The sequence below is a fragment of the Homo sapiens genome, chromosome 3 (genome assembly GCF_000001405.40).
Source record: "Homo sapiens chromosome 3, GRCh38.p14 Primary Assembly".
NCBI lineage: Eukaryota > Metazoa > Chordata > Mammalia > Primates > Hominidae > Homo > Homo sapiens.
This window is the reverse complement of record NC_000003.12, coordinates 41,132,834-42,286,266: the sequence shown is the minus strand read 5'-3', so window position 1 is coordinate 42,286,266 and position 1,153,433 is coordinate 41,132,834. Positions and strand designations below refer to the sequence as shown.

At 41.0% G+C, this 1,153,433-nt stretch overlaps 4 protein-coding genes, 4 long non-coding RNA genes and 10 pseudogenes across 62 annotated transcripts, besides 57 other annotated features; 9 read left to right on the top strand and 9 right to left on the bottom strand.

Annotated features, from left to right (window-relative positions):
* Positions 1-20,081: 20,081 nt before the first annotated feature.
* CCK (cholecystokinin) lies at positions 20,082-28,441 on the top strand. 2 transcript variants are annotated; one of them, NM_000729.6, is made up of 5 exons: positions 20,082-20,583; positions 20,830-20,998; positions 21,360-21,570; positions 22,635-22,850; positions 28,036-28,441. In NM_000729.6, exons 4-5 carry the CDS (start codon positions 22,637-22,639, stop codon positions 28,167-28,169), a joined length of 348 nt encoding a protein of 115 aa, NP_000720.1. In that variant the 5' UTR covers positions 20,082-20,583; positions 20,830-20,998; positions 21,360-21,570; positions 22,635-22,636; the 3' UTR covers positions 28,170-28,441. The 2 variants fall into 2 exon arrangements, with proteins under 2 accessions (NP_000720.1, NP_001167609.1); NM_001174138.3 differs by lacking the exons at positions 20,082-20,583; positions 20,830-20,998; positions 21,360-21,570 and adding an exon at positions 22,320-22,444.
* Positions 29,330-30,529: an enhancer, noted in NCBI's record as "P300/CBP strongly-dependent group 1 enhancer chr3:42297230-42298429 (GRCh37/hg19 assembly coordinates)". NCBI's record gives its function as "activates an origin of replication core promoter dependent on BRD2, BRD4, P300/CBP, MED14 and CDK7 cofactors, with strong dependence on P300/CBP, by STARR-seq in HCT116 cells {active_cell/tissue: HCT116}" and the evidence as "EXISTENCE:reporter gene assay evidence [ECO:0000049][PMID:35650434]".
* LOC105377048 (uncharacterized) lies at positions 32,773-38,363 on the bottom strand. 3 transcript variants are annotated; one of them, XR_007095890.1, is made up of 5 exons: positions 38,115-38,363; positions 37,021-37,171; positions 36,687-36,797; positions 36,275-36,459; positions 34,080-34,681 (listed from the first exon to the last, which is right to left on the bottom strand). It is a non-coding gene; the product is annotated as an uncharacterized LOC105377048 (long non-coding RNA). The 3 variants fall into 3 exon arrangements; XR_940772.3 differs by lacking the exons at positions 34,080-34,681; positions 36,687-36,797 and adding an exon at positions 32,773-32,810; XR_940773.3 differs by lacking the exon at positions 36,687-36,797.
* A 22,013-nt stretch (positions 38,364-60,376) lies between these two features.
* On the bottom strand, positions 60,377-273,174 carry TRAK1 (trafficking kinesin protein 1). Of its 34 annotated transcripts, none has more exons than NR_146089.1 (17): positions 198,867-199,067; positions 160,653-160,847; positions 109,377-109,453; positions 101,466-101,582; positions 98,122-98,222; positions 97,143-97,251; positions 94,631-94,709; positions 93,062-93,192; positions 92,369-92,443; positions 91,326-91,463; positions 87,014-87,090; positions 85,213-85,449; positions 83,515-83,831; positions 76,345-76,500; positions 66,877-67,050; positions 66,671-66,773; positions 60,377-63,325 (listed from the first exon to the last, which is right to left on the bottom strand). NR_146089.1 is itself a non-coding variant. In XM_047447718.1 (17 exons), exons 4-17 carry the CDS (start codon positions 109,425-109,427, stop codon positions 62,530-62,532), a joined length of 2,688 nt encoding a protein of 895 aa, XP_047303674.1. In that variant the 5' UTR covers positions 109,428-109,453; positions 160,653-160,847; positions 198,867-199,163; positions 272,852-273,174; the 3' UTR covers positions 60,377-62,529. The 34 variants fall into 34 exon arrangements, 33 of the variants coding, with proteins under 33 accessions (XP_047303674.1, XP_016861398.1, XP_047303678.1 ...); XM_047447718.1 differs by lacking the exon at positions 66,877-67,050 and adding an exon at positions 272,852-273,174 and having other exon boundaries at positions 76,144-76,500; positions 198,867-199,163; XM_017005909.2 differs by lacking the exon at positions 66,877-67,050 and adding an exon at positions 272,150-272,635 and having other exon boundaries at positions 76,144-76,500; positions 198,867-199,163.
* RNU4-78P (RNA, U4 small nuclear 78, pseudogene) lies at positions 64,302-64,427 on the bottom strand (annotated as a pseudogene).
* Positions 71,585-71,694: an enhancer, noted in NCBI's record as "active region_19744". NCBI's record gives its function as "activates an Ori minimal core promoter by ATAC-STARR-seq in GM12878 lymphoblastoid cells {active_cell/tissue: GM12878}" and the evidence as "EXISTENCE:reporter gene assay evidence [ECO:0000049][PMID:35858748]".
* Positions 72,651-73,152: an enhancer, noted in NCBI's record as "H3K4me1 hESC enhancer chr3:42254607-42255108 (GRCh37/hg19 assembly coordinates)". NCBI's record gives its function as "activates a minimal SCP1, AML or CMV promoter by ChIP-STARR-seq in primed H9 embryonic stem cells {active_cell/tissue: H9 hESC(primed)}" and the evidence as "EXISTENCE:reporter gene assay evidence [ECO:0000049][PMID:30033119]".
* Positions 79,769-79,818: an enhancer, noted in NCBI's record as "active region_19743". NCBI's record gives its function as "activates an Ori minimal core promoter by ATAC-STARR-seq in GM12878 lymphoblastoid cells {active_cell/tissue: GM12878}" and the evidence as "EXISTENCE:reporter gene assay evidence [ECO:0000049][PMID:35858748]".
* Positions 80,059-80,138: an enhancer, noted in NCBI's record as "active region_19742". NCBI's record gives its function as "activates an Ori minimal core promoter by ATAC-STARR-seq in GM12878 lymphoblastoid cells {active_cell/tissue: GM12878}" and the evidence as "EXISTENCE:reporter gene assay evidence [ECO:0000049][PMID:35858748]".
* Positions 90,000-90,129: an enhancer, noted in NCBI's record as "active region_19741". NCBI's record gives its function as "activates an Ori minimal core promoter by ATAC-STARR-seq in GM12878 lymphoblastoid cells {active_cell/tissue: GM12878}" and the evidence as "EXISTENCE:reporter gene assay evidence [ECO:0000049][PMID:35858748]".
* Positions 90,210-90,319: an enhancer, noted in NCBI's record as "active region_19740". NCBI's record gives its function as "activates an Ori minimal core promoter by ATAC-STARR-seq in GM12878 lymphoblastoid cells {active_cell/tissue: GM12878}" and the evidence as "EXISTENCE:reporter gene assay evidence [ECO:0000049][PMID:35858748]".
* Positions 91,245-91,404: an enhancer, noted in NCBI's record as "active region_19739". NCBI's record gives its function as "activates an Ori minimal core promoter by ATAC-STARR-seq in GM12878 lymphoblastoid cells {active_cell/tissue: GM12878}" and the evidence as "EXISTENCE:reporter gene assay evidence [ECO:0000049][PMID:35858748]".
* Positions 95,144-95,644: an enhancer, noted in NCBI's record as "H3K27ac hESC enhancer chr3:42232115-42232615 (GRCh37/hg19 assembly coordinates)". NCBI's record gives its function as "activates a minimal SCP1, AML or CMV promoter by ChIP-STARR-seq in naive H9 embryonic stem cells {active_cell/tissue: H9 hESC(naive)}" and the evidence as "EXISTENCE:reporter gene assay evidence [ECO:0000049][PMID:30033119]".
* Positions 96,156-96,450: a silencer, noted in NCBI's record as "tiled region #14647; K562 Repressive non-DNase unmatched - State 16:ElonW". NCBI's record gives its function as "represses a minimal TATA promoter and a strong SV40 promoter by Sharpr-MPRA in K562 cells {active_cell/tissue: K562}" and the evidence as "EXISTENCE:reporter gene assay evidence [ECO:0000049][PMID:27701403]".
* Positions 126,033-126,632: an enhancer, noted in NCBI's record as "OCT4-NANOG-H3K27ac hESC enhancer chr3:42201127-42201726 (GRCh37/hg19 assembly coordinates)". NCBI's record gives its function as "activates a minimal SCP1, AML or CMV promoter by ChIP-STARR-seq in naive H9 embryonic stem cells {active_cell/tissue: H9 hESC(naive)}" and the evidence as "EXISTENCE:reporter gene assay evidence [ECO:0000049][PMID:30033119]".
* Positions 134,085-134,647: an enhancer, noted in NCBI's record as "H3K27ac hESC enhancer chr3:42193112-42193674 (GRCh37/hg19 assembly coordinates)". NCBI's record gives its function as "activates a minimal SCP1, AML or CMV promoter by ChIP-STARR-seq in primed H9 embryonic stem cells {active_cell/tissue: H9 hESC(primed)}" and the evidence as "EXISTENCE:reporter gene assay evidence [ECO:0000049][PMID:30033119]".
* TPMTP2 (thiopurine S-methyltransferase pseudogene 2) lies at positions 139,840-140,759 on the top strand (annotated as a pseudogene).
* Positions 151,333-151,494: a silencer, noted in NCBI's record as "fragment chr3:42176265-42176426 (GRCh37/hg19 assembly coordinates)". NCBI's record gives its function as "represses an EF-1alpha promoter that drives an FKBP-Casp9 reporter gene in an ReSE screen in HepG2 liver carcinoma cells {active_cell/tissue: HepG2}" and the evidence as "EXISTENCE:reporter gene assay evidence [ECO:0000049][PMID:32094911]".
* Positions 162,638-162,737: an enhancer, noted in NCBI's record as "active region_19738". NCBI's record gives its function as "activates an Ori minimal core promoter by ATAC-STARR-seq in GM12878 lymphoblastoid cells {active_cell/tissue: GM12878}" and the evidence as "EXISTENCE:reporter gene assay evidence [ECO:0000049][PMID:35858748]".
* Positions 162,918-163,187: an enhancer, noted in NCBI's record as "active region_19737". NCBI's record gives its function as "activates an Ori minimal core promoter by ATAC-STARR-seq in GM12878 lymphoblastoid cells {active_cell/tissue: GM12878}" and the evidence as "EXISTENCE:reporter gene assay evidence [ECO:0000049][PMID:35858748]".
* Positions 163,308-163,497: an enhancer, noted in NCBI's record as "active region_19736". NCBI's record gives its function as "activates an Ori minimal core promoter by ATAC-STARR-seq in GM12878 lymphoblastoid cells {active_cell/tissue: GM12878}" and the evidence as "EXISTENCE:reporter gene assay evidence [ECO:0000049][PMID:35858748]".
* Positions 163,578-163,757: an enhancer, noted in NCBI's record as "active region_19735". NCBI's record gives its function as "activates an Ori minimal core promoter by ATAC-STARR-seq in GM12878 lymphoblastoid cells {active_cell/tissue: GM12878}" and the evidence as "EXISTENCE:reporter gene assay evidence [ECO:0000049][PMID:35858748]".
* Positions 167,066-167,155: an enhancer, noted in NCBI's record as "active region_19734". NCBI's record gives its function as "activates an Ori minimal core promoter by ATAC-STARR-seq in GM12878 lymphoblastoid cells {active_cell/tissue: GM12878}" and the evidence as "EXISTENCE:reporter gene assay evidence [ECO:0000049][PMID:35858748]".
* Positions 176,925-182,856, bottom strand: LOC124906231 (uncharacterized). Its single transcript, XR_007095889.1, has 2 exons — positions 182,384-182,856; positions 176,925-181,935 (listed from the first exon to the last, which is right to left on the bottom strand). It is a non-coding gene; the product is annotated as an uncharacterized LOC124906231 (long non-coding RNA).
* Positions 187,329-188,151: an enhancer, noted in NCBI's record as "H3K27ac-H3K4me1 hESC enhancer chr3:42139608-42140430 (GRCh37/hg19 assembly coordinates)". NCBI's record gives its function as "activates a minimal SCP1, AML or CMV promoter by ChIP-STARR-seq in naive and primed H9 embryonic stem cells {active_cell/tissue: H9 hESC(naive and primed)}" and the evidence as "EXISTENCE:reporter gene assay evidence [ECO:0000049][PMID:30033119]".
* Positions 190,982-191,281: an enhancer, noted in NCBI's record as "active region_19733". NCBI's record gives its function as "activates an Ori minimal core promoter by ATAC-STARR-seq in GM12878 lymphoblastoid cells {active_cell/tissue: GM12878}" and the evidence as "EXISTENCE:reporter gene assay evidence [ECO:0000049][PMID:35858748]".
* Positions 213,942-214,071: an enhancer, noted in NCBI's record as "active region_19732". NCBI's record gives its function as "activates an Ori minimal core promoter by ATAC-STARR-seq in GM12878 lymphoblastoid cells {active_cell/tissue: GM12878}" and the evidence as "EXISTENCE:reporter gene assay evidence [ECO:0000049][PMID:35858748]".
* Positions 214,685-215,396: an enhancer, noted in NCBI's record as "H3K27ac-H3K4me1 hESC enhancer chr3:42112363-42113074 (GRCh37/hg19 assembly coordinates)". NCBI's record gives its function as "activates a minimal SCP1, AML or CMV promoter by ChIP-STARR-seq in naive H9 embryonic stem cells {active_cell/tissue: H9 hESC(naive)}" and the evidence as "EXISTENCE:reporter gene assay evidence [ECO:0000049][PMID:30033119]".
* Positions 224,265-224,484: a silencer, noted in NCBI's record as "fragment chr3:42103275-42103494 (GRCh37/hg19 assembly coordinates)". NCBI's record gives its function as "represses an EF-1alpha promoter that drives an FKBP-Casp9 reporter gene in an ReSE screen in K562 erythroleukemia cells {active_cell/tissue: K562}" and the evidence as "EXISTENCE:reporter gene assay evidence [ECO:0000049][PMID:32094911]".
* Positions 228,635-228,744: an enhancer, noted in NCBI's record as "active region_19731". NCBI's record gives its function as "activates an Ori minimal core promoter by ATAC-STARR-seq in GM12878 lymphoblastoid cells {active_cell/tissue: GM12878}" and the evidence as "EXISTENCE:reporter gene assay evidence [ECO:0000049][PMID:35858748]".
* Positions 234,244-234,745: an enhancer, noted in NCBI's record as "NANOG hESC enhancer chr3:42093014-42093515 (GRCh37/hg19 assembly coordinates)". NCBI's record gives its function as "activates a minimal SCP1, AML or CMV promoter by ChIP-STARR-seq in naive H9 embryonic stem cells {active_cell/tissue: H9 hESC(naive)}" and the evidence as "EXISTENCE:reporter gene assay evidence [ECO:0000049][PMID:30033119]".
* Positions 234,573-235,086, top strand: RPL7AP83 (ribosomal protein L7a pseudogene 83; annotated as a pseudogene).
* Positions 242,616-242,910: an enhancer, noted in NCBI's record as "tiled region #14156; HepG2 Activating DNase unmatched - State 2:TssF". NCBI's record gives its function as "activates a minimal TATA promoter and a strong SV40 promoter by Sharpr-MPRA in HepG2 cells {active_cell/tissue: HepG2}" and the evidence as "EXISTENCE:reporter gene assay evidence [ECO:0000049][PMID:27701403]".
* Positions 243,137-243,406: an enhancer, noted in NCBI's record as "active region_19730". NCBI's record gives its function as "activates an Ori minimal core promoter by ATAC-STARR-seq in GM12878 lymphoblastoid cells {active_cell/tissue: GM12878}" and the evidence as "EXISTENCE:reporter gene assay evidence [ECO:0000049][PMID:35858748]".
* Positions 261,011-261,929: an enhancer, noted in NCBI's record as "H3K27ac-H3K4me1 hESC enhancer chr3:42065830-42066748 (GRCh37/hg19 assembly coordinates)". NCBI's record gives its function as "activates a minimal SCP1, AML or CMV promoter by ChIP-STARR-seq in primed H9 embryonic stem cells {active_cell/tissue: H9 hESC(primed)}" and the evidence as "EXISTENCE:reporter gene assay evidence [ECO:0000049][PMID:30033119]".
* Positions 270,931-271,432: an enhancer, noted in NCBI's record as "H3K4me1 hESC enhancer chr3:42056327-42056828 (GRCh37/hg19 assembly coordinates)". NCBI's record gives its function as "activates a minimal SCP1, AML or CMV promoter by ChIP-STARR-seq in primed H9 embryonic stem cells {active_cell/tissue: H9 hESC(primed)}" and the evidence as "EXISTENCE:reporter gene assay evidence [ECO:0000049][PMID:30033119]".
* Positions 271,826-271,965: an enhancer, noted in NCBI's record as "active region_19729". NCBI's record gives its function as "activates an Ori minimal core promoter by ATAC-STARR-seq in GM12878 lymphoblastoid cells {active_cell/tissue: GM12878}" and the evidence as "EXISTENCE:reporter gene assay evidence [ECO:0000049][PMID:35858748]".
* Positions 272,156-272,225: a silencer, noted in NCBI's record as "silent region_14242". NCBI's record gives its function as "represses an Ori minimal core promoter by ATAC-STARR-seq in GM12878 lymphoblastoid cells {active_cell/tissue: GM12878}" and the evidence as "EXISTENCE:reporter gene assay evidence [ECO:0000049][PMID:35858748]".
* Positions 272,286-272,445: a silencer, noted in NCBI's record as "silent region_14241". NCBI's record gives its function as "represses an Ori minimal core promoter by ATAC-STARR-seq in GM12878 lymphoblastoid cells {active_cell/tissue: GM12878}" and the evidence as "EXISTENCE:reporter gene assay evidence [ECO:0000049][PMID:35858748]".
* Positions 272,486-272,555: a silencer, noted in NCBI's record as "silent region_14240". NCBI's record gives its function as "represses an Ori minimal core promoter by ATAC-STARR-seq in GM12878 lymphoblastoid cells {active_cell/tissue: GM12878}" and the evidence as "EXISTENCE:reporter gene assay evidence [ECO:0000049][PMID:35858748]".
* Positions 272,646-272,765: a silencer, noted in NCBI's record as "silent region_14239". NCBI's record gives its function as "represses an Ori minimal core promoter by ATAC-STARR-seq in GM12878 lymphoblastoid cells {active_cell/tissue: GM12878}" and the evidence as "EXISTENCE:reporter gene assay evidence [ECO:0000049][PMID:35858748]".
* On the top strand, positions 272,698-274,249 carry LOC107986077 (uncharacterized). Its single transcript, XR_001740668.2, has 2 exons — positions 272,698-272,843; positions 273,305-274,249. It is a non-coding gene; the product is annotated as an uncharacterized LOC107986077 (long non-coding RNA).
* Positions 272,946-273,015: an enhancer, noted in NCBI's record as "active region_19728". NCBI's record gives its function as "activates an Ori minimal core promoter by ATAC-STARR-seq in GM12878 lymphoblastoid cells {active_cell/tissue: GM12878}" and the evidence as "EXISTENCE:reporter gene assay evidence [ECO:0000049][PMID:35858748]".
* Positions 286,777-286,988: a silencer, noted in NCBI's record as "fragment chr3:42040771-42040982 (GRCh37/hg19 assembly coordinates)". NCBI's record gives its function as "represses an EF-1alpha promoter that drives an FKBP-Casp9 reporter gene in an ReSE screen in HepG2 liver carcinoma cells {active_cell/tissue: HepG2}" and the evidence as "EXISTENCE:reporter gene assay evidence [ECO:0000049][PMID:32094911]".
* GEMIN2P2 (gem nuclear organelle associated protein 2 pseudogene 2) lies at positions 308,104-309,239 on the bottom strand (annotated as a pseudogene).
* Positions 323,835-323,884: an enhancer, noted in NCBI's record as "active region_19727". NCBI's record gives its function as "activates an Ori minimal core promoter by ATAC-STARR-seq in GM12878 lymphoblastoid cells {active_cell/tissue: GM12878}" and the evidence as "EXISTENCE:reporter gene assay evidence [ECO:0000049][PMID:35858748]".
* Positions 324,035-324,194: an enhancer, noted in NCBI's record as "active region_19726". NCBI's record gives its function as "activates an Ori minimal core promoter by ATAC-STARR-seq in GM12878 lymphoblastoid cells {active_cell/tissue: GM12878}" and the evidence as "EXISTENCE:reporter gene assay evidence [ECO:0000049][PMID:35858748]".
* On the top strand, positions 324,164-1,039,668 carry ULK4 (unc-51 like kinase 4). 6 transcript variants are annotated; one of them, NM_017886.4, is made up of 37 exons: positions 324,164-324,251; positions 331,460-331,645; positions 348,070-348,169; positions 350,327-350,466; positions 354,261-354,423; positions 366,449-366,550; positions 367,727-367,810; positions 370,215-370,290; positions 373,368-373,460; positions 374,608-374,726; positions 374,881-374,950; positions 378,326-378,422; positions 385,438-385,542; positions 387,775-387,835; positions 389,264-389,445; positions 390,703-390,749; positions 402,315-402,393; positions 450,296-450,403; positions 466,761-466,844; positions 485,974-486,135; positions 496,424-496,606; positions 531,779-531,906; positions 568,406-568,539; positions 570,699-570,820; positions 570,974-571,030; positions 580,962-581,013; positions 581,116-581,210; positions 604,463-604,514; positions 604,615-604,759; positions 622,568-622,660; positions 670,550-670,598; positions 720,137-720,242; positions 823,014-823,180; positions 830,672-830,770; positions 888,003-888,188; positions 1,036,693-1,036,778; positions 1,039,275-1,039,668. In NM_017886.4, the coding sequence occupies exons 2-37, from the start codon at positions 331,508-331,510 to the stop codon at positions 1,039,336-1,039,338; spliced, it is 3,828 nt and encodes a 1,275-aa protein (NP_060356.2). In that variant the 5' UTR covers positions 324,164-324,251; positions 331,460-331,507; the 3' UTR covers positions 1,039,339-1,039,668. The 6 variants fall into 6 exon arrangements, 5 of the variants coding, with proteins under 5 accessions (NP_060356.2, NP_001309430.1, NP_001309429.1 ...); NM_001322501.2 differs by lacking the exon at positions 370,215-370,290; NM_001322500.2 differs by lacking the exons at positions 1,036,693-1,036,778; positions 1,039,275-1,039,668 and adding an exon at positions 935,356-935,864.
* On the bottom strand, positions 330,507-330,822 carry RPL36P20 (ribosomal protein L36 pseudogene 20; annotated as a pseudogene).
* Positions 351,484-351,684: a silencer, noted in NCBI's record as "peak4618 fragment used in MPRA reporter construct". NCBI's record gives its function as "represses an SCP1 promoter by STARR-seq MPRAs in K562 erythroleukemia cells {active_cell/tissue: K562}" and the evidence as "EXISTENCE:reporter gene assay evidence [ECO:0000049][PMID:32103011]".
* Positions 360,204-360,704: an enhancer, noted in NCBI's record as "H3K4me1 hESC enhancer chr3:41967055-41967555 (GRCh37/hg19 assembly coordinates)". NCBI's record gives its function as "activates a minimal SCP1, AML or CMV promoter by ChIP-STARR-seq in naive H9 embryonic stem cells {active_cell/tissue: H9 hESC(naive)}" and the evidence as "EXISTENCE:reporter gene assay evidence [ECO:0000049][PMID:30033119]".
* LOC124900553 (uncharacterized) lies at positions 387,014-387,156 on the top strand (annotated as a pseudogene).
* Positions 426,626-427,113, top strand: ATP6V0E1P2 (ATPase H+ transporting V0 subunit e1 pseudogene 2; annotated as a pseudogene).
* RN7SKP58 (RN7SK pseudogene 58) lies at positions 519,348-519,652 on the top strand (annotated as a pseudogene).
* Positions 574,641-575,250: an enhancer, noted in NCBI's record as "H3K27ac hESC enhancer chr3:41752509-41753118 (GRCh37/hg19 assembly coordinates)". NCBI's record gives its function as "activates a minimal SCP1, AML or CMV promoter by ChIP-STARR-seq in primed H9 embryonic stem cells {active_cell/tissue: H9 hESC(primed)}" and the evidence as "EXISTENCE:reporter gene assay evidence [ECO:0000049][PMID:30033119]".
* Positions 590,185-590,368: a silencer, noted in NCBI's record as "fragment chr3:41737391-41737574 (GRCh37/hg19 assembly coordinates)". NCBI's record gives its function as "represses an EF-1alpha promoter that drives an FKBP-Casp9 reporter gene in an ReSE screen in HepG2 liver carcinoma cells {active_cell/tissue: HepG2}" and the evidence as "EXISTENCE:reporter gene assay evidence [ECO:0000049][PMID:32094911]".
* Positions 656,737-657,238: an enhancer, noted in NCBI's record as "NANOG hESC enhancer chr3:41670520-41671021 (GRCh37/hg19 assembly coordinates)". NCBI's record gives its function as "activates a minimal SCP1, AML or CMV promoter by ChIP-STARR-seq in primed H9 embryonic stem cells {active_cell/tissue: H9 hESC(primed)}" and the evidence as "EXISTENCE:reporter gene assay evidence [ECO:0000049][PMID:30033119]".
* Positions 767,014-767,701: an enhancer, noted in NCBI's record as "OCT4-NANOG hESC enhancer chr3:41560057-41560744 (GRCh37/hg19 assembly coordinates)". NCBI's record gives its function as "activates a minimal SCP1, AML or CMV promoter by ChIP-STARR-seq in naive H9 embryonic stem cells {active_cell/tissue: H9 hESC(naive)}" and the evidence as "EXISTENCE:reporter gene assay evidence [ECO:0000049][PMID:30033119]".
* Positions 777,392-778,591: an enhancer, noted in NCBI's record as "CDK7 strongly-dependent group 2 enhancer chr3:41549167-41550366 (GRCh37/hg19 assembly coordinates)". NCBI's record gives its function as "activates an origin of replication core promoter dependent on BRD2, BRD4, P300/CBP, MED14 and CDK7 cofactors, with strong dependence on CDK7, by STARR-seq in HCT116 cells {active_cell/tissue: HCT116}" and the evidence as "EXISTENCE:reporter gene assay evidence [ECO:0000049][PMID:35650434]".
* LOC107986076 (rRNA-processing protein FCF1 homolog) lies at positions 883,405-884,919 on the top strand (annotated as a pseudogene).
* Positions 922,748-923,507: an enhancer, noted in NCBI's record as "OCT4-NANOG hESC enhancer chr3:41404251-41405010 (GRCh37/hg19 assembly coordinates)". NCBI's record gives its function as "activates a minimal SCP1, AML or CMV promoter by ChIP-STARR-seq in naive and primed H9 embryonic stem cells {active_cell/tissue: H9 hESC(naive and primed)}" and the evidence as "EXISTENCE:reporter gene assay evidence [ECO:0000049][PMID:30033119]".
* Positions 1,020,545-1,028,432, bottom strand: LOC105377046 (uncharacterized). The gene is made up of 3 exons (XR_001740666.3): positions 1,027,783-1,028,432; positions 1,026,230-1,026,402; positions 1,020,545-1,024,921 (listed from the first exon to the last, which is right to left on the bottom strand). It is a non-coding gene; the product is annotated as an uncharacterized LOC105377046 (long non-coding RNA).
* Positions 1,036,562-1,037,062: an enhancer, noted in NCBI's record as "H3K4me1 hESC enhancer chr3:41290696-41291196 (GRCh37/hg19 assembly coordinates)". NCBI's record gives its function as "activates a minimal SCP1, AML or CMV promoter by ChIP-STARR-seq in naive H9 embryonic stem cells {active_cell/tissue: H9 hESC(naive)}" and the evidence as "EXISTENCE:reporter gene assay evidence [ECO:0000049][PMID:30033119]".
* On the bottom strand, positions 1,045,824-1,086,762 carry CTNNB1 (catenin beta 1). 14 transcript variants are annotated; one of them, NM_001330729.2, is made up of 17 exons: positions 1,086,597-1,086,762; positions 1,062,186-1,062,246; positions 1,061,946-1,062,077; positions 1,061,514-1,061,741; positions 1,061,060-1,061,313; positions 1,060,695-1,060,933; positions 1,060,406-1,060,607; positions 1,058,915-1,059,059; positions 1,052,823-1,052,926; positions 1,052,400-1,052,738; positions 1,051,970-1,052,128; positions 1,050,424-1,050,543; positions 1,049,768-1,049,918; positions 1,049,558-1,049,679; positions 1,048,191-1,048,251; positions 1,046,913-1,047,133; positions 1,045,824-1,046,607 (listed from the first exon to the last, which is right to left on the bottom strand). In NM_001330729.2, exons 4-16 carry the CDS (start codon positions 1,061,731-1,061,733, stop codon positions 1,046,925-1,046,927), a joined length of 2,325 nt encoding a protein of 774 aa, NP_001317658.1. In that variant the 5' UTR covers positions 1,061,734-1,061,741; positions 1,061,946-1,062,077; positions 1,062,186-1,062,246; positions 1,086,597-1,086,762; the 3' UTR covers positions 1,045,824-1,046,607; positions 1,046,913-1,046,924. The 14 variants fall into 14 exon arrangements, with proteins under 14 accessions (NP_001317658.1, NP_001091679.1, NP_001091680.1 ...); NM_001098209.2 differs by lacking the exon at positions 1,061,946-1,062,077; NM_001098210.2 differs by lacking the exon at positions 1,061,946-1,062,077 and having other exon boundaries at positions 1,045,824-1,046,448.
* Positions 1,051,641-1,052,840: an enhancer, noted in NCBI's record as "BRD4-independent group 4 enhancer chr3:41274918-41276117 (GRCh37/hg19 assembly coordinates)". NCBI's record gives its function as "activates an origin of replication core promoter dependent on BRD2, P300/CBP, MED14 and CDK7 cofactors, and independent of BRD4, by STARR-seq in HCT116 cells {active_cell/tissue: HCT116}" and the evidence as "EXISTENCE:reporter gene assay evidence [ECO:0000049][PMID:35650434]".
* Positions 1,060,660-1,061,859: an enhancer, noted in NCBI's record as "BRD4-independent group 4 enhancer chr3:41265899-41267098 (GRCh37/hg19 assembly coordinates)". NCBI's record gives its function as "activates an origin of replication core promoter dependent on BRD2, P300/CBP, MED14 and CDK7 cofactors, and independent of BRD4, by STARR-seq in HCT116 cells {active_cell/tissue: HCT116}" and the evidence as "EXISTENCE:reporter gene assay evidence [ECO:0000049][PMID:35650434]".
* Positions 1,085,892-1,086,001: an enhancer, noted in NCBI's record as "active region_19725". NCBI's record gives its function as "activates an Ori minimal core promoter by ATAC-STARR-seq in GM12878 lymphoblastoid cells {active_cell/tissue: GM12878}" and the evidence as "EXISTENCE:reporter gene assay evidence [ECO:0000049][PMID:35858748]".
* Positions 1,086,113-1,087,059: an enhancer, noted in NCBI's record as "H3K27ac-H3K4me1 hESC enhancer chr3:41240699-41241645 (GRCh37/hg19 assembly coordinates)". NCBI's record gives its function as "activates a minimal SCP1, AML or CMV promoter by ChIP-STARR-seq in naive H9 embryonic stem cells {active_cell/tissue: H9 hESC(naive)}" and the evidence as "EXISTENCE:reporter gene assay evidence [ECO:0000049][PMID:30033119]".
* Positions 1,086,113-1,087,361: a biological region, named in NCBI's record as "H3K27ac-H3K4me1 hESC enhancer GRCh37_chr3:41240699-41241645".
* Positions 1,086,352-1,086,471: a silencer, noted in NCBI's record as "silent region_14238". NCBI's record gives its function as "represses an Ori minimal core promoter by ATAC-STARR-seq in GM12878 lymphoblastoid cells {active_cell/tissue: GM12878}" and the evidence as "EXISTENCE:reporter gene assay evidence [ECO:0000049][PMID:35858748]".
* Positions 1,086,712-1,086,771: an enhancer, noted in NCBI's record as "active region_19724". NCBI's record gives its function as "activates an Ori minimal core promoter by ATAC-STARR-seq in GM12878 lymphoblastoid cells {active_cell/tissue: GM12878}" and the evidence as "EXISTENCE:reporter gene assay evidence [ECO:0000049][PMID:35858748]".
* Positions 1,086,902-1,087,361: a silencer, noted in NCBI's record as "silent region_14237". NCBI's record gives its function as "represses an Ori minimal core promoter by ATAC-STARR-seq in GM12878 lymphoblastoid cells {active_cell/tissue: GM12878}" and the evidence as "EXISTENCE:reporter gene assay evidence [ECO:0000049][PMID:35858748]".
* Positions 1,090,074-1,091,273: an enhancer, noted in NCBI's record as "CDK7 strongly-dependent group 2 enhancer chr3:41236485-41237684 (GRCh37/hg19 assembly coordinates)". NCBI's record gives its function as "activates an origin of replication core promoter dependent on BRD2, BRD4, P300/CBP, MED14 and CDK7 cofactors, with strong dependence on CDK7, by STARR-seq in HCT116 cells {active_cell/tissue: HCT116}" and the evidence as "EXISTENCE:reporter gene assay evidence [ECO:0000049][PMID:35650434]".
* Positions 1,095,642-1,095,691: a silencer, noted in NCBI's record as "silent region_14236". NCBI's record gives its function as "represses an Ori minimal core promoter by ATAC-STARR-seq in GM12878 lymphoblastoid cells {active_cell/tissue: GM12878}" and the evidence as "EXISTENCE:reporter gene assay evidence [ECO:0000049][PMID:35858748]".
* MRPS31P1 (mitochondrial ribosomal protein S31 pseudogene 1) lies at positions 1,097,025-1,097,237 on the bottom strand (annotated as a pseudogene).

Sequence of the window (1,153,433 nt, the reverse complement as noted above, 5' to 3'; positions counted from 1 at the left end):
GCCAGAAGAGAGTGGGGGCCAATATTCAACATTCTTAAAGAAAAGAATTTTCAAACCAGAATTTCATATCCAGCCAAACTAAGCTTCATAAGTGAAGGAGAAATAAAATACTTTACAGACAAGCAAATGCTGAGAGATTTTGTCACCACCAGGCCTGCCCTAAAAGAGCTCCTGAAGGAAGCACTAAACATGGAAAGGAACAGCCAGTACCAGCCGCTGCAAAATCATGCCAAAATGTAAAGACCATCGAGACTAGGAAGAAACTGCAGCAACTAACGAGCAAAATAACCAGCTAACATCATAATGACAGGATCAAATTCACACATAACAATATTAACTTTAAATGTAAATGGACTACATGCTCTAATTAAAAGACACAGACTGGCAAATTGGATAAAGAGTCAAGACCCATCAGTGTGCTGTATTCAGGAAACCCATCTCACATGCAGAGACACATAGGCTCAAAATAAAAGGATGGAGAAAGAGCTACCAAGCAAATGGAAAACAAAAAAAGGCAGGGGTTGCAATCCTAGTCTCTGATAAAACAGACTTTAAACCAACGAAGATCAAAAGAGACAAAGAAGGCCATTACATAATGGTAAAGGGATCAATTCAACAAGAAGAGCTAACTATCCTAAATATATATGCACCCAACACAGGAGCACCCACATTCATAAAGCAAGTCCTGAGTGGACTACAAAGAGACTTAGACTCCCACACAATAATAATGGGAGACTTTAACACCCCACTGTCAACATTAGACAGATCAACAAGACAGAAAGTTAACAAGGATACCTAGGAATTGAACTCAGCTCTGCACCAAGCGGACCTAATAGACATCTACAGAACTCTCCACCCCAAATCAACAGAATATACATTTTTTTCAGCACCACACCACACCTATTCCAAAATTGACCATAGTTGGAAGTAAAGCTCTCCTCAGCAAATGTAAAAGAACAGAAATTATAACAAACTGTCTCTCAGACCACAGTGCAATCAAACTAGAACTCAGGATTAAGAAACTCACTCAAAACTGCTCAACTACATGGAAACTGAACAACCTGCTCCTGAATGACTACTGGGTACGTAACAAAATGGAGGCAGAAATAAAGATGTTCTTTGAAACCAGCGAGAAAAAAGACACAACATACCAGAATCTCTGGGACACATTCAAAGCAGTGTGTAGAGGGAAATTTATAGCACTAAATGCCCACAAGAGAAAGCAAGAAAGATCCAAAATTGACACCCTAACATCACAATTAAAAGAACTAGAAAAGCAAGAGCAAACACATTCAAAAGCTAGCAGAAGGCAAGAAATAACTAAAATCAGAGCAGAACTGAAGGAAATACAGACACAAAAAACCCTTCAGAAAATTAATGAATCCAGGAGCTGGTTTTTTCAAAGGATCAACAAAATCGATAGAGCACTAGCAAGATTAATAGAGAAAAAAAGAGAGAAGAATCAAATAGACACAATAAAAAATGATAAAGGGGATATCACCACTGATCCCACAGAAATACAAACTACCATCAGAGAATACTACAAACACCTCTACGCAAATAAACAAGAAAATCTAGAAGAAATGGATAAATTCCTCGACACATACACTCTCCCAAGACTAAACCAGGAAGAAGTTGAATCTCTGAATAGACCAATAACAGGCTCTGAAATTGTGGCAATAATCAATAGCTTACCAACCAAAAAGAGTCCAGGACCAGATGGATTCACAGCTGAATTCTACCAGAGGTACAAGGAGGAACTGGTACCATTCCTTCTGAAACTATTCCAATCAATAGAAAAAGAGGGAATCCTCTCTAACTCATTTTATGAGGCCAGCATCATCCTGATACCAAAGCCAGGCAGAGACATAATCAAAAACGAGAATTTTAGACCAGTATCCTTGATGAACATTGATGCAAAAATCCTCAATAAAATACTGGCAAACCGAATCCAGCAGCACATCAAAAAGCTTATCCACCATGATCAAGTGGGCTTCATCCCTGGGGTGCAAGGCTGGCTCAATATACTCAAATCAATAAAGGTAATCCAGCATATAAACAGAACCAAAGACAAAAACCACATGATTATCTCAATAGATGCAGAAAAGGCCTTTGACAAAATTCAACAACGCTTCATGCTAAAAACTCTCAATAAATCCAGTATTGATGGGACGTATCTCAAAATAATAAGAGCTATCTATGACAAACCCACAGCCAATATCATACTGAATGGGCAAAAACTGGAAACATTCCCTTTGAAAACTGGCACAAGACAGGGATGCTCTCTCTCACCACTCCTATTCAACATAGTGTTGGAAGTTCTGGCCAGGACAATTAGGCAGGAGAAGGAAATAAAGTGTATTCAATTAGGAAAAGAGGAAGTCTAATTGTCCCTGTTTGCAGATGACATGATTGTATATCTAGGAAACCCCATTGTCTCAGCCCAAAATCTCCTTAAGCTGATAAGCAACTTCAGCAAAGTCTCAGGATACAAAATCAATGTACAAAAATCACAAGCATTCTTATACACAAATAACAGACAAACAGAGAGCCAAATCATGAGTGAACTCCCATTCACAATTGCTTCAAAGAGAATAAAATACCTAGGAATCCAGCTTACAAGGGATGTGAAGGACCTCTTCAAGGAGAACTACAAACCAATGCTCAATGAAATTAAAGAGGATACAAACAAATGGAAGAACATTCCATGCTCATGGGTAGGAAGAATCAATATCGTGAAAATGGCCATAATACCCAAGGTAATTTATAGATTCAATGCCATACCCATCAAACTACCAATGACTTTCTTCATGGAATTGGAAAAAACTACTTTCAAGTTCATATGGAACCAAAAAAGAGCCCGCATCGCCAAGTCAGTCATAAGCCAAAAGAACAAAGCTGGAGGCATCACGCTACCTGACTTCAAACTATACTACAAGGCTACAGTAACCAAAACAGCATGGTACTGGTACCAAAACAGAGATATAAATTAATGGAACAGAACAGAGCCCTCAGAAATAATGCCACATATCTACAACTATCTGATCTTTGACAAACCTGAGAAAAACAAGCAATGGGGAAAGGATTCCCTATTTAATAAATGGTGCTGGGAAAACTGGCTAGCCATATGTAGAAAGCTGAAACTGGATCCCTTCCTTACACCTTATACAAAAATCAATTCAAGATGGATTAAAGACTTAAACGTTAGACCTAAAACCATAAAAACCCTAGAAGAAAACCTAGGCATTACCATTCAGGACATAGGCATGGGCAAGGACTTCATGTCTAAAACACCAAAAGCAATGGCAACAAAAGACAAAATTGACAAATGGGATCTAATTAAACTAAAGAGCTTCTGCACAGCAAAAGAAACTACCATCAGACTGAACAGGCAATCTACAAAATGGGAGAAAATTTTCGCAACCTACTCATCTGACAAAGAGCTAATATCCAGAGTCTACAATGAACTCAAACAAATTTACAAGAAAAAATCAAATAACCCCATCAAAAAGTGGGTGAAGGATATGAACAGACACTTCTCAAAAGAAGACATTTATGCAGCCAAAAGACACATGAAAAAATGCTCATCATCACTGGCCATCAGAGAAATGCAAATCAAAACCACAATGAGATATCATCTCACACCAGTTAGAATGGCAATCATTAAAAAGTCAGGAAACAACAGGTGCTGGAGAGGATGTGGAGAAATAGGAACACTTTTACACTGTTGGTGGGACTGTAAACTAGTTCAACCATTGTGGAAGTCAGTGTGGCGATTCCTCAGGGATGTAGAACTAGAAATACCATTTGACCCAGCCATCCCATTGCCGGGTATATACCCAAAGGACTATAAATCATGCTGCTATAAAGACACATGCACACGTATGTTTACTGCAGCACTATTCACAATAGCAAAGACTTGGAACCAACCTAAATGTCCAACAATGATAGACTGGATTAAGAAAATGTGGCACATATACACCATGGAATACTATGCAGCCATAAAAAAGGATGAGTTCATGTCCTTTGTAGGGACATGGATGAAATTGGAAATCATCATTCTCAGTAAACTATCGCAAGGACAAAAAACCAAACACCACATGTTCTCACTCATAGGTGGGAATTGAACAATGAGAACACATGGACACAGGAAGGGGAACATCACACTCTGGGGACTGTTGTGGGGTGGGGGGAGGGGGAGGGATTGCATTAGGAGATATACCTAATGCTAAATGACGAGTTAATGGGTGCAGCACACCAGCATAGCACATGTATACATATGTAACTAACCTGCACATTGTGCACATGTACCCTAAAACTTAAAGTATAATAATAATAAAAAAAAAATAAAAATAAATAAATAAATATATTACAATTAGGCCCTACATATCAAAAAGTTTTTTTTCAGGACACAAAGGTACTCAAGTGTGCAGCCACTGTGTCCAGCCAGAACCAGTCCATGGTCAGTGGTTTTCTTATCAGGAGAAAGTTACTGAAATCAGCCTCTTGTCCCATCAAGGCTGGTGGAACAGGGGGTCAGTTAGTCAGCATTTGGCAGTGAATGAGCTGTAAATTGTTTCACCATTGCTTATGTCAAGGTCAGTGCTTCTTTAGCTGCTAGGGAAAAGGAAAAACCTTGTGGCAGTTAAAACATAGTTTATTCTTTAAGTGTAGGGGCAGGGAGTGACTTAACCCTTACCTGGAATGGCCTCAGATCCTGTTTATAACTTTGTGTCCTACTGCTATAAAGAGTCTATTCTGTCAGCTTTATGGTTATTTTAACATTAATGTTGTTAAGTTGCATGTAACCACAATGGGGAGGAGACATAATGAGGCGTGTCTGACTTCCCATCCCATCATGACTAGGAACTCAGTTTTTAAGGTTTCTCTGGGGCCCTCTTGGCCAACAGGGGGTCCATTCAGTCAGGTGGGGCACTTAGGATTTTATTTTTAGTTTACAATCCAAAACAAGTGACTCTGTATTAATCCATTCTCATGCTGCTATAAAGATAATACCAGAGACTGGGTAATTTATAAACAAAGGAGGTTTATTTGACTCACAGTTCCACATGGCTGGGGAGGCCTCAGGAAACTTACAATCATGGCAGAAGGTGAAGGAGAAGCAAGGACATTCTTCACATGGAGGCAGGAGAGAGAAGTGAGAATGCAGGAAAAAAAGCTGCCACTTTTAAAACCACCAGATCTTGTGAGGATTCACCCACTATCATGAGAGCAGCATGGGGGAAACTGCCCCCATGATTGAATCACCTCCCTCCCTCGACAGGTGGGGATTACAATTCGAGATGAAATTTGGGTGGGGACACAGAGCCAAACCATGTCATTCCACTCCTTCCTCTTCCCAAATCTCATGTCTTTTCACATTTCAAAACCAATCATGCCTTCCCTATAGTCCCTCAAAGTTTTAATTCATTCCAGCATTAACCCAAAAGTTCAAGTCCAAAGTCTCATCTGAGACAAGGAAAGTCCCTTCTACCTAGGAGCCTGTAAAATCAAAAGCAAGTTAGTTACTTCCTAGATACAATGGGGGTACAGGAATTAGATAAATGCTCCCATTCCAAATGGGAAAAATTGGCCAAAACAAAGGGGCTACATGCCCCATGCAAGTCCAAATTCCAGCAGGGCAGTCATTAAATCTTAAAGCTCTAAAATCATCTCTTTTGACTCTCTGTCTCACATCTGGGGCACACTGATGAAAGGGGTGGACTCCCATGGTCTTGGGCAGCTCCACCCCTGTGACTTTGCAGGGTACAACCTCTGCCCCAGCTGCTTTCATGGGCTGGTGTTGAGTGTCTGCAGCTTTTCCAGGTGCACAGTGCAAGCTGTCAGTGGAACTACCATTCTGGGGGCTGGAGGACAGTGGCCCTTTTCCCACAGCTCCTCTAAGCAGTGCCCCAATGGGGACTCAGTGTGGGAGCTCCAACCTCACATTCTCTTCCACACTACCCTAGCACAGGTTCTCCATGAGGGCTCCACTCCTGCAGCAAACTTCTGCCTGGACGTCCAGGCATTTCCGTACATCCTCTGAGATCTAGGCAAAGGTTCCCAAACCTCAATTCTTGACTTCTGCGCATCCCCAGGCCCAACACCACATGGAAGCTGCCAAGGCTTGGGGCTTGCACCCTCAGAAGTCATGGCCTGAGCTGTACCTTGGCCCCCTTTAACACCAGCTTGAGCTGGAACAGCAGCAGCTGGGATGCAGAGTGCCAAGTCCTGAGGCTGCACAGAGCAGCAGGGCCCTAGGTCCAGCCCACAAGACCATTTTTCCCTCTTAAGCTTCCAGGCCTGTGATAGAAGGGGCTGCCACCAAGATCTCTGACATGCCCTGGAGACATTTTCCCCATTGTCTTGGCTGTTAACATTTGCCTCCTCATTACATATGCAAATTTCTGCAGCCAGATTGAATTTCTGCTGAGAAAAATGGGTTTTTCTTTTCTATTGCATCATCAGGCTGCAAACTTTCCAAACTTTTATGCTCTGCTTCTGTTTTAAACATCAGTTACCATTTCAAAACATCTCTTTGTGAACACATAAATCCGAATGCTTTCAGAATAATCCAGGTCACATCTCGAATGCTTTGCTGCTTAGAAATTTATTCCACCAGATATCCTAAATCATCTCTCTCAAGTTCAAAGTTTCACAGATCTCTAGGGCAGTGGCAAAATGCCACTAGTCTCTTTGCTAAAGCACAGCATGAGCAAATTTTACTCCCGTTTACAATAAGTTCCTCATCTCCATCTAAGACCACCTCAGCCTGGACTTCATTGTTCACATCACTATCAGCATTTTGGTCAAAACCATTCAACAGGTCTCTAGGAAGTTCCAAACTTTCCCACATCTTCCTGTCTTCTTCTAAGCCCTCCATACTGTTCCAACCTCTGCCTGTTACCCAGTTCCGAAGCTGTGTCCACATTTTTGAGTATCTTTATAGCAGTACTCCACTCCTGGCACCAATTTACTATATTAGTCCATTCTGACACTGCTATAGAGACACCACCTGAGACTGGGTAATTTATGAACCAAGGAGGTTTAATTGACTTACAGTTCTACATGGCTGGGGAGGCCTCAGGAAACTTACAATCATGGCAGAAGACAAAAGAGAAGCAAGGACCTTCTTCACATGGTGGCAAGAGAGAGAAGTGAGAATACAGGAAAAAACTGCCACTTTTAAAACCAGATCTTGTGAGGATTCACTCACTATCACAAGAACAAAATGGGGGACACGGCCCCCATGATCCAATCACCTCCCTCCTTCAACAGGTGGGGATTACAGGTCCCTCCCTCGACATGTGGGGATTACAATTTGAGATGAGATTTGAGTGGGGACACGGAGCCAAACCATATTTTAGGGGCCCCTAAAGAAAGGATGAGGGTCTGAATGTTGGGGTAAGGCCACCCCTGAGGGAACATTAGGGGCCATGAAACATTCAGCAAATGGTTTATCAACTTGTATAAAAGCAATCTTCTCAACCTGCAAAGATAAGTCTTAGTGTTCACATCCACACATCAGTCCCTGGCCCCTGGCCGAAGTAAAATCTCCAAAGCCAAACACCTGCCCCATTTATCAAGGATCCTAGGACTGTGCAAGTCTCTTAGCCACGTGGCCAGCAGGAGATTCATTGCCTGTGGACAGGGGTAATACAAGTGAAGAATATTTTAAACTCTGGAACATGTCTCAAGTTGATGGAAGCTGAAAGTTCAACCATTGTAGCTTGCATTTTCCCATAAGTAGATGCTGAGCAAAAGCTTTGAGGGCCAGTGATTTATTTGGGAGGTGATCCCAGGAAACATAGATATGAAAATGAAGAAGTGAGACAGGGCAGAGAATTTCCACCACTAAAGGGCACATTTCTGCACATGCTACCATCAAGGGCCACTGGAGTTGGGTCCTACTGGGGAACTCCAGGAGCCAACATAGAACATGGCCTGTGAACCTCTGGAAGGATGGGAGAGCTGAGTTAACTCTCCACCAATTCCCATTAGTTATTGGTTGAGGGCTGCTCCCACAGGGCAATAATCCTCCAACACTTGAAACCTGGGTCCCCACTCCAGAAAGAACACTGGAGCAAAGAGTCACAGGGGCAGGGAGCTGGAAGTCAGGCCAACCCTGGAGAATAGATGTGGGCAGGGCACCCAGCATCTGATAAAGCATCTATGTTAATATTTGCAGGCCTGCTGTGTAAAGGCAAGCTCTTCCCAATCACACTGCCTATGGTATGGTCCTTTTTAAAGCAAGAAAGAAAATAGTTACGAGCAGAAGAAAAAGAAACATAACACATCCATGAAACCAGCAGCATCTCTAAACCAACCCTGTAGGGCCATCTGTGTCTTCTCAAGGAAAACAGATTGCTTTGTAAGTTCCAGGGCTTTGGCTGATAACAAACCCCGCTCCTGGCTTCTGATTTTCTCGGCTGTGTGCACAGTACATGCGTATGCCTTTAGCAGCCTGGCACCTCTCGCAGCAATTAGGGCTGCCAAGAAATAGCTGCACTTTCTCTCCTGCTCTCTGCATCCATAATTTATCTTTAAAATTAGCATCTCATCATACAAGGGGTCGTCCACAGGGAGCCCAGAATAAACCTCCTGCAACTTTATCGTTTTAGTGGACTTGAGCTTTTAGTGTTGTTTTCCCTCTGCTTTTACCTCAAGAAGCCACTGTTCTCATAAAAGAGAGTGAGTGATGGCACTCCGGAGCCTTGGGATGGACTTACATAACCGGGATAGTCCCAAGATGCCTGTCACCTCTATACCACCCTCCCATGGGCTGTTTCTTCCTCAATGTCTTATTCAGAGACCAGCCTTTTTGTTCTAAGAGCTGAAAGTGGAAAATGACCAAAAATGCAAATTTTCTTGATCCTAAGGCCTCATCTCACATGGCTGTAGTTTAGCCCCTTCAGACCTCACAATGTTCTAGGGACTGATTCCTATCCACCTCATTTGACAGTTGTACAAATGCAGGGTCACAAAACCACAGTTACTTGCTCTAAGTTACACAGAGAGTGGATGGGAGACCTAGGACTCAAATCTAGTATCATTTTCACTATGAAATTCCCAGGGTCAGAGAGGAAAGAGAACAGTGTCTGGCATGGAAAAAAGAACATATTTCTTGAGCATTTCTCCAGGGCAAAATATTTGTATGTCTTGGTGTACATGTTTCCCCAAAACCAAGAACAAAAGAGTTACACTTGTGTGTTTTTGCAGTTTGAGAATGTAATAGGGTCTTTCCTGAGGTTTGTGCTTAGGGGCTGTGGGAGACACTGTTGATGCTGCACCCCAGGGCCCCTCCACCCACTCTGGTTCACCTGCAGCTGCAGGAGACTATTTCAAGACAGGCTTCTGTCTTCCCACACTGAGTAGCAGCACCTTTCTCCTCTGCCTGTCTTAGCACTAGCAGGCCTCTCCCAACCCTGCCTGCTGGAGTAACCCTCAAACAATAGGAGGTAGAGGCCATGGATAAATGCTCCAGTGGGACAATTCTAGGGCATTCATCTTCTCAAAGGAGCCCAGGCAGGACTGAGCCCCAGTTGTCACCAGCAGTCACCTGCTTGTTAACTCACAAGTTATTGACTTTTCTCGCTTTCCTGTCTCACTTTCCACCTCCTCAGTTCAGCTCTCTGGGGTGCTCTCCCAAATATACCACCTGCATCTAGGTCTTCATCTAACAGTCTGGTTTTCTTGTGGGGTTGTGGGGAGGTATGCAAAGCAAGACAGAGACCCAAAATGTAAACCAAGATTCTTGTTTGAAGACTGAGTCTCTTTCCTCTCAACTTCAAGCTCCAGCAACTTACATAAGAAATGCAATCTGGCAGATAAAAATCACTTTCTCACTCCTCTTCAAGTTCTCAGTAGACCCTGCACCCAGCACTCAGAAGCCCTTCATTCATCTGGAGGCCCGTCTGTTGCCAGCCATCTCTGGGGATGTTGAGGAAGATGGTAAACAATCTCCTTCCTTTGCTCATCATTCTGGATGCTAGGAAAATATGTGCACAGACCCCTCATTTCCAAGCTGCCAACTTTTAGCATTTCATTTCGTTGCACATGCTGGAGGTTCATGCTATTCCTTAAGGAATGGATGTTTTAAAAATCTAAATAGAACTTTTACTTTCATGGTAAAATTCCTGCCATCCAAATACCATTTCTCTTCAGCATGACATTTTTTTCTCTTTTTCTTGTGGTGACTTTCTCCACCAACATGCCCTTTGGGCACTGCTCAGCATTATCCTTATGCAAAGTAGCCCCAGACTTGCTTTTTCTAAAACCCTGGACCTCCAGAGAACTTCCCACGCTGGCACTGTCCACCTCCCTGCTGAAATCTGGGAACTTGCTTTCTACCCTTGGCTCTTAGGCTTGTCTAGGAGAAGCCAAGCACAGGTTGATTGGTGTGGTCTGGCCTAATGGTCAATAGTTAGCACAGTGAGGAGGAAGAACAGATGTGTTCAGTGATCTTTCTACACCACTTCTCTGTCTTGGTGACCATGTTCTGGCCCCATTCCCCTAGACCCCCACACTGCATCCCATTTTGCTGGAGCCCCTGCCTTCAATCCCTGATCCAAACTTTTGCTCTTCTACTTTCCCTATGTTGAGTTATCATGGCAGGAAACAGGTGGAGTGTGATGTCCATACTTTTAAGATCTGGATTCCTATCCCCATCTGACTCCACAACCACTTTTGACAACAGATATTTCACACTCTTCCTTTATCATCCTAAAATGGCATTTATAGTGGTTATAATATACCTACTAACAAAGGCTGTCTCCTTGACCAAACTCTAGCCAGGTTCCTCTGAGCCCTTCTCAACTAGGCCCCAACCTTGGCCTATAAAGACTTGAACAAGCACTAACATAGTTCCTAACAGCTCAAGGCCACATTCTTAGGATACCTCTACCTTCCTTCCCTCTTAAAGTGCCTCCCTGAGAAAACTCAAGGTCGCTAAAAGAATTTACTGTAAGAGCCTGACTTTGAAAAGTACCAGTTTACAAGCCCAGATGGGTTTCAAATGGACCATTGCACCCCCCACCATCACCTGTGTCCCACTTTTTGTAATTTTTCATTTTCCTGACTCTATTGAAATCCTGCTTAACCTCCTTCCTATTCCCTCTTCTCCCTTTAAAACATCCGGTCACCTCTCTACAAATTCAAATTGCATTCAGTTCACGCTTGACTCTTTTCCCTATTGCAATAAAATATCACTGATTAAAACCTGTCCTTATCACCTTAACTACTGTCCAGTTTTGTTTATCTTTGATGCTATACCCACGATATTTTTAAAAATCAATATAATGCCCAAATATAATATAAATATTGATATGGTTTGGCTCTGTGTCCCCACTCAAATCTCATCTTGAATTGTAACTCCCATAATTCCCACATGTCCAGGGAGGAACCCAGTGGGAGGTGATTGAATTATGGGGGTGGCTCTTTCCTGCACTGTTCTGGTAACAGTGAATGGGTCTCATGATATTTCATGGTTTTAAAAAACGGGAGTTTGCCTACATAAGCTCTCTCTTTGCCTGCTGCCATTCATGTAAGATGTGACTTGCTCCTCCTTGCCTTCTGCCATGATTGTGGGGCTTCCCCAGCCACTTGGAACTGTAAATCCAATTAAACCTCTTTCTTTTGTAAATTTCCCAGTCTCAGGTATGTCTTTATAAGCAGTGTGAAAATGGACTAATACAAATATAAAATACATTCTATAATAAAAGGGCTGAGAAAAAAAAAGATAAAGATGCTCTCTTTGACAGTTGGGAACAACTGCCAAAGAGAGCAACTTGGCAATATTCACCAACATGCTAAATGTACATATGCTTTAACTCAGCAGTTCCACTTCCAGAAACTCATCCCATAGGTAAACTTGTGCATGTACAGAATGATGTATATTCAAGAAGCATTGGTTATAATTGGAAAATATTGGAAGCTACTTAAATTTCTATGAATAGGGCCCTGGCTAGATGAATTCAGGTACACCCATACAATGGAATAGTTTACAGATATTGAGGTAGAATTATGCTAACAGTATAAACTGACCTAACTCAAATACATATTTTAAGTGAAAAAAGTAAAATAGAGAACATTTTGTATTTTATGCTTCCATTTGGAGACTGTGTGTGTGTGTGTGTGTGTGTGTGTGTGTGTATTTCTTTGATACTTATTGATGTGCTTGTATGTGCATTGACTTTATCTGGAAGAATTTACTAAACGCTAAAGCACTCCTTGCCTCTGCATGGTGGAGGAAGAAGAGTGAGGGGAAAAATTGATTTTCACTATATACCCCTTTGCACCTTTTAAATTTTGAATTATATGCACTTAATACTTATTCAAACCATTTTATTTTAAATTTTAAAACTATGAGCCTTTTCTGATAAGGTTGTCCTGGAACAGCTGTGTCCCAAAGCCTTAGTTCAACGGAGGGCCCATGGCCACCATGCAGGCACCAGGCAGGTTGGTAAGGTAGGAGATGTCTCTGCTGGGGGCTGGGACCATTCCAGAGGACACAGACTTGCCCTCTGCTGTGAGGGGACCTCAGCTTCAGAGAGAAGCTGGATCAGCAGGACCACAAAGACTCCCAGACTGCCCTTCAAGTACTTCAAGTCTCACTGTTTGCTAACACTTCCCAAGGAGAGCCATGGAGGCCTCTTCTAAACCTTCCTCAAAAGAAAGTGAACTAAGCAACAGGCCTGAGGACACTGGTGGCTGGTTTCCCTGGCAACTACGGTTCCTCTTTTGGCTTTTCAATATTAGTTTGAAAAGCAAAAGGAAAGCTTCTTCTGCAGAGAGCTCAATCAGCTGGGATCTGACCTCTCATTCCTGTCATCCATTCACGAGGTGATCTCCCATTTCTGGTGGCTTTTCTAACCCTGGCTAAATGAAATGGTGCTAAGAACAATTCCTGTGGCTAATTGGGAGTCCACAATCCAACCAAGGGTCAGCAAATGGCTTTTAATTCATAGCTATCCATCTTGTAAGTCCAGTCAACTAAACTGATGAAACTAACAGCTGAATTTGGTGAACATTTATTGGTCACTTAGCATGTGTCCAGCACAATTCTTGCATTTGAGTGAATAAATCACAATTCCTGCTTTCCTGCATGTCAGATGGCAGATGAGACGTTCATACAGATGAAGAGTTCATTCAACAAATATTCATTGAGCAGCTATGTCCCAAGCCCTATTGTAGGAAATTAAGATACAATATGGTAAATGCTAACATTGAGTACATGCAAAGTGTTAGGAGAGTGTAGTGGCTCCGTGGCTGCCCCACTCATATTCCCTCGGGCCTCACTATCATGGTGCTTGCAGGCCCAGCTTCTGGTCACCAGCATCTGCACCTCTTCTCTGAAGGCTTCCATTGGGGGCTGGATCCTCAGTGGGCCAGAAGTGCTAGGGAATGAATGCCCCAGGAGCTTCCCTTAGCCAGTGAGTGAGTGGAGTTGATGTATAGACATGCACGCACCTTCGCACCCTAGGGTGAGATGGCTCTGAGGCCCACGTTCTGCTCTGGCCCCTAGAGTGCCCCAGGAGGTTAACCACCACCCATAGCTTCACTTGCCCATGATCTCTGTGCTTTTTCTCTTGCTCTTCTCACCCACAGCCCTCTTCACTCCCTTGGGTGGTGTTGGAATTTGTGACCCTTGAACAAGAGGGTCCTCAAGGTCCACCCCAGATTTAGGATTCCTTTATTCCACCAACCTTATAGAAATGCCAGTGAACAAATAAAATGTTAATTTACAGGGATGTTTTACTCTGTTATGGGCGGAATGTTTGTGTCTCCCCAAATTCATATGTTGAAACTGTTAACCAAAAAGTGAGTGACTGTGGCAAGTGTCTAAATCCCAGTACAGGTTTATTGAGCCAAAGTGTGAGGATGCACCTGGGAAAAACACAAGCCACAGAAGCATCTGCAACCTGTCCTTTCCAGGAAACTCAGTATTTAAAGGGAAGGAGCAAGCAGGAGAAAAGAAGGGAAGGGTGTAGGCAGTGAGGCAAACAGCTATCTACTTCTGAGGCTCTGATTGATGCTCAAATAATCTACACTCTACATAAGGTAAACATCTGAAAAGAGGGAGTATGGGAAAAAGTTGATGATGCAGCCATCTCAGGGCAGGCAGAAAAGTGATTGATCTTATCTTGTCCTTGTGTATTAGTCCACTTTCACCCTACTGATAAAGACATACCCAAGACTGGGTAATTTATACAGGAAAAAGGGTTTAATGCACTTACACATGGCTGGGGAGGCCTCACAATCATGGCAGAAGGCAAGGAGGAGCAAGTCACATCTTACATGGATGGCAGCAAGCAAAGGGAGAGCTTGTGCAGGGAAAATCAACCTTATAAAACCATCAGATCTCATGAGACTTATTCTCAATCACAAGAACAGCATGAGAAAGACCTGCCCCCATAATTCAATTACCCCCCACTGGGTCCCTCCAACAACATGTGGGAATTCAAGATGAGATGTGGATGGGGACACAGCCAAGCCATTTCATTTGTACCTGGGAAGATAAGCTTATAAACGACATTGTCAGGATAAAATTGAAGAGAGCTCAGTTTTAGGAGTTAAACTTGGCTTACAGACCTAAAGTTACAATTGGTGTGTGCTTGTTTTACAGGGGGATATGTGTCTTGAATGATTTAGAGACCTGCAAGGAATTCCCTTGTGAGCAATTTGTGAGGGTGACCATCCAGAGAGGTGGAAGGCCGTTCATCATTGTGGGAACCTGGCTTATGTATAAAGCTATGAAAACACAGGGTTGTGTCTGTTGTTTAAGCCACCCAGTCTGTGGTATTTTGTTATAGCATCCTGAGGTGACAGTGACACAATCTCTGTTAATGTACCTTTTATGTTCCCTCACCTGTAGCTATTCCCACCTCAGCCGTCTGCTTCTCTGTAGATGTTTGTTTCAGGAAAAAGAAAGGCAGTGTTGCATGGCTCAGTCTCTAGGCTTAACTCTCCCCTTGACATAATGAGTTTGGGGATCTTGAGATTTCCGAGATTTGATTTTCTCGTACAAAGCCCTAACCCCCAATGTGATGGTATTAGGAGGTGGGGACTTTGGAAGGTGATGGTGATTAGGTTTAGATGAAGTCAGATGGGGGAGGACCCTCATGATAGGATTAATGTCTTTATAAGAAGAGACACCGGAGAGCTAGCACTCTTGCTCTCTCTCTCCCCACCCCCCAACCTCCCTCTCTCTGCCACGTGTGGATACAGCAAGAAGTAGTCCATCAGTAAGCCAGGAAAAGAGCCTTCACCAGGACCCCGCCATGCTGGCACCCTAATCTCAAATGTCCCAGTCTTCAGAACTGTGAAAAATAAATGTCCATTGTTTAAGCCACCAGTCCATGGTACTTGTTATAGCACCCTGAGTTGACAGTAACACAGCCACTATTGATTTCCCCTTCATGTTCCCTCTCATGTAGCTATTCCCACCTCAGCCATCTGCTTATCTCTTCTCTGCCTGAGGGCTTTCTCTGGCTCTGCAGGAGCAGGTAAGCCTATTTGGAAGTGAGAGGGAGCTAACACCTGCTGGAACAGCCCTCAACTAATGGGAAATGGGAGTTGGTGCTCCGGCTCTCCTTCTGGCCTCAAGTAGGCTGGCTATGAGCCATGTTCCAAGAGGTATCTCAGAGAGTCCCCAGGGGATTGGGTCCACAGCAGTCATCCACTGTACTCAATACTTCACTGTCTTCTCTCTTCCCTTCTCCCTTACTCCTGCTCCCTTGGAATCACTCTCAAATAAATTACCTGTAACCAGGTGCTGTCCCAGGCTCTGCTTTTGTAGGAACCCAAACTATGACAAGATATTCTAAAGAAATTCATCGTTAGGAAAAGGAAACACTTCACCATGACCATAGTTACTTCCCTTTTTTCAGTCTAATCATTCCAGATATTGGCAGATGATATTGGCTATGTGGACTTTGAAAAATTCCAGGACAAATAATAATATTTTAATACATGTTCAGGAAAAAAAAAGACCCAAAAAAGAAGCCTTCTAACCATCACGTTTCTGATCACAGCAAATAGCCTCCTGCCTTCTGGTAAGTGGGGCTTGCTTGTAACAAGCTTAAATTCTATGAATAATAAATCAGGAGGCTCTAGCATGTCCCTGGAAATTCCACTAAGTTTTCTACACATACAAAATTGACATATGTCTTTGAGCTAGGTCTCATGACTAAAAAAATCGTGTATTGAAAATATATCTGTTTCAGGAACTAATCTTCGGGGATACCTCCCCAACTCTGAGCAAGATCTTACTTAAATTCATTTCACCGCAATCAGATGGGAATTTCTAGACTCCAAACCAGTGAACAGTCACAGGTTTCCTCTCTCCACTATTTCCTTTCCAACGCGGCATCTGGATATGGCACCCTCCACTCTCAGTCCTCCAGATAAAGGCAGGGACCAGCTGGTGCGTCTCATTCCATGATGGGGAAGAGTGGGTGGTGGTGGGAAGGACACAGAGGGCACTGCCTTTTCCATTCCTTTTCTGAGACAAGAGAATGAGCTTGGCAGAAAAGTTAGTTACCGTCTCACATTTGATGAAATACAAAACAATCTCCAAACAGTGCGAACTCCCATACAACTTCCTTTTTCTCTATTTGGACTGAAAAGCAAAACCATTTCTCCATAATGTACATACATAGCAAGGTCTACACAGCAGACAGCCTAACAGGGCATCCCCCAGCAGTGGTTTGCATACGTTCATGCGGGTGCCCAGTCCTCCACAGACCCTCCCCCTACTCTACTTTTCTTGAAAACATGTGTGCACCTTCCATGCCTGCTGTGTATTTTTTAAATTGTCTGTCTCCTCCACTAGAATGGAAGCATCACAAGCACAGGGATTTTGTCTGTCTTGCTCACCACTGAATCCCAACAGTGCCCGAAAGACAGTTGGTGTCTTTGATAGGGTTATACTAAAATTAGACAGACTTGAGTACATGTCGTTTATTTGGGAGAGGAGGAAGAAATGAGAAGAGTAAGACAAAGAAGGAGGAAAAAACAACTAAAGAGATGTTATCAGCTGGGCTTGGTGGCTCACACTTGTAATCCCAACACTTTGGGAGACTGAGAAGGGAGGATTACTTGAGCCTAGGAATTTGAGACAAGCCTAGGCAACATGGTGAGACCCTGTCTCTACAAAAAATTAAAGTATTAGCAGAGTATGGTGGTGTGCACCTGTGTTCCCAGCTACTCAGGAGGCTGAAGTGGGAAGATTGTTTAAGCCAGGAAGCCGGGTTTGCACCACTGCACTCCAGCCTGGGTGACGGAGTAAGACCCTGTCTAAAGAGAGAGAGGGAGAGAGAGAGAGAAAAAAAAAAGAGAGAGAGAGCTGTTATCAAGTTCACCGATACAGGCAAAGGACCGTTGAGAAGTCTTTAGAAGCTTCCAGAAGGGTTCATACAGAGAGACTGGGGTTCCCATTCCCCACTGGCTGAAGATTGTCTTTCGGGGAGATAACACCCAAACTTACAGGCTGAACCTCTGCAAGGGCTGAACTTTGAAGGAGATAAGCCAAGAGGGGTGCTTTGAAAGCTTGAAGTGGGAATGCTGTCTGCTGAAAACTGCCCAGCCTGGCTAGGCTGCAGCTGAAGCCAGAGGGAGAACGTGGAACTGTGGTGAGGAGCACCAAAGGCATCTGCCTCAGGAGACATCAAGCCCATTTTTTTAAGTGAACAAATGGATTATCTTTAATGCGGATATGCATCTGGATTACAGGAATAGTGTCGGCTCCAGGCCTAACTTGCTTAGGAACCATAGTCAGAATAATTAGTACCTGTTGACCCTGTAAGAAGGAAAAATCATGACTATGGCCAAGGAGTTCAGATCCCTTATGTCTTTCTATTTTCCTAGCAGCTCTTCTATCACACATTTCCTGCTCAGAATTTCCACTCCTGAGAGACAAGCGGCTACAACTGCTTTATTTTACAATAAAGAGGCAAGCAGCTCTCTTGATCGTAAATGAGAAAGGCCCATGCACAAGCCCTTCTTCAGCTTCTGATGGTCCCTGTCACCTCTGGCTCTGCACTGGCATTTCCACGCTGGCCTCCTTGGCCCACTTGTCTGGTTCTGTACCAGCTCTTTTTCCTCCACCCACTCCTTCACGCTGTCACTCCTCAGCGGTCTGTCTAGAGGCACCCTGCCACCCATTGCTAGCTGCCTTCCTCAACTCTCCCTATAACTCCCAGGCTGGCAGCCACCACCCACATGCCAGACTCTGGGTCCACCCCTCCAGTGTCTCTCTGCTCAGGACAAAGGCTCCCAAACTCCTCCTAGACTGTCAATGCACAAACGATCAACCAATCCCATACTGGACTCATTACCCGCTCCCCACTGGCCCACTACCACCACGGCCACACTCCAAGCCTGCTTTTCCTTCTGAATTCCCTGTCTTGGATAATACTCTACCACCCACCCTTGTCTCCCAGCCTGGAAACTCAAGGTCAGTCTCAGTCACCAAGTCCGGTTCCCTCTACCAGTTTCCTGAGCAGCAACAGGTTGTTCCCTGGGAGGCTGGAATTTTTCTTCTTTTCTCTACTTTTGTTTTCTGAATGTTCTCTGATGAACACTTATGACTTGCATAATGTTTATTATGTTTCCTAATAATTAATGGGTTTCATAATGGCTTATTATTCTAAAACAAATCTACCTTGATTGTTCCTGCTTGCCCATCCCCGAGGGCCTCCTATCCAGCCCTCCCCTTCCAGTCCCTCTGCCTTTTGGGCATCTTCCATATTACCACCTAGCTCCCCTCACCAAAACATTTCTCCAAGATTACCTCCTACCATCTCCACTCCATAGTCCCCAAATATCAGAATTGTTGAGAAGTGTTTGTCCACTTGTTTGCTTCAGCTCCCCTATTGTATTGTCAGCTCTTGTTCATACTGAATCCCTGGGGCCTGGCACAAAGTAAGTGTTGAATAAACATGAATTAAATGGATCAAGGCCAGGAGTTGAGTAACTGGTATAAGGTAGGGAATTTCTATAGAAATGATCTCAAAGTGTGCTTGGCGGACTAGCATTTTCAGTATGGCCTGGGAACTTGTTAGAAATGTAGATTCTTGGTGGGGCGTGGTGGCTCACGCCTGTAGTCCCAGCATTTTGGGAGGCCAAGGTGGGTAGATCACCTGAGGTCAGAAGTTCGAGACCAACCTAGCCAACATGGTGAACCCTTGTCTCTACTAAAAATATAAAAATTAGCCAGGCATGGCTGCACATGCCTGTAATCCCAGCCGCTGGGGAGGCTGAGGCAGGAGAATCGTTTGAACCTGGGAGGCAGAGGTTGCAGTGAGCCGAGATCATGCCACTGTACTCCAGCCTGGGCGACAGAGTGAGACTCTGTCTCAAAGAAGGAAAGGCAAGGAAAGGAAGGAAGGAAGGAAGGAAGGAAGGAAGGAAGGAAGGAAGGAAGGAAGGAAATGAAGAAAGAAAGAAAGAAATAAAGAAGAAAGAAAGAAAGAGAGAGAGAAAGAGGGAAAGAGGGAGAAGGAGAGACGGAGGGAGGGAGGGGGGAAGGAAGGAAGGAAGGAGGGAGGGAAGGAAGGAAGGAAGGAAGGAAGGAAGGAAGGAAGGAAGGGAGAGAGGGAAAGAGGGAAGGGGAGAGAGGGAGGGAAGGAGGGAGGAAGGGAGGGAGGGAGGGAGGAAGGAAGGGAGGGAGGGAGGGAAGGAGGGAAGGAGGAAGAAAGGAAGGAAGGAAGGAAGGAAGGAAGGAAGGAAGGAAGGAAGGAATTCGGATTCTTGGGCCCTTCCTCAGACCTACTGAATTAGAAGCTCTGGGGGTATTTCGATAACAAGTTTATGTTTCCAGACATGTCTTGCCACAATCACAAATAAGACTCTTTTTCGCAACTGAACTACACAAACCTTAGCAGGCTCGTGGCGAAACCACTGGAAAGCATTTAATCAGCTTCAGCTCTTTCAAACATGTTGCCCATAGGTTGCAGAAACGCAGCTGCCTCTCAGGATTAGAAAGTGGAGCAGCAACCGGAGGCGTCTCTGGGCCGCCCCCCCAACCCCCCCACCCCGCCTCGCCCACTCCACCCTCACACTGGCGTTGCCACAGTCCCTCCATTCCAGAGGGAATTCCAGAGCGGAATACGGATTCCGATTTTAAAATAAGCGCTTCTAAATCTTTCTCCTTGCATCTAAGACGGGTGGGGGAAAGAAAGGGAGAGGAGTTGAGGTCCCAAGGTTCAAGGCCTGGTGATCTCCAGGTCCCAGGCTGGGCGGCCTCGGTGCACGGAGAGGGCGAGGGGCGTGTTGTGGAGCCTTGGCAAGGCGCTGCTCTTCCTCGCGCCTCGGTTTGCGGTCTGTGAAATGGGGTTGGCAGTGCCTTTGCAGGGACGCGGCGAACTCAAGCACCAGCAAGCGGACTCGAACTCAAAGGGTTTCAGGGTGTAGACGACCAGAGCGCACTGAGGGGCTCCAGGTCGGCCCGCTCCGGAGCCGGGAGAGTAACCGCGTGCAGGGAAAGGCGCACGGCAGCCTCGGTGCCTCCCTTCCCTCCACCGGACGGGTGACTGACTAGGGGTGAGGTCCTCACCTCCAGGCTGCGCAGCTGAGTTCTGGAAGGTACTGTCCTGGGGGTGTGAGTGTGTGGGCCCTCAGGAAAGGTGCGAGGGGCGGATGCCGTGGTCTACCCGAGCTTGCGGGGGTGCGGTGGTCAAGTTCCCCAGGACCCTCGCTGGCGCCGCTTGTCGACAACGGGGAACAGTGGGCGCCGCGGGTGGTGGTAACTTGGCCCGGGAAGAAAACACATCCCTTTCCCAAACCGGATTCCTCTGAGCAAAACCAGATGGTGTCATCCGCATTTTACAGCTGCGTCAAGAGAGGCCCAGGACACCAAGAGCCAGCTGTGGCCAGAGCCCTTTCACTGACCCAGAACACTGGCCCTCGGAAACCTGGAGAACTGCGAGGGCTTTTAATGCGGCTGAGAAGAAAGTGAAGACCCCGACTCCTCCTCTCTCCTTCGAAAGAGCCGACACAGGTATGAAGACCAGCGCCTCGGACGCTCCGGGGTAGGGGGCCGACGCCCCCTCCCTTTCAGAATCACGCCTTGCTGATGCTCAGTCCTGCCCAGTGTCCACCCCCCACCCCCGCCCCCAGTTTCCTTTCTAGCCCCTCCGGTCCCCAAAGCGAACTAAGCTAGCGGCAGCTTCTCCATCCCGGAGGAGACTCCAAACTCCTAGGTTTCCCACCTTGGAGAGTACTGCTCTGGAATGCGCAGGGGAGCGGCACCTGGAAAGGGTTGGGCGGAAGCTTCTCGGACCCAGAGGGGGCGGACACCCGGCACCGCGCGTGGGAGGGATTAACTCCACCCCACTAGACCACCTCCCCCTCTCTCCCAGGAGCCACTTCAACCGGTTGTCGCCCCAGTGGCCGCCCTCTGAGCACGTGTTACTGCCAGTCTGCGTCAGCGTTGGGTAAATACATGACTGGCCGACGCCGCCGGGTGGGGCTATTTAAGAGACAGCCGCCCGCTGGTCCTCCCTGAACTTGGCTCAGCTGCCGGGCTGCTCCGGTTGGAAACGCCAAGCCAGCTGCGTCCTAATCCAAAAGGTAGGTCCCTCGGTTCGTCAGCGGGGGATCCAAGTGTCGTGTGTCTTTGAAGGATGCTGTCTTCAGCTTTGTGCCCATTTCCATTATGCTTTTCTATTTTCTGTGTCTTCCCTCCGAGAGCTCGAAAGACATTTCTTGAAGTCAGAAATAACGGCTCTGGGTCTAAAAGTGAGGTCTGGGTGGGTAGAGCTGCTTTAGAGCCTTTCATACGCCAGCATCATTAAGGGATGAACTACCCATTCGCTAAGATTCGCATGCAGATTGAGTTTGCTAGCTGTTACACAGCGGTGCGGGGGACTTTGCAATCTTTTCTAATAAAATATTAGAGGGTTTTAAGATTTAAATTCATTTTCTAAATACTGCAGAAAATTTCGAGGCTTTACGGATAGAAACTTGAGGGTGTTTTATCCACTAGCGATCTAAAATGCACGGGGCTTTCGAAGCCTGAGCGCTGGGCACATATTTCTGATTTTAAAACCTGCCTATGTTCTGCGTAGTGGCTTATTGCCATTTCCCACGTACACTTTGAGAAAAACTTTATAAATACGGCTTTATTTATTGCTCCTACATTTTAAACTGTGCTTCTCTTTTTCATCATTTACTGTATTTCCATATTGAAAGCTTGTTAGCTATCTGGAAAAGTGCTTTCCCCAGGGTTCTCATTTCTCCCACGGAGTCTTCCCTTTAGGATATTTTTTTCACACTATTTTTAATCTCGTGGGGTTTTATTTTTCTTCTTTCGGTTAGAAGAGAGGCACTCTGCAAACACTTCCTCAAACTTTAGGAAAGCAAAAACATTCCTTCTGCTCAACACGGCAGAAAACAGGGTCTCTGCCCCTTGGCGCTGGGTGAGGAGTTCCCAAAGACCAGCCAGGTGCGCCCGGGGGCGCGCGCCATGGCACTCGGCTGGGGTCAGCGCTTGGCGAGCCCTCGTGCTTGCGGCGGCCTGGCGGGTCTGGAGCACCTGTGTTTGTCCTAAGCCCGCTTCTGGGTGCCCGGCCCGCCGCAGGAGCTCTGTTGCCCAGCCTTTCAGTTAACGCGCCCTCCTCCTTTGCTCGCTACAGCCATGAACAGCGGCGTGTGCCTGTGCGTGCTGATGGCGGTACTGGCGGCTGGCGCCCTGACGCAGCCGGTGCCTCCCGCAGATCCCGCGGGCTCCGGGCTGCAGCGGGCAGAGGAGGCGCCCCGTAGGCAGCTGAGGGTATCGCAGAGAACGGATGGCGAGTCCCGAGCGCACCTGGGCGCCCTGCTGGCAAGATACATCCAGCAGGCCCGGAAAGGTAAGAATGCTGCCTCCCCATCCCTCACTTCTGCCCTTGTTCCCAGGCTCCCGATGCTGACCCTCTTCTCTAGCGCTAGCCTGATGGGGATGACCTCTCTCGGTAGGAAACAAGCAACATGATTTCTGGCGGTCCTTTGTAGCAATCTGAGAAGGGGTATGGAGGACTTAATTTATAAGTAAGGGGAACCTTCTTGAAAAGCTTTCTTTGAACTAATTTTTAGCAGTGTTGCTGATTAAGTTCAACACCATTTTACCAAGCCATTAAAAGATAATTATTGAAGCCTAGGAAAGGGTTCCTAGATACAGTGAATACCCTCTACTGAAAACGCAAAGGACCTTGGAGCCACCCAGATACCAACCCTTGGAAATCCTCTAGCAGGAAGGGGTCAATGCTGAGAATGCCTGAGATCTGGCTACAACAGTTTAAAAAAGCAGTGACAATGTGTCCATTTCCACCAAAGTATGTAACAGAAGGAAAGAATCAGCAGCAGTTTTGTGTTCTCCTTGCAATGACTTACAAATTATTACCCAACAAGAGAGGTATTTGTTTTTACTTTACTGTTGCAGAGATGGTCACAGTTGTAGCAAGAGCTGAGCAAGTCAGTTTTCTCAGCATCAAAGTCTTTCTCCAGGAATAAGGTGATTCAGCAGCTCACTAGCCGAGTGGCATGCAGGCAATTCTGACCTGAGGCTAGCTTTCCCCTAAGCTCCTTCCAATTCTTTGTGTGATTCAGAGGGAGGCCCATTCATCTCTTGTGACCCATAGGAATCATGCTTTGGATTGGGGCAGCTTTTTTCTGCCAACTTTATCCCCAGTGACACTAATGATGAACACCGGCTGTGGAGCAGTGTGCTGAACAGTACAAACACAGCTGGACATTAAAAGAATTCAGCAGGCCAGGAGCAGTGGCTCACACCTGTAATCCCAGCACTTTGGGGGGCTGAGGCAGGTGGATCACATGAGGTCAGGAGTTCGAGACCAGCCTGACCAACATGGTGAAACCCCATCTCTACTAAAAATACAAAATTAGCTGGGCATGGTGGCACATGCTTGTAATCCCAGCTACACGGGAGGCTGAAGCAGGAGAGTAGCTTGAACTCGGGAGGTGGAGGTTGCAGTGAGCCGAGATTGTGCCATTGCACTCTGGCCTGAGCAACAAGAGTGAAACTGTCTAAAAAAAAAAAAAAAAAAAAAAAGAACTTAGCAAACACTGCTGGAAGGGATGTGGTAGGTGTGTTGCCTTTTCCATGAAGCTCTCTTACCCAACTGGTGTTCCAGGGCCTGGATTTGAACCTTAACCCCTGGCTTGACCAGAGAGGGATAAGATGAAGAGTTTTGGCTCTGCAGAGTTCTTCTGTGGGTTCACATGAAGGGAAGACTGGAACTCTGACCCAGAGGCTTCAGAAGGAAAGAACAAATCAGTGATTTGTTGTATTTCTTCCTGTCTTTGGGAAATTGCCCCACCCACCACCTTGTGTTTTGCTTTCCTGCTAATTAAATTGAAAAAGATAGAAATACTTCTCAGATGGAGAGAGAAAGTCTGAAAGCTTTTGAGTTCCTGCTGATTCTCTGCCTGAAAATAATTTAGTATCTGTCCCCAGATACAGGCTGAATTTCAGCCAGACCAGTCTGAAATATCCTAGGCTTTTCATTTAACTGTGGACCTGGACTCCCCTCCTCCAATTTAGGAAAGACCCTGGTTTTTCTTCTATGTAGGCTGAGGATATCTGCAAAAAGGCCTGAAATGTGCCGAATTGAGTCTTGGTTCCAAAATTGCTCTAGGGAAAAAAAAGAAAAAAAAAAAAGCTCATTACCAAATTATTTCCTAGAACCAATACTAGACAATGGCTCTTATAGCATAAATCTTAGCTGGAAAGTTCTTTCTAGTCCCTCTTCTCAGCCCCCCTCTCCCTTTGCCTTCAGCCAATTGTGCCAAACAAACCCAGGAGGGAATAGCAATCACTTGGAAATTTAGATGCCAACACCTAGGATCAACTCTAGCTAAAAAACAAGCAAACTCTTCTATGTGACAAACATGAACTAGGACTAAATACTTACACATATAGATACTGCACAGTTTCTATATGTGCAGTATATAGAATATTTTACATATTTTGAATATTTTACATATTTTGAGATCATATCAGATTTTTGCTCCACTATAGTATATATTATTCTTAAAAGTTCTAAACAAGACAATGCATTCTTTGAGCAGTACTTAAGAGTTTATCATTAGGAAATATCTGCAGCACTTTCAATGGCCCAAGAAGAAACAATTCTATTGGAGGGCAGTGGGTAAAGATATCTAGAGGCATTTAGTGTGCGCCTCCCCCATGCCCAGCAAAGCTTCAATGCTACATCTATATTGTCTTTCTCAGTACAACAGCCCTGCACAGTGAATATTATTATACCCATTTTGCCAGTGTGGAAGCTGGGGCTCTAAAAGCCTGAGTAACCTACATGCAGTTGCATATCTACGCAACAGCAGGGCTGAGACTCTATCTAGTCCTGCTCCCCCCAGGAGGGCCTGGAAGCCATTCAGCTTCCTAGCTGTACTGCCTATTCCACATTTTAAAGTTTAAAAGAGCTAAACCCTTCAGTTTTAGCAAGAGCTAAGAAAGTCACTGTTTTCTCAGCACCAAAGTCTTTCTCCAGGAATAAGGTGATTCAGCAGCCCACTAGCTGAGTGACATGCAGACAGTCCCGAGGCTAGCTTTCCAATAAGCCCCTTCCAATTCTTTGTGTGATTCAGAGGGAGGCCCGTCCATCTCTTGTGGCCCATAGGAATCAGGCTTTGATCAATTCCATACATCAGATGTAAGCCCCTACTCTATGTCAGCACTGGGAAAGTGAGTGAGGACCCTGGTAAATACACATGACATGAGGACAGAACTGTACGTGGAACGGGGAAGTCAGGGTGTGTGATAAATGCAGCTTCCATGACTGAACATGGTGCCCCCACCGTTAACTGAGGCTGCTTGCTCGTATTGAAGCTGTCACCTTGCTTCCATTAGATGGAAATTTGGGTTGTGCCCAGGCCTTAGAGTGGGCACTCATCATCACAGCAGGCAGAAGGATGGGTCATGTTTCCATGTGACTGTGTACAGGTAACTGGGTCTATAGGTTTTCCTGAATTCAAGGGTAATATTTCACCTGAATGATGAACAATTAAATAGCAGGGGCTATTTTTCTTCTACGTAGGCTGAGGATATCTGCAAAAAGACCTGAAATGTGCTGAATTGACTGTTGGTTCCAAAACTGGGAAGGGTTGGGGTTGGGGAGAGAAAGGGTGGGGACGTTGTTCTGTGTTGTTTCTGTTTTTAATTAAACTTGCTTAATTTCATTACCCAGGGTAACTGCCTTTGCATTTTCATTTATCAACACATAAGCCATAGTCTGACTCTACTCAGCCTATGGGTAGGAGCTGGCAAGGGCAGCCTCATGCAGAAGGGATATAGACCAGCATGACAGGAGGTGGGGATACAGTGGCCCCCAACACAGTGGGAGTCATTGAGTGGTCCTCCACTCCTCTACCCTTGATTTGGCCTGGGCTTTGTCCATTGAAGTCCCTGAAGGGCCTTTCTTAAGACTGAGCTTGCACAGGAGAAGGTGTTCTGCTGATTTCATACCCCAGGAGGCTTCTGTCTATGAACTTTGAGCTAGGACTGTCTCATGTCTCCAAATAAACTGCCTCTTCATGTCCCTGCTCACTCAGTGTGAGCTCTACAAAAGGATCACACTGTTCCTGAAGACTTAACTTCCATCCCAATGGGACAATTTCAGGTTCAGTTATTGCATTTTGGTCAAAATTGCTGATTTAAATCACCTTTGTTATCACCTCTCTCCCCCCCTTCTTTGAGTCTTACTGAGGTGCCAAGATTTAATCCGACAGTCTTTTTCTGAATATCATTTTTAATTGATATTGATTTATCATTAAAAATAAAATGATCATCAACTCAAAACACTTACTGATAAATGACAAAAGCTTTCTGAATATAACTTTCAAATTCATATTTTTAAAAGAGTATTTATGTAGCAAAGGAGCTTTATTTATCTATTTTTTATTATACTTTAAGTTCTGGGGTACATGTGCAGAACATGCAGGTTTGTTACATAGGTATACACATGCCATGGTGGTTTGCTGCACCCATCAACCAGTCATCTACATTAGGTATTTCCCCTAATGCTATCCCTCCCCTAACCCCCACCCCCCGATAGGCCCTGGTGTGTGATGTTCCCCTCCCTGTGTCCATGTATTCTCATTGTTCAACTTCCACTTATGAGTGAGAACATGCGGTGTTTGGTCTTCTGTTCCTGTGTTAGTTTGCTGAGAATGATGGTTTCCAGCTTCATCCATGTCCCTGCAAAGGACATGAACGCATCCTTTTTATGGCTGCATAGTACTCCATGGTGTAAATGTGCCACATTTTCTTTATCCAGTCTATCATTGATGGGCATTTAGATTGGTTCCAAGTCTTTGCTATTGTGAATAGTGCTGCAGTAAACGTACATGTGCATGTGTCTTTATAGCAGAATGGTTTATAATCCTTTGGGTATATACCCAGTAATGGGATTGCTGGGTCATATGGTATTTCTGGTTCTAGATCCTTGAGGGATTGCCACACTGTCTTCCACAATGGTTGAACTAATTTACACTCCCACCAACGATTTTTTTTTAACCATTCCAACATCAAGATATTATAATTGTGCCACCTTAATAACAAGAGCTCTCCAGGAGTCAGGAATGTTGATGGATATTAAGGGATGAATTTAGGAACAATTAAGTACTGGAAAAATCTTTGGTTGGTTTCTGCTGATGCCATCTACAAAAGGAAAACACCCATCTACCAAAAGAAAGCAAACGGTAGGGAGACTAAGGAAAATCTAGGCAAGTCCCCAGACTGCAAGGCTAGAGAAAATGAATCCACCTAAATACTTGCAGAACGCAAAGCACACCCCTAACTTGTAAATATATTGTCCTCTCTCCAGTTACACAGACATTGGTCCTTCTCCTCTCTCAGATTTTGGTCCATCAGTTCCACTACTTTGATAGCTCTTTGATACCTTTAAGGTGGTGTCTGTTATATTGCGTCTGGCTTTTTCCATTGCTCTCCTTCCCAAATTGAACTAGAGATGCTTTTAGATGCAATGTCCCTGTTTCCTTCCTCCCTGCTCCTTGTAGCTCCTTCTGGACGAATGTCCATCGTTAAGAACCTGCAGAACCTGGACCCCAGCCACAGGATAAGTGACCGGGACTACATGGGCTGGATGGATTTTGGCCGTCGCAGTGCCGAGGAGTATGAGTACCCCTCCTAGAGGACCCAGCCGCCATCAGCCCAACGGGAAGCAACCTCCCAACCCAGAGGAGGCAGAATAAGAAAACAATCACACTCATAACTCATTGTCTGTGGAGTTTGACATTGTATGTATCTATTTATTAAGTTCTCAATGTGAAAAATGTGTCTGTAAGATTGTCCAGTGCAACCACACACCTCACCAGAATTGTGCAAATGGAAGACAAAATGTTTTCTTCATCTGTGACTCCTGGTCTGAAAATGTTGTTATGCTATTAAAGTGATTTCATTCTGCCCTGTCGTTCCCTGCGTCTACTGAGGGCAAAGGGCTCCATTTGGTCCTCAGAACATGCAAGGAGGGAAGCCTGATAGATGCTACACTGGGACAAATCCTTGTAGTAGATGTCCCCAGAAAGGGCTTGGGAAATGCAGCTCAGACTTGGAGCTAACTTTGCTACAGGCCAGGTGGACAGTGAAAGGGCCATCTGTGGGCAACTCCAGAGCCCAGCCCTGGCCACCCTGATCCCCGATCTTATTTACCAATCCTACTCCCATCAGGGTTTCCTTGGGGTTCTCTTGGCCTTTAAACAAGTTACAGGCAGTAACTGGCCATGGTTTTGCATACATTTGATCACTCCATGGCTCTGTGGCACAGAAGTTATCATCCTTTCTTTACAGATGAGGAAACAGGCTCTGAAGAGTGAAAGTGACTGCCCCTTATGCCCCAGCTAAGGAGATTCACAGACTGGAGGGCTTAATGTTCCTAGGCTATCGGGACCTTCATCACTCTAGCACTTCTCCAACTGAGTGCACAGGAATCACCCGGGGAATCTTGTTAAACTGCACATTCTGATTCAACAAGTCTGGGCAGGAGCCTGAGCAAGCTCCAGGTGATGTCAATGCTGCTGGTTGCAGACCGCACTTGGAGCTGCAGTGGTGCAGATAAGAGCCTATAATCGCTTTTCCTTGAGCCCCGCCATGTTTTGGAGTTGGTGGGACTCCAAAGTGCTGGGGAGACTCTGGTAGTTATACAGAGCAGAAGCCAATCTGTCTGTTGGTTCGCTGTAGAAATCAGTGAGGGGAAATAGTCCAAGGCGACACCCAGAGATGATCCAGTACCCACCACCCCCAGTGCAACCTTTCCATGCTTCCTGCTGAGGCCTCCAAGACCCTCTGATCCTTGTCCAGCAGAGGCCCCAGGTGCCTAGTGCAACAGAACCTGGCAGCCCCCAAGGGAAATACATTGAAAACAATACTGGCAAATCTAAAACCTTACCCAGCCCGGTACCACTCGCTACTGGCACTCAGTGCCACCTTCCTTAGTGTTGGGGACAGGACACTGGGAGGGAGGCCCAGGAAGACTTGGTCAGTACAATTCTTTCACTTGAGCTGAAGTTGGGATTCAGTGTAAAACTTACTCCAAATAGGGAACACTATATTAGTCCCTCCCGAGGTACCACCTCATTCAGTCCCTACACTTGGTCTCCAAGGCTGCCTCATATCTTAGGTATCCAACCCCCATTCAGTCTAAAATATCCAGATGCCTGGGTTTTTAGTGCCACCTCCCCTTGCAAAAATCACTAGTTTTATGGGTGTATAGGGGTTATGTGCCTGTGTGTGTGTGTGTGTGTGCTGTTTGTGTATTGGGGATGGGGGATGAGTGAAGGACTTGGAATTTAATATAGAATCAGCAGTGGGGAATGGATGGTGAAAGTCTGATCTAAATTACTGATTTATGAATCATCAAGGAAGTGGGTGTTAAAATACCATTTTCAAAGGTAAAGTCATGACTCATACAACACAAAATGAACATATGTCAAAGATATCATTTAACTCATCAATTAATAAAGGAACCAGTAAGATGTCACAATCATTTCAAAGCAGAATCTGAAGGATAGACATGTGTAGACAGCCAGGAATGCTAACAGAGAGAAAACTGGTTCATATCCATAGGTCAAGAAACTACACTGTTTGGAATAATCTGTTATCCATAACAGAAGTTACTTGTATCATTAGAGGACAATATTCACTTATGTTTCTTTAGGTTTTGGGGTTTTTTGTTTTTGTTTTTTGAGACAGGGTCTCGGCTCTGTTGCCCAGGCTAGAGTGCAGTGGCACAATCACAGCTCATTGCAGCCTCAACCTCCCAGGCTCAAGCAATCCTCCCACTTCAGCTTCCCAAGTAGCTGACACTATAGGTGTGTGCACCACTCCCAGCTAATTTTTGTACTTTTTAGAGAGATGGGGTTTTGCTATGTTGCTCAGGTTGGTCTCAGACTCCTGAGCTCAAGCAATCCACCTGCCTCTGCCTTCCAAAGTGCTGGGATTACAGGCGTGAGCCACCACACTTATGTTTTGATAGGCAAGAATTGTTTGCATTTCTATCAGTTTTCCAGGGATTATAAGTCACCCAGTCAAAGACACAGACCCCAGCAGCATCAGATAAATGCCCAGTGTTCCACTGAAAGGACACCCAGTCATCCCCTTTGCCCACTTCCAAGCCTTTCACAACTTCTTCTAATGCAGGAAAGGGAAAGGAAAGAACATTCCTGGCCTCCTCTTGGGTGCTGTACAAAGATTCTCACAAGCATCAACCTAGGAGACAGTCCCAATCCTGCAAGGTAATCATGATTCCACTCCTCCAAGAGGAAACAGGAGCTCAGAGAGGTTAAGTGTCTTGGAGGTGCACATGCTGCCCACAAACGGCAGTGCCAGGATATAAGCAGCTGGTTCTGGAACTTCTCTATGAAAGGACTTAGAGCCACCATCTGGCAGAGAAGGGCCTCTGAGCCTTGTCTGGAAGCTGCACCTACACAATGAAGGTGGAATCAGCATGTGTGATCATGTGTGGAGTCTTGGAGGGGGCCTGATGGAGCTCCCTGGGCAGGGGAGGCAGAGAGCCTAAAGACCTGTCCCCCTAATGCTTTCAGTGCCATGCTGGATTTAGGACAGCACCTTTTAACTGCAGGGGCCCTGCTCTTATCTCTATGCCACCTGCTGTTGCAGGGTCCCTGGAACCAGGACATGAAACCCAGGACTTCCTCAGCCGTTTCTCAGGGGTCCACATCAGGCTTCTGCAACTAAGCTGAGCAACTCTTACAGAGAAGCCAGCCACTCCTAAACTCCACTTTAAAGAGGCCAGAACTCACACAACCACAAAGCCATGCCCGCTGCCCTGCCCTCCTCCTCCTCCTCCTCCTCCTCTACCCAGCTGTGTGATCCTAGGCAAGATCACTCCCAACCTTTTCCCCCTCCATCCCTCTTCCCCTCGCTAACCATTCTTTTCCTGCTAGCTGTCCTGGAATCCCTTGGGCTTGCAGGAACTCCACCCAGGCCATATCCCTCTACAGCTATTCCTGCTGTTTGTGTCCTCAGCTCTGCCAATTAAGGTTGCTCAGAAGCTTCCTTTTTGTTGACCCACTGGAATTTAAAAGCTGAAGAGAGCAATGGCTATCACTCTGGCTCAGCCCACACCCTACCCTACCTCCACTCCCATTTTACAAATAATAAACTTGCCCAAGATCACACAATGAATTAGTGACGGAACCTGCAGCTTTCTCTGGAATTAACTCCTTGCCAGGCTGAGACATGAAGAATTGCCTGGTAGTCCCTGCATTCGCTGATACCTCTGGACCTTTGGCTTAGGAGATCTGACCTGCCCTGACCCGCAATTACTAACATCTCCATGTGGCCAGCAGCCAGAGGGTGGACAAGATTCACTCTCCCAAGATTTGCTTCACCAAAACCAGGCTGTAAGACATCTGACCCACAAATGAGGGAATCTTTACTTAATTTGTCAGCAACCTACTGAACCCAAATGGCAATCTTTGCTCTCAGGCTCAGCCAAACCCAGGTATAAGGAAAGAAAAATGGAAGAAAGACAGTATAAGTTCATTCTTACTTTTAACATATAACCACAAAAAAACGCCCCCAGCTTTTTTTGTTGACTCTGCTTTGAAGTGCCAAAGGAAAGAATCCTGATCACTTTGCTAGATTTCCAGAGACTGTGAATATTTTTTTCCAGCATCTTCAAATTATGGCTAGTCCTGAAGATAAATAAAGCATAAGTCAAGCAGAAAGAGAGAAAATCGTTGCCTCACTAATTTCCCCTGTGTTCTAGGTTCCAAAAACATCTCTCACCAGATAGTAAAATGATCTGTTTGTGTCTGTCTCCTGCTCTGATCTATATCTTCCCACAGAACTAGGATCAGGGGGTCCCAGATGAGAATGCACCTGCCCTGGACTCCCCACCATCCCCAAGGCCCACACTGGACAGACCTCCCCCAGACAGCCTCATCATCACCCCCACCTCTCTAACTTCATCTCATCACTGCCCTCTTCACTCACTTCACTCCAGCCTCACTGCATTCTTTGCTATTCCTTCAAAACACAAAACTCACTCCTAAGTCAGAGCCTTCGCACCACTGTTCCCTCTGCCCGGCTCACTCTCCCTCCCAAAAGCACGGCTGGACCTGTCAGCTCATTCAACCCCAAAATTACCTGCTCAAAGAGGCTGTCCTGACCATCCTCTCTGAAAAGGTTCCTCTGAACTGGGCACAATGGCCCATGCCTATAGTCCCAGCTATTCGAGAGACTGAGGTGGGAGGATCACTTGAGCCAAGAAGTTGAAGTCCAGCCTGGGCAACATAGCGAGACATTATTTCTAAAAAAAAAAAAATTCTTTTAAGAAACAAAAATTTCCTCCATTACCCTCTCTCCCCTTCCCTGCTTTACTTTTCTTCGCATGTTTATCATCTCTTGGAATTACATTGTATATGTATTTATTCATTGATTCTGTCTCACCAATGAATACAGAACACCAAAGTTCTGTCAACTCTATTAGGACAGGGATTTTCATCTGCTGTGTTTATTGCTATATTCCTAACACTTAATACAGGGTTGGCACATAGTAGATACTCAGAAAATATTCACTTAATTAATTAGTTCATTAATTAATCAATTAGGGAAAAATCTGTCAGGATCCCCGCTACTCAGGTCACAGACTGGCTTTAGAAGCAGTTTCATCAGACCATTTGTTTTAAAAATCAGAGAAGTAAAGCAGGCTCAGTGACACGGCCAAGTCCCCCCAAGATAGGCATAAATTGGAAAACAGAGCACTCACACAAAAAAATGGCTGGCAGCGTGCACGGCATCTGTGGAGAGTGGTGGTATGCACTAAAGTACACCCACCCAAACGCGCGCACACTCACACACATGCACATCCAGCCCTATTTCTTTTGCTGCAGTTAAAATCCAGAATGGTGGCCGGCGCAATGGCTCACGCCTGTAATCCAGCACTGTGGGAGGCCAAGATGGGCGGATCATCTGAGGTCAGGAGTTTGAAACCAGCCTGACCAACGTGGAGAAACCCCATCTCTACTAAAAATACAAAATTAGCTGGACTTGGTGGTGCATGCCTGTAATCCCAGCTACTCGGGAGGCTGAGGCAGGAGAATCACTTGAACCTGGTAGGTGGAGGTTGCAGCGAGCCGAGATCGCACCATTGCACTCCAGCCTGGGCAACAAGAGTGAAACTCCACCTAAAAAAAAAAAAAAAAAAAAAAAATCCAGAAAGGCTTGACAATCTCAAAGAAGGAAAAAGAGGAGCATTGATGATGTTCATTGCATTTACTCAGAATATTAGAGAAGTGGAAACAACCTAAGTGTTCCACAGTGAGGGGTAGCTGTTAAGGAAATTAATGTACATAGAATTAGTTAAGTGCATCCATTTAATCAAGCAGTTATTTAAGTGATGAGTATGAGGACAATGTAGAAACACTGAAAATAATCGTGACCCATGTAAAGTGAAAAGGTCCTCTCAGCTCATTCAACCTCATATTAAGTTTATTTTCCAATGAATGAGATTATGTGAAAATGATGATAGTCATGCCAGGGTTATAGGATCACAGGTGCTTTTCTTTCTCTTCTCCAAATTACTTGTAATATTTGTAGATTGTCCTTATAACAACCATAGCGCATGTTCTCTAGGCTGTGCCAGTCTACAGTGAAACACAGAATCATAAGAACAGCCATAAAAATAGTTCTTCAACCACTTCGTTTGCCAAGGAAACAATTCAATTCTCCTCAGATGATTTTGCCAGTCGCCGAGGTTTGTGTGTGTGGCCACCCACAGTGTCCATCCTTTCCAGTTCCTTGGTTCTCTCTCACTAAAGCCATGAAGCCCCCTGAAAATGTCACCTCTGCTGGCAGAAAGTAGTTTTCCATCTGCTGTGCACACCTCTAGGTTTTGGACCAGTGTCTACTGTCTTCTGGTGCCTTCCGTCCTCAGTATGGGAGCCTGGGCCACACTACTGCCATTTTGTTCTCACCTGACAGGGTCTCAACAGCATCCTGCAGGGCCTGGATGCCATGGGAACCTCTCTGATAAGCAGTTATTGCCAAAGAGACCAGTTGCCCCAGCCAAGTGACTATGCTGCCACCCCTCAGAGTGGAAGTCCTTTTTCTGCTCACAGGTTTCCAGAAACACCATTGGCCTATGAAGGTCACTTTGTAGTCTGAAATCTCTGCATTTACCTTATAAATAGAAAATGATAGATTCAGTCACATGGGTAGTCCATTCTTCACACCGAGTGGCAACCTTTAGGCTCAACAAGGTAGGGATAATACAGAAGGGCCACAAGTTCAGCTGCTAGGATGGAACCATACCCTCTATCAGGAGAACTGTATCAGTTCCTTTAGAACAGATTTGCTTCTATGAATTCTTTTAGTTTTCCTTCATCTGAGAATGTCTTTATTTTGCCTTCATCCCTAAAGGATATTTTTGCTGGATTTTGAATTCTAGGTTAACAGTTATTTTCTTTCAGCACTTTATAAATACTGTATCACAGGCTTGGATTGGTGGCTCACACCTGTAATCCCAGCACTTTGGGAAGCCAAGGTGGATGGATTGCTTGAGCTCAGGAGTTCGAGACCAGCCTGGGCAACATAGTGAAACCCAGTCTCTACAGAAAATACCAAAATTAGCTGGGCATGGTGGTGCATGTGGCTGTAGTCCCAGCTACTTGGGGTGCTGAGACAAGAGGATCACTTGAGCCTGGGAGGTTGAGGCTATAGTGAGCCGTGTTTGCACCACTGCACTCCAGCCTGGGAAACAGAGTGAGACCCTTTCTTAAAAAATAATAAATAAATAAATAAATAAATAAATAAATAAATAAATAAAATACTGTATCACTACCTAAGGCCTTCATGGTTTCTGATGAGAAACCTGCAGTCATTCATATCATTGTGCCCCACAGATAATGAGTCATTTTTCTCTGGCTACTTTCAAGATTTTTGCTTTGTCTTTAGCTTTCAGTAGTTTGATTATGATGTGTCTGGATGTAGATTTCTTTGTGTTTACCCTGTTGGGGGTTTATTCAAGTCTTGAAGGTGTAAGTTTATATCTTTCACCAAACTTGGGACATTTAAAAACATTATTTAAATGTTTTTCAGCATCACTGTCTTTCATCTCCCTTCCTGGGCTCTTGATGACATAAATGGTAGACCTTTTGTTGTTGTTGCATATGTCAGAGAGGCCTGTTCTTTTTTTTTATTCTATTTTTTGTCTCTATGGTTTACAGTGAATAATTTCTATTTATCTACTTTTAAGTTCACTGACTCTTTCTTCTATCATTTCCATTCTGGTAATGAGTCCACCAGTGAATTTCTTGGTTTGGTTCTGATATTTCTAAGTTCTCAAATTTCCACTTATATCTTCTATTTCCGTACTAAGATTTTGTATGTTAATATTTGTTTCAAGAATATTCACAATTGCTCATTTGAGCACTTTTATAATAGCTGCTTCAAAGCCTTTGTCTTCTAATTCCAACATCTGTGAAATCTCATCATTTGTGTCTGTGGATTGTCTTTTTCAAAGAAAATTGGGGTGGGATGGGGAGCAGCTGGAGAACGACACAGAACCTGCAATGCACAGCAGGGGGATAAAGGCGAAGGTAACCTAAATTGTTATGGTTCTTTGTATGCTCAGTATTTTTTTATTTTATCCTGAACAATTTAGATATTATTTGGTGAGACTCTGGATCTTGTTTAAATATTACGAAAAATGTTAATATTTTGTTTTAGCAGGTGATGGACATGGTTAGGTTCAGTTTGCAAGTTCCAACCCACCTTCTGTGCGCTGTGATGTCAACATCCACTCAGTTTTCAAACTGCTTTTTGTCTCCATTTCAGGTGTGCACCACCCAGAAGCCAGTCTAGGAACCAGGTGATGACCTCTCTATTACTTCAGTTCTCAAAGGTCTTGGTATCCTCATTAAAACCAGATCCAAACATGTATGGCTTGGAAGTGAGCCCTGGAATTCATAAATAACTGTATGGAGTCACTTCCCTGAGCTCCACCCTCTCTGTAATCTCCCTGGTACTCTCAGTTCCCTGAGGCTCCCCTTTTTGATCCTCCACCCCAAATTGGGGTTCTGGTTACTCTGTTCTACACACGTCTATGTTTGTAGCCCATGTTCAGATCCAAGTGGCAGTAGAAGAGAGAGAGACAAAAATATCAATGGAAGCTAGTCTCACCCACCGTGGGATCACAGTTCTTCTGAAAAAAGAACAAGTTTACACTGCCTCAGTTTTGGCTCCTGTCAGTCCCGTTACTGACTGCTGACCCTACAGGTGTGGGTTTGCCCAGGGCCTGTGGCATGAGAAACAGAAAAAGATAATAATTTTTTTGAAAAAGAGAAGAGAGAGAGAATGGTCATGATCTCTCTGGACATTAGGAGTTCCCCTTTTCACTCCTTGGGCCAGAACTAAAGAACTTCTCCTGGAGCTGTCTGTGCCCCAGATCCCACTTCCAGTTTCTAGCTCTGTTAAGTTCAAACCAAGGGATACAAGAGTGGGGAAAGTGATAAACTCACTACTGGTTTGATGTACTTCAAATTCTGTGTTCTTCACCAATATTCCTTCTGCTGTTTTCTTTTCACCGTCCTCAAATAGCTGTTCTAAACTTTCTCTCCTGGAGTTATGACCAACAGAAATGATGGTTGGAGTGCACTTATCCCATCTTACCTAGAATCAGAACACCAGTGTCTTTCAATATAGAAATTTCACAATGAAATCCCATCTTCTTCTGAAAATCTGGCAATGATGAGCCTGCATTTCTGCATGGTGACAATGTGGAGGCCAACACTTGGCTGCCCCTCTAGACAGGCATGCCCTCTCTCACAGGCCAGTCTCACACATTTGTGTTATATTTGCAACCCCAGCTTCGGGAGACATTGAAACCAACCACTTCCAAAAGGTAACCACGTGGGCACCACTCAGCTTCAGCCATGCAGCTGCCTCTTGGTTCATTAGGTCTTTCTACGGCCAGCTCTTTCCTGCCTCCCCAGCCTCTGGCCCAGGTTCATCTCTCCAAGCCCTGGCTGAAGCCTCTTCTGCCCTGATCCACCCTGCCTTGGGGTCCTTGCTTTGATCTTCTGTCAACTCCCTTCCTTTCCCTTTTCCTTAGCTTCTCTCCCTCCTGCCATTCACCCAAGACTTCAGCCCAATCTGAGCAATTGGGTCCGGCTGTGCCCGCCTAGACTCCTTCTCTGTCTGTCCACCTGCCACCTATCTTTGAGAAAGGCACCAGCCACAGCCTTCAGGGCTTCCCTGCCTTTTCTCAGCCTTCCAGGGCCTGGCAATTTCTGCTGAAACTCTAATATCTTGCTGAAATATTAGGTCAAGAGGTACTGAAATGTTAAGACCCAGTAACTCATGGCATAAGGCTCTTCTCTAAGAATGGGTGGTTTATTTTATTATCTTAGTTTTGGGTTCTTTCATATATGTGATTCCCAAGACGTTTCTGGTTTGGAAAATCTCCAGAGGGAATAAGAGTTACTGACAAGTGGAAAGAGTCACATCTAATCAAGCTCTAAGACTAGCATCTTTCTATCTTTTCCTTCCTGTGGCTCACATGCCAGTCTGGGCAAATAGAAACAGACACAATCAGCAGTTGTTCAAGCCTTACCTGCCCCAACTCCCCTGGACTGCTGCTGGAATGACTTCAACATGCATGATCTTTCTCTGAGTCCCACTCCAGAAAGGATTGTACTGCTCTCCTGCATCAACTTTTGTGGACTGTTTCAAGCCCTTCGCTGTCTCACCAGCATGCACTGAAATGCACCTGTATGCCAGGAACTGTGTTGATTTAGCAGGTACAGAGACACAGCCAAGTGGGAGATTCAGAAAAGTTGAGTGGCAGTACAATAAAACAAGAACTAGGACAGGTAATGTGCAGAGGCTGGAAGAAAGCTGAATGGCAGAGCTGACTGAATGAAGGGGAGGCCAACCAGGTGGCTGCCTAGTGTGCCAGTCTCTAAGAGACCTCTAATCACCACTGTAGCAAACCGAAACCTGGGTGTCAGTGAAGTTTTTCACATGCAGTAACTAACCTAACGGGAAAAAAATACGTCGGTTCTACCCTGACAGAAGACGACAGCGCCCTCAAGTGGAAATTTTAGAAAACACTCCTCCGGGTGCCAGCTTCTCTCTGTTGAGGATTTTAGCTGTACAGTATTTTCACCCTTATCCATGGGGGATACGTTCCAAAACCGCAGGTGGATGTCTGAAACTGCGGGTGGTACTGAACCTTATACATCCTGTGTTTTTTAGATCTGATAACCGAAACAGCTACTAAGTAACTAATGAGTGGATAGCATATGCAGCATGGATCTTGCTGGACAAAGGGAGGATTTATTTCCCAGGCAGGACGGAGCAAGCAGGCACAAGATTTCATCACACTACTCAAAACAGTACTCAATTTAAAACTTATGAATTGTTTATTTCTTGGATTCTCCATTTAATGTCTTCAGACCACAGCTGACCATGTGTCACTGAAATCACAGAAAGCAAAATAGCAGATAATGGGAAGCTACTGTATACACATTGAAATTTGCAGGATTCTGGTCTATTTCTCGTTGCTACCCAGTCAGCTGAAATTTTGAAACCAGATAATTTTAGGCATGGGACTATTTTCTAAGAATAGGTAGTTTATTTCATTATTTTACTTTTGAACTTTTAACAGAGCTACCAAAAGTCTTCCAGGTTTGGAACATCACCCCATGAAACTGAAAAGAGAACAAAGAAGACTGACAAGTGAAATGCTTTTTGTAGAATAAGAACTCAAAAAATAAAAAGGAACTCTTAGGGGTATTTTGAAGACAACTTGGTAACTATGGTTACCTCTAATTAGTGAGCACCTTATGCTTTCCAGATTTGAGTGAAGAAAAGCAGAAAGAAAAAAACAATTCCAAATAAGCAAAAATGTTAAGTTCCATCGAGTACATGTAATCATGTATTTTGAACATAAAATCAAGATACAGAAGTTTGTTAATAGCAAATCAACTCCCCACCTTCACCTTCACCTCCTGTGTTTCTCCCTGCATAGCAACGACTCATAAACCAAAATTGGGAGTTATGAAAGTCTCCTCAAAGGAGGGGATGCCAGAGGTCAGGGTGCAGGAAGACAGGCAGCGCACTATAGAGGCAGCCTGACACGGGAGTCCTAACTGTGGCTGAATTAGGGTGAAACTGTCCAAATGAATGCCTCCTGTTCTATACTGGACACTGGGGATAGGATGAACCTTACTTTTGCTTCCTATCAGAAGTACTGAATTGGGACTCCGTAATTACTGGGATTTGAACTTGGGCAGAGAGAGAAGCTCCAAGGGAAACTGTTCTGGGTCTACCTCAGGTTTCCTATGAGAAGCCACAACACAAAAAACACACCCATGTACAGGGAAGAAGAGAAGAAGAGGATTCTACTGCACACACCGTGCCCTCAGACTCTCCCAGACCTGAGACCATTGTCAAAGCCCTATCTTCTAGTCAGAACAAGTCTCCAGCTGAATCCAGGCTGAGACATGCTTCTAACAGGAGGGAGGAAGGCTCTTGTCTCTCTGAGGGATTTCTCCACTTCAGGGGAGAAAGATTTCATCTACAATTAGTAAACTAACAAGACAGGTTTCCAGTGAATATTGGCCACAGTGTGCAGAATAAAATGGTTATCTTATTCTTTCTGGAAAAGAATGGTGGAGTTGGAACCTGGATAAGACAAACTTTGGCATATATGAGAACCCCCAAAGTTTTTCATTTTTTTATTCATTCATTCATTCAAAAGCTATTTACTGAAATGATCATGGTCCAGGCACTGTGCTGAGCACTAAAGATGCTGAAATGAGAGACAAACAGACTGACATCAGGGCTTTCTCATTCTAGTGGGAGGAGACAGATCTGTTCCAAAGGCAAAGCTGTAGGGATCATTTTCACTTGGATGGCTAACAGGCATCTCAATCTCAATATATCCAAATGAACTCTTGACTTTCCCTTCAAATTTCCTCTACCTAATGCCTTCCCCAACTCAGTTGATGGCAGCTCCATCCTTCCCATTGCTCAGGCCCAAATCCTTGGAACAATCTTTGACTCCCCCCTTCCCTTTACACCTTTCATCTAATCCATCAGCATATCTTGTCGGCTTCAAAATGTGTTTAGAATCCACTTACTTTTCACCACTTCCACTGTTGCCACCTTGGTCTGGGCCATTACTCTCCCTCCCCCTGGATTACTGTAAAAGCCTCCTAACTAGTCTTCCCACTTCCACCCTACAGTTTATATAGGTAATCACAACAATGCATTATAGTCCCTGTTTCTGAACAGGTCATGAGGCCATACTTGGTAATCATTATTTCCTTGCTTCACTACGCCTTCCATGTTCCTTGCAAGTTCACATATGCTCGGCCACCTATGGTTCAGATCTTTCTGAAATGAAAATTTGTATTCCTCCCACTGAGTAAAGAATTCTGAGCAGCTGAGGACAAAGGGAACATGAAATAGGTGGTAGAGGAGTGAAGTCACAATTACTAATCAGTAACAAGGACTACCACTCTGGCTTTTGTTCAAACTAGGGAATGCAGAGAATTACTTAAACTGGTGTTGGAAGACTGAAAAAGCAAAAAGGAACATTGAGATAACATAGTACTCGCAGTGGCAGGAATCAGAGTCCTTGCCTCTCTAGGGCTGGAGGAACAAAGCGAAATGGTTGGGATTAATACATTGAGAAGCTTAGAGGAGTGGCACGGAGCAGGTGGAACCCAAAGCTCTGAGGCTAGCGTGTTACCCGGCTGTTGTCACTGAGCAGGGCAGGGGGAAGGTGTGATAAGGTACATTCTAGGAATGAGGGGAAAACTACAGACCAAAACCAAATGCTGTTGTTGGGTGAAGGAGTTGCTGGGAGGACACTGACCGGAACAGCACACAGACAGGAAGAAACATGTCTCCTCTCTCTCCTCCGGCCCCCAGTGATGTCCCTATTGGCAGCTTCTGACGTGGAAGCGTGGTACAGTCCTAGCCCCAGGAGGGCATAAAATGGTGAATTTGGAGATAAGAGATAATAACTTAATAACAGGCACAATTGGTTTTCCCTTACTTTTTTTTTACATCTGGGTATAGACTATTCAAGTTTTCTTTTTTTTAATTATTTTATTATTATTATACTTTAAGTTTTAGGGTACATGTGCCCAATGTGCAGGTTAGTTACATATGTATGCATGTGACATGCTGGTGTGCTGCACCCATTAACTCGTCATTTAGCATTAGGTATATCTTCTGATGCAATCCCTCCCCCCTACCCCCACCCCACAACCGTCCTGAGTGTGATGTTCCCCTTCCTGTGTTCATGTGTTCTCACTGTTCAATTCCCACCTATGAGTGAGAACATGTGGTGTTTGGTTTTTTGTCCTTGCAATAGTTTACTGAGAATGATGGTTTCCAATTTCATCCATGTCCCTACAAAGTACATGAGCTCATCATTTTTTATGGCTGCATAGTATTCCATGCTGTATATGTGCCACATTTTCTTAATCCAGTCTATCATTGTTGGACATTTAGGTTGGTTCCAAGTCTTTGCTATTGTGAATAGTGCCGCAATAAACATACGTGTGCATGTGTCTTTATAGCAGCATGATTTATAGTCCTTTGGGTATATACCCGGTAATGGGATGGCTGGGTCAAATGGTATTTCTAGTTCTAGACCCCTGAGGAATCGCCACACTGACTTCCACAATGGTTGAACTAGTTTACAGTCCCACCAACAGTGTAAAAGTGTTCCTATTTCTCCACATCCTCTCCAGCACCTGTTGTTTCCTGACTTTTTAATGATTGCCCTTCTAACTGGTGTGAGATGGTATCTCATTGTGGTTTTGATTTGCATTTCTCTGATGGCCAGTGATGATGAGCATTTTTGCATGTGTTTTTTGCCTGCATAAATGTCTTCTTTTGAGAAGTGTCTGTTCATGTCCTTCACCCACTTTTTGATGGAGTTGTTTGTTTTTTTCTTGTAAATCTGTTTGACTTAATTGTAGATTCTGGATATTAGCCCTTTGTCAGATGAGTAGGTTGCGAAAATTTTCTCCCATTTTATAGGGTGCCTGTTCAGTCTGATGGTAGTTTCTTTTGCTGTGCAGAAGCTCTTTAGTTTAATTAGATCCCATTTGTCAATTTTGGCTTTTGTTGCCATTGCTTTTGGTGTTTTAGACATGAAGTCCTTGCCCATGCCTATGTCCTGAATGGTAATGCCTAGGTTTTCTTCTAGGGTTTTTATGGTTTTAGGTCTAACGTTTAAGTCTTTAATCCATCTTGAATTGATTTTTGTATAAGGTGTAAGGAAGGGATCCAGTTTCAGCTTTCTACATATGGCTAGCCAGTTTTCCCAGCACCATTTATTAAATAGGGAATCCTTTCCCCATTGCTTGTTTTTGTCAGGTTTGTCAAAGATCAGATAGTTGTAGATATGTGGCATTATTTCTGAGGGCTCTGTTCTGTTCCATTGATCTATATCTCTGTTTTGGTACCAGTACCATGCTGTTTTGGTTACTGTAGCCTTGTAGTATAATTTGAAGTCAGGTAGCGGGATGCCTCCAGCTTTGTTCTTTTGGCTTAGGATTGACTTGGCAATGAGGGCTCTTTTTTGGTTCCATATGAACTTGAAAGTAGTTTTTTCCAATTCTGTGAAGAAAGTCATTGGTAGCTTGATGGGTATGGCATTGAATCTATAAATTACCTTGGGTATTATGGCCATTTTCACGATATTGATTCTTCCTACCCATGAGCATGGAATGTTCTTCCATTTGTTTGTATCCTCTTTAATTTCATTGAGCATTGGTTTGTAGTTCTCCTTGAAGAGGTCCTTCACGTCCCTTGTAAGTTGGATTCCTAGGTATTTTATTCTCTTTGAAGCAATTGTGAATGGGAGTTCACTCATGATTTGGCTCTCTGTTTGTCTGTTATTGGTGTATAAGAATGCTTGTGATTTTTGTATATTGATTTTGTATCCTGAGACTTTGCTGAAGTTGCTTATCAGCTTAAGGAGATTTTGGGCTGAGACAATGGGGTTTCCTAGATATACAATCATGTCATCTGCAAACAGGGACAATTTGACTTCCTCTTTTCCTAATTGAATACACTTTATTTCCTTCTCCTGACTAATTGCCCTGGACAGAACTTCCAACACTATGTTGAATAGGAGTGGTGAGAGAGGGCATCCCTGTCTTGTGCCAGTTTTCAAAGGGAATGCTTCCAGTTTTTGCCATTCAGTATAATATTGGCTGTGGGTTTGTCATAGATAGCTCTTATTATTTTGAGATACGTCCCGTCAATACTGAATTTATTGAGAGTTTTTAGCATGAAGGTTGTTGAATTTTGTCAAAGGCCTTTTCTGCATCTATTGAGATAATCATGTGGTTTTTCTCTTTGGTTCTGTTTATATGCTGGATTACATTTATTGATTTGTGTATATTGAACCAGCCTTGCATCCCAGGGATGAAGCCCACTTGATCATGGTGGATAAGCTTTTTGATGTGCTGCTGGATTTGGTTTGCCAGTATTTTATTGAGGATTTTTGCATCAATGTTCATCAAGGATATTGGTCTAAAATTCTCTTTTTTGGTTGTGTCTCTGCCCGGCTTTGGTATCAGGATGATGCTGGCCTCATAAAATGAGTTAGGGAGGATTCCCTCTTTTTCTATTGATTGGAATAGTTTCAGAAGGAATGGTACCAGTTCCTCCTTGTACCTCTGGTAGAATTCAGCTGTGAATCCATCTGGTCCTGGACTCTTTTTCGTTGGTAAGTTATTGATTATTGCCACAATTTCAGAGCCTGTTATTGGTCTATTCAGATATTCAACTTCTTCCTGGTTTAGTCTTGGGAGGGTGTATGTGTCGAGGAATTTATCCATTTCTTCTAGATTTTCTAGTTTATTTGCGTAGAGGTGTTTGTAGTATTCTCTGATGGTAGTTTGTATTTCTGCAGGATCAGTGGTGATATCCCCTTTATCATTTTTTATTGCATCTATTTGATTCTTCTCTCTTTTTTTCTTTATTAGTCTTGCTAGCGGTCTATCAATTTTGTTGATCCTTTCAAAAAACCAGCTCCTGGATTCATTAATGTTTTGAAGGGTTTTTTGTGTCTCTATTTCCTTCAGTTTTGCTCTGATTTTAGTTATTTCTTGCCTTCTGCTAGCTTTCGAATGTGTTTGCTCTTCCTTTTCTAGTTCTTTTAATTGTGATATTAGGGTGTCAATTTTGGATCTTTCCTGCTTTCTCTTGTGGGCATTTAGTGCTATAAATTTCCCTCTACACACTGCTTTGAATGTGTCCCAGAGATTCTGGTATGTTGTGTCTTTGTTCTCATTGGTTTCAAAGAACATCTTTATTTCTGCCTTCATTTTGTTATGTACCCAGTAGTCATTCAGGAGCAGGTTGTTCAGTTTCCATGTAGTTGAGCAGTTTTGAGTGAGTTTCTTAATCCTGAGTTCTAGTTTGATTGCACTGTGGTCTGAGAGACAGTTTGTTATAATTTCTGTTCTTTTACATTTGCTGAGGAGAGCTTTACTTCCAAGTATGTGGTCAATTTTGGAATAGGTGTGGTGTGGTGCTGAAAAAAATGTATATTCTGTTGATTTGGGGTGGAGAGTTCTGTAGATGTCTATTAGGTCCGCTTGGTGCAGAGCTGAGTTCAATTCCTGGGTATCCTTGTTAACTTTCTGTCTTGTTGATCTGTCTAATGTTGACAGTGGGGTGTTAAAGTCTCCCATTATTATTGTGCAGGAGTCTAAGTCTCTTTGTAAGTCACTCAGGACTTGCTTTATGAATCTGGGTGCTCCTGTGTTGGGTGCATATATATTTAGGATAGTTTGCTCTTCTTGTTGAATTGATCCCTTTACCATTATGTAATGGCCTTCTTTGTCTCTTTTGATCTTTGTTGGTTTAAAGTCTGTTTTATCAGAGACTAGGATTGCAACCCCTGCCTTTTTTTGTTTTCCATTTGCTTGGTAGCTCTTCCTCCATCCTTTTATTTTAAGCCTATGTGTGTCTCTGCATGTGAGATGGGTTTCCTGAATACAGCACACTGATGGGTCTTGACTCTTTATCCAATTTGCCAGTCTGTGTCTTTTAATTGGAGCATTTAGTCCATTTACATTTAAAGTTAATATTGTTATGTGTGAATTTGATCCTGTCATTATGATGTTAGCTGGTTATTTTGCTCGTTAGTTGATGCAGTTTCTTCCTAGTCTCGATGGTCTTTACAATTTAGCATGATTTTGCAGTGGCTGGTACCGGTTGTTCCTTTCCGTGTTTAGTGCTTCCTTCAGGAGCTCTTTTAGGGCAGGCCTGGTGGTGACAGAATCTCTCAGCATTTGCTTGTCTGTAAAGTATTTTATTTCTCCTTCACTTATGAAGCTTAGTTTGGCTGGATATGAAATTCTGGTTTGAAAATTCTTTTCTTTAAGAATGTTGAATATTGGCCCCCACTCTCTTCTGGCTTGTAGAGTTTCTGCCGAGAAATCCGCTGTTAGTCTGATGGGCTTCCCTTTGAGGGTAACCCGACCTTTCTCTATGGCTGCCCTTAACATTTTTTCCTTCATTTCAATTTTGGTGAATCTGACAATTATGTGTCTTGGAGTTGCTCTTCTCGAGGAGTATCTTTGTGGCGTTCTCTGTATTTCCTGAATCTGAATGTTGGCCTGCCTTGCTACATTGGGGAAGTTCTCCAGGATAATATCCTGAAGAGTGTTTCCCAGCTTGGTTCCATTCTCCCCGTCACTTTCAGGTACACCAATCAGACGCAGATTTGGTCTTTTCATATAGTCCCATATTTCTTGGAGGCTTTGTTCATTTCTTTTTATTCTTTTTTCTCTAAACTTCCCTTCTCGCTTCATTTCATTCATTTCATCTTCCATCACTGATACCCTTTCTTCCAGTTGATCGCATCGGCTCCTGAGGCTTCTGCATTCTTCACGTAGTTCTCGAGCCTTGGCTTTCAGCTCCATCAGCTCCTTTAAGCACTTCTCCGTATTGGTTATTCTAGTTATACATTCTTCTAAATTGTTTTCAAACTTTTTAACTTCTTTGCCTTTGGTTTGAATTTCCTCCGGTAGCTCGGAGTAGTTTGATCATCTGAAGCCTTCTTCTCTCAACTCATCAAAGTCATTCTCCACCAAGCTTTGTTCTGTTGCTGGTGAGGAACTGCATTCCTTTGGAGGAGGAGAGGTGCTCTGCTTTTTAGAGTTTCCAGTTTTTCTGCTCTGTTTTTTCCCCATCTTTGTGGTTTTATCTACTTTTGGTCTTTGATGATGGTGATGTACAGTTGGGTTTTTGGTGTGGATGTCCTTTCTGTTTGTTAGTTTTCCTTCTAACAGACAGGACCCTCAGCTGCAGGTCTGTTGGAGTTTGCTAGAGGTCCACTCCAGACCCTGTCTGCCTGGGTATCAGCAGCGGTGGCTGCAGAACAGCGGATTTTCGTGAACCGCGAATGTTGCTGTCTGATCGTTCCTCTGGAAGTTTTGTCTCAGAGGAGTACCCGGCCGTGTGAGGTGTCAGTCTGCTCCTACTGGGGGGTGCCTCCCAGTTAGGCTGCTCGGGGGTCAGGGGTCAGGGATCCACTTGAGGAGGCAGTCTGCCAGTTCTCAGATCTCCAGCTGCATGCTGGGAGAACCACTGCTCTCTTCAAAGCTGTCAGACAGGGACATTTAAGTCTCAGATGGAAATGCAGAAACAACCTGCCTTCTGTGTCGCTCACGCTGGGAGCTGTAGACCGGAGCTGTTCCTATTCTGCCATCTTGGCTGCCCTATCTTCCCTTACTTTTTAACCCAGAATGTGTTATCATGGTTACCATGCCAATGCCTCCACAGGTTTCAGTACATCAAGAGAGGATCATGATGGAACAAAATGAGGTCTGAACCTCTTTCTTCTACAGATGCTGAACTTCCCTTCGGAGAATATCATGAATTTAATTTTGTTTGTGTGATGGATAGCTGTATTGTGCTAAATGGAAGTGTTTGTGGTGGTTGATGATATTTGCATTTTGAAGTTAAGTAAGGAAGAAGAGTGTAATTAGGTGTTAAACAGCCAAGGGGTGGACTGTAGTGGACATTCAACATTCTTCTTGTCTATTCAGCACCTTTAAACACCCTTCTTTTGTTTGGGAATTTTCTACCTCCCCAAAGTAGGAACCAGAAACTTTTTCCCGAGCCTCTTTTGCAGCTGGGCCACAGGCTTGTGAAGCTGGCCCCACCGGTAGTGTGGGCTGCAGTGTCAGTGCTCTCCTGGAGTGGGCTGGTCATATGATTTGCACATGTTCCTACCTCCCTGGCTTCCAAGCCTGATTCTCTGTCTTTAGGGAGATTGTGTTATCTAATTATGTTTTCCTTAATAAACCCTTTTTCTCCTTAAGCCATCTACAGCAGGTTTCTCCTGTTTATAACTAAGAGGCTTAACTGATGCAGATGTTAAGAATATCCCATTTATTTGATTACTCATATCTCTAAGTTTGAACTTCTTTAATTTTTGTGGGTATATAATAGGTATATCTATTTATGGAGTACATGAGATATTTTGATACAGGCATGCAAAGTGTAATAATCACGTTAGGGTAAATGGGGCATTCATTACCTCAAGCATTTATCCTTTGTGTTACAAACAGTCCACTTTTACTCTTTTAGTTATTTTAAAATATACAATTAAGTTATTTTTTACTATAGCCACTCTGTTGTGCTTTCAAATAGTAGGTCTTATTTATTCTTCCTAATTACCTTTTGTACCCATTAACCATCCCCATTTTCCACCCCCAACCTGCCACTACCCTTCCCAGCCTCTGGTAACTATCCTTCTATTCTCTATCTCTATGAGTTCAATTGTTTTAATTTTTAGCTCCCACAAATAAGTGAGAACACATAAAGTTTGTCTTTCTGTGCCTGGATTATTTCACTTAACATAACGACCTCTGGTTCTATCTATGTTGTTGCAAATTGACAAGATCTCATTCTTTTTATGGCTGAATGGTACTCTATTGTGTATATGTACCACATTTTCTTTATCCATTTGTTTGTTGATGGACGCTTAGGTTGCTTCCAAATCTTGGCTATTGTGAATAATGCTGCAATAAACATGGGAGTAAAGATATACTGATTTCTTCAATATACTGATTTCCTTTCTTTTGAGTATCTATCTAGGGGTAGGACTGTTGGAACATACGGTAGCACTATTTTTAGGTTTTTGTTGTTGTTGTTGTTTTGAGACAGAGTCTCACTCTTGTTCCCCAGGCTGGAGTGCAGTGGTGCGATCTCTGCTCACTGCAACCTCTGCCTCCCCAGTTTAAGTGATTCTCCTGCCTCAGCTTCCTGAGTAGCTGAGATTACAGGCACCCGCCACCACGCCCAGCTAATTTTTTGTATTTTTAGTAGAGTCAGGGTTTCAGTTTGTTGGCCAGGCTGCTCTCAAACTCCTGACCTCAGGCAATCGACCCGCCTCAGCTTCCCAAAGTGCTGGGATTACAGGCGTGAACCACCACGCCCAGCCTATTTTTGGTTTTTAGAGGAACCTACAAATTGTTCTCCATAGTGATTGTACTAATTTACATTATCACCAACAGTGTACAAGGGTTTTCTTTTCTCCACATCCCCGCCAGAGTTTGTTATTGCCTGACTTTTGGATAAAAGTCATTTTAATTAGGGTGAGATGATATTTCATTGTAGTTTTGATTTGCATTTCTCTGATGGTCAATGATATTGAGTACCTTTTAATATACCTGTTTGTCATTTGTATGTCTTCTTTTGAGAAATGTCTATTCAGATATTTTCCCCATTTTTTAGTTGGATTATTAGATTTTTTCCTATAGAGTTGTGTGAGCTCCTTATATATTCTGGTTATTAATTCCTTGTCAGATGGGTAGTTTGAAAATTTACCCTGTGGATTGTCTCTTCACTTTGTTGACTGTTTCCTTTGCTGTGCAGAAGCTGTTTAACTTGGTGTGATGCCATTTTCCAGTTTTGCTTTGGTTGCATGTGTTTGTGAAGTATTACTCAAGAAATCTTTGCCCAGTGCAATATCCTACAGAGTTTCCTTGATGTTTTCTTGTAGGAGTTTAATAGTTTGAGGTCTTAGATTTAAATTTTTAATCTATTTTGATTTCATTTCTGTATATGGAGAGAGATAGGGGTCTGGTTTCGTTCTTCGGCATATGGATGTCTAGTTTCCCAAGCACCACTTATCAAAGAGACTGCCCTTTCCCCAAGGTACATTCTCAGCACATTTGTCGAAAATGAACTCACTGTAGATGTATGGATTTGATTCTGGATTCTCTAGTCTGTTCGGTTTATGTGTCTGTTTTTATGCCAGTACCATGCTGTTTTGGCTACTATAGTATAATTTGAAGTCAGGTAATGTGATTCCTCCAGTTTTGTTCTTAGAATAGGTTTGGCTATTCTGTGTCTTTTGTGGTTCCATATAAATTTTAGAATTGTTTTTTCTATTTCTGTGAAGAATGTCACTGGTATTTTGGTAGGAATTGTATTAAATCTGTAGATTGCTTTGGATGGTATGGACATTTTAAAAATATTGACTCTTCCGATCCATAAACATGGAATATACTTCAATTTTCTGTGTCCTCTTCAATTACTTACATCAGTGTTTTATAGATTTTATTGTAGAAATCTTTCAATTATTTGGTTAAGTTAATTCCTAGGTGTCTTACTTTATTTGTGGCTATTGTAAATGGGATTACTTTCTCAATTTCTATTTCAGATTGTTCACTGCTGGCACAGAAAAATGCTAATGATTTTTGTATGTTAATTTTGTACCCTGAAACTTTACTGAATTTGTCTATCAGTTCTAATAGTTTTTGGTGGCATCGTTAGGTGTTTCCAAATATAAAATCATATTATCTGCAAACAAGGATAATTTGACTTCTTGCTTTCCAATTTGAATGCCCTTTATTTCTTTCTGTTGTCTGATTGCTCTAGCTAGGACTTCCAGTACTATGTTGAATAACAGTGGTGACAGTGGGCATCCTTGTTGTGTTCCAGATCTAAGAGGAAAGGTTTTCAGTTTTCCCCCACTCAGCATAATACTAGCTGTGGGTCTGTCATATGTGAGTTTTATTATGTTGAGGTATGTTCCTTCAATACCCTGGTTTTTGAGGGTTTTTATCATGAAGAGATGTTGAACTTTATCAAATGCTTTTTCTGCATCAATTTTAATGATCATATGGTTTTTATTCTTCATTCCATTGATATGATGTATCACATTAATTGATTTGCATATGTTGAACCATCCTTGCATCCCAGGGATAAATCCCATTTGGTCATGATGAGTGATCTTTTTAATGTGTTGTTGAATTCAGTTTGCTAGTATTTTCTTGAGGATTTTTGCATCAATATTCATCAGTGATATTGTTCTTGAAATTCCTCCTGAAGGATGTTTTTAAAATACAGGTGAGTGAGGGCATAATGGATGAAATAAGGCCCCACAAGAGGAGGGAGGGGCTGAGATCCATGTTACTGGTGGAGAAATGGGCCAGAATTGGGATGAAGAACCCAACCTCCTTTACAGCAGACAGGACAGAGAAAGCAATGAGTGAGCCCGTAGCAAGCTTACAGGCTTGATCCCAGAAAGTTGGAAGAATTCCTGTGTGATGCTTCTGCTTTCTTTAGGAAAGAGGGCAAATACATTTTGTTGAGAGTGAGAGTGAGAGAGAGAGAGAGAGAGAGAGATGGAGCAGAAAGTGAGGAATGAGGAAGGTTTGAGATCGTGCCCATAGAGAACGAGAGAGAGCTGACTGGAGAAACATAGGATCACCTGGCTTCATTGAAGGCCTGGCTGAGGTGGGAAACTATAAATTTGGCACTCATGGTTGTGGCAGTCACACTTACTGTTTTCACTGGAAGCCAGCAGTCCTGGTTTGGTCTGGAAAAAAGAAGGTGAACAGTTGAATGATCCAGAATTGAGTGCAACAGTGGACCATAAAACTTAGGAACTAAAGTATTGAAATTATAGGGCACAGTCTAGGCTGGATAGAAGAAAAAGTAAGAAGATTGTGGGGATGGGGGGGCACAGTTGATGGCAAATTAGAAAAGCAGAGGAGGCAGGGGACTAGATGTTTCTGTGAGGTCTAAGAACACAGGGGGAATGCTCTGACTGAGAGAGCCAGGTGCCAAGAGGTTGTGGTGAAAGAGTGGGGTAACTGATTTTTAAATTTCAGAAGTTGAGTGATTTCAGGTGGTAAGTTCAAGGATATGGCTTTGGGAGAGCTCATCAGAAATGGAAGGGTGATGAAGGCCAAAAGAGATGAGGAAGTAGAGGAACTGGGAGCCCAGAGCCAAATGGGTCATCCTTCATGGGTGGCTGAAGTTGTCCAGGTGACAGAAAGACTTAAGATGGTGAAAAGGACAAAGAGTTCAGAGTTGACATAGCAAAGAATTAAGGGAACCTCCAAGAAGCTGAGGGAGGGAGGTTGAGGGTAGCAGTTGGGAAACGTGAACTTCAACAGGGCAGGGGTTTTGAAAGAGGATAACGGAAGAGGAGCACGCCAAAGGCTGCAATAGCAAAAAGGACCAGAGCCCTCAGGAACATGTGGAGGAAGAATCTGTCCCACAGCAGGGTTCTTAGGGACCAGCCAGGTTTGGTCAGATGTGAGGTAGAGGATTCTTGTTGGTGGAGGTCACAGATGTGAAGGAGTCTGTTTACCTGGAACCGGGTACCAGGTAACAGGAAACAGCTGAGACGGCATGGTTCTGAGGAAGACAGGAGCCGAAGGGGCCCATTCCAAGGCATCACCTTCTTCCCACTCCTCTGCGCCGTGAGGGTGATTTGCTAAAAGCAAAAATGACAAATTATTTTTTAAAAGTTTCCTCATTGGGCTGGGCACAGTGGTTCATGCCTGTAATCCCAGCACTTTGGGAGGCCAAGGTGGGCAGATCATTTGAGGTCAGGAGTTCAAGACTAGCATGGCCAACATGGTGAAACCCATCTCTACTAAAAATAATACAAAAATTAGGCAGGTGTGGTGGCATGCACCTGTAGTCCCAGCTACTCAGGAGGCTGAGGCAGGAGAATCACTTGAACCCAGGAGGCGGAGGTTGCAGTGAGCTGAGATCTCGCCACTGCACTCCAGCCTGGGCAACAAAGCAAGACTCTGTCAAAAAAAAAAAAAAAAACTTCCTCATTTAGCAACTGGAAGTTTATTAGGTCTAGTGAAAAGTGCCTTTTACCATAGACATCCTCCTTAAAGGGTGGCCTATGGCTCATGCCAGTCCACAAACTGTCCCTGATGAAATAAGAACAGAAACTGAGAGTAAATGGTTACTTTTCAAGCAATTTGCATTGCCACGTTGTCCAAGTACATGCCAATGGTGTGGACCATTCAAGTGTCATTGCACTCTAATGGTGAGTTTTGGGTGGACAGGCAGCAAACTGACCACAGGCAGGAGGACCACATTACAACCCATGAGATTTTAAGGTTAGTTTGTCAACCGTAAGTCAAAAGCATATAAAAATCTGAGCAAATGTAAGCATTTCTTTTTTTTCTTTTTTTTTTTTTTTTGAGACTGAGTCTCGCCCTGTTTCCCAGGCTGGAGTACAGTGGCGCGATCTCTGCTCACTGCAACCTCCACCTCCAGGGTTCAAGCGATTCTCCTGCCTCAGCCTCCTGAGTAGCTAGGATTACAGGCGCCCACCATCAGACCCGGCTAATTTTTGTATTTTTAGTAGAGACGGGGTTTTGCCATTTTGGCCAGGCTGGTCTCGAACTCCTGACCTCAGGTGATCCGCCCGTCTTGGCCTCCCAAAGTGCTGGGATTACAGGCGTGAGCTACTGCGCCTGCCCAAGCATTTCTTTATTTTTCTAACTTGTTACTTTTACCATCAAGTTAATTCTAATCAAGTTTTTAAAAATTTATAGTTTAATATTATTATCTAAGTTGGAGATATAAAATTTGTATTGTTCATTTGTTAGCCAGACTTTACAGATTGTAAAACAAAGCCTCATAGAAAAATTTTGGCCAAAAAATTACTTTAAATGTCTTATCTTCCTTTCCAACCAACATCTCTCTCTGAGGCTGGTTTCTCTATTGTGAGTGTTATTAAAAGAAAACACAAGCTTATATGTTATCCCCTGCAAATAACACTATTGTTAATCTGAACTAGCTGAGATAAATTAAAAGAATCCAATCCTCATTTATCACATTAAAAACTTGAATATTGTATCAGGCAATATTTGCTATAATTAAAAAAGAAAATAAAAGAAAAAATAAAACTTCAATATTGATATATATTCAAAGTGAGAGTATGTATGTAATATAAAAAATCACGGCTTCACTTGTAACTTTTTGTTTAGTTATAACTGCAGAATGACAGGAGTATAATAGTGAATCTGTATTAAATGCTCTAGGTACACTTTCAATGAATAATACGTACTAACCTCATAATTCTTTTATATTTCCCTGTTTGTTCTCATATTTTTAAAAGGTAATTTTTTTTTTTTTTTGAGACGGAGTTTCACTCTTATTGCCCAGACTGGAGCACAATGGCACAATCTCACTCACTGCAACCTCTGCCTCCCAGGTTCAAGCGATTCTCCTGCCTCAGCCTCCCAAGTAGCTGAGATTACAGGCATACGCTACCAGGCCCGGCTAATTTTGTATTTTTAGTAGAGACAAGGTTTCACAATGTTGGTCAGGCTGGTCTCAAATTCCCTGACCTTAGGTGATCCACCAGCCTTGGCCTCCCAAAAGTGCTGGGATTACAGGTGTGAGCCACTGTGCCTGGCTTTGAAAGGTAATTTAATGTCTGTTGAAACTAATATTTTAAAATTTTGGCTTGTATTTTATACTTCTTTGGATGTATTTTATTTTTCCTGAAATTCTTTATTATTGTATTTTATAAAAATATTGGCCCATGATGGACAGATGATACAAATTTTAAAAAACAACACACCAGTCTTTCACCACTAAGATTTGAGAAGTATGGTTCTATGCATCCGTAAAGTCCCAGAGATGTGGCTGGCTATTTACACCAGATTAACTGCCCTTCACCCCTGTGAACAGTCACTCTGGGTCAGGACTCGAGCCTTGAGAGGGCAGCAGCAGAGGGGGACCAGAGCCAGGACTACAACTGGTGGGGTTGGGGGTGCTTACATACTGGGTTCCTGAGCCAGGCAACTCCACTTTCTTTGGTGGGTCACTTCCACAGTTTCTGCAGAACTCTGGAACAGCTAAACACACAGTACAATTTCTTCTCCAGTCATAGGCTAGTGGCCCAAGGGTGGCAAAGGCCACCATTGGCTGGAAATCATGCAAACAGGAGAGTCGGGGTCCAAGGCTACTGCTGCTACTCTGGTCCTTAGTGTCACAGGTGACTTAATAGAGGCCCCAGGGAGGACTATGAGTTTATGCAATTGAGGTGTGGGAGAACAATACATCACTGTTCTTTCTTTTTTGAAAAGAAGTACTTAAGCCTTTGCCTGTCACTTGAGAATCTCCTCTATCAATGGTCCCCACTGCTACCAGCTGCCTGGCCCTTGGAAACCCTGCTGGATTCTGCCCTTCCCTGCTCTTGGGGGGCCCTAGGTTCCCTCTCTTACTTTTTTCCCCTGAATCTTGTCACATCGATGTACAGGCATTGCTGAGCCTCAGCGCTGCTGGTCCTGGAGGCTGCTGGTCTAAGCTAAAGGCCTGGATTTCTCTCACTGGTTTTCAATTCTTTGGGACTTCAGAGCAGGATCAGCCTGAACTTTGGGCATTTGGCATGGTGAATGCCCAAGTACTGCCAAGCAAACATTTCCTTTAACCCTGGATTCAGTCATCGTGCTGTGGCTTTATAGAACTTAGGAACTACAGGCTAAAGTAGTACGGAGGAAAGGCTCTTACTTTCGGATGTTTTCAGAAAAAAAAAGCAAAGAAAACATTTTCTAAAAAGAAGATGCATTAGAAAGGAGCGGGTTGATTTCATAAGGTGGGAAGCACTCTAATACAGAATACGTTTTGTAAACTTTTTAAAAATGTCTTTCTACTTCCTGGTGCAGCAGGATGATAGGCAAGGTGGCCTCCTCCTCATTCTATGATTAATTTCTTCACTTGCACCCCAAGCCTGTGCACACGCTGTCCTCTTGTTCTGGAATGCCTCCCTCCAGTTCCCCTGGAGAACTGAGACCATGCTCATGCCTTCTTCAAGTGGCTTCTGAGACCCCAAGCAGAGGGACTCCCTCCACTGTCATCATGACCACTTCTGCTGCCTGCGCAGACGGAGCCCCTTTCAAGGGCTGGGACTGTGTCGGTTCCTCTCTGGATTCCCAGAGCAGCATGGAACTGAGTCACACTGAGGGAGGACTCAGGACATCTTGAGACGAAGAGTGGGACGGAGGAACCCAGGCTCAGGAGGGAAGACTCCTCCACCTAAGGAGTCCTTGGGGATCTGGCATGGCACCCCTACCCACCCGCCTTTCCCCCCTCCACCACCCCCCCGCCCTCCGCCAACCACAGCAGCCCCGAGAATCCACTGAAGCTCCAGAAGGGACGTCAGACTCCTGGTCCCAAGGAGGGGCTCTGGAATGTGAGGGGCCAGGCCTTCTTCCTGGCCATTTCCTCTCAACTTGCACCCCAGAAACAAGCACTCTGTTTACAGTGAGGATGTTGGGGGTTCCAGGAGGCAGAGTTGCCCGCCCTGAACTACTTTCCAGGGAAAAGCAAACCCATCTGATCTTGTGATTGGATTAGGGCGGTTTCTTCAGGTCTTTTGCTGTCTCCAAGTGCCCTCTGCTGGCTACAGAAAAAGAATTCCTTTTAGGATATGATGTTTTTGAGCCGTGAGCTCAGATGCACAAAAAATTTCATTTTTTTCTAAATCTCGACTTAATCCCTATTATAAGCTCTCAATTGACTCAGGTAATTCAGCATGACTTTCTTCCTCCACCAACTTCTCCCCAGGTGGCATCTAGGTTCTGGGTGCTGGCACTGGCCAGAGCTGCGGGGGAGGCTGGTGTCCACTTCCTTTGTCCTGTTGGCAAGGCTCTTCAGGACATACCTGCCTCTCTGCTCCCAGGCAGTGTGTGGAATGATTCCCACATCTGTCTGGGGCCAGGTACTTCAGGATCTCCTGGGACTTCTCCACTGAGACGTATCTGCTGGCACTTCTACTTCCTCACTGCCCCATGTGGTCCCTGCCCTGTGATGGGGTGAGTTGCTGGGGAGGGGCTCTGGAACATCCTTACTTCCCCAGGACCCCTGCCAAATGAGCTCATCTGTCCTTGGAGCCCCAAACTCATCAGGGGCTTCTCCTATAACCTTGGATGTGGCCCACAGATGGGGAAAGGACAAAGGCTCCCACACCGGTTGAACGCTGGCATCCCTTCCAACTCCCACGGCCTGGAGAATCTGCATGAAGTCCTTGTCCTTTGTGTTTGGCAAGCAGGAGTAGCACAGGAGGAGTAAGCAGTAAAAAGAGAAACTGTTTCACCAACTTGATGATTTAAAAATTTTTAAATATATATATATATATATATTTTTTTAAAGAGAGAGAGAGAAAAACTGGCTCCACAAGTTTCCTTCTAAATCTTTTGGTCTCACACCAAAACATGTACTCAGCTTTGTCCTTCCTTCCTTTCATGTTTGAAAACCAGGAATTTTATTATCTTTGTTTTCTGGTCTCACCAAATGCCTCTTTGACAACTTCTCCCTTAGGCCATGACGTCCTCTTTTGAACTTCCTGGGCTGGGAGAAGGGCTTGGGATACACATGAAGAAATTCGGCATAGAACAGGGACGATGCACCAAACCACCTTGAACATCCTCCCGTCACACATGAGACAGAAGAATGCCTTCTAGGGTTTACAAAACATCTATCAGTAGAGGGCATTAGAGGGCTTCCCATCTTTTGAGATGAACTCTTTTTGCTCCCACACCTTTTTATTATTTAAGTTTATTCTTTACTTTTTCCGAAAACACTTCAAAGTGACTTGCAGACACCAAGCCCCTTTATCTTAATCCTTTAGCTCCTAGGAAATAGGACATGCCCTTACATATACACAGTGCAATTATCAATCTCAGTAAATTTTATATTGATACAATTTTAAAAATACATGCTATATATTCAAATTTCTGGTTGTCCCAACACTGTCTTTTATAGCATTTTTTCCCACTCCAGTATCCCATTCAGATCATGAACTGCATTCGTTGCCTTGTCTCTTTATTCTCCTTTAATCTGGAACAGTTCCTTAGTCTTTGTCATGAAACTGACAATTTTTAAAGGGATAGGTACATTGTTTTACAAAATAATAAATGTCCCTCAAAATGTCAACCACATGGTTCAGGTTTTGCATTTGTGGCAGGAACAGCACAGCATGATGTGTGTCTCTCCCAGTACATCTCATAACAGGTGATGTCTTATAGCAGTTTGTCCCATTTTGGGTAATGTTAAATTTTACGACTTGTTTAAAGTGGCGTACCACAGAGTTATCCACTGCAAAGATATTGTCCCCCCTTTGTAAGTAATAAGCATTCTGTGGGAAGATACAATGGGTGTAAATATTCTGCTGCCTAACGAATTTTTACCCAATGGTTTCAATATCCATTGTTGTCTGAATTAGTTAGTATTATGGTTTCAAAACGGTGGTTGTTCTTTTTTTTTGAAACGGAGTTTCGCTCTTGTTCTGGAGTGCAATGGCACGATCTCGGCCCACCGCAACCTCGGCCTCCCGGGTTCAAGCGATTCTCCTGCCTTAGCTTCCCGTGTAGCTGGGATTACAGGCATGCGCCACCGTGCCCGGCTAATTTTGTATTTTTAGTAGAGACGGGGTTTCTCCATGTTGGTCAGGCTGGTCTTGAACTCCCAACCTCAGGTGATCCGCCCGTCTCGGCCTCCCAAAGTGCTGGGATTACTGGCATGAGCCACTACACCCAGTGAAATGGTAGTTTTTCTAATTCTATTGTCCCTTCTGTATTTGTCATTCACCTTCCTTCTACTGTAAGGAAGGGCATAGAGGAATGCATTCTAGGATCCCCTTTCCATCCTTCCTCTGCTTGGAATGCCTTCCCCACTTGGCAAATCCTGGAAACCCAGATACAGGGTCACCTTACCTCAAAGCTTTCCCTGCCCACCCACTCTCTCTCTCTTCCTTTCAATTAAGATGGGCTGCGGCTATCTGACCTTCTTAGAGCCCCTGAGACAAGGAGAGACTGGAAAGGGGAATTTGCGTCCCACAGCAGAACTCCCACCCAAACTCCACCTGGTCTAGTGCAGTGGGTCTCAAACTATGGTGCACACCAGAATCACCTTGAGGGCTTGTTAAAACACAGATACCTGGGCCCTATACCTGGGATTCTAAGGCACTATCAAAAAATCTTACTGGCTTAACAACAAAGTTTATTTCTCCATCAGGTTACATGTCAAATAGGTTGGCAGGAAGCTCTGGTCCACATACTTGGAGACTCAGGATGGTGGAGACTCCAGCACTTCAATACGTGACCTGAGGGTTTAACACACAGGAAGAGAGGAGCACAGAGTCATGCACGGGTTTTTCTCTGCTTATTGCCCATTGGCCAGCCACTAATCATGTGACCTGCTCGACTGCAATGGCTGGGAAATGGGGATCTGATGAATCATTTGGTGAGCACCATAATTTCTGCTACCACCACGCTCCCTCGATCCTACCAGCCCACTACCACACAGGCCTTCTCTTAGTTCTTCGAACGCACCAAAGTGCTTTTCTGCCTCCGGGCCTTTACACCAGCTGCTCTCTCTGCGGAAATGCTCTTGTGCCAGATCTCACATGCTTCACTCAAGTACCCCTCCCTGGAGTGGCTTTCTCTTACTGTCCAATCCAAAGCAGCCACCCACTCCTTCACACCACCCTGTTTTAATTCTCTGCACAGCCCTTGTTATTCTACACTTGGTGTTGTTCTCTCTAGATTGTACACTCCGTGACAGCAGAAACTGGCTCACTTATTCGTCCCCAGTACTTAAATGCCTGGCACATGGTAGGTGCTCAAAATACATTGACTCAACTAATTAACTCTAAGGTGCATTACTGTTTTCATGTCACAGGTTTAAAAAAAAAAAAAATGGAGGACCTAAAGAGGGTAAGTGGCTTGCCCAAGGTCACACCACTGCCAAATGGTTAGCACCTGACTTAAAATCCATGATGCCACATCCTACCACAGTGTTTATTTGCATAATCTCACTGCTTTCAAATATTGAGGTGGCAGAATATTTATTTTTTTCTTTTGTTCTTCTCACAATTCTCCATCTGGTGGACCTCCACTGTCCTTGGTTGTCTCTTAACTCTATGGAAGGCAATTTGGCAATAACCATCCAGGAATTTATTTCACAGATGTACTCACATATGTGGACAATTGCATATATGTAAGGTTTTTTCATTACAGTACCGTGATAGCAAAAGATTAGAATTAACCCAGTGACACCAGGCACAGTGGCTCACACCTGTAATCTCGGTGCTTTGGGAGGCTGAGGCAGGAGGATTGCTTGAGCCCAGGACTTCAAGAAGAGCATGAGCAACACGGTGAGACCCCCACCTCTACAAAGAATACAAAATAAAAATTAGCTGTGCATGGTGGCACACACCTGTGATCCCAGCTACTTGGGAGGCTGAGGCAGGAGGATTACTTGAGCCCAGGAGGTCAAGGCTGCAGTAAGCCATGTTCGTGCCACTGTACTGCAGCCTGGGCAATGGAGTGAGATCCTGTCTCCACAAAAAAAAAAAAAAAAAGAATTATCCCAGTGACCATCTGTAAGGGATGGTTCATAAAGGTATGTATAATTCACAGCAGGTGTATGCACACAGTGGAATAGTACACAGCCCTGAAAAGTGAGGGACATCTTCAGAGTCTGACTGGAAAGTTGTCTAAGGTATGATATCATGTTGAAAGAAAGAAGGCATGTAACAGTATGTGAAGTATATGCCTTTCATTTAATTTTGCAAAGAGCTAAACACTTTCAAGTCTTACATAAAGAGATCGTCTCCTTGATGAAAAGATAAAAACAAAATACAAATCAGAATACCAGTGTGGTTTCCATCATTTGAACTTATTTTATTGATACTCATTAGTGAATAAAATTGTGTTGATTTTTGATGCATTACAACACACTTTTTGGTAGTGGTTGCACAATGTTGACCGTTTATTTATTTACTATACTAAGTATTGCAACCTCTGAACTGCCAATTTTTACATGGTATTTCTGGCAATGATGAGTGGCTTCTCTCTCTGAATACATAAAATGGTCCATTCAGTCCATGGTTTTCATATTCCTTTGTTATTCTATCTACTGCTTTAAAATACATTCAAATAAAAAGATATAAGTTACTTGCAGTGAATGCACACATACAACAGCAGGGAGAGCTGAGAACATAATTAACCAATACTCTTGTGTTCAGAGAATAAATAGTCTGAAACCGTGGGACTGAGGCTTGTTCCTTAGGGGCTTTCTCAAAGTATCCTTGGTGGACATAAGGTTACCCTCACTCAATGGAAGGACACATCTTCTGCTGCCGGGGAGGACACAGCATGACAGTTTCATTTATATGGGATGTTTTCCTTCCATAAATGTCTGGAACACGGTGTCACAGGACACCATGGTGTACAGTGCAGCCCTCAAATTAGAATAAATAAGTCACATGGTTGGACTGGAATGCCACAGACACACTATGACTGAAACTGGAAGGAACGAGAATGTTTATTTAAAATACGGCAGACATAAATAATAAATAAAAGTTTAAAACTTAATCGGCGACAGCAACAGGACCAGCCTCCCTTGTTGCATTCATGATTCTTTTCACAAGCACCTGGATCTTTTCCTAAGGATAAAAAGAGGCACAAGGAGACAAAAGGCTTTGGAGGGAAAGAAAATATCTTGTTGTGACCATGTGCTGTTCTGAAACAAGAAGGAAAAGCATGTGGGCATTGAATGGCTGCAATCAAAGACCGCATGGTGACAGCACCCTGGCCAGCCTCGGGTTTCAGAAAAAGCGCTGGAGCCAGCGGAATACCAAAGCCTTGTTTCCCCCTGGAACCGGTTTGGTATTATGCCTGGTTGTGGTTCTTCCCCTCTACATTTGGTGTTGACACATTTCTTTAATAAGCTTTTTCCCTATCCTTTTTCCTTTCAGTCCTATTGTTAAAGGTGTCTTGGGTCCGGTCTTAAATCAATTTGGTTGTGACTCTGGGTCCCAGAAAAAAGCTGCTATCTCATTAGCGGCTTGGTGTGTTCGAAATTCATATTTGAACCACATAGAAAACATACACTACCAGTACCATTACTTCCCTGCATATATATGTAAAAAAAAGGAAAAATAAAACAAATCACACAGAACACAGAGGGGCTGCTGAACAACGCAGCATGAGTGTAAATACATTCTCTTTCGGGTCAGACATTTGGCCTGACAGCTGATTACAAAACACAGGATGACTTCAAGGGGAAGGCATGAAAACAAAAGGTCACACCTCAAAAAAGAAACGACTGTCCACTGAGGCAGAGCAGTGAAGGTCTTGAAGAAGCTGGGCCACCCATAAAAGAAAAGCCCTCCGATCAGGAAAGCCACGTCAGCTGCACGTGGCTGAGGATGGAGGCTCCTTACGCTCCTACAGGGTGGGCGAGGTGAGGTGTCCGATGACACCCAGATGTGTTATGACCCGTGCCGCGTGACAGCTCGTGGTGTGCCAGCCACGGAATTCACTGGTTTCCTATCCATGGGATAAGAACACACTTGGGAGTTTCAGTGCTTCTCAAAAGGAAAGAAGAAAGGACCCCACCTTCCCCCAGGTTAGCACAGGTGACGTCCTCGTGAGAGTGATGACAGTGCAGGGGCACTTCCTGTGGGATCGGAAGAAAGAGCAGGGCGGACACAAGGTCTCCAAGTCCTATGTACACATTTTACAAAGTTTCCACACTTCCTCCATTAGGCACGAGGTTGATTTGTCTAGCTTAGGAGGGGGTGGACAGAGAAGGGCAGAGGGAGGGAGTGCACTGTGGGGGGAAGAGAGGGAGGTGGGAGCAAGAGAGGAGAACGTGGGTCTCCTCTAGGGCAACCGGCCCCCCTCCAGTCCTCACCGTAAGCTAGTTTGTTTGGAGAGCTTAGCACCCATCAAGATGCCCGAGGTGAGAGTCACAGGAGCTTTCATCTGCATGCTAGATCCCACCATGGTGGGGAAGCTGCGATTCCGCCGGATGCCACTATTGAGCTGCAGCCCACCGATGGCACTGGTGACAGTGGGGCATCTGAGGGGCAGGCCCTCAGGTACCAGGCCTCTGGGAACAAGGGCTGGTGCTGGCCCCGGGGGCCCACAGAGGAGGGGTCCCTGCTCCTCAGTCAAGGTGGGGACATGGGCTCGCCCTGAGTTCACCACTTTGGCCACCCCAAACCTCCTGACTTTGTCCACGAGGTTGAGGTTGGAGACGGACACGTCGGTCTGGCTCTCGCTGCTGCGGACGTTCTTTTCTCTCACTTCCCTCAGGATGGAGCTGGCTGGCTTGGAAGCCAGGAAATTGTCGTAGGGAGGGCTCGTGCACTTGAACTCAAAGGAGGGTGGGGAGGATGTGGGTGTCTGCATAGGCGAGTTCGGCGGAGTAGAGGGGATCACAGCCATCTTGGGCGTGTAGGAGTGCAGGAGGGAGCCCCGGCCGGCCCTGTCCCAGCTCTGGGGGTCGTACACGGCAGCAGAAATGCCCCGCTCCTTCAACAGCCACACGAGCCCCAGGGATGTGCTCATGGTGGTCGTGGACTCACGGGTGTTAGTGAAGGACTCAGCCAGGCTCAGTCTCCGTGGAGTGCATGGTGTGGCCACCGGCGTGGATTTCAAGTGGCTGGTGCTGCCACAAGCTGGAGTTGGGGCTGAGTTAAGGCTGAAAGAAGAAATGACAGGTTATTCACCAGAAATGCCCATGAGCTCCAGAGAAAGGGTCAGTGGCCAGTTTCCTGCAGGGGGGGTAGGGACGACCCAGGACACGATGAGAGGGTTCCACCAGCTGAGGCCCCCAAAGGCTCTGTCCACGTCTGCTCCTCCCTCTCACCCTTCAAGGGAAGCATGGTTTAAGTTAACAGGAAGCTGCACATGATCCCCTTTGCCCATCCCTGGTTGGTGGGTACAGTTGTCCCCTTTGCAGATGAAGAAACAGGCTCAGAGCTAAGGGTTTACTTGGTGTCACATCTGGCTGTTAAGTGGACAACCCAAGTTGAGGGACTCTAAATCTGTTAGAGAACGGGAAAGGAAGCCCTTTGGCAAAGAGGCATTCTTTCTCCACCAAATTTACCCAGATTCCAGCATTCCTTCTTAGTACCTACTTCTCCCTGAAGCAAGACGTGAACCAGGACTCTGGGAGATGAGATACTCCTTATCTTAGGAAGGGTAAGGTTGGCCACAGTGCATGGACTGAGGCCAGGCTGTGCCCATCCAGTCAGTTGTGGCCGTGAGCTCCTGAATCCTGGGTGCAGAGCCCTTTCCTCTGCACCGTGCTGCCCTTAACCCTCTTTATATCCTTGCCCAAATCCATTCTAACCAGTGGAGTTAGAGGGTCGCGGGGAGACATGTCACATATGAAGAGATCTACATCAACGGTGCTACCCAGGGAAAGGCCCACTGAAATGTGTGGGGCCTGAGTTACGGAAGGAAAGCAGAAAGATTTGTTCATTCACTCGTGTTGTGCTCACTAGGGACTTGCTAGGTTCCAGCAGTTGGGATCCAGTCGTGGAGTCCATTAGGACAGAAAAGTTTCCAGAAGGGCAGCAGAGGGGAATGCATTGTTGTCTGCTTAAAAAGCAGGAAAGGTTCTTTTTTTTTTTTATAATTGCAATTACTTTTGCACCAACCTAATAATTCAGTATCCCTAAAAACTGTCAAAAATTGCCAATGCTGCCTCTATCTCAAGTCGTCACGGCGGGGTATTGGGGAAAATTTTCAACTAGTAATAAACCTCATTGGCTATGATACTGCCACTGTGCAAAGCTTGGAAAGGTTCTCTTTTAACAGCTGCTACAGGGATCCAGGGGAGGCCAAACAGGCATGGAAGCCCTATACTGCTTCTCAATGAGCAACCAAGGGGCAAAGATGCACAGCCCTCCTAACAGTCTCGTGGGACATGCCCTGGTGCCGGCTCCAGGATTTTGCTGGGGCTGCCAGTGTGCCTTGGAGCAGGTCAGCTGCATGGTCCCTAGGAGCTGGGGATGGAGACTTCTCTCCCCAGTCTGGCAGAAGGAAGTCCATGTACTCTGAGAAAGGCACCAAAGGAGGGAATGGGAAGGAAAAGGGCCCATTCTGGAGCAGGTCTTTGCGATGACCAGAGAAGGGGCCCCCTCCCTCGTGGGAAACACGAGGTTCAAAGCAACGTACAAGCTAGGGGAACCAACTGGCCCCACATTCAGGTGACCTCAGCCCTGGGAGGTCAGCACAGGGTGGGGATCCCAGAACAGGCCCATCTCACACAAGCTCAGGGGTGGGGATGCTGGTGGGCTGGGGGACTCGGAAAAGCATGATTAGAAACCACAACAAATTCCTAAGGTTAAACATGGATTTTTTCAGAAGGCATTTGTGGAGTTTTACAAATGTTGATGTACCCTCAGTAAAGGGCAAAAATGCTCTAGACTTAAAATCATGTTGATGTGGCCATCCCTAGGGAGATTTTGTTTCCATTTTGTTTGTTTCAATTGATTTGTTTCCATTTTATTTCAAGCAGCCTTTCTTTCAAACTCAAGCCAAAAAAAAAAAAAAAAAAAAAAGAGCCTTCTCTTGCTACTGACTTCCCAGGCTTTGTTCGGCCCTGACACAGCCACATGAAAACCTGTGTTTGGTTTGAGTCCTATGGCTACAGTCAGGAGTGCCATCTAGTTACCCAGGGCACCAGCCTCTCATAGGGAGAAGCTTGGTTCCATGGTTTTGAAAACAATCTCTTCCCAACATAAAGCCACAGGATGAGGAAGCCAAGTTCTCCAGGGGCAGAGAGACGGAGGAGACAAAGCTAATATTTATGATCCCCGTCTGGTGAGAACTTAGGGTTAGGCCTTTATTAGTGCTGGCACTCGGCTTGACTGGGGGTGTTTAGCTGGGTTAGGGGCATCGACCATCAAGGCCGAGTTAGCCAGGCACAACCACAGAGACACATCCAAGCCTAAGTCCCCGGGTTAGTGGCGGCCACGCGTGCACACACAGCTCCTTCCACAGGGCCCTGCCAGGGCAGGCACTGCTGGCGGTGTGCTCACCCCCTGCCTCGCCCGTGGGCTCAGACTCTCTGCCCTATATCTCCTCTCAGCTCAACGGGGCATATGGCTGCTTCGTCGTCCTCCTCACATGACCTGCGGAGAATTATTCATAGTTTAAGGTGCTCCCTGGCTGACTGTTCCCACCCCTTCTGCTTTACCTTCCAGCAACCCAGCATCTTACACCACAGAGGAAACAGCTGAGGGGGTCGTTCTACTCTGTTAGGGGAGAGCATTTTCTCTTTTGCTGGCAGCAGTGAAAGGCCTGAAATCAGGCCAAACAGACCAACTCACACCAGACAAGTCCTCCCCATAGATGGTGCTCCAGAGAGAAATGGACCATGCTGGGCACATGGCTCAATTTTGGAGTCTTCTCATTTTGGTCATTACCGTTTGGCTGTGCTGCATGGTTCCTGGGGCCTATTCCAGAGGCACAAGGGGTTCCACAGGGCTCAGTAACTCCATCCATAAATAAAAGAACTCTGTGCTCTACTGACAAACTTGGGGGCAAAAAATCCAACAGACTTTAGCCATAGGGCCTGGGTAGTGTCAACTTCAGCTGGTTAAGGAGCGGCCTAGGAATCCATTTCTAACTAAATAGCCAACTAAAAGGGCAACTAAAGGTGGGTCGGTCCAGGTCTCTTTATTTGAGCCAGATCCAAATAAATAATAGCCTCAACTCAAAAGGAAAGATGGGCTTGAACCCAGGAGGTGGAGGTTGCAGTGAGCCGAGATCACGCCACTACACTCCAGCCTGGGCAACAGAGCAAAACTCTGCCTCAAAAAAAAAAAAAAAAAAAAAAAAAAACACATAACAACAACAAAAGGAAGGATGGGACCCAGAACAAGTGCCTGCAAATGCTGAGATGCTTACACTGGCTTCAGTTGGTTTTTCTATGAGCCTCTCTACTTGGCTTTCCTCAACATTAAGCCTTGCAGGGAAGGGAGTGCCCTGACTTCACCCCACCCCTGCCCACCCCAAAGCCAGGGTCCCTTACCTTGGTGTGACCCGAGTGAGCTCATCTGAAGGATGCAGGATGCGACAGGTGGTGAAGGTGAAGGTGGAGTTGGTCTGAGACATGCACTTCCCAGGATGGTGCGCTAAATTGGGAGGAACAAAACATATTCCTTGCATCCAAGTACAACCACAATAAAAATTAAAATCCAGCATGTCACTCAACAGATGCAAGAAGTGATGAGCTACCTTGTTAACTGGATCTGGGCGAGGAAGGTGAAACGCAAATGTTCTGGATTGAAGGCGAGTCCTCAAAAATAACCACAATTTTGAGCACTGGTCTGCAGAGCACCAAATTCCAGCTTCCGACCCAATCCAGACTAGGTTTCTCATCAGTATTCTTGGGCCAGTAGTGGATCCAGTCTGGGGGTGGGAGGCGAGGGGGGTGGGGTAATGGGCCTTTGTGGGATAAATTTGGTTTCCCTCCTCAGGTCAGAACCTGCTGTCTTCTTTTGCTGCTTTACATTTCTTTGCATTGGCAACAGCTACCAAAGCTCTGCTCAGAGGAAGGGGAGAAGTACAGGCAGGGAGAGGCACTTGAAACCTGCAAACAGGGCAAGGCTCACAGCTCCCTTTCTGCTTACACAAAAAGGGGCCTGGGGATGCTGGCTCCACTACTGTCTATTTGTGATTGTTATGGTGGGAGATGGGGACTTCAGCTGCCTCAGCAACAACGTGGCAAGAGTTCCAGAGATCAGGGCTCTCTAGGGTCCTGAGCTCCAGGATCAGGTCTGGTCTGACACACAGCAGTGTGAGCAGGACAGGTCCCCATACCCCCTAGCTGCTAGCTGCTTTCTTGACATCTCTAAGATGTCTGATTTCTAATGAAAATGGGATGGCAACAAGTTGTTCTCAATTTACTTCCTTTTAATGTTCTAACAAGTTATTGCTGAGGTGGCTGAAGACTATGGTCTGCAGCAGATTAAATCATGGAAGTGTTAGGACCATGCATGAGAAAGCTGGCAAAGGAACAAGGAACAGAGTCTATGGGAGACATCATGATTGCAGAGGTCATCCTCATTCATAACTCAAGCATCAGGAAAAAAAATAATAATAAAATAAAAAAAAAAGATGCTGCCCGAAATAGCATGCACGATGAAGTGCCGGGATGATTCTCCCACCCAACCCCACCCCACCCTCTGCCCCTGTAGCAGCTCAGCCCCCAGAGACCTCCTGGGAGAAAACTGATTCAGATTTCAGAGGCCATGAGGATTCAAAGGCCATGAAGATTCAAAAGGCTGTGAACTAGAATCTTCTAGCTCCTTATGGTATATTTTCTCTTGGATTTGACAAAAAGGAAAACAATGGAATTGGTTGCTGCCCCAAACCTACAGGTCCACACAGTTGACTATGTCTTAAAAGAAAACCAGGAACCCGATGACACAAACAAAAAAATAAATGCTGGAGACACAGATTAAAGGTAGGCAGGACAAATCCAGAGTACAAAAGTGATGGTGACTAGAGGAACAAGGCAAGATGGTTTGCCCTGATTTTTAAGGTCTGACTCGGGTCTGTGTGTCAAAGCAGGCTCCCATGGCACCTGACGTGACAGCCAGCACCACGGCCACAGGAGAAAACTCTCAGCCATGGGGAGCTCCAGGCAAAGCAGGAGGGAAGGAAAAAAAAAACACATAAAAATAGCCTTTATGAATCTTTCTCAATCAGTGAACATAATGGCTCAGGAACTCCAATAAGTAAGAAACTGCCACAAGCAAAACAAAAATGGAGTAAGCTATGAAGAGAAGGCAACCAAACAATCACGATTCTCTTCCCGCAATAAGGTCTAGAAACAAAAATAACAAAAAGCCTGGGAAGAGCATCCCAAATAACAGGCATGAGGGGTTATTTGGGAAGGAGGAGAGGGGGAAAGCAGTAAATAGAAATAAGACAACACAGTTGAAAGAGAGATAACATTTAAAAGAAATCAAACAAGGGAAGGCTGGATTTAAAATCAGAAGCATACCCCCATTTAAACATATGGCCAGAATATCAAATCAAAAGGTCACAAATGTTCACTTCCTCCTCCACCCTCTTACATATTGGATCTTCAATTGCAATAGGGAGTGTAAGATGGACATTTTAGAGACGTAGTTGCATCAGCAGAAGCAAACCCATCTTATACAAATGGGTTTTGGGGATAGGAAAAGGCTGCTAAAAATTCACAAGTCACCATTCCCCAGAAGCAATGAATAGCCGTAGAAGACCAAGGAAGATCAACAAGTTTCCAAAGTGCTAAAGCCAGAGATTTGGCCCTTCCAAAATACCACCAGGACGCCTGGACCCGTGGGCTCTCCGCATGTCACCACTGACTGCCAGGATGCTGCTGCACCTCCCTTCCTTGAGACACAACAGAGAGACAGTGAGTCACCCAAGACTGGGATCATCAGAGGCTCCTCATGCTTGCTACAGAGAAGCAACGGGCTGATTCCTAAAGCCCTGGGTGCAGGAAGAGAGCAAGTTCTAAAAAAAAAAAAAAAAAAAAGAGAGAGAGAGAGAAACATAAAACATCCTTCTTGGCAGGAAATAGGGGGGTTGGGTGAGGGCTCACTGTGAAGTCACCAAGCCCATGCCACGCACCAAAGCCCCCTTCTTTATCTAAACAGAAAGTTCTTTGCAGAAGATGGTATTATGTGTTCATCCCATGCTGCTCATTTGGGAGCTCAAAGGATAGAGTTTCTTGGATTTAAGGCTTTAATTCCCTATTTAAATTCTTATTCTTTCTCTCAACCTGAGTGGAGGGCTTCCTAGTGTTTTGAAGAGACAGGCACATATTAAATGGGTTAGAGTATTAACAACGACAAATATTTTCATCATTTGATTTAGGAATGAATTTGGATTTACCAATAAAAACCCCTAATTCTTTTTTAATTGTTCTTCCTCCCCCAGATTCTGACACTGGTACAAAATGTGATACGCTTTAAACTTAATTAATCCTTGATTATTATTCAAGATCTCCTGTGTTGATGAACTGCCCGTAGCTGTCGTGCAGATGTTTTGTTCTTAAAACACACCACATGCAAGCACACATCCTTCAGCTAGCTACAGGTGGACACATCAGAGGACTTTGCAAGAGTGAGAACCACTCTTACTTTCACTCTTACAGAGTGAGACCTCACCTGCTCTCTCTAGTTGGACTCTGGTGAGCCTTCTGCCTGGAGTAGGTATGCTTGGTAAGTGGCACTGAGTGCCCATGCTCCTCGGGGGCCCATGATGCCTGGGACTGACTGAAAAACTGGGTGGTTGGGATCCTTCTGCTGCAGCCAGTGAGGAGGGAGCCCTGACACGGCCCCTACTCCCTGGATGCCCCTCAGACTGCACTATATAGAGCAGGGTGGCTGCTGCTCGGGCCTCCCAGGGAAAATACGTAGGAAGCCCACTGCTTCCCATGGCCCAGTGCTTTCACAGTGAGGAGAAGGGGACACAGAAGAGGCTGGGACACTCCGGTGGGGCCCAGAGGTTCCACAGGGATTTGCAGGATGATTGGAACTCTGCCCGTCTGGCCGCCCATAATACAATTTGTACACACCTGCTCATGCATTTTCTTCCCTTCTAATGGCGTTTTCCTTCCCGCATCCCTGGGAAGTGCTGGGGACAACAGAAGCTTTCTTCTCTCTAAAGGCCATCATAGAACCTAGTCCTTAAAAGAACCCTCACATGAGCCCAGAGACATTGGAAAATGCAACCGTACTTGGCATGTTGCTATGGGGAAATTGAGGGTGCAATATACACCCAGATACAGCTGCTTCCAAGGAAGCCTCTGAGAACGGAGAAACACTGGCCATGCCACACACCCAAGCTATTTTAAAAACTCACATAAATAACTTCTATAAATGTAAATTTACAAAAGCATCTCAAAATCTTGGAAAAGGGACTCCACCTTTGGGATGCACTGAGGGCCTTCCATGTTCTTTTTGCCACTCTTGGGAAGTGGCCGACTTGTGTAAAATAAACCCTATGACCCTGACCTTTCTTTCCTTGACTTAAGCATGTAGTGGGATGCTGCTGTCACATGACTTGGATCTGCTTTGCAAGTTCTATAAACTCCTCAACCAGTACACACACACACACACACACACACCCCAACAGTGGCACCCACAGGCCAGCCTGTTCAATCCAAGTAAAAACAAATCTATTGAAAATAAAAGCCATTGTCCATCCAGCTTAAGGGTGTGTCTTGGACTATCCCCTAGGAATATCAGTATATTTTAGTTGTTTAATGCCCAGCTTCTAATGACTTTGTTGCCTTTTGCTTGAGGGGTGGAAAGGGGAGAGGAAGATGTGTCTTTGCCTGTCAGCTGCATGAGAAACAGTTCCCTTTCCATTAAACAGATAGGGAAGAAGCAATGCTTTATCTCTTCCTAAAAGACTAAAATATCAGGGCATGGAAGATGCTCTAAAGACTTTCCTGTCTCTTCATTATGTAACTCTGCCCATGATATTTTCAGGGGGAAAAAAAGTTCTATGATGAGTTCACGTGGGAAAAGCTGCATAAATAGTTTGCCCTACGAGTCATCATTAATACAAGTACTATGTTAGGGATTCATGTGGCTTTAACAAGTGTTTTCTCTGGAGGTGAGGAGTCGGGGAATCAAGAGCAGTTTCAGATGCAACAGTGCAACTTTCTTGTTTTAAAAAATACAAAAGTGATTTTAAACTGTAATATGTTGTACAAGATAACACTTTTAAAGGCCTTAGTTCTGGGCTTCACAGAGGCTTGGTATTTATTTTTTTCTCTGCTTAAGCATTTCTTCAACAGAGCTCTCGACTGCCCCTGCAGCTCCGTAGAGGTCCCTGAGCTCCTCGGTGATCAGACATCTGGCCAGCAGGAACCTGGGAGGTTTCTATCACAGAGATTTCGAACCACACATCACAAGATCTTTTTCTGGTTTCTGCACAACTTATTTTTGGTTTCTGCAAAATTAAAAGTCGACTCTTCTTCCCACTACACCAAGTTGCCTACCCTGTTTCATCTGAAAAGTATGTGATTTAAGAGATAAACAATTTCACAGCATTGTGCAGAGAGGGTCAGAAATTCTCTCAAGTGCCCCTGGGGTATCTTCTAGAGAGAGGGGGATTTTTAGAATGCTATTAAAACGTCCAAAGGGCAAATGCAGAAATCCCTTTGTAGTCTTCAGACACCAACAAAGCTGGTCCCTATACCCTCTGTCCTCTTGTCCTTCCTTCTGTGGCAGACACCAACAGGTGAAGGGAGCTGGCCTGGCTGAGCTGCATCAAGACCTTTCCCCACTAGTGCGTTCAAGGCCAGCACAAGAGAGCACTTCACCTGTGCTTCACTAGGCAGTGTGGTTGCACAGCTCCTCCTCTCAACACAGGGTGCTCCCTCAAGGGCCCTCCACATTAGAAGGGTGTCAGGTTCAGACACCTCCTCAGCAACCCACGTGCCTCTAGGAGCACCAGGGGGCCCTCTGTAGTGTTCAGAGGTGAGGATACCAGAGAGAAAATGCTCAACAAGTGGGCTTTGTTCTGGATATTTTAAGCAGGGTTGACTCTATGCTGTTTGTTTTGAAGGAGTCAATTCTTTCATTCTTCATTCATTTTTCCACTTGCAGGTGGCAGTTGGCCTGTTTTACTCTGGCTTAATATATATTCTGACGGCAGAGCACAGGGCTTTCCTTAGCATCTCCTAATACAGGTGGGTGTGAGCCAACTATCCACTCTGTCCATAACAACAAAACTCCCTCATAACTGCCATAAAACCAGGCTGAATCGAAGTGTTCCCAACAGCATGGGAACTCACATCAACTCTCTCAGTGTAGACAATGGGAAGGAACTTGCCTGCACCCAAGGGTCTGTGAATCGAGCATACCAGACTTTTCCTTCCAGACCCATCAAGCCCCCAAACCAACTTCTCACAAGCCTGTCTGAACCCCAGTTCTGTGGTCTGTGGTGTACTGAAGAGGGGACAGGATACAAGCTGGCTGAGCTTTGCTCTAGCTGCCCCGCCCGGGCAAAGCTGCAGGAACACCCAGCTGGCCTGACTCCGCCTGGCTCCTTCTCACCACAAGCCCTTCTCTGCCCTTTCCTCACTCAGTCACTGCTCCTGACCTTGGGCCTATGTATCAAACAAGGAGGCAACGAAAGAAGCTGATTCCTGGCTTTCGCCTTGGTGGCCCAGTTGCTGGAGATTTAGGGAATTTTTTAAGGGCAATTTTAGCCAAGTGTGTTTTTTGTCTTCCATTCTGACTTTAAGATCTCAGCTCTAGGCCAGATGTGGTGGCTCACACCAGGAATCCCAGCACTTTGGGAGGTCGAGGCGGTCAGATCACTTGAAGCCAGGAATTCGAGACCAGCCTGGTTAACAGGGTGAAAGCCTGTCTCTACAAAAATACAAAAAATTAGCTGGAATGGTGACGTGTGCCTATAGTCCCAGCTACTTGGGAGGCTGAGGCAGGAAAAGCACTTGAACCGGGAGGTGGAAGTTGCAGTGAGCCGAGATTGCACCACTGCCCTCCAGCCTAGGCAACAGAGCAAGACTCCGTCTCAAAAAAAAAAAAAAAAAAAAAATCTCAGCTCCAATTAGGACATGGTTCTACTGCAGGGCCACTGCCAGGTAAGATGTCAAGATGCCATGATTCGTGTAAGTTTTTGAGGATATCTCCCCTCAATATGAACCAGTCTTGATGAGTAAAAGCATTAAAATAAACTGACTGTCAATTTTCTCTATCCATGTGGCTTGAATCCTACTTCTTTCTCACCTTTAAGGATCAAAGCATTCAAGATAATTCAACTGAACTGCCCATCCACTAGCCAACTACCAATTTAACTGTGTGACTTTAACTCTTAATCCTTTGCCACATGCAGGCTCTTCCCCACACAAATGCCTAAAATACAGAGTACTGACAGAAAAAGATGATAACTAGTTCTGATAAAGTATACTTTCTATATAAATTAAAACATAAAACATATCACTGAAATAAAGTAAAACTATAATCTAAAACTTTTTAAACAATCCATTTTAATCATCTAAATTATTTACAATACAATAACATGGATTCATCCTTTTTAAGACATGGGATTGTAAAAATCAACAAGTGAATGATGCTTCAAATAATACATTTAAATACATTAATCAAATTTTTTCAGTGCTTAAAACTTTTTCTCCATGGGACAGCAGGCTCTGGACAAAAGTGCCTAGCATACAAGTTTTCCCAATTTCCTTCTATCATACCAGCTGCACATAAAAAGGTTCATCACCTCCTGTCTCCAAAGTGTCTCCCTACTGAGTGTTCCCAGGCAGACAATAGTTCCTGGGATAGTGCTGTTTGGTAACAGAAAAGCCCAAGCGTAGAGGACGGATTAAAAGGCAGGGACCAGACCACCATGGATACAAATCCCAAGACAGAGGATGCCCCATGCCTTCCCCATGAAGCTTATCTGTCTGCCTGTGTCTCCATGATTGCAGGCATAGAGCTACTTGGGACCTCCAGGATGATTTACTTAGCGATATGCTTTTTACATTCTAAGAATCAAAATGGTCCTGTAATTCCCAATAGAGAAAATAGAGCCAATTCATTGTTCTCCCCTCTCCCCTCTGAAGCCAGTTTTTAAAGATGAGCCTTACCCAGAAAATAAGCCCCAAAGAACTCTCATCTAAATGATCAGACCCTTCCTAAATTACCTTTGGCAACCTAGGTAATTCTTTTTTATTACACACCTCCAACCTGACCCTTTCTACAGTTTCAACTATAAATGTTCATGCCCCTCGTCAAATAACGTTGCTAGGATGAATTTGCCACAGGTTTGAGTACAGAGAGAACAAGCAAGAAAAATGTCAGTGTTTATTTTAAGGAGAGTGGCCAGGATGTCAGTCCTCATAATTGGTCCCTTCTCTCTCTCTATCCTCCAAGGTAAGTTCTTTGTTGACTTGATAAGCTTTAGTCCTTCTGTACAACTTCTAGAAGATGCACTTAATGGTGCTTCTTTGCACTTCCAGAACTCACCTTCTATTCTACCTGTAAGGCTGTAGGGGAGCATCCCAATCAACATAAGGCCTACCCCTTTAGCCACGAAAATCAGCCAGGCATCATGTTTCTGCACCACCACCTGCCTTCCTGACGGACACTGGTGCTGATGACAAAAATGGGACAGTACCGCAGCTGGTTTCTCTTTTTCGAGTGTGTAGATAACAAATAAAAAACATTTTCATTCCCTCACAAGCTTAATCTAGTAATATAACTGCCTAAAAAAAATCAAACCATAAATAAACCTATGTGCTAAACAAATCACATGACTTGATGACTTCTCTAAAATTAATGTCAAGGAAAAAAGGAAAAGTTGATCCCAAGTAAAATCCCTTGACCACAGCTGTCTGAAATTAGCCAGGGGAATGGGAGACACCACCAAGAACCTCAGCTCTTTCCTGCCCTGTATTTCAAGGGGAGTGTTGTGGCCTTCACAAATGAAAATTATGAATCACAAAGATAAACGTCCTCACTTCTAACCTGGTGAATCCTCAGGAATGTCATGAGGATGACAACACAGGGTTAATTCATTTTTTCTCAGTCTCCCCCCTGACTCCACAAAAGCTTTGCCTTCCCAACACAAGGGGCTGGGAGGTCCAGTCTAGACAGAGCATGCTGTTGGGGTAAACAGTAACCATGTGATCCCATGATTCCCAGAGCTCTGAGCACAAAGCTTTTCATCCCAGTGGCAACTGGAATGTGGGTAATTCTGTAAACTCATGGCCACACCTTTAATGCTTGGGGACAGTGGGTGGAGTCAGCCAGAGCTCTTTTCCAACTTCATCTAGGGTCTTCTCTCTGGAAAAGCTTAGTGACGTTCTCCGAAGGTTTATTTGGTTAAGGAGTATTGCTAAAACACTTTTTAAAAATCCACTTTGAACACATGTGTAAGCTGAAAAGAAAATGACATATATACCTCCATTGAAGCTGGGAAAGTGAAAAGGCTGATGAAATGTCTGAAATCCTGAGCCTTTCCTGGTTCTATTTTAATACAGCGTACAGGTAACAGATGATCTCATTTACCTTCTGAATGACCCAGCACTCAATTTCCCTAAAACTGCTCAGCTCCACTTGGAAATCACCAGGGGACTTGAGAATCTTCCCCTTAGACTCAGGGAGACACCCAGACCAGGAAGAAGGGCACTGATGTTTTCAGGGACCCAAAAGCCCACTTTTTTTTTTTTTTTTTTTTTTAGCAGCCTTTCCTGCTCCCACTTTAAAGATCCCTGATGGGCCATGCACCTCCAAGATGGGCAGGGGAGCTACACCCATTGTTACAAATAGGAGGCATCAGACTCTGTATTTAAAAACAGAACTGTGCAATGAGAATGCTTTAATCATCACCCACACAGACGAGCGGAAGCTACAGACAGAGAACCACTACGGATGGTGCCTGGAACAGAGGTGAGAATGGCCCAAAACTCTGCCTCCGGGAAAGGTGCCAAGTTTACAGGACTTATCGTGGTGCCCTCACCAGACCCCTCCTCCTCCTCCTCCTCCTCCTCCTCCTCCGTGGCCGCTGGCGGCTCCTGCATCTCCTCTGGGGAAGCCTGAGGCCGGCTCGGGTAACTTCTGCTGCCTGAGACAGTCACACGTGCTTGGGACCTCTCACCTGAGGTCTCTGGGTGCTGAACTGGAGTGGAGGTAGCTAGGCGTGGGAGAGAAATGTGGTCACCTGTGTCATCTTCTTCAAAGTCGTTAAGGCAGTACACTTCGTCCAGGTCAACATCCAGCGTCCGGAAGCCCTTGGTGACCACACCGGGCCGGGGGTCCAGGATGCCCCCAAGGTGAGGTTGGGCCAACTGCTGCCAGTGGTGAAGTGTGGCGGAACCTTGCAGGAGAAAGGGAAGGGAAGAAGGGGGACAAGGAGAAGAGAGGGTTAGGATGGAAGTCCAAGACAATGGCTGTTTACCACCCTCAAAGTGCTTAGCGTGAACCCCAGCAGGGTCTGGGCCTCCAGGTGGACTGCAGCGGGAACTTCAGTGGAGCCGCCTTAGCCCTTCCTGCCATGAAACAGAAGCCAAACCCTACCATGCTCAGAAGGAATAGCAAGTTAAGAAATCAACCATTTTTTTTTTAAAGTAAAATCCACACCATAGTATGTGCAAAAGAGGTTTGGGGCAAGGTCTTTATTTTAATCAACTGATGTCAACCCCAGAACTCAACATCTTCTCATTTTACAAAATGGAAGGGGGAAAATGGCAAGATAAGCACAAAAGCGGGGCCACATGTACGTATTCTATGCCAAATACACACTCCTGGGAACACGGAAGACATAAGCTCAGGCAGAATAAGATCATGTCAAACCAAGCCCACGACCAACAGCAAGAGAAAAGCAAAAAGAAATGAAAGCAGTACACAGAGATGTGTGGCAGATGTGGCCATCACCTCCTTTACTTAGGTTTTCTGTATTTTGCCAGCAACTTTGAGAGGCTGCCGGGTTAGGGAGAAGGAATTGGGTTAAAGAGGTGTGATTTAAGAACATAGTAAGTCCACACAGAGGTCTAAAGCAGGGGAGCCCATCTTCTCGATGACACCAAACCCCAGGACTCACATGACATCATGCAAGGTCTGTAATAACACTGGAGTGTGTCCCTGAAGACCTCAAGGTGTCACAAGTGTTCTACAAAGAGAAGTGTTCCTAGGCCAAGCATGCTCAGGAAACTTGAGTTAAGTGTTTTTACTGAGGGGCATCACAGAACCTTTAGTATGCTACGGTGTTCTTGCCAACTTACTTGACAGAGCAACCCATTTTACCCTTGGAACACTTATTAACACCTCACATGACACCATGCTAGTGCATGGCCCGTGAGGCTGGCAGGGCTAGCCCCATTCTACAGATTAAGAAGGCACCCAAATATGCATGGCCACACAAATAAATATTCCATGCTCAAAGGAGAGACTTCTGAAGAGGTTCTCGGGCACCGAAAGGCAGGAGGCTTCCTGCACAAATGGATGCTCGGGCAGTCACCACTGGTTTACCAAGGGTATACTTTCTGGGTAGGCAAGAAGCCCTCCAGGATACCAGGTTGCCCTGGGGAGCGAAGAAAAGGGAGTCAAAGATGCCAGGAGTCGGCAGCTCAGGAAGTCAAGACAAAAGAGAAGGGAACACAGGCAGGCCGAGGTGGGAGGCGGTGGGGTGAGGGAGAGGCCGCATGGTGTGCGCAGAGTCTGCCATTTCCAAACACCCCTTGGAAATAACTTCTCATGTGTCGATCTCAGCCAGGGAGGCTTGAAAGGGATTTATAAATGAACAATTTCAAATCCACTCAAAAGGAAAAAAAAGGTGCACACTGCCAATACATGTTTAAAGAGTTCCCAGACACCCACATCAAGGCTTATCCCAGTTTTAAGGGTTCACGGGTACAATAGCAACATACTTAATTTGGATCTATTAAATATAAATAGAAAATATTCTAAATTCAAGAAAAAAAGAAATAAGAATGACTATAACGAAAGAGGGTATCACATATCCGTTCTCTCACTAGGTGCTAAGATGCATCTAGAGCGGTGTTCTCAACTAGGGACAATTTTGCGCCCCGTACCCCACTCCCCCAGGGACATTTGGTAATGTCTGGAGACACGTTTGGTTGTCACAGCTGTGGACGAACGGCATCTGGTGCTAATGGCATCTAGGGGGTAAAAGCCAGAGATGCTGCCAAACATCCCACAATGTACAGGACAGCCCCCACAACAAAGAACAAACTGGTCCCAAATGTCAGCAGGGCTGGGATTGAGAAGCCTTTCTCTAGAGCTGTGGTTCTTAACTCTCAGATGTTTCGAGAATCTGAAGGAAGCTGTGGACCCACTTCCTAAAGGAAGTGTGCATGCTAGCAACACTGTGCAAACAACGCCGGGGCTTCGCAGACCTGCAGAGACCAGTTCGTGGGCTCCCGAGTCCCAGATGCCACAGCATCACTGTGATTTTTTAAATTAAGCTTCCCTATATTGAGGCAGGCCTGCATCGCAGTTTGTTTTACATGTATTATATCAGCTCACTCCTTGAAACCATCCTAGGAACTGAGTATGATTATATACTTTACAGATAGGGGAATGGTGGCTGCCTGAAGTTAGATAACTTTCCAAAGCCACTTAATTAGTGGTGGCATAGCCGGGGTTCAGAACTAACCCATTTGATGGGTTCACTGCCCACCCATCAAAACCCACAGGTCTGAGAACAAGAAGGACATCAGTGTCCCAGCTGCACAAATGGTCAGCAGCAGAATTTCCAGATGGGTGTCCAGGGCCTGCCAGGAGATATTCCTGCTGATAGGAGTTCTCTGCTGTCCCTGCGGACTCCCATTCACACTACCTAATGGGCCCCAGTACAAATGCTCACTGGCTGTGCAGGCACATTCCTGATAACAAAATAGCACCACGAGAAGTCTTAAAGTAGCCACTGTACTGCCATGTTCAGTTTGGGACTGTACACTGGAGTCTGAGAAGGATGATGAGAAAACCCCATGTACAATATGGCCACGTCACCTCTACTTTTGGAAGGGAAAAGGGGGGTATGCCAATAGACTCTGGGAAGTGAAGAACCCTGGTAAGGAAATGCCAACCTCCTCATCCTTCTGAAGGGGGTCTGAGATGTTTACAATTCACTGGGAAAGAACCCAGGGAGGCTGGAGGTCTGGGCCCTGACAAGAGTCTCATAGGCCTTTCTCCTCCAACTGTTCAACAGGCTGCCCCATCACTCCCTCTCCTCACCCGCTCCCAAGGATGGGCTGAAGAGAAAGAAATGAGGCTACAAAGGGTCTGCTGTTTGGAGTTAAGGATGCCACAGAAATGCATGGAATTACTTGCATTCTCTGACACTCCACAGCCAAGGAAATTTAGTGAAATTACAACTAAAACATTATGTGAAAAGACGCATCATGCTCAGATTTTTATCCCATGCCTTGGGATGTAAGAACACCCATGTAAGAACAGCCAACTTTTACTGGGCTTTTACTAAGCGCCAGACACTTTTCTGAGGTCTACATTTATAATTCACTTAATCTTCACGTTATCCCTGCTGTCTGCATTCTGCAGATGAGGAAACTTGAGTACGGGAAGGGAAAGTAACTTGCTAGAGGCTACAGAGCTGGCAAGTGGCTTGACTGATCTGGGACTGAAACCAAGGCTGGCTCCAGTGTCCATTCTCTTAACTCTCAGCAGTGACAGGCCTTACACATGAGAGCCTCCGAAACCTAGTCAATAACACAACTGAATGGCTTTCTAGATTCTCATGTGGGTGCTTTCTCAAACCTGACTGTGCTATTTCAGTTATGTCATGCTATGGGGCTCATGGACTATCTCCACTTCTGGCTGGTTCCAAAGTCCCAGCGGGGTTTGCCAAACCCATCAACTGGGCAGAACACCTCATGCTTCACCTCCCTGCTGCTGCCTAAACCATCATGTGGGAATTCTACCAATCCCCTGGCTGCCTGGAGTCCTTCCTTTGACATAAGAAGGTATAAGAATTAAAAAATAAATATGAATTGCATCTTATTCAGAGCCCAAGTTACCTCTTTCTTTCCATTTCTCCAGCTCATTCCCCAGCCTGGCTTCCTTTACTTGCCAAACACTGTAATATGAGCTACCTCCCATTACCAACTCAAGACCTGCTCACTCCTCCCACCCACATTAAAACCAGGCAGGAATTAGGCAAACAGGGCAAGGAAAGAGAGGAAACTTCATGTTCCTGGTTGGCCCCAAGATAAAGTTCTATGGGAAAAGGGCACGGACAGTGGGGAAAACATGACTATGGTCATTGCGTCCTTCCCCCTCTGCTTTCCTTCCATACCCCAGTGTTCCAGCTAAAACATTTTCAAGTCATCAAAGGAGAGGAAACCCCAAAATCCACTGATGTCAGAGGAGCATCAGGGCTTAGATACTAGAATGAAACCTGCTGGATAATGTACAGCTTTGAAGTGTATCCTTTCCCTTATTTACATATTATTTATTTGGAAATGCTACCTTGGTTATGATTAAGCAGAAAGGAAGTGCAAATTACAGGAAAAAAATACTGCCCGCCTTGGTCTTTTTAACACAGATATCTTTCTAGTTTGAATGGTTTGTTTGTTCTTCACCTGCTTAAAACTGGTAAGGTAAGATGAAGAGACAAGAAAGTGCTAGCACTCTTAAACACTTAGCTTTTTGGCTTTCACAATAAGCAGATGGCAAGATTAATTCAACAGGTAACGGAGCCAGATGGAAAACACTGATTGGCTATCTGCTATGATCTCAGCCAACAGTCTCTAGGGACCTCACCCCAGGTACATTTACCTGGGCTGCTGGTGATTATGGGAATCTTACTAGCTTCTCAGTGGGCCAATAGAAAAAGATAATTTAAGAACATGACCCTAGTGCTGGTCCAGATCTCAATACTAGTAACTCAGCCCTACAGACCTGGATTGGAGCAAGCTTGGGAAGCCAACATTTTAATAAGCACCTATTAGATGCCAGGTACAATATAAAATACTTCACATTTACTCCTCACCACAGTCTGGTCTGATGGCTATCAGCCTATTTCACAACCACAACTAAATAGGAAACAGGGCTCAAAAAGTGGGGTGATTTATCTAATGTCACAGTCAGAGCTGTACTGAACCTAGCCCAGGCTGACTTCTGTGTCAGCATCCCATCTTATCATATTAAACATGGTAACACAAAAAATAACTGTGGAGGGGAGGGAAAAAAGAAAATACTGGTTGTAACAGCTAAGAAGTCTGAGCCAGGTGTGGTGACTCATGCCTGTAATCCTAACACTTTGGGAGGCTGAGGTGGAAGGGTAACTTGAGGGCAATGGTTCAAGACCGGCCTAGGCAACATAGTAAGACCCTGTCTCTACAAATAAATAAATTAGCCAGGTGTGGTGGTGCAGTCCTGTAGTCCTAGCTACTTGGGAAGCTGAGGCGGGAGGATTGCTTGAGCCCAGGAATTCAGGCATGTAGTGAGCTATGATCACACTACTGTACTGCAGCCTGGGTGACACAGCGAGACCCTGTTTCAAAAACTAAATACATAAATAAACAGCTAAGAAGTCAGAGAACTACAAAATGGAATCAAAAGAATCTGTATCATGAGGTTGTGTTATAGGCCACTGTGATAAGACAAATAACTTTTTAATTGTATTGTTTTAGCCTCCTGGGTAGCAGAGCACTATAGATGAAATTCACCTTGCTAATCTAACAGGATTTCCTATTATCCTATTAACTAATCACAAAAATACTGCCAAGTCACAAAATTAAAAGACATAAAGATGAACTGGCTAAAACATGTGCTTTGAAAATAAATTCAAAAACATATTCTTAGATGATCTAATGAAACACAGAGTCAAATATAGAAAGCAGACAAGACAGAGATGATAAATTCCAATGATCTTTGAGTGACAAAGGAGAAAAAAGAAAAGTAAGGCAGAAAGTAAAATTGCAGAAATGAAAGATTTTATTGAAGAACACACACAATGTGGATCAGAAAACAATCACCAAGCTTACAACTAAATAAACAATTAAAAAAGAGTAAGCTATACCTTTTCTGAACTCTAAGAAAGACCCCAATTATACAATTTTAAAATAATAATAAAAACAAACTAGCCCACCCTCTTCCTTTGGAGACTGTGGAACCCAGTCATGTCTTGGGTCTTTAACAAGCACAACCTTACCTTATAGCATGCAGTCTCACAGGGGCAATATTGCTCCCAAGAAGCAAAAACAGGTTCTTTTGAGGTAAACATAATTGGATTCTTTTTAATTTTAATACCACAGATGTATTGCTTATGTATTGTTTATGTATATACATATAGTACATAAACAATATATATGTGGTATTAAAATGTCTTTGGGGGGTGATTAGGAAAAAACGTCTAAGAAGGCTCCTTAGAGGGGACAATAATTTTTTTAAAGTTGGGAAAGTTCTGCCTTACAGAAGTTCTGATTTGGCTTTGCATCGTAAGTGTAACACAGAGTTTTAAAACACCTTCTCAAACGTATATGGCTTTCCAAACTAAAGGAGTAAAAAATGAAAAATATAAGCACTTGGTGGCTCTTGGCAGAGTAGCAGCAGGTAGAGGGAAAACATTTTATAAGTGCCTAAATTAAAAAAAAAAAAAAAAAAAAAGAGGCAGGAGGGCAAGAGGGAGAGAGGGAAGGAGGAAGTTTTTCCCATGAGTTTAATCATCTGAGATGCCCCTGATACTAACACATGAACTGACCCTGAAAAAGGGTGGCTTACGGAGGTACAAAACTCACTTGTCTCCACAGCCACCCCTTCCTGGACTCCAAATTGTAGACTCTAGGAGCCGCGCTCAGAACATACTGCATCTGCCAAAAGCCACAACCTTGCTATATGAAGTTCAAATCAGAACACATAAGCCCACAAATCACATTCAGGTGGTTATGGGGAAAAAAAAATCCCCATTTAATAGAGTTTGCTTGGAACCTCTCCCCGACACCAAAACTGCAGAAAAGCTAAAGCATTAATTTTCTGCATTCCTCACACCCACAGGCAAAACCTAATTAATTTTTGAATCAGTTAGCAGTGCCTCTACCGCCACAAAAGTTTTTATTTCTAAGGTTCTAAAGGCAAAGGAAAGAACTAGAAGACCACAGTGCACATGCTTGTCTTTCCTCGGCGAGTTTCATGGCCTATGTGTGCATTGTCACACCTGCCAGCCAGAGGGGAGGGACGGAGGCCTAGGCTGAGCACCACCCTCAGAGGAACTCAAACCAGCAGCGCGGGTGGCTGTCGCGGAAGAAAAAGGAGTAGGCGTGACAGAGGTGCCCCGCCTTCCGCAGGTGGATCAGGGACCAAAGGGAGTCCCCCAGGAGGACAGAGAGGGGCCGAGGCCCCGCGTGATCACCTTCCAGCGGCTTCACGATCTGGAGCTTCTCAGGCAGGTAGGAGCGGCTGCTGAAGGACATGCCAGAGAAGCCGGTGAACTCGGAGAAGCGGGAGTGCGTGCCCAGGGACATGATGCTCTCAGTGGGTGTGAGGGAGCCGCTGCGCAGCTCGCCCTTCTCCGCCAGCTCCTGGAGCTTCCTCTCTTGCTCCTCCTCAAAGAACCTCCTCTCCGAGAGGTAGTTCTCCCGGCGCAGGGACAGCCGCCTCAGCGCCGTCTCCAGGTCGTGGGAGCCTGGGGTGCCCGGCGTCCCCGGCTTCTTACTCCGCTCATCGTTTCTGGAAGAAGAAAGGGGTGTGAGGGTGGAATGCCAGCAGGGCTCCAAGGCCACAGAGGCCCGACTGCTCAATGCACAGCGGTGGACGTTCCCTGGGGCTACAGGATTCTCCATGGGAACCAAGGCAAGCAGTTGACATTTAGGCAACAGGGGGAAATAAATTCGTGTCCAGAACCACTCCCGCCAGGGGTCTTTTTTAGTGGGGTTGAGGTGGGGTGAGGACTAAGGTGGGATGAATATCTGCACACAGACTAAGTAAATTCAGTCCCTGTAAACATCTCCCTGAAGAACCTTTAGGAAGAAACCTGTAGGTTGCTGTTCCTGGCTACCAGAAGGATAATGGGGTTAAGGCATGTTTCTCTCTTCTCTTGAAGGAAAAGAGCCCAGACCCCAACTCTGAACAAAACCTGCTCTGATCAAGGAGCTTCCTGTCTGTCTGTTCCAACTGGTCCGGAAGAATCAATTTTATTAAGTCAGAGGAAAAGGATGCACAAAGTAGACAATGGTGTGTGTGTGTGTGTGTGTGTGTGTGTGTGTGTGTGTGTGTGTGTGTCCGTCTGTCCGTCCGTCCGTCCGTCCGTCCAGGTTCTGCAGGGCTTCAGGACAAAGAGGAACTGACCATTCCTGAGGAAAGCCCAGTCCTGGGCACCTTGGCCCCCCTGCACCCCACCCTCTGAACCTTGTGACCACATTCTGGTCACAAGACAGACAGCCTGAGTCCTCCTCAGCCTTTCCAACATCAAGCTACAAAACGGTCACAAAACAAATGTCTATTCTGTAGCCTTACCGTGAAGATTAACAAAAAAAAAAATATTCATTAATCCTTCCCCCAAGCATTTCACAGGAAAGCAGACTTTCTGGTATCATCTTGTTATACATCTTTAAGCTGATTAAAATATCATATCAAGGATAGGCATAGGCTCAAGTGGGTAAGCAGAACAGATTTGGAGAACTGTAAGGTCCGCTTTTTTTTTTTGAGACAGAGTCTCACTCTGTCACCCAGACAGGAGTGCAGTGGTGCAATTATCAGCTTGCTGCAACCTCCACCTCCCGGGTTCAAGCGATTCTCCTGCCTCAGCCTCCTGAGTAGCTGAGATTACAGGTGCATGCCACCATGCCCAGCTAATTTTTTGTATGTTTAGTAGACATGGGATTTTGCAATGTTGCCCAGGCTGGTCTCAAACTCCTGAGCTCAGGCAATCCTCCCGCCTCGGTCTCCGAAAGTGCTAGGATTATAGGCGCGAGCCACCACGCCCGGCCAGGTCTGTATTTTTCAGGTGACTCTCATCTACCTCCCTCTTAATAATTACTGAGCCTGCAGACAATCCATACTACCACTCCTCACCCCAAAACAGAGAAGTGAAAACTCCCAGCTTGCTCACCCCAGGTCGGCTGCCTCTGTTTCCAGAATGATGCTGTTGGTCTTGTTGTCGAGGACGACGTTGCCTATGTCGCTGCCGTAGAAGCTGGACCGGGGGGTGCTGACGCAGCTGGACAGGAGGGAGTTCATGGCCGAGGACTGGTTGGAGCCGGGGATGTTCATGGGAGAAGGGGTCAGAGATCTCTGCTTGACAACCTGGTTGATGTTTCTTACTGTCTCAAAGACACGCTTCTGGTGACTAGGGAGAATGCACGGCATCCGTGAGTGAGCAAATGCGGGCACAACCCTGGAGTTTAACCCTCCAAAAATGATCAACTGAGCCAAAAGGGCACCTGGCCTATGACGAGTCCCCCAGCAGCCTGCTATCCTGTGCCTGCCACCTGTTTCTTAGGGTATTGGCTGCCTCCTTCACAATGCGAAATTTGAGAGATTCAACACCCACTAAACCCAGGACTCGAACGCATGGTTGTATCCTAAAGGTGATGCCAGCAAGAGTGAAATTGTGTTTCACATCCCTAAAGCTTAACCCACAAATAAAAATACTTAAGTATGACTTTTGTCTCCTAGATTTCTTTTTTCATAATATTCACTAGAATAAACGCTGCAGCAGGGCAGTGTTTACTGCTCAGCGCAGCAGAAATCAATCAATACTTGTAGAATGGATATTTGTTGAACATTCATATAAAAAAAGGAAGACTTCAAGTTAGTCTTTCACTTCTATAATAAGATGATAAATACTAGATTTGTCTAATTTTGGAAAGTGTTATTTTAGGAGCAGAACCACTTTGATGCTCATTTGTTCCCTTTTAAAGAGAAAAGGGTAGGCATGTTTTTACAATGGCCACTTCCTTCTGGGCTGCAGAGGGTGTCACACATATACCAAACCTCACTTGGACACTTGCCACTCCCAGGATCTCATTTAAGTTCTGTCTATGGAGTCTGAGTACACAGAAAACACAATGAAACCTGGTCCACATGTTCCTTACAAACACCTTGGGGCAGGTTAAGTACAAGAGTTGAGGTAGGAAGACAGATGGTAGAAGCTCATATCCCTAGGTGTATTCAGATGGAGATGGAAGCCTTGCACAAAATCTTTGAAGACCCCTCTGAATCTCACACTACGTTGATTTTAAATTTTTTAAATGTTTTCCACTGAAAGGAAAGATAAAAACGTGTAGCTATATCAAGACAAAGCTTGTGTTAAGAGAGATGGGAAAGACATCTCTCCTTTTCTAGGACTTTCTGGAAGTTCACAATTTGTCTTTAAAACCTAAGAAGAAGAGGAGCACAGTGGCTCACAGGCCAGTGGTGGCTCACGCCTGTAATCCCAACACTTTGGGAAGGCCAAGGCAGGACGATCACTTGAAGCCAGGAGTTTGAGATCAGCCTGAGCAACATGGTGAAGCCCTATGTCTACAAAAGATTTTTTTAAATTAGCTGGAAATGGTGGCATGCGCCTGTAGTCCTAGCTACTCAAGAGGCTGAGGCAGCAGTATTACTTGAGCCTAGGAGTTCGAGGCTGCAGTGAGCTATGATCACACCACTGCACTCTGGCGTGCCCAATAAAGTGAGACACCCCATCTCTAAAAAATAAATAAATAAAAATTAACACTAACAAAAGATAATAAGAGGAGCTGAGGGATGCTGTCAGCTGTGTTCTATTATTTCCCTTAATCTGGACTGGGAAGGACAATAGTCAATCACTGTCGGTACCCAGAGCCTCAACATTGCTAGGTTTTGAACACTGCACTGGTCCAAGTTGGTCTCTGGGAATCTCAAAACTGTAAAAACTGTGGCCGTACGTGATGTCTGGAGACTCGGCCTCTTCCAACTGCAGCTCCTTGCGCATCGTTCCCTCAATCTCTGCTGCCAAGGAATCCTGGGAAAAGCCAGAAAGACAAATGTCAAGTGAGCGCCAATTCAAATGCTCTGTCTCTAAAAGAGGTATGCACCCAGGTGGGCCATGGAGAGTAAACCAAGGCATCAGAAGCTCACGGTCTTCCCACAACACAAACTTAACAGCACTCTCTGTTGTCAGAGACCCTGGCTGAGCAGTTTCCCAGGCAGGTTCTGAGTGTGGCAGTGCCACTGGGCACTGAGTGTAAAGCTGCTGACTCATATGCCATTAGGTGTCTAAAAGCAAACCCTATGCTCCGTTGGCCAAACCATGGAGCTGTAACCATGGCTACGAGATGGGATGCAGAACTTATGAGGGAGGGGTGATGTGTTCAGAATGATGGAGACAGGTGAATTTCCAAATACCTCTGAGCTTACAGTGAGATATGGCAACAGAGCCCATACAAGCCACACAAAGCTATTGTCCCCCTAGTCTACAGGGTCTGTCACACCCCCTCTGTGTCTAAGATTCTGACACCAAGAATAGACCAAGGGCCTCCAACTTCGGCTCCTGGGGAAGCCTTTCCCACCTCCAAAGGGCACTCTGGTTCTGTGCTAGTGAGAGGGTCTCTACAGACGTGACGTGAGTCACACGCACTGCCATCTCTAGGTCCCTGCTCTCATCCTCCCTGGCCTCCTGCAAGGGAAGTTCCTCTCACCGCCAACTATCCATGGCCCACCCACCTTTAAACAACCTGCCCAGGAAATGTAGGATTCCTGTTTCCACTAGGAATCTCACATTTTTTTCTGAAGCAGACACCAAACACAGTAAGTCTTTGCCACTCTTCTCAACAGCTCACATGTTTCTCTCTCCAGCTTTGTGGGTCAGGGGAAGGCTAGTCACTGATGGCTTCTCACTTCACCAATGGGCCAGGCCTCAAGCTGAGACTCAACATTAAAGGCTGCCAGATGGATGTCCCCTCTCCTGTACCACCCATCACTCAGCACTGTAGGAGGTGGAGCCTAACACACAATCCTTTACACATGGTAGATACCCACAGGACCAAGTGTGTGCAGAAAAGCACCAGTTCAGCACCAGAGGAGGATATCCATGGAGGATAACCTGAAGGGAAAGGCTAAATTCATGTTAAACAACAGAACAACCTGTGATGATGGACGCATCCTCTGTGCTGGGACATATGTACATGTGGAAACCACCAGCCAGGGGTGGCTAGTGAGCACAAGAAATGTGGCTTGTGACTGAGGACCTGAATTCGTAATTATATTTTAACTTAATTGATTTAAATTTGCACAGCCACATGTGGCCAGTGGCTTCCCAGCAGATACCGCCTGGGGACTCCAGGGCATCCACCTCAGCAGCTTCATGGTCCATGCGGATGCTCCGGTCTGGAGGCTGGAACCAAGCGGGGAGACTCCACAGGAGTCAGCAGGAAGTGAGATGAATAAAGGGCTAGCAGGCTTTTTTCAGTCCTTGTTCACAAATATGCATTTTATTTTGTAATTATTACCCACAGATTGCCATTAAACGTTATGTCCAGTAAGGACTTCCCTAGGTGAGTCTGACATCTTTTAAGCCAGCTTATTTTTTAATACTGTTATTCACCACATAATTTACAAATAGAGAAGAAAGGACCTTCATACACCTTAAGAAAAATGAAGTGTCAAATTACTACAGTCAGCCCTCCGTATCTGTGGGTTCCACTTCTTCAGATTCAACTAATCTTAGATAGAAAATTTGGGGGGAAAAAAAACAAAAAATAATACAAATTTAAAAATCGGTACAGTATAACAACTCCTTACATGGCATTTACATTGTATGAGGTATTACCAGCAATCTAGAGATGATCTTTTTGTATGTGGAAGGGCATGCATAGGTTATAAGCAAACACTATGCCCTTTTATATCAGAGACTTAGGCATTGAAGGATTTGGTATCTGCAGGGGGTCCTGGAACCAATCCCCCTCAGATACTCAGGGATGACTGTAATTTCAAAGCCATACTGAGAAAAAGTCACATGCAGGCTCTGTGACTTGTTTTTGGCCATGACCCTCTCCCCTCTGGCAATCCAGGCAAGTCTGTGGACTCCTTCCTGGAATAATATTTTTAGGCAAATAAAATTATGATTATAAAAGAAGGCAGATATGTATCAATATAACAACGTGTGTGTGTGTGTGTGTGTGTGTGTGTGTGTGTGTGAGAGAGAGAGAGAGAGAGAAAGAGAAAGAGAGAGAGAGAGAGAGAGGAGAAAGGAGAGAGAAATTAGTTCAGGACTGGTTACTGCTGTCATTTTGAAGTGGAGATCAGCATCTGTGGTGTTGTGAGGCAGCTGTAACAACTGAAATGTGCCATAGGGCCAGGCGCGGCGGCTCATGCCTGTAATCCTAGCACTTTGGGAGGCCGAGACGGGTGGATCACCTGAGGTAAGGAATTCGAGACCAGCTTGGCCAACATGGTGAAACCCCATCTCTACTAAAAATACAAAAAAAAAAAAAAATTAGCCGGGCGTGGTGGCACATGCCTGTAGTCCCAGCTACTTGGGAGGTTGAGGCAGGAGAATCGCTTGAACTCAGGAGAGGGAGGTTGCAGTGAGCCAAGATCGCACCACTGCACTCCAGCCTGGATGACAGAGCAAGACTCCGTCTCAAAAAAAAAAAAAAAAGAAGAAGAGAAAAAGAAATGTGCCATAAAAATACCTGTGATTTCTAATGATGACAAAGTCACAAGCAGTGCTAATATCACTGTGACCTGGTGACCTTCATACAGGAAGGAAATATTGAGTACAATTAGGAACTAATTTCACAGGCCCCCCCCAAATTTCGTCTGTGGATCCCAGATGAACTCCTGCCATTGGGCAAGAGAATTGGGAACATAGTTGTGCAAAAACTGCTACTCACTGTTTTATTCAGCGATTAGAATGGCTAGGAGCAAAAGAGGCAGATCTGGGCGTTCTGCATGATGCAATCTTTAGACTGCTTTAAATACCTTTAATGCATAATACACTTTAAAAATAGCCATCTTCAAAAACTGGGCTGTGCCAAGAGCTACAGAAAAAGGCAAACAAAAACTTTACCTCAGCAAATATGAAAGCTGAGAATCCCTCAAAAAGAAACTGAAATGCAAATTTCAATTCGACTTTTCTCACACAATAGTTCAGTTTTCAAAGAGAGGTCTGCCCTTGAGAGTGGGGAAGGCAGTGGAGTGGATCCTGGGTGCCCAGGAAACAAGACAGCGCCAGGAGCTCACTGCACCAAGATGACAAGCCAGGAAGGAGGGAACCCAGGTAAGGAGCCTGCAAAGCTACACAGGCCAGCGTGTGAGCCAAGTGTGGTTAGCGCTAGATCAGGGAACTTGGGGGACTGAATATTCTTTGCTGCTTTTACTGAGATTCCTGGAATCACTGGATCACCCATCTGTGCCCTAGAAAGCTGACTATGTTATATGTCTTTCTTTTTGTTTCCCTCAGATTTCAGTGAAGCTTCTTGAGGCGGAGAGGGGGTGGTGGCTATTCTAGCCTGACTTCCTGACTTTGATGCATGGGAGCAAAGAAGAAAAGAAATCACGATTTAGGGAAGGTGGGCCAGACAACAAGGAGTGGGGGATGGGGATAGTATCTGCTGGGGGTCAGCAATGGGGGCTGAAGGGAAAGAGCTCCAAGGAAAAGGCCAATTTCAGAAGGGACAGAATCTCACGAGCATTTACGCAGCCATCCGCTCCTATCTCACTTGGGGGAGTTTCTCTCAAAAGCTCTTCTCTCCTCAGAGAGCATTTAGCATTTCATCAAACCATGGAAATAGAGCTGGAATACACAGGAGTTCTTGAGTTTGCTCTTTAGGCCATCTGTCTATCTGTCCAACTATCCGTCTAAACGTAATGTCTATTAAATGTCTACAATGCATCATGTCAGTGCTCAGGAAGTTTTGGATTGTGAAGCATTCTGGATTAGAGATGCTCAACCTGTATGAGTCAGATCTTCCAAATACCTCAGGTTCCCACTAAAGCAAGTTCCTACTAAATTTATCTTTTAATGGCAGGAGTAGAAAAGACCACAGATTTAGAGGAACAGAAAATAACCAATTTGTCTTATGTAGTTAAGAAACCACCAGTCAGATTCAAGTGTCCTTGATTCAGACTCAGATCTGAACTGTACAACGAGAAGCGAACTGTGAACACCCAACTCCAGTGGCCAGAATGTCAGACACTGTGCTCCTGTCACCAGAACCCCTCCTGTCCTCTGGCTGGGAAGAAAGCACAGCTCACCATGGGAAACAGGCCCAGTGAGTGGTAGCGCCGAGACGTGGTATTGGGCATGGTTTTGTTCCGGAGGTTCTTCAGCTCCTCCTGCGCCTCATGCAGCATCTCCATGCACTCTGCGTACTTGTCCTCCAGCTCACGCAGCTGCAGGCAGGAAAGACACAGAGGGTCAGGATCTCCTGAGCACCCAGGTGTACACACATCTGCCCATCCGAAGGCCAGAAAGACACAGCAATCTAAGAGTCCCCAGCACGTGTGGAACCAGCTGCCCTGTGCGCCTGTGGCCAAATAACAGAATTTTCAAAGGCTTGCTTTTTCTTTGACTTGAGGCAAGCTTACAGACTCAGAAATCTTCTAAAATACCAACAATGGGCAAATGAAACAAAACCAACTTCATGCAAAAGAAAAATCAGGCTAGGAATGATGGCTTACAGCTGTAATCTCAGCACTTTGGGAGGGCAAGGCAGGCAGTTTGCTTGGGCACAGAAGCTGAGACCAGCCTGGGCGACATGGGAAAACCTCATCTTTCAAAAAAAAAAAAGCAAAAATTAGGTGGGTGTGGTAGCCCACACCTGTAGTCCCAGATACTCAGGAGGATCACCTGAGCCTGGAGAGGTCGAGGCTGCGGTGAGCCATGCTCATGCCACTGTACTCCAGCCTGGGTGACAGAATGAGACCCCATCTCAAAAAGAGAAAAAGAGAGAAAGAAAAAGAAAATCGTCACACCCATGTTTCAAGCCACACCTGTGAGATTCCTCTCCCAGAGTGCTCTGTGTTGTATTGTTTCATTTCTTTGAACATTTTTTGGACACCTGCACGTGCCAGGCTCAGCTGGTGTAGAGCCCTGCCACACAGGTGCCCATAACCAGTAACAGTGTCAGTGGGCACAGAACCAAGGTGCAACTGGGTTTACTCTCCCACGAATAAAAATGAAATGAAATTCAAAATAAAAACAGTAGTTGCGATGGACGTGACTAAAGCTGTCCGGGAAGGCTAATCCACCTTGGCTGCAATCAGAGGCACTGAAGGAATGAGGGAGAGGTGCTCACCTCGGCTGTGAGCTGCCGCTGGGCATCCTTAGCAGCCCCCAGATGCTGGACAAGTTCTTCATTTTCCACTGCGCACTAAAGCATGGCAAAGATAGATCACTTCCTAAGATACTTGGTAAAAGTCCAACTTTTTCCCTCTTATTAACCTAATCTGTAATGAACTCATCACTTTCTACAAGGACATGCTCATCTTATACTCAAATTCTGCTTTTTATATTATTTTGAAGGTAAAGTCTTTCCTATATCCACATTCATTCTCTATAGCCCACCGCCCCACCCCCATCTTCCAAAGCTCTCTGGAAGCATTTTACCCCACACTAATAGCAAAGTCCATTTTGCTGCCTCTTCTTAAATCTGAAGAGGATACTGCTCTACTGCAGCACATATCTAGTGCACTGTGTAAAAACAAATACTAGACTAGATGATCCATAAGTTAAACTGCAAAAGTCCATATTTACAACATCTTTTTAATGAATTCAATATAATTTTAGGAGATAAGAGGTCACAAATAAGACTCGTCACCAATTCAGGTAATCAGTTTTATACTACTGAGTCCACTAAGCTTTTTCTGCAAAGCGGCAACACGAACTGCTAAGATATGAAACTAAAGAGCACTGTCTTCTGGAGTAAATGTCCCTTCCCCGTCTCAGCATGGCCATTGTTGTATCAGCCAGATAAACAGAGAAGCCTTACAGCTTTTGCCTTTTTCTGCAAATCAACTATTTGCGATAGCAGGTGTGTGATCTCCTCTTGCTGGCGGGCAGCATCTTCCGTCTTCTTGGCCAGTTCCTCTGAGATACTAGCAATCTGGACATTGGCATCCCCTTTGACAAAGAAGCAACAATCAGGAGAGGAAGTCAGAAAACCACACATGCAGACCCAGAGAGAATGGTTTCTTTGTGGTTTGCACAAGAAAAACCATCCTTACTAAAAGACAGGGTAGAGTGGGGAGGGTGCAGGAAGGAACTCATAATGACCATTTTCCCACATGGAGAAGCAAAGCAGCTTCTTCAGGGCTCAATCAGTTATGAAAAAGAATCTCACCCCATTAGATAGCACTCCTGAGCTCAGTGTAGGGTCCCAAGCCCACCAACCAAGGCTGTCTCCCCAGAACAAATCAGGAAGGCTCCAGTGGTCAGATAGAAAGTGACAAACAAAACATGAGTGCATCTAGCCACATCCTCACATTCCACACAAGAGAACCCATGTGACTAAACAGGAATCCCCTGCTGCACCCAGTTCTAAAAAGGAACTACTGACTGCACAGTGCAATTTCCTTGGAGTTTTCAACCCATATTCAGAGTCATAACTCACTTGACTAGATTTGAACATGAGGTGTGTTTCATCATTATTTTGCTGAAATGCAAAATACTTAGTACTTTGACGAAATGCAAAATAGTACTTTGACGAAATGCAAAATACTTAGTACTTTGACGAAATGCAAAATACTTAGTACTTTGACGAAATGCAAAATACTTAGTACTTTGACGAAATGCAATATACTTAGTATTTTGACCTTTGGTCTTAACTTGTAAACTTAAAATGAAGAGGAGGAGAGAAATATTTATTTGCAAAGGTGAGAACCCTGGCTTCAGCTTCCACAAATCAAATTACTGGTAGTAAGCTGTTCTGCCACATTTTCAACACAGTTTTCTGTAGCTGGGCCTAACTTAGGCATTAAAAAATTCCAATATTCTGGCCAGGGGTGGTGGCTCACGCCTGTAATCCCAGCACTTTGGGAGGCCAAGGCAGGTGGATCACCTGAGGTCAGGAGTTCAAGACCAGCCTGGCCAACATGGTGAAACCTTGCCTCTACAAAAATACAAAAAAATAGCCAGGCATGATGGTGGGTGCCTGTAATCCTAGCTACTTGAGAGGCTAAGCTGGCAGAATCACTTGAACCCGGGAGGCAGAGGTTGCAGTGAGCCGAGATCGCAACTACTGTACTCTAGCCTGGGTGACAGAGTGAGACTCTGTCTCAAAAAAAAAAAAAAAAAAAAAAATTCCAATATTCCAGTATAAAGCCAAAATTAAATTTAAATATCCACCTCAGTGATAAACTGAGATAATACATAGCTGGCAACTTAGCACTAAATAATAGAGAGGGGGTGCCACACAAGGTTGGGGAGGCCTCTAGTTTTAAGAAAAATGCTGCTGAGCCGTAGGCTGGCAGGAGACTGCACTTTAGCAAGGCTGACGCAAATCTGTCTAATCATGACAGCAGATGCAAGGAAGTAAGAAGACAGCAGTGCGGGGACATACTCAGCTCCTTCACGCAGTCATTGACCAGCTGCTGCTCCTTCTCCTCATAGGTGATGGTCTCTGTCTTCAGCTGGCTGGCCTGTAGACAAGACCCAGGTCAGAGGCCCCACATTCTCACCTGGCCTGGTGGTGCAGGCAAGGGCTGAGGCATAAAGCAAAGGCTAACTGGGGTCTGGGAAGCTGCCCTTAGCATTCCCCCACCTGTCACCCATCGTACCCTCAAATACAGAAAGTCCATCTGAATTCCCAGCTTAATAATGGATGTGCACTCAAAGCTGAAAACCTGAAAAACGCATACCACTAGAGGGCGCCACACACAGCTACGGGCACAGGTGCTCTACAGCTTGCTCTGTTAAAAACACCACGAACACCACCATCCTATCATTGTATCTGTTATTTGTGGCTGTCCTGGCTCATAAATATGGATGCTCTGTGACCCGCACAGTGCCTAGGACACTACCCACAGCAGGCATCCTAAGGATAACCACACAGGAATGGCTAACACTTACTATGTGCCAGGCACTGAACATATGAGGTCCCAAGTTGGAGTTAAACCTGCTGTGTTCAAGCTTAGTAAGAACAAGGTCCAACACAAAAGCATTAAAATGCAGAGGCACAAGAGCCACCCCAGGACTCTGGACAACTTGCCCTGGCTGAAAAGGGTGGGATGATAGAGATCTGAAGGCCCAAAGAAGAAGCCCCGAGACCAGGCGCAGTGGCTCACACCTATAATCCCAGCACTTTGGGAGGCCGAGATGGGAGGGCTGCTTGAGCCAAGATCACGCCACTGTACTCCAGCGTGGGTGACAGAGCAAGACTCCCATGGAGGGAGGGAGGGAGGAAGGGAGAGAGGGAGGGAGGGAGGAGAGAAAGAGGGAGAGAAAGAGGCAAAGCAAGCAAGCAAGCAAGAGCCCCAGTTAGACAGAAGTGTCTCTGAGCCCTCAGTCCTGGCCCCAGAAAATCATTACACTTCAGAAAATGGATGTGGGGTAGCAGGAATCTGTAGCTGGGATCAGATTCCCTCAGCTAGCTTTGGGTGAGTTGCTGGGCGCCCGGGGCTGGAGCATTTACCTGGGGCAGGTGCTGGAAGAGGTAGCACTGAACTCAGAATAGGGAGCACAGGGCTGTTGCCTTGCCCAGCAACTGGCTGGCAGAGGAAACCTAGGCAGACTTCTTGGTCAATCTGGGTTTACATGACCCATCAGTGAACAAGGTGCTGGAAGAGGTGAGGTCTAACAGAACAAGATGTGCAGAAGAGCATCTTGTTCAGACGGGACATGAAGATCTTACCAAGGTGTGGGCAAGTTCAAGTTGACAGATGGTCTGCACTATTAAGGGGCTCTCAAGAACCCAGGGCCAGCCTAGGTGGGCACACAGCTCCAACCTGACACACAGGGGCCTGATAAACAGGGCCGTACTGTACCACACCATACCTCGGCTAGAGAACAGAAACTCACCACTAATTAAGACAAACAGTACTAAATTTGCACCTATCGGTGTTTCTAGAGAGGGGCAGTGGGTGAAGGTGAAAAACAAGGGGCTTAGAGTCACAGACTTGCAAATCCTAGCTTTGTCATTTACTCACTCAAATGACCTCGGGTTATCAAAACACCTAGCAGCCTGGGGCCCACCGTTCCAATGAGAATCAAAGTAACGAGCTTTCAGCCCTGCTGTGAACTCTAAAAAAAAAATGTGGGCAAAATGCCTGGCACACTGCCTTGCCAATAAAACAAACTCAAAAGCATGAGTCCCCAAGTTGCCTCAGCTCAACCTTTTTGAGTTAATTGTTTAAGAAATATATGACTCTGCCAGGCACGGTGGCTCACGCCTGTAACCCCAGCACTTTGGGAGGCCGAGGCAGGTGGATCACCTGAGGTCAGGAGTTCAAGACCAGCCTGACCAGTATGGTGAAACCTCGTCTCTACTAAAAATACAAAAATTAGCTGGGCATGGTGGCATGCGTCTGTAGTCCCAGCTACTCAGGAGGCTAAGACAGGAGAATAGCTTGAACCTGGGAGGCGAAGGTTGCAGAGCCAAGATCGCACCACTGCACTCCAGCCTGGGTGACATAGCGAGACTCCATCTCAAAAAAAAAGAAAAAAAGAAAAAGAAATATGGCTCTCTCTGAGCACCCATGGACTACTTCCTTGAGCATCTGATCTGTGGCAGCATGAAAACAAGGCTGGGTTTCTCCACAGGTGCTGTGGTCAGAGCTGGAGAACACCATGGGAGACCTCACTGCAGGAGTGACTGTGAAGGAGGGGCCCTCCAACTCTTCCCAGTCCACACACCATGTCATTCACCAGGTTTGCCTGCCCCAGCCAGGGAGGCATGTGTTGGGCTGGAAGGCAGTGCCCAGAGCATAGAGGAGGCACATCTGCCGAGCGCCTGGTACAGCTCTTCACAGACTGCCAGCTTTGAGGAGGGCACTTAACCATGGTTGTCCTTGCCAGATAAGGCGAATGGGGCCACCACCCTTCTAGCAGGGGCAAGAGAAGGGAGGGCACATCACCTCGGATCGAAGTACAACATTCTCCTCTTCAAGGTCTTTCAGCTTCTTTTGAAGAGAATCCAAATGAAAGTAATTCTGGACTGAGGAGGACGACTCATTCCTCTTCAACCTGGGGGAGAAAGTACGCTCACAACCTAGGGAGACGCATTTCCTCCCACCACCTGGCAAACCATGTGGAGACACAAAGAAGGGCTTGCAGGAAGGACAATGACCCACCAGACGGCTCTCCCAACCCCAGGAAGACAGCGCCCCCAGTGCACAGGCTCACCACCAATTCTGAACCCACATCTCAACCCTTTATCCACAACTTGCCACATCACCTTAGAATTCAGGGGACCAACTCTGTTTAAAGCCTACACAATTCCAGGATGTCTGGGAGTTTATTTAATACTCACAATGCATTTGTAAGTACTCTGTATGTTTTAACTCAATTAATGCTTATAACTCTGTGACCTAAGTTCTACTGTTATCTCCATTTTACAAATGACAAAACAAGTACAGAGGTTAAGTAACCTAGCCAACAGCATGCAGCTAGTAAGTCCCAGAGCCAAGATCTGCAACCAGCCCACTGGGCTCTGGAGTTCATGCTCCCAACATGAGGATCTGCTGACTCTCAGAGAAGACACCACGCCTTCTGTCCCAAGGACCTGCCACAGCACCTCTGGCTCCAGAACCCTGAATACTCTCCAACAGCAGAGCCTAACCCATTATCCATTAATGTGCCAGGGCAAATCAATCTAAATTGACAAATAAGCAATAAGACCCAGGAAAAGGAAAACTAAAAACCTGTCCATCCATATCCCGCTAAAATAGTAAAATCAATCTGTTTGAGGCACTTGGAGGTGTTTGGTCCAGAGAAGGCTGAGAGCAGCTGACCTCCATTGCTGCTGAAGGTGACCCTGTCTAGGTGACTCCAAGGACATCAACAGCGGCCAGCCTGTGCTCTGGCCTCCAGAAATACAGCCCTCTGGTGACTTACGGGGTTGAGCAAACGGACTCGGGCTCACTCTCCTCCGCAGCGCTGGTGTAGAACTGAAGCAGCTCATCCTTCATGGACAGCTCATGCCGGAGCTGAGACACCTGCACAAGCAGAGCAGGCCCATCATTTGCTTCCCAAAAGGTGATACTGTCCCCCCCGACTCACATTCCAACACTTAACACTTAGGGACAATATTTTTCTGAAAATTCACCATTGAAAGTGAAAGCATTTAAACTGATTTTGTGCTATTCAAAAAAAGAGGCTTTCATTTAATCTATTTAAAAGAAACACAATTACTTTTTGGTAGAAAGCTGTCTAAATTCATAATTTTTACTTTGGTACAGGGAGGAGCAGAGAGGGGACTAGAATGATGCTTGGGGGCCGGGCACGGTGGCTGGCACCTGTAAACCCAGCATTTTGGGAGGCCGAGGCAGGCAGATCATCTGAAGTCAGGAGTTCGAGACCAGCCTGACCAACATGGTGAAACCCCGTCTCTACTAAAAATAAAAAATTAGCGAAGAGTGGTGGCATGTGCCTGTAATCCCAGCTACTCGGGAGGCTGAGGCAGGAGAATTGCTTGAACACGGGAGGCAGGGGTTGTAGTGAGCTGAGATCACACCACTGCACTCCAGCCTGGGCAACAGAGCAAAACTCCATCTCAAAAAAAAGAAAAAAGAATGATGCTTGTGGGGATGCAACTATTCAGGGGCTTTGGAAATAGCCAGATGATCAGCTGGGCAAATAGCCAGAAAAATTGATCATGTTACTAAATGAAAGAAAAGGCCATTCATTCACTTCTGCCAGAACCAAATCCCAACTCCAAATAGGGTCCTGGAGATGCCAGCTCTGCACGGGCAATACAGGCAGCTCACCGACCCTTGCTCTCACACTTGGATGACCACACAGCCCCATTCTGTGATGCACCCTCACAAGGCTCCTGGACAAGCCCAGCCAGACCTCGTTCCGTGCTCAATGCTTACTAGATAGGAATTTCACACACAGGAAGAAAAGAGCCAACCATCAGGGAATGGCTACATTGACTTCTGCTGAGATGGCTTTGCAAATCACCCTGATTTGTACTTAAGGTTTTTAAATAAAGTTGGACTGTAAAAGTTTTCATCTGCCCTTTCACTCTGCAGTACTGAAGAATAGGGAACCAGTGCTATAAGAAGAATTGCAGTTACGTTTTAACTCTTTCTTGTTTATAATTTGACTTAGGGTCTATGGTTTATTGCAACTTTTCTACAAAACAGAGTGAATTATTACGTCTTCCATGGAGAAGACAATTTTACGTGCATAAAAGTTTTAGCTTCGACACCTAGACTGATAATTTAATAATATGCCAAAGGGAAACATTCATAGCTTTCAAATTCAAAGCTTTTCCAAGGGGGAAAAAAGGCATTTCCACTCCCAGAGAGCTGGATCCTCTTTGTGCAAGGTGAGGCTTGTCCCAAGCAAGAACAGTATAGTGAAGAAGCTGACGGGTGACCATTTGTGAGTTACTGGCTGGCATGTCCCTCTGCTCAGAAGTGGCTAGGAGGGGGCCAGGCTGACCCAGCATGCCTTCTCACCAGTCACATGAGAGGGAATCCAGGTCGTGACTCTGGGGGCAGGGAATGCACGAATCACTTTATTTCTCCTAAAATACAACAGCATTCTCCCTTATCAAATCTTAAAGCCCAGGATTAAAACTTTTCTTACATAGTGGCGACTATGCTTCATCATATTAAAACTACTGTTAAACCCAGACAACAATGTACTGGGAATAGCTTTAACAAGGAAAAAGGTTGAATACATCTTAGGAACATGAACAAGGGCATCCACTCCCACTAAGAAAGTTTCTGATAGAAAATAAGGGAGAAGAGGCCAGGCGCAGGGGCTCACACCTGTAATCCCAGCATTTTGGGAGACCAAGGCGGGTGGATTGCTTGAGCCCAGGAGTTTGAGACCAGCCTGGACAACATGGTGAAACCCTTCTCTATAAAAAACACAAAAATTAGCCAGGCATGGTGGCACATGTCTGTAGTCCCAGCTACTCAGGAGGCTGAGGTGGGAGGATCGCTTGAATCCAGGAGGTCAAGGCTGCAGTGAGCTGTGATCTCACGACTGCACTCTAGCCTGAGTGACAGAGTGAGACCTTATCTCAAAAAAAAAAAAAAAAAAAAAAAAAAAGGCTGGGCACAGTGGCTCATGCCTGTAATCCCAGCACTTTGGGAGGCTGAGGCGGGCGGATGACCTGAGGTCAGGAGTTCGAGACCAACCTGGCCAACGTGGTGAAACCCCGTCTCTACCAAAAATATTAAAAAATTAGCTGGGTGTGGTGGCAGGCACCTGTAATCCCAGCTACTCGGGAGGCTGAGGCAGGACAATAGCTTGAACTCGGGGGGTGGAAGTTGCAGTGAGCTGGGATCGCACCACTGCACTCCAGCCTGAATGACAAGAGCGAAATTCCATCTCAAAAAAAAAAAAAAAGAAAGGAATAAGAAAAGGGGAAAAGAAACAAGGAGAAGTGTTGTCACAGTTAAAATTAACTGTTAGAAGAACAGAGTGATAGAAAGAAGCTACTACGTAGGGCCTGGCTCTAAGCTTCTTATTCTTGCCCTAGCAACCCCATCTGACTCCACAGCCGCTCTCCTCTGTCCACACCACGTCCCTTCCAGAAAATCAGCATCATTCCTTCTAAACCTAGATACCCTAAGATAAGCCGAAAAGCTCCATTCCCTTCCTCTCACCATTGATATCCATCAGCCAAGATTTATATCATGGAAATAAGAGGGTTTCTATCATGAAAACAACAGGCTATTTTTGTCTTGTTTTGTTTTACACACACAAAATTATACTACAACGATGAATGTGAGTCACCACTTTCCTCTGTGTACACGAGCTGGCCTCCTAACAGGGCTCCTTCTCCAGCTGCCCACGCCCAGCCTGACTCAGGAACCCCTGCTCGTTGTGGTGTTAGCCTGGGTGCCCTTCTGCCAAGCATGGAGCATCTTGATCAGCCTGCATCGTTAGAGTCTAGACTCTCTGAGGACAAGGACTGTGGCTGGCCCAACATGGCACACAGATGTACGACTGAGTGAGGACCATGCCCGCCCTTAGCCATCCCATCCACATGGCCTGAGGAAAGAAAAGAGACACAAGCAGCAGCAGGAGCTGCAGGAAGGTGGCTTTTAGTCCCCAGGTGAACGTTTCAGAAGAGACAGTTCTGGGCTCAGGCCGCGGTCGTGCCCTCGGGAGCGTCCTTCCAACTAGGACTCCATTCTCTCATCTCCTTCAGCCATGCCTCCAGCTCCCAGGCCTGTGGCGGGCCCCTCTGGAAGCCTCGGCCTCCAATGTCTTACCTCCTCCCTGATGTGTTCCACCTGCTCCTCCAGCAGCTCGTTCCTCTCGGTTAGGGTCTTGTTCTTCTTCAACAACGACTGGCCGATGCGAGCGGCCAATTCTAAATCCCGCTCTTTCTACAAAAGGAAAGAGGGAGAACAGAGATTCAAAAGACCTGTGTTTCCTGAAGGAGTCAATGGTGCTCAGTGTCAAATGAGGAAAACATAAGCATCTAGAAATAACAAAGGAATTAATAATTCACCATCTGTGTTAGCATTTGATGCCTGTTAAAACAGGCATAACCTCTGCCCACATAGTGTGTGAGAGCTACACAGACATCACACAAGGAAAGGGAAGCCTGACAATGTAATGAAAACAAATCTTTGTTCCTACAGGAAAGAAAAAAATGCTTCTAAAAACAATTATTTGCAACTGCTTTTGATATTTGTGCAGTCACTTGATAACCTGTCTCTCCACCTGAGGGCTGGGCTATTGTATTGCCAGGGCCCGGCACAGGGAAACAGTAGCTATTTGTTAAGTGAATGAATGAATAAATATAGAAATTCTAAAATGCTCTGACAATGAAGCCAAGAGCTGACACAGGGAGGCAGCCTCTTTAGCACACATTAGGCTGGAATGCATTGAATTCCTTATTTTTGCCTCATGTGAAACAAAAATGTTTAAAGTTACTCTCAAAAACAATTACATGCTTTTCTGTTTTTTTACTTAGAAAAGGCTACTTAGGTTTCATTTAAGAAAAAAACAACTTTCAAAACGGAGACGTTATGCATAAAATTGCCATCCTTCAGAGACAAAAACACTCTTAAGGGCACAGAATTTTCTGTTAGCTGAGCTGATGGCATCAATTAGGCAGAGCCAGTATACAGAGGAAAATTTGGAGTGGCATATAAAGTCAGGGAAGCCTCTGTGGGAAAAAAGACGTCCCCTGATAGTGGACAGACGCCATCAGCAAATGCAGACTTAGCGAGTTGCTACCAGTCAGATTCAACTTGGGTTTTGGCAAGGTGAGGAGAAGTCAGAAAAATTAAATCATTTTAGAAGTCTATGCTAATTACTCTGCTCATCTGGTTTGAAAGAAAGAATGGAAACATGTCGTTTGGGGTAGGAAAAATGCTGGGGAGGAGTCCTAGGTTCTGATCCAACACCTGCTATTAACTACCCACACGGTCCCAGGCAAACGGCTTTTGCTTCACAGGGATAAAGTACACTACAGATTGATTCTTTCTTTCTTTTTTTTTTTTTTTTTTAGACAGAGTCTCACTCTGTCACCCAGGTTGGATACAGTAGCACGATCTCGGCTCACTGTAACCTCCACCTCTCAGGTTCAAGCAATTCTCCTGCCTCAGCCCCTTGGGTAGCTGGGATTACAGGTATGTGCCACCACACCCAGCTAATTTTTGTATTTTTAGTAGAGACAGGGTTTCACCACGTTGGCCAGACTGGTCTCAAACTCCTGATCTCAGGTGATTCGCCCTCCTCGACCTCCCAAAATGCTGGGATTACAGGTGTGAACCACTGCGCCAGGCCAACAGATTCATTTTTCAGGCCACAGGTTTCAAACTCATTAGTGGGTTAAGAAACCATTTTAGTAACAGCAACCGACATTTTGTTTTAACTTAAATACAATGGCACAGAATTGAAAACACCAAAGTGCATTATATGTAATAAGAATATTATTTCATGTTTAAACTGTTGTTTGTCACATATTCACCTATATGAGTACTGGGTCACAACCTAAGCTGTGTTTCTTACAGCAGGTACTGGTCACAAATTGAACTGCTCCAGGTGAACTATCCTACTGTAAACTGGGAGAGTATGGGTTCCCTACTTGAACATAGGTTCCCTCAACTGTTAAATGAAGGTAGAGTAAAGGTGCAGGCTAGCTGAGATATTCTGGAAAAACTCTCTAGCTTTATGATTCACTGAGTTTTAGAATAAAGAGAAAAATCCGCTTTTATTTCTAACGTCTTGGATAGCCACCCAATTATTCCATGCAATAGCAGACATCTCCCTTTGCTAACCACAGGAACTTCACTGCAGTATGAGCGCAGCACTTGAGGTCAAGTACAGTTTGAGAAGACTGGATTCAACAGCACTTTGGCTCCCTCTTGCAGGATGATGGTCTCTCTCCTCCAGGCCTTCCACAGTCCCCAAACTGGCAATGCTGTCACCACAGTCCCACAAGCCAGCCAGGTATCACAGTATCAAAAATGAGCTGTAAATAGGCCAGGCACAGTGGCTCTCACCCGTAATCCCGGCACTTTGGGATCACTTGAGGTCAGGAGTTTGAGACCAGCCTGGCCAACATGGCAAAACCCCGTCTCTGCTAAAAATACAAAAATTGGCTGGGTGTGGTGGCGGGAGCCAGTAATCCCAGCGACTCGGGAGGCTGAGGCAGGAGAATCACTTGAACCCAGGAGGCGGGGCTCACTCACCCCACTGCACTACAGCCTGAGTGTCTGAGAGAGACTCTGTCTCAAAAAAAGAAAAAAAAAAAAAAAGAGAGAGTTGCAAATCCCCCAACTCGTTCCCACAATTTGTGCCTCCCCATCATGACCTTGCCTTTCTGGGAACACAGTACATGTGGAGACGGCCCTCTCACGGGGCAAAGGGGACACGGTGCATCTGCCCCATCAACAGAGATGCTCATCTCTGCACATTTATCCACACTGGTCAGTGTCTACCAAGAAGTTCCCTTGGCCGGGTGCAGTGGCTCATGCCTGTAATCCCAGCACTTTGGAAGGCCAAGGCAGGAGGATCTCCTGAGCACAGGAGTTCAAGACCAGCCTGGGCAACACAGGAGACCCCATCTCAAAACACAAAATTGAAAAAAAAAAAAAAAAAGGTACCTTATTTCATGGCCCTTTGTCATTTCTCAGACTCAACAGCTGTGCTTATTAGGTACCTAGAGGAAAGGATTCAAAGAACTGTGTGAGGGAGACTGCACAGAATTAAAGTCTCCAGAGGCTGACTGAAAATTAGCACCTAGTCCAAGTGGTTTCAGGTGGATTTGGTTAAAACTGCAATACCAATGTTCACTTCTCTTTGGAAGTATAGTCTCCAAAAATCTAACTCAAGTCTACCTAATGTCTCTACTAGAACTAGTTCTCAGACTGAACACTCAGCAGTTGCTTCATCAGTGCTCCTCAGCTCACTACCTGACTACCTGGTCTGCATTGCCTTCATGCATCCAGGCTGCCAAGTTCCAACAAGCGCTGATATTTTGCATGCCTTCGCCACATTTTTTGTTGGTTTTTGATATGGAGTCTCGATCTGTCGCCCAGGCTGGAGTGCAGTGGCATGATCTCAGCTCACTGCAACCTCCGCTACCTAGGTTCTAGTGATTCTCCTGCCTCAGCCTCCCAAGTAGCTGGGACTACAGGCACACGCCACCTCGCCCAGCTAATTTTTGTATTTTTGGTAGAAATGGCGTTTCACCATGTAGGCCAGGCTAGTATCGGACTCCTGACCTCAAGTAATCTGCCCACCTCAGCCTCCCAAAGTGCTGGGATTACAGGCGTGAGCCACTGCGCCCGGCCTTTAGCCGCATTTTGTACGCACATTTCAATGCAAACAAATCAAGCACACAGCATAATAATGAAGATGGCTCAGGCATGGCAAGGGACTGCCAGAGCACCTGAAGGATGCGGAAGGCTTCCAGCACACAAACGGCCAGAAACCAACAGGAATTGGGAGACAGGAAGGGAAAGAGAAACAAGTAGAGCAATGAGCTCAACAATGAAGTCCTTTGTCCTACCTGTCACACCTCAAACCCTGCACCTAAGGGCTGCCTCGCCTCTTCTTGCCCCACTAAGGACAAACACTTCCCTGGTCTATACCAGAAATGTAATCTTTAGAGTAATTTTAAAGAACACTCTCTGCCAGAAGAAAAAGCAAGAAGTCACAGCAAATTGTATAAAAATATACTTAGAATAAGATCTAGTATCTGATAGCACAATAGGGTGGTTACAATTAACAATAATTTATTGCACATTGAAAAATACCTACAAGTATAATTGGAATGTTTGTAACACAAAGGAATGATACATGCTTGAAGTGATGATATCCCTTTCTTTCTCCACCCTCCACCTTTTTTTCCTTTTTCTTTTTTTTTTTTTTTTTTGAGACAGGTCTCACTCTATCGCCTAGGCCGGAGTGCAGTGGCACAATTACAGCTCACCATAGCCTCAAACTCCTGGGCTCAAGCAACCCTCCCACTTCACTTTCTGAGTAGCTAGGACCACAGGCATGCACCACCATGCCTATCTAATTTTTGGAATGCAGGTTTGGGCAAAGTTTTCCTCTTCTTCAGTTACAGCGTCTAACTTTTTGTAGAGACAGGGTCTCACTATGCTACCCAGGCTGGTCTCAAACTTCTGGCCTCAAGCAATCCTCCCACCTCAGCCTCCCAAAGTGTCTGGATTACAGGTGTGAGCCACGTTGCTCAGCCTGATACCCTATTTACCCTGATGTGATTATTATGCAGCATATGCCTTTATCAAAGTATCTCATGTACCCCATAAATATATATACCTACTATGTACTTAAAAAATTGAAAATAAAAAGTTACATTAAAAATATTTATAGATAAAATGAAAATTTAAACAGAAACGTTATTGTAGTGTCTCTAGTTTTTTCTCTTTAATTTTACTGAGGCAACAAGCTGGTTGGGTTTTTCTTTGAGAATTATAAGAATGAAAAAAACCTCCCATTTCTCTAGCCAAAATATGATTAATGTTTACTTCTAAAAACAAGAAAACAGGTTGGGCGTGGCAGCTTATGTCTGTAATCCCAACACTTTGGGAGCCCAAGGTGGGAGAATCAGGAGTTTGAGAAGGCCAGGAGTTTAAGACCAGCCTGGGCAACATAGTGAGACACCATCCCTACCAAAAAAAAAGGATAAAAACAAGAAAACAGCTAGAAGATGGCCACTGGATTAAACTACAATGAGAAAAAGAGACCACAAACAAGTAATTTAGGCCCTTGGAAATAAGGTATTAAAAGAACTAGTTCCTTTATTCCCCCAAGAAATGAGGCAAGGTAGAGCTCATTCTAACTGCCTGCTCCCTCTCCTCACTATGCTTTAAAAGCATAGACTTAAAAAAGACTGTAACTTGAGTCTCAGCCCCTTTTTACCAATGAACTCTTGCACTGACTGACACACCCACTAGAGATTCCAAACAGCCTGCCGCCTACACTTAGCAACTGACTCATCTCATTCACCAATTTCAGGATAAAAAGCATGACTAAGGGGCCAGTGGAATCACCCTCTCTGTAACCGAGGAGGAGGCAAGCTCTGCCCAAAGGTGCATTCCAGACAGCAGCAAGCCCAGGTGAGCCACAGCATCCTCTTCCCCTTAAAACCAGAAGCGAACTCTCCACGCTGGTGGAAGGCTGTGCTTTGGGATCCTGTGCGAATCCCCCATTTGCCTGCCTGTGGCAGGCATGGAAATCATAGCAAGAGAACAGAAGAAACAGAGCCAAAGCCCAGGAAAACCACCGCACAGTGCAACAGCCACATGACTGGGACAGTTAGACTTTAACCAGGACACCCTCCTAGTTCCAAGGAAAGGCAGTAACTCAGGCATGAATCTTATCAGGACAGGAACAGAATGGCATTAGACATGGAACACAAAGACATAAACAGACGCTGTTGCCATGAAGACCCTTTAAAAATAAAACAGGCTGGGTACGGTGGTTCATGCCTATAATCCCAGCACTTTGGGAGGTCAAGGTGAGAGAATTTTTTAATTTAAAAATGTGAGAGATTCAAATAAACAGTGGCTGTAGTTTGCTTCTAATTTTGTTTTGTTTTGTTTTATTTTTTGAGACAGAGTCTCGCTCTGGTGCCCAGGTGGAGTGCAGTGACATGATCTCGGTGCACGGCAATCTCCACCTCCAGAGCTCAAGCGATCCTCCTACCTCAGCCTCCCGAGTAGCTGGGATTACAGGCACAGGCCACCATACCTGGCTAATTTTTGTATTTTTTGTAGACACATGGTTTGGCCATGTTGGCAAGGCTGGTCTCAAACTCCTGTGCTCAAGTGATCTACCTGTCTTGGCCTCCCAAAGTGCTGGGATTTATAGGCATAAGACACTGCACCAGGCCAGGAGGACTGTTTGAGCCTCAGAGTTTAATATCAGCCTGGGCAATATAAGGAGATCCCGCCTCCACAAAAAATAAAAAATAAATTGTTCATCCAGCTGGATGAACAAAACAAACAGGACTATGGGGTGACTCCTATGCCTGGGGCTCAGCAAGGGCACAGACTACCTGGGGATGGAGTTGGGGCCATCTTCAAAGGTCCCCGGCAGGCCCTGCAGCACAAGACTGAGAAGCAGGAAAGAACCAACGCAGTTAAATGCCATAGAAGGCCAAGGGCGGGAGAGCAGGAGCCATGTCCCCAGTGACAGTGAAGGTTCAGGACAGTGAAGAGGAGGGTTCAGGACCTTGAGCAATGGGTGGCCTTGACTACACAGCGAGGAGCTTTACAGAAAGGGTGAGCGGGTCACAGAGGGCATGGACGGTGGCAGCTGCAAGGAAGAGTAAAGCAGAGAGAAGCTACAATCTCACTGCTGAGGCCCCAAGAGCTTGAGTGGTGGCCGCCTTGGAATAAAAATAAAGGTACAGATTAGGACCCCTCTCAGAAGACTCAATGACCCGAACGGGGTGATGAGCGGGTGCCGGAAGCACTTTGTAAGATCTGGAGAGCACTGTTGGGGGAAACAGATGCAGCAGAAAGGGGTCAGTGATTAACCATTTTCAAAAGTCGGTGGTGCCAACCAAGGCAGCCTGCCACGTGGCTAACACCAAAGACAGCTGCAACTGGAGTGACACCCAAAGGCTGAAGGTCGGTCCCCCAAAATACCGCCCTTGACACCCTGTCACATAGCCAAAAACCCTGACATCACTTCTGGGGAGCTGATGAGTTTGTGACTTCCCCACGTCAGAGGATCAAACAGGAGTGGATGGCAGGACCAGGAAGAGAATGCTGGATGTGCAGCGGTAGAGACATGGGAAGAGAGACACACAAAAACGGTGGAAGAATGCCACACACTCCAGAAAAACCTCTGGGAAACGAGTCTGGCCCAGTTTCTGTCTGAGCTTCAACCCTGACCTCCCACTGGCTGAAAACAGTAACAATGATTTCTGTGTCCTCCACATCATAGTCACACGCCCCAAAATCATTCCAGATTCCAGATCAGAAGCAAGGGTCTAGAAGGCAGCACCTGTCCATTTAAGGCCTGATTCAGTGAAGGGGGCAGTGCATTAATGATGGAGACTTATTCAACAAATACTAAGAACCCACCATGTTCTGGCCTGTTCCAGGCATGCACATACACATATTATACTCATCTGTTTCTAGAGACCTTCATAATACTTAATTCTCAATTGCAACAGAATACCGAGAAATTCAGAAAACTACAGTCTCTAAAATACAGGCAGCTCACCTAATCTTAAGCAACTTTCTTAAATTTTTCTTGCCATGCTTATTTTACTTATTTCCACGCTGACACTGCACAATATTCCACTAGCCTAAGTAAAAACTTAAATACATTAGGAAGACACAGATATGATATATTTTTCTGACATTTTTTGGATGCACTTAAAATATATCATTAGTCAATGTTTCAGGATTTTTTATACTTACAACTGGATATTCTAACAAGTATTTAAACACACCACATTTGGTGCCATTAATATATTCCTTTAAAATATCTGCACACAATTACAGCTATAAAGGCCTACATAGCTACTAGTTCAAAAAGTAAAGCCATTAAATTATACCTCGAAAGAGACCAATTTCCAAGATTCCTCACTGAAACAGGTGATAAGGCATGCTTTAATCAGTATCCATGAAAACCAGTCAATTATAAACAACTCTTTTGCCTTCCCCTGGAGCACTTACCTCCTCAAGAAGCCGAGTGACAGCATCTATGTCATTATATGTCTTAGTCATCTGGCCAACTCTTTCAGCACATAAAACTGTAAGAAATAAAAATGACAATGAGACTCCCAATGTCACAAACCTGCCAAACAAATGACTCATCTAAAAAAGTGCCCCTAATGTTGTGCCTGCACATTAGACACAGAGGGTCACTGGCTCGCTGGGTTCAACCCGCAATGTACTCACCACCACCAGACTTCATTTCCCAGTTCCAACGACTGGAGGATGAGTCTGGGGGTAGGGGGACTCGTAACCCCTGTGAAACCTTGACATTGTGTGTCTGTGTGTATGAGCATGTGCTGAGGGTGAAGCAATGGAGTGGAAGGGGGTCTGGCCTCACAGATATTCAGCAAACTGAAGTAGGTGGGGTGGGGGCCAGTAGCACAGCCACCCATGTGTGAATGATCAGAAAGGCCTGTAGGATTTAGACTCCACTAACCATACAGACCCAACCATACGAACAGACTGGGATCCTTCAGAAAGCAGCTGTTGGCATAATTATTAAACAATAGTCTTAAACTGATAATTTCATAATGGCATAGCCCCCTCCTCCTCAAGTGGCCTACATTCTAAGGTTATGCAACCAGCTCCATACCATGAAAACTAGGTTGTTATTTTTTAAATATACATTAAAAAGACTACTATGATTGCACACACACACACACAGAGTAATATTTCATTACATGTACAATTTACTGTGGTCATACAAGGCTGCACACAAGCACTTTAGGACTATGGGTCTTTGTTCTTCTTCCGTTGGAGAAATGGGTTGTGAAACAAAAGAACGCTTTTGTCTGCTAAAGATACATCAGGGTTGTTTTATTTTAAATCAGTGACAAGGAACTGATTCGCCGCTCAACAAACACCAAGAAGGTAGCGTAAGTTTTATTCTATTGGGGGAGGAGTGAATATAAATGGATTTATGGCCAGCCAACGTGCAAAATTTTTTGAAACCTGTCACTTTGGGACTAAATAAATAACTTCTTAGTAATGTTTTGTAACTAAGACTTCAGTGAATAATTCTGTTAAGAGTCAAAGCTTTCCTAATGACCCACATTCAGTAACAGCCCATGCGACACATTTGGGAATTGAAGTGTATTACTAAGTCAAACTCAGCAGCATTACAAATGGCAAACAGCAACTGGAATTCAATAGGTCTCTGAATATTTTATTAAATGCAAGTAGAGATCATCCTAGTAAATTAGCTCAGAGAAATCGGATCTGTTGGAATGATTTTCTAACTTAGGGAGGAGACCTGAAATCTGGTTCTAAATCTGAAACCCTACCAAGACAGTGCCACCAGAGCCAGCAGACAAGACCCCTCCACCCAACACTTTCATGAGATCCCTCCTGTCCAAGCGTGGGGGGAAATATGCTGCCTCAGACAGAGCTGCCAGGGAGGGAGAAGCAAGGGAGATTTATAAGGGTAGCTTTAAACCAGGATCTAATTTGATGTAGATGAAGTCCAGCTCAAATTGCTCTAGATAGTCCATCAGCTCGAGGTCACACAAGTGCTTAAGTGAAGACTCCTATGCTACCAACCCGAGTTAGTCTTCTTCACGCACAGCTGTGATGGTCTGCAGGCGTGCAGATACAAACCCTGGGGCCCCCCAGCCAGCACGCCAAAGCATCTGCAGCACCCTTTATACACCAGGTAACAGACCACAGCAACTAAGTGGTCTCTGTGTTTAAATTTGTGTTGTCACTTGAGGGCCTGCTTATCCCCACTCACCGGCGCCCACTCTCCTCAAAAAACTGAGTCCTCTGCCTTCCTGGAAAAAAAGAAAACTGGGCTACCTTTTAACTAACCTGGCTCTATTATCTGTACAAGAAGATTCAGAGCTGCTATTTCTCTAACACTATATTATTTAGAGATAATACTCAAATTTTTAAGGCTAAGTTTTTGAATTAAGGTAACTGTAATTATTCAGATAGTCAGTCATGTGTAGATAACCACAAGCAGACAGAAGAAATAACACAGAGGGGGCCGGGTGAGGTGGCTAATGGCTGTTATCCCAGCACTTTGCGAGGCCAAGGCAGATGGACCACTTGAGGTTAGAAATTCGAGACTAGCCTGGGCAACATGGCAAAACCCTGTCTCCACTAAAAAAAAAATTTTTGTATATATATAAAATTTTATATATATTTTTGTATATATATAATTTTGCATATATATAAAAATTTTGTGTGTATATATATATATACACACAAAAATTAGCCAGGTGTGGTGGCACACACCTGTAGTCCCAGCTACTCGGGAGGCTGAGGCAGGAGAATCACTTGAACCCGGGAGGCAGAAGTCGTGCCACTGCACTCCAGCCTGGGCAGCAGGGCAGGACTCCATCTTGAAGAAATAATACAGAGGGATCCTGTATACCCTTTATCCAGTTCCCCCAATGGTAACATTCTGCAAGATCATAATATCCCAACCAGGATATCAGCACTGATACAATCCATAACTTTTCCTCAGAGTTCCCGTTTTACTTGCACTTATTTGTGTGCACATGTGTGTATTAAGCTCTATGTAATTTTATTACCTGTGTTGGTTCATGTATCTACCACTTACAAGGACCCCTTGTGTTGCTATTTTATAAAGCTTTAAAATATTTTAAAAATTGAACCCAATAAAATGCACACCTGTCTCTACTAAAAACACAAAAATTAGCCAGCCGTGGTGGCAGATGCCTGTAATCCTAACTTGGGAGGCTGAGGCAGGAGAATTGCTTGGACCCGGGAGGTGGAGGTTGCAGTGAGCTGACCTTTACTAAGCACAGTGACCATGGCCAGGCACCATTCATAACCCTCTATATGGATTATTTTATGTAATCTTCAGAGCAATACTATAAGGGGTAAGCACTTATATTAACACCATTTTACAACAGAAAACTAAGGCCCAGAGACGCTGAATAACTCACCCAATGTCACACAGCTAGCAGGTGGCAAATGTCAAAATAACAGACTCTCGGTAGAGGTAGCAGCTAACACCGATGGTGCCCCTATCATGTCAAGGGATTTAACATGCTTTCTCAATTAATCTTCACAACAACCCTGCAGGGTAGTCGCGATGACTACTCCACAGATAAGAAAACTGAGGCTCTGAGACATTAAGAATCTGGATGTTAAGGACCCCACTGAGGTCACAGAGAATGAGGCTGCATTGCAGAGACTGCACCGAGGCCAGTCTGGCTCCTGTACTAAAACGGAAGACCATAAAGGACACGAGAGCAAGGCACAAACCATCGATGTGTAGGAAGTGTGTAAACAGAGCGAGCAGCATTTGGGCCTAGGGGAAAGAAAGAACCCTGACCTTGGGTTCAGAGGCTTAGGTTTTCTCAGGAGACTCTATCCAAGCCAAGGGGCTCTGAGCAGCCACCAACTAACTTCTAGGTTTTAGATTTCCTGTTCCAAGAAATAAGGAAGCAAGAGTGAGACCAATGAAGGTGAAAAAATAATAAACCATGCCTTCAGACAGCATAAACACAGGTTATGCTTTTCAAATACCAACTTCCTAGGCACTAAATCTTCAATCAACCGTGGTCAAGTTTCTCTCTCTATAAGAATGTATTTCAAAGAGAAGTTCCATTTCTGACCCAAGGAGTGCTACCAAATAAATCCACTTCCACCCAAAAGATGTTTCAAAAAAGAAAGAAAAGCAAAATAAAGGAGCCACCATAAACCTCTACGATAATTTTTTTTTCTTTTGTTAGAGACAGAGTCTCGCTCTGTCGCCCAGGCTGGAGTACCATGGCGCAATCTTGGCTCACTGCAACCTCGGCCTCCCTGGTTCAAGCGATTCTCCCACCTCAGCCTCCCAAGTAGCTGGGATTACAGGTGCCTGCCACTATGCCCAGCTAATTAGTGTATTTTTAGTAGAGATGGGGTTTCACCAGGTTGGCCAGGCTGGTCTCGAACTCCTGACCTCAGGTGATCCACCTGCCTCGGCCTCCCAAAGTGCTGGCATTACAGGCATGACCCACCGTGCTCAGTCTCTATGATAATTTAATATAAGAAAATTATGGTCCATCTCCTAGAAAAAGAAGTTAAATGCAACTTGCTGCCTACCCACCATAGTAAAATACACACGCCTCACCTCTGACTAACACCAAACAACCATTACCACGCACCAAGCTCTGCACTGAACAAGGCAGGACACCTGCCCTCCTGGGGCACACAGAAAACAGGGCAGCCTGGAGGATGGGGCTCAGGGGGTTCGAAGCCTGACAAGTAGCTTTAAGAAGGGTGGAATTAAATGGAAAACCACTAGAGAGTTTTTGAAGGGGGGTTATGCAATAAGGTTTATATTTCAGAAGCATTTTGGCTCCAGTGTGCAGCAATGGGGGAGGGGGTGCAAGGCAATTTAGATTGACAAGCATTGAGGCTGTTGGATTAATGCAAGGAAATTGTAGGTGGCAAGGAGTGGGCTCTTATCCTGAGATTTAAGAACTAAAACTGAGTGGGAGGTAAATCAAAAAGCACTGATCAGGGCTTCTCACTGGGACAACAAGGACAAGAGTGATGTCCCCTTTCAAGATGGGCATGAGATGGAAAGTCAGAGGCAAGATGCGGTGCCCCCAAGAAACCACTGGCACTGGGACAGTAGTTGATGTCACTGTGTAATAATGTGCCAGGCAGAGGGCTGCCCACAACCCACAGTGGCAGGAGGTCTGCCTGACAGAAACACCCTCCTAGGAGCTGGAGGAGGGAGATTTTTGGTTTGGGAGAATCCACTTTGAGATAAGAGGAGAATCAAGTCCTTCTTCTTGGGATGCCAAGTAAAGTAAGGAATTACGAAGCCAAATTCAAACGAGGAGCCCTGGGCTGGCTGATCAGAGAGAGGGAGACATATGACTGGGCTGTCACAGCTAATGGGGACGGAGAGGGGGGATGGAGGTGGAGTGAGCTCCATGGAGTGCCTTAGTCTGAAAACAAGTAAAGCAGCCTTTATGCTAAGTTAAACCATGCTCAAAACAATTTTAAGAATAAATGTTGGCACCCATCTTCCAGCATCCAGGAGATGCCAGCCAAAAAACCCCAAACATACGGTGTGCAGGCCCAGAAGAGAACAGAAACATGCCCCTGCCTGATGCCAAGGAGATCTGGCCAGTGGGAAGCTCAGGAGTGACTGGAATTGAAGACCCCGAGGAAAACCCCATGGGAAGAAAACAAAGGTGGTGTGGCATTGGGGTTTCTATCTTGACACTGTCCAGGGCTTCTGAATGAGCCGGGAGAAGTGGGAAGGAGCAGAGCTCAGGGAGTGGTGGGGCTGGAGCAAAAGATCTAAGACCCAGGCAGAAGGCAGAACCTAGAGGCCTAACCCGAGGGGTGGGTAGGGAGAATCTCTACAGTTCCATCACAGCAACCTGCCCTCCCCAAGGGACCCTGTGTCTCTATGGTGTGTGTCAAATTAACAAGCTTGATAAAAGCTTTCTTGACATTTTGGTCTTATCAGTCTTCTTTAAGAAAATATAGTTAGAAAACCTCACTTCCCATTCATGTATTTTGGAGGAAAAGATTCTCATAACGTTGTTAGAACGAATAACTCTCATCACTACTTAACCTAATTCTGGTAACATTCCTCCCATTGATGTCAGCTCTACATATCTCTGGCATGAATAAATGAATATTTTACACACACATGTACATATGTGTGTACATATAAAAAGAAAAACCTCCCAAACCCTCAAGAAGACACTTATAACTCAAACACCAAGTAGCAACGGGTAGAAAAGATATTCAGGGCCACGCGCGGTGGCTCACGCCTGTAATCCCAGCACTTTGGGAGGCCGAGGCAGGCGGATCATGAGGTCAGGAGATCAAGACCACGGTGAAATCCCGTCTCTACTAAAAATACAAAAAAAAAATTAGCAGGGTGTGGTGGCAGGCACCTGTAGTCCCAGCCACTGGGGAGGCTGAGGCAGGAGAATGGTGTGAACCCAGGAGGCGGAGCTTGCAGTAAGCCGAGATCATGCCACTGCACTCCAGCCTGGGCGACAGAGCAAGACTCTGTCTCAAAAAAAAAAAAAAAAAGATATTCAAGACTGCCTGATATATTTGCATTTGGGGCTGTTTGCATTCTGCCTTACATATAGGTCATTTCTTTAATTAAAACAGTGTTTCCCAAAGTTTTATCAAGAAACTGAGCTCCACCCTCCCCTCAATAATTTTTCCTCCTATCTTCTACACCTTAGCATCAGTGTTTTTAAAAGTCAATTTTCTATAATTTTCATTATAAAAACTGCAAAGGGATTGAATAAACATTCAAAGTAGACACGTATCCCTAGCAATTCTGATATACCCAGTTGAAACAGAGCTGGTACTTAGGTGCCAAAGAAAAGAATGGTCCACAAACCAGTTGATTACCTCTCGCTTTTGATAGCAGCAGCAGCTGTCAGGATGAAAAAGCAATACTACATTTGGCACCTGATGCCCCAGGAAGTAAACTTAATAAGCACTTACTGTCTGCACTGTTCACAGGGGCAGGGGACAGAGGTTCAGAACCTGGGAGCCAACCTGGGGTCCCAGAACCTGGGAACTAAAAAGCTTTCCATAAAATTCTAAATGAGTCACCAGTCATCCAAGTTTCCAGGCATTACAAAATAGATGTCCTTTAAAGGTTTGTTAAAAGCTTGTAGCTTTTGAACTTAATTAGTCCCTGCTCTGCTTAATAATCTTCCCCAGCTCTTCTACCTCCTACAAGCAGCAGCCTCAACACACAGGACATACAGGGACCATCCCTACCTGGCCCAGCCCAACCCTCCCGCCTCGTCCCCTGCCACCCAAGCTCACTCTTCACCATAGCTCCTCCACACCCAGTGATGCCACTCTCAGATGTCTGGCCTCGCACTTGTGTGCCTGCCATTTCCTTCTCGTACGGACTGTCTTTCTCTCACTTCTCCATCTGGGAATTTCCTGCTCTTCCCACAGGCCAAAAAGAAGGTGCCTCCCTGTAGCTGACACCCTATCCAAGTGTCAGCTCTTCTGCCCACTTTTGTAAAATCTGTAGTTTTTACAGTCTGCCCAGACACCTAGACCAGGCTGATTTGGCAAAGCACTTTTGATCAGGGGAACATCTTCAAATGGCTGTTGTGACTCAGCTTACAGCAGCAATGCCCACTTATCTCTGCCAGATACAGTGCTGAGAGTAACTTATACTTTTATCCCCACTTTTTTTTTTTTTTTTGAGATGGAGTTTTGCTCTTGTTGCTCAGGCTGGAGTGCAATGGCGCGATCTCAGCTCACTGCAACCTCTGCCTCCCAGGTTCAAGTGATTCTCCTGCCTCAGCCTCCCTAGTAGCTGTATCACCACATTTTATATGACAGGGAAACTGAGGCTCTGAGAAGTCAGGTGAATTGCCTAAGGTCACGAAGACTTTTTAAAGTCTCCTAAGTATCTACTCAAGATAAATGGAACCATATATGCACACACAAACATAAACATATGTATATAAGCATTCATAGCAGCATCATTCATTATAGCCAAAAAAGTCCATCAATTGGTGAATGAATAAACACAGTAGGTATGTCCATACAATGGAATATTGAGTCATAAAAAGGAATGAAGTTCATGCATGCTATAGTATGAACCCAAAATCCTTATGCTCAGAAAAAAAAACACACGAAAATACCACATATTGTATGATTCCATTCATATAATGTATAAGAAAAGGAAAATTATAGAGATAGATAGATCACTTAAAAAAAAAAAGAAAGAAAGAAAATAGATCACTTTGCTGGGCACCATGGCTCATGCCTGTAATCCCAGCACTTTGGGAGGCCAAGGCGGGTAGATCACCTGACGTCAGGAGTTCAAGACCAGCGTGGCCAACATGGTGAAACCTCATCTCTACTAAAAATACAAAAATTAGCCGGGCATGGTGGCACATGCCTTTAATCGCAGCTACTTGGGAGGCTGACGCAGGAGAATCGCTTGAACCTGGGAGGCACAGGTTGCAGTGAGCTGAGATCCTGCCACTGCACTCCAGCCTGGGTGACAGAGTGAGACTCCATCTCAAAAAATAACAACAATTTTTAAAAAGTAGATCACTTGAGCCCAAGAGTTTGAGACCAGCCTGGACAATATAGCAAATCCCCATCTCTACAAAAAATAAAAACATTAGCCAGATGTGGTGGCATGCCTATAGTCCTAGCTACCCAGGAGGCTGAGGTGGGTGAGCCCAGGAGGTGGAGGTTGCAGTGAGCCAAGATTGTGCCACTGCACTCCAGCCTAGGTAACAGAGTGAAGACTCTGTCTCAAAAAAAAAGAAAGCAGATTAGTGGTTGCCAAGGATCAGAAGTGGGAAATGGGAGCTAACTGTAAACAAGCACAAAGGATCTTTGCTGGGGGAATGCAAAGTTCTAAAACTGAATTATGGTGATGGTTGCACAACTCAGTGAATTTAACGAAAATCTTTGAATTGTCTAGTTAAAATGGGTGATATTTAAGTTACCAAATAAATGACACTCAAGCAAGCATCCCCGAACCATGCCATATTCCAGCCACTTCCCTGTTACATGACAATGTAAAAACATTATTGTATTGTCTCAACCCTTGACTTGGACTTCCTTGGGTCCACAATGATGTTATCACATAGCAAAATTGTTTAGAAATGGCAAATCACCCACTAAGAAACTAGCACTGATAAACAGCACATAAAGGTACTAATCTGCCCCACTTAGACTAGACTATTTTAAAATTAGAAAATTGTTATTAAATAAAATTTAGTCAGATCACAGAAATAATTTCATGATACAGCCATAACTGAGAAGAATTTGACTTTGAACTCTTTTCCTAGGCATAAACCTCTTCTATCTTCTCCCAAGTTATAGCCACCTCCTTGAAGGCTTCGCCAAGTCTCTCACTTGCCTGTTGACCCTCAGTAATTTAGACTTGACCAAATAGTCCTAGTGAATTAACTACTAAGCCCTAAGACACACATTACTTGGTTTTTTTGTTGTTGTTGCTGTTGTTTTTGAGATGGAGTGTCGGCTGTGACGCCCAGGCTGGAGTGCAGTGGCGTGATCTCAGCTCACTGCAAGCTCTGCCTCACGGGTTCATGCCATTCTCCTGCCTCAGCCTCCCGAGTAGCTGGGACCACAGGTGCCCACCACCACGCCCAGCTAATTTTTTGTATTTTTAGTAGAGACAGGGTTTCATCATGTTAGCCAGGATGGTCTCGATCTCCTGACCTCGTGATCCACCCGCCTCGGCCTCCCAAAGTGCTGGGATTACAGGCGTGAGCCACCGTGCCTGGCCCATTACTTGGTTTTAAAAACAAAACAAAATGTAGCTATTTTGATGAAGACTTTGAAGTGGCCACTGGAACGGGGTGAGGGCCCACAGTACTTGGTAATAGAAAACAATGCTCATTTCTCAGCAATTACAATAAAAAGAAAGAACAATTTCTTTTTATTCTTATCTCAGTGTCCTCGTGTCAAAAATGGTTACAGCAGGGCAGGCAGAACAAACCCAACAAATGCTTACAAATGTCCCTTCCCACCTGGGCTGTTTAGGTCACATGAAGGCAGCTGAGTCTTTCTCATTTTGGGCCACAGTTGACACTCAAAAAGCAAAACAAAACTCTGTTCTACTTGCAAAGAAGAGCTCATTTCTAATCGACACCCCAGAGAGGGGTAAAAACAAAGCTCGGGTGCACAGTGCATGCCCTCAAGATGAGCATGAGTCCTGGTGAGTCTATCCCGGCCACAAGTCATCTGAACGCCAGACAGGCCTGAGGGGGCATGATAAGCCAGCGCCTCTTACTTGGGAGGAGCAGTAGCAGTCTGCCCGTTTGCTTCTGGCCTAGGACTACGCCACTTAATTGATGCCATCCTTTTAATGCATCTGTCTTAGCAACTCCCCATCTCCTTGTTCTTTGTGTCACTTTGTTTTTGCAGGCAGCCTTGTGGCCGGAACAGTAGTGGGGGCAGAGACCGACCCAGAGCCGTACGAACAATGGTCTGTACAGCCATTACCCATGTCTGTGTGGTGCCTAGTCTCTGCACTAGGAGGCAGGAGCATGGTGCCACTTGCCAAGGACAGAGGCCAAAACAGCACAGCTATGGCTTCCTTTTATTGCTTATCAGTATCACTATTAATGAAGTTGTAGTGTGACTATTCTACTGGCTCACTTTCCCTTGCCTTGCAGGCTAAGAGCAGGACACCAATACAAGTTATTTAAGAAGCAGAGAAGAATAAATGAAATGAGTATACTACTACTGGGTATCTACAATGTGCCAACTGCTTTCCTAGGCATTTTACAAGTATTATTTCACTTAAAACTCAGAAGAAGCCCACAACATACATATGAGCCTCATTTAACAAACCAGACAGAAAGGCCAGTGGCTCGTCCAAGGTCGAGAGAGACACAACCATGGACTTGGAGCAGGTTTGCTAGATGCTGTAATCAGCCACCCTGCCCCAGACTGGAACACCCAGTGTTGATCTATAGTGGCCATTTATCACCAAGACATTTAATAAGGCAATAAACACATGGTTCACTCTGGCACCCTCACCATGAGCCTGGCACTCTGTTAAGAGTTGTCTGTATGTCACCTCCTTTAACGTTTACATCCATCCTATGAGGAAAGTATTACTACTGTCCCATTTTAGACAGAAAGAAACTGCCCAAGGTCACAGAGCTATTATGGAAGGGCCTGATCTGTCTAACCCCTAAGTTGGAGCTCTCAATGTCTGCTAAGTAAATAAATGAATCGTACCCTCGAGGAATTCCTGACCTAGTTGAGAAGGTAGGGCACATGCATAAACTGGCATAACACAGAGGAGCAAGCAGGAAAGGTGTCAGGTAAGAGACACTGCTAGGCAGCTCAGATGATACAAGAAAGCTGGGGATGGCAGAGGGACACGGGACAGGCCCCAGAAATGGGCAGAGTGGCAAAAGGACCCCAAAATACAGAGAACGTGAGTAGGCTCTTTGTCCATGGCCAGCCTTGGGGTGATGCTGGTACCCCACTATTAGGAGAACCACCCAGAGAGACTGACCCCACAGGAGGCCTGCGTGGGGTAGCCATGGATACTGAGGACCAAATCCCAAGCGGAGACAAGGACAATGAAAACCATGAACCAAGAGACCTTTGTAACAGTGCTGCGGTAGGTACTGATGCGCCAGGTCAGTTCCTCCTTCGACACTGACCCATCGGGAAAGTTGTGCACGGCACCCTCGAGTGCTGCCGATGACACTACATTAACAAAGGCCCAGGACTCAGGCCCCTTCTCTGGGGCTGACATTCCCAACTCCACAGCCCACAAAAGCCTGACGCATCACAACCACCTCCAAGACACGGCACTCCTGGATCCAGTTATTCCCCCACAGGGCCCAGTCCTTTCTCTGCAGCCCAGGAATGCTCTCCCAAGCTGGAGAAATGTGCTCCATCTGTGCTGAATCTCCAGCTTCGCCTGGGAACCAGATGGAGAATTTGAACAGCCAGCAGGTGCAGCCACTGGACATAGACACAGAAGGCTCTGGGTTCCCACCACTGACTGGCATTTTTTTCACCCGTTTTTCCAGATGATCATGTCTGGTTAGTGTTCAACACCTCAAAACTGCCCTTTGTGCAGAAGACTGACTCTGCCCACTCACATACTCTTAGCAACCACCCCTAAGGAAAGTGGAATGCATTCTCTCTCCTGCAGCCCGTGTTCTCGGGGAACCTAAACCTGGTCATGAGAACACTCAGCAAACTCCAGACCATTGTGCATCTCTATCCAAATCATGCCTTCTCCTGAGCAATCCTGAATACCATTTGCCAGAAATTTAGTGATTCACTTTGCAAATGGGTAATAGGATTGGAAGTAACCTGATGAGAAGAAATTACAAAGTCAGGCTTCTTGATGCATTTCATTTAAGAAAAAGAAAAAAGAAAAAGAACACTGGAAATTTGCCAGGTAATAGGCCACAAGGAAGTGACCATGAAACTTCTCTTTTCACCAGTGTTTTCCTCATGCAGCTGCCCAGGCACTGAGACAGGGCGGGACCCACTATTTCATTCATGCAGTTCAGCCCTCTTAATCTCATAGTGAGGAGAGGGATTGCGAAAAGCAGAAGAGCCCTCCTCTAAATATGTCACTAAGCACCTGAGATCAATTTTGCTTTCTCATTGTGCAAGTTTTCAGGAGCCAGAAGACCCAGGGCCTGGATATTTCCTCTCCCTGGAAAGACAGTGAGAGCCAAGCCCTCTCCTGCTGCCTGGTCTCCCAGGAGCACCCACCTCATGGGATAAGAGGATTCAATGAGATAATACAAGGGAAGGGCCTAGAACTCTGTCAGCTTAGAGCCTGGGCATGGTGAAACACAGAACCCCACAAGGCAGGGCAAAGACCCAGCTCTGTGCTTCGAGCTGAGGGACTCTACACAAGTGCAAACTATCTGAGCCTCAGGTGCTTTGCTTGCAAAATGAGAATGTTTACCTGAAAGTTTGTTTTAAAGATTAAATGAGTGACATGAGAAAGTGCCTATTATCCCATAAGGTGACCTGGAGAGAACAACAAATGTATCCTGTATCTGTAACTATCAGAGCAACTGAAATACTAATTGTATCTTACAGATTTCAACCAAAAGCACCTCTTTTAGGCAAGTTGACAATGTAGAAACACCTTGAAATCCAGGTAACACGGTTAGATCCAAATCCACACACATATTTTCACTACTCACAGAGTATTTCTGCTCCACATGGGACTGGCTTCCTGTGAACTCAGGACAAAGGTGGTGTGATCATGACAGAGAAAAATGGGGTCCTGCCCAGCTTGCTCTGAGATACACGTGTTTCCAGCAAAACTGGCCATGACACCAAACTTTCTAAGTTGCTATCTTTCTGATCTGCACCACAGCCTTGCTTCTTTCATGTCAGGAGCAAACCTTAAAAGTGAGTTTGTTTCATTTTACAAAGTAAATGAAGCATGTTGGCAAGTGTTTTTCTTTCGAGGTTACTGTCCTAAAAATACTGTTAACACCTCACCTACAGGACTGCTAAAAATGATTTCTTGGAGTATGAGGGAAAACTGGATAGAAACAAACAAGAGAAGGAGAGAACAGACAGTAATTATCTATCATAAGATGACAAATACAAGGCAAAATCTCTTCCCTTGAATCCGATTATAAGGCAGATACACTGTTATCTATGAGGTGTGGATTAGCACAGGACAATGTGCATTGGAATCACCCAGAGGGCGTGTTAAAACCCAGCTTGCTTGGTCCCACCCCAGTTTCTGATTCAGTAGGTCTGGAGTGGGACCCAAGAAGGTCCATGCCTTTTTTTTTTTTTTTCTTTGAGATGGAGTCTCGCTCTGCCGCCCAGGCTGGAGTGCAGTGGCGCGATCTTGGCTCACTGCAAGCTCCGCCTCCCAGGTTCAAGCAATTCCCTGCCTCAGCCTCCCGAGTAGCTGGGACTACAGGCGCCCGCCACCATGCCCAGCTAATTTTTGCATTTTTAGTAGAGACAGGGGTTCACCATCTTGGCCAGGCTGGTCTTGAACTCCTGACCTCATGATCCACCCGCCTCAGCCTCCCAAAGTGCTGGGATTACAGGTGTGAGCCACCATGCCTGGCCTCCAAGAAGGTGCATTTCTAACAAGTTCCTAGGTGATCCTGATGCTGCTGGTCAGGGACCCCACTTTGAGAACTGCTAGCATCATAGTTAAGAGCAGAGAGTTCTACAGCCATTCTAAATAGGCTGGGACCACTTAACTCACTGTGTGACTTTAGACAAGTTGTTCACATTTCCTCCCATAAACCTATAAAATGGGAATAATAACAGTATTTGACCTCGAATGTTTTAAAGGTTCAATGCATGAATCCACATAAAGGCACTGGCTGCACTTGAAGCAGCAGAGATTTAACATCACTGAAAATGGTGCCAAGTACTTAGGAAGTGCATAATGACATTCACTATCATCATCATCTGGCTCTTGGTTTTTTAAAAAAGTTTAATACATGTATCTACATAAATTTTCAGGAAAAGAAAATTTCTAACGAAAAATTTAACAGTGGCCCCTGATGGCTGCAGATGAGCACGAGGGTAATAAGACCTAGGCCTATAAACTAAAGCTGACCTCTTGCCTGTATAACCAGAGTTTGTCAAATATTTTGCTGACAGGAACTGGTCAGAAACCTGTTTATCAGATGTAGAACAAAAGGCAGGATTGACAAAATCAGTCACCCTCCACCAGACCCCTAAGATACCTAAACTTTCTCCCTACTGCTCAACTGCATATTTACCTTATGTACAGCATCGCTGTGCACCAAACAGAATTACAGGAAAGGAACTGTTGCTTCACTATCCTCTTCCCCCACCTTCTGTGTCACACGTATCCCCCTATTAGAAAATGCATTATCTATGGTGTCTCAAGCCGTCTACTTCAGGACACATTCTCGGTCTATACTGAGCCTGTGTTCCTGGGCTCAAGTCCTCAAGCCTGGATCAGAATAAACTGTGATTTCTCTAAGTTCTAGTGCCTGTTATTTCACTTAGTTGACAAAATATATAATGAGAGAGAGAAAGAGAGGGTCTCTCTCTCGTCATATATTTATATATAATATATATTTATATGTTTATATATCAGCACATATTTATATACATTATATACATGAAATGGGCACAACACAAATTTTTTTCCTCTCTTGACTAGGATATATGATACTGCTCCAGAATATTTTATAGCCTTTAATCTAGAATCATACAGTTCAATGACTGGTATTTTTAAAATCTTGCTAGGCTTTAAGGCAGCAGCTCATCTCATACTTTAACATGCGTGCCCATCATCTGGACATCTTGTTACAAGGCAGATGCTGACTCAGTGGGTCTGGGCTGGGGCCTAAGGTTCTGCATTTCTAGCAAGCTCACAGGTGATGAGGGCACTGGCTGCACTTGAAGCAGCAGAGATTAAAGGGGCAGGAAGCTAATCCAGCTAAATCTGGGGGAGCCCTAGTTCTACAAGGGCAGATGGATACCTTTCTCCTGATCCCTTCCAGGGACCTAACAAATCCTCAATCCCGTCACTCCTCTCCCCTCCCCCATCTCCTTCAAGACAAGGCCAGAAAGGCACCAGCCAGAATGCAGGCCTCAGCATTGGGTCCCTCACCCTCCCCTGGCTTCTCCCAGTTTCTTCCCTTCCTGCAATAAAATATTTGCAGCTGTCCTGGAGGGGAAGTGTTAACCATATTTTTAGAACAGTAACTTCAAAAGAAAAATACTTTCAGTATATGGCTGATTATAAATAATGTTGAAAACAAAAGTTCCAGCCTGGGCAACTTAGTGAGATCCTGTCTCTACCAAAAAATTTTAAAAATTAGCTGGGCAAGTTGGTGTGTGCCTGTGGGCCCTGCTACTCACTACTAGGGAGGCTGAGGTGGGAGGATCGCTTGAGCCCAGAAGGTCAAGGCTGCCGTGAGCCAGGATAACACTGCTGCACCGCAGCCTGGGCAACAGAGTGAGACCCCGTCCCAAAAAAAAGAAAAAAGAAAAAAGTTATCCCAAGACAGGAAAATAGACCATCCTAAAGCAGAAGTTTGAAACATATTCTGATTGTTTTTACTCAAGGGACCTAAAGAACATTAGTCATTGTTTAAACATCCTGATCAGCCCCCAAAGCTCCTTTCTCTGGGCTGTGGGTGAAAGCCCTGGAAGGCCAACTAGAAAGCTCATACCAGCATCTGGGCCTATCTTTACCTAACATCCTCCCTTTTCCCTGCAAAGGAGCATCTCTTTAAGAGAGCCGGCAGTGGGCTCCCAGATTTCAATGTCAGCCTTGGGCTATTCATTTTGAAATATTTCTAAGATTTAAAAAATCTTTATTTCAGATAAGTGATTAATAATTTTTTTAAAAATAAACACTGCCAGAACAAAAACATGCTTCATTTAATAAGACTGGTCTCTTGTCCATTAACTTATCAAAACCCAACCAGTCACAAGATAACAACTGAATCTCTTAAAACAGAATGCTGGAATGCCATGCACAAAAAAAAATTAGTGATATTAGCAACAACAAGGATGAATTTCAAAGACCTCAGTTAAGCAACAAAAGCCAGACACAAAGGAATACACCCTGTTTGATTCCATTACAAAGATCGGGAAGTGGCAAAACAAATCTAAGGTGACAGAAGTCATAATAATTGTTTCTGGGAAGGTAGATGTAAACTAGAAAGGGACCAAGGGACTTCCTGAGGAGCTGGAAATGCTGTTCTCTGGGTGAGGGGGTGGGGGCTCTTACAAGGACACCTTTAAGCCATTTGCATAAGATCTCTAACTTATACCTCAACTTAAAAAAAAACAAAAACAAAACAGTGCTATGAAATCAGCAAAACATTCAAGCCTATTTAGATACTAACAAGGAAAGGATCAAATCTGAGCCAAGTACAGAATTTACCCTCTTCCAAGAGGTCCTGGGTGTCATGCTGCCTGTGGGTTGGCTTCCTCTCTTCATCCTGGCAGTCGTATTCAAAACATTCTTCTTCCCCGCCCTTGTCTCGCAGGGACATTGCTGAAGTCACCCCAAAGCCAAAACATCACCCTAAGGGACCATCCTTGGGGGTGCCCCCGACCCCCTACCCAGAGGAGCCATGCAGGCCTGGGCCCCCAGGGCACACACTGCGCCCTGGCCTGGGCCGCAGACATGCCCTGGCTCAGCTGAAGTGGAGGGGTGTACACAAAGCTCCTGGCCCAGCATCACCCGGGCAGGACCCGGAAGGGGGTGGCTCCTATGAGCCTGGAGGAGGGGCGGGGTGGGGTGGAGCACTTGGCGGGGTGGGAATGCCCTGCTAGGCGCAGGAGATTCAGAGGAAAGCCCTGCAGGAAGGTACAGGATCTCAGCAAGCTCTCGGCCTCCTAGACCCTCTCCACCTTTCCTCCCCCAGCAGCAATGAGGAGTGGTAGCTTCCTAGAAGTCTCACAGCAACTGCATGGGGCAACATCAACTAAGCCTTGAGCAGGCACACCTGTTTAAAGGTGGGGCGCTGGCGGAGGAATTGTCCTGCTGAAGCACTGCCCAACACCCCCAGATGAGAGACTTCCTGTGGGCGGGCTTAAGATGTGGAGACAAATCTGACTGTGACAACTGCCTGACAGCGCTGAGCAGAGGAAGGAAGGGATCATTCTAATTTCTAGCAAAAGGGAAAAAAATGCAGTGACCATTACCTCGTTAAACTTAATTCATCCCAGTCCTTCTTTGATAATAACCTCCATTTTCTCTTTATCAATCTACATTTCATAAAATCCTGCTCTTACCCTAAATCTGTGTTTCCACAGCCAAATTTATAAAGATCTCTCTAATTGCTAGAACAAGGTAAGAAAAAAATCTAAAGCCTAATAGCTTGCAAAGTTGCCTGCAGAAAGAAGCCACAGTTTAATTGCACACCTTGATATCAATTCCTCTATACCATTTGATTTTGCCTGCAACAGTGAGAACGGCAGGTTCTTCCATCAAACCCAGTGAAAGGCAGCCCCGGGTGCTAGCGTCTCGGAGAATCACAGCTCATTCTGTAATCTCTGTGCTTCAGCCATCTCCCAGCTACACTGTGCAGGTCTCCTGCTCCTAACAGCTACACCAGGACACTCATTCCAACCTCCCGAACAGGCTGCCTCCCCCAGGTAGCCAAGAGAGATTTTAGCAGGGGCAAGGTCTTCATAAAACAATTTTCTACACAAGTTCGGGAACCATATCTCATTCGTCTTTGAATCCTTAGGGCCGAGAATTCTGCTCAGGTGGCTAAAAATGTCAGCTAAATTGAATTACTACCTCCATAAAGACTAATATGACATCATGTACAAGTGCCTCTAAATAGAAAACCAGAGATAATAAAGATTTTATTTAAAAGTCTAAGGACATATGCATCCTCTAATTATTATTATTATTATTATTATTATTATTATTATTATTATTTTTGAGACAGAGTCTTGCTTTGTCGCCCAGGCTGGAGTGCAGTGGCACGATCTCGGCTCACTGCAAGCTCCGCCTCCCGGGTTCACACCATTCTCCTGCCTCAGTCTCCCGAGTAGCTGGGACTACAGGTACCTGCCACCACACCTGGCTAATTTTTTTTTTTTTTTTTTTTTTGTATTTTTTGTGGAGACGGGGTTTCACCGTGTTCACCAGGATGGTCTCAATCTCCTGACCTCATGATCCGCATGCCTCAGCCTCCCAAAGTGCTGGGATTACAGGCGTGAACCACCACGCCCAGACCTCTGGTTAATTTTTTAGAACTTGAAAATTAGAGCTGTATTTTACCATGTTAAAGATGTGTTCTTAGCCAAAAAAAAAAAAAAAAAAAAAGGTGTAGAAATTCAGGCAGGGAGTTCAACATTCCATTTTGAAATACTGCATAAGCTTTAAATATAAACACACTCAAAAAATACTTATTTAATATTAATAAGCTTTATCGGATTAGACTAATTCAATTCAGATGACAGTGGGCACATCTATAAGGTGTTGTGAATGACACAAATGGTTATTCTGAACCCCTGAGAAGGCAGGAGAGAGGAAGAACCTCCACCTTGTGCGTGATTCATTCAGCAAGTATCAGATTGACGATAAGATGAGTAGGATATTGTGCCGGCCACAGTGTATATAAAGGAAAACAAAAGCTAATTTCACCAATTCAAAAATACTATCAAGTGACTTTACTCATAATAAATTTATTTATACTCATCTTTTAATTCAAATCTAGAGTATCGCTATTATGAAACATACAGAGACTTAGATATTCTAAATGATGTCCAAGACTCTATATATTACACAATATTTAGAACATGACTTCATTACTTTTCCCCAACCTTTAATTATAAAAATATTTAAAATATACAGAATAAAGAACACTACAGTGAATGCCGGTATGCCTCCATCAGAAATGAACAATGAATATTTTGTTTTTGGGGGGTACACAGTTCAGATTTACAGAAAAGTTACAAGAATAGGACAGAAAACTCCTGGATAGTACAAAAAGATTCCCCAAATGGTAACATTTACTACATTTACTTTCTCTTTCTCAACACTGAAACACTACTATTTTGTAACCCATAGATCTTATTGAGATTCCCTTCAGTTGTCCCAATAACATCCTTTATGGCAAAAGAAATCCAAGATCATGTGTTTTATTCAACGGCCAGGTCTCTTGAGTCTTCTTTAATCTGGAACAATTTCTGAGTCTTCATATTTCAAAACAGATTTTTTGAACAATACAGGCCAACTATTTTGTAGAAGGTCCCTCACTTTGGGTATTCCTGGTGTTTTCTTATGATTAGATTCTGTTTATGAACTTTCGGCAAGAAAACACAGAAGTGGTGTTACTTTCTCTTCAGTGCATCTTCTCAGGAGGCGTCTGCTGTGGAGCGGTCCCACTACTGCCAATGTTAACCTTTTTTTTTTTTTTTTTTTTTTTTTTTTTTTTGAGACAGGGTCTCATTCTGTTGCCCAGGCTGGACTGCAGTAGTATGATCATGGCTCACTGCAGCCTCGACCTCTAGGCTCAAGGGATCTTCCCGCCTCAGCCTCCTAAGTAGTTGGCACCACAGGCACATGCCACCATGCCTCGCTAATTTTTTTATTTTTTGTAGAGACAGGGTCTCACTATGTTGTCCAGGCTGGTCTCAAACTCCTGGGCTCAAGCAATCCACCCACTTCAGCCTCCCAAAGTGCTGGGATTACAGGTGTGAGCCACCATGCCTGGTCCCATCAGTAATTTTTTTTTTTTTTCCAGACAGAGTCTCACTCTCTCTCCCAGGCTGGAGTGCAGTGGTGCGATCTCTGCTTGCTGCAACCTCCGCCTCCTGGGTTCAAACTATTCTCCTGCCTCAGCCTCCCAAGTAACTGGATTACAGGCGCCCGCCACCACGCCTGGCTAATTTTGTATTTTTAGTAAAGATGGGGTTTCACCATGTTAGTCAAGCTGGTCTCAAACTCCTGACCTCAACTGATCCACTCGCCTCGGCCTCCCAAAGTGTTGGGATTATGAACGGGCATGAGCCACAGAACCCGGCCCCCATCGGTAATTTTTAAAGCTCCAGTTTTTAAAGCCCAATGTTTACTTTGATCATTTGGTTTCCTCACTGTGAAGCTATTATTTTTCCCTTTGTTATTCAACAGTGTTTCATGGTGATATATTTCATGGTGATATACTTTGAGACCACCAGTTTTAATAAGTCTTGTCTTAGTCATTTATGTGGATGGATGGGAAAGTGGTGAATTTCTAATTTCTAATTCCATCATTCCAACACTTATTAGTTGGCTTTTTATTGTAATAACTTTTTCTTCCCTCCCGTTATTTAGTCATTCATTTATTTTTATCAGTATAGACTCACGGATTCTTCCTTTATTCTATAAGTCATAATCCTTGACTACTATTATTTATTTTGATGTTCAAATTGCCCCATATTAGGCCAGTGGGAGCCCCTTCGGGCTGGCTGCTGTGTAAGACATGAAATTTTGAACACAGGACCACCCTAGACTCTTCATGTCACCCCATTTCTCTGGGTTTAGACACTCTTCACGATATCCCTCTCCCAATCTCTTCTTTCCTCCCCTCCTGCTGCAAGGGTGTGAGAGAATTCTGAAAACTCATGCACATCTGCCTTCACTTCACGGTTAAAGGCAGAGATGGGCCAAAGGGCATCTTCCCTGAGAGTGTAGTTTCTCCAAAAGTCAAAGCAAAACACAACCCCCAAAGACCGGCAAGAAAGCCTGGGAATCCCTGTGCCAACCAAGGGATGGAGAGGGCTGGGCCAGGCTGGACATGGAGCCTGGAGCTGGAGGTGTGAAAGGCAGTTAAGTAACAGATGTGTGTGCCGTATCAAAGGCACAGACTAGACACTGGGACCCACAGCAGGGAAGCAGAGAGTGAGTTCCTGATCCATCTCCAGGAACACTGGACAGGAAGACCAGTGGAGGGGAGGGTCAATCACCTCTTGCAGGGCGGAGGCACATCATTCTCTGTCTCCTGCTCACATCTACTTGACATACTCCATAGAAGTCATCTTCCCAAAGCTCTACCCTGTGTTGTCCAAAGAGTGGCCACAAGCCACTGGGACTATTTATGTTTACATTTAAATGGATTAAAATTAAAGTTTAAAAACCAGTCACACTAGCCATATCTCAAGTGCTCCACAGCCATATGTGACCAGTGGCTACCGTATTTGACAGCAGAGAATAGAACATTTACTGCATTACAAAAAGCTTCACTGGATAGCACTGATCTAAAGGGTGCCCCTTATTTTCAAGATGGGAGCTCTATATTTTCTTGGCTTCCACATCCTGCATCTCCCCTGCAGCCTCTGCTTCCAGCCTGGCTTCCCACCACACCTCAAACAGACAAAACAAGCTGCTAACTTCTGCCCACATAATGCTACTGCCTTAGCTCACCTATGAAGGGGACCAGACTCCCACCCCTACAAACAAAATATGCCTCTTTGACATAAGGATTATTTTGAGCAGAAGCAACTGAAGAACAGCAGATGCCGGAAAAGCTCTAAAAACGGAGCATAAATTTTCCTTTTGTAAAGAAATTTACATTTGGAAGGGTGTCTCCGTCTCCTGTACAATCTCTTATCTATGGACAAGGCACCCACTTGAATCTGCACACCTTATTAAACATGTCTTGAGTATCCCACGTTTCCAAGTTGCCTTCCCATAACTTACTCCCCAGCAGGAATCCCAAACCCGTTTTCCTTTGTCTCACCTTTTCTCCATACTTTGTTGCCCTTTGGGATGACACAGAACCCGCCAAATTCTACTTGCCTCTTTGACTCTTATTTCTTTGTGATTGCCAGTGCCTACTTACATAATTAAAACTGATTTTTCTCTTGTTAATGTTTTTTATCAGTTTGTTTCTCAGGGCACCTAGCTACTGAATCAAGCAGGGTAGAGGCATAAAGTTTTTCCTCTGCTATACCCTCAACGTCCCCACCTCCCTAGCCCATATCCTCCTATCTTTCAAGGTCTGGTTCAGCACTGCTCCCCATCTCCTTCAGGTATGAGCATCTTTCTCTCCACTTCACCTGTCCCATTGATGCTCAATGTTCCTCACTCACATTTCACTTCTCTGCTCCTAGAGAGCAGGGTTGGCACGACTGAGGGTCATGTCCCCAAAGACCTTGCTCATACAATTTAAATAAACAAATAAGGCTGGGCAAAGAGGCTCACACCTGTAATCCCAGCACTTTGAGAGGCTGAGACAGGAGGATCACTTGAGCCTAGGAGTTCAAGACCAGCTTGGGCAACATAGTGAGACCCCATCTCTACAAAAAAATTAAAAAATGAGGCAGGAGGATCACTTGAGCCCAGGAGGTCAAGGCTGCAATGAGTCTTGATCATGCCACTGCACTCCCGCCTGGGTGACAAGAAGAAGACCTTGCCTCTAAATAAATAAATAAATAAATAAGGCTGGGTGCAGTGGTTCACGCCTGTAATCCCAGCACTTTGGGAGGCCAAGGCAAGCAGACCACCTGAGATCAGGAGTTCGAGACCAGCCTGGCCAACATGGTGAAACTCCATCTCTACTAAAAACACAAAAATAAGCCAGGCATGGTGATGGACACCTGTAATCCTAACTACTCAGGAGGTTGAGGCAGGAGAATCGCTTGAACTTGGGAGGCAGACATTGCAGTGAGCTGAGATCGTGCCACTGCACTCCAGCCTGGATGACACAGCAAGACTCCATCTCAAAAAAAAAGAAATAAATAAATAAAACAAAATTAAAATTAAATAAACAAGAGCACCACAAAGCTCCAAAAACTTGGGTTCCAGGCTTGCTTTGGCTTTCTTGCCAAGTCTCTAGTCCTCAGCTCCTATGTCAGAGAGGACATTATCTCTATTTTACTATAGCCAGTGATAATAAAAACAGTTACATTATAAAACTGTTTACATTTCATTCTTTTTCTTTTTTTAATCCCCTTAATAACCACAGAGGAGAGTGCTGTGTGTGGAAAGAGAGAAGTCAACCTCTACCTTCACGGGCGCATCACACAATAAAACACAAGACAAAGAAATGGGGATCTGTTTGCGTCAACACGTAGGAAAATTCGAAAACTCAGTTCAGAAATGCAGCTTTTCAATTAATGCTTAAAATACCTCTAACAAAACTTCACTCACGCACAAAAAGAAAAAAAACACTCACGAACCAGCCACCGCCATCTTGGGTGACATTTCAGAGATCACTGAAATCAAGTGAGGAACAGAGCGCACCAGACTGCCCTTGCGTATACCATAAATCTTCATTATAGAGTAAGAAGCTGTAAGAATAACTTCTGCGACAATCTACCCGAGTTTCTTCATTTGTGAAATCAGTATGAACTAGACCACCTCCTACCCCAACATTCAAATCTATCAGGTTATAAAAGGGGGAGGTGAGCGGGGATGGAGAGCAAGTCTGATTACAAAAGAAACTGAAGCAACAAACAGGTGGTCAAAATGCTGTACCTTGTTCAAAATACCATTCCTTTTTTTTTTATTTTTTTTAAGACAGGATCTCACTCTGTCGCCCAGGCTGGAGTACAGTGGCATAATTATAGCTTCCCTCACCCTCCTGGGCTCAAACAATCTTCCCACCTCAGCTTCCGAGTAGCTGGGACTATAGGCGCATGCCACCACATTCAGCTAATGTTTTTATTTTTTGTACAGACAGGATGTCACCATGTTACCCACGCTGCTCTCAAACTCCTGGCCTCAAGTGATCCTCCCCCCTTTAGCCTGCCAAAATGCTGGGCTTACAGGCATGACACACTATACCAGGCCCCCATTAGCCTTTTCAAAGATTTTTTTTTGTTAAAGGCCTTAATAACTAGTACTATTTCTGAGAAAATAAAATTAAACACTGACCTGGCTCTTCGTCGCTTACAAAGAGCTATCACTTTATTTACACTCCATAAAGGTTCCAACCAGTGTTGTTACTCCTGTTTTCCAGATGGGGAATCTGAGTTCACAGAGGCTCACAGAAATCCCAGGATGTTCCCATACCACATGGCCACATGAAGTACAAAACAGGCCTCAAACACAGACAGCCAGCGCTCTTTCTGCCATTCTACCTATTTCTAGAGTAACTACAAAGAGGGCTGTTTCTTTAACATAAGGACATACACTGAACCCAAGTCCTTTTGAAAATTAAAAAGGTGTCATACTCTTTCTAAGCACACTTTAAAAAGTGGCCAGTGTAGCCAAGAAACAATCTAAGATCCCGAAACTGACCTAAATAATTCTTTTCCAGCCCCTCCCCATGCCTGAGGCTGCTTTCCATGGACATCAATCAGCACAGTTTCCCAAACACACGTGATGTAAAGAATCCCCCAAAGCATGTGCTAAAAATTTAGATTTCTCAGGACTTCTCCTAGTCTGATGTGAGTCTGAGAATCTGCTTTTTTAATAAGCAGATGACTTTCAATGATTTCCCAAGTTTTAGAGGTTCTGCACCAGAGATGGGATGCATCCAATCGGGGTAACTATGACCCTGTCTGACACCAGAGTTTAAACTGTAAACATTGAGTATGTATGTGCAAATTCTGCCAAGGCCATTGCTATTTTGCATTGATCGCTGGCTATTTCAAATCTCTCGTAAAAGTTACTTGAAGACACTGGGTAATCAACCCCTCCCATGTCTTATTATTATAAGCCCCTGTCCCATGCCTCTTATTATATCCTCCTCTGGGGGCGGGGGAGCAGGACAGGCAGAGATGGGTGCTGAATAGAAGACCCCCACAACAAACATTAATAAACAGGAGGAATACAGTTATTCAACACTGAATAAAGTTCTCCTAACCCTCAAAGATAGAAGAGAACAGTAGCTATCCCTTAATTCCAACTTCAAAAGAGGGGTCCTAATTGGCCTGCAATCTATATTCCCATCCATATACATTTCTTTTTCAGTGCTAACACTGCAATTTAAGTGTGAGTCAGTAGCTCTGACATAAATGATGATTCTGCATCTTTTTTAAAACATTTGACTCACCTTTTATTAGTATCAAAAGTTCTGTAAAAGCTTCCCTCATTGACGATTCAAATGCCAAATAATCAGAGACAAAGCAATGGTGTGTGTCTATTGAGTTGCAATAAAAAAGACAGAGGCAAATAAAAGACAGGTACATATAAACAGGGGCAAATTTCATTTCCAGACTAATCTGCCTGAAGCTAGGAAGGAACTCAACTAGTTAGAAATGTGTAAGCAAGTAACCACAAAATTGGCACATAATTGAAATCTCCTTTTTGTACGTTTCCTAAACCAGTTTATTTCTGGACTTCTGTTCCTTTATTCCCTACTTTGCTACCTCTTTAAATGGGAGTATGAAAATACCAGTGGTCCCAGTAAATTCTGTCTCAAAAACCTTCTTCCCTTCATCCAAAATGGGATAGATGATAAAGGACAAGTATTTTGCTCAACATACATTCAGACAATAACAATAATTCAGAAATAAATAAATCAATATATTTACCCTTGAACAGTTGAGCCATCTCCTCTTCTATTTTCCTTTGCTCTTAGAGGAAGACAGATCAGGGTCTCTCAGGGCCAAAAGACTCAACTGAGGAAGTGCTGGGTAAGAAAATCCTTCTGATGGATACCCAGATAAGAGCAGGCCTCCGCTCACCCTCCAGATTGACCATGGCAAGCGACTGGCTTTATTTCAGGGTGTAAAGGGAACTGGATGGTGTGGCATTTGGGTCATGGTATTAGGAAACCTTCTTCCTCCACTTCTAGGATGGCATCCACAGAGCTATGGCCCCACCTGACTAATCCACGGGGCCTCTGACAGCACCCTGCTGTAACCAGTGCTCCCTAATCCAATGGTACAGTGAGGATGTATTCAATCCCTTACTTTAAAAAGTTATAGAGGGTTCAATGAGTCACAAATCACCAAGGAAACTAGAAGGAGGTCAATGATGGTTTCCAAAAAGGAGCATCTCTAGAATTTCCTTTTGGAGTTAGGTAACAGAATGGGAACTTGCTTTTAGAATGAATATATTCCAAAGAAAAAATTCACTCATCTTTTCCCCTCATGACCCTGGGAACTGCCTCCAATCCTTGTTACTCAAAATAGTTAAAGATGTACACAGAACGAACATGACAATGTCTGCATCTAAAGCTGGGGGCCAGTGAGATTGAACTGGCATAGTTTTTCCACACATTTAAATACCATCCCCTGAGAAAGCCTTAACCCACAGTCGCGGCAAAAATCAGTGGATAAGAGATAATTATGTAGTTTTTCAGTTTACTAACTAGGCCAGGTCCCAGCCTGTTACATCATTCAGGTTAATCAAATGTAGTCAGGAATAGAGCATTCTGAAACTCCCGACTCAATTAAAAAGCACTTACCTTATCTATTAATGGCTCATATAGGGCTGGGAACATATCATCACTGGGGAACAGACCCTCAAAGTGTATATATTAATTGGGCCCCTTTTTTGTGAAGGCATGTGATATGAGGGTCACTTTCAAGACAAAATTAAAGACAGATTAACTGTGTAATACACAATTTTGATGTCCAACACCCCAGGAACCTGAGACCCCGCCCACTGTGATGTCTCTGAGAACGCACCTCAGTGCTGTTTTCTGTGTGCTTGAAACCTCCTGAGACCTGTCCAGCCACACAACTTGGCCTCCACCCAGTCTCCCTTGGAATGTGCCACACCCTCCCTGCACAAACCAAGGTAGTGACAGAAGGACACATTCTTTCCCTGCCCCTCCCATCACCTCCCCACCCCCATCTCTGTTGGATCCAACAAGCAAACTTCATTTGAATCACCCGCTAAGTGGTAAGCTGCTTCTGCCTTTTCTCCAGCCTCTGATGGTTCCCAGGTCTGGGCTCAGAAAAGGGCAGAGTCTTCCAGGCCTGCTGCTGACAGTCCAGGAAGCCACCTCCTGAACACACTATTCCAAGCCCCCAGTTTCCTATCCCCTCCAACAGCAAGAGCGCAGTGAACACATTTCCACTTGCACACATTCATGCATCAACAACACACTCACGTCTCACACCAGAGAAAATTCAATCCAATAGAAGTATAACACTTACAAGCCCAGCACACCAAAAACCATCTCCCCTTCTAAGCAAACAATCATACATACTGCAGGAGTCTTTCACGGTAAAGAGCCCTGCCCACCTGCCACCTCCTCCACCATGCCTTTGGAATTGCCAGAGCCAGTGGTGCTAGTTCTGGTACCTCCCACCCGCCAGCCGCCTGTCTCCCCTAAAGGTTTCAGGACACCCCCCACCCAGAAGGAGACAATACCCCTATACATCCCGGCTCTGTTTTGCAGGGGCCATAATTACCATCCGAGCATTCTTCATAATACCAGTCTAGTTCATAATAATCCGCTTCGATAAATTTCTGCATAGTCAGTAGTCTTGCAGAGGAAAGAATGGACTTCACAGCACCATCAACGTCAAGTAAAACGCTGCCATGCCTCCCCGCCCTTCCAGAATACTGGACAGAAGAATATCCCGAAACACACCAGAATTAGGCTGTACATTCTTAACGACAGTCTGGAGCCAAAACAGTAAAGTGGGCAATGAAAAGAAAAATTCTATGGGGGAAGGAGGGAGTAGGAGGAGCAGAAAGGAAGGCAATTTGCAGAGAGCTAACGGAGACCCTGGCAGCACTGCCAATAAAGCAGCACTGGACAGCAGCCCTGAATGGGAGTAGCCAGGATCGTCCTATCCAGACGCCTAGAGGGTGACGTCAGAGACACACACCACCACTGGCTGTCTCACTCAAGCCTCGTCTCCTGCTCGCCGCTCATCTTTCAATCTAACCGTTGCCATAGAAACTGGCCGGCTCTGAAAAATGATGCAGAGATGGAGGAAATGTCTTCCAAGGATGCTGGCAGCAGAGGCTGAGAGATGCCAGGCAGGGAAAAGAAAGGGTACAGGCAAGGGAGAGACAGAGGGGTCAGCACCATCATCACCTTCAAGAAACGTAAGGACAAGCTTATTCACCCTACTTTGGGTCACGATAGAAAGAAGACTCTGGATTTGAAATCTGCCACCTTTTAAAATCTGCAAATCATTACTTTTGGTTTCCTTTCCTCAACCTGATTTCACACATTAAACATCTTCTATAATTTTTGACCACCACTTAAAGGAAATGTAAATTACTTAGAAAATGGAAACATTTTCACTTAGATGCACTACTATTCTCTGCTCATGCTTTTGCTCAAACTTCTAGAAAAACAGCCTGTCACATACAAATAGAGGAGGGCGCCATCACAAAGGGCTTGTGCAGTACAATATGCTGTTTCATGGACACGTACATGTGTAATCAAGGCGTTAAAGTGCACACTAGAAGAAAAAAGTCCACCTGCAGGAAGTTAGTTGCCTCTGGGGAAGGAGTGAGGAAATGAGGTTTTAAAACTTTCCTTATAAATGCACCCATATGTTTTATTTCCTTAAAAAATACAGTTAATATTAGTTCTAAATGTTTGATATGTTTGAAATATTCATAATAAAACAAGGTAGTGGATAATAAGACAGATTCTAGGCTATCCTATAGGTTGAATTTCATTCCCTAAAGCAGGGTCTCTCAACCTCAGCACTATTGACATTTGAGGTTAGGTAATTCTTGCTGTGGAAGGCTATTCTGGGCATCGCAGGATGTTTAACAGCAACCCTGGTGCCTACCCACTAAACGCAGGTAGCACTACCCTCCACCCCCAAGATGTGACAACCAAAAATGTCTCCAGACATTGCCAAATGTCCCCTGGATATAAAACTGCTTGGTTGAGAACCTTGCCCTAAACCAAAACTACTTATTTACTTCATTGTCCTCTTGGCCAGGTACTGTAAGTATCTGTTGGTGTCAACAGCAGCATATATACAGATAATAGTGTGTGTGTGTGTGTGTGTGTGTTTCTATGTATGTGTATGTCTGCTTCTGTGTGTAAAATAGAAATTTAAAGGAAAATCACATAGACACACACATCTTATATAGAGAATCTTAGATGGAATCCATACTTTGTATCGATCCATCTCAATCTTCCTAAATCACTGGAAGCTGAAGAGCCTGTAACGTTGTGTTGTGAGGTCCTCAAAGAAATCTCTCTCTGCTCTGGGGTACCCTCTCCTCATGTTACAGCCATGTCTGGCCCTTATCATTGGGCCTTGCTTGCACACCTGGGCAGGATACCACATCAGACCTTCCCACTTGCCAGGTGGCTGGCCAACCCCATTTGGCCCAGCCTTTAGTGAGAGCAGGTCCTGTCCTCTTGTGGACTGCAAGGATCCAACCCTTTGGCACTCACTATGGATAACAGAGCCTCAAGTCCCGGAGGGAAAAGAGAAGTTAAAGGCAGGGGCCCAAACCACAAGCAGACAAAGAAACCATCCCCGCATGCTGCAGTGGAACCACTGATGCTGATGATGAATTTTGGCTAAAATTGTTAATAGGATTCCAGAAAAGTTCAGAAAATGTAGGAGACAAGGGAATGACACCATCCCTGGCCCTGCTGTCTCCTGGCTACCACTTACACCCTGGAGGACCTGTGCCCCTCTGTCATCATCTCTTCCTCCTCCAAGACACTCCCAACCAAACTGCACATTCTTTCTGGTCAAAGTATATATCAGATCCCATAGCCTCCCTCACTTACTTTATTCCCTCTCCCTGATCCCAACTTGAATATACATTTTCAGTTTTCTAGGACTTGTGACTATTTAAAGTCAGCAGAAATGATTTTAATTCCTTTCTTATAACTGCCCCTGCTATCTGACACATCTCATCTCTCCCTCTAGTCTTTAATATTGTCCTATCTCTGGCCATGATGGTGCCTCTCAAGAGCCCCACTGCAAGCTCCCAAACAGCCCCTCAGATGTTCACCTCAAGACAGGTGAATGGAGTCCGGTGTCCCGAGGTTTTCTGAGATACCTTAAGGTATTTCTAAAAAGATGATGATGGGCCTTATAAACAGGCAAATAGTTAACAACAAACTCCTAAAAAATCAGCAATGTTCGCCAGTTCAATCCAATTAGGGTGGGGAAGGTCCAACAAGAATTTGCAAAATGATTTAATAAAGGAACCAGAGGGCTGGTTGCATTGGCTCATGCCTGTACTTCTACCACTTTGGGAGGCCAAGAAGGAAGGATAGTTTGAGGCCAGGAGTTCAAGAACAACCTGGACAACATGGCCAAATCTCATCTCTACAAAAAAATTTTAAAACCAGCTAGACGTGGTAGCACATGCCTGTAGACCCAGCTACTTGGGAGGCTGAAGCTGGAGGATCACCTGAGCCCAGGACTTCAAAGTTGCAGTGAGATGTGATCATGCCACTGCACTGCAGCCTGGGTGACAGAGTGAGACCTTACCCCAAAAACTAAAAAAATAAAATAAAGGAACAGGAAATGCAAACTCCTCAAAGCATCACATGAAAGTCAGACAAACTTCCTAATAGCTGAACACATGGAGGTTCCTGGAGCCTCTTCATCTGTATCCTTCACAGTATCCTTTGTAATAAACCAGTAAAGGCATTAAAAAACATACATTTATGAGACAATGGTGTCTATGAAACTATGGATGATACAAGAGCTTCATTTGATATGGAAAAGTATCCCAATACTGAGGTCAGGAAAACCAAGTACGAACTCTGGAAGAATGGCAAGACAAGTGGGTGAACGGCAATATTGCTTTTCATCAAGAACAAGGACATCAGCTATTGAAGACGCATTTGGATACTTTTCTTAAAGGTGAGAGTAGACTGAAGGTATTTTTTCCTCCTTGTTGAGATGAAATGGTTTGCAGACCAAGGACACAATGTAGTTGGTGTATAAATCAGTGCACTTGGGATACAAGAATTTTTTACAGAGCAGAATCTTTCTTACTCAGAAGAACCAATTAGCAAAGTTCCTGAAGCCAAAGTATTTAAGAGTTCTTCAGAGAACATTTCATTGTACTGTTGCAGCATTTATTATCTTCCCCAAACACATATCGACAAATTTGACAGAATTTGGGATAGAGGAGCACTGGCTGCCATTAATCTAGGAGATTTCAAACACTATGCAGATACAATGTTGTCCCTACTGGGAAAAGGGTTTCAGTACCTCGAGTGTGTTCTTTCTTATGACCCAACTAAACATGCAGGCCCACTAGCTTATGTTCCACATGCTGAAATTGAAAGGTTGTTCAGTACAATATGCAATATTCATTGTCTTGAGATGATTGATGGTTTTGAAGAACAACATGAAAGTTGGCAAATTGACTACATTTTTGAAAAGTTATATCTACTTACAGAAAAGTAAATCAGATGTAAACAAAATCAAGTAACATCAACATGTTTTTGAGTTTCAGCAATTGAAAATTATGCTAAGGCATGAAAATGTAATGCATAAATTTTTTATTGTTTACAAATCATATCAAAGATCTTTGTTCAAAAACGCACATAGGTTTTTTTTTTTTTTTTGAGACAGAGTCTCACTCTGTTGTCCAAGCTGGAGTGCAGTGGCACAATCTTGGCTCACTGCAACCTCTGACCTTAGGTTCAAGGGATTCTCATGCCTCGGCCTCCCAAGTAGCTGGGATTAAAGGTGTGTGCCACCACACCCAGCTAATTTTTTGTATTTTTAGTAGAGATGGGGTCTCACCATGTTGGCCAGGCTGGTCTCAAACTCCTGACCTCAAGTGATCTGCCCACCTTGGCCTCCCGAAGTGCTGGAATTACAGGCGTGGGCCACCACGGTTGGCTCCCTTTGCCCATTCTTAATTAGGCAGTTGTTCAATTTTCAAAACTGCATATATCTTTTTAGAAGAAAATAGATACTAAAATGTTAAAGTAGCTCCTTTGGGGAGGCGAGGAGGTGGAAGATTATGACTGTGTGTCTTGCTTACAGACTGCAAGACTTTTTACCAATCAATCCGCATGTATTACTTGTATAATTAAAAAATAAAAGAACAATGCAATGAATATTACTTAAATATAATAGACATAGAAAAACTGACATTCTATGAAATTTAGAATAATTGAAGAAATGTAATACTTCAGCAGGGTTCAACTAATCCCAAGAGCTATATAAAAGATTAGCTTTCACTATAAACCTTTGTCTTTTACTGAAATCCTAGCCATCTCTTTGCAAATGTTTTCTCCAGTACAATTTTATATGTAACAGAAACAAGAAACAAATACATTTTAATGAAATAATACAATTTATATGGAACAATATATTCTCAAATTATAAGAATAAATTTTGTTAAAGTTAAAAAAAAATATACAAGGATACAAATCCCTTATTTGCTTGCTTTTTTGTTTTGATAGAAACCCCTTAAATAATACTTGGCACATTTACCTTACAGCACTATGAATTTTTTTAACATTTTATTCCTACCCCATTACCATAAAACAAGTAAAAAATAACAGATTTCATAGTTAAGAGCATGGGCTTTTGGAGTCAGATGGTCTGAGGTTTGGTACAGGCTCTTTGTTTTCCATGTCTGTGACCTTATTAGATAACATCAGTCTCATCTGCTAAATGGGGGTGATTATAATACATTCCACAGAGACAGGGGAAGCTATAATCAATTAGTGTATGGCAGAGCACTTAGCACAGTGCCTGGGACAAAGAGAGTTTGCAATAAATGTTAGTTGTGATCATCTTCATCACTCTAATCTTTCTTTTTTTTTTTAAGGGAAATAAGCCAGGAAATGAACAATTAAAAAGGGGGTACAAATTCCTAAGCTACAATTAGGGAAATGAGGTAGAAATGCCATTTATAAGCTTTTTCCAACATAACTGATTCAAAGGCACTGAGTTCACAGTAATGAGCAGGAGTGACAGGTGGGGTGAGGTAGGGAGCGAGGCACCATTTCTAAACAGTGACAACACATTATTGAGCACAGCTTGAATTAAGTCCAAAGCTGCACATATCCAATTCACTTTTTAAGAAAATAGGAAAGAAACAAAACAATGTATAAATAAGCACAAAGGAAACAGCATCATTTAGGGGTGATTTTTACGAGCTTCAAGCAATTTCAAAGTGAACTACACCAAAAGTATTTCATATGCTTGGAAAGACAAAGTAATCTGTCCATAGCTCTGTGAAGAGTTTCACAATTAAAATCCAAGTCTATCTGACATCAAATCCACTTTCCTTCACACCAAGAGTCCCAACACTCCTGAGGGTTACAGCCCTCCCTCGGCCCAGGTTTACTGCAGCCGAAAAAGCAGCCTCCTCCCTACCATGACCTGACACTCCTCCATCACTGCCACTAGAAAGTCAGGAATAAAAACAGGTCCCAGGAGCCGTCTCGGGTAAGCCTCACAGCCACTGGTCAGCCATTCCTTAGTCACCGCATCTTCGGCTGCCCCATTTAGAAAGTGCTGACTGTATACCTGGCATTTAATACTTTATATCTCACTTACTCCTCAGACCCCTGCGACCTAATGGCTCCCTCATTGTGGAGACAAGGAAAGGGGTCTTAGTGGCTTAAGTCACTTGCCCAGGATTGCACAGAGAATACCAAAAGCATCTGGATATAAACCAGGAATGATCCCCGTCCTAAGCCTTTTCCACTTCTCAATAAGTGAATGAAAAAGCATCCAAGGATTATTTGCTAATGGAATTTGAAAGAAAAAAAAAAAAAAGAAGAGGTACAATTAAAGAAGATAAAGATTCAAGTTAGCACCTCACAGAGAAAACAAATTGAGAAGTTTTTTTTTTTTAAAGAACAAAATAAATGATCAGGAAAGTGAGAGTTAAACTGAAAATATCTATGTAACTTCATGATATTAAAAACAAACAAACAAAACAACTCTTTCCAGCTCTGTCACACAAGTGGCTCAACAAGGACAGCCCTCCAATCCATCAGCAGCAAGTCAACATTCTGGTGCCCAGATTTAGGTTAGACCTTAACAGGGCTCCTTGTAGAGTGGCTGATTCCAAGTCTTCGGGCAGGGAAAAATCAAGAGGGACCTGCAACACCAGGTTTCAAGAAAGCAAAGACCACTTCAAAAGGTCTGAGGTAGAAGTGATAAGGTATATAAAAGCCATCTTAAAAGGACTACCATGCACGTACCATGCACTGTGTTGTGACAATTTGAATATCCAAAAGAGTACAGAGTTAATAACGGTTAGAAGAGACAAGGTGAGTCTGTAAAGGCCATGAATCTTCAATGACTATCAAAATGAAAAGGGCAACCAAGTGAACAGGGCAACTGATATATAAAGGAAGGGAGAATATATTAGGAAGTTATTTTTAATCCATTTTAGGAAGCAGCAGAGGTGGATGTGTATGACTGCTGTTTCTGCCACTAATACCTTTTATAAAACAGTGTACAAATATGTCTCTAAGTAGGATGGCTCTGAATAAGCCAACCCTACATGGAAGGAGGAAGCAAGTATCAAGAACAGAAAGGTCTGATGCTGTGGGCACAGACTATACTCGGGTAGGAGCAGGATCAGCCCCAGGGCTGTAAGGTGACGGATTGGCCAGAGGGCTCCAGAGGAGAGCTGACTGCCCACACTGGGGCCCCAAATTCCTAGAAAATAAAAGCTCAATAAAAGCTGCTAATGATAACAGTAAGACACTAACAAAACTCGTACATGTTTTCAAACATGTTCCAGGTGAAGTGTGTCATTTGGATGGGACACCAGGTCACAACCACAAGTCGCCAAAGATAAATAATCTGTAATTTCAGGAAAAGACATCAGGTTGAAGGTGGCCCCTCCAAAGATAATGTCCACCTGGAAGCTGTGAAGGTGGAAAAAAGGTCTTTGCAGGTGTAATTCATTTTCTTCTTTTTTTGTTTTGTTTTGTTTTTTAAGACAGAGTCTCACTCTGTCACCCAGGCTGGAGTGCAGTGGCGCAATCTCAGCTCACTGCAACCTCCACTTCCCAGGTTCAAGCGATTCCCCTGCCTCAGCCTCCTGAGTAGCCGGGAGGCATGCGCCACCATGCCCGGCTAATTTTTTGTATTTTTGGTAGAGACAGGTTTTCGTCATGTTAGCCAGGCTGGTCTCGAACTCCTGACCTGAAGTGATCTGCTTGCCTCGGCCTCCCAAAGTGCTGGGATTACAGGCATGAGCCACCGTGCCCGGCCCTGCTGGTGTAATTCAGTTAAAAGTCTTGAGATGACATCATCCTGGATTGAGGTGGGCCCTAAATCCAATGACAAGTGTCCTCAGAGGAGAAGAGGAGAAAACGCCCACAGAGGAGAGGGCAACGTGAAGACAGAGCAGAACCTGGAGAGATGCGGCCACAAACCTAGCAATGTCGAGGATGGCCGGCAGCCACCAGAAACTGCAAGAGGGGCAGGGAACAGATTCTCCCTCAGAGTGTCCAGAAGGAACCAACAGTACCAACACCTTGACTTTGGACCTCTGGCCTCCAGAACTGTGAGAGAATAAATTTCTATTGTCTTAAGCCACCAAGTTTGTGGTAATTTGTTACGGCAGCCCTAGGAATCTAACACAGCTGCTGAGATCGTATTTTCTTTAATATCTATTAAGATTACTAGATCACTGGAAAAATATAAAACAGATTCAGAAATTCACAAAGAAATGAATTAAACCCACAGTACTGATGCTTATATTAAGTGTGAGTATCAGGAGTTTTGCTGTCATTACTAGAACTACATGTTCTCTTTTGTAAGCATTTAAGAGAATCTAATAGATTTGGTCTGTGATGTTAAGGCAGATCCAATTAAACATATTTGTAATCAAATTTAAATGTTTAAAAGAATTTAATAAAATTTCTAAGTTTGTACTTATTAGTTGGGTGAGTATATGAATATTTCAATTTATATAATATATTAAAAAGATGAATGAACACTAACAATTGAGCAATAAAGTATATAAATGATGCAGTTATGAGTTTGCCCGAGTGTCTCAGACCTCACAGATATTGCCGCATCCCACCTTCCCCCATGCCTCACAGGTGATCAGCACAGGCATGCCCAGGCCCCGATGTGGCCATCTGAACAAAACAACTTCCCAATTCCTATGCATCCCCAGTGCTCCACCTTACTGCTAGCACACAGAGCCCTCCGAGGTCCCAACCCCCCTCTGGAACCTGCTTCCAGACTCCAGAGCTTTCCTCCCTGTTAGTCAGGGCACCTGTATGCCGGGCCAGCCAAGAAGCCTATGGCAGAAGAGAGGAAGACCCGGAAGAGGCTTCCTAACCTTCCGTCCTTGAGGGGGCCATAGGACTCACATGAAAGACAGCCTTACAAGCAGGACTTCCTTCCACTTGCTTCAGAAAATTAACTGAGCAGGGTGCTTCTTTCTGCAGAGTTCTCTTTCTGATCTTTATTTTATTCATTTATTCAGAGATGGAGTCTCACTCTGTCGCCCAGGCTGGAGTGCAGCGGTGCGATCTCGGCTCACTGCAACCTCCACCTCCCGGGTTCAAGCAATTCTCCTGCCTCACCCTCCCGAGTAGCTGGGACTACAGGCATGTGCCACCACGCGTGGCTAATTTTTGTATTTTTAGTAGAGACGGGGTTTCACCATCGAGCCAGAATGGTCTCGATCTCCTGACCTCATGATCCGCCTGCCTCAGCCTCCCAAAATGCTGGGATTACAGGCATGAGCCACTGCGCCCAGCCTGATCTTTATTTTTTAAAATGTTGCCGCTGCCAGTCACTGAGCACCCACGGCAGAAGGCAGACTGCTAATGAACAGCTTGCTGTCAACTACCCCCTCCCAAACCATCTCCTCCTCATTTCAGGCACAGGCACCAACCCACCTCCAGGGGAAGGTGGGGGAACAAAGCTTGGCTTTTAGAGAACATATCCAAAAGCAGGGAGATGGCATTTGGCAGAGCACTGAGGAGCCAACGTGCATCCTGGCCTCGATGTAGTTCTCATTAAAATCAACCCTACCTCTGAGAAGGACAGAGAGAAGAAAAAGGGCTTGGGTGTGGTAGCATCAGTACACGGCCTGCATGGTTCTGAGTCTGCCTCCTGCCAGCCTGGGAGGCTGTATGGGAAATCTCACACCTATGTCCAGCAAGTCACGTAGCAGGTGCCACAGGCCTCAAAACACAAGTGAACCAGAAGCTCAAACGGCCCCGTATTCCATTCACGCCAAAACTCAGCTGAACCACAGTAGCCTGGGCCCATCACGGGAGGTGGAGTGTGAGCTGAGCTGTCATGTCAATTTCCCACCTGAGTCCGTTCCAGCTTTGTCTTAGATATGCTGAAATAACATGAAAAAGAAAAATCTGTACAGAATTGCTTGCCAGGCATTTTTCTTCTTAAAAAGAAAAAAATAAATACTCAACATTGGAATCGGGTTTGATGACAAAAAATGAAACCTGGCAGGTGACAGGTGACAAAGTAAGTAAGCCCAGGGACCATGAGGGTAGGTCTGCTGACCAGTATGAGTACCTGGCTGCAGTGCTCACTAGACACTGTGAAAGGCTCCTGGTGCTGTCGTGCACCCTGGTATGAGGCTGCCTTTGATTACTTCCCCAAGACGGGCACCCTCAATTCCACTCAGCACCTGAGACCCAGGCCCACACCTGGGTGGAGGCATCATGACTGCATTTGGCTAATGTAGAGAAAGTGACTGTGCTCCAGGGTGTCTCTGCTTCTACCTTTGATCCTGCAGACGTCTGTGTCAACTAACAGTGGTGAAAAATGGGCCCAAGAAAGAGACCGCATACGTGAGCAGTAAGAGAAGAGAAGGCACAATTCTCAGGGCTCACTTAGGTCCTTGCCTGTAAACAAAATGGCCCCAGAGCTTAGGGATGACAGAAAGGACACAGCCAGAGTACTTGGGCATTTACACAAAAGAAATTCTTGATAACTACTTATAAATACATTATAATGTATACATCTTGCCATTAGCTTTGTTAGCAGATGATAATGAAAAGTTCCTGGGAATTAGATCCCCTTTCCAACTCAGCACAACCCCTACTCCACCCCAATAATTTATCCTTCCTTCCTTCATTCAACCCTGCCTCACCACGCACACGTCTAGGTGACAACAGACTCTTTGATGTTCCAAGAGGTACCCCTCCTCCAAACACACACACACACACACACACACACACACACACACACACACACACACCCCCTATGCTTTCTTTTAGGTCACCACCTCATAAAATAATAAAATTATGACCACACTCCCCTTCAGAAGGTCAGCACTGTGTGCTATTTATTCATTTAATTTATATAGGTGTACTGCATTTTGTGGTGTCTGTACTTTTTTTTTTTTTTTTTAATAGATATGGAGCCTCACCATGTTCCCCAGGCTGGTCTCGAACTCCTGGATTCAGGCAATCCTCCTGCCTCAGCCCCCGGGAGTGCTGGGATTATAGGTGTGAGCCGCCACATCTGGCCAGTGTCTCTATTTTTGTTTCACTTAGGATTTTAATTAAAATGAAGGCAATCTTTGGAAAGTGGCAACAAATAAAACGATCTTGTTATTCTATACATGAGTTTTAAATCTTGTTTTGTTTTTATGGAAAAAGATAAGGAAGGAGAAAGCTTATTTTTTAAATTTAAAAATATGTCTTTGCATTTTCGCTTATTTAAGAAGCATTCATTAGGCACCTATTCAATACAACGCCCTGGGAAGAGGATATTGGCCCATTCAAGCAGACATGGACTCTGCTCCATTAATTTACTCTCTGAAGATGAAAATTATTTTCGACGATTTGTAATCTACTAGAATTTAAGCCTTGTACATATCTATATCTTAACAAGAAAAGTCCTGTGTAATTTAAAACATGCTTAGAGAGTTAAGTGCATATGTCTATAGGGTTCTGAGAATACTTATAAGATGTTCCTACATTATCACCTGAAAGCAATTTAACAGCACTTGCATTTGAAAAAGAAAACCACACTACAATTTCTATAAAACAAAAATTAAAGGTCCCTATTCTCTTAATGCCTATTTTGCAATACAGAGAAACTCAAATTAAGAAATGGTCATAAAACAAAAAACAATTTTAAAAAACTTCATCATGGGATACCATTAACTAGAGAGTGAAAATCTCTCAAAGAAACATTCAGAGAACCATAAAATATTTAATGCTGATTAATTTCCAGATAAGAAACCGAGTCCCAATGCAGTGATAAGTGATTTGCTCAAGGTCACATATTTAGTCCGTGGATGATGGAGAAATGGCCCTCTAACGCAGGACTGGTGGGTCTCCAACCACTTTCTCTCCTCTCAGAGGCACTTGGAAGAAGAAAAGCTTCACTATAAAGCAGCGTTACCCAACCCACACAGAGATATCAACTACTCCACAGGGATCAGGTGCATCTATCAATTCTAGCTAAACTCCACAAATAGCATACGTTACTGCTTTCCCCCACAAAACTGCCCTTGGTCCAAAGTTTGAGAAGTTGATCTCTTGATAACTTTGAGTTTAAGGGAAAAAACCCATCTTTCTTGAAATGATATGCCATATTCACATAAACTTTAGTCATCACCTTCCTGACCATTACCTGTTTGTTATTTTCCAAACATTCACTAATGAATAACAACCTGCACAAACTAAGAAAGAGGTAAGACATCCCTCCTCAGGTATCGGATAAAAAAATCTTTAGGATGTGTTCAGGCTTCTTAAATAACCAAATTCAGTGTTTTCAGGCAAATTGCTTGTAAGTACTATCTGGCCTGATATCCAGAAGTAAAAGGGTATTCACCCATGTGTTATTTGGGGAAGAAACAGAAATAGCCTGGATTCCTAATAATAGATGAATGGTCAAATATAAATGACAGAATATTAAGCAATGCTGAAAATTGTGTTTTTCAAGAAATTTAATGCCAAAGGAAATGGTCAACATACAATATTTATTTAAAATGCATTATGTCCTTAAATAAATGTGTTGCAGAAAAAAAAAATCTAGAAAAAAATCTCACAAAAAGTGAGTGGTGGTTACTATGTTAGTCATCTTTTTGTTTTTATTTTCAAATCACCTAAAATCAGCATACTTTTGTGATAGAAATATTATTTTGTCCAGGCACGGTAGCTCACGCCTGTAATCCCAGCACTTTGGGAGCCTGAGGTGGATCACCTGAGGTCAGGAGTTTGAGACCAGCCTGGCCAACAGGGTGAAACCCTGTCTTTACTAAAAACACAAAAATTAGCCTGGTGTGGTGTCATGTGCCTGTAATCCCAGCTACTCGGGAGGCTGAGGCAGGAAAATCACTTGAACCCAGGAGGTGGAGATTGCAGTGAGCCAAGAACACGCCACTGCACTCCAGCCTGGGCAACAGAGCCAGACTTCATCTCAAAAAAAACAAAAAGAAAGAAAAGAAATGTTATTTATTTATTTATTTATTTATTTTTTATTTATTTTTCTTTTGTATTGAAACAGTGTCTCACTCAATTGCCCAGGCTGGAATGCACTGGCATGATCACAGCTCACTACAGCCTCGAACTCCTGGCTTAAGTGACCCGCCCACCTTAGCCTCCTGAGTAGCTAGGACTACAGGTATGCACCGCCTGGGTAATTTTTAAACATTTTTTTATAGTGATGGGGGTTTCCCTATGTTGCCCAGCTTGGTCTCAAATGCCTTGTCTCAAGCAATCCTCCTGCCTAGGCCTCCCAAAGCACTGGGATTATAAGTGTGAGCCACAAAAATATTATTTTTAAAATCTAACTTCTTTTAAAGATCATTCGTGTTCATTACAAGGCCAGGTACCAAGAGCTGAAGAACAGGGTAGGTGCCACAATTCTCTAAAACAGTAACACACATGCCTGCTTCCTCACTCTGAAAATCAGAAATGGACCCTATCTCCCAATGCCATGTCATCACCAATGAAGTCACAGAATCTTCCTTAAACCCACCAAAAAAGTAAACCAAAGTACACAGAGGTTCCATGATTTCTTTATGATGATAGAGAAACAGGTTTCAGAACCAGGACTGAGGTACAAACTTAGCATCGATGGATTTAGGAGAACAGGGGAAGGCACCTATGAGAATGGACAGGGTCATTGGTGAGGGCCTGGCGCATGTCCACCCCGAGTTTCTATGGAAGTCGGGCAGGTGGTAAGAACAGCTAGTGTGAGGATGGCAAGCACACGTTCAGTTTCTATGACATTCTGGCAACATATTCAGGCAGTAGAGAGAAACGTAGCCATCACCTGCAGAGAGGCAACAGCCAAAGCAAAGAAGATGTAGGCAAGAGAAGACCCCAAGCCAGAGCACTGACAGATGACCACATCTAACCACACCAAAAAGAAAAAGGGACTTAGCTAAAAACAAAGACAAAAAGCCAGGGATGACTAGTCAGACGAGGAAGAGAGCTGGGATGTTCCCACACACAGTCCAATTCCACACAAACACAGGCCGAAAGTAAAACTCCCAGTGGGAAATACCCTGGATGAGACTTTTCATGTTTTTTTGGTTTTGTTTTTCTTTTTTTGTAGAGATGGGGTCTCGTTTGGTGGCCAAGGATGGTCTCAATGCCTGGCTTCAAGCAATCCTCCCACCTCGGCCACCCAAAGTGTTGGGATTACAGGTGTGAGCCACTGTGCCAAGACTTTTCATATTCAATCATCACCGTGGTATTCCCTCCATCAAGAGAGCTCAGAAGATGACATCTCATAAGGAGGTTCCTTGTCTTGGCTAGAGGTCAACAAGGAGTACCTGGAAATACAGAGACAGCAGCAGCACATTCCTCCTTCAGCTGTGCCAGGTACTGGGCTCCACCCTCTGTACAGAAGAGGGAACAAAACTAACATGATCTCTGCCCTCAAGGCACTCCCTATACAGCAGGGGACAGTAGGTGAAATGAGCATAACATGGTAGGTAGGTAAGGTAAGGGCGGGTTCTGAAGTTACAAACACTACCTGGCATGAAACACAAGAAGTGGAGAGGTTTTCCTAACTAATCCCTGCTTCTCCAATTCCTCTGACAAGCCTGCACTTGCCATGGCCCCCAAAAACCAGCCAGGCATGGTGGCTCCTGTCTGCAATTTCATAGCTTTGGGAAGGAAAGGCAGGAGGATTGCTTGAGGCCAGGAGTTCGAGGCTGCAGTAAGCTATAATTAATGCCACTGCACTCCAGCCTGGGTGACAGAGCAAGACTGTCTCTAAAGAAAAAAAAAAGGCCAGGTGCAGTGGCTCATGCCTGTAATCCCAGCACTGTGGGAGGCCGAGGTGGGTGGATCACGAGGTCAGGAGATCGAGACCATCCTGGCTAACACAGTGAAACCCCGTCTCTACTAAAAATACAAAAAAATTAGCCGGGCGTGCGCCTGTAGTCCCAGCTACTCAGGAGACTGAGGCAGGTGAATGGCGTGAACCCAGGAGGCAGAGCTTGCAGTGAGCTGAGATCGCACCACTGCAATCTAGCCTGGGCAACAGAGCGAGACTCTGTCTCAAAAAAAAAAAAAAAAAAAAAAAAAAGAGACCAGGCATGGTGGCTAACACCTGTAATCCCAGCACTTTGGGAGGCCAAGGCAGGTGGATCACTTGAGGCCAGGAGCGTGAGACAGCCGAGGCAACATGGTGAAACCTTGTCTCTACAAAACATTTTAAAACTAGCTGGGCATGGTGGCATGCACCTGCAGTCCCAGCTACTCGGGAGGCTGAGACAGAAGGATCACTTGAGGCCAAGAGGTCAAGGCTGCAGTGAGCTGTGATTGCCACCACTGCACTCCAGCCTGGGCAACAGAGCAAGATTAAGGTAAGGTAAGGTAAGGTAAAAGGAAAGGAAAGGTAAGGAAGAAAGGAGGAAAGGGGAGGGGAGGGAAGGGGAGAGGAGAGGAGGGGAGGGGGGAAGGGGAAGGGGAGGGGGAAGGGGAAGAGGAAGGGGAAGGGGAAGGGGAGGAAGGAAGGAAAGGCCCACAGCCTGCTGATACTGCCGACCAGCTGACCACTGTCTCATGTGCCTAGGCATCTGGGCTCTTGTGAATTGAGCATTTTCCCAGTGGAAAAATGGTCATGTGTGTGTTCCCAACCTGTCTGTTCACGCCTGTTTTGCTTATTAATGTAATTATATCAATGTGTTTATTATTTCATCAATAGTATTAAAAGTATTCTTTTTAAAAAAATTTTTAGTCCATTTACATTGCTATAAAAAAAGTGTTACATCTGCATAAACTAACTTTAATATCTTGAAACAAGGATTAAAAGGCCAATTCAATTTAGATAAAACAATTGTAATATATTTGAAAAATTGTTTAAACAAAAAGAGGATTATGCACTACAACAAATCTAGTGTCTATGTCCTGCAGTGCTCGTAAAGGTAAAGCATTTAGCACAACGCTGGCAAGTGGTAAGCACTCAGTAGATGTGAGTCATTATTATAATTATTGGTTATCTTTACATAAGCAAATAAAGATTGATGAAAGCTATGAAGGCAGGAAAAAGGCAACGGAAGTGGGGGATGCCACAGATGGGGTGGTCAAGGAAGGCTTGTCATGGACAGCACACTTCTGTTGAGAACCAAAGAACAGAAAAGAAGCTGGGCACAGCAGTATGCACCTGTAGTCCCAGCCTACTCAGAAGGCTGAGGCAGGAGGACTGCTGGAGCCCAGGAGTTCGAGGCCAGCCTAGGCAACATATCAAGACCCAGTCTCGAGAAATAATAAAAACTTTAAAAACAAAACAAAAAAAGAAAAGGAAGAGGGGTAGCGAGGGAGCGGCATGATCCAAGGTCATGGGAGTTTGGTGTATTCGAGGGTCTGGAAGCACTGGTGGGGCTGCTATAGGGTAAGGAGAGGGTGGAACGAGGCTGGCTGGATAGAGCCAAGAGCCAGGTCACAGAGTCTCCGAAGACCCCGCATTTTATCCAAAGGGCAATGGGAAACAAAGGAGCGGCATGACCCAGTTGGATTTCAAAAAAAGACAAGCCAGGCTGCTGGGTCCAAAGAGTACAGCAGAGAAGCAAGAGTGGAAGCTGGGAGAGCAGTTACAGCTGTCCAGGGATGAGATGGCAGTAGCTTCATCAAGGGTGGCAGCAGCCAGGTCAGAGAACGGGTCTGGGATATATCTGGAGGAAGAATTAACAGGGCCAGTGGATGGCCAGGAGGATACAGAAATGGGGTAAACCACGTTGTATTTATTAAGACAAATGTGTGTGGAGGGGGAACAATCCACTTTCCGCAATGGATGAGTTAATAATCTCAGTATGTGGGTACATGAGGCTGAGGGAGGAAGGGAAGGTCAGGGTGGGCATACATTTGGCAGTCACCAACATGTGGCTGGTATTACAGCCTTGGGAGAGAGGATATAGACAGAAGCAGGCTGGGCACGCCAACATTTAGAGGAGTACATCACAGTCACCTGAGGATCAATTAGAATGACTATGCCTGACGGTGGGGCCTGGGGAGGATATATAGTCAGGCCTCTGTATCCACCACGGATCAAAAATATTCAGGGGGAAAAAAACAATATAAAATAACAATACAAAATTTTAGGCTGGACATGGTGGCTCACTCCTATAATCCTAGCACTTTGTGAGGCTGAGGTGGGAGGAATGCTTGAGCCAAGGAGTTTGAGACCAGCCTGGGCAACATGGTGAAAACCCTGTCTCTACAAAAAAATATGAAAGTTAGCGAGGCATGGTGGCATGTGCCTGTAGTCCCAACTACTGGGGGGCTGAGGTGGGAGGATGGCTTGAGTCTGGGAGGTTGAGAATGCAGTGAGCCAAGATGGCACCAAGGCACTCACTCCATCCCGGGTGACAGGAGAAGACTGACTCAAAAAAAAAAAATACACCAAACAAAAAAAAAAAAACAAAAAACATAGCATTTACAAGTAATACAAGTAATCTAGACTTAGAGTATATGGAAAGATGTGTACAGGTTAAATGCAAATACTATGCCATTTCATATCAGGGACTTGAGCATCCATGGATTTTGGTATCTGCAGGGGACTGGTTCCAGGGCTGGTTTTTTCCTTTTTCTTTTTTTGAGGCAGAGTCTCGCTCTGTTGCCCAGGCTGGAGTGCAGTGGCACGATCTTGGCTCACTGCAACGTCCACCTCCTAGGCTCAAGCAATCCTACCACCTCAGCCTCCTGAGTAGCTGGGACTACAAGGTGCATACCATCACACCCAGCTTTTTTTTTTTTTTTTTTTAATTTTTTGTAGAGATGGGGTTTCATCATGTTGCCCAGGCTGGTCTCGAACTTCTGGGCTCATATGATCTGCCTGCCTTGGCCTCCTAAAGTGATGGGATTACAGGCGTGAGCCACCACGCCTGGCCAAGGATTGTATTTTTTTTTTAAATTTTATTTATTTTTATTTGTTTGTTGTTCATTTTTGAGATGGAGTCTCACTCTGTCACCCAGGCTGGAGTGCAGTGGCACAATCTCGGCTCACTGCAACCTCTGCCTCCCGGGTTCAAGAGATTCTCCTGTCTCAGCCTCCCAAGTTAGCTGGGATTACAGGTGCACGCCACCATGCCTGGCTAATTTTTGTATTTTTAGTAGAGATGGAGTTTCGCCATGTTAGCCAGGCTGGTCTCAAACTCCTGATCTCAGGTGATCCACCCACCTCAGCCTACCAAAGTGCTGGGATTACAGGCATGAGCCACAGCGCCTGGCAGACTATATTTTTTAAAGCTCTAGGTGCATCAGGGTTGACAGCCACTGATTTGGAAGCTCAGAGGAAGAGGAAAAAGAAAGAACTGGTGAAAGAGGCTGGAAAGACTGTCCAGAGAGACAAAAGGGAACTCTGGGGGCAAGTGAGGCACTGGGAGCCAAGCCAGGAGAGTGACCAGAAGGGAGCGACCACTGTGTCGGCCCTGCTCAAGGGTCAAACAGGATGAGGGGAGACAGGAGCCTCCAGGTACAGTGGTGGAGGTAGAGGGATTCCAGTTAAACTCCATGCCAGATACTCCGGGTCCTCATGCCTTATCTTGAGCAAATTCCCACTCTCCTGGGATGAGCCCTGCATGAGTAAAAAACATGAGGTTCGTTGCCCCATAAAACCAACCGTATAAACGCTTGCTATGTCTGTGACCGTGTGGACACAAGTGAATGAGCAAAGGTGAAAATGGGGGTATAATAATATTACTGTAGGTTCTACTTTATGGACACAACTCTAGAGTGGTGAGGAGACCTGCACACAATTCCTGGCCCCACATACCCTGGCTGTGCAAGGCTTAGCAAGTCAATGCACCCCGCACCTCAGGGGCCCCATGTGAACAATGATGGTTGGACTAGATTAAAGGTCTTTGTTGTTGTTGTTTACTTTTAAGTTCAATTTTTAAAAGTTAAAATGGCAAGGGGAGCTGGTTTAATATGCAGGTTCCCAGACCCCCCTCCCTCCTCCCACATAAGCAAAGTAAGCAACTCAGGGTAGGATGGCACCGAAGGCCTCAAGAGCTGCCTGCATTGGTCCAACCCAGTGCAAAGTCCTTGGGTTAGGTCACGGAAAAAAATAAATAGTCCAGGAGATGTTTTTATCTCCTTAGTCAGAAAACCTGAGCTGAAATGCAAACAAGTCCTCAAAGGATCAGAGGTAAATACCAGTCACTCAGTAAATACTGTTGGCTAATTCCTTAATATTACTTTACAGTAAAAGCAAACGATGGAACAATATTTTGAAACTCTTATTTGCTTCATAACCTTCTCTTCTTAGGAAAAAGCTGCTCCAGGTAAACTCAGGGAGGGTGGTCTGCAGATCATATGCAGGTGAGATATGGATTTTTTTTTTTTTCCCTCAATCAATGCTCCTTAACCAAAAAGTTACATAGAACAGCCCCTGGAAGAAGGGACCAAAAAGAGTTGCATAGCCACCTAAAGACCAATGCAGCAGCTTTCATGTCTGCTGTCTGCTGCGTGTTATGTGACTACAAAAGTCTATAGCACACACTGTCATTTCCACCAGGGATTAGGGAAGTGTGACCTACAAGCCACAGGATGGAGGTGAAAATCACAGGGAAAAAAGAAACCTCATCTTCAAATTAAGCTGTATCAAGCTAAGTGTCACTTGGGACAATGCCCTGAGCCATGAAAAAAAATGAATTTTGAATATGTTAGACATATATTTTATTTATTTATAAATAAATAAGCTACTGACAGATTTTGAAACTAAGGTTTTGATGGGGTTTTTGCTTTTTTTGTATTTCACCAGATGAATTTCATTCTTAAACAAGAAGTTTTCTTGTCCCCTTTGTAGCTAATCTGAGATACTGGGTAAGAGATGGAGTCAGACCAGACAAACTAGGTCTGACTCACCTTGCTAGGTATGTGACTTTTCCCTAACTTCCCTGAGCCTCGCCATCCTCATGTGCAGAATGCAAGAGTATTAAATTCAGGCCACTCTGAGGATTACCCAGCACACTGCAAGTACCGTACGTTGACTATGCTTTCTCCCAAATGTCCCATCGTTGTGGGTATATTTGTTTTGTGGGTCATTTTAATTTTCTGTGTTTCTCAGACTCAGGAGTTACAAGTCCACCTGACTGGGAGAAGCACTAAAACTTCTCTGAAAAGGTCATTGTACCACCTGGCAAAGGTGGATGCCCAAAGCTTTCTCGCCTCTTCTTAGGAAGTCAAGTGAGGGCCAAATTTAAAAGGTAAAGCCGCGTTTCTCCACTCAGGGGGAGGATGTGCAGGAAGGGGCTGTGTCTGCTCTGATCTGCATAGCAATGTGTAGCTGGCCCTCTTCTCTAGGATTTCTCACGTAGGGGAGCGTATCAGAACCCCAGCGCTCCTTATCCCCATGCCCGCCCACAACCGAGAACCTCTGCCCTAATCGATGCAGGCTACCTTGTCTTCTCACACGCCTCAAAACTGATACAACATACTGGTGAGTCACAGCATCTCCAGGGTTACACACGTGTAAACAAACACACGAAACCCAAAAAGGATACCATGCACACAGCAGGACTCTGAACCTGTGCCTTCTGGTGACGCTCTGCCAGTTTGGCAAGGCTCACAGACCCTTTCCTCAGGAGAAAGCTTTGAAGACGTAAAATACAAAGGACTGAAAAGGAAAACAATTCCATCTAAAACTTGAAAAACTCTGGGATATTAACAACGACAAAAAAAGGCTGTGATATCTGATAAGTGCTTCTTTATTAAAGAATAAAAGAAATAAAAGATCTAAATAAATAAGACAGAATTCCAGTGTATTCCACAACACTCAGCCTTCCACACGTCCATTTCACCTATAACAAAACAGCTCTACCCAACTGTGACATGAAATAAAAGATCTATCAGCACATTTAACAACAAATGTAACTTCATGGCAGTGATGAACAAAGGCAGTTATTCAAAGTAACTGCTTCCACTGAAGCATGACATGAAAATATCTGTGATTTCTACTGGTGACAATATCACAGGTCCTGCTAATACCACTGTGCCTATGTGTGTCTATGTTCATAACTAAAGGAAATGCTGCATTTCAGTTAGAAGTTAATAAAAATAAAAGTAATTTTTTTGCTCCTTTTTAAGTGCATGGAACCCCTAAATTCTCTCTACAGACCCTTTAGGGGTAGCAGGACCTTAGTGAGAGAGCTCTGCTCTACAGGGTCCTGTATTTAAGAGTTAACACCTGATCGTTCAATTAACAGATATTTAGGAAATAGCTATGTTGCTCTAACTACAGGAACCACAGAAGATACAGAATTAAGTTAAGGCTTGGAGGCAAGCAGGCTCTAAGAACTTTCAGAATCTCTGCTCAATGTTTATTTTGGTTCTTCCAGTTTTATCATAAGTTGTGTTATCTACTACCAGGATTTCTCCTTTTTTCTTAACTGTATAACTAAAAACAAAGCAAACAAACAAAAAAGACACTCACTCTCTGTTCAAGTCTACTGTTTGTTTTTTCGTTTGTTTGTTTGTTTGTTTTGAGATGGAGTTTCGCTCTTGTTGCCCAGGCTGGAGTACAATGGCACGATCTCAGCTCACCACAATCTCCGCCTCCCAGGTTCAAGTGATTCTCCTGCCTCAGCCTCCCAAGTAGCTGGGATTACAGGCATCTGCCACCATGCCTGGCTAATTTTTATATTTTTAGTAGAGATGGGGTTTCTCCACGTTGGTCAGGCTGGTCTCAAACTCCCAACCTCAGGTGATTCACCCGCCTCGGCCTCCCAAAGAGCTGGGATTACAGGTGTGAGCCACCACGCCCGGCCTCAAGTCTACTGTTAAACAGATTTTAGAAACTGTGGCTCAGTGTCATGGAGTAAACACTGAGCCTTTCACACATCCATTTCACCTATGATAAAACCAGCCCTACCCAACTGTAGGCATTTTACAGGAATGAAATGAGGCAATTTGTGTGAATGTTCTCTGAAAATTGTGTGGTGTTGCCCATGGATGGTCTTCCAATTACACTGTAAATGTCAGTGATTAATCAAAGTGTGAATGGTGCCAAGTGCAGTGGCTCACACCTGATTTCCTAGCACTTTGGGAGGCTGAAGCAGGAGGATTGTTTGAGGCCTGGAGTTTGACACCAGCCTGGGCAACATAGGGAGACCCCATCTCTCCAAAAAAAATTAAAAATTAGCTGAGCGTGGTGGTACGTGGTACATACATGTAGTCCTAGCTACTCAGGAAGCTAAGGTGGGAGGGTTGCTTGAGACCAGGAAGTCAAAGCTGCAGTAAGCCATATGTGCACCACTGCACCCCAGCCTGGGCAACAGAGCAAAACCCTGTCTCAACCAAAAAAAAAAAAAAAAAAAGTGTATGAATGGGACCCAGGAGCCTCCTGTGAGAGAAATGGCCATGATAGGTACTGCAGAATCACAAGAGGGTCTCCTAAGGAAAGGTAAGTAACGCAGAGAGATTTCCCAAAAAATAATTCTGTTACAAACTCTACTATTCTCTTGTGAATTTTTTTGCAGACGTCTACAGTCTGAAAAAAGCAAATACAAAATCTACCAAGGAGGTTACTGTAGACTCAGTTTTCCATATGATACCACATATCTCCTTGGTGGTACAGACGTTGTGAATCAACAAAATGACTTGCTAAGAGCCTCCTATATGCTACAAGACACATTAGAAATTCTAAAGCTTTAACTTCAATATGAGTACAATTCTAACATGCTTCATATCTACCCTGGTGTGGATTATTCTGTTATTATCCATATTGAAACTGATTATCTGCAGTATTCACAAAGACTCTGTAGGGTTTATGGGTCAATGTAAGCAAAACCTTTTTCTTATTAATATCTAATAAAGAGAACTGAAAACATCCCTAGATACACCCTAAAGGAGAAACTTGCAGTACCAATTTGTTTATTACAAATAATCTCACAAATTCAAGAAAATTGGAGAGATCAGCCTGTATTAGTAAAAATAATTACAAGAAATCTTTAAAGATGCAACATAAGCTGGTTTTGAACCAAGTTATCTGCAGGTAGGAGGATTGCTATACTTTTTTTTAAGTGACACAGTGATACACAGATATGTAAATTGTTGGCTGCCATAAGTTTTTAAAGAGTGAAATTACTTCTAAAAAGGCACATTTTGAATAAATACCAGAATCATAAAGTATTCATTTTTTAAATTATCCTTTTTTTCAAGTCTGCAATATCAAGTTTCACACCCTGGCCATCATGACCACACTGAAAACACTCACCTAGTTTACTGCTTATCCTACCAGGTATCAGCTCTGCAGCCCATCAGAATGACTGGTTTGCTGCTGCAGTGATATTTGGACTCTCCAAACATCCAGCTTAGTGAGCTTTCACACAACAGTTATCAGCCTTGGTACACATATTTTGCTATGTCACATAAATGAGAAGCCTGGATATTCCCAATATCTTTGGTTTTAAATTTAGACAAACACCTTCCCAGTGAGTTTCTAAGGATTTGTATTTTTGGTAAGAAATAGAAATAGGAACATTTTCAAATTCTTCTGTACAGTCAAAAAAAAAAAAAAGTTGGCTCCCACCTATAATCCCAGCACTTTCGGAGGCCAAGGTGGGTGGGTGGCTTAAGGTCAGGAGTGCTCAGGTTGGTCAGCCTGGCCAACATGGTGAAACCCTGTCTCTACTAAAAATACAAAAATTAGCCGGGCATGGTGGTGCGCGCCTGTAGCCCCAGCTACTCGGGAGGCTGAAGCAGGAGAATCGTTTGAACCCAGGAGGCAGAGGTTGTAGTGAGCCGAGATCACACCATTGCACTCCAGCCTGGGCAAGAGAGCTAGACTCCATCTCAAAAAAATAAATACATAAAAAGTTGGTTCAAATGAAAATCTTACTTGGTCCTCACTCCTCTAAAATTTCTATTCAGAACATTTAAAATTGGGACCTTTTGTGCGGTTAACCCCTACAGCCGCATTTCTTTGACTACCTTTCCAGAGGTGGCAAGCCACATCACAGGGTAGCCAGTACAAGATCTTATTTGGGGCCATGGCTAAGAAGACCTGATCATGATACTGCCATCACAACACACATGGACAACTACTTACGGAAGTATTTTAACGTCTCTTCAATTTGCTCGGTTGTGAGGTCAATGTTGGCATCTGGAGAAATGAGAGGTGTATGGAGCCAGTCGTCGTGGTCATAACCGTAGATGGTGTCGGCTCTTAACTTATAATGGGGCAGCTGCTCCTCCAGCAGGCTAATGATCTCGACTTCCGGAAGATCGGTGCTGTTGCACACATCTAAAGACAAGACAACCAAGAAATGAGAGCCCAGAAATGGCTATGGCCTTGCTGCTAGTTAACTAAACTTGTAGCCTGCGGCAGGTATCTTCGGTTATTTATCTACAGCACAAAGAAGCTAGACAAGGCTATATCAGGAGTCTTTTTCCAATTTAAATTCTAGTCTCAAAACTTTGAATTGTGCATGCTTACGGCCAAGACCTACCCAAATGTTTCCTGCTGTTTAGTGTCCACTATTTAGGAAGAAAAGCCAAAATTTTTGAGCTTTTATCATCTGAGTTAAGTCTTTCCTCCAACCCTTTCTCTGGCCATTCTCCTTCAAGCGTTCTACATGTCAGCCAAACCAGTATTAATTTCACCAGTATGCCTAACTTCTTCATGCCACTCTTTTACCATTGAAGCTATCCTCCTATCTAGAATTTTGCCTTCATTTAATTTATTCATTCATCTGTTCATTCATCCACACTTCCTTCCTTCCATCGATCCATCCATTTGAATCCTGAGTACCACGGGCAAAGGAGACACAGTGGTGAACACAAGAGTCATGGTCCTGCCCTTGAAACACTTATATCCTTATGGGGCATCCAGCAATCACACCAATAGGTGCCCATCCTTTAAGGAATAGCTTGGTGTTTTGAGCACACCAAGCAGAATTAATCTCTCTTACCCTTTCTATACTGACATGCCATTTTGTCAGAACTTCAGTTACTACACTTATTAAGTGTCTTGTGGGTATTTCAGTGTCTGATTCATCTTGTTGGGAGAGGGCAAACTTCCATACACAGCTACCCTTGATCCACCACCTGTACCCCATAGCTCTTGGCCCAGGCTGTGCTCAGGGGGTGCATACTAATGCCTGTGACGGAGAACCAATTCACACAAAGCACATTAATGCAGGCCTTTAAAATGCAAACATGACAACATGGCAAACATAACCAGGATATGTACCCTACTTCTCTATCCCAGTGCTTACTCATCAAAGCAGAACACAGAGACTGAATTAAATAAGTGCTAATGGGTGAGTGGTAATTATCTATCAACTAATTCTGGCATCATCCACTGTATCAGCCTATTTGCATAAGGCATTCCCTATGATGGGAAACAGCCCATGGGAACAGCAGTGGTTTTGTCAACCCATAAATAAACCAAGTGCCTGTGGTGCACACAACTAGACAGGAGAGGAGAGTTAACTTGGTATTTTGTTCTAGGAATGACTCTTCAACAAAGAAAAATTATTCAAAAGATAAGAATATTACTGAGGTTGATTCTTTTTTTTTTTTTTAAGACAGTGTCTCACTCTGTTGCCCAGGCTGGAATGCAGTGGCACAATATTGGCTCACTGCAGCCTTGACCTCCGATCCTCAAGCATTCCTCCCACCTTGGCCTCCCGAGTAGCCAGGACCACTGATGTGCACCATCAAACCCAGCTAATTTTATTTTTTGTAGAGACAAGGTCCCTATGTTGCCCAGGTGGGTCTCGAACTCCTGGGCTCACGCAATCCTCCTGCCTTGGCCCCCCAAAGTGCTGGGATTACAGGCATGAGAAATCTTGCTGGGCCTGAAGTCAATTCTTATCAAAGTCACAGTACCAAGTTCTCGCTTTGAAGTAGAAAACAAAAATAAGAACCTGGATCAAGTGGAGGACCAAACTCACTCTTCAGTCTCCATCCCTCTCCAAGATATTAGAAGGGGCAGAGGAGAGAAAAAAAAAAAATACTTGTGACAAATAAAACCACACAATAGCAGGGAAAATAAAGAGGAGATGCTGAGGACGAACCAAAAGTATGAGGTATTCCTAAACACGGTAAGATAAAATTAAAGGAGAAAGGCCCAGTCTTACATATGAGCATTCACTCGCACATGCGTGCATGTCTGCACACACACAGGAAATGACTGGTGCAGTCAGTGGGAGTAGATCCTGGGGTGCTCCACACGGGAGGCTACTGTCACAGGAAGCAGGAAGGGCCAGGGCCAGGGATTCACTGCAGGGCCAGGGCCAGGGATTCACTGCAGAACCAAAGCAGGAACAGCAGGGAGAACCAGTCCCTTCCCTGTTCCCCCTGCTTGAGCCAAGGCCAGGAAGGCAGGAAGGCAGAAAGGCAGTAACTGTGGGGCCTGTACACACTCAGGTAGAACATGGAACACCTCTGCCTGGAAGAAGAGCAATGCCAGAGACTTTGTGTCAAATAAGAAGGCCATTCAACAGGTGAAAAAAATACGGATTCGTGAGAAAAGAGAACGTAGAGTTATGACTCATCACCCTTTGGGCAGGAGCCCACTGAGAACACCTGTCAGCACCCACCCCTCCCGCAGCTTCCTACCATTCCGTACTAACTGCTCTCCCTCAATTCAATATGCAAAGCTTTGCCATAGAGCATTTCCACTCAGGAAGTCAGCATGGTTTTCCAAAATGTCAAGGAAAGGGTTAAAAATGAGAAAGTGAGGACATTCAGAATTTTAGTTGGAGCTTTAGTCCTGGAGGGGGGACTCTATCTCACTGCTGGGACTTCTCTGCCTCATGGGGGAAATGTCACAGCAAGCATACTTGGTATTTCAGCCAGCCAAAAACAAGACCAGACCTGCTCCGTCACTTTGCAAAGCTCTGCTGGGAACAGAAGCTATGTCCTCCCCCAGGCAGAGCAATAGCCCAACCTCAAGGCAGAAGATTTTTCACATTTCTTCCCATCTCCCACTAGCAATAAACCACCATCCAAAGGCTCAAGATGGGCCCACAATAAGCAACATTTCCTCTTCTCACTATCAAGCAAAGAGTGAGTTCCCATGAAGTTCATCTCTAGGAAAGACCTCACAGCCACAAAATGCCACCATGTAACTGAGGGAACATGGGGTTAAACAGGGCTGACACCTAGTCGGTAGCATCTCTTGGCTAAACATGGATCTGGTCAAACTGTCTCCACAGCAGCTCCACAGAAGGCAGTGCCAGCCTATCCCTAGTAGAACAGGCAGGGAACCAACACATTCCCGCATGACACACCCACACAACAGGCTGGAATCATCTGGTGTCAATGCTGTTTGGTGGTGGGGAAGGCAACAGACTCCAGAAAAAAAAAAAAAAGTCCCTTCTAAGAAATCTCAGAATAATGTCTCACTTATGAGCATGCTTCCAGTTGCCCAAAAGTTGAGACTTGACCCGTCCTTCCATGTTTCCAGGGCTGAAGGTCAACCTATTTACAGTGTGGGTCCTTGTGCCCATGTGATATCTTTTTCCTTAAAGCATATGACCAGTGAGATAAAGTATCAAAAGGTAAGGCTATGAAAAAATGCCTTTTTAAAAAACTCTGGCCCAGGCGCAGTGGCTCACACCTGTAATCCCAGCACTTTGGGAGGCTGAGGCTGGTGGATCACTTGAGGTCAGGAATTCGAGACCTGACTGGCCAACACGGTGAAACCCTGTCTCCACTAAAAGTATAAAAATTAGCCAGGCATAGCGGCGCACGCTGGTAATCCCAGCTACTCAGGAGGCTGAGGCAAGAGAATCACTTGAACCCGGGAGGCAGAAGTTACAGTAAGCCAAGATCACGCCACTGCACTCCAGCCTGGGCGACAGAGCGAGACTCTGTTTTTAAAAAAAAAACAACTGTATATTTGATTTTTCTGTGACATGACCAGCCTTATAAACATTAGCAGCAAATTTTCAGATGCTTTAAAGGCCCAAAGAATTAGGACATGGGATAGGATTATGGAGATGGCCCGTGCAGCTCTCCTTAACCTTGGCCACAAGGCCAAAAGCCCCACAGACCCCCTATGGAAGGAGACACCATGTTTGCCTCAAGGGGAGGACACATCCAAGGCCTGACATCAGGTAAACGTAACAGAAGAGTCTTCAAGAATTCCCCAGGAGGCCAGGCGCAGTGGCTCACGCCTGTAATCCCAGCACTTTGGGAGGCCAAGGCGGGCGGATCACGAGGTCAGGAGATCGAGACCATCCTGGCTAACATGGTGAAACCCTGTTTCTACTAAAAATACAAAAAATTAGCCAGGCGCAGTGGTGGGCGCCTGTAGTCCCAGCTACTAGGGAGGCTGAGGCAGGAGAATGGTGTGAACCCCGGAGGCGGAGCTTGCAGTGAGCCGAGACTGCGCCACTGCACTCCAGCCTGGGGGACACAGCAAGACTCCGTCTCAAAAAAAAAAAAAAAAAAGAATTCCCCAGGAATGCTTTCACCATGCCAAACATCAAGCCAGACCATTGTCTCACCGTCCCAGCAATGTGGCACACAGAGATTTGCCTGTTATTACAGATCAGTAAGCTGGGATGCACGAGGGCTGCGGCACATCTTGTTGGTCAAGTTGATTCAGCTAACTAAGCAGCAGATCAGGTAGGAGCAGCCTCAGCTGTTCCACTAAAAGCTGTGATCTCCCCTCCAACACCTGCTACCCAGCTCCTAGGAGGGTGCACTTGAAATGCTGGGGAATTCCCAGGATGTCATCATCAGGAAGTTTTTGTTCTAAACAGGTGGAAGACTTCATACTTGTGGTAGGCATGTAAAATGAAACATAATCACAAATTAGGGAGGTGTTGGAATAATTTTCCCCTTTAAAGCACAGGAAGCAGTAGCCGGGCGCGGTGGCTCACGCCTATAATCCCAGCACTTTGGGAGGCTGAGGTGGGCGGAACACGAGGTCAAGAGATCGAGACCACCCTGGCCAACTTGTTGAAACCCCGTCTGTACTAAAAATACAAAAATTAGGTGGGTGTGGTGGCATGCGCCTGTAAACCCAGCTACTTGGGAGGCTAAGGCAGGAGAATCACTTGAACCTGGGAGGCGGAGGTCAGGTTGCAGTGAGCTGAGATCACACCACTGCACTCCAGCCTGGTGACAGAGCGAGACTCCATCTCAAACAAAACAAAACAAAAAAAAGCACAGGAAGCAGAGGCAAGAATTTACTAACTTGTCTGCAGAACCACGGAGGGTCAGGAACCTGCACAGGACAGGAGCTTATTCAAGCTCCTGCTGTGAATGGACACTGCCGGCCCACCATGGAGGAAAGGAACCCTTTATGCTCTCTGTGGTCACCATTTCCCCACAGTTACAATTCACATTAGTAACAAGCTAATGTAAACAAGTCAAAATGTGTTCTCAAATAAGTCACAAATGAAGGGCATCAATTTCCTGACCAATCCCAAAGCCCAAAGGTCCATGGCTTCAGGTAGATATGCAATAACAACAGCCCAAAATCCCACCAACCCCCAGCCTGTCAAACCATCAAAAGGCCAGGCTCAACCATAAGGAGAGGCTTACCCCTCGGCATCGCCTCCTTGCCCAGTTACTGTAATGCCCCATGGTGGCCGGCCACATTGTGGCTGGTGCCATTTCTGGAAAAGAGCTTTTTATTTATTTATTTTTTTATTTTTTGTTTTAAATAGAGATGGAATCTCACTGTGGTGACCAGGCTAGTCTCGAACTCCTGACCTCAAATGACCCTCCCATCTCATTCTCTCAAAGAGCTTTTTAAATCATACTATTGCTCTTTAAAAACCTCCCAGCTCCCTATAAAGTGCTTCATCATTCTGCCTCTACGTTTCTACAGGAGAGGCTACTGAGTGTTTCCCAGTATGCAATTGCCACTTCTTCCTTTTGGTCATGCAACCCCCAAGATGTGGCTGGGCCCACGGCCAACCAGCTAAAAACTGTGTTTCCCAGCTTTCCCTGCAGTAAGGTGTATCCACATGCCTGGTTAACAGGATGTAACAGAACTTCCAAGTCATGCCCTTTCCGTCTGTCCAGTTGCAGAGTTGGCCTGGTGCTGGAGCCATGCTTAGCTAAATTAGTAAAGGCAATGCCCAGGAAATGACCAGAGCTACCTCAGCTGCCTGAAACACCCTGGACCTCCTTCCACTTGAACTTTTAAAAGTAAAAGAAATAAACAACTACCTTATTGAGGCTACAGTTCCAATTACTTTGGTCTCTGTTAAAGCAGCTAACTCAACACCCTAACAGCCTTTCTTATCAAGCCCAGCCTCTGCTATTTTCTCCAATTTCCCTTCACTTAAGGCATACCAACTTCTCACCATTTTCCAAACACATTTTTTTCACAAATCTGAGTTTTTAGACCAGCTGTTTTAGCTCCCTAGAATGCCCTTCACTGCCTAGCAAACTCCATCTTAAAATATCATTCAAATGTCACTCTCTATTGCAAAGCCTCCCTTAACCTCTCTTCTCTGGCTTCCACAGTTCTCAGTACATAAATGACTTCACTACGATGTTAGAAGTGTATTCTCTGTGGCTCTTCCCTACTAATTGTGAGCCCCTCAAGAGAAAAGGCTTTGAATTATCCACCTTACCTTCAGCCCAGCCCTTACTACTTTGCCAGGCAACAGTAAGTGTGAGAAGAGTGATGGAACAAGGGAAGGAGAGAGCAGCAGCCGGTGGCAGGACTAGTCTGTGAATCCCCTGCCTGTCCAGGACAGACACATGCCCAGCCTGCAACATGAGGCAGGTGGAGCCATCTAGTGTCAAGGTCTTTTCAAACCCACCTCAGTATCACCCTAGGTCTTTATCCAGCATAGAGGAAAGTCCCATGGGATGGTAAATGTCCCCTCAATTGCTCAGCAGATGTCAATCCAATACCTACCATTCTTATGACATCACTTTGAAAGTAAAATAACCTAAAAGGACTCTTTACCTCTTCAGAGGTATAACCCTTCCTAGGTTTTTCCCAAGGCGTAAGATTTGGAATGGACCCTCCTACCCAGGATGTGGGCTTCAGTTAGGGCCACCAGGGAGTGAAGAAAGTGTGCTGGAGCCTGCTTGGCACCTGGAAGGTGCAGAGCTGCAGAAGCAGCTGTGTCCATTCTCCACCTGACTGGGGCTAGATCCTCACCTGCAGAGAGCGGCTAGGAGGAGACTCCTCCGTCTAGGGATTTGCACTGATTCTCAGGTGACATGCCAGCTTCACAAAACCTGCCAGGTGCCTGAGGCAATGCTTACATTTTACAGCAAAGGCAATAGCTCTAAATTAGTGTCCAACATTTAACACTCAGAGAACCTCATGTAAATACAGATCTCAGCGGGGCGCAGTGGCTCACACCTATAATCCCAGCACTTTGGGAGGCCGAGGCGGGCAGATCACTTGAGGTCAGGAGTTCAAAACCAGCCTGGCCAACATGGTGAAACTCCGTTTCTACTAAAAATACAAAAAAAAAAAATTAGATGGGCGTGATGGTGGACGCCTATAATCCCAGCTACTTGGGAGGCTGAAGCAGGAAGAACTGCTTGAACCCGGGAGGTGGAGGTTGCAGTGAGCCAAGATCGCAGCACTGCACTCCAGCCTGGGCGACAGAGTGAAACTCCCTCTAAAAACAATAAAAATACAGCACTTTGGGAGGCCAAGGTGGGCGGATCACAAGGTCAGGACATCGAGACCATCTTGGCCAACATGGTGAAACCCCGTCTCTACTAAAAATACAAAAATTATCTGGGCGTGGCAGCACGTGCCTGTAATCCCAGCTACTCGGGAGGCTGAGGCGGGAGAATCGCTTAAACCCAGGAGGCAGAGGTTGGGCAGTGAGCCGAGATCAGGCCACTGCATTCCAGCCTGATGACAGAGCTAGACTCAGTCTCAAAAAAAAAAAAGAAAAGAAGAAATACAGATATGTGGACTCTCAGAAGAAGTCAGCCTATCTAGGATCAAGGGACCTCCTCCTCCACAGAGGAGTTAAATGCTCTGAGTGGTGGCCACCTCCAGAGAGGGAGTGCGATCATTCCAACAGGGTTTCTGGGCCTCGTGCCTGCACGCTGGAGCTTGAGGGCTCTAAGCCCAGGAGAACAGGGACCTGAGTAGCTGCAAGGTGAGCAGAGTGTGCAGAAGAGCTGTCTAGAAGGAAAGTAGCCCTAGACACTCACCCAGTTGGCAGGAGATCTGAGAAAACAGCAAGGGGAGAGGGAAGAATAAAAGACAGGAGAGAGAAAGAGGAAAAACCTAGTGAGAGAAAGCTCAAGCAAAAGCAAAGGAGGAGAGAAGAACAGGAGAGGGAGGAAAGGAATGCCAGAAAGAGGCAATGGCAGGAAACCAGCACCACAACTGCCACCTGCTGGAAGCCGAGAGGCCCTGGGTGCCGGCCAGGAGCACAGTTTCAAGAGTTTGGAGAAAGGACGCCCAGCCTCGGTTCTGCCCCCTCAACTTCGTCCTATCACTCTGGCAAATCACATGTTCATATGCCTGGGACTCAGTTTCTTCCTCTGTAGAACAAAGGTAAGTGGCTGCAGAAAAGCTTTCTTCATACCCTAAATTTCTCTGAGCGGTGAGAGCAAGAGTTGCACATTCTGAGGGCTGTGTCTGGGGGGCAGCCGCCACTCACAGCACTTCCCGGTGACGCCCCCAGTCCTTGACATGCTGACTCCACCCAAGAGACCAGGGATCTGTATTTTTATGAGAGTCCCTGATTTCTAAATGTTGAATACTGAGGGCCAGATTAAACATGCATGCCTCCAGTCTGCACACTGGGACTTCCATCCTGGCGCCACACTCTGGGACTTCAGAGAATGCTACAGACCACATTAAAGGTGACAAAGAACAAGAAAAGGGACCTTCGCTCATCAAATAGTGGCCACCATACAGAGGTCCATCTTTTTTATTTTTTTCCTCCCTGTCCCTCTCCCACTCCATTTCTTTACCCACCAACTTTCCACTTGGCCATCAGAGAGGTGGGTGCAGAGCATGACCCCTGGCTATGCTTGGGGAGGCAGGCGCTCTGGCTAGAGGCAATAACCCTCTCTCATGACACATTACCCATGGCAGTGACTGCAAACCCACAGCAATGTTTTAATGACTTCACAAGACAACACTCCTCACCTACTCAGCCACTTGGAAACCATTCTGTACAGACTTGGAAACAATTCCATTTTCTTAAAATTATAAGGATTAAAGGGCAGGAATAAAGACTCATACATAGGCCACACTGGTGCTGGAGATGTATGTGATACTTTGTAAGTGGTATCTGACAGACAACCTTCTAGAAAATTCCTCTCTATCAAGGGACTATGCAGTTTACAGCTTTAGCTGAACATCTTCAGAGATTCAGTCTTAGTAATTACTTTCCATACCACAAAAGTTGTGATTCCACAAATTACAAAGAGGACATTAGAGCTAAAAACTACTGGCGCAACCTCCTCATTGAATGGAAAAGGACACTGTGTTCAAGCTGAGGAGGTGGCCAAATGTCACAGAGCAAACCAGCAGCAGACTCGAGATGGGTGCTTGGCCTGCGGCAGGTCCCACCATGCAAGAGGCCTCGGGATGTAGCGACAGCACCTCCAGATGCTGATTCGCTTTCCGCTGTTTGCCCAGCACCCGGAACCCTGCCTGGTAACTAGTAAGTGTTCAATAAATGTTTGCTGAACAACGCAAAGCACTTGTATCTATTACTGCCTTTCATTTACTCTCACAAGCCAGCAGGCAGTGCAGGATGAGGATTGGGAACACATTTCATAAATGAGGAGACCCAGATCTAAAAGACAGAAGGGGAAACTGTGGCCCTGCAAGGTTCAGAGACATGGGGGAAGTCTCAAGGCTAAGCAGTGGCAGAAATGGAAGCAAGACCTCCGACTCCACCCTGGCTCACACCCCAGCCACAAAGGGACAAGGGATAGGTCCAAGTCTTCCTTTTCTGCCTCTCTCCCCACTGAGGGACAGCTCACTTGCTGTGAACAGCAAAGGGGATCTCCAGAAGAGAGAAGGACAAGCAGAGAAACCCTCATAGGATGGGAAAGGAAAGACTAACTATGCTTCAGAGACAGGAACGAAAACCAACACTGGGGAGTTCTCTAGAATTCCATGGCCTTAATTACCAACAGAAGAAACGCTTTCTAAGAAAACGGACACAAAATTACACAGTTGAGTTCCACATAGCCTGGTGTCACGTACCGAGTTACCATCTACTCACACATACATGCACCAGCCCCGGTGACACATACCCCCAAAGAAGCAGTCGCACAGAGACAGCCAATCCAGCCGACTCAGCCGTGTTTGGAAACAGGGTGTCCGACGTGAGGCTAAAGGGCAACTGAATGTGGCGCATTCCACTTGGGCATGCCAGTTTGTTGCTCAACAAGAAAGGACAAGAAGGGCAGGGCAAAGGAAAGGGAGGAAGGATCCTGTTACGGAGGCCCCAAAATGTCACAACTAAAAAAAAACAGGCGATAATTACAGTACAGGTTATTAGTGTTAGATTGATTCTAATATTAAAACACAAAGCAAAAATTGTACACAAATTTATTTTAAACGTGAAAGTTAACGTGTATAAGTTCAGCCCAGAGTTAAATCTCCAGGAGAATACTCAAAAAATAGACTATTACTGTCGATTTGAATTTGTTTTGCTAGGAAATAAAAAGATAAAATACTTTTGATTTCCAATAGTCTTGGTAACTTCTCTTAAAAGCATATGTTGGCTGGGCACAGTGGCTCACGCCTGTAATCCTAGCACTTTGGTAAGCGGAGGCGGGCAGATCACTAGAGGCTAGGAGTTCGAGATCAGCCTGGCCAACACAGCAAAACCCCATCTTTACAAAAAATACAAAAATTAGCCAGACGTGGTGGTGCACGCCAGTAATCCCAGCTACTTGGGAGGCTGAGGTATGAAAATCGCTTGAACCCAGGAGGCAGAGGTTGCAGTGAGCTGAGATCGCACGATTGCACTCCAGCCTGGGCAACAGAGGGAGACTCTGTCTCAAAAAAAAAGAAAAAAAAATTAAGTATGTTACATGCTACAATTATCAAATAACCAAGGGAAGATTATTTTACATGAAAATATCCAGTGCTGTATGAATGTAATTAAAGTGCTCACAACTGAACTAGTGTTTAGACAGATGGAGCTGGTGTAAATTGGAACAACACTTGCAGTAAACAGTTTGACAGTATGTTTAGAGAACCAAAAATGTGTCCATGATCCTTAAACCAGTAATTGCACCTGGGATTAAATCTAAGAAAGGAATAAAAACAATCTGAAGTGTAAAATTCATAAGCATGTTTACGGTACACGTGACAAAGTTAAAAACATGCATAACCAGGTTCCTCAAAAAGTCAAACACAATTGCCATATGTTGCAGCAATTTCACTTCAGCAAATTCCTGCCACTGCTTATATTTCAAAAGAAGTGAAAGTGGGAACTCAAACAGATATTTATACACCCGTGTTCTTAGTAGCACAGATAAAAACAATCCTAACACCCATCAGCAGATGAATGGATAAACAAAATGTGTAGATATACTGAAGTATTATTCAGCCACAGTAAGCAATGAAGTACTGATATACGCTGCAACATGGTGAACCTTGAAAATATTATGCTAAGTGAAAGAAGCCGGCCTCAAAAGACCACATATTGAATGATTCCATTCATATGAAATGTCCAGAACAGGTAAGTCCACAGAGACAGAAAGCAGATTAGCGGCTGGCAGAGGCTAAGGGAAAGGGACAATGTGGAGCGACTGCTAATGGGGAGGTGGTTTCCTTTTGGGGTGATGAAAATGTTCTGGAACTAAACGGTTATGGGTGCACATTTTGAATGTACTAAACGCCACTGAACTATACCCGTTAAAATGTTTAAATGGGCCCAGCCCAGTGGCTCACGTATGTAATCCCAACACTGTGGGAGGCTGAGGCAGGACGATCACTTGAGCCCTGGAGTTTGAGACCAGCCTGGGCAACATAGTGAGATCCCGTCTCTATAAAAGAAAAACGGTGCTTTTGGCCAGGTGCAGTGGCTCATGCCTGTAATCCCAGAACTTTGGGAGGCTGAGGTCGGTGGATCACCTGAGGTCAGGAGTTCAAGACCAGCCTAGCCAACATAGTGAAACCCCGTCTCTACTAAAAAATACAAAAATCAGCCGAGTGTGATGGCACACACCTGTAGTTCCAGCTACTTGGGAGGCTGAGGCAGGAGGATCACTTGAACCCAGGAGGCAGAGACCAAGATCATGCCACTGCGCTCCAGCCTGGGCAACAAGAGTGAAACTCTGCCTCTCTGCCTCAAAAAAGAAGGGTAGGGGTAGGGGTAGGGGTAGAGGTAGGGGTAGGGGTAGGGGTAGGGGTAGGCGTAGGCGTAGGCGTAGGAGTAGGAGTAGAGTAGAGAGTAGAGAGTAGAGTAGAATAACAATGCTTTTGAGAAAATTAATTTTTTTAATGGTTAAATGGCAAATATTATGTTTGTTTTGTTTTGAAGAGATAGGGTCTCATTCTGTCACCTAGGCTGAAGTGCAGTGATGCAATTATGGCTCACTACATCCTTGAACTGGGCTTAACTGATCCGCCCACCTCAGCCTCCCAAAGTGCTGGGATCACAGGCATAAGCACAGCGCCCTGGCCTATAATACTTTTTAAAATGACATTGTTAGGCCAAGTGCGCTGGCCCATGCCTGTAATCCCAGCACTTTGGGAGGTCAAGGCAGGAGGATCACTTGAGCCTAGGAGTTCAAGATCAGCTTGGGCAAGATGGGAAGACCTCATCTCTACAAAAAAAAAATTAAAAATCCAAGTGTGGTGGCACACACCTGTAGCCCCAGCTACTGGGGAGGCTGAGACAAGAGGATCCCTTGAGCACAGCAGTTAGAGGATGCAGTGAGCTGTGACCATGCCACTACACTCCAGCCTAGGAGATAGCAAGACCCCATCTCTTTAAAACAAACAAACAAACAAAAAATTAGTTGGTTTTTTTTTTTTTTTTTTTTTGAGACAGAGTCTCACTCTGTCACCCAGGCTAGAGTGCAGTGGCATAATCTTGGCCTAACTGCAACCTCCATCTCCCAGGCTCAAGAGATTCTCGTGCCTCAGCTTCCCAAGTAGCTGGGATTACAGGTACGTGTGAACAAGCCCGGCTAACTTTCGTATTTTTAGTAGAGACACAGTTTTGCCATGTTGTCCAGGCTGGTCTCGAACTCCTGAGCTCCAGTGATCTACTCGCCTTTGCCTCCCAAAGTGATGGGATTACAGGCATGAGCCACTGCTCCTGACCTTTTTAATTGTTTCCTTTTTTTTTTGAGATGGAGTCTCGCTCTGTCGCCCAGGCTGGAGTGCAGTGGTGCAATCTCGGCTCACTGCAACCTCCACCTCCCAGGTTCAAGTGATTCTTGTGCCTCAGCCTCCCAAGTAGCTGACCCAGCTAATTTTTGTATTTATAGTAGAGACGGGGTTTTGCCATGTTGGCCAGGCTAGTATCGAACTCTTGAACCCAGGAGGCGGAGGTTGCAATGAGCCGAGATCGCGCCATTGCACTCCAGCCTGGGCGACAGAGTAAGACTACGTCTCAAAAAAAAAAAAAAAAAAAAAAAAGTAAGAGCTGAGGAAAGGGATTAGATTACCATTAGGTTCATGGAATTCCTCTTCCCAAACTTTCCTTGGAGTCTTAGTACACTCTGGAGTAGGGGCTACTTTTTGACCAGAGAAGACACACACCTGGTACAGAAAAGTGCTTTGAAAACCAGTCTCCTGAAAAAGGGAGAAGCTCGGGAAGTGTGAAAACTCTTTTCTAGATTTGAAAAAAAAAAAAAAGAAGATGTCAGCCCACAGCATCTTTCAAAACAAGTGTTGGCAAATTTCATACTTATCCCTGTAAAATACTATATAAGGCATCAAATTTTGTCATAGGGGTTACAAAACTATAAACCCAGCCCAAAACAGAATGATCTTCGTGTAATTTTTAATAAATAAGAAAATAATATGGGTTTAATCAAAATAGATGCATTTTGAATTTAGTAAGATTACCATAACTAGGGCTGGGCGCAGTGGCTCACACCTGTTATCCCAGCACTTTGGGAGGCCTAGGTGGGAGGATCACGAGGTCAGGATATCGAGACCACCCTGGCTAACACAGTGAAACCCCGTCTCCACTAAACATACAAAAAATTAGCCGGGCATGGTAGTGGGCGCCTGTAGTCCCAGCTACTCGGGAGGCTGAGACAGGGTAATGTTGTGAACCCGGGAGGCGGAGCTTGCAGTAAGCCAAGATCGCGCCACCGCACTCCAGCCTGGGCGACAGAGTGAGACTCCGTCTCAAAAAAAAAAAAAAGGATTATCATAACTTCTAATCCTGTGGCTTTAGGCAGCCTAGTCCACGGACAATAAGGAGGTTTGTTTTGGGAAAAGGACTGGTATCCTCTTTGTTTCAAAGCTAAACTATGAGTTCCTCCCAAAGTTGGTTCTACCTGTGTCCAGGAATGAATAAGGACAGCTTGGAGGTTAAGAGCAAGATGGAGTCAGTTAGGTCAAATCTTTTTTCACCGTCTCAGATTTTCTGGGTTCACAACTCCTTCTGGACCTTCTGTCTGGAACACTTTTCCCTTCTCTGCCAACCACCCCTTTGCCCTCTGATCCCAGATGGACTGACTTCTTCAGGGCCACCTCCCTAGATAGGTGGGCTAAGTTACCCCCTTGGCCCCTGGCATTTTCCACCCATCACAATTTGTAGTCACTGATTTAGTGATTGATTACCAGCAGTCTCTGTCATTGGACTACACAGCTCCAAGAGGGCAAAGACAGGGTCTGCTCAGGGCCAGAGCAGACACTGAATAAATGCTGCAGGATGGAATGAGCAGCCATCTGGTTCTTCACAAGCACCTGCAGTGCCCTGCGCTGGGAAAATCGACCCTCACAAACACTGAGCAGAGCGGCCAGGACCTTCACTGAACACCTGTGGGAGACCTGGGGCTTTTGCCAAAATGATGCCTTTCTCCTGGTCACAAAAATACACAAGGCAAGACTTGCTTTTCTGTCTTCTACTCCTCTACTCCCTCCTGGGCCACAAAAAGCTTGGTTGTCAAATGGCAAAGCTCACACCCCACCTATAAAAGGCAAGGGGCTCAGCCAGGACAACAAAATTCAACACATGAAGCTGAATTGGGCAAGGGAAGTCAGAATAGTGTGAATGTTTACAACCCTCAATGGGAAAAAAGCCCTTCAGCTCTTATGCTGCAAAGGCAGGAGGAACCCTTTCAGGACTACTTCATAGGAACTTAAAAAGCTCTGTGTGTAGGACTCCATCCCCAGAGAGGAGCACCTCAGCCTTGCATGGCTCTCAGCTTACAGGGGGCTGTATTTTCTCCTGTGCTCACCTTAGCAGAAGCCCCAGATCCATCAACCCCCACCCCTCAACACACACACATACACACCCCACAGCCTTTCCCTCTATTGTTTGTGTGGCTCCAGCCACAGCCGGGAACTGCCCGTCTGGGCTATTCAAGTTATCCCCACATGGACAGTTTTTATAAGTGTTCTGGTTACAAAGTTGCATTACTCCTGGTATTTTTAGTGTCCAATTTTGCAACACACACAAAGTTTATATATATATATATATATATATATATATATATATATACTTTAAGTTCTAGGGTACATGTGCACAACGTGCAGGTTTGCTACATATGTATACATGTGCCATGTTGGTGTGCTGCACCCATTAACTCATCATTTATATTAGGTATATCTCCTAATGCCATCCCCCCCGCCACCCCTACCCCATGACAGGCCCCGGTGTGTGATGTTCCCCATCCTGTGTCCAAGTGTTCTCACAGTTCAATTCCCGCCTGTAAGTGAGAAAATGCGGTGTTTGGTTTTCTGTCCTTGGGACAGTTTGCTGAGAATGATGGTTTCCAGCTTCATCCATGTCCCTACAAAGGACATGAACTCATCCTTTTCTATGGTGGCATAGTATTGCATGGTGTATATGTGCCACATTTTCTTAATCCAGTCTATCATTGATGGGCATTTGGGTTGGTTCCAAGTCTTTGCTATTGTGAATAGTGCCACAATAAACATACGTGTGCATGAACACACACAATGTTTTCAGGAACAAATACACAGTTAAAGAATGCCTGTGTAAAGTTTAATTTTGCACACTCAAAGCGATCAGTCATTTTCCTTATAGTTCTAGCCTTTATACCATGTTTAGGATGGACTTTCCCATCTCAAGATTAGTAAAATATCCAGCAATATTTTCCTCTAGCACTTTCACAGTTGAATTTTTAACATTATATCTTTTCTTTCTATTTTATTTTAACTGCTGTTTGCTGAGCAGGGCTAATTCACAGGCAGTGTGCCTAGGGTAGCAGCCAACATTACATCTTTGAATCACCTTTTGAACCATCTGGATTTTATTGGGTTTGATGGAGTTATGCAGGGATCCAGTTGCACTTTCTTATAATGATAACAAACACATCAGTAATAATGGTAAACACTTATGGAGTGGTACCATAAGCACTTATAAGCATTTACATCCATTAACTCATTTAATCCTCCTAAGAGTCCTAACATTTATCCCCGTTTGACATAAGAATGAATACACTACAGCACAGAGAAGTTGAATACCTAGACCCACATCACATAGCCTGTAAATAGTGAACCGGTTTTCTAACAGAGCCTGAACTCGGAGGTCAAAATCCTAACCACCACTCACGCCTGCCCCTGGCCCCAAAGATCCTGACCTCACTGATTAAATAATCCCTCCTTATAACTCTTCTTTCTCTAAATTTTCTCCTAGCCCAACTTCCAGTCTTTTGCATACTTTGAGAATTTCTTAAGCAAAGCACATAGATAAAGCTTCACTTTTTGACCCATTCTGAGACTTTGCCTTCAAACAGGAGCATTATGGTCAAATTGGGCAAGACTCATCTTACTATTGTCATGCCTCTTGGTGGTTCAACTTCTGGAGGTTTCATCACTTTGCTGTCTTTTGCATTGTAGAGTATGTGCCACCAGATTCTTTTTTCTCCTAGTGATTTAGAACAGAGCTTCCACAAGCAGTGCTGGGAATGGAGGGTGCCAGGTAGTGTCCGGGGTGACCATCAGCTAAGAACTACTTCCATCATTTACCCATCATGCTATGCAAATACCATTGTTTTCTTGTCAGGGTCATGATGTGGGTTAGGTTAGGGAATGCTAATGTTGAATGTTTGAATCTTTTTTTTTTTTTTTTTTTTTTAAAGGCAGGGTCTCACTCCTGTCACCCACGCTGGAGTGCAGTGGTACGATCACAGCTCACTGCAGCCTCAACTTCCTGGGCTCAGATGATTTTCCCACCTCAGCTTCCCAAGTAGCTAGGACTACAGGCAGGCAGCACCACACTTGGCTAATTTTTTGTATTTTTAGTAAAGATGGGGTTTCCCCATGTTGCCCAGGCTGGTCTTGAACTCCTAGCTCAAGGGATTCACTTCACTTGGCCTCCCAAAGTGCTGGGATTACAGGCTTGAGCCACTGCCCCCAGCCTGCATCATATTTTTAATTATAGTCAAGGAGACATGGTAGACACATGGTGGCCATCCGCTATCCATACTCTTCTTAGTATCAAAGCTCTGAGCCCCATGGAAAAACTACATTTCTTAGCCTCCCCTGCTGCAAAATGAGACTACAAGGCTAAGTGTTGGCCAATGAGATAAAAGCACTGGTGTGAGAGCCTTTCTCAAAGGCTGCCTTCCCTACATCCTGGAATTCAGACATGATGGCTGGAGCTTCCGCAGCCTTCTTAGATGTGACATGACCTTAAGGATGGAAACGACATCTAGTATGGTAGAACTGAAGGACAGGAAGAGCATGGAACCCTGGGGACAGCAGGGCTGCACCAGTACTGCACAGTCTCCCTCTGAACTTCTTATACTTTAGAGAAAAATAAATTCTATAATGTGAAGCCACTGTTCTATACAGCCAAACTTAATCCTTACTGATACAGATAGTTACCTTTAAAGGTACTATCTGTACAGGCAAAGAGGTTAACAGACCAAGAGGTTACAGGCTAAGAGGTTAACCTGTATTTTCCTAATTATCCACAGCAAAAATAGAATAATCTTTTTGCACTTAATCTCACCCATCTCCCTCCAACCTCTTGGGTTTTACTGTTCTAATCTGGGAGTTCAGATGAAGTTTCTTGTTTATAAATAATTAATTTCTTTTTTTTTTTTTTCTTTTTTGAAACGGAGTCTTGCTCTGTCACCAGGCTGGAGTGCAGTGGCACAATCTTGGCTCACTGCAACCTCCGCCTCCTGGGTTCAAGCAATTCCCCTGCCTCAGCCTCCCAAGTAACTGGGACTACAGGCACGCACCACCACGCCAGGCTAATTTTCGTATTTTAGTAGAGACGGGTTTCCTCATGTTGGCCACGATGATCTCAATCTCCTGACCTCATGATCCGCCCGCCTTGGCCTCCCAAAGTGCTGGGATTACAGGCATAAGGCACTGCGCCCAGCCCAAATAATTGATTTCTTAGACTTGCTTTCTGTTGTCCAAAAACATTTCTACCCAATGTTTATGATTAGACTCTGTAAGGCTTTCAAGGTAGCCTGAGCAGCTGCCAGAGTTCAAGGCCCACATCCCTCCCCCTGTCCTGACTGTCCTGTCTTCCCCTTCAAAGGTGGCTCTAACTAGGGGACAAGCAAAGTTAGCTGGCAATCAAGGGGTAAATTCTGGAAAAGTTAAGTGCCACATTAGGAAAACTTATTTTATTAATAGTACAAAATCTCATGAAATCACAATGCCAACTGTGCCTCTACCATTCAATGCATTCATCTGTTTTATTGTTAATCTAAATTATTTCCTGAACAGGAAATTCTGTTTAAAAATGAACAATGGTTACTTTTTCAAAACATCAAATGAGATCATCTGGATATTAAAAGATTTCAAACTCATCCAAAAAATATTAGTCTGACAATATGCAGTTAAGAAAAACAAATATACCCTGACAGTAAAATGATTCCACATTCACTTGAACCAATTTTCCAATAAACACAAACATAAATTCAAAATGTGGAAAATTCCAAAGGACAACCTACAAAGCAGAATACAAATAAATAAATACAACATTATAATTTTAAAAAGTAATTATTCAGGTGATAGAGTCACTATACACAAGACTCCAGTGCACATAAAGTGTCTATTTTGTTATTATTATATTTTTATTTTTTATCTTAAATAAAGAAGAGGTCTCACTATGTTGCCCAGGCTGGTCTCAAACTCTTCTTGTTGAATTGATCCCTTTACCATTATGTAATGGCCTTCTTTGTCTCTTTTGATCTTTTTTGGTTTAAAGTCTGTTTTATCAGAGACTAGGATTGCAACCCCTGCTTTTTTTTTGTTTTGTTTTCCATTTGCTTGGTAGATCTTCCTCCATCCTTTTATTTTGAGCCTATGTGTGTCTCTGCACGTGAGATGGGTCTCCTGAATACAGCACACTGATGGGTCTTGACTCTTTATCCAATTTGCCAGTCTGTGTCTTTTAATTGGGGCATTTAGGCCATTTACATTTAAGGTTAATATTGTTATGTGTGAATTTGATCCTGTCATTATGATGTTAGCTGGTTATTTTGCTCGTTAGTTGATGCAGTTTCTTCCTAGCATTGATGGTCTTTACAATTTGGCATGTTTTTGCAGTGGCTGGTACTGGTTGTTCCTTTCCATGTTTAGTGCTTCCTTCAGGAGCTCTTGTAAGGCAGGCCTGGTGGTGACAAAATCTCTCAGCATTTGTTTGTCTGTAGAGGATTTTATTTCTCCTTCACTTATGAAGCTTAGTTTGGCTGGATATGAAATTCTGGGTTGAAAATTCTTTTCTTTAAGAATGTTGGATATTGGCCCCCACTTTCTTCTGGCTTGTAGAGTTTCTGCTGAGAGATCTGCTGTTAGTCTAATGGGCTTCCCTTTGTGGGTAACCCGACCTTTCTCTCTGGCTTCCCTTAATATTTTTTCCTTCATTTCAACTTTGGTGAATCTGACAATTATGTGTCTTGGGGTTGTTCTTCTTGAGGAGTATCTTTGTGCCGTTCTCTGTATTTCCTGAATTTGAATGTTGGCCTGCCTCGCTAGGTTGGGGAAGTTCTCCTGGATAATATCCTGAAGAGTGTTTCCCAACTTGGTTCCATTCTCCCCATCACTTTCAGGTACACCAATCAGACGTAGATTTGGTCTTTTCACATAGTCCCATATTTCTTGGAGGCTTTGTTCGTTTCTTTTTACTCTTTTTTCCCTAAACTTCTCTTCTTGCTTCATTTCATTCACTTAATCTTCAATTACTGATATCCTTTCTTCCAGTTGATCAAATCGGCTACTGAAGCTTGTGCATGCGTCACATAGTTCTCGTGCCATGGTTTTCAGCTCCATCAAGTCATTTAAGGTCTTCTCTACACTATTTATTCTAGTTAGCCATTTGTCTAATCTTTTTTTAAGACTTTTAGCTTCTGCTGGGCGTGGTGGCTCATGCCTGTAATCCCAGCACTTTGGGAGGCCGAGGCGGGTGGATCACCTGAGGTCAGGAGTTCGAGACCAGCCTGACCAACATGGAGAAACCCCGTCTCTAATAAAAATACAAAAAAATTAGCTGGGTGTGGTGGCACATGCCTGTAATCCCAGCTACTTGGGAGGCTGAGGCAGGAGACTCACTTGAAGCCAGGAGGCAGAGGTTGCGGTGAGCCAAGACCGAGCCATTGCACTCCAGCCTGGGCAACAAAAGCGAAACTCTGTCTCAAAAAAAAAAAAAAAAAAAGATTTTTAGCTTCTTTGCAATGGGTTTGAACATCCTCCTTTAGCTTGGAGAAGTTTGTTATTACCGATCGTCTGAAGCCCTCTTCTCTCAACTCGTCAAAGTCATTCTCTGTCCAGCTTTGTTCCGTTGCTGGCGAGGAGCTGCATTCCTTTGGAGGAGAAGAGGTGCTCTGATTTTTAGAATTTTCAGCTTTTCTGCTCTGGTTTCTCCCCATCTTTGTGGTTTTATCTACCTTTGGTCTTTGATGATGGTGACGTACAGATGGGGTTTTGGTGTGGATTCCTTTCTGTTTGTTAGTTTTCCTTCTAACAGTCAGGACCCTCAGCTGCAGGTCTGTTGGAGTTTGCTGGAGGTCCACTCCAGACCCTGTTTGCCCGGGTATCACCAGCGGAGGCTGCAGAATAGCAAATATTGCAGGATGGCAGACGTTGCTGCCTGATCCTTCCTCTGGATGCTTCATCTCCGAGGGGCACCCAGCTGTATGAGGTGTCAGTCGGCCCCTACTGGGAGCTGCCTCTCAGTTAGGCTACTCGGTGGTCAGGGACCCACTTGAGGAAGCAGTCTGTCCATTCTCAGATTTCAAACTCCATGCCGGGAGAACCGCTATTCTCTTCAAAGCTGTCAGACAGGGACATTTAAGTCTGCAGAAGTTTCTGCTGCCTTTTGTTCAGCTATGCCCTGCCCCCAGAAGTGCCCCCAGAAGTTCAGCTATGCCCTGCCTCCCTACAGAGGCAGGCAGGCCTCCTTGAGCTGCAGTGGGCTCCACCCAGTTCGAGCTTCCCGGCTGTTTTGTCTACCTACTCAAGCTTCAGCAATGGTGGACGCCCCTCTCCCAGCCTCCCTGCTGCCTTGCAGTTTGATCTCAGACTGCTGTGCTAGCAGTGAGTGAGGTTCCGTGGGCGTGGGACCCTCCAAGCCAGGCGCAGGATATAATCTCTTGGTGTGCTATTTGCTAAGACCATTGGAAAAGCGCAGTATTAGGGTGGGAGTGTCCCAATTTTCCAGGTACCATCTGTCATGGCTTCCCTTTGCTAGGAAAGGGAATTCCCCGACCCCTTGCACTTACTGGGTGAGGTGATGACCCGTCCTGCTCCATGGGCTGCACCCACTGTCTGACAAGCCGCAGTGAGATGAACCCAGTACCTCAGTTGGAAATGAAGAAATCATCCATCTTCTGCATCACTCACGCTGGGAGCTGCAGACTGGAGCTGTTCCTTTTCGGCCATGTTGGAACCACTCCTCCTGGATCTGGTCTCAAACTCTTGAGCTCAAGTGATCCTCCCACTTCAGCCTCCCAAAGTGCTGGGATCACAGACACGAGCCCAGCCATAAAATGTCTGTTAAGTGTACCCTCGAATAGCATCGATGACCACTCAAGAACGATCCCCCACCACTGCTCTCCAAGGTTAGGGGCAAGCCTGTCGGAATCAAGAACAATGACAGTAGAAATCTTTGAAAGCGTATTAAGAACGCATGGCCAGGCATAGTGGCTCATGCCTGTAATCCCAGCACTTTGGGAGACTGAGGCAAGCAGATCACTTGAGGTCAGCAGTTTGAGACCAGCCTGGCCAACCCAGCAAAACCCTGTCTCTACTAAGAAAAAAAAATACAAAAATTAGCTGAGTGTGGTGGCACACGCCTGTAATCCCAGCTACTCAGGAGGCTGAGGCAGGAGAATCTCTTGAACCTGGGAGGCAGAGATTGCAGTGAGCCAAGATCACGCCACCGCACTTCAGCCTGGGGGACAGAGGGAGACTTCATCTCAAAAGAAAAAAAAGAATGCAGCCACACTGTGGGAGATGCGAGGAGACTGAGGGATGATTGCTAAAGGGAAAGGAGCTTTTCGGGGGGTGAATGAAAATGTTCTGAAATTGAACAGATTCACCAACTGAACTGGTGATAATTGCACAACCCCACGAACATACTAAAAACCACTAAATTATACACTTTATATGGATGAACTGTATGAAGCATGAATTATATCTCAATGAAGCTGTTACAAGAAAAAACGTAACCACAAGAAATGTGAAAGTAAGTCCTGCTGAGCACACGTACTGATAGAGGCAGGAAGCAGAGAACTCTTCCTAGGCAGACAGGGGAGGGTCCCTGGAGAACTTTCGAGCTGCCAAGGTCATTGTGCACAGGAGGCTTGCCTAAACATGCCAGCAGTGAAAAATTCAGTCCCTTAACACATGCGCAGTAAGGGAAATAAATCAATGTGGAATGGCTCAGACTAGGGGCCCGCATGCACACTGGAAGGTCAGGGTAGAGCCGCCAGAAACTCACACCTTATACAAATAGGGAACACAGCCCCATCAGCAGACAGAGAAGCCCTTGTATTCAACTGTGAAGGGAGAACCAGCAACCTGCTTTCAGGACGCCTCTCTCTGAGTGTCCGTGTGCCTACTTCTCCCTGGTCATGAGACAAGAACCTTGACCTTGCTGGGCTAATGAGCAAAACATCCAGCATCAGTACCATACCCTTAACACATCAGCAAATCTCTGGAAAACAGAAGATATCACAAAAGATAACTCTGAATCCATGAGAAAGATTAAATTGCCTTCCACATCAACTGTTTGGAAAACCCAAGGTAAAAGAAGCTTCTAATACCTTTAACAGACATTTCTTCTGAAGATAGGGTAAGGTAGGTAAAATGAGATTTTGGCTGGGCGCGGTGGCTTACGCCTATAATCCCAGCACCCTGGGAGGCCAAGGCAGGCGGATCACTGGAGGTCAGGAGTTCGAGACCAGCCTGGCCAACATGGCAAAACCCCGTCTCTACTAAAAATACAAAAATTAGCCAGGCATGGTGGTGTGCGCCTGTAATCCCAGCTACTCGGGAGGGTGAGGCAGGAGAATCGCTTGAACCTGGGAGGCGGAAGTTGCAGTGAGCTGAGATGGCATCACTACACTCCAGCCTAGGTGATAGAGTGAGACTCCATCTCAAAAAATAAATAAATAAGTACGTGATATTTCATACTTAAGAACAATAAGCTTTGGTTGCCGGGATTTTCAATGACCTGAAACGACTGTTTACAGCTTAATAACGCGGAGTAAATAGGTGGAGGATTGCTGGACTCACCAACAGCTCTTTGAATACTATTTGGCTTCCCAACTAAAAAGAGGTGGTTCTCTCTTAAGTTGGTGTCATGACAGAGGTCATTCCTTGAAGGTCTAGGCCAGGAGTCTGCAAACTATGGCTTAAGGGGAAACCCAGCCCTCTGTTATTTTCATAAAGAAAAGTGTTTCCCAAACACAGCCACACCCATTCCTCTAGGGAATGTCTATGGCTGCTTCATGTGCTGCAACAGCAGAGACAAGCAGTTGAGACAGAGACCTTCTGACCTGCAAACCTAAAAGATTTACTCTCTGGCCCTTTACAGGAGTTTGCCAACTCCTGCTCTAGGCCGTAAGAGTCATGTCCTTCCCCTCCTCAAGCAGGGCTAATAGAAGAAGCCAATAATTCAGAGGTGACTGGCACCACGAGGCTTTCCTGAAAGCAACTAATGTACCTCGGCCATTCAGTGCCACTCCTGTCACCTAAGAATATTCTAAACTCTAAGCTGTTCACTTTGTCCACAATTCTTCCTGCATCCTTCCTGAATCACTCTTGCTATGGTTCACTATTTGCCCAATATGGGCAAAATATTTCACAACTCTGTGACTTCAGGCTGGGCCACATGATTCGCTGTGGCCGGCATAACTCCATGTCCAGTGGGAGGCTCTAAGCATGCCTGTGTGGCGTGGTTGGGTCTGTCCTCTTGAGCTCTTGTCCTCTGCCCAGAGGAGAACATGTCCTTAGGTAGGTCCCAACTTTGTGGCCCAAATCCCCAAATAAGAGACAAACAAAGCCAATCCTCAGATGACCCATGTCTGTGAGCAAGAAATAAATGTTGTAGGAACCACTAGGATTTGGAGGCTGTTAGCACTCCTACAGCAACACTTGACTAACACACAGCTAATTTAAAGTCCTGTAAAGTTGGCCAGGCGTGGTGGCTCACGCCTGTAATCCCAGCACTTTGGGAGGCTGAGGCGGGTGGATCACCTGAGGTCAGGAGTTCGAGACAGCCTGGCCAATATGGTGAAACCCTGTCTCTACTAAATATACAAAAAAATTAGCCAGGTGTGGTGGCAGGTGCCTGTAATCCCAGCTACTGGGGAGGCTGAGGCAGGAGAATCACTTGAACCCAGTAGACAGAGGTTGCAGTGAACCGAGACTGTGCCATTGCACTCCAGCCTGGGCAACAAGAACAAAACTCTGTCTCAAAATAAATAAATAAAGTCTTGTAAAGTACAATCACTGACAGCTCGAATAAAGTTCACTACATGGGAATGAAATTACACCCCCATCAGAATCTCCTTACATGAGTCTACACAAGAAAAACATGGCCACACTTGGCTATAATGACACCGTCCCTTACAAAAACTACTTCTGGAATTAGTTCCAGTAAACAGAGTGGATGGGAAGAGAATAAAGGTAGATGGAACAAGGCAGGAGAAAAGATGAGATGGGAGAAGATTTCTTTTCTTCTACACAACTAAGTTACCTGCCTCACCTGTCACCATTTTTTTATTTAAGAAAGACAAGGTCTCTTGCTCTGTCATCCAGGCTGGAGTGCAGTGGCACAATCATGGCGCACTGTGGCCTCTACACCCTGGGCTCAAGTGATCCTCCCACCTCAGCCTCCCAAGTAGCTGGGACTACAGGGCATGCACCACCACACTGGCTAAGCTTTGTATTTTTTGTAGAGATGGGAGTCTCACTATGTTGCCTTCATAGTGGCTGGCTTCAAATTCCTTGGCTGAAGCGATTCTCCTGCCTCGGCCTCCCAAAGTGCTGGAATTACAGGTGTGAGCCACTGGTCCTAACCCTGGCAGTCTCTGCCTACGATTAACTCCCCTTTCCTTCAATCCATTCCAAAAGTTGCAAAAACCTGTCTCCTGTTGCTAGTGCATCTCTGGCCCACTAGATGGTGCTGCATCCTCACCTGGACAGGCCCATTCTTTACCACACATCCCAGGCAGCCTGAATTCAAATTAAAGGCAAAGGAAGAGACACTGGGCACAGAAAACTTCCAGGCCCTGTCACAAAGTCAGCTTTGCCCCTTCTCATTTCTACTCACATAAATAGGGAGAAACAACAGTTAAAATAGCACTGGGCAATGAGTTCAAACCTGAAGGTATGACAACCTGAATGGTCTACGGTCAGGATTTTTCAAAGCTGAACAAAAGAGCATAATTATATTTATGAGATAAGCTGAAACCGAACATGTTGGTTTGGGAAAGTGAACAGAATTCCTACTAAGAGAAGAACGTCAGAGCCCCTCAGCATGACTCTCCCTCTCTGCGTGGCTGGGGTTTGAAGGAGGGGCCCCTGCCCACAGGCTTAGCTCACCATCGTCTTTCCAACCATTTCCATCTCTCCCACTAAGAAGGTTCAGTTCGTACCACGCAAACGTTCCATCATCTAGGTCAAAATCAAACTAGGGTTTAAACCTCCTGGAAGGTCAAGATTAGGGTCTTGCTCTGAGCTGCCGCACTCAGGTCTGGAGTTGGTGCCAGCATCCTCTGGCTCCTTGGGCCACCTCCCCCTCTCATTTCCTCCCATTTGCCTTTAAAAATCCTTGCTCGCTTGAGACTCAGGCCATCCAGCTGGGTTACCCCCGCCTATGCCCACTCGTCCACCCATCAGCAACTCCGCCCCGGTAGAGGTTGGCGGCCGTCCTCTCCACCGAGTGCAGCCACTCATCCAGGCTGCCACTGCCACCCCTACACCTGACACCACCTGACTCCCCAGCTCTCAAGTCTGGGACCTCCACGGCCCTCCTATCACATGCCACTTCTGCCAGCCACACCCGGGCCACCTCTGAAATCTGGAATTTAGATACCCCCTCCCTGACTGCAACCCCCTTCCCCCACAGCTCTCCCTCAGTTATCCCCGCTATTCCATGGAGACCCCCAGCCCCTCAATTCCTCTGCATGGCCTCTACCGCCCACTTCCTGTCCAGCTGGAATCCCCCAGCCCTTTGGCTCCAGCAACGCTGGTGCCTAAGGCTCGGCCTCCCTCACTCTCGTGGGACTTTCACGGCACCCATACAGCAAAACCCAATTCTGGATGAAACCACCTGTCCATCTTGCTCTCCCTGCAACTGGGCTCCAAGGGGTACACTGTGGACTCCCATGCTCAAAAGGCCCACCCTGCTAGGCGCTCCTTCTTTTCCAACACCATGATAGAAGGTAGCAGAGTAGGAAGTGAGCCTGGACCAGATAAGGCCTCAAAAGGGCAGTAAATTTGTAAATTAGGGCAAAACCACCTTCTAGGCAGCTTCCAGTCACCCCAAAGGGTGAGCTGGCTGGAGCTCTCTGTTCTCTTTCTCCCTCCCTCTCTCCCGCAGGTCAGGTTCCCTCCACAGAACTCACGGTCTTCAGCCTTCCTGCTTCACGTTATTGATATCCTCACCTCTTCCTTCCCATTTAACTCCAGCTAATAATTCAAAAGACTTACTGCACACTCACAACCTGCAGACTCAACTGGGAAAGGGTCAGTTGACCACAGGCCCAACCTCCCTTCCTCCATGTGCTGGAAAAGCACAAAAGAACATTAACCCAGTACGACCCGTGAAGTGCCTGCTGCCTGTACTTAAGAAGCTCTACTGAATGCTGCAAAGCTTCTAAAGGCGTCACCAACCTAGATCCACCTCAGCTGTATAATTATTAAAAAGAAAAAAAAAGAAAGCCATTGTTTCTTCAAGGAAGAGGAGGTGGAGAGAAGCAGAGAAAGGAGGGGAGTGGGGATGGAGGAAGAGAAGAAAGGAGACAGCAAGGGGAAGGACAGATATCAGGGTGAGGAGGAGGGGAGGGGAGAGGAAACAGACAGAAAGTGGGTAAGGAGAGATGGAGGAGAGAAGAGGGTGAGAAGAAAAAAAATGAAACGAAGGGAGGAAAGGAAAACTTAAAGGTCCTCCAAGATACTCCTCCGGAAATAGAAACATCACTGGACCCTGGTGTTCACATAGTTGTCAGTATCACAGCAGTTTACAAGGTGAGACCTCCACAACCCTTCCCAGAGCACACTCTGATGGACCAACCTATCAGTATGTGTTTGGTCTGTTTTCTAAGGCAGATGTCTGGGAAATTTAAAAACTCAAATCATAAACTGTGTGGTGAGTCCTTGATATAAAGTTCAGGTACGCCCAGCAGGTGCCGCATGGTATTCAAAATCCAGAATTCGAAATCCAAGCCTACCAGGCAGTGATGTGCTACATGAGGGATGGAAAGGAAAGTATAAAAATAGGATATAAATAGTAATTAGAATTTTGGAGGCAATCACTCCATGAGCTAAAAGTAGAAACTGTTAAGCATTTATCTCAGATCACAGAAAAGACAATAAAAATTCCTCCAGGAAATACCGAAAATGCTCAGCCTCTACACACTGAGGAACGTAAATCAAGATCAGGGGCTGCTGCCGTTTATACACCTCAGCTGGCAAAGAGCAAATGTGCTCATACCAGGGGTGCAGACAGTGAGCGCCCACACACTTCTCCCACATCGTCTGAACACACACCATATACAACCTCTATGACTCACTCCATCAAATTACAGTCCCCAGCCTAGGAATTCACACAAGTACATTCATTACTTATTTGTTTAAATATGTGGGAACATGGCTATCCCCAACCCAGTGGTATTTGCAGAATACTGGAAACAATCTACTTGTCTTACAATAGGGAATTAATTAAATCAATCGTGGGATTTATAGACAATGAAAAATAGGCAGCCAGCAAAAAGAATATGATGGATGTATGCTAAGTGGAAAGGTCTCCAATATAGATTACTGAGGAGAAAAGGCAACAATATGTTTAGTATATGTTCCCGTGTGTAGAAAGCTTTCAAAGCAGGGGAGGGGACATACATACCATACAAACGCATGCACAGAACATTTTTGGAAAGATAAGCAACAGTCATTCCCTTGGGAGGAAAGGCAGAGGTCTGGGAATAAGATGAAGGTGGAAAACCTCAAAGTGTATTCTTTAAACTGTATGCATTTTTCTTGTTGCACACTGTTTAAGCCAATGCTTCTAAGAGTGAGTAGGAATGGTGCTTGAGGCACCATTTAAAATGCAAGAACTGAAAACAACTTACAGCACCCATCAATGGGGGCTGCTGCAGTGGTTCTGTCTTGGACCCTTGAGTAGCCAGCATGCTTCACTGCCTTTGTGGCTGCCCCCTTCACAGCAATTCTACCTGCAGGGGCAGGGCCTAATTGCTCATTATGTGTTCTAATGAGGCCACGTCCCCTCAGCGACATTTGAAATACAAGCTATGTCATTTTTCTTTAGTTTCTCCTTTATAGTACGGTAAGGCATTATACTGATTCTTTTAAAATTATGTGTTTGGCCATGCGCGGTGGCTCACGCCTGTAATCCCAGCACTTTGGGAGGTCGAGGCGGGCAGATCACTTGAGGACACGAGTTCGAGACCAGCCTGGCCAACATGGCGAATCCCCATCTCTACTAAAAACACAAAAAACTAGCCGAGTGTAGTGGCACACATCTATAGTCCCAGCTACTCAGGAGGCTGAGGCAGGAGAATCACTTGAACCCGGGAGGCAGAGGTTGCAGTGAGCTGAGATCACACTACTACACTCCAGCCTGAGCAACAGAGCAAGACTCCATCTCAAAAAAAGATAGAAATAAAATAAATAAAATTATGTTTTTAAGAGGATTCGTTATCTATGAATTTCATTTAAGGGTAACAAAAAAATGAATTACAAAATGCTTCTTCTAAAAAGAAATATTAGGTATTCCAGGACTGAGAGCTGCTGAGTTTTCCTAGCCTGTTCAGGCTGCTAGAGCAAAATACCATAAACTGGTGGCTTGTCAACAACAAACATTTATTTCTCCCAGCTTTGGGGACTGACAAGTCCAAGATAAAGGCACCACCAAATGTCTGGTAAGGGCTTGGTTCCTGGTTCACGGATGGCACCTTCTCACTCTGTCCTCACAGGGTAGAACAGGCTAGCTAGCTCTCCAAAACCTCTTTTATAAGGCCACTAATCCACTCATCAGGGCTCTGCCCCTGTGACCTAACCACCTCCCAGAGGCTCCACCACCTGATACCATTGCACTGCTGATTAGGTTTCAACATACTCATTTTGGGGAGACAAATATTCAGACCACAGCCTGGTTTAATTAAATGACTGATGATGATGATGATGATGATGATGATGACGATGATAAAGCCAAACAATGGGATATCATGTCGCTATTTTAAAGAATAAGGTAATAGTATGTGAATTCATTTTAAGTAATATGGTTAATCATCTTACAATGCAGATCAAGGAATAGGATATGGTCCCATCTGTGTTTTTTAGAAAATGAATATGTGCATAAAAACTTCTTGGAATGATTTTTTTACCCATTAAACTGCACTGATGGTAGAGTGAGAGCTGCTCTGCACTGACTATATTTTGGTACACTTTCAAGTTTTACCACGTGCATGTGTTATTTTCATAATTTAAAACCCCATTTAACAGTAAATGAAATTAGTAAAACAGAAAAAAAATGAAGAACAGTAACTTAAAGAGGGTCAGAAAACAATGCTGCCGGGTCTAAACCTCAAGGATCCCTATTTTATACAAGAGGTTAAGCTGCCTACTCTGTGCCTCCTCAAACGTGAAGGTGGTAACAGTACCCACCTCAGAGCTGTGCTGAGGACAACATGAGTTCCAGGAGCCACACTTGGAAACCTGCCAGGCACAGAGCTACTCCTCAGTAAATGGCAGCACCATTAGGATCTGTGAAGGCTAACTGTATAATATGTGTCTCCTTGACTGGGCCATGGGGTGGCCAGAAATTTGGTCAAGAATGATTCTGAATGTGTCTGTGGTAGTGTTTCTGGGTGAGATGAACATGAATAAGCAGGCTGAGTAAAACAGATGCCTCCTTACTGTGAGTGAAGTGGACCTCATCCAGTCAGCTGGGGTCTGAATAGAGCAAACAGGCTGACCCACCCCCAGGGTCTTCAGGACTGGAACACCAGTTCCCGGGCCTCAATCCTGTCAAGCCTTTGGACTGCAACTATACCATTGGGTCTCCCAGGCCTCCAGCTTGCCAACTGCACATCTTGGACTTGTCAGCCTCCACCATCAAGTAACACAATTCCTTGTAATACATTTCGATATATGTTTCTCCTATTGGCTCTGTTTCTCTAGAGAAACCTAGAACAGGATTTATAACATTATATTTCTTCCAGATCTAGTTATAAAGTTACACCTTTGCCGGGCACTGGGGCTCATACCTATAATTCCAACACTTTGGAAAGCTAAGGTGGTAGGATCACTTGAGGCCAGAAGTTCAAGACCAGCCTGGTCAACACAGCAAGATCCCACTGCTACCAAAAAAAAATAGCCAGGCACGGTGGCTCCAGCCCATAGTCGCAGCTACTTGGGAGGTGGACGTGGGAGAGTCACTTGAGCCCAGGAGTTCAAGATTGCAATACACCATGACTGCACTGCACCACTGCACTCCAGCCTATGTGACAGAGTGAGACTCTGACTCTAAAAGTAAAATAAAGTTTCAGCTCCTGATAGTTTCAGCCTGACTTGCTCAAGTTTTTCAGTGTTTATGAGAGATCAGGGCTCAGTGAAAACAGAGAAGTTTCTGACTCCAAAGTTCCCCCTGGGGCCATGAGTCCCAGACTCACACACCAACCCAGCTGCTCAGCCTGAGCCTGGCATTGGTGCACCCTGAATCCTCTCAGTCACTCCCAGTCAACGTTCCTACAACAGACCTTGGCTGAGCAGGAAGGTGCCGAGGCCCATACCTGGCCACTCTGCCAAAAACTGCCATTTTTTTTTCCTATTATAATTTATTATTTGCCAGCTTCCAAAAATAGTTTGGGGTGAACAAAGATTGATACATTATATACATGAAAAGCTTGTTTCGGCCAGGCACGGCGGCTCACGCCTGTAATCCTAGTACTCTGGGAGGCCTAGGCAGGCGGACTGCCTGAGCTCAGGAGTTTGGGATCAGCCTGGGCAACATGGCAAAACCCTGTCTCTACTAAAAATACAAAAAAATAGCTGGGCGTGGTGGCGCATGCCTGTAATCCCAGCTATTCAGGAGGTTGAGGGATGAGAACTGCTTGAACCTGGGAGGTGGAGGTTGTAGTGAGCCAAGATCATGCCACTGCACTCCAGCCTGGGTGATAGAAGTGAGACTCTGTAAAAAAAAAAAGGAAGGGGAGGGGAGGGGAGGGGAGGGGAGGGGAGGGGAGGGGAGGGAAGGGAAGGGAAGGGGAGAAAAAAGAGAAGAGAGAAGAGAGGGGAGAGAAAAGAGGACAGGAGAGAAAAAAATTTGTTTCAAGTGCAGAACTAAAACCAGTTAGGAGAAGATAAAAATATATCAAATACTTGAGAACTATGGCCCCAAAATCACATGGAAAAAAACTTACAAATGACATTTTAAATAAATTTCACAATTTATGTCAAAAACCTTGTGATAAATATTCTACCTACTCACCTAGTCATAAGGGAACTGAAGGGTAGGAAGATTAGCTGGTGGCCCCCAAATCATTTATAGCATATTTAAAAGGCAGAGGTGAATGTTTCTGTGGTTTTGCAAAGATCAAATGCTCTCTCTAGAAATTAGCATAACAGGGCCCCTTTCTGCATTCCATCTGCAAAAACAAATCAACTGTGAAATAAAGGAGATTCCACTAAGAGAAGGAGAAAAAAAAAAACTTCTAAATTACACATTTAGAAAATATGTGTTATTCCCTACATTGTAATTTACATTTTCTCACTCTGTTGTAAAAGGGATATATATTTCACTGTCCATTCTTTTCTGTTTCATTAATATAGCCAAATAAAAGACCCATTTAGATTATAAATTTTCAATAGAAAACACAAATAAAAATTATACTAGAGAGAAATTGACAAGGCCTTAAATTTAATTAATAAGATGTGTAAGAATTCCATAATGTTTTATTTGAGCATGTTTTCAGAGGATAAGACATCAAGTTTTATGGCTTAAATCAGTGATAGAAAAGGAAAAGATCCTGGGTCAGGCATGGTGGCTCACGCCTGTAATCCCAGCACTTTGGGAGGCCGAGGCAGGGGGATCACTTGAGCCCAGGAATTCAAAACCAGCCTGGGCAATACAGTGAGTCACGAAATAACATAACATAACATAACATAACATAACATAACATAACATAACATAACATAACATAACACAACACAACACAACACAACACAACACAACAAAATAAAAGGAACAAATTCTAAGCCATGGCCCTTTGATGAAGAGTCCTCCCAGGCAGGGCTACTCCTGTTAGCAGATTTTTCCTAGGCAATTCTCACTCGGTTTACAGCTTCTCCTTTACACCCTGGCCCACCTCTGTGCTCTGAGGGCAGGACCAGTCCTCTCTCTGACCCCAGGAATTAACATAAACCCCAGTAAAAACCTGGCCCTGGGTGCACGCTGCTTCAACACACAAAAATAAGTACGATTGCCTCAGTAAGATGCATGTTTGAAGTGTCTTTAGGCTTATTCAATAAGATTTACATGTTTTAAAGCCTAAAACTGACTGGAATGGAACAGGAGCTCACTTCTCTCAGGAATTAACTGTTTTCTGGCCCAGACAGCTCTCAGGAAGCAGCGTGTAGACAGGACAGAAACCAGATGGGTCATCAACCACTGGACTCTGACCAGCTTAGAGGAAGTGAGAGGTGTCAGCCCCACAGCAAGAGACACAAGCCACAGCAGATCTGATTAGCAAGCCCTCCATCACTGGGGTGTGGATCCGAGTCCCAGGCCCAAGCATTTAGTAAAGGACAAAAAAGAAAGGGAGGGTGGAAGAGAGGGAAACGGGAGAGAGGGAGGGAGACAGTCTAACTCTGTCCTTCACCTTCTGAAAAACTCCTTGCTGACCCAAGATACCAGGTTAGCATCTAAGAAATCAGGATAAAGACAAGACATAGGATTAGAGAAATCAGAGCTGGAGAGGCGGAGGAGGCCTTAGAAACCCTGTCCACCCACTGCAGAGAACTGTGAAGGGAAAGGGAGTGGCAGTGCAGGGGGTCTGGGCTCAACTCAGCCCTGTGCTCATGCCCTGCAAGTGTCACTTGCACCTACTGAGCCTGGGCAAGGGGACAAGGGGACCTGGGAACGGGAGATGGGGGGGTGGTGAGGGCAGTAGTTGTGTCTCTGAAGTCCCTTTGCTCTGCCTATCATTCAACATGGCAATTTCTCTACCACATGACCATGAACAACCTCCCAAGCAGCACGGAGCAAGAGAGAGACAGCTTCTCCTGTGGTCTTTTCTCCTTTCCGACCACACCACAAAGAAAACAGACAGCAGACAGACCTGGCAAACAAACTTACCACAGGCGTTTGTCCGAATGAGCTTGCCGTGGCAGAGTCCTGGCAGAGGCTGAGCCCTGACGGGCTGCCCGAATTGAAAAACCAATGCCATGTGCAGACATAAACTCCAAAGGCACTTCAGAGAACAGAGAGAGCCTCCATGAGAGCTCAGCCCCGGCAGTACCTCGCACAGCCACCCTCCCGTGCCTTCCTCAGCAGTTTTCTGAGTTTGCTTGTTAGGGCAAATCCTAAGATTGTGAGCTGTCCTGGAAGCACAATGGGTTATGTAACTCCAGGCAGCCTGGGAACCCTATCAGCTCATCTTGTTAAGCCACCCCAAACAGAAAATGACGCACCCAAAAATGTGATACCTCTAGGTTGGGGGAAGGGGAGTAGCAAGGAGAACGGGGCTTTGTGATGGGCATTCGGTTTTGCCTAAAAATTAAAGTGGAACAAAAAGTCTGCTGTTCATCTCAGGGCTTGCTGGGAACTGGGGGAGGAGTGAATTTATCAAGGGCTGAATGCCAAGCAGTGTCCTGAGACTGCACTTGGCAAAGCCCTGGGAGGCCACAGATGCATTCTTGGGGATAGTCTAGGTCTCTCGGAGAACTTTTTTCCATTTAATGTCTTCCTTTCAATGACTGCCTAATAAAACTTTAATCCGAGCATGTTCTCCATCACCTGACAGCCCATCCCTTAAACGCATAAGAGTGTCTGTGTTTACTCTCCTGTTTACCAAGCCAGTGCTAAACACAACAGCACCGAGCTGTTTCTCAGCTTTCCTCTGGTCCCAACAAAGAACCCCCAAGTCACCACATCCTATAGGGTTTGAAGTTTCAGCACTACATTCTGCCACTTCTTTGTTGTGTTTTTTGTTGTTGCTGTTTCGTTTTGTTTTTTTGAGAGAGTCTCACTCTGTCGCCAAGGCTAGAGTACAGTAGCACTGTGTCAGCTCACTGCAACCTCCATCTCCTAGGTTCAAGCAATTCTGCCTCAGCCTCCCAAGTAGCTGAGATTACAGGCGTCCGTCACCATGCCTGGCTAGTTTTTATATTTTTAGTAGAGACGGGGTTTCACCATGTTGGCCAGGCTGGTCTTGAACTCCTGACCTCAGGTGATCTGCCCGCCTCGGCCTCCCAAAGTGCTGGGATCATAGGCGTGAGCCACCACGCCCAGCTGTGAAGTTTCAGCGGTACATTCTGCCATTTCTTTACCCTCCACTGTCACATTCAAAGAAAGTGAAAGCACTTTAACAGGCTGGATGCTTCCTGGATTTCACTGGTACAGATGCCACTAGAATCCCAAGGATCAATTCATGTGTTTGGACAAATGTAGATGCGGTTGGGTCATCGCCTCCTCCACAAAGCCCTCGTGGTCTTCTCCTGTCCTTTCCCCTCCAAGGTTCAGCCTGGCACCCTCCTTGGTGCCCTACTGTGCTGTGCTTATCATTGTGCTAACCTCGGTGTACAGCCAATTTCTACTCACTCATCTGTCTCCCCAACTAGACTAAATTCTTAGGCAGCAAAGAACCCTTGCCCTGGGGTCCTACAGACCTGGATGCAACTCCTGCCACTCAGGAGTTTCACCAAGGTGCTGAACCTTTCGAGATTTAGACTCTTCACTTACACAAAGAGGATAATAGTACTCACTGCACAAATTGACACAATTGATACACCCAACAAATGTTCACTGAGCGCTGGCCACAGGCAGGCACTACGTTAGTCACTGGATTCAGGAGTGTGCAAAGTAGACACAGAGTTTGCCCTCCGCGACTTTAGTCTACTGCAAGTTTGGGAGACAAAACACAAATACAGTAGTTCAGCAGATGGTTAAGTTTGGGGGAAAAAATTAAACAGGAAAGGGAGATGGGGAAAGGTGAGGCAGATCACTCTGTATTGGGGGGGGGTCACAAAAAGCATCAAATAAAATGTCACTTGGAGAAGGAAGAGGGGGTCATAAGGATATCTGGAGTTAAGGCAATCCAAAGACCCTGAGGCTGGATGTGCCTGGTGAGTTCAAGGTTAAGTGAGGCGGCCAGTGTACCTGGAGCACGGAGGGCACAGAGGAGGCAGGTCAGCGGGGCAAAGAGGGATTCCTGTCATTCAGCCCCTTCCTTACAGGTCTCTATAGAAGGGGAGCTCACTGGAAGTTTGGAGGAGAGTTAAACCATCTGATTGTATTAAAAGCCAACTCTCATGGTTGAGCGGAGAAAGAATTTTAGGGAGGCAAGGGTAGCAGTAAGAGGCCCCACTGGAAGGCCAGTGCGGTCATCCAGGTGTGAGATGGGGGTGGCTGGGACACAGTAAATGCTGGGTAGATTCTGAACATACTCTGAAGATACAGCCAACAGAATTCTTGACAAACTGGGGTATGAATCGCAGAAAGGCAGAATCACAAATGCCTCCAAGGTTCTTGGCCTGAGCAACTAGAATAATGAAAGCACCATTTACAAGGATGGGGAAAACCCTAAGAAAAGCAGGTGCAGGTGGAAACCAGGAGCTCATTTTTGGTCATTTGAGTTTGACATGCCTGTTAGACATCTAAGTGGAAACTCATGTGGAGTCAGTCTGAGACATCTGGCCTTAAGGAGGAAGGGCCAGGCTGAGTACAGAAACCACCGAGTGGCCAGTACAGAAGGCGATTTTAAAACCTGTGTGCTGGGTGAGATCAAGTGCTGCACAGGTGCACACATAAGAGCAAAGAGGCGGAAAGGCTGGGCCCCGGGCCCTTCAACGTTCCCAGGCTTGGGAGAAGAAGAAACGCAGCCACTGAGGCAGAAGAACAGGGAGAGTGTGGGGACCCAGAAGCCAAGTAAAGACTGTACTTCCAGGACACAGGACTTGGCAACAGTGTGAACTACCACTGAAAAGTGAAGTAAGGTGAAGGCAGAGGACAGACCCCTGGACTGAACCAGGCTGTCAGTGTGGTGGGGCATGAGCCTGCCTGCAGTGGACTCCAGAGAGAACAAAAGAAAAACTAGAGTAAGCAAACAGAAGAGCAGAGACACTGGCCTGCGGGAAACACGGGACTGAGAAGGATTCTATTTCCGAAGAGGGAGATCATAGCATGTTTCTGCACTAATAAGAAAGACCCAAGTGCAAGGGGAAAAGAATGATGCAGTAGAGAAAAGGGAGATGTTGGAACTGTGTCCTTCAGGGGGCAGGCAAGTGGGAGAGGGACTCAGTCACAAGCGGAGGACAACACATGTGGGCCACTTAACAAAAAGGGAGAGGAGGTGTGTGGGGGCCTAGCACAGCAGCTAGGCACCAGGCTGGGACCCCCGGCTTTCTCTGTGCCTTTCTGTATCCAGGAAACCCCTGACACACAGGAGGTCCTCAAGGCTTAACTGGTAACACAGAACCAAGAGAAGCTACTGGAAGCCAACTTGCATATATTAAGCTGTCATCAGGCATTACTTCAAACAGACAAACAAAAGCAAACACTGCAGACAAAAATGAGAAATTAAGCAAACTTCTATATGAATGCAACTGGATTGAGCTATAATTTTGCCACTTGCTGCTGTTATGCACACCATCCTACACCATTTCCATTGAGAGCCCTCTCTTGTGCTAGCTTCAAGCACTTGTCTCAATGCTTCCTTGGGGAAAATAAAAAAGCAATAGCTCTACTACTAAGTGCCCGCACAGATGTTAGGTGATTACCACCTGGGACACTGAGAGTTATGACTGACACAGGTATCTGTAAAAATCCATGTCTGTGCAAATCCTGATGGTGTACAAAGGGCACTCCATGTAGTTTTCTGTTTTTGCATCCCACAATGACAGTGCATGTTATTCCCACTACACCTGTCTTATATCTGAAGAAGCTGAGTGCAAAGAGAGAAGGAAGGGTTCAATACACTGAGTGCCTGTGATGGGCCATGCTTGCTGCTCAGGTTTGGATGTTACCATCTTTAACCTTCATGACAATTTAGTGAAATGCTGTCTACCTCTCAGTCAGGATAGTAGGTCAACAACTGACACAAGTTACAAAATGGTTCACTGGCAGAACAGGTTCTGGATTGGAGGTCTCACAATCCGAAAGCTCAGAGTCTTTTGCACTTTGGTGGTTCCTCTCCACATACCTCCCCAAGACCCTCCCATGTGGCTGCATTCCTTCCCTAGTCCTCAGTGACTGAAACCTCCCTCCCTTCCTCCCTGGCAGGGAAAGGGCCCCCATACCAGTAATGGTGCAGGCATCCCGGTACCCTCTGTAGCTGGGAGCATCTTCCACAGCCTCGCTTATGTAGTGTTCCTCAGGGATGCCCAGGCTGCAGGCTAGGACTGCATGGTTGCATGCCTCCGAAGGGGGCACGGAGTTGGCCAAAGTGTCGTCGTGCAGAGCTGTGGCGTCCAGCTTGGCAGGTTTCACGGGGAGGTGCCCACTGCCATCGGGGGCCCCACTGCCAGAGTCTGGGGCAGTTGGGCAGATGGCCCCCGGTAGTTCTGGTGCACCAGCAGGGGCTCCTTATAGGGAATCTATGGGACAATTGAAAGAGAGGGGCACAGTTAGAGTCTATCGATAAACCTGGACAATCTTTAGAAAATGAGGGCCCCGGGATGACGTGCGTTCAGACTGCGAATTCTGAAACGCGTTTCTCTCAAGTCAAGGCATCTCCAATCACATTGCTTAGTTTCAATAAAATAACTGCAGCAAAGTTCCATTCAACTAATCAATATTGACCAAAATGTGGAGCACATGGCTTCATTTGCTTACTGAAACCTGCCTTGAAGCAGCTCTAAGCAAAGAAACACACTGGAGCACAGCTAAAACCTGTATTCCTACAGGATTTATACACACAAAGAGAGGTAACATTTTTATTTGTATATGGAATTACATAAGATATGTTTCTCTTAAACTCTTTCAACCACAATAACTTCTCAACTCTCTAAGAACTTTAAGGTATGCCCCTACCTTAAGCTACAGTGAGAAATTAGGGGACTCCTTTAAGAACCTGATGAAAATGGCTGGACACGGTGACTCACTCCTGTAATCCCAGCACCTTGAGAGGCCGAGGTGGGCGGCTCATTTGAGGTCAGGAGTTCAAGACCAGCCTGGCCAATATGGTGAAACCCCATCTCCACTAAAAATACACAAACAAAAAAAAAATTAGTCAGGTATGGTAGCGGGCACCTGTAATCCCAGTTACTCAGGAGGTTGAGGCAGGAGAATTGCTTGAACCGGGGAGGCAGAGGTTGCAGTGAGCTGAGATCATGCCACTGGGCTCCAGTCTGGGCAACAGAGTGAGACTCATCTCAAAAAAAAAAAAAGAAAGAAAAAGAAGAATCTGATGAAAACTACAGACTCACCCTCATTTAAAATCTGACTAGGATGAAAGATAACTTCTGAGAAAAGATGGCATGTGACATAGGCTGCTGAACACTCCGCTCTGCGCCGGCAACAGCACACCTACATGCAGGCGATTTCCCACACATTTCAGGAGTGCCGCTGCCTCAACTCCCAGCGCACCTGCACACACATCACATGTGTACACACAAAACGTCAAACAGGAGCTTAATGAAAAAGGAAACCTACAAAACATTCCTCAGCACAAGAGATCTCAAAGTGTGGTCTGAGAATCCCTGGAGTTTCCTGAGACTAGTTCAGAGGGTCTACAAAGTCAGACACTCTCGCTCTCACTCTTTCATGGATGTACAGTGGAATTTTCCAGAGACTACATTATGTGTGATGATGCCACTGCTCTGAAAGCTAATTAATGGAACTTTCATATCCGTGTGGTTTTACATCTTATGTTTCAATTTCTATTACAATACATATGAATCAACAGAATCATTTAAATAAAAATGCTTTAGGAGGCTCAATAACTTTGAGGCGTCCTGAGACCACACCCACAAAAAAAGTGTGAGAACCACTGCTCTAATAAATGATGCATTATCGTTTGTTTAAAAAACACATACACACAAAAAGAGAAAGTTAATAGACATTTCCCCCAACATGGTAGAGTCAGTTCTGAAAGAAAACTACAGCCCTGAATCTGTGACCTTTTTCCCAACAGGTTTATTTACCAAAATACACCAGGAATTCCTATTACAGGCGGAGTATCCCTTAGCTGAAATGCTTGGGAACAGAAGAGTTTCAAATTTTGGATTTTTGACTGGGCACAGTGGCTCACATCTGTAATCCCAGCACTTTGGGAGGCCAAGGCGGGCAGATCACTTGAGGTCAGGAGTTTGAGGCCAGCCTGGACAACATGGTGAAACCCCATCTCTGCTAAAAAATATAAAAAGTAGCTGGGCATCGTGGCGCATGCCTGTAAACCCAGCCACTCAGGAGGCTGAGGCAGGAGAATCACTTGAAACTGGGAGGCGGGGCTTGCAGTGAGCCAAGATCATGCCACTGCACTCCAGCCTGGGCAACAGAGCAAGACTCTGCCTCCAAAAGAAAAAAAAATGATTTTTTTTCAGATTTGGGGATATTTGCCTTATACTTACCAAATGAATGTCCAAAATCCAAAAATCTGAAATCTGAAATGCTCCAATGAGCATTTCCTTTGAGTGTCATGTAAACACTCGAAAAGTTTCAAATTTCAGATTTTCACATTAGACATACTCAGCCTGTATAAATGAACTCAGCCCAGGCAATAAACTTCCTGCCCTCATTAACATGAAAAAATAAATATGAAAATGGGAAGGATGGGTAGGAGAGTCTGTATATCCCTGGTGAGAAAAGAAAGTTAACAAGAGAAGCTTGGAACCTTTAGGAATTTCTGCAAAACAACATGTAGATAAAACTGGATTGGCATAAGGAAAAAAAAAAAAAAGAAAACGGGATTGTCACGCCTAGTCAGTGACTCAAATACAGATGAATGGATAAGCTGCCTCACTAGAAAAGCCTATAATCCTCAAGAAGAACCCAGAACATTCTAGACAGCAGAGGGCTGAGCAGGATGAACTAGAAGACCCCCAAGAGTCACCAATGATGGTCAAGGGTCCAGGATGGGAATTCACCGGCTGAAGCCAAGGGAAGCTGGGCACTGCCACAACCCACCCCCAGTGGGGCCCAAGGGGGCTTCTCCATGCTGGGCAAGTTGTGATTCTTGGTCTGGAGACTGACTTGCTGACTAGAATCAGTGCATGAAACTCCATCAAGCTGTACTCTTTACAATTCACACACTATTTTTACACTTTTTTAAAAATATGGAGTCTTACTATGTTACCCAGGTTGGTCTCCTGGGTTTAAGTGATCCTCCTGCCTGAGCCTCCCAAGTAGCTGGGATTACAGGTGCACACCACCAAGCCCAGCTCTCATACACTTTCTTTGTATGTCTATTTCAATTAAGTGATGAAAAGATTAGTGAATGCAGATACCGAGTCTATAAATTAGCTTGAGAAGTCATCCCTAAAGCAAGAAGATAAAAAGGCACACTGATGAGAGTTCCAGAAAAAAACAAAAAAAGCTTAAGACAAAAAGAGTAAAGTATATAAAAACATTAATTTTAAAATGATTTTCTAGAGGTGAAGACTTACACCTTTAAATCAAAAGGTTCTACACCAAGACCCAGACAAAATCAATGAAAAACTAATAATAAACTCTTGGATATAATCTAGTAAAAATTTTAAATTCCAAAGATTTAGATAAAAATCTGACAAACATTAAAAAGGTATCCCCACATCTCTACATGCCGTACCAGTAGGATAATTCCTCAGAATTTATTTATTTATTTTATTTATTTTATTTATTTATTTTTTTAAAGACAGGGTCTCATTCCCATCACCCAGGCTGGAGTGCAGTGGCACAATCACAGCTCACCGCAGCCTTGACCTCCCGGGCTCAGGTGATCCTCCCACCTTAGCCTGTAGCTGAGACTACAGGCGCACACCACCATACCCGGCTAATTTTTGTATTTTTAGTAGAGATGAGGTTTCACCATGTTGCCCATGCTGGTATGGAACTACTGGACTCAAGTGATCCACCTGCCTTGGCCTCCCAAAGTGCTGGGATTAAAGGTGTGAGCCACAGCACCCAGCCAGTTCCTCAGAAATTTAAGTGAAAGATAGTCACATAAGACTTCTATACCCAATTAAGCTACTGTTATACACAAAAACAATTGGCAGATATTTAGAAACTCAAAGACCCTGATGGTCCTGAGGGGATCCAAGTCTGCTGATGACACCTCATGGGCTCTCACTAACACAGGTCACCATAAAGAACTCAAAAGGTGAGGAAGACATGGTAAAGTAAAACTGGCAGGGAAATTAAACCGGGAACACTTAAAATCAACATGTAAATAATGCACTTCATTCACAGACCTAAAGCAGATAGCCCAAAAGAAAAATGGGCAAAGGATATAAAAATTCCCTCCCCCTGCCAAAACACAACACACATACACACCCAGTTTAAGGAAACTTCACAGTGATTTTAAAAAAACAACAACAAAGATTTAAAAAATATAACGATGCTCAAGTTCACAAGTGATTTAGGAAACTTATAGTCTTATGTATTACTGGAATAAGGCGAGGAGTATACATTTGGAAGAACAGCCTGACAAAATTTACTGTAGCTCTCGGGCTCAAGTATATATAGGTCAAAGATGTATGGCACAGTGAAATGCTACAACCTAACAAGCCACAACAGAGGATCGAGTCATTAATTATGCGACAGCTATCAACAAGTCAACCAAGCCAAGAGGAAGCATCACAACAGATATTAATGTATCAACATAGAAAGATGCTGTAGGCAGAAAAACAGTAGATGATGAATGTGGTCTTGAAAAGGTTTTAAAATGCATTAACAAATTGAACCCTCATTCAAGCCTTCTTTAACTTGTACTTAGACATATTCTATCTGATCCATACACAGAAGTTGGAAATACTTTCTCACTTTGCAAAATGCAATTGTTCTTCTGAAAACTAAGACAGTTTCATTTAAATCAATATGATTTTGGTTTTTTGTGTTTTTTTTTTTAACAAAGGCTCTAATATGTAAAGATTTCTCTGGTTTTTGTTTGTTTGTTTGTTTGTTTTTTGAGACAGGTTTTGTGCTCTGTCTCCCAGGCTGGAGTGCAGTGGCGCGATCTCGGCTCACTGAAGCCTTGGCCTCCTAGGTTCAAGCAATTCTGCCTCAGTCTCCCAAGTAGCTGAGACTACAGGCACGCACCACTACGCTAGGCTAATTTTTTATTTTTGATAAAGACGGGGTTTCACCATGTTGGCCAGGCTGGTCTCAAACTCCTGGCCTCAAGTGATCCACCCACCTCAGCCTCCCAAGGTGCTGGGATTACAGGCGTGAGCTGCCAGGCCTGGCCCTAATATGTGAAGATTTCTTAAAGAGGTTTTACAACCAAGCTTTATATAACTTTCGCTTTCACTACCTATAAAATGAGGGAGATGGCCTAAATCATGATCAATAGCCCTAAATCACTACTGTTTCTCCTCCTAGTATCGATGTTTCCATTTATAGCTGCCAGACACTTAACCCAGAAACATACTGCTACAAAAGAAATATTTTAAGTATAAGCACTTCCTGAAAAAAACAAAATTTGGAGACATCAGCAAATGCTCACCTCACTCAAGACTCAAAAGGGAAACACAAGCCACAGTTCTGAAATCCAAAGAACATTTTACATGTACAGCAACTGGCAAAGCTATTCAGAAGCCTGAGAGGCCCCTCTTGAAATGACAAAACTAAGCTTTCACCCAGTAAATTCAAGTGGAAAACAACCAAATTTCTATTCGTAGAAAAACAGTTATAAATTATGGCACATCCAAACTACTGAATTCTGTAAAATGTAAGGCACTTATCCATATAAGGCACTTACCTCTGTGTCTAGTACAAATTAGATTCTCAAAATAATTACTGTCATTAACATTATAATTTCCAGATTCTCAGAATCTGGCACCTTTCTTGGTTCTACTATAGTATTCATATGCCAGCATTTCCAAACCTACTTTACTATGGATCCTTTCTCCACATACCTATCTACATGGCATTTGTTTCATGGAGTACATTTTGGGGAATGCCTCTCTATCTCAGACACAAGCTTCATGCATTGTCCATTGACCACCATTTGTCCAGGGCTGATCTCCCCCAAAAAATTGTGTGCTCCTTGAAAGCATGGACCGGTGTTGGCACATATTAGGTACTAAGTAAATGTCTGTAGAATAAATAACAACAAATGAAAGAAGGGGTTTGGTGCAAATGACTCTGAGGATCCCCTGAAGCTTTAAAGCCCAGGTTCTATCATTTATACTGGAACCAAAGGGTCTAAACTCCCAAATTTCACACTGCTAACCTTGAGGACTAACAGAAATCAATGAAAACCACCTGAGGGACTCCTAAGTGTTCCAAGTATGCAGACCACAGCCCATGGGCTCTCTAGGCTGGCTCGAGTTTAACCTTACTTCATTTTCAACACAGACCAATATACATCAAATGTGGCTCACAGTGGCCAGGCCCAGTGGCTCACACCATAATCCTAGCACTTTGGGAGGCCCAGGCGGGTGGATGGCCTGAGCCCAGGAGTTCAAGAGCAGCCTGGGCAACATGGTGGAACCCTAACTCTACAAAAAAATACAAAAAATTGACCAGGATTGGTGGCATGTGTCTGTGGTCCCTGCTACTAGGGAGGTTGAGGTGGGAGGACCACCTGAACCCAGGAAGTTGAGGCTGTAGAGAGCCATGATTGTGCCACTCCACCCCAGCCTGGGTGACACAGTGAGATCCTATCTCAAAAAAAAAGAGTAGTTTAATAGTCAAACATGTAAAATGACCCAGATACAATTCAAGGATCAGGAGACCTCATTTACAGACTACTCAAAAGCTGGTTTGTAAGGCCTCCACCCACTTTCTAGCTTGAAGAATGAGTCACAGCATGTGCCCTCTGGGGACACCCAGGAATTTGTAGGGCAAAGGTGACAATCTTTCCCCAAGGTGCCAGCCTAACTTCACTCTAATGTAAACAGGCATTTCTGAGGTTTCACAGGGGCTCAGGAACAAAGCATCCACTGCCCTGGATGTTCTCTGGCTCCAGCAAACCCTGGCACACCAGGCAAAAGGCTTCTTTCAGGCAGAGGAAACAAACAAGGCTTAAGAAAAGTGAGAGTGGATGGCATGGCCCTGAGAGATGAAAGCGCCTCTGTTTAGTTTACTGAATTCTGCCTAGAGAGCTGCAGGAAGGCAGGATTTTTCTTAGCAGAGGAGTGAGAAATTCTGCAACCAGGTCAATTTTTCAGCAAAAGAGGTGCCAGGAATAGTAGTAGGATAAAGTATACATGGAAGCTGAGCCTGGGGTGGGTGGCCCAGGTCCCCTGCCCCACTCTTCTCAACTCAATGATCAACAATTCCGGCCCCCAGTTTGTCAAGAGTACTTAACGCACGGTTGTTCAACGTTATGCCAGTTTGCTACTGAACTCAAATTTGCTGACAAAATACACGTGTGCAAGTTCCTAATATTTTCTCCCCGCTACCCTCAACCGATGTCATTTCTGTGACTCAGAACCTTAACTAAAACTCAAAGCTGTGTGACACTGAGGAAACTGTGTTATGTCCCTGGGCCTCAGACCCCTCATCTGGACAAGGAAGGGATCGAGCAACCTTCAACACACTGCCTTCCAGCTATACCACTCCAGGAAGTACAAAAGAGGGCAGGTGGAAATGCAGAAGGATTTGTGCACCCTGGTAAGTCCTTCTCCACTCCCTGGTGCAATGATTGTGAAACTATTCTCACCCACACACAGGTAACTTCCAGTAGGAGATCACGAGCAGACAGAGCTGCCCTTTGTAAACAATAAATCACTGATTTTGCAAGGGGTTAAAAAAACAACAAAAAAAAAGGAGCTTCCAGCAGGGCGCAGTGGCTCACGCCTGTAATCCTAGCACTTTAGGAGGCCGAGGAGGGCGGATCACCTGAGGTCAGGAGTTTGAGACCAGCCTGACCTACATGGCAAAACCCCATCTCTACTAAAGATACAAAAAAATTGCCAGGCATGGTGGTGAGCGCCTGTAGTCCCAGCTACTCGGGAGGTTGAGGCAGGAGAATTGCTTGAACCCGAAGGCAGAGGTTGCAGTAAGCCGAGACTGCACCATTGTACTCCAGCCTGGGCAAGACAGCAAGACTCTATCTCAAAACAAAAAAAAAAAAAAAAGAAGAAGGAGCTTCCTTCACGACAAACTCAGAGATTGTAAGGAGAAAATGAGAACCAGAGCACCAGGTTGAAGCCCAAAAGGTGACAAGGAGAAGCTAGTCCTGGGTGATCCCCTCCATGGCCAGCCAGGTACCTGAGCTTTCAAGGTTTCCTCTTTCTGGGCAGAGGCATCTGATATACCAAGGGATTTTACTCAGCAATTCTAAACAAGCAGGTCCAAGTATGGCAAAAGTTTTCAAAAAGGGACTAATTGTTCTCCGGGATTATGTCAGTGTTCTATTACTACTGTAACAAATTACCACAAATTGAGTGGCTTGAAATAATAGCCATTTATCCGATCACAGTTCCATATATTGGAAATCCAGCATGCATCTCAACAGGCTCCAATCAAGGTGTCACAGGTGTGAGTCCATTACTGGGGGCTCTGGGAAAGAACTGATATCCACACTTATTCAGGTTGCCGGTCTAATTCAGTTCCTTGTGGTTGTAGGACTGAAGTCCCTGTTTCCTGCTGGCCGTCAGCTGGGCACTAGCCTTTGTTCCTGTGTTCCTTATGCTTTCCATGAGCTCCTGGAGGCTTCTCTCCAGATTTTGCAAGTGGCTCCCACCCACATTCCAGAGCCAATGACAGCATATGGAATCCTTTTCACACTTGGAATTCCATGACTTCCCCTTCTGCCTCATCTTTCTTTCTTTCTTTCTTTCTTTTTTTTTTTTTTTTTTTTGAGATGGAATCTCCCTCTGTCTCCCAGGCTGGAGTGCAGGGGCCTGATCTTGGCTCACTGCAAGCTCCGCCTCCCAGGTTCACACCATTCTCCTGCCTCAGGCTCCCGAGTAGCTGGGACTACAGGCACCCGCCACCACACCCGGCTAATTTTTTGTATTTTTAGTAGAGATGGGGTTTCACTGTGTTAGCCAGGATGGTCTCGATCTCCTGACCTCATGATCCGCCTGCCTCAGCCTCCCAAAGTGCTGGGATTACAGGCATAAGCCACCGTGCCTGGCCTCTGCCTCATCTTTCTAACCTCCTCTTCTGCCTTCCTTTTCTGTTTTTACAGGCTCAAAACACGGTGCCCACTTAGATCATCCAGGACAATCTCCCTATCTTAAGGTCAAGGGATTAATAGTTCTAATTCCATCTGCACGGCACAGTCCCTTTACAGAAGTATCTAGATCCGTGCTTGACTGAATAACTAGTGGGTAGAAATCTTGAGGGGATGAGTTTAGATTTGCCTCCCACAGGGGCCTTTGATTCTGAAGGCATAAACTGTCTCTGGAGCCCCCATGTTACCCCAGCTTAGTGGGAAGGCAAACCAGAGTCACCTCACAGCCACTCAGACCCTTTGCCCCAGAAGGTCAGATTTAGATCTAACATACCAGACAGGCCTGGATTTAGTCCCACCTCAACCATTACCTACTGACAGCAGCCTCTGGCCAAGTTCTGAAATTTCTTTCGTCTACAAAACGTGGTGCCACCACCCACTTGTCAAACTGCGGAAGAAGTAGACACAACGAAAGTGGGTGGCTGCCAGGCCTGGGATGGTAGGTCTGAAACTGGATAAAAGTCTGAGACGCTCTCTCTCTTCACAGACAATAACATTCTATACTTAGAACACCCCACAGTCTCTGTCCAAAGGCTCCTAGTTCTGACAAATACTCTCAGTAAAGTTTCAGGACACAAAATCAATGTACAAAAATCAGTATCATTTCTATACGCCAATAATGTCCAAGTTGAAAGCCAAATTAAGAACTCAGTCCCATTCACAATAGCCACAAAAAGAACAAAATACCTAGGAATACAGCTAACCAGGGAGGTGAAAGATCTCTACAATGAGAATTATGAAACATTGCTGAAAGAAATCAGAGATGACACAAACAAATGGAAAAACAGTCCAGGCATGGTGGCTCACGCCTGTATCCCAACACTTCGGGAGGCCAAAGTGGGTGGGTCACTTGAGGTCAGGAGTTCAAGGCCAGCCTGGCCAACATGGTGAAACGCTGTCTCTGCTAAAAATACAAAAATTAGCTGGGCATGGTGGCACACATCTGTAATCCCAGCTACTTGGGAGGCTGAGGCAAAAGAATTGCTTGAACCCAGGAGGCAGAGGTTGCAGTGAGCCTAGATCATGCCACTGCACTCCAGTGTGGATGACAGAGCAAGACTCTGCCTCGAGGTAAAAAGAAAAAAAGAAACACTTTCCATGCTCATGGATAGGAAGAATCAATATAATTAAAATAACCATACTGCCCAAAGCAATTTACAGATTCAGTGTTATTCCTGTAAAACTCCCAAGGATATTCTTCACATAATTAGAAAAAAACTATTCTAAAATTCATTTGGAACAACAAAAACAACAAAAAGCCCAAATAGCCAAAGCAATTATAAGCAAAAAGAACAAAGCTAGAAGGATCACACTTACCTGATTTCAAACTATACTACAAGGCTACAGTAACTGAAACAGCATGGTACTGGTATAAAAGCAAACACATAAATCAATGGAACAGGTTACAGAGCCCAGAAGTAAAGCTGCACATCTACAACCATCTGATCTTTCACAAAGCCAACAATAACAAGCAATAGGGAAAGGACTCCCTATTCAATAAATGGTGCTGGGATAACTGGCTATCCATATACAGAAGATTGGAACTAGACCCCTTCCTTCTGCCACATAAAAAAATCAACTCAAGATGGACTAAAGAATAAAATGTAAAAGCTAAAACTATAAAAATTTAAGAAGAAAACCTAGAAAATGCCATTCTAGACATGAGCCCTGGCAAAGATTTCATGACAAAGACTCTAAAACCAATTACAACAAAAAACAAAAATTGGTAAGTGGGATCTAATTAAACTAAAGAGCTTCTGCACAGCAAAAGAAACTATCAATAAACAGAGAGCCCACAGAATGGGAGAAAATTTTTGCAAACTATACCTCTGATAAAAGTCTAATATCTGGCCAGGCCTGGTGGCTCTCACCTGTAATCCCAGCACTTTGGGAAGCCGAGGCGGGTGGATCACCTGAGGTCAGAAGTTCGAGACCAGCCTGGCCAACATGGTGAAACCCCATCTCTACTAAAAATATGCAAATCAGCTGGGCGTGGTGGCGAGCACCTGTAAACCCAGCTACTCGGGAGGCTGAGGCAGGAGAATCACATGAACACAGAAGGCAGAGGTTGCCATGAGCCGAGATCGCACCATTGCACTCCAGCCTGAGCAACAAGAGGGAAACTCCATCTCAAAAAAAAAAAAAAAAAAAAAAAAAAGGTCTAATATCCCAAATCTATGAGGAACTTAAACAAATTTACAAGAAACAAAAACGTTTAAAAATGCGCAAAGGAGGCTGCGTGCAGTCACATGCTTGTAATCCCAGCACTTTGGGAGGCTGAGGCGGGTGGATCACCTGAGGTCAGGAGTTTGAGACCAGCCTAGCCAACATCATGAAACCCCATCTTTACTAAAAATATAAAAAATTAGCTGGGTGTGGTGAGGGGCACCTGTAATCCCAGATACTCGGGAGGCTGAGGCAAGAGAACTGCTTGAATCTGGGAGGCAGAGGTGGCAGTGAGTCGAGATCGTGCCACTGCACTCCAGCCTGGGCAACAGAGCAAGACTCTGTCTCAAAAAAATAAAAAATAAAATTTTAAAAATTTTAAAAATGGGCAAAGGCCATGAACAGACACTTCTCAAAGGAAGACATACACATGGCCAAAAAGCATATGAAAAAAAAGCTCAACATCACTAATCATCAGAGAAATGCAAAGCAAAACCACAATAAAACACCATCTCACACTAGTCAGAATGGCTATTAAAAAGTCAAAAAGTAATGGATGCTGGTGAGCTTGAGGAGAAAACGGTATGCTTATCCACTGCTGGTAGAAATGTATTATAAATTAGGTCAGCCTCAGTGGAAAGCAGTCTGGAGATTTATCAAAGAATTTAAAATAGAACTACCATTCAACGCAACAATCCCATTACTGGGCATATACCCAAAGGAATAGAAATCATTCTACCATAAACACATAAGCACATGTATCTTCATCGCAGCACTCTTCACAATAGCACTTGAGCCCAGGAGTTCAAGACCAGCCTGGGCAACATAGTAATACCTCATTCTTTTTTTTTTTTTTTTTTTTTTTTTTGAGACTGAGTCTCACTCTGTCACCCAAGCTGAAGTGCAATGGCGCTATCTCAGCTCCCTGCAACATCCCCTTCCCATGTTCAAGCAATTTTCATACCTCAGCCTCCAGAGTAGCTGGGATTATAGGCGTGAGCCACCACACCCAGCCAGACCTCATCCTTTAATTAAAATTTTTTTTAAATTTTTAAAATAATAATAAACAATAGCAAAGACATGGAATCAACCTAGATGGCTATCAGTGGTGGACTGGTCAAAGAAAATGTGGACATATACCACAGAATGCTACGCAGCCATAAAAAAAGAACAAAATAATGTCCTTTGCAGCAACATAGATGGAGCTGAAGGCCATTATCCTAAGTGATTTAATGCAGGAACAGAAAACCAAATACCACATTTTCTTATTTGTAAGTGGAAGTTAAACACTGAATACACATGGACGCAAAGAAGGGAACAACAGACACCAGACGATGGGGCCTACTTGAAGGTGGAGCGTAGGAGGAGGGTGAGGATTGAAAAACTACCCATTCCATTAGGTACAGTGCTAATTACCTAGTTGATGAAATTATCTGTACACCAATCCCCTGTGACAGGCCATTTACCCATGTAATAAACCTATACATGTACTACCTGAACCTAAATAAAAGTTGGGAAAAAAAAAAAAAAAACTAGTCTGAGACTCACCCTTGGGATCATAAGCATTTTGCTGCTGAACATTAAATGAAGGCATGTTTTCAACATTTTGTTTCTATCTGAGGAACAATCACCCTAGAAAGCTAGCTAACTTGCAGACAGTCACTTGGAATCAGGGTGGGCACTCCAAGACCTTGTCTCTCATCTGTGGCCAGCTCGCTCATGAAGGGCCTTGCTTAAGCTGCAACCAGCCCTACAGTCTCCCTGTTCTCTAGCCAGGGCAATTCTTTTTCTTGCCATTTTACAGCTTCTTTTCTGAGCAAACTGATGCCTGCGTAGAAGGTGATGAGACCAACATGTGCTCTTTTAAAGCGTCGACAGCCCCAGCACTCTTGTAATTGTAAAACAGGCCAGTGGTCTGGTACTATGCTCAGTAATTAACATGCATGACCCTGTTTAAGGCTTACAACCTATAAAGTAATATCAGCACCCACTTTTTACAAGAGAGGAAACACAAAGACTAAACATTGCCTAGGATGCGAGTCTAGCTTTGAATGGATCCAAAGACACTGCTTGCCCTATGATGGCTCTAAGTAACACTGCTCTTAAAGGAGCTCATGGTCCAGTGGAGAATCGGACATTCCATGTGATCCTTGACCACTGACCATTCTCCTACATCTGTCCACTCTCTCTTAAAACAACCCTCTTGTCGTAACAGGGGCAAAGGAACTCAAAGCAAAGACTCGCTGAGACTGCTCAAGTCCATATATGAAATATGCATACTCCAGCTAGGACAATGATGGGGTCTGAACTCCGGGGTCAAGTTGGGTTGGGGGCAGCTGACAGGCAACCATGCAAAGAGGTCTGTTCCTCCCGTCTTTCATCTTACCACTCTCCTACCTCATTTGACCTTTCTGGCACGCCCATCAGTCCGGGTCAGCTCCTTAAATAACTGGACAAGTGGCTGCGCAGTGGAAAATATCATGTAAAAGTTGAACAGGTGGGAGATGAGGAGATGAGTTGCAGGTTTACAGCAACAATGCCAGGTGAGCAAAAAAGCAAGGCTGTCAAGAAGCCGTTATCCGCCTCACAGGACCCTCATGCTATACACCTCACAATGGGCTTTCACATGCCCTAGGCCACAGGTCCTGCCCGTACAATAATCATATGCTAGAGCTTCGTAGAATCATCCCCATTTTGTGAGGCAGGGGTTGGGGAAAAGGCTTGGGCAAAGATTAAGTGACTTAATCAAAGTTTATCTCAAATAATTGTAGATGTAGGACTGGGAAGCATTTCTGATCACTGGAAAACTGCAACTACTGCTACACTATGCTGTGAAGGGAAGCAGCATCTTGGAAGACGGTGTGTGTGACCACCCACAGAATAAGAAAGATTTAGACGAGCCGACAGCAGCAACTATAGTCAGAAAGTCGGAGCAGTGTCAGGGTAACCAAAGGCGCAGGGAAGGAGATGACAAAGGGTCAAGGACAACTGCCAGAGCCTCTTGTGAACTCCTGGGAGAGCCCCCAGGGCCTCCTGAACAGCACAAGCCAGAACAGCTAGGGGCCCCAGGCAGCCCCTGTTACAGATTCTGCTCGAATGACTTCAGGGCAGACTTGTATGTGGACTGGGGGCTGCACGTGCATGCTGTCATGCGTGTCTGTCCTCTCTTGCTCTCATTTCATATACACTCAGGCCCACGAACACACAAACACACATATGCACACAGATAAACACAAAATAAATGCCACTTTTAAGGCTAAACCTTTCTCTGGCCCTGGAAAAAGGGAATCCCCCCAAATAATAAATCAACGGTCACTCAAAGAAAAATTCCACAACTCAAGGCAACTGGAGAAAAATAACTCTGACCCAATTTAGTTCCAGAATCCAGCCCTCTCTCTTCTCTAAACCTTGTTTAGGACAGAAGCAAACACCCCAACACATGCACTGCCCTCAGTAAACACCTATGAAGTAAAGAGAAATCCATTTAATCGATCCACATCTCATGAATGAAAACTGCTGTCATGTGACCAAATCCCCGTTTCCAAAAATAATTCTGCTGCAACTGAGAGAAAAGAAATCCCAAACCACGCTGCCTTCTGTAAGCTCACGCCTGTCTCCCAAAATGAGGAAGAAAAAGAGAAAGAAAAAAAAAAAAGCTGCACACTGACAGCCTTACATAACGGTCTGCATCTCTCCCTGGCTGATGGCAGCAGATTTATAAAATGCCATAAATAGCTCCCTCTCCTGCCACAGGAAACCAGGCTAAGAGGCTGAGCTGCAGAGCCTGCGTACAGCTGGCCTCCTCCTTCGTTTACAATGGAACCTTTACGAGCAGAGCTTTCCGGCACAAAGCAAGTTCAGTGAGACCAGCTGGCCCAGGTCCAGTGAAGATGCACCACCTGAAAGACCCAAAAAGCTGAGTCAGACATTCAAAACTTGGCTGGCGACTCCCGAGAGAGACAGCACTCCCAGGCCAGTGTAGGAATGGTGACCACAGGACATTGCTCTGCAAAGGGGCTTCTCCAGCAAACCAGGCCAACGGGCTTGCTGTTTTGGGTACATAGTGGCCTCCGGACGCTTAATACTGCCAGCCAAGGGGCACGACGCCAGCCTGACAGGCAGCTGGCAGGATGGAGGCAGTTCTCAGAGAGGCATCCCAGCAGGATATTACATGCCCCACTGTAACGTCCAATCAGAAAATCAGAACCTGAAGCAGGGTTCTCTCCACATTCTCAGGACACCAGGAGGAATTCTGGAGGCTGGCCAAAGCCAGGAAGGGTGGTAGGAGTGGTAATCTCATCCCAAATCCCTGTTGGAAATCTGAGACTCCAGGCTGAAAAGCTATTGCTTTGAAGAGGAAAACTTTGCCTGAGAAGGGTTAGATGTCCCGAAGCAGGATGGCCTGCAGCCCACATTGCATGTGTCATCACTCTGAATGGCAGGGGGTCTCTGGGGGAGAAAGAAAAGGGGGAGAGAGAGTGGGTATCTTTTTTTTTTTTTTTGAGACAGACTTTCGCTTGTCATCCAGACTAGAGTGCAATAGTGCGATCTCAGCTCACTGCAACCTCCATTTCCCAGGATCAAGCAATTCTCCTGCCTCAGCCTCCCAAGTAGCTGGAATTACAGGCGCCCACCACCAAAACCAGCTAATTTTTGTATTTTTAGTAGAGACGGGATTTCACCATGTTGGCCAGGCTGGTCTCAAACTCTTGCTCTTGGGTGATCAGCCCACCTCAGCCTCCCAAAGTGCTGGGATTACAGACATGAGCCACCACGCCCTACCAAGAGTGGGTATCTATGGGAAGGCAAGCACCTGGGGCCTCATGCCTCCCAGTGAACAGGCCTGGATTAGGAATGAACCTTATCCACCCAAAAACAGCGGCTGCCAAGCTGTCACAGCCTAGGATAAAGTTAACAAAATAACTAGAGTGAGAAAGAGGTCCGGGAATATGGGACATGGGTAGGAGAGGAAGAGAACAGTTCTGTTTGTGATTCCTCCTTAGGTCCTGGCTTTCACTGCACTCACTCCGTAGGAGGAACTTGGCTTTTAAAAAATCATGACTCCAACAAGGAAAAGAGCAATATTGGCTGCCACTTACTGCAAAGTGACTGTGTGCTTAGCCAGGCCTGGGTGCATTACCCCAAGGAGTTATTTGTCCAAAAACTCACAGCAGCCCATGAGGCCCACAACATCACCCTCCTCAAGTCACCAATGGGGAAACTAGGGCTGGAGATAACTTGCCCACAGGCCTAAGAACCAACAGGTGAAGCTGGTGTTGAACCCAAGGCTGTTTATTACAATAGCTCCTGGCAAACATGCTAATAAATGCATAATATAAACATCAATGTACTTCACTGTATTCTTATTTCACCACTTACAGATTTAAAATTTATCAGAACAAACAGTTGGGACATAAAAAGAACCAGCAGGCACAAGCTACTGTGCCACACCTTCTGTATCTTTATTAAAGACAATTCAGTGCTGGGCATGGTGACTCATGCCTGTAATCTCAACACTTTGGAAGACCAAGGCAGGAGGATTGCTTGAGCCCAGGAGTTGGAGACCAGCCTGGGCAACATAGTGAGGCCTCATCTCTACAAAAAATAAACAAAATTAGCCAGATACAGCAGTGCGCACCTGTGGTCCCAGCTACTTGAGAGGCTGAGATGGGAGTATTGCTTTAGCCCAGGAGTTCAAGGCTGCCGTGAGCCATGATGGCGCCACCACACTCCTGCCTGGGTGACAGAGTAAGATCCTGTCTCAAAACAACAGCAACAACAATAAAATTCAGTAATAAAAGTTTTCAGGAAAAAAAATGTCACTAGTGATCAAAGAAATGAAAAATAAAACAAGTATGAGATACTATCATGTTATCTGTCAAACTGGCAATTAATTATATTAATTATTTATAATTAATATAATTATAATTATTATTCATAATTATTATAATTATAATAATTATTATTATTCATAATTATTATAATAACTATTGCTGCTGACAAGGGTGCAGGTAACAAGCTCACTCACACCCAGGAACATGAATCAAAAGCAATTCCAGGCTGGGCACAGTGGATTAAACCTGTAATCCCGGCCTTTGTGGGGCCAAGGCGGGCAGATCACCTGAGGTCCAGAGTTTGAGACCAGCCTGGCCAACATGGTGAAACCCTGTCTCTACTAAAAATGCAAAAATTAGCCAGGTGTGGTGGCGGGCACCTGTAATCCCAGCTACTGGGGAGGCTGAGGCTGGAGAATCGCTTGAACCCGGGAGGCAGCAGTTGCAGTGAGGGGAGACTGCGCCACTGCACTCCAGCCTGGGTGACAGAACAAAATTCTGTCTCAAAAAAAAAAGCAATTCCACTTCTTCAGTTATTTTCTAAGAAAAATCATAACTGCATACAAAGATGTAACTTTCCTCAGCAGTTATATAACTGTTAAAAATTGGAAAATGAAAATGTCTAATAATACTGATTTTGATTAAATAAGGCATGGTCCTCCCATATATCATGTCTGCACATTTTTCACCACAACGCCATTTCCAGTAACACTGCAGAGAATCACATGGTGGCCAAGAAAAGACGCTCTAGAGATAGATTAAGTGGGAAAATTGCAGGTCACAAAACAAAGTACAGAATATAGTATCCCTATTTAAATAAAAGTGAGACATGTAAAAATATAATTAAAGAATATTTCCAATAGAATTTCATCTTCACAGGCAGACCATCCCCACCCAGAGAAATACATCCAACAGTCCTCAGTTACCTCCTTATTAGGTACTTGTCTGACCTCCAACATGACAAACCCAGCCCTCCCCTGTTGACAGCTAAGTGAGCTTAGCACCACTGCACCATCCGACCCACCCATAACTTTTCTTTTTTCTTTTTTTTTTTGAGACAGGGTCTTGCTGTGTCACCCAGGCTGGAGTAAAGTGACACAAGCAAGTCTCACTGCAGCCTTGACCTCCCGGGCTAAAGCAATCCTCCCACCTGTAGCTGAGACTACAGGCATGCACCACCACGCCCAGCTAATTGTGTGTGTGTGTGTATATACACAGTCAGGGTCTCACTATGTTGTTCAAACTCCTGTGCTCAAGTAATGCACCCACCTCAGCTTCCAAAGTGCTGGGATTACAGACATGAGCCACCATGCCTAGCCTCCACAACTTTTAAACAGCCTGACATGAGCACATTTCCTAACCATGACTACACAGACACAAATGCATTTCCTAAAGTACTTCCACTATAAGTTCAAATCCTGTAGGGACAGAAAGACACAGTCAGAATAGGTCACTGTATGATGTTGGCCAAGTTAAAATCAGTTAACCCCTACAACCCTCAGTTTTCTCATCTATAAAATGGGAAGCTGTTACAAGGATTAAACGAGCTAATACAATAATGTAAAGAAAAATGCACTCTAAGCATACAGTTAATGTTCAATAAATGACTGCTCTACAGTTACCACTGAGGTAATTTCCCATAAGTAGTAAGGGTTAACTTGTTGGCGAAATGGAGACCCTATTTCAATAGGTATTGTCCTACAAACAGACTATGTGCAAATTTCAAGTAGAGACGAATTATATTTCATTCCTTAAAGACTCACTTCTACCTGTTTTAGTTCACTGTTGTGTCCTCAGTGCCTGGAACACGGTAAAACTCAAAGAGTGCAAAATGAACTTAATGATTCACTCTTTATGCCCAAGGCACTGAAAATAACCAACCCAACTCTTTTCTCTTAACTACAGCTAATGGACCACATGCAGTGGCATGCCTGTAATCACAGTGCTTCGGGAGACCAAGGCTGAAGGATCATTTAAGGCCAAAAGTTCGAGACCAGCCTGGGCAACATAGTGAAACTCAGTCTCTACAAAAGATTAAAAAAGAAAAAAAGTTAGCTGGACGTGGTGGCACACCTGTAGTCCCAGCTACTTGAAAGGCTAAAGTAGAAGGATCGCTTGAGCCTAGGAGTTCAAGGCTGCAGTGAGCTATGATCACACCACTGCTGCTCTCCAGCCTGGGTGGCAGAGTAAGATCCTGTTTCTTCTTTTTTTTTTTTAGACAGAGTCTCGCTCTCTTGCCCATGCTGGAGTGCAGTGATTATGATCTTGGCTCACTGCAACCTCCGCCTCCCAGGTTCAAGGGATCTTCCGCCTCAGCCTCCCATTACAGGCACCCACCATCACGCCCGGCTAATTTTTGTACTTCTGTAGAGACGGAGTTTCACCATGTTGGCAAGGCTGGTCTCGAACTCCTGACCTCAGATGATCTGCCCGCCTCGGCCTCTCAAAGTGCTGGGATTACAGGAGTGACCCACTGCGCCTGGCCATAAGATCCTGCTTCTAAATAAATAAATACATTTTTTGAAAATTCACATGGAAAAAGGTGATTGCCAAAAAAGAAAAAAAAACTAACTACGTGATAGGCCAATTACAAACATATCAATATCAACCTATAAAGCACAATGGATATTCACTGAACCAACTGTCGCATTAGGAAATGAGAAGAAAGTGTGTGAGGGGCTTCCTGACTAACACTACAGAATGACAGTCCACCAGGATCACATTGCCGTCAACTTCTGAAATTAATCTGCAAAACTTACAAAGCCTGAAAAAAAAAAAAATCTCATCTAAGCACTAAAGGGGAACTGGAAGTTTTTGTTTTAAGGCATGTATTTTGAAAAGTTTCATTTCTATTTCCATATTAGCTTCTCAATGTGCACTGAACTACAGTGAAATCACAGCCTTGTGTTTTTGAAAACAGATTCTGCAGCTATGGAAACTGAATCTGTCACTATATTTTGACTTCACTGTAGGATCGAGTGAGAAGAAACATCTCAGCCCGGACACAGCCACTTAGCTACATATCTTGTTCTTTTTAATAAAAAATGTGCTTAACCATAATTGACAAAGTCCTTAAATACCTAATTTTCAGAACAAACTGTATCACATAAAAGTTCCTTCAGTTAACAATTCCTTCAGGCTCGTGTGAAAAAGTACTTGATTTTATTAATTCTAAATAATCCCTAGAGAGGCAAGGGGGTTTTGCTTGGTCCACAATTAAAAGTCAGATTCTAGACTTAAATCAACTTGAGTACAAAGAAGAAATTCTCTACGAAGCACTAACACACACATCTGGGAAACGACAGCTCAAATTTTATCAGCCACTTTTGATAAGTAATCCAAAGCAGACCTCAAGATTACTCAAGAAGTAGCACAAATAATTAGGAATGTGTGGTATTGAGAGAAGAAGCCAAGAGCCTCTGTATAAGAATCCCCCAGGAAACAGTGAGGTCAAGGACCAAAGACACAGAGGGGCTAAAGGGAGCACATCATCCCTCCCCCCAGCCCCTGAAAAAGGCACCCCATTAGCCTTTCTCATTGAAATTAACAGGGCCGTTACTAGGAAACGGGTCCAAACAGTCATGTACACACCAAGTGAATAAACAGTGACAGCTGGGCCTTCAGTGACCATGTCATGGGATGGCAAGATGGCCTTAGAGTGAGTGGGCTGTGATAAGCCAATGCATAAAAGTAATAGCAAGATAGGAAATGAAAACAGGAAACACACAGGCTACAAACTGCATGCATGGTAGGCAGGGAGGACTGAGCCGTGCCTAAGCTAAGGAATACTAGCTCCTCACTGGTCCTTGCTGGGCACTACTTCCAGAAGCACCAACGGCGGAAGGTCCCACTTCTGCACGGCTCATGACCTTGCTGCTTGGGGTGGGGGTGGGGGTCGATGTCCACACCCAGCCTTCCCACGCTGGGTGCTCTCTCTCTCTCTCTCTCCATGACCATCCCATTTCAGAGCAAGTGAATCCCTCCATGGACTTAGGGGTTCTAACACACTTCAGAGCTTCCCCTTCACAACTAAAACTTTTCTTTTTTTTGAGACAGAGTCTCACTCTATTGCCTAGGCTGGAGTGCAGTGGCACAATCTCAGCTCACTGTAACCTTTGCCTCCGAGAATCAAGAGATTCTCGTGCCTCAGCCTCCCAAATAGCTGGGGCTACAGGTGTGTGCCACCATGCCTGGCTAATCTTTGGAATTTTAGCAGAGACGGGGTTTTGCCATGTTGGCCAGGCCAGTCTTGAACTCCTGGCCTCAAGTGATTTGCCTGCCTCAGCCTCCCAAAATGCTGGGATCACAGGCGTGAGCCACTGGACCCAGCCTCAACTAAAACTTTAATAGGGGTTTGTTCTGTTGGAAGGGTAGAAAAGGCATTTTTGGCACAAGGAATAAGAAAACCCTTTAAAAGCTCAACATGGAGTTAGGATTCAAGAGATAGCCAGGTGTGGTGGCTCAAGCCTATAATCCCAGCACTTTGGGAGGTTGAGGCGAGTGGATCACTTGAGCCCAGGAGTTGGAGACCAGCCTGGGAAACATAGTGGAACACCATTTCTATAAAAAAATTAAGAATGAGACAGGTGTGGTGGTACACGCCTATAGTCCCAGATACTTGGGAGGCTGAGGTGAGAGGATAGCTTGGGCCCAGGAGGTCGAGGCTGTAGTGAGTCATGATGGCACTACTGCACTCCAGCCTGCACAACAAAATGAGACCCTGTTTCTTAAAAAATAAATAAAACTATTCCAGTACTTCCACAATTCTGTGGCCCAATTATGTTGGGTAAAGGCTATTCAGTTTGATATTGTCTGATTAATATCAAACTGAATAGCCTTTACGCAACATAATCACAAGCTGAGTACCCCAAATCTGAAAATTCAAAACCCAAAATGCTCCAAAATCCAAAACTTTTGAGCACTGGCATGGTGTTGAAAGGAAATACTCATTGAAGTATTTTGGATTTCAGAATTTCAAACCTGGGATGTTCAATCCGCAAGTATAATGCAAATATTCTTAATTCCAGAAGAATCTGAAATCTAAAACACTTCTGGTTCCAAGCATTTTGGCAAAGGGATACTCAATCTGTATTTTTATTTATCTTATTTTATTTATTTATTTGAGATGGGAGTCTCGCTCTGTGGCCCAGGATGGAGTGCGGTGGCACAATCTTGGCTCACTGCAACCTCCACCTTCCAGGTTCAAACAGTTCTCGTGCCTCAGACTCCAGAGTAGCTGGGGTTACAGGTGTGTGCATCCATGCCCAGCTAATTTTTGTTTGTTTGTTTGTTTGTTTTGAGACAGAGTCTTGCTCTGTCACCCAGGCTGGAGTGCAGTGGCGCGACCTCAGCTCACTGTAAGCTCCACCTCCCGGATTCACACCATTCTCCTGCCTCAGCCTCCCGCCATTCTCCTGCCTGAACCTCCTGCGTAGCTAGGACTATAGGCACCTGCTACCATGCCTGGCTAATTTTTTGTTATTTTTAGTAGAGACAGGGTTTCACCGTGTCAGCCAGGATGGTCTTGATCTCCTGACCTCGTGATCTGCCCGCCTCGGCCTCCCAAAGTGCTGGGATTACAGGTGTGAGCCACCATGCCTGGCATGTATTTTTTAAGTATAGCTACTTAACCCATTAAAAATATACCCTTACTATTCTATGGTAAAATTAATTCACAAATCATTATGAGAAAAGCTTTTCATATCAGGAAGTCTAGCACAAATATTTTAACTTCAGTATTTTAGGAAACAGTCTATAGTCTGCTTAAAGTATTTATTATGTATTTGTATTTCCATAATAAGTTCATAATGAAGCAACATTCATTCTATGCTATTAGTCTAGGATCACATGGTAGCTTCCTAGATTCTAGGTGATAATATTTTAGAGTTCTTAGAAATTACATTTGGGTAACTCAGACAGCAAGTTCAAAAATTTATTTTATTTCTTAATCTTCCAACATTGACATCAGACTGTAAGAGAATTCTTTTTAAAGGTTTTTTTTTTTAATTTGTATCCCTCTATTTATTTATTCATTTGAGACCGGGTTATAAGACTGGCTAATTTTTGTATTTTTGGTAGAGACAGGGTCTTGCTACGTTGCCCAGGCTGGTCTCAAACCCCTGGGCTCAAGGGATCCACCCACCTAGGCTTGAAATGTGCTGGGATTACAGGCTTGAGCCACAGCGCCCGCCTGGCTGCGAGCATTCGCATTTTTGTGATGTATCATTACCACCCAATACAGAAGGCATTTGTGATCTCCCTCAGGTCAGATAGTAATAAGGGCTGGGCATGTAAAATGGGTTCCCTCCCATCTCTAGTGCTCTGAAAGGGATGACTGGGCCTCTCTCTCACGTGGATATAATTTCCACATGGCCACCAGGGCTTCTCACATGCTGGCTGGATCCCAAGAAGGGGTGTTCAAAGTATGAGACAGAAATTACAGATCTCTTTAGACTCAATTTTAAAAGTTACACAGTGTCACTTCTACCGCAAACTATTGGTCAAAATACATCACCGGGCCAACGCAGATTCAAGGGGAAAGGTTACAGACTCTACATCTGGATGGGAGTATGGTAAGAACTTTCAGCCCACCACAGGGCCAGAGAGCAGACAATAAGGCACAGCTGGGCTGCCCCGGCACATATGCTTTTTTCACTGTGTGGCTCCCACCACTTTTTTTTTTTTTTTTGGAGACAGAGTCTCACTCTGTCACCAAGGCTGGAATGCAGTGGCACAATCTCAGCTCACTGCAACCTCTGTCTCCCAGGCTCAAGCAATCATCCCACCTCAGCCTCCCAAGGAGACGGGGCTACAGGCGTGTCCCACCAGGCCTGGCTAGTTTTTGTAATTTTTGTAGAGACAGGGTTTTGCCATGTTGTCTAGGCTGGTCTCAAACTCCTGATCTCAACTGATTTGCCCGCCTCAGCCTCCCAAAGTGCTGGGATTACAGGCACAAGCCACCACACCCAGCCCCACCTTTACAAAAGAGCAAGAACTGCATCACAAAGGCATTCCTGGTTGGGCAGGGGCAGTGGGGAATGTACTGACAGACAAAACCCGGATGCTCCTTCAGCAATGGCTTAGGGCAGGGCTTGGCAAACTTTTCCCGCGAAGCGGAAAATAATAACTATTTCAGGCCTTGAGGGCAATACAGTCTCCGTTGCAATTCCGCAGTTGTAGCTGGAAGGCAGTCAGAAAATATGGAAATGAATGGGTGTGGCTGTATTCCAATAAAACTTTATTTATAACAGCAGGCGGTGGGATGGATTTGACCCATGGTCTGTGAGAATAAGCACTGGATTTGGTACTGGAAAACCAGGCCTGGAATTCTGACTTTACTACTCACTACCAGTGTGACCTTGTTTGAGTTTCTTAAAATTTCTGAAGCACGTCCTCCATATCTCAAAAACAGGGATAATGTCATCCATCTCCTAAGGTGGCTCTGGGGAGTGAGGTAATACAGGTGAAAGTGCAGTGCACATCCCCTCATAAGACAAACACGCCTTCACTGCAGTGCAGAGCCTGGAAAACAGCTCAAGGGGCTGTAGGGAAGTCCCACCAGGCAGGACACAAGGGAGTGTCAGGCACTGTTTTCCAACAAAGTGAAGACTTCACTGATGAGAATTATATTAGGCAGCAGCAGCCTAAATAGTCTTTGTTAAAGACCTATCCTTGTTTTGCTTTTTCTCAACAGCATAATACTTTGTTTTAAGGCATACAGATAGCGCTGACACAACCTATTTCACAAACCCTATTTCACACAGAGTAGCATGCATGGTCAGTGAAAAGGAAAATAAAAACCACCAACATGAAGAAGCCTCAGAGGTGCCAGGACTCAAATACAAAGTTTTTCAGAGGGGTAGCAGTATAGTCATGCTGTATTTAAGCTGGTTTTGTAGATTCTGAAATGTTAAAAAATAGTCTCCAAGACAAGCATATTTTTTAATGCTAAAAGTATAACTGGAATTATTAAACATGTGAATGCAAACTTGATTTTTTTTGAAATTGGCCCTAGTAGGAAAAAAAATATTCAAAATTAAGACCTATCCTTAGCCAAAGGAATCAAAAGCACTGAAGCATTTTGTTTGCACCTCCGCTAATACGGCACTCCTTTATAATACCAGTAGTTCACCAAGAGATTGAGAGTTTCACAAGAGTAACAGGCAGCACTGTACTCCTGCTTTTGGAAAATTCCACTTCATCCACAGGAAAGTGGACATGTTAGAAGGTGAGTGACTTGTCCATTGTCAAAATCTTGTCTGCTGTAGGATTCCTGCCACACATATGAGCAGGATCTCTCTCAGCCATGACTCCTCTTGCAATTTCAATGTCCCCTTCTCCCAAATGGGCAGCCTTAGCCAGAAGCAGCTGTCCCAGAGCCTCCACCCGAGACAGCTGCATTCTGGAGGGATGGCGTCAGCAATAGCCTAGAAGGGCGTGGTTTCCCTCCTGAGCCCCAGAGTGAGTGCCAATGGCTGTCATCATTTGAATTGAATATCCGTTTCCAAAATAACCTGGACCATTTCCAAGGCAAAGTACTACTGAATAAAGCTCAAATCCATGCAGATGGGTAGATGGATGGGCTTGTTGCTCCTGATTCATTAGTTAATAAACTGGTATATATTGTTGGTGTTCTGATTCATAAATTAGATGGGAAAGAAGTGAGATGACTTAGCATAACACAAGCCAAAGTGAACATTCCCAAATTCTCTTGTATTTGTACTTGCACGGAATGGAATTCTCACATGATGGCTGGGATTTCTATATTAAGTGTCTCAGGCCAATCTTCTACTAAATAAAGTTCAAGTGGCACTGGGTTCACATGATATTCAGAGCTCTGTAGCAGCTGATTGTTTTCCCCGTATCTCCTGCTTTGGAACTTCAGCTTCAAAGTAGCTCCTTGCCTGCTTTTGCCATGGCCAGGGTCCACTCTGTATCCAGGAGGTGTAAATATGATGAGCTATGAAAAGGCTGACAGACAACAGGGCTGCCTCCCTGGCACTGTGTGTGTGTGTGTGGGTGTGCGTGGGGGGGTGGGGTGTGCATGGGGGGGTGTGCGTGGGGGAGGTGTGCATGGGGGGGTGCGTGTGTGGGTGGGTGTGTGCATGCACGCATGCACAGATGTAGACACACACCCATCACTTGAAAACTTAAGGTCAATGGTTACGTAAGATGTTAACATTAGAGGAAGCTGGGTCAAGGGTGTATGGGAACTCTGCACACTTTTTGTAACTTTTCTATAAATCTAAAATTATACCATAACAAAGAACTTTTTAAAATGCACTTTTAAGTCAGCTTCCAGGCCTGAAGCATACCATTTAGGTTTTCACAGGGTCCTTCAGCATAAGTCATTAAGTCCCTTGGAGGGTCAGTTTATTTAGCCCTAAATGAACCTGATGAGATCCCCAAAAAACTGCAAAACAAACAAACAACAACAACAAAAAAGGCCGGGCGCGGTGGCTCATGCCTGTAATCCCAGCATTTTAGGCGGCCAAGGTGAGCAGATCAACTGAGGTCAGGAGTTCGAGACCAGCCTGGCCAACATGGCGAAACTCCGTTTCTACTAAAAATATAAAAAAAATCAGCCAGGAGTGGTGGCGGGCACATGCAATCCCAGTTACTCAGGAGGCTGAGGCAGGAGAATGACTTGAACCAGGAAGGCGGAGGTTGCAGTGCGTAGAGATCGCACCACTGCACTCCAGCCTGGACAACAAGAGCAAAACTCCGTCTCAAAAAAAAAAAAAAAAAAAGCAGCCAAAAATGACCTGACAAACAGGTGTGATATTAATATGACAACATTCACATTAAGGCTTGTTCCCAATGACAGACTGAGACTATAAACCAGTGAGACTGCTAAGGGACCACGCCTGGAAAAAGAGGCACTCCTCTACCGTTACATTACTCTCCTGTCCCACAGTTTCAAAGCTGCCCCGTCTCTCCTCCCTGCTCCTCAGAACCCAGAGGTCTTGGTATCTGCTATTCCCTCTACCTGGAATCTCCCTTTACCACCCGCCCTCACCCACCACCACCCCCCACCCCCCACCGTGGTGCTGTAGCCATCTCTGTCTTTTTTCATATCTTAACTGACATCTCAACCCCTCGGCATCCCCTTCCTTTATTTTTCTTCTTAGAAGCTATTCCTTCTGATACACTACAATATACTCATTTGTTTATTTCCCCTCTCTCCCAAATAGAATGTAAGCTCCATGTGGATGGAGCTTTTGTGTGTTTTGTTCACTGCTAACAGGATTTCTTGAAAACCTTCTATGGGCTTTCCCCTGTGAGTCTTATTGACATGGTTCTCTGGAATCATTGGGAAAAAAACAGAATGTTTTTTAAAAAGAAAAGACATTTCTTATGCAGGGGGAAAGAAAGAAGTGATTAATATCAAACAAGCACTTTCAGAATTGCTATGTACCTGTAACACTGTCCTCCATGCTTTATTGTATCATTGTCCACACTAAGTATATTACTTTATATAATCTCACTCATTCCTCAATGATCTGTGAAGTCAAAGGAGCAGGCGTTATTATGCCCACTGCACAGAGGAAGAAACTGAAGTACCACAAGCAAACGGTGAAGCCAGAACAAGAATCTAAGTTACCCTATATCCTGCCTAGAAGAGCCTCCATCACAGCTAGCTGTCTCTCTGTAGAAGAATAAAAATACTCTGAAATAAGTCACTTTTAAATTTTTTTCTGGAAAATAAAAAGCTTTCTGAGTTGGATGATTTTTTTAATAGAACACAAATATGAAGGAAAACTATACATGACCTGTCACGTATATTCTTGTAGGAAAATGCACAGAAGTGTCCACGAGGAAGAAAGGAAATCCCCGAGGCCTGCTGATAGGCACAGGGAGAAACAGGCCACAGTTCTCTTTTAGCCACTGTTTTGAAAATTTTATTAGAATTCATAAAGACTATCAAAAAGATAACTGATGAAGACAAGTCATTATCTTTCTAAAATATGGTTAACTCAGGTCCTATCCTGGAGTGGAGAGCAGGGATGGGAATCTCAAAATCTGTATACACACAGAAGCACACTTGACAGGGCCCTGAAGTCCCAGCCTGGGCAACACAAAGAGGCCTCGTCTCTAATAAAAATTTTTTAAAATTAGCCAGACATAGTGGTGCATGCCTATAGTCCCAGCTACTCAGGAAGCTGAGGGGGAGATTCACTTGAGCCTGGGAGGTTGAGGCTACGGCAAGCCATGATCGCACCACTGCACTCCAGCCTGGGCAACAGAACAAGACCCTGTCTCAAAAGGAAAAAAAAAAAGTTCCCTGAAGTCCAAAGCCTACTTATATCATACGTATGTATATTTGTGTGTATACATATACATACAAATATATACACGCATGCATACACACCTGGATTTATTTTAAATTCAGTAAATTAGCACTTTATCTTTAAAAAAATTGCAGCACAGAGCAGATGGTAAAGAGTAAATCTCTTAAGATACACATTTTTTCACATTTCAATATCTCTAAAATTGAATTTTGTCTTATAGCCAATCGTCCTTTACTATGCTTACTTTGTAGCATTTTTTGCTTTCTTAGAGGTACATAAAGCAATGGCGTATCTTACGATCTGTTGTGTGTGGGGGTGGGAGCTCAGCGCAACAATTCAAATGGGCCACCAAACAATGGGCAAGGCCCACAATGGACATTAAAGGGAGATCCCTGCATCAGCCAGGAGGTAGGACAGGTTGACTTTAAAGGTTCCCTCCAGGCCAGGCATGGTGGCTCATGCCTGTAATCCCAGCACTTTGAGAGGCCGAGGCAGGCAGATCGTCCAAGGTCAGGTGTTCAAGACCAGACCAGCCAACATGGTGAAACCTCGTCTCTACCAAAAATACATTAAAAAATAAGCTGGGCGTTGTGGCGGGGGCGCCTGTAATCCCAGCTACTGGGGAGGCTGAGGCAGGAGAATTGCTTGAACCCGGGAGGCAGAGGTTGCAGTGAGCTGAGATCACACCACTGCACTCCAGCCTGGGCAACAAGAGTGAGACTCTGTCTCAAAAAATAAATAAATTAAATTAAATTTAAAAATAAAGGTTCCCTCCAGTCCTCAGTTATCATAATAAAGATGAACATGATAAAATGAAATTTAAAGGCAAAAGCATACTTACAAACAAACCTTGTCTTCGTCAATCTCCACAACTGCCAAGGTACATGAGTATTATCTATATTTTAAAGATGAGGAGGTTCCAAGGAGTATTTTACCCAGAAGCCGGCCACAAGTCTCACTTCCCAATGAAATGCCCACTGTGGCAGAGCAGTAAGAGAAGCAGCAGCCAAACCAGAAGAGCTTAAAGGTGGCAAAAATAACCCAACCAAGGGGCGAAGGGCAAACCTGGGTAGCAGTAAAGGAGGAAATGATATTTGAGTTCAGCTTTACAAGGAAGCTCACTGAATGACATGTTCAGGTTTACAGGCATTTAAAATGAAAACGCCTTTCAGTTGGTTGTATTTTCTGGTTCCTTCAAATACTTAAGAATAAAAGCACAAACTGATTAACATGGTGTGGGCCACGTGTCAGGTGAACCAGGGTGAGTTCTCCAGGTTACAGGACACTTGATGGAGGAGAGACATGTGGCCTGCCCAAGATGCAAATGAGACAGAGCCAACCCCAGAATCTAAGTTCGTCTGCTCCCTTTCTGCTTGGCCACACACAGCAGGTCAGTGCTCGCCTTCCAGCAGGTTCTCCTCAGATCACAAGATGAGAGCAGCAGATACAGCATCACCAGCAAACATAACAAAACCTCCCCAGGAAACTGCAGCCCACTTGTTCTGATCCCAATCGGCCCAGTCACAACTACAGCAAAGGGAATGGGGCCACTGTGATTGGCCTGGACCAATCAATACCCACTGGACGCCTCCTCAACCCCTACTCCAGCATGCTGCAAAGGAGGCTTAAGAATGGAATGAAATCTGGATTCTATTAGGAAAGAAGAAAGTGTGGCAGAGATGGATGTGAATTGGCAATCAATTTCTGTTACTCCCATCATTCACCCTTCATTCCTTCCCTTCTTCCTTCATTCAAGAAGCAGGACCGTGAACCTACTGTCAGTCTTTGTGGAGAAAACAATTGCACAAAACTGGATTCCAGCCCTCCAGGAGCTCATGGTCCATCCATATTTACATAAGAATATTCCATTTTCCTTGGTATCCAAAGTAGCACTGGACAGCCCAGGTGGTCTAAACAGCAAAGAGTAATTTAGAGTGCCTTTAATTACTGCACCTTAAAATGCACCAGTGTCCTAGTTCCCATCTTCATGATCACTGCCAGCCAGGAGGTTGCTGGATCTCAATCGGCCAAAGTGGCAGAAGGTGCCCTTCACCAGGTCCCTGTTCTATTCATGGCAGCTGTGCACGGCTCAGGTTACAGGTTGGTTCAAATCCACAGAAAACTGGCTCCTCTAACTGAGGCAATTTTGGTACTTTACTTTGTCTCTCACACAAGATTTTTATTTTTAAAATCCTAATATTGGAAATAGAAATGTTGAGCTAAAAGGTATTAAGAAGGATGTAGAATAGCCTATTATTACAATCGGGGCAGAAAAAAGGACTGTGAATTCAAAAATATACAAGCACTCAATATTGTATCCTAACATGGCATACATTTAAAGGTTAAGATATGAAAAATGCATACTTTTATGTTGCACTTGGGACAATATTAAAAAGTGGAAATTTTAACCTTTCTTCTAGATTTCTGGGTAAACAAAAGAATGTTTTTAATTTCAAAATTTCTAATAATTCTCCAGGGTAAAATAATCTCTTTAATAATCAGCTAATAACTTTGCTCAATATAATTTTAAAATCAATTATATAAAATATTTCTGCTTCTGTTGAAATGTTTTTAACATCTGTTATCCAATAATTATTTCAATAATAATTTCAAAAGTCAACAAGCACATGAAAAAATGCTCAACATCATTAACCATCAGGAAAATGCAAATCAAAACCATAATGAGATACCACTTCATACCCACAAGGATTTCTATAATCAAAAAGACAGATAATAACAAGCATTGGCAAGGACATGGACAAACCAGAACCCTCACTCACTGCTGGTGGGAATGTAAAATAGCGCAGCCACTTTGGAAAACAGTCTGGCAATTTATCAAAATGTTAAATACAGAGTTACCACATGATCTAGCAATTCCTCTCATAGGTATCAACATAAAGAAATGAAAACAAATGTCCACAATAAAAAAAAGTCTACAGATGTTCACAGCAACATTATTCACAATAGCCAAAAAGTGGAAATAATCCAAAAGTTTACCAACTAATGAAAGGATAAACTAAATATTAAAAATACATAACAATGGAATATTATACAGCAATAATAAGGAATGAAGTACTGATACCTACTACAACATGGGTGAACTCTGAAAACGTTATGCTAAGTGAAAAAAGCCAGTCACAAAGGACTACATATTGTATGATTCCATGTATAACAAATGTCCAAAAGAGGAAAGTCTATACAAACATAAAGTAGATTAGTAGTTGCCTGGGGCTAGAGGATTGGGGGAAATGGGGAGTAACTGCTAATGGATACAGGGTTTCTTTTGCGGGTGAAGAAAGTGTTCTAAAATTTATTGTGGATGGCCGGGCACAGTGGCTCACATCTATAATCTCAGCACTTTGGCAGGCGAGGAAGGAGGATCGCTTGAAGCCAGGAGTTCAAGACCAGCCTTGGCAACATAAGGAGACTCCATCTTTACAAAAAAATTAAAAAATTAGCAGAGCATGGTGGCACACGCCTGTGATCTCAGCTACTCAGGAAGCTGATATGGGAGGATTGCCTGGGCCCAGGAGGTCGAGGCTGCAGTAAGCCATGATCACACCATTGCATTCCAGCTTGGGCAACAGAGCAAGAGAACCTGTCTCAACAAATAAGATTTGCTGTGGTGATGTTGCACAACTCTGTAAACACTGAAAACCATTGAATTCCATACTTTAGATGTGACAACTGAATGGTATGTTAATCATATCTCAATAAAGCTGTTATTTTAACAAAGCTTTTTAAAAAGTCTATGGGAGAGAGTTTTATAAAGAGAGAGAGTTTTACGGGCAGTTTCTTTGGGGTGTCAGAACTATTTTGTATCCTTGGGGTGGTTACATGACTCTATACATGTGTTAAAATTCAGGCTGGGTGCAGTGGCTCACTCTTGTAATCCCAGCACTTTGGGAGGCCAAGGAGGACAGACCACTTGAGGTCAGGAGTTTGAGGCCAGCCTGGCCAACATGGCGAAACCCTGTCTCTACTAAAAATACAAAAATTAGCTGGGTATGATGGCACATGCCTGTAAATCCAGCTACTATGGAGGCTGAGACAGGAGAATTTCCTGAACCTGGAAGGCAGAGATTGCAGTAAGCCAGATCGCGCCACTGTATTCCAGCCTGGGTGACAGAGTGAGACTCTGTCTCAAAAAAAAAAAAAAAAAAAAAAAAAAAAAAAAAATCTAGTTTGCTGTAGATCATTTACAAATTAAAAAAAAATTTAAGTCTACAGCTTTGGGCATACACAGCTGTATTATTAACAAAAGTTCAGAGATAATCATGGCAATGGTTAGTTTGTAAAATGGAAAATGATTCAACTTTCACTGACTTAGTTATGTTTGCTTCAGGGAATAAAAAAGTTATTTCCACTTTTCACCATACATACAATTTCTACTATATATAAAATAACTTCAAAAATATTTCTACCATGCTGGGAACAAGTACGATGGTGGTAAAAGAGGAGAAGGCTGTTTTTATAGAAAACAGCTGAGTCTTCCAATGGAATGAATGCTTCTTCCAGGCACCAGGCTAGGTAGAAATGTGAAGTCCTTGGTTCTTGGTCTGGCTATATAACTGATTTGCTGGTGAGGTGACCTGGGGTGAGTTATTTATGATTCTCCTGCTTAAACTCACCTACGGCTTCCTATCATTGCTAAAATAAAACCCAAGCTCCTGATTCTGGCTTGCAAGGCTCTCAAGGTGCACCCTGTACCTGCCTCTCCTTGCCTCTGCCTACCAGGCTGGGGCACCAGATGAGGAAGGACAGCAGGGTGGACCATGAAACCAGCCAGGCCTGACTCTCCAGCCAAAGGGGGTGCTGAAGGAGGTCACTCACTTCAAAAGTATTTATTGATTATGTTGACAAAGTGCTTAGCACAGTACTTAGCACATAAGGAGCCCTGAATATTTCGTTATTCAGGTAAATAATGAAATTCATTTTTCATTGAGTATGCACAGATACATACTCAAATGTTAGCTTGCTTTATAAGGACAGGTCGCTGTCTACCCTGAATCCTCAACACCCCAGTGGTAATTAGCAGGTGCTCACTAAATCTACTGACTCCACGATGTTGGTCTTAGGAAACAGGGAAGATTCAGGGAGAGTCAGAGTGTTTAGAGAAATTCCAATTAAACTCAAAAGAGACCTTTGTGCATCCAAGTATCTTTTGTCACAGCTTAAGCAAGCATCAGAGTAGGGCAGACTGATTGCAGGGCCAGAGATTTTGGTCCCAATTGTGTGGGATGAGCAGTCAATCCATCAAAGGTAACAGAAAAAGCAAAGGTAGCCCTCGGCACGTGGGGTTTCATTTTCCCTTGGTGAGGGAGGGGAAAGGCGGTATGATGGACTTGGGATACTCCTTCACCCGGGCAGTTCAGGCCTACTCTACTTGACCAGCCCAGGTCAGGCAGGGGCAGCGTGGACTTGGCTCGGGCAGGTCCTGGGTGTGGGTGCCAACCCAGCTTTTGCCAGGTCCTCTGGGCCTAGATCCTGGGGGCGGGGTGAGGAGGCAGTGGCTTCCATAATACTGATTTCTCCAGCCTACACCAGGGTCCAGGAGGAAAGAAGCCCATACCACAGAATGGGGCCCTACACAAAGTATCCCCAGCTCCCCCAAGAAGGCTGACTCCCCACCCCATCCCCAGAACAGTCATTTGCCCTAAGGGTCCTCTTTTACCCTCCCCCTTTGCCATCCCCCGCCCCCCCCCCCCACCCGACTCTGAATGGGACTGCAGTCTTTTCTCTCTGAGTGCCTTTTTTTCTGGAGGCAGGGAGGGGGAGGCGGTCCATTATCCACCTTTTCTTTTTCTTCACACGGAAAATGAGCTCGGCTATCACACTACACGAACTGTAAACATTAGAGAAAAGTCAGCCAGACAGAGTCCATAAGGTCCACTAGCTTACACAAACGGGAAAGAAAAGACTTCACTGTGTGGGCCACTGCCTGGGAGAAGCAAGATCTCATAAAAACAGCCATTGTTCAGAAGGAAAGAATCAGACAGCTTTAGTCCAGGCAGCACATGAAAAAGCAACATTCAGCCAGCTTGCAGAGTCAGGAAATCTAAATGGCAATGGAGTAGCCCAGTCAGTCAGCTCCCCCTGTCTTTCCCCTTAACAGAGGTCCAAAATGTGCCAGTAGCACCAACAACTCCAAATGCCTTGGGAAAATGACTTCTTCGGGGACTACGCATTCAGCCACCAGTTTTCTCAGAGCTGGGGACCTCTGATAGCCACTGACATCCTGGAGCCCTTACCACCTCAGTCCTTAACACTGTGGTGTCACGGGACTCTTTCATAATGGGGGAGGGGGCAATACAGAACAATGCATACAATGGGATCCCAACTAGATTAAATGCACATCCTGCATGCACACAGAATAAAGATTAGAAGGAAATCCCCAGTATGCCAACTGTTATCACTGGCATCCACACGAGACCCAGTTACTTCTTCACATGACGCAGAGTAGCCCAAGTTATTTTTTTCCTTCAAGACTGAATCATGCTTTTTGCTCCAATTGGCTACTTTCCTAAATCAGAGGCTGAATCTGCTCAACAATAGCATAAGAGGCCTTAAGCTGGAGGGTTATTTCCCTGAGGAAGCCTCAGATAAGACTACTGTTCCCTCCTTCCAGGCTATGTGGGAGCAACCCCCAAACCCAGAAGGACTGACTTTTGCACCAGTCTACAAGATCATCTAAACCAGTAAAGAGCATCAGAATCTCCTGAAGGGCTTGTTAGAACACAGATTGCTGGGCCCCCATGCCTGAGTTTCTGAGGTCTGAAGACCCAAGAATTTGCATTTCTGACAAGCTCCCAGTGATGCTGACGGTACTGGTTGGGGACTATAGTGAGGGCTACTGCTGAAAGAGCAAGTAATGTCAAGCCACATAATCCCTAAGATATGACACAATGGACTGTTCAGCACAGGGCTGATGCCATGTCCCTTAGAGACCCGCCCAGGTGGTGCTTCTTTAATTTATAATCATCTTTAACTACTTTGTGAGTTTGGACTTCACAGATTACTCCTTGCTTCTGATGGAGTCTGCAGATTTAATCATTCAAAAGCTGGTCACATGCTAAGCTGTCATATCACAAAGGCACAGGGTGGCTTCCAAATGAGTCACGTCACTGGGTAGTAGAGAAGATAGGGCTCAAAGAGGAATAAGTTTAAGAAGGAAAAAAATCTCAGCCACACACATCTGGATAGCCACCAGGACTGTATTCTGGGAATTGGGGGTGAAGCAGCCAGACCTCCATTGTCTTTCATGTCTTAAAAGATAAAGGTCTCTCAGTCTCCCAGATCACTCAGAATTCTCCATCCTATCTTTCTCATAATGGCTCATTCAAGTGCAAGTAGCAAAGGGCTAGCCATCTCCTCTGAGCCTTTGAAGGCCAGTTCACTCAGGTCGTGGGCCATCGAATAGCCACTCAGCTGCTCAAGCTGGTCCATATGGAGAAAGGACAGCCAAAGCAAGAAAATAAGCTGCAGATGTTGGCCCAGGATTTAGAGAAAGCTGCAGATAAAGGGGAAGTCCCTGCTAAGAGCATCTGACCTTCCAACAGGGTTAATACCATCCCCACCTTGGTGGAAAATGAGAAGGCATGGATCCACTGGGTTGGCTGTCTTCCTCCCTCTCTTGGGCATAGAATGGAGGCTCCCTACTGAATTATCAAAGGAAACGCCATAGAAAAATCTGCACCACCCTCACCTTCACTGGTTAATTCAGACAACTAAGAGCTCTCTCTGGCTAGAATGGTGAAAGCTATCAGGATCTACAACAATGACAGATATGATGAGATCTGCACTGCTGGGGAGGCAATGCCCTGGGCCACAAACCCAAGGCTTGCACAGCCAAGCCCACCTGGAAAAGACAAAGGCCAAACAAGTTGCCATGAAACTGGATTAAAAATTAAATGAATGCCAGGCGCGGCAGCTCAAGCCCATAATCCCTGCACTTTGGGAGACCAAGGCAGGTAGACTGCTTGTGCCCAGGAGTTCAAGACCAGCCTGGGAAACATGGCGAGACCCAACTGCTACAAAAAATAATAAAATTTAAAATTTTTAAGAATTAAATGTATAATGTGAGCTCTTCTGCACATAAAAATAAAAATTCTCCTTCAAAATAAGAAAGTGAACCAGAGGGTCTCCGACTTTATTTCCTTAATTCCCACCAAAGTGACCATAAAGGAAGTTTTTAAAAGATATAATAATGACCAGCCTGGCCAACATGGTGAAACCCCGTCTCTACTAAAAATACAAAAATTAGCTGGGCGCGGTGGCACAGGCCTGTAATCCCAGCTACTCAGAAGGCTGAGGCAGGAGAATTGCTTGAACCCAGGAAGTGGAGGTTGCAGTGAGCTGAGATAGCACTACTGTACTCCAACCTGGGCAATAGAGCAAGACTCCATCTCAAAAAAAATAAAAATTAAAAATAAGATATAATAAACCCACAAGGACAAAGAAAACGGAAAAAAGGATGAAAATTTTTGACAGATTTTTGGAAGATGAAAAAACAGCTAGACAAAGCCTAACTGCCTTAATGGGACAAGGCCAAGATTACCTGCAGGGGTCCCAAGGAAAAGCGATGAACTCTAAGGGGGTTCAGGGCTTGTAGGAACTGGGCTTTGGAGGGTAGTAAGGGAGAATCAGGCTTATAGCTAAAAACGGGAGGACTGACCCAAGGTTCATATAAATGAGCACTGATACCTCTCCAGCTCCTGCAGGTCCTCACCTTCCTGAACGCCCGGGCAATGGTCCCTTCTCCACTGCAGCAGAAACTGATCAGAGAAAGTGAACACACAAGCTTAGGCTCTGGAACACCAGGCACAAATGAAAGTAGGATTGAGAATGGATTGTAAATCTATACTTAGCAGTGTAAGACCCCCGACTCTCACACCCCCCCACCCTCAGTTCCCTTCCCCAACTCGACTGACAAAGCATCATCAGCCAAGCAGGGGACTGGAGGGCTCCCCTCTGGGCAAACCAACCAGTCCAAGGGAAAAAACTACCAATACCCAAACAGTCCCCGGTGAAAAAGGCCAAGTGTCTTATTGTTCATAACACAGCCCTACTGTCAACAAGCCCTGCTCTGCACATAGAGCTCCAGCCAGCTCCCTCAAATGAGGACAACCAAAGACCACTAGACACCTGAGGAAAGCCTCCAACTTGCAGACAGACACCAAAGCAAACAGAGAAAGAAGCCAGGAAACAGAGACGATGCATAGAACAGAAGAAAACTTCCAAAAATCATCATTAATGCCTTCAGAGAGAGAAGGCACTGTATCCAGAAAATAAGACTAGGACACTCATTCCAAAAAAGTTAGGAGGGGCTTTTGAAAGCTACAAAGAAAGCTTTTGAAAATTAAAGAATAGTAGAAATAAGAAAAATAAAAGGACTAAGGATAAAGCTGAGGAAATACCAAACAAATGAAAGAATGAGAATTAAGAATAGAGAATGAAGAAAAACAGAGGATCAATTCCAGAGGATATCCAGATTGAGAAAACAGAGGGACAATGAGAGGAGGAAATTATCAAAGAAATGATACAAGAAACCTTCCTAGAAATAAAGAATATAAACTTCTAGATGGAAAGGTTCATACTAAGAAATGGGTGATGGAAAAAGTAAGTAAATAAATAAATAAATAATTTTAAAAAATAGATGGAAAGGGCCCACTGAGTGCCTGGCATAATGAATTTTAAAAGTACCACCCAGTACCCCAAAATTTAGATATTTCTAAAAGCTTTCAGAGAAAAAAAAAATGAATGACATAAAAAAGGAAGAGGAACCAAGATGGCAAAAGACTTCTTAACAACAGGTGGTTAAAAGAACTATGAGGGAAAATTATTTCAACCTAGAATTCCATATCCATTTCAACCAGCAGTCAAGCATGGGAGCAGAATAAAAATAACATCCCTGCTGGGTGCGGTGGTTCATGCCTGCAAGGCCAAAGTGAGTGGATCACTTGAGTCCAGGAGTTCAAGACCAGCCTGGGCAACATGGTGAAACTCCGTTTCTACTAAAAACCCCAAAAAATACCTGGGCATGATGGTGGGCACCTGTAATCCCAACTATTCAAAAGGCTGATGCAGAAGGATTGCTTGAGGCCACGAGGTTGAGACTGCAGTGAGCTCAACATAGTGGGGAACAGAGTGACACCCTGTCTCAGAAGATAAAAATAATAATGTCCCATGTACAAGGATATTATTTAGAATGACAGAGGCAGGCCAGGCACAGTGGCTCACATCTGTAATCCCAGCACTTTGGGAGGCTGAGGCAAGTGGATTGCTTTGAGCTCATGAGCTCAAGACCAGCCTGGGCAACATGGGGAAACCCCGTCTCTACTAAAAATACAAAAATTGTTGTGGGGTGTGCTGGTGTGCGCCTGTGGTCCCAGCTACTCAGGAAGCTGAGATGGGAGGATCCCTTGAGCCCAGGGTGGAGGTTGCAGTGAGCTGAGATCGCACCACTGCACTCCAGTCTAGGTGACAGACAAAGACACTGTCTCAAAAAAAAAAAAAAAGAAAAGAACTGTAGAGGAAAAAAAGAACTGTAACCGAAGAAAAAGAAAAAGTTACAAGTTAGAAACAGTGACTTTTCGGGAACAAGACTAAGAGTAGAGCAGGTGGAACACAGAATAGAATCCACAGTGGTTTTCATTGACCTTTGAGTAGCATTTGCCTTTTTTAAAACCACATACATGGAATTAGCAGGAAATACATTGAACTGAGAGCCATGCTGACATTACTCTTGGGCACTGTGGTGGCTCATGCCTGTAATCCCAAAACTTTAGTTTTGTGCACTGTGAGTATGCACAAAAGTAAAGTTATTTCAGACCCGTGGTAAACTCTACAGGTTCAACGGCCTATCTCTCAGTAGATAAAATGTAAGGAAAAGAAAGGCCTGGAGGGGGACCTGCAGATTGAAAAAGACAACATACATATCAAGTTCTTAAGAACAGGCAAAATTTTATGTTGCCTAGAGATTATGATAAAAAGATGGCAGTTACTCTTGGAGTGGAGGAGAGAGGGGTTACTAAGGAAGCTGGCAAAGTTCTATTTTCTGACCTGGATGTTTATTGTAGAAGGATTTATCTTATAATTCACCATCCTATTACTGTTTTGTGTGGCTTTGTGCATGTGATTTTACCAAAAAAAAAAAAAAAAAGAAAAGAAACTATGGGGGGGAGTGTTTTAAAAAGCTATGTGCATATGATTGCCTTGATGAAAATGAATTATTTAAAAATAAAGTCAGGCAGACGTAACACACACAGAAGTTTCTCTGGCAAGATGTTCCCTGCTACCAACACTAGGTATTTCTGAGTAGTACAATTTGGGATGGTTTCTTACTTTCATCTCTTTCCTAAATAATTGGAACCTTTAAAATTGGTTGGAACACAAAAATAGTCATTATTTTACATTAAAGTTAACTATAGGTATCTATGGGTGCCAGAGTTTCCATCTTCCTTCTTTTGTCCTGACTTTACCTAATTAATGCCAAACCTAGAAGTGTGGGACAGAAATTAGAAAAAGTAAATCTTAAGTCCACTTTTCTACTTTTCAGATCTGCTAAAGGATCAGCTTTTATGGCCAGATGTGGTGGCTTACGCCTGTAATCCCAACACTGGGAGGCTAAGGCAGGAATGTGGCTTAAAGTCAGGAGTTCAAGACCAGCCTGGGAAACAAAGCAAGACCCCATCTCTACAAAAAGTTAAAAAAAAAAAAAAATCACCCGGGCACAGTGGTGTGTACCTGTAGTCCCAGCTTCTTGGAAGGCTGAGGTGGGAGGATCACTTGAGCCCAGGAGTTCAAGGCTGCAGTGAGCTATGATCATGCCACTACAATCCAGCCTGGGCGACAGATTTAAAAAAAAAAAAAAAAAAAAAAAAAGATCAGTTTTTGTGAGAGTATTTATACTCCCCTTGTCTCCATTAAACATATGAAGACAATTCAGGTACACAATAACTATGCATTTTTAGAACAGCTTTTCCTTTTAAAAAGTACAAGCTAATACCTTGGCCATGTTTAACTTAAAGAATGAATTTAAATAGTAAGTATTAAAATGTTATCCTAAATTAGATAAATCTATGAGTATCTTCCATTCTAATCAGTTTCCATAACCCCTTAAAAACTAAATGAAATTGAGGCCATCCTAATTTAAAAAATAATAATTTCAGGGCACTCAGGAAATAAATACCAAAGCTCATGAAATCCAGAATCAATAACCAAAAAGCACGCACATATTGAAAAGGAAGAGAAAACTACTCAATTAGCACCATTAGTGCTTAGGGGTTTATGATGGGGAATTAGTCTTAGGGGGAAAAATTTACATTTCTTCCACCCAAAGCAAGTACTATAAATTCTAGCAGACACTGTGCCTTCTAGTCTACATCAGACTTGACAATGGTAAACATAGTGATTAATCTTCTCCCTTCAGAAGGGCTCCAAGCATTCTGTAGACATCCTCTTAATTCCATCTTCCCAGCAGTGGGGATACTAAAGTCAGAGGAACTCTAGGCACCAGCTCATTTATCCTCTGGCTTGTTAGATGAGCCAATAAATCCCTCCAGAAGGGAAGCCCAGGCAGCCAGGCGAGATGGCCAAAGGGCCATCGAAACCCTCATTCCTCTAACTCTACCCTGCCGTAGAGACGTGGCCCCTATTCCCAACCTTCCCAGGTTATGGCCTCCTAAGGGTCTCTTAGGAGTTCCTGAACGGTGTAAAAATTATGTGTGGTCTTTTTTTTTTTTTTAAATGTTCTCTACAGAAGATTTAAATCAACAAAAAGATATAAAATTGCAAAGGTTGCTCAGTCAAAACCATGATTATCAAGGAAGCAAAGCTTCTGGTTCCAAATTTGGTAATCTGCTACCCATGTTAAGTTTCCAGTTTTTATCTGGTTGCCCTTCAGTTTAGGGACCACTGGCCCAGAACACACATTACTGGCTTAGATACCGGCCTGACATAGGAAAGAGAGTGGTAGGGTGAAGAGAGTCATTCTCTGCAGGCTCAGAGATGTGTAGGCACAAGGACTCCCGCTATGTAATATACTGAATTGCTCAATTATCCAAAGTCCACATAAGCAAAAAGCTCAAATAAACAGATTTTTCAAACTGTCTGTATATGCTAATAGGCAATTATAGCAATGGCCCTGGAATATAGGCCTGATTCAGAACTCAGTAACTCTGAATAAAGCACATTATAAAGTGTTTCAATTTACTAAACACAGCAGCCTGATATCTAACCATCCCAGGTAAAAGAGTCTTGGCTAAGGGTGGTAGCCAGATGGCACTGCCTCAGAATCACAGAATAACTGCTGGTGGGGATAAGAGCTGGACTCCCCAGTCTGGGTCCTGGATCCCAACCACAGGTGTAAATTCAAGTCCAGCAAATGCCCCCTACTCCCATCTCTCCAAAGTCTGTACAAGGTGTACTCAGCAGCCAGAGCTTACGCATTAGCATTAGGCAAAGGGTGTTTTCCCACCACCTAGGATCGGATCCATGCTGACCCACCACCTCACAGAGAACAATGGGTTTATGTTTTTTGGGGTTTTTTGAGGCTGAGTCTTGCTCTGTCGCCCAAGCTAGAGTGTAGTGGCATGATCTGGGCTCACTGCAACCTCTGCCTCCTGGGTTCAAGAGATTCTCCTGCCTCAGCCTCCCTAGTAGCTGGGATTACAGGCACGCGCCACTATGCCTGGCTAATTTTTGTACTTTTAGTAGAGATGGGGTTTCGTCATGTTGGCCAGGCTGGTCTCAAACTCCTGACCTCAGGTGATCTGCCCACCTCAGCCTCCCAAAGTGCTGGGATTATAGGCGTGAGTCACCATGCCCGGCCTGGGTTTATGGTTTAAATGAGTAATAATGTGATTCCTCCTTCAAAATTTTTACCCTCAAATAGTTCCCACAGTAGGTTTCCTTTAACAGAAGCATGAGTCCAGCTTCTAAATACAGTTAAAACAAACAAACAAAAAATACATGTTTGTAGAGAAGTAATGCACTATGAAATGCATCCTCAGGAGCATACATTTATGGTAACAATAGATTTCTCCTTTGAAAAATTTTAATCACCACATTTCAAAATTGCCACATCCAATTTCCTGATTAGGAAAAAAAACAAATCTTTAAAAAAACACACAAGCATCAGCTGGCAAAGTTTTTATTTTCTTAAGCACATTGGTTTTGTAGCTCTAGCTTCCAAAACTAAGGTAACATAAAAATCCAGAGAAATCGTGTAATTGAAGTAAAAAAAAACAGAGCACAGGAAAGAAAACAGAGAAAATTGGCAGCAGACTCGTGGCTGTTTCAGTGGTTGATCTTTGCCATGAAATCTTCTTAATAACAAATAGAGCATTTATTAATAAGCATTTAACCTGTAGCACCTCCCCTTCTCCCCATGCAGATGGAGGAGGCTCCCACATCGGCTCTACCAGGGAGCTCAAGAAACAGCCACACACAGCTGGCAAGTGGCACAGACAGCCTTGAACTTGAGCCTTCTGGCTCCAGAGCCCAACCTCTGCAAATCCAATTTGTTGACTCTACTTTCTAGGAAAGTTGCCCTCTTAAACAGAGAAAAGTCCTTCCATTTAACACAACCAATATTCAAATGGCCTTCAAGAAAATACAATGGGCTAGGCACAATGGCTCACTTCTGTATTCCCAGCACTTTGGGAGACCGAGGCAAGTGGATCTCTTGAGCTCAGGAGTTCGAGACCAGCCCGGGTAGCACGGTGAAACCCTGTCTCTACCAAGAATACAAAAAATTAGCCAAGTGTGGTGGTGTGCACCTGTGGTTCCAGCTACTAGGGAGGTTGAGGTGGGAGGATTGCCTGAGCCTGACAGGCAGAGGTTGCAGTGAGCTGTGATTGTGCCACTGCACTCCAGCCTGGGCGACAGAGCAAGACCCTGTTTCAAAAAATAAATAAATAAAATGAAAAGCAGATGGGGATGAAAAGGACAGACTGGACACTGAGGCAGAACTGAAAAATTGATTTAAAATTCCAAAATCAGTTTTAAGATCCAAAATCAAACAATCCAGTGCCTTGGGCCACCTGAAAGCTGGGCTTCTGCCCAGGCCCAGGGCCCACCAGCAGATGACAAACACATGAGTTCCCATTTTCAAAATAGTAAACTTGACCACAGAAATAATTTTGTTTTATTTATAATAAATTTTAAAGTAATTTTAAAAAAAAAGGTGGCTTCCTGCCAACTGAAAGGTATAGAAGGCCGTCTGTCAAGTAATCAAGTGCTCTTAAGAGACCAAAGCATGGTCCTCTTTCAAACCTGTGCCCCCTCTGGGGAGTTGGGGTGGCGGGGGGGTGGGGTGGGTCCTGTCATCCTAACAGGCCACTGGGAGAACCGGAAATACCAAGAAACAAAGCCAGGGACTGGCTCAGAAATGGCCAAACGCTGCAGACACAGCCTGCCTGAGACCATGAAAACCAGGATCCCCTTTACTCCCCCCGCCCCCCCCCCAGCTCCATGGAGAAAACAAGACACAGGGTCTGGAGCTGGAAAAACACACTGGCGAAAAGCCAAAGACAACATCCATCAGAAGCTGGAGAGGTCTGCTCACAGGGCTGGGGGTAGGGGTGGAGGGGATGAGGTCAGAGCAGGGACAAAGGATTCCCAAGACAAAAGGAGAGAGGGAGGGCAGGGGTCAGGAGGAGGGGACTAGGAGGAGAAAAGGCAAAGAGACAAGGAGGAGGGAAAGAAGAGGGTGAGGGAAGCAGCAAGAGGGAGTGTGAGTCGGGGAGGGGATAGGAAAGAGAGGAATGCTGGACAAAAAGGAGGAGACGGGTAAGAGGACAAGGGAAGAAAGAACGGGAACGGGCAATGTGAGAGGGAGGAGAAGGAGGGCAAGAGGGGACAGTGACAAGCAGAGACAGACCCATGAGACAGCTGAGTGCCTTGAAATGGTTGCTAAGCTGCTGCCCATAAGCCCACAATAACAAAGCTTAAGCTTGGAGATGTCTGCAGATATACTAATCCTTACCCTTAAAGGGAGAGGAAAGATCAGCAAGAACTCTAAAGTCAGAGTCCCCAGGATCAAACTCCACAGAAGGATCCTTCCCAAAGTATTCTCTACAAAGGAGGCCAACGTCCTTTGGTAATAAGAATCTGAGATCATTCTTTTTTAAAGACGAGATGAGGAGATAAGTATAATTAGCCACACGTCCAGACCATGACAGGTCATGGTCTACTTAAATATTAGAGAATGTAATCAGAGCAGTGAGTACAACAGATGACCCGCCCCAGAGAGAGGAAGAGCTAGTGCACCCTCTACATTAAGAACTGTATTCCATCCTGGAGCATACACTGTGAAGCAATCGTTTTCATGGGTTCACTGAAAAACAATTTGCAAGCAGAAGAAATTTCTACTCAGAAGTCTCTATGTCATTGAAAAAAATAAAAGTTCCAGGCTGGGCGCGGTGGCTCACACCTGTAATCCCAGCACTTTGGGAGGCCAAGGCGGGCAGATCACTTGAGACCAAGAGTTCAAGACCAACCTGGCCAACATGGCAAAACCCCATCTCTACAAAAATACAAAAATTAGCCAGGTATGGTGGTGCATGCCTGTAATTTCAGCTACTCTGGAGGCTAAGGCATGAGAATCGCTTGAACCCAGGAGGCAGAGGCCACAGTGAACTGAGACTGCACCACTGCACTCCAGCCTGGGCAACAAAGTGAGACCCTGTCTCAAGACAATAATAATAATAAAATAATAATAATCTAAAAATCATTTATGATATACCATATTAATAAAAGGACACAACATATATGACCATCTCAATAGATGCAGAAAAAGGATTTGACAAAATTCAACACCCTTTCATGATAAAAACATTCAACAAACTAGAAACAGGCCGAGCTCGATGGCTCACGCCTGTAATCCCAGCACTTTGGGAGGTCAAGGTGGGAGGATCACCTGAAGTCAGGAGTTTGAGACCAGCCTGGCCAACATGGCGAAACCCCGTCACTACTGAAAATACAAAAATTACCTAGGCACAGTGGCTCATGCCTGTAATTCCAGCACTTTGGGAGGCCGAGGCAAGCGGATCACCTGAGGTTGGGAGTTCAAGACCAGCCTGACCAACATGGAAAAACCTTGTCTCTACTAAAAATACAAAAGTAGCTGGGTGTGGTGACACGTGCCTGCAATCCCAGACTCAGGAGGCTAAGGCAGGAGAATCGCTTGAACCCGGGAGGCGGAGGCTGCGGTGAGCCAAGATCGCGCCACTGCACTCCAGCCTGGGCGGCAGAGCGAGACTCCGTCTCAAAAAGAAAAGAAAAGAAAAAAAAAAACAATAGAAATAGAAGGGAACTTCCTCAACCCAATACAGTGTATCTATCAAAGACCCACTGCTAATATCAAACTTAACAGTGAAAGATTCAATATTTTGCCCCTATGATCAGGAGGGCATCCACTCTTACGACTCCTATTCAACATCGTACTGGAAATTCTAGCCAGAGCAATTAGAAAAAAAAAAAAAGGGCCCTCATATTGAGGAGGAAGAATTAAAGCTACCACCATTTGTACATGACATTATCTTACAAATAGAAAGTCCTAAGGAACCCGCTAAAAAACTATTAGAACAAATACACAAATTCAGCAAGGTTGCAAGATATAAGATCAACATACCAAATCAGTCGTATTTTTATACACTAGCAATAAACATTCCAAAAATGAAATTAAGAAAATTATTCCATTTATAATAACATCAAAAGGAATAAAATACTTAGGTATAAATTCAACAAAAGAAGTAAAAGATTTGTAAACCTAAAACCACAAACAATGTGGAAAGAAATGAAAAAATGTCTAAATAAATGGGAAAACATCCCATGATCAGGTATTGGAAGGCTTAATATTGTTAAGATGTCAATACTCCTGAAATTGATCTACAGATTCAATGCAACTCCTACCAAAATCCCAGCCGTTTTTTTTTTTTTTTAAGCATAAATTAACTAGCTGGTCTTAAAATTCATGTGGAAATGTAAGGAAACTAGAATAGCCAAAATAATCTTGGGGAAAAAAAAAACAACAACAAAGTTGGAGGACTCACACTGTCTAATTTCAAAACCTACTACACAGTTACAGTAACCAACACAGTGTGGCTGGGCGCAGTGGCTCACACCTCTAATCCAGCACTTTGAGAGGCCAAGGCGGGCAGATCACTTGAGGTCAGGAGTTCGAGATCAACCTGGCCAACATGGTGAAACCCCGTCTCTACTAAAAATACAAAAATTAGCCAGGCATGGTGGTGCACACCTGTAGTCCTAGCTACCCAGGAGGCTGAGGCAGGAGAACTGCTTGAACCTGGGAGGTGGAGGTTGCAGTGAGCCGAGATCCGTGCCACTGCGCTTCTAGCCTGGGTGACAGAGTGAGACTCCGTCTCAAAAAAAAAAAAAAGGTGTAGTACTGGCATAGGATATACAGATCAGTGAACTAGAACTAAGGGCCCAGAAATAAGAGCCCAGATAAATAAACCCTTACATTTATGGTCATTTGATTTTCAATAAGGCAACTCAATATGGAAAGAACAGTCTTTTCAACGAATGGTACTAGTACAATCAGATATCCATATGTAAAACAATAAAGTTGTACCTTCACCTCACAGAACAAAGTTGGACCCCTCCCTCACAAAAATTAACTCAAAATGTATCACAAACCTGAATATAAGAGCTAAAACTATAACATTCTTAGAACAGAAAAGAGTAATAGACCAACTCTGGGCAAAATGCCTATGAGTTAGCCCTGCTCTGCAAGGAGCAGTTATATAATTAATCAATTAATTAATAAATAAATAGTAGCAACTCTTGGTGACCTTAAGGTAGGCAATGATATTTCTTAGATATGACACCAAAAGCACACGTGACCAAAAATAAATAAATAAGACTTCATTAAAATTAAAAATGTTGTGCTGTAAATGATACCATCAAAAAAGTGAAAGACAATCCATGGAAGAAAATATATGCAAATCCTATATCTGATAAAGGACTTGTATCCAGAATATATAAAGAACTCTCACAATTTAAAAAAAAAATAGGCAAAGGACCTGAATAGACATTTCTCCAAAGATATACAAATGGCCAATAAGCACATGAAAAGATGCTCAACATCATCAGCCGTCCTGAAATGCAAAACCACAATGAGATAGCCCTTCATACCCACTAGGATGCCTATAATCAAACATATGAACAGTAACAAATTTTGGCAAGGATCTAGGGAGAATGAAACCATAATACACTGCTGGTGGAAATGTAAAATGGTGCAGACACATAGGAAAACAGTCTGGCAGTCCCTCTATGACCAACAATTTTGTCCTAGATATATACTCTAGCAAAATGAAAACATGTTATACATCCACACAAAAACCTGTACGCAATGTTCACAGCATTATTTATAAGATAATAAATAATAAGTGGTTGGCTGGCACATTGGCTCACGCCTGTAATCCCAACACTTTGGGAGGCCAAAGTGGGAGGATCACTTGAGGTCAGGAGTTTGAGACCAGCCTGGCCAATATGGCGAAACCCTGTCTCTACTAAAAATACAAAAATTAGCTGGGCATGTTGGTGTGCACCTGCAGTCCCAGCTACTTGGAAGGCTGAGGCAGGAGAATCACTTGATCCCAGGAGGCGGAAGTTGCAGTAAGCTGAGATCACGCCATTGCACTCCAGCCTGGGTGACAGAACGAGACTCCATTTCAAGAAATAAATAAATAATAAGTGGAAACAACCCAAACATCCATCAACTAACTGATGAATGGAAAATAAAATGTGGTATATCCATATGACAGATTAATATTTGGAAATAAACAGAAATGAAGAATTGCTACATGCTACAACATGGGCAACACTTAAAAACACTATGCCAAGTGAAAGAAGCCAAACACAAAAGACCACATATTATATGATTCCGTTTACATGAAATGTCCAAAATAGGCATATCCAGGGACAGAAAACAGATTAGAGATTGCTTAGGGCTGGGAAATGGAGGGAGGGAGGATTGACTATTGACTGCTAATGAGAATGGGATTATGTTTTACGTGGGATAAAATGTTCTAAAATAATATTGTGATCACAGTTGTACAACCCTATGGTATATTAAAAATCACTAATTGGATGAACTGTAAGGTATATGAATTAATCTCAAGGCTGATTTTTAAAAAATCAATCCCAACACTTCGGGAGGCCAAGGCAGGAAGACTGCTTGAGTCCAGGAGTTTGAGACCAACCTGGGCAACATAGGGAGACTGTCTCTACCAAAAAAAAAAAAAAAAAAAACTTTTTTTTTTTTTTTGAGATGAAGTCTCACTCTGTCACCCAGGCTGGCGTGCAATGGCGCAATCTCACCTCACTGCAACCTCTGCCTCCCGGATTCAAGCAATTCTCCTGCCTCAGCCTCCCAAGTAGCTGGGATTACAGGCGCCCGCCACCACGCCCGGCAAATTCTTTTGTATTTTTAGTAGAGATGGGATTTCACCATGTTGGCCAGGCTGGTCTCGAACTCCTGAGCTCAGGTGATCCACCCGCCTTGGCCTCCCAAAGTGCTGGGATTACAGGCGCGAGCCACTGTGCCTGGCCGCTACAAAAAATTTTTAAAAATAACCGGCCAGGTGTTGTGGCACACACCTGTGGTCCCAGCTGAGGTGGGAGGATCACTTGAGCCAGAGAGGTTGAGGTTACAGTAAGCTGTGATCACACCACTGCACTCCAACCTGGACAACGGAGTGAGAACCTGCCTCAAAAAAACACCAATATCTCCTTGCTATTTTGGGCTAGAGAAATTCAATTCAATTCAGTATTCCTGACCCTATCCCAACACCCTTGCACCTAGAAAAGAGATGAATTTAAAAGATTTTAAAGCCACCACCATGCTGTAAACTTCTGGGACGTCTCTGACCCACTGCCTCCCTTTCCATTTGAGGTCCTGCATTAGAGAAGGCAACTGACCTCTCTGAGCCAAATCTCTATCAGGCAAGTGGCTGACAATGTTATAATCCTGTCTTTCACTTAAACATGGTCCAGCAGCTTCAGGGTAGCATCCCTTTGAATGACCTCTCAAGAATCTAGGACTGATGGTATCTTTTAAACATCACACCACACACAACTCATATCAGGAAAAAGGAGAGGCTATCTGGACTCGAACCCCTCACCCAGCCACCTGACCTCTAATGGATTTCCCAGGCTCCACTCCGGGGTCACTGGAAGGATGGAACACTATACTGCTATCATCCACACAAACACTCACTAAATGTTATTTGTTGTCATCATTAAGAAAGGAGAGGCATATGACTAAACCTGCTCTTAGAGACAGAAAGACATGATTCCAATTTTGCTCCAGTTGTTTCCTCTAGCACACACTCTCCAGACACAGGTCACGAGACTTCCTCCACCTGGGTACCTTTTCTTTAGCCCTTGGCAAGTTCTCCCAAACTCCTGGCTAAGCCAAAGCTCTTATGTTAGTCATCTGAGAACAGTGGTCTCTGCCACAGAAACTGTCAGAGTTACAATTTGACATTTGTTTGTGAAATTGCATTAATGTCTGTCTATAGTACCAGACTGTAAACACCATGACAGTTTATGCATCTGCATGCCTGCTCACCATCCCCAGTACCCTGCCTGCCATTGACTCAACACTTGCCAGGCACCTCTCTAGGTCCTGAACATCTGCAGGAAACATCAGATGAAGCCCCTGACCTCTGGAAGCTTCTGGTCTACTTAGAGGGAAGGCCGAAAACAAAATCCATAAGCCAGTGAATAAGATAATTAAGGAAAATGGGTCTAAAATGGACACACCGTGTATATTTGTCCAATAAAAGAATGATGATGAACCTTATCTAATCAGTTACTTGAATCCTAAAACTCTAAAAGCAGCTTCTATGGTATCACACTACAACAATAGCACATTTCTGCTCTGTGGTACCACAGCATTATCTACTGCACTTGGCCAGGTTAAATTCAAAGCATGATGGCTCACACCTGTAATCCCGATGCTTTGGGAGGCCAAGGTGGGAAGATAGCTGGAGCCTAAGAGTATGAGATCAGCATGGGCAACATAACAAGATTTGTCTCTACAAAAAATAATAAGAAATTATGATGATTCAAGCAGCAGAGAAAAAAAGAAAAATAATAAAATTTACAAAAATAGAATAAATGAATAAATAAAAATTAGCCAGGTGTGGTGGCATGCACCTGTAATCCTAGCTACTCAGGAAGCTGAGGTAGGAGGACTGCTTGAGCCCCAAAGTTCGAGGCTACAGTGAGCTATGATTGCACCACTGCACTCCAGCTGGGTGACAGAGCGAGACCCTGTCTCAAAAAGATAGAAAATAAAAAGTACAATAAACTCCCTAGAAGGTTAAAAGGCATTTGGCTGTTACAGAGTCAAGCCTAGGAAGTCTGTAACTCTTAGGACTAGAAACACGCTAATTTTCCCCTTGTGTGACATGAGTCAGAACAGTCACGGCTATCTCATGACCCAGGAATTCTGTTACACTGCTCTGGTGATTACAGCTTGTGATTTCAAGAGGTTCACAAATGTGTGGGGAAAGAGCAGAGAGGCTGCAGAGAAAGCCTGCTCCAATGAGCCAGTACCCACTTCCAAATCCATGCCCATCTATCTACCCTGGCAGAGAGACAGAGCAACTTCTAAGAGCTGTAAGAGGAACACACACCGGGTATCATGAAAACCCACTAAGTGAAGATTGAAAAGTTCACATTTTAGTCATTCAGTAAATATTTACTGAGTACCTACTATGTACCAGGCACTACTGTGAGGCACTGCTAGTGCTGAGAATATAGCAGAAAATGAATCCAACAAAAATCTCTGCCCTCATGGAACCTACAATCTTTTGGGAGTAATGATCTCAACAAGCTCAGGCCCCTGTAACACACAGACAAGAACTGCCCTTTGGGTCAAGTGCCAGATGCCAGGTCAGCCATCTCTGTGTCCCCCACTGTCCAAATAAAGCCTCTCACAGATGCCCTTTACTTTCAAGGGGCCGCAGACCAAAATATCAGCAGTGCCAGGCCACTGTCAAAACTGCTGACACAGATGGGTCACTTGGGGTCAGGGAAGGCTTCCCAGGCCAACCGTAGGTCTGACTTAAAAGTTGAGCAGGAAATACCTAGACTGCCAGCACAAGCTGGAGCTGCCAGAACAGGCTGTGCAGAGAAGCAAGTAGGGTTTGGGGGTGGGCAGAGTTCTCTATATAGGCAGAGGTAACTGCAGAAGCAAAAGTCCTGGAGAAGGGAGAAGCACGGCCCATTAGAAAACTGAAAACGCTCTGAATGGCTTTAGCAAGGGGAGGAGAGGCAGCAGCCTCTTTTGCCCCATGGGGAGCTCCCGAACTGATTTTAAGCAGGGGAGTGATGGGATTCGATCTGCACTTTAGGAAGGTCACTTAACACCAGAGTAGAGAAAACATTAGAGCAGCCAAGTCCAACAGGACAATTAGGGAGATCTGGGAGGTGACTGACCAGAAGGGGCTAGAGCAAAAAGAAGTGTCAGGAAAACGTACTGGTTCCTGCCTGAGCAGCTGAGGACAGCGGTGCCCTCCATGTCACTGCTCACAGGCAGATCCTTTTCTTTGGGGGTGGCAGGGAACGGGTAATGGCAGTGGTGGTCAGCCGGGAAGCGTTTGTACAGGCTACGATGGAGGTGCGGAATGAGCAGACAGGTGGGTGAACAGGTCCAGAGCTCAGGAGACAGGTCTGAACCAAGATTTGGGTAGTGATGGCAACCAAGGCACTGGCCTGGCGAGATCACCAGGAGCCTTGCCAGTCTTAATTGCCATCTACAAGGCAATTAAGGTGGTGTGGTTGGAGAAGTAGGAGGAAAACCAAGAGGGTGTAGCTTCCCAGAAGCCAAGGGAAACAGCATTTCCAGAAGGAAAGAATGAGGGTATTATAGACCATGATGTCAAAGGTCAAAGAATGCCAGGACTAGAAGGTGGTTTATGGACTTAGCACCATATTCACTGGGTTATGGGTGCTCGAATAACAGGCTCAGATGTCTGATGGCAAGAAGGTCAGGGAAAGGAGAAAGAAGGCACTTTGGTGAGACCGGCAATGAAGTAGGAGAAGAGCAATGGCTGCAGGGGATGTGGCCTAGAAAACTGGTAGAGAACTGAGCATGTAACAGGATGGTGAGATGGAGGCCACAGGCAAGATGAGGCTGAAGAGACAGAGAGGGGCTAATGGACTAAGTGCTGCTCCTAAGGAGGTGGGATAGGATCTGTCTCGGTGGCACAAACTAGCTCAGGTAGGAAGAGGGCCCCTCCTTCACCTAACAGGAGGCAGACCAGAAGAACAGCCCTTACATGGCTGGGAAAGAGGGCTGGAGGCACCACACCTGGTGGCTCCTGCTCACGCTGTTAAGGCAGCTTCTAAAGGCCAAGGGCAAGCATGAGGTACAGCGTTTGAGAAAGACACGGAAAGTCTAGAACAGTAATCATGGCAAAAGGCAGAGAGAAGACTAACGAAATACAACAGGAGCCAGATGCAGTGGCTCATGTCTGTAATCCCAGCCCTTCAGGAGACTGAGGCGGGCAGACCACTTGAGCCCAGGAGTTAGACCATCCGGGACAACATGGAGAAACCTCATCTCTATAAGAAATACAAAAATTAGCCAGGTGTAGTGGCGCATGCCTGTGGTCCCAGCTATTCAGGAGGCTGAGGTGGGAGAATCACCTGAGCCCAGGGAGGTCGAGGCTGCAGTGAGCCGTGATTGTGCCACTGCACTCCAGCCTGGGTGACACAGTGAGACTCTGTCTCAAATTTTTTAAAAAAGGACCCTATGACCCAGCTGACACTGGTTTACAGGGTCACCATGCTGGATTGATAGGTGACTATGTGATTTCTCCAGCAGCTCTCAGAAGGCAGGGGCAGAGTCCTGCCAGGTGCACAAAGGAAGGACAATGGGTGCTCACTGATGAAAGAATGGGGTGCAGGGGAAAAGCCAGAACATGGATGGGGCAAGGAATGTCTGCAGAGGGATAGGAGGACTGGCATTCAGGGAACAAGGTGATTGTACTCAGGATTTCAGATGAACAGGTAACTCCAGGAGATGACACAGTCCAGGCTATGACCAGGGCAGTGGGTGAAGCAGGGTGGAGAAGCCACCACTGGACAGGAGATGGATCAAGATGCTAGGTGAGTCATTGGAACCCAGAATGATGCAGCGGTATGTCAGGGGAAGATGATCTTGAGCCAAATCTCCCAGTCTTCAAGGAATGAGGCAGAGAGTCTGGGAGTAGAGGGAGGAAAAAGAGAAAATATCAACACATCACCTGTCCCAAAGGAATGGAGATCAGAGATCTCCTTCACCGAATGCATCTTACATGCTGTCAACAAGCAAGAGCAAGGCAGAACTTTATATATATTGCCTTATCTAATCCCCACAACCACACTACACAGTCTTATTCTAGATGAAAAAACTGTGGCTCATAGGCTAAGGACCTGCCCAAAATCACAGATTATTGATTGATTGATTGATTGAGACAGGGTCTTGCTCTGTTGATTGGGCTAGAATGCAGTGGCCCAGTCACAGCTCACTGCAGCCTCAAATTCCTGGGGTCAAGTGATCCTCCTGCCTCAGCCCCTCAATAGCTAAGACCACAGGCGTGTGCCACCACGCCTGGCTAATGTTAAATTTTTTTGTAGAGATGAGGTCTCACTACATTACCCAGGCTACCAAGATCACAGATCTTAAACATGCTGAATCCAGAATTTGAGGTTCAGGCTTCCAAACACCAAAGCCGCTCCGCCCCACCACATTCACAGAACGACAGCATAGATTGCATTATTTATGCCCCAGCAATCCCTTATCCCCACACCAGAGCTCTCTAATTGCGCCTCACACATTTCCAAGGAGGAGGGGTCACAGACTGCCAGGCTGCTGGGTAATAAGCACCGGCTGTCCTCTTGAATGGCTTACTGTACTGGCTGAGATGGGAGGCCGCGGTAATTACCCAGAGCCCATTAAAAAGCACTGGGAATGTGATGTGCTAATACTTCCAGAACAAACACATCGAAATATTGGTTTTTAAGGAAACACTGGCCTAGAATTTATATTTCTAAAAAAGCTGACTTGATCATAACTCCACAGGAAAAATTCCTTCCCACATTTCCAAACAAGCCAGTCAGTGGTTTGTTTTGTTTCAAGAGTAGGTCTCACTCTGTTGTCCACGCTGGAGTGCAGGTGGCGCAATCATGGCTCACCACAGCCTTGAACTCTCGGGCTCAAGAGATCCTCCCACCTCGGCCTCTGAGTAGCTGGAACGACAGGCACGCACCGCTATGCCTGGCAGCCAGTGTTTTAATTCCAATGGCAACATAGTTTCATTATAAGAAGAAAAGCAGCCTACCACACTTGTTTTATGGGGTTACAAAATGTTTGCTGCCAGACTGGGAGCAAAAAGAAACCCTGAGGAAATAAAAGATATGACAATAGTCTTGTTGCCAACATTAATACAAAAGACAGCCAATGGTATTCATCTGGCTCTTAATTTGTTTGATATTTATTTATTTGGATATCAATAAGACATAGAGGAAAAGCCTGAGAAGAGGCTGGAGGTTGCAAAGATGGTTTTTTTTTTTTTTTTCAGGTTGACCCACTCCGGGTGTATTTGAGCAAAATCTTGGGGCTTCCCACAGTACTTGGCAAGACACGCCTGGCTACGAACAACATGGGACAATGGGCAGCCTCGCTGCACTGCACAGAGGAAAGGAAAGAGGCCTTGCAGCCACTGCCTGGGAAGGAGCAGCACATTCTGCATTAACCAGGCATGCCTCACTCACTGCAATCCCCAAACAAGCCCAACTCTCCGTGTTGATTATTCTTACCATACTCCACCAGAAAGCAGCATGATTTTCTGTCCTCAAATACTTCAGATTCCAAGAGAACTGCACCTTCTAGAGTCTCTACTGATAACCTCAGCCACTTACCCACTTGAAGCATCAGCACACACTTAAAAAGGAAACCCGCTAAGCACTCCTGACTCAGTCTCTCCAGGCCTGCGGGTGAAGGAGCTGATTCCCCTCACTTTTCAGAAGATGGGGAAGAATTCAGACTTCACCCCATGCCCCATCCCTTCCCCGCCCCCTAACCCATGCTGTGCTCAGAGCCAGCAGCTTTGCAGGGAGGGAACTAATCTCAGATTGTTGAGGTGAGCAAGAGTGATAATGATGAGCCTTGGATCAGCTGTTTAATCTTTTTATACTCTCCCTGGTCCCTGAAATTCTGATCTTTACTCTGGGGGCATTTTATTATCCATGCCGTGAGGAAACTGGAAACGCACCTCAGACAGCCCCACTCTTAAAAGGATCATTTTGAAAACAGTAAATTTCAAATGAGGCACTGCATCCAGACACAGCCTAAGCAAATTTTACAACACATATACTGAGGAAGTACTATCAAATCACCTGAAGAATGTTCAGAAAACTATTTTTTGAGACAAGGTCTCGCTCTGTCCCCTGAGCTGGAGTACAGTAGCACAATCATGGCTCACCGTAACCTCAAATTCCTGGGCTCAAGTGATTCTCCTCCCTCAGCCCCATAGTAGCTAGGACTACAGGCGCACACCACCATGCCTGGCTAACTTTTTTATTTTTTGTGGAGATGGGGGTCTCGCTATGTTGCTATCAAGCTATCCTCCTGCCTCAGCCTCCCAAAGTGCTGGGATTACAGGCATAAGCCACCATGTCCAGTCAGGAATCTTTGGAAAACTTTCAATTTTGAAAATTCAAGGCCAGGCACGGTGGCTCACGCCTGTAATCCCAGCACTTTGGGAGGTCGAGGCGGGTGGATCACAAGGTCAGGCGTTCGAGACCAGCCTGGCCAATATCGTGAAACCCCATCTCTACTAAAAATACAAAAAAAATTAGCCAGGCATGGTGGCACATGCCTGTAATCCCAGCTACTTGGGAGGCTGAGGCAGGAGAATTGCTCGAATCTGGGAGGTGGAGGCTGCAGTGAGCCGAGACCACGCCACTGCACTCCAGCCCGGGTGACAGAGCGAGACTCCATCTCAAAAAAAAAAAAAAAAAAAATTCAAATAGCTGAGGTTAAGTGTCACTGACACTGTGCTCTGAGCACATTGTTCCGTTTTCTCTTTGTACTCTGTTCAATCGTTACACCATGCTCAATGATTTGGGATGAAGTTTGAGGTTTACCTTCTTACTTCTGCCAATGAAAGTAATCTCTCAGCTACAAAATAAAAGAACATTCTCCTTCTTCATCCACTACTTCTAGCTTGAGATGAAGATGCTTCCACCTAGTTCTCAAATACCGGGAAAACTTTAACCCAAGCAGTCCCTACTAACTGCCTGACCAACAAGTTACATATATATATATATATATATATATATATATATATATATATATATATATATATTCTTTTTTTTTTTTTTTGAGATGGAGTCTCCCTCTGTCACCCAGGCTGCAGTGCAGTGGTGCAATCTTGGCTCAATGCAACTTCCATCTCCCAGATTCAAGCAATATTCCTGCCTCAGTCTCCCAAATAGCTGGGATTACAGGCATACGCCACCATGCCTGGTCCATCTTTGTATTTTTAGTAGAGATGGGGTTTCATCACGTTGGGCAGGCTGGTCTTGAACTCCTGACCTCAAGTGATCCACCCACCTCGGCCTCCCAAAGTGCTGGGATTACAGACGTGAGCTACCACGCCCGGCCATATATATATATATATATTTTTTTTTTTAGAGACAGGGTCTCGCTTTGTCTCACAGGCTGGAGTACAGTGGCGAGATCACAGCTTACTGCTGCCTTGCGCTCCTGAGCTCAAAAGGGATCCTCCCACCTCAGCCTCCCAATGTTGCCCATGCTGGTCTGGAACTTCTGGCCTCAAGCTATCCTCCTGTCTCAGCCTCCCAAAGTGCTGGGATTATAGGTGTGAACCACCACACCCAGCCAACAACAATTTTTAAGCCCAGGATTTTAAAATTATGTAAATGTTTTCTGACTTAAAAATTCCATTTAGATGTCTGTGAGATCTCGGCATCACCCTCGCCTCTTCTCTCCCTTGGCTGCTCCTGTCCCTCTACCCCACAGGGCACGTCACATCCTTCCACTGCCTTGAAATGCCACCTTCTACCACTCTCCTTCTCCCACCTATCCCAGTGCAAAACCCTCTCTACCATCCGTACTTCCAATCGTGCCTCCCCTATTCTGGCTCTCCACACAGAAGCTGGGGTTTCATTTAAAAAATCAATCAGGGCCAGTCGCAGTGGCGTACACCTGTAATCACAGCACTTTGGGAGGCTGAGGTGGGTGGATCACTTGAGGCCAGGAGTTTGAGACCAGCCTGCCAACATGGCAAAACCTCGTCTCTACTAAAAATACAAAAATTAGCCAGGCATGGTGGCACGCACCTGTAATCCAAGCTACTTGGGAGGCTGAAACATGAGAATCACTTGAACCGGGGAGGCAGAGGTTGCAGTGAGCTAAGATCACACCACAGCACTCCAGCCTGGCCAACAGAGTGAGACTCTGTCTCAAAAAAAAAAAAAAAAAATTCTATCAGGCTGGGCACACTGACTCATACCTGTAATCCCAGCACTTAGGGAAGACAAGGAGGGAGGATGCCTTGAGCTCAGGAGTTCAAGACTACCCTGGGCAACATAGTGAGACCCCATCTCTACCAAAAAAACAAGCAAAATTAGCCAGGCATGGTGGCGCGCACCTGCAGTCCCAGCTACTGGAGGGGCTGAGGTGGGAGGATCACTCAAGCCCAGAAGGTTGATGCTCCCATGAGCTGAGACTGCACCGCTGCATGCCAGCCTGGGTGACAGAGCAAGACACTGTGATATGGTTTGGATCTCTGTCCCCGCCCAAATCTCATGTTGAATTGTAATCCCCAATGCTGGAGGTGGGGCCTGGTGGGAGGTGATTGGATCATGGGGGTGGTTTCTTATGGTTTAACACCATCCCCCTTGGTACTGTTTAAAAGTGTGTAGCACCTCTATCTTTTCTCTTCCTCCTGCTCCAGCCAAGTGAAGTGCTGGCTCCCCCTTTGCCTTCCACCATGATTGTAAGTTTCCTGAGGCCTCCCTAGAAGCCAAGTAGATGCCAGCACCATGCTTCCTGTGCAGGCTGTAGAACCATGAGCCAATCAAACCTTTTCTTTGTAAATTACCCAATCCTAGGTATTTATTTATAGCCATGTGAGAATAGACTAACATACCGTCTCATAAATAAATCATCTAAAAATCAATCAATTCTTGTCACTCCCCTGCAGCTTCCTCCATACTCAGAATCCTCCAGTAGTTCCCAATCATATGCAGATTAAAATACCCACTCCTTACAACAGCCAGCAGGCCAGTGGGATGCAGCCGTCCCCTGACTATCTCCTGGCTTCATCCACGTCCACTATCCCCAGGGTCCCCTGCACTGCAGCCACACTGGCCTTCTCACCAAGGCCTCTGCACTTGCTGTTTGCTCTGCCTGGGAAGCTTTTCCTCCATATGTTCCCATGGCTCAATCCCCATTCAATCTCTGCTCACCTATAACCTCCCTAAAGACACCTCTGCTGCCACCTCATTCTCTCCCCTAGTCACTACCTGGTATCATATCCTACATCTATTACTACATTGGGTCTCTTTGGTCTGCCCCCAGACCTGGACTGTCTCATTTACTGTCATAACTCAGTGCCTGGCCCAGGGAAGCCACACAGCTCACACTTAGCAATCACTGATCTAAGTGGGTCTCCAGCTCCCCATTCTGCCAGGAATCCCCTGACTCTAATCAAAGGTGATTCTTACCTGCGGAAGACCTGTAAAATCAGAGTGAACCATGTATTTCCGGAATAAACATAAACCACTCAGCAACTCTACTGGGGAGCAGCATGTAAACACGTGGCCCACGGCCTGGTGTTCCGGCACCTGTATCCACTAGTTTGTAAGAACAGAGGCTGTGGCCGGGGGTGGTGGCTCATGCCTGTAATCCCAGCACTTTGGGAGGCCAAGGCAGGTGGATCACCTGAGGTCGGGAGTTTGAGACCAGCCTGGCCAACATGATGAAACCCCGTCTCTACTAAAAATACAAAAAATCAGCTGGGCATGATAGCTGGCGCCTATAATCCCAGCTACTCAGGAGGCTAAGGCACAAGAATGGCTTGAACTCAGGAGGCGGAGGTTGCAGTGAGCCAAGATCGCACCACTGCACTCCAACCTGGGCAACGAGAGCGAAACTCCATCTCAAAAAAAAATAACAGAGTCTGCCATTGAGATAAAAGGCTTCCTACTTTATGATTCCCCTCCTTCAGATAAAATTAGAGAAGTGAAAAATGGTTGTTCCTGGTTTTCTTTCCCAGTCTCTGAATTCGCAGGGAAATAAACATATTAATAAATAATTAGTTACCCATTTCAGTACCTCTATTCTCATACTGGCCTCACTGTATAGTTTAGGTTTGGGGCTTTTTAAAAAATATTTTCTACAACTAAATAATGTTTAAAATACAAAAGTACTTTTTGAAAATAGATATATTTACTTTATTTTGAAGAAAAACGCCTGGATTAGAAAAGCTTTACTTTTTTTTTTTTTCAGATGGAGTCTTGCTCTGTCTCCCAGGCTAGAGGGCAGTGGCGTGATCTGGGCTCACTGCAAGCTCCACCTCCCGGGTTAACGCCATTCTCCTGCCTCAGCCTCCCGAGTAGCTGGGACTATAGGTGCCCGCCACCACACCTGGCTAATTTTTTGTATTTTTAGTAGAGACGGGGTTTCACTATGTTAGCCAAGATGGTCTCGATCTCCTGACCTCGTGATCCGCCCGTCTCGGCCTCCCAAAGTGCTGGGATTACAGGCGTGAGCCACCACGCCCGGCCAAAAAGCTTTTCTGAAAATGTACTTCTGACAGTTGTGGCCATTATTAGAGTAAGATATGCCACTAATGTATGCACATATTATCTCATTATTTTTGAAATAAAAATGATGGGGTAATTAATTTTGTGCTTAGCTATAAAATTAGTGTAAATATATCAAAATATCAAATTTGAAATAAACAGTAGGAAACAACTATAATGAAGCTTGCATCATTCTGAGATTTTATTAAAGAGTATACATTGAGGTTACATTCACATAAGAGCCCATTTCCTGTAGAAAGTCAGTCTACCAGAGCAGTTATTTAAGTAAATTTGATATTGATTATACCCTATAACTCCAAGCTAAGACATGGGTTACTATAAATATGAGGGGAGAAGGAGGGTCTACACATGGAAGCTTACTGACAAAAGTTGATCACTGGCCAGGCGCAGTGGCTCACGCCTGTAATCCCAGCACTTTGGGAGGCCGAGGCAGGCAGATCACCTGAGGTCGGGAGTTCAAGACCAGCCTGGCCAACATGGTGAAATTCCATCTCTACTAAAAATACAAAAATTAGCCAGGCGTGGTGGCACGTGCCTGTAGTCTCAGCTACTCGGGAGGCTGAGGCAGGAGAATCACTTGAACCTGGGAGGCAGAGGTTGCAGTGAGCTGAGATCATGCCACTGCACTCTAGCCTGGGCAACAGAGTGAGACTCTGTCTCAAAAAAAAAAAAAAAAAAGAGATCACTGATCTCTTTGATCACTGAGATCCAGGATAACAGCTGCAGAAGAGGTGATTAGCCAAACAAACAACACACAAATTGGTATGTAAAAATAATCGGTGCCCTGGCTAGCTTATCAGTCCATTGAGGTAAAAGCGATCCTGTACAAAAACTACCACTGTGCCAGAGGAGTGAAGAGGCAGCAAGCTAACCACGCAATTCAAAACAGGCTCTTGTCAAAAAAATTCTCTAGTATATGATCACCCTGAGACTTACCCACATTTCTTATACTTTCTATGAAATGCTAAGGCTCACTTTTAATCTAAAATAGACAAACTTTCTTCATGTGCCTCTGAGTCCTCTTCTAGTTTCACAAAGGATTAAATAAAAAGGGCCTCAAAGGACAAAAGAAGGAAGTATAGAAAGGAGGGATGGAGGGAGAGACAGGGAGAATGAGAATACAGAAAAATAGAGGAAAGCAAGAAAGAGACAGAGGGAGAAAGATAAACGGAGAAAGAAGAAAGAACAAACAGCAGAGAGAGAAACAAAGAAACAGAGACAGAGGAAGAAAGAAAAGAAAAAAGTTCATGGGAAAAAAATAGTGATGCATTTCATGGAAAAGCTATTTGTTAAAGAGTCCCTCTTTTTTCTGTGTACAGTATCATGCCATATGTGGGAAGTGAACAAGGCTGGAACACCGCCTAAGAACATCTGCCACGGACTTTAAAAGCCCTAATAATAGCACAGCTGGTGTCCCCAGCCTAATGAGCTCACCACCCACGTGACTGCTCCTTCTCCAGCAGATTCTCCAGAGAGAGAAGGCAGCCAGCAAGAGAAGCAGTCCCCGCCCCCGCCCTCCCCCACATTCATGCTTTATTTCCTCCACGGCTTTCATTCTCCCCTTCCAGAAACCACCCCTTCTCATTTTCTTGAGCTAAGTTACCCTGATCCAGCAGTCCTTTGAACAGACACATTCTTCTTTTCTCCTTCCCCTCTCCCTTTGAACAGACACATTCTTAACATGAAAGGCAAATACCAGAAATAAAATATGGGGACATCACTACAGGTCTTATGGACATTGAAAGAGTAATAATTGTGCCAATTAATTCAGTAGCTTAGATAAAGTGGATAAAGCCCTTAAAATACACAACTTATCAAAATTAATGTAAGAAGATATAAATAACCCTATACTTATTTTTAAAATGGAATTCCAAATGAAAAATTTTCTACACCACAACGAAAGGCCAGCGTGCCCCAGCGTGCCTCGTTGCCAGGGTCTGAGGTACAGGCCCCTCCAGGAGTGCTGGTCTGGGAAGTTATGTCTGACAGGAAGACTCTCCCCCTGACCAAGGCATATTGCTAGGAGGAAACCAAGCACAGCAGAAAGCGGGGCAGGGAGGACGTAAACAAAGAAGTTAGGTTTTTACAAGGTTGGCAAGTTTTAACCCCCTCTGGTATAATCTTTTGAAACTAATTCCCATCACGGTATGCTTTTAAAAGCTCTCTAGCATTTTAAGAAACTGCAACTTAGCATCAGGAAGGGAAAGAATTTCAGCTTCTAAGGGGAAGCCTAGCAGAAAGTGACAAGAGGAGACTCACGTTGGCACTGATGTGGTATCCCTAGCAATTGGAAGAGAAGCTGAAAAATCTGGGATCTCTCACTCTCAGTCCAGGGCAACACATCCTGACAGCCAGGAAGAGTCAAATGGCTATGGTAAGACGTATGGGGTTTATTCACCAGAAAAAGACAAAGAACGCCACATTTCAAAACTCAGGCTTGGTAACACAATAGCATGGGTGTGTATGCAAGCATGAAGTACTGAAGCTAACAAATTACTAGATTCTATCCCTGTCTAGCAAGTACTTATTTCAATAGCAATCATATGATTAGCTGAAAGTGGGCAATCATTAACTTCATCTACTGTTAAACAGTTACACACAAAAACATGGTGCTTTATATCTTGTTAATATCATGAATAAGTTATGTAACCCTTGACAGTGTTCTGTTTTGATTTAAAATACCAATGCTATTGCTGCCATAAGTTAAACACTGCAAAATTATAAAACTTCAAAGATAATTACAGCATTTTAAGGACTATCATAAATACTTTTATGCAACTGCGATGTTTACAAGGCTAAGCCAGCATCTCTTCTGAAAAACAAAGAACCAAATGATACAACTAGAAATATCTGCATACCTACTATGTATAAACAAACCCAAAAGATATTTTAGCTTCTATCTCACTTGGCCTCTCACAGCAGAGTAACCCTGTGAACCCTACCCTTCACCAAAAGAACACTCCCTCCCCCAGCAATTCTGGTCTTCTCCCAATCTCTAGTCACTACTCCTCTGTGAGTTCTCCTACACATGGATATCACTACACAGGAATGGTCCCCAAACCCTTGCCTCAAACTCCTATCCCTCTTCGAAGTGTCAGGCCCAGACGTCCCACTGCCCTAAACATCTCCACTTAGAAATCTCAGGAGTAGCCGGTCACGGTGGCTCACGCCTGTAATCCCAGCACTTTGGGGGGCCAAGGAGGGCGAATCACCTGAGGTCAGGAATTCGAGACCAGCCTGGCCAACATGGCGAAACCCCATCCCTACTAAAAATATAAAAATTAGCCAGGCGTGGTGGCAGGCGCCTGTAATCCCCAGATACTCGGGAGGCTGAGGCAGGAGAATTGCTTGAACCCGGGAGACGGAGGCTGCAGTGAGCCAAGACTGTGCCACTGCACTCCAGCCTGGACAATAGAGTGAGATTCCGTCTCAAAAAAAAAAAAAAAAAAAAAAAAAAACCCTCACGAGCACGTCAAACTCAGCACATTCAAAACAAGACCCTCCAGGTCCTCACCGCTGGGACAACTGATTAATGGTGGTCCAACTCAGAAACCTCAGCCTTATCCTTCACTCCGCCCCCTCCCTTACCCTACCACTATCTCTTCAACAACAAAGGCTTATCTCTTAAACATCTACCCACACTATCACTCGCTAACCCCCACCCTCTCTCACCTTGAGTACAGCCAGAGCTTCCAGCTGGGTCTCAGTCATCATGGAGGTAAGATAAGGTCTAGGATCACATACGGCCTAGGACACGTTTACCAAAGTAAAGCCAGCCACCACTCCTAATGCCACCCAACCCTGCCATGGGCCTTCTCTTTGGAACATCTACAGACTGCATCTCTTTTCCGCCCTAGTGACCTAATGTGGATGCAACTTGAGTTTGTGAGGGAAATTCTCAAACTTGCTTGTGATGATCAATCTGCCATGCTGCCTTTTGCCAAACAGAGAATTCAGTATACTATAAAGAACAAAAACTACATTAAAAGATAGCCAAACTCCCAGGAATATTTATTTTCTTTTTGTTGTTTTTTTTTTTTTTTTTGAGATGCAGTCTCGCTCTGTCGCCCAGGCTGGAGTGTAGTGGCGCAATCTCGGCTCACTGCAACCTCTGCCTCCCGTGTTCACGCCATTCTCCTGCCTCAGCCTCCTGAGTAGCTGGGACTACAGGTGCCCACCACCACGTCCAGCTAATTTTTTGTATTTTTAGTGGAGACAGGGTTTCACCGTGTTAGCCAGGATCGTCTCCAACTCCTGACCTCGTGATCCGCCAGCCTCAGCCTCCCAAAGTGCTGGGATTACAGGTGTGAGCCACTGCGCCTGGCCAGGAATATTTATTTTCTTTATTCCTTTCCATGAGTATCACTTCTACTATACCATCAAGAGACTTACCCCAGCTAAAAGTTTTGCAAGTTAACACTCAATTGTTGTGAAAATATTCCTCTTGTACAAAAGTTTTTTGTTTTTGTTTTTTTTTTTTTAAAACAGGGTCTCTTTCCATTGCCTAGGCCGGAGTACAATGGTGTAATCATGGCTCACTGCAACCTCTGCCTCCTGGGCTCAAGCGATCCTTCTGCTTCAACTTCCCAGACAGCTGGGACTACTGGGGCACACCACCATGCCCAGCTAATTTTAGTACGTTTTGTAGAGATGGGGTTTCACCATATTGCCCAGGCTGGTCTCCAACTCTTGGGCTAAAGCAATCCACCCGCCTTGGCCTCCCAAAGTGCTGGCATTACAGGCGTGAGCTGCTACACCCGGCCAGTTATTTAACAAGACTAACTACTTTCCTATCTTTCAAATACAGTATAAAACATCTACTGCAGCAGTCAACGTTTTAGTCTATTTTACCAATGATTTGCCTGTCACACCTTTTATCCACTGCTGTAATAATAACAATCTGCTTGTTTTCTCAAATAGAAAGATGTTTTCCCAAATATATAACACCAAACTATGTTTCTTCCACAAGAGACCTTTGGAATGTCTTGATATTCGAATCCAAAGCAATTCTTCTAATGCCTTGGGACCACTGAAAAATTAACCCTTTCTCCTCAAAGTCAAAGCAGAGAAGCTAGTTGATGGGTGAGCAAAAACCACAGCTCACATCAATGCTTTAGGCCATGGGGGCTATTCCTGTTACTGTCATACAGAGCAAGTCCAGGGCACACCCCACCCTTGAGGTGTGGCACAGAATACCTGTTCCAAACTATTTTTGGATGAATGGATCATAAGGAGTTCAGTAAAAACAATAATTATGGCTAACACAAATGCTTCCTCTTAGCCAAGCACATGTATAAATTCACATAATCCTCTTAATAACTGTATGAGGGCCAGGCGCAGTGGCTCACACCTATAGAATCCCAGCACTTTGGGAGGCCGAGGCAGGTGGATAACTGACCAGGAGTTCGAGACCAGTCTGGCCAACACAGTAAAACCCGTCTCTACTAAAAATACAAAAATTAGCCAGGTGTGGTGGCACACACCTGTAATCCCAGCTACTTAGGAGGCTGACGCAGGAGAATTGCTTGAACCAGGGAGACGGAGGTTGAAGGGAGGCAAGATCGTGCCACTGCATTTCAGCCTGGGCAACAGAGTGAGACTCCATTTCAAAAAAATAATAACTGTATGAGGTTATCATATAAGGTAATGATTCCGAAGCTGCCTGTCATAAACAGGAGTTGCTGGGTTCAACACACCTAAGCAACAATCTTACAGGGGAAAAAAGAACATGGCTTCAAACACATCAATGCTGTGCTGCATTGTATCTACACTGTTCAATCTGAAGGTTTTTACTTTTTAATTAATGAATGAAAACAAAGCTACTTCCCACTCAGGTACATAAAGCAATTGTACAACTGTACAATTCCCATAGTATTCTGCATTTTATTTAAAATATATTCTAGATGCAAAGGTTGAAATGAAATGCTCACTGTCTAGGTGACACTCTTTTATTCTCTACTAAGAAAGCCAGTAAACCAATTGTCTCAGAAATTCTGCACCCAAATGTAATACTCGCAGACACAGCACCAGTGAGTCATACACATAACAAATTGCTCATTTTCCTCCTCCCCACCTTTCCTCTAAATCATTATAATGCTATTCCTGAATCATAGGTTTGGTTTTTTGTTTGTTTTGAGTTTTTAATTCTCCAGTATAAAGCTTGCCAATTCCAACTTCCGAACATGACAAGAATCTGTCCCTTTAGTTTAAGTAAACCTCCAATTTTCTTCCCAGGTTTGAAATTCTTCAGTGCAGGCAAGGCCCACACCTCTGGATCTCACACTAAGTAAAAAATGCCCCTTGATACTATAACTGTCTTACTAGATCTCTTAAGATATCAGATTACCAAACTCCCCAACTGGAAGTCCAACAGGCAAACCAAGTTTACTGTGGGAGCCCTGTATTCAGAAACACAAGATGTAGCATACTCTTTTACAGAGTTATCTTTTTTTCTTCTGGAAGTCTCATATACCAAATCCAGAGAAGAATGAACACTTGGAAAACTTAATTTTTACTAAAGCTGAACATATGTCTTATGACCCAATGATCCACTCCTGAGCATATACCCGATAGAAATGAGTACTTATACACTTAGTTCATAGCAGCTTTATCCATGATAGTCCCAACTGGAAAAAAAACAAATGTCCATCCACAGGTAAATGTATGAACAAATCATGATATAACCATAAAATGGAATACCATCCCACACTAAAAAGGAATGAAGCACTAGTACATGCAACAAATGGATGAACATTGCAGACAAAACATTGAGCAAAAGACCAGACACAAAAGTACACACTATATGACTCAATTTACATGAAGCCCAAAACAGGCACAATTATCCTATGGTAATAGAGGTCACAAGAGTGGTTATCTACAAGGAGTTACTGGCAGTACAAGTGGTATATGTAAGTAAAATTAATGGAGCTAAGATAATTAAAGGTTCAATGCGTAAGAAATTAAAGGTTCTAGTTAACTTGTCAACCTTAGATGGTAATGCAACATGATATAAAATATTTGTTCCACAGAACACAGTAGCAACCAAAAGTCAGGCAGAAACCGAGACAGCATTGTCCCTCTCGTGAGCATTGTCCTCTTCCCACTGCTGTTCTCCAGCCAGAACACGGCCACCTGGTTCCACCATGAATCTGGACCGTCAGTCCCTTTGGCATGAACAGCTGAGCTGTCTTCAGTCACTCTCTCCCTGATTTTCTCATCACACTGAGGACAATCAATTCTTCTGGAGGTCAAAGGAATTTGTCTTCCCCACTCTCCAAGAAATATTTCCCAATGGTCCTCAGACAAACATAAATTCAAGGGTAGTTTCTGCTCTCATTGTTTACCTGCTCCTAAAGGTCCAAATTCCTGACTCAATAATACAGCTGAAGCCAAACCACTTCTAACATTATAAGGAGACATTTTATCTTTGGTCACATCTCAAATCTCAAACTGGAAATTATTTGATAGAAACCCATAATAAAAGGAGGCAGCCTACACTAGAGGCTGTGTATCTAGAGTAGGTTGTATCATATATGTTCTACATTTTGCAAAACTTAAAAACTGAGAGCTTACAGAATGTTAGCATAAAAAAAATCCAGACCCACAGCACACGTTGTTTATGTTAAAGAACTGCCTGGCCAGGTACAGTGGCTCATGCTTGTAATCCCAGTACTTCGGGAGGCCAAGGCAGAAGGATCGCTTGAAGCTAAGGCAGCCTGGGCAACATAGCAAGACCTCACCTCTACAAAAAAATTTAAAAAAGAAAAGAAAATTAGCCAAGTGTGGCAGCACGCATGCTACTCAGGAAGCCAAAGCGGGAAGATGGCTTGAGTCCAGGAGTTCAAGGTTACAGTGAGCTATGATCAGGCCACTGCACTTCAGCCCAGGCAACAGAGATTCTATCTCTAAAAAAAGCACTTTTTTATTGTACCAAAACAACCAGAGGAACTGATGGACAACTTCTAAAATCCCGTGGTTCTGTATATGCATAAATGCTTTATCTCTGTAATCCTGGAGAGAGACAAAAAAAAGTGAGATCCTATATCCCTATTCTAATTAATATGCTTTTTTTTTCTTTTTCTTTTTCTTTTTTAATACTCTGTTGCCAGGCTGGAGTGCAGTAGTGCGATCTTGGCTCAATGCAACCTCCACTTCCCGGGTTCAAGCCATTCTCCTTCCTCAGCCTCCCGAGTAGCTGGGATTACAGGCGTCCACCAGCACGCCCAGCTAATTTTTGTATTTTTAATAGAGACGGGGTTTCACCATGTTGGCCAGGATGGTCTCGATCTCATGACCTCGCAATCCACCTGCCTCCACCTCCCAAAGTGCTGGGATTATAGGCGTAAGCCACCACACTCAGCCATTAATATGCATTTTAAGTGACATAAATCAACCTGCATCTATGTAACGGAAGATAGGATTTGCTAATAGTTCATCTGTATCAACATAAATTAGTAGACGGTGACATCTTTTAATCAACATAATCATGTTATCTAGTAACTAATTCTAGTCATTAAGGAGGAATGCAATAAGTGCTCTGAATAGTATGCTAAAGAGATACTTTTCGAAAATGTCAAGCCACTTAGTCCACATGTTCACAGTTATTTTCTCCTACTTCTTAAAAGAAAAAAAAGATTTTTAAAGTCACCTGAGTACCCACAGCATGGTCTTATTTAACATTCAAATGTGGATAATTTATACTGTGATGGAGCATCCTTGTCGGATGTTAGTACAAAATCCACTTCCTCTGGATAGACTATCCTCTCCTGTTGAATGTCCTGGAACTAGAGGAGACCCTAGAAATAATCCAGCTCCACGATTCCCAAACTGGGGTACATGTGCTTATGCTGGGGATTCCCCAGAACCTCAGGGAAAACAAGGTACATTTTCCTTAAGAGCACTTTTTGACTCAGACAGCAATATTTTTTTTTTTTTTTAGATGGGGTCTCGCTCTGTCACCTAGGCTAGAGTACAATGGTGCAATAATGGCTCACTGCAGCCTCAATCTCTTGGGCTCAAGAGATTCTCCCACCTCAGCCTCCCTAGTAGCTGGAACTACAGGTGCACATCACCACACCTGACTAATTTTTCTTTTGTCTTTTTTTTTTTTTTTTTTGTAACAATGAGGTCTCACTATGTTGCCCAGGCTGGTCTCGAACTCCTGGGCTCAAGTGATCCTCCCACCTCAGCATTCTAGGAAGGGCTATTCCCAGCTTCACCTGTTACATAGCAAGAACCTGTCTCTATTTAAGAAAAAAAAAGTGTTTAAGGAAGTCCAAACAGGCTGCCTACAGGCACACTGCCTATGAGTTAGCCCTGCTCTGCAAGGAACAGCACTGTAAAATAAAAATAATAAATTTTGAAAACAAAAAAATTAAGTCCAAACAAGGATTTCAAGAGCTCCCCTCCCACCCCATTCCACCCTGTTTCACCTCAGGTGCACTATTAACAATAATAATTAAATAAATTTCTCACTATAATGAATCATACTACACAGCCTTTCATAAAATGCCTATCATAGCCTTTAAGCAGCTCAACATCATTGGTATTCTGTGTAACTCAGGAGACATCCAGTTTTACACATATGCAATTATTTACTGTCTCTTCACTAAAATTTGCACTTTTCAACACTGCAAGTGGCCTCCACTTAGATACATCTAAGAAGACAAGTCAGAATAGGGAACATTTGTTTGAAAAGAAGGGGGGAAAAGGAGGTGAGAAGCCAGAAGACCCATTCATTCAACAGTGTATCTCTGTCTAACAACAGTGTATCTCTGTCCAAGAATAAAATAAAACCTAAGAACCCACATAAGCCCTTGGGTTCTATCTCCATCTTTTAAAAAGAACATCCTCTTGTCTTTCCCTACAAAAATCACAGTGCATGCCAAATATAGATGAGTTAAATAAATCTGAGTCCATTTTCTTTTGTTTTGTTTTGTTTTTGAGACAGAGTCTCACTCTGTCGCCCAGGCAGGAGTGCAATGGCACAATCTTGGCTCACTGCAACCTCCACCTCCTGGGTTCAAGCAATTCTCCTACCTCAGCCTCCCACGTCGCTGGGATTACACACGCATGCTGCCACGCCCGGCTACTTTTTTTGTGTTTTAGTAGAGACGGGGTTTCACCATGTTGCCCAGGCTGGTCTCGAACTCCTGAGCTCAGGCAATCCACCTGCCTTGGCCTCCCAAAGTGCTAGGATTACAGGTGTGAGCCACCGCAGCCAGTGGTCAGAGTCCATTTTCAAAACCAAGGGTCACAGAATCATATATGTGAAGAGGCTGGTCATGGTACTTTAAAGTTTATCAAACTTCCCGACCATACAGTATTAAGCTCTGGCATGCACAAAAGGCTTTACTGAATATCTGCAACTCTCAGTGAGTTTAAATGACTGTTCGCCCTCCAATGCCTTTCTTACTTGAGCCCCAAAGGGTAAAAAAAGAACTGTCCCTTGCAGAAAAACTGGCCACCTATCTGCTTACTCTCCTTGGCTCTCTTATGAGCTATATGGTGCTACAGAACAATCGCATCTATAAAAACTCCGACAGCTGACGGAGAGGAGAATGCCCAAGGTCTGTTCTCTACCTTGGGAGCACGAAGTCAAGATGGAGAGCCCAGATGGTTAATTCAAGAATCACCAAACAATTACAGAGGCCTACTATATACAAGGTCAGAGGCAGGGACTCAGAATGCAACGACAGGGACTGGGAGTGGTGGCTTGCGCCTATAATCCCAGCACTTTGGGAGGTCATGGCCAGCAGATCACTCGAGGTCAAGAGTTTGAGACCAGCCTGGCCAAAGTGGTGAAACCCCGTCTCTACTAAAAATACAAAAATTAGCTGGGCGTGGTGGCAGGTGCCTGCAATCCCAGCTACTCGGGAGGCTGAGGCCAAAGAATCACTTGAACCTGTGAGGTGGAGGCCGCAGTGAGCCAAGATCGCACCACTGCACTCTAGCCTCGATGACAGAGCGACACTCTGACTCAAAAAGAAAAAAAAAAACAAAAAACCAGAATGCAATGACAGGAACAAAGTCCACTTAAGATGGCAAACCTTAAGGTGTTGTTAGTTTGGAAAGTGAAAGTTTAAGAACTCCATTCAATGTGAATAGTGCTCTATTATTTTTGAAAGCCCTTTTATTTTTATGTTTTTTGTTTTTGTTTTTGTTTTTGAGATGGGGTCTTGCTCTGTCGCCCTGGCTGAAGTGCAGTGGCGGGATCTTGGCTCAATGAAACCTCTGCCTCCCGGATTCAAGCTATTCTCCTGACTCACCCTCCTTAGTAGCTGGGATTACAGGTGCCCATCATCATGCCCAGCTAATTTTTGTATTTTTAGTAGAGACGGGGTTTCACCATGTTGGCCAGGCTGGTCTCGAACTCCTGACCTTAAGTGATCCACCTGCCTCAGCCTCCCAAAATGCTGGGAATACACGCACAAGTCACCATGCCCGGCCCAAAGCTCTTTTATATTACCTGATTTGACCCTCATAATAAACCTATAAAACAATAATTACTATTATATGCTTTATTATCCCTGTTGGGGCTCAAAAAGCTTACCAAATTACAAACCCAATCATGTTGGAAGGAGACCTGAAAACGCTCCCATGTCATTCAGTCAAACTTTTACAGACACCTCCATTTAAAACATTGTCTCCCAGAGAGGGGAGAGCAGGACAGAGAGGTTAAGTAAGGTCACACAGCCAATAGAGAGGAGTTGGAATTTCAGTCCAGGTTTCCCACTCCAAGACCACAGAGAAGGAGAAGCAACACAGCCAGAGTGGAGACACCCTCAAGCGAGCGCTGGGGATGGGAAACTGGTCCCTGGGGCATCAAACAGGAAACGGCTGGTGCTGGGGCCAAGCTGAAACCCAACTGTTGCCAAACTCGCAGCCCTGAGACAAGGGCTTTAAACCGATTCAGCATCCCCCAGAGCCGGGCTCAGCTTTCCAGCTGGCTTAGGCTACACTGGGCTGGGAACCTCTGTGACAAAGCTGAGGTCCAAGATCAAAGAGCAACCGAGTATGACCATTCCAAACCGAGAGACAGAGGGGAAGGCGCCATCTGTCACTCCAGGTCCAACTCTCCAAACCTACCAGTCAAGCTCCCAGCCTGTTGTCCCTTCACTCAATCTGGGGAGACCCTCCCCAGTGCAGACTGGCTCCAGGGCTAATCAGAGCTTAGTCTGAGCACCTTCCTCTTCGCTGCTCTTGTAGTTGGAAATTGGAAAGGACCCTGGAACTAGACCGTTTCCCTATGGTAACCTCCACTCTCCTTCCAGATAAACAAAAGACCCTCCAGAAAAGGTTACCAGTCCCGAATACACACTCACAGACAGTATTGACAACGTTTACACTTTTGAAGCAAATAAAGTTCCAGTGAAGCATATCAGAAAAAAAAAAAAATCAGCGGTCCAACGACGAATACTCTGAAGGCTCTCAAAGCGGACGCTAATTTCAGTGTCTGAACAAGTGCAGCCACGGGTTCTAAAACAGGCAAGCTTAAAGCGGAAGGGGCACCCAGCACCAGCCTCAAGAGCAGGCCGACTTTTAACATCTTTCCTGAAACACAACTTTACAAAAGAAGAAACGATACAGTTCATTACATTTGTTTTTACCTGCAAGAGCTTGACCTTGGAGACTAGAAAAGAACTTTAAAAATCAGGTCAAGAAAGTGACAAAGTAAACTTGTTAACTCTCAAGGATGCAAAGGAGGGCTCTAAAGGCTCTCTGCTCTCTGACACGCTCAGATGATGTCATTTTCATCAAGTTTTGCGGGTGAGTGGGAATCGGGGTGCTGCCCGCGCTCAGCTCCAGGCTCTTTGAAGGTCGCCTCACTGTCACCTCGGAGTGCCGGAGCGCGGAATCCAGGCCACGCGGCGTGGCCGACACGATGCCCTAGGGGCACTTTTCCGGGCTCCGAGGGCCTCCTGCAGGTGCGGCCGGTGCATTAGGAGGGCTGTCCCCGCAGGGTCCCGGCGCCCGGCCTCTCACGCCGCCACTATCTCACGCGGACACTCCCAGAACACCCGTGTCCTTCCCCAGCCCCTGGGCCCGAGGCGCAGGCGGCGCGGGTGAGCGGACCCCTGGCTTACCCGCAAGAGGTGCACGGAGCGCAACCCGGCAGCAGGCGCGGTGCCGGGGGGCCTCGGTGGGGGCTTCCTCCGCGTCGTTCTCGGCCCGGCCCCGGCCGCCCGGCGGCTTCGGTTCCCTCCGCTGCAGCCGGCCGGGCGGCACGGGGGCACTCGCGGGGGCTCCGCTCTGGCGCCGCCGCCTCCTGCTGCCCGCCTGCCGCTCTGGCGCTCCTGGGCTCGGAGTCCGGGGTTCCGAGACGCGGGGGTCGTCGGGGCGTTCGAGACTCTCGGGGACGCTAAGGCTGCGCTCCGGCTCTCCCGCGCGCGGCCCCACTCTGGGGGACGCCTCGCTTGAGGCGCGCGGGCGTCAAGGGCTCGGGGCGCGCGGGGGCGGCGGCCGGGTGGGCCCCGGGGCGGCGGGCGGGGGCGCTGCTGCGGACGCGGGCACTGTTGCGGGCGCCGCCGCGCGGCCTCTCGCCATGGCTCCCCCGCGAGCGGGCGGCTTGCACCTCCCCTCCGCGCTGCCGTCACCGCCCGACGCGCGCCGAGCCCTCCCCCTTCCCAGCCCCGCCCGCCGCCCCGCGCCGCCACCTGCGGGCCGCCCTCCAGGATGCCCGCCGGCCACGTCCTAGTCGCCTGGAGCCGCGCCCCGCCTTCCTCGCCCGCGGCTGCCCCTGCACTTTTACCCACGCCGTGGGGCACAGAGAAGTATCCGGTAAAGACCTGGATCCGGAAAAGCTGATCACATCCCTCCCCGAGCGCTTATTTACTTCTAGCACTTCTCGGGGTCCTTCCAGAGTCAGTCTAAGAGAAGGATGGGACCCCCGCGGCCCGGGGCGCTGATTGTCGTGAACACAGTGGAAGTCCAGGCGTTCTGTTCCTGCAGGGCGGGCTGTCTCCTAGCAAAGCCGCCCTTAGGCTTAAATGGAGGGAGGATGGAGCCGGGGACGGGGGGAAGGCTGGAGGGGATGGAACTGGCTGTTGGACTAAGATGCCACCAAAGGGTGACAGGCAGGGGGCTGGCGGACAGCAGAGAGGGGATCAGGAACCGATCCAGGAAGTAAGAGCTCACAGGCCACTCTATTATGCAAATCACTTGTGGACGGTTTAACAGGGAACAACCCACATGATCTCATTTCCAGTTGAGGCTACTGAGTCTACTTCTTTTCAACCCAGGGGTCATAGAGGACATTGGGAGGACTTGAAGAAGACTCAGACCAGAACCAAAGGTGTAAGGAAACTAAACCCTGCAAAACCTGATTTCTCATACTGGCATAGACTTGACTTGAAGAGATCATCAAGTGTATAGTGAAGATTGGCTCAGGCAAGAATCATCCATGAATGCTTACTCTAGGGGGCTGTTACTGGCTGGCAGATATTTGTCTGGGTTGATGTGTCTCCCCATAGATGGTTTAGACCTGTTAGTAGCAAAAGCGGAAATAGTAACTATACAAAGAGGCAGGCAGACAGCATCTTAACCAGGTGATCAAAATTTACATCACCAATGAGAGCAGATGGATATCATGTCCACATCAGCTATGCAGTATTCCTGGGGACAATGCATAACCTGAATCATGATAGTGAAACATCGGACAAACCCAAAATGAGGAACATCTATTAAAAAGAGGAAGGGTCTGTATTATTCAAAAATGTCAAGGTCATTAAAATCAAAAGAAAGCTTGGGAAATGTTCCAGATTAAAGGGTGCAAAAGAGTCAGGGCAGCTAAATGCCATGCCTGATCCTAGACTGCATCCTGTGCTAGAGGAGGGGAAATACATCACGGACATTCCAGCTGACAAAATCAGAATCCATGTAAGAGATTAAAGTATTGGATCAATGTTAAATGTACTGATGTTGATAACTTCCACTGTAATTATGTACAAGAATATCTAATTCTTGGGAAATACACACTAAAGTATCTTGAAAGGGTAAAGGTCATAATGTATGCAGCTTACCTTCAAATGATTCAGGGGAAAAAAAATCTTGATAGGAAAAAATGATAAAGCCAAGTGGGCAATAAAGGTAAGGTGCATATTATCAGTGAATCAGCATATAGAGTGTACTTGAACATTTCTGTAAGTTTGAACTTATTTCCAAATAAAAAGATTTGGAAAAATCCATCAAGTTGGGGAATGAAGTAAGGTGGAAAGAAAGCAGGTATGATATAAAAGGGCAACACAAGGGATCCTTGTGAATTTGGAACTGTTAAACATCTTGAGTATGGTAGTACAGGTGATAAAATTATCTAGAACTTAATATACACACAAATGAGTACAAGTAAAACTGGGAAAATCTGAATAAGATAGGTAAATTGTATCAATGTCAATATCCTAGTTATGATATCATATTAAGGTTTTGCAAATGTTGTCATTGGGGGAAACTAGGCCAAATATATATATGTGTGTGTGTGTGTGTATTTTTTTTTTCCCAAGACGGAGTTTTGCTCTTGTTGCCCAGCCTGGAGTGCAATGGCACAATCTCAGTTCACTGCAACCTCCACCTCCCAGGTTCAGGGAATTCTCCTGCCTCAGCCTCCTGAGTAGCTGGGATTACAGGCGTGCACCACCATGCCTGGCTAATTTTTGCATTTTTAGTAGGGATGGGGTTTCACCATGTTGGTCAGGCTGGTCTCGAGCTCCTGACCTCAGGTGATCCACCTGCCCCAGCCTCCCAAAGTGCTGGGATTACAGGCATGAGCCACCGCACCTGGCCCAAATATATTATTTCTTAGAAATGAATGTGAATCTACCATTATCTCAATGCAATTTTTAATTACAAAAAAAATCATTTTTAATTACAAAAAAACTGTATGTAAATGGGCATGCCCATCAGGGAGCATGCCAGAGCAGATATGCTGGAGCTCTCATAGTGGATCTAGAATAGACATGGTGCTGTTACCAACAGTGAAGGCTTTCAAGAAAAAAAAAAAATTAGACTATTTGAAGTATAACTGACCGATCAGATTCCTTCCAGTTCTGTAATTTAACAATCCTAGAGCTGGGGGTTCTTTGAGATCATCTAGTCCAACCTACTCATTTTCTGGAAACTGTGGGCAGAAAAGTAGTGTGTGTCCACAGGAGCATCAAATTAGCGGTAGACCCGTTAACTACTGCTTGTCTGCCAAATATGTTCTACTTTCTTTACACCTTTACCAGCTGTCTGTCACTCCCTATATCTATGAGATTCAGTTAAGGCTGGTAGAAAATTTTGAAGTCATTCATTCTTTGGAGTCCCTGATTTGTTCTGTAGTGCCAGATGACAGGCATGTGGATTCTGCCCCTGAGGAGTAGGGACCAGTTTTCCTCTCCTACTCTCAGCTTGGAGGAAGCAGATGGCAGGCGGGGCCCCAGTGACAGCCCCAGTTCTGGGCCTGACTGAGCTGATGAACTACTTGGAGCAGCTGCTGACCTGCTGCTGCTGGAAGCCAGTGGAACAGGAACCTGGGAGGGAAGCAGAATGGATACAAGAAAGGAAAACAGTAATTGCCCTGGTAAGTCCTCCCTTCATCCAGCATGAGGCAGAAGTAGCTGCAACAGAGGCAACTGGCTTCCCTTGAGCCACAGATAGCCACTGTATTCTTTCCTTTTGTTGAATCAAATCGAAATTAATCTATGTTTACTTGCATTTGCCAGGCCCTCGTTAGTAACTGTGGGAAAATACAAAATAGAATATCTGATCCCTACCCATTAGGAACCCAGAATGCATCCAGGGACCCAAGGTGGAAATGTTGAAAGTGACCCAACAAAAGCAATTAAAAGGCTAGCTATATTAGCTGGGGTTCCCCCCAAAAGCAACATTGGAGAAGGACTCATGGGCAGATACTTTCTTCTGGAAAATGATCCCGTAGGATATGGGTAGAAAAAGAAATTGGGACCAGAAAGAATGAAACAGGAAAGAAAGAAAGCCTATTGAAGGATATAAAATTTCTGTAAACAACTGGAGCTTAGTCCCACTGAGGCCCCCTGAGGAACTGCGCAGAATGTAAGACAGAGGAGGAAATATTTAGCCACCAGTTCCTATCTCCCATTGGCCAACTTGATGCTGAGTTCAGGAGTGGTGGCTCACACCTGTAATCTCAGCATTTTGGGAGGCCAAGGTGGGTGGATCACTTGAGCCTCAGAGTTCAAGGCCAGCCTAAGCAACATAGCAAGACCCCATCTCTACAAAAGAAAAATTTAAAAATTGGCTATGGAAGTATGAAGGTATATGCCTGTAGTTCCAGTTACTCAAGAGGCTGAAGCAGGAGGATTGCATGAACCCCTGAACTCAAGACTGCAGTGAACTATAACTGAACGATGGCACTGCAGCCTGAGCAACAGAGCAAAACTCTTGTCTCAAAAAAAAAAAAAAAAGTAGATGCTGAGCAAAAAAAGCTAACTAAGATACAACATGGGACATATATAAAAGATGCCTGACACCAGCTTTATTCATTGCTGCAGTCCCAGCACCAACAACAGTGCCTGACTCATAGATGCCCCGTCAATAGATACAGAAAGAATGTCTGGGTGCGGTGGCTCATGCCTGTAATCCCAGCATTTTGGGAGGCCAAGGCAGGCAGATCACTTGAGGAGGATCACTTCAACTTCTGTTGAAGACCAGCCTGGCCAACAGGGTGAAACCCCGTTTCTACTAAAAATACAAAATTAGCTGGCATGGTGGTGCATGTCTGTAATCCCAGCTACTTGGGAGGCTGAGGCAGGAGAATCATTTGAACCCAGGAGGCAGAGGTTGCAGTGAGCAGAGATCATGCAGTTGCACTCCAGCCTGGGCGACAGAACGAGACTCTGTCTCAGAAAAAAAAGAAAAACAAAAAGAAAAAAAAAAAAGGGCGGGACGAGGTGGCTCACACCTGTAATCCTAGCACTGTGGGAGTCCGAGTCGGGCAGATCACCTAAGGTCCGGAGTTCCAGACCGACCTGGTTAACATGGTGAAACCCCGTCTCTACTAAAAATACAAAACAAATTAGCTGGGAGTGGTGGCACATGCCTGTAGTTCCAGCTACTCGGGAGGCCAAGGCAGGAAAAGCTCTTGAACCAGGGAGACGGAGGTTGCAATGAGTCAAGATCGCACCACTGCACTCCAGCCTGGGCGACAGAGCGAGACTCCATCTCAAAAAAAAAAAAAAGAATGAATGAAATACTGTAAAAAGTAGATCCATAAGTCATATATTGACAGTTTTGCGTGTGTGTCTATTTTTTTTGGTTTTTGTTTTTATTTTTTTTAGAGACGAGGTCTTGCTGTGTTGCTCAGGCTGGTCTCCAACTCCTGAGCTCAAGCAATTCTCCCACCTGAGATTCCCAAAGCGCTGGGATTACAGGAGTGCACCGCCATGCCCAGCCTGTGTCTGTTGGACTAGGCTAGGGTGATAGAGTAGTGGGTAAAACAGATGCATTCCTCAGCCTGGGCAAAATAGGGAGGCCCTGTCTCTACAAAAAAATCAAAAAACTAGTCAGGGATAGTGACATGTGCCTGTGGTCCCAGCTACTTTGGAGCCTGAGGTGGGAGGACTGCTTGATCCCAGGAGGTCTAGGCTGCAGTGAGCCATGATTGTGCCACTGCATTCCAGCCTGGGTGACAGAAGGATACCCAGTGTCAAAAAAGAAAAAAAAAACGGGTATATTCCTAGCCCTAATGGACCTTTCTGTCCAGGAGAGGAGTCAGATAATGTGATACACATATACATATTTAATTAGTTTGTGAAGGCCAGGCATGGTGGCTCACGCCTGTAATCCCAGCACTTTGGGAGGCCAAGGCAGGCAGATCACTTGAGGTCAGGAGTTTGAGATCAGCCTGACCAACATGGTGAAACCCCTGTCTCTACTAAAAATACAAAAATTAGCCAGGCGTGGTGGTGTGCGTCTGTAATCCCAGCTACTCGGGAGGCTGAGGTGAGAGGATCATTTGAACCCGGGAGGTAGAGATTGCATTGAGCCAAGATCGCACCACTGCACTTCAGCCTGGGTGGCAGAGTGAGACTCTGTCTCAAAAAAACAAACAAAAAAAAAATAGTTTGTGAAAAGTGCTATGAAGAAAAAGATGCAGGTGCTGTAAGTAGGATAAGAAGGGGGTTTATGATAAATCAGTTGGTTGAGGAAGATCTAAGGCGCTAACACTTAAGCTGAGACCCAAAGGAGGAACAGGAACCAACCATGCAAAGTGGAGGGGCAAGATCAGACCCAGAAGTGGGAAAGGCCCTCGATGGCTGGAGCCATGGTGGGGTTTCAGGGAAAAGCCAGGCAATGAGACTTCATGGTTCTGGTAAGGAGTAAAGAGTTTTAGGTAAGACTGACATGGTCACATTCACTTTCTAAAAACCTCCTTCTAGCCGCTGTGTGGAGGATGAACTCAAGTGGATAATCAAAAACCTCCACACTGCTGGCTGTGGAGGGTGTGAATACCAGACCACATCAAGACCAGCACAGAAGGGTCAGCTGCCACAGCATCTCCTCTACCACCACTACTGCCACCAGTAATTCTTCAGGAATATGCTAAAACCCACTGTAACATAAATGGGTTCAAAAATGGCAATTGGTAGACTATCGGGTTCCATAGCTGAAGGTTAATTAAAACCAATATTTCTAGGCCGGGTGCGGTGGCTCACGCCTGTAATCCCAGCACTTTGGGAGGCCGAGGCGGGCGGATCACGAGGTCAGGAGATCCAGACCATCCTGGCTAACACGGTGAAACCTGTCTCTACCAAAAATACAAAAAATTAGCCAGGCGTGGTGGCGGGCACCTGTAGTCCCAGCTACTCGGGAGGCTGAGGCAGGAGAATGGCGTGAACACGGGAGGCGGAGCTTGCAGTGAGCCAAGATCGTGCCACTGCACTCCAGCCTGGGCGACAGAGTGAGACTCCTTCTCAAAAACCAAACCAAACCAAACAAAACAAACAAAATCAATATTTCTAGCCTGGGCAACATAGGGTGACCTTGTCTCTACAATTTTTTTTAATTGGCTAGGTGTGGTGGTGCATGCCTGTGGTCCCAGCTACTCAGGAGGCTGAGGTGGGAGGATTGCTTGAGCATGGGAAGTAGAGGCTTCAGTGAGCCATGATTGCACCACTACATTCCAGCCTGGGCGACAGAGCAAGACCCTGTCTAAAAGAAAAAAAAAAAAACTCTCAGACAATCTTACAATTAGTGTGTGAGGGAAAGGGGAAAAATGTTTTCTATTATTACATGTGTAGGAAATGGAACAATTACAACAAACAAAGTATCAGCTTGAATTGAACTGAGAGCACCCCACATGATTGTGGGGTATTCATCTATAATCACCCCAAACACATACATACTCTAAGAAAAGAGCTTGAACCTGTCACCATTTCAGAAGGAGAGCAGAGTCCAATTATGTTTCATCCACATGCACATTATCCTGAAATCTCTTTTTTTTTTTTTTTTTTTTGAGACAGGGTCTTGCTCTATTGCCCAGGCTAGAGTGCAGTGGTACGATCTCAGTTCACTGCAACCTCCACCTCCCGGGTTCAAGCAATTCTCCTGCCTCAGCCTCCCGAGTAGCTTGGATTACAGGCACATGCCACCGTGCCCGGCTAATTTTTGTATTTTTAGTAGCGATGGGGGTCTCACCATGTTGGCCAGGCTGGTCTCGAACTCCTGGCCTCAAGTGATCCGCCCACCTCAGCCTCCCAAAGTGCTGGGATTACAGGCATGAGCCACAACATTCGGCTCCCCCTTTTTTTTTTCTTAGAGACGGTGTCTCGCTCACTGCGCTGCCACCCCCCTTTTTTTTTTCTTAGAGATGGTGTCTTGCTCTGGCACCCAGGCTGGAGTACAGTGGTGCTATGATCACTCACTGCAGCCTCAAACTCCTGGGCTCAAGCGATCTTACTGCCTCATCCTCCCAGGTAGCTGAGACTACAGGTGCATGCCACCAAGCCCAGTTAATTTTTTTTGAGGGGGGGTAGAGATTAGGGGGCACATGTCTCACTATGTTGCACAGGCTGGTTTTGAACTTCTGGCCTCGTGATCCTCTACCTTTGCCTCCCAAAGTGCTGGGATTATAGCTAGGAGCCACCGTGCCCAGCCATCATAGAATATTTTATGCCAGATTTTAATCTCACATTTATTGAGCACAGTTTGCACCAAGCACTGTGCTAAGTAGCACTGCACTAAGTGCTTTATTTTTTTAATTTTTATTTTATTTATTTATTTATTTTTGAGACAGAGTCTTATTCTATCACCCAGGCCAGAGTGCAGTGGCAAGATCTCAGCTTACTGCAACCTCGGCCTCCAGGGTTCAAGCAATCCTCTTGCCTCAGCCTCCTGAGTAGCTGGGACTACAGGCGTGTGTGCGCCACCATGCCCAGCTAATTTTTGTATTTTTAGTAGAAATGGAGTTTTGCCATGTTTGCCAGGCTGGTCTCGAGCTCTTGACCTCAGGTGATACTCTTGCCTTGGCCTCCAAAGTGCTAGGATTACAGGTGTGAGCCACTGCACCCAGCCATGTGCTAAGTGCTTTAGTAACATCAGTTCCTTCATTCTGACAGCAACTCTATGAGACAGCTATTATCTGCAGTTTATAGATAAGGAAACTGACCCTTGGATAAGTGAATTAACGTATACAGTCATAAACTATTGAAAAAGTCAGGCTGCTAGCCCCATATGACTGATTAAACACTTTGCTTTTGTCTCTGCGAAGTAAAAGAGAGTCAACCTCAGTCTTGGGTAATGGGAAGAATGAAGAGGAGAGGAATGGCACGGGAAAAGAATTCTAGGATTAAGACATGAGGGGCTGGGCATGGTGGCTCAAGCCTGTAATCCCACCACTTTGGGAGGCTGTGGCAGGTGGATTGCTTGAGCTCAGGAGTTCGAGACCAGCCTGGGCAACATGGAAAAACCCCGTCTCTACTAAAAAATACAAAAAAATTAGTTGGGCATGGTGACATGCACCTTTAGTCCCAGCTACTCAGGAAGCTGAGGTGGAAAGACAGCTTGAGCCTGGGAGGCAGAGGTTGCAGTGAGCCGAGATTGCGCCACTACACTCCAGGCTGGGTGACAGCGCCAGACCCTGTCTCAAAAAAAAAAAAAAAAAAGACATGAAGACTTGTGTTTATAAACCAGACTTATTGTGCATGGATTTTTTAGACATAAGAAAAACCATGAATTAATAACAATAACTTCTTTACAGCATCTGGTCTTTTGCCTTGAATCCATCTACTTTCCTCAGACAAACCAGATGCTATCATTCTTGTGCTGTAAACTCTTCAACAACGCCCTAGTGACCTAGGGGTATAGCCCAAACTTTCACTCAGGGAACAGTATTCTTCACTGGCCCCCATCCATCTCTTTAGCCATCTGCTCCACCACACTTTTTTTTTTTTTTTTTTTGAGACAGAGTCTTGCTCTGTCGCCCAAGCTGGAGTGCAGTGGCGCGATCTTGGCAAACTGCAAGCTCCACCTCCCAGGTTCACGCCATTCTCCTGCCTCAGCCTCCCTAGTAGCTGGGACTACAGGCTAATTTTTTGTATTTTTAGTGTAGATGGGGTTTCACCGTGTTAGCCAGGATGGTCTTGATCTCCTGACCTTGTGATCCACCCATCTCGGCCTCCCAAAGTGCTGGGATTACAGGCATGAGCCACCACACCTGGCTTTCTCTGTCTTTATTGGGTAGCCACCTCTGAGCTCTAACAATTGTTCCGATGTCTAAATGCAAACCCAATGTTGTCTTATCTCCTAGATTTTCAAAAGAAGTCAGAAATCTGGATTGCAAATAAAATCTACCTGTTTTAGGCCAGGTGCAGTGGCTCACACCTGTAATCCCAGCACTTTGGGAGGCCGAGGCAGGTGGATCACTTTAGGTCAGGAGTTCAAAACCAGCCTCATCAACATGGTGAAACCCCCTCTCTACTAAAAATACAAAAATTAGCTGGGTGTGGTGGCACATGCCTGTAGTCCCAGCTACTCGGGAGGCTGAGGCAGGAGAATCACTTGAACCCAGGAGATGGAGGTTGCAGTGAGCTGAGATTGCACCACTGCACTCCAGCCTGGGCAACAGAGTGAGACTCTGTCTCAGAAAAAAAAAAAAAAATTATGACCATGAATCTCAGGTGAGCTTTACTGCTGCTGAACAATTAATAACTCTCTAATCCAGTCATTCTCCCACTCTTCATGAAAACTACAACACATTTTTTCTTTTCATATCCAAGTTCTAGCAACTCCCTCCCCATCTTCACTGTCAGATGGTGACTTTGTTTCTTATCTCACTGAGGAAATGGAAGGAATCAAACGAACTTGTTTTTTGTTTGTTTGTTTGACGGAGTTTTGCTCTTGTTGCCCAGGCTGGAGTGCAATGGCGCGATCTCGGCTCACCGCAATCTCCACCTCCCAGGTTCAAGCGATTTTCCTGCCTCAGCCTCCCGAGTAGCTGGGATTACAAGCATGTGCCACCACGCCTGGATAATTTTTTTTGTATTTTTAGTAGAGACAAGGTTTCTCCATGTTAGTCACACTGGTCTCGAACTCCCGACCTCAGGTGATCCACCCTGCTTGGACTCCCAAAGTGCTGGGATTACAGGCGTGAGCCACCATGCCCAGCCCAAAAAAACTTCTACAAGCTCCCACCACTATGTCTACCCACCTAGTTGTGACTGGGACCAAATCATCTATTCACCCTACTGAAATTAGTGATGAATTATCCCTGCTCCCATCAAAAGCCGACTCCTCCCGTGTGAAGTAGACCCCATTCCTTCTCACCTACTGCATTAGGGTGAATGGTGGTCCCCCAAAATGTATTTCAGGTCCTAATATCCAGAACCTATGAATGTGACCTTATTTGGGAAAAGGGGATTTGCAGATGTCATTAAATTTTTTTTTTTGCGGGGGGAATGAAGTCTCACTCTGTCACCCAGGCTGGAATACAGTGGCACGATCTCGGCCCACTGCAACCTCTGCCTCCCAGGTTCAAGCGATTCTCCTGCCTCAGTCTCCAGAGTAGCTGGAATTACAGGCGCCTGCCACCAACATCTGGCTAATTTTTGTATTTTTAGTAGTAGAGATGGGGTTTCACCATGTTGGCCAGGCTGGTCTCAAACTGCTGACCTCAGGTGACCCGCCCACCTTAGCTTCCCAAAGTTCTGAGATTACGGGTGTGAGCCACCACACCTGTCATTAAGTTAATGATCTTGAGATGAGATCATCCTAGGTTACCTGGGGAGGCCCTAAATCCAATGACAGTGTCCTAGTAAGAGAAAAGCAGAAGGAGATTTAAAACAGACAGAAGAGTAGAACGCACACAGAGGAGAAGCCAATGTGAAGGCAGAAAAGAGAGAGATGCATCCACAAGCCAAGGAATGCCAGCAGCTGCCAGAAGCCAGAAGAGGCAAGGAAAAAATTTTCCCCTAGAGCCTACAGAGGGAGTACATCTCTGCTAACATCTTGAGTTCAGATTTCTGGCTTCTAGAATTCTGAGAGAGTAAGTTTTTGTTGTTTTAAGCCACCAAATTTGTGGCAATCTGTTATGGTGGCCCTAGAAAACTAATATACCTGCTTGGGTATATCATTACAATTTTCTCCCCTCCTTCCTCCATCATCAGTTTTTTTCCTCTCTACTGGGGCATTCTCACCAGCATACAAACATAGTTATTTCTTCTGTCTTTTTTTTTTTTTTTTTTTGAGACAGACTCTTACTCTGTCACGCAGGCTGGAATGTAGCGGCATGACACTGCAACCTCCGCCTCCTGGGTTCAAGTGATTCTCCTGCCTCAGCCTCCCAAGTAGTTGGTGCCTGCCACCACACCAGGCAAATTTTTGTATTTTTTGGTAGGGATGGGGTTTCACTGTGTTGGCCAGGCTGGTCTCGAACTTCTGGCCACAAGTGATCCACCAGCCTCAGCCTCCCAAAGTGCTGGGATTACAGACTTGAGCCACCATGCCTGCCCTATATTTCTTCCATCTTGAATAGAAGAAAAAAACTCTCTTGACTTTACTTCCACCTCTAGATGCCACCCTGTTTTTTGTCATCCTTCATAACAAAGCTATTTGAAAGAATTGCTTATCGTCACTGTCTCAATTCTGTCCATTTTTTCCTGAAACCCATTCCACTGAGACTACTCCACCCAGTCAAGGTCACCATTGACCTCCACATTGCTACATTTAGGGTCCATTATCAGTTCTCCTTTTACTTGACCTCTCAGCCACATTTGACACAACTTTTGTCATCTTTCTTCTTGGAACACTTTCTTTACTTGGATTCTAGGAAACTGCACTCTACACTCACTCCTTAGTGATCTCATCTAATCTCAAGGCTTTAAACACCATCTACACATAGATAACTCCAAGTTTATACTTCCAGTCCAGACTTTCCCTCTGAACTCCAGACTCATGTAAACAAACTTCCTACTTGACACTGGCATTTGGATGTCTAATAGGCATCTCTACCTTATTATGCCCAAAACTGAGCTGCTGGACTTCTAAAAATTCTACTATTCCACAGTTTCCTAGATTTCAATTGTCCAGGCAGAAACCTTATATTTATCTCTGACTTCTCCCTTTTTTTTCACCCCACATCCAATTTATCAGGAAAACCTGTTGGTTCTACCTTCAAAATATAATCCAGAACCTACTTCTTACTGCCTTCACTGCCTCCATCCTAGTCCAAACCACCATCATTTCTCCTGCATTCCTGCAAGAACCTCCTAAATTCTTACTTGTTCACCTGCCCTCTGCCCCTGCCCTACCTCAGTCCATTTTTCAATGCAGTAGCCAATGATCTTGTAAAATGTGAGTCACATCGTGGCTCTCCTCCGTTCAAAACCCTCCAATTGTTCCCCATTCCTCCCAGAATGTAAGCAAAAGTTTTTACAGGGCCAGGAGTGGTGGTGCACACCTGTAGTCCCAGCTACTTGGGAGGCTGAGATGGGAAAACTGCTTGAGCTCAGGAGGTTGAGGCTGCACTGAACCGTGTTTGTTACACTGCACTCCAGCCTGGGTGACAGAGTGAAACCCTGTCTCAAGAAAAAAAAGTCTCTACCATGGCCCACAAGACCTACACCGTCTACTCCCCTCATCCCACTGACTTCATTTTCCTCTTCTCTCCAACTCACTAACTTCACAGGAAAAATAGTCTCCTTGCTGTTCCTTGAACATGCCAGAGACACTGTCACCTCAGAACTTTTGCACTGGCCATTTCCTTTGCCTGGATTGTTCTTCCTCTACTTATCCTTATGGCTCTTCTCCTCATCTCAATAAGACTTATTTTTTTTTTTTTTAAGACAGGGGTCTTGTTCTGTCACCCAGGCTGGAATGCAGTGGGATGATCATAGCTGTCTGCAACCTCGAACTCCTGGGCTCAAACAATTCTCCTGCCCCAGCCTCCTGAGTAGCTGGGACTATAGATGCACATCATCGTTCTGGCTAATTTTTTATTTTCATTTTTGTAGAGACAAGGTCTCGCTATATTGCCTAGGATGGTCTCAAACTCCTGGCCTCAAGTCATCCTCCCTCCTGGTCCCCCAAAGTGCTGGGATGATAGGCATGAGCCACATGGCTCACCAATGAGGCCTCCTTGAACCATCTCATTAATACTGCCACTTATTTTCCCCCGGCACTCTCAATGCCCCTTACCCTGCTCTGTCTTTTTTAAAATTTAGCACATTTTAATATATTATATTATTTATTTTCTTAAACCCTCTTAATTCACAAGGTAGTCTTATTCTCAGATGTATTCTCAGCACAACGTCTAGAACATAGTAGTTGCTCAATAAATATTTGTTGATTGGATCAAACCTTCAGGATCTAACCAAAGATCCATATGACTTGGAATACCTTCATTGATTAACATTTTACTGTTTTGTTGGATGTGGAGAGTGTAGTAATTCTCATTTCTCATATCAAAGTTAAAAGATCTTGAGAATATTTCCTGAACCTCCTTAACTTCCCTTTCACAACCCATTATAAAGTGACCACCTATCAAAACCTTGCTAGATCCTATTTGTATTCAAGTTATACAATAATATTCTTGGGGTAATGGGTGTCCCATACTACTTTCCGTTTATGGTATGTTGACACCAGCTAAATCTCAGCTTTTATGGACTTTGAGCTCATCTAATCCTCTTCCTAAGCTACTAAAGAGTATTTTTTTTTCTTTTTTCTTTTTTTTTTTGTTTGAGACTGGGTCTTGCCCTGTCACCCAAGTTGGTGTGCAGAAGAAGCACAATTGTAGTCTACTGTAACCTAGAACACCTGGACTCAAGCAATCCTCCCACTTCAGCCTCCTGAGTAGCTGGGACTACAGGCGTGTGCCACCACATCTGGCTAATTAAAAGAAATTTTTGTAGAGACGGGGGTCTCACTGTGTTGTCCAAGCTGCTCTTGAACTCTAGAACCCAAGGGATCCTCCCACCTTGGCCTCCCAAAGTGTTGGGATTACAGGCATGAGCCACCATGCTCAGCCCCAAGCTAAAGAGAATTAGTCACAGTTTATCCTCATGGAAAAATACCTCTGCTATTTTAATTCTTTAGTTGCTCTTATTTAAATCTTTCCAAATTTGTATGCCTTTCTGAGTTTCTGGTAACTGATATTTTAAGTGTAGCAACATGCTTCTAGCTCTCTCTTTCTATGTTTTGTTTTGTTTTCCCCTGAGCAATCTTGACCCAAGCCCAGAGTCCATGGAAGTTCAAGGGTGGGCATCAGGGAGTATATTTGTTAGGGTGGACAAAACTGAAATAAAAAATAAGTAAACCTGCTGGCGCGGTGGCTCATGCCTATAATCCCAGCTGTTTGGGAGGCCAAGGTGGGTGGATCACTTGAGGCCAGGAGTTCAAGACCAGCCTGGGCAACATGGTGAAACCCCGTCTCTACTAAAAATACAAAAATTAGCCAGGTGCAGCGGTGAGCCCCTGTAATCCCAGTTATTCAAGAGACTGAAGCATAAGATTTGCTTGAACCTGGGAGGCAGAGGTTGCAGTGAGCCAAAATGTGACACTGCACTCCAGCTTGGGTGACAGAGAAAGACTCTGTCTTAAAAAAATAAATAAAACCTAAAATGTCATGCCACAACACAGCAGTTTGTTTGTTTTTTGAGACAGAGTATTTTTTTATATTTTATATATTTTATATATATATATATATATATATATATATATATATATATATATATATATATATATATTTTGAGATGGAGTTTCACTCTGTCGCCCAGGCTGGAGTGCAGTGGTGCAATTTCGGCTCACTGCAACTTCTGCCTCTGGGTTCAAGCAATTCTCGTGCCTCAGCTTCCTGAGTAGCTGGGATTACAGGCACCTGCCACCACACCCAGCTAATTTTTTGTATTTTTAGTAGAGATGGGGTTTCACCCTGTTGGTTAGTCTGGCTCGAACTCCTGACCTCAGGTGATCCACCTGCCTCGGCCTCCCAAAGTGCTGGGATTACAGGTGTGAGCCACCACGCCTGGCCAAAATATCTACTTTTATTCAATTTATTTTATGTTATTCTGAAAATGTTTTGTAAAGAAAAAGCTTTATCAGTTCAAATTACAAGATTATGGTTTTAGCTCACTTTATGTTTCACTTGGAAGCATGAGATTTTATGATTGGCCCAGCTGGGTCATGGCTGTTGGGACTAAAGTTTAGGGCCTGTTACCAAAAGAAGATGCCACTACATATGGTCAGGCAAGGTACAAGAATTATCACACCATGTTATGACATCTGAAAGAATTATTTGATAAGAACTGGGAAAAACCTATTGTAGGGGACAGTGCTGGGGCTCTGCCCATATCCCCCACAGCCTTACAGCTGTAGTGGAGCCAGCACCAGCTGCCAGCATGCTGTCCTAATCCTCTGGCTACTGAAGCCTGCTCTGCTCGATGCAGTGGGTTGGAAGTTATGGGGAATTGAAGATCTTCCAGAAGTCCCTGTTCCTTTGTCTCTTCGGGCAGTGTACGTTCTCTGCTGGCTTCCAGACTTCCTTCAAGTGATTGGGCTCCAGTTATTTTTGCTTGATAAAGCACCCTTCATCAGCAGCTACCTTCCTTTCCTGTCTCAATTCTCTGTCCCCCTGCCGGTGTTTCCTGGGATCACTTCCAGATAAATTGCATATCTCAGGGGCTACTTTAGGGGGAACCCAAACTAAGACACTTCTCTTACTGTTACTGTTTTGCATTTGGTCAGAGTTTAGCACAAGGCCTATGTGTTGGCAACTGTTAAAGTAAGCACAGATCCTCCAAGGAAACTTCTTAGACACTGTGATGATGCCACATTGGGCGATGAGGTGAGGAGTGGCAGGGTCAGCTGTTTCTGTGCTGCAAGTACTGTGAGAAGAAAACAAAAGTAACAACCATGCACTGCTCAGCACTAGCTAGTAGAATGTTTTCCTCCTGGTGTTACTAAATTTAACACATTTAACAAAATCATGCAGTCGACCCATATGAATAGATTCCTGTTGCTCTGACTGGGCCTTAGATATAAATAAGCCCCAAAGAAATGACCTCCAAGTAGATTGTAAGAACTTGGCAAAGATGAAGCTAACTTAGCTAAGGGCAAGTATCAGGGAGAATATATTTATTCTTCCAAAACTCATGCCACATAGACCAATTAAATTGAGGACTCAGCAGCAGCAGGCTCTTAAAGGAAGGTACCAGGCTTGTCACTTTAATCGACCAAGAAGGACTTTCAGGAATAGAAATGAGGAGTGTTTATGCCTTTCATTTTATTTGAATCACTGAATGTAACAGGACACAAAAACTACCCCAACCCATGTGGGATGGTTTTTGCAACAGAAGCACAAAACCAAGACCAAAATGCAGGAACATCTATGGCTGATCATCTTGGACATTGCTGCAGAGAGGGTGGGTATTTCTTTTGACAAGAACTCAAATTTGTGTTTGCTTCCATTTAGAAGCCTTGTCCAAAGCATCCTTCAAGGTTGCCCATCCCAGGGGCACGCAGAAGAAATAACACACAATTTGAAGAAACTTGAAGTCATTGTTTCCTTTACCACCCTCCTCCCATTTCAAAACTCTGTTGGATAGAGCACATTTTATTGGTTCTTTTTCTGCCCATCTCAACTGTTTTGAAAGTTTTACAGCGTGTTTCTATTTCTTTAATATATTTATTTTTAAATGTTTAACAATTTTATATTTATCAAAATATGACATTAATTTTTTTCTTGCATCAGCCTACATCATGCTTTGAGACATTAATCTTACTTAAGAATACACAGTAGGAGCCAGGTGCGGTGGCTCACACCTGTAATCCCAACACTCTAGGAGGCCAAAGGGGAAGGATCACTTGAGTCCAGGAGTTCAAGACCAGCCTCTGCAACATAGGGAGACCCCCTGTCTCTACAAATAATAATAAAAAAATTAGCTGGGCATGGTGGTGCGTGCCTGTGGTCCCAGCTACTTAGGAGGATTAGGCAGGTGGGAGGTCAGGGCTGCAGTGAGTAGTGATCATGGCACTGCACTCCGGCCTGGGTGACAGAGTGAGACCCTGTCTCAAAAACAAACAAAAGGCCAGGGCGCGGTGGCTCATGCCTGTAATCCCAGCACTTTGGGAGGCCAAGGTGGGCGGATCACCTGAGATCGGGAGTTTGAGACTAGCCTGACCAACATGGAGAAAACCCATCTCTACTAAAACAGCAACAACAACAAAATACAAAATTAGCTGGATGTGGTGGCACATGCCTGTAATCCCAGCTACTCAGGAGGCTGAGGTGGGAGAATCGCTTGAACCCAGAAGGCTGAGGTTGCAATAAGCCGAGATCGCACCACTGCACTCCAGCCTGGGCAACAAGAGCAAAACTCTGTCTCAAAAAAAAAAAAAAAAAAAATGCTGGCACGGTGGCTCATGCCTGTAATCCCAGCACTTTGGGAAGCCAAGGTGGGCAAATCGCGAGGTCAGGAGTTTGAGACCAGCCTGACCAACATGGTGAAACCCTGTCTCTACTAAAAATACAAAAAAATTAGCTGGGCGTGGAGGCAGGCGCCTGCAATCCCAGCTACTTGGGAGGCTGAGGCAGGAGAATCGCTTGCACCCGGGAGGCAGAGGTTGCAGTGAGCCGAGATAGCACCACTGCACTCCAGCCCAGGTGACAGTGCGAGACCCTGTCTCAAAATAATAATAATAATAGGGCTGGGTGTGGTGGCTCACACCTGTAATCCCAGCACTTTGGGAGGCCAAGGTGGGCAGATCACGAGGTCAAGAGGTAGAGACCATCCTGGCTAACATGGTGAAACCCCGTCTTTACTAAAAATACGAAAATTAGCCAGGCATGGTGGCATGCGCCTATAGTCCCAGCTACTCAGGAGGCTGAGACAGGAGAATCACTTGAACTCAGGAGGCAGAGGTTGCAGTGAGCTGAGATCGTGTCACTGCACTCCAGCCTGGGTGACCAAGTGAGACTCCGACTCAAAAAAAAATGAATAAAAATTAATAATAATAATAATCCGAATAAAAAGGCTAAAAGACCACATGCAAAACACAGTGATGCAAGATGAACCTGGAGTATCTTGTAATGCCAGGAAGTAAAGACATACTAAAACAAAAACTAAACCCACAATCATGGGGTTTATGTCAAAGGGGCATGGGAGTCAACTGAAAAAGTTTCCAGTGGCCAAAGCTGGAAGAATTTGAGCAACAAAATAAATAAAGTAGTATTGGATTATAACTCAAAGTACAAAATAAATATCCATGAATCCATGTTGACATAAATACATAAATGAATAAATACATGGGGAAGAAGAAAAAAAATCTCCCATACAGAAGAATTCCAAATAAAGTATGTAGAACTCCACTTCTAACAGATGGAGCATAACTCCCACTCTGTCTGTGTGGGCTGTGCTTAGTGACTTCCTTCAAAAGAGTACAGTATGGCTTGGGCATCGTGGCTCATGCCTGTAATCCCAGCACTTTGGGAGGCCAAGGTGGGCAGATCACCTGAGGTCAGGCGTTCGAGACCAGCCTGGCCAACATGGCAAAACCCTGTCTCTGCTAAAAATACAAAAATTAGCCGGGTATGGTGGTGCACACCTGTAGTCCCAGCTACTCGGGAGGCTGAGGCAGAAGACAGGAGAATCACTTGATCCCGGGAGATGAAGGTTGCAGTGAGCTGGGATTGCGCCACTGCACTCCAGAGTGAGACTCTGTTTCAAAAACAAACAAACAAAAAAAGAGTACCTTCACAGTGGAGACAGTTGACAAACACTTCCTCAGGCAGTGAGGTGATCAAGATTGACTCAACAGTAATAAGTCATGCCAATAGTATGTTCCCTTAGTAGTATGTGATGGGAATGGCACTTTATCTCCTTTATCTCCATGCTCCTCCTCCCCAAAACCAATAGCCCCAGTCTGGTTATGAGAAAAAGATCAGACAAATACCAATTAAGTGACAGTCTAAAAATACCTGATCAGCAATTCTCAAAATTGAAAGGTCATCAGAAACTAGGAAAGTATGAAAGACTGTCAGAGGCAGAACCCAAAGAGACAAGATGATTAAATGTAATGGGGTATCCTGGATGGGATCCTGGAACAGAAAAAGGACATTCAGTAACAACTAAGTAAATATGAACAAAATGAGGACTATCATTAATAACAAGCATCAGTATATGTTCATTAATTATGACAAATGTACCATACTAATGTAAGAGGTTAATAGTAGGGGAAACTGGGCGTGGGGCATATGGAGACAATTTGTATTATCTTTTTAATTTTTCTGTGAATCTAAAATTATTCTAATATAAAAGGTTTATTTTAAAAATAGTGATAAACATTGAAACCAGTATGATTTAAAGTTTAAATAATTTGGCCAGGCATGGTGGCTCACACCTGTAATCCCAGCACTTTGGGAGGTCAAGGCTGATGGATCACTTGAGGTCAGGGGTTTGAGACCAGCCTGACCAACATGGTGAAACTCTGTCTCTACTAAAAATGTAAAAATTAGCTGGGCGTGGTGGCACATGCCTGTAGTACCAGCTACTCCAGAGGCAGAGGTGAGAGAATCACTTGAACCCGGGAGGCAGAGGCTGCAGTGAGCCAAGATCATGCCATTGCACTCCAGCCTGGGCAACAGAAGGAGACTCCATCTCAAAAAATAAAATAAAATAAAATAAAATAAAGTTTAAATAATTTGTTCCTCATAGTATAGTGGTTAAATATTTTTAAAAGAAAAAGTTTAAATAATTTGTAATATGATGAAGATAGTTAATGAATTGGTTACTAAAGAAATGTTTAAGTATAAAAAGTAAATATAATTTCAAGTTAAAATATGCTATTTCTACAAAATCTGGGAAGTCATAGGAGAAGGAAGAGGATGGAGAAACGAGGTAAATTGAGAGGTTTCACCCGGGCGTGGAGGCTCATGCTTGCAATCCCAGCACTTTGGGAGGCCAAGGCGGACAGATCACTTGAGGCCAGGAGTTCGAGACCGGCCTGGGCAACATGGCAAAACCCTGTCTCTACCAAAAATACAAAAATTAGCCAGGTGTGGTGGTGCGTACCTATAGTCCCAGCTACTCGGGAGGCCGAGATGGGAGGATCGATTGAGGCCTGGAGGTCGAGGCTACAGTGAGCTATGATTGTGCCACTGAACTCCAGCCTGGGTAACAGAGCAAGAACCTCTATAACTAACTAACTAACTAACTAACTAACTAACTAAATAAATAAATAAATAAATAAATAAATGTAGGTTTCATCCTGTGCTGTGTATAGTTTTTATGGAGAAATATAATTTTTTTAGATATTAGGTGTTAACTGAAATTGTTATAGGACACCTAAATCAATAGAGGAGAAACTGATAAAGCATAATATAGTCAAAACATGAAATATGACAAGAATAAGGCCAATGAGTTATCAATGGTTATAGTAAATATTAAAAGGTTAAATTCTCCTTTAGAAAGAGAAGGCTTGAGACCGGGAGTGGTGGATCACACCTGTAATCCCAGCATTTTGGGAGGCCGAGGCAGGTGGATCACAAGGTCAGGAGATCAAGACCATCCTGGCTATCACACTGAAACCCCATCTCTACTAAAAATACAAAACAATTAGCCGGGCATGGTGGCGGGTGCATGTAGTCCCAGCCACTTGGGAGGCTGAGGCAGGAGAATGGTGTGAACCCGGGAGATGGAGCTTGCAGTGAGCCGAGATCACGCCACTGCATTCCAGCCTGGGCGATAGAGCGAAACTCCGTCTCAAAAAAAAAAAAAATTAAATTAAATTTAAAAAAAAAGAAAGAGAAGGCCTCGCTGGGCACTGTGGCACATGCCTGTAATCCCAGCAGTCTGGCAGGCTGAGGCGGGTGGATCAGTTGAGCTCAGGAGCTTGAGACCGGCCTGAACAACATGGAGAGACCCCCCATCTCCACAAAAAATACAAAAACTAGCCAGGCGTGGTGACAATTGCCTGTAGTCCCGGCCACTCAGGAGCCTGAGGTGGAAGAATTGCTTGAGCCCAGGCGTTAGAGGCTGCAGGTGAGCCGTGATCGTGCCACTCCACTCCAGCCTGGGTGACAGAGTGAGACCCTGGTCAAAATAGAGAGAGGGAGAAGGCTCTCAGAGTGTGGGGGTGGGGGTAGGGGAAGAAAGAAAATGTAGCTCCATAGAATTTTTTTTTATTTTTTATTTATTTTTATTTTTATTTTTTATTTATTTATTTTTGAGACGGAGTCTCGCTCGTCGCCCAGGCCGGAGTGCAGTGGCGCACTGCAAGCTCCGCCTCCCGGGTTCACGCCATTCTCCTGCCTCAGCCTCCCGAGTAGCTGAGACTATAGGCGCCCGCCACCACGCCCGGCTAATTTTTTGTATTTTTAGTAGAGACGGGGTTTCACTGTGTTAGCCAGGATGGTCTCGGTCTCCTGACCTTGTGATCCGCCCGCTTCGGCCTCCCAAAGTGCTGGGATTACAGGCGTGAGCCACCGCGCCCGGCTATTTTTTATTTTTTTGAAATGGAGTCTTGCTCTGTCGCCCTGGCTGGAGAGCCGTGGCGCGATCTCGGCTCAGTGCAGCCTCAGCCTCCGCGTCCCAGGCTTAAGCAATTCTCTGCCTCAGCCTCCCAAGTAGCTGGGATTACAGGCGACCGCCGCCACGCCCGGCTAATTTTTTTGTATTTTTAGTAGAGACGGGGGTTTCACCATCTTGTCCAGGCTGATCTTGAGCTCCTGACCCCAGGTGATCCATCCACCTTGGCCCCCCAAAGTGCCGGGATTACAGGCATGAGCCACGGCGTGCCCGGCCACTCCACAGAATTAATTTACAAAAACACATCAGAAAGAACGTGATTTTTTGAAATTTGAAAATTGTGGGAAGGGCAAAAATATAACAAAAGAATGCACAGTAAATAAAGGCAAAAAAGAAAAAGAAAGCATAGGTGACTCTATTACTAAAGCATGTTATCCTTAACATCTCTATTCTTGTGTTTCTCAGTCAGCTCACACACAACCTGGGTCCTTATCAGGCCTGATTGCAGTTCATTCCACCCTTTGCCCCAGTAAATCTGAGGATTTTGAAAAATGTTTACGTTTTCCAAAAATCCATTCCCTTATTCTTGTCACCTCTTGCCTCGGGCCACTAAATGACTCATTGCAGGTTTCTTGCCTCTGCACATCTTTTCAATCTATGCCACTTCAAGGCCCCACAACTGTCTACCCAAGCACAGCTAATATCAGGCTGTCATGTTTAATTAGAATTGACTAAGACCTGAGGATAGTAATTACAAGTTCACCAGATAGAAAGACTCGATGTTGTGATATGTCATTTACCCCCAAATTAATCAGTGAATTTTATGTAATTCCAACCAAATGAAAAAGAAATTTTATTTTAAGGAAATGACAATGTATTCTAAAATTGCTGTGGAAGAATTCATACATACGAATATCTAAGACTATTTTTAAAAATCAACTGGTACCACTCCTGACCAGAAAGCAAAATGTAACATAAAGTCACAGTAATTAAAGGATTATTTCTGTCATAGGAATAGACAACTACAACAACTGCACAGAACTGAGAGTTGAAAACAGAATAATATATCTGTGAGAATTTAGTTTTATATCTAGCAGGGCACTATTTTCTCTACTTCTTAGTAGTCCAGATTCTTTGGGTTCCTAAATAATTCAAATAGAAACTGTTTTACTGGAAGAAAACCTTAAGAAGTTGTATTAATCATATGGTGTCTACCGTAACATGGGTTCTCGGGAAAATCCTGGGAAGTATGTAGTCCACAGAAAAGATTCTCTAAGTGTTCCTTTTTTTTATTTTTATTTTTTGGTTAGGGGGTGTGGGGACAGAGTCTTGCTCTGTCTCCCAGGCTGGAGTGCAATGGCAAGATCTCTGCTCACTGCAGCCACGCCTCCTGGGTTCAAGCGATTCTTGTGCTTCAGCCATCCGAATAGCCAGGACTAAAGATGAGCACCACCACACCCAGCTAATTTTTGTATTTTTAGTAGAGATGGAGTTTCATCAGGTTGGCTGGGCTGGTCTTGAAATCCTGGCCCTAAGTGATCCGCCTGCCTTGGCTTCCCAAAGTGCGTGAGCGACTGTGCCTGACCTTCTTCCTTTTTTTTTTGGCAGAGTCTCGCTCTGTTGCTCAGGCTAAAGTGCAGTGGCCCAATCTCGGCTCTTTCCAACTTCTGCCTCCTGGGCTCAAAGGATCTTCCCACCTCAGCCTCTAAATAGCTGGGACTACAGGTGTGCACCACCATGCCTGGCTAATTTTTGTATTTTTAGTAGAGATGGGGTTTCCCCATGTTGCCTAGGCTGCTCTCGAACTGGTGAACTCAAGGGATCCGCCTGCCTCAACCTCCCAAAGTACTAGGATAACAGGCATGAGCCACCGTGCCCAGCCTTCTACCTCTTTTTAAAGAGATGATCCTGATATTGTATCTCTAGGGTCCTTATCTCATCCTTTGATTTTCCAAGATTAACAACCTCACCAATACATTCAGCAGTTTTTTAAAAGCTTTTTATTATGAAAAAAAATTCAAACTTAAAAATAGAATCACAGCCAAGCATGGTGGCTCACACGTGTAATCCCAGCACTTTGGGAGGCCAAGGTGGGAGGATTGCTTAAGGCCAGGAGTTCAAGACCAGCTTGGTCAACATGGCGAGACCCCCATCTCTACAAAAAAAAGAAAAAGAAAAAAAAAGAAAGAAGAAAGGAAAGAAAGAAAAGAAAGAAAAGAAAGAAAGAAAGAAAGAAATTAACCAGGCATGATGGTACACGTAGTCCCAGCTCCTCCAGGAGACTGAGTAGAAGAATTCCTTGAGCCCAGGGTTTGGAGGCTGCAGAGAGCTATGATCATGCCACTGCATTAGCACTACAGCCTGGGCAACAGACCAAGACCTCCATCTCAAGGGAAAAAAAAATATACACACACACACAAGCACACACATATGTGTATATTTGTATATTATATATACATTATATATAATATTTATATATTATATAAACATTATATATAATACCTATATACATTATATATACATTCATATATAATATATAATTTATATATTATATAAATTATTATATTAAATTAAATGTAAATACATATTATATATAATTACATAGCTAGACATGGTGGCCTGTGCCTGTAGTTCCAGCTACTTGGAAGGCTGAGGCAGGAGGATCGCATGAGCTCAGGCATTCCAGGCTGTAGTCACTACGATTGCGCTTGTGAATAGCCGCTGCACTCTACCCTGGGCAATGTAACAAGACCTCTTCTCTAAATTTCTTTAAAAAAGGGCTGGGCGCGGTAGCTCACACCTGTAATCCCAGCACTTTGGGAGGCCAAGGCAGGAGAATCACCTGAGGTCAGGAGTTCAACACCAACCTGACCAATATGCAGAAATCCCGTCTCTACTAAAAATACAAAATTAGCCAGACATGGTGGTGTGTGCCTGTAATCCCAGTTACTCGGGAGGCTGAGGCAGGAGAATCATTTGAACCTGGGAGGCAGAGGTTGCAGTGAGCCGAGATCACCCCATTGCACTGGGTAACAAGAGCGAAACTCCCTCTCAAAAAAAAAAAGGGCTGGGTGCAGTGGCTCACACCTGTAATCTCAGCACTTTGGAGGCAAGGTGGGAGAATCACTTGAATCTAGGAGTTCTAGACCAGCCTAGGCAATGTGCGGAAACTCCGTCCCTACAAAGAATTAAAAAAAAAAAAATTAGCCAGGTTTGGTAGCATAGCCTGTAGTCCCAGCTACCCAGATACCCAGAGGCTGAGGTGGGAGGATCACCTGACCCTGGGAGGTCACACCACTGCACTCTTAGCCTGGGTGACAGAGTGAGACTCTTGTCTCAAAAACCAAAAACAAATTATATAAGGAGCCCTCATGTATTCATCACTAGCTTCAAGAATTATCAACGCAAAGTCAGTCTATCTCAATCCTCACTCAAGTCCCTCATCCCTTGGATTGTTTGGAAGTAAATCCCAATCCCAGACATCATATTTTATTCATAAATATATCAATGCAGCCAGGAGCGGTATCCCATGCCTGTAATCCCAGAACTTTGGGAGGCCAAGGCAGGTGGATCACTTGAGGTCAGTAGTTCAAGACCAGCCTGATCAACATGGTGAAACCCCATCTCTACTAAAAATACAAAAATTAGCCGGATATGGTGGCGCGTGCCTGCAATTCCAGCTACTTGGGAGGCTGAGGCGGGAGAATCACTTAAACCTGGGAGGCAGAGGTTGCAGTGAGCCAAGATCATGCCAGCACACTCCAGCCTGGGCAATAGAGTGGTAGAGTGAGACTTTGTCTCCAAAAAAAAAAAAAAAAAAAAAAGTAAATATTTCAATGTGTATCTCTAAAAGATAAGAAGACTTTTATGACAAGTTAGCTAAAATGTACATATTATTAGTGAAACTGTGTTGACAAAACTCCCCCTGACATGGCTTTCTATCTTGATATGGCTTTTTTGTGGGGCTGGAGATCTTTCACAGATTTTTCAGTTTCTTCTATGGGTATTGTTTTATTTTTGATTTCCTATCTCTTTTTGTGTCCATTTTGTTAATTTGAATTTTGCTAAAAATAGATCCATTTCATCAAATTTTCTAATTTATTTTTATGAAATTACATCTAACAAAAGACAATTTAAGATACATCAGGTTAATGCCAAAGGAACCATTGATGACTCAAGAGGGGCATTGGAACAACAAAGGTCATGTGCGGATGAAAGGGGATGGATCCAGGGAACAAGTGGAGGGGCTACCCTTAAATAGGAGCAGACCATCCATCGTATCTGAGGAAAGACAGTTTGTGGGTTCAGATGCATGTAAATGGATTGACTTAATAATCCTGGGGAGAATGGGGGAAGGGATGAGACTACCAGAGGTTAAAGGAGAGAGAAGTTGTGAAATAGTCAGCTCAGACCGGAAGAAAGTAAATTGTCTAAGAAAATGTGGAGGCCTGAGAAGCCATTTGCGAGCTGTGGGTTACAAATCTAAGGAAGGCCTAGGTCAGCAGGGCTGTGTGTTTTCCTCCAGCCGCCATCTTCTGCTCCTATGTTGGCACAGAAGGGAGGAGAGGAGTGGAGTTTAACCAACATTGTGTTTGATCAGACGAGTTTAATGAAGAATGAGAAGGGGAAGGTAGTATACAGAGGAGAGCGATTTTAGTGCTATGGGGAAGTAAAAACGAGGGAGTGATGGAGAGTGAAAAAAATCATTTGTGGTGTAGGTGAAAAAATAGCCATGGCATGAGAGAGTTGTAGGAGAAGCAGTGTCTTCAGTGAATGTCCAGTAGATTTGTCTCATGACAGACTGAGTCCAGAGGGCATGGTGGAAGGGAGACACAGTGGAAGGGTGTGTGGGAGAGTGCTGTACAGACTGTTTCAGGATAGAAATACAAGAGAGGAATAATGGCCTAGAGGCTTCCATTTCTTCTGGATGTTAGTCCCTGCCTATAAATCATGCTGCTCTTTACCTCAGACCTTCTCTCATCCAGGAAAGTGGATTTGCTATTCAAAATCCCCTCACTGAAAGGATTTTCTTTCCTTTAGTCTTCAATGGCCATCTCATTCGCTCTCTCTCTTTTTTTTTTTTTTTTTTTTTTTTTTGAGACAGGATCTCACTGGGTCACCCAGGCTGAAGTGCACTGGTGTGATCTCAGCTCCCTGCAGCCTCCACCTCCTGGGGTCAAGTGATCCTCCCACCTCAGCCTCCCAAATAGCTGGGACTACAGGTGCACGCTACCATGCCAGGCTAATTTTTCGTATTTTTTGTAGAGACGGGGTTTCATCATGTTGCCCAGGCTGTCTCTTTCTCTTCTGTGCTTGCAATGGTAACGCAGTACACTTCTGGTTGGTTCCAAGAAACATTGCAGAGTGAGTTACAAGCCAGGCTTAAATTTTTCTTCCTTTAGTCAAGTGGTCAAAGGGAACTCCCCATGAGGGAAAAGCTGTAGGTTAGGAAGGGGTGGATGTGCATCAAGAGCAGGCATGCTGGAAATGTAAACAACCTGCTCCGGCAACTTACCAGTACCTGTAGGGCCTGCAATTAATGATGTGGTAACATTGGGCTCACCCATCTTTATGGCTTGGTGGCTCTTTTAACTCAGTTCATGATAAGCAGCTCATATCCCAAGGGCACTTGATGTCTATGGTATCTACCAGGCCCCTCTAACAAGGCAAGCACTGTTCCTCAAGTTGAATATAGAAGCAGAGAGTAGAATGGTAGTTACTAGCATCTGGGGTGCTGGAATGGGAGATTGGTGACATAGGCAAAAGATACAAAATTTCAGTTAGGCAGGGGGAATAAGTTAAAAGATCTTTGTACAACATGGTAAGAATAGTTAATAACAATGTATTGTAGTCCTCCTCTTATCCATCAGGAATATGTTCCAAGACCCCCAGTGGATACTTGAAACCACAGGTAGTACTGAACTCTATATATACTATGTTCTTTCCTATACATACATACCTATGAAAAATTTAATTTTATAAATTAGGCACAGTAAGAGATTAACAACAATAATGAATAATAAAATAGAACAATTATAACAACAACAAAACTGTTTCTCAAAGGAAGTTACTTGATGAAGACAGCCTTCTCCACTCAAAATCACAGAGGCCACTCTTGTGATAGTGCCATCAGGGTAGGCCACAGGATCTACGTGGATCTGATATGGACACCTAATTACCAGAGCCTCCACTGGAGCATGTGGACCAAATCACAGAGCTATTTGCTCATTAGTTTGGGAAAGCTGAAGAATCTCTCTGGTTCAGGGACCTATGAACATTTGGCATTCTTTCTTTCTTTCTTTTTTTTTTTTGTTGACACAGAGTCTCGCTCTGTTGCCCAGACTGGAGTGCAGTGGCACAATCTCGGCTCACTGCGACCTCCACCTCCCGGATTCAAGCAATTCTCCTGCCTCAGCCTCTGGACTATCTGGGATTACAGGTGCCCACCACTATGCCCAGCTAATTTTGTTTTGTATTTTTAGTAGAGATGGGGTTTCATCATGTTAGTGAGGCTGGTCTCGAACTCCTGACCTCAAGTGATCCACCTGCCTAGGCCTCCCAAAGTGCTGGGATTACAAACACGAACCACCACGCCCAGGCAAATTTGGCATTCTTTTCACATCACTTAGTAAATTCAGAGTAGCACATCTCAATATGGTATATGTTGTCTCACAAATCCAAAGAGGTCCACCAAACATTGTTCATTTTTCTTAGTGGTAGAAATATAAGATGTGGCAATTTCTTCTTTGCTTTGAAGGGAATATCCCTATGTATATGAACCACTGGGTAGTCAGAAAATTCAACCAGATAAAAAGCCTTCTGAATTTTATTAGGATTTATTTCCTACCCTCAGAGAATAAATATGCATATTATCAGGAACTCTAGGAGACCTCCTGCTTCCATCTTTCCTGATTCTGTCAGCATACTGGCCTCAATATAGTGAAGCCATGTGATGTTTTGCAGGATGAGAAGTTGGTCATCGTCTCTGTGGCCTAAACTATGGCACAGAACCAGAGTGGACATAACTCTGGGCAAAATGTAAAAGTATACTACTTACCCTGTCAGGCAAAAGCAAATGCCCTCCTATGTTCTCTACATACAAAGATACAGAAAAATACATTTGCCAAATAACAAATTACATATCAGATGCTAGGAAGGTTGATTTACTCCAGTAAGAAAACCATGCCTGGTAGAGTGACTGCCATTTAAGTCACCAACTGATGAGCCTTATGGTAATCCATTGTCATTTTTCAAGAACTTTTGTCCTTGTCAATTTTGCTAATTAAATAGGAATGTGTGGTCTGGTGTGGTGGCTCATTGCCTGTAATCCCAGCACTTTGGGAGGTCAAGGTAGGTGGATTGCATGAGTGCAGGAGTTTAAGATCAGCCTGGGAAACATGAGGGAGCCCCATTTCTACAAAAAATACAAAAATTAGCTGGGTGTGGTGGCACATGCTTATATTTCCAGCTACTAGGATGCTGAGGTAGAAGGATCACTTGAACCCAGGAGACTGAGGCTGGAGTGAGCCATGACTGTGCCACTGCACTCCAGCCTGGGTGACAGAGCGAGACCCTGTCTCAAAAAACTAAAAAATAAAGAAATAGGATGCTAGGAAATTTGATTTACTCCAGTAAGAAGACCACATCTAGAAGAGTGACTGTTATTTAAGTCACCAGTTGAAGAACCCTATGGTAATCCATAAGGTCACTCTTATTACCCATGCCTCTTTCAACTTTTGATGTTGGGAAATCTCATGTGGATATAGTGTTTGCCATTTCAGTGGGTAGAAGTAGCTACGAAAGTGTTTACTCAGTCCTTTAAACCATAATATTCTTCATTTCACAAGTCAAGGAATACATATTATGAAATTGTTGAATATATATATTCCAAATCACACTCAGAGCTGGGGAAAAAAACTCCTAGAATACGTTTGGAGTTCTTCTGGGCCTACTGTAAGATGGCTGGAGTGCAGTGGCAAGATTTTGGCTCACTGCAACCTCTGCCTCCTGGGTTCAAGCGATTCTCCTGCCTCAGCCTCCAGAGTATCTGGGATTACAGGCGCTCATCATCACACCTGGCTAATTTTTTCTATTTTTAGTAAAGATGGGGTTTCACCATGTTGGCCAGGCTGGTCTCAAATACTTGGCCTCAAGTAATCTACCCGCCTTGGCCTCCCAAAGTGCTGGAATTACAGGTGTGAGCCACTGTGCCTGGCTGAATCTTCTTATATTTGGACTGTTACTCACTGTGTTAGGCCGTTCTTGCATTACTAAAAATAAATATCTGAGGCTGCATAATATATAAGAAAGAGGTTTAATTGGCTCACAGTTCTACAGGCTGTACAGGAAGCATAGTGCCAGCATCTGTTTCTCCGTGGTGGCCGGCCTAGTCTCCAGCTCCTAACCGGGAGTGATCTGCCAGCCTCGGCCTCCCGAGGTGCCGGGATTGCAGACGGAGTCTCGTTCACTCAGTGCTCAATGTTGCCCAGGCTGGAGTGCAGTGGCGTGATCTCGGCTAGCTACAACCTCCACCTCCCAGCCGCCTGCCTTGGCCTTCCAAAGTGCCGAGATTGCAGCCTCTGCCCGGCCGCCACCCCGTCTGGGAAGTGAGGAGCGTCTCTGCCTGGCCGCCCATCGTCTGGGATGTGAGGAGCTCCTCTGCCCGGCTGCCCAGTCTGGGAAGTGAGGAGCGCCTCTTCCCGGCCGCCATCCCGTCTAGGAAGTGAGGAGTGTCTCTGTCCGGCCGCCCATCGTCTGAGATGTGGGGAGCGCCTCTGCCCCGCCGCCCCGTCTGGGATGTGAGGAGCGCCTCTGCCCGGCCGCGACCCCGTCTGGGAGGTGAGGAGCGTCTCTGCCTGGCCACCCCATCTGAGAAGTGAGGAGCCCCTCCGCCCCGCCACGACCCCGTCTGACAAGTGAGAAGCCCCTCCTCCCAGCAGCCGCCCTGTCTGAGAAGTGAGGAGCCCCTCCGCCCGGCAGCCGCCCCATCTGGGAAGTGAGGAGCGTCTCCGCCCGGCAGCCACCCCGTCCGGGAACGGGGGTCAGCCCCCGCCCGGCCAGCCACCCCATCCGGGAGGTGGGGGGCGCCTCTGCCCGGCCGCCACCCCGTCTGGGAGGTGTACCCAACAGCTCATTGAGAATGGGCCATGATGACGATGGCGGTTGTGTCGAATAGAAAAGGGGGAAATGTGGGGAAAAGATAGAGAAATCAGATTGTTGCTGTGTCTGTGTAGAAAGAAGTAGACATAGGAGACTCCATTTTGATCTGGACTAAGAAAAATTCTTCTACCTTGGGATGCTGTTGATCTATGACCTTATCCCCAACCCGGTGCTCTCTGAAACATGTGCTGTGTCCACTCAGGGTTAAATGGATTAAGGGCGGTGCAAGATGTGCTTTGTTAAACAGATGCTTGAAGGCAGCATGCTCGTTAAGAGTCATCACCACTCCCTAATCTCAAGTACCCAGGGACACAAACACTGCAGAAGGCCCCAGGGTCCTTTGCCTAGGAAAACCAGAGACCTTTGTTCACTTGTTTATCTGCTGACCTTCCCTCCACTATTGTCCTATGACCCTGCCAAATCCCCCTCTGCAAGAAACACCCAAAAATGATCAATAAAAATAAATAAATAAATAAATAAATAAATAAACAAAATATGATAAATGTTAAAAAAAAAAAAGAAAGAAAATACACAGTCAGTCAGGTGTGCTGGCTCATGCCTGTAATCACAGTATTTTTGGAGGCCAAGGTGGGAGGATCACTTGAGTCTGGTAGTTCAAAACCAGCCCAGTAGTTTGAGACAAGTAGTTGTAAGACTCTGTCTCTACAAAAAATTCAAAAATTAGCTGAGTGTGGCAGTGTGCACCTGTGGTCCCAGCCACACAGAAGGCTGAGGTGGGAAGATTGCTTGATCCTGGGATGTCAAGGCTGCAGTGAGCCATGTCTGTACCACTGCAGTCTAGCCTGGGCAACAGAGTGAGAATCAGTCTAAAAATTTTTTTTAATTTTTTAAAAATTAAAAAAACACACAGAGGAGGCAAAAGAAAAAAGAATACAAAAGAATGAAGCATGCCTACACAATCCAGAAAATAAATTCAAAAGGGCAATTCTAAGGGCTATTGGCCTTAAACAGAAGGTAGAGAAAAAGATAGGGGTAGAAAGTTTATTCAATGGGATAATAACAGAGAACTTCCCATATCTAAAGAAAGATATCTATGTCCAAGTACAAGAAGGTTATAGAACACCAAGCAGATTTAACCCAAAGAAGCCTACCTCAAGGCATTTAATAATCAAACTCCCAAATGTCAAGGATAAAGAAAGGATTCTAAAGGCAAGAGAAAAAAAACAAATAATACAATAGAGTTCCAATATGTCTGGCAGTGGACTTTTCAGTGGAAACCTTACAAACCTGGAGATGGCATAACATATTTAAAGTGCTGAAGGAAAAAAACTTTTACCCTAGAATAACATATCTGCTGAAACTATCCTTCAAATATGATGGAGAAATAAAGACTTTCTGGCCAGAAGCAGTGGCTCATGCCTGTAATCGCAGCACTTTGGGAGGCTGAAGCGGGCAGATCACCTGAGGTCAAGATTTCAAGACCAGCCTGGCCAACATGGTGAATCCCCATCTCTACTAAAAATACAAAGATTAGCTGGGCGTGGTGGCGGGCACCTGTAGTCCCAGCTACTCTGGAGGCTGAGGCAGGAGAATCGCTTGAACCCAGGAAGCGGAGGTTGCAGTGAGCTGAGATTGCACCAGTGCACTTCCGCCTGGGCAGTAGAGTCAGACTCCGTCTCAACAACAACAAGAAGAAGGAAAGAAGGAAGGAAGGAAGGAAGGAAGGAAGGAAGGAAAGAGAGAGAGAGAGAAAGAAAGAAACAGATTTTCCAAGACAAACAAAAATTGAGGGATTACATCAACACCAGACCTGTCCTACAAAAAATGCTAAAGGGTGTTCTTCAATCTGAAAGAAAACAACGTTAATGAGCAATAAGAGATCACCTGAAGACAAGACTTACTGGTAATAGTAAGTATACAGAAAAACACAGAATATTATAATACTGTGACTGTGATGTGTAAACTACTCGTCTTGAGTAGAAAGATAAAAAGATGAACTGATCTAAAACAACAACGGTGACACCTTTTTAAGACACAGACAGTACAATAAGATATAAATAGAAACAACAAAAAGTTTAAAAGCAGGAGAACACAGTTAAACTGTAGAGTTTTTATTAGTTTTCTTTTTGCTTGTTTGATTGTGAAATAAGTATGAAATTGGCGTCAGTTTGTAATAATGGGTTATAAGACATTATTTGCAAGCCTCATGGTAACTGAGATGTAAAAAACATACAATGGATACTCAAAATATAAAAAAGCAAGAAATTAAAACATGCCACCAGAGAAAATCACCTTCACTAAAAGGAAGACAGGAAAGATGGGAAAAAGGAGAAGAAGACCATAAAACAATCAGAAAACAAGCAACAAAATGGCAGGAATAAGTCCTTACTTATCAATAATAACATTAAATGTAAATAAACTAAACTTTCCAGGCTGGGTGGGGTGGCTCATGCCTGTAATCCCAGCACTTTGGGAGGCTGAGGTGGGTGGATCACCTGAGGTCAAGAATTCCAGAGCAGCCTGACAAATATGGAGAAACCCCATCTCTACTAAAAATACAAAATTAGCCAGGTGTTGTGGCGCATGCCTGTAATCCCAGCTACTTGGGAGGCTGAGGCAGGAAAATCACTTGAACCCAGGAGGCGGAGGTTGCAGTAAGCCGAGATCGAGCCATTGCACTCCAGCCTGGGCAACAAGAGCAAAACTCCGTCTCAAAATAAATAAATAAAAATAAAATAAAATAAAATAAACTTTCCAATTAAAAGACACAGAGTGTGCTTGTAATCCCAGCATTTTGGGAGGCCAAGGTGGGTTGATCACCTGAGGTCAGGAGTTCAAGACCACCTGGCCAAACATGGTGAAATCCCGTCTCTACTAAAAATACAAAAAATAGCTGGGCATGGTGAAAGGCACCTTTAATCCCAGCCTCTTAGGAGGCTGAGACAGGAGAATCGCTTGAACCCGGCAGACAGAGGTTGCAGTGATCCAAGATTGCGCCACTGCACTCCAGCCTGGGCGACAGAGCGAGACTCCAACCCTGGTTACAAGCCAGGCTTGAATTTTGCTTCCTTTGCTCTCCTCTTCCTAAGAGCATTTCCTCTATAAATCACATGCACAGGAATCCTTCTCTCAGGTTCTAGTTTTAGGCAATTCAACCTAAGACAATAATAGGGTTTGGATCTGTGTCCCTACCAAATCTCATGTGAAAATCTAATCCCTGCTTAACTATGGGGAGACATAAAACAAGAAAACAGAAAAAACAAACAAACAAAAGACATGTAATCCCTAGTATTGAAGGTGGGGCCTGGTGGGAAGTGCTTGAATCATGGGGGCCTATCCCTCATGAATGACTTAGCCCCATTCCCTTGGTGATGAGTGAGTGAGTTTTTGTGAGATCTGGTTTCATAAAAGCGTGTGGCACCTCCTCATCAACTCTCTCTCCCTTGCTCCTGCTCTGCCGTGTGAGATACCTGCTCCCCCTTCATCTTCTATTACACTTGTAAGCTTCCTGAGGCCTTCCCAGAAGCAGATGCTGGCACTATGCTTCCTGTACAGCCTGTAGAACTGTGAGCCAATTAAACCTCTTTCTTATATATTATGCAGCCTCAGATATTTATTTTTAGTAATGCAAGAAAGGCCTAACACAGTGAGTAACAGTCCAAATATAAGAAGATTCAGCCAGGCACAGTGGCTCACACCTGTAATTCCAGCACTTTGGGAGGCCAAGGCGGGTAGATTACTTGAGGCCAAGAATTTGAGACCAGCCTGGCCAACATGGTGAAACCCCGTCTTTACTAAAAATAGGAAAAATTAGCCAGGTGTGATGATGAGCGCCTGTAATCCCAGATACTCTGGAGGCTGAGGCAGGAGAATCGCTTGAACCCAGGAGGCAGAGGTTGCAGTGAGCCAAAATCTTGCCACTGCACTCCAGCCTGGGTGACAGAGCAAAACTACATCACAAAAAAAAACAAAAATTAAAAAAAAGAAGATTTATGTTCTGACTGCCCAAATTGAGAAACATCTAGAATGCCTATCTTTATTACAAAAGAAAACAGAATGTGGCTGGGTGCGGTGGCTCATGCCTGTAATCCCAGTACTTTGGAAGGCCGAGGTGGGTGGATCACGAGGAGATGGAGACCATCCTGGCTAACATGGTGAAACCCCGTCTCTACTAAAAAATACAAAAATTTAGCCAGGTGTGGTGGCAGGCGCCTATAGTCCCAGCTACTCAGGAGACTGAGGCAGGAGAATGGCGTGAACCCTGGGAGGCGGAGCTTGCAGTGAACCGAGATTGCGCCACTGCACTGCAGCCTGGGCGACAGAGCGAGACTCCTTCTCAAAAAAAAAAAAAAGAAAAGAAAACAGAATGCATACCCACAATGACTGACTACATATCCTACTCCAGGAACTGTTTCTGTATTTTCAGGACGTTCCAGGAGGGTGGATCTTTTTTTTTTTTTTTTTTTTTAATTTTTGGGACAGGGTCTTGCTATGTTGCTCAGGCTGGTCTCAAACTCTTGAGCTCGGGCAATTCTTCTGCCTCAGCCTCCCAAAGTGCTGAGATTAAGAGTGTGAGCCACCACACCCAGCCAATCCTATCTTTTTTTTTTTAATGCTTGATTAATTTTATTGCTGTGAATGCATTTGTTATTTACTCTACATTATTTTAATTCTGATGCTAAGGCCATCCATTGTCTTTTGTTAAGAGTCAAACAAAATTTTAGTAACCAAAACATATTTTCAATAAAATTTTATATGTACATATGTAGATAAACAACAAAACAGTACCAATAACCTATGTAAGATTTCATCATACAATTTCTATGCAAGCTGCTTGATTACAGAAAACTGTTCAAACTGTTCATCAAAAACTGGGGGGTGATTTTTCATTGATATTTCAGACATTCAATCAATACAACCTATATTCTGAGTATCAACCTGAACAGCACAGGTTAAGATGTGAACTCCTGACATCGTGTTGAAGTTGTGTTGCAATCTGTACTTGAATTGGCATTGCATTTCCTCAGAGTTAAGGTGCCTTCGTGAGAAATATCTTCTATTCCTGAGAGATCACTACATAAAGATGGCTCATCAACTAAATCACATTGGTCAAAATACCTGCTAAGCAAGCAAAGTAATAAATTCAAAGCAGGAACCTTCTCATCATCTTTGCTCTCCCCTAAGAGCCTCACTTCAGAACACCTTGCAAGCTGCCGAATCAATGAATGAGCCTGAGGTAATAAAGGCTTTTCCAGACAAGTCAATAAAGCATAAAGCATCTTCCTTGTGCAGAATCTACTCCGGGACTTTCAACTGTGGCTGATCCAACAGCCCCGTCAGCACATAACTTTTCACCCAGAGAAAATTTCTTCCAGCCTTCTTCATCTTCAGATTCTGGCATAGTCACATTACTATCCAACTGTTGTGATTTCCAGTGACTTCTATGTTTGTTCACATTCTGTCGAACAGTTGAAAACAGTGCCACTTGTTGCTGTTGCCACCGAAGTGTTGGGGAATAACCTTCAGTGGCTGGTTGGCATCCTGAAAGAAAAATATTAACACTTTGCTTCCTTTTCAACTTCCTTTTTTTTTTTTTTTGAGACGGAGTTTGGCTCTTGTTGCCCAGGCTGGAGTGCAATGGCACAATCTCAGCTCACTGCAACCTCCACCTCCCAGGTTCAAGCAATTGTCCTGCCTCAGCCTCCCGAGAAGCTGGGATTACAGGTGCACACCACCATGGCAGGCTAATTTTTTGTATTTTTAGTAGAGATGGGGTTTCACCACGTTGGCCAGGCTGGTCTCGAACTCCTGACCTCGTGATCTGCCCACCTCGGCCTCCCAAAGTGCTGGGATTACAGGCATGAGCCACTGCTCCCGGCCTTGCTTTTCAATTCTTTGGGTCAATTTGTGCTACCACAACATCTGGACATTGAGCTGCTTGGATCTGGACCCACCTCAGGCATTCCTGAGGGGTCCTCAGGGGTACTGAGGGATCAAAACCTTCCATCAAGTTGCAGAGCTCTACCGGCAATAGCCAAGGCATCAACTCTTCCATTGCAGACTCCGCTGGTATCCAAACCATGGTTTTCAAACCACCCGATCCTATCTTTTTGATCACTGATTTAGATTCAGGCTAATATAGTGTCCAACACATAGTAGATCCTCAATATATATTTGTTGAATAAAGGGATGGAGAATACATAGGAATCCTTACATTCTACTTTTAATTTTTTCTTTCTTTTTTTTTTTTTAAGACAGACTCTGGCTCTGTTGCTCAGGCCAGAGTGCAGTTGCACGATCTCAGTTCATTGCAACCTCCACCTCCTGGGTTCAAGCGATTCTCTTGCCTCAGCCTCCTAAGTAGCTGGGATTATAGGCATGCGCCACCACGCCCGGCTAATTTTTGTATTTTTAGTAGAGCCTGGGTTTCACCAAGCTGACAACGCTGGTCTTGAATTGCTGACCTCAGGTGATCTGCCCAAAGTGCTGGGATTACAAGTGTGAGCCACTGTGCCCGGCCAGATTCTGCTTTTAAATTGATGTGGATTCCAGAGAGTACTGATGGAAGACTTTTTCTCTAATCATAACCTGATTTTCTCCACCCATAGCCAGGCCATTAGAGCAGCCCAGTGCCTCAGTTATTCAACTCTAAATGACTCCTCATTACACACACTACACTGTCTTGTCTTAACCATTTCCCCCTTTTATGTCTTCATTATCATCTCTGTCCCCTCATTCTCTGCGGATAATTTTTCTTCCTTCTTTGTTATAAAAATTTAAAACAAAATTATTAAGAACCATCTCCAACTAGTGCAAAAATAGAGCTCCATGGAGCAAAATTAATAAGCTAGAAACAGACCTTAATGCATATATCAAAAAGTCGGTCTATAATGAGGAAGGCATCACAAGTTTCTGAGGAAAGGGAGAATTTTAGTGCTGGGATAATTGGCTAAGTATTCTAAGGGGTAATAAAATTATGTCCTAATTTCCCAATGTTCACCAAAATAAATTCCAGATGGATTAAATAATCTTATGTAAAAATTGAAAGAATAAAAGTAGAAAAATAAGCAAATATCTACTCTCCAAATGAAAAATGCCATTCTAAGCTTAATAATTTTTTTTTTTTTTTTTAGACAGTGTCTTGCTGTGTTGCCCAGGCTGGAGTGCAGTGGCGCAATCTCAGCTCACTGCAACCTCTGTCTCCCGGGCTCAAGGAATCCTCCTGCCTCAGCCTGTTGAGTAACTGGACTATAGGCTTGCACCAACACACCCGGGTTTTTCTTTGTATTTTTGGTAGAGATGGGCTTTTGCTATATTGCCCAGGCTGGTCTCGAACTCCTGAGCTCAAGCGATCTGCCCACTTCAGCCTCTCAAAGTGCTGGGATTAGAGGCGCAAGCCACTGTGCCTGACCAATAATAATGTTTTTAAAGCCACAGAGGAAATGTTAAACTGTTGGCACCACCCTATCACATAGGAATTTATCCTCAGACAAAAAACCTGACATGCTTGCCAAGATTGATGTATAAGAATGTTCTTTTCAGTGTTAACTCTGTACCAGGAAAGAGGAAAGGAAACTAGCTTTTATTCTGGACAAGGAGAGAGCACCTCTCCCTTGTCCTATTGGAGATTGTTCAGGGAGGCTGACCTAATAGTTTGGCCTGAATTTGTAAGAGAAAACTTTAAATTATAATAATCTGCAAATTCTTTGAATTGCTGAAGGTAAATATCAGGGATGGGAGACATTTGTTTAGGAAAACTCTTTAATGATGTTTGCAGATAACAGATTAGGTCAGTTTCATCTAGAGGGAAGTGATTAATAGAGATTTCAAATGCTGCCCCAGACTACATAATAGGACTTATAAATAATTTTTCCCTGAAGACAAGGAAGAAAGAGGGGGAAGTCCAAGACTGGGTAGAAGAGGTGAGAAGGGAAAATAGAAAGAGCTTCAGGCAGAGCCCTAGGTTACCTGTGAGTGTGAGGCATCACGCTTACATGTATATATATGTGTATACCTATATACATATACAAATGTATATGCAAACAGTTCTTTTAAAAGAACTATTGAAGAAAATCAGAATATATGTATTCATATGTGTATAATGCATATATGTGTATATATATGTACACATTTACATATCTGTAATGTATAGGTATATACACATATATACACATGTATACATTATAGATATTTTATATATTACATGTGTATATACACACATATAATTGTATACACACATATATAATTTTAAAATAAGCATTTAAATCATATGATGTACAGGCCGAGTGTGGTGGCTCACACCTGTAATCCCAGCATTTTGGGAGACCAAGGCAGGCAGATCACTTGAGGTCAGCAGTTGGAGACAAGCCTGACTAACATGGTAAAACTCCGTATCTACTAAAAAATACAAAAATTAGCCAGGTGTGGGTGGTGCGTGCTTGTAGTCCCAACTACTTGGGAGACTGCAGCAGGAGAATCACTTGAACCCGGGAGGTGGAGGTTGCAGTGACCCGAGATCATATCACTTCCTAGAAGTGGAATTGCTGGATTGAATGGGGATGTGCATTTGCCATTTTCATGAATACTGCCAAATTGCTCTCCCATCAGCACTGTGCAAGTGCCTGCTTTCTACTACCCTTACCATCACCATGTTTAATACTCAATTTTAAGTTGTTTTCTTTCTATGCTGCAACTTCTCTCTGTTATTGCCACACATTCAGTAAAAGTATGTGTCACAGAGTAACATGGGCTTTGGGGAATGAAGAAGGAGAAGGAAAGTACTTTTAAAGGTGCTGTTGAAGAAGATCAGAACATGCCATCCCAAAACATGCCACTTAGACATATCGACTATTTTGAACTGAAGGCAACTGAGAGACAGCTGATTTCAGGGTCATGCTTGTTAATACTTGGATGAGAGAAACAGCAGATGCAGGAAGTGTTCCCTAACCTCCTCTTTCTACCTAAAAGGAGGGCATAAATTTCCTGCCAGAAAGTTACCCTCTCTGCACCAGGAAAAAGAGAACATTCTTATCAATGGTGGTGGGGAATTGACACCAACATGAATCTGTTGAAACAAACCTTACTAAAATAATACATCTGGCTGGGTGCAGTGGCTCATACCTGTAATCCCAACACTTTAGGAGGCTGAGATGGGTTGATCACTTGAGGCTAGGAGTTCAGGACCACCCTGGTCAACATGCGGAAACCCTATCTCTACCAAAAATACAGAAATTATTCAGGTGTGGTGGCACACATGTGTAGGCCCAGCTACTCGAGAAGCTGAGGCAGGAGAATTGCTTGAACCCGGGAGGCAGAGGTTGCAGGGAGCTCAGATTATGCCACTGCACTCCAGCCTGTGTGACAGAGTGAGACTGCCCCTTAGCTCAAATCTCTTTTTCCATTGCCTCTTCATGTTTCTACATTTTATTGCTCTTTGTTAAAATGATATATAAGCCCCTGGGTCTAGTCATTTATTTGAGTCTTCCTTTCTTTTCTACGAAGGCCTCCATGTGCACATAAAATTTAGAATATTATCAAACAAAATTTGTATGCTTTTCTCCTGTTAATCTGTCTTTGGTCAGTGAAAGTCACAGGTCTCAGTCACAGAACTTATAAGAATAGAGGAAAAAAAGGTCCCCTTCTACACTGTCAAATGTGTGAGGGGAAGCAGGGTCAGATGAGACTAGCATGTGCTAGAGATAAGATGATGAGAAGGAAGCAAGACTTAAGGAATTTGTTGTGAGAAAAGACCAAAAAATATTATTTCCCTGAAAATCCAGTCTACTCTGGAGTTGCCAAGTATGTGCAATGGATGCTGGAATCATTAATATGGTTATTAAAGGAAAAAGACATCCCAGAAGGCCACAGATTTTAAGGACTCTTAGGTTGTTATTATAAGGGTGAAAATCTCCCATCCAAGAGGGAGACGGTGTCTGGCTCTTCCAGTGTATTCACTAATACACTAGTGCTGGAAGAATTATCGTGCTACTTCCCAGGTCTTCCAGAGTAAACGGGAGCATCAGTCTTGAAGCTCCCAGCCTCCAGTTTCTGTCTTTAGGAGAATCCATTCCCTGAGTTGGTAATCTGAGAGTGGAGCACGCTATATCCTAAAGAGGACTGGAGACCCCATGACATCATAGCCAGCTTTACAACCTGGAAGAGCACCATGGAAACCATCTCCTGCCTTCTAAATTTATGCCCCTGGCTAGTGGATTTTTGCCTTCTATTTCATTAATTTCTGCTTTTATCTTTGGTAATGCTTTTCTTCCGTTTCCACTGTGATCATTTTTGTTGTTATTTTTCTTTTTCTCTTTTTCTTTTTTTTTGTTTTTGTTTGTTTGTTTGTTTGTTTTTGAGATGGAGTCTCACTCTGTTGCCTAGGCTGGAGTGCAGTGGCATTATCTCGGCTCACTGCAACCTCCGCCTCCTAGGTTCAAGTGATTCTCTTGCCTCAGCCTCCAGAGTAGCTGGGATCACAGGCACCTGCAACCACACCTAGCTAATTTTTATATTTTTAGTAGAGAGATGGTTTCAGCATGTTGGCCAGGCTGGTCTCCAACTCCTGACCTCAAGTGATCTGCCGCCTCAGCCTTCCAAAGTGTTGGGATTACAGGCATGAGCGACCGCGTCCAGCCTTGTTGTTATTTTTCTAAGCTCACTGTCTTGAAACTAAATCCAATATGTAATTGGCAAATTCATAACCATAATGAGCAACTTCAAAACACCTTTCTCAGGAACTGACAGAGTAAGTAGGACAATGCCACATAAAAAGAGGGTTTAGAAGATTTGTACATGTCAGTTAATAAGCTTGAAAATATGCATATGATATTTGGAACTCAACAAATAAGAAATACTTCTTCTTTCCAAACTCTTGTGGTACATTAAAAAAAATAGTAGCCATTCGTTAGACCACAAAGAGAATTTCAGTAAATTCCAAAACCCAAATAACATATAGGCTAATAACAAAATCTATTTGACTGCTAATTAAAAAAAAAAAAGACTTTTAAATGTCTTGATCAAAAATAAAACGTGGCCGGGTGTGGTGGCTCATGCCTGTAATCCCAGCACTTTGGGAGGCCAAGGCGGGCAGATAGCGAGGTCAGGAGTTTGAGACCAGCCTGGCCAAGGTGGTGAAACCCCGTCTCTACTAAAAATACAAAAATTAGCTGGGTGTGGTGGTGGGCGCTTGTAATCCCAGCTACTTGGGAGGCTGAGGCAGGAGAATCACTTGAACCTGGGAGGCGGAGGTTGCGGTAAGCCGAGATTGTGCTATTGCACTTCCGCCTGGGCAACAAGAGTGAAACTTCATCTAAAATAAAATAAAATAAAATAAAATGAAATGCAAGCTCTGGTAAACAAGAATTTGGTAAAAAGTAAAATAAAAATATGCAAACTATGGGTACCATGCCTTTTCACTTGCTTTTGGTGATATTAATTATAATTGTTAAAGTTTTTCACTTGCTTTCTTCATTGATTTTTTAGTTATCTGAGTTACTGGTTTGCTTATTTTAATGGCTTTCATGTTAGAGTCTTTCCTCACATATCTTGATATTTCTCTCTTTTTTTATTTTTTCTTGAGACGGAGTTTCACTCTTGTTGCCCAGGCTGGAGTGCAATGGGGCGATCTCGGCTCACTGCAACCTCTGCCTTCTGGGTTCAAGCGATTCTCCTGCCTCAGCCTCCTGAGTAGCTGGGATTACAGGCATACGCCATCATTCCTGGCTAATTTTGCATTTTTAGTAGAGACAGGGTTTCACCATGCTGGCCAGGCTGGTCTTGAACTCTCGACCTCAGGTGATCTGCCTGCCTTGGCCTCCCAAAGTGCTGGGATTACAGACATGAGCTACCATGCCCAGCCACATATCTTGATATTTCTGACTATGTGTTCACATATATAATAGTAAGGCACTAAAAGGCTCATTCAGTGTTTGCTGCACATTTGGGGGGTTTATTGATTGGTAAACTTCATTTTATGATGATGAGGTAGTGAATTTTTTTTTAAATGACTTCTAGAAGCATAGTTTGTTTTTTTTGTTTGCTTGTTTGTTTTTTTGAGACGGAGTTTCGCTCTTGTTGCCCAGGCCGGAGTGCAATGGCGCGATCTCGGCTCACCGCAAACTCTGCCTCTCGGGTTCAAGCGATTCTCCTGCCTCAGCCTCCCAAGTAGCTGGGATTATGGGCATGTGCCACCACACCTGGCTAATTTTGTATTTTTTGTAGAGACGGGGTTTCTCCATGTTGGTCAGGCTGGTCTTGAACTCCCGACCTCAGGTGATCAGCCCGCCTTTGCCTCCCAAAGTGCTGGGATTACACGCATGAGCCACTGTGCCCAGTCCTGTTTTTTTTGTTTGTTTGTTTTTGTTTTATTTTTAAATTAGGAAACGTGGCTGGATGCTGTGGAGGCTCAAGCCTGTAATCCCAGCACTTTGGGAGGCCTAGGCGGGTGAATCACTTGAGCTCATGAATTCAAGAACAGACTGGGCAACATGGCAAAAACCCATCTCTCCAAAAAATACAAAAATTAGCTGGGCATCGTGGCATACACCGGTAGTCCCAGCTATTTGGGACACTGAGATGGAAGGATCACTTGAGCACAGTAGGCAGAGGTTGCAGCCAGCTGAGATCACGCCATGCACTCCAGCCTGGTCGACAGAGCCAGACCTTGTCTCAAAAAAACAAAACAAAACAAAACAAAAAATAGGAAATATTCTCTTTTGCCAGATGTCAGTATTTCTTGTACAAGTCTCTTTCTCACTAAATAATATTACAATTTTTAATTGAAGATTAGAAGACTAATTGCCATTATGTTTGCAGGAAAGGGGGCTAAGGAAAGGCTCTGTGGTTCAAAAGGCAGATTTTCACTCATTCTCCACTGTCCCAAGCCTTTTGTTCATATTGTTTAGAAAGTATTTCCATGTTTTACCTTGAAGGCAAATGTTACTACATGGAGAAACTTGCCTTGGGTGATGAGGTCTGCTGGTATTAAAGGTGGAATTCTTTTCATCCATTAACAAGATGAGGATAAATGCTCCAGGACTAACATGTTAGTGGCTGAGTTGCAGTTGCTGTGAATCCTCTGTCTAAAGTCAAGTGCTTTTTCTGTGTTCCAAAAAATGCTTAAGAACTTCCACCTAATGATGGTTCCCTTGCTTGTTCTTAAGTGCCCTTATGGTTTCAATCCCAATTCAGTCATTTTAGTGAGCTTTTAGGAGTCTTTGTGGTAAATTCACGTGTTCAGTTCTTCACCTTGAATCTTAAGTCTACACATTATTTCGTGAGGACAATTGTAGCCTTTCCCAAGTGTCTTATTTTTGTTCCCTTCTAAGTAGAGGTGGAGAGTCTGTCTTAGGGGCCACCCTGAGCACCTGTGAAGTCCTTTAGAGCCTTCAAAATAAGTATTCTTTGTTCTAACTGCTCTCCAGTATTCAAGTGGATTTTCTTAATTTGTTTTCCTTTTCCCTCATTTATTTTTTCTATAATGAAATAATGTCATTTGCAGCCACATGGATGGAACTGGAGGCCATTATTTTGTGTGAAATAAGCCAGGCACAAAAACACAAATAATTCATGCTCTCACTTATATGTGGAAGCTAAAAACATTGATCACATGGAGGGACGAATTGAAAAGATAAACTACAGAGAATGGGAAAGGTGAGTGGGAGGAGAGGGGATAATGAAGTAAAGTGTGTTAAATTGTACAAAAATATAATAAGATAGAAGGAAGAAATTCAATGTTTAATAGCAGAGTAGGGTGATAATACTTAACAAAAAGATATGGAACTTGAGTGATGGACACCCTAAATACCCTGACTTGATCACTATGAATTATATATGTGTAACAAAATTTCACACTTACCCCATGAATTTGTAGAAATAAAATAATTTAAAACTAAACATGAGAAAACATTTTTTTCTCCTTTTTAGGTGCCTTTAGAACTTGAGGGTAAAGCATACTTCAGATAATAAACATTTTTGGGTGTGGTGGCTCACGCCTGTAATCCTAGCATTTTGGGAGTCCGAGACGGTAGGATTGCTTGAGACCAGGTTGGGCAACATAGTGAGACCCCAGGCACCATCTACACACACATACACAATTAGCCGGGCATGGTGGTGTGCATCTGGAGTCCTAGCTACTAGGGAGGCTGACATGGGAGAATCTCTTGAGCCCAGGAGTCTGAGGCTACAGTAAGCTATTATCATGCCACTGCACTGTAGCCTAGGCAACAGAAGGAGGCCCTGTCTCTAAAAAAGAAATTTAGGCCAGGCACAGTGGCTCATGCCTGTAATGCCAACATTTTGGGAGGCCGAGGCAGGCGGTTCACCTGAGGTCAGGAGTCCAGCCTAGTCAACATGGTGAAACCCCGTCTCTACTAAAAAATACAAAAATTAGCTGGGTGTGGTGGCAGACAGCTGTAATCCCAGCTACTCAGGAGGCTGAGGCAGGAGAATTGCTTGAACTCGGGAGGTGGAGGTTGTGGTGAGCCAAGATCATGCCACTGTACTCCAGCCTGGGAGACTCTATCACAAAAAGAAAAGAAATTTAAAAAGGAACTTTGTATTTTGCTAACTTAAATGCACTATTATTATTCTTATACTTCTTTGTACGAATAAAATATTTTTTTCTCTCCTGCAATATCTAATGCAATGCTTTGCCTAAAAAAGAAAGTTTCTTTCTTTTTCTTTTCTTTCTTTCTTTTTTTTTTGAGCATCTTGTTCTGTTGCCCAGGCTGGAGTGCAGTGGCACGATCTATGCTCACTGCAACCTCTGCCTCCCAGGTTCAAGAGATCCTCCTGCCTCAGCCTCCTGAGTAGCTAGGATTATAGGCACCTGCCACCACGCCTGGCTAATTTTTGTATTTTAAGTAGAGACAGGGTTTCACCATGTTGGCCAGGCTGATCTTCAACTCCTGACCTCAGTTGATTCACCTGCCTCGGCTTCCCAAAGTGCTGGGATTACAGGCATGAGACACCGCGCCCGGCCTTAAAAAAAGGAAGTTTCTATGTGCTCGAATGAAGAGTTTTTTGTTTTTAATTTTTTTTGAGACAAGGTCTCACTCTGTCGCCCAGGCTGGAGGGCAGTGGTGCGATCACAGCTCACTGCAGCCTTGATCTTCTAGGCTCAGGTGATCCTCTCACCTCAGCCTCCCAAAGTACTGGGATTACAGGTGTGACCCACTGGGTCTGGCAAGAGGTTCTTTATGATCATCTAGAAGTGAGGAAGATGAGACATTAGTTGTTTCTGGGAGGAAGAATTTGCCCAAATAAACTCCGCATTGATATTTTCCATGTCAGATTCACTCTTACCAATTATAATGAGAATGAAAATCTAAAATTGAGATGAAAGCAAAGGTCACTCTGAAAGCACTTAGGAATTTAAGCAATTCAAAACCTGGCATTTCAGCTCTCAGTCCTACTTAAGAATCTAAATAGCACTCAGCTGTTTTATACTTTTTGAAATTTAACTAATGTCTGTCAAGGTCTAATCTTTGGACCAGTAGTGGTCACTGAGTAGGTAGGTTCCATGCTTTCTCTGGTTTGTCTTTTTTTTTTTTTTGAGATAGAGTCTCACTCTGTCACCCAGGCTGGAGTGCAGTGGCGTGATCTCAGCTGACTGCAAGCTCCGCCTCCCAGGGTCACACCATTCTCCTGCCTCAGCCTCCCGAGGAGCTGGGACTACAGGCACCCGCCACCATGCCCAGCTAATTTTTTGTATTTTTAGTAGAGATGGGGTTTCACCATGTTAGCCAGGATGGTCTCGATCTCCTGACCTCATGATCCGCCCGCCTTGGCCTCCCAAAGTGCTGGGATTACAGGTGTGAGCCACCGCGCCCAGCCTCTCTGGTTTGTCTTTTGTGATACTGTCTTAAAATGGTCCATGCTTTCTCTAGTTTGTCTTTTGTGATATTGTCTTAAAATTATCTATAGCAGGAGTTCTTAAACTTTTCTGAGTCATTGGCACCTTTGAGAATCTGACCAAACTCACAAACCCTCTAGCCAGAAAAAAATGCACATGCATACAAAAATTTAATTGTCTTTGTAGGTTCACGTATTGCCTGGAAGTGTTACCAGAAAGGGGTCCCAATTCAGACCCCAAAAGAGGGTTCTTGGATCGCAAGCAAGAAAGAATTCGAGGTGAATCCATAGAGTAAAGTGAAAGTAAGTTCATTAAGAAAGTAAAGGAATAAAAGAATGGCTACTCCATAGGCAGAGCAGCAGCTTGGGCTGCTGGACTGATAATTGCCCACCCTCCCTTCCTTCCTTCCTTCCTTTTTTTTTGAGGCAGAGTATCACTCTGTTATCCAGGCTGGAGTGCTGTGGTGCCATCTTGGCTCACTGCAACCTCAGCCCCCCACCCAGTCCGGGTTCAAGCAGTTCTCCCACCTCACCTTCCCAAGTAGCTGGGATTACAGGTGCATGCCACCGTGCCCGGCTAATTTTTGTATTTTTAGTCGAGACGGAGTTTCACCATTTTGGCCATTCTGGTCTTAAACTCCTGATCTCAAGTGATCTGCCCGCCTTGGCCTCTCAAAGTCCTGGGATTACAGGCGTCAGCCACCATGCCTAGCCTATTTCTTGACATATGCTATACAAGGGGTGGATTATTCCTAAGTTTTCCGCAAAAGGGGTGGGCAATTCCCAGAACTGAGGGTACCTCCCGCTTCTAGACCATATAGGGTAACTTCCTGATGTTGCCATGGCATTTGTAAATTGTCATGGCACTGGTGGGAGTGTCTCTTATCATGCTAATGCATTTAATTAGCATATAATGGGCAGTGAGGATGACCAGAGGCCACTTTTGTCACCATCTTGGTTTTGGTGGGTTTTGGCTGGCTTCTTTACTGCAACCTGTTTTATCAGCAAGGTCTTTTGACCTCTAGCTTGTGCCGACCTCCTCTCTCATCCCGTGATTAAGAATGTCTATCCACCTGGGAATGCAGCCCAGAAGGTCTCAGCCTTATTTTACCCAGCCCCTATTCGAGATGGAGTCACTCTGGTTCGCATTTCTCTGACAGAAGCATCCAAGGAACTTAGGCTAAGAAGACCCAGGATCTGATATTGCTTCTGACATGAACTTTTAGGTTATTTATAAAAACTCAGAATAAACAAAATATTTCAAAGTTTTAATCTTCATTAATTTGACAGTAGTCCAGGAGGAGACGTTTTCCCTACCAAACCTGTTAAATACACAGAACTGACAATAATGGATGCTGAGACTCTTGAGAAGGCAGGAAGGGTCAGAAGTAAAAGGAGATGTGATTTACCTGAGATCAGAACAGTTTTTCTAGATGGTTGTTTGAAAAGTGTGGTGCTCAACTTGCAACATTGACATCACCTGGTAAGTTGATAGAAATGCAAAATTTTAGGCCCCATTGAGATACAGAATCAGAAGTTTTGTAGGTGGAGCCAGAAATCTATGTTTTAACAAGAGCTCCAGGTGATTCTGATGGTAAAGTTTGCAAACCACTTTTGCATTGAAGGATGCTGAAGAGGGGAGCTGGTTCATTTTCTCACCTCTGGATGATCATAAAGAATCTGTCAGCCGGGCGCGGTGGCTCACACCTGTAATCTCAGCACTTTGGGAGGCCGAGGCGGGCAGATCACCTGAGGTCGGGAGTTCAAGACCAGCCTGACTAACATGGAGAAACCCCTGTCTCTAGAGTGTAGCTAGGTTAGCACTCTAGCCTGCGCAACAAGAGCTAAACTCTGTCTCCAAAAAAAAAGAATCTCTCATTCAAGCACATAGAAACTTCCTTCTTTAGGCAAAGCATTGCATTAAATGCTGCAGAAAAGAAATTTATTTTTTACTTCATACAAAGAGGCATTAAATAATAACAATGCATGTAAAGTTAGCAAAAAATAAAATTTCTTTTTAAATTTCCTTTTTACAGACAGGATTTTGCGCTGTTGCTCGGGCTGGAGTACAGGCTCCAGTGTATCTGGTGGTTGAAACTTGCAAGTGTGGAGCTTTGAAAGCCGTAAGTGATGGTTGACAAAAAGAGTTAAACTCTGTAAAATATTTAAAGAGATTTATTCTGAGCCAAATCTGAGTGACCATGGCTCGAGGCACAGTCTCAAGAGGCCCTAGGAACATATGGCTAATGTCTCACGTGTCCGTGTGAAGAGACCACCAAACAGGCTTCGTGTGAGCAACAAGGCTGTTTATTTCACCTGGGTGCAGGTGGGCTGAGTTTGAAAAGAGAGTCAGCAGCGGGTGGTGGGATTATCGTCAGTTCTTATAGGTTTTGGGATAGGCGGTGGAGTCAGGAACAATGTTTTGCGGGCAGAGGATGGATCTCACAAAGTACATTTTCAAGGGTGGGGAGAATTACAAAGAACCTTCTTAAGGGTGGGGGAGATTACAAAGTAAATTGATCAGGTAGGGTGGGGCAGAAACAAATCACAATGGTGGAATGTCATCAGTTAAGGCTATTTTCACATCTTTTGTGGATCTTCAGTTGCTTCATGCCATCTGGATGTATACGTGCAGGTCACAGGGGATATGATGGCTTAGCTTAGGCTCAGAGGCCTGACAGCTAAGGTGACTGAGCTGCAGCTCGGTTTTACATGTTTTACGGAGAAATAAGACATCAATCAATACATGACATAAGGTATTGGTTGGGTCAGGAAAGGTGGGACAACTCGAAGCTGGAAAGAGCTTCTACATCATAGGGTGGATTTAATAGGTGATTGGTGTTATGCCACGACTACGCCAATTGTCAGGTTCCAGCCCCCAGCTGAGGTCCAAGGGGAGTGGGTGGATGGGCGAATAACTGAAAGAACACAAGGAGGGTTGGGGGCGTGTAGGCAAGTGAAATGTAGTTTTATTCAGCGGCTGTGTCATCAGCAGCTTAATCACACTAGCTCTCTCACACTGTCCACCTTTATCTCGGCTGTCTGTTCTGGCTCTGTGGCTCCTGTTGCCCCCATGCCTGCAGCTGCACACCCTGGCCTGCAAAGCCAGCTCTGTCAGGGTCAGCAGCTTAACTCTCCCTCTGGGCACAAGCTGGTTCCTGGCTCGGCTCCCCTCTGCCCACCTTAAGGGCAACCGCTCTCCCTTAGAGGGGTTAGTAGCATTACTCTGGGCACCAGTGCACGAACCGGGTCGTGTCGTGCTGAACTCAGACCTGGGCACAGTGTCAGCAGGGCAGTTATACCTTCTACAGACAATAGTGGCTCAGATCCAAGTATGAACTTACATAAACGGGTTACATAACAAGTGGAATATGCGCCTGTGTCCTAAACTCGCTGAGCCACTCTGGCCCGGATGTCCACCTTGGCCTATTCCTTGACCAAAGCACATCCATATACCCTACAATTGGCAATTGGTTAAAAGAGTTATTATATAAAGACCTGGAGCCAATAGAAGGCAGTGTCTGGGTTGAGATAAGAGGTTGCAGAGACCAGGGTTCTTGTTCTGCAGATGAAGCCTCTATGTAGCAGGTTTCAGAGAGAATAGATTGTAAATGTTTCTTATCAGACTTAAAACAGGTGTCAGGTTCTCAGTTAATTCTCTCCAGCATCAGGGAAAAGACCTGGAAAGACAAGGGGATTCTTTACAGAATGTAGATTCCCCCCAGAAGAGATAGCTCTGCAAGGCCATTTCAAAATATGTCAAATAAATATATTTGGCCAGGCACGGTGGCTCACACCTGTAATCCCAGCACTTTGGGAGGCCAAGGCGGGTGGATCACCTGAGGTCAGGAGTTCAAGATGAGCTTGGCCAACACAGTGAAACCCTGTCTCTACTAAAAATACAAAAATTAGCTGGTGTGGTGGCACACGCCTGTAATCCCAGCTACTTGGGAGGCTGAGGCAGGAGAATCACTTGAACCCAGGAGGTGGAGGTTGCAGTGAGCCGAGATTGCGCCACTGCCCTCTAGTCTGTGTGATGCAGCGAGACTGTCTCAAAAAAAATATATATATATATACGTATATGAGTATATATGTATACATAAGAGTATATGTGTGTGTGTGTTTGTCTATGTGTGTGTATATATATATCAGGATAAAATACTTCAATGTCTTTTGGGGCCTGCTGCCATGTTGGTATCTTATTGCTGCAAAAAAGTCTGTTTTGTCAGTCTTAAGGTCTCTGTTTAATGTTAACGCTGGTCAGCTGTGCCTGTATTCCAACGGGAGGAGGGTATAATGAGGCCTGTCCCACCCCATCTTCCCATCATTGCCTGAGCTAGTTCTTCAGGTTAACTTTGGCGTGCCTTTGGCCCAGAGGAGGGATCCACTCAGTTGGTAGGGGGGCTTGGAACTTTTATTTTTAGTTTACACAATCAACTTGAGATCAGAGTGTCTCATCTGTTTCCTCCATCTCCAAAAAGGAAGGTAATTCACAGCCTTCTCTTTTCTAAATGGTGAGGACCCCGGGGCCCCTGCTTCTGAGGCGTTGGTTATCCAGACTATGCCACCATGTCTACCTGAGCTCCCAGAAGAAGCCAGAAAGAAAAGAATGGAAGGAAACAGAAGGACAGTGGGAACGGGAAGAGAAGAAATGACGAGGTCTCAGTTCTCCACACTCTAGCCTCAGCACCCACTTAAGATTGAAGAGTAGTCCCTCACGGGCTCCCACTTCGGACTCTGGCCAATAGGAACTGAGACTCTTAACCAATCAGCGCTTTGCGTTTTTCCAGCGTTCTGCGTGCTGCCATGGAGATGGAATGAGCAAATCCAAACATAGAGGGATGGTGGGCCGACCACTATGACTGTTACTCCAGCACTTCCCGCCCCAGTCTCTGGCCTGTGGGCTCGTCCAAAGGCAGGGCGTGATGCCCTTTGGGTGGAGGGAGGGGCCCTCGTGGTCTCTCACTTCCGGGCCCCAGCCAACAGGAACGGAAACTGCACAGCCAGTCGGCTTCCTGAGCTTCTTCCGGCGTTCTGTGTGCTGCCGTGGAAACCGTATGGACGAATCCAAACCTGGAGGGGCGTCGCCTCCGTAAGGCTGGTCGGCTTCTTCCGCGCGTTCCGCTTTGCTTCACTGCTTTCTCCCCCATTCTTGGGCCTGTGGACCTGTCCTGAGGCAGAGGCCGAGATGCGCGCAACCGCGGGAGCAGCCAAGTGGACTGGACTCTTTTCTTGACTTAGCTACCAGGTGCGTGGCAGTGGCGGTTTTAGTAGCTACGAGTCTGAGTTCGTGTCTGCCTAAGCGGTCGCGGAAGAGCGCGCAGGCCTGCCGGGGCGGGTGGGTGGTGGCGCCTGGCCGCCCTCTCTCCTTCTGCCAGTGGACCCCGTACCCCCTGCGCTCCCCTGCTTTGCGCTCGTGTTAAAAAAGCCGCCCGTTTTTATCCGGGCGTTAGTTAAGGGCACACGGGACGCCTCTTCTAGGACCTGGGTGCAGCGGGGAGAGAGAGTGCTTGTGTGTTTCGGCTTGGGAGATGTGCTTTATGGACGCCATCTCTTAACTTCCCAGAGCGGACCGCGTCTTCACCGCCCTGCAGCGCTTCCTAGGCTCCCAGCCGGTCTCGCGGACTGATGCCTACGGACGTAGCGAGGCCGCGAAAGCCGCCGATTCGCCCGCCGCGAGTTGCCTGGGGAGCGGGGGGGGGGGGGGGGGGGGTGAGTGACTACGTAGCGCCCCTGAGTCTGTGATAATTGAGTCTGTGAAGTGCGGCGAGGAGGAGCACCTATGGAGTGCTTAGTGTGGCGCGCGCCATCGGTTACATCTCGGGGTTGATTTGGCTGGCATTTCGCAGACTTGAGCGCATCCCAGTCACCCCAGGGCGTGTAGTAACACAGAAGGCCAGGCCCTACCGCCGTAGTGTATGATTCCGTAAATTTGGGGCAGGGCCGATAACTTTTTCTTTTGTATTAAGTCCCAGGTGATGCTCATGCTTCTGGTGCGGGAGTCATGATTGTGCTGAAAGTGGGCACCTGTGCGCTCTTATCACCTGTTCGCTCTCAGCGTTCCTTGAATGTAGGACCTGCCCCCGACTCTTAAATGCCTCATTTGCACCTGTATGTGATTTGCTCTGCCTTCTGGCTTCTTAGATGCTTCTTAGGTGAACTTGTGAATTAAGAGAGACTTCCTTAGGAGCACTATAGGTTAAGAGACTAAACTGTGGTTTCTGGGAAAGCACACTCGAGTGAGAAAACCATGAAGAAACCTAAGGAAGTGATGACTACGAAAGTCAGGGGGTGGTTAACTTTTGGGGATCAGGAGGGGTGGTGATTGAGACAGGCTCACAGAGGGGCTGCTTGTGTGGCTGGCAAAGTCCTATTTCCTGACTTTGGGTGGTGATTAGAAGGGTGTCCCTCTTTAGTAATTCATTAAACTATGTATTCTGTGGAGTTTTCTGTACTTGTGTTTTATTTTATAATTAAGAGGTTACAGCTTTAAAAATGAATATTAGGAAGTCTGTAATGGGGAACGTGTTTGGACTGAGTCAAAGAATCTTAAAGTCATGGAATTTCAACTATTAATAAGTTATTGAAAGATAACTTAGTGCCAGGCGCGGTGGCTCACACCTGTAATCCTAGCACTTTGGAAGGCCGAGGCAGGCGGATCACTTGAGGCCAGGAGTTCTAGACCAGCCTGGGCAACATAGTGAAACTCCATATCTACCAAAAACACAAAAAATTAACTGGGTGTGGTGGTGTGCCAGAGGCTGAGGTGGCTACTCTGGAGGCTGAGGCACGAGAATCGTTTGAACCCTGGAGGTGGAGGTTGCAGTGAGCCTAGATCTTGCCCCTGCACACCAGCCTGGGCCACTGAGTGAGACCCTGTCCAAAAAAAAAAAAGAAAATCATTTGATCCAATTCTTATTTTACTCTAAGGAAACAGCCTTAGAGAGGAGAAATGCTTGAAAGTAACAAACCACCCTATCTAAGCAGATTTATAACTAATGTGTTTTGTTAATTTCAGACTGAAATTGTCCACATGTGACTTGATGGTCAGATGTGACTAAAGATTAAGGAAATGAATTTGGCCTAAATCAAATTCAAAATTTCAAGATGGGCTGGATGGTGGCTTGCACCTGTAATTCCAGAATTTTGGGAGGCTGAGGCAGGAGGATTGCTTGAGCCCAGGGGTTCAAGACCTAGCCTCCTTTAAAAAAAAAAAAAATCAAGATTTTACTTAATTTTTTCCCTTGTAGCCTAAAACCTTATTTTCAAGAAATCAGTTATACATACTGTATGAAAACTTATTTTATCATCTTATCCTGAGATATCCTAATGTAGACAATTTGTGAACACTTAAGGTTTCTGATTATATTTTTTCTGGCTTAGTAACTTCCCATCTTAACATACTGTCAGTTTAATCTTATTTTGGTTATAATACATACCATATAGCTGGGACTACAGGCATGCACCACCATGCCAGGCTATTTTATTTGTGTAGAGTCGGGATCTCACCATGTTGCCCAGGCTGGTCTTGAACTCTTGGCTTCAGACAATCCTGCCTCCACCTCCGAAAGCGTTGGGATTACAGACATGAGGCACTGTGCTAGGCCAGGATTGGTTCTTTTTAATGAATGGGTTTTAGAACGAAGAGGGATGTAAAAAGGACTTAGGGAAACCGTCATTAAAAGAAAGATACTAACCAGTGCCTTTTTGTTTTTAATTAATTAATTATTATTATTTTTTTTGATATGGAGTCTCTTGTCACCCAGGCTGGAGTGCAGTGGCGCAATCGGCTCACTGCAACCTGTGCCTCCTGGGTTCAAGCCATTCTCTTGCTTCAGCCTCCGGAATAGCTGGGATTACAGGCGCCCGCCACCATGCCTGGCTAATTTTTTTTTTTTTTGAGATGGAATCTTGTTCTGTTCCTCAGGCTGGAGTGCAGTGGCGCGATCTTGGCTCACTGCAGCCTCCGCCTCCCGGGTCCAAGCAATTCTCTGCCTCAGCCTCCCGAGTAGGTGGGACTACAGGCGCGTGCCACCATGCCTGGCTAATTTTTTGTATTTTTAGTAGAGATGGGGTTTCACTGTGTTAGCCAGGATGGTCTTGATCTCCTGACCTCAGGTGATCCACCCTCCTCGGCCCCCCAAAGTGCTGGGATTACAGGCGTAAGCCACTGCACCTGGCCTAATTTTTGTATTTTTAGTAGAGATGGGGTTTCGCCATGTTGGCCAGGCTGGTCTTGAACTCCTGACTTCAGGTGACCTACCTGCCTTGGCCTCCCAAATTGCTGGGATTATAGACGTGAGTCATTGCACCCTGCCCATAAATAAAAGTTTTAATGGAACTCAGCCATATCCATCCCTTTGCTTATTGTCTCTGGTTGCTTTTGTAGTTCAAGAGCAAAGGTGAGTAGCTGTGACAGAAACCATAAGGTCTGTAAAATCTAAAATGTTTACCCGCTAACATTTTGTAGAAAAAAGCTTTCCTCTCCTAGAACAATCTTGGATTTTTTTTTCATCTGTAAAATGAGTTTCCTTAATTTTTTTTTTTTTGAGACAGTTTCACTCTTGTCACCCAGGCTGGAGTGCAATGGTGCAATCTCAGTTCACTGCAACCTCCCTCTGCCTTCTGGGTTCAAGCCATTCGCCTACCTCACCTTCTTGAGTAGCTGGGATTACAGGTGCGCGCCACCATTCCTGGATAATTTTTTTTTTTTTTTGTATTTTTAGTAGAGATGAGGTTTCACCATGTTGGCCAGCCTGGTCCTGAACTTGTGACCTCAGGCGATCCGTCCGACTCGACCTCCCAAAGTGCTGGGATTACAGGCGTGAGCCACCGCATCTGCCAATATATTCACCAGTTTTGTTATTAATTTTTGAAGTCTTAAAAAATTTTTAATTGTAAAATACACATAAAATTTACCATCTTAACCCTTTTTAAGGGTACAAGTTTAGTAGAGCTTAAGAACAGTTACATTGTTGTGCACCAGTCTCTAAAACTTCATTTTTGCAAAAGCAAAATATATTACATTTTGCTTATCCATGTATCAGCGGACACAAGTTGCTTCCATGTTTTAACTATTGTGAATAATGCTGCTGTGAATATGTGGGGTACAAATATCTCTGAGACCCTGCTTTTAATTCTTTAATATACCCATATTGAGGTATGATCTACCAGTAATTGTATGTATTTGAGGTGTACAAGGTTTTTTTTTTTTTTTTTTGAGAAAGGGTCTCACTTCGTTGCCCAGGCTAGAGTGCAGTGGTGAGATCTTGGCTCACTGCAACCTCTGCCTCCCGGGTTCAAGCTATCCTCCTGCCTCAGTCTCCCAAGTAGCTGGGACTACATGCACAGGCTACCACTGCTGGCTAATTTTTAAAAATTTTTAAATATCTTGTAGAGATGATGTGTTGCCATGTTTCCCAGGTTGGTGTCAAACTCCCGGCGTCAATTGAACCTCCCTCCTTGGCCTCCCAAAGTGGTGGAATTACAGGCATGAGCTACTGAGTTCAGCCCAATGTGCTTTTTTAATTTTTAATTTTTTTTTTTTTTCTGAGACATGGTCTCACCCTGTTGTCCAGGCTGGAGTACCATGGTGCAGTTGTAGCTCACTGCAGCCTCAATCTCCTGGGCTCAAGCAGTTCTTTTGTCTTGGCCTCCCAAAGGGGTGAGATTATAGGTGCGAGCAACCGTGCCTGGCCAATGTGCTGTTTTGATATGTAGATATGTTGTGAATTTCTGGAAAGTTTAATATAGTCTAACATATCTTTCCAGAGAGATGCCAGGTTATGAAAGATTGATTTTTTTTTTTTTTTTTTGAGTGGTGCTCTGTCTCCCAGGCTGGAGTACAGTGGCACCATCTTAGCTCACTGCAACCTCTGCCTCCTGCGTTCAAGTGATTCTCCTACCTTCAGCCTCCCGAGTAGCTGGGATTACAAGCGTGTGCCACCATGCCTGGCTAATTTTTGTATTTTTAGTAGAGATAGGATTTTGCCATGTTGGTCAGGCTGGTCTCAAACTCCTGACCTCAGGCGATCAGCCCACCTCGGCCTCCCAAAGTGCTGGGATTACAGGTGTGAGCCACTGCACCCAGCCTGAAAGAATGATTTTAATGAATTACTTAGATTAAATTGTCATATATTGTTTATGACTAATTCCACTTTAACTGAAATTCTAAATAAGATGTAGTCTGATAAGAGTTTACATCAAGTCCTTATTTACTTATGAAAACTAAAGAGTTATGTTGGCCAAGAAAACGAACTCATTTAACTACTTATACCTTAGGTGAAGGATGAAGTCCTTGGTTAAAACAACAACAACATCACTTGATTTAGAGCAGGGGTTGGCAAACTTTTTTAAATAAAGGGACAAATAGTAAATATTTTAGGGTTTGTGCAGGCTGTAGAGTCAACTCTGTCATAGGCAATATATAGCAGTTTGAAAGCAGCCATAAGCAATATATAAATGAATGGGTGTGGCTATGTTCCAATTAAACTTTATTTACAAAAGCAGGCAGCACACCCAATTTGGCCTATGAGCCAGTAGTATTCATGATACTTGGATTGACTCCTGCAGTCTAGGGATTACATGGAAATATCATTCCATATTTGTTTATACTGTATTTTCACTTGTTTTCTCTTTTACTTCTCATAATTAATAAGGTCTAGGTGGGGCATATGTTTCTCTTTTGCTTCTCAAAATTTATAAGGTTTAGGTGGGGCATACCAGTCAAGACCAGTAGAGGGTCTTGACCGCAAGTTGTCCAGGTTCTTGGCATTTTGAGCAAAGAACTGGACAAAATGCCCAGCACAGCAAGGAAAGAATGAAGCAACAAAAGCATGAAAGCAGGGATTTATTGAAAACGAAAGTACACTCCACAGTGTGGGAGCCACCTGAGCAGCACTGGAGGGCAGGGATACAGATACCCGGTCCAAATACCCCCTAGAGCTTTCCCACTGGCCTCTTCACGCTCACCTCCGGTAAATCAAGTGGTGGCCTGCAATCGGTCTATTGGTTGCAGTCAGCCAATTTCATTGATTCCATTTCATTCATTCATTCATTCCATTCTCTGCAACCAGTCAGATGCTAAGGTGAAGTTACAAAGTTGCAAACCAAGACTACGCCCCAATCAGTCTGATTGGTTGTGGTCATCTGCTGCATAGAAAAGGTGGGGGATTTGCAAAGGGAATAGCCTCTGGTCCTTTTGTTACTTAGGCGTGGAAAGTTAGGGTTTTCCTTTCAATTTAGTTACAGGAAGTCAGTGTGAAACAGCCTTAGGTTCCCTGCCTCCAGACCCTGTTCTCCTGCCTCACATATATTATCCCACTGTGCAGATGTTGTTTTCCCTTGTACCAGGTTTCCATTGTAACGGAGAAAGTAAGATGGAGACACATTGGATAAAATCTAATTCATACCCTGATTTTGTTACCGTTTTTCGAAATAGCTGTTATTTTCACTTTTTTTTTTTTTTTCTGTGAAGGTTTTATGGATAGGGTATGGGGCCTCAGTCCTTCTTTGTGGCCACTTTCTTCATGGCGGGCAGGGCGTTGCTTAGCTCTTCTCTCTTCATCTTGGTGCGGACGTGTCCCCCACTCTCTTCTTGATGAACCTGAGGGCCGTTTGTCCTTGGAAACCTTGAGCAACTCCATGGCGCGCCAGCTCGTAGGGAGTAAAGCCATACATCTTTGGAATAATGTCCCGCATGAACTTGGTGTGCTTGGTCAGTTGCCCACTTTGGCGGTGGCTGGGCCAGGCTTGCTCCCATTTTTGGTAACTCTGTGGCCCTCATCGAGGCCCACGGCCACAGGGTCGCGCAGAGCCATGGCTGCTGGTCTCCAATGGCGGCAGCGGCTGAAGGGCCGACCGCACGGAATGCTGGGATATCTACCCACCCTAGAGGCACGGGCAGCCACTGTGTTTTTAAAACATCTTGTTGATGGGAACTTGAATATTGGTTTGTGAATATTTATTGATTTTTGAGTTGGAGTCTCTCCTTGTCGCCCTGGTTGGAGTGCAGTGGTGCGATCTCGGCTCACTGCAGCCTCCGCCTCCCGGGTTCAAGCGATTCCCCTGCCTCAGCCTCCCGCGTAGCTGGGATTACAGGCGCGCATCACAACACCTGGCCAATTTTTGTATTTTTAGTAGAGACAGGGTTCACCATGTTGGCCAGGCTGGTCTCAAACTCCTGACCTCAGGTGATCCCCCTGCCTCGGCCTCCCAAAGTGCTGGGATTACAGGCGTGAGCCACTGCGCCGGCTGTGAAGTTTTATTTATTTGCCCCGTAGTTTCGTTCATCCTGCAAAAATATCAGCATTAGTATTTAACATTTGTAAGTGAATTTTCTGAATTTGTCGATTTGCTAGATTTTTTACACATATAATATCCTAGGCTAATTATCCTAGGCTAATTAATTATGCAACTAACTTGCATTTATCAATGTCATTTTTGTTTACTTCTTAGGAGCTAGAGATGCTGTTATTCTATTGTATGTGAGAAGTCGGCCCAGAGATGGAAAACTTTATTCTGTATGAGGAGATCGGAAGAGGAAGCAAGACTGTTGTCTATAAAGGGCGACGGAAGGGAACAATCAATTTTGTAGCCATTCTTTGTACTGATAAGTGCAAAAGGCCTGAAATAACCAACTGGGTAAGTCAGTGTATTTCCATTGGCATGGGGAAAGAGAGAGCTACAATAGGTAGAAGGGGGTAGCATTTTCACAGTAGTCATTGAATTTGATATATCAAATGCCACATTTTCAGTCTGGAATGGATGACCTTCATCTGTTCAGTGCCACCAGTCCTGAATAATGAGTAATAAACATATCCAAGTAATGACTAACTTAATTTTCTTTTTTGTTTCTTTTTTTTGGGGGTGGGTATAAATTGGGGAAACTATACTCTTTTTTTTTCTTTCCCTTAGAAACAGGGTCTCTCTCTGTTGCCCAGACTGGAGTGCACTGGGCTCACTATAGCCTCAACTTCCTGGGCTCAGATGATCCTCCCACCTCAGTCTCCAGAGTAGCTGGGACTACAGGCACATACCACCACGCCTGGCTAATTTTTTGTATTTTTCTTTTTTTTTTTTTTTTTTTAAGACGGAGTCTCACTCTGTCGCCCAGGCTAGAGTGCAGTGGCACGGTCTCAGCTTCACTGCACTGTGCCTCCCGGGTTCACGCCATTCTCCTGCTTCAGCCTCCCGAGTAGCTGTAGTGGTGCCCGACACCACACCCAGCTAATTTTTGTATTTTTAGTAAAGACGGGGTTTCACTGTGTTAGCCAGGATGGTCTCGATCTCCTGACCTTGTGATCCGCCCACCTTGGCCTCCCAAAGTGCTGGGATTACAGGTGTGAGCCACCGCGCCCGGCCAATTTTTTGTATTTTTCATGGAGTCGGGGTTTGGCTATGTTGCCCAGGCTGGTCTCAAACTCCTGAGCTCAAGCAGTCTGCCTGCCTCAGCCTCCCGAAGTGTTGGGATTACAGGCAGGAGCCACTGAGCCCAGCCTGGAAACTATATTCTATATTAGATAATTTACTTTTTGAATTTGGTGTATTTAGGAAACAAGCAGGTTCCCCCAACCTCTGCAATTTACTGTCAAGGAAGGACACTGGGTGATAATGACTTGGGTTTGAAATAGCTGTGTCACTTTATAGCGTAGGCTTCTTGGACCATACCTAGCTTAAAAAATATATATATTTTTAAGCTGGGTGTGGTGGCTCACACCTGTAATCCCAGCACTTTGGGTTCGAGACCAGCCTGACCAACATGGGGAAACCCCGTCTCTACTAAAAATACTAAAATTAGCTGGGCGTGGTAGTGCACACCTGTAATTCCAGCTACTCAGGAGGCTGAGGCAGGAGAACCGCTTGAACCGGGGAGGCAGAGGTTGCAGTAAGCCGGGATCATGCCATTGCACCCCAGCCTGGGTGACAAGAGTGGGACTCCATCTCAAAAAAAAAAAAAAATATATATATATATATATATGTGTATATATGTATATATGTGTATATATATGTATGTGTATATATATGTGTGTGTATATATATGTATATAGTAGTAAAATACAATTTAACAAATTTGCACCTTAGTGATTTTTAATTGTACAGTTTAGGGATAATAAGTACATTCATATTGCTGTGCAGCTATCACCTCCATCTATCCCCATAACTGTTTTCATCTTGTAAAACTGAAGCTCTGTACCCATTAAACTGTAATTCTTCATTTCTCCTTCTCCAGCTTTTGGCAACTATCATTCTACTTTTTGTCTCTGTGGTTTTGACTACTCTATATAAATGGTATCATACAGCATTTTTTGTCTGGCTTATTTCACCCAGTGTAATGTCCTCAAGGTTTATCCACGTTGTAGCATGTGTTAGAATTTCCTCCTTTTTAAGACTGAATCATATTTCATTGTACATATATAAAGCGCATTTTGCTTATTTATGTAACAGTGGACACAAGTTGCTTCCGTGTTTTAACTATTGTGAACAATGGTGCTATGAATATGTGGATACAAATATCTCTTTGAGATCTTGCTTTATTTTGTGTATATACTCAGAAGTGGAATTGCTGGTCCTATGGTAATTCTATTTTTAATTATTTTAAGACTTGCCATACTGTTTTCCTCAGCAGCTCTGCCATCTTCTCATTCCAGACCATCAGTGCACAAGGGTTCGGTTTCTCTGCATCCTTATCAGTACTTTTTGTCTTTTTTTTTGACAGTAACCATCCTAATGGGTGTGAGGTGGTATCTCATTGTTGTTTTGATTTGCATTTCCCTAATGACTAGTGATGCTGAGCAGCATCTTTTCATATGCTTATAGACAATTTGTATATCTCCTTTGGAGAAATGTCTATTCTTTTTGTCCATTTCTGTAAGTCCTCTGCCCATTCTCTAATCTGGTTGGTTGTTTTCTTGCTGAGTTTTACGACTTCTCTATATATTCTAGATATTAATCTGTTATCAGATATATGATATGCAAATATATTTTCATATTCTATAGGTTGCCTTTTCACTTTGTTGATAGTGCCTTTTGATGTACTAAAGTTTAAAATTTTTGCAGAGTCACATTTGTCTTTTTTTTTGTTATCTGTGTCTTTGGTGTCTTACGCAAATATCCAAAAATCATTGCCAAGCCCAGTGTCATGAAGCTTTTGTCCTATTTGTTCTTCTGATAGTTATGTATTTTTACCTCAGTGATATTTGACTCATTTTGAGTTAAATTTTCTATGTGGTGTTCCGTAAATGTCTCTGTTTGGGCTGCTAAGACAAAATACCTTAGACTGGATAGCTTATAAATAACAGAAATTTATTGGTCACAGTTCTTGGGGCTGGGAAGTCCAGGATTAAGGTGCCAGCAGTTTTGGTGTCTTGTAAGGGCTTGCTCTGTTTCTCAAAGATGGTGCCTTTTATGTGTTCCCACATGGCAGAAGAGGAAAACAGGCCCCCTTATGGCTGTATTCTAAGGACACTAATTTTATTTATGAGGGCAGAGCCCTGATGACCTAATCGCCTCCTAAAGGTTCCACCTCCTAATACCACCACAGTGGACATTAGGTTTCAATGTGAATTTTAGAGGGACACATTCAGACCACAACAGTAAAGGTCCAACTTCTCTCTTTTACATGTGGATATCCAGTTTTCTCAGCACCATTTGTTGAAAAGACTGCCCTTTCCTCATTGAATAGTTTTGGAATACTTATTGGAAGTCATTTGACCATATGTGTGAGGGTTTATTTCTGGGCTCCTTATTCTATACTGTTGGTCTATATTTCCATCTTTATGCCAGTACTATACTGTTTTTATTATTGTAGCTTTGTAGTAAGCTTTGGAATCAGGAAGTGTGTGTTTTCCAGCTTTTTTTTTTTTTTCTTTTAAGATTGTTTTGGCCGTTTGACATACCTTGAGATTCTATATGAATTTTCGGATAGATTTTTCTAGTCCCACAAAAATAGTTGTTGGGATTTTGATAAGAATTGCATTGAATGCATACATTGCTTTGGATAGATTGATTTTGGGTAGTATTTGAATGTTAATTATTAATATCTGAAAATTGCCTTCTAATTCATAAACACGTGATATTTTCCCACTTATTTGTGTCTTTTTTTTTTTTTTTTTTTTTTTTGAGACGAAGCCTCGCTCTGTCCTCCAGGCTGGAGTGCAGTGACACAATCTCGGCTTACTGTAAGCTCCGCCTCCCGGGGTTCACGCCATTCTCCTGCCTCAGCCTCTTGAGTAGCTGGGACTACAGGCGCCCGCCACCATGCCCAGCTAATTTTTTGTATTTTTAGTAGAGATGAGGTTTCACCGTGTTAGCCAGGATGGTCTCCATCTCCTGACCTCGTGATCTGCCCGCTTCGGCCTCCCAAAGTGCTGGGATTACAGGTGTGAGCCACCGTGCCCAGCCTATTTATGTCTTTTAAAAATTTCTTTCAGAAGTTTTTTGTAGTTTTTGTTGTGTAAGTCTTTCCACCTGTTTGGTTAATTCCTATGTGTTTTATTCTTTTTGCTGCTATTATAAATGAAGTTGTTTTCTTGATTTCCTTTTTCGATTGTACATTTGTTAATGTATAGAAATTCCCCCTGGACATTGTGGCTCACACCTGTAATCCCAGCACTTGGAGAGACCGAGGCAGGCGAATTGCTTGAGCTCAGGAGTTTGAGACCAGCCTGGGCAACATGGTGAAAATGTGTCCCTGCAAAAGATACAAAAATTAGCTGGGAGTGGGCCAGGCGCGGTGGCTCATGTCTGTAATCCCAGTACTTTTGGAGGCTGAGGTGGGCGGATCACTTGAGGCCTGGAGTTCAAGACCAGCCTGTCCAACACGGTGAAACCCTGTCTCTACTAAAAATACAAAAAAATCAGCCGGGCATGGTGGCACATGCCTGTAGTCACAGCTACTTGGGAGGCTGAGGCAGGAGAATCACTTGAACTCAGGAGGTGGAGGTTGCAGTGAGCCAAGATTGCACCACTGCACTCCAGCCTGGGCAACAAGGCGAGACTCCGTCTCAAAAATTAGCCGGGGGTGGTGGCATGCACCTGAGGTCCCAGCTGCTTGGGAAGGTGAGGTGGGAGGATTGTTTGAGCCTGGATGGCAGGGGTCGCAGTGAGCCATGATTGTGCCACTGTGCTCCAACCTGAGTGACAGACTGAGACCTTGTCTCAAAAAAAAAAAAAGAAAAATAAAAATAGAGTTTTGCCAGTACCTGCATCAATCAAAACTCATCAGACCGTGCCAGGTGTGGTGGCTCATGCCTATAATCCCAGCACTTTGAGAGACCAAGGTGGGTAGATCACTTGAGCCCAGAAGTTCAGGACCAGCCTGGGCAACATGGTGAAACCTTGTCTCTAGAAAAAATAGAAAAATTAGCCAGGCATAGTGGTGTGTGCTTTACTCTCAGCTACTTGGGAGGTTGAGACAGGAGGATTGCTTCAGCCCTGGAGGTCGAGGTTGCAGTGAGCCGCGATCATGCCACTGCACTCCCGCCTGGGCGACAGAGACACTGTCTCAAAAAAAAAGAAAGAAAAAAAAAAAGGCAGGTGTGGTGGCTCACACTTGTAATCCCAGCACTTTGAGTGGCCGAGGAGGGGGCAGATCACTTGAGGTCAGGAGTTCGAGACCAGCCTGGCCAACATGGTGAAACCCTGTCTCTACTAAAAATATAAAAATTAGCCAGGTGTGGTGGTGGGCATCTGTAATCCCAGCTACTTGGGAGGCTGAGGCAGGAGAATCGCATGAACCTGGAAGGCAGAGGTTGCAGTGAGCTGAGATCGTGTAATTGCGCTCCAGCCTGGGCAACAAGAGTGAAATGCTGTCTCAAAAAAAAAAAAAAAAATTCCGCTAATCTTTAAGTGTTGGACCTGGACTTTGTATTTTACTTTGCAAAATTTGTTTTTGTTTTGACAGTTTATTTTATGGAAACTTTACTTTTTGTGTGTGTGTGTGTGTGTGTCTGTGTGTGTGACAGAGTCTCAAAGTCTATCCAGGCAGGAGTTCAGTGGTGTGATCTTGGCACACTGCAACCTTTGCCTCCCAGGTTCAAACGATTCTCCTGCCTCAGCCTCCCGAGTAGCTGCGATTTCAGGTGCCTGCCACCACGCCTGGCTAATTTTTTTGTATTTTTAGTAGAGACGGGGTTTCACCATGTTGGCCAGGCTGGTCTCGAACTCCTGACCTCAGGTGATTTGCCCACCTTGGCCTCCAAAAGTGCTGGGATTACGGGCCTGAACCACCACGCCTGGCCTTAGGGTTTTCTACATATAAAATCAATCACATCATTTGCAAACAGAGTTAATTTTACTTTTTTCCTTTCCAATTTGGATGCCTTTTTTTTTCTTGTGTAATTGCTCTGGCTAGGACTTTTTATACCTTCTTGACTAGAAGTGGAGAAAGCAGACATTCTTGCCTACTTCTTAATGTTAGAGGAAAAGCTTTACTCTTTCACCATTGAGTATGTTGTTTGCTTTGGGTTTTTCATATATGACTTTTATTATGTTGAGATAGTTTCCTTCTATTCCTAGCTTTTGGAGTTTTTTTTTTTTTTTTAAAGGTTGTTGAATTTTGCCAAGTGCATTTTCTGTATTAATTGAGATGATCATGCGTTTTTTTCCCCTTCATAATGTGGTATATTACATTTTCGTATGTTCAACCATCTTTTGTTTTCCAGGAATAAACCCACTTGGTTATCGTGCATAATCCTTTTAATATACTGCTGAATTCAATTTGCTTGCATTTTGTTGACATATCTAGCTTTTACTAAGATAATAAGATATTTAGCATAGTGCCTGACACTTAATAAACACTCTTTCTTTTTTTTGAGACAGAGTCCAGACTCTTTCGTCCAGGCTGGAGTGCAGTGGTGCGATCTTGGCTCACTGCAACCTCTGCCTCCCCTGTTCAAGCGATTCTCCTGCCCCAGCCTCCTGAGTTGCTGGGATTACAGGTGCACATTACCATGCCCAGTGAATCTTTGTATTTTTAGTAGAGATGGGGTTTCACCATGTTGGCCAGGCTGCCCTCAAACTCCTGACCTCAAGTGATCCGCCCACCTCGACCTCCCGAAATGCCGGGATTACAGGTATGAGCCACTGCGCCTGGCTTAAATATTCTTTCATGATGTCTCTTACGTCACAGTCACTAATGGAACAAGAAATACATAGAGAACACATAGATGGAGAGGGAAATACCCAGAACTGGAAGAGAGTTGAGAAGAGGGATGTGGGGTCGGTCACGTGTGGGAAAGAAGGATGAGGGCAGGTTCAGCATGTGCAAGAGTTTTAATGGATATAGAAAGGCCACTGTTTTCTGTTTGCCTTATTCCTGATTTATAGAGCCTGGGGAAGCCTCTCTTTTTTCCAAGATTCATTCACTCACTTCAACACCAAAAGCGTATTGTTGAGTGTCTGCTGTGTTAGAGGGCGAAATGATCCTGTACTTTTGAGCTTATGATCTGGTAAGAAAGGTGAGATAGAGGAATCAAGGCATGTATAAACACTCCATTCAAATGGTTGTCCAAGTCCCTGCTTTTTAGGGGTCTTAGCTCTTGGAAACTCCTGTGTCCCATACCTTGCAGAAGCATTTCTACTCTTTTCCTTTGCAGAAGTTCATCATATGCTACCATTTATTGAGTATATCTAATATGTTCCAGCCAGTGTGCTGGGTGCATTCACTTCTCACAATTGCCTATGATGTCAGTATCATCCTGATCTATAGTTGGTTCAGATCTGTTGGATCATGGTACCAATGCCCCCTCTCCAGTTGAGGAGGCCAGCAGGGTAAGCCGAGAAAATAATTACATGTAAGGAAGAGTTTGACTTCATGGCCTTTTTTCTCCTCTTCTCCATATAGCATTTACCATCATGCTCCCCACTGGCTGTTCTCAGCTGTCGCGTTGACAGTCCTCCTCAGTACTTTCCCTTGCTTTTGACCTTTTCATAACCACACTTTCAGGTGTCATAATTTACCTGTCTCGCTCTGTCGCCCGGGCTGGAGTGCAGTGGCACAGTCTCGGCTCACCGCAAGCTCCGTCTCCTGGGTTCACGCCATTCTCCTGCCTGAGCCTCCCGAGTAGCTGGGACTATGCCCGGCTAATTTTTTGTATTTTTAGTAGAGACGGGGTTTCACCGTTTTAGCCAGGATGGTCTCGATCTCCCGACCTTGTGATCCTCCCGCCTCGGCCTCCCAAAGTGCTGGGATTACAGGCATGAGCCACTGCGCCCAGCCCTCTTGTTCCTTCATTTTAGGACACTGCTGGATAATGTAACAAATTCATTTTCCTTGAAGTATCATCCCCTTCTGTGATCATATTTTGATAGCATTTTGGAGTCCGTCAAAGGCTTAATTCAGGGGGGTGACTAATAGAGATTTTTCAAAGACCACAGTAGGGCCACTGTGGGAGAAATTTTCAGACAAGAAGCTTTGTGATACTTTTTAGGCTTATCAGGATCCAGAACAAATGCCACCCTCTCCTGTAAAACTTAACCCAATTAAATCTCTTGGCCCTTTGACCGCAACATGGAAACCTGATCACAACAGAGAAACTATCTCACCATGAGAATACAACTTGTGACACACACTACAAATGCTGGATATAAGGGTGGATAGCACAACCCCAGGGAAAATTTCACTACGTTGGTAAACTGATGCCTTTCCAAGTAGAACAAGTACTATTGGGAAATGTACTGGATTCCAAGAGAATAAGGAATATTTAGTGCAGGTGTTAGTGTGATTAGGGGATCTTTGGGGTCTTAAGGCACACCCGAGTAGTGTAGTGTGTAGTTCAATGACTTTTAACAAACGTATGCAGTCATGTAATATCCAAATCAAGAAACAGTCTGTCTATTCCTCCAGAAAGTGCCTCCTGCCCTCTCCAGATGTCATCTTCAACACTGCCCCCAGCACTGTTCTTACTTCTATCATTGTAGATTATTTTGCCTGTTCTTGAACCTCAAGTAAATGGGTTCCTATGGTATGTACTTTTTTGTGTCACACTTCTTTTCCTTAAGATGTTTTTGAGATTCACCTGTGTTATTGCAAGTATTGTAGTTATTCCTTTATTACTAAAATGCATTCCATTTTGAGTGAATCTTTTTATTGAAGTAAAATATACATACGGGAGAGTATACAAACCATAATTGTATGCTTAAATTTTCATAAAATAAATACACCCATGTAACCAGCACACAATCAAGAAATAACATGAGCAGTAGTTTAGATGCCCTTCCCGCCCCCTGCCCGTCTCTTTCTTCCCACTCAAGGGTAATCATGATCTTGACTTCTAACTCCACAGATTAATTTTGCTAGTTTTGACTTTCTATGAATGAAGAGTCTGAATACATATTTAAAGTACAGATGATCGTTTTTGGTCATGGATTGGGTATGAGGTGTGAAAGAGAAGTCAATGATTATCCTAGGGTTTTGGCCTACATGACTAAGAAGGATGGTGATAACACTGAGGGAAAAAAGACTAGGAAAAGAATGGATTCGGGCATTTTAATTTTGGGTGCCCACTGGAAGACACTGGGTCTTTGAGTCTGCAGTTTAGGCAGTTCATCAGGGTGGAGATGTAAATTTAAGGAAGACATCTGGAAATGGGCACAAAGTGCTTTCTGGAGGGATGGAAATGCTGTGTATCTTTATATGTCAAATTCATATGTCATCAGCATATAGACATTAGGCCAACGTGAGGGAAGATAGAAGAGGACTGAGGACCTTCATTGCAACATTTAGCAAGTGTAAGGAGAAGGAGGACCCAGCAAAGGAGAGTGAAAGGGAGCATCCAGTGAGAGAGGGGAGCTGGAGAGTGTGGGTAACTGTGAATTGGTTTGCTTATCACCCATTCTGGCATGTTCTCCTGTTCCTCAGGCTCTGGGGAGCTACAAACTGCAATTCCCAGACTCTTTGCAGCCAGAGTTCTAGGTGGGATTGTGATTAAATTAATTAGATGCACTAGAAGGACATTTGGATTCCAAACTGATGTAAGTGGTAAAGGCCCCAAGGCATCCATCCATTTGCCGGCACATCTTGAGGCAGAGGCAGTATGGTTTGGATGTGGTGGCTTCCTACTGGTGGCAGAGGCAGCACTTTGGTGCTGACAGCTGTGATAGCTGTGATGGCAGAGTCTTGATTCCTTAATGTTCTGATGGAGACAGGGGCCAGTGCTCCTCTGGCGGCTCAGTTTTATGGTGTGGTTTTGGGAATTCTTTCCAGAAATTGAGCCTAGATTCTGTTTCAGGAACTTCCCATAATCAATTCTGGAATTATGTAGGCCCCTTAGAAGTCCTTTTGTTAGCCAGAATATATTCTGTTCTCTGTAACTAAAAATATTGGCCAAATCATGGGATGTCATAGAGGTCAAATAACGTCAGTGGTATATGGTGATGAGAGAAACCACTTGTGTGAGATGCTGCTAATAAGGTGAGGACTGAGGATTTGGCAATGGAGAGGCCACTGATAACCTTGAAGAGAGTGGTTTCAGAAAGTGGTGGGGATGAAAGCTGGAACTGAAATATGTTTAAGGGGGAGTGAGCCGGGCTTACTGGCTCATTCCTGTAATCCTGGTGTTTTGGGAGGCTGAGGTGGGAGGATTGCTTGAGGCCAGGAGTTTGAAACCAGCCTGGGCAACATAGCAAGACCCTATCTCTACAAAAATAAATAAGTACACTTCTTATAAAAAGAGGGAGTGGGAGAAGGTAGAGGCCATCCTTAAGGAGTTTTGCTGTATCAAGGAGCAGAGAAATGGGATGATAACTGGATGGAGACAGGAGGTTGAGATGGAAAGAATTATCAGGAGTTACTTCTGACTCCTGACATCTGAAATTACGTTTTTTTAGACAGGATCTCACTCTGTAGCCCAGACTGGAGTACAGTGGCATGATTTCAGCTCACTGCAACCTCCACCTCTTGGATTCAGGCAATTCTCCTGCCTCATCCTCCCGTGAAATTACACGTCTTAAAGCAGGTGGTTTATTTTCTCTCATGTAAAGGAAACTGCACTTGCAAACTGATTCTACCATGTCATCAATTCCCTGTCATTCTTCTCTGCTATCCTTATTGAACTTGGCTTATGTGCAAGGCCATTTCACAGTTGCTGGATGGCCACTGTCACTTTAGTTATCATGTCAGCTTTCCAGGGAGGAAGGGGAAGAAAGAGGGTGCCACGGGGTTACGTTGAATAAACCCCATTAAGTGTTTTCCAGGAAACCTGAGCTACTGACCCTGTTAACATCTTGTTGGTGTCCCCTTTCTGGGCAGGAGGGGCGGAAATCTTTTTCTGGACAGGCACAAGGCTGTTCTGTCATAGAGGAATTCTGTTATTAAAGATTTAGGTAAGCAGCTAGCAGCTTTTCCATAAGGATAATAATTTCAGCATGTTTGTATGCTGATGGAAATGGTCTATTAGCAAGGGAAAAATACTCAGCATAATGTGGCGAGGAGACAGTTGTATAATGTAAGTGAAGTTTGAGGGGGGTTGGGATCATGTATACAAGGGGAGGTTTTGGCTTTTGGAAGGAGCATGGATAGTTGAGGTAAGGCAGGGTATGGTACAAGATGCAAGTTGGTGGATTCCATGCCAGGAGCCTGAGAAAGTTCTCTTCTGTTTGGTTCTATCTTCCCTGAAATAAGCAAAGTCATCAGTTAGGAGGTAGGAGAGGAGAGGAAAGAGGAGGTGTGAATGGTCACTTGAAAAGCAGGTTGTCTTGGGCCATTTGAGATTTGTGATCATAAATTTAAAGTAAATCAGGCAGCATGGTTTGTTTCTGCTTTACCTGCTTGAGTAGCTGCAGAGTATGTGGAGGGTTGGTTGAGTTTAACCAGAATTGGAATGGTTGTGGGAGCGGGCTGGAAAGTGCGTGTATATGGTCACAGGCTAGGATGTGTAACAGAGATTTTGGTGGTAATGCAGTTTTAGTAAAAGTCTAGCAACACCATCTAATAAAAATATAATGGGGGCCACAAATCTAATTTTGAATTTTTTAGTAGCCACATTGAAAAATGAAAAACAAATGGGTGAAATTAACTTTGGTAATATATTTCTTTCTTTTTTTTTTTTTTTTGAGATGGAGTCTCGCTCTGTCGCCCAGGCTGGAGTGCGGTGGCACGATCTTGGCTCACTGCAAGCTCCGCCTGCCGGGTTCACGCCATTCTGCTGCCTCAGCCTCCCGAGTAGCTGGGACTACAGGTGCCCACCACCATGCCCGGCTAATTTTTTGTATTTTTAGTAGAGATGGGGTTTCACCATATTAGCCAGGATGGTCTTGATCTCCTTACCTCGTGATCCACCCGCCTCGGCCTCCCAAAGTGCTGGGATTACAGGCCTGAGCCACCGTGCCCAGCCTAACTTTGGTAATATATTTCTAAAGCCAGTATACACAATGTATGATCACTTCAACATATAATTGGTTAAAACTATTTATTTATTTAATTTAATGAAATTAATTAATTTATTTTTTGAGATGGAGTTTCACTCTTGTTGCCCAGACTGGAGTGCAATGGCACCATCTTGGCTCACTGCAGCCTCACCTCCCGGGTTCAAGCGATTCTCCTGCCTCAGCCTCCTGAGTAGCTGGGGTTACAGGCATGCGCCTCCATGCCCAGCTAATTTTGTAGTTTTAGTAGAGATGGGGTTTCTCCATGTTGGTCAGGCTGGTTTTGAACTCCTGACCTCAGGTGATCCACCTGCCTTGGCCTCCCAAAGTGCTGGCATTACAGGCGTGAGCCACCGCGCCCGGCCTATTTATTTATTTTTTTGAGATGAAGTCTTAATCTGCCACCCAGGCTGGAGTGCAATGGCGTGATCTAGGCTCACTGCAACCTCTGCCTTCTGGGTTCAAGTGATTCTGCTGCCTCAGACCCCTGAGTTCCTGGAATTTCAGGCATGCACCACCATGCCTGCCTAATTTTTGTATTTTTTATAGAGATAGGGTTTCATCATGTTGGCCAGGCTGGTCTTAAACTTCTGACCTCAAGTCATACGCCCACCTTGGCCTCCCAAAGTGTTGGGTTTACAGGTGTTAGCCACTGCACCTGGCTGGTAAAAACTATTATTGAGATATTATTATTTTTTGGTATGAAGTCTTCAGAATACTGTGTGTATTTCACATCTGTAGCACATCCCAGTTCAGACAAGCCACTTTTCGAGTTCTCAGTAGCCCTGTGTGGCACATCGCTCCCACATTGAACACCGCAGGTCTGTGGAGTAACCGTGGATAGGTGGTTGAGGTGAAGGTGGAGGGCAGGACTTTGAGAGGCAGTTTGGCCCAGCATTTGGAAGAGTAGGCGTGGGGCGTATGTTGAATGATGAGGAGTGCTGGAAGGAATTGCTGGGGCCCAGATTCTGTTGGTGATTCTGTTGGAATTGCCATGCTCCCTTTATTTTTCATCAGGACCTCCCCCTTCCTGTGCCTGAATCAGTGGGAGTCCTTAAACATGGTCACCAGGTGGTCTTCCTTATTCTTTGGTGGCTTATTAGTTTTACAGTTTCTTTCTCTTTTTTTTTTTTTTTTTTTTTTTTGAGACAGAGTCTCACTCTGTCACTCAGGCTGGAGTGCAGTGATGTGATCACGGCTCACTGTGCCTTGACTTCCCGGGCTCAATGGATCCTCCTGCCGCAGCCTCCCTAGTAGCTGGGACCACAGGCATGTGCCACCATGCCTGGCTAATTTTTTAATTTTAGTTTTGTAGTTTCTTACAAGTTGCTCCTTAAATTTTCTCTTGGTCGCTCTGCTTTTTGCTTTTTAACTCCTCTGTCGTCTAAGTTATGTGGATCCATTTTCCTCTAATTGTGCTACGGTATGAGCCCACCTAGTTGTTCACAGAGTGTTTCATTTTTAAAATGGGGAGCTCTGCATATATGGGCTCATTTGTTTGTGTTAAGTGGTAGTAGAGTTTGGATGTGACTTTAAAAAAAAAGGTTTTTTTTTTTTTTTTCAAGCTGGGCACAGTGACTCATGCCTGTAATCCCAGCACTTTGGGAGGCTGAGGTGGGAGGATCGTTTGAACCCAGGAGTTCAAGACCAACTTGGGCAACAAAGTGAGACCTTGTCTCTACAAAAAATCAAAAAAGTCAGCCGAATGTAGTGGTGCAAGCCTGTGGTCCCCACTACTCTGGAGGCTGAGAGAGGAGGAGGATCCCTTGAGCCCAGTAGATGAAGGCTGCAGTGAGCCATGACTGTGCCACTGTGCTCCAGCCTGGGTATAGAGTGAGACCTTGTTTCAAAAAAAAAAAAAAAAGGTTAAGAACAGGATTGAAAGCACTTTGGTAGTTGTCAGCAATTTTGGATCTTGATGGTTTGCTAGTAATGCACACATTTTTGTGGTCTTATTTTTCATATTTAGTGGAATTTTAAAAGGCGAAAGCAAAACCTCCGAAACAACTTAGTATTTTTTAACAGATAGGCTTTTGCATCTTTATCATTTGTTTTTTATGCACAAGTATTCTTATGATCCATAACAGAAATGTACATTTTTAAGATCAATGTGTTTATTGTAAAGATTCCTTTTGCAATAGGGTGAATTGATGACATTAGGATTCACTGAGGGTATCTTTATTTTATTTTTTATATTTATTGAATAGAAAATAAGTAAGAATGTTTCTATTTTTATTTTTTTTGGAGGTGGGGTCTTGCTGTCTTGCCCAGGCTGGAGTGCAGTGGTGCAACACAGTTCACTGCAGCCTTGAACTCCTGGGCTCCAGCTATCCTCCTGCCTCAGTGTCCTGAGTAGCATCCCAGGTATGCATCACCATGCCTGGCTAATTAAAAATTTTTTTTTTTAGTGAAGATGAGGTCTTACTATATTGTCCAGGCTTGTGTTAAAACTGTTACTGAAACACCAGAGGTTTGGTCCAGGTCCTGCTGTTTTCCACTCAGAAAACCAATCACTGAGGTGACACGTATTGCCAGGGAAGAAGGCTTTAATCAGGTGCTGCAGCCAAGGAGGTGGGAGCTCAGTCTCAAATCCAATCTCCCTGACTGACTAAAATTAGGGGTTCATATAACAGGAAAGAAACGTAGCAATGTGTGGGAAAACAGACCTCTGGAGGTGAAAGGAAGCAGTCATGATGAATGAGGGGCCTGGCGCTTCGTGTCTGGATGTGGTGATCTGGTGAGGTTCAGATCTTTGATACTTTTTGAGAGGCTTGGGGGTCCTTTCCTGAGGAAGGAGCTCAAATAAAACAGGTGTAAGTTTCAAGCTTTAAGACTAGAAGTGTCAATTTCTATGTTTATTAAAAAAAAAAACAACAAAAACTATGGCACCGGTACCCAACTTGTTTTGACACCAGGGACTGGTTTTGTGGAAGACAGTTTTTCCATGGGGTGGGGATGGTTTCGGGATGAAATGTTCCACCTCAGATCATCAGGCATTAGATTCTCATAAGGAGTGCGCAGCCTAGATCCCTCCTATGCACAGTTCACAATAGGGTTTGTGCTTCTGTGAGAATCTAATGCCACTGCTGATCTGACAGGAGGCGAGCTCAAGCGGTAATGCTTGCTTGCTGACTGCTCACCTGCTGCTGTCTGGCCTGGTTCCGAACAGGCCATGGACCTGGACTGGTCCATGGCCCAGGAGTTGGGGACCCCCCTGGCTCAAGTGGTCCTCCTGCCTTGGCCTCCTAAAGTGTTGGGATTACAGGCATGAGCCACTGCCAGTGACCAGGAATATTTTTAAAAGTAGATTGTAGAATCCTTCTGAGAGTTCTTTTAAATATAAAAATAATACAAGTTCACTGTAGAAACTTGGACAATAGGGAAAAATGAATAGAAGAAAAAAAGGATAATTGTCCTATCACCTACAGATAATCATTGCTTGACCAGGCACAGTGGCTCATGCCTGTATTCCCAGCACTTTGGGAGGCCAAGGCGGGTGGATCACTTGAGGTCAGGAGTTCAAGACCAGCCTGGCCAACATGATGAAACCCCATCTCTACTAAAAATACAAAAATTAGCTGGGTGTGGTGGTGTGTACCTGTAATCCCAGCTACTTGGGAGGCTGAGGCAGGGAATTGCTTGAACCTGGGAGGCAGAGGGTGCAGTGAGCCGAGATTGCACCACTGTACTCCAGCCTGGGTGACAGAGCGAGACTCCTCCTCAAAAAAAAAAAAAAAGGGTAATCATTGCTCATGTCTTGCTTTGTTTCCTTCTAGTTTTTGAGTTTGTTCTTTAATGGTTTAGTCGTGGTATAAGTTTGTTTCTTGCCCTTTTCAATTAACATAACACTCGTTCCTCTATGTTGTAAAATTAAGTATACATTTTAATGTTGACGATATTTTGTCAGTTGATAATACAACTTAGTGACCTATTGTGTTATTGAGTAGTTAGGTTATGTTTACTTAGCAGAAAATTTTTACCCTTTAAAATTGTTTTTTTCTTTCTTGGCCATAAAAGTAGTGTGTCTTAGTGTAGCCAATAGAAAATGAGAGAAAAGTAGAATTAAAAAACGCCAGCAGTTTCACCAATAACGGTAGCTATGTTGGTGAATATCCTCTGGTCGTTTTTCTATAAATAATTCTTTTGCAAATTTGTATTTACACAGACACACATAAGAGTATTACACAAGTTTAAAAAAATTTATTTATTTATTTATTGAGAGATGGAGTCTTGCTCTGTCACCCAGGCTGGAGTGCAGTGGCGCAGTCTCAGCACCCTGCAACTTCTGCCTCCTGAGTTCAAGCAATTCTCCTGCCTTAGTCTCCTGAGTAGCTCGAATTTCAGGCGCGTGCCACCACGCCCCGCTAATTTTTATATTTTTAGTAGAGACGGGGTTTCACCGCGTTGGTCAGGCTGCTCTTGTACTCCTGACCTCAAGTGATCCAACCCACCTCGGCCTCCCAAAGTGCTGGGATTGTTACAGGTGTGAGCCATCTTGCACCGCCAGAAAAGTTTATTTTTAAGTTAATGTTTTTCTGTGTAACTAGCCCTCATAACCATGATTTCTAATGTCTGTATAGAATTCCACCAAATAAATGTCACCATTTTCTTATCCATTTACCAATTGTATATTTAGGTTTTTCTCAGTAGATGTAAGAGTTTTAGGAATTTCTTTTTAGAGTGATTGCTCTGTGTTTTTATAGGTCCGTCTCACCCGTGAAATAAAACACAAGAATATTGTAACTTTTCATGAATGGTATGAAACAAGCAACCACCTCTGGCTAGTGGTGGAACTCTGCACAGGTAAGAAAGAGTATGTAAAAAGTGCTATGAATATAGTATTGAAAAAAAACATGCTGTTAAGTTTTGTTACTTTTGATGTTATTTACTATGTTAACTTGAAAATCTATTGCTCTGTGGATATTAGGGAAGGGTGAAGAGCAAAGACATTTGGGAAAAAGAAGAATTATGTAAATTCAATTCCGGGTTGGATTTACTTTCGTGTATTATTACGTTATATACATAAAAATTTAGAAATGTTTTAAAGTGATGATTAATTTATCAAAAACGTTTTCCCAATAAATAAAAACAAACATTTTAAGTTGACTAGCTATTAATTAGCTAATAAATTTATAAAGTATCTTTGTTTTTATGAAAAGCATACTGTACCTCATAAAATTTTCAGCAATGTGAAAAAGTACAAAGATGAACCAACAAATAATTAGAGATAACAAGTTATAGCTATTGCTTCATATAGCTTTCTAGGACCATATACAGGGAGAAAGGTGACTAAATACATATTATCTGGGCTTTTAGTTTCAAAATTTTTAACAGGGAAAAAATGTAATAACCACTGCTAAGTACTACTATTAACTATTAATAGGTATTACTGTTAGTGTACTTCTGTTTATACATTGAGTAACAATAAAGGATAATTGAATATTGATATAATTATTACTAGCTTTATGCATCTAACTTATATTGATACTTAGAATTTATAAAACTTAAAGAAGTAATTTGGATTAATAACTTATTTGATTTTATTTTTCTGAATCAATAGGACAGGATTATGGTTGATTACTTCCATGGATGTACACATGGACAAGGTTATCAAGACACAGTCCTGGAATTAGTTTTTTGCTTCAGCTGTTGTTTCTGATCTCTGACCAGATGTAATATCCTAACTGTAAAACATGCCTACGTTTGTAACTGCACGTCACCCACCAAAACAAAATAAAACCCCAAATACCTCTTCCCTTCATCATAGTAATTCATATTCAACTTTTCAATGCCAGCAGAAACTTTACTTTTACTGAATTTGGCTGTTGTATTAATATTTAATTTTTGTAGGTATATAGTATGTGTGTGTATTAATATTTATGGGGCACATGAGATAGTTGGTACAGGCATGCAGTGTGTAATAAGCACATCAGGGTAAATGGGGTATCCATTTCCTCAAGCGTTTATCCTTTGTGTTACAATCCAATTATATTCTTTTAGTTATTTTAAAATGTACAGTTATTATTGACTTTAGCTACTTGTTGTACTATCAAATACTAGTTTTTATTCATTCTTACTATTTATTTGTACCCATTAACCATCCCCACTCCCCCACCACCTCCCCACTATCCTTCCCAACCTCTGGTAGCCATTCTTCTGTTCTCTATCTCCATGATTCCAATTGTTTTAATTTTCAGCTCCCACAAATGAGTGAGGACATGCGATGTTTGTCTTTCTGTGCCTGGCTTATTTCACTTAACATAATGACCTCCAGTTCCAACTGTGTTGTTGCAAATGACAAAATCTCTTTTTTATGGCTGAATAGTACTCCATTGTGTATATGTATCATATTTTCTTTATCCATTCATCTGTTGATGGATTGGCTGTTGTAATCTTGACCCTTTAAAAAAAAGTTTATTTCTGGCACTTAGATGGTAGAGAAGTAACTGGGACCTTGGAAGAATATAGCAATGGGATTCTCAATGTGCCTGACTTTGGCCTTTTATTTCATCAATGGCGCGTGCTAAGGGTTGTGATTATCTGTTAAGGAAAGGCATAGTCTTTTTTGCCATGCAGTACTTTGCAGAATGTGACCTGACTGCACAACAGTAAACGATACTATACTTTGCATAATGTGATTTAAGTGCACAGTTTTGGGGTATTTACCATTAGTATTTATAGCTGTTAGGGTTATTATCCTTTCATCTTACCTGCTTGCTTCTCACCATTCATCCATAGGGAGCAGGCACTTTCCTGAATCTGTCTCTGGTGCTTGGGCATAGACTTCTGTTGCAGTGCTCGGGCCACTGTATTTACTCACATGTGTGTTCCTTGACCAGGCTGTCAGCGTTTACTGTCTTGATCATTTTTTAATGTTCGTATCTGTCAGCGTGGAACCTCTCAGGGGCACTCTGTGATGGTAGGGGGTTGAAATGGGTGATTTTAATCAACCTCTTGCAGGTGGTTCCTTAAAAACAGTTATTGCTCAAGATGAAAACCTCCCAGAAGATGTTGTGAGAGAATTTGGAATTGACCTGATTAGTGGATTACATCATCTTCATAAACTTGGCATTCTCTTTTGTGACATTTCTCCTAGGAAGGTAATTCATGAAAGTTTTTGATTTTCTAACTGCTTCTGTCTCAAATTAGAGTGCTTTCTCAAAGATGTTGTTATTTTTGGATAAAATTTTGGTATAGAATATCTTGAAATTTTAGTTAATCTTTTTTTAAAATAAAAGGAGGCAGGGCACGGTGGCTCATGCCTGTAATCCTAGCACTTTGGGAGGCTGAGGCGGGCGGATCACTTGAGGTCAGGAGTTCGAGACCAGCCTGGCCAACATGATGAAACCCCATCTTTACTAAAAACATAAAAGGCTAGGCGCGGTGGCTCACGCCTATAATCCCATCACATTGGGAGGCTGAGGCGGGCGGATCACGAGGTCAAGAGATGGAGACCATCCTGGCCAACATGGTGAAACCCCATCTCAACTAAAAAAAAAATACAAATTTAGCTGGGCGTGGTGGTGCGCTCCTGTAGTCCCAACTATCTGAGAGGCTGAGGCAGGAGAATTGCTTCAGCCTGGGAGGCAGAGGCTGCAGTGAGCTGAGTTCGTGCCACTGCACTCCAGCCTAGCAACAGAGCAAGACTCCGTCTCAAAAAAAAAAAAAAAAAAAAAAAAAAAAAAAAAAAATAAATAAATAAATAAAAACACAAAAAATAGCTGGGCATGGTGGTGAGCGCCTGTAATTCCATCTACTTGGGAGGCCGAGGCAGGGAGAATTGCTTGAATCCGGGAGGCAGAGGTTGCAGTGAGCTGATGCCACTGCACTCCAGCCTGGGTGACAGAGCGAGACTCCATTTCAAAAAAAAAAAAAAAAAAAAATTAATAAATAAAAGGAAATATATGGTACAGTATTTTAGCTGCCTAAGTTGCTTTTTGAATGTGAAGTCTCCCTTTCAGAGCTCTTTGAGTAATTACTTAATGCACTAACCTATATTGTAAATGATGAACCCAATATGTCTATAAGATAAGGCCCTCTTAGCTCTTAAGTCATTGTACACATTTATGAACCATTATTTTAGTTTGATAGTGGCATTCTTGGCTATATGTGTATGATTCCTGATATTATGGATCAAATATTTTCTCTTTTGGTAAAATTAATTATCCATAACTAAATGTGCTTCAGTATAGTAGAGTCATGAAACCTACTTGGTTTCTGAGTTGCAATCAACACTAACACTTAGAAGCCATGTGAACCCGGACAAATTACCCTGCTTCTCTTTGCCTTAGTTTCTTTGTCACATGGAGATAGATTTTTCAAGATATTTGTGAGGATTACCTATTATATTTAGGTTAAGTTTCTAGGATACTTTTTGGTAAGTAGTGTGCTCACAGTGATGTCAGTTATTGTGTTTATAAGTACATCCTCTGAGGAATTGTACATATTACTGGTCTGAGTTTTTACTTTTTCTTTAATATGTGCCAAGGAAAGAAAAAGCTGGATATTTCATTTAAGAATTTTATTTTTGCAGGCCATCTGTATGAGAATATAATTAAACCTAAAAAAGAAAACTCCATAAAATCCTGTATAATGAATTGTAGTTCTTGTTTGAAATTATCATGTATGTGCCTCAAGTCTGCAGCTACTCAACTGTCATTGTAGTGCTGAAAGCAGCTGTAGACAATTTGTAAATACCTGGATGTGGCTGTATTTCAGTAACTTCATTTATGGATATGGAAATGTGGATTTCATGTAATTCATTGTTACATGTCTAGAAATATTATTTTGATTTGTTTCTCAGCCATTTAGAAATATAAAAACCACATTTTTAAAATTTTTTTATTTTATTATTATTTTTTTTGAGACACAGTTTCACTCTGTTGCCCAGGCTGGAGTGCAGTGGTGTGATCTCAACTCACTGCAAACTCAGCATGCCAGGTTCAAGCGATTCTCCTGCCTTAGCCTCCCAAGTAGCTGGGACTACAGGTGTGTGGCAAATTTTTGTATTTTTAGTAGAGACGGGGTTTTACCGTGTTGGCCAGGCTGGTCTCAAACTCCTGACCTCAGGTGATCCTACTGCCTTGGCTTCCCAAAGTGCTGGGATTACAGGCGTGAGCCACCATGCCTGGCTAAAAACCACATTATTTTTTTTTTATTAATTTTTTGTGTGTGGCAGTTTTCAGATACGGCTTAAAAAAAAAATCCAACACTCTTAGTTCATAGCTGTACAAGGCAGTGGCCAGGGTTTGTCCCAGAGGCTGTAGTTTGCTGATATCTATCCGGGAGTTGTTTAATGAGATTTATTATCAGCTGTTATGATCTGAAAAATTCAGGCTGCTTTGTAACCTAAACTTGTGTTCTAGAACAGGGGTTAGCGAAGGTTGGGCAGGATTCCTATTTTTGTATATAAACTTTCACTGGAACACAGCCACAACCTTTGGTTTATGTAATGTCAGTGGCTACCATTGTGCAACAACATAATTGAAGTATGAGATTCCATTGAAATGAAATGACATTGAAGTACAAAAGACTGTATGGCTCGTAAAGTCTAAAATATTTACTAGCTGGCTCTTTACCAACAACAAAAAAGTTTGCTGATCCCTGCCAGTGGTCCTCTGGACCAGCAGCATTAGGTTGACCTGGCACTTGGTAGAAATGGGCCCCATCCAGACCTGTTGAATCAGAAACTCTGGGGGTAGTGACTGGTAGTCTGTGCTTTAACAAGTCTTCCAGGGGATTCTGATGCTCACACAAGTTTAAAAGCCACTGTTGTAGACCAACAGACATCCTTAGTATGTATTTGTGACTAGAAGTTAAGAGTTAACTTCACATTGCCTTTATTTTATTTATTTTATTTTAGACAGGGTCTCGCTCTCATGCAGGCTGGAGTGCGGTGGCGCAACCTTGGCTCACTGCAACCTCTGCCTCCCAGGTTCAAGCGATTCTCGTGCCTCAGCCTCCTGAGTAGCTGGGATTATAGGTGCCTGCCACCATGCCCAGCTAATTTTTGTATTTTGAGTAGAGATAAGGTTTCACCATGTTGGCCAGGCTGGTCTTGAACTCCTGGCCCTAGGTGATCTGCCTGCCTCAGCCTTCCAAAGTGCTGGGATTACAGGTGTGAGGCACTGCACTTGACCCTACATAGCCTTGAAAAACCACAAAGCCACCTGACCCATTGTACCTATGTAGAAATACTTTTAATACGGGAAATAATAAAAGTAACAGAACATTAGTTACTGGCATGTTTTCAACAATCCATAGATTCTAATCACAAATTATATTAGCAGACTTGAGCACTTGTCACATGCCAGTGACTGTTACAAACCCTTTACTTGCATAACTTCGATTAATCCTTACAGCAGTCTGAAGAGTTAGGTATTATTTTTCCCATTTTACAGGTGAAGAGATTGGGGATTAGAAAGGTTAAATAAATTCTTTAAGGTCAGACAGCAAGTAAATGGTGGACCTGGGTCTAAAATCCAGATCTCCAACTTTAATCTTAATGCTACATTATGCTTCCTCACTTGAATAAACAACACCTCAGGCAGTTGGGTTTTCAAATCCTGTTATAGCTGACACTGAGAGTTGGCAAGGGCAGATTGTTTTATTTTCATCGTTGTTAATCTTTCCCCAAACCTGAAGTTTTCCACTATGGTTATATGATGTGTTCATTATATACATCTGAGAATGAACAATTTAATTTTTTATTTGATTATTAAAAAGTTGGATTTATTTTTCTTTAGCTTTTAAAAAAATTATAAGCATTTATTTTTCTGAGTTCTGATAAAGAATAGCAATGCTGAAAAGTTCTTTAGTACAATTATAAGAGGTACTGATATATGTACAAATTAAGTTGATTTTTTTTCTGAAAACATTTATTTGATCTTCATAGATACTCTTGGAAGGGCCTGGCACACTGAAGTTTAGCAACTTTTGCTTGGCAAAAGTGGAAGGTGAAAATTTGGAAGAGTTCTTTGCTTTGGTGGCAGCAGAGGAAGGAGGAGGTGATAATGGGGAAAATGTCCTGAAGAAAAGCATGAAAAGTAGAGTCAAAGGTATGTGGACCTGGAAAGCTTAAAGATCATAACTCTAGTTGTGGACCATCCAAGTCCTGTGTTTAGGAGACAATGTCAGTCTTTTGTTTTGCCACTCAAATAAGATATTGAAAATGGTAATGACCAGCAGACATAGTCTGGGCATAGGAATGGCTTTGTCCATGGCCTAAAGTATTCAATGTGGATCTACTCTGTAAGGCCTGGGGAACCTTAACAAAACCTGTATTTCGTCCTCAGCTTTATGTTTTACTGAGCACTCATTAGCACATAGGAAGGGAATGGTGCCTGGCACATTAGCGGCTCAATAGAAATTAGTTGAGTGAATGATATTCTGCAGTTGAAACATATTTCTTTCTTTTTTTTTTTTTTTTTTAAGTTCTAGGGTACATGTGCAGAACATACAGGTTTGTTACATAGGTATATATGTGCCATGGTGGTTTGCTGCACCCATCAACCTGTCATCTACATTAGGTATTCCTCCCAATGCTATCCCTCCTTTAGACCCCTACCCCCTGACAGGCCCCGGTGTGTGATGTTCCCCTCCCTGTGTCCATGTGTTCTCATTGTTCAACTCCCACTTACGAGTGAGAATATGTGGTGTTTGGTTTTCTGTTCTTGTGATAGTTTGCTGAGAATGATGGCGTCCAGCTTCATCCATGTCCCTGCAAAGGACATGAACTCATCCTTTTTTATGGCTGCATAGTATTCTGTGGTGTATATGTGCCACATTTTCTTTATCCAGTCTATCATTGATGGGCATTTGGGTTGGTTCCACATCTTTGCTATTGTGAATAGTGCCGCAATAAACATACGTGTGCATATGTCTTTATAGTAGAATGATTTATAATCCTTTGGGTGTATACCCAGTAATGGGATTGCTGGGTCAAGTGGTATTTCTGGTTCTAGATCCCTGAGGAATTGTCCTCCGCAATGGTTGAACCAATCTACATTCCCACCAACAGTCCAAAAGCATTCTTATTTCTCCACAGCCTTGCCAGCATTTTTGTTTCTTGACTTTTTAATAATTGCCATTCTGACTGGTGTGAGACGGTATCTCATTGTGGTTTTGATTTGCATTTCTGTAATGATCAGTGCTGGTGAGCTTTTTTTCATATGTTTGTTGGCCGCATAAATGTCTTATTTTGAGAAGTGTCTGTTCATATCCTTTGCCCACTTTTTGATGGGGTTGTTTGCTTTTTTCTTGTAAATTTGTTTAAATTTCTTGTAGACTCTGGATATTAGAACTTTGTCAGATGGGTAGATTGCAAAAATTTTCTCCCATTCTGTAAGTTGTCTGTTCATTCTGATGCTAGTTTATTTTGCTGTGCAGAAGCTCTTTAGTTTAATTAGATACCATTTGTCAATTTTGGCTTTTGCTGCCATTACTTTTGGTGTTTTAGTCATGAAGTATTTGCCCATGCCTATATCCTGAATGGTATTGCCTAGGTTTTCTTCTAGAGTTTTTATGGTTTTAAGTCTTACATTTAAGTCTTTAATCCATCTTGAATTAATTTTTGTATAGAGTATAAGGAAGGGGTCCAGTTTCATTTTTCTGCATATGGCTAGCCAGTTTTCCCAACACAATAGGATTTCCTATTAAATAGGAAATCCTTTCCCCATTGCTTGTTTTTGTCAGGTTTGTCAAAGATCAGATGGTTGTAGATCTCTATTCCGAGGTCTGTGTGCTGTTCCATTGATCTATATATCTGTTTTTGTACCAGTACCATACTGTTTTGGTTACTGTGGCCTTGTAGTATAGTTTGAGGTTAGGTAGTGCGATGCCTCCAGCTTTGTTCTTTTTGCTTAGGATAGTCTTGGCTATGCGGGCTCTTTTTTGGTTCCATATGAAATTTAAAGTAGTTTTTTCCAATTCTGTGAAGAAAGTCAATGGTAGCTTGATGGGGATAGCTCTGAATCTATAAATTACTTTGGGCAATATGGCCATTTTCATGATTTTGATTCTTTCTATCCATGAGGATAGAATTTTTTTCCATTTGTTTGTGTCCTCTCTTATTTCTTTGAGCAGAGGTTTGTAGTCTCCTTGAAGAGGTCCTTCACATCCCTTGTAAGCTGGATTCCTAGGTATTTTATTCTCTTTGTAGCAGTTGTGAATGGGAGTTCACTCATAATTTGGCTCTCTGTTTGTTTGTTATTGGTGTATAGGAATGCTGGTGATTTTCGCACATTGATGTTGTATCCTGAGACTTTGCTGAAGTTGCTTATCAGCTTTAGGAGATGTTGGGCTGAGACGATGGGGTTTTCTAAATATACAATCATGTCATCTGCAGAGACAATTTGACTTCCTCTCTGCCTATTTGAATACCCTTTATTTCTTTCTCTTGCCTGATTGCCCTGACCAGAACTTCCAATACTATGTTGAATAGGAATGGTGAGAGAGGTTATCCTTGTCTTGTGCCGGATTTCAAAGAGAATGCTTTCCTTTTTTGTCCATTCCGTATGATATTGGCTGTGGGTTTGTCATAAATAGCTCTTATTATTTTGAGATACGTTCCATCAATACCAAGTTTATTGAGAGTTTTTAGCATGAAGCGGTGTTGAATTTTGTTGAAGGCCTTTTCTGCATCTATTGAGATAATCATGTGGTTTTTTGTCATTGGTTTGTTTATGTAATGGATTACATTTATTGATTTGTGTATGTTGAACCAGCCTTGCATCCCAGGGATGAAGCTGACTTGATCATGATGGATAAACTTTTGGATGTGCTGCTGGATTCAGTTTGCCAGTATTTTATTCAGGATTTTCACATCGATGTTTATCGGGGATATTGGCCTGAAATTTTTTTTTTTTTAATATCTCCGTCAGGCTTTGGTATCAGGATGATGCTGGCCTCATAAAATGAGTTAGTAAGCAGGAGTCCCTCTTTTTATATTGTTTGTAATAGTTTCAGAAGGGATGTTATCAGCCCCTCTTTGTACCTCCGGTCGAATTCGGCTGTGAATCTTTCTGGTCCTGGACATTTTTTGATTGGTAGGCTATTAATTACTGCCTCAATTTCAGAACTTGTTACTGGTCTATTCAGGGATTTGACTTCTTCCTGGTTTAGACTTGGGAGCATGTATATGTCCAGGAATTTATCCATTTCTTCGAGATTTTCTAGTTTATTTGTGTAGAGGTGTTTATAGTATTCTCTGATGGTTCCTTTGTATTTCTGTGGGATCAGTGGTAATATCTCCTTTATCATTTTTTATTGTGTTTGTTTCTTTTCTTTGTTAGTCTTGCTAGTGGTCTATGTATTTTGTTGATCATTTAAAAAAAAACAGCTCCTAGATTCATTGATTTTTTTTTTGAAGGGTTTTTCGTGTCTGTATCTCCTTCATTTCTGCTCTGAAATTAGTTATTTCTTGTCTTCTGCTAGTTTTTGAATTTGTTTGCTCTTCTCTTGTTCTTTTAATTGCGATGTTAGGGTGTCAATTTTAGATCTTTCCTACTTTCTCTTGTGGGCATTTAGTGCTGTAAATTTCCCTCTACACACTGCTTTAGCAGTGTCCCAGAGATTCTGGTACATTGTATCTTTGTTCTCATTGGTTTCAAAGAACTTCTTTATTTCTGCCTTCATTTCATTATTTACCCAGTAGTCATTCAGGAGCAGGTTGTTCAGTTTCCATGTAGTTGTGTGGTTTTTGAGTAAGTCTCTTAATCCTGAGTTCTAATTTATTGCACTGTGGTCTGAGAGACTGTTACGATTTCCATTCTTTTGCATTTGCTGAGGAGTGTTTTACTTCCAATTATGTGGTCGATTTTAGAATAAGTGTGATGTGGTGCTGAGAAGAATGTATATTCTGTTGATTTGGGGTGGAGAGTTCTGTAGATGTCTATTAGGTCTGCTTGGTCCAGAGCTGAGTTCAGGTCTGAATATCCTTGTAATTTTCTGTCTCATTGATCTGTCTAATATTGACAGTGGGGTGTTAAAGTCTCCCACTATTATGGTGTGGGAGTCTATGTCTCTTTGTAGATCTCTAAGAACTTGCTTTATGAATCTGAATACTCCTGTATTGGGTGCATATATATTTAGGATAGTCAGCTCTACTTGTTGCATTGATCCCTTTACCATTATGTAATGGCCTTCTTTGTTTCTTTTGATTTTTTGTGTTTAAAGCCTGTTTTATCAGAGATCAGGATTGCAACCCCTGCTTTTTTTTTTTTTTTTGCTTTCCATTTGTGTGGTAAATATTCCTCCATCCCTGTATTTTGAGCTTATGTGTGTCTCTGCACGTGAGATGGGTCTCCTGAATACAGCACACTGATGGGTCTTAACTCTTCATTCAATTTGTCAGTCTATGTCTTTTTAATTGGGGCATTCAGCTTGTTTACCTTTAAGGTTAATATTGTTATGTGTGAATTTGATCCTGTCATTATGATGTTAGCTGGTTATTTTGCCCGTTAGTTGGTGCAGTTTCTTCACAGTGTTGATGGTCTTTACAATTTGGTATGTTTTTGCAGTGGCTGGTACCGGTTTTTCCTTTCCATGTTTAGTGCTTCCTTCAGGAGCTCTTGTAAGGCAGGCCTGGTTGTGAGAAGATCTCTCAGCATTTGTTTTTCTGTAAAGGATTTTATTTCTCCTTCGCTTATGAAGCTTAGTTTGTCTGGATATGAAATTCTGGGTTGAAAATTCTTTTCTTTAAGAATGTTGAATATTGACCCCCACTCTTTTCTGGCTTGTAGAGTTTTTGCAGAGATCCACTGTTAGTCTGATGGGCTTCCCTTTGCGGGTAACCCAACCTTTCTCTCTGGCTGCCCTTAACATTTTTTCCCTCATTTTAACCTTGGTGAATCTGACAATTATGTGTCTTGGGGTTCCTCTTCTCGAGGAGTATATTTGTGGTGTTCTCTTGTATTTCCTGAATTTGAATGTTGGCCTGTCTTGCTAGGTTGGGGAAGTTCTCCTGGATAATATCCTGAAGTGTGTTTTCCAACTTGGTTCCATTCTCTCCATCACTTTCAGGTACATCAATCAAACGTAGATTTGGTCTTTGACAGTCCCATATTTCTTGGAGGCTTTGTTTGTTCCTTTTCATTCTTTTTTTCTCTAACCTTGTCTTTTCGCTTTATTTCATTAAGTTGATCTTCAGTTTCTGATATCCTTTCTTCCACTTGATCTATTTGGCTATTGATACTTGTGTGTGCTTCATGAAGTTCTCGTGCTGTGTTTTTCAGCTCCATCAGGTCATTTATGTTCTTCTCTAAACTGGTTATTCTCGTTAGCAATTCCTCTAACCTTTTTTCAAGGTTCTTAGCTTCCTTGCATTGGGTTAGAACATGCTTCTTTAGCTCGGAGGAGGTTGTTGTTACCCACCCTCTTTAGCCTACTTCTGTCAATTTGGCAAACTCGTTCTCCATCCAGTTTTGTTCCTTTGCTGGCGAGGAGTTGTGATCCTTTGGAGGAGAAGAGGCGTTCTGGTTTTTGGAATTTTCAGCGTTTTTGTGCTGGTTTCTCTCCATCTTTGTGGATTTATCTACCTTTGGTGTTTGATGTTGGTGACCTTCGGATGGGGTTTCTGTGTGGATGTCCTTTTTGTTGATATTGATGCTATTCTTTTCTGTTTGTTAGTTTTCCTTCTAACAGGCCCCTCCGCTTCAGGTCTGCTGGAGTTTGCTGGAGGTGCACTCCAGACCCTGTTTGCCTGGATATCACCAGCAGAGGCTGCAGAACAGCCCATATTGCTGCCTATTCCTTCCTCTGGAAGCTTCGTCCTGGAGGGGCACCTGCCAGATAGCAGCCGGAGCTTTCCTGTATGAGGTGTCTGCTGGCCCCTACTGGGAAGTGTCTCCCAATCAGGAGACACAGGGGTCAGGGACCCACTTGAGAAGGTAGTCTGACCTTCAGCAGAGCTTGAATGCTGTGCTGGGAGATCTGTTGCTCTCTTCAGAGCCATCAGGCAGGGACGTTTAAGTCTGCTGAATCTTCTCCCACAGCCACCCCTTCTCCCAGGTGCTCTGTCCCAGGGAGATGGGGGTTTTATATATAAGCCCCTGACTGGGGCTGCTGCCTTTTTTTTTCAGAGATGCTGCAGTGGGCTCCACCCAGTTCGCTCTTCCATGTGGCTTTGTTTATGCTGTGAGGGTAAAACCGCCTACTCAAGCCTCAGCAATGGTGGATGCCCCTCCCCACACCAAGCTCGAGCGTCCCAGGTCAACTTCAGACTGCTGTGCTGACAGCGAGAATTTCAAGCCAGTGGATCTTAGCTTGCTGGGCTCCGTGGGGGTGGGACCCGCTGAGCCTGACCATGTGACTCCCTGGCTTTGGCCCCCTTTCCAGGGCAGTGAACGGTCCTGTCTCTCTGGCCTTCCAGGTGCCACTGGGGTATGAAAAAAAACTCCTGCACCTAGCTTGGTGTCTGCCCCAACGGCCACCCAGTTTTGTGCTTGAAACCCAGTGCCCTGGTGGCGTAGGCACCAGAGGGAATCTCCTGGTCTGTGGGTTGCAAAGACCGTGGGAAAAATGCAGTATGTGGGCCGGAGTGCACTGTTCCTCACGGCACAGTCCATCATGGCTTCCCTTGGCTAGAAGAGGGAGTTCCCTGACCCCTAGCGCTTCCCGGGTGAGGCAACACCCCACCTTGCTTCTGCCTGCCCTCTGTGGGCTGCACCCGCTGTCCAACCAGTCCCAGTGAGATGAACCTGGTACCTCAGTTGGTAATGCGTAAGTCACCTGCCTTCTTCATTGATCTCACTGAGAGCTGCAGACTGGAGCTGTTCCTATTCGGCCGTCTTGCCAGCATCTCCAAAGCAAATTTCTAGGGTGTATTCTTGGTATGTGAGGTGGGGCCGGGGGTGTTAAAATTGCTATACTTGAGGGGAGAGTATGAAGTGATGTTTCTTATACCTTTTGGGGGAAGTGGTAAAGATCTTCCTCCTCATATACCATGTTCAGGTACTTGAGACTTTGGGCCATTGAAGCTCTGTGATACTCATCATGCTGTCAGCTGAGTTTGGTGGCAGTTGTAGGAAAGGGCACTATGCAAGAGGGTGGCAGGCATCCTTGGACTTGGTAGTCATGTGGCCCAGGGATGAGGGAAGAGGATGGAGAGCAGCAGGTTAATCATAGGCCCCATAAATAGGACTAAAGGAAATTAAACTTTCAGGGCCCAGCTTGTATATGGTAAGATTTCATGCCCAAGAAGAAGGCTTTTAATGTCCTTAAATTGCATTCCATAGAATTATCAGTATTCTTTGAAAATGACTGTTGTGGTCTATGTTAGTAGGATATGAAGTTCTGAATTATTGTGTATAATTTTATAGAAAACAAGGTCAATGGTATATTTCAGTATAAATGCATATTTAGTAAGGGGAAGAGAGCTGTGTTTTGGAAAAATAGGTCAGACATTCTAGCAGTGATGCTTACTTCTGAACTTAATCTAAGAACAGTCTCTATGACAGGGCAGGTTAGTCTGTTTGGCCAGGGGAGAGGACGCTTTCGTAACCAGCAGGGCAGAATCAGCCCTGACCTTTTGGGATCGTGTACTTCATAGGTGGTTAACTTTTACATCCCTGTGGCATTAAGATAAAAATAGAGTGTAAAACCACTTCTGTTTTCCTGGAGACTTTGAGAATTCACTGTCTAAGTATGGCGATGAGCAAGGCACATGAAAAAAATCACCCTACCTTTTGACATATTTGAGTAGGTGGGTACTGGGGTGGGGTTGATGATTGGTCAGTGGTGGTATACAGCCATAAAGAATCTGTTAACATTGATGCTGATTTTAGGGCAAAAATTTTGGTTAGGCTGCATAAAAATAATATCGAAAAGAGCTTCTAATAAGGACATCTGGATTCTGGTTCTGCCTTTGCTTCTTTGTAACCTTCAGAGTAGTGTCACATAGCTGCTAGGAGTTTTAATTTCCTGTGTAAAGATAGGGGTTGGCTGGATCATAGTTCCCAAATTCAGGGACAGAAAAGTTATATAAATCAATAATGTGGCCTAGTGTAAGAGGGATTAATGGGGGTTATGTCAAACTACGCTCAGTTTTGGCCCAGTGTTGTTGATTGATTTAGAGAAATTAGAAATCTGGGCTGATTTATGAAAAGAGTTTCAAATTTAGAATCCTCTACCTACAGGTTAGGGTTCAGGTTCCACGGTCTGGTCCCTGATTGCCTCTCTGTTCTTGTGGCCAGAAGATTGTGCTTCACTGTCCTTCAATTGCAGGTACAACTGACCAAGGCCTCCAACTACTTGAAGAAATTCATCAGTGCTTTTGCTCTGAGGCCATGCTTCTCATGACTGCACCCAGCTAATGACTGAGCTTGGAGGGGATGCTAAGGCAGGCCTGTTCCTAGGAGACACTCTGGTGGCTGACATTGGTTCAGGGATTCTTTTTTGTTTGTTTTGAGATGAGCTCTTGCTCTGTTGCCCAGGCTGGAGTGCAGTGGCGTGATCTCAGCTCACTGCAACCTCTGTCTCCGGGTTCAAGCAATTCTCTGGTCTCAGTCTCCCAAGTAGCTGGAATTACAGGAGCACACCACCATGCCCAGCTAATTTTTGTATTTTTAGTAGAGATGGGGTTTCACCATGTTGGCCAGGCTGGTCTTGAACTCCTGACCTCAAATGATCTGCCCACCTCAGCCTCCCAAAGTGTTGGGATTACAGACATGAGCCACTGTGCCCAGCCTGGTTCAGGGATTCTTATTTTTTTTATTATTTATTTATTTATTTTTTTGAGACAGAGTCTTGCTCTTGTTGCTCAGGGTGGAGTGCAATGGTGTGATCTCGGCTCAGTGCAACCTCTGCCTCCCAGGTTCAAACAATTCTCCTGCCTCCCGAGTAGCTGGGCTTACAGGTGCCTGCCACCATGCCTGACTAATTTTTTTGTATTTTTAATAGAGACGGGGTTTCACTATGTTGGCCAGGCTAGTCTCGAACTCCTGACCTTGGGTGATTTGCCCACCCCGGCCTCCCAAAGTGCTGGCATTACAAGTGTGAGGCACCGCACCTGGCCTGGTTCAGGGATTCTTGATGATCCTGAAGAACCTTTCTTAAGACTGCATGGCATCTATCTAAGGATGCTTTCATCTAATCTTCTTTCCCTTTCTCTTTGCATGGAGTCCATCGTACATTGCAATCTGACCAGATTTTCCCATTTTTTTCTCATAGACGCTTCCTGTAATAAAATCCTTGTGTGGATAATTCTGTCTTGGTGTCTGCTTCTTGGGGGACCCAGACTAACAGTTCTCACCCCATCTCTCCCCTCACCCCCCACCTTGCCACCCCCCTCACCCCTTAACCCCACCTTTGGCTTTGTGTTCCAGCAACACCCTGTCTTCACGATTTCCTGCACTTGTTGTGTAGCTGCTCACACCCATGCCCTTACTCTTTCGGTTCTTGTTTCTTTCTCTTTCCTTCCATACTCTCCCCTCCCTTCCCTTTCCTTCGTCTTGCAGTGGCATGATCATATCTCACTGTAACCTTGAGCTCCTGGACTGAAGCGATTCCCCCACCTCAGTCTCCTGAGTAGCTAGGACTGCAGATGTATACCACCATGCCTGGCAAAGTTTTAAATTTTTTTGTAAACTGGGTTTTGCTGTGCTGTCCAGGCTGGTGTCGAACTCCAGGCCTCAAGTGATCCTCCTGTCTTGGCCCTCCAAGTAGCTAGGAGTACAGGCTTGTGCCACCACACCTAACCCTTTCTTATTTTATTTTTTCAGCTTTCTTATTTTATTTTTAACTATTTTATTTGCGATGGAGTCTTGCTCTGTTGCCTAGGCTGGAGTGCAGTGGTGTGATCTTGGCTCACTGCAAGCTCCGCCTCCTGGGTTCATGCCATTCTCCTGCCTCAGCCTCCGGAGTAGCTGGGATTACAGGCATGCACTACCATGCCTAGCTGATTTTCTGTTTTTAGTAGAGATGGGGTTTGTCCATGTTGGTCAGGCTGGTCTCGAACTCCTGACCTCAGGTGATCCGCCTGCCTCGGCCTCCCAGAATGGTGGGATTACAGGTGTTAGCCACCGCATCTGGCCGGCTCCAACTTTGTTGAGAAAGACTTCCTTACTTCTTTGTCTGGATAGCAGGATTTTATCAGACTGAATACTGAAGTGTTGTTTTCTTTTAAAACTTTCATAATATTTTTTGCATAAACCATTTAACTTACCATGTAATAATATACTGTTTTGTGTATTTGTTTTCCACCCATTTGAGTGTGAACCCAGAGACTTTAATTCCATTGTTTATTAGTGCATTTATTTGTTAATTCCACATTTATTTATTTATTTATTTAGAGACGGAGTCTCGCTCTGTTGTCCAGGCTGGAGTGCAGTGGTGCCATCTCGGCTCACTGCAAACTCCGCCTCCTGGGTTCATGCCATTCTCCTGCCTCAGCCTCCTGAGTAGCTGGGACTACAGGCGCCTGCCACCATGCCTGGCTAATTTTTTGTATTTTTTTTTATGAGAGACGGGGTTTTACCATGTTAGCCAGGCTGGTCTCGATCTCCTGACCTTGTGATCTGCTCGCCTCGGCCTCCCAAAATGCTGGGATTACAGGTGTGAGCCACCGTGCCCGGCCCTCGTTTATTTATTTTTTGAGACAGAGTCTTGCTTTGTTACACAGGCTGGAGAGCAGTGGCGTGATCTTGGTTCACTGCAGCCTTCGCCTACTAGGTTCAAGTGATTCTCATGCCTCAGCCTCCTGTGTAGCCGGGATTACAGGTGCCCTCCACCATGCCCAGCTAATTTTTGTATTTTTGGTAGAGATGGGGTTTCACCAGGTTGGCCAGGCTGGTCTTGAATTCCTGGCCTCCAGTGATCTGCCTGCCTCAGACTCTCAAAGTGCTGGGATTACAAGTGTGAGCCTGGTCCACATTTATTTCTTAATTTGACTAGTTTAGGCAAGTTCTAGGTACTGGAAGTAAGGATGGGAAGACAAACATTCATATTCAACAAATATTAATGAAACATCTATTAAGTGTTGGACAGAGTGCAAGGGTGTTCCATGGGCGTTATTTGTCTTTGTTTCCTCAGCAGCTGGTGCAGGCAAATATACCTTCCATCGATGTGTACAAAATGTGATAGCATAGCAAAAATGCTCCATGGGAGAACTTTACAGTCACGCATCAGGGCACACAAAGCTGCTGATCTCGCTGTAATGGGCTCTGGAGATAGGATTTGCTGGAAGGCTTACCTCAGTGGAATTTTGTTTCCAAATCATTGGAGATTACTTTCTTCCTGGAGAAAAGATTCTCATTGGGAGGCGGGAGTTAGATGGAATGCAGAGAGTGTGCACCAGGGAGAGACAAGGACCCTGGGTCTTGGCAGGTGCTCTGCAACTGCCTAGCTGTGTGATTTACTGGAGGTTAAGTATCCCTCTAAAGCTTCCATTTCTCTTGTCAGTGAATAAGGGAACTTTCTGGCTCTAAAATATGGGATTTCTGTGTAATATTAAACTTTGTATAAAGTATATGGGGCACACAATGGGGCTTTTCACTAAATATTTCCTATTCTCCTGGATAGATGGTAGGATTGCATCCTCTCCCTGGTCAAAGCCAACTAAGTGTGAGCGGAAGTGATGTGAGTAACTTTGAGATGGGAATTTTAGGAGCCAGTGTTCAGTTAGCTACATTCTTTCTCCCTGCCTCCAAGTGAGGAAGCATGAGTGGAGTTGGAGCCTCTATCAGCCTGGGTCTTTGAGTGACTATGAGGATCAGAGCTTCTTGGTAGATTTGTTGTGGACATGTTTAGTGATAGATAAACCTTTGCTGTTAAGCCAGTGGGATGTTGGGGTTGTTATATTGAAGGTTTAACTTAAACTATTCTAATTGAAATTTAAAAGAAGAATGTAGCTGAATGTGCCATACCTCTCAGGTAGATTTTAAACACTTTTTTATATTCACACACATCCTTTGCAAAATGTAACCTTAAAATTAGAAAACATTTAAAAATGTGAAATGCACATGAAGTTTTATTCATGCGCATGTTTTTCTCCTGCCCTTTTTCATCTCATCAGATCTTTCCTAGGTGGGTTCGTGTTGGCAGCAATACAAATGCCTAACCGAGCTGTTCTTCATACTTTGCTTTTAGGATCTCCTGTATATACAGCACCAGAAGTTGTGAGGGGTGCTGACTTTTCCATCTCCAGTGACCTCTGGTCTTTGGGCTGTCTGCTTTATGAAATGTTTTCAGGTAATTGTTTCCTGAATAGGTATAAAATCAGAGCTGGACTAAAAACCAGGTTAAGTCTGTACTTTGCAGATGTTTTACCTATAAGATGTGAAAAAACTAGATTTTTTTTTATTTTGAGACAGAGTCTCGTACTGTCACCCAGTCTGGAGTGCAGTGGCACGATCTCGGCTCACTACAACCTCTGCCTCCTGGGTTCAAGCCATTCCTGTGTCTCAGCTTCCCGAGTAGCTGGGCTTACAGGTGCCCACCACCATGCCTGGCAGTTTTTTCTATTTTTAGTAGAGAGCGGGTCTCACCATGTTGGCCAGGCTGGTCTTGAATGCCTGACCTCAAGTGATCTGCCTGCTTAGGCCTCCCAAAGCTCTGGGATTATAGGCATGAGCCACTGTGCCTGGCCAAAAAAACTGTGACCTTATAAATTTTTATGTATACTGATTTTGGCTGAGTTGCTTGGTATCTAGGCATATGCAGATTCCTAGAAAGTTCTTGATAAATAGGTAATTTTTCATGATAATCTGGAATGCTGAAATGTGCCTAACTCAAAAATTGTGATTATTAGAAATTTTTGTAAAGATGCCTTGCAATTGTGTATTATTCAGATGATTTGAATGGCCCATGCACCCATTGGTTCATAGTAGTGGTCCATATGTGTGTTTGTGTATTTGTTAGGATGATAATACATTTTGAAGTAAGAGAAATATATAGGCAGTGCCTCGTACATACTAGGCATTAAATAGCTATTGCTATATATTTTTTCTATAAGTTGTATAATCTTGAAATATCTGTAGTTGAGATTAGAATTATTGGTGATAGCAAGGCCAGGTGTGGTGGCTCACGCCTGTAATCCCAGCACTTTGGGAGATCGAGGCGGGCGGATCACGAGGTCAGGAGATTGAGACCATCCTGGCTAACACGGTGAAACCCCATCTCTACTAAAAATACAAAAAATTAGCTGGGCGTGGCAGCGTGCGCCTGTGGTCCCAGCTGCTGGGGAGGCTGAAGCAGGAGAGTGGCCTGAACCCAGGAGGCGGAGTGTGCAGTGAGCCGAGATTGCGCCACTGCACTCCAGCCTGGGTGACAGAGCAAGACTCCATCTCAAAAAAAAAAAAAAAAAAAAAAAAGAATTATTGGTGATAGCAGACTTCTTTCATTTTGCAAGTTTTCATGTGATTTCAGGAAAACCTCCATTCTTCTCAGAAAGTATTTCAGAATTAACTGAAAAGATCTTATGTGAAGATCCTTTGCCACCTATTCCGAAAGGTAAGATTTCTTATGATAAATGGAATTAATTTACATTTTACACTGATTAAAGGTGTACCTTTATCCAACGTTTGCTTTTATTGATTCATAACTCCCCAAAGTTATCTTTTATAAATGATCCCAAGTTGATATTTTTAGAAATGTTAGTATTTCTTTTGCCATTTTTTAAAGATGCTGAAACAGAAAACAAAGTACTAATAGATTTCCCTCATTTAAAAACTATTTTGTGCATCTATATCATAAAAAGTATGGCTTAAAGACTTAAAAAACTTAAACCCTTATGTGACATTGCTTTTTGTATGTACCATTTACTTACTTTGTAGTCGTATCCCATGTGGTTATTTCTATCTCCTGTTGGAACAAATTCACCATTTCCTTATCTTGATGAATCAGAATGCTACCCTTATAAGTTTTAAAAATCTTTATTTATTTATTTATTTATTTATTTATTTATTTATTTATTTATTTTTGAGACAGAGTCTTGCTCTGTTGCCCAGGCTGGAGTGCAGTGGCGTGTTCTCGGCTCACTGCAACCTCCGCCTCCCGGGTTCAAGCAGTTCTCCTGCCTCAGCCTCCCGAGTAGCTGGGACTACAGGTGCCCACCACGGCACCCGGCTAATTTTTTGTTTTTTGTTTTTTATTAGAGACGGGGTTTCACCATCTTGGCCAGGCTGGTCTCAAACTCCTGATGTCATGATCCACCCACCTCAGCCTCCCAAAGTGCTGGGATTACAGGCGTGAGCCACTGCGCCCGGCCTAAAAATCTTTAAAATTAGATACAGTTGTATTATTTTTAAAGTGTTGGAACTTTAATCATATAAATTGTGGTTAATATAATGATCTATCAGCAATAATTTTTAAGGAAAGGAAAACAAAAGAAGGCACAAGTGTAGTAAAACATTTTGCTATACATTGTTAAAGTTTATCTTAAGACACATAAATGAAAACAGGATTCTACAAAAATTATTGCTATATATACATATATATATATTTGAGAGACAGGGTTCTGCTGTGCTGCTGTGTCACTCAGGCTGGAGTGCAGTGGTGCAGTCAACCTCCCAAGTAGCCGGGACTATAGGGGCACACCACTGGGAATGGCTAATTTTTTAATTTTTTGGTGGAGACAAGGTCTTGGTATGTAGCCTAGCTTGTCTTGAACTCCTGGCCTCGAGTGATCCGCCTGCCTTGGCCTCTCAAAGTGCTGGGATTTCAAGTATGAGCCACAATGTGTGGCCATTACTACTACTTTTAACCATAGACTGATGACCTGGATATGGTATATAACTAATTTAAAAAGACAAAACATTATGAGATTAGTGGTATTGGACAGTGTCATATTATAATGCTTCTTATTTCTGTTAAAAATCTTAAAAGAGGGATTGCAAATATTCTTAGTTGTTCAAGTTAGGAATACTTAAAAGAATAAGGTATAATTAATAGTTAAGCTGGGGCCGGGCATGGTGGCACACACCTGTAATCCTAGCACTTTGGGAGGCTGAGGTGGGTGGATCACCTGAGGTCAAGAGTTCACGACCAGCCTGACTATCATGGTGAAACCCTGTCTCTACTAAATACAAAAAAATTAGCCAGGCATGGTGGCACATGCCTGTAATCCGAGCTACTTGGGAGGCTGAGACAGGAGAATCGCATATACCTGGGAGGCAGAGGTTGCAGTGAACTGAGATCGCTCCATTGCACTCCAGCCTGGGCAAGAAGAGTGAAACTCATTCTCCAAAAAAAAAAAAAAAAAAATAGTTGGAGCTGAGCATAGTGGCTCACACTTGTAATTGTAATTGCAGCACTTTAGGAGATCCAAGGCAGGTGGATCACTGGAGCCCAGGAGTTGGAGACTAACTTAGGCAGCATAGTGAGACCCCATCTCTATAAAAAATAAACAAAAATTAGTCAGGCATGGTAGTGCATGCCTGTAGTCCCACCTACTCTGGAGGCTGGGGTGAGAGGATCACTTGAGCCTGGGAGGTAGAGGCTGGAGTGAACCATGATGGTGCCACTGCACTCCACCCTGGGTGACAGAGCAAGACTCTATCTCAAAAAACTCCCCCAAAATAGTTGAAGACAAGTGTTTGAGTTTGTTAAGCTGGTGATCCTTATTGGGATTGTTCAGTGAAGAGAAGGCTTAGAGGTTTGTTAAGACTTAGTTTTTGAGATTTACATTTCTTTTTTGTGATCTAGGAAAAAATGTTTTTAATCTTTGTGTTCTGTACCTCCCCATCCTGCCCCATTAAATAGAGGATATAATTGTTGTTAATGGATTTAGTGTTCTCTTAATAATAATGTATGTGTTTAAAATACTATTGCTTTAAATGTTGATGTAAGAGATAAAAATAAAATTGATATGTATTTACTACTTATCATTTTTTCTTGGAAATTAATTCATTTATAGATTCTTCTCGTCCTAAAGCTTCTTCAGATTTTATTAATTTGCTTGATGGGTTACTTCAAAGAGATCCTCAGAAAAGGTAGGGACAGTAGTTCGATCTTTTTTTCTTTTTCTTTTGAGTTCTGCAAATGGAGTAAGGGGCAGTATTTTAATGGGAATAAATAATGAAATCTTTTCCCCCTTTTATGTACTTCTAAAATGGTGCTGTTCTTAATATACAAATAGCTATTCAAATTATTATTTTTTAAAGAAGTCTGACTTCGGATTAAAAGTTTTTCTCTCAGTTTGCAGGTGTTTTTAATCATGAGGAATTTTTGAAGTCAGTTTCTCTTTTCATGTATTAAGTAGTTGACAAATTTTCTTATAACTCCCAAATCCAAGAGGTACCATTTCTTGTATTTTGTATTTCAGGCTAAAACTGTTTGACTATTGACCGAGGGATGATATTGTCAAGTTAAGATGCTGTTAACTGAGTGTCATAAAAACAGGTTTTATGACACTCCTGTCATAATGGGGCTATTAAGTGATAGGATAATAGGCACCTTGTGAATTTTCTGTCAGTGATGGCAATGTTAGAAATCATTGTTGAGGCACAGGGTAGGGGAGGCTAGGAGGTAGACCAGAGTGGGAAAGAGGCCCAAACAACTAGTTTCTAGTTCTGGTTCTGTCACTAGGTAACTGGGATGGGGTGATGGGAGGAGGGTTCCGTTTATAAAATGGAGAATAAATTTAGTGTAGCATATACAAGAATCCATTCTTTTATTAAATATATTTTAAAAACTGCAGAAGGAAATGCTGATTTTTGTATAAGCTGTAGGACAAACATCCTTTACTTATATTAGAATGCTTTCAACATTAGTGTTATTTTGGTGGATAATTTTTCAGACATCTTTTGATAGGATGTAACTATACCTAATTTACTTAAGACGGTGTATCCACATATCCCTACATTTATAACTGTATGCTATATAATTTTTTGCTTACATGGGACCACTCCATAACCTACTTTTTTCTCTCATGGTACATTATGCATATTTTTCCATTTCCATTTCTGAGTCTTGCTCTGTCACCCAGGCTGGAGTGCAGTGGCACAATCTTGGCTCACTGCAACCTGGGTTCAAGTGTTTCTCATGCCTCAGCCTCCCAAGTAGCTGGGATTTCAGGCGCGTGCCACCATCCTCAGCTAATTTTTGTGTTTTTAGTAGAGATGGGGTTTCACCATGTTGGCTATGCTGGTCTCGAGCTCCTGGCCTCAAGCAGTTCCGCCTGCCTCGGCCTCCCAAAGTGCTGGGATTTCAGGTGTGAGCCACTGTACCTGGCTGCCTGGTCATTTTAAATGGCTGTAGAACGTATATACAATTACCTATAAAAAAGTAAACGTTTAGAATGCCTCTTGATTTGGAATATTATATGTGTTGTTACAGTAAATATCCTTTTGTGAATTTTTAAAATTTTTTTGGGTTTACTTGGTTAGTTATCTCTTTGATGTGAATTTCTCAAAATGAAATGGCTGGCCAAAGGCTAAGAGCATTTAAAAAGTTTGATACATTTCCTGCATTCTAGGAACATGTGCTGATTTACACTCCCAGCAACAATATGTTAGAAAGCTCCTTCCCTCCCACTCTCATCTACAGTGTGCCTTGTTGATCTACATTTTTGTCAGTTTGATGGATGAAAATACATTTTACTTTGTTGGCTATTTTTATTTCTCCTTTAGTGAACCATAAGAACCTTTGTGTAAAGGAATATTATATGTGGTTGCAAATTCTATTATTTGTGTTTTACTTTTGATTGAAGTAATTTTATTTAATACAGAAATTTTGAATGATTAGTCGACTATAAATTCTTTTCTTTTTTGTTTTAAAATTTCAGTCAGGCTTAATTTTCCCACTCTGGTGAGTATATCTAGAGGTATACTCTATTAGTAGTGAAACTTAATCTTTTGAAAGTGAGCCTGAGTTTTAAATACAACCTAAAGTCATTTTAATGCAAGTGAACTAGCTAGGTAATATTATTTTGATTCCTAAACAAGGTGTGAATGTATATGGTTATGAAGCTGATATTCTTTCCTCCCACCGCCGCACCCCCTCCCGGAGACGGGGTCTCACTCTGTCACCCAGGCTGGAGTGCAGTGGTGTGATCTTGGCTCACTGCAACCTCTCCCTCCCAGGCTCAAGAGATTCTTCCACCTCAGCCTCCCAAGTAGCTGGGATTATAGGTGTGGGCCCCCACACCCAACTAATTTTTGTATTTTTTGTAGAGATGGGGTTTTGCCACATTGTCCAGGCTGGCCTCAAAATCATGGACTCAAGCAATCTACCCACCTTGGCCTCCCAAAATGCTGGGATTACAGGTGTGAGCCACTACACCTGGGCTGATATTCTTATTTATTCCTGAATGAATTTCCAACAGAATAGTTCCAAAACTTAAATGTGTCAGTTAGGGTAAGTAAAATAATCTTGCCTCTGTTGTGAAATAAAGGATGACAGGATTATAGATATCTGATATATTTACTTTAGAATTTCAAATTACGCTGAGCACGGTGGCTCACGCCAGTAATCCCAGCACTTTGGGAGGCGGAGGCGGGTGGATCACGAGGTGAGGAGATCGAGACCACCCTGGATAACACGGTGAAATCCCGTCTCTACTAAAAATACAAAAAATTATCCAGGCGTGGTGGCGGACGCCTGTAGTCCCAGCCACTCGGGAGGCTGAGGCAGGAGAATGGCGTGAACCCGGGAGGCAGAGTTTGCAGTGAGCCGAGATCGCGCCACTGCACTCCAGCCTGGGTGACAGAGCCAGCCTCCGTCTCAAAAAAAAAAAAAAAAAAAAAAGAATTTCAAATTATTTATCGACTCCGTTTTTCCTAGGCTGGTTGGAGAAACCAGACTCTATGGAATTTGAACCCTGAAACTTCTAATGCTTAGTTATCAGACTGTTTCATTCTGTACCATTTAATGCTTCTGAATTGTTTCTTTTTATCTTGCTGTCTAAAAGAGGTTAATAGCATACAAAAATGAAATAATAAAATATAAAATGATTTCAAAGGTACATGTGTACCTTGTAAAATCTGCTATGTGTAATTGGGACATGTCTTGGGAATTTTTCATGGTAAATCATGTTAAAGTAGAGTTTTAACATTTATGTTTTTTAAAGATTGACTTGGACAAGGCTACTGCAGCATTCATTTTGGAAGAAAGCTTTTGCTGGAGCAGATCAGGAATCAAGCGTCGAAGATCTCAGTCTCAGGTAGTATACACTTACCTTTGTGTATGGGACATAGTTACTGGACACTTAAGCCCATTACTGTTCTAAATATACAACATCAATGACTGGAATTTCTCTGCTTTCGTAGTAGGAGAAAATCCAGCGTTTGTTTAATTAAGGGTTGCTTGAGGAGTTTACTCATGATATTTTTATGTTCTTGATTTTGCATATTTTCTGTTGTTATTCTTCAGTCATTGATATAATATGATAGTCATTAGTTCTGTTACCAAATACATCTGGCTTCCCACCTCCCAAGTAAATGGTAGGATCTTTTTTCTCCTCTTTATGTTAGGTGTGGTCATGTGACTTGTTTCTGGTAACAAAATGTTAGTAAAAGCAATGTGTGTTATTCCCAGATGCAAAGTTGAAGAGCAGTGGTAATTTACTACATGATGAGGTAATTGGGAAGAAAAATGTCAAAATGGAGTTCCAACCTGGATTTTTTTTTTTTTTTTTTTTTGAGACAACGTCTCACTCTGTCACCTAGGCAGGAGTGTAGTGGTACAATCATGGTGCATTGCAGCCTTGACCTCCCTGGGCTCAGGTGATCCTCCTACCTCAGATTCCTGGGTAGCTGAGACTATAGGTGTGTGCCACTACACTCAGCTATTTATTGTATTTTTAGTAGAGACAGGGTTTCACCATGTTGCCCAGGCTGGTTTCAAACTCCTGGCCTCAAGCGATTTGCCCGCTGTGGCCTCCCAAAGTGTTAGGATTATAGGCGTGAGCCACCATGCCTGGTCTGTCAGCCTGGATCTTTTTTTTTTTTAAATTAAAAAAAATTGTTAAAAACAAAAAAGTAGAGACAAGGTCTCACTATGTTGCCCAGGCTGGTCTCAAACTCCTGAGTTCAAGTGATCCGTCTGCCTCGGCCTCCCAAAGTGCGGGGATTACAGGTGTGTACCACCACGCCTGGCCTTAGCCTGGATCTTGAGGGACTACAGTGACGTAGCTTTCCTGCCGGTCTTTGATGGCTATGTGGATGAGGGAGGCATAAAGTTAAGAGATTCTGTAACTTTGCTAAATGTCATGTGTAATTTAATTATCTTCTCCAACCTCTTTTTCTCTAACATAAAACTATAGAGAACTCCAAAGTAAGTTTGATTGTGTTGGTTTTCTCCAATAATAGCAGAAACACTATGGAGTGTTCTGGGCCACAAGATTCCAAGGAGCTTTTGCAGAACTCTCAGAGTAGACAAGCAAAAGGGCACAAGAGTGGTCAACCACTAGGTCACTCTTTCAGACTAGGTAAGTTTTATTTGAGCACATTCATGCTACTTAGAATGTTGTTTGAGAGAGTTCCTAATTTCAGTGTTATGTCCCTTTAAATCTTTGTGTACGTTATGCCTTGCATATGATATTTTTGTTCTTTTCTGGATAACATATTACTTTCCTGCTACAGAAAATCCAACTGAGTTTCGGCCTAAGAGTACTCTTGAGGGTCAATTGAATGAATCCATGTTTCTTCTCAGGTAGGTAAAATGAAAAAAGAGGGATCAGTGCAAGACAAAAGTTAAATTTTCTTAAAGCATCTGCTATCTTGGTGCAAACTTTGTTACACAGAGATAAAGAACAGGAATTTTAGTGCCAAATGCCAGTTTCACTCTCCAATTTCAAAGTTACAGTTAGGTCGTGGCCAGTGAAATGTAGATTTTGCTATGTACAGGATTTTTGAAAATTTTTAACCAAACCAACTTATTTTTTTACCAAAGCAACTCATTATTTCCATTTGTAAGAATTAATGCCTCTTCATTTTGTTCTTTAACTTAAAATAGAATTGAACTTAAAATTTCAGAAGTCCAGCTTGTTTGGTTTGTTTTGTTTTTGAGACAAGATCTCCGTCTATTGCCCAGGCTGGAGTGCAGTGGCGTGATTTTGGTTCATTGTAACCTCTGCCTCCTGGATTCAAGTGATCTTGCCACTTTAGCCTCTCAAGTAGCTATGACTACAGGTGTGTGCCACCATGCCTGGCTAATTTTTTTGTAGAGATGGTGTTTTGCCGTGTTGCTCAGGCTGGTCTCAAACTCCTGGGTTTGAGCCATCTGCCTGCCAATGCACCCAGTTTTTGTTGTTGTTGTTAATGCTTTGAAGGCAAAAGCTTCTTTATTTGGATAAATACTTACAGAAAAGAAGAGGTTCTGTTTTTCTTTAAATACTTTTTTATTCTTTCATTTATTTTTATTTTATTTTTTTGAGATGGAGTCTTGTTCTGTTGTCCAGGCTAGAGTGCAGTGGTGCGATCTTGGCTCACTGCAGCCTCCACCTCCCAGGTTCAGGCAATTCTCCTGCCTCAGCCTCCCGAGAGTAGCTGGGACTACAGGGGCCCACCACCTCGCCTGGCTAATTTTTGTATTTTTAGTAGAGACAGGATTTTGCCATGTTGGCCAGGCTTGTCTTGAACTCCTGACCTTAGGTGATCCACCAGGCCTCCCAGAGTGCTGCGATTACACACATGAGCCACAGTGCCCAGCCTTTCTTTTAATACTTTTCTATATGTGAGGCTTGAATAATGTTTGTAATCACTGAAAGAATTAAAGTCAGAGTGGTATCTTAAAGTAATTAGGACCAATGCATTAAAAAATTTTGTAGTATGGACCGGGCTCAGTAGCTCACGCCTGTAATCCCAGCACTTTGGGAGGCCAAGGCAGGCGGATCACCTGAGGTCAGGAGACTGAGACAAGCCTGGACAACATGGCGAAAACCCGTCTCTGCTAAGAAAAAAAAATTAGCTGGACGTGCTGGTGGGTGTCTGTAATCCCAGCTACTTAGGAGGCTGAGGCAGGAGGATCACTTGAACCCGGGTGGTGGAGGTTGCAATGAGCTGAGATCGCGCCATCGCGCTCCAGCCTGGGGGACAAGAGCGAAACACCGTCTCAAAAAAAAAAATTTAGTAGTATGTAAATATTTAAAGTATTTAAAATATTTTTTAACGTAGAGAAATAGTTTTATTTCATGAAATAGTGGTTATAATGATAAAATTCCTGATATGTTTTACCCATATTTAAATGTAATGTATGTTTATCTATATACATTTTACACATTTTATTTATTATTTATTTATTTATATATTTTTTGAGACAGACTCTTGCTCTGTCGCCCAGGCTGGAGTGCAGTGGCATGATCTCGGCCTACTGCAGCCTCCACCTCCCTGGTTCAAGCGATTCTCATGTCTCAGCCTCCCAAGTGGTTGGGATTACAGGCCTGTGCCACCAAGCTTGGCTAATTTTTTTTTGTATTTTTAGTAGAGATGGAGTTTCTCCGAGTTGCCCAGCTGGCCTCGAACTCCTGAGCTCAGGTGATCTGCCTGTCTTGGCCTCTCAAAGTGCTGAGAATTACAGGCATGAGCCACAGTGCCTGCCCCATTTTATACATTTTAAATTTAACTTTTTAGAACCTCCTAGATTTTCTGGTATATTGTATTTTATGTGCTATGTAAGTATATGTTTAATGAGGGGATCAACAGATAAGTGAATGAGAGTTGAGGATCCTGATACTTGGGAATTTGAAGATGATAATTTTTTTTTTCTTGAGATGGAGTCTTGCTCTGTTGCCCAGGCTGGAATGCAGTGGTGCGGTCTTTGCTCACTGCAACCTTCACCTACACTGTTTAAGCTATTCTTCTGCCTCAGCCTCCCAAGTAGCTGGGACTACAGGCATGCACCACCATGCTGGGCTAATTTTTTTTTTTTTTTTTTTGAGATGGAGTGTTGCTTTGTCACCCAGGCTGGAGTGCAGTGGCTTGAACTTGGCTCACTGCAATCTCCACCTCCTGAGTTCAAGTGATCCTCCTGCCTCAGCCTCCCAAGTAGCTGGGATTACAGGTGCCTGCTACCATGCCTGGCTAATTTTTGTATTTTTAGTAGGGATGGGGTTTTGCCATATTGGCCAGACTGGTCTCAAACTCCTGACCTCAAGTGATCTGACCACCTCGGCCTCCCAAAGTGCTGGGATTACAGGAGTAAGCCACCGCACTCGGCCCTGAAGGAAATAATTAAAAAATATTAATGATCTGATGGGAAGGATTTCTTAAAATGTGAAAAGCTCAGGCCGGGCACAGTGGCTCATGCCTGTAATCCCTGCACTTTGGGTGGCTGAGGCGGGTGGATCATGAGGTCGGGAGTTCCAGACCAGCCTGGTCAAGATGGTGAAACCCTGTCTCTACTAAAAATACAAAAATTAGCCTGGTGCAGTGGCGGGCACTTGTAATCCCAGCTACTCGGGAGGCTAAGGCACGAGAATTGCTTGAACCCAGGAGGTGGAGGTTGCAGTGAGCCGAGATCGTGCCACTGCACTCTAGCCTGGGTGACAGAGCAAGACTCCATCTCAAAAAGAAAAAAAAAGTGAAAAGCTCAAAACCATGGATCCAGGAAAAGTACAGTGGCCCATACGGTATGGCAGGCATTTATATGTGTAGGAAGAATCATTACAAATAGGTATGGATTGTAACTCCCTTGTTACTTATTTTAAATAGGTGCCAGGGTAATTTCCTTTTCAAATACTTAATGATATATAGCTACAAATATTTTTCATTCTTTGTAGAATATCTGATCTATTTTATTTATGTTAATCCTGCCTATACCAGAAGACATTTATAAAAATTAATGCTTGAAGGTTTCTAGTTAAAAAGGAAAATACTGTATAAATAAAAGAAATAATACATTAGCCAGGAAATTAATAGCAGTTATAAAAATTATATAAACATAAATTAGATCTAGACTTTTTTAGTGACAGTATATGGAATCATCATACTCTACCATTTTTCATGAGACTTGTTTTCTTCCAGAAAACAGTAAACAGAGAATAAACTGTCTGGAATTGAATAATGTTAACTGGTTTGTATTTTTCAGTTCTCGTCCTACTCCCAGAACTAGCACTGCAGTGGAAGTAAGTCCTGGTGAGGATATGACTCACTGTTCACCACAGAAGACTTCTCCTCTGACCAAGGTGAGCAGACTTGGGAAATTTTCTTCCTACATAAGATGTAGAAGCTCACAAGAATAATTGTAAGTTGGTAAATGAATTATGTTAATAATTACAAAATTTACAATAAGGTCATCTTTGCTGATCATTATAGGTTTTTCTTGTAAGTACTCTGAGAGAGATATCCCATTTAGTTGCTTCATGGTTCTTTTTGGTAGGACTTTCCTTGAGGTACAGTTGACATACCATACAATTTACCTATTTAAGGTGAACAATTCAGGCTGGATGTGAATTGTAATTCTTGCACTTTGGGAGGCTGAGACAGGAGGATCACTTGAGGCCAGGAGTTGGAGACCAGCCTGGCCAACATAGCGAGACCCTGTCCTCATAAAAAATAAAAAAAAATTAGCTGGGTTTGGTGGTGCACACCTGTAGCCCTAGCCACATGGGAAGCTGAAGTGGGAGGGTTGCTTGAGCCCTGGAGTTTGAGGCTGCAGTGAGCAATGACAGCACCACCGCACTCCAGCCTGGGTGACAGAGTGAGACCCACCTCTTTAAAAAAAAAAATAAATAAAAGGGTACAATTCAGGGACCTTTAGCATATTCAGAGGTGTGCAACTATCACCACAGTTTTAGAATTCTTTCATCATCCAACAAAGAAACTACCCATTAGCAGTCACTGCCCCCGCCACCCCATGTTTCTCCAGTACTTTTCCATGCTTGTACTAGGCAACCACTAGTATACGTTTGTCTTTTTTGTCTTTATTATTTTACTTGTTCTGTGCATTTTCTATAAATGGAATCATACAATATGTGGTCTTTCGTTACTAGCTTTTTCCACTTAGTATATGTTATGTTTGTTTTCTTTCTTTTTTTTTGGAGACAGTCTTGCTCAGTCGCCAGGCTGGAGTGCAGTGGCGCGATCTTGGCTCACTGTAACCTCCGCCTACCGGATTCAAGCAATTCTCCTGCCTCAGCCTACCAAGTCGCTGGGACTACAGTCGTGCGTCACCATGTCCAGCTAATTTTTGTATTTTTAGTAGAGACGGGGTTTCACCATGTTGACCATGATGGTCTTGATCTCTTGACCTCATGATCTGCCCGCCTCGGCCTCCCATAGTGCTGGGATTACAGGCGTGAGCCACCGTGCCCGGCCTTTTTAACATATATTTTCAAGATTTATCCAAGTTGTAGCATGTATCAGTACTAGATTCCTTTTTATTGTCAAATAATTTGTTGTATATACAACATCTTTTTTTTTTTCCAGTCATCAGCTGGTGAATATTTGGGAGTGGAATTGCTGTGTCATGTGTTAACTCCTTGTTTAACTTTTTGTTTTTGAGTTAATGTCTCACTCTGTCATCCAGGCTGGAGTACAGTGGTACAATCATAGCTCACTGCAGCCAGGACCTCCTTGGCTCCAGTGGTCGTCCTGCCTTAGTCTGCCAAGTACCTGGAACTACAGGCATATGCCACCACACCCGGCTAAGTTTACAAAAAATTGTTTGTAAAGACAGGGTCCCACTATTTTGCGTAAGCTGGTCTCAAACTCCTGAGCTCAAGCGATGCTCCTGTCTCAGCCTCCCAGAGTGCTGGGATTGTAGGTATGAGCCACTGCACCTGGCCTTAACTTTTTTTTTTTTTTTTTTTTTGAGACGGAGTCTCGCTCTGTCGCCCAGGCTGGAGTGCAGTGGCGGGATCTCGGCTCACTGCAAGCTCCGCCTCCCGGGTTCACGCCATTCTCCCGCCTCAGCCTCCCGAGTAGCTGGGACTACAGGCGCCTGCCACCATGCCCAGCTAATTTTTTGTGTTTTTAGTGCAGACGGGGTTTCACCGTGTTAGCCAGGATGGTCTCGATCTCCTGATCTCATGATCCGCCCGCCTCGGACTCCCAAAGTGCTAGGATTATAGGCGTGAGCCACCGTGCCCGGCCCACCTGGCTAATTTTTGTATTTTTAGTAGAGACAGGTTTCACCATGTTGGCCAGGCTAGTCTGGAACTCCTGACCTCAAATGATCCACCTGTCTCCGCCTCCCAAAGTGTTTGGATTACAGACGTGAGCCACCGCGCCCAGCTAGTAGGTGTGAATTTCTATGTCTTAGTGGTGTTGATTTGCATTTACCTGATGGCTAATGATGTTGAGTATCTTTTTATGTGTTTATTGGCCATTTTGTCTATTTTCTTTGGAGAAATATTTATTCAAAAATTTAACCTATTTTTAATTGGGTTATTTATCTCTTTATTATTTAGTTGTAAGAATTTTTTACATATTCTAGATAGGAGTTATAACAATTTTCTCCCTTTTTCTGGATTGTCTTTTTTCTTTCTTGATGGTGTCCTTTGAAGCACAAAAGTTTTAAATTTTGATATAGTCCAATTTATCTTTTTTCGTTTGTGTTTTTTGCTGCTTGTGCTTTTGGTGTAATATCTAAAAAAACCATTGCTACTCCCAGCTCACAAAAGTTTCTGCCTATGTTTTCTTCTAAGAGTTTTATAGTTTTATTAGTATCTCTTAGATTTAGCTATTTTATCCATTTGAGTTAATTTTTGCATGTGGCATGAAGTAGGGGGTATAGCTTCATTGTTTTGCATCGAAACATCCAGTTGTCTCAGCGCTATCTGTTGAAAAGCTTATTCTTTCCCCATTGAATTGTCTTGGAACCCTTGCTGAAGATCGATTGACTGTATATGTGAAGGTTTATTTCTGGATTCTGTTCTGTTATCTATTCATCTGTCCTTATACCAGTGGCACACTCTTGATTACTGTAGCTGTTTAGTAAGCTTTGAAATCAGAAAGTATGAATCCTCCAAAAAAATTTTTAAGGTGGTTTTGGCTGTTCTGGGTCACTTGCATTTCCATATGAATTTTAAGATCAGCTTGTCAGTTTCTTCAAAGGAGCCAGCTGGGATTTTAATCACAGTTGCATTGAATGTGTAGATCAATTTAGGAAGTACTGCCATTTTAACAATGTTAAGTGTTCCTCCACGAACACAGGATGTATTTATACTTACTTAGGTTTTCTTTAATTTCTTTCAATCATAGTTGTGTTGAATGCAGAACTACTTTGAATTAATTCTAAGTTATTTTTATGCTACTTATTGCTTGACAAATATAATTGCTTTTAGTTTTTACTGTAGTTTTGATGTAATGTGAAGTGTATTTGGACCATGTGAAGCTTATTTCTGCTTTGAAATTTAGTATAAATGGGTTATAATAAAATCTCACTGTGCTAATTTTTTGGTTATGTGAAATAGAAAATCAATGTAAATTAAAAAATTCATTTTGAAATGCGATAGATGTTGAAGCTCTTCTGGCAGATGGTTATAAAGAAGAGTATATAATCATTCTATTGAGAAAATATAATCAATAATGTGAATACCTAAGGTAGTTTATTTTACATATCTATCTATCTATCTATTTATTTATTTATTTATTTTTGAGACAGAGCCTCACTCCTGTGACCTAGGCTGGAGTGGAGGGGCATGATCGTTGCTCATTGCAGCCTCAACTTGTTGGGCTTAGGTGATTCTCTCATCTCAGCCTCCTGAGTAACTGTGACTACAAGTATGCGCCACCATGCCTGGCTAATTTTTTGTATTTTTAGTAGAGGTTTCCCCATGTTGCCCAGGCTGGTCTCAGACTCCTGGACTCAAGTGATCTGCTGGCCTTGGCCTCCCAAAGAGCTGGGATTACAGGTGTGAGCCACTGTGCTTGGCCTTATGTTTTATAATTTTTAAATGATACTTTTTATTCTATTACAAAACATATATAATTGTAAAAAACTTGTAAAATGTAAAAGAGGACAAAGAAAATAGAAAAATTATTTACGATATAATTCCCGGGTAAACACTGATTACTTTTTTTTTTTTTTTTTTTAAGAGCCTTTTGCCCAGGCTGGAGTGCAGTGGCACAATTGTAGTTCACTGTAACCTCATACGTCTCATACATTTTGATATTGGCATGATTGTGTTCATTGTAACCTCATATGTCTCATACATTTTGATATTACTGCTTCTGGTTTTATACATATGTGTTCATTTTGAAACAAGGGAATATAATTTTATAACAATTATTTTCATTTAATGATTATGATCTGATTGCAATTATTGATCATTTAGTTTATTCCTGAACATTTTATTTTATATATTTTTGCTGTTGTGAGTGGGATATTTGTTATATGGCATTCGTGCATACATTCAGTTTACCTGTAGGAAATTAATTTTTGCATACAATTTTTTAATTGGTCCACCTTACTCATCTTACATTTTTTTTTTTTTTTCTTTGAGACAGAGTCTCGCTCTGTTTGCCCAGACTGGAGTGCAGCGGTGTGATCTTGGCTCATTGCGCCTCTGCCTCCCGGGTTCAAGTGATTCTCCTGCCTCAGCCTCTTGAGTAGCTGGGACCACAGGCACCCGCCACCACACCCAGCTAATTTTTGTATTTTTAGGACAGATGGGGTTTCACCATTTTGGCCAGACTGGTCTCGAATTCCTGGCCACAGGTGATCCGCCCACCTGGACCTCCCAAAGTGCTGGGATTGCAGGTGTGAGCCACCATGCCTGGCCTAATTCTTACGTTATTTCTAAGAGTTTTCCCATTGATTAATTTTGGCTTTTTGGATGTTCAGTTATATTATCTATACGTAAAGATAATTTGGCCACCTCTTTCAAATATTGATGTCTTACTTTACGGACCAATATAATTTACTAGCAGTTCCTCCTCAGTGTTAAATCAGCAGGGATATCCAGCCCTTTGCTCTATCATTGACTTCTTTTCTTTCCTTCTGCCCCCTTCCTCACTCAAGACACCATCCTTTCCATCCAGGCTTTGCAGTAACCTGCTAACTGGTCCCCTCAGTTCTCCATTGCTCCCCTCCATCCATTCTCCACTGAAGCAAGTATGATGTATATATTTAAGTGTCTTCATTAACTATCACTGTCTTCTCTCAAGCAGTGCCAGGCATTGTTTTAAGTGCTTTGTGTTTATTCTTCACAAACCTGAAAGCTTGTTTGTTTTAATCTTTGTTATAGATGAAGAAAACAAAGCTTTTTTTATCTTCCCTAAGAGCACATAATTAACAAGCAGCAATGTTAAGTTTGCCCCTGTCTTTTTGCCTTTAAAGTCCATCTTTTTTTTGGCAATGTGAGTTTACCTCTGTCTTTTTACCATGAAAGTCCATCTTTTTTTTTCTTTAATTGAAAGTCCATGTTCTTAAACTTAGATTTTCTTGTTTTAAACAAACTTCCTCTTCATTCTTTGTGGGCCTTTTTTTTTTTTTTCTTTTTTTTTTTTGGTGGAGTCTCGCTTTGTCACCTAGGCTGGTGTGCGATGGCGCAATCTCGGCTCACTGCAACCTCCGCCTCCCAGGTTCAAGCGATTCTCCTGCCTCAGCCCCCTAAGTAGCTGGGATTACAGGCGCCTGCCACCATGCCTGGCTAATTTTTGTATTTTTAGTAGAGATGGTGTTTCACCATGTTGGTCAGGCTGGTCTCGAACTCCTGACCTCGTGATGTGCCCACCTCGGCCTACCAAAGTGCTGGGATTACAGGCCTAAGCCACTGCACCCGGCCTCTTTTTGTGTTTTCTTGTCTTTTGTCTGAGTTGCATGGGGCAGCTTGGGTTTCCAGGAACTTTCTTAGCTAACTCCTCTGTTCCTTTATCCATGCCCCTTCCTCACTCAGTTTTGGGTAATTTATTTTCCTTATTCCTTACTTCACTGATTTACTTTTCTATTTTATTTAGTTTGCTAGCCGTTGTTTCTTTTAAAGTTCTTAAGCATAAATTCTCTCTCTCTTTTTTTTTTCCCTGTTGGGAAATACTGAGGCATAGCACTAGGAATACAAATTATGTTTAAATAGAGCACAAAGAACCATCTCAAAGGAATAACTGATGGTGAATATCTGCTGATTCATTTCATTATGTATCAACTCTAACTAGGCTTAATAAATAATTGAGGTTTAATACTTAGGTAGCATGTCTGTATTTAAGTCTGAAAATTTTTTTTATGTTACAGCTTCAATTTCACATTGAATGTTCTGTAAAGCAGAAATAAATTGATTAACATTCTGTGAATGAAAAATAAAGCCGTTGGTCAGGCGCGTGGCTCACGCCTATAATCCCAGCACTTTGGGAGGCCAAGTTGGGTGGATCACCTGAGACCAGGAGTTCGAGACCAGCCTGGCCAACATGGTGAAACCCCGATTCTACTAAAAATGCAGAAATTAGCAGTGCATGGTGGCATACACCAGTAATTCCACGACTTGGGAGGCTGAAGCAGGAGAATTGCTTCAACTCGGGAGGCAGAGGTTGCGGTGAGCTGAGATTGTGCCACTGCATTCCAGCCTGTGTGATGGAGTGAGACTCTATCTCAAAAAAAAAAAAAAAAAAAGGCTGGGCGTGGTGGCTCACGCCTGTAATCCCAGCACTTTGGGAGGCCGAGGCAGGTGGATCATGAGGTCAGGAGATTGAGACCATCCTGGCTAACACGGTGAAACCCTGTTTCTACTAAAAATACAAAAAAATTAGCCAGGCACAGTGGCAGGCGCCTGTAGTCCCAGCTACTCGGGAGGCTGAGGCAGGAGAATGGCGTGAACCCGGGAGGCAGAGCTTGTAGTGAGCCGAGATCACGCTACTGTACTCCAGCCTGGGGGACAGAGCGAGACTCCGCCTCAAAAAAAAAAAAAAAAAAAAAAAAAGAAGCCATGCTGTTATGGAAAAACCAATTTGCCTCATCACAGTTTAGAACATTGAATTGTAAAGATATTTTTTCTAGTCCTAGCCAGACTTAGTGGTAACATGAGCAATTCAGTTACTTTCTCAGAGTTTTATATTTTTATCTGTAAAATGGGAATGATGGTGCCTACAGTTTAGGATTTTTGTGAAAATCAAATGAGACTGCAACCATCTTGAATAGCAGTTGAAGTACATTGATATAGGTGATATTTTACAGTGGTGTCTTCCTCAGCATCTTACTGGTTCAGTGTTTTAAAGATCTACATTAGTCGCAGAAACAAAGTCTAATTTTTGTTCTCATTTCAGATTACAAGTGGACACCTGAGTCAGCAGGACCTGGAATCCCAGATGAGAGAGCTTATCTACACGGACTCAGATCTTGTTGTCACCCCCATTATCGACAATCCAAAGGTGCAGAAAGACACTCTAACAACTGAGTTGTAGACTTTACTGAGATCTGAAATCTGCATGAGATTTTCATTCAGAATATTATTTACTGTATAATCTTTCCTGTTTCTCTTGTCTGCTTCTGTGTCATTTGTGCTGCATGTCTGCATTTGCAGCTCCCCCTCTGTCTGCAGCCCTTTCCTCTGCCTTCACTTCCACTTCACTGGAGTTCTAAGTTTTCTCCCCTCTGTTTTGAATGAGTCAGCTCTGCTGCCTCTCACTACTGCTTCTTCCACATGCCATGGAGGGGTTGCCAGCCTCTTGACCTCAGACCTTAGCTCTCAGTCCTTTTGTTTCTCCGTATGCACTAATGTGAATCACTCTAAATATTCTAGTCTCTGATGTATTTCGAAGGCACAAGCAGTCAGAGGGCACTGCTTACCAGGCTGGGCTGGGCAGGCAGATCACACAGAAGCCCTACCCTCTCACAGGTTGTTAAGACTGCAGGGGAGACGATGGGGAGACATTCTGGGAGCTTGCGAAGTTGTAGTTCACAATGTACTTCTAAACCAGTGTGAGTTTTTTTGCTTCTTGTCTTTTGGAATATAATACTTTATTGCTAGGGGATAATGAGTATCTACTTTAAAAAACAAATTCATTTCTAAGTCCCTCTGTTTTGTCTTGACTTCCAGCTCCCCAACATACTCACATTCCACTACTTTTTCTCTATTTTAATTTTCCTGCTTCTTTTTCTTATTTATAAATGTTTTTTTCTGTATTAATTCATGACTCTTTTTTCTTATCTCATTGGGAACGTTACTGTGGTTTAGACCATGAAGGTTCTTGAATTCTTATTTATTTTCTAGATAGACAGCATTTCATATAGATTATTTAGCTATTTTTCATAATGGAGCTACTTCTTTTTGTGAGTTCATATGTCTGGCAGAGTAACTTTATTATGCTAAGTTTGATGAGCATTGGGGCATTTTCAACGTGGGCTTTCTAGAACAATTTGTGTTATCTTTACCAGGGGTGTCCAATCTTTTGGCTTCCCTGGGCCACATTGGAAGAAGAATTGTCTTGGGGCACACATAAAATACACTAACGATAGCTGATGAACTAAAAAACAAAAAAAATTGCAAAAAAAAATCTTACAATGTTTTAAGAAGGTTTACAAATTTGTGTTGGGCCACTTTCAAAGCCGTCTTGGGCTGCATGCAGCCCATGGGCTACGGGTTGGACAGGCTTGCTTTAGACAATATTCTGTGTTTCTTTTTTTCCCTCTTATAACCATATTTGATAGTTTCTGGGAAGCCTTAATCAGTAGAAATTTTTGTGTTTAACTTTTAATTTTAAACTACTTTTAGTCTTAGAGAAAAGTTTCAAAAATAATTGAGAGTTCCTGTATACCTTTTGCCCAGCTGCTCTTAATGTTCACATCTTATAGGTCTGTAGTATAGTTAGCAAAACCTGGGAATTAAAATTGGTATAGTGTTAGTCAGGCAGGATAATCCCTATCTGTTCCTCCTTTTGGAGGGCAGTAGAATGTGGTAATTGGAGTGGCATAATACTTGATTAATAATTGTGCACTTTCCAATTCATGCTATTATGGCTTCCTGGAGTGGTGTCTTCTCTGATATAACCATTAACCATCCTTCAAGACCTCAACCCACCTTCTACCTCTCTGTAAACCCAGTCCTAACTATATCAACTAAAGTGCTTGCTGTATTCTCTAAACTACTATTTACAAAAAAATTCTTTCTGTCCAGTGTTTTCTCTGTAGTTATGTCCTGCATGTTTTGAATTGTGAAATATTTTGTTGTTTATCGAATGTTTGTCTCATCTTCCCAACTAGGATGTCAGCTCTCTGAAAATAGGATTGTGTCTTTTATATCTTTGTATCCCCATTAGCACTTGGCATAGAGCCTTACCTTGGCAGGTACCCAATAGATATTTGTTGAATGACTGAATTTCTAATTAGAGGTAAATTAGCTAAAAAGTAAGCCAAGATAGGAGTGAATGTTTTCTATGAAGCTTTATTTTATTACAGATATCAATTGAAATGATTATAAAAAATATTATCTATATTTGTGTGTTTTAATCCGAAAAGTCATTGTTCTTATTCTTTTTGGTAACAAATTTTGCACATTCTTTTTTTGTCCTCATTGATTTATTATCTGACATAAGGGACATATAAGGAGACAGATATCCATCTTAAAAATTGTCTCAAAAGCTTTCTTTTTTTTTAAACCACAGATAATGAAACAGCCACCAGTTAAATTTGATGCAAAAATATTGCATCTACCAACATATTCAGGTAGGATCATAAAGGACTTATCGAACATGTAGACTCTTTGTATACAGATACAAATATGAAATTTATTTGCAAATAGAATATATGTGAATAACTAAATTTATTTTGTCTTGACAATTGGCTATATTCTTGGGGCAGTGTTACACGAATTGTAAACAATCTGTAATTCATTTGTGCCAGCTGTTGACATTTCTTAGCTGAGTCTGGGCTGCCCAGTCCTATTGTGGGTGGGGAGGTTCCTGTAGATCTGGGCAAGTTTTCCTGTAGAGTGGGTGGGAGGTCTTCTCCTCCCTTCCCTTAGAGCTGGTTGAATTTCCACCATTTATGGCTGGTATAGGTGCACAGGGTTGGGGACAACAATGAAGGATTGGGATTCTATTAGAGGGACCAGGACATTTGAGAATGGGACTAGGTGGTTCATGACTGTGGAGGTGGTGTGGGAGTGGAGATACTTAAGGGATAATTATTACATTTCTGTTGAGCTAATGAAAGTCTTATTTAGGGTGACCATCAGAAATTTTTACATACCTTAAATTGGTTTTTTCGTTTAACAAATTATATTTTAAGCTGTTAAACTCGATTTGGGGAAAATTATTCATCGTGGCTAGAGTAGAATCTATGATTTGAAGTAAATTTAAAATATATTTAGGTTTAAATAAACCAGCTAAGGGTTTATATTGGTCAACTTAATTACTGATAAAAACAAAAAAGAAACTGTGTAGAAGGACGTTTTTGAAAGGCCAAGTGAAGCAAAGTATTATTAATAGTGCTTTCAGTGCCAAGTAGGACTATTTACGCAAACCTAGAGAATTATCACCTGGAAATACTATTTCCCTTTTCTTCTTTGAGTTATTTAGGAGATTATATTTACAATTTATTTTGTCTAAAGATAGAGATCAGCCAAAAATATGTTAATTTTAGGGGGTATCACATTTCCTAGATTTTGCCTTTTTTTTGTATAGGGATTTGGAGGTAGGAATTTCAGGTGATTTTTAGCTATCATGTTATTCTCGTTATTTTTTTTACAATAATTTTATTGGAACTTTTTAAGAACTGTAGGATTTGTGCTTTTCTCAATATTTGAGAGTTGATTTATTTATACAAAGGCTCTTTTGTCTTTTACTCCAGTTGTATTGAACTTTGCATTTTGTTATAGTGTAGGTTGTGGGACAGTTCTGCTTTAGACATCTGCTTTATTTGAAAGTATAGTTTTCCATTGAAGTGGTTAAAAAGTTTCCGTGGATAGATAAAGAGATTAGGAATATAGAAGGACGAATAAAAATAGTGTCATCTTTGGAGTATTTTTGGTTTTGACAGTGTAATGTTTGTCCTCATCTTAGCTGTCGTAATTCTGTGTTTATTTCTTATGTAATGTTTCCAGCAGTTCTTTTTCTCATCATATGTACTTTTATTATTTTCTTTCCATCGCAGTGGATAAGTTATTATTTCTGAAAGATCAAGATTGGAATGACTTTTTGCAACAAGTGTGCTCGCAGATCGACTCCACTGAGAAGAGCATGGGGGCCTCCCGAGCCAAGCTGAATCTCCTTTGCTATTTGTGCGTGGTGGCTGGTCACCAGGAGGTGGCCACCAGGCTCCTCCATTCCCCCCTGGTAAGCCTGTGTGACATGCCTTATGCATTTTAATTTGTGTTTTTATAGAGGCTCAAACAAGTGCTAAAATAACAATTTGATTTAACTACCACAAAAAAACTGATTTATCACGATTTTAGGTTTATGAAAATTATCCTCTGCTTAATCCTTAGGTCCTAAAGTAGATGACAGTAGATGGTGATTTTGAACTTATTTTGTTTGTTTGTTTGTAATACTCAGGTTTCCATTTTATGTTAACTTGTAAGATTTAAAAAAAAATCTGAAATCAGGCTGGGCGTAGTGGCTCATGCCTGTAATCCCAGCACTTTGGGAGGCCAAGGTGGGTGGATCACCTGAGGTCAGGAGTTCGAAACCAGCCTGGCCAACATGGTGAAACCCTGTCTCTACTAAAAGTACAAAATTAGCTGGGTGTGGCAGTGCACTCCTGTAATCCCAGCTACTTGGGAGGCTGAGGCAGGAGAATCACTTGAACCCGGGAGGCAGAGGTTGCAGTGAGCTGAGATCGCACCACAGCACTCCAGCCTGGGCAAAAAAAGTGAAACTCCATCTCAAAAAATAAAAATAAAAAAAAAGTGATATCATAAGACAGACCTTTTACCTTCTCATTAGTGACTGGAATGAACTCCCCATGTGGAATGGGTCGGGGGTGTCGGTTCCTTTACTGGGTCATCTGGTAAACTGCAGGGTTTCTGATGTGACATTGAAGGAAGACATCAATCCTCTAAGACATTTTTTTCCTCTTCCCCTGGGAATATTACTTTTTGGACTGTCTTGGTCTGTTGGTAAGCTCAAGGGAATTTGTCAGAGTTTTTTTGGTTTTTGTTTCTTTTGGCTCATGTTTAAGCATCGATTGGCAGAGTTTTTGAAGTCATCCTCAGAGAGGAATTACAGTGGTTCGGAGGTGTTTTCTATAGTGGTCCCTCATTTGGGAATTGGCTTGAAAAAATTTAAGTTCATTTGCTTCCAGGATAGTATTAAGGTTACTTTTTTTGATAGTTGGTGTGTGTCTATCAGGTAAGGGCAGTCATTTAGCGAATATAAAGTGGTAGGAGAAACTAAAAATACTGTTCTTAGTTTTTATTTTAATCTTATTCGTATACTAGTGCCTTTGTAATTTAGTAAATACCATTTTTGGTGTACAGTGTAAATTTCCTTTGTATAAAGTCCTGAGCTGTTAACTTTGCTGTCATTTTCTGTGTTTTGTGACTTAAACATTTTAATTTTTTCTTTTCTTTACACTTAAATTTCTTATTCTAGTTCCAATTGCTAATCCAGCATTTGCGGATAGCTCCAAACTGGGATATGTAAGTAACGTTTATATTTTAAAAATTATTTTTCATGACTTTATTAAGTAGTTACAGAGCACATATTTATCAAAAGCAGAGTCCTAAATAATTATCATAAATTATTCTGATGTAATGATGACTCTACTCATAGGCAATTTTTATGGGCATTCCAATGATAAATTTTAGAATATTAAAAATAGCCCTTCTCCTAATATTACAAATACAATTCTGGGATTATCTAAGGTACTCCTGGAAACTTTATTAACTGTTATTGTTTTTTTATTTTCTTAGAGACAAGGTCTCTCACTATGTTGCACAGGCTGGTTTTGAACTCCTGGGCTCAAGTGATTCTCCCATCTCTGACTCCCAAAGTGTTAGGATTACAGGTGTGAGCCACTGTGCCTGGCTAACTGTTACTGTTTTGAGTATTGATTATAAAATACTTAAACCCTGATCCCTGTGTATTAATTTAGTTATACTTCCTCGAAGTTTCCCTTGGCCACCCTTATCTTTCCCTCATGTAGCACATAGCTTCCCTAGATGTTATTTACAATCTAATGGGATTATGATTTATAAACTCCCGATGGAAGGAAGTGTCCTTGCTTTTTACAGAAGCAACATACCAGGTGGAGAGCACAGTAGATCAAGTGTTAGAAGGCTCTGGGTTCTGTTTGCCAATAAGACTTGGCCAAATGATTATCTTTTTCTCAATCTCTGCTTCCTGGGGACTGTGGGTGGGACAAGGAAATGGCATAGGTTTAGGATTCAGACAGACCTGGGTGTGGATCAAAGATCAGCTTTCTGGGCCAAGTACTTTAATTGCTGAGCCTCAGTTTCCTCATCTGTAAAATTGGGATGGGATAACTGCTTCATAGATTTTTGGTAATTATTCAACTTTGAATGAGGTAAATATATGAGATACCTTGTATAGTGCCTGATTCTTAGTGGGTATTTCATTTACAATGGGGTTGGGGTTGTAGAAGTTGTAGTTATTATCATCAAGCTTGCTTATCTCATGATTGTTAGGACAGGCACATGAAAAAATGGAGGCGAAAGGATTTTGTGGATTGTGGCACTGGTATGATAATAATTATTCTTCTATGTTGGTGAAATATGGGTGAACCAATAGAAGTTTAGAAAATGCTTAATAATAAGGGTAGTTCTTACTATACATCTTCTAATGTTACTCTCCCAAAGTAAAATCTGGTAATAAAAAGTAGGATTTTTAGGTAATGGTTGAGTATTTAATACTTTGAGAAGGCTCATGGTATGCTCATTAAAAATGAATCAATGAAATACTTATTTAAACACCTTTATTTAAAATGTGTTATATCCTTGAATGGGGTGCCCCCTGCTGACATTTTAAAACAGACATTCCAGATCATTTCCAAGTACAGTCATCCTTCTGTATCAGCCCGGAGATTGGTTTTAGTATCCCCTTGGATACCAAAATTCACACATACTGTTTTTTTCCCCCACTTTTAAAAATTGAAGTTTGATTGTAAAACAGTTTTAATTTGAATAAAGTGATACTGAGGTAGACAAGTTCTCTGGTAGGAATCCTCTTTTATTCTTTCTCCATTCAAAGCCACTTCCAGCGACGTTTTCTCTGACCTCAGGTTATATTACCTTGACAGCATATGATAAAGGGTCCTTAACTTAGTCTGGGAGATAATTATTATTGACGTAGATATATTTATTCTTTAGTTTTGTTTTGTATATAAAAAATTAGAATCACATGATATAATTTTATGTTTGTTTTCCCCTGTAACATATATATTACGTATTGTAAATGTTATTATTAACATTTAAAAATAAAATACATAATACTTAAGATAAACTTTTTATATGTTGTGAATATCTGATCATTTTATTTACTATTTTTGGATAGTATTATAATGTTGTAAATAATATTTTGATGAACATTTTTGAGAATAAATCTTTGTGCCTGCTTTTTCTTTTTCTCTTTAGGGAAGATTTGTAGAATTAGAACAGATGGATAGAAGGCAGTAAATATTTTTGTGACTTCTGAAAAATTGCTGAAATACTCTTAAAAAAATTGTATCAATATATAATCCCAGTCAATGTGTTTAAAATGCCTTTTGTTAGAACTTCCAACATTGAGTATTTATCAAATTGTATATCCTTTTATCCTTGCCAGTCAACTTTGAGGTATAATTCACATATAGTAATAGTGTAATACTGTAATTTAAAAAATTTGTTAATTGTAAATTATGCATAATTTAAAATATTCCATTTTAGCCATTTTTATGTATATAATGGCATTTAGTTCATTCTCATTGTTGTATAACCATCACCACTATTCATTTCCAAAACTTTTTCATCATCTTAAACAGAAGCTCTTTACCCATTAAACAGTAACTTCCCCTTTCCTTCCCCAGTCCTGGTAACCTATACTCTACTTATTCTATCTTTGTGAATTTGCTTATGGTGAGTACCTCATATTGCTACTGAAATATCAAGGGGTTTGGTTTAAGTCCTGTTGCTCACAGCACAGAAAGCCAATCACGGAGACAATGAGTGTTGCTAGGGAAGAAGGCTTCAATTGGGTGCTGCAGCTAAGGAGATGGGAGATCAGTCTCAAATTTGTCTCCTCAACTGACTAAAACCAGGGATGTATTTAGCAGGGAAGAAATATAACCATGTATGGGAAAACAGGAATCAAGGAAGGGTGAGGAAGAGGAATTGGTCAACAGGAAGCAGGTAGTTGGTTAGGCAATTGTAATGGGTGAGGGGGTCTGGTGTCTTATGGTCCAGATATGGTGATTTGGTAAGTTTCAGTTCCTTGATAACTATCTGGGAGGCCTGATGGTTGGTTTCCCAAGAAAGGAACTCAGATAAGACAAATGTAACTTCCTCAAGTTTTAAGACTGGGAGGGTCAATTTCTACGTTTATTTTAAAAGACTGTAAACATCAGTTCTATAGGACAATTGGGCTGGTTTCATTTGCAAGGTTCATCCATGTTATAACTAACATGTGTCAGCATTTCATTCCTTTTTAAGGCTGAATAATATTCCGTTGTATGCATATACTACATTTTGTTTATCTTTTCATCTGTTGTTGGGCACTGGCTTGTTTATATCTTTTGGCTATTGTGAACAATGCTGCTGTGAACATTAGTGTTTTCTGTTTTTGTTTTTTGCTAACAGCTATCCTGATGGGTGTGAAGTAGTATCTTACAGTTTTGATTTGTATTTTGTGACTAGTGATGTTGAACATCTTTTCGTGTGATTGTTGGCTATTTGTATATCTTCTTTGGAGAAAGATCTAGTCAAGTCATTTGCCAATTTTTGAACTGAGTTTTATGTTGTTGAGTTGTAGGTATTTTTTATATATTCTAGATATTAACCCCTTGTCAGATAAATGATTGCAAATATCTTCTCTCATTACATAGGTTGCTTTTTACTGTGGCAAGTGCCTTTTTGAGATATGAATTTAGGAGGAATTTTTCTATTTTTCAAATAAGAGTTTTATACTTGAATAAGGTAAAGTAAATGCTCATCCATCATAAATTTTTTAATTAAAAACATAGTTTTCCTGTTTCTTTGCTGTAGTTCTTCTCTTGGTTGATTAGATTTTATCATTTGGTAGGTTTTTTTTTGTTTGTTTGAGACGGAGTCTCGCTCAGTCACTCAGGCTGGAGTGCAGTGGCACAATCTCAGCTCACTGCAACCTCTGCCTCCCGGGTTCAAGTGATTCTTCTGCTTCAGCCTCCCGAGTAGCTGGGATTATAGGCACCTGCCATCATGCCCGGCTAATTTTTGTATTTTTGTAGAGATGAGGTTTTACCGTGTTGGCCAGATGGTCTCCAACTCCTGATCTCAGGTGATCCACCTGCTCTGGCCTCCCAAAGTGCTGGGATTATAGGCATGAGCCACCGCGCCTGGCTGTTAGTATTTTTTGTTTGTTTTCAAGAAGGCCTCTCAGTGGCTTACCTCTGTGCCATGCTTTGGAGTTTGAGCTCTCTTCCTTGTACTAACTGTAGTTCTGTAGGACTTGTGGGTAAACCTTACCTTTTTTTTTTTTTTCCCTCTTCTGTGTGACTTGTTTGAGTTAGCTTTTCTTTTCATTTCAGGCCTGTAAATTTTACTAGATTGTCTCTAGGAATCTCTTTTTACTAATTTGCTCCTTCCTGCCTGCCTGCCTGCCTCCCTCCCTCCCTCCCTCCCTCCAGTCCCGTCTTGTCCCGTCCCTTCCTTCCCCGCTCCCGTCCCTTCCTTCCCCGCTCCCGTCCCTTCCTTCCCCGCTCCCGTCCCTTCCTTCCCCGCTCCCGTCCCTTCCTTCCCCCTCCCGTCCCTTCTTTCCCCGCTCCCATCCCTTCTTTCCCCCTCCTGTCCCTTCCTTCCCCCTCCCGTCCCTTCCTTCCCCGCTCCCGTCCCTTCCTTCCCCGCTCCCGTCCCTTCCTTCCCCCCTCCCGTCCCTTCTTTCCCCCTCCCGTCCCTTCCTTCCCCCCTCCCGTCCCTTCTTTCCCCCTCCCGTCCCTTCTTTCCCCCTCCCGTCCCTTCTTTCCCCCTCCCGTCCCTTCTTTCCCCCTCCCGTCCCTTCTTTCCCCCTCCCGTCCCTTCTTTCCCCGCTCCCGTCCCTTCTTTCCCCCTCCCGTCCCTTCTTTCCCCCTCCCGTCCCTTCCTTCCCCCTTCTGTCCCTTTCTTCCCCGCATCCCTTCCTTCCCCCCTTCCGTCCCTTCCTTCCCCCCTCCCATCCCTTCCTTCCCCCATCCCGTCCCTCCTGTCCCTCCTGTCCCTCCCGTCCCTCCCGTCCCTCCCGTCCCTCCTGTCCCTTCCTTCCCTCCCGTCCCTCCTGTCCCTTCCTTCCCTTCTTTTCTTTCTGTTTATTTTGAGACAGAGTCTTGCTCTGTCGCCCAGGCTGGAGTGCAGTGGCGCGATCTTGGCTCACTGCAACCTCCACCTCCCGGGTTCAAGGATTCTCCTGCCTCAGCCTCCCGAGTAGCTGGGATTACAGGTGTGCACCACCATGCCCAGCTAATTTTTGTATTTTTAGTAGAGATGGGTTTTCACCATGTTGGCCAGGCTGGTCTCAAACTCCTGACCTCAAGTGATCCACCTGCCTTGGCCTCCCAAAGTGCCGGGATTACAGGTGTGAGCCACGATGCCTAGCCTCTTCATCCCTCCTTTAGCTTTTATATTATTTCTTAGATTTCTTCCTATTTCATCCTTTTTCTGTTCCTGAAACCCCTACAGGATGGGTGTGGGAGTTTGTCTCTCTTGACTTTTCTTTTAAATTTTCTTTTGCTTTCTCACTTTCTCTTGTTTATTGAGGTATAATTCACATACCATAAAATTCACCATTTTAATGTGTACAGTTCAGTAGGTGTTAGTATATTGAAAGTTGTTCAACCATTGCCATTATCTAATTTCAGAACATTTTTCTCACCCAGCGAAACCCAGTACCCATTCTTCTCCAACCCCTGGCAACCACTCATCTACTTCCTGTTGGCTGATTTGCCTATTTTTGATATTTCATATAAATGGAATCATACAGTATGTGGCCTTTTGTGTCTAGCTTCTGTCATTTAGCATAATGTTTTCAAGGTTCATCTGTATTGTGGAATGTGTGAATACTTCATTCTTTTTATAGCTGAATAATCCTTGTGTGGCTATACCACATTTTGCTTATGTGGTCTTGATGGACATTTGGGGTTGTTTCCACATTTGGCTATTATGAATAATGGTGCGCTGAACATTTGTCTACAAGGTTTTGTGTGAACATACGTTTTTATTTCTCTTACAGTAGTGAGATTGCTGGATAAAATGATAACTCTGTGTTCAACCTTTTGAAGAACTGCCAAACTCTCTTTCTTATACTTTTGTTTTAGGTTCAGGGGTACATAATACAGATTTGTTATATAGGTAAACTCATGGGGGTTTCTTGTACAGATTATTTGGTCACCCAGGTACTAAGCTTAGTAAGTACCAATTGTTATTGTTTCTGATCCTCTCCCTCCTCCCACCCTCCACCCTGAAATAGGCCCCGGTGTCTGTTGTTCCCTCTTTGTGTCCATGCAAATTCTCTTCTTTTATTGCTCTTCCTTGACTTTATCTTTGAGCTCTCAAGCTTGGTATTTATCCCCACTCATTTTATTATTTAGGATTTCCAGTTAATTTTTTAATTTCAACAATCATATTTGAAAGGTTTTGTTCATTTTCTTTTTGTCTGATTGGTCCCTTTTCCTAGCTGCATATATTTGGTGTATCATATACTTCTGAATTTGAGATAAATATTAGGATTATAAAAATTCTCTTCTTGGGGCAGAATTTAGAATTAAATATTGTTATTAATATTAAAGGTTAAACATTAGGATTATATAATATAAGCCTGGAACCTGGACTTTGAAAAAAAGGGAACAAAATTAGGATTATAAACATTGTATTCTTACCTCTTGAACTTGTAGGTCACTTTTTCATCATGGTCCTGCTTTTTAATGCTGTTTATTTCTCAAATGCCTGGTGATCTCTGGTTCTTAGTTTATATTATGAATAAATGATTAAATTGATTGGTATAGAAGTTGGCAATGTGAGTTTCCTTTATGCTTGCCTAAGTCTCTTTCTCCAATAGCCTCTCCTTTAAATAAAGGGTTGGTATGTGGGTAGGTGGGGCCTGCTGACTGGTTGACTTTAATTTGGAATTCCAGCTGGCTGAAGATCAGGTAGGCAGGCTGGAGGCCTCTGCAATTGCCAGGGTGGGTTTTTCTTTGGAGTGGAGTTGGCTTTCCTCATTTACCCCTTCCCTGTTTCAGTATCTGGAGGACCACAGTCTCTGCTTCCCACATCCACACCTATGTCCCACCCCAAGGTGGATTGCTCACTGTAGGAACAATTTTCCACGTTTACCCCGGAGGCCAGGGCTGCAGGGTTTATTCTGTGTACCAAGGAAGGGTGATGGAAAAGAGGCAGGACCTGACTGACTAAACTGTTCCTTGTACAAGGACACAATTGTTCCTTGTGCAGTTGTAATCTGATGATTGTCCTGTGGCTCATTCTTGCTTTCTGTCTTAGTTTGTTCCAAGTCCTTGAGGCTTCCTTGGGAACGTCTGTCTACCTGTGATTCTTAGATAGAGGATTCCCTTGTTGGTTCTCTGTCAGTCTTAATTCTATCTATGCATGTCATCTGAGATTTTCTCAAACTTTCTAGTCCACTTTTAGCCTTCCTTTTTGTTTCTAGTTATCAGTTATCATTTAATAAAAAGAACTTGTATTTTAGAGACTCTAGAGGGATCAGAAAAGTGAGTGTCAAGTGTTTAGTCTGCAATCATTAAAGACAGAGAATGTCTCATAAGTTTAGATCTGTGTTACATGATTATGATTTATGGATGCTTTCTTTACCTTTCCCTTTTATTCTTTCTTTTGTTTCTTTTCCTTATTTATTTATTTTATTATTATTTTTAGAGACTCACTCTAAAAAAAATAGGGTCTCACTGTGTCCCCGAGGCTGGAATGGGACTACAGGTGCATGTTACCATGCCTGGCTAAATTAAAAACATTTTTTTTTTTCTTTTTGTGGAGACAGGGTCTCACTTTATTAGCCAGGCTGGTCTTGAACTCCTGGCCTTAGTGATCCTTCCATCTCATCCTCCTAAAGTGCTGGGGATTACAGATGTGAGTCACTTTACCTGGCCAAAGTTTTCATTTTTTAATATGATGTATAAGGTATATAGAAGTGCTTTTTTTTTTTTGAGACGGAGTCTTACTCTGTCACCCAGGCGGGAGTGCAGTAGTGGCATGATCTTGGCTCACTGCAACCTCCACCTCCTGGGTTCAAGCGATTCTCCTACCTCAGCCTCCCGAGTAGCTGGGATTGCAGGCGCCCACCACCACGCCCAGCTAATTTTTGTATATTTTAGTAGAGATGGGGTTTCACCATGTTGGCCAGGCTGGCCTTGAACTTCTGACCTCAAGTGATTCACCTGCCTCGGCCTCCCAAATGCTGGGATTACAGGCATGAGCCACCATGCCCAGCAGAAGTGCTTCTAATTTCACAAGTGTTTAGGCTTTTTGGTTTATATTTGTTATTTTTACTTTTCTCCTTTCACTACATCAAAATGAGTCCTGTATAATTTCTGCCTTAGGGAATTCTAATAATTCCAATATCTTTGTGGTCCAATATAAAGTCATTTTTAATGTATGCCATGAATGCAGTTAACTGTTAATATAGTAATAGTGGCTTGCTCATTCAGCACAAATTGTCATGACACAATGGTAATTTCTGCATGTGGATTATCTCCTGATTCTTAGAACAACATGAGGTACATATTATTATTGGTCCTACTTGTTGTGCCTACCAGGCATAAGAAAGATGAGTGATTATCCCAGGGTACTGTCTCCCTCGCCCCCAGTGGTGGGGCCAGGGCCAGGTCCAAGACTTTGAATTCAGAGTCTTAGACACCATCCTATACAGACTCCCACTGAGTAAGAGTGGTCACTGTTTGTAGGGTGTAGAGTTCGATAGATTCATCTGTTACTTTGACTTTGTAGTTTTATTTAGGATGCTTGAATGTGTGAATGTATTGATGAATGTATTCATTGTTGCCTTCTCTCTGTGCTTGGAAGAGAAGAAAATTGAAGTTTACCACTACTATGGGTTTACTTTTCATGCTTTGTTATTTGGTGTATAAAGATTCACACCAGGCTGGGCGCGGTGGCTCACACTTGTATCTCAGCACTTTGGGAGGCCGAGGTGGGTGGATCACGAGTTCAGGAGTTCGAGACCAGCCTGGCCAACATGGTGAAACCCTGTCTCTACTAAAAATACAAAAATGAGCTGGGCATGGTGGTGCGTGCCTGTAATCCCAGCTACTGGGGAGGCTGAGGCAGGAGAATGGCTTGAACCCAGGAGGCGGAGGGTGCAGTGAGCTGAGATTGTGCCACTCACTACACTCCAGCCTGGGTGACAGAGCAAGACTCCATCTCAAAAAAAAAAAAAAATTCACATTTTATATCTTCTGTACGTCATATGGTTTTTAGTTTAAAGGGAATCTTTTTCTCATGAGTTTAGCCTAATTCTACTGAGATTTACATTGGAAATCCTGTTTGCCTTTTGTTTGCCTTGTACAGCCTTACTTTTATGCACTTTTTTTCTACTAGTGTGTTCAGTTATTTTGCTTTTGATGTTGATATATTTATTCAACAAACTGTTCAGGTGTTACAGTGGCGATCGGGATACAGCCCTGCCTTCATGGATCATCTGGGCTGGTTGGGGAGACAGATAATAAACAAGTAAATGAATGAATAAGTAACTACAACATTTTAGTTTTGCTCTAATGTGGTAGCCATTAACTTCATGGGGGTTATTTAAATTAAAAATTAATAGTAGCTTCCACATTCAGCACATATTGTCAGACACAATGGTACTTTCTGCACATGGATTATCTCCTTTGATTCTTAGAACAACATGAGGTACGTATTGTTGTTGGTCCTACTTATGAGGTAACCAGGACCAGGCACGTGAAAGATGAGTAATTACCCCAGGGTACTGTCTCCCTCACCCTCAGCTGTGGGGGTAATTTTTAAAGTAAAAATTAAGGCCAGATGCAGTAGCTCACACCTGTAATCCTAGCACTTTGGGAGTTTGAGGTGGGCAGATCACTTGAGCTCAGGAGTTCAACACCAGCCTGGACAACATGGCGAAACCCCATTTCTACTAAAAATACAAAAATTAGCAGGGATGGTGGTGCACACCTATAGTCCCAGCTACTTGGGAGGCTCAGCTGGGAGGATTGCTTGAGCCTGGGAGGCATTGCAGTGAGCGGAGATTGCACCACTGCACTCTGGCTTGGGTGACAGAGTGAGAATCTGTCTCAAAAAAAAAAAAACTTTTTAAAAATATTTTGTTCCTTACTTGCATCTGTCATATTTTATGTGCTTGATAGTCACATGTCTAGTGGATACTATATTGAGCAGTGCAGATGTGGGACATTTCTGTCAGGGCACAAAGGTTTGTTAGATAGTGCTGCCTTAGATGCTGTCGTGAAAGATGGGTTGGTTCTGAGGTACAGTGTCGAGTCACTGGGGGCACCTGAAATGGTGACCTGAGAAAACCTGAATTTTGAGAAGGAACCTATACTGTGAGGGTGTTGTATATAGGGTATGTGGTACTTGTATTTAGGATTTTGGTAAAAAGTGAATATTCATAAGTGATTTAAATTTTCTATTTTAAAAGTATAAGGTTTTTAGGTAGTGTGTTTTATTCTAATAGGAATTGTTTTTGGTCATATTAGGGAAAATAATTGGCATGTTGATACATTTTTATTTTAGTTGAATAAATCTGGTAGCCAATATTTACTTTTATAAATTGAAAAATGGTTAAGTGTTTCATAAGTTTTTTGAGCTTGTCTTTGAAAAGAGATAGACAGATGCAGTGTCTCAAGCCTGTAATCCCAGAACTTTGGGAGGCTGAGATGGGAGGATTGTTTTTCAGGAGTTCAAGGTCAGCCTGGGCATCATAGCGGACCCCATCTCTACAAAAAGTAAAAAAAATTAGCTGGCTGTGGTGGTGCATGCCTACAGTCCCAGCTAGCTGGGGGGGTTGAGGTGGGAGGATGGCTTTTCCAATTGTCCTACAGATATTTTTCAAAATGACTACTTTTAAAGTATAATCTTTTTATTCACAGGTGGGATGCTAATTCTACAATTGCCTAGGACTTCTTTAATTTGTGTAGGTTAAGAGATTTTAATGGGAAATTTAAGAAGTGTTGAAATTTATAAGGATTATTTCTGTATGTTAGAGTTGTGATAACGCAGACATTTTCCCTGTAGTACTTCTCTGAGTCTGATTTGTTTTCCTCCATGGGTACCACATAGGTTTATTTTAAGATGGTAAAAAATAAAAGCTGACTAAGGTACATACTGATTATCCTAGACAACATGCAGACATCACTAAATAAGAGTGCAGTTTTCATCAACTCACCATTTGTTTTAATTAGAAAAAAACTCATCAAAACTAATTTCTCTGCATGAAATACCTTTTCAAATCACATTGAATGTCATTTAATAGTAATTTATCCACTTCAGTTTTCTGCTGGATACTAAAGGAACACCTCATTAAAACTAGTGTTTATGCAAATAACAATATTTAAAAACTTGATTGTAAAAATTTCTTTTACACTGAATACATACAGATATGTTACTGTTCAGATATTATTTACTACTTACATAGAAACTCATTGATCTACTAACAAGTAGAAAAGAGACCTTTAGCCAAATGCCTCTGTACTCAGCAATAAAAGGATTAATTACTGTTTTGCTCTTTTCTCTGGTTAAAGATTTTTAAAATTTTTATTTTTCGTTTTACTATTAAACCACAACTTGTTTAAATTTTGTCGCTGTTGCAGTATTGCAGCGGACATTACGGTTCGTGTCTCCCTAAGTATACGAGGGAGAGTTTCTCTGGGCTGTGTACATGTGGGAGTGTGGGCCTGACCTGTCACATTCAATTTTTATTTCTCAGTCTTATATCTAATGCTCATCATTGCATAATGTAACTAGCTGGGATTAGTTTCCTCGGTCCCCGACTCTTCTTTTCAGAGCCTGTTTTCTCTCCATTTACAGACGGGCCAAGGTTGCTCACGTAATTGGTTTACTGGCTTCGCACACAGCTGAGCTCCAGGAAAATACACCTGTTGTTGAGGTAATGTCTTTTATTACTTAAATGTGATGAATGTCAAGAAATACTGTTCTTGATTCTGTAATTTAGAACCTGCAGCTTTCACCGACCTTCACTTGTTTTTTCTCTGTGGGATTGTGGCAATCGTTCTAAAACTGTTACCTCAACAGACCTTTAGGCTTAAACATAGCAGCACATATACAATGTAGTCCATCATTAAAATGGCACAGCAGAGTTAACAAGGCTTATGAACTCTACTCATCATTATTTCATTTGTTTTTGAATAAGGCTTTTTTCATTTCTAGTTTTCTTATAGTCTGTCCAACAGACTAATGTATTTCCTAGTTAAAGCATAGCTTACAATTCAAAATTCAAATTATTTTGGCCTTTCACCTTGAATGTAGTGTTTTCGTATGAAAGATTACTTTCTACCTATTCCGTTAACGTATGTTACACTTAATTGGTAATGGAGTTTTATCCCTTGAACTGGGAGAGGCTCAAGAGTCAGCATAGGTGAAAAGAACCAAGGCTTTTAGGGGAAACAGCAAGAGCTCCTGAAGGAAGTAAAAAAGGGGTAAGGAGAGGGGATTTTGTAGAGTTGAAGCTGGTTGTGTGGTATTTGGGGCTTTAAGAAAAATTGGAAAAATTTCTATGTCTGTCTTGTCCACTGTAGTAGCCAACTGGTATTTGGAGCCTTAAGAGGAATTGGAACATTTTCTCTCTGTGCTGTTCACTGCAGCAGCCAATTGCTGGGATAGTATCCCAGCTGGCCTTATAGTGTCTGGGTGGAGATTAATTTAATTTCAGTGTATTTCCCTTGCTTACAATTCCATCTCTATTTCCTGCAAACTGCTGGATCTCTGAGTTACTAGTAAAATGCCACAAAGTCTAAATTTTTCCTTTTTTGGGGGGCCTAAAAAAATGAATTGTGACCTATATGATTACTGATGGTACCCAGCTTGGTTCTCAGAGATGTGTCAGGTAGATTTTTGTCTGAAAGATTGAGCATCTAGGGCAGTATTACCAGGAAGATGAGAAGGCTTAGGATCTCAAAAATGGGGGTTCCTTCTGATGGCTCAGAGCAAAAGGTCTCCAGTGAGATGGAGTAGCTGTAGGAGATGGGAGAGAACTTAAAGTCCAAGACAAAGTGCCAAGATTTTAGAGGATGTTCCTGCATCGTCAGAGCAGGCATTGGTTGCTCAGGAGCTGTGAAGAAGGAGCCTCTGAATATGTGAAATATGACTGTTGAATTAAATGATTCAGTAGTTGCAGTAATAAGTATTAAGTAGGATGGATACTTTAGGAAGCTGAGTTAGTGAATTTGAAGATCAGTTGGATGAATTCTCTTAGGATTCAGAAAGAAAGAGGATAAAGATTATGAACTAAAAAGGCATGGATGATAGTTTCAGATTTGTTGAACTATCCAGTATAGTAGCCACCAGCCACTATGGCTATTGAGTGCTTGAAGAAAAGCTAGTCTGAATTGAGATGATCAACTTATAGAAAAGAATACTACGACCACCCTGTAATTTCCAAACCCCATTGTTCTACTTTATCTTTTTCACAGCATGTATCACCACCTGGCATTTTATGTATTTATTTCTCTTTCCACACTAGACTACAAGCTCCATTGGAATCGGGATTTTGAACTGTCTTGTTCAACACTCCACTCCAGTGCCTAGACAGTGCCTTGTGTATGTATAGATACTGACAAATATTTCAAAATAAATAAAACTGTATCAGCATTCTTGGGACTCCGTGTGGCAGTGCCTGGAAGATGGTGTGTTTTGCTGCTGCAGGAATTGTCAAGGGGCTGGGCAGAGGGCATGTGAAGTAACCTGGGACCTGTTGGTCACCCTGGGTGATGTGATGGCCTCATTCTACTGGTACTTGCTGTTGCTGCTGCTGTACTCCCACTTGGAGAGTTTGGCCCAGCAGTTCCTGAACCATATTTGTTACCTGTTCTCACTCAGGTTGAGTTCTGTGGCCAGTTTATATTCTCAAAGTATTTCTCTTACTCCAGTTGTTGTACTTTGTTGACATTGTATTCCTGGTGCTGCCTCAACTGAGAGGAAAGGGTGGATGTTAATTCCCGAGGTTCTTGTATCTTTTATTCCAGTACTGTTCTCTTCATGGGTATTTGCTGATGCTTTATTAGTTCGAAATGCAAGAATTTAGGGAAAATCATACTTATTTGATTAAAAAAAATGGCGTGTACTGAACTATCTGGTGAACTATTTTGAATTACACTGTATTGTGAACTACATTTGGTTGGATAATAGAGAGCTTGTATAATAACTTGAAATTGAGCTAGGTGCTCCTTTGTGATGCCATCTTAATTTTGTTATTTCTCAACACTTTTTAGTTCTTTATTTCATTACTTTTAATGGCAAAAACTGTAATTACTTTTGCACCAACCTAATTCCTGCTGTGAGCAATTGGCTGTGATAATTTAAGTAGCCACTAGAGGTCATTCAAGCACCAGAAAAAAAGTTGTGCAAGTTTTAAGAATTTATGTTTCAGTTTCCAAAAGCAGGATCTGTGGAGGCTGAGCAGGTACATGGTACCATGTTTCATCTTTTTCCTGTTTTTTTTTTTTTTTTTTTTTTTTTTAGAAGTTTCTGCTACAGGATGTGTGGCTCCATTCCACTGGTGATTTTTACCATTTGAGATGAATAAGATGAATGAAAACCATTATAGTCTCTCCAGAAAAATAAAGTCAACACCTAGCACATGATTTTAGGGGATCTGGGAACCCCGTGGAGTGAATCTTTGGTTCATAACTCTTGAGACCAGTTTTCTGTAAAACTCACAATTGGGTGCTTGTAGATAATTTTTCAATAATCAGTAACAAAATTTCAAGTGTAAGATGAATCCTAAATTCTCTATTAGGTTTACTCTCAGTGAACAGGAAAAATTGTGGTTGCAGACCCTATAAGCATCTTATTTTATTTTACTTACTTATTTATTTTTTTGCGATAGAGTCTCGCTCTGTTGCCCAGGCTGTAGTGCAGTGGTGTGATCTTGGCTCGTTGTAACCTCTGCCTCCCGGGTTGAAGAGATTCTCAGCCTCAGCTTCACGAGTAGCTTGGACCACAGGTTCATGCCACCATGCTCTGCTAAGTTTTGTATTTTTAGTAGAGACACGGTTTCATCATGTTGGTCAGGCTGGTCTTGAACTCCTGGCCTCAAGTGATCCATTTGTCTTGGCTTCCCCAAAGTATTGGGATTACAGGCATGAGACACTGCACCTGGCCCCTATAAGCATTTTAATGGCATAGAACCTCATTTTGTTACTCACCTTTGTACCCCACAGTGCCGAGCCAGCAAAGTAATGTGTATTTTAGGCAGTTAATGCTGGAGAGTTTAATGAATGATTAAAAGAATGTCAGAAGAATATGATGGTATAATTTGTTATAAAGAGACAGAAAAAATGGAGCAAAAATCTATTTTACTATCCTTGTAATATAATTTAAATCTCTTTCATCTTATTCTGTCATCAACAGCTACAGAAAATAACTGGTCATGATCTCCTTTATGCATTTAGAAGCATTTATTGACATCTGTATCTTTTTTACTGAAAAATATAACCATCTGAAGCTTATATTCCTAGATAACACATTTACCACTCTGTAATCATTGTGGTTTCTATGTGTAATAATTTTAAAAAACATTTCTGATATTAAGCCAATATATTTAGTCTGAAGCGTGCAGTGGATATATTTTATGAAATTTAATATAGACCCATCAAATTCTAAAACTGAAAGGAATTTTTTTTGTGACTGAGTCTCACTCTGTTGCCCAGGCTGGATTGCAGTGGCGTGATCTTGGCTCACTGCAACCTCTGTCACCCAGGTTCAAACGATTCTCCTGCCTCAGCCTCCCGAGTAGCTGGGATTACAGGCATGCACTACCACGCCCAGCTAATTTATTTTGTATTTTTAGTAGAGATGGGGTTTCACCATGTTGGCCAGGCTGATCACGAACTCTTGACCTCAAATAATCCATCCGCCTCAGCCTCCCAAAGTGCTGGGATTACAGGCATGAGCCACCACTCCTGGCCAAAAGGAGTATTAACAGACATTTTAGGTTAACCCATTCATTAAATTTCTTTATTATCAGCTGGGCGTGGTGACTCACGGCTGTAATCCCAGTACTTTGGGAGGCTGAGGTGGGAGGATAACTTGAGCCTAGGAGTTTGAGACCAGCCTGGGCAACATAAGGAGACCCTGTCTCTAGAAAAAATAGAGTTTGGTGTGGTGGTGCACGTCTGTGGTCCCAGCTACTCAGGAGGCTGAGACATGACCCTGGGAGGTTGAGGCTGTAGTGGGCTATTATCATGCTATTGCACTCCAGCTTGGGCAACAGAGCAAGACCCTGTCTCAAATTTTTTTTTTTTAAATTATGGAAAATTTCAACATATATAGAAGTAGAGAGGCTAGAGTAATGAGGTAGTATCATTTGCTTCCAGCAATCAACACTGGCTAATCTTGTTTCATCTTGTGTCCTGCTTTCATTCCCCCTCTCCCTTTTTCTCTCCCTCTCTCTTTCTTGCTGGAGTATTTTAAATAAAATGATATCATTTTACTAGTAAATATCTTTTGCTAGCAGAAAAGGATTAGAAAAATGTATAACCATGATTTCATTATCACACCCAATACATTCAGCAGTAGTCTCTGAATATCATCTAATACCCAGTTAGTGTTCAGATTTTCTTGGTGGTTTCATACATGTCATTTTGTAATTTTTCTTTGAGCCAGGATTGCGTTTAGATATTGTGACCCTTAAGTCTCTTAATTCCTGGTCTCTTATTTTTTAGTGTCATTTATTTGTTACAGACAAATTGTCCCTTGTCTTGGCCCAAATTGGAATACCAGAAGCTTTACTGCACCCTTTTGGTGTTATTTAATATAGTCCTTTATCACCTGCCTTTCCTTTCTTGCGCATGGCTGCTTAGATGTGGACCCTTGATTCAGTACTTTTTTTTGGGGGGATGGCTTGGGGAAATAGGAATTTGTCACAGTTGGTGCTGTATTTCTCCTACTGCTTCATAGGAAGTGAGACAATTAAACATTATATGCCTCTATTAGAGGGGTTAAAGTTGATCACTAGACTCAGATGTTGTCAGCCTTATTATAAATATTCCCATCACTCTTTTTTTTTCTTCATACCCTTATCTGTGAGTCAGGAACTCCTCACTCTTTTTTTTTTTTTTTTTTTTTAACAGTTTTAACATCAATCGATTATTGTCTACATGTAGTAATCCTTTAGAGTTGCAAAATGATAATTTTCTTATTCTGTAATTTCCTTTCTATTTGTAGTTGGAAGTTTTCTTACAGAAGATCTTTCCCTGATCAACTATTTGGTTATCCTTAAAATAGAGTTTGTTTTGCAAGGCAGGATAAATGCTTGATTGTTCCTCTTCATAGGTCAGTTTTCAGAATAAAGAGTTGGTACCTGAGAAATCTCCGTGTCTAGTGAGATTGATTTTATATTGTTAAGAACTTACAGGTGTATATATGTATATGTATATCGTCTAGTCCTTTGCAGTCATTAGTCTTTTTGATGCTTACATTGTTTCATCTCCATCCAGTGGGAGCTCTTTCAAGTTTGCTCCTTTCTCCCTTTGACATGAGCCTACTCCTGTCTCTGACAGCTTGCTGGCTTCTCGGCAGTGAGCTTTCATAGGCTTGTTTCGGGAATAGTCAACCCCTAGTTTTGAAACCACTTCTATAAGGAATCTTGTTTACTTTGTTAGAAGATGTAGTTAGAGAACTCAATCTGGGTTCTCTAGGTTTTTTTTTTTTTTTTTTTTTCCTGGTAGAGCTTTTCAGAGGTTAGATCTAGGTACTATTGTTTCTTAAAAAGAGAAAAATTCACAGTTTATTCTGCTTTTCCAATTCAGATTTTTTTATTGAGACAGAGTTTTGCTCTTGTTGCCCAGGCTGGAGTGCGACGGCGCGATCTCGGCTCACCGCAACCTCTGCCTCCCGGGTTCAAGCGATTCTCCTGCCTTAGCCTCTTGAGTAGCTGAGATTACAGGCATGCACCATCATGCCCGACTAATTTTGTATTTTTAGTAGAGATGGGGTTTCACCATGTTGGCCAGGCTGGTCTCAAACTCCTGACCTCAGGTGATCCACCCACCTTGGCCTCCCAAAGTTCTGGGATTATAGCGGTGAGCCACCACGCCTGGCTCCAATTCAGATTTAAAATTCGTTTTTACCTTTTGATTTACAATTTTTATTTTTCTTCTCATAAGCTAAAATTCCTGGCTGGGGCGGTGGCTCATGCCTGTAATACCAGCACTTTGGGAGCTGAGGTGGGTGGATCACTTGAGTTCAGGCGTTCGAGACCAGCTTGGCCAACATGGCAAAACCCCATCTCTACTAAAAATACAAAAATTAGCCGAGCATAGTGATGCACGCCTGTAATCCTGGCTCCTTGGGAGGCTGGGGCATGAGAATTGCTTGAACCCAGGAGGCGGAGGCTGCTGGGATCGGACCACTGCGCTCCAGCCTAGGCAACAGAGCAAGACTCTGTCTCAAAAAAAAACACTCTTGGCCATTAATAACATTAACATAATTATCTTTTTTTTTAGCTTAGAGTTTAGAATAGTTTAAAAATAGTACACGTATTGTTACTAACAACAAAACTACAAAGTGCATTTTAAGTACTTTTTTTCCCTTGGGATATAACCCACTGGATGATATGTACAGTCAAAACGCTGAGTTTTAAAAGCAATTTATATAATTCTTCACTTTGTACTTTTGTCACCAATATGATATATAGTTACATATGTTTTCAATTTTTTTTAGATATTTAGAGATTACTTTGTACTTTCTTTCTGGTTTGAAAATTATAATTCTTTTTTATTGAAGTGTTGGAAATACATACAAAACATAAATGTATTGCTTAATGAATTATTGCCAAGTGTGAAAACCCAATAAACTGTCACTGGGTCAAGAAACAGAACATTAAGTAGAACATTGCCAGCATACCCGGGGATCCTCTTGTGCTCTCTCCTGATCACTGTTCTCTCCCTTTGTGCCAAAGGAAGTTACCGTAACTTCCAATTCTGTCATGATTTTGCCGGCTTTTGAATTTTGTTTAAATTGAGTCATATGATATGTATACTTTGGTATCTGGCTTCTTTTATTTCATATTATGTTTATGGAATTCATCCTTGTTGCCTGTACCTGTAGTTCATTTTTATTACATGAGTATACTACATCACTGGTGATGGGCATTTGGATTGTTTTCTGTATTTGGCTATTAAAAGCCTTGCACACACATTTTGATGCACTTGCGCAAGCTCTCTGTTGGATATGTGTAGGAATGGAATTGGTAGGTTACAGGATATGTGTGTGTTCAACTTTAGGGGGTAATCTAAACTGTTTTCCAGTAAGGTTGTATAAGTTAAAATGCTTTGACTAATGAAAGAATGTTCAGTGCTCTGTATTCTCATGAATACTTGGTGTTGGCATAAAATCATGTTAAATAAGTATTTACCAGTTTCCTCTTTGTTTTTAACATTAATGGTTATTGAGTTTGGTATGGCATCAGAAGATAGGAGTATTTAATTTTTCTTCCTATCTCTATTAATAGGTGGATTATATTAATGGAATTCCTAAAAATAAATCACCTTTGCATCATTATAAGAAACAACTTGGTGCTCTCTATAATTCACTGTTGGAGTCTCTTTCCTCATGTTTTTTTCTAGAATTGTTCCTCTATTTTTTCTTGCCACATTACATTGATTCTTGGAGAGTCCAGGCTGTTTGTCCTGTTGAATATTCCACATTCCAGATTTGTCTGCTTGCTTTTTTTGGTATTGCTAACTTATTCCTCTAGTCCACACATTTCCTATAAACTGTAGGTTAGGTCTGGACGCTTCATTAGATTTAGGTTGAACCTTTTTTTTTTTTTTTTGGTAAGAACATATCATAGGTGATACTGGGTACTTCATATTTGAACTCATCAGGAAGCATGCAGTGTCAGGTTTTAATAGTTGCACCTACTTTGATCATTTGATTAAAGTAGTGCTGCCAGAGAGCTCCATTGTAAAGGTACATCTTTTCCTTTGCAGTGCCACTTTAGCTCTCATGTGATGTATGCAATAAGAGCATAATATTAAAACTTATATAGATTATAACTGCTGTTTTAACATTTTTCTAAAAAAAAACATTCAGGAAATGTTAATCATTGTATTAATTGTCATTAATTGCCATTGCATTTTCTCTTTATTTTCAACAGATTATTACTATTTTTATTTTTGAGATGCAGTCTCATTGTGTTGTTCAGGCTGGACTACAGTGGCACAATCATAGCTCACTACCTTGGGCTTAAGCCATCTTCCCACCTCAGCCTCCTAACTAGCTAGTACTAGAGGTGCATGCCACCATGGCCAGCTATTTTTTTATTTTTTATTTTTTGTAGAGACGTAGTCTCCCTATGTTGCCCAGGCTGGCCTTTTTAATTTTTAAAAAATCATTTTAGCCAAGCTTTATTGAATGCTTGCTGTGTACCAGGTGCCAGGCTGGTCTTAAACTCCTGGGCTCAAGTGATCCATTAACCTCAGCCTCCCAAAGTGTTGGGATTACCAGCGTGAGCTATCACACCTGGCCTCAACAGATTATTAATTCACTAAGTTCATCATGCTGTGTAACATTATTTTCACCATTATTGTTTTTGAAATTTATCTTATTTAATTTTTGTTTAGGCAGGGTCTCGCTCTGTTGCCCAGGTTGGAGTGCAGTAGCACGATCATGGCTCACTGAAAGTTCATACTCCTGGGCTCAACTGATCTCCCACTTCAGCCTCCCCAGTAGCTGGGACTACAGGTACACATCACCATGCCTGACTAATCTTTTAATTTTTACTTTTAGTAGAGATGGTGTCTCATATTATTTCCCAGGCTGGTCTCTAACTTCTGGTGACAAGCAATCCACCTGCCTCAGCCTTCCAAAGTGCTGGGATTACAGGCATGAGCTACTGCACCTGACTGCTAATTAATTAATATGTTTTTAATATATATTTTTTATTTCAATAGCTTTTGGAATGCAAGTGGTTTTTGATTACATGGATGAGTTGTATAATGGTGAAGTCTGAGATTTTAGTGCACTGGTCACCTGAGTAGTGTACACTGTACTCAATATGTAGTCTTTTTAATCCCTCTCCCCTCCTTCACTTGTGAGTCTCCAGTGTCCATTATACCATTCTGTATACCTTTGCATACTCATAGCTTAGCTCCCGCTTATAATTGGGAACATACGATATTTGGATTTCTATTCCTGAGTTACATCACTTAGAATAATGCTGGCCTCTAATTTAATTTGAAAAATTTATTTTACATTCTATGTCCTCATGTTTTTTGGTGGGATAATCATGTTTTATGATTTAGTTCTTTAAAAGAGTGAAATATTGTAAGAATTATTGACTTAAGAATATTGGCACTACGTTCTTTAGCTTTCTACTGAATTGGTTATAGAATTGAATTTTATGTTAAAAGTGGATATATGGTGATTTGAAGCATTATTTAACTTAGTTCTTCCTGAAAATTGTGTGCTTTTGGAAACTCTAAACGTAGTGTATGATGAATCTATTTCAAAGGCTGTGATATTATGTGCTCCACTTTGGGCTCTTGCTCCGTATTAAGATGCACGATTGCACCACTTCCTCTTCTCTCTCGCCTAGCTTGAGTAGTATTGCTTTTCATTACTAGAACAACTACACATAATCAGTCCTGTCATTGTCCTTATTTTCCATAGTCTTCATTTTCAATTTATAACCTTTTTTCAAGAACAAATAGCACTTGTTGCACTTTCTGAGATATATGAATTATATATACATATATATGGACTTATTTTTCCCTATAGTTTTTCCATGTAGCATTTATTATGATTTTGTAAATATTCTAATTATAAAAATAATATGTGGTCTTCTAATTATGGCAATTTAGCTGTTGAGATAATCTTGCAAATTATGTGTGATCCTCCCACATCAAAAAAAAAAAACAAAAAAAACCACAAAAACAAACCTAGAGGGCGGGTGCGGTGGCTCATGCCTGTAATCCCAGCACTTTTGGGAGGCTGAGGCAGGTGGATCACCTGAGGTCAGGAGTTTGAGACCATCCTAACCAATATGGTGAAACTCCATCTCTACTAAAAATACAAAATTAGTTAGGCATGATGGTGCATGCCTGTAATCTCAGTTACTCGAGAGACTAAGGCAGGAGAATCGCTTGAACCCGGGAGGCAGAGGTTGCAGTGAGCTGAGATCGCACAACTGCGCTCTAGCCTGGGCGACAGAGTGAGACTCCATCTCGAAAACAAAAAACAAAACAAACACAAAACAAACAAACCTAAAAATGTAGGGTAAAATGTAACAAAAAGACTTTGGAATACACATGTGAATGAACAAGAAAGTGAGGGAAATTTTCAAAAGTCAGAAATGGCGGCAGCTAAAATCCTGAAATAGTAATACTTTAAGACTGTCTGGGACAAGATGAGATGGTGGTTATTGCTGTTGTATAATAGTTTTGAGGTTTGATACAATTTAAGAATAGAAGATGAGGCCTGAGGTTTGCCTTGAAGCAGTTAGATGGAGCTAAGAGCCTTGGAAGGCTATCCTTTTAGAAAAATGGGGCATTTTCAAAAAAAAAAAAAAAAAAAGAAAGGCAACTCATTTACCTACATAGAGAGATAGAGAGATAACAAGTTAGTTTGTTTGCTTATTTATTTATTTGAGATGGAGTCTCGCCCTGTCGGCCAGGCTGGAGTGCAGTGGCGTGATCTTGGCTCACTGCAGCCTTTCCCTCCCAGGTTCAAGCAATTCTCTACCTCAGCCTCCCGAGTAGCTGGGATTACAGGTGTCTACCACCATACTCGGCTTATTTTTGTATTTTTAGTAGAGATGGGGTTTCACCATCTTGGCCAGGCTGGTCTTGAACTCCTGACCTCGTGATCCACCCGCCTTGGCCTCCCAAATTGCTGGGATTACAGGCATGAGCCACTGCGCCCAGCCGAAGTTTGTTGATTTTTATCTTCAGCTCTAGAAATAGGGAAAAAAAGTCTTACATATAATTTTTCAACTGCAGTTTTTTTTTTCAATTTTATTCATGTATCGGGGTGTGAATTTATACTTCTCCCAAACTGGGAAATTAACATAAAAACCAGGCCTGGGCTCGTGGTTCTGATAATTGTCGAGGAGCTGTATTGGGCTTACCCTCTTGCCAATAATAATAATAATGCATCTGGATGGAATATAAAAACAAAAGTAGGTAGAAGCTGGAGGCAACACACTACCTGAAAGAAGGGAAGTGGACCTGGCTGAGCTGTACGTTTAACTGGCTTATCCTTCTGCAGATGTGCTAAGTTCACACCAAGGGCATAGAGTTTAGGCAGAAAGTGACTTCTTCCTGGGGCAAGGAACTGAGGTTGGAATTTGGCCCTGCTGGGAAAGGGTGGTGCAAATGAGTAGGGAAAAATCATAGTAAGAGCAGAGTCACAAAATATGTGTACAAGTTCCTTTACAGTCATTGGCTAACTTTGAAGCTGTGCATGTGCTGAACGACACCCTGTGGAACCCAGCAGAAAGCAGCAGCTGGGAGGTTAAAGCATTGAGCAGAAATTCCAGCAGTTGCTCAGTGCTAGGGAGATAAGAGTTTGGAGGTGAAGTCTCACCAAGTAAAGAGGGGCTTGGTAAACACCTTTAACTTTCCATTGAAATTTGAGAAGGGCCATGCCACACCTTAGGACTGAGCGTCCTGTACCGGGACTAAGGGCTATATCCTAGGGCTAAAGGAAAAACAAGAAAAGACTGGTACTAACAAAAGCAAAAAGAAGCCTTCACAGGATTGAGGTGACTGGACAGACGCTACTTGCCAGAACACAACTCAGTACTCTGTAGAGGAAAATAAGGTTATCCAGAGTCTTTATTATATATTGTCCTGAAAGCTCAGAGGAGAAACTGTTGGTGACCCTGACTTAGATAAAGAGATTTTAGACATAACACCAAGAGCATCATCTATAAAAGAAAAAAAGTTAATAAATTGGACTTCATCAAAATTAAAAACATTGGCTCCACCAAAGACCCTGTTAAGATGATGAAAAAGACAAGCTAGACACATGGAGAAAATATTTACAAGCTACATATCTGACGAAGGACTCATATCTGGAGTATGTCTCAAACCTCAACAGCAAAAAATATTCGATTAGAAAATGGGCAAAAGACATGAGAAACGTTTTACCAAAGAGGCTATATGAATAGTAGATGAGTACCTGAGAATATACTTGTCATTATTATCCGTTAGAGAAAAGCAAACTAATTCTGCAACTATACACCTATTAAAGCAATATAATAGTGGCAGCACCAAGTGCTGTCAAGGATGCTGAAAAACTAGCTCTGTATATTGCTGATGGGAGTGCAAAATCATGCAACTACTCTGGAAACATTTTGGCCATTTGGTAAACTAAACATTTGCTTACCATATTTTAACTCCATATTACATATCCATATGAATATACATATTACATATTTACTTTGAGCTTTTTTTCAGAAGTATGAAATCTTATGTTCATACTTAGAATACTACTTAGTAAGAGAAATGAACTATTGATACCCAACAACTTGGTTGGCTTTCAAGGGCATTATGATGAATGAAGTGTCATATTAATATACCATTCTTGAAATTACAGTGTGAGAAAACAGATCAGTATGTATTAGTTCATTCTTATGCTGATATGAAGAAATACCCAAGACTTGGTAATTTATAGGGAAAAGAGATTTAATTGACTTGCAGTTCCACATGGCTGGGGAGGCCTCAGGAAACTTAAAATCATGGCAGAAGGCACCTCTTTACATGGCGGGAGGAGAGAATGAGTGCTGAGTGAAGGGAGAAGCCCCTTATAAAACCATCAGATCTTGTGAGAACTCACTGTTATGAGAATAGCATGAGGGAAACCACCCCCATGATTCAGTTACCTCCACCTGGTCCCACCCTTGACATGTGGGGATTATTACGATTCAGGGTGAGATTTGGGTGGGGACACAGAGCCAAACTATATCACAGTGGTTGCCAGGGGTTAGGGATATTAGAAGAAGAGGGAGAGTTTGAGTGCATAAGGATTGTATGAGGGAGATCTTCCTCATGATTGATTGGTTCTGTTTTTTGATTGCAGTGGTAGTTGTGTGAATCTACACGTGGTAAAGTGATGTAGAATTATATATACACATTGTACCAATGGCAGACTTTTGGCTTTAATATTGTTCTATAATTATGTAAGATGTTACCATTATGGGAAACTAGAGGAAGGACATATGGGACTTCTCTGTACTGCTTTTTCTATTCCCTGTGAGTTTATAATTATTTCACAATAAAAGTTCAAAAACACTTATTGGATGGACGTCACAGTCAGAACATAATAGAAGACAGAATCAGTGAATTATAGGTCTGTTTAATAGAAATGACTCAAACTGACACACAAAGCAAAAAGAATGAAGAAAACAGAACACAGTGTCTGAGACTTTGTGGAATAATATTACATAAAATTATCTAACAGTCACATGATTTGACTCTCAGAAGGAGATGAAAGAATGAGATAGAAGGAATATTTGAAGGGATAATTGTTGAAAATGTTTCCAAATTGATGATAATGTCAGCTCACATTCCAAGAATCACACCGAACCCTGACCAAGATAATCTAAAGAGGACTACATCTAGGCTCATCATGGTCAAACTGCTGAATATCAAAACTAAAGAGAAAAGTCCTAAAAGCAATTAGAGAAATCCTATATATTCCATGCTGGGAAACAGTTATATGAATGCGTGCTGACTTCTCCTTGGAAACCATAGATGCCATTAGACAGTGGAACAATATTTTTAAAGTGTTCAAAGAAAAAAATCTGCTATCCCAGAATTCTGTATTTTGTGAAAATACTGTCAACAATAAAAGGGAAATAAGGAAAAAAATGAGTAAATTAGTCTCCAAACTGAGAGAATTTGACTAGAAATGTTAAAGTGAGTTTTTCTTGTTAAAGTTAAATGAGCAAATATAAACCTGGGTTTACAAGAATAATTGAAGAGTACTATAGTGGTAAATATGTTGGAAAATAAACAATTTTTCATAACTTGTTAAATCTATTAAGGCCAGAAAAATGTGTGTTTTATAACATAAGTAGAAGCAAAATATATGACAGCAGTTGTACAAAGGGTTGGAGGAACACATGCGGAAGTGTTTAATGTGGATTTTATTGTATCCCTATATTTTATGTGTATATTATGTTTTATGTATATATTGTATATGTGAGTGTTTTTTTGGACAGAGTCTCACCCGGTCACCCAGGCTGGAGTGCAGTGGCATAATCTTGGCTCATTGCACCTCTACCTCCTGGGTTCAAGTGATTCTCATGCCTCAACCTCCCGAGTAACTGGGATTACAGGTGTGTGCCACCATGCCCGGCTAATTTTTTTATTTTATTTTTTAGTAGAGATGGGGTTTCATCATGTTGGCCAGGCTGGTCTTGAACTCCTGGCCTCAGGTGATTCATCCGCCTTAGCTTCCCAAAGTGCCGGGATTATAGGCACGAGCCATGGTGCCCTGTATAGCCCATAATATAATATTATGAGCTAATATTGTATATGTTCTTACACATATGTGAAATAATATAATGTTGATTCAGGGTTACTTCTGATAATTTATGCATGCTATTATAATTGGAAGACTATCCAGTTAAAAAAAAAACCCTGAAAAACAAGAGTAATTACTAAATAGTGAATAGAAGAGATAAAAAGGAATACTTGGCTAATCATAGTGCCATGGTGTTTACAACTAATTGATTGTAACTAGTTACAGATTTGTTTCTTCTCCACTCCCACTGCTTCACTTGACTAGTCTTAAAAACTAAATTACCATCTAATCAGGAATAATAAGTCAGGAAAGGAGGAATAAAGGAAGAAAGATAAAATGGGGCAAATAGAAAGCAAATGACAAGATGATAGACTTAAACCTCACCATATTAATAACTGTATTAAATATGAGTAGCCTAAATATTCCCATCAAAAGGCAGAGATTGTCATATTGGGGGGGAAAAAAAAGACCTAGCTGGTCCAGTGGCTCACACCTGTAATCCCAGCATACAGGGAGGCCAAGGCGAGTGGATCACTTGAGGTCGGAAGTTCAAGATCACTCTGACCAACATGATGAAACCTGTCTCTACTAAAAAAAAAATACAAAAAAAATTAGGTGGATATGATGGTGCACGCCTCTGTAATTGCAGCTATTTGGGAGGCTGAGGCAGGAGAATGGCTTGAAACCTGGAGGCGTAGGTTACAGTGAGCTGAGATCCCACTACTGCACTCCAGCCTGGGCGACAGAGTGAGACTCCGTCTCAAAACAAAAACAAAAACAAAAACCTAGCTATATACAGTTTATATGAGACATACTTTAAATGGGAAGTTAGACTTACAAGATATACCATGGAAACACTAGTAACAAGAAAGCTTAAGTAGCTATATTAATAACAGTAGAAATTAAGGGAGTATTACTAGAGATAAAAACAGTTCATAATAATGAAAATTTCAGTTCATTAGGAAGCATTAACAATCCTTAATTTGTCTGTGTGAAATGAGACTACTTTAAAATATATGAAAGAAAAATTGACAGAACTAAAAGAATTTGATAATGACAAATTCATTATTGTTGGATATTTTTAAAATAAGTAGATAAAAATTATGTGAGAACATGGAAGATTTGAATGATATTAATGAAATTGAAATAACATTTATAGAATGCTAATTCCCACGATTATACAATACCTTTATTTTGAAAGCATACTGAATAGTCACTAAAACAGACCATATTCTTGGCCATAAAACATCTCTTTATAACAAAGTATTGAAATTATTTATAATATGTTCTCTGACCATGATGGAATTAAATTAGAAATGTCTAACAAGAGGAAATCTAGAAAATCCCCCAAATGTCAGGAAATTAAGAAAAATGCTTGTAACTCATGGGTCAATAAAATCTCACAAATTTTTAGAAAATATTTAAAGCTGAGTAATAAGGGGAACCCAACACATCACCACATTTGTGATGCTGCTAAATTGGGTGTAAGAGTGAAATAATTCATAACTTGAAATGCTCAGATTAGAGCAGTAGTTCTGAAGACTCTGTGCATCACAATTGCCTGGAAGGTTTACTAAAACACAGATTGTCAGGCTGGGCGTGGTGACTCATGCCTGTAATCCCAGCACTTTGGGAGGTTGAGGCGGGCAGATCACTTGAGGCCAGGAGCTTGAGACCAGCCTGGCCAAGGGTGGTTTAGTAGAAACCCTGTCTACTGAAAGTACAAAAATTATCTGGGCATGGTGGTACACACCGGTAATCCCAGCTACTTGGGAGGCTGAGGCATGAGAATCGCTTAAATCTGTGAGGCGGAGTTAGCAGTGAGCCAGAATCTTGTCACTGCACTCCAGCCTGGGTGACACCTTGCCCCCCCAAAACAACAAAACACACAGATTGTCAGACCCCACCTCCAAAGTTTCTCACTCTGTAGATTTTGAGTGGGGCACAGTAATTCGCATTTCCGGTAAGTGCCCTTGTGGCTTTTGATGCTGCTGGTTTAGGGACTATTCTTTGGGAGCCACTGTATTAGAAATCAAGAATGTTTTAAGTTCCAGTTTAAGAAGCTAGAAAAAGGAGAGTAAATTAAACCCAATGCAATTCAAATAAAGGAAATAATAAAAGTAAGAGCTGAACTCAATGAACTCGATAAGTAACAATAGATAAAAAATTGATGTCCTGTGTTCCCAGAGGTAGAAAAGAATAAAAGAGATGAAACCAAACCAATAGTTCATATTGATAAATTGCATAAGATTTTTAAATCTCTAGCTAGATTGATCAAAAGAAAGTAAAGAGAAAATACAAATTACTAACGTCAAGACTGGGAGATAGCAATATGAGTCTAATGTATGTTAAAAGATACTAAGGGGATAATCTGAATAATTTCATACTTGACAAATGGAAAAAGTGCTTGAATAACAGAACTTTCTGGAACTGATAGAAAAATTTGGGGAGCCCTATATCTGTTAGTACATTATTAAAAACCTTCCAGTTTTTAATAATGATAACAGTTCCAGGCTTAGATGACTTCCCTGATGAATTCAACACACATATGCTGTGAATCACACATACACAAGCGCATATTATAGTAGATACATTAATACAGGGGTCCCCAAACCGGGCTGTGGACCAGGACTGGTTTATGGCCTGTTAGGAACCGGGCTGCACAGCAGGAGGTGAGTGGTGGGCCAGTGAGCATTACTGCCTGAGCTCTGCCTCCTGTCAGATCAGCAGTGGCATTAGATGCTCATAGGAGCGTGAACCCTATTGTGAACTGCGCATGCGAGGGATGTAGGTTGTGCACACTTTATGAAAATCTAATGCCTGATAATCTGAGGCAGTACAGTTTCATCCCAAAACCATCCCCCTAACCCTGGTCCATGGAAAAATTGTCTTCCACAAAACTGATCTCCAGTTCCAAAAAGGTTGGGGACTGCTGCATTAATATATATTGATACTTAATTATATTCAGTCAACATCAGGTCTACTTAGCTTTATGAGAAGGTACAAGACAAGCAACACAGCATGAACGATAACAGCATAGTGGAGGTCTTACGATGTACATATAGCTTGCATGTGGTGGTAGATGAGGCTGAATGGGTGTGGACCAACTCAATTGAGGGAAATCATGTCTAAAATTGTTTGAAGTTGTTTTGTTACTGAGTTTTGACTGTTATCTCCCTATCATCTGTCTGTTCTTGTCTGTGTAAACATCTGTATCTGAGTTTTTAAAATATTCTGGATACAAGTTCTTTATCCAACATATGGTTGGCAATATTTTCTCTGTGGCTTGTCTTTTTATTTTATGGTATCTTTAAAACATTCTTAATTTTGATGAAGTCCAACTTGCCAATTTTTTCTTTTACGAATGGTTCTTTTGTTGTCTTAAGTCTTTTTATGCAAGGTCACAGAGTTTTTCTCGTGTGTGTTTCTAAAATTTTTGTAGTTTTGAGTTTTGTATTTTAACCTACAATAAAATTTTAGTTAATTTTGTATAGGGAGTTAGGTATGAATTGAGGGTTTTTTAAATTTATTTAAAAAAATTTTTTGGTATCCAGTCAACAAATATTTAATGAGCACCTTCTTTGAGCCAAGTAATTGGGTAGGCCCTGGAGGCAAATAAGCAAAACAGGTGTTGTCCCTGTCTTTGTGGAACTTTCCGATGGGCCAAGGATATTAAAGAGAGGAAGTTGAAGTAATAAAGGAGACTGAGAAGGAGCAACGGTTAAGTAGAAACTCCAGAAAGTTGCTAATGGAGGGAAAGAGAGGTGTGTGTTCTGTGAAGGAGAAAATGGTCATCTTTTTTACTTTTGAGTTACATAAGTTGAAAATAGACATTTCTATTGGATCTGGTAAGATAGGGTTATTAGTGACTCACAAAGAAAAATTTGAGATGGGAGCCAGATTGGGGTGATTGTATAGAAAACTAGAAGTGAACAAGTGGTGAATCTACATCTAGATAAGGCTTTTTTTTTTTTTTTTTTTTTTTTTTTTTTTTTTAAAGACAGAGTCTTGCTCTGTTGCCCAGGCTGGAGTGCAGTGGCGTGATCGGTTCACTGCAACCTCCGCCTCTTGGGTTCAAGTGATTTTCCTGCCTCAGCCTTCCAAGTAGCTGGGGATTACAGGAATGTGCCACCACATCTGGCTAATTTTTGTATTTTTCATAGAGATGAGGTTTCATCATGTTGGCCAGGCTGGTCTTGAACTCCTGACCTCAAGTGATCCACCCACCTTGGCCTCCCAAAGTCCTGGGATTACAGGCATGAGCCACCGTGCCTGGCCTTCTAGTTAAGTCTTAGAAAAAGTTTGGCTCTGAGTGTGAGGCATATGTAAGGGCTAATGGAAAAGATTAATCCTGGGGGGAATCTGGGCATTGAAGATAGAGGTTGGAGAAAGGCCAACTGAGGGTAGATAGTTCTTAAAATGAGTGGAAGGGAATGACCTAGGGTAATTGGTCTTAGATCAGAGAAGGAAGGGACACTATCCACTATAACAGGAAGAAAAGATGAATAAATGTAAATGAAGTGGATAAGATTTAGTGTTGGATGATTTATCTTCTTGAGCTCCTGGACTCAAGCAACCTGCTTGCTTTGGCCTCCCAAAGTGCTGGGATTATAGGCATGAAACACCACACCCAGCCTTGAATGAGCTATCTAATATATAGTGGCTTCTGACTCTGGGGTACAGCAAGGTCACCGTGAGAAAGAGAATAATGAGGTAGAGCAAGATGGTGGAATAGAGGATTCCACCTATCATCCCTCCTGCAAGGATACCAAATTAACAAGTATCTACACAGTAAAAGCACCTTTGTAAGAACCAAAAATCCGGTGAGCACTCATAGTACCGGGTTTTAATCTCATATCGCTGAAAGAGGCACCAAAAACAAAACAAAACAAAACAAAACAAAACAAAACAAAACAAAACAGTTCTGAATTGCCAACACCACTCCCTGATCCCCGCCCTAGCAGCAGCCTGGTGTGGAGAACATCTCTGGGCACTGGGGGAGGGAGAACATAGCAATTGTGAGGCACTGAACTCAGTGGTGTCCTGTTAGAGCAGAAAGGAAACCAAGACCAAACTCAGCTGATGCCTGCCATGGAGAGAGCATGTAATCCAGCCCTAGCCAAAGGGGAGTCACTCATCCCAATGGTGGGAGCTTGAGTTCCTGCAAATCGTACCACTGAGCGCTGCAGCACTCTTTGTGTACAAGACTGCCTTTGAAAGGCAGTCTAGGCCATAAGGACTGCAACTTGTGAGTCTTAGTGCTGAATTAGGCCCAGAGACAGTGGACTGAGGGGGCACATGACATACTGAGATGCCAGCTGGGGCAGCTGGGGAGTGCTGGCTTCATTCCTCCCCCAACCCCAGGCTGCATAGCTCGCGGCTCCAAAAAAAGACCCCTTCCTTCTGCTTGAGAGAAGAGGAAAGAGTGGGGGAGGACTTTGTCTTGCACCTAGGATACCAGCCCAGCCACAGCAAGATAGGGCATCAGTTAAAGTCACGGGGCCCCTGTTTCGGGCCCTGGCTCCCAGATGGTATTTCTAGAACACCCTGGGCCAGAAGGGAAACTGTTACCTTGAGGGAAAGGACCCGGTCCTGTCAGCATTCATTACCTGTGAACCGAAGAGCCTTTGGGCCCTGAATAACCAGCAGTGATACCCCCATATTACATTTTGAGGGCCTTGGTGAGTCTCTAAGACTTGCTGGCTTCAGGTGAGACTTACCACATAACTAGTTGTGGTGTATGGGGCAAAACTCCTCCTGCTTGAGAAAAGCAGAGGGAAAAGTAAAGGGGACTTTGTCTTGCACCTTAGGTACCAGCATGGCCAAAGAGGGTAGAACACCAAAAGGGCTCTTGGGATCTCTGATTTCAGGACTTGACTCTTGGATGGCATTTCTGGACCTCCTGGGCCAGAGGGGGAGCCCACTGTCCTGAAGGGTGAGGCCCAGGTCAGGCAGCATTTATGACAAGCTGACTTAAGAGACCTTGGGCCTTAAGGGAACATCAGTGGTAGTCTGGCAGTACTCCTCATGGCCTGGTGGTGGCTACAGGTGAGGATCCTCTCCCTTTGGAAAGGGGAAGGAGGAAGGGAGGGACTGCATTGTGTAGTTTCAGTACCAGTTCAGCTGCACTACATTAGAACACCAGGTAGACTTCTAAGGTTTTTGACTCTAGTCCCTGACTCCTGGATGGCACTTCTGGACCCACCTGGGACTTAGGGGACCTTGCCGCCCTGAAGGGAAGGACAGGCCTGGCTGGCTTTGCCACCTGCTGATTGTACAGCCCTAGGGCCTTGAGCGAACATAAGCAGTAGCTAGGGAGTGGTTATAGCAGGCCTTGGGTAAGACCTAGCACTTCTCAGGTCTGACCCAGTGCTGTCATAGCGGTGGTGGCCATAGGGGTGCTTGTGTCACTCCACCCCAAGTCTTTAGGTGGCTCAGAACAGAGAAAGAGGGAGAGAGAGAGAGAAAGGGGGGGGGGAGCGGAGAGAGAGAGAGAGAGAGACTGACTGACTGACTCTGTATGTTCGGGAGAAAGTAAGGGAAGGGAATAAGAGTGTCTGCCTGGTGATCTAGAGAATTCTTCCAGATCTCATCTAAGACCATCAAGGCAATACATGTCTGAGTCTGCAAGAACTACAGTGTTACTGGGCACGGGGTGCCCCCTAAAGCAGATACAGCCTAGATCACAACACCCAAGTCCTTTCAAATATCCGAAAAGCCTTCCCAAGAAGGATGGCTACAAATAAGCCCAGGCAGTGAAGACTATAATAAATACCTAACTCTTCAGTGCCCAGACACTGAAGAATATCTGCTAACATCAACACCATCCAGGAAAACATGACCTCACCAATGAACTTTATAAATAAGGCACGAGGGACCAATCCTGGAGAAACAGAGATAGGTGACCTTTCAGAGAGAGAATTCAAAATAGCTATGTTGAGGAAACTCAAAAGAAATTCAAGGTAACACAGAGAAGGAATTTAGAATTCTATCAGATAAATTTAACAAAGAGATTGAAATAATTAAAAACAATCAAGCAGAAATTCTGAAGCTGAAAAATACAGTTGGCACACTGAAAAATATATTGGCGTCCTTTAGCAGAATTTATTAAGCAGAAGAGAGAATTAGTGAGCTTGAAGACTGCCTAATTGAAAATACCCAGGCTGGGTGCAGTATCATGCTTGTAATCCCAGCACTTAGGGAGGCTGAGGGTGGATTGCTTGAGCTGAGGAGTTTGAGACCAGCCTGGGCAACATGGTGAAACCCCGTCTCTACAAAAAATACAAAAATTAGCTGGGTGTGATAGTGTGAGCCTGTACTCTGGAAGCTGTGGTGGGAGGATCACTTGAGTCCTGGAGGTGGAGGTTGCAGTGAGCGGAGATCATGCCACTGCACTCCAGCCTGGGTGACAGAGTGAGACCCTGTCTCAAAAAAGAAAAAACAAGAAGCACGCCTACAAGATCTAGAAAATAACCTCAAAAGAGAAAGTCTAAACGTTATTGGCCTTAAAGAGGAGGTAGAGAAAGATAGAGGTAAAAAGTTTATTCAAAAAGATAATAGAGAATTTCCTGAACCTAGAGAAAGATGTCAGTGTCCAAGTACAAGAAGGTCATAGAACACCAAGCAGATTTAACCCAAAGAAGACAACCTCAAAGCATTTAATAATCAAACTCCTAAAGGTCAGGGATAAAGAAAGGATCCTACAAGCAGCAAGAGAAAAGAAAGAAATAACATAAAATGGAGCTCCAGTACATCTGGCAGCACACTTTTCAGTGTAAACCTTAAAGCCCAGGAGGGAGTGACATGTCATATTTAAAGTACTGAAGGAAAATAACTTTTATCCTAGAAGGGTATATCTGGTGAAAATATCCTTCAAATGTGAAGGAGAAATAAAGACTCTCCCAGACAAACAAAACCTGAGGGATTTCATTAATACCAGACCTGTCCTACAAGATATGCTAAAGGGAATACTTCAGTCAGAAAGAAAAGGACAGTAATGAGAAATAATCATCTGAAGGTAGAAAACTCACTGGTAATTTTAAGTACACAGAAAAACAGAGAATATTGTAACACTGTAATTGTGTGTAAACTACTTCTACTATAAGTAGAAAGACTAAAATATGAGCCAATCAAAAGTAATAACTGTATCAATTTTTCAAGATGGTCAGTGCAATGAGATCTAAATAGAAACAGCAAAAAGTTTAAAAGCAGGGGCATGATATTAAGGCATAGAGTTTTTCTTAGTTTTCTTTTTCCTTGTTTGTTGGTTTATGTAGAGTTAAGTTGTTATCAGGTTAAAATAATGGGTTATAAGATAGTATTCGCAAGCCTCATGGTAACCTCAAGCCAAAAACAAACAAACAAACAACAACAAAAAAACACATAGTGGATACACAAAAAATAAAAAGCAAGAAACTAAATCATATCCCCAGAGAAAATCACCTTCACTAGTGGAGGATAGGAAAGAAAGAAGGAAGAGAAGATCACAAAACAACCAGAAAACAAATAACAAAATGGCAGGAGTAAGTCCTTACTTATCAATAATAACATTGAATGTAAATGGACTAAACTCTCCCGTCAAAAGACAGAGACTGGCTGGATGAAAAAACAAGACCCATTGATTGTTGCCTACAAGAAACACACTTCACCTATATAGACACACACAGGCTGAAAATAAAGGGATGGAAAAAAATATTCCATGCCAGTGGAAACCAAAAAAGAGCGGGAGTAGTTATATTTACATTACATACAATAGATTTCAAGACAAAATCTGTAAGAGGAGCCAAAGAAGGTCACTACATAATGATAAAGGAGTCAGTTCAGCAAGGTGATATAACAATGTAAAATATATATGTACCCAACACTGGAGCACCTAGATATATAAAGGGAATATTATTAGACCTAAAGAGAGAGGCCTTGATACAATAATGGCTGGAGACTTCAAACCCCATTTTCAGCATTGGACGGATCTCCCAGACAGAAAATCAACAAAGAAGCATCAGACTTAATCTTCACTATAGACAAAAAGGATCTAATATTTACAGAACATTTCATCCAAGGGCTGCAGAATGCACATTCTTTTTCTCAGACATGAATTATTCTCAAGGTTAGACCACATTTTAGATCACAAAACAAGTCTTAAAAAATTCAAAAAATTGAAATAATATCAAGCCTCTTTTCTGACCACTATGGATTAAAACTAGAAATTAATAAGAATTTTAGAAACTTTACAAATACATGGAAAGTAAACAATATGCTCCTGAATAGTGGGTCAGTGAAGAAATTAAGAAGGAATTTGGGGGCCAGAGGTAGTGGCTCATGCCTGTAACCCCAGCACTTTGGGATGCCGAGGTGGGTGGATCATAAGGTCAGGAGTTCGAGAGCAGCCTGACCAACATGGTGAAACCCTGTTTCTACTAAAAAAAAAAAAAAAAAAAAAAAAATTAGCCAGGCATGGTGGCGTGCACCTGTAATCCTAGCTACTGGGGAGGCCAAGGCAGGAGAATTGCTTGAACCTGGGAGGTGGAGGTTGCAGTGAGCTGAGATTGTGCCACTGCACTCCAGCCTGGGTGAAAGAGTGAGACTCTGTCTAAAAAACAAACAAAACAAACAAAAAAGAAGGAATTTGGGAAATGAAGCGGTGGGGCAGAGGCTGGCAGCTCAGGCAGTGACCATGCATATTATGGCCTCATGGTGCCTTTCGCTGTGATGAGCATGTTCTGGGGCTTCGTTGGCTTCTTGGTGCCTTGGTTTATCCCTAAGGGTCCTTACTGGGAAGTTATCATTACCATATTGGTGACCTGTCCAGGTTTCTGCTATCTCTTTTGGCTGATTTCAATTCTGGCCCAACTCAACCCTCTCTTTGGACCACAGTTGACAAATGAAGCCGTCTGGTATCTGAAGCATCATTGGCCTTGAGGAGGAAGATGTGCTCTACAGTGCTCAGTCTTTGAGGTCACGAGGAGAGAATGCCTTCTAGATGCAAAATCACCTCCAAACCAGACCACCTTTCTTGACTTGCCCATTTTGGTCATTAGTTGCCTTAAACATCAGCACCACATTTAAATGTCTTATTCTACAATGAAGTGTTTTTTCCTTCACTTTTTTACACTTTAACGAATTATGTCCCTACTTAAACTGAACTGTGCTGACTCCAGAAAATGATTATGTACTCTTCTGAGATAGAAGATTGTCTTCTTCTGAGAGATATGTTACTGCCTCCTTGGAATCTGTGCATTTGAAGATGGCTCCTGCCTTCTCACATGGGAACCAATGAAGTGTTTAGAAACTGCTGCAAGACAAGTAATACTCCAGTGGGGCAGTCAGTAGGAGAGCATTTTCAGAGGGAAGAGCTGTCTCAACAGAATTACACCTTACTGTATTTTCAGGATGAATTTATTATTTCTGCCGTCTTTTGGAATAAATTATTTTTCTGCTTTCTATGGGGGGGAAAAAAGAATTTGGGCCAGGAACTGTGGCTCATGCCTATAATCCCGACACTTTGGGAGACTGAGGTAGGCAGATCACCTGAGGCCAGGAGTTCCAGACCATCCTGGGCAGCATGGTGAAACCTTGTCTCTACAAAAAAAAAAAAAAATCACACAAAAATTAGCCAAGCATGGTGGCACGTGCCTGTAGTTCCTGTTACTTGGGAGGCTGAGGTGGGAGGATTGCTTGAGTCCAGGAAGTGGAGGTTGCAGTGAGCTGAGATCATGCCACTGCACTCCAGCCTGGTTTCAAAAAAAAAAAAAAAAAAAATTGAAAAATTTCTGGAAACAAATGATAATGTAAATACAGCATATCAAAACCTTTGGGAGGCTGGGCATGGTGGCTCATGCCTGTAATTCCAGTACTCTGGGAGGCCGAGGCAGGTGGATCACTCGAGGACAGGAGTTGGAGACCAGCCTGGCCAACATGGTGAAACCCCGTCCCTACTAAAAATACAAAAATTAGCCAGGCATGGTGGCAGGCGCCTGTAATTCCAGCTACCTGGGAGGCTGAGGCACAAGAATTTCTTGAACCTGGGTGGTGGAGGCTTGCAGTAAGCCAAGATCACACCGCTGCACTCCAGCCTGGGCGACAAAGTGAGATTCTGCCAAAAAAAAAAAAAAAAAAAAAAACAAACAAAAAAAACCCTATGGGATACAGTAAAAGCAGTACTCAGAGGTAATTTTATAGCTATAAGTGCCTACGTCAAAAAGAGGAAAAACTTCAAATGAACAATCTAACAATGCATCTTAAAGATTTAGAAAAGCAAGGGAAACCAAATCTAAAATTAGAAGAAAAGAAATAATAAAGATCAGAGCAGAAATAAATGAAATTGAAATGGAGAAACAATATGAAAGATCAATGAAACAAAAAGTAGTTTTTCCAAAGAGTTAAAACAAAATGACAAACTTTAGCCAGACTAAGAAAACCAGAAGATCCAAATAAATAAAATCAGAAATGAAAAAGGACACATTACAACTAATACTGCAGAAATTTAAAGGGTCATTAGCGACTGCTATGTCAACTATATGCCAATAAATTGGAAAATCTAAAAGAAGTGGACAAATTCCTAGATACATAAAATCTACCAAGATTGAACCATGGAGAAATCCAAAACCTGAACAGACTAATAACAAATAATGAGATCAAAGTCATAATAAAAGTCTCCCAGTAAAGAAAAGCCAGGAACCTGATGGCTTCACTGCTGAATTCTACCTAACATTTAAAGCAGAACCAACTGATACCAATCCTACTCAAACTACTCAAGAAAAATAAATACATAAATAAAATAAGACGAGGAGAGAGTACTTCCAGAATTACTCTACAAGGCCAGTATTACCCAGATACCAAAATCTGACAAAGACATATCAAAAAAAGAAAACTATGGGCTAGTATCTCTGATGAATATTGATGCAGAAATCCTCAACAAAATACTAGGAAACTGAATTCAGCACTACATTGGAAATATCATTCATTAGAAAGAGAATAATGAGTACCCAAGGGATTTGAGTAGAGGAGGAGATATGAAGTGTCATCTCAGAGATGGGGAAAGCTGGCCCTCTAGGGAAAGAGAATAGGGCTCTACAGAAACCAGGTTTGTGCTGGAGAATTCTTGGTGAAAGAAGTTAGTCAGCCTAGTTTATGCTGTTCTCCAGAAGATAGCTGAGTTTCAGTCAAGAGAGGGGTTGGATCTCTTTGAGGGAGAGAGTGGCCACTTACAAACCCTCTTGCACAAAGCCCTGTGTTTCTGAGTCTTTTACCCAGGACCTAGTTTATCCAGTCTAATAGGAAAGCAAAGGAAGAAAAGCTGTGAGAAGTGAAGAGAAGCAATTAGAAGACTAATTGGCTTAGTCTTTTGTTTTGTTTTGTTTTATACAAGGTCTCACTCTGTCACCCAGGCTGTGGTGCAGTTGGGCAGTCTGGGCTCACTGCAACTTCTGCCTCCCTTCTGGCTCAAGCAGTCTACCCACCATAGCCTCCCAAGTAGCTGGGACCACAGAGGTGCACCACTACGCCTGGCTAATTTTTTTATTTTTTGTAGAAATGGGGTTTCACCATGTTGCTGAGTCTGGTCTTGAACTCTTAGATGCTTTTCTGGAAAGACTATCCTGTTGGATTTGAAGCTGAAGTTGAGCTTACATATATATACATATATATATATGTGTATATATATACACATATATATATATGTGTATATATATACACATATATATATGTGTATATATATACACATATATATATACATACATATATATATATATATATATTTATTTATTTATTTATTAATGTGTCCTCATGGAGTACTTTGTATCCCATTCCTGCTTTGGTGTAGTTTTCTTAGTTGTTTTGTACACTGTATATTTTGAGGGGCCATAGGTTGCCATATTTTACATCAGACACAGTGTTTGATTATTTCTTGCTTCTTTGTAGCCCCAAGCTTAGACATATCATTTAAATCCTCCATATTGTTAATTTCAGTGAATTTACCCTTGTATCTGACAGCTAAATAGACTTCTTTTTTTGTTACTTTTTGGACAGTAGGAGAGGCAAATTTGTTGAAAATGATAAAGCAAGAGTTGAATAATAATCACATTTTTGTGTGGAATGAAGTGAAACATTCTGGATTTGTTTCTTATATTAAGCTGTGATGCTGAAGTACATATCATTTGGGGAACTGCCACATTTGAATCACTTTTGCATACAAATTAAACATCTCACATCAAAGAATTCTTTAAAGACATGCTTTCTAATTTCTTAAAATGATGGAATTCATTTAATTTCTTATCTGACGTCTCATAGAACAATTTTTAGCTTCTATGTTTGCTGCTATGACTTAATTTTGGTGCTCGTTTTACCTAGGCTATGAATGTACCTTTGCTGTATTTTTTAGGGCAGCAGGTATGAGACTAACATATTTGAATGTAGTGTAAGTTAGTAATCCTTGGGAACCTAGCAAAGCATCACATTTAATTTTCTACTAGATGAAAGAAACATGGAAACAGAATTAGAGATGGAAAGAATTGCATAAAACACAACTAATCAGAGCTGATCCCTGAAGCAGAAAAATGCAATTTAAAGTGAGCTTCCTTTGTATTTCTACTATTTGAGGAGTGTTGAAGATATGACTTTTAATAGTATAGTAACAAGTAAATAATACTAGTTATATTTAGCAAGCTCAACATTGTAATATTGGAGTTCTCTATGCCATAACTTAAGTTATTACGGTATCTAAAGGACCCAATTTTAATTACAGGGCAATAGTAACTTGGCTTCTTAAGAAAACATTCATATAGGAGGCATAGTTGTGGTTCTGTTTCAAAATGTGTGTCATATAACCCTTGATAAATGTATGTATCATCCACACTGCAGTAGATGCTTACATTAGATACAGAAGTGGGGACCTGCCACAACAGTGTGGCAGTACCTGGATTATATGCCTCTGGCTTGGTTTTCTCTGCCTGGAATGGTTTCTCCCTCCATATTCATCAGGTTTTGTTTGTGGTTTCCAGAGGGCAGCTGTGAGATTAGAAAACGGGTATGTTTCTCTTTCCAGTATAGTTGCTAAGAGTCGTGGTCAAGGTACCCTATATTGGTAAGAAGACGCAGAGCATTGTTACTGTTATCATAGGTAGGTTTCAGAATGGGGAGGCCTCTGCTGACTGCCAGTCTTTTTTTGCACCTTCCTCTTTTAGCCACTGCCATGCAGTTGCTTGGTGGGTAGATTAAAAGGGGGAATTCAGAGGCCGATTCTGTGATATATCTCTGAGATGACGTATGCATTGTTATCTCTTGTGATCCCGATAGTTTTTTTTTTTTTTTTTTTTTTTTTTAAGCCAAGGATGGGTGTATAGGCCCACTGAACAGATGTGAGATGGATTTGGGCTAAGACTCCAGGTAGCACCTGATCTAGGTAAGTTCTTGAGTATTGGACTGTGGTGGCACTTGAAAGGGTCTGGGTAATTCCATTTCTTCAGTGCTCAGTCACATGATAAATGCTGAAGACTCCCTGGGGAAGGAAAGTGTTTTGGAACTATGGCCACTTTGCAAGGGTTTCAAGGAACCTCTCTCTAGGTTACTTGGGGAGCTCTAGGTCTATGAAGCAGGTTAGATCTGGGATCTGGGTAAGAAGCTGTGAATTCTTTATGGGACTTGAGTTAGGTTTCTGCTCAGTAAATCTAGAAATTTTCTTATTAAATATCAAGCATCAACTTAGGAGACAGACACCTGATGCTCAATTTACCGTTGATTCTTGTGGGTCAGAATATTCTGATCACCACATTGCCCTTTGACTCACTGTGGCAGTTTTGCCCACCTTGTCTGTGCAGATAAGGGCTGCTACTGGCCTTTACTAATCCCAGATCTCATGATTTCCACTGTGGTCAGAGAACCAAATTCCATTGTTAGTATTTCTCACTGTCATCTCTGGCCTATAAGGATAGCCACCTTAGAGCTCTTCAAAGATGCTGGTGTCCCCTTCATTAAGACAGTCTCCCAGGGTCACGTAAGAGGGATGGTTTAAGGGGTGGCTGAGCAGGCTGTACTTTGTTGAGTCATTCCAGTGTTTTCAATTTCCAGAGCTTTTAGATTCTGTCCTCTCTGGCAGTGGTTCTCAACATTGATGGCATGTTGGTGTTAACTGAAGAATCCCGAGGCTCCTAAATTTGAAGAGGAAAGGTTGATTTCTTATGCAGCCTGCAGGTTGGCTATCTTGACAGGCTGGGAAGTGTGGCCTCTGGCAGAAACTGAAAGCAGGCACTTCGAGGGAGGGAAGAATGGAACAGGAATTTATGCCAAATGAGTTGGCTAAGTATACATGTTTAATGATTATAGGATAAGCTGTGAATATTCATGAAGGGGGGTCACATGCATGTGTGGAAAGTAAACATGCATGTTACATGCAGCCCATGTTCACTTTGGGGTGGAGACTTAACATTTAAGTGCATTACAATTAGGCCCTAGGTGAAGCAGAAGATGGGAAGGCACTCACTACACAGCCTCTGTAAACCGGCCAGAACCAGTCCATGGTCCATGATCTCTTATCAGGAGAAAGTTACTGAAATCAGTCTCTCGTCCAATCAAAACTGTTGCTTTGGCTTGTGAATAGGGGAGGTTTTGAGTTAGTCAGCATCTGGCTGTCAGTGGGCTGCAGTTGTTTCAGTAGTGCCTGTCTTGAGGCCAGTGCTTATTTAGCTGCTCGAGAAAAACAAAAAATCCTGTGGCAGTTAGAACATAGTTTATTCTTTAAGTGTAGGGTACGTGATCTAACCCTTGCCTAGCATGGCCTTAGGTCTTGTTTATGATTTAGCATCTTATTGCCATGAGGAGTCTGTTCTGTCAGTCTTAATGCTCTCTATTTTAACATTTAAATAAGTTCTTATGCCCAGGCTGTACCCCATATCATTTAATCCATATCTCTGGGGGTGGATGGAAGTGTCTCTAGTCTTTAAAGCTATATGGGTGATTCTCATGTGCAGGCAATATTGAGTACCACAGTAGCAGTTCTCAAAGTGTGCTCCTAGACCAGCAGCATGAGCATTAATTGGCAACCTGTTAGAAATGCAAATTCTCAGGCCTTACCCCAGATCTACTAAATGAGAAACTCTGAGGAAGGGGTTTTGCAATCTATGTTTTTACAGACTCTTCAGTGATTCTGATGCACCCTAAAATTTAAGAACCACTGCTCCAGAGTATGCTGGGGAAATTGTAGCATTTTGACTTCATTAGAGGCAGTGTTTCAGTTTTCCAGCCTAGCAGACTCCCAGGTGTTTGAATCTCTGGTCTCCCAGGTGAGTCATTGTGAATGTGAGCTGCAGACCTGCTTTTGAGACTTGATTTGATTCTCAGGGGAGATTTTTTTCACCACTGCTTCTTTTAGTATCAAGGTCTCAACATTTCTTGCCAGACTCTGTTGCAGGCTGGTTCATTTCTTATTCATATATCCTTGAGTTACCAACTTAATATTAATGGTCTCCTATTTGATACTACACTATGGGCAGGAGCTGAGGGTTGTCCCTTGTTCCATTTCAAAAGGTCATTTCGAGGTCACCAAGAGTTTAGCACATCTCCCCCCATCCACCTGGGGTTAAAGTATTCTGATTCTCTCTGTTGTTTCTATTTGTTCTCTGTTGTTCTTTCTCTATCTCTCTGTTGTCCTGTTTTCTCTGTTTCCCCCTTTTCTTCAGTTTTCTTCTTTTCTATTTTTGGTCTTTGAGGTTTTCTTAACGTCTTGCAAATTTAAGTATGCATTTTATAAAGATATTTTATCCAGCATTTTTTGTTCCTTTCAGTAGGAGTAATATGCAGAAGATTTTGTCTGCTATTCACCAGAAATGGAAAAAGTAATTTTAATTGAGTAATTAATTTTGAACTATAGATTTATTACAGATTTATTGCAATTCGATACCTAATTTCTTGACTTAGTCTGCATGGCAAGATTGATCAGTATACTTTTTAAAATGAAAACAAATTTTTTTTAAAGAGTAGTTTTCGGCTGTGAATCCTTCTGGTCCTGGACTTTTTTTGGTTTGTAAGCTATTAATTATTGCCTCAATTTCAGAGCCTGTTATTGGTCTATTCAGAGATTCAGCTTCTTCCTAGTTTAGTCTTGGGAGGGTGTATGTGTCGAGGAATTTATCCATTTCTTCTAGATTTTCTAGTTTATTTGCGTAGAGGTATTTATAGTATTCTCTGATGGTAGTTTTTATTTCTGTGGGATCGGTGGTGATATCCCCTTTATCATTTTTTATTGCGTTTATTTGATTCTTCTCTATTAGTCTTGCTAGCGGTCTATCAATTTTGTTGATCTTTCCAAAAAACCAGCTCCTGGATTCGTTGATTTTTTTGAAGGGTTTTTTTGTGTTTCTATCTCCTTCAGTTCTGCTCTGATCTTAGTTATTTCTTGCCTTCTGCTAGCTTTTGAATGTGTTTGCTCTTGCTTCTCTAGTTCTTTTAATTGTGATGTTAGGGTGTCAATTTTAGATCTTTCCTGCTTTCTCTTGTGGGCATTTAGTGCTATAAATTTCCCTCTACACACTGCTTTGAATGTGTCCCAGGTATTCTGGTATGTTGTGTCTTTGTTCTCGTTGGTTTCAGCCAAATTCTACCAGAGGTACAAGGAGGAGCTGGTACCATTCCTTCTGAAACTATTCCAATCAATAGAAAAAGAGGGAATCCTCTCTAACTCATTTTATGAGGCCAGCATCATCCTGATACCAAAGCCTGGCAGAGACACAACCAAAAAAGAGAATTTTAGACCAATATCCCTGATGAACATCGATGCAAAAATCCTCAATAAAATACTGGCAAACCGAATCCAGCAGCATATCCAAAAGCTTATCCACCATGATCAAGTGGGCTTCATCCCTGGGATGCAAGGCTGGTTCAACATACGCAAATCAATCAACGTAATCCAGCATATAAACAGAACCAAAGACAAAAACCACATGATTATCTCAATAGATGCAGAAAAGGCCTTTGACAAAATTCAACAGCCCTTCATGCTAAAAACTCTCAATAAATTAGGTATTGATGGGACATATCTCAAAATAATAAGAGCCATCTATGACAAACCCACAGCCAATATCATACTGAATGGGCAAAAACTGGAAGCATTCCCTTTGAAAACTGGCACAAGACAGGGACGCCCTCTCTCACCACTCCTATTCAACATACTGTTGGAAATTCTGGCAAGGGCAATCAGGCAGGAGAAAGAAATAAAGGGTATTCAATTAGGAAAAGAGGAAGTCAAATTGTCCCTGTTTACAGATGAGATGATTGTATATCTAGAAAACCTTATACAAAAATTAATTCAAGATGAATTAAAGACTTAAACATTAGACCTAAAACCATAAAAACCCTAGAAGAAAACCTAGGCAATACCATTCAGGACATAGGCATGGGCAAGGACTTCATGTCTAGGACACCAAAAGCAATGGCAACAAAAGCCAAAATTGACAAATGGGATCTAATTAAACTAAAGAGCTTCTGCACAGCAACAGCAGCTACCATCAGAGTGAACAGGCAACCTACAGAATGGGAGAAAATTTTTGCAACCTACTCATCTGACAAAGGACTAATATCCAGAATCTACAATGAACGCAAACAAATTTACAAGAAAAAAACAACCCCATCAAAAAGTGGGCAAAGGATATTAACAGACTCTTCTCAAAAGAAGACATTTATGCAGCTAAAACACACATGAAAAAATGCTCATCATCACTGGCCATCAGAGAAATGCAAATGAAAACCACAATGAGATACCATCTCACACCAGTTAGAATGGCAATCATTAAAAAGTCAGGAAACAACAGGTGCTGGAGAGGATGTGGAGAAATAGGAACACTTTTACAGTGTTGGTGGGACTGTAAACTAGTTCAACCATTGTGGAAGTCAGTGTGGCGATTCCTCAGAGATCTAGAACTAGAAATACCATTTGACCCAGCCATCCCATTACTGGGTATATACCCAAAGGATTGTAAGTCATGCTGCTATAAAGACACATGCACACGTATGTTTATTGCAGCACTATTCACAATAGCAAAGACTTGGAACCAACCCAAATGTCCCACAATGATAGACTGGATTAAGAAAATGTGGCACATATACACCATGGAATACTATGCAGCCATAAAAAGTGATGAGTTCATGTCCTTTGTAGGGACATGGATGAAGCTGGAAACCATCATTCTCAGCAAATTATGACAAGGACGAAAAACCAAACACCACATGTTCTCACTCATAGGTGGGAATTGAACAATGAGGACACTTGGGCACAGGAAGGGGAACATCACACACCAGGGCCTGTTGTGGGGTGCGGGGAGGGGAAGGGATAGCATTAGGAGATACACATAATGTAAATGACGAGTTAATGGGTGCAGCATACCAACATGTCACATGTATACATATGTAACAAACCTGCACGTTGTGTACATGTACCCTAGAGCTTAAAGTATAATAATAAAAATTCTTTAAAAAAATGTAGTTTTAGGTTTACATCAAAATTGAGAGAAAGGCACAAAGACATCTCATATACCCCTGCCCTCACACATGTACAGCCTTCCCTATTAACATCCTGCACCAAAGTGGTTCATTTGTTCTAGTCGATAAACCTACATTGACACATTATTGTCACCCAAAGTCTGTAGTTTACATTATGCTTTGCTCTTGGTGTTATAAATTTCTTTGGGTTGAGAAGAATGTATTAAAACATCTATCTACCATTATAGTATAATACAGAGTATTTTCACTACCCTACGAAGCCCCTGTGCTCTGCCTATTTTTTATTTTTCCTTTCCCCTAACCCCTGGCAGCCATTGACCTTTTTACCGTCTTCATGGCGTTGCCTTTTCCAGAATGTTGTATACAGTCTGTGGTTCATGTGCTGCTTCTCTAGTGGTTGGTGTTTTGCAACCCTGGTGTCAGATTCATGACGTAAATGTTGGTACAGATCTTAGCTGCTATACAAATGCTTCTCTACCCTAAGATATGGATGCAATAGTTTACTGCTTTATTAGCAATTCTTTTAAAGTAATACAAGTCCTTCATGACTACCTCTAGCTAGAGTGATGTTTTTGAATTGAATGATTAGGGTTATCTGTCAGTCAGGATAGGCTAGCTTATGTTACGGTAACAAAAACCATCAAAATCTCAGAGGGTTGCTGCAGGCCTAGGTGGCTTTTGTGGGCAGCTAACCTCAGCACTCCAGGCTGCTTTCATTTTCTGTGGCGTTTCTATCCAGCATAGTGCCTTACAGTTTACTGAGGCAGAGGAAGAGAGTATGGAAAATTGCACATAGGAATACATACATCATTTCCACTTTCAGTTAATTGGCCAGAACTAGTCACATGGCCCTGCCTGACTCTAAGGGGGCTGGGAAATGTTTTTGTGTCAAGGAAGGGCAGGAAACTGGACAGCACTATCTATTACTTTTTAAGGTTGATTCTGCCTAACTTAGGCATAAAGGGTATTTATTAGAGGAAAATGAACAAGGTCAAAGGCTCCAAGAGAAGATTGGAATAGTCTGCTATTCCTGGCAGCTGGACCTGGCAGCTCCTGAGGGTTTCTGGACCTGGACTCTCTTGGAGTCCTGTTTGGGGATACTGCTAGAAGGAAAAAGTGAACGTCAGCTGTTCCTTCACTCTATGTCCAGATTCAGATTCCTGAGCAAGAGCCTTGCTGGCTGCAACTTAGGTTGTGGCTCTGCCCTTGACTGTACCAGACTGTAGGAGGAAAGGTGTTTCTGAAGAGAGCCTGGGACCCTTTCAGGTTTTGTATTTGAGGGGCAGAATGTCTGATTTGCCATTCTACAGACCAGGCACAGTGCAGGAAAGGTATTTCCTCAAAAGGAAGTTGAGTGGTGTTAAGAAGAGGGGCTGGATGACTGGTGACCAAAAAATGGCAGATTTCTTTTGTAGTTGACATTTGTTGACATCTAATTAAAAAAATCCAGGAAGTTTGTAAAGTTTGTTTACCTAGTATCTCCAAACTTTTTAAATGACTGAAAGACTGTATGAGAAATCTACTTATGCACTTTACTTGCTTTTCCTGACAGTTTATTATCTTTAAGAGAAGGAATCTACCAGTTACAGGTTGTTTGTTTACATTTAGGCCTTAACAGGGAAGTGACAAGATAGCAGTCCTTGCTTCTCCTTGATTTAGCTTTAGGAGTTAGATGCCAATTACAGATGCCAGTTTGAATGCATTTAGCCAATTAACATGCAGAGAATTAGAGATAATGTTAAAACTTTGATTTTGGTGCAGATGTCACCAGAGATCTTCCTATAGACAACCTTGCAAGGACATTTTCAGAGTTATTAATTACAGAACAGAATTTTATTCTCTTCAGTTTCATTATCTGTCTCCCCTGGCATTATTGGCCTTCCCTTATCTGTTCAGTATGTCCATTTTCTTTTTTAACCAACACTTGTGAAACCAAGAGTTTGAAGTTTCAGGTAGACAGATGTGATTTTACTTGCGAAGGCTTAATCAAATACACAGCATCCAAAGGAATCTAAGATTTAATACAAATAAAATAGAACATGGATTAAAAAAGGAGTGGGGATTATGAGGTTTACAGTGTTCTTATTTTATGTGCCCTAGCTCTGTTTGTGTCATTGAAAGTAGTGTTCTAAGAAACCACTTAGAACAAAGGGCAAAGTGGTATCAAATAGAATTCCCTCTTCATTTGGGATTGTGGAATGCCTCTTATTTCAGGGGTTAGGGAAGAATACCGAAATATTTTAAAAGTTGTGTTGTTGTTGTAATTACTACTGTATCTCCCATTGGAGTAGTTAAGTAGGGTTTTAAAACGTCCCTTTGGTCTAGTAAAACACTGACCATAATAGGAAATGCCTGATATTTTCTGAGTCAGGAGATTAATTCAGTTTCTTTTTGTAACTGTAATTGTATATCCACTAACATGGAAGTTTAACAACTATATTTTGAGAGTCAAGAGCAAGCAAATTATGTCTTTGCAAGTATTAGAATATTAGTTGTATAACTGCAGAACTTCCACATTTATTAGAATTAGCTTCCTAATTCATCATCTTCCTGTATTTTTCTTAAGAGTTGCAGTCCAGGGCATATGAGATTGAAGCACATTTCACCTTTTCATATCTATCAGATGACTTCAGACAAAGCCAAAAAGGCCTGGCTCCACCCAGTCATACTTGTTATAAAATAGGTTTTGATTTCAAAGAAGTAGTGTGGAAAATGGCAGTACAGTCTTAAATTACTATTTGCAGTATTCAGCCAACCAGTCATGCCTGTGGTTGCCCAAGAATAGTTTCTGTTAGGTTAATAGAACCAGTGATGGTATAGATATGCCTCAAAGCATAACGGTATTAGAAATAACACCAAAAAACCCATTTTCCTTCATGTATGGTTTTCAAAAAATGCACACAATAATAGCATGATACTTGAATATCCTATTTTTATCTTTTAGTTTCAATGGTAAGATTTTTTTTTTTTTTTTTTGAGAGAGAGAGTCTCGCTCTGTCGCCCAGGCTGGAGTGCAGTGGCATGATCTTGGCTTGCTGCAACCTCTCCCTCCCAGGCTCAAGTGATCCTCCTGTCTCAGCCTCCCCAGTAGCTGGGACTACAGGTGTGTGTCACCATGCCTGGGGAATTTCTGTATTTTTAGTAGAGACAGGGTCTTACCATGTTGGCCAGGCTGGTTTTGAACTCCTGACCTCAGACAGTCTGCCTGCCTCGGCCTCCCAAAGTGTTGGGATTACAGGTGTGAGCCACTGCGCCTGGCCTCAATGTTAGGATTTTTAACAGTAATTTCAATGTTAGAAGGCCAGGAGGATTTTTAAAGACTAGAGGAAAACATGCATAATAACAATATCCACATATTCCTTGGATTTCTGAGTTTGAAGAGCTAAATCTATTTTACCTTATTCATTTAGTATTGGCATTTTCAACTGCCATTGTACCTAGGTCAACAGATACATTTTTTACCCTTGGTGTTTGTCTTTTATGTGTTATATTTGTTCTTTATTCTTATATTTTTCTTTTTATTATTATTTCTTTAAATTTGTAATACAGCAAATGGAAAATCTATACAAATAACCTTGAGGAGAACCATTATCTGTTGAGTACTTTTTAATGCTATCCAAAGTTAACTTTTGCAAGTGAGATGTGAGGTTGCTGTGGCATTACTGGAATAAATTATATGATGTGTGTCTATTTACAAGACATTGAGTTCTAAAGCAATTTCTATTATGCTGGAGGCAGTCCAGACAGTTTTATCACTTTAAGGGTCTGTAGCATTAAAATGTTTTAAATTTCCAGTGACGCTTGCTGACACAAAATACTAGTGGATTATAAAATGGAGAAATGCTGTAAATCCCTGCCACTAACTTTGTGAAGCAGAAAGCCAGATCTGGGTTTTGAATTTAATATGAGGTTGACAGTTTTTTAAATTAAACTTTTTGTTTTGAGATAATTGTGGATTCATGCCCAGTTGTGATCCAACATTGGGGATCAAATTTCAACATGAGATTTGGGGGGGACAAATATCAAAACTATATTACAAATAATATAGAATAATAATAGTTTCTCTCTGTAAGAAATAATAGAGAGATCCTGTGTATACTTCATCCAGTTTTCCTTCATGATAATGTCTTAAAAAAGTATAATACAATTTTACAACCAGAATATTGACATTGAAACAGTTAAGGAAAAGAAGAGTTTCATCACTGCAAGGATCCCTCATATTCCCTTTTTATGACCCTATCCTCTTACCCTGCTGTGTGTGCTGCCCTCCACCCCCGAAGCCAATCTGTTTTCCATTTATATATTTTTGTCATTTTGAGAATGTTGTATAAATAGTCATATGGTTTGTAACCTTTTGTGGTTGGTGGTTGGCTTTTTTCATTTGGTGTAATTTTCTGGAAATTCATCTAGGTTGTTGGATGTATCAGTTGTTTGTTCATTTTTATTGCTGTGAAGTATTCTGTGGTGTGGTTGAATCACAGTTTATTTAACCACTTACCCATTGAAAGATATCTGGGTCGGCCGGCTGCGGTGGCTCACGCCTGTAATCCCAGCACTTTGGGGGCCGAGACGGGTGGATCACGAGGTCAGGAGATCGAGACCATCCTGGCTAACACGGTGAAACCCCATCTCTACTAAAAATACAAAAAATTAGCCGGGCGTGGTGGTGGGTGCCTGTAGTCCCAGCTACTCGGGAGGCTGAGGCAGGAGAATGGCATGAACCCGGGAAGCGGAGCTTGCAGTCAGCCGAGATTGCGCCACTGCACTCCAGCCTGGGCAACAGGGCGAGACTCCGTCTCAAAAAAAAAAAAAAAAGATATCTGGGTCATTTCCAGTTTTGACAATTACAAATAAAATTGCTATAAACATCCATTTACAGATGTTTGTGTGGACAACAGCCTTCCTTTCTCTTGGATAAATGCTCAGGAGTGCAATTGCTGGGTCCTGTGGTAATTGCATATTTAGTTGCTGTTTTTTTTTTTTTTTTTTTTTAGAAAAACCTCCAAAGTTTTCCGAGTGACTGTAGTGTTTTACATTCTCACCAGCAACGTATTGAGAGGTGACAGCGTGCTGGCAGCCCTCACAGCCCTCGCTCGCTCTTGGCGCCTCCTCTGCCTGGGCTCCCACTTTGGCGGCACTTGAGGAGCCCTTCAGCCTGCTGCTGCACTGTGGGAACTCCTTTCTGGGCTGGCCAAGGCTGGAGCCGGCTCCCTCAGCTTGCAGGGAGATGTGGAGGGAGAGGCGCGAGCGGCAACCGGGGCTGTGTGGGGTGCTTGCGGGCCAGCTGGAGTTCTGGGTGGGCATGGGCTTGGCGCGCCCTGCACTCAGGCCGGCTGGCCCTGCCGGCCCCGGGCAATGAGGAGCTTAGCACCTGGGCCAGCGGCTGCGGAGGGTGTGCTGGGTCCCTCAGCAGTGCCGGCCCACCGGCGCTGCGCTCGATTTCTCGCCCGGCCTTAGCTGCCTTCCCATGGGGCAGGGCTCGGGACCTGCAGCCCACCATGCCTGAGCCTCCCACCCCCTCCGCGGGCTCCTGTGCAGCCCGAGTCTCCCCAGCGAGCGCCGCCCCCTGCTCCATGCTGCCCAGTCCCATCAACCACCCAAGGGCTGAGGAGTGTGGGCACAGGGCACGGGACTGGCAGGCAGCTCCACCTGCGGCCCCGGTGGGGGATCCACTGGGTGAAGCCAGCGGTGCTCCCGAGTCTGGTGGGGACTTGCAGAACCTTTATGTCTAGCTAAGGGATTGTAAGTACACCAATCAGCACCCTGTGTCTAACTCAGGGTTTGTGAATGCACCAATGGACACTCTGTATCTAGCTACTCTGGTGGGGACTTGGAGAACCTTTGTGCAGACACTCTGTATCTAGCTAATCTAGTGGGGACGTGGAGAACCTTTGTGTCTAGCTCAGGGATTGTAAACGCACCAGTCAGTGCCCTGCCAAAACAGACCACTCGGCTCTACCAATCAGCAGGATGTGGGTGGGGCCAGATAAGAGAATAAAAGCAGGCTGCCCGAGCCAGCAGTGGCAACCCACTCGGGTCCCCTTCCACACTGTGGAAGCTTTGTTCTTTTGCTCTTTGCAATAAATCTTGCTGCTGCTCACTCTTTGGGTCCACACTGCCTTTATGAGCTGTAACACTCACCACGAAGGTCTGCAGCTTCACTCCTGAAGCCAGGGAGACCAGGAACCCACCGGGAGGAAGGAACAACTCCAGAGCACTGCCTTAAGAGCTGTAACACTCACCATGAAGGTCCGCAGCTTCACTCCTGAGCTAGTGAAACCACGAACCCCACCAGAAGGAGGAAACTCCAAATACATCCGAACATCAGAAGGAACAAACTCCCGACACACCGCCTTTAAGAACTGTAACACTCACCGCGAGGGTCCGCAGCTTCATTCTTGAAGTCAGTGAGACCAAGAACCCACCAATTCCGGACACAGTATGAGTGATTCTGTTTCTCATCATCCTTGGCAGCTTTTGGTGTTGTCACTATTTTTTATTTTTACCATTCTGATGAGTGTGTAGTGATATCTTATTTTGGTTTTAATTTATATTTCCCTAGTTGCCAATGATGTTGAACATCTTTTTATGTGCTTATTTGGTGGCTGCATATTCTCTTTGGTACAATGTCTCTGTGCTTTTGGTGTCAAGTGTACTTTTTAACCTAGTACTAGATCCTGAAGACGTTATCCTATATTTTCTTCTAGAAGGTTTATAGTTTTATGTTTTACATTTAAGTCTGTGATCCATTTTGAGTTAATTTTTTGTGTCAAGTACCAGACTTAGGTCAAGGTTCACTTTTTGCTTTCCTATGGATGCCTGATGGCTTCAGCACTATTTATTGAAAAAGTTGACTTTTCTCCATTGGACTGCCTTTGCACCTTTGTCAAAAATCTCTTGGCTATTCTTGTGTGGAGCTATTTCTGAATTCTGTTTGGTTCCATTGATCTATGTGCCTATCCCACCAGTAATGCCTGTGTTAGCCTGTTTTGCTTTGTTGTAAAGGAATACCTGAGGCAGGATAATTTATAAAGAAAAGAGGTTTATTTGGCTCACGGTTCTGCAGGCTATAGAAGAAGCATGGTGCCAGCATCTGCTTCTGGTGAGGGCTTCAGGCTGTTTCCACTCATGGCAGAAGGTGAAGGGGAGTAGACATCCCATGGTCGGAGAGAAGGAAAGAGAGAGGAGGGAGGTGCCAGATTCTTTTTAACAGCCAGATCTCCTGAGAACTAAGAGTGAGAACTCACTCAATCCCACAAGAATGGCATTAAGCCATTCATGAGGGATCTGCCCCATCATACAAATACCTACCACAAGGCCCCACGTCCAACACTGGGGATCAGATTTCAACATGAGATTTGGAGGGGATGAATATCCAAACTATATCAATTTCCAAACAGTTTTCATTACTGTAGCTGTATAAGTCTTGAAACCAGGTAGAATAATTGCAACCATTTTTTTTCTTTTTTCCCTTTTTATATGGGGGTTTCACTCTGTTGCCCAGGCTGCAGTACAGTGGCTTGATCATAGCTCACTGCAACCTTGAACTTCGGGACTCAAGCAGTCCTCCCACCTTAGTCTTCTTTTTTTTTATTTTTTTTTTTACATGTTCATTGCAGCGTTATTTTCTTTTTTTTTTTTTTGTATTTATTGATCATTCTTGGGTTTTCTCAGAGAGGGGGATGTGGCAGGGTCATAGGATAATAGTGGAGAGAAGGTCAGCATATAAACACGTGAACAAAGGTCTCTGGTTTTCCTAGGCAGAGGTCCCTGTGGCCTTTGGCAGTGTTTGTGTCCCTGGGTGCTTGAGATTAGGGAGTGGTGATGACTCTTAATGAGCATGCTGCCTTCAAGCATCTGTTTAACAAAGCATATCTTGCACCACCCTTAATCCATTTAACCCTGAGTTGACACAGCACTTGTTTCAGAGAGCACGGGGTTGGGGGTAAGGTTACAGATTAACAGCATCCCAAGGCAGAAGAATTTTTCTTAGTACAGAACAAAATGGTATCTCCTATGTCAACTTCTTTCTACACAGACACAGTAACAATCTGATCTCTCTTTCTTTTCCCCACATTTCCCCTTTTCTTTTCGACAAAACCGCCATCGTCATCATGGCCCGTTCTCGATGGTCGCTGTCTCTTTGGAGATGTTGGGTACACTTCCCAGATGGGGCGGCCTGGCAGAGGCACTCCTCACTTCCCAGATGGGGCTGCCGGGCAGAGGTGCTCCCCACCTCCCAGACGAAGGGCGGCTGGGCAGAGGTGCTTCTCACTTCCCAGGTGGGGCAGCCGGGCAGAGACGCCCCTCACCTCCCAGACGGGGCGGCCGGGCAGAGGTGCCCACTTCCCAGACGGGGCGGCCGGGCACAGGCGCTCTCTACCTCCCACACGAAGGGCAGCCGGGCAGAGGCGCTCCTCACTTCCCAGGCGGGGTGGCCGGACAGAGACGCCCCTCACCTCCCAGACGGGGCGGCCGGGCAGAGGCGCCCACTTCCCAGACGGGGCGGCCAGGCAGAGGCGCTCCCCACCTCCCAGATGAAGGGCGGCTGGGCAGAGGTGCTCCCCACCTCCCAGGCGGGGCGGCCGGGCAGAGGCGCTCCTCACCTCCCAGTCGGGGCAGCTGACATCCCAGACGGGGTGGCGGCCGAGCAGAGGCGCTCCTCACCTCCCAGACGGGTGGCGGCTGGGCAGAGGCGCTTCTCACATCCCAGATGATGGGCGGCCAGGCAGAGGCGCTCCTCACTTCCCAGACGGGGCGGCCGGGCAGAGGCGCTCCTCACATCCCAGACGGGGTGGTAGCAGGGCAGAGGCGCTCCTCACTTCCCAGACGGGGTGGCCGGGCAGAGGCGCTCCTCACATCCCAGACAGGGTGGTGGCAGGGCAGAGGCGCTCCTCACTTCCCAGATGGGGCAGCCAGGCAGAGGGGCTCCCCACATCCCAGACAATGGGTGGCTAGGCAGAGACGCTCCCCACTTCCCAGATGGAGTGGCAGCCGGGCAGAGGCTGTAATCTTAGCACTTTGGGAGGCCAAGGCAGGCGGCTGGAAGGTGGAGGTTGTGGCGATCTGAGATCACACCACTGCACTCCAGCCTGGGCAACACTGAGCATTGAGTGAGCGAGACTCCGTCTGCAATCCCAGCACCCCGGGAGGCCGAGGTGGGCAGACCACTCGAGGTCAGGAGCCGGAGACCAGCCTGGTCAACAGGGCAAAACCCTGTCTCCTCCAAAAATACAAAAACCAGTCAGGTGTGGCGGCGCGCGCCTGCAATCGCAGGCACTCGGCAGGCCAAGGCAGGAGAACCATCGGAGCCTGGGGCAGGGAGGCTGCAGCGAGCTGAGACCACGGCAGTACAGTCCAGCCTCGGCAACAGAGGGAGACTGAAGAAAGAAAGGGGGAGAGGGAGAGGGAGAGGGCAAGGGAGAGGGAGAAGGAGAGCCACCTTAGTCTCTTGAGTAGCTAGGACTCTAAGCATGCACCACCATGCCTGGCTAACTCTTTTTTTAAAATTATTTTTGTAGAGACAGGGTCTTGCTTTGTTGTCCAGGTTGGTCTCAAACACCTGAACTCAAGCCATCCTCCCGTATTGGCCTCCCAAAGTGTTGGTATTACAGGACTGAGTCACTGTGCCTGGCCCACATTTTCTTCCTTTTTCAAAATTGTTTTGGCTGTTCTAATTCTTTTGCCTTTCCATATAACTTTTATAATAATTTTGATATCTATAAAGAATTGTTTCAGGATTTTGGTAGGAATTTGATTAGATCTGTCCATTAATATGGGGAGAATTTGACATTTTCCACTACGTTGAGTCTTCCTATCTATGAACATAGTCTATTACTCCATTTATTTAGATGTTCTTTGATTTTTTTAAATAGCATTGTGTAGTTTCAGCATACAAATCCTGTACCTGTTTTGTTAGATTTTTACCTGAGTATTGTTTTTTTGGGGGGGATTGTAAATGGTGTTTTAAATTTCAGTTTCCATGTGTTTATTGCCAATATATAGGAGTACAGTTGTATTTTGAATGTTAACATTGTATCCTGTGACCTTGCAGAACTCACTAGTTCTAGGGAGTTTTTTTCTTTAGACTCTTTGGGACTTTCTGTGTTGACAATCATGTCATTTGCAAATAATTATCTGTTTCATATTGGGTGAGTTGTGATAGTTAGTTTTTTTTGAGGAGTTGGTCCATTTTTTCTATGTGGTGAAATTTATATATATACAGTTGTTCGTAGTATTCCTTTATTATTTTGATGTCTGCTCATTTTCTATATAGTTTTATCATTTTTTAAAATTTAGAAATAAAAAATTTAATTAGCAAATAATTGTATATTATTATATACAATGTATATATTATATGTATATATTATATATGTTATATCTATTACTTCACATATTTAGTATTTTTTGTAGTGAGAACATGTAAAATGTACTCTTTTTTTTGAGACAGAGTCTTGCTCTGTTGCCCAGGCTGGAGTGCAGTGGCATGATCTCAGCTCACTCTAACCTCCACCTCCCAGGTTCAAGTGATTCTCCTGCCTTGGCCTCCTGAGTAGCTGGGATTACAGGCATGCACCACCATGCCCAGCTAATTTTTAGTAGAGACGGGGTTTCACCATGTTGGTCAGGCTGGTCTCTGACTCCTGAGCTCATGATCCACCTGCCTTGGCCTCCCAAAGTGCTAAGATCACAGGAATGAGCCACCTTGCCTGGCCGTAAAATCTACTCTTTCAGCAATTGTGAAATAAGTGTTATTATGAACTATGGTCACCGTGCTGTGCAATAGATCTTGAAAACTTGTTCCTCCTGTCTAACTGAAGGTTTGTACCCTTTGATCAACATCTCCCTATTCCCCACTCCACCCCCAGCTTCAGGTAAGCACTGTTCTACTCTCCATGTCTATAAATTTCACTTTTTTGGATTTCACATATGAGGAAGATGATGCAGTATTTGTCTTTCTGTGCATGAGAGGGGGGTGTTGAAGTTCACAACTGTAATTGTGGATGTCTGTTTATCGTCCAAGTTCGATCAGTTTTTGCTTCACATATTTGGCAGCTCTTTTGTTGAGTGATACACATTTAGGATTGGTATGAATTTATTGATTTATTGACTTAGATTTAGTGTAATTATTGATGTGTTTGATCCTAAGTCTGTAATTTTATTTTTGTTTTCTGTTTGTTCTCAGTGTTTTTCATTTCCATTTTCTTTTTATTACCTTCCTGTGGTTTACTGAACATTTTTTTTTACCACTCCATTTGGACTTTTTCTGTAGTGCTTTTAAGTATATCTCTTTGTATGGATTCTTTTTAGTGATTGCTGTATGTATTATATACATACATACATAAAACAGTCTACTGGTGTCACCGTTTTACTAGTTGAAGTGTAGAAAATGTACCCTCCTTTTCATCCCTTTACCCTCTCTCATTTTTATATAATTATCTTGAATGTATTCTCTAAATGTCTTTAGAACCCAATCAGACATTTTTACAATTTTTGCTCAACTACGAAAGATAATTTAGAAAACTTAATAGCAGTAAGAAATCCTATTGTATTTACCTATATTTTGGCCTACTGTGTTCTTGCTTCCTCTCTGATTATTTCAAGGTTTCTTCTTTCGTCATTTTCTTTCTCTTTTAGAGTAGTGTGCTGGTGACAGTTTGCTGTTTTTGTAGGTAAAAAATTGCTAAACACTGGCAGTTTCAGATGATTCAGTGTAGTAGATGATCAGCAAAGGTCAAAGGAAAAGGAAGACTGTGTAGAAGTGACCTGCTGCAAGGACTGATGTGAAGCTACATGGTTCCTTTTTCTTCCTCACCCACTTCATCTAGATGATGTATTATGTGTAAGGCAGTGAGTGGTGAGAGTTACACGTTTGGTACATCCATACAATAGAATACGTTCAGCAATAAGAAGGAATGAACTGGCTGGACACAGTGGCTCGTACCTGTAATCCCAGCACTTTGGGAGGCTGAGGTGGGTGGATCACTTGAAGTCAGGAGTTCGAAACTACCCGGGCCAACATGGCGAAACCCAGTCTCTACTAAAAATACAAAAATCAGCTGGCCATGGTGGTGTGTACCTGTAATCCCAACTACTCAGGCTGAGGCAGGAGAATCACTTGAACTCAGGAGGCAGAGGTTGCAGTGAGCTGAGATCGTGCGACTGCATTCCAGCCTGGGTGACAGAGTGAGACTCTGTCTGGAAAAAAAAAAAAAAAGTTATTGATATATGCAGCAACATGGATGAATCTCAAATGCATTATGCTGAAAGAAGCCAGACAAAAAAGAATATATAGTGTATGATCTAATATAGTATATGATCAACATAAAATTTAGAAAATACATGCTAATGACAGAAAGTAAATTGATGGCTTTCTGGGGAGGAGAGGAAAGAAGTAAGTAGGAAAGAGGGATTACAAAAGGACATGGAGGAAACACTGGAGGGCTTTTGTTATCTTGATTGCAGTGATGATTTCACAGGTGTATACATATGCCAAATGTGTCTATTTGTACACTTTAAATATATGCATTGATTTTATATAAGTTATACCTCAGTAAAGCTGTTAAATCGCACATTAACAAGTACTCCTACAGTGCATGACTACTGTGCAGCTGTCCCACCTGCATCTCCAACTTTTTCATACTCTTATTTGCAAAATGAGACCAGTGATTGCATGCTTGGATGTTGTGGAATTGTCAAATTGCTTTGAAGTTTTTAAGCACTTTCAGTTTTTAAACTAACGTCTTTGTCAATGGTAAGAAATAGTCTTGTCTGTGCACCACACTTTGAGTCACATTGAGAGTAGTGCTTCCACACTATTTTATATACATTTTTTTCCTTCTCAGAGTGGAGCCATTCTGTATGTCATTCCGAAACTGTTCTGTCCTAATCATGGTCGCACTATGATTTGATTAACCTGTGTTCTGGTGTATGAACTCTGGCAATGAGTGTATGTGATTTTCTTAGCATGACTCCTAGGACATTAACTAGATCTGATAAAACATGCTGTCGAGTTTCAGCGTACATTATATTACAACTTTAGTATAACATTCTCAGGCTCTGATTTTTTAAGGAATCATGTAAAAGTTTAATGCAATATAAGAACTTTTTAAACTGTGTTGTGCCGGAGCATACCAGGGACGTGGCATGGTAAAATTCGTTTTAGGATCCTGGCTGTCCAAGTGAACTGGATGGCTTGGGGCCAGTTGCTGGAACCTCTCTCAGCCTCTATTTACTCTTTAAAGATAGGGCAGCAATTAATTGCCTCTCAGGATTAGTGATACGGTGGAAGTGCTTTATAAACTGAAAAGTGAGTCAGGTGCACTGACTCACTCCTGTAATCCCAGCACTTTGGGAGGTCGAGGTGGGTGGATCTTGAGGCCAGGAGTTTGAGATCAGCCTGGCCAACATGGCAAAACCCCGTCTCTACTAAGAATACAAAAATTAGCCGGACTTGGTGGCGTGCGCTTGTAATCCCAGCTACTCGGGAGGTTGAGGCACAAGAATCTCTTGAACCCAGGAGGCAGAGGTTGTAGTTAACCAAGATTATGCCACTGCACTCCAGCCTGGGTTAAAAAAAAAATTATAAACTGAAAAGGGCTATATGTGTTTATTTTACTGAATATATTTCTAAACTTCATCTGGGAGAGTTACTGTATTTTCAGGAATATAAGGCCCATATTTTGAAAATAATTTGGAAAATAGTTCTTAAAAATGGTGACTTTTACAGGGTATCCTGCTTTTTACATATAGGTTTAAGAACTGAGAGATACATTTGAAATAATTTACTTTTTTTTTTTTTGTCTTTGCAGGCAATTGTTCTCTTAACTGAATTAATTAGGGAAAACTTCAGGAACAGCAAATTAAAACAGTGCCTTTTACCAACCCTTGGGGAGCTGATCTATCTTGTAGCCACCCAGGTGAGACTGTCTGATTAACTCTGTTGCTGTTTGACATGTTCTGACATACTCTGGCTGACAAGTATTAATATCCTATAAAAGTTTTTTGATTTTGCGCCTTAGAGCACGCCTGAGGAACTTAGGATAAATTTTACCTCTTGGGGAGAGAATTTGTCAGTGTTACTCAGCCTCTTTCTATCTTACCCTGTCTCCCTCCTTCCTTCCTCCCAGTGCCTCTTTTCCTTTAGAATGTAGGTGGTTTGAAGGCCATATTTTAAAGTCAATGGACTGAAAGTCCCTAAGGTACTCCCAAGGTTGCTGCCATCCTTTACTCCTTTAGGCAAGAGGAGACCATTGGTTCTTTCCATGGAAAGCTCCATTTCAGTTTAAATAAAGCACAACTTTGTGCAAATACAGCTTTTAACTGACTATGGGCATTTGTGAAGGCAGAATTTGACTTATTATATCTAAAGGTGCAATATGGAAGTGCTACTGAATTCAACAAGCCAAAATTTAATATTCCATTAATGTGGTTTTTTAAAAAGAATATTATGGAATAGATAGTGATAAGTTATGAATTAGTCATTTAGTGTCATACTCTGAGAGTTCTAAATAAATACTGGTAAGTTATAAGTAATTAAGGAGGTTATGTCATTGTATTTCTTTGTTTGTTTTGAGACAGGGTCTCACTCTGTTGCCCAGGCTGGAGTGTGATAGCATGATCATGGCTCACGGCAGCCTCGACCTCCTGGGCTCAGATCATTCTCCCACCTCAGCCTCCTGGGTAGCTGGGACTAATTTGAGGAGAACTGATATTGTTATGATTTTGAGTCTTCCAAATCACATTTGGAATTGTACTGAATCTGTGTATTGATTGAGAAATTACTGATATCTTTATGATATTTATATAGTCCTCCAATGCACAAAAAGTAGTATTTACATATATTAATATATAAAAACTACAGGTATGCACCTCCGTGCCTGGCTAATTTTTTGTATATTTTGTGAAGATGGGGTTTCGCCATGTTGCCCAGGCTGGTCTCGAATTCCTAGGCTGAAGTGATTCGCCCACCTTGGCCTCCCACAGTGCTGGGATTACAGGTGTGAGCCACTGTACATGACTGTAATTGTATTTCTTGAGTTTTGGTTCTAGCACTTGCTCAAATGTTACATAACCTCAATATCCTTAGTATCTAAATTAAACTGACTTTCTGAACAATCATCATTTTAAGGCAGTTACCATGATTGTTATAAAACATGAGTATTTTAACTTGTTTAACTCCATAATTAGTACTGATAGCTGGTACAGCAAATCCGTCCTCTTCATTCTTTGTTTTTGTGAGTGTCTTGACTATTCCTGGCCCTTCGCATATCAGAATAAATTTTAGAATCAGCTTGTCCAATTCTGCAAATCATCTGTTTTTAAAAACTACACTGATTATGTAGATAAATTTGATAACTAATATCGTTACGATTTTGAGTCTTCCAAATCACATTTGGAATTGTACTGAATCTGTGTATTGATTGGGAAAGTATTGATATCTTTATGATATTTATATAGTCCTCCAATGCACAAAAGTAGTATTTACATATATTAATATATAAAAAAATTTTGTTGCAATTCTTTTATTCTATACAGAATGCCTTTGTACATCTTTCTTTGGTTGAATTTATTCTCAGGTAATTTTGTATTTCAAAGGGACAACATATTCACAAACCTAGAACACTGGAAAGTGAAGAAAGGTATATGGGGAGAAGTCTTTTTCCTAGTTTTGTACCCCATCTGTCCAGCTCCCCAATAAATATTATAATTATGTGTAATTTAATATAAATATTATAAAATACAAATATAATTTCTTATATTTACAGAGTTAATTTTGTATATATGAGCAAATACAAATGTAGATTTTGTATCATTTTAGGCAACAGGTAGAAACTCACTTTTTTCACTCAATAGTTATACACTGTTAGGAATAGTACAGGGAGCAAAATAGTATTGGAAGTTCTCGCCGGGGTGATCAGGCAAGAGAAAGAAATAAAGCGCATTTAAATAGGAAGGGAGGAAGTGAAATTGTCTCTGTTTGCAGATGACATGATTCTAGATTTAGAAACCCCCCTTGTCTCAGCCCAAAAACTCCTTAAGCTGATAAGCAACTTCAGCAAAGTCTCAGAATACAAAATCAGTGTGCAAAAATCACAAGCATTCCTATACATCAACAGTAGACAAGCAGAGAGCCAAATCATGAATGAACTGCCATTGACAGTTGCTACAAAGAGAATAAAATACTTGGCTGGGCGCAGTGGCTCACGCCTGCAATCCTAGCACTTTGGGAGGCTGAGGCAGGTGGATCATGAGGTCAGGAGATCAAAACCATCCCGGCTAATATGGTGAAACCCCGTCTCTACTAAAAATACAAAAAAATTAGCCAGGCATGGTGGTGGGCACTGGTAGTCCCAGCTACTCGGGAGGCTGAGGCAGGAGAAGGGCTTGAACCCGGGAGGCGGAGTTTGCAGTGAGCCGAGATTGCGCCACTGCCCTCCAGCCTGGGCGACAGAGCAAGATGGCATCTCAAAACAAACAAACAAAAAAAAAAAAAACAAAAAAAAAAACAACTTAAGAATACAGCTAACAAGGGACAGGAAGGACCTCTTCAAGGAGAATTACAAACCATTGCTCAAGGAAATAAGAGAGGACACAAACAAATGAAAAGCATTGCATCCTCATGGATAGGAAGAATCAATATTGTGAAAATGGCCATACTGCCCAAAGTAGTTTATAGATTCAATGCTATTTCCATCAAACTACCATTGACATTCTTCACAGAATTAGAAAAAACTACTTTAAATTTCATATGGAACCACAGAGAGCCCATATAGCCAAGACAATCCTAAGCGAAAAGAACAAAGCTGGAGGCATCACACTGCCTGACTTTAAACTATACTACAAGGCTACAGTAACCAAAACAGCATGGTACTGGTACAAAACAGACATGCAGACCAATGGAACAGAACAGAGACCTCAGAAATAACCCATACATCTACAACCATCTGATTTTCAACAAACCTGACAAAAGCAATGGGGAAAGGTTCCCTATTTAATAAATGGTGCTGGGGAAACTGGCCAGCCATATGCAGAAAACTGAAACTGGATGCATTCCTTGCACCTTATACAAAAATTAACTCAAGATGGATTAAAGACTTAAATGTAAAGCCCAAAACCATAAAAACCCTAGAAGAAAACCTAGGCAGTACCATTTAGGACATAGGCATGGGCAAAGGCTTAATGACAAAAACACCAAAAGCAATGGCATCAAAACCCAAAATTGACAAATGGGATCTAATTAAACTAAAGAGCTTCTGCACAGCAAAATAAACTAGCATCAGAGTAAACAGACAGCCTACAGAATGGGAGAAAATTTTTGCAATCTACCCATCTGACAAAGGTCTAATACCCAGAATCTACAAGGAACTTAAACAAATTTACAAGAGAAAGCAAACAACCCATAAAAACGTGGGCAAAGGATATGAACAGACATTTCTCAAAATAAGACATTTATGTGGCCAACAAACATATGAAAAAAAGCTCATTATCACTGATGATTAGAGAAATGCAAATCAAAACCACAATGAGATACCGTCTCACACCAGTCAGAATGGCAATTATTAAAAAGTCAAGAAACAAAAATGCTGGCGAGGCTGTGGAGAAATAAGAATGCTTTTGGACTGTTGGTGGGAATGTACATTGGTTCAACCGTTGTGGAGGACGATTCCTCAGGGATCTAGAACCAGAAATACCATTTGACCCAGCAATCCCATTACTGGTTATAAACCCAAAGGAATATAGATCATTCTACTATAAAGACATATGCACATGTATGTTTATTGCAGCACTATTTACAATAGCAAAGACATGGAACCAACCCAAATGCCCATCAATGATAGACTGGATAAAGAAAATGTGGCACATATACACCATGGAATACTATGCAGCAATAAAAAAGAATGAGATCATATCATTTGCAGGGCCATGGGTGAAGCTGGAAGCCATCATCCTCAGCAAACTAACACAGGAACAGAAAACCTAACACTGCATATTCTCACTCACAAATGGGAGTTGAACAATGAGAACACATGGACACAGGGAGGGGAACAACACACATGGGGGCCTGTCAGGGGATGGGGAGCAAGGGGAGGGAGAACATTAGGATAATTACCAAATGCATTTGGGGCTTAAAACCTAGATGATGGGTTGATAGGTACAACAAACCACTCTGGCACACGTATACCTATGTAACAAACCTGCACGTCCTGCACATGTATCCTAGAACCTAAAGTTTAAGAAAGAAAAAAAAATATATATATATATAAAATAACAATAAAAATGTAAACTTTATTTTTCAATGTAAGCTCCATCAAGGTCAAGATACTTTGGTAAGTGATGATACCACCATTAAAAAAAAAAAAAACGACTAGTATATGGAGATATGTACACTGGAGCTGTTTCTTAATAATTAACATAGATATATTTCTCAGTCAGTACTTGTAGCTCCCTGCTCCCTCTTCTTTTTATGTGATAGAACATTTCCATCCCAGTACTTTTGGAGGCCAAGGCAGGAGGATCTCTTGAGCCCTGGAGTTTGAGACCGCCCTGGTCAACATGGTGAAACCTCGTCTAAAAAACTTGCAAAAATTAGCTGTGTGTAGTGGTGTGCACCTGTAGTCCCAGCTACTTGGGAAGCTGAGGTGGGAGGATTGCTCAAGCCTACGAGGTTGAGGCTGCAGTGAGCCGTGATCATGCCACTGCACTCCAGTCTGGGTGTCAGAGCAACACCCTGTCTAATAAATAAATCAATAAATAAATAAATAAATAAAAAAAATAATAAAAACATTCCCTGTGCGATGTACATTATGTGCCAAGTTTTGTGAAAGGCACTTTTCCTCGCAGTTCTTTGGGGATAGGGCTGGAGAATTTATTTCTACTTTACCACTATTTTGGACCCTCAAGGCCTTGACATCAAGGCTCAAACTTAACAAGTTTTGTATACCCCCCGAGAAAATAAAACCTCAGTGCTCAGTTTATCCCATGCTTTCAATTGTCTGATTTTTGGCTTAATTATTCTTTATTATTTTGTCAGATCTTTGATGCATTTTAAGGGTGTCAAAATAAAACCAGTTGCTTTCATTAGAAGAGTAGTCAGGTACCTGGTCTACTGTCTTACCAATAATGACAGTCTAGTCTAATTCTTCTTTTTTTGGTCCTATAGTTTTTCATCCCTGCCCCCTGCTTGAGATATAATTGGTAGACAATAAACACATATTTAAACATCACAATTTGATAAATGTTCATTTATGTATACACCTATGAAACCATCACTACATACAGAAAATGAACCTATCACCTCCAAAAGTTTCCTTAGCACCCTTTTTAATCCCCTACTGTCTCCATACTACCACTGATTTGCTTTCTTTATATAGACTTGTTTTCGTTTTCTAGAATCTTATGCAGATAGAATCATACAGAATCATGTTCCTACTAGATCTAAAAGTAGATATAGAGAGTAATTTTCCTTGGTATATACCTTTTTTAAATTATACTTTAAGTTTTAGGGTACATGTGCATAACATGCAGGTTTGTTACATATGTATACATGTGTCATGTTGGTGTGCTGCACCCGTTAACTCGTCATTTAACATTAGGTATATCTGCTAATGCTATCCCTCCCCACTCCCCCTACCCCACAACAGTCCCCAGAGAGTGATGTTCCCCTTTCTGTGTCCATGTGTTCTCGTTGTTCAATTCCCACCTATGAGTGAGAACATGCGGTGTTTGGTTTTTTGTCCTTGCGATAGTTTGCTTAGAATGATGGTTTCCAGCTTCATCCATGTCCCTACAAAGGACATGAACTCATCATTTTTTATGGCTGCATAGTATTCCATGGTGTATATGTACCACATTTTCTTAATCCAGTCTATCATTGTTGGACATCTGGGTTGGTTCCAAGTCTTTGCTATTGTGAATAATGCCGCAATAAACATACGTGTGCATGTGTCTTTATAGCAGCATGATTTATAGTCCTTTGACTATATACCCAGTAATGGGATGGCTGGGTCAAATGGTATTTCTAGTTCTAGATCTCTGAGGAATCGCCACACTGACTTCCACAATGGTTGAACTAGTTTACAGTCCCACCAACACTGTAAAAGTGTTCCTATTTCTCCACATCCTCTCCAGCACCTGTTGTTTTCCTCACTTTTTAATGATTGCCATTCTAACTGGTGTGAGATGGTATCTCATTGTGGTTTTCATTTGCATTTCTCTGATGGCCAGTGATGATGAGCATTTTTTCATGTGTCTTTTGGCTGCATAAATGTCTTCTTTTGAGAAGAGTCTGTTCATATCCTTCACCCACTTGTTGATGGGGTTGTTTGTTTTTTTTTCTTGTAAATTTGAGTTCATTGTAGATTCTGGATATTAGCCCTTTGTCAGATGTGTGGATTGCAAAAATTTTCTCCCATTCTGTAGGTTGCCTGTTCACTCTGATGGTAGTTTCTTTTGCTGTGCAGAAGCTCTTTAGTTTAATTAGATCCCATTTGTCAATTTTGGCTTTTGTTGCCATTGCTTTTGGTGTTTTACACATGAAGTCCTTGCCCATGCCTATGTCCTGAATGGTATTGCCTAGGTTTTCTTCTAGGGTTTTTATGGTTTTAGGTCTAACATTTAAGTCTTTAATCCATCTTGAATTAATTTTTGTGTAAGGTGTAAGGAAGGGATCCAGTTTCAGCTTTCTACATATGGCTAGCCAGTTTTCCCAGCACCATTTATTAAATAGGGAATCCTTTCCCCATTGCTTGTTTTTGTCAGGTTTGTCAAAGATCAGATAGTTGTAGATATGTGGCATTATTTCTGAGGGCTCTGTTCTGTTCCATTGATCTATATCTCTGTTTTGGTACCAGTACCATGCTGTTTTGGTTACCGTAGCCTTGTAGTATAGTTTGAAGTCAGGTAGCGTGATGCCTCCAGCTTTGTTCTTTTGGCTTAGGATTGACTTGGCAATGTGGGCTCTTTTTTGGTTCCATATGAAATTTAAAGTAGTTTTTTCTAATTCTGTAAAGAAAGTCATTGGTAGCTTGATGGGGATGGCGTTGAATCTATAAATTATCTTGGGCAGTATGGCCATTTTCACGATACTGATTCTTCCTACCCATGAGCATGGAATGTTCTTCCATTTGTTTGTATCCTCTTTAATTTCATTGAGCATTGGTTTCTAGTTCTCCTTGAAGAGGTCCTTGACATCCCTTGTAAGTTGGATTCCTAGGTATTTTATTCTCTTTGAAGCAGTTGTGAATGGGAGTTCACTCATGATTTGGCTCTCTGTCTGTTATTGGTGTATAAGAATGCTTGTGATTTTTGTACATTGATTTTGTATCCTGAGACTTTGCTGAAGTTGCTTATCAGCTTAAGGAGATTTTGGGCTGAGACAATGGGGTTTTCTAGATATACAATCATGTCATCTGTAAACAGGGACAATTTGACTTCCTGTTTTCCTAATTGAATGCCCTTTATTTCCTTCTCCTGCCTGATTGCCCTGGCCAGAATTTCCAACACTATGTTGAATAGGAGTGGTGAGAGAGGGCATCCCTGTCTTGTGCCAGTTTTCAAAGGGAATGTTTCCAGTTTTTTTCCATTCAGTATGATATTGGCTGTGGGTTTGTCATAGATAGCTCTTATTATTTTGAGATAGGTCTCATCAGTACCTAATTTTTGAGAGTTTTTAGCATGAAGGGCTGTTGAATTTTGTCAAAGGCCTTTTCTGCATCTATTGAGATAATCATGTGGTTTTTGTCTTTGGTTCTGTTTATATGCTGGATTATGTTGATTGAGTTGTGTATGTTGAACCAGCGTTGCATCCCAGGGATGAAGCCCACTTGATCATGGTGGATAAGCTTTTTGATGTGCTGCTGGATTTGGTTTGCCCGTATTTTATTGGGGATTTTTGCATCAGTGTTCATCGGGGATATTGGTCTAAAATTCTCTTTTTTGGTTGTGTCTCTGCCAGGCTTTGGTATCAGGATGATGCTGGCCTCATAAAATGAGTTAGGGAGGATTCCCTCTTTTTCTATTGATTGGAATAGTTTCAGAAGGAATGGTACCAGCTCCTCCTTGTACCTCTGGTAGATTTTGGCTGTGAATCCATCTAGTCCTGAACTTTTTTTGGTTGGTAAGCTATTAATTATTGCCTCAATTTCAGATCCTGTTATTGGTCTATTCAGAGATTCAACTTCTTCCTGGTTTAGTCTTGGGAGGGTGTATATGTCGAGGAATTTATCCATTTATTCTAGATTTTCTAGTTTATTTGCATAGAGGTGTTTGTAGTATTCTCTGATGGTAGTTTGTATTTCTGTGGGATCGGTGGTGATATCCCCTTTGTCATTTTTTATTGCGTCTATTTGATTGTTGTCTGATAGTCTTGCTAGTGGTCTATCAATTTTGTTGATCTTTTCAAAAAACCAGCTCCTGGATTCACTGATTGTTTTGAAGGGTTTTTTGTGTCTCTGTCTCCTTCAGTTCTGCTCTGATCTTAGTTATTTCTTGCCTTCTGCTAGCTGTTGAATGTGTTTGCTCTTGCTTCTCTAGTTCTTTTAATTGTGATGTTAAGGTGTCAATTTTAGATCTTTCCTGCTTTCTCTTGTGGGCATTTAGTGCTATAAATTTCCCCCTACACACTGCTTTGAATGTGTCCCAGGTATTCTGGTATGTTGTGTCTTTGTTCTCGTTGGTTTCAAAGAACATCTTTATTTCTGCCTTTGTTTCGTTATGTACCCAGTAGTCATTCAGGAGCAGGTTGTTCAGTTTCCATGTAGTGGAGCGGTTTTCAGTGAGTTTCTTAATCCTGAGTTCTAGTTTGATTGCACTGTGGTCTGAGAGACAGTTTGTTGTAATTTCTGTTCTTTTACATTTGCTGAGGAGAGCTTTACTTCCAACTATGTGGTCACTTTTGGAATAGGTGTGTTGTGGTGCTGAAAAAAATGTATATTCTGTTGATTTGGGGTGGAGAGTTCTGTAGATGTCTATTAGGTCCGCTTGGTGCATAGCTGTGTTCAATTCCTGGATATCCTTGTTAACTTTCTGTCTCGTTGATCTGTCTAATGTTGACAGTGGGGTGTTAAAGTCTCCTATTATTATTGTGTGGGAGTCTAAGTCTCTTTGTAGGTCTCTAAGGACTTGCTTTATGAATCTGGGTGCTCCTGTATTGGGTGCATATGTATTTAGGATAGTTAGCTCTTCTTGTTGAATTGATCCCTTTACCAGTATATAATGGCCTTCTTTGTCTCTTTTGATCTTTGTTGGTTTAAAGTCTGTTTTATCAGAGACTAGGATTGCAACCCCTGCCTTTTTTTGTTTTCCATTTGCTTTGTAGATCTTCCTCCATCCCTTTATTTTGAGCTTATGTGTGTCTCTGCACATGAGATGGGTTTCCTGAATACAGCACCCTGATGGGTCTTGACTCTTGATCCAGTTTGCCAGTCTGTGTCTTCTAATTGGAGCATTTAGCCCATTTACATTTAAGGTTAATATTGTTATGTGTGAATTTGATCCTGTCATTATGATGTTAGCTGGTTATTTTGCTCGTTAGTTGATTCAGTTTCTTCCTAGCCTCCATCGTCTTTACAATTTGGCATGTTTTTGCAGTGGCTGGTACTGGTTGGTCTTTCCATGTTTAGTGCTTCCTTCAGGAGCTCTTGTAGGGCAGGCCTGGTGGTGTCAAAATCTGTCAAAATTTGTTTGTCTGTAAAGTATTTTATTTCTCCTTCACTTACGAAGCTTAGTTTGGCTGGATATGAAATTCTGGGTTGAAAATTCTTTTCTTTAAGAATGTTGAATATTGGTCCCCACTCTCTTCTGGCTTGTAGAGTTTTTGCGAAGAGATCCGCTGTTAGTCTGATGGGCTTCCCTTTGTGGGTAACCCGACCTTTCTCTCTGGCTGCCCTTAACATTTTGTTCTTCATTTCAACTTTCATGAATCTGACAATTATGTGTCTTGGAGTTGCTCTTCTTGAGAAGCATTTTTGTGGCGTTCTCTGTATTTCCTGAATTTGAATGTTGGCCTGCCTTGCTAGATTGGGGAAATTCTCCTGGATAATATCCTGCAGAGTGTTTTCCAGCTTGGTTCCATTCTCCCTGTCACTTTCAGGTACACCAATCAGACGTAGATTTGGCCTTTTCACATAGTCCCGTATTTCTTGGAGGCTTTTTTCATTTCTTTTTATTTTTTGTTTAAACTTCTCTTCTTGCTTCATTTCATTCATTTGATCTTCCATCACTGATACCCTTTCTTCCAGTTGATCGAATTGGCTACCGAGGCTTGCGCCTTTGTCACGTAGTTCTTGTGCCATGGTTTTCAGCTCCATCAGGTCCTTTAAGGACTTCTCTGCATTGGTTATTCTGGTTAGCCATTTGTCTAATTTTTTTTCAAGGTTTTTAACTTCTTTGCCATAGGTTCGAACTTCCTCATTTAGCTTAGAGTAGTTTGATCATCTGAAGCCTTCTTCTCTCAACTCGTCAAAGGCATTCTCCATCCAGCTTTGTTCCGTTGCTGGTGAGGAGCTGCATTCCTTTGGAGGAGGAGAGGTGCTCTGATTTTTAGAGTTTCCAGTTTTTCTGCTCTGTTTTTTCCATCTTTGTGGTTTTATCTACCTTTGGTCTTTGATGATGGTGATGTACAGATGGGGTTTTGGTGTGGATGTCCCTTCTGTTTGTTAGTTTTCCTTCTAACAGACAGGACCCTCAGCTGCAGGTCTGTTGGAGTTTGCTGGAGGTCCACTCCAGACCCTGTTCACCTGGGTATCAGCAGCGGAGGCTGCAGAACAGCGGATATTGGTGAACAGCAAATGTTGCTGCCCGATTGTTCCTCTGGAAGTTTTGTCTCAGAGGAGTACCCAGCCCTGTGAGGTGTCAGTCTGCCCCTACTGGGGGTGCCTCCCAGTTAGTCTATTCGGGGGTCAGGGACCCACTTGAGGAGGCAGTCTGTCCGTTCTCAGATCTCCAGCTGTGTGCTGGGAGAACCACTACTCTCTTCAAAGCTGGCAGACAGGGACATTTAAGTCTGTAGAGGTTTCTCCTGCCTTTTGTTTGGCTATGCCCTGCCCCCAGAGGTGGAGTCTACAGAGGCAGGCAGGCCTCCTTGAACTGCGGTGGGCTCCACCCAGTTCGAGCTTCCTGGCTGCTTTGTTTACCTACTCAAGCCTCGGCAATGGTAGGCACCCCTCCCCCAGCATCGCTGCTGCCTTGCAGTTTGATCTCAGACTGCTGTGCTAGCAATGAGCGAGGCTTCATGGGCGTAGGACCCTCCGAGCCAGGCGTGGGATATAATCTCCTGGTGTGCTGTTTGCTAAGACCATTGGAAAAGTGCAGTATTAGGGTGCGAGTGACCCGATTTTCCAGGTGCCGTCTGTCACCCCTTTCTTTGACTAGGGAAGGGAATTCACTGACCCCTTGCGCTTCCCCGGTGAGGCAATGCCTCACCCTGCTTTGTCTTATGCTCGGTGTGCTGCACCCACTGTCCTGCACCCACTGTCCGACACTCCCCAGTGAGATGAACCTGGTACCTCAGTTGGAAATGCAGAAATCACCCATCGTCTGCATCGCTCATGCTGGGAGCTGTAGACTGGAGCTGTTCCTATTTGGCTATCTTGGCTCCTCCTTTTTTTTTTTTTTTTTTTAAAGATAGAGTCTCATTCTCTCACCCAGGCTGGAATGCAGTGACATAATCTTGGCTCACTGCAACCCCCACCTCCTGGATTCAAGCAATTCTCCTGTTTCAGCCTCCTGAGTAGCTTGGACTTCAAGTGTACACCACCACACCTGGCTAATTTTTGTATTTTTAGTAGAAATGGTGTTTCGCCACATTGGCCAGACTGGTCTTGAACTCCTGACCTCAAGTGATCTGCCTGCCTCAGTCTTCCAAAGTATTGAGATTATAGGCGTGAGCCACCATGCCCAGCCCTTGGTATATACTTTAACTGAATACAAGCTAGGCTATTTGAATAAAGGGATGATAATGTGGCCATGACATTTAACTACATCTCGTGATAGCAAACTGGAAAAGGAAGTTAAGTCCCTGAGTCTACAAAAATAAATAACTTTTCAGGACATGAGGGCTTTGTGGAATTGTCAGTTTGAGTACAATAAACATTAAAATCTCAGGTCAGTGCTAACCTGTTGGTACTGAGCTGAAGTGATTATATATAGTATACATAATACAACAACCTGAGTCTTGTTGGCTCTCTAGTAACACCCTAAGGTTTCAGGCTTACAGACAGAAGACCAGAGTGTGATTCTGCAGAGGGTATTATAAGGCAACACATTTTCAGTTTTTGTGTTTTTCTTGATTTTGTCAAGGATACCTATCACCCTGAGTTCAGGTATTCTTATTTTGTCTTTTTTGTTTTATCCCATAATTTCTTTCTTCATTGTCACAGCCAAAGTCTCTGTAATTACCTTCTGGGCCCTTTTGGGCTGGCTCTTCAGAACCTGTCTGACCTAATTCCTCACTATCTTCCTACTCACTCCTTCCAGCTATACTGACCTCCCCACAGTTCCTTAAACCCACTATGCCATGCTTCTGCCTCACTATATTGACATTTGCTGTTTCTCCTGCTTCTAATATTTTCTTCTGAGTTGTTTGTATTTTCTGTGTGCTCAAAAATCCCTTCAGAAAGCCTTTCCCTGTCTCTGAGTGATCTGAGATGGAGCCAGCCTGTCTACAGTCTTTCTGCAACCTCTTACTCTGCTGTTTTTCTTTATAGCACTCATCATTATCTTGACTGACTTACTTTGTTTACTTCTTTAAAAAAAAAATCTCGGCCGGGCGTGGTGGCTCATGCCTATAATCCCAGCACTTTGGGAGGCTGAGGCAGGTGGATCATGAGGTCAAGAGATCGAGACCATCCTGGCTAACATGGTGAAAACCGGTCTCTTCTAAAAATACAAAAAAATTAGCCGGGTGTGGTGGTGGGCGCCTGTAGTCCCAGCTACTTGGGAGGCTGAGGCAGGAGAATGGCGTGAACCTGGGAGGCGGAGCTTGCAGTGAGCCAAGATGTTGCCACTGCACTCCAGCCTGGGTGACAGAGCGAGACTGTCTCAAAAAAAAAAAAAAAAAAATCTCAGCCCGGCATGGTGGCTTATGCTTGTAATCCCAGCACTTTGGGAGGCTGAGGCGGGTGGATCACCTGAGCTCAGGAGTTTGAGACGAGCCTGGCCAACATGGCGAAATGCTGTCTCTACTAAAACTACAAAAAATTAGCCGGGTGTGGTGGCTCAGGCCTGTAATCCCAGCTACTTGGGAGGTTGAGGCAGGAAAATTACTTGAACTTAGGAGGTGGTGGTTGCAGTGAGCTGAGATCATGCCACTGCACTCCAGCCTGGGCAACAAGAGCGAAACTTGGTATCAAAAACAAAACGAAACGAACGACAAAAAACAAGAAAAACAAAATGAAACAAAAAAAATCTCAGTCTTCCACTAAGCACTATTAAGGAAGAAAATGTATTTGCCTCATTATGGATTACGGCCGTTATTAAGAAGAGTTTCTGGTGCACCGTAGGTGCTTTTTTCATGCATGAACTGCACCAAGGCCAGTGGGACAGGAGAGAAGTGAGGAAGGAGGCAGGGTTGGAGAGACTGGCAGGGACATGATCATGAAGGGCTCCTCACCAGTCCGATGTCTTGGTCTTGATCCGAAGAGCAAGGGGAACTCATTAAAGAGTTTTAAGAGGGTAATTATGTCAGCTGATTTGCATGCCAAAAAGATAATTCTGGTTTAAATGTGGAGAGTAGAGTGGAGACTGAAAACAGGATTCTGAGAGCCTGGATGAGAGTAAGCAACGCAGGAGCAAAATTAGGAGAGAGAAGTGGGTATTTCAGGAAAGGGAAAGTCAGTAGGGCTGAATGTAGTTTAAGGCCCAATTTAAAGGACTAAGAGGGATCTGTTGGATTTAATGACATGAAAGTCACTGGTAACTCAGCAAGAGCTTTTTATATATTTATTTATTTTTCCTGTTATGAGGGAGATAGAAGTCGTCATATTGGAGTGGGCGAGGAGTTAGTGGAAGGTGAGGAAACTGAGAAAGTCAGTGTAAAGTGAGGATAGTTGTGAAAAGGGGCCAAGGGATGAGGAGGGTCTTGTTTTCAAAATGAGATACCGTGACCCTATTCAGGTGGAAACAGGAAAGACCCAGAGGGGATAAGATGTTGAAAATTTAGGAGCAATAAGGGATAGTCCATTAGCTAATGACCCTGAAGAAGGGAGGATGGGGATGGGATCCTGAGCCCAAGTGGAGGGACAGGAATGGAGGAACCTGTCCTGTTATAACCATTGGGCAGAAGTAGCAGATGGCTTTATGTGGAGGAAAGTTTGTCTTTCCTTTCTCAGAACTTCCATTCTCTTTATCTGTGAAGGAGGAGAGTAGGTGAAGTGGTGGGAGCGTCATAGCTTTAAAATAGCCTTTTCAGGGAGGGTGGTGATAAGAGAAATAGTAGGTCTGGAGATGGATGTTGAAGGTCCCCTGAGGATGCTGATCCCAAGTAAGTAATGGACTCTGTGCTCTCTGGTGCCACCTTCTCTAAGGGCCCAGTTGTCTGAGAGCAGACTTAGAGAAAACAAGCAGCTGGCTTTCTCAGAGGTTGAGGTTTCCCAAACAAGAGTAAAGGGACAACTAAAGAGACTGATAGTTTAGGTTTTGGGCAGGAGTGATTAAATGATGGGTACGGGATTCTAAGTGGCTGGGAGTGAAGTAGGTGATCTGTTGAGGGAAAGAAGGGCCAAGGGAGAGGGCACAGAGTCCACTGATGTTAAGGGTTGTGGTGGGCATTTTAAATAAGGGAAGAATAAGGGAAGGAAAGAAAGTTGTGTTTGCAAGTTAAATTTAGTGTGAATTAGTGATTTTTGAGTTGGAGCAGCTCCTGATCATAATGTCCAGGGTATAACCATATGTGGAATTCTATAATCAAGTAAGGGAATGGTTTTAATGGGTCATGATTCTTCTCATGGGTGTAAAATACTTTTGGATTAGTAATGTACTAATTCTTTTTTTAAAATTTCAACTTTATTTTAGATTCAGGGTGTACATGTGTAGGTTTGTTACATGAATAGATTGGATGATGCTGCGGTTTGGGGTACAACTGATCCTACCTCCCAGGTAGTGAACATAGTAGTCAATATGCAGTTTTTCAGCCCTTACTCCTGTCCCACCCTCCCCACTTGTTGTAGTCTCTAGTGTCTTTTGTTCCTATCTTCTGTCTGTGTGTATTCATGTTTAGTTCTCACAAGTGAGAACACGTGGTATTTGATTTTCTGTTCTTGCTTCAATTTGCTTAGGATAATGGCCTCCAGCTGCATCCGTGTTGCTGCAGTAGTATTTCGTGGTGGATATATACTACATTTTCTTTATCCACTTCACTGTTGATGGGCACCTAAGTTGATTCCATGTTTTTGCTCTTGTGAATAGTGCTACGATGAATATATGAGTGTGTGTGTGTTTTTGGTAGAATGATGTATTTTCCTTTGGGTATATAACCAGTAATGGGATTGCTGGTTCAAATGGTAGTTCTGTTTTTAGTTCTTTGAGATATCTCCAAACTATTTTTCATAGTAGCTGAAGTAAATTAATAATGTACTAATTCTGTCATTTGGACAATCTTGAGTATGTTCCGTAAGTAGAACCTAATTTTTTCTGCTTTAAAAAATTAGTTTTTTTCATCTTTCTGTGTGGTACCTGATTTATTTTCTGATTGTATTTGATAGGTTGCAGGAGTGTGCTTGTGGTTATTACACTAATTTGGTTAATCTTCTGGGAGAGAATTATTGCTCATGTCATTAAAATCAGTGTACCCGCTTATTTGCTCATTTTATTTAGTTCCTTGTCTTACTAGGTAACATAATACCTTTTACTTGTGCTTGTGAATTATCCTGAGATATTACTCAAACTTGTGTTTTCTATGCTTTCAAATCATTCCAGATAATGTAATACTTTTCAGATAGTTGTATCTGTATTATCATCTACAATTATCATTAGATTGATTTATCTGTCAGATCATATTGGATCATATTGTCATTTCTCAATATTTTAAATCTACCTTCTAATGAGGGGATCTTACCCACATCATATATAATGCAATGAGAAATAGAATAAATATCTTGTATGTACAATGCAGTAAAAGATCCTTGATCTAGTCGTTATCATCAGATAGTAAGTAATACTTTAAATAGACTATTAAGTTTTAGATAGTTTGTATACTTGGAGCTGTGCCATTTGCTTGAATGGGTTAATATCTTTCGTGCTGTTAGCTTCACTGCCTTTTTTTTTCCCACTTCATTTTAGGAAGAAAAAAAAAAGAACCCTAGAGAGTGCTGGGCTGTTCCCTTGGCTGCATACACAGTGCTAATGAGGTGCCTTCGGGAAGGGGTAAGGCTCCTTTGTTGTCCTCTGTAGATGCTGGCAATTGTAATAACCCTTCAGGCACTGTATGAGGATTGTAGCCTGCAGCAGTGCAGGAGCTTGTCAACCAAGTATTGCTCCTGAATTTAAATAATCCCGACAACCTACCATGAGCAAGTGACCTACAGTGGAGCAAGTGTAAAAATGATCTAGCTTTCTCATTCACTTGTTTAAATGTCTTGCTTTTTAAAGGAATGATAGCTTATATAAACAATGTAACTAACATTCAATAGCATATTCTTAATTACCCTCCGCACTCCCCCTTTAAAATTATTGATACACTAGTTTAGTAAGCAAGGTGTATGCAGCGAATTTTCTGTGAGCCTGAGACAACCCATGATTATCTTGTCAGATTGCCATTTTGAGGTTTAGAGACAGGGAAGCTTCTAGTATCCATTGCTTTTAATATTAAGTAGTATTTATTACGTGATGTGATTTTTCAGTTTATTCACATCATTTCTTAAGCAATTGTTAATGGCTGAAAGCCAGCCAGCTGGCCAACCAACCAGCTCATCTATATGTAGCTCCCACGTGTAACTATGTAAAGGATTTAGAAACCAACCTAAAAGGTTGGCATTTTCCATTTGCGTTAAATCATTTGACATTGTTTCACCCAAGGCAAAGCCATAGGGTGAAAACATTCCTTCAGGAATGAGAAAGATATATCAGGATAAACATCTTTCTTTTGAGTTCATTGCTTCCTACTTTATATGGTAACAGAATCATGTTCCAAGTGTAGAAAAACTCCCTGAGGTTTTCCCCTGTGATCCAGAAGAAAAGTTTGAACTCTTCCCAGCCTGTAGGTTTGAATACCTAGTCATTTGTCATTATGGGATATGATGTATATTATCAATTGTACTTTGTCAATAATATGAGAATTAAGTCATTCTCAGCTATCATCAAAAGACGTGTTTGGGTTTAACATTCAGAGCTTCAAGCTAGGTGCACTTAGAGGCACACAGATGAAAAAATTCCTATTCACACACAGACCTCACCTATTGTGGGAGTGAAAATAAAAATATAAAGTGGAATGTGTCAAACACATAAATGCAAAAGAACAAAATATAGGAACTCAAGGGAGAGAGAAGGCTTTTAGGGATCCTGTTGACAGTGTAAAAGTCATTATTGTGAATAGTGCTGTGATAAAGATGGGAATACAGGAGTGCAGTTGTCTCTTTGATATACTGGTTTTCTTTCTTTAGCATATATACCCAGCAGTGGGACTGCTGGATCATATGGTAGCTCTATTTTTAGTTAGTTTTTTTTTTTTTTTTTTGAGGAAACTCCTTACTGTTTTCTATAATGGCTTTACTAATTTACATTCCCACCAACGGTATGGAAGAGTTGTCCTTTCTTCACATCCTTGCCATCATCTGTTGTCTTTTTGATAATCGCCATTTTAATTGGGGTGAGATGGTATCTTATTGCGGTTTTGATTTGCATTTCCCTGATGATTAGTGTTGTTGGGTCTTTGGTCATGTACCTGCTAGCAATTTTTATGTCTTCTTTTGAGAAATGTCTATTCAGATCTTTTGTCCATTTTCAAATTGGGTTATTTGGTTTTTTTGCTCTTGAGTTGAAGTCCTTATATATTCTGGTTATTTCTTAAAATTTCAACTTTTATTTTAGATTTAGGGGGTACATGTGCAGGTTTGTTACATGGGTATATGCTGTGGTTTGGGGTTATGACTGATCCTGTCACCCAGGTAGTGAGCATAGTATCCAGTAGGTAGTTTTTCAGCCCTTATTCCCTGTCCACCTTCTCCCCTCTAGAAGTCTCCAGTGTCTGTTGTTTCCTTCTTTCTGTCCATGTGTACCCAATGTTAGTTCTCACTTATAAGTGAGAACACATGGTATTTGGTTTTCTGTACCTGCTTTAATTTGTTTAGGATAATGGCTTCCAGCTGCATCCATGTTGTTGCAAAGAACATGATTTTATAATTTTTTATGGCTGCATAGTTCTTTTATGATGTATATGTACTACATTTTCTTTGTCCACATATTCCGGTTGTTAATCTCTTAGCTAAGATATGGAATCAACCTAGGTGTCCATCAGTGGATGAATGAATACAGAAAATGTGGCATATATATACCATGAAATATTATTTAGCTAAACAGTGAATTGATCAGTTCTTAATGCTGAACTCTATGTAAATGGAATGGCGCCACATTCTTTTGAGACTTAATTCTTTTGCTTTTAAAGCTAGATTAGTTTACATGCTGATTGTGTAAACTATAGTTCATTTGGACCACTGTGTAGGGTGTTGTTGAAATATGCCTCATTGCACATGCGTGAGTACACACACACACACACACACACACAGTTTCCCCACATCACTGAGTGAAAGTGTGTCTTCTCTCCCCTGCTCTGCAGTGTCACCTCTGTCACATCAGTTGACATGTCTCTTTTTGGGCTCTATTTGGTTCTGTTGGTCTACTTATTTCTGGGCTCTGTGTGTGCGCATGTGTGTGTATCAATTTATACTCCCACCAGCAGGGTATGGAAGTACTTATTAACCCATATCTTCGCAAACATTTGACATAGGCAAACTTAAAATTTTTGTCAATCTGGTGGGCATTAAAGTGGTTTATTTTTTATTTTTTGAGAGAGGATTTCACTCTGTCATCCTGGCTCCCTGCAACCTCCGCCTCTGGGATCAAGTGATCCTCCTGCCTCAGCCTCCCAAGTAGCTGGGACTACACATGCATACTACTATGCCTGGCTAATTTTTGTATTTGTAGAGACAGAGTTTCACCATGTCGCCCAGGCTAGTCTTGAACTCATAGGCTCTAGGAATCCACCTCCCTCGGCCTCCCAGAGTTGGGATTACAGGCGCCAGCCACTGCACCCAGCCATGGTTTCTTATAGTAGTTTTAACATGTATTTCTCTGATTACTAATGAGGATGACCATCTTTTTCTATTTACCTCGTGTTTTGGGCTTCCTGTTTTGAAAAGTGCTTGTGAAGTCTTAAACTTGTTTTTTTCCTATTGCTTCGTAGGAACTCTGAATCCTCTACAACCTATTATTATAAAATGTTTCAAAGATTAGAAAAGAAAAGAAAGCTGTAATAATCACCTTTGTTTCCATCACCTAGATTAAACAGTAAACATTTTGTCCTGTTTGCTTTGCTGTAATATGTGTGTGTGTGAGTATGTGTGTATTCATGTGCATGTGCATTTATTCATTTTCTTTACAGTGTCTATTGATAGGCAGGAGTTCTTAATTTTAATGTAGCCACTTTATATATAATATATAATATGTATATATAAGACTCTGTGTGTGTGTGTCTGTATGTGTGTATACACATACAATCTTGCTATGTTGCCCAGGCTGGTCTTGAACTCCTGGGCTCAAGCAATCCTTCTGTCTCAGCCTCCCAAGTAGCTGGGATTGTAGTTATGCATGCCACCATGCTCTGTGTAGCTCAGTTTATCTATTCCTTTATGATTTGTGCTTTTTGTATCTTATGAAATGCTTCTCTCCTCCAACATCACTAAGAGAGTCTATTACATTTTGTTCTGAAAGTCTTATTTTTTCTTTTCCCATTTAGAGTTTTAATCTATTTGTAATTATCTTTGGTGTGTGGTGCTATGTGTAGGTCCAGTTGGTTTTTAAAAATAAAAATAGTCAAGTGAAGAATCCCTTATCCAGACCCAATTTAAGGTAGGAGCCCCCAGTGCCTACAACTAAGTATAAAAGATGTGAACAATAACTTCCCCCATCTCCCTGCTACCCCACTGATCTGAGGAGGGCATTGAGGACGTATTTGCAGCTGGGAGTGCAGGTTGCAGGAGGGAAATCCCACAAGAAGCTAAAAGCATAAGCAGGTCCTCACTTGATTTACAGAGTATTGCCTTCAAGAAGCACAGTTGCTCTGACAGCTAATTTCTTAGCAGCAACAACTGTAGTAAAAAAAAGTGAAATCGTATATTTCATTGTTAATAAAGTATTGTCAATTCACAAATGTATTCACATAAAATATGTATTTCAAGAGCAATAGAATAACCATGAATATGAAAGGAATTAGGAAAAAAAGAAACAAAAAAGACACGAAGAAATACAAAACAGATGGAACAAATAGCACAAAATATGATGAAAGTTATAAATGAAACTGTGCCAACAATCATAATAAATGTAAATGGACTGAATAGTTAAGAGAAAATGACTATAAAACAGAATTAGGGTAGGCATGTGGCTCACGCCTGTAATCCCAGCACTTTGGGAGGCCAAGGCAGGCGGATCATGAGGTCAGGAGTTCAAGAACAGTCTGATGAAAATGGTGAAACCATGTCTCTGCTAAAAATACAAAAATTAGTCGGGCGTGGTGGTGCATGCCTGTAATTCCAGCTACTCGGGAGGCTGAGGCAGGAGAATCGCTTGAACCTGGGAGGCAGAGGTTGCAGTGAGTTGAGATCACACCACTACACTCCAGCCTGGGCAACAGAACAAGACTCCATCTCAAAAAAAAAAAAAAAAAAGGACAGAATTAGAAAATAAACAGTATGAAAAGACATCTAAAACATAAAGTTATAGAAAGACTGAAAGAGAATGAAAAAAGATACACGTCATATGTACCTAATCCAAAGAAGTGTGGTTAGCTATATTATTATCAGATAAAATAGGCTTTGGGCAAAAAGCAATATGGGAGATTTTTAAGGTCACAATATGATGATGAAAATTATAATAAACCAAGGGAAAAGGCAATCTAAAATTTTAATGTATCTAATAACTAGCAGTCAAAATACATGAAAGCAAAATATGACAAAATTGCAACCCTAAGAGGGCAATTTAAACACATATCTCAGTATCTGATAAAACAGACAAAAACAATCAGCATAGACCTAGAAGATCTATATCTGCCTAGAAAATTAACAAGCTTGACCTAATGTGTAGAAAAAACATCTCTCCAAAGTGACAGAACTCACCACCCGCCCAAGTATATACGTACTGAGCCATAAGGAAAATCTCAACAAATTCCAAAGAAGTGGAATCATGCATACATCTTTCTCTCTAACCATAATCTCATTAAACTAAAAACAATAATAAAAAGTAAAAGGCCAGAAAGGCAGATACTAAATGAGAAAGCGACAGAAAAGTTATAGATTTTGTTAAGCATACAAAGCTTGTATGGTGTAAAGCAGTCAAAGGGATATGAAAATTTACACAGAAATCCAACCAATATAAATCCTTGAAAGATACTACATACAGATATTTCATCAGTTCTCACATGTCAAACCCAGCAAAGCCAAACTTTGGAGCCTCCCCTGCGAGCAGACCTGCCACAGGAGGACAGCCAGCACAAACCTCCCGTTTGCAGTGAAAATGCTACATTGTGTGTGCTGCTTACCCCATCACCTCTTTGGCAGCGGTCTACCCCACTCAGCGCTGGCTGAGAATCACTTCCCTCATACCACTCTCAATAGTTCACTCCAAGACACACTGGGCAACTCTGTACCTGGTAAGCCATTGTGAATCCAACTAATAATGGCATTCAGAAAGTTAGGAATCTTTGAAGTATTAGATTCATAGTGAGATTCAAAAGAAAGAAAACAACATCGTTTCTGTTCCACACACGTTGCCCACCTTCACTGCATGAAAGGCAAGGGGAATTGTGAGTACCCACAAAGAACCTGATATTGATGGCACATACATTTCTTCACTAGAAATTTAGACTGTAGGATAAATTTAGACTGTAACAATTTAAAAAACCAGAAAATATAACTGTACATTTTAGCTCTTATTAAAATCCAAGAGATTTAACTTACTTGCTCCTTGTTTAGGTAATTAGTGTCTAAAACATTTCAAAGATAACATATATAATGGCTAGCATTTCTAGTACTTTTAAAAAATTCAAGCCCAGTCTCTTCTAATTAAATGTATAAATTATTTGTCACTGGCTTTCTCAAAAAGAAGAACAAAGAGCCCTAATTAAAAAGTAAAAATTAAATTTCCTCTTAGAAAATTGTTACATCAGAATTATCTAATAAACTATAGTTCAGAAAATAATTTTGGAATTAAGAAAATATGAATAATAAAACCAATAGTTTATGTTCTGAATTTCAAATTTTTATTTTTTATTATTTTTTAAATTTTAAGTTCTAGGGTATGTGTGCAGGATTGTTACATAGGTAAACGTGTGCCATGGTGGTTTGGTACACCTATCAACCCATCACCTAAGTATTAAACCCAGCATGCATTAGCTGTTTTTTCTGATGCTCCTCCCCCACCTGCCCTGACAGGCCCCAGTATGCATTGTTCCCCTTCCTGGGTCCATGTGTTCTCATTGAACCTCACATTTTTAAATACAGCATATGCCAGATGTCAGTTCAGTACCCATAATTATATAGACTATTATGTAAGCTAAAAAATGTTGATTAGATACAAATGTATAAATTAATCTTTTCTAGACATGTGGAAATTCTCTAGGGGCTATTTCCAGCTTCTGTGTGGATTGTGGAGTAGGCTGCTACCTGTCCCCCAGAAATGGACACCTTAAACAAAAAGACAACTTTCTCAGCCTCCCTAATGTACACACATATGAAAGATATATTATTTAAATTCAATGCCAAATATTCCTGAGATCAACACAGCAGTGATCCCAAGGAGAAAATTTATCTTTGCTAATGGGCACAAACTTGAAGGGCAAAGCAATGGAAGGGTAAGTCTTCAGACTCAGGGGTGAGGCTCAAGTCAGAAACACATGGAAGATCATTGGCACATGTTTTTGTTTTTTTAAATAGCGAACACCACCAAGTGGAGCCCCCGGGGATTAGTCAATATTAAACCTCTAAGGAGTGGCACATCTGAGACTGAAATTCCCATCTTTTGATTCCCAGCTCAAGATCTCTGAAATCCCAGCACCAGCTCTGAAATCGTTATTCCATATTATCATGGATACCTTTTCTTCTATACTGCTGTACTCTTTTTTTTTGAACAGTTATACCTGATCTTCCTATTTTTGTGTGTGTTCCACCAAAAGTTTTTCACTCTAAATACTTCCCTCTTTCCATCTGATCATTTACATCTGTAACGAGGACAAAAAGATCTAACATGTCTCTCACCCTTGGTTTGTGTTTTGTTTTGTTTTGTTTTGTTTGTTTTTGAGACAGGGTCTTGCTCTCTCACCTGGGCTGGAATGCAGTGGTGTGATCACTGTTCACTGCAGCCTCGACCTCCTGGGCTGAAGTAATTTTCCCACCTCAGCCTCTGAGTAGCTGAGACTACAGGTGTGTGCCACCACGCCTGGCTAATATTTGTATTTTTTTGTAGAGATGGGGTTTTACCATTTTGCCCAGGCTTGTATTGAACTACTGGCTTAAGTGATCCTCCTGCCCTGGCTTCCCAAAGCGCTGGAAGGAATTACAGGTATGAGCCACTGTGCCTGGCCTCCCCATTGTTAAAATTATGGAAATCATGTTCATAAAGCAGGTTGGCCTGTTTGGAAAAGAGTGTCATAATTTCTCAGGTAACTCTAAAATAGAAAGCTACTGAAAATTACTTTAATACATTCATTACAGTCTCAGTATAAGATTATAGCTTCCTCTCCCAAAGCGTAACCACAACATGACGCAGGATGAGGTAGCTTTGAAAATGCTGCATACAATATCCTCTTGAGTAGAATCATAATTTAGAACTCTAGAAATTACCAGAAACAAAACTGTCCAAGTTTGTTTAACCCAATGTGTTCTAACCTATTTGACTAGAAAACCCTTCATTCGTGCAACATTTATTAATACCCCATGGCAAACCTAGTATTCCGTGAATAATGAACAAAAAATTTATAATTTAAAACTAAAATTGCCTTCTAAGCAGAGATCTACGTATCAATAAAATGAAGAAATAAAATTTCCATACTGTTTTCTTTCCAATACAAGGATTAGAAGGAAAAGGAAAAGAGTAACAACCAGAACCAATAGCCCATGTTTGGCCAGGTGCCATGGCTCAATCACACCTGTAATCCCAGCAATTTCAGAAGCTAAGGCAGGAGGATCGCTGGGTTCAAGTGATCCTTGAATGAAACCCCGTCTCTAAAAAATTAAAAATATTAGCTGGGTGTACACCTATAGTCCTACCTACTTAGTAGGATCGTTTGAGCCCAGGAGTTTGAGGCTGTAGTGAGCTATGAGTGTGCTACTGCATTCCAGCCTGGGTAACAGGGTGAGACTCCATCTCTAATAATAAAACTTAAAAAATAAATAAAGGCCAGGTGCAGTGGCTTATACCTGTAATCCCAGCACTATGGGAGGGCTAGGTGGGAGGATCACTTGAGGCCAAGAGTTCGAGACCAGCCTGGGCAACATAGCGAGACTCCATCACTACAAAAAAAAAATTTAAAATTAGCCCAGTGTAGTGGTGCATGCCTGTAGTCCCAGCTACTCTGGAAGTTGAGGCAGAAGGATTGGTTGAGCCCAGGAGTTTGAGGCTGCAGTGAGCTATGCACACTATTGCCCTTCAGCCTGGGCAACAGAGCAAGACCCTGTCTCAAATACATAAAATAAAATGAAATAAAATAATGGCCCATGCTCAGTAAGGTACATTACTAACTTTTGAATGTGAGAGGGAAAAAAAGGAAATAAGCCAATTAACATTTCAATAGATGTAAAAATGAGAACTAGCCCAACAGTTTGAATGGACTGCTGCCACAAAACTATACACTGTTGAGTTAGAATGGTCAATTTTATATCTATTTATCTTACATATAACCACAACTTTATTTTTGTCTTAAATTTTTTAAAATAGAGATAGGGTCTCATTAAGTTGCCCGGGCTTGTCTTGAACTCCTAAGCTCAAGCGATCCTCCTGCTTTGGTCTCCCAAAGTGCTGGGATTACAGGTGTGAGCCACCACTTCTGGCCATTGCCACAACATTAAAGAAAGAGACAGAGAAATAGAACAGACCACATTCTTGACTATTAGGTAACACAACTTTATTTCAACAAAGAGGAGTAAAGGCAATAAAATCCCACCCACCTGGAAAGTTTTAAACCATCTCATAAAGAACCCTAGATGAGGGAAAACTTTAAAATGAGACTTGGGACTGTCTATATAGTAACAATAATGGAAACACTGCATGTCAAAACTAATGGGCTTTCACTAACACTGGATTGAAAGGAAAGTTCATAGCCTTAAATGATTTAATAATGACACATGAAAGAAATAAAACAAATGAAATTACAAAACAATAAAAAGCTGGAGTACAGAACTAGGGATGAAAAGCCATTTCTCTTTCCCAATAAATGAAGACAGGGCAGTGTCTTTCCTATACCTGGCCAGCATATGATATATAAATATAGTTTCATAAATGTTAACTATAAAGAATTAGACCTATAGTGGAGAGCTAAGTTAAGTAATAAACACATTAGCTGAATGTGATCAAGAATTCAAAGGAACTTCAATTAGCTGTCATCTTATTCCAGTGTTTTTAAAATTAAATGTGTTTGTCTTTTACTGTTAATGTTTTCATTGAGTATGTTTTCTATTGTATACTAATATCATTTAATGTTCCTCACATTTATAGATGTACTCTCAGTCAACATCCCAATAGATAAACTTAAGTCGATTTTAGAAATTACATGCAAATGAAAAAGGGCAAAAATAAATTATTGAAAAAAGATTATATTGGTAGGGCAAAACACTGCATATATTGAAAATATATATTAAAAGTAAAGGTTATTAATTTAGATAGTGTGGCACAGAGATAAGTAGGCCAACAGAAACAAATAGAACCTACAAAGAGACATGTCAATTCATATGACAGAGGTGACACTGCAGAGCAGGGGAGAGGAGACACACTTTGAATCAGTGATATGCGGAAACTGATTATCTATATTTACTTTTAAAATCAAAAATAGAACTAAACATAGCACCACACACAAATATAATCTTAGTCTACACGCCTACTTTTTCAATAAAGAGCACCAAAATTAACATCTGAAATACTGACATTTGTTGTTTCACATTTGTGGATTGATCTTTCCTCTAAGCGCTTCAAGGTACCTGGATTTTTTTTTTAACATATTTTATTGTTTTAGTAATTCATTGAACCAAGAACATAGGATTTTCATTTCTTGCAGTATAGTGGACAAGATACCTGGACAACCCTATCCTCTGAAAGCAACTATAAATACTGGATATAAAATAAAAAAATAAACCTTACAAACATCTATAAAGTAGCACCAAATTCTTTTTTGTTTTTTTTTGTTTTTTTTTTTGTTTTTTTTTTGAGACGGAGTCTTGCTCTGTTGCACAGGCTGGAGTGCAGTGGGGTGATCACGGCTCACTGCAACCTCAGCCTCCTGGGTTCAAGCTATGTTCCTGCCTCAGCATCCTGAGTAGCTGAGATTACAGGCATGCACCACCACGCCTGGCTAATTTTTGTATTTTTTGTAGAGACGGGGTTTCACCATGTTGGTCAGGCTGTCTCAAACTTCTGACCTCGTGATCCGCCCGCCTCAGCCTCCCAAAATGCTGGGTTTACAGGTGTGAGCCACCTCACCCGGCTGGCAGCACCAAGTTCTTAAGTCAGCGACTGTGTAGACAAGAACCCTGAGAGGTGCCCAGGAGACTTAAACTGGTGTTTGCCCTGACGGCATTTGTCCAGCAAGGTAAACAAAAAAAATGAGAGGCAAGGCTAACGGCCTGCCTAAGTAGACCAAAATTATATTGGCAGAAAACTTTTTTGTTAAGGCTGCCTACAATATATTAAATCTATTTAACACCATTAAAACATAGCACAGCTCTTCATTAATAAGCCTAGCTATTTAAAAAATAATCTTAGCTTTTATTTTAGTGCTGTGAAGAAATAGGTCTTTGATTTAAGCAATAGGCATTAGCTCAGTTATCTTTCCCAAAGAGTGAGTTAAGCAGAAAATACCGCTACTCTTATTTGCTTGTATGGTATCCCACAGGGGATTGAAGATGGACTAGAGTCACTTATTTCAGGTAGGAGCAGGTTGAATTGGCCTGACAACCTCACTGAGTTTACAGAGCACTGGGATGACACATGGCCCCTTTCCAACCCAGCTGCTAAAATAGTTGTGGTTTTCTAGTACTAGGAATGAGTCCTAGGAACTGACTGACAATTGTGTTGTAAAGCACATGTATTTGAGAAGGCTTCTATAAATAGCTCATTTCCCCCCTACAGTCAGGAAAAAGATTTTAGAACTTCATAAGAAATAAGACAAAGAGCAAGGCATATGGGGCAAAATATTAATATTTTTTGTAGTAAGAACTAGGATAGAGGATACAGCTTATCTCTGTGGGCAAATAGGTTTCGTCATATTGAACCCCACATTAAGGAAGCTTAGCATTCCCCAGACACAGCAGCGGTCTCCAAGTAGGGTACCTGTCCAGTTAAGGCTTACAACTAGGAGATACGCGACGACAACTCTGTGTGGGTGGGCCTGTCCCCAAGGGCGGATGGGGAAGAGTTGAGCTGAGCACTTAGGAATATCCAGTTTTTTCTTTTCAAATTTGTCAAATGGATGTCACATTTTATTTCACCAAGTAGAGTGAATAAAGGAACAGAGAGAGGCTAGAAGTGTTAGGTTAATTTATTCTGGCTGCATTGAAGGAAATGGGAATGGGAAGGAAGAGTTCTCTCAGATAGCCATTCTGAGAAATGAAAAATGTGTTGAAGTTTGGGAAATTGAAGGATATTTAAGATTTCTTTCCTAGCAGTCTTGTAGTTTGTACTATATGGTATTAATAATAATGGGAATAAAAGCTAACATTTATTGAGAATTTACTACTTTTCATGCTCTAGATTGAGTCTTCCTGTGTGCTATCTCATTTAATTCTCAAACCGCTTGTGTTTTGTTAATCTTCATTTTGTAGATAATGAAGCTGGGGCAAAGAGATAAAAATAGTGAAGGATATATAACTAGCAAAATGCAAAAACTATGGCTTGAACTTAGACATTACTCAATATCTTCTGCGCATTTGTAAACGTTTTTATATGAAAAATACATAAATTTGGATTGAAAAAACAGTAAATGCATATTGTAACAAACCAAGCAATGTAAAAATTTCTAAAGTTGAATTAGTGGGCTCCTCCTCCCTACAATCCAAGACCTATTATAATCATCATTAACAGAGTATTATATATCTTTCTTTGCCCTTCCTTTACATATATATTTTTCTTGTTAAATAAATGTAGGATTATGTAATCTTTAATGTATTTTTTATTTTAATTAAGGTATCATATATATAAAATGTTCAGATATTTAATGTATGTGTGTTGTAAATTTTTTTATTTTTTTGAGACAAGATCTGGCTGTATTGCCCAGGCTGGAGTGTAGTGGCACAATCTCGGCTCACTGCAACCTCTGCCTCCTGGGATCAAGCCATCCTCCTACCTCAGCTTCCCAAGTAGCAGGGACTATAGGCGTGTACCATGCTTGGTAGAGACAAGAGGTTTTGCCACGTATCCCAGGCTGGTCTCAAACTCATGAGCTCAAGCAATCCACCTGCCATGGCCTCACAAGGTGCTGGAATTGCAGGCATGAGCCACTGTGCCTGGATGTAAATATTTTTTCCTGGCCTGAGATACTATGAGGCTTAATGGTGTCATTATGAGCAGAAATTTAAAATTTTTATGAAGCTTGATTTAATGCTTTTTCTCTTATGTTTAGTTCCTTTTTGTCCTGGTTAAGAAAGCTTTGCCTAAAATAAAGATGTTCTTTGAAACCAACGAGAACAAAGACACAACATACCAGAATCTCTGGGACATGTTCAAAGCAGTGTGTAGAGGGAAATTTATAGCACTAAATGCCCACAAGAGAAAGCAGGAAAGATCCAAAATTGACACCCTAACATCACAATTAAAAGAACTAGAAAAGCAAGAGCAAACGCATTCAAAAGCTAGCAGAAGGCAAGAAATAACTAAAATCAGAGCAGAACTGAAGGAAATACAGACACAAAAAACCCTTGAAAAAATTAATGAATCCAGGAGCTGGTTTTTTGAAAGGATCAACAAAACTGATAGACCACTAGCAAGACTAATAAAGAAGAAAAGAGAGAAGAATCAAATAGACTCAATAAAAAGTGATAAAGGGGATATCACCACCGATCCCACAGAAATACAAACTACCATCAGAGAATACTACAAACACCTCTACGCAAATAAACTAGAAAATCTAGAAGCAATGGATAAATTCCTCGACACATACACCCTCCCAAGACTAAACCAGGAAGAAGTTGAATCTCTGAATAGACCAATAACAGGCTCTGAAATTGTGGCAATAATCAATAGCTTACCAACGAAAAAGAGTCCAGGACCAGATGGATTCACAGCCGAATTCTACCAGAGGTACAAGGAGGAACTGGTACCATTCCTTCTGAAACTATTCCAATCAATAGAAAAAGAGGGAATCCTCCCTAACTCATTTTATGAGGCCAGCATCATCCTGATACCAAAGCCTGGCAGAGACACAACCAAAAAAGAGAATTTTAGACCAATATCCTTGATGAACATTGATGCAAAAATCCTCAATAAAATACTGGCAAACCAAATCCAGCAGCACATCCAAAAGCTTATCCACCATGATCAAGTGGGCTTCATCCCTGGGATGCAAGGCTGGTTCAATATACGCAAATCAATAAATGTAATCCAGCATATAAACAGAACCAAAGACAAAAACCACATGATTATCTCAATAGATGCAGAAAAGGCCTTTGACAAAATTCAACAGCCCTTCATGCTAAAAACTCTCAATAAATTAGGTATTGATGGGACGTATCTCAAAATAATAAGAGCTATCTATGACAAACCCACAGCCAGTATCATACTGAATGGGCAAAAACTGGAAGCATTCCCTTTGAAAACTGGCACAAGACAGGGATGCCCTCTCTCACCACTCCTATTCAACATAGTGTTGGAAGTTCTGGCCAGGGCAATCAGGCAGGAGAAGGAAATAAAAGATATTCAATTAGGAAAAGAGGAAGTCAAATTGTCCCTGTTTGCAAACAACATGATTGTATATTTAGAAAACCCCATTGTCTCAGCCCAAAATCTCCTTAAGCTGATAAGCAAATTCAGCAAAGTCTCAGGATACAAAATCAATGTACAAAAATCACAAGCATTCTTATACACCAATAACAGACAAACAGAGAGCCAAATCATGAGTGAACTCCCATTCACAATTGCTTCAAAGAGAATAAAATACCTAGGAATCCAACTTACAAGGGACGTGAAGGACCTCTTCAAGGAGAACTAGAAACCAATGCTCAATGAAATTAAAGAGGATACAAACAAATGGAAGAACATTCCATGCTCATGGGTAGGAAGAATCAGTATCGTGAAAATGGCCATACTGCCCAAGATAATTTATAGATTCAACGCCATACCCATCAAGCTACCAATGACTTTCTTCACAGAATTTGAAAAAACTACTTTAAATTTCATATGGAACCAAAAAAGAGCCCGCATCGCCAAGTCAGTCCTAAGCCAAAAGAACAAAGCTGGAGGCATCACGCTACCTGACTTCAAACTATACTACAAGGCTACAGTAACCAAAACAGCATGGTACTGGTACCAAAACAGAGATATAGACCAATGGAATAGAACAGAGCCCTCAGAAATAATGCCACATATCTACAACGATCTGATCTTTGACAAACCTGACAAAAACAAGCAATGGGGAAAGCATTCCCTATTTAATAAATGATGCTGGGAAAACTGGCTAGCCATATGTAGAAAGCTGAAACTGGATCCCTTCCTTACACCTTACACAAAAATTAATTCAAGATGGATTAAAGACTTAAATGTTAGACCTAAAACCATAAAAAGCCTAGAAGACAACCTAGGCAATACCATTCAGGACATAGGCATGGGCAAGGACTTCATGTCTAAAACACCAAAAGCAATGGCAACAAAAGACAAAATTGACAAATGGGATCTAATTAAACTAAAGAGCTTCTGCACAGCAAAAGAAACTACCATCAGAGTGAACAGGCAACCTACAAAATGGGAGAAAATTTTTGCAACCTACTCATCCGACAAAGGGCTAATATCCAGAATCTACAATGAACTCAAACAAATTTACAAGAAAAAAACAACCCCATCACAAAGTGGGCGAAGGACATGAACAGACACTTCTCAAAAGAAGACATTTATGCAGGCAAAAAACACATGAAAAAATGCTCACCATCACTGGCCATCAGAGAAATGCAAATCAAAACCACAATGAGATACCATCTCACACCAGTTAGAATGGCAATCATTAAAAAGTCAGGAAACAACAGGTGCTGGAGAGGATGTGGAGAAATAGGAACACTTTTACAGTGTTGGTGGGACTGTAAACTAGTTCAACCATTGTGGAAGTCAGTGTGGCAATTCCTGAGCGATCTAGAACTAGAAATACCATTTGACCCAGCCATCCCATTACTGGGTATATACCCAAAGGACTATAAATCATGCTGCTATAAAGACACATGCACACATATGTTTATTGTGGCACTATTCACAACAGCAAAGACTTGGAACCAATCCAAATGTCCAACAATGATAGACTGGATTAAGAAAATGTGGCACATATACAGCATGGAATACTATGCAGCCATAAAAAATGATGAGTTCATGTCCTTTGTAGGGACATGGATGAAATTGGAAATCATCATTCTCAGTAAACTATTGCAAGGACAAAAAACCAAACACCGCATGTTCTCACTCATAGGTGGGAATTGAACAATGAGAACACATGGACACAGGAAGGGGAACATCACTCTCTGGGGACTGTTGTGGGGTAGGGGGAGTGGGGAGGGATAGCATTAGCAGATATACCTAATGTTAAATGACGAGTTAATGGGTGCAGCACACCAGCATGGCACATGTATACATATGTAACTAACCTGCACATTGTGCACATGTACCCTAAAACTTAAAGTATAATAATAATAATAATAAAAAAGAAAGCTTTGCCTACTGCAACGTGTTCTTTATGACCTCTTCTAGAAGCTTTATGGATCTAACTTTTACATTTAGGTTTGTGATTCATCTCAAATTAATCTATGAGTATGGAGTTGCTAAGATATTTTTTACGGCCCTGAACATGGTCTAACTTGGTAATGTTTCATGTGATCTTGAAAAGAATGTGTCTTTTACCTTTGTTGAGTGGAGTGTTGTATAAATGTCCAAGTGAGTTAATAGTGTTATCCAATGTCCTTCCTGCCTTTATATCACCTTTATGGACTTATTATTACAAATCTTTTTTTTTTTGAGATGGAGTCTTGCTCTGTAAGCCCAGGCTGGAGTGCAGTGGTGCGATCTTGGCTCACTGCAACCTCTGCCTCCTGGGTCCTGGTTCAAGCAATTCTCCTGCCTCAGTCTCCTGAGTAGCTAGGATTATAAGCACGTGCCACCATGCCCAGCTAATTTTTGTGTTTTTGGTAGAGATGGGGTTTCACCATATTGGACAGGCTGGTCTTGAACTCCTGACCTTGTGATCTGCCTGCTTCGGCCTCCCAAAGTGCTGGGATTACAGGCGTGAGCCACTGCGCCCAGCCTATACATCTTTTTTTATTTAACAGTGTGTAACTCGAATTTATCACAGTTGACCTGCAAGTAATGATATACAAATGCTTACATATGAACCTCATGTATGTTAGAACTTTGTATCAGAACCTTATTTTTATGATGTATATAGTGATATGCAAATTCCTAAGAACCTTACACCAGAATAATCTAGTATTCTCCTTCTAGCCTTCCTACTATTGTCATACATTTTATGTCTACATATGTTATAAAGCTCACAATACATTTTTGTCATTTCTGGTTTAAACAGGTATGCTTGGCTTGGCATAGTAGCTCATGCTTGTAATCGCAGCACTCTGGGAGGCCAAGGCAGGAGGATTCCTTGGGACAAGGAGTTCGAGTTCAGCCTGGGCAACAGAGTGAGACCTCATCTCTGTTAAAAAATAAAAAAAATTGGCTGGGCATGGTGGCACATGCCTCTTGTCCCAGCTGCTTGGGAGGCTGAAGTGAGAAGATTGCTTGAGCTGGGAGATTGAGACTGCAGTGAGCTGTGATCCTGCCATTGTACTTCAGTCTGGGTGACAGAGTGAGACTGTGTCTCAAAAAGAAAAACAGCAGCTGCAGCTTATGTTTAAAATAGGCTCAAAAATTAAGGAAAACAATCTATTATATTTATTCACATATTTACTTTTTTATTCTTTGTTCTTTTGTATAGATTTAATTTTCTTCTCATTATCATTTTTTTCTGCATGAATAATTTCCTTTAATATTTTTGTAGTGCAGTTCTGCTGGTGATGAATTTTCTCAACTTTTGCATTTCAGAATGGTACTTATTTTATCTTTGTTTTTGAAAGATGTTATTTTTGTGCATAAATTTGTAGGTTGACAGTTACTTTTTTTTTCTTTTGGTACTTAAAATATATTGCTTTATTGTCTTTTGTATGTATTGTTTCTGATGAGAATTATCTGTCAGCCTTATCATTGTTCCTCTCTGTGGAATATGCCTTTTTACTCTAGTTGCTTGTAAAGTTTTCTTTTCTTTTTATTTTATTTTATTTTTATTTTTGAGACAGGGTCTTGCTTTGTTGCTCAGGCTGGAGTGCAGTGGTGTGATCACAGCTCACTGCAACCTCCAACTCCTATGCTCAAGTGATCCTCCCACCTCAGCCTCCCAGGTGGCTGGGAGTATAGGCATGTACTACCTTACCTGGCCAATTTTTAAAACTTTTTGTACAGAAAAGGTCTTGCTATGTTGCCCATGCTGGTCTTGAACTCCTGGCCTCAACTGATTCTCCCATCTTGGCCTCCCAAAGCACTGGGATTACAGGAATGGGACATTGCTCCTTGTCCATAAGGTTTTCTCTTTATTCCTTTTTTTTTTTTTAAAGCAGTCTGATTATGATGTACCTTGGTGTCATTTTTCTTTGTTTCTTCTGCGTAGGGCTCATTGAGCTTCTGAGACCTGGAATTACCAGTTTTCATGAATTTGAAAACTTCTCAGACAATATTTCAAGCATTTTTCCAACTACACATTTATTAGGTCTTTTGAAGGCGTCCTACAGTTCACTGATGCTCTGTTTCTTTTTTCTTTTTCAAGTCTTATTTCTTTCTGTGTTTATTTTGGATAGATTTTTATTGTTAGTAGCTATGTCTTCATGTTCACTAATCATTTAGTCTGTAGTGTCTAATCTGTTAATCCCATTCAGTGTATTTTTATTATAAGACATTGCATTATTTATCTCTAGAATTTTGATTTGGGTCATTTTTATATCTTTTGTTTCTCTCCTTATGTTTTTGCTTTCCTCTTCCTTCTTGAGTATGTGGACTACATTTATTATAGCCATTTAATATCTTTCTACTAAGTCTATCAGTCATTTCTAGCGATTGAATTATGAATCATATTTTTTGGCTTCTTTGCTTGCTTGGCAGTGTTCAATTAGATGTTACTCACTGCGAATTTTATATCATTGGATGCGGAACTTTTTAAAATTTCTGTAAGTACTTCTGGGCTTTTCCTTGGACTCATTTATATTACCTGAAAACAGTTGAATCTTTTTGAGGCTAACTTTTTAGCACCGCTAGGACCATCCAGAATGGCTTTTCCTCTAGGATTAATTTCGTCACACCACTGAAGCAATACCTTTCTTAGGACTCTCCTTGATGTCCCTTATTTAGACAATCTTTCCACTCTGATTGATCGGTGCTCAGATTATTCCTAGGACTGAATGACTTCTGAGGATTATTCTGCCTGCTCCGTATGATTTTAAAATTATCTTCCAGTTTTTATGTTATAGTTATTTTGTTTATTTTCCAGATTGTTTCAGCAGTAGTGTGTAGTGGTGTGATCACAGCTCACTGCAACCTTCATGTGAAATATTCCTAATTCTTTGTTTTATTAAAATATATGGAGAGTTATGTTATGATAGCTTGCTAGTGAATAACCAAATGATTATTTGTAATAGTTTCATAATGACCTGAAAGAGTTATCATTCCTCCCAAGTTGCCTAACACATCCAGAGGCATGTTACTGTCTTGGTATCATAACATTATTTACAATGGTCATAAAGAAATAACATGTATTTATTTCTCACACTAATATTATTTTAATCTCCTTTCTCTATAGGAAGAGCGTGTTGTGAATCACATGGCAGCAAAAATTATTGAAAATGTCTGTACCACCTTTTCTGCTCAGTCCCAGGGCTTTATTACAGGAGAAATAGGACCCATTTTGTGGTACCTATTCAGACACTCCACTGCTGATTCTCTTAGGATAACAGCAGTATCGGTAAGATGAAGCATCTTTTGGGGGATATGTCTGGGTATCTTTAAACAGCAAGTTTGAAGAAAATATTAGAATAAGAATAAATTTAATTTAATAGATAGGAAACTGAAATCTCAGAGTAATATTGAGAGAAATAATTTGATTTTCTTCTAAAAGAGAATTTTGAAAACTTGGAACTGGAAAACCTTGAGACTGTGAGAGAATTTCAATAAAACCTTGTTAGGACTATGGTATTATGGTTTCAAAAACTAATTAATAAGTTTATTTATTTTGAGACAGAGTGTCCCTCTGTCATCCAGGCTGGAGTGCAGTGGTGTGATCTTGGCTTACTGCAATCTTTACTTCCCAGGTTCAAGTAATTCTACTGCGTCAGCCTCCCAAGTAGCTGGGACTACAGGCATGCACCACCAGGCCTGGCTTATTTTTTTGTATTTTTGTAGAGATGGGGTCTTGTCATGTTGCCCAGGCTGGTCTTGAACTCCTGGCCTCAAGCAATCTGCCTGCCCTGGCCTCCCAAAGTGCTGGAATTACGTGGATGAGCCACCGCGCCCAGCCTTAAAAACAATTTAGAGGCGATAGTAGAAAACTGTGGCAGTATATAGGGTACAGGGTTTGGTTTGTTATATTTTTAGTGTTCCCTGACTTTTCCCTGTTAGCATCCCCATTCAGATTTTGTGTCAAATGAGTTTATCATGTGGTTCAGATGAATTCATTTTAATGTTCAAGCATCTGTGATTTTGGTGTTTTTGTGTTTTGATGGGTTGCCTACTACTTTACTCACATGGCTATAATAACGTGGTGTAAAGGATAATTATGTATAAAGATGTGTTAACATGCTTGTATCAATTTAATACTCTATTGAACAAATATAACCCTCTCTCCTATGATTTATTTAAATACCCCTTTGAGTTAGCAATCTCATCTGGGCTCTCAAACGCTATGTGGCATCCTTGTTGTATTTCTCTAGTTCAGCTACCTCTTGCACTTCTCTCTGTGGCAGTTTCTTACTTTGTGTTCTTTCCTTATGCCCTCAACCCCTCATTTTCATCACGTATCCTCACTCATGACTTTCCCTTTGCTGCCCAGGGAAAAGTGAAGACATCTAATGAGAACTATCCCAACTGCTTTCTGCCATATAAGTAGACCTATTTACCTGCACATCTGTCCTCTCTCAATTCTTTCCTTCCTGGTACCATTGACAAGCTGTTCCTTCTCTTTTCAGAGACAAACCTCTTCATGTTTCTCCAAATCTTCTTCCTGGTCCCTTCTTGGGAACCTAATTCAAATGGTTATTTTTGCCCTTTCCTGACTCTCAAATGTTTCCTTCTCTACTAGATCCTGCTAGTCAGCATTTAGGTGTTTAATTTACCACCCCTGCCCCCTCAACAACACGCACAATCTTGGCTGCATATCCCCCCATTCCTAGCCATACCTCTTTAAAGAGTTATTGCCACATAACTGTTGCTCTTTTCCGGCCCACTTTTCCCTTTTAGCCCAATCTGGTACTGTCCAAAAAATGCCACTGAAGCTAATCTTGCTTAGGTTACTAATAACTTTCATGTTGCTAAATCCTGTGGGTATTTATGGAAATTTTTCAGTTATGTTACCTATATAATCTTGAAGATCAATGGATATAAATCCTGCCCCTGATTATCATTAAGAAAGGATATATAACATTGATTATACACACGTCTGTTTCAGGAGCCACATGTTTTCAAAATTACAAAAACCCACAACTAATTATGGTATTAATAATTACAGGTAAACAATCAGAAACAGTTACAAAGTATACCAGTGAACTTTCTTGAGGCACCTTTGAATAATATTTTAAGACATTCATTTTAATCCTGAGCCTTTAGAAAAATCTGTCTTGTTTTAATTGGGCTTACTTTATAAAGATAACATTATACAGATTTTCATCCTTATACTCAGCATGGTTTCTTTTTTTGGCAAAGTTTTTTTTCAATAGTTCCCACCAAAGTCTCATAACTTCTAGTCCTCCCCTTTTTCTTCTGATGCATCAAGTTTGACTCTATCTTGGGCTTCTTATTACTTGCTCTTAGCATTTATCTGAATCATTAATTTTACATTGAAATTTTGCCAGTTGTCCCAACAGTGTCTCCTTTTTCTTTTCTGTGCAAAGATCCTGTTCAGGAGCATGGGTTGTATTTTCTTTTCTCTTTCTTTCTTTTTTCTTTTCTTTTCTCTTTTCTTTTCTTTTGTTTTGTTTTCTTTTGTTTTCTTTTCTTTCCTTTCATTTTCTTTTTCTTTTTGAGATAGAGTTGTGCTCTTGTCACCCAGGCTGGAGTGCAACGGTGTGATCTTGGCTCACTGCAACCTCTTCCTCCCAGTTTCAGGCGATTCTTGTGCCTCAGCCTCCTGAGTAGCTGGGATTACAGGCATCTGCTGCCACACCCAGCTGATTTTTGTATTTTTTAGTAGAGATGTGGTTTCACCATGTTGGCCAGGCTGGTCTTGAACTCCTGACCTCAGGTGATCCACCCACCTCAGCCTCCCAAAGTGCTGGGATTACAGTCGTGAGCCACTGTGCCCCGCCTGTATTTTGTTTTCATAGCTCTTTAGTCTCCTCCAGTCTGACACAGTTCTTCAGTTTTTGTATTTTTCACGTCATTTACAATTTTTAGAGTGCAGAGCTTTTGTTTTGTGGGGTGAAGCTTAACCTGGGTCTGTCTGTGTTTCCTCATTAAACCTCCATAGCATCCATTGATGACTCTTAACTGTACCAGATACCTCTGGGGTGGTTGTCATGTGATGATTATCCATTTGCATCATTCTTTTTACATCGGAGGTTGGCAAATATTTTCTATAAAGGATCAGATAATAAATATTTTGGGTTTTGTAGCTCATATACAGTCTCTGTTGCATATTCTTTTGGTTTGTTTTGCTTTTCGTAACCCTTTAAAAATGTAAACACCTTTTTTTTTTGCATTGATCATGAGCTATGCAAATTATTTTGATGGCCTTGTATATATAAGTTGGAATTCTATTTTGAGGAAGCACTTTCCTTTCTTCAGCATGCATGTACGTATTCATATCAGCATGGACTTGTGGATATAGATTTTATTCAGTGGGTTGTAATGTGATACTATTACTGCTACTGCTTATTGTTTGGGTGCTCTAATCATCCCAGATTTGGCGAGTGGGATCCCTTCAAGATGACTTCTGTGTCCTTGGACTTATTTCTATCACTGAGCACTTCCTTAACTCCTGATACCACGTACCGTTCTGGGCTCCTTTTGTGCTTTTCCTGTGCCAGCCTTGGAATCAATCATTTCTCCAAGAAATCCTAAGTTTTTAGAAATGAAGATCTGGGTGCTCTTTGTGTTCATTCCCTGGGTGGTGTCATTGTTGCTTCTCACTATTCAAAGCTAGATAAAATATATGTACCCATGCATAGACATTTATATTTTAAAAATGTCTGTCAATGTACACATTTTGAAAAAACCTCATGAATTTATATTTTAATTTTAATACCTCAGAATTCTTTCTAGTCTTCCCTCTTTCTTTCTTTTTGTTTTCCTCAAGACAGAGTGTTGCTCTGTTGCCCAGGCTGGAGTACAATCATGCAATCTCAGGCCACTGCAACCTCTGCCTCCTGGGTTCAAGTGATTCTCCTGACTCAGCTTCCCGAATAGCTGGGATTACAGGTGCATGCCACCACATCCGGTTAATTTTTTTGTAGTTTTTAGTAGAGAGGATGTTTCATCATGTTGGCCAGGCGGGTCTCAAACTCCTGACCTTGTGATCTGTCTGCCTTGGCCTCCCAAAGTGCTGGGATTACAGGCGTGAGCCACCACGCCTGGTCTAGTCTTCCCTCTTTCTGTGTTTGTAGAACTCTTCTCAGACAGAGAGAGACTGGGTTCTCATTATTCTCAATATACTTACTGATTTGTTCATTCAGTTCATTTGTTCCCCTTAGTGTAACCAGCTCCCATTCACTCCCCGCTGGAGGCCTCCTCCATATTACCCCAACCTCCCTTGCTGCTACCACTCTGCTTCCTTGGCCACTCCTCAGCTCAGCACACTCTTTTCCCTCATTGACCTCCTTTCTCAGACTGACATATGGATACTGGGCGGGAAGGTTAGGAAGGAGCATTAAGGAAAGCAAAGGGCTAGACATCCTCTTTGATACTTTCCTTTCCCTTAAGTTCTTCCACTTTATTGTTTACAACCAGCTGGTCAACTTGTCCTGTGATTCTAACTCATCAGCATCTCTCAGATCTGCTCACATCTCTCTGCAGCTGTATGGCTACTTCCATAATCCAGGCCACTGCCATCTCTCACCTGGACCACTGGAGTAGCTTGCTAAATGGTCTTCCAACGTCCAGTTTTAGGCTCCACCAACTTGATTCTCCACACAAAATGAACTTCATAAAATCATATCTCTTCTTCTTACCTGCTTAAACTTTTCAAAGCTTTCAATTTTTTTGGAAGGGTTAATAATACTTTATTCATAGTACTAGGTAGAAGTTGAAAATTGATGACCGCTTTAAGGTAATATTAATGTTTAAAGCAGCACATTTTGCTTAGTAAATTAGTTATGTTTATTTTATTATAATGTCATACATTTTAAACTCCTTGAAATCTAGGACTATGTTTTGTTTATCTCTCTCTGTTTGATACCAGGCCTGTTGATTGCAAGTTAAGATTTTTCTTGCAAAGATTAAGAGGGAGCATCCTGCCCTACGTGTGAGTAGAGGGCAGAGGTTAGTAAGATTAAACTCCCCTCTTTACTGGGAGACAAAGAGGAATAGGCCATAAGATTCCTGCTAATAACAAAAGGCAGGTGGGGGAACAGCATGAGATCATTATACAGTTACTCTAACATCATAATCTTAACAAAAAAAATTGCACCTGCACGGTTAATAGATTTACATGAGGATTTATTAAAGACTGAGGTTATAGGAACTGAGTATATGCATTTGGAAGATAATTCACACACATTCCTGGCAAGGAATGACAATTGCCTCCTCTCTGGGATGGCTTACAGAGCTGAATCTCCTTTTTAAGGTCTTTTTCGCTATTTACCTCTCAGGAGCACGTCTTGTAGGTTAATGGATACATTTGATGATACAGGTCAGAATTCTTAACATGACCTTCAGTATCTTGCATGATTTGGCCCTTGCCTACCTCTTTGGTTCCATCTTGTAACACTCCTTCCCTCCTTCACTCTGTCTCCAAACTTACCTTCAGACATTTCCTAGGATTTCCAAGTATTTTTCTGCCTCAGGACCTTTCCTCCTTGCTGTTTCCTGTGCCTGGATGTTCTCTGCTGGTTTTTTACATGGCCAATTCCTTATTTCAGGTCTCAGCTTAAGTGTTACCTCCTCAATTAGGACCTCCCTGACTCTGCTCTCTCGCCTCTAATGAATGCAGCTTTATTTATTTAATGTATTTATACACAGGTTTGTGGTTTTTTTTTCTGTGTTTTTTTTTTTTTTTTTTTTTTTTTTGAGACAGAGTCTTGCTCTGTCACCCAGGCTGGAGTGCAGTATTGTGATCTCAGCTCACTGCAACCTCTGCCTCCTGGGTTCAAGCGATTCTCCTGCCTCAGCCTCCTAAGTAGTTGAGATTACAGGTGTCCACCATGCCCGGCCAATTTTTCTATTTTTAGTAGAGATAGGGTTTCACCATGTTGGTCAGGCTGGTCTTGAACTCCTGACCATGTGATCCACCCACGTCTGCCTCCCAAAGTGCCAGGATTACAGGCGTGAGCCACAGCGTCCGGCCTTATGCACAGTTTTTTCTCATTAGTGTAAGTTCCAGGAAGACAAAAGTCCTGTTGTTCCTTTTCTGGGCACATGGTAGATGCTCAGTAGATATCTGCTAATCAGATGAATGAATGAGCAGGTGGAGGATAGCAAGGCTTAGTGCTGAGGGAGCAAGCTCTACATGTTGTTCCACTTGTAACTGTCTGTATTTCCTGCCTGTCAGTGATTTTCTGACCTGTTTCTCCTAATGATCTCTTGGCTCCATAGATTGTTCTACACTAGTGTGTTCTCCACACCAGCAACATTAACATTTCTTGGGAACTTGATAGAAGTGTAGTTTTTTGGGCCCAAACCCAGACTTACTGCACGAGAGTCCCCCTGGGGAGAGGCCAGTAATCTCTATTTTAACATGCTTCCAGGTGATGTTGCCTGCTGATATTTAAGAACCACTGCCCTAGTCCTTGCAGCTCTTAAAATACACCAGTGTGGCTTAGAGTAAAATATAACTAACTTGTCCTTTCCACTCAGGAGTGGCAGCATTGGTAGGTATTGGTAGTTGGAAGGAGTGGACCTGACTTGGGGAATGTGTTGAATAGATAAAAGTGATTCTTAGACTTATTGGGATTATAGGGAAAATCTCTATAGGGACCATAGTGAGAACCAGAGAAACCTGTAGAGTTAGATTGAGTAAAGTGGCTCCTATGAGAGAGGTAGCTGAAGTAATCATAATTACTGAAGTGCTGAGATGAAAAGGTGTCAAAAAGTGAAGAAGTATGCAGGATAGTGGTTCTCACTAGGGTTGGAGGGGAGCTTTTCAAGCAACATTAACTACTTCCTCTTCTCTGTCCACCCCCTGCCCCTATTCTGATATATCTTAAGATCTCTCAGGGGTCAGATAAGAGTGTGTGTAGTTTGAAAAACCTCCCAGGGTAATTTCATATGACATCAAAAAATCATTTGAAATACCAAAAAGAAATGGTTCTTAAACCTTTTCTTCCTTGGTGATTCTGCTCATATGTTTCTAACAGATATGCAGCCTTCAATTTTGAGTGAGTCTGTTTCTTGGAAACTGCTTTTATTGAACAGACTGTAAGAAAATTCAAATTCTGGAGGTAACACTAAATGTTCTTTTCGAAGTAAATTTTGAAGTGAATTTTGAACTGGAACAGTTTTTTCCAGTTTTAAAATATAATCTCAGACTCTATTTTTTTTTTGTTGGTTTTTTTTTTGAGATGGAGTTTCACTCTTGTTGCCCAGGCTGGAATGCAGTGGCATGATCTTGGCTCATTGCAACCTCCGCCTTCTGGTTTCAAGTAATTCTCCTGCCTCAGCTTCCTGCATAGCTGGGATTACAGGCACCCGCCAGCAGGTGCGGCTAATTTTTGTATTTTTAGTAGAGATGTGGTTTTACCTTCTTGGCCAGGCTGGCCTGAAACTCCTGACCTTGTGATCCGCCTGCATCAGCCTCCCTGAGTGCTGGGATTGCAGGCGTGAGCCACTGCGCCCGGCCATACTCTATTTTAATAAGTAAATGTTTAAAAACCACATCACTGAAGATCAGATTTGATTTGATTTCTTTTCTTTTGATTCAGAAAATACAAGTACTAGTGTGCTGTTAAGGCTCTGTGCATCTTCTCAGTTGCTCAGAAGCTTTCAAGTGAGTTTGATATTTAGAAGTGAATTAAAGAGTATTTTCTGCCTGAGCTTTTCAAAATGGAAAGTCTGTTAGGCTTTTGCACAGCATTCTGAAGAAGATCCATTCCAGTTGCCCAGAAGTAGTCTGGGAAAATCTTTTATTAAGAAATTTCCCCATCATAACTGGATAGGGATTTTATAACAATGGGAAGTTGGTTTTGCAGTGCCAGGTCCTCCAAGAATTGTTATAGTGCTAATGAGACTTACTGTTGTGCTGTGTTGAAGTCATTGAATCCTAATTTGCTAGAAAAATTCTGATCTTTAAGGACATCACTTCAAATGATCTTTTTTTTAAAAAAAATACTTGGATTAGGAAAATAATTAAACAATACTGTTTGATTTCATAAACAGCAATTTTAGACTCATTTTTAAAACTTTCACAATTTTTATTTTTTAAAGATTACTTTCTATACACACACACACCCCTACCTCTCAAAATTTTAAAATCATAACCAGATTTTTAGAAGTGAATTCATTTTTCTGTTGTTACATGGACATAGAGAAAAAAATAAAGTGAATTCATTTTTAATATTCCTCTTTTCAGATATTACTACTATTGATACTTTTCTACCAAAACTCATGCAATTTGGAATTTAGATTTGAAGAACCCTAGTTTCATATTTCCTAAACCATGGTATCTGATTTACCCATCTGTAGCTTTTTTGAAAGAGGACACACTGAAAAGTTATTTGAAAAATGCCCAAAGTAGAGTTTAATTATTTGATGGGATTTCATTCTGATATGGATATCTCCAAATGAATAAAAATCCCTGGTATATGTTTGAAATGGAGTCAGTGATTATTAATTCTGTAGGTGTTTGTAGAATTTTATAGGTGTTTCATATGATAGTTCCACAAGGAAAGGGACTTGTTTTTAGGGAGAGGTATATAGTTGGTGCTCTACAAATGCTCATTTTTTCAGTGCATATATTTACTTGTTTATTTCAGAAATGGCAGTAAATGTATAGAGTATTAATTTAAAAATCTCCCATAAATGTTTATTTCAATACAAGTAAAAAAGTATCTAATATAGTCATTGGCATTGGAGTGTAACTTTAAATATTACTATAAAATAATATGCATTTACTGGAAAAATTTGAATGGTATAAACGTGGAAGATCGAAGGTTCTTCGTGGCCCCATTCCTACCTCCCATCTCTCAGTCCTGCCCTCAAGAGGAAGCATCTGGAAAAAGTCCTAGATTTTCCTTGATGTGAGTTATATTTACCTTTTCCTTTCTGGCTATAATAAAGTCATCTTAGCATTTTCATAAAGATTGAGGCTGGGTGCAGTGGCACATACCTGTAATCCCAGCACTTTGGGAAGCCGAGGTGGGCAGATCATCTGAGGTCAGGAGTTCGAGACCAACCTGGCCAACATGGTGAAACCCTGTCTCTACTAAAAGTAACACAAATAGGCCAGATGCGGTGGCTCATGTCTGTAATCCCAGCACTTTGGGAGGCCAAGGCAGGCAGATCACGAGGTCAGGAGATCGAGACCATCCTGGCTAACACGGTGAAACCCCGTCTCTACTGAATAACATTTAAAGGAAGATTATTCTTGGAGAGAAAAAGGTTTTTAATTTTTTTCTAAGATGTTTAAGAAAATGGAAATATTTTTCAAAGTCTTTTTATGTTTTTTATATATCCCTCTCTCCTGTCCCTCCTCTTAACATCATTATTTCTAACAGTTTGTTTTATATTTGATCTTTTTGTTATTAAGGTTATAAATCTGTTTAAAATATAAATCAGGGAGAAGGAGCTTATATGATATTATAATGAGTATTTTTATAAAACTATTCATAGCTTAAGCTTATTTCTCTCTTTGGAGTCACTCGTACACACAGAATATCATCATGTCTTTCCTTTCCTTAAAAACTTTCAAGGCCTTCCCTTTCCTTATGGCATAAAATTTTAAGTTCCTAGCTTTGTTGACCAACTCTGGCTCCAGCTTGCTTTTCTAGATAGATCATAAGGTTTTCTTCTTTCCTACTGTGTACTTCTTTTTCTACACCTGATAAATGTTCTAATTGCATCAGACAGCTTACGTCTTTATGTCTCCATGTGAATACTTGTTCTATTCTCTCAAGTTTGAATCTTTTCTTAACTCACTTTTTCACCTATTTCCCATCTACCCTTCAAAAACTGGCTCAGCGTCATCTTCTTTATGTACCTTTTGTTGACTTTTTCTTCCTTTCCAAGCACGATTAATTGAGCCCACTTCTATTCCAACACTTAATACATTCTATTAGCTGATTTTAAGTTTCATGTCTAATAGTCTGAGAGCAATTTAGGAACGGTCTAGGGTCTGATTATATCGGTTTAATTTCCTGCTTTGCTACTTACTAGCTATATGCCTTTGGGCAAGTTACTTAACTACTGTATGCTTTAGTTTTATCATCTATAAAATGAGGATAATAATACTACCTTTCTCATAGTTGTTAGAAGAATTAATTGAGGTAATCTTCAGATATTTACAGATAGTGTTTCTCACATTATAAATGATAAATGTTAGATATTCACTTTTACAACTGTTTTTCAGCACTTAGTTCATTGTCTGCAGGTGTTTGATAATGTGTTTTATTAATTAAAGGGACATTTTTCTATATAGGCTTATGAATTTATCAATTTAATGGTTATTACTACAATAGTCTCTAGTGTTTTAAAACAACCTTAGCTTTTATTGGCAGGCAGATTGTTTTATTTTTAAGTTTGTTGAAAATTGCCAACTTTCTTGTGCCAAAATAAGTAATAAAAGAGCCAAGTAAGCACCTTCTACTCCTTGACACAGAAGCATGTGTTACCTTTCAGGGGAATGATTGATGCACTTGGAGTTGCCTGACAGGTCTGTTCTCTTGTCTTTGTAGGCCTTGTGTAGAATCACTCGCCATTCTCCTACTGCCTTCCAGAATGTTATTGAAAAGGTGGGACTGAACTCAGTAATAAACTCCCTGGCCTCTGCCATCTGCAAAGTTCAGCAGTACATGTTGACCTTATTCGCTGCCATGTTGTCCTGTGGGATTCATCTTCAAAGACTAATCCAAGAAAAGGTTTGACTTAGATTTTACCTGTTACTCTACATTAAAAATTGTTTTCTTCTGCATTTTAGTGGTTCCACAAGTAATGTCATGTTTGTAGAATTCATTTTTTATCCCAAGAGGCCTTTTTGAACTTTGCCAAACCTTTGTACCACAGAATGTTCATCTGAACATGTTCCAAGAGCCTTTTAGTGATTAAAATAGAAATTCTTTAAATGGCTTCTGCCTACTTGTCCCATTTCAGTAATGTTAAACTGAAAATGTCTCAGTCCTTCCTATATGCTGGCATTTCTTATGCCTCACCAACTCCAGCTTCCATCTCTTTCTCCCATGGCCTTTGCCTTTTTTAGGGGGAGGAGTCCCTTTATATTTTTCTGCTTGCTCTGACCTATTTTTATTCCTTTCCTTGTAATACTCTGCCAGTTGAAATTATAGAGCCCCCATTCTGTTTTTAACCTATCCTCTTCTAGTCCTTTATATGCCTTTATTATATATACAGTAGAGTTTGTAAGTACTAAATTCGTATCACAGAACTGTATAGTGATAAACAGGGCTCTCTAGTAGCCTTTCTCAAAGTGTCTTCTCTAGTCCCTTGTTAAAGAGTGATCCCTGGACCAGCAGCATTGACATCACCTAGAAGCTTGTTGGAAATGCAGACTTTTAGGCCCCATGCAGACCTTCTGAATCAGAATCTACATTTTAGTGAGATCTCTAGGTGATTTGTTTGAACTTTATGCTTTGAGAAGCTTTGCTTGAGAATATTAGTGTTTGATGATGTGTTAACAGGTAAAAAATAAAGTAGGCCTGGCTATATATAAATTTGGAAAGCAATGATTCAAACTTAGAAATATTTTCAGTTGTACAATTTTTCCCAGTTTTTAATATGCTAATGTGTATTGTGATTGTGAATTCTCATGAGGGGAAAGTAGTATGCAGCATTATTTCAACCAGTCATTTTCTTTTTCTTTTTTTCTTTTTTTTTTGAGATGGAGGCTCGCTCTGTCGCCCAGGCTGGAGTGCAGTGGTGTGATCTCAGCTCACTGCAAGCTCCGCCTCCTGGGTTCACGCTGTTCTCTTGCCTCAGCCTCCTGAGTAGCTGGGACTATAGGTACCCGCCACCACGCCTGGCTAATTTTTTGTTTTTGTATTTTTAGTAGAGACGGGGTTTCACCGTGTTAGCCAGGATGGTCTCGATCTCCTGAACTTGTGATCCGCCCTCCTTGGCCTCCCAAAGTGCTGGGATTACAGGTCTTTTTTTCTATAAGAGGTAGAGAGGTGTACCTTTCAATTCAGAGTTTTGCAAAACATGATGAAGGTAACACTGCTTAGAAGTGTGGAATGGAACCACTTAAATACACTGTTTACCATGCTTCTTCTGCTTTAAATGAAACACATTAAATTTTGGTTTTTATAATGAAACTTAAAATGTCAGTAACTATTATGAATAACTCTCAGATTTGCATAGTAAACTTAATCTTTGGAAGTCCAAATAGAGGTAAACCACTTCTTGTCTTTAATTATTCTGATTTAGATTCTGCTAAGAAATTTGTGCCTCAGAGACAGTATTTTTTTCTAACAAATCTATGTGTCTAGTTTTTGCTATTAAATTTTCACTCATTAAATGTTCTTATTGTTATATTAGAAAAAGTAATACTTGAATAATTTTACCAGGTAATCCGTGGTTAGAGAGGCTGAGAGTTTTAGAAGAATTTGTGTGTGTGTGTGTTTTACCTTCAGCACAGGCATGGATTGATTAAGTTTCAAATATAGTATTTCACAAAAGCAGTAAAATAGGTTGTTATGTTAATATAATTTTAATTATTTATCATATATAACTACTATTCCACATGTCTTAAGGAAATGAGCAATTGTATGGCGTGATAAACAGTCTTTTACTTTTGATTAGTATTGGTACATTAAAAAAGTTTTTATTGTGGTAGATAACACATAACATAGAACTTATAATTTTAACCATTTTGAAGTGTACAGTTCAGTAGTGTTAAATATGTTCACATTGTTGTGAGACAGATCTCCAGAACCTTTTTATCCTGCAAAACTGAAAGTCTATACACATAAAACATTTTGGGTGGTGGTGGATGTTATTTGAATCTTCTATTTTAGAGTCCCCTCTGACACTGAATTGGCAGGGGGAAGAAGGGTGCTGCATTGATGTTGCTGGGTTGGGATGGAAGCACAGATCCCCAGTGGACTGCTTTTGCCACCTCAGGAGGTAGAAGAGCTCCTCATTACTGCTGGGTGAGAGTGCGAGGTCAGGCTTTCCACCAGGACTCCTCTGATGCTACCCCGGCTGCTGAGGGGAAGGGATCCTCATCATTGCCTCCACTGATGCTGGTGGAGTGGAATGGATGCCTCATCACTGGGGAAACATTGTACAGCATGGTGGAGGACTTTCTGTCGTTGGGTTGGGATGAAAGCCCCAGCTCTCTGCTTGGTCTTTTGTGACTCCACTCTGGCAGGGGATAATGCTGGGGCACCTTGCCATGGTCACATGAGGTTGGAAGTCTAGGCTCCCTACTTGCTCTTTGCTGGTGGGGTTGGGGTGTGGTTTTTCCATGGTGCTTGGCTGAAGTAGAGTAGCTATTTTCTAAAAATTTTCTGTCTTGCCAGGCTGCCCCTCTCTTGGTCCTTTGGTTTGAGAGAGCTGTTTTTTCTTGTGTATTTGTGTATGTATACCTGTTGGTGCTTCTAGACCCTTGGATTTTTCAGCACCCAATCTGGGATATAAGAGGCAAAAAGACAACTCAGTGAATGCATTGCTGTGTTGATCCTCAGGTTTCAAGGCCCCTAGCTGGTCTTCTGCCTTCTTTCCATGTATCTGTCATCTTATATTTGTTTTATATATATTGTCCAGGGTTTTTGGCTGTACTTAGTAGTAGGAATAGAGAGAAGTGCATCTTCTCTCTCTTGTCTTCTAGTTTTTTAAATGTATCTGTGACACCTCAATAATGTACAATGAATTTCTATTTAGAGTTCAAGATTCTATTTTAATAAAAAGATTAACAATTAAAAAATTTACAATTTATTGAACATTTGCTTTTTTTTTTTTTTTTTTTGGAGACAGGATCTCACTCTGGTTGCCCAGACTGGAGTGCAGTGGTGTGATCTTGGCTCATTGTAGCCTTGGCCTTCTGGGCTCAGGTGACCACCTCAGCCTCCTGAGTAGCTGGGACTACTGGCGTGCACCGCCATGTCTGGCTAATTTTTGTATTTTTTTGTAGAGATGGGGTCTTGCTATGTTGCCCAGGCTGGTCTTGAACTCCTGGATTCAGGTGATCCCCCGTCGCAGCCTCCCAAGGTGCTGGGATTACAGGTGTGAGCCACCATTCCTGGCCCTGAATGTTTACTTTGGGCCAAATGATTTTCAACTCTGAATCTTTCACAGATGAGACAGTGTGTTGAGTAATTTTGTCGAGTTCTTGGAGTGTATAAGTGCTAGATATAAGTGCTTATGCCCTAACAGGAGGGGCTGATAATAAACAAAACGCAGTAATTTGGGATAGTTTTAGTGTCCTGAAGAACATAGAACAGGGTATGTGATAGAGTGACTGTTAGGGGCAGTGTGCAGGTGGAGTGGAGCCACACATTATTAGCCTAGGTTAGGTTGGAGAACAGTCAGGGAAGGCCTCTCTGAGAAGGTGCATTCTGGCCTTGGATGATAAGAAAGAGCTTGGAATGTGAAGATCTAGGGGAAGAACTTTGTGGTTCAGCCTTCCTGAAGTGTGAGAGATCTTAGGGAGATGTGGGAAGAGAAAGAAGGTCATCAGAGTTGGAGCACAGCCAGCAGGGAGGAAGGGACATGGAAGAACCTGGGCAGTTGGAAGAAGACCCAGCTCAGGTAGGGTCATGATATTGGCCTTCCTAAGGGGTTTTAGTGCAATGATCATTGTCTTATTGTTACTTAAAGAAAAGTGAGTGTCGTCTATACCTGTCTATACATGTGTGTTTGAGGTGCAGATTTACCAGCCTTATTGTTGATAGGTTAGAATGAGTGGAAGAGGAAGAGACCCAGGAGCAAATACAAAATTGCTTCCTGTTGAACAGGGAGAAGGAATTCTACGTGTTGTTTTTTGGCGGGATTGACGCTCATATATTATGGTCTTTTACAATGGAAACCCAGTCTCCAAAAGAGTTCCATTCCCTTCCTTTTAAATAAAAGAAATTACTGTTTGCTACAGAAAACTTAGAAGACTCTAAAGAAGAAAACAAAATTAGCTGGAATCTCACTACCCAGACATAATTTTTGTTAACATGTTGGTTTATCTCTTTCTAGTTTTCTGTCTGCGTCTATGCATTTTATGCACACATTTACCAAGTTAAAATAAAATTGTGTTGATTTTTCTTGCTGTTTTCATGAGTATTTTACTATGTCATTAAATGTTCCTCAGGGATATTAAAAGAAACTTGTTATATGATTTATTTTGTGATGCACCAATAATTTAACTCTTCCTCCACTATTGAACTGTTTGGCTCCTGTTTTTTGGTTGCTACTCATCATGATATGATGAACACCCTGTTACATACATCTTTGTGTTCACCTCTAATAGATTACTCAAGTGTTATACACATTTGTAAGGTGCTGCCTTAATGTTGCTTGATTGTTCTTTGGAAAGGTAGATTATGTGGGTACCATTTATTTGTAATTTATCCAGCAGTCGTTTAAGCCACATGCTGTATTTTTCTTATAATAAAACCTAGAGTTTAACATTATTTAATTATCAGTATACTTCATGTTTTCATAGTTATTTGTAGTTTGTAATTAATCTCTGATTCTCCATTTGAAATTTGTAACTGTAGCCAGGTTTTCATCTTAAACTAACAAGGTGGTAGAGTCTATTCTCTTCTGAATCATAGACATTTTCTTGAGTGGATGTTTATGTATTGAAGGAACTTGTTCAGTTCACATTGTCATCTGCATTAGCTACTTGGGTGTCAGTGTCCTTAGATGGTTATTATTCAGCAGCTATTTGGATGAGTAGCCATTTGCATCATGAGTGCTTGATTTATTTTGTGTCATCATCTTTAAAATGATTTGCTTGCCCATAGATGTCCTTAATAGAAGAAGATTCCTTTATCCAAAACAACTGTTAGTTCCATACACTGTGATGTTAAAAGTGAACAATCACAACCACAATGAGAGGGGACTTTTGATTAAAAATCAAAGTAAAAAACCACCTTTTTCCATTTTTCCCCCTAAACACTTAATAGGAAACTTTTTTTTTGAGACGGAGTTTTGCTTGATTTCCAGGCTGGAGTGCAATAGAGTGATCTCGGCTCACCGCAACCTCCGCCTCCTGGGTTCAAGCGATTCTCCTGCCTCAGGCTCCCGAGTAGCTGGGATTACAGGCATGTGTCACCACGCCTGGCTAATTTTGTGTTTTTAGTAGAGATGGGGTTTCTCCATGTTGGTCAGCCTGGCCTCAAACTCCCAACCTCAGATGATCTACCTGCCTCGGCCTCCCAAAGTGCTGGGATTGTAGGTGTGAGCCACCACGCCTGGCCAATAGGAAACTTTTTGAACTATTGGCAGATGGTACTTTATATGTGATTCTTGAATCACTGCTAGATGTAGGGAATTGATTACCTTTTTATAATTCAGATGCTTGAATGACTGACCAAGAAGCTTCTGGAAGACCTGATCAAGTAGAAGAAAAAATCTTGTAGGTTAGGTATGAGTTTATTTACTAATCCTTGTACTCCAAACTCTTTTATTTTTCTAGTTTACTTTGTAGTCATTTTTCTGGTACTTCCAAGCTGTTAATGTTTCCTGCAAATATTTCATTTTCAAGGCTGGAAAAGTCTGAGAGTTCATGGATGTTTCCTGCTGTTTATTGGGGAGAAATATATTGGATGAGCTCATTACAATTTTCTATAATTACAATACCTAAAAACTTAAAGTAGTCAATGCTAATTTACTTTAATTGTTATCAGACTGTATAGTGACAAATTTTAGGATTCATATGAGTAGTATAGAGAATTCAAGCTGGGCACAGTGGTATGCACCTGTAGCCCCTGTTGCTTGGGAGGCTGTGGCTAGAGGATTGCATGAACCTAAGAGTTCAAGGCCTGCCTGGACAACATGATAAGACCCCATCTCTCCCTCTCTTTTTTTTTTTTTTGAGACAGAGTCTTGGTCTGTTGCCTAGGCTGGAGCGTAGTGGCATGATCTCGGCTCACTGCAACCTTCGCCTCCTGGTTCAAGCAATTCTTATGTCTCAGCCTCCCAAGTAGCTGGGGTTATAGGCATGAGCCACTGCACCTAGCTAATTTTTGTATTTTTAATAGAGACAGAGTTTTGCCATGTTGACCAGACTGGTCTCGAACTCCTGGCCTCAAGCAGTCGGCCCTCCCCAGCCTCCCAAAGTGCTGGGATTACAGATGTGAGCCACTGCTCTGGCTAAGACTCCGTCTCTATTTAAATAAAAAAAGAAAATTCAGAATATGTGGAATCAGAACACCAAAGGCCAAAGTTAAACATTTACCTCTCTGAGGTAATCTCTGTAAAAAATTTGATATATATCCTTTCAAATTCGTACTTGCTATGCATATATATACATATACACATGTACGCGTTGACATATTCCCTCTTCTCTGCTGTCATGCTATTAGTCTTTTTTTTTTTTTTGGTAGAAATTGGACCAACCCAACTCTATGTTCTTTGCTGGCTCATATTTCTCCTATTCAGTGATGTGTTACGAATGTGTGTTTAAGTCAATTTATGCAACTCTTCAATATCATTTTAAAAGGTTATGATATACGATCATTTAAAGGTATTGCAATTCATTCCTACAGTCCTCTTTTGCACATTTAATAATTTCCATTGATTTGCCAGGGAGAACATTCTTATGGCTAAATCCTTTTGTATGGACATCCTTAGTTATTCCCTTAAGATAAACTTTTAAATAAAGTTACTAAATTAGTCTCATTTCTTAAAAAGTTCTTTTTTGGTAGTTTATATGTAACACTGTAGTTTTATATGTACTTGCAAATAGCTATAGTGCCAGTAAAAAATGTGATAAAATTAAACTCTTTCACATATGCCAAAAATACTTTGATTTAACGCTTCATTAAGTTCCTGATTACAGTCTCTATATCTTTTGATTTACCTTTCTATCTTTAAAATTTTCAGCCGAGATACTTAGAGGTCACATAGTAAACTAAGGTTTTCTTTTTTTAATCATCTCCGTCTTTTTAAATTTGGTGAGTCACAGTAAGTTATTTTTGGGTTGTTGAAAGCTGTGTCTCTGTTCTAAATTTGAGCGCAGAAATCATGCCACTTACAAAATAATGCTTTGTCTTCTGACATCAGAGTGTCTGGTAGAAGGTGACTGCTCTTGGAACTTAAAAAATCTAAACAGGACAAGAACAGAATCTGGAAAATATTTCTGTTTCTGATAATATGGCTGAGTAGGTACTCTGCAAACCCTCTCTCATAAAATAGGCATGCCAGATAGTCCTTGCAAAGACATACTTGAACTTGCCCAAAAAAAAAAAAAAATTCAGAATCGCTATGAAGATGAAGTGAAAATCAGAAAGGTTACTGTGAGAATAATGGCGAGGCAGCCCCAGTTATCAAGGGATGTGTGCATGTGTTCAATAAAAAGTTTCAAACCTAAAAAAAAGTTGAGAAAAATAATATAATTGCCCAACATAAACACATCATCAACAATTTTTCATTCATGGCCAAATTTTGTTTGTATGTTTGTTTGTTTTTTTAGGTGGAATTTTGCTGTGGTTGCCCAGGCTGGAGTGCAGTGGCATGATCTCGGCTCACTGCAACCTCCGCCTCCCGGGTTCAAGTGATTCTCCTGCCTCAGCCTCCCGAGTAGCTGGGATTACAGGTGCCTGGCACCACGCCTAGCTGAATTTTGTATTTTTAGTAGAGCTGGGGTTTCACCATGTTGGCCAGGCTGGTCTCGAACTCCTGACCTCAGGTGATCCACTCGCCTCAGCCTCCCAGAGTGCTGGGATTACAGGCATGAGCCACTGCACGTGACCATGGCCAGTTTTGTTTCATTTATATTCCTACTTCATTTATATACATTCCTTCTTCCTCTGAATTATTTTGAAGCAAAATCTATACATCATATCATTTTGTAATTACCTTATATGTATCTGTAGAAGACAAGGAATTTTAAAAAGTAAATATATTCACAAAGTCATTAAAGACCAAAAAATTAATACATTCTCAAAATAGCCACAAATCCAGTCAGAGTTCACTTTTTTTTTTTTTTTTTTAAGATGGAGTCTCGCTCTGTTGCCCAGGCTGGAGTGCGGTGGCGCGATCTTGGCTCACTGCAAGCTCCGCCTCCTGGGTTCACGCCATTCTCCTGCCTCAGCCTCCTGAGTAGCTGGGACTACAGGCACCCGCCACCATGCCCGGCTAATTTTTTGTATTTTTAGTAGAGACAGGGTTTCACCGCAGAGTTCATATTTTCCTGACCTTCTCATAAATGATTTTTTCTAGGTTATCTGTTTCAATCAGATATCTGTTTGCAAATATAGGTAAATATGTCTCATCTTCTGTCTGTCTCTCCTCTCTCTTGCTTTCTCTCTCTGTATGTATAGAGAAAAATATATTTTTATGTATGTATTTGTATAAATATATATTTTTCTATCTATAAATCTCTCTTTCTGCCTCTATCTTCTCTTTCTCTGTGTTTACCTCTCTTTCTTTATATCTCTGCTTATCTATAGGTAAAGGGTTAACAAAACCTTTCCTTCCCCTTTCTGTGTGGGAATTTGAATTTCAGTTAACTTTGGAACTCTGTGTCTCTGGGAACCCGATAAGACCAACCTATTATTTGTATTATGAAGCAGGACTGCTTGTGGTTAAAATGGCCCCTGATTGGTAAATTGCATCTAAGCTGGAGAGTGATAAATACTTGGTAGAAAGCCATAGCTTTGGGGTTCCCTAAGTGCAGTGACTCTGGTTTCTATGGAAACTCTGGAAGCTATGGCTATGGAGTTGTTACAAGGTTGGTGCTTGTGTGGTTGGAAGTTCCTAAGCCTAGGTGGCTCCCATACCTACCCAGTGTGGCTCTCTTCTTAATGCACCTGAGCTGTGCTGCCCAGCCTGCTGCAAGGACTCCAGCAGGAGAAGAGCATCAATTGTAGCCTTGCTGGCAAGCTCAGGTTCCTGAACAAACTGACAGAAAATGTGATCTTGGGTAGTCTCTTGAATCTGTGTGCTTCGTTGACTCTAAAAAGACCTTTGGTGGGTGCCACGATATTTTCTCCCTAAAATATAAAAGATAACATCTTTTATATTTTTAATATAAATTTTTATATTTTAATATAAAAGATAAAAGATAGCATACACCATCATGCACTTTATTTAATTTTTGACCCAGGGTGGGGTCTCTTTCTCCGAGGCTGGAGTACAGTGGTGTGATCTTGGCTCACTGAAACCGCTGCCTCCTGGGCTCAAGCTGTCTTTCCACCTTCCAGGGTGGCTGGGACCACAGGTGTGTGCCACCACACTCGGCTTTTTTTTTGTATTTTCGGTAGAGACTGGGTTTCGCCATGCTGCCCAGGCTGCTATCGAGCTCTTGGGCTCAGGTGATCCACCTGCCTCAGCCTCCCAAAGTGTTTCCAAAGTGTTGGAAATTGCAGATGTGAGCCACGGCATCTGGCCCATTTTGTACCTTTTTTTTTTTTTTTTTTTTTATTATACTCTAAGTTTTAGGGTACATGTGCACATTGTGCAGGTTAGTTACATATGTATACATGTGCCATGCTGGTGCGCTGCACCCACTAATGTGTCATCTAGCATTAGGTATATCTCCCAATGCTATCCCTCCCCCCTCCCCCGACCACACCACAGTCCCCAGAGTGTGATATTCCCCTTCCTGTGTCCAAGTGATCTCATTGTTCAATTCCCACCTATGAGTGAGAATATGCGGTGTTTGGTTTTTTGTTCTTGCGATAGTTTACTGAGAATGATGGTTTCCAATTTCATCCATGTCCCTACAAAGGATATGAACTCATCATTTTTTATGGCTGCATAGTATTCCATGGTGTATATGTGCCACATTTTCTTAATCCAGTCTATCATTGTTGGACATTTGGGTTGGTTCCAAGTCTTTGCTATTGTGAATAGTGCCGCAATAAACATACGTGTGCATGTGTCTTTATAGCAGCATGATTTATAATCCTTTGGGTATATACCCAGTAATGGGATGGCTGGGTCAAATGGTATTTCTAGTTCTAGATCCCTGAGGAATCGCCACACTGACTTCCACAATGGTTGAACTAGTTTACAGTCCCACCAACAGTGTAAAAGTGTTCCTATTTCTCCACATCCTCTCCAGCACCTGTTGTTTCCTGACTTTTTAATGATTGCCATTCTAACTGGTGTGAGATGATATCTCATAGTGGTTTTGATTTGCATTTCTCTGATGGCCAGTGATGATGAGCATTTCTTCATGTGTTTTTTGGCTGCATAAATGTCTTCTTTTGAGAAGTGTCTGTTCATGTCCTTCGCCCACTTTGTGATGGGGTTGTTTGTTTTTTTCTTGTAAATTTGTTTGAGTTCATTGTAGATTCTGGATATTAGCCCTTTGTCAGATGAGTAGGTTGCAAAAATTTTCTCCCATGTTGTAGGTTGCCTGTTCACTCTGATGGTAGTTTCTTTTGCTGTGCAGAAGCTCTTTAGTTTAATTAGATCCCATTTGTCAATTTTGGCTTTTGTTGCCATTGCTTTTGGTGTTTTGGACATGAAGTCCTTGCCCACGCCTATGTCCTGAATGGTAATGCCTAGGTTTTCTTCTAGGGTTTTTATGGTTTTAGGTCTAACGTTTAAATCTTTAATCCATCTTGAATTGATTTTTGTATAAGGTGTAAGGAAGGGATCCAGTTTCAGCTTTCTACATATGGCTAGCCAGTTTTCCCAGCACCATTTATTAAATAGGGAATCCTTTCCCCATTGCTTGTTTTTCTCAGGTTTGTCAAAAATCAGATAGTTGTAGATATGCGGCATTATTTCTGAGGGCTCTGTTCTGTTCCATTGATCTATATCTCTGTTTTGGTACCAGTACCATGCTGTTTTGGTTACTGTAGCCTTGTAGTATAGTTTGAAGTCAGGTAGTGTGATGCCTCCAGCTTTGTTCTTTTGGCTTAGGATTGACTTGGCGATGCGGGCTCTTTTTTGGTTCCATATGAACTTTAAAGTAGTTTTTTCCAATTCTGTGAAGAAAGTCATTGGTAGCTTGATGGGGATGGCATTGAATCTGTAAATTACCTTGGGCAGTATGGCCATTTTCACGATATTGATTCTTCCTACCCATGAGCATGGAATGTTCTTCCATTTGTTTGTGTCCTCTTTTATTTCCTTGAGCAGTGGTTTGTAGTTCTCCTTGAAGAGGTCCTTCACATCCCTTGTAAGTTGGATTCCTAGGTATTTTATTCTCTTTGAAGCAATTGTGAATGGGAGTTCACCCATGATTTGGCTCTCTGTTTGTCTGTTGTTGGTGTATAAGAATGCTTGCGATTTTTGTACATTGATTTTGTATCCTGAGACTTTGCTGAAGTTGCTTATCAGCTTAAGGAGATTTTGGGCTGAGACAGTGGGGTTTTCTAGATAAACAATCATGTCGTCTGCAAACAGGGACAATTTGACTTCCTCTTTTCCTAATTGAATACCCTTTATTTCCTTCTCCTGCCTGATTGCCCTGGCCAGAACTTCCAACACTATGTTGAATAGGAGTGGTGAGAGAGGGCATCCCTGTCTTGTGCCAGTTTTCAAAGGGAATGCTTCCAGTTTTTGCCCATTCAGTATGATATTGGCTGTGGGTTTAAATTGACCATGTAGTTGGAAGTAAAGCTCTCCTCAGCAAATGTAAAAGAACAGAAATTATAACAAACTATCTCTCAGACCACAGTGCAATCAAACTAGAACTCAGGATTAAGAATCTCACTCAAAGCCGCTCAACTACATGGAAACTGAACAACCTGCTCCTGAATGACTACTGGGTACATAACGAAATGAAGGCAGAAATAAAGATGTTCTTTGAAACCAACGAGAACAAAGACACCACATACCAGAATCTCTGGGACGCATTCAAAGCAGTGTGTAGAGGGAAATTTATAGCACTAAATGCCTACAAGAGAAAGCAGGAAGGATCCAAAATTGACACCCTAACATCACAATTAAAAGAACTAGAAAAGCAAGAGCAAACACATTCAAAAGCTAGCAGAAGGCAAGAAATAACTAAAATCAGAGCAGAACTGAAGGAAATAGAGACACAAAAAACCCTTCAAAAAATCAATGAATCCAGGAGCTGGTTTTTTGAAAGGATCAACAAAATTGATAGACCACTAGCAAGACTAATAAAGAAAAAAAGAGAGAAGAATCAAATAGACACAATAAAAAATGATAAAGGGGATATCACCACCAATCCCACAGAAATACAAACTACCATCAGAGAATACTACAAACCCCTCTACGCAAATAAACTAGAAAATCTAGAAGAAATGGATACATTCCTCGACACATACACTCTCCCAAGACTAAACCAGGAAGAAGTTGAATCTCTGAATAGACCAATAACAGGCTCTGAAATTGTGGCAATAATCAATAGTTTACCAACCAAAAAGAGTCCAGGACCAGATGGATTCACAGCCGAATTCTACCAGAGGTACAAGGAGGAACTGGTACCATTCCTTCTGAAACTATTCCAATCAATAGAAAAAGAGGGAATCCTCCCTAACTCATTTTATGAGGCCAGCATCATTCTGATACCAAAGCCTGGCAGAGACACAACCAAAAAAGAGAATTTTAGACCAATATCCTTGATGAACATTGATGCAAAAATCCTCAATAAAATACTGGCAAACCGAATCCAGCAGCACATCAAAAAGCTTATCCACCATGATCAAGTGGGCTTCATCCCTGGGATGCAAGGCTGGTTCAATATACGCAAATCAATAAATGTAATCCAGCATATAAACAGAGCCAAAGACAAAAACCACATGATTATCTCAATAGATGCAGAAAAAGCCTTTGACAAAATTCAACAACCCTTCATGCTAAAAACTTTCAATAAATTAGGTATTGATGGGACGTATTTCATTTTGTACCTTTTTAAACTTACCTCAGAGATCATTTTGTATCTGTTTATAGAAATGTTCATCTTTTTTGAAATTAGTACTTTGTAGTGTGACTGTACCACATTTTTATTCAATTAGTTTTTTTGTTGACATTTGAGTGTTAGATTTTTTTTCTGACATAAGACTAAAATATGAAAAGGAAAACTTGAAAAAAACTTAAAAGAAAATTTACATAACTGTCTTTGTGATCTTGTTGTAGGGAAACTTTTCTTAATGATTAGTATCCAGGATATGAAAAATAGCCTAATAATGAAAAGGAAAAGTTAAGACAAAATGGGCATAGAATGTGAAGAATTACTTTATAGAAGAAGAAATTGGAATGGTCAGTAAACTTGGGAAAAGATGCTTGAATTAGAAACTGATGGATAAAATGAAAGTTAAAATGACTATTCTATAATCTTCAGATTGGCGAACATGTAAGTCTGACAGAATTGCTGGCAGAGATATGGGCCAGTGGAAACTCAGCTAGGTAAAGTGGAGTGCAATTTTATAATCTTTAATGAAGTTGAAGATGCACATACCTGAGCCAAAAAATACATGTGTACAAAGAAATTTGGAAAAATTATTTATCACAGTAGTGTTTGCAGTAACATAAGATGATGCAGAATGTAAAAGTTAACCAACAAGAGATTGGATAATTAAACTTATATCCTTGTGGTAGAATATTATACAGCAATTAGAAATGAACAAACTAGATTGAAAAGAATTAACATGGATAAATCTCATAAAGAAAACTTTGAGTGAAAAAAGGCAAGCTGCAGAAGGATATGGGCGATATAATAACGTATGTGAGTAGTTCATTTCCATATTTATGTTGTTTCAATGTTTAAAAAAAGAGGAGTTGTCGGCTGGGCGCGGTGGCTCATGCCTGTAATCCCAGCACTTTGGGAGGCTGAGGTGGGTGGATCACCTGAGGTCAGGAGTTCAAGACCAGCCTGGCCAACATAGTGAAACCCCATCTCTACTAAAAATACAAAAATTAGCTGGGTGTGGTGGTGTGTGCCTGTAATTCCAGCTACTCAGTAGGCTGAGGCAGGAGAATCGCTTGAAACTGGGAGGTGGAGGTTGCAGTGAGCCCAGATTGCACCACTGCACTCCAGCCTGGGTGACAGAGCAAGACTGCATCACCATAAAAAAAAAAAAAAGGAGTTGTCACCATATATATATTATTTTCTTATATTCATTAGCATGTGGATATGGATATTATTAATACTGTAAATTTTGTTTACTGAATGGTTTAAAGATACACTTTTTGTCTGGATAGGTAAAATACAATTATTTAAAAATATAAATCTTTATATTTCTTTTATTTTTATTACTTTTATTATTATTATACTTTTAGGGTACATGTGCACAACGTGCACGTTTGTTACATATGTATACATGTGCCATGTTGGTGTGCTGCACCCATTAACTGGTCATTTAGCATTAGGTATATCTCCTAATGGTATCCCTCCCCCCTCCCTCCACCTCACAACGTCCCTGGTATGTGATGTTCCCCTTCCTGTGTCCATGTGTTCCCATTGTTCAATTCCCACCTATGAGTGAGAACATGCGGTGTTTGGTTTTTTGTCCTTGCAATAGTTTACTGAGAATGATGGTTTCCAGCTTCATCCATGTCCCTACAAAGGACATGAACTCATTATTTTTATGGCTGCATAGTATTCCATGGTGTATATGTGCCACATTTTCTTAATCCAATCTATCATTGTTGGACATTTGGGTTGGTTCCAAGTTTTTGCTATTGTGAGTAGTGCCGCAATAAACATATGTGTGCATGTGTCTTTATAGCAGCATGATTTATAATCCTTTGGGTATATACCCAGTAATGGGATGGCTGGGTCAAATGGTATTTCTAGTTCTAGATCCCTGAGGAATCGCCACACTGACTTCCACAATGGTTGAACTAGTTTACAGTCCCACCAACACTGTAAAAGTGTTCCTATTTCTCCACATCCTCTCCAGCACCTGTTGTTTCCTGACTTTTTAATGATCGCCATTCTAACTGGTGTGAGATGGTATCTCATTGTGGTTTTGATTTGCATTTCTCTGATGGCCAGTGATGATGAGTATTTTTTCATGTGTTTTTTGGCTGCATAAATGTCTTCTTTTGAGAAGTGTCTGTTCATATCCTTTGCCCACTTTGTGATGGGGTTGTTTGGTTTTTTCTTGTAAATTTGTTTGAGTTCATTGTAGATTCTGGATATTAGCCCTTTGTCAGATGAGTAGGTTGCAAAAATTTTCTCCCATTTTGTAGGTTGCCTGTTCACTCTGATGGTGGTTTCTTTTGCTGTGCAGAAGCTCTTTAGTTTAATTAGATCCCATTTGTCAATTTTGGCTTTTGTTGCCATTGCTTTTGGTGTTTTAGACATGAAGTCCTTGCCCATGCCTATGTCCTGAATGGTAATGCCTAGGTTTTCTTCTAGGCTCTTTATGGTTTTAGGTCTAACATTTAAGTCTTTAATCCATCTTGAATTGATTTTTGTATAAGGTGTAAGGAAGGGATCCAGTTTCAGCTTTCTACATATGGCTAGCCAGTTTTCCCAGCACCATTTATTAAATAGGGAATCCTTTTCCCATTGCTTGTGTTTGTCAGGTTTGTCAAAGATCAGATAGTTGTAGATATGCGGCATTATTTCTGAGGGCTCTGTTCTGTTCCATTGGTCTATATCTCTGTTTTGGTACCAGTACCATGCTGTTTTGGTTACCGTAGCCTTGTAGTATAGTTTGAAGTCAGGTAGCGTGATGCCTCCAGCTTTGTTCTTTTGGCTTAGGATTGACTTGGCAATGCCGGCTCTTTTTTGGTTCCATATGAACTTGAAAGTCGTTTTTTCCAATTCTGTGAAGAAAGTCATTGGTAGCTTGATGGGTATGGCATTGAATTTATAAATTACCTTGGGCAGTATGGCCCTTTTCACGATATTGATTCTTCCTATCCATGAGCATGGAATGTTCTTCCATTTGTTTGTATCCTCTTTAATTTCATTGAGCAGTGGTTTGTAGTTCTCCTTGAAGAGGTCCTTGACATCCCTTTTAAGTTGGATTCCTAGGTATTTTATTCTCTTTGAAGCAATTGTGAATGGGAGTTCACTCATGATTTGGCTCTCTGTTTGTCTGTTGTTGGTGTATAAGAATGCCTGTGATTTTTGCACGTTGATTTTGTATCCTGAGACTTTGCTGAAGTTGCTTATCAGCTTAAGGATATTTTGGGCTGAGACAATGGGGTTTTCTAGATATACAGTCAAGTCATCTGCAAACAGGGACAATTTGACTTCCTCTTTTCCTAATTGAATGCCCTTTATTTCCTTCTCCTGCCTGATTGCCCTGGCCAGAACTTCCAACACTATGTTGAATAGGAGTGGTGAGAGAGGGCATCCCTGTCTTGTGCCAGTTTTCAAAGGGAATGTTTCCAGTTTTTTTCCATTCAGTATGATATTGGCTGTGGGTTTGTCATAGATAGCTCTTATTATTTCGAGATATGTCCCATCAGTACCTAATTTATTGAGAGTTTTTAGCATGAAGGATTGTTGAATTTTGTCAAAGACCTTTTCTGCATCTATTGAGATAATCATGTGGTTTTTGTCTTTGGTTCTGTTTATATGCTGGATTATGTTGATTGAGTTGTGTGTGTTGAACCAGCCTTGCATCCCAGGGATGAAGCCCACTTGATCATGGTGGATAAGCTTTTTGATGTGCTGCTGGATTTGGTTTGTCAGTATTTTATTGAGGATTTTTGCATCAGTGTTCATCAGGGATATTGGTCTAAAATTCTCTTTTTTGGTTGTGTCTCTGCCAGGCTTTGGTATCAGGATGATGCTGGCCTCATAAAATGAGTTAGGGAGGATTCCCTCTTTTTCTATTGATTGGAATAGTTTCAGAAGGAATGGTACCAGTTCCTCCTTGTACCTCTGGTAGAATTCGGCTGTGAATCCATCTGGTCCTGGACTTTTTTTGGTTGATAAGCTATTAATTATTGCCGCAATTTCAGATCCTGTTATTGGTCTATTCAGAGATTCAACTTCTTCCTGGTTTAGTCTTGGGAGGGTGTATGTGTCGAGGAATTTATCCATTTCTTCTAGATTTTCTAGTTTATTTGCGTAGAGGTGTTTATAGTATTCTCTGATGGTAGTTTGTATTTCTGTGGGATCGGTGGTGATATCCCCTTTATCATTTTTTATTGCATCTATTTGATTCTTCTCTCTTTTCTTCTTTATTAGTCTTGCTAGCAGTCTATCAATTTTGTTGATCTTTTCAAAAAACCAGCTCCTGGATTCATTGATTTTTTTGAAGGGTTTTTTGTGTCTCTATCTCCTTCAGTTCTGCTCTGATCATAGTTATTTCTTGCTTTCTGCTAGCTTTTGAATGTGTTTGCTCTTGCTTCTCTAGTTCTTTTAATTGTGATAGGGTGTCAATTTTAGATCTTTCCTGTTTTCTCTTGTGGGCATTTAGAGCTATAAACTTCCCTCTACACAGTGCTTTAAATGTGTCCCAGAGATTCTGGTATAAAGAATAGCTGTGGTGGTAACCCACCAGAGTGAGCATGCTTGCTTCTGAGGATAGACGGAGGGTAGTGGGATTGGGGAGAGGCAGGACAGAGGCTTCCGTTGTGTCTCTCTAATTCATTGTTTCTTAAAAAGGATTTGGGCTTACAAGTTTCAAATACTAAGATTTGATAAAGTCACATGGATTTTAAAAAATCACTCTATTGTATGTTTGAAACATTCCATAATTTAAATAAAAGGATTGGTATTATATATGTACTTGAGTTGCTATAATGTTTTACGTTTTTTCTTTGCTTCACTTTTGAATTTTTCGAGGATCTCTGGGGAAGTTTCAGTCGTTTTTTCTTTGAGGGGTTTGTGTGTGTGGTGGTGGTAGTGATGGTATTAGGTATTATGGTCTTCCTACCACATGGGTAGCTTTTACTCGCACACAGTATGATTTGAAAGGAAAAGCATTGTAACATCTCACAGATATTCATGATTTTTTGTTGTTGTTGGAAGTGAGGGTAAGTTCTTATTTCAAAAATTCTTACATGCTTTTTTGATGTTTACTAATAATATTAGTAATGATAGAATGTACAAATCATAAATTTACATTTACTGAGTTTTGCCATCATTTGTAATTCTACGGTTCCTTTTGTTCTTTATAAATGTATTTGATTACAAAAACACTGTGACAATGTATTCTTTCTTATTTCATCCTATTTCTTCTGAAAGTTTACAGAAAGTTCCAGAATACACTGAATTTTAGGAACTCCATCTCTCATTGAAAATGGTTTGGATTATTAAACTAATTAACTTTTGAACATTACCACATATTTTAATGGAAATATTCTGACAGATTATTATGTGGTATTTTATAATTGACAAAGATAGAATATGATTTAGGCACGCAAGGGAGTAGGGAAACTTACTACTTGATGGAGTGAGCTATTCTTATGGTAAGCCGTATTATTAGCTGGAGTATTCAGTGTTTCAAATATAAGAAAAAATATGTCCGTTTTAATTCTCTCTTAATATTTACAAACTTCTTGTCATCTTTCAATCTACAGGTCTTCGTGGATGACTGTAGCCATAGTTGTTTTGTTTGGGGAGAATCTGAAGTTAACTAAAAATAAAAAGGCTTCTTTAGAAATTCACCTTTCAAAAGTAACTTAATATTCTTCATGAAAAAGTCTATGAGGCTCTCTCCTTTACCCTATTTACTTATGATTCAGAAAGTATCATTCTGGCTGGGCATCTTGGCTCATGCCTGTAATCCCAGCACTTTGGGAGGCTGAGGTGGGTGGATCACTTGAGGCCAGGAGTTCAAGACCAGCCTGGCCAACATGGCGAGACCCTGTCTCTACTAAAAATACAAAAAAATTAGCCTGTCGTGGTAGTGCGTGCTTGTGGTCCCAGCTACTTGGGAGGGTGAGGCAGGAGGATCACTTGAACCTGGGAGACTGGAGGTTGCAGTGAGCCAGGATTGCTCCACTGCACTCCAGCCTGGGCAACAGAGTAATACTCTGTCTCAAAAAAAAAAAAAAAAAGTATCTTTCTATAAAATCAATGTATACGTTACACAATTTTTGGTAGTAATCCTATAATCTGTAGCATTAGGAAGATTATTTTATGGATGTGAAGGAGTAACAAGTGGTTACCGCCCTACAGAAAAATTCCCCAGTCAACATGGAAAGCATGAAGGACTGAGGGCTGAGTGGTTCATGTTTTGTGTTTTGACACAAACCTGTAACACAACAGTGATTAATAATAAGCCTGAAGCTGCAGATCTCTGTATAATTTGGAAGCACCGTGGAAGATCACTATGAAATTTAATGCATGTAAAATTTTGATAAATTTGGATAAGTCTGCTCACTTTTTAATCAAGCATTTAAAATATGAAATTAATTTATACATATTAATCGGATTATGTGTGTATATTGTGATATTTTTAGTCTGTATTAATAAATGTGTGTTCTCTGAAAGACATTTTACTTAGGTACTTGGCTAAACTTTTTAAAGGAAAATTGCAATCCAAAAACAATTTTAGATTTAATCATTACCTTGTTTGTTTCCCTCAATATTAAATAGGAAAATAGTGTCAGTGTGGTTATCTACATGATTTCTCACTGTTTTTCTTTCAGGCTGTTATCAGTTGATGGCCAGGCTATACATATTGATTTTTAGCTTTGACCATTGAAGCAGATCAATTTTACCCCTTGAGATTTGTAAGAGATAATTTTGAAGTTCTCTACCTCGTTACCATCTAATATTTGCCTTTATGATGTGTACTAGAGGAATATTTTACCATTATGCTTAATTTTGATAGTGAAATATTTTTGGTTGTGGTGGAAGCTTTGTATATTTCAGAGAGATTCCTATCATTTTAAATATTTCATTATACCATCTTTAAGTTAGAAAAGAAATGTCCACTCTGAAATCACTGCTGGTTACCATTTGCTTCTGGCCGTGAATGCTGGACATAACCTTGTTGTGCTGTGATTTGGGTTATAGAACTAAATGGCTTCTGCTCTTTTTCTGCACAGTAATATTTGGGTATGTCGAGCTGTATGACAAGATGAATTTCAATCAAAGCTGAATACTTGGTGGATTGCTAGCTGAAGTGACCTGAAGTCATTTTTGGTTCTCTAAAGTCAGTTTTGATTATTCATCTTTGGCACTAAGTCTTTGCCTGTAGCCTGTAATCTTCTCTCCTCAAGTGTTGTGAGATTAAAACTGTTCTAGAGGCGTGGTACACATTGCTTAAGGTTAAATATAGAATCCTAGGCAACTAGTTGTAGGGAGTCAAAGTCATTACTGTTCATTCAGTTTTTCTGAAATGACTAAATGAGAATTTATTTAGGGCAGAAGATGTTTTTAGGCTTAGATCTAAAATTGTGCTGCAGCTTCTTAAAGGACCCAGAGTTATTGTGTTACAAATAAAGCTATGTAATTCCTTTTATTTTTGATGTTTGTTATAGTTTGTCTAGTTTCACCCTAAATCATAAGCATACTATTTTAATTTTGCAAGATTATTAGTATAGCTGAATAACACTGCAGATGGTCCCTAATCTATAATGGCTTGACTTAGGATTTTTTTGATTTACAGTGAGTTTATTGGGATGTAACCTTATTGTAAGTTGAAAAGCATCTGTATATCAAGAAGAAATACAGTAACATACCTCACTGTCACTTACTATTGGTCACTTCTGTGTTTTCAAATTATGTCTATTGCTGTGTGAAACTTTTTTGTGCCTGGAAAGTTTTTTTCTTTCTTTATATACTTAAGTTATATTTTATTTTTCTATTGCTGTGTAACAAACCACCCAAAATGTTATGATTTAGACAAGGACAATAGGTTATTTTGCTCACAAATCTGTAATTTGAGCAAGGTTGTGTTAGCTGGGGTGGGAATATCCGTTCCAGATGGCTCATTCATATGACTGGCAAGTTGGTACAAGCTGTTTGCTGAGAACTCAGCTGAGGCTGTAGGTTGGTAGCCTCAGTTGCATTGTATGTGGACCTCTACAGGCTGTTTGGGCTTCCTCACAGCATGGTGGCAGAGTTCCAAGAGTGACTGTTTCAGGAGTACAAGGTAGAATCTACATGACCATTTCAAACCTAGCCTTGGAGGTAATGTAGCATCACTTCTACCACTTTTCTTTTCCCCATATACTTCATTAGTGTTTTTCATGAAAGAAGCAGGTTAGTCCAGATACTGTATAGATGGAGTATTTACTACAATTATGATTTACTTAACAAATCTCTTGTTATTAGATGTTAAAATAGTTTCATGTTTGTCTTACAAACCAGTGGTCTCCACCCTTTTTGGCACCAGGGACCAATTTCGTGAAAGGCAATTTTTTCCAGCAGACCAGAGCTGGGGAGGTGGTTTTGGGATGAAACTGTTCCAACTCAGAAGATCATCAGGCATTACATTCTCATAAGGAGTGTGCAACCTAGATCCCTCGTATGTGCAGTTCACAATAGGGTTCACACTCCTATGAGAATCTGTTGGCTCCACTGATCTGACAGAAGATGGAGCTCAGGTGAGAATGCTAGCTCGCCCACCGCTCACCTTCTGCTGTGCAGCCGGGTTCCTAACAGGCCAGTACTGGTCTGTGGCCTGGGGGTTGGGGACTCCTGCAATAAACAGTGTTACTGTGAGTATTCTTGTACATAAGCTCATTTGTTCATCCCTTTGAGGTAAGTTTCTTGAGACGTAACAGCTGTGTCAGAAGAAAATAACCTTTTTAAGGCTTTTGAGAAAAAAATCTCACTTTCCTACCAGCTGTAGGAAAGGCTGAATACATACTTTCCTACCAGCTGTATGTAAGATTTATCTGTTTACCTATGACCATTCCAACACTGGCTGCCATCCATTTTCATCTTTGCTAGTCTACTTTGCAAAAAAGTGAATTCTTTTTTTTTGCATGGCTCAATTATGAATATTATTTGCACAGTCATACATATGGAATATACATATTAATTTGTAATATAACTGTTGGATAATTGAGGGAGGAGAAGTGCGTATTTGGGAGGCAAGGAGCAGGAAAGAAACAGCTGTAAATAGATAAGACATAGCTAAATTCAGATTAATTGAACTTAGTGAACAAAAATTGGGAAGTAGAAGTGTGGGGAGCAGATGGCTGTTTTTATAAACATTGTAGATTTTTTTATTAAAAAAGCAAAAAGTATTTTAATACATAATAAAAATCAAATTCAGATAAATTCAGTGTCTGTCTCTGGATCATGTAAGAAATGGATGATTTTTCTTTTGTCTCTAATTTTCGGTATTTTGCAGAGTTTTTGTAACTTACATGAATACATTTTTGTGAAGAAAATTAACATGCTTCAACTTTTTAAACAACTGTGTTTTACTTATCCGGACAAAAAGGATGTCTTTAAATCATTCACTAAACAAAATAATTTACAGTATTAATAATATCCTTATCCACCTGCTAATGAGTATAAGAAAATAATGTATGTATGATGACAAATCCTTTTTTTAAACCATTGAAACAACATAAATGTGGAAGTGAACATATTTCACAGTTAGCCAAGCACACTGCGTTTACATCTTAGCTTGGACCTACACAAAAACTTCCAGTAGCTCTTTCAGTTTTCAAAACACCATTAAGGGATGTGAGGGCAATCTGGCTGTGACATCTGTCGCCTCATTGATCACCAGGGTTCATTCAGCTGATCTGACTGGCTAGGCAGATGTCCCCTTCCTCCCTCATGGCTACATGTGTGTCCCAACCAAAGCCCTGTGATTGATCAGATCCTTCCTTGATTGAGGAGGACCATACTTCGGTCAAGGGTATACAGGTAGCTATGCTCCCTTGCTAGAATCTCCAAACATGCTCTTAAAACACCACTAAGATTAAGAAAATTTAAAGACAAAATAATGAAAGTCTAACCAGCTTTGACATCATCCATATTTACCTCCCCTGTCTTTTATCAATGCATAAACTCACATTTTTACTTAGTGATATTCTGTGGATACCTGTGTAATCTGGTTGTGCTTTTTCCTAGAAGAAGCCTTGCTAGTTGTGGGATTGGTATGAGGTGAAAGGCTCCCCGGGAGGGGAAGGTATCAAAAATGTTTTGGTTTCCTGAGGCTTCTGTTTCCTCATCTATAAAATAAATCCAATAATATCTTCCTTAAAGGAATAATTGAAATAATATATTTAAATCACCTACCACAGTGCCTGACTTAGAGTAAGTATGTAGTAGATATTTTTCCTTCCCTCATCACACTTTCATATTTTTAAATGGATTTTTTTCTTTGAGACAGAGTCTTGCTCTGACGCCCAGGCTGGAGTGCAGTGGCGTGATTTTGGCTTACTGCAACCTCTGCCTCCCAGGTTCAAGCAATTCTCTGCCTCAGCCTATCGAATAGCTGGGATTACAGGTTCCTGCCACCACGCCTGGCTGATTTTTGTATTTTTAGTAGAGATGGGGTTTTACCGTCTTGGCCAGGCTGGTCTTGAACTCCTGACCTTGTGATCCACCCGCTTTGGCCTCCCAAAGTGCTGGGATTAAAGGCATGAGCCACCACGCCTGGCCTAAATGGATTCTTATTCTTACAAACTTTGTGTGTCTTTGACTACTCACTTAAGACAACCATGTTTTAATTTGCTTATTGGTGGTAGAGTCCTTTTATCAGTTGTTTCTTGTTCATATCATTTTGTTGTTTTACTGGACTGTTCATACATACTTTTTAATTGATAAATGTTATTTATGATAAAGATAGTGATTCTTTGTAATACATTTTCCAAGATAATATATTCATTTTGAAAGATATATAGTATTATAAGATTGCTTCCTCCACTCCTTACTTAAGTTTTTAATTTGGAGTCTTTCTAGTATAAGAAATAAAGTAAGGATATCATTTAATGAATAGTCTGTCTTTTATCTTTTCTAGAGTCTTAAATATACTTTTCTTTGTTTTCCTCTTTGTGTTGTCTTTTCCACAACAGTTTTCCTTTTTTTATTATTATTATACTTTAAGTTTTAGGGTACATGTGCACAACCTGCAGGTTTGTTACATATGTATACATGTGCTATGTTGGTGTGCTGCACCCATTAACTCGTCATTTACATTAGGTATATCTCCTAATGCTATCCCTCCCCACTCCCCCACCCCATGACAGGCCCCGGTGTGTGATGTTCCCCACCCTGTGTCCAAGTGTTCTCATTGTTCAGTTCCCACCTATGAGTGAGAGCATGCGGTGTTTGGTTTTCTGTCCTTGTGATAGTTTGCCCAGAATGATGGTTTCCAGCTTCATCCATGTCCCTACAAAGGACATGAACTCATCATTTTTTATGGCTGTATAGTATTCCATGGTGTATATGTGCCACATTTTCTTAATCCAGTCTATCATTGATGGACATTTGGGTTGGTTCCAAGTCTTCGCTATTGTGAATAGCGCCTCAATAAACATAACGTGTGCATGTGTTTTTATAGCAGCATGATTTATAATCCTTTGGGTATATACCCAGTAATGAGATGGCTGGGTCAAATGGTATTTCTAGTTCTAGATCCCTGAGGAATCGCCACACTGGCTTCCACAATGGTTGAACTAGTTGACAGTCCCACCAACAGTGTAAAAGTGTTCCTATTTCTCCACATCCTCTCCAGCACCTGCACAATAGTTTTCATAAATGAATACTTCTCACAGATTTATGCTTAATGATATTTTTATTTATTTGGACAAAAGCCTTCAGTCCTTACCTCAGGGCTATGAGAAGTGTTATTGTAATTATCTCCACTTTATTTTAAAGTTGAAGAAACTGAATCATAGCAGTTATTCCTTTAAGAAATGTGGCATTTGAAGCCAGGTCTTCCTGATTCCAAAGCTCAAATTCTTTGCCAGCATGTTATACTGCCACTCCATTTATTCAAGTGCACTATTATCACTCAATAAAAATCTGTAGTTTTGTTTGTCTAAGTCCTACATTTCTCTTTTAAGTTTTTTGTTTTCTTTGTAGAGACAGGGTCTTGCTCTGTTGCCCAGGATAGTCTTGAACAATCCTCCTGCTTTGGCCTGCCAAAGTGCTTGGATTACAGGTGTGAGCCACCATACCTGACCCACTTTTTTTTGTATGATTTGTATTTTTGTTCCTGTTTATTAATGAGATTTCAAAAGTTATACTGTAATTATAGTAGAAACTATGGAGTCTTCAATCTTTATGGTTATCTAGTTACTTTACTAGGCATCCCAAAAAGAAAAAGCACCAATTGTATTTTTACCATGTTTCTGGACTTGAATTCATAACTGCTAAGTCTGTTTTTAACAAAATGTTTGTTTTAATATAAAGTTTAAGAAAATGTATTTAAATATACATAAACATTTTTAAAGCATAGCTAAATCACGTGTAAGATTATATTTTCTTTAAATTTATACACTTTTTCATTTTCTCAGTTTATTGTGTATACCAAAGTCTTATGTTTTGCTTCTTGTCAGGGAGATTTAAATAGGTGTCCTTCTTTGCCATGAATACTTTGAAAACTCCTCATGGATTAGAATAAGAAATGTATTATCCTTTGGGTAGCACAAAACTTTGGGTAGCTTTCAAGTGAGTAACAGTAGACTTTTAGAAAGTTTCTTCTGAATTGACTGCCATGTGTGTTTGTTAATATTTGCTCTATGCTCAGAATTAAACATTTAAATAAAATGAAAAAGACAATAATAAATGTTGGTGAGGCTGTGAAACAACTGAAGCTTTCATATATTGATGGACAGTAAATTGGTACAACCACTTTGGAAAGCCATTTGACAGTCTCTAATAAAGCTAGGTAGATGCTTACCTCTTATTGGAGCAATCCTCCTGGCAGGTGTATACCCAAAAGAAGTGAATGCACATGTTCACAAAAAGACATTACAAGAATGTCCATAGCAGCTTTGCTCATAGTAGACCCAAACTCTAAACAACCCAAATGTCCAGGAGTAGAATGGATATGTAAATGTTTCTATAGTCACACAATGGAATATTATATGACAATAAAATGCCAACTACTACTATAGCTAACATACACAGCGTTCACTCCATTATATGGAAGCCAGCAATGGTAATTGCCCTCTTTTCATTTCTTTTCTTGTTTATCTTTGCTATCTCCCCTTTTTTCTTGATTATTTTAGCTAGTAAGTTATCTATTTTGTTCATATTTTTCAAAGAGCCAGGATTTTGATTTATCACTTTCCTTAAAAATGTTTTTTCCCACCTCATTGATTTCTGCTCACACCTTTCTTGCTTCATTTTGGTGTACTTTGTTGTTTATGTTTCAGCTTTTTATGTTGGAGATTTAATTCGTGTATTTTTATTCTTTTATTATGGGTATTTATATTCTTTTATATAATTATGGGTTGCATATTTTTTCATTTCTACTTTTATCCTATCCTGTATGTAGTTGATAGGATTTGGCTCTGTGTCCCCACCTAAATCTTATCTTGAATTGTAATTCGCACGTGTGGAGGGAAGGACCTGGTGGTGGGAGGCGATTGGATCATGGGGGCGGCTTCCCCCATGCTGTTCTTGTGATAGTGAGTGAGTTCTCACAAGAGCTGATGGTTTTAAAGTGCGGCACTTCTGGCCAGGCACAGTGGCTCACGCCTGTAATCCCAGCATTTTGGGAGGCTGAGGCAGGTGGATCACAAGGTCAGGAGATTGAGACAATCCTGGCTAACAGTGAAACCCTGTCTCTACTAAAAATACAGAAAAAAATTAGTGGGATATGGTTGTGGGCACCTGTAGTCCCAGCTACTGGGGAGGCTGAGGCAGGAGAATGGCGTGAACCTGGGAGGCGGAGCTTGCAGTGAGCCGATATCATGCCACTGCACTCCAGCCTGGGCGACAGAGCGAGACTCTGTCTCAAAAAAAAAAAAAAAAAAAAAAAAAGTGTAACACTTCCTGGCTCTCTTGCTCTTTCTCCTGTCACCAGGTAAGACATGGTTTGCTTCTCCTTCACCTTCTACCATGACTCTAAGTTTCCTGAGGCCTCCCTAGCCATGTGGAACTGTGAGTTAATCAAACCTCTTTCCTTTATATATTACCCAGTCTGAGGTGGTATCTTAATAGCAGTGTGAGAATAGGCTAATACAATAGTGTTTTCACTGTTAGCTTTTTATTTTCTTTACTTTTTTTCTTATTTTTTAAACTTAAAAAAACATTTTAAATTCTTTTGGGTAGATAGAGCTAAAAATTAAAACAGTTGAACTCATGGAAATAAAGAACAGAATGATGGTAACAGGAGCTGGGAAGGGTATTGGAAGGGAGAGTGGGGGTGGTTAATGGGCACAAAAATATAGTTAGCTAGAATGAATAAGATCTAGTATTTCTAAGTTCTGCAATTTTGGTTTGTATTTTCTCTTACGGTTTGTTTAATACAGAGTTAAAAAATTTGCAGGTAGAAGGGCCTTTTGGATTATTTATGTTTTAATTAATTTCTAGTTTTGTTTGTTTGTTTCCCTGAGACAGGGTCTCATTCTGTTTTCCAGGCTGGAGTGCAGTGATGAGATCATAGCTCACTGTAGCCTCGACCTCCTGGGCTCAAGTGATCCATCCACCTCAGCCATCTAAGTAGCTAGGACTACAGGCATGTGCCATCATGCCTGGCTAATTATTATTATTATTATTTTTAAGTAGAGAAGAGGTCTTGCTGTGTTGCCCAGGCTGGTCTGGAACTCCTGAGCTCAAGCAATTCTCCTGCCTCAGTCTCCCATAGTGCTGGGATTACAGGTTTCAGCCACCATGACAGCCTAATTTCTAGTTTTATTGCATTGTAATCATAAAAATTATTTTTACTTTGTGGAGTATTTTAATACTTTTTCATGATCTGTTATATGATCAACTTAAAGGAACATTCTATGTAAAGTAAAAGATGTATGTTCCATTATTTGAATATAAAATTTGATATCTACCCATAATATCTAATCTATTTATGTTATTTAGGTCTTCTATATCCTCACTTATTTTTGTTCTTTTGAAAGTCTCAGACTGACAGTAGTGTGATAAAATATTTTATTGCTTCTTGTATCCTACATAGTTTTCACATTAGAAAGGTGGTTGCTCTACTGTTTAAGGCATAACACTCATTACTATAATCATTGCTGTTATACATTGTTGTGAATGGTAGATAATATATAATATATATATAGCATGTATAATAAATCTAATATATGTATATACATATAATACATATACATATATGTATGATAATATATAACATAACATAGTATATAATGTATTTTATGTGTATATTATATATACTATATTATTTTTTAATTTTTAAATTTATGTATAATGAAATTTACTTTTAATGAAATTTACTTCCATGGGGACTCAGTTCTATGAGGTTTAATATATCCATAGACTCTTGTTACCACCACCAGAAAGATACAGAACAATTCCAGTTTCCCAAAGAATGACCTTGTGCTGCTTTTGTCTTAGGCAAACCACCCTCCATCCCAGTCCCTGGCAATCATGGATGTCTTCCCTGCCCCTATAGTTTTATCTTTTCCAGAATGTCATATAAATGGAATCATACTGCATATAATCTTTGCAGCTGGTTTCTTTCAGTTAATACAGTGCAGGTGAGATTCATCCATGTCACTGCATGTATCAGTAGTTCATTACTGCTGAGTACTGTTTCATTATGTGGATGTACCACAGTTTATTTTTTCACGTACACATTGAAGGACATGTGGACTGTTTTTGGTTTTTGACTGCAGATTAAATATCCCTTATCCAAAATGCTTGAGACCAGAAGTGTTTCAGATTTCAGTGTTTTTGGATCTTGTAATATTTGTATATAAATAATGAGAAATCTTGGGGATGGGACCCAAGTCTAAGCACAATATTTATGTTTCATATACACCTTGTATAAAATAAGGCCAAGGTAATTTCATACAATATTTTAAATATTTTCAGTGCATGAAACAAAGTTTGTATTAAGTACTTATGTGTGGAATTTTCCACTTGCATCATGTCAGTGCTCAAAAAGTTTTGGATTTGGGAGCATTACAGATTTCAGATTTTTGGATTTGGGATACTTAATCTGTATTATAACTAAATATTGCTATTTTTGTGTACAATTTTTGTGTACAAGGTTTTCTGTGAACTTAAGTTTTTATTTTATTAGAATACTTAGGATGGTTGAGGCATATATGATAGGTATGTATTGAACATTTTAATGAAACTGCCAAACTGTTTTCCAGGATTCCTGTACCATTTCTGCATTCCCACTAGCAATGTATGAAAAACTTCAGTTGCTCTACATACTCACCGTTTTTCATGCTAGTCATTCTAATAAGCTCATAGTTATATCTCAGTATGATTTTAATTTGCACTACTATAATGATTATGATATTGAGCATCCTTGCATCTATTCGACAGATACATATTTTCTTTAGTGAAATGTCTGTTTAAATATTTTGTTCATTAAAATTTTTTTCTTAATTTTGAGTTTTGAGAGTTCTTTATATATTCTGGGTACAAATATTTTCTGTCAGTATGTGGCTTGTCTTTTCTTACAGTGTCCTTCACAGGGGAGAAATTTTAATTTTGATGAAGTTTACTTATATTCAGTTGTATAATACATTTTGGGCTAATTTTTGCATATGGAGTGAGGAATGAGTGTAAGTTAACATTTTTGCATGTGGATGTTCAGGTGTTCCAGCATCATTTGGTCATATGATTATCCTTTTTCCAATGTTGCCTTTGCACCTTTATCATAGACTAATGGACTATATTTCTAAACTCTAGTTTGTTTCCTTGTTCTATGTGTCTATCATTTTGTCCATACTACATTGTTTTGATTACCGTAGTTTTTTTATGTCTTAAAATTATTGTGCAATTCTTGCATATCCCCCCAAAATTGTTTTGCATATTCTAGTTTTTATTTACCTTTCCATAGAAATTTTAAACTTAGTTTACATCCACAAAATGCCCTGTTGGGATTTTGATTGAAGTTGCATTAAGTCTATAGGTCAATTTGGGGAGAATTGATGACTAACTTGAGTCTTACTACATGAACATGGAATGTCTCTTCATTATTTATACGTTTAAAAAGTTTTCTTTAATCACTATTTTAGAATTTTTAATGTACAGATTCTGTAGATGTTTTGTTAGGGTGAAAGCAATACTTCTTTGTTGTTGTTACTGTTGGAGCTATTGAAAAGTGGTACTTTAAAAAGGATTTATTTTCCAATTGTTCATTATTGGTATGTTGAAATATACCAGATTTTGCTAAACTCACTTATAGGAGCTTTTTTTGTAAATTCCTTGGGATTTTCTACATAGATAATCATGTCATCTGCAAATATTTCTTTCATTCAAATCTAAATGTCTTTTATTTATTTTTCTTCTTATACTGGCTATAGCTTTCAGTAAAATACTGAATCATGGGTGAAGAGAATGAACATCCTTGCTTTCTTCCCAGTTTCTGGGGAAACACCTTGTCTGTCATCATTAAGTATGATGTTAGCTGTAGGTTTTTTGTTTTCTACTTGCTTTGTTTCAGATTGAGGAGGTCTCTTTTATTCCTAGGTTACTGAGAGTTTTTATCATGAATGGATGTTGAATTTTGTAAAATGGTTTTTTATTAGTAATTGATATGGCTATGTGGTTTGTCTTGTTTCATCAATTAATTATGATGAATTACACCTTTTTTTTTTTTTAATTGAGATGGAGTCTTGCTCTGTCGCCCAGGCTGGAGTGCAGTGGCGCGATCTTGGCTCACTGCAAGCTCCGCCTCCCGGGTTCACGCCATTCTCCTGCCTCAGCCTCCCGAGTAGCTGGGACTACAGGCACCCGCCACTGCGCCCTGTTAATTTTTTGTATTTTTGGTAGAGACGGGGTTTCACTGTGATCTTGATCTCCTGACCTCGTGATCCACCCGCTTCGGCCTCCCAAAGTGCTGGGATTACAGGCATGAGCCACTGTGCCCGGCCACTTATTGTTTTTCAAATGTTGAATCAGCCTTGGATTCCTGGGATAAACCTCACTTGGTCATCAAGTTTTATTCTTTTAATATATTCTGGATCAACGTGCTTATATATTGTTGAGGAGTTTTTGCATCTGTGTTCCTAAGGTATACTGTCTATACCTCCTTGTCTTGTATAACTAAGTGACTTGGACCTTTTTGATGTCTATAAATGCTTATTTAATGATAGTTCCTTCAAATTGAGCTGTTACAGTACAGTTTACCTCTCCCTCAATTTTGCTTTGTTTTGTTTTTTGTTTTGGTTGAGTGGTATCTTAGTATGTTTGGGCTGCTATAACAAGGTACCTTAGACGGGGTAATTTATAAATAATGGAAATTTATTGCTCACTGTTCTGGAGGCTGGGAAGTCCAAAATCGAGGTACTAGCAGCTTTGGTGTCTATTGTGGGCCCATTTGTCATACATAGTTTCGTCTTTGTGTCCTTACATGTTGGAAGGGGTAAATAAACTCACTCAGGCCTCTTTTATAAGGGTACCAACCTCATTCATGAGGGATAGTCCTTATGACCTAATTACCTCCAAAAGGCTCCACCTCTTAACGCTATTACATTGTGGATTAAGTTTAACATATGAATGGGGGCAGGCAAAAACATTCAGCCCATAGCAGGTAAAATCAGAGCATTTCGGCCAGGCATGGTGGCTCACGCCTGTGATCCCAGCACTTTGGGAGGCCAAGGCAGGCGGATCATGTGGTCAGGAGATCAAGACCATCTTGGCTAACACGGTAAAAATCTGTCTCTACTAAAAATACAAAAAATTAGCCGGTGGCACGCACCTGTAGTCCCAGCTACTCAGGAGGCTGAGGCAGGAGAATCACTTGAACCCAGGAAGGGGAGGTTACAGTGAGCCGAGATTGCACCACTGCACTCCAGCCTGGGCGACAGAGTGAGACTCTTAACTTTTTTTTTTTTTTTTTTTTTTTGAGAGAGTCTCGCTCTGTTGCGCAGGCTGGAGTGTAGTGGCACGATATCGGCTCACTGAAAGCTCCGCCTCCTGGGTTCACACCATTCTCCTGCCTCAGCCTCCGGAGTAGCTGGGACTACAGGCACCCGCCACCACACCTGGCTAATTTTTTGTATTTTTAGTAGAGACGGGGTTTCACTGTGTTAGCCAGGTTGGTCTTGATCTCCTGACCACGTGTTCTGCCCGCCTTGGCCTCCCAAAGTGCTGGGATTACAGGCGTGAGCCACTGTGCCTGGCCAAAAAGAGTTTTTATCAGCCAAAATGTTTTTGATTTTCATTTTTCGTTTTCTTTATATGAAATAGGTTTATATGGATAGCTTTATATGAAACTTGCCTCCTATCTTCTGTATTTTTTGAAATACCTTAAATTATCCTTGGTTAATGTGATATTCCACATGGAAGAGATCAGAGGTTTCAGTTGTTTCTAGGACTCTTACTTTCTTAGTTCTTAAGTTCTTTTCTTAGTTATTGATATTTATATATCAAGAAAATCACCCTTTATTAAAAAAATGTGCTGCAAATACTCTAGTTTATGTGGTTTTTTTCTTTATAGTGTTCTATTTCTATGTGGCATTTAACATTTTTTGTATTTACATTTCTCACGCTTATTTTGTTCTTTCTAATTATTTACGAACATTTTCCCCAGTCTGAGATTGAAATATGTATATATGTATGTATATATGTTTGTATTCCTACCTCCCATGGCCTCTTCTAGATCTTTGAATCATTTTGTGTTTATTTTTTAAATCTTAGAGCTGTTTGGTGTTTATTTTGAAGTAGGACATGAGACAGGCTCCAATATGCATATGTAATCAGTCTGTTAATTTTGTGTAGATCAATATCTAGTGGAACTTTCTTCGTTTTCATCACTTTGTGTTTCAGAGTACATTCAGGTGCTTCGTATAATCTGTCAGTTTTTTCTCCTGAGTTTTCTCTGGGGGCCTCTGACCAGCTTCCTTACAGATAGGCTGCCCTCTGTCTGGTGAAGGCTGTCACCTTGGAATCATCCTGAGATTCCCTTTGCCGCTTTCCTTTGTTCAATGTTCTCATCTTCCTTTTTTTACTTCTTCATGGTGAGTGTTGAGGGTATTCAGTGGAGTTGATGGTATGATACATGATTTTGGGAAGATAATGAAAAGCCAGACCATGAAGAACCTCATATGCCATAATTAGTTTTAACCTCTTTTTAATGGTTGTGTAACTATTGAGAATATTTTATAGGTGAGTTATATTTGCTCTTACAGAGGATCCACTGTGGCTAAAATTTGTAGAATAGATGGAATAAAGGAAAATTAGATAAAGCCGATTGTAGTAATTCAGGAAAGATATAATGGTGCATAGAAATAATACAGCCATAGTGGGGGTGTCATTTTCACAGAGCTTGGGGTTAATTGGGCGTGGGAGAAAGGAAAGAAGGGTCAAGGATGGTACTCAGACTTCTGAGTTTGGCTAGTACTCATGTTTAGAGTAGTCACTGAGTTTAATTTTGGACATACAGTGTGAATGATTGCAATAGATCCTTTGTCCACATTCACCAAATGTTAACAGTTTGCTATGTTTACTTTATAATTTGTCTCTCTCTCTGTCTTTATCTCTTTCACTTTGTGTGCATGTGTGTGTGCGTGTATCTGTGTTTTCTGACCCATTTGAGAAGTTTGTGGACATGATGCTTGCTCTTCTAATTCTAATTATTTCATTGAATGTTTCCTTGAAACAAGCTGTGAATTTCAAAATCAAGAAACTAACATTGATTCAGTATTGTTAGCTAATCTACAGACCTTATTCAGATTTTGCCAGTTCTCCCGATAGTGTTCTTTATGGGAACAAAACTTCCAGATCTTGAATTGCAGTCAGTTATCATGTCTTTTTAATCTCTTATAATCTGGAAGAGCTTTTCAGTCTATGATTGCTGGAAATTTGAATGGCTTTGGAATTATGTGTGTATATGTTGGGGGTGGTGTTGATATGGGGAACAGACTTGTGATGGTGGTCCTTAGACCACAGAGTATAAATTAGAATCAGGAATGGACTCTGGGGAGATGGATTTTCTACTGTCTAGTTGCTGGAAAGGTAGAAAACAGATCTTCTACTCAAGGATGACTGCCTTGATTTGTTTTTTTTACCTGAGATAAATAATTTGGCTTTGATAATTTGGTTCAGGAAGTAGGTGAGACTGATGCTTAGATATGTTTTTATCCTTAAGTAGCATAGAATTTACATGGCATATACATGACTATGTAAATTCTTCCTACCTGGAAACATAGCACCAAATAGAAAAGGACTGGAGTGTGGCCAAAAAAAAATGAGCTTCTTAAATCTGTCTTGGACACACAGTGTTACTGTTAGGTGCTGGCCTCTCTTAAGCTCTCTTGGGAACTTATATATTCCTGTTCTCTGTAGCCATCTTGCTGATATTACGATTCCGTATTTCTGACTACTTACATTCGTTAACCATGTGTGTGTATGTGTGTCTGTTTTCTGTTTGCATATTTATAGAAATTATTTATAGTCTGTCTTTTAAAAGGGAAAGTAGCACTATTCCTTGTCAATACTTAGTCCTCTGTGTTGAATTATACCTTTAATTAAAGAGTGTTATAGGAGTATACGTTTCTTTGTGTCATGTATTGAGTATTGTCTTTATATCTGTTAAGCCCTCAGATGTGTAGACTAGAGGTATGATCTCTCTATATGCAGCTCTTCTCAGAGATTTATATCTACATGTAGTTGTGACTGACAGTTGTATTATTTGCTGCCACATTTCCAGTTGTGTGATTGAGTAGTTAACAGGCAGGCTTTGTCATTCAACTGGCCTGGATTTTATCCAACTCTGAATTTGGGTAAATTGCTTAATTTTTCCATATTCATTTTTCTCTTTAAAGCGGGGACAACATTGTCAACTTTTTATGACTAACTTTCAGATTTAAATGAGATAATATTAAAATTTAGTTATGGGATCTGGCACAAATTGAGAATGCGAAAACAGTAGTTATTATTTTACTTCCTGCCATCTGCTTGATTATTATAGTCTGTTCACTCTGAGAATTGAGACTGCCCTATTTTTTTATGTTCTCTCAAAAAATTGTTTAAATGTCTTCTACAGGGTTTTGTCTCCACAATTATCCGTTTACTTGACAGCCCCTCAACATGCATTAGAGCAAAAGCCTTCCTGGTTCTTCTATATATTTTGATTTATAACCGTGAGATGTTGCTGCTCAGTTGCCAAGCAAGGTAAGATTTTCTCTGATGGTTTCATCAGTAACTTCAATTTAGTGCCTGTTGTATTAGTAGTTGTAGGGTATTTCTTGGCCTCTGTGTATCTGGTATTTTTTTTTAAGAGTTTTTCCAGGGGCTTAATATTTCACCTGTAATCTCAGCTTGGAAGTACTGAGGACCCAGAGAAGACCTCTGAAACTATAGCAGAGTGAGAAATCCCTGGTGTGCCCTTGATATGGTTTGTCTCTCTGTCCCCACCCAAATCTCACCTTGAATTATAATCCCTGTAATCCCCACGTGTCAAGGGTGGGACCAAGTGGGAGTAATTGGATCATGGGAGTGGTTTCCCCCATTCTGTTCTTGTGATAATGAGTGAGTCTCACCACATCTGATGGTTTTTTAAGTGTCTGGCATTTCCCATGCTGGCACTCACTCCATCCTCCTGGCTGTGAAGAAGGAGTCTGTTTTTCCTTTACCCTCTGCCATTGTTGTAAGTTTCCTGAGGCCTCCCCAGCAGTGTGAATTAATTAACCTTTTTCCTTTATAAATTACCCAATCTCAGATATTTCTTCACAGCAGTGTGAGAATGGGCTAACACAGCCCTAGATCTGAGAACAATCCAAAGCAGGGTGTTGAGATGTTTCTTGTTTGTACCTTTGGGAGTCAATATTAGACCAGTGGCTTGGTTGTAATTTTCCTTATTGTAAGATTCTGGAATAAGTAGCTGAAGGCTCAGAAGGAGGAGCAGGGCAGGGGGTGAGAGTTTATGGACTGGTCCTAGGAAGGACAGGTCTTTCTCCCGGCTTGTAACTCTTTGCTCTAAAAGGAGGAGCTGTTCTAGATGCTCCTCAAGTTTGCTTCGTGTTCTGATGCTTTCTGATTAACACCTTCTGAACCATCTGATCCGTGCTGTATTGAAGCCCAGAGGAGACCTGACAGTTTGGTTTAATGTCTGTTTCTAGATCCAGGGTTTTACTTGTTCTAGAATACTGAGCAGAGCCTGGTATTGCTGAGATTGATCTAGATTAGGGGTTGACAATTTTTTTTTTCCTGGTAACAGTGAGAGAGTAGGCTTTGTAGATCAAGAGGCAAAATTGGGGCGATTACATACCTACCTATATAACAAACAAGACAACAAATTTCTGTGTGTATTTTTGGAGACAGGGTCTTACTCTGTTGCCCAGGCTGGAGTGCAGTGGTGTAATCATGGCTCACTGGAGCCTCGATCCCCACACCAGGCCCAAGCGATCCTCTCATTTCAGCTTCTGGAGTAGCTGGGACTACAGGTGCATGCCATCATGCCCAGATACTTTTTAAAATGTTTTGATAGAGACAGGGTCTCACTGTGTTGTCCAGGCTGGTCTTGAACTGCTGGGCTTGAGTGATTCTCTTGCCTCAGCTTCCCAAAGTGCTAGGATTACAGGCATGAGCCACCATACCCAGCCCACATGTTTTTTATTGACATAAAAATATACCAATATTAACTGAATGAAATTTTTCTTTTGTAATACAGGTCTGTTAGGGAGAAGAGAATTCTTTTTTCGGGGAAGGGGGAGATAACATTTTGCTCAATTGGGGATCAAAGTTAGTGTCCTTATCATTAAATCAGTTGCAAATGTTTTTCTCTTAGTGCTGATTTTTAATGTGATTTAATGTGTTTTGTCTTTGAAAATGTCTTCACACAGATAGATACTGCCAAATAACAAAATCAACTCATGAACATATGATTTTCATTGAGCAGATTTGTCACTGGGAAGGCATTTGTATAATTCTGTTAGATTCTTCTCTTGATTTTTGTGTTTCAGGATGTCATTACATTGTAGATCAGTCACTTCCAATTGAGGGGTGTGGAATTTCCTAACAAACCTCCTTGTTTCTCATCTTTTAGGGATCACTGGTTTTCCTTGTCCAATGTCTTGAAGTGTGATGTTTCATGTATTTTGGCTATTTTTTGGTTGTTTTAGATGGGAGGGTGAATCCTGTTTCTGTTAGTCCATTATGGCCAGAAGTGGAAGTTGCTCGTGTCTATTTATTTTTAATGGCCTCACTGCTGGCTTTGCTACCTCTGATTTGTCTTTGCGTTTACCATCATTTTTCACTGGAACAACTAATATAGCTTCTCAACAGTTCTACCATATAGAGTTAGGGCAAGAAAAGAGAAAAACAAAAAAGGGACAAAATAAAACAATAAAAGAGAAAGAACAAGTAAGAAACTTTCTCAATGGATGCTGTTAGATCATTTCTTGTACTCACAGTCTGGTTTCTATATAGGAGCTAGAGTACCTACACACTGCAAATCAGCTTTTGTTTCTTCCCTGCTTGGACTCCTCCAGTAACACCCAGTCACTCTGAAATAATACCCCTGTTCCTCACCATGTCCTACCTGTCCTGCCTTGTCTAGTTCTTGCCCTTGTGTTAGCCCTTGTCTTCTTTGGGCACACTCCATTTGAGCCCCATGGTTTGTCTGTTGCATTTTGAATACACTAAGCCTATGCACTCACCTCAGGGCTCTTCTTGGTTGCTGTTTCCTGTGCCTATGATCTCTTCCTTCAGATGCTTGCATGACTGGCTTCCTCAGATCATTCAAGTCTCTGTCCAAGGTTTACTTCTTCTGAGAGCCACTCTGATGATGCTATCTAAAATACTTCCTGTAACCTCAGCTTCAGAAGCTCTTTAACTGGAAGGAACTAAACCACTTACACCTTCAGAGATTGGGTATGACACATGTGGTCCTTCCTCCCTGGGAATTGCTGTGACTTATCTCTGAATAAATGTTTAGAAGCTGAAGCAGTGGTGGGAACATAGTGGTCTGAAGGCATGCCCCTGACACTGACCTCCACTCTTCTCAGTCTCTGGAGCAACACAACAAACAGGATGAGTGTAGAGAGAGGGTCTGGAAAGTGACCTTAGGCTTGCAGGGGAGGTAAGGTAGGCTCCATTTTTCCTGCACTGTGTGGCAGAGATGGTGCTCCTGTCTTTGGCCTCCTAAGCTCAGCATGAATAGTAGAACTTGGAGCTTCTGCAGGGTCTAAAATGCAGATGCTTTCTACATATGGTGGTTTGGGCTTGCAGTCTTATTCCCACAAGATCTTGAGCAGAACGGAAATGGTGGGCCAATCTGTCCCTGTCTGTAAGGTTCTAGAAAGACTACACCACCTTCCTGCCCTTGAAGAGAACAGCTCCCTCTTAATACCTGCTTCTTTGCCACACCCATCCTGATTGGGTACTGAGTAGGTTAAGAAGTCAATAGGCAGAGATTTGTCCCAGCCCATTTAGGGAAACATGGTACTTGAAAGAGAAAGAACGGGAAGAGCAGGCTGACCCGCCCACCCTCCCTCCTTCCCTCCCTCCTTCCCACCCTCCTTCCCTCCCTTCCTCTCTCTCTCTCTTTCTCTCTCTCTCTTTTTTTTTTTTGAGGTGGAGTCTCACTTAATCTCAGCTCACTGCAATCTCCGCCTCCCGGGTTCAAGCAATTCTCCTGCTTCAGCCTCCTGAGTAGCTGGGACTACAGGCGCCCGCCACCACATCCAGCTAATTTTTGTATTTTTAGTAGAGACAGGGTTTCACTATGTTGGTCAGGCTGAACTCCCGACCTCAAATAATCCACCCGCCTTGACCTCCCAAAGTGCTGGGATTACAGATGTGAGCCACCACACCCGGCCAGACCAGGCATTTCTTATGGAGGCAGAACTAATGGAAGAGACAAAGAAGGAATTTTAACAAATATTGAAAACTCTACGGAGAAGGCAGTGTTTTTTTTGTTTTGGAAAGTCTAGAACTGGAAGACAATGGCCTCTGCTAGGGATAGCATTGGTGCTTTGAAACGCAATATTAAAGGGTACATTAAACCATTCAGAGCAGGTGGCAAAGACATGGAAACTTGAGAGGAAACAGTAAGAAATATGGAGTGGAGGTCCAGGAGATCTCACATGCCAAGTGCCAAGAACATTAGGAGGAGTAAAGAACAGATGGAGGAGGATTTCCAATTGAGGAAATCATAGCAGTAATCTTCTGGTTGAATGTGTTCTCTTCTGATACTGTACTCAAATGAGAATAAAAGAATTAAAAGGCACAAAACCACAAGGGCAGAAGCAAAGGGAAAGATGGCTAAAGCAGATGAATGTTGTTACCTTGTCTTTGTATTTTGGAAGTTGAAAATTACCAGACTCCATCATTAAAGGCAGTGCCCGTTTATTAAACTGACAGTTTCCATGGGTCAGGAGTCTGGGCTTCGTATAACTGGATCCTCTGCTCACATCTCACATACTTGATGTCAAGGTGTTGGCTGGTGCTGAGATTCTCAGTTGAGGCTCGGAGTCCTCTTCCAAGCTCGCTGGTTCTTGGCAGAATTCATGTTCTTGCAGTCTTTGGACTGACATCCTCACTTTCTTGCTGGTATTTGGCTGGGGTTCATGCTCAGCTTCAGGAATCTGTCCTTCTTCATTGACAGTTTACTGCATACCTGTTTACTTTCTCTTGGTGGCCAGCAAGATTGCTTCTCATGCCTTGAGAAGCAGGCACTCATTCCCCTCATGCTTCAGACATCTTTGACTTCCCTCCTCTGCCATCAGTCAGAGAAAATGAGTTTTAAATGTCTCACTTGATTAGCTTAGGCTCACTCAGATTATCTATGTGTCTTAAGATTAATGGAATTGGGACTTTAATTATGTCTTCAAACTCACTTCCCAATACAGATGCTCCTTGATTTCCAATGGGGTTACATTTCAATAAACCCATCATAAGTTGAAAATATCATGTCAAAAATGCATTTAATACATCTAACCTACTGAACATCATAGCTTAGCCCGTCCTACCTTAAATGTGCTCAGAACACTTACATTAGCCTATAGTTGGGCAAAATCATCTAACGCAAAGCCTATTTTTTATTTTTTTGAAATGGAGTCTCGCTTAGTCATGCAGGCTGTAGTGCAGTGGTGTGATCTCGGCTCACTGCAGCCTCTGCCTCCCAGATTCAAGTGATTCTCCTGCCTCAGCCTCCTGAGTAGCTGGGATTACAGGTGCATGCCGCCATGCCTGACTAATTTTTGTATTTTTAGTAGGGACGGGGTTTCACCACGTTGACCAGACTGGTCTCGAACTGCTGACCTGAAGTGATCCACCTGCCTTGGCCTCCCAAAGTGCTGGGATTACAGGTGTGAGCCACCGCTCCCTGCCCACAAAGCCTGTTTTATAATAAAGTGTGGAATATCTCATGTAATTTATTGAATACCACCCTGAAAGTGAAAAGCAGAATGGTTATATGAGTATTCCATGTATGGTTTCTACTGAATATTGTTTTTGCACCATTGCAAACTAACATATCATAAAATCGCAAGTTGAATCATTGTAAGTTGGGGACCAGCTGAAGTATCTAGATTAGTGTTTGAATAGCCGGGATGGTGGGGCTTTGGGGGCAGGGGGATCTTTAGCATTCTGCCAACCACCACCATCCCCAGAATGGAGGGCTACGCAGTTGTGGAAAGGCACAAGGAAGATGTCTGTACACAGCCATGGAATCATCTACAAGATATTATTATCCTGATAAAAGTCAGATTTAGAACAGTATTCATAGCATACTATTAATACCTTTTTGTCTAAGAAAGGGGGTGAAAACAGAGAGGATATGTGCCTTTACTAATATTTTACAAAAGACAGAATGGAAAGTTAAATAAATTACAAGAGTGATAATTTACAGGATTAGGAAGAGAATAAGGAAGGTGCAGGGGCAGGAGTGAGCTATGCTTGTCTGAATGTACCTGCTTTATGGTCTAGACTTAAGAACCATGTAAATGTTTTATATAATGTTAAAAATAGAAATAAAAATGAAGTGGTCTTTAAAAGTTGAAAACAATCTGTGTATCAAGTTTGTGGTATGATTCCCCAGGGAAGAGATATTTAAAGTGAGTGCTTTTAAAGCACAGTATTATGGCAGAATATTTCTTTCATAATGTATTTTACTGACCAAAATCCCATTAAGAAACCTTAAACTGCATTTGGTGTTCTTCTTGTCAGTGTTAATATATGTATTGCCATTTGAAACTATTATATATATATATATGGTATGTGCGTGTCTGTGTGTGTGTATATATATAATATATATCGTGTGTGTATATATATATGATCTCTATATATGGTGTGTGTGTGTATATATATATGTGGCCTCTCTCTCTATATATGGTATATATACGTCTCTATGGTGTGTGTATGTGTGTGTGTATATATATATATATAGTCTCTATATATGGTAAGGTAAAACTAACAATTATGCTAATTCCAGTAATAACCAATATTATCAGTGTAAAATAAAATGTACAATTATAAAAATATAAGTAAAATTCTCTCATCCTTAATTTGACTCAAAAATGTTAGGATAAACTTATTTATTTTTCTATCTTTTTAAAGAAAGTATGTATTTCATAGTTGTGTCTACTTGTGTTAGTTTGCTCAGGCTGTCATAACAGAGTATGACAGATTGGGCAACTTAAACAACATAAATTTATTTTCTCACAGTTTCATCGGCTACAGATCCAAGATCAAGGTGTCGACAGGTTTGGTTTCTGGTGAGGTCTTTCTTCTTGGCTTACATAGAGGGCTGCCTTCTTCCTGTGTCCTCGCATGGCCTTTCCTTTGTGTGTGTGCACTCATGGTGTCTTTTCCTCTTTAAGGACACCATTGCTGCTGGATTAGGTGCCCCCCCACATGGTGTCATTTAGCCTTAATTACCCCCTTAAATCTCCAAATACAGCCTTATCTCCAAACACACACCTATCTTCAAATATAGTCACATTGAGGGTTAGGGCTTCAACATATGAATTTTGGGGGGAACAGAATTCAGTTTATAACACTAAGAAGCTAGTATTCAAGTTTTAATTCCTAACTACCATTTTCTACTCAAATCGTGGTCTCTTGTATAAATAGGTTCCAAGTCTCTGGCACAGCTTTGCATTTAGGCCAGAAATGAACAAATTGAGGCTGGGACATGTCATTCCTGAAAGCGAGGAAGTTATCAGAGACTTCTAAGGTCATGTTAAAAAGAATGCAGGAGCCAATGTGAAGGAGCTTCCACTGGCCAAAGATGGAATTTCGAGAGTTCTTTATATATTTTAGACACGAGTCCACTGTCAGATATACGGTTTGCAAATTTTTTCTCTCCATGTGTAGCTTGTCATCTTATCTTAACAGGATATTTTACAGAACCAAAGTGTTGAATTTTAATGGGTTCACTTTATCATTTTTTCCTTTAATGGTGTGTATTTTTGATGTCAAGACTAAGAACTCTGTCTAGATCCCAAAGATTTTCTCCCATGTTTTAAAAAATATTGTTTATGGTTATACGCTTTACATTTAAGTTTGTGATCCATTTTGAGTTAATTTTACGCATAAAGTATAAAGTTTAGTTAGAGGTTTTCTTTTGGTTTTGGTTTTTGCCTGTGGATATTTAATTGCTCTGGTGTTATTTGTTGAAAAGTCTATCTTTCCTGCATTCAGTTGCTTTTGTACCTTGTCAAAAATCATTTGGGCATATTTGTGTTGGGGTTGCTTCTGGGTTCTCTAAACTTTTCAATTTATCTGTGTGTCTGTCCCTTTATCAATACAACATTGTCTTGATTACTGTAATTAAGATTACTTGACCATAATAAGGCTTAATATTGGGCAGAGTGATTCCTCTCTTTTTATTCTTTTTTGTCAAGATTGTTTTAGCTGTTCTGGGACCTATATGCTTTTCCATATAAGCTTTGGAATGAGCTTGTTTATATTTGCCAAAACCTTGCTGGGCTTGCATTAAACTAATACATCAATACAGGGATAGTTGATATATTTACTCTATGGTCTGCTGATCCTTGAATGTGGTGTCTCTCTCTATTTATTTAGTTTTTTTTTTTTAACCTTGTTTCATTAGCATTCTATAATTTCAGCATGTTTTGTTAGGTATATACCCAGTATTTCTTTTTGGAGGGAAGCAATTGTAAATGGTATTGCATCATTAATTTCAATTTCCACATTTAATTGATGTGATTTTTGTGTTTTTTGATTTTATCTTCTACAGCGTTACTAAACTCATTTATCAGTTGTAGGTGGTTTTTTTTTTTTTTTTTTTTTTTTGTGGGTTCCAGGAGATTTTCTATATAGCCAATCATGTCATCTGTAAATGTGGACAGTTTTATTTTTCTTCTCTCTTGTTTGTGTGCCCTTTATTTTTATTGCCTTATTTTAGTATTTAGAATTTCCAGTACTATGTTGAATAAGAGTGGTGAGAACAGATGTTCTTGCTTTGTTTCTGGCCTTGTAGGGAAAGCATTTTTAGGCCTCCACTGTTAAGTATGGTGTTAACTCTAGATTTTTTGTAGATATTCTTTATCAGTGGAGGAAGGTCAATCTCATTCTTATTCTTTATCTCCAATTTTCTTAGAGTTTTTTTTTTCTCTCATCATGAATGAGTGTTGGATTTTGTCAAATGCTTTTTCTCTATCAATTAATATAACAATATGATTTTTTTAGCTGTTGCTATATTACATTGTTTTTCAAATTCTACAGCAATTGCATACCTAGAGTAATCTCACGTGGTCACAGTGTGTTAATTCTTTTATATTTTGCTGAATTTGATTTGCTAATATTTTGTTGAGGATTTTTTCCCTTAAGTTCATGAGAGATACTGGGTTATAGTTTGCTTGCTTGCTTTCTCCCTCCTTCCCTTCTTTCCTCTTAGTATTAATATAATACTAGCCTCATAAAATGAATTGTGATGTATGCCCTCTGTTTCTGTTTTCTGGAAGAGACTGTATGAAATGTGTTAATTTTTCTTTAAAATTTTTGTAGAATTCTCTAGTGAATCCATTGGGGCCTGCAGATTTATCTTCGGGAACTTTTAAATTACAAATTCAATTTCTTTAAGTTGCAAGGCCATGCATATTTTAAAATTTTACTAGGTCAAGTTTTGGTAGTTTATGGTTTTTGAGGAATGGTCAATTTTTTAAAAATTATTGTGTTATTAAATTTTTTTTCTAGTATTCCATTTTATCTTTTTACTACTGAAGTATTTGTAGTGATATCCCTTTTCATTCCTGATATAGATGATGTGTACCTCTTCTGTTTTTATTTTTACCAGTTTTGCTAGAGATTGAGTGACCAGCTTTTTGTTTTCTCTATCATTTTTCTGTTTTCAGTCCATTCCCTGATTTTTATATTTTCCTTCTGCTTGCTTTGTTTTGCTCTTTTTCTACTTTCTGAAAGCAGAAACAGATTATTGATTTGAAACCTTTTCTTTTTGTAAAAGGTCTCATGTAGCATTATTTCTATAACTCTGTCTCTCAGATGCTTTTGTAGCATTTGCATAGATTTGGATTTTTTAAAAAAACATTATGTAGTTTAATGTATCTTTTTAATTTCCTTTGAAACTTCCTCATTGATCCATGTATTATTTAGGGATGTCTTATTTAATTTCCACATATTTAGAGATTTTTCTGTTGTCATTATGTTATTGATATATAGTTTGATTTTATTATGGTCAGAGAACACACTTGCTGTGATTTCAGTTCTTTTAAATTTGTTGAGGTTTGTCTTGTAGTTTAGTGTATAGTCTATTTTGGTGAATGGTACAGGGCGCTTGAAAAGCATGTACATTCTGCTGCTTGTTGGGGATGTTCTTTATATGTCAATTAGATTTTGTTGTTTCATTGCGTTGTTTAGATATTCTCTATTCTTACTGTTTTTCTTTCTAATATTTCTATCAATTTCTGAAAGTAGGGTGTTGGAGTCTGCAGTTATAATTGTGGCTTTATCTGTTTCTCTTTTCACCTCTAACAATTTTTGCTTTCTAACAAATTTTGCTCTGTATTTGGAGGCCTCATTGTTTGCTGCATACTTACTTAGGGTATTATGTTTTCTTATGTACAGATGCTTTTATCATAATGTAAGTCCATCTTTGTCTCTAATAATTTTCTCTGAAGTTTACTTCATTTGATATTGATACAGTCACTCCTGCCTTTATTTTAAATTAATGTTTGCATTTTATACCTGCTTTCATTTTTTTACTTTAAACTTATCTATATCATTGCATATAAGGCAAGTTTCTTACAGGCAGCACATTGTTGGGTCATAATTTTGTATCACCTCTGCCATTTCTGCCTTTTAATTGGTATGTTTGGACCATTTACATTTAAGATGATTACTGATATGTCAAGGTTTAAGTCTGACATTTTATTCCTTATTTTGTTTCTCTTTACTTACCTTTCTTTGGGTTATCTGAACATTTGGGATTCTTTTATTTATTTATAGCACTGTTGAGTATATCACCTTGCATAGTTTCCTTAGTGGTTGCTCTAGTTGTTGCAATATACATACATAACTTATAATAGCCTCTTAGTCATAATATGTTATCACTGTGAATGAAGAGTAAACACCTAGTTTACTTTTATTTTCCCTACTTTCTTTTTATTTTCCCTACTTTCCCTTTACTATCCCTACTTTTAAAATATAATTGTCTTGTCCAGGCACGGTGCCTGGCCAACATGATGAAACCCCTTCTCTACTAAAAATACAAAGATTAGCCGTGCATGGTTGTGTGCGCCTGTATTCCCAGCTACTTGGGAGGCTGATGCAGGAGAATTGCTTGAACCTGTGAGGTGGAGGTTGCAGGGAGCCAAGATTGTGCCACTGCACTCCAGCCTGGGCAACAGAGCAAGGCTCCCTCTCAAAAAAGAAAAAAAATTGTCTTAAGGATGTTCTCTCTGCATGCATTGAGCAGTTTATCAGATGGTGTTATATTTTTTGCTTTTAATCATCAAATATGATTTAAGAAATTTATTAGAAGTAAATTAGACTGTTGCATCTACCTCTAACTTACTCATTCTGATGTTCTTCTTTTTTTATATTCTTAACCTTCTATTATCACTTCTTTAGGATTAGAGAACTTTCTTTAGACATTTTTTTAAGGGTATGTTTGCTGTTGGAAAAAAAGGTTACTTTTTCTTTGAGAAATCTTATTCCTCCTTTATTCCTGAAGATTACTGCATTTAGAACTTGTAGTTGACAGTTTTTTTTTTCCTTTTTAGTCTTTAAAATTTTTCTACTTTCTTCTGTCCCCTATGGTTTCATATCATGGTTCAAATCTGTTATTTCTGTTAGTATTCCTTTATAAGTAATGTGTTATTTCTCTATTTTGAAGATACTCTCTTTGCTTTTAGGAGTTAGAAGTTTAATTGTGATATATCTTTGGTGTGGGTTATTTGGTTTAATCCTATTTGGAGTTTGATCAGCTTCTTGAATATATAGATTTATGTCTTCTGCTGAATTTGGATATTTTTTGGGCATGATTTCTTTGAATACTTGTTCAGTCCCATTTTCTCTCTCTTCCCCTCTTTGGGACTTTGATGATATGAATGTAAGTTATTTTGTTATTCTCCTACTGATCCCTGAGACTCTATTTTTTTTCTTTTGTCTATTTTTTCTCTGTTTTTCAGATTTCATAAGTTTAATTTATTTGTAGTCATGTCCACTGGTTCTGCTCTCTGTCATCTACACTCTACTATTGAGCTTATCCAGTGAGGTTTTTATTTCGGTTATTGTATTTTTTCAGTTCTATATTGTACATTGGTTCTTTTTTATAACCTTTCTCCTTATCTGAGATTTTAAACAATTTCATTAGTTTTAAGAGAATTTGTAATGCTTTTTGAAACATTTTTATGATAGCTGCTTTGAAATCTTTGTTAGATCATTCTCACATCTGATTCATACTAGTGTAGTATGTGTTGATGGTCTTTTTTGATTCATGCGATTTTCTTGGTTCTCGTTTTGATGAGTGATTTTAGAATACGTCCTGGACATTTTGCCTAGGTCTTGAGTCCTCATCTTGCTCTGTGTCATTAAGTCTTAATGTTGCTGAGTGGAGGTTTTATTGCTGGTTGCTGGACCTCACTGACACTAATTTTGTAGGGGAATCAGATTACTGCCTGCTTCTGCTGGTTGGGAATGGAAGATAGCTCTCCACTCAGACACCTTAATACTGTCACAGCAGGGAAATTAAAGAATGGCCTGTTTCTATTGGGCAGGGAATGGAGGATCAGCCCTCTGCTGGGTCTTATAGACACTACCCCTCCAGGGGAATTGGGTAACTGTTACTGCTTCCACTTTGCAGGGGATGGAATATTAGCTCCCTATTCTGCTTTGCCTGTACTTCTCAGTTGAGGAATTGAAGTGGGCCACCTGTTTCCCTGGGGGTGGGTTAAGGTAGAAGATAAAATTCCCATGGTCCCACTAAAACTGGAGGACTGGGAAGGGAAGGGTTGTATGTGATTTTCTGTTGGTGTGTTGTCAGAGCAGGGCAGGTATTGCTAGAAAGAATTTCTGTTGTTAGGCCATCTTTTTTCACTGATCCTTTGGCCAGGGAAAATAGGCTTTTCTTAGCACTTTTTTGGGGGGACAGTTCTGGGTTGGAGGCTTGTCTAGCACCCTCTTGGAATACATGAGAGGCGATAAAGAAGGGAAGGAGACTTACTGCTATGTTGTTCCTCAGGTCCTTCATTCTGTAGCCAGTCCACCTTTTTTCCACCTTTCAGAGTCTTCCTGTGTTTGTTTTGATCCTACTCCATCTTGGCAGAACTAGAAATCCAAAGTCACTTATAGAGTTGGTGGGATAGTACTTAGCAGAGCTACTTTTCACAGTGACTTTTAAATACTGCTTGAGGAAATGTGAGTTGCTGCAACCTTTTAAAAGGTGATTTAAGTGATTGGAAACATCTATGACTATTAACAATACACATTGCTTTGATTTTAACAGGCATGCATCTGATTTAGCCACTAGAAATAAAAGTGTGAATTGTTCAGGATATATGCTTTAGGTTATTTAATGCAGCATTATTTCTAAGTGGTGAATAAATGGAAATATAGTTAATATCCATTGGTATTGAAATGCTTCAATAAATAATGATATAGCTGTGATATAAATGATTCATTTGATTAACCTGGAAGGATATTCATTGTATATAGATAAGTGAAAAAAGGCAAGAGCAGAGTTATATATTAATTATGAAGTTATGTTTGTAAAGTAAAAGTGGCAAAACTTCTATTTGCATGTATTTGTATACAATTTCGTTAAAAAATGCATATGGAAGAATAATACCAAATTGGTTATCTGAGGAGGATGTGATGGTGAGATTATTTATCTTTACTCATTTGTATTTTTAGGCTGTTGTAATAAGCATGTTTCACTCCTATAATTAAATATATATGTATATATAAAATGAAGAAAAACAAACTAAAGGAAATGTTAGCAATGGGTACTAGTTGGTTAAGAAGGGATTAAGGGGATCCTTGAGGCAGTGAAAGTTCACATCTTTTTAGACTTTTAGATTAAATTTAGTAATATAAATTATTGTCAGAAACGAATAGGCAGCCAGTGCAGACTATGGAAAATAGTTAGTAGCTGTTCCTTTGTGCTTTGCAGCCCAGGTATTGTATTCATGTGCATATAAAATGCAAGGTTGAATATAAAGGTATGCAAAAGAGAGCCAGCCTTCAGGCTAGAGAGATGTTAAAATTCTCTGTGATGAGTTTATACAGAAAATTGTTCTTCCTTCCTTACTTGTCCCTTGAAACTGCACTAGCAACTGGAGTCCTGAACAAATCACAGTGCTGCCCATCTGCCTGAGAATGGAAGCCTCATATCGGTAGCCCAGGATGACCTTTGCTCCATTATGCAAATATGTTTTTCTGCATACCATCATCACCATTGGCCTTTTATGGATTACATTTTACATTTCAGCACATTTTCTGTGATGTCAGCTCTGAAATCTGTCTAGCATGAGACAGGTGGTGAAATTGAGCTGTCAAGATCAGATAAAAATGATATGATGGCTCACAAATGTCCACCTATTTCTCCAAATGGCTTCATACTCATATTACTATGACAGGCGATAAAATAAGGCCTATGCATCTCTCAACATGATAATCCTTTTAGAGGATGAATGGTCTTGTAAGCTGATTGTATAGGTTTGCCGTGAGCTGAAATGTCAGTGGCTCCTGATGGATCAGATTTTCCTAGAGTTTTTTTTCCTTCCCCATAGTATTGTTAATAATGTGGTAATCAGTGAAATAAAAAAAAATCTGCTTTGATTTTAAAAGAAATATTATTTAAAATAAATATTTACTCTGGATAATTGGTTAACTGTGTGGGGAAAAATTATTTTCTCTGCTTACACCGTACAAAAGCCAGTTCCAGATGGATTGAAGAATTATATACCAAAAAGAAACCATAAACAGCTGGAAGAAAATATGTTTAAATATGGGCAAAGAAAGCTTTTCTGAGAAGAAGAGCAATGAAATAAACCATAAAAGGAAATACTGATAGTTTGGCTACATATAAATTAGAAAATTTTATATCTTCCAAAAATCATAAATAAAATTTGTATGCTAACAAAAGCTGTAAAATTTTGCATCATATATAATAGTTAATTTGTGTATTATAGAGAGATTCATAATGATATGAATAGATATTCAGCATCATTAGTAATCAGTGAAATGCAGATTAATATGTTATGAGGAACATTCCTTTTGCTGAGCCCTTGCAGAGCCTTCATCTTTGCCACTTTGCTCCCTGGTACACAGGCCCATTGAGCAAGCCCTGGGTGGCTGGAGAAGGAGTCTTTGTTGACATTTGGAGAAACATGTCATCTTGTCCTCTTGATTATTGAAAGCCTCCTCTGAAGTGGATGCCTGTTAGTGAACATGCATGTGCTCATTCTGAGAAGCCTACCCATGTACTTTCTCAGAACTTCTTGTCACCAGTTTTCAAATTCCTCAGTTTTCTGAGTTCCTGACCATCCTACTAAGCTGTAAGCCCCAGTGCCCATGAATCAGCATATATATGAGTTGCATCTCAGTTTAAACATAGGGTGCAACACAATGTATTATTTGAAGCTCTGCTCACTGGGAGGATGTTCTTTCCAGGGACACTTCTGATTAGGCTTGTAATGCAGCAGTCCACTTTCATTTGGTGCCAGCATCTTGTACTGAACCATTCACTAACCAGATTCAGTGCTTTTCTTTGCCAATTAGCTGGTCATAAACAATTCTTAATCAGGATTAAGTGAGAGAAGGCCACACAGAGGAGTATGTGTTGAAGGAATCTAAGCCACTGTTCATGCAATTTACTGCTATATTTTTTGACATGTTGAAACTCAGTCTCTTATATTGATTGACTCATTTGATGATGGTTTACTGCTTTGCATACTTAACGTAGTGGCTTGGTGACCCAGATTAACGATAAGTAACTCATATCATGTGATCATTTGGTTTCAATCGTAATGTTTATTCTCTATCAGGAGCTGTTTATCAAAAGGAGAATAGTAATCCACATGTGAGAATGTGACTTTGCTCTTAAGCTGCACAGATGTGTATTGTGATTCACTTATTGATGCTTCCCTGGGGCTCCATTTGCTGTAGGGGTTCAAGTAGTACTAGATATGCTAGGTCATAAGGCCTGAGTGGCCCAGCAGCTTGTAGAATTGCTGCAGAGCCTTTACTTACTTCAGCTCCATTCAAAACTAATAAGTTTGTGAATTCTTCAGATAATGAGAGGCACACATTCAAAGGTGGTATGTTTTACCTCTTAATTCACAAAAACCCACCAAACATTGTGCCTCTTTTTTTGGTTACAGTCAACAGAAGGTGCAATAACTTGTTTTTGACCTGGAGGGATGTCCCAACCTGCTGTAGACCTCGGAGCTGCAGAAAACTGACTGAAGTGGTAGCCCCCTGAATTTTTCTGGAGTTTATTGCTCTCTCATGTATCTTACTAAGCCAACTAAAAAGTACTCACTGCTGATATTTCCTGAGGTCCAACCAGCTTAATGTCATCAAAATAGTGTACACATGGGATGTTTGGTGGGATGTCAAGATGTCCCAGATCTTTGCAGAGTGTTTTAGGGCCAATGGTAGCAGAGTTAGCATGGCTTTGAGGCAAGGCAGTGAACATGAACTGTTTGCCCTGATGAGCAACAGCAAACACATGCTGGTGGTTCTTCTAAATTGAAACGGAGAAAAAAAACCTTTGCCAAGTCAATAGCACCCAACATGCCAGGGCTATGATGATTTGCTCCAGTAGAAATATTACATCTTAAATTGCAGCTGCAACAGGAGTCACATATTTACATTTTGGATGATCTGCTGTCATTCTTCAAGATCCACTACAGTCATATTCTAAGATGTTGCATAGGCCAAATAGACTATTTTTAATTTTTTCCAGTATAATCTGTTCTGTTGAACAAATAGTTTAAATGGGAATGATAGATATTATCACCCCTACATATTTTAAGTTTTTGCTCTTGATACTAATTTTTATGATTTGGTTTTATGTTCATATGGCTTACTAGAGAGGGGATGTACCAGATTTTCATTTGTCTCTTCTTACCATACTAGCCTACCTCCACAGATCAGATAGCCAAAGTATGGATTCTGCTAGTTGCTAAGTGGTCTATTCGAGTTACATATTTAGGAAACGAAGAATAATTACAGAGTAGGTCTATAGATGTGCTGGGGTCACTGTAATTTGAATTTGGGCCCAAACTTATTTATCATCCGGCCATCATAAGCTGAGAGATAATAGCTTTAATTACAAACAGAGGCATTGAATTGGACGATGAGTTTGCTGAGGATTCTGGCAGGGAGATGGAGAAGAGGAAAAATTCATTCCATATTTAAAGTACAAATTGTTTCTGCATGGGGGAAAACAACAGTTATAAATTAAAGGATGTGCATTAAACAGATAAAAATGGACTTAGATAGCGTGATGCCTCCAGCTTTGTTCTTTTGGCTTAGGATTGACTTGGCAATGCGGGCTCTTTTTTGGTTCCATATGAACTTGAAAGTCGTTTTTTCCAGTTCTGTGAAGAAAGTCATTTGTGGCTTGATGGGGATGGCATTGAATCTATAAATTACCTTGGGCAGTATGGCCATTTTCATGATATTGATTCTTCCTACCCATGAGCATGGAATGTTCTTCCATTTGTTTGTATCCTCTTTAATTTCATTGAGCAGTGGTTTGTAGTTCTCCTTGAAGAGATCCTTGACATCCCTTGTAAGTTGGATTCCTAAGTATTTTATTCTCTTTGAAGCAGTTGTGAATGGGAGTTCACTCATGATTTGGCTCTCTGTTTGTCTGTTATTGGTGTATAAGAATGCTTGTGATTTTTGCACATTGATTTTGTATCCTGAGACTTTGCTGAAGTTTCTTATCAGCTTAAGCTGGAGGCATCACACTACCTGACTTCAAACTATACTACAAGGCTACAGTAACCAAAACAGCATGGTACTGGTACCAAAACAGAGATGTAGACCAATGGAACAGAACAGAGCCCTCAGAAATAATGCCACATATCTACAACTATCTGATCTTTGACAAACCTGACAAACACAAGCAATGGGGAAAGGATTCCCCATTTAATAAATGGTGCTGGGAAAACTGGCTAGCCATATGTAGAAAGCTGAAACTGGATCCCTTCCTTACACCTTAGACAAAAATTAATTCAAGATGGATTAAAGACTTAAACGTTAGACCTAAAACCATAAAAACCCTAGAAGAAAACCTAGGCAATACCATTCAGGACATAGGCATGGGCAAGGACTTCATGTCTAAAACACCAAAAGCAATGGCAACAAAAGACAAAATTGACAAATGGGATCTAATTAAACTAAAGAGCTTCTGCACAGCAAAAGAAACTACCATCAGAGTGAACAGGCAACCTACAGAATGGGAGAAAATTTTTGCAACCTACTCATCTGACAAAGGGCTAATATCCAGAATCTACAATGAACTCAAACAAGTTTACAAGGAAAAACCAAACAACCCCATCACAAAGTGGGCGAAGGATATGAACAGACACTTCTCAAAAGAAGACATTTATGCAGCCAAAACACACATGAAAAAATGCTCATCATCACTGGCCATCAGAGAAATGCAAATCAAAACCGCAGTGAGATACCATCTCACACCAGTTAGAATGGCAATCATTAAAAAGTCAGGGAACAACAGGTGCTGGAGAGGATGTGGAGAAATAGGAACACTTTTACACTGTTGGTGGGACTGTAAACTAGTTCAACCATTGTGGAAGTCAGTGTGGCGATTCCTCAGTGATCTAGAACTAGAAATACCATTTGACCCAGCCATCCCATTACTGGGTATATACCCAAAGGATTATAAATCATGCTGCTATAAAGACACATGCACACGTATGTTTATTGTGGCATTATTCACAATAGCAAAGACTTGAAACCAACCCAAATGTCCAACAATGATAGACTGGATTAAGAAAATGTGGCACATATACACCATGGAATACTATACAGCCATAAAAAATGATGAGTTCATGTCCTTTGTAGGGACATGGATGAAGCTGGAAACCATCATTCTCAGCAAACTATCGCAAGGACAAAAAACCAAACACCGCATATTCTCACTCATAGGTGGGAATTGAACAATGAGAACACATGGACACAGGAAGGGGAACATCACACTCTGGGGACTGTTGTGGGGTGGGGGGAGGGGGGAGGGATAGCATTAGGGGATATACCTAATGACCAGTTAATGGGTGCAGCACACCAACATGACATATGTATACATATGTAACAAACCTGCACATTGTGCACATGTACCCTAAAACTTAAAGTATAATAATAATAATAATAATAATAATAAAATGGACTTAGAGTGGAGTGAAGCAAGGAGAAAACTGTAGTGTTTTGACTCTCTGTAAATAGCATATACCCTCAGCAAGGAACCACTTGTGATATTGTCCAGAATGAATTCAAATGGAATGGATATCTACAATTTACATGTTATTCCAGTAATATACTGCACATGAGAATATCTGAAGTAGAAATAGGCAGTGGAGTAGCTCACTGATGGGCACATAGAGCTCGGTAGAACTCGAAGGGAATAAGGGTGACCCAGGGGAATTGGGATGATGGCATCTTTAAGGAGAAGCCTGAATTAAGTTAAAAAGCAAGGAGTGTGAATTCTTTATTTTTAAAACCTATATAACTGACTTTACACAATATAAATGGGCCATTCTGTCCATAATATACTACTGGAATCTTTTCTTCTACTCATACCATTTCCAGGCAGTCAGTTCTTCTCTCTCATGTTTCTGTTTCTCCTCTTCACCTGTACACTTGTAACTCCTAATTGCCTGCTTGTCTTCCTTTTCGCATTCATTAGCTTATCCGCTATCTGATTAATATTCCCCAAATGCCACTTTCATCAAATCATTTCTTTCCTTTAAACAATTTCCTTCCTTCAGTCTCCCTGCGATCCCTCTCTTTGTAGTTAGCATGACCTTTGTGCCAGGTTTTCTGGCACCCAATTCCTTTGTTCACAGGGTTGAGAAAACCTCATGTCGTCCCATCAGCACTAAAGCCAAAACTTGTCTTGTTCCCTTGCCATTTAAGGCTTGAGGTGCTGCCGAGGTTCTGCCTACTCACTGGTCAGCGTTTTCCTTTTTGTGTTCTTGGGCCCTCTGTCAATCCATTTAATCTGTACCATCACTGTTAAGAGGTTTTTGAAGGTTCTGACTGTGAATGGTACAATTTCCTGTTTTTAGGGCTAATGTGACTTTCCAGTGGGACTATGTGAAAAAGGGAAGTAAAATGCTTCAGTGCAACTTGGGAATTTAAACTGGAGTTTATCTTTGTAGTTTTAGGGCTCATAATAGGGGCTTAATCTACATTCCTTGCTTTCTTCCCACCTCAGTCTCTTCTTTGTTGGTTTCCACTTTTCTGTTTCATTTGCTGAGCCTTCTTTTTTTTCTCTTTCATCACTGTCCTTAGGTGATTTCATCTAATCCTGTGGCTTCAAACACTACCTATGTGCTGATATACACTTAGATGAACTTTTCTCCACTTCAGGCTTATATTATCTTAACGTATTCAATTGCATACACAAGAGGAGTTTTAAATTTAACGTATACAAATCAAATATGCTTTCTAACTCTCCCATCTCCCAGACTGGGAGTCAGAAACATTCAGTAGCACTTGATCCAGTTACTCAGTAATAGTCAAATACATTCAGTAACACTATATGCAGTTACTCAAACCCAAACTTCTGAGTAACCCATATTTTTTTCTTATTCATTCAATTAATAAACAAGTCATATTGACTCTTCCTCCAAAAAGATGGTCCCCTGCTTACCTACTTTCCGTCTAGACTGCCCCAACCAAGCCAATAGCATCTCTTATTTGCTCTGACACTGGTCTCCTAACTGATCTTCCTGCTTCTAGTTGTTCAGCTCCCCCCACCCCAGTAATATGTTTTCCACACAAAAGCTGGAACAATTTGATGAAAACATCTAGCTGGGCGCAGTGGCTCATGCCTGTAATCCTAAGCACTTTGGGAGGCCAAGGCAGGTGGATCACCTAAGGTCAGGAGTTTGAGACCAGCCTGACCAACATGGTGAAACCCCGTCTCAACTAAAAATACAAAAAAATTAGCTGGGCGTGGTGGCAGGTGCCTGTAATCACAGCTACTTGGGAGGCTGAGGCAGGGGAATTGCTTGAACCCGGGAGGTGGAGGTTACAGTGAGGTGAGATTGCGCCACTGCACTCCAGCCTGGGAGACAGGATGAGACTCTGTCTAAAAAAAAAAAAAAAAAAAAAAAAAAAATCATGTGTTTAGTTGAATTCAAGGCAATCTTGATTATATGAAAGTCTAATTTTTCAATGGAATGTCTAAAAAAGTCTTTTTGGGAGAAAACATGGTAATTATATAAACTTTTAAATGAATTTGATGAAATAGATGACTGTTTACCTCTTTTTATAAATATTTAATTTATTATTATAGTTACACATTTATTTTTAAGTATGTATATAAGATAATGTACTGGTTTGGAAGTCTGCATTCTTGCATTTTGTAAAATAAATGTATTCAACACCTCTTTTTAAACTGCTTTATTGAAGTGTCACCACAGCATGTTGAACATCAGTTCCTTGAGTTTCTCCTGCATCATCTGACACAGTATTCCAAACTAGATCATCTCCTCTTCCATTTAAATGGTTTCAGAGACAACACCTTTTCTGCTTGTGTGTGATGCAGTCACTGCAAATTTTATCTAAACCAAGAGTAGTTCTTTTGTTTTATTTTTACTTGACACATAATAATTGTACATATTTATGGGGTACACTGTGATGTTTAGGTATGTGTATACACTGTGTAATGATCAAATTAGGGTATATAGCATATCACTGCAAACGTTTATTATTTTCTTGTGGTGAGAACATTAAAAATCCTCTCTTCTGGTTATTTTGAGATGCTGAAATATATAATACAATATTGTAATAGTCACCTTACTGTGCAATAGAACACGATAACTTATTTTCCCTATCGAACTGTAATTTTGTACAAACTTTCCCTGTCCTCCCCCTCTCCCTGCCCTTAGCCTCCCCAGAATGTGGTTACCAATATTCTCTTCTCTATTTCTATTAGATCAGCTTTTTGAGATTCCACATATGAGCGAGATCATGCCTGGATTATTTCACTTAACGTAATGCCCTCCAGTTCTATTCATGTTATTGCAAATGACAAGATTTCATTCTTTTTATGGTTGAATATTATTATTGTGTATACTTACCACATTTTCTTTATTTTCTTTATCCATTCATTGATGGACACGTAGGTTGATTCCGTATCTTTGCTTATTGTGAACAGTGCTGCAGTAAACATGGGAGTGCATGTATTCCTTTGATATATTGAATTATTTTTCTTTGGATAAATACCCAATAGTGGGATTGCTTGATTATATGGTAGTTCTATTTTTAATTTTTGAGTACCCCCATACTGTTTTTCATAATGGCCATACTAATTTACCTTCCCTCTAACAGTATATAAGAACTCCCCTTTCTTCACATCTATGCCAATATTTGTCATTATTATTATTATTATTTTTGTTAATAGCCACTCTAACTGGGGTGAGGTGATACCTCATTGTGGTTTTAGTTTGCATTTCCCTGATGATTGGTGATGTTGTTGAGCATTTTTAAATATACCTGTTGGCCATTTGTATGTCTTTTGAGAAATGTCTATTCATTTGCTCATTTCTTAGCAGATTTTTTTTTCTTTTGCTATTGAGTTGAATTCTTTATATATTCTGGATATTAACCTCTTGTCAGATGCATGGATTGAGAATATTTTCTCCCATTCTGTAGCCTGTCTGTTCACCCTTGTTTCCTTTGTTGTGCAGAAGCTTTTTAGTTTGATGCAATCTCATTTGTCTGTTTTCACTTTTGTTGCCTGCGCTTTTGAGTTCTTACCCAAAAAATCATGGACCAGACTAATGAAGCAGTTTCCCTATGTATTCTTCTAGCAGTTTCCTAGTTTCAGATCTTAAATTTAAGTCTTCAGTCCATTTTGACTTGATTTTTGTATACGGTGAGAGTGAGGGGGTCTAGCTACACTCTTCTGCATGTGGATATCCAGTTTTCCCAACTTCGTTTATTGAAGAGATTGCCATCTCCCCAAGTGTGTTCTTGGTATCTTTGTTGAAAATCAGCTGGCTATAATTGTGTGGATTTACTTTTGTGTTCTCCATTGTGTGTCATTGGTCTGTGTGTCTGTTTTTATGCTAGTTCCATGCTGTTTTGGTTATCAAAACTTTGTAGTGCATTTTTAAGTCTGGTAGTCTGATGCCACCAGCTTTTGTTCTTTTTTTTTTTTTTTCCCCCAAAATTGATTTGGCTCTTTGGGGTTTTTAAAAAAAAATTTAGAATTTTTTTTCTGTTTCTGTGAAGAATGTCATTGGTAATTTGATAAGAATTGCATTTAATCTGTAGATCACTTTAGGTAGTATAGATGTCTTAACAATATCAATTTTTCTAATCCATGAACATGGAGTATCTTTCCATTTACTTGTGTCCTGTTTAATTTCTTCATCACTGTTACATAGTTTTTCTTGTAGAGGGCTTTCACCTCCTTGACTAAACATATTAAGAGAATTTTTTTTATAACTTATAAATGGTATTGCTTTCTTGATTTTTTTCAGATAGTTTGCTATTGATATATAGAAATGCTTTACTGAATTCACTTAATATTTGTAAGAGTTTTTTGGTGGAGCCTTTAGGATTTTCTATAGCTTCAAGATTATGCCATTCGCAAGCAGGAACAATTGGAGTCCCTTTTTTTTTCTTATTTTTTTTTCCAGTTTGGATGCCCTTTCTTTCTCTTGCCTACATTGAATAAAAGTGATGAAAGTGAGTATCCTTGTCTTGTTCTAAATTTAGAGGAAAAGCTTTCCATTTATTTTTTTTCCTATTCAGGTATTACATTTAGCCATGGGTTTGTCATATATGGCCATTATTGGGTTGAGGTACAAACATTCCTTCTATGCCTAATTTGTGGAGAGTTTTTATTTTGAAGGATGTTGACTTTTATCAAGTTTTTTCCCTGCATGTATTGAAATCATATGGTTTTTGTTCTTGATTTTCTTAATGTGATGGATCACATTTATTGATTTGCATATGTTGAACCATCCTTGCATCCCTGGGATGAATTACACTTGATTATGGTGAATGGTTTTTCATCAAGGATATTGGCCTGTAATTTCCTTCTCTGGTTTTCAGATTAAAGTGATACCGTAGAATGAGTTTGAAAGACTTCTTTGTCTTCAATTTTTTGGAGTACTTTGAAAAGGATTACTGTTAGTTCTTTAAATGTTTGACAGTATTCAGCAGTGAAGCCATCAGGCTCTGGGCTTTTCTTTGATGGGAGACTTTATTATCGATTCAGTCTTATTACTCATTATTGGTCTCTTCAGACTTTTTATTTCTTCATGATTCAATTTTGATAGACTGCGTGTATCCAGGCATTTGTCCATTTTTGATAGATTTTTCAACTTTTTGGTGTATAGTTGTTCATAATAGTCTTATGATTCTTTTTAGTCTGTGACATACATTGTAATATCTACTTTTTATCTCTGAGTTTATTTATTTGAATCTTCTCTTTTTTCTTAGTCTACCTAAAGGTTTGTTATATTTTCAAAGAACGAACTCTATTTTGCTGACCTTTTGTCTTTTAAAAAGTCTCCATTTCATTTATTTCTGCTCTGACTTATGTTACTTCTTTCCTTCTACTAATGTTGGGTTTAGTTTCTTGTTGTTTTTCTAGTTCCTTGAAGTATAATGTTTGGTTCTTTGAGATCTTTCTTATTTTTTGATGCGGGCATTTATTGCTATAAACTTCCCTCTTAGAAGTGCTTTTGTTGTATCCCATAGCTTTTAGTATATTGTGTTTCCATTTTTATTTGTATCAGAGAATTTTTAAATTAAAAAAATTTTTCCTTGACCCTTCTGTTGTTCAAAAGTATATTGTTTAATATCCATGTATTTGTATAGCTTCCAGAGTTTCTCCTGTTACTGATTTTTAGTTTTATTTCATTATAGTCAGAAAAGATACTTAATATAATTTTGAAAATCTGTCCTATGACATTGGTTGTGTTGGGTTTGTTGGCTTTGGTGTTGAGTAGGTGCAGTAGTGTAGACTTTGTGCCGTTGTTTCAGCTATAGTCAGTATTAACAATGCCTGTGAGTACTTCAGTGGCTTGGGCTGCAGAAGTTTGTGCAACTGTTCTGCCAGCTTGGGCTGCTTCCCTGAGGGCAGGGTGGCAGGCTGTCTCATGCACTACATCAAGGGAGTGCAGGGCTGGTTGACTGGCAGCTCAGCTGCTCCTCACCTCCGGAGTTGAAAGTAACAAGCTGTCTCTCATGCCATGCCAAGAGGGAATGGAACTTGATGAATCAGGCCTTGTTCCTTTGGGAGCAGGTTGGCAGGCCTATTTGCTCCAAGGGGCTGCAGGACTGTTGAGTATTGTGGAGCCTTTGGGGTGGGGAGATACAGTGGCTATTGGGTCCCAGGGAAGGACACGCTCTAGCAGTGGCTCCAGTGTCAAGATGGCATTATGCAGTAGCAGCTTGGGTCAGGGGGAAAATAGGACACAATGTCGGCTTCTTCTCTGGCACAGTGCAGCCACGTGAACTCCTGGTAGCTTCCTGAACTGCAATTGGCCCGTGAGGAGTGCGAGATTCTTCAGCAACGAAAACTGCAGGTTTTCATGACATTCGTGGGAGCTACTGGGGGCTCCTTGCTTTACCTTTTTCTTGTAGGGGGAATTTCCTCATGATTCCGAGTTGATCCCAATTGGGGAGACAGGGTGGCAGAGAGCAGAGTATTTGGATTCCTTCTCAATATAGTCATCCTGAGTCTTCATGTTCCATGGTGTCTCTGCCACTCCCCTGCTGTACTTCAGCGTTCTCCTTCAGATACTCTAGTCAAAATGGAGTTATTTATTCATTGTTTTGGTCTTTTTTTGTAGGAGTTGGGGTCATGAGTATCAGGCACCTTCAGTCAGCCATCTTGGTGACATCAGTGTAAAACTACAAGTTCTTATTTAACATCAGACAGTCATCATAGGCATTGTGTGTTTGTTTATAAGCCATATAGTTTGCTGTGATTATATATCAAGTGGATATACATTATATATGTGTATACATATATGTTGTGGAGATATATATATATCTTTTCATTTTTGTTTTATTTATAATAGAAATGTTTGTCTGAATAACCTAATTCACATTTACCAGAAACTAGAAGTCTACTGTTTCCTTCTTGAAGTACTTTCTTACTTGACACCCAGGGCAGTTTTTTTGGGTTTTCTTCACCCTTCAGTAGTCACTCTTCCTCAGTTTCCTCTCTCATAATCTCAGCCTTTGTAGTAGTTCCATGACTCAGTCCTTGGAGTGATCTCATTTAATCTAATGGCTTCTAGAGTTTGGATGTTTGTCCCTTAGGCCTCCAAATTTGATCTGCGTTGTTGGAGGTGGTGCTTCTGGCAGGTGCTTGGCTCATGAGGATGGATCCCTCATGAATGGCTTGGAGCTGTCCTTGCTCCATTAGTTCTCACCAGAGCTGGTTATTAAAAAGAGCCTTGTACCTACCCCCTCTCTTGCTTCCTCTCTTTCAATGTGATCTCTGCACACCCTGGCACCCCTTTGCCTTCCACCATAAGTGGAAGCAACCTGTGATCCTTGCCAGATGCAGCTGCCCAATCTTGAACTTCTACAGAAATCAGAATCATGAGCCAAATACACATTGTTTTCTTTATAAATTACCCATCCCCAGGCATTGCTTTATAGTGACACAGATGGACCAAGACAATTGCCTTAAATACCATCCATGCATGGCCTACTCTCAGATTAATGTCATCAGCCTAAACCTTTTCTCTGAACTCACACTCACATACCAACTCTCCATGTGCTACCGAAACGTTAATGTCTGATAAAGATTTTTCTGCTCCAGACTTGCTATTCTGGCAGTCTTTACCTATATTAGTAAATGGTGGCTCTGTTATTCCAGCTGCTTAGTTGCATGGAATTATTCTTGACTTCTCTTTTTCACCTCTCCTATCCAATCAACAGCAAATCTAATTATTTGTACCTTGAAAAAATATCCATAATCTCATCAATTAACACCATTTCTTCATTACCACACTAACCAAAGCCACCATGACTTCTCATCCAAATTGTTACAGTTGCTTCTCAGCTGGTCTTCCTTTTTACATTTCCATAGTCTGTCTTCCTCACAGGATCCAGAATGCTGTTTTTTTTTAACCACATGTCAGATCATGCCACTCTTTCTCCTTGAGAGTAAAGTTCAAGCTTCTTACCATGGCATACAATCCCTTACATGGTTTGGAGCCTGGTTACCTCTCTGATCTTTTCTTACACTGTGCTGTAGCTACACAAGTACACAGCAAGCATGTGTTTGCCTTTGGGATGTTGCATGTGGCTTAACAGTTTTCTGGAATGTTTTGTCCACATTGCACGCTTGCTTTACCCCTTCTGGTCTCTGCTTCAATGACATCCTGTCGAGAGGTTTTCTCTGGCAAGTGACTAGTTTTCTTACTCTTTAATTTTCTCCATAGTACTTGTCACCACCTAAGCTATTTTCTGGTTGCTTGTTTGCTGTCTGTTTCATTGGACTTGAATATACACTCCATAGGTTGTATCTACATCAACTAGAAAAATACTTAGCACATAGTAGACACGGTAAATAGTTATTGAATGAATAAACTGATGTCATCATCCTTGTACTCATTGAACTCATTTTGCTGTAGACATTGTACTGGTGTAGATATTAGGCATAGGACTTGCTGAGTTTGGCCTTAGAATCACAGAGGTATAGCAGGAGGTCTTAATAGAAGGCCGATCAGAGTTACGTAAAGGTGGATGTGTGTGCAATGCGCATAGGATTCCTGTGGTGATGAGAGTAAGAAAATTGTGGTCAGATTAGAGGGAATGAATCAGAGAGATAAATGGAGAGAAATGCAGGGGTTTGAGTGACAGTAGTTTGGGAAATGGGTATGTCCTGGGGAGAAATAATACTGTTAAAGATAGTTGGCTAGGCACAGTGACTCATGCCTGTAATCCCAGCACTTTGGGAGGCAGAAGTGGGCAGATCATTTTAGGTCAGGAGTTCAAGATCAGCCTGGCCAACATGGTGAAACCCCATTTCTATTAAAAATATAAAAATTAAATGAAACAAATAAACAAAACAAAAATACAAAAATTAGCCTGGCGTGGTGGCGCATACTTGTAATCAGAGCTACAAGGTGATCCAGGAGAATCACTTGAACCCAGGAGGCGGAGGTTGCAGTGAGCTGAGATCATGCCACTGCATTCCAGCCTGGGTGATGGAGTAAGACTCTGTCTCAAAAAAATTAGTAAGGGACACAAAGGAGAATTGATCTGACCTTGTTTATTTGCAGTTTATTTGGATTTCTTTTCAGTGTGTTATCTTTTTAACTTGATATACCCTTGTAGAACACTGAGAAATATCATTTGCTGCTTTTCGTAGAACGCTTGTGAAGTATTTGTGGGACACTATGCTCAAATGTTTCCACATTTTGTCTCCTTTATAGATGTGAATTCTTTTAGAAAATAATGTTCTCTTGTCAGTAAAGTCAGTTTATTCTACTGTAGCTGTGAAAACACATCTTGTAATGGGGAGGCATTGGGGAGAGCATGAAGAAATGGAGCATCATTCTAGAGTTAGTTTTAAACTGTTATGGATCCCATTAGTTTTTTATTTCTCCCAGCAGATGTAATGGATATTTTCTTATGTATTAACAGTCTGTACTAGTGTTTGAAAATGATTTGAATAGTTTTTTGCCTTAAGTGAAAGATATTTCAAACCATGGTAGTTAAGCAACACATTATCAAATTTTATAATGGATAATTTAAACTTTAGAGAAAAATTTATTCCTTATAGACAAGTGTGAATTTGCTTTTTTTATACTCTGTAAATTTGGAGAGGATTTCATTTGGATTCCTTGACTGCCAAAAGATAACCATTTCTATTTTCTCTGTTTTCTGTTTCTGGGGTAGCTGTTACTGATATAGAGGATTTCCCAAAACAGGGAGAGAAGCTCATTTTTGAATCATCTCAGTCTCTGTTTGGATTAAGATGATCTAGATTGTTTGGTGTTTTAGCTGCCTTCCAGAAGCAAATGCAAATCCTGTCTGAAGAAGTTTAACCGTAACCCTAGGCCTCAGAGTATCTCCGTAGTTTTCAGGTATAGAGTCTAATACTCAATAGAAAGTAGTCAGGCCTATGAGGAGACAAGATGATATGAATAAAAGCAATAAAATCAACAAGAGAGACAGTATCCATAGGGAATACAGACAATAGAGTTATCAGATACAGACTTTAAAATAACTGTGATTAATATAGTCAAGGAATTTGAAAGATTAAGGGTTTCAGTGGAGAACTAGAACTATTAAAAAAACCCAAATGGATATTCTAGAACTGAAAAATACAATAATTGAAAGTAACAAGTCAGTGGATTTGGCTAACAGATTAGACTCTCTGAAGCAGAGAAATGCTATCTGGGAGAAGTCTGAGATCAGTGTAGAGAGACAAAAGTATAGAAGACATGAAGAATAGTGGGAGAGATATAGAGGAAAACAGAAAATTGTGGGTTTTATAATAAACGATAATAGATAATTTAGATATCAATATAGGAAAGAAATAAAAACTTTTACTCCTAAGCTGTACTGTACCAAAGATCAATACAGGTAGATTTTATGATTTTCTGTTTAAATTTGTAAAGGTAAAGCAGTAAAGCTTCTGGTAGATAGCATATGAAAATATCTTCATGACTTTTGTGTAGACTGAAATTTTTTTTAACAGAACACAAAAGCATTGTCAGAAAGGAAAATATTGATAAATTAGGCTACCTTAAAATTATGGTTCATTCAAAGACATTAAAAGAGTAAAAAGGTAAGCCACAGAGTAAGAGACATTCATAATCAACATATATAATCAACAGTGGTCTCTTAACAGAAATATGTACAGACTTACTTCATCAAGGAAAAGAGGACAGATAACCCAATAGAAAAATGAGCACAAGACTTGGACAAACAGTTTACAAAACTGGTTATCTCCAGATGGTCAATTAACACCTGAAAAGATGCTTAACCTAATTAGTCATCAGGAAAATTTAGTTTAATCACAATGAGTTACCAACATATACCCACTAGAATGGCTGTGATTAAAAAGCCTGATAATGTAGGGTTTTGGCAAAGATATAGAAAAACTGGAATTTTTTTTTTGTTTTGTTTTGAGACAGAGTCTCACTCTGTCGCCCAGGCTGGCGTGCAGTGGTGCAATCTTGGCTCACTGCAAGCTCTGCCTCCCGGGTTCACGCCATTCTCCTGCCTCAGCCTCCCGAGTAGCTGGGACTACAGGCGCCTGCCACCACGCCCGGCTAATTTTTTGTATTTTTAGTAGAGACGGGTTTCACTGTGTTAGCCAGGATGGTCTCGATCTCCTGACCTCATGATCCACCCGCCTCGGCCTCCCAAAGTGCTGGGATTACAGATGTGAGCCACCGCGCCTGGCTGAAAAACTGGAATTCTTATATCTACCTGTTGGAGTATAAATTGACATAATGATCACTTTAGAAAACTGATCATCAGTGTCTATGAAACTGAATCGAGGCATGCTTTGTGACCCAGCAAATTTACTTCCAAGGATACAGATATATCCAATAGAAATGTTTATGTGCATCCAGCATAAGTTATGCTTAGCCCTATTCATTAATTGAAATAGCCCAAATGTTCATCCACAACAAAACGAGTAAGTAAATTATGGTATATTCACATACCGGAACACTACACAGCAATGAAAAAGAATGTGGATGAATACCAGCAGACATAAATGTAGAACAGATAAGTCAGGCTTTCAGCTATTTGGTAATGTTTGATCTCCTTATGATTAAGAGTTGAGGGAATGACAGCCTATTTTAGAAGTTCTCAGTGTGTTGGTGAATTTTGACTTTGAGCTTTACATTAAGATCATCTGTACAGGCATTTTTAATGTGAACTTTAGCATGAATGTCTCTGGCTATTTCTCTTGGGCTATTTAGTTTTGCCAAAGAAGAGCACATGCAGAGTGTTCCAGTCACATGCTCGGAAGGAAACGACTGGGCTACCAGAGTCCCAGGCGCCCACTGGGCTAAGGGAGATGAAGTTTCAGTATTTACTGTGCATAAATTTACTTAGTCCCCTGTTTGCAGTTTGGTAGTCCTCTCTTAATCTTGGTCTGCTATTTCTCAGTCCAGATGGTTTTTATTTTCTCTAGAGAATAAATGTTTAAACTTTTGCCTGAGTGCAAGCCTAGTGGCAGTTACCTACATATATTGGCCAGAGGAGGTAATGTAAGGTTCAAACTGCTTTTTAATCAGATTTTGCCAAATATTTGATCTTTTACCCCTCTTTCCTCACTGTTGGTTTTAGAAGTACCTTTTCAATAAATAGTACCAGACAAGTGCTCGTCCACTTGGAAAAACAATGAAATTAGATTCCCACCTCAACCCACATGATCAGTCAATTTCTAGTGGATTGAGGACTTCAATGTGAAAGACAAGAGGAGGAGGAGAAACAAGAAGGAAGAAAGAGGATAAAGAAGGGGACAAAGAGGAAGAAGATAAAAGATCCAGACCATATAATTAATGCCTCCAAATCAATAACAAAAGATCAACAACCCAATGGGAGAATGAGCAAAAGACCTGAACAGGCATTTCAGAAACAGACATTTTCAGGCACTTACTGTTCATAATTCCTCTTTTCCCTTCATTTTCCTGAGAAAAGAGGAATTATGAACAGCAAATAAATACCAAAATATTCTGTCATTAATAATTATGAAAATTCAAATTAAGACTAAAGGTACCACTTTAAACCCCATAAATAGATGGGTAGAAATTAAATCTGATACCAGTAGGTATTGGTGAGGTTGTAACTCAGAGGGAACGCATACACTACTGGTGGGAATAAATTGGGACAACCACTTTGGGAACCAGTTTGGCAGTGTCGTGAAGTTGAATATTTGAGTTTCCATTCCTATACATGTACCCTAGCAACTCTTGCACATGTGTACCAGGAGACAGATGCAACAGTGTCTCTCAAGCATTGCTTTTTGAGAAGAAAAGCTGAAAGCACCCCTCATGTCTTTTAGTAGGATGATGGGTTAAATAAACGGTTATATATTCTGCATGTTTAATGAAGACAAAACTATTTCCTTAAAGAAAATGTTTCTATTCTTCCTATATCAAAAGGAGTAGAACAATTTTAATGGCATCAAATTCTAATCTCTGAAGAGATGTCAGGCTCTCTTTCATTTTATTTTAATTTAATTTTAATTAATTAATTTTTTGAGATGGAGTTTCACTCTTATTGCCCAGGCTGGAGTGCAGTGGTGCCATCTCGGCTTATTGCAACCTCTGCCTCCCAGGTTCAAGAGATTCTCCTGCCTCAGCCTCCCGGGTAGCTGGGATTACAGGCATGTGCCACCACGCCTGGCTAATTTTTGTATTTTTTTGGTGGAGACGGGGTTTCTCCATGTTGGTCAGGCTGGTCTCGAACTCCTGACCTCAGGTGATCCACCCGCCATGGCCTCCCAAAGTGCTGGGATTACAGGTGTGAGCCACTGCGCCCGGTCTGTCTTTCATTTTAATAAGTTGAGGCAGTTCTTCAAAATGCAGGGGAAGTGGGGCAGGACTTTTGAGCATGGTGATTCATGATTCAGAGAGTGGGATGAAAAACAGAGTGTTAGCCTTCTCTAGGGATTTTCTCTTAAGATTTGTGTACTCAAGAAAGCAGTATCCCAAGTTTGGTGGTGGTGATGATAGCAGCTACCGTTTCCTGAGAATTTACCGCATTCATTTACATCCTCACAGCAGTCCTATAAGGCGGGCATTATCCCATTTTGTAATTAGAAAACTGAAGTTTGTAAGAGTTTAATTTGTACAAGATCACACTGTCTGAAAGTGCAACAGGTGAGAATTGCTTCCAGATTTGGTTGACATCTTTGTTTCAATATTGTCAAGGTAAAAGATTTGACCCTGCTGAAAGAAAGAATCTAGGAATTGTAATGGACACAAACCACAATTAAGTTTTGGGGTACTGCTGGAGTACTGTTGGTTTACTTCTTTTGTAAAGTCAGCCTGACACTTGACACTGTGGGAAAGCATAAATCTTACAAATCGGGCTGTCTGTTTGCCTTGCACTCAGCATTTACTATTTGGTAGGGTATCCTGGGAAATTGAGCATTATATCTCCTAGAAAATGTTTTTAAAAAGGCTCTGTAGGACAACAATATTACTTAATGTTTAAAAACATTGGCCAGGCATGGTGGCTCACGCCTGTAATCCCAGCACTTTGGGAGGCTGAGGCGGGTGGATCACGAGGTCAGAAGTTGAAGACCAGCCTGGCCAAGATGGTGAAACCCGGTCTCCACTAAAAATACAAAAATTAGCTGTGCGTGGTGGCAGGTGCCTGTAATCTCAGCTTCCCTGGAGGCTGAGGCAGGAGAATCACTTGAACCTGTGTGGCAGAGGTTGCATTGAACCGAGATTGTGCCACTGCATGCACTCCAGCAGGGGTGACAGAGTGAGATTCCGTTTCAAAAAAAAAAAAAAAAAAATATATATATATATATATATATATATATATTTACATTAAAAGCTTTGAGTAGGTAACACATACTCATGGTTCAAAACCCAAAAAAAAAAAAAAAAAAAAAAAAAAAAATTCAAAGCGAAAAATTTCTCATCTGCTTCCATTACCCTGGATTACCACCATGCAAAATTAAGCATCCTTATTAGCTTATTTATCCCTCTGGATTTTTTAAAAATCTAAGCAAATATGAATATGGATTATTTCCCTCCCTTTATAAGCGAAAGTTCCCTATTTTGAACTTTGCTTATTTTCTTAAAAACATATCTTGTAGCTTTTTCATGTAGTGTATAAAGGGCTGCTTCTTTTTGACAGCCGCATTCTAATTATGTACCATATTTTATTTAACCAGTTCCCTTTTGCTAAATACTTCCTACCCCAATTTTTTGATGTTATAAATAGCAAACTATGTGTATGTGTCATATCATATGTGTACAGGTATATCTATTGAATACTTTGTTCCTAGAGATGAAATTACTAGATTATTAATTTTCAAATTATTGCCAGCTCACTCTGCCTGGGATTTATACTCGATTACATTTCCAACAGCAATGAACTAGAGTATCAGTATCCTCAGAGTCTTGATGGCAGTCTTGTCAAATTTTCTGAGTGTTGGCCCCATGAGGTAAAAATAGATGTCATTGTATGTATATTTCTTTTATTAGGAGCGAAATGGAATGTCTTTTTCTTGAACCATTTATATTTTCTTCTATGTGTACTGCCTTCTCTTAGTCCTTGCTCATTTTTTCCTCTTCTTTTGTTAGTCTTTTTCTAATTATTATCTGGGGGCACATGCATGTGTGTGTGTACATATATAATACTAACATTTTGTGATTTGGAATGGAAATATTTTTCTCCAGTTGGTCTTTTTGCTTCTGGTATTTTTTTCTAGGTGGAAGTTTTTTATTTTTTTAGCTTTTTATATGCGGTATAAATTTTAAGCAAGCACACACTAAATAGCAGAATTAAGAAATGGGCCTTGGGAATAATGAGATGGAATTGCTGTAGAGAACTAGATAGAACTTTATGGCAGTTTCAACAGCAATATTTACTTATTCAGCTAATATGTATTGAACACTTAATTAGAGTTAAGAACTGTGCGCAGAAGTGGAAGGGTGTGGTGAGAAGAATCAGATATAGTCCTTGCCCTTAGGTATTTTTAAGTTTACTGGGGTGACAAACATTATCAGATAATTAAAAATATCTTTTAAAATTGCAGTTGGGTAATCCTTCCATGCTATGAGACAGTACCATAGAGGGCTTTAATTTAAGGAAATCATTGGAGAGTACAGTGAGTTATGAAATATGCATATGAATTTATTGGCAAAGAGGGAAGAGAAGGGCCATCTAGGCAGAGGCAGTAGCTTGTTGCATGGGGAGGTACTGTATTTAAGAGACAGAGAACCCAGTGTGACAGGAGGGAGAGAAAACAAGACGAAACTGGAGAAGTAATTGGGGGTCAGGCCGTGAAGTTCATGATAGGGAGTTTTAAGAACTCCTATGTGAAGAACAATGAGATGCCATGGAAGGGTTTTAAATAGGGGAGTGACCTGATGGACAAGATTAGTTTAGATGTAGAGTGTGCAAGGATTAGAGTGGCAGAGTAGAAGCAGATGGACTAGTTAGCTAGAAGCCTATTGTAATAGTCCAGGAGAAGGAAATATGGTAGCTTGCTATTGGTTTGGAGTGGAGAAGTGAAAGAGTTGGAAGAATATTTAGTGATTGACTTAATATGGGAAATGAGAGAAAAGGAGGTGTTAAGGATGACTCTCCTAGTTTTCTGGTTTGTTTAATAAGGTAGAGAGTGATACTATACAGTAGGATATTGTGCTCTGGAAGACAACCAGGTTTGGTGAGATGATGATTTTTATTTTGGATATACAGAGTTTGAACCTCTTTAAGACAGATAAAATCAGATGTCAAGTCAACAGTTGAATATATTGGCATATAACTTAGATACCGTATTTGAGCTGCAGATATGTAATTGGAAGATATCTGTATAGATAAGTGGTAATTTAAATCATTGGTAGGAATGAGATAGCCTGTGTTAAACAGTTAGAGGATAGTTGTGGGCCTAGAACTCAGTCTTGATAGACTTCAGCATTTAAGAGCATGAACCAGCAAAAGACACAGAGAAGGAACAACCAGAGAAACTGGAGAAGAAAGCTAATAAAGGATGAGGTTATGATAGAGGAACGGCAGGAGTGGCAACAGTATTGAATGCTGTTGACTTGTGTAGTTGAAGGCAGATGAAGGCCCATTGGATTTGATGTCATGTGACTTTAGAGATAGTGATGAGAGAGAAAGCCAGATTGAAGGTGATTGAAGAACAAGTAGGTTGAACAGTGATTATGGCTCTAGCCACATAATTGTTGACTAGAACAGAAGATGCTAACTGATACAGAATCAAGGCTAACTTCCTGATTTGGGTTCATCCTCACGTGATGGGGTGCAAATAGTAATACATGGAAACGCAAATGCATGCATAAGTCTATTGAGAGAGCCACATAAATGCTAAGTATCAAGATTTCAATACATTTTATGTATATATGTATATTATGTATAAAACTCCAATTTACAATGGAAATTGGTTGGAAGTTCTTCCTGAGAAGTAAAAGTTGGGTGGATGGGTGAGAATAACAGAAATGGATAGATGGATGATGGTAACCAGGGAGACTGCCTTACAGGGCCTTTTGCATGGTGAAATCAGTGGACTTGTTGCCCTGTAGGGAGTTGGGGGGAATGGGAACTTGAGAAAATGACTAGTAGGTCCAGCAAAGGGGAGAAAATGTGGAGAGGACCTAAAAGTTTGTAGTAACACCTTAAATGTCTAAGGTGATGGTCCAGTAGACTCCCTAGTTCCGGGTTGGAAGTGGTTGGTTCAGAAATGAATGTTTAAAGAATGCCAGTAGTTTGAAAGAAGAAATAAGTTAGCTTTAAAAGGCAGGTATCATAAAACTAGTAGATAAAGAGACACGTAAAAGCCAGATATTTAGATATTGTCTGCCATCTGTATAACCCAGTGTTAAAATGAAACATTTTCTTTGGATGAGACAATTGAAATTCATGTGAATTATCTAGGGTCCCAAGCAAATTGAATACTAATGATAAACAAATATGCAGTTAACTTGTGGCTTTACTTTGAACCTTTGAAACATAAAGAGCCCTCTTCTGTCCAGACATCTCTTTGTCTTTCATTTATCACCTGGAGAATATTGTTCGTTTCCATTCGCCAAGGCAAATGGAATCAGGATATTAGCAGAGAGATCTGAAGTTGCTTTATTTTCTTTCTTTATAGATGTTTTGAGTTTTCTGAGGCAAAAATTGTGCCCGACAAGTTGCTACAAATCTAAACGTCAATATGATTGGGAGGGTGCCCTCTGGAAACACTTGCCTTGGCGGCATTTTTGGATAGATGCTATCAAGTGTTTTATCATGAGAGGTAATCTTTGCACTTTCCTGTATGTAGACTGGTGATGTACATCGAGAGAGACAGCAGAAAGACCACTCCAGGCAAGGAGCAGCAAAGTGGCAATGAATACCTGTCCAAATGCCTGGATCTTCTCATCTGTCACATTGTGCAGGAGCTGCCACGAATCCTGGGTAAATTGGAGTCTCATCCTCAGGCCCCATTTCTGCTTTTACGTTTCTAAGACTTGGCTTTTAGGCATCAGTTCTTTTTTATTCTTACTTGTCTGTTCTTGAAGGCAAATGCAGACACTTTTTAACGAATATGTAGTTTCAAGATTTAAATTTGCTTTATCTGTTTTTGTAATTATTTTGCATCAATGACATGATGAGGCATGATGAGACAATGCCACATTAAGGTGTGATCCGAGGTAAACTGGCCATTTTAGAAAATATACAAAAGAAAAGCGGTTTAATTGCTTAAAATTGGACTTATGCTAGTATTTGGGGGTAACTTTTCGTAAGTTTTTTTTTGCCTAAATCAGAAGAAAAGAATTTTCTCTTGAAATTAGAGCACAAATTTATTTATTGTTAAAAAAACTTTGAATAGATTTTATTTATTTTTTTTCCCTTGCTGAAACAAGATTTTCTTTTATTTATACAAATGTATTGGGTATATGAGAAATTTTGTTATATGTATAAAATGCATAGTGATCAAGCCAGGGTATTTAGGGTGTCCGTCACCCACCTATAATACATTTTTGTTAACTATAATCACCCTGCTCTGCTATCAAACACTGAATTTATTTCTTCTATTTTACTGTATGTTCATACCCTTTGACCCACTTTTTTTCCTCATCCCTCCACATCCATTCACCCTTCTCAGCCTTTGTTATCTGTCTTTCCATTTTCTACTGCCATATAATCATTTTTTAACTCCCACAATAAATGAGAATAAAAATGCATGGATTTTAATTTTGAATATTAAAATGTGATATTAAGGAATTTTGATATTCATTTAAAGTTCAAAGTTTGAAACTTTCTTTGGTTTGAAAAATTTATCTTAAGATAAAACATCTAATAATGATTTGCAAAGGATGTTTATTACAGCTAAAGAAATACCTTATTTCATTGTTATTTGCAGAAATTAAAATAACCTTGGGAGCATGTATGTGTAGCTTAAATCCCATTCCATGCTTTTCCAGCAGATGTAGCTATAAACCAGAAATGTTTAGAATGTTAAATTTGATCCAAGCTATTATAGTAGAGGGTACTTAGTTTCAGGAATTCAGAACATTAAATCAAAGTAATGAAAATGTCTTCAAGGCTAACTGACAGCAACTTTTTTGCCCCTTACTGATGCTTTAGGAGATTATTTTTGCCTGTTGATGACTGAAAATAGAGCCTCTCAAAATTTATTTCGGATTGTAAGCTTTTTTACCTCAAACCTGAAGGCTATAATTTGGTCAGTTGGTAGCTAAATTCTTTATTACCGGACTTATCCTGTTTTAGGGTATGGCGATAAGATTCTGATGTCCACAAAGCAAGTTTTATTTATTGTTAGATTTATCATCCAATGAGAAGTTTTGGGAATTGACCTCTTTTTACCTCCAACCTATTCTCTTTTTTTTGATAGTTGTAAGTCGTGTTCTGTAATTCGTTCACTTATTATTATTATTATTATTATTATTATTATTATTATTATTTTGTGAGACAGAGTCTTGCTCTGTCGCCCAGGCTGGAGTGCAGTGGCACTATCTCAGCTCACTGCAACCTTCACCTCCCAGATTCAAGTGATTCTCCTGCCTCAGCCTCCCAAGTAGCTGGGACTACAGGCGCACACCATCATGCCCAGGCTAATTTTTGTGTTTTTATTAGAGATGGGGTTTCACTATTTTGGCCAGGATGGTCTCGATCTCCTGACCTCGTGATCTGCCCACCTCGGCCTCCCAAAGTGCTAGGATTACAGGCATGAGCCACTGCGCCTGGCCCATTTATTATTTTAAATATTTTTTCTTGTTTGCAAAAGCAACAAGTGCTCATGATTGAAATTTGGAAAATACAAAAAAAAAATTCTAAAGCTATTACTCTATTATAATAATTTATTAAATTTTATTTTTCATTTCCAAATGAGACGTTAAGTTTATTTATAGTGTCTTTGCAGAATATCACATTCTGTCCCCGGAGGCCATAAGTGTCTGTTGTAATTTCAGTACTTGTGAATAAGTATATCTGCTTATTTTATTTGGAGATTAATTACCTTAGAAGTCCCATGGGTATTCAAGCAATGACCAGTGGCTCCTAAGTATTTGTGGTTTTTAACCTCCACATATGCTCTGGGCTGTGCTTCACAGGTGACATTCTTAACTCCTTGGCTAATGTTTCTGGACGTAAACACCCATCAACAGTTCAAGTGAAACAGCTGAAGTTGTGTCTCCCCCTGATGCCTGTAGTGCTTCACCTCGTAACTTCACAGGTACTATTGTATTGAGGAGGAAAAGGATATAAATTTGCCTCTTCTCTTTGTAAACTGGAGCTGAGAATCCTCAACTCAAAACATTTTTTTTTTATTGAGCTAACGTTGTACATAGCTTCCAGAATTTAATCTGTAGAAACTCTCATCACACAGGTATTTCGACCTCAAGTTGTGACAGAAGAGTTTCTTTTCAGCTATGGAACTATTCTTGTGAGTAACACGAAATTTTCCTTGTTTCTAATAAAATTGTGACTTCCTCTACTGTTTGTAGAATTTGATGTCAGAATGAGGTAATTTAAAAATCCTGTTGGTATTTATTTGTCTCTAGGGAAGTGACCTTTTAATATTTTTATCTGTTGACTGTAATAAAATTTGACATTTGGAGAAAACACATTCTCTCCTGATAATGTATTTTGTTCAGAGACAGCCCAAATAGGGTAAATATGTCCACAGAAACACTTTCATAGATTTTGGTATTAAACATCATGAAAAAATATAATAAAACTGGTGAAAATGGAATGCTGGGAATATAGTATCATTATTATTTACTTCGGCTTATATTGTCCAATCATGTGCAGTTTCTTTTTTTTTTTTAAAGACAGAGTCTCGCTCTGTTGCCCAGGCTGGAGTGCAGTGGTGCGATCTTGGCTCACTGCAACCTCCGCCTCCTGGGTTCAAGCGATTCTCCTGACCCAGCCCCCACAGTGTCTCTTCTTATGATGGCATTTCTCTATGTTAAGCTCAGTTTAGCTTTTTCTTTAATTTTGAGGATACAAGTAGAAATGAAAAGTTATTGCATTATCTTTCACTTCTGTTTTTGCTCACAAAAATTCTTTTTGTTTAGCTCATGAATTATGTTATCTTTTTCCCTTGCTAGTAGTAGTTACAGTATATATGGTTGATAAAATGAGGAGGGAAATACAGAGGGAAAGCTAAAACATTTGTCACAGAGCTTCTCCAGTCTTACTTTGATATTAATAATAAACTGAACAGAGATTTTCAAAATGCCATAGAGGTAACTAGTTAAAATGAGGTCAGCATCTCAATTTTATTGTTAGTTTGGAATTTTTTTAAAAAAAGATTGCCACAACAAGTGAGGATATGGTTTTCTAGAAAGTTCATCATAGGGTGAAGTATGATGTTTATAAGTATAAATGTTGAGTGACTGTTGCTGATTTTTAGGAAGCAATGCAGTAAAGGTCCCTTTGTGCTCAATTTCAGATTTTTATCATTTGAGTACTTTGAATCTTGAATTCCAGAAAGTCTATAATTTTGGTACCACATTTATGAATTTGCAAATTATGAGAATTTTTATTTACCACCATCTTTTTACCTGTTTTTAAGTACAGCATAGGCATCATTTTAACATGACTATGATTTTTCTATTTACAATTCCATTGCGTTGGCATATTGATGCCTGAAATTAGTAATTTTTTTATGGTAACCCACCTTGGATTATTTTGGCACAGTGTTTGTTTGGGATAGGTATAATTGTCTTGTGTTCTTTCTCCCTGTCTTTTTTTTTCATGTGTAGTATTTTCTTCTGCCTACATTAACTGAGTATGCTTTAGGTTTTTAAAGAATTACCAAGATTTTCCAACAGAAAAGTCTTTTTGGACTTTCAGAAATTCTATGTATATTGGGGAGAACTCGTCTGCTCCTTGTAATTCTGTGTTCAGAGACAAGGGAGGAGGCCACACTGAGTGTGTCCATAAAGACTTTTCTATGGGTATTCTGTTGGGTCTTTTCAATATAGGCACCTTTAGGAAATGGAAAATAACTTGGCTGGTGTAGAGATCATTAAGATACTGAAAAAATTTTAGCAGTTTTTTTCTTGATGGTATCACCCAATTAGAGGAAGTTTAGGGAAATAAAATGAAAGTCTTTTGCCTCTCTTCAGTCTATTTTCGTAGTTTGAATCATGCCCAGTCCCAGAATTCTTGAATTATTTTTCTTATTGTGTTTGTTTGTTGGCCTTAACTGTGTGTTCACCTTTTGTATACTCAGTGTTAATGGCACTGATGAAATACTAGCAAAGGGAGAGAATTATTGACTAAAATTCAGGACCTGGATTTAGTTATCCATACAGTTCTTGTGCACATTATTGTGAATTGTTGAGAGTTGAATGTTGCTTCTATGAATTCATAATTTTTCCAGAAGATAGCAAAAATGTTACTCAAGTTACAGTGCCTTACTGCTGCTATGAGGTCTAGTCTACTCATCCAACATTCTACAGACCCTTAGAAATGTACATTGCAAATTAGCATATTAAAGCCCTTTGAGTTTTCTGCTTTAAAATAATTTTTAATTTTTTTTTAGGCAAAGGCTTCCTAAACTATTTGAGAGGGCTTTTTTTTTTCTTTTTTTTGGTGGTAGTGGTGGGGATGCATAGTTATGAACGTTCTGTAGCCCAATCCACAGAACAATTATGTGAAATTGTCCGGAGCATAGTGCTTATTTGGTTCTGGTGACATAGGGAAGTAGTCCATTCATATTTACATACTTAGCATTGTGGATTTTTTTTTTTGCTTGTTTTTTTGCTTTTTTTCTTTTTTCGAGACAGGGTCTTGCTCTGTCACCCAGGCTGGAGTGCAGTGGCACAATCAGGCTCACTGCAACCTCCGCCTCCCAGGCGCAAGCAATCCTACCTCCTCAGCCTCAGATGTAGCTGGAACTATAGGTGTGTGCCACCATGCCTGGCTAATTTTTAAAAATTTTTCGAAGAGATGAGGTTTCACCATCTTTCCTGAGCTGGTCTTGAACTCCTGGACTCAAGTAATCCACCCACCTTGGCCTCCCAAAGTGCTGGGATTATAGGCATGAGCCACCTCTCCCAGCATTGTGTTTTGAAAGACTTACTGGTACATCTGGAGATAAATATTATTTTCAGTATTTCTCAAAATGTATCTCATGCAGTAGCTATTGTCTTATGGCAGGCATATTGTCCTTTCATATTTTAAAGATATGATTTAATTGGGATATTCAAGCTTAGTCCACTTTTAGAAGCTGTATCCAGTAGCAGCAAGCCAAGAACTTCTTGGCTTCCCCTGAGGCAGCTCTTCATGAGCTGCTGGCCTGCCTTGGGGTGGGTGTGGAGATAGCAGCCAGGGTTAGTGTGATCTCTGTGCATTAGAAGGGTTCTTAAGGAGCAGACTGGAGAAGCGGGGATTGGAACTGTGCTTCCCATTGACTTCATTTTTATAATGGCACTAGGGCATGGTTTGCCTATTTGACCTACAGACATTTTTTGTTTTTTTGGTACAAAAATTCAGGATACTTCTTATATATGGAGGCATAAATACAAGAATTAATTTTTTGTAAATTTTTTTCCCCCAAGGAAAATGAAGTTTTGGTCACCTTATATTTTAAAGAGACTAGCATTTGGAAACAATTCAGCAGAGTAATTTTAAACCATTATCAAGCTTTGAAACACTCCTGGAAAAAGAGGACTACCCAGCTGATAATTGCTATTTTCACTTCTTATTGGCAGAAGCAGCCTGTTGTCTTACTCAGCTCCCTCTCCAGGTTTCAGCAGTCTAGTCTCTGGGGAAGTTCTGTGGTGAATACCATGCTTCTTTTGGTCCTCCATTGAATTGGGCTGGGAAACAGGAAGTAGTAAATTAAGGAAATATTTTCAAGAGCTCATGATGTGTATTAACCTAACATTCACTATATTTCCTATGTCCTTTTGAAAATGCATTTGATTAATGATCAGAGGAAGCAGACTTTGTTGTGTTTAAGTTCTGGCCTCATTAGTTTATGAAAGTATGATGGCTTGTGGTGGTTATAGTTTTCTACAAAAAATAACTATGAAAGGTTATACTTCCTGCCCTCTGTAGATTTTTATGTACAGGAATGCTGGTTTATTGATAGATATTGGCTTCAGCTGCAGAAAAGCCAGAGCTAGTGCACTCTTGTATTTTTGAAAACATGATAGTATATATTTACTTATTTGTTGCCACCTAGATATTCTTGTCTTTTTTCCTTTAACATATCATGAATTTGTATCCCAGTTTGCTGTAGGAGCTTTTTTTCAGCCCCTGTTGGGGATCACTGAATGATATTGAGAGCGCTGGCACACACTGCTTCACACCCCCTAGCCAGCAGACCTAGCTCAGGGTGGGTGGTCTTTTTTGCTCCCCTGCTGAAACTCCCATCTTTGAAGTTTGCACCATGAGAAGATATTGTGTCACCCCCTGTGTTGTGGTCATCTGCAGATTTCTGGGTCATTGGCCTTTGTTCCTCAGCATTCCTTTAGCACTTGGCTCACCAAGAGCCTCTCCTTGCCTCTCTTGCATCATTGGTGGGGAATTTGATATCCCTCTGAAGGATCCTTCCAGTGCCTCAGCCTTGCAGCTCCCTGGCTGCTTCTCTCCCCAAGAGCTTGTCTGTCTTCCCATCAGCTGCCTGCTCCCATGGTCAAACACTTGACCTTACTGTCAGCATCCGCTTGTCGGCCCACCACCCCTGATTTTCAGCTCATTTCCTCTCCTCCCCAACTCCCACAACCCTTCAGCTCCTGTGAGACTTAATTGTTCCTACCTGCTTTCTGCTCACCATCCTGCCCTGCCAGGGCTCTGCTTTTTCACTTTCTCTTTACTCCACCTAGAATGCCTGGTCCAGCATTAGTCACAATCTTTTTTTTTTTTTTTTTGAGACAAGAGTCTCCCTGTGTCTCCCAGGCTTGTGCAGCGGAGCGATCTCGGCTCACTGCAACCTCTGTTTCGTGGGTTCCAGCAATTCTCATTCCTCAGCCTCCCAAGTAGCTGGGATTACAGGCGTGTGCCACCACTCATGGCTAATTTTTGTAGTTTTTGTAGAGATGGGGTTTCACCATGTTGGCCATGCTGGTCTCAAACTCCTGACCTCAAGTGATCCGCCTGCCTCAGCCTCCCAAAGTGCTGGGATTATAGGCATGAGCCACCACGTCCGGTTCTCTGACAAATCTTAATGCTAGTTAAATTTAAGTCTCCACCTACCCTAGCCCTGCTTTGAGTGGCTAAATATGGCTGGGGGCAGGGGAGGGGGAAACAGTGCAAATGACAGGTCTCTCTTAAAATTCACATCAGCCAATGACTATATGTTCCTTTCTCCTTGAATCTCCAATGCCTACTACCCCGTCCTCACTCTCACCTCATTACTCCCTATTACACTGAGAATGAGAAGGAAGAAATATATCAAAAAATATTGAAATTGGTAAATGAATGAAAAATTTGTGGGAATTTTTAAAAAATTAAATAGGGGAAGTATAAGGTAGGAAATAAAATAAGCCCATAATTCTTCATAATAAATAATTAATAATAATTTCAGCATTTAGACAAGCTTTATTTATATATATATATGTGAAAAAGACAGTACATGTGAGTGGTTAAAAAGTCGCAAGGGAAGAGAAAGGCAGAAAAGGCAGTGAAGCATACCTCCTCAGGTTCCCAAAGGAAGCAGTGCTTGTCCTTTCCTGTGATCTCTTCCACAAAAATTATTGTTCACATCACCAGCATTTGTGTATTATGTGTATATTTTTAAGAGAATTACACAGAAGGGATTGTTGTTACGTACACTACTCTGTGTCTTCTTTACTTAGTAATCCGTAGACATTTACGTACATGTGTTTAAGTCAAAAGATCTCTCTCTCTGAGTTTCTTATTCAACATCAAATTTATATTTTATTCGATAAAAGTTATGTGTCCATTTTGGAATTATGTGAAATAATTTTAATAAAATTATCATGAAAAGCATACATTGCTGCTTTTAAAAATTAACTCGGCCAGGCATGGTGGCTCACGCCTGTAATTCCAGCACTTTGGGAGTCCGAGGCAGGCAGATTATGAGGTCAGGAGATTGAGACCATCCTGGCCAACATGGTGAAACCCCATCTCTACTAAAAGTACAAAAATTAACTGGGCGTGGTGGCGCGCGCCTGTAGTCCCAGCTACTTGGAAGGCTGAGGCAAGCAAATCTCTTGAACCCGGGAGGCGGAGGTTGCAGTGAACCGAGATCATGCCAGTGCACTCCAGCCTGGTGACAGAGCGAGACTCTGTCTCAAAAAACAAAACAAAACCAAACAAACTCCATTTTAAAGTCCATTTTGTTTATTTGTAGACCAAAAAAGAATTGAAGATGTCCTCTGTTTTCACTTTTTAAAGGGCTTGCATTTTATAGGCTTTCTGATTTTCTTTATAACCTAGACAATAAATGTCTTTAAGTTTTTTTTTCTTATTTTAAAGGTAATTTATGCTTATTTATTTAAATTATAATTCATGCTTATTAAAGAAAATGTGGAAAAGTGTAGTGAAATTTGAAGAAAATAAAATTATCTGTAACTCTACACTAGGAGACAACCATTGTTAACATATTGTTGTTTTCTTACGTTTTCCATTCATATAGATGCATTTGTATTGTAGAAACAATTGTTTATGTATCTATAACATGTATGTGACATACACAAATAAATATGGTTGAGACCTTCTGTATCCATAGATTTGTATTCTACCTTTAAAAAACATAGGTTGCATTTAAGTATTTTCCTATAACTTTAAAACATTCTTTTTAAAAACATTTTAAAATTTAATTTTAAATTGATGAATAAGAATTGTATACATTTATTGTGTACAACAGATTGTTTTGAAATATGTGTACATTGTGGAATGGCTAAATTGAGCTAATAAACATATCTGTTACTTCACATATTTGTTTTTGTGGTGAGAAAACTTGAAATCTATTACCAATTTTCAGGACTACATCTTTATTAACTATACTCACCTACTGCAACCTCTGTTTCGTGGGTTCCAGCAATTCTCATTCCTCAGCCTCCCAAGTAGCTGGGATTATAGGCGTGTAATCCCAGATCTTTACTTTAGATCTCTTGATACCTTATTCCCTCTATATAATCAAAATTTTGTGTCCTTTGACCAATGTCTTTCCCCTACCCCCAGTCCCTGGTAACTGCCATCTCTTCTCTACTTCTGAGTTCAACTTTTTTAGTTCCCACCTGTAAGTGAGACCACATGATATTTGTCTTTCTGTGCCTGGCTCCTTTCACTTACATAATGTTCTCTAGGTTTATCCATGTTGCCACAAATGACAGGATTTCCTTTTTAAAACAATTCCATCGTGTATATTTGCCACATTTAAAAAATCCGTTCATCTGTTGATGGACAGTTGAGTTGATTCTATATCTTGACTATTGTGAAGAAAGCTGCAGTGAACATGGGAGTGCAGATATTTCTTCAACATACTGATTTAATTTCCTTTGGAAATATATATATATATGTATATGTATTTATTTCAGTAGTTGGATTGCTTAATCATATGGTACTTATATTTTTAATTTTTTTGAAGAATTTTCATAGTATTTTTCATAATGGCTGTACTAGTTTACATTCCCACCGACAGTGTGCAAGAGTTCCCTTTTCTATACATCCTCACTGGTCCTTGTTATCTTTTATCTTTTTGATAATAGCCATTCTTATGGATGTGAAGTGATATCTCATTATAGTTTTAATTTTCCTTTCCCTGGTTAGTGATGTTGAGCATTTTTTCATATACCTATTGACCATTTGTATATCTTCTTTCGAGTAATGTCTATTCAATCCTTTGACTTTTTTTTTTTTCTTTTTTTGGAGACAAGGTCTTGCCCTGTCACCCAGGCTGGAGTGCAGGGATACCGTCATAGCCCACTGCAGCCTTGATCTCCTGGGCCCGAGTGATCCTCCACCTCAGCCTCTGAGTAGCTAAGGCTACAGGTGCATGCCACCATGCTTGGCTAATTTTTTATTTTTCTGCGGAGACAGTCTTGCTATGTTGCCCAAGCTGGTCTCAAACTCCTGGCCTCAGATTATCCTCCTGATTTGGCCTCTCACAGTGCTGGGATTGTAGGTGTGAGCCACTTCACCTGGCCTGACCATTTGAAAACATTGGGTTATTTGCCTTCTTACTATTGAGTTGAGTTCTTTATATATTTTGCATATTCACCCCCTCATAGATATGTGGTTTACAAATATTTTTTTCCCATTCCGTAAGTTGTCTCTTCACTCTGTTGTTTCCTTCAGGGTGCAGAAGCTTTTTATGTTGATGTAATCCCATTTGTCTACTTTTGCTTTTGTTGCTTGTGTGTTTGGGTCCGATCTAAAAAAATTATTGCCCAGACCAATGTCATGGAGGTTTACCCCTTTGTTTTTCTCTAGTTGTTTTGCAATTTCAGGTCTTATGTTTTCTAGCATTTTAATGGTTACTCTTCTGTTTGTATGAACTATGTATAGCTTGGTATAATTTCAGTAAGATTCAAAAATACACAAACAATATACTATTTAGGGACACATGTATATGTGTTAAAACTATTTTAAGAAAACCAAGAAAATGATAAATACATGATAGTGGTTATCTCTGGAAGTGAGGTAGGCAGATGGGATGGGGGAGTTTATACAACCAATTGGAAATGTCTTAGTTCTTAACTTGAGTAGTGGGTTTAAGGGTTTTCTTTGTAACACAAAATACATACCTATGTTCTTTTGTATATGTTACATAGATTCTATTCTCTCTCTCTCTCTATATATATATACACACACACACACACACACACACACACACACACACACACATATTTTTTTTTTTTTTTTTTTTGAGACAGAGTCTCGCTCTGTCGGCCAGGCTGGACTGCAGTGGCATGATCTTGGCTCACTACAACCTCCGCTTCCTGGGCTCAAGCAATTCTCCTGCCTCAGCCTCCTGAGTAGCTGGGATTACAGGCGTGTGCCACCATGCCTGGCTAATTTTTGTATTTTTAATTGAGACGGGGTTTCACCGTGTTGGCCAGGCTGGTCTCGAACTCCTGACCTCAAGTAATCTGCCCGCCTTGGCCTCCCAAAGTGCTGGGATTACAGGTGTGAGCCACTGCGCTTGGCCTATGTTAGACCAATTTCTACTGTGGGCTAATCGCTTATACTTAGTTACTTTTTAGTTCCGAGGTCATCTTATGTTTTATTTGCTATTTGTTACCATATATAAAATAATATATGTTATTTTGTTTAATATATATTTAATTATATATATTTAATATATATAAATATATATATTAAATATATATATAAATATATATATATTATTTTGTTTATTAGTGGCAAGAACTCCGTTGCAGCGTTCTTGCTGTCAGTAACATGGGTGCTCTGCCTAGCATGGCAGTGATTGTTTCATTGTCATGGAGTACCTTTTCTGTCCAGAGCATTTGGCCAGAGACCAGGAAGCTCATTCATCTGGGGAGCTGAGGCCTCAGAGCTCACAGCCGAGCTACTAAGGCCTTCCTCTCAAACAGCAATGGGAGTCATCCGGCAAAGGAGGCACTAGCATGGTGCATGGGAGCGCAGATAAGGGGGTTGGAATAAGAGGTATCTAGGAGGAACTCAAAACAGTGGCGAAATTTGAAGACAGGCCTTGAGAGCGAAACTACTATCTTGACACAGTTTGTACTCAGGGTAGCTAAAGCTTGATTGACCTTCCTTTGAGATGACTGTTTTCCCTGGTTAGGTGCCATTCGAACTCTCTTCTGATATGGCGAGCAAGTAATTGTGGTGTATTATTGGACATGGTTATGTATCAGTTATATTATTCTCACTTTCGTAAATGCTTATGTTAACATTGACTTTATTCCAACATTAAATCTCATTGATAGTGATTTGTATATTTAAAAATGATTCTTTGGGAGGCCGAGGCAGGTGGACCACCTGAGGTCGGGAGTTTGAGACCAGCGTGACCAACATGAGAAACCCCATCTCTACTAAAAATACAAAATTAGCCAGGCGTGGTGGCACATGCCTGTAATCCCAGATACTCAGGAGGCTGAGGTGGGAGAATCACTTGAACCTGGAAGGCAGAGGTTTTGGTGAGCCGAGATCGGGCCACTGCACTCCAGCCTGGGCAACAAGAACAAAACGCTGTCTCAAAAAAAAAAAGAGATTATTGTTTAGACTTTATGTATATTATTTAATATACTTTTGTAACTATAATAATATAATATGTATAGAGTATTTAATACTGTCTATGAGTTATTAAAAACAATAGGTACAGTTTTGGGCAAAATGTAAACTACCTATATTTTATTTCAGAGTTACTTTGAAACTCTATTTATTAAAAATTTATTTTTTTTCAGAGTCATATTAAATCTGTAGACTCAGGAGAAACGAACATAGATGGAGCCATAGGTGAGTAGACCCTGGAACATTTTGTGTCTTTGTTTGAGGTACTTTGATATTATGATTTAGAACATGTAAATAAACACCTATAATAATTAACTGTATTTCTAGGACTGACAGCATCAGAAGAATTTATCAAGATCACATTGTCAGCTTTTGAAGCAATAATACAGTATCCTATTTTATTGAAAGACTATCGCTCCACGGTCAGTTCTGGCAGCTTTTGAAAAAAGCTCCTTTTAAATTTACTTGGTAATTCCTTATATAAAGAGGCCTCGTTTACAGTGCTTGGCTCATATGTGTTCCTCACATGAAATAACCATTCAGAACCCCCCTACCCTGGCAGGATGAACATAGGAAATCCCTTCCCTTTGTTGACTTTCTTGGCGTTTTTCTTTATTATTCTCTTTCCTTCCTGGTCCACACCTATCCCTCAGCCTACTTTCTTCTTGCCTGATTATTTGTTGCAACTGGTAGTACAAACCTTCAGTGCAAGGTTTCTCAACCTTGGCACTAAAGGCATTTTGGGATGGACAATTCTTTGTTATGGGGCTGTCCCGTGCATTCTGGGATGTTTAGCAGAAACCCTGACCTCTACTCAGTAGATGCTGGTAGCCCCACTCCGTCTCCCTTCAGTTATGACAACCAAAATTGTCTCTACACATTGACATATGTCCTCTGGGTGGCAAAATTGCTCCCATTTGGGAAACTGTGTCTTAGAAGGATCCTTAGGTGAGCTGCTTGTTGACTTTAGGAGAAGGAAATCCTCCGTCCCTTTCTTTCTGCAGAAAGGTCCCCAGAAGAGGAGCCAGTTAGGAAGACAATTAGCTTATGGTGCAAGGAGCAGTATCAGGTTTTGCCAGGCAGTGGCTTTCCCTAGAAGCTGCTGTGGAGCAGACACATGGTTCCATCCTTCCCTCCTTAACTTTCCCATCTCCCACCCCTGCCCCTCTCACTGAAGCACTGGCGATTTGGTATAGGGAGGAGGTGTTTCTTGTACCCCAGCTCATGCCTGTTTCCAGTGTTCTGTCCCATTTAGCATTTGACCCAAGCAATAGTGACTGCTTTTAGATAACAAATTATGTGGGCATCCACAGCATAACCCAGCAGAGAGTTTGATGTGAAAATGTTTTTCAAATTTCCAACAACTAACCCTAAAGGCAAAATTTTAGATAGCAGTCAATCATGAGTTGTGAATTGCCTGTAATAATGAATAAAAGTAATGAATTTAGAAATAAAAACTGTACTTAGATATTATGAAGTAAAGAAAAAGTTGATTTTGACACCTTCATGGTCACGTAGATACCATTGTAGAACTGAATTCTTCAGTTTGTTTCCTCACATATTTCTCTACCCTCTGCCCCCACCCTTCAAACACAGTTAACTTGTGTGTGTGTGTGTGTGTGTGTGTGTGTGTGTGTGTGTGTGCATGCGCATTAAATCCTTCACTTAAATACTATATTCTGTGGCTTCTGACATGTTGGAATTAGCTCAGTTCTACTTTGGGTTTTTTTTTAAGACAGATTTGGAAATTTGAATTTATAAAACATGGCTTAGAATGCCATTGTTTCATTTTGCTAATAGCTTCTGTTTCTTTGTTCTTTGATTGTTGTAATTATTTTTATTTCCTTTCTTTTTCTTTGGGTCTATTTTGTATTCCTTTTCTAACTTTTTGGGGTAAATATTTAGCTTGTTAATTTTTCATATTTCTTCTTTTCTAATTTATACATTTCAGATTAGGTTTAAATACTGCGTTAGCATCATCCCACAAGTTTTGGTATATATAGTTTTAATCTTCTGGTTAAAATATTTTATATTTTTCTTTATTGACTCATGGGTTATTAATATATATGTACTTAAATGTCATGGATACATTTATCTTTGTATATTGATTTCTAGTTTAACTGCTTTGAAGTTAGAGAATGTAGTCTGGATGATTTTAATATGTTGAAATTCATCAAGTCTTGGTTTATAGCCCATTATGAGGTCATTTTTTGTAGATATTCTGTATGTTTGAAAAAAAAATACATATTTTGCAGCTGTTCCGTGCAGTGTTCAATATATGTTCATCAAGTAATTTATTAGTTATCTTGTTCACATCTTGTCGTTGGCCCGGCATGGTGGATCACGCCTGTAATCCCAGCACTTTGGGAGGCTGAGGCGGGCAGATCACTTGAGGTCAGGAGTTCAAGACCATCCTGGCCAACATGGTGAAACCCCGTCTCTACTGAAAATACAAAAATTAGCTGGGCATGGTGGTGTGTGCCTGTAGTCCCAGCTACTCGGGAGGCTGGGGCAGGAGAGTCGCTTGAACCTGGGAGGCGGAGGTTGCAGTGAGCTGAGGTTGTGCTGCTGCACTCCAGGCTGGTGACAAAGCGAAACTCCATCTCAAAAAAAAAAAACAAAACCAAAAAAAAACAAACAAAAAAAACTTACTAATTTTGGCCTGCTTTTTCTATAAATTACTGAAAGAGATGTGTATAAATCTCCTATTACTATTATGAATTTATCTCTTCTTGTAGTTCTGACAATTTTTGTTTTATGTATTTTGAGGCCATGTTATTAGGTGTATGCAAATTTCAAATTATGTCATCTTATGAAATCAGCCTTGTATCATTGTGAAGTCGCCCTCTTTATATCTAGTAATGTTTTTTGCCTTACCCTCCTTTGTCCCATTCTAACATAATCATGCAAACTTTGTTTTGATTAATATTTGCCTGCTATATGTTTTTTCATTCTTTTCCTTCAGACATCTACTTTTATGTTTTAGATCTATGTAATAGAAACATCATATAGTGTTTTAAAATTAATTTGTCTGGGCCAGGCGGGATGACTCATGCCTGTAATCCCAGCACTTTGGGAGGCCGAGGCAGACAGATCACATGAGGTTGGGAGTTCAAGACCAGCCTGGCCAACATAGTGAAATCCCATCTCTACTAAAAATGCAAAAGTTAGCTGGATGTGGTGGCACTTGCCTGTAATCCCAGCTACTCTGGAGGCTGAGACAGGAGAATCGCTTGAATCTGGGAGGTGGAGGTTCAAGCCACTGTACTCCAGCCTGGGTGACAGAGCAAGACTCTATTTCAAAATAAATAAATAAATAAATACATACATACATACATAATTAAAAAATTAAAAAATTAATTTGGCCAGTTTTTTTACTTCTAACTATAGCATGTACTTCATTTACACACTGTAATTGTTGGTCTGTTTGGATTTCATTCTACTATATTCTTTCAAACATTGTCATACATTATTTTCTTCTTACCTACTTCCACTTTCTTGTTTTATTGACATTTTATTTTTCATTTTGTTTTTTCCCTATATAAGGTTGGTATTTATATATTTTCTTTCTATTCTTTTACTGGTTACTTTAAAATTTACATCATGCCTATTAATGTATTAAAAGCTAAACTTAAAAAGAAACTTTCTTTTCTTTTAGTAATATACAGACCTTAGCCTGCTTAACTCCACTTAGTCCCCTCATGATGTATATGTTATTGTTGTCTGGGATTTTCAAGTCTATCTTGTTTTGTTTCTCTCTTTTAAATATCCACCAGACTTTACTATCACTACTTTAATATAGTTAATGTTCATTTACATTTATTCACGTATTTACTACTTTTGTATGCTTCTTTTTTTAGTTTTCATTCCTGTCTTCACTTATTTCTGACTGAAGTACATCCTTTATAGTTTCCTTTAGCTTACATGTGCTGGTGGCAAACTATCTGTCTGATAAAGTCATTCTTCCTTGAGGGATATTTTGCTGAGTATTAAATTTCAGTTTGGTAGTTGTTTTTGGTATTATTTTTCAGCACTGCCCAGATGTTATTTCATTCTCTTATGTTCTGAATTGTTGCCATTGACAGGTTGGTGACTAATCTCAAGTTTTTCCTCAGAAGGAAATCTCTGTTTTTGTCCCTTGGGTCCTTCTAAAATGTTTTTTGGGGGAGGTGGTGTAGATTTGGTTTTCTGTAGATTCACTATGATGTAACTAAATATAAATTTCTTTTTTACTTATTCTGTTGAGGATTCTCTGTGCTGCTTGAATCTGTGGATTGTTCTTTTTCATCAGTCTTGAAAACTTTCTGCCATTATCTCTGCTTATTCTTTCTCTTGTTCTAGCTCCTTCAGCAAATCAGATCACATATACATTAAACTTTCTCATTTTTTTCTAATTCTTACTGTCTTTTTGTGTATTCCAGCTTTTTCTTTTTTAGTGTTATATTCTGAATGATTTTATTTCTTTTTTTTCCCCTGTCTTCTACTATGCCCCTTCTGCTGCCACATATAGCACGTTGAGTTTCTAATTTTGGTTATTTTTCATTTGTAGAAGTCTGTCATTGCTAGAAATTCTGCTTGTCTTTTTTATTTTCAAATCTGTATTGCTTTTTATGATTTCCTGTTCCCTGTAGATATTTTCTAGTGCGTGACTTATTTATTCATGTTTGTTAAATGTAGTTCTACAGTATATGTGGTAATTCTAATATCAGAAGACTATGAAAGTCATCTTTTGTCTGTGGTGTCTGTTATATCTTGTTGTTGCCCAAATCTTCCTGTTTTCTTGGAGGCCTGAGTATTGTTTATCCTTGCTGGTCATTGTCCCTGAAATCCATTAGCGGGCATTCCCTGAAATCAACTATGGATGTTCCTTCCTCCATAGCATGTTTCCTTCTGCCAGGCACCTAAGGGCTCTGCCAATTGGGACAGTACCTCAGATCAGCATCATTTGTACCCAGTGTGCAAATCCCTGATAATGTAGGTCTGAGATCATAACTTCCCAGGGCAGCCTCCTCAGTTGTCAGGAGTGTGAATGTGTGTGGAGGGGTTGGTGAATGAATCTAGTTTTTCCTTACTTAGAGAGTATAATCTCCTCTCTTCAGGTGCCCATTTCTGTGTAAGGTGACTCATAAAACTCTGTATGCTAGGAGGATGGGAGTGCAGGGGTCCCACTGATAACCTTTGTTTGTGTTGTTGCTAAGTGCTTCCTGGGCAGTCAGCTCCATGCTCTCATGGTCTCAACTCTCTGCCTCCGGTTTTCATCAGAAACTAGTCTGAAAGCTCCCCCTGTTTTCAGAGCTTAGGGTTTAGGGTCTTTATATTTTATCTGGCATTTTTCATTGTTTTCAGTAAGAATGTTAATCCAAGTAACAGTACCCACTATAACTAGGAACCTGTTTGTCATGGTCATTGTCACAGCAATGAATTCCAAGTCATCAAATAAGATATGACTTGCTGGGTCGTTACTTGTTGATTCTTTTGCCTAATGAGCAATAACCTATGGTTAATTTGTTAAGATCCAGTATTTATAAATATCTATTTTGCATTCAAATAGAAATTAATTTTCTAATCATATGAAATGCAAGCATACTAATTATTGTAACTACAGCGTCTATTAGAAGAGGTATTATTGCAACTTACTGGCTTCATAAAAATATTTTTTAATGATATAACTCATGAGAAATTTTCTAATTACCTCTTTTTGAGCATGACTGGAATACATGAAGATGAAGATCCAACACCCCAAGGAACATACTGTTGTTTGAAATGTTAGCACACATGATGTTCAAGGCTGCTGATCAATACTATATTGTATGGAAGTGGCTAAATGCATTTGATTCTTGCTGAGCACGAGCTCTTAATTCAGATTTTTCCCAGAGTTTTAGACCATTTAGCTCCTCAGAGTTGAAATCATCAATCTGGCCTATAGGACAGTGAGAAAGCCACGATTTGTTTTGTACAGCGAATTTGTTCCCCACTCATGGTGGTTTCGGAAAATATTATTAATAGCAAAGGGGAAATAAAGATGACTTCTTTATTAGAAAATTCTGGCTGCAGTATACATAATTTGATGAAAATATATTTCTATTTAACTTTAGAAAGTAAGCTAAGCCTTAATACATTTTAACGAAAAACCTATCCTTTTGTAAATTTTTCAGGGAAAGGCTGGAGGCTAATAAATAATGAATAATCTAGCTTTAAACCAGTTATTTGAGTTAATACTTAGTGTTGGTGGGGACATAGAGCAAATGGAACCCAGAAACACTACGCTCAGTGAGAGTGTACATTGGTACACCTACTCTGAAAAACTATTGGGCAGTAGCTACTAAAGCTGAACATATGCATATACTGTGACTCAGCAATTTTACTTCTAAATATATATTCAATAGAAATGAGCTAAAAGTGCTCATAGCTCCAAACTGGAAACCATCCAAATTCCCATCAACAGTCTATGGATGAGTACATTATGATATAGTCAAATGATGGAAAGCTCTTCCACAGAGAAAACAAATGATCTACAGTTACACTTAACGACATGGATAAATCTTAAAAATTTAATGTTGAGCTAAAGTTAACAAATACGAAATACCATGATTCCACTTGCAAAAAAGTTAAGAATAGACAAAACTATTCCAAGTCATGATAGTGGTTACCTTTGGGTGGTGACTGGTAGGTTGTGTCAAAGGGGGCTTCATAATGTTCCTTCATCTAGGTGCTACTTACGTGAGTATGTTCATATTGTGAAAATTATCTGAATTGTATACTTAGGATAAGTACATCTTTAGTTATCTTATTTGTGAATTAAAAATTTACATAAATATGAAAAAAGGTTTAGAACTTGGTAAAGGTAAGCCTATATACAGGTTGATTATCCCTTATCTGAAACACTTGGGACCAGAAGTGCTTCAGATTTTGGATGTTTTGGAGATTTTGAAATATTTGAATTTTTGGAATATTTGCATTATCCTTATTGGTTGAACATCCCTAATCTGAAAATCTGAAATTCTCTAATGAGCATTGCCTCTGAGCGTCATGTTGGTGCTCAAAAAGTTTCAAGCTGGGCATGGTGGCGAGATCCTATAGTCGCAGCTACTTGGGAGGCTGAGGTGGGAGAATAACTGGAGCCTAGGAGTTCAAGGCCAGCTTGGGCAATGTAGCTATAACCCCATTTCTAAAAAAGAGAAAAAAAAGTTTCAAATTTTAGAGCATTTCAGATTTTAGATTTTTGGATTAGGAATGCTCAGCTTGTATATACAGTCATGCCTTGCTTAAAGATGGAGATACATTCTGAAAAATGCCTTGTTTGGTGATTTTTTGGTTGTGCAAACACCATAGAATGTACTTACACCAACCTAGATGGTATAGCCCATTACACACCTAGGCTATATGGTATAGCCTATTGCTTCTAGGCTACAAACCTGTACAGCATGTTACTGCACTGAATATTGTAGGTGATTGTAACAAATGGTGAGTATACCAATAAAAGATGTGGTGAAAATACCGTATAAAGATAAATGTTACACCTTTATAAGATATTTACTATGAATGGAGCTTGCAGGACTGGAGTTGCTTTGAGTGAGTCAGTAGTGAGTGGTGAGTGAATCTGAAGGCCTAGGACATTACTATACACTACTGCAGACATGATCAACACTGTTCACTTAAGTTACATTAACTTTATTTAAAAATATTTTTTGGTCTGGCACAGAGGCTCACATCTTCACCTGTAATCTTAGCACTTTGGGAGACTGAGGCAGGAGAACCACTTGAGACCAGGAGTTCAAAGACCAACCTGGGCAACATAGCGAGACTCTATGCCTACAAAAAATTAAAAAAACAATTAACTGGGCATGGTGATGCATGCCTGTAGAAAAAAAATGTATTTTTCTTTCTTCAGTATTAAATTCTCTGTATCTTACTGTAACATTTTTACTTTATAAATTTCTAAAAACTTTTTGACTCTTTTGTAATGACACTCATTTTAAAACACACGTTGTACAGTTCTACAAAAATATTTTCTTTATGTCCTTATTTGATAAGCTTTTTTCTATTTTTGAAATTTTTAATTAATTTTTTTTATCCTTTCTAAACTTTTTTGTTAAAAATGAAGACAAAAACACACACAGTTAGTCTGGGCTTACTCAAGATCAGGATCATCAAGACATTGTCAGTAAGCAATAGGAATTTTTCAGCTCCATCATAATCTTAAGGGACCGTCATCGTACATGTGCTCTGTTGCTGACCGAAGCGTCATTGTGCCATGCATGACTGTATATATATATTTAAAGTTAACTGATATGAATAAGCATCTCTATCTTTTATTGGTGTGGATTCATATTCTATATTAGCTTTCTGTTGCTGCTGTAACAAATCACCACAAGCTTATTGGTTTAAAACAACACAAATTTATTATCTTACAGTTCTGGAGAGTCAGAAGCTTAAAATGAGTTTTGGGGCTAAAATGAAGGTGTCAGTATGGCTGTGTTCCTTCCAGAGGCTCTAAGGGAAGGATCTCCTTCCTTGCCTTTTCCAACTTCTTGAGGCCACCTGGATTCTTAGGCTTGTGGCCCCTTATTCCATCTTCAAAGCCAGCAGAGCAGCATCTTCAAATCTTTCTCTAACCTCTGCTTTTATTGTTACATCTTCTCTGACTCTGACCATCCTGTCACCCTTTAAGGATCCTTATTATTATATTGGACCCACCTGAATAATCCAAGATAACTCTCTCCTCTCAAGATCCTTAACCTCATCTGCAAATTCCCTTTTGCTATGTAAATAACAAATTTGAAGGTTCTGGAGATCAGGACTATAGGGACCAGCCCCACAGGGTCGGTGGGTTTTTCTTGCCGTGTGTGGAGGCAAGAGATTGTAGAAATAAAGACATAAGACAAAGAGATAAAAGACAGCTGGGCCCAGTGGACCACTACCACCAAGATGCGGAGACCAGTAATGGCCCCGAATGTCTGGCTGTGCTGTTATTTATTGGATACAAAGCAAAAGGGGCAGGGTAAAGAGTGTGAGTCATTTCCAATGATAGGTAAGGTCACGTGGGTCACGTGTCCACTGGACAGGGGGCCCTTCCCTGCCTGGCAGCCAAGGCAGAGAGAGAGAGGGAGAGAGAGAGACAGCTTACACCATTATTTCTGCATATCAGAAACTTTTAGTACTTTCACTAATTTTGCTACTGTTATCTAAAAGGCAGAGCCAGGTGTACAGGATGGAACATGAAGGTGGACTAGGAGCGTGACCACTGAAGCATAGCACCACAGGGAGATGGTTAGGCCTCTGGATAACTGCGGGTGGGCCTGACTCATGTCAGGCCTTCCACAAGAGGTGGAGGAGTAGAGTCTTTTCTAAACTCCCCCGGGGAAAGGGAGATTGCCTTTCCCGTTCCGCTAAGTAGTGGGTGTTTTTCCTTGACACTGAGGCTACTGCTAGACCACGGTCCGCTTGGCAGCGGGCGTCTTCCCAGACACTGGCGTTACCGCTAGACCAAGGAGCCCTCTGGTGGCCCTGTCCGGGTATAACAGAAGGCTCACACTCTTGTCTTCTGGTCACTTCTCACTATGTCCCCTCAGCTCCTATCTCTGTATGGCCTGGTTTTTCCTAGGTTATGATTATAGAGCGAGGATTATTATAATATTGGAATAAAGAGTAATTGCTACAAACTAATGATTAATGGTATTCATACGTAATCATGTCTATGGTCTAGATCTAGTATAACTCTTGTTGTTTTATATATTTTATTATACTGGAACAGCTCGTGGCCTCGGTCTCTTGCCTCGGCACCTGGATGGCTTGCCGCCCACACAGGACATGGCCATCTTTGGGCGGGCATCATTCAGTCTACCACAGATTCCTGTTTTTATCAATGACTTCATTACTATATTATTTTGGTGCTGATATTTTCCAGATTTGGCTAGTGTAAGCCTTTTCAGGTTGGCTTCTTTCAAGTGTCTTTGTGACATACTCTATTCTTTTTTGAATGCTACCTCATTTTATGTTACAACAAAATATTTTTTCCTCAGTTTGTTACTACTCTGCCCTAGCTATGAAATTAGTCATTTCTCTGAGGAGCTCCGGTTTTCTTTATTGGGAAATGGCATTAGAGACCAAGATGGGGCACGAAGTGTGCTCTTCTCTTCTGGGACACCTTAGCTTCTAGCCCTTCCAAGAAACAGTTAGGAAATATAAGCATGTATATGCATTGTGATGGTCCGAATGTATCCTCAAACTTCATATATTGAAACTTAATCCCCAATGTCATACTATTAAGAGGTGGGGACTTCAGGAGATGATTAGATCATGAGGGTTCCCCTCTCATGAATGGAATTAGTGTCCTTTAAAAGAACTTGAGGGAGTTGGTTTGGCCTTTGTACTTCTTCTGCCATGTGAGGACACAGCTAAAGGATGCCATCTTGGAAGCAGCCCTCACAAGACATTGAACCTGCTGGCACCGTGATCTTGGACTTCCCAGCCTCCTAAACTGTGAGAAACACATTTCTATTATTAAATTATGCAGTGTAAGGCATTTGTTATAGCAGCCTGAGTAGACTAACACATATGCGTATGAACACACATACATACCATATAGTCACAGACGGTTTGGCCCTCCATATCCACAGGTTCCACATCCTTGGATTCAACCAACAGCAGATAAAACATATTTGAAAAAAGATGAAAAATGATAATACAACAATAAAAATAATACAAATTTAAAAAATAGAGTATAACAACTATTTAGCTGGCACTTACATTGCATTAGATATTATAAGTCACCTAGAGATGATTTAAGGTATATGGGTGGTTGTGTGTAGTTTATATGCAAATACTAATGCTATTTTATATAAGGGACTTAAGGATCACTGGATTTTGGTATAGGGAAAGGGATTCTGGAACCAATCTCTCTCAGATACTGAGGCCCAACTATACTCAGCATTCCTTATGTGAACCTAGACTTCTCATCCCCCAGGTCAGATTGTCTGCCCTATCCCATCCTCCTTTTCTCTCTAGGCCATGTTCAAAACTAACTTCTGTGAGACTCCCCTCTACCCATCCAACAGAGTATGTCCCTCCCTGCTCTGGGGTCCATAGCTTTCTATACCTCCCTCCATAACAGTCCCTACGATGCTCCTACTCAATTATGTGTGGACACATTGTTCTGTCCCTGGAGCCAGTCCCCTGTGGATACTGAGGGACGGCTATACGTACTTACATACACGTGCCTATCTGCACACACATACATATTTGAAATCATGAGTTCACACTGCTATCTTTGTATCCAGTCCCCTACACAGTTCTTTCTTGCCATTGCCCGTTCTGTATTTGTGTGTCCCTTTGTGGAAGTTTTGGCTTCCAGCATCATCAGCACATTTTCTCATTTGCTAATCCTGTAATAAATTGTTATGGAATTGCTTCACTGAAACCAGTATCAAAACAAACCAAATGAGGTCACGATTTGTTTGCAGAATTCTTTGCCTTCCCAACCTCTTGTCATCTCCAAGCAACACTGGGAGTATATAGTCAATACTGTGTTCATAAGGTACTTGGATTAGCTCCCTTCCCCACTCCTAGTGTGGTTATAATATTCGTTTGAAGTACAGTTGATTTGTCTCCATTTGCTTTCAATTTTAGGTTTTCTTTTTCTCCTTCCTCTTTTGTTGCTTCTAATTTTTAAAATATGTAGAGCATGAATGTGCTTCCAAAAGAGTTAAAACTATAGAAAAAGATATATTCAGAGCAGTGTCACTCCCTTCCCTGAAATATATATCCCTCCTACTCCATTGCCATTCCATCATACTCTCATTACTCTTGTAGATAAACAGCTTCATTGTTTTCTGGTTTGTCCTTTTAATATTTCTTTCTGTAGAGTGGGCATGTGTTTTCTTATTTTTCCTTCTTATACTGAATGTAACATACTATATATGTTCTTTTGCATTTTGCCTTTTCATTTAATAATGAGTGTTAGAAATTACTCCATATCAGTTCTTAGAGATTTTTCTCACTCTTTATTAAGACAAGTTTAGTATTCCACCAATGTTTGGCCCACTAGGTAGTTGCTAATATTTGTAATTATAAGCAATAAATAACCTTGTTCATATTTAGTTTCCTATTGTTGTAGGTGTATCTTCAGGGTAAATTGCGATTTACTGGTTTAATCGCTAGAAGAGTGATTTTGGGATCAAAGAGTAAATGCACTTGTACTTCTGTTAGATACTGCCAGAATCCCTTATATAGGCTTTTACCATTTTTCTTTCTCACCAGCAATGCATGAGAATGCTAGTTTCGACACAGTCTTCCCAATAGTGTGTTACCAACCTAATGTGGCCATGGGAATTCCTTAACATTTTTATAGCTGTTTAATATTGTAAAGAAGATTTAAACAAAGCATCATCTTGGGCAACAATAACTTTAAGAACAAGTAAAATAAGGTTTAGTGATGCAAGTGTTATTTATGAATTTCCAATGCATTTACTATTATTTAGCTTAAATGTCCCAGAGCTGTCTTAGCATTCCTAAGTCACAGACATTGATTTCATTTGGGACATACCATTGAGAATCATTAACATGCAGAGAAACTGACATACACAGAAGCTAATGTGCATATGTATTCACACATTTTTAAAAAAATGGGTGGGGGTCCTAGTTTTTGAGCAACGAAATAAAAGTCACCAGACTTAGGAATTTCCATTTTCAAAAAGTTCAGTAGGTCTCTGCTTTCAGAGCACATTGTCAAATGAACTTTAGCACAAGTGAATGTCTTTAAGAAATCAATATTACTAGTATTAATTATTAAAATTCCTTGGATTATTCCATATATTATCCCTACACTAAAATAAATAATGACTGATAGAATTTTATAATAGAGATCACTGGTACAGAGGAGCTTGATTAGGGTGCAATGGTATTTATTTTAATACCATTAAATATATATTATATATGTCATAAAATATGTAGCATATAGTAGTATATATAAATATATAACGTATATGTATAAATTCTGTGGAAGATTCTGGAAGGGCAGAACATTGGTGAGCAAATTATCCAACTCCACAGCAGCAAAAAGGTACTCATTGTCTATTGTCTCAATGATTCAGTCTCTATTTTAATAAGGTGACCCCGTACCAGTGAGCAAAGCCATGCCCACTCAAAGGTTTAGAACATGTTTGCTGTCATATACTGTGTCAGATTGTGTCGTCGTGGTTTTCTCACTATGAATTAGAAGTGATTTAATGGGCCGGCGCGGTGGCTCACGCCTGTAATCCCAGCACTTTGGGAGGCCGAGGCGGGCAGATCACGAGGTCAGGAGATCGAGACGATCCTGGCTAACACGGTGAAACTCCGTCTCTACTAAAAATACAAAAAATTAGCCGGGGGCGGTGGTGGGCGCCTGTAGTCCCAGCCACTTGGGAGGCTGAGGCAGGAGAATGGCGTGAACCCAGGAGGCAGAGCTTGCAGTGAGCTGAGATCGCACTACTGCACTCCAGCCTGGGTGAAAGAGCGAGACTCAGTCTCAAAAAAAAAAAAAAAAAAAAAAAAAAGAAGTGATTTGATGAAGATAATTTTTAGGGCTTTGTCCTTTTTTGTTGTTGTTCTTTATTGTCTTGCTGCATTGTTGCTGTTTGGTGTTGGGTTGTCATTAAAGCGTACAATTTTAATTTGATTTCTCAAAATGCAGATTGAGGTTCATCATGTATCAGACTGCACTCTCCAAACATCCTGTAACATGATTAATCAATAAGTGTAGTATTAACTCATTCTTTGTGTTGGTGTGTTAACGGGTTTGAAATTTCTCAGGTCCTAAGACAATTTAGCCACTACTTTAGATAAAAATCAATGGATGTTAAAGGAAATAAATAAATAGATAATACTGTTTAAAATGGATATTTGGAAGAGAGAATTTCCCATCTTTGGGGGAGGTATTGTTAGTGGTGGCAAATCCGTATGGGTCTGCCACAGTTTCAGTTCTTGCCTCCTCAGAAGAAAGAATTTGACTCGGGGGCATAGGCAGACTCAAGGCAAGTTTTAGAGCAGGAGTGAAAGTTTATTTAAAAGTTTTATAGCAGGAACAAAAGGAAGTAAAGTACAGTTGGAAGAGGGCCAAGTGGGCAACTTGAGAGACTCAAGTTTGTGGTTTGACCTTGGACTTGGGGCTTTATATGTTGGCATGCTTCCAGGGTCTGCATCTCTTTCCCCCTGATGCTTCCCTTGGGGTGGGTTGTTCGTATGTGCAGGGGCCTCCAGAACTTGGCAGGGGCTGCATGTGCACTGTGTTTACTGGAGTTATACACATGCTCACTTGAGGCAGTTCTTCCTTTACCACTAGAATGTTCCTAGAAGGTCATATACCAAACTCTGCCATTTTGCCTCTTAGTGCACATGTTGAGCCCAGTCACCTAACTCCTTAGATCTTACGAGGAAGCTTCTGATCACCAGTTTCAGGTGTTTCTATCTAGGGAGACTGCCTTTCCCTAGCACTGACTGTGACCAATAATTTTAGAGAGACAGTTAACAACCGCCTATCACCTGATGTTGCCTGATGTTCCTGGTTGGGGTGGGGTGCCCTCTCCTGCCCTGCTCATGTCTGCCTGACTACCTGCTATAACATTATGAGCTTGGATTATGAGGGAAGTACCCCCCTTTTGCATATAGGTGCTCTGTCCTGGAAAGGTGGTCTGGTTGAAGACAGAAAAGCAGTTACCTGGAAACATATGCCTGGCCTTTCTATAACTATGAGGCCATGGATGGTCTGTATTGAGCTTCTCTTTCTTTTGTAGGTAGGACTGGGGAGTGGCGTAGAACCCTGGATGAAGAAAGGGGATGGGGGTAGCAGAGTAGCTAAAATTTGTCTGCATAAGAAATAAAAATGTATTGGTTGGTGGGAGAGCTAAGAAAAGAGGAAAGGAGGCAGAAACAAAGAGGAGGGCTGCCTAGAAGCCAAAAAGTTAGGCAGCAGAATAGGAGCCCAGAGCTTGTGAAGGAAGAAGGCCTGTGAGAAAAGTTTTTTTTTTCTTTTTTAAAAATTATTATTATTTTTTAATTTTATTATTATTATACTTTAGGGTACATGTGCACAATGTGCAGGTTAGTTACATATGTATACATGTGCCATGCTGGTGTGCTGCACCCATTAACTCGTCATTTAGCATTAGGTATATCTCCTAAAGCTATCCCTCCCCACTCCCCCTACCCCACAACAGTCCCCGGAGTGTGATGTTCCCCTTCCTGTGTCCATGTGTTCTCATTGTTCAGTTCCCACCTATGAGTGAGAATATGCGGTGTTTGGTTTTTTGTTCTTGCGATAGTTTACTGAGAATGATGATTTCCAATTTCATCCATGTCCCTACAAAGGACATGAACTCATCATTTTTTATGGCTGCATAGTATTCCATGGTGTATATGTGCCACATTTTCTTAATCCAGTCTATCATTGTTGGACATTTGGGTTGGTTCCAAGTCTTTGCTATTGTGAATAGTGCCGCAGTAAACATACGTGTGCATGTGTCTTTATAGCAGCATGATTTATAATCCTTTGGGTATATACCCAGTAATGGGATGGCTGGGTCAAATGGTATTTCTAGTTCTAGATCCCTGAGGAATCGCCACACTGACTTCCACAATGGTTGAACTAGTTTACAGTCCCACCAACAGTGTAAAAGTGTTCCTATTTCTCCACCTCCTCTCCAGCACCTGTTGTTTCCTGACTTTTTAATGATCACCATTCTAACTGGTGTGAGATGGTATCTCATTGTGGTATTGATTTGCATTTCTCTGATAGCCAGTGATGGTGAGCATTTTTTCATGTGTGTTTTAGCTGCATAAATGTCTTCTTTTGAGAAGTGTGTATTCATGTCCTTTGCCCACTTTTTGATGGGGTTGTTTGTTTTTTTCTTGTAAATTTGTTTGAGTTCATTGTAGATGCTGGATATTAGCCCTTTGTCAGATGAGTAGGTTGCGAAAATTTTCTCCCATTTTGTAGGTTGCCTGTCCAGTCTGATGGTAGTTTCTTTTGCTGTGCAGAGAAAAGTTAAAGTTGCAAGTGATTGAAGATGATTAAAAACAGATATACTTCAATTTTAAATTGTTGGTGTTGCTGCTATAAACCCTCCATTACTCCAGACTCTCAATAAAGTCTGGTATACATACCAAGAATTTGTGAGTCTTCTAAATTTAATTATTAAAAAGGGGCTATATTCTATGACTTACACTGGTGGGTAGAAATCAACAAAGACCAACCAAATGAGAACAAACAGGTTGTTTTTTCAGAGTTGCTATGGCAAAGAAGTTGGCCAACATCACTAGCATTTGGCAGAGACTTAAAGGCAAGGAGGGGAGTGGGAGAAGGAAGACTTCAGGTGTGCCCTGATTGGAGGCTATTTGGCAGGGGAAACTGGAAGTGGGCTCATTAGAAGCAGGACATCCTATGTGATTGGTTCGGGGAACATTTTTGGCTTTCTCTAGTCGGCCCTAAGTTGGAAGAGTACAAAAAATACTGAAGCTGACAGTTGTTGACTAAATCCTAACCATCCCAGGCTAATGGCTACAGAGGTTGTGGTTTTGGCTTCCCTACTGGTTCCTGTAGAGGTTGTGGGTTAGAGTTCTATTGTCTTATATAGTCTGGCTACCACCAGTATATTCAGGCTTCCAGAAGCAAATAGCAGTTAGGAGAAGGTAAAAAGCAGATAAGTGAGGTAGAAACTCAGAGTTGGCAGTGAATCATGGGAAAGTAAATAAACCTCTGCAAATTCCCAGAAATCTTGGAAAGGACACTAAATTGCTTAATAGCACACAGGGCTGACGGTTTTATTTGAAACTCGAAGTTTAGGGTGACCTCAGCTGATAACTAGGATACAAAAACAAATCAGATTTTGTTTTGTTTTGTTCTAAAGAAATTGACATTCTGTACCACAAACAAATACTTTTATAAGTTCAAATCTTTTAAAAAATACCTTATTTATACAAAAATAGTATGAATAGAGTTATAGCAGTGATGTAAAAAGTGGCCCCAAGAAAACTTTTTAGCTATTTGGTTTACTCATATATTCTTAGTAAGTACCTTTGATAAACCATCTATTTGTTTGTTTATTCATTTTTTAGGGATGGGGGTTCCACTATGTGGCTCAGGCTGGTCTCAAACTCCTGGGCTCAAGCGATTCTCCCACCTCGGCCTCCTAAGTAGCTGAGGCTACAGGTGTGAGCCACCATGCTTGGCTATACCATCTTTGAGAAAGTAGTGAGCCAGATTCAGGTCCTACTCTGAATGGCTCCTCTGTGGTGTCAGGGGAGGGGGTGGGATGAGGATGGAGGGGATGACCAATATTGGAGCACAGTTTGAAGAGTGCTTTATTGGTGTTGTACACCGTGCATGCTGGGAGCCCTATTTAGTCTGACAGAGTCTGGAGATGATCTTAAGAGGAGGAAGTTCTTGACGTAAGTCTTGAAGGCAAGTAGATGTTAACTTCCGGGTGGGGAGTGGGTGTTGTAGGCAGAAAGAATCATGTTTGCGTCCACCTCCCTTCAACTTAGCTTCGGGTTGAGAGTCCACCCATTCCCCCAGCCCTTGTGGGAGAGATGTTTAAGAAAGGAGCCTTGCCTGGGCTGTCCCAGCCTCAACATGCACTTGGGAGCTGGTGGGAAGGATGGTTTACCTGTCAAGTACATTATCAGGAATATAGCCTTCAGGGGTGTTTGGTTAGCATTTGAAACACCCTGATCAGGAGTTCTTATTTGGAAGTGTCTTTATCTTGATGACCCTTTTGTTAGAAAGATGTTTTTCCTTTGGTGAAATTAGTCTTTTTTCAAGACATGGGGATTGGCTAGAAATATTGTACAGGTGCCTCACCCTTATATCCTTATATGGGAAGGCACAGGAATCTAGTCAACCCAGCAGAGTGGTTTTCTTGACATTGGACACTGATTTGTTCATAACTTTATTTCATTGAGTTTCTGCTGCCGCATTCTGACTACACTTAAGGAAATTTAACCTTGTGCCTTAAAGATCTTTGTATCTTGGAAGCCTTTGGTAGTCTGATGAGGCCTATTGATGCATTCTCAGAATGATGATTTTATTATTTATTATTTAAATTTGTTTAATTAATTTTTTTTTTTTTCTTGAGATGGAGTCTCTCTTCATCGCCAGACTGGAGTGCAGTGGTGTGATCTTGGCACACGGCAACCTCTGCTTCCTGGGTTCAAGTGATTCTCCTGCTTCAGCCTCCTGAGTAGCTGGGACTACAGGCGTGCGCCACCATACCCAGCTAATTTTTGTATTTTTAGTAGATACGGGGTTTCACCATGTTGGCCAGGATGGTCTTGATCTCTTGACCTCGTGATCTGCCCACCTTGGCCTCCCAAAGTGCTGGGATTACAGGCATGAACCACTACGCCCAGCCTAAATAATTTTTTTAGACAGAGTCTTTTGTCGCCCAGGCTGGAGTGCAGTGGTGCACTCATAGCTCACTGTAACCTCGAATTCCTGGGCTCAAGCTATCCTCCCACCTCACACTCCCAAAGTGCTGGGATTATAGGCATGAGCCACTGTGCCTAGCCTCAGAATGATGTTTTTAAATGCAGAAAATAAATAAAATGCATACAGTTCTTTAGAAAACTGTATGTATTGAAATATAAAAATATTTTTTTAAAAAGAACACATTTTTCCTGATGCTGGGCCCAGGTAGTCATACTTAACTGTGTTTCCAAGAGCTCCTTTCTGTTCTTGCCCAGCTCTGCCACCTCACTTTGAGTACCCTTGGAGCCGTTCTCTCTTATTTTACAGTAGTCCTCCTCTGTGAGTGTGACCTCCAGGGATTTGGGGCCAGAGGCTGAGGCTAGAACTTTTCCTATGTCATCTTGAGCAAATCTTTTCTTTTAATTTCAAGTTATTTTCTTATCTTTGTCTGGTATCCTCTGGATTATTATCTAGATGACTTTTAATTTTCATCTGTACGTTTTCAAATTAATGTAAAAGTAAGTTACTCTAAATATCTTACACACACACACACATAAAAGACCCAAGTCATCAAATTAGAGGCTCTAATTTAGGCCTCTAAATCTAACTCTTCGTAACTATTTGTTTCTGGTGATTAAACACAAAGGCAACAGCAATGACAATAACACGTACTTCCTTCCTCTTCCAAGAAACCCTGGCTTTTCTACATATCCCTATTTATGTACTGTTGGTTATTTTATATTTGTGTATATACATATTTATAAATTGAGTCTTTTTTTCCTAGCCCTTAGTAGCTATTAAGTTTTGATAGTGGCAGTGACAAAATCCCTTTATCTACATACTGTGTCAGCTCATCTCAATAGTTACTTTCATGTTTGTTTGCTTTTTCTTTGTTGTATGGTTGGTTGTGATGATTTCCAAGCTGTTTACACGTTGGTCTAGAACCCAGAAGTCCATCAATGACTATAGTACCTGTAAATATGTTCATATACATATACACATACACATATATGCAGATATACATTTATATCCATATATATATTCTTGCTAAGATCACGATATTCCTGTTGTAAATTAAATATTTTTTGAATTATGTTATTCAATTGGTTGTTGTAGGTACATATAAATGTTACTGACCATGGTCCTTGGGCTCTCAGTGCAATAGAAATTGACATGAGGCCAAAAGAGTTTTCCCATACAAGGCTTCACTGGAGCTTATGCCCGGGCATAAAGGAAGCATCATGAGAGAGAGAGAGAATTCCCAGACAGACTCTCTGAAGAGCTGGTTGGAAATTTTTATTAGTCAAAACATACGAATTGATAAATAGGATAGGGTATGCAGTCTGGGCTGGGCAAAGAATGTGAAGGGTAGGTATGCAGGTCAGCACAACTGGTTGCGATGTTATCTTGAGAAATGGGCCACCTGGTGGTCTGGCCAATGGCAACAAGGCTGCCATTCCTTCCTGTGGTGGAACACTCTACAATCTTGGTTTATTTTGGATCTCCTAAGGACAGTTCTTGGAATGCCTTAAGTAAAAGGCATGGTTAAACATTATGGGAGCATAGAAGAACAACAGAGTATGACTAAAGCCTTGGGATTAGTGGGTAAGACATCAGTGAGGTAGTGGTATGGGTTTTGTGATCAGTGGGAATGTATTAAAGAATGCTCTGGTGAGGGTGAGCTGAAGCCAAGCCCCATTGCTACTCTGTCTCATTCCCTGCTGAGAAACTTCACCTTCTTTATGCTTAAGGAGAAAGGGCCGAAGATCTCATCTTCAGAAGCTACTTCCTGCTGAACAAGTTATTGTCCTTGCCTAACCTTTTAGGGCAAGCAGTCTTTACAGGATTTATAATCACCTCAAAGGTAGATCAGAGAAAGGAAAATTCAAGACAGGAAGTCAGAAGTTGTTCATGGAGGGGAAAATAATAAATGGCAAAGGTCACACAAATATAAAACCAGAAAGTACTATTCCCTGTGCCAGGTATTGAACCCAGGCAGCCATTGTGAAAAGGCAAAGCCTTAGCTACTGAGCTACAGCATGAGGCAGTTGTCATTGGTCTTCCCAGAAGGAAACTAGAGTAGCCATTTTCAAGCTTGCTAGGAATTTCAGCTGCTCAAGATAATTTGTAAGGTTAGCCACGACATTCTTATGCATCCTTCTTTTAATTTAAACCTTTTAAAAAATTGTTGAGAATAAGAAAAGTGCTTTTCTTTTAATGATGAAATTAGTTTCAATAGCTACTCAATCCAAAAGCCCTTTAAGGCTCAGATGGTAATTTTTCAGGTTTTTATAATATAAGCAAATGGTATTTCTAGAGAGGGGGTAGAGGAGGCATCTCCATGGTCCCCAAGAATTTACTCTCAGGAATAGATTTAAGATAGCAAAAGATGACAAAAGCCCCTTGGGGTGGGACCTTTTAAGACAGAACTCATCCCCAAGTGCTTGACACGTTTGGGACAAAGAACGTGTGCTTATGTGTCTCAGTCTCCAGGTCCTTTCAGACTGGCTACCTGACATGAGCCTCGGAATTCCCACCTTCTGGATGCTAGATAGCAAGAGAGGGTACCCCACCATGGTCATAAGGTCAAGCTCTCAAAGACATAAAATAAGATGAAAGGGAAACCTCGTCCAGTTTTTGTTTCAAGGACCTGCAGCAACGTTTGTAACTGACAAGTCTGCCAAACAGCAGGCTTATAGGGGTCATAGACCTTGAGACAAACAATTATCTTTACCATTTCACTCAACTGGTGTGCACAGAGAAGCAGGTCAGAAGCCTGGCTGGTAAGAAATCCTTAACCTTTTGCTCGCATGCCAGATTTCTGGGTTGCCTTTCTGTGTAGCTTCCGTAAGAGCAAAGCAGCTGTTGATGACTCTTCTCACTGCAGCACAGCTGTGGGGGCCAAGCTGCATTACAAGAGAAAGTCATCTTTTTTCCATTTTTTGGTGGAAGCGTAGGTAAATCCTCTTCTCTTTGCAAGAAGTCATCCAACAGTCTGCATGGGGCAATCAGATGTCAAGTTAAACACACAAGAAGGAAAAATGGATCAGGACGTGAGTGACGCAAACTGTGGACCCACGTGCTATCAGTCCTCTCTTCACAAAGATAGCACCCAGGGTCTGTAGGCTTGCATGCTTGAATAGACAGACGACAAAGTCCACAGCCTTCCCTTTCCCACAAGGCGTGGCAAAGGGAGGGAATGTACTTAAAGAATATTACAGATTCCAGTGCCAGACAGAGTTTCCTACCAGCTGAACTGAATGACTGTTTTTGCCTATGCTGCGTGGGTGTCTATTGAGGTTGAACCAGTGCCACATGGGTGTCTACTGAGGCTGAATCAGTGCCACACGGGTGTCTTCAGACTGAGTCAATTAAGTTAATGAAAAGCGAAGGAAGGGAAGGAAAAAGGAAGAAGAAAGAAAAAGAAAGACCCAACAAATAGAAGACCAGGAGGGAAGGAAAAGCATTGTCTGGGGTGGGTTGTGAGGGGTCACAGGGAGGCTGGAGGAAAAACTCACCAGTTGTAGCAGTGCTGAATCAAAACTTCAGGTGGCCTTCCATCAGTCACGGAGGGGTCACGTCCAGCTGTCCTGCTGGCTCACATGCCTCCCTCCACAGAGGAGAAAAAAGCACCCCATGTCTGGTGATCGCAGACAAGCCCTGAATGAATATGTTACTGACCATGAGTTCTTGGGCTCTCAATGCAATAGGACATGAGGCCGACAGAGTTCTCCCAGACGAGGCTTCATTGGAGCCTCCTGAGGTGGTACACTCCACAACTTTGGTTTGATAGTTTGGGTCTCGTAAGGCCAGTTCCTGGAATTCTTTAAGTAAAAGCCACGGTTAAACATTTTGAGAGCTCAGTGGAACAATATAGCATGACTAAAGCCTTGGGGTTAGCGGGTATGGCATCAGTGAGGTACTGGTGTGGGTTTTGTGATCACTGGGAATGTATGAAAGAATGCTGTAGCAGGGATGAGCTGGAGCCAAGCCTCATTCCTACTCTGTCTCATAAATACTGTTGATTTTTCTGTATTCATCTTCTGACAAGCTTGCTTTTTTGGCCATGTTTATTCGTTTTTAAATTTCTAGAGATGGGCACTTAGATCGTTTGTTTCAGTCTTACTCCTCTCCTGATATACACTATTCAACCTTTAAGATAGCTGTTGATCATGTTGGTAGTATTGATAGCAGTATATATTTCTTTCCTTTGCATAGTTTTTTCTTTAGACATAACTGGAAGTTTGGAGTTCTCAAAGTACCTTGGTGAAGCATGATATCTGTGCTTTCAGTGATGTGACATCACTTAGTGGAAGAGGGTGAAGAAAACACCCCTGGTTCTTAGGGTCCTTGTAAAAATATTGAGATATACTGTCACATATAAATTTCCTATGTCAAGTGGAGATAGAATATGTTAATACTGATGGGCCACCAGCCACATATGGAGATTCTTGCCTGTGCAGGGCGTTGTTTTGTTGGTATGGACGGCAAGATGTCGTTTGGCTGTGCACAGATTCTCCTGCTCTTTTATCAGTATAGAGAGAACAAGTACACAAACAATGGGAATTTTGTTTATTGTCACTAAAATAGTTCATCAAATGAAACAGTAGTTTTCATCATTAGACTGGAGTAGGGATTCTTTCTTTTTTGGTATTTTGGAGGAAAATACTTGTTTTTTGGGGTTAAGTTTTAAACCATATTTGATTGTTCTCTGATACAACTAGGAACTCACAGGGGTGGTTTGTATAGTGGATTTACATCTTTGTGGTCTATTTCTAAAAATAACCAAGACGAACTTGTCATAGTTATTTGATGTATTTGATAAAACATGGGGACTATTGTGTCTTTTTTTTCCCAACATTTTGATTGTTGTTTAGGTTAAACTTGATGTAATGATCACCAGCTTATACATACTAATTTGATGGTTTAATGCCAACCTGTGCCAACTAGATTTTGCATTATATTCTAAAGTTCCTTTCATAGACCCTGAAGGTTTTGATAAATTACTGTTTTGATTTTCATAATGTCATTTTGACCTGAGGACTTTTTTAGATTTAAATGAGCTTGGTGGTTTATTAAATGTCATGGAGAGTTTAAATCCAGGATAAACTTAGCCGTTGCTTTTTTTCACTCCTTTGATTAGGGATTCTGTCTGTGGAAAAAATATAGATAGTGGTTGATATCAGTTTTGTGTTCATAGAGATTCTGAGTCTTTTACATGCTTTCTTTTAGGTTGTTGACTATATACTGCCACCCTTGGTGTCCTTGGTTCAAAGCCAAAATGGTAAGTGTGATGACACCAGCAAGAATTGCATCAGTTACACATTCTATTTTCATTCTGTCTCCATGGAGTCACATTCTTGGCATTTTTTTTTTCTTTCAAGTGGAGTGGAGACTCTTTAGCTTGCGGTTGCTCTCAGAAACCACATCTCTACTCGTGAACCAGGAGTTTGGGGATGGCAAGGAGAAGGCCAGTGTTGATTCTGACAGCAATCTTCTGGCTCTCATTCGAGATGTCTTACTTCCCCAGTAAGTATCATGCAGTTGTATTCATGCAGAGAAGTGTAGGCTATCCAGGAAGCTTCTGTCAAACTAGGTTCAGTGATGGGGTTGGGGTCTTGATGTCCTTATGTTTATACACATATGCTTGTGTACTCATTATAAAAAAAGTTTAGACAGGTGCGGTAACTGTTAGACTGCAGAAGACTCAGAAGGTCTCAGTTCATCTTTGAGGACATCCATTTAAAGCTTAATCTGTTTTTTGCCAGAAACATGATTTTGAAGTTATGCAGATTTAAACGTGTTCATGGCTCAAGGGGTGAGGGTTATGATTCAAGGTCTATATTACACGACTACTGGAACATGAAATTGAGACTTCTCCTGGCTCTACTCAGAAATAATAGAGATAGAGGTAATCCCCTTCTCCAAACTCTTGGAATAGAACTTAGGTTTAGTTCTGAGCAGGACTTTCTCAGGGGTTGGGTGGAGGTGGCGGAACAGGTAATGAGTATGGAGAAAGGGTTTTTGTATTCTTTTACTTCATTGCTCATAAAGCAAACACACAGCAGGATGACTACTGAGGGCACCTAATGCAAACATGCAAAACCCTAAAATCTCACCTTATAGTTGAGGGGACACTGTCAATTTTATCAAAGCTAGTTTCAAAAAGTATATGCCATATGTCAATATTAAAGAAGATTTTGTGAAATCAAACAAATGCTAGATGGTGTATCATGCATTAATATGCCTACCTGATCATGGCTTTCTCCAGGGCCTGGGCCGCAGTCTGGGTCAGTTTGGCAGGTTTATAAGAATGACAGCCTGAGTTAATGCTTCCCTCTATTGTTTCAACTTCTTAAGACCCACTGTTCTCATTTAAAAAAAATTAATGATCATAGTAAAGAAATCAGATGTAATTACATTCTGATTTTGGCCAATGTTAAGAGTTTGAACTCTCTCATATAATATTAGGTTCACATTAAAGAAAACCCAAATAACTGAAATTGCCAGTTGCTGTAGATGAAGCACTCAACCACTCCAGTTGGTTGAGGAAGGTACCTTTTACTAAGTGTGTGGGTGTTCTGTGTCGACCCTTTGGCTCTCTGGGGGAGCCTGTCTTGACTGACTGGAGCTTGATTTCTAGGCCAGCCTCTTGTTTCTTTTTTCCTATTTACACTTCTGCAGCTGGTTTCAGGGACAGCTCTGATAATTAATATGTACTGTAAGAATACTTTTAATGCCCAAAGTAAGACAATTGTTTGAAACTTTGTCATGTGGAGTTTGCTCAGTGATAAACTGTCAGTAGGTACCTTTTCAGTTACATTTGTTATATATGAGTGTATGTCTGTGATCTATACTTATGTGAATTCAATAAAAGATTATACCCTTCTTTAATGGGATTAATGTTTTTAGTGCATTTTATGCTTCTAAAAGTATTCATATATAGTTATATGCATCTTTCTGACAAGAAAATTCCTTAAATGTAGTTTTTGTACAAAATATATTTAAAGGATGTGCTTTGAGAGCTGGGTTCAGTGGCTCGTGCCTGTAGTCCCAGGTATTTGGGAAGATGAGACTGGAAGATTGTCTGAGCTCAGGGGTTTGAGGCCAGCTTGGGCAGCATAGCAAGGCTCTGTCTCTCAAGAAAAAAACAAAAACAAAAAGAAAATATGTGCTTTGGATATCTGCAATGTGAAAACTTGTAGAGAACATTTTTCAGGACCTGAGATGTCTCCTCCACACAGTAGGGATCAGATTTACTCCAACAGGACTTCACAGTTTAGTAATAGCTTTTTTAAAGCTCTGTTAATCTGAAACCACATTTCTGTATATCTGAAGTCTGCCCAGTTTTGGAACAGTTTGTGAAATAAAAAGTGTTAACTCAGTGATCCTGTGTTACTCATTTGAGCTGGAATAAATATTTCCTTTAGTATGAGTCTTTACTTTTTCCAGAGATGAGGAATTAAAGAGGAAAATGTAAATGTAAACCACATGGCAGTTCAATAACATAAATAATGTAGATGAGTTCAAGCTTGTATTACACAACTTGAAATGCACTTCAGATAATGGTATACAATTTATTTGGATGTGATATGGAATGTTTTCAAACCTTTCAGACTGATTCTGTTGTAGCGTATAAGCCTTGAGTCTGCATTTCAGTCTCCAAGCCTTAGTTTTCTCATCTGTAGAACGGGGATAATAGTACCTACCTTAGAAGATAATCCTAAAGATTAAATAGGATGCTTCTTTTGAAACGGTACAGTGTGTGGCAAATAGTACCCTCTTGACAAGTGTTTAGCACCGTGACTGTTATTGTTAGGCTCATTATTTTAATCTCATATTAATCTTTAAAGTAAAGATTGTAATAGGGCAATAATAGTAATGGTACATACTTCATGGAAATGAATTGGCCATTAAAATGTATAATGCTTATTGTGCCTTCCTGGCATATATAGTAAGGGCTCAATAGATGTAAAAAAAAATTTTAAATGAAATGTAAGTAACACATTCATTTAACCTCCTTAACTCTGGAAAACTAGAACCTGGTAAGGAGTTTGATCTTTGAAGATAACTCTTGGTAGTTTTAAGTTTAGAAATACTAATAATGGAAAATTCATGCTCTCCATTGAGTATATAAATATAATAGCTTATGAATTAAGTTTCTAGAGTCCATGGGAACTATATAGCACCCACTTCAATTTGGCAAATAGACACACTGGTGTTGATACTTTTTATTTTGTTAAAGTTTTAGCCTTCCCTTGACCTTAAACAATACTTTTGATGCAGCCAAGGTGACAGCCTTTTCATGCACAGGTATGGTAGGCTCCCCACTTCGCACAGGGAAGTATTGTATTAGTCAAGACTTTATTTGCAAACAATAGCACCCAATTCAAATTAACTTATAAAATAGTTTATTTGCTCACATGACTGAGAAGTCAAAGACTTGTGGATACAGCTGGATTTAGGGGCTTGATTTCTGTCTGTGATGCTCCGTGTATGTGTCTTTCTCGCCATCTCTTTACTCTGCCTACATCTACTCTGCTTTGTTCTCAGATAGGCTCCTATTCTCATCCACTTGGTAGTTAAATGGTTCCTGGTGGAGAGGGTAATCCTAGAAAAAGGGTGGATGTCTTTTCTAATACTTCTGGAAAAATTCTCAGGAAGAACAATAATTTAATCTTGTTAAGTGCCATGTAATACCCACGTTCCAGATGCTTATCAGAACTGCTGTGTAATATGAACAAAGGCTCAGTTGTAAGAATAAATATCTGTATGATGGCTCTCCAGAGAAACAGAGCCAGTAGGAGCTCTGTGTGTGTGTGTGTGTGTGTGTGTGTGTGTGTGTGTGTGTGTGTGTGTATGAAATAAAGATTTATTTTAAGAAACCGGCTCGCGTGATTACAGAGGTTGAGAAGTCCCAAGATCTGCAGTTGACAAGCTGGAGACCCAGGAGAGCCTGTGATGGTGTAGTTGCTGTCTGAAAGCTGGCGGGCTTGAGACTGAAGAAGAGCCAGTGTTTCTGTTCCAGTTCAAAGGCAAAGACCTGTGTCCCAGTTCAAGGCAGTCAGGCAGGAGGAGTTTCCTCTTAATCAGCCTTTTCGCTCTATTCAGGTCTTTGATTGGATGAGATTCACCCATGTTAGGGAGGACCATTTGCTTCCCTCAGTGTACCGATTCAAACGTTAATCTCATCCAGGAACACCATCACAGCCATACCCAGAAAAATGTTTGACCAAATGCCTGGGTACCCTACTTATTGAGTAACTTGATAAATAAAGTTAACCATCACAACGTCTATCATAATACAATGAATGAACCGCGTACTATTTAAATTGATGAATTAATATCAAAGAATCATTATCCTTTCTCATGTGCAAGCTTTACTTGCTAAACAATGAACTTTAGGGGCCGGGCGCGGTGGCTCTCACCTGTAATCCCAGCACTTTGGGAGGCCGAGGCATGCGGATCATAAGGTCAGGAGATTGAGACCATCCTGGCTAACATGGTGAAACCTGGTCTCTACTAAAGATACAAAAAATTAGCTGGGTGTGATGGCAGGCACCTGTAGTCCTAGCTACTCGGGAGGCTGAGGCAGGAGAATGGCATGAACCCGGGAGGTGGAGCTTTCAGTGAGCCAAGATTGTGCCACTGCACTCCAGCCTGGGCAACAGAGCAAGACTCCATCTCAAAAAAAAAAAAAAAAATGAATGAACTTTAAAGTATTTGTTTAGTGCCTATCACATGTGGATTATAATACCATTTATAAAGAGATAGTATTTGAGTTAGATTTTGAAACCTGGGTATGACTGGATAGAAAACAAATGGGGCTGCTGGGTACACCGGCTCACACCTGTAATCCCAGCACTTTGGGAGGCCAAGGTGGGTGGATCACAGGAGACCAAGAGTTTGAGACTAGCCTGGGCAACATGGCAAAACCCCATCTCTAGAAAAAAAATACAAAAATTATCCAGGCGTGGTGGTGCATACCTGTAGTCCCAGCTACTCAGTAGGGTGAGGTGGGAGAATCACCTGAGCCCAGGGGTGTCGAGGATATGGTGACCGTGATTCTACCACTCCAGCCTGGGCAATAGATTGAGACTCTGTCTCAAAAAAAAAAAAAAAAAAAAAGGTTGGGGGTGGGGGCAGGCACCCCAGGCAAGAAGGGGATAAGCAAAGCTATGGAAGAGGCAGCATACTGGGCAGGAAGCAGGCTAGCTTGTTTCCAGCAGAAACCTGCACATTGAGAGTCAGGCGAAATAAGCTGGAGAGACAATATTTTCTCTCTTCATCAGCCCATTTACTTACCTGATACTAAATGTATCTTATTTCACAGACATGTTTCTAATTGTTGGAAATATTAATAACCAAGATAGGGATAGCCTCTGCCTTTTTACAGAGCTTACTCTCTGACAGTTCCAAGAATTTCAGAATTTTTTTTTTTTAACTGAAGAAGTTTGTAAGTCATGTATGTAAAAATGTTTACTGAAATATTAAGTTTATATTGAAGCCACCTTTATTAAACTTTGGGTCTATATAATGTTAGTAAATTTGGAGGGAGCATGTGTTCTTTCTGAAACTGTGCTTTGCTTTTGAGTTTTACAATTCATACTTTCTAAAGCTCAGGGTTTCTCAACACTGTGCTCTTAGGACAGTTTTCCCATGACCTACCCATTTACATCTTTCTGAGCTCTAGTGCTCTTTCCATCACAATTTTAGAAATACTGTTTAATTAAGGACATTTTCACTAAGGTCAAGAAAAGGATACTTACCATCAAAACTTTTATATAACTTTAGATTCTAAGTATTAATATAATAATACAAGACAATTAAACTGTAAATATCTGGTTAGTTTTCTGTTGATACATAAATCACCATGAACTTGGTGGCTTATATCAATGCCCATTTATTAGGTCACAGCTCCATAGGTCAGAAGTCTGCCACAGTGTCCGTGGGTTCTCTGCTCAGGTTCTCACATAGCTGAAATCAAGGCATCCCCTGGGCTGAGTCCTTGTCTAGAGGCTCTGGAGAGAAATCTGCTTCCAGGCTCATTTAGGTTGTTGACAGAATTCAGTTTCTTATGTGTTTGTATTAGTTTCTTAGTGCTCCTATAACAAATTATATAAACCAACTATCTTAAAACAGTAGGAATTCATTCTTTAACAATTCAGGAAGCCAGAAGTCTGAAATCAAGGCATTGGTGGCGTTGGTTCCTTCAGGTGCCCTGAGGGAGAATCCATTCTGTGCCTCTGATGTCTGCAAGTGATATTTGGTTTGTAGTGGTATCACTCCAATTTGTGCTTCTGCTTTCATATGGCTTTCTCCCTTTTATCTCTGTGTCAGTTTTTCCTCTGCCTTTCCCTTATGGGTATACCATCACTGGATTTAGATTTAGGGCCGATCCTAAATCCAGGATGATCTTTTTTTTGTTGTTTGTTTTGTTTTGTTTTGAGATAGAGTCTCCCTCTGTCACCCAGGCTGGAGTGCAGTAGTGCAATCCTGGCTCACTGCAACCTTCGCCTCCCAGGTTCAAGAGATTCTCCTGCCTCAGCCTCCTGAGTAGCTGGGACTGCAGGCATGTACCACCACACCCAGCTAATTTTTGTATTTTTAGTAGAGACAGAGTTTCACCATGTTGGCCAGGCTGGTCTCCAACTCCTGACCTGAAGTGATCTGCCCGCCTCTGCCTTCTAAAGTGCTGGGATTATAGGTGTGAACCACCACTCCCAGCCTAACCCAGGATGATCTCATCTTGGGTTTCTTAACTACATCTTCAGAAACACTTTCTCTTTCTTTTTTTTGAGACGGAGTCTTGCTTTGTCGCCAGGCTGGAGTGCAGTGGAATGATCTCGGCTCATTGCAACCTCCATTTCCTGGGTTCAGGCGATTCTCCTGCCTCAGCCTCCCGAGTGGCTGGGACTACAGGCGTGCACCACCATGCCCAGCTAATTTTTGTATTTTTAGTAGATACGGGGTTTCACCATGTTGGCCAGGATGGTCTCGATCTCTTGACCTCATGATCAGCCTGCCTTGGCCTCCCAAAGTGCTGAGATTACAGGCGTGAGCCACCATGCCCGGCTGCTAGAAACCCTTTTTCTAAATAAGGTCACATTGATGTGTTTTGGGTGTTATGACTTGGACATACCTTTTGGGGGGCAATTACTCAACCCATGGTGCATTTGTAGGGTTACAGTACCCATATCTTTGCTGTCTCATGTGCGTTAAGGTACCTGTATTTCTTCTTACAGAATCCCTCTGTCTTCAAGCTGGAAATGATGTGTCAAATCCGTGTCATGCATTGACTCTCTCTGACTTCATATTTTGCCACCAGCTTGAGGAAACTATGTACTTACTAAGTTGGTGATACTGGCCATGGTAGTCTTTATCTTGTGGTTCTTGTTTGGATTCAAATCTTGACCTTGCCTTTAACTCAGTGTGTATGCATTCACTTCCTCCTTTCAGTTTTCCTCCTTTCTTCAAGGTAGTTGGAATGCCAGTGTCATAACTCAGTTATCTGTGCGATTAATGAGCAAAGATTTTCTTCTCTTCTGGGAGGAAAGATACCACATATACTCAGAAAATTACCGTGATTTTTATTCAGCTGAGAGACAAGATTTAATTTTAAAGGTTTATGCAGAAGAGAAGAGGCAGTGTTTAACAGAACTGAAGCCTAAATTGACCTTATTAATTAAAATCAGCACCTCTCAGAAGTTTAATATCAAAGTCATTATCAAGGAACTCTTAGTACTAAAAGTAGTCTTATGCTGACTATTTGGACATTTTTTTCTGAGACTTGTTACATAAGGTGAGGACATTTGTCTTTTAGTATTTATCTGTAAATGGGACTAGATTTTTCACTCAGGAAACACCATTGTTTATTATTGGGGAGGTGGAGATTTTAATACTCTTATGAGTGTAAATATAATTTGTATTAGTACTGTATCGTGTGATTGTGCATATGCAGTTCAAGACCCTTCCAGTCTTCCTCACTGCCTCTTTTTTCTTTTTAAAATTAATTCATTCCATAAATATATATTAAGTGACTTCCATGTGCTAGGCACTGGGGATGCAATGGTTAACACAATTAAATTCCCGCCCCTCAGTGAGCTTACATTCCTGTGGGCAAGACAAAGCAATAAAGAAATAAATATGTGGGATGACTTCAGCTAATTGTGAGTACTATAAAGAAAAATATGAAACATTGTAAGGGGAGAGTGTGTGTTGGTAAGGGGAACAGAGAAGGCTTAAGTGATGTTGCAAGCTGTGGGAAAAATACGCTGTGCAATTTGCCTTTGGTAGACTGGAACCATTTTGCCAACATATATTTTAGTTATATATATATGTATGTATGTATATATATATATATTTAGGTTTGAGTGTATTGAAAAGAGATCATGCTGATATAAATGTGCTTACAATATTTTTATGACAGTATGGCATTAAACATTTCTCTCCCGGGGAAAATGAGTACAGCCCTTCTTTTTTGTAATTCTTTTGTGACCTGTAAAATCATCAGGGCCATAATAACTTCATAAATTATTAAGGCTTTGTTTTTTAGAATCTGAGAAAGGGATATATTCCTTACAAATTAGAATGGCATTTCCTTTTAGGAACTGGAATTTATAGGTGGATTCTATTAGTGGCAACACACTGTAGGGTTGTGTAGTTGCCTTAGGAATAATGTCCAGCAAAAGTCGTGCGTTTGACTACCTGATTTCTCTATTTGTGGCTCAAAGGACATCGGGGTGGTTCTGTATTGCTTCTTTGTCTCCCTTAGCTATAAGCATTCTATGTTAAAATAGGTATGAACTTGACCATCTTTGATAAGAATCATAATAGAAAGGAGTGTTTCATTTTTGTTCTTTGCTTACATAATTTTTTTTAATTAAAAAAAAGTTTTGGCTGGGTATGTTGGCTCACACATGTAATCCCAGCACTTTGATAGATAGAGGCAGGCAGATTGCTTGAGGCCAGGAGTTTGAGACCAGCCTGGGGAACATGGTGAGACTCTGTCTCTACAAAAAATTAGAAAAAATTAGCTGGGCATGGTGATGTGTGCCTGTAGTCCTAGCTACTTGGGAGGCTGAGGTAGGAGGATTCCTTAAGCCCAGGAAAGTCAAGGCTGCAGTGAACTGTGATTGTGCCACTGTACTCCAGCCTCGGTGACAGAATGAGACCCTGTCTCAAAAAATAAAAATTTTGGATATATGATATTTGTACATACTTATGGGCACATGTGAAATTTTGTTCCATGCATGGAATGTGTAATGATTAAGTCAGAGTATTTGGGGTATCTTATTACCCAAGTATTTAGCATTTCTATGTGTCAGTATATTTCAAGTTCTCTCTTTTAGCTATTTTAAAAGTAGAATACATTTTTGTTAACTACAGTCACTCTGCTTCTCTATCAAAGAGTAGAACTATTCCTTCTAGTTAACTGTATGTTTGTACCCATTAACCAGCTTTTCTTCATTCCCCACTCTACCTATACATCCTCCCTAGTGTCTGGAATGTATCATTCCACCCTCTAACTATGTGAGAGAAACTTTTTTGGCTTCCACATATAAGAGAATGTGGTATTTGTCTGTCTCTGCCAGGCTTATTTCACTTAATATAATGACCTCCATTTCCATCCATATTGCTGCAAATGACATGATTTCATTCTTTTTTGTGGTTGAATAGTATTCCATTGGGTACATATACCACATTCGTTGATGGACACTAGGTTGATTCCTGATCTTTGCTATTGTGAATAGCACTGCAAGAAACATGGGAGTGCATGTGTTTCTTTGATACATTGATTTCTTTTCCTTTGGATAAATACCTAGCAATGGAATTGCTGGATCATGTGGTAGTTCTATTTTAAGTTTTTTGAGAAGTCTCCATACTGTTTATCATAATGGCTATGTTACATTCTCACAACAATGCGTAAGAATTCCCTTTTCTCCGCATCCTTGCCAACATCTCTTATTTTTCATCTTTTTCATAATAGCCATTTTAATCAGTATAAGATATCTCATTGTGGTTTTGACTTGCATTTCCCTGATGAAGTGATGTTGAGCATTTTTTCATGTACCCGTTGGCCATTTGTATGTCTTCTTTTGAGAAATGTTTATATCCTTTGCCCACTTTTAAATGGGATTATTATTATTATTGTTGTTGGTTTTTTACTGCTGAGTTGAGTTCCTTATATATTCTGGATATTAGTTCCCCTCTTGGTTGTGTAGTTTGCAAATATTTTCTCCCAGTAAGCAGTTTATCTCTTCAATCTGTTGACTTTATTGTGCTGCGTAGAAGCTTTTAAGTTTAATATAGTCCCATTTGTCTATTTTTGTTTATGTTGCCTGTGCTTTTGATGTCTTAGCTATAAAATCTCTCCCTAGACCAGTGTCCTGAAGAGTTTTCCCTATGTTTTCTTTTAGTGGTTTTATACTTTCAGGTCTTATGTCTTTATTGTGATTATATATGATGAGAGACAGGTCCAGTTTCATTCTTCTGGATATGATTTTCCAGTTTTCTCAGCACCATTTATTTGAAGAGAGTGTCCTTTCTTCTGTGTGTGTTGTTGATGGCTTTGTTGAAGATTAATTGGCTACAAATGTGTTGATTTATTTCTTTGTTCTCTATTCTGTTCCATTGATCTGTGTGTCTGTTTTTATACCAATACCATGCTGTTTTGGTTACTATAACTTTGTAATATATTTTGAAGTCAGGTAGTGTGATGCTTCTAGATTTGTTCTTTTTGCTCAGGATTGCTTTAGCTATTCTGGCCTTTTTTGTTGTTGTCATTACATATGAATTTTTAGATTATTTTTCTATTTCTTTAAAAAATGACCTTGGTATTTTCATAGAGATTTCATTGTATCTGTAGATTGCTTTGGGCAGTATGGTCATTTTAATGATATTAATTTTTCTGATCTGTGAGCATGGGATATTTTTCACCTTTGATAAATCTTTTGTAGATAAAATTTAACTTCAGATATTTTTGCATCAAAAGCATCATCATATTCTACCTTTTTTCCTTTACTTAATCATTGTATAATGTTTTGAGTCTGTGCCTAAATTGGCACATTTAGGTACAGTGATCTCCCTCTTTGGGTTACAAACTACCGAAATGTAAACTGGGATAGTTTGGGAGTTAACAGTAGGTAGTAGAGCATAAAGATAAATATTATTTGCTCCCTCTCAATCAGGATAATTCTACCACTTCAGTTCTTTGCATATGTTTTGTAAACCTTGAGTGTTATTGAAGTCATTTCTTTTATCTATTTAAGGCTTTCATAATGAAAATTTGCTGTTGATCTAATTGAAGAGACAGCCCAGAAGAGAGTAGAGCTTACTATGTGCAATTATATTTAACACTTATTTTGAAGTACCTACATTTCTTTTACTTAAAAAAGTGTGTGTATGTATATATATGTATATGTGTATGTATATATATGTATATGTGTATGTATATACATATATACATACGTATATATATGAGTGTATATATAGGTTTTCCCACCCAACTGTCCATTTCACTATTCATTTACATATCCATTTAATTATTGATGTACTTTTATCTTTGTATCCATGCAAAACACCAGAGAATCACACAGAGCTCAATCACATAAAAATCACAAGACTGGGAAGTCTTGAAGTTAACCATTGTTTAATTTATACCCAATTTCATTTTATAAAGTTTTGGAGTTGACTAAAGATGTCATCTAGTTCACATTTTGAAAGAGATGTGCAGAAAATGCCAAAAAGAATCAGCCATCTACCCCTTTCTTGTAGCAGTCTAGAGGAATGTCTTTAACCTTCTCAAAAGTTAGATTTTACCTCAGTGTCCTTGCTGTTTGGCAGCCTGCTCTTTACCTAAACCCAGAATATCTCTTTCCACACACATCTCTGTAAACTCTTCAAGCCTCAGATCCATGTTGCATTCTGTCAGATTTGCATTTTAACACATTACCTTCCTCAAATCCTTCCCTTGCTTAGAAACATTTTAACCTGAAGATTGTAGAACACATTAACAGTATTTACCCAACTATTCAAGACTCTCAGGTTTTGCTTCTTGCCTGCCATTTTAAGTTAATATCTTCCTGCTCCATTCTATGGTTTCTTCATTCCTGGTGAGATTTACTTAGTACTTTTTGAAATTCTCTGTTTGGAACCTGTCTGTCCCCACTATTCCTTGACATTGTATTGTTATTGTCTATGTTATTATCTATGTCTGTGACTATATCTACATTTATATAACACTATATTACTGGCTGTCTTATATTATTATTATATTATCTATACCTACATATATAGATGTACTAAAAATCATTTAAACAATTCCCAATCACTGAGTATCTAGGAGTTCCCCAGTATTTTACATTATATATAATGCTACAAAGACCATTTTTTATGGCTGCATCCTTGGACATATCCTTATTTCCTTTTGTAGAATCTCTAGGGATAGAATTTCTGTGTTAAAATTCATATACATTTTGGCCAGGCACAGTGGCTCACTCCTGTAGTCTCAGCAGGTTGGGAGGCCAAGGCGGGAGGATCCCTAGAGCCTAGCAGTTTGAGACCAGCCTGGGCAACATAGTGAGACCTTGTCTCTACAAGAAATAAAACAATTAGTTTGCATGAGCCTATGGTCTCAGCTACTTTGGGGTGGGAGTGGGGAGGGACCTGGGCTGAGGTTGGGGGATCCTTTGAGCCTGGAAGGTTGAGGCTGCAGTGAGCTACGATCTTGCCACTGCACTCCAGCCTGGGCAACAAAGGGAGACCCTGTCTCTCCCCCCGACCCTTAAAATTATATGCATTTTAAAGGTATTTAATACATTCTGCCAATATTTTTACACAGGAAGAACAGTTTATATTACCAGCTTCCCTTTATGAAACTGCCCATTTTATTGTACCCTTCTTAGCTCTAATTTGCATTCCTCCAGATGTTGATGAAGTAGACCATTTCTTCCCGATGCTTCTTGGCCATTTATTTCCTTCTCTGTGAATTTTGTCCATTTTTCTGTGGTTTGTTTATTGATTTGCAAAAGCTCTTTATATAGTAAGAATATTAACTTTTTTGTTTTACCCACATTCTGCAAGTTATCTTTTCCTCATTTGGTTTGTTTATGGTGGTTTTGCCATTGAGAAATATTTAACTTAAAAACTTTAAGAGTATAAGTATTTTTCTCATTCATTTTACATTTGTTATGCTAAAGAGGCCTTCTTACCCAACAATTTACTCATTTTTGGTATTCTAATAAAGTCAAAATTTTTTCCTTAAAATTTTAGTTTATTAGAGATACATTTTCTTGAGATATGGTCTAACCAGCCTAACTCCCTTTCTAAATTTACTCTTTCCTGTCCAGTTCTAGGTGTTACCTTTCTTTTCTTTTGATTTATAGTCATGTGCCATGTGGGAGTACCTTCTGAGAAATGCATCATTAGGCAGTTTTATCATTGTGCAAACATCATAGAGTTTACCTTATACAAACCTAGGTGGCACAGCTTACTACACACCTAGGCTGTATGGTATAGCCTGTTGCTCCCAGGCTGCAAACCTATGCAGCATGTTACTGCACTGAATACTGCAGGCAACTGTAACACAATGGTAAGATTTTATGTATCCAAACACAGAAAAGGTACAGAAAAAAATTTTTATATGATCACTATTGTATATGCCATCTGTTGTTGACCAAAAATGTCATTATGTGGCACATGACTGTATACGTGTATTCTTTATATGTAATAATTATTGTGGTTTTATAATGTAGTCTAGCCTTTCATTTAGCAGAATCTTCCTCATTGTAGGAAGATTCCTCAAACCCTAAAGTTTGCTGATTATTCTGGAATCACTCCTTCAAATTCTCAGAGCACACTCTGTTGAGATGAAAATTTGAGTCTCTGACTTAATCCCTGCAGAATGGACTTCTTTATTATACAGTTCCTTCTCCCTCCTCTCAACAAAATTGGAGACACTTTCCTTCACTTGACCAATTGTTTCATCACATACCTCAGAATATTTTCTCATGATTATCCAGAGTTATTTAGATAGCGAGTTTCAGTTTTCTCCCAGATAACCTAATTGGGCACTGTCTATACCAGGCACTTGACAAGATAGGGATTTATTAATTATAGGATTGGTAATGAAGAATTAAGAGTTGGGGACTGTCTCTTCAAATTCTTGCCTTAGGTCCCGAATATGTGATTTTTTAAAGGGATTTTCTCTTCTTTGGAATGGATCTGAATTTAGTGTGAATGGTCTTTCCTGCCTGGATCTCTGCTGCTTTGGCCCCTAGCAAAGACATCTTGGTTAGAGAAGATCCTAGAGGAAGAAGTGTGAGGTTCAGGGATACTGTCTGGACAGGGTACTGTTATGTCAACAGTGATCTTAGTCTCTGGCCAGCCTCAGGGCACTAGGAGTGCTCCTCTCCAGCCCCTAGTCCATCAGAATGGGCCAGCTCTTCACTGGTTAGTCTTCCCTGAGGCCATTTCAAGAGTCAGGGCTCATCACTATATATTTTTTTCTGCTAAGTTGCATTCAAAGGAGTGCAGGACTCAATTACTAGCTGCTCTTTCAAAGACGAGCTTAATAAATCACAGCCTACTTTTGGCTAGATCTTGCTGACCATTATAAACCTATCATTTGATTAAACTAAAATATATTCAATATCTATATTCTAAACATGCCCATTATGAATTTTGCCCTTCATTTTTTCCAACAGGAGGAAAACAGAACGATATTCTTTATGAAAATTCTTATGCACAAGCTAGTATAAGCTTTATTCTTCCCTCCTGTTTCAAGGTTAGATAACTTCAAACGACCTCAAGACACTTTGATTTCAGTCAGTAATGTTTCAGCAGTGTTTTTTTTGTGTGTGTGTTTTTCTTTTTTTTTTTTAGAGACAGAGTCTTGCTCTGTCACCTAGGCTGAAGTGTACTGGTGCCATCGTAGCTCACTGCAGCCTTAAATGCCTGGGCTCAAGCAATCCTCCCACCTCAGCCTCCTGAATAGCTAGTACTATAGGTTTGTGCCCTTGCACCCAATTATTTAAAAATAATTTTTTTTTCTTTTTTTATAGACAGGGTCTCACGATGTTGTCCAGGCTGGTCTCAACTCCTGGACTCATGTAATTCTCCCACCTTGGCCTCCCAAAGTGCTGGGATTACAGGTGTGAGCCACTATCCCTGGCCAATGTTTTCTTTTTAAATTTAGATTCTGTATCTTTCAAGTCTATTTTAAGATATATTTTCTAGCCCTATTGAGAATGTTTTTTTCTGTTATATTTCTAAGTAGTAGTTGTCCATATTTCCTCTTGTGATTTCCACACAAGCATGTGAATAAGACAGTCACTTGGGAAGCTTTATAAAAATTCATAGGCTTGTGGGTCCGTCCTTCTGTAATTCAAGTATGTCTTGGAGTGGGAACAAGGAGAGCTGGTTATCCAGGGTACACGAAGGACTCATCAGAAGTTTCTCACCATCACTTCAATTTGATTCTGTCTGGCCAGACAATTTCCAAATACTGGTAAGCAGTGGAAGAGGATTCTTATTTTATTTCTGACTTTAATGACAGTGCCTCTCAGTTTCCTTCTTAGGGATGTATGCTATAAAGGGTTAACTCATCATGTGTAGGGTGTTCAGACTTTGCACATTCTAAAGAAACTGGTCCTTGACTGCCACCTGGGAGATAACTTCCTAGCAGTTGGAATATCCTCCCTGGTAAGAGTGCCTTCGAATACATGAGACCTTGAGCCATGCCTGATAATTTATGGTAGTAACATTGTGAGTTATGATGGGGGCCTTGGGCTACAACACATCAGCTTGACCTCTGGAGGAGCTAGAGACTGGGAAACTAAGGTCAGTTCCACAAGTGGTCCATGCCTACATGACCAACCTCCAATAAAAACCCTGGACACCAAGGCTCAGGTGAGCTTCTCTGGTTGGTAGTAAGTACTTCACCAGTGTTGCCACACATTGCTACTGGGAGGAGTAAACACTGTACAACTCCACTGGGAGATGACAGCTGGAAGCTTGTCCTGGTCTTTCCTTGTCTCTGCCCTATGCGTCTCTTCTCTTTGCTGATTTTAATCTGCATCCTTTCACTGTAATAAACCATAGTTGGGAGTATAACAAGTTTTCTGAGTTTTGTGAGTCCTTCTAGCAAATCATTACACTTTGAGAATATTCTTACATACTCTTTACTCAAGATGGCAAGAACCTTTTATTTCATAAGAATTCATGGAGAAAGGAACTAATGATCTCTCTCCAGTATGCTAAGTTGTGTCTTTTTTTAAACAAAATTTTAAGTAGACGTTAGATTTTATCAGACATTTTTATTATCCCTAAAGATTTTTGCTTGATATTTGTTTTATTTATATGATAAAATATATTAACTCATTTCCTAAGATTGATTTTTTTCATTCTTGAAATTACGCTTGATTATACTGTATGTTTTATACATGGGCAAATCTTTTAACTACTATAATTTTAAAATTTAAGCAAATTTTCTAAAATGTGACATTTGCTGACTTCTTAAACGGAACACTGTATTCCACTTAACATTGTCTTGACTCATTACCCCAGTTTTGAACATTATGGTGTGTAGTGGGCTCTCAGGTCCCATTTGAGTATGAGCAATTTCTTACTCTGTATTAAATGCTCCACAGACTATTCTTTGCTTGGGGTTCTTGGGACTGCTTTTTTTTGTTTTTCTTATGCTTTCAAGTCCTACTTCTTACAATTCATTGGTTGCCTTCCTGTAATAGTCCGTCTCTTTTCTTTACTTAGCTCCTTTTTAATGGTTGTGGGCTTACAGGCTATATAATTAGGCTTGTTATACAATGATTTCCAAAATGAGAGTAAATAAGCTCTGAGTAAGCATGGGGCCCTATTCTCTAGATGAAAGGCATCTGTTTTATATCATAGATTTTTAAAATATCCAGTTAGGAATTTTAGAGATATTTTTCTTCCTTTTTAGTTGTTGGCTATTCCAGAGAAGTAAATAATAAAATTGGTTAGTTTGTTCATTTATTCATTTGATGCTTGTTTATTGAGCATCTACACAGTGCTGCATACTGGAGAGCAAACCTCAAATAGGTAAGACATAGTACATAAACCAGCCTCTGCCTAGCAAATCACATGGGAAAACAATCTTGGGAAAATTTTGTTGTGGAAATTGTGATGAAAACATTTTGAGTTTTATTCTCTTTGGTAATAAATTTAATTTAGGATTTTCAAGTATTAATAATAAGAATGCTGTGCAGAAAAGAGTTAACATAGCAGGCCTGATACTGCTATCCATAAAATTTTTTGTTTACAAAAATTTTGTAAACAAAATATTGTAATTGGCTAGACATCTAGGAACTTGGCTGTCAGAGTGCAATGTACCCAGTTAACAGCTGATAAGGGTAGTCCACTGTGCCTCAACTGTTTGAGCAGACAGTCTGGTTTATGCTGAACACAGCTGCTTTCCTTCCGGGAATCTGGAATTTTGATACATTTTAGATAGAGGTTGCCTACATGACCATCCCCTCATAAAAACTTTGGCCATTGAGTACTCATAGACTTCCTTGGGCAGAAACATCACACACACGTGCTGCATTTTGATTGCTGGGGGAAGAGTGTGCTGCGTGTGACCCCTCATGGAAGACAGAGGACATAAGGAAACCGGCACATGACATCCTCTAGTCCTCCGCGTGCACCCTTTCCCATATGATTCAGAGGTGGCTTTACTATGTTGCTGTGCTACATCTTAGCCATGCTGAGTCCTGTGAATTCTCTAGCGAGTCTCTGAATGTGAGGGTGTTCTTGGAGACCTTCAACACAGATGCCTAATGTTTATTGATCTCTTACTATATGCCTAGCTCAATACTAGTTGTTTTACATGGATTATCTCACTGAATCTTCCCAACAGCAATATTTTATGAAGTAAGTGAGTATCATTATCAGCGTTGGAAAGTGAAGTTGTTTCAGACTTCATGAGGTTAAGTAACCTGTGTAGGTCCTGTAACTCATAAATTTATTTCAGAGTCTGTATGTTTTTCAGATTTTTCAGATGCTTGTACCTTATGGTATATTATTTCTATTGTTGAGAGTAGCATTTAAGTGAGGACAACTACTGAGTTGTTTTTCCTTTTGTCTTTCTATATTTGGTTTATTCTCTTATTTCAATAGAGCATATTTGCCAGTAACTTTCTGAGAAGGGGCACATGAGAGGTAAATTACTTAAATCTTTATTAGTGTGTAAAATATCTTTCTGTCTTAAGCTAAATTGATAGTTTGGCTGGATATAGAATTCAAGGTTGGACATAATTTTTCCTACTGAGTATTTTTTAAATGTCTTTACCATTTCAGGTATGAGCACATTCTTTTAGAACCTGACCCAGTACCAGCATATGCTCTGAAACTGCTAGTCGCGATGACTGAACACAACCCAACTTTCACAAGGTACTGGAAGTTCAAATTTCTTTTTCTTGTGTCTCACCTATAAAATGAATTTTATGTGTTGTGAAAATGTTATTAAAGATGAGATTCCAAAAGACTAATGTTTGAGTTGTCAAAATCGTCATTTTTTTAAGTTTCATGGATTGTAATATCTGTCATTTATGCTGTTTTGACTCTCGTTCTCATATTTTTAATTCTTATTAGAGTCAGCATACTGTGGAATGCATGCTGCTTTAAAATGATAACTTCTTTTAAGAGATGAAACAATATATGTACTTTAAAAATTGGTGCCTCATTTTGTACTGAGCAGTTTATTAAATCTCAATAGTATTTATCAACTGTTATTTGCTACCATTTTATGTAGTTGACATACTTTTCTTTTTTTTTTTGAGATGGAGTCTTACTCTGTCACCCAGGCTGTAGTGCAATGGTGTGATCTTGGCTCACTGCAACCTCCACCTCCTGGGTTCAAGCGATTCTTCTGCCTCAGCCTCCCGAGTAGCTGGGATTACAGGTGCCCGCCGCCATGCCCAGCTAATTTTTGTATTTTTAGTAGAGATGGGGTTTCACCATGTTGGCCAGGCTGGTCTCGAACTCCTGACCTCAGGTTATCCACCCACCTCGGCCTCCCAAAGTGCTGGGATTACAGTCATGAGCCACCCCGCCCGGCCGACATACTTTTTTTTTTTATTTTTTATTTTTAAGTGGTAGAGAGCTTTTATCTTTATTGAAGGTACTGAATATGATGATGCCAAATTTCTTTAGAACTAGTTGCTGGGATGTTTTTAGTTTTGTAAAGATTAGTTTGTCTGAGAGGTCCACAGAAGGGGAAGAAAGGAGAAAGAAAGAGGTTCTTTTTGCTTTCAAACAAGAAAACTACTTTTCTTGTACAGGTGGTATCTGAGGACCTTTTGGGGTTTGAATACCATCTGTAGGTGCAGTGCATCTCCAGACCTACCAGTTGGTCTTTAGCAAATAACTAAATCACATAGCCCCAACCATCTTGATTTCCTCTGGTCTGCTGTCCAGTCACAGAAAGTATTGCATTATTATGAGCCACTGTGACTGTTGTTACTAGCAAACAAGAAAGGCTGTTTTTAAAAAGTACTCATATCCAAAACACTCATCCCAGTGGGTGTGTCAGGGCACATAGATTTGCCGTGACTGAGTCACTGGTGACAAGTTGCTCACGGTTTTTGGGTTATACAGTGCTGGGGCTGTAGTAGTTCTCGAGCCTATTACCTTCCCTCATCCATTTCCAAAGGATGCCATGCAAATACTACCATCTATTCTGAGCCATGTTGCAAAAGAATCCGGGGAGCCCTAAGTTAATACCCTTTTTATCTTTGCCAATTGGAAGCAAAGTGTTTGCTTCAGTGTTTCTATAGCCTTTTAGAGAGCCTGAGCAATGAGCCTTCCAAATTCCTCACTCAGAAGGGATTGTTCTCCATTCCTGAAGAAGAAATTTAATTCTAAAGAGTGAATCTGTATTAGAAGTTGCATAAAAATTCAGATAGTTATATATTTCCTGGACTTTTGACATCATGTGCGAATACTGTATCCTAATTTTATCCTTTCATTAGATTGAACAGATTGCAATTACTTTTTTAAATGTAACTTTGGCTCATTCCACATGTCACGTTTTCTAGACTCCTTTTCCTTCTTGCCAACTCTATTCAGCTTAATTTCCTCATATTGAAGAGAAAAACCCTAGAGAAGTAGAAACAGTTATTTGGCCTCTATAGAATCTTTTTTATCTTAAAAGTGATTAGAGACTAGGTTTAGAAGTCCGTTTACTCTAGTTTTTAAAAAAGTTTACAAGCAGAATTTAGTGGAATAGTTTTTGTATTTTTTTGTTTTGATTGAACAAGTAATATTTGAATATACTGTTTTTGCCTTAAATTCTAACAATAAAATCGAGAGATCTCCTTGGCTTCTCCATCCCCCACACCCTCTGCCTCACAGGTTTCTCCCCTAGGGGTAGTAATTGTTATTATTTTGGTGTATGTCCTCCTGAATTTCTTCTGGCTACTTAAATTCTGTCTGTCTGTCTATTATCTATCTATTTATCTATCTATTTATCTATCTATCTATCTATCATCTATCTATCTATCTGTCTATCTGCCTGCCTATCTGTATGTATATATATGTGTGTATGTATACGAGTATACACACACATATGTGTATATACCTGTGTACATGTGGGCACGCACACACACACATAAATACTGAAATAAATTCACTTCGTGGTGATTGACTAAAAAAAAACCTAGATAGTATCATTCTGTATCTATGAAGTTTGCTTTTTCACTTATCAAAATGATTTGGAGATCTTTTCATATCATATTTATTCATACTCTTGCCAATATCTTTGCCAAACTAATGAATGAAAATGGGATCTCATTTTATTTGCATTCACCTAACTACTGATAACAGTGAATCTCTTTGAATATTTGTTCACTGTATTTAATTAAAGTGTAAAGGTACACAGCCTTCAACCTTCAATTCTACTTCGAAGGATTTGTTCTAGAGAAAAACTCACATATACACAAATAAAATTCTACTAAGGCAAATAATTTTAAAAATGATAAAATTGTATAAAATTTATACAATTTTATATAAGTAAAACATAAACTATGATATAGCCATAATATAGAACACTAACAGTTTAAAAAGGCAAGATACAGTTTGAATATTGATATACAAAGATATCTAAATCATTTTGTTGACTGAAATTACTTATTTACCACCCCTCTCCCCATTAAATGCTACCTTTGTCTTATTTGTGAGCTCTTTCTGGATACCTGTGTCTTATTTGCAGTCTCTTTCTGGATTCTGTTTGGCTTTTCTTGAAAAACAGCGTTAAAATAAGTCTTGCCTCATGTCAGTTATGGCTGAGGCTCCAAAGGTCAAGGGGATCAAGAGCAATGCATTAAAGACCAATTATTGTCCCCCTTACTTCAAAGGGAGGTCCTAGCAACATGTGTGCAACTTGCAAAGTCCATTTTTACATACCTTAAGGAAGGGATGAAGAAGGAAAAAGTAATTAGACTTTTGAATTTGTTTTATTTCCCTAAATGGATTTTTAAGAATGCATTTTAAGTCTAACATTTTGGAATGAGTAATTGATTTTTAGTGGGAGAAAAAAGAACAGTATTTTTAAAAAGGTAGATACTGAGAAGTCTCATTTCTTTCTCTGTTTATTCTGTTCTTTCCTCATCTTCCCCTATGGTTAAGTATTTTTATTCATTATGTATCCAAATGCAAGCTAATGTGAATAAATATTTTTTCTTTTCTCTCTTCTTTTTTTTTTGAGACGGAGTTTCACTCTTGTTGCCACAGGCTGGTGTGCAATGGCACAATCTCGGCTCATCACAACCTCCGCTTCCTGGGTTCAAGCTATTCTCCTGCCTCAGCCTCCCGAGTAGCTGGGATTACAGGCATGAGTCACCACACCCCACTAATTTGTTTTTGTATTTTTTAGTAGAGACAGGGTTTCTCCATGTTGGTCAGGCTGGTCTCGAACTCCCGACCTCAGGTGATACGCCCACCTTGCCCTCCCAAAGTGGTGGTATTACAGGCGTGAGCCACCTTGCCCAGCCTCTTTTGTTTCTTTTATACACAACCAGCATGTTACATATGTTTTTCTGCCCTTTGATTTTTTTTTCACTAAACTGTCCTCTAGATTTGCTTCTGTATCAATACATAGAGAGCTTCTACATTGGGTTTTACAGTGGTAAGATCTTCCATTGCATGGATGTATTATAACTTTTCTAGTGTCTAATTGATAGACTTGTTTCTAATCTTGTGTAATTGCAAATAATGAATACTCTCATAAATGTGTTATTTTGTACATATGAATGTATATCTTATAGGATAATTCCTATAAATGTATTGATGTATCAAAGGAGAAATACACTGAACTTTTTTTTTTTTTAATATGGCCAAATTTCTTTCCCTTGGGTTTACTATTTTATGCCTCCAAAGGACATATCTGAGGATGCTTACTTCTCTGCAAGTCTTGCCATCAAAACTCATTAAACTTTGCAATGTTGCCATTGTGGCAGTTGAAATGAGTTATTTCAGAGTAATTTTAACATGTATTTCTCTTACAAGTAAGAATGACTACCACTTCATATGGTCAAGGAATGTGTGTGTATCTTTTTCTGCTTATGCCCTTTGCCAATAGTTCGTTGGTCTGGGCAATGCTACTTTTCAAACCAAATCCTCTTCTCTTGGCTTTCCATTGCACAAATACACCACAGTTGCCCAATCCATTTTACTTTTAACAAAGTCTGGGTTCCGTATTTTTGCTGTCATGAATAGTGCAGCCATGAATATTCCTATGCAGAGGTGAAAATGCTGAGTCCGAAGGCTTTTGGTAAACCAGATCCAACAGATACACTGTACCACAAAGGAGTTTTCCAGGTGGGTTGTACCAATTTACATTTCTATCAGCATTGTTCAAGAGGCCTCGGGTGTCATGTAAGCTTTAAATAAATAAATAAACAGGTTTATTGAGATATAATTTACATGGATTAAAATCACTCATTTGAGGTATACAGTTCTATGAGTTTTGAAAATGGTACACAATTATGTAAACTACTATCACAATCAAAATAAAGAGGGTTTCTATCATTCCAAAAAGTTCCCTTGTGCCGCTTTGAATGTTACCTCATAAAAATTCTGTTTGATTGGGGAATATGACTACATTGGTTTTATATTTCATTTTAATTTTAAAAATTTATTTTTCAGAGTTAATACATAACATGTTCAGAACTTCAGTATTTGAAGGGTATACAGAGAAAAGCAATTATTCCTCCACAGAGAACCACTGCTGCCAGTATATATGTGTGTGTGTGTGTGTGTGTGTGTGTGTGTACTGTTTTTCACATACACAGTAGCATGCTGTCTATACCATTTCTGGACCTCTTTTAAAAATTAACAGTTTTATTGAAATGTAATTCATATACTATCTGTGCCACTCCTTTAAACAGATACATAGCGTTGCATTTTATCAATATTACATATTGATTTAACAAGTCCCCTTTAGGTGAATATTTGTTCTTTCCTAATCTTTTGGTGTTACAAAACAAAGCTACAGTTAATGAAATAGGACATTGATCATATGTGTGAATATATGTGCACCATAAATGAGACGTGGAATTGCTTATCAAAAGATATTTAAGCAAGCGATTTCCAAACTTGGCTGTACATTAGTATCACTTGGGGAGCTTTTTAAAAATTTGAAGTCCAGGCCATACCCTAGGCCAATTAAATCACAATCTCTAGGGCTAGACACTGGCATCAGTAATTAGACGCTCCCCATCTGTTAAATGTGCAAACAAGTTTGAGAACCACTGGTGTAAGTATTTGTAATTTTGAGAGATGTTGCCAAATTTTCCCCAATCTAAGTTGTGCCAGTTTTCTGTCCACCATCTGTGTACAAGTGCCTATTAATTCAAAACCTTTATCAAATTAGTGTATATGTGATCTTTGCCATTCCCTTATGTGACGATTAAGTCTTTGATATTAATTTCTAGTTTCATTGCATTGTGATCAGGTAATATTTTTTGTTCTATTTCTGTCTTATTATTTGCTTTGGCCTAATATATGGTCAATTTTTGTAAGTGGTCTGTTTATTTGCTTACTGTAACCAAAAGAAAATTAGGCCTAATGCTGGGGAATGTCACCCCTGATTTTGGCAAGTGCCTAAAATGGCAACTCATTAACTTTAGAGATCATCCCCAGTTATTTGGTATCAGTGGTGTGTGTTTTTTTTTTTTTTTTTAATGAGATGGAGTCTCGCTTTGTCACCTAGGCTGCAGTGCAGTGGTGTGATCTCAGCTCACTGTAACCTTCACTTCCTGGGTTCAAGTAATTCTCTGCCTCTGCCTCCTGAGTAGCTGGGATTACAGGCGTCTGCCACCACACCTGGTAATTTTTGTATTTTTAGTAGAGATGGGGTTTCACCATCTTGGCCAGGCTGGTCTTGAACTCCTAACCTCATGGTCCACCCACCTCGGCCTCTTAAAGTGCTGGGATTACAGGGTATCAGTGGTTTTGAGGCAAAATGGTCAACTATAGATGTACATCAAGAGTAGAGTGCCTTAATTGTTTGTGCAGATAGATTTCCAAATATGTAAAAATAACCATGAACCATTTGTTACAAACTTAACTTGCTTATTAATTGTATCCAACAGCATCATGTTGTTTGAAGGATATGCGTTTTAATTTTGTTTGTATATATTATGAGTTTAGAGTACCATGTAATAACTATTAGAACATTAAACCATCCTATGTTAAGTGGAGCATTATGATTTTTATGTGTTTATTCTTATTTTATAGAATTCTTAGTTGCTGGAAGCCCTCAAAACTTAGTCATATTACCATTGGGTATTTATTGTTCCCTTTCAAGTGAGGGACGAGCATAATCAAATCTGCATTGTACATGACCAGGATTTTTTTTTAAAAAAACAGTACTGCCCTGGTGGATCTAGTTTATTATTGAGTGTATAGCAGAAAGGTAAATTGTTTGCCATGTTGGTGCAGTTTCATTGGGAGGGAAGTGTTAACTCCCCTGAGCACTGCCCTTTTCTCTCTCCTTAATTTTACAGTAGGTTGCACCAAAACCATTCCTCTCAGAGAAAGCAACACTCCAGTATCTTGTTTCCATTAAGAGATAATTAGCTTTCAGCAAATCTTCCTCAGCAAACAAATTACATTTTAACTTCTTTGAGTTCTTTTGGAGCAAAATTTAGCTGTTTTCCTGTATTGCAAAAAAAAAATTGTTTATGTTCTGTATCTAAGAATTGTTGTTATTTTAGTTTGCTTGTTAGAGCTATTTGTTTTATGACAAGATTCATAAAAGTGCTGTTCACCACAGTGAAATTTTAGGGATCTCTTAAATGAAGTTCACAGTGAATTAATGGTATAGTGTTGAGTGAAAAGTACTTCTGGCCATACAGTCACCTGTCTTCAGTTGACTTCTCTAATTAGTTTTTGGTTCATTTGTTCATTCTTTCATTAATTTATCAAACATCTTAATCAGCAACTACTGAATGATGACAAAAATCAACGATAAGAAAGTTCTTACTCTAAGGATGCTTAGTATTTAATGGAGGAGATAGATTTATAAATAGACTTTTATTAAACAATGTAATGGTTTTAATACATGTAATGATTTTTTAATGCCATGTCTTTTGATGATGGTAGCATCTAAAGGAATTTAACCCAAGTAGCTGTATGATTTTGGCCAAGTTACTTCATTTATCTGTACCTAAATTCCCTCCCCCTGGAAAATAAGAATAATAAAAGAAATATTAATATTTCTGTGAACCCCCTAGTCCATAGAAAATGTTGTATAAGTGTTCCTTCTTTCCCCCCGCCCCTTCCCTTTCTTCATCCTTTCATTATTCTTAGAGGAAGAAATATTAATATGAATATTCCTAGAGGAGGTAATCCCATTGACAGAAGGTAGAAATGTCTAGTGATATTGATTCAAACCACAGCTCCAGCACCCTACAAAAAACTGGGGGGAAAAGTTTTTCAATAGCAGAAAAAAACTGCATGGGTGGGACAGTGTTTTTGAATTGACTTTGGAAAGCGGTTGTGCAAGCCATTAAGGGATACCCCAGTCACAAGATAGCTTCCACATCAGCTTGCCTTTCAATTTATTATATGCCTTAATAAAGTTAGGCTTTGCCATATTCTTTTATATTTCAATTCAAATTTTGTAGTCTGGTAAAAGTAAAAGCCCAAATCATCAGAGATGTTTGAGATATTTGTTAAACTGTTGTTAAAATAAGCCATTTAAGTTTTTTACCCTCAATTAGCTGAATTTATACAGCTAAAATATTTCCTTTGATGAAATCTCAATAGGTGAAATAACTATGTAGCTATGTAATAAATTCATTCAAATGTTGCCCAGGCTATAGAGCACTGTTGTGATCACCACTTACTGCAGCCTTGAACTCCAAGCCCCAAGCAATCCTTCTGCCTTAGCCTCCTGAGTAGCTGGGACCACAGATGCATGCTGCTACACCTAGATAATTTTTTAAATTAATTTATTAATTTATTTTTATTATACTTTAAGTTGTAGTGTACATGTGCACAACGTACAGATTTGTTACATATGTATACATGTGCCATGTTGGTGTGCTGCACCCATTAACTCGTCATTTAGCATTAGGTATATCTCCTAATGCTATCCCTCCCCCCTCCCCCCACCCCACAACAGTCCCCGGTGTGTGATGTTCCCCTTCCTGTGTCCATGTGTTCTCATTGTTCAATTCCCACCTATGAGTGAGAACGTGCGGTGTTTGGTTTTTTGTCCTTGCGATAGTTTGCTGAGAATGATGGTTTCCAGCTTCATCTATGTCCCTGCAAAGGACATGAACTCATCCTTGTTATGGCTGCGTAGCATTCCATGTACACCTAGATAATTTAAACGATTTTTTTTTTTGTAGAGATGGCATCTTACTATGTTGCCCAGGCTGGTCTCAAACTCCTGGGCTCAAGCAGTCCTCCCACCTCAGCCTCCCAAAGTGCTGGGATTACAGGTGTGAGCCACTGAGTCCCACCAACTTTATTAGAATGAACTGATTTCTTCAGAAATAATTTGATGCTTCTCAAGCTGCCTGTGTATATTGAAAAGCCTCACAGTGAGAAGCAAGTCAGTCTCTGAGTCTGTAAGACTGTTTTTGTTTTAGGATCACTCATACATGGTTTCTCATTATTCTTCACTGTTACTCTGCAGAATAAAATACAAGGTTTCTCTAGTGGGGACTGAGCTCTTGAGCATCTGTTTTTAACTTGCCCTTTCTTCTTTTTGTAACTGTAGCTTGTGTTCCAGTGCTCTCAGCCACTTGTTCAAATTGGGTGCACATTCATAGTTTTTGTCAAGGTGGAATTTCACGGGATAACGCAAGCATAAAATATTTAAAACAGTGAGCAAATTTTGAGTTTTTGCTTCTTTTATCAGTCTCTTGAATCGAAAGCTTTTTAAAGACTCCCTTTCTCTCTGCCTTGATTTTAGGATTATAATGCTATATACTTACCCAGCATGTATTATTGGTGTTTAAAAATTACTTAAGGATTTTGAAGTTAAATTAAAATTGTCCTAATTGTTGGCTTTGCTAAAGTATTTTGTATTCTTTCACTGAGATTATCATTTAACAGTTTTGAGCATAACATTTTATTTTACTGTTGAAAAATTTAGCATTTTGTTTTTCCTGTGGAAATCCTTTTTCTTGATTCAACTGCTAATGGTTGTTAACTATCTTTGAAAGGTGTTAGTAAAATAGCACCTCTCATTCTAAAGGAAATGTTGATAGTTGGATGTGTTTGTTTTTTGTTGTCTTGTCTGGTTCTAGAGAAATCCACAATTTATAAGTATATTTAGAATAGATACATGTTGTCCTTGCAATAGATACATGTTATCTTTGCAATGGATTTCTTGATTTGTGAACCTGTTGAGTTTGTGTCTGTTGGACTCCAGCCAGGATAGTTATTTCAACACAGTGATATTTTCTCGTTGTTTTCTTTTAACATAGATGTGAGTTTACGGTCACATGAATTCTTAACAGTTATTTCTGGGTCAGAAGTGAATGGCTTTTTTGGTGTGAGATTTACAAGGAAACAACTTAGGTTTATTGCATACATTTATAAATAGTGATTCCCATTGTGCATTGCAGAGTGGTTTTAAATCTGACTATGGATTCAGTAAAGCTTTTTATGTTTTCCAAGACTTCCTAAGGTCTGTAAACTTTCCCTTGTCATCTAAAGCAGAGACTGGCAAACTGTGACCCATATGGCTAACTGGCTTGCAGCCTGTTTTTGTGTGAGGCCTGTGAGGTAGGAGTGGTGTTTACATTTTTAAAGGGTTGTAAAACTTAAAGAGATGAATGTGAGACAGAGATTCTGTGTCTGGCAAAGCCTAAAATACTTACTTCTGGACACTTTTCAGAAAATGTTTGCTGATTCTTGCTTTAAAGGAATAGAACTTTTTGGTCTTTATTCATGTGAACACAGAAATATTGGAATTTTAGAGCTAGATGGAACTTTGGAGATCATCTGGGTCGTTTAAAATGTGAATTTTATTATTCAGGTATGGTGAGGCCAGTAGATCAGGAGACAATTGCCATTGAAAAAATAGTTCGTTACTAAAAGATCCAAGAGGAAGGGCATACCATGCCACTGGGTGCCATGTGAGGAAGAACCAGGGCCAGTCAGGGGGCAGAGGAAAATGTGGACAAGAACTTTTACTGTGGTTTTCATGGGAAGGAACAGGCAAGACAGGGTAAGCAGGCTTAGGATTGGCTAGTTTGAATAATTTCAATGGGCTCTGGAGTGTAAGGGCTGTCCCTGGGTGTCTGGTACCTGGCTCTGGAGTGATCAGGGCAGGGGAATATTGGCCTGCAGTGTTAAGAGCTCAGTAACGGAGGTGGTTGTGGGTATGAGCTAAGGATTGGTTAGTTTGCATTGGAAAGATATGCCCGAAGGCTAGTTCTTTGCTGTCTCTAGGAATTAGCTGGGCCCGGGATAGGCATTCCTTCTAGATTAGTAAAACCCCAGGATATCAAAGCATCACAAATACAGAGTACAAAGATATTGTTAGTATACTGTGCCATTGTCTTCATTTTATACATTAGGAAAATGAGGCCCCAGCAGTAATTTGTGTGTCCTAAGCCCCACAATCAATGTGAAGCAAGATCAAATTTTGGGTTCACATCTCCTGGTTTATTCATGGTGCTTTGTACTACTCAGCAGAGTCCCTTTCTTTTAAAAATCCAAATGAATATCACAAAGAACTTAAAGTGTTTTAAGTTTCATTGTGTCACACTTATAAGAACAGTCCAATTTCTCAACACAGTCGTTCTCAGTGTCATGTGGATAAAAACAAAAGCATGATTCTCCTGTTTCCGCCTGCCATCATCATGAGATTCTGACCCCCACCTCTTTCTGCTTTTCACTACTGCGTTGCTCTTGGAACTATTTGATTCGTAGTTTGAGTCTATATCCTTGTTCAGTTCAGCCTCTTCTTTCTCCCACTGTCATAGATTTTGAGCCCTGTTCTGGCTTATGACTTAAACAACACTGATAGGGCTGATATCCCTCCTTTTTATGTTAATTATGATATAACTCGTCACTGTATCTCCTGCAGAAACAAACCCAGGTCTTTACATAAGCACTGATGAAATAAGTGTTAATTATCTCCATCCACTCCAGTATTGTTTTTCTGATAGGATTGTAGAAAAACACCAACCTAAATTCTTAGGAGTTTTGTCCCAGGTATTCTATTTTTTTTTACTTATTCATAAGGAAGATCAAAGGTAATTGATCTAAGCTTGTTTTGATGTTATTTATATTTTCAGGATGTAAAAAACTCTAGGTGGTAAATATTTCTGCTTATTTTCTTCCATTATCTTGCTTCCCATCATAGAGGTTTCCCCTTGTTTCATGATAATTCAGTAAACATTTCATTGCCTATCCATATCTTATGAGGCTCAGTTGGGTCCACTGAGACTGTTCATCTCTGCTGTCAGGGACAACTTAAACTTTTGAATCCATATTTTCATAGCAGCCCTATAGGCTGGGGGCTTGCTTATTATAGTTATTCTTCTCTGGCTTTCATGGGTTCAGTGATAGCTTTTCTCAAGGAGGGGTTAGCAGAGAGCTCTCCATGGTGATGTCTCTTTGGTCACATGGTGCCCAGGCTTGAGTCACTCAGTGCATGCTTATGTTGGAAGCTAGCAGTTAGTTGGTCTTTGGTCAGAACTGCCTGGGTATTTTGGGGGCTACAATCAACACTAATTCACAGTTCCTTCCTTCTGTATTTAAATAGAAATCTAGAGATCATCATTGTTAATGGAATGCTACCTAACATTTTCTCCCAAAGTATTTCCTTAGTTGCCCACAAGAAAATTCCTTTTTACTTTTCTGTCTCTTGAGGTCTTATAGTTTATTTATATCATAGAATCATGGAACTTCAGAACAGAATCAGGTTGGCATTTTTCTGCCTGCAAAGGAGTTGTCATTCATTCATTCATTCATTGAGTCACTTCACAACTAGTTATATTCACTGAGGTGGGCAAAACAAACAACGTCCTGGCATTAGATGGAGCTTATGATTGGATGGAGGTATATACTAGACAATAAACAAGGAAATCAACTTAAACAAACATACCTTCCACTAGTTAGAAGTGCCGTGGAGAACAGTGAAGCATATTAAGAGAATGGAGAGTTTTATGAGGTGGGGTGGGCTGTTTTTGAGAGGGTGGACAGAGACAGCCTCTCTTTGGGAAGGTGAAATGTAGGATTGAGGAGAGGGAGCTAATTGGCTGTGCTAGTGCTAGCTGCAGTATTTAAAAGCAAGCCCCCAATTTTCAGGGACTTTAAGAAGGAGAGAATAACAATATCCAGGGCTGCTGAGAGGGTCAGTATGATGAGGACAGAGGATTACCATTATTTTAGCATCAGAAGGTGTAACTTCCTTAAGGATAATTTTCAGTGCTGTGTGGGACAAAAGCCTGGTGCAGTGGATTGAGGAGGAGATAAAGAAGTAGAGACAGGGAACATCAATAACTCTAAAGGAGTTCTGCTGCAAAGGGGAGAGCTGAAAAAGAGAGAGCTAGAAGGAGATATGGGGGTCAAAGGAGGTTTTTCATTTGTTTTTAAGATGATAAATATTTTAGTGTTGTCTCTATGTTAATGAGAACAATCTAGTGCAGGGGGCTGATAAATTTTGGCTTTCCTGGCCAGATCCAGACCACCACCTGCTTTTATAAATAAAATATTGTTGGAACATAGCTGTCACAGGATCCTTAGGGTGTTGCTTTTGCAGCTGGAAACCTCTGTGGCTGCTGGCGCCTTCGCCTGAGTTTTGCTCTGGCCTGCTGGGCTCGTTCTGCCCACTCGGCTCAGCAGGCTGCACTCGGCTTGTGTTATCAGCCTGGATCCTATGCCTGCCAAAGGCCAGCCAGGCACATAGTGGCATGGGGTGTGTGAGTGAGCATGGGGTCTGTCCACTGCGCACAGTCAGGTGTGCCGTCTGCGGCAGGGTGGGCAGCTCCAAGTGCCAGCGCTGTGCGAGGCTGTGGCTGGATGAGGCATACCACAAGCAGCCTCCACTGTGGGCACTGGGGAACGTGGTAGCATCCAGAAGCTTGGAGGTGCTGGGAACCCCAGAGCCCCAAGGAGGGTATCACAGCCCTGGCTCAGGAAGCCCCTAGGTCTGGGTCTGGGCTCCTTGATGGGCTGCAGCTCTTCTCTCCTTCTTGTCTCTTGCAACATGGCGAGCAGGGGGTGTGTTTCAGCCCTGTTTGTGTTATAGCTCTTTCAGTCCTGGCATTTGGTGGGTCCTGAGTTCTTGTGCTGCATCCAGGAAGAATGAGGAATGTGGACAACTGTATATTGAGCAAGACGGAGAGGAGCTTCACTGAGTGACAGAATAGCTCCCAGGAGACCCAAAGTGGGTAGCTCCTCTCCACAGGCAGGTTGTCCCAGTGAGTCTCCAGCTCTCAGCAGAGAGGAGACCTGTGGTGGGTAGCTCCCTTCCACAGGCAGGTTGTCCCGAGAAGTTGAGTATACCCAAAGTGGGTAGCTCCTTCCCTCAGCTGGTAGTCCCAATGTCTGTCTGAGTCTGGCTGAGTCTGGGGTTTTCATGGGCTGAGAAGGAAGTTCATGCTGATCGGTTCATGGGTGGAAAAAGCACCATAAGTTCTCACTCTGGGCCATGTACTCTACCTGGAACTGGCAGCCGGTCACCAGGCTTCAGGCTATCCCTGGCTTGAAGGTGGAGTTTCACTGGGAATCCTCCCTCTTCTGCCCAGGAACCTGTCTGCCTTCTGCCATCAACATGCCATCCATGGTGGGCCAGGCTGTTTGTGCTGTGGGGCACCTGTAGGCCTGTGCCAAGCCACCCTCAGCACCCCCACCCAGCCTTCTTCCCATGCTCATTGGCACCCAAAGTCTGTAGGGGGCTGAGGCAGCAGGGGGCTGGTGTGTCTGCACCACCCTGAGCACGGACACCCCCAGCTGGGTTGCGACAGTGCCCAGGCTCGGCCACAACCGGAGGAGGTGCCAGGAGCAGGGGGAGGCCAGGGAGCAGGAGCAGGCACTTCTGAGCGTAGGGGTGGCAGGGGGTACAGGGGCTTTCCAGGCCTGGAGAGCACAGGGGTGCCAGGGTCTGGAGCTGTGGCCAGGCAGCTGCAGCTGCAGCTAGGTGCACAGGTACCCTGCCCTGCTGACTCAGTAGGGGGTGGGGCTCCTGCCTGTTCCTGCCTCTTGCTGGCCCCACAGAGTGTGCATCCTTGGCCACACCTCCCCCACTACAGCTGGCATCTTTGGAGAGGCCGCTCCAAATGGGCCGCTGCTGCCATCACAGCCATACCTATTCTGTCTGCGCCTGTATTTGCATTACAGTGGCAAAGTTGAGTAGTTGTGAAGGAGATTTTCTTCTGGCTTTTTTTTTTTTGTTTTGGATACAGGGTCTCACTCTGTCACCCAGGCTGGAGTGCAGTGGCGTAATCTCGGCTCACTGTAAACTCTGCATCCTGGGCTCAAACAACCCGCCTGCCTCAGCTTCCCAAGTAGGTGGGATTACAGGCATGTGCCACCATGCCCGGCTAATTTTTGTATTTTCAGTAGATGTGGGGTTTCACCATGTTGTCCAGGCTGGTCTCCTGGGCTCAAACGATCTGCCCGCCTTGGCCTCCTAAAGTGCTGGGATTATAGGTGTGAGCCACCATGCCTAGCCTACTTCTGGCTTTTTACTGCGTTTTCTGATGCTTTCTCTCCTGGAAAGGGTAAAACTGGTGATGTTGGAGAGCAAGTGGTGACCTGCTAGATTGATGTTCTTACCCACTTGGGGATTCCTACCCTCCTCCCTCAACATTCCCTAAAGGAGAAGAGAAGTGTCACAAGTGGAGAGGGGTAATTGAGCTGGAAAGTTAAGAAGTTGTGTTTTGGCTTTGAGATGCTTAAAAGTGAGATTTTTGAAATGGTGCTGACTGGGTGATTGAGGGTAGGCTAAGAAAACAGTTTGCAATTGATGAGGTCTATCAATTGGGCAGACAAGGTATTGAATTCTTATTTGGGTAATTAGAAACTATATTACATACTGCTATTTTTAGAATATTTATAAAAACAATGACTAACATTGTCCTAAGGCCTTGTTATTGTTTACATAATTCTATTTGGAGCTGTAGTCATTTGGTACTATCCTTTGTTTCTTACTTTAAGATAAAGAGTAAAAACTGGGGAGGGCAGCCAAGATGGCCGAATAGGAACAGCTCCGGTCTACAGCTCCCAGCGTGAGCGACACAGAAGACCGGTGATTTCTGCATTTCCATCTGAGGTACCGGGTTCATCTCACTAGGGAGTGCCAGACAGTGGGCGCAGGACAGTGGGAGCAGCGCACTTTGTGGGAGCTGAAGCAGGGCAAGGCATTGCCTCACTCGGGAAGCGCAAGGGGTCAGGGAGTTCCCTCTCCTAGTCAAAGAAAGGGGTGACAGACGGCACCTGGAAAATCGGGTCACTCCCACCAGAATACTGCGCTTTTCCGACGGGCTTAAAAAATGGCGCACCACGAGATTATATCCTGCACCTGGCTCGGAGGGTCCTACGCCCACGGAGTCTCGCTGATTGCTAGCACAGCAGTCTGAGATCAAACTGCAAGGCGGCAGCGAGGCTGGGGGAGGGGCGCCCGCCATTGCTCAGGCTTGCGTAGGTACACAAAGCAGCTGGGAAGCTCAAACTGGGTGGAGCCCACCACAGCTCAAGGAGGCCTGCCTGCCTCTGTAGGCTCCACCCCTGGGGGCAGGGCACAGACAAACAAAAAGACAGCAGTAACGTCTGCAGACTTAAATGTCCCTGTCTGACAGCTTTGAAGAGAGCAGTGGTTCTTCCAGCATGCAGCTGGAGATCTGAGAACGGGCAGACTGCCTCCTCAAGTGGGTCCCTGACCCCTGACCCCCAAGCAGCCTAACTGGGAGGCACCCCCGAGTAGGGGCAGACTGACACCTCACACGGCCCAGTACTCCTCTGAGACAAAACTTCCAGAGGAATGATCAGACAGCAGCATTTGTGGTTCGCGAAAATCCGCTGTTCTGCAGCCACCGCTGCTGATACCCAGGCAAACAGGGTCTGGAGTGGACCTCTAGCAAACTCCAACAGACCTGCAGCTGAGGGTCCTGTCTGTTAGAAGGAAAACTAACAAACAGGAAGGACATCCACACCAAAAACCCATCTGTACATCACCATCATCAAAGACCAAAAGTAGATAAAACCACAAAGATGGGGAAAAAACAGAGCAGAAAAACTGGAAACTCTAAAAAGCAGAGTGCCTCTCCTCCTCCAAAGGAATGCAGTTCCTCACCAGCAACGGAACAAAGCTGGATGGAGAATGACTTTGACGAGTTGAGAGAAGAAGGCTTCAGACGATCAAACTACTCCGAGCTACAGGAGAAAATTCAAACCCAAGGCAAAGAAGTTACAAACTTTAAAAAAAATTTAGACGAATGTATAACTAGAATAACCAATACAGAGAAGTGCTTAAAGGAGCTGATGGAGCTGAAAGCCAAGGCTCGAGAACTACATGAAGAATGCAGAAGCCTCAGGAGCCGATGCGATCAACTGGAAGAAAGGGTATCAGTGATGGAAGATGAAATGAATGAAATGAAGCGAGAAGGGAAGTTTAGAGAAAAATGAATAAAAAGAAATGAACAAAGCCTCCAAGAAATATGGGACTATGTGAAAAGACCAAATCTGTATCTGATTGGTGTACCTGAAAGTGACGGGGAGAACGGAACCAAGTTGGAAAACACTCTTCAGGATATTATCCAGGAGAACTTCCCTAATCTAGCAAGGCAGGCCAACATTCAGATTCAGGAAATACAGAGAACGCCACAAAGATACTCCTTGAGAAGAGCAACTCCAAGACACATAATTGTCAGATTCACCATAGTTGAAATGAAGGAAAAAATGTTAAGGGCAGCCATAGAGAAAGGTCGGGTTACCCACAAAGGGAAGCCCATCAGACTAACAGCGGATCTCTCAGCAGAAACTGTACAAGCCAGAAGAGAGTGGGAGCCAATATTCAACATTCTTAAAGAAAAGAATTTTCAACCCAGAATCTCATATCCAGCCAAACTAAGCTTCATAAGTGAAGGAGAAATAAAACACTTTACAGACAAGCAAATGCTGACAGGTTTTGTCACCACCAGGCCTGCCCTAAAAGAGCTCCTGAAGGAAGCACTAAACATGGAAAGGAACAACCAGTACCAGTCGCTGCAAAATCATGCCAAAGTGTAAAGATCATTGAGACTAGGAAGAAACTGCATCAACTAACGAGCAAAATAACCAGCTAACATCATAATGACAGGATCAAATTCACACATAACAATATTAACTTTAAATGTAAATGGACTAAATGCCCCAATTAAAAGACACAGACTGGCAGATTGGATAAAGAGTCAAGACCCATCAGTGTGCTGTATTCAGGAGACCCATCTCATGTGCAGAGACACACATAGGCTCAAAATAAAAGGATGGAGGAAGATCTACCAGGCAAATGGAAAACAAAAAAAGGCAGGGGTTGCAATCCTAGTCTCTGATAAAACAGACTTTAAACCAACAAAGATCAAAAGAGACCAGGAAGGCCATTACATAATGGTAAAGGGATCAATTCAACAAGAAGAGCTAACTATCCTAAATATATATGCACCTAATAAAGGAGCACCCAGATTCATAAAGCAAGTCCTGAGTGACCTACAAAGAGACTTAGACTCCCACACAATAATAATGGGAGACTTTGACACCCTACTGTCAACATTAGACAGATCAACAAGACAGAAAGTTAACAAGGATACCCAGGAATTGAACTCAGCTCTGCACCAAGCAGACCTAATAGACATCTACAGAACTCTCCACCCCAAATCAACAGAATATACATTTTTTTCAGCACCACACCACACCTATTCCAAAATTGACCACATACTTGGAAGTAAAGCTCTCCTCAGCAAATGTAAAAGAACAGAAATTATAACAAACTGTCTCTCAGACCACAGTGCAATCAAACTAGAACTGAGGATTAAGAAACTCACTGAAAACCACTCCACTACATGGAACTGAACAACCTGCTCCTGAATGACTACTGGGTACATAACGAAACAAAGGCAGAAATAAAGATGTTCTTTGAAACCAACGAGAACAAAGACACAACATACCAGAATCTCTGGGACACATTCAAAGCAGTGTGTAGAGGGAAATTTATAGTAATAAATGCCCACAAGAGAAAGCAGGAAAGATCCAATATTGACACCCTAACATCACAATTAAAAGAACTAGAAAAGCAAGAGCAAACACATTCAAAAGCTAGCAGAAGGCAAGAAATAACTAAAATCAGAGCAGAACTGAAGGAAATACGACACAAAAAACCCTTCAAAAAATTAATGAATCCAGGAGCTGGTTTTTTGAAAAGATCAACAAAATTGATAGACCCCTGGCAAGACTAATAAAGAAAAAAAGAGAGAAGAATCAAATAGATGCAATAAAAAATGATAAAGGGGATATCACCACCGATCCCACAGAAATACAAACTACCATCAGAGAATACTACAAACACCTCTACACAAATAAACTAGAAAATCTAGAAGAAATGGATAAATTCCTCGACACATACACCCTCCCAAGACTAAACCAGGAAGAAGTTGAATCTCTGAATAGACCAGTAACAGTATCTGAAATTGTGGCAATAATCAATAGCTTACCAACCAAAAAGAGTCCAGGACCAGATGGATTCACAGCCGAATTCTACCAGAGGTACAAGGAGGAACTGGTACCATTCCTTCTGAAACTATTCCAATCAATAGAAAAAGAGGGAATCCTCCCTAACTCATTTTATGAGGCCAGCATCATCCTGATACCAAAGCCGGGCAGAGACACAACCAAAAAAGAGAATTTTAGACCAATATCCCTGATGAACACTGATGCAAAAATCCTCAATAAAATACTGGCAAACCGAATCCAGCAGCACATCCAAAAGCTTATCCACCATGATCAAGTGGGCTTCATCCCTGGGATGCAAGGCTGGTTCAATATACACAAATCAATAAATGTAATCCAACATATAAACAGAACCAAAGAGAAAAACCACATGATTATCTCAATAGATGCAGAAAAGGCCTTTGACAAAATTCAACAACCCTTCATGCTAAAAACTCTCAATAAATTAGGTATTGATGGGACATATCTCAAAATAATAAGAGCTATCTATGACAAACCCACAGCCAATATCATACTGAATGGGCAAAAACTGGAAGCATTCCCTTTGAAAACTGGCACAAGACAGGGATGCCCTCTCTCACCACTCCTATTCAACATAGTGTTGGAAGTTCTGGCCAGGACAATTAGGCAGGAGAAGGAAATAAAGGGTATTCAATTAGGAAAAAAGGAAGTCAAATTGTCCCTGTTTGCAGACGACATGATTGTGTATCTAGAAAGCCCCATTGTCTCAGCCCAAAATCTCCTTAAGCTGATAAGCAACTTCAGCAAAGTCTCAGGATACAAAATCAATATACAACAATCACAAGCATTCTTATACACCAATAACAGACAAACAGAGAGCCAAATCATGAGTGAACTCCCATTCACAATTGCTTCAAAGAGAATAAAATACCTAGGAATCCAACTTACAAGGGATGTGAAGGACCTCTTCAAGGAGAACTACAAACCACTGCTCAATGAAATAAAAGAGGATACAAACAAATGGAAGAACATTCCATGCTGATGGGTAGGAAGTATCAATATTGTGAAAATGGCCATACTGCCCAAGGTAATTTATAGATTCAATGCCATCCCCATCAAGCTACCAATGACTTTCTTCACAGAACTGGAAAAAACTGCTTTCAAGTTCATATGGAACCAAAAAAGAGCCTGCATCACCGAGTCAATCCTAAGCCAAAAGAACAAAGCAGGAGGCATCACGCTACCTGACTTCAAACTATACTACAAGGCTACAGTAACCAAAACAGCACGGTACTGGTACCAAAACAGAGATATAGATCAATGGAACAGAACAGAGCCCTCAGAAATAATGCCGCATATCTTCAACTATCTGATCTTTGACAAACCTGAGAAAAGGAAGCAATGGGGAAAGGATTTCCTATTTAATAAATGGTGCTGGGAAAACTGGCTAGCCATATGTAGAAAGTTGACACTGGTTCCCTTCCTTACACCTTATACAAAAATTAATTCAAGATGGATTAAAGACTTAAACGTTACACCTAAAACCATAAAAACCGTAGAAGAAAACCTAGGCATTACCATTCAGGACATAGGCATGGGCAAGGACTTCATGTCTAAAACACCAAAAGCAATGGCAACAAAAGCCAAAATTGACAAATGGGATCTAATTAAACTAAAGGGCTTCTGCACAGCAAAAGAAACTACCGTCAGAGTGAACAGGCAACCTACAAAATGGGAGAAAATTTTCACAACCTACTCATCTGACAAAGGGCTAATATCCAGAATCTACAATGAACTCAAAGAAATGTACAAGAAAAAAACAAACAACCCCATCAAAAACTGGGCGAAGGATATGAACAGACACTTCTCAAAAGGAGACATTTATGCAGCCAACAGACACATGAAAAAATGCTCATCATCACTGGCCATCAGAGAAATGCAAATCAAAACCACAATGAGATACCATCTCACACCAGTTAGAATGGCGATCATTAAAAAGTGAGGAAAACAACAGGTGCTGGAGAGGAGGTGGAGAAATAGGAACACTTTTACACTGTTGGTGGGACTGTAAACCAGTTCAACCATTGTGGAAGTCAGTGTGGTGATTCTTCAGGGATCTAGAACTAGAAATACCATTTGACCCAGCCATCCCATTACTGGGTATATACCCAAAGGACTATAAATCATGCTGCTATAAAGACACATGCACACGTATGTTTATTGCGGCACTGTTCACAATAGCGAAGACTTAGAACTGATCCAAATGTCCAACAATGGTAGAGTGGATTAAGAAAATGTGGCACATATACACCATGGAATACTGTGCAGCCATAAAAAATGATGAGTTCATGTCCTTTATAGGGACATGGATGAAATTGGAAATCATCATTCTCAGTAAACTATGGCAAGGACAAAAAACCAAACACTGCATGTTCTCACTCATAGGTGGGAATTGAACAATGAGAACACATGGACGCAGGAAGGGGAACATCACTCTCTGGGGACTGTTGTGGGGTGGGGGGAGTAGGGAGGGATAGCATTAGGAGATATACCTAATGCTAAATGACGAGTTAATAGGTGGAGTACACCAGCATAGCACATGTATACATAAGTAACAAACCTGCACGTTGTGCACATGTACCCTAAAACTTAAAGTATTAAAAAAAAAGAGTAAAAACTGTTACGTATTGGCTGGGCGCAGTGGGTCACGCCTGTAATCCTGGCACTTTGGGAGACCTAGGCAGGCGGATCACCTGAGGTCAGGGGTTCGAGACCAGCCTGACCAACATGAAGAAACCTCGTCTCTACTGAAATACAAAATTAGCTAGACGTGGTTGCATGTGCCTGTAATTCCAGCTACTTGGGAGGCTGAGGCACGAGAACCACTTGAACCTGGGAGGCAGAGGTTGCAGTGAGCCGAGATCACGCCATTGCACTCCAGCCTGGGCAGCAAGAGTGAAACTCCGTCTCAAAGAAAAAAAAAAAAAAAAAGGTATTAATTGTCATTTTTATGAGCTCCTTTTTTTTTTTACTTGCATTTTAAACAATTATTAGGAAACAATTACTCTTCTTGGGTAATTGGGAAAAATATGTTACATTTCCTCTCATAAATCGTTTAAGCATGTTCAGAATTTACTAAATTTACTTCTTTCACATTGGACAGAAGGACTCATGTGCTTGAGTCTCTCAGCCTGCTCTGGAACTCTTCCTAGAAGTGGGTTTTAGCCTGGGTCTTCCAGGCTTTAGGGCCAGTGGTTTTTATGATTTAAAAGTTTTAGCTGTGACTACAGACACATTATCATTCTGCCTGGCTAATTTTTTTATTCTTTGTAGTGATGGGGTCTCCCTGTGTTGCCCAGAGTGGTCTTGAACTCCTGGGCTCAAGTGATCCTCCCACCTTGGCCTCCCAAAGTGCTGGGATTGCAGTCATGAGCCACCGTGCCTGGCCTGGTGTAGCTGTTTCTTGAAGCAAACTATTCCACTTGATTCTCATAGTTTTTGTTTTCTTTTTATTACCTCGACAACTTAGCCCCTACTAATATGCACAGTCTTATCTTCAGAAGCAAAAGGATTTTATCTTCTGAATGGCTTAGATGTTGTATATCATAATTGACATCTAGAAAGTGCGTGTTCCATCTTCCACTGCTGCACCAGGGCTGATTTGCCCAGAGAAGATTTCACAGGAGGGTGACAATGGATATTGCGTATTCAGCCTGTCTCCTCTCAGGCAACACATCAACTGGAAAAGACTTATAGTGGCTGCAGTCTGAATCTCAGGCTGGGGTCCGGGTCAAACTCAATCAAACTCAATGCATCTTATAACTGCAGTGATTAGAGCAAAGCCTTGACCATTTGCTTTGAACTGTATTGATGAGTACAGGATTCAAACAATGAATGGGAATGAAGGATAGCTTTAGATTGAAGACGTGGGAAATAGATGGCAAGCTCTGAGAGTTTCCAGGGACAAAGTGTTCTTGATCTTCACTCCAGTGAATTGACATCTTCCCACATTTTGAAAATTTTTATTTTTACCATTGAAAAGAAACAATTCAATTAAAAAAAAGTTGTATATATCGTTGGATTATTCTTCCATTTTCTTTTTGAATTTCTGCTTAAAGTATGTCTCTTCCAGGTTCCTTGCTACATATATATCTAGAATATTGATTAAGTCTCAGGTACACTATGCCTTTGGCCATATTTTATTATCTGCTCATTATTTGCTCAGACTTAAGCATTTTGAGACAAAATTTGGGGCAGTGATTCTCCGTGTGTTTCCTATTGAAGCTTGACAGAGCTCAGGAGGGGTGGGCAGTGGATGTAGCCCACAGGTCTCTGGTCACCTCCTCAGTTCTTTGCTAGGAAGAGCCTTAGGCTTCCTGGGACACTAGGCAAAACGAGAGACCATTCTACATTTTGGAGATGGCATGAAAGCATTGTGAAAACAGTAGCACTCAAATACCGTAATTATTTTATTGCAGGAGGTCTTGCCTGGGCTCTCGGAGTGTGATGGGAAATACAGAGCTAGGCTCCAAGCAGGCAGTGGCAGGCTTCTCAATTCACCAGTCATTTTTAAGAAATGACTCACTTGTATAGAGCTACCTTTCTAAGGAGTTTCTACAGTTTTGTATGTATGAGTGCATAGTGAGCTTTCCTAGCTGGTCCAGTGGGGGAGGTGAGAGCTGTAAGTGGCCTGTATGCCAATAGAAATGGGACCTCCCTTTTGTATTTGCTAGGATAAGGACGCCATTGCCCATGAGAAGATGATGATTATGTTAACACAGGTAAAACACAAACCATCACAAGCTTTTATGGGCCATCAGCCATCCAATCATTGATATCCTTCAGTGGATGCTTGGTTTCTCATACACACACAGGTCTGGCCTCAAAGCAGTCAGTCTACTTTGTCATTTACCATAATACACAGTTTTCTATTTCTTTACCCAGTCATCACGGGTATCATTATCTTTAGTATTTAAAGGAAATAGTCTTCAAATTACTAATTTTTTGAAAAAATATCAGATTAACATCTTAATTTTACTGGTTTATTAAATAATGTATAAAAATGACAGTTGCCTTAGACCAGAATATTAATGGTGGGCAATATATACTTTGACAGATACATGTATTTATTTATTGAGATGAAGTCTAGCTCTGTTACCTGGGCTGAAGTGCAGTGGCGCAATCTTGGCTCACTGCAACCTCCGCCTCCCAGGTTTAAGTGATTCTCCTGTCTCAGCCTCCCGAGTAGCTGGGATTACAGGCATGCACCACCACGGTCGGCTAATTTTTGTATTTTTAGTAGAGATGGGGTTTCACCATGTTATCCAGGCTGGTCTTGAACTCCTGACCTCAGGTGATCTGCCTGACTCGGCCTCCCAAAGTGCTGGGATTACTTACAGGTGTGAGCCACCACACCCAGCCATTTGTTTATTTTTTGTTTGACTAGAGTTTACAACTTTTCTTTTTGTCTTCTTTGATTTTTGGCTCATCAGTTAATGTCTTTCAGGTATTTTGAACTTGTCAAACATTTATTTTGCTTCTGATGATGTTAAAATATGCAGCACTGAAGACAGTGGCAACAAGAAACATTGTCTTGCAACAAAGAATTTCTATGGTGTCGTTATATTTTGTGTTTATGTGGTTATTGGGTCTCTCTGTGTATCATACAGCTAATTCAGAAACTGTTATTTGCTTTTTGCAGCCAGTAAAACCATCAGCCGATCGTATCCTAATTATGGAAATAATAGCTACACAAAATCTCCTGATGTGATCAGTGTACTTTCTGAAGTATGAGAGAGTCAGTTCCTTGATAATATTCATATATGACCTGTTTTGGCATCATGGTTCTGTTTTAATATTTACGCTTTCTTTTGGTAATTTGCCAAGGTCATTTACCATTTTAGAATTAACAAAGTACTTGTGCTGTGAATTCTTTTTTGATGTTATCCTCCCTTAATAAAGTAATATATTATTGTGAATATATTGCATACACCTGCCACTGGCAGTCTACTAAGTAGAACAAAGTGAAGCCTGACTGAATGGAATGTAACATGAGGCATAAAACATGGACTCTTAATTCATCTGTCATGTCTCAACAGCAAATCTTCTTCCATATCAAGAGTCTTCTGATTTTATGTGATGACAGTTATTGGCCAGAATACATTACAGTGTTTGCTATACAAATGTGGCTTTAGCCATGTAATTAAAGAGCACAAGAGCTGCCAGACTAAACTGTGGTCTGAGTTTCAAATGATGTTCTGTGACTTGCTTGGTACATTTTTGTTACCATCTCAAACATGTGGTATCACTTAACATTCTTTGCCATAGCATATTACATAGGAAAAAAAACCCAGGCGGTGAAGTCATGGTTCTTCAGTGATGCCAATGCCTCGGTGACACTTTGTATCTTCAGAATACACCATTTTTTGGGGTGCATTTCTTCTCTCTGCTTGGAGTCACAAATTCTGCTCAACTCAGTTGTTTACAGGATAAACAAATGGTCAGTTTTTAGGGACAGGTTTTATTAGATATCTTGAAATTCCGACAGAGAGTAGGCCCAAAGGGAAAATGGACAAAGGACATGAAAAGGCTGTTCCTAACAATAAACATGAAAAAGAATCACTCTCATTAATAATAAAAGAAAATTTCATTAAGATAACAACATACTTTTAAAAAACAAATTGGTAGAGTTTGTTTTTTGATAGCATTTATTGAGAGTCTAGTGAAATATGTACTTTCGTACACCACTGTTTGCCTTTTAAATTGGTATATCTTTGAACTCAAAGCAAAGGCAACAAAAAGCAAAAATGGACAAATGGGATTCCATCAACCTAGAAAACTTCTGCACAGCCAAGGAAACAATAGAGTGAAGAGACAACTTACAGAATGGGAGAAAATATTTGTAAACCGTACATCAGATAAGGAGTTAATATCCAACATATATAAGGAACTCAAACAACTCAATAGTAGGAAACCAACCCAATGATAAAATGGGCAAAGGATCTGAATGGACGTTTCTCAAAAGAAGATACCCAGATAACCAACAGATCTATGAAGAAATGCTCACTATTACTAATCATCAGGGAAATGCAGATTAAAACCACAATAAGCAATCACTTCACACCTGTTAGAATGGCTATGATCCGAAAAATGAAAGATAACAAGGATTGGAGAAGGTGTGGAGAAAAGGGAACTCTTACACATTGTTGACAGGAATGGAAATTGTTACAGCCATTATGGAAAACAGTATAGAGGTTCCTCAAAAAATAAAACTATAGCTGCCATGTGTTCCAGCAATGCCACTACCGAATATTTATCCAAAGAGATTGAAATCACTATCTGAAAGAGATATTGCACTCCCATGTTCATTTCAGCATTATTCACAATAGCCAAAATATGGAATCAACCTATGTCCATCAATAGATGAACGAATAAAGAAAATGTGGTAGATATACACAATAGAATACTATTCAGCCTTTAAAAAACAAAGAAATCCTGTCATTGGTGGCAATATGGATGGACCTGGAGGATGTTATATTAAGTCAAATAAATGAGGCACAAAAAGACAAATACTGCATCATCTCACTTATATGTGGAATGTAAAAATTTTGACTCAGAAGTAGAGAGGAGACTGGTGGTTACTGAGGGGTGAGGGAAGGAGGTAGAAGGTTGGGGAGATGCTGGTCAAAAGCTAAAAAATTTCAGTTAGGATGTAATGTCCAACCTGGTGACTACAGTTAATAGCAATGTGTTATATTTTTGAAAATTGGTGAGAGTAGATTTTAAGTATTCTCACCACAAGAAGATAATGTATATATTAATGAGCTTGATTTAGCCATTCCATGATGTATACATATTTCCAAACATTTTGACATGTTGTACACAATATATACATTTTAAAATTAAGATTAATAAATAAAGGTTCAGATTAGTGTGTCCTTTGTGATGAGCACACTGTCGGTATATATTAAACATCTTTAATTCCACTGTTCGAAATATATCCTAAGAAAATAGTAAAAGATATTCACAAATGTTTATATACAAGAATGCCCATTAAAATGTTATTTAAAACAATCACACTCTGGGGACTGTTGTGGGGTGGGGGGACGGGGGAGGGATAGCATTAGGAGATATACCTAATGCTAAATGACGAGTTAATGGGTGCAGCGCACCAGCATGGCACATGTATACATATGTAACTAACCTGCACATTGTGCACATGTACCCTAAAACTTAAAGTATAATAATAATTAAAAAAAAACAACAATAAAAATAGTAAAGACAGCTATTTTCTCCTCTCTTCTCTTCTTTTCTTTTTTTTTTTTCTTTTGAGACAGAGTCTTGCTCTGTCGACCAGGCTAGAGTGCAGTGGCAGGATCATGGCTCGCTGCAGCCCTAACCTCCCAGCCTCAAGTGATCTTCTTGCCTCAGCCTCCCAAGTAGCTGGGACTTCAGGTGTGTGACACCATACCACCTAATTTTTGTATTTTTTGTAAAGATGAGGTTTTGCCATATTGTCCAGGCTGGTCTTGAACTCTTGGACTCAAGTAATCCACCCACCTCGGCCTCCCAAAGTGCTAAGATTACAGGCATGAGCCACCATACCCAGCCTAGTATCTGTTTACAGAGAGAGCTTTTTATGGACCAGACAGTGTTGGGTGCTTCACAGGCACAACCTTATTTCCTCCTCACTGTCACCAAGTGAAGTAGGCAATGGTAATACATGTAATGAAAGTAACACTCAGAGTTTATGTAAGTTGTCCAAGAATACAAAGGTAGAGAATTGAGTGAGGACTGGAACCCATTTGAAGTGATTTCTAAACCCCACTAGGTTTATTTTGTTTTCTATGTCTAGGAGTACAAAATGGAAAATGGGACCATCCAGGGAGGACTAGTTAAATAAATGACAGGTTGGAAAACTATGTATCTAAAAGAACTAATATTTTAAATGAATATTTAATGACATGGGAAAATGTTTTTCATATATTTTTAAAAACCCAATAGAATTTGAACTTTTTATCCCACCCTCTATCCTGATATAATATATCTAACAGGCTCTTAAGTAGATATCCGTTCTAATCTCAGATCAATTACTTACTGTTTGAGTGACTGTGAGCAAATTGCTTCACCAATCTATGGCTCAGTGTCTTCCTCTGTAAAATGGGCTTAACCTCATAGAGTTGTTAGACATTAATTGAAGCATGGATGTCCAAGCACATAGCACAGTGTGACACAGTACATGCTCACTAAATGGTAGCTATTATTTTAGAGATTGGGTTGATCCTATGTCATGTATAAGTAGAAAAAAGACAAGTAACATATCAAAATTCATTGATTTGTTTGGAATAGTGGGATTATATTTTATTTGTAATACTTTTCTATTTTTTCTAAATGTAACATTAATATATTTATGCTTCTATATATTTATATAAATATGTACAGTTGTAAAATTATAATTCTTAATAATTATTTTTTATAATTAGGACAAAACTATAGATTTGTTAAGTACACACACAAACACAGGCTAGTGGTTCTTATGAAACTTTAGTGTGAATGATAATCCATAATCCATCTTAAGGTTTTCATGGTCAACAAGATAGCCTTTTCAATGGTTTCAAGTTGATCATCAGTCTTATTTTTGTTTCTTAGTAACTTTAGTATCATGACTGATCTTAGAAATAGTTCCTAAAATAGGCTTGGGGATACTAAAGTTACTCAGTATATGCAATAAAAGTACCATTTATAGGAAATGGGACTGAACCTAAAATCTAAACAGCAAGGAGAATGAGTACAGTGTTAACCCATTCTTTTTGACCGTTTTCATTTCACCTTCATTGATGTTCTTTCGCCTTCCATCATGTGAACATTGACACCACCAGGTTTTATTTTTCCTACTAACTCTTTAAGTGTTGATATGCCCTGAGATTCCTCCCTCAGTTTCTTCTTATTCTTCTTTTCCAACTTTGCTCTTCTCATCCAACCATGCCTTTCTTCTCTGTACATTGCAGCAGTTAAGGTTATAAACTCTGAAACAAATTAGCTGTGTTAACCTGATGTGGTGAGTTCTTGTGATTTTATGTTGCCTTGACATCCATGTTTAACATAAATTTAACTTTTCCTACAGAAATCAAGGCTCAGTCACCCTTGACTCAGTTTCCATGTCTACACTATACCCAAATCGCTCAAGCCAGTGGTCAGAGATGAGAACCTAGAGGCATCTCTCCTGCACAGCAGAATGGGCTCCCGCTTTCTTGCTGCTTCCTCTAAAGGGACCATGCAGACATTTGCCTGTTAACTTGAAGTGACCCACACGCTATTCTCTTACATATTCTGCTACTTGCCATGCATTTTTCTTTTTCTCTGTCTGACGCCATTCCTGCCTCATGTGACCCAGGGATGGAGGGCTGCCCTCCTGACTCATTATACTCTTTTTGCCCAGGATTTGTAAATAAAACTCTTTCATCTTGTTTCCTGTTGTGGTGGTATACTGAGTTTGTACCTTCCAGATGAAGAACTAGGGGATGCTTCAGGCAGAGTTTTCCCCAGGATGCCTGGGAGAACACAATGTCAGGCTTTCAGAGCCAGAGTGATGGTCAGGCAATCATAAACTGGACATGGGTCAGGCAAAAGCACAAGGACATCTGCCAGTATAAGCAAGTTCCCCATGTGAAGGATCCCTGGTAATGGGTCAGAAAATTAGGCATTAGGCCATCCATCAGGTGAAAGAAGGATCCCATGAAAGGCACAGTGTAAACAGCCACATCCCAGCTCCCTTTCATTTCCTGTTAGGGCAGGGTTGCTAGTGACTCTGGCATTGGAACATCGATTTTGCTGGGGGCTTTCAGACCACCTGGGTAAGGTTCAGTGCTGGTTTTCTCTATTGTAGAATGAGGTTAATGATTACTACCTCACAATAAGGATCAAGTGAGAGGTAAAGCACTAAGCACTGTGCATCATTGCACAGGGAGCTCCAATAAATGACATTGCGTGGTGTGCTGTTTATTGCTCTGGGTGGTGGTCATGGTAGTGGCCTCCTGGTAGGACAAATCAAGTACCTGGAGTCATTTTAGATCTCTTCTCTCCCCTCATGCATTCAGTAGATTATCAAGTCCTATTGATATGACTTCATTAATACCCCTCATCATTGCTTTTTCCTATGGATTCCTGCTTTGATCATCTTGAGATTAGTCATAATCTGCTAACTGATCATGTTCCCAGTCCTTTTTCATTTTCAGTTTATTCTCCTTATTGTTGCCTGAATAATCTTTGCAAAAAATATAAATCTGGTAATGACATTGCTTTACTTAATCTTACCCTTAATGGCACCCAGCCACCTAGAGAAAGGCTCAGCAGACCTTTTCTGTAAATGGCTAGATAGTAAATATTTTAGGTCTTGCAGGCCATATGGTCTCTGTTACAGCTACTTAACTCTGCCATTATATCATAAAAGCAAACGCAGACAGTATGTAAATGAATACACAGGATTGTGTTCCAAAAAAATTTTACTAATGGAAACTGAAAGTTGAATTTCATACAGTTTTCATATATCATGAAATATTCTTCTCTTGATTGATTCAACCATTGAAAAAACCCACTAACTGTTCTTGGCTTATGGACTATGCAGATATAGGTGGCTGGCAGAGTTGGCCTGTGGGCTGTAGTTTGCCAGCCCTGACCTGAAGGATAATGTTCAAGCAACTCAGCATGACTAACATGATCTTCTGTGATCCGCTGTGGCTTACTCTTCTAGCTGGATCTTTCGCTACCTTCTTTTTGCCTCTTCCACTTATGTAATAAACTTGCTCTTTCACTTAAACCTTTCACTGCCTTTAATGGACCATCCTGTTTTTGGCTGTCATGCTATTCCCTTTGCCCAGGACACACTTCATCTCTATCTGTCCACCCTTCCCTCATGCACTTTCCTCCACCTGCTGTCAGAAACCTGCTCCTTTGCTGAACCTCAGGCTGTACCTACCCTGTAGAATGTGGACTCTGATCTCAGCTGCCTAGGTTTATATCTCAGCCCCTCTACTTGCCACTTAACTGGTTTACTTAAGTTCTTTCTGCCTTAATTTGTCATCTGAAGTAAAAAGATAGTAATGTCTAACTATGAGGTTTTTTTTTTTTTGTTAGAATCCAGTGAGTTAGCACATACACAGCATTTGTTACTGTGAGTTCCAGATAGTAACTGTGCAATCCATGTTTACTGCTATTGTCATTACGGGTTGCACTGTGAAGCCTTTGCAATGCTCTTCAGATAGAAAAGGTTATTCTGTTGTCTCTTCTGTACCTTTATAGATCTTTATCTTTATGTATCTATCCTAGCATTTATGATACCTGCTGCAGCTCTCATTTGGCCCAGTGCATGGCACATAAAAGATACCAAACAAATGTTTATCAAGTGAATGAAGACAGAGAAATCTTAGCTTGATTTCAGGTAGATTCCAAAACAAAAAATCTCTTGTATTCCATTAAGTTATCCGGACCAAAAAAATTACTTTAGGAAGTAAGCATGTTCATTAAATGGAAAATAATTTTAAAAAATATGGAATTTCTGTTTTTTATTATTGGGTTCGTATCTGTAGGAGAAAAGAAATGCTGGTACAATCTAGTGGTCCTCTTAGGGACTTGCCTTTGGTCTCTGCCACTGTCAATTCTTTCTCTTACTGATACTGCCTCTTCCTGTTCACTCCCCTTCCAGCTCTGGTGCAAGGATGTGCATACCTCTTACATGTGAGCATGCTTCTTACATGTGGTTTCAAACTGGGAAGCTGTGGGATGAATACAGAATCATGTCTTGGGGAGAATGCCAAAGATTCAAAGAATCATTAGAGAAAGGTGGCCAGCTGCAGAGCGACGAGGTTCAGAGAGAGAGTGAAGGCTCAGGACCCAGAAAGAATGGAAAGCACTGGACAGAATGTGGGAGTGAGAGGCCAAAGCCCTCAGCTGGGTAGCAGGAGCATTACAGACCATGATGTAGGGACAATTTCTGTAAAGCCCTGGACGAAACAGGACTTGCAACCACATCATAGCAACCAGGGTTGGAAGGAGTCAGAGGTGCTTCATAAAAGAGTCCTGCACACTGTATGGAGATCCTCTTGACTTCAGCTTTCCCATTTCTCCTTTTGTACTCTCTGTGGTCGAAACACTCCATGGCCTTATTTTGTTCAACAGGTGTGGAATATTACAGGGCTGTATTGGACATCTATTGAGGTAATAAGCGTAAAAGCATTTTACAAAGTTATTAATGCAACATAAAACTATTCTGTTTACATTTAAAATCTCCATTCTGTTGGAAAGTATTTGCTTTTAACCTAACCGAAATTGTCTTACTAAAATCCATATTTTTAATGCTGGTAGGCAATGGATGATTTCCCTAAATCAGAGATATATTACTAGTATAGCTGCATATTCTAACTTAATTCTAAGACTTTCTCAGTAAATTAAGCAGTCAGTCTTATAACTTGGATTAAGTTATTTTTATGTACGTTTTGTGCCTACTGGAGTATAAACTTCCTTAGGGAAAAAGTGTAATGCCTGTCCATAAGGAGGACGCTGTAGATCTTTGTAAAATGACCAGTTCTAAAATTTATTTATACTAACGCTGCTGAAATCTCAACCCTGCCCTCCTTTTTTTGTGTGAAAAATAACTCCCTATATATGTACCTTAATGGTAAGACTTCTGCCAGTTCTCTGCAGAATTAGCAAGAATTGCAGGCAAGGACAAACATTTCAAGGAGAAATGTTACAAATGTTATTGCTTTCAGGGTAGACATAATATCATACCATAGCTAAACATTATGAAACTGTTTCTTTTTGAAGCTGATTCACTGATCCAAAAATTTGAAATTCAGCTTGATGTTAGAGATTTTCAATTTAAAATGACTGTCCTTGGTCCACTAGACTGGTAAATTATGTAAACAAAAAAGCTTTGCTTGTAGTCTAGTGCTCAGTCAGTTGCTGAGCAAATATGAAATCTAAACCTCCTAACTAGCATTGTTGGAAAGCTAAACAAAGCCCAGCTTCTATTTTGGTTGGTACACAAGTAGGCCAGAAGCAGCTTATTCAGAGAACCAAATATGCATTACTTTTAAGAAAGGAGGCAGGGGGAAGGGAACTGGGACCAGGGGCAAGTTCAGGCTCTGGTAGGCAGAACTGCAAGATGGCCTTGGAGATTTCCAGCCACTGGTGTATCTATAGCAACTTCCAGTCAATTAAACACTAATTTAGTGCTGTTATGAGGGATATTGCAGATGTAATTAAGGTTGCAAATTAATTGACCTTAAAATATGGAGATTATCTGGGTGGGCCTGACCAATCGTAAGAGCCCTTTAAATGTGGTCTAGAGGTCAGAGACAGAGAAGTCCAAGAGATTTGAGGCTTGAGAAGGATTTGACGTGGAGGAGATCCTCACTCGCTGGTTTAGAGAAGGAGAGGGCCACATAGTAAGGGATATGTGTGGCTCTACGAGCTGAGAGAGATCCCTAGCTGGCAGCAGCAAGGAAATGAGGACTTCAGCCCTACAACTGCAAGGAACTGAATTCTGCCAACAATAAGAATGAGTTTGAAAATGTATCCCCTCCACCTCCAGCCTCCAGACTGGAACTTAGCCCAGCTGACACAATGATTCCAGCTTTGTGGTATCCTGATATGGTTAACCAGCCATGCTGAGATGGACTTCTGACCTGTAGGACATTGGAGTAATAAATGGGTATTGCCTTAAGCTGCTGTGTTTGTGGGAATTTGTTAGGCAGCAATAGAAAACTAATACAAGGCCCCATTGGTGTCCCCCTTAGATTGCTGTAGTGGCCTATTAACAGGTCTCTCTGGTTACGTAGGCTAGTGCTACTCAGACTGGTGAGGAAGCAGTTATTTATTTATTTGAGACATTGAGCAGTGGCATTATCACAACTTACTGACTTACTGCAACTTTGACCTCCCTGGGCTCAGGTGATCCTTCTACCTCAGCCTCCTGAGTAGCTGGAATTACAGGCACCCACCACTATGCCTGGCTAATTTTTATATTTTTTTTTTTTATAGAGACCAGCTTTCTCCATGTTGCCCAGGCTGGTCTCAAACTCTTGGTGCTCAAGTGATCTGCCCACCTTGGCCTCCCACAGAGCTGGGATTATAGGCATGTGCCACCATGCCCGGCCAAAGAAGCAGTTTTAAATTTTTCTATTTGTTGCAGACTCATACTGTAGTAGATCATATTTTACAAAAATGTCTGTAATAATATTTCCCATTCCACATGCCCTTCTGTATTGTAGCTGTGCCATACTCCATCAAGAGGTGGAGTCTAGTTGCACTCCATTTGAATCTGGACTGCCTTCATAACTTGCGCATGCCCACTTAGAACACAATAGAAGTGATGTTATGACCTCCAAAGCTAGGTTAGAAAAGCCATCTGGTTCTCTTTGAAAGCCTACTCCTTGGATGCTTCCTCTTGGCACCCAGCTATCATGCAGAGAGAGGCCAAGCTGCATGGAGAATGCAGCTATAGATAGATGCTCCAGTCAACAGAATTAACTGAGCCTTCCTTGAATCATCCCAGCCCAGGTGCCAGAAGTGTGAGTGAGGAAACCTTCAGGTGATCACAACCCCCAGCTGTTCCCATCCCCCACAGCTTTTGTGTCTTCCCAGCTGAGGCCGCAAACGTCATGAAACAAAGACGAGTCATCCCCACTGTGTCCTGCCGAAATTCATGACCCACAGAATCCATGAACTTCATAAAATGGTTATTGCTTTATGCCACTAAGTTTGGAGTAGCTAGTTATGCAGCAAAAGGTAACTAGAATATTTTTATAAAACACTATAAAGATGAAATTCAAAAAAGACACACAGAATATAGGCACATAGAAAGTGTCACTTCTATGCCACTTTCTTGGTCAAAGCAGTCCTAAACTTGCCCAGACTCACAGGAAGAAGACACAAATCCTTCTTCTGAGAGAAGAGTCAAATAAATCAGAAGTCATTTTAAAAAACTTTTAAACTTTCAAATAATTTTAACCTTACAGAGTCAAAGTAGTACAAAGAATTTCCATGTGTCCTTCAGCCAGCTTTCACTACTGTTAACATGTTACATAGCCATAGAACGGTTATCAGTTATCAAAATCAGGAAATTAACATTGATATACTGTTAACCGAACTGTAGATCATACTCCAGTTTCACCCATTTTCCAAATGATATACTTTTTCTGGTTCAGGATTTAATCTAGGATCCCACATTACATTTGTTTCTCTGTCTCCTTAGTCTGGAACAGTTCCTCAGCCTTTTCTTGTCTTTCATAACCATAATACGTTTTTGTGTACTAGGTAGTTACTTTGTAAGATGCTCCTCCATTTAAGTTTGTCTCATGTTTTTCCGTGATTAGATTGAGGTCATGCATTTTTGGCAAGAATAACATGGAAGTGATGCTGTCCCCTCCTCAGTGCATCATATTGGAGTGTATACCATGGGGATATGTCTTATGACTGTGATGTGAAACTTGCTCCCTTTGTGGTGTTTGCCAGGTTTCTCAGATATTATAAATATCTTATGGGGAGGTACTGTATAAATATCCTGTTTTTTATATTTTGGTGGGGCCATATTTTAAAACTGTCACAAACTTCAAATTTTTTATCATTAGAGCCAACAGAAATAAACTATCTTTCAGATTTCTGTAGTTATCTTGTCATAGACCTGTGACAGTTTGTAGGCTATCTTTGGTCTGCAGACCACACTTTGATTAGCAGTGTTCTAGACTACACTTCTTCCAGTTCATTTTTCCTGTTACAATCAGATTGGAGTTTGAACAGCAAATCTTTCTGTGTCATTTTGCTTAAAATCCTTGGAGGTTACCCATAACCTTTAGGGTAAAACCCAAACTTCTTAGCATTTCTTAGCATGGCATTCAAGGCTGTATCATTCTGTTCCATCTGTCACACTGACCTTTTACAATGCTCTCCTGGTAGTCCTCCTTACCCTCCTCTATCATGCCTGCCCCTCCCCACATCATAACTGGCCAATTCCTACAGTCTTTCAAGGCTCACGAACACCTCCTCTCACCAGTTTGGGCTAGCTAGGTTTTCTTCGTGTCTGTTCCCTTACATCCTGTGCATACATGCATATCTGTGATAGAAGTTAATTCTACTTTTATATTTGTTTGTATATCTGTTAACCTGCTTGACTCTGGAGTTTGAGGGCATGGACTTTGAGTTTATAAGATTAGCCCATGGCAAGAGCTCAGTAATGTTAATCATAAATTAAATACTGAGGTAGTTGCCAGAAAATCAAGTCTGTATCTAAGTAAGAACTGCATGACAAGGTGGATGCCCGAAAGGCAGAGAGCGTAGATGGAGATGGAGAATCCCTTTGGAGATGACAGTGTGTCCTTGCCGGATGGGGGCTCAAAGACAGTGGATCGGGACTTACGCCTCTTGTGTCATGTGTCTTGCTTCATGTGTCTTGTCTACTCTTTTTATGAGTAGATAAAAACTGCAAGCAAGCAAGGGAACCTAAGATGGGGCAGCTCCATGGACCAACCCAGTGATCTCCATGGACCTGTCCTGTCATTCTTGGGGGAGCTAATGTCTTTGTCCTGCAAAACTGAGCTCAGAACAGGCAGAGATTCTTTCCCTTCTTTATTTACCTCTCCCTTCTCCTGATTCCTCTGCTCTCTGAATAAATAGGACTAAGGTGGGGGTAGGACAGAGAGACTTCATTCCTCTTAATTTTATTCTTGGTTCATCCCTACATGGCCTTGAGGCAAAAGTTTTAAATTTTAAAGGAAAGTTAGAAAATGTTAATAATGGTGTGAAATTTAGCTCAACCCACTTCTTTATCTCTCTGAATATAAATGAAGTTAATCTCCTTATTCCTACTTTTCCTAAATTGCAGCTAGTAATTTATATCTAAATATTATCAGATTTACTTTATATTTAGCCTTTGTTTTCAATGGACATGAAATACAGCTGTGCCAGAAAATAGAGAAAGACCAAGGCCACCATATTCCATAGGCCACTGCTATGACTTTACCTCAAAAGCAAGTGTACTTTTGGCCAGGCACGGTGGCTCACGCTTATAATCCCAGCACTTTGGGAGGCCGAGGCGGGTGGATCACGAGGTTAGGAGATCGAGACCATCCTGGCTAACATGGTGAAACCCCGTCTCTACTAAAAGTACAAAAAAAATTAGCCGGACATGGTGGCGGGCGCCTGTAGTCCTAGCTACTCGGGTGGCTGAGGCAGGAGAATGGCGTGAACCTGGGAGCAGAGCTTGCAGTGAGCTGAGATTGCACCACTGCACTCCAGCCTGGGTGACAGCGAGACTCCATCTCAAAAAAAAAAAAAAAAGCAATGTACTTTCTTACATGAAAAGTATTGACTCATTCTTTAAAATTTGCATTTTAATTATTTAATAATCACAGCACATTTCGTGACAAAATCATCTTAAGATCAATTTGTGCTTGTAGCTTCCATAGATGAATCTCAACTAAATAATTATCCTAATTTAAATACATAGTTTATTTAAATAGTACTTAAATACATGACATTTAAAATATTGTGTATTGACACTTGGACTATCAAACATTAATAAATAAATTAAAAAATTTTTTTCCAACATTAAGGGTAACATTTAGGCACAGGAGGGAGTTAGAGTGTGAAATAATGTATTCTTAAAGGTTTTATAAGTTTATTCCAAACTTGGTAATTGAAACACTACCTCCTTTGTTAATAATATAAACCACAGATATACAAAATGGTTTCTGAACCCAAACTTTGTAAGGGAGACTCTTTAACCACATGAAATCTGTCATTAAATGGCACCATTAAAGGGGAAACAAACCAACCAACCCCAGGGTAAAGTGGTCCTGGAAACTGCATTTGGGAAGTGCAGTATATTTTAGTTTACCCATCTGGAGTTACTTAAACACAGTGTGCTTAGCTGGCTAAAATAAAGGAAGAAAAGTATACTGTAACATAGTTAATATGTTGAGAATCCTTTGAAGATCAGGGATAATTTCAAAAAGGTCTTCATTTTGTTTGGTTTTGGTTTAAAAAAATTTAGGTAAATCTCTTCACTTCTTGTCCTTCAGGCTGTCTGTAAATTATAGACATTTCATTCTTTTCGGATTTAGGATATAACAAGCCCATGTAGTAAAATGACAGATGATTTAAGTCATGGTGGCCAACCACAACAGAGCCCGATAGTGAAAGAGTCTTTTGCGTCATTATTTTGTAAGATCTGCTATGATTATTGAATACTTGTTGTCTGATAATTCTCTAGAAATCAGCAACATCAACTTTTTTTTAGTGGTAAGCCTCATCCTCCTTGGCCTCTGCGAGGCCTGAGCACCGGAGCTGCTCTCCAAAGTACTGCATCAAATGAAGGGTGCGCTGAGTAGATGGCGCCACAATTCAGAGTGCGTTGGGGTTTGATCACTGTCTCCACCAATTGGACCTATGCTTGTGTGAGAGGAGATGCTTAAAGTAAGGAGACCGATTTTTTAAAACCACATTTTAAGAAATTACTGAAAAACAAATGAATATTGTCTCTAAAGCAATCTCCTTAAATCCGTGGATATCAGATATTTTATCAAAAGTTATTCAATTCATGGTTTAAAAAAAGAAAAGCATTTTATGCTACCACTCAGTACATTACAGAACAATACTATGTGCGATACCCTTGGATATTCTGTTTTATTCTTTTAATTAAAAACATGCTAGTCAATACCCAGTAAACTAATCTCATTGTCCACTTATTGATCACCTCTCACAATTTAGAAAAATTCTGCCTTAGAGAATTGTAAATGTTTGCAGCCACCCTTCTTCCTTACTTGCTTTAACATCCGTCAGTTGAAATTACATTTGAGGTGAGTTCATAAGTCATAGAAAACAATACAGAAATTTTTTTTAACAGAGATTTACCAAAGACTGAAGCACTTAGAAAGTCCACCTTGATGTCTAGCAAAAAAAAATGTGATTACTATTCATTGCAGCATTATCCATAATAGACAAGATACGGAAACAACCTAAATGACCATCACTGGATGAATGAATAGAAAAAAACGCAGCATATGTACACAATGGAATACTCATCAGCCTTAAAGAAACAAGAAACTCTCATTTGTGACGATAAGGATGAATTATCGTCCTTATTAGGCTTACCACTAAAAAAAATTACTTAGCTTGAATTCTCTTTTTATTTACCCAGGAATAATTTATGTAGCTCTAAATTATGTTTAGAGCTACATAATTAGTCAAATCAAAGAACAAAAATTGTTATGGTATATTGTATTCAGAAGAATGTGAGAATGGAATGTTAGCATTTATAGTCAAAGAGACTTAAGAGGTAATCCAGGCCAGCGTGCGCATCATGCAGAGACCTGGAGAAGAACTAGCTGCAGTTCTTAAGAAGGAATTAAGATAGTTTTGTGTGGTTATGCCTTAGTAGAATATAGTTTAAAATACTACCGTTAAAGGGCCGGTGTTGTGAGTGATGCTCTGGATCGTCCAGGTACCATTGGAGAAGTCGTGGCATTTATGTTCTTCTGACTTCATTGGCCTCGGTTGCCAGGGCAACTCTGAGATGTATGTGCTTGGTTATTTTAGCCCAGGCCTAATAATAGTATAAATCATAAAAACTTAAGAAGACAAATTTAAGGAAACTGAGGAAGAAGACTGTGAATGTGCTGGACCTGAAGTTGTTCGTGGTTTTGAGTCTGCGTGTTTCCTGTCCTACCTAGGCATGATGTAAGGAGCCTCAGCCTCACGTCTGAGCCTTCATTCAATTGCCCAGGAAAGAGAGAAAATATAAATGAACTTAACATTTGTCACCAAAACTGTTTTCATTGAAACTACAGAAGTGATCACATCTATTTATTTTTAAACTTTATCAACATTATTTATTTAAAATTATTTTTAACTGACAATTATAATTGTGTATTTGTGGCATAGAGTGTAATGTTATGATATGTGTATACTTTGTGGAGTGAGTAAATCAGACTAATTAACATGTCCATCACTTCACGTGCTATCATTTCTTTGTGGTGGGAACACTTAAAATCTACTCTTGTAATAATTTTGAAATACATACTACATTATTATTAACTAACTTATTTCTCCTGTCTAACTTAACTTTATACCCTTTGATTTATATCTTTCCTTTTCTTGTCCACACCTTCCCACTCTGGTAACCACCATTCTACCCTCTACTTCTCTTGAGTTTGACTTTTTTAGAGTCTACATATAAGTGAAATCATGTAGTATTTGTTTTTCTGTGCTTGACTTATTTCACTTAGGATAATTCATCCTTATCGTCACAAATGAGAGTTTCTTGTTTCTTTAAGGCTGATGAGTATTCCATTGTGTACATATGCTGCATTTTTTTCTATTCATTCACCCAGTGATGGTCATTTAGGTTGTTTCCGTATCTTGTCTATTATGGATAATGCTGCAATGAATAGTAATCACATTTTTTTTTGCTAGACATCAAGGTGGACTTTCTAAGTGCTTCAGTCTTTGGTAAATCTCTGTATCTCATTTTCCCTTCACAAGTGTATGTAAACACTGTGATCTTTTTTGGTTAGTCTCATAGGCTTTTCTTTTATCAGTGTGTTATCATAGACAAATAAGCTCCTGGGAGGCCAGATGTTAAAATTCCCTTTCTATCCGTGAGCATTTAATCATACTATTAAATATCTGGTGTTTTCTGTGAAATAGACAAACTACACATACCTACAACATATGTAACATGTTTGTCTTAAGCTCTGTAATTTATCATACAAAATTCTAATAAAATAGTAGAAAGGAATATGATTTTATTTTATTTTTTGGACTGAAGCGGTAACCTGCAAACTGTAGCTTTCCCCTAAACATGGCCCACTGCCTGTTGTTTATAAATAAAGTTTTATTGGAACACACCCATGTTTATTTCTTTCTATATTCTTTATGGCTGCTTTTACTTTATGATGACAGAGTTGAGTAGTTGCTATAGAGACAATGTGGCCTGCAAAGCCTGAAATATTTGGGCTATTAGCTATTTGGACTGTTACGGAAAAAATCTTTTCTGAACCCTGGACTAAAAGAGTATTTAGAGATTCAAATATTGTTCTTTTTTAAATTTTAAGTTTGGGGGTACATGTGCAGAACATGCAAGTTTGTTACATAGGTATACATGTACCATGGTGGTTTGCTACACCTATCAACCCATCATCTCGGTTTTAAGCTCTGCATGCATTAGGTATTTGTCCTAATGTTCTCCCTCCCCTTTCCCTCCACTCCCCGACAGGCCCTGGTGTATGATGTTCCCCTCCTTGTGTCCATGTGTGTGTTCTCATTGTTTAACTTCCATTTATGAGTGAGAACATGCAGCGTTTAGTTTTCTGTTCCTGTGTTAGTTTGCTGAGAATGATGGTTTCCAGCTTCATGTCCCTGCAAAGGACACAAACTCCTACTTTTCATGGCTGCATAGCATTCCATGGTGTATATGAGCCACATTTTCTTTATCCAGTCTATCATTGATGGGCATTTGGGTTGGTTTCAAGTCTTTACTATTGTAAATAGTGCTGCAGTAAACATATATGTGCATGTGTCTTTATAGCAGAATGATATACAATCCTTTGGGTATATACCCAAATGGGTCAAATGGTATTTCTGGTTCTAGATCCTTGAGGAATTGCCACACTGTCTTTCTCAATGGTTGAAGTAATTTACACTCCCACCAACAGTGTAAAAGTGTTCCTATTTCTCCACAGCCTTGCCAGTATCTGGTGTTTCCTGACTTTTTAATAATTGCCATTCCAACTGGCTTGAGATGGTATCTCATTGTGATTTTGATTTGCATTTCTCTAAGGACCAGTGATGATGGCTCTTTTTCATATGTTTGTTGGCCACGTAAATGTCTTCTTTTGAGAAGTGTCTGTTCATACCCTTCGCCTTTTCTGTTGGGGTTGTTTGTTTTTTTCTTGTAAATTTGTTTAAGTTCTTTGTAGATTCTGGCTGTTAGACCTATGTCACACAGAAAAATTGCAAAAATTTTCTCCCGTTCTGTTGGTTGCCTTTTCACTCTGATGGTAGTTTCTTTTGCTTTGCAGAGCTCTTTAGTTTGATTAGATCCCATTTGTCAATTTTGGCTTTTGTTGCCATTGCTTTTGGTGTTTTAGTCATTAAGTCTTTGCCCATGCCTATGTCCTGAATGGTATTGCCTGGATTTTCTTCTAGGATTTTTATGGTTTTGGGTTTTACATGTAACTATATAGTCCATCTCGAGTTAATTTTTGTATAAAGTGTAAGGAAGGGGTTCAGTTTCAGTTTTCTGCATGTGGCTAACCAGTTTTCCAAGCACCATTTATTAAATAGGGAATCCTTTCCCCATTTTTGTTTTTGTCAGGTTTGTTGAAGATCAGATGGTTGTAGATGGGTGATGTTATTTCTGAGGTCTCTGTTCTGTTCCATTGGTTTATATATCTGTTTTGGTACCAGCACCATGCTGTTTTGGTTACTGAAGCCTTTTAGTATAGTTTGAAGTCAGATAGCATGATGCCTCCAGCTTTGTTCTTTTTGCTTAGGATTGTCTTGGCTCTACAGGCTCTTTTTTGGTTCCATATGACATTTAAAATGGTTTTTTCTAATTCCATGAAGAAAGTCAATGGTAGCTTGATAGGAATAATATTGAATCTATAAGTTACTTTGGGCAGTATGGCCATTTTCATGATATTGATTCTTCCTATCCATGAGCATGGAATGATTTTCCATTTGTTTGTGTCCTCTCTTATTTTCTTGAGCAGTGGTTTGTAGTTCTCCTTGAAGAGGTCCTTCACATCCCTTGTAAGTTGTATTTCTAAGTATTTTATTCTCTTTGTAGCAATTGTGAATGAGAGTTCATTCATGATTTGGCTCTCTGCTTGTCTTTGTTAGTGTATGGGAATGCTTGTGACTTTTGCACATTAATTTTATATCCTGAGACTTTGCTGAAGTTGCTATCAGCTTAAGGAACTTTTGGGCTGAGATGATGGGGTTTTCTAAATATATAAAAATGTCATCTGCAAACAGAGACAATTTGACTTCCTCTCTTCCTATTTGAATACCCTTTATTTCTTTCTCTTGCCTGATTGCCCCAGCCAGAACTTCCAATACTATGTTGAATAGGAGTGGTGAGAGAGGGCATCCTTGTCTTGTGCCGGTTTTCAAAGGGAATGCTTCCAGCTTTTACCCATTCAATATTATATTGGCTATAGGTTTGTCATACATAGCGCTTATTATTTTGACATATGTTCCATCAATACCTAGTTTATTGAGAGTTTTTAGCATGAAGGGATGTTGAATCTTACTGAAGGCCTTTTCTGCATCTATTGAGATAATCATGTGGTTTTGTCATTTGTTATTTTTATATGATGGATTACATTTATTGATTTGCGTATGTTGAACCAGCCTTGCATCCCAGGGATGAAGCCAACTTGATCGTGGTGGATAAGCTTTTTGATGTGCTGCTGGGTTCAGTTTGCCAGTATTTTATTGAGGATTTTCACATTGATGTTCATCAGGGATATTGACCTGAAATTTTTTGTTGTTGTTTTTGTTGTGTCTCTGCCAGGTTTTGGTATCAGGATGATGCTAGCCTCATAAAATGAGTTAGGGAGAAGTCCTTTTTCTGTTGTTTGAAATGGTTCCAGAAGGAATGGTACCAGCTCCTCTTTGTACCTCTGGTAGAATTCGGCTGTGAATTTGTCTGGTCCTGGGCTCTTTTTGGCCAGTAGGTTATTAAATACTCCCTCAATTTCAGATCTTCTTATTGGTCTATTCAGGGATTCGAGTTCTTCATGGTTTAGTCTTGGGAGGGTGTATGTGCGCAGGAATTTATCCATTTCTTCTAGATTTTCTAGTTTATTTGCATAGAGGTTTTTGTAGTATTCTCTGATGGTAGTTTGTATTTCTGTGAGATCAGTGGTGATGTCCCTTGTATCATTTTTTGTTGTGTCTATTTGATTCTTCTCTCTTTTTATTAGTCTAGCTAGTGTTCCATCTGTTTTGTTAATCTTTTCTAAAAACCAGCTCCTGGATTAATTGATTATTTTGAAGGGTTTTTCGTGTCTCCATCTCTTTCAGTTCTGCTCTGATCTTAGTTATTTCTTGTCATCTCCTAGCTTTTGAATTTGTTTGCTCATGCTTCTCTAGTTTTTTTTAATTATGATGTTAGGGTGTCGATTTTAGATCTTTCCCGTTTTTTTCCTGTGGGCATTTGCTGCTATAAATTTCCCTGTAAGCACTGCTTTAGCTGTGTCCCAGAGATTCTGGTACATTGTGTCTTTGTTTTCATTGGTCTCAAATAACTTTATTTCTGCCTTCATTTCGTTATTTACCCAGTAGTCGTTCAGGAGCAGGTTGTTCAGTTTCCATGTAGTTATGTGGTTTTGAGTGAATTTCTTAATCCTGAATTTGATTGCACTGTGGTCTGAGATACTGTTTGTTATGATTTCCATTCTTTTGCATTTGCTGAGGAGTGTTTACTTCTAATTATGTGGTCAATTTTAAAATACATGCTATGTGGCACTGAGAAGAATGTATAGTCTGTTGATTTGTGGTGGAGAGTTCTGTAGGTATCTATTAGGTCCACTTGGTCCAGAGCTGAGTTCAAGTCCTGAATATCCTTGTTAATTTTTTGTCTCGTTGGTCTAATATTGACAGTGGGGTGTTAAAGTCTCCCACTATTATTATTGGGAGTCTGCTTCTCTTTGTAGGTCTCTAAGAACTTGTTTTATGAATCTGGGTCCTCCTGTATTGGGTGCATATATATTTAGCACAGGTAGCTCTTCTTGTTGCATTGATCCCTTTACCATTATGTAATGCCCTTCTTTGTCTTTTTTGATCTTTGTTGGTTTAAAGTCTATTTTAAATCCTAGAGACTAGGATTGCAACCCCTGCTTTTTTTTTTCTTTTCATTTGCTTGGTAAATATTCCTCCATCCCTTTATTTTGAGGCCATGTTTGTCTTTGCATGTGAGATGGGTCTCCTGAATACAGCACCCCAATGGGTCTTGACTCTTTATCTAATTTGCCAGTCAGTGTTTTTTAATTGGGGCATTGAACCCTTTTACATTTAAGGTTAATATTGTTCCGTGTGAATTTGATCCTGTCATCATGATGCTAGCTGGTTATTTTGCATATTAGTTGATGCAATTTCTTCATAGTGTCATTGGTCTTTATATTTTGGTGTGTTTTTGCAGTGGATGGTACCAGTTTTTCCTTTCCATATTTAGTGCTTCCTTCAGGAGCTCCTGTAAAGCAGGCCTGGTAGTGACAAAATCCCTCAGCATTTGCTCATCTGGAAAGGATTTTATTTCTCCTTCACTTATGGAGCTTAGTTTGGCTGCATATGAAATTCTGGGTTGAAAATTCTTTTCTTTAAGAATGTTGAATGTTGGCCCCCACGCTCTTGTGGCTTATAGTATTTCTGCAGAGAGATCTGCTGTTAGTCTGATGGGCTTCTCTTTGTTGGTAACCTGACCTTTCTCTCTGGCTGCCTTTAACATTTTTTCCTTCATTTCAACCTTGGAGAATCTGACGATTATGTTTCTTGGAGTTGTTCTTCTTGAGGAGTATCTTAGTTGTGTTCTCTGTAGTTCCTGAATTTGAATGTTGGCCTATCTTGCTATGGTGGGGAAGTTCTCCTGGATAATATCCTGAAATATGTTTTTTAACTTTGTTCCATTCTCCCTATCACTTTCAGGTATACCAGTCAATCATAGGTTTGGTCTTTTCACATAGTCCCATATTTCTTGGAGGCTTTGTTCGTTCCTTTTCCTTCTTTTTTCTCTAATCTTTTCTTCATGCCTTATTTCAGTAAATTGATCTTCCATCTCTGATATACTTTCTTCCACTTGATCTATTCAGCTATTGATAGTTGTGTATGCTTCTCAAAGTTCTCGTGCTATGTTTTTCAGCTCCATCAGGTCATTTATGTTTCTCTGTAAACTGCTTATTCTAGTAAGCAGTTCCTGTAACCTTTTATTAAGGTTCTTAACTTCCTTGCATTGGGTTAGAACATGCTGCTTTAGTTCAGAGGAGTTTGTTATCACCCGCCTTCTGAAGCCTACTTCTGTTAATTTGTAAAACTTATTCCCCATCCAGTTTTGTGCCCTTGCTGGAGAGGAGTTGCAATCATTTGGAGGAGAAGAGGCATTCTGGATTTTGAAATTTTCAGCATTTTTGTGCTGACTTTCCCTCATCTTCATGGATTTATCTGCCTTTGATCTTTGAGGCTGATGACCTTTGGATGGGGTTTTTGTGTGGGGGTTTTTTATGTTGATGTTGATGTTGTTGTTTTCTGTTTGTTAGTTTTTCTTCAAACAGTCAGGCCCCTCTTCTGCAGGTCTACTGCAGTTTGCTGGAGGTCCATTCCAGACCCTGTTTGCCTGAGTATCACCAGTGGAGGCTGCAGAACAGCAAAGATTGCTGCCTGCTTATTCCTCAGGAAGCTTTGTCCCAGAGGGGCACCGGCCTGATGCCAGCCAGAGCTCTCCTGTATGAGGTGTCTGTCGACCCCTGTTGGGAGGTTTCTCCCAGTCAGGAGGCTTGGGGTCAGGGACCCACTTGAGGAGGCAGCCTGTCCCTTAGCAGAGCTGGTGCTCTGTGCTGGGAGAATCCGTCTTGTCAAGAGCATCAGCTGTTCTCTTCAGAGCTGGCAGGCAGGAACAATGAAATCTGCTGAATCTGTACCCACAGCTGCCCCTTCCCCCAGGTGGTCTGTCCCAGGGAGATTGGGGTTTTGTCTGTAAGCCCCTGACTTGGGCTGCTACCTTTCCTCAGAGATGCCCTGCCCAGTGAGGAGGAATCTAGAGAAGCAGTCTGGCCACAGCTGCTTTGCCCTGCCCAGGCTTCTTAGCACTGTCAGGGAAAAACCACCTACTAAAGTCTCAGTAATGGCAGATTCCCCTCCGCTACCATGCTAGATCATCCCAGGTCAATTTCAGACTGCTGTGCTGGCAGTGAGAATTTCAAGCCAATGGTTCTTAGCTTGCTGGGCTCCGTGGGAGTGGGACCCATGGAGCAAGACCACTTGACTCCCTGGCTTCAGCCCCCTTCCCTGGGGAGTGAACGGTTCTGTCTAGATGGGGTTCCAGGTGCTGCCGGGTATGAAAAAACACTCCTGCCGCTACTGCTAGCTTGGTGAATGCCCAAACAGCCTCCCAGTTTTGTGCTTGAAACCCAGGACCTTGGTGGCATAGGCACACGAGGGAATCTCCTGATCTGCAGATTGAAAAAACCGTGGGAAAAGCGTAGTAACCAGGCCGGGTAGCACAGTTCCTCACAGCTTTCCTTGGCTTGGGGGAGGGAGGTCCCCAGCCCCTTGCACTTCCCTGGTGAGACGACGCCCCACCCTGCTTCTGCTATCCCTCTGTGGGTTGGACCCAATGCCTAATCAGTCCCAGTGAGATGAACTGGGTACCTCAGTTGGAAATGCAGAAATACCTGCCTTCTGTGTTGGTCTTGCTGGGAGCTGCAGACCAGAGCTGTTTCTATTCGGCCATCTTGGCTCCTCCCTGGATGTCACAAATATTGTTCTTAATCAAAACTGTGACTTTTGAATGATTTAGGTTTTACCAAGGCTGTTTTCTCTTTTATGAAAAAATTCTTCTATTACAATTGATGACAATTGATAACTAGATTTGATGAGGGAAAGTGCCTAGTGTCTACCAGGTGACTGGTGTCTAATTTTTTAAAAATTAAAGATCATTAAAATTCGTCATACATTAATTTCTTAATGCTGAGAATACAGCTAATGAGGCATATATAAAAAATTACAGTGTGTCATTTTATGATTTAACAGTGCAGAGAGGGTTGGTTACATTATTTCAGCTGATATTACCTATTTTGATAGTCTTTATAATAATTGTGAATTTTAATCCCTGCATTAAAAATACCAATCTATTTGAGATTTCACTTGCTACACATCAATAAGGCTAAGCTAGTAGTCACTTGCAAAAAAGCCTCATATTTCTTGTTTAATAGCTATAGTTCAGTGTCTTAAAAAGAATGTTTAATCATACTATTTCTTATCATGGAATTTTAGCAATAAAACATGGGGGCTGAGGTGCTTTATATCAGGCCATCAGTGCAAATATGAATTGTCTAATGTGCACTTATCTTTTTTTCTTGTTTTTAACAGACTTGTGGAAGAAAGCAAACTGATCCCACTCATTTTTGAAGTAACTCTGGTAAGAACGGAAATGTGCATTTGAAATTCAAATGAAATTTTGAAATTGTAAAGATTTTAACCATGTTGTAGGACTGTGTTGCTAACCCTGCCTCTGCCCTGAAGGATTGTACGTCCATCATCATCACACTTAACCTCCTTGGACTTCAGCTTTCTTATCTGTAAAGGAATGTCAAGCTCTGAAATTAATGTAGGGCTACTGGCTAATGACTGCCTTCTTTCCACAAATCTTTTAAATTTTAGCTCTGTTGTATTACACAATATATATTTTCTAACATAGATTACTTTATCTGAGGTTGGTTTGTATAGAGAGGGAAGAATGATTATTGCTACACTTCAGTATGAATTTTCTGGTGCTCAGTATGAAGCCCTCTGACTTTGCAGTTACTGGGTACCAGATCAGCAGTTTTATGCCTGTGGTCAGAAAGTTGTCTTCTTCAGAACCTAGAATAGCTTAGCTTCCATACACCATTTTTCTGTTCACAGAATACAATTTAATTTAAAACCATCTGTTAAAGAAAATCTTTCCTCTGTGTTTCCTGTGTGTAGAGAATAAAATGGGATGCGGGGTCAACTTTCTTTGTCTCTGATAAATCCCTAATTATACCAAATACAGATCTATGAATTAGGCTGAAAATTGAGTTGGTGCTTGCAAGCAAGTGCCCATTGCCAAAGAAAGGTTCTCTTGTGCCTGGGTATGTTATTCTCTTTTCCTAAGTACTTTACCTCCCTAGCTCAGTAACAGCACAAGGCACAACAGAGGGGGCACTTCCCCAGCCAGATCAGCCTAACTTACCTTGGTCATCAGTAGGGGAGCATTAGTTGTGATAGTCTGATAACCCTACACATGGGAAATCAACTTTCCTTAATCATCTTAAAATATTATTCTATAAATCGTTTGTGTGCTGTCATGTCCATATGGTGAAAACTTTATTTTTCTTAGCTGCAGATTTTCAGGAGAGCTGAGTGGATTTGCTGAGTTATTTGCATTGCATGGGGAGTAGAGATGGGAATGGGTACTATTCCCAAAGCATGTTCAGGTGACAAGATGACAGCTGCCTTGATGAGTGGAACATGTAAGGTTAGAGCCTGGACTGAGTTGCTTAGAATTGTAAGAAGGGATTTTAGAGAAAGGATAGAGAAGAGGCAGATGAAGAAATGATCAAGAGCTCTCTAACGGAGATGTTAAAGTTTCACCAGTGATATGGATATGTGTATCTTTCCATCTTCAGTCAGATACACATTATTTGCCAATTTGTTATGGAGTTGAATTTGTTTTGGAGGACAGTGGTCTAGCAAACTGTTGAGTTTGGCCACATGGTTGGGTATGGGGCAAGAGCCAAAGCTGTCCAAACTCAGCTACATTTGAATGCATTTGGAAAGAGACTCATTTTATAGACATCCTAGAGCTAGAATGGGCCTTAGTGGGTCTACATGATTCATCCTTTTGCTGTGGCAAGGAGGGCTTCTAACCCGTTAGATGAATATAACTCCTTTTGTGGCTGACAGAAAGTTCTTACCTTATCTTCGGCAATCATCTCAAGGTCTAAAATCTCAACATAAAAAATTCCTTTTGGTAGGTTACCAGAACACCTTCATACTTGATTAATCTCTGTATACTGAGCACCCAACAAGTGTTTTGTATTTTACAAACCATTTTTAAATAATTGATTAATGCCACAATTTGAACCCTTGTCATTGTGGTATAGCTGTCATAGGGAATGGGTAGAAGGTGACATCTACCCTCCAGATCACCATTTTAGCCAGTCCTGAGCCCTATGGCCTTGCAGGCATGTCAGGGATGGTGCTCTTTTTCTAACCAGAACAGTTCCATGCTCAGATTTCTTATAGGACATTATCTGAAAAAGAGATCTTGCTGCTAAAAAGTAAAGAAGAAAAGTGTTGGAAATCACTGCTTTATGAGGCAGGAGTTTGATGTCCTTGAAGAACATTATTAAATTCCTATTCTACTTTTGTCTTTTTTGAGTTGAATAATCTCAACTTTTTTCTGTGTAGAAATACATTTTTCAATCGATGAAATATCTTTGTAGCAGTTATCCTGTGAACTATTACTTATCCTTTTAAAATTGTTGTCACCAAGCTAGATATAATACAGTGTTTTCTTGATTCTATGATGCACATTTTTTTTTTTTCAGATTTTAACATTTCTGAAACTGAGATATACTTTCCAAATCAATGGTGTTTTACCATTGCTTTCAGCCAGTTGACCTGGTTGTCATTGCCTTAACCAATTTATTTCAGTTTTATTTTTCTTTTTACAAATGCCTAAAAGTGATATATTATAAAAATCTATGTCTGAATAAGTCTAAAAGAGCTCTTTCAATAAAAAGAAGATAAAAATTCTAAGTAATAAGAAACCGTGTCATAGTTTAATTGGCAGCATTTTTCTTTCTTAGTGCTTGATAAAATAATGGTGCATCTTAGAGCTGATAGATTTCAGGTTTCAAGGAAGCAGTATATATTTCAATTTGGTTTGGTTTCTAAGTTTGAGGGCCTTGGTGGTGTCTAGCATATATATGGCAGCTTCTTTGCAGTGATTTGATCAGAACAAGGCATAATGAGAAGATTGTGTGGGGCCCTGCATGCTCGGCTGCTACTTATGCCTTCTGGCTACCCATTAAGAAAATAGCGAAACATCATTTGATTCATTTAGCTGGTAGTCTACTGTGACCTCCTGATGACTTTTTTCTTTACTTTTAGCCCATCCCTGTTTTCCAGCTTCTGTCTGATGTACTTAAAACCTGCTTATGAGCTTTGTAACTTCCTTCTTCCTTTCTAGAGTTTCTTCTATGATGTGCTCCTCTCCTAGATGTCTTCCATTAAGAAAGTGAGCCTGTCTTTTCTGATGGGCAGGAATTGCAGGCAGCTTCTCTGTTTTTTTCCTGTAGTTATGCAGGCAAATGAAGTGGAGGGACTACAATTCTGAATTTGAGATCTTATCTATATAAAATAGTGAAGTGGAAATCTTAGGAAGAACAGACATTTCTGGAGTTGTATGGCAAACCACGAGCCCCAAGTATGGATTCAAACTGGTTAAATAAAAAACCAATTGAAATTAATTTGTATTATTTTGGAGAAAAAATAAAAATTATCTCCAGTTGTCACTACCTACTGAGGAGGCACAGTGCTACTTCCTGTCTGGAGGACTAATGGGTAGGCCCTCTAAGTTCACGTTGCAGGGAGAGAGTGATGTGTACACACATGATCAGGTAGGAGCATTATAGGAGCTGTTACGAAGGTAGGTCTGGAAAGCTGTGGACCCCGGGGAAGGGAGTGACCAACTCTGGGAAAAGTGGGAGAATCTCACAGAAGGAGTAACCTTTGAACAGGGCTTTGGGGGAAGAGGAGGAGGTATTTTGAGGGAAGGAGGAGGGAGTTCAGCTTGGGGAAGGGGAAGGCTAGGTCAGTGTACTCAATGCTAAGTATACTTGGCTCTAGTATCCTCGTGGGATTGATTCTAGAAACCACCCTCATACTAAAATCTACAGATCCTCAAGTCCTTTGCACATCCTTCTGTATACTTTAAATCATCTCTGGATTTCCTATAATACCTAATGCAATGTAAATGCTGTGGAAATAGTTGTTACACTGTATTTTAAAATGTGTGTTACTTTTTCTTGTATTGTTATTTTTATTTTTTTTTCTGAATATTTTTGATCTTTGGTTGGTCAGATGCACAGATGTGGAACCCATGGATAGGCAGGGCTGACTGTCCTTAGATGTGCCCAAGTACAGGGAGCCTGGACCATGGAGAAATGGTAGGAAATGAGGGTAAAGGGTAGTTTGGGATGAAATCCTATAGGGCTTTATACTGTGGTTATTTCTTATTTGTTTGGCTTTGCAAATAATTTATGCTCTTTAAAATCAGACAGTATCCTCTACTTGAAACAAAAAAAGTCTAGAACGCCTGTGCTTTAGGAGGCATGTGCAATGAGGAGGCAGGCTGATTGGCTACAGGTTTGGGACTCAGCAAGAGTCAGGCTTGGGTCATGGGCATGTACTGGAAACTTGAGTGTCCATGCTCCTTCAGTCACTAGAAGATTGAAAGGGTGGAAACTCGATTCTGGGAGTTTCTGCAAGTTTTCACCAATGAGGTTTTTGAGATCAGTCAAAGGGACTGTGGGGCTGGCAACATAAGATACAGAACACGTCTCAGATGTTCGATCCGATGTCCCAGGAGTTCTAACATCACATTCAGGGCAGAGAGTGGGCAGAATGTTTTTAATCCTGAGCTCTAGCTTCAAGTTTCCTGGTGTTTGGCAGGCCAAACAGTGGAGAAAGCCAGGCAGCTGATGGCTTACAAAAAATTGCTGTTGTGGGAGCTGGGTGCTGTTCCCCAAGCAGAGCCCCCTGGGTGAGACCTCTGCATTTTCATTGGCAGCACAAGGCAGCTGTGATGGACAGGGAGTGGAGCTCAGGCAGCATACGCTGGATTAAGCTGAATGCATTTGTATTATAGTACGTACAGTCTTCACGGTGTACCGCACTAAGGCAGTCTGCGCTTGTTTAATAAATGCGGGTTCCTGAAAAATGTGAGCCATCAGAAGAGTCCATTGTCTTGGCTTTTGAGTGCAGAATTGCTGGATGCACAGGATGGAGGACTTATTTTTTCTCTCTACTTTTTCAAAAGAGTATAAGTTGCTTTGAAATGTGCCTTAAGTGTGAATTTGGATGTATCAGCCTTTGGAGTTTGCTATAACTCTAATCTTTCTTCATTTTATTTCCGTGGTTTATGTTTTGGCCTACTTCAGTAAATCATTTTAATGCCAAGTAATATAGGTAACCTCTGTTTTATTGGAAAAAAATATTCATGGCAGATTTTCCAATATGTGCCAAAATATTGCTGTCATGATATTTTATGTGTCTATTCCAAAATAAACAATTAAAGAGCAATTTCAGTGGCAAATGTTAACAATAAAAATTGGATTAGCAATACACTAGTTTGACAATTATATTGTTTTAACAGTTCTCAAGGATAGCAGTTGAAGCAAGCTTCAGTAAATCTTTCAAGTCAACTGTATTTTTAGAAAAGAGTCTCTTTATGGACCCTTGAGGCCTAAAGTATTTAATCACTGAGACACCAATGTCATATAGACAGACAGTCACATTACATTTAAGGAATGTTTTCAATCCTATGCATCCATCAGGCTTATAAAATTTGCTCCACTCTACTTGTAACTCAACAAATATGTATTGGTTCTTAGAGTACGTTAAAAAGAGAAGTTCCTTATTTTAAGAATCTACATGCTTATGTTAAATATACCATGAACAAAATTTTGCTATGCACATGGGTGAAAATTTCTATAATAAAATATAAAATAAGATTTAAAAAATGTATATATTGGCTGGGCAAAGTGTAATTCCAGCACTTTGGGAGGCTGAGGCAGGTGGGTCACTTGAGGTCAAGAGTTCAAGACCAGTCTGGCCGACAGGCAAAACCCCATCTCTACAAAAAATAAAAAGAAATTAGCCAGGCGTGGTGGTGTGTGCCTGTAATCCCAACTACTGGGGAGGCTGAGGCAGACAATTGCTTGAACCCAGGGGGCAGAGGTTGCAGTGAGCTGAGATCACGCCACTGCATTCCAGCCTGGGTGACAGAGCAAGACTCTGTTTCCAAAAAAAAAAAAATAAAATTATTTGAATTGTATTGTCTTTACTTTTTTTTTTTTCTTTTTGAGATGAGGTCTCACTCTGTCACCCAGGCTGGAATGCAGTGGCACGATGATAGCTTATTGCAGCCTCAAACTCCTGGGCTCAAGTGATCCTCCTGCCTCAGCTTCCCAAGTAGCTGTGTCTGCAGGGGTGTGCCACTGTGCCTGGCTAATTTTTTCGTAGTGTTTGTAGTGATGGGGTCTTGCTATGTTCACCAGGCTGGTCTAAAATTCCTGACCTCAAGCTGACTTCCCACCTTGGCCTTCCAAAGTGTTGGGATTACAGATGTAAGCCACTGCACCTGGACAGAGAACAAGATATGATTAAAATTTCAAAATGCTTGACTTAGGAAGATACTTTTAAATTTATACAGTTAACACCTGTTGAATGCAGGCGATAAATCTACATCTATACCCATTCAGGGCTTTTACCGATTGAAGAATGGAGCCATATAACAATTTTTTGTTGTATACAAAGATGACTTTATACGCTGCTAACATATACCACCATTAAAGTACATGTGAGGTGTTTCTTTTGGGAATGAAAATGGATTTGTATAAATCCCTTCTTGGTGGCTTCTGTCATAAATACATGTTTGCAAAATAACTTTCTTGGGCTCGGGTACAATCTATTGATACTGGATTGAATGAAGTGAAGTTGCTCATGTGACAACTGAACAATAACTTTATTCTGATCAGCTCCACGTTACCTGAATAAATGGGCTGAACTAAGTATAATAAACATATTAGTAAATGTGGGTTAAATAAAGCATAACTAATTTCTGCATAATCAGCCAAATAAAGAGAAATTTTATTGAGTTAAAAACCATATATTGTACCCAATGAAAAAAAAAGCTAAAATAGAGCTTAGTATATCTGTGGCCAGGTACAGGTTACATATTAAGAATGTGTTACATGTAACTTCTCCCAAGCCAGTAGCATCTTGAGTTTTATCATCATTCTTGTTACTAGTTCTGCTCTATGTTCTGCTCACTTTGAGGAAATAGTACATACACATTCTTCCTTCTCTCTAAAGGACAGTCTAGTTAAAAAACACAGGAGAGAAGTAGCTAAGTGATAAGATGTTGAACAGTGTACTTCCCAAGATTAGAAGCTTTTATAGTTTTTGTTTTTACTTCTAATTGATTCAGGAACTGGAAAATGAAATAGTAGGAAGGGCCAGTGTTCTTCAGTGTGATGAATTCACAAAAGGCAGTGGATGTGGCTCCCCTGAATTCTGGCCATGGCAAGTGATACCACTGAACTTCTTCCCTAACTCTGGATAACCTAACTGTCAGTTACATTGGCCAACTTTGGTTTCAGGCTTGTGTTGAAAAATAAAAGGCTTACTGTGATCAGGCATTGCTCCATCACACTACTCCCAAAACATTTGTATTTGGAGTTCTTTGATAGATGGAACAAAGTAAAATGACTGATTGTAAATGCAAAGAATTACTGGAAAAGCCTACTGTGAAATCAGTGATTACTCATTCTCAATATGAAACCAATGAATGTTACTTTTTCTCGAAATTACTCAGTAACACAGGACCCTATAAAGTTTATTCATGAACAGAAACAACTGAGATTACCCACTTTTTGAGAAAGTAGAAATGTCAGCAAAGAGTTACTAGTTTTGATTAAATAAAGCAGCAAACATTTATTAGCATTTGCTTTTGATGCTCTTTGCATTTGTTTTTTTGGATGAGCAAGAAAAAGAAGAATTTATGTGCTTACCCAGAGCTGCAAAGGATTTTCAGACTGAGCCAGGAAATCTGATGTACTAAATCAGTTTACAGATTTATGGGAAAAATAGAGCTTGTAAAATAGTTCTACCGGGTGAAATTGCATTTTGGATTTATTAGAGATACCAAATTGGAAAAAAGACTGATACAAAGTCAATAGGGGCAAGTTATTACATAGAAATTTTAGGTTTATCTTTGTTTTGTAGCAAAAACAATACACACTTGTAAAGGGTTTAAACAACACAGAAATGTCTAACATAGCATGTGGTGGTCTCTCATAATTTCATGACTTATAGCTAGCGGATGTTCTCCTCATTATTTTTCATGCATGTGTTGTATGTCTTTTGTCAAAAATGGGACCGTATTGAATATTAGTTTGTATCTGTCTTTATAATGTCCATAGCAGCAGTGGTAGAGTGTGCATGTTCCTAAGTGTGCATGCAGGCATGCCTATGCCCATGTGTATGCCCATGGGTATTTTTTATTCTATTTAATGACCATGTAATATTTATTGTATTTAGTAGAATTTGTTTAGCCAGTCTCCACTGATGGATGCTCAAATTTCTCCCCAACTTTATAATATGTGGAAAAAATGAACAGGATATCTTTGTCATACCTTTGTCTACCTATGTGAGTTTCTATAGGATAAATTCTTGCAAGTTGAATTGTTACACTGAAGTATATATGTCCTTTATATTTTAATGTTACACTTCAAAGGGTGATACCTTTATAGCAGTGGTATACAGTAACACCTGCTTTGCCACACCCTTAGCACAATTGAATATTGTCAGTCCTTTAAATTGTCAATTGTTTGTATTTTGACTTGTTTACTTTTCATTATGAGAGTCAAATTTATCATTGTTTTTGCTCAAAGCTTATGTGTTTCCTAGCATGCTTAGGAAGGACTTCTCCTTCAAAAGGTTATAAAATATTCTTTTATACATTTGTGGCTTCATAATTAAGTTGCAAATCTTTGCTCCAAAATAATTTTGTTGTAAGGAATGAATACAAATACACCTTATCCCTTCCCCTACATCTCCTTTTCACTATCATCAAGCTAATGTTGCAACAGTGTTTATTGATTTAATCCATCACTATGGTGGCTTGAGACCCCTCTCTCTCACCATATCCAAAAATTAACTCAAAATGGATTAAAGACTTAAATGTAAGACCTCAAAATGTAAAACTACCAGAAGAAAACCTAAGAGAAATGCTTCAGGACATTGATCTAGGCAAAGATTTTATGAGTACAACTACAAAAGCAAAAGTAGACAAATGGGACTATATGTATCAAATTAAAAAAGCTTCTGCACAGCAAAAGAAACAATAAACAGGACGAAGAGACAACCTGTAAAATGGGAGAAAATATTTGCAAACTATTCATCCAACAAGGGACTAATGTCCAGAATGTACGAGGAACTCAATTTAACAGCAAGAAAACAAATAATCCAGTTAAAAAATGGGCAAAGGCTCTGAATAGACATTTCTCAAAAGAAGATATACAGATGGCCAAGTTTATGAAAAGTGCTCCACATCACTAATCACTGGGGAAATGCAAATCAAAATCGTGATGAGAATCTTACTTCTATTAGAATGGCTATTATCAAAATGACAAAAAATAACAAGTGCTGACAAGGATACAGAGAAAAGGGAATTCTTATACACTGTTAATGGGGGTACAAATTAGTACAGCCATTATAGAAAATGGTATGAAGATTTCTTTAAGAACTAAAAATAGAACTACTATATGATCCAGGAATCCCACTTCTGGGATTTATCCAAAGGAAAAGAAATCAGTATATTGAAGGGATACCTGCATTCCTTTGTTTATTGCAACCCCGTTCACAATAACCAAGATATGCAGTCAACCTAAATAGATAAATGGATAAAGCAAATGTGGCATGTATATGCAGTGGATTACTATTCAGCTATAAAAAGAATGAAATCTTGTCATTTGCCTTTGGTTTTATTGCTTTCTTTTTTTTAATTTTCGATTTCATTAATTTTAACTCTTCGTTTTGTCCTTTTGTTTCCTTTGGGTTTCATTTTTTGCTCTTATTCTGACTTTTCCTTTTAATGTAGAAGCTTAGTTGATTGGCTTGAGACTTCTCTGTTTTTTCAAATATAAACATTTAGTGCTAAAATGTCCCCCTAAGCACTGCCTTAGTTTCGTCTCACAAATTTTGATGTGTTGTCTCTTCAGTTTCACTTAGTTCAACATAATTTCAAATTTTCCTTGTGATTTTATCTTTGGTTCATGGATTATTTAGAAGTGTTACTTAGTTTCCCAGTATTTGGGGGACTGTCAGATATATTTTTTATTGATTTTAATTACACTGTAGTTAGAGAACATAGTTTGCATTATTTGCATCTTATACAATTTCTTCAGACTTGTTTTATGGTTGAGTATATGGTCTATTTTCATAAATATTCCTTTTATATATGTAAAGAATGTGTATTTTGCTGCCGTTGGAATGTTCTATGAATGTCAATTAGATAAATAGGTTGTCATTGTTGTTCAAGTCATCTTTATCTTTACCTGGTTTTCTGTCTACTTTTCTGTCACTCATTGAGAGAGGGGTGACAGGGTCTACAGACTCTCGTATTGTAAGTGTGGTTTTGACTATTTCCCCTTTTGGATCAGTTTTGTTTTCTGTTTTGAAGCTCTGTTATTCCATGTAAAAATTAAATTTAGGATTTTATGTCATCTTGATGAATCGACCTCTTTATCATTATGAGATGACCCTTTTTATCCCTGGGTAGTACTCCTTGTCCTGAAATTTATTTTATGTGATATTAATATCACCACTGCAGCTTTTTTTGGTTAGTGTGAGACATATTCTTTTCCATTCCTTAACTCTTAACCTATTTATGCCTTTATATTCAAAATTGTTTTCTTGAAGATAGATGTAGTTGGGCCTTGCCTTTTTTTCAATCTAATAATATTAGTCTTTTAAAGGGGTTTAGAACATTATTATTTAATACAATTTTTGATATTATTATATTTAAATCTTACTACTAGTTTTCTATTGTACCTTCTGTTGTTTTTCTTTATGTCTTTTTCTGCTTTCTTTTGGCTCAGTTAAGTATTTTTTTTAATGGTTGGTATAGTTTATGATATATGTGCACCTTTAATGTATCAAGTCTACTTAGTGTCATATAAGTAATTATGTTGATGTAATAGTCACCTCCAAATAGACTACTGGACAAAGTAGCTGAGAGATCATTGAACATAAAGGATCACAGATCAAATTTTAACAGCTCACATCACATGATTTATTAAATCAATTAAGTATGCACAGTGAGAAGCAAGTGAGCACATTTTATGTATGGTGCAAACAGGGTGAAGTACATGTTGGATACATCCTGGGGAATAATGTGTTTATATTTATCCCCTCTCTGCTGCATCAGCCTTCTTCAGAGCTGAAATTTGAGAAAGAAAGTCCACGGGTAGAAGGTATCCTGGGTCCAAAACACATATTTACTGTATAAGACAGGCACAGAAACATGTAGAGTTGGCCCTGGCTGTAGCTTGACAGTGAACTTGCTGAACATCCATGAATTTTATTGGTGTTTCTTAGGCAAAGAACACACAGGGCCTGAATAGATGTCATCAATAAGCATCTTCATTAAAACTTCATATATGCTGCCTGTTAGGTGCTTCCTGTATGTTTGGTGTATTATGAATATGTAGGGCCCAGATATTTCATGTATGTTTAATGACTCATGAATGTTATGTATCTTTTGGTCCTTTCATTCATTTCTAATTCTGTTTAACACACATGTGCTCTATATGTGTCACATAAGCTTCCTACATTCTGTTTTTTCATCTATATCAGAACTACATATTCTCAAATAATACAGGAATGTACTTTATACCACTTCATGTCTTACATAAGAAACTCACATCAGTATACTTTTATTTTTAGTGACTTCCAATTACATGTATCATAAAGTCCCACTCTTGCAACACCCTCCATGATCTGGCCATGGTTGCCTCTCTCGCCTCGTGTCATCTCTCTCTTTCCCTTCCTGATTATGCTTTTACCACATTGACCTCTTAGTTTACTAAATAGGCTATGCAGAGGCCTACTTTTTTCCTACCTGAGGACCTTTGCTTTTACTATTACCTCTCCTCAGCATGTTTTTCTCCTGTCTCTTTACATAGCTGTTTCTGAACCTTCCATTTTCATAGAGGCCTTTCTTCTCTATTTCATCTAAAGTAGTCCCATGGGAATAAATGGCTGTTGCTGTCTCTTTAGCCTCATCTATCATCTGGCACACAGTAGTCTTAGGTGGCCACTCAATATGCATCTATTGAATAGTTATGGTATAGGGAAGTATTATTTTTAATGTAGTGCTGGATTTAACAGGCACATATTAAAGGATTTTAAAAATATATTTGTAAATGAAATTGGTCTGTAGTTGTATTATCTGTTAACGCTTTCTTAAATTTTTTATTTTGAAATACTTATACTTTCACAAGAAGTTGCAGAGATAGGACAGAGAAGTCCCCTGTACTTCACCCAGCCTCTTCCAGTGGTTATATTTTATAAACTATAGTACAATATCTATACCAGAAAATCTGCACTGGTACAATGTGTATGCATATCTCAATTTGTATGATTTGTTTTATCTTTATGTTCTATGGATGCCTGAAAAAAAAAGTGTATTCTATTTCAGGCATCTATGTTTATGGATGCCTGAAAAAAAATGTGTATTCTATTATTCATTGGGGTATAGTATAAAAGTTGGTTAGATCCTGTTGCTTGATGATGCTGTTGAGTTCTTCTGTATCTTTGCCGATTTTCTTTCAGGTTATCCTGTCAACTGAGGAGAGAGGAGTGTTGGAGTCTTCAACTATAATTGTGGAGTTATTTGTTTCTCCTGTCTTGTCTCTCTCCCAGTTTGTACTTCAGTGTTTTACACCTTTGTTGCTTGTTTCATACATATTTAGAATTGTTATGTCTTCTTGGTGAATGGAATCAAAATGATAATTTTATTATTTTATCATTATGTAGTGTTTCTTTATGTTCCTGTTAATTTCCTCCCTCTGAAGTTTATTTTTTCTGATATCAGTATAGCCAGACCTGCTTTCTTTTAATTAATGTTTGCATGGTATCTCCTGTTGCATGTTCACTCTACCTTTATTATATTTTAAGTGAGTTTCTTGTATACAACATGTAGTTGGGTCATTTATTTTCTTAATCTATTCCACAAACCTGTCTTTTCAGTGTATATTTAGACCTTTTATATTTAATCTGATTTTTAATGTTTTACATATTAAGCCTGCCATTTTATTTTATTTTGTTTTTCTCTTTTGCATTTTGTTTCCTGTTTTCCTTTAGATTACATGAACGTTTTTTAGAATTTCATTTTTATTTGTCTGTAGCGTTTTTGAGGATTTCTCTTTGTTTAGATTTGTTAGTGGTTACTGTCCTCTCTGTATCATATTAGAAATATGTAAGTTACAGTCTACTAGTTTCATCATTTTACCAGTTTAAATAAAGTATAGAAATCTTACCTGCCTTCACAGAAATTTCTTTTAAAAATTCAGCTCTGAAACTATATGATTATGGCTCATTTTTAGGAGATTATAGTCCTTGGACTGCTATTAAAAATTTTTATATAACTTTATTTTAGTATAGTTCTAGATTTACAGAAAGGTTGCAGAGGTAGTACAGTGAGTTCCTGTGTGCTCTTACCTAGTTTCTCCATTGTTAAGTTCTTACATAGCTGTGGTATATTTGCCATGAATAAGGATTCAATACTTTATTCAGTTTTCTCTAGTTTTCTGTCTTTCTTCCTCTTTCTCTTTTCTCTTTTTTCTTTCTCCTTCCTTTCCCCTTCCCTTCCCCCTTCCAATTCTCCTTCCCTTCCTTTTTCCCTTCCTCCTTTCCTTTCCTTTCCCTTCCTCCTTTCCTTTCCCTTCCTCCTTTCCTTTCCTTTCCTTTCCTTTCCTTTCCTTTCCTTTCCTTTCCTTTCCTTTCCTTTCCTTTCCTTTTTCTCTTCCTTCCCTTTCCTTTCCTTTCTTCTCTTCCTTCCCTTCCCTTTCTTTCTTACAGACAGAGTCTTGCTCTGTTATCCAGGCTTTAGGTGCAGCATGATCATAACTCACTGTAATCCCAAATTCCTGAGCTCAAGTGATCCTATTACCTCAGCCTCTTTAGTGGCTGGGATTATAGGCACACACCACCATGCCTGGCTAATTTTATTTTACTTTTTGTAGAGACAGGGTCTCACTATGTTGCCCAGCCTGGTATTGAACTCCTGGCCTCAAGAGATCCTCCTGCCTTGGCCTCCCAAAGTGCTAGGATTGTAGATATAAGCCACCATGTCCAGCCCAGATTTCACTAATTTTCTATAGTATTTTGTTTTGTATTCCAAGACCCATCCAGAACACCACATTATACTTAGTCATCATATTGCCTTAATCTCTTCTGATATGTGGTAGTTCCTCAGACTTTCCTTCTTTTGGATGACCTTAGTGGGTTTGAGTTGCACTGGTGTTATGAAGAATGTCTCTTAATTCAAGTGTGTTCTTTTTTATTATTTTTTTGTCATGATAAGATAAGCATTATGGGTTTGGGGGAGGAAAACCACAGAGACGAGGTATCATTCTTACCACATCATATCAAGGATATATACAGTTAGCATGGCCTGTCATTGTTAACCTTGATTCTGTGGCTGAGGTTTTTCAGATTTCTCTACTGTAAAATTAGTCCCCTGTTTCCCTCTCACCCTCCAACCCACAATTTTTCTACTTTACTCTTTGAAAGCAAGTTTCTAAGTACTTCTGACACTCAAAGAATAGGAAATGAAGCTCTATCTCCTTGGGGGCAAAGTACCTACATAAATTATTTCGAATTTTTCCATAAAGGAGATGTGTCTTCCCTCTCCCATTTATTCTCTGACAGTTTTTAAAATTTCTTCCCTATTGTCGTGTCTTAAAGTGATTTTTCTTATTTTGGAAATTTGTGTTTTTTTCTAGAATACTATCACTTTGTTATGTATTAGAGTAGGATTATATAAAAATATTTTTAATGTCGTTATTTACCCTGTCTTCTTCCTAATTTGATAATTTGTGACTTCACCCACTTTGTTTATGTTAAGATAGCTTGGTGTTTTATTTAACTTAATGGATTTTTTCTCCTAAAGAACTAGCTCTTGAATATTTATCAGTTCTACTGATTTTACTCTATTATATTGTTTTATAAAACATCTTATTCGTTTTTTAAATAAGGGTCTTGTTCTTTTCCTGATCTCTTGATTCAAGTGCTTATCCCTTTATCAATTTTTCTTGTGTAAAATAGGCATCTGTTTTTGTCTTCTCAACTAGAGCTACCTCTGTTTCCTTGGGAGTGTGCTAGGGAGAGAAGCAAGTGGGAAGTGTTAATGGAAGTTTTCTGTGTGACTTGTGGCAATCATTGCTAAATTCAGTCAGCTGGTTCATTGCCAGTTCTGGGGTTAGAGAAAAGAATGAGCACAGGACTTGGCTTTGGTGAGCTCACGGTTTACTGTGGAGGCAGATGTAAATCCACAGTTATAATCCAGTATAGTGTAAGTTATTGGAGAGACACGGTGGTGCCACCTCTCTGATGTGGAGTGATTAGAACCCCCATTCAGGAGAGAGGGGACACTCTGTTGAGCATGAAGTGTTGCAATTTGCAGAATGGACAGTGTTGTTCACAAGCTGCAGTGCATACTTGCCATGTTGCTTTCCCCCAAGTATGTATGCATCTGTCCTTTCTTTGCTTGGAAAACTCTTTTTCTGCCCTCCTGTCAGAGTGAACTCCCATTGGTTCCTCTTCTCCAAGACTCTCCTGACCTGGTCAGATTTCTTTGCCACAGGTGCAACCCATACTTCTTTAGAGCAGTTGTCACAGTTTGCAGTTGTACATTTGTTTTGTGTCATTAGTTGATTAAAGCCCACCAGTAGATTACTGACTTCATACAGCAGGAACTATGTCATGTTTAGTCACCACCTGCGCACAGATCACTGACTGTCAATATTAGACACTCAGTAAGTACCTGCATGAGGGAGTGAGTAGGTAAGGAGGAGTGGTGGTGGATAGGTGGATGGAATGTAGACTGGGTCCAGACTGTGACAAGCTTTTAGTCTGTGCTAAGGAGTTAGGACTTTATCTCATGTCCTCTGATGAGCCTTGGAAAGCTATTAAAGAAGGATTTGGTCATTAGATTTGCATTTAGAAAGATCCACCTAAGAGTCATATGTGTGAGGTACACATTTTGGAACATAAAAGTAAAGCAATGTTAGTGGATAATGCTTGTTTTTGTAGATATTAAGCAATATTCAGTAACTAATATTTTTTAGTTTTGTAGATATTAAGCTATTATTCAGTAACTTTCTCATTTTGAAAATGCCTTTTCTGCCAGGCACGGTGGCTCACGCCTGTAATCCCAGCACTTTGGGAGGCCAAGGCAGGCAGATAACTTGAGGCCGGGAGTTCGAGACCAGCCTGGCCAGCATGGTGAAACCCTGTCTCTACTAAAAATACAAAAATTAGCTGGGCATGGTGGTATGTGCCTGTAACCCCAGCTATTCAGGAGGCTGGGGTGGGAGAATTGTTTGAACCCAGGAGGTGAAGGTTGCAGTGAGCCGAGATCGCGCCACTGAACTCTAGCCTGGGTGACAGGGCAAGACTCCGTCTCAAAAAAAAAAAAAAAAAGAAAAAGAAAATGCCTTTTCTGAGCAGTTTTCTGTGTTTAAGTACATTCTCTCCTGTGATGTGATTTTCAAAGTTTGTACCTTTGGCAGGCAGAATACTGCTCCCACCTTCCAAGATGTCCATGCCCTAATCCCTGAAACCTGTGAGTATCTTAGGTTACATGGCAAGGGGGAATTAATGTTCCAGATAGAATTAAGGTTGATCAGGTTACCTAAACATTAGATTAGCCTCATCTTAATCAGCTGATGTAGATATAAGATTATCCTCATCCTAATCAGCTGACCTAAGCATTAATTATCCTCATCCTAATCAGCTGACCTAAACATTAGCTCATCCTCATCCTAAACAGCTGACCTAAATATTAATTATCCTCATCCTAATCAGCTGACCTAAACATTAGATTATCCTCATCCCACGGCCCAATGCAGTCACAAGGCTTCTTCAGATGTGGAAGAAGGAGGTAGAAAAAGGAAGTGTCAGAGTGACATGATGCACTGTGAGAAAGACTCAAGTGGCCATTGGCTAGCTTTGATGTTGGAAGGGTGCCACAGGCAAAGGAATGCAGGCTGCCTCTAGAAACTAGAAAAGGCAAGAAAACAGATTTTCCCCTGGAGCCTCCAGAAAGGAGTGCAGCCCAGTGGACACCTTGATTTCTGTTCCAGTGAACTGTCTCAGACCTCTGACGTCTAGAACTGTAAGATAGTCAATTTATGTTGTTTTAAGCCACAACGTCTGTGATAATTTGTTACAGCAATAATACACTTACATAATACCACTTACTATTCTTTTTATAGTAAGCCTACCATGTAAGTAATCATGAAAAACAATATACAGCAGTCTTTGTAGAAGCAGCGACTGAGATTAAATGTGAACTCGTGTGTGTGTGTGGGGGTGTATATGTAGGGGGTGGATGTGTATTCTCTGGGCCGTAAAAATAGCCACATATATTTGATGATGTTTCTTAGATTAGAATTTATGATATTTTTTTCTAATGCTGTTCCCACATGATTTACGTGTGAAGAATTCCTGCTGTGCCATATAACTGTGGCAATTTCTAGGTTTCGTTGTAAAAATGATTGATTTTGCTCTCCATGACAGCTCCCTTTGAAATATATTACTCGCATGCTCTGGAAGATTGCTTACATATGTTTCTCTATCTGTCTGGTCTCCTGAGATGCTCTGTATCTGTTGAAACACTGGATTTTTATTTTATTTCACCAAACAATGTTTGATAGCTTTTCTTATAGCTCCAGTTGAGCTACTTTTAGACATTATTTTAGAGGGTTTAGTTTGCAAGTAAGCAGTGCTGTAAAGGTGTTTTAGGTAGATGACTGGGCATGGCAGGCTGAAGCAAGGGTAGGTGTTTCCAACTCCGTCTGGTGGCTGATTGGGAGGGAGTGAGGAACTGGTCATGTGGGACCAGGACATCTCTGCTTTGATCAGTTTTGCATGTTGGGGATTCTTTTAATGTTCACTAGGTCCACTCACCCCCAAGGGGCCTTAGAACTCTTGAGGCTTATTAGCTTGAGCCCTTTGGGAACGCAGGATCTGCCAGTACTGAAAGATGTGCTTAGAAATGAGTTTTTTCAGAAAGTTATTTTTGGTTTTACTTTAGGGAAATGCGTGTTAAGAGGATTCAGTGCACCTGCTATGCTTAGGAGTTTGGTTTCGTTTTTTTGCTTTTCTCCACGTGTTGCATTGCAAATTGCAAATTGAAGTAGACTTCGCCTCCACTATGAAGGGCTGCTCCCCTCCCAAAAAATCTCTAAGTTTGTGTTTTGAGAAGCATATCTCTTTTTTGTCTTCCTTAAGAATTATCCAGTGGTAAATCAGCATTCTTGGGGCAGTAATCAAAGAGAAGCGATTACCTGTGGGCAGTGCTGTCTCATTGTGCCCAGAAACCCCTTCTTCCCTGATGGGTTTTCTTATGTGGCCAGTCAGTACTCACACTCACTCTCTGTGGCCTACGCAGTGAATCCAGAGGACAGCACAAGGTGGTCCTCTGTGGAACTCACTGTTTGTTTCACCAGGGACTTGATTCTATAGGTGCCTGGACTATCTGCCTAAAAGACCCAACCTGGGATGGGCTATGCGGAGGTGGAGAGAGAGGAATTATGTTACAGAGCAAACTTTCACTTAAGAGATAAAAGATAGCTGTAAAATTTGCCGTGTCTTGATCTGTGCAAGGCCCTGCAGGTTTTGAGCCTAAAGGGAAAAAAGCCACCAATGTATCTCCCTTGGTCCACACAGAGAAAGGAAGCTCCCTGAGCCATGTTGTTTCCTGGAGAATCCTTTGGTAGGGTCCAGCTTCGAGAGAGCAAGTAAGAGTTAGCTTTGGATGGTCTATGGTTGACACACAAGGACTTACTTTGAGATTTTTCCATTATGCTCCACCACAGAGTGGGGAGACTACCCCTCCCAGTCACCTCCGTGCTGTGTGAAAACAGGGGTCCTCACAGGACTTTACTTATGACTCCTGAGAGGGGAGCGTGCAGGAGGGGTGGCCTGTTCTCTGTCCTGACCACCAACCCCAACCCAAGGGAGCTGCAACAGAGAGACTGGGGTGGGATGGCACCTATATCTAGAGCGTAGAAGTCAGGGATGCTACTAAATAGTGTACGGTGCACAGAGCAACCCCCAAAACAGTTATCTGGCCCATGATGTCAATAGTGCTGACATTGAGAAACCTTACACTAGAATCAGGCCCAATTTCTTCCCTTCTGTAATGATGTCTGCCATCTTTCTTGGTGACTTTCATTTTCATATGAATGGTCCATCCTGCACTTTGGCCACTCAGTACCTCAGCTGTCTTCTAATGTTCTATTCCATCCCCCTACGCACACCTCATGCACACATTCCATGGACCACATCTCTGACCTTGTGATCTATCATAATTGAACTACCTTTATGACCTTGATTTCACATATCTCACTCCGAATGCCACCTTCTGTCCTTCCAGCTCACCCATGACAGTTCTCTCAGGAATTCTTTACCCTCACAGAAATGTCCAGACCATTGACCCAGCCATTATCATTATCTTCCCAGCTCTTTATGTCTTCTCTTCCCTTTCTTAGCTTGGATTCCATGATTTTGCCCATCTCAAGCCCTTGAAAACACCCGAATTCCCTTGACCCCTTCCCTGTATCTTACTCATCTGCCAGAGCAACAGCTTTTATTAAGTCCAACTCCTAACTCTCCTATTCTTCACCAGCACCTGAAAAATTAAAATCTCCTGGAGAAAAATACACAATTATACCAACTGGTTTCTCTTTAAATGACCTGACTATATCTCAGCTGGAAATTCATGCTGCTTTATGTGTATGATTCCTGCCCTCTAAAACAAATGCCCCCAATGTGCAGCTGCCTTAAGCTTTATTGAGACATGAAGTGTTCCATTCCAACACCAAACCTGTCAACATGCAGGCAAGTATACTCATACTCCCGTCTTTCTTTCTTGTCATCCCCCCGATGTAATGACTAGAGTATCCCTGCTTCTATCAAAGCCAAACCAAGTCATCTACTTGTTCCTGGGCCCATTTGTTCTTGCCTTTGTAAGGTCTTCTGCTGTTGTTAATTTCTCTGACTCTCTTTTTAGATCTCGTTAGGAAATACTAGGGATACTCTTTACCCCACATCCCTCTGCAGCTATTCCTTCATTTCTCTGATCAGTGTCACAGCTACATTTCTTGAAAGAATTGTCTTTGGCACTGTCTTTTCTTTGTCTTGTTATTCCCTCAGCTACTTAGTAGGTTTTTTGGTTTCTCTTCTTTACTGAGATTGCACTTTTTAATGTCACCAATGACTATCACATTGGCAAATCCCTTAATCACTCTCTGTTATTACTTCCTTGGCCTGAAAACAGTTCTTAATAAAATGACCACCCTCACTTGTTGAGACATTCTTCTGTGTTGGCTTCTGTGGCACTACACCCTCCAGTTTCCCTCCCACCTCCCTAGTACAACTTCTTGGTCTCCTTTGCTGACTCCTCAAGCTGCATCTGACCACGAAGGTTCAGAGGACCCCAAAGCTCTGTCTTGGAACACCTTTTCTTTTTTAACTACACACTTTGCATAAGTAAATCCATCTATGCTGATAGCTTCAAATATTCTTTTATTAGTAATTCTTCATTAGCCTTCTTTTCTAGGATTACTAGGTGCCTTTTACCCTGCTCAGTGCCCCGAGAGGCTGGCCAGCCAGCTATCTTACCTGGTCTCTGTAGCTTACTGGCTTCTAGTTGGGTTCTGCCAGAAGTTGACCGCGGCAGGATCAGTGGGCAGGAAGAGGAAGAGGTCAAGTCACTTCAGGCCCAAGGGGGTTACTGCCTGGTCTCTGGGTGCTTTACCACGCCTTGCAGGTCCTCTGAAGCTGGCCTGCACATCTGTAGAGCCCCTTGTTTAAATTATTTTCAGTTAAACCCTTTTGAGTGTGTCATCTGTTCTGATCAGTGTGCCATCTCTAATCTGAAAAAACTATCCTAAGTATTTTAAAAATATCTTAGACTTTATAGAGCCAAATCGATCTTTTGATCCTGCACTCATTGCCCTTCCTCTCACACACCAAAACTGCTTCTTCCACAGGTTTTTCCTGTCTCAGTGACATATATCTCTCCCTAGCCATATAATACAGTCTGGGATCGGCCTTTCTTCTCCTAAACATAGCTCGATTTGTCTCCTTTTCTCCATCTCCATTACTCTCACCGTAGTCCAAGCCACCATCCTGTTTCAGCTGCGCTGCTCTGGTGCCTGACTCATCTCCCTGCTTCTCCTTTCATCTCCCCTGCTGTTTGCGTTCCATTTAGCTAGATTTGCTAGATTTGATTTTCTTACAAATGGAAATTATATATTCCTCTTCAGCTTAAAACCTGCAGTGGCTTAACATCCAATTGAAAATCCAAATCTCTAACTGGGGCTATAAAGCACCACTTCTGTCCCTCGCATCTCTCTTCCACCCCATCTCATACCATTCACCCCTTCACCTGTATTCTTCAGCCACAGTGGCCTTCTTTTATTTTATTTTATTTTATTTTTAGAGATAGAGTCTCATTCTGTCATCCAGGCTGGACTTCAGTGGTGTGATCATAGCTCACTGCTGCCTTGAACTCCTGGGCTTGAGATCCTCCCACCTCAGCCTCCTAAGTAGCTGGAACTGTAGGCACGTGCCACCATGCCCAGCTAATTAAAAAAATGTTTTCATAGAGATGGAAGTCTCACTGTGTTGCTCAGGCTGGCCTCAAACTCCTGGCCTCAAGTAATCGTCCCATCTTGGCCTCCCAAAGTGCTGAGATTATAGACATGAGCTGCCGTGCCCAGCCCATAGTGCCCTTCCTGTTTCTTGTGTGTATAAGTAAGCAACTATGCATATTTTGATTTTCTGATGGTTTGCATGAATTTAAAATTATATGTTCTATGCCAGGAAATAACATCTAAGAAATAACTTATAAAATTTACTGCCTTTAAAAATAACTCTGCTTGCCCACCTGCCTTCCTTTCCCTTTCCCTCCCCTCTCTCTCTTTTCTCTCTTTCGACACAGTCTGGCTCTGTCACCCAGGCTGGAGTGCAGTGGTGCTCCCTCAGCTCACTGCAACCTCCGCCTCCCAGGCTCAATCCATCTTCCCACCTCAGCCCCCCTTCCCCCAACCCCGGTAGCTGGGACTACAGATACATGCCGTGATACCTGGCTAAGTTTTTTATATTTTTTGTAGAGACAGGGTTTCACCGTGTTGCCCAGGCTGGTCTGAGCTTCTGAGCTCAAGTGATCTGCCCACCTCAGCCCCCTCAAAGTTCTGGGATTACAGAAGTGAGCCACTGTGCCCAGCCAGGCTATTTTTCTTTTTACACGAGTGGTACATTTAGATCATCATTGTATAAAAACTAAAATATAAAGAAAAGCCTGAAGAAGAAAATGGAAATTAGCTATGACTCTGTGCCCAGAGATATGCATAGTTAGCATTTATTTTAATGTATATATTTCTGTGTATCTCTCTCTCTGTAGTTACTGATGTAAATATAACTATCAACTATAGACCGGTCATCTCTTTGTGTGGTTCCAGCATCCGTGAATTTCAGTTACCATGGTTTGGTTAAATAACTCCAGTTCCCCTGCAACATGGTTCAGATTTCAGTTACAGATTTCATTGTGTTTATATGTGTGTGTGTGTGTGCATGCATGTGTGTAGGGTATATGGTGAGTAACTGTACAATGTAGAAACTTGCCTGGTAGATCTTCAATCAACAAATCACTAAAGAGATGCGCATCATGATCAGTGACCTATCACATCACTTCTTTGAAAGTCTTTCAGTGATTTGTCACTTTGCATCAGCTCTTGTTTAGACAGCAAAGTGGGTAGTTGTGTTTTCTTGTCTCTCAGTGATAAACTCACATGACCTTTTACAAAAATGGATAGTTGAGAGACTGGCCAACAAAAATAAAAGTTCAGCAAAGAAACAAAATATGATAATACTGGAAATGAAATCTGAATTAAATATAAGGGGAGTTAGGGAAGAAATAGCTGATTGTGGTAATGGTGACCTGCTGCTTTCTAGAATTCCTAGCTATGCAGCCAGAGGAACTTGGTGAAGGTGAGCTTGTTGACATTAGTGAGGAAAGTGGTTGTGACAGAAAGCATGAGGATGTCCCAGAGGAAGTGACATCAGTTTAAAAAAAAATCGACATTAAGAGAACACACACAGATATTTCACAACATTGAAAGCACAAAGGATAAAATTTTAGGAGTATGGCAGTTCCCCAAGGCATAGATAAGATACTCACTTTGTATCATAAGTGATATGATAAAGAGAAGGTTAACACCATTTTAACTACTCTTCATAAGTGTTTTACAGATAAATAAAACACATTAATTCTCAATGTTTCTGTTTTAAATTACAGTGTACTAAAGTGTTAGGTTTGCTATTTTTTACTTCTCTATACATTTATAACTGATAAGAGTTTTTAATGTTTTGACAACAAATTTTATTTTTATTGTTATTTAAAAAAATTTTTTTATTTCCATAGGTTATTGAGGAACGGGTGGTGTTTGGTTACATGAGTAAGTTCTCAGGTGATCTGTGAGATTTTGGTGCACCCATCACCTGAGCAGTATACGCTGCACCCAATTTGTAGTCTTGTATCCCTCACCCCTTTCCCACCCTTTCTCCCTGTGGCCTTTTCCCAGTACCTTAGGCAGCCCGCCCGAGGACCCCTGTGAGGCAAGGCAGAAATGGTTTACCCAGGGGACCCAGAGAGCCCACAGGGCTTTTCCCGCTGCTTCCTCTACACCTGTATTTCACTCGGCTCTCTAAATTGACTCAGCTCTCTAAATTGACTCAGCTCCAGGTAAAAGTCAGAATCTTCTGTGATTTAGACCTTCAGGTTCCCCAGTGAGGGTGTGTGTTCAAGGGTGGATGATCCCCGTTTCCCACTTCTACAGTTTGGGCACTCATAGTATTTGGGGTGTCTCCCGGTTCCTGCAGGAGCAGTCCGCTTCCTTCAGTGGGTCTGTGGGTTCTCTCGGCTTTTCTGATATATTCCTGCAGTAGTTCTGGAACAAAAGTTCCGGATGCAAGACTCCACATGCTGTTCTGTCCATCCAACTGGGAGCTGCAGTCTATCCTGCCTGCCATCCGTCATGATCCTCCAGCATCCCTTGACAACAAATTTTAAAGATTATGGAGCAATTGTAATTTTTTATCTATTATTAGTGAGATGGCTTTGTACAGTTCAGCTGGTATGACCATTTTAATAGCTCACATGAACTGTGCAACGTGGGGGCTGCCTAAATAGAACAATTATCTTTATTCTTATGGCCAAATATTTACCACATAACACGTTTTACTTATACATATGTTGTGAATCTGATCATACGTTATTTTAACCTTATCCAGTTAAAGAAATTTAAATATAAAAATAAGTTAAAATATTTACTCATATTAACTGCCTTAGGAGACCTTCATTCCTTTGTCTAAATCCAGCTTGTCTAACCTGCGGCCCAGGACAGCTTTGAATGTGGCCCAACACAAATTCGTTAACTTTCTTAAAACATTATGAGATTTATGCATGGGCTTTTTTTTTTTTAAGCTCATCAGTTATCGGTAGTGTATTTTATTTGTGGCCCCAGACAATTCTTCTTCCAGTGTGGCCCAGGGAAGCCAAAAGATTGGACATCCCGTTTAGACTCTATTCAACTTTCATCTTTTAAAAAAAATTTGTCTGAAAAACTTTCCCTACCCTCCACTTCTTTTTTTTCCATGCAGAGATACTGGTAAAGAATTCTTTCCACTTTTGTTTGCTGAAAAAGTTTTTATTTCACCTTCATCTTTGAAAGATATATTCACTGATTACAATTTTTAGTTTGTTAATTTTTCTTTTAATACTTCAAAGTTGCTTTTCATTGTCTTCTGGCTTGCACAGTTACTAATAAGTCTGCTGTCATTTTTATACTTGTTCTTTTCTATGTAATATCTTTTTTTTCCCCTTTTAAGATTTTCCTCTCTTTTCTGATTGTCAGCAATCTGATTATGATTAGTCTTGGTGTGTGGAGGGTGTGTGTGTACATATGTGTGTTTGTGAATGTTTATCCATCTGTGGTTTATTAAGCTCTTGAATCTGTGGAATTATGATTTTCTTCAAATAAAAAATTCTTCAACCATCGTTTCTTCAAAAAGCTTTTTTTCCCCTTTCCTCTTAGCCTATTTTATCCTCAATTACATGTATGTTAGGCTGCTTGATATGATCCCATAAGACACTGAGCCTCTGTTTATTTCATTTTTCAGAGTTTTTTTTTTTTTCTTTCTGTACCTAGTTTTGGATATACTGTATTGCGAGGTCTTCAAGTTCACTGGCCTTTTTGTCTGTTGTGTCTAATTTGTTGGTAATCCAATCTAGTGAAATTGTTATTTAAGATGTATTTGTTTTTTTGTTTGTTTGTTTGTTTGAGACAGAGTCCCTCTCTGTTGCCCAGGCTGGAGTGCAGTGGCGTGATCTTGGCTCACTGCAGCCTCTGCCTCCCAGGTTCGAACAATTCTCCTGTCTCAGCCACCCAAGTTGCTGGAACTACAGGCGTACACCACCATGCCCGGCTAATTTTTTTTTTTTTTTTTTTTTTTTTGTATTTTTAGTAGAGACGGGGTTTTACCATATTGGTCAGGCTACTCTTGAACTCCTGGCCTCAGGTGATCCACCCGCCTCAGCCTCCCTAAGTGCTGGGATTACAGGTGTGAGCCACTGCACCAGGCCCTTCTTTTTTATTTTTAAAACTTGCATTTGGGGGCCGGGCGCGGTGGCTCATGCCTGTAATCCCAGCACTTTGGGAGGCCAAGGCAGGCGGATCATGAGGTCAGGAGAGCGAGACCATCCTGGCTAACAGGGTAAAACCCTGTCTCTACTAAAAATACAAAAAATTAGCTGGGCGTGGTGGCAGGCGCCTGTAGTCCCAGCTACTTGGGTGGCTGAGGCAGGAGAATGGCGTGAATCCGGGAGGCGGAGGTTACAGTGAGCCGAGATCGCGCCACTGTACTCCAGCCTGGGTGACAGAGAGAAACTCTGTCTTAAAAAAAAAACAAAAAAAACCTTGCATTTGGTTCTTTAAAACATCTCTTTATCTCATTCTATTCATTTTCCTCTGCACTCTTGAGCTTATTGTGTGTCTTTATAATAGAAATTTTAGCTTTTTTGTTTGAACTTGGACTATTTGTCATTTCTGGTCTTTATTTTTTTGACTGATTTTTCTTTTTATGAGTCCCATTCTTGCATTTCTTCTTTTGTGTAGCAATATTTCATTTCTGACATTGTATATTTTGCATTAAGTCTGTCATATCGATTTTTCTAAAGAGTGTTGGATTTTTTTCTGGTAGGCAATAAAGTTACTTTTAGATTATTTTAACTTTTTAGGGGTTTGCTTTAAAGCTTTTTTAAGGCATATTTAGAAGTGCCTTTATTTTAGGAGTAAGGCTGTTCTGTTTCTAAGGCATTGCCATTCTGAATTATTTTTACAAAAGGCACTATATATTCAACATGACCTCTGTGGTCTGGCTGGTGAGAACTCCAGTGATTCCCTGGCCTTCTGTGAGCTCTGGGAATTGTTTCTCTTACTCCTACCTAGTAACTCATTTCTTAGGATTTTTTTTTTTTTTTTTTTTTGGCCTGGCCTTTGTGGTGTTTTTTCCTGTGCATATGCAGATTGATTTCAAAAATCCACTGGAACCTTTGTACAGATTTCCCATGTTATTTTTCTCTGTGTAACTCTCTTCTCTCTGGAATTCTACCACCTCAAACTCTGTTTGCCTTCTCCTTAACTAATCTAGATTGCTGGACTCTGTATAGGTTCCCGCTCACTGTGTCTCTGTCTGAAAACTGCCTCATAGTAGAACACCTGGTCAGTGGTAGGTTCACCTCACTTATTTTTTTCTCTTTTAGAGATCATAGTCCTGTGCTAAGTTATTTTTTTTTTTAATATTTGTCTAATTTTCTAGTGTTTGACAGAGGTAGGGTAATTGCATATCCTCTTAATCCCTCATGGCTGGAAGGTGAAGTCCAAGAATATCCATTTTATGACATGTCTCATTCTCCTTCCAGAATGTTAATAACAAAAGGCAGGGACCATGTGGCTGAACATCAACAACACTAGCTGGCACTGGACACATACTGCTCAATGAGAACTTGCTAAATGGAAATAGCGATTGAGTCTTAGGACCATCTTAAAAAATATTGACCTCAGTACTTCATTGATTTTGTTTTCTTTATTACCATGGCTTAAAATATATGACTGTCATACCTAAATTTATTTAAATGACTGGATGCCCAATTTGTCAACTGTAACCTTAAGTTTTTGTGTTTTTAAAGTTCATATATCAACATAAATTATTATTATTTGTGTCTATTGGTATAAATCACATTATAAAATAAGCTTTATGCATTAGGGAATAAGGTCTTGTTATTAAAATGGGTCTGTGCACTTGTCCTGCTATTTGGTAGATGCAGAGGTTGTGTGATGTACAGCCAGGCTAGAATGGCTAGCAGACAGGAGACCTGGGCCTCTCTTGCCACTCTTTGGTTGCCTGTTCTTCTCAGATCCTCAGTTTGCCCATAGATAAAAGTTCAGAGTGGTAAACTCAGTCCCATAGTTTCTTTTAGCTTCAAACACCATGATTTTGTCATAATTTTTCTGTGAAAATTTGAAAATTCAAAGCATAATCGTTTTATCTTTGAATTGAATGTAATTTTGAAAAATCAAGTTATATAGGCAAGTTTGTATGCAAGTACATATTTTTAGGTTCCAAAAAGTATATATTAATTGCATTCTACAGAGGATCATGTATTAAATGAAATGTACTGTCAGTCAGATAATCTATGTATCTATGTTTCTCCTGCTTTTTGCTCCTTTCATTGTGGTGTTTTGTTTTGTTTTGTTTTCCCTCACCACCTGCTTCTTTTGTTTGCAGTTCTATTGTGGCACCTTTCACTGGCATCCTGAAGCCTGTCTGCTCAGATGTCCTTAAATCTGGCCAAAGCCTGATTTCAACAGCAATCTTGTGGATAAAAGAACTTCTAGTGTCTTTGTATAATTAGTGCTCCTGACTTAAGCTGTATTTAAACTAATTATTATTTTAATCTTTTGTTCATCATATATTGTCATCTGTTATAAAGAAAATAACAGAAGATCACTTTTCAATTGTCTTCAACTTAAAAACTGGAGGAAATTCTATTAAATGCTAAAAAATTATAAGTGCTAATTAACCGATATTTAAAAAAGATTTAATTTTAAAGCTTTTATCTGTGACATGAACAACACTTACAAGAGCATCGTGCTGTTTTCAGTTTTCAATTCATATAGTAATATTATTAAGCACTGGTATTGTGCTAGGTCATAGGTGCTAGGACTACCAAGATAAATAGTATTTAGCCTTTGCCTTCATGTGACTTTATCTAGTTACAATCAAGTAGATAAAGGCTACTGGGAATTGAGGGAACTAAGGTACCAAATGAATATTTCATAGCTTTTTTCTGATTACCTATAAGGTAATAGTTCTTTCTCAGTATTTCAAAGCTATATATCTACATGGAGTCAAATTCAACCTCAATGCATTTTATCAGTCTGGCAGTCAGAATTCTAATATGTCACCCAGGAGCTCTATCCCCACTACATGCCAAAAGGGAGTTTGCAGACTTAATTAAATTACTAATTAGTTGACCTTAAGATAGGGAGATTATGCAGGTGGGCCTAACCTCATGACATGAGCTTTTAAAAGAAAAGTAGTTTCTTCAGTTGGTTGCAGAATAGGAAATCAGAGATACTCAAAATATGAGAAGGAATGAATGCCAGAGAATTCTGTTTGGAATGGAAGGGTCCAGGGAGCAAGGACCTGAGAGTGGCTTTTAGGAGTTGATAGTGGTTTTCATCCAGCAGCCAGTAAGAGAACAGACACTTCAGTCTTACAACCACAATCAACTGAATTCTGTTAGCAATCTGGATGAGCTTAGAAGAGGATTCTTCCATGGAGCCTCTAAATAAGAGTGCTGCCTAGCTGACACTTTGATTTTAGTATTGTGAGACCCTACGTAGAGAACCCGTTGAGCCTGCCTTGAATTCTGACCTACAGAAACTAAGATAATAAATGGCTGGTGGTGGTGTGTTTTTTGCCCCTAAGTATTAATAATTTATTAATACTATCAAATATCCAGTCAATGTTCAAATTTTCAATGTCTTTTAAATGATTTTTTACAGTTAATTTGAATAAATTCACATTGATAGTACATCTTTTAAGTTCTTTTCATCTTTTCCTTCTTTTTCTTTCTTTCTGATATTGAAGAAACAAAAATAGTTTTTCCTGCAGTTCTTCCCACAGACTACATTCTCATATGTCATTTAACATATTCTGTGACCAATTTTTTTCTTAGTATCTTTCTATTGTGGCAAAAACCACATAACATTAAATTTACCATTTTAACAATTTTTAAATGTGAAGTTTATTAACATTAAGTATATTCACATTGTTATACAATGAATCTCTAGAACTTGTTTCATCTTGTAAAACTGAAACTATGTTTCCGTTAAACATTGTTTTCAACCCTCTTCCCTCCCTTAATCTCTTTGCAGTCACCTGTCTACTTTCTGTTTCTAGGATTTTGACTACTTTACACACTTTATGAAATGGAATCATACAGCATTTTTCCTTTTGTGACTGGCTTATTTCACTTAGCATAATGTCCTTGAGATTCATCCATGTTGTTGCAAATAACAACACTTCCTTCTTTTTTAAAGAGAATATTATTCCAATGTGCATATAGAACATATTTTCCCTAGCCATTCATTGATGGACACTCAAGTTGATTCCATATCTTAGCTACTGTGAGTAATGCAGCAGTGAACATGAATGGGCAATTCTCTCTTTGAGATCCTATTTTGAATTCTTTTGGATATATACCCAGAAGTGTGATTGCTAGATCAAATGAAAACTTTACTTTAAATGTTTTGAGTAACCTCCATACTGTTTTCCATAATGGTTACACCATTTTACATTCCCACTAACAGTGTACAGGGGTTCCAGTTTCTGCCCGTCCTCACCATTTGTGTTTTTTTTATAGTGGCCATCCTAATAGGTGTGAGCTGATATATCATTGCGGTTTTGATTTGCATTTCTCTTATAATTAGTGATGCTGAGCATCTTTTCATCTGCTTGTTGGCAATTTGTATTTCATCTTTAGAGAATTGTCTATTCAAGTCCTTGTCTATTTTTAATTTTGTTGTTGTTATTGAAATATAGGAGTTTTTTATACAATGTAGATAGTAACCCCTCATCAGAAGTACGATTTGCACAAATTTTCTCTCATTTCATAGGTTGTCTTTTCTCTCTGTTGATTGTTTGGTTTGATGAATGAAAGTTTTAAAATTTGATGTGGTCTCATTTATCTGCTTTTTATTTTGTTGCTTGTGCTTTTGGTGTCATATAACAGAAATCATTGCCAAATTCAATGTCCCAAAGCTTTCCTCTATGTTTTCTTCTAGAAGTTTTATCGTTTTAGAGCTTACATTTATGTCTTTAATCCATTTTGAGTTTATTTTTGTATATGGTATAAGGTAAAAGTTCAACTTCATTTGTTTGCATGTGGACATCCAGTTTCCCCCAGTGCCATTTGTTGAAAAGAGTATCTCATTTTCCCATTGTGTGAGCTTGGCAACTTGTCAAAGATTGGCCATATATGCGCAGGTTTATTTCTGGGCTCTCTGTTTCGTTCCATTGGTTTATATGTCTGTGTTTATGCCAGTACAGTACTGTCTTGATTACTGTTGTTTTGTAGTATGTTTTGAAATCAGTGAGTGTGAGAAAACTTGGAGAAGTTTGTACATCTTTTTCAAGATTTTTTGGCTTTTTTAGGTCTTTTGAGAATTCATATGAATTTTAGGATTTTTTTTTCTATTTCTACAAAAACATGCCATTGGAATTTTTATAGAGATTGCATTGAATCTGGTAGATCACTTTGAGTAGTGTGGACATTTGAGCAATATTACATCTTTTGATCTATGAACACAGGATATCTTCCCATTTCTTTGTATCTTTGATTTCTTGTATCTTTGATTTTGGCAGTGTTTTATAGTTTTTTGTGTACAAGTCTTTTGCCTCCTTGGTTAGGGTTATTTCTAAATATTTTATTCTTTTTGATGCTATTGTAAATGGAAATGTTTTCTTTACTTCTTCTTCAGATTGGTTGTTAGCTATTGTTACTTTTAATAAGTTCCCTGTGTGTACTTGAAGATTGTTCTTGGTTATTCTGTTTATATGAGTTAGAATTTGACATTATGTATATCTTGAGTATGTTGTTCAAATCTTATCTTTACTAATTTTTCTGCGTCATCTGTCTTAGATTGAGGGAAGTGAATAAAGTACCCTATTTTTAGTGTGTTTTTGCAAATTTCTTCCCACATCTCTTGTTTATGAAAGTTGTTGCTGTGTTATTTGGTATGTACATATTAATAGTTATTTCTTGGCCAGGCATGGTAGCTCATGTCTCTAATCCCAGCACTTTGGGAGATCAAGGAAGGAGGATCACTTCAGCCCAGGGGTTGAAGATCACTGGGCAATATAGTGAGACCTCATCTCTACTAATTAATTAATTAGCTGAGCATAGTGGCATGCACCTATGGTACCAGCTACTTGGGAGGCTGAGGCAGGGGGGTCACTTGAGCTTGGGAGGTGGAGGTTGCAGAGAGCTGAGCGCACACCACCGCACTCCAGCTTGGGTGACAGAGTGAGACTCTTTCTCAAAAGAAAAAAGTTATTATATCTTCACTAAATGTTATGATCCATAGTTCAGAATTGCTTCATTAATTTATCCTTTATATTATTTTTCTCTCTTTAGATCTTAATACAAAGTTAGAAGACAGGGATTGATTCATGTCTGGTCTTTGTATAATCTTCTCCCAATCTCTTCTCCCACTGATACCATTCTTTATAAATCAGAGGTTTTTCTCATTAAGTCCTCCAGTTTCTAATAGACTCAATCAAGATTTGGCCCAGAGAACCACTTAATTAGTGAATTGTGATTTCAGTTAGACTTCTAGCCTTCTCATCATGACACTTTTTGGAAGCAAATAGGTTTTGGAAAGAATCTTTAAAACACTGTCTGCATATATGACAGGTGCTTCTGTTCTCTGCAGAGACCAGAGCTGTAGCCATTTCTGTCTTCCTCTGCTCCATCCCACATTTGTGTACCTTTTGACAGATTGCATGATTGTTTACAATTCACCATGCCATACCCTAGGATCCACATCTAGATGGCTTTGCAAGAGCATCCTGTTAGAAGCAAATAGTCAAGCAGTTCTGGTCAATTATAACAAAGCACTCCAAACATGGTAAAAGTCCATCGAAGAGTGGGAGTGGAGGATGAGCATGAGGAGGCCATGGCCTGAGGAGGTGAGGTGACTGGGAGCATAGGACAGATCCATACCTGAGGTGTGCATGATTCTGGCTGCCCTTTTGAGAGGCTGGTATAGAAGGAGCTTCCTGGCCTAACATCATCTCCCTGGCAGGTAATATGTTACTGTTGAGTGAGACTATAATTATAGTATAATGCTTTCCTTACAAATATAAATATAAAACGAAGTATTCATCCCTCTGAATGGTTACTTCCTGATAGCAGAATGGGTAAAATTTTAGATGATCCATCTCTTATTAATCCCACAGAGATTCATAGTGGAAAATAAATGAGACTTATTTATGCTTGCAAATCAAATTGCCGTAAAAGGTTATTTCAATAGAGAGAGGCAAACTCATAATAAAATAATTTAGTAAAAATGGGAGCTAAGAGCATGTTTAATGGAACATGATTAGATTTAATTTTCTTACTATTTCCATCATTAAAGCTCCATTATCTTTTCTGAGACCTCATTTAGGCTTCCTGCCACACCGCAGCTCTGAGGCATTTCTGGGGAGCATATAGAAGCCTGTGAGTTCCATTAAAAAACAAAAATAGCTAATAGTACTCTGTTCTTTCATTTCTGCTGTTTGATATCAGTGTCTCACATTCAGAATTTCATATATTCCCTCTCCCACCCCATCTCTTGAAAGCCATAAATATCATTACCTAAGAGCTTTCACAAAAAAGAAGTTTGATTCTAAAGTTGAAAACAAAAGTAAGACTTATTGATGAATGTTTCTAAAGTGCAGAGGCTCAGAGGGTTCTTAAGAATGCATCTAGTTATCCCTTTGCCTTCAGGCATATCTACAACTAAATCATATTTGTAGACAATAATAGAATCAGTAATAGTACTAACCTTTTATGTTTTGTAGCACTTGAGAAATAGGAGTAGTTAAGAATCCACACACTTTAAAAACTTCCAGAAAATATTTCCCCTGGTTTATTGTAACTAGGGAGAGGGTGCTGGCCTTTCCAACCAGAGAGGTAGAGCCTAGTTATTTTGGTTCAGTTTGAAATCAATGCCCAGAAGCCAACAGGGCCGTGTGAAAGCAGAAAGCAAGGTGATGAAGGCCTCCTCAGAGATGAGTTGAAGAGCTCCAGGAAGCTGGCAGCATAGGCTCTATGGGGCTGACCATGAGGCTGACGTACCTCTGCTTCTGCTTGCTCTATGCAGACATAATATAGGTGATATCTCTGATTTATAATGACAGTGTATTTCTAGTTTGTTTTTAATCCCCCGAATTCAAAAGAAATTAATATCCTAGGTACTTATTAACCGAGTGTATTAGTCTGTTTTCACGTTGCTGATAAACACATACCCAAGACTGGGTAATTTATAAAGAAAAAGAGGTTTAATGGACTCACAGTTCCACATGGCTGGGGAAGTCTTACAATCATGGCAGAAGGCGAAAGACACATCTTACATAACAGCAGAGAAGGGAGAATCAGAGGACCAAACGAAAGCGGTTTCTCCTTACAAAACCTTCAGATCTTATGAGACATATTCACTACTATGAGAACAGTATGGGGAAATTACCCCCATGATTCAATTATCTCCCACTGGGTCCCTCCCAAAACACGTGGGAATTATGGGCACTACAATTCAAGATGAGATTTGGGTGGGGACACAGCTAAATCCTATCACCAAGATTAAGTGTTCATTGCAGAAGTTCTAGCCAGGTGCTCACAGTAATAAGCCTCAGTGTGCCTTTGTCACTTCCCATTTCACTCAACCGCAAGACCTTTGTCTCATCTCATCTGTGCAGCCACAGTCTTTGCTCCTCTCCAAGTTCATGACCTCTCCGAGTCTGCTGGTTCTTCTGGCCCAGATCATTTGCATCTCCTTCCTAATACCTCTCAGCTCACTCTAGCCTCTCTCCTGGTATGCCTTGATTAGCACATGGCACTGCTCCTTAGCCTGTTGCGTTTGTCTGACCTACCATGCCCTGGATGGGAAACTCCCAAATGGCTCATGTCTGGGTGTAGGTTTGGGACCAGTGTAAGGACCTGGGGTGGGCCTGGCCTAGCCTGCTGTTCATATAGATTGTCAAAGAAATGACATTCAATTGTGTGCAGTGGAGATTATTTTTTTTAACTTTTTTCAAAATAGTCTATTTTCTGTGATACAAGGATGTTAGCAGGGAAGACTATTCAAAATGATGAAAAACCAACAAATTGTTCACATATTATTTTGTAAAGGGTTTATTGGAGATCTATGTGTATATATGTTTGTGTTTTAAATGTATACAAGTTCTCATTAAAACCTCTTGTTATTTTTATGTTGGAGCTTAGCTATAATCCATTCATTGTGTCCAAATGGGTCCTCTGTTTTTTCCATTCTATATGGCAAAACCCTATGATTGAGAAGGTAAACGTACTCTCTGCCTGCCTCCCCACCCACCTACCCTGGCCAATATTTGTGTGATGAAGTTGGACTTTATGGTAACTTAGCTAGATTCTGGTATATAGGATTCCTTGGGGGAGTGAAGAAAGATAGGCTTCTGAGGATTTTTTTTTCTTGCTATATGTTACAATTTTATATTGTTCTTGGGTTGATTAGTGTATATTCTGGGAAAGGGTGAATGGGGGATGCCAGTCTTGTGCTAAAACTTGTATTTGAATGATCTTTGCCTTAATCCACAAATAAAACTGACATTGTGCAGAACTGTTTTGTTTGAATGTAGTCATAAAGCTTAGGAATTGTTAAAATTTGACATTATTTAACCTCTGATTCAAATATTCTCCCTGTGTGGTCTTTCCTGGGAGTAATTTGGAAAAATACAGCATTGGGTTTAGCATCAAAGAATGTTAGGGCAGAAAAGGGCCTTGGAGGTTAGCTTGAGTCTTCAGAAGATCACTTCTCTCCCGGCATCCTTGTGTGCATCTGGAGGCTGCAGTGCCCTTCCCTGCTGCTTGCTTCTGGGTCGGGCTCCCAGCTGTGCACCCGGATGAGGCAGCTGATGCACAGTGATGCAACTGGCTGCTCTAGTTGCTATAAGGACAGGGCTTGTCACTCGTATGGTTTTACACAACATGTTTCCATCTGCCTAAAGTTTTACCTCTTTTTCTGTCCTTAATGGATCTGGTGACAGTGATTTGGATGCCGTGGTTCAGAGTCGTTGCTGTTGGCATTTTTCTCTCTGGGGGTGTCCCTAGCCCTGATGTAGTAGAGCCTACATTGTGTTGAACCACAGAGTATGGGGAAATGAAACTATCCAAATTTCAATATATAGATGATTTCTTATGCCTCCCAAACAGGTTTTTTTAAAAAAAAAAAAATAAATAATTGGTTTAACTTGTTATTTGTGCCCTGAGAGATAAGATTCTAAGATTATCTAATAAGATTGGCTAATAATGATATCAGAATGGTGCAGAATGATGTATGGATGTTCCTGAAGCTCAGGGACGTCTCCTAAAGACCAGCACCCCCTCTGTGCTCAACCCCTATAAATACAAGCTCATGACAGCCGCTTGTCTGTTGTCATGCACAGCGGCAGAAGGATTCTGTACCAGCCAGTCAGCCTGAGGGGATGGCACATCTAGTCATTAGCAGCTAATCGAAATTCACATGCAAAAGAGGCTGTGACACCGTTACTCTGTGTACTTTGAGTGGGTGGCCAGGTGGGAGTATGGCAGCAAGAAAGCAGTCCTCACACGTGTGCTCCATGAGTCAAGAAATGCCTTGAAGTGCCTGGAGTTAGAGTGAAAGGGAAAGATTGCACTTGCTTTTCTGCTCCCTGTCTTTGGGTAATGGCATGCCAGGAAAACACAAGGGCAGCAACAGAGCTGCTGTCTGTGCACGTCTCTCCAACATGCGGGTCAGCAGGTCTTTTGACTCACTCTTAGCAAAAAATATTAGTTCCAGGCCGGGCGCGGTGGCTCACGCCTGTAATCCCAGCACTTTGGGAGGCCGAGACGGGCGGATCACGAGGTCAGGAGATCGAGACCATCCTGGCTAACACGGTGAAACCCCGTCTCTACTAAAAATACAAAAATTAGCCGGGCATGGAGGCGCGCGCCTGTAGTCCCAGCTACACGGGAGGCTGAGGCAGGAGAATGGCGTGAACCCGGGAGGCGGAGCTTGCAGTGAGTCGAGATCGCGCCACTGCACTCCAGCCTGGGCGACAGAGCGAAACTCCGTCTCAAAAAAAAAAAAAAAAAAAAAAAAAATATTAGTTCCAGATTGAAGTGAATAGCTGCCTTGTGATGGGGAGGCCTTTGGAGCTAGCATCTGTGGAACTGGCGTTGTATTCTGAGCTTAGCCTCATTGGACTCAGTTTTCTTCATGGGTAAAGCCATCTGTTCCTCCTTCCTTCCTTATCCCTATCCTTTCTCACTTTAACCTTTCCTCTGTCCCTTCATTCTTAGCACTCATTTTGATTTCTGGTTTTCTCTTTCATTTTCATGAGGAAAATTTAATCAAGCCATTTCGACATATAAACCCTTAAAGCTGAAGCTCATTTATTGGAATACAGTGGTTAAAAATATGAAAACGCCAAGCCTTCCCTTTCCCTCTTTCCCATTTCCTCATTCCATTGTTCAAAGGGCTTCTTGTGGACTTGTACGGCTGGTGCTTCGATGCAGAAACAGTGGACATGACAAATAGTGCTTCTCAGATGAGTCTTACACACTCAGCGTATAGCCAAGAACCCCATAAGTATTTGTCCCAGAATAGATACTGAAGAGGAGGGTTGGGTTGCGCCTGATTTCTCAAGGCCCTTAGGGAAACTCTCAACCTAGCTTGACTGAAGAAATTAAGCTCTGAAGAGTTCTCTTCTGGACTTTGGAAATTGAGACTGGCCAATATATGGTCACTTTCTCCCTTGATCAAGTTGGCCAGTCTCTTGACTTCTAGAATTTCCTTATTATTCCCACTTGTCCAGCACATACCATACTTATGTGTAGGGTCTGTGGGTTTATTAGTCCCTTCTTCCAAACCTTTTCCCACCACAAGACTCCTTGATTGACACTTCCTGTGATTCTTTAGCACAACATTTTGGACCCACATTTATTAATTTATTCACCTACATTAATACTGCTCACTTTATGCTTATATCTAGAGTTTCTTCTAATTTCAGTTAATAAAAATATGCCAGTAAAGACACAAAAGATTATCTGAGAGATGAAAAATTCCTGGAATCATTTTATACTGTCGCAACCATTAATTCTTCAAGATGGTATAGCGTGTGTCATTATGTGGCCAAAAATGAGCTTATTGAGTGTTCCAAAGTGACTAAACAAATATAATGGTTCTTATCTAAGTAGAGTCTAAGAAAAGGTAAGCTGATTGCCTTCGGTTATGGAAATTGGGAACAGAAATATGATCATGCTTAAAATACCAAGTGCAGCAAATTCCAGGGTGAGTGACAAAGACCCAGGTTGCCTTTTGCTGCTGATTTTTAAACATATCATAAACATACATGCTTGCAGTTCTAAGTTACTTCCTTAGAATATTCTATTGGAGAAAGGTGCTCTTGGGTTAAAATTTCAACCCTGACTGTAAGATGACTATCACCTCTTTAGAGATAGCCTTCTGCTGCAAAAACTGAAAAATTCTATTAGATCCAAAAAGTATTTCTGGCCTGAGGGTTAGCATGCATTATGTTGGGGTATTCCCATTTGCTCCAGAATAGCCTATTCATCACTTGCTGTTCAGGAGTAAGAGCTGACCTGCCAAAGAAGGTGTTAAGGGCAACCAAATGTGCAGCTCCAGGGAGCAGTGTTTACAGTGTTACTCCAGTGTGGGCAAAAAATTTATCTGTTTTAAAGTTACATCCTTGAATCTCTTCTTGGCCTTTTGGCTGAGATCAAGTATAAAAGTACACCTTTGACTCTATAAGCCCTGATGTGATTTTTAGGTAAATAATTATGAGATAATGGGAAAGGAAGATGCAATTTTAAGCCCTGACCCTCCTCTTTATATTCCTTTCTCAGAGATTCAATTTCTTTGTCTTTAAAATTAAATGATTGAAAAACAATTGAACTCATGGAGCTAGAGAATAGAAGGGTGGTTGGTTACCAGAGGTTGGGAAGGGTAGTGGGAGGTTGGAGGGGGAGGTGGGGATGGTTAATGGGGGCGCGGAAGAATGGATAAGACCTAGTATTTGATAACACAACAGGGTGAGTATAGTCAATAATAATTGTACATTTTAAAATAAAAGTATAATTGGATTATTTGTGACACAAAGGATACATGCTTGAGGTGATGGATACCCCCATTTCCCCTGACGTGATTATTATGCATTACATGCCTGTATCAAAACATCTCATATGTTCCATAAATATATACACCTCTTATGTATTCACAAAAATTAAAAATTAAAAAATTAAAGGATTGAACTAGAAAAGTCTCTAAGATTCTTCCAAGGTCTAGTAGCTTATTTTCTTGCTTTGCTTTAGGCTTTCCAGCTGGTTTGGGGCAGGCCAAGGCTTAGAACTGGGCTTGGCCCGGTTTTTTTTCTGCTCTACCACATTGTGCTTTTACATTCTTTAAAATTTTAGCTTTAAATAATCTTCCAGTCAATTCCCACTGAAATATTTTTCCTGCAGGATTTACTAGTACCTCTTAGAAACTGAAACTGTGAGTACCAACACTTGGTAAACTCCCATTAGGAAAAATTTGCACACTCCCACAGTAAAAGACGACTCTAATTGAAAACTGCCTTGTGATAATTGTGTGTAATTAATCTTTCCATTTATTTTCACTGTGATATTTTCTTTCTTTCGTGTGGGACACTTTATGTTTGTGAGCAGTTATCTTTTACAGAAAATCCCATTAAAGTTGTGTTTCATTAAAATTTGTTTCAGAATTTTAGGAGTATATGTTTTCCATGCCAGTGCAAATGCTTCATGAGTGCTTGACCAGTGTTTAGCATGTGAGAGATTTTGTGTATTTTACTTAAAATAAAAAATCTGAATTTATCAGTTTTTGCAAACATTATTCAAAAGTGAATATAAACTGAAAGCATTTTGGGAAAGGCCTTTTTTATCCTTTTGTAGTTCTTCACACCATTACATAGCAAATTTTAGGTGCTCAATAAATGTTTATCAATTGCTTAACTGAAGGCAGTTTCTAGTCACTGACTAGTTGATTTCTAGAAGGAGGCTCTCACACCGTCTATGCCTTCTGCAGCTGTATTTACCCAAGCAACTTAGAGCAGGATTGTTTTTTCATTAATTTTTCAGAGACCACTGTGTACCAGGGACTGCACATAGGCACAGGGGACACTATTAAAAGTCTCAGTCGTGCCCTCAAGGCACTCAGCATTGGGTGAGGGATGGGATTAACCAATAGTTTCTCTACACTTGGTGGCCACAGTGATGCAGGCAGGCACAGGAAAGTGAGGAAAATACTATTCAACCCAAGGCAACCTTCCCCACAGACACCAGCTTCAGGAAACAACATCTGGCCTGAATTTTTAAGAGTGACATTAGTTTGCTAGGACTTTGTTATTGCTATTTTTATTGCTATTTTTACTTTTCGACAGTGGCAGGGATGTGAGGAGAAGGCTGAAGGAGTTGTGTGTCTGGATGTGTTCTATTTTTTCATTTGTCCTCCCTACTTTGGGCTGGTCATTAGCTCAGATAGTGTGTTGTGTGGCAGATTGGCCTCTCTTTCAACACTACAGGCAGATACATAAAAGGGGCACAGTCCATCCCCAGGGAGCTGCTCCTGGCAGCTTCCCTTTGGCTCCACTGCCAGGGTCCTCCTGTCTGAGCAGCTTTGGCTCTGGCCCACTGCTTCTGCCTCGAGGCATAGGGCCACATTGAGAGCCAAGAGGATGGATGGAAGCTTCCTGCTAAAGCCTAAATAACATGAAAGGGCAGGGCTAGGAAAGCCAAGTGACACAATTAACCTGCCAGAAGGGCATTCGCAGCGCATTGCCATTGGTGTTGAATGAGGGCTGGAATTCTAAAGACAAGCTCAGCATACTGATTGGCAAATGGTACCATATGATCCAAATACTCCCTTCTGTGCCAGCTGGAATGTATCACTAATCATAACTTGTATTTGCTACTGCTAGAGGGCCTCTACTGTATCTGTCAGTCAAATTTAAAAATAATTTTAAGTTGCCTTCTCTCATGTCTTTGATCAGAAAGGTGGAGGAAGCCTTCAAATGATGATGCCCCATATAAAAGAAGGGGCTTAAATCTATACCTCCAGACTCCTGGGGTGAGAGCACCATACATTTTTGGCTACCGAGGGGAGAAAAACATGCTTCAATGTTCTCCCTCTGCCTCCTCAGCCCCTGTCAGAGCCTGCTCAACCCCTAGAAGCCCCGACCACGTTGGCAGAGGGGCTGTTTACCTGCTGCACAACTAACAGAGCAAATGCCCAGGGGCAGTTACCCCAGCACCTTCATCCTACTCCAAACATTCCCCCTGTGGACCCCTAAATCCTGGTCTTTCTTCCTAGGAAATCCATATACATATTTATGAGGTAAATGATTGAATTAATTTTAAATTAGCCTGTGCCCTTTCAGTTTAATTCAACTTGTTCCCTTCCCTGTTTCTCACCCTTAGGGGTCAGTATTTGGTACAAAAAGCCATGAGAATGTTTCCCACATCATAATGCCGGATTGAAAGCACTGGAGTAACAACACCCCTGCATCTGCTGTCTGATGATTTTTGTGGCTTCCCCTCCTTTCAGGGGTTTAAATCCAACCAGGGCTGTGGACAGAAACTGGGCTGTGGTAGCCATGACCTTGGGCCTACGTGAACCAGTGTTTCCTGTGTTGGCCTACAGCCTTCCAGATTTAAGCCCCACAGCTGGAGACAGAGTCTCTACCACTTTAGAAAGAGGAGTCTGGGGCCTGGCGCAGTGGCTCACGCCTGTAATCCCAGCACTTTGGGAGGCCAAGGCAGGTGGATTACGAGATCAGGAGATTGAGACCATCCTGGCTAACACGGTGAAACCCCATCTCTACTAGAAAATAATACAAAAAATTAGCCAGGCATGGTGGGCAGGCAACTGTAGTCCCAGCTACTTGGGAGGCTGAGGCAGGAGAATGGCATGAACCCGGGAGGCGGAGCTTGCATTGAGCTGAGATCTTGCCACTGCACTGCAGCCTGGGTGGCAGAGCAAGACTCTGTCTCAAAAAAAAAAAAAAAAAAAAAAAAAAAAGAGGACTCTGGTAGCAGTAGTGGAGGTGAAGCTGGAAGTAGAGACACCCATTAGGAGACTGTGGTCCCTGCTAAGGATGCCAATTGCCTGATGTTAGGTAAGTGGGAATGGAGAGCAGAGGATAGATGCAAGAGGGGCTCAAGGGAGATTCGAGGGTACTTTGTGGCTGACTAGATGAGGGAACAATAGGGAGGCAGTAGTCCCGATGATTCTAAGGTTTGTGGCTGGTGGCTGGGCAAGCTGTGGGACCTCCAATTGAAAGAGGAAACAGAAAGGAAAGTGTGAAGGCAAAGGGAGATGAACTCAATTTAGATTCCATTGAGTTTTTGTTTGTTTGTTTGTTTGTTTTTTTGAGACGGAGTTTCGCTCTTGTTGCCCAGGCTGCAGTGCAATGGCTCAATCTCGGCTCACGGCAACCTCTGCCTTTTGAGGTCAAGCAATTCTGCCTCAGCCTCCCAAGTAGCTGGGATTATAGGCATGCGCCACCGCTCCTGGCTAATTTTGTGTTATTAGTAGAGATGGGATTTCACCATGTTGGTCAGGCTGGGTTAAGCTGCCTGTGACACAGCCTTGTGAAAAATCATCAGTAATATGGAAATGTGTCCTCTTCCCCTCAAACATATTTATTTCACTTGAATACTCTGAAGACTTTTCTGAGCTTGGGTCTCAGAGCTCTAGGAATCTAGCCAGGTAGGAGAATGTTTGTGACAGAAAGTGACTGGATGCACCACTACATCCTGGAGCAGCACTTTGGCGCCATTGTACATGGAGTGCATGGTAGACTACCATTCTCTAGAGCAACAGTAAATTTGTTTTCTGAAATGTAGTTTAAGCGTGTGTTGAATAGGATGTGCTATGTATTTTTAAGAAATTGTAGATGCTGCGTGCCCAACACGTGTGTGTGCTTTGCTCTTTATTCTCTCTGTGGTTTCTCATCCCTATGATTAGTTGTGGTCTTTTAATTAGCTGTTAATTCATTGTTAAATTCTGGCCTGAACCAAAGGCAAAAGAGAGTGACCATGGTTCACTGTTACTTTTAGTTGTTAAAGGTATTTTCTACCTTGACTATTTAGATCCTTACCAAACTTTTAATCCAGACATCTGAAGTCTTTCAGTGGCATTTACCTTGTCAAATATCACAGTAAAATAGAATGCCCTGTCTACGGTGAAACTGCTTTGGAAAGGCTGGTCATTTTTCACGAGTGTTTCCTTGCTGTGCCCTTGGTATTTCAAAGCTGTCCTCTTTAAGCACTGAAGCAATTAGTTTTGAGAAGGCTGATTCTTCAGGGTCCAGTGCTCTCCTGCCTTTCATTTGCTGAAACTGTACATTTTAATGAAGTTGTTTCATCTATGTTGTCAAACACTAGAATTTTGCTGCTTTAATTCTAATGATCTCTACTGGCAAGTGCTGTGTTTTATTAGAGCCATCAAGTGTTTATTAAATGTCCATGCACTGTGGTGTTAGGCACATAAATTAGGTCAGCTGGGCTTATGGGTTATGGATGAAGGAGTTAAATATTTTCGTCATAATCTTAAAGTGTAGTGGGATTGCCTTTTGTGGGCTCTCAATGATGCCATCTTCTGTGAGTCGTTTCCTCTTTTCCCCATCAGCCAGTGCGAACACAAGTGTCTGAATAATGTGGCTATTAATAGTGGCCCTAGTACGTATTTTTATTTTGGGCAATATGCTCATTCTTTCGTTTCCTGTAATTGTCTAATACCCATATCATGCTTCTTGGGTTATATATCTTTTTTTTTTTTTTTTTGAGATGGAATCTTGCTCTGTCGCCCAGGCTGGAGTGCAGTGGCGCGATCTCGGCCCATTGCAAGCTCCGCCTCCTGGGTTCATGCCATTCTTCTGCCTCAGCCTCCTCAGTAGCTGGGACTACAGGCACCCGCCACCATGACGGGCCAATTTTTTTTTTTTGTATTTTTAGTAGAGACAGGGTTTCACCATGTTAGCCAGGATGGTCTCAATCTCCTGACCTTGTGATCCACCTGCCTCGGCCTCCCAAAGTGCTGGGATTACAGGCGTGTGGGTTATTTATCTTACAGTGTAATGAAAAACATTGAGGGCTCTTTTGAAGCTAGAAGATCCCAGTGGTGGGGGGAGGGGACAGGGAACATTGTGGAATGAAAGAGAGGATAAGCATCACCATTAGAGCCCTAGATTAGTGTTTCTCAGATTTTCACCCCCGCCTACTCTGGGCTTCTTTCAGTTCCTCCCAGGTAACACTGTGGGTCCACAGGTGGTGTTGGTTAACCTGGAGTGTGCTCACTGGCCTGGGTGACCCTGGCACTCTGCCCTCCTCTGATCACTAGGCAATGCTTCATGGTGATTAGGGGCAAGGTTTCTGCCATCCCATAGACCAAATCCCAGCTTCACCAATGAAGAGTTTGGCAAGTTACACTTGACTTCACTAACCTCAATTCTTACTGATAAAAATAGTAGAATGATAGCCCCTTCCATGTTTTTGTAAGGGTTGAATGAGATGATGTAGGTGAAGTGGAGTACAGGACATGGCACATAGTAAGTTCTCAATACGTTATCAGTGCTGTCTTGCCCCAGCTCGGGCCCGTGTGGCAGCTCTGCTTATAACTGGGCCCCTGACCCTGTCCCAAAGGCCTTGTTGCAGGTCTTCACCTGCTTTCATCTCTCCTTGCATGTATCAGGGCACCAAAAGTGTAGACTCCTTGCTTTATCAATGAGCTCTGAGGATTGGAAAAATATATGTTTCAAGATTTTACCTAATCCCCTGTATTGCCCTTTCACCCTGGGATTCAGTCTTAAATTTGGAGAAGTTGGAGGGGCTCTCCCAGAGGAGCATCTAATGATGAAATAGTCTTTAGTCAGAATCATCCCTCCCCTCCAACTCTGACCTGTGGTCTTTGAACGAAACATGCGTGCCCTTGTCTCTTTCCACCAGTCTTCCAGTTATGTCCAAGAAGAAATCGAGCCCCACATGTTTACTCTCATGTTTTCTCTTTTCATATATTCCTCTCCTCTGACTTAAAGAGGCAAATGTAATGTTTTTCAATGCACAGTTTACCCCCGTAAGCTAATAAGATTGTGAACCAGAAAAAAACCTTATTAAAGCTGCTAAGATAAATGAAATAGCACAGTTTGATACAAGTTAATAGAAGTATGCTTAATTCACATTTACACCTGCTCAACTGTCCTTTGCATGGATTTAGCATTCTTTTTGGGGAAATGATGCTCTAGGCCAGAGCAGTAGCTCTCTTATTTCACCTAGAGAACCATGTCATCATCTTGAGCAGAAGCAATTACTGTGCTCCAAGGTCTCCCTCCGCTGCACTATGCAAGAAGGCATATATACCTGTAAGAGGGAAGAGCAAGTAAAGATAATTCTGTAACATAATTTTTATAAAGCCCTCACTTTATTCTGAGCAAAGTTCATGATCTATGGATAGTTTATAAACCAACAAAGACAATAAAGAAAACAGTGTTTTTAATAACGTCTAGAATAGAAGTGGAACAGTTTCCTCCAGACTGATTATGGGATTATTCATCTCTTTTTTTATTCTGTGCATCAAATATTTTTCTCTAAGTACTCCTAGTAATAATGTTAGTGGGGAAGTTTGATAATCAGAGTGTACCTTAGTTTTATACCCCTCTGCAGATTGAGTAGTGGGGCAGGCAGGGGCCTTTATTCTTCAGTGACTCTGGGATCTCCAGGCAGGGGGTCCCGGGACCTGATTGGCTGGGATCTGATTCTGTGTTCTTAGCGTCCAGGGTGAGTTAGCTTTTGTATTGAAGGAAGTACCTATATCAACAAGTGGCACTCACTCATGAGTACAGGAAAAGCTGGAGTATTGGCTTCAGAATGAGCAAAGTAGTTGCCAAGGGTATTATAGAAAATGTGCATTTAGTTACAAAAATGTGTATCTCAAAGAAACAATAGATTTATTTCTAGTAAGACTGACCTATATTTGCTGACAGATGGGTCTTTGAACAAGGAGCAGTATGTGTCATTTTACCAAATGGGACCAAAATAAAAGATTTATTAGCTCCACTTTCTTCACAAGAAAAGGTTTTTTATGTATCGTTGGTTACTTTATCACGAGTAACATGTAGTGTCATCTTGGTGCTTATTAATCACCCTTTCCTTCCAACCAACTGTAAGAATAATTAGATGAAATTGGTGGCAGACCATTGCTTCCACATTAATCTTCTTAAGCTGGTGTCAGTGAAACATTAAAACATTAACGTTCACTGCAAAAGTGCTCTTAAGCGTGTGTTTCTGAAGTTCAAAATTTTTAGACATCAGTATTTGGAAAGCAAACACTTTGTCTTGTGTTAAACAACGGCATACATGGCAAAACCCATATGAAATCAAGTGGCTCTCATCAGTGGGAGGTACAAATCTGCTGAGAAAGCAGTTTCAGAGTCAGATGCAGTGTGGGTATTTTTGTAAGCCTTGGAAACCACGTGTCCAATCAAGAGGTTCCTGGATTCTCTGCTTCATGTTCTCACTCTGATACGCAGGCCATTAGAAGCCTCACCATCTAGAAGGTCATGGGGCAGAGGAGAAGGTAGGATGATGAAGCTGTCACTGGCGCTTAATGCTTCTGCCCATGTAAGTTTAATTGGCCAAAGCAAGTGTCATTTTCATCACTAGTGTCATTTTCCAAGCAGGCGGGGAAATGCCATTCTACTGTATACCTAGGAGAGAGAAGTGGGAAATTCGTTAGTCATTCATAATGACTAACTCAAAAAAAAAATGTAGGGTAGTCATTCAAATGGAAAGGTGGTTCCTTGAAAAGTCTGATAGCATAGATCAAGCTTTGGTGAGTCTGATCAACAAGAGAGAGGACACGGTGTAAAAGGCAATATAAATAGGGGCCAGGGAAATTTTGTGAAGGTGTAATAGAATGCTTTGTAGGATTTTATTACAATATGTGTGAAAATTTGGATGTTGTAGATGGTTTTCTAGGAAAATAGACATAACCAAATTGGGTCAAGATGTTGTAGATGCCTGAGTAGAAGTGTTTTGTTTTTCAGTTTTTTTTAAGGTCCACTGGTATGATACTGTGAAGTATGTATTTGATCTTCACCCCTGTTTCCTAGCATGCAACTCCTAAAATCCTCAGAAACTCTGTCTTCAGGTGCTGTCTTTTTGTATGCTAATGAGTTGATGGCTGGCATCCCCTAGGGTAGCTTCAGGATGGTGGCTTGTCACCTGAAAGACCAAGGCAACATTAGAGGGCTGAAAACTTTGAGTCCCAATCTCCACCCTCTGGGGAGGGGAGAGGGGCTGAGGTTAAGTTGATCACTCATGGCCAGTGATATAATCAGTCTTGCCTACATAACAAAACTTCCATAAAAACCCCAAAGGACCTATAACAGAACCCCGAAGTTCAGAGAACTTCCAGATAGCTGAATATGTACAGGTTGCTGGAGGGTGGTGTGCCCGGGGAAGACACAGAAGCTCCACAGTTCTTCCCCCATACCTTGCACTATGCATCTCTCCATCCATGTCTTTTGTAATGTCCTTTATAGTAAAATGGTAAACGTGTTTTCCTGAGTTCTGTAAGCCACTCTAGTAAATTAATTGAAGCCAAAGAGGCAGTCATGGGAAACCCAGCTTGACTCTGGCGGGTCAGAAGTTCCAGAGGTCCAGACTTGTGATGAGTGTTTGAAGTGGGAAGGAGGGTGTAGCCTTGTGGGACTGAGCCCTCGCCCTATGGGGTCTGATACTGTTTCCCGGTAGATTTTGTGGAGTTGAAGTAGAGAACGCTCAGCTTGTGTCAGCTGCAGAATCGATTGCTTGCTTCGTGTGTGGGGAAAATCCCACACATTTGGTCACAGAAGTCTCCTGTGTTGATTATTACTGAGTGAGAGAAGAGAAAAACCACTTAAGAGTTTATGTGTGTTTTTCCACACAACTGGTAGAAATGTATGGAGGCTAGCTAGTTGCTTGTATGAGTGAGTTCTGCCAGATCTCCTAGAAACACATATTAGATGCACAATAAATATATTTGGAATAAAATGGGTAGACAAGGTTAGCATGAGATCGATAGTAAAATCAGAAGAGGGTGTCACTTATAAGTCAGTATCACTTATGAACATAGATGCAACAATCCTAAAGAAACTTAGCTGACAGAGTCTAGAAGTATATTAGGAGAATAAACATATGTCTACTTCTTTAAATCTTTGCTCAGATGTCATTTTCTGAAGGAGCTATGCTTTGCTTGCTCTAGCATTGCAGCTTCCCCTGCAGCACTCCCAAGCCACCTTATCCTGTTCCCTATTTTGTCTCATAGTGTATATCACCTTCTAACATGTCTTATAATTATTTGTTATTTATTGTCTTCTCCTCCTGGTACAAGGTAAACACCATAAGGGCAGGGCTTTTTTTCTGTTTTGTTCACTGATGTAAGCCAACTACCTGGAATAGTTGGCACTTAGTATTTGTTGCAAAAATGAATAATCCTGAGTGTAAAATAGGATCCTTGATTGAATTCTGGAACAGAAAAGGCCATCGGTGGAAAACTGGTGCCACTTGAATAGTCTGTAGCTGAGTTGTTAGTATCAGTGTAAATGTCTTAGTTTTGATAGATACAACACGGTTAGGGTAAGATGTTAACATGAGGGAAAACTGGGTGATGGGTATATGGAAACTCTCTGTACTATCTTTGAAACTCTTCTATAAAGCTAAAGTTATTTCAAAAGAAAAGCTTATTAAAATCAATTAAGAGATACCAAGAGGCTTCAGCATTTAAAAAGTAAAATAAAATTTATGTTAAATGCCAGGCGTGGTGGCTCACGCCTGTAATCCCAGCACTTTGGGAGGCTGAGGCAGATGGATCACGAGGTCAAGAGATCGAGACCATCCTGGCCAACACAGTCAAACCCTGTCTCTACTAAAAATACAAAAAACAAAACAAAACAAAAAATTAGCCGGGTATGACGGTGCATGCCTGTAGTCCCACCTACTCAGGAGGCTGAGGCAGGAGAATCACTTGAACCCAGGAGGTGGAGGTTCAGTGAGCCGAGATCGCACCACTGCACTCCAGCCTGGCGACAGAGCGAGACTCCATCTCAAAAAAAAAAAAAAAAAAAAAAATCTGTTAAGTGACACCTTCTCAATGAGTCTTATCCTGAGCACCCTATTTCAAATCATATGCAGTCCCACTGCTGCCCTCTGAACCTTGCTTCCCTGCTCTGCTTTTTTCTTTTTTGCCAGAGTACTTGCTATCTTCTAATACATTATATGGTTCACTTTTTTATTATGCTTTTTGTTGTCTATTTATGTGAGGATAGGGGACTTTGTTCACTGGCATACCTCAAGTGCCTACTACAGTGCCTGGCACAAAATAGCTATACGTTAAAAAACAACCCAACAGCAAACCATATGTTTCTCTGTGGGTGAGAGGTGGAGAAAATGAATATAAAAAGGTCTAGATCAAGCCTACTAATTAATATGCTTGTTGCTTTTCGGGGTTGGACTAGTTATTAGCAGAATAGTCATGGTGAATGGGCGCAGGACGTAGAGCAGGGCAAGCTAGACTCCTAGGAGTCCTCACTGTCAGTGGGTACTTACAGGAACCTGAGAGTGAGGAGTACTACCTTACATTTTGCACCTCGTGTGTCTCTCTTGCCTCATCCTAGTTCCAGACTGCAAAGACTGCCTCTTTATTTTTGAATTTTATGAAATTTAATAATTTCAATTATAATCTGTGTTAATTGCTTAATTTTAAAAAATATTCACAGCAATGAAAAAGGGAACAAAAGAAAAGCAAGTTGTTTGTAAGACCCTTTAAAAATTACAAAGAAATGATTCTGCCTTTAAAATGAGAAATTGCAACTGAAGAATAACTCATTTTCCATTCTCTTTAGGACCTAAGTTACTGCCTACTATATGATGCTAAGTGTTGAGGAAAGCAAAATTCACAATCCACTCTTTTAGGTCCAAATGTAGTTTATTGCACTAAAGCAGTAATAAATCAGATCAAATGTACTAAAGTGGGAAAAATATCAGTACCAGCATAATATTGAAACTGCATAAATATTTGCTTGAAGTAGTTTTCTTTTGTGATATCAAACTCATCTTCAAGCATGATCTTCTGAGTTCTACATACTTGAATTCCTTTGTCACCCACCTAAAGCATGGAGGACCATGTGTTATCTCTCAGCTCATGGGCAGGGAAGTCTGTGCTGCAGCACTGGTGTCTGGGTGATTTACCCTCCCTCCCAGCTCACTTAACTCACTGATGGGATTTGTCTTAACATAGAAGGATGTGCTTCATTAAAGTGCAAAAAGGTAATCATTTAACCTTGTGCAAAGAATGAAGCAGTGGACATCATTTGCTTATTTGTCTTTACGATGATGTAATTGTATTTCTGTATGGTTATGATGGAAATTATGATCTATTGCAGGAACATCAGGAGAGCATTCTGGGTAATACCATGCAAAGTGTGATTGCATTACTCAGCAATCTAGTTGCCTGCAAAGATTCGAATATGGAACTACTTTATGAACAAGGTAAATGCCTCATAGAATTACTCTCTGATCAAGTTTTGCCTATTCATTTCTTCATCTTATATAGCGTGGAGTCTAGAAGTACCACTTAAAGTTGATGAGTCAAAATAGATAAGAATTTTCAAGTAATATTACTAGCAAAATTTGGAATTGTGGGATGGTTTCTCTAAGTTAATTCATTCTCTTAATGGCATAAAGTCAATAGTCACTGCTTAAAGATGACAAACCAAGAAATAGAGGTGTAATCATAGTATTTAGACTGATTGCTATCTGTCTTCATCTGTTTTCTGTTGCTATAACGGATTACCTGAGACTGAGTAATTTAAAACAAAAAGAAATCTATTTTGTACAGTTCTAGATGCTGAGAAGTCCAAGATTGAGGGGCTGCATGTGGTGAGGTCCATCATGCTGTTGGAGACTCTTTGCAGAGTCCAAAGGCAGTGTAGGGCATCACATGGTGAGGGGGCTGAGCTTGCTAGCTTAGGTTTCTTTTCCTCCTCTTATGAAGTGACTAATATCCCATCCTAATGACCTCATCTAATCTTAACTACTTCTCAGAGTTCTCACCTCTCAAATACCATAATTGGATTTCCCATCCTCTTAATGCCATTATAATGGGAATTAAGGGGCAGCATGAGTTTTGGAGGGGAAAACATTTGAACCATAAGACTGCCAATCAAAATAAAAACAGATATGACCAAAAGCGCCTTGGAAAATGAGACTGGATGAGTTGACAGTGGTTTACTTTATATCTTATGCATTTCTGTACTGTTAAAATTCTAAAAATCATGTACAGTCATGCATTACGTAACTACGGCAATCTGTTCTGAGATACACATCATTAGGCAGTTTTATCATTGTGTGAATACCACAGCTTGTACTTACACAAATCTAGATGGCGTAGCCTACTATACACCTAGGCTGTATGGTATTTATTGCCTATTGCCCGTAGACTACAAACCTGTGCTGAATACTGTAGTCACTTTTAACACAGAGGTGTAAGTATTTGTATATTTAAACTTAGAAGTATTGTGAATTTAAACATAGAAGAGGTGTGGCAAACATATGATATAAAAGATAAAACATGATACACCTGTATAGGGCACTTAATATGGATGGAGCTTGAAGGACTGAAAGTTGCCCTGAGGGAGTCAGTGACTGGGTGGGGAGTGAATGTGAAGGCCTAGGATGTTCCTGTACACTACTGTAGACTTTATAAACCCTGTACACTTAGGTTACACTCGATTTATAAAAAACAAATACTTTTATGGCCGGGTGCAGTGGCTCACGCTTGTAATCCCAGCACTTTGGGAGGCCGAGGCTTGTGGATCACTTGAGGTCAGGAGTTTGAGGCCAGCCTGGCCAACGTGGTAAAACCCCATCTCTACTAAAAATAGAAAAATTAGCCAGGTGTGGTGGCGGGTGACTGTAGTCCCAGCTACTCGGGAGGCTGAGGCAGGAGAATCGCTTGAAGTGGGGAGGTGGAGGTTGCAGTGAGCCGAGATTGCACCACTGCACTCCAGCCTAGGGTACAAGAGTGAGACACTGTCTCAAAAAAAAAAAAAAAAAAAAAAAAAAGAAGAAGAAGAAGAAACGTCCCTGTCTGACAGCTGTGAAGAGAGCAGTGGTTCTCCCAGCATGGCGTTTGAGCTCTCAGAACGGACGGACTACCTCCTCAAGTGGGTCCCTGACCCCCTTGTAGCCTAACTGGCAGACACCTCCCAGAAGGGGCCGACAGACACCTCATACAAGCAGGTACCCCTCTGGGATGAAGCTTCCAGATGAAGGATCTGCCAAAAATATTTGCTGTTCTGCATTATTTGCTGTTCTGCAGCCTCCGCTGGTGATACCCAGGCAAACAGGGTCTGGAGTGGACCTCCAGCAAACTCCAACAGACCTGCAGCTGAGGGACCTGACTGTAAGAAGGAAAATTAACAAACAGAAAGGAATAGCATCAACATCAACAAGAAGGACATCTACACCAAAACCCTATCTATAGGTCACCAATATCAAAGAACAAAGGTAGATAAAACCACAAAGATGGGGAGAAACCAGAGCAGAAAAGCTGAAAATTCTAAAAACCATAGCACCTTTTCTCCTCCAAAGGATCGCAACTCCTCTCCAGCAACGGAACAAAGCTGGACAGAGAATGACTTTGATAAGTTGACAGAAGTAGACTTCAAAAGGTCGGTAATAACAAACTTCTCCAAGCTACAGGAGCATGTTCTAACCCATCTCCAGGAAGCTAAAAACCTTGAAAAAAGTTTAGACGAATGGCTAACTAGAATAAACAGTGTAGAGAAGACCTTAAATGACCTGAAGGAGGTGAAAACCATGGCACGAGAACTTCGTGACGCATGCACAAGCTTCAGTAGCCAATTCAATCAAGTGGAAGAAAGGGTATCCGTGATTGAAGGTCAAATTAATGAAATAAAGCGAGAAGACAAGTTTAGAGAAAAAAGAGTAAAAAGAAACGAACAAAGCCTCCAAGAAATATGGGACTATCTGAAAAGACCAAATCTACTTTTGATTGGTGTACCTGAACGTGACGGGGAGAATGGAACCAAGGTGGAAAACACTCTTCAGGATATTATCCAGGAGAACTTCCCCAACCTAGTAAGGCAGGCCAGCATTCAAATTCAGGAAATACAGAGAACACCACAAAGATACTCCTTGAGAAGAGCAACCCCAAGACACATAATTGTCAGATTCACCAAGGTTGAAATGAAGGAAAAAATGTTAAGGGCAGCCAGAGAGAAAGGTCGGGTTACCCACAAAGGTAAGCCCAAAGACTAACAGCAGATCTTTTGGCAGAAACCCTACAAGCCAGAAGAGAGTGGGGGCCAATATTCAACATTCTTAAAGAAAAGAATTTTCAATCCAGAATTTCCTATCTGGCCAAACTAAGCTTCCTAAGTGAAGGAGAAATAAAATCCTTTACAGACAAGCAAATGCTGAGAGACTGTCACCACCAGGCTTGCCTTACAAGAGCTCCTAAAGGAAGCACTAAACATGGAAAGGAACAACCTGTAGCAGCCACTGCAAAAACATGCCAAATTGCAAACACCATCGATGCTATGAAGAAATTACATCAATTAACGAGCAAAATAACCAGCTAACATCCTAATGACAGGATCAAATTCACACATAACAGTATTAACCTTAAATGTAAATGGGCTAAATGCCCCAATTGAAAGACACAGACTGGCAAATTGGATAAAGAATCAAGACCCATCAGTGTGCTGTGTTCAGGAGACTCATCTCACATGCAGAGACACACATAGGCTCAAAATAAAGGGATGGAGGAAGATCTACCAAGCAAATGGAAAGCAAAAAAAAAGCAGGGGTTACAATCCCAGTCTCTGATAAAACAGACTTTAAACCAACAAAGATGAAAAGAGACAGAGAAGGCCATTACATAATGGTAAAGGGTGATTCAACAAGAAGACCTAACTATCCTAAATATATATGCACCTAATACAGTATCACTCAGATTCATAAAGCAAGTCCTTAGAGATCTACAAACAGACTTAGACTCCCACACAATAATAATGGGAGACTTTAACACTCTACCGTCAATACTAGACAGATCAACAAAGCAGAAGGTTAACAAGGATATCCAGGACTTGAACTCAGCTCTGCACCAAGTGGACCTAATAGACATCTACAGAACTCTCCACCCCAAATAAACAGAAAATACATTCTCCTCAGCCCCACCTCACACTTATTCTAAAATTGACCACATAATTGGAAGTAAAGCACTCCTCAGCAAATGTAGAAGAACAGAAATCACAGTAAACTGTCTCTCAGACCACAGTACAATCAAATTAGAACTCAGGATTAGGAAACTCACTCAAAACTGCACGACTACATGGAAACAGAACAAGCTGCTCCTGAGTGACTACTCGGTAAATAAGGAAATGAAGGCAGAAATAAAGATGTTCTTTGAAACCAATGAGAACAAAGACACAACGTACCAGAATCTCTGGGACACATTAAAAGCAGTGTTTAGAGGGAAATTTATGGCACTAAATGCCCACAAGAGAAAGCAGAAAAGATCTAAAATCTGCACCCTAACATCACAATTAAAAGAACTAGAGAAGCAAGAGCAAACACCTTCAAAAGCTAGCAGAAGGCAAGAAATAACTAAGATCAGAGCAGAACTGAAGGAGACAGAGACGCAAAAAACCCTTCAAAAAATCAGTGAATCCAGGAGCTGGTTTTTTCAAAAGATCAACGACTTAATAGACCACTAGCAAGAGTAATATAGAAGAAAAGAGAGAAGAATCAAATAGACACAATAAAAAATGATAAAGAGGATATCACCACCAATCCCACAGAAGTACAAACTACCATCAGAGAATACTATAAACACCTCTATACAAATAAACTAGAAAATCTAGAAGAAATGGATAAATTCCTGGACATCTACACCCTTCCAAGACTAAACCAGGCGGAAGTTGAGTCTCTGAATAGAACAACACCAGGCTCTGAAATTGAGGCAATAATTAATAGCCTGCCAACCAAAAGTCCAGGACAAGATGAATTCACAGCTGAATTCTACCAGAGGTACAAAGAGGAGCTGTTACCATTCCTTCAGAAACTATTCCAATAAATAGAAAGAGAAGGAATCCTCCCTAACTCATTGTATGATGCTAGCATCATCCTGATACCAAAGCCTGGCAGAGACACAACCAAAAAAGAGAATTTTAGACCAATATCCTTGATGAACATTGATGCAAAAATCCTCAATAAAATACTGGCAGACCGAATCCAGTAGCACATCAGAAAGCTTACCCAACACGATCAAGTTGGCTTCGTCCCTGGGATGCAAGGCTGGTTCAACATATGCAAATCAATAAACATAATCCATCACGTAAACAGAATCAATGACAAAAACCACATGATTATCTCAATAGATGCAGAAAAGGCCTTCAAGAAGATTCAACAGTCCTTCATGCTAAAAACTCTCAATAAACTAGGTATTGAAGGAACGTATCTCAAAATAAGAAGAGCTATTTATGACATACCCACAGCCAATATCATACTGAGTGGGCAAAAACTGGAAGCATTCCCTTTGAAAACTGGCACAAGACAAGGATGCCTTCTCTCACCATTCCTGTTCAACATAGTGTTTGAAGTTCCTGCCAGGGCAGTCAGGCAAGAAAAAGAAATAAAGGGTATTTAATTAGGAAAGGAGGAAGTCAAATTGTCCCTGTTTGCGGATGACATGATTGTATATTTAGAAAACCCCATAGTCTCAGCCCAAAATCTCCTTAAGCTGATAAGCAACTTCAGCAAAGTCTCAGGATACAAAATCAATGTGCAAAAATCACAAGCATTCCTATACACCAATAACAGACAAACAGAGAACCAAATCATAAGTGAACTCCCATTCACAATTGCTACAAAGAGAATAAAATACCTAGGAATCCAACTTAAAAGGGATGTGAAGAACCTCTTCAAGGAGAACTACAAACCACTGCTCAATGAAGTAAAAGAGGACACAAACAAATGGGAAAACATTCCATGTTCATGGATAGGAAGAATCAATATTGTGAAAATGGCCATACTGCCCAAGGTAATTTATAGATTCAATGTCATCCGCATCAAACTACCAATGTCTTTCTTCACAGAGTTGGAGAAAACTACTTTAAAGTTCATATGGAACCAAAAAAGAGCCCGCATTGCCAAGATAATCCTAAGCCAAAAGAACAAAGCTGGAGGCATCACATTACTTGAGTTCAAACTGGACTACAAGGCTACAGTAACCAACACAGCATGATATTGGTACCAAATCAGATATATAGACCAATGGAACAGAACAGAGGCCTCAGAAATAACACCACTCATCTACAACCATCTGATCTTTGACAAACTTGACAAAAGCAATGGGGAAAGGATTTCCTATTTAATAAATGGTGCTGGGAAAACTGGCTAGCCATATGTAGAAAGCTGAAACTGGATCCCTCTTTACAGCTTATACAAAAATTAATTCAAGATGGATTAAAGACTTAAATGTTAGACTTAAAACCATAAAAACCCTAGAAGAAAACCTAGGCAATACCATTTAGGACATAGGCATGGGCAAGGGCTTCATGACTAAAACACCAAAAGCAATGGCAACAAAAGCCAGAATAGACAGATGTGATCTAATTAAACTAAAGAGCTTCTGCAAAAGAAACTACCATCAGTGTGAATAGGCAACTACAGAATGGGAAAAAATCTTTGCAGTCTACCCATCTGACAAAGGGCTAATATCCAGAATCTGCAAAGAACTTAAACAAATTTACAAGAAAATAAACAACTCCATCAAAAACTGGTCAAAGGATATGAACAGACACTTCTCAAAAGAAGACATTTATGCAGCCAAAACACACATGACAAAATGCTCATCATCACTGGCCATCAGAGAAATGCAAATCAAAACCACAATGAGATACCATCTCACACCAGTTAGAATGGCAATCATTAAAAAGTCAGGAAACAAGAGGTGCTGGAGAGGATGTGGAGAAATAGGAACACCTTTACACTGTTGGTGGGACTGTAAACTAGTTCAACCATTGTGGAAGACAGTGTGGCAGTTCCTCAAGGATCTAGAACTAGAAATACCATTTGACCCAGCCATCCCATTACTGGGTATATACCCAAAGGATTATAAACCATGCTGCTATGAAGACACATGCACACGTATGTTTATTGCAGCACTATTCACAATAGCAAGACTTGGAACCAATCCAAATGTCCAACAATGATAGACTGGATTAAGAAAATGTGGCACATATACACCATGGAATACTATGCAGCCATAAAAAAGGATGAGTTCGTGTCCTTTGTAGGGACATGGATGAAGCTGGAAACCATCATTCTCAGTAAACTATCGCAAGGACAGAAAACCAAACACTGCATATTCTCACTCATAGGTGGGAATTGAACAATGAGAACATATGGACACAGGAAGGGGAACATGATACACCGGGGCCTGTTGTGGGGTGGGGGTAGGGGGGAGGGATAGCATTAGGAGATACACCTAATGTTAAATGATGAGTTAATGGGTGCAGCACACCAGCATGGCACATGTATACATATGTAACTAACCTGCACGTTGTGCACATGTACCCTAAAACTTAAAGTGTAATAAAATAAATAAATAAATAAAATAAAATAGAAGCTATCAAGTGGAGTTCTTCACAGAAATATGACTTGGGATAAAATCTGTCACTGAATAAAATTACCAAGTCACTGTTCTAATTTCCCCCCGCCCACCGAAGAATTTAGAGTTCTATTTCTTTTTCTTTCCTTTTTTTTCTTTTCTTTTTTTTTTGAGATGGAGTCTTGCTCTATTGCTCAGGCTGAAGTGCCATGGCGTGATCTTGGCCCACTGCAATCTCCACCTCCCAGGGTCCAGCAATTCTGCTGCCTCAGCCTCCCGAGTAGCTGGGATTACAGTCGCCCACCACCATGCCCGGCTAATTTTTGTATATTTAGTAGAGACAGTGTTTCATTATGTTGGCCAGGCTGGTCTTGAACTCCTGACCTCAGGTGATCTGCCACCTTGGCCTCTCAAAGTGCTGGGACTACAGGCATGAGCCACTGCTCCTGGCCTAGAGTTGTGTTTCTATGTGGTCATTATATTTCAATGCTGGTAATATTTTTTTCCTCCCCTAAGAAAAATATGCACTTACCCCCGTGATAAATATTGCCAACAGTTTTGGGGCTTTGGTACATAGAGATCTTTATTCTTTTACACAGCAACATCCTATTCTGTTTTATGGATGTAGCATAATTTATTTAACCACAGCCTCAGTGGTAGATATATGTTGTTTCCAATATTTTGCTGTTACAGACAGTTCTACAATGAATAGTTTTATACATGTATCCTTTCACACAGGAGCAGGAATATGTATAGGAGAAATTCCTGGAATTGGAATTGTTAGCTCAAAGGATATATGCATAAGTAAGTTTTGTAGATACTGAGAAGCTGCTCTAAGTAATGTGCCAATTTATATTTCCACAAGAGCATGTGAGATTGCTTGTCTTTGGATCTAAGAGCATGTTTTGCTTCCCCATTTGTTCAAGAAATTTTTATGTTCTTCAGAGATGTTTTGTAGTTTTCTTTATATAGGTCTTATGCATTTCTTGTTAAGTTTATGTCTTCCTAAGTGTTGTATCTTTTTTTGCATTCAATAGAAATGAGGACTTTTCCACCATTATATATTCCAATTTATTTTTAAATTATTTTATTTTATTTTACTTTATTTTAGAGACAGAGTCTCCTTGTGTTACCCAGGCTGGAGTGCAGTAACACAATCAGAGCTTATTGCAGTTTTGAATTCCTGGCTTTAAGTGATCTCCCACTTCAGCCTCCCAAGTAACTAGGACAACAGGCGCGTGCCACCATGCCTGGCTAATTTTTTTTTTTTTGGTGGAGACAGGGTCTTGCTATGTTAACCAGGGTGGTCTCAAACTCCTGGCCTCAAATGATCTTTCCACCTCGGACTTCCAAAGCACTGGTTGGTATTACAGGTGTGAGCCACCATGCCTGGCCGCAATCTGTTGTTTTAAATATGTTTGAAAGTTTTTGATTTCTGTATATGCAATTTTGTACATATATTAATTCTTTTTTTATATTAATAGTTTTTAGGTGATTTTCTTAGTTTCCCAGTCATATAATAATTGTAAATAATGATGGTTTTCTTTCCAATTTTTATGATGCTACTTTTCCCCTCTGGTCTATTTACAAGTTTCAAATAGAGTGGGGTAGATGTCTTGGATTTGTCTGAGGATCTTTTTTTCTGGGTAAGGAGGTACTCTTCTATTTTAATTTTATTTTTATTTCTTTTGTAATCAGGAATAATGACATTTGTCAAATGCTTTTTTGGCTTCTATGGAAATGATCAAATGATTTTTCCTTGAATCTATTTATATAATGAATTATATTTAATTGGTTACCTAATATTGAACCCATCCTAGTGTTTGAGTCAGTAACCACAGTTATGATACATAGTTCTTTAATTGTGCTACTTTAGTTCTTTGTTAATATTTTATTTAGGATTTTTCATTGCCATTCATTGGTGTAATTGGTCTGTGATTTTGTTTGTTCATTTTTGATGGGAGAAACACATTCTTTGCCCAGATTTTAATATTAATGCTATATTGCTTCATTAAAATTTTTTTTTCCTCTTTCTGTATTTCTCGAAAATTCATTTATCATTGGAATTATCTACTCCTTAAAAGTTTGGGCCGGGCACAGTGGGTCATGCCTGTAATCCCAGCACTTTTGGAGGCTGAGGTGGGCGGATTACGAGGTCAGCAGATGGAGACCATCCTGGCTAACACAGTGAAACCCTGCCTCTACTAAAAATACAAAAAGTTAGCCAGGCATGGTGGCACGTGCCTGTAGTCCCAGCTCCTTGGGAGGCTGAGGCAAGAGAATCGCTTGAACCCAGGAGGTGGAGGTTGCAGTGAGCCAATATTGTGCCACTGCACTCCAGCCTAGGCGACAGAGCGAGACTCTGTCAAAAAAAAAAAAAAAAAAAAGTTTGGTAGAGTTTCTTTGCGAAGTCATCTGGCTGGTGTTCTCTTTTTGTGGTATGATAGTAGTGATAGCTCTGTGATGATTTTCTCTATTTCTGTAGTAATAATGAAACTTTAAAAAAATTTTCCATGTCTTTTAGAGTCAGTTGTAAATTATATTTTCCTGGAACACTTATTTCCTACACACTTTCAATTCTGTTTTCACAGAGTTGAACAAAACTAATTCTTATAAATCTTTTATTTTCCTACATTTCAGAAGTTACTGCCCCATTACCATTTCTTATATAATGTATTTGTGCTTTTTAAAAACTTTTAAGTTCAGGGATACAAGTGCAGGTTTGTTATGTAGATAATAAACTTGTGTCATGGGGGTTTATTGTACAGATTATGTCATCAGCCAGGTATTAAGCCTAGTACTCATTAGTTATTTTTCCTGATCCTCTTTCTCTTCCCACCCTCCACCCTCTGAAAGGCCCAGTGTGTGTTGTTTTCTTCTATGTGTCCAAGTATTCTCATCATTTAGCTCCTACTTATAAGTGAGAATACACCATATTTGGTTTTCTGTTCCTGTGTTAGTTTGCTAAGGATAATAGCCTACAGCTCCATCCATGTCCCCCTGCAAAGGAAATGATCTTGTTTTGGTTTTGTTTTGTTTTGATGACTGCATAGCATTCCATGATGTACCACATTTTCTTTATCCAGGCTATCATTGATGGGCATTTAGATTGATTCCATGTCTTAGCTATTGTGAATAGTGCTGCAGTAAACATAGTGTGCATGTGTCTTTATAATAGAATGATTTATATTCCTTTGGTTGTCTACCCAGTAATGGGATTGCTGGGTCAAATGGCATGTGTATATTTGAGTCTTTGAGGAATCACCACAGTATTCCACAATGGCTGAATTCATTTACACTCCCACCAACAGTGTATAAGTGCTCCTTTTTCTCCACAACCTTGCTAGCATCTCTTATTTTTTGACTTTTTAATAATGGCCATTCTGACTGGTGTTAGATGGTATTTCATTGTGGTTTGATTTGCATTTCTCTGATGATCAGTGATGTTAAGCATTTTTCATGTTTGTTGGTTTCATGTATGTCTTCCTTTAAAAGTATCTGTTCATGTCCTTTGCCTGCTTTGCCTACTTTGTAATGGGATTGCTTTTTTTTTTTGTACATTTGTTTAAGTTCTTTATAGATGCTGGACATTAGGCCTTTGTCAGATGCATAGTTTGCAAAAATTTGTACTTTTGCATTTTTATTGAGTAGTTATGATCATAGTTTTACTAGAATGTGTGTGTTTGTATTTTTTTCAAATCAGTTTTGGGATTTACTTCTTAGTGTTAACTTTTTTCAAAAGTCAATTTATGTTTTTACCTATTAATTCTTTGTGCTTCATGAGTTTGTTTTGTCCTTCTTTTTCTTGGTCATTGAGTATGATGCTTAACTCTGATGCATGAATTTTCAAGTATTACCTTATGTATACCTTACTCGGAAATTCTAATCTGTCATGCTTTGATCATTTTTCTTTTCCATATATATTTCAGTTTTGGTGTATGTTCTCTCACTGAGTCTAGCGTTGCTTTGAAATGAAGGTATTTTTATGGTGAAAAGGGTTTTTTGTTTTATTATTTCTACTTTTAAAATGTATTTTTATTGATGCATAATATTTGTACACATTTATAGGGTACCTGTGATATTTTGATACATAGAATGTGTAATGATCAAATCAGGGTATTTAGGATATTTATCACCCCATTTCTTTGTGTTGGGAACATTTCAAATCTTCTATTTTACCTACTTTGAAATACACAATATATTGTTGTTAACTGTAGGCACCATATGGTGATATCAACCACCGAACTTATTCCTTCCATCTCGGTATATGTTTGTACCCATCAGTCTACCTCTCTGTATACTCCCGCCTACCAACACTTACCCTCCCAGCCTCTGGTAACTATCATCCTACTTTCTACCTACATGAGATCAACTTTTTTAGATTGCACATATGAATGAGAACATCTGATACTTGTCTTTCTGTGCCTGGCTGATTTCACTTAACATGGTGACTTCCACCTCCATCCATGTTGCTGCAAATGATATGATTTCATTCTCTTTTATGGCTGAATAGTATTCCATCATGTATAGATATTACGTTATCTTTATCCATTCATCTGTAGACTGAATATGATATCTATACATGGATAGAATACTATTCGGTTGATTCCACGTCTTGGCTATTGTGAATAGTGCTGCAGTAAACAAAGAGGTGCAGGTATCCTTTTGATATACTGATTTCTTTTCCTTTGGATAAATACCCAGTAGTGGGATTGCTGGATCAAACGGTACTTCCGTGGAACTGCAGGTTATTATGTTACGTGAAATAAGCTAGGAATGGGAAGACAAATTTCACATGTTCTCAGTTATTTGAGGGAGCAAAAAATTAAAACAATTGAACTTATGGAGATAGATAGAATAAAGGTTACGAGAGGCTGGGAATGGTAGTGGGTTTTGGTGGTGGGGGAAGTGGGGATGGCTAACGGTTACCAATAAAATAGTTAGAAAGAATGAATAAGACCTAGTATTTGCTAGCACAACAGGGTGGCTATAATAAAAAATAATTTAATTGTATGTTTAAAAATAACTAAAAGAGTATAATTCGATTTTTTATAACACAAAGGATAAATGCTTGATGGGATGGATGCCCCATTTACTCTGACGTGGTTATTATGCATTGCATGCCTATATCAAAATATCTTATGTACCCCATAAATAAATATACCTACTATGTATTCACACACAAAAAAGCAGTCTTCTTATTTTTCATAATGGCTGTACTAACTGACATTCCTAACAACAGTGTATAAGAGTTCCCTCTTTGCATCCTCTCCAGCATCTGTTATTTTTTGTCCTTTTGGTAATAGCCATTCTAACTGGAGTAAAAAGATAGCATCTCATTGTGGGTTTGATTTGCATTTTCCTAATCATTAGTGATGTTAAGCATTTTGTCATATACCTGTTGGCGGTTTTATGTCTTCTTTTGAGAAGTGTCTATTTTAATTCTTTGGCTACTTTTTAATGGAATTATTATTGTTTTGTTGAGTCCCTTTTATATTTTGGATATTAGTTCCTTGTCAGATGAATAGCTTGAAAATACTTTCTCCCATTCAAAAAGTGGTCTCTTCAGTCTGTAGATTGTTTTCTTTGCTATGCAGAAGCTTTTAAGTTTAATATAGTCCCATTTGTCTATTTTTGTTTTTGTTGCCTGTGCTTCTGATGTCTTAGCCATAAAATCTTTGCCTAGACCAATGTCCTGAAGAATTATCTCTATATTTTTTTCTAGTAATATTATGGTTTCTGGTCTTATGGTTAAGTCTTTGATCTATCCTGAGTTGATTTTTGTATGAGGTGAGAGGTAACAGTTGAGTTTTATTCTTCTGCATATAACTATCCAATTTTCCCAGCACCATTTATTGAAGAAGGAGCCCTATCTCCATTGTATGTTTTTGGCATCATTGTTGAAAATCAGTTGGCTGTGAATACATGAATTTATATCTGGGATCTCAGTTCTGCTCCATTGATCTATATGTCTGATTTTATACCAATACCATGTTGTTTTGGTTACATAGCCTTGTAATGTGTTTTGAAGTCAGGTAGTATGATGCCTCCAACCTTTTCTGTTGTTTTTATTTTTCTCCAGATTGCTTTGGCTATTTGGGCTCTTTTTGGGTTCCATATGAATTTAAGGATTTTTTTTTTCTATTTCTGTAAAAAATAGCATCAGTACTTTGATAGGAATTGCTATGACTCAATATAGCTTTTGGGCAGTATGATCATTTTAACAATATTAATTCTTCTAACCCATGAGCATAGGATATTTTTCTATTTATTTTTGTCCTCTTCAGTTTCTTATGTTTTGAAGTTTTCCTTTTAGAGGTATTTTACCTCCTTGGTTAAATTTATTCCTAGGTAGTTTTTTAAGCTGTTGAAAATGGGTTTGCCTTCTTGATTTTTTTCCTCAGCTAGTTTATTATTAGTGTATAAAAAGACTACTGATTTTTATGTGGTGATTTTTGCATTCTACTTTACTAAATTTATCAGATCCAAGAGGTTTTTGGTTGGAGTGTTTAGTTATTTTTAGATATAAGATTATATCATTAGCAAAGAGGGACAATTCGACTTCCTCTTTTCCTGTTTGGATGCTTTTTATTTCTTTCTCTTGCTTGATTGCTCTGGCTAGGATTTCCAATTTTATGTTGTATAGGAGTGGTGAAAGTGGGCATCCTTATCTTGTTCCAGTTCTTAGAGGAAAGGCTTTCAGTTTTCCACCATACAGCATGATGTTAGCTGTTTGTCATATTTGGCCTTTATTACTATATACTGAGGTATATTCCTTCAGTGCCTAGTTTGTTGAGAGTTTTTATCATGAAGAGATATTGAACCGTGTTAATACCTTTTCTGCATTCTTTGAGATGATCACGTTTTTTATCCTTCATTCTGTGAGATGATGTATCACATTTATTGATTTGCATATGTTGAACCATCCTTGTGTCCCTGGAATAAATCCCACCTGGTCACAGTGCATTATCTTTTTGATGTTCTGTTGGATTCTTTTTGCTAGTGTTTTGTTGAAGATTTTTGTGTCTCTGTTCATCAGGGCTCTTGGCCTGTAGGGTTTTTTTGTAGTTGTGTTCTTATCTGGATTTGGTAATGCTGGCCTTGTAGAATGAGTTGGGGGTAATTATCTTCTTTTTATTTCTTTGCAATATTTGGTGGAGAATTGGTATTAATTCTTCTTTGAAAGTTTGGTAGAATTGGGCAGTGAAGTGATCTGGTCCTGGACTTTTCTTTGCTGGAAGATTTATTATTATTATTGATTCAATCTCATTACTCATTATTGGTCTATTTAGGTTTTCTGTTTTTCCTGATTCAATCTTGGCAGTTGTATATGCCTAGGAATTTGTCTATTTTCTCTAGGTTTTCCAGGTTGTTAGTGTATAGCTGCTCATAATCGTCTCTGATGATCTTTTGTATTTCTATAGCAGCAGTAATGTTTCCTTTTTCATTTCTGATTTTATTTGGATCTTCTTCCTTTTTTTCTTGTTTAGTGTTGCTAGTGGTTTTTTATTTTATTTTTTCAAAAAAACCAAACTTTTCCTTTTGTTGATCCTTTATACTTTTTTGCCTCTCTCTTTTTCTTTTTAGTTCTAATCTGATCTTTATTATTTCCTGCTACTAATTTTGGTTTTGGTTTGTTCTTTTCTGGTTTCTTTAGGTATGTTTTTAGATTGTTTATGTGAAATCTTTCTACTTTTTAATGTAGATGTGTTATTGCTATAAACTTCCCTCTTAGCACTGCTTTTGTTGTATCCCATATGTTTTGGTGTGTTGTATTTCAATTATCATTTGTTTCAGTAACTTTTTTTTTGTTTTTTTGTTTCCTGATTTCTTCACTGAACCAGTGGTCATTCAGGAGCAAATTTGTTTCCATGTATTTGTATAGTTTCCAGCATTCTTTATGGTATTGATTTCTAGTTTTACTCCATTATGTTCTGAGAAAATAGTTGATATGATTTTGATTTTTAAAAATTTGTTGAGACTTGTTTTGTGGCCTAACATTGTCTATCCTGGAGAATGTTTAATGTGCTGATGAGAAGAACATATATTCTGCAGTTGTTGGATTAAATGTTCCGCAAATGTATGTTAGGTCCATATGATCTAAAATACAGTTTAAATACAGTGTTTTGTTGTTGATTTTTCTGTCTCGATTATCTGTCTAATAAGAGTGTTATGTCAAAATCCCCAACTATTGTATTAACATCTATTAAAATCTCTCCCCTTAGATCTAATACTTTATATACCTGGGTTCTGTGGCATTGGGTACATAAACATTTAGAATTGTTATATCCTCTTGCTGAATTGATTCCTTTATTGTTATGTAATGATCTTGTTTCTTTTTCGTGTTTTGACTGTAATGTTTTTGAGTGTATTTTATCTTATATAAATGTAGCTACTTTTGCTTGCTTTTGGTTTTTGTTCACGTGAGATATATTTTTCCATACCTTTAAGTTTATGTGTATGTTTAGAGGTGAAATATATTTCTTGTAGGCAGCAAGATGCTTCATGGTTTTTAAAATTCACTCAGCTAGTCTATACCTTTTAAGTGGGGAGTTTAATCCATTTATATTCAAGGTTATTATTGATAGGTAAGGACTTATTTCAGTCATTTTTTAATTTATCTTCTGGTTGTTTTGCATATCTTTTGTTTCTTTCTTTCTCTTTTATTGTTTACCGTAGTTAATAACTACTTAGGCTTTATGTTATGCTTGCATTTGAATTTTTTCTGCTTCTCATTTTTGTTTGCTCTACCAGTAGGTTTTATACTTTTGTGATGGTAAATATTGTCCTTTCCCTCTCATATGTAGGATTCCTTTAAGCATTTTTTGTGTGACTGGCCTAGTGGTGATGAGCTCTCTTAGTTTGTGTTTGTCTGCTAAAGATTTTATTTGTCTTACATTTTGAAGGATAGGTTTGCTAGACATAGTGTTCTTAGCTCACAGGGTTTTTGTTGTTGTTTTCTTTTTTTTTCTTAGCACTTCAAATATATCATCCAATTGTCTCCTGACCTCTAGACTTTCTGCTGAGAGATCCAGTTAGCCTGATGGTCATTTCCTTATATGTGACTTGACACTTTTTTTTCTTACTGTTTTTAGAATTCTTTCTTTTTCTTTGACTTTTGACGGTTTGACTATAATGTGCCTTAGAGAAGACCTTTTTGGGTTGTATCTGATTGGCAATATTTGAGCTTCCTATTTCTGGAGTCTAAAGATCTTGCAAGACTTAGGAATTTTTCAGCTATTATTTTATTACATAGATTTTTCTATGCTGTTGCCTATCTCTTCTACTTCTAGAACACCCAAAATTTGAATATTTGCTCTCTTTATGGTGTCTGATATATCAGAGAAGCTTTTTTGATTTTTTAAATTTTTATTATTTTTTATCTGACTGGGTTATTTCAAGACCTTTCTTCAATTTCTAAAATTCTGTCTTCTGCTTTATATGGTCTATTATTGAAGTTATTGATTGAATTTTTATTCCATTCATTTAATTCTTCAGTTCCAGATTTTCTGTTTGGTCCTACTTAATGACAGCTGTCTCTTTGTTGAAATTCTCATTGATATCATGAGTTGTTTTTCTATTTGTTTTGTTCATTTGTATTGTCTTATATTTCACTGAGCCTCTTTAATATCATTAGTTTCAATTCTTTTTCACAAATACCTTTGATTTCTGTTTTGTTGGGATCTGTTACTAGACAATTATTGTGTTCCTTTGGTGGTGTCATGTTTCTTTGCCTTTTCATTTCTCTTATGTCCTTATGTTGATATCGATGCATCTTGTGTAACAGGCACTTCTTCCTATTTTTCAGATTGGGTTTCTTAGGGGAAGACTTTTTTCCTGTAGATGTATCTGTAGTGTTGGTTGAGTAGGGCACTTCAGCTTTGATTCAGGGTTCATGCAGCAGTGTAGTATCTTTATGATTTCTTTGGCTGCAGTCAGCATCAGTGGTATCTGTGATTTCCTCTGTGGCTTAGGATATGGTTGTTAATGGAGGCAATGGTGATATTTTGCTGGGGGATGGAGATGCCACCCAGGCTGTTCCTCAGGCCAGACTGGTGGTGGTGGCGGCGGCAGTGACCTGAGGGTGCCTGTCTTTGGGTCCCTGGATGGTATAGGTGGGCACCAGTATTAGTGACTGTAGGTGGGTTAATTTATGGCCCTAAAGATGGCTTGCTCAGGTCCTGGAGGTGGCAGTAGTGGGCAGGGAGGGTGGGTGGGTCATTTTGCCTCTGGGTAGTGTACATGGCATCTGCAATGGCATTGTGGTGGCGAGCCAACTGTTGGGCTCCCATGTGGCGTATGCTGATGCTAGCAGTGGTAATGATGTTCTGCGCATGCCAGTCTCCATGCCCCCATGTGGCATGTGTGGGTGGATAGGGCAGGATAATCACCAGGTCCTGACACAGTGTGCTTGGGTGCTGGTGGCAGGTAGGCTATGTCTTTTGTCAGGGTTTCTGATGGTGTATGTGCTTGCTCAGGGTGATAGGTGGAGTGGGCCAGTCACCAGGCCCCCAAGCAGAATGTACGGGCACTGGGGATTGGGGTAGGCTGGGTCCTGTGTCAGGCCTCCTGATGTGTATGTGTGTCTGGGGCAACAGACATATTGAAATGACCCCCAGGCCCTTGGGAGATGTGTGTGGACACCTAGAGAGGTGACACCAGGTGAAGCAGGGCCTTCCTCAGACTTTCTAATGGTGCACATGGGCACAGGCTATGGTGGGTGGAGCAAGGCATTCCCCAGGTTCCTGTATGGTGTGCTCAGGTGGCAGCAGCAGCGGGCAAGATGAGCCCATCCTCAAGTCCTGGGTTGGTATCCTAAAGGGCTGGTCCCTAGGCCCACTGAACACACTTGCAAGTATGCAATAGCCCTGTTACTGTGGGGGTAGGGGTGAGTACAGGGTTGCTGTTGGTGGCAGCATCCCCAGGCAGCAGGCAGGCCACTCTCAGTCTCTGAGGAGTGCATGTTTTGGCTCCGTTTGTCCCAAGAGCAGCCTCCCTGGCTCACTGCAATGCTTGTTTTCATGGTGTAGGACACCGCATGGGCTAGATTGCTGGAAACTGGCCACATTATGGTTCCAGCTGGCATTGCATTGCTGCAACCCTCTGGATGGATACTGAGGGATGTCAGCAGGACTCCAGGGACATAGAGATTTAGGGGCTATTGGGCCTCAGGGCAGAATGCAGTATGGTGGGAGCTGGGTGCTCAGAATGCCATTCTGCAGCTACTTGGGTCTTGGGAGAATGCGTGGGACCCTGTGTGAAATCCCTGTCTGGAGCGGTGCCATTGCCTGGACTCCAGGCAGCTCACTCTACTAGTCTCAGGGCCTGTAAGAGTGAAGGAGCTCTCCCATGGCTAGGGTTTGCAAGGGTCCACAGTGGGAATGTGGACCACTGGGATCTCTTATCCTTTCCCTATACTGGAGAGCCTCTCTGGGCTCCAAGTTGATCCTGGCTGGGTGGCAGTGGCTGCCTCACTTCTCTTTCTGTGCCTCAGATGTTCCCTGTCCCTTCCCTGCTGAATTCTAGTGCTCTCTCTTAGATGCTGTAATCAACACATGATTATCTCCTTACTGTTTTGGTCCTTCCTTTTGGACGACATGTGTGCCTTTAGTCAGCCATCTTGAAATCCTCCCAGATATTTCTAGTTTTACTGCACTATGGTCAGCAAATGTTGGGAGTACCATTTCTACTTTTTAAAATTTATTGATGTTACCTTGAACCTACTCTGTGTTCAATTTTCATGATTTATAATGTGCTCCTGAGAAGGTATGCATATTGGCTTTCTCTTATGACAGTGACTGGTAGTAACATGCCCTCCCACTATCAGTGACAGTAAAACTCAACAAAGTATGTGAAGCAACTGTTTTCAAGCAACCTGAAAACTGGAAATAATGTTTTGAACGTATTCATAGAAAAACTACTAATTACATCAAGGAGGGCAAGCAATACAAATGATAGCTGACCTCTTGTCAAAATCAGCAGAGGCCAGAAGAGCAGGAAAACATCTTTTAACATAGACAGAATAAGGCTGTGGTCCTTGAGTGGAGTGAAACACGTGAGGTGAAACTTGTGTTCACTCTGGCTTTTTTTTTTTTTTTTTTTTTTTTAAGGGCCTAGGGAGGAAAGTAGAATCTAAGTAGAAATAGAGGTCTTGTTGAGCTTGGGAAGGAAGAGACCAGTGTTTAGGGATGTGAGCTAGTGAGGATTAACAGGGCAGAGTATAAGAGAGGAGTGAGTTTCATAGAGGAATAGGGCCCAGAAACCTACATCGGAGTTTTCCACAGGTTTTTGGTGAAGGCTGGGCTATACTTTCACAGAGCAAGATTACGTTAGGCCTCACAGATGTGGGGTACATGTTGCAAGGCTGAGAGCTGAACTGACATGATGATGAATGGTAATGAAAGATGTTGGAACCCCAGCCTCACCACAGTGGCAGTCCTTGCTATGCACCTGAGTAAAGCTAAACTAGCCTGAAATTAAGGGCTACTACAGACCTGCTTTAGAATATGGGTCATGTCCTAAAGTAAGGGCTAAGTCCTTGGTCTACGGATTAAATCAATATAGATCTGTCCTAACAGAATAAAACTAAGCATTTTGGGGTCAAAAGAGCCACCAAGAATTTAACTGCCGCCCAGAACAAAAATCAGTAGCACTAAAAAGAAGGTGGCATAATCCAGATTCCCCACAACATATTATTCACAGTGACTAGCATAAACCAAAACTTAGGGGGTACAGAAAGAATTTGAAGAATGTGACCCATAATAATAATAAAATGTCAGCTGAAACAAAACCCAATATTACCCAGATGTTGGAATTAACAGGTCAGAATTTTGAAAAAACTATTACAAATATATTCAAAGCCAAAAAGTAAAGATTATAAGTGAAGAGATGAGGTAGAAAATCTCATCAGAGTAATGAATCTATAAAGAAGAACCATATAAAAGTCTTAAACTGCAAAGTTCAGTACTTAAAACAAAAAAATTACCTGGCTGGGCTTTTCAGCAGATTAAAAACCATAGAAGATTAATAGAAATTTTCCCATGTGAGAGACAGAGAAAGAAAAGATTTAAAAAAATGAAAAAGCCTATGGGACAATTTCCAGGATTCTGATATACTTGTACTTGGAATCCCAGAAACAGAAGAGAGAGAATGGGGCAGAAAAAGAATTTAAAGAAGTAATGGCCAAGATCTTCACAAATTTGGTAAAGCATATTTATCTACATATTTAGAAAGGTCAGAAAACCCTTGGAAGATTAAAAAGCAAGCAAAATTCACCTAAGCACACGATAGTCAAACTCCTAAAAATTGGAGGTAAAATCTTAAAAATATTCACAGAAAAATTATATATTACATAAAGGGTAATGAATAATACAAATGGTGGCTGACCTCTTGTCAGAAATAATGGAGGCCAGAGAAGCAGAAAAGCATCTTTAAAGTGCCGAAAGAATATAAAGTTGCCAATCTATATTTTTATATCTCCAGAAAGTGTCTTTTAAAATGAAGTTGAAATAAGGACACTTGAGATAAATTACAGCTAGGAAAATTTGTCACTGCAGGGAAATGCTAAATTAAGTTTTTCAGGCTAAAAGGAAGAGATACCAGATGAAAACTCAAACTCGAATTTGCCGTAAGAAATGAAGTGCACAAGAGAGAACGCGAATGTGGTTAAATATGAAAGAATACCTTTTTTTTGTTACTCTGTAATTACCTAAAATAAAACGGACTAGGTAGGTTTCCAGAAAGGTGAATTGAGGACCTCCACAAATCTGCCGCACAATAAAACCAACAAAAACAATGAGTAAATTGTGAAAGTTAACATTGAGAATTCCGTAAATTACCAAGTTACCACAGGCTTGCAACAATACAAGGAGTGTTTATTCAAGAAAAACTGATGAATCTCAGTAAGAACAGTGAGTTGGTGGCAGTGTAACTTAGTCTGACCCCGTCCTCTCTTTCATACCTGCATGGTAGCCTTGAAAATTAGCAGCTTCAAAAACACTGTAGAGGTCAAGTAGACTTGAAGCATCTGAAATGGGCCAGTTGTATTTGGAACCCCCGACTAAAAATTTCACTCCCAGAGCATTGCCACAATTTGACCTGTCTCATACCTCCCTGGAAAAACCCTACTCATAGGTCATTGTCACTGTTTGACCTGAAATGGAGCTCATCTGAGGGGGAAAGTCAATAGTACTGGCATTTATAGCAAACAATCATTGTCAAGTTTTAAACATCATAGCTGCTTGAAGTTGAGAGACCATCTGGAGCAAAGAAGAGTTTGTGAAGAAACTTAAAAGAAGTTTTAGGGAAGGAAATATCCACTGGAGACTTTGCAAAACTCCTAATTTATTCCTGGGGAATACAGAAGGCTGTGTGCATGCATAGGGCTATACATATGATGAAGAAAGACCTGAAGGGGACCCAGTCTCTCTTCTGGCTGATGTTGAGGCCCTGTGCAGAATTGTAAATTGCCTAAATTTTGGAGGCATGCTCCAACACATATAAACAGCCCCTTGGCAAAGGGTGGAAGACTTACTGATTTAAGGCATTTAAGGAAATGTCTGGCCAGTTGTTAGCTGGCCACTGAGCTAAATGAATGGACCATTCTGTGGCCAGACTCTACAGGGAATATAGACTTTATAATATTAGCACAAAAGTGTCACTGAACAAACAACAATAAAATAGCAATAACAAAATATCCTCAGTGGGAGGGTCTGATTTCCAGTGTTGACACATTATATCATCCAAGATGTTCAGTTTTCAACAAAAAATCACAAAGCATGTCAAAAAGCCAAACTAGGAAAATACGGCCTATACACAGGAAAAAAGCAAGGCAAACTATTTCTGAAAGGACCAATATGTTGGATTTACTAGGCAGATTTTAAATCAATTATTATAAGTATGTGCAAAGAACTGCAGGAAACCATGTCTAAAGAATTAAAGGAAAGTGTGGAAATGATGTCACATCAAGTAGATAATATAAAGAGACAGAAATTATCAAAATGAACCAAATGGAAATTCAGAAGTTGAACAGTAGAATAACTGAAATGAACAATTCACTAAAGGGGGTCAATGATGGATTTGAACTGGCAGAAAAAAGAGTCAGCTAATTTGAAAATAAGTCATCACTTTTGACCTCATAAAGATAAAAAGGATTATAAGGGCATACTATGAAAAAATGTATGCCAATAAATTAGATAACTTAGATGAAATTTCTAGAAAGACAAACTGTTAAAACTGACTGAATAAGAAATAGAAAAAATGAAGAGACTTATAACAGAGATTGGATTAGTAATTAAAAACATCCCACAAAGGATGTGACTACAAGCAGGCATAGTTCATTAAATACAAGAAGATAACCCAGAGGACTGTATTTGGAGATCAGGTACTACAGTGTGTTCTCTAGCCCCTAATGATTCTGTCTCTTCCACACACAATACAACATTGTTCTAATATCCTCCCAGATCTCATCTTCTTACAGGATTAGTTTCAGGCTTCCTAATCAAGGATCTTGTCATCTAAATTAAATATATATATACATGAGGCTCCTTGGGTACATATCCTCAGGTGCACCTCCTTGAATATTGTTCCTTTCAATCTTGATGACATGTGAACTGAGGACACAAATCATCTGCTCCCTCACATTCCCGTACTATAATGATGAGACACAGAAAGAAGCACCACTATAGACACTTTCATTTAAAAAGTAGAAAAACAGAAGGCACCTAGCAGTCACTGATCCATGGCAGCACTGAAAACTTGATGGGCAAGTTCTCTTTGTTCTAGGGGAAAAATATTACTTGCTTTGGGCAAAATTCTGCTCCTTGGGAATGCTTCTCTGTGGCTGTTCTTTATGCTCTCTGAACCTTCTTCCTTTTACATAAGAATGGCTCATAATTGTAGTTGAGTAGATTTCTCAGCCTGATTCCTGTCCATAGAAGATTGGGGAACCTTGAGACCTCTTTGCATGCTGAAAAGAATTGTCCCTATCAAGCTGGAGTTGCATCTAATGATACAATTCAGTTAAAAACTTTGTTTTCATACTATCAGAGAATACTAGAAATACCTCTATGCAAATAAACTAGAAAATCTAGAAGTAATGGATAAATTCCAGGAAACATACAACCTCCCAAGTCGAAACCAGGAAGAAGTCAAATCCCTGAATGGACCAATAATAAGTTCTGAAATTGAGGCAATAATTAATAGCCTCCCAACCAAAAAAAGTCCAGGACCAGATGGATTCACAGCCGAATTCCACCAGAGGTACAAAGAGGAGCTTGTACCATTCCTTCTGAAATTGTTCCAAACAATAGAAAAAGAGAGAATCCTCCCTAACTCATTTTATGAGGCCAGCATCATCCTGATACCAAAACCTGGCAAAGACAAAACAAAAAAAGAAAATTTCAGGCCAAAGATGAACATCGATGCAAAAATCCTCAATAAAATACTGGCAAACCAAATCCAGCAGCACATCAAAAAGCTTATCGAACACGATTAAGTTGGCTTCATCCCTGGGATGCAAGGCTGGTTCAACATACACAAATCAATAAATGTAATAAATGTAATACATCACATAAACAGAACCAATGACAAAAACCACATGATTATCTCAATAGATGCAGAAAAGGCCTTCAAGAAGATTCAACAGCCCTTCATGCTAAAAACTGTCAATAAATGAGGTATCGAAGGAACGTATCTCAAAATAATAACAGCTGTTTATGACAAACCCACAGCCAATATCATACTGAATGGGCAAAAACTGGAAGCATTCCCTTTGAAAACCAGCACAAGACAAGGATGCCCTCTCTCACCACTCCTATTCAACATAATATTGGAAGTTCTGGCCAGGACAATCAGGCAAGAGAAAGAAATAAAGGGTATTCAAATAGGAAAAGAGAAAGTCAAACTGTCTCTGTTTGCAGATGACATGATAGTATATTTAGAAAACCTATAATCTCAGCCCAAAGTCTAGTTAAGCTGATAAGCAACTTCAGCAAAGTCTCAGGATACAAAATCAATGTGCAAAAATTACAAGTGTTCCTGTACACCAATAACAGCCAAAATCATGAGCGAACTCCCATTCACAATTGCTACAAAGAGAATAAAATACCTAGGAATCCAGCTTGCAAGGGATGTGAAGGTCCTCTTCAAGGAGAACTACAAACCACTGCTCAAGGTGGTGAGAGAGGGCACGAACAAATGGAAAAACATTCCATGCTCATGGATAGGAAGAATCAATATCATGAAAATGGCCATACTTCCCAAAGTAATTTGTAAATTCAATGCTATCCCCATCAAGCTACCATTGACTTTTTTCACAAAATTGGAACAAACTACTTTAAATTTCATACGGGACCAGAAAAGAGCCCACATAGCCAAGACAATCCTAAGCAAAAAGAACAAAGCTGGAGGCATTATGCTACCTGACTTCAAACTATGCTACAAGGCTACAGTAACAAAAACAGCATGGTATTGGTACCAAAACAGGTATATAGACCAATGGAACAGAACGGACGCCTCAGAAATAACACCACACATCTACAACCATCTGATCTTTGACAAACCTGACAAAAACAAGCAATGGGGAAAGGATTCCCTACTTAATAAATGGTGTTGGGAAAACTGGCTGGCCATATGCAGAAAACTGAAACTGGACCCCTTCCTTACACCTTATACAAAAGTTGATTCAGGATGGATTAAAGACTTCAATGTAAGATAAAACCATAAAAACCCTAGAAGAAAACCTGAGCAATACCATTCAGGACATAGGCATGGGCAAAGACTTCATGACTAAAATACCAAAAGCAATGGCAACAAAAGCGAAAATTGACAAATGGGATGTAATTAAACTAAAGAGCTTCTGCACACACCAAAAGAGACCATCAGAGTGAACAGGCAACCTACAGAATGGGAGAAAATTTTTGCACTCTATCTGTCTGACAAAGGGATAATATCCAGAATCTACAAAGAACTTAGCAAATTTACAAGAAAAAAACAACCCCATCAAAATGTGGGCAAATGATAGGAACAGACACTTCTCAAAAGAAGACATTTATGCAGCCAACAAACATATGAAAAAAGCTTATCTTACTGGTCATAGAGAACTGCAAATCAAAACCACAATGAGATACCATCTTACACCAGTTAGAATGGTGATCATTAAAAAGTCAGGAAACAACAGATGCTAGAGAGGATGTGGAGAAATAGGAACACTTTTACACTGTTGGTGGGAGTGTAAATTAGTTCAACCATTGTGGAGGACAGTGTGGTGATTCCTTAAGGATCTAGAACTAGAAATACCATTTGACCCAGCGATCCCATTACTGGGTATATACCCAAAGGATTATAAATCATTCTTCTATAAAGACACATGCACACGTATGTTTATTGTGGCACTATCCACAATAGCAAAGACTTAGAATCAACCCAAATGCCCATCAGTGATGGAATGGATAAAGAAAATGTGGCACATATACACTATAGAATACTATGCAGCCATAAAAAAGAATGAGTTCATGTCCTTTGGAGGGACATGGACTAAGCTGGATGCCATCGTTCTCTGCAAACTATCACAAGAACAGAAACCAAACACCACATGTTCTCACTCATAAATGGGAGTTGAACAATGCGAACGCATCACACACTGGGGCCTATTGGGGGATGGGGAATAGGGGAGGGAGAGCATTAGGAGAAATACCTAATGTAGATGACGGGTTGATGGGTGCAGTGAACCACCATGGCAAATGTAACAAACCTGCACATTCTGCACTTGTACCCCAGAACTTAAAGTATAATAATAATAATAAATAAAAAACACTGTTTTCTGTAAATTACTTATTTTCATTCCATTAAACAAAAATCCTACCCTTAAATTTCTTCAAAATATTCTCCTCTAACTTTGGCTGACAATTGGGATACTGTGGAACAATGCCTTTAAGATTCTTAGTAGCCCTATTGACTGGCTGAGATAGTGGATGAGGAGTCAGATGCCTAAAAGTGAGATGACAGAGGTTTCCATCTCCTGGCTCATGAAAGCATGGGATTATGTGACTGAGGTGGGATGGAGGACAAAAGTCCCAGAGGACAGGAGCTTAAGCAGTTGAGAGGTGAGGCATGGAAGGATTTGTCTGTAATGTGATGTAAGTAGCTACTGAAGTTTTGTTTTCAGTGGTTAGAGTCAGAGTTCTGAAATACTATAGGTGGATTTACCATGAAGCCAATGAAGCTATAATTGTCAGGGTCCTTACTTACACAGGGGCAATTTAACATTCATAATTTAATTTTTTTCCTATAGTCTATCCCTGTTCCCCAACTGTATATGCTTCAGTTTTCACAAAACCTGGACACATTCTAGATTTTATAGAGTGAAGTAGAAACCACACAAATGATTATGGTAGTAGTGTTGGAGAGTAGTAGGGTAACAGTGAGCTTCAGAAAATAAGGTGGAGGGATTTCATAGTCTGAGGATGATGGCAAGTTGGGGAGAGCAAGTAGGTGGTACAGAGTAGTGATCGGAGATTCAGTAAATGTAGCCTGCTGTCGGCTGCTGCTTTTTACAAATACAGTTTTCTTGGAACATAGACATGTCCATTCATTTGTGTATTGATTATCGCTGGTTTTATGCTATAATGGCAATATTAAATAGTTGAAATGAAGGCTGCATGGCACACAAAGCTTAAAATACAGTTGACCCTTGAACAACATGGTTTGAACTGCATGATTCCACTTATATGTGGATTTGTTTCTATAAATATGTCAGATGAATTTTAGGAGATTTATGAGAATTTGTAAAAACTCACAGACAAACCATATAGCCTAGAAATACTAAAAAAAAAAAAAAAACTAAGAAAAAGATTGTTATGAAAGCATAAAATATATGTCCATACTAGTCTGTTTTTTCATTGACTACCATAAAATATGTACAAATCTAAAATTTGTATCTATCTTAAATAAAATATATAAAAAATAGATAAAAAGTTGAAATTTATCAAAACTCATGCATACACATGCTTATAGACCATACACAGCATCATTTTCTCCATAAATGCCACAAAGGACATTTATGGGGAGAAATATAAACAAATGTAAAAATGCAGTATTAAATCATAACTGCATAAAATTAACTGTGATACTTTACTACTATAATAATTTTGTAGCTACCTCCTGCTCCATTTGTGGTGGGCTGAAGTGTTGTGAGATCTATTTAAAATACCTTGTGATGTTAATCATCTCCCCATGAGCAGTTCTCTCTTAAGCTGCATATCATGGTAAAAAGTGATTTCTCAAGGTTCTTGTGTATTTTTCATTGTGTTCAGTGTAATACTGTAAACCTTAAATAGCACCCTGGGACCCATATGAAATGCCACTAGTGATGCTAAAAGTGCTTCTAAGAAGCAGAGAAAAGTCATGACGTAATAACAAAAAGTTGAATTGTTTGATAAGTATTGTAGATTGAAGTTTGCAGCTGTTGCCTGCCATTTCAAGATAAATGAATCCAATGTAAGGACCATTGTAGAAAAAAAACAAAAGGGAAATTCATGACACTGCTGCTGTGGCTACACCAGTAGGCATAAAAACTTTTTGTGATATAGTCCTTAATCTCACATTGAAGATGCATCTTTTATGTTGGTGCAAGATTACCATAAGAAAGCTATATCTCTAGACTCTAATATGATTATAGAAAAAGCAAAGTCATTATATGACTGATTAAAGCAAAAGAAAGATGAAGGATCTAAAGCTGGAGAATTTACTGCCAGCAAAGGATGATTTGATACTTTTAGAAAGAGGTTTGGCTTTGAAAATGTCAATGTAACAAACAGGAGAAGGAACTGCTGACCAAGAGGCGGCAGATGAGTTCCCAGGCACCATTAAGAAAATCATTGATGAGAAAGCATATCTGCCTGAACAGGTTTTTAATGCCGGTGAAAATGCCCTATTTTGGAAAAAAAAAAAAATGCCACAAAGGACATTCCTTATTAGTAAGGAAGAGAAGTGAGTGCTAGCATTTAAGGCAGGAAGGGATAGGCTAACTCTGTTTTGTGGAAATATTGTTACTTTTATGATCAGGACTTGCCTTATTTATAAAACTGCTAACCCCTAAGCCTTGAAAGGAAGAAACACTAGCTGCCAGTCTTTTGGTTATACAGCAAGAAAGCCTGGACAATGAGAACACTTTTTCTGGATTGATCCCAATGATATTTTATTTCTGGAATTAGTAAGTATCTTGCATTTAAGGGACTGCCTTTTAAAATTCTTTTGATATTGGACAATGGTTGTGGCTACCAGAACCCCATGAGTTAAACACTGAAGGTATCAGCATGGTCTACTTGCCACCAAACACAGTGCCTGTAATTCAGCCTCTAGATCATGGATCATAGGACTTTTTAGGACTCATTACAGGCTTTTTACTCAATAAAAGGCTTTGAAAATGTCAACATTTTTGAAGAAAGTGGAAAGAAAATGGTTTTTCTATGGAAGAACCCCTAATAGAGAGGATATCATGAAAGTCTGAGAGGATTACACCATTGAAGATGCCACTGTTGTAGAAAAAGCCATAAAAGCTATCAAGCCTGAAACAATAAATTCCTGCTGGAGAAAACTATGTCCAGAGTGCATAACTTCATGGGATTTACAGCAGAGCAATCAAGGAAATCATGAGACTGTGGATATGGCAACAAAAAAAAAATGGTTGGGGGTGAAGGGTTTCAAGATACGAATCGTGGACAGATTCAGGAGCTAATAGACACCACACCAGAGGAATTTAAAGAAGACACCTTGATGGAGATGAGTGCTTCTGAACCATTGGCAGATGATGAGGAAGAAGATGTAGAAGAAGCAGTGTCAGCAAACAAATTGACATTAAACAATCTGACAGTAGGGTTCCAGTTACTCAAGACTGCTTTTGACTGCTTTTACAACATGGATTTATTTTTATATGGGCACTGAAACTAAAGCAAATGGTGGAAGAAGGATTGGTACTGTTTAGAAACATTTTTAGAGAAATGAAAAAAACAAAAAGACAAATTATGATGTATTTCTGTAAAGTTACACTGAGTGTGCCTGCCTCTCCTGTTTGCCCTTCCACCTCTTCCACCTTGTCAGCCTCTGCCACCCTGAGACAGAAAGACCAACCCCTCCTCTTCCTCCTCAGCCTACTCAGAAGGCATGGAAGATGAAGACCTTTATGATGATCCACTTACACTTATTAGTAAATGTATTTTCTTTTCCTTGTGATATTCTTGATAACATTTTCTTTTCTCTAGCTTACTTTGTTATAAGAATACAGTTAATAATACATAATACGTGCAAAATCAACCCACAATGTGTTAACTATTTACGTTATCAGTAAGATTCCCAGTCAACAATAGGATATTAGTAGTTAAGTTTTGGGGGAGTCAAAAGTTGTAAGTGGATTTTTAACTGGGGGGTGTGGAGGGCAGTTGGCATCTTTAACGCCTGCATTTTTCATGGGTCAACTGTATTTACTGTATTGCGTTTTAAGAAAATGTTTGTCAGTTCCTAGTCTAGTAACAGAAATGTGAAACAAGGCAACATCACCAAGGCCCAGCAATGAAAGCAGAATGTGAGAAGAAATACTCATCATATCTCATTGAGAAATACTCATCACTCATCACTTTGTATCCTGCAGAGGATACAAAGCACTAAGAGAGGCAGTTTCAGATAGACTGGGAAGGTAAAAGGAACATATATAGAAAAGAGGTTGACAATCTGAGGGATTTTGCTGATAACTGACTGTGAGCTCCAAAAGTCACAGTAGAAGGGTTCTTCAGGAGCTGGAGTGGGTGGGATGTGGCATCTGAAAGAGATGTGCAAATCCTCTTGCTGTTTAGACTGCAGGGGAAGAGGGGGATGATCTGAGAATCCTGAGCTTCTTGCTGCAGCATGAGTAGAGACATATGATGAGTCCAGATGGTCTTAAGGCTAAGGAGGATGTTCAGACTGTGAATCTGGTGGGGCAAGGAAGGGTATGGGGCTTCCTAGGCAGGAGTACATTGAGGTCAGAAACTCTATCCTGGCCCCAGCTGGTGGATGTTAGAGCAGAGGGGATGCCCATGTGGCTTGAACTGTCTGAGTCCACTCTATAGAAATGAGCACCCAGGTATGGCTGCTAAGTGTGTGAGCTTACTTTTCCAAAATTGGTTAAAGATGTTATGTGCGTTTGCAAACCCATAGTGTGTGTAGATTCATGAAGCACGACCACATGAGGAGTCTCAGATCACCTGCCACTGTGTGGGCATTGAGTATATGTGGTCTGAATGAAGTCTACTGTAAATCTTTGCTTTTGATCAATTCTGCCTCAATCATTGGTTTATATATTTATTGCATTTCATACAGTATTAAATTCCCTATTTCAAACATACAGTACTATTTCTAATATGGATACTATAATAATGTACATAAAGGAGTAGAAATGATTGTTCTCTGCTTTAAGTGCTTCATCACTGCATTGTGTTAGCCACTGTCAAACTGACTTTCATCCTCAGCCCACACCAAGAGTTAGTGGTAGGTTGTCATAAGGCTGAATTCTGAGGTACACATTATTTTTCTTCATATTGTGGAATTTCTGAAATCAGTGCATCAGCCACTGCTCTCCGTGTAATAGCTGCGACATAATTATTGCTGCTAGAACATACATGTTGAATCATGCAGAATGGGTGTGAACACCCTGGAAGAAAACCCAGAGACCTCAGGAGACTGTGCTTTGGCAGTGCTCTTATGCACCAGTACTCCTCATGAAACAAAGGTTGTGGGAAAAGGCAAGCATTGATAAATCTTAGTTGAAAAATAAGATTCAGGCTCCAAATGGGAAGAGCTTTTTAGAATGACTTAACCAATTAACTTACGTTTTCCCCTTATGTGTGTGTATATGTATGTATATGTATATACACACATACACATACATATAGTTTGATATGGTTTTTCTCATATATTGCCATATGTATATCTGTCTCCAAGGATTTAATCTAAAAATTATAATAAACCTTACTGTGTCAATTAACTTTTCTCATATATAGGCAATATATGATAAAAACCATATCAGATTCTCAAAGAGCACTTGCATTGAGTGTAAGGTGTAGTTCTAAGTGATAAAATATGCAACATACTGTAATTAGCATGTTTTCTTTCTTAGTAGTATATAAAATAATTATGGTCCTTATGATCAGTGGCATCTTAGAGTCAATGAAGTATGGTAGGTAATATCAGTAAGGACCTCAGTTCAGTGTCTGTTGCCTCAGTTCATGGCTGTTGACATGCCACAAACTACAGAAATACTGTTAAGTGTAGTTACTGATGTTATCAGCATGTAAATGCATTATGTAGTTTAGTTTTTTTTTTTTTTGCTTAAACATTTTCTCTTTTAAATGAAACATTTAGAGAATTATAAAAAAAAGTAAGACCTTTTCTTTATATTTGAAAAATATCCATTATTAACATTTTAAGACTGGCTGCTGGCTAATCCCTGTGCAATGACCTTTCAATAATGGATATTAATTCCAGCTTCGGTTTTACCAGCAGCACTGTCAGAATAATGGATTTACATGACACACTGCAACAGTAAAAAACTGTGGCACCGCCAAAGAAGCATTTAAAGAAGTTATATTTGTCTCCATTGGTTTATGGAGTGTCAGAAATCAAACTACTCATTTCTTATTAGGTTTTTTATTAAACTGTTTGAGTTGGTATTTACTCAAGGACCAGAAAATCACTATAAGGATTGTTTGGGCTCTAAGAATAAAGAAAGTGTACTTTCGGCCGAGCAAGGTGGCTCACGCCTGTAATCCCAGCACTTTGGGAGGCCGAGGCGGTTGGATCATGAGTCAGGAGATCGAGACCATCTTGGCTAACACGGTGAAACCCCGTCTCTACTAAAAATACAAAAAATTAGCCGGGCGTGGTGGCGGGCGCCTGTAATCCCAGCTACTCAGGAGGCTGAGGCAGGAGAATGGCGTGAACCCAGGAGGCGGAGCTTGCAGTGAGCCAAGATCGCGCCACTGCAGTCCGGCCTGGGCGAAAGAGCGAGACTCCATCTCAAAAAACAAAAAGAAAGTGTACTTTCTAGCTCTCTTCTATTTCTTTACTTTTAAGAATAACATTCAAAATAATTTTGTACAGCAGGGGCTGACGAACTTTTCCTGCAGAACACCAGATAGTATATATATTTAAGACTTGTGGGCCATATTGCTTTTGTTGCTGCTACTTAATTCTGCCAACATAGCATGGTGATGAGCCATAGAGAATCTGTGAAAGAATGGCCATAACTGGTGTTGATAAAATTTTATTTACAGAATTAGGTGGGTAGCCCACAGGCCATGGCTTGCCAACCTCTGTCCAATAACTAATTCAAACGCTTCCCAAACTACTCTCAAATCTTCACGCGTCAACATATTTATAAAATTTAGTTATTAAATTGTGATTTAACTGAAGTAACAGGGACATTACATGTGAGTAAATAATTTGAGATTGAGGCTGCTGCTCCCACAGTAGTATGGAGATGTATGAAGGAAAAAGGGAAAATCTAAGGATTTAGTCTAAAAATAATAAATAAATTTTACTATGTCAAATAACTTCTCCTACATAATAAACCATCCAAAGCTAAGCGACTTAAAATAACACATATTTGCTCACTGTTGTGTGCTTTGGCAGCATGGTCTGGGCTCCGTGGTGTGTTGTGTGCTTTGGCAGCATGATCTGGGCTCCACAGTGTCAGCTGGGCTTGCTCACATACTGGGAGCCTCAGTATGGGGAGGGTGGACCTCTCTCTCTACATGATCTCTTATACTCAAGGAGGCTAGCTCAGGTTTTTAAACATGGTGGCAGTATTTGAAGACGGCCTGAGTGGAAGCTGCAAGGCCTCTTGCTGCCTAGGCTTGGAAATCTCATGTTAATTTCATCACATTTTATTGGTTGAGAGAATCACTAAGCCATATTGGTTCAAGGGGTGGAGAAAGAGACTCTAGCTCTTAATGACAGTAATTTGTGGCCATCTTTAATCTACCACAGTTACCTAGAAGTTTGGAATCGGAACTCTACATGACATTCTGATTGGTGCATCTAGTTCAGGGATTGGCAAATTTTATTCTGTAAAAGTCTCGACAAGAAATATTTTAAGCTTTATGGGCCATACAGTCTCTGGTACAACTATTTAAATCCACTCTTGTAGCACAAAAACAGCTGTAGACAATATATAAATGAATGTGTGACTGTGTTCCAGTAAAACTTTATCCCAGATCTAGAGTTTGCCACCCCAGATCTAGTTCATTAAGTCATTGAACAGATATTTGTAGGTATTGTTCCATGTGCAAAGAATACAGCAATGAATAAAACTGACCAAAATCCCTGCCTTCATGGAGCTTACATTTTTGTGGAAAAAATAAAAAACAAACAAAATTAAGATGATAAGTTTGTTAGATGATGCTAGATGTTAGTTAATAAATACTGAGAATAAATAAAATGAAGAAAGGGGATATGACGTATCTGGATGGGAGTAGAGGTTGAAGTCCTTCACTGGGTAGCCTCATGGTGAAGGTGATTGTTAAATAAAAGCTTGAGACAGTGAAGCAGCAAGCCATGCAGATACCCAGGGGAAGAGAACAGCAAGTGCAAAAGCTCAGAGTGGGCGCACACCTGGCATATCAGTGGAATAGCCTGTAGAATGTGTGGTTGCAGTAGATTAAATGCTGGGAAGAGCAGTAAGAAAAATCAGCAGAGCTTGTTGATGCGGTCGGAGTACACAGGTGCATTTTTGTCAAAACCTATTTGAAAGCATTAAAATCATTTGGGAACTTGTGACTGTCTACCTGTCTGTCTTGGTTGGCTAACTTGTATAGATTAGACCGGTGGTTTGGGAAGCAGATTCAGGGGAGTGCCTAGAAGCTTCCCAGGTGAAGCTATAATCATAATCTAGGTTAGAAAACCATTGTACTAGACTCAGCTCCCATTAGACTGGAATCTCTTGTATTCTATCATCTTGAGAGATTACTGTGAGAATCTATCTGGGGTTAGAAAATCCTTTTTCCTACAAGGCAGCATACTCCACCTTTGAAAAATTCTAATTGTTACAAAGTGTTTCTTTCTACTGAACTGAAATTTCTTCTCTGTAATTTCTACTCTATTTGACTCTGGTTTTCCTCTTTGAAACTACTTAAACAATATTTGTTGTTTTGGTTTACCTATAGGAGGAATAAAACACCTTACAGTATTATATGCAAGTAAAGTTTAAATTATAGTAATACCACACTTGGTCTTTTGTAATATCTTACATTTAAGATGCTAGAAATATTTTTTTTTGCAGCTAACTGTTGATGAGAAGGATGTTTATTTCTTTTTTTTTTCTTTTTCTTTTTCTTTTCTTTTTCTTCTTCTCTCCTCTCCTCTCCCCTCCTCTCCCCTCCCCTCCCCTCCCCTCCCCTCTTTTTGAGACGGAGTCTTGCTCTGTCACCTAGGCTGGAGTACAGTGGAGTGATCTCGGCTCACTGCAAGCTCTGCCTCCCAGGTTCACGCCATTCTCCTGCCTCAGCTTCCCGGGTAGCTGGGACTACTGGCGCCCACCACCATACCTGGCTAATTTTTTGTATTTTTAGTAGAGACAGGGTTTCACCATGTTAGCCAGGATAGTCTTGATCTCCTGACTTGTGATCTGCCTGCCTCGGCCTCCTAAAGTGCTGGGATTACAGGCCTGAGCCACCGCGCCCGGCCCAAAACATATTTATTTCTTTACTACTGTGTATCATAACTATCCCCTGTTACAGTATCTGCCAAAACACTGGGCATTCCTTGATATTAACATTCATTTTGGGCCGGGCGCGGTGGCTCATGCCTGTAATCCCAGCACTTTGGGAGGCCGAGGCGGGCAGATCACGAGGTCAAGAGATCGAGACCATCTTGGCCAACGTGGTGAAACCCCGTCTCTACTAAAAATACAAAAATTAGCTGGGCTTGGTGGCGTGCACCTGTAGTCCCAGCTCCTCGGGAGGCTGAGGCAGGCGAATCACTTGAACCCAGGAGGTGGAGGTTGCAGTGAGCCGAGATCATGCCACTGCACTCCAGCCTGGCAACAGAGCGAGACTCCGTCTCCAAAAATATAAATAAATAAAAATTCATTTTACTTCATTATTGAGGAGAATGTATTCAGTTATTCTAGTTGTTTTTCAAGTTGGTCAGCTGTTGTTGAATTACAAACCACCATAACTCAGTGAAATGAAGCAAAAATTATCTGTTATATTGACTCTTGTCTGTAGGTTGGCAGAGAACTCAGCTGTAGGCTGGGCTGTGACATTACATTAACAAATTGCCAGCGTTGGGTCAGTTTAGGCGGGGGTAGCTCCAATGGACCAATAAAGTTGGGTTCTAGTACAGTTCTGTTTGGTTCTAGATGAAGTCCTACTAATCCTTAAATGCACTCAATGTCCATAGTCAATACCACCAAAATAATCATTTTAGTCTTTCATGACATAAGGGCCCAGTGCAACTCCCTGACTGCCTTGACTTAATTTCCTTGATGGTCCCGGACATTTCGTCTCAGTTTTCTGAACCCTATCTTTTTGAATGTGTTCTAATAGCAGTTTCTGTGTCCCCCTTCCTTAGAGTTGTGGTGATTTTAAGGGTTCATAGTTTTAAGTTTTTTAAGGTAATCTAGAAAAAACATATTTCATTAGAAAATATTTTACACTTCTGTGTTTAGTGAAATTTCATTTGTTTAACGTATAGTTTCTTATTGAGATATACTTCACATATCGTAAAATCCATCATTTTGAAAGTACATAATTCAGTATATTTTTTAGTATATTCACGAGGTTGTGCAACTATTTTCACTATGTAATTCCAGAATATTTTCATCTCTGCAAAAAATCCCATGTACCCCCTTAGCAGGCACTCTTCATTCACTCCTTTCCCAGTTGCTGGCAACCACTAATCTCTATGGATTTGCCTATTCAGGATATTTTATATAGATGGAATCATACAATACCTGGTCTTTGTGTCTGGCTTCTTTCACTTCACATTTATGTATAAATTTTAATGTTAATAGAAAAGGCAAAAATAATCTAATTTAAAATATCAGTACCTGGCTGGGCGTGGTGGCTCATGCCTCTAGTCCCAGCACTTTGGGAGGCTGAGGCAGGTGGATTGCTTGAGGCCAGGAGTTCGAGACCAGCCTGACCAACATGGCGAAACCCTGCCTCTACTAAAAATATGGGGGAAAAAGAAAAAGCCGGGCAGGGTGTTGCACACCTGTAGTCCCAGCTACATGGGAGACTGAGGCACAAGAATTGCTTGGACCTGGGAGGCAGAGGTTGCAGTGAGCCGAGATTGTGCCACTGCACTCCAGCCTGGGTGACAGAATGACACCCTGCCTCAACAACAAATCAGTACTCAAGAAGCTCTTATATGTTCAGATAATGGGCTTATTTTCATCAGGTGTTTAAACTTGCCTTATTTCTTACTACCTTGATATTGCTAAAACTTTGCATTAACAAATCGCCCCTATTTGCTTCAAAGAGTATTTAAACATGTCTACATGAAGGTTTGACTGAAGCAAATTCTAATGATATTGAAGAGTAAGTTTAATTTAGGAGTTTTGCTCCAACTTTTAGAAATTTTTCTCGTTTTAATGAATCATGGAAATGTGTGAATATAAGGAAGAATGCTCCCTCCAAAAAATTGAACTTTAATTACACAAAATGGGCATTGCTTGAATTTGACATGAAGTTACTCATTAAGGTAATGTTACCAAACTTTAAGAATAGTATGAAGTGTATGCCAAGTTGGCTCTTCTTTCTCTCAAGATGCGCTTTGGGAACTCTTCTCTGCTAAGCTAATACTTAAAGATAAAGTTGAGTTAAAGCTTGGCAACAACAAGGAATCTTTTTGTTAACTTTTATTTTAGGTTTGGAGGTACATGTGAAGGCTCGCTACATAGGCAGACATGTGTCACGGGGGTTTGTTGTACATGTTATTTCATCACCCAGGTATTAAGCCCAGTACTTAATAGTTATGTAAGGATATGCCTTCTTTCTTGGACAACAACACACTGCAGTTTTATTTTTCAATGCTGTGGGTAAAAACAAGACAAAACTGGGTAACTGGAAAATCCTCTATTGAACTCGATATATACATGACAGTGTTATCTCTGAATGGAATCATGAGATCCTTAGTGGAATCATGTAATAGGCAAGGTTTTCTTTTGGCTTATAGTGCTACAAAGCATATCTTTCATCTCTGGTCTTGATGTTCATATTAATGCTAACCAACAATTTACTGTGCTTAATGAATCAGTGGAAAAGCCAGTACTTTTCATTTACTTGGTTTCCTGATTGTAAAGTGGCCATAATAATACTTGACTCATCTAGGTACTCGGCAGGTAAATAAATTTTTTGAGGCTTTTGAGATCCCCTTCCGAAAAGATGCTATAGTTCCCAAAACATTATCTTACAAGTAGGCTACAAAATGAATTCCTTATATATAAATGTCTGTTTCTATACATTTCTATTGATGAATTCAAGTATATAATTAGATTTAGGTTCTAACGGAAAACCATAAAATACATTGACTTGAGAAGGCAGGAATTGGGAGAATATTTCAGTGTAGGAGTAAAAAGTGATTTCCAGCTTGAATTGTCTGTCACTTTGTGCTTCTTCAGGGTGAGTCTACCTAGAGGTGATGGCCAGTCTCCTGCCTTATCTGGTTATTTCTGTGTCCTGCTCGATGAGGGAGTATACTATTTGAATTTTTCTTCCATAAAACAAAAAATGTAGAGATTTGAAATTCCATTGGCTACATGGAATCTCATACATACTCAAATAATCTGTTTTCTTAGTCCCAGTTCTGTAGTGGATAATTGTCCTATATGTGGTTAACCACATAGCTGTGTCATACATTTATAATTCTCGAGGGTCAAACTTTTTATCTTTTCTGATGGTCCTCCAGGGTCAAATTTTATCTTCTCATCTTCTTTAAGGAAATATTATAAAACTATTCTGTTCTAACTATATCACAAAACTATAGTATTATAAAATGTGTTCTTTAAAAGCTATTAGAAATCCTAAAATGTGTGCTAAAAGAAAAGTGTGATTATCCAGGTTGGAAGAGTATAACAAATCTGCAATAAATAAATTCAGCTTTTGAAAATTTTTTTATACTCATGAAAAGGTATTATTGTGAGGATACAATGAAATAGTAGATAGGAAGGTGCTATTAAGTAGCCAAAGCTGTTCGTACCTGTGTTTAGTATTAAAGAATTAGGTGGACAACATTACATTGTGGTGATACCAAAAGTCTGGAGCCAGACTTCCACACTTCGAAAATCCTGGCTCTGGCATATGCCACTGGCGTTAGCCCTATACTGGTGACTTAATGTGTCTGTCCCTCAGTTTTCTCCCATGTGATAGGATAATAATAGTATACCCACTCACCATTGTCTTACAGTTGTGACAAAATCTAAACAAGTTGATATGGGTAAAGCATTTGGACCAGTGTCCCACACATAGTAAGCATCACAGAAATATTAGTTACTATATTAGTGACATTTTTCACATTCTCAGAATTTCTACCCTTGTTTCTCCCAGTAATGCTTTGTACTTGGGCAGCTCTGTGCATTTGCTTCTTAATCTCAAGCTGCTGAACCCTCTTGAGGTGTGAAGGAGAAACGAGCTGTAGAGCATGTCCTGTGTGTGGCACTACGTGCAAAGCTGTACACATGTTACCCTCTTCTGTCCTTACAGGAGGGCTGTGAAGTTGGTTTCCTTGTCGATAAAAATAGAGCTTAAGTCTTCTTTACAAAGTTCATAAGAGTTAAATGAGATAATGTATGTAAAGCACTTTATGTAATGGACTCTAACAAATAATAGCTATTATTTTCACTACTATTCTGGTAGCTTCCTTGGTAAACAATAACTCCTTGGTAGATGAAGTGAAGATTTGATTTTTAGACTTTCTCAAATGTTCCTGGTTAAAGTAATAGAAAAAAAAATGTCACTTTTATTTTACTCTCATATACTCACCTGTGTAAAACAACAGAAACACAATTCCATCTTCAAGGAAATTTTTAAAAAACCCTACAACACTCCAAGCCAAAGCCTTCGAAGGATACTGGCCAAATATTGTGAATTCTCTAGAAATATGGGCAGTATATGCTTCTGTAGATTTCAAACAAAGTATATATCTCCCCTCCACCCCCCAAACAAGTGCTGCAGTCCTGGAAGACATATCTAAAAAGTCTTTGGTGACAGTACTGAGATACAGGGCAGCCAGGCAGTGATGTCCCTATGGTGATAACTCTTCAGAATTGCAAGGGCATTAGGGAAGCCAGGGGAAGTTGAGTGCTGCAGGAGAGACCATGCTGATAGACCATTTCTGTCATCTCTGGTCTTGCCTTTAAGCTTAAGAAAGTGATCTCAGGAAGCACATTAGGCAGAACTAGACAGGACCTTATGGCTGAATTGCCTTAGCTGTGGCCACATGGGTCTCTTGAGTGTTTAAGTAACAGGCACAAATGGAGGCCCCATCTCATTCTATGCATACCTCTGGCTCTGTCCCTCTCCACACTTCTTCAGCAGGTACCTGTTCTTTTTCAAAGATGAGTAACAATCAGGAAGGAACCTGTACATAAAAACTGGAGGGAAGAAACTTATACAAAAGGCAGAGAAAGGACAAATAATATAAGAGAAAAAGAAGACGAATCATACATAGTCTGTAAGAGATGCAAACACACTCACTCTAGAAAAAAAGAGTTCAATGAGAGGTTCAGGAGCACAAAGGAAGTGTGAGACAGAGAAGGAGATAAGGAGCAAACTGGGGAGCTTAGGAAGACATGGAAGTAGGGAATGTTAATATCACTGGACATTATAGATCACCAAGATGAGAGCCACACTAGAAGCTGCAAAAGACCAAATAAGCACAACTGAAAGCATCCTCAGGGAGGTGGCAGATAGGCTTTAGGTAGTCACACAAAATGACAGGAAATGAAACAGTGATTTAAACTGTGCATAGAGACAATGACGGAGATGTCATTGACAAAGGAGCTACATCATAAGCATGATTAGTATTTTTACAGAAGAAGTGAAAGGGAACCAGACAGGTGAAAGAGTTAAAAATAGAAAAGCAATGTTCCATAAATAAATGTGCAGATAAAAAGGGCACATTGTATGCTAGGAAATACAGATACAAAATGACATATTCCAGTGAGAGTATTAGCCATCAAGGACAGGGAAAGGAGTATTTGATGCTCCTGCAGAAAAAGTTAGTCATGTGCAAGGCACAGTAAGGGAGCGATGATGGGATCTGGAGTGAAAGCTGCCTGGAAAGGGCTGTTTTACAGGAACTATGCCCTTTGGGAGGGAGACTAGGCCTCACTCTTGTCCCGACCTTTGATTTCCTGCCTGTGGCTCCCTGTGGCTGCACCAGAAGACGAGAGTCCATTGATGCCATTCATACAGGTCGGCTGTTGGATGGGGAGCCGATCAGGAAGAGAAACAGAAAGCATTCAGCATGTGCATCAAAATATTTTTTTTCTTGCTATTCAATTAAGAAATTAAAACTTGTTTTAGACTCTTTAGGAACGGGTAATGCTAAAGATTAATAGTCATAGTGTTCCTTGCTGTCCTGCTTCCCTTTCTCACCATGCATGAGGATTTTAGCCTTACTGAGGTGCTATGTGAGAAATATGAGAGAGTTAATGCCTCTCACATATCTTTCATCTGCTTAGTTACAAAGATTCCCTCAGTTGGGTAGTCGTATGGACTGGATCACAGCAGATAATAGAAAAAGATATTTTAGGAACTGAAATATTTATTTGGACCCTGTTATAGCTTCCAGAATGCTCTCAAGTCTCATCTTTCACCTAGTTTGGTTAACCGTCTTTATCTCAGACTTAGCTCCTCTTCCTTTGTTTTGTTTGTTTGTTTGTTTTTTGTTTGTTCTTTTTGGAGACAGAGTCTTGCTCTATCGCCAGACTGGAGTGCAGTGACGCGATCTTGGCTCACTGCAACCTCCACCTCCTGGGTTCAAGCGATTCCCCTGCCTCAGCTTCCCGAGTAGCTTGGACTACAGGCACGTGTCACCACACCCGGCTAATTTTTTTGTATTTTATAGAGACGGGATTTCACCATGTTGGCCAGGATGGTCTCGATCTCCTGACCTTCTCATCTGCCCACCTCAGCCTCCCAAAGTGCTGGGATTACAGGCATGAACCACTCCACCCGGCTGCCCCTCTTCCTTTCTTAAGTGTGTTCCTGCCTCTGGCTGACTTCAGGCCAAAGGACTCTGTACTTGGTGACAGTTTTAAATACAGCTCTAATCCTGAGTACTGTGGAATTGAGGAAAGACTGGAGGAAAACAAGGACAGCCAGTTTTAGGGATTGTGGTGCTGACTGGTTTCCTCTTTACTTTCTTTTGAACTCCTAGTTGGCCATTGACTTGTTTCCAGGGTCACTACTGGGCATCTCTTTGAAAGTCCATTCAAAGGAGTAAGAGGTGGGAGAAAGAAGGTGGAGGAGTACGAAAGGGGAGACTAGTTTAGTAAATGACCTCACTCATTTCTGTACTTTCACTACCATACAGCCACTGCTTTAATTTAAAAAATAGCTATAGTGAGATATATATCACATACCACACAGTTCACCCATTTAGAGTGTATAATTCAGTGGTTTTTAGTGTATTCATGACACAATAAATTTTAGAACATTTTTGTCACCTCAGAAAGAAGCTCTGCTCATAGCAGTCACTCACCAATCCCCCTAAATCACCTCTGCCTAGACAACCACTAAGCTACTTTGTCGTTATAGATTTGCATATTCTGGACATATCATAGAAAAAGAATCATGCAGCATGGGGTTTTTTGGCTAGCTTCTTTCAGTTTGCATAACATTTTCAAGGTTCATCCAAATTATAACATGTATTGGTACTTCATTTCATTTGATTGCATAATTTTTTTTTATTATATGGATATACTACATTTTGTTTATCCATTCATTAGTTGATAGAATATAGGTTGTTTCCACTTCTGGCTGTTGTGAATAATGCTGTATAAACATTCATGGACAAGTTTTTGTGTTGATATGTTTTCATTTGTCTTAGGTATATACCTAGGAGTGGAATTGCTAGATCATATGGTAATTTTATGATTAATTTTTTTGAAGAACTGCCAGACTGTTTTCTGAAGTGGATGTATCATTTTACATTGCCACCAGCAATGTGTATGGACTCCAGTTTCTCCATACCTTCTCCTAAACTTATTATCTGTCTTTTCAATTGTGGCCATTCTAGTGGTGTGAAGTAATGTCTCATGTGGTTTTTAAAAAAATCCATAAAAATGTATTATACAAGTATTTATTTTTTATTGTAATAAAATATAAAATAAAATTTACCATTTTAGCCATTTTTAATGTTACAATTTTGTGGCATTAAGTGCATTCACATTGTTGTGTAACCATTATGACCATTCATCTCTAGATTCTAGAAGAAATGCACTCTGCTCACAATCTCAGTCCCAGAATGCCCTGTAACATATGTGTTGTCCCACTTCTGATCTTATTAGTAGTGACGTGCTTCATGTCTTCCTTCTCTCCATGTATCTTTATTGAGAACCTAATATGTGTAAGACATTATGTGCTGGATTCTTTTAGGGCCACCAAAATGAATAAAACTTGGTCTGGGGCTGGGCACAGTGGCTCATGCCTGTAATCCTAGCACTTTGGGAGGCTGAGGCAGGCGGATCACCTGAGGTCAGGAGTTCGTGACCAGCCTGGCCAACATGATGAAACTCCATCTCTACTAAAAATGCAAAAATTAGTCGGGCGTGGTGGTGAATGCCTGTAGTCTCAGCTACTCAAGAGGCTGAGGCAGAATCGCTTGAACCTGGGAGGTGGAGGTTACAGTGAGCAGAGATCGTGCCACTGTACTCCAGCCTGGGCGATAGAGCAAGACTCTGTCTCAAAAAAACAAAAACAAAACAAACAAAAATACCTTGATCTGTTGACTGTTTTTTCACCAGTTCTTACCCAGTTCCTCTTGTGATAACACACAGCTGGCACACAGCTGGCCAAGTTCCCTGGGGCAGATCCTTTTGCTTTGGAACACAATGAAAATCACTGGCAGAGACTGAGACCATAATTTGGATTTAACAGACCAATTTTGTGGTCTAAAAACTTTCAAGCAGTTGTTTCATTTTCAGTTCTGTCATATCATCTGACTTTAGTTTTGAAATATGGAGAACAGGATGTTAATAAAGAGAACTTTCCATTTTTCTTTCTTTAATATTTCATTGAGATAGAATGGCCTGTGTATTATTACTCCTCATCCCAAAAGCTTTCTCCCTAGTGTTTGGCTAGGTTTCTTAATGTCTAAAATATTCTCAAGTATCAAAGCCATATTTTCAATTATCAGAAAAGGTGTTTTTTTAATGTAAAAGAAGAAGACATTTGGCCAGGCATGTGGTGGCTCACGCCTGAAATCCCAGCACTTTGGGAGGCTGAGGCTGGTGGATAACCTGAGGCCAGGAGTTTGAGACCAGCCTGGCCAACATGGTGAAACCCCGTCTCTACTAAAAATACAAAAATTAGCTGAGTGTGATGTCATGCACCTGTAATCCCAACTGCATGAGATTACAGGTTGGGAGGCTGAGGCAAGAGAATTACTTGAACCCAGAAGGCAGGGGCTGCAGTGAGCTGAGACTGTGCCACTGCACTGCTGCCTGGGTGACAGAGTAAGACTCGGTCTCAAAAAAAAAAAAAAAGAAAAAAAAGAAAAAACATTTAACCAGTATATTAGATTTAAAACATGTTTAAAATAGCAAGGAGGGACGTATAACACTACATGTAAATTTATGATAGTATCAGAGAATAGCATACAATGAATTGTGCATCCTATAAAAACCACAAAGAGCTACGGAAAGATCCTTTTTTGAAGCTATCTTCCAAAAAAGTTATTAGTCTAGGAAAATTTGGCAAGTTAGCATGTGAATGAAAGAAAGTAACATGGCAAGGCAATTGAAATAGCTGCATTTGAATCTAGAGTCTACAACTTATTTGGTGAGATCTTTTGGGTCTTAATCTCCCCAGGGATATTGATTCCTATTTTATGTGTTTGTGTTGAAGCTTAAATGATAATTACATGTAAATCTGTCATGTATAATAACTGAATTAGTGTATTTAAAAGTAAATACTAAAAAACAGCTGAGTGATCTTCACATGGGACCATGTAAGCAGATCTTGAGAATGATTGAAGAGAAATCCAAGATAAGTGATTAGATTTCAAGACTGTATCACCTGTTTTACATGAGTTCAACTTTACCAACCCAAATAGATTCTTATGCAGAGTACTGAAAAATCCACAAATAGGATCTTAGAGTCATTGTTACAAAGAAACAGTGCCTAAGAGTTTAGGGTGGGAAATAACTCATTTTCAAAAAGAGGAATTGAAGAATTTGAGAACTATACATATCTGTCTAGACAAAATGATGATGTTGTGTTTTTGAAAATTGAAAAAAAAATAAGGTCTAATCAGTGAAGGCCTGAGACCATATATGATATATTAATGAAGATGAGACCTGGGAGATGGAAATCATGACCTCCCAGATCATACTATCAGAAGGACCGGGAACCTACTGACAGAGGACTGTTAGGTTGAGTAATGCTAGCTGGTAGGAAAAAGAAACTAAAATTTTAGTGTGTCAGCACTAAAAGTTGGTTTTTCAGTAGTGTAACAGTAGAATGTGTGGCACTCCTGGTCAGTGGGTGTTTTTCTTTCATGTGGTATCTGGCTTCTTCCATTTCATGGCTCCCTTGTTCCCTAGGGTCTTAGAATCATCTGCATCAGGCAGAAGAATAAAATAGTGGAAAAGGCACAGCTCCTTAATAATCCTAGCTAGAAGAAATATTTGCAAATCACATATCTGATAAGGAATTAATATCCTGAATATATAAAGAACTCCTACAACTCAACAAGAGAAAAACAAATAACCCAGTTCAGAAGTGGATGAAGATCTTGAATAGACATTTCTCCAAAGACAGTATACAAATGGCTGCTAAGCATTGAAAAAATAATCAATATCTTTAATGACTAGGGAAATACAAATCAAAACCACAATGAGATACCACTTCACCTAGTGTATAGTATAACTATTATTGAAACAATGGAAAAATAGCATGTTGGTGAGGATGTGGAGAAAGTGGAATCCTTGCGCATTGCTGGTAGAAATGTAAAATGGTTCAGCCGCTGTGGAAAATTGTATAGTAGTTCCTCAGAACGTTAAATAAGGAATTACATATGATTGAGCAATTCTCTTATAATATTCCCCAAAGAATTAAAAACAGGGACTCAAACACATACACAAATCTGCACAAATATGCATTGCAGCATTATTCATAATAGCCAAAGATGGAAACAACTCATGTCTCCATCACCAGATGAAAAGATAAGCCACATGTAGTATATGCATACAGTGAAATAATATTTAGCCATAAAAAGGAATTAAAGTGAGATAGAAAATACATTATCAATGAGCCTTGAAAACATTACATTAACTGAAAGAAGCCAGGCACAGAAGAACAAATATTGTTATGATTCTACTTGTGTGAGGTACCTAGAAAAATCAAATTTATAGGGACTGAAAGTAGAACAGGGGTTACCAGGGGCTGGGGGGAGGGAGAATGGGGAGGTACAGTTTAGTGGGTACAGAGATTTCTTTGTGAGATGATGAAAATGTTCTGGAGATAGTGGTGATGGTTACACAACACTGTGAATGTACTTCATGCCACTGAATTATATACTTAAAAAATAGTTAAAATGGTACATTTTTATGGTATGTGTATTTTACCGCAGTTAAAAATGAACCCCAGCTGAAAATGACACACGTGTCTTTTGTTCACATTCTGCTGGTGAGAGGTAGCCTTGCAGAGACTTTGGGTAATGTAGTGCTTGATTGAGCAACATTTCCCAGTAATTATTCCACAGTTTGGAAAGAAGTGCATGAATATTTTGTGGACAGCCAGCTATTTTGGCTACAAAGATCAAATTTAAGTTGATACATATGCAACTTACAAAATAGTAATTCAGTTTAGAGGCAACTCCTTGAAACTGTAGGGTCAGAAGACCCTGAAAAGTTCCTCTCAAACATGAGTCAGGTAAAAGATATATTAAAGTTCCCATTTTACCAATGCAAAATGAATAAAATGTACACAGTGTTTCTTTTATTCGTGTGCGCACTGTGTCTTATGTTTAAGGCTTTCATTAATTGACCTTGATTCTCCTGCCCCTGTTTTTCCTACATGTTCATGTATGCTTCAAATTCAAATTCCCTACCACACTGTGTTTCAGGAGAGGACAACTGTGTGGTGTCCCAACTGAGGAACATCAAATGTCTCTTCTGTATGAGGAAGAAGGTTGAGTTTAATTATTAGTGGAAGATTTAAAAATAAATATTGGAAATGAAATTAGCGACTGATTATCATTCGGCATCCACGGTAGTGAGGCAAGTAGGAACCCCTCCTGGGGAGTGGTGGAAGATGCTAGGATGTTTGGTTTGTAGGTGGAGTGACTAGTCAGAGCTCCAAGGGATGTCTTCAGATATGTGTCTGCCTCTCCTGTGAGGCACAGAGGAGGTGCTTGCTGTGACAAGCTCCAAAAGGCAGGACCTTGAGTCCTAGTGCAAGTTCTAGGGCAGCCACTTTGTGTTCAACGTAAGAAAGACCATTCCAACAGGTTGAAGATTGAATTTTGTAGAGGCCAACATCTGGACATAGTGAGTGAATGGTCTGTACTGTGAATGTCCCAGCAGCCTCAAAGGGAGACTGAACAGAGGAGCGATTCCAGCAGGGGTGGGAGGTGGGCTTATGGCCTCTAGAGCCCCTTCTAGCTCCAAGATTCTGTGATTCTTTCTTACATTTGCCAATGTTTGTGAACATTCCTGCAGTCTCCAAGATGAAAAGCAGAGAAGTTAATGTAATGAAAGAAAGCTATTAAGATGTAAATTGTTTTCTCTGTAAGTGCTTTCATAGTGTGCTGAAACATACATTCACTTTTATTCCCTTATGTCTAGGCTGCTGACGCTCAGGAAATAAAGATGGAAATGTGGAATCAAGCAGGTCATACCCGTACAAAGACAGACAGCTAACATCTGGCTCACTCTTTTTTCCCTTAACTGATAGAACCAGTGCTGCATAGTATCTCTAACGCCTTCTCTTTTATATCCTTAGTTTTAGAGAGAAAAAAATCTAATGTCGGGCAGCATTATTGAAGCACATTACTGCCATATTCAGCAAACGGTAGGACATTTAAAGTGAGGACAGTTATTACTGGGATTAAAACAGTAATAAAACTTTATAGAGGCATTTAATAACTCATTTACAGATCATGAAACAAAGCTAATAGTCAACCTTCATGGGTGAAGTGTTCTATTTGTCTTGTGGTCCATTGCTTTGACTTTTAGTCAAATGTCAAGAGATGACTTAGATTGCAAATGTCTTTATGTGCATCTTATTGTTAAAGCCTGCAGAATTTTGCACACTTAAAAATGAGTCCCCAAAGAGCAGTGATCCAGCATTAACATTTTAAATAAAATGTAAGGTATCAGCTCTTTCTACTTACAGATATATAGATGAGAGATTGGCAAACAATAAAATGATCTTTAGTCTGTATAAGCCCCAAATGTTGGATTTAATCCAGTCTTCTTCTCTAGGTATCTCCTAGTTACTAGCTATAAATAGCTGAATAAATTGTAGGTCATTTACCTCCCCTTCCATTAACAGTTTCCACCATAATTATTTCTGGACATGATAGTTTGTCTTCTCCTGCCTCCTAATAGCTCTTACTCTGTACCATATGCAGAAGATTTCCTTTCCCGTTAGACACGGTTCTGATTTGGGTTGTTCCCTTAAATTTCATTCAACAAATCTTTTTTGAGCCATGGAATATTTAGAGTAGGAGTATTCTTAATATTAAGTTGGTGCAAATGTAATTGCGGTTTTTGCCATTGCCTTTAATTACACAATTACCTTTGCACCAACCTAAATACTTTGTTCAAAACCCTCTCTGTACACATGACAAAAACTAGGCCAGTGAGGTGCAGAAACTTGCCCAGGATCCCTGGCTAGAAAGTGGCTGAGACAGCCCTGAGTGGCAGAGGCGCCCTTGCTGCCTGTGCCCTCACCAAGGGCTGAATTACCTCCCTTTCTCTTCAGAACAGCGAGTGCTTTAGTCACGGCACCATTAGATATTCTTTCTTTAAAAATAAAATTATTTTTCTAGAGACTGTTCCTGCTGCTATAACAAAATAGCCGAAAGACAGTAATTTATGAAGAACAGAAATTTATTTTCTCAGTTTTGGAGGCTGAGAAGTTCAAGGTCAAGGCACTGGCAGATTTGCTATCTGGTGAGGGCTGCTCTCTGCTTCCAAGATGGTGCCTCTTACTGTGTCCTCCCAATGGCAGAAGGGAACAGAAGGGCCCTCCTTAGTTCCCTCAAGCCCTTTAATAAGGGTCCTAATCCTATTCATGAGGGCAGAACTCTGACTTAATCACCTCTTAAAGGCCCTGCCTTTTAATACTATTATATTGGGTCTTAGGTTCTAATATATGAATTGTGCTGGAGGAGGGATGGATAGATTCAAATCATAGCACCATTGCTGCACATTTTTGCCAGCATTTGATATTATCAGTGTGTTGGATTTTAGTCATTCTGATGGGTGTATGGTGGTATCTCATTCTTTTAATTTGTAATTCCCTAATGACATATGATATTAAGTATCCTTTCCTGTGCTCATTTGCCATCTGTATATCTTCTTTGTTGAGGTATCTGTTCAGATCTTTTGCCCGTTTTTAATTGAATGGTTTGTTTTCTTATTTTTGAGCTTTAAGGATTCTTTGTATACTTTGGATACAGGTCCTTTAAAAAATTGTTTATGGGTACATAGTAGGTGTATATATTTATGGGATACATGAGATGATTTGATACAGGCATGTGGTGTGAAATAAGCACAACATGGAGAAGGGGTATTCATCCCATCAAGCGTTTATCCTTTCAGTTACAAACAAACCAATTACACACTTTATTTAAAAATAAACAATTATTATTGACTATAGTCACCCTGTTGTGCTATCAAATAGTAGGTCTTATTTATTCTGTTTTTTGGTACTCATTAACCATCTCAACCTTCCCCCACCCCCACCCCTCACTGCTCTTCCTAGCCTCTGGTAATCATCCTTCTACTCTGTATGTTCATGAGTTCAATTGTTCTGATTTTTAGATCACACAAATAAGTGAGAAAATGTGATGTTTGCCTTTCTGTGCCTGGCTTATTTCACTTAACCCAATGACCTTCAGTTCCATCCATGTTGTTGCAAATGACTGGATCTCATTCTTTTTTATGGCTGAATAGTACTCCATTGTGGAGTACTATAGTGGATACAAGTCCTTTATCAGATATGTTTTGCAAATATTTTATCCTAGCCTGTGACTTGTGTTTTTATTTTCTTCAGGTTTAGTTTATTTTGATACTTGGTTTTAATAGCTGAAAAGTAAATTTCATAAACATATATAGAAGTGAGTGCAGAAAGTACAGTATTGACTCTGCTTCCCAAATTAATACTTATTTTCAAATCTGTACACCAGTTACACAAAGAGTTTAAAAATTAATTTGTCTAGTAAAATTTCACTTTCTCAGAATTGTTGTCTATACTAACGAATCAGAACATGTATTTCTAATAGATTCAAGACCTATTGAGTTTCACTTAGAAAATGTTTAAATAGGTGTGAAAATGGTTTTCAATCTTTTGTTATATTTTATTTACTTTTTATTGAGGTTTAACATGCATGCAATACAGTGCATTAATTTTAAGCATACAATTTAGTGAATTTATACAGCTGTATACACTGTAAAATCAACAAATAGATTTAAAGAAAATTTCTAGTACACTAGAAAGTTACTTCAAGTCCCTTCTCAGACAGTGTTCATCAATCTTCTGATTTCTATCACCCTTGATTAGTTTTGCCTGTTCTTGAATGTCATATAAAAGGAATTAGAAAATATGTCTACTGATATGATTCGGCTCTGTCTTCACCCAAATCTCACCTTGAAGTGTAATAATCCCCACATATCAAGGGTGGGACTAGGTGGAAGTAACTGGATCATGGGGGCACTTTCCCTCCTTCTGTTCTCCTCATAATGAGTGCGTCTCATGAGATCTGATAGTTTTATAAGCATCTGGCGTTTCCCCTACTGGCACTCCGTCTCTCTCCTGCCACCATGTGAAGAAGGACGTGTTTGTTTCCCATTCTGTCATGATTGGAAGTTTTTTGAGGCCTCCCCAGCCATGACTCACATGCAGAACTGTGTCAGTTAAACCTCTTTCCTTTATAAATTACCCAGTTTTGGGCAATTTTTTATAGCAGCATGAGAACAGGCTAATACCTCTACTTATATGTCTGGCTGTTTTCACAGTGCATTTTCTGTGTCATCCACATTGTTGTTTTTATCAGTGTTTTTTTTTAATTACTATATAGTATTCTATTATATGAATATATGACAGTTTGTCTCTTTAGCATATCTATCTATATCTGTTTATATCAGTTTATTTCTTCAGCATATCTTTTCTTTTTCTTCTTTTTTTTTGAGATGGAGTCTCACTCTGTCGCCCAGACTGGAGTGCAGTGGTGTGATCTCAGCTCACTGCAACCTCCACCTCCCGAGTTCAAGCCATTCTTCTGCCTTAGCCTCCTAAGTAGGTGGGATTACAAGGGTGTACCATCACACACAGCTAATTTTTGTATTTTTAGTAGGGACAGGGTTTCATCAGGCTGGCCAGGCTGGTGACAAAAACTCCTGACCTCAAGTGATCTACCCGCCCCAGCCTCCCAACATGCTGCAATTACAAGCGTGAGCCACCATGCACAGCCAGCATATCTGTTCTTTAGTGACTCATAGAAAAGGTAATTATTTGAATATTTCTTTTTTTCTTATTTGTACAAATTTTGGGGGTAAACATGCATAGATTGTATAGTGGTCAAGTAAGGGCTTTTAAGTTATCCATCAACAGAATAGCATACATTGCACCCGTTAACCAGTTTCTCATCCTTCCTCCCACCCCTCACCCTTCTGAGTCTCCATTATCTCTCATCCCACTCTACGTCCACATGAACACATTTTCTGGCTCCCACTTATGAATAAGAACATGCAATGTTTGTCTTTCTGTGCCTGGCTTGTTTCACTCAGGATAATGGCCTCCACTTTCATTCATGTTGCTGCAAAAGACATGATTTCATTGTTTTTATGGCTATTATTTCGTTATATTTATATGCCACATTTTCTTTATCCATTTATTCACTAATGGACACCCAGGTCGATTTCATATCTTTGCTGTTGTGGAGCTTTGATTTGTTAATGAAGTGGCTTGGAATTCACCCAGAAGATTGCTGTGGTCTCATCAGAACTGAGTCCTTTGCTGGGCCTGAAGTCATTTGGATCAAACATGACCCTATTCCTTTGCTTCGCACGACCCCCTCCAGGTCTTTTGTTTGACCTGGTCCTGTAAAAAGAAAATCTGTCTCTGCATTTTATGTAAAAGTAAGATTATTACTTTTTATGTTAAAATCTTTAAGTTGTCCCCCCAAAAAGGCTGTTTATTTTATTAACTCTTTAACTGGGCTCAGTTCTCTGTGTGGTTCTTGATCATTTAAAATTGGTAGGTTGCCTGTTTCAAGCAAAATCTACCTCTTCCTCCAAAATGGTTTCCTTTTCAATTTTTTTAAACAATCCATTAAAAATAATTTTATTAGGTATCTAGTTCAGGATAAATTTACAGTTAAAATGCAAGAAAAATTTTCACTTCTTGAAGCAAACAGTTGGAACCCAGTTTTATGAAAAGGGCATTCTTTTTTATCTTAGTATTTATTTTTTTAAATTTTATTTCAATAGATTTTTAGGGAACAGGTGGTGCTTGGTAACATGAATACGTTCTTTAGTGGTGATTTTTGAGATTATGATGCATCCATCACCCAAGCAGTGTGCACTGTACCCGGTGTGTAGTCTTATCCCTCAGCTCCGTCCCACCTGTTCTCCCGAGTCTCCAAAGTCCATTGTATCATTTTTATGCCTTTGCATCCTCAGAGCTTAGCTCTCAATTATGAGTGAGAACATACAATGTTTGATTTTCTATTCCTGAGTTACTTTACTTAGAATAATAGTCTCCAATTCTATCCAGGTTGCTGTGAATGTCATTATTTTGTTCCTTGTTGTTGTTGATGGACTCTTGCTCTGTTGCCAGGCTGGAGTGCAGTGGCAGGATCTTGGCTCACTGCAACCTCCACCTCCTGGGTTCAAACGATTCTCCTGCCTCAGCCTCCCAAGTAGCTGGGACTACAGGCATGCGCCACCACGCCCAGATAACTTTGGTATTTCTAATAGAGATGGGGCTTCATTGTTGCCAGGATGGTCTTGATCTCTTGACCTCATGATCCGCCTACCTTGGCCTCCCAAAGTGCTGGGATTACAGGTGTGAGCCACCACACCTGGCCAACTCTGCTGATTATTTCTATTGCTGTGCAGAAGCTTTTTAGTTGAATTAAGTCCCACCTGTTTATCTTTGTTTTTTGTTGCATTTGCTTTTGGGTTGTTGGTTATGAAGTCTTTGCCTAAGCCAGTGTCTAGAAGGGTTTTTTCTGGTGTTATCTTCTAGAATCTTTATGGTTTCAGGTCTTAGATTTAAGTCTTTGATCCATCTTCAGTTCATTTTTATATAAGGTGAGAGATGAGATTTCACTTCCATTCTTCTACATGGGGCTTGCCAGTGATCCCAGCACCATTTGTTGAATAGGGTGTCCTCTCCCCACTTTCTGTTTTTTTGTTTGCCCTGTCCAAAATCAGTTAGCTGATTAGTAAGTTACTAACAGTAAGTATTTGGCTTTATTTCTGGTTTCTCTATTATATTTTATTGGTCTATGTGCCTATTTTTATACTAGTACCATGCTGTTTTGGTGACTATTACCTTATAGTATAGTTTGAAGTTGGGTAATATGATACCTCCAGATTTGTTCTTTTTGCTTAGTCTTGCTTTGGCTATGCAGTTCTTTTCTTGGTTCCATATGAATTTTAGGAGTGTTTTTTTCTAGTTCTGTGAAGAGTGATTGTGGTATTTCGATGAGGAATTACGTTGAATTTATAGATTGCTTTTGGCAGTATGGTCATTTTCTCAATATTGACTCTACCCATTCATGAGCATGGGATATGTTTACATTTGTTTGTGTTGTCTATTATTTCTTTCAGCAGTGTTTTGTAGTTTTCCTTGTAGAGGTCTTTCACCTCCTTGGTTAGGTATATTCTGAAGTGTTTTATTTAATTTTTACAGCTATTGTAAAAAGGGTTGAGTTCTTGATTTGATTCTCAGCTTGGTTGCTGTAGGTATATAGCAGAATTACTGAGTAGTGTACATTAATTTTATATCCTGCAACTTTGCTGAATTCATTTACCAGTTCTAGGAGCATTTTAGATGAGTCTTTGTGGTAGGTATATGATCATATCATCAGCAAACAGCGACAGTTTGACTTTATCTTTGCCAATGTGGATGTCCTTTATTTCTTTCTCTTGTCTGATTGCTCTGGCTAGAACTTCTACTATGTTGAATAGAAGTGATGAAAGTGGGGATCCTTGTCTTGTTCCAGTTCTCAGGGGGAATGCTTTCAACTTTTCCCTGTTGAGTATAATGTTGGCTGTGGGTTTTTCATAGATGACTTTTTATTGCCTTAAGGTATGTCCCTTCTATGCCAGTTTTGCCGAGGGTTTTAATCATGAAGTGTGCTGGATTTTGTCATATGCTTTTTCTGCATCTATTGAGATGATAGTCTGATTTTTCTTTTTAATTCTGTTTATGTGGTGTATCCCATTTATTGACTCATGTATGTTAAACCATCCCTGTGTCCCTGGTATGAAACCCACTTGATCGTGGTGGATTATCTTTTTGATACACTGTTGGATTGGTTATTTTGTTGAGGATTTTTTTATCTGTGTTCATCAGGGATATTGGTGTGTAGTTTTCTTTTTTTGTTATGTCCTTTCCTAGTTTTGGTATTAGGGTGATACTGGCTTTATAGAATGATTTAGGGGAGATTTCCTCTTTATTCTATGGAATAGTGTCACTAGGGTTGGTACCAGTTCTTCTCTGAATGTCTGATATAATTCAGTTGTGAATCTGTCTGGTACTGGACTTTTTTTTGTTGTTGGCAATTTTTAAATTACCATTTCAATCTCACTGTTTGCTTTTCTCTGTTCAGAGTTTCTATATCTTACTGGTTTAATGTAGGAGGGTTTTATATTTCCAGGAATTTATCCATCTCCTCTAGGTTTTCTAGTTTATGTGCCAAAAGGTGCTCATAGTAGCCTTGAATAATCTTTTGTGTTTCTGTGGTATCAGTAGTAATATATCCCATTTCATTTCTAATAGATCTTATTTGGATTTTCTCTCTTCTTTTCTTGGTTAATCTCACTAATGGTCTATCAATTTTATTTATCTTTTCAAAGAACCAGCTTTTTGTTTCATTTCTCTTTTGTATTTTTTGTTTTTTTGATTTCATTTAGTTTTGCTCTGATCTTTGTTATTTCTTTTCTTCTGCTGTGTTTTGGTTTGAATTGTTCTTGTTTCTCTAGTTTCGTGAGGTGTGACCTTAGAGCGTCTGTTTGTGCTCTTTCAGACTTTTTTTTTTTTTTTTTTTTTTGAGACGGAGTCTCGCTCTGTCGCCCAGGCTGGAGTGCAGTGGCATGATCTCAGCTCACTGCAAGCTCTGCCTCCCAGGTTCATGCCATTCTCCTGCCTCAGCCTCCCGAGTAGCTGGGACTGCAGGTGCATGCCACCACGCCCAGCTAATTTTTTGTATTTTTTAGTAGAGGTGGGGTTTCACCGTGTTAGCCAGGATGGTCTCGATCTCCTGACCTTGTGATCCACCCGCCTCAGCCTCCCAAAAGTGCAGGGATTACAGGCATGAGCCACTGCGCCCGTCCCAGACTTTTTGATGTAGGCATTTAATGCTATGAACTTTCCTCTTAGCACCACTTTTGCTGTATCCCAAAGGTTTTGATAGCTTGTGTCACTATTATTCAGTTCAAAGAATTTTTAAATTTCCATCTTGATTTCATTGTTAGCCCAATGATCATTCAGGAGCAGATTATTTAATAACCATGTATTTGCATGGTTTTGAGGGTTCCTTTTGGTGTTGATTTCCAATTTTATTCCACTGTGTTCTGAGAGAGTGCTAGATATAATTTCGATTTTTTAAAATTTACTGAGACTTATTTTGTGCTTTATCATATGGCCCATCTTGGAGAATGTTCCATGTACTGATGAATAGAATGTATATTCTATAGTAGTTGGGTAGAATGTTCTGTAAATGTCTTGTACATACATTTTTTCTAGGGTATAGTTTAAGTCCATTGTTTCTTTGTTGACTTTCTGTCTTGATGACCTGTCTAGTGCTGTTAGTGGAGTATTAAAATCCCCCACTATTATTGTGTTGACATCTGTCTTATTTCTTAGGACTAGCAGTAATTGTTTTATAAATTTGGGAGTTTCAGTATTAGGTGCATACATATTTAGGATTGTGATATTTTCCTGTTGTACTAGTCCTCTTATCATTATGTAATGTCCTTCTTTGTCTTTTTAAACTTCTCTTGCTTTAATGTTTGTTTTGTCTGATATAAGAATAGCTATTCCTGTTCACTTTTGGTGTCCATGTGCATGGAATATCTTTTTCTACTTATTTATCTTAAGTTTATGTGAGTTCTTATGTGTTAGGTGACTCTCCTGAAGACAGCAGAAATTTGTTTGGTGAATTTTTATTCATTCTGCCATTCTTTGTCTTTTAAGTGGTGCCTTTAGGCCATTTCACATTCAACGTTAGTACTGAGATGTGAAGGTACTATTCTATTCATCTTGCTATTTGTTGCCTGAATGCCTTGTTTCTTTTTTCATTGTATTATTGTTATATAGATCCTGTGAAATTTATGCATTAAAAAGGTTCTATTTTGGTGTATTTCAAGGATTTGTTTTGATTTAGAGCTCTTTTTAGCAGTTCTCATAATGCCGGCTTGGTAGTGCTGAGTTTTCTCAGAATTTGTTTGTCTGGAAAAGACTGTGTCTTTCCTTCATTTATGAAGCTTAGTTTCGCCAGATACAAAATTCTTGGCTGAAAATTATTTTGTTAAAGGAGGCTAAAAATAGGACACCAATCCTGTCTGGCTTGTAGAGTTTCTACTGATAAATCTGTTGTTACTGTAATAGTTTTTCTTTCATGGGTTACCTGATGCTTTTACCTCACAGCTCTTAAGATCCTTTTCTTTGTCCTGACTTTAGATAACCTGAAGACTGTGTGCCAAGGTGATGATCTTCCTGTGATGAGTTTCCCAGTTGTTCTTTGAGCTTCTTATATTTGGATGTCTAGATCTCTAGCAAGGCTGGGGAAATTTTCCTTGACTATTCTCTTAAATGTGTTTTCCAAACTTTTACATGTCTCTTCTTCCTCAGGAACACCAATTATTCTTAGGTTTAGATGCTTAACATAGTCCCAAACTTCTTGGAGGCTTTGTTCATTTTTTAAAAATTCTTTCTTCTTTTCTTTGATGCATTGGATTAATTTGAAAGCCTTGTTTTCGAGCTCTAAAATTCTTTCTTCTGCTTGTTTGATTCTATTGCTGAGACTTTCCAGTGCATTTTGCATTTCTCTAAGTGTGTTCTTCATTTCCAGAAGTTGCGATTGTTTTTTATTTATGCTATCTATGTCATTGAAGATTTCTCCTTTCATATCCTGTATCATGTTTTTGATTTCTTTAATTTGGAGTTCACCTTTCTCTGATGCCTCCTTGATTAGCTTAATAATTAACCTTCTGAGTTCTTTTTCTGGCAATTCAGAGATTTCATCTTGGTTTGGATCCATTGCTGGTGAGCTGGTGATCTTTTGGGGGTGTTAATCTACCTTGTTTTGTCATATTACCAGAATTGTTTTTCTGGTTCCTTCTCATTCGGGTAGACTATGTCAGAGGCAAGATGTGGGACTCAAGGGCTGCTGTTCAGATTCTTTTGTCCCACAGGGTGCTCTCTTGATGTGCTGTTCTCACCCTTCCCCTAGGGATGGGGCCTCCTGAGAGCCAACCTGCGGTGATTGTTTTTGCTATTCTGGGTCTAGCCACCCAGCAGAGCTACTGGGCTCAGGGCTGCTACTGAGGAATCTCTGCAAAGAGTCCTGTGATGTGATCCATCTTTATGTCTTTCGGCTGTGAATACCAGCACCTCCTCTGGTGGAGGTAGCAGGGGAGTGAAGTGGGCCTTGGTCCTTGGGTCCTTGGTTATATTTTTGTTTTGTGTTGGTTGACCTCCAGCCAGGAGGTGGCGCTTTCAAAAGTGCATTGCCTGTGATACTATAGGGAGGATGCAAATTTGCCTTAGGGTTGCCAGGTTAAGTATTCAGGTTTCTCAGGTGGTGGGCAGGGCCATAGAGCGCCCAAGAGATTATATCCTTTGTTTTCAGCAACCAGGGTGGGCAGAGAAAGACTACCAGGTGGAGGCAGGTATAGGCATGTCTGAGCTCAGACTCTCCTTGGGCAGGGCTTGCTGTGGCTGCTGTGAGGGGTGGGGGTGTGGTTCCCAGTCCAGTGAAGTTATGTTCCCAGAGGATTACGGCTGCATCTGCTGAGTCACGCAGGTCACCAGGGAAGTGGGAGAAAGCTGGCAGTCATAGGCCTCACCCTACTCTCATGCAGCCTGCAGTCCTAAAGGCCAGTCTCACTCCCACTGTGCTCCCCAGCGGCACCGACTCTAGTAGAGGAGCCAGTGACCAGTGCTGAGAACTTGCCCTGGACCACCAGCCTCCCTGCTGAGAAAGCAAGCCAACTCACAGTTTTTTGGCATCTCAGGGAGCTTGCAGTGGCAATTCAGTTCCTTCAAAGGGTCTATGGATGCTCTCAGCCTTCCTGGTATGTTGCTGTGGTAGTTCTTGGAGCAAATGTTCACAATGTATCTCCACACACTCTTCTGTCTGTTCTAGTGGGAGCTGCAAGCTGGTCCTGCCACCTTATTTGAATATTTCTTCATAGGAACAGAATCTGGATCATGAGTGGAGTCCGTTTTGAAATAACTATACTGGGATTCAACCTCCACAATGTATTTGTTTTAATATTTACTGCTTCAACTTTTCTGCAATATTTCTAAAATTGACAGTGTAACTTTTGTTGATAAAAATAAAATTTCAGTTTTTTTTTTTTTTTTTTTTTTTTTTTGGTGGTGGTTTTAATATATTATTTCAGCTGTTTTTACCGTGGGAAGAAAAGTGTTTTCCCCAATGGTTTGTGGTTTTCTGACTTTTACTGTAAAATATGAAATCTCACAGGGGCTTCTGAATATTTGTCATTTAGTTTCTTAAATGTTGAGAAGTACTGGACTGAGAGTCACATGAAATAAAGAATTTTAATTTTCTCTTGTGGGTACTTAGTTTTAAATTTTCATGCTAATTGTGATGGCTTCCTAGTATTTCTTGCTAAAATATCAAGCAAAATACATAGTAAGATTCATTTAACAGTAGTAGTTTTCACAATTTCACTATTTTTAGCTGGTTTTCAAATGTATTTAACTTGGCATTGTTTTTAACATTATAATGTGACTGAGGAAGCTGGGGAGCAGAATCACACTGACTTTTTTTTTTTTTTTTTTTTTTGCTCCTGGTTATTAGTATTATGTATAATTCTATTTTTTTTTTTGGCCGGAATCTATAAGGTACTTGTCTACCTTTTTATTGTTAATTTAGTTAAAACTGAATAATATAATTGGCACATCCATTTAACCAGGTGTACATGAACTGCTTTATAGCAAATATGTACATATGTATGTGTATATATGTGCAATATACTGAAATTTTACAGAAACTCATGGGATGTTCACTCTGGCTGTCTTGAGTCGTGCTGCCCCTACTCTTTCTCCAGGATACCCGCCAATGCGCATTCTGCTAGGCAGGAGGGTGCATGTGTCCGGTGAAAAGACCAGTTTCAGTTATTATCTTTTTGGTAAAAATAATTGTAAAACATGTTCATATATATATATATATATATATATATATATATATATATATTTTAAATCACACTCCAGTGTATTGCTTTGGAGAACTGTGGTCTAAAATAACAAAACACTTGCTTAAGAAATAGAGGACAAGAAAGTGATTCATTAGTGAAGGACTGATGGTCGAAAGTCAGGAATAGAGAGCAGAGAAGGAAAATAAACAGAGAAGTTGATGTTAAATTTGTAGAAAAGTAAGGAAAAATCTTAGAAGATTCCAAAAAGGAAGTGAAGCAGCAGCAGCAGCAGTAACGGCAAGAAAGAAAATGACTACAATCCAGGATTTCTACACAGCTTCTACTGTGTGGCTCAAAACCTGGAAAAGAATGTTAGATGAATTATTGTCAACTTCTGCTATTCTTCCTCCAGTGTAGATTCCTATATTTCCACACTTAGGAAATCTGCCTAACCATCTTTTCAGCTAGGTTAGACCACTTGAATAACTGTCTCCAGGACCAAAAGATGGATTGAAAGATAGATACAGCAGCCTGGTGCACCTTCTCTTTGGTTTATGCCTGTGTGTACTGGGGCCTTGGGGTTTTCTCATCTGGCTTTATCCATCCATACTAATTTATGTGAGTGCTAGCAGAGTAGAATAAAGAAGCTGTAATGTAGATTAATAAAAAGTGTTAATGTACCTTGTGATCTATTTAAGATGATTACATTAATATAAGCACTGTTTATGTGAAAGACATTTCTAGTTTCGTTTTTTTTGCTATATACACAATTAAAAGAACACTACAGTAAATGCATTTGACAAACATATATTTATAATTTAAAACTTTTGGTTTACTAAGATTAAAAGGGAATTACCTTAGTTTGATAAATAAGATTACCAAAAAACTAAAGCAAATATCATATTTAATAGAAGATTGAAAATTTCACCCTGAAATTGGGAGCAAGACAAAGATGTCCACCATGACCACTTTTATTAAATGTTGTATTGGAGGTCCTAGCCAGGACAATAAGTTAAGAAAAAGAAATAGATGCATTAAAAGTAGAAAGGAAGAAATAAAACTACCCTTATTTTCAGATGACATGATTGTGAACCTAGAAAATTAAAAAGAATCAATGAACTATTAAAATTAATAAGCAGTTTAGCTAGGTCCCTAAGCACAAGGTCAATATAAAAAAATCAATTGCTATAAGATTGATATAAAAAAATTGACCTGGTTTCTGCCAATTATAAATCAGTAAAAAATTTAAAGATGATTTAATTTATAGTAGCATTCATAAAAATACTTAGGAATAAATCTAATGAACAAAACATACTGAACATTAGGATATTCATAGGACATGATGTTTATAATGTTCAAAACATATTGAACATTAGGATGTTCATAGAACAGTATTTATAATAGAATGAATGAATTGCGACCACTGTTAATACAGTATGGATGGATCTCATATATGATTCTGGTTATATATAGTACAAAACCAGGCAGCAAATTAATCTTTGATGTTAGTAGTTAGGGCAGTAATGATTTTCAGGGAGGGTCTGGAAGGAGCATGAGGATTCTGGGTGTTCGCAATGTTCTTGCTTTTGAGCTACAGGGTATTTATGTGGGCCTGTCCAGTTTGTGAAAATTCATCTAGCTGCACACTTATGTACGCTTTTTCTGTATCTACTATACATCAATAACAAGTTCTCTGAAAATGTCTGTTTATATATGCAGATAGTAGCTTACTGGTATATGTGTACCTTAGATTCAGTCAGTTTGGATTATTTGACACCACTGCATAATAGCAGTGTGACCGTGCACACCTAGCCCAGGCACATGTCTGAACTTCTTCCTCATCTGTAAGATGGGGATAATATTATGCTTGTTTAGCTACACTGAGAGTTAATATTGGTATATAGATGTCATTGAGAATATGCTTGTTTCTCTCCCTTTAGGGGACAATGTGTGTGTTTATGCATAAAAAGCAACAACTCTAGTGAATTTTAAATTATGACTCTTGATTAGATTGAAAATGATCTATCTGCAAATGAAATGTTATTTCTAAATATATGTTTACAGTTTATATATATAGACCTAAGTGTAACTATATATTGATGTGGATATGTTCAGATATAGTACAAAATTCACTGGAGATTTTTTACGACATTGTGCCTGTAGATTTTTTTCTGTCTGAAAGCTATTATATAAAATTAAACATATGATTAGTTGCATTTAGGTTATAGATGATAGATTGGAATTTAATAATGATTTTTCTCCCTTTGTAGCTTGTCACATTTAATCAGTAGGTAATCAGACATTGATGGAAAATGAAATTCAAAATTATGCTCTACACTTCCATATTTGCATATGTCAATCTGCAAGCCTGAGTCATAACAGAAATGGCTTTTATTTCCATTTGCTTAGTCATTCACATATTCATTTATTTAAATATTTTTTGAGAACTAATTTCAGCTGCTATTCTAGGGTCTGGTCACAACAATGTATAAAACAAACAAAGGCCCCTATCTTATGTTTTAGGTGAGGGAGACAGTAAATAACCTGTGTGGTAAAAGTATGTCAGATGTTGACACAAACAGTTAGCAGATAGGACATGTGAGATGAGTGTTGTTGTAAGCAAGGTGATTGGGGAAGTCCTCTCTTTTTATGTTGATATTTGAGCAGAGAAGTGAAGGAAGGAAGGGAGAGTCATGCCAATGTGTAGGGACAAGCATTCTCTACCTGACCAACTAAATACTCCAGTCTTAATTTGAATCAAATGACCCAAAAGAAAAATTTCTAATATTTCTCTCTTTCTATGGGGAGATTTTGTTGTTTTTGTTTTGTTTGCTTTGTTTTTGTATATTTTGATTCAACCAAGATGGCCTTTTCTATTTCTAAAATCAAAGCATTGATTGAAATGACTAGTTCCAAATGTTGAAGTTCTAGAGGTAAACATTTCTAGTTCTAGCTCTTTTCAAGGTAACTGCTTACTGTTAAAATATATTTACATACATGAGTAAGATCCAGATTTTTTCAGAAGGAGAGAGTATTGTTTTATATCATTTTAGGACATTGAAATTTCAGGTGTTAATCATCAGATTTCTTGTTTTTTTAAAAGACAAAAACATACTAAATGCTAATTACATACGTGTTCTACTTTTAAATTAAATATAATCTGAAAAGATATAAAAAGACATCATTATTTAGTTTTTCAGAGTTCTGGAAGAAGGTTGGGTACCATGCAGAGCTAGAGCTGACAGCTGGCATCTGCAGATGGAAATCTATGTCTTCTTCTGTTTTCCTAGGTCATCTTTAGGTCATGGTGTGCCCATAGCATAAAGGAAGAGTTGGTGTCATGCTTATTTGTATAAATGATATGTGAAGTGTCTTACACATCCTGAGGTTGTCAACAACTAAGTCTTGGTCTCCTGTTGAATTTGTTGTTTGCCTTTGCACTCCTTGTAGCCATGACATTTCCACTGACAGCCCTTGGGGTCACCAGTTAGACCTTAAGTGATGTCCAGCTTGCTGAGATAGTTTTGGTGCACTAACTAAGTTTCTTGTGAGAGTTTTGAAATTAAATGTTGGTTTGCCGAGAAAAGCCTTACTTTCTTCTAGAAGACTGAAGTTGAAGTTAATTGACATCTACTCATAATTCTAACTTAGTCCTTTAGATATGTAGCATTCCTTTTCACATTCGTGTGGGTCTATATGTTCTCTGACCTCCTTGTCAACCAGAGGATTGGTTACCATTCCAGTACCTTTTTGAATTTCTGTAACTATTGATAAGCCTATCTAAAGTACATTTTTTTTTCCTTAGGCTAATTTATCAATAGTTGTATTGCTGTGTCAAAGGATATTGCATCTTTTTTTACAGCAATTAATGGACATTTGTACATTTAACCAGGTCTATTGAGATAATTTAATAAAATGCACTAATTACATGTGCAATTTGCTGAGTATATACTTGTGAAGCCATCACCATAATCAAGATATGAAACATTTTTATCACCTCAGTTTCCTTGTGTCCCTTGAAGTGAATTCCCTCAACCCCTCCCACTTCCTGGGAACCACTAATATTTTATGCCTACATAGTTTTGCCTTTTGAAAAAATGTTATATAAATGGAATCATACAATATGTAAACATTTGTGTCTGCCTTCTTTCACAATGCAAAATGCTTTTGAGATTCATTCATGTTGTCACATGTATCAATAGTATTGTTCTTTTGAATAGTATTCCACTGTATGACTGTATTTCATTTTGTTTATTAATTTCCCAGCTGGTGGACATTTTTGAGTTTTTTCTATATATTGTTGTGAATAAAGATTATATGAACACTCACATGTAAGTCTTTGTATTTACATCCGTTTTCATTTTTCTTGAGCAAATACCTAGAGGTGAGATTGCTGGGTTATATGGTAAATGTGCTTTTAAACTTTACAAGAAACTGCCCATCTCTGTTATTTAAAAGATAAAAGATAAGTGCTGGCAAAGATGTGGAAAAAAGAGAACACTTGTATGCTGTTAGTGGAAATGTAAATTAATACAGCCATTGTGGAAAACAGTATAGTGGTTCCTTAACAATTTAAAAATAGAATTACCATATCATCCAGCAATTCTACTTCTGGGAATATATCCAACGGAAATGAAATTCATGTGCCAAAAGATACATTTGCATTCCCATATTTATTGCAGCATTATTCACAGTAGCTAGGATATAGAATCAATTTAAATGTCCATCAGTGGATGAATAAATACAGAAAATATGGAATATGTACACAATGGAATACTATTCAGCCTTTAAAAAGAAGGAAAGCCTATGATTTGTAGCAATATGGATGAAGCTGGAGGACACTATGCCAAGTGAAGTAAGACAGGCACAGAAAGAGAAATACCACATGATCTCACTTATATGTGTAGTACAGAAAAGTCAAACTCATAGAAGCAAACAGGAGAATGGTGGTTACCAGGTATTATGGTGGTGGCAGGGTTTGGAGTGGGGAGGGGTGAGGTGCAGGGAATGGGATAATTGGGGACATATTAGTTAAAACACACAAAGTTTCAGTTAGATAGAAGGAGTAAGTTTAAGAGATCTATGGTATAGCATGGTGACTATAGTTAACAATAATGCATTGTATATACTTGAAAGTTGCCAAGAGAGTAGATTTTAATTATTCTGGCTACAAAAATGTATGTGAGGTGATAGTTATGTGAATTAGCTTGATTTAATTATTCCATAATATATACATATATCAAAGCATAAAAATATTGTACCTTATAAATAGATACAATTTTTATTTGTCAATTTTAAATATTAATTTTTGTTTTGTTTTGTTTGTTTTGAGACGGAGTCTTGCTCTGTCACCCAGGCTGGAGTGCAGTGGCGCAATCTCGGCTCACTGCAAGCGCCGCCTCCTGGGTTCACGCCATTCTCCTGCCTCAGCCTTCCGAGTAGCTGGGACCACAGGTGTCTGCCACCATGCCTGGCTAATTTGTTTGTATTTTTAGTAGAGACGGGGTTTCACCGTGTTAGCCAAGATGGTCTTGATCTCCTGACCTCGTGATCCGCCCGTCTCGGCCTCCCAAAGTGCTGGGATTGATTACAGGCATGAGCCACCGCGCCCAGCCAAACATTACTTTTTTAAAAACTGACTGTTTTCCAAACTGGCTGTGCCATTTGGCATTCTTACCAGCAGTGTGTGAAGTCCAGTTGTTTCGCATTCTCACCAACACTTATGAATTGTCAATCTATTTAATTTTAACCATCCTAGTGGCTGTGTAGTGGTATCTCATTATGGTCTTAATTTGTATCGCCCTGAGGTCTATTGATGTTGAGCTGTGCTAATTAGCCAATTAGTAACTGTAGACCTTAAAACAATGTATAAACCTTCCAAATTACTGGAGAACACAAAAACAATGAAGGCCTACTGGAGAAACAAAAACAAAGACATGTAAAAAATCCACGAAAACCCAGAAGGCACACAAGATCACATTTATAACAAAAATTTGCCATCACACATAGTAAGAGGAGTAAAAACTAATATGACCGGCATGAGCCTATACTCTCTGCTGGCCCCGAGTTCCAGGGTTTGGAGATTGCAGGGTTCAACTGTAATCTCCAAATCATTCCAGAACTGGCTGTGCTTGGTACCATCTGTTGGCCTCTGTGGGATCTAGTGAATGTATAGATGAAGTTGCTGTGTCTCTGGGATAGCCACTAGCATTTCTGGGAATTTCCAACTTGGCTTCGATCCAGGGGATTGGGCCAGAAGTCTGCTAGGGATTTGAGGACTCCCACTCCACTGCTCTGATTCCTGAAGAAAGGTTGCCTCCCACTAATCAGGTGGGCCTCTCCTTGCCCTCAATACCCCTCCTCCCTTTAATCATCACAGAAAGTAAAACCTAACTTAATAAGAACTCCTATCCTGGCCCCACTTCAGACCAATGAAATAAAGATTTTTGTATAGTGGGATCCTGACATTGATAGTTTTTAAAAATCAGGGTTTTCAACTGTTGAGAACCAGTGCCTTAAATGATTTCAGTAGGAAAAAAAAAAAAAGATAAGATGAAAATTAATGAGCTAGGCTTGCAATTTAGGAAGCTAGAAAAAAAAAACCCTGAAGGAAGTAGAAGGAAGAAAATAATAAAAAAGCAGAAATTAATGAAGCAGAAAGTTCATTAATACAGTTGGGAAGATCCACAAAGCCAACTGATAGATCTTTGAAATGACTGATAAAATGGAAAAAACTCAAGAAAGCCTTAAGAGAAAAATGAGAGAAGGTACAAATAAACAGTATTAAGAATGAAAAAGAGAAAATAATACGACTAGAGCAGTGACTGGAGAAAGAATAAAGGAATACTCTGGAAATATTATATCAGTAAATTTGAAAACATAGAAAAATAAACAGAAAAATATAGCTTAACCAAACTTTATTGAAGGAGTAGAAAGTCTGAATTGTTTTATAACCAAGGTGAATATAATTCATCATTCAAACCTAGACACTATTAAATATCACTAATCAAAACTCTCATATTAAAGAAGGACTTTAATGCAGGAAGTTTCTAGCCATAGACAACCTCATTTTTAACCCCAATGTGCCATACACATGTTATTTTTTTGCTCCTGGGATATTCCATTTTGTTCAACGTAAAGTTGGCAGGCCTTTGCGTAATTGATATATTAATTCAAATTTTACTACATTAATTTATTTGCCAGTTAAAGTCAAAATTGGACAAAAAAAATCTTTATGTAGAAGTGAAGGTTTAATCTCCCATCCTTTTCATTTTGCAGTGGGTTATACCCAGGCTGTGAGCCCACCACGTATTTTGTGCCGATCAATAAAAATTTGCCCAAGGTGTTCTGCCCTCAACACTCTACACATAGGAAAGAAGCTGCCACTTTGCCAGGAAATACTGGGATTATATTGTATTTTGGAGGTTTTGCAAATATTTAATCCATACTTTTCTGTTCAATATAGTCAACTCTTGATTGCCCAGGGGAGTTCAAAAGCAAGGCACTCTTCTCTTCATTTCAACAGAGCTAAAGAAGCTCTGTTGTCTATTGGGGTTCTTCATGAGCTTTTTCTAGCAAAAGAGTTTCCATCAATTAAAAAACTTTTGAAAGCCAATGTTCTGGAATTCCTAGCTCAATAAAAATATTGGCAAGGGAATGAATGAATGAAGTGGACCTGTGGTTCATGTTTCTTCTGTATAGATTTGTCTTTTCTAGACATTTCATATAAGTGGAATAATGTAATACTTAGTTGTTTGCATCTGGCCTTTTTTCACTTACCACAGCATTTTTGAGGTTTATCCATTTGTAGCATATCAGTATTTTGCTCCTTTTTATTGAAGAATAGTACTATATTGTATTTTGTGTTTTTTCTTTTCCTTAAATTTTGCTACAGATTTTATCAGTTACATTAATCTTTAAAAGAAGAAACTCTCGGCCAGACAGTGGCTCACGCCTGTAATCCCAGCACTTTGGGAAGCCGAGGTGGGCAAATCACAATGTCAGGAGATCGAGACCATCCTGGCTAACATGGTGAAACCCTGTCTCTACTAAAAATATAAAAAATTAGCTGGGCATGATGGCGGGCACCTGTAGTCCCAGCTACTCGGGAGGCTGAGGCAGGAGAATGGCGTGAACCCAGGAGGCAGAGCTTGCAGTGGGCTGAGATCGTGCCACTGCACTCCAGCCTGGGCAACACAGTGAGATTCTGTCTCAAAAACAAAACAAAAAACAAAGCAAAAAAAAAAAAAAGAAAAAAAAGAAGAAGCTCTCTAATGTTTGTCTGTTTTCTGTTTAATTGATTTCTGTTCTTAGCTTTATTAATTCATATCTTCTATTTACTTTGGGTTTAATTGGTTCTTTTTCCCCGGAGTCCTAAGGTGAGAATTTATAGAATTGGTTTTAAAGCTTTCTTCATTTCCAGTATTTAAGCTACCCAACTCTTTTTAAGCTCCATTGTGTTTTCATTATCATTCATTTTGAAATGTTTTCTAATTTCCCTTGTGATTATTTTCTTTGACCCATGAGTGTTTTAGAAACATGTTCCTTAATTCCCAAACATTTGAGGATTTTCTAGATACTTTATTGTTACTGATTTCTAATTTATTTTCAGTTATGTTGAATGAACACACTCAAACATTTCAGTTTTTTGAAAATTCCTAAACTTATTATTTTGGCCTGGCATTTAGTTTTTCTTAAAGAAGGTTTCATGTATACTTGGAAAGAGTGTGTATTCTGGAGTTGTGGCTATAGGAGTCTATAAAAATCATTGACATCAAGATATTTGATAACGCTATTCAGATTTTCTATAGCTGATTTTCTATATGCTCTTTTTTCAATGTTTCTGTCTCTGAGAGAAGTATTAAAATCTCCAGTTATGATGGGTTTTTCTATCTAATTAGTTATATCAGTTGTTGCTTTACATATTATTATTTTTTTAGAGATGGAGTCTATGTTGCCCAGGCTGAAGTGCAGTGGCTATTTATAGGCATGATTATAGCACACTACAGTCTTGAACTCCTGACCTCAGGCAGTCCTCCCACCTCAACCTCGTGAGTAGGTGAGACTACAGGCATGTATTACTGCACTCAGCTGCTTTATGTATTTTGAAGCTCTGTTATTCAATTCCTTTATATTTAAGATGTTAGGTATTCTTGATGACCCTTATATCATCAATATGGAATGTCCTTATTTGTGGTACAGTATATTTGGTTTTCAGAAAATTGACTTTTAACTTGCCTAGGTGTGGTCATATTTATAATTTTCTTATTTGGGGTTTGCTGAGCTCCTTGAATTTGCAAGAATACATTTTGTTTTGCCAAATTTGGCAAACTATGAGCTATTATTTCTTAAAAATATTTTTTCTTCCATTCTTTCTTTTTCCTCTTGAACCCCAATTATTATGTATATAGATATATGTATATTATATACATTAGTCTATTTGGTGTAGTTCAGCAGATTGAATCTCTGTTTTTAAAAAATCAAATGTTTCTTCTCTTTTCTTCAAGTTGAGCAATTTCTATAGATCTATTTTCAGGTTTACTGACCTTTTTTTCCTGCCATTTCTAGTCTGCTCTTCATCCCAACAAGTGAATGCTTCATTTCAGATAATACATGTTTTCATTTCAAAATTTCCATTTGGTTTATGTTTTCTATTTCCTAAAGAGTTCAGATCTGTTAATTCATTATAACCATATTTTCTTTTTATGTCTTTCAACATATTATCATTAGCTGCTTTAAAACCTGTATCATCTTAGTGTCTCTATTTAATATCTTTTTTTTTTTTTTGGTTATGGGTTACATTTCCCTGCTGCTTTGCATACATAATAATTTTTGATTGCATGGTGGCAGTTCTGGAGGCTGTATTGTGAATCTGAATTTTGTTGTCTTCCTTTAGAGAAGGTTGAGTTTTTTTCTGGGTGTTACTTAATTTACTGGTGGTTCAGCTAGATTTATTCAAGGCTTATTTTTTGTTTTTCTAATCGTGGGTCTATTAGTAAGGTGTTGCTTTTCTTAGATCTCAGTTGAATACCTAGAGTAGTTAGGGAGATCTTTTCTCTCTGGATTGTCGGAACTCCTTGACTGCCAGATCTGTGCAATCTTAAGTATCTCTGTTCAACTCAACAGCTTGCAGGTGGCTGTTCTCGATCATGCTTCCTGGAGTCTCATCTTAAAGCCAAAGACTAGGGCAGCACTATGCAGATTTCTGATGTCCTTTCTGAGCAGCTCCATTTTCTTTATTACTCTACCAGGAAAACTGTCGCTCCCTCAGCAAACTCCAACTTCAAGCTCTTACTTCTCATCAGCAAAGTAAGACTGCCCACTTCTACTTGGACCCTGTCACCATGTACCTTAGTCTAGAAAATTCCTCCAGACAAAATGCTGGGGTGGTTATGGGGCTCATTCATTGTATGTGTTTTTCCTCTCTCAGGAGTCAGAGTCTTATATTGCTTTTTGTCTGACATTTGAAAAACAGTTGCCTGATATATTTTGTCTAGGCTTAATGTTTATGATAGAAGGACTAGTTTGGTACTAGTTGTACCATAATCGTTGTATATCGCAGTCTTCCTTATTGTGTTTCCAATTTGAAGTTTACTTATGATGAGCATTTATTCATTTATTTAAGAGTGACTTATATTTCCTTCTCTTTGTTCATTCTACTCTTTTTAGTGTTTTCTTGTTGGTTTGTCAGTATTTTTTACAAATAGGTGAAAATTGACCTCTTTTTCTCTTATTTAATATGTTTACAAATTTGATACGTTTTACAAATACTACTTTATTGTTTGACTTTTGATTTTGTTAATGTTGTATTTCACTACAGAAATACAATATTTTATTAAGTATTATCTATAAATCTTTTATGGCTTCTGGCTTTTGTGTTATATTATGGATGCTTTCTCAACTCAAAGTTTTAAAAGTTCTTTTTTTTCTAACTGGTGTGAGATGGTATCTCATTGTGGTTTTGATTTGCATTTCTCTGATGGCCAGTGATGATGAGCATTTTTTCATGTGTCTTTTGGCTGCGTAAATGTCTTCTTTTGAGAAGTGTCTGTTCATATCCTTTGCCCACTTTTTGATGGGGTTGTTTGTTTTTTTCTTGTACATTTGTTTGAGTTCATTGTAGATTCTGGATATTAGCCCTTTGTCAGATGAGTAGGTTGCAAAAATTTTCTCCCATTTTGTAGGTTGCCTGTTCACTCTGATGGTAGTTTCTTTTGCTGTGCAGAAGCTCTTTAGTTCAATTAGATCCCATTTGTCAATTTTGTCCTTTGTTGCCATTGCTTTTGGTGTTTTAGACATGAAGTCCTTGCCCATGCCTATGTCCTGAATGGTATTGCCTAGGTTTTCTTCTAGGGTTTTTATGGTTTTAGGTCTAACATGTAAGTCTTTAATCCATCTTGAATTAATTTTTGTGTAAGGTGTAAGGAAGGGATCCAGTTTCAGCTTTCTACATATGGCTAGCCAGTTTTCCCAGCACCATTTGTTAAATAGGGAATCCTTTCCCCATTGCTTGTTTTTGTCAGGTTTGTCAGAGATCATACAGTTGTAGATATGCGGCATTATTTCTGAGGGCTCTGTTCTGTTCCATTGATCTATATCTCTGTTTTGGTACCAGTACCATGCTGTTTTGGTTACTGTAGCCTTGTATAGTTTGAAGTCAGGTAGTGTGATGCCTCCAGCTTTGTTCCTTTGGCTTAGCATTGACTTGGTGATGCAGGCTCTTTTTTGGTTCCATATGAACTTGAAAGTTGTTTTTTCCAATTCTGTGAAGAAAGTCGTTGGTAGCTTGATGGGGATGGCATTGAATCTATAAATTACCTTGGGCAGTATGGCCATTTTCACGATACTGATTCTTCCTACCTATGAGCATGGAATGTTCTTCCATTTGTTTGTATCCTCTTTTATTTCATTGAGCATTGGTTTGTAGTTCTCCTTGAAGAGGTCCTTCACGTCCCTTGTGAGTTGGATTCCTAAGTATTTTATTCTCTTTGAAGCAATTGTGAATGGGAGTTCACTCCTGATTTGGCTCTCTGTTTGTCTGTTATTGGTGTATAAGAATGCTTGTGATTTTTGCACATTGATTTTGTATCCTGAGACTTTGCTGAAGTTGCTTATCAGCTTAAGGAGATTTTGGGCTGAGACAGTGGGGTTTTCTAGATACACAATCATGTCGTCTGCAAACAGGGACAATTTGACTTCCTCTTTTCCTAATTGAATGCCCTTTATTTCCTTCTCCTGCCTAATTGTCCTGGCCAGAACTTCCAACACTATGTTGAATAGGAGTGGTGAGAGAGGGCATCCCTGTCTTGTGCCAGTTTTCAAAGGGAATGCTTCCAGTTTTTGCCCATTCAGTATGATATTGGCTGTGGTTTTGTCATAGATGGCTCTTATTATTTTGAGATACGTCCCATCAATACCTAATTTATTGAGAGTTTTTAGCGTGAAGGGCTGTTGAATTTTGTCAAAGGCCTTTTCTGCATCTATTGAGATAATCATGTGGTTTTTGTCTTTGGTTCTGTTTATATGCTGGATTACATTGATTGATTTGTGTATATTGAACCAGCCTTGCATCCCAGGGATGAAGCCCACTTGATCATGGTGGATAAGCTTTTGGATGTGCTGCTGGATTCAGTTTGCCAGTATTTTATTGAGGATTTTTGCATCAATGTTCATCAAGGATATTGGTCTAAAATTCTCTTTTTTGGTTGTGTCTCTGCCCAGCTTTGGTATCAGGATGATGCTGGCCTCATAAAATGAGTTAGGGAGGATTCCCTCTTTTTCTATTGATTGGAATAGTTTCAGAAGGAATGGTACCAGTTCCTCCTTGTACCTCTGGTAGAATTCGGCTGTGAATCCATCTGGTCCTGGACTCTTTTTGGTTGGTAAGCTGTTGATTATTGCCACAATTTGAGATCCTGTTATTGGTCTATTCAGAGATTCAACTTCTTCCTGGTTTAGTCTTGGGAGGGTGTATGTGTCGAGGAATTTATCCATTTCTTCTAGATTTTCTAGTTTATTTGTGTAGAGGTGTTTGTAGTATTCTCTGATGGTAGTTTGTATTTCTGTGGGATCGGTGGTGATATCCCCTTTATCATTTTTTATTGCATCTATTTGATTCTTATCTCTTTTTTTGTTTATTAGTCTTGCTAGCAGTCTATCAATTTTGTTGATCCTTTCAAAAAACCAGCTCCTGGATTCCCTGATTTTTTGAAGGGTTTTTTGTGTCTGTATTTGCTTCAGTTCTGCTCTGATTTTAGTTATTTCTTGCCTTCTGGTAGCTTTTGAATGTGTTTGCTCTTGCTTTTCTAGTTCTTTTAATTGTGATGTCAGGGTGTCAATTTTGGATCTTTCTTGCTTTCTCTTGTGGGCATTTAGTGCTATAAATTTCCCTCTACACACTGCTTTGAATGTGTCCCAGAGATTCTGGTATGTTGTGTCTTTGTTCTCGTTGGTTTCAAAGAACATCTTTATTTCTGCCTTCATTTCGTTATGTACCCAGTAGTCATTCAGGAGCAGGTTGTTCAGTTTCCATGCAGTTGAGCCGTTTTCAGTGAGTTTCTTAATCCTGAGTTCTAGTTTGATTGCACTGTGGTCTGAGAGACAGTTTGTTATAATTTCTGTTCTTTTACATTTGCTGAGGAGAGCTTTACTTCCAAGTATGTGGTCAATTTTGGAATAGGTGTGGTGTGGTACTGAAAAAAATGTATATTCTGTTGATTTGGGGTAGAGAGTTCTGTAGATGTCTATTAGGTCCGCTTGGTGCAGAGCTGAGTTCAATTCCTGTATATCCTTGTTAACTTTCTGTCTCATTGATCTGTCTAATGTTGACAGTGGGGTGTTAAAGTCTCCCATTATTATTGTGTGGGAGTCTAAGTCTCTTTGTAGTTCACTCAGGACTTGCTTTATGAATCTGGGTGCTCCTGTATTGGGTGCATATATATTTAGGATAGTTAGCTCTTCTTGTTGAATTGATCCCTTTACCATTATGTAATGGCCTTCTTTGTCTGTTTTGATCTTTGCTGGTTTAAAGTCTGTTTTATCAGAGACTAGGATTGCAACCCCTGCCTTTTTTTGTTTTCCATTTGTTTGGTAGATCTTCCTCCATCCTTTTATTTTGAGCCTATGTGTGTCTCTGCACATGAGATGGGTCTCCTGAATACAGCATACTGATGGGCCTTGACTCTTTATCCAATTTGCCAGTCTGTGTCTTTTAATTGGAGCATTTAGTCCAATTACATTTAAAGTTAATATTGTTATGTGTGGATTTGATCCTGTCATTATGATGTTAGCTGGTTATTTTGCTTGTTAGTTGATGCAGTTTCTTCCTAGTCTCAATGGTCTTTACATTTTGGCATGATTTTGCAGTGGCTGGTACCGGTTGTTCCTTTCCATGTTTAGTGCTTCCTTCAGGAGCTCTTTTAGGGCAGGAAACAACAGATGCTGGGGAGGATGTGGAGAAATAGGAACACTTTTACACTGTTGGCGGGACTGTAAACTAGTTCAACCATTGTGGAAGTCAGTGTGGCGATTCCTCAGGGATCTAGAACTAGAGATACCATTTGTCCCAGCCATCCCATTGCTGGGTATATACCCAAAGGACTATAAATCATGCTGCTATAAAGACACATGCACACGTATGTTTATTGCGGCAGTATTCACAATAGCAAAGACTTGGACCCGACCCAAATGTCCAACAATGATAGAGTGGATTAAGAAAATGTGTCACATATACACCATGGAATACTATGCAGCCATAAAAAATGATGAGTTCATGTCCTTTGTAGGGACATGGATGAAATTGGAAATCATCATTCTCAGTAAACTATTGCAAAGACAAAAAACCAAACACCACATGTTCTCATTCATAGATGGGAATTGAACAATGAGAACACATGGACACAGGAAGGGGAACATCATACTCTGGGGACTGTTGTGGGGTGGGGGGAGGCGGGAGGGATAGCATTAGAAGGTATACCTAATGCTAAATGACGAGTTAATGGGTGCAGCACACCAACATGGCACATGTATACATATGTAACTAACCTGCACATTGTGCACATGTACCCTAAAACTTAAAGTATAATAATAATTAAAAGAAATAAAAATAAAGCAAATGAATAAAAAAAAATATAAAAATTCTTTTTTTTCCTATTAATTTTATGGATTCAGTTTGATTATTAAATCATTGGGCCACCTGGAATGTACCGTGTTATAAGTTGTGGGAGTAGGATTTATTTTGTGGCTACTCATTAGTAATGATGCTGTTAACTGAATATTTCATCTTTTCTCCACTGATCTGAAATGCCATATTTTTGTACCTAATTTCTATATATTTTTGTGTAGATTTTAGTCCTCTTTTGCCCTTTCATTTTTCTACTTATGTTCCAGTGCCAAACTCTTTTAATTTTTGTAGTATTGTTACATATTTAGATATATGGTCGTGGTCATTGTTGCTTCTAGTTACTTTACCTTCTTTGGCAGTTTTCTTACTGTTGTATTTTATTTTTTATTTTTTCCAAAACAACTTTGTAATAGCTTTTATAGATTGAATAACATGTTGACTATTTATTTTATGGCAATTACTTTGAATTAATAGATTAATTTAGGAAGAATTGACATGTTTTAGAAATTGAGCTTTCCTATTCAAAAATATGGTAGGGCTCTTTATTTGTTTAAGGCCGTCTGCCTCTGTGTCCCTCAATAGTGTTTTAAGTATTTATTCACATAGACCTTGGACAGTTCTTGTTAAATGTGTTCTCAGTGATCTCATCTTTTCGTTGCTATTGTTAATGGGATCTTGTATTCCATCTTTTATGGTTATTACTCTTTTTCTTTTTGCAACAAATTCTGTGATTTTTGTGACTTTCACCTAAATGCTGTTCCATCTTTGTCTGTTTTCCTTACACAGACATTTATTGAGCACTGATTGGTGTCAGCTACTGAGAGCGTTTCTGTGTATAATGATTTAGAAGATGTAGTCCATGTCCTTAAGCACCAGTAGTGTTATCTTATAGTCTCTCTTATCCCAGTTAATTTACTTGTTGATTGATTCATTCAAAAAGTATTCAATGAATACCTTTAATATTCCCAAACCATGGTAGACATTGTAGAAAACTCTCAAGAAGCATCTTGCTCGGTTCAAATATATATTCAATATTTTAAAAATGTGTTTTGCCTTCAAATAGAGTTCCATTCTTTGAGGAGCTTGCAGTCTAGTTGGGGAAAAACATTTTATGTGAAAGGATAAAAAGCAGTATATGATGATATTGCAAAATTGAATGGTATGAACAGAAGCACTGAAAGAAGAAAGTAGTGAGTGGAGGAATGTGTACCTTGAGGGAAGCAGAGGCTGTCAGTAATGTAAGAAGGCAAGAGCACTTCAGTTGAAAAGAACAGTGGGAACAGAGCACAGAGGCAGGAGCGAATGATGAGACCACAGTCAGCTATGAACATACATTCTGGCTGGAAGTGTGGGTCTGTGCTGGAGCTGGAGTGTGGAGGAACTTGAATGCTGGGCTGAACTCAGACTGGGTCAGGTAAGTGATGGCGTGATGCTCAGGCTCCCTTATCAGTGGAGGAACATTATGTCAATGATGTTAAGCATGATTAGCTGCCCCAATCATGTGATGGAGATCAGAGGCAGAGAGAACTGTTAGAAAGCTAAACCAGCTACATATATAGTGATGAACACCAGAACTGGATCAAGAAAGGAACTGTAATATACAGAATCATTTCAGAGACACAGCAAAAGGGGCACAGTCAGGACTGAGTAACAGCTGTGGGTTGAGTGGGTGAAGATAGCATTGCCACCAAGGTTTCAAATCATAGGGACAGAAAAAGTCATTATGCCTTTTGACTGTTGCTGAAGATGTCAGTTTGGGAGTCCTGTCCTCTGAATCAGGTAAATAAATAAAGTTGGGAAAGAAAAAGATTCCTATGTGAGACTAATCCTAGTCATACCCTGTGTGTATTAATATTAATGTTTTAGGCTTTATGATGTTTAAAATCTAGTAACTAGACTTTTACTAGCCAAGACTGGTAGGAGGTGACATCTGAGGGGCAGTTTTCCTGGAGTGGGATGATTTGAGTCCACAGGAGAACTCGTATTTACTAGATCTTAGAGTGTGTTAGTGCTGACTTCCTTGAAAAAATTGCAAAGCAGCTACATTTCCTATACAGGAAAGGACTTTGCAGATAGTGCCTGGACAGATGAAGCTTAGGGAGAAAGCATCTAATCCTACTGAGGTGGGGGGTCATGGGGAGAAAAGATTGTGCCAGGAAGGGGGATGGTGTTGCACCTTGGTTCATTGCACTGTTAGTAGGATTTGGCTTCCTTACATGAGGATTGTGAGGCATGGGGCCAAGCAAGAGAATGAAAGAGTGAGTTACATCACACGCTGCCCTCTAATGAATACTTTCAGTCTTCTGAGGACCTCATTACCATCCCACTGTACCTGATAAAGGATTATATTACAAGTCAGCTAGTGATGAGCAACTGGAAATCCAGCAGGGCAGTGAGAAATAAGCCAGTGCAGAGAATAGATGATCTAATGCTGAAGTGTTTGTCAGTAAAGTATCTTTTGAAAATTCTAATCATGACTTTAGTAAGAAAAATAGAAAACATGCCTATGTCGTCAGTAAAAGAAGGATAGGATGGCATTTTCAGGGAGCACTAGTTGAAGGTTTCCTTAGGAATTGAGAAATTGGCATATTTGAGAAAAGACAGATGAAAGGGAGAGTTGAAGGAAACTTACATGAAAGTGGATAAACTGAGGGTCAGGGGTTGGGGGTTTGGAGGAGGCAGAAGGGGGCTGAGATAGAGCCTCAGTGGGAGGGGTGCTCACCAAGAGGGGCTCCTGAGAAGGAAGGAGTTTCTCTTACTCCGAGACCTGCAGGAAGGATGGCTGGAGTGTGTCATTTTCTCAGCTCTATTTTTTATATCCTTGATTTTCACATCATGCCCCTGTGCCAGAGTCATCCCATTTAGGCAAGCAAAGCCAGCACTTTAATGTCCCACAAGTGGCCAAGTGGTACTTTTCTCAGTATCAAGCTTTCTCATAGCTAAGACACTTGAAACTTTCTTCAAAGTGGAACAAACCTTACAAAAGTGTCAGAATGTAGCAAGAGTTTCACTTGGTGTTACAGAGGTGCAAACTGAACCCTGTATAGGAGCCTTACTCACTGTTAGCACATTGGTAAGTTTCAGGCCACAATTTAAAATGCTTGAAGTACTGTCAATCCTACTTCTTTTTAATTCTTTGCAAGATGTTAAATATCTGTATCTTTTCCAGTCACAAAAGTAATGCATATTCATGATAAAAATTCAACTAATGCAGAAGCGTATGAAGTTAAAAGTAAACTGATTCCCAGAGATGATCTGGGTTATGTGTGTGTGTAGAGCTTACCAAGCACAACTAGGTAATGAGGAAGAATCCAGGTCTGGAGTTAGCTTTCCTGGGTTCATGCCTAATTTCCAACTCTCTGGACCGTCTCCACTTTTTCCTATGCAGAGGGATGGGAATAATAACTGAGTGGTTGTAGAGGATGAGGTAATATGTGTAAACATACTGTGTGTAAAATAGCATGATGCTTGAAAAATAGGAAGTATTCCATTAAAAAGTTACTCTCAAATATCTGTAATATATATGCTAGAAACTAAACTTGCATTATTCTCTATGTATTGTTCTCTAACTCGGTTGTCCATATTTTATGTCATAGATGTAATTCTATGCCTTGCATGTATTTCTACTTCATCTTTTATAATGGTTTCCAATCTCATTGTTTCCTTCCCCTTCCAAGTAGTTGTCTTTGTTAAGTTGAGCACTCTTCATAGAATCATTGATCATTTGTATTTCTTTGGTAAATAGCTGTCCTTTATTCTTTGCTCATGGGTAACTGGGGTATTTGTCTTTTTCTTAGTGATTTGTAAGAATCACTAGCAAAATAATTTTTGTATTAGGGATATTTACACATGTTATATAACTTTTGTTAAAAATATATGTTAACTTTATTTAGTCTTTTGTCATGTAGCAATTAGAAACTTTTTTATTGTCAGATGTATCATTGTTTTCTGTTATGCCTTCTGGTAACCTTTCACACTTGAGAGATTGTTTTTATATTTAGAGCCTTATTCTGGCTGGGATTTGTTTTTATGAATGATATGAAGTGTAGAGATTTAGCCTGAATTTTGTTAATGGTTAGGTAGTTATACCATAATTACTTATTCCTCATAGAATTTGAAACCTCTGTTTATACAAGAATTCATATATCCATATACCACATTCCTATTATCTACGTCTAGACTCTGTTTTGTCCCATTGGTATAGCTCTTAATTCCTGTATTGGAATCAGAACATTTTTATTATTGTAGTATTGGAATATATTTTGATATTTGATAGGGCAAGTACTTAATTCTCTTTTTACAAAAATATCCCACCGTTCTTATGCATTTATCTTTTCAAATGAACTATAAAATCAACTGTAAAACATAACTTTGTTATGTTCCTCAAAAATCCCAATAAGATTTTGATCACCAATATTAATTATATGCCAATTTGGATTGTATCTTCACAGATACTTTTAATTGAAGGTCTTGTACCTTTCCATTTATTCAGTTTTCCTTTTATATCTTTACATAATGTGTTATATTATTATTTGCATAGGTCTCACATTTCTGATCAAATTGATTCCTAAGAAATAGCTTAAGTTGTAGTTTAGTTATGAAAGAGATTTTAAAATTATGTTTTTTCTGGATATTGTTGATATTAAAGGAAACTACGTACTGATTAGTAAGAGTTTCTTTTCATTTCTCCTAGGTTCTCAATCACATTATCTATAATTGATGATAATTTTAACGATTTGTTTCGGGTATTGTCAGCTTATTTCCTTTCTTTATTGCTTTGGCTAGATTACCTAACCAAATCTGAGTACAAAATTGGGAGAGTAGGCATCCTTATTTCCTGACTTTAATGGATATGCTTCTAGTGTTTCCCTTGAGATTGTGTATACAAATGGTCAATGGCCAGATCGTATATGAAAATAGAACACTGAAAAATAACCTCTGCAGTTAGTCCAGAAGGCCAAACCACAACCTCTGCAGAAATTGGCCCAAATTGGTCAGGACTTTGTCAATAACTACTAGCTTCTCTGATTTTTGCCCATACTTCCAACTCAGGACCAACTATAGAAATAAAAAAAATGCTCCCCAAACCAGTAGCACAAATTGCTCTACTTCTAGTTAGGCCATCTACCTCCATGCTTCCTCCCCATGCCAACAACATCCAGTCAGTGCATACCTGACACCGTTCAGTCTTTTCGTGATAAAACTCTCCCACTCCCCTGCCTGCCTTTGAGTCTCCGTCAAATGTAAATGATGGCCAATTCTCTTGCTATAGCAAGCTCTGAGTAGCCTCTGCTTGTTCTCATTTGGGTTACCTTTGTTTATTTCTGCACACTTTAATGTTCATTGATGGGTTTTCTAATGATTCATTGGCAACAAATTTCTAGAATGAAGCCTTCTTTGGTCATGTTGTAATGTCAGTTATTCCACATGTTTCTTGAATACCTACTATGAGCCAGGGGCTGTGCAAGGCTAGGTGATGCAGTAATAGCCCAATTACTGCAATTATTTTTTAGCCCTTTATATTCCTGCCCCTGTGGAATTTATGGTATAATAGGAAGACTGATATTCATGAGATACGTGCACATGCTTGATTGTGGGGTAAAGGGAAAAAAGCTCCAGGAAACTGGAAAGGAATGTTCAGGGAGGAAACCCAGAAGAGTGAGGTGTCCAGCAAACCAAGGAACGGCAGTTTCCAAAAGGTCAGATATGTTTAGAGCCATCCGGAGATCAAGTGCAAGGAGGTAAAGAATGAATATTATGTTATTTTGCATTTAACCAGGTTTCCTTATTTATTTTCCTTTATGGCTATTTCTGCCAGCTTCATTTTTTACATTCATATTTAAGTGAGCATTTAGAAGTCCCCTTATAACTTGAATTGATTTCAGTGTGACTTCAAATTTTTTAGAGATTTGATATGTAAAAGCTGCACGTCAATTCTTCTTAATATTTATTTTCTCCACCAGAAAACTGAAAATGAAATGCGCTCCCTGCTGATTGTTGTCATTTACTTGACAGCACTGGTGTTGAATATCGAATACTGCTCTACACCTCCCGCAACATCAGCTAGAATGGACTCACTCTGAGTGGCAGCTGTTAATTAACTATTGCAGAAAGATGCCACTGAAGTAAAAGATTGTCATGGGATAATAGATGCCCTGCTGTATAGAAATGCTCAAATAACTTCTGCAAAATAAGATTTTAGCAAAGCAGATTTATTTTCAAGGTAGAATTTCTTGCTGCCATAACAATTTTCTCTCCCTTCTTATTTACTTATTTTTTAGCCTTCTATATTTCTGTAGTTGGGGGAGAGATTCAACTTCCTATGGGAAGCATTCCCGCTTTCCTTTCTTATTCTTTTCTGTTCCCAATCACACCTTTTTAAACATACCTGGGTGTTGTTGGTTTTTTGTTTGTTTGTTGCATTCCCACTTTAAACTTGCTAGATGATCTTATTTTCTTCCTTTTCCCCTTTTCTGTCATTTTAGTTACAGGAAAGCAGTCTTGCAAAATGGGTAATAGCACAGACCATGGAGCCACATGGTCTTGGGAAAGTTACTTAACCTCCTGAGTCTCAGTTTCGTCATCTGTGAAATGGAGTTGTTGAAGGGATATGCCTTAGATATGGTAAAGCACTTAGAATAATACCTGGCACATGGAAAGAACCATGTGGGTATTTGCTGTTATTACTTTTTCTTTACATTAGGTTATTCCAATGTCTGATTTTTAGCTTTAGAATATTGACTTATAAATGATATAGTTTGTTATCATACATCTTTATTGAAAATTTATGGAAATAATTTTATGTAGAGTTTTAACAGGTTTAGAGATAAATAATATTCATTTACCACAATCTGACTCATAAAGTATCAGAGTGGAAAGAAACCTCAGATATCACGTGGTGGTCGTTCTCCATCTTCAAATGAGGAAATTAAGCCTGCGTAAAAAGGTCACTCGGGCCGGGCGCGGTGGCTCACGCCTGTAATCCCAGCACTTTGGGAGGCCAAGGTGGGCGGATCATAAGGTCAGGAGATCAAGACCATCCTGGCTAACACGGTGAAACCCCGTCTCTACTAAAAATACAAAAAATTAGCCGGGTGTGGTGGCGGGCGCCTGTAGTCCCAGCTACTCCGGAGGCTGAGGCAGTAGAATGGCGTGAACCCGGGAGGCGGAGCTTGCAGTGAGCCGAGATTGCACCACTGCACTCCAGCCTGGGTGACAGAGCGAGACTCCATCTCAAAACAAAAAAAGGAAAAGAAAGAAAAAAAAGTCACTCAGGTGTGGTAGTGCTGAGACCAGGATGTATATCTCCAGGCGCCCAGTCCAGGGGGTTTTCTCTGTTACAATTTAAACAGTATAGTTTTCATCCCATTTTGACCAAAAATGAGCCGATTTATAAAATTTTTCCCACAAAACAATATGGTAAATATAGGGTGTCTCTAATATTTATTTGATAAATGTATTTGATAGATATTGGAGACATCCTATATTTATTGATATTATCAGTATCAAATTGGGTTCTGTAAGTTCCCGGTCCATCACCTGATGCTGACTCAGAAGTGCATCTCATTACTAGGAACAGTGGCTGAAGACTTCTTGGTAAAGACAACAGACTAGGTTAAAGAAATTATGTTCGCTACTTCCTTATATTAGTTTCCTTTTGACATATTAGAAAAGACACAAGCTTCTGGAGGTCAGAAGTCCAAAGTCAAGGTATTGTCAGGGCATCATTCCTTCTGGGGGCTTCTGTTTCCTTGCCTTGGAAAACCAAGCTGAATAGCCTCAGAGGCCCCCTGCATTCTTTGGCTTCTGGTCCCTTCCTTGCAACACTTCAACTTCTTGCTTCTGTCATACGTCTTGTAGTATTCAGCCTGGTCTCCTGCCTCCCTCTGATGAGGATCCTTGTGATTATAATGGTCCCACTTGGATATTACAGGAAAATGCCCCATCTCAAGATTCTTAGCTTAATCACATTTGCAAAGTCCCTTTTCCCATGTAAGATCATATTCACAGGGTCCAGGGATTAGGATGTGGATGTCTTTGGGTGGGGTGGGGGAGCATTATTCAGCATTCCACATTCTCAAAACATCATTTAAATGAGGATTGAGTCTTCTAAACTATTAATTCCAGGGAAAACAGAAAGTTGCCCAGGAAAGGATAATCATTATTTTCTACATTATTTACTTGGGAATAGTGTTTATACAGTCACAGCAATGTAGTCTCTGAATATCAATCTGACCAAAATTAAGAGATAACTATATGGGGGTGTGGGGGTGGAAACAGTATGCATATGAGGTGGGGATGGGGAAAGAGAGCTTCGTCTTCATATTCCATGGTAGGAAGTCAGTAGATAATGCCTAAAACTAAAAAAATCTTGAAGCAGCAGAGCAAATGTGTTATTTAAAGAGATGGAGGTAAATAAAATAAGTAAAATAAGTGAAACTTCACATGTTCTCACTTATTTTTGGGAGCTAAAAATTAAAACAATTGAAATCATGGAGATAGGATGGAATGATCTTATTCCCAGAGACTGGGAAGGGTAGTGGGAGGTAGGACTAAAGTGGGGATGGTTAACAGGTACAAAAAAAAGAGAAGGAATGCATAAGATCTGGTATTTGCTAGCACAACAGGGTGACTATAGTCAGTACTAATTAAATTGTATATTTAAAAAGAACTAAGAGTATAATTAGATTAGTTGTAACACAAAGGATAAATGCTTGAGGTGATGGCTATACCATTTACCCTGATGTGATTATTATACATCAGATGCCTGCACCAAAATATCTCATGTACCTTATAAATATATACACCTTACACCTATTATGTACCCACAAAAATTAAAAAATTAAAAAAATCTGAACAACACAATAAACTATTTAAAGCTCTCAGTGAACTGAATTTTTTTAAAAAAGGAATTGAAAGTACTTGTCTGCAGAGAGAGGAAGGTAACCTGGGACTGCTGTAAGACTTCTGACTCTGAACAAACAGATTGAAAGAAAGGGAAAAGGGAGTGAAAATGTATGGAGTCAAGAAAGTAACTTGAATTTTGACAACTGGAGACTGCTAATCTAAAAGATTTAAAAAACACAACAACTTCCAGTCATTTTGTTGCTTAGGACTCTTACCTGCTCATATTAGAAACTTAACTCACCATAGCCAAGTGAAAAGGAGAATATCTTCATTTAGGCAAGAACTATTTTTATGTCCCAGGTACATCTGGAACTGAGGGCCCAAACTTGACACCTGAAGCCCCTTGCCCCAAGTTTCTCCTCTCTGGCCATAGCTTGCTTTTTTATATACTTGTCGTAACCCAGCTTCTGGCTCCCCTGTCCTTGAAATAAGACACCATCACTGCTGCTCCCAGCTTTCAAATGTTAAAATGTGTTTCTCAGAAGGATGCCATTTTCTCCTTCCTAGACCCTTTTCTGAAGTGCCAAGGGAAGGAAACAGCTGGCTGTGGCCTGGGAGCCAGTGCCCTCGTGCAGACTGGCTGCTGCACAGTAACTAGGTGGTACCTGTGTTACCAGAAAGGGGTCCTGATCCAGCCCCCAAAAGAGGGTTCTTGGATCTCATGCAAAAAAGAATTCAGGGTGATTCCACAGTGCAAAGTGAAAGCAAATATATTAAGTAAAGTGGTGAAAGAATAGCTACTTCATAGGCGAAGTAGGACATTCCCAAAAGTAAGAGGAGGAACGCACCCACCCTAGGTACAATGCTTGTTTATATATAGCACAACAACAACAAAAAAAATCATAGGGTCATGTGCTCTACTACAAGGGTTTGTGATAAAGGATTAATTTTCTTAATTATTTTGCAAAAATCAATATTATCTTTAAAGCAAAATTAGGAATGCTTTTGTTCTTTTTTTTTTTTTTTTTTTTTGAGACGGAGTCTCGCTCTGTCGCCCAGGCTGGAGTGCAGTGGCGGGATCTCGGCTCACTGCAAGCTCCGCCTCCCGGGTTCACGCCATTCTCCTGCCTCAGCCTCCCAAGTAGCTGGGACTACAGGCGCCCGCCACTACGCCCGGCTAATTTTTTGTATTTTTAGTAGAGACGGGGTTTCACCGTTTTAGCCGGGATGGTCTCGATCTCCTGACCTCGTGATCCGCCCGCCTCGGCCTCCCAAAGTGCTGGGATTACAGGCGTGAGCCACCGCGCCCGGCCAGGAATGCTTTTGTTCTTAAGACAGTGGGATATCAGGACATTCCTAAGTCTAGGTCTGTTTAGTAAATGTTATTAATCTGTTCCTTTAACTGTAAATATCTAAAGGCTAAGGATGCCTAACCTCCTGGGAATGCAGCCCAGTAGATTTCAGCCTTACCCTATTCAAGATGGAGTCAGTCTGGTTCAAACACCTCTGACACCTGAACTTCACTGTTTCTCTGCCTCGGCATTGTTAATGATATTAAGGGTTTGTATTTTTAGAACAAGACACTGCAGTTTAAATTAAAACATGTTAAATATGTTAAAAATGTGGTAATATGTCTCTTATACATAGCTGACCCCTGAACAATGTGGGGGTTAGGTGTGTCAGCCCCAACATGGTAAAAAGCCTCCATGTAACTTTTGACAACCCAAAAACCTAACTACTAATAGCCTACTGTTGACTGGAAGCCTTACTGATAACATAAAACTATTTATTAACATACATTTTGTATGTTTTATGTATTATACACTGATACAGTTTGGCTGTGTCCCTATCCACATCTCATCTTGAACTGTAGCTCCCATAATCCCCACATGTCATGGGAGGGACCTGGTGGAAGGTAATTGAATCATGGGGACAGTTATCTCCAGGCTGTTCTCATGATAGTGAGTTCTCATGAGATCTGATGGTTTTATAAGAGGCCTTACCCCCTTCACTCTGCACTTCTCCTTGCCACTGCCATGTGAAGAAGGACGTGTTTGCTTCCCCTTCCACCATGATTGTACATTTCCTGAGGCCTCCCCAGCCCTGTGAAACTATGAGTGAATTAAACCTCTTTCCTTTATAAATTACCCAGTCTTGGGTATGTCTTTATTAGCAGTGTGAGAATGGACTAATACATATGCTATATTCTTAAAATAAAACTATAGAATATTATACAATAAAACTAGAGAAAAAAATGTTATTAAGAAAATCATAAGGAAGAGAAGATATATTTGTTAAGTAGAAGTGGATCACCGTAAAGGTCTTCATTTTTATTTTCACATTGAGTAGACTGAGGAGGACAGGGAAGAGGAGAGGTTGGTTTTGCTATCTCAGGAGTGGCAGAGGCAGAAGAAAATTGCATTCAAGTGGATATAGTTCAAACCCATGTTGTTCAGGGGTCAACTGTATTCTTCAGTGGAAAAAAAAAGTAAGCTATAGAATATATCCCATGTGTAATATATCTGTGTATTTACAAATATCTCATATACTTAGAATCTATAGCAAACTTACATATAATACATTTTGAGGAAATGGGATGTCCATGAACTTCTCATTGTCTGTATGATACTTTTTTTTTTTTTTTTTTTTTTTGATACGGAGTCTCGCTCTGTCACCCAGGCTGGAGCGCAGTGGTGCAATCTTGGCTCACTGCAAGCTCCGCCTCCCAGGTTCACGTCATTCTCCTGCCTCAGCTTCCCGAGTAGCTGGGACTACAGGCGCCCGCCACCACGCCTGGCTAATTTTTTGTATTTTTAGTAGAGACAAGGTTTCATCGTGTTAGCCAGGATGGTCTTGATCTCCTGACCTCTCGATCCGCCTGCCTTGGCCTCCCAAAGCACTGAGATTACAGGCGTGAGCCACCATGCCTGGTCTGTATGATACTTTTATATACAAATATACACATTGGTATTATTTGAATTTTTACAGAGTATGATAAGGAAAAATGAAAAATAGGAATTTGTCTATAATGAATATATATTGCTTTTATAGTAAGAAACCAATGGGAGAAATTGTTGCCATATTGTATTGCCTACAGGATAAAATCTAGTGTCTCCTGTCCTTTAGGAGTTTTAGGAATCTGCATGCCACGTCTCTCTACTCTTCTGCCCTACCTGTCTCTGCTGTTTTTCACAGGCCCTAGCTTCTAGCCTTCCCACAATTGCCTGAATACAGCATGTTCAAATCCCACCTGCAAGTCTTTCTCATTGTTTACTGACCAAGCCTGTCTTGCCTTTCTTCCTCCATTCTACCTGTCCAAATCCAGATGATCTGCAAAGTCCACTTCAAGTCTCTCCTTCCCCACAATAACTTTCCCTGCCTTCCCGTTGATCATCATCTTCTCCGACCAACAGCACCAACTGGTGCTTTATCCTGTGATCCAGTTCATATTCCAATATATTTATATGGGCTGTGAAGGGAAGGGACTATTCCTTACTTTTTTTGTAATTCCTTCAGTCTGGCATTGTAAAATTTACATTATAAATGCTTAGCGTATTGCAAATGAACCAGTGAGTGAAAGAGTGATGCTGATTTTCTCCCGAATGTTTACTTACCATCTCAGAAGTAGATGACAGGGGAGGAAAAAGGAGAAGGGCTGAAGATTTTCTGAGGTGTAGGGCTCTAAAGGTTGTTCTCCAGTTCATTGCCCAGCTTGCAAAAATCCCTTATAATTCAGCAAGTGCTGAATTAAAGTTGGAATTGAATTGATAAAGCTTTCAGGTTTTTGGGGATAGACCCCAGGCTGTGCTGCTGATGAGGGATCACCCCCACCCCAAGAGGATTTTCTTCTCTGCATCTCCACTCTATTCTCTTCCCAGCACTTTCCTGGGCATTGGAATATATGATCAATCATTCTTTAACCATCTTATTACCTGGACGTAATTGGAAAGTAAGTTTATGTAACGTTGAGCTAAGAATAGAATTTAGTTTTTGAATTAGTCATAAGTAACATTGTATCTTAAGTTTTGAGTATGAAATTACCAGCCACTCCTACTTTCTGTATTCTCACAAAAATCCTTCCAGGCATATTTGCTTAAATTAATCCTAAGCCACTTGAGCTATGAGTAGTCAAAATGAGTGTATCTTCAGTGCAGAAATCCCTCAAGGGTTAAACTTCTCCTTTCAGGGATTTTATAATTGAGTTTATCCCATCCGAAACTTTTCACTCTCAAGTATGTAACTTGGACTTCTTTTTGGCCATGCAGCAAAAATTCAGGATTTCTGCCTAAACCAGAAAAGGGCATGGCACTCACTTGGGACAGGCTACCAGAATAAATTATATGCTTGGAATAATTCAACACAGTAATCTTTGCTAATCATAGGAGGATCCAGAGACCACTGTGGGCTCAGAAGGGAGCTGGGCTGGTTTAAGATACTCTAATATGCAAAATTTTCTTAGGAAAGTAATTCAAAATGAATGTACTGAATACAGAGACTTTCCAGATTTTTGAAAGAAAACATTTTGTTGAAACATTAGCTTCTGTCTTATTTGAGAAGTCTCAGCATGTGATTCATCAGGTTCTTTCGGATTATAGGATTTGATGGGGTACTTTACTTCAGCAAAGCCCAGAATTGTGAATTAGCTCATCATACTCATTGAGCTAAATGTGTTTGATGTCCTTCCCCTGACTAGAGAAGGTTAAACTCCCATGGGCCCTGGAGCTTAGACCCATGGATGAGGGTGAGGATTTCAGGTAAAGAAGCCAAACTGAAAGCTCTAGGCCAAAGGGACTGCAGAGTTGGGAGTACAAATGCAGGAGGAGGAGTAGAGCTGGGTTTGAAAGGCATTGGCCTGGTGACAAGCACAATGTAGACACCTATGTGGTCTTGTATTAGCACTTATGCCAACCTAGGTGAGCATGTTAGACCCATGCTTAACAGGGCTAAAATAGCATAGGCAAATCTTACACTGAGATGATTCAGAAATGTTTAACCTCATAGATGTTTGGTCACATTGTCATGTGGGGCCATGCCGTATGTGAGTGGTTGCTTGTTAACCTTTGGCCAGAAGAGGCTGCATGCCCTTGGTGCTCCATGGCTCCATGGCGACCCCACAGTTCACAGATACTTACATTTATAACCTGTCAGTATGTCCAAGACAGGCATTGCCACTTTCACTGTCAAAGTTCTTCAGTTTAAAAACAGACTTTTTAACTTAACTGATTTAATGTGACTTCTGGTTTTAGTGGTTAATCATTGATCAGTTTGGGAAAGAATTATGTCCCCACATTGAATTTCACAAATGCTTTTATACTTCTTTTCCAGATTGTGTGTTTAGGTTGATTTTAACAAACCCTAGTGTAAGTGACCACATGTTTGCATGATGTAAATGTAAAATTAGCCAGAAGAAAGCCTCTATGCAGGAAGGTTACCTTTGATTTAGAGTGTTGTATTTTCAAATCATTAAAAATGAGATATAAAGCACTTTCTAAAGCTTGGAAATTCAAAGTATATTCTTATATTAGCTCTCTAACAGATTGTGAAAAACTAATAACAAGAACACAATGATTGGAGTTGGGAACAGTTCATGTATATTAATATTCTCAGAACATTAAACACTTGAAAATAACTTACGGAGAGACTCCTTTAGGGGTTTGCTTATAATTCATACAAAATAAATCTTGGATTTTTTAGGAGTTGGTTATAATTAATGCAAAATAATTCTTGGGTTCTTTGAATTAATGAATGTTGGCTTCTTTTAGAGATGTTGGGATGGAATATTAAGAAATTGTTGTGGTAGCATTTGACCAGAGGACTGGGAAGTACTAGCACACTATCCCAGATGCATCCCAACAGCATCTCTGAGAGAGATAACAGGCATGCAAAGCACGGAAGCCCTTTTCATTATGCTGAGGTACACGTTTCTCTATTTCCTATACCTACCTACTAGTCTGGAGACAAAGGTGGCTTTGACTTTCCCTGTATATTTATCTCAGTGTTTAAACTTCAGTCTCGGATGTTAATATTTTCATGTAAGAAAGCTTCCCTCACTCTTTCAAGTAGATGTGTATCAGCTAGAACCAGTAGAAGAGGCAAGAGTCATAAAAATAATAATAATTAAAAAAAGGGCTATGCATTTGCCCAGTAGTCCAAAGCAGAGCTGATCTAAGCCACAGGTAACTACTACACCTTAGACTGAGTCTAGATGAGAGAGAGGGAGAGAAAAGAGAGGAAAAAATAAAAAAAAAAGGAATGGCTTAATGTTTCCCAGGGGTCAGGCCTCTGGCTATGCCATATTGTTACAAGCCTTCTTCGTGGAAGATGAAGACAGAAAGAGCCACACACCCATCTCCACTGACATTTTGATCTCTTGGAAAGTCTTAACTCTGGAGAACACAGCCTTGGCAATATCCTTGAACTTCCCTGCATCTCTTTGGAGGTGGAATATCTTGTCTTGATCATGGCTGTCTGTGGAGAAGAATAAAAGTAGGGAGATAGGGGAGTGTTAATTTTTCTCCCCTCCATACCAAAAGTTTCTACCTTGACTTGCTTTGTTTCTTTTTAGATTTATTTCTTCACTTAGTAAAATGCATCATGTATTAGCCTGTTTACAGAGCTTCACCAACATTAGTAGTCTAATTTTCAATTCCCACTAGGTAAGGTGGGAGACTAACAGCGGTTGCTCCCTCTCTCTTTGTACCCTTAGGGGTTATGGACCACTGGTGGTGTCAGCCCTATGCAAACCCAGGTTTAAGCCTTCCTGCTTGCCCTCCCTCCCTCCTCCTTTCCCTCCCTCCCTCCCTTCCTTCCTTTTTCCCTCCTCTCCTGCCCTCCCATGCCTCCCTCCCTTTTTCCCTCCTTCTCTCCTGCCCTCCCATGCCTCCCTCCCTCTTTCCCTCCATCCTTTCCTCCCTTCTCCCTCCTTCCTTCGCTCCTTCCCTCACTCCTTCCCTTCCTCTTTTCTTCCCTCCTTCTCTCCTCCCTTCCTGTTTCCTAACTTCTTCTTTGGGCAAATTCTGAAACAGTAGGGAAGCAAATATGTCTACACTTACATGGTATGTGGGAAAATGCAACATGGAAGATCTGGTAGCTTGAAGTCTGACTTCAGTCCACAGTACCTAGTAAATTTTACTAATGATAGTTATCAGTGGCCTGGAAATTGTCAAATCAGTGAACTTTTCTCAGGTTTTGAATTGTCTCAGTTTAACGTTCTTTTTTTAATTTTTATTTTTTAAATTGTAACTGACAAATTATAGTTGTATATTTATGGGGTACAAAGTGATATTGTAATTTATGAATATAATGTGGAATAATTAAATCAAGCAGTTAAAATGTTCATGATCTCAAATACTTATTTTTTTGTGGTGAGAATGTTTGAAATGTATACTCTTAGTGATTTTGAAGTATACATTATTACTATATTCACCATGCTGTGCATTATATGTCAAAGAAAAAAATCTTATTTCTTCTGTCTAATTGAGATTTTGTACCTTTTGACCATCATCTCCACATTCTGCCCACCTTCTCAGTCTCTGGTATCCACCATTCTACTCTCTGCTTCTTTGTATTTTATTGTTTTAGATGTTATGTATATGAGAACATGTGGTATTTGTCTTCCCGTGTCTGGTTTATTTCACATAGCATAATGCTTTCCACGTCCATCCATGTTGTCACAAATGACAGAATTTTTTCTTTTTTAAGGCTGAATAAAATTCCATTGCGTGTATGTACCACATTTTCTTTATCCTTTTATCTGCTGATGGACACCTAGATTGAGTCTATAACTTGTCTACTGTGAATAGTGCTTCAATGCACATGAGAGTGCAGATATCTCTTCAATGTGTTGATTTCAAATCTTATGGGTAAATACCCAGAAGTGGGATTTCTGGATCATATGGTAATTCTGTTTTTAATTTTTTAAAGGAGCCTCCGTATACTTTTCCATAATAGTCATACTAATTTACATTTCACCAACAGTGTACAGGAGTTCCCTTTCCTCCACATTGTTGCCAATGTTTGTTTTCTTTTTTTTTTTTTAATAATAATCATTCTGACAGATGTAAGGTGATATCTCCTTGTGGTTTTAATTTTTATTTCCCTGGTGATGAGCATCTTTTCATGTATCTCGTGGCCATTTGTATGTCTTCTTTTGAGAAATGTCTATTCAAGTTCCTTGTTCGTTTTTAAATCAGAATGTTTTTCTGTAGTGTTGTTGAGTTCCATATATATTTTGTATATTAACCCCTTATCATATGTATGGCTTGCACATATTTTCTCTCAGTCTGTAGCTTGTCTCTTTACTCTGTTATTTTGCAGAGTGTGTTGTGCAGAAACTTTATATTTGGATGTATCTGTCTGTTTTTGCTTTTGTTGCCTGCACTTTTGAGGTCAAATCTAAAAAGTTACTGCCCAGAATAGTGTCTTGTGTTTTTTCCCCTCTGTGTTTTCTTCTAGTGGTTTTTCAGTGTCAGGTCTTATGTCTGAGTCTTTAATCCATTTTGAACTGATTTTTGTATGTAGGGTGAGGATAAGGGTCCAGTTTTAGTCTTCTACATATGGATGTCTGATTTACCTAGCACCATTTACTGAAGAGACAGTCGTTTCCCTATTATATGTTCTTGATACCTTTGTCAAGAGTCAATTGGCTACACATGTGTTTCATTTCTGGGCTCTCTATTCTTTTCTACTGGTCAATGTGTCTATTTTTATGCCAGTACCATGCTTTTTAAGTTACTATTGCTTTGTAGTATAGTTTGAAATCAGGAAGTGTGACGTCTCTAGCTTCGTTCTTTTTGTTCAATATTGCCTTGGCCATTTGAGGGCTCCATATGAATTTATTTTGTGGTTCCATTTGAATTTTACAATTGTTTTGCCTATTTTTATGAAAAATGCTATTGAAATTTTATTAGGGATTGCTGCATTGAATCTGTAGATTGCTTTAGGCAGAACGGACATTTTAACAATATTAATTCCTCCAATCCATGAACATGGGATATCTTTCCATTTATCCATGTCTTTGTTAATTTCTTTTCTTTTTCTTTTTAATTTTCTATAGTTTTCAGGGTACAGTTATTTCACCATCTTAAATTTATTCATAAGTATTTTTTTACAACTATTGTAAATGACTTTTTTTTCAGAAAGTTTGTTAAATTTAACTGTATTTATTAGTTCTTCTTTTTTTTTTTTTTTTTTTCTTTGAGACAGAATCTCATTCTGTTGCCCAGCCTGGAGTGCCGTGGTGCGATCTCAGCTCACTGCAACCTCCGCCTACCAGGTTCAAGCGATGCTCCCACCTCAGCCTCCTGTGTAGCTGGGATTACAGGCATGTTCCACCATGCCCGGCTAATTTTTGTATTTTTAGTAGAAATGGGATTTCACCATGTTGGCCAGGCTGGTCTTGAACTCCTGACTGCAAGTGATCCTCCTGCCTTGGCCTCCCAAAGTGCTGGGTTTACAGGCGTGAGCCACTGTGCCCAGCCTATATTTACTAGTTCTAGCAGTTTTATATGGTGGAATCTTTAGCGTTTTCCACATACAAGATCATATTGTTGACAAACAGCAACAATTCTACTTTTTCCTTTATGGATGCCTTTTCTTTTTTTCTCTTGCCTAATTACTCTGGTAAAGTCTTCTAATACTGTGTTCAATATAAGTGGCAAGAGTGGGCATCCTTGTGTTCCTCTGGATCTTAGAGGAAAATGTTTTATTTTTTCATCATTGAATGTAATGTTACCTATGCTTATCATCTATGTCCTTTATTATGTTGAGGTACATTGATTTGTTGAGAGTTTTTAATCATGAAAAGATGTTGAATTTTGTCAAATTATTTCTATGCATCTATTGATTATATAATTTTTTTCCTTCATTCTTATGTGATATTGATTTGCATATGTTGAACCATCCTTGCATGCCAGAGATAAATCTCATTTGATCATAGTGAATGAACCTCTTAATATATTGTGGAATTCAGTTTATTAGCATTTTATTGAGTATTTTTACATCTGTATTTATCAAAGACAGTGGCCTTTAGTTTTTTATTCTTGTGATATCCTTGTCTGGCTTTGGTATGAGGGTAATGCTGGGCTCATAAAAAGAATTTGAAACTATTATTTCCCCTTCGATTTTTTGGAAGAGTTTGTGAAGGATTGGTATTAGTTTTTCTTTAAAAGTTTGGTAGAATTCAACAGTGAAGCCATTAGGTCCTGGGCTTTTCTTTGACGGAAGACTTTTTACTATTTATTCAATCTTCTTGTTGATCTGTTCAGATTTTCTTTTTTTTTTTTTTCTTTTTTTTGACAGTCCCACTCTGTCACCCAGGCTGGAGTGCAGTGGTGTGATCTCTGCTCACCGCAACCTCCACCTCCTGGGCTCAAGTGATTCTCTTGCCTCAGCCTCCTAAGTAGCTGGCATTACAGGCATGCACCACCACACCTGGCTAATTTTTGTATTTTTATTAGAGATGGGGTTTCATCATATTGGCCAGGCTGGTTTTGAACTCCTGACCTCAGGTCATCTGCCTGCCTTGGCCTCCCAAAGTCCTGGGATTACAGGCATGAGCCACCATGCCCAGCCCAGATTTTCTTTTTCTTTATGATTTAGTCTTAGTAGGTTATATGTGTTTAGGAATACATCCTTTCTTCTCGGTTATTCAATTTTTTTTGACATTTAGTTGTTTACAATAGCTCTTATGATTCTTTGTATTTCTGTTTAATTTCTTCTCTTTCATTTCTGATTTTATTTATTTGAGTCATCTCTTTTTTTTCTTAGTCTAAAGATTTCTCAATTTTTATTTTTTCAAAAATACAAGTTTTAGTTTATTTTAGTATTGCTTTTCTAGTTCTATTTCATTGTTTTCTGCTCTGATATTTTTAATTTTTCTGCTAAAATTGAGCTTAGCTTATTCTTCATTTTGTTTTTTTTTTTTGAGATATAACATTAAGTTGTTTATTTGAGACCTTTCTTTTTGATGTAGGTACTTATTGTAATAAACTTTTTTCTCAGAACTGCTTTTGCTGTATCCTGTAAGTTTTAGAATTTTGTATCTCCATTTTCATTTGTCTCAATTTTTTTAAATTTTCCTTTTAATTTCTTTATTAACTCATTGGTTGTTCAGGAACATGTTGTTTTTCATGTATTTGTCAATTTTCCAAAATTACTCCTGTTGTTGATTTTTTAGTTTCATACCATCCTATTTGGTAAAGGTACTTGTTATTATTTCAGTCTTCTTAAATTTGTGAATACTTGTGAAGACATGTCAAGACTTGTCCTCACGTATAATCTATCCTGAAGAATGTTCCATGTGTGCTTGAGAAGATTGTATATTTTGTTGCTGTTAGGTGGAATGTTCTGCATATGTCTGTTAGTTCATTGGTCTAAAGTGTTGTTCAAGACCAGTGTTTTCTTATTAATTTCTGTCTGGATGATTTTTCCATTGCTATAAGTGGGATAAGTCCCATACTATTCTTGTATTGCAGTCTATCTCTCCATTTAGATCCTTTAGTATTTGCTTTATATAATTTTGGTGCTCTGATGTTGGGTGCATATATATTTACAGTTGTTATATCCTCTTGTTGAACTGACCCTTTTATCATTATATAACTTCTTTCTTTATTGCTTTCTGTAGTTTTGGTTTAAAGTCTGTTTTGTTTTATATAAATAGAAGTCTCTCTGCCCTCTTTTGGTTTCCCTTTGCGTGGAATATCTTTTTCCATTCCTTCACTTTCAGTTTGTGTGTGTCCTTAAAAGTGAGGTGAGTATCTTGTAGGCGGCTTATAGTTGGGTCTAGTTTTGTGGTTTTTTGTTCTGTTGTTTGTTTGTTTAATTCATTCAATTACTCTATGTCTTTTTGTTGGAGAATTTAATCTGTTTACATTCAAGGTAATTATCAATAGGTAAGGACTTCTGTCATTTTATTATTTTCTGGTTGTTTTGCTTCTTTCTTCCTCTCTTGTCTTCCTTTGCAGTTTGATGGTTTTCTATAGTGATATGCTTTGAATCTTTCCTGTTTTTGTTTTGTGTGTCTACTATACATTTTTATTTTGTGATTACCATGAGACTTACATAGAACATCTTATAACAGTCTGTTTCAAGCTGCTAACTTCTTAACTTTGCATACAGCTTTACAGTTTTATTGCCCTTCATTTTATGTTTTTGATATCAGAATTTACATCATTTTGTAATATGCATTTATTAACAGTTTATTTTAGCTGTAGTCATTATTATTAGTTTTTTCCTTGGAACCCTCACACTAGGAGTAAAACCACTTTACATGCCGCAATTAGAGTTCTAAGGTATCCTGAATATGGCTTTGTATTACTTATACCATTGAGTTTTGTGATTTTGTGTGTTTTATGTTATTAGTGGTTTTTTGTTTAACTTAACTCTCTTTAGCCAATCATGTAAGGCAAGCCTAGTGGTGATGAATTCCGTTAGCATTTGTTTGTCTGGGAAAGTTTTTCTTTTTCATTTTGGAAAGACAATTTTATTGGGTAAAATATTCTTGTTTGGCAGCATTTTTTCCTTCAGCCCTTTGAATAAATCATCCCACTCTCTCTTGCCCTGCAGGAATTCTGTTAAGAAATCTACTGACATTGTATTGGGACTCCCTTGGATGTAATGTGTTTCTTGTTGCTGTCAGCATATTAGCATATTTTCTTCATCTTTGATTTTTCATAATTTGATTATGTGTCCTGGTGAACTCTTCTTTTGGTTTACTTTGATTGGAGACCTCTGTGCTTCCTCTACCTGAATGTTGGCATCTATCCCTAAATTAAAAGAAGTTTTCAGCCATTAGTTCCTTTAAAAATACTTTGTTTTTTTTTTTTTTTTTTTTTTTTTTTTCTGTTCTGTTTCTTCTTGAATTCCTCTTATGCATAGGTTAGGTCTCTTAATGGTATTCCATAATCCTTATAGGCTTTTGTCACTCTTATTTATTTACTTATTTATTTATTTGCAGCTCTGATTGGATAATTTCAGATGTTCTATCTTCAAGTTCACTGATTCTTCAGTGTGAGGGAGCCTATGTTGAAGCTTCCTGTTTGTATTTTTCAGTTCAGTATTGTCTCTAGTATTTCTGTTTATAAAATTTGACCCTTTCTTTAGGGTCTATTGTTGGAGCTTTCTTAGTTTCTTTTGGATATATCATGATTTCCTGATTCTTTGTAATTCTTGTGTTCTTGCATTGGTGTTTGTGCAGTTGAGGAGATAGCCATCTTTTTAGGCTTTTAAGGTGTTTTTTTTTTTTTTTTTTTTTTTTTGGCAGGTGTAGGCCTTCACTCTTTCATTTAGCTTTTATTGTAGATGGGCCGGCTTTGATGGCCATGGGCAGGCAGAGCTTGCTTTGGGCTCTCTAGATGGCTGGGCTGCTGCCTTTGCTCTCAATTTTGATGAGGCAGCTGGCTGGGCTCTTCTATCCAGTGAGACCACTGGTTGATCTCTGGAAATACAGTTGGCCCATCATTGGGCTGGGCCACAGGAGTATATTCTTTGGCCAGATAGTTTTACTATTTGAGTTCAGTAGTTGAACAGGGTTGCAGGAGGGGCTGTGATCAGGATGCTAATTGGAATGGCTGGGAGCAGCTGCTATGTTCATTAGAAATTCACAGTTGAGATTTGTCTCTCTGTCTAGGCAGGCTCTTGAGGTGAGCTTTGAAGCTTGACTGAGTGCTGTTTAAACTCCTGGGTGTGATAGATAGAGCCTCTGCTCTTTGTGGAAATTTGCTGTGATGATCGTCTTGCTCCCTGGATGTGAGGCTTTGGGGCAAGGTATGAGGCTGGTCCTGGAGGCTGACTGTGTAGAGATTTAAGCTAGGTAGAACTTTTGATCACTTCTGGAGTGACTAGCTCAGCTTTTCAAGTTGGATGGGCTATTAGCTGGTACCACTGATTGGGCACTACTGCTGACAGGTACACAAAGCTAACACCATATCTATGTCCTGATGGCTTTCTACTACACCTCCTTTCTTTGTTTCTGCCTAATCCCAGTTGGTCTAGTGGTAGCATTTTCCCTTGTGTTCCCCATGATGTAAGATAGGAGTGGGCTTTCTGGAAAGTGCCACAAGATGCTAGAGAAGATGGTTGTCCACCTCTGGTTCTCTTCCCTCTGTAGAAACCCCAGTTCCTGGAGAATCCTCTCTTTGTGGCACTATGCTAACCTCTGGGAGGTGGAAAGGTAGTATAGTCAAAATAAGACCCTTTTATCTTACCCTTTTCATGTGGAAAAGTTCCATAAACCACACAGGTGACTCAGGCTTATTCCCAATTTTGGAGGATTTCATCAGAGTGTTCATATCTGTGGATAGTTGCTGATAGAACTTTCTGTGGAACGTGCGGAAACCTAAGACCTCCTATTCTTCTATAGGAGGTCTATAGACTCCAACTAGACATTCTTGACACCCATTTTCTTTTTAATTCTAGTTATTCCTTGATATCCATTACTTTACATTGTCGTGATTCCTACTGTATTATATTAGCACCTTTGCCTCCATTTCCTCTGTAAATCCTTGCCCCTGTTTGGGACTTACTCGACCCTCAGTCTTTGACTCTGTTTCTCTCTAAATTTGACTGTCCTTTGGGAAATTTTCTGTTCTCTCTGATCATCTTTTGCTTCTTTTTTGTTGTTGTTGTCTTTTAGTTTTAACTGTTACCTAGTTTTTAGGGCTTAATCTCCCTTGAACGTTGGCACTTTGAATGTCCCTTTGTTGTATCAAACTCAGCATATCTTAAAAGTTAACTTAAAATTACCTAGAAACTCACTTCCCCATTTCTTCTAGTGAGAGTATAGTGCCAGGAAAAGAGCAAGTGCTCAGTAAATTCTGCTATTAACCCAGTGAAGACAGCACATACTGCTTTATTTATCTTCCTGAAGCATTTCTCTAGTTTGTCCCAACCTGTTTTTTCTTAACTCTGCATTTTTAAATTTAAGTATATTTTATATGCAGTAAAAGGTACAAATCTTATATTTAGTTTTGAAAAATGCATGCACTGCTATAACCAACACCCCATCAAAGTATAGAACATTTCTGTCACCCTAGAAAGTTCCATCTTCCCCTCTCCTAGAAATAACTTCTGTTCTGACCCCAATCAATAGAGACAAGTTTTCTTTAGAACCTTAAATAAATGTGTTCATACAACTTATTTCATAGAATTCTTTAATTTTTGCAATCTGTCTGTCAGCATTTTTTTTGAGATTCATCTATGTTCTTGTAAAGTTCAGTGTTTGATATTTTTAGTTGCTAAGTGATATTCCACTATATGATTATATCTTAATTTGTTTAGTCTCCTGTTGATGGACACCTGGGCTATTTCTAGTTTGGGGCTTTTTTTGTTTGTTTGTAACAGAGTCGTGCTCTATCACCCAGGCAGGAGTGCAGTGGCACAATCTCAGCTCACTACAACTTCTGCCTCCTGGGTTCAAACGATTCTCCTGCCTCAGCCTCCTGAGTCGCTGGGATTATAGTGTGTGCCACCATGCCCAGCTAATTTTTTGTACTTTTAGTAGAGATGGGTTTTCACCATGTTGGTCAGGCTGGTCTCGAATTCCTGCCTCAAGTGATCTGCCCACCTCGGCCTCCCAAAGTGCTGGAATTACAGGTGTGAGCCACGGTGCCTGGCCGCAGTTTGGAGCTATTTTGAATAAAGCTCTAATTAATCTTTATGTGGACATATGTGTTCATTTTACTTGGATAAATACCTTGGAGTAAGATTTCTGGATAATATGGTAAATGTATATTTAGATTTATTTAAAAATGCCAACTGTTTTTCATCAGTAATATATGTGAGTCCTGGTTGCTGCACATCATTACTAACATTTTGTGTTAGTTTTTTAGATTATAATTATTTATATGTATGTATGGTGATATCCCATTGTGATTTTAATCTGCATTTCCCTGATGATAGTGATATTGAACACTTTTCATATACTTATTGACTGTTATACCTTTTGTGAACTGGCTATTCACATATTTTACCCATTTTTAAAAATTGTATTATTTGTACTTTTATTATCGAGTTGTGGGAATTGTTTGTATATTCTGGATACAGGTTTTTGGACACACACATGCACATATACACACACATATATACACACATACATATATACATGTAGAAAAAGAGAAGAATATTTTTTCCTATTCTTTGGCTTCCTTATTTATTATTTTTTAATAATATCTTTTGATTTGCAAAAGCTTTACTTTTTAATGAAGTCTAATTTATCCATTTTTTAAAGACCAGGTATTTTGGGATCCTAAGAAATCTTGCCTACCTAGTTGCAAAATCTTCTCTTACATTTTCTCCTAGAACCTTTTTAATTTTAGCATGTATGTTTAGATCTATCATTCATCTGAAATTAGTGTTTGTATGTTGTGTGAGGTAATGGTCAAGGATCTCTCTTTTCCCCCCATTTGGATACTCAGTTTTTCCTTACCCTTTTGTTGAAAAGGATTTTTTTCTGAAGAGTTCCTGACTGTGTAATTGTGGGTCTGTTTCTGGAGTCTGGCATTAGAAATATCTGTATGAACTCATTTTTCTTAAAGAGACAGATACTTACTATCTCCGTTTACTGAATCAGTGACTCAGTAGCAATGAACACCCCGAATGCTCAGACCATGGACTCTAAGTACACATTCTCATTGAATGAAACCAGGGCTCCTTGGAGAAGTGTCTAATGCCCAGTCAGAAGCAGGAATTCTATAATATGAACTCAGTGCACATTATTATAGCAGAAGCAAGGATACTTTCAAGGAGCTCTTAGTGGCCAAAGATAGGACATATTGAGCATACAAATGAATAGTGATTGAAATCAATTGAAACCCATAATATATATTATTTAAAAATGCATTATGTTCACAATGGTGCTACAAAATGAATGCATTAGTAACTTTTGGTAGTTTCTATCTTCGTCTACCCTTCCCACTTCACACCTTGGTTATCTTTGGTGGTTGCTAACACTCCAAAATCATTGTTCTGAAACTGGTAAACGACAGGAAAGAATAAACATTTATCTTGCTTTTCCTTTTCAAAATAACAACCCTTGAATCCATGGATCAATTTTAACATAACTAAGACAAATGGTATATCTTTCCAGATAAGATGCAACAGGAAATCCAAAGAACCCAGCCCCAGGTATTACTGCCAAAGGAATTGAACCTGAATTAAATCAAGTCTCTAGGTGCAATTACCAATTTACAGGACATGTAGGGATATAGGAACAGTTCCATGAGAAAATCTACAAGAAAACTGTTCTAATTTATCCAACAAATAAGTGGCATAAAAAATTGTAAGTAGAGGAAGGACTATTAGAAATTAAAGGAGACTTAAGGTCCATGACCAAATGGAATTTATGGAGCTGCTTTGCATCCTGATTCATATAAACTAATTGTAAAAAAATAGTTTTGAGACAGTTGAGTATATAAAAAATACATTGATTTTTAAAAGTGGCAATGGTATTGTAGTTAAAAACGAGTCTTTATCTGTTATACAGAAGTATTTACAGGAGAAATAAGATGTGTTCTGGTATTTGCTTTAAAATGCTTTTCAAAAGACAGGTAAAATAGACACAATATTGATATTGTTGAAAAGGGTAATGAAGGTACATTTTGCTGAACTGTCTCATGACTTTGTTTTCATAATAAAATATTTAAACATGAAAAACATGCATTTTGACCCTGAAGTGAAAGTTCTGGCTATGAAGAACACTGAAAATATGGCTGAGATCAGCTTCTTAAAATCATATTAATGGGTTTTGCTGGCGTTATCACTGTTGTGAAGAAATATTTTTATCTCATACTTCATTTCTAATCTTATCTGAGAACCTTCCCTTGGGAGCTGGTGACTTCAGTGTGTAAAATCAGAGCTTGGCATCTGTTGTCTGTTTTTTACACAGTAGACTGGAAATACTTTCTGTCCCAGCAGGGATTTGATTGCATTCATTCTTTGCACTCCTTCCTTGAAGACTGAATGAAGTTCAAGAAGAACATTGATGCCCACTAACTGTTTACTCTGAAGTAAGCAGTATGTAGATGGGTGCTCTGGGACCCACCTCTGCCTCCTAAAGAACCATATCCTTCTTTGCTGCTCACAGAGCTGGACTCCACCAGTACTTACCCCTTTTACCTTTGACCATCTGTGTGACATGTCACAAAGTCATCAGGAACCCCCAAATGAAAAACCTGTTGTCTTGCAGCGTATGTTTACCAAATACTATGTTTTCAAGCCCTTCTATCTACAGCTCACAGATGCCAAGTGCTGATTCATAGCCTGTACATGGGTGATGCATTGTAACTCTAAGGAGAATGCCTGGTGGTGCAGTGCACATGCTGTAATAATTGCTTTTCTGCACTATGTATCATTGATGATATGGGTTATCAGACCTTGTCATTTGATAAGGAAATTTTGACGGTAATTCATTCTACTTTCAAGTTTGTTTATTTTCAGCCTTGAAACTCAGTTTTGTTTTTGTTTTTATAAGCATCTTAGCAGTTGTGTGAGACTTATGCCTTTTTTTGGCCACAGGAGGTATAACTTTGATGCGTCTGTCATTCTATGTCACTGCCTTTAGTGACAAAATTAGTTCACTTTTGTAATCTGATAATTTTGTGATAATTTCGCATTTGTCAGGAAGACTGGATTGTTTTGCTGGAAGTGACAAGGTGCACTGTATAGAAGAGGTGCCAAAACTTACATGGCTGTGCTTAGCTGAGTTTCCATTCAATTGATGATCTGGAGTAGGGACAAATAGATTGCAGGTCCAGTAAAATATAGCTTTTAATACACATCAGACTTCCTTGCCGTGCTTTTCCCCCATCTGCGTGTGTAAAATATTTATCTTTGAAAATTCACTTTTTTTTTTTTTTTAGAACATCTGAATTTATGCTCTACTGATTCCAAAGTTCTCATTCATCATTTAGGTTTATAACATTATTTCATGTTGTAATTTCACTTTTGTTGTATTTCAATTCAAAGGTTAACACTATATAATAGGATAAAAATGTCAATTTAATGTAAACAATAACACCCCCAAAATGTGAAAATGTATTTATTGTAACAGACTATATCAAACTAAACATCAGTAAAGACCAACCACACTGTTAATATGAGGTTTGCAGAGACAAAGGGATGGCACCTGGTAATTTCTAAATTTCAAATTTCTTATAATTTATCTTACATTTGTGGACTGCATTATGGAAACCACCCAGTTGCTAGATAGAGCAGACCACTGGGTTCACTGTGGCCCTTGATCATGCACTAAAGAAAACTGCCTTCAAACAAGAATCTGGGGACAGTTGTTTTCCTTCAGTGCCAGGGAGTCCTCAGACCCTGTGAAGCCTGCCCATGTAGGATGGTGTTTCTCAAGCTGTGGTTTGGAACCTTTGCATCAAAATCACTTGGGGAACTTCTTTAACAAGTATTTTCCTAAGACACTCTCTGGGAGTGAGGCCTGGAAACCTGCATTTTAAACAACTTTCCTCAGTGAATCTGATAAGAGTATAGTTTAAGTATTGCTTAGGGTTTATGCAACATAGAGCCAGAATGCCTCTCTTTTTGGTTCATATGACACATTTGTGTACTTAATGATGAGGTTTTTTTCTTTTCCTTTTTTACCCTCAGGACTTGTCAGTCACATCTGTAACCTGCTCACTGAAACTGCCACACTGTGCTTGGATGTGGACAATAAAAACAACAATGAGATGGCAGCTCCACTGCTCTTTTCCCTGCTTGATATTTTGCACAGCATGCTGACCTATACCTCCGGTATTGTACGGCTGGCTTTGCAGGTAGAGGATCTGTTTTCCTGTGTCTTGAGCAGCCCTACTCCATTTCATGCTTCCCTTTCATTCTCTTCTTTCTTATCTTCCTCTATTGTGTCTTTACTTATTTAAAAGAATGTATAATTCTATAGAGAGTGTCTTCTGAAGAGTCATCTTTGGGTGACCAATGTCAAGAACAGAGAATTTGATCAAAATCTTCAGGGAAGGAAGGAGAGGCCTACTACTAAGCAAAGACTTAGCAAGCATTAGTTGGGAAACCACTCCTGACCAAGGAGAGCATTTGCCTTAGGCACATCCTAGGTTGGCCAAGTAGTTTGCAGCTTTTCATGTCCTGAGGTGGCTCTCCAGTTCCCCCTCAGCAGGATAGGTCAGCTTTCTAGGAATAATGGATTGAGGGTTTGTGTACATACACATGCATGTGTGTGTTTGTAGACACATATACATACCTATGTAACTCATAAGCTCATTTTCTTTCCCTTATGACTGATACCATGGACTTGTGAGATGGTTTTGAGGAATAGAGGTGTATTCAGTGGCTATGGAAAAAGCCAATTAGCCATAAACTGTAACCTGTATTTACTTAGCATTATGCTGTAAGGCAGGAAGGAGGTGTGGTTTTATAGAGTACTTTCCTATGCCTGTTTTATTTAATGCTCTGTCTAACCGATGGAGTCAGCTGATATTTAGATCAAGTGAAAGTGACAGGGTCAAGGTGAATTTATTGTTACATTTAAAATCCTGATACAATTGCAAGAGATGTATATCAAATGATGGCATCCAAGCTTGGATAGACGCAGAAGCTAAAGTTGAAACCAAACTGTTTTGATACCTTGCCAAAGTCACAGTAGCAGAGCCAAGAATGACTCCCTAGACCCCAGGATAGCCTCTGTTATTCATCATTATGATAAATGATATCTTTTATCCACAGTTAAGCTGGTCAAGTATTTAGCTTGTCTAATATGATTTAATAAATCCAAGATCCCCTCAACAAATATTATTAGTTACTAAGTATTAAACCCAAACTGTAAAGCCAGTAGATTAATTAAAAAGCCATGGCCTTTGAATTACCTAGCTGCTTTTATTAGCTCATTTATAATAATTCCAAATTAACAGTAAATAATTGTTACGTACTTAAATAATTGCTAATTATGTATTTCTCCTATCTTTTCCTCTCCATTCTAGTAAGTTTCTTTTCAGAGAACACAGTTTCTTATTTCAGTTTCCATAGTGGTAGATTTTTGTAATTCTTTGAGATGTAGTTGATAGTTACTTTTACAGGATACCTTGATGACAATCTGTAAAAGATTTTCTTGTAAATTGTAGACAGAAAAAGGATCAGAAGTTAAAAATCTTCAGGATAATAGAAATTCTTTTTTTTACTACAAGTGATTAGGTAGATATTCAGGGATGTTTTGAAAGGAAACTCCTTAATACAAAATATTTTTGAATTTTCTATTTCCAACTTGCTGGTTTCCCAGTAGATCACTGTTTTTTATTGTTTTCATAGTCTTGAACACCACTGTACATTTTACTGCTACCATCTTTCTAAATCATCCCTCATAATATCTGCCATGTATTGCTTTTGGCCTTGACCACTGACTTTGATCTCCATGACACCTGGTGTCAATATGAAGGAGGAGGAGTCCTTGAGGCTGAATTAGGTGGAAGAGTTGGGAAAAGAAATGGAATGTGAATCAAAGACATATCTGCCTTGAAACACTGAGCCATAAGTACTTTCCAAAACCCTAAGTCACCCCTTCCATTTATAGACATACTTCTCACACTGGGGATTCTTCTGCACTTGAAACCTGTATCTATTTCTAATAAGAGCTTCTTAAAAGTAGAAGAATTGAGAGAGGCCAGTGCTTAAAATTATAATAATGCTTAGATTCACAAAGCACTTTTCCAGGGAGGAGAGTGGTATGATGCAAGTATGTGTATGGGGGAGCAAAGGCAGGCACGTGTCAGAATCTCCATCAGAAGTTCAGTCCCTACCCACTACCTTCCCCATGATTTAAAACTGGTCCCTGTTCACCTCTGAATGTTATGTGTGAAAGATAATGGAGGCAGAGACAAAGTGCCTGAGACTCAGTGGTGTGGTGGGGACATGTGGGTTGTGCAGGCTGGAATGCCTTAGATTCAAATCCCAGACACACCAGTATACCACTCCCCACCTCTGTAACCTCGGGCAAGTTACTGCACCTAAGTATCAGTTTCCTCATCTGGAAAGTAGATGTGGTCACCACTCTGCGGGGTGGTTGTGAGACTTCAATGGGAGAATAAAATATATATAATTATATATAGATGTAAAGTGACATACATATACCTGGCCCGGTGAAGGTGACCAATAAGTGGTTACTGTATCATGAACAGCAACAAGAAGAAAGGTGCTTCCTTTTTTGTTTACAGGGGGCCTCCTGTGGGCCATGACTTTCTCATTTCTACATCCCGGTGCATGGAAGAGCACTCAGTTCATATTTACTGACTAACTCCTAGCAGGCTTATGAGTTATTTTGTACTTATGAGCCTAGCATAGGGCTAGGCACCTGTAATTTCAGCAGGAATCAAGGGAGAAAGGGTGTTAGCTCTCAGGAAGCTTACAGTTTAATAGGGAAGACTGTCAACATACAAGTAATGAAGCAAGTCGTCATCTTATTGCATGTGTGAAAATGCAGCAATTGAAAGGTATTACATGCTGCAGAATGAATAATGAGGCAGGGGACCAAACCCAATTTTGAGATTAGGGAGGGCTTTTCTAGGGAAGACAAATATTTATTATTCTAATTCAGGTCACCTGACTTTCCAATCTGGGCCTTGTTTATCCTTTCTGAGGTGGTATGGGGAAGTTTGTTACCTCATCCTCCTGATAGTAGGACCATTAAACTGCTGTTGATTTGCAGATGTGTCAGTATTGTTGAAAGACTGTAATGTGGCTACTGAGTCTTTCTTAGTCCCACATACACATAAAGGCTATGCGTAGTTGGGGGCTATTTTAGGGGGCTGTCTGTTTTTAGCATCTCTTATAATTATCCAACTTGATTCCTTCACGGCCTTCCCCTCGTTGGCCTTCACCATAAACTACCCTCTGCCTGGTTGTTGAATGCGGATGAGATTTTTCTGTCATAGCCCATAGTCCTGATAGTTTCTCCCTTCCTTTGAAAACTTCAGTGACATCTCATTATCTATAACTTACTGACTCCTTGCTGAGACATTCAAAGGCTTATACAGTCGAGCCCCAGGGTACCTTTCCAGCTCATCTGCCTGACCTCCATGCTGCCCATACCCCAATCAGACAGTTGCACTGCCATCTTGTAAGTGGATGCTGTGCTTTGTCACTCCTGTGCCTTTCCTCATGAAATTTCCACATGTGAAATATTTGTACTCCATATGACTTCTAGTAGACCCCGTCCCCACCATCCAAGTGATGAAGTCAATTGTGACATTATCCTACTTCCCTCCTTAACCTAAACTTTATTTCTACCTCTATTATAGCAGTTTTCATATTCTGCCTTAGCACAGTTATTTGGAACTTGTCATCCTTTTAGTTAAACCATGAGATCCTAGATAATGGGGACTGAATCATGTTCATCTTTGCATTGTGAATGTGCAGCATGATCGTGTTTGGGGAGCACAGTAAGTGTTGAATTGAATTGATCCGAGCCGCACCATTGACAGTTATGCTCCACTGTGTGCTAAAACCTGCTGGAGATATAACGACAGGAACTGGGCTGGGCATGGTGACTCATGCTTATAATTCCAGCCCTTTGGGAGAGGCCCAGGTGGGCAGATCACATGTGGTCAGGAGTTCAAGACCAGCCTGGCCAACATGGTGAAATCTTGTCTCTACTAAAAATAAAAAAAATAAAAAAATAAATTAGCCGGGTGTGGTGGCACACACCTGTAGTCCTAGCTACTCGGGAGGCTGAAGCAGGAGAATCATTTGAACCTGGGAGGCGGAGGTTTCAGTGAACCGAGATCACGCCACTGCACTCCAGCCTGGGTGACAGAGCGAGACTCCATCTCAAAAAATAAAAATAAAGGCTGGGCACGGTGGCTGACACCTGTAATCCCAGCACTTTGGGAGGCTGAGGCAGGCAGATCATGAGGTCTGGAGTTTGAGAGCAGCCTGGCCAACATGGTGAAACCCTGTCTCTATTAAAAATATAAAAATTAGCCAGTCATGCTTGCGGGGACCCGTAATCCCAGCCACTTGGGAGGCTGAGGCAGGGGAATTGCTTGAACCCAGGAGGCAGAGGTTGCACTAAGCCGAGATCGTGCCACTGCACTCCAGCCTGGATGAAAGAGAGAGACTGCATCTCAAAAAGATAAATAAGACAGGAACTACTTGAGAAAGTAACTGTCTCTTGTTCTTTATAGATGCCTTACTTCTGTGTATATTTAGCAGACCTCTGTTGATTACCTACTTCTGTGTGCTAGATTTGTGTAGCAATGCTAGATGTAAGAGAACTGTATTATACCTGGCCTTTTTTTTTAATACTAAGAAGCTGTATTCTGTTATCTCACTTTAGGTAATGCTGTATTGCTATTTAATGTTAAATATGGCCCAGAAATTGACAGGCCACCCGCCTCGGCCTCCCAACGTGCTGGAATTACAAGCATGAGCTACCATGCCCAGCTCAGTTCCTGTCTTATATCTCCAGCAGGTTTTAGCACACACTAGAGCATAACTGTCAATGGTGTGGCTCAGATCAATTCAACACTTACTGTGCTCTCCAAACACCATCATGTTGCACGTTCGCAATGTAAAGATGAATATGATTCAGTCCCCATCCTCTAGGATCTCATGGTTTAACTAAAGGATGACAAGTTCCAAAGGAATGTCACCTTCTTTAGTTGGATATGTTTAAGGCTACTAAATGTATGTTTCTACCTAAAGTTCTTCTTTGAAATCCATATTCATATACCTAGCAGCTTGCTCAATATGACCTCTAGAATGCCCCATAGACCAAAGCTGAACTCAGGATCTACCTCCCAAATCCATTTCCCTGCCAGCAAGCCCTGCCCCACTCACCCTGCCACGCAAACCAGAAACCTGGAGGCGTTCTTAAAATTTCCCTCTTTTTTTATATCCCACATCTAATCTGTCACCAAATCATGTAGATTTTACCATAAACATCTAACACATCCAATTGCCTCTCTCAAACCCTGCTGCTATCACCCTAGCCCAGGCTAGCATCCTCTATCGCCTGGGTTATAACAGCTAGGGGATCGCTAGGAGTGGGGTGAGTTCACACACAGCAATGACAAAAGGGAGTGGTTCTGGAAAGGGGTCAGTGGGACCAGAAGCAAAGTCAGAGGACCTGGATGGAGCAGACAGTCATGATGTTGTGACAGGGACACGGGCCCTGTACAAGATGCACACAAAGGGTGGCAAATCCAGGAGTTAGGAGGCTGACATGAGGGAGTCTGATGTTGGGAAATTGGAGAGAGGCTGAGAGGCAAGGCAGGCCTGGGCCTTTGCATTTGATTCTGGGGGCTTCAGTGTTTATTGCTGCATCCAGGCAGGTGTCCTTTTGTTGCACAGAGCTTCCTTTGTGGGCCAGTACTTTTGTGGGGAGAGTGGAATTTCTAATGTCTTTCTTTTGTGCCACCTCTCTGTTGTGCAAAGCTGTAGCCTTCTCTTTCTTCTGGAACTCTTGGCAACTTTGCAAGGAGGTGGCCACATGAATACTGGTAGGCTGGGTCGATGTTTCTTGGCGACTATGACGTATGACTATGCAGATCTTGGAGGATCTGGAGGACCATGGGACATCCTGGTGGAAAAAGTCCTACAGTGTTTCTTGTACTGTGGCCCCATTCCCTTGCTTGTGTGTGTTTGGAAAGGAGGCACCGTACCCCTCACTGCTGCCTCATTGCTGATTTGCAAGACTGCCTTATCTCTCCCAGGAAGAAATCAATCTGCTCTAAGGGATAATGTGGTAATGTGGAAAGGCTAATATTCCATGTCAGATAATGTTTCAGAGGGCAAGGGATCAACGGCCAAGATTCAGAAAGGTTCAGACCTCTTGGATAGTGCCGCACATTTGTTTCCTGACAGGAAATTCTCCATTTCCGATAAAGTTAGTCAGGGAAGTGAGAGGGAAGCTCCGAGCTAATGATGACCCTTGTTCTCCTTATCTTTTGAGATGTGCAAGTTGTTAAAAACAGGTGTCCGATTTTCAGTCAAGTTCTTCTGAACCAAAGAAAACAGGCAACTGAAATTCTGTCCATAGGCCAGAAGTGCAGAAGGAAACTAGGCATTTATGAGAAGGGTCCTGGAGTCCAGGTTAATGACTTAAGGCAGGGCAGCCTGTGGCCTGCTCTGTTAGCTCTGGCAAAGGTCATTATTGAAAAGTGGTTTTGTTTCTTCTGAGTAAACGTAAAAACAGAGAGGAAGGGCGTCTACATATTATAGCAAATGGAAAAAATAATCCATACCATTTTTTAATATAAAATTATTCATCTCTATGATAGAAATCTCCTTTGGAATTAGACAGTTCTATAAAACCCCTGCGAGAAGACACACAATGTAAAAACCACTCACTCATTTATTTTCATTGCCATTTAAGTCTAAACATTCATAGGAATATCTACCTGTATTTGAAGCCTATTCATGCAATGATATGTTGGACAAATATTTTAGATGTTATTTGAGCATATGTATGCATATAGAGAAGGAAAGCATAGCAGAATGCACTTGGTATGTATCATGTGCATAAATATGCTCAGAGGAGATTAGCATTTGTGACTTGGAGTCAGCCTGGGTTTGGTCCTCTGGCTTTGTCACTCCTTAACTGTGAGATGTTAGACAAACTACCCAGCTTCTCTAAAGTTCAGTTTTCTTCAGCACCTAGTCTCAGGATGGTTAAGATAAAGCACTTTTGGCTGGGCGCGGTGGCTCACATCTGCAATGCCAGCATTTTGGGAGTCTGTGATGGGTGGATCACGTGAGGTCAGGAGTTAGAGACCTGCCTGGCCAACATGGCAAAACCCCGTCTCTACTAAAAATACAAAAACTAGCGAGGTGTGGTGGCAAGAGCCTGTAATCTTAGCTACTCAGGAGGCTGAGTCAGGAGAATCGCTTGAACCCAGGAGGCAGAGGTTGCAGTGAGCTGAGATTGTGCCACTGCACAACAGCCTGGGTGACAGAGGGAGACTCCAACTCAAAAAGAAAAAAAAGATTAAGCGCTTCCTCACTGCAATATATGGGACATCACCATTATTCCTCCATTAGCAACCTTTGTAATTGCTTTATCTATGTGCTGTCCAGGTCAGCCTCTGTAGCCTGAGCTGGTGGCAGTGGCAATATCTACACTCCTTGTTATGTCATAACAAAGCATAGTATCTCTTCTGGGGCCTCCATCTATTCCATCCTTGGGAACTGAGGTAGAATGCTTCCTCAGCCCCTTGTGTCTGCCCGATGGAGTGGTCCTGTTTCCTTTGGCCAAGCTGACTAATCACCAAGACCGTCTTTCATTTCTCTTCTCTCTGTTCCAGGCCCAGAAGTCTGGCTCAGGAGAGGACCCTCAGGCTGCAGAAGACCTGCTGCTGCTCAACAGACCTCTGACAGACCTGATTAGCCTGCTCATTCCACTGGTAAGAGCTCACCTGTATGTCTTTTGGGGCATTACTGAAGTTGAAGTAATTTTATTTGAATTTCCTGATCTCTTGAGTTTCTATGTTATTTTTATTCCCTTCAAAACTAGAGCCAAAAGAACTTTCAGAAGATTATTTGGCCTGGAAAACTAAATCTCTACTTTATTTTAAAACCAGGTGGCTTATTCATTTAAATAGATATTTAGGTAAGGCAAAATCTCAAATCTAATTACTTTCTTAACAAATGCGAGGTAAAAAATTCAACAAATGAATTCTAAGAGGAAAGAAGAAATTGCTATGGGAATCAATTTCTTCTCAAAAAGATATTTTAGAGTTTGACTTGGCATGCAGGACTTCCCCAGAAATGCAAAAGCACAGACACAGACCTAGGGCCCACCCCCTCAATCTCAATAGAAATGGAATGAAATAAGCAAAATTAAATAAAAACAGGTAAGACTATACACGACCATTGAATATACAAAAAGAGCTCAACAGAAATTCAGAGTTTGGACGTATTAAACAGTTTTAGCCTAGCACTTTGGGAAACCAAGGTGAGTGGATCATTTGAATCAGGTGTTCGAGACCAGCCTGACCAGTATGGTGAAACCCCGTCTCTACTAAAAATACAAAAAAAAAATTAGCCAGGCGTGGTGGTGTTCACCTGTAATTCCAGCTACTCGGGAGGCTGAGTCAGGAGAATCACTTGAACCCAGGAGGCAGAGGTTGCAGTGAACCAAGATCGTGCCACTTCACTCCAGCCTGGGTGAAAAAGCGAGACTCCATCTCAAAAAATTAAAAATTAAGAAAACTGTTTTAAACATATAATTTCACTGTCTACAAAACGTCCCAGTCTTTTAAAATCAAATTATTGTTCCTAATTAATTTTAACTTTATATTTTTGCCAATTAATTCTATCATCTTTTTTTCTTTTCTTTTCTTTCTTTTTTTTTTTTTTTTGAGATGAAGTCTTGCTCTCTTGCCCAGGCTGGAGTGAAGTGGCATGATCTCAGCTCACTGCAGCATCCGCCTACCAGGTTCAAGCAATTCTCCTGCCTCAGCCTCCCAAGTAGCTGGGATTACAGGTGCCCACCACCACGCCCAGCTAATTTTTGCATTTTTAATAGAGACAGGGTTTCACCATATTGTCCAGGCCGGTCTCAAATTCCTGGCTTCAAGTGATCCGCCTGCCTTGGCCTCCCAAATTGCTGGGATTACAGGTGTGAGCCACCACGCCTGGCCTAATTTTATCATCTTTCTAGTTAAGAACATCTAGTTGCCCTTTCTTAAATGGAATTTTTCTTTTTTCTTTTTTTTTTTTTAATTATACTTTAAGTTCTAGGGTACATGTGCACAATGTGCAGGTTTGTTACATATGTATACATGTGCCATGTTGGTGTGCTGCACCCATTAAGTCATCATTTACATTAGGTATATCTCCTAATGCTATCCCTCCCCCCTCCCCCCACCCCATGACAGGCCCCAGTGTGTGGTGTTCCCCTTCCTGTATCCAAGTGTTCTCATTGTTCAATTCCCACCTATGAGTGAGAACATGTGGTGTTTGGTTTTTTGTCCCTGTGATAGTTTGCTGAGAATGATGGTTTCCAGCTTCATCCATGTCCCTACAAAGGACATGAACTCATCCTTTTTTATGGCTGCATAGTATTCCTTAAATGGAATTTTTCTATGATATCCATGTTCCATGGAATTATAAGTTAGAAATTACATGGAAGATGAAATATAAGAAATAAAGTGAACAATAACAATAATAATGCAAGACCGTATTGCATGCAGAGTTCATGGGCATGGGCTCAATTTAGCTCTGCCACTTACCAGCTGTGTGACTTTGGATAGATATTAACTAACAATATTTGTTACTTAATTTATTGATGCCACAGTTTCTTCATCTGTAAAATGAAGTTAGTAATGCTAATGAGATCATGAAGTTATTTTGAGGATTAAATGAACAGGACCTGGCATATAGTATGTGTTCAACAAATATAGCTATGTAAAAATTGATACAGGCCAGGTGTGGTGGCTCATGCCTGTAATACTGGCACTTTGGGTGGTCGAGATGGGAGAATCGATTGGGTCCTGGCATTTGAGACTAGCCTAGGCAACATAGCAGGACTCCGTCTCTACAAAAATGTTTAAAATTTGGCCAGGTGTGGTGGTGCACACCTGTAGTTCTAGCTACTTGGGAGGCTGAGGCTTGAGGATTGCTTGAGCCCAGGAGTGTGAGGCGGCAGCCAGCAATGATGACACCACTGCACTCTAGCCTGGGCAAAAGAGTGAAAGAGTGAGACCCTGTCTCAAAAAAACAAAAAACAAAAAAACGCAATTTCACCACTGTTAACCAGTGCTGACAATGAGCTAGATTCTATTAGTGCTTTACCTTTGATCTTACTTAGCCCTTCTTTCCTTATGACATAGGCCCATCCTTGCCTTCCACATAAGTACCCCAAAGCTTACAAAGGATAAAAATACAAGAGAGCTCAGTGTCTGAACTGAGTGTACATTTTCCCTACCACCGTTCTCCTTGGCCTCTGGATTAACTGCGAACACGTTAAACTCTTAACTTTATTCCATGTTTGGGAATAGTCTCACTGAAATACAATGTTTTGATTCAAAAGCCATTCTGTTTTGGCTGTTTTTAAGTTTTGGAGGTCTTTATGAATGGAAGATATTCTTAGCTCGAACATGGAGTCATTTCCAGATGCATTTTTCATAGTTTAAGATGTTCTGAATGGAGGCTACTTTTTGCCTTTTCATCCTAAGGATGATAACCTTTTTGTCCATTTATGACAAACACATAAATGGACAAAAATGCTTGTAGACTTCACAAAGCATTTTTGTTTAAGAAGCACAAAATATTTTACACTTCTGTTTTATGTAGTTATATCTAATTACTTAGCAGAGTTAATTAGGAAATAGAAATGATTATGTCTTCAAAATGTGAGGAACACCAACACAGAGTGGCTCTGATGAACCTGGGTTTGCTTACACTCCTTGTAAGAGCTGCCCTGATTACACTGTTTAATTGCTGGGTTTGAGTGATTGGATTTAACTCTCAGTGGAAAGAGAGTAGATACTCCCATCTCCTCTCCTGGAGGAATCTGCTTCTTTCAGAATTGTTTGTTGAACAGGCGTCTATTCCAGATAATCTAATCTAACAACCCAAATACTGTAGGCCCTAATGAAAAATCCCTGGATGGAGCAGTAGATGAAACTTGAAATGCAGACTTAATTCTCTACCCTGGAGTGGCCTAGGTGCTGCCTAGGGAGCTTTCTGGAGGTTCTGATGTAGATGAAGAGCAGATAACCAGGAACTTGGAGCAGATAGATGGCTCTGTGTAGGCCACAGAGGTCTATTAAATACGGCAGTATGCATCTACCAAGATCAAAATCAGAAGATTCCCCACAAGGCTGGCTTTAGGAATTCCAGTAATCAGGGAGGAAGGTGAGTATAGAACATTAAATGTGAAATGGTAGTTTTTGTTGGTATTTGAGGATTTTGCATTTAAATATTTATTAGCATGCTTTATGTATTCTTCTCTCACTATTCTTTTTCTGTTTTTTATAAAATTTAAACACAAGAGGGTACCACCTTGGGCTCTAAATTTAGGCTGACACCTTCCGTTTTTGATTCCTTGATATTACATTGAATCACATAAAATTGCCAATATCCGACCATTTGAGGCCTACAAAAGTAGCAGTTTCATTTGGTTCAACCTTATATTAGGAATATGACAATTTATTAGTCTGTACTACCAATAGTTCCTGAAATTCATATAGCACTTTTTTTCTACGTGGTGCTATCCCCCAATTACTTGAATTGGAATATCATACGATTCTGGCCAGAGGTTGCCAGGAGCTGTGGATTTTGAGTCAGAAATCCAAGACTGAATGTCTGGTTCTGCTGCTGCCCAGCTGTGTGATCTTGGATGGGGCACTCTTTGTCTCTGAGCCTGAGGATTAAATGAGATGATACCTGGGAGAAATGATCAACTGTCATTTCTCGAAAATTTCCCCTTTGATCACATATTATGTCTGATTTTTAGCCTTATCCTCTGCTTGCTATGATTTGTTGGAATAGTCCCTCCTGCCCTCATAAAGTGCTTCTTTTGTCTCTCTCACCCAGCCAACCTCCAATGCTACCCCTCTGCTCAGTTTAGGATTCTTTACAAGACGATTCTTGGAACCTTCTTTATAGACATCCTCCCTTGTGTTTGTAAGTCCCTCCCAAAGGCCCCCTCTTGTTCCCTGCTTATTTCCAGATGTCTTCTGGTTTCTTACCTTGAATATTTACATATGTAAAAGCACAGGGTCCAGTTTCCTTGAATACTATCCACTGCTTAGAGGTTTTCCCGCCTTTCTCCTGGAATTCTGCTGGAGCTGCAGCTTTCACTGTCCTGCTTAGAGCCCTGCAGCCCAATGGTGATGCCACCCAGTGTTCAGGGCAGGTGATTACCCAAGGAATAAAATTGTCCTCTGAGAGGTTTTTCTCAGCTCTTTGTGACACTGCGCTCCAGTTACTTGTAACTTGATCACAGTTAGGTTCTAGTATATTGGCTAGATGTATGCATGATGTGTGTAGGCTGCATTGTGTACAATATATACACATTTATCATTGGAACCATTACGTATAAAAATGGCCTGTGACAAGAACACTGCCATATGTCTTCTCTGGAAAAGATTAACACACATTTATAGCTGTGTATAAAGTGAAGAAAAGTAGTAATAAGGCTATTGAGGACCTAAACTAGAGCACATACAGACCAAAGATAAATTTTACAGTGGTTGATAAAAAATGTAATAGGTTACAGAATGAGGTGCTGGAATTGCTTTCCCGTAGGGAAAAATAAACACACTTTCAGTTTTCATCTGACTTGGATAATTTTGGAAGCACTTGGCCTAAAGGCAACAGAATGAACTTGTTAGCTTTTGAGGTTTTTTCCAGATATGGTCCTATGAAAGTAAACCTACTTATCCTTAAGAGAATATGAAACCTGTCAACCTATAATTTATGACCTATATTTATAATATACACTGTAGGAGAGCCATAGTGAAATGTTTATATAAGACAGTGATTCTAAGTCTGTTTTGACAATCTGATTATTCTTGATTCTCTTACCATAAAAATGCCTAGACTTGCTTATGTGCAGAGTTCACGCAGTTCTCAATTTCAGGGGGAACTTCAAACCCTCAGTTGGTAACCATAGTATAAGATATGGCTAATATAGGATATAATAAGTTGACTGTCTCCTGAAGGAAAGATAAAGCAAGGTGCTTATTTGACCAAAGTGTTTTATTCCTGAAAGAAAGAAAATGAGAAGCCAAAGTATATATTCTAGATAAGTTTTTAAACTAGATAGTTAACTATGATAAGAAATGATGCTACAGCCTGCTTGTCCCTTAATTAAAATAGATATTTCCTATGGTATTATTTTAAAAATATTCTTTATTATATATCAAAGGTGCCAGTATTTAGACTAATTTATATTGTTCTGTTTATTTCACATGAATCATGTGTGCCTTTTTTGGCCACTGAAAAGATGGTCCTTGACAGTCCATTTAGGACCCAGTCCTCAACTTGTATCAGTGTGGCTATACTAGATAACTGGGAGACCAAGCTGTCGCCTGAACATCTGATGATTCTTATCAATTCATGTTTCTGAGATCACTGTGCCAGTTTTAAAAAAAAGTAAATTAACATAAAAATAAATTAAAAATAAAACACAATGTAGAAAAAGTTCATTTCTGTTTTCCATTTTTATTACTAAATTTCTTCCTTTCACAAAGTACATGAGCAGATTTTTCTTTTCAAATGGTGGTGGACTTGTACTTGCCTGTTCTCCTTCTGTTTCCTGCTGACTTCACAGTCAGTGGCATGAAATACAGGTAATGCTTTATGGTGATTATGGTTTATGGTGATGGAGCCCAGGGGTAGTAGTAGTCTTTTTGCAAGTCAAACCCAAGAGATTGGGGATTTTATTAGTTCTATACTAAGCAGCTCCTCTAAGGAGTCAGTACTCCATTTAAAGATGATACCCCTCTTTCTGAGTAGCCACCGCCCATCTGCCTTCTGGACATTTCCACTGGATACGCCATAAGTACCTCAGATTCAACAGGGTTAAAACAAACTCATAAGTACCTCCTGAAAACTGTTCCTACTTTAGAAGGCCAAGGCAAGAGGATCGCTTGAGCCCAGGAGTTCAAGACCAGCCTGGGCAACATAGTGAGACCTGGTCTCTAAAAAAAAAATTTTTAAATAAAACTTGGGGCCGGGCATGGTGGCTCACAACTGTAATCCCAGCACTTTGGGAGGCTGAGGTGGGCAGATCACTTGAGGTCAGGAGTTTGAGACCAGCCTGGCCAGTATGGTGAAACCCTGTATCTACTAAAAATACAAAAATTAACCAGGCATGGTGGCGCATGCCTGTAGTCCCAACTACTTGGGAGACTGAGGCAGGAGAATTGCTTGAAACCAGGAGGCAGAGGTTGCAGTGAGCCGAGAAACCAGGAGGCGGAGGTTGCAGTGAGCTGAGATGGTGCCGTTGCACTCCAGCCTGGGTGACAGAGTGAGACTCCATCTTGAAAAAATAAAATAATAAAAATAAAACTGTTCCTCCTTTTGTGCTTTGTCTGTCAGTGAATGAAACTAACTTCCACTCAATTGCCCAAGCCAAGAACGTGGACATCATTCTTGTCTTTTCCTTCGCCATCCTGCCCCGTTTCATCAAGCCCTGGCAGTTCTGCCACCCAAACACATCACACATCACACGTTACAGACTGCCATTTTCTCCTCGTTGCCATGAGCACTATCATGAAGGTCACCACCATCCTCCTGCCCTTACAGGACCACAGGAGCCTTCCACCTGGATTCTCTGCCTGTTCTTGCTCCCTCTACTGTCTTCTCCATGGTACAGTCAGAGTGTTCTTTCCAAAATACAAAACTCATCCTGTCATGCATTGACTTAATAAACTCTAACTTCTGAACAGGCTTACAAAATCATAGATAATTGGACCCTTTCTTATGTTTCTAGCACTTTCTCTTGGTTTTTCTAGTCATATTCTATGTTCTGTGCACCAACTCTTTTCAGTTCTTTAAACATGCCTTGATTTCCCTTAGCTCATTCTCCTTTCATTTTGCTGACTTTTCCTTGGCTTTCAGGTCTTGGCTTCATTGTCACTTACTTTAGGAAGCTGGTTACACCCACGAAAACTGGTTTAGCGTGCCTCAGACCCCGGCTCCCATAGCATCCCCAGCCTCCTAGTCCTAACACTTCCTGTTACCTGGTACCAAAAACACTTGTTTATGTCTCTGTCCCTCCCACTAAGCTGTAAACCCTAGGAAGGCAGGAGCCATATCGGTTTGCTTCACTTTGGGGCCTGTTACAGAGAAGGGATTTAATTATATTTGTGTAGGAAAGGAAGTAAAGAGCTAGCAAATGTAGCATAGACTAAGTCTGGTAAGACATAGATTCAAGTACAAATTTATTCAGAGAATTTGTCCGCAGCACTCCTGCTGTCCTGCCTGGCCTCTAGTAGGAGGTGGTGGTGGTGATGGCTCACTGGCTCGGCTCGCTTGCTTTAAAATTGCATCATTTAGACTTCTCTCTAGAAGTTGCCCTCTTCTTAGCAGGGTTAGCCCTGACATTCATTGGGCAGCCTGTGTTTCTGAAACAACCCAAACCCTATCTTTGATTGACAAGAAAGGATCCAAAAGGGCAGATGACATTAACCAGGGACCCATGTATTTCTGGAAAATTGCTGTGCTTATAGCCACCGCAATACATAAAAACCGAGCCCTAGGATCCCGGCAGCATTGGTGAGCACGAAGCCTCTGAGCAGTCAAAATAGATGCCACAGCATCATTACCCTTTTCTAACAGGAAAGTCCCCAGGGCTCTGACATTCAATGTTTAGATTTGTCTAGCTTTAGGGAAGAAAGGCCCCGGAACTGCAGATCTGCTTTCTCCCATTACTTTTTATGCCTTTGTCTTGAGTGGCTGTCATGTAGCAATATGTTTTTTTAATGGCATTTTGTTATTGGCCAAGGCTGCCTGCTCTAGGTTGAGTAAAAAAACATGCATTTATGTGGCGGGATATGAGGTGTGCCAGAAAAGAGCTCCTCCAGAAAGTCATTCTCACCCATGATGATCCACACTCCAGCATTCTCCTGTCTTCTTTTCAAGCCCTCTTTCAGAAGTAATGCTTTAATATGAATACATTTCACTGAAAGAACAAGACTAGGGCAATGGGACAGACCGATAGGCGAGAGATGGGAGTTAGAGAGGTTGAAGAAAGAATTGAATGTGGAACTGTGAAACGTGGGTCATGCCAAAAGCAAAGTCTAGCTAATTAAAAGGTTTTTAAAGGTGTCTTGTCTTTTTTTTTTTTTTTTTTTTTTTTTTGAGACAGAGTCTCGCTCTGTCACCCGGGCTGGAGTGCAGTGGTGCCATCTCGGCTAACTGCAACCTCCACCTCCCGGGTTCAAGCAATTCTCCTGCCTCAACCTCCCAAGTAGCTAGGATTACAGGCACACGCCACCATGCCCGGCTAATTTTTTTTTTGGTACGTTTTTATTTTTATTTTATTTTATTTTTATTTCTATTCTTTTATTATGCTTTAAGTTTTATGGTACATGTGCACAACGTACAGGTTTGTTACATATATATACATGTGCCATGTTGGTGTGCTGCACCCATTAACTCATCATTTAACATTAGGTATATCTCCTAATGCTATCCCTCCACCCTCCCCCCACCCCACAACAGGCCCCGGTGTGTGATATTCCCCTTCCTGTGTCCATGTGTTCTCATTGTTCAATTCACACCCATCAGTGAGAACTTGCGGTGTTTGTTTTTTTTGTCCCTGCGATAGTTTGCTGAGAATGATGGTTTCCAGCTTCATCCATGTCCCTACAAAGGACATGAACTCATCCTTTTTTATGGCTGCATAGTATTCCATGGTGTATATGTGCCACATTTTCTTAATACAGTCTATCATTGTTAGACATTTGGCTTGGTTCCAAGTCTTTGCTATTGTGAATAGTGCCTCAGTAAACATATGTGTGCATGTGTCTTTATGGCAGCATGATTTATAATCCTTTGGGTATATACCCAGTAAAGGGATGGCTGGGTCAAATGGTATTTCTAGTTCTAGATCCCTGAGGAATCGCCACACTGACTTCCACAATGGTTGAACTAGTTTACATTCCCACCAACAGTGTAAAAATGTTCCTATTTCTCCACATCCTCTTCGGCACCTGTTGTTTCCTGACTTTTTAATGATTGCCATTCTAACTGGTGTGAGATGGTATCTCATTGTGGTTTTGATTTGCATTTCTCTGATGGCCAGTGATGATGAGCATTTTTTTCATGTGTGTTTTGGCTGCATAAATGTCTTCTTTTGAGAAGTGTCTGTTCATATCCTTCTCCCACTTTTTGATGGGGTTGTTTGTTTTTTTCTTGTAAATTTGTTTGAGTTCATTGTAGATTCTTGATATTAGCCCTTTGTCAGATGAGTAGGTTGCGAAAATTTTCTCCCATTTTGTAGGTTGCCTGTTCACTCTGATGGTGGTTTCTTTTGCTGTGCAGAAGCTCTTTAGTTTAATGAGATCCCATTTGTCAATTTTGTCTTTTGTTGCCATTGCTTTTGGTGTTTTAGACATGAAGTCCTTGCCCATGCCTATGTCCTGAATGGTATTGCCTAGGTTTTCTTCTAGGGTTTTTATGGTTTTAGGTCTAACATGTAAGTCTTTAATCCATCTTGAATTAATTTTTGTGTAAGGTGTAAGGAAGGGATCCAGTTTCAGCTTTCTCCATATGGCTAGCCAGTTTCCCCAGCACCATTTATTAAATAGGGGATCCTTTCCCCATTTCTTGTTTTTGTCAGGTTTGTCAAAGATCAGATGGTTGTAGATATGCGGCATTATTTCTGAGGGCTCTGTTCTGTTCCATTGATCTATATCTCTGTTTTGGTACCAGTACCATGCTGTTTTGGTTACTGTAGCCTTGTAGCATAGTTTGAAGTCAGGTAGCATGATGCCTCCAGCTTTGTTCTTTTGGCTTAGGATTGACTTGGCGATGCAGGCTCTTTTTTGGTTCCATATGAACTTGAAAGTTGTTTTTTCCAATTCTGTGAAGAAAGTCATTGGTAGCTTGATGGGGATGGCATTGAATCTATAAATTACCTTGGGCAGTATGGCCATTTTCACGATATTGATTCTTCCTACCCATGAGCATGGAATGTTCTTCCATTTGTTTGTATCCTTTTTTATTTCCTTGAGCAGTGGTTTGTAGTTCTCCTTGAAGAGGTCCTTCACATCCCTTGTAAGTTGGATTCCTAAGTATTTTATCCTTTTTGAAGCAATTGTGAATGGGAGTTCACTCCTGATTTGGCTCTCTGTTTGTCTGTTATTGGTGTATAAGAATGCTTGTGATTTTTGCACATTGATTTTGTATCCTGAGACTTCGCTGAGGTTGCTTATCAGCTTAAGGAGATTTTGGGCTGAGACAATGGGGTTTTCTAGATATACAATCATGTCATCTTCAAACAGGGACAATTTGAATTCCTCTTTTCTTAATTGAATACCCTTTATTTCTTTCTCCTGCCTGATTGCCCTGGCCAGAACTTCCAACACTATGTTGAATAGGAGTGGTGAGATTGTATCTTTTTAAAGTAGAGATGGGATTTCACCATACTGGCCAGGTTGATCTCAAACTCCTGACTTTGTGATCCGTCCACCTCGGCCTTTCAAAGTGCTGGGATTACAGATGTGAGCCACCGCGCCTGGCCATTTTATTTTCTTGCCTTGATTTTTAAATGTAGGATAAGAATACTTTTGCATAATTAATGGTTAAGTTTTTATGTGCATCAATGAGGAAATTGAGTCTTAATAATTAGACTCTAATAACCAAATCTCAAGGTTAGATATTAGAACCAGGTAAAAACACACCAGAATTTTAGTATAACATTATATTTATACATCTCACTGATGTGAGAATTGGGCAGAATGGTAATAACTGATGGTCTTTTGAGTTCCACAACTTATAACAAATTCATTATGAGACATAGTATCTGTAAGGAGATTATATATATACAGAGAGAGAGAGAGAGAGAGAGAGAGAGAGAAGTCACTTAAATCATTTAGAAAGAGATACCCCCAAGAGAAAAGTGGTCAAAAGAATTAAGCAGGTAATTCACAACAGCAGAAATACAAATGCCCAATGTTAATTTCACCAAACACATAAGTTCATTAGTAATAAGGGAAAATTAAATGAGAAAAAAATGAAATGCAAGTTTTTACTTTTCCAATCTTCAAAGTTGGAAGCTGGCTGTGGGAATATATATTGGTAAATTAAAATATTAATTGGTCTGTATCGAAAGCCTTATGATTATTTATGCCTTTTAATGTCGTCATTCCACTTATAGAAATTTATGCATAGGTAATAATCAGAAGTACAGAATTATTTTGTATAAACAGATATACTTTACAGCATTATTTTTAGTACTGAAAACTTTGTTAATCTATATGTTGCTCAATTGGAAATTAATTAAATTCAATTCTTAGGGTAGATTCTTAGGGTAGATATTGTGCTACTCACAATATCATGTTTCCTGAGCATATTTAATCATATGGGAAAATATTTGTAACATAAGTTAAATATTAGAATATATTGCTTAACATGCTAGTTAAAAGTGTATTTTAAAATGTGTATATAATTGAAAAATATATTTATTGAAAATATATATTTAAAATTAGGTTCATTTTATAATATGTATCACGATATATATACAAAGAGCAGAGAGACAGTCTTTGCATGGTTCTAATATGCACAAATTTCAGTTTAATATTAATAATGTCAGTCCCCTTAACAACATGGTCCAAAGTTTAGTTACCATGGTATGTTAACTGGAAGTAATTACATGAAAGTATAAACTTTGCCATTAGCTCTTCAGTCAAGAAATCACTATGTAAATAACAGGTGCACATCACCATTAGTGACTAGTCATTTCACTTATTCAAAGTCTGTCAGCATTTGCTTACTATGCATCCATTATTTATTTTATGCACAGGCAGCAAAGCATATAGTTGGGTTGCCTCTTTGTCCCCTAGTGATAAGTCTGTGTAGCATTTTACAAAAGTTGATAAGTGAAAGAAGGAATTGTCCAGCAAAGATGAAGGTGAATCAAATAAATTAAAAATGATAATGTGGGAAGTGAAATTTGAAAGGAATGTAAGTGGAGTTACAGAAGAAAGAGCTGACTGTAGGATTATTGAAACTACTACCATTTGAGAAGCTCTGGGTATGTAGCCAGAGAAACCTGGTGAGAATGAACTTATCTGCATAAATGACAAGGGTGGTTTTGATGAAAAGGATAAAGATGTTCCAGAGGAAGTGATACAGGCAAAAATCTTCACATTAAAGGAGCTCTGGGAAATGTCCATGACACTGAAAGTGCAAAGGATAAAATGTTGAGAGTTGAGCCATATTAGAAAGCAGGATGACAGTTCACCAAGTCATAGAAAGTGTGCTGTTTCTATGTCATAAATTATATGATGAGAAGAAGAGAAGCACTATTCAAACTACTCTTGATAAGTGTTTTACAAAGAAATAAGATGCTTTAATTCTCCATGTTTTTAATGTTTCACGTTACAGAGTACTAAATAAATATTAAATTTACTGTTTTTTATTCCTCAACACGTAAGTACACATTTATAATCAACAATAAGGACCAGGTGCAGTGGCTCATGTCTGTAGTCCCAGTGCTTTGGGAGACTGAGGTGGGAGGATCACTTGAGCCCAGGAGTTCAAGGTAACAGTGAGCTATGGTGACACCACTACACTCCAGCCTGTGTGACAGAGACTCTGTCTCTAATAATAATAATAAGGTTTTAAATATTTTGAAAAGAAACTTTAAAGATCATGGAGCAACCTAATTTCTCCATTCATTATTAAGATTATTTTGCATGTTTTAACTTTGCATGGTCATTTTTGTGGTCCTTTAATACCATGCAAAGTGAGGACTACTTCTGTATAATATAGGACACACATACACTGAAATGCTTGCAGTGGTTTACTCTGGGTGGTAGAACTACATGTGATTTCTGTTTTCTTCTTTAAATCATCTGCGTATTTCAGATTTTCTTTAAGGTACCTTTACAGATTTACCACTTTTATAATCACAAAACATTTTAAGTCCCCATTTCTATCTTATGTTACCCGTTTTTCCTTAGCACAAACAATGATATTAAATTTCTACCTCCTCTGTCCTGTCCTGGCTCCCTAATACTCTCTCTCTAATAAATCAGTGATACCCCTTTCCCATCAGCTAACAGTCCACTTTGGGGCCTTTTTTCCATTTTTCCCCATTTTGGGGGCAAGAAAGCAAGACCCAACTATATACTGCTTACAAGAAGCATATCTTAGCTATAAAGACACATGTAGGTTAAAGGTAAAAGAATGGAAGAAGATGCACCATGGTTACACTAATCAAAAGAAAGCTGGAGTGGCTATTTTAAAATATTAGACAAAGTAGATTTCAGAGCAAAACTGTTGCCAGAGATAAAGAAGGTCATGTCCTAATGATACGATAGTCAATCAAATAGACCTAACAGTGCTAAACAAACCACATGAAGCAAAACAACTATTAGAAGCAAAAGGGTAAAAAGACAAATATGCAGCTTAAATAAAAGATTTCAGTGCCCGTTTGTTAATAATTGATAGAAGAGATGAAAGAAAATCAGCAAGGGAATGGTAGCCTTGAGCAACACTACCACCTAACTTTACCTGATTGCCATTCACAGAGCACCCAGCAAAAGAAGGAAATACATTATTGGAAGCGCACACTGAACATTTTACCAAGATATACCATATTTTGCACGATAAAACAAGCCTCAAACTTAAGAATATTCAAGTCATATAAAGTATACATAAATTTATACATATGTAAATATTATATATTTTGTAATATAGAGAAATTATAAATTGATAAATATGTAGAACTCACCATAATGGAATTAAAAGCCAATTTAAAAAAGATACTTGGAAGATCCCCAAATATTTGAAACTAACACACTCCTAAAGAGTCATGGGTCAAATTAAAAATCGAAAAGAATATCTTGAACTGAATGAAAGTGAAAGCACTACATATGAGAATTTGTGGGATGCTCCTAAAACAGTACTTAGGGGGAGGGAGATTTACAGCACATGACTCCTCTTTTAGAAAAGTTTGGGAAAGGTCTCAAATCAATTACCTTAGTTTCTACCTTAAAAGACTAGAAAAAGAAGAGCAAATTAAACCCAACGTAAGTAGAAGAAAGGGACTAATAAAGATTACAGAAATCAAATCAAAAATAAGGAACTAGGAAAACAGTGGAGAACATAAGTAAAATCAAAACCCAATTCTTTGAGATGGTCAACAAAATTGATAAACCCATTGCCATACTAATCAGGGAAAAAAGACACTACTTGCCTGTATCAGGAATGAGAGAAGAATATGGAGAGACATCTCTACAAATTCTACAGATATTAAAAGGAATAAGGGAATATTATAAATAGCTTTATGCCAATCAATGAAAGAACTTAGATGAAATGGAAAACTTTCTTGAAAGGTACAAACTATTAAACTCACTCAAGAAAAAAACAACCTGAATAACCCTGTGTCTATTAAAAAATAGAATTTTTAGTTTAAAATGTTTCCATAAGGAAGCCTCCAGTGCCAGATAGCTTCAGTGGTAAATTCAGTGAAATATTTCAGAAATAATAACCAAATTTACAAAATCTTTCCCAGAAAATTGAAGAAGCTCTGTTTCCCAACTCATTCTAGAGGCTAGCATTACCCTGATACCAGAAACCAAAGATGGTACAAGAAAAGAAAACTACCAATATCCTGTATGACCATAGATGCAAAAATTTAAACAAAATTTTAGCAAATTGAATCTAACCATATATTGAAAGAATAAATATACCATGGCCAAGAGGGATTTATCCCAGTAATGCAGGATTGGTTTAATATTTAAAAATCAATCAAGTAATATATACATTAGCAAGCTAAGAAAGGAAAACTATTTCATTGTTTCAATAGAGACAGAAATGTACTTGGTAAAAATCTAACATTTATTTCTGATGAAACCTGGTAAAGCACATCTCTGAAAAATCTACAGTTAGCATTATACTTAATGGTGGAAGCCTTAACGCTTTCTACCTAAGATCTGAAACACAAACAGAGATGTTTGCTTTCACTGCTTCCATTTGCCATTGTATTAGAGGTCCCTGCCAGTGCAATCAAACAAGAAAAATAATTAAAAATCATCCAGATTGGAAAAGAAGTAGTACAACTGTCTTTATCCATAGATGACATGATGTCTATGTTGAAAATTCAATTGAATCAACAAAAAGCTACTAGAAATTAAATAAAGAAGTCTGTCCACATTGCAGTAAACAAAATCAATATGCAAAAAAATCTATTTTATTTCTGGCAATGGACAATTTGAAATTGAAATAAGTAATGCGTTTTGCAATAGCATAAAAATATGAAATATTAGGGGAAAATCTAACAAAAGGTATGGAAACCACAAAACATTGCTTAGAGAAATTAAAGGACTTCTACATATGTGGAGAGATATACCTGGTTCAGGAGCGGGAAGGCTCAATATTGTTAAGATGCTAGTTCTCCCAAAATTGATGTGTAAACTCAATGTGGTCCCAGTCAAAATCCCAGCAGACATTTTTTGTAGAGATTGATCAACTAGCTTTAAAATTTACATGAAATATAAAGGACCTTAGAATAGTCAAAACAACTTTGAAAATGAATAAAGTTGGAGGGCTAATACTCTGATTTCAAGACTTACTATGAAGCTACTGTAATCAAAATAGTGAGGTATTAGTGAATATAAAATTATAATGGTGATGGTTATGTTCACTGTCTTGATTGTTGTATACTTTGTACTTTATTGCATGTCAGTTATCACTCAAGAAAGCTGTTAAAAATAAGTCATTTTTAGCTTGCTTTATTATTTTCATTTCTTTCTGGGTGAATTCACCTAGTGGTCATTTTGTTCGGTGGTTTCCTCCATTTCAGTCTAACTTCCTATCCAAGTTCATCAAGAGTGGAAGGTATTTGTGTTTTGTGATGCTCTTGTTTCTTTTCTCTAAACCAACTGCTTTCTATCTAGTGGTACTATAGTTACCTTGCCCTGGGTCCCCAAATCCAGAAACAAATGCAAGGCCCAAATTTCTATCTCAAGCTATTATTTGGTATATCACAAATCCAGATACTGAGCCTTCAGTGAATTTGGTCCAGGTTCTGTGGCTAATGTTTCAACAGTAGAATAGCTTCATTTATTAGCAGGAGGCCCACAGCTGGAAAAGCTTCTTCTGTCTCCTTTTGTTCACGGGGAACCCCAACCCCCATTTCACACTCTCTGGCTGGCTTTTGTCTTGCCACACCTGGATTGATAGTCCGATTACATTGAAGATCCTATTTCTTTTTCCTTTTTTTTTTTTTTTTTAAATTTTCCTGGTGTTTTATTTGTGCAGTTTGCTATAAGGATTATGCTAACCATATGGAATGAATTAGGGAGCTTTACATCTCTTTTCTATCCTCTGGAATGGTTTACAAATAAATGTGCCCCGGAAGGTTTTTCTTTTTCTTTTCTTGAGTCGGGGATCTCATTCTGTTGCCCAGGCTAGAGAGCAGTGGTGGCATGATCACAGCTCATGGCAGCCTCGAACTCCTGAGCTCAAGTGATCCTCCCACCTCAGTCTCCCAAGTGGCTGGGACTACATGCATGCACCACAATGCCTGGCCAAGTTTGTTTTTTTTTGTCCTTGTTTTAACTTTTGTAGAGATGAGGTCTTGCCCAGGCTGGTCTCAAACTGCTGGTCTCAGTGATCCTGAAGATCCTATTTCTTGGTAGCTACTTCTGACTGTGTTTGAACTTCAAGCTGCTGTGTATGTTTGTTCCATTCCTGACCCATGGGGATAACTATCTGTATTTTTTAAAGCTTCCATTATTATAGTTTCTACTGGGGAAGGGTGCAAATTTTGAACTCACGCACCATCCTGACTGGAAGGTCACATGCTTGTATAGTTGTCAGCTTTACCCCTGGCACATTTTAAAGTGCTCACCATAGCACGCTCTCAATAAATAATTGTTGGATCCATGAATAAGATGTACTAAGTGCCAAAATCTGGTTACAAAAAAAGTTATATGGTCTGATTTATGTCACACTTTATATATGTGTATATAAAATGTACAAAAAGAAGTGAGGCTGGAGAAACAGCAAGGGCTTACTCTAGGGTATTTCTCGATAATTATTTTAAAAAATGCCTTTCTTTGCTGTCCTTGTCCTGACCCTGCTTTTTTTTTTTTTTTTTTAACAATAAACATGTATTTTAAAAAACCAGAATATGATAAAGTTATTTTCGTTTGGAAAATAGTAAACAAATGAACTAGGGTCCTGACTTTCAGCTCTCCAGAGTTGAGGCACAGCTCTTCCCACCAGTTCCCCATCCCCAGAGCACCAAGTCATTTTTGCACATGATTTTCTGTTACCCTTCTCACTGGCCTTCTCTTCCTCCAGGTTCTAATTTTCAGGTGCTCTAAAAGGACTAAAAGGACTTGTAAACAGAATCTCTCCCTTATATCCCTTCAAGAAGTCTTTCTGTGGTGCTATTTGAAATTCTTTTAATTAGTATTAGAAAATGAAAGCCTTAGCCTTGGGTTGCTTTCTTAGAATTAACCTGCTCATGTGCCTGCATTTCTGGCAAGTCAGTGATGACATTCAGATCATTCTTATTTTAATTTGGGGTGTGAGTGATAAAATAGAAAGGTGTTTAGTGTTCATGAGGTGGAGCAGGGCCTTGGAAACTTTTACTCAAGGGACCTGATCTCAGAGGCATCTCTCACTCTGCATCTCTGGGGACCAAGATATCCTCTTGCTCTGCCCAGAGTATAGTGTGTAAGACACAAAAGCAGAGCAGGGTGGAAGCTCACTGCCAGCTGTTTACACACCAGAGATACCCAACATTTTCCCTATGAGGTGGAGAGAAATATCTACATAGTGATTTTAGCTTCAGAATCTTGAGCATTTTTCCTAATATACTTTATCAATTTCAGTGAAAAGTGAATTTTTCTCTTAATTTAGGATTTGAAATTCTAGAGTCAAGTCTGATAGATAAACTCCAAGCTTCTTAGATCATTCAAAAGTACACATCCCTTCCATCCTCCCTGCCAAGGGCCATTATAGTAAGAAAACTTCATGAATATTCACCAGCTCTGCAACTCCGAGTTTCTCATAGTAGCTGTTATCATCAGAATTCAGTCTTTAATCCTGCCAGAAAAGATCAGAATACTGTTCTGTTGAGTGGAGACTAAGTATAGCTTGGTTGGCTTTCCTGTGGCAATAAATTGACTATCTGTAATGCTATTTTCTTGAGTCCAAAATAAGCAGCTAGATATGACTTAGCAGAGCATAAAACTTTATCTTGAATGTAGGTATGTTGCTTTTCCACTTCCAGACTCAGTAAGTTCATGTCTTGATACTTTGTGCTATATCCATGAAATGATAAGAATAGCATTTTCTTTTATAAGAAAGCAGATGAGTTTTTTTTCATAAATATTACTTGTGGCATTTGCTAGTCTTAATTAATTCATGATGCCCTTCCTGAGGGAGCTGGATTGTGCCCCTGTGCTGCAGAGGACATGGGGGCCTTGATTGTTGTCACCAGCAGCAGCCCTTGAGTCTGCTTCCTAATTACTATGAAAGGACGTGGTTGCTCGGTCCCACTTGCCAAGCAGTCAGGACATTTTGGGCAGTTGGCCCCTAACATATTTCTGTCCAATAACCCAGTACAGCTGATTGACACAGTGCATAAAGGCTCCTTTTTCATCCTGTTCATTTGAGAGATGTAGGGAGTTAAAATGACAGTTTTCTGCCTACAAGACAGTGGTTGGACTAGAAGAGCTCTGCTGGCCCCTTCAAACTCAATCATTTAAAAATTCACCCAAGAGATAATGAAAAATTGAATATATAGTAACAGATAATGAAAAATACCTGGTATCAGTTTCAAATAAAACTATGTACTACAATATAGTATGGCGTTTTTAAAAAGCATCAACCAAAAATATAGATGCTCCTCAACTTGCAATGGGGTTATGCCTCGGTTAAGCCTGTCATAAGTTGAAGGTATTGTAAGTTGAAAATGCATTTAATACCCCTAAACCTACCAAACATCATAGCTTAGCCTCGCCTACCTTATATGTGCTCAGAACACTTACATTAGCCATTAGTTGGTCAAAATTATCTTAATACAAAGCTGTTTTATAATAAAGTGTTGAGTATCTCATGCAATTTATTGACTACTGTATTGAAAGTGAAAAAGACAATGGTTGTATGGGTACCCAAAGTACTGTTTCTACTGAATGCGTATCGCTTTCCCACCATCATAAAGTCAAAAAACCTTAAGTAAAATCATCGTAAGTTGGGGACTGTCTGTATGCTTTATTTATTTATTTATTTATTTATTTATTTATGAATGAGACGGAGTCTTGCTCTGTTGCCCAGGCTAGAGTACAATGGCGCAATCTTTGCTCACTCCAACCTCCACCTCCCAGAGTTCAATTGATTCTCCTGCCTCAGCCTCCTGAGTAGTTGGGATTACAGGCACCTGCCACCATGCCCAGCTAATTTTTATATTTTTGGTAGAGATAGGGTTTCACTATGTTGGTCAGGCTGGTCTTGAACTCCTGACCTCTGGTGATCCACCCACCTCAGCCTCCCAAAGTGCTGGGATTACAGGCATGAGCCACTGCACCCAGCCTGTCTGTATTCTTAAGGTAGTTGGTTACATGCATTTTCCATTTTCCTACTATTAAAGTTTCACTTGGGTCCAAAAGTAATTGTATGCATACTCAGTTCAAAGTTACTATTTATTCTCAGATAGAACCTTATTTAACAATTTGAGTTATTTTGGGCCACACCTATATTATCTGGTAAAACCAGTCAGCCTTGATTGATTTGATCCCATTAACCATCCTTCCTAGAAACAGATATATAGTTATTTTGGATCATTAACTTATGTATCTTCTATTAGTTATTTTTATTTTCATGTTGATTGGACACCCTGTGATCATTAGTAGTTAGGTTCACACAGTTCTGTTTGTCCCTGGGCTTAAAGCATCTTTGGGAACAACATTACTAAAGACTTGAGATGTGAGATTCATTTCTTGAGATGCTTCTACCATCAGGAGCATGGCTGGTTGGACTGAGTGCTTTCATATGCAGCAGATAACCACCCACTTTACAGAGAAGTAAACTTATGTATAAATTGCTTGCTTAAGCTATTTCTGTCTTTGAGTTTGTCAGTGTGAATTTTGAAGGATAAATTTTTCAACTCATAACTTTTTATAATTATGGTTCAGCTCATAATTAAAGATTCAGTTGAGGCAAGAAAAGGAAACTCACATTTCATGTAAATGAAACCACAAAGCTGTTTGGAATGTGGAGGCCAAGATAATTACAAAATTCGTCATGCAGAAACACTGCAAATACAGAAAATTCAGTGTTTAACCTAGTGATCGCTATGGGAAAAATAAATTGACTAAGTACTAAACTTTTTTCTGTAGGTTATTTTAAAAAGTCAATTCAAACTAAAACACTTTCACCATTAACACTAGGCAAACATACTATAATGTAAAACAATAATAAAAAATATATTTATATGCTGGGACTTTTCACATACAAGGTACCAAAAGTAAATGAAAAATGAATTGGTCATCCTGATTATGGGCGGATTTGCCCCCTTCTGAGTTTTAAATGTACCTGCATGATTTACAGTATCTTACATTTTTTTCTCCAAATATTTTGGATGTTTGACAAATAGATTCTATGTGCTAGTGTCCTTTTAAAAGTAATAATTATATATGCCCAGTAAAAATAATTCAAACTCTTTGAAAGGGTTAATAAATGAAAAGTAAATATCTTCCTCTCTTATCCAGACTCACAAAAAATAGTGTTTGCTTTTACAATTATATGTATATGTGTGGGTATAAATAAATGTATATATGCCCCTTTTATATAATGAAATCATAGTATATATGCATATCTGCAACTTGCTTTCTATCCCATTTCTCAATATATTTTAACAAAATTTCCATATCAGTACATATAAATACACTTTGAGTATTCCTTATCCAAAATGCTTGGGACAAGAAGTGTTTTGAATTTTGGAATATTTGCCCCTAAATAATGAAATATCTTAGGGAAAGGAACCAAGTCTAAACATAAAATTCATTTATGTTTCATATACACCTTGTTCATATAGCATGAAGATAATTTTATTTTTCTTTCAGGGATACTGATAATCTTTGTATTGTGTGTCTGTGTTTTGATTGTGACCTGTCACATTCAGGTGTGGAATTTTCCATTTGTGGTATCATATTGACACTCAAAAAGTTTGGGATAGGCCGGGTGTGGTGGCTCACGCCTGTAATCCCAGCACTTTGGGAGGCCAAGGCGGGCGGATCACGAGGTCAGGAGATTGAGACCATCCTGACTAACATGGTGAAACCCTGTCTCTACTAAACAAAATACAAAAAATTAGCCCGGTGTGGTGGCGGGCGCCTGTAGTCCCAGCTAGTCTGGAGGCTGAGGCAGGAGAACGGCGTGAACCCGGAAGGCGGAGGTTGCAGTGAGCCTGGATCGCGCCATTGCACTCCAGCCTGGGCGACAGAGCGAGACTCCGTCTCAAAAAAAAAGTTTGGGATTTTTGAGCATTTTAGGTTTTGGATTTTAGGATTAGAGATGCTCAATCTGTATAACTATTTTGGATGACTGTGGTACTGTATGAACATACCATAATCAAATTAGTAAGATTTCCCATTAATGGATGTTTAAGCTTCTAGGTGTGTGTATGTGGAGGGGGTACATTTTTCTGGCAAAGAGAACTGCACTGAAAATTTTTGTTCAACATACTATGTTTACTTGTGCTTATATAATTATAGGACAAATTTCTAGAAATAGAATTGCTAGGTAAAAGGTTGTGAATTTTTAGTTTTGATATAGATTGCCAAACTGCTCTCCCTAAAAGCTAGAGGACCAGTTTTCATTCTCATCAAAAGATTGTCTGTTTCTCCTTGCTGATACTCAGTTTTCTGAAATTGTAACATTTTGCCATTCTGACACATGAAACCTGATAGGTCTTTGATGTTTTGCATTTCCTTCATCACTTATGAAGTTTAGCATCTTTTGTAGGTTAATTAGTCATTTGTGTGTCTTTTTACACAATTATTAAAGCTTTAGTGTAACCCTTGCTCATGTTTTTCTACTTAGTTTACCTCTTTCATTGATTCGTAAGAACTCTTTGTATATTAATAGGCTTATCCTTTTTTCACAACAAATAGACTTTTTTAGTTTCTCCTTGCATTTTTAATTTTTATAGGTATTTTCACTATAAAGATAGTTCTGTTCAATCAAATTTATCAGTGTCTTTAAGAGTTTTGAGTTTTATGTTATGTTTTAAAATGTCTTTCCACTCCAGGGTTATAAATACAGTCACCCACATTTTCTTCTACTACTTCCATGGTTTTTTTTTTTAAACGTTTATTTGATTTGTTCAGGATTATTTTATTGTAAGGAATAGGTAGACATCTATGTAGTGGTATGTTGGTAAAAGATTTCAGGCATTTTGTTCCATTGGTTCTAGTTATCCTTTGCCACATATTAAATAAGTGGAGTGGCACCTGTGTATCTTATGAAATTATCATTTCTTTGGATGAATGTGATTGGTTGTATTTATTCCATGCATCATAATCATTAAGTAATTGGGAGCAGTGTATGTCCTGGGAAATAATAGCAAAGTGTCTTCTATGAAAATATCATCTCCTTGACCTAATTTGCTGCTTCCTAATACAACTAAACAAAAGGAGATGATTGATAGTGATTCTTTTGTACCACAGAAGTGGGGGTGAGTAGTGGCTTCCCGGTGGGAAAGCTGTTCTGGTATAGTTCCCCAAGGATTACACAGAAGAGCCTTCTTTTTACATTATGTGATCCTCCAGAAAAAGCATTTTCGGGACTGGTTTTCCCTGTGGAAATACATGTTTTCTTCATTGGTTCATCGGAGAGAAACAGACTAAAGATATGCTTTGTTGTTTTTGGGGAGGTGATGAAGAAAACGCCATTTAAAGTTGAGGTGCTAATGGGTAACATAATCATTTATGCTTGTATTTCTTTAAAGTCTCTATTTCAAGGTCATACTGATTGCATTTTACTTTGTCAGTACTGGTCTTTAGTATCTCAGCCTCTTCCAATGTATGTATACTACATTTGTAAACTGTAGAAGCCGTCGTTGCCTTGTTTTCAACAGGGATAATCACGTAATAGCATGGAGCTGTGCATTTACAAGTAACAACAATAAAAAAGAAATAGTCCTTTGGGAGGCCGAGGTGGGTGGATCACGAGGTCAGGAGATCGAGATCAGCCTGGCTAACACAGTGAAACCGCGTCTCTACTAAAAAATACATAAAAATTAGCCGGGCGTGGTGGCCGGCGCCTGTAGTCCCAGCTACTTGGGAGGCTGAGGCAGGAGAATGGCGTGAACCCGAGAGGCGGAGCTTGCGGTGAACCGAGATCGCGCCACTGCACTCCAGCCTGGGTGACAGAGCAGGACTCTGTCTCAAAAAAAAAAAAAGAAAAGAAAAAGGAAAAAAAAGAAATAGTCGCATCTTTAAAAACTGAAAATGAATTGACGTTATCTAATTAATTTGACATTCGATATGAGGCTGTTTGGCAGGAAATATAGGGCATTTCTGATTCAGTTGGGTCACCTCTGAACACCCGTTTGTTTAAGTGTGGTTGAGTAGGCTTTACTGATTAACAGATGAATGACCATGAGCAAGTTAGTAAGCCTCTCTTTCCACATCAAAAAAAAAAAAAAAGGGAGGGAATTACAACACCTCACAGGATTGTTGAGAAGGCTAAAAGATTAATGCATGAAGAACTCTTAGCACAGCCCTTGGCATATGTTAAACACCCCCTACCTAGGATGTTTGCTTTTATCTCTTTGCTATATTGTTATTGGTAGGGGTATTATTATTATTATTATTATTATTATTATTATTATTATTATTTGTGTGTGTGTGACGGAGTCTCGCTGTGTTGCCTGGCTGTAGTGCAGCGGCGCGATCTTGGTTCACTGCAACCTCTGCCCCCCGGGTTCAAGCAATTCTCCTGCCTCAGCTTCCTGAGTAGCTGGGACTACAGGTGTGCCTCACTACGCCCAGCTAATTTTTGTATTTTTAGTAGAGACGAAGTTTCACCATGTTGGCCAGAATAGTCTTCATCCCTTGACTTCGTGATCAGCCTGCCTCCGCCACCCAAAGTGCTAGGATTACCAGCGTGCGCCACCGCGCCCGGCCTGTTGTCTTTATTACTCAGTAGTACGATAACGTGTAGTGAAAGACTACTATGGCTACAGTCAACAATATACAATTCCTAGGTGTCTTTAGAAGTGGGACTTATTTAAGATGAACAGTAAATTCTCTGAGTTTGATTTGTTTCATTTTTGCCACCCCCACCCCCAAACCTCATTGCTTGTAAGCTCAGAAAGCATGCCTATGCATCATTTTTGAAAGGAAAATAATGTGGATATTTAATAATGTGGATATTTAATAGTGTGGATATTTACCCATAACTGTGATACAGTAAATGTGGCAGTTTTGATAATGATGTTTGGCTTTTTTGTTTTGTTTAATGCCTGCAAAATTATCCTGCCTATGGCTCCCAGAGGCCTTTCCCATGCAGCATGTTCTATAATTATATTACTGATCTAATAAACATCTATCTCTTATTGTAATAAACTCTCTTTGTGAACAGCCTCATTAATGTGCTGAAGTAATGTACCCGGGGGTATTTCCAACAATTTCATTGTAGCTGTAAAATTAGCTGCCCTAACAGCTCTACTGGTGCAAAAACTGCCACTTCAGCTCCAGTGATTGAGTCTCCTGTGGCGCCTTGCAGATCATGAAGGCACACGAAGCAGAGCTCACAGTAAAGGCACTTTGGGGCAACCAAGTCCTATAGTGTAAAACTATAGACAAACTCATTCTAATTTAATTTTGGATCAGTCTCTGAATAAATGAACCATTAGTTTATAAAGCTGAAACTTTATTTTATGGAACTTATGCTAAATGCCTAGATAATAAAGGCTTAACTATGTCTAAGCTATTTTATGTAGACAATTTTCTTCTTTCAGTTGTAAAAATTGCCTAGTTTGTTAAGTTTCTACTGTTAGGAAGTGGTAGTTTTTATTTTATTACCCTTGCAGTTTTATTAGAAAGTTATATTCTTTTAATGGAAATAACCCTTTTAAAGAATAAATGTGTTATCTCCTATTTGTTTTCATTTAGTATATATTCTTTACCTTAATCTTATATTATTTAAGTATGAGCTCTTCAGAAAGGAAATTAGGATGAAGAGGATTTCATGTATTTTTCAATATCCTGGATTCAGTAAACAGCAATTTTAACTTCTAGGCCATATAATTCTGTAATAAACTTTTTAAAAAGAATTTTAATTAATTTTACATCTGGGATACATGTGCAGGATGAGCAGGTTTGTTAACATGGGTAAACATGTGCCATGGTGGTTTGCTGTACCTATCAACCCATCACTTAGGTATTAAGCCCAGCCAGCATGCATTAGCTATTTATCCTGGTGCTCTCCCTCCCCCCATGCTGCACCCCCACCGACAGGCCCCAGTATGTGTTGTTCCTCTCCCATTGTCCATGTGTTCTCATTGTTCAGATCCCACTTACAAGTGAGAACATGCGATATTTGGTTTTTCGTTCCTGCATTAGTTTGCCGAGGATAATGGCTTCCAGCTCCATCCATGTTCCTGCAAAGGACATGATCTCATTCCTTTTTATGGCTGCGTAGTATGTATATGTGCCACGTTTTCTTTATCCAGTCTCACTGATGGGCATTTGTGTTGATTCCATGTCTTTGCTATTGTGAATAGTGCTGCAGTGAATACACATGTGCATGTATCTTTGTAACAGAATGATTTATATTCCTTTGAGTATATACGCAGTAATAGGATTGCTGGGTCAAATGTTATTTCTGATTCTAGGTTTTTAAGGAATCATCACGCCATCTTCCACAATGGTTGAACTAATTTACACTCCCACCAACAGTGTAAAGCGTTCCTCTTTCTCCACAGCCTCTCTAGCATCTGTTGTTTTTTGACTTTTTAATAATTGCCATTTCAACTGGCATGAGATGGTAAGTCACTGTAGTTTTGGTTTCCATTTCTCTAATGATCAGTGATGTTGACCTTTTTTTCATATTTTTGTTGGCTGCATATATGTCGTCTTTTGAGAAGTGTCTGTTTATGTTTTTTCCCTGCTTTTTAATGAGGTTTTTTTTTTCTTGTAAATTTAAGTTCGTTGTAGATTCTGGATATTAGACCTTTGTCTGACGGATAGATTGAAAAAATTTTCTCCCATTCTGTAGGTTGTCTGTTCACTCTGATGATAGTTTCTTTTGTGGTGCAGAAACTCTTTAGTTTAATTAGGTCCCATTTGTCAATTTTCCTTTGTTGCAATAGCTTTTGACGTTTTTGTCATAAAATCTTTGCCCATGCCTGTGTCCTGAATGGTATTGCCTAGGTTTTGTATCGTTTTGCATTTTACATGTAAGTCTTTAATCCATCTTCACTTAATTTTTGTATATATTGTAAGGAAGGGGTCCAGTTTCAATTTTTTTCCATATGACTAGCCAGTTTTCCCAGCACCACTTATTACATAGAGAATTCTTTCCCCATTGCTTGTTTTTGTCAGGTTTGTCAAAGATCAGATGATTGTAGATGTGTGGTCTCATTTCTGAGATCTCTATTCTATTCCATTGCTCAATGTATATGTTTTTGTGCCATTACCATGCTGTTTTGGTGACTATAGCCTTGTAGTATAGTTTGAAGTCAGGTAGCGTGATGCCTCCAGCTTTACTCCTTTTGCTTAGGATTATCTCAGCTATATAGGCTCTTTTTTTGGTTTCATATGATTTTTTAAAGTAGTTTTTTCTAATTCTTTGAAGAATGTCAATGGTAGTTTAATGGGAATAGCACTGAATCTGTAAATTACTTTGCGCAGTATAGCCATTTTCACGATATTTATTCTTCATATCCATGAGCATGGAATGTTTTTCCATCTGTTTATGTCCTCTCTGATTTCCTTGAGCAGTGGTTTGTAGTTCTCCTTGAAGAGATCTTTCACTTCCTTTGTTAACTGTTTTCCTAGGTATTGTATTCTCTTTGTAACAATTGTGAATGAGAGTTCATTATGATTTGGTTGTCTACTTGCCTGTTGTTGGTGTATAGGAAGCTTGTGATTTTTGCATATTGACTTTTGTGTCCTGAAGCTTTGCTGAAGTTGCTTATCAGCTTAAACTTTTGGGCTGAGATGATGGAGTTTTCTAGATATAGGATTATGTCATCTGTAAACAGAGACAGTTTGACTTCCTATCTTCCTATTTTAATACCCTTTATTTCTTTCTCTTGCTTGATTGCCCTGGCCAGAACTTCTAGTACTATGCTGAATAAGAGTGGTGAGTGAGGGCATCCTTGTCTTGTGCCAGTTTTTAAGGGGAATGCTTCCAGCTTTTGCCCATTTAGTATGATGTTGACTGTGGGTTTGTCATAAATGGCTCATATTATTTTGAGGTATGTTCCAGCAATATCTAATTTATTGAGAGTTTTTAGCATGGAGGGATGTTGAATTTTATCAAAGGACTTTTCTGCATCTGTTGAGATAACCATGTGGTTTTTGTCTTTAGTTTTGTTTCTGTGATGAATTATGTTTATTGACTTACATATGTGGAACCAGCCTTGCATCCCAGGGATGAAGCCAACTTGATCATAGTGGATAAGCTTTTTGATGTGCTGCTGGATTTGGTTTGCCAGTATTTTGTTGAGGATTTTTGCATTGATGTTCATCAGGGACAGTGGCCTGAAGCTTTTCTTTGTTGTTGTATCTCTGCCAGGTTTTGGTATCAAGATGATGCTGGCCACATAAAATGAGTTAGGGAGAAGACCCTTCTTTTCAATTGTTTGGAATAGTTTCAGAAGAAATGGTAAATGGTACTAGCTTCTCTTTGTACCTCTGGTAGAATTCAGCTGTAAATTCATCTGGTCCTGGGCTTTTTTTGTTTGGTAGGCTATTTATTACTGCCTCAATTTCAGAACTTGTTATTGGTCTACTCAGGGATTCAATTTCTTCCTGGTTCAGTCTTGGGAGAGTGTATGCATCCAGGAATTTATCCATTTCTTCTAGATTCTCTAGTTTATTTGAATAGAGATGTTTATAGTATTGTTTGGTGATTGTTTATGTTTCTTTAGGGTCAGTGGTGATATCCCCTTTATCATTTTTTATTGTGTCTATTTGATTCAACTCTCTTTTCTTCTTTATTTGTCTAGCTATTGGTATATCTATTAATTTTTTCAAAAAACCAGCTCCTGGATTCATTGATTTCTTTGAAGGGTTTTTTGTGTCTCTGTCTCCTTCAGTTCCACTCTGATCTTGGTTATTTCTTGTCTTCCGTGAGTTTTGGGGTTTGTTTGCTTTAGATTCTCTAGTTTTTTTAGTTGTGATGTTAGGGTATTGATTTGAGATTTTTCTAGTTTTTTGACGTGGGCATTTAGTGCTGTAAATTTTCTTCTTAACACTGCTTTAACTGCCTCCCAGAGATTCTGATGCATCATCTCTTTGTTCTCGTTGGTTTGAAAGAACTTATTGATTTCTGTCTTAACTGTATTATTTACCCAAGAGTCATTCAGGAGCAGGTTGTTCGATTTCTATGTAGTTGTGGGTTTTGAGTGAGTTTCTGAATCTTGAGTTCTAATTTGATTGCACTGTGGTCAGAGAGACTGGTGTAATTTCAGTTCTTTTGCATTTTCTGAGGAGTGTTTTGCTTCAGATTATGTGATCAACTTTAGAGTAAGTGCCATTTGGCACCAAGAAGATTATATATTCTGTTGTTTGTCCGGGAGAGTTCTGTAGATATCTGTCAAATCCATTTGATTCAGAGCTGAATTCAAGTCCTGAATATCCTTGTTAATTTTCTGTCTCTATCTGTGTAGTACTGACAGTGGGGTAAAGTCTCCTACTATTATTGTGTGGGAGTCTAAGTCTCATTGTAGGTCTCTAAGAACTTGTTTTATGAATCTGGGTTCTCCTGTATCGGGTGCATATATATTTAGGATAGTTAGCTCTTCTTGTTGAATTGACCTTTACCATTACATAATGCCCTTCTTTGTCTGTTTTGATCTTTGTTGGTTTAAAGTCTGTTTTGTCAGAAACTAGGATTGCAACCCCTGATTTTTTCTGCTTACCATTTTCTTGGTAAATTTTCCTCCATCCCTTTATTTGAGCCTACATGTGTCTTTGTATGTGAGATGGGTCTCTTGAATACAGCACACTGATGGATCTTTAGTCTTTATCCTGCTTGCCATTCTGTGCCTTTTAATTGGGGCATTTATGCTGTTTTACATTTAAGGTTGATATTGTTATGTGTGAATTTGATCCTGTCATCATGATGCTAGCTGGTTATTTTGCAGACTTGTTAATGTAGTTGCTTCATAGTGTCATTGGTCTTTGTACTTCAGTATGTTTTTGCAGTGGCTGGGAATGGTTTTTCCTTTCCCTATTTAGTGCTTCCTTCAGGAGCTCTTGCAAAGCAGGCCTGGTGGTGATGAATTCCCTCAGCATTTGCTTGTCTGAAAAGGATTTTACTTCTCCTTAACTTATGAGCTTAGTCTGGCCAGATATGAAATTCTGGGTTGGAAATTCATTTCTTTGGGAATTATGTTGAATATTGGCCCCCAGTCTCTTCTGCTGAGAGGTTATGCCATTAGTCTGATGGGCTTCCCTTTGTAGGTGACCTGGCCTTTCTGGCTGCCCTTAACATTTTTTTCTTCATTTTGACCTTGGAGAATCTGATGATTATATGTCTTGGGGTTGAAATGGTGGAATATCTTACTGGGATTCTCTGCATTTTCTGAATTTGAACGTTGGCCTGTCTGGATAGGTTGGGGAAGTTCTCTTGGATGATATCTGGAAGTATGTTTCCCAACTTGGTTCCATTCTCCCCGTATCTTTTCAGGTACCCCAGTCAGTTATAGGTTTGGTCTTTTTATGTAATTCCATAGTTCTCAGAGGTTTTTTTTGTTTCTTTTTATTATTTTTTCTCTAATCTTGTCTGCCTGTCTTATTTCAGCAATATAGTCTTCAAGCTCTGAAATTCTTTCCTCTGCTTGGTCTATTTGGTTATTGATACTTGTGGTTGCATTGCGAAGTTCTTGTATTGTGGTTTTTCAGCTCCGTCTGTTCATTTATGTTCCTCTGTAAGCTGGTTTTTCTGGTTAACAGCTCCTGTAATGTTTTATCATGATTCTTAGCTTCTTTGCATTGGGTTACAACATGCTCCTTTAGCTCAGTGAAGTTTATTATTACTCACCTTTGAAGCCTACTTCTGTCAATTCCACCATCTCAGCCTCTGCCCAGTTCTCTACCCTTGCTGGAGAGGTATTGCGATCATTTGGAGGAGAAGAGACACTCTGGCTTTTTCAGTTTTCAGCCTTTTTTTTTTTTTTTTTTTTTTTGATGATTTCTTATCTTTGTGAGATTATCTAGCTTTGATCTTTGAGGCTGCTCGCCTTTGGATGTGGTTTTTGTGGGGAGTTTCCTGTTGATGCTGTTGTTGTTATTGCTTTCTATTTGTTTGTTTTTCTTTTAATAGTCAGGCCCCTCTTCCATAGGGCTGCTTCAGTTTGCTGGGTGTCCACTCCAGACCCTATTTGCCTAGGTCCCTCCCACACCTGGAGGTGTCACCAGTGGAGGCTCCAGAAAAGCAAAGATGGCTGCCTGCTCCTTTTTCTGGAATCTCTGTCCCAGAGGTGCACCAACCTAATGCCAGTTGGAATGCTCTTGTATAAGGTGTCTGGCAACCTCTGTTGGGGGCTCCTACACAGTCAGGAGGCATGGGATCTGGGACCCACTTAAGGAAGCACTTTTGGTCCTTCTGGTGGAGGAGGTGTGCTGCACTGGGGGGAATCCCACTTGTCCAGACTGCCCGGATTCCTCAGAGCCAGCAGGAGGAAAGACTAAGTCTGCTCATCCTAAAAGACCATGGCTGCCCCTCCCCCCAGGGGCTCAGTCCCAGGGAGATCAGGGTTTTGTCCCCAAACCCCTGCCTGGAGTTGCTGAAATTGCTGCAGGGAGGCACTGCCCAGTGAGGAAGGATAGGTCAATCTGGCCACTATATGCCACAGCTGCTGTGCTGCCCTGTGAAGAATTCCTCCTGGATCCAAACCATCTAGTATCTCCAGCACTGGCAGGGGAAAGATGGCAGACTGGAGCTGCGGTGATGGTAGCCACCCCTGCCCCTGGGAGCTCAGTTGTCTTAGGCAACAGGCAGCCACAGTGATGATGACCACCCCTCCCCACAAGAACTCCGTAATCTTAGGTTGTCTCCAGCCGAGTGGCCACTGAAAATCTATAAACTCTGTGCTTGGGGCCCAAGGCCCTGGTGGTGTTGGCTCATGAGGGGGATCTCTTGATCTGTGGGTCGCATAGATCCATGGAAAAAGCATGGTTTCCCGGGCAGGGTAGCATGATCACTCACTGCCTCTCTGGCTGGGGGTGGGAGCTCCCTTGCCCTGTGTGGCTCTCAGGTGGGCTGTTGTACCACTCTGCTTTTCCTCACTCCCCATGGGTCAAGACAACCGCGTAGTCAGTCCCAGTGAGAGAACCTCTATACCTCAGTTTTTGGTGCAGGATTCACTTGCTGTTTACATTCTTCTTGGTGGGAGCCTCCAACTGCAACTGTTTCTATTCGGCCATCTTGGCCCCTCCTCTGTAAGACGCTTTTGAATCTTATAACCAAAAAGCCAAATTTTCAAGTTTCTTTATTCCTCATTTGATGGTCATAGGAAACCACGATGCTCTATTATTAGAGTTGTTAAAGGCAGCCTGAGCCCGTCCTATCTTTTCCATTGATTGTAGCAAGTCTTGGATTTGACCACTAAATGAGGGTTATTACACAGGATGCCTAGCAAATTTTCCCTTTTTTAAATTTTAGAGGTAGGAAAGACAGATTTATATCACACATTTGAATTAGAAAACGTACCATAAGCACATTGTAACAATTCAAGCAATATAGAAGTGATTAAAGTAAAACGGAAGTCTTCCTCTGTCGTGACTCCACCCCCAGTGTAACCCCTGTTTACATTTGGCATGTGTCCTTGCATCCTTTTCCCTGCTTACTGTCAAAGCACTTATCTCAGTGATTTTCTTTCTTTGGTTTTTGCTTTCATTTGTAAAAATAGGACCATACACAAAATAGTATACATATTTTGTAACTTGCTTTTATTTTTATTTATTTCAATATTATGGACATCTTTTCCAAGTCTGTACTTATATGTCAATCTCATTCTTTTTAATAGCATGGTATTTTATAGTATGAATGTACAATGGTTTATTTGATTCAAACATCTTCTGATGGATGGCCATTCAGATTGTTTCCAGTTATTTTCCATTATAAATGTAGTACAAAACACATGTTTGTGTAGTACTTCTGAATTTCCTTTGATTAGATAAACTCCAGAAGTGAGATGGTTAGATATAAACACGTTTTTATTTTATAAGTACTAGTTACCATATAACTTCTCAAAAGATTCTAACAGTTTATACTCTAATTAAACAGTGTATAAATGTACTTGCTTTTCTACATCTTTACCAGCACTACATTTTCTGAGTCTTTAAAATTTTTTGTCCATTTGATAGGTAAAAATGACGTATCACAAACTTTCAATTTGGACTGCGGCTATAGCAGTAAGAAAAAAAAGGAAATACAGGCATATGAATATGTGTAACATTAAGGCATTAAATGTGGAAATATAGAGAAGTAGATGATTTTACAGAAAAGTATAAATTATCAAAATTGACATCAGAATAGATAAAAATATCAAACTTAAACATTCTTAAAATGTGATCATCTAATGATTTAAGCATCTCACCTTCTATTTAAATAGGAATAGGAATCTGCAAGGTGTAATTTCACCACAAGCAGGTGGAAAAGAAAAGATCCAACAAAGAAATCTTACAAGTATTTATAGCCTGTAGCAATTCAAAGATGTGAATATAAATATCACCAAAGCAAACACTGTTAAGTAAGACAACCAATCAGAATTTTTTGTTTTAAAAGACAAATGTTGATTTCACAGGACATGATCACCCTTTCTGCCTTCTAGGTATCTTACAAGACTTCTTTATTAGAAATAACACTTTCAAGGACTATTTATGACACAGAATATAATCTCCTTTTCTGTAGCTGCAGGGAAAGAGGAAACATTTTTCTCTTTATTATTCTGCTAAGATTTCTTTCACAAGCAGTTAGGAGGGCTGCCAGTTTAAAGGGTAAATACCAGAATTCCATTAGTTCTTATCAAAAGAAAAAAAAAATCTTCTAATATGAAAAAACAAACAACAAACAAGTGGATCATTGTGATCTGATATTTTGCATCTACAAGATCTTTAATTAGAATGTTGTCAAGCTTAGATGGTTTTACGTGTGCATTCAAAATTTTCAAGAAGTAGACAACTCCTGTGCTATCTAAATGATTTGGAGTGTAGAGAGAGTTAAAGCTTCCTGGTTCATTTTCATGAAGCTATAATAAGTCTCATACCATAACCTACTTTAAAACAGCACAGAACAATTGAAGAAAACTTTCATTTAGGAATATAGGCAAGAAAATCCCCTCCCCACAAAAAAGAAAATTAAATCTAGCAGTACATTACTTAATATAACCAAATAATATTTGATTCTGGAATTCAGGAATAGTTCAAGCACTAGAAAAACATCATCTAATATTTTAAGAAATTGAAGGCGAACAAAAACATGATTGTAATTATTGATGCTAAAAAGTTCAGCTAGCAATTCTTCCTTTTTTAGAACTCTATTTAAGATAGAGTGAGTCTCCCAAACATATTGAAGGTTATTTTCTTAAAGTCAATAGTAAACATTTTAAATAAAGAAACTCTAAATGCATTTTCATTAAAATTGCAAGAGAAGAATGCCACTACTAGTCAACAGTGTTGGGGAGGGTGCAGGCAGTATGATACAGGTAATGCTGTAAGATGAGAGAAATAAATCTGCAGTCTAAAATCATTATTTGCAGTTAATAAGATTGTTATACCTAGAAAAAAGAAATTACAACAAAAAATTTGTTGTTACTAAAGAGCATATTTTAGTAGGCAGGTATTATATAATACACAGAAATTAATAGCTTTTCTTTTCTTTTCTTTTCTTTTTTTTTTGAGATGGGGTCTCACTTATTTGTTTCCCAGGCTGGAGTGCAGTGGCGTGATCTCAGCTCATTGCAACCTCCGCCTCCCAGGCTCAAGCAATTCTTCTGCCTCAGCCTCTCAAATAGCTGCGACTACAGCCATGCACCACCATGCCCAGTTCATTTTTGTATTTTTAGTAGAGACAGGCTCTCGTCTTGTTGGCCAGGCTGGTCTCAAACTCCTTACCTCAAGTGATTTGCCTGCCTCAGCTTCCCAAAGTTTTGGGATTACAGGTGCAAGCCACCGCGTCTGGCCGGCTTTTTTTTTTTTTTAATAATACTGACATTAAATTGAAAGAACCAGGCCGGGCACGGTGGCTCACACCTGTAATTCCAGCATTTTCGGAGGCCGAGGGAGGCGGATCACCTGAGGTTGGGAGTTTGAGACTAGCCTGGCCAACATGGTGAAGCAGAATCTCTACTAAAAATACAAAAATTAGCCAGGCATGGTAGCTGGTGCCTGTGTAATCTCAGCTGCTCGGGAGGCCAAGGCAGGAGAATCACATGAACCCAGGAAGTGGAGGTTGCAATTAGCCGAGATTGCACCACTGCACTCCAGCCTGGGTGACAGAGTGAGACTCCATCTCAAAAAAAAAAAAAAAAAAAAAAAAAGAAAGAACTGGAAAACTGAAAAATCCCTTACACAGAAGTGTGAAATCATCCTATAAAATGGCCAAAAATAAAGGTAACAAGAAAATACAAGTCATGATTACTTGTACATGATAACTATAGGAAAAATTTGAAAACATAAAATATGATGTAAATGAAATCACAGATGTGCCAGGTACCTGGTGGGAAGACTATCATTAAAAATATTAATTACTCCAAAATTAAAATATAAATTTAAAGTAATTATAATCTCACCAACCTTTTCTTTTAAGTGTATTAAAAACGATCCTACAAAATAAATGTGAGAGACTAACCAAGAAAATTTTTAACAGGAAGGCCTCTTTTTGTTACTCTTTTTTTTTCCTTACATTTATCTCCTGTCTCTCACAGGTCCTCTTTAGAGAAAAAAAGAGGAACTCAAAAAGGAATAAACTTACGTTAATGAAGAGAAAGGGGAAAAGGAAGTCAGTGGCAGATTAAGATTTCAACCTACTTCTGGGAGACAGGAGGCATATGGAAGCCTTTGGCACAGGGCGGAGGAAGCCCAGTGCCAAAACACCCTGTGAGGGGTCACAGTGGCGGTGGGCAGTGGCTTCCCCACAGAAACCCCGCAGCACCCCTGGCCTCAGGAAGAGATGGAAAGAGGCATTTTCAGAAGTCTATAAGGAACAGCTCTGCCATTTCATCCTTCTTATGCCCTTCCTCAGTTTACTGCATGCCAGAGAACAAGCAGCCCAGCACGTACCCCCGGGCCTTCACAGTGATGCCAGCACTTTGCTCCAGTGAAGTTGAAGCTGAGCAGAAATCAGATAGTACCCCAGAGTAAAGCAGTCCTGAGTTTCTGCAGAGTGCTGGTGGTAGAAATGGTGAGGTTTCCCTAAAGAGAAACTTTCCAAGCTCCACCGCCACCACTGCAGGGCGGTGTTACCACCTCTCACCACAAGTGATGTCATTCAGCTGCTTGCTTTCCATGGTGTCTATGCTTTGAGGATTTCCAAATTTGTATCTTTAGCCATGACCTGTCCCCTGAACTCCATTCTTGTAAATCTACTGCCTAAATAATACCTCCACGAGAGTGTCTGAGTCAGTGGTGATGTGAGCCATAGGATGGTGATCTAATTGACCTTTTTGCAGGCTCCATGTTATCCTACTCTCCTCTCTGACCTCGTTTTCTAGCCTCTCCTTGTACATTCAGTGAGTCATGCTGCCTCCCTGCTGGTCCTCAGAAACACCGAGCACACTGCTGTCATGGAGCTTTTTTTTCCCCCAACATTTTTATTATGAAAGTTTTCAAACAGAAACGCTGAAAGAATTGCACAGTAAGCACATATATAATTGCCACCTGCATTGTTTAACAGTTTTCTACATTTATTTTATCATTTATCCATTTATCTATCAATCTATCTTACTTTTTGATGCATTACAAAGTAATGCCACAGGACTTATGAACTTGGTGTTCTAACCTCGTAAGACTCTTTCCTCCAACATTCACATGACTCCTTCCCTCACTTGCATAGGCTGTCTGTCCAAAGAACACTTCTCAAAGAACCCTTTTCTAACAACTCTGTGTAAAATGGCCTGACATTTTATAATGTGCCCATTCATGCACTGTCTGCCAGCCCCTCTAGAGTGAGAGCTCCAGGAGGGAGGGGCTTCACCTGTGTGGTCCACCTGTTCCTTTAGCATCAGGACAATGCCTGACTCATAGTAGGTGCATTTGGCAGAGACTTCAAGTTCTCCACCAATATCCATTCTCCTGTGAATACTGTAGGGACTGCAAAACTCTACCTCATCCTCTTAGGGTCCTGAATGGTCCCAAGAATTAAATTGACATGAGATAGATTAAAAGCATACACATTTCTTTAGAATAGGTTTTTACATGGCATGGGAGTTCTCATAAGGAAATGAAGACTAGATTAGGAAATGAAGACCAGAAAAAGTAGTTAAAGCAGTCACTTATATACTGAACTGGACAAAGAGTAGTACAGTTGACCCTTGAACAACACGGGTTTGAACTGTACAGGTCCACTTCTACGTGGACTTTTAAAAATTTTTTGGAAAATTTTTTGCAGATTTGTGACAGTTTGAAAAAACTTGCAGACAAACTGTGTAGCTTAGAAACGTGCCCCCCCCCCCGCCAAATTAAGAAAAAAAGTATGTCATGAATGTTTAAGATACGTGTAGTACTAGTCTATGTGTCAATTGACTGTTTATGTTATCAGTAAGGCCTCCAATCAACAGTAGGCTATTAGTAGTTAAGTTTGGGGAAGTCAAAAGTTATATGCAGATTTTGGACTGTGTTAGGAACAGAGGGTTAATGCTCCTAACCCTGTGTTGTTCAAGGGTCAACTTATAGTTGTGAAAAAGCGATAAGGCAAAGGAGCTTGGACTAAGGTAGATTATTGGGTATGGAAGTAGCTAGGAAGGTAAGGGTTAATTTAACAAGGCTTGTTAGAACAGAATTCCCTTAGTCTCAACTTTCTCATTCTTGATGATAAAAATGTATTATCTTTTGCATGGGAATTTCATCTCCTGCTTTTGAAAAACAGCACGAAGGTCAGAGTGATCTTTTTGCACCTGCTGTTTTTCAAGTGGCTTTAACTTAAATAGACAGTATACCAGAGTAGTTAGTATGTTTTTAATTCTTTCAACAGCCAGAATAAAAACTACATTTCCCAGCCTCCCTTTTGCCTTGACGTGACCATATGACTGTCCATAGTCAAGCCAGTGAGAAGCGAACAGAAGTGATGTGTGTCAGTTCTGGTATCAGCTCTTAAAAGGACTGCATGTGTGCTTACCTGCCTTTTCTCTTGTTCCTGCTGCCTAGATGGGAGGAGCCTCTGTATACCTCAAAAAGTAACAGGCACCCAGGGTTTGCAGAGTCAGCCTCTCTGCATTAAGTACAATCAGTTATCTGCCTTCTTGGAGCTCTCCCAGGGGGAGCCTTACTGCTCAGAGATGTGTTTTCCCCTATACTAGGCTAACCCCAGCCTTCTGTGAGCTCTTCATACCTGGTCACAGCCTCCTCCAACCCCATATCTCTCCTCAGAAAGCTACCTGTGTCACATTTTCCTCCCTCTTTCAGGTGTTTCAGCTATGTTTTGTCACCTTGTCTTGCCTGAGCTTCTAGACATATTCCCCTTCCTTTACCAGGCTCTCTTCCCTGAGAGTTTCACTGATGATCTCTCCTTACTAGACCCCCAACATCCTTATCTTAGCTCAGTTACTAGTAGAAAGCTTTTTCTTCCTTCCAGAATCACGTCTAAGTCTGATGCCTCTGGAGTTTCTCCTGGAACAAGTGCTGTGCAGAACAGAATGCTTCACTGCATCAACGTATGCTTCACTCTTCACTGTCTCTCACGTGCGTAGAGGCAGAAGAGAGTGGGCTTCCAGGTGGTCACTCCTTGGCCCCCAGTAGCTTCCTGTTAGCTCTAATGCATTCTGCGTCTTCACATGGTGCTCCTCAAGGGCTGTACCATGGCATCCTTTTGGTAATGTTCCTATCACATGTACATTTCAGTGCACTTTCAGCTGAGCAGAGGATGCCCATCAGGGTGTCCTACCCCCGACTCTCCTTCATGAAATGCTTTAATTCCTTATTCTAACTCTAGTCTCTTTCATGCCCAAATGCTGTCTCATTTGGACAAATTTGGGTCCCCCTTTCTCCCTCCTTTTCCTCCTGGGTAATTAAAGTAGGTACATTGGTCACGTGTTTCCCTGTTTCACATGGGGCATTTCAGGCCCTGTGTTGCAGCTCTGTCTTTCCCACAGGCATCCCTACTGCCTTACTCAGGCTGTGTTTCCTAATAATTTTATTGTGGATCTCTTTTCTCCTTTTCTTTTTCCTGCCAGCACTATAGTAAACCTCTGTAGTATCACTAAGTATTGCCTATGTCACTATGGAAATTTGATCATTTTTCTGTTGTAAAGTATTCAAAGGGAAGAGCCACTAGAAGCAAATAGTTTTGTTTTGAGGGGTATAGCAGTTGAAAAATCAAATGCTTCAAAGAGGCCTTTTGTTACATGACGGCGTCATTCTAGGCATGAAGAAATTGGGAGGGTGAGGACCCAGGAGAGTCCCTGCCAGGTTAAGCTCTGCTCAGTGCTTGCCACAATGTAATGAGGACCTGTGGTGGTCACTTCTGATTTTACAGAAAAAAATAGGAAATACGAGATTTTATGTGAAATATTCCAATTTTTAAATGTTGGAAACTGATATTAAATCTTTAAAAATACCAGACCAAGTAAAACAAGTCTGTGGGGACAAATTTGTCCCAGGGCCTACCAGTTTACATCTTCTCTGTCAGGTCTTGAAACTCTTGTCCTAGACCCAAATCCTTTTATTTATGTGTTTAACACAGTGTTCCTATTGTTACTGCTGTATCAGCGTGGTCATTTCTATAGAAATGTGTGACTTCTCAGTGTGATTTTATGAAGATCGTATAGCCACATTTTTTCCTAGAGGGGAGTTACTTTATGAAAGTCATTGGAACAATAATGTTTGACATATAAAAATTCACATCATTTGCATTACTTGAGGGTATCTCTCTTTTCTCATTCTTCTTTTGCTCCGGATCACTTGCCATTGGGGTCTTTTCACTGACACACTTATTTGGCACATTATTTGCTGGGTGCTGTCTACCAGGTACATAAGACAGGCGGAGAGTCGGCTTCCATGGGCTGAGACAAATGAATAGACATGGTCATTTCTAGGAGTGACGAGTGATCTGAATAGTGAAGAGGAAGAGGTCTTACTGCATTGAAGAGTGGCTTTGGTGTTGGGAAAGGCAGAGTGGGAATAAGATGAAGATCTTTATATTAGGAGGCCAGGGAAGAACTCTCTTAGGAGGTGACCTTTGAACTGAGCCGTGATTTATGTGGAGGCACCCTTTTGAAAATAGGCAGTGAATACCCCAGGCAGAGGAGATTGCAGATGCAAATACCCTGAGCGGCACCGTGCTTGATAAGTTTAGAGGAGTGAGGGAAGGCCAGTGTTTAGGCTTAATGAGCAAGGGGCAGAGGTGGGGTGCTGGTGAGATGGGGAAAATGGATTGTAGGGGCACAGGTTTGTAGGGGCACAAGATTGTAGGAGCATAGTGGAGCATTGGTTACTTCTTGGGTGGCTGTCTCAAACCCATGTCTCTCATCCAGTGGTGACAGAATCCACCTGAATGTCTAAAGTAGGGAGAGCAGAAAAGACAGGATCAGGCCAGAGCTTTTCTACAGAACTCAGCATCCTAGCATTCACTGTTAACACATTTATCCTCTGTGGTTTCCGAAACCTTGCTGCTTCAGTAGAATTGTTTAAATCTCCTATTTTGACTTTTTAAATGAGTGATGCTTTCCGCTTCTTTTGTTATTGACATGAAACTGTCCGTTCATAATGTACATGGAAAGAGCCTTAGGAAAGTTAATTAGGGCAGTGCAGGAGGCCCAGAAGGCAAGGTTGAGCTTACCTATCTGTGATTTTCAACTTGTTTTTACATTTCTTTTTTAACACCCTGGTACTCTATTCTGTGATATGTGGACTCAAAACTAAATTAGTAAAAATGGTGGCAGGTTTTCTGCCTTCTAAATTCCCACATTTAAAAATATAGTGTACCTGGGATCAAAGGAGACCAAGTATCCTTCTCAAGAGAAAGGGGACGGTGTCAAGGCCCTGCGCAATAGTGTTTCCTTGAGCTGTGTCATCTGGAATTACCACCATTCATCAGCTTAATGATATTTTCTGCTGCCTCTTCAGCTGAGTTTGGGCAGGAGTGATATATGAAAGTGAAGTGGAACAGTATTGGTGGCCTAATGGGAAATCTTTTGTTAAAGGTGTCCTAACAAAATAGACGAGTCTATTCTTCAAGTGCTTTTTGGTAGTATAAAAGTAAGTGATTATTTTTTTCTTTCTTGGCTAGTTAATATCTTTTCTGAAAGTAAATATTTTTCATATACTTTTTGACAAAGCACTGAACCAGGCATTATTTTTAAAATAGAATATAAAATGTGAAAGATTTTGAAATGCATTATATTGTGTAGATTGGATAACGGAAAGTAAATACAACACAACTGTGATTTTAAATTGTTGTAAAACAGTTTTTAAAATTCAAATGTAAGTTTACTATGAAGTATTTCCAAGTTGTATGTGTGTATTCACTTATATATCATCTCTCCCATAAAGCATTTGAGGTGGCTAATAAGAGTGCTTGCAATAAAGTTAGGTTTGACAGAAAATACAAGATGCCGAATGGATATAGTTTTTTGTTTGTTTGTTTGTTTGTTTGTTTTTGAGATGGAATTTCGCTCTTGTTGCCCAGGCTGGAGTGCAATGGCACGATCTCTGCTCACCGCAACTTCCGCCTCCCAGGTTCAAGCGATTCTCCTGCCTTGGCCTCTCGAGTAGCTGGGATTACAGGCATGTGCCATGCCTGGCTAATTTTGTATTTTAAGTAGAGACGGGGTTTCTCCATGTTGGTCAGGCTGGTCTCGAACTCCTGACCTCAGGTGATCCGCCTGCCTCGGCCTCCCAAAGTGCTGGGATTACAGGCGTGAGCCACTGTGCCCAGCCCCAAATGGACGTACTTATACTAAAAATGATTTTTTTATCTGAAGTTCAAAGGTATCTGGGCGCTCCTTTTTCTAAGTCTGGAAACCCCAAATAAAGTGGGAAGCATGAAGAAAGCAATGGAAATAATATAGGGTGAAGTTTCTAGAAAAAGGAGTCTAATATAATTACCAAAGTTGGGCCATAGTTTTGATTTGGGGAGTTCTGGTTCCCAGACAAAAAAGAAAATATAATTATTTATAAGATGTACATTGCCCAGAAAGGAGGAGGAAAAGAAAACAAAAAAGACGGTTCCATGGGGCAAGAAAGATTTTCTGGTTAAGGGTTTGAAAGAATACTTTTTTATGGATCTCCATTAAAGGTACACTTTGTGATGAGGAGGGTAATGGTGGTAATATCTACTTTTTATTGAGCATTTTATTAACTAGACAATGACTTTTGAACTATTTTTAATTTAGATGAAGTCAGTTTTATCAATTTTTCCTTTTGTCATTCATTCTTTTGCAATTATGCCTATTAAACCTTTCCCCAATCCAAGGTAAAAATATTTTCTCCCATGTTTTCTCTTAGAAATTTTATAGTTTCAGCTTTTATATTCACGCCTGATATGGCTTGGCTGTGTCCCCACCCAAATCTCATCTTGAATTTTAGCTCCCATAATCCCCTCATGTTGAGGGAGGGACCCAGTGGGAAATAATTTAATCATGGGGGCAGTTTCCCCCATACTGTTCCCCTGGTAGTAAGTCTCACGAGAGCTGATGGTTTTTTAAGGGGAAACCCCTTTCACGTGGCTGTCATTCTTCTCTTGTCTGCTGCCTTGTGAGATGTACCTTTCACCTTCCGCCATGATTGTGAGGCCTCCCCAGCCATGTGGAGCTGTAAGTCCATTAAGCCTCTTTTTCCTTATAAATTACCCAATCTCTGGTATGTGTTTATCAGTAATGTGAGAACAGACTACTACAAGGCCTTTTATCCTTTTCCAGTTTATTTTGTTACATGATGCAAGGGCAAGGTAAAAGTGTATGGCTTTGCATATTTAAGCATTTTTTGAAAATGTATTCTCTTGGCCAGGCACAGTGGTTCATGCCTGTAATCCCAGCACTTTGAGAGGATGAGACAGGTGGATTACTTGAGGCCAGGAGTTCGAGACCAACCTGGGCAACATGGCAAAACCCCGTCTCTACTAAAAATACAACAAATTAGCTGGGCTTGGTGGTGCATGCCTGTAATCCAGTTACTTAGGAGCCCGAAGCATGAGAATCACTTGAACCTGGGAGGCAGAGGTTGCATTAAGCAGAGATTGCGACACTGCACTCCAGCCTGGGCAACAGAGCGAGACTCTGTCTCAAAAAAAAAAAAAAAAAAAAAAAAATTCAACTGCATTGCCATTGACCTTTATCAGAAATCAGTTGACTTATGTGAGCCTATGGGCTCCTCCTCAGATTTGCTTTGGCTATTCCATGTTCTTTACATTTCCATATGAAACTTTGACATGGCTTGTCAATTTCTACCAAAAAAAAAAAAAAACTTGGGGGATTTTGTATTGAGATTGTGTTGAATCTACAAAGTAATTTGGGGAAAATATTGGGAACAACATCAAGTTAACTAATGAACAAGGTATAGCTTTCCATTTATTTAAGTCCTTTTTACTTTCAGCAATATTTTGTATTTTTCATGCACATGTCCTTCATCCTGTGTCAGATTTATCCCTAAGCATTTCAAATTTTTTTATGCTATTATATTGGTATTGTTTTAATTTCAATATCTGATTGGTACTTACGTGAAAATTGCAATAGATTTTGTGTTTTTTTCCTTGAATCCTGCAACTTTGTTAAACTCACTCGTGGACTCCAGTACCTTGTTTGTTAATTACATCTGATTTTCTACATACAGGATCAGACTTACGCAAATAAAGTTACTGTATTACTACTTTTCCAATCTGGATGCCACTGGGTGGAGCTTCAGGTAGGGGGTGTGCTGATTGCATTGGCCAGAAATTTCCAAACAGTGGTGAGAGGAGACATCCTGTCTGTCTTCGTAATTTCAGGGGAAAGCATTCAGTCTCCTACACAACCTTTATCAGGTTGAGGAATGTCCACGAAAAGAGGGGCGGGGGAGGCTTCCAGGTTATAGGTAGATTTAAAATTTTTCTGATTGGCAATTGGTTGAAAGAGTTATTATCAATAGAAAGGTTGCTGGGCACGGTGGCTCATGCCGTTAATCACAGCACTTGGGGAGGCCAAGGCAGGTGGATCACCTGAGATCAGGAGTTCGAGACCAGCCTAGCCAACATGGTGAAACCCTGTCTCTACTAAAAATACAAAAATTAGATGGGCATGGTGGCACCTGTAATCCCTGTAGTCCCAGCTACTTGGGAGGCTGAGGCAGGAGAATCACTTGAACCCCGGAGGCAGAGGTTGCAGTGAGCTGAGATAGCGCCACTGCACTCCAGCCTGGGCGACAGAGTGAGACTCTGTCTCAAAATAAAAATAAAAAAAAAAAAAAGAAAGGAATGTCTGGATTATGATAAGAGGTTGTGGAGAACAAAGTTTTAACATGCAGATAAAGCCTCTAAGTAGCAGGCTTCACAGAGAATAGATTGTAAATGTTTCTTATCAGACCAAAGGTATGTGTTGATGTTAATGCTGGAGGTATAATGAGGCATGTCTAGACCCCCCACTTCCCTGAACCAGTCTTTCAGGTTCAATTATAGAGTGCCCTGGCTGAGGATGAAGACCATTCAGATGTTCGAGGGACCTTAGGATTTTGTTTTTGATTTACAAGAAGTTCCCTTCTACCCCTAGTTCACATTGTAAATAGATGTTGGATATTGTCAAATACTTTTTCTATTGAGATGATCTTGTGTTTTGGGGTACATTGTTATGGGTTAACTTGTGTCCTCTGGAAAAGATAAAGTCCTAACCTCCACTCCTGTAGAATATCCTTATTTGTAAATAGTGTTTTTGCAGATATAGTTAAGATGAAGTTATACTGGAATATGGTGGGTCCTCAATCCAATATGACTGGTGTCCTTTCGAGAAGACAGCCACGTAGAGACAAAGACACTTGGGGGAATGGCATTTACTTATGCTGTCTTTGTCTAGTTTTGTTTCATTTTTCCCTGTCCCTGGTGGTAGGTGACTGTCTAGTTTGGGTATCAGGACAATGTTGAACTCAGAGAATGAATTAGAAAGTATTTTTCCTTTTCAGTTTTCTTGAAGACTTTGTGTACAATTAGCATTTTTTATAACAGTTTTATTGAGCGATAATTCACATACCATAAAATTAACCTCTCAAAAGTACATAATTCAATATTTTTGTATATTGTGCAACCATTATCTAATTCCAGAATATTTTCATCATGCCCAACAGCAGCCTCATACTCATTAAAAGTCATTCCCCATTCCCTCCCCTCTACAACTCTAGTCAATCACTAATTTACTTTCTATTTCTATAAACTGGCCTATTTTGGGTATTTCATATATATGGAAATATATAATTTGATTTTTTTGTTCTCTTAGCTGTATGTTTTCAGGATTCTTTCATGTTTATAGCACGGATCAGTGCTTCATTCCTTATTATTCCTAAATAATATTCCATTATATGAGTGTATCGCATTTGTGTATCCATTCATCAGTTGATGGACATTTCAGTTGTTTTCACTTTTTGGCTATTATGAATAACATTGCTATGAACATTTGTGTACAAATTGTTATGTAAACATAGACTTTCTTTTTTTCAGTATATACCTGGGAGCTGGGTCATATAGTAAATCTGTGTCTAACTTTTAAAGGAACTGGTTTCCAGAGTGCCTCCACCATTAACATTTCCACTAGCAGTATATGAGGGTTTCAGTTTCTCCACATACTCACCAACTGCTTGTTACTGTCTGTGTTTTTGATTGTAGTCCTTCTATGGAGTATGAACTGATATCTCATGGTGGTTTTAATTTGCATTTTCTTTTCTTTTTTTTTTTTGAGACCGGGTCTCGCTCTGTCACCCAGGCTGGAGTACAGTGGCGTGATCTCTGCTCACTGCAACCTCTGCCTCCTGGGTTCAAACAGTTCTTCTGACTTAGACTCACAAGTAGCTGGGACTACAGGTGTGCACCACCATGCCTGGCTAATTTTTGTATTTTTAGTAGAGATGAGGTTTCACCATGTTGGCCAGGCTGGTCTCAAACTCCTGACCTCAGGTGATCCACCTGCCTCGGCCTCCCAGAGTGCTGGGATTACAGGTGCGAGCCACTTTGCCCAGCTGTTAATTTGCATTTTCTTGATGACTAATGCTATTTAGCATCTTTTCCTGTTCTTATTGACTATTTTCATACCTTCTTTGGAGAAATATCTGTTAAAGTCTTTGCTCATTAAAAAATTGGATTATTTTTAAAATTAGTGAGTTGTAAGAAATATTATATATCATGTATATACAAGTCCCTTATTAGGTATCAGATTTATAAAATATTTCTCTTGTGGGTTGTCTTTTTACTTTCTTGGTTATATCCTTTATAGCAAATCAGTTTTAGATTTTGATGAAGTCTAGTTTATCTATTTTTTCTTTTGTTGCTTGTGCTGTTGGCATCATACATAAGAAAGCATTGTCTAACCTAAGGTCACAAGACTTGCTCCTGTGTTTTCTATAAGTTTTATACATTATTTATGTATTTTTTTGAGATGGAGTCTTGCTCTGTTACCCAGTCTAGAGTGCAGTGGCGTGATCTCCACTCTCTGCAACCTCCGCCTCCTGGGCTTAATCCATCCTCTCACGTCAGCCTCCTGAGTAGTTGGGACTATAAGTGTGTGCTCCCGTGTCTGGCTAATTTTTGTATTTTTTGTAGAGATGGGGTTTCGCCACGTTCCCCAGGCTGTTGTCAAACTCCTGGGCTCATGCAGTCCACTTGCCTTTGCCTCCCAAGGTGCTGGGACTAGAGCACCCAGCTGCATTTAGCTCTTACATTTAAGTTTTGATCCATCTTAAGTTAATTTTTATATATGGTGTGATGTGGGGTCCAGTTTCATTTTTTTATATGTCCAGTTGTCTCAGCACCATTTGTAGAGAATACTATTTTCCCTCTATTGAATTGTCTTGGCACCATTGTTAAAACCAATTGATATATATGTAAAGGTTTGTCTGGGCTCCTAATTCTATTCCATTGGTCTCTAGATCTATCTTATGCCAGTACCACATTTGTTGGATTACTGTTGCTTTGTAGTAAATTTTAAAATTAGGAAGTAGGAGTCCTCCAACCATGCTCTTCCTTTGTAATGTTGTTTTGGCTATTCTTGGTTCCTGGCATTTCCATATGAATTTTAGGATCAACTTACCAATTTCTGCCAAACAAGACAACTATAATTTTGATAGAGAATGCTTTGAATCTATAGATCGATTTTGAGTGTGTTGCCATCTTAACAGTGTTTAATCTTCTGATGTATGAATGTGGGAAGTTTTTTCATTTATGTAGACGCTCTTTAATTTTTTTTTTTTTTTTTTTTTTTTTTGAGATGGAGTCTCACTTTGTCACCCAGGCTGGAGTGCAGTGGTGCGATCTCGGCTCATTGCAAGCTCCACCTCTTGGGTTCACGCCATTCTCCTGCTGCAGCCTCCCCAGTAGCTGGGACTACAGGCGCCCGCCACCATGCCCAGCTAATTTTTTTTATTTTTAGTAGAGACAGGGTTTCACCGTGTTAGCCAGGATGGTCTCGATCTCCTGACCTCGTGATCCGCCCACCTCGGCCTCCCAAAGTGCTGGGATTACAGGCATGAGCCACCGTGCCTGGCCTAATTTTTTTTTATTTTTTGCTACTTTTATTCCTAAATATGCCATTTGTTTTAATGCTATTATAAATGAAATTATTTTCTTAATTTCAACTTCAGATTGTTCATTGTTAGTGTATAGAAATACAATTGATTTTTGTATATCGATCTCATACCCTGCAACCTTGATGAACTTGTTTATTTGTACTAAAAGTTCTTTAAAGGGTTCCTTAGGATTTTCTGTGTATAAGATTATATCTTCTGCAAATAGAGTTTTACTTCTTTTTCAGTGCTTTTTATTTTTCTTATTTATTTTTCTAGCTAGAACCTCCATTATAATGATGAATATGGGAAGAGTGGACATCTTTCTTTGTTCATGATCTTAGGGGAAGGGAGTTCACTCTTTTGCCAGTGAGTGTTAGCAATAGGTTTTTCATAGATGTCCTTTATCAGTTGAGAAAGTTCCCTTCTGTTCCTAATTTGTTGAATGTTTTTAATAGTTAGTTTTGTGAAATGCTGCTTTTGTGACTATTGAGAGGATCATGTAGTTTTTGTTCTTTATTCTATTGCTATTGCATAGAACATTGATTGATTTTCACATGTGAAACTAATTTTGAATTCCTAGGCTAAATCCCACTTGGTAATGGTCTATAATACTTTTCATATATTGCTGATTTGGTTTGCTACTATTTTGTTGAGGGTTTTGGCATGTATATTCTTAAGGGCTATTGGCCTATAGTGGGTTTTTGTTGTTATTGTTGTTGTTTTTTGTACTATCTTTGTCTGGTTGGGGTATCAGGGTAGTACTGACCTCAGAGAATGAGTTCAGAAGTGTTCCCTTTTTCTTAGTTTTGTGGAAGACAGTGTAGAATTGGTATTACTTCTTCCTTAAATGTTTGGTAGAATTCACCAGTAAAGTCATCTGGCTCTGGAGTATGTTTGTTGTTGTTGTTGTTGTTCTTTTGTAGGATGGTTTTTAGCCATAAATTTATTTTCTTTAATTGATAATGTGCTACCCAGGTTATCTGTTTCTTCCTGATTGAGCCTCGGCCTGCTTTCTTCTCTCTGTTACTTTGTCTTATCAACTCTAGCTGCCTTGTCCTATAAACTTGTCCTATCAACTCTAGCTGTCTTTCAGGACTTTTTGCTCTGTCTCCTCAACTTAAGGAATCCACTGGGATCCCCCTCTGTTGTCCTCCCTGCACATAGGCCTGGAAACTCGCTCAAGTCTCTAATCTGGGAAAATAGGAGACCTCTCACCCTATTTGTGTCCCATCTCTTAGGGACAACCGTTCTTCATTATCTTATGTCTAGTGTCTTAAGAACCATTGCTTCATGCATTTGTATGCTAGTTTGTTGTTTCAGGCAGTTGGGTGTACCCTTCCCTGTTATGCCAGGGAAACTATTAATAAATCAGGGAGTAAAATAAATTTAATGGTCATCACTGGAAAAATAGAATGTTCAAGTAACCCACAGGAAAGTAGAAAAAAGAGAATGAGCAGAATGAGAAACAGGAAACAGAAGACATAATAAAATTGCACATTAGACTTAAGCCCTAGTCCCCCAATATTTACCTTAAATGTAAATGGTCTAAATGCACCAATTATAGGACAGAGATAACTGCCCAATTTACAGATTCAACGCTATTCCTATCAAGCTACCGACATTTTTCACAGAACTACAAAAAGCCATTCTAAAATTCGTATGGAACCAAAAAGAGCTCAAATAGCTAAAGCAATTCTAAGCAAAATGAACAAAGCTGGAAGTATCATATTAACCAACTTCAAACTATACTATAACATTACAGTAACCAAAACAGCATGGTACTGTTAGAGAAACAGACACATAGACCAATGAAACAGAATAGAGAACCCAGAAATAAAGCTGCACACCTACAGCCACCTGATCTTTGACAAAGTCAACAAAAGTAAGCAACAGGGAAAGGACTGCCTATTTAGTAAATGGTGCTGGAATAGCTGGCTAGCCATATGCAAAAGAATGAAACTTGACCACTATCTTTTGCCATATACAAAAATTAGCTGAAAATGGATTAAAGATTTAAATGTAGGACCTCAAACTGTAAGAATCCTAGAAGAAAACCTAGGAAACACCCCTCTGGACATAGGTCTTGGAAAATAATTTAGGACTAAATCCTCAAAAGCAATTGCAACACAAACAAAAATTGATGGACAGGACCTGATTAAACTAAAGAGCTTCAGTACAGCAAAAGAAACGGACAACCTAGAGAATGGGAGAAAATATTTGCATGCTTTGTATCTGATGAAGGTCTAATATCCAGAATCTGTAAAGAACTTAAACAATTGAAAAAGCAAAACAAAAAACAAACAAAAAAAAAACTCATTAAAAAATGGGCAGAAGACTTGAACAGACATTTCTTAAAAGAAGACATACAAGCGGCCAAGAAGCATATGAAAAAGTGCTCCACATAATTAGTCATCAGAGAAATGGAAATCAAAACCACAATGAGATACCATCTCACACCATTCAGAGTAGCTGTTATTAAAATGTCAAAAAACAGACGCTGGTGAGACTGTGGAGAAAAGAGGATGCTTATACACTGTTGGTGGTAAAGTAAATTAGTTCAGCCATTGTGGAAAGCCATTTGGAGAATTCTCAACTTAAAGCAGAATTACTGTTTGACTCAGCAGTCTCATTAGTGGATATATATCCAAGAGAAAACAAATTGTTCTTCCAAAAAGACACATGCACTTGTATGTTCACTGCAGCACTATTCACAATAGCAGAGACATGGAGTCAACCTAGGTGCCCATCAACAGTGGATTGGATAAAGAAAATATGATACATATACAGCGTAAAATAATACACATCCATAAAAAAGAATGAAATTATGTCCTTTGCAGCAACATGGATGGAGTTGGAGGCCATTATCCTAAGTGAATTAACACAGGGTCAAAACCAAATGCCTCAGGCTCTCACTTATAAATGGGAGCTAAACACTGGGTATTCGTGGACATAAAGATGGCAAAAATAGACACTGGGGACTACTAGATTGGAAAGAAAGAGAGGGTGGCAAGAGTTGGAAAACTAACTATTGAGTGCTATATTCAGTACCTGGGTGACGGGAGCAATGATACCCCAAACCTTGGCGTCATGCAATATACCCAGGTAACAAACCTGCAAATATAACCCCTGAATCTAAAATAAAAGTTGAAATCATTTTTTAAAAATATAGATGATTAGAGTTCTTAGTCCATTTTGTGCTGCTATAACATAATACCAGAGGCTAAGCAATTTATAATGAACAGAAATGTATTGACTCACAGTTCTGCAGGTTTGGAAGTCTGAATCAGGTAGCTGGCATCTGTCAAGGGCCTTCTTGCTGTGTCATAATATGCCAGAAGGCATCACATGAAGGAAGTGCAAGAGGGCGAGAGAGAGAGCCTGAGCACATGCACATATGCAGCAGGGAGCCCAAACTTGTCCTTTTATAAGGAATCTAATCCTGTGATAATGACTCTACTCCCTCTGTGGCAGAATTAATCCATTTATGAGGGTAGAACCATCATGGCTTACTCACCTCTTAAAGGTTCCACCTCCCAACACTGTTGAACTCGGGGGTTAATTTTCCAACATATGCTTTTTGGGGAACACATTCAAACCATAGCAGAGTAACAAAACATGATCCAACAGCATGCTATCTACAAGAAACCTCAAATATAATGATATAGGCAGGTGAAAGTAAAAGGAAGAAAAATGTATATCATGAAAATATTTTTAAAAGCAGGAGTGGTTATATTAATATCAGATAAAGTACACTTCAGAGCAGGGAAAATTACCAGAGGCAGAGAGGGACATTACCTAATGATTAAAAGATCTATCCACTGAAATGACATAACTATTTTAAATGTATGCATTCTAAACAACACGACCTCAAAATACATGAAGCAAAAAAAAAAAAAAAAATGATAGAGCTAAAAAGATAAATAGACAAATCAACAATGATAGTTGGGGCTTTCCCACTTAGGAATTAATAGAACAACTAGACGAAAAAATCAAGAATATAGAAAAATTGAACAATACACTCAACCAACAGAATATAATTGATAGAGAGCACTTCACACAACAACAGAATACGCATTTTTTTTTCCAGTGCCCATGGAACACTCACCACTAATAGACTGACTCCTAGGCCACCAAAGCAACTTCAAGAAATATTAAAAGAATTGAAATAGTATAGAACATTGTTCTCTAATAACAATAGAATCAAACTAGAAATCAATAAGAGAACGACAATAGGAAAATTTCCAACATTTAAAAAGTAAACACACTGATAACTCATGGGTCCAAGAGGAAGTCACACAGGAAGCTTTTTAAATGCATAGAACTGAATGAAAATGAAAACATATCAAAATACGTAGGCTACAGCTAAAAGCTGTCCTGAGAGAAAAATTTGCAACACCAAAAGCTTATAGACAAAAGGTGTAAAAGGGAAAGATTTTAAATCAATAATCTAAGTTCTCACCTCCATAAACTAGAAAAATTGCAAAGCTAATCCAAAACAAGCAAAAGGGAAGGAATTATAAAGATCAAACCAGAAATCAATGAATTTGAAAACAGGAAAACAATACAGAGAAATCAATGAAACAAAAAGCTGACTCTGAAAAAAAATCAGTACAATTGAAAAACCTCTATCCAACTGACAAAGAAGAGAGAAGACAGAAATTATCAATATAAGGGATGAAACAAGAGATGTCAGTGTATATCTGCAACCATTTAAAGAATAATAAGGGAATGCTGTGAACAATTTTATGTTCATAAATTCTGTAACTTGGAAGAAATGAGCCAATTCTTCCAAAACTACCAGAACTCAACCAACATGAACACTTGAATAGTCCTATAATCATTAAAGAAATTGAATTTATAATTTAATACTCCTAAAAAGCAAACTCTGGGCCCAGATAATTTCACTGGAAAATTTTACCAAACAATTACAGAAGAATTAAGTATCAATTTTATATAATTACTTTTTTTTTTTTTTGAGACGGAGTTTTCACTCTTGTTGCCCAGGCTGGAGTGCAATGGCATGATATTGGCTCACCACAACCTCTGCCTCCCAGGTTCAAGAAATTCTCCTGCCTCAGCCTCCCAAGTAGCTGGGATTACAGGCATGTGCCACCACGCCCGGCTAATTTTGTATTTTCAGTAGAGACGGGGTTTCTCCATGTTAGTCAGGCTGCTCTTGAACTCCCAACCTCAGATGATCCGCCTGCCTTGGCCCCTCAAAGTGCTGGGATTACAGACATGAATAGAAGAGGGGACATTTCCCAACTCATTTTATGAGGGTGATATTACCCTGATACTAAACTAAGACAAAGTCCTCTCCAAAAAAGACTACAATCAGTATCTCTTGTAAACACAAAACTCCTCAGCAAAATATTAGCAAATTGAATACATCAATGTATAAAGAGAATGAGCAGAGCAGAATTTATCCCAGATGTGCAAGGCTTGTTTAACATTGAAACATAAATTAATGTATTTTACCATATAAACAGGTTAAATATTAAATATTACACGATCATATGGATTGACACAGAAAAAGTAATTGACAGAACCACCAGCACTTATTCATGGTAAAAAGTTATCAAACTAGGATTAGAGGGGGAATCTTCCCAACCTGATAAAGGGCATCTATGAAAAATTTACAGCTAGCACCATACTTAATAGTGAATTACTAAATCCTTTCTCCCTAAGATTGGGTACAAGGCAAGAGTGTCTACTCACACTAATCTCATTTAACATCTTAGTGGAGGTTCTAACTAGTGTAGTGTAGGGTATGGAAAGAAATAAAAGGAATACCCGTTGGAAAAGAAGAAATAAACCTATCTGTATTTACAGGTGACACAATTATCTATGTAGAAAATGCCGAAGAATCTTGAAAAAGACTCCTAGAATTAATAAGTGAGTTCAACAAGTTTTCAGGGTACAAGATCAATAAACAAAATTCATCAAAATGTATACATTAAATATGTGCAAGTTTTTGTATATCAGTTATACCTCAGTAAAAAATCAATTTTATTTCTGTATACTAACAATTAATAGATTCCAGAAGAAACAAGAGTATGACGTGACCATGGGGAAGCAAAAGAAAACAAGGAAGTTTGCAACCATGAAGTGAATGCTTAGTCTCAGATCAAAGGCTTAAAGAAAAGGGTAGATTAAAACCTAAAAAGAAAGAAAAAGATCCTAGTGTGCTAAAGGAGAAGTTCCTCAACAGCATCCCTGTTTATTTTTCCAGTATATCACACAACTGGGCCCACCTTACTACATCCTTGTCGATAGCAACTTCATCAACTTTTCCATTAAAGCCAAACTGGACTTAGTGCAGTCAATGATGGACAGTCTGTATGCCAAATGTATCCCTTGTATAACTGATTGTATAATGGCTGAAATTGAGAAATTGGGGTGGAAGTATTGAGTGGCTCCAAGGATCATCAAGGGTCCAAGATTTGAACAGTTACCATGCACACACAGAGGAACCTACGCAGAAGACTGCCTAAAACAGAGAATAATTCAGCATTGTCACATTGTTGCCATGGTTGACCAGAGACCCTAAAAGAGGAATCCATAAGATTCCTAGAGTTCCTATCATGTACATTTCTAACCACCATAGATACAACACGGAACTGATGTCAGATGATTATGGAGCCCCTTGGTTCTAATTCTTACAAGACAAAGTTCCTCTGCCTTTCTCTTGTTACCAGTTCATTAAACATGCAGTACCATAGGACAACAATAGCCTTTCCAAGAATGGTGCTGGAGCAATTGGATACACAGTGGCAAAACAAAACAACAATAAAATCCTTTACCTAAATCTCATATTTTATATAAAAACCCAAAATTAAGTGGATTAAAGATGTAAAATATAAAACTATAAAACCTTTAGAAAAAAATATAGGAGAAAGTCTTCAGGACACGTGTTTCAGCAAAGAGTTTTTTGTTCTTGCCACCACAGCACGATTGCTAAGAGCTAAAACCAGTAATTGGACTTCATCAAAATTAACTTTTTTTTCTCTTCAAAAGACTCAGTAAAATGGATGAAAAGGCAAGCTACAGACTGGGAGAAAATATTTGCAAAACTATATATCTAAGGCGTATCTAGACTATTTAAAGAACTTTCAAATATCAAGAATAAAGAATCAAACACCCAATTAACAAAGGGCAAAAGTCATGAATAGGTGATAAGATGTTCACTATCAGTTGCCATTAGGGAAATGTGAATTTAAACTACAATGAGATACCACCATCTATCTAGCAGAGTGGCTAAAATAAAAAAATAGTGATAACACTAAGTGCTAGGGGAGATGCTGAGAAATTGGATCTTTTGTACATTGATGCTAGGAATGTAAAAAGGTAAAACGCTACAGCTGCCTTAGAAAACAGTTTGACAGTTTCTTAAAAAACTAAATATGAGTCTCCCATACAACCCAGCCATTGTACTCTTGGGCATTTATCCCAGAGGAATGAAAGCTAATGTTCACACAAAAACTTGTGTAAATGTTCACAGTAGTTTTATTTGGAATAGCTCCAAATTGGGAACAACTCACATTTTCTTTATGGATGAGTTAAACTATGGTACATCTATGTCATGGAATAGTACTCAGTAATAAAAAGAAATGAACTATTGATACACAAAAATTTGGATGGATTTTAAAGAAATTATGCTGAGTGAAGAAAACCATATATACAGTGTGATTCCATGTATGTAACATACTTGAAATGACAAAATGGCAAACCGGTGTGTGGTCACCAGGGGTTAGGGATGGAGGAGAGTGGGTGTTGGCTCTTACTATAATGGGATCCTTGTGATGGAACTCTTCTTTTTCTTGGTGGTGGTGGTTGTCACCAAATCTACACATGTGATTAAGTTACACAGAGCTAAATACAATATGTACAAACACACATACACAAAAAGATATAAAATTAGTAAAATCAGAATAAGGTTGATGGCTAAGGTTCTAGCTGTGATATTGTACCATAGTTATTATACAAGATGCTTCCATTGGGGAAACTGGGTGAAGTATATATGGAATCTCTCTGAATTGGTTCTTACAACTGCATGTGAACCTACAAACCTACAAATATCTCAAAATAAAAGTTTAATTCACATGCAAAAGAATAAAATTGGATCTCTACTTACACCATATATAAAAATTAACTCAAAATGCATCGAAGACCTCAAAGTAAAAAGCTAAAGCTATAAAGCTCTTAGAAGAAAACATGGGCGTGATTGGGTATGGTGGCTCTTGCCTGTACTCTCAGCACTTTGGAGGAAGACAAGGCAGGAGGATTGCTTGAGCCCAGGAGTTCAAGACTAGCTGTGGCAGCATGGTGAGACCCGTCTACACAAAATTTAAAAATTAGCAAGGTGTGACAGTGCACCCCCGTGGTCCCAGCTATTCAGGAGGCTGAGGTGGGAGGATTGCTTGAAGCCAGGAGGCTGAGGTGGGAGAATTGCTTGAAGCCAGAAGGTTGAGGCTGCAGTAAGCTATGTTTATACCACTGCACTCCAGCCTGGGTGACAGAGAGAGATGCTGTCTCCCAAAAAACAAAAACAAAAATAAAACATTCTTAGATATCTGTCACTGAAATCATACATATACCCAAGTATAAAAAAAAAGTTAGAGTTTTCAAAATTAAAAATATTTTTTACTTCAAAGGACAGTATCAAGAAAGTCAAAAGACAACTTGCAGAAAGGAAAAACCTTTTAAATTATGTATTTGTTAAGGGACTTGTATTTAAAATATATAAAGAACTCTTAGAACTCAACTATATAAAGACAAATGACCTATTTTTAAAATGGACAAAGGGTCTGCACAGACATTTTTCCAAAGATACGCAAATGGCCAATCAGCACATGAAAAGGTACTCCACATCATTAGCCATCAGGGAAGTACGTCTGAAAACCACAATGAGTTACCCCTCTAGACCTACTAAGATAACTGTAACTAAAAAGACAGATAATAACAAGTGTTAGTGAAAATGGAAATTTCATGCATTGCTGGTACAAGTGGCAGCTTTGGAAAACAGTCTGGCAGTTCTTCAAAAGGTTAAATATAGAGTTACTATGAAGCGGGTCAGTAGGTAAAGTTACAATTAAATAGGAGGAATATGGGTATGTCCTTTCACTGCACTATAGTTAATAATAATATATATTTCAAAATAGCTAGAAGAGAGGATTTGGAATGTTCTCACCACAAAGGATATATGTATGAGGTAAAGTATATGTTAATTACCCTAATTTGATTATTACACATTGTATATGTGTATTGAAACCTCACACTGTACTCCATAAAAATGTATAATTATGTGGCAATAAAAATAAAATAATAAAAAAAACTTTTTAAAAAGAAGAATATAGGACCTTCTGATTTTGTGCTGTTAGCTTTGTTTGAGCAACTACATACACTTTGAAAAAGATGCATTTAAAAAAGTATTTAGGCCAGGCGCAGTGGCTCATGCCTGTAATCCCAGCACTTTGGGAGGCTGAGGAAGGAGGATTCCTTGAACCCAGGAGTTCAAAACTAGCCTGGGCAACATAGGGGGACCACGTCTCTACCAAAAAAAAAAAAAAAAAATTAGCTGGGCATGATGATGGTGTGTGTCTTTATTCCCAGCTACTCAGGAGGCTGAGGCAGGAGGATCACTTGAGCCCAGGAGGTTGAGGCTGCAGTGAGTTGTGATCATACCACTGCACTCCAGCCTGGGCAACAGAGTGGGACCCTGTCTCAAAAAAAAAAAAAGTAAAAAAGTATTCAGCAGACTACTCAGGCTGACACCCCCATCAAGCCAAATTTTACTGTGTTTTTTTTGAGTACTAATACCGTCTTCAAGGAAATTTAAATAGTCTTATTTGTTAATTTTCAGCTTCCTAATGAAGATCCTGAGATTTTTGATGTTTCATCCAAGTGCCTGTCTATACTGGTTCAGCTGTATGGAGGGGAAAACCCGGACAGCCTCTCTCCTGAAAATGTGGAAATTTTTGCTCATTTACTGACATCCAAGGAGGACCCAAAGGAGCAGAAGCTTCTGTTAAGGATTCTCAGAAGAATGGTGAGTTCACACAGAAACCGGGGACACTGTGGGTGGCTTTGCTGGCAGCGACATGGACAGTGAGTAGCCATTTCTTGGACCTAATTTCAAATTTACAGAGAATTTGCAAGAGTTGTCAAGAACTCCCAGTCACCTTTCTCCTTAATCACCTGTTGTTGACATTTGTCATATACTGTTTATCTGCATATATACATACTTTTTTCTGAACCATTTGGGAGTAAGTTAGAGACATTGTGCCTCACACTCCTTAACATCTAAGTTTGTATTTCCTAAAATAAAATTGATATTCTGTTACTTAAGTAATCAAAATCAGGAAGTTTAACACTGATAAAATTCCTTTACCAGTCTTCTGTCCATATTCTAGTTGGGTCAGCTGTCCCAGTAACTTTCATAGCCTTTTTTCTGGTGTAGGATACAGTCTAGGATTATGTATTTTGGTAGACATGTGTCTTTAATCTGGAATAGTCTTTCAGTCTTTGTCTTTCATGATATTTTTGAAGATTATAGGCCAGGTATTTTGTAGCATCTCCCTGAGTTTGGGTCTGTTTGATGTTTCTTCACGATTAGGTTTGTTAGTACTCTAGAAGTAAATTGGTCCTTCTCAATCCATCATATCCAGAGGCTTTTGGTGGCTGTTTGCCCCTCACTGGTGGTATTAATTTTGATCACTTGGTTTAATCAATGTGTAGTTAGTTATTATTATTTTGTAGTAGTTGCAAAATGGAAATTTTCTCATCCCCAACATTTATAACTCCCAGCATTCCACTGTAAGGAAAAACTTTCCCTTCTGCTTCACTTATTTTATTTAAAAATGCATATATAGCTGACGTCTATTTGAAAGTGCTTTTGAAAACCTATTCTCTTTCTACAGTAAATCTTTCCCTGCTGATTTTGAAGGCCACTATTTACAGTAGCTAGTGTTGAAGTTAATAAAGGATGGGGGTTCTGTTCACCTATCATCTTCTGGTTTGTCAGTCTGTGTTCACTTCTAGATCCTAATACCTTGAGGTATCCTTTGGCAGGTGGAGGCTGTGGATGTTCCAGAGATGTACTCAAAATGACTTGCACCAATTTGATAGGTAGACAGTTGCAGCGAGTGACCCAGCTGAACCTGTATGACAGGTGATGGGTGACAGAACTAGAAGGGAGATAAACAGATTGACTCCTTCACTGCCATATTGTGCTTTTGTATGGGTGTGACTCCCCCCCAACCCCAAAACAAGACTTACTAATCTCAGCAGAGTCACTACCTGAATTGCAGGATTATGATGGTCTAGTTCAGTTCCCCAAGTGTGGGATGAATACTTCTGAGGACAGTAGGTCTTGGAGATGGTACATCAGCCTAGCACTAGATGATGTGGAATCACGTAGTGAGGCAGTTATTTCATTTCCATTTTCTTTTGGACTTTCTGGTTATTCAAGGCAAAAGCCTCAGTTGTTGTGTCTTTAACACCCCTCTAATCCTTCAGAATTTCCCTTTTTAACAGAGCAGGCCTCTCAAGCTCTCATCTTTTACAGTGGAGATGTTTCTTTAAAAAATTACTTTATGTAAAGAAAAAGGTGAGTCAATCTGAAGACAAGTACTAGAGACTATAATAATACAAGTGATCTGTAGATATGGCAAAACTGTGAATATGGTAGAGAATGTCAGAAGCTTGGAAAATATTGGTCTGATATCTGATATGGTTAAATTTTGTAGGGATCTACAGTCTCTTTGAAACTCAGGATCAGATTTTTTTTTTGAAACTTAGAAATTTCAGATCTTTTTGGCATGGTACTTATACCGTATATTATATGATGCCCATAGGAGACACTCAGGCAATGACATCATAAGCACAGTAATATTTCTGTGGCAAAATGTATGAATATTTACACCAGGCAGGGGTAAATAAAGACCAAACATGGGCTCCTGTGAGTTCAGGATTTTGCTACCGTATGTGTTTTTGAACAAAACTTACGAAAAAAAGTTTGGATTTTCAGAGCTTTCTAGATTTTAGAATTGCAGATATTATGGAAATAAGTTATGTTATTTACTAAAACACTGATCAAATTAATCATACAGATTAATTAATAAGACCCCAACTTGGTCAAAATCAACAGATTCTACCATCTTTTAGTTTGCTTTACTATTTAAAATGGCTTCTTTATAATATCTGACCTGCCTTATAGGGCCGGGTAGATTTTGTTTGTGGAAGAAAAGTTGAATCCAAGTGATTTTTACCTTTGTATGCAAAAACAGAAGTTGATGCTGGTGCTGCTCATCTATTTTCTTTTTATTGTGGTAAAATGTATATAGCATAAAATTTATCACTAGAATTATTTTCAAGTATATGGTTCAGTGGCATTAAGCATATTCACATTGTTGTGCAACCATCACTATTATCCATCTCCACAACTTTTTCATCTTCCCAAACTGAAACTCTGTGCCTATTAAACAATAACTTCCCACTCCTCCTTCTCCCAGTGCCTGATAACCACCATTCGACTTTCTGTTTCTATGAATTTGACTACTCTAGGTACCTCGTACGAGTGGAATTATACAATATTTGTCCTTTTATGTCTGGCTTGTTTCACTTGGTATGTGGCTTCAAGGTTAATTCATGATGTAGCACGTGCTAGAATTTCCTCCGTTTTTAGGGCTAATAATCCATTGTGTGTGTATACCACATTTTAAAAATGTGTTATCCATTGATGGACATTTGTGTTGTTCCACCTTTTCTGTCCCATTTATTGATTTTTTAAAACTTATCTCTGTTATTATTAGGATTGGCTCATGAAGTTTTCAGTGAGTTACAATCCACGGCTGCCCCAGATTTGGCTAATGGGAATGGCTTTTGGATGTCTGCTATGTCATTTGACATTCTCCATCTTTTTTTTTTTTTTTTTTGGAGTGCTTTCAATCATAATGTGATATTCCAGGCTCATGTTGTATTACTGCTGCAGCCTTGGAATCAGGCATTTCTCCAAGAAACTGTGGAGCCTTTCTGTGTGGTGATTAGGAAGTAAGATGCAAAAATGTTCTGCATTGGGATCACAACAACTGTTTGCTTAGCAACAATAACAGAAATAGCCTGGACAGTCCCAAGAGTTAAAATATACTGTTTTCTACCCTCTTCTGGAGGGTACCTGTGAAGGTCACTCTAACTCTTTGATGTCTCTTCTTTAGTTGTTCAAGAATGCCCATAATGTTTACAGGCCTGCCATCTGTGATAAATGCCTCAAAATCTTCCGAAAGCTTTCTAGTTTACCCTGGGTCAGTCAGTGTTGGGCCAAGTCATATAAAACATACAATCAGAGATTCTAGGGGCCCCAGTCAACTCAGTTGTGGTCTTGAACTTGCCCATCCTGAAGCTCAGTTCTAATTAAATGGAATACAGATGGCCTCCAATTTGCCAGGGTTCAAATTCGGATTTCTCAACTTTGCACTGGTGCAAAACTGATGCTCATTTAGCAGAAAGTATATTTCAAGTACCCATACGACCATTCTATTTTTCACTTCCAATATGATCTTCAATAAATTACGTGAGATATTAAATATTACAAAGTAGGCTTTGTATTAGATGATTTTGCTCAATTGTAGGCTAATGTAAGTGTTCTGAGCACATTTAAGGTATGCTGGGCCATGATGTTTGGCAGGTTAGGTGTACTAAATGCATTTTCGACTTACATTATGATGGGTTTATTGGGAAGTAACCCCATCTGTACTGAGGTTAGTACACTTGGAGAGAAATAGCAGCAGGTTACCCAAAGAGGAGTGTGATACTACCTGTCTCATGCTTCTGGACTGATTTAGTCCGTCTTCCTCTTTGTCCTTCTGCTGTCTGTTTTTAATTCTCTGGCAGCCATTGTTTTGTAATTGTTGGCCTACTTTCTGTTCTTATCTTTACATTACCCTTGTTCCTGGGTAGTAATGTGGTCGGTCTTGTTATTTGTTGTTATCTTCAGAATGTGATGGTGTCTGACGTGTAAAAGTTGTTCATCAGTTGTTGGTTACTACTTGTGGTAGTCTCTGTGTTAGAATTTTTGGTACATTAAGCTCCTTTAATCTTGACAACATCCCTGGAGATCAGCTCCAGTGATTGTTCCCAGATTATTACCATTTTATAGGTTATAAACTAAGGCTCAAGGAGCTTAAATAATGTTCCCAAGACCACCAACTAGGAAATGGTAGAGCTGGTATCAAGCCCAGGTTGGATTGCTCCAGCCCATCCTCCTTCGAAGTAGCTGGCTCCAGGCTGCTGCTTTGCCAAGGACTGATCTGAGTTCTGCAGGCATTTGTCAGGCAGAATTGGACTGAACTTTGATCCAGACAGGACCTGAGAGATTCATTCTTTTATTCATAGAAAAACAAGTAATAGAGTTATGACTATGTGCAAAGCACTGCACCAGGGATAATGAAACAGTAAGACATGATCTTGCTGCTCCCTGCCCTCAGGGATCTCTAGCCAGAGAGACATGGAAGCAACCAGCTTCATTACAAAGCAAAATCCAATCAGTGCTATGGTGGAGAAGCCAAGAAAGTTCCGACGGAACAGTCATTTTGGGGAGGAAGTTGGCAAGACATGATGTTTAAAGTGAGTATGGAAGAATGTGTTGGTATTCTACACACTGAGCAGGAAGAAGCACATCCTGAGCAAAGACCCAGAAATCCATGGAGCCAGATTGGGAAGACATAAGACATGGGCCAGGAAAAGCCAGAGCTTTACTAAACATGAGCTTTAGGAGCATTTAGAGTTTAGACATTGTTGATGGAATTAAGGAATTCTGGTCTCTGAAACAAACGGCTGCTGGCAGCATCTTAATTGAATTAGTTTTCCTTACTGTGGAATGAAACTTTACCATAGTAGCTATCACAGAATAGGTATTTAGTATTTACTGAGCTGAATAAGGAATGTTCATAAAATACAGCGGTTTTGTTATTGGCAGTTCACTTGTGGTCTTCAGTCCATATTGGGAGCTCGTGTTAGTACTTTGCAGACACATATAGGTCAGACTGAGAAGGACCATAAAAGACATCTAGTTATCCCATAGTCTGAAGCTTCAGTCTTCTCCACACAGCCCTGCCAAGTTTCTGAAGACTGCATGAGATTGGATATGCATATGGATAGAGGACAGGAGCTTGAGTGATATAAGGAACACGAGCAGAAGTTTCCTGTGACTTTGGGGAGACCCAACTCTCAGGCTTGGCTCACTGGAGCAGAAGAATCAGATTCCATAGAGAAACAGAGGCAATCGAGATTTATTACCTGGTGCCAGTAATTGGATTAAGGAGGCCTGACAAATGCATTTTCTTGACCATAAGAAGTTAAGGAGGAAAAGACAAGCTCCCTGAGGACCTAATCAGAGGATATTCATTAAGTACACACTCCCACCAGGAGCACATCTAAAAAGAAGAGTATTCTAAGCTGGTGGGGTCATCTCTTTTAAAGCCCTGATGGGAAGAGTAGCCTCCTGTGCCCAAAGCTGAGCGAGCCTGGGTGGATTCAGAGAGGGCAAGCCCAAGATATGTTTGACCCCATAATTTACAGGTAATGAGCATGTCAGTGACTGGTAAACCATGGTTGTTAGAGAATCATCTTGGGGAATAATGTAGCAGATCCCTCCCTATGAATCACAGAAAGGGCCCTGGATTCTTGACATTTCTGTTTAAAGTCCCAATCTTGTGACAATTACTTTCTAAAACTACAGTTTTCACTAACAAAGAAATAGGATGTTTAATTTCTGTTAATGGAGATGGGATGTGTTTTGCCTCTAGGGTGCTCTTTCTTATTTAGTCTGTATTTAGAACATCCAGAGAATGTTGAAGAAACCTAACGATTTAATTATCTGCTGTAATTGAACAGGAAGTTGGGAGGTTTTATAATTATACTTCCTGCTTTAGCTTTAAAAATGTGATGGAAATCCTTCAAGTGTCTCCCAAGTTTACCTTTCCCTTAAACTGGATATCAATGGGAGTTTTCCCAGGGCAATGATTGTAGATTAGCTACTTGTCTTTTAATTAAAGCTAGCTTACTCCAACACTCAAAATATTGACTACACATGAACCACCACAGATTTGTTCTGTGCCTAAAATTGGCTTAAATATATGCTATCGACTACTCTCTGAAAGCAGAAAAATAGTCCATGGAAGGGTGACTATAATATGCTGATGTTACTAACTCCCTGTCACCTTCTCACCCGTCTACCTGGTGCAGCAGAGGTGGAAGGAATGTGATTTGCAATAACTCTCTGAAGATGAATAGCATTAAGGATATGTTACAAATATCTATTCCATGAAGAATCTTTACCCTGTGGTCTTCAGAAAGTCTTGCTGTGCTCACCATCATTTTCCTTCTGATTTCTCATATAGGTATCGGCCCTTCTCATTCCACATGAGAACAGACGTGTTCTGTTGCTGAAAATGAGTGTAATATAGCATTTCCTTATGTACAGAGTCATTAAAGAGACCAGATGAGGAAACCAGGAATTCTGCAGCCATTCTTTTAATATTTTAGTACCAGGTTGGGTTGTAGAACTTAGAATCAGAAGAGGCACTCTTTCTACTAGATAGAAAAGTAAAGAAATATTCCTTGAGGTATAATAAAAAGGTAAAATTATACCTCTCTCCCTCCTGTCTTATTTTTCTTGGGGTTAAGACCTTCCATTCTTGACTTGTATTCTTAAAGGAAAACAGAATGGGGATTGATGTAAAACCAGTAAAATTTCTAAGAGAAACACTGTGTACCCAAATGAGTTAAAAGTAAATTCAATCAATTTTATATGCAATCTGGTTTTTTAGAAGATTTCCTAAAACCATGAGAGGATGCTCTTAAGCGTTTCTGAAAGAGATCTTTTCTTGAATCCATACACACTCATTTGTAGTTCCACTGGATAAGCATTCTCTGCCACTGATTGCCATAGGGTTTGCAAGTTAATTTGGGAACTTTTTGAATGATTTTGTTGTATCTGTCCAACAAAGAAAAGAAACATGAATGGACCTGGACGATAAATATGTTAAATGAAATAAGCTAGGCACAGAAAGATAAACATTGCATGTTCTCACTCATATGTGGAAGCTAAAAAAAGTTGCTCTCATAGAAGTAAAAAGTAAAACAGAGAGTTCTAGAGGCTGTGAAGGGAAGGGAAGGGGGATGGGAGGAAGGATAGGGAGAGATTTGTTAAAAGATACAAAATGAACTCAGCTCTGCACCAAGCAGACCTAATAGACATCTACAGAGCTCTCCACCCCAAATCAACAGAATATACATTCTTCTCAGCACCACACCGCACCTATTCCAAAATAGACCACATAGTTGGAAGTAAAGCACTCCTCAGCAAATGTAAAAGAACAGAAATTATAACAAACTGTCTCTCAGACCACAGTGAAATCAAACTAGAACTCAAGATTAAGAAACTCACTCAAAACCGCTCAACTACATGGAAACTGAACAACCTGCTCCTGAATGACTACTGGGTACATAACAAAATGAAGGCAGAAATAAAGATGTTCTTTGAAACCAACGAGAACAAAGACACAACATACCAGAATCTCTGGGACACATTCAAAGCAGTGTGTAGAGGGAAATTTATAGCACTAAATGCCCGTAAGAGAAAGCAGGAAAGATCCAAAATTGACACCCTAACATCACAATTAAAAGAACTGGAAAAGCAAGAGCAAACACATTCGAAAGCTAGCAGAAGGCAAGAAATAACTAAGATCAGAGCAGAACTGAAGGAAATAGAGACACAAAAAACCCTTCAAAAAATCAATGAATCCAGGAGCTAGTTTTTGAAAAGATCAACAAAATTGACTGTTAGCAAGACTAATAAAGAAGAAAAGAGAGAAGAATCAAATAGACACAATAAAAAATGACAAAGGGGATATCACCACCAATCCCACAGAAATACAAACTACAATCAGAGAATACTATAAATACCTCTAAGCAAATAAACTAGAAAATCTAGAAGAAATGGATGAATTCCTCGACACATACACCTCCCAAGACTAAACCAGGAAGAAGTTGAATCTCTGAATAGACCAATAACAGGATCTGAAATTTAGGCAATAATTAATAGCTTACCAACCAAAAAGAGTTCAGGACCAGATGGATTCCCAGCCGAATTCTACCAGAGGTACAAGGAGGAGCTGGTACCATTCCTTCTGAAACTATTCCAATTAATAGAAAAGGAGGGAATCCTTCCTAACTCATTTTATGAGGCCAGCATCATCCTGATACCAAAGCCTGGCAGAGACACAACAAAAAAAGAGAATTTTAGACCAGTATCCCTGATGAACATCGATGCAAAAATCCTCAATAAAATACTGGCAAACCGAATCCAGCAGCACATCAAGAAGCTTATCCACCATGATCAAGTGGGCTTCATCCCTGAGATGCAAGGCTGGTTCAACATAGGCAAATCAATAAACATAATCCAGCATATAAACAGAACCAAAGACAAAAACCACATGATTATCTCAATAGATGCAGAAAAGGCCTTTGACAAAATTCAACAACCCTTCATGCTAATAACTCTCAGTAAATTAGGTATTGATGGGACATATGTCAAAATAATAAGAGCTATCTATGACAAACCCACAGCCAATATCATGCTGAATGGGCAAAAACTGGAAGCATTCCCTTTGAAAACTGGCACAAGACAGGAATGCCCTCTCTCACCACTCCTATTCAACATAGTGTTGGAAGTTCTGGCCAGGGTAATCAGGCAGGAGAAGGAAATAAAGGGCATTCAATTAGGAAAACAGGAAGTCAAATTGTCCCTGTTTCCAGATGACATGATTGTATATCTAGAAAACCTCATCGTCTCAGCCCAAAATCTCCTCAAGCTGATAGGCAACTTCAGCAAAGTGTCAGGATACAAAATCAATGTACAAAAATCACAAGCATTCTTATACACCAATAACAGACAGAGAGCCAAATCATGAGTGAACTCCCATTCACAATTGCTTCAAAGAGAATAAAATACCTAGGAATCCAGCCTACAAGGGATGTGAAGGACCTCTTCAAGGAGAACTACAAACCACTGCTCAATGGAATAAAAGAGGATACAAAGAAATGGAAGAACATTCCATGCTCATGGGTAGGAAGAATCAATATCGTGAAAATGGCCATAATACCCAAGGTAATTTACAGATTCAATGCCATCCCCATCAAGCTACCAATGACTTTCTTCACAGAATTGGAAAAAACTACTTTCAAGTTCATATGGAACCAAAAAAGAGCCTGTATAGCCAAGTCAATCCTAAGCCAAAAGAACAAAGCTGGAGGGATCATGCTACCTGACTTCAAACTATACTACAAGGCTACAGTAACCAAAACAGCATGGTACTGGTACCAAAACAGAGATATAGATCAATGGAACAGAACAGAGCCCTCAGAAATAATGCCGCATATCTACAACTATCTGATCTTTGACAAACCTGACAAAAACAAGAAATGGGGAAAGGATTCCCTATTTAACAAATGGTGCTGGGAAAACTGGCTAGCCATATGTAGAAAGCTGAAACTTGATCCCTTCCTTACACCTTAGACAAAAATTAATTCAAGATGGATTAAAGACTTACACGTTAGACCTAAAACCATAAAAACCCTAGATGAAAACCTAGGCAATACCATTCAGGACATAGGCATGGGCAAGGACTTCATGTCTAAAACACCAAAAGCAATGGCAACCAAAGCCAAAATTGACAAATGGGATCTAATTAAACTAAAGAGCTTCTGCACAGCAAAAGAAACTACCATCAGAGTGAACAGGCAACCTACAAAATGGGAGAAAATTTTCGCAACCTACTCATCTGACAAAGGGCTAATATCCAGAATCTACAATGAACTCAAACAAATTTACAAGAAAAAAGTGAACAACCCCATCAACAAGTGGGTGAAGGATATGAACAGACACTTCTCAAAAGAAGACATTTATGCAGCCAAAACACACATGAAAAAACGCTCATCATCACTGGCCATCAGAGAAATGCAAATCAAAACCACAATGAGATACCATCTCACACCAGTTAGAATGGCAATCATTACAAAGTCAGGAAACAACAGGTGCTGGAGAGGATGTGGAAAAATAAGAACACTTTTACACTGTTGGTGTGACTGTAAACTAGTTCAACCATTGTGGAAGTCAGTGTGGCGATTCCTCAGGGATCTAGAACTAGAAATACCATTTGACCCAGCCATCCCATTACTGGGTATATACTCAAAGGATTATAAATCATGCTGCTATGAAGACACATGCACACGTACGTTTACTGAGGCACTATTCACAATAGCAGAGACTTGGAACCAACCCAAATGTCCAACAATGATAGACTGGATTAAGAAAATGTGGCACATATACACCATGGAATACTATGCAGCCATAAAAAAGGATGAGTTCATGTTCTTTGTAGGGACATGGATGAAGCTGGAAACCATCATTCTCAGCAAACTATCACAAGGACAAAAAACCAAACACCGCGTATTCTCACTCATAGGTGTGAATTGAACAATGAGAGCACATGGACACAGGAAGGGGAACATCACACACCTGGGCCTGTTGTGGAGTTGGGGGAGTAGGGAGGGATAGCATTAGGAGATATACCTAATGTTAAAGGATGAGTTGATGGGTGCAGCACACCAACATGGCACATGTATACATATGTAACTATCCTGCACATTGTGCACATGTACCCTAAAACTTAAAGTATAATGATATAAAAAAGAAAAAAAAAGATACAAAATTACAGCTAAATAAGAGGAATAAGTCCTAGCATTCTATACCGTTGTAGGATGACTATAGTTAATAATAAAATAGTTTCAAAGAGTTGTAGGTAGCTAGAGCTAGAGAAAGATATTGAACATTTTCAACACAAAGAAATGATAAATGTTTTAAATGATAGATATCTTAATTACCCTGATCTGACCACTATACATTATATGTATCGAAACCTTACTGTGTACCCCATGAATTTATACAGTAGTTATTTGCCAATTTTTTTTAAAGTCTATCAAAAAAAGAAATATACTGCCTAAAATTTTTACATAATTCCCTGAAGAGATATTCCTGAGATATTGAGCAAGACGGATTCAGAAAGTGGCTAGTGGAACAGAGTCATTTATAGCCAGTCCTTCTCAGGACTCAGACCTCAGTATTAGTATTGATAAAATGATAGTCCACCTCAAGAGCCTTGAGGAAATATACAGATCTTTACCATAGGTATCGACAAGATCACATGTCACAGGATGTGACAGAGAAAGCTTTCTTAAGATCCATCTGAACATGTCTCATTTCCCCACACATCAGCTCTCTACTTTCATCCTTACTTGCGGTCTCCTCCTAGTATCTGCAGTTTGATTCCATATAAGGATGTATGATCCAGAACCATTGCAAGAGGCATTTAATAGGAAAAATCAACCAGGTCTGGTGACTAATTGAGTATAGGTCTCTGAGGCAGGGGAATGTGAACTAAGTTTGGCTCTAGATTTATGGACCACAAATGGAACGCAAAGGGTCAAAAAAGTTTTAGGTAGTTCTGGGTTCTCTGGTTTGGCTGTGGCTCCAATTCTCCCTCTGTTCTTATACTCAAGTGATTCAAACATTTCTTTCCTGCCTGACTTTTGAGAAAACTGGAGTTTGTGGACGCCACTTCATAAGAATTCCTAATCCTTATACCTGGGATATTATTAGTACCTTCAGTAGAAGTAGAGAAAAACCCATTTAATATGATAAGTTTAATTTTACACATGTTCAGTTAAAAATGACAAATAACACCTTGAAAAAGTGATCTGGTGTTTGAAAATTAGGGTGGGTGAATGTGAAAGCAGGCCACAAAATGAAATGCAAAATTAGACTCTAGTTGTAAAAAAAGGAATATGTATATATAAGAGTTATCAATATTGAGATAATAGCTAAATCCGCAAGAGTGGAGTCATTAATTTGTTCAGCAATAGTATATTGAGCATCTGTTTTGAGCCAAACGTGGAAGTGCTGAAGATATAATACATGAAGAACAAGACAGGCAAGCCCTCTGCTCTTATGAAGTTTATGATCTGAATGGCTGAATACAGTATATTTCTTCCCAGAAATGGTATAAAGGATAATAATAAGCATCCAGGCTTGCGATTTGGAAAATATTGTCAGTTAAGGAGGTTGAAAAGTTTCATGTGTGTTTTAAAGACAAAACAATGTGAAAGTCAGCTTAGTGGAATAGAAAGAATGTGGCCTAGGAGCCCAAAGCCCTGGGTTCCAGTCTCAGCTCTCCAGTCAACTACTTGTACTGCCATAGACAAGACACAACCTCTCTAAGTTTCACTGCTGACAAAGCAAGCAAGTTGATTGAGATTTGTGTTTTTCCAACTACACATCATGATCCACTGCAAGCAATTTAAAGTTTCACGGTGTAGCATTTGTTATTTAAATAAAAATGAAATAGAACAGAATAACAAATCTTAGTGTATTGTTCATAGGATATTGCTTTGTGAAACTTTTTTTCCCATTTTCTGCATCTGTTTGCACATGTGGCTGTGCATACCAAGTTGTGATATGATTTTTCTTTTTAATTTTAGAGACATAATTTCACTCTGTTGCCCAGGCTAGTTGCCTTCCCTTCCTATTTTTTTCTCCAATCTGTCATTTGTAGCCCCTGTGCAGCATAATTTTCCTTCTGTTTTGATTTCTTTTCTCAAGAGATTCAGCTCCCCTACTCCCTTCCTGTAATCCTAGCAGATAAAATTTGTTCCCTACTCTCTCTACAGCATCTTCTGCTCTTTCAAGTTTCTGTTGCCATTGATGATAGTTTTACTCTTCTTTTTATTAAAAAAAATCTCAAAATCCAAGAAAAGTTGAAAGAATCATAGGACGGGCACCTGTGTAATCAAGAATTATCGTTTTACCATATTTCTGTTGTATGTATGTGTTTTCTAAATCATGTGAAAGTGAAGACATCATGACACTTGATCTCTAACCATAATACCATTATCACAACTAAGAAAATTAACAATTTCATATCATTAATATCTACTTAATACTTTTTTTTTTATTTTTTGAGACAAGGTCTCTCTGTTGTTCAGGCAGGAATGCAGTGGTGCCCTCATGGGGACTGCAGCCTTGACCTCAGGGATTCAATTGATTATCTCACCTCAGCCTTCCGAGTAGCTGGGACTACAGGCATGCACCAGCATGCCCAGCTAATTTTCTTTTTAAAAAAATAAAAGCTGGGTGCAGTGGCTCACGCCTGTAATCCCAGTACTTTGGGAGGCCGAGGTGGGTGGATCACCTGAGGTCAGGGGTTCCAGACCAACCTGGCTAACATGGTGAAACTCCATCTCTACTGAAAATACAAAAATTAGCCAGGAGTGATGGCGGGTGCCTATACTCCCAGCTACTCAGGAGGCCGAGGCAGGAGAATCGCTTGTACCTGGGAGGCAGAGGTTGCAGTGAGCCGAGATCATGCCACTGCACTCCAGCCTGGGTGATAGAACGAGACTCTGTCTCGAAAAAAAATTTATATAGACAGACTCTACAAGCCATACCACCCTGAACGCACCCGATCTCATCTGATCTCAGAAAAATAGAAACAGGATTTCCCTATATTGCCCAGGCTGGTCTTGAACTGGGCTCAAGTGATCGCCTGCCTCAGCCTCCCAAAATGCTGGTATTATTAGTTGTCAAAAAATGACTATTATAGTCTTTTTTTGTTTAAGTCACATTCCAACCAAGGCTCGCATACTGAATTTATTATTTCCTTGTCTCTTTTAATCTAGAAGAATCTTTTTTTTTTCCATATGAAATTGACTTTTTGAAAAGCCTGAGTCACTTGTCTTATGGAATATCTCATACTCTGGAGTAGAATGATTGTTTCCTCGTGATATTTTGGGTCAGAATGTCCCATTGATAGTGGCCCCTTATACTATATCATATTAAGAAGCATGTGATGTCAGTCATCTCCATTTTTAGTGATGCTAAGTTTAATTGCTTGGTTAAGAGGGCATCTGACACATGTCTCCACTATGCAGGTGTGTGTTACCCTTGCAATCACTAAGGCATGCTTGGAGAGATACATGGAACTCTGTGAATATTCTCCTATTTCCCACATTGACTTTTTAAAGTAAAGGGTAAAAACTATAAAATTTTGATAATATTTATGGAACAAAGTGGTTAATTTTAATGCCTGAGGGGAAATATTTAAAATGTGGAAAGGACCAATCTACTATTCTTGGTAACAGATATAATAACTCTCAAAAAGGGAGAAGAGTTGCTGAGAATACTGCTTCCTTCTCTGATATTAATTCATTGAGAATCTGCCCAGTATAAGTTGTAAGTAAAAAGCTAAGAGTCCCTGGTGCTTTGCATTCTGCAGCCTCTTGAGAACCAAGGGGAGTGGTGGGAGAAACACAAAAGAAAGTTTACTGTGAGGGATCATTTATTTATTCAATCCCTGAATATTTCCATTTAAAGGGAATTATTATCTGGTTCTAATAATAGTAATTGTAAGTTCCTATGGCGTTTTCCTGATGCTTAGTAATCATTTTGACCATCACCAACTTAACCGTGCAGCTTTTGCTGCGCAGAATGCTTCAGGTTCCTTTGGTAATTTGGGATGTCTTTAGTGTCATGCTCTTAACAAAACCAGTCTCAGAACAATGAGCATTTAAAGCATGTTGAGTATTAGAATGAATATGTTTGAAAAATACTTCCAGGCCAGGCGTGGTGGCTCATGCCTGTAATCCTAGCACTTTGGGAGGCCGAGGCAGGTGGATCACCTTAGGTCAAGAGTTCGAGACCAACCTGGCAAACATGGTGAAAACCTGTCTCCACTTAAAATATAAAAATTAGCCAGGTGTAGTGGCAGGCGCCTGTAATCCTAGCTACTCGGGAGGCTGAGGCAGGAGAATCGCTTGAACCAAGGAGGCGGAGGTTGCAGTGACCTGAGATTGCGCCATTGCACTCCAGCCTGGGTGACAACAGTGAAACTCTGTGTCAGAAAAAAAAACAAGAAAAAAAAAAAGAAAAAGAAAAATACCTCCTTGTGGTTGTAAACAGCAATGGCAATTTTTTAAGGGGCCTTCTCTTATGAAAGCCTACACTAAATGTTTTTAAATTTTGTTTTTTAAATAATTTAACTACAATTTTTCTTTAATCTATATTAATTTTAAGAAATGAATTCCATTAATTGAAATAAACAATAACAAATATCCACATTATGTTCATAGGAATATATCTCTTTCCTTAGCAAGATTGTTTCCAAGTAGATAGGCTATATATAAAGCAAATAACCAGAGTTTGGTGTCAGGTTTTAAGTAATCACAGAAAAATATAAAGATAAAGAGTATAGTTCAGTTGATATTTACAATATTTATCCAAGAGAGTATTTTAAGTTCAAGCTGTTAGATAAGTTGAATTGAAACATTATCATGTAAAGTACGACCTCTTGTTTTTTTTTGTAAACTAGTATCTTGAATTCAGTCAACAGAACTATTCAACAAGGTTTAGGTATATTATTTTATAACACAGGAGTTTCTTTTTGTTCTAGAATAAGTGATATTAGAAAACTAACCACTTAATATAGATTCATTTAAACTGGCAATAACAATTATGGTAAATAATGACAACAGGTTTCATTGGGATTTAATCTCAAAATATGAAACTAACATTTATCAAAGTGAATTTATTTTGTCTTTTAACAATATTATGAAGTCATTCTAATGAGTTATTCAGCATTTTTCAGTACCACACAGAAAAAGTCCTCAGTAAGACAGAGTGACCATTCACTCAACAAGTAAATATTGAGTGCCTGCTCTGTGGCACACATGGTTCTCAATGTTGGGGATACAGCAGGGAACAAGACAGACAGAAAACCCTGCTCTAATGGAGCTTACTAAGAGAGTGACATGATAGCCACATTTATTAAGTAAACTATGTGGTATTTTACATAGGGAAAGCACTAAGAAGAAAAATATAGAGAGAAAGGAAGAGAGGAAAGACAACAGGCTATTTGCAGCTTTTAGATAATGTGACTAGGGAAGGCCTCTCTGAGATGACATCTGAGTGAAGACTGAAAGAAGTAGAGAAAGCAGCCAGGGAGTGTTTGGAGCAGGGAAATAGCAAGTGCTAAGGCCACAAGGCAGGTATATTCATGGTATGTTCTAGGGACTATAAGGAAGCCCCTGTGTCCAGAGCAAATTGAGCAAGAAGGAGACAAATAGGATGTGAGGGAGACAACAGGGAAGGGTGTCGTGGAGGAAAGAGGTTACAAAGGCCCTGTAAACCCTCGTAAACACTGGTCTTTATCCCCAGTGAAGTGGAAGCCTTTGGAGGGTTTTGAGCTGAAGGGAGAGACAATCTGGCTGTTGCATTGAGAGTAGTCATTGAAGAGGGTGAAGGATAAGAGATACATGTCAGGGGGTTGCTGTATCAGCAGAGTCCTGATCATGACTTGGAGGGGGTAAAAAATGGTTATATTTTGGATATATCTTGAAAGCAGAACCAACAGAATTTCCTGACAGATTAGTTGGAGACTATGAAAGAAATAGTCAAAGATGATTCCAATTTTGGCCTAAGACAACACTGAGATGGCTAAAACTGTAGGAGGAGCTGATTTGAGGGCAGAGAGAAAACCAGGAGCTCAGTTTTGAACATTTTACATTTAAGATGCCTGTTGAACATCCATCTGGAAATGGCAAGCTAGCAGTTGGCTCTATAGGCCTGGAATTCCAACAGAAAGAGGTCTGGACTAAAGCAGAATGGTATCAGAATGTGGAATGCTTGAATGTGGATTCCGGAAGGGTTGCCAGTTAATGGTAGTGACCAGGTATAGGTTAAAATGAGGAGAGTGAATCAAGTGTGGAGGACGACAAGATCACTGGAGGGAAAGCCAAAGAAATGAGTAGTTTTGGAAGGACCCTCTCTATGGACTTTGAAATGACCAAGCACTCGATAAAGGTGGTGTTGAAGACACTGACAGTGAGCTGGGGAATGGGAGTGTGAGCGACCTGATAACCCACAGATAACTGCCACAGGTAAGAGTAGAAGGTGTTCTCTGGTGACATAAGATTTAAAGCTGGGGGCAGAGGGGCAGGGGATGCATGGAGGAAGGGTGGAGAATGGCCGGGAAGCAGCAGTGAGAACCAAGGAGCCTTCTCCAGGCCCAGCAGCTCAGGGGCATGAGACACATGCAAGAGGAGCATATCACGCGGGAAAAGCCCAGTTTCAGTTACAGCAAAGTGAATGGCGCATCCTGGAAAGAGACTGAGGATAAAGGAAGTCCTGCTGGTGACTCTGTCCAAAGGGCACAGTGAATAGAAGGGATTCAAGAGGAGGGGTAAAGATAAGAATCAGAATATAGGATGTACAGAGCCTCATAGAGATGAGAGCCCAGGGGAAGAAGGCTGACCTGGGGGGCCTGGGCTTTACATGGCGACCTGTATAAACTTGGACACAATGAGGAATGAGATTGGCCTTGACTGTCCCAGGCCAACTGGATGGGTGAGGCCGTGAGTGAGCTGTAGGGACCTTGCTGGAGCCTGAAGAGTTCTGGGATGACTCCTGATTCCAGCCAGGACAGAGGTGACCTCCACCCAGAGGGCCTGTGTTCCCTATCTCCCTGCCTCTGGGAGTCAGTAGAGATGCAGTCTTACTCTGACGGTATGGTAAGAAGGCCTGTAGATGGACCTTTTTCTCCATCACTTGGGGCTTTATCAGTGATTCTAAACTTTCTTGTATGTCATCTTTCACATTATCAAAATTGCACAATGGCACGTTATAACATTCTTCATATGTAACCTTTCCAGCCCCATCATAAAAATGAGTCTCTTTTTGTAAAACTATGTAAGATCTTCCTCAGTTTTCCATTGCTATTCAAATTAGCATTCCCTTTTGAATTGCCTGTCTTTTGAATTGTCTTGTCTTCACCCTTGAAGAGATTTTTCTCTTCTCCAGCTGTTAATCATCTAGTTTTGTGTTTATCTGTCAGACCCTCACTCATCAAAGACTTTGGTGTAATTTTTCTATCATCACTGGCGCTGATTTTATGAAATCTCACATCTTGTGCAAGATTTTAATTTTTTTCTTCACTTGGGTATGTGAGCACATGACAGCCAACTACCCAACAATTTCTCAGTGCACTTGTTCATGCCCCTAAAGACTTGGGCTTCCCTAATCAATCAGACTTCCTGGGAACTAGGGAATTAAAAATAAATATTTATGTAATATGTATCCTCTGCCACTCTCACTACCCATTTAGCATAGCAAACCTATGATCCCACATGCATGCATAGTTTCTTCTTAAGAATTTGCCTTTAAAATCAAGCATCATAGTAAGTGACCTTTTTGATCTGTGTCAGTGCACATTTACTTTGATTTTTAAAAAATATTTTGGCTTGTAGGGGTGATGAGTAAGGTTGAGCTAAACCACATGGTCTCCTTCCAGTCTTTCTGCTTAGAACATTTAGGAGATGGCTGGGCAAGGGTTAGTGCCCCAAACGTATGTCATAGATCAGGTCTCATTGGCATTTTAGGCAGTTGTGCCAAACTTCCTAGACCGGTATCCCAGTGATGGCCATGAAATTGTTATTGAGGCTTGTTTAACGTTTTCTGTTTCAGGGATTAGTCTTTTTCAACACCATTGTTCAAGGAAATGTTTTGAAAGTGTTCCTGAGAATTATTTCTCATGGCATCTTGATTTCCTTTTTCAGTTGAAAGCAAGCTGCTATCATGACCCTCCCTGAAGCAAGTAATGATTAGGGCTCTCATTTCAAATTATTCTGCCTCCATTTCCAATTTATGCATATAACATTTTTATCCATTCTTCAAAGAAAGTCTCAGAGTTCCATACAGTACATGTATTTTTTAGGATACTGAACACTTTTTTTTTCTTTTTTCACTATTTTTTTTTTAAATACTTTAAGTTCTGGGATACATGTACAGAATGTGCAGGTTTATTACATAGGTATACATGTGCCATGGTGGTTTGCTGCACCCATCAACTCGTCATCTACATTAGGTGTTTCTCCTAATGCCAGCCCTCCCCTTGCTTCCCATCTCCCGACAGGCCCTGGTGTGTGATGTTCCCCTTCCTGTGAACATATGCTCTCATTGTTCAGCTCCCACTAATGAGTGAGAACATGCAGTGTTTGGTTTTCTGTTCCTGTGTTAGTTTGCTGAGAATGATGGTTTCCAGCTTCATCCATGTCCCCACAAAGGACTTGAACTCATTCTTTTTTATGGCTGCATAGTATTCCATGGTGTAAATGTGCCACATTTTCTTTTTTATTTTATTTTGTTTTATTTTTTATTATTTTATTTATTTTATTTTATTTATTATACTTTAAGTTCTAGGGTACATGTGCACAACGTGCAGGTTTGTTACATATGTATATATGTGCCATGTTGGTGTGCTACACCCATTAACTCGTCATTTACATTAGGTATATCTTTTACTGCTATCCCTCCCCGCTCCCCTACCCCATGACAGGCCCCGGTATATGATGTTCACCTTGCTGTGTCCAAGTGTTCTCATTGTTCAGTTCCCACCTATGAGTGAGAACATGTGGTGCTTGGTTTTTTGTCCTTGCGATAGTTTGCTGATAATGATGGTTTCCAGCTTCATCCGTGTCCCTACAAAGGACATGAACTCATCCTTTTTTATGGCTGCATAGTATTCCATGGTGTATATGTAAGTGCCACTCATTTTATTTTATTTATTTATTCTTTTTTTCTTTTATTATTATACTTTAAGTTTTAGGGTACATGTGCACATTGTGCAGGTTAGTTACATATGTATACATGTGCCATGCTGGTGTGCTGCACCCACTAACTCGTCATCTAGCATTAGGTGTATCTCCCAATGCTATCCCTCCCCCCTCCCCCCACCCCACGACAGTCCCCCGAGTGTGATGTTCCCCTTCCTGTGTCCATGTGATCTCATTGTTCAATTCCCACCTATAAGTGAGAATATGTGGTGTTTGGTTTTTTGTTCTTGCAATAGTTTACTGACAATGATGATTTCCAATTTCATCCATGTCCCTACAAAGGACATGAACTCATCCTTTTTTATGGCTGCATAGTATTCCATGGTGTATATGTGCCACATTTTCTTAATCCAGTCTATCATTGTTGGACATTTAGGTTGGTTCCAAGTCTTTGCTATTGTGAATAGTGCTGCAATAAACATACATGTGCATGTGTCTTTATAGCAGCATGATTTATAGTCCTTTGGGTATATACCCAGTAATGGGATGGCTGGGTCAAATGGTATTTCTAGTTCTAGATCCCTGAGGAATTGCCACACTGACTTCCACAATGGTTGAACTAGTTTACAGTCCCACCAACAGTGTAAAAGTGTTCCTATTTCTCCACATCCTCTACAGCACCTGTTGTTTCCTGACTTTTTAATGATCGCCATTCTAACTGGTGTGAGATGGTATCTCATTGTGGTTTTGATTTGCATTTCTCTGATGGCCAGTGATGATGAGCATTTTTTCATGTGTTTTTTGGCTGCATAAATGTCTTCTTTTGAGAAGTGTCTGTTCATGTCCTTTGCCCACTTTTTGATGGGGTTGTTTGTTTTTTTCTTGTAAATTTGTTTGAGTTCATTGTAGATTCTTGATATTAGCCCTTTGTCAGATGAGTAGGTTGTGAAAATTTTCTCCCATTTTGTAGGTTGCCTGTTCACTCTGATGGTAGTTTCTTTTGCTGTGCAGAAGCTCTTTAGTTTAATTAGATCCCATTTGTCAATTTTGTCTTTTGTTGCCATTGCTTTTGGTGTTTTAGACATGAAGTCCTTGCCCATGCCTATGTCCTGATGGTAATGCCTAGGTTTTCTTCTAGGGTTTTTATGGTTTTAGATCTAACGTGTAAGTCTTTAATCCATCTTGAATTGATTTTTGTCTAAGGTGTAAGGAAGGGATCCAGTTTCAGCTTTCTACTATGGCTAGCCAGTTTTCCCAGCACCATTTATTAAATAGGGAATCCTTTCCCAATTTCTTGTTTTTGTCAGGTTTGTCAAAGATCAGATAGTTGTAGATATGTGGCGTTATTTCTGAGGGCTCTGTTCTGTTCCATTGATCTATATCTCTGTTTTGGTACCAGTACCATGCTGTTTTGGTTACTGTAGCCTTGTAGTATAGTTTGAAGTCAGGTAGTGTGATGCCTCCAGCTTTGTTCTTTTGGCTTAGGATTGACTTGGCGATGCGGGCTCTTTTTTGGTTCCATATGAACTTGAAAGTAGTTTTTTCCAATTCTGTGAAGAAAGTCATTGGTAGCTTGTTGGGGATGGCATTGAATCTGTAAATTACCTTGGGTATTATGGCCATTTTTACGATATTGATTCTTCCTTCCCATGAACATGGAGTGTTCTTCCATTTGTTTGTATCCTCTTTTATTTCCTTGAGCAGTAGTTTGTAGTTCTCCTTGAAGAGGTCCTTCACATCCCTTGTAAGTTGGATTCCTAGGTATTTTATTCTCTTTGAAGCAATTGTGAATGGGAGTTCACTCATGATTTGGCTCTCTGTTTGTCTGTTATTGGTGTATAAGAATGCTTGTGATTTTTGTACATTGATTTTGTATCCTGAGACTTTGCTGAAATTGCTTATCAGCTTAAGGAGATTTTGGGCTGAGACAGTGGGGTTTTCTAGATATACAATCATGTCGTCTGCAAAGAGGGACAATTTGATTTCCTCTTTTCCGCCACATTTTCTTTATCCAGTCTCTCATTGATGGGCATTTGGGTTGGTTCCAGGTCTTTGCTATTGTGAATAGTGCTGCAATAAACATATGTGTGTATGTGTCTTTATAGTGGAATGATTTATGATCCTTTGGATATGTACCCAGAAAAGGGATTGCTGGGTCAAATGGTATTTCTAGTTCCAGATCCTTGAGGAATTACCACACTGTCTTCCACAATGGTTGAACTAATTTACACTCCCACCAACAGTGTAAATTTCTCCACATCCTCTCCAGCATCTGTTGTTTTCTGACTTTTTAATGATTGCCATTCTAACTGGCTTGAGATGGTATCTCATTGTGGTTTTGATTTGCATTTCTCTAATGACCAGCGATGATGAGCTTTTTTTATATGTTTATTGGCCCCATAAATGTCTTCGTTTGAGAAGTGTCTGTTCATATCCTTTGCCCATTTTTTCATGGGGTTGTTTGTTTTTTTTCTCGTAAATTTGTTTAAGTTCCTTGTAGATTCTGGATATTAGCCCTTTGTCAGATGGATAGATTGGAAAAATTTTCTCCCATTCTCTAGGCTTCTTGTTCACCCTGATATGCTAGTTTCTTTGGCTATGCAGAAGCTCTTTAGTTTAATTAGATCCCATTTGTCAGTTTTGGCTTTTGTTGCCATTGCTTTTCATATTTTAGTCATGAAGTCTTTGCCCATGCCTGTGTCCTGAATGGTATTGGCTAGGATTTCTTCCAGGGTTTTTATGGGTTTAGGTCTTACATTTAAATATTTAATCCATCTTGAATTAATTTTTGTATAAGGTGTAGGGAAGGGGTACAGTTTCAGTTTTCTGCATATGGCTAGCCAGGTTTCCCAGCACCATTTATTAAATAGGGAATCGTTTGCCCATTGCTTGTTTTTGTCAGGTTTGTCAAAGATCAGATGGTTGTAGACACATGGTGTTATTTCTGCGGCCTCTGTTCTGTTCCATTGGTCTATATCTCTGTTATGGTACCAGTACCATGCCGTTTTGGGTTCTGTAGCCTTGTGTAGTTTGAAGTCAGGTAGTGTGATGCCTCCAGCTTTGTTCTTTTTGCTTAGGATTGTCTTGGCTATACAGACTCTTTTTTGGTTCCATATGAATTTTAAAGTAGTTTTTCCTATTCTCTGAAGAAAGTCAGTGGTAGTTTGATGGGAATCGCATTGAATCTGTAAATTACTTTGGGCAGTATGGCTGTTCTCACAATACTGATTTTTCTTATCCATGACCATGGAATGTTTTTCCATTTGTTTATGTCCTCTTTTATTTCGTCGAGCAGTGGTTTGTAGTTCTCCTTGAAGAGGTCCTTCACATCCCTTGTAAATTGTATTCCTAGGTATTTTATTCTCTTTGTAGCAGTTGTGAATGGGAGTATGCTCATGATTTGGCTCTCTGTCTGTTACTGGTGTATAAGAATGCTTCTGATTTTTGCACATTGATTTTGTATCCTGAGACTTTGCTGAAGTTGCTTATCAGCTTAAGGAGTTTTTGAGCTGAGACGATGAAGTTTTCTAAATATACAGTCATGTCATGTGCAAACGGAGATAATTTGACTTCCTCTCTTCCTATTTGAATACCCTTTATTTCTTTCTCTTGCCTGATTGCCCTGGCCAGAACTTCCAATATTATGTTGAATAGGAGTGGTGAGAGAGGGCATCATTGTCTTGTGCCAGTTTTCAAAGGAATGATTCCAGCTTTTGTCCATACAGTGTAATATTGGCTGTGGGTTTGTCATAAATAGCTCTTATTGTTTTGAGATATGTTCCGTCAATACCTAGTTTATTGAGTGTTTTTAGCATGAAGAGGTGTTGAATTTTATTGAAGGCCTTTTCTGCATCTATTGAGATAATCATGTGTTTTTTTCCATGGGTTCTTTTTCTATGATGGATTACATTTATTGAGTTGAATATGTTGAACCAGCCTTGCATCCCAGAGATTAAGCCAACTTGATCATGGTGAATAAGCTTTTTGATGTGCTGCTGGATTCCATTTGCCAGCATTTTGTTGAGGATTTTCACATCAATGTTCATCAGGGATATTGGCCTGAAATTTTCTCTTTTTGTTGTGTCTCTGCCGGGTTTTGGTATCAGGATGATGCTGGCCTTATAAAATGAGTTAGGGAGGATTCCCTCTTTTTCTGTTGTTTGGAATAGTTTAAGAAGGAAAGGTACCGGCTCCTCTTTGCACCTCTGGTAGAATTCAGCTGTAAATCTATCTAGTCTTGGGCTTTTTTTGTTTGGAATGCTGTTAATTACTGCCTCAATTTCAGAACTTGTTTTTGGTCTATTCAGGGATTCAACTTCTTCCTGGTTTAGTCTTGGGAGGGTGTATGTGTCCAGGAATTTATCCATTTCTTCTAGATTGTCTAGTTTATTTGCGTAGAGGTGTTTATAGTATTCTCTGATGGTAGTTTGTATTTCTGTGGGATTAGTGGTGATATGCCCTTTATCATTTTTTATTGCATCTATTTGATTCTTCTCTCTTTTCTTTTTTATTAGTCTGGCTAGCGGTCCATCTGTTTTGTTAATCTTTTCAGAAAACCAGCTCCTGGATTCATTGATTTTTTGAAGGGTTTTTCATGTCTCTACCTTTTTCAGTTTTGCTGTGACCTTAGTTATTTCTTGCCTTCTGCTAGCTTTTGAATTTGTTTGCTCTTGCTTCTCTAGTTCTTTTAATTGTGATGTTAGGTTGTCAATTTTAGATCTTTCCCGCTTTCTCCTGTGGGCATTTATTGCTATTAATTTCCCTCTAAACACTGCTTTAGCAGTGTCCCAGAGATTCTGGTACATTGTGTCTTTATTCTCATTGGTTTCAAAGAACTTCTTTATTTCTGCCTTAATTTTGCTATTTACTGAGTAGTCATTCAGGAGCATGTTGTTCAGCTTCCACGTAGTTGTGCCGTTTTGAGTGAGTTTCTTAACCCTGATTTCTAATTTGATTGTACTGTGTTCTGAAAGACTGTTTGTCACCATTTCCATTCTTTTGCATTTTCTGAGGAGTGTTTACTTCCAATTATGTGGTCGATTTTAGAATAAGTGCTTTGTGGTGCTGAGAAGAGTGTATATTCTGTTGATTTGGGGTGGCAAGTTCTGTAGAGGTCTATTAGGTCTGCTTGGTCCCTAGCTGAATTCAAGTACTGAATATTCTTATTAATTTTCTGTTTCGTTGATCTGCCTAATATTGACAGTGGGGTGTCACTCCCACACTATTATTGTGTGGCAGTCTAAGTCTCTTTGTAGGTCTCTAATAACTCGCTTTATGAATCTGGGTGCTCCTATATTGGGTGCATATATATTTAGGATAGTTAGCTCTTCTTGTTGCATTGATCCCTTTACTATTACATAATGCCCTTCATTGTCTTTTTTGTTGTTGTTTGTTTAAAGGCTGTTTTATCAGAGACTAGGATTGCAACCCCTGCTTTTGTTTGCTCTCTATTTGCTTGCTAAATCTTCCTTCATCCCTTTATTTTGAGCCTATGAGTGTCTTTGCATGTGAGATGGGTCTCCGAATACAGCGCACCTATGGATCTTGACTCTTTATCCAATTTGCCAGTCTGTGCCTTTTAATTGGGGCATTTAGCCCATTTACATTTAAGGTTAATATTTTTATGTGTGAATTTGATCCTGTCATTATGATGCTAGCTGGTTATTTTGCCCGTTAGTTGATGCAGTTAATTCATAGTGTCAATAGTCTTTACATTTTGGTTTGTTTCTGCAGTGGCTGGTACTGGCTTTTCCTTTCCATATTTAGTGCTTCCTTCAGGAGCTCTTGTAAGGCAGGCCTGGTGGTGACAAAATCCCTCAGCATTTGCTTGTCTGTAAAGGATTTTATTTCTCCTTTACTTATGAAGCTTAGTTTGGCTGGATATGAAATTCTGGGTTGAAAATTCTTTAAGAATGTTGAATATTGGCCCCCACTCTTTTCTGGCTTGTAGGGTTTCTGCAGAGATATCTGCTGTTAGTCTGATGGGCTTCCCTTTGTGGGTAACCCGACCTTTCTCTCTGGCTCCCCTTAACATTTTTTCCTTTATTTTAACCTTGGTGAATTTGACAATTGTGTTTCTTGGGGTTGCTCTTCCTGAGGAGTATCTTTGTGGTGTTCTCCGTATTTCCTGAATTTGAATGTTGTCCTGTCTTGCTAGGTTGGGGAAGTTCTCCTGGATAATATCCTGCAGAGTGTTTTCCAACTTGGTTCCATTCTTTCCATCGCTTTCAGGTACACCAATCAAATGTAGGTTTGGTCTTTTCACATAATCCCATATTTCTTGGAGGCTTTGTTTGTTCCTTTTCATTCTTTTTTCTCTAATCTTGTCTTCACACTTTATTTCATTAAGTTGATCTTCAATCTCTGATATCCTTTCTTCTGCTTGATTGATTCGGTTATTGATACTTGTGTATGCTTCACGAAGTTCTTGTACTGTGTTATTCAGCTCCATCAGGTCATTTATGTTCTTCTCTAAACTGGTTATTTTAGTTAGCAATTCCTCTAACCTTTTATCAAGGTTCTCAGCTTCCTTGCATTGGGCTAGAAGATGCTCTTTAGCTTGGAGGAGTTTATTATTACCCACCTTCTGAAGCCTACTTCTGTCAATTCATCAAACTCGTTCTCCATCCAGTTTTGTTTCCTCACTGGCGAGGAGTTATGATCATTTGGAGAATAGGCATTCTGGTTTTTGGAATTTTCATCCTTTTTGCGCTGATTTTTCCTCATCTTTGTGGATTTATTTACATGTGGTCTTTGCTATTGGTGACCTTCGGATGGAGTGTCTGCGTGGTTGTCCTTTTTGTTGATGTTGATGCTATTGCTTTCTGTTTGTTAGTTTTTCTTTTAACAGTCAGGCTTCTCTTCTGCTCGTCAGCAGGAGTTTGCTGGGGGTCCACTTCAGACCCTGTTTGCCTGGGTATCACCAGCAGAGGCTGCAGAACAGCAAAGATTGCTGCCTGCTCCTTCCTCAGAAGCTTTTTCCCAGAGGGGCAGCTGCCAGATGTCAGCTGGAGCTCTCCTGTGTGAGGTGTCTGTCGACTCCTGCCATGAGGTATCTCCCCATCAGGAGGCACGGGGGTCAGGGACCCACTTGAGGAGGCAGACCATCTGTTAGCAGAGCTTGAGCACTGTGCTGAGAGAACCGCTGCTCTCTTCAGACCCAGCAAGCAGGAACATTTAAGTCTGCTGAAGCTGTGCCCACAGCCGCCCCTTCCCCGAGTTGCTCTGTCCTAGGGAGATGGGAGTTTGATCTACAGTACCCTGACTGGAGCTGCTGCCTTTCTTTCAGAGATGCCCTGCCCAGAGTGGAGGAATCTAGAGAGGCAGTCTGACCACAGTGGCCTTGCTGAGCTGCGGTGGGCTCTGCCCAGTTCAAACTTCCAGGCAGCTTTGTTTACACTGTGAAGGGAAAACCACCTACTCAAGCCTCAGTAATGGTGTACGCCCCTCCCCCCACCAAGCTCGAGCATCCAGGATCAGCTTCAGATTGCTGTGCTGTCAGTAAGAATTTCAAGCCAGTGGATCTTAGCTTGCTGGGCTCCATGGGGGTAGAATCCGCTGAGCAAGACCACTTGGCTCCCTGGCTTCAGCCCCCTTTTCAGGGTAGTGAACAGTTCTTTCATGCTGACGTTCCAGGCGCCACTGGGGTTTGGAAAAATACTCCTGCAGCTAGCTTGGCCACCCAGTTTTGTGCATGAAACCCAGGGCTTTTGTGGTGTAGGCACCTGCGGGAATTTCCTGGTCTGCAAGTTGCAAAGACCATGGGGAAAGCATAGTATCTGGGCCGAATAGCTCCGTCGCTCGTGGCACAGTCCCTCATGGCTTCCCTTGGCTAGGGTAGGAAGTTCCCCAACCCCTTGCCCTTCCTGGGTGAGGCAATGCCCCACCCTGCTTTGGCTTGTGCTCCGTGGGCTGTACGCACTGTCTAACCAGTTAACCAGTCCCAGTGAGATGAGCTGAGTACCTCAGTTGGAAATGTAGAAATCACCCACCTTCTGGGTTGGTCTTGCTGGGAGCTGCAGACCAGAGCTGCTCCTATTTGGCCATCTTGCCTGGTAATCCCCACTAAACACTTATTTATCATAAAGTGATAGTCTCTGGTTTCTTTCTATGAAACACTTCTAGAAACATTATGGATTTCATTAATTGCATCTCCAAAATATTTGGTTTTAAGTTCCACAAAAGTTTTGATGCCACTTGCTTTTTTTTTTAATTCCTTCATTGTCATGTCAAGAAACTAAGCCTGTTTATAAACTCTACATGGATCTTTTGTGTAATGGTTCTGAGCAGGTTTTAATGAAATTTGAGAGTGTCTCTAGAGATCACAGATACCGGGCCCTTTAACGTTGTGACGTTGCTTAGCAACCTGGAAGTCATTACATTTCCAGGCTCTGTAATAACATGATATACTTTTCTTTGCCAGTCTCTGATGAAAATGTAATGGAAATAATCCCTTTCTAAAGGTTGCACTCTATGAGTGGGTGGCAAAATAGATTTTTTTTTTCTTTTTTCCTGGCCTGGGCAGGTTTTAATTCAGTACACAAAGTATTGTTTTCTGACTGTTGTATGTGACAGAGTAAAATATATTCCAAAATGAGATTTTTTTTTTTTTTTTTGAGACATAGTCTCACTCTGTCACCCAGGCTGGAGTGCAGTGGCATGATCTCAGCTCACTGCAAGCTCTGCCTCCCGAGTTCAAGGGATTCTCATTCCTCAGCCTCCTGAGTAGCTAGCATTACAGGCGGCCACCACCATCCTGGCTAATTTTTGTATTTTTTTAGTAGAGACGGGTTTTCACCATGTTGGCCAGGATGGTCTCGATCTCCTGACCTCAGGTGATCCACCCACCTTGGCCTCTCAAAGTGCTGGGATGACAGGCGTGAGCCACCGTGCTCTGCCATTTTTTTTTTTTTTAAAGACAGGGTCTCACTCCATTTGCCCAGACTAGAGTGCAGTGGCGTAATCTCAGCTTACTGCAGCCTTGACCTCCCAAGCTCAGGTGATCCTCTCACCTCAGCCTCCTGAGTAGCTGGTACCACAGGCATGTGCCACCACACCTGGCTAATTTCTAGTATTTTTAGTGGAGTCAAGGTTTTGCCATGCTGAGTCCAGGTCTCGAACTCCTGGATTCAAGCAAGCTGCCTGCCTCGGCCTCCCAAAGTGCTGGTACAGGCAGGGGCCACCATGCAGGGCCTCTAAGATGATATTCTTAAAAGGAAGGCCTACTTCTGAAATAATAGTTGTAAATGCTATAGCAGTTGTTAACATAAATTAGAGTACTCTCATCATTTTGAAAAGAAAATTTTCAAATGTTATTATTAGTTGTATTCATTGACCACCAATTAATACAAGAATGTCTGTTTATTCTTATTTAATTTATTCTACCTAGGTATTTGCAGGTATTAGGCAGATTTTAAGAGTATAAGAGAACCATATGCTCTAGGTAGGAGCAAAGCGGGTATAAATGAATGAAAAGTTTGATGTACTATTTTTGAAAAAATATTTTTGTAATTTTTTAAGCAGTATTTTTTTAATTACAAAAGCAATACAGTTTATACATGAATTTCATAACAACATTGTTCATAATAGCCAAAAAGTAGGGACAACTCAAATGTAATTCAATTGATGAAGGAATAAATAAAATGTGGTATACCATAAAATAGAATATTATTCAGTCATAAAAAGGAATGAAGTACTGATACATGCTACAACATGGATGGACCTTGGAAACATTATGCTAAGTTAAATAAGACAGACACAAAGCACCACATGATGTGTGATTACATTTATGTAAAATACCCAAAATAGACACATAGATTAGTGATATGTGGAATCTACAAATCTACAGAAAGATTGTGGTTGCTGGAGGCTATAGAGAGAGGGGAATGGGTGTGACTGCTAATGAGTATGAGTTTATTTTGGGAATGATGAAGGTATTCTAAAATTGATTGTGGTGATGATTGCACGTTCTGTGAATATACTAAAAAGCACTGAGTTTGTACACTTTAAAATGGTGAATTTTATGGTATGTGAATTTGTTATTTTAAAAAATCACAACACAGGCCGGGCTTGGTGGCTCACACCTGTAATCACAGCACTTTGGGAGGCCGAGTTGGGTGGATCACGAGGTCAGGAGATTGAGACCATCCTGGCTAACACAGTGAAACCCCATCTCTACTGAAAAAAACAAGAAAATTAGCCGGGCGTCGTGGTGGGCGCCTGTAGTGCCAGCTACTCAGGAGGCTGAGGCAGGAGAATGGCGTTAACCCCAGAGGCAGAGGTTGCAGTGAACCGAGATCGCACCACTGCACTCCAGTCTGGGCAACAGAGTGAGACTCCATCTCGAAAAAAAAAAAAATTGCGACACAAAATGGAATATATAGTGATGGTTGATAACTTGGAATATACACGAGCAAAAAGAAGAAAGTAATGTCTTCCTTAAACATATAATGCATAGATTAACGTAGTTGGAATATTTTGGTTGTTTTCTTGGCACACACATGACATATATGTATGCATATGTGTATACCTGCATACATATATACATATACATATATTAACATATTTCTAAATGAATTAGGATTGTAAATCCTAATGGTGAAAAGTTCATGTGTTTATTTTGCTGGCTCCCACAAAATTCCATTGAAGTAATCAAAATAGGTAGGAAAATAAGTAAAAATGCACAATATCACTATAAACAGGGCAAGTTATCAATAATAGATGCCTAATTTGAGAAATTTCTAGAAGACAACTGTTTTGAGAGAGTGTTCAGGATTGAGAAGACCACATACCACCATAAGCAGGAAGCAGGCTTATGGAAAAGTTCTGGAGGAATCCCAGACTCAGGGCCAGGGGTTTTGAGGAAGAGCGAAGCGTGGGCCCCAGCTCCAGCCATGGAGCTGCTCACCACAGGATATACCCCAAGGTGTCCTGTGGGTGGGCACAAGAGTAACTGAACTCTGGACTGGGTTGTCCTGGTCCCCCAGAGCCATCGCCCTCTACCAAAGAAGACTCTCAACCTTCCGTCCCTGTTCCTCCTCTGAATTGATATCTTTATTCTTTTCTCATCCATTTCTCACTAACTCCAGGGTGAGGCTGCCTACAGCTTTCGGCAGCATCTACTTAGGAGAAGATCCCCAAGAAAATCAAAGCGAGATCTTAAAAATTGCTGAGATATCTCATCAGGCTGCCAGTACTCATAGACCTTCATTTATGAACATGAACAGGCAAGAATTGCTGGGCATTTGAGGAAGTCGGTAGCCAAAAAGTGGCCACAGGGGATCCCAAAGGCCAATGGTCATGGAAAAAACAAAGATAATGTAAGAAACAGGTCTTTAAAAATATCTAATTAGTACCCTGATGACAACTTGAAAGATTTCCGTAAAATACGACTTTCAGATTTTAAATCCCAGTAGAGGGATTGAATAACAATACACTGACAGAAGTCAAGTGACTTACTTACAAGACCAGCTTGAAGAGTTCTCTCTGAGCACAGAGTGAGAGAAATGTTAAGAACTGTGGCAGGTACATCAAACAGATTCAAAAGCCCTTTATGGGAACTGTATATTAGCACCACAGGTCTGATGATCTACTGAAATTGAATACCCTCCCAGCATAGAGAGAAGGGACAGAAGACTCAACTGTGGCATATGGACATTTCCCCCACATTGTCCACATGAAAGCAATTTGCATATTGTGTATATTCATGTGTATATCTACAATGGTATAATATACAATGGCATAGAAAATTGTAGACATATACAGATATAAGTATATCTGCGCACAATAAGTGTATGTGTGTGTGTGTATATATACATAATAGGTATATAGATAAAGTGTGTGTGTGTGTGTGTGTGTGTGTAGCCATATTTTCCAAATACAGGTGTTTGGGGCATTTCATTTGTAGAATCAATTGAACTGGATATTATTACATATTTACTTAGATCAAATAAATATAATTGTATAGGACTGTTAAAACATAAAATGTATGCTGTTACTCTCAGAAGCACATATTTTCTAGGGAATTATATTTCCAATATCATAATATATAAATTAAAGACCATCTTACCTACTTTCCCTCATATTTCACCTAAGTGGTTGTCCCTCTTTGGTGAGAACCACTGCAAATGTGTGTGCCTTGGTTTTCCACTGAAGTAAGTTTTTAGAGGAATTCAAGAAGTGAATTGCACCTATAGTGAAGCCAGGAAGCCCTTTGGCTGGGATTCCTTCTGTGTTGCCCAGGGCTGTCTGCTATGGGGAGCTGAACGAACACCTGGAGTGCTACTTGCTGTTTGCTTTGAGGACATCCCCAGCTTTTGAAATGGTGCCATTATTAGCCTGGTTTGTGAGACTGTCCTGTCTTTGTGGATTGGAGGATTTAACCTGTGCAGCCTTTCAGTACATATAATTAACAGATCACCCTTTGTTGAGGAAAGTAGTGAATCTATCCAAATGGTTTTTGAACAATTAACTTTGCAATCTGGAGTATTTGATTTTAACCAACTTGATTTATGTCTTTAATCAAGAAAATCAGTCATCTTAACTTTTTTTTTTAAGTCTGTAGTTTATTTGATATGGCCTTATGATGTAGTTGTCTTTCCATTGGGGTAGGTGAAATTTAATTCTTACAAGGTGCTGCTTCTGTATTTGCAATGAAACACTCATTTAACGTAATGGTGAAGAGCAGGGGCTTGGGGGTTAGGCAGCCTTGGGTTCCAGTCTCACTTTTATTTGGTAAATAATTGGGCAAGTAACCTATCTTCACTGAGTCTCAGTTTTCTATCATAAAAAACTAGACATAATGATATTTCTACCATAAAATTGTTATGAGGATTAAATGAGATATAGTGTAAGCAAAGTGCTTAGCATGTGCCTGGAGCATAAGTGCTTGAAACTATTAATTGCTGTTGTCATTATCATCATTTTTATTCCTATGTTATATTAATTTTCTGGCTGCAGCAAAAACATTAGTTGTCTTATTTTCCAGATACATAATACTTTTTGCCCACAGAATTGCAAAACATTAGGACATGAAAAATATCTGCTGGTTATTTGAGACTATTTCGTATTTGCTTCATTAAAATTTCATCAAACTTCAAGATTGTGAAGGCTACCAAATATTGTCAAATTTTGTTTATCCCCTTCTTCTTTTTCTTAAATGAGGCAAGTGTTACTGTTTACTGTGATGTGAAGAAACACTCATTCATGGCATGCCCTGGTAAGACAGCCAGATTTTCCACACCAGATATTGAGATTATCTGGCAAACAGAACTTCTGGATTCAGAATCCTGAGTGTAGTAAAAATGCTGAAATACTGCCATCTCTGGGATAGTTTTTGTGATGGAGATGACAGGACCTCTAGCCCCTTGCTATTCAAAATTTGGTCTCAGACTTGCAGCCAAATCATTACTTGGGAGCCTATTTGAAATTCAGAATCTCAGGCCCCACCCCTTGCCTGCAGAATCAGTATCTGCATTTTAATGAGATCCCCCAGATGATTCATATGCATATCTTTTGAGAAATGCTGCTCTGGAGAAGGCTCCTGAACAATCCAGAAGGGTGATTATTGAAGCCGTAAAAAAGATTTGTATCTGAGAGTTTCACTTTTCCGAATCTAGTCTGTCTCTAGCCAGTTCCATATATTTTCAGTTATGTTTGCTGGAAAGAGGACTGGAACTCCAATTTGTGTTTGTTTGTGTATTTCTAGAAGGCCTGCTAACATCCACTTGGGAAAATCTTTCTATTTCTTTAATTTTTCCTTATTAAATGATAATGATAACATTCAGCATTGGCATATGTTTATGGTCTCTTGCCTCTAAAGTCTCATTTATCTAGTAAAGAATTCACAAATGGAGAGACTTTGAGCAGCAGTAGAAGAGAAATACCAGGAAAAAAAAATATTGATTTAATAAACCTGTGAAACAGGCTAGCCAAAACAGTACAAGAGTTTTGTTCTCTGTTAAAATGACAATATTTACATACTGATGCCTTAATAATGTAACATGCAAGGGGCGCAGCACAGGGCCTGGTGGAGGGCAGGTGGGCCAGTGTTGTTGCTGATCAATCAGTTCAGGGGCAAAGGTCAGGAAATGGGCAGGAGGTAGAGTGGGGAGTATTGAGTGAGCCCTTCCGGATAGTTAATCACCAGTGACTGGATTAAGAGAAGAGGCTTGGGCCGGGTGCAGCAGCTCACACCTATAATCCCAGCACTTTGGGAGGCCAAGATAGGAAGATCACTTGAGCCCAAGAGCTCAAGACTAGCCTGGGCAACATTTTGAGACCTTGTCTCTACAAAAAATATATATTTTTAAATTAGCTGAGGGTGGTGGCGCATGCCTGTAGTCCTAGCTACTCAGGAGGCTGAAAGTGGGAGGATAGCTTGAGCTGGGGAGGTCAAGGCTGCAGTGAGCTGAGATCACACCACTGCACTCCAGCCTGGGCAACAGAGTGAGACCCTGTATCTACAGAAAAAAAAAAAGAGAGAGAATTTGGATGGAGGGTTCAAATCTTCACTCTGTCCCTTCCTTGGACACATCCCTTAACATCTCAAAACTGAATGGTAGTTTACCTGATAGGGCCCTTTTATGAAGATTACAGCAGATAGATATTCAAAGTGTTTGTCATAGTGCTTGTCACAGAGAAAGCCATCAAGAAAAGACAAATGCATATATGCATGCCCATGCCCACAGATATATACTTTGGAAATGGCAGTTGTCATCTTAAATGTGTGGAATATCCCTACTATATTACAAATTTTCATCCTATTTCTTTAGTAAAGGCCCATTTCTGTTTGATCATGCACACCCTTCCTGTCAGTGGTACACACCTTCTGCTGAGGGGTTCAGTGTTGGGTGAACTAGAATGTACACTGCATAATGCACACATTTTTATTGCTTGCCTCAGCAAGAACCAGAGCTGTGAAGTCAGCTTTATTGGAGCCACACAGAGAGGTAGGGAGCTATCCCAGGCCAGAACCTCCCAGCACAGAGGAAGCCTCTTTTTCCTGATTCGCCAAACCAGGCATCTGCCTTGCTGTGTCTGACTCAGGAGAGCACAGAGCAGTCAACAGAGCTGCTCATGACTTATGCATGAAGATAGGTGATCCCATCTGGCCTCCCTCAAAGTCTTGACCCTTCCCTGTCCCTTCCCTGCTGCTAACAGATAATCCTCAGCCCCTGGGGGACCAGAGGACCATTGCCAATTACTGTGGGCATCTCTATGTGCCCCCCGGGGAGCTCCTTATGCCTTGTTAGGCTTAATTGCATGGCCACTGAGAGCTGGAGCCTCTGGTATTCTCTCTTCAGTGACCTTGGGGCATTGTAGGGATAGGCAGTGTGGCTCAGAGAGTCCACTGCAAAGTTGCAGGTCTCCTCCCTCCATTACCATTACAAAGGCTGGAGAATAGCCAGCCTGCTGGCGAGGCCTCAGCTGCAACAAATGACACTGGAGACTGCATCACTGCACAGAAACTTTCCAGGAACAGTGCAGCCAGATCAGGGCTCTGCTCTCTTGGTGCCTGGGTCTCCTGAGCTTCTGAGCTGTCGTGAAGCTGGAATGTTCTCTGTTGCTAAGTGCTTATCCCAGAGATGTTCTGGTTATTGTCACCGACTGTTAATCAGATGACTCTATAGACTGGGAAACAGTTTTCTTCAAAGTTACTGTTTGACCTTTGTCTTAATAATGATGTAAAATCTACCCATGTATTGAGTGTTTGCTGTCTCTGGGCTGGTCACTGACTGAGTCATTGATGTGGATAATATTAGAACAACCTAATGAGAGGAGATACTATTAACCCCATTTTAGAGTTATAAAATCTGAGGCATAAGAGGATGGCTGAGTAAGTGGTGGAGCCAGGATTTGAAGCTAGATATTTTAGCTTGACAGTTTAACCATCATCATCATTGTATATACTGTATATGATACATGTATACTGTATATGATACCCTAGTATATGAAGAGTTGGCAAAATCCTCTAGGGATCTATTTTTAGGAATGTGTTGCTGATTCGAATGTTCTTAACCAATCTCTGCTTTATCAATAGCTTCAATATGTCAGTCTCTATTTCAGTCACAAATATGAATTCTACCTTTTCTGTTAAAATTGTCTTTGTTCTAAAAAAAATTCCAGAATAATATAGCATCATCATACCTAGTAACTTTCTGAATACTCCAGTCAACACTACACTGGAGAAGTTGCATTTTTTGTGTCTTTAAGCCACAAGTCTATGCCTGTAGGTTTTCACACCTGAAATAAACTTGCTAGACTCAACTGTCTTATGATAGTTAACCCTGTGCTGTCTGACACAACTGAAAAGTGGGCTCTTCTGGTTAATTGAGGTATTTGACCAATGATACTCTCAGGAAGCAGAGGGCAGTAAGATAAGCTTTATCAGCAAAACTCTTCCCTCCACAAATTAATCTTTGTTCAACTGTTTAGAATGCCTTTCTGAAAATACAGTGACCCACATGATATTATAAACAGCAGAACATCAAGTAAAGCCTCAATTATCTTGTTTTACAAGCCTGCTGAAGCTCTTACTTCATAATGACAGATACAAAAACAGCTGACTTCCCTAGAAACAATACCAAAATTCTAGTCTATCTTTAAAGATTTTACTTGCATTGAATGAAAATTCATCATATCAAAATTAGAGTAAGATGCTCCATTTTATTATTATGAATATTTCATACTCATGCAAAAATGTGCAGAAAACAAAATAATAAAGACTTGTGTAACCACCACCCAATAAAATGCTGCTTTAAAAAAAGGTTCTAGTCAGTCACATCGGGATATGAAAACTTATCTCATAGTAGTGTTGTGATATAAAATAATCTCCAAATGATGTACTTTTAACTGTATAGCTTTCAAAGTTCTAAACAGTTTTATTTGTATGTCCAACAAGTTCTGGATTTAGTCAGCTGCTTCCACAAAGAATGGCCCACTGTCAGGCCTGATCCTAGGAGAAGATGAGTTTGTGTCCAAGAGCACTTTTCAAACAATAGGGTAAGGAATTCATATTTTTTGTTAATTTTGTGTATTTTTTCCTGGGTTTTATCTTATCAAATTGGAGTTTTCTCAATCAGATCTAACTTTGCCATTTCCTATTTAAAATCTTATAAAAGATTTTTAAGCCTATCATCTTCTCTCTCAGCTGATGACCTTCATATGTCACTGAGGAAACAGATAAGGAGAGAACACCTCAGATTCTCTCCCCAATATCTGCCAACTGCCTGCACCTGTGCCACAAGGCTGCTGTTCCCTCTTACTGGAGGGGCCAACTCCTCCCTGAGGCTGAGCCCTCAGCTTCTGCACCAGGTCTCACTTTTCCTGCTTGCTCAAGGACATCCCATAGCAGATCTCCCCTTTCTCTCTCCTGCGTCATCAAAGCGCCCCTTCCTGGGTCTTTCCCATCAGAATATGATATGCTGATATATATCACCCATCTGTTTTTTTCCTTCCTTTTTTTTTGATTTCCAACTCTAATTTCAAGTTCAGGGGTACATGTGCCGGATGTACAGGTGTGTTACATAGGTAAACGTGTGCTATGGTGGTTTGTAGCACAGATCATCCCATCACCTAGGTATTAAGCCCAGCATCTGCTGGCTGTTCTGTCTGATGCACTCCCTCCTTCCAGCCTTCACCCTCTGACAGGCCCCAATGTGTGTTGTTCCCCTTCGTGTGTACATGTGTTCTCATCGTTCAGGCTCCCACTTATAATTGAAAACACGTGGTATTTGGTTTTCTGTTCCTGTGTTAGTTTGCTGAGGGTAATGGCTTCCAGCTCCAACCATGTCCCTGCAAAGGACTTGATCTCATTCCTTTTGATGGCTGCATAGTATTACATGGTGTATATGTACCACATTCTCTTTATCCAGTCTATCATTGATAGGCCATTTAAGTTGAGTTCATGTCTTTGCTATTGTGAATGGCGCTGCAGTGAGCATACACGTGCATGTATGTTTATAACAATGATTTCTATTCCTTTAGGTATATACCCACTAATAGGATTGCTGGGTTAAATGGTATTTCTGCCTCCAGGTCTTTGAGGAATTGCTACGCTGTCTTCCACAATGAGTTGAACTAATTTCTACTCCCACCAACGGTATAAAAGCATTCCTTTTTCTCCACAACCTCACCAGCATTGTTGTTTTTTGACTTTTTAATAGTAGCCATTCTGACTGGCATGAGATGGTATCTCATCGTGGTTTTGATTTGCATTTCTCTAATGATCAGTGATGTTGAGCTTTTTTTCATGTTTGTTGGCTGTATATATGCCTTCTTTTGAGAAGTGTCTGTTCATATCCTTTGCCCACTTTTTAATGGGTTTTTTTTCCTGTAAATGTTTAAGTTCCTTGTAGATGTTGGGTATTAGACTTTTGTCAGATGGATAGTTTGAAAAAATTTTCTCCCTTTCTGTAGGTTGTCTGTTCACTCTAATGAGAGTTTCTTTTGCTCTGCAGAAGCTCTTTAGTTTAATTGTATCGTATTTGTCAATTTTTGTTTTTGTTGCAATTGCTTTTGGCATTTTCATCATGAAATCTTTGCCCATGCCTGTGTCCTGAATGGTATTGCCTAGATTTTCTTCTAGGGTTTTTATAGTTTTGGGTTTTACATTTAAGTCTCTACTCCATCTTGAGTTGATTTTTGTATATGGATATCACCCACCTTTAAAAAAGAAAATAAAAGCCTCTCCAGATCCACATTCCTGTCTAACTCTGCCCCATTTCCTTACCTGCCTTCCCAACAAAACTTCTTGGGAGAGTTGTCTAGACTCACTGTCTCCAGCTAGCTGAGCATCTGTACCTGCAACTCTTGCTGGTGACTAGTGAATGATCAGTTCTTAGTCCTTGGCTGACTTGGCCTTTGGCACAGCCAGTGACTCCTGCTTCAGGAACACTCTCTCCCTTGGTTTCTGGGACACCCTACCCTCTTGCTTCTCCCGACACACTGACCGTTCAGCTCAATCTCTGTGGCTGGTGTCTCTAAACGTTGCAGTGCCTGCCTGAAGATTGGGTCCTAAGACTGCTACTCCTCTCCATCTGGGTTTGCTCCCTAGGGGAGCTCATCCAATTTCTAGCTTTTTCTATCATCTTTACAGTTGGGCCTCTGTATTTGTACCTTCAGCCCACCCAGAGCCTGAACTCGAGTCTGACGGAGTCAGCTGCATGCTCCACATCTTCGCCCACTTGGCTCATTGGCACCTCAGGCTTCTCATGGCCTCCCCAGGCCTGTTCCTCCCTCACTCCTGTTCGCCTTAGTCATGGCAGCTTCAAGTTTCCCAAGTCAGACCTTGCATCAGCAAGTCCTGCTTCTTCAGTAGGGTGAACTCTGAGCAGAGGCCTGAAGGGAGTGAGGGAACAAGTCATCTCTAACTCTTCCCTCTCTCACACTCCACCCCGTTTACCAACCCATTTTGTTGGCCCTACTTTCAACGTATGTGAAGAATCTGATCATTTTTACCACCTCCACTGCTCCACCCAATCCGTCACCCCACACATGGTTTATTGTAACTGCCTTGTCTTCCTGCTTCCACCATTGCCCCTCACCCCCACCCCAGTTCATTCTCAACACAGCAGCCAGAGCCATCCTCTGAAAACCTAAGTAAGTTTATGGCATGCAAGCCGTGGACTGGCTGTCCATCTCGGAGTAAAATCCAGTTCTCCCTCATCTTTGAGGCCCCTGCAGTCAGTCTCCACTACCTACACGTCTCACCTCCTCTCTGGCCACTTTTCTTCCTGCTCACTCCAGTCGTGATGCACTTGCTGTTTTTGAGGCACACCAAGTATACTTGTACCCCTAGGCCTTTTTATGTGCTCTGCCCTCTTTCTGGAAGATTCTTCCACATAACTGCATAGCTTCCTCCTTTCCTTCCTTCAGGTCTTTACTCACATGTCACCCTGTCAGAGAGGCCTTCCCTGACCAGCCTGCAGGAACAGGCGCCCCTTTCTCTGCCTCTGCATCCTTTGCCTGCTGATTTAGCTTGCTTTATCCCCTTTACACTTACTGTCTTTTCTTATTGTGTTTTGCCTATTTGCTTGTTTATTTTCTGTTGTTTATCTGCCCCTCTGATATACAGGCACTACATAGATAATGAATTTGTACATTCTTATCCTCATTGCTATATACCTAACACCTATAATTGTACTAGGGATATGGTTTGTTTAAATAAATGAGTAGTTTTTGTAAAGTATGCACCTGCTCCTCTCTGGAATGGGCTTGAGCCACAATCTGTTCTGCGGAGCCCACTCCATTGTGGTGTGTTTGCCCTCCAATGTCCTGTAGCTAGAGATCATGTGAGAGGCAGTGTGGTGTAATGGTGAACAGCACAAGTTCTGGAGCCAAAGTTGCCAAGTTTGAACCTGCCTCCAGCACTTACTGGCACTCTGACCTTAGAGAGGTCACTTAACCTGTCTGTGCCTCCAATTTCTTCATCTGTAGAATGGGTTTCTAATAGTTTTCTCTTTTTATACATGAGGCTATTGTGAGGACCAGATGAGTTATTTCTGTAAAAGCAATTAGAGCAGTGCCCAGCACACGATAGATGCTAAGTGTTAGTTGTAATATTTTTGTTCATCTTTGGATCCTCCGTGACTCCTGCCACAGTAGGTTGAATTAAGTGAGCTTACATCAAATCTACATGTCTCCTTTTGGAGGTACAGCGTAAGTGGGAGGGGACAGCATCAGATTGGCAGGCAGTAGACCTATACCTATGCTGAGCTGTTACCATTTCATGAATGTGTTCGACAAACATGTTCTGAGCCCTACTCTGTGCTAGGCTCTGCACTAGGTGTGCGACAAATGGCAGTGAGCAAACACAGATGACAGTCTCCAGTGCCAAGGATCTCTCAGCTCCACCCTGTTTAACTGTGAGATCCTGGTGTCCCACTCTCAGAAACTGACACCGCGGGAAGCAGACCACATGCAATCTATAATTACATCTTCTGGCTCCCACCCACTCTTAGGCTGTGGGGTGTTCCTGCCAGCCGAGCACTCCGGAGAGCGTTCTACCCCACACGCCATGAACACATCCTCACAGTTGGATCGAGGCTGCTGACTTGGACTGTCACTTATTCTTCCTATGATATCTTTCTTGAGGAGGCAAGGTTTTCATGTTGAGTCTAGGTTGAAGTCTCCACTCTACACTGGGAAACCTGGGACAAATTAATTAACTTCCTTAAGTATTTATTTTCTTTATCAAAAGCTGGAGATTGTAACATCTGCTTCATAGATTAATGTGAAGATCGAATGTTTACCCAAATGTCCTCACATAGTCCAAGCTTCTAGGGTGATTATTGCCTTTAATCTCCAAATAAAACAACTGCTTTACTCTGGGGTCCAACACCCTCCAGTGGTTGCAGAAGATGCCTGAAAAGTGGAAAGGGCTTAGAGTCGAGATTCCACACCCCAAATTCTTGCTTGTGACTCACTATCATACCTTTTGCCTTCCTCAGAGCATGGACCTGAGCCTCTCTATTTCACCTATTTCATGTGCAGGTGTGGGGAGCAGGTGTTTTCAACCTGCTGCCTGAACTACTAGGCCTCATTCTTCCTTGCACCCCACTTCTCAGGCTTCCCTCTTCCCTTCACTCCTTTCTCTCCCTTGAAGCTGCTCCCCAGACACCTGGCCCTGATGGGCTTTGCCTGGTTTCAGCTTCCACTCTGATTCTGTCTTCCCTGTGAAACATCCTAACCAGAAGAACATCCATTTTCTTAGCAAAATTAAATCTTTATTTTAATTTTCTGATTGTGCAGGTAACATATAACCTTTAGAGAAAACAAAGCATTACAGCAATGAGTGAAAATGTTAAAAAAAATATATCTTAGAAAAAGGAATCATACTGTACCTGTCCCACAACTGCCTTTTTGCACTGGCTTGTGAGGCGTGGAATGTTTAGTCTGGTTAAGCTACACTTAATAAGTAGTAAGGATATGGTTCCTGATGCTGTGATTTGGGATGCCACCATATCCTCAGACCTCTGTGAGTGATTGTATTAGAGAAGAACAGTCACTGAGAATTTGGAGACAGGAGAGACTATCAAGATAAACGGCAAGAGATGATATACACCTGACAGTGACAAATCAAATGCATTCCTGCCAGGCAGCTTCAGGTCTCGTCTATGCGTCTGGCGTATCCCAAGGACTGCCACATCTCAATCTCATATTAATAGGACTAGATGTGTTTTGAGTGATCCTCTGTCCTTTATAGAAGCATGTAAAGTCACAGAAGAGCCAAAGAGCAGTTTGGCAGGGAGAACACAGGGGACAGGGCTTCTCTGTGGCAGCCTCAAATATGGAAACAAATTTAATTACAAGGGCTATGACCTATTTTCATCTCACCAAGGTCAGAATGATAAACAATTTAAATAAGTTATAATTTTGTGATAGTTACATATCCAGGTGCTTATCTGAAAGAGGCTGTGGGATATCCTTCAGGCTAGAAAAATGGTTTGCATAGAGTATTTGTTCTCAAGTTTTCTGTTTTGAATTTGATGACATTTTTAAGCTAGCTCTTTCACTTTAGCATATCCAGTAATGAAATAAACAGTATAAAATATGAGACAGTGCTAGTTAAACATTTATACCAGCCCTACCCTGTCATTTCTTCAAACTATTAAAATGTAATGTTTTTATATGAAATCATTATAAATTTATAACAAGTCTAATCTGTGGTGATGCACTATTCCATGGACTGTGAATTATTGTTCTAAATTTTGGTTGGCATATGCTTTCTCTGAGTGATGTGCTAGGATGATTAGATCCTGTGATGCAGTATAAGAATATATCTTCTAATTTGCATAAAACATGAGTGCTGATTATACAGTTTGATTTGAGACCTTCTAAAATATTTTTTCAAACAACAGTCTTGACAGTCAGCTCTCTTACAATAAGAAAGTTGATTATGAATACTGCCCTGAAGACTTTCTATCCCAAAATCTCTATTAAGAATATATCCATACAGGGAATTACTCTTTGAAAAGATCACTGAGTCTTCACGATGGGTACAATAATTGATCTATAAGTAGAAGTTAGGTTTTGTAGGGCTTTTGACAAGCCCAAGAGCATTTTTGGGTTTGGAGGCTGAGATTCAAGCCAGGATTGTATCTCTTTCCCAGGTCCAGTCTTAGATGTGGGCGGACCAAAAGCTACCATTCTAAGGTAATTGAAGAGTATGGGTGTGCCATTCCACCTCAAAGCATCTCTGTCTTTTGGGTCTTCCCTGAAAGTCATCATTAGTTTCTAAAATTTTACCACTAGAGATCTTTCTTTGGGTACAAACACTCCTTAATACACAGACACTCTTGAAAAGGTAATTGTCTTTACCCTTAGCACAGTTATTTTTGTTATTTTCCTGGCAAACAAGAGTTTTCTAGCTACTTTCCAGTGTGGTAGAGAGTTGAGAGCAACTCCTTTAGAATTGATGAACAGGAACCTCGCAGCGCTTTGAGGCACATATTCAGAGAAGGGAAAGATAGCCATCACTAGAGGGAGGAGCATCCACAGATAGAGGTGAGGTCAGCAAGCCATTCTGGATCTCTGAAATAAAACAGAGGTCAAGTGTTCAACCTGGAGAAGACTGCACAGAAGTGCTCATCTGCAATTACATGTGTCTGTAATGAATACAGATTTGTAAAAACAAGTTATAATCTTGTAAACACAGCTTTAGTGGGCTTGCTTGAAACTAGCAGAGTTTGCTTGCCCCATCTCAGAGTGGGACCTCATTTCCTGATCTTCCAGGACACTTTTGTAACCTGGCTTCTGTCAAGCTTCTGCTTGTCCCCAGCTTAAGAGCAGAAACTATAATAAAGAGTTCTCTACTGTGTCCTTACCTCAAAGAATCCCCAGTCTAACAGGTAAGAGACATGTTACCATATATTGTTGTCATACAATGTTTGTAATTAAATGAGAACTATCTGCAAATGTGTCCCTAAATGAGTTAGCCCGTTTGAAAACCAGATTCCACTGAAATATCTGAAACAGCCAGAGAGGCTTGATTTATAGTGGATACAATCTATGGAAATTATGGGCAGTGACACTTGGAAAAGAAGCCCCTGTCACGTTATTCAAGACTTCAATAAAAGCAGATTGGACTCCATGGTCTCATAAGGCCCCTCTCCATGAGTTCATGATATCAACATAGCCCCTGCTCAGCCACTGTGGACTGAGGGGAGAAGGCAGGGAGTGACAGAGTGGTCAACAATGAACCAAGGATAGTCACCCTCTTACGTGGCTCACACTGGACTGCACATCCCAGCCTCCCTTGCATTCAGGTTCCACTAATGATGTGTGAGGGCATATGTGTGACTTCTGGGATGAGTTTCCTTGGCAGGCAGTGGTGCCTTCTCAGCCCTCTCTCTGCCTATTTGCCAGCTGCATGCAGAGGGCTCTGGGATCCTCATGGGACAGTGGAGCCCCACAATGGAAAGAGCATGGGTCTCTGAGACACTAGGTAGCAGGCCACCTTTGTGATTTGCATTGAATTGTCTATGAGAAGACACAAGAAATAAACTTCTAAGGTGTTTAGTCACCGAGATTTGGGTGAAGGAAGGGATGGTGAGGCATCTGTTACTTCATCTAGCATTATTTTAACTAGTATAGTAGGTGTACCCTATAGAAGTAAGACCAGGAAAGTTATAAAGCAGTCTTTCTTTGTTTTGCTTTAGTAGTAGTAGTAGTAGTAGTAGTAGTAGTAGTAGTAGTAGTAGTAGTAGTAATTGTAATTATTATTATTATTATTATTTATTAGAGAAAGGGTCTTGCTCCATTACCCAGTCTGGAGTGCAGTGGCATAATCGTAGCTGACTGTAACCTTGAACTCCTGGGCTCAGGTGATCCTCCTGCCTCATCCTACTGAGGAGCTAGGACTACAGTCATGAGCTACCACACTCAGCTAATTTTTAAAAAAATTTTTGTAGAAATGGGCTCTCGCTATGTTGCCCAGGGTGGTCTTGAACTCTGGGGCTCCAGAAATCCTCTCCCCTTCCCAAAATGCTGAAATTACAGGCATGAGCCACCACACCCAACCTACTTTAGTCATTATTGGCTTTATGTTAACGTTCTACTGCTCCAGAATGTTAAAATATTTTAATACAAATTTGTGTCTATATCACTGGCCCTCTGAATAGAGATTAATCTGGTCTGTAGTTGGTGAGGTAGGTCAATGCTTAGTGGAATCAGTTCCTGCTTGTTCTAAGAGTCAACAGAAATCTGAATTCCAGAGAGGGTTCTAAGATGGGGAGACCCAGGAGCAACGGGTACCAAAGCTTAACATTTCTACATAGTAGGCAGGAGACAGTATCCTGGAACAGGCCAAAGTCAAATTGTTTCTTAGATTTCCCAAGTCCAGAAAGGAAGGCTACCACATACAGCTGGCTTTGAAAGCAAGTCCAGTAGAGTAAAGGCTGGGGAGGGGAAGGCAAGAGGCAGATTCTCAGGTCCATGGGTACTGACTGTTCTGACACCCAATTGGGTGGAAGATGGTACTGCTCTCTTTTGCTTAAGATTAAAAAATGCATGTGCCCTGCTTTTTTTGTGAATTGGCCTTGTTTGACCTTGAAGGTTCACGCTTCCCTGTTAACTGAACCTAGTTAGGCCCTCTGAATCATCTGCCTTCCTGCAAGCCACGCACTCTCCTGTTTGGGCTTTGAGCTCTGCAGAGATGAGGCTGGGAACGTAGTCCAAGGGAAGAAGTTAAGCAAAGAGGATCTCAGCTGCTCTGCTGGGCAAATCAAAAAGTGACTGTCCTGGGAGGGGAAGTTAGTATGGTGTTTACTATTTTTGGCTGCTTCTTGGTGACCAGAGTTCTGATCATGGGACAGGACTGAGAGCATGAGGAGAAGCAGCTCATAACTGAAAGAGATATTGCAGTTCCCAGCAATATGAAGGGAACAAGGAAAGCAGTAGGTTGACAGGGGGCCCCCAGCAGTGGGATATGGCTAATTCCTCCATGAGAACATCAGAACTTGATGCAGAGATTTAAGTTTTCTTTTATGAATTGCAAATCCCTTCTAATACTATCAGTAAATTCTGTAATAAGTACTAGTCAGTGGTGCCTTAAAGATAAAGGAGGGGGAAGCCGTGTGTACTCTTGTCAAGGACAGTGTAGGTGTATGTGACCCTTACCATTCCTCTGTAGCTACAATGATGGTTGTAGCATTTGTGGAGGAGCAGGAAGGGGCACCAGTCATCCTCTAGTCCAGCTGGTAACCAGGAGCCAAGTCAGAGGAAGCCTGCGGTCAAGTGAAGAGTATGAGGCCATGGCCAGATAGCATAGAAACAGAGTGGAGACACTCCAAGCTCCCTCCTTCAAATACATTATAGCAGTGTTGCTCAACCTTTTTTTCACATGCACCTTAAGGAACCTTTTTTGACTTATTTTCCCTGACTACCTCTATCTATGCAATTTTAATATAGACTGTGTCTGTTTATGTATTGTCCTTTGGCACAAACCACTGTAATATGTAAGCTTTAGTCCCACTTGCTGAACCAGTTTTCACCCATGTGGAAGCAGTATCACCCTGATGAGAATGCAGTCCTAGAAGCAGATGACCTAGACAGGGGGAAGGTCAGATCTTCCACCCTGTGGATGGGATGACCATAGAAGTCCCTTGGGTGTCTGATGCTGGACACAGAAGACAAGATGGGAAAGGGAGCACCTTCTTCCCATCTTGCTTGGAGACTCACCAGGCATATGGATCTTCTCTGTGAGAAGATGGCTCCATTTGGAAAGGCAGAAACTTGGATTTGTCCCAAGGAGAAAGCCTCATCTTTAAGCAGCCAGTGAGGCTCTTACAGCATTTTGGAGAGGCCAGGGGTGGAGTGCTACAATTTGTATCTTGAATAAGAAGAGAAAAGATGAAGCAGTGCCCTCTCAAATACCAACCACTGTGGAATCCCTGGAGGTTCTAATTTTCAGTATTTCAGAATGTACTCTGGAGAGATTGGCAATTATGCCACTTTACTTCTGCAGCATTTTTGTAAAATTCCTGGTGTATTCCTCAGAAACCAGCCTGTGGGTTTTGTCCATCAGGTGCATGTTGTTGCAGTCAGCTCCTGGTTTAACTTTTTGTGAATAAGGAAACCCCATTAATGTCTGTCTCACATGCTCTGGCACTAGGCCATCCACTACCAATCCCACAGAAGTCATATTTCCCTCTGTGGTGAGTTACCTTTGAGGAGAACCAAGGCCTTGAATCACCAGCTTTTTCAGGGGGTATATCAAGTCATACTGCTGGGTGTAAAGTTCTGTGCTACCCAGAAGTTTGCTGGCTTTCCAGAAAACGACTCTTACAAGACTTGACTTATCTTCCGTCCTACGTGCTTCAGTGTGGAGTGGAAAGGAAAGCCATTCTCAGAGCAGTCTGCCAGGGAGAAGTTTATCACCTGACATGCTTAGAGGTTTTGTTTCAATTTCTGCCACATGAATGAGAGAAATCTTTTATTACAAGGTCCTGTAGTCCCTTTTATTGATGCTTCTGAGACATCCTTTACTTTCATTCTAGAAGAGGTTGGTAGAAGCAGTTGTCTTGTGAACTTCCCTGTGCTGGAAGAAGAGAACCTGAAGGTTGGTCTCCAGAAGGACAAAGCCTTGTTAATTTCTCTCCAAAAAGAAATCTGCACATTTCTGGCAACACCAGCTGACTCCTGTGAAGGCTACTCCTGCTCCTGTGTTAGGATGGATACTTGGATTTCTGTATCTCTTCTCTGATGGCAGAGGCTACCCCAGTGAGTCAGACCTTGCCAAACACAATGACACTTAGGAAAGACAGTTAAGAGTAAACCGTGAGTTCACTGCAAAGTCTAGATGATTCTGGAGTTGCTGGATACAAGTAACTTTGGTTATTATTAAAACACACCCACACACTCCTGGCTGTCAAACAGTAAACCACAATTTCACCTTCTTAGGCAAGCCGTCAAATTGTAGTTTTTTTTAAGCAGCATTACTTTTTGGTTTACACATAATAAACATTAAAAAGATAGCAAAAGATATATAATTCTTTATAAAGATTATTTCTGTTTATGTGAAGGTAATAAACTTCCAATGAAATAAAATTAGTTATATGAAAACCTTGTGTTTCTGTTTGTGTATGTTTTTCTGGAGAAGAGATCCATAACTTTTGTCCTACACTTAAAAAGGCTTATGACTCAAAATACAAGAACAAAATCAAAAGCAAAAGATCAAGAACATGCTACCCCTCTGCTGAGAAGACAGAGACAGTTAAGTAAGGATTTTATAAGACTATTTTTTCAACTTACACTTTTAGTATCTTCTGAGGTTAAATATGAGAATGTTAAATATAACGAATAGCAAGTTTACATAAAATATGGAAAGGTCTGTTCGTGAATAAATGACTTTCACAAATCACATTTATCATAGTATTAAATTATAGAATATATACTGTGTTCCTGGAAAATACACCAATGAAATAGCACAGAGAATTTATATTCACATTAATAATGGCAAGATGGACAAAATAATCTTCATCTTCTTTTTCAGAAAGATGTGTGCGGCCTTCATAGTGGTGCTATGGTGATATTTATAGGGGAAAAATTATTTATAGAAAAATTAAGCTATTTCATTGAAAGTAGGAATAAAATACCTTGGATTCTGCATTTCATATAGCAAGACCCCTCCAAAGAGGAACTTACATGCCGTATGTGTGTGGCCAGAACCCCAAGGGGAAATCAGAGTTTTATGTTTATATTTGACAAATGGAATGAGGGTGGAAAAGACACTATTTTTGCCCTACTTTGCCTTTTCTAGAGTTCAGTTCTACAGGAGGGGCAGGGATTTAGAAACTGTTTTTTATTATGACTACTCGTAGTAATTCTGCTACCACTGCTACTCCTAAAGGCCCCTCTCATGCGTCTGCCCATAAAATGTTGAGTATTGGTGCATGGAACAGTTTTATGCTGGTCCCTGAGGAAGACTTAGGCATAAGACTAGAGGGTAGAGAAGTTTGGCTTTTGTCATTCCAAGTCAAATGGACCTAGAGGCCAGCTCTCCTGAACCAACCTAGGTTGTCAGGTTTCCTTAAGGATGTCCCTAGAAACCTGCTGTTTCTGATCATATGTTATTCAGGAAATGCTGAATCACAAGTCTATTACTGGTCAAATCACAAGAGTCTATGACTGCCTTCCAGGAGTTATATGAGATATGAATGGAAGGATAGATGGATATTTGTGGTGTGAGAAAAGCCAGCTCTGTGAATGATAAATAGGGAATGGGGGCATATGGTGAATTCAGTAGGAGTTCAGCCATCTACCTTATGTGACCTTTAGTATGGCCCGAGCCTAGAGATCCTCTGGTCTTCCAGATGTGCTCAGAATGCATCACTTCAGACTGGAGGGCTTCACCAACCCCATTTCTGTTTGGACCAGTGTCTCAGAGGCTGACTTGGGGAAGAATAAACCACTTAGCCCACAGCTTTATAAGGATGCTTTGGTTCCTTGGGTCTCTTGGAGACCTGGTTCTAAGTGACATTACAGAAGACATTCACTTCTCTGGAGTCTCTGGGCTTTCTGAGTCTCCCAGAAGCTAAGAATTAAGGACTCTGGTCCACTCTGGCGAGGTGCAGCCAAACCGTGTTTGTTCATTTTTTACTAAATCAGATTTTATCAAATCTGATACGTCTGTAAATTCATAAATATGGAAGTTCCTTGGAAGTATGATGTGTTATGCAGATATAAAGGACTTCTGTTAACCTCTTTTGATTTTTCCTGCTATAAAACTAATCGTACTCAAAGAAGTCTTACATTTACTCGCGTTTTACTGGGGCTTAGTGTATGTGCTCAGTTATATTTATCTCTTTTGGAAAGTTCTTAGGCAGCATAAAGGGTGTAGGACTTTGGAGGCAGAAGGATTTTTAGCTGTTTGGGCCTCTCTGAGCTCACTCATCCTCTCTGGCCCCCATCCCTCCTCTGTAAAGCCAGGATAATAATAGGGGCATTCTAGAGTTGTTTTGAGACAGAAATCAGTGTCAATAAAGCCCTTGCACAAACCCTGCACTTGGTGGGCACACACTAAATGACAGCCTTTACCTTGTTCCCCAGTACACCTTGTCCTAGACACACAGAAATGCTGAATTGTGTTTGCTGGAGGTGAATGCTACGCCTGTGTCAAAACTTCATCCTTTCACATTTGAAATCTTATTCTTTTTGCCACCTCTTGGTCCATGTACTTTTTTTTTTTTTTTTTTTTTTTTTTGAGACAGAGTTACTTTTTTGCCTAGGCTGGAGTGCAATGGTGTAATCTCAGCTCACTGCAACCTCCACCTCCCAGGTTCAAGCGATTCTCCTGCCTCAGCCTCCCAAGCAGCTGGGACTACAGATGCATGCCACCACACCTGGCTAATTTTTTGTATTTTTAGTAGAGACAGGGTTTCACCATATTGGCCAGGATGGTCTCGAACTCCTGACCTCAGGTGATCCACCTGCCTCAGGCTCCCAAGGTGCTGGGGTTACAGGCATGAGCCACTGTGCCTAGTGGTCCATGTACTTTTTAAGCTTATTAAATCAGGAAATCTGCCTGCTTATATCTTCCTAATACCTTATTGCGCATACAAGTAACAGGTACTGATGCTTCTTGTAAATAAAGCAATATACTAAGGGTTACCTTGCCCTCAGTGGGCCCAGAGTAGATGACACGATGTGGGATAAGAAGTGGCCCATGCACAGAAGGAGAGACTCCTTTTGTCTGGAGACACTATGGCGAGTTTCTTAGACAAGGTGGTATCCGAGATGAGTTTGCAAACGTGTGCACGATTTGATCATGCAGATGTGGCAGGAAGAGCATTCCAGATAGGAGGAATCACGTGAGGATGAGTATGGTGGCAGGAAAGGGAGAACCATATATATATAAGAGAGGAAAGGAAGTGTTAGATAGGGTGTTGCATGCATGAAAGGGAAGAGGAGGAAGAAATGAAGTTGGCAAGACAAATCTGAACCTGATCTGGGAGAATCTTGACTATCTCATGATTTTTGAGAGCTGGAGCACAAAACATCTGTCTTGTTTACTTGCTGGAATGTTGTGGCCTGTCTGGTTTTGCTTTTTAGACTATGAAGTTAATTTCCAACAAAATAATTCTTTATTTTATGATTTTTTTCCAAAAATGAAAAGACATTTCACATGCTAAAGACTTAAAAGCAATATACACATGACAAGTCTAGTTAGCACATGTCTAACTTTGGACTGAGTTGATTATTGGAATAAACTTTAAAGCTGCTGCAATGCGCCTTTGAACTCAGCTAGAGCTGCAGCGACGGCACTTTTATTTAGTGCCTGCTTTATTCAGAAAAAGGTATAAATCTTTACTTATGAATCCTATGTGGGTTTTTTTTTTCCTGAATATTTGTTCCTATGTCTAAAAAGGGGGGATTCCAGTGACTAAATTCTGTAATTGGAGTTCTTTGAAGATAAATCCTGAGTAATGACTCCATGTATTGTAGATTATTTTTAAGCCATTAGAAAAGTTTGAAGCTCATCAGCAAAAGCACCGAGTCTATATGTGACCAAGCCCTCAAATCCAAATGACTGACTCATACTCTTGTCATGTTAAATGCTTTATACTTAAGAATACTTGGAAAATATTTTTAAAGGAATTATTTCAGAAAAAGAGAGCTCAAAGATAGAATATCTCTGCTTGCTGTCTTCTTTTTCAATTACTTTTACTTCAGACTTATTTTCCACAGCACACAAATGTATGTCTTATTAATTGTGCAGTTATTATGAAAAGTAGTTCCCAATGAAAATTAACATAAACCAAAAACTTGAAAATATTAAACTAATTCTAAAAGAATTAAATGGCAGAATTCTTTCTCCATACCCCTTTCAGCCTCCCTCCCTCTGTCCGTTCCTCCTCATACCTGCCTCGGTCTGACTTACCTCTTGCTCTCCAGGCATTCCAGTCTGGACACTGGTGGGAGCACTGAGCCAGTGCCGAGCTCACTTTCTGCAGAGAAGGGAAAGCAAGAACTGCAGTATGCCAAAAAGGATAGCATTGATATTGTTGAAGAGGAAACCTAGGGTTCCTTGTGAGACAAATATGAGGAGACAATAGGAACTTCCAAAAAGCAAGTAAAAATAAGTCCTGGATGTTGCAATGTGGCCCAGCATGAGTGGTGGGTCGTGGAAGAGGTGAGAAGAAAAGACAGCCCCACAGATCATTTGCCAGGTTCTCAGTGCACTAGGTGAAACGCTCAGTCAATGTTTACTGAGCACCTCATGAAAGCTCCATACTGCCCTGCTTAAAGCCCAGCCAGCGGGTTCCTCCTGCCCTCAGATGAAGCCGGGAGTCTTGAGTGTGGCTTACGAAGTCCTTCTTGACTTCTGCGTTATCTCTCTGTTGTTGCCTCTCACGCATCCTGTCCTTATACTCTGCACCCACCTGTTCTGGCCCTATCAGTCTTCCTGCTTGGCTGTACCTTTGGGCTCTTCCCTCTACCTAGAACAGTGTTATCTCCCAACACCAGCCCCTGTCCTCACCTCCCCCCTGCAAATTCCTGCTCTGTATGCAAGTCTTGGTTTATAGCCTTTACCCACTGGGGGCAGATAATGTCTGTGCTACTCCCATTGTAGCATTCATGACTTTGTTTTGTACATTTTTTAATTTATTTTACTTTTCTTCAACTTATATTTTCATGTGTACATGTGCAGGATGTGCAGGTTTTTTACATAGGTAAATGTGTGCCATAGTGGTTTGCTGCATAGATCATCTTGTCACCTAGGTATTAAGCCCAGCATCTATTAGCTATTCTTCCTGATGCTCTCCTTCCCGCCACCCCCAACCTCTAACAGGCCCCACTGTGTGTGGTTCCCCACTATGTGTCCATATGTTCTCATCATTCAGCTCCCACTTACAAGTGAGAACATGCAGTGTTTAGTTTTCTCTTTCTGCATTAGTTTTCTGAGGATAATGGCTTGCAACTCCATCCATGTCCTTGCAAAGGACATGATCTCATTCCTTTTTATGGCTGCATAGTATTCCATTGTGTATATGTACCACATTTTCTTTATCCAGTCTATCATTGTTGAGTATTTAGGTTGATTCCATGTCTTTGCTATTGTGAATGGTGCTGCAGTGAACATACACATGCATGTATCTTTATAACAAAATGATTTATATTCCTTTGGGTATATATCCAGTAATGGGATTGCTGGGTCAAATGGTATTTCTGCCTCTAGGTCTTTGAGGAATTGCCACGCTGTCATCCACAATGGTTGAACTAAATTACACTCCCACCAACAGTGTAAAAGTGTTCCTTTTTCTCTGCAATCTCATCAGCATCTGTTGTTTTTTGACTTTTTAATAATAGCCATGCTGACTGGCATGAGACGGTATCTCGTGGTTTTGATTTGCATTTCTCTAATGATCAGTGATGTTGGGCTTTTTTTCATATTTGTTGGCTGCATGTATGTGTTCTTTTGAAAAGTGTCTGTTCATGTCCTTTGCCCACTTTTTGGTGCAGTTGTTTTTTTCTTGTAAACTCAAGTTCCTTGTAGACTCTGGATATTAGACCTTTGTCAGATGGATACATTGAAAAATTTTTTTCCCATTCTGTAGGTTGTCAGGTCACTCTGATTATAGTTTCTTTTTTTGTGCAGAAGCTCTTTAATTAGATCCCATTTGTCAATTTTTGCCTTTTTTTTTTTTTTTTTTTTTGAGACAGAGTCTTGCTCTGTTACCCAGGATGGAGTACAATATCATGACCGCGGCTCACTGCAACCTTTGCCCCCCGAGTTTAAGCATTTCTCATGCCTCAGCCTCCTGAGTAGCTGGGACTATAGGTGTGTGCCACCATACCTGGCTAATTTTTTGTACTTTTAGTAGAGACACAGTTTCACCATTTTGGCCAGGCCGGTCTCAAACTCCTGACCTCAAGTGATCCACCCACCTCAGCCTTCCAAAGTGCTGGGATTACAGGTGTGAGCCACCTCACCCGGGCAATTTTTGCTTTTGTTGCAGTTGCTTTTGGTGTTTTCATGATGAAATCTTTGCCCATGCCTATGTCCAGATAGTATTGCCTAGATTTTCTTCCAAGGTTTTTGTAGTTTTGGGTTTTATATTTAAGTCTTTAATCCATCTTGAGTTAATTTTTGTATATGGTGTAAGGAAAAGGTCCAGTTTTAATTTTCTGTATATGTAGCTAGCCAGTTCTTCCAGCACCATTTATTAAATAGGGAATCCTTTCCCCACTGCTTGTTTTTGTCAAGTTTGTCGAAGATCAAATGGTTGTAGGTGTGTGGTCTTGTTTTTGAGTTCTCTATTCTGTTCCATTGGTTTATGTCTGTTCTTGTACCAGTACCATGCTGTTTTTGTTACTGCAGCCTTGTAGTGTAGTTTGAAGTCAGGTAGCATGATGCCTCCAGCTTTGTTCTTTTGGTTTAGAATTGTTTTGGCTATTTGGGTTCTTTTTGGTTCCATTTGAATTTTAAAATAGTTACTTCTAATTCTGTGAAGAATGTCATTGCTAATTTAATGGGAATTGCATTGAGATGGCCATTTTCACAATATTGATTCTTCCTATCCATGAGCATGGAATGCTTCTTCATTTGTTCATGTTCTCTTTGATTTATTTGAGCGGTGGTTTTTACTTCTCCTTGAAAAGGTTCTTCACTTCTCTTGTTAGCTCTATTGCTGGGTATTTTATTCTTTTTGTAGCAATTGTGAATGGGAGTTCATTCATGATTTGGCTCTTGGCTTGTCTGTTGTTGGTGTATAGGAATACTAGCGATTTTTGCACATTGATTTTGTATCCTGAGATTTTGCTGAAGTTGCTTATCAACTTAAGAAGTTTTTGAGAGTATCATTGGTCAGGCGTGGTGGCTCACGCCTGTAATCCCAGCACTTTGGGAGGCCAAGGCAGGCGGATTGCCTGAGGTCAGGAGTTCGAGACCAGCCTGGCCAACATGGTGAAACCCCTCTCTACTAAAAATACAAAAATTAGCCAGGCGTGGTGGCGTGTGCCTATAATCCCAGCTACCCAGGAGACTGAGGCAGGAGAATCACTGGAACCCGGGAGGCAGAGGCTGCAGTGAGCCGAGATTGTGCCACTGCACTCCAGCTTGGGTGACAGAGCAAGACTCCATCTCAAAAAAAAAAAAAAAAAAAAAAAAAAAGTTTTTGGGCTGAGACAATGGCATTTTCTAGATATAGGATCATGTCTTCTGTGAACAAAGATAGTTTGACTTTCTCTTTTCCTATTTGAATACCCTTTATTTTCTTCTCTTGCCTGATTGCCCTGGCCAAAACTTCTAATACTATCTTGAATAGGAGTGGTGAGAGAGGGCATCCTTATCTTGTGCTGGTTTTCAAGGGGAATGCTTTCAGCTTTTGCCCATTCAGTATGATATTGTCTGTGGGTTTGTCATATATGGCTTTTATTATTTTGAGGTATGTTCCTTCAATACTTAGTTTATTGGGAGTTTTTAACATGAAGGGATGTTTAATTTTATCAAAGGTCTTTTCTGCATCTGTTAAGATAATCATGTGGTTTTTGTCTTTAGTTCTGTTTATGTGGTGAATCACATTTATTGATTTGCATATGTTGAACCAACCTCGCTTCCTGGGGATAAAGCCAACTTGATCATGGTGGATAAGCTTTTTGATGTGCTGCTGGATTCGGTTTGCCAGTATTTTATTGAGGATTTTTACATCGGTGTTCATCGGGGATATTGGCCTAAAGTTTTCGTTTTGTGTTGTATCTCTGCCAGGTTTTGGTATCAGGATGATGCTGGCCTCATAGAATGAGTTAGGGAGGAGTCTGTCCTTTTCAATTTTTTGGAATAGTTTCAGTAGAAATAGTACCACCTCTTCCTTATACGTCTGGTAGAATTCAGCTGTGAATCTATCTGGTCCTGGGCTTTTTTTGGTTGGTAGGCTATTTATTACAACCTCAATTCCAGAACTTGTTATTGGTCTATTTAGGCAGTAGGTGCTTGTGTATTTCCTATATGACTTTAGTTCTAATAACAGTAGCAACACCCTAATTATTAAAGGCCTCTAAATCAGCTTTTATTGTAACATAGACAAGAAAAATAGATTAGAAACTTTGGGCTCAATGGAAATTCAAGATGGAAGCATTAGATTATAGTGCAAGTCTGTTAGCCTTCCAGGCAGCCCTTTTCCTCTCCATTCTGATCTCTCTCCGGAAACTGTGAAGTGGCTCATGGCTGTGCATTTTTGATATGATTGGGTGTGTTTGCCTGTTGCTATGCATGAAAACTCATAGACAAGCTTGATTCCAAACCCTCAACTCATTAATTTACTCTCCCCATATGCTTCTGTACTCAACACCAGCCAAGAACTTAAAAGGAGTGAGGGAAACTTATTAAACCATTATGGCAGTTTATTCCAGTTCTTATCATAAACTGTATTTAAAATTTTTTCACCCCAAAATCACTTCAATTGACTCGTCTGCTGAAATGTGCTGCATTGGCTTTTAATATAGTAAAATTTGTTATAATTAGTTCAGGAAGCTCCTTTTTGACTTTGTGAGACCATTTTATAGATGCTTCATGTTCCATTTCATTTCTTAATATTAGAAATTCTAAAGTATATTATTGCCATTCATTTGACTATTTGTGTTGCTCCTCTGAGGGATGAATATCACCCTTCATAGGAAAGTAAGCTGTAGGAATGGGGTCTCCGTGGGGATGCTTAGCAGGGCTTTCTGGTTTGGAGCCTGTAGGACCAAATGTGGCTGCCATCAAGCCACTTGCCCTGGTTTCTTGATTGCAGGCTGCAGCCCCGAGCTCTTCATTTCCCTTGTTCTCTACCCTTCTTGTTCTTTTCCCTTGGTCTTTACCTTTACAGGTTGGCTGCATCCTACCAGCCCACAGGTTGGATTTAGCACTGCTCCATTATTCAAGGCCAGTGGGTCAGGGCAAGATCTTTTCAGAGCTGCAGCAGAAGCACAAAAGTCCAAACCCAACCATTCAAAATGCATTCCAAGCCTCTGCTGCCATTGTATCCACTCACATCCCATTAGCTAAATCAAGTCTCATGGTTGAGTGTAAAATCAAGGAGGTAGGAAGTATCTTTATCCACCCTGAAGTAAAAAGTCACATGGTCAAGCCGAAGTGAATATTTGTTGGAAAATAATATAAACTATCATACCATCACAGGGCCTGGCTATATAGGTAAATCCTATATCAGTCTGTGTTCCTCCCTTGCTGTTTATTCTGAAACATGAACTGCAAAAGTCTTAACATCTTGATGGTATAGCTGCAGTGTTTAGTGGACGATTATTAGCTCACACATTAGAGAACATCGTAGCTTCTTAATCAAGATGGAATACCAGTTATGTCACTGTCCTGAGATGCTCCCAGCCGTGAGATGGCACACAGCTGGACTTCCATTTGGATATTTGAGGAAGATGGCTCTATATCCAGCTTGGGAGTCATTCTCTTACCCCCATCCTCAGATATCCTGTTTGTACATATGTTCGTCTCCTCAGCTGGACACTTCAGGAGGAGAAACTTGCTCCTTTGTCCCCTGTGTGTCCACCCCAACCCCATCCATTTCCATATAAGATTCCCACAGAATGTCAGAGAATGTTTATAAAGTGACAGAAACTTCAGCTTAACACTGAGAGTGGTTACCATTATGAACCTGGGCTTATTTTCACATCATTTTAAATCATAGCACATCAGAGACGAAAGAACCTTTGGAGATCGTCTAGTTCAGTACTCTCCAGAACTTTCTACAATGATGAAAATGTTCATATCTGTCCTGTCCATTATAGTAGCTCCTGGCCATAAATGGCTATTGAGCACTCCAGATGTGTCTCATACTGTTGAGGAACTGGATTTTAATTTTTATCAATTTTTACTTAAATTTAAATAGCTACATGTGACTAGTAACTACTATATTAGATAGTGCTGATCTAGTTAATTCCTTTTTGGCCCAGAGTAGACAAGAGTAGATGTTTCTCAAATGAACAAATGAATGAATGCAAAGGAGAAATGACCCCCACCCAAGGTCACATAGCCAGTGCATGGCAAAGCCAAAACAAGGCCCCAGAACCATGGATAACCTTGCCTAGGCACCTGCCTCCCCCTTCCCACCTTCTCTCCTAGAGGCCTGTATTTGCATTAGCTTGGCCTTAATTTTGTACTTGTTACCTTCTAACAATATCTGAACACCTCTTGGTCAAATAGGTTGGGGAAAAAAAGGACAAAAATAAAACTATTTTTCTCTCTTCAGTAATTTGAAGGGTGAGCATTAAAAACCCAATCAAACATCAAATAATTTTTACACAGTAGAAATAATATATACTTTCCATCCAAATTAACACACATGCTTCCAGCAATTTAATTATGCAAATGTGATATAAGCAGCAGTGGAAACAGTGTTAAAGGGGAAGAATGAAGATTGATAAGCTAAAATTTCTGGTGACATTTTCCTTTTTCATTTCCCCTTTTGGTTAATATTATGCTGATTTTCATGCAGTGCTTAGGTGGATACTTTATTTCTTTGTAACAAGCGCCTCTACAAATTTATGCAAATAATATCAATCACTGTTGAGAAAAACATCAGACATTACCATCCCTACTGCCCACAGTGTTGGGCAACAGTAATAGATGGGTCTTGGGCTATGAATATGATTAAATACATTGGTAAGCAAAGCTGCTGTCTTTAGAAAGGGATGTTTTTCCTCTAGCTGCATGGAGAATTCGAAATTCTAAAATATAATTCCCACCTTTACTGTATAAGAGTGGCAAAATATTGAAAAGCAGGTGAGATTGTTTTGTTCGTACCTCATCGGAAAAGCCCCATTCCACCTGGCCCTCACCAGCGAGGAACTCTGTCTTCACAAGCAGACTTTGAGATGAGGATTTGGGAATAAGTTGTATATTGAGGAAGTGCTCCCAGGAGAAACCTGTAATGGAGTGGGAGAAGCAGGAGAGGGGAGGAAACGGAGCACAGTAGGAGCCTAGCAGGGACATGTGGAGGGTGGCTTCATCCTGATTCCACAGGGAGTGCTGGATTCATCCTTAGAATTTGTACCACTTGAGGCCAGGGTCCTGGGCTTTTCACATGGCACTCCAGTCAGTCATTGGCAAGGGGCATTGTGTGGGATGTAAATCCCCAGGTAGTGGCAGCTCTCTGGGAGTGCAGACAGAGCAACTGGTAGGCTGAGCGCAGTCCTGCTGCGAGCTGCTGGTGCAGGCCCCTGGACAGGGGTGAAGACCAGAAAAAAGACCCAGGGGATTGGGGAAAGCCCTGGCAATGTCCACTAGAGCCTCACCCTGGCACCTGCCCACAGCTGAATGCCCCATCTTTCTGCTTGTGGTAGCTAAATTATGTCTCAACCTGACTGGGTTGGGAGATGCCCAGATAGCTGGCTAAACATGATTTCTGGGCGTATGTATAAGGGTGTTTCTGGAAGAGATGAGCATTGAATTGGTAGACTGAGTAAAGCAAGTGGCCCTCCCCAGAGTAGGTGGGCATCACCAATCCATTGAGGGCCTGAATAGAACAAAAAGGTGGGAGAAGGGAGGATTCACTCTCTTTACTTGACTGCTTGTGCTGGGATATCAGTCTGCCCTTGATCTTCTGCCCTTGGCATTCCTGGTTCTCAGGCCTTCAGGATCTTACTGGAATCTATAACATCTGATATGTATATCATATATATATATATGTCATATATATATGTGATATAGATGTATTATACACACACACACATATATATGTGCACATTATCCTACTAGTTTTCTCTGGAGAACCCTAGCTAACACACTGCTGTACCCTCCAAAGTACACTGGATCTTTTCCCTGGACTCCAACTAGGGACTGGAGAGCTTCCTGGTAAATTATGTCCAGGCAAGTGGGATTTTTTAAATAATGGCTTTTATTCCATCACCTCACATTAGGAATTTTAAAGCAGAGGGGTGAGCAATAGAGGAAATATGTAGAAAGGCTTGTGGGGAAAGTGTTCAGATTAAGAGAGCTACTCATGGGTAAGGCTGGCTGAGGAACCCACATAATCCAGAAATTAATGTTTGTGTGTTTGCTCCAGCATCTGAGAATTCCTGTATAAAGCCTGGGACTGCTGCAGTGGTTTCTCCCTTTTCACAGTTAGAATGTTGAGGGCTCAATTACACAGAAGAGACTGTCTCCAGGGGCCGTTCTGCCCCATCTGCAGCAGCCTCCTCATGCCTGTTTCAAGGAGGGGAACAGGAAGCTGGAATTCCAGCTGCCAGGTACTCTTATGTCAAAGCACTACAATCCTATTGGAGAAAAATTGGAGCTGCGGGCACTTTCTCTCTTCTTATTTACTTCCTTTCAAACAAGTTGTCTCTCTGAAAGGCTCTCTTTGCAAAGCAGAAATGCTATTTTGAAGGTGAACATAAAAGCTTTCTTGGCAAAGAAATTGCTTTGTTCCATTTGAGAAAACTCTCTGCTTTTGAGAGAAGAGAGGATATGAGGCCATGGGAACTTGATTAGCTCTCATCATCTTTCCCTCTGGTTTTCAGAGACGAGGCTAGACAGAAAGGCTTTCAGTGTCCATCTTTACCAGCCTATCCCCTGATGCAGAACTTCAAGGGCTGCCATACCTGGAGCAGCTTGAGATTCTGGGATTCCTATTAGGATAGGAAACCCAGAGGGCTGAATTTAGGGCCCATGCAGTGGGAGAGGAATCAAATTTGGATTTTCTGTCTGTGGTTGAGGCTAGTTCTGCTGCTAAATGGCTGTGAAAATTCCATCTTATGAAATGAGGACAGCAGTACCGCAGCATATTGTGTGAAGGGTACAAAACAAATTCTAAAGTTCTGTGAAATTTTAGTTGGTGGGCCCCAGGACCTTAGAATTCTATATATATGTGCATGCATGTGCTTGCATTTGTGTGCACATGCGTGTGTGTGTGTGCATGCACGTCTGCACATACCTGCGTGTTTTTCCTATCTTCCCTATCCTAGCACATGTAGTTGGTGTTGGTGTGCCCCTCAGCTACCAGTCATCCCCCTCCCTTCATCCTCACCCCTCAGAACAGAGCAGATGAGGAGGCCTCGCCCTTACACAGGTCCTTCCAGACAGCAACAATGACAAGAGAGATGACAGTTCTTATTCCTGCATTCCTCTCTCATCCCAACCTCATACAGGGAGTCTTTCAAATCAATGTCAATTTTAATTTACCAAAATTATCAAACTTCTTATTTTTATAGAAATATAATGTATATTATAAAGTAATACTTTGCAGCCAGAAATATAAAATTCAATATAAAATGCAATCATCATAATTTGAGGAATATAGGACCTTAAATCATAAGACCTGGATCTAAGACCTGAATTTGCTGTTGATTCATGATGCGGCATGTAGTCTCTCTGAGCCTCAGTTTCCCCATCTAGAAAATGGAGCTAAGGCCCAAGTAGAGGTATTTTTGTGACAATCCAATAAGATGACATTTGAGAAAATGTGACCTGCACAGCATTTCTCATACCAAGTTAGTGTCATTAGTATTCTTAGAATGGTTCACAGCTGCAGTATAGCCCCCTGGTTTTATAGATGAAGAAGCTGAGTTCCAGATTGGTTAGGCTCCTCCATGTTACTGACAATGAGCTGTAATCACACAGCTTCCTGATTAGTGCATCCCATATGCTCCAGATACACAGCGAGCGTTGATTTGAACCGCCAGTCTTCCAGACTGCCCAGGAGACCCAGTCCTTCCAGGTACCATCCAATCCCAGGCTTTGTGGAAATGCTGGAGACCTATCCAAGAGAGTTAGTGGTATGGCCAAAGACACACACCACGGGCATTTGTAAAGGAGGTGGTCATGAGCTTTAGAGTAAAATAAGAGCTTCAGATGTTGTTTCTTCTTCTGCGCCTTTGAATCAGCCCATGCCTGCCTGTACCAGCAAGTTCTCGCCTTACGCCATAAGGCATGTGTTGACTCTTCCCTTAGAGTCAGTGAGGAGAAGTAGACTTCTGTGCTTGTCCAGAAGAAGTGACACAGAATAGAAGTCCATAGGACCTTCCTCTGACACACTTTTTCTTCCCTAATTTGGACCCCAGTAACATTGAAGAGTGTTTCAGAGGGAGCTTGAAGTTCTCCCTCCATCATTTTCAGATACGTTTCCTTATAAGCTTTAAACTGATTGTAGAGGACACTTTGCTGCATGTTATTTTCCCAGAGCTCCTGCTAATTGATTTGTACAGAAAGTGTTTTTCTCCAGAGATAGTTTCATTGTTGTGATGGTTTTCCTGGTAGCAGAACTGGGGTCCTATTGGGGAGTCCAGACATGTTGCCGGGGATGGTGAGCTGAGCCCTCATTCTCTCACTTACACTCTTGGCCTAGCCTGGTCTCCAGAGCTGAGTAAGTTTAGGTCAAGGACGGTTCTTCATGGCAAAGATCACATAGGCATTCAGCTGTCATAGCTTGTTCCTTCCTCCCTTCCTCTGAATATCCCTGTATTTTTCAGAAAGCCTTGTTCTAGGACAGGCTTGTGGCTGTGGCACAGTTTTTCCTGTGTTTAACCTGTTTTTCACAGGTTAACTATTTCTTTAAAAGAATGTAGAGCATTTTTATTTGGGTTACCTGATGTTGACGTGTTCCTTTCCACCTTTACATATTCCCTTAGAGGCTTGGGATGGACTCTTTTAAATATCTAAAAGAATAAATAATTTGAGATGAGAATTTTGGTGATATTTAAAAACCAAGAACATTTTTTTTTTTGCCCTCATGCTGCTGACATCTAACTCCTATAAATTTTTTATGCGTCTAGGACACAGCTGTTTTGTAGTTACCAATTTCCATGGGATAGGTTAGCATCAGGCAGTGTTCTTCAACAAAATAGCTGTTTACACACATCACAGGCCATAATTTTCTTATATCTTGTGTCATCAGTGGTTGTGATGTTTTTGCAAGGGGAAAAAGTCTTTATCTCACTATTTCTCCATTTCTTAGTGTGTTCCCAAGAAACATAAGTTACCACCAAGATATATTTTTACCAATTTCCAACCCCATTAAACTTGATGATAATATGAAGATGGAGTTATTCTTACCTAAATAGTCAGGAACTTATTAAATAAATGAAAATAGGGATTCTAAGCTGCTGCTGATTTCTGTCATCAGTCTTTAAATTCCAGGCCATGAAATGTGATTCTTTACAAGGAGCAGATCATCTTTACTGTGAAGTTAACCAGCATTAAATGACCTGTGCTCAGTGCCTAATTTAAATTAAGCTAATTTAAAACTTCACTGTTAATGAGGATACTTAATATGATTGGTTCATGACTTAATTATCCGTTCTACTTGTCTTGCAAAGAACACTATTATAAAGAAGAAATTGTGTGCCTTTACTAAAAACATCTTTAAAAAATCAGTGTAGAATGGTCAAAGTTTTGTTTTTCTTATTTGTGTAAATAGCAGTTTACTTTTGTTGACCTTTCTCTCTTTCATCCTCAACTCTATATCTTTTATCCTGCCTTAAATTCTCATCCCTGGTAAATGGGCCACCATTTTGGCAGTCCCTTCCCCTCTAGCTATGACATTTGGGGCAGCTTCTGCCCTGTTCACTTCTTCCTTCCCTCTTTGAGTTTTCTTTATCTCTACTTCTTCAAAGGATGAATTAAAACAGAAGTTAATTAAACATGAAACTTACTTTGCTATTTGTGGTTAATTCTTTTCCACAAATGTTCAAATATGTTTTCATGTATTAAAATACACATCTCAGACATATTTCTGTAGGCAGTACACTTCAAAGACCTAGAACTCTTTGTTTTAATGGTATGTAGCCTCACAAGCAGACTTCCTGCTGCCCCATTTGGAGAGCCCTGGAAGTGGAGGAGGAGACGCAGCAGGCTCCAGCAGAGAGGAGTACCTGCACAGCCCACACCAGAGTGTCGCTTCCTGTGGCTCACTTTTTATATATATTTATGGGCATGCTTTAAAGTATGTGTACCAATTTTTTTCCCACATGGCCTGTGCAGAAAAATAGCCCATAAAAAATCCTCCAGAGTCATCATATAGGTTCATAAATTTAGAGCTGGAAGAATCCTAGGATGTCGGGTGGGACATTCTCTCTTTGTAGCAGAGGCTTGGGATCCCCTCAGGATGATAGAAACAACCAATACGAGTGACTAATAGAACCTGAAGAGATGCAACGGGCCTCTGATGGAGACTAGATGAGGCAGCCTCTCAACCCAATTCGCAGAGATAATTTCAACAAGATTTCTATAGGTTAAGCCCTTGCCAGTTTACAGCCCCTGTGACAAGCCCTCCGTGTTTAGCCCTCTTCCCATCACCACAGCAACCATCTCTCATAATACACAATTGGGGAAGAAGCAATTCTGCAAATGTGACCTTGTCCTACCTTCAGTTTTGCCGGTGTGTGTGTATGTGCGCATGTGTGAATCTGCGTGTGTTTCTTAGTTATCCTGTCCTGTGAACTTTTATTCTCCTCTCAAGATCTTGACATCTTATAATAAATAAGATGTTGTATTAAAATAAGAAAACCAAGTCTGGAAGCTTTATTAACTTGGCACTATTTCACCTAGATCAGTAGATCCCCAATACCAATCCATGGCCCAAGCTTCTTTGGAGTCAGTTGAGCCACAGTCCAGACTAACTGAATCACTGAGTCATGGTGTTTAGGATTCTGAATTCTTAATGTTCCCCGCGATTCTGATGTGCTGCCAAATTGGTTTATTTTCTACTGTTTCTATCCCGAACAGCCAGCATCCCAGCCCTGTCTATATATCCTACATAGCAAACAGGTGAAGAGTAAAACAGCTCTGTTCAACTCTTGCCTAGATCACAAAAGAATAAAAGAAATGTTTTAGACTAAGAAAAATGAAACTTGTCACAAGGTGGCACTACCCTTGCTTACCCTTAGGTAAGATGTGCAAGATTTCAGGACTAAAAAGGTAGCAGACACCAAGACAAAGAAAGAGTAATGCTGGCCAGGGTGAGTGAGAAACATCCGCTGATTTTGGTTCTCTTTCCCCAAGCCAGTGCCCAGTAGAGATCCCCCAAATCTGATTTGTATCCAACTTCTCAGAACTAATTTTTCAGCAATTTACAGTATGTCTCTGTTGAAAGGAATGTAAAAGGTATCCCAATCACAGATAGAAATGAGCAGTGACTGCCAAGCACCAGATCCTCTTTGTGAGTACAGGCATGTTGAGGCTGCGTGTGGTAGCTTGGGCTTTGCTGTCATAACATTAACTTCCATGGTCCCACTGGCCATTAGTTTTCATTTTGAAACTGTCTAGGCCACATTTGTCCACAGGATCCAATTCAGTGCTTACTCTGAAATACCTGTAGATGATATCTTCAATTTATTCTGCTTCTGATACAGATGGAACCTTCAAGAAAGATTCTTTCTCATGTTGTTGGGGTTTATCATGGCTTTGCATAAATTACCTAGAAGTGTGTTATTATCGCATCCTCTGGATCTCACTGTGCAATGCTTTGTTGGAAAAACATTTGTTCTTTGTTTCAGATGAGATGACTAGAAAATATTTTTAAAAGTTGGTTAAACGCAGAAACAGATCACCAAATACTGCATGTTCTCACTTGTAAGTGGGAACAAAACATTGGGTACTCCTGAACATAAAGATGGCAACAATAGACACAGAGGACTACTAGAGGGGGAAGGAAGGGAGTCAGGGGAGAGGGTTGAAAACTAACCATTGGGTACTGTGCTCACTATCTGGGTGACAAGATCAATCATACCCCAAACCTCAGCATCACACAATATGTTCACATAACAAACCTGCACATATACCCCCTGAATCTAAAATAAAAGTGGAAATTATTACAAAAATATAAGATTCTTTAAATTTTGGTTAAAGTTGTCTAAAGATTTCAAAGATAAGTACTAACCTTCTTAAAGAAAAGATCTTAAGTGACTTTTATATTGCCTGCCACGCCATCTGCTCATCCAAGCAAAGCAGTACAGACTTAACCCGTTGAGCAGTTAAGATTTCTAGCTTCCCATCAAGACTGCCATTGGGAAGGTGGGAAGCTGAAAATATCATCCTTTTGTAGCACAAAGTGTCATAACCATGATGAAATCAAGTTGATTCATGCTTGGAGTTAACTATTTTCCAGAACTTTCCTAAAATCATTTGAATGTTTGATTGGAATTCACAAATGTTATTGTAGCCCCAGATCTGCTTTATAATCGGTGCTTTTGGAATAGATAAGCTTTGAAATGGAAACATAGGTTTCTTGGTTTGTTTTTTGTTTTTTTTTTTCCTCTTGGCTGGAGAATCTCTGCTTATTAGAGCAATCAACCCTATCCTGCACTCTACACAGTGGCCACACTCAGATTTCCAATGGGTACTAAAGAAAGAGTCATGAACTTTTAAGATTGGACATCCCAAGATCTAAATTTAATTAATGGCTTGTATTTCTACAGCCTATACAATTTCACATTTTATTTTAACAACTATTTATTTTAGCATATAGAAAGCTTTGGAAGATAGTCAGGTGAAAAGAAAAATCATACCATAGTCCTAGATAAATTATTAGTTATAATTTTGGTATATTTCCTTCTAATCTTATATCTACTTAATCCATATTAACAAACATCCATTGATCACCTGCTGTTTATAAGGCACCAAGGAAGAATCAGAAGTAATTGACAGCCAGTCAAACAGAGACTAATTGAATTTTCAGGGAACACTCATTAAACGATCCAGATGGATGAAACTAAGTGCTAAGAAATTCGTCTCAAAACAACTTTAGAGATTCTGTGAATTTGGCAAAGATGATGGTGAGTGGTGAGGGAAGAGGATCACACAAAAAAAGTTTATTTCTACCTTGAATCTGTAAAATAATTAAGAAAATGTGTAAATAAATATAGAATAAAATGAAAAACCGAGGAATCCTAAATGATGTTGTGACACTTTCGGTATCCTGGGATTGGAGATTGGACAGGAAATAAAAAGCATTGGAAAAACCTTAGACAGATATTTTTCTTCTTGTTTTCACTTTTTACCAAGGATCTAAAGGCAAGGAATTAATATTAAACAGTCAGGTTTTATTCTGTAATTGCACACATTATTATCCCAAGAACACTCCATTTGCTTTAGATAATTGGAGTAGATTAGCTGTCGAGAACCTTAGAGTACACACCCAGTGTGAACTGACTTGGCCAAGTGTTTCTGCTCTCTTAATGTCTCTTACATGCATCACTGCTGTGCCATTTCCTCAGTTGTGGGCCAGAAGTGCTCCCTGCCCCCAGCTGGACATCTGCTTGGTACAAGTCAGACTAACTAGATCTTGAACCCTAATGAATACTTGCCCGCCAGACCTACAGTGCTAACAGATATCCAAGTTGGCTTGCGGGTAGCTGCCTTCTTTCACCCAAGTGGCTACTGTGCCTAAAAGAGTTCACTAGGGAGTTTAGTAACAGCCCAAGAGCAGTGGCCTTGAAGCTGCTTTGGTGTTTTCAGGAGGTGTGTATGTGTTAAATAAGCAGACCCTTTAGTCTTGGGAAACTGCAATGCCAAATGCTAAGCTGCAGATCTCACATGACACCCAGTAGAGACTGGCAGAGATTGGCCACTTCTCCTGGCCTCTTCCACCTTCCTTTGACCTCCTCACCCTGCTTCTCTCTGACCTCTGTAGCCAATGTAAGCATGACAGCATGACATTGTAAAAACCCAGAACCTCAGACTACTGCCATGGCCTTGGCTAGACTACTCCCAGAGCCTCAGCTCTGCTGCCTGGAACTACTATGAGGCCTAAGTGTTACCATAATAAAAGGTCTTTCAAACCACAAAGTGCTGGGGACAAAGGGTTCTTTGGATATTTTTAGATGACTTAGGGGTAAACATGGCTTCTCAGCCTATGACTTGGCTCTGACCCTCTGACTAACCAGTCACCCCTCACCAGGGTGATGTACAGCTTCTTACAGCGTCATTGATGGCTTTTGTAACTGCATTTCCATGCTCCATTGGTGTCCCTGAATCCTCATTCCTGAATAGGTTTGCAGAAAAGTGGGAGAGTAGTTAGCCATAACCTAATTTTAGTTTTGCCTGTAAGAAATGTCTAGGTAAGCATTGCCTGAGGAATTGGGATGGGATGTGAGTAGTGGCCAGCCTTGGAAAATGTCCAGAAGTGCTCAGATTGTCAGATAATTTGTAAAACTTGGAAAAGGCAGTCAGTATAGGGTTAATTTCCTTGGGAAAGCATTTTGAGACTCCAGAAGCTTGGGAGAGGAGGCAAGCGAATAGAAGCTGGTTGAATGAAATAAGGAGGAAATAGGAGTGAGGGGTTTGGAGAGATAGGGCACATCCTTGTGCTGGCAAATTCTAATCTCTCTGGCATTGTCTCCAGTCCACTGAGTGCAGAAAGCTCAGCGACAGCAGGATTGTGAGATCTGTGGCAGGAAACAGCTCTTTACTTCAGGGGAGAAACAAGTTTAACTATGTAGAGAGGAACCACTAGGCCTGTGGAATAAGGTCAATTAATGTGATATTAATCTGAAACATCTTCCTGTTAGTACAAGTTAGGGAATTTTAATTCAGGTCAGTAATCTCATATGTTTTTGTATTTTTATTTCCTAAATACCATTTGTCAAATCTAATATGCTCTTCTAATAAATACCCTTTCTTATGAAGAGCTTTATTTTTTCACTCAAATGATTAAAAATCTCTAAGATATATAAAGAAAGGTGTTTATTGCTACCTTGTATTAGTGAAAACTTGGAAACAATCTAAATGTTCGTCAGTGGAATATCTATTATGTAAATTTTGGTCCATTTTTATAGTGGAATACTGTGCAGTTCTTAAAAATAATGAGGTAGAGCTAGATGTATTGATAGGAAAAGATGTTTATGACACTGGGTTGTACAACTATGGTGAGATTCAATTTTTTATAGATTTCTTTCAAACGTAACAAAATAAGTTCAGAAAAGAGTCTATGAGGAATTGTTGTCAAACCATTAATGGTGAAAGTTGTAAAGGGAAATTTTTATTCTCTTATCCATGTATATATGTATTGAACTGAAGCATTTGGCCGTTTTCAATGAGCATGCATTTTTTGTCTAGAATTAAAGTTCCTGTAAAAGTAAACATCAATACAAAGAGATCACTAGAGGCAGTGGATACTATAATAATCTTTAAACTGAAGTCACTGCTCCCCAGATTGAGCCAAATTTGGAAAACCTGAAAAAACAGAGATTTCAGAGTAGCCAGTTGATGTTCCCCATCATACTCTGTTTAAGAATTTGTAGTATTGATACGTTGCAGCAACTTGGATGAATCTCAAGAGCATTTTACTGACTGAAACAAGCCAGTATCAAAAGCTTACATACTAAGTAATTCAAATGGAATTTATAGGACATTCTCAACATGACAAAACTATGGAGACAGAGAAGATATCAGTGATTACTAGGGTCTGGGAGGAGGGGCAGCACAAAGGAATTTTTTCAGTGGTGGAAAGTTTTTTATCTTGATTGTGGTGGTGAATGAGATTAACATGTTAAAATTCGTAGAACTATAAACAAAATCAATTTTATTTGTTAATTTAGTAAAAAATGTAAAAGCAAAAAATCAAATAAAGGAATAAGGAACCAGAGAATATCATGTGTCTGAACCCACATAAGAACATGGCTGTGGATTTCTGGTTGTTCAGCACCACGTGCCCACCCCACTCCGTGGGGCTTTCTCTCCTTGGCTAAATCCCAGAGCCAGCCTCACCCTTACTTCTGCCTGGGGGATCAGTTCAATCCCGAGAACTGTAAGGGATTGTCCACTTTCTATTTAAACAAATCTCGTATCAGGAAGCTCAGCACCTTTCAAGAGTTTATATTGGATTTACATATATTGCCTTCTACGAAGCCTGCAATTTCTCACTGTAACTTCTACCAGTGGAATCTAATTTTGCTCACTGGCATCACGTAGAATTAATACAACTCTAGAAACTATCAGTATGTTGCAGTCACCTCTCTCTGCTCTTGCCTCTCTCATTTCTCCTCTGAACTGCTTCTTTTCTCATCCTGGTTTCTACACTCTCCACTCCTCTGGTCTCTTTTGTCTACTGTCTCGTTTTTTGCATCCCTCTGAAAATGCGTTGGTCAGAAGTGAACATGATTCTCCATCTGTGGTCTGATAATAGGAAACAGAGCTAGTTGGCCCTCTTACTAATCCTAACATGGTTTTTCTATTGATGATGCCAGGGTCACAGGGCCACCTCTAGAAGCCATATCACTCTGTGGACTCAAAGTGCCCAGAGATTGTCTTTTTGCACATGCTGCTGAGAACTCCCCATAATGTTCGACAGGAGTAGGTTTTTTGTCTTTCACTGTAGAACCCTGCATTTATCCCATTCAGTTGCATCTTTTTAGGGCTGGCCGTTCCACTCTTCAGATCATTTTGCATCCTGCAGGGGTCTGACATCTGGCATATCCACCATTTTTCCCAGTCTCAGGCTCTGACTTGCCAAGTCTTTATCTTTGTCAGTAGTATAGTCCCTCTTTCCAAACGACTTAAGAAGAGAGATGTTTGACTTTGATTTTTGTGCCGTCACCTCTGACTCACTGGAACAGCCTGTTCCGCAAGAAAATAAATGCTGACATGTCTTAAGCTTTCCCTCTGCCTGTGCTCCTTTCTGAAAAGGTTCCTCTTATGTTCTGAATGTTGTACCTCTTTATATGTGACTGTTAATTGTATGCCTTGATGCTATTATAGTTTGGGTTGCTGGGGCAGGATGGCGCCGCATAAATACAACTTATCATCCTAATTAGCATCACTGCATTCTTAAGCAGGTCTGAAACCTGCAGTCTCCTCTGGTGCTTCATAGGTGTATAGTTATTATGAAATTACTACACATCTGGCTGTCTTATTTCCATAATTGCTGCAGTTGAAAGGTGACTACCGGCCTATTCTACAATGAAGAGGTGTTAATTATGTTAATAATCAGGAATTTGGAAGCAGCTTCCCTTAGTGGGTCCTGGACGTGTGTGGGCTCTGGAAACTACAGAGAAGGTGGGTAGCCAGTGACCAGGTGCCAGAATACGGGCAAGAGGACATAAGAGGTAGTAGAGACTCTATAGGAAAAAAATGAGAGAGACTAATCATAAATGACCATGGAGGCAATTTCTTGGCATTATTTAAAAGTGCATTTGATGTAATAAGGTAAATTAAAAGGCCAGGGATTTGGTGTAATTTGCTCCTGAAAGTACCCTATGGACTTTCTGTAACAAGACACGTTCTTCCAATAGATTGCTCAGGATGTGAGGGTAAATGGAGAAGGTTCTAGATCATCCTTTTTTCCCCCTCCTAGAAGCCGGGGATTTATTTCCAACCCTCTTTTTTTAAAAAGTCATTTCACCAAAAGAAATAAAATAAATAGCCCCAAAGCAAAAATTCTATGCTGATCTACCTTATGAAAAGCTTGGAAACAGTAGGGCAGAAAGCCTAGCATGTAAATGCAATGTTACCAGGTACTGACCTGTTTTATATAGTTATTCCTAAACCAGTTGACCAAGAGATTGCATTTAGTCAAGAGCCCTTACGTGAAACATTGCCACAGTGTCCTTAAAGGTCCTGTTCTTAATGGGATGAAAAGGGAATCTGGCTGCTGAGTCGGGGGTCCCTCTGATTGCTAGGCTGGCTAATGGATGTCCCTGTCTTCTGTGTCTTTTACTGTGTCCCTCTGAAAGTGTCATGCACTGTCAAGACCATTTCTCAATAGCCTTGAAATAGTCAAACGATCTGTCCTCACTAATCCAGGTAAAGTGAGACAGAGAGGAAGAAACCATTAGAAACAGCTTAAAACTATGTAAAATGTACTTTACACATGACTGCCAAAAAACACATTTCAGGTAACCTTTTTCTTTTATTCAGAAATCCCCAGACTTCTACCCTGTTGACTGTCAGCTTCTTTTCCCTGAAGTCTGCCTTTCACCTGTTACTTTCTTTTTGCTCTTTGTTAACAGAGGAGGTAACATATATTATTATTCTATGTATGTTTTCTTGTATGTATATATATATATATATATGTATATATGCATGTAAATATAACTCTCTTTAAGGTTAATACATTTTTTCAACATATGTGGGGTAATCTAGTTAAAGAGAACTGGGGATTGTAGCGGGCAGGCATTTCAATCAAAGATTCTAAATTGCACTTCAGTTAATAATGAAATTCTTGCAGGAATTAGCTGCAAACTTGTATTTAAGAATCGAATTTGAAGAGTTGTCTGTATTGATTTATGAGGTATAATGGTACTACTCGTGATTGGAATGCTGTAAATTTGCTGCCTACAGAGAGAATGAGAAAGATCAGAGCAGTCTGTTCTTGGGGAGCCCCCCCCTGCCCATGCTTATGGTGTGCTAAAGCCAATGGTCCTAGCCAGTGGAGGTCCAGGAGCCCAAACATTGTGTAGAGTGATTTTTCCTGGGATATGATAAAGACCTGATTTTATTTTATCATACATATAATTCATTACTTATCCATTTGTTTATACATGCATTCATATACATATAATTTATTTATATCTATATATCTATTACTTATTTATTTATTTATTTTGAGATGGAGTCTCGCTGTGTCACCCAGGCTGGAGTGCAGTGGTGCAGTCTCGGCTCACTGCAACCTCCACCTCCCTGGTTCTAGCAATTCACCTGCCTCAGCCTTCTGAGTAGCTGGGATTACAGGTGCCCACCACCATGCCTGGCTGATATTTTTTGTATTTTTAGTAGAGACAGGGTTTCACCATGTTGGCCAGACTGGTCACGAACTCCTGACCTCAGGCAATCTGCCCACCTCAGCCTCCCAAAGTGCTGGGATTACAGGCATGAGCCACTGTGCCCTGCCTATTATATATTTTATATATAAAATAAAATCCATCCTTTTATTAAAAACACCCTCTTCAGTGTCATAAACTTTTCTCCTCACATGCAGTTTTAGTCTCTTTGAAACCATTTTCACCAAAACAATAACGTATATTCTAGAATTTACTGAATGGATAAGTGTTTGCATCAAAAGTATGTGTTTATCACATAACAGCATGAAATCTGATTTCCTTTTGATAAATGGAGTTCAATTCTGATCTTTCTTTTAGGAAACCAGTGAAGTATTTATATTTAGGTTTTGAAAAGTTTTTTCTGTCTCCAGTTTACCTGTAGCTCATTTTCATTCTTCAAACTCCCCAGATACCCCCACCTCCTGGGTTTCTTTTCTGAGTGAACAACCTCTGATATTGTCATTTTTTTTGAAAAGGGGTGGTTATCTTTGTAATTTCTGGGAGAATATTGCCATTATACCCATCTTTTAGTCACTAGGGACTGAGCGTATGATGTCAAGCTGTACTTTAATGAAAAACATATCATTTAAAGCATCAGAAAATTGTAGGTTACACTGTGAAGAAATCAGGGACATTCTCACCACCGTAACAGGCCCTACTGGTCCTCCCCCATCTTCCTGCTGGTGTAGATGATCTCATTTGGCTGGGTAGTTACCTTCTTTGGAAAGACGGTCATGGTCATTTGTTTTTACTCTCGTGGTGCCTATGTTTTTCCAACTTAATGTTTTAGTATACTTCCTCCACTCAAGAGTGAAATGTGCATAGTTTATCATGAGGCGCTGGTTGGAAAACAAGAAAACCAAAAGAGACTCTCCTAAGATCACAATGTACAAGATGAAGAAGGAAGATGCCGTTGTATTGCCTGTGATGAGAGGAGAGAAAAATGCTGGCAGGTGGAGGCCCAGAGAGAGAAGGTGACCTTCCACTCAAACCTTTGCTTTTGTTTATGTTGTTCCCCCATCATGCTTTCCACTTGTTCAAACCCCCTCTGTCCTTCACAGCCCATGGCCACTTCCACCTGCCTTCTGAATAGGTGAGCAAGCCCCCTCCCCTTGTCTGCACTCTAAGTGCCTGCTTCTCTAATTGGCAGTGAATCCTCTCTACCTGATGGTAGTTTTATCTGATTCTTGAGCTTTTACTAACTTCATATTTTCTTTTCCTGGCAAAATAAGGCATGGATCCTTTGTATAGTTCTGTGCATAGAGTATATAGGCCTTTGTGTACACAGAGTACACAGACATTTGTATAGCTCTGTGCAGAGTAGACACTCAGTAAATGCAGTGAATTGGATAAAAGATCTCATAAAGGAAGCAGGTGTTCAGTGGTCCCCCTCAGACAGTTTAGCTTTCTTATTTGCAGACAACTGATTAATGGCCTTTGCACAGTAGGTGTATAGTGACACAACTAGATGTCTCCTTCCTAGGAGCAAGGCCTACATCTTCTTTATGTCCCTTTGGGTCCTGAGCACAAGCTGGGCACACCAGAGTCTCAGAACCTGCTCAGTGAATTGAAAGGAAGAGAATGGGCTGCCTTCTTGATGCTAAGGCCCCAGCTGAAGTAACCATGACCTCAGAACCCTGAGCTTGGGCTGACCTGGCTTCCTGCTGGGCTGGTCCTGCAGTGACAGGCATAATCCCTTAAAGTGAAATAACAGAAATGCTGCTGGATCATGAAAAAGCTGAAGATAACCAGGTGCAAGCTTCGGTGCCTTCTCAGTTTATGAACCCAGGGAAGTAACTGACCTATGCCATTCACAAAAAAGGGGAAACATTTCAAATCTATTTATTTTTCTATTTTTTTTAAATCCTAAAGTCTCTCTATGCCTTGGTGCTTTTAAATTGCAGTTTTTGCTTGTTACTTTCTGTTGACTCAATAGAAACACCCTTAATGCAACCCCCTTACACTGTGTCTGCTTTTTACTCCATCTGTAAGCACTCGTGGGAGTGAGATTTGGACAGGACACTGGGAGGGGGGTCGGGGGCAGAAGGCAAAGCTATGTGCATGGGTGTGGGTTTCCTGGATCAGCTCCTGGCCAGCTGGTAAAGAATTTGCTTTCTATGGTGTAGTAGTGCTGAGACCAATGAAGATCTTTAGTCAGTAGTATAAACCCTAATTAGCAAAAATCTTCATTTCTCTGTTGTATAGCTAAATTTAAAGTTTTTCTCACTAGACAGAAGTACCATGCCTCTGTTTTTTTGGTTTTTGGTGTGTGTGTGTGTGTGTGTGTGTGTGTGTGTGTGTGTGTGTGTGTGTTATTGTTCAGGAAGGGGTCGGGATTTAATTTTTTTTCCTTCCCCTTCAATATTCACTCCCATTCCCCCATCCCCACTCTAATGAATTTAATATATGTCCTTGAATATGCCTTTGACGTGTGTGTGTATGGCAACATGGAAGGAGTTTAAAAGAATGGCCGGGCATGGTGGCTCATGCCTGTAATCCCAACACTTTGGAAGGCCAAGGCGGGCAGATCACCTGAGGTCGGGAGTTCACGACCAGCCTGACCAACATGGAGAAACCTCATCTCTACTAAAAATACAAAATTAGCCGGGCATGGTGGTGCACGCCTGTAATCCCAGCTACTCAAGAGGCTGAGGCAGGAGAATTGCTTGAACCTGGGAGGCAGAAGTTGCGGTGAGCCGAGATTGGGCCATTGCACTCCAGCCTGGGCAACAAAAGCAAAACTCCGTCTCAAAAAAAAAAAATGGTACACACACACACGGCTATTATATATACTTGTGGAGCCTTGCTTAAGAAGTCTTTCCCTAATCCCTAGTCATAAAGATAACCTTCTACAATATGCCTTGTTCTCACCATAATTTTTGAAATGTCATCCTGTAAATCTTTGGCACACATTTATTTCTGGTTTTGTTTGAGCGAAGTAAAAATATTGGATACAGTTTAATATGTTTGAGATGTAGTCTAGCAACCAATATCTGCTGAGCATTAAATAGCTTGGAAAGAAGTAAGAATTCATTATTTCTTATTCCATCGGCTCTCAAACATTAGTGTTTGTGGGAATTACCAGGGAGCTTTGAAGAAATGTAGCTTCTTGATCCCTGGTGAGATTCTGGTTCATTAGGTTAGGGTGGGACTCAGTAATCTGCTTTTTATCCAGTGCAGGTGGTCTGCAGTTAGTACTTTGAGAGATACTATCTTATGTGGGTCAAATTGTTAGCAGCAGCGAATCCATACGGGTCTACAGCAACCTCAATTATTGCCTCCTCAGAAAAATTTGTCTGAGGGGCATAAGGCAGAGGGAGAGACGGAGGCAAGTTTTAGAGCAGGAGTGAACGTTTATTAAAAAAGCTTTAGAGGCCAGGCAGTGTGGCACATGCCTGTAATCCCAGCAGTTTGGGAGGCTGAGGCAGGTGGATTGCTTGAGGCCAGGAGTTCCAGACCAGCCTGGCCAACAGGGTGAAACCCCATCTCTACTAAAATTACAAAAAGGAGCAGGGCGTGGTGGTGCACACTCGTTGTCCCACCTACTCAGGAGGCTGAGGCACAACAACTGCTTGAACCCAGGAGGTGGAGGTTGTAGTGAGCCGAGATCGCGCCACTGCACTCCAGCCTGGGTGACAGAGTGAGACTCTCTCAAAATAAATAAATAAAATAAAATAAAATAAAAGCTTTAGAGCAGGAATGAAAAGAAGTAAAGTACACTGGAAGAGGGCCAAGAGGATGACTTGAGAGATTCAAGTGTGTGGTTTGACTTGAGGTCTTGTAGGTTGGCATACTTTGGAGGTCTGCATCTCTTCTCCCCTGATTCTTCTCTTGGGGTGGGCTGTCCGCATGCACAGTGGCCTGCCAACACTTGGGAGGGGCCGCAGGCACAGAGTGTTTACTAAAGTGGTACGCATGCTCACTTGAGGCGTTTTTCCCTTACCAATCAAGTGTTCCTCAGGAAAGGTCATACACTTGTTAAACTCCACCATTTTGCCTCTTAGTGCACATGCTTGAGCCCACTCACCCGACTCCTATCAGGAAGCTTCTGATCACCAGTTTCAGGTTTTATCTGTTGGGAGACTGACTGTCTTTCCCTCGCTCTGGCTGAGAACAGTTATGGTTTTAGAGAGACAGTTAACAACTGCCTGACCATCACGTGATGGTCGCCTCACATTCCTGGGTGGTGTGGGGAGTCTCCTGCCCTGCTCATGTCTGACTACCTACTGTAACACAATCATAGCAGATATATCACTTTAAAGGACACCATCCACGACAACACAAGTAAGGGACTTTGAGCAAAGGGAATGCAGTGGAAAATATACCTGCTACACCAATCCAGCCACTGGGTACTATAGTCATTGCAGTAGGGTTGTGGGAAGCAAGGTTTCTACACGGAAAAGTTGTTGAATATTTTATATCCCTATCTCTTTTCACACTAATGCTGAGTTTCCAACAGGCACTGATTCTTCTGAGGACTAGAAAAGGGTTTTTTGAGGCTGTTACCACCCTAATTAACACCTCTTCTCTTCTTTTAAAGGGGCCCCCTGAGGTCGTTAATAGAAATGTGAGATCTTGGGAGGAAGCACCTTCCCGGGGTGCAAGTTCGTTGCATTATAAAGGGAAAAAGTAAGAACCAGAGAGGCCTGGCAATTAAGATCCATGGACAGTTTCCAGGCTTAACAAAAAAAAAAGGCAGTGAGATATCATTGCATTAAATTGCTGCATCTTAAAACTTGTTCCAGAGCAGCCTACCTGGCTTATTTATTTTTATTTTATTTTATTATTTTGAGACAGTGTCACTCTGTCACCCAGGCTGGAGTGCAGTGGCGCGATCTTGGCTCACTGCAACCTCTACCTCCCAGGTTCAAGTGATCCTCCTGCCTCAGCCTCCTGAGTAGCTGGGATTACAGGTGCGCACCACCATGCCCAGCTAATTTTTGTATTTATAGCAGAGACAGGGTTTCACCGTGTTGGCCAGGCTGATCTGGAACTCCTGACCTCAAGTAATCCGCCTGCCTCAGCCTCTCAAAGTGCTGGGATTACAGGCATGAGCCGCTGCACCCAGCCCTAGATGGCTTATTTAAAGGATAGGCCTCTTGGGATCACTTGAGAAGAATATTCAAAATTGAGAAGGATTCTTGTCCAGGACAGTGGCAGGAAGAAGTTGTTCCCCGTGGCCAGCCTAGGTTCTGGGGCCGGGCAAGTTCGGTGGCTTCCTCAGCCCCATGGAAACTGGAGGAATTTACGCTAGACTTATTAGGCTCTCCGGGATGCAACTACTCTCCTTGTTATTGAAAAATGGGTTATGATCTTGCAACAGTTGACTTGTATTATCACATTTGTCATCACTATCAAGGTAATAATAGTGGCATCCCTGCGTTACAGAGCATGGTTTACACAGGACTTTCCCCTGGATTATCTCATAATTATAATGGCTACCCTTTGTTGAGTGCCCAGGAAGAGGTGAGTACTTCATATATACCCTACCCTTCATCCTCCTGAGAAATCTATAGTTGGGGAAACAGAAGCTCAAAGCCACTAGAAGAGTTTTCTTTAAGTCACATAACCAGTAAACAGCAGAGCTAGAATCAGAATTCAAGCAGCAGATTCTCCAATCATGTGTAGCATATTCCATAATTTGAAGAAAACACAAGTTTATTATCGTTTAAATCCTTAAACATATTTAAAATATAACATATTTATATCACTACTGAACTTTAAGTTATGAGAAAGTTTTGTACGTGAAGAAACTATGGAATCAATGGCAGTTGATTTTACTACTGGTAGAATAGTGATTGGGCTGTTGTCAATAACCCAATAGAAGGCTTGGGCTCTCCATTTATTAATTCACTGGCTCTGGCTCCACCATTTATTCATGTAATGTTTCTGGGAGAGTTATTTAACCTCTTTGAATCTCCATTTCCAGATCAATAAATTGGACACAATAGTAATACTTCTCCCATGTAGTTCTTATGAGGATTACATGAGATTAATACATATAAAGTATTTAGAAAAGTATCAGGCACATGGTAAACACCAAATAAATGTTAGATGTTTAAAAAATGAATATGGTGATATGATAGCCTTTGCTTTGGCAGATTGGACATGATGGTATCCTACTTTGACCATGTACCAAGATGTGTCTAGTATAGTAAAACAATTAATGTGAAGGCTTCCTCTTATTTAATAAAACCTAGATTTTCAGAGTCAGAGGCCTGTAGGTTCTCCCTTTTGATCTGGACTCTTGAAATTGACAGTACTTAAACACTTGGCTAATTCTTGATGAATTATGATAATCAGATAATCATGGACATATGAAGAGTGCTTTTAGCCTTTTTGAGCCATTGAGAACTCAGTAGAAACAAGGCATCCTAACAGCTCTTGGGATGGAGACCATCTTGTGTGTAAATTGAAGAGTATATAAGTTGAAGAGTTTAAGTCACAAGCACTTCATTGTACTAGTTCGTAGTGCCCCCACACGAAGATGCCCAGGTGCACCTGGCAGAATAATGCAGCTTGCAAGTCCATTCCAAAGGTTGCCATAGCCTCTGCACTGCCAGTTAAATGTGTTGCACTACCTTTAATATTACATGTAAGTAAAATAAAGACCCTATTTCTAGAAGTCATGCAAGAAATACCTAAACTCATTTTCATAGACCTGTTTTACAGTTAATCATATCTTTTCAGACCCAATCTTTTATTTTCCCAAATCCACCATAATATAATCAGTGTTACTGATTCTTCCATACCGTAGTTCTTTTTAGAACCAAATTAACATACACTGGAAGTAGGTTTGAGTTTCTGGATGGATCTGTCATCTTTTACAGGTTATAAAGGGGCATCACTGATTAAGTCCTCTTCATTCCAAATACAGCTATTTTCTTTGCAAGCCATGACTGGATCCAGAATATCGATCAACCACATCCAAGTTGTTTTTCTAGAATTGCTCTGACCTCACAGACCACACACTGCCTATTGCCTGCTGCTGTCACTCCGGGATGACTCAGGTGGCTGGCTGACCCTGCTCATCAGGATTTCCCTCAGGACACACCACAAGCACTGGACCTTTCTTTGTACTAGCACTCTGCATAGTACTCTAACTATAGAGAAGATTCTCATTAAAATATCTTAGGATAATAGCAGATGCAATGCAAAACACAGACCCTTTTTTTTGTGGCATTTCTTCCAAATCTTTATTTTGACTCTCAGTACTAATTAAGTTTTAAGTATACTTAAGAAAACTGAAGTTTTGAACACAAAACTAGATACAACTGTGCCTACTTACTGAATTTAAACCCAAATCTAATTATATATTTTTACTAAAATATGCAAACAGTTGTTTTTAAAAACAAACCTAACAACCCAGTTCAAACCAATGTGGACTTCTTAAAGTTAAAATACCAAACTTGTCCTACAAATTGAATTTTTTTGAGACTCTAATTAAAAAAAAATCTTCTTAACTCTCTATGCTAGAGAAAATGCCATCTATTACTATTTATTTCTCACAACATTCATGGAATGGAAGAACTGAGGAAAGTCATTTTTTCTATCTTATTTTTTTTTAACTATAATTTCCCCCATTAGGATTTTCTCAAGAGATAAGATAAAGAGTTGAGAGCAACTTTTGCCTTTAAACTCATTAATAATTTACCTTAACCTCTGGGACAACAGTGGTAGATATAGCGATTAGTTTAAAGGGTCAATGAAATGGCACTGCCAAGAGGAGGGAGGTCAAGTGACTAATTCCCTGCAGCATTTGTGAGTTAACAGGAAGAAGATATAAAAGGAGAAGAATTAGCAGCAACTTTCCCAACCTCAGGCCTAGAAAGTAAATCTTTCTTGTCTGTAATCACTGGAAGGTATTCTGGTGGTGGCAGAGCCTCAGTCTGTGGTTTGGATAGCACTGGGCTACAGGATAAATCACCTTCTGGAATAGTTTGGTAATTTTTTCCTGCCAAATTGTAATTCTGTTCAGCATCAGCTATTTATCTTGAGTTACTATTCTAAGAAAATCAGTGATTTGTTGTTGTTCAGAGGGATATATTATTTGACCAAGAGAAAAATGATTGTTGCATTTTGGTAAATGGGTGGGAGGGTAGAGGAACATGCATCTGGAACTGGCCTGGGTCATCTCCTCTTCTTTCATAGAAGTTTAACCCATCCTTGTGTTAGATCATTTATCATTATCAATAATCATTATCAATCGTTATCAATAATATCATTATCAATAATCTGTTCTGTGCACAGACTGAAAGAAAAAAGTAAAATGACAATGTTTCAAAAATCAGAAGAAATGAGTTTGAATTGCTGAAAAAATAGATGTAATTGGCCGGGCGCGGTGGCTCACGCCTGTAACCCCAGCACTTTGGGAGGCCGAGGCAGGTGGATCATGAGGTCAGGAGATCGAGACGATCCTGGCTAACAAGGTGAAACCCCGTCTCTACTAAAAATACAAAAAATTAGCCGGGCGCCGTGGCGGGCGCCTGTAGTCCCAGCTACTCGGGAGGCTGAGGCAGGAGAATGGCGTGAACCCGGGAAGCGGAGCTTGCAGTGAGCCGAGATTGCGCCACTGCAGTCCGCAGTCCGGCCTGGGCGACAGAGCGAGACTCCGTCTCAAAAAAAAAAAAAAAAAAAAAAATAGATGTAATTGCCTATTTTACATCAAAATTTCCAATCATTAAATAGTACATATAAAGAGAGTCCTAATGTTTTTAGAAAATATGTAATATTAAATTAAAATTGCATAGAAAAATATGTGAATAGAGAGCAAAAGTCTAGAGGGAAATATTTGAAGATGTTAACTCATTTACTTAATAAAGATTTGAGTGCCCATTATATGTCAGACACTGTTCTAGATGCCAACATATATGGTGGTGAACCAACTAAAAAAGGCGCTGCCTTCATGGAGTTTGCACAGTAGTTGAGAGAAGGGAAAATAATATATCCATTTTTTAAATTTCAAGTTTGATTTTAGATACAGAGGGTACATGTGCAGGTTTGTCACATGGTGAGTATATTGCACCCAGGTAGTGAGCATCATACCCAGCAGGTAGTTTTTCAACCCACACCCGCTCCCTGTCTCCCTCTTCTAGTAATACACAGTGTCTGTTGTTCCCATCTTTATGCCCATGTGTGCTCAGTATTTAACTCTCACTTATAAGTACGAACATGCGGTATTTGATTTTCTCTTCCTGCATTAATTTGCTTAGGATTATGGCCTCCAGCTTCATCCATTTTGCTGTAAAGGATATGATTTTGTGCTCCATTTTTAAAAAATAATAGCTTTATTGAGATATAATTCACATATCATACAAGTCACCCATTTAAAAGGTACAACTCAATGGTTTTTAGTGTATTAGCAGTTGTGCAGCCATCACCACAGTTTTCAAAATTTTTATCACCCCAAAAGTCAGCCTCTTTTGTCTGACCTCTTTCACTTAGTATAATGCTTTCAGATTTTATCTATTTTGTAGCATGCGTCGGTGCCTCTTTTTTTGCCAAATAGTATTCCATTGTATGGACATAGCTCACATTTTGTTTATTCATTTATCAGTTGATGGTCATTTGGGCTTTTCCCCCTTTTGCTATTATTAATAATGCTTCTATAAACATTTGTATATGTGTTTTGTGTGCACATATGTTTTCATTTTTTGTGTGTTCATACCTGTGACTGGAATTCCTGGGTCATTTGGTAACTATATTTAATCATTTGGGGAACTCCCAGACTCTTTTCTAAAGTAGCTGACCATTTATAGTCCTACCAGCAGTGTATGAGAGTTCTGATTTCTCGACCTCTTTATCATCCCCAACATTTGTTACTGTTTGTCTTTTTGGTTGTGGCCATCCAATGGGTGGGAAGTGGCATCTCATTGTGGTTTTGATGTGCATTGTCCTGATGGCTAATGATATTGAGCATCTATGTTTTCATGTGCTTATTGGCCACTCGTACATCTTCTTTGGGGAAATGTTTATTTGGATCCTTTCCCCACCACTGGGAACTGATGAGAGACTGAGCCCTGTGTTCTTGGCTACACCAGCCTAGAGTAGGGTTTCTGTAGTGCCGAGCCGGGAAGGTAGAGGGATGGAGAGGCCTGTGGTTGAAATGCCACAGACTAACACTGTTCTTACTGAGTTTTAGTAGATTTTCTTGAATAAATATTTCTTCATTTGCTGTATGCGCTTAAGACAATTTCAGATGCATTGAACAGTTGTTTTTTAGATAATTTCTACAAGTTATGCTTGTTTCTCTGGGAATGGGCCTTTGTAGCTTCTCACGCCACCATTCCAGAAGCCTGGAACACCATTTTTACTCAAAAGAGTAACTACTGACAGGCAAACCATGATTAGGCTTGAGTATCTGGCAGGCATTTTCTCAGAAATGAACAAAGTCTGTGACTTCAAGGAAAACAGCTGACAGCACTTGTTGCCATAAATTTGAGTTTCCAAGCCAAAATGAGAATTCTAAATTTTAGAATTTTAGAGAACTTCATCCAAAATAATATATCCCAGCAGATTGAATGTAGAAGCAGATATGAGAATCTGTCTTCTAATAAGACAGACATTAAAGAATTTGCAAAAATGTAAAACAATGTCACTCTTGTTCCCAATTTTTCTTGTTTTAGAAAATACATTTAAAAAGACGTATGCTAATTTGCATGGTTTTATTGTTATTTTAAATGAATTTATAAGTAATTTTAAATGTCTTGGTTTTAATTTTCAATATAGTAAATACTGATAAATACACCCTGCATAAACAAAATCCCTTGAGGTCCTCAGTTTTTAAGAATATAAAGGGTCTAAGACCAAAAAGTTTGAAAGCCACTTATCTAATAAAGACCCATATATAATCTCCCTTAGATCAGTGGTTACACACACACACACACACAGACACACTGCACCAAATGAAGATATATTCTTTAGAAGGACACATAGAACAATTACACTTATAGACCATCACCAAATTTTTCAACAAATTTCAAATAAATTGTATACTCAGACCATATTTCTAACTACAGTTAAATTAAAAACGGATAATAAAATATACCACCCCCATCACCACTATTACCACTACCATTATTTGTTTGGAAACTACAGAATATACATATTCTTATGCTATTAAGGTAATTTGATAATCTTAAAATAGAAAACATTTAGAACTGTTCTGGTTTTAGATTGCCACAAAACAAACCATGCTAAAACTTAGTAGCCTACACTATACTAAGTGAAATAACTCGGAAACAGAAAGTCAAATATCACATGTTCAAACTCATAAGTGGGAGCTAAACAATGGACATACAGAGGGGAATAATAGACATTGGAGACTCCAAAAGGAGGGTGGGTGGGAAAGAGGGATTGAAGGTTGAAAAATTACCAGTTGGGTATAGTGTTCACTGTTCAGGTGATGGGAACACTAAAAGCCCAGACTTTACCACTGCACAATATATGCATGTAAGAAATCTGCACTTATACCCCATAAATATATAAAAATTTTAAAAAATATTTAAAACAACCCAATGGTCTAAAAAGATAACATTTATCTTGCTGACAGATCTGTAGTTTGAGTTGGGCTCAGTGAAGTCAACTTGTCTCTATTCCTCTGCTCCACAGGACATCAGCTGGCACATCTCAAAGACTGGGGGGTTGGAATCATCTGAAGGCTCACTCTTAGGTGGCAGTCGACGCTTGCTTGCCCAAGCTGGAACCCTTGTACATGACCTGCTCATGTAGGCTGGGCTTCCCTGGGACGCAGTGGCTAGGTTGTAAGGAAGGCCATCTCACGAGCTCTAGAGCCCTGCAGAAGCTGTGTCACCTTTTATGTCCTAGCTTCAGAAGTCACTTGACTTCAGACATCATACCTTGTTTCTGTTCAAGTCAGTCCCTAAGCCCGGTCTGTATTCAAAATGAGGGAAATTAAATTCTATTTTTGATGGCAGGAGTGTAAAGGAACTTCCAGGTATGTTTTAAAACCACTATAGAACTGAAGAAATAAAATTATATGGTTTAACTAAAGCAGCACCTTAGTACTTTAGCTAGAGATAAATTTTTATCATTAAAGATGAATTTTAAAAACAAGGAACATTGAAAATAAATGTGTTGAATGTTCAACTAAAGAAGCTTGTAAAAGAATAATAGAATAAACCCAAAGAAGACAGAGGAATAAAATGCTAAATGTAAGAGCAGAAATTAATGAAATAGAAAACAATGCAAAAATGAGAAGATCAACACCAAAAGCTATTCTTTAAGAATGTTAATAGTCCCACTATCTAAGAAAAAACAGAAGAATAAGCACCAGCAATAGGAATAACAGCTAACATTTAGTAAGCACTAAATTTATTACTTTTTATTGCCATGGACTGATTTAAGCACATTACATACATTAACTAGTTTAATTCTCACAACAACCATATGAAATTGGTACTTTAGATAACCCTACATTACAAATGATGAAACCAAAGCATTATAGAGGTTAAATAACTTGCTCATGGAAAAACACATTGCCACTAAATGCCTTCCTACTTTTCATCTCTGCTGTGTCTCTATTCCCCTCTTTTCATTCCTCATGGTGTTTTATGTCTTTTCTCTTTTTCACTGGAGAAACCTTTCCAAAGGTTTGTCTTCTCAAACCATCTCTTGCCTTTGTTAACTTTTTGGCATGTGTTCATTTCTGTTTCATTACTCTGCTTAGTAGTTATTATTTCCTTTCTTCTATTTTCCTTGAATTTATTCTGCTTTTCTATTTCTAATTTATTTGTTTGTATGATGAGCTCATTACTTTTCAGCCTTTATTCTTTGCTAATATAAGCACTTAGGGCTAGAAAAAAACCCTCCTGGGGCCACTTACACTGCATTCCACAAGTTTTTTTGTTTGGTTGATTAGTTTTTGTTTTTGTTTTTGAGACAGGGTCTCACTCTGTTGCCCAGGCTGGAGTGCAGTGGTATGATCATAGCTCAGTGTAACCTCAAATCCCTGGGCTCAAGTAATCCTTCCACCTCAGCCTCTTAAGTAGCTGGGACTACAGGTGTGCTAATGTTTTTTTGTTTGTTTGTTTGTTTGTTTTTGTTTTTTTTCTGTAGAGATGAGGTCTCCCTGTGTTGCCCAGGCTGGTCTCAAACTCCTGGCATCAGGCATCCCCCAGCCTTGGACTCCTAAAGTTCTAGGTTTATAGGCCTAAGACACCAGGCCTGGCCCACAAGTTTTGATGTATAGTGTTTTTATTATGACTTAGTTCTCATTTTTTTCTTTCAATTATGAATTATTTTAAAATGTAATTTTAGATATCAAAACCTGTAGGTTGCTTGTTGTTGTTATTGACTTCTAATTGAACTGCATTGTTGTCAGAGAACATTAGCTGTAATGGATTCTGATTCTTAAAAAATTTTGAAACTTGCTTTATGGCCTAGTATGTGATCATTTTTTGTAAATATTCAGCCTGGCGTGGTGGCTCACATCTGTAATCTCAGCTACTCAAGAAACTGAGGCAGGAGGATCACTTGAAGCCAGGATTTGAGACCAGCCTGAGCAATACAGTGAGATCCCATCTCTAAACAATTTTCTAAAAATTAGCCATGTTTGGTAGTACATATCTGTAAGCCCCAGCTAATCAGGAGGCTGAGGCAGGAGGTTAGCTGGAGCCCAGGAGTTTGAGTCTGCGGTGAGCTGTAATCATGCCACTGCACTTCAGCCTGGGCAACAGAGTAAGAACCCACTGCTAAAAAATAAAATAAAATAAAATAAAATAAATGTGTGTTAGAAGAAATATGTCCTCTGTTTATATTAGGGTTATCTAGAGGGACAGAACTAATAGGATATATATATATATATATGAGGAGAGTTTGGCCGGGTGCAGTGGTTCATGCCTGTAATCCCAGAACTTTGGGAGGCTGAGGTGGCGGATCACAAGGTCAGGAGATCAAGACCATCCTAACTAACATGGGGAAACCCTGTCGCTACTAAAAATGCAAAAAATTAGCCGAGCCTAGTGGCACGTGCCTGTAGTCCCAGCTATTTGGGAGGCTGAGGCAGGAGAATCGCTTGAACTCGGGAGGCAGAGATTGCAGTGAGTCGAGATTGCACCACTGCACTCCAGCCTGGCAACAGAGTGAGACTCAGTCTCAAAAAAATAAAAATAAAAAGGAGTTTATTAAGTATTAACTCACACAATTACAAGGTCCCACAATAGGCTGCCTGCAAGCTGAGGAGCAAGGAGAGCCCGTCTGAGTCCCAAAACTGAAGAACTTGGAGTCCGATGTTGGAGGGCAGGAAGCATCCAGCATGGGAGAAAGATGTAGGCTGGGGTACTAGGCCAGTCTAGTCTTTTCACGCTTTTCTGCCTACTTTATACTCTAGCTGTGCTTGTAGCTGATTAGATGGTGTCCACTCAGATTAAGGGTGGGTCTGCCTTTCCCAGCCCACTGACTCAAATGTTAAGCTCCTTTGGCAACGCCCTCACGGACACACCCTGGATCAATATTTTGCATCCTTCAATCCAATCAAGTTGACACTCAGTATTAACCATGATAATGTCCATTAAATTGAGCTTGTTAATTATTTTGTTGAACATCTAGAATAACGTTTGGCAAAATACCTGAGTACTATGGGTCAGCCAAGTTGTCACATAAAATTAACCATCACAGCGTTAATGTTTGTTCTTCCCTCCCTTCCTTCCTTCTTTCCTTTTATTTATTTATTTATTATTATTATTTTTTTTTGAGACGAGGTCTCCCTCTGTTGCCCAGGCTGGAGTGCAGTGGCATGATCACAGCTCACTGCAGCCTCAACTTCCCGGGTTCAAGTGATCCTCCCACCTCAGCCTCCCAAGTAGCTGGGACTACAGGCACATATCACCACACATAGCTAATTTTTAAATTTTTTCTAGAGACAGAGTTTTGCCACGTCGCCCATGTTGGTCTCAGACTCCTGGGCTCAAGCCATCTGCCCACCTCTGCCTCCCAGAGTGCTGGGATTACAGGCGTGAGCCACTGCCCACACCTGGCCCTACACGTATTTCATTTTCCATCCTCTTACTTTCAGCCTTTCTCTGTTTTTATGCTTTTGATAAATTTCAGGTAAATAGCATAAAGTTAGATTTTGTTGTTTTTATCTGCTCTGACAATCTCTGTTTTTTAATTGGTCAGTTTATCCTGTTTGCATTTATTGTGATCATGTTTCGAGTGAGCTTTTTCTTCCGTTTTATGTTGTGTTATTATTTACTGTGTTTTTCTGATTTTCCCCACACCCTGCCTTCCCCCGCCCTCCCAGCTTCTAATAAATTGATTGTAAGGTAAACAAATATATACCTTTATTTCCTCTTTTATTGATTTCAAAGGTAGTCATTTCTTTTATTTGGTAATTATCTTAAAAACTTCTCAGGTATAATTGATTTAATGAAGTTTAAAAACAATGTGGCACAAAGAGTGGCCCACAGATTGGCACCAGTCTAAGGACTGTTGTGTATTAATTCACAATGTGAAAGTATAGAGATTGCAAAGAAGCATTTAGAAACATTTGGTCCATTTGATGATGCCAGTATATCTAAGGATATGATCATTTTCCTAGTGATTTATTTTTATTGTTTTAGAAAAGATCAGTTCATGATGGACTGGAAAAAAGGTTGAGGAGCCTTCACAACAGATGGTTTGAAAAACACTAAAGTTCATCAAGGTTTCTAGCCTTCTCCCAAACAATGCAATGACTTTAAATCCTTCAGTCCTGTTTGCCCCTTTCCAGCCTGTATGTTATTGTCATCTAGTGTTTTAGACCCATTTGTAAATATACCTCTAAAATGTGTCATTTTTTTTTTTTTCCCTAAAAGGCATTGGTTAGATTTACCCATATATTTACCAAAATTCATTTGCTTATTATTTTTTAGTGCAGCTTATTCTTTCCTTCTGGATTCAAATCTGTTTTTTCTAAAATACCTCATTTGGTAATTTTTTTCATGAAGGGTTTTTACTGATAAAACCTGTGTTTTAGAAAAGTATTTTAACCGACTTTTGGCATAATTGTATAACTAAAATTATGGTATTCTAAAGTAATCGTTCTAAAACATTTAGAATTCCTATAATGGTCTTTCAATACTTTTAGAACATTGCCCCACTATCTTCTGCCATTCTGTTGTAAATGTCAAAAAGGCTACTTTGAATCTAATTGCCATTTTTTATAGGTAATCAGTCTTTTTTCTCTAATTTTAAAATCTCATAGCTGGGCACAATGTCATGAGCCTGCAGTCTCAGTTACTGGGAGGGCTGAGGCAGGAGGATTGCTTGACCCTAGGAATCTGGGATTGTAGTATGCAATGATCACACCTACGAATAACTGCTGCACTCCAGCCTGGGCAGCATAGGGAGACCCCATCCCTTAAAATATATATATTCCCTTTATCTTTGTTGTTCTACAGTTTCATTACAGTGTTTCTAGATGTTTCATGAAACATCTAGAGAATGTTGCTTCCTGCAGCAATATTCCTGTAGCAAAATATTGCTTCCTGCAGCAATATTCCTGTAGCAAAATATTGCTTCCTGCAGCAATATTTAAGAGGTATTAGCTGATAATTTTCTAGAAAGTATGAAAGTTATTAATCAATAACTTTCATGTTTTACAGTTACAAGCTTTCAACTTTCATACTTTAAAAATAACTTTCATAAATTTTATTTATAAAATAACTTTCATACAGTAAAGCTGAGAGTCTTCTAGAAAGTATGAAAGTTATGAAAGCAATAAAGCTGCTGTTTCTTAAGCTTTTATTCAATGAATGTTGGATTCTGTGATTCTACCCTCTTCTTATACATATTTTCCTTCACTTTAGCTGTTTTGTGTTCTGAATGGCTTCTTCATACAGGTTGCGTATCCCTTATCCAAAATGACCAGAGTGTTTTGGATTTGGAATATTTTCATATATGTATGGCTTGAGCATGTCTAATCCAAAAATCTGAAATCTGAAATGCTCCAATGAGCATTTCCTTTGAACATCATGTCAGCATTCAAAAACTTTCAGATTTTGGAGCATTTTGGGTTTTGGATTTTGGATTAGGAATACTCAACCCGTATCTATTTTCTGACTTACTTGATCTCTCTTTCTCTATTGCTTATCTACTGCTTAACCCAGTCTTTGAATTTTTAATTTCAGCAACCACATTTTTTCACTTTTTGTATTTAAATGGAGTTTTCTTTCAAATATTTCCAGTATCTGTTTCCAGTATCTGTGTCCTGATCTTTCCTTTTCTGATTCCTTCTTCTATACCTATAATCAACTTAATCTTTTTTTTTTTGTAGTTTTTATTCAGTAATTTGGTTACATGAAGTCCCTTGTGTTTGTAATTTGAGTCTGTGAGATGCTTATCTTCAGAGTTATCTTTTTGTCTGTAGGGATGCTGCACAGGCTGTGTTGAGGATGTGTCCCTCGTGCGCTGTTTTATTTTTTATTCTTCCAGGTACCCTAAGGGTATTACTCTCAGAGACACACTCCTGTGTGTACATGTGCATGCACATGTGTGTTTTCACTAAGTTTTCTGGACCTACTGTAGTTGTAAACCAAACCATATACAAGCCAGGCCATAGCTGCTGATGTCAGGGACATTTAGCTTGGACTCAGTGCTCAGGCCCTGCAAGTCAAGCTTCCTCGGCTGTCCCTGTGTTAGTGCAGGGATAATCTCTACTCTGTTCCTGAGGGCATGGATGTGTTGTTTTCACGTTTCTTCTTGTATCTGCCCTTAAATGCTGCGGAAACTCAAGCTTTTGGGTAGCAAAATGGGCATGTTCTGAGGCAGCCACAACAGCTCCAGGTTTTAATTTTTTCTGTGTGTTTTCCCACTGAGGATTTTCCTATTTCCTTACCACTTTAGCTATATATTATATGTGTATGTATGTATGTATGAAACGGGGTTTTGCTCTGTCACCCAGGCTAGAGTGCAGTGGTACAATCATAGCTCACTGTAATCTCAAACTCCTAGGCTCAAGCAGTCCTCCTGAATCAGCTTCCCAAGTGGCTAGGACTATAGGCTCTTGCAACCACGCCCAGCTGAATTTTTAAAATATATTTGTAGAGATGGGGTCTCACTGTATTGCTCATGCTGGTCTCAAACTCCTGAGCTCAAGGAATCCTCCTGCCTTGGCTCCTAAAGTGCTTGGATTACAGGTGTGAGCGATTACACCCAGCCTAATTTAGCTTTATTTGTAGGGGGATGTGGGCTCTATTTTATCAGCACATTTATAGTGTGAGAAATTTTAGTCTATCCAGTCTCTAATGTTATATTATTGGAATGGAAGTCTCTTACAATGCATCTTTATCATCAAGAAAAATATTAACATACTTAGTTTAAAAGAAAAAAGCACCTACCTTCACTAAGGGCTGGAGCTTCCCTCCCTGGTATCTAAATCTTTCTCATCCAGGCACAGCCCTTTTTCTGCTGTCAAAGCACAGAGGAGGATTCCCAAGGGTGGCACATGGAATCAGGCCGAGTAGCCGCATGGGTGTGGCCTTTTCCCAGTATTTTTCTGCTGCTGCACCTTCACTCACTGTCCTATTCCAGTTTTTTTTTTTTTTAATTTATTTATTTTTTATTGATAATTCTTGGGTGTTTCTCACAGAGGGGGATTTGGCAGGGTCATAGGACAATAGTGGAGGGAAGGTCAGCAGATAAACAAGTGAACAAAGGTCTCTGGTTTTCCTAGGCAGAGGACCCTGCGGCCTTCCGCAGTGTTTGTGTCCCTGGGTACTTGAGATTAGGGAGTGGTGATGACTCTTAACGAGCATGCTGCCTTCAAGCATCTGTTTAACAAAGCACATCTTGCACTGCCCTTAATCCATTTAACCCTGAGTGGACACAGCACATGTTTCAGAGAGCACAGGGTTGGGGGTAAGGTCACAGATCAACAGGATCCCACGGCAGAAGAAGTTTTCTTAGTACAGAACAAAATGAAAAGTCTCCCATGTTTACTTCTTTCTACACAGACACGGCAACCATCCGATTTCTCAATCTTTTCCCCACCTTTCCCCCTTTTCTATTCCACAAAACCGCCATTGTCATCATGGCCCGTTCTCAATGAGCTGTTGGGCACACCTCCCAGACGGGGTGGTGGCCGGGCAGAGGGGCTCCTCACTTCCCAGTAGGGGCGGCCGGGCAGAGGTGCCCCTCACCTCCCGGACGGGGTGGCTGGCCGGGCAGGGGGCTGACCCCCCCACCTCCCTCCCGGATGGGGCGGCTGGCCGGGCGGGGGGCTGACCCCCCCACCTCCCTCCCAGATGGGGCCACTGGCCGGGCAGAGGGGCTCCTCACTTCCCAGTAGGGGCGGCCGGGCAGAGGCGCCCCTCACCTCCCGGACGGGGCAGCTGGCTGGGCGGGGGGCTGACCCCCCCACCTCCCTCCCGGATGGGGCGGCTGGCGGGGCAGAGGGGCTCCTCACTTCCCAGTAGGGGCGGCCGGGCAGAGGCGCCCCTCACCTCCCGGACGGGGCGGCTGGCCGGGCGGGGGGCTGACGCCCCCACCTCCCTCCCGGGCGGGGTGGGGGGCTGACCCCCCCACCTCCCTCCCGGATGGGGCGGCTGGCCTGGCGGGGGGCTGACCCCCCCCCCCCACCTCCCTCCCGGACGGGGTGGCGGCCGGGCGGAGACGCTCCTCACTTCCCAGACTGGGTGGCTGCTGGGCGGAGAGGCTCCTCACTTCTCAGACGGGGCGACTGCCAGGCGGAGGGGCTCCTTACTTCTCAGACGGGGCGGTTGCCGGGCAGAGGGTCTCCTCACTTCTCAGACGGGGCGGCCGGGCAGAGATGCTCCTCACCTCCCAGACGGGGTCGCAGCCGGGCAGAGGTGCTCCTCACATCCCAGACGGGGCGGGGGGGCAGAGGCGCTCCCCACATCTCAGACTATGGGCGGCCGGGCAGAGACGCTCCTCACTTCCTAGATGTGATGGCGGCCGGGAAGAGGTGCTCCTCACTTCCTAGGTGGGACGGCGGCCGGGCAGAGACGCTCCTCACTTTCCAGACTGGGCAGCCAGGCAGAGGGGCTCCTCACATCCCAGACGATGGGCGGCCAGGCAGAGACGCTCCTCACTTCCCAGACGGGGTGGCAGCCGGGCAGAGGCTGCAGTCTCGGCACTTTGGGAGGCCAAGGCAGGCGGCTGGGAGGTGGACGTTGTAGCGAGCCGAGATCACGCCACTGCACTCCAGCCTGGGCAACATTGAGCACTGAGTGAACGAGACTCCGTCTGCAATCCCGGCACCTCGGGAGGCCGAGGCTGGCGGATCACTTGCGGTTAGGGGCTGGAGACCGGCCTGGCCAACACAGCGAAACCCCGTCTCCACCAAAACCAGTCAGGCGTGGCGGCTCGAGCCTGCAATCGCAGGCACTCAGCATGCTCAGTCAGGAGAATCAGGCAGGGAGGTTGCAGTGAGCCGAGATGGCAGCAGTACAGTCCAGCTTCGGCTCAGCATGAGAGGGAGACTGTGGAAAGAGAGGGAGAGGGAGACCGTGGGGAGAGGGAGAGGGAGACCGTGGGGAGAGGGAGAGGGAGAGGGAGAGCCCTATTCCAGTTTTGAATCACCTTCCAAGTTAGCAACCCATTTATTTTTATCTCCATCAAGCTCTGGCTTCTGTCCTCATTCCTATTCACATCTCTTTTCTCTCCACCATTTAAGCAACATAACCAGATAGTAACTTTTTTCTGCAGAGCATGTATCATTTTGGTGGCCCAGTGTGTGCACCCTTCTCTATATTAGGAGAATGTTCCCCACCTCATAATGCTTGGCAGGAAACAAAAACAGCCTCTGATGATAATACTGCGTTCTCACTATTCCTTCCTACCCTGCAGCTGGGCCAAATGCAGGAGATCTCAGCTCTCCCTGTCAGACTGCCTCATTCCACACTTTGACACAGGAGCTAGTGACAATAGAAGCAAGAGTTGATGAGTTCACTCTCTGGAGAAGCGACAGGATCCTGGTTTGCCAGATTGACTTCCTGGCATTATGAAGCAGAAACAGGGCTGTTGCCAGTCATAGTTGCAGTATCACTGCCTTCCTACTCATGGCCTAGTGCCAGCTGGAGTGTCTTATAGCAGTAGTGGTGATTGGTTATGGGCTTTGCTCCTGGCAGCTTAGCTTCAAGTTTTCCAGCCCCCCTCAGAATTATGAGCCCCCAGACTTTCTCTGCTAAATCAACTAGGGTTGATCTCTGCAGCTTGCTACTAAAAACTAAGAACCTAAGTGTTACACTTATCAATGTTTTAACAGTTTCTATGTTTCTTCTAAGTCAACATGTCCCTGTTTGGGGGCTGTCCATGCATAGACTCTTTCTACACTGTCTTCTCTTAAATATTTGTCTTGGAGATACTCAGTGGCTTATACACTAGGCAGATTGTTCACTGTTTTACATATCATACTGAGTTGCCCCACATTTTCCAGTCTTCGAATGTTGTCTCTTTTTTTTTTTTTTTTTGAGGGGGAGCTTTGCTCTTATTGTCCAGGCTGGAGTGCAATGGCGCGATCTTGGCTCACTGCAACCTCCGTCTCCTGGGCTCAAGCGATTCTCCTGCCTCAGTGTCTCAAGTAGCTGGGATTACAGGTGCCCACCACCACGTCTGGCTAATTTTCTGTATTTTTAGTAGAGACGGGGTTTCACCGTGTAGACCATGGCTGGTCTTGAACTCCTGACCTCAGGTGATCCACCCACCTTGGCCTCCCAAAGTGCTGGGATTACAGGCGTGAGCCATCACACCTGCCCTGTTGTCTGTTTCTTTAGCATCCAAATACAATAGTGATGGCACCTACTTGGCATGTATCCGGCCCCCTCCCAAATATTTCTAAGAATCCTTGGGGAGCTCTGAACACCTTTTGGTTGCCCCCCACCCTGCCCCGACCTCTTGTGCCCATACAGCCCCCAAATTCAATCCCAGATACTACTGCAGGCTGCTCTTCCCCCTGGCACAGCTTACCTCCCAGCACAGATGTAGTCCCAGGGCATGCTACCCAAGGTGACCCTGAATTACAGACTTGAGCATGTCAGAAGGAAACCACAGTGCAGAAAAAGCGCCTTTACAGCTGTGATCTTGAAGATCATCACTACTCCCTGGCACAGGAAACCCCTTATTTCAGAGGACATTGCTGGACATGTCTGCAGAAACTCACTTCCATTTGTGAATAATCAAAAGTTGATTGTATTTTACCCATGCAAAGAAATAGGGAAAACTCAAGCTGAGACCTCACTAACCTCACTGAATTCGCAGAGACAGCTGCATGTTATTCTTAATGTGCTGTAATATAAATGCAGTGGTACATTTCTGCAGTCACAAGATCTTAATTTTAATGAATACCACTCTTCTTTCTTTGGGAAGTGGAATTAATACTCTAGCGTGAACTAGAAATGCTAAATTGTTAATAGCCTCCCTGGAGTTTTACTTCTTGCTATGATACCTTCAACAATTTAATCTTATGTTAGGCAGAGTAAAACATCCCAGTATAGGCTCCTGAGTTTGAAGTTCTTTAAGTGTTATTCAAAAATAGGAAAACCTTTTTGTCCAAACTCTGAGAAAAGCGTGAGTCAAAATCACTTAAAAGGCAAATAATTATTATCAGAGGCAATACTATAATTTTTAAAAATGACTTTAAAAAAGTTATAACAGTTGCTCATTTATATTCGAATGCTTGACATTTCATGACTTTTGAATGTGATATTTTGTTCCTTCTGACATAAATGCACAATTCTGTCTTCTAGTCTTTGTCTATAGTCTGTTTTAGTATATTCTATATTTTAGAATGATTTCACTTATTATTTAATATTATAAAATTCTCCCATATTGAATTAGAGTAGATCATTTAGATTTCTGAACATTTAAATAAACTTGTCTATCTAAAATTTGACATATATAGAGCCAACGATAGACAGTTTGCTAACATAGATCACTGAAGTGCTTTCAATTATCCATAGTCCCCCAACAGACATTCATTGTGGATTTTTAATTTGGAATCAGAGCTTTTTATTAGTACTCTATTTTAAATTTGTCTGTTCACTTAAAATAAGCAGTGTTTTGCAAGTTAGAATCTGAACTTTTTGGAGTAATTGGGAAGCAAATAAAGCTGCACCACATCTGGGCAATATTGTAAATATTTGAAGAACTTTGCGGATAGTTAAATAAATGGCTCATTACAACATGCGGAGTTTTCATGAAACTGCCTCTTTAGAGCACAGATTTGATTATTCAGAGAATAATCTGTCACTCCTCATTCCCGTCAACCATCCATTCTTCTGTATTCTTTCTCCCCCTGGCACTTAAAAGCAGGACTGCTGGCATCCCTTTCCTCTCTGATTCCTGGTTTCCAGACATACGAAAAGCCCTACTTGCTAACTTGATTAAACCATTCCATTAAGTCTTGATTCAGATGGTTTTTGTTTCTACTTAATAATAAGTTAAGGAAAATTCCATTTATCTTTGATAGAAAAGTTAAGCACATTTCAAAGGCAATTATCAGAGGCAATGTTGTAATTTTTAAAAATGACTTTTAAAAAGTTATAACATTTGCTCATTTATATTTGAATGCTTGACATTTCATGACTTCTGAATGTGATATTTTAATAGCCAACACCTTTCAATACATCTGTTCAATTCTTTGTTTGCCAAACATTCTTCTCAGTGCTTGTATGTAAGTAGTTTTTCCTGAGAGCGTAGGAAATGATCACCTCCCTCATTCAGGTGCTTCGCATCATCATAATTTCCCCATATTCTTGTTCTGACTCTTACCATTCAGTATCAGTTAGGTCTGGACCTCTGTTACTAAGTAGAAAATGTTAAATTTATCGATATAAATATATTTATTAATCAAAAAGCCAAGATTGTTTTGCAACCTTAAACCTTAGTTTTACTTCAGATAGTAAACATCAAATAACTCTTAGAATGTCCCTTCCCAAGAGTAATGACTCACTTATTTTTCTTAAATACCTTGATTGTGAGATACTTTAGTGATGACATATCTGACAATGTGCATTAAATGGTGATTCAGCCTTTTGATTTTATGGTTTTTTATGTTTCTTCATTGTATTAATAGATATTTAAAATAAAGATACTTAAAATGCATTAAAGTAAATGCATTTCCTCAGATGTATGCCTTTGTAATACTCTAAACGTAGCACGCCAGAAAGCCTGTCTCTGTAGAAAATAATGATCAACTCTTCTACCCAGTGCTTAAGCTATTGTCTGATTGAAAATTAAATAAATTAGGATTGGTGTGAAATCTTTTCAGCTGGCTATATACCATTAAATAAGTTAGTGCTCACGTGTTATATCAGTTCCTGGTGTATAACTTAGAGCTAATTAGAAGGTATCTTGGGTCCTGGGAAGATTCTGTCCATTCTATTCTGTCGTTATAGTGAAATGCACATTTCCCCTAATCTTAAAAGATTGAATAGCATTTCTTTTAAAAATGAAATAAAATGCCAGCTGGTTAAGAGGAAAAAACCTAGTTAGTATAATATTCTCTGTATCAACAGCACCATCCCTGCAGGGTATTGATTTTTCCCCATCTCGCTGGGCTCTCAGTCTTGACTAATGAAGGCAGCAGGCAGTGTGGATGATCCCCAGGCAATAAATGATTCAGAAATCACGCCTTTTCATTTTGTAGTGAAATACAGCAGCCTCCTTTGACCCTTTCTGAGCCTAGTCCTGCTCCATCCACATGGGCTGCAAGGCCTTGGACAAGTCCCTGAGCCTGAGGAATTCAGTCACACCTAACACACCTAACAGTCTTTTATGACCCTCCTGCTCAATCTGTATTCAACCACTTCCCTGTTGTGACTTCAGGTCTTGGCCATTCTAGACCAGCAAGATACCAAATATATATATATATATATATATATATATATATATATATATATATATATAATCTGTAAAATGATCAAAATTTAATCATAAGAGAGAAGAGAAAATTAACTCTTTTGTAAACTTCAGTGCTTTAACTGCTGTGAGCCACAAATCACTTGTATCATGGCTAGGACGGTATCCCCATAGTGTTCTCCTAACTGGGATCTGTGTGATGCTTTTGTACAACCATCTGGGGGTGCTGTAGAAGGGTACAGGAGCCTCACCAGGCTGTGTAGTGACTTTGTGCATGCATTGTAGGCCTTAAGATAAAGGTTCACACAGGTGTGTCATATTGTTTGGGTAGTGTTTAGCAACTATAGAATAATTTTAATACAGAAACCAGTGAAAACTTACGACAAAATCCTGTAGAGTTTATTTGCTTTCAAGTTATTGTTATCCCTTCAATATGCTTATGTAAAATAATGCCCCTTATAAGCATACATTTAGCGGAAACTTATGCATATTCACCTGAGAGTTCTTCCTCTAAAACTTGTTTTAGAAAAGCAAATACCCAGCAGTTTCCACAATTTAGAGCTGCTGGAAATGTTCCAGTATTAAGTATCTGAGTAGCATTGACCTCTTCCTTAGTTAGTTCTTTGCAGTTTCAAATTGTATGCCAGCCTCATTTATTCGGTGATATATAAATCAGACAGCTCAATGGTTCCTCCAGGATTTTATCCATTCAAAGAAATGTAACCAATGCTCTCATTTTTCCACTTTTCATCTACTAAATTTGTACCTCCTAAAAATAAATCTAGTGCTGGCAAGCGTGTGATGAAACTGGTGCTCTTCTTCTGCTGGTGTTGGTGAAAATTGGTTCAGTCCCTGTAGAAAATATCTGATGGCCTATTTCAAGAGCCATATTGCTGTTAATAACCTTGACTTGGTAATTCTGCTCCTAAGAATCTCTCATAAAGAAATCATCCAAAATATAGAATATGTTAGATGTATAAGCTTATTTATACTTCTCAGAAATTGGAAGCAATCTAAAAGTCTACCAACATGAGCATGATTAGGTAAACTATACTGTATTCCTTCAGTGGAATATTTTGTAGCTATTAGTGATTATTATAATAAATACAGATTGGCAATGTGGAAAAATATGTAAGCTATGATGGTTAGAAGTAAAGCAACAAAAATAGTGTGCTCACTGGGATTATAAGTTATTCCTCCTTAGCAAAAGGATCACAGAACATAAGAATCTCCTGATCTAAATTTTTAGGAGACCCCCAACTCTTTCAGTTAAATATTGCAGCATTAACAAATCACCCTCAAATTTACTGACTTAAAACAAGAGCCACGTACATAGCTCATGATTCTGCAGGCCAGCCATTTAATAGGCTGGGCACTGCCAGGAAGCCTCTTGCTTGTCTTGATGGGATTTTATTGGTTGAATCCTAGCCCTGGGGTAAAGTGTGAGATTTGGAATACCTGAACTCTTTAAAGAATCATTGCAAGTTATAAGGAAAGTTGGCAATCCAGTGACTTTTAGGGTTAGGGGTTGAATGCTGTGCTCCCTCATGCATCCTTGGTCAGCTGCTAATGGGGTTGGTGGCACTGCTAATCTCAGCTGGTCTGTCTCACATATCTGGGATCTTAACTGGGACGACTGGGCCAGTTCTGCCCCACGTGGCCTCTCGTTCACCAGCAGGATAGCCCAGGCTTGTTCTCATAGACATAGACCCAAAGGAGAGAACTGAAGTGTGCAAAGCCTCTTGAGTTCTAGGCTTGGATCTGCACAACATCACTTCCATCACATCCTGTTGGCCAACACAAGTCACAAGGCCAGCCCAGATTCAAGGATGAGAAATAGACTCTAGGTCTTGATGGGAGGAGCTGCAGTGTTGCATTGTCAGAGGTGTGGATGCTGGGAGAATAATTGCAGCCATTTTTGCAAGCATTCACCCACTAACCCTAACTCACTGATTTGTTGTTCTGACTCACTGAATTGTCAAGTTTCCTTATCACCTTCAATGACCCTTTAAAGAGTTCAGGCATTCCAAATCTGATGCTTTACCCCAGGGCTGAGATTCAACTAGTACACACCAGTGTGCATCCCTTTGGGTTGGTCATGGTGCCCATCCTGACTTCTCAGTCCAATGCCATACCAGCTTCTTAAAGATTTTGAATATCTCTTCTGTTTGACTCTCTATGACTTGAGGATCCCCTAAATATGCATGAAAGTTCACAACCTTCCCAGGGTTATCACTTTCCTCATACACAGTTTGGAGAGTGTGGTTGTTAAGTGACTTAATCTTCAACAACAGAGGGCATGATTATGGTAGCTGAGACCTGTATTTCTTGCAGCTAGGTCAGAATCTTATTTTCTTTTTGATTTAAGGGAGAAAAAACAATAGGAAGATTTCAATGTTTCCAAATAGCAATAATTTTGGTTAACTTATTAGTTTAACAACAGGAAAACATTAGACAGAGGCAATAATGGAACAGTGTTGAAGTTTTGGGGGGCTGACTTTTGGATACTGACCAATTTGAAATTGAATAGTGATCCCTAAACTCTTTATCTTTAAACTCTTAGGAAAAGCTAATGTGTTCGTCTTTTGAATCCCAATGTTATCTCTTCATATTGACAGAAAAACTGAAATAGTTCATCCATCAGAAAAACCAAAAGCCAATTTTTTAAAGTATTTCAGTAGGTTTCTGGTTTGAGTTTATATGTTAGACTTACAAGCCAAATATTGTTTTCCATCTATTGCATTTTAAGCTGGATATTATTTTCTGTATATGGTGTATGATATTATTTGGGTGTCTGGTTTTTCCATTTCTTAGCAGAATCAGATGATAGAGGGAATACCCTGAGTGGTGATGGGCAATTTTTATCTACTGTAAACCGATGAGGCAAAGTGCTGCCTGGTCAGTTGTTGACTAAGGACTTACTGACTTGTGTTAGGCCTTTGACCTATAGGTGCTAAAAGTGTGTAACATTGCCAGGAAAGCATCATCCTTTGTGACCTTGGATACAGTGGGCTGATGTTTATGTTCTGAAATGTAATAATGCATTAACCCACCCAAAAACTTCTGACAGTGTTACCATCCTCAGCCTCTTATGGAGACACAGTGTTTCTGTCTGGCAAGGCAGTTCACTTTTGAAGTCAGCAGTGGGCCATAGAAAGCATCTCAGGTGTTGGAGGAAACAAATCAGCTAGTTGTATTCATTTTTCTTTGGCTTCAGTTGAATTCAGTGGCTCTTAATCTGTGGGACCTTAAAAACAGGATTGGCTCCTAACTCCCAAAGGACACTGATTTGCTGGATCTGGAGGCACCTGGAAATCTGTGTGTTTTATGGTGGTATAGGTGTTTATCCAGGATAACAGGGCTGAGACCTCTTGTGACAGCCAGTGGTAAGGAAAAAAGGTTCTGCCACTCCACTTTTAAGTGGGCTCAGCATCAGCATCAGTTCGGCCCCTGTTTTGCCAGTGCAGTATGTTGGAATGCTTCATGGGATCCTCACATGGAGCATTAGTCTCAAACTCAGAAGGCTGAGGCATGCCCTCTGTTCCACTTTCCAAGCATTTGTGGCAGGAAGAAGCCATGTCCCTCCAACCCCCCGCCCAGTGATTGCAGAGAAGCAGGGGCTAGGGTTTCAGAAGGAGTCCAGGATCACAAAGCCCATGCACAGTAAATAGATGGGGACCTCCATGATGCTGATGCACAGCAGGCGCTCACGGAGGCAGCAGGAGGGAGAGAAATTGGGCCCCTCAAAGATGGATGGGCTTCAGTGAAGCAAAGAGAGCACATTCCCAGCAGTGGACAGGTACCATAGCAGCAGAACATAGCCCCTCTTACTGTTTCAGGCTCAATTTGTGGAATGCGAAAGTGTGATGAGCTCCTGCACAGGAAAACATGTGGGATGAGATCTCACTCCTGTGTTTGATTTCCATTTCCTCAACATGATTCTTCCTCCTCCATCCCTCTCTTCTTCCTGCCATCTGTCACTTCTGCCCTCTTTTATCCCTCTCCCCTTCCTCTCCAGGTTCACTTGTTTCTTCTTCCCTCCCTCTCAACCTCCCTTCAGTGGCCTCGTTCTGTTTGTTCTTACTCCACTGGATGTCCTCTGGACTCAAGGCCTTCTGCAGTCTGCCATTGACCCCCTCACCTCACTCATCAGCTCCTAGCCATGAGGACCTTTGTTATCTTAGAGCGCTTCTGCCTGGAGTTCCCTCTGCTCATTTGCTCTTCCCCTGGTGTGGCTGCCTCCCTTTCTCCTTTAGGCCTTATCTTAAATGTCACCTCCCACCAAAGGCCTCTGATGTCTCAGGAATAATTCTTTTTCCACCCATGGCAGCCTCCCTACAGAGTTCTCACCTGGTGGGCAGAGTTTTCTTGCCTGTTCTACAGACAGGACAGATCTTCCTGACCCCAGCATCGGCCAGGAAACTCAGTTCTGGTGGGCCTGTGGCCTCGAGCACGCACCAGGCTGATGCTAAAGCTTGCCCCTGGGTGAACACCCTGGCCAAGGTCCCCAGAGGGTTTCTACTTCCAACCCTTCTCTTCAGTACCTTCCAGGAGCCCTTTTTCTTTTCTTTCAAACCGAGGTACGTATTTTTAATTAGAAACTTAATTTTTTAGAGGAGTTTTATGTTCACAGAAAAATGAAGAGAAAAGTACAGAGATTTCCCATATACTTTCTGCCTCCACACATGCACTGCATCCCGCACTATCAACATCCCCCACCAGGCAGTATATTTGTCACAGTCGATGAACCTGCACTGACAAATTACAAAGTTCATTGTATACACTTTTCATGGCTTGATAGCTCCTTTCTTTTTAGCGCTGAGTAATAATTCATTATCTGGGTATACCACAGTTTATTCAGTCATCTACTGAATGGCACCTACCTTGCTTGCTTCCAAATTTTGGCAATTATGAGTAAAGCTGCTATAAACCTCTGTGGGGTAAGCTTTTGTGTGGACATAAGTTTTCACTTTGAGTAAATACCATAGAGCACAAGTGCTAGATAGTAAGGTAAGAGCATTCTTAGTCTTTCAAAGTGGATGGACCGTTTTGCATTCTTACCAGCAATGAGCGAGAGTTCCTGTTGCTCTGCATCCTTGCTAGCATTTGATGTGTCAATATTCCAGATTTGGGCCATTCTAAAAGGTGTGTAGTGGTATATCATTGTTTTAATTTACATTTCTTGATGTCAAACGATGTGGAGCATCTTTTCATATGCTTATTTGCCATCTATATATCTTCTTTGGTGAGGTGTCTGTTATGGTCTTTGGCTTTTTTTTTTTATCAACTGTTTTCTTACTGTTCAGTTTTAAGAATTCTTTGTGTATTTTTTATAACAGTCTATCAGATGTGTCTTTTGCAAATATTTTCTCCCAGTCTGTGGCAGAAGTTTTAAGTTTTAACAAAACCCAGCTTATCAGTTATTTCTTTCATGGATCATGTCTTTGGTGTTGTATCTAAAAAGTCATTGTCATACCCGAGGTCATCTAGATTTGTTTTCCTATGTTATCTTTTAGGAGTTTTATAGTTTTGCATTTCACATTGAGGTCTGTAAGTCTTGCATTTTACATTTAGGTCTGTGATCCATTTTGAGTTGATTTTTGTGAGAGTAAAAGATCTGTGTCTGCATTCATGTTTTGCATGTGGATATCCAGTTGTTCCAACACTATTTCTTGAAAAAACTATGTTTGCTCCATTGTTTTGCCTTTGCTCTTCATCAAAGATCAGTTGACTGTATTTATGTGGGTCTGTTTCTGGGCTCTCTATTCTATTCCGTTGATCTGTTTGTCTGTTCTTTCACCAGTACCACACTGTCTTGATTACTGTCGCTTTTTAGTACATCTTGAAGTTAGAAAGTGTCGGTCCTCCAACTTTGTTCTTCTTCAATACTGCATTGGCTATTCTGGGTCTTTTATCTCTCCATATAACTTTTAGAGTCAGTTTGTCAACATTCACAAAATAATCTCCTGGGATTTTGATTGCAATTGCATTGAATCTATAGATCAAGTTGACAAGAGCTGACCTCTTGACAGTATTGAGTGTCCCTATCCAATGAGAACATGGAATGTCTCTCCATTTATTTAGGTTTTTTTAAATTTCATTCATCAGATTTTTGTAGTTTTTCTCAAATAGATCTTTTATTTTCTTTTCTTGTTATTGCATTAGCTAATACTTTTTAGGACAATGTCGAAAAGGAGTGGTGAGAGAGGCCATTTTTGGCTTGTTTCTTTACGTTTTGGTTCAGTGTGTTTGGACAAAAGGGGGACTTTTCACATCACTACTGCCGGCCATTTTGACCAGAAGTCACATTATTTTTATAAAACGTATATGATTACTTTCTTTTTCAGAAAAACTCATGATTCTCTCCTACCAACAAAAGTGCAAACTCTTAAACATGGTACACAAAGCCTGTGACAGCTGGTCTCAAATGATCTGTTGTCTTAATCCATTTGTTTCTATAACAATACCACAGACTAGGTAATTTATAAGGAAAAGAAATTAATTTATCATAGTTGTATAGAGTGGGAAGTCCAAGATCAAGGCATGAGCAGGTTCATTGTCTGGTGAGGGTCCAGTCCCTGCTTCCAAGATGGCACCTTGAATGTTGCATCCTCCAGAGGGGAGGAATGTTTTGTCTTCACATGGCAGAAGAGAGCAAACCCACTCCTGCAGGCTCTTTTTATAGCAGCACTAAACCATTCACGAAGGCAAAGCCCTCATGACCTAAACATCACCTCCCATTAGGCCCCATCTCCTAACACTGTTGCACTGAGAATTGTGTCCAACACGTATTTTGGGGGACACACTCAGACTGTAACATCTCTCCACTCATCTCTTAGCATCCTGCATTGCAGACTTTACCAGTGACATCAACCCTCCGGGCTGGGCCCTGAATTCACACACTGTTCCACACCTTCATATGTTGGTTCACACTGTTCTCTTTACTGAGAGTCATTTTGCTTTCTCTCCACCTTTCAAACTGCCTCTAATCCTTCAAGACACAAGATGAAATGTCACTTTTGCCATGAAGCCTTCCATGCCTACTGCAGATGAAATTAGTATTTCCATAGGGCTCCATGGCACTTTATATAATAATAGCTAAGAATAGATAACAAGTTACTGTATGCCAGACATTGTTTCAAGTGTAATTGTTAACTCATTTGCTCCTCACAGCAGCTCTGTGAGCTACTATTATTTTACCATTGAGGAAACAAGGCAAAAATAGTTTGGTTTGCATGTTGCTGAGAATAATATTGCCAGGAAACAGTGGAGATAGGATTTCAACCCAGGGTATCAGACTACAAAGCTCAGGCTCCTAACACTAGATGACCTTCAGAGATTCCTCTATGATGTTACAGCCTGTAACATGTTGTATGGGAATTTAGTTCTCCATTTGATGGTGAGTCTTTGAGAGTGAGGTTGTATCATGTATATCTCAAGGTCTGTGACTGGCCCAGCACTGGGTTACGGAGTGAGTGGAGGACTGACCTTCACTACCATAACATTCTTCTCTCTTTGCCACTTCCTGATTTTAATCTCATTCTCCTGAGACCTTGACCTTCCATGGAATCCTGCCAGCTTTGTTTTTCATGTTTTTTTTGTATGTATGTTTGTGTACCTATTTTTATTTTCTTCTGATAATCCCATCATTGTTTTTCTGTGAATCTTAAGTTGTTTCCTGGCTTGGTTATCTAAATGATAACCTTCCTTGCCTTATTTTTATTCATTTCTACCTTATTTATATTCTTTAGGTTACCAGTCCTATTCTTTTTTAGATGGAGCCTCTCTCTGTCTGGAGTGCAGTGACATGATCCTAACTCACCAAAACCTCTGCCTCCTGGATTCAAGCAATTCTCCTGCCTCAGCCTCCCAAGTGACCGGGACTACAGACATGCACCACCACACCTGACTAATTTTTTATTTTTTATTTTTTTATTTTTTTGAGACGGTGTCTTGCTCTGTCGCCCAGGCTGGAGTACAGTCGTGCAATCTTGGCTCACTGCAACCTCTGCCACCCAGGTTCAAGCAATTCTTCTGCCTCAGCCTCCCGAGTAGCTGGGATTACAGACATGCACCACCACACCCAGCTAATTTTTGTATTTTTAATAGAGACGGGGTTTCACCATCTTGGCCAGGCTGGTCTTAAATTCCTGACCTTGTGATCCATCCACCTTGGCCTCCCAAAGTGCTGGGATTACAGGTGTGAGCCACCACATCTGGTCTTTTTTTCTTTTTCTTTTTTTGAGATGGAGTCTCTGTCACTCAGGCTGGAATGCAGTGGCATGATCTCAGCTTACTGAAACTGCTGCCTCCCGGGTTCAAGCAGTTCTCCCTACCTCAGCCTCCCGAGTAGCTGGAATTACAGGTGCCTGCCACCACACCCAGCTAATTTTTTGTATTTTTAGTAGAGACTGGGTTTCGCCATGTTGGCCTGGTTGGTCTCGAACTCCTGACCTCAGTTGATCCACCCTCAGTAGAGGGCACTGGTTACAAGCTGAGGTACTGGACCCAGAGGCTTGAACAAAAGTCCAGGGGATTGTTGGCAAGTCATTTGATCCTTCTGAGCCTCTGTTTATTAAGTGGGAAAAATAATACCTTTCTCAAAGCATTGCTTTGAGTTGAAAGACTTGTCTTTACAAATTATTTACAATCTCCACCTTCCACTTAGAAGTAGTTATTGTTGTTGCCATTGTTATTATTATTTATTTGTAAACTTTTTGATAAATAATATACCTAGAGAAAATCACAAGTGAGGCCGGGCGCGGTGGCTCATGCCTGTAATCCCAGCACTTTGGGAGGCTGAGGCAGGCGGATTGTGAGGTCAGGAGATCGAGACCATCCTGGCTAACACGGTGAAACCCCGTCTCTACTAAAAAATACAAAAAAAAATAGCCGGGCATGGTGGTGGGGGCCTGTAGTCCCAGCTACTCGGAAGGCTGAGGCAGGATAATGGCATGAACCCGGGAGGCGGAGCTTGCAGTGAGCCGAGATTGCGCCACTGCGCTCCAGCCTGGGTGACAGAGCAAGACTCCGTCTCAGAAAAAAAAAAAAAAAAAGAACATCACAAGTGACCACGTGATGAATGTTCATAAGCAAAATACAGCTGTGCAACCAGCAGCACCCAGGCTGACAAACAGCATCGCAGTACCCCAGAAGCCCCATCATGTCCCTTCATATTTTTGAGACTTAACAATGTTTACTCGTGTAGATTAGTTTCTTTATTTTAACTGCTGAGTAGTGTTCTATTAAATGATTATAACATAGTTTGCTTATCCATTCTTCTCTTGGGAAACATTAGGCTATTTTTCTTTTCTCCCTCCCTCCATCTCTCCCTGCCTTTCTTTTTTCCTTCCTTCCTCTTTCCCTCCCTCTTTCCTTTCTTTCTTTCCTTTCTTCCTTCTTTCCTCCTCTCCTTCCCCTCCTCTTCTTCCCTCCCCTCTCCTCCTTCTCTCTCCTTCTCTCTCCTTCCTTCTTTCGTTATTCTTTTTCTTTCTCCTTCCTTCCTTCCTTTCTTCTTTACTTTTTCTTTCTCTTTCTCCTTCCTTCCTTCTTTCTCTTTCTTTTCTCCTTCCTTCCTTTCTTTCCTCTTATACTTATCTCTCTCTTTCCCTCTCTCACTCTCCTATTACTAAAAGCATAATAACCCTGTATACATTTTATATCAGGCAATGTCTAGTGAAGAAAACAGAAGTCATTCTAGGTATTCCAGTCAGGAAGGAATTGAAGACAGGAGATTGAAAGGTTAGGAGAGTGAAAATCAGAAGCTTCTGCAACTTTTCAAGGAGTCGGGACTTGCAAGGATCACCGCGAACCAAAAACAAAAACAAAAACAAAAAAAATCCCATCTGCCTGTACCACTGAATTCTCAGGAGGAGGCCTAGAAGCCATTAGCAAACCTCACACCAGCCATTTACTAATTCCCAGGCAACTGCCTGTGTTGTCTCCAGTGAATAACAGCTTCTCTTTGTCTGCCTTCCAAATGTCATGTGATTAATTTCACCAGCAGAATGTAATGGAACCTCCTGGCATGGGAGTCAGGGAATTATAGTTTTCAGGATTCCTGCATACAGGCAGGAACATAGAAGGGTGAGAACAGTCCTGAGTATCAAGAGATGATCTTCAGCTTATGAGCATACGTGTACCACAGTCCTTTCCCACAGGGAGCACATGACCTAGAGGAGTTCAAATAATTCTGGTCAACACCTGGCACATACTTTATAATGTTGCCTCCTAGCCGCTGAGTGCCCCCGCAATACAGTTCAGTCCAGTTACTGGGGACTCCCAGAACCCCCTCCCAGTGGAAACCCACTAGTTACTCAGACCACCACAGAGCCAAAAAGGGATCATTGAGGGGTGGAAGCCAGTAGAAGATGATGCAAGCCTAGTAGAGAAGCACTATAACCTAAAGAGTAAGAGCAGGGGCTTTGAAGCCAGACTGAGGGTTCAAATTCCAGCTCCTCCTACTTTCCAGTTGGTGGAAGTGACTTTTAACCTGTGTCTCAATTTCCCCATCTGTTAAAGGGAGGTAATAATAATACTTTCTGCATCTACTTGTTGCATGATTATAAATGAGTTAATATACATAAAGTGCCTGGTTTATAGCAAACTTTCCGTAAACTTAGCTGTCGGCATCATTGTCATCACCATCATTATCATCCCTGTAATATCTTATGACAGAAAGCTTACTCAGTCTTATAGCAAAATAAAGTTGGGCTGGGCATGGTGGCTCACGCCTGTAATCCTAGCACTTTGGGAGGCCAAGGCGGGCAGATCACCTGACGTCAGGAGTTCGAGACCAGCCTGACCAACATGGAGGAACTCCGTCTCTCCTAAAAATACAAAATTAGCCAGGTGTGGTGGCACGTGCCTGCAATCCCAGCTACTTGGGAGGCTGAGACAGGAGAATCTCTTGAACCCAGGAGATGGCAGTTACAGTGAACCGAGATCGTGCCATTGTGCTCCAGCCTGGGCAACAAGAGCAAAACTCCGTCACACATACACACACACACACATACATACATACATACGTACATACATACATACATACATACATACATACATACATACATACATACATAAGTTGACCTAATAAGAAGATGCAGGGTTAGGGTCAGTTTCTGGTGTTAGACTGACTTGCTCCCTTCCTTGGGCTTCTCCCCTCTAGTGCTGAGCACTAAGTGTCCTCTGTGCATTGAGGACATGTTGGATGAATAGGCCCCGAGATTCCTCCCACCCTGTCTACCATGGGCTCTGTGGCCACCTTCAACCCAGGGTTCTGTGGGATGTCCTAGGGTACTGCCCAGGCTTTTATTGTGTGAAAGGTCACCTCAGTCTTGGCCATTTGTCAACATCAAATATTTTTTATCAGGCACCAAAATCATATTAAGTCCACCTTGTATTTTGTGGATATTTTCAATAATGCTCTATTTCTGAGAGAACTGCGTGACAGTATTCATCATCATTGTCAGTGGCTGCAGTTGATTGTAAAATCTGATGGAGAATTTAGAGTAGACAGAGTCAGCCTTGGGGATTTAATCATGTGTTCCAGTCCTTTCGGTGCACTGTGTCCTCTCCTGCCAACACCTGAGCCAGTAAACTCAGTAAGTGATAGCTATAATTTAAAAATGTACAGTACACTCACATGATGGTATGTTATTCCAAAATTAAGAGCATTTTTAGCATGTGGTTTATAATTGCCATAACAGTAGCATAAAAAACAAACAAAACAAACCAATTCAAATAGGTTAACTGAAAATTTTAAAATGTATGGGAGGCACAGCTCTAATAGAAAAAGAATAGGGAAAAAGGCAGAAAGCTGTGGGAGTGGCCGGCTGCTCTGCCGCTCCCCGTGGCGCTCTGACAGAGAGCTCTTCCACACCCACTGTGTGCTCCGAGCTGTGGAGCCCCTACAGGCAGAGGTGGGGCCTGCCGTGTGCCTGCTCCATCGTGAACCTGAACAGAGTGAGGCCCAAAGATGTACCATCTTTGACCATCACATTTCTAGACTAGGTTGGAAACCTTGGCTATTCAAAGAATTACTTCAAGGAGGGTTTTTCCTCTCAGTATACACAGCCACTGGGCAGGTCCTTGAGCGGGCCTTTCTCTTGAACACTAAGTGCTGATACACTGGGGGTATAAGGTCCCTCAAAGTATTCTTAGGGTTATGTATTTGTTACTAGTTATATTATCAGCAAATAACAAAAACACTAAGTCAGATTGGTTTGATCAGTGAGTAAATATAAATTGTATTTCCTAGAAGAATCCAGCTGTATACAGGGTTTCAAAGCCTGCCTGGCTTCTCTTTCTTGAATTTTCATCTTCATGTGTCCTGCTCTTTTGGGCTATAGCAGGATATTCTCAGCAATTCCACACATCATACCAAGAGTCAGACCAAGATGTAACCTCCAAAGGCTCTCTAAGACAACCTGCCTAAGGCTTACAGAAAGAGATCTTTCCCAGAAGGCACCAGCAGACTTCCTAAAGTATCTTTGACCAGATTAGGGTTAGTGCCTTCCTGAGAATCACTTTACTGGGATTAGCTCATACTGGTCAGAAACTGCCCTGGTGCTTAGTGGGGCTCATCTTCCTGGGAGCAAGCTGTGTGAAGGAGGAGTGGATACTTAAAATTGGACTTCTGTGAGGAAGGGGAAGTGGGGAGATAATTTTTTTTTAATGGTCACAGAGATGTCTACTACTTGCTGTATTTCAAATTTTTTTGTTTGTGAATTTAGTTTTGATTTTCCACAAAACTATATACAGAGAATAACTAGACTCAAACTGAATTTTAGTGTAATTCTCATCCTCACCAAAGAAATCATCGTGTTCTCTTTATTTCTTTTCATACTTGCCTCAGACTCAAGCAGCCTGAAAGAAACTCTAAAGACATTTAACCCAATCAGATTATATTTGCCCAGGCTCATGGGATCAAGATCCAAAAAAGTTTCAACCTAGTTTATGAAAACAGGCCATGCCCACCCTATCCTCAAATGTCCCCATGTGTAACCTTGGTGAACTGTAAGACTAATTGGGCTAAACATTTGTGAACAAACCTGACTTCAGCCTCAGTGCGGTCCTTTCCAGGGTGACTCTCGTTCCTGTGTTTGGGCTCTGGCAAATGTTAATATCATGCTAGGAGGGTGTGAAGTTTTCACTGTGAGTACTTGGTTGAGAGGAAATCTCAGCTTCCGTGAGACCCAAATCTCTAGCTGGGAAATCAGGTGTCTATTTGAAGAGTGCTCAAACTCCCGGAGGGTTTTAATGCCCCAGGGGTGAAAGGAGACTAGAATGTATCCTCCATCAGTCATAACTCTGTGTCCTGTTCTTTGCAAAGCAAAGTTACACGACCAAATTTCATCCCATGGGGGCCCTATTTGGCCTTATTTTGTTTCTGAATTTTGGACCAAGAAAAATCAATATGAAGATAAGCATCATATTCCATTCACAGACGAATCCATACCCCAGGGGCAGAAAACAGAGGAAGCTGCGTTGTTTTTTCTCTTCATATCATTTCAGTTCTTGAGCCAGAAGGAAATTATATCACACTCAGCCCTATTTTCCTTCCTTCCACTAAGTTAAACAGAAAGTTTCTTCTTCCTTAGAAGAAAAAAGTCCCTAACTCCTTTACTCACTTAGCCTTTATGAACCCCTTGCCTGCTCAGTAACTCTCTTCATCTCTGCTCTTAGCTCACCTTTTTATTGTCCCCAAAATTAAGTTCCTACCCTGATCTTGCCATTTTCCATTGAGATTTTCACCAGTTTCTGCCATAAGCTCCTAGGGCTATTGCCAGGCTCTTTGATGTGCCAGGATTGCTGACAGGCATCTTTCACAGCCTTCTGCGTCACCTCTCTGTCAAATCGGTGGGTGGTTTGCATGAACAGTACATTACAATATATACCTATGGCATCCTACCACTGAAAAGGACATGGTCTAAACTTCTAGGTCCTGTAGTCTTCTGGTCCCTATAAGTGCAGTTGAGTTAAGATGACAGACACCACTTGACAGTGGTTTAACCTCTGCTTCCTGGACAACTGTCTCTCCCAGGCTGAAGGTTTTACAGAGCGACTTTGACAGCAAGAGGCAGGGAGGAATGGTGCATGGAGAGAGGAGGCCACAAGTGTGGGAAGATCTGAGCATGGACTAGAAGGAAGGTACCCTGTGGTTTCGGCAGGAAGCCATGCCCAAAATCTGTGTTCCGGTGCTACTCCTGAGTGTAAGCCTGGGGTCTTCACCCAGCACCAGCCTCCCTTTTTCCCTAGTCGTGTCTGTGCCTGCAGTTTAGGGTGCTGGCGGGGCCCTGGAGAAGCTCTTCTTTCTACGTTTATCATGTGCCTTGCCTCCTCTTCCTGAAGGCCTCCTAGAAAGTTCTCTGGCACCGTCTGCTGGTTGTCCTAGCCTCAGCCTTCCAGCTGCTTCCACTCCCTCATCTGCTTTCCCCCATAGCATATGGTGGGCTTGTCATATCCGTCTTAGGCTGGACATATCTAATAATGCAACCTCATGTAGCTACCAGGTTAACTTAATGCCAAATCCTGGCTCTGGAACTTTACTCTCTGGCCAAAAAAAGCTGTCTCTCTCAGCCCCACTCACTCCCTCTGAAAAATGGAGATTAAAATAACGCCCGTCTCAGAGGGTGATTACAAAGATTCAAGAAGGTAATGTATGAAAGACCTTCATAAACTAACCATAATGCACCATAATAATATTAAAGGAAATCGTTATGTATCAATTTCTGAAGATACAAAAAGCCCCTCATTCAGCCTGGCCTATTAGCGTGTGCATCAAAATGAGGTCCCCAAAAGATATTCTTTCTCTAGATATTGAGGAAAGCTTTAAGGCAATCTCTGGTTCAAATTTCAATCAATAAAAAGAATATAAAATGAACACTCTCTCATCCAATCCTGTCTCTAGCCACCAAATTTTCCTCCCTGGTGATAGCCTTTATTATCTTTTTGTATGCTACCCCAGAGATGCTTAGTGCATATGCAGAAAGTGTTAGATATTCATTCTCCTCCCCGCTTCACACAAATGGCAGCTACTATGCATACTGCAACTTGTTTTCTTTCCCACATCCTCTTCAGTTGTTTTATCTTTGCTCATCAGCTAGGTAGAAATGATATTTTGCCATTGTTTTATTTTGTTTTTAATTTTTCCATAGGTTATTGGGGTACAGGTGATATTTAGTTACATTAGTAAGTTATTTTGTGGTGACTTGTGACAGTTTGGTGCACCCATCACTCACAGTATACTCTGCACCCTGTTTGTAGTCTTTTATCACTCGCCTCCCTCTCACCCTTCCCCCCAAGTCCCCAAAGTCCATTGTATCATTCTTACACCTTTGTGTCCTCATAGCTTAGCTCCCATGTATCGGTGAGAATATACAATGTTTGGTTTTCCATTCCTGAGTTACTTCACTTAGAATAATAGCCTCCAATCTCATCCAGGTCGCTGCAAATGCCGTTAATTCATTCCTTTTTATGGCTGAGTAGTATTCCATCATATATATATATACCACAGTTTCTTTATCCACTCGTTGATTGATGGGCATTTGGGTTGGTTTCACGATTTTGCAGTTGCAAATTATGCTGCTATAAACATGCGTGTGCAAGTATCTTTTTCATATAATGACTTATTTCCCTCTAGGTAGATACTCAGTAGTGGGATTGCTGGATCAAATGGTAGTTCTACTTTTAGTTCTTTAAGGAATCTCCACACTGTTTTCCATAGTGGCTGTGCTAGTTTACATTCCCACCAGCAGGGCAGAAGTGCCTGATCACTGCTTCCATGCCCACATCTACTGTTTTGTGATTTTTTTGATTATGGCCATTCTTGCAGGAGTAAGATGGTATCACATTGTGGTTTTCATTTGCGTTTCCCTGATCATTAGTGATGTCAAACATTTTTTTCATGTTTGTTGGCCATTTGTATATCTTCTTTTGAGAATTGTCTATTCATGTCCTTAGCCTACTTTTTGATGGGTTTCTTTTTTTCATACTGATTTGTTTGAGTGTGTTGTAGATTCTGGATATTAGTCCTTTGTCAGATGTATAGATTTTGAAGATTTTCTCCAACTCTGAATTTTCTGTTTACTCTGCCCACTGTTCCTTTTGCTGTTCAAAAGCTCTTTAGTTTAATTAAGTCCCAGCTACTTATCTTTGCTTTTATTGGATTTGCTTTTGGGTTCTTGGTCATGAAATCCTTGCCTAAGCCAATGTCTAGAATGGTTTTTTCTAATGTTATCTTCTAGAATTTTTATAGTTTCAGGTCTTAGGTTTAAGTTCTTAATCCATCTTGAGTTGATTTTTATATAAGGTGAGAGATGAGGATCCTGTTTCATTCTCTTACCTGTAGCTAGCCAGTTATCCCAGCACCATTTGTTGAAAGGGGTGTCCTTTCCCCTCTTTATGTTTTTGTTTGCTTTGTTGAAGATCAGTTGACTGTAAGTAATTGGGTTTTTTTCTGGGTTTTCTATTCTGTTCCATCGGTCTATGTGTCTATTTTTATGCCAGTACCATGCTGTTTTGGTGACTATGGCCTTATAGGAAAGTGTGAAATCAGGTAGTGTGATGCCTCCACATTTGTTCTCTTTGCTTAATCTTGCTTTGGCTATGTGGGCTCTTTTTTGTTTCCATATGAATTTTAGAATTGTTTTTTCTAATTTTGTGAAGAATTATGGTGGAATTTTGATGAGGATTGCATTGAATTTGTAGATTGCTTTTGGCAGTATGGTCATTTCCACAATATTGTGAAATTGACACATTGATGGATTCTCACCATCCGTGAGCATGGGATGTATTTCCATTTGTTTGTGTCATCTATGATTGCTTTCAGCAGTGTTTTGTAGTTTTCTTTGTAGAGGTCTTTTTGGCTCCTTGGTTAGGTATATTCCTAAGTATTTTATTTATTTATTTATTTATTTATTTTTGGCAGCTATTGTAAAAGGGGTTGAGTTCTTGATTTGATTCTCCGCTTGGTCACTGTTGGTGTATAGAAGAGCTACTGATTTTTGTATTTCTTATATCCAGAAACTTTGCTGAATTTTTTTTATCAGTTCTAGGAGCTTTCTGGGGGAGTCTTTAGGGTTTTTTTTTGTCTGTTTGTTTGTTTGTTCTACGGTACATGTGCAAAACGTGCAGGTTTGTTCCATAGGTATACATGTGCCATGTTGATTTGCTGCACCCATCAACTTGTCATTTAAATTAGGTATTTCTCCTAATGCTATCCCTCCCCCAGCCCCCTACCCGCTGAGAGGCCCTGGTTTTGACGTTCTCCACCCTGTGTCCATGTGTTCTCATTGTTCAATTCCCACCTATGAGTGAGAACATGTGGTGTTTGGTTTTGTCCTTGCGATAGTTTGCTGAGAATGATGGTTTCCAGCTTCATCCATGTCCCTGCAAAGGACATGAACCTATCCTTTTTTATGGCTGCATAGTATTCCATGGTGTATATGTGCCACATTTTCTTAATCCAGTCTATCATTGGTGGACATTTGGGTTGGTTCTAAGTCTTTTCTATTGTGAATAGTGTGGCAATAAACATATGTGTGCATGTGTCTTTACAGTAGCATGATGTATACTCCTTTGGGTATATACCCAGTAATGGGATCGCTTGGTCAAATGGTATTTCTAGTTCTGCATCCTTGAGGAATCACCACGCTGTCTTCCACAATGGTTGACTAATTTACACTCCCACCAACAGTGTAAAAGCATTCGTATTTCTCCACATCCTTTCCAGCATCTGTTGTTTCCTGAGACTTTTTAATGATCACCATTCTAACTGGCATGAGATGGTATTTCATTATGGTTTTGATTTGCATTTCTCTGATGACCAGTGATGGTGAGCATTTTTTCATGTGTCTGTTGGCTGCATAAATGTCTTCTTTTGAGAAGTGTCTGTTCATATCATTTGCCAACTTTTTGATGGGGTTGTTTTTTCTTGTAAATTTGTTTAAGTTTTTTGTAGATTCTAGATATTAGCCCTTTGTCAGATAGGTAGATTGCAAAAATTTTCTTGCATTCTGTAGGTTGCCTGTTCACTCTGATGATAGTTTCTTTTGCTGTGCAGAAGCTCTTTAATTTAATTAGATCCCATTTGTCAATTTTGGCTTTTGTTGCCATTGCTTTTGGTGTTTTAGTCATGAAGTCTTTGCCCATGCCTATGTCCTGAATGGTATTGCTTAGGTTTTCTTCAAGGGTTTTTATGGTTTTAGTTCTTGCATTTAAGTCTTTAATCCATCTTGAGTTAATTTTTGTATAAGGTGTAAGGAAGGGATCCAGTTTCAGCTTTCTACATATGGCTAGCCAGTTTTCCCAGCACCATTTATTAAATAGGGAATCCTTTCCCCGTTTCTTATTTTTGTCAGGTTTGTCAAAGATCAGATGATTGTAGATGTGTGGTGTTATTTCTGAGGCCTCTGTTCTGTTCCATTGGTCTATATCTCTGTTTTGGTACCAGTACCATGCTGTTTTGGTTACTGTAGCCTTGTAGTATAGTTTGAAGTCAGGTAGCATGATGCCTCCAGCTTTGTTCTTTTGGCTTAGAATTATCTTGGCAATGCAGGCTCTTTTTTGGTTCCATATAAACTTTAAAGTAGTTTTTTCCAATTCTGTGAAGAAAGTCTGGTAGCTTGATGGGGATGGCATTAAGTCTATAAATTACCTTGGGCAGTATGGCCATTTTCACGATATCAATTCTTCCTATCCATGAGGATGGAATGTTAGTCCATTTGTTTGTGTTCTCTTTTTTTTCATTGAGCAGTGGTTTGTAGTTCTCCTTGAAGAGGTCCTTGACATCCTTTGTAAGTTGGATTCCTAGGTATTTTATTCTCTTTGAAGCAATTGTGAATGGGAGTTCACTCATGATTTGGCTCTCTGTTTGTCTGTTATTGGTGTATAGGAATGCTTGTGATTTTTGCACATTGATTTTGTATCCTGAGACTTTGCTGAAGTTGCTTATCAGCTTAAGGAGATTTTGGGCTGAGATGATGGGGTTTTCTAAATATACAATCATGTCATCTGCAAACAGGAACAATTTGACTTCCTCTTTTCCTAATTGAATACCCTTTATTTCTTTCTCTTGCCTGATTTCCCTGGCCAGAACTTCCAACACTATGTTGAATAGGAGTGGTGAGAGAGGGCATCCTTGTTTTGTGCTGGTTTTCAAAGGCAATGCTTCCAGTTTTTGCCCATTCAGTATGATATTGGCTGTGGGTTTGTCATAGATAGCTCTTATTATTTTGAGATACATTCCATCAATACCTAGTTTATTGAGAGTTTTTAGCATGAAGAGCTGTTGAATTTTGTTGAAGGGCTTTTCTGCCTCTAATGAGATAATCATGTGATTTTTGTTGTTGGTTCTGTTTATGTGATGGACTACGTTCATTGATTTGCATATATTGAGCCAGCCTTGCATCCCAGGGATGAAGTCGAACTGATTGTGGTGGAAAGCTTTCTGATGTGCTGCTGGATTCCATTTCCCAATATTTTATTGAGGATTTTCACATTGATGTTCATCAGGGATATTGGTCCAAAATTTTCTTTTTTTGTGTGTCTCTGCAAGGCTTTGGTATCAGGATGATGCTGGCCTCATAAAATGAGTTAGGGAGGATTCCTTCTTTTTCTATTGATTGGAATATTTTCAGAAGGAATGGTACCAGCTCCTCTTTGTACCTCTAGTAGAATTCTGGTATGAATCCGTCTGGTCCTGGACTTTCTTTGGTGGGTAGGCTATTATTGCCTCAATTTCAGAACCTGTTATTGGTCTGTTCAGAGATTCAACTTCTTCCTGGTTTAGTCTTGGGAGGGTGTATGTGTCCAGGAATTTATCCATTTCTTCAGGATTTTCTAGTTTATTTGCATAGACGTGTTTATAGTATTCTCTGATGGTAGTTTGTATTTTTGTGGGATAGGTGGTGATATCCCCTTTATCATTTTTTATTGTATCTATTTGATTCTTCACTCTTTTCTTCTTTATTAGTCTTGCGAGCAGTCTATTTTGTTGCTCTTTTCAAAAAACCAGCTCCTGGATTCATTGATTTTTTTTGAAGGGTTTTTGTGTCTCTATCTCCTTCAGTTCTGCTCTGATCTTAGTTATTTCTTGCCTTCTGCTAGCTTTTGAATGTGTTTGCTCTTGCTTCTCTATTTCTTTTAATTGTGATGTTAGGATGTCAATTTTAGATCTTTCCTGCTCTCTCTTGTGGGCATTTAGTGCTATAAATTTCCCTCTACACACTGCTTTAAATGTGTCCCAGAGATTCTGGTACATTGTGTCTTTGTTCTCATTGGTTTCCAAGAACATCTTTATTTCTGCCTTCATTTCGTTGTTTACTCAGTAGTCACTCAGGAGCAGGTTGTTCAGTTTCCATGTAGTTGTGCGGTTTTGAGTGAGTTTCTTAATCCTGAGTTCTAATTTGATTGCACTGTGGTCTGAGAGACAGTTTATTGTGATTTCTGTTCTTTTACATTGCTCAGGAGTGCTTTACTTCCAATTATGTGGTCAATTTTAGAATAAGTGTGATGTGGTACTGAGAAGAATGTATATTCTGTTTATTTGAGGTGGAGAGTTCTGTAGATGTCTATTAGGTCCACTTGGTGCAGAGCTGAGTTCAAGTCCTGGATATCCTTGTTAACCTTCTGTCTCGTTGATCTGTCTAATATTGACAATGTGGTATTAAAGTCTCCCATTATTATTGTGTAGGAGTCTAAGTCTCTTTGTAGGTCTCTAAGGACTTGCTTTATGAATCTGGGTGCTCCTGTATTGGGTGCATATATATTTAGGATAGTTAGCTCTTCTTGTTGAATTGGTCCTTTTACCATTATGTAATGGCCTTCTTTGTTTCTTTTGATCTTTTTTGGTTTAAAGTCTGTTTTATCAGAGACTAGGATTGCAACCCCTGTTTTTTAGTTTTGTTTTGTTTTGTTTGCTTTCCATTTGCTTGGTAGATCTTCCTGCATCCCTTTATTTTGAGTCTATGTGTGTCTCTGCACATGAGATGGGTTTCCTGAATACAGCACACTGATGGGTCTTGACTCTATCCAATTTGCCAGTCTGTGTCTTTTAATTGGGGCATTTAGTCATTTACATTTAAGGTTAATATTATTATGTGTGGCCTCATGGTGACAAAATCTCTCAGCATTTGTTTGTTTGTAAAGGATTTTATTTCTCCTTCACTTATGAAGCTTAGTTTGGCTGGATATGAATTTCTGGATTGAAAATTCTTTTCTTTAAGAATGTTGAATATTGGCCCCCATTCTCTTCTGGCTTGTAGGGTTTCTGCCAAGAAATCTGCTACTAGTCTGATGGGCTTCCTTTGGGGGTAACCCGACCTTTCTCTCTAGCTGTCCTTAACATTTTTTCCTTCATTTCAACCTTGGTGCATCTGACAATTATGTGTCTTGGGGTTGCTCTTCTCAAGGAGTATCTTTGTGGGGTTCTCTGTATTTCCTGAATTTGAATGTTGGCCTGCCTTGCTAGGTTGGGGAAGTTCTACTGGATAATATCCTGAAGAGTTTTCTAACTTGGTCCCATTCTCCCCGTCATTTTCAGGTACATCAATCAAACGTAGATTTGGTCTTTTCACATAGTCTCATATTTCTTGGAGGCTTTGTCGTTTTGTTTTTTTTTTTTTTTTTTTTACTCTTTTTTTCTCTAATCTTTTCTTTATACTTTATTTCATTAATTTGCTCTTCAGTCATTGATATCCTTTCTTCCACTTGATCGAATTGGCTATTTAAACTCGTGCATGCGTCACGAAGTTCTTGTGCTGTGGTTTTCAGCTCCATCAGGTCATTTATGTTCTCTACACTGTTTATTCTAGTTAGCCATTCATGTAACCTTTTTTCAAGGTTTTTAGCTTCCTTGCAATGGGTTAGAACATGCTCCTTTAGGTCGGAGAAGTTTGTTATTACCGACCTTCTGAAGCCAACTTCTGTCAACTTGTCAAACTCATTCTCCATCCAGTTTTTTTCCGCTGCCGGCATGGGGCTGCGATCCTTTGGAGGAGAAGAGGTGCTCTGGTTTTTGGAATTTTCAGTTTTTCTGCTCTGGTTTCTCCCCATCTTTGTGGTTTTATCTACCTTTGGTCTTTGATGTTGGTGACCTATGGGTGGGATTTTGGTGAGGATGTCCTTTTTGTTGATGTTGATGCTATTTTTTTCTGTTTGTTAGTTTTCCTTCTAACAGGCCCCTCAGGTGCAGGTCTGTTGGGGTTTGCTGGAGGTCCACTCCAGACCCTTTTTGCCTGGGTATCACCAGCAGAGGCTGCAGCAGCAAATATTGCTACCTGATCCTTCCTCTGGAAGCTTTGTCCCAGAGGGGCACCTGCCTGTACGAGGTATCTGTTGGCCCCTACTGGGAGGTGTCTCCCAGCCAGGCTACACAGGGGTCAGCGACCCACTTGAGGAGGCAGTCTGTGTGTTCTCAGAGCTCGAATGCCATGCTGGGTGAACCACTGCTCTCTTCAGAGCTGTCAGCCAGGGACGTTTAAGTCTACAGAAGTTGTCTGCTGCCTTTTGTTCAGCTATGCCCTGCCCACAGGGGTGGAATCTATAGAGGCAGTAGGTCTTGCTGAGCTGTAGTGGGCTCTGCCCAGTTCGCACTTCCTGGCCCCTGTGTTTACCTACTCAAGCCTCAGCAATGACGGACACCCCTCCCCCAACCGGGCTGCAGCCTTACAGGTTGATCCCAGACTGCTGCGCTAGCAGTGAGCTAGGCTCTGTGGGCGTGGGACCTACCGAGCCAGGCACGGGAGGGAATCTCCTGGTCTGCTGGCTGCTAAGACTGTGGGAAAAGTGCAGTGTTTGGGCAGGAGTGTCCCGTTTTTTTCAGGTACAGACTATGATGGCTTCCCTTGGGTAGGAAAGGGAAATCCCCCGACCCCTTGTGCCTCCCAGGTGAGGCGACACCCCGCCCTGCTTCGGCGCACTCTCCATGGGCTGCACCCATGTGCATCCCATGAGAAGAACCAGGTACCTCAGTTGGAAATGCAGAAATCACCTGTCTTCTGCATCGATCTCACTGGGAGCTGCAGAGTAGAGCTGTTCCCATTTGGCCATCTTGGAAGCAAAAACCCCTAGGGTTTTTAAGGTAAGTGATCATATCATCAGCAAACAGTGACAGTTTAACTTACTGTTTACCAATTTGGATGCCCTTTATTTCCAGTACTATGCTGAAGAGGAGTGGTGAGAGTGGGCCTCCTTGTCTTGTTCCAGTTCTCAGAGGAAATGCTTTCATCTTTTCCCCATTCAGTATTATGTTAGCTGTGGGCTTGTCATAGATGGCTTTTATTACATTGAGGTATGTCCCTTTTATGCCGCTTTTGCTGAGTTTCAATCATAAAGGGATGCTGCATTTTATCAAATGCTTTTTCTGCATCTCTTGAGATGATCATGTGATTTTTGTTTTTAATTCTGTTATGTGGTATATGACATTTATTGACTTGCATATGTTAAGCCATCCCTCCATCCCTAATATGAAACCCACTTGATCATGGTGGATTATCTTTCTGATATGTTGTTGGATTCAGATAGCTAGTATTTTGTTAAGGATTTCAGCATTTATGTTCATCAGGGATATCGGTCTGTAGTTTTCTTTTTTGGTTATGTCCTTTCCTGGTTTTGGTATTAGGGTGATGCTGGCTTCATAGAATGAATTAGGGAGGGTTCCTTCTTTTGTTATCTTGTGGGATAGTGTCAAAAGGATTGGTACCAATTCTTCTTTGAATGTCTGATAGAAGTCTGCTGTGAATTCATCTGGTCCTGGACATTTTTTGGTGGTAATTTTTTAATTACCATTTCAGTCTCACTGCTTTTTATTGGTCTTTTCAGGGTATCTAGTTCTTCCTGATTCAAGAGGGTTGTATTTTTCCAGGAATTTATCCATCTCTTCTAGGTTTTCTAGTTTATGTGTGTAAAGGTGTTCATAGTAGCCTTTTGTATTTCAGTTGTGTCAGTTGTAATATCTCCTGTTTTGTTTCTTAGTGAGGTTATTTGGATTTTATCTCTTCTTTTCTTGGTTAATCTTGCATTGTTTTAATTTGTATGCTACTGTGAGATTAAGCACAAATTCCTATCTAAAAGTCATGTGAATGTGTTTTATGTAGTTCATTGTCTTTTAATGTTTTGCCCAGTTTCTTTGAGTTGACCTTATACTTATTGATTTGCAGGAGTTCTTTACTAGGAAAACACCCAAACCCTTTGTGAGAAATGTTACAACTATTTTCCCAGTTTCTTGTTTCCTTTTTTGTTCTGTTTATAATTAGCTGTTTCCTTGCAGAATGCAATTTTTATGTAGTTACATTCCTGTCATATACTAAAAAAGACTGAAGACAAAGAGCTGTTTCAGCTCTGAGGTTTTCCTTTCAGTCAATCTGTCTTGAGCTTTTATTCTTTTTCTATCACATGTTTTTATCCTCTGACGTCCCCTCTCAGCCTCGTGAAGGGTGCAAGGGCTGGAGCTTTCCCCTGGATGGTCCAAGGAATAAGGAAGAGTCCAAAACTTTGAGTCATGGGACAAATTGAGAACACAGATTCTCAAGATCTGAAGTGAAAGGTTTGCCCTGGAGGGAGACTCGAAGGTCCGGAAAGGTAACTAGAAGACAGAGTTTCCTCAGAGCTCTGAAGAAAGGAGTCTTTTGTTAAATTGGAGTTGGGGTAAGGGTGCCAAATGTGTTCCTTACTTACTATCATCAGATAACTATAGGAGAATGAAAGAACCAACTAGTCAGTGCATTGAAACTCTCACAGTTTGAGGTGAGCCATTGCATGGCAGATATCTGATGTTTACAGACACATATTCTCTAGCTCATTTTTCTCTTCTGAGATGCTAAACCATACCCCTGGGTATCAGCAGTAGTCCTGTTTGTTACCTATTCTGTCATTGTGGAATGGAATCAGAAGCTGGCAAAGGAGCTAATTCTTCATCCTTTCTGCATCATGGATGTCCCATTCTTTGTTGATATTCCTTCTTTAATACATCCATAGACAAAGCCCATACCCAATGAGGACAGATCATTAACCACCTGTTCTGCCTGGGAGCTGATGGCAGCAGCAGCTGGGTTGATCTTAGTTGGAGGGAATGGCAGAACTGTACATTTCTTGGGGAGATGGTGTCACCTTGGACTCTGGAAATGTTAGAAAGATTCTAAGTAAGTTCACCAGTAGCTGGGCTGTTCTATCATGAGCATTCAGACATCTGATGGATATGCCAACTTGTCAGGACTGGTAGCTGAAAAAGTTTGCTCTGAATGCCATTACTGATTTTTTCCCACCCCCTATCTCCCCACCCTTTGGCCATTCTCTTAAAGCCAGATTCTAATCTTTCTTTGAAAAGGGTATTTCTCAAAAGAAATGTTTTCTCCCTCTGCTAGACACTCCTGCAGGAAGAGAGGATGAACAGAGGCTTTGATCTTGTAGGCATTCTTTTTAAGTTGGATCTTTTGATCTAATGTTTTGTTTCTGTGTACTTAATGGTTTGCTTCAAAATCACCTAAATATCAGGTCAAATAAGACAAATACTTTCAAAAGCAAAACCCATACCAGTGCTTTACTGTAACCCTTAACAAAGTGCTATAGAACTGTTCTTTGCAACCAGCAAATTGTTTCTAACTTGGCAGAAGGTAAAGAGAACTTCTAGGTCTCCTCTGTAGTAATGGATCACTGATCCAGAGGATCCCCAAAGCCCAAGTAGCAATGACACATGAGTAACTCTGCTTTGTCACTGTCCAAACATTCTTTATGGGAAGTAATAGATAAGTCACTTCTTCTAGGGTGTTTCCCAAGCACCACAGGCTGTACAAGATTGCCTGTGTCTTTCTCATGAGGATTGTGGGACAACCCAGTTCACTGTACTTTGGCCCCATTGGAATGTTAGCCTCTGAGCCAGTTTAGTGGGCAGTGTAGAGCACAGATGTCTCAGGCATTCCCACATAGAATCATTAGTAGAAAGTGCACTGCATCCAAAGGCTTAGCAGAGTCGGGTAGCTGTCATGGAGGCATCTTTTCTCATAATCTTTTATCTTCCCTGCCACCACATAAATAGAAGTCCTTGGTACATGAATCCACGAGATACATGAGACTCAGAGAAATGCCAGCAAATTGGAGCAATATCAAATTGGAACACAGCTCCATAGAGTAGAATTGACTGTTTTGGTTGTTTGGCATATCAGAAATCTAAGGGAACTAATAAATCAAGCCCACCAAAATTTTATTCTGCTTCAATATAGTCATAACCGTGTATTCTAGGCCAAGGCCCACAATAATTGGGCTGTATCTGTGCCAAAATAGTCTTATAACAATTTAATTTAAGGTTCTGTGGCTGCCACTCATCTTTAAATCCATGAGTCTGTCCCTAGACCTTTTTCAAAAGTTGATTAATTTGTGTTTTTTGAGAGAAAACATTACCACTGTGACTGAACTGATGTGTATCAGAGTCAGATAAGTGGGCAGCGCAGAGCACAAACATCTCAGACATTCCCACACAGAATTTTTAGGGAACAATTACTAGTGGCTGTCTGTGTTACTGTGGAGCCTTAAAATATATGGCAAACCAATGCACATGCACAAAAGTGAAACCTGGAAATATCACAGGTATCCAACCATGAGAATTTCCGTATCTGGTCAAGATGGAGTAATAGGGCCCAAATTTACCCTCCTGCCTTGAAACAGCCAAAAGAAGAGGAAAAAAAATACAGAAAACAATGGCTTTCAAGACACTGGACACCAGGCAGTGAAAGATAGTGACCTCTGAGAGATGGCACACAAAACAGGTGAGTCCTATGATTGCCTCAGCTTACTGCCTTGAGAGTTTACAGGCCACAGCATATGGAGGGTGTCTTTAGTTTGTTTTGTGTTAGTATAAAAAAAAAATACCTGAGACTGGGTAATTTATAAAGAAAAGAGGTTTATTTCGCCCACGGTTTTGCAGGTTAAGGTAGTTCAAGGGCATGGCCTGGCTTCTGGTGTGGGCTTTTGTGCTGTATCACAACATGGTATAGAAGGTCAAGGAGGAAGCAGACATATGTGAAGAGAGGGAAATCTGAGGGGCTTTATAACAACCCACTCTCACAGGAACCAGTCCATTCTGGTGAGAACTAATTTAGTCTTGCAAAAGCAAGAACTCACTACTGCTAGAATAGCCCCAAGCCATTCATGAGCGATCCACTCCATTCATTACCCAAACACCTCCCACTAGGCCCCACCTCCCCACACCCCCACTCTAGCAATCAAATTTCAACATGAGGTTTGATGGGACCAAACAAATCGTATCTAAACTATAGGAGAGAGGAACTGAGGTGGGGCCCAACAGATTCCATGTTCAGAAGACAGAGCTGAGTCCAGAGAGACCAAGACAGCTAGTGTTCAATAGTACACAGTACTGGAGCGGAACCCTGGAAATGTATGGATGGTTTCTCTTGAGTATTTCAGCAGTACTGATCAGTGCCTGTATGTGAGGTCAGGAAAAGAGCCATCCAAAGGGATTAAAGGGAACAATGCCCCATGCTGGTACAGGGCCAGGAATAGTGCCCATTCCCACCAGGCAAACTAGAAAACCTTATAGTTCCTGGGGCATAGGGTAGAATACACAGAAGGGTCTTGCCTCAACAGGGGAAATAATTTGTCCTAGATTGAGCACTGCTTCAGACTTGCCTAGAAAATCAGAAAAGCAAGACCTCAAAAAAACAAAATGTTTCTAGTAATTCAGCTGTATTTGAAAGCAAAGATCAAGAGTATTTTTAGGAATACAAAAATATCAAGTACCCAATAAGGTAAATTTTATAATGTTATACAATTTTATAATTTCATAATAAAAGATTATAAGGCATGCAAAGAGGCAGAAAAATACAGTCTATCAAAGCCAATCCAGAAGTGACACAGACATTAGAATGGGCAGGCAAGGATGTTAAAAGTTACAACTCTATTCCATATGTTCAAAAATTTTAGCCAGAGACATGGAGGATATGAAAAAAGACCTAAGGAAAACTTTTAGAAATGAAAACTATAATATCTGAGGAAAAAATACATGGGATGGTATTAACAGTAGATTAGATATTGCAGAAGAAAAATTACTGAGTGTGAACGTATAGAAGCTATCCAAAATGAAACACAGAAATAAATAAAGATAACTGTTGGATAACTTTAAGTGTCCTAACATGTGTGATTGGAGCTAATGAAAGAGGGAGAATGGAAGAGAGTAGCAAAAATATTTGAAGGAATAATGCTTGAAATTTTTCTAAATTTCATGAAAACTATAAACCCATAGATCCAATATACTCAATGAACCTCAAGCACTAGAAACATAAAAAAAAAAAATACACCAAGGTATATCATGATCAAATTGCACAAAACCAGTAGTAAAGAGAAAATCTTTAAAGCAGCCAGTGGAAAAGGAAGCATTACATGCAGAGGAACAAAGGATAATGGCACATTCTTATAAACAGTGCAAGTGAGAATACAAGGAAGCAACGTCTTTATTGAAAGCGGGGTGAGGGGGGAAGAAACTGTCAACCTAGAATTCCATTTCCAGCAAAAAAAAAAAAAAAAAAAAAAAAACTTTCAAAATTGAAAGCAACAAAAGACATTTTCAGGTATACAGAAGGTAAAGTAATTTATTACCAGCAGACTGGTACTACAGGAAGCCCTTCAGGCAGAAGGAAAATGATACCAAATTAAAATCTGGGGCCAGGCACAGTGGCTCACACCTGTAATCCCAGCACTTTGGGAGGCTGAGGCAGGTGGATCACTTGAGGTCAGTTGTTTGAGACTAGCCTGGCCAACATGGCAAAACCCCATCTCTACTAAAAATACAAAAGTTAGCTGGGTGTTGTGGCACATGCCTGCAATTCCAGCTACTCCGGAGGCTGAGGCACAAGAATCACTTGAACCTGGGAGGCAGAGGTTGCAGTGAGCCGCGATCATGCCACTGCACTCCAGCCTGGGTGACAAAGGGAGACTCCATCTCAAAAAGTAAAATAAAAAAGTAAAAAATAAGAAATCTGGATCTGCACAAAGGAATGAGAAGCATCAGAAATGGTAACTACACTACCATGATGTTCTCAATATAAATCATGAGGGTTCATAGTAGCCTTATTTGTAATAGCCCAAATCTGGAAACAATCCAAATGTCAATCAATAGGTGATCAGACAAACTGTGATGTATCCAAACAATAGAATACTACTCAGCAATAAAAATGAATGAAGTAGGCCAGCTGCAGTGGCTCACGCCTGTAATCCCAACACTTTGGGAGGCCGAGGCAGGTGGATCACCTGAGGTCAGGAGTTTGAGACCAGCCTGGCCAACATCGTGAAACTCCGTCTCTAGTAAAATACAAAACTTAGCCGAGTGTGGTGGCAGGCGCCTGTAATCCTAGCTACTCAGAGGAAGGCTGAGGCACAAGAATCGCTTGAACCCAGGAGGCAGAGGTTGCAGTGAGCCAAGATCACACCACTGTACTCCAGCCTGGGCAACAGAGTGAAACTTTGTCTCAAAAAAAAAAAAAAAAGAACTATTGATACATGCTATAATATGGATAAATCTCAAAATAATTATGGTTTATGAAGGAAGCCAGAGAAGAATATATATGGTATGATTCCATTTATATAAAGTTTTAGGATATGCAAAGTAGCATATGACGACAGAAAGGAAATCAGTGGGTACCTGCAAGGTGGAGTTGGGTGTGGGGAGAAGAAGGTAGAGATTACAAACGGGCATGAGGAATGATGGATATATTCACTGTCTTGATGTGGTGTTGGTTTCACAATTGTATACGTATATCCAAACTTAGCAAATTGTATAGTTTACTATATGTCAGTTAAACTTCAGTAAAGCTGTTAAAAATTAGTATATTAAGACAGAGTAGAATGTGAGAAAGACATAGAAAAAGGACATAGAAAAATATAGAAAACACAGTTTTATAAGCCCTGCAACAACTAGGTAAAAACAATGTCAATATAAATAGTATATCTTTAAAGAAATAGTTTAGAAAGATGGTTATATTTAGAAAAAAAGTTACTGTAATAATTTTTGCTGGTGAACGAATGAATAAACAGAAGTAAAAAATGTACTCTACTCTCAGACTTTGTCATTTTATGGGATTTAAATTTTAATTACTCCATGGAAGGTTTTTAATTATTTCTTTAGAAACTTAACCTTTCTGCCACGATCTCGTCGTATAAAATGAGGACATTAGTAGTATTTAACAGAAGCTTAAATGAGCTAATTCATTTCTAAGTTTTCAGAACAGTACCTGGCATACAGTAAGCACTCAATACTTGTTAGCTCTTACCATTACCAGCTACTAACAGGATGTGCCTCTAAAGCCACCTTGGATCCAGAAGGTTGAACTTTAAAATGGTAATTCCTTCCCTATTGCTTGTATACCCAGAGAAAAACAACAAAAACTAAAAAAGGGATAGAGAGAAAAGGAAAAGGGCTTAAGATCTTTGTTTCTGCTTCGTGACTCTAAGGACCCAGACCCCACAAATGTGCAGGACAACTCTAGGGCCCATGGGGAGAAGAGTGGACAGTTGTGGACATACATGGAGCCAGTCAGGGGCTTGCTTCAAAGTCACAGCTCCCCAGCTGGGTTGGGAATGATGGATTGAGTACTTAGCATGACTCTCCAGCCCCAGCTCTCACACTCTTTCCTGGTTAGGGGTTTGTATCCTCCCCCGCCTGACTGTGCCGCATCACCACCTCTTTTCTCTGGACTCTGGGCCTTGTGTTTGAGCAGGTAGTTTTTATTTCATATGACAGATCGCTTTTTTTCTCTGAGTAATATCATGACCTCCAACTTTAGCTAACAACTTTGCTCATCCTTATCTTAGGCTGTATATGTCTGTTTATGCTGTGTGTGTGTGTATGTATCCTAATATGATACATATATATTCCAACTTATATAGAAAACAGTCTACTTTATAATTTTCGCACATGTCAGTTCATACTGATAATAGTATTTTCATTGCACCTTTCAACTAGAGGTAGAGTCATCACAAAGTACCAAGGGTAGCAAAAAGATGAGTCCCCAAAGAGTTAAGGATTTTCCCCAGCATCTCTTTAATTAGTCATGTGCAAGTACTTTATTGTACACTTTATTAGGTAACTTAACTTTATAAGAAATGGTAGAACCAAATGTTTACATTTGGATAACTTTAAGTTTGTACTATTGAGATTGTACTATTTATAAGGATGCTATGAAGGTCCTTCTCTTATGTAGATAATCTATATAATAATTTGTTTTTCATAAATTTGCATCTTTATACATTGTATTTCATTAAAACAACTTTAGAATCCTTATGACCTTAACTCATGTTTCATTATCATGAACCAAAGTATCTCATAATAGTAGCATCTGACTCATGGCACCATTTTGTAATGGGGTGAAATGGACTGTAGCCTCCTAATATCCTCAATTAAGGGAGCCTTTGGATCATGCTGCATTCTGCCACCTCATCCAGATGTTGGAAGACTGTGCTGTTGTACAGGACCATCAATTCCTGGAGCTCATTTATCTACCATAGGCCAGGTCTCTGCTTGTAGGATTTCCTGTAAAAGGACATGTTGAGCGATATGTGACATTCCTGCCAGCTGGGAACCTTATTCCTTTCATGGATTTGCATTGAAATTAGTAGTGAAGTTAATGGGGGTGGATGGAATTATCCATTTACAAGGGATACTTGTGAGTGATTATACCCTAAATACAAAATAGTCCTGCTCATCACACATCTTTTTGCCAGAATCCTGATATGTTCTAAAACTCATACAGAGCTAATTTCAGAGGTGTGTAATAAAGCTTGTTTCAAATTCTCACTCAAGTGGATCATATGGGGAAAAGAACTACCTGGTGACAAGTGTGTGCCAGTTAGTCAGGCTATACAGTCTCTCTTCTGGGTTGGTTGGGTCAGCGTGGCCAGTGAGCGCTTGGTCCAGGGAGCAGCTGAGGGTGGGCCTTCGCGAGCTGCATCTGAAGGCTGCTCCTTGCTGGCTCTGTAGCAGCTGTGTGGAAAGCCTTCATCTGAAGAGCTGCGTCTTTACTTTCTGGGAAGAGGGTGGAGTGTGGGGCTTTTTTTTTTTTTTTTTTTTTGTGTGTGTGTGAGACGGAGTCTTGCTCTGTCACCCAGGCTGGAGTGCAGTGTGCGATCTCGGCTCACTGCAGCCTCCATCTCCCGGGTTCAAGCGTTCTCCTGCCTCAGCCTCCCGAGTAGCTGGAACTGCAGGTGCACACCACCATTCCCAGCTAATTTTTGCATTTTTAGTAGAGATGGGGTTTCACCATGTTGGCCAGACTGGTCTCGAACTCCTGACCACAAATGATCTGCCCGCCTCGGTCTCCCAAAGTGCTGGGATTACAGGCATAAGCCACCATGCCCTGCCGAGTGTGAGGCATTTAAGGGTAGTCTGCCAGAACCTCTCTGCCTTGGGCAGCCCAGAAGGACCTTGAAGCACAAGTTCACCCTGGGACAGGATATAACCAAGTGATAGCCACTGACCCAAGTACCGCAGAAGTAAGAGTATTATGTGTTGGAAGAAAGGCTGGTCCAAGACTTCAACCTCAGGAGAGAGGAAAAGAAGGGTTTGTAGTCCAGTGGGGAGGGTGGTTAGTAACCTTTCAAAGAAAGGCATCCTGATGTAACATGAGAAGGCAACACAGCGTGACTCAGCATGGATCAGATGGTCTAGCCTATGGTTTCTCAACCTCGGCACTATTGACATTGTGAGTCAGATAATTCTTTATCATGGGGACTGTCCTGTGCAATATGGAGTGTATAGCAGCATTTCTGGCTCTACCCATTAGATGCCAGTCCACCTCCCCTTATCCCCAGTTGTGACCACCAAAAGTGTTTCCAGACATTGCCAAATGTCTCCTGGGGGTCAAAATCACCCCCAGTTGAGGAATATGAATGTGAAGTAGTCGGCTGTGCCATGAAGCCACTGAATCAAACACAGCTACAGTTGGACTCCTATTTCACGGGCTCTCTCAATCTGGTAGACATCTCAGCTACAACTGCTGACTCCTTCATTCTTTCTCAGTGTCCTTTGATGGTTGAGATCAAGGATTCGAAGTCAGGAAGACCATGGCTAGTCACTTTGCCTCCTGAGGTGACAGTTTCCTCATCTGTAAACGAGAGTAGCAGCAGGACTCATTGATCTGGTGTGGACAGGAGGAGTGCATGTTAAGGACTTTTCACTGTGGCTGATGTCAAATTAGGCTCTAAGAGTCATGCAGAATTTATAGTGGTAGGGCATTTAGAACTGTCACCTTTTTAGCATCCATCATATCCTCTATTTCAGGGTAAATGAGTGTGTCCAAGATAAGTTTTAAAGGATCTAGAATCAGAAACACCATTTGACCCAGCAATACCATTACTGGGTATATACCCAAAGGAATATAAGTCATTCTACTATAGAGACACATGCACACGTATGTTTATTGCAGTACTAGTTACAATAGCAAAGTCATGGAACCAACCCAAATGCCCACCAATGATAGACCGGATAAAGAAAATGTGGTACATATACACCATGGAGTACTATGCAGCCATAAAAAGGAATAAGATCATGTCCTTTGCAGGGACATGGATGAAGCTGGAAGCCATCATCCTCAGCAAACTAACACAGGAACAGAAGACCAAATATTGCATGTTCTCACTCATAAGTGGGAGTTGAACAATGAGAATACATGGACACAGAGAGGGGAACATCACACACCAGGGCCTGTTGGGGGATGCGGGGCAAGGGGAGGCAACTTAGAAGACGGGTCAATAGCTGCATCAGACCACCGTGGCACACGTATACCTATGTAACCAACCTGCATGTACTGTACATGTATCCTGGAACTTAAAAGCAAAAAAAAAAAAAGCCTTAAACCCCCCCCCCCCAATAGAGACACAGATTTACTCACACACACACACTTGCCACATGAGGTAGCTGGCAAGAGGGTTATATTTTCCACTTAGTGGCCACAGAGGAGCCACACCCTCCATTAGTATTGCCTTTGCTCCACATAAGTCGACTCCTAGCAAAGTGGTTTTAAGGGACCATGGAAGTAAAGGAGGCTGTTTGGATGAAGCACTTCAGTAAGAAGGAAGAATAGGAGCTCCCCCTTCACCCCTCTGTTGAAATCATTTTCTTGGTCTTAATTTATTTTCCTGCCTTTATTTAATGAAAACCTTCTAAGAATACCTTTGAATTTGAACTGGGGTTCATGAAGCACTTGTATGCTATTTACACTCTAACCCAACTGAAAACAGCCTTTTTGGATAATCTTCTTAGGCTTCCAAGAGACCTAACCTTGTATTATAAGCCATCAAGAAAAATGCAAAGAAACAATGACAAAGTCCAGCGTATTTGCAGCCAAACAGCCTGTGCGTGAGAATTCCCCCGTGGTAGCTCACCTGGACTGGGAGGGAGTCTCTCTTGGTCTCAGTGGTCTCAGTGCTCTGGGACCTTGACTCTGTGAGACCTCTCTTTATGCATCCTTCTCTGCTCTGCAAAAAAATGTGTAAGCAGAGTCTGCAGCCAGCCTGAGGCTTTTCTAGAATCAGCTTCACCCATTAGAGATTCAGTTGGACCATAGCTCTGCTGTCCTGTTCAAGTGCCCAGGGTTGCCCAGAAGGAGTGATTGCTACATGGTGGTCACAACTCCTTTGAGTCCAGGATCCCAACCCTGTCCTGCTACCTGCACCAGCCGCTGCTCTGGCTGGGCCTGTCCACAAGTATAAAGAGCAGAGGCCTGAGGAGGTTGGTCCACTCAGCCTGTCAAAGCCTTTTAGAGAGGAATATCCGGGCTCTTTGATGTTGCCCTTGGAGGCCTGGGAGACCTTGCTTCAGTTAATTTTATCTCAAGGCCGATTTGACACTTAGCCAGAAAGTTATTTCCTGTGCATACACATTCTGCTGGGTCCTGTGTGGTCCTCTGATTCACCCAGAGCAGGGGGTGTGTGGACCAGCAGATGCCTCCTGGGAGTTTTCCAAGCCCCTACCACACACATAGCTACTTGTCACCACCAAGCTGTGCAGAATGGATGCTTTTGGGTCAGCTGACAGTGGACCTGTCTCTTGGAGGTAAAAACCCACAGATTTCACGATTCCCTTCCCTTCTCCTGGAGCCAGACTCTCAAAGGCTTCGCAAAAAACGTCCTCAAAGCTGTGGCCCTGCCTTAGGGAGGGAAGGGTGAGATCTCTCAAAGGGGCTGCTCATTTTCTGAAAACGGTCATTATAAAATGTTTCCAAATGGAGTCGGTATTTGATCAAGTCCCTCAACAAAAATAACAGCCACCATGGGAATTTTCAGCTGTCCAGTAGTCAATATCAGGCCTAGATTTTGATTAATTGGTGCCTGACGGCTTTAATAATGTAAACCAAGTGTGCTTCAATTTTCCTTTCCATTTTATTTTCCTCCCAATTTTATTAATTTGAAGGAATTTTGGCGGCCCCTAATGTTTCATTAGAGAGCCACAGAAGTATGAGGTGAAGTCTGGAGGACAGAGCAAATGACTGAGTTTGCGTGGCCCTACCAGCTGTTTCCAGTGGGTGCCCAGCTGCACTCCGCCTGGCTGTGACTCATGCTCAGCAAGGGCCCGAGGTGACGGTGTGTCTCACAAACGTGGCTGCCCTCAGTCCTAGGAAGCATGCAGATCATTCTCAGAGCTGGCCACCTTGGGTTCACACTTTGGCTGGCCGTGGCCCCCTGTGGCCGTGGATCTGAGATGGTCCCCTACCTGCCCTCCTGACTGAGGCTCGGTGCCCAGTCCAGGCTGAGGATTCTGCAGTGCTGGCCCAGCCTCCACTCTCCAGGCCTGGCCACCTCGTGTCCCAAAGTCGTGGAGTCCTTCTGTCCTGCCTTATAAATCCCAACTTGATGCCTCTGGAGTTCTTTATGGTGGTTTCTCTGAGGGCCTGTGGGGATTAGGTCTTAGGCCCCAGCCCTGTGCCCTGTCACAAGTCTCCCTTCCACACTGGGGATTCACTGCAGCAGAGGTGTTTTTGCTCAGTAGAGCATGTTATTAAGGGCAGAAATTACAGCTGGCCATAACTGACTGACTTTTTCCTCCAGTTGTAACATGAGTTTCAAGGAGAGGCTGAAGACTTCACGTAAAAATTCCACCATGTATTAAAAGTTACCAAAAAATAGAATGCTCATCTAATATAATCTGTTGAAGAGATTGCTTATAATTGTCGATTAATCCATCTCCTTCCAAATCAGAGAATATGTAATCATATTGCCCATTTTCAAATGGAAACTCTTTTTTTCCCCTTCTTTGAAGAGTACTTGAGTGACTTTATTTCTGATAGGAATCTCACAGGTTCTGTTTCCATATGGTTGATGAGGCAGACTCTTCTCCTGTTTGCTCAGAATGGGACTATTTCAGCATTTAGCCCTACAAGAGAGGGTCTAAAATGCGTGGCTTATGTGGCATGCCCACCCCAACAGCCACCTGCTGGCTCACACCTCCACCAAGGCACTGCTTCTGCCACTGAGGACAAAGGGCCACACGGCATCTTACCTCTGCTCAATTGAAGGGTCATTGGAAGGCAGGGGAGGAGGCACTGTGTCAGCGTGGTTAGGGATCTGGCGCTGGCATGTGAGTTCCTGGATGTTGTGCCTCATCCTGTTGCCTCTCACCTGGACCATTCCCAAAGTCCCTCCTAACTGGCTTCTGGCTTCCAGCTGGTCCCTGCTTCTGCAACCTTTAAAAAATCTCTGCCTCACCTGTTCCCACTTCAGGCCTTCATGGTTGCTGCTATCACCCCTTTTTACAATATAAGTCCCTCACATGTTCTCATGGCTGGTTCTTTCTCATCATTCTACCCTTGGCTTATGTGTCACCTCCTCAGGGAGACTGTCCTGGCTGACCTCACACCATTGTTCTTCTCTCCCCTCCTTTACTTTCTTCATGACACCTATCAGCATCTCAAATTATTGTATTTGTTTACTTTTTAATTGTGTTTCTCAAGGTGGAAGCTCTGACTTGACACCCGGCACCCCCTGCTATTTCTCCAGAATCTAAACAGAGTCCAACACATAGGTGCTCAATACACACTGTCCTATTGACCATAGAATCATGCTAATATTTGTAGGATCCTTTACAGTTGCCAAAAGAGCTTTTCATGTGTATGCATCTCATGTGTGATTGTGATTGCTTTTCTGCCCACCTTTGACTAGACTGAGGGCCTTGGGTGTGAGGATTTGGTGGCACTTTCTTACGACACTGGAGGTCTCAAATTCAGGATGTATGATATTTATTGCATATCCTTGCAGTCATGGTCCATGCATGTTTTTATATTGTGTGTTTTTTTACTTTATATTATGAGTATTTTCCTGATTGTCCCTATGTATAGTGGCTGAATCACTGCAGAGTGGTTTAGTGGCTGATAGTATCCTTACCTTGTCGAGTGAGGAACTGGGGAAAGAAGGAAGCTGTGGGCTTTTTTAGCCAAGTTGACTTGACATGGCTCTACTTTGCTTCCCTCCATCCAGTGGGAGGTTCAGAGAAGGGGCTGGAAACAGGCCCTGTTAAGCTCTTTCTCTTATCTCCCTCCCGTTTCCCACCTCAGAGCCCTCCCTATCACACAAACACTCTCAACACAAAATCAGTGACTCTGTTGTCAAATACACAGCTCACTATGACCCCATATAGCATTCCTAAGGACTGGTTAGTATTTGCTTGGATCAGGTTTGCGTGATAGATACACTGTTCCTCACTTCTTATGACCGAAGCTATCCCACTTTGGTTACCACCCCAAGTATTTTTTCTTGTGAGGAAATAATTCCAGCCACATCCATAGTTGACATCCTCATGCCAGTGCCTTAGAAATCTATGCTCTCGTGCTTTTCTAAGTGCTTGGTTTGGGTCCTCCTGGGCAAAACGGTAGTCCTGATCCTGTATTTCACCAGAACTTACTTTGGGCCAACCTCCCATTTATTTTTATATCTACAAAAAGTCCACATCATAATTTTTTGCCAATTAAAACTGTGTCCTCACTTATTTTGGAACTGGCTGTTGTAGTTAGTTAGTTGGATCAGGCCTAAAAGACTTCCCAAAGCAGCTATATTATATTCAACATTTTAGACTTATGGGACTTAATGGCCAGAAACTGATGTAATTATGAACAGTTTCTAAGCAATAAGGGCATTTTTACTGCCCTGCAGAGAGCTGAGAGAACTGGTTGGCCTAAAATGAAGAAAGGAGGTAGCTATGGATAATTTTCTCTTAGAAAATAATCATGTCTTATGGGGTGAAAAAGAAAAACATTCAAATCCTCCGCATGTTACTTCTGTAGCCTCTAGACTTGGCAGGTGCCCACAGGTACAGAGAGGAGTTTGGGCAAGAGAGGTGAATGGAGGTGTCAGGCTAAGTTAAGGGAACATACAGACCCCAGGAGGAGGAAATAAAGGTCAAGAGAAAGAAGAAAGTCCTTCAACACTGCTTTGCTCTCACCAAAGTGTGCCCTTTGATCATTCAAACGCTAGCTTACCATCATCCTCCTTTGCACGCTGCATCTCCAAATCTGGAAATGTCAGTGGAAAGGAGCAGTGTTCCTTACTTTGACCCCAGTTTGAGAGGCTTCTGTCTTAAATACAGGCCAAGCTATTTCCTTGGGAACCTGGGCCCCTGGAAGCTGGGACTAGCTCCCCCCATGGCAGAATGTCAGCCTCCTCACTACTCATGGAAATGTCAACTCCCGGCTTCCCCAGTTGGACACCGGCCCTGTCTCTCGCCTGGTGCTCCTGCAGCCACACCCTTCATGGGGAGAGGCAAAGGGCAACATGGTGACTGGGGCAGGAAGCAATGGAGGGAAGGCAGAGCAACAATGGGGTGGGATGCAGGAGAGAGCTGCCCAATCTGGGCCTCCATCCCAACTCCACTACTAATCACCGCCTCACCCTGTCTCTAACGTGTGATCATGGAAGATGTTCCTCATAGGGTCACTGTGAAGAGAACATGAGATAATGGCCCACAGTGGCTACCCAGCAAACTGTTGATTCACTTCTCATCACCAGCAAAGACGGACCTCCATCTAAGAGCGCCAGGAGAGATGTGCAAAGCCTTTGGTAGCCAAGCCTGAAAGAAGTTGCCAAAAGTATGGTGCTCTCCATATCAGGAACAGCTTACTGGACAGTACACAGGATCCACAGACTCCTTTGGTCAAGAGCAACAACTTCCATTTCCATCTGGGAGAGAGATTCTGCGGTTCCTGCTTTGCCTGGAAATGATGAGGATGAGCAACAATGACTGGGGGAGCAAAGGGCGCTATGCAATTTACAAGAGATGGCCGGCAGAGCAGTGCAAGCCATTTATACAAGATAACACAACATGTAGGCAGTGGGGCTAGAAACACGGCTTAGTCAGTTGCTTACTTTTTTAAATCAGCCAATCAGCCAACAACTTTGCCAGGTACTTAGTGGCAGATGTGAAGATGCCGTGGTCTCAAGGGATGAGTGTGGATCTTGAAGTTGAGGGGACTGGGTTAAATCTCAGTGCCACTGCTTGCTGGCTAGCTGACCTTGGACAAGTCACATGAGCCCTCCTAGCCTTCATTTTCTCATCTGTAAAGTGAGCACAGTTAATACTTGTTTTTCAAGTTGTCAAAAAGAAAATTATATGTTTGAAAGCAGTTAACTCTATTCCTGAATATAGTAGGTGCTCAGAAATGTTAATTTCCTTTCTTGACGCAAATCCCAAGCCGTTTTACTCCAAGGCTTTTTACTTATTTAATCCTATAGGTAAAAGTGAATCCAACAGTTTCTACCTGAAATCTGGGTTTTGTCAACTTTGCCCCCGCACATCTACTAATGCCCTGTGTACTCCCCTCTCCTACCCGGTTTGTCTGGAGTACACCACATGGAGACTCATCGCTGCCCTTGAACAAGAGGTCATCTGCTGTTTTCTTCCTTTCCTCTCCCAGCTTCCTTCACCTTGAGGAATCACTGTATTCCAGATGCCACCACTTCCTCAGGCCTCAGTATGCTTGGGGCCTCCCAGTGAGCTAAAGCAAAGCTGTGCTTCATGCAGAGGGTGACAGACCGCCTCACATAGTGGTCCTCCTGGACAGAAACATGGTGCTGCTTATGCTCCAGTACTGTTCCAGGTGTTTAGTGCAATATCTCTGTCACCCTCCAGAGAATCTGCATTCATGGGGACCTGGGTCAAATCTAGGGGAGCAAGCCTTTGTGACTGGGCCTACCTCTTCTGTAAGACCCTGCCTCTTCCCTTGAGTTCCAACTGTTACCCCCTTACCCTTGGTGATCAGCAGATGCACTGATGGGAATCCTTAGGGACACCTCTAGATCTCTTTCAGATGATCCCCCGCTTACTAATCATGGACAGGGCCTCACTTGCTTTTGCTAAGGTACATAAAGTTTCCAAATGGACTCCAGGGAAGGCACGGATGCTGTGAGGCAGCTGGAGGCCATGCATGAAAATTATTCCATTCAGTCTCAGATTTACTCAGCATCCCATGGAAGGTGTGATGAGCATATGGGCCTGGATGCAGAGCAGGATGTGTTAATATGGACTTGCTTTAATCTGAATATGAAAGGTGAGACCCTGGCAGCAGCTCAGGATGCTTCTGGAAGGACCCAGAATGCACACTGCAACACCAGGTAGAAAATGAAGGCGGGCCTGCCAGATTGCATCATGCCGACGAGAGGTTCTCCTCCAGATTCCATCCTGGCATCAGGTGGCAAGAGGGTGGCCTGTCTCTATGAGCAGTTGGGAGAAATGGCTTTGAAGTAGCATGAAAACCCCAGCTGAAGAGAAGACAAAGTGTACATTAAGAGAACAAAATGAAGGGGCTGGATGGATAGGTTTATTTTTGAAATTTAAACTCTCTGAAGTAAAGTTATCATAGTTACCTGCTTGTTTTTACTTGTATTTATGAGATCTGAAGGCCACAGAATTAAAATAATCCTCCCCTGTGTGAAGTGTGTGTCTGTAATAACAAGCACCAAGAAGCACCTGGGCTGCTCTCACTGTGTCAGCTTCATCTCCTGATATTTTTTTTCTAGTCTGTCAGTGTTGCCTGGGCCTGTTGAGAGGAACTCATGATTAGAAAGCAAAAGTTAACTGGACTTCCTTTTGCCACACACATTCAAGATCACTACAGATATTGACATATATTATTGCACACTCATAAACAAAGTACCACAGCATGCCCATACCTTACTCAGTTACAGCCACATATCTCTCCACACCAAAAAACATTTACAAATACAGAAGGCTGCACTGGAGCATTTTACAAGCTTTAGGAGGAGGATGATGCTGTGAGTCATATTTGTGAGCATAAATTCCTGATGTGCCACGGTGATAGAAAATAGAAGTTCTGGTTTGCTTGTTTTTTAAGGCCTTAGATGAGGAGTATAGGCACCAGTCTTAGATTTGTCCCTCAATGGCCACTTTGCCTTGGGCAAGCCATTGTTTTCTCTGTTCTCACATCCTCTCCTGCAAACTGAAGAGGCTGCCAACTTCAGGGTTCTGCCATTATCAGGGGGCATAGGATGGCTCCACTTGCTAGTTTGTATTTGGGGAAGCTGAAATCCAGAGAAGAGCCAACCCAAACTGTGTACTGCAGGGTGTTGTGTTTAAAACCACTACTTTACAATTCATGAGCCTAGTGGAGAATTTGAAGATGATTCTGTAGGACACTACCATCTCCTTTCAATATTTGGGTGAATGCTGGATTGACACAGTGCCATGTTAAAGTGACCATAGCAGAGTTTGCATAAAATTATGTATTTATCCCAAGTGTGTTATCTGATTTTATATATATATATATACACATATATACATATACATATATGTATATATATCATCAGATGTATATACACATATACATATACATATATGTGTGTATACGTATATATACACATAGATATGTATATATGTATACATATGTATATATGTATATCTGTATATATATACACATATATGTATATATATATATTCAACAGATGTAGAGGAATTGTCTTTCCAAGTTTATCTTAATTCTAAGCTCAAATTCCCAATTATTTTATGATTTTTCCTTTAAAGACCCCATGTTTTGAAAATTACCTGTCTACCAGGTGAAATTTATGTATTTAGTATAATTCATGTTTCCATTTTGATTGATTTTAGCCATTTAGCTACCAGGCAGATGTCTTAGCAGCATGAGATAATGGCTGGCACTCCAGGTTTGGCTGATATATTTTCATCATAAAGCAGAGAAATGTGAGGCAGGCATGACTTTGTTTGCAGGAAATGGATGCCTGCCATTTGATGTTTTGAAATATTGAAATCCACTCATGGACTCACAGGTCCAGGAACCTCTGCTATAGTACATTATTGCAAAATAAAATTGAGTTAGCCTGTCTTGGCTAACTGACTGCCAGTAATGAAAATGTTAACTTTGGGAAGAAGGTATTGTGCTTACACTCTTCGCTGGCGTTCTCTTGCATTATTTTCTTAGTGTCGCTGGAATACTCCCTCTTGACGTCTGTAATCACAGCCAGGATAAGTTCACCAATAGTCTCTTAGTCATGAATTCAGCATCACAGTAGACAAGGGTCACTTTGACTCCTACTTCCTTCAAAATGGAGAGGAGATTTCTTTGTGGGTTTCAGTTTGCACAAAACATTCTCTGCCTAAGTAGCTCAAAAGAGGAGTAGGTGGGATGACTTTTGAGTGGACCCATAATTTGGTTTTTGAAGAAAATTAAGGTACTGAGAAAATAGAAGGTTAAAGGCCACATAGTCCAGCAGATACAGTGGAATCTAATGTTTCTAAAAGAGGGCTGGTTCCTATCTTAATTTACAACCTTCAGCGGCCTAAGAGGACACTCAACTCTGGGAGACAGAAGCAGTCCACTCCCAAGGATCATTCATTTCAGAGCCCCTTGAAATCCTCTTATCACGGGCATTACCAGCTATAGAAAATGGTTTGGTATCATAGTATACAATAATTTAGCAAGGTAAATTCAAACTCTTATTGTTTCAAAAATTACTCAGATTTATTTTTTACTAATATCTCATTCTAAAAATCAAATCAGACTCTATAAGTCTGATTGCATTCCAAGTAATGCATGACGACTTCCTTGTTTTTCCATTTCACTGTTGAAGGACAGCTTGGTTGCATCTACATTTTAGTGATTATGAATAAAAGTGTGAAGGATTTTGAATACAGGTTTTTGTGTGGACATAAGTTTTCAATTCACTTGGGTAAATATCCAAGAGTGCAATTGTTTGGCCATATGGTAGGACTATGTTTAATTTTTTTTTTTTTTTTTGAGACATAGTCTCACCCTGTCACCCAGGCTAGAGTGCAGTTGCTTGATCATGGCTCACTGAAGCCTTGACCTCCCAGGCTCAAGCGATACTTCCATTTCAGCCTCCCAAGTAGCTGGGACCAGGTGTGCACCACCACACCCAGCTAATTATTATTTATTTCGTTGCAGAGATGAGGTCTCACTATGTTGCTGGGGCTGGTCTTGAACTCCTGGGCTCAAGTGATTCACCTGCCTTAGCCTCCCTAAGTTTTGGGATTACAGGTGTTAGCCACTGTGTCTGGCCTGTATGTTTAGTTTTATAAAGAACTGCCAAATCGTCTTCCAAAGCACTGTTCCATCTTGCATTCACATCAGCAATAAATGAGAACTGCTGTTATTCTTCATCCCTACCAACATTGTTATTGTCAGTGTTATGAATTTTAGCCATTCTAATAGGTATTGCACTGCAGTTTTAATATGCATTTCCCTAATGACAAACAACGTTGAGTTATCTTTTCTTATTTGCCACCCATATATCTTCTTTCTGATGTGTCTATTCAGATTTTCTACCCATTTTAAAAACTAGGCTGGTCGTTCTCTTATTATTGAATTTGACGAGTTCTTTTTAGCTGGGCATGGTGGCCTCCATCTGTAATCCCAGCCAAGGTGAGAACCAAGAGGCCAAGCAAGAAGATTGCTTGAGCCCAGGAGTATGAGGTTACAGTAAACCATGATCACACCACTGCACTCCAGCCTGGGCAACAGAGACCCTCTTTCTAAAAATAATATTTTTAAAGAGTTACTTTTATGTTCTTGATATAAGTCCTTTATCAGATATGTAAGTTGCAAATATTTTCTCCAAGTCTATGGCATATCTTTTCATTCTCTTATGTTTTCAAAAAGTAAAGTTTTTAACATTGACGAAGTCCAATTTATAATTTTTTTAAGGGATTATGTTTTTATGTTAAAAACTCATCACCAAATCTAAGGTCACAGAATTTCTTCCATATTTTCTTCTAGAAGTTATATAGTTTTTACATTTTACATTTAGATCCATCATCCATTTAAAATTACATTTTATATAAGATGTAAAATATATGTCTAGGTTGATGTTTATGCATATGCGCATCCATTTGTTCTAGCACTGCTTTTTCAAAACACTGTTCTTCCCTCCTTGAATTAACTGCACCTCTGTCAAAATTTTAACAATAATTTGTGTAGTTCTGTTTCTGGGCTCTGTTGTCTATTCCATTATCTGTGTGTCTGACCTTCTGCCAGTACCACATTGTCATGGTTGCTGGAATCATGTAGTGCCTCTTAAAGTTGGGTAGTATGATGGCTAAATTTTATTCTGCTTTTTCAAAATTATTTTACCTGTTCTGGCTCCTTTGCCTTTCCATTGCAAATTTTAGAGTCAGTTATTCTTCACTTGATCTTAGCCAAAAGGCCAAGAAGCAATAGACTCAGCTATTCTATATTACAAAGATTTCTGCTGAGATTTTGATAGGAATTTCATTAGACCTATATTTTGGAAGAAATTTTTATTATATTGAGCCTTCCAATCCTTGAATATTGTGTATCCATTTATTTATTTTCTTTCGTCAGCATTTTACAGTTTTTACTCATAGAGATCCTGATATATTTTATCAGATTTATACCTTTGGAATTTGTCAGGACTTGCCTTAAAGACCCAGCAGATGGTATATTTTGGAAATTTTCCATATGCACTTGAAAAGAATATATATTCTGCAGTTTTTAGATGATTTTTTATATAAGTGAATTAAGTCAATTCTGTTACTCTTGTTGTATAGAACCTGTGTGTCCCCTCTGGTTTCTGTATGCACATTGCTGGAAGAGATTGAAAAGTATGTCACCATGATTGTGGATTTATGTAATTCTCACTTTAATTCTGTCATTTTTATTTGTTTGTTTTATATATTTTGAGGCTGTGATCAGGAGCACACAAATTTAGAATTGCTGTATCTTCCTGGCCAATTTATTTTCTTATAAATATGAAATGTCCCTCCTTACCTCTAGTTACGATTATAGCCTTAACGTCTACTTTATCTGGTATTAGCTATGCCAACTTTCTTGGGTTACTGTTAGCATGTCATATCTTTTTCCATCCTTTAACCATCAACTGTTTGGTGCCCTTATTTATTTATTTTTTGAGATGGAGTTTCGCTCTTGTTGCCCAAGCTGGAGTGCAATGGCACGATCTCAGCTCACTGCAACCTCCGCCTCCCGGGTTCAAGTGATTCTCCTGCCTCGGCCTCCCAAGTAGCTGGGATTATAGGCTTGTGCCACCATGCCCAGCTAATTTTTTTTATTTTTAGTAGAAACGGGGTTTCACCGTGTCAGCCAGGCTGGTCTCAAACTCCTGACCTTAGGTGATCCACCCACCTCGGCCTCCCAAAGTGCTGGGATTACAGGCATGAGCCACCGCGCCTGGCCTTGGTGCCCTTATATTTAAAATATATTTGTTATAAGTACTGTGTGTGTGTGTGTGTGTGTGTGTGTGTGTAGCCATAATTTATATATTACAGATGTATATAATTATATATAAGAGATATGTTTTATTTTGTTTATATACAGCTTGAAATCTTTTACTTGGAGCATTTGGTAAATCTACATTTAATGTAAGTATTGATATTTTAGGGCCTACATTTACCACATTCCTCTTAATGTTTGCTCTTGTTTTCTTCCCAGTTTGGGTTTGTTTTGCTCCTTTTTTTCCTAGTTTCTTCTTTTTTTTCTTTTCTTTTTTTTTTGAGATGGAGTCTCGCTCTGTCACGCAGGCTGGAGTGCAGTGGCATGATCTCTGCTCAGTGTAACCTCTGCCTCCTGGGTTCAAGCAATTCTCCTGCCTCAGCCTCCTGAGTAGCTGGGATTTACAAGCACCCTCCACCACGCCTGGCTAATTTTTCTATTTTTAGTAGAGACAGGGTTTCACCATGTTGGCCAGGCTGGTCTCAATCTCCTGACCTCAAGTTATCCGCCCTCCTCAGCCTCCCAAAGGGCTGGGATTACAGGTGTGAGCCACCGCGCCCGGCCCTTTTTTCCTAGTTCCTTGATGTAGAAGCTTAAATTATTGATTGATTAGGAACATTTCTTCTTTCCTAAAATAAGTATTTAGTACTATAGATTTCCCTCTAAGCATTGCTTTAGCCCCCTTCCAGATGCTGACATGTTGTATCAAGGTCATTTTCATTCAGCTAAGATTATTTTCTAATTTTTCTTGGAATGTCCTCTTTAACCCTTGGATTATTTAGGAGTGTGCTGTTTAATTCCAAGTGATTGAAAATATTCCTGTTATCTTGGTTATTAATTGCTAGTTTAATTCCATATGGTCAGAGAATATATTTTATATGGTTTCAATTTTTTTAAATGTGTTAAGATACGTTTTATGACACAGAATACTGTATACATTTGTAAGTATTCCTGGATTCTTGCAATATATGTGAATACTGTTGTTGATGGGATCAGTGATCTACAAATGTCAATAGGATTCATGTGGTTGATGGGGTTCCTCAGTTCTTCTGTATCCGTGCTGATTTTTGTCTACTTATCCTGTTTCTTATCATGAGAGGAGTTTTGAAATCTCCAACTACGATTGTGGATTTATCTGTTTTCCTTTTCAGTTGTATCAGTTTTTGCTTTCTGTATGTGTAATTTCTACTGTTAGATGTATACACATTTATTGTTATGTCTTCTTGGTTACAAAACCCTTTAATCAAAATATGTCCCTGGTAATTTTCTTTGCTCTGAAGTCTACTTTGCCTGACATTACTATAGCCACTCTAGCTTTCTTTTGATTTATGTGTGCATGGTATATCTTTTTTCATCCTCTTACTTTAAACCACTATCTCATTATATTTGAATTAAGATTCTTACACACAATAGATGGTTGGATCATTTCTAAAAATCATTCAGGAGATTTCTTACTTGCTGCATTTAGATCATTTACATTTAATGTAATTCTTGGTATGTTACAATGTAGTTTGCCTTTTTATTTGATTTCTGATTAGGTTCAGTGTTTTTATTTCCTCACTTTTCCTTTTCCGGCTTTCTTTTAAGCTATTTGAACATTTTTAATATTAAATTTTAATTTATCTGTTGTGGGTTTTTTTTTAAATTACATCTCTTTGTATAATTTTTTTAAGTGGTTGCTCTTGGAGTTATAAAATACTTAACTTTTTAGAGTCTACTTATGACAATATTTTACCACTTCAAATGGAACATAAAAGCCTTACTACCATATAGGTTCCTTTGCTCTCCCCCATCTTATTATGTTCCAGCTGTCTTATATGTTACATCTACATATGTTGAAAACCCCATCAATACAATATTATATGTATTTTTTCTTTTCTACTATTAAACAGCTTTTAAAGAAAGATAATATCCTGTTATATTTACCATTTTTATTGCTCTTCCTTCATTCCTGATGTTCCAAGTTTCCTTCTGGTGTTATTTGCTTTCTCTCTGAAGAACTTCCTTTAGTAAATTTTTTATAGCAGCTCTGCTTCTATTAGTTTTCATTCATCTGAAAATATCTTTATTTCACCTTCATTCCTAAATAATATTTTGAAACTATGATATCATTTCTGAATGATATCTTCTAGGTATATAACTTTAGTTTGGTAGTTCATTTCATTTAGCATCTTAAAATCTAATGGCCTCAGTAGTTTCAGATGAGAAATTCACAATAATTCAAATTATTGTTACCCTATAAGTAATATATCATTTTTTTTTCTGCCCACTTTCAACATCCTTTGTCTTCAGCAAGTTTGATTTTGATGGATTTGGTTATGGATTTCTTTGGGTTTAATCTTGTTTGGGATTTACTGTTTCTTGAATCTGTAGATTTATTTCTTTGAGCATGTTTTGGAATAGTTTTAGTCATGATTTCTTCAGATACTTTTTCATTCATTTATTCTCTGTCCTCTCATTCTGGAACTCCAATGACAAAAACTTATTGCTATTGTCTCATAGGTCCCTGAGGTGCTGCTCATTTGTGTTCTCAATCTTTTTTTTTTTTTTTTTTCAATCTCTGCTGCTGAGATTGGATAATTTCTATTGATCTATCTTCTTCAGGTTCACTGACTCATTCCTTTTATTGTCTCCATTCTGCTATTGAGTCTATCCAGTGATGACTTTAAATTTAAATTTGTGGTTATTATGTTTTTAGTTAGAAAATTCTCATTTGGTTCTTCTTTGCTATATTCTCCTTTTTTACTGATATATTCTATTGTAATACTTGTTTCAAGAGTGTTAGTGATTGTTTTTAGCATTTTTATAATAGCACTTTGAAGTCTTTGTCAGATAATTCCAACATATGTCATTTTGTTTATTGTCCTCTGTTGATTGTCTTTTTTCATGTCAGCTGAGATTTTATGGTTGCTTTTGCCAAGTAATTTTGAATTGTATCCTGGTCATTAAAAATATTACATTATAAGACCCTGTCTTGTTAAATACTACAGAGAATATTGATATTTTTGTTTTAGCAAGCAATCATGCTGATTAGGTTCAGGCTGCAGGTTGGAATTGTAATTTCAGTGTCATATTGGTTTCACAGGTTTTGCAGTGCTATGTGCATCTATCTGGTGTGTCCCTCCCCAGGGGTCAGTCTGGGATGTGAGCAGAGATATATTTGTTACCTCAGTTCTTCAATTCTGGGGCATGCTATTGGGATCGGTTCCATGCATACACAGGTTGGGGGTGAGGCCAAGAGTTCATAAACAGTTTTATGGAGTAACTTTACTAAGCTCTTCTTGATTCATTCTCTCCCCAGTACTTTCTGGTTCTCTGGGTTTCCCATTTTTTATCTGGCCTAAAACTGCCTAGTTCCATGATTATGCAACATCCAGGCCAAACACTAGGAGAACAGAGAAAGAATAGAGATCTGGTTGCAGGCTCCTCTTGCTGGCTATTGTTGCTGCCACCTCTGTCCCCACTACCACTGCTGCCATCACAGAATGGCCTGGGACACAAGAGGATGGAGAAAAAAGAGCAAAGCAATCTTGAGGGGGTTTCATCTACTCTCTAGGGTTTTGGGGATTTCCCTTCTCTATTCCTCAAGCTGGGTTTCTTCTAGGGCTTTTGGGGTTTGGGTTTGTTGCATCCAGGCTAAGAAAGAAGTGGTAAACTCACTGCCAGTTCAGTGGTGCTTTGAATTCAGTGTCCTCTCCTATTTACCTGTTGCTGTTTGCTTTTCAGTGTTCTGAAATAGCTGCGCTGTAGATTTGCATCCAGAGGGAGAGAAAGAGTGTCATGTGTTTTCTCTGTCTTACGCAGAACTGGAACCTCTGATTGATATAATTTAAAATTTTTATTTTTGAATTAACTCATCCTTATATACAGAACAACAGCTGATGTTATGAATAAGAGTCAGGTAAATGGCCAAACCACGTAGTTTTCAATTGGCGTTGTTTATGTCTACATTTATGTCAGCTACACATGATACCATTTTGGCATCTTCCTTTGATCACATAACTGTCACTGTAGATTTCTATTTGCACCTTCTAACCAGCCTTGTGGATGAAAGTCATCTTCTGATTTATTTGCAACTTGTGGGTGATTTCCTGGGAGCACAGCCTCTGCACACAATCTCATGGCAGGGCTGGTCGGGGCACTGAGCCTGGATGTAGTCAGCTGACCTGTTTGAGGCAGTTCTGAGAAAAATGAAGTGGGAATCCTCACTGAAGACGCCTGATGGGGAGTGTACCTTCAGTGTAAGTTTATGCATACTTCAGACATAATTGAACTACAGCTGGCATTTTTAAGCAGTAGTCTTTTGAACACATCAAGTTGGGTGCAATTTCAGAACAAATTTACATGCAGCTCTTCCGAGATGCAAATCTTTGCAGAAATCACACCTGATGCAGTTGAACTGGCAGCTGTTCTCTGGCATACTCAGGAAGGTGGGAGAGGATCTCAGTGGAGGTGCGAATGCATTCATATATAATTCAGAGTTCATGTTAATGTTTAGTTACCCCTGTGACCTATCATGAGTGGTTGATTAAAAAATGTTGAGCCTCTTAACTAAGGAGACAATAATCCAGCCTCGGTTGCTGTGATCAAAGTCAGCTGAAGCCATCCTGGTTCCACCTTCGTGGTGGGGAGACAGTCTGGCTCCGTGTGGACTCCTGTAGCAGCCCCTTAATTTCAGCTTTGGTTACCTCATAAATAAAACATGATATATACTTACCTTGTAAGGTAGGCTGTTGAGAAGATTAAATGAGAAAACATATAGGAAACAGCATTCTGAAATGTAAAGTGCCATACAAGCGTTTATTACAAGAAATTTTAAACTAACAAAGATAACAATAGGAGGCAACGGTGAATTAAGAGAAGCAAGTCTAATAGTAGAATCAAAGCCTTCTCTTCTCTGCCTTTCAGGACATGGACTCATTTTATGGAGGGTCTGAATTGTGAGGTCTCTGGGTGGGTCTAGAATTGTGGGTCTAGATAAATCCCCACCTGAGCCTATTCTAGCCCTGAGAGTGTATGATTCTGCAAATAGGTGCTACAGAGTCAGGCATGCCCAAGTGTTTTTCTCATAGGACTGTGGCGATTAGCATGGGCACACTTCCTGGGGTTTAGTTATTAATGCCTCTCTCCCAGGTCCCCAGGCACCTTCTTGGCATCCTTCTATCCACGTGAAAGAGATCATGTTGGGCTGAGAGCCCCAAAGACAGATTTCCAGTTGCTAGCCAGGCCTCTTGAGTCCCAGCACAGAAAAAGTAGTTTTGCTTTAATTGGAAAGTTCAGGTTCCCAGACACAAACTCTCCTGAGAGATCCGCAGGAGGCTCCCTGCCCTGAACTGGCCGTCTTCTGCCCCAGCAGACTGCCTTGTCCCCTCCCCTGAGGACCACCAGTGTCCTGCCTCTTTCCCCTTGGTCAGCAACACTCTGTGGGGGAGGTTACGCATGGGGGTTACAGACAAGCCCAGGGGACACCCCCCAGTGCCTTAGGCAGCCACAGCACCATGCAGGCCTGATACTCAGGGTGCCCATCCAACAGGGCATGAGTCAGGGACGGGTCAGCTGACCACTGTCTTCTTCCTCCTGCCCTTGCAGATCACCTCCAATGAGAAGCACTTGGAGAGCCTCAAGAATGCAGGCAGCCTCCTGCGGGCTCTGGAGCGGCTGGCCCCTGGGAGTGGGTAAGTGGGACCCAGGAGGATCAGCAGTCTGCTCTAGATCAGCACACACTCTCAGCCATTCCTTTCTCCACTCCTCCCACTCATCTCCCTCCACACCAGGGACTACCACCTTCCAGCCCATCACTGTCCACTGAGATCCTTCCCAGTGTGGGAAGGGAAGCTCTGCCACTCCACACACTGGGAATCCCCAGTTATGGTGGGGAAAGTGAGGGGACAGGAATCAACAGGGGGAGAGAAAGTCTTAGTCCTGCCAGGGGAAACAATATTCCCACCTTGAGGCCCCTGAAGAGGTTGAGTGGATGACCAAGTGGGAGATGCAAGGAACCTCATGAGAAAGGCAGCCCCTGGCCTGTGCACACATGCCCCCATCAGCAGCCCAGCCAGAGGCATCCTCATCACCACCTTGTGGAGGACTCAAGGCCCAGGCAGGGCTGGGGCAAATGTGACAGCTTAGCCTGCTCTGCTGCACCAGGTTACCTTCCTCAGCCAGAAGTTCAGAGGGACCACACAGAACTGCGTATTTGACACCCGGAAGCTGACAGCATGGGGTTAGGCTAGCCTCCCAGTCCTTGGCTGTACAGTCAGTGTGTCTAGAACATCCTAGAAGTGAGTTCCACAGACCGGAGATAGGCCTATCACCCAGGAGCATGTTACATGCTGTAAAAGCAGAAGGAGCTGGCATCCCAGCCAGCCCCACAGAGACGCTGATGCTCAGTGGAACATTTCCCCACCCTGGGGAGAAGGACCCGCCTCCTATGGGGTGCCTGACCTTCACTGGACCTGGAATGCTGTCTGCCATTTCCTGGTAGATTCTGTTTTTAGAACTACATGTTTCTATGAAATCTGCTTCCTGGTGTGCTTTGGGTTTGTTATTAATTTGAAGAAAAATAAGTGGCTGAAGCATTGCTAAGAAGGTGAGTTTGCAGAGAAGGCTCAATTCCAATCAGCCTTTTGTATTTAATCCTGGATAGGTGAGAGGGGAGGATACCATCCTTTTTAGCCTAACCCTACCCCTTTTGTCTTCAGCATAAACCATAGAAGTAAGTTCGTATTCATGGTTTTCTGTGAGGTGAGGGGCAGGAGAGACTGACTTTCCTGCAAAAAGCCCCTTCACACCTTGCTGAGCCCCTGCCATGTAAGGTGTGAACAGTGACTCCCTGGACTGGCCTATAGGCCTCCTGTAAGACTATTTTGAGGAGCACATGCCATCGGATCCTGGCCTTGTGCAAAATGCCATTATAGAGCCAGCTACAGAGATTTATGCCGAGGGCAGAGAGAGAGCCACAGAGGAGTGGAGTTTGACAGACAGCTCTAGAGAGCCCCTTCGCTCTAGGCACCTGCGCTATGGGTCTCCTCATAGTAGGGACCTATAGCTGCCTTTTAGCCAAAAATAGCACATCCTCATGCTGGACCCAAATTTGGACCAAATGTGTCAAAACAAGGTTCAGTGGTCCATGAGGCTGGTGGTCTGTCCTGCACCCACACTCAGTACTCCAGCATCTAAAACGTCTACACCAGACAGATCTTGTGTTGGGCGGGGAAGTTGCTCCTGCAAAGTTCTCGTTTGGACTTTGTTCAGATTGCCTTACCAGAAAGGGTTTTCTTGTCAACCAAGAATGAGTGGATGGCATTGTTCTCAGTTCCGATGCTGCTCTGCCAGTAGTTTGTCCTTTCCAGCCTCACTGGGCCTGCTGTGTGCGGGGGCGCAGCATGGCCCCACTAGTCTAGCCTAGACTCAGCCAGGGGTGGGCCAAGTTCAAACGCATTCCTTCTGTCACACAGGGGCTTTGATGCGCAGAGCAGGAATGCATGGAACGGTCTCCTGGTCATGGCCCCATCCCACTGCCACCCACATCTTTTATGCAGGGCCCCACCCCCACCCATTTATTTGGTACCAGCTCTATTTCTGTGCAGTCAAGAGTGTGCCACGAGCTAATTTTACACTTCAAGGGTCACTGGTTTCAGTCTTTTCTTTGCTAGCAGTTGTTAAACATAGTTTTAAATGTGTCTCAAACAATTTGCTCCAGTAAAAAAGTTCCCGTTTTAAGCTCTTAATTGCACATCCACACCTATAAGAGTAAGAAAGCTCCTGGCTGATTGGCTGGAAAGGGCAATGGAGCAGGGAGGGTCAGTGTGTGGAGTGGGTCTGGGACACATAAGTCAGCTCCAGGCAGGAGCCAGGCAGGCCCACTGAAGGCCCCAGGCCTGGTAGAGTCTGGCTGCCTACCACTCACTGGCAGTGTTTCTGGCAGAGGTGGCTCAGATAGTGAGTGGTGGCTGGGGCTGGGAGCTCAGAAATAGCTCAGGGTGCTGGCATGGCCAATTCTGAACCCCACCAGGACTGTGGGCCAGGATTTCCTGCTTCTGCTTCCCAAGAGGATGCTGCAGCTGGTCCACCAGATACTCGGGTGCAAAAGAGGCTGGCCCCTTTGAAAGGGGGGAGCACTTTACCTTAGAGATGCCTATTAAGTGTACCTACTTTGGTTTTTCTTACAGTTCATTTGCCGACAGTGCGGTGGCTCCCTTGGCCCTGGAAATCCTCCAAGCCGTTGGGCACTAGGCAAGAAGGTGCTTAGCACAAGCCCGCCCTGTGGCCCCAGCCCTCGGATGCATAAGCAAGGTCAGCTCCCAGACACCTTTGCCACATCCCCTCACAGCTGTCTTTGGACCTAATAAAGTCAGCTTAACCCAGAACCTGGTGGCCCAAGTGCTCACTAACCCCAGGGCCTAGAAAACTGACTCAGAATGGACTTCCTTGGTTCCTGTGGAATGCATCTGGGAAGCCCAGGTTTGTTAGCTGTTCTCAGAAATGTTCTTTCCCTCTCTGTGTGGGCCAGGTGGGCTAAGGTTAGCACTGCCTGTGGTAATAAAGCAGTGGATGCAAAGCACAGTCCTCAGCCTGCCAGCATCTGTGAGCATCTCTCCTCTCCTCAGGGAAGAGCGGAAGGGCGGGACGAGGCAGGAATGCTCTCCCAACCGCAGCTCCAGAGCAAGCCTTTGGAAGCTAATCTCTGAGCCTCTTGTCTTCTCCCCTTTTACCTGCCTGGCTTTTGTTCATTTCGGGAGCAAACTGATTCCACGAATCCTGGGGAGGACTGGGTAAGACTCACTGACCAGCACAGATAGTGAAAAGTTTGCCTAAAGGAATGCAAAATGCTCAAGAACACTGGCTTCCTTGAAGGTTTGCCCATCTAAATGGGATGATGGCATCAGGGTAGAATCATTTCCCCCAACTTCTGCCACCTAATCCCATGTCTGCCTCATGTTCCCTCACGTATGTTTAGAACCTCCTATGTAAGAGTCAGTCAAGCCCATGGCAATATTGGGTGGATACTGTGGAAGTATGCTGGGACTGCTGTACTGGGCAGGCTTACTCTTGAATCTGGACTGGGTAGGTAGGCGTGGGCCCTGGGCAGCTCCAACCAGATGGGTAAGTTGAGGTCATGCCTTGGCCTTTCTGGGGCCTCGTTTTCCCCCATCTGCAAAATGAAAAGGCTACACTAAATCAGTGGCTGCCAACCCTTTTCCCAGCTCCAATGCTCTGGTGCTTCTTCTTAGGGGATTTGCCTTCTAACACTGCCCAGATGGATTCTGTCCCAGGCAGTGGCCATGTTGGCCCATAGATGGCCGCATCTACTGCATGTCAGGAAGCTGGTCATGCTGTCACCAACAGCCCCTCTGACACAGTAACCTGGGTAGTTTGACAGTTTATATTTGACATTACCTTTGATGCAGTTGTGCACAGAACTGTTGTTTTCATTGTAAAGCATTTCATTGCAGCCCAGCCAGAAGCATCCTCATCAGTACCTCATTACTTAATGAGGTTCTTGGGTCAGTTCTGTAAACACAGGGCAGACGTCGTCCTCGTCCCTGTGTTATAGTTCAGATATAGTTTCATTGCCTTACAATGAACACAGTTCTGTGCACAACTGCATCAAAGGGAATGTCAATTACCTTATGTAATCCCCACCACAACCTGCGAAGCAAGCCGCCTCAGTTTCATTTCATTGATGAGAAAACAGACTCAGAGGAGCCGTTTCCACTTGCTCAAGGACCCACAGCTTGGCTGAACCCAGGACTCTGACTCCATACCCTGTGTTCATCCCCTAATGGGGTGCACAAAGCTTGGGCTGTGACTAATTGGGATATGAGAGTGTGCCCTCTAAGAGTGTGACCCAGGAACAGGCAGCTTCATTTGACCTCACATGGCCTACTTAGTGCCCACGGTGAGGAGGCTTCACTATTTAAAGTCCTCCTGGGTGGTGTGCTCATCTCCAGCTGTGTGTGCCCATGTGGCCCTGGCCTGGCTGGTTTTGCCTGCACTTCTGGGATTGAGTGGGGAGTACTTGATGGAGCAGCCAGAGGCTTGGTTCTCAGCTCCAGTGGCTTTGCCTGCTGGATACAGGAACAGGCTGAGGTCTGTTTTCTTTGCCGTCTCCCTTTAGTTCTTGGGTGGGGGTAACGCCCATGGGGTTCTGGGTCTGGAGTCCTCTCAGGGTATTTCAGAGCAATGGAAGATTCTTCTTATTTCCCCTTCTCACTTGAGCAAGGAGTCGTCTTCGCTGTTTAACAGAGAACAGGAAACTCTTAATATTCCAGAGCCATTTTGTTCAGTGGGCCAGTCCTGGCCCTAGGCCCCGGTGTTGCCTGTCTGGGGAAAAGCTTATCTGGGTAAGCAAGGACAAGGAGATGATGGTCCCAAGCAGAGCCACTGCCCTGCCAAACATGTTGGGCCACTAAAGCTAGTCCATGCCAAGCCTTGTCCCTGGTGAGGCTGTGTCCTGGAGGAAAGGTGCCTATGGAAAGCAGCAGCCCAGGTCCATTTGAGTTCAGAGGTAGGGGATATGAGCAGACTGGTTGGGCAGAGGGCAGCTAACAGCAGTAACCCTTCCCTGCCCTCCCCAGGCCTGTACCTTAGTATTTGGCATGCCTAAGTGGCTCCATTCTGAGAGCAGAGCTGGCCCCCCGGGCCCCTCAGCTCTTAGGATTCTGGCAGTGGCAAAGGGCCCACACCTACTAGCCCTCTCCTTCCCTCCATCCCCAAGCTTCAGCTATCTGCTTATTAGCTACAATCCACTGGCTCTCTTCAGGGATGAATGGGTCACTGAAGTCACAGAGGTGAGAGGCAAAGGAGGTGACAAGCAATAGGGCAGAGGCGGCTCAGGTGAGTGGCTGCACACAGGTCTATTCCTCTCCCTCCACTAACAGCAAGCCCAAAGTTCTAAGACCTTGCCTTAACTTACAGCCGAGTCTGCATCCCCATTAAGCTGTCCCTCCGTGAAGCACCATTTGGGGTAACTCTGGTCACAGGTGTCCTGAAAGGTGCTGACAATCACTCATGGCACCTAAGTAGGTGAGTCAGTGGAATGCAGCAACAGAATTTACTATCTTATGGTTCTTTGCAGTTTATCTTTTCAAGTTTCTCCTATGAGGTTCTCAGGTCGGTTCTGTGAACACAGGGCGGGCATCATCCCTGTGTTATAGTTGAGAAAATGGGGGCTCTGGTAGCTAAGGCTCTCGTACAAGGTGATGGGAGAGGAATCTCCCTCACCAGGTCTCACCTGTCTCCACCTGAAGCAAGATGCCCTTTCTCTTTCCCCTGGCAACAGAAAAATGCAATGTAGAATATAATCTTATACATACAGGGGCTACGGTAGCAAGTGGTAGGGAACGGGGGAAGAGGCTGCAAGAAAGCTACAAGAGGCTTGGCCTCTTGGGACAGCTGTCTGGAGTGGGGTTGGGCGAGACTAGGCAAAGCTAGGCAGCCTTGGCCTCAAGCTTCAGTGGGGTTGAGAAGTGGTGTGTGGGAGCAAGAAGCTGGGCCTAGAACGAGGAGTTTTAATCTGCCCTTAAAATCCAGCCTCTGGCCTCTCCCATCAGAGGCTTGATGTTGAGGCGGGTGGACAAATGCATCCATTAGGTGTTTTAATAAATAATTACATTTGAATGGTGATATCCAATCCAGAAGCCTGGTACAAATGAAGCCTGGTGAAAACACCCAAAAGATAGACAGCAGAGTTCCTCCCTCACACGCTGTTAGTCCTCTCCCTGTCTCCTCCTGCAAGGTGCCCATTGCCACTAGGGTCTTCGTGTGCATCCAGGGATGGTCTATGCCTATCTTCACAAAGATTCTGCACCCACCCCTTTTTACCCATATGTGAGCAGCTGTCAACTCTGCTCCTTGCTTTTTCTCTTACTATGTATTTTGAAGACCATTTTATTCCAAAACACAGCTTTATGGGCTGGTTTTTTTTCCCCCCTTTGACTGCAGAGTGGTCCACCAAATAGATGCATCAAAATTTGCTTAACTAGTTAGGTTCCCTTTTGACACCTATTTGGGTTGCTATCTTTGACAGTGTTGCAATGAATTCCTTGTACATACTCGTGAGTATACCTCAAATAATTCTGAGTAGAACTGCTTTGTCACAGAGTGGCTCTCAGTCGTACCTAACATGGAAATTACATTTATGGACACACGGACCTTTCCCTATTCATGCCAAAACCTACTTTGGAAATACATAGAGATGGGGTTTCTCCTTTGCCTTCCTGCATACCCCTATACCTGTTCTGACCTTCCCCCACAACCTCAACTCTGAAACTTGTCACTTCCTTCTACGTTTACTGGAGTCTCAAGTGGTGGAATGGATATTATACAGAATTCCACATAGGAGGCTGCGATAAAAGAAAAAGGAAGAACTGCCCTGACAGCCCCTGCAGCCCCATCATTTCATAATTTCACTTTGGTGGGTGATCTGCTCAAGGCAAGGAAAGGCAGGTTCTCACTTAATAGAACTGCAGATCAACTTAGCATTTTTGCTTTATAAACAAAACAGCACAATTCACATCTTTTTATTATAGCAACCAAGAGTTAAAGAGTGTGTTTATCTTAAGATCTTTCATTATTAAGGATTCAGATCATCAGATTTCAAAGCCTCATGTCTGTAAGATCTGCTCCAACATAGAAAAGCTTCCTTCTTTGGTTCAATGGTGGTTGCTGCAATGGGATCAAATGTCTTAACTCTCAAGGCTGTCTCATAACTACAGCACAACTGAAAAAAGAACACTCAGGCTGGAAAGCCCTCCTATTCTCAACGGCCATGTTCATTTTGTCATTTTCACCTCCTGTACCCGGAAATGCAAGTGGGCAGCATTCCTTTTAGGCCTTTTCCTCCCCACCACTACTTCTCTTATTGAAAACTTGACCTCACTTTCTTCACCACTATTTACAGGAAAGGTTAGGTACCTTGCCAGCATCCCATGCACCTCCCTCTCCAGGTTAACCATTATTCTGATTTCTATAGTCATCTAATCATCTCCTTGCTCCATCTGTGGATATTTTCCTTAAAATAGCTTGTCCCTTTTTTTAATTGATGATCAATGGAGTTCTAAAGCATGCATCTGTAACTTGCTTTTGTTCAGTGTTATGTGAGATAGATATATGCATACTATACTGACACCCACATCACTGAAGCTGTAGTTTTTCACTGCACTGTCTCGTGTGAACAGAGATTGTTGGACACATGGGCGTCCAGTGTAGACTGTCAGCGTTGTGCCCTACCAAGCCTTACTGGCGCTTGAGGCAAAAGAAAAATCAGTACTACTGCCTTTATTTAAAATCTTGATATTTTGTTGGGTCATGGATGTTTTTCTGTATTGTTTTATTCCAACGGCTGTTTCACACCTTTATGAAAAAGTTGCTCTCCTCCCACTCGGATCTCCAACGCTGTCTCTGAAGAGTCTTTAAATGCCTGTGTATTATTCTGTATTAATCTGTATTTATATCCCTATTCCTGTAACAGGGTTAACTAACTTTAGCTTTGTATTAAGTAGTTAGGCCTTGACAGCTGCTAGAGCAAGTGCTATTTTTCCTAAGCGTCTTGGCTATTATTCACCCTTGGTACTTCCAGAGCCACCTTGTTGAACTGGATTAACTCTCACATTAAGTTTTTAAACTTCAAAAATAAAATACAATGAATTAGCAAAGCTCTGAAAACATTCTCTGGTTTTAAAAAGTTGTTCTTTCTGTAATTGAAACACCGTGCGGTGGCTCTTTATGTTAAAAGCTGAATTCACTGAAGATCTTCACGGTGTTAACCTACCAATAGCCCTAGGCTTCTTGAAATACTGGCTGGTTTGGTTTATCACACATGAGACAGAACCTGAGACCTACCACATCATCAGCTATGTGAATGTTTCTTTTCAAACCCTAATTACATTTTAGACCACAATGAATTCATTTTTGCAAAGCAAGGGCATTCACAAAAAGGCCTCCCCAGATGAAGCTGATTTTTAACGAAAAAGAACTGAATGTATGTTTTTCTCATAATTAATAGTCACTATCAATCATCATCAAAATAAAAACAGTAAATCAGAAAGAGCTCTCCCTAAAGACAAAACACTTCTTTCTTTTACTTTTTAAAAGACCAAAACACAAGTCTTAACAAACAGGTCTACCTGAAGAGATGAGATGAACTAAGCTTGTCAGACCTACCACCGGGATGATAGGATCATCTGGCAGGTACTGTGGAAGGCTCATTCTGGTTCTGATTATGTTCAGATAAACATCAACACTTAAACCTATTTAATTTATTTAATTATTATTAGTTCAAAGTCCAGTTGAAGGAATTCCCCTCTCCCAATGAGTCACACTTGGGTGAAGGTGATTCAAATCCAAATCCAGGTAGGGGTAGTTACTATTTATTTCATTACTTTAATGGAATCAAATCATCTGAGGGGGATTGGGGTAGAGATAGATAGATGGATAGTCTGCTTGGCTTTCTCCCACCAAAGCCCAGAACTAATCACAATGTGCAAGGCTGAAACACTTTTTTAGGGGTCCAGCGTAATCCAGGGCCAAATGCTAAAGAAACTTGGCAAATTGCATCTAGAGAAGTAGGGCCCTCTCTATCGCTACAACAAATTACTTCACTATGTATCTATCTATCTCAGGATAAAGTTCAGGATAAAGTTGAGTTGGATAAACTTACTTACCACCCTCACAAACCATTTATTAATGACAAGAAAAAAAGAAAGAGTGACACAATCGAATGAATTAAAAGTTTAATTCTGAACCATTTTTTATAACCGCATTTTCTCTTGAAGCATCGTATCACAGCAGGTTACAACAACTTTGGGATAAAAGGCAACTGGTAAACTGTCCAAAACAAGGTTCCAAATAACACCTCTTACTGATTTACCCTACCCATACATATCCCAAATAGTTTTTGATCAAAAACATGAAATAGATCCACCTGCTTATTTTAAGCATATTAAAAAGGAAACTAATTGGACCATTTTCTATTTGTCTATTTTATACAAAAAGGCTACACAATTGTTACACTTTATTCAGATTACAATTAATTAGAGTGATTATGAATTAGTGTTCTACACCATTACTCAATTCTTAAAAATTAGAAATTGCTGTAGCAGTATTCACTATAACTTAACACTACGAGAGACTTAAAAAACAGTTACTGCAAAAAAAAAAAAAAAAAAAAAAAAAGAGCTACTTCAAAGCAAGCAAAGTCAGTACCATTACAGATATTCTTAAAAAAAAAAAAAAAAAAATTTAACAAGCAAGGCTAGGGTTTGATAAATTCCATCTTGTGATCCATTCTTGTGCATTCTTCACTTCTTGAGTCACTCCCAAAATCCATTTGTATTGTTACTCCTCGACCAAAAAGGACCAGAACAAAAAGTTTACTTCAATTGTTCCCATAGGAAACTCAGCTTGGTTAGTGTGTCAGGCACTTTCTGAGATACCAGCCCACCCCTCGAGCCCTCTCAGCAACTCTACAGGCCAATCACAATGCAAGTTCAGACAATACAGCTGTATAAAGAGAGAAAGGCTGCTATTAATGTTTAAAACAGCAAATGTTACTCATTTGAGTATTAAGTTGCAAAAGCTGTGGCAAAAAACATTAAAGTTAATAACTTCCACACATGATCACATAACAACCAGAAATCTGAGAACATTCCAATGTTCCAAGACATCTCCTTTCAAAGTATATACCTGTTTTTGTGGCAGATTTACAAATAGCCTAAACCACTCCCACCCTACCAACCAAGTCTTTCTGAAGTTCTGTAGGCAGAGTAAAAGTATTTTACCCAAACTGGCTTTTTAAAACTTCTTACCTAAAGGATGATTTACAGGTCAGTATCAAACCAGGCCAGCTGATTGCTGTCACCTGGAGGCAGCCCATCCATGAGGTCCTGGGCATGCCCCAGATCTGGCAGCCCATCAACTGGATAGTCAGCACCAGGGTGGTGGCCACCCATCTCATGTTCCATCATGGGGTCCATACCCAAGGCATCCTGGCCATATCCACCAGAGTGAAAAGAACGATAGCTAGGATCTAGAAGAGTCAGGGTGTCAACAAAATAGGCAAGAAGGAAGGCAAAAGAGAGAGGAGAGAAGCAGACATAGACGTTAACACTGAGGTTAGGGCATCCAAAGTTCAGCAGCAAACTTGTCAGAAAACAACGCTTTCTAGCCTCTTCAACCTCCAGCTTTCTTTAGCCAAGTAATTACTCAGTGCCAGGCCACCCATGAGACTACACAAATAACATCTATTTCCATCAGACAGGCACACCAGCAGGGCCTAGTCACATCATTAGTCTAACCCTGAACACTCTGCATTTACCCCTGTCAAGAGACTTGGGGTTCCCGAGGAGAAGAAGCAGGAATCTACTGTGTGACCACCTAGGCAGTGAGAAGTCATGGGAAGGAGGATTAAGACAATAATGAGGTCTGGCAGGTGTAATCTATCTTGACAAAAAGGCCAAGTGACACCCACAAAAGTACTAAGGAAAGGCACTATTTCCATGAAACCTCAACATATTTTATCTTAGGGTTGACATGTTATTTCTCACAGTAAGAATCTGCGCTTTAGTGGTTTCATAATTAGGTAGAAGCAGATGCGGTTATAAATGTAAGACAGTTATAATTGTTAGTGGTCTATGCCATCCTCCATGTTCATTACCCAGATTTAAATTAGCTTTTCAAGAAAACCCTGATGATAATGCAACTATGTAAAAACCCACCCGAGATCTGAGCCTAGAAACAGGAGTTTTCCTATCTTCCTTGGGTAGCTTGTAGACAAAGGTATTATGAGTCCTCTGGCCAAAAAGAGAATAAAAAGCCAGGTAAATTGTAACATCCTGCACTGCAGAGGCCTAGCAGTAGCATGTATTTGTTGGTGGTGTAATCCTACTGCTACTCATTGTGTGGCTCTGAATTCCCTGTGCTCCATTAAAGATACTGTTGCTGACTGGAATTTAAGAACTGCTTTTAATTGAAGCCACTACTTTTCTGCCAACACTGGTTTCCCAGATGAGCAAACCGGCTCTTCTGATAAAAGTTTTAGAACTTTAGCTTGATCTGGAGTTAATCGAGAAATATGAGACACATACCATCCTGGCGATATCCAAGGGGTTCTCCCTGGGCACCAATATCAAGTCCAAGATCAGCAGTCTAGATAAACATGCACAAAGCAAGGAAGAATAGAAAGCAAAATGAAAATTCTCAAAAGTACACTAATTTTTTTTAAAGCATACTTTCAGATTACAAAAGGAACAAGTAACTCCAACATTACACAAATGCTTAGAAAATGGAAGTTCTTCAAAACTCCACACCTCAAAGATACATTTTTTTTTCTCTTTGCACCTCACATTAAAAATACTCACTGACTTGTTCTTTCAACAAATATTATATTAAGCACCTATTATGTGCTGCCAGGCACTGTTCTACATGCTAGAGATATAGCAGTTTAAAAAAAAAAAAAAAAAAAAAGGCAAAATGCCTACCCACAAACAGGAGCTGCTGATAGGATGTGTTATATGAAAGAAAAGTTTTAGCCTGAGCAGCTGGACAGACAAAGCTGACATTAACTAAGACAGAGAAGACAGTGAAAACAGGTTTGTGGAAGGGGGTAGGTGGAGAAAGTTAAGGGCTCAAGTTGGAACATGTTAATAAGATGCCTATTAAAAACCCAAGTAACACACTACTCACTGGTAATTTGCTTTTTTTTTTTTTTTTTTTTTGTGTTGGAGTCTGGCTCTGTCACTGAGTGCAGTCTGTTAACTCCTGGGTTCAAGCAATCCTCCTGCCCCCGTCTCCCCAGTAGCTAGGACTATAGGCATCCATCTCCATGCCCAGCTAAAGATGGGGTTTCACTATGTTGCCCAGGCTGATCTTAAACTCCGGTCTCAAGAGCTGCATCGTTGTAAACCTAACAATCTCTCTTTCCATTCACTCAACAAACATAATCCACTGTATGTCTGTGTACCATCAATGATCTCTATAGAATGGATAAAATATCAGGATGTTCTAGTTTTATTAGAAACAATGTTTCAAGGAACCACCTGTACTGAGGACAAATGCTGAAGAAAAATTCATAGCAGAAATTCAAATAGAAAAGTTTTATTAAAGTTTAGTAAAAAATACTGATAAACTGTCCTCTTAACAGTGTTTAACACTGCCTCTTTCCTTACATCCTTTTGAAAAATCTTCTTTAATCTGGTAACATTTTTCATCTTTCTCCCTTATGAATTATAATTTTAAATAACACAACTTATTTGTAATGATTCTGAACAGACTCTTTAAAGCTTGTATTATAGTTCTTCCTCAGAGCAGTTGCTAGACAGCATAAAGAAGAAATACTCAAGCCAGGGAAACATCAATGCAAATGAATGTGTACTAAGTGTTTTGAGAGGAAAGAACAAGCTGCCATACCTGCTCTAGGAAACTACCAGATAAATAACTGCTCACATTTCCCTACCTCATTCCAAGCCATTGGCTCTGTTCTGAAGAGAGAGCTGGTCAGCTCAACTGAAAGCCGTTTCTTGTAATCTTGTGGCTTGTCCTCAGACATTCGGAACAAAACAGCAGCTGCATATGTCGCTAAGAGACAAGGAGAAAAAGGCCCTTGAGGAAAAACTGAGACTTCAATGTACACATCTGCTAAAGGCTTTGGTTCCTTTTTACTTACCCACACCTTCATTCCTAGAGTGAAGTAACTCTGTCAGAGGAGCTGTGGCTCCCTCAGCTTCAATAGCTTCTGCAGCTTCCTTGTCCTGAGCAAGTTCACAGAGGACCCCTGCAGCTACTCTTTGGATGTTTTCAATGGGAGAATAAAGCAGCTAAGGAGAAAACACAAACAAAACCTAATTAAATCTAAAGCTAAAACATGGCAAGCCCCCCACTGTGGTGCAAACATTCCCAATTCAGAGTGCAAGAGGCATTCACACTGTAGTAAATAATATTCTCTGAATTTTATGTCTTGGGGTGTTTAATGCTCTGGAGCACTGGATTTCCATAATATTTTTTAGCTATAAACCCTTTCTTCAGAGGCAGCTCTAACTGATCTAAGATTTGGAAAACCCAGAATTGGTTGGGGGTCTATGCCCTGCCTCTGGCAGCCCAGGTCAGCTCTCCCCTCTAGGCACCCATAAAAGTGAAATGTGAAATCTCCTCCCTCTTCTCAAGTCTCAATGTTTCTCTTACTGACCAAAAAATGTAGGGAATTTTCATAAAATTAAATGTTGGTAACCCTATTATGGTCCCTAATTTTCTGAAATGTTATTAGTCATTACAATCTGGAAATTTTATGGACATAAAACCTAGAACACTTCACTTAAAACATACCTGCACAAACAATGGAATGGTATTTAGTCCTCTGATAACAATTCGGTTGTGAACATCCCGAGCTAGGATGTGAAGGGCTCCGGTACAACCTTCAACTATTTCTTCCATGCGGACCCCCTCCTGCCAAAAGAAACATGGTTAACAAACAGGGCATTCTCCTCTGTAAAGTTTGAGGAACAATTATTAGACTGTAATTATTTACATTATATACCCGAAGTTCCCCGTAACTTGCAATTAGTTCAGGAAGGAAGAAGGATTCCATTAACTTGAATGTCACTGAAAAGAGGCCTCCTGGCAGCACTAATTCAAAGCAGCACCCCTCCCCCATACACAGTGCAACAGAGCTTCCATACAGCGCTGAATCCCAAAGACAACTTTCCTACAGTAAGGGCACCAATCATTCTGGGTAAAAGGTATATAAAAAGAGAAGATGAGAAAGTAATGCTCAGACTATGTCAACGTTTTTCTTTTACATGCCCCCTCTATTTTTGTATATCTTCCATGTATTTGGTGAAAACTTTGCCAAGTTTTAGCACCAACTGCTAAAACTAACCGAGTTGCCAGCAGAAAAATTCACTCCTCACTCTTCCAAGACTATTCAGCTGACAGCCTCATGTATAGAAGGAAGATAGCTTTTGCAATATGTAAGTACCATCTGTTTCTCCTGTTTCTGGATTTGAGTTTTAAAAGGGGTTATTATTCTGCTACATTTAGCAGCTTTTATAAATAACTTGATTCTTACAAGGACACAAAAACTCTCTTCTTCCTAGAAAAGAGATTTAAAATAAAAGGTGCCCTCAACGTTCTATTAAGTCACCTCATGGAGATGGGCCAATACCAACAGTAATAAATGAAGAAAGCCAAAGCCCCAATATGAGTACATACACAAAGCAACCAGCAAAATGAGATTCCTAACATCTGTTCTGGTAGGCTCCATCTTTGTTTTCTAAACTAACCTAATAAGGTCTTAAAGTCTGAGAAATCAGAAATGTCATTAGACTATACTTTTAATGAAGCTACTTTTAAGACACAAACTTTGTATCAAAGCTTCAGGTTGAGATTTTTGTGGTTAAGAGTACAGAAATGCTACTACTTATTTCTGAATATTCTTAGGTCCATGAAAAAAGTTTAACTCACAGAAAAGATAATAAAACGGACTGCTAAATATTTATAGTCAAAATGCATGATGAGGCAAGGGTAAGAGGCTCTGAAATTACACAGATTTGATCTCAAATTATGACTCTACCTCTTCCTAAGGAAGTGGGCCTTTGTGTAAATTAAATGAGAACACTTTATGAAACACCTAACCCAACCTTTGTAAGACTGACCATGTGAAGGACGTGTCCAAGGAAATATCACTGGGGCCACACTATGCCTTATTTTCTCTGCAGCCATAGAAATGTGTAATTATTTATTTATTTACTTTGTCATTAGCTCTTCAGGAAGACGGATGGGGGGAACCAATGACCAAAGAAAGAAGTTCAGGATCCTTTGGATTTATGCATTCCTTTTAGATAGCCAGGTATCACTGTAAGAATTTACCTACCACAAATTGCTGCTGTGTCCCACCCATGGACGTACGGCGCTGGGTATCCTGATGTGCACGAACAAGCAACTGAACTAGTCGTGGAATGGCACCCTGCTCACGCAAAGGTGCATGATTTGCGGGACAAAGGGCAAGATTTCGAATCAATCCAACAGTAGCCTGAAAAACAGAAGGAAGAACTGGCATACAACTCAACAAAATCATTTTCTTACCCTAAAATTCCCACCACACTAAATCTATTGGTATCAACTAAAAGTAGTTCTGACTACACAAACATTTCAGAATCTTACCCCTATCGCAGCCATACTTCCTACTTACTAAGGAATACAATTCCTACTTATTGATCACTATGCTTAGACAGCCATCCAACAGCTAGAGATGCTTCATTTTCAATTCTGCAACAAAGGTAAATTCTACTTTGACAATTTACCTTTATCAGAGGCCAGTGGGATGGTGGGTGTAAGAGCTTAACCACAACTGGTAGTCCATAGTGAAGGCGAACTGCATTCTGGGCCATCTCTGCTTCTTGGTGTCGGCTGGTCAGATGACGAAGAGCACAGATGGCAGGCTCAGTGATGTCTTCCCTGTCACCAGCCCGAAGGACAGTACGCACAAGAGCCTCTATACCACCCACTTGGCAGACCATCATCTTGTTCTTATAATTATTGCAAGTGAGGTTAGAAAGAATTCCAGCTGCACAGGTGACCACATTTATATCATCTGAACCCAGAAGCTGAACAAGAGTCCCAAGGAGACCTTCCATCCCTTCCTATGGAGATAAAAACAGATGGTCAGTACAAGCACATACTCATCTTGACTCTATTCCCATGGCACCAGTTTACTCAGAATTTACCTGTTTAGTTGCAGCATCTGAAAGATTCCTGAGAGTCCAAAGACAGTTCTGAACAAGACGTTGACTTGGATCTGTCAGGTGAAGTCCTAAAGCTTGCATTCCACCTAGAAAATTAAAAAGGATATAAGGCCCTAGTCATTAGCTAGAAGTGCCTATCAATCCTAAATATCTGTTCTAGCCTTAGGAGGTGTCCTTCTGTATTTCCAGAGTTTACTTCCTTTCACCTAAGTATTTGATTTCCTCTCATTTTCTAGAATGTTGCTCAGTTTCCTTCACTTTGCCAGTTCACCTCACTAGTGACAAACTCTCAAATAGCTACTGTTCCTTTCCTAAGCCGAAAAAGCCTTTGTTATCTCCACTGTCCCCCTTAGGTAATATTCTTATTACTCATTTCTTTTCATCCATTCAATCATTTCAAAAATATTTATTCAGTACCAGGTCCTGTTCTGAGCTGCAGATAGACCAGTGAACAAAAATATTCAGAAGTTCCTACCCTCAGAATTTATGATCTAGTTGGAAGAGGCAGAAAAATATACAATAAACTAAAACCATACAGTATGTCAGATGATATTAAAGGGCTATGGAGAAAAATAATGGAGTGGGGCTGCGATTTTAAATAGATAATTAGGTCACCTCACTGTGAAGGTGACATCTGACTAAAGACCTAAAGAAGCTAGGTAAATTCCTGGGGTAAGAACAATCCAGAAAGACGGCATGAAAACACTTACTGTCAGGGACTTTATACAATTCACTGACTACAAAACATGTGTTCCAAGGTTTACAATCTTCCATCCTTTAGGACCCTTAAATGGGGGACATTTACTCTGGCAAAGGAGTATAAATGGAAGCCCAATGCCCACATAGTAGATTAACTTCGCTCATCCATCTTCAACTTAAATCACTTCTGAATGCAGTAAGAGATACTTTTCCTTGTCTCCTTCATCTTTCGGGTCTGTTTTATTTCCTCAGATGAGGTCTATCTGCTGTAATTCTTATGGTACCCTGCACTTCTCCTTCATAGTGTAAGTTACTCCACTTTCCCTACAAGACAAAGATCACCTCTGTTGGGTTCCTTTTTCATAGTAGCTCCAGCTACTAATAGAATGATCTGCGTAAGACTGATGATCAGGATGCTCAGTATTTGTGAAATGACTACCTTCTTTCCCCTCTTTAAGACTTCATTCCCTCCCTTTACATAACTATTAACTCTAAGAGAATGGATTTTAACCCCAGATGTCCATCAGAATGGCCTACAGAGACTTTAAAACACACACATTCTGATTCAGCAGTTCTAGGGTAAAAAAAAAAGTCCCATACAGATGACTCTGTGGCACCTCTACCTCCCCTTCCCTGCTGCCCTTACCCCTATATACTAAGAGGGAAACTTCCAAATCTCTAGCCTGCCTCTCTTGCATTCTAGTATCATACATTTCCAGCTACCTACTGACCTTTTAAGTCACTTTAAGTCAGCTTCTTAAATTATTATGTTCAAAAATTAAGGATGCCTTCTGAGGGTTCCATTTATCTTCATGGTACCAATGTTGTCCCCTCCACAAACCGTTTTTGGTTGCTCCCTTAGCTCCTATATTATTACATTCTATGATTCTTTCAGGCATCTCAGACATCTGCCCTTTGCTATTGAGTTCTAAAAGCAAACTATTTCATTCCTAAAAGCCTGTAACATCTCAGTAGTCTGGTCTTCTAGCTTTTGGTCATTCAAACTGTTAATCTATACAATGCTATTATTAATATTTTAAACACACCACTGTGATGCTTTGCTATTGATAAACAACCATCGAAAGTGTCTCAGCATCCTTTTAAGATAATAGAAATACTTTAGTATAACCCTGAGGAACCGTTTAGAATTTGGATCCCACCTAGCCTTCCAAACTGACCAAAGTATTCTGTATCTATGGCTCCAAAGCTGGAATAAAGCATGAATAAACTCCATGAGTAGTAACTATCTTATAGGAACCTAGAAAGTCCTGCATGTTATGGCTCTGCTTACCTAACCTCAACCTCATACCAGGCCATCCACCTCATTACTAAGTTCTGTTTATGCAGACCTTCTCTTCAGCACCTGGATCTCCACAATCTCTTTCCCTTTTTTTTTTTTTTGAGATAGAGTCTCACTCTGTCGCCCAGGCTGAAGTGCAGTGGCGCTATCTCAGCTCACTGCAAGCTCCGCCTCCCGGGTTCACACCATTCTCCTGCCTCAGCCTCCCAAGTAGCTGGGACTACAGGCGCCTGCCACCACGCCCGGCTAACTTTTTGTATTTTTAGTAGAGATGGGGTTTCACTGTGTTAGCCAGGCTGGTCTCGATCTCCTGACCTCATGATCCGCCCACCTCAGCCTCCCAAAGTGCTGGAATTACAGGCGTGAGCCACCGTGCCTGACCAATCTCTTTCCTTCTAAGGCAAGCTTGTCCAACCTGCAGCCCATGGGCCACATGGCCTAGGACAGCTCTGAATGTAGCCCAACACAAATTCGTAAACTTTCTTAAACATTATGAGATTCTTTTGCAATTTTTTTTTGTTTTAGCTCATCAGCTATCATTAGTGTATTTGGTGTGTAGCCCAAGACAATTATTCTTCTTCCAATGTGGCCCAGGGAAGCCAAAAGACTGGATATCCCTGGTTCTAAGACATAGCACATGGTGTTCCTTTTCTCTACCTGGAAAACGTTTAACCCTCACTTCTCATATAGACAAGAGACGGTTCCCTCTCATCCTGCAGTCCCACTTAACATCCCCTTTTCAAGGAGACCTTTTCCCTCTCATCTAGACAATTCCCCTCCCCATTAATTCTCATCACTATTTGCTGTCATTTCTCCCATAACACTCATTCTAATTTAGGATCACATATTTTTAAGTATTTTTGTCACCTTCACAAGACTAAGAATTAAGCACGGGGACCCTATCTGTTGTGTTACCCAATGTATACTATGTGCCTATTCCATTTCTTAAAATACATTAGATGCTATTTTCAGAATAAACAAATGAACATAAGAATAACCTGGAAGAACTTAAAGATTCCTAAGCTTCCAGTCCCATACATGTCCAGCTATCTACAGACCTCCCTGTCACTTCAAATAAAACACTATGAGATCTTGATATAAAAATTAACACTCCAGGGATTCTGATTAAATAAATCTCAAAATCTGTATTTTTAGCCTACATTACAGGTTACTGCTGGAACAGCTGACAGAATTTACATCCCATCCCCTCATTCTATATGAACTCAGCCACATTTGTCTATCCCCAAGACTATGGTTCCTCTGCCAGTAGTTACCTGGAGCAATCATAATGTCTTTCTCTCTCATAAATTCCCAAGTAAAATTACTCTCAATAAGTGAGAAAAGTAAGTGTTGCCAGCCCTATACTTTATTCCCAACATTTTCTTCCATTAAATGCCTTTATATTTTTCCTTCTTTCAATACTGATTTGAAGCTTGCTTTGAAATTCTGAGTAAATGTTGTTAGGTGGGTTACTGAAAGGAGAAAAAATGCTTGGTAGCTAAAAAGTAACTGTTTTCATGACACACACACACACACACACACACACACACAGAACCCAAGAGGCCCTAGTACAAACCATCTATTCTTTTCCCCAATTGCCAACATACACAATATACAAAGTACCACATATAAGTTGCCTTCTTAAAAATACTCAGAATAGAAAAAAATTGTTTCTCATACTTAGACGACATCTATTCACTGAGAATACAGAATATCAGGGCAAAACACTGCTCATAATCAGGCAAGAGAAAGAAAATGCATCCAAATAGGAAGTCTGTTTGCAAACAATATGATTCTATACCTAGAAAACCCCATAATCTCTGCCCAAAAGCTCCTTGATCCAATAAACTTCAGCAAAGTTTCAGGATATAAAAATCAATGTACAAAAGTCAGAAGCATTTCTAGACACCAACAACATCCAAGCTGCAAGCCAAATCAAGAATGCAATCCCATTTACCAAAGCCACAAAAAGAATAAAATACCTAGGAATACAACTAACCAGGGAGGTGAAAGATCTCTACAATGAGAATTACAAAAAACACTGCTCAAAGAAATCAGAGATGACACCAACAAATGAAAAAACATTCTATTTCATGGCAGGAAGAATCAATATTGTTAAAATGGCCATACAGCCCAAAGCAATTCACAGATTCAATGCTATTCCTACCAAACTACCAATGGCATTCTTCACATAATTAAAAAAAAACTATTTAAAAATTCATATGAACCCAAAAAAGAGCCTGAATAGCCAAGGCAATCCTAAGCAAAAAGAACAAAACTGGAGGAATCACTTTACCCAACTTCAAGCTATACTGTTAATACAAGGTTACAATCACAGCATGGTACTGGTATACAAACAGACACAGAGACCAATGGAACAGAAAAGAAAGCCCAGAAGTTAGGCCGCACACCTAACAAGTAAACAAAAACAAGCAATGGGGAAAGGACTCCCTATTCAATAAATGGTGCTGGGATAACTGGCTAGCCACATCCAAGATTGAAACTGCACCCCATCCTTACATGATGTACAAAAATCAACTCAGAATGGATTAAAGACTTAAATATAAAACTTAAAACTGTAAAAACTCTGCAAGATAACCTAGGAAATACCATTCTGGACATAAGACCTGGCAAAGATTTCATGACGAAGATGCCAAGAGAAGTTGCAACAAAAACAAAAACTGACAAATGGGACAGTATAAAGAGCTTCTGCGCAGCAAAAGAAATCAACAGAGTAAACAGACAACCTACAGAATGGGAGAAAGTACTGGCATGGGAGAAAGTACTGGCAAACTATGCATCTGACAAAGGTCTAATATCCAGAGTTTACAATAAACTTAAATTAACAAGCAAAAAAGAACAACCCCATTAAAAAGTGGGCAAAGGACATGAACAGACACTTTTCAAAAGAAGACATACAAGTGGCCAAGAAACATATGAAGAAAAGCTCGACATCACTGATCATTAGAGAAATGCAAATCAAAACCACAATGAGATACCGTCTCACACCAGTTAGAATGGCTACTAATAAAAAGTCAAAAAATGACAGATGCTGGTGAGGTTGCTGAGAAAAGAGAATGCTTATACACTGCTGGTGGGAAAGTAAATTAGTTCAGCCATTGTGGAAAGCAATTTGGTGATTTCTCAAAAAACCTGACAGAATTACCATTCAATCCAGCAATCCTATTATTAGGTATATGCCCAAAGAAAAAGAAATCTTTTTACCATAAAGACACATGCATGCATATGTTCACTGCAGCATTATTCACAATAGCAAAGATATGGAATTAACCTAAATGCCCATCAATGGTAGACTAGATAAAGAAAATGTGGTACATATATACTATGGAATACTAAGCAGCCATAAAAAAATACCAAGATGTCTTCCTCAGCAACATGGATGGAGCTGGAGGCCATTATCCTAAGCAAACTAACATAGGAATAGAAAACCAAATACCACATGTTCTCACTTATAAGTGGGAGGTAAACACTGAGTACACACGGGCACAAAGAAGGGAACAACAGACACTGGGGCCTACTTACGGGTGGGAGGTAAAGAACTGAAAAACTACCTATTGGGTACAATACTTACTGCCTGGGTGACAAAATAATCTGCACACGAAACCCCTGTGACATGCAATTTACCTATATAACAAGCCTGCACATTACCCGGAACCTAAAAGTTAAAACAAAACAAAAACTGCTCATGAGCATCTACTAATAAAGCAATCACTTTACATAAAACTGTACTATATTAGAATTTGTCTTTTCTCCTATAAATTCACAGCTCTGTTAGCAAATCTTAGGTTTACTCAAAACTGAAATTACAAACAAATTTTATTAAGCAAAACATATGCCATCATTTTTGATGGATAATAAGAACTCTACCTAAACTAGCCTTAAATATTTAGCTACAATCCAGATGACAGGTACTCTGAATGTAAATCTTGGCTGCAAACTGAATAGGACCATTTATTTTCAGTAGTTAAAGTTCTACCACCTTTTCCTAAGAAAAGTAATCTAATTAGAACTGCAGATGCTATACACAAGACTCAGAATAGATACATATACTTACCAGCTTCTACAATAGCCGGCTTATTACTAGAGCAGACAGATAGCACCTTCAGCACTCTGCTTGTGGTCCACAGTAGTTTTTCGTAAGTATAGGTCCTCATTATATTTACTAAAGCTTGGGGTCCACCACTAGCCAGTATGATGAGCTAGAAAGATATATATATATATCTTGTTAGTCAAGGAATCTTGATCACATGTCTGAGAAGAGCCATATTACCAACCTATTTTATTATACAAGAATTTCAGCCAGCTTGCCATTGGACCTAAATGTATTCCTGGACCCCATCACTCAGACCCCCATACTGGGGCCCTATCCAACTTGTCCTTTTAAAGCATTCCACTCAAATTCAGACATCCCAGTCCTCCAAACAATGTATCAGTTTGGGCCCAATTTCCTTCTTCCCACAGTGATCACACCAAAAGAAAAAAATTTAGAAACTATGTTGGTAGGCAAGAGTAATGCCCTAAGATGAAAGTTATATCAAAACTGATTCACTGAAAATTTGAACCAGAACTGGCACTTAACTCCTCATCATTTGGCCCTTTAATTTTCCTAATTATATCCACCTTAAAAACAGATACCATAAAATGATCATTCATGCTTGTCCTTTCATTCCCTGTATATCTTCCCTTTCAACACTGCCCCAATTTTCTAAAAACAAATTTCATCATTTCAGGCTTCTGCTGAAATTTCCCATTGTGCTTTTAAACATGCTCTACAAAGCCCTATGAGATCTGCTAAGTCTATCTCAATAGCCTCACCTCAAACCTTTCTTCCTCCTTACTATTAGTATTTCTTAAATTCCCAAAACTTTCCATCTCCTTCCTTCGTTTCAAAGATGTTGTTTTCTCACCTAACCTTCACCTAGTGAATCCCTTCTCATCCTTGAACACTGAACTCAACTATCACTTCCTCCAAGAGGTCTCCTTGAACCCTCAAAAAGAGTCAGTTTCAACTTGTGTTATGTGCCCTCATAGCCCCACTTCTTCCCACTACACAAATTAAATATTAGGTTATTATTCCCAACATCTACATCCCACCTAAGAACAAAAGTGTGAAGAGAAGCTTGCCTACCATATCCCTACTACTTCGCATAGTGCTTTACATATGGAAACTCAAAAATTTAAAAGAACAGAAATGAACTGGGCTGCACAGCAGGAGGTAAGTGGCAGGTGAGCGAGCATTACCTGGCTTGAGCTCTACCTCCTGTCAGATCAACTGCACCATGAGAGTCTCATAGGAGTAGAAACCCTAGTGTGGACTGCACATGCGAGGGATCTAGGCTGCACGCTCCCTATGAGAATCTAATGCCTGATTATCTGAGGTGGAATGGTGTCATCCAGAAACCATTCCCACAACCCATTCATGGAAAAACTGTTTTCCACGAAACTGGTCCCTGGTGCCAAAAAGGTTAGGAACACTGCATGGAATGACATGACACTGGAGGTGTCCAATGCTCCATGAAAACCACATAAAGAATAATTCTCTTACCTTGCTTTCTTGGTTGCCATAAGCTAAAATTTGAAGGCAGTCTGTCGTAATAGCCAAGAATTTAACATTTGTTTTGTTGAGCAAGGCAACCATTTTCTGCAGCCCACCAGCTAAACGCACTGCCATTTTAGCTCCTTCTTGATGTAATAAAAGGTTGTGGAGAGTTGTAATGGCATAAAACAACACAGAATCCACTGGTGAACTGGGAAGAAGAAAAAAGCCTCATCAGAAATATTGTGAGTATACTCTTCTACTTTTTAGCTTCAAGCATTCTGACATGTTTTCTTACCCAAGCATTTTCACCAGGGCAGGAATGCCTCCAGACTTAAAGATGGCCAGTAAGCCCTCACGATGATGGGAAAGGTTATGCAAGGTCCCAGCGGTACAACGAGCTGTTTCTACATCATTTGTATTCTGCATGGTACGTACAATAGCAGACACCATCTGAGGAGAACGCATGATAGCGTGTCTGGAAGCTTCCTTTTTAGAAAGCTGATGGACCATAACTGCAGCCTTATTAACCACCACCTGTAATACAGGAATTCAGAAACATCGTTAGTTTTCAAGTACTGGTATTGGGTAGACATTCTGAAACTACTCCCCTTGAGCATTTACTTCAAAGCAGACTAAAAAGCTAGCTATGTCATTGCTTACCTGGTCCTCGTCATTTAGCAGTTTTGTCAGTTCAGGGATTGCACGTGTGGCAAGTTCTGCATCATCTTGATAGTTAATCAAGTTTACAACTGCATGTTTCAGCATCTGTGATGGTTCAGCCAAACGCTGGACATTAGTGGGATGAGCAGCATCAAACTGTGTAGATGGGATCTGCATGCCCTCATCTAATGTCTCAGGGAACATAGCAGCTCGTACCCTCTGAGCTCGAGTCATTGCATACTGTCCATCAATATCTGGAAAAGGTTAATTCAACACTCACTATCCACAGTTCAGCATTTACCTAAGTATTTGCTATCCTAAATGGTAAAAGTGACATTGCTATTACTCTCTTTTCTTCACCACAACATTTTATTTAAACTATTATACACTAACTTTTTAGTTCTCAAAACTGCATTCTGACTTTCAGTAAGGCAATGAAAAATAATACTCTTACCAGCTACTTGTTCTTGAGTGAAGGACTGAGAAAATCCCTGTTCCCACTCATACAGGACTTGGGAGGTATCCACATCCTCTTCCTCAGGATTGCCTTTACCACTCAGAGAAGGAGCTGTGGTAGTGGCACCAGAATGGATTCCAGAGTCCAGGTAAGACTGTTGCTGCCAGTGACTAACAGCCGCTTTTCTGTCTGGTTCCATGGCCATGTCCAACTCCATCAAATCAGCTATAAATACGAAACAGTATTAGCATTAGTAGATTGGAAATGTTACTTTAATTTAAAAAAAAAGAATCTGTGATATGACCCATTGAAATATTTTTAGAAATAAAGTCAAATCTGAAAGACAGCCAAGAAAAGCAGAATGATAGCCAGGGTTAGCTCAGTGATGAAATACCTAATCCCTTAGGGAACCACCTAACAGTTACTCACTGAATCAGTGGAAGAATGGTACTGCATCCAGGCTCCAGAAGCAGTCATCCAGACTAGATTCCTGCTGGTGGCTTGTTTGCTATTTCACCAAGCCATTAGGAGGAGTGAGCAGAAAATGGAGCAAAAGGTAGCCTGACAAGTAAGCAGGGAGAGAGGAAAGCAGGGGGATCTCAGCCAGACTGGCTTAATGGCAACGAAGCAGAGCCCCAATTCAGTAACTAAAGATTTAATGACACAAACCTTGAGTAGCCATTGTCCACGCTGGATTTTCAAAACAGTTGTATGGTATACTTCAAATACCCTAAAAAAAGTTAATCAAAAGTCATTAGGATTTAAATTTAGCTTGATTAATACTCCTAAGTCACTGGGATACCTGTTAAATGTCACTATTACACCCACAAAAAAAACCCATATCCTCTTTTACCAGGTTAGTGAAACGCAGACCTCATGGTCTCCTCCAGACACCTCAACCACAGCTCCATCACTGCTGAACTTCAGTGAAAACTCCTCCTTACCAAAAATGTCTTTTTATTAATAGTATAAATATTAATTATAGATATTCAGGATGGTGATGAAAAAGCACAGAGTTGTAATAATAAAAGCCAGGGAGGGGAAAACACTATTCAAAAATCAGCTGCTCTCTGAATTCCTAAAGGTCTCTCCTTTTTTAACCTTTCACAGAAAAATTCACAGATCCCCTTTGGATAACAGAGGTACAGTGGGATTTTAAAAACTCCACATTTTCTTTAACAAGTTGTTTTCTGATATAGTGCCATCAAAAATTATTTTTCATAAAGCAAATTTTGGTGACTAGAATAGCGAATTTTAGATTTTTTGGTACAAAGAAAAATTACTTTTCAAATGAAAGTTTGCAACACAAAAGCACCTTTATTAGTAAAATTTTTCTAAGTTCAAATTTACAGCAATGATTTATTATAAATACAAATATTACCAATATGGATACATATTTTGATCAATATTTTAAAAATTTATATAAATCTTATCATCTAATTTGTCCGTATTTTGCCTTTATTGTGCAATATTGAAAAAAACTGCATCACACAGGGAACTACTTGCAAATTAGAACAGTTTAAGGGCTCATGGCCTCTAGATATTTCTAATAACACGATTTCCTTTATTACAAAATCTGTCCCAAACAAGTTCATCTTGAACTATAAATTAACATATTGGGTATGTAAAGATATGGAATAAAATATTTAAGTGTGAACTATGTTTTGTTTTTTTTTGAGACAGAGTTTTGGTCTCTTGCCAAACCAGGCTGGAGTGCAGAGGTGCATACTGGGCTCACTGCAACCTCCGCCTCCCAGGTTCAAGTGATTTTCCTATCTCAGATGTGAGCCAACACCTGGCCTTAGTTTCTATCTTTTGACTGTCTTTAAAAGAGTGGCTATGTAACTACTTCACCACCTTTCTGAAAAATTGGTTCCCCACTCCAGCCTCCAATGTATTTCTGCAAAAGGAGACTCCAAACATGTTCTACACTGAGCTTCTCCTTTGGCCAATGTCAACAGACTCAGAAACCAACTGGTCATGTCTATAGGCTATATAGCTATTTCAGAAGTGCTTTGATACATCCGGCTTCCAGGAACATTTTTTTATAGTACTGTTTTTCCTTGTTGTTGATGCAAAGGCAAAACATTTACGCATATTACTGGGTAAACTCTGTGTGGGCTGACCTAGTAACTTGACCGCAATTTATAATGATTTCATTTTTACAATGGAAAAAAGCAAGTTCATGTTCCAAATTTACAATAGCCATTTGTACACTGGGACTTCCCAACATTACATATATATTTTTTAGCTTTTAAAATTTATGCAACATAAATAAAAATTCATCTTGCTCTTCACTGCAACCCTATGAGGTGAAGGAGGGTAAAAACCTATCAGTAGATAGAGAAGTAAAAACAAAGGGTAGAAATGGGGATCTAATTAGGTAACAGCATAGACTCACTCACCTTGTACCTGCTCTGGAGGCAGATCCACATATGCCAAAAAACTGAGCATTAACTGCTAAAGAAATCAAATAGACTGCCAAGCAAGACCTAGGGCAGAACCCTGCTCCGGAAAGGAAAAGGAAAGCCTTCCTCTTTCTTTTTCTGGCCTGAGCCTTTGGACTAAGGGCTGTCTCTCCTCCACCACACCCTGCCAACCATTAAGGGCCCAATTCTAGTGCTCCCAATTAGCCAAAACTTACCAATCACTTCAGGAAAATTTTTTTTTAAAGCAACGAAAAAACTGACTCCATAGAAACTGAGATAAAACTTGAAACTAGGGATAGGGTGGAGAGAGAAACAGAACACTTCAATTTAGTATCTCCATAAATACTGGAGAGAATAAATAAAAACAAAAAGTTGAATAGAAACTAAAATTGAGAAAACTGCCTAGAGTACAAAAAAATGACAAAGACAAAAAATACAACAGAAGAAATCACGATCAATTCAGGAGATCAAAGGTCCAACCAGTAGACATTTCAGAAAGAATTATGAAGAAACAAAAATGATAAAATCCACTAAGTACCAATCAAGAGGGAGGAGTGCTTAAAAATTATGAAGTACAATCATGCACTGCATAAGGACATTTCAGTCAAGATGGACTACATATGCTACAGTGGCCCCACAAGATTTTAATTCTGTATTTTTACTGGATCTTTTCTATGTTTAGGTAAACAAGCCAGGCGAAGTGGCTTGTAATTCTAACACTTTGGGAGGCGGGTGGATTGCTGCAGCACAAGAGTTCCAAGACCAGCCTGGACAACACAGCGAAATTCCATCTCTACAAAAAAATGTTAAAAATTAGCCAGGTGTGGTAGTATGTGCCTGTAGTCCTAGCCACTGGGGAGGCTGAGGCAAAGAGGATCACTTAGGAGTTCAAGGTTATAGTGAGCTATGATCACACCAATGCATCCAGCCTGGGCAACAGAGCAAGACCCTGTCTCTTAAAAGAATTTAAAAAAAAAAAAAAGGATACATAAATACCACTGTTTCAACTGCCTATAGTAACACGCTATACAGCTTTACACCCTAGAAGCAACAGGCTATACTATATAGGCTAGGCATGCAGTACACTATGCCATCTAGGTTTGTATAAGTACTACGCTAAATGTTTCAAGACACAGATTATCATTAAACTACAGACTACATTAGAATGCTGTGTTTTCCAACAGCTTTATCACCACCAAGTGATGTTTTGACAAAGAGGGGGCTAGCCAACTTCTCATGTATTTTCCATCCAGTCTAATGCATCCATGCATCTTTTTTTTGGCAATATGAACATAATACTCTTTCCAACTACAAGGATACTTCAAAATTCACCGTGCTATTTCCGATTTTAACCCTATAAATGTCTCCAGTCAAAGTCAATGGGAGAAATCTTGCCACAACTAATATATAATAGATTTCACACTGAAGTTATTTTTCCTCTTCCCATCAGGACAGAATTATCTTAATTACCTTAGTTTTCAGTAAGTTTGAGTATTATTAACTAGGAGTAAATCTGCTACATAAAAATATAAAGCAGACATATTTTAAAACCACAGTTTTATACTAGCAATTCATAATTCACTTTTCCAATAATCAAGATCCAAAGAATTATTCCCCGTTTTAAAGTTAGAAAGTGCTACTCTATTTCATAAGCATGATAAACTTTTGATACACCTTCAGGGATTTTTAAAAAGTTCTTAGTAAAATTTGTAAATCTAAAAACACATGCATATGCATTTTCATTAACTGTCACCAGTAATACTTTGCCATCTAGAAAATGTATGCAATTTCCTCAAATCTTCCTGTTTTAACACACTTCATGCAACACTAACATTTTAAGTTACAACTCACTCCAGGTTCTTTTCTGCTTTCTTCCTTCACAGCTTTCTTCGGGGAGGGGGGTGGGGTGGGTGGGTGAGGGTGTGGGTGTGGGTGTGGGTGTGTGTGTTCTCAAGGTGTCTTGTCATCCTCGAATAGTCAATAAGCATCAAACATCAAATGACCCTTGGTCCTCCAAACACTAAAATGTATGCCTTTGGTACTGTCTTTAAATAGGTACACAAATGGTTATTAGAAGTATGAAATCTTCTCAGGTAGGAAACAGAAGGTAAATGGAAAAAAAAAAGAAATAGGAAATCTCTTTATGGCTGGGAAAAATTAGTATGTTTCCAGAATGAGCTGTTCTTCATAACTGTCTTCCTTCCTCAGCCATAAATATATGCCTCAAATAAATTAATATTTTTATTTATCATCTCCATCATATGAGTCCACCACACAGTAAATGATGACATTTTGGTATGTTTGGTATATTAAACTCACTGCTATGTATTTTTAAAAATAAAAATATAAAATTCCTTGTGAAGACTATTATAAAATATTATCATCTGGATTGTATCGTATGTCTATACTATAAGCTACCTCCTCCATTCTGAGCTTGTTCTTCCCCATTTTGTCTATTATTCCAACAATGCTGCAATAAACACCTTTGCATATAAATAATTCTCTTAATTTCCCATATCACCAGAAGTTCTAGAAACACTGTTACTGAGTTTAAGGGTAAGAATTTTAAGTCCTTTCATGCATAGCTCCACAATACTGACAGATCATAAACTGAGATAATTTTCACAGAACATATTGAACATGCTGCCATCTTACCAAGGGCTTGTCAGCACCAGCTGTTATCTGACACAACTTTTAATAGATATGTCCACACATCTAACATACATACCATCACCCGCCCATCCTACAGGGTTTTAAATTCCAATAAGTTCATATGCTTATTTATTTGCTACATGTAATGTAGGCTTTTGGCTTGCCAGATTTTTGATGTCATCCTTTTATATTTTTGTGAAGTACATGTATACAGTATACATAAAAAGCCCCTTGATAGTCATTGATATAGCACATATAGGCCAACTGGATGTCTTAGAATATAATTTTACTGTTTAAAATAATTAGATTATGGTAACATCCTTTGCATGTGTGATTTATTGTTAGTCTCACCAATGAGTAACTCCACACAGCATCTTTGATCAGTAACATAATCCTAAAATAAATACTGGTACTTCAGGGGAAAAAAAAGACAATGTTTTTAAACAATCTTTCACTCCATCTCCAAGAACATATTATCACAAAAAGCAGACTGTTTTTCTCCAACTTATATTAACATAAGCAGCCAAAAAGACTGATAATGTTAAAGCACAGCTATCTCCTTTAAGATACATCCTGAATAGGCTTTATCTCAGAGGCACATTTTCTAAATAATTTTCACAGAATATACTGAATTTCCAAAATATAATTTTATACCAATTAAGTTAAAAAACAGAACAATGCTTCATATAGTTTATGAAGTAAAAGTATGCAAAGAATATACACTAGCTTCTTAATAGCGGGCTATCAATACAGGAGGCCTGGGGGCAGCAAAGGGAATAGGATGGAAAAAAGTATTAAATATGGCTGCAATTCGGCAAGGTGTGGTGGCTCACACCTGTAATCCCAACACTTTGGGAAGCCAAGGCAGGTGGATTGTCTGAGTCCAGGAGTTCAAGACCAGCCTGGGCAACATGGTGAAACCCTGTCTCTACTAAAAATACTATTTTTAAAACTTATTTAAAAATTGGCTGGGTGTGGTGGCATATGCCGCTGTAGTCCCAGCTACTTGGGAAGCTGAGGTGGGAGAATCATCTGAGCCCAGTGTCCTGCGACACTTTTATACCCATTTTATGTGGATTTTATAGTATGATAAGGCTGAACAGAAAACAACTCTTAGTTTAACCAAATTTTTAATAAAACTGGCCATATCACAATTACATACAAAAACTATTTTCCTATACACAAATAGGACAGATTTCATTCATAACAGTAAAATGAGATACATACGAGAGTAAATGGGAAGATATGTCTTGTTCTTGATTTAAGAAGAACTATAAGGAGGAACCAGTTCCATCACATTTATAATGTTATCATTAAGATAACATTATAAATCAACAACCACAGCAATTCAAGTATTGTATTATTAGGAAAGAAATGGGTAAGAGACTGTAGTAGGCAGAAAAACACCCAGATATAATGTGGCAATTTCATAAATGAAGAAGGTAATATTTCAATTAGTGGATTACTTGATTAAAAGTATTAGGAGAAATGGGCTTGTAATTCCAACTATCATTTTTCATCCTTATTTTACATTAAAATTAAACCTATATTCACCAAATATTTACACGTAAAAAAATAAAATGAGATAAAATACGGGTATATATTAAGAATAAAACCATGCCCAATCGATGAACTGATTAAGCATGAGTCGAAATTGAAACCAAAAAGGGAAACATGAGATAATTTGTGTATGTAGTTTTTAAAATCTGAGCAACAAATCACATTTGAAGTAATTCAAAAAATAACATACTAGAACATCCGTAACATAATTAAAGGCTAATATCCATAGTACACAAAAAACTGGGAACAAGTCAAAAAAAGAAAGAATCATACTGCAGGGAAAGAACAAGAAATAACATTTCAAAGGAAAAACATAAAGTGAGCAATGAATATATACAAAGGATGTTTAAACCCATTTACTTTTTGCTTATCAGATTGGCAAAGATTGAAAAGATTGATAATATCTACTGCTAATAAGGATATGGTGAAACTAGCAGAAACTTTTGATAGTAAGCTGCCACTATCCATTAAAGTGTAACTACCCTTTGACTTAAAAATTCAATTTTTATAACAGAAATGTATTCTGTGGCAATACTGTCAGAAGCATGCCAAGTGAGGCATTCATAGAGAAAAAGATGGAAATTATTCAAATGTCCATCAACAGGAGACTGAATAAAAAATAATTTATCCATTAAATGGAACATATATTCACCCACTGAACAAATTTTAAACACCCTTTGTTACTGGTATTACAATAACAATGAGTAAGAGAGTCAACAAGATCATACATACAGTGAAGCTTATATTCTACTGTTAGGGAATTAAGCAATTTAAAAGAAAATTTAGAGTAAGAAATACTAATAAACAAGTTTATGAGGTAGAAGATGTGCTACTCTAGTGGGTGGTCAGGGAAGGCCTGTGAGGAAGAGACATTTCATCAGAGGAGGAGCAGCTGGCCACGTAAAGATGGGGCAGAACACTCCAGGCAGAGAAAGAGTGAAAAGTAAGGAATGAACTCAATGTGGTAAAGGTTTTGAAAGGTCACCAGTGTAACTAGAAGGCAGAGAACCATGAAGAGACAGAGATGAGAATCAGATCAGTAAGGATGTAAAATAAAATCCAAAGTGTACTGGGATGCCCATGAAGCAATGTGATGTATGACTTAGGCTTTCTAAAATTCACTCCAGCAGCTATAAAGGGGAAAAAAGACAATAAGGGGCAATAGCAAAGTAGAAACACCATTTAGGAGGTTACTGTAGTTGTCCAGGTGAGCGGGGGATGGTGGAATACCATATAGTCATTAAAGAGAACGAAAAAGGTCTACATTAAAAAAAATTTAACATATATCAAGTATGCAAGGCATCTGCATACCTTTGTACATATATTTTTGCATACATTTGCAGAACCAAATACATAAATTATTAGAAATATCTGTCCGAGAAGTTAGCCTATATAATTTAACCCTATATAGGTTAGCCAAATACTGAAATATAACGTTAAGGAAATGTTTCTAAGCATAAAAGCTAGATGGCCTATGAAATGGACTTTGTACAAAAGAAATGTGGCAACTACTCAGTCAACCATCTTGCCTCAAGGCAAAAACAAACTGCTATAAATAAAAAAAGTGGTAACCAATGTTTTCTAAAGCAAGGAAATAGTACTACAAATTTTTCAATATTTAAGCAAATGTCACTTTACATGTGTCAATAAATTTTCTATTTTAGTAATTTAATAACTATTTCTTCATTCCTAGCTCCTATTCTGTTAAAGTGACAGTATTCTAAGAATCAACTGCATTACAAAGTCACTAGGTTTCTGAGTCACTTACAGCATCTTTATATCTTTTACAGCATAATTTTAGGATACTGCCTTGTGGTATCAGCTAAACACTGAATTCTGCCTTTGACATACTTTAACAAGGTAGCATAATTAAATTCCTAGCAACTTCAGTTCTGAGCCTAGTATGTTATCTCATTGAATCTTCCTAGCAACCTCATAAAGAAGACATCATTCCTCATATCACAAGAAAACTGATTAGCAGTATTAATGTAAGAATAGCTAATAAACCGTTCAGTTAAAATTCAAATCCAGGTCTGCTTGTGGCTCAGTCATGTACCCTTTCAATCTAATCATATTTCCACCCCCCATACCAAAGTTAGAGACAACTGGTAACAGTCAGTGTTGCAGATAAATGAAAGACAGGGGTTAGCCAATTTTATATAAAGGTATCACATGTAATAGTAAAGAACTATATCCTTTCAACAGTGACTACAGCCCAAAAAAACTTTTAATACTTGAAATATACACCATACTTTGACTATATGCCTAGCTAGACAGTACTAGATATGCCAAAGAAATTGAAGATTTTATTTCAAAAAAGTTTCTACATGTTAATCTCTACATTCAGACTACAGGCAGAATTAATGGCAGGTACTCAATGACTTCCAAATTATATCCCATAATGATAACCTTCCTCTACTCGACGTGTTGTAAGAGTTTCCCTTCCCCACTATACCAGCACGCTGACCTTTTAAAGAAAGAAATTTTAAAGAGCCTAATGAAGTGAACTCTGTGAGGGCTGAGACAGTACATTTAGAAACAGCTTCTCGCTTAATATATGCTTTGGCATATATTAAGCTCTTAAATACCTGATGAACTGAATGTGCTAATAAAAAATAAAATGCTCAAAATGTGAACAGGAGAACACACAAAATGTAATATGGAGGCTTGGAGAGCTAACAACAATTATTTATAACCTAAGAGTGTTTTTTTTTTTTTTTTTTTTTTGAGATGGTGTTTCACTCTGTTGCCCAGGCTGGAGTGCAGTGGCGCGATCTTGGCTCACTGCATCCTCCGCCTCCTGGGTTTAAGCAATTCTCTGCCTCAGCCTCCCGAGTAGCTGGGATTACTGCCCACCACCAACCCCAGCTATTTTTTTTTTTTTTTTTTTTTTTTTAATGGAGACAGGGTTTCACCATCTTGGCTAGGCTGATCTTGAACTCCTGCCCTCGTGATCCACCAGCCTCGGCCTCCCAAAGTGCTGGGATTACAGGCGTGAGCCACTGCGCCCAGCCAATTTATAACCTAAGAGATTCTTAAATGCCTTCAGAACCACGAAAGATTCATTTATGAACAACATATAGCTAGAATAAGGTTCAGGAAACTTTTTCTGTAAAGCATCAGAAAGTAAATATTTTAGGTTTTGTGGGCCATAAACTCTTTGTCACAACTACTCAACTCTGCTATTGCAGTGAAAACAGCCAGAGAATATGCACACTTACATAAGCATGGATGGCTGTGTTCCATTAAAACTTCATTCACAGAAACTGAAATTTGAATTTCATATAATTTTCACGTCACAAAATAATTATCCTTTTGATTTTTTTTTTTAGCTATCCAAAACGATTCTTAGTTCATAGGCCATAAAAAAACAGATGGTGGGCAGTAGTTTGCCAACCCCTCATTTATTTATTACATACTTTCACTGAGAACAAAGGCAGGTGTATTTTTACATTTGAATTAAGCACATTAAGCCTAAATGTGAAGACCTGTAATAGAAAGGGTTTTTAAGTGGGTTAATATGTTACTAAGAGAAATCACAAAGTGTTCCCCCCCGTAAGTATCTTCAAAACAAGAAGCTGGACCAAATCACACATGAAAGCTATAACAAGACAATTTATTTGGGAAAAACATTTCAGGCCATTAAAAGCAGTATGTGCTAAACCAGAATTCAGCCACAACATATGCATGATTTTTAAAATCTTTTTTTTTTTTTAACTATAAAGACCTACAGGCTTGAAGGTCCCCTTAAACTGGCAATCAGATCCTCCCAATGGTTCTTAACCAAGGGTGTTAATCAGACTAACCTGGAACATCTAAAAATACAGATGGCCAAGAGGTTCTCTATCAGAGGGGCTGGGGAAGGGCCCTGGCATTGTATTTTTAATTTACATGTCACAGGTCGCTGATGCTGCTCCCCATAGCTAAGGACCATAGCTAAAGTCAAACCATATGATCCAAACTTCATGTGTGCCATCAGGAAATGAACCCAAGTTAAAGAAGAAAAAACCCTGACTGGACAGAGTAACCACTAGCGTAAGCTCCTTGAGAAGCATCTATTTGTTAAGACAACACAGATTCTTAAACTTTTGAAACCTTCTGTCCCCCACCATACATGTCAAGTTTATGTTATTCTTCCAAACAGAAAGACATTTTGCTGCCTTTGACAGCCTTACTCTAGTAATAAGCCTCATAATTATGAGGCTCTCTTACATTTAGGAAAAGAAGATTACAGAAAGAGTAAGCTAGGAAGCTTCTATTATTAAAATGTGACTGCTTTTCGTTATTTCAATACAGAGCTTTAAGGAATATTCCCTCATCTTTGTTCTGAGTCCAAAAACACACCAATAAATGAGTCATAATCTCCAACTATACATGAATGCTCCAGTAGTATATATTTTTTTGTTTTCTCAATTTACGAGATTGTGATATTAATCAAAAGGGATATTTCTGTTCCATAAGAAATCTTTTCCACAACTCCTTTTAGTTTCAGGTCATAGCAATACCAATAGCATAAATACAATGTACAGACTTTCATTCAACAAATATTTATGCATCAGCTACATGCCAGGATCTGTAATAGATTCTGGGTGTGCAGTAGTGATTACTGCAGAATGCAGACATGGTCCCTGCATTCTTGAGAGGGAGACAGCAACCAAATAAACAATTACAAAAAAGTATGTAACTAATTAACAAGTGGGAGAAGGGAGTGGGATTACACAGCAGAAGTGGAAGGAAGGGCCCACTTAGAGTGGTCAAAGGCTTCTTGAAGGTAACATGTAAGCTGAGACCTGAAGAAGGATGCAAAAGGGCCAGCATGTAAGGAACAGAGAATAAACATCCCAGAAATAGAAAATAACACACAAAAACCTAAAGTCATTAAAGAACATGATCATCTTTCAAGAACTAACCCTTGAGATCAGAGTAGTTTGATTATAGAGGAAAAGGGTGAGTGCAATGAAACGTTAAAAATAGCCAGATCACGTAGAGCTCTCTAGCCTTTGGTAAGAAAAGTGTTTTCTGTTCTACGTGACACTGAAAGTCATGAAAGGTTTTAAGCAGGTGAATAACACAATCTTATTTGAGTTTTTAAAATCTCGTGCTGACTAAAATTCAAAAAACTAGAAGAGAACAGGAAAGAAGGGAAACCTGTAAGGCAGCTATAGCAATATTCCAGCTGATAGATGGTGGTGGCACTAGGGACAAGTAGTAGTTAGACTAAAGAAATATTTAGGAGGTAGAAACAACAGGCGCTGTTGATGTGATGAACTGGATATAGTAGATGAGAAAAATTAAATAACAGGAATAAAGATGACTCCTACCTATCTGGCTTGCACAATTAGATTGTGATACTAAATGTAGTGCCATGTAAGAAAAACAGGAGTTTCTAAAACTGTACTCTCCAACATAATTGCCACTAGTCACACAGCCACATTTCAAATGTTTAATAGGCATGGGTAGCTGGTTGCTACCAACTGAACAGCACAGATACTGAACATTTCCACTGTCTCAGAAAGTGTGGATTACTGGACAGTGCTGTGCTAGAGGTAAGAAATGTGCCAAAGGCAGGGGTCAAGACTAAAATTATAAAGTATCCATTTGGCCAACATGTAGGTCCAGTGGTGAAGTCAGCAAGAGCAAGTTCAATGGAATTGTATTAATAATAGTAATATAATGGAATAGTATATCACAAACTGGGATGAGAGTGATAAGTGGAACCATATACATAGGACATCTTTCAGGCCGTGAAAGGGAGAAGAAAAATAAGTGGAGGGGAAAAAAAAGGTTGGGTGATTCCAGAATATTCATTCAACAAAACTTTATTGAACACCTGTAAGTTCCAGATATCTGGCTGTCCCGCTATCAGGGATACAAAAACAGGGCAAGGACCCTCAAAGGGGTAAAAATAAGTAGCCAACTTTCAGATTATGATTAGATACCCCAAATAAATGAAAATCATATGACCAAGTGCAACTGAGTCAACAAGGAAGATCTCAATGGGCAAAACATCTGACATCAGCCATGAAGGCTTCATCAGTTTGAGGAAAAACAAAAAGGCTGAAGAGTCAGAGGAGAAAAGTAACAGGTGATGAAGGATATGGTCTGACTATACAGGAGCTTGAGCTTTTACTGAATGAAATGGTAAGCCCTGTAAGTTTCTGAACAAAAAAGTTACACGATTTATTGTTATAAAAAGGGTTACTCTGGCTACCATGTTGAAAACACATTTAAGGGGGAAAACGGTGTAAGCAGGGACACCAGTTAGAAGGCCTTTCCAATAATATAGGCAAAAGCCATCCATAATAGCAAAGATACAATCAACCCAAATGCCCATGAACGGTAGACTGGATCAAGAAAATGTGGTACCTATACACCATGGAATATGATGCAGCCTATAAAAAAGAACAAAATCATGTCCTTTGTAGCAATGTGGATGCAGCTGGAGACTATTTATTGTAAGCAAATTAACACAGAAACAAAATCAAATGCCACATGTTCTCACAAGAATGAGCTAAACATTTGGTACACATGGACATAAAGATACAATAGACAGAGACAAGAACAGGGAGGGAAGGAGGAGTAATGTTAGAACGTTATCTATTGAGTACTATGCTCACTACCTGGGTGACTGGTTCAACTGTATCCCAAACTTCAGCATCATACGATATACTCTTTCTAACAAACCTGCACATGTACACCCTGAATCTAAAATAAAAGCTGAAAAATAATAATACAGGCAAAAGATGGCATGGCATGGCATGGCTTCAGTGAGAAATGATTAATATTTTTGGATATGAAGACATGCATCACATAAGGACATTTCAGTGGATGATGAACTGCACATACAACAGTGGTCTCATAAGATTATAATGGAGCTGAAAAATTCCTATCACCTAGTGATGTTGTAGCCATCGTTAACGTCGCAGCACAATGTTCTACTCATGGTGTTTGTGGTGATGCTGGTGTAAACGAAACCACAGTAGGTTTACTGTGCTTCAGTTGTATAAAAGTACAGTGGGCCAGACATGGTGGCTCTTACCTGTAATCCTCGCACTTTGTGAGGCCAAAGTGGGAGGATTACTTGATGCCAGGAATTCAAGGCCAGCCCTGGCAACAGAGTGAGACCCTGTCTCTACAAAAAATTTTTTTTAATTAGCCAGGCATGGTGGGGTGCCTGGTGTAGTCCCAGCTACTTGGGAGGCTGAGGTAGGAGGATCACTTGAGCCCAGGAGTCTGAGGTTACAGTGAGCTATCCTCGCACCACTGCACTCCAGCCTGGGTGACAGAGTGAGATGCCATCTCAAAAAAAAAAAGTATAGCATATACAGTTATGTCCAGTACATGACACTTGATAATGATAATGATTGTTACAGGTTTATGTACTTACTATACTTTTTATCATTAGAGTGTACTCCTTCTGTTACTTCTTAAAAAAAAAAAGTTAACTATAAAACAGCCACAGGTAGGTCCTTCAAGAGGTATTCCAGAAGGCACTGTTATCACAGGAGGTGGCAGCTCCATTTATGTTTACTGCCTCTGAAGACATTCCAGAAGGACAAGATGTGGAGATGGAAATACAGTGATACTGATGATCCTGACCCTCTGTAGGCCTAGGCTAATGTGTTCATGTCTTAGTTTTTTGTTTGTTTTTTTTTGAGACGGAGTTTCCGCTCTGTCGCCCAGACTGGAGTGCAGTGGCGCTATCTCGGCTCACTGCAAACTCCGCCTCCTGGGTTCACGCCATTCTCCTGCCTCAGCCTCCCAAGTAGCTCGGACTACAGGTGCCCGCCACCACGCCCGGCTAATTTTTTGTATTTTTAGTAGAGACGGGGTTTCACCATGTTAGCCAGGATGGTCTCTTATCTCCTGACCTCGTGATCCGCCTGCCTCAGCCTCCCAAAGTGCTGGGATTACAGGCGTGAGCCACCGCGCCTGGCCCATGTCTTAGTTTTTCAACAAAAAAGCTAAAAGGTAAAAAGTAATTTTAAAAATATAAAAAAGCTTATAAAGATATAAAGAAAATTTTTGTACAGCTGTACAATGTATGTTTTAAGCTACGTGTTATTACAAGAGTGAAAACGTTTAAAAAATTAAGAATTCATAAAGTAAAAAAGTGACAGTAATTTAAGGTTTATTATAGAAAAAAGTCTTTTAAAACCTTACAAAAATGTAGTGTAGCCCAAGTGTACAGTGTTTATAAAGTCTACAGTAGTGTACAGTGATGTCCCACATCTTTCACGTTCCCTCAATCGTCACTCGCTGACTCACCCAGAGCAACATATCCTGCAAGCTCCATTCATCACAACTGCCTTATACAGTTGTACCATTTTTTATTTTTGATACCATATTTTTTACTGTACTTTTTCTATGTTTCAATACGTTTAGATAAAAATACCTACCTTTATGTTACAATTACCTACAGTATTCATCATAGTAATTGGCCACACCATATAGCCTAGATGTGTAGTAGGCTATACCATCTAGGTTTGTCTATGTATACTCTGATGTTCACACAACCATGATTATCTCCTAATGACGCATTTCTGAATGTATCCCCATCATAAAATGACACGTGACTTTATTCTGAAGGGAGAACAGACAATTTTTTGCAGAGAGAATTCAGATACGTGGTATGAGAGAAAGATGAGTCAAGAACTGCAAGCTTTTAAGCTAGGTAACTGGAAAGACAGAATTGCATTTCGGAAAAGACTAAGATGCAGCTTTGGGGAAAACCGGGAGGTCAGTTTAGTTTGAGAAGCTTCTTAGACATCCAAAATGCTGACCAAAAAATAGCTGGATACCAGTTTAAGGATACCAATTTGGAAATCGTTAGCAAACAGATGTAAATACCATCTGTATAAAGCTATGATACTGGAGTAAATATGCACAACAAAAAAAGATTCAAGGACTAAACCTTCAGCCACTCCAACAGAGGTCAGAAAGATAACAGAAAAAACAAAGAAGGAAATGCTAGTGAAGTAAGAGGAAAAGCTGCTAACAGACATGGTGGCCTGGAAACCAATGAAAAGGCATTTCAAGCAACTGTAGCAATGGTGCCAAATACTACTAACAGATTAAGTGAGATGACAACTACAAATTTATAACGTGGTGGTCACTGGCAGGGGTTCAAAAGAAAACGGGAGTACATAAAGCAATTTTTCAAGGTTATTTTGCGGGAAAGAGAAGCAGAGACTGAGGTGGTGAGTGGAAGGAGAGACGGAGAAAAAATTTTTTTTGTAATGGGATAATACCATGTTTGCTCATGGAAAGAGCCAGTAGAGACAAGAAAAGAGAGATACCACAGTAATATTCTTGAGAGCAAGAGGGGATGGAATCTGCTGTACAAATGAACTGAGTGGCCTTATCTTGGAAGGCTACAGTTCATCCAGTGACAGAGGAGAAGATAAAGGACATGGTCATAGATACAAGAGATCACTGGGCATGAAGCCAGGGAGGGACAAGATTGTTAAACGTGTATACGAGAAAGTGATTATAATTCAGTATGAAACTTCAGCTGTATAGAAGTGAGGGTGAGGAACAGGGAAAAGCTTGGATAGATAAACTGTAGGTCCCAATGGGATTGATGGGCTGTTGGAACTGACGTATTTACTAGAGGAATTAGAAAGTGGGATGCTTGAAATGAGATTGGGGGAAGAGAGCAGAGTTACAGATAAAAGACAAAATATTCTAGGATATGACAATGGGAATATGTAGTTGAGTTAGGGTAGAAAATAAGATCACTGGAGAAGAAATCAAGGAACTAAGAGACCAGGATATTGGAAGCATCTTCTACATCAAAATTTGTACCAGACTGTAAATCAACATATTGCGTCCTTCATCAAAATCTTGCTACAAAAAAAGTAAGCTAAACAGTAAACTTAGTGACACAGGTGACTTATATTCTGGCATAACTCCTTATCTTAATTCATACAGGTAACAGTTACCAGACCACATCTTCACTAGTATTGCTCTACATAGATACTGATGTCACCAAGAATTATGACAGAAATAAGAGACAGTGACAATGAGCCAAGAGCTAATGAAGTGAACAAAGAAGGATGTGAATGACCCAGGAAGGTTTGCAGGTGCTTGAAATAAAGACAGGCAGTGGGTGGTATAATTTGATCACATGAAAGTCAAAGCTTGAAGTTTTGGAAAATAAAGGTCAAGAAGTGACAATAAGGAACAAAAGCAGACATTTAGTCCACACACCTCCTAGTTCAGTGTTATAAGGTGTGCAAGAAGGGAAAAATTCACCACTTGAGAGAGCTGCAAGGGAAGTAGCATTCTTGGGGAGAAGGCTAGGTTACAGCTGGAATAAGAAAGAAAGGAACATTCACAAGATTGAGAATATAAAGGATTTTCTAACGACTGAGTTCCAGAAGTTACAATGAATGGATTTCAGATGATGAAAGGTGGGAGATGGGGACCAAAAAAAGCAACAGGATTAGAGTCTGGGGGATAAGAGTTAAAACAGAAGAGCCAGTGTAACTAAAGTAACAATGTCCTTGAAAAGGCATGCCTCAGGACTGGCCTCTGCCCAGAATGCAGTACTACTTCCTTCATTGTAAAGACAGACCATTGATGAAATCTGATGGTAACAAGGTGAAGGGGTTCCTACTTAGCTCCTGATGGGGGAGAGGAGAGGGGAAGTTCAGGAGAAAAGGGAAGGTATTAAACAGCCCTTCTGTCTTAGATCTTTTCAGACAAATGTAATAGAATCTGCAGCATAATGGCAATAAGGAAAAACCTGAGGCCCTTTAGCATATAATGAGGGCGCTCTTCAAGCATGAGAAGTATTCTTCTAAAAAATCAAATTTTAATTATTTCCCAGCACCCACTTATCAGCAACACCATTTTAACCATAATTAATTACTCTGCCTCAACGGTGACCCCTGATCTTCTGGCATTCCTAGATATCTCATCTGTAAACTTTCTAGCCTCTTCTTATTCTATGGGGAACAGAATGCTGACACTCTGAATCAGGACCCAGGAAAAACGACAGCACAATTAAGCAGGAAACAGTGATCAACGGGGGACAACTACGATATACAAAGTAACAAGATAGTTGGGCTTGAAAACTAAACAATAAAATTCAGCAAAATGCCAGAAAATTGATATACTAAATTTATAATCTATTTAAAGAGCGGTATGTCAGTGTATTACGTTTCCTAAATAGCATTCAGTTTGTAACTTTTGTATCTAAATGAACTATAAAGTATAAGCGAAGTTTGAGGACATTCTTTCAATGGCTCAGAAAGGAATTTAAGGGTCTACCCCAGCACTTTCCTACACAGGGGAATGAACTCCACTTGGAAGCCTCCAAAGTTACTTGGATTGAAAAATATTTCCAAGAATCCCTTGTTCCTCCCTTATACATGTGGCATTCATCTAGTATATGCAAAACTTCAAAGACACTCACTCCCTACACCCTTACCCCAAAACCACTTAATTATACTTAAAAAAGAGAGAGAGGGAGTACAGTTCCTAATCCCTATTACAGCTGTTCAGTTTACTTCACAGTAAAGGAAAATTAGGAGCAGTTTGCAACAACTATCCCCCAGTGTAGCAAACTACTATCACCACTTAAGATCATCTTCAAATTGCACTCCCAAGAAATTTTGCAGTAAATTTAACTTCTTACACATTTTTATATGGACATCCAATAAGGTATGCTATATATATGCACATATATATGCATATATCTATTTCTGCTATTACAAAACCCTGTTAGTAAGAGAAGCTTATCACACTAAACCTAACACTTCAGCTTTTTTGTACGTCTTTGGCTTCCAACTCAGCTACCAGCATTTAAGATTTATTAATCATAAGGTTTATATGCCATGTAGACTGATTAACTTGAACTAACTTAAAGTAGGTTAAAAATACCCCCCAAGTTTTAAACGGTTTAACATATCTGTTACAAGTCAGTTAAAAAGAATTAGTCCAGCAACATGTGAATTACTAAAACAGAAGTAAAACCGTGGGGATATTAGTGAAAAAATAAAAATATGGAAATAAATAGGGGAGAAAATGGAAGTGTTATGAAGCAGTTTCACCCCAGCATCATTCAGATGTTCACACTCTTCAAACCATCATAAAGAGGGGGTGGAAAAGCCTTTTCAACAAGTTCAAAAGATACCAGAGGTAGGAAACTTCTGGGATATTACACAAGAAACTTTACAGTGGTTCCACGAAGTCTCATGGAGATTGTGGGATAGACTTGGGGTGAGACGCCTTTAGGATTAATGTTTCATGAATGGTTCACTGATCTGCTTGTATTTTACACCATCGTATCGTAATAAAAATAATTGCAGACTACAGCATTATTTTCAGATGATGCTTTTTAAACCAACACCGGCCTATGATTTACATTTTCACTCCAGTCACTTAAACACGGAGTTTGAAGACTAAACACCCCACTTTTCTTTCTTGAGATGGAGTCTCGCTCTGTTGCCCCAGCTGGAGTGCAGTGGCGTGATCTCAGCTCACTGCAACCTCCGCTTCCCAGGTTCAAGCAATTCTCATGCTTCAGACTTCCAAGCAGCTGGGATCACAGGCACCTGCCACCATGCCTGGCTAATTTTTGTATTCACCACGTCGGCCAGGCTAGTCTCGAACTCCTGACCTCAGGTGATCCACCCTCCCCAGCCTCCCAAAGTGCTGGTACTACAGGCACCAGGCCACCCCACTTTTCAAAATCTGGAAATACCTTGTTAGCAGCAAAAGATTTAACCAAAATCGATTTAACTGCCTACATAAACTTAAATTGGCCAAAAAGCCATTTGCCATTAATTTAAGTAAAACGTTTATATTCAATTAATTTTTAATTACCTAAACTGTTTTTAAGTTTTGGATCTAGTCTAACAGTAATAGTTTAGCTTAGAAATGCAAACTTCTGGTAAAAAGGACATGATTTAAAGACCAGTAAAATTGGGGGCTGACTTGAGTTGTATACACAGAATTTGTCCAGCATTTGACGTCCCTTCAGATTAAGTTTTGAGACCTCTTAAAAATACACTTAAAGAACTCTATTTAAGATGGTTGAGTAATAAGAAAGTTACTTCTCCCCCTTTTCCTTGAACCTGGCCATCTTAATTCCTAACTTTAAAAATGTGGGTTTCCCAGTCTTCACAAATAAGTTGATAATATAAATCTTGCTTTTAAGCTCCTAATCTATAATCAATTGACACAAGGCATTTCCCAAGTGCCTAAATAAATACAAACCTAATAATTTAACAATGTTATCTGCTAAATTATGTACATTCACAGAACCAGTCATTTCACAGAATCATTATGAAAACACTGTACTTCAAATGGTACTACTGCAGAGGGACAAACTGGCAGTATTCAGCAAATAAGTGTATTTAATTTGTGCTGAATACAGCATCTTAAAATATGAATTTTGTTCACCAACACTTGCAAATCAAGAGATGTACATTGATCTGGATTTCCCACTTAGGGGAAAGAAATCAGATGATCTGGCAACATAAACTATATTCCCACACAGTGGCTGGAGCTGCTTATGACTGGCTGCTTCATGTGCACTTCAATTTTTAATAGTCTGCATGGTCCCATTTACCCAATACCTAACTGGCCCTGGAGACATTTGAGTAGCCATTCCCACTACAATGTAGTAAGACCAATCCTATATAAGGCTTCTGAAAGCGATCTTATTCTTAGTAACATATCTTGAACATCAAATTGTAGTATGCTACATTAATGAAGGCAAGTAGCCCATTTCAAGAGACAAATTAAGTCCCCGGTAGCAATTTTTTTCAGTAAGTTGTATGTACATAATTTTTCAAAGAACTTTTAAGCCTACTCTCATTTCTCAGAAAACTCTTGAAAAATCAGAACAGAAGCTTATAGACAGTAAATGCTGTAAATACTAAGCACCAACTTGGAAATCACTGATTTACAAGTATGGTCCTTGATGGAGGAATATTTAATCCATCCTGAAATAATCATTCACATAAAGCACTTGAGGCATTCTTGCCTTTAAAAAAAAAAAAACCCTAACTATAGCAATACATTTCTTAAGTAGTAAAAAATCATATACCAATGTTTCCACAAAATTACACTGAATTCCACAGGCAAAGTAAAGCAATCACTGGTAAGTGTCATTTTCCGTCCCTACGCTAACGTTTTCATTCCAGCAACATATTCTGAAAAACAAATTTTTAAAAATCTAAACCCTGAAAAATTTCCATATGCTGACCGTTTAACTTCCAAAAACTAATTTAGAATAAGCTTCATTCCTGTTGCTAATTAGATTCTGATTTGAAACATGGATTTTCAGAAAATAATATTACTAACAGAAAAACCATGAACATAGGAGCCTAGAGAAAGCTTTTTAAGGAAAAATTCAAAGGGCAAAACACAGTTCATCATGGCCCACCACTATGTACAAATGAGACCAACCCTATGGTCACTAAGGGCATTATATTTTAGGTCACATACACTGGCTCAATTACCTTTATTTCTATCTATTTCCTAATATAATCAAGTTGAGCACTTATGTTTTACTCTGTGAATGATTTTAGACAAATTGACAATTCACATTTTCATTAATTTTTTTCTGAGAATTTCAGTTGCTGTAATTCATCAATATAACTGAATATTATGATCTTTTACCTCCTAAAGTACTATACTGAGATTCTGGTTTATCATTATGATATATTTAAGCAGAACTGCCTACTCAAAGTGACCTTAAAAAACCTCCCGACTTTTCTACTGCAAATATTGGCTGAGAAGACATTTTCTCAAGCCTGTATTTTAATTAGCAGTAATGATATTAATTATTTTAGAAATCAAAGGTTTCTTAGTTGATTCTCCCTCATCAGAACTATTCCTAAATATATCCCACATAAACTTGTTTGGAATTAAAAAAAAAAAAATCACAAGCATTATACTATATCCACTGGAGGGCACTCAACATGACCCAAGCATGCAATGAAAACATGCTCCAACACTACTCACTCTGCTGCTTCAGGCTTGAGGGAAACTTGGAGAGTGGGGAATGTCTCTTAACAGAAGAGATGCCCATGAGTTAAAAAAAAAAAAAAAAAAAAGTGGCTAAACCCTAAAAATGGGTTCCTAATGTGATTGACTTTATCTTTCAAGAGCTTATTTTTCCTTAGGAAGGAAGCAAATTATATGCATACTTCAAGGACAGCAGGGTTCAGGCCTCAACAGATGAGCCTAGGTTTCAAACTGAGTCAAGCTCAGTCTTGCATGAAACACAAAAGCAGCATTCTTAAGTAAACAGAGGAAATAAAGAACTTTCCCCTGAGTTTAAGTGATGAAAAACTATAGGAGTTAACTCCTATACTCATTTAGATCAACACAAATCATATTATTTTCCTTTTGTGAAACCTGAGTATTTATTTTAACCGACTGGTCCACTTACCTATCACAATCACAACTGCAATATTACATAAATAGTCTGTTAGAGAAGGACAACTGAATCTGCAAATCAGTATCTTCTCAATGAGAGTACAAGGAGGCAATGGCTACATACGATGGACAAACCAGAAGCCGCTCCTGGGCTATGTTTACTATTTACTTTTATGGTATAAAAATGTTCTCAGTCAAGCAGTTTCAACAATAGATACCACAGTTCCAATAAAAAGAGGGCTACAAGAAAACTAAGTTAACACATATTTTCAAAAACAATGTCACAAATCAACATGACACACTACAAAAGAGTTGCAAATACCTTTTGTTAGAAGTTTGTCCAGTTCTAAAAGCCTTCATCCTTTGTGCCCCGGGTTGGCAGTCAAGCATGCTTCCGACTAAGCTCAAAGTACAAACTTAAAACTTACCACCTACTCATCTACAATTATTGATTATCAGAAGCTAGGAAACCACAAGAGAAATAAAAATAATCTTGTAACAGGACAGATGTATTATTTCATTTCAATAACACTGAAGTTTCATTTGGCTAAATATACTTCTATAGTCTATTGCAGGAGATTTAATTTCACTGCTACTTATAACTACAAAATAATTATATTCAAACTTTTAATTCTCTACATCCCTAGTTTCAACAATACTTAGCATGCGCCTCTCCCCACCTCACCCTATAACAAAAACGAGTATCTGCAATAGTTTTGCTAACACATTTCAAAATACCCTTGGAGAAACTTGCCTCCTCGTTTTCTATCTTGGTGGTGGTGTTATTAAAACAAGCATACAGACCCTCATTTATGCCAATTTTTATTCCAGTCATTAACAGGAACAGTAAGCTCAGTCTGATAAATTTTAATACTGGAAATACACTTTTCTATATCATGTTGGTAAAAGAAATAATCAGATAACAGTTTAAAAAACCCCTCTTCCATACTCTGAAACCTGAACACTGTTAAATGCTTCATTTTTTTTTAATTAGCCACCTTATTTTTTTTTAAGTTGGTTTTTCCTGAAAACTTTTAAATGACTGTTCTGGTCTGTGGGAGACTCAGGACTCCACAGGACTCTAAAGTTACATGCTATACTAAGCTTTCTAGCACAGGTTTTTTATTTTTCCCCACCCCCAGGACTTCAAACTTGAATAGTCTCAGCATTCCTTTAATCCTACAGAATAGACTTCTGAAAGTTTTTCAAGTTACTGTTGCAATAATCTCAGGGCCTTGTCCTTGTACACGGCCTTCAGAACAAAGGTTAGGTCAAAGTAATGAATATTGGGCGCAAATTAACCAAATTTTGTCTGGTGTGAAAGGACATCCTCAAACCTTTAAGGGTACTTTTTTTTTAATCAGAGATTTTTCAAAGATTTAAATATAAAAGTAAAATAAATTCCGCACAGCCTTAGTTCAAACGAAAAGCCTCCAAAGTAGAAATTTATGTCAATAATTTAAGCAGAGAATAAACCAGCAGTATAACATAAATAACACTTGAGACTATATTTACTATTTCTTAGGATGAATACAAGTCAACACGAAGACATCTGAAGGTATTGAATGTTCGTTCACCAAGTGACAAATACTGAAATGGCTTCCTAAATTCCAGACAAACTACAACTTAGCGATCTGAAAAACATTAGCCTAGACTTTATGAAAGGAAATGCTGCCGTCTCTTCAAGTTGATGTCTAGCCTAAGCCACCATTATTCATGATACAAAGCTCTCATTTCACTAAAACCACTCCTCGATTTCCTTTTGCCGACCTCTGCATACCAGCAGCCTAGTCTTTCTTCATTCACCACTCACAAACTCGAGGGGTGGGGGGAAGACCACAGATGTCTGGAAGATACAAAGTAGGAGACAACGCTCCCTCCAAAAGGGAAGAGAACGAAGGCAACAACTACATACACCCAACTGCCAAAGCTTTCAAGCTTGGCAGATTCAGAAGCAGGCTATAGGAACTTAACTTCGAAAAGTCTCGGTTCAAAGTCCTCTCTCCAGACAAAACACTGAAAGAAGTTGCAATGCTTGAATTCCATTTGGCCAGCTTTGGAGCGAAGGAAAAATTCACTCCGCTGAAAAGAAAACGTGCTCTATAATTCAATTTTAGCTGCCATCAAACTATTTGAATAAATTTAAATTATTTCTACGAACAAAATTCTCGAAGCGGTCTGAGTCAGAGGCTGAATCCTGCAGTTCACTTGGTAAGAAACAGTAAGCCATCACCTTCGCCTTCCTCCACCCCCTTATTTCACCAGGGTCTCATACCCACTACCATAAATCCATAAGACTCCCAGTACATTATCCACTGCTTTCACTCACCTGCATAGTACGCTAAAATACAGGTGCAAGACATGGATTTTTTATGTGCTCACCCTACTGACGCATCGCACCCGCTGCACTTAGAGTTTAGTTGCTCTAAGGTTTAAAGTTGCTTCGATTCAAACTCACATAGCCAGGGCATTAAAAAAAATAATAACACTTCTATTCTTAAGAATGAAAGAGGAAATCTTAAGAGAAAGTCCACTGGTCCGATCCCCAGGACTGATGGGACTTAGGGTGGCGTCTCTGCCTCAGCGCCCGAACCCCAACTCGCCGCAAGAGCTGAGAAGGCGGAGCCCCCCGTCCCCACCCCGCCCCCCACCCAGGGCCCGGCGCATCCCGAGGCACCGGGTCCCTCCCCCAAACTCGGCCAAGGCCAGAGCCCCGGACGGAAACCACAGACCCCCACCCCCACCCCCACCCCGCCTGCCATCCGGGCTCCTGTACGCGCCCCCGCGGCGCCCCCTCCCCGCAAGCGATGCCCCCAGGGCCCCAGAGAGGCAGCGCGACCGGAACCCGGGCCCGGCCGCCGCCCTCCGCGCCCCGGGCGCGGCCCACCCTCACCGTCCCCCACCTGAGCTCCCCGCTCCCAACCCCAGGCCTCCCGGCTGCGCCCAGCCCGCCGCCCGGACCGCGCGCCTGCTACGAAGTTTGGCTCCGAGAGGAAGCGGGAGCAGCCCCGGAAGGATAAGGAAAGGAGCGCCCAAGCACCTCAGGGGAACAGGCTCCTCCCGCCGCGGGAGTCCGACCGTCCTCGACCTGCGGTGGCGGCTCGGCGGGGACTGAAGCTGCTCCTCAGACCTTCCTCCGTCTCCGCCTCCCCTCGCTCTCCGCTCCCGGGGCCGGGCCAACGCTGCTGCCACAGACCGAGAGGCTTAAAATGGCGCCGCACAAGGAGCTCTTATAAGTCGCGCAGAAGCCGCTGTATCCTGCCGCCACCGGCGCAGCGCGGAGCGTTCCGCCGCGCGAGGACAAGGGGCGGGGCGCGAGGGGGCGGTGGAAAGTAGTCCCCGCGCCGCCCAGCAGTCTGCTGCCGTCTGAGCGCCCCGGGCCGGGGTGGGGTGCCTGGGCACCCCACGGACGCTCCCCGGGGTGACGGCTGGCGGCTGCCCGCTGCGCGGCCTGAGGGCAGCCCGTGAGGGCGCTGTGGTCTGCATCGGGGAGGCCGGGCCCCCGCGGCCTGGGTTGGGGAAGGTGGCCCTGGTATCCTCCCCTGTCCCAAGCCCGACGCCCCCGCCCCGCGCGTTTCCCGAACCGGGAGAGCAGCTGCAGGACTCGGCGCGCCTTTCCCGCGGCCTGCGGAAGGTGGCATCTCGGCCCCGGCCTTCGAGTACCGCTCGGGGCGGCCGGGACAGGTCCTGGGAGGGCGGAAGTTCGGGGCCAGGGCGGCGGCAGGGGCTCGGGTTCAGCGCCCGCCCGTCTTGGGGCGCTCCTGGCCCCGCAGCTGCCCCGTCGCTGGTCTGCGGGTTCCCGGCCGGGCGCGGGTTAGGGGGCCTCGCCGACCTTGTGGTCTGTGCCGCACACTCCCTGCTGGACCTGGGTCGCAGCCCAGTCTCACAGCACCCCCAAAGCCCCCCACTGTCCGGATGGTGGATCCCACCTCTCAGCAGGCTGTTCAGCTTGAATTTCGACCTGAATCACCGGGCCGAGCCGCCTTCTGTCCCCACTCACGAAGGCTGTGAACTCTCCGTAGAACGGGCGCCAAGCCCGCAATTCAACAAGTCCTTAGGAGTACCTACTGTGAACAAATAACTAATGGAAATGGATTAGCTCCAGAGCGCTGTCAATTAGGTTAATTCTTATAGATTCCATTTTTATCTGGTTCCACTTGTCACTAGGTATCAATAGATTTATTTGTGGGGATTTTTCTTTGGAGAAGAAGATTTTTACGGTATTACTTATTTGTGAAATCCAAGTATGTTTATAGAGAAAGCTATCGATTAAGCAGCCTCCAATTTTTTAACTAATTTTCTATTTAAAAACGTTTGTAATTCATTTCAATAGACTGAAAAATGTTTCCCATTCTAATGCAGCAAAATTGACGTTTGTCGAAGCTGCAACAAGTATGATCGATTCAGTTTCTCTAGGCTATTGTTTGTGCTTATTTTTCCTCCAAAACATTGGAGAGAGTACAAAAAGCAGCAGTGAAAGTTACCTCTGTGCTTTTATCCCAGGACTACAATTAATACAAGCAAACAATAGGTCTTAACACATAGATGCAGGCGGAAAACCCACTTATTCATTCACTCATGGAGGTAGGATATGTAGTTTAAGGCACAGCTCATGTTTCAGGGCCAGCGTATTCTTTAAATAACTTTTATTTTTGTCTTAAAGATATTTTACTATATAAGTGGTAATGCCAACTGCCGTCTGTCACCATAGCACATGTGGGCCACTGCAGTGGAAAAAGTCTACACACTAAGATGATGTTCAGTGAGATCCATTGTCTAGAAAGACCTTCTCATTTGTATCTTTCCTACTAATTCTGTAGAATCTAAGTGTAGCTATTGGTTGTGGTCACAATTCAAAAAGATTGAACCGAAAAAGGTATTTCATCAAAACCGTGTTTCTAATATAAACTCAAAAGTATAAATGGCGTTTTCAGGTACTGATTCCTAATTTTAATTGTCATTTGCAGAATTAAGGAATATGCAATTGATTAAAGTCATACATTGAAAATCAGACGACAGATTAACCACTTTTACAGGGCTTTTTTTAAAAAAACATGTTTGCTTTTTCTATGTGCAGGTTTTTTGTTTTTGAATAAGGCACTCTTGAAATTGGTTAAGAAATATCTGCACCATTAGAAGATCTAAAGGATAAAAACGTTTCTATATTTGTATTTCTCTGTTCCATTACCAAAATAATGGAATCATTTTTCTATAATTTAAATACTTTAAATTTAGAATTATGATTTTTAATCCCTACTGACACCGTAAACAAATACATTTTATTAAAGAAAATGTAAAATTTGCAACAATGCAGCATGCTGTTTTTCCCATCATATTAAGTGTACTGAAGAATTACTGGTTGACTAGCATTAAACCAAGTTAGTTAAATTTAACATTGCTCCTAATTTTTATTTGCATGTTTCATAAAGCAGAAATTGTTCTAGTTGTCTCACCAAAAATAAGAGATGAATAACTTCTGTGAAATGAAGACAAACACTATCATTAAATCAAAGAAAAATACATTATCAAGATACATGAGTTTGGTAAAATAAGTAATTTTGTTAAATAATTTTTTTGAATTGACCTTGGACAATACATTTCATAAAAACAGTTGGTTATCTGTTTTATGTCTTTTCCTTCTAGAGCCAGTCACCCCGGGTTTGACATAAATTAATTTTATAAAATGGCGACAGACAAGTGGTTCTAATTTTTAGGCTGTGTTCTTAGAAACAAAAGTGTCTCCAGCTAGTTTAAAAGAGAAGATATTTCTTTTCACGCTATCAGGCCACTGGCATATAAAGCAGTGGTAGACTGAACCTGAATGTAAGGCATCCCTTCGCTAAAACAGAGGCTTTTGATTACCTTTAAGAGAGGAAAAAAAAAAAAAAAAGCCAAGATTATTTCACACTTCAGACAGAAATATGAATCACAGAAATATGCCAGTATTGTAAAGAAGGTTCGTTCACTTTTAGGATACTTAACTCTATCAAATCCATTAATTAAACATTTATTGAGCATCTAAGACAATGAGCTTCCCTTAGAGAGAGGGAAACGGATGACTGGCTCCATTTGATTAAGTCTCTTAAATTAATGTAAAATTGTAACTGTTAATCCACCCTATTTAAAAAGAAGCAGAAACGGTAGAAAAAAAGCTGTGAAAGTAGGGTGTGGTCTCACTTGGACTCTACATCCGAATCCCCTCGGAAGGCTCCCTTCCCAGCAGAAAGGTAAGAATAATATTCCATGCATTTAAAAACAAACAATCCCAACTCTCCAAGAAGGCTTGTTAAAAATATTTCTTAGGACAATGTAAAAACACTGGACAACAATCAGGATCAGCTTTTCATTTAGCAGTTCATCAGGTGGGCTATTTATGGATTGGGACTTTTGATTTGTAATACATCATCTCAGGGTTCAGTGTTATCTTTTGATTTCTTTCCAGCTGAACAGGCTAAGTAGTTGTAAATACCTCTTGTCAGACTACATGGTTGGCTATTCTCGCACACAGAAGTAATCTAGGAACCCACTGGGCAAGTTCGGCGGAAAGCCACTGTGGAAAGCTTGCAGCTGATGTATACTGCAGAGCGAGGGAGGGGCGGTGAAGGTGGCGGGAGGCAATGGCCATGGTGGTTGCTATGGCCTGGTCACTTCAGTTATGTCAGGAACACCCTACATGCTTGGAGTTATGTGTACTCGAGGCCTTCATTGGTTTGCCAGACTAAGGAAGTACATTTTAATGGCTACCATACAAAGTATGAAGGAGAAGCAATGGAGTCATCGTCCATGATATTCAAAGAACATAAAGGTATATATGTTTCTCAATGTTTCTAAGAACTCAGACAAGTACCGCTGCATTTCTAAGAAATCATGTTTCGGAGACACACACCCGCAACACACGCACGTGCACACACACACACACCCCATTAAAAATTTCAAAATGGTTGCAGATATTTCATTCACAAGAAGGTTAAAGGCGTTTCCCATCGCAAGAAGGATTAACTTACCGGAGGATTCTGGGACTGCAGATGTATACTGCGGCAAAATCCTAAATTCATCGAAAAAATCATTTCTGGACTCCAGCTGCTAAAAATAATAGAATTATAGTAAATCATGGATAAGATTAAAACAAGCCATTTTCACCTTCCAAAGTATTCAGAAAAAAAAATGATTCTTTTCTTTTAAGTCATTTCTTAAACAATGCAAATTTTAAAGTAGCTTTTCTTTCCAGACCTCGCAGCGCCATGAAATCGATAATTTTTGATCTTTTGGTTAGTAGGCAACATGGTGAGCTATTGCAGGGACTGCAGGCAGCAGACATGTTCTTGTCAGCTAAAAATTTTCATATTGTTTTTGAATCCATTGAGATTTGTAGATGTGATATCACCGGTTTTTTGCTGTAGCTTGCACCAGGCAATAGGGACGCAAACCCTCAGTTTATCGACATATACATGTCTGTTGCTTTATATGTATTAAAAACAGGGAGTCTTACTGGATCTTAAACAAAAAATTATGTAAAAGGAGTGGCTGGTGTGATTATAATCCCATCATGCAGGGTCCACGGTTCCCATTTAGTGAAATTTCGCAGAGGGCAACTTCTTAAGAACATCCCTGCTGTGCAGACTGAAAAGCATGAACAAACCAAAGACAGAATTCATCTGTGTTTATATTTTACAAACAATGAAAAACCTACTCTTTGTATGCCTTTTTTTCCCCACCTTATTATTTCATGAAAACTGCAGCATTTTCCCCGCCCCCATCCAAACACTCACCACCCTAGCACTGCAGTATTCCGTCCCTCTTTGCTTCTCCTTCGTCTTCTTTTTCGCTTTCACAAATTCTGCACGCGCCATCTTTGTGTGGGGTGATTCTTTGCTAATTTCAGTTACCCATTCTCTTACAAATCAGTTCAGAAATAGAAAATTATAGTGCGCTTTGGGGCTTAATTTGCCTAAATTTCTTTCATTCTCCCCTTCTGACAGAAAAATGGAAACAACGGGGAAGAGGGGGAAGCCAAAAAGAGAGAGAGAGAAAGAGATATTTCTATTATTGCCATAACCTGTTGTATACAGTGGTAATAAAAAATATTATTAACATAATAGCAACAGCTGCAGCCTAAATAGAAGCTATGAGATAATTAATGTGCTACAACAAATTAATTTGCTGCAGGTGCTTCTGCTGTGAACTGAGTAACCCATGCCATATAAAGTCTAAATACAATTATGATTCCCCCCACACACTAAAACAAAATACTGAGTAAAATGTCCTGTTTAGTAAATATGCCTATTGAAAAAAAATTCTCCCCAGTTCTTTTCCCCCTGCCCCTCACCAATCCATGCTAAAAGGTTAAGTCATCAATGGGTAAGTGCAGAGTTGCATCGATGTGTATATGTATGTGTGGGTATGTATGGAGGTTATGGCATTTTAAAACATAGAGGTTTTATACTGTGTCTTAGTTGGAAAACATATGGATCAGCTATAGATTTCGTTTTAAAAATTATAAGTAGTTTATAATATGAGCTTCATTGGTTTCAGAACAAAAATTACATGTTTCCATGTTTATAGCTGGAAAAAAATAAGTGTTGAGCAATTACCTAACTGAATTAGTAATTTTAAAAAATCATCTATCTTATCAAAGAAGGAAGTGTGTTTATAGTGTAGCACTCTTTATTGATGCAAAAGAAAATTTTTTCCCTTTCACCTGCTGTCAAGTTCAGTGTTTAAGGAGAGTGGTTGCTGGTTATATTACAAGTGTGTGCCAGAAATATGTTGTATCAGAGTAACATGGGCAGGGCCTAGAGAAGGTCACAGTGCCAGAATAAAATGTCCGTTTTCTATTTTGTACCACTCAGTAAAAAATAACTTTGGGCCTAGAAAAGTGGAAGAACATACGGATTGAATTTTTTTTTAACTACTTGTCTAAAAAATTCTTAGGGTAAGGACGTAGTCATTTCTGATTTCTCTCCTAACAATGCTGCCCAAAGAAATGACATTTTTGTTTGTATTGCAGTCTTAATTTTTTGTTTGTTAAAAAGCAAAAGAAATAAATTTTCTCATGGCCAAATTGTAAAGTTTATTGGTTATTAAATTTTATTATATTGGATGATCTTAAAATTTAATGCTAAATCTTATAATACAATTGTTGCTTATACAATGTATATATTTTAACAGCATTTTGGTATAACTTTGCAGAAATTTTAGTTCTAAGCGAAGGTATAAAATTATTCAAACAGAGCACTGTTCCAGCTATACTCAGAAGGGACACTGCATTTGCGTGGATTTTCTTTAAAATATATTTTATTTCACATCCTCTTTTTAGGTGGACAAGCAAGGCTCTCAGTCATTACCATTCTCTGTGGAGAGGTACCGCACGTTTGTCACACCATTTCTCATGCAGCGATGGACATGCATTTTACTCCATCTTTCTTTTGTTTGTACTAAAGCTTTTTCTTCACAATCTGTTTTCAAATCTGTTCATGTTTTGAATTTACAATTGTAGAATTTGAGTTGGGGGAAAAGAAAAAGAAGCAAAGGTCATATTGATTTTCTTTTAAAAAGAAGAGAAAGAAATAGCCTATTCCTTGATAAAAATGAGGAAAGTGGATAAGTATGAAATATATACATCTCCACTGGGAATTTCTAGTAATTTTCATGTTAGCTGACTGTGTCATTCTACCAAATGGAACTTGCTGAAATCATATAGTTCTTTAATTATAAAATCGATTTGGGAAAAGAAAAAAGTACTTTAATTTCTGTTGCTTCAAGGGATTGTCCATTCAGAATATTTTTCTGGCCACTATAAATTGTATTAGAAACTAAGCTGTAAGAAATAAAGATAGTAAATGTCTAACACACATATTCCTTTTTCTTATTAATGTTCTTTTTTCATAGCAAACCTATCCCAGTTCTTTCAACCCTTCTTCATATGACTTACCTTTCAGAACCCTTATTCGTAGATTGTCAGTACAAGTGACATTGTGCCGATTCTGAACAATTTAAAAAAGGGTAGTTGTTGTAAGCCAATTTGTTTTGGGGTGGTTTGTTACATAAGGGGAAAGCTAACTAATAGAACAAAGGTAATTCAAATTTTGTCTTGTTTTAAATGATCACATCATACTGCTTATGATGGTTATGAGCTGCTTATCTTCTGACACAAACATTTCTAAAGATTTTTAATTGTACAATATTCTTAGTAAAATAATTTTGTATGTGCACCCCAGACACATATTTACTAAAATTATATACATGTACAGATGCCAATTATATACATTAAATATCAGTGAAGCTTGACTTCTTTTTTTAAAATAAAAAATAAATATAGTGGTTGTAGTCATTATTTCCTCATTCCAGTGGATCCTCATGTGCCTTCTGGGTTATAGTCACTCCATTCAGGACCACTATTCTAAAACTCTCAAATCTTTCCCATAATTAGCTTTAAAGCATTATTTTTACCTATTCCAAATTTGTGCAATTCATTTTTTAAAAACTAAACCCAGAGCTTGATTTATTATAGTTACTGATTATTGAAGAATCCTTTAGGGAATTACACCTTGATCTTTCCTATTAACTGACTTTCAATAAACTCCCTTTGGTAAAAACTGCCATTCACTTTTCTAGCAAATATTCCTAAAATATATACAGGTTTGTGGAGTTTCTTGCATCACCATTTTCTCTTGATATACACATACACACACACTATTTTAATAAGGAGTAATTAACAAAGAGAAAAGTATGCCTTTTCAATGTCAAAGGATTCTGAGGACCTCAATAATGTTTGTACTTTTAATAGCTGTTTGTTGAGAATCTATATAATGACAAAAAGCTACAAATTCAGTATTGATTTTAAACAAATATGTTTTATTAATTTCAGTGGCATCTGAATTTGAATACTATTTGCAAATAAATGTGGAAGACTCATTTTTCAGTGCATGAACACCGCTTAGGGCTTGTAATGGGGTCTTGGAGCCTTGTTTAACTGGATAGTTAGAAAGCCACTGCTATAATGAATACAGAAGATGCAAATCCCATTCTGATATGCATTAACCGTGTGACCTGAACAGGCTCTTTAGCTTCTCTCTGCGTCTTGGCATCACGGCTGTAGTAGTAGTAACAGCAGTGCTAGTAAGTCACAATAATCCCATTGGTGGCTTCCATTTAGTGACCTACCACCAAGTAAGAGCTTTGCACTTCATGACCCAGTGAACTTCACTCCTCATATATAAGGCCTCTTTTAACCATCACAACTAATGAGGTAGGGAAACATTGTTTTCTCCATTTTACATTTTGGAAATGAGACTTAGATAAATTATGAAGTTTGCTCAAGTTATAAGCTAAATAAACACAGAGCTGGGATTTGAACTCTGGACCTGTGCTGTTCAGTTCAATAGCCATTAGCCACATGTAGCTATTAAAATTTAAATTAAACTCCATATTTTAAGCACTCAGTAGCCATATGCAGCTACTATGTTGCACAGCACAAACAAAGAATATCTTATCATTGTGAGTTCCACTGGACAGTACTGAACTCTGCTGACCAACTGTGAAGCATGTACTTCACTGGATTTAATTCTTCCTCACCCATTCATTCCTTTACTTGTTCATTCATTCAACAAATATTTACTGAATACCAACTATGTGCTTGTCACCCCATGGGACACTGGAGAGTTATCTCACTGCATTGTGTTCAAGAGCAAATGAAATAGACATGAAAGAGTTGTTTGAGCTCTAAGGTTCTAGATAAAAGAGAAATACTTTTATGTTGGAGTGTAGGGAAATGCTGCTTCATTGAGAGCAGAGTCTGTGTTACCCTTCTTGAAGTCCTCTCTTCTGTCTCCTGTATACCCCTGCGCCCTGCATTTAGCAGAGTACAGTACCCATCAGAAGTGAATGCAAAGCCTTGCATTATAGTGCACATGGGTCAGTTTTTGCCTGTGAACCCTTTTCCTAAGCTTGGGGAATTCCCCAGGTAGAGTATTGTGGCCACATGAGCCATGGCAGCTGGAGCATGAAGTCCCCCCTCTGCCAATCAGGTGGTTCTGTTTGGGAACAGATGACACCAAGAAGCTGAGGCAACTTTAATTATTTCAGTGACTGCATCAGTAATGTTCTGTTTCTGTGTGGCTGTCACTTTACTGGAATTGTGATGGGTGATCTTGAAAGCAACTTTATTTTTGTCCACTCTTTGAAGCCTCCTTCATGAGAGTGTTTCTGAGTGACTTTCTCATATTTTGTCACAAGTAAGTTCTATGGTTACTGGGTTGCAAAACACAGTCCCAGTATATTAATCCACACTTTTATCTTTTAGTCAAAGGTAAAAATTCTCCCTCTCCCAGCTAGGGCTGTGAAGAGGCTGAGCTGTCTTCTTCCTCTCACCATCACATCCTCCCCACTGGCTAGCTGCAGTTTTGGTTCCCTTTGGGAATGGGGCCATGTGGAAAGGTAAGAGGAATGCAACATTTCTAAACAAACTGGTTACGGTCATAAACTGGCTTTTGCTCTTTGGGTCCAGCCAGTGTCTAAAGGTGGGCATTTTTATGGGTTCATCGGCAGCTCCCCTACAAACCCTTCTGACTCCCTCTCCCTTGAGCATGGTGGGACTACACTAAGCCCTTCTAAGGTTCTCTTCAAGGATTGTTCCCCAATCTTAGTCTCTCATCCCTTTAATTTGCTCACTGTTCCCAGTTCTGGGTCATTTGCTTTGACCTTTCTACCTGGTAATCTACCTTGCATTTCATTCCGACATCTAAAACTGTCATATTTTGGTGCCTCCGTTGACACTTCCGGTCTGACATCCTGTTCCTCTAAGGGACTCAGAGGGAACCAGGGCCAGTGGGTACGATGGCGACTCATCAGTTGGTTCTGTAGTTATTGCTACCTAGCCCCGTTGGGTTGCTGCTTGCATTTCAAGCCCACTGCTTCTATCCTTTCTGGTGATTCTGTAAACTATCCAATATCCTTCCAATACATTTCTTTTCTGCTTTAATCAGTCAGAGTCAATTCTATTCCTTGCAACTCAACACCTGGTTTGATAAATCTTCTATTTTGATTATTTTCTACTATTGTCTGTCTCCCTAGTTTGTATTTAGTCATTATATCTCTACTATTTTTCCAGATTTCAAAATAATACATGCATCATGTAAAGCATTCAAATAAATAAAAATGTATGAGATAGAATGAAAAAGTGCCCCATAATTCCATGCCAACAGATATCCATCAGTATTTCTAAATTTAATTTTCAAATTAAATAATGCATTCACGTGTGTGTGTGTGTGTGTGTGTGTGTCTGTGTGTGTGTCTGTGTGTGTATCTCTCTTGGACTGGTATACCAGGCCAGATTCATTAGCTCAGCTTGATTGGGTTATATAGCCTTCCTCTTTCTTTCTTTTTGTAACATATATGTTTTGTAGTAAAATTATTTTGTTTAGCTATAATATCCATCTCCAGCCACTAGAAATAAAAATTTCCATGGTCTCCAATAGAACCGAGTATCACATTCTTACAGAATGTCCATTTTATTATTAAAATAATTTCTAAACCACTCTATGTGCTCAACCTTCTGTTTTTACACTCAGATATGGGTTTGTGGAAAGGCCATAAGTCACCAGCTCCATGAAGTGGCAACCTGGTCCTTGCTTTGGAAAATCCTCCAGGTATTTATTCAGAAATATATATTTCTATATATAATTTCACCCTGTCTACCATTTCCCACCACCACCACCACTCTTACATTAATGCTATCATTAATTTATTCTGTATCCTGTCCACTTCTCTATGAAAATATGAATTTGTATTACTTTCCCTCTCTTTTTAAAATACAAAAGATAGTATAATTTTCTTGCACTTTATTTTTGTCACTTACATTATCTTGGAAATCTGGCCACATCAGTACTCAGAGTTCCGCCTCATTTGTTTTTATAACTGCATAGCATTCCTTGGTACCTTAGTTTATTTAACTAACCTCTCCCCATTAATGGACATTAGATTGTTTCTAAGCATTTGTCATTACAAACAGTGCTGCATAACAATTTTGCACATGTGTCATTTGCTACATGTGCAAATCTTAACTGTAGGATCAATTCCCGGAAGTGGTACTGCTGACTCAAAAAATATATGCACCAGGAGAGAAGAATCAGTATGACATTGTCAAATTGCCAGTATCTAATAGGCACTCCCAATGATCATAAGTTTTGTAACAATTTCCATTCTCACCAGCAACGTATGAGAATGCTTATTCTCTGGCAGTTTCATCAATGGAGGGTGTGTGGAAGATATGGCTATGCCCCACCCACACCCTGTAGACAAGTCATCTCTATACTACAGCTGCAACCCTCTGCCCCAGGGCTTTTTTTTTTTTTTTTTTTTTTTTGGCTTTAGGAGGGAGGTTTGACCTGTACGTGAGTGTGGGGATAGGGCAGAAGTGCCTGAGAGTTAATTTTCCACAAGCAGCCATCAAGCAATGATAGATAGGGGAGTAGGTGGATAAATACCCCTGCTTTGTCATTCCTAGAGGGGATAACACTAAAGTGTGTTCTACAACGTCTCCCACATTTCCCCATCTGAGCTCCAGGTCTCCATAGTGTTAAATGGAACACATCCTGATAACACATCCTTCTGGACTTCTCTCTCTCTCCTCCTCACTTCCCTGCTGGTGTTAGGTCCAAAATCATCTCCCAAATTAACTATTTAGACAAAATACTTGGAAGAACCCAGTCTAATTAGTTTGTCATCAAACTTTTGGAATTTTATAAATGACATCTCAGTGTAATTTGTGTATTTCTCTTTTGGATGAGGTTGGGCATATTTTCATGCATCTGAATATTTTTCTTTCTATTTCTGCAAACTGATGGGTATATATTTTGCCTGTTGATCTCTTCAATTTCTACAAAATCTCTATAGTAGGAAGATTCAGTCTTTGTGATACAAATATTTTTTCAGTTTGTTGTTTGTCTTTGTTTATGGTGTTTTTATGGGGTTTTTTTTTTTGGTTTCCTCCTCCTCCTCCTCCTCCTCCTCCTCCTCCTCCTCCTCTTCTTTCTTCTCTTCCTCTTCCTCATCCTTTTTTTTTCCCTTTTTTCTTTTTGTCATTCAGGATATTTTATTTTTACCTAGGCAAATTAATCAATCTTTTCTTTTGTATCTTCTGTATTTTGAGTTATAGTTAGAAATGCTTTTCTTATTCCAAGTTACAGAAGAATAATTCCATATTTTCTAATAACACTTTTAATTTTTATTTTTACATTTATATCTTTAATCTATTTGGAACTTATCTTAGAAGATGTTCACCAACTTTTATCTTCATTGTGATTTTTTTTTCTCTATAATCTCTCCCAGAATCACCCACTACTGTGAAGACTGCCCTTGGATTACTTTGAGCAAGATGTTGTATTTCACTGCCCTAACCTATTTCCTTTTGCAAATGATTATGAATCTCTTGGCTTTCCTCTTGACCTGGCCTTTGCTACCCTTATTAGCAGAAGAGTTTCCTGCTATAGCATCTCTCTATCTGGAATAGCCTCTTCTGTATGTTTTTATTTTATGAGCCTATATCTTATCTTTCCTGAAAGTGTACATTTTCTTCCTTTCCCTTAGCTCTTCATTTTTTCTTTCATTCTGCAGAAAAGGGCAGGGCAATTTGTGTGCCATTTTCATATGGTAATGGATCCAATCTCTCCTAAAATTGCAGTTGCAGCTTTTTTTTTTTTTTTTCTGAGAAAGAGTGTTGCTCTGTTGTCCAGGCTGGAGTGCAGTGGCACAAACATAGCTTGACCTCCTGGGCTCAAGCAATCCTCCTGCCTCAATCTCCCAAGCAGCTGGGACCACAGGAGCATGCCACCACGCCTGGCTATTTATTTTATTTTATTTTTTGTAGAGGCAGGATCTCGCCACATTGCCCAGGCTGGTCTCGAACTCCTAGGCTTAAGCAATTATTTTGCCTTGGCCTTCCAAAGTGCTGGAATTTCAGGCATGAGCCACCATGTCCAGCCAGCATATTTTTAATTGCAAGCTCAAAAACCAATGAAGAAGATTGAGAGGGCCCTAATGATTTTTAAAATCTGACTTTTGCAACTTATCACACTGCTATGAACAGTTTAAATTGATAGTTGTTTACTCTTAGTGAGAAAAAATATCAATAGATATTTAGATAGATGATAGAAAACATAAATAGATGATAGATAGATAGACAACCATGACTTTTATTCATCTCTAGAGTATCATAAACTGTTGCACAAATCACATGTGTGCATGAACTTGATTAAATTCAGTTGTTTTGGCCAAAGCAGACAAACTGAAAGGATTAAACCTCTTCTGATTTATTGCTGCCTGTTTGGCCATCCCTTAGCTGTGGTTTTTAAAAATATTGTTTTTGTGCTTCTGATACCTTTTAATGATATCTCGGGCCAATTCTACCCCCAAATGTGGGTGAACCATACTCACTGATCTTTGACTTTTTTCTAGTTGAGTAGCATTCACAGACACATAGTTTCTTCTTAGAAAGAAGGAAAGAAGCCCATCATATTCTATTGTCCTGCTTGATACTGTCTTATCATTGACTCAGAGGCCCTACTGAGCATGAGACAAAGAAACCAGCCATAATTCCTTCCTCTTATGGGTGTTTTAAGCTCCTTCTGCCCATATGTGATAGAAAGAAAGCATGCTTACAACTGTAATCCCAGCGCTTTGGAAGGCTGAGATGGGTTGATCACCTGAGATCAGGAATTTGAGAACAGCCCTGACCAACATGGCGAAACCCTGTCTCTACTAAAAATACAAAATTAGTCTGGTGTGGTGGTGCATGCCTGTAATCCCAGCTACTCAGGGGGCTGAGGCAGGAGAATTGCTTGAACCCAGGAGGCAGAGATTACAGTGAGCCTAGATCGTGCCATTGCACTCCAGGCTGGACAACAAGAGCAAAACCCCGTCTCAAAAAAAAAAAAAAAAGAAAAAAGAGAAAAGAAAGAAAGCTTGCTACCTCTACCTGTTTACTCAACTGCCTTTGTGTGTACCAGCCTCTGCTTGCATTACCTGGGAAGAAAATATTCCTGCCTGTTGCAAATGGAATAAACTGTGAGATCAACTTTTCCAAATACTTTCCAAAGCCTTACTTTTTCTTGCATGAGACCAGAGGAGTAAAACTGGGTGGCCTAATGCCCGTCTCCCTATCAGTTCTCCGTTCTCTCTGCAAGTTTTCAGTGTAGCCTCTGTGGAAACTTCCATCGCAGACATCTCCCAGGGACCCCCACCCTCCTCATCAGAATACTCCTCCCCTGGGTGTCACTAGCTGTGGGATTGTAAGGACCATTATAATAAAGGTGACAATGACAGATCTCAAGGAAGTGGAGCTCCAAAGTGAGGGAGGGAGGCACATCAGAGAGAATGGGCTCCGCAAGCCTGATAATGAGCATGGAGAGGACTTTTTCTGCTTATGGGTGAAAAAGACAGGGAAGTCTCTGTTTGAAGACAAAGCACATAATAATGTGATCACAGAGCCTTCCTAATGGGGCCGATGTGATGTTCAGAATATGTATTCTTTTCACTGCCTTATTCTTATATTTCAGTGGAAAAGGTCTTCAATTAAGTATTTACTTAATGCATCCAACCCAGTGATGCTTCACTCTAGCCAAGATATTTATACAGCAAAATTATACAGAGGATATTACATTTAATTGACTGAATAACCTTGAGTCTCATGGGTAACTTTTTCTGGACTTCTTCCCTCAGTTGGAAAGATAAAAAAATGTTTGGTCAGGAATAAACCCCTTAGTAGTATTGTCAATTTATATTTCCAAAGGATTTTCTAATAGGCTTGGGTGTTCCTTTCCTTTTTCTTCTCCCAAAAGGTAAGGAGGCTTTTATGGAAATTTATAACTTGGTTCAACCAGTACTGCCAGCACTGCCAGCTTCCTGTGTAAGGAGTGCCCTGTTTCCCCCGAGTCTGAATTTGGGGATCAAGCCCTCATCCCCTTGGTGTTCAGGAAGAAACCAGGCCACACCCCTGCCTCATGTGCCAGAGGTGGCTCCTGCTCTCTACATAGCAGGACATGCAAATGCTCACATTTCTCTTAGTCTGGGACAAGGGACCAGATTCATTAGCTCAGCTGTATTGAATTGACACAGGCTTTCCCTTTCTTTCTTTCTCTTGATTTGCCAGTCACTGAGCCTGGCAATCACAAAGGCACTCCAAAGCTGTGACTCTGTCAAGCAAATGTGGAGAATGGGGGACTTCCCAGAGCTATTCTTTTCCATAAGGCTTTCTGGATGGTTCCTGAAATGAGGAGCAAGAGGGATTGTCTCCCAGCCCTATCTACTTTTTACTTTGGGCTGGGGATATAGAGGAAGATGAGGAATGACTGTCAGTGGGTATGAGGTTTCTTTTGGGAGTGATGGAAATATTGTAAAATTGATTGTGGGAATCATTGCAAAACTTTGTGAATATATTAAAAATTACTGAATTGTACACTTTAAATGGGGAAATTATATGGTATGTGAATTATACCTCAATAAAGCTGTTATAAAATTTATTCGTATATTTTATTGTTAACAATTAATCCTATTTTTCTAGGATCCAATCCTTAATGCATCTCAGGATATGCATCTCTCAAGAGCAGTACATGGCCACCTGTGACTAAGTGCAGGTGTCAAAAGATATGAGCAGAGTTTGTACAAAGTTTATTCCTGTGATAGACTCAGAAGTTCATACGGTTCTTATAAACGCTATTATGTAATGCATTCATGTCAAAACAGGGAATCTAATTTTTAGATGTGCAACAGATAGGCTAACACTAATTTTTAAAGTTAGGTAAGTAGAACTTCAGAAATACATATTATCTTATCATCACTACCTCCCCATCTTCAGGTGCTTCCTGATTTACTGGCTAGAGGGATCACGTGTGAACATTCCCAGTGGAACGTCATACTTTAGCATTTTCTGAGGGATGCTGCAGGTGGGAGCTGAATGCAGGGTGTGTCCTGCCTACATCTTAGATCACCTGTACCATTCTGTGACCCCCCTTCCCCACTTTGGTGTTCACCTCCATAAGCCAGTATGTGCATTCTTTTATTTCACTCTCTTTTAATTAATTAATTATTAGAGATGAGATCTCACTCTGTTGTCCAGGCTGGAATACAGTGGCTACTCAATAATAGGTATTTCTGAGGTTCTATCTACCTAACTTTTAAAAATTAGTGTTACCCTATCTGTTGCACATCTAAAAATTAGATTCCCTATTTTGAAATGAATACATTACGTAACCTCAAACTCCTGGACTCAAGTGATGCTCCCGCCTCAGCTTGGGACTAGACTACAGGAGCTAGAGATGTGCACCATCATGCCTGGTCCTCAGTTCTGTTTTAGAAGATTACCCTTGGTCTACTGGAACCCACTTTGTCCACATGCACAAAGAGCTAGCAGTGCCTGTAAATTATGTGCCCACCCACATGGAGAGTGGTCCTTAGTCAATGACCGAGGGGTGCACATAGAGAGAGATGAAATGCCATCTCCTTTGTCTCAGGTCCAGACAACTCTGAGGCATAACTCACACTCCAGAGCTCCCTGTGGGATCAGGCCGAAGCCACCCCGCAAGGGACTCTGACCACAGCCTTGCTTGGCTTCTTCTCCTTTCCTGTCTTGCCTCCCCTGTTTCCTTACAGACCTTTCTGGCAGCACTTCCTTTATAAATCATCTGAACACCAATCTTTATCTCAGAGTCTGCTTTTAGATAACTCGACCTAAGACCACACTCAACATATCTGGCCGATCAGTGTGTTCAGTGTGATCAGGATTCCTGCCTGGACATGCTATATGTAGAACTGGTCTGTGCATCTCAACTGGCTGTGGGGATCTGGACAGGCCTTTCTCTCTGGAGCACTGGAATGCTTGGGCAGGTGAGGGATCAGCTAGGATTTGTCATTTTTCCTGTATTTCCTCAAAGGCCTTGATGAAACACAGCTCCTCAGGCTGGGCTTGTGGCTCCAGGGCAGCTTTGACCAGAGTAAGGGTAGGAGACTCTGGCTGAGTCCTACCAGCCCAAGGACAGTGACTCTACCCCTGCCCCTCCCCCATTCATGCCGCTCTATGCACGGGTGTGAAAGTGTGGGTTTCAGGGAAGATTTACTCTTACTTGGACTCTAACCTGGGCCCCAGGTGAGGCCCCTGAGCATCCTCCTGGCCTCTTACTCTTTTCACCCGAGTCTGCCACTGCCCTAGGAGACCCTAACCATTTTGGCTTCAGAAGATATTGTCCTCTACTTCATGGCCTTTGCATGGTGAGGGCCAGTGTAAGGTTTCCTACCAGCTGAGCATGTCAGTGTGCCTTCCTAAGACAGACAGCTTAGGTTCTGGTTTGCCCTTCAACACTCATTGGCTGTGAGAACCTGGGCAATTCACAAACCTCTCTGAACCTCTCTTTCCTCATCTGTAAGATGTGGAAGTCTCTACCTCATTGAGTAGTTGTGAGAATTAAATGAAATAATAAATGTAATACACTTAATCCAGAGTCTAACACATGAAAAGCACTCAATAAATACCTAGTTACTATCGTTTTCTACTTAAAAAAATTTACACAATTGTCAGTTATTTATATGATCATCAGTTTTCAACTGGTTGAAGTTTCATTGATTTACCAAATTTAGAACATATGTTCTCTCTGAAATAAAATATAGTATACATGGCTTGAATAAAATTCACTTTGGGGACTCCGAGGACACTTTATACAGAGGGACAATTACTTTCTAGAGCAGGAAAAACTGAGAAACAATGACAGGCCTGAGACACTACTGATGGAGAAAGATTTCAGGATGGGGAAAATAAATGACGGTTCCTACTGCGAGCCCCTCATAGAGGTACAGAGAGAAGTTGATTTGCAGTTGAGCTGCTTCTTGCGTGGGCAACTGTGTAATGCTCTCCAGGATGAGTGGCATCAGGGACTTACTTGTTTAACAATAGTTAAGGGTTTTCACCAGCACCTGGGGGCACATGGTTAGTACAAACGTGAATGTGCAGATGAATTATTTCTCACTTACAATGGTACTGACCAGGCAGATCATTTGGTGTTTTAGGATCTAGCCCACAATATTTCTCACATTTCATATATGTCCTTTTAACATCTACCATCTAAAATTGCCATACCGATACAAAACATACCTAAAACACAATAAAGGTTGCCAAGCCTCTATTACTCAAAACTGCAGAGAGAACAAAAGATGAAACTGATCTATGCTGTGGAAGTAATAAAGGTGGCTACCTCCTAGAGGAGGATGTAAGGGGCCTTCTGGGGAAGTTTGGAGCTTGGAATGTCCTGTTTCTTAAACTGGGTGCTATTTCATGGGTGTGTTTACTTTGTGAAAATTCAGCAAGCTATACATTATATGTACTTTTCTCCATGTTTGTTTTACTTCAGTAAGAAGACAAAACAAAGGCAGTATCAGCTACATCTTAACATACGGAAACAAGAAAATATCTAGGTGCAGATTTTGAGTCTTTCTGGTTACATTTGGAAGCAGAATGAGGCAGACACTGCTGACTAACCTCAGATGGATTCCTTCCTCCCTCCCTCGCCTACTCTGAGATGGGCCAAACTCACTTTTCCAGCTGCCCTTCAGCTGTGACAGGGACCAGTGAGACGGAAGAAATTATTTGCTGGGGACAGCCGAAAAAGCTTTTACTTTCGTGATTAAAGGAACAGAGAAAACCGGTATCATGCCTTTGCCCCTTTCTCCTGCCTTGAACACAAACGTGAGGTCTGGAACCTGGGCAGCTGTATTATGGCAACAAGGGGGAGATCAAGGGAAAGTCAGAAGCACTGCCTCTGAGATTTATTATGGGAGAAGAAATGTTTTTTATTTATTTAAGATAAGTTAGTCTTTTTCTTGTTGTTCCTGCTACTTGCAGCAAAGAGCATTCCAAATGGACACACAGATCTCCTCCTCTCCTCTTTCCTTCTCTTTCTTTGAGATTGAGTTCACTATGACCAGGAAATTAGCTGACTTTTGACTATAACAAAACTATATCTCTCTTCTTTGAGACTGAGCTCACTATGAACAGGAGATTAGCTGAGTATTGACTATAACTGTCTTTCTGGCTTTGTAGTGACTAATAGGTCTGAACTCCAGTAACTTATCACTTATAGCCATTTTATAATGCTCATTATAAAATTTACAACACACACTTTGTATAACAGATAGGTCAGGTGTATAAAATGGTATAGCAACAGTGCAGCAGTGTCCATGACCATCCCTTGACGACGTTATGGGAAAAAGAGGTATGATGGTCAAATGGAAAACACATGGACCAACTTAACTAGGTTACTTAACTGTGGGATAGTCAAAGCCCTTTATACGCCAATATGCAGAAGGAAGAGCTGAATTGATTTCCAAACCCTTTATGACAGTCAACTTCTGGGACTGGCCTTTGGGGAATGCTACCTCATAGACCTGAGATGGAAGTGCACTTTTGGCTATATCTTACTTTTTCCCAGTCCAGCTGAGGGCTATGCTCTTTGGAGAAATGTACTAGAGGGTTAATAGCATAGAGATGTTATCTGCATACATTTTCCTGCCCCTGAACATCCCAGTGGAGACATGGATAAACCTGCAGTTTACATGTTAAATCAATGAAAGAATCAAACTTAGGGTAACATCATAAGGGTCATGGGCTCATGGGGTACCACTTATTCATACAAATCTCTACTTAGGATGACCCTATTCCCTGTTTACTCAAATGCTACCTATATTTCAAGACCTTGGTTCAGTCTCCTCTACCATAAGACATTTTCTGAACGTAACAACCTATAGTTCTCCTTTAAGCTCCAAGCACATAGAGTTAGAGGGCACAAAGAGTCAAGAAAGCCTTACTTTCTGTCTTCTCAAATGTACTATATTAAAATAAATTATGCTTTGCTGCAGTAATAAGCAAAGTCAGAAATATCAATGGCTTATTACAAAAAGGATTTATTTCTTGTTTACATATAATGCAATGCCTATTGAGCACTTTCCCCTGTCTTTATGCTTCTGGAATATGTAGCCTCCAAGAAGGAGAAAGATGGAGGAGAGGCAATAATTCTTAACTATGTTGATTTGCAATCCAGAACTTGCACAGGTCCTAACCTAATTGAAGGGAGACTGGAAATGAATGGAGCACATGTTGATAAACATTAACTCTCTCTGTTACATTTTCTTATGAGATCATATTTCCTATTAATTTATAAGCTTCTTAAGAGCAGGTGTACCTTGTACAGTGGTCACCTCTGTTGCTTTTGTCTGCCCACCATCTGTTCTCCTTTTTGCTAGTACAGTTCTCTGCGTTACCCCTCCTTTACTCTAAAGTCACATGGCTCCAGTGGGGATGACTCTACCTTCTGTAAGAGGTATGTGGTCCAGGCTTGACCAATAGGACCAACTTCTGGGATTATTTTTTGGAAATTATAGGAAAGGGGCCCCCTCTCTTTCTGTTGCACTTAAAGCTTGGAGCTGCTTGGGGACACCATATAAAGAAAACTTGATTGGGAATGAAGTCAACACAGAAAAAAGCAGAGCCAGGAGGTAGAGAGAGAAAGACATGGAAGTCTTGGTGACATTGCTTGAGCCCCAGCAGGGCTAGACTTATGGGTATGCAACCTGTGCAGTCACACAGGGGTCTGAGCTTAGAAGGGCCCTCTGCTTTTATATTGTTATCTTGAAATTCTTAATGATTTTTGAAAAGCGACTCAACACTTACATTTTGTATTGGGCCCTGCAAATTATGTAACCAATCCTGGCCCCTGGATTTGACCATACCTGAAACCACGAATACTCCTACTGGATTTTTTTCTTACAAAACTCACCAAATTTCCTTTGGGCTTCTGTCACTTGCAGCTTACATAAAGCTATGTTCACAGTCTGGGTTCCCAGTTGCAAACCTCAGGAATTCATTCTAGGCAGTTTAAGTGGAAAAGGAATTTGTTTAAGAACATTAGATAATTCACAGAATCTCTGAGAAGGCCGGAGGTACACACATGAAAGCCTAGTGACCAAGAACAGTGGCCAGATTTCATCACAGATCTGCCTCCAGGAATATACCCCTGGGCACAAATATTGTGTTAATTCCCCTGAGTCTAGGGTTTGGATGCTTCTTAGAATAATCTGCTGCAATGTTTGGCAGAATGAATTCCCTATGGCACCAACTTCATGGTACTAGTTTCCCAGGCAAAGCCTCAAGTGAGTGTATCAGATCAGTAGATCCTAAGTCCCCTGCCTATATCTTAGCAGCAAGAGTGGATGGGCAGGAGCGATTCCAGCTTCTACCCTGGGGATGCATCACAAACCATGGAACTCCCCCAAAGATGGGAAGATGTTGGGCAGCATCCAGAAATAACCAATACCCACTGCTTATATACATTAAATTCTACTGAGGACTGTGCATGTTCATGAATATGGAATGAATCAACCAATGCACACACTTTCTGCTATTCTTAGCAATTATGGGATCTCCCAGTGTTCCACCCCAACCAATCCTTAGGACACCGACCCCCTGATGCCCTTTTTTAGTGCTGTTCTAGGCTCACTCTCTGACTCCACTTCCCTGGTAATCTATTTTCCACCCACCAGGGATCCCAGCTGGAAAAAGATGGGTACCTTTCTGCAGAGGAAAATACAACCCCACTCTTGGGTTCTAAGCCAATTTTTTTTTTTTTTTTACCTGGAGGCAGGTGGAAAGGAGCTTGCTGGATATTGTTGGCTGCCACAAAGCAAGTCCCACACACTTAACTGCAGCTGGCCGGTAAGAAACCCATTTCTATGCAAAAACATCTTGTTATTGCTAATAATTTTTATGCCAGCTTCCAGCCCATTTATAAAGAATATTTTTTCAGAATCAGATGCTAACAAAATAATGAACAAAATAAAATGTACAGAATTGGTAATTATCAGTTTCCTTTGATGAATCCACCCTAGAGTTTATCAGCAATCTGAAGTAAAAATTAAATAGAACAAAAGAGTGCCTTTGGGAGGGGCATGAAATCAGCATTTAAAAACAACAGTTTCATCCATTTTGTACCTTTGCATTGAATACATTTATTTCAAAGGAGAGGCTGGAGTGTAGATGGTGAAAATGGACTGAGAGGCTGCTGTGGACAAGATGGGCTTCCTGGTGTTTGGCAAGAGGCTCTAGGTGGCTGGCCTGTGGGGAGTATGTCTTGGTCTCAGAGGGGTGAGTTTTTGCAGACACCAGCAGGGCCCAAATCATGTCTAGATGGGGTGTGACTCTACCAGGGACTCGAGGGCATGCCAGATTTAGAATTAAAAAAGAGCAAACAGCTGTTCCTTGTCTCTGTATCTCCATCTTGGATCAGCTTCTGAGCTTCATTTTCTGAAGCTCCTCTGCTGGTTGGGAAGGGGTTGGTATGAACTGGGCTCCCCTAAGATGCTGCTCTCTAACCCCAGTTGGAAGAAACGACAACAGGACTTCACTCTCCCAGAGAGGCCAGGGATTGCAATAGCCTTAAGAGAGTCTGTCAGAGTTCTGTGGCTCCAAACCCTTTTATCTGGCAATCAGTCAAAGACGTGTGGTAGATGCTTAGTAAACATTCGCTGCACAAATGCGTGTTCACTTCTCAACAGCCTTTGTCGGTGCTATTTCTACTACCTGGAGTATGCTTTCCCTTTCCTTGCTTCCCATTACTCACTAAAGCCTCTTGGAATTTTGACAGAAACCATTTAAACATAAAATGAAGCCCATAAATCTTGAGGGAGAAGTATTCTCCTGAATGCCAGGAATGCAGTTCAGTCCCCCACCAGCCAGGTTCACCTCCTGACAGCGCCAGTCCTCAGACACAGCTCCCCCATATTGCTAAAGGAGGGAGAGTAACACATATTGAATTCTGTGTGGCCACTGAAAAAGGCATCCGCATCCTCTGTGGAAGGTGCTAAATAACCCTGTGCCGTGCATTTTCACTGACCTTTAAACCCAAACAAAATAGATGAAGAACAGCTGCAGAGACAAGCAGGGCAGCTTGAGAGATTCACTTTTTAAGCATTCAGCTGCCTCTGGGAAAGCTCCTCTGTGTTCCCAAGTGCAGGTCTTTAAGTGCAATGCCACTTCTCTTATGCAACCCTGGCTGAGACCCTCCCTGTCCAGCCTCCTTTGGGCTGTGGTCTCACGGCCCCTCTTCTGTAGGAGGTGTTGAAGCTTTCTTCACATTGGAGGGGAAACAGAGCACACATAACTCAGCTGCTGTCTCTGAGATGCCAGAACCCCACCCTCCAGTCTCCAGGAGCCCTAGCAATGGTTTTAAACTCACAATGCAACTCAGTCCTTTCTGGGTCTTTGGGAGGTCACTTTCTGAACTGAGAGTCCCTGCCTGCATCCTCTGAGATTAGGGTGACCAAGTAGAGTTTCCTTCTTTTTCCCCAAATCTGGCCAAGCTTTCCAGGATTCTTGCAGGAATAGTAGGGCAAGTTGCAACTTACCACTAAGACACTTCTGAATCCTTTCTATTAAACAGGATGAGTAAGTCCTCAAAGAAGGCAAAAGCATCTTTTCAAAAGAGATGGCAAATTTGTAGCTGCTAACACATGCTAAAAATATACACAGAAGAATAAGTAACATGCTATAAAGTGCCCTCCCCATTCTGAACTTCGAAGCAGCTTCAGTACCCCCATCTTAACCTGGGAAATGTATGACCAATACATTAGGACATGCCTGTGATTAGAAATCCCAGCTCCACCATTTTCTGGCTGTGTGATCTTCAAGTTACTTGACCTCTGGGTCTCAGTTTGGTGATCTGCAAAATAGGCACAATAATTATACCGCCTTGTGTGGTTGCTGTGAAGGTTAAACAAGACAGGACAGGTGAAGGGCTTAGCGCAGTGTCTGGAATGTGCAGTAGGAGCTCAGGGAATGTCAAACATTACCCCATTACTCAGATGTGGCTGGAGGAGAGAGTAATAAGCCTGATAGGGGGCTAGAATCCTGAAAGATGGACTCTTGAGGAGTGCAGAGGGTATAAACTAGGGTTTTGGGCCAGCAGCAGATGCTATTGTCCCTCAGAGTCAGGAGCCATGCTTTCAACTCTGACTGGCCTCCCTGGTGTGAACGGCTGCCTCAGCCTGGATAACCTTTAAAATGAGCAAAGCCATAGGGTCAGAAGGTTTTGCTTTCTCCCTATGATTGACTCATATAATTACCACTCTCCCTGGGGGTTTGACTGGCCAGAGATGAGCTCAAGAGAAAAGGAAGGGCTGGATACCAATAGGAACTTCTGCCCAGCCCTAAGGAATTTGAAGTTTCTGAAAGCCAGGGTAAGTATTCCAAAGGTTTTAAGCAGGAGGATGATCAGAATTATATTTCTGAAAAATCACAAAGGAGGAGGGTGTATGCTCCTCTACAGGTATCTGTAGAGGGCCATAGAGACAGAATGGAGAAGGTGAGAGAGACTCATTAGTCATTTGTGTAAGAGATGACCCACCTAGACCAAGACAGGGCAACAGAGATGAAGAGAGAGAAATGAGGAGAAGGGATATAAGTGAGATTTGAATAGAATTGGCTGAGTTTGGTAAACAGTTGGATGTAGATGAGGTCTGCACCATGGTGGTTAGCACCAGCTGTAGATGGGCCACCCAGAGAAAGAAAACTTACCATGAACACAGCAACGGCTTTGACATTAACTCATCTGAGTGACAAATCAGATCCCAGCATGGATGTGCACTACCCACCCTGGAGATCCTTAGGGGTCTAGGCTGCACCTCCAAGAGCTGATGCTTTTGGAGAACTTCAAGAATCCACAGGGAGATTCTGTGCAGTGCCAGATGCTGGGGAGATTAGTGTTCTCAGAGGAGTGTTAGCCCTCCCTTCCTGCTTCCCAGGCCTTGCATATGGCTGCCCCACTCCCTCCTTCTTCCCCTCCCCTGCACATCCACCATCATGTGGGAGGAAAGCCTGGGGTGCAGTAAAGTCTTTGCCCCTGAGAGAAATCTTTGCCTGTCCTGAATCCCTGGGGATGCCTTCTAGGGAGCAGGGGGCCTCCAGGGAGCGTTGCTTTCTTGCCTCTGAGTCTCTGCAGAGCCCCAGCTGTCAGCAGGAGACAAGAGGGCAACATTCCCTGAGGCTTGGCGCTACTGTGGAGAAAGCACATTGGCTCCAGGAGCCTCCACTCTGGCAAAGGAGGAGGCAAGGGTGACAGCTGTGCCTGGTGAGATACACAGACGCTAAGAAAAGACAGAAATACACCAGGCTGTGTTTTGTACAACCAACTAAAACAAAGACGGGCGAAGCAACTCAGGCCTCCCTGAGAAATGGCTTGAGGCACAAGATTGACCACAGCCTCTTCTATATTTAAGGAGGCTGCTCATTTACTCAACATAGGCCTTGTAGACATGTCATGTTAAAACAACATCTCTCCATTGTATTACTCTCCTCCCAGAATGCTGTATCTCTGGAGTTTGATGTCAGAAGAGGCCTTTACTTAATTTCCAGGATCTTAGCTTTGTGAAACTAGGGCTTTTTCTGTGTTCTAGAATGTCACCAAACTCTCTGAGAAGAGTCTCAGTGTTAATGAAGCATCTGATTCCAGCGCAGGGAAGTGGGGCTGAACATTTTTCTACCAGTAGGGAATTCAGGACAGCTGCATTCATGTTGCCAACTCTCTTCCTCTTAGCTTCCAATCGAGACTTTGGTTTGGTGTTGTAATTAGTTATGCCCTAAAGCAGAGTTTCTCATCCTTGGCACTACTGGCATTTGGGGCCACATACTTCTTTGTTGTTTGGGGCTGTCCTGCATATTGTAGGATGTTCAGCAGTATCCCTGGCATCTAGATGCCAGTAGCAGACCCCCTCCCCTAAGTTATGACAACCAAAAATGTCTCCAGACATTGTCAAATGCCCCTTGGTGGACAAAATCAGCCCCAGTGATGACCACTGGTTTGAAGGAAGGCCTCTGGTTAGAAGTGGCATCTGGTTCCCTATGCAGAGTCCAATTCTGCTCTGACATTTGTCCCATGAGAAAAGTGAGGAGGATATGAACATTTGATTCCAAGCACCAGTCCTAATAATGAATGGCCTCCTCGTCATACCCATTGGGTGAACCAGGCTTCAAAGCCTATATCCACTTCTTGAGGGTAAGAGGAGGTGAATTTCAGGTGGGTCACAGGTGCAGCATTAGAAAATATTGAATCAAAAGCACGAAGTTTATTTTCTTTCCAAGCTTCATTCAGACCTACTGAAGTCTTTGGTTTGTACTGGCATTTCTTTTTTTTACCTTGTTAACACATCTTTGCTAATTTCTTTTTCCCCTGCCTACTTTATCTCCTGCGTTAGCGTTTCTGTTGTGCATTGTTCTATCATTCTAGTGGTTGGGTGCCCTAGAAATTATAAAATACATCCTTAACTTATTGCAGTCTACTTCCAATTACTACTTTTATTACAACCTGAACTATGCAAGACCCTTACAATTTAAATGTATTTATTCTGTTCCTGCCTGTTTGGTCCTGAGGTCGTCTGTTTTATACACACACACACACATACACACACACACTATTGTTATTCTTTGCTTTCAACAGGGAACAATTTTTGTATTTACCCTTTTAGATGCGTTGCTTTTCCTCCTGCACTTCCTTCCTTCCATCTGGGAGCCTTTCCTTCTGCGTAAAGAAGTTCCTTTAGTATGTCTCCTTTAGCTGCTTCAGAGAGTAGCCCTCAGGCCAAGATCCTTTCTCAGACATTAATATGTGAATTTAGTCAAGGCGTTTTTGTTTTCATCGTGTTTATTGCAGTTCTCCAATATTTAAGATAAAGCGATAGTATACTTTCTATTGAACTTTTCAAAGTAACCCACTGGGTTGATTTAAAGAAAGGTATTAAGCAAATAATTGTCTAGGTGGTACAGACAAAAAACTGAGAAGGTATTACAGAGATTTTCAAAGTTTGGTGATAAGAGCTCACGATAGGTAGGATGCTGTGGAGAAAAGGAGGAAGAAGGCAGGTTCTTCTTTGTGTGACTCTTGTCAAGGTATAAGGGTTATTAGGGCGTGCATCAGGCTGAGAGTTCCAGTGCTGCGGCTATAGGCAAGTTGCGTCACTTCTCTCACCCCACAACAGGGATAATCATCACAGGTTTAGAAGGAAAGCTTCAGCTATTTTTCTAGTTTCAGGTTATTTAAAGTTATCTTAAATAATAACTGTCATTTAAGAGTGCAAACACTATGTGCCAGGCAATATACTAAAAATCCCTGTACTAACTGGAGGTCAAGTTGTTCTTGTTATTAACTATTTCTCTCTTTTTCTTTAGTTATGAGATTTCTCTCGCTTGTCAGCTTTATTCATATACTCACTCAACAAATGGTTATTGGGCAGATTCTCTATCATAGTCCTGGATTAGGTGCTGAGGATACAGTGGAGACCAAAAGCAGGACTGGTCCCTTCTCTCCTGTACCTTGTGCTTAATGCAGAAGACAGGCATTCATCTAACAATCACAAAAATAAATGTATAATTGCAAATTAGCTAAGGGCTAGGAAGAAAACCCGGATTCTACAAGGGCAGTAATAGGGGCCCCAGCACAGTCGGGGGTGCAGGTGGGGGATCTTCCTGAGGCCATTGACTGTGGAGCTCCATTTGGCTGGGACCAATACCGGTTTTTTCTTTTTTCTTTTTCTTTTTTTTTCCCTCTCTCTCTCTTTATAAATTTTTTGATCAGGATGAAGCCAAGAAAATAAAGGTCTGGAAGGAGTTGGGCGGAACATCCAACCCAGAATATTCCTTTTTATAGATGTACCAGAATTCAAACATTCCCCCATGTGAGGCACTTTTAGGTTGTCCTAGTTATCTTTGCTTACCTAGTCCCTGACAGTGTCTGGCACAGAGTTGGTATTCAGAAAATGTTGTTGAATAAATTAATGAATCCCCTTTCAGTTACTTAAGGAAACAGTAGTTGCCCAGGAAAACAGTTATCTATTGAATATGGGCACGAAGGGGATAATGGATATTAAGATATATCATTTAAGGCAGTGGCTGCTGCAGCACCACATCACGAGTGCTGGTTCTGATACTGGTTTGAGCTCTGCCAGTAACTAGCCGTGCTTTCTGGGTCTTGAAGCACAGGAGAAAAGGAAGAAATAGATAATGGCAACAACTTGACTTCCAGTTGGCACGGGGATTTTTAGCAGATTGCTTCACGCACAGTGTTCATACTCTGCCTCCACGTTCCTGACCTGGTGACCTCCCACCCATCCTTCAGATTCCTGCTTACCTCCTCAGAGCCCTTCTCTGACCCCTCCAACAAGTTAGATAGTTGCACCTGTTACTTGTCTGCATCCCACTGAGTACCCTAGACTTTTCCTTTTATATATCACATCGTTATGATTAAGTAGTTATTTGGCTAATCATTTTTTCAATATCTGACAGCTCTCAGTGAGCTGTAAGTTTCATGTCCATCACATACACTGCTGTATAACTTACGCCTGGTACTTAATAGGCTCTCAGTAATGCAAATTAATTAGAGAACCTCTCCTGGCCAGTTTTCTCTCTGTAAAGTAAAGATAATGATATTGAACTCACTAGCTTTGTTTTTCCCAAACCAGAGGCACATAAGTAGTTAGAAATGCATAAAGTACGGAGTCTGTAGGTAGTTTTACATGTTATTTCCTGTTTTTTTTTTTTTTTTTTTTTTTTGCTTACTTGCTTGAAGGTGCCTGTTTCCTTGGCCTTTTTTTTTTTTTTAATTTAAATTTCTTGCCTGCAATTTTATGACCTCCTGCATTAACCCCTTCTCGGAGCTGCACATTCTTCTTTCTGCTTCCAGAAATCAATCACACAAGCTGGCTTCCAGCTTTCTGCTGAGATTAGGGAGGACTTCTCCCCAGTCCTGTGGTCTCAGACAGACATGTACATAATCATGAATAGTTTTACAACTTAAAGCGCAGGTAAGATGGCACCAGATGGACTGGGGACACTCCCAAACTCACATTTGATGGGGGAAGGGTTAATACCTGCCCCCCTTAATAGACTCCTTTATCCCCACCAAAAAGACAGCAGAAATCTCTTTAATACACTTTTGGTGGCAGTGCAGGGAAAGCCTGTGTTCTAGGTCAAAGAAGGAATGGTCAGGTGTCACTATGCAGAGAATTTGAGAGCTGGACAGGCCCATGGAGCACATCAAATGCAATACCCCCATTTCACAGATAAGGAAACTGAGGCACAGGGAATACAGCTAGTTACTGGAAGAGCCCAAGCCAGTGTCAGAACCAGTACTTGTGGGCTGGGCACAACAGCTCATCCCTGTAATTCCAGTGCTTTGGGAGGCTAAGATGGGGAGAATCCTCGAGGCCAGGAGTTCAAGACCAGCCTGGGCAACATAGGGAGACATTGTCTCTCTAAAAAAAAAAAAAATTAGCCGAGCATGGTGGCGTGCCCCTCTAGTTTTAGCTACTCAGGAGGTTGAATGAGTATCGCTTGAGCCCATGAGTACAAGGTACAGTGAACTATGATCATGTCACTGCTTTCCAGCCTGGCTGACAGAGAGAGACCGTCTCCAAAAGTAAAACCAAACCAGCACTTGTGATGTGCTGTAGCAGCCACTGTCTTAAATGATATACCTTAATATCCATTATTCCCTTCATGCCCACATTTAATAGATGACTGTTTTCCTGGGCAACTACTGTTTCCTTACGTAACTGAAAGGGGATTAATTAATTTATTCAACAACATTTTCTGAATACCAACTCTGTGCCAGACACTATCAGGGACTAGGTAAGCAAAGATAACTAGGACAACCTAAAAGTGCCTCACATGGGGGAATGTTTGAATTCTGGTACATCTATAAAAAGGAATATTCTGGGTTGGATGTTCCGCCCAACTCCTTCCAGACCTTTATTTTCTTGGCTTCATTTTGATCAGAAAGCTTAGAAGAGAGAAAAAGAGGTTAAGACTCTCCAGAAAGGGTAGCTTAAGTGACTTTGTTTTCTTTATTTCTGTTTCTTTCCTGACAAGTTTGGACCCCAAAATGTCAGGTCTCTCCCTGGGCAAGGAATCTATTCTTGTGCAGAACGAATCTATTCTTGCCCTTATGCTATGTGCCATACTCCAGCCAGCTATACCTGCTTACCTCCTTCCACTGACCTTCCTTCCAGTAAGCAGGAGACACAGGGAGACAATGTCTCCCTGTGTTGCCCAAGCTGGTCTTGAACGCCTGTCCTCAAGCAATCCTCCCGCCTTGGCCACCCAAAGTGCTGGAATTATAGGGATGAGCTACTGTGCCCAGCCCACAAGTGCTGGTTCTGACACTGGCTTGGGCTCTTCCAGTAACTAGCAGTAAGGGCTTTGGTTCCTGCTTGAAGAGAAGGAGCCAGCCCAGTGATAACTAAGGTGTCACCCCCAACCCTGGAACCACATTTGTCCCCCAGCCGTTCCTGTAGGAACTGTGGTCTCTGCTGACTCACCTTACCCTCTGGCATTTGCTCCTCCCTTGTTCTGTACATGCATTGCTCTGATCACCGATGTGTTCTTGGCTCATTCTGCTTGTGCTTTTGGCCTCTGTTAAGCGTCCACATCAGTGCCATCCAACAGAAATTTCTGGAATGAGAGAAATGCTCTATAATCTGTGCTGTCCAAACAGCAGACACTAAGCCACGTGGCTTTTTAATCTTTTTATTGTCCAAGGGGAAAAAAAAAGGGATGGCCAAAGAGAGGTTCTTGTTTATAAACGGGCCTTTATAACTTTTAGGGAAGAGAAACCTAAAATATTGAAACTGTAATCACTCACTTTTATTCTCTTTCATCATCACTTGATTCTGTTAAAAGAAGCTTTTAAAAGACCCACATGATTTAAACTATCTTTTAAAACCATGTAGATAAACAAGAATTCCAAGATGTCAGCAGAATGAAAACTGCTTAAAATGCATGTTAGTATCATGTGGGCCATCTGTAGTATTTTATCTGTTCTAGCACTGCCCACCCTAATTCTGGGGGCATGGCACCTCTTTTGTCCTAACTCCAAACACATGACAAGGGGCTATGTGCCAATCACAAGACTGATCCCTTGGTGGGGGAAACATGTGACTCAAGCAAGGCCAATCAAATCCTTCCCTGAGAGATTTTTTTTTTTTCAGCTGGAGTTGGAGGAGGGCCCTGCACCTGGGGGATGGATCAGGAAGAATTTGAAGTTGGAGAGGGTGGTGGCCTTGTTTTCAGCCACCCAGAGAAAGCCTGTCTGCTCTGCAAGACAATGAGTCAAGAAGATACAGGCAAAGCAAAGAGAAGGAGGGCTCTGGTCTTGTTTCTCGTCCCTAAAAGGACACATAAAAATGAACTCTGAATGGCTCAAGAGGATTAGGGAAAATAGGACAATTGAGAGAATCCAAATGGTAAGTGACTCATTGAAAATACTCAGTGCAATAGAGATACCAACATGAGACACTTTTTCCCACTCATTGCTGTGCACTGTGGTGTCTGCCTTTCTCAACCTTTACATGATCTTGACAGATTCTATAACTTTCTGGCCACTTCTGATGTTTAAACACAGCCAGGTCCCGTTAAAAACACCAATCCTCTAAGTAACACCATGGCTTATTCTTTGCCATTGCCGTCTAGACTTGTGGCTCAAAGGACCTGGATGGAGGGAGAGCATGTGCTTCCCTTTCCCTTCTTCTTCCTCCCTCGTCTGTCTTTAGTTTGTCTACACTGGGGAAGTAGAGAGAGATGAGAAGCAGGGGTCAACTTACATGACTCTCATGTGGTACTGTGGCCTTGATTTCTCTCTGGTTTAACCTGGTGCTATCTGAAGCTTGAGGTCTTTTCTGATGTGGCTGTCTCTGTGTAGACAGTGGATGTGGTTTCCTTGGGGGTAGTGCTCAGTTTCATTCTATTTCCATTGCTGAAGACTCTTCAGGGGTGGCCCTGTCTCTTATCAACCAGACCAGAAGTTCAGGTCCCTGCTGCCCTTTCTGAAGGAGTGTCTCCTCTGTTCGTTTGGGGAACGGTGGTTCCTGCTCCCTCTCCTAACCTTCACACTCCTTCCGCGGGGGTGGAGGTGCCCCCTCTTCTTTTCACTAGGCACTCTTCATCTGACCCTCTTCTAAGCCTCCTACCCCAAGCAAGAGGAGGCTGTTCACATGTGCTCCTCATCTTCAGGAGACATTTACACATTCTCCCAAGCATTCTCTAAATATGTTTCTCTCCACCTGTTGCCAGCATTAGAGAGCCTAGGAGGGCGATGAAGTCTTCCTGTTGACATCCCCAATCTTCACATGTTACTTTCCTGACCCTGTTCCCCATTGGAGTGAAGAGAAGAAAGCACCCCTGTCTCTCCACCCTTTGTGGGAAGGGAAGAGATTTATTTTCTCGGGGGACCCTGTACTCCTCATAAAGCCACGTAGCTCTCTCCACTGATTTCCATTTCATTTTTTCTCCCAGTGCTTTCCTTTAAGTATTGTCCAGGGGTGGGGCTGGTGATCGATTATAGAGTGGTCATTTCTGCTGCCTCTTAATAAGCCCTGTCATCTTTTTAGAATGTGGAGATTATTAGCACTACCTCATCTTCATGTAATGCCTGGTAAACATCCTGTTACAATTATTTGTAAAGTGTTTTGCCACCTCTATACCAAAAGGCATGAAGGAAGAGTTCATTAGTCAATGGCTCACGTCATTTTTCCTGATGGGTTTGGGTGTCAGATAGGCTATGGTAGTCTACACAGATATCTACAGGTGGGCAGGACGAGAAGTCTGAAAAATGCCGAATAAGACGTTCACCCTCAGGGCACATACCTTACTTCAGGCCAGTGTGCAAATGTTATTGGGGAGAGACTCTATAGGTTGGAAGAAATATCCTCACCTGTGAAGTGCCACCAATGTGAAAACACAGGCTCAATTCACCAGCTTTCCCCATTTATTGCCTGTGTGATCCATGGCAATCACTTTTGTGAACTCAACCTCTTTTTCCTCATCTGCAACATGGGACACTACTATTGACATTACTGTGTGGATTAGAGCTGCACCATGTAGAGTTTCAGAATGAGAGCCCAAAAAACACTAAGTATTAGTCTTGTTTCTGTTCCTTTTCTCCATAGCAAAGACAATCTCCCTTTCCCTATTCACCTAGGAAAGAGCCCAGACTCTCTAACTGCTTTATTTCTTGAAACGAATAGGTTTAGGACTCCCTTCCCTCCCTTTGTTCTCACCAGGGAGGAAGGGGAGTTGGACTGATGAAGGTAAAATGTCCTGGAGCTGAAGTAGATACTATTGGTGTAGCTGACCAGGCCTCAGCAGTTCCTGTGGGGTCATGTCCTTGCTATCCTCCCATTCTCTTTGGGGAACTGCCCACCCTCCACCTGACACCTACAGCTCTATGAAGTTCCAGTAAAAGCTACCATTCCTGATGCCCCACATCCTTGACCTGATGGGGCCAATCATGGTGCCTCCCTCCCTGGCAACAGTGACTGGTCTTGAAATGGGCAAATCAGGGCCTTTTCTCAGATATATCTAATTGGAGCTTTCTTTCTTGGATGATGAAGTTGAGAGAATACGTGTCCAGAGCTTCTGGGGAACATGATTTCAGCTTCAAGAAAGGAAATGAGGCCTCCTAGCAGAAAGCAAAGACATGAGAAGAGAAGGGATAATGAACTGCTGTTGAGTCCCTGGTTCCAGGTGACCTTGCCTGCCTGTGATGTGGTTCTTGTATGGTAAGCTTTGCCTCTTTTGCCTAAGCTAGCTTGAATTGAGTCTGTCACTTAAAACTGGATGAGCCCTGACCAATACAGGGCCCTGCGTCTGAGAGGTCTGAGAGACCCCTTTCTGCCTTCTGCCCCTTGAGATCCTGTATTGATACCAGGGTCATCACTGATAGGCTTGGCAATACCCCCTGGTTTGTTTGCTCTCTGAAGATATTAAAATCACAGGTCAAGGGTGACTTTAAATTGGTAGTACTTCCAGGGTGAGCCTATTAGAATTGGCATGTGAAGATTCTCTTTAAATGGGGCCCCCTGGATTGCCCCCAGTGGCCTCCCAGATGCAAAGCAAGTCTCTGCAGACTTGGGGCATGGTCTTGCTCTGACTCCTGGTTTCCTGGGAAAGGAGAATGCATTCCCATCTCTCTCCAAATGTTCCCACCTTTGACTTTATAGATAACACCTTAACCTCCGACCCCAGGGTAGTGTCTTTATGAGAAATTTTAACAGTTGAAAGTCCACTTGGATTCCAGAATCCTGTTCTTTAGCTGGTTATTAAATCTAGTTCCACTATGGAAATGCTCTGATCCTTTACCTTGGCTCTGGCCTGAGCTCTGGGGCCTGAGCTTACCAGTACCATGTTGCCTTGATGTCGGCTTCCAATTCCTGTCCCTATCCCCTCTGCCCTATTGCTGCCCTGTTCCCTGTCATTTCCAATGAAGTGCAAGAACCCTGGAATCACAAAGAACCGGGTTTGACCACTGGCCCTATTACTTTCTAGCTTAGTGAATTTGGGCAGCAACTTCATCTTGCTGAACCTCAGGTTATTCCCTCATAAAATGGGGATAGTAAGACTACCTACCTCATGGGACCACTGATCCTGTAACCAAGGGAACTGTGATTTCCAGCTCTTCCCTCCCTCCAATCATATGTTTGGAGTAGGAAAGATAATTTCCTAAAGGAAGGGCAGAGCATGCTGGATAGACAAAACACTATTGTCCTTGCAACCCTAAACATCCTTAATAATGTGAAGGCTCATGACATTTTTTCTGGAACAGGCTGTTGTCTGTTACCACCTTAAAACACAATCACTCAGGCCTACCTCTGAGTCAGCTCTGAGCAGCTGCTCCCTCTGCTCTAGGAAGAGACTGACCATTGGGGGTTTCTGGAGGACTGCAGGCTGTGTTCATCCATGAAAGTTGTAATACATTACGTTTTTAGCACACAAAATCCACTCTGGTCAGACTGTAAAATGTGTTCAACCACCAGAGACAATTCAATGCCCCTGAAAGAAAGGGCTACACGTTTTAGGGCTGTAACTGTCAAAAGAGTCCTAGTTTCAGCCAAGAATGGCCACTGCCTTCAAGAATTCTGAAGCTATTTCCCAGCATCTGTGTTCATCTCAATTTGCAAGCAGAGGTGTTCTGTACCATGTGTGTGCACTTCAAATGGGCCCTTTCTGTGACTTGATCTCTATTTTGCCAAGTTTTATATGGGGAATAATGAGGGCTTAAGTTTAAGGAACATTTTTTGAGCACCTACAACAGAACGAGTGCTGAGTTTGGCACCAGGGACACAAAAAGGATCAGAAGACACAGTCCCTACACCTGATGACCTTGCACATTTAATTATAGTATCATATATAAGTGCAGTGATAGAGAAGTGCATAGGATGAGAGACAGCTTAGCCAAATAAGGGATTTGTGGGTGAATCTTACAGTCGATGCATGATTAAATCAGCCATGAGCTGGGCATGGGCTGTGTGCTTCCTGCTGTTTTCAGGCTTTCAACACAGGCCCTTTGCACATATGATTCTTTTTGCCCAGATTTCTCTTCCCTTAAATATTCTTATGGATCACCCTTTCATTTTATCCAAAATCTACATTCTAATGCAGTTTCATCAGAGAGGCCTTCCCCTGGCATCCCATGTAAAAGATTAAACCACTCACACTTATTTACTATTCCATACCGGGCTCTATTTTTCTTCATTGTATTTTTTACCACTCACAACTTACACTAATTTGTTTTTACTTGTTACCTACACACACAAAGACATATACACACAACTGTTAAAATCAAGAAAGCAGGGACTTAGTGTGTATATATATTTTTTACTTCTGTATCCTCAGTACCTGGAACAGTGTTTGTCAAACAGTAGATGCTCCGTTAATACAAATTAAATGACTGGGTGAATGTGGTAAAATACCTAGATGGCTTAGACTTAATCTCCGTACTCAAATTGTGCATTTGTTTGGGAAGAACAGTCAAACAAAGTAGAACAAAACATAGCTGCTGGTTTAACTGAAGTGCGAGCATAGTGTTAATAGAGCTTGGAGGAGGAAGCTATTAATTCTTCCTCGTGGGGAGGGAGTGTGGAAGGAGGTGACATCTCAGAGGAGGTTGAATTTCACAAGGATCTTAAAAGATAAACAAGAGTTTGTCAAAGCAAAAAGGAAATGAAGAGTTGCAGCAGTTACTGTGGAGTTACTACCCATATCTGTTGGACTCACCATCCAGGACATTTCACAGCTGCCTACTGCATGCACGTATGACTCTCAGCCTGAGGTTTGCTTTCTAAAGTGAGCTGGGCATGCAGCAAGGGCTGAAGAGATAAAGCTCTGGGAGGAGCCCTCAGCCAGTGGTGGGTAGGAGTTGGAGGATAAATGCCCTAATTTCTTTGCCCCTCAAGTGGAACAACTTAGAGGTGAGTTCTGAGGTCTCCAAGGAGATTGGGCCTCGTTCTCCCATAGTGATTGCATGCTTGATAACACATTCTTTACTGACTTCCTCCTTTTCCCTTCCTTTCCCCATCTTACCTCCCCACTTCCCTAGCAGTGTTTCCTGAGATCACCTCCCAAACAATTGCATCTGGAATCCTTCACTCATGTCTACTTCTGGGAGAAGCATCTAAGACAGTCATGGTCCATAAAACAGCAGCAACATGAACAAAGACACAGGGCTCAACTGTACCAGGCAAATGAAGGGAGATGGAGAGATTGAAGCAAGAGCTAAAACTATCCACCAGACTGCAGTCCATTGTGAGGTATGTCTATACATGGTGTTTAATAATAGCAAGATTATGCTGATGGGCACATGGAGGATCAGCCTGGAGCCAGAGTTTCTTCCTTCCACAGGTATAGTTTCTAGATGCCGATTTAGTCTTTTAGTTTTTTTTTTTAATCATTCTCTATGCTGCCGTTTTATTCCAGTTTTAATTCTCTTTGAGTCATTGGAAGAGAAATAGCACCCCTGCCATGGGAGCCAACCTCTCTCCATGTGGAGCAGGCCTTGGGACGTGCTACTGGGAACCCTGGGAGAGAGTGTACAACAGATAAATGCCCCCTGGCAGCACATTATGGCCATGGTGGGTGGGCATGACAGTGGGTGGTCTAAACAAAAGGAAGGAAGATATGTGCAGGAAATGGGGGAATAGATATAGGACTATTGTTCCTTTGGAGTTACACATTCAAGTCATACGTCATTGTCATTCAGTGAAATCTCCTTGACTGAGTGGCCAATTTTTCTGAGAGATAATTAAACAGTATCCAAAGCATGAACAATCAATACAAGGGTTGCTTCTGAATGAAGGTGACAAGAGTAGCAAGTGTTTTGAGATATAAATCCATTCTAGTGGGGGCTGTAAATCTTACAAAGAGAGGGATGCTGAGACCCTAATGGCTCACAATGTGCTTTCCCTAGATAAGTGACCAGTGGACCTTTTTTTCTCATCCAGTAGGTTGAGAGGAAATTGAGCTGCCAAGACATATGAAACTCCTGGTGGAGATTTGGAGGAAGATGAATGGTACTTAAGTAACAAGAAGACCGTGAAATCAAACCATTAAAAGACAATTTCAAGACTAGTCACTTCCCTCACCTTCTATTCACTGTGATAAAGCCCCCAAAAGTCATTGGATGCTTCCTTTGATGTTGCTTCAGCTGGTGTGTTGACTTTGTTAGCACTCTCTATTGGGCATAGAGGTGCTCCTTACAAATGCTCTCTAGGAGTAAATGGGCATGAGGAGGCTCCATCACCTTCTTCCTATTTTCTCTGTTGTTTTCCAGCCTTGGGGACAAAGCTGGGATTCTTAGGGCCGAAGTCATCAAGGTTGCCTGCAGGTGTGCCTAGAAGAGATATGGTTTCAGCAAGCCTTCTTCTCTCTGATTTCTAAAAGGTTTTTTCATCTAATCTGAGGTCCCTGTCACTTTCTACCCTACCTCATCCCAGAATTGAGGTCAGAATGGACTTGTGTGGGATTTTGGCCCATGTAGCAGTGTGCCTTTAAATCTGGTGCTGGCAGTGGTAGCGGTGATGGTGGGTGTCACCTAGGATGGCATAAATTTCTCCTTCTGTGCCCAAAGCCCACCTTTCCATTCTTTAGTTTTTAGTTTAAAATTTAACTCTAATCATACAAATTACAGGAAAGTACATTCTTCTTGTGAGAAGTTAAATCAAAACACAACTGATAAAGTTAAAGACCTCTTTGACCAACAGTTCTTACCCCCTGGCAGCCCCAGAGGTAACACCTACTGCAGGGAAGGTGTGTATTCCTCCAGTTCTTTTCCTACTCATTAACATGCATGTTACGAATTGCTATCGTTAGAGAAAACATGAAGAATATGTGCTTAAATATATCAAAGACATCCTGTTTTAAACACTGTTCCACAACTTGTTTTTCCATTTGACTTGGTCATTCAGGTTGGTAGGACTGGACTCAGAGCCACTGGTCTGGTCGCACAGCCAGGAGGGTATGAGGAAGGCTGGAACTCTGCCCATCTCCACTAGATTAGCCCAGAGGAAGGGATGCCTTTCTGGAATTCGTTCACCCAGAGGGGATCATCTTATTTTAATTCATAGAAAGATATGTACTGTGGTGGCCCTGGATGGATCCTCTACACTCTGTTGCATTGCATCATAGTATTCCATTTTGTGGGTATAGTGTATTTTATGTATCCATTCCCACAACTGGACACTTGAGTTGTTTTTAGTTGCTCATGATCACAGACAAAGCTGCAATGAATAGCCCTGTACATGTGTCTGAGTACACATGTGCAAGCATTTCTCCTAAGAAGTAGTGGGATTACTGGTCATAGGGATGCACATATTAAATTCTACCAGCGAAATTGCCCTCTGAGGGTCCTACCAATGCACAGTCCCACCAGTAGTATACAACAATGCTCATTTCCATCATCCTTGCCACCACTTGCTGTCAGACTAGACTTTTTTTCTAATTGTCTTCTGTCTTAGTGTATTTGGGCTGCTGTAACAAAATACCATGAACCAGGTGACTTACAAACAACAAAAATCTATTCTTCACAGTTCTGGAGACTGGGAAGCCCAAGATCAAGGTGCTGGCAAATTTGGTGTCTGATGAGGGCCTGCTTCCTGGTTCATAGATGGTGCCTTTTTATTGTGTTCTCACATGGTGGAAGGGGCTAGCTAGCTTTCTGAGGCCTCTTTTATAAAGGCACTGATCTCATTCCTGAAGGCTCTGTCCTTGTGAACTAATCACCTCCCAAATGCCCCACTTCCTAATACCATTACCTTGGTAATTAGGTTTCAACATATAAATATTGGAAGGACACAAACATTCAGACCACAGTATCTTCCCCCTTCTTAATGTACCCCTGGTTGACTCTATTGCTCTGGGGTTGTTCCCAACCTATTGTTTTATTTTGTTCCTGGTTTCCTTATTATCTTGATCTCACCCTTGGCTCGCTGGGCACCCAATCTTCCCGTTCCTTGGTCCACCTGCTCTGACAAAGATCATCTGCTCTCATTTTAGCCTGTATTCTAGGTGGCAAGTGGGCTGGAGAACAATACTGCTTCCAACTGGCTGTGTGACCATGAGCCAGTCACTAGGATGGGGCCTCAGTTTTTCCACATGAACCATAAAGGAACTGGGTTACAGGAACTCCAGGATCCGAGTTCTCAAGTTCTGACTTGAGTAGGACTAAAAATTTTTATTTTAAAGAGACACTTGTCCTCATGGGCACTAACCACTGTTCTGGTCTGTTTAAAACATTCACTGTGAGCACATACAGACATGAGTCATTTGAAGAGGTAATGGGTAGGTATGACTTTTATTGCTCCCATAAATTATGTCACCATTCATTTCTGTGTTTTCATGGGTGGGGTTGGGTGACATCAGAGAAAGGACTTCTCGGTCTGCTCAAGCTCTCAATCAGCTACCAAACATTTCTTGAATAAATCAGGCCCACTTCCAACTCTGCCTCCTTCCACTTCCTTCTTATCTTCAGGCCACATCTTCCTTATCCATTCAGGAAATATTTATTGAGCACCTACAACATCCCCTACTGCATGGCCACTTTTGGAGAAAGTGAGAGTGGAAGGTGGATTAAAAATACAGGGTGGTGGAAAGTGCTTTTACGAGCTGCCAACTCTCATGGTTTAGTTCAGTGTTGTTTAATAGAACTGTCTGTGATGATGGAAATGTTCTGTAAAATCTGTGCTGTCCAATATGGACAAACTATAAGTGGCCATTGACCAGTTGCTGTGGAAAGTGTGGTTTGGGATCCCTGAATATAAGTAAGCAGTACAGGGCTGGGGGTGCTTTGCAGCAGATGCCCTAGAAATCAGTTCTCACAATCCTCTCTTTGAAGCCTCAGTCTCTTAATCTGTAGAAAATTGTTTTGAGGATCAAAGCACATAGTGTATAGGTTTTAGTACAGGGCCTAGCTCATCATAGGTGTTCAATCAAGGAGTACTTCCTTTCCTTCTTGTAAAGACCTGGTTCTCAGGACTCCTGCCTGCTTAGGACAAGTAAAAGCTTCCATCTCAAGAGGCAGGACTTCAGGAGCAGAGCCTGTGCCTCTGGGAGGGCAGGCTGAAGAGGCCACTTCCTCCCACAAAGGCTTCCAGTGCTTTAGACTCTGATTCACTCAGGTGAGTTGCACAACTTTATGGATGCCACAAATCATATCACTCTCATTCTGGGGATTTTTCAAGTGTGGGAATTTGCCTCCCCCACTACCGCCTACCTAGACAGGTGCTAGAATATAATAGGTGCTCAGTAAATAATGTGGGTGGATTAATCACCCAAAGTTGAGTGGAAGCCAACAGTCATGGGTTGTAGACTCTCCCATCTCTGCCTCTCCAGGAAAAAGCAAGGACTCTGGGGTAGCAAGCTAGGGTTTGAGGCTCAGTTATGCCTGTTACTTGGCTCTTTTATCTTGGCAAGTGCTGACTCTGCTCGGTTTCTTGGTGTTCTCCTCTGTCCAGTGGTAGAATTGTGTGACCTGACTCTCTCTCTCTCTCTATATATATGTAGGCTGCTTTTTCTGGGCAGGTCCTGAGGCTGAGTATAGGCTTTAAATACACATTTCTTCTCAGATTGAGGTTTGTCCAGGCTGATCACTCATCCTCCTGCTCTGCCCATCCCCCCAATCCCCTTACACAGCGGGAGCCTTGCAGTTGGTTTCCTGTGACTCCAACTACAAGCGAGCGGGTTTTCTCCTTCCCTTCCTTGACCTCACCCAGCAAGCACTCCAGAGACAGTCAAAGCAAACAGAACTTGAGCGACCTGGGCAGGAAATGTAGAACAAAGGAGGGCTTCTTTTATCAGCTGTTCCCTTCTGTTAGAAGATAAATTGTGAGCAATAAACTTAAAAAAAAAAAAAAACTGTAACAGAATAAAAATAAGTTAGATAATACTTTGATGAAATGGAGGCATTTATTTATTTATTTATTTATTTATTTATTTATTTATTTATCTCAGATGGAGTTTCGCTCTTCCTGCCCAGGCTGGACTGCAATGGCACGATCTTGGCTCACTGCAAACTCCGCCTCCCAGGTTCAAGTGATTCTCCTGCCTCAGCCTCCTGAGTAGCTGGGATTACAGCCGTGCACCACCACGCCTGGCTAATTTTGTATTTTTAATAGAGATGGGATTTCTCCATGTTGGTCAGGATGGTCTCAAACTCCTGACCTCAGGTGATCCGCCTGCCTCCGTCTCCCAAAGTGCTGGGATTACAGGCGTGAGCCACTGCCCCCGGCCCATTTACTTTTTTATTCAATGAGCATGTGAATACTGTGTGCTGGGTACATTGAGCTGTGACTGTTTAATGGTGTGTGAGACATGGAGCTTGACCTATAAGAGTTCACAGTTTAGTAGAGGAAATTAGAAATAAAAACCCAGGCCAGGCATGGTGGCTCACACCTATAATCCCAGCACTTTGGGAGAGTGAGGTGGGAGGAAGACTTGAGGCTAAGAGTTCAAGACTAGCCTGGGCAACATGGCAAGACCCTGGCTCTAAAACAAAAAATAAATAAATAAATAAATAGAAATAAAAACCCAAACAAATTATGTTGTACCTAGAGGTTAGATGACTTTGCCCTTTTCATTACTGTGTCTCTATTGCCTAGATTTATGCTGGCATGTGCTTGGTGTTTAATAATTATTTGTTGAGTGAATGAATCAGTGAATGGGTAGAATGTTTGGAAAGCCCATAGGAGGGGTCTCTAATCCAGTGTTGAGGGATCAGTTAAGGCTGCTTGGAAGACATGGCAGAGAGACTGGATGACTTAAAGAAAGGGAAGAAATGAAGAAGGAAGGAATGGGTGGGAGGTAGAGAGAAGCTGGGGTGGTGAGAAAATGTTTTCCAGGTCGAAGGAGCAGCACATAGGTGAGGATGAAGGCCTTGGTAGGCTCAGCCATATAAAGTTGCCAATAACTGACCATTTTAACTAAAAAAAACAGCAGGTGCATATATTTCAACCAAATATTTAAAATGTCCCTAAATAGACACAAGATCTTGGGAAGACTTGTCAGCCATTCAGAAATTGAATGCTAACCTGAGGGCATAGAGAGGCAATGAAGTTTAACTTTTTTCTCCCAAAAAAAAAAAAAAACAAAAAACAAAACAAAAAAAAACTAGTCTATTTTTGTGTAGCTATATAACTGGTAAATATTATTATTTTTAAAAATCAGATTATAACAAGAATATAAAGAAAAATGAGAACAACGATGCTTGCTGTCACCACCCAGATGACCATAGCTAACAATTTGGTGTGCTCTTCTCAGACTTTTTTCCTCAAGTCTTATATATGAAGAGGAGAAGGCTGTGAAGCTGCTACTTAGAAGCTGCTGTTTGGAAGTTGTTTCTGTTAAGCTGCTGTGTCTACCAGAGGAGGCTGCAGGTTACCATGGAAAAATTTGGTTTTGTCTTGTGAGCAGAGTGGGAGAAAGGTGAAGCAGGACTTTTTTAGGGATTAACTGTTGTGTCTCCTCATATGTACCCTCATGTGAGGTGGCTAGGGACAAAGTGGGCACAGGGAGGATCAAGAAGCCTCCTAAGAGGCAGGGCATTGAGACCTAACATATTCTCTAAAAACCAAAACCAAAACCATAAGCCTAGAAAATTTCAAAAATAGAGAATCGTTCAAAAAAGAAAATGATTACTTACAGTTGCACCATGCAAACAATTCCATTATTGATATTTCTGGTATAGTTGGTCCCAGTCCTTTTTCTCTCTGTGTTATGTAAATCAGACTGGATTAATGTTCAGCAAATATTCACTCTGCTCCTCCTACCTCTTTGATATTTACGTATGCATGTACACATACGTACATGTGTACTCACAGAAAATAAGTAGTCATGTTTTGTGTCTCCTCTCCTTTTACTATTTTATTTTTGAATTCCAGCTTGGACTTATCCCTAAGAAAGTTCCTGAAGGGGTTTTTTATCCTGAAATAGTTCTTTACAACTCTGATGATACGCTATGAACTCCAAGAAGGCCGTTTATTCCCTAAAATTGGTGAATTGAAGTCACTTTTGGTACTCTTTAGAATTTGTGCCCCCTCCTTGTAGTATTATGTTTTTTAACCTATTTTACCCAGAGTAGGCATAACTGGCATTTCTCAAGCAAGAAGTCAAGTCCTGCAGCTCTTAAAAATGGTAAGTGGGCCTCCGACAGGTCTTCTCTGCCTGCTTTGTGGAATGTGGATGGATGGCAAGGATGTCTGCACAGTGCCCAGACCAGCTGCCGGGAGTGGAGAGTGAATAGCTGAAACTGATCAAGTGGGTGCTTGTTGATTGGACAGCCCTCGCATCCCTCCTGGTCCATACCCATTACTGCCCCCTCTTCCCTTCCTCACCTTGCTATTCCAGTCTGACTGCTTCTCTCTGAAGTGGGGGACACCTCTGCCTTTCTGCCTGGCCTTCCCAACATAGGCAAATTCTGGGTGGAGCTCAGGGTTGGCCATGGAGAGGCAAAAATTATGGTGACTTGTGACACTTCATCAATGCCCTGAGCACTGAATCTATTCTAACTCCCCGCTGCCCGCACCCACACCCCCCCCCACCCCGACCCTACACACACACACACACACCACCTACACCTACATATTCTCTTGGAAACAGACTTCATGTGCTGGACACTATTCTAGTGCAAGATAGAGATGTCTTAAATCCCTGCCTTCTTTTAATCCTTTTCAGTTTTTGGAGTTTTTAAAAAATGCCTTTAACGTTTACAATTCTAGAGAGGAATTCTTTTATCAAACTTTTTATTTTTTTAATCTGCTCATCTCACCAATGGCAGTGACAAACAAAAGGATGAACCTGCCTTGCCTGTCCTGGACCCCCTTTTCTCAGCAGCTTTCCCTCTAATAGCTTGTTTTATACTGCCAGTTCCCCTTTTCCCTGCACACCCCGAGAGCTGCAGGCAGGGCTGCCTCTGCAGGTCGAGGGCTCACCTGCCCAGCCACCCATATTCTAGAGAGTTTCCCTGCAGTCCCCCTAGTTGTTGTGTGTTCCCTTTTTTTTGTTGTCTTGAGACTTCACCTCTTCTTTTATATCTTCTTACATTCTTACATTATATCTTCTTACATTTATTAACCAGAAAAAATTGCAGATTCCCTTTGGTCTAGCAAATAGAGCTTGAGCCTTGACAATGACAATTCTTCACTGTTCTTTTCTCTACTATTTTCTGTAATAAACTGTCCAGGCTTGTGATTAAAGACCTATTTTTCATCTAATATAAGTAACCACCCCAAATAATAATAAAACAAAAACAACAATAATAGCATACATTTATTAAGTACTTACCACATATCAAGCACTATTTTATGTGATTTATTTTACATATGTGATCACTTTTGACCTTCATAATAATCCCTGCTCTACAGATGAGAAAAGTTAAGTACAGAAAATTCAGGCCGGGCGCCGTGGCTCACGCCTGTAATCCCAGCGCTTTAGGAGGCTGAGGCGGCCAGATCACCCGAGGTCAGGAGTTCAGACAAGTCTGGCTAACGTGGCAAAACCCCGTCTCTACTAAAAATACAAAAATTAGCCGGGCGTGGTGGCACACGCCTATAGTCCCAGCTACCTGGGAGGCTGAGGCAGGAGAGTAGCTTGAACCTGGGAGGCGGAGGTTTCAGTGAGCCGAGATGGCGCCACTGCACTCCAGCCTGAGCGACAAAGCAAGACTCTGTCTCAAAATAATAATATAATAATAATTTAAATAATTTATTGATACTTAAAACCAATCAGTAACTCACATTAGGAGCCACTGAGATGTACTGTATGTAGAAATATTAGCTATGAATCTCTTTGACCCACTTCCCTGCTTAATTGGTCTTGGGCATTCAGATACCTCAACTGAAGCACTGTTTGTTTGAGGACATGGTTGATCTCAGATGCGCTCTTGAACACTCTGCATCAAGGCTCTTTTTTTGGCTGCTGTTGTCTACAAGTGGCTGCAGGTGTTCTTCTAGGGTCTCAGAGACAGGCTTTATCAGGATTCAGATATCTCTCCCATAGGCCAAACCACACAACCACACTCACCGAGAAGCATCTCTGATTGCAGCCCCCACAATTGTGTTCTTAATGCCTTGGCCCAGCCTGTGGGAGATTCAGTGACATGCTCAGGGGCTGGGCTGAAGAGGGAGATCTGCGCATAGCAGCCAGAGGCTGGCCTCTGCTTCAAAGGCTGCCTCTATGAGGCAGACATAGCCATCAACCTCCAGAAACCTGGGGCAGCTTACAGGCCATGGGTCTAGGCATCAGTGTCATGCACCTGTTGACAGGTTTTGCCTCTTGGAATTTAGAATTTTTCAGATTTTAGAAAAGCAATATGATGTGTAAGTTGTATATTATATAACACTCCCTGCAGGAACGAGGGCAATACCTCATGATCAAATACATTTATATGTCTGCAGTGAAATGTACAAATATTCAAATTAAGTGAGATAAACAAAGACTGTAAATAGACTCGTGTTTATTCAGGTCAGGGTTTGCTATCACATGAGTTTAGGTGCTAAACTTAGGAAAGCATTTTTAGTTTTCAGAGTTTTGTACATAAGGGATAGTCAACCTTTCTAGAGAGCAATTTGACAATATATATTAAGAATCTTATAATGTATATACCCTTTCACCCAAAATCTTCTAGAAATTAGTTATAAGGAGATAATTATGATTGCATGCAAAAATCTAGAAATAAGAATGTTCACCACAGCATCGTTTTTTTGTTTGAAAACAAAACCAAAAACCAAAAAAAAAAAATAATCTAAATGTCTACCAGTAGGGGATTCTTTAAATAAATATAGTGCATCCATACAATAAAATTGGAAGGAGTCGGCCGGGCGCGGTGGCTCACGCCTGTAATCCCAGCACTTTGGGAGGCCAAGGCAGGCAGATCATGAAGTCAGGAGATTGAGACCATCCTGGCTAACACGGTGAAACCCCGTCTCTACTAAAAAAATACAAAAAAAAATAGCTGGATGTAGTGGCGGGCACCTGTAGTCCCAGCTACTTGGGAGGCTGAGGCAGGAGAATGGCATGAACCCAGGAGGCGGAGCTTGCAGTGAGCAGAGATCGAGCCACTGCACTCCAGCCTGGGCGACTGAGAGAGACTCTGTCAAACAAACAAAAAAAAAATTGGAAGTACTCCTTGAAAACATAATGTTTGCTTATTGACTTGGAAAGCTGTGCATGATATGCTATTTAGAAACAAATGTAAGCTATATATATAATCGTATTTGCATAATGAAACCTGGAAGGGTACATATCAACTAGGCTTATTTTCAGGAGTTAGTCTTATAAGTGGTTTTTATTTATTTAATGCTAATGTGGATTTCTGCATTTTCCTTATTCTAAGTTTGAAAAGTAATACTCATCAAAAATTTCAAAGAATTCAGACCTACGTAAGTTAAAACAAAGGGTTCTACCCCACTGCACTCTCTCAACTCCCTCCTTGGATGCAACACATGTCAATTTAGTGTATTTCTTTGCAGACCCTTTTCTATGTTTGTAAATACAAACTTTAAAAGTAATTTTCCGGCTGGGTGAGGTGGCTCACTCTTGTAATCCCAGCACTTTGGGAGGCCGAGGCAGGTGGATCACCTGAGGTTAGGAGTTCGAGACCATCCTGGCCAACATGGTGAAACCTCGTCTCTATACAAAAATTAGCCAGGCATGGTGGCAGGTGCCTGTAATCCCAGCTACTTCGGAGGCTGAGGCAGGAGAATTGCTTGAACCTGGGAGGCGGAGGTTGCAGTGAGCCACGATTGTGCCACTGCACTCCAGCCTAGGCGACAGAGGGAGACTCCGTCTCAAAAAAAAAAAAAGTAATTTTTTATTCATGGAATCATACCACGTCTGTTCCTCTATGTCTGTATTTTTCATGATACTTTATCGTTAACTCTTTCCATGCTGCAAGAGTATACTTTAATTTACTTAACCCTTTCCATATTGTTGGGCTTTTAAGTAATTTCTGTTTATTTGCTATCTCAAAGAATATTGCAATGAACATCCTTGTACAAATGCCTTTGTGACAAGCACACATTTATGTAGAAGGGTTTTTAATTTTGATTTTTCTGACTCTTCTATAATCAACACATGCTATTTAGATTATTAAAAATATTATTAAGCATATTAAAAGATTTCACTAGGCTCTCTCTAAAACCCTGAAGCCACTCAGTTGGCCTATTCTTTTCTCAGGATAAATGAGCTATTCGCCAGCACCATCATGTAAATGAATACCACGTATTTTCGGGCCACATATATTTTTTACAGATTTACTCTTCCCAAGGAGTTTCTCATCCAGGGCTGCAGATGGGAACCATTGCCTCTGCCTGAGGGAAGGAGCAGCAGTTGCCAAAACCATGAGGAGGGGTGGGTGGATTGTCCTTGGATGGCTCTGGGTCCACCTTTCACAGCCTGTCCAGTGACCTGAAGGCCTTTACTTGGCAGTTGGTGGTCTCTGAGAGACTGAGGAGGGCCTCAATCACTACTTAGGGGCCCATGCCTCCCCAGGGGCCTGTTGGTTTCTTGGAAGCTTAGACCTGATGGGTCTCTGAGGTGCAAGGGGTGCTGAGTCCAGACGGAGGGGACTCCTAAGAGAGGGAGGTAGGCAGAGTGGGAGCTTGGTTTGGGCCCAATCTCTGGGCCTCCATACCCTCTAGCTTTCCTGTTCCTTTTGTGCTTGCAAAACAGATACCACATTTCCTCAATTTTCGCATATACCTTTCTCTTCTGCATTTTAATGTTTCTGAAATGTGAAGTGGGCATTGAGTATGGGAGTGTTCATTCCCCTTGCTCTTTTTGAAGCCTGTTATTAAATAGATGGTGCATCATGTCATTGAGGGAGTTCTAGGATTAGGGAGTATAAAGGGTCCTCTTTTATTCCTCTTCACCTCCAGCCCCATCACACATGCAGCTCCAGCTAGCCCACCATCTGATCAGGGGCTGTAAAATTCCACCCTTTGTGTGTACAGCATGAAGAAAAAAGCTGTTGAGGTCTTTTCTGAAATGCAGACTGGACTCAAGCGTGAGGCAACGGCGGGGCTCATCACTCCTTTCCTTGGTTGCTCTGTGCCCATCCCTTTCAATAATGCTGCTAGAACCCTTCTGTGTAATTAGTGGGGGCATAATTAATACATGAGAGGAGTCTTTCTAACAGATCTGAGCAAGCGTATTCTCTTAAAAATGGGATGGGAAGCAGAACTTTACAGGCTTGTACACGTCGGGCCAAAATGTCCAGTGAGACAGTCAAGCTCCCATCCTCAGCCACATATATTCATATGCTTTGTTGATGGACCCGGCCCCATGGAGGAAAGTAAAGGAGTTAGGGAGAGTTCTGAGTAGCTGAACTGGGTGGGTTTAAAAGTTGGGGAAATGGGGCCGGGCGCGATGGCTCATGTCTGTAATCCCAGCACTTTGGGAGGCCGAGGCAGGTGGATCACAAGTTCAGGAGTTCGAGACCAGCCTGGTCAATATGGTGAAACCCCATCTCTACTAAAAAAAAATACAAAAATTAGCTGCGCATGGTGGTGCATGTTTGTAGTCCCAGCTACTCAGGAGGCTGAGGCAGGAGAATCACTTGAACCCAGGAGGTGGAGGTTGCAGTGAGCTGAGATTGCGCCACTGCACTCCGGCCTGGGCGACACAGTGAGACTCCGTCTCAAAAAAAAAAAACAAAAAAAAAATGCCAGGCACGGTGGCTCATGCCTGTAATCCCAGCACTTTGGGAGGCTGAGGCAGGTAGATCATGAGGTCAGGAGTTCGAGACCATCCTGGCCAACATGATGAAACCCTGTCTCTACTAAAAATACAAAAATTAATTGGGCGTGGTGGAGTGTGCCTGTAATCCCAGCTACTTGGGAGGCCGAGGCAGGAGAATCACTTGAACCAGGGAGTCGGAGGTTGCAGTGAGCCAAGATCGCACCACAGCACACCAGCCTGGCTACAGAGCAAGACTCCATCTCAAAAAAAAAAAAAAAAAAAAAAAAAAAGAGTTGTGGAAATGAAGCGTTGCAGTTGCAGTAAGAGGATCATCAGAAGGCAGAGTTTGAGGAAGACACAAAGAAATGAATGTTTATGAAGTACCCACTGTGCGCCAGGCACTGAGATGCAGTCTCAGTTAGCCCCTGGGGTAGATGTTCAGGTCTCTCTATTTACAAGTGGTGGTAATTTGACCAGCTGAAGGCCACACAGTTAGGGATTGGGTCTCTGGTTTGTCTAACTCTCAAAACTTAAAAGAAAACATCATTCTTATTGCAACCTCAAATTCCCTTGTTCCTCAGGTCCCTTTCTTCAGCCTTTTTCCTGAGTCCATCCAGCACACCATTGTTAAGATAAACTTTCTAGAACCCTGGTTCAGACGATTCCCTCCACAACCTGGCTCCTCTCTACCTCTGCAGCCTCATCGCTTGTGGGTGAAAATGTGCTCCCCTCCCAAGGCCTTGCACAGATGACATGATTGGCCTGGATTCTCCCTGAAGTCTCTCCCAGGCCTGAGGGTCGTGGTTTTATGGTTGGAAAGGCTAACTCCTTTATAAACATTTTACCAATTAATTTTACAAGTCTCTGACTGCCAGTAGGCACAAAGCAGCACCCTTGTTCCCAGCCAAACTTGCTTTTCTCCATATCTTGTGTGTATCTTAGTGACTTATCCATCTTCCACTCAGTTGACCAAGGAAGACCTGGGTCTCAACCTTGATGCTTCTTTTTCCCCCTCACCATGCCCTACCCAGTCAGTCACTGATCATTAATGTTGCCTAAATCTCTCTCGAACCCGCCCCTATCTTTTCATTCCCACTGCTACACCCTTAGTTATCTATTGCTTGGAATAGTTTTCTGCCTGTTCTTCTACCCCTATTTTTGCTCTCCACCCTTTCCAACATTTTCCACATTGCAATCAAATGATCTTTCTACAATATAAAGCTGACATGTCACTCGTTATTTTAAATCCCTTCAGGGGCTTCATCATCCTCTTAAACTTATTAACGTAACTCACAAGGACTTTCTTATCTGGCCACTAATGTCTCCCCGTCTTTGTTTTCCACACCTCCTCCCTTCCCATTCTATGCCCTAGTTGTGTGAACCACCTACAGTTTCACAATACGTGGGGGAAAACATGTCCTACAACATGGATACAGACTTCAAATGTTAAGCCACACTTTTAAACTTTCAGAAATGCAGTAATATTAAAGCACTAAAGTTCAACTGCAAAGCAGCATTTTTTTCTCGAAATCATGTTGTTTCAGTGCTTCCTTCACACGCAGGAGGGAGGGATGAGTTAAAGGTCACGTTCCTTGTGTGGCTGGCTTTTCCTAAGGAACAATAAAGGCAAGTAGGTGCTGAGCAGGATTTGCATCAAGAACCAGAAGTGCTGTCCCCAGGGTTCCTGGGAGAGCTGCCTTCCTCCCTGGTGGGCTGCTCTGCCAAGCACTGCCAACTGCTTTCTCCCTCTGAGCTTCTTGCGAGAAGCTATTACTATCACTCAGTTTAATTCCCATTTAATATAGTGTCTAGATAAAGACAGAGGATTCATGGGCTTGGCCTGTGAAGGTGCAGTGCAAATGTGTGAAAATAAAACATCTCCCAACCATCAGAGACACAGATTTTATTTATTTTCTCGGGAGTAGAGTGTCTGGTGAGGTCTTTTTTTTTTCTTTTGGTTGTTGTTGTAGCTCAATGGAGCATTAAATTTAGAGTGCAGTCTGATCTGTCATAGCCAGAGCTGGCAGGATTGTGGGATGATGTGACCTGGAGACACAGTCTTCTGAGTTTTGTAATAAATCCCTTGGTCTGTGGCTGGGGCCCTGAGGGAAGGCTCCAGCCTTAGCCTGCTCTGAACCAAAGTGTGCAGTCATAGTAACAGAGTCATAATAACACTTGCAGAGTGCATTTTGAGGGCTTCTTTTAGTTTGGGGTTCCCCTAAAGCAGATCCCAGAAAGCACATGGGGATTTAGGAAAGTAAGACAGGGGAAGGAAGGAAGCCAGTCCAGGGTGAATAAACAAGCAGCTCACCTCTGTGGGCAACTGGGGCTCAATTCACTGGAGATTCTTTTTTTTTTTTTGAGACAGGGTCTTACTCTGTTGTCCAGGCTGGAGTGCAGTGGCGCAATTATAGCTCACTGAAGCCTCATGAACTCCTAGGTTCAAGCAGTCCTCCCTCCTCTGCCTCCTGAGTAGCTAGGACTACAGATGTGTACCACTATGCCCAGGTAATTTAAATCGTTTTTTTTTTTTTTTTTTTTTTTTTTTTTTTTTAGAGATGGGGTCTTGCTATGTTGCTCAGGCTATTCTCAAACTCCTGGCCTCAAGCAACCCTCCTGCCTCAGCCTCTGAAAGTGTTGGGATTACAAGCGTGAGCCACCATGCTAGGCCCACTCGGGATTCTTGAGAGATTGTCCCTGCATGTGGGGAGGAAGTTGGGGTATTTATTTATGCTCTCCTGTTTCTCACTGGGGAAGGGTTGCTTCTTGGGGGCATTTTTTGGTGGCAACACAACACTTTGCTGGTTTTCCTCATACATCTTAATTAGTTTTCAGTCTATTTTTTGGGCTCTACTCACTCATCATTAAATACAGGAGTGTCTTAGGGCTTGGTGTCATCCCTGTTTTCTTAATTATCTATGCCATCATCTTACACTATTTTATCTGCATCCTTGGTTTTTAGCTCCACTTGCATGTTCGTGACTCTAATTGCCAGTTTGGGCAGACTGCTAGTTATCTCAGATCTATTTTCCTCTTCTTCCTTATGAATAGAGCTGTGTCCAGACACTGGGCTTTCCAGCTAGACCTACATTTCCCACCTCCCTTGTGACTAGGTGTGACCAGCTTTGAGGGTTCGCCAAGTTTGAGCCAATAGGATGTTAGCAAAAGCGGTGGGTGCAACTTTTGGCTGATCTCTAGCTTAAAAACAAACCACTTGCCTTGGACTTTTCTCTCTTTCTTCCCCACAGGCTGGGGCACAGACAAGGCAGTAACTTAACTTTACCATTTCCAATGAGGACACACTCTGGGGATGGTGGAGGAAAATGATGGAATGAGCCTAGGCCCCTGAATTATCTCACCAAGCAGAGTCACACCACAGTAAAATTCTACTTTATTAAGCATCTGTATTTGGAGCTTCTTTGTTACATTATTGCAACTTAGCCTGTTAATTGAGAAACTAGCCCGGACCTCTTTCCTGAGAGCCTACCCAAATTCAACTCCACATTTCTACTAGGATGACTCTTGGGCCTTCAATAAAACTGAACTCTTAATTTTCATTTCCTCCCTCTTCTAATATAATTCTTCTCCAACATTCTCTTTTTCCATAAAGTTAATCTTAGCAAATCACTTTATTACTAGAATGCTATCATTTATTTTTTAAATGCCTCTCTTTATCTTATCTCCACATCCAATCCTATTACAAAATCCCATTGATTCTACTTTCAAGATAACATCACATGTCCATACACTGAATTTTCCTGTTTTTTCTTTTTTGGATCTCTAGAGAAACCAGAGTCCATCATATACCTCTGTTATTGTTGTAAGTTCAGGCAGGGACACTTTTTGTTTTATTTTGTTTCATTTCCTTTTTATGTTTTACATTTTCTTGTCTTATTCTTTATGCACATTCCCACAACCCTTTTCTCTACAAGTACGTTCTGATGTGTTTGGTATGTGTCTTGTAATAGGTATATATCTTTGAAAAATGCATGGTATTTGCATATGCAAGTATTTTCATTTTTAACATGGTATTGTGAGAGATCCCATTCTAACTTTTGTAATCTACTTAGTACTTTAAAATATATATATCTATGTTGCTCTATGAACCTCTAATTCATTACTTCCATTTGCTTCGTCTGTTCCTTAGTGGGTCAGCACCACATTTTGCTTATCCATTCTCCTAATGCTGGATGCCTCATTTACCACAAAATCCCTGCTTCCAAAAACAGAGTTGCCAAAACATCCTCACATAGGTTTCTTCATGGATGTGAGTGTGAGCTCTTCTTGGATATATGTCCAGAGTGGGATTTCTGGGCCGTAGGGTATAGGCATACTTAATTTCACTAAGTGATGGTAGGTTTCTACTGGTAGTGCTGCACCCAGCCTTCTCTCTCACCATTAGTGTACAAAGGTTCCTTTTCCCCCAAATGCTTGCCCGTTATAATCAAGATATGGTTCTATCTGACTTTTTAATTTGCCAATTTTATGGCCATAAAATGGTATCTCATAATTATTTTAATGAGTGATTGAATTAATTGTGCCAGTGTGAGCATCAATTCTCATGCTTGTTTGACATTCTACCTCCACTTCTTTGAATTGCCTGTTCATATTCTTTGCACATTTTTCCCCCTATTGCATTTACTGACATGTCCTTGTTGATTTCGGGGTCGGGGGGTTTCTTTTATCATAGGAAGTTTTCTAATCATGTATTATTGCTGTTTGTGTTTATGTTTATGAGCATGTTGGTGCCAGGTAAAGCTCAAATGAACTCATAGGAACAAATGATTTCCAGTAGTTTGTATGGAGAAAAGAGGTGAGAGGACTGAGTCATCACTCTGCACATGGTAGTATAGTCATATGGAACTCTACCGAGCCTGCACTGTGGCAGTTAGAACCACCCTCACAGCAGTGCTATGCTGCATGAACCACTACTTTGTGCAAACCAAACTTCCACACTTCATTAACAATAAAGGTATTAGTAATTGTGCACTGAAGAAGTTTTAATTAAATGGTGCTTTAAAATTTTCAGCACTCTATTTTGGAGTGCACCATTAAATTGAGTAGCCCATTAAAATCAGTGGCTAAAAAATGAGTTCATTGTTAAAAAGAAAAAATAATGATAATGTTACTGACAGTGACTAAAACAATGGGCCATCTTACTCAAAATTTAAAAAATCAGCCCATTAACACGTGAAATGTAAAACGTGCAAATACATTTTCCTACTTTTACGTCCAACATTGGTGATTTACTGTGAGCAAAACATCATTAATCATCCTAAAGTAAGTTGTTAGTTTGACTTTCATCCTTTTTAGAGTTTTGCTTGTGTTTAGTTTGCAAATTAATTTTTATAGTATTTTTAAAAAGATTTTGTAACCATGAGATTTTTATAGCTATTTTTATGTTCCTACATTTTTAAATAACATTATAATAAAAACAATTTTGACAAATACTGGGAGTCTGTAAGAATTTTGCCAGTAGCATTTAAGAAATACTGCCTCAATATACTGAAGCATTCACAGAGTTGGGGTGAACGGTGGTCACCAGGATAAATTCTAAAATGTCAGGCACCACAGATAATTCAAATATATGTTAGTTTGAGGTGAAGATCACAGGCAAGGTTAACAAACCTGCAGATTTGTGGTAGATATGATGGGCTGACTCTCAACAGCCATTCCATTCTTCTAATGTCTTCCCTTCTTGCAGAGACTGGAAAGCCAAGAAATACATTTTCCAGACTCCCTTGCAGGTTGAGTTCTGAACAGAATTTAGATTTGGCCTTTCAGGGGCACACATGTGAGTGTGGGGAAGCTGAAGTGAGCAGATGCCTACCATCTGCTCTTTCTGTTGCCAGGCACACTTGTGGAGCCAGTTGTATTTGTTCCAGGGTCCAGCCACTATCTCTGAGGATGTTAGAGGCCGAGTGTAGCTGAGGCATGCTTTCAATGGTGTGGATATGATGGTCTCCTGGTTGTGGTTCTGTTTCCACAGTGGCCCCCTGGCTGTGGGACAGGCAGCAGCTCTTTTGGTGGCTCAGTTATTCCTGTGTCTTTGGGAGTCATTTTAAAAAGGTCAGCCTGTTTGTCGAGTGCTTCCCGTGATCCTATAAGTTCTAAATACCCTGTAATAGTTTGTTCTTGCCTAGCTTGGCTAGAATAGATTTTGTTCTTTACAACCAAACCTTGGCTAACATAAGGTCAAATCCTTGCAGAGTGAGACTTTTCGACTGCCAAAATCAAGTCCCTCCCAGGGTAGGAGCATATTTTCTGTGCAGGGCTCTTGCTAAGGCCACATAGGATACAATTTTGCTTTTTGCTAGTAGGGAGCCCAGAGACAAGACGGTTTATGTGATCAGTGGCATGTGAGCAGCACAGGCTGTGGTCCCTGAGTTCAGGGATGGGTGGGGTGGCATAGGGGGAGAAACCACTGGGTGTAGATGTCCAGGGAAGCCTCCTGGAAAAGGTGGCACCTGAACTGATCTTCAGTGAATTGAGTCTAGAGAGGCAATGGGAAGGAAAGAAAGGGCATGGGAGATAAGCAGAATGGCATGAACAGCATGCAGAGGTGGAGAATTAAGTGTTGGCCAGATCCTGGAATCCTTGAATGCTAGGAGAAAGATTTAATAATATTTTATTCTTTAAGCAGTGGAGAGCTATTGCAGGTTTTGAGTAGAAGTAATATGATTAAAGCTGTGCTTTTCTTTCCTCCCTCACTTCTGGGAATAAAGAAAGCAGTGTTTACATGATAAGCCTTTGGAGTGACTGGAGTGATGGAAATTGTTTCATGGTGTGTAACTGAAACTGAGATACTCTTACGTGGCCTGTTAATTTAAAACTTCAGGCAGTGGCACCCATGGGAGATTTAGCATTGGATAAATCTCTCCTGGAAGACATCAGAAGAGCCATACCAGTCTCAACAAGCCAGTCCATGTTGTAACTATTGAAGAAGAAACCAAGATTCCCCCCAGATTCCTAAGAGCCATCTTCAGATTGAAATTGATGTTGCAAAATGTCCTTTCCACATTTTTTTCGGTTGTGCAGAATGAAAAAAATGTGCAAAGGACATTTTGCAACATCGATTTCTTTAAGTAGTAAAGTGGGAGAGATTTGATTTCAGGATTTTACTTTCTCTGTGGCAACAATGGAAGACTGATTGCATGGCTGGAACTTTTATATTCTCTAAGAACTGTAATTTTTGTGTGGAAACTTTAAAATGGTGGGAGAGTCTTAATTTTATTTTTGTTTTTCTGGATTTGGGCTGAGTTCCTTGCATAACCTTCTCTGATGAGCAAGGCTGGATGATGTAGTTGGGATACAGAATGGGGACAAAATGTCAGGTAGTGAACTTTGAAGTTAAATGAGCAGCCTTTCTTGACCTGTTTCAGAAATTTCTGGGAGTTACAAAAAAAAGAGGCATTGCTTTTGGGGTAAAAGTATCTGAATGGGAACCACAAGAATGGAGAAAGAGGTGTCCCTGATAATCTGTGGATTTTCTACCCAGAGACAGACAGTCTAGGTTTGACTGACAATAGACCTGGCTATGGAGCCTGATGGTTAATGAAAGCAAAAAAGCATGGGAATGTAGACATCTACATGTAAGTAGGTATAGTTTCTCACCTACTTACATTCCTTCCTGGTGGAGCTTTCCCAGCATTTCACTAATCTAACTGGTCACACTTCAGAATGCTGATCAGGCCATGTTTACTTGAGGACAGGTTATACCCATTCCCTTCTTTGGTGCAGAACTGGGAAACAGAGGCAGACCCCTTTTGTATGTTGACAATTCCTTTTCTTTTCTTGATTTTGAGAGGCCAAAAGGAATAGTGGGGCAACTTGGTTGCATCGGCAGGCTGTTACAATCACTTCCATCCCAAATCAACTTGAAGCAGAGCTAAGGAAGCTAACCACACAGTCATGCAGGCTCTAAGCCAGCTCCACAGAGCTCTGTTGATTGGTTGAGGACAAAGCAATATGAATCAATGGACACAGATTTCCTTGCTCCCTCTCTTGACTCCATCAAGTGTCATCTTTGAGGCCATCGGTGCCACCCTTGGATGGTCCCACTTCCATGTTCAAATACAACCTATGCATTACATTCTTGGAATTATCATGTCATTATAATACAGGGAGGAATTTGACTTCCCAGGTACCTTGTTTGGTGTGTGTGAAGTCTTTTCTTGGTGACAACCTGATGATTGCTGATATTTTTTCAAAGTGTGTACAAACAACATCAAAATTCTATGATCAGAGATATATAGTCTAGACTTAGACCTTTCATTTTTTCTTATAGATGCCACTAATATTAAACTGCACTACCTATTTTTTTTCCTGTCTTCCCTACTATCCCTGTATTTTTTTTTTTTCGGTGCCAATCTATTTTGCCTGACTGTTCTCTATTTGCTTTACAAATTCCTTTTTAACCTGAGCATACAGATGCATTTTACGGTCATTTTCCTCCTCATCATTATACTCTCCAACCTCCTGTTTAGGAGGAGACCCACTTGCCCTTTTTCTCCCCAAAGGCTCTGCTTACTTCTTCCTCTGGTTTCCAGGCAGCTGGAAGAGTGAGTGCATGCATTCCTCCATTCTTCAGTCACGTGCACCTAGGTCCTCTGGCCTCTTTAGCCCAGGGGGCTGCGCTGTGGAGGGTTTTGTCTTGAGCTCAGAGGGAAAGAGACATCTTCCTAATTTTTGGCACTCAGCCATACTCCCCAGTTCCTTTGCCAGAAAGTTCTGCAAATAACAAAGCAATATTTGTTTCCCACTTGCTCCTTGTGTACAATGGCAAATGGATTTCAGCAAACTATTTGGGAGGAAGGTAGAATTGCATTTTAAGGTGCCCTATCCAGATGTCATTCAAATCCCACCGCTGCTTTTGGCAGAAGATACTCCTGGTACTGAGCTGGGGGCAGGTTGTGGCAGCAAGAAGCAGAAGACTGAGAGCGATCACCGAGGCATGTGTTGCTAAGGGTCTGAGCTGAGGACATGGCAGTTGGGGAGGAAGAGACATATGAATGTGAGAGACAGTAGGGGGTGAGAACTGGCAGGACATTGGACTGGCACTAACAAAGCCATCCTCGGAAGTATGAGCAAGTAAAAAAGTCAGAAACGGGGCAAAGGGATAACAACAAATGAATGATAATGATGACAAAGAAAAAGAAGATATAATAAGAGAATATGGTTAGAAGAATATAGGAATTTAAGAAAACATAAAAACAGATTAAAAAAAACACTTTTGTAGATCAGATTTGCAAACTCCGCTTGCTTGCCTTTCTTTCCCTTGGGCATGGTGCATGGCTCCCTGGAGGCTGATACAAGTTTAGGGAAATCAATACTAGTTAGTCCAAATTGGGGAGGCGATGGAGAGGAGCTGGGCCTTATGTTTTCGAAAGGCTTAAAGACTGACCAGGCCAATTCAAAAGAAACCGGGATTCTTTTGGTTTTTGGTAATGATGCAGCTTGCACCTTGTCTCCCAGTGGTGCCTTCACTGATTCCTTCTGTCTTGATTTGGGTTCCTCCAAGACCCAAGCTTTAGATAAAGAATCAGGAAGTGATTTCTGGAAACAGGAGTGAGGGGCAGAGAGAGTAGGGTAGAGAAGGGGAAAAGCTGGTGTGCGAGTGCTTTGTAGAGATCGTGGCTGCGGTGACGGGAACTTGGGTCTCCTGGTACTGTGGAGAAGGCCAGAAGGCCTCCATGGATTGGACACTGAGAGAGGAGGCCAGAGTGTCTTTCTAGCACCTCTCCTCCTTGCCCCTGCCCCTGCTTCCATTGGCAGAGGGTTGCCCCAGAAGTATTAGCACGCTCACTTTTGGGCTGGGCTGGGATGGGTTGGCAGCTCTAGGGCAGAAAGTGGAGAGATTATAGAGCTTGAGGAAGGACACTGTGAGCTGGAGGGTGTCCAAGCTTGTGGAAATGTCCACCCTGGCTGCGGCTGAAATTGCAGGTGGGATGTGATGATGCTCTAGCGTCTGCACAATTACTAACCCCTTCCATTGGGCCAACTTCTACCAGACACTTCCTGCCCTGCCTTGTACCAGTGTTGGCATTCAGCTCATGTGCCCCAGTTGTTCAAACACAGAACTGAGAATCCTACTCTCTACTCCCATGCCAGCCCTCAGCCTCTCCCGGGGACCTCTGGATAGTCCCATAATCCAGCAACTAAAGGGTTAATTTCCGGCCAAGCAGGTCTTTAGCTCCAAGTCTGTCTGACTGGCTGGCCAGCTGGGCCTGTGCTCTATTGACGGTGAAATATTTTGCATATCACCTCTGATTGTAATCATCTGCCCATATATATGCCTCTTTCACCAGATCAGTGTGCTTTCAGGCAAGGACTATTTTATTTATTTGTTTAATTATTTATTTATTTATTTTTTTGTTGAGACAGAGTTTCACTCTTGTTGCCCAGGTTGGAGTGCAGTGGCGTGATCTCTGCTCACTGCAACCTCCGCCTACCCAGTTCAAGCAATTCTTCTGCCTCAGCCTCCCAAGTAGCTGGGATTACAGGTGCCCGCCACCATGCCTGGCTAATTTTTTGTATTTTTAGTAGAGATGGGGTTTCACCATGTTGGCCAGGCTGGTCTTGAACTCCTTCCCTCAGGCAATCCTGCCTGCCTCGGCCTCCCAAAATGCTGGGATTACAGGCATGAGCCACTGGGCCCAGCCTGTTTTATTTATTTTTATATCTCCATTGCCCAGCGCAGGGCATGCTACACTTAGAACCCAATACCAGAAACAGAAGTGGTATCAAAATGAAAATATCCATGTAATACCAAGGTTAACCAAAGCATGGTTAATGTCAGATACTGACTTGTGTGAACATAGCTTAAGATGGAATTGATCACTGAATATTTCAATTCTTACTTTAACCTTGGCTATAATCTTATTCTAAACTGTAACCTAAATCCATTATAAAGCTGGGTTCTGAAGATAAGTATCTGTAAACTTTGGTTCTTTGAGAGTGTATTTGATGTCTAGAAATGACCTAGATTTGTTCAGAGATAAGTCTGGCAAATTCGAGTAGTTTTTCAAAGTGAGAAATACTGTTTTGGATCATAAATAAGTATATGATGCTGAGGGTTTTTTTTTTTTTCTTTTGTTGTTCTAAGCTGAACTGGAAGGAAATTCCAAAGGATGAAGTATGAATATAGTTCGGGCCATGGAAGATTTGTTACAAACAAGTGTATAGCCTCCCAAGGTGACTACTTTGAAAGAACACCCTTGTTTCGATATTTAAGTAGGTTTAATATGATCAGTCATGTGCAATTATGGCCATAATTCACCCACAGGTGAACATACACATTTCTGAGTGCTGAGACACATTACTGTCATCCTCCCATGTTAAGCAGCTTTGATGTTTAGGGTGTCATAGACTGCAATATGGAGAACACAGAGCATCGCGGGAGGACAGCTTGCTACCCATTTTCTCATTTTAAAGCTGCTAAGTGTCACGTAGTATTGCTGTACTCTCCTTTTGAGAAGGTGGCTAGATATCTTCTCTGGCATACGAATGTCGTTAAGTCAGTGGGTTGTAGGAATTCTAGAATGTACAACGACTCAGCTACTCCAACCACTACATGCTACAAAAATAGAAAGAAAAAGCTAATTGTACTTCCTGGGGATAAAAACCAACTTTCCAAAATTAATTAGACTTTGGGTCACATGAAAGTAGGTAGAGCTGCTGCTCCTCTCCCCTCCACTCCCTTGGATATGTGTAGCTTGGCCAGAGACTCATTCTTTCAAGTCTAGGTTTCTCAAGCTCAGCACTACTGACATTTTGGGTGGTAGAATTCTCTGTTGTGAGATCCGTCCTGTGCCTCATAGAATGTTTAGCAGCGTTCCTGGGCTTCATTCACTAGATGCCAGTAGCAACACTCCCCTGCCCCTTGTGACAACAAAAAATGTCTCTACGCTTTTCTAAATATCCCCTGGGAAGGCAACCTCACCCAACACCCACATTAAGAACCACTACTTTAAATGGAGGACAAAGCTCTCAGCATCTCTCCTGAGACTAACATGATTTAAATGGTAGAGAACTTTGCCACGTCTTCCACAGCAGTGCAGAGCATTCTGTAAATGGTGTGGTTTTGTGAGATATTAGAGGAAAACCCAGTCTTTTATGCCCAAAGGCCCTCCCAAGCACGATTTGTGGTGAGAGGCAGTATTTAGCTGGAATTTCCTAGTCTTCTGTGACTGTACTGTAGTTTAAGGAAGGAGCGTGGACTTCAGAACTGTATGGTTCTGAGCTCAGATCCTTCTCTGTGGGTAAGCTACATAATGTTTCCTAGTGTGGGGTTTCTCTGTGTAAAATGGGGATGCTAGGACCCACCTTGTGGAGTGCCTGAGAGGGGGAAATGAAATAATGCCAGAGAATATGCTATTGACAAATCCTCACTTCCCCATCTGTTCCCAAAACCACCCAAGACGGCTGTAGCAGATGGAGTTGCCTTTCTGTGCAGATTCCTTTGGGTCCCTTCTACATTTCCATGCACCCATTCCCCAACTGTGTGTCCTTTACTTTTCAGAGCAGCACAGGTGACTCATTTCAGAGGACTGCCCTTGGCTACTGGAGCCCCTTTGCCCACATGTGGAGATTGGGAAGTGTGTGGGTGTTTACACATTCCAAATCTCTCCTCATGGCCACATGTCAATCACAGACAGGTGTTGGAATGAAGTCTCAGGTCCCTTGCCTCAAGTTGGGCCAAACACTAAGGCATAGTTTACATGCCAGAGCTCATCTCAGGATTCAGATTGAGACTGGAACTTTGCCTGGACTCGCTCCCTTGCTTGGCTTCTTCCTGTTTCTTGACCTGCTTCCCCTATTTTCTTACCCAGTTTCTTCTGGGAGTGCTTTCTACATAAATCACCTGCATGTGAATCATCATCTCCAGGCCTGATTCTGGGGAAGTGTGTGGGTTTCTCAAAGTGGCCTCCATTGATTCCTTCCTTCCCTGTACGTGCATGTTGTTCCTTACATTCAGAGGAAGATTCTAATTTCCTTCCCTTGAACCTGGGCTGGGCTTAGTGTCTTGCTTAACTAGTAGAATACAGCAAAGTGATGTTCTGAGATCTTTTAAGGCTAGATTATAAACACCCAGGAGCTTCTACCTGGGGTTCATGGGATGCTGTTTTTGGGAACTCAGCCTCCAGGTGGTGAAAATCCCAAGGCACATGGAGAGGATACTTGTAGCTCCCCCATCAAGAGCCCCAGCTGGGCTCCCAGCCTGCAACCACCACTTACTGCTAGCCACGTGAGTGAAACATCTTGGATGTTGTTATGAACTGAATATTTGTGTCCTTTCAATATCAGTATTTTAAAATCCTAATCCTCAATATGAAAGTATTTAGAGATTAGGCCTTTTGGAGGGATTTAGGTCTTGATAAGATTAGTGCCCTCAGGAGATATAGGAGAAAGCTTGCTTCTTCTCTCTCCCCACCATGTGAGGATACAATGAGAAGACGGCTGTCTGCAAACCTCATCATAAACTGAAACAATTGGCACCTTGATCTTGGACTTCCCAGCCTCCAGAACTGTGAGAAATACATTTCTATTATTTAAGCACACAGTCTTCATTCAACAGCCTGAACTGAGAGAGACATCCAGCCCAGTGGAGCCTTCAAATGACTTCAGCCCCAGTTTCCATCTGACTATAACCACATGATAGATGCCACTGAGATCTATCCATAAGAGCCCAGTAACCCACAGAATCATAAGAGACCATAATAAATTGCTTTAAGCTACTAAGTTTTGGGGTGGTTTGTGTCTTAGTCTGTTTGAGGTGCTATAAAAAAAAACAACATAGGCTTCTGACAACAGAAATTGATCTCTCATGGTTCTGGAGCCTGGGAAGTTCAAGATCAAGATGTCAGCAGATTTGATTCTGGTGAGAGTTTTCTTCTGTTCATAGAAAGTGTCTTCTCACTGTTCTTACATGGTGGAAGGATAGAATGAGCTCCCTTGGGCCTATTTTATAAGGGAACTAATCCCATTCATGAGGGCCCCATCCTTATGACCTAATCACCTCCCCAAAGGCCCCACTTCCTAACACCATCACCTCAAGGCTTAGGATTTCAACATATGAATTTTGAGGCAATACAAACACTCAGACCATAGCAGTTTGTTTCATAGTAATAAACACCTAAAACAGGATCTGGACTGAAGACTTCTCTCTGAGAAGGCATAAGATTGAGCCAAGATGTGCACACCTGCCCAGCTATACTAAGAATATTCTGAGAACAACTCTGCATAAGTGAAGGGTAGTGGAAAAGTTTCCAGCTATGGTGACTTGCAGATAGGATGGCTCTTGGTCTACTGTGTTCCCCCTGCAGAAGGAACTGGGGAGTGAGGGTTGTTCTCCTCACATGATTTTTCTCGGCTTGCTCTGTCAGTAAGATGTTTTTATGTTGCTCCTTCCACAGCTCAGCTAATTAGCTAGTATGTCTGATTGGCTGCTTGCCTTCTAAAAATGGGTTTGTGAAAATGACACTTCCCCATTCAAGAGCTTTATTAGCTTTCTGTCTGAGATGCTAGCTACTTTATAACAATCTCAGACCCAAATCCCAGTGATGTGGAGACAAATATTCCCCTCCCCACAAAACCAGGTGTTGCTTGCTGTGCCAGGCAATCAATCCAGACAAGCCACCTGCTCAAGCTGCCATCGCTGTGTACTAGGGTGATGCAAAAGGAGATAAATTTTGAGCTGCTGTTTGAAAGATGTACACTATTCAGATGAAGGTTATACTAAAAGCCTAGACTTCACCACTACACAATATATCCATGTAAAAAAAATGCACTTGTACTCCCTAAATCTATATTTAAAAGATGTGATTAGAAAAGGCAGGCACATGGGATGGAAGAAATGGGAATGAGAGGGGTCGACCATGAGGTTTTTGGCACACAGGGAAGATGAATGTAATCCTGGGCTGATATATGCCTCAGTTGACCCTAACTAATCCCCAGTTTGTGCGCGTGTGCATATGTTTAACCAAGATAGTAACACGTAAGGAAAGGAAATGGTTTGGACCATAAAGAGTCCCTCTTTGCTCTTTCCTACCTCTTAATGACAAGACACATACAGGAGACCTGGATATGTTGAGAGGAGGGATGGGGTCTCGTTGCTGCTCTGCCTGGTCCAAAGTCACTGCCAAGCTTGTCACAGATTTGTCATTGGTAGGGGTGGCACTGGCTCATGTCCTTCTCCTCTGGCTTCTGAAATCCAGGTCTTTGGAAACATATGCTGGATAAGGGTATTTGTAGATCAGAATGAGCCTCTTCACCCCTTTAGCTTCTCCACTAAAGTGCGGCTCAGTCCCTGGATTAACTTTGTCATCAACCTGGTGATGTGTATGAGGCTATGTCCTTTAGAGGACTTGAATCATAAGTCCTTGGTTTTCTTCATATGCACCATGATGAGATTAGGGCCTAAATGAACCTCCAGGGATGAGATGTAATGTAGCCACCACATTTTACAACTTGAGGGGCACCGTTCATACCACAGTCTTCATGAGCTGGTGTTGAGCACTGCACAACCTGAGCTGCTATTCTCAGTGGCCACGGTGGAAAAGGAGTCACTAGGGACTTCTATAAGTAGCACTGAGCAGGGGCACAGAAAATGGTTTCTAATTTTCCTCAAAGTCCTGATCATGCCACTTTGCTGCTCTACAGCTTCTTAGCTTTTGATTGCCTGTGATCTGGCTTTTATGATCTCATTCCTTACTACCTCCCTGTCTTCATCTCCAAAGCCTCTTCCCCTCACTCATTCTGCTCCAGCCACACCAGCCTTCTTGCTGCTGCTTTTCAAATACACCAAGTGTCCTCCTTCCTTGGAGTTATTTACCTTTTATGTGGAATATTCTTTCCACTAGATATCTAAATGGCACACTTTATTCCAGTCTGTGCTCAAATATTACCTCCTCAGAGAGGTCTTTCTCACCAAACTGTCCAAAATACTACCCCTGGAACTCTCTGTTTCCAGACCTGCTTGGTGTAATATCATAGCACTTCTCACTGCCAGACAATATCTCACATTCCTTTTTTTTCCTGTTTATGGAGGGCAGGGTTTTTTTCACTGCTCTATCTTCAATCTTGAGGATATAACTGACGTACTCAATGTATATCAAGTGAATGAATGAATGAGTTCTTGCACATGGGCTCAGTTGATCACGTGCTGTGTGACCTCAGTCCCTTGAGTAGCTCATCTATTCCATGGGGAGGTGATGGCACCCTGGGCCCTGCAGCCCTGGCTGGGAATTTTGTTTCTCTCCTATCTCCTTTTAGGCAAAGGATGATAGGAAGATACTGGACCTCGTGTGGGATATGTGGAAGGATCCAGAAGGGAAGGAAGAAAACAGAAAAAATAAGGATGTGGAGAGTGAAAGACGATGCAGAAAATGCTGGCTCAGGGTGATTTTCCAGGCTAGATGGCATACAAAGGTCCTCCTGGTTGGCTGTGTGATAAGCAGGCAGGCAAATCTCACCAGTGAGTGGGGAATCCAGCTTGGGCATGAAGGGAGGTTTAAAGGCCCCAGAGTGCCCAAGGTGGTAGACAGTTGCACACGAGGTCCATAGATCCAGCATTGAACAACACAGAATCACATCATGATAAAGTTATTTCTTTTCAATGCTCTCACTGCTTGTAACAAAGAAGAGTCTTAGTCTGACAATGATGTGCTTTACTCCCTCTTTCTAATCTCTTCTTGCAGTAAAGAGGTGACAGGCCTCAGGCTCGAGGTCTGAAGCAGGCAACAAGTCCAGACGGAATTTAGTAATCCTATTTTGTTTTACTTGTAAGTACTTTTTTTTGTGATCACCTTCTGTTTACGGCAAATTGAACGTCTCTTGGAAACCTGGAAGGGCTGGCAAGTTCAGGCTTTCTTTTCCTCATTGCCACAATTTACTGGGATGAAGAGTGGTTTCTCACTTTAAGTGGGGAGTTCTCTAGAATTACCCCCGCTTTCTTTTTGTCTCTCTGAAGGAAATTAGAAACCATCTTCTGCCACCACACTCACTTTATGGGTGTGTCACATGCGGTATGTCAAGGGTTACAGCTCAGGTTTGTTAGCGTCTCATCCACTGGAGGAAGGATTCTTAATCATATATGGGCATTGGCATTGCCAGGGCAGCTTTTGCTAAATGCTTATAGGAATTGTTTAGAAGCTCTCCCAGTGCCTCTGATAAGCACCTGTTGGTGGTTATACTACACTGGCCCATAAGAGACGTCAAAAAAGGTTTGCCTCCTCATCTACCCCCTTTCTGTAGGTATCTGTTAGCATTCTTTCACAGTAAGCAGCAGAAACTGACATTTGTTAATTTAGTTAAAAAAGGAATTTATTGGAAAGATGTTGAATAATTGATAGTATTATAAAAAAAAGTTGACCAACCAGGATTTGGAAATCAGGGAAGCCATAAGAATCTTAGTCAAAACCTTGTGAGCTATCTTGTTTGGGGTCCTTCCATCAGATGTTTCAGCTCTGTGTCTCTGCATTCAAAATTATGATTTCCAGAAGAATCTCAATGGTCTTAGTTGTTTTGGGCAGATGGGGTGGTGGGGTATTTTGAGCCATCAGGACACCAAAAGGAAAACAGTTCTACTAACAAAGAAAAAGAAAGGATGTTGAAAAGACATAAACAGCAGATGCCAACTATATCCGGTGAGAATCTTCCCAGATACATCTAAAACTACACAACTGTTTCCTTTTTGGCTTGTTTTAGGAATACGGGTTGGAGAGATAATTTCGTATCTGCAGTTGGCGAGCCTGAGTCTTTGAGATATCAAAGTGACACAATTAGAGTTTCAGGATGAATTCT

Bases quoted from the DNA above. Each gene is read 5' to 3' on its own strand.
- ULK4 (NM_017886.4), top strand. From the start codon at position 331,508: ATGGAAAACTTTATTCTGTATGAGGAGATCGGAAGAGGAAGCAAGACT. The intron at 466,845-485,973 runs GTAAGGCTCCTT...CTTTCTCTATAG, and splicing joins TGAGGTGCCTTCGGGAAGGG to GAAGAGCGTGTTGTGAATCA. The intron at 823,181-830,671 runs GTAGAGGATCTG...TCTCTGTTCCAG, and splicing joins TTGTACGGCTGGCTTTGCAG to GCCCAGAAGTCTGGCTCAGG.
- CTNNB1 (NM_001904.4), bottom strand. The intron at 1,060,608-1,060,694 runs GTAAGAAAACAT...TCTTCTTCCCAG, and splicing joins GCCCTGGTGAAAATGCTTGG to TTCACCAGTGGATTCTGTGT. The intron at 1,047,134-1,048,190 runs GTATGTGTCTCA...TGACTCTTCTAG, and splicing joins CCTTGGATATCGCCAGGATG to ATCCTAGCTATCGTTCTTTT.
- TRAK1 (XM_024453400.2), bottom strand. From the start codon at position 194,797: ATGGCATTGGTTTTTCAATTCGGGCAGCCCGTCAGGGCTCAGCCTCTG. The intron at 101,583-109,376 runs GTAAGTGCTCCA...TTCCTTTTGTAG, and splicing joins TCACTCGGCTTCTTGAGGAG to AAAGAGCGGGATTTAGAATT. The intron at 91,464-92,368 runs GTGAGCACCTCT...TCCTGCCTGCAG, and splicing joins AGCGGCAGCTCACAGCCGAG to CTGCGTGAGCTGGAGGACAA.
- CCK (NM_000729.6), top strand. From the start codon at position 22,637: ATGAACAGCGGCGTGTGCCTGTGCGTGCTGATGGCGGTACTGGCGGCT. The intron at 22,851-28,035 runs GTAAGAATGCTG...TGCTCCTTGTAG, and splicing joins CATCCAGCAGGCCCGGAAAG to CTCCTTCTGGACGAATGTCC.